This window comes from Macaca mulatta, chromosome 11 (assembly GCF_049350105.2).
Source record: "Macaca mulatta isolate MMU2019108-1 chromosome 11, T2T-MMU8v2.0, whole genome shotgun sequence".
NCBI lineage: Eukaryota > Metazoa > Chordata > Mammalia > Primates > Cercopithecidae > Macaca > Macaca mulatta.
The window spans coordinates 42,133,824-43,287,256 of record NC_133416.1 but is presented as its reverse complement, the minus strand read 5'-3'; positions in this window follow the sequence as shown (position 1 = coordinate 43,287,256).

The window sequence follows — 1,153,433 nt, the reverse complement described above, 5'->3', positions numbered from 1 at the left end:
CTTCTTCAGGGGAAAGCTGTAACTCTGTGAGATGATTTCACAGAACACAAAGACGTTTCTCAGAAAGCTTCATTCTCTTTGTTATCGGAGGATATTTCCTGTGGCCCTATAGTCTTCAAAGGGATCTGAAATATCTGTTCTCAGATTCCACAGAAAGAAGGCTAGCAAAGAGATATACGAAACACATATGTAACTCTGTGAGATGAATTCAAAGAACACTAAGCAGTTTCTCAGAAAACTTCTTTCCAGATTTCATATGAGGATATTTCCTTTTTCACCATAGCCCTCTATGGGCTTCCAAATATCACTTTGCCAATTCCACAAGAACTGTCTTAGCGAAAGGCTTCTTGAGGGGAAAGCTGTAACTCTGTGAGATGATTTCACAGAACACAAAGAAGTTTCTCCGAAAGCTTCTTTCTCTTTGTTATCGGAGGATATTTCCTTTGGCCCTATAGTCTTCAAAGGGATCCGAAATATCTGTTCTCAGATTCCACAGAAAGAAGGCTAGCAAAGAGATGTACGAAACACAGATGTAACTCTGTGAGATGAATTCACAGAACACTAAGCAGTTTCTCAGAAAGCTTCTTTCCAGATTTCATCTGAGGATATTTCCTTTTTCACCACAGCCCTCTATGGGCTTCCAAATATCACTTTGCCAATTCCAGAATAACTGTCTTAGGGAAAGGCTTCTTGAGGGGAAAGCTGTAACTCTGTGAGATGATTTCACAGAACACAAAGAAGTTTCTCATAAAGCTTCTTTCTCTTTTTTATCGGAGGATATTTACTTCGGCCCTATAGTCTTCCAAGGGATCTGAAATATCTGTTCTCAGATTCCACAGAAATAAGGCTAGCAAGGACATCTACGAAACACAGATGTAACTCTGTGAGATGAATTCACAGAACACTAAGCAGTTTCTCAGAAAGCTTCTTTCCAGATTTCATCTGAGGATATTTCCTTTTTCACCGTAGCCCTCGATGGGCTCCCAAATATCACTTTGCCAATTCCACTAGAACTGTCTTAGCGAAAGGCTTCTTCAGGGGAAAGCTGTAACCCTGTGAGATGATTTCACAGAACACAAAGAAGTTTCTCAGAAAGCTTCTTTCTCTTTGTTATCGGAGGATATTTCCTTTGGCCCTATAGTCTTCAAAGGGATCCGAAATATCTGTTCTCAGATTCCACAGAAATAAGGCTAGCAAAGAGATCTACGAAACACAGATGTAACTCTGTGAGATGAATTCACAGAACACCAAGCAGTTTCTCAGAAAGCTTCTTTCCAGATTTCATCTGAGGATATTTCCTTTTTCACCATAGCCCTCTATGGGCTTCCAAATATCACTTTGCCAATTCCACAAGAACTGTCTTAGCGAAAGGCTTCTTGAGGGGAAAGCTGTAACTCTGTGAGATCATTTCACACAACTCAAAGAAGTTTCTCAGAAAGCTTCTTTCTCTTTGTTATCGGAGGATAATTCCTTTGGCCCTATAGTCTTCAAAGGGATCCGAAATATCTGTTCTCAGATTCCACAGAAAGAAGGCTAGCAAAGAGATCTATGAAACACAGATGTAACTCTGTGAGATGAATTCATAGAACACTAAGCAGTTTCTCAGAAAGCTTCTTTCCAGATTTCATCTGAGGATATTTGCTTTTTCACCATAGCCCTCTATGGGCTTCCAAATATCACTTTGCCAATTCCACAAAAACTGTATTAGCGAAAGGCTTCCTCAGGGGAAAGCTGTAACTCTGTGAGATGATTTCACAGAACACAAAGAAGTTTCTCAGAAAGCTTCTTTCTCTTTGTTATCGGCGGATATTTCCTTTGGCCCTATAGTCTTCAAAGGGATCCGAAATATCTGTTCTCAGATTCCACAGAAATAAGGCTAGCAAAGAGATGTACGAAACACAGATGTAACTCTGTGAGATGAATTCACAGAAAACTAAGCAGTTTCTCAGAAAGCTTCTTTCCAGATTTCATCTGAGGATATTTGCTTTTTCACCATAGCCCTCTATGGGCTTCCAAATATCACTTTGCCAATTCCACAAGAACTGTCTTAGCGAAAGGCTTCTTGAGGGGAAAGCTGTAACTCTGTGAGATGATTTCAAAGAACACAAAGAAGTTTCTCAGAAATCTTCTTTCTCTTTGTTATCGGAGGATATTTCCTTTGGCCCTATAGTCTTCAAAGGGATCCGAAATATCTCTTCTCAGATTCCACAGAAAGAAGGCTAGCAAAAAGATCTACGAAACACAGATGTAACTCTGTGAGATGAATTCACAGAACACTAAGCAGTTTCTCAGAAAGCTTCTTTCCAGATTTCATCTGAGGATATTTCCTTTTTCACCATAGCCCTCTAAGGGCTTCAAAATATCACTTTGCCAATTCCTCAAGAACTGTCTTAGGGAAAGGCTTCTTGAGGGGAAAGCTGTAACGCTGTGAGATGATTTCACAGAACACAAAGAAGTTTTCCTAAAGCTTCTTTCTGTTTGTTAACGGAGGATATTTCCTTTGGCCCTATAGTCTTCAAAGGGATCCGAAATATCTGTTCTCAGATTCCACAGAAAGAAGGCTAGCAAAGAGATCCACGAAATACAGATGTAACTCTGTCAGATGAATTAACAGAACACCAAGCAGTTTCTCAGAAAGCTTCTTTCCAGATTTCATCTGAGGATATTACCTTTTTCACCATAGACCTCTATGGGCTTCCAAATATCACTTTGCCAATTCCACAAGAACTGTCTTAGCGAAATGCTTCTTCAGGGGAAAGCTGTAACTCTGTGAGATGATTTCACAGAACACAAAGAAGTTTCTCAGAAAGCTTCTTTCTCTTTGTTATCGGAGGATATTTCCTTTGGCCCTATGGTCTTCAAAGGGATCCGAAATATCTGTTCTCAGATTCCACAGAAAGAAGGCTAGCAAAGAGATCCACGAAATACAGATGTAACTCTGTGAGATGAATTCACAGAACACTAAGCAGTTTCTCAGAAAGCTTCTTTCCAGATTTCATCTGAGGATATTTCCTTTTTCACCATAGCCCTCTATGGGCTTCCAAATATCACTTTGCCAATTCCACAAGAACTGTCTTAGTGAAAGGCTTCTTCAGGGGAAAGCTGTAACTCTGTGAGATGATTTCACAGAACACAAAGAAGTTTCTCAGAAAGCTTCATTCTGTTTGTTATCGGAGGATATTTCCTGTGGCCCTATAGTCTTCAAAGGGATCCGAAATATCTGTTCTCAGATTCCACAGAAAGAAGGCTAGCAAAGAGATCCACGAAATACAGATGTACCTCTTTGAGATGAATTAACAGAACACTAAGCAGTTTCTCAGAAAGCTTCTTTCCAGATTTCATCTGAGGATATTTCCTTTTTCACCATAGCCCACTATGGGCTTCCAAATGTCACTTTGCCAATTCCACAAGAACTGTCTTAGCGAAAGGCTTCTTGAGGGGAAAGCTGTAAATCTGTGAGATGATTTCACAGAACACAAAGAAGTTTCTCAGAAAACTTCTTTCTCTTTCTTATCGGAGGATATTTCCTTTGGCCATATAGTCTTCAAAGGGATCTGAAATATCTGTTCTCAGATTCCACAGAAAGAAGGCTAGCAAAGAGATATACGAAACACATATGTAACTCTGTGAGATGAATTCAAAGAACACTAAGCAGTTTCTCAGAAAACTTCTTTCCAGATTTCATATGAGGATATTTCCTTTTTCACCATAGCCCTCTATGGGCTTCCAAATATCACTTTGCCAATTCCACAAGAACTGTCTTAGCGAAAGGCTTCTTGAGGGGAAAGCTGTAACTCTGTGAGATGATTTCACAGAACACAAAGAAGTTTCTCCGAAAGCTTCTTTCTCTTTGTTATCGGAGGGTATTTCCTTTGGCCCTATAGTCTTCAAAGGGATCCGAAATATCTCTTCTCACATTCCACAGAAAGAAGGCTAGCAAAGAAATCTACGAAACACAGATGTAACTCTGTGAGATGAATTCACAGAACACTAAGCAGTTTCTCAGAAAGCTTCTTTCCAGATTTCATCTGAGGATCTTTCCTTTTTCACCATAGCCCTCTATGGGCTTCCAAATATCACTTTGCCAATTCCACAAGAACTGTCTTAGCGAAAGGCTTCTTGAGGGGAAAGCTGAAACTCTGTGAGATGATTTCACAGAACACAAAGAAGTTTCTCAGAAAGCTTCTTTCTCTTTGTTATCGGAGGATATTTCCTTTGGCCCTATAGTCTTCAAAGGGATCCGAAATATCTGTTCTCAGATTCCACAGAAATAAGGCTAGCAAAGAGATGTACGAAACACAGATGTAACTCTGTGAGATGAATTCACAGAACACTAAGCAGTTTCTCAGAAACATTCTTTCCAGATTTCATCTGAGGATATTTGCTTTTTCACCATAGCCCTCTATGGGCTTCCAAATATCACTTTGCCAATTCCACAAGAACTGTCTTAGCGAAAGGCTTCTTGAGGGGAAAGCTGTAACTCTGTGAGATGATTTCAAAGAAGACAAAGAAGTTTCTCAGAAATCTTCTTTCTCTTTGTTATCGGAGGATATTTCCTTTGGCCCTATAGTCTTCAAAGGGATCCGAAATATCTCTTCTCAGATTCCACAGAAAGAAGGCTAGCAAAAAGATCTACGAAAAACAGATGTAACTCTGTGAGATGAATTCACAGAACACTAAGCAGTTTCTCAGAAAGCTTCTTTCCAGATTTCATCTGAGGATATTTCCTTTTTCACCATAGCCCTCTATGGGCTTCAAAATATCACTTTGCCAATTCCTCAAGAACTGCCTTAGGGAAAGGCTTCTTGAGGGGAAAGCTGTAACGCTGTGAGATGATTTCACAGAACACAAAGAAGTTTTCAGAAAGCTTCTTTCTCTTTGTTAACGGAGGATATTTCCTTTGGCCCTATAGTCTTCAAAGGGATCCGAAATATCTGTTCTCAGATTCCACAGAAAGAAGGCTAGCAAAGAGATCCAAGAAATACAGATGTAACTCTGTCAGATGAATTAACAGAACACCAAGCAGTTTCTCAGAAAGCTTCTTTCCAGATTTCATCTGAGGATATTAACTTTTTCACCATAGACCTCTATGGGCTTCCAAATATCACTTTGCCAATTCCACAAGAACTGTCTTACCGAAATGCTTCTTCAGGGGAAAGCTGTAACTCTGTGAGATGATTTCACAGAACACAAGGAAGTTTCTCAGAAAGCTTCTTTCTCTTTGTTATCGGAGGATATTTCCTTTGGCCCTATGGTCTCCAAAGGGATCCGAAATATCTGTTCTCAGATTCCGCAGAAAGAAGGCTAGCAAAGAGATCCACGAAATACAGATGTAATTTTTTGAGATGAATTAACAGAACACTAAGCAGTTTCTCAAAAATCTTCTTTCCAGATTTCATCTGAGGATATTTCCTTTTTCACCTCAGCCCTCTATGGGCTTCCAAATATCACTTTGCCAATTCCACAAGAACTGTCTTAGTGAAAGGCTTCTTCAGGGGAAAGCTGTAACTCTGTGAGATGATTTCACAGAACACAAAGAAGTTTCTCAGAAAGCTTCATTCTCTTTGTTATCGGAGGATATTTCCTGTGGCCCTATAGTCTTCAAAGGGATCCGAAATATCTGTTCTCAGATTCCACAGAAAGAAGGCTAGCAAAGAGATCCACGAAATACAGATGTACCTCTGTGAGATGAATTAACAGAACACTAAGCAGTTTCTCAGAAAGCTTCTTTCCAGATTTCATCTGAGGATATTTCCTTTTTCACCATAGCCCACTATGGGCTTCCAAATATCACTTTGCCAATTCCACAAGAACTGTCTTAGCGAAAGCCTTCTTGAGGGGAAAGCTGTAACTCTGTGAGATCATTTCACAGAACACAAAGAAGTTTCTCAGTAAACTTCTTTCTCTTTGTTATCGGAGGATATTTCCTTTGGCCCTATAGTCTTCAAAGGGATCTGAAATATCTGTTCTCAGATTCCACAGAAAGAAGGCTAGCAAAGAGATATACGAAACACATATGTAACTCTGTGAGATGAATTCAAAGAACACTAAGCAGTTTCTCAGAAAACTTCTTTCCAGATTTCATATGAGGATATTTCCTTTTTCACCATAGCCCTCTATGGGCTTCCAAATATCACTTTGCCAATTCCACAAGAACTGTCTTAGCGAAAGGCTTCTTGAGGGGAAAGCTGTAACTCTGTGAGATGATTTCACAGAACACAAAGAAGTTTCTCCGAAAGCTTCTTTCTCTTTGTTATCGGAGGATATTTCCTTTGGCCCTCTAGTCTTCAAAGGGATCCGAAATATCTCTTCTCAGATTCCACAGAAAGAAGGCTAGCAAAGAGATCTACGAAACACAGATGTAACTCTGTGAGATGAATTCAAAGAACACTAAGCAGTTTCTCAGAAAGCTTCTTTCCAGATTTCATATGAGGATATTTCCTTTTTCACCATAGCCCTCTATGGGCTTCCAAGTATCACTTTGCCAATTCCACAAGAACTGTCTTAGCGAAAGGCTTCTTGAGGGGAAAGCTGTAACTCTGTGAGATGATTTCACAGAACACAAAGAAGTTTCTCAGAAAGCTTCTTTCTCTTTGTTATCGGAGGATATTTCCTTTGGCCCTCTAGTCTTCAAAGGGATCCGAGATATCTCTTCTCAGATTCCACAGAAAGAAGGCTAGCAAAGAGATCTACGAAACACAGATGTAACTCTGTGAGATGATTTCACAGAACACAAAGAAGTTTCTCAGAAAGCTTCTTTCTCTTTGTTATCGGAGGATATTTCCTTTGGCCCTATAGTCTTCAAAGGGATCCGAAATATCTGTTCTCAGATTCCACAGAAATAAGGCTCGCAAAGAGATCTACGAAACACAGATGTAACTCTGTGAGATGAATTCACAGAACACTAAGCAGTTTCTCAGAAAGCTTCTTTCCAGATTTCATCTGAGGACATTTCCTTTTTCACCATAGCCCTCTAAGGGCTTCCAAATATCACTTTGCCAATTCCACAAGAACTGTCTTAGCGAAAGGCTTCTTGAGGGGAAAGCTGTAACTCTGTGAGATGATTTCACAGAACACAAAGAAATTTCTCAGAAAGCTTCTTTCTCTTTGTTATCGGAGGATATTTTCTTTGGCCCAATAGTCTTCAAAGCGATCCGATATATCTGTTCTCAGATTCCACAGAAATAAGGCTAGCAAAGAGATCCAGGAAATACAGATGTAACTCTGTGAGATGAATTAACAGAACACTAAGCAGTTTCTCAGAAAGCTTCTTTCCAGATTTCATCTGAGGATATTTCCTTTTTCACCATAACCCTCTATGGGCTTCCAAATATCACCTTGCTAATTCCACAGGAACTGTCTTAGCGAAAGGCTTCTTGAGGGGAAAGCTGTAACTCTGTGAGATGATTTCACAGAACACAAAGAAGTTTCTCAGAAAGCTTCTTTCTCTTTGTTATCGGAGGATATTTCCTTTGGCCCTATAGTCTTCAAGGGGATCCGAAATATCTGTTCTCAGATTCCACAGAAATAAGGCTAGCAAACAGATCTACGAAACACAGATGTAACTCTGTGAGATGAATTCACAGAACACTAAGCAGTTTCTCACAAAGCTTCTTTCTAGATTTCATCTGAGGATATTTCCTTTTTCACCATAGCCCTCTATGGGCTTCGAAATATCACTTTGCCAATTCCACAAGAACTGTCTTAGCGAAAGGCTTCTTGAGGGGAACGTTGTAGCTCTGTGAGATGATTTCACGGAACACAAAGAATTTTCTCAGAAAGCTTCTTTCTCTTTGTTATCGGAGGATATTTCCTTTGGCCCTATAGTCTTCAAAGGGATCCGAAATATCTGTTCTCAGATTCCACAGAAAGAAGGCTAGCAAAGAGATCCACGAAATACAGATGTACCTCTGTGAGATGAATTAACAGAACACTAAGCAGTTTCTCAGAAAGCTTCTTTCCAGATTTCATCTGAGGATATTTCCTTTTTCACCATAGCCCACTATGGGCTTCCAAATGTCACTTTGCCAATTCCACAAGAACTGTCTTAGCGAAAGGCTTCTTGAGGGGAAAGCTGTAACTCTGTGAGATGATTTCACAGAACACAAAGAAGTTTCTCAGAAAACTTCTTTCTCTTTCTTATCGGAGGATATTTCCTTTGGCCATATAGTCTTCAAAGGGATCTGAAATATCTGTTCTCAGATTCCACAGAAAGAAGGCTAGCAAAGAGATATACGAAACACATATGTAACTCTGTGAGATGAATTCAAAGAACACTAAGCAGTTTCTCAGAAAACTTCTTTCCAGATTTCATATGAGGATATTTCCTTTTTCACCATAGCCCTCTATGGGCTTCCAAATATCACTTTGCCAATTCCACAAGAACTGTCTTAGCGAAAGGCTTCTTGAGGGGAAAGCTGTAACTCTGTGAGATGATTTCACAGAACACAAAGAAGTTTCTCCGAAAGCTTCTTTCTCTTTGTTATCGGAGGGTATTTCCTTTGGCCCTATAGTCTTCAAAGGGATCCGAAATATCTCTTCTCAGATTCCACAGAAAGAAGGCTAGCAAAGAAATCTACGAAACACAGATGTAACTCTGTGAGATGAATTAACAGAACACTAAGCAGTTTCTCAGAAAGCTTCTTTCCAGATTTCATCTGAGGATCTTTCCTTTTTCACCATAGCCCTCTATGGGCTTCCAAATATCACTTTGCCAATTCCACAAGAACTGTCTTAGCGAAAGGCTTCTTGAGGGGAAAGCTGAAACTCTGTGAGATGATTTCACAGAACACAAAGAAGTTTCTCAGAAAGCTTCTTTCTCTTTGTTATCGGAGGATATTTCCTTTGGCCCTATAGTCTTCAAAGGGATCCGAAATATCTGTTCTCAGATTCCACAGAAATAAGGCTCGCAAAGAGATCTACGAAACACAGATGTAACTCTGTGAGATGAATTCACAGAACACTAAGCAGTTTCTCAGAAAGCTTCTTTCCAGATTTCATCTGAGGACATTTCCTTTTTCACCATAGCCCTCTAAGGGCTTCCAAATATCACTTTGCCAATTCCACAAGAACTGTCTTAGCGAAAGGCTTCTTGAGGGGAAAGCTGTAACTCTGTGAGATGATTTCACAGAACACAAAGAAGTTTCTCAGAAAGCTTCTTTCTCTTTGTTATCGGAGGATATTTTCTTTGGCCCAGTAGTCTTCAAAGCGATCCGATATATCTGTTCTCAGATTCCACAGAAATAAGGCTAGCAAAGAGATCCAGGAAATACAGATGTAACTCTGTGAGATGAATTAACAGAACACTAAGCAGTTTCTCAGAAAGCTTCTTTCCAGATTTCATCTGAGGATATTTCCTTTTTCACCATAGCCCTCTATGGGCTTCCAAATATCACCTTGCTAATTCCACAGGAACTGTCTTAGCGAAAGGCTTCTTGAGGGGAAACCTGTAACTCTGTGAGATGATTTCACATAACACAAAGAAGTTTCTCAGAAAGCTTCTTTCTCTTTGTTATCGGAGGATATTTCCTTTGGCCCTATAGTCTTCAAGGGGATCCGAAATATCTGTTCTCAGATTCCACAGAAATAAGGCTAGCAAACAGATCTACGAAACACAGATGTAACTCTGTGAGATGAATTCACAGAACACTAAGCAGTTTCTCACAAAGCTTCTTTCTAGATTTCATCTGAGGATATTTCCTTTTTCACCATAGCCCTCTATGGGCTTTGAAATATCACTTTGCCAATTCCACAAGAACTGTCTTAGCGAAAGGCTTCTTGAGGGGAACGTTGTAGCTCTGTGAGATGATTTCACGGAACACAAAGAAGTTTCTCAGAAAGCTTCTTTCTCTTTGTTATCGGAGGATATTTCCTTTGGCCCTATAGTCTTCAAAGGGATCCGAAATATCTCTTCTCAGATTCCACAGAAAGAAGGCTAGCAAAGAGATCTACGAAACACAGATGTAACTCTGTGAGATGAATTCACAGAACACTAATCAGTTTCTCAGAAGGCTTTTTTCCAGATTTCATCTGAGGATATTTCCTTTTTCACCATAGCCCTCTATGGGCTTCCAAATATCACTTTTCAAATTCCACAAGAACTGTCTTAGCGAAAGGTTTCTTCAGGGGAAAGCTGTAACTCTGTGAGATGATTTCACAGAACACAAAGAAGTTTCTCAGAAAGCTTCTTTCTCTTTGTTAACGGAGGATATTTCCTTTGGCCCTATAGTCTTCAAAGGGATCCGAAATATCTGTTCTTAGATTCCACAGAAAGAAGGCTAGCAAAGAGATCCACGAAATACAGATGTAACTCTGTGAGATGAATTAACAGAACACTAAGCAGTTTCTCAGAAAGCTTCTTTCCAGATTTCATCTGAGGATATTACCTTTTTCACCATAGACCTCTATGGGCTTCCAAATATCACTTTGCCAATTCCACAAGAACTGTCTTAGCGAAAGGCTTCTTCAGGGGAAAGCTGTAACTCTGTGAGATGATTTCACAGAACACAAAGAAGTTTCTCAGAAAGCTTCTTTCTCTTTGTTATCGGAGGATATTTCCTTTGGCCCTATAGTCTTCAAAGGGATCTGAAATATCTGTTCTCAGATTCCACAGAAATAAGGCTAGCAAAGAGATCTACGAAACAAATATGTAACTCTGTTAGATGAATTCACAGAACACTAAGCAGTTTCTCAGAAAGCTTCTTTCCAGATTTCATCTGAGGATATTTCCTTTTTCACCATAGCCCTCTATGGGCTTCCAAATATCACATTGCCAATTCCACAAGAACTGTCTTAGTGAAAGGCTTCTTCAGGGGAAAGCTGTAACTCTGTGAGATGATTTCACAGAACACAAAGAAGTTTCTCAGAAAGCTTCTTTCTCTTTTTTATCGGAGGATATTTCCTGTGGCCCTATAGTCTTCAAAGGGATCCGAAATATCTGTTCTCAGATTCCACAGAAAGAAGGCTAGCAAAGAGATCCACGAAATACAGATGTACCTCTGTGAGATGAATTAACAGAACACTAAGCAGTTTCTCAGAAAGCTTCTTTCCAGATTTCATCTGAGGATATTTCCTTTTTCACCATAGCCCTCTATGGGCTTCAAAATATCACTTTGCCAATTCCTCAAGAACTGTCTTAGGGAAAGGCTTCTTGAGGGGAAAGCTGTAACTCTGTGAGATGATTTCACAGAACACAAAGAAGTTTTCAGAAAGCTTCTTTCTCTTTGTTAACGGAGGATATTTCCTTTGGCCCTATAGTCTTCAAAGGGATCCGAAATATCTGTTCTTAGATTCCACAGAAAGAAGGCTAGCAAAGAGATCCACGAAATACAGATGTAACTCTGTGAGATGAATTAACAGAACACTAAGCAGTTTCTCAGAAAGCTTCTTTCCAGATTTCATCTGAGGATATTACCTTTTTCACCATAGACCTCTATTGGCTTGCAAATATCACTTTGCCAATTCCACAAGAACTGTCTTAGCGAAAGGCTTCTTGAGGGGAAAGCTGTAACTCTGTGAGATGATTTCACAGAACACAAAGAAGTTTCTCAGAAAACTTCTTTCTCTTTGTTATCGGAGGATATTTCCTTTGGCCCGATAGTCTTCAAAGGGATCTGAAATATCTGTTCTCAGATTCCACAGAAATAAGGCTAGCAAAGAGATCTACGAAACACATATGTAACTCTGTGAGAAGAATTCAAAGAACACTAAGCAGTTTCTCAGAAAACTTCTTTCCAGATTTCATGTGAGGATATTTCCTTTTTCACCATAGCCCTCTATGGGCTTCCAAACATCACTTTGCCAATTCCACAAGAACTGTTTTAGCGAAAGGCTTCTTGAGGGGAAAGCTGTAACTCTGTGAGATGATTTCACAGAACACAAAGAAGTTTCTCAGAAAGCTTCTTTCTCTTTGTTATCGGAGGATATTTCCTTTGGCCCGATGGTCTTCAAAGGGATCCGAAATATCTGTTCTCAGATTCCACAGAAAGAAGGCTAGCAAAGAGATCTACGAAACACAGATGTAACTCTGTGAGATGAATTCACAGAACACTAAGAAGTTTCTCAAAAAGCTTCTTTCCAGATTTCATCTGAGGATATTTCCTTTTTCACCATAGCCCTCTATGGGCTTCCAAATATCACTTTGCCAATTACACAAGAACTGTCTCAGCGAAATCTTCTTTAGGGGAAAGCTGTAACTCTGGGATATGATTTCACAGAACACAAAGAAGTTTCTCAGAAAGCTTCTTTCTCTTTGTTATCGGAGGATATTTCCTTTGGCCCTATGGTCTTCAAAGGGATCCGAAATATCTCTTCTCAGATTCCACAGAAAGAAGGCTAGCAAAGAGATCCACGAAATACAGATGTGTTTCTGTGAGATGAATTAACAGAACACTAAGTAGTTTCTCAGAAAGCTTCTTTCCAGATTTCATCTGAGGATATTTCCTTTTTCATCATATCCCTCTAAGGGCTTCCAAATATCATTTTGCCAATTCCACAAGCACTGTCTTAGCGAAAGGCTTCTTGAGGGGAAAGCCGTAACTCCGTGAGATGATTTCACAGAACTCAAAGAAGTTTCTCAGAAAGCTTCTTTCTCTTTGTTCTTGGAGGATATTTCCTTTGGCCCGATAGTCTTCAAAGGGATCCGAAATATCTGTTCTCAGATTCCACTGAAAGAAGGCTAGCAAAGAGATCTACGAAACACAGATGTAACTCTGTGAGATGAATTTACAGAACACTAAGCAGTTTCTCAGAAAGCTTCTTTTCCAGATTTCATCTGAGGATATTTCCTTTTTCACCATAGCCCTCTATGGGCTTCCAAATATCACTTTGCCAATTCCACAAGAACTGTCTTAGCGAAAGGCTACTTCAGGGGAAAGCTGTAACTCTGTGAGATGATTTCACAGAACACAAAGAAGTTTCTCAGAAAGCTTCTTTCTCTTTGTTATCGGAGGATATTTCCTTTGGCCCTATAGTCTTCAAAGGGATCCGAAATATCTGTTCTCAGATTCCACAGAAAGAAGGCTAGCAAAGAGATAAACGAAATACAGATGTACCTCTGTGAGATGAATTCAAAGAACACTACGCAGTTTCTCAGAAAGCTTCTTTCCAGATTTCATCTGAGGATATTTCCTTTTTCACCATAGCCCTCTTGGGGCTTCCAAATATCACTTTGCCAATTCCACAAGAACTGTCTTAGCGAAAGGCTTCTTGAGGGGAAAGCTGTAACTCTGTGAGATGATTTCACAAAACACAAAGAAGTTTCTCAGAAAACTTCTTTCTCTTTGTTATCGGAGGATATTTCCTTTGGCCCTATAGTCTTCAAAGGGATCTGAAATATCTGTTCTCAGATTCCACAGAAAGAAGGCTAGCAAAGAGATCTACGAAACACATATGTAGCTCTGTGAGATGAATTCAAAGAACACTAAGCAGTTTCTCAGAAAGCTTCTTTCCAGATTTCATCTGAGGATGTTTCCTTTTTCACCATAGCCCTCTATGGGCTTCCAAATATCACTTTGCCAATTCCACAAGAACTGTCTTAGCGAAACGCTTCTTGAGGGGAAAGCTGTAACTCTGTGAGATGATTTCACAGAACTCAAAGAAGTTTCTCAGAAAGCTTCTTTCTCTTTGTTCTCGGAGGATATTTCCTTTGGCCCTATAGTCTTCAAAGGGATCCGAAATATCTGTTCTCAGATTCCACAGAAAGAAGGCTAGCAAAGAGATCTACGAAACACAGATGTAACTCTGTGAGATGAATTCACAGAACACTAAGTAGTTTCTCAGAAAGCTTCTTTCCAGATTTCATCTGAGGATATTTCCTATTTCACCATAGCCCTCTAAGGGCTTCCATATATCACCTTGCCAATTCCACAAGAACTGTCTTAGCGAAAGGCTTCTTGAGGGGAAAGCTGTAACTCTGTGAGATGATTTCACAGAACACAAAGAAGTTTCTCAGAAAGCTTCTTTCTCTTTGTTATCGGAGGGTATTTCCTTTGGCCCTATAGTCTTCAAAGGGATCCGAAATATCTCTTCTCAGATTCCACAGAAAGAAGGCTAGCAAAGAAATCTACGAAACACAGATGTAACTCTGTGAGATGAATTCACAGAACACTAAGCAGTTTCTCAGAAAGCTTCTTTCCAGATTTCATCTGAGGATATTTCCTTTTTCACCATAGCCCTCTATGGGCTTCCAAATATCACTTTGCCAATTCCACAAGAACTGTCTTAGCGAAAGGCTTCTTGAGGGGAAAGCTGAAACTCTGTGAGATGATTTCACAGAACACAAAGAAGTTTCTCAGAAAGCTTCTTTCTCTTTGTTATCGGAGAATATTTCCTTTGGCCCTATAGTTTTCAAAGGGATCCGAAATATCTGTTCTCAGATTCCACAGAAAGAAGGCTAGCAAAGAGATGTACGAAATACAGATGTAACTCTGTGAGATGAATTCACAGAACACTAAGCAGTTTCTCAGAAAGCTTCTTTCCAGATTTCATCTGAGGATATTTGCTTTTTCACCATAGCCCTCTATGGGCTTCCAAATATCACTTTGCCAATTCCACAAGAACTGTCTTAGCGAAAGGCTTCTTGAGGGGAAAGCTGTAACTCTGTGAGATGATTTCAAAGAACACAAAGAAGTTTCTCAGAAATCTTCTTTCTCTTTGTTATCGGAGGATATTTCCTTTGGCCCTATAGTCTTCAAAGGGATCCGAAATATCTCTTCTCAGATTCCACAGAAAGAAGGCTAGCAAAAAGATCTACGAAACAAAGATGTAACTCTGTGAGATGAATTCACAGAACACTAAGCAGTTTCTCAGAAAGCTTCTTTCCAGATTTCATCTGAGGATATTTCCTTTTTCACCATAGCCCTCTATGGGCTTCCAAATATCACTTTGCCAGTTCCACAAGAACTGTCTTAGCGAAATGCTTCTTGAGGGGAAAGCTGTAACTCTGTGAGATGATTTCACAGAACACAAAGAAGTTTCTCAGAAAGCTTCTTTCTCTTTGTTATCGGAGGATATTTCCTTTGACCCTATGGTCTTCAAAGGGATCCGAAATATCTGTTCTCAGATTCCACAGAAAGAAGGCTAGCAAAGAGATCCACGAAATACAGATGTAACTCTTTGAGATGAATTAACAGAACACTAAGCAGTTTCTCAAAAATCTTCTTTCCAGATTTCATCTGAGGATATTTCCTTTTTCACCATAGCCCTCTATGGGCTTCCAAATATCACTTTGCCAATTCCACAAGAACTGTCTTAGCGAAAGGCTTCTTGAGGGGAAAGCTGTAACTTTGTGAGATGATTTCACAGAACACAAAGAAGTTTCTCAGAAAACTTCTTTCTCTTTGTTATCGGAGGATATTTCCTTTGGCCCTATAGTCTTCAAAGGGATCTGAAATATCTGTTCTCAGATTCCACAGAAAGAAGGCTAGCAAAGAGATATACGAAAAACATATGTAACTCTGTGAGATGAATTCAAAGAACACTAAGCAGTTTCTCAGAAAACTTCTTTCCAGATTTCATATGAGGATATTTCCTTTTTCACCATAGCCCTCTATGGGCTTCCAAATATCACTTTGCCAATTCCACAAGAACTGTCTTAGCGAAAGTCTTCTTGAGGGGAAAGCTGTACCTCTGTGAGATGATTTCACAGAACACAAAGAAGTTCCTCAGAAAGGTTCTTTCTCTTTTTTATCGGAGGATATTTCCTTTGGCCCCATAGTCTTCAAAGGGATCTGAAATATCTGTTCTCAGATTCCAAAGAAATAAGGCTAGCAAAGAGATCTACGAAACACATATGTAATTCAGTGAGATGAATTCACAGAACACTAAGCAGTTTCTCAGAAAGCTTCTTTCCAGATTTCATCTGAGGATATTTCCTATTTCACCATAGCCCTCTAAGGGCTTCCAAATATCACCTTGCCAATTCCACAAGAACTGTCTTAGCGAAAGGCTTCTTGAGAGTAAAGCTGTAACTCTGTGAGATGATTTCACAGAACACAAAGAAGTTTCTCAGAAAGCTTCTTTCTCTTTGTTATCGGAGAGTATTTCCCTTGGCCCTATAGTCTTCAAAGGGATCCGAAATATCTCTTCTCAGATTCCACGGAAATAAGGCTAGCAAAGAAATCTACGAAACACAGATGTAACTCTGTGAGATGAATTAACAGAACACTAAGCAGTTTCTCAGAAAGCTTCTTTCCAGATTTCATCTGAGGATCTTTCCTTTTTCACCATAGCCCTCTATGGGCTTCCAAATATCACTTTGCCAATTCCACAAGAACTGTCTCAGCGAAAGGCTTCTTGAGGGGAAAGCTGTAACTCTGTGAGATGATTTCACAGAACACAAAGAAGTTTCTCAGAAAGCTTCTTTCTCTTTGTTATCGGAGGATATTTCCATTGGCCCTATAGTCTTCAAAGGGATCCGAAATATCTGTTCTCAGATTCCACAGAAATAAGGCTAGCAAAGAGATCTACGAAACACAGATGTAACTCTGTGAGATGAATTCACAGAACACTAAGCAGTTTCTCAGAAAGCTTCTTTACAGATTTCATCTGAGGATATTTGCTTTTTCACCATAGCCCTCTATGGGCTTCCAAATATCACTTTGCCTATTCCACAAGAACTGTCTTAGCGAAACGCTTCTTGAGGGGAAAGCTGTAACTCTGTGAGATGATTTCAAAGAACACAAAGAAGTTTCTCAGAAATCTTCCTTCTCTTTGTTATCGGAGGATATTTCCTTTGGCCCTATAGTCTTCAAAGGGATCCGAAATATCTCTTCTCAGATTCCACAGAAAGAAGGCTAGCAGAGAGATCTATGAAACACAGATGTAACTCTGTGAGATGAATTCAAAGAACACTACGCAGTTTCTCAGAGAGCTTCTTGCCAGATTTCATCTGAGGATATTTCCTTTTTCACCATAGCCCTCTATGGGCTTCCAAATATCACTTTGCCAATTCCACAAGAACTGTCTTAGCGAAAGGCTTCTTCAGGGGAAAGCTGTAACTCTGTGAGATGATTTCACACAACTCAAAGAAGTTTCTCAGAAAGCTTCTTTCTCTTTGTTATCGGAGGTTATTTCCTTTGGCCCTATGTTCTTCAAAGGGATCCGAAATATCTCTTCTCAGATTCCACAGAATGAAAGCTAGCAAAGAGATCTACGAAACACAGATGTAACTCTGTGAGATGAATTCACAGAACACTAAGCAGTTTCTCAGAAAGCTTCTTTCCAGATTTCATCTGAGGATATTTCCTTTTTCACCAGAGCCCTCTATGGGCTTCCAAATATCACTTTGCCAATTCCACAAGAACTGTCTTAGCGAAATGCTTCTTCAGGGGAAAGCTGTAACTCTGTGAGATGATTTCACAGAACACAAAGAAGTTTCTCAGAATGCTTCTTTCTCTTTGTTATCGGAGGATATTTCCTTTGACCCTATGGTCTTCAAAGGGATCCGAAATATCTGTTCTCAGATTCCACATAAAGAAGGCTAGCAAAGAGATCCATGAAATACAGATGTAACTCTTTGAGATGAATTAACAGAACACTAAGCAGTTTCTCAAAAATCTTCTTTCCAGATTTCATCTGAGGATATTTCCTTTTTCACCATAGCCCTCTATGGGCTTCCAAATATCACTTTGCCAATTCCACAAGAACTGTCTTAGCGAAAGGCTTCTTGAGGGGAAAGCTGTAACTTTGTGAGATGATTTCACAGAACACAAAGAAGTTTCTCAGAAAACTTCTTTCTCTTTGTTATCGGAGGATATTTCCTTTGGCCCTATAGTCTTCAAAGGGATCTGAAATATCTGTTCTCAGATTCCACAGAAAGAAGGCTAGCAAAGAGATATACGAAAAACATATGTAACTCTGAGAGATGAATTCAAAGAACACTAAGCAGTTTCTCAGAAAACTTCTTTCCAGATTTCATATGAGGATATTTCCTTTTTCACCATAGCCCTCTATGGGCTTCCAAATATCACTTTGCCAATTCCACAAGAACTGTCTTAGCGAAAGTCTTCTTGAGGGGAAAGCTGTACCTCTGTGAGATGATTTCACAGAACACAAAGAAGTTTCTCAGAAAGGTTCTTTCTCTTTTTTATCGGAGGATATTTCCTTTGGCCCCATAGTCTTCAAAGGGATCTGAAATATCTGTTCTCAGATTCCAAAGAAATAAGGCTAGCAAAGAGATCTACGAAACACATATGTAACTCAGTGAGATGAATTCACAGAACACTAAGCAGTTTCTCAGAAAGCTTCTTTCCAGATTTCATCTGAGGATATTTCCTATTTCACCATAGCCCTCTAAGGGCTTCCAAATATCACTTTGCCAATTCCACAAGAACTGTCTTAGCGAAAGGCTTCTTGAGGGTAAAGCTGTAACTCTGTGAGATGATTTCACAGAACACAAAGAAGTTTCTCAGAAAGCTTCTTTCTCTTTGTTATCGGAGAGTATTTCCCTTGGCCCTATAGTCTTCAAAGGGATCCGAAATATCTCTTCTCAGATTCCACGGAAATAAGGCTAGCAAAGAAATCTACGAAACACAGATGTAACTCTGTGAGATGAATTAACAGAACACTAAGCAGTTTCTCAGAAAGCTTCTTTCCAGATTTCATCTGAGGATCTTTCCTTTTTCACCATAGCCCTCTATGGGCTTCCAAATATCACTTTGCCAATTCCACAAGAACTGTCTCAGCGAAAGGCTTCTTGAGGGGAAAGCTGTAACTCTGTGAGATGATTTCACAGAACACAAAGAAGTTTCTCAGAAAGCTTCTTTCTCTTTGTTATCGGAGGATATTTCCTTTGGCCCTATAGTCTTCAAAGGGATCCGAAATATCTGTTCTCAGATTCCACAGAAATAAGGCTAGCAAAGAGATCTACGAAACACAGATGTAACTCTGTGAGATGAATTCACAGAACACTAAGCAGTTTCTCAGAAAGCTTCTTTCCAGATTTCATCTGAGGATATTTGCTTTTTCACCATAGCCCTCTATGGGCTTCCAAATATAACTTTGCCAATTCCACAAGAACTGTCTTAGCGAAACGCTTCTTGAGGGAAAGCTGTAACTCTGTGAGATGATTTCACAGAACTCAAAGAAGTTTCTCAGAAAGCTTCTTTCTCTTTGTTCTCGGAGGATATTTCCTTTGGCCCTATAGTCTTCAAAGGGATCCGAAATATCTGTTCTCAGATTCCACAGAAAGAAGGCTAGCAAAGAGATCTACGAAACACAGATGTAACTCTGTGAGATGAATTCACAGAACACTAAGTAGTTTCTCAGAAAGCTTCTTTCCAGATTTCATCTGAGGATATTTCCTATTTCACCATAGCCCTCTAAGGGCTTCCAAATATCACCTTGCCAATTCCACAAGAACTGTCTTAGCGAAAGGCTTCTTGAGGGGAAAGCTGTAACTCTGTGAGATGATTTCACAGAACACAAAGAAGTTTCTCAGAAAGCTTCTTTCTCTTTGTTATCGGAGGGTATTTCCTTTGGCCCTATAGTCTTCAAAGGGATCCGAAATATCTCTACTCAGATTCCACAGAAAGAAGGCTAGCAAAGAAATCTACGAAACATAGATGTAACTCTGTGAGATGAATTCACAGAACACTAAGCAGTTTCTCAGAAAGCTTCTTTCCAGATTTCATCTGAGGATATTTCCTTTTTCACCATAGCCCTCTATGGGCTTCCAAATATCACTTTGCCAATTCCACAAGAACTGTCTTAGCGAAAGGCTTCTTGAGGGGAAAGCTGTAACTCTGTGAGATGATTTCACAGAACACAAAGAAGTTTCTCAGAAAGCTTCTTTCTCTTTGTTATCGGAGGATATTTCCTTTGGCCCTATAGTCTTCAAAGGGATCCGAAATATCTGTTCTCAGATTCCACAGAAATTAGGCTAGCAAGGAATTCTACGAAACACAGATGTAACTCTGTGGGATGAATTCACAGAACACTAAGCAGTTTCTCAGAAAGCTTCTTTCCAGATTTCATCTGAGGATATTTCCTTTTTCACCGTAGCCCTCTATGGGCTCCCAAATATCACTTTGCCAATTCCACTAGAACTGTCTTAGCGAAAGGCTTCTTCAGGGGAAACCTGTAACCCTGTGAGATGATTTCACAGAACACAAAGAAGTTTCTCAGAAAGCTTCTTTATCTTTGTTATCGGAGGATATTTCCTGTGGCCCTATAGTCTTCAAAGGGATCCGAAATATCTGTTCTCAGATTCCACAGAAAGAAGTCTAGCAAAGAGGTCTACGAAACACAGATGTAACTCTGTGAGATGAATTCACAGAACACTAATCAGTTTCTCAGAAAGCTTCTTTCCAGATTTCATCTGAGGATATTTCCTTTTTCACCATAGCCCTCTATGGGCTTCCAAATATCACTTTGCCAATTCCACAAGAACTGTCTTAGCGAAAGGATTCTTGAGGGGAAAGCTGTAACTCTGTGAGATGATTTCACAGAGCACAAGGAAATATCTCAGAAAGCTTCTTTCTCTTTGTTATCGGAGCATATTTCCTTTGGCCCTATAGTCTTCAAAGGGATCCGAAATATCTGTTCTCAGATTCCACAGAAATAAGGCTAGCAAAGAGATCTACGAAACACAGATGTAACTCAGTGGGATGAATTCACAGAGCACTAAGCAGTTTCTCAGAAAGCTTCTTTCCAGATTTCATCTGAGGATATTTCCTTTTTCACCATAGCCCTCTATGGGCTTCAAAATATCACTCTGCCAATTCCACAAGAACTGTCTTAGCGAAAGGCTTCTTGAGGGGAAAGCTGTAACTCTGTGAGATGATTTCACAGAACACAAAGAAGTTTCTCAGAAAGCTTCTTTTTCTCTGTTATCGGAGGATATTTCCTTTGGCCCTATAGCCTTCAAAGGGATCCGAAATATCTGTTCTCAGATTCCACAGAAAGAAGGCTAGCAAAGAGATCCACGAAATACAGATGTAACTCTGTGAGATGAATTCACAGAACACTAAGCAGTTTCTCAGAAAGCTTCTTTCCAGATTTCATCTGAGGATATTTCCTTTTCCACCATAGTCCTCTATGGGCTTCCAAATATCACTTTACCAATTCCACAAGAACTGTCTTAGTGAAAGGCCTCTTGAGGGTAAAGCTGTAACTCTGTGAGATGATTTCATAGAACACAAAGAAGTTTCTCAGAAAGCTTCTTTCTCTTTGTTATCGGAGGATATTTCCTTTGGCCCTATAGTCTTCAAAGGGATCCGAAATATCTGTTCTCACATTCCACAGAAATAAGGCTAGCAAGGACATCTATGAAACAGAGATGTAACTCTGTGAGATGAATTCACAGAACACTAAGCAGTTTCTCAGAAAGCTTCTTTCCAGATTTCATCTGAGGATATTTCCTTTTTCACCATAGCCCTCTATGGGCTTCCAAATATCACTTTGCCAATTCCACAAGAACTGTCTTAGCGAAAGGCTTCTTGAGGGGAAAGCTGTAACTCTGTGAGATGATTTCACAGAACACAAAGAAGTTTCTCAGAAAGCTTCTTTATCTTTGTTATCGGAGGATATTTCCTTTGGCCCTATAGTCTTCAAAGGGATCCGAAATATCTGTTCTCAGATTCCACAGAAAGAAGGCTAGCAAAGAGATCTATGAAACACAGATGTAACTCTGTGAGATGAATTCATAGAACACTAAGCAGTTTCTCAGAGAGCTTCTTTCCAGATTTCATCTGAGGATATTTGCTTTTTCACCATAGCCCTCTATGGGCTTCCAAATATCACTTTGCCAATTCCACAAGAACTGTCTTAGCGAAAGGCTTCTTGAGGGGAAAGCTGTAACTCTGTGAGATGATTTCACAGAACACAAAGAAATTTCTCAGAAAGCTTCTTTCTCTTTGTTATCGGAGGATATTTCCTTTGGCTCTATAGTCTTCAAAGGGATCCGAAATATCTGTTCTCAGATTCCACAGAAAGAAGGCTAGCAAAGAGATCTACGAAACACAGATGTAACTCAGTGGGATGAATTCACAGAACACTAAGCAGTTTCTCAGAAAGCTTCTTTCCAGATTTCATCTGAGGATATTTCCTTTTTCACCATAGCCCTCTAAGGGCTTGCAAATATCACTTTGCCAATTCCACAAGAACTGTCTTAGCGAAAGGCTTCAAGAGTGGAAAGCTGTAACCATGTGAGATGATTTCACAGAACACAAAGAAGTTTCTCAGAAAGCTTCTTTCTCTTTGTTATCGGAGGATATTTCCTTTGGCCCTATAGTCCTCAAAGGGATCCGAAATATCTGTTCTCAGATTCCACAGAAAGAAGGCTAGCAAAGAGATCCACGAAATACAGATGTAACTCTGTGAGATGAATTAACAAAACACTAAGCAGTTTCTCAGAAACTTCTTTCCAGATTTCATCTGAGGATATTTCCTTTTTCACGATAGCCCTCTATGGGCTTCCAAATATCACTTTGCCAATTCCACAAGAACTGTCTTAGCGAAAGGCTTCTTGAGGGGAAGCTGTAACTCTGTGAGATGATTTCACAGAACACAAAGAAGTTTCTGAGAAAGCTTCTTTCTCTTTGTTATCGGAGGATATTTCCTTTGGCCCTATAGTCTTCAAAGGGATCCGAAATATCTGTTCTCAGATTCCACAGAAATAAGGCTACAAATAGATCTACGAAACACACATATAACTCGGAGAGATGAATTCACAGAACACTAAGCAGTTTCTCAGAAAGCTTCTTTCCAGATTTCATCTGAGGATATTTCCTTTTTCACCATAGCCCTCCATGGGCTTCCAAATATCACTCTGCCAATTCCACAAGAACTGTCTTAGCGAAAGGCTTCTTGAGGGGAAAGCTGTAACTCTGTGAGGTGATTTCACAGAACACAAAGAAGTTTCTCAAAAAGCTTCTTTCTCTCTGTTATCGGAGGATATTTCCTTTGGCCCTATAGTCTTCAAAGGGATCCGAAATATCTGTTCTCAGATTCCACAGAAATAAGGCTAGCAAAGAGATCCACGATATCCGATGTAAATCTGTGAGTGGAAGTCACATATCACAGAGCAGTTTCTCAGAAAGCTTCTTTCCAGATTTCATCTGAGGATATTTCCTTTTTCACCATAGCCCTCGAGGGGCTTCCAAATATCATTTTGCCTATTCCACAAGAACTGTCTTAGCGAAAGGCTTCTTAAGGGGAAAGCTGTAACACTGTGAGATGATTTCACAGAACACAAAGGAGTTTCTCAGAAAGCTTCTTTCTCTTTGTTATCGGAGGATATTTCCTTTGGCCCTATAGTCTTCAAAGGAATCCCAAATATTTGTTCTCAGATTCCACAGAAAGAAGGCTAGCAAAGAGATCCACGAAATACAGATGTAACTCTGTGAGATGAATTGACAGAACACTAAGCAGTTTCTCAGAAAGCTTCTTTCCAGATTTCATCTGAGGATATTTCCTTTTTCACCATAGCCCTCTATGGGCTTTCAAATATCACTTTGCCAATTCCACAAGAACTGTCTTAGCGAAAGGCTTCTTGAGGGGAAAGCTGTAACTCTGTGATATGATTTCACAGAACACAAAGAAGTTGCTCAGAAAGCTTCTTTCTCTTTGTTATCGGAGGATATTTCCTTTGGCCCTATAGTCTTCAAAGGGATCCGAAATATCTGTTTCAGATTCCACAGAAATAAGGCTAGAAAGGAGATCTACGAAACACAGATGTAACTCTGTGAGATGAATTCACAGAACACTAAGCAGTTTCTCAGAAAGCTTCTTTCCAGATTTCATCTGAGGATAATTCCTTTTTCACCGTAGCCCTCTATGGGCTCCCAAATATCACGTTGCCAATTCCACTAGAACTGTCTTAGCGAAAGGCTTCTTGAGGGGAAAGCTGTAACTCTGTGAGATGATTTCACAGAACACAAAGAAGTTTCTCAGAAAGCTTCTTTCTTTTTGTTATCGGAGGATATTTCCTTTGGCCTTATAGTCTTCAAAGGGATCCGAAATATCTGTTCTCAGTTTCCACAAAAATAAGGCTCGCAAAGAGATCTACGAAACACAGATGTAACTCTGTGAGATAAATTCACAGAACACTAAGCAGTTTCTCAGAAACTTCTTTCCAGATTTCATCTGAGGATATTTCCTTTTTCACCATAGCCCTCTATGGGCTTCCAAATATCACTTTGCCAATTCCACAAGAACTGTCTTAGCGAAAGGCTTCTTGAGGGGAAAGCTGTAACCATGTGAGATGATTTCACAGAACACAAAGAAGTTTCTCAGAAACCTTCTTTCTCTTTGTTATCGGAGGATATTTCCTTTGGCCCTATAGTCTTCAAAGGGATCCGAAATATCTGTTCTCAGATTCCACAGAAAGAAGGCTAGCAAAGAGATCCACGAAATACAGATGTAACTCTGTGATATGAATTAACAGAACACTAAGCAGTTTCTCAGAAACTTCTTTCCAGATTTCATCTGAGGATATTTCCTTTTTCACCATAGCCCTCTATGGGCTTCCAAATATCACTTTGCCAATTCCACAAGAACTGTCTTAGCGAAAGGCTTCTTGAGGGGAAAGCTGTAACTCTGTGAGATGATTTCACAGAACACAAAGAAGTTTCTGAGAAAGCTTCTTTCTCTTTGTTATCGGAGGATATTTCCTTTGGCCCTATAGTCTTCAAAGGGATCCGAAATATCTGTTCTCAGATTCCACAGAAATAAGGCTACAAATAGATCTACGAAACACACATATAACTCGGTGAGATGAATTCACAGAACACTAAGCAGTTTCTCAGAAAGCTTCTTTCCAGATTTCATCTGAGGATATTTCCTTTTTCACCATAGCCCTCTATGGGCTTCCAAATATCACTTTGCCAATTCCAGAAGAACTGTCTTAGCGAAAGGCTTCTTGAGGGGAACGTTGTAACTCTGTGAGATGATTTCACAGAACACAAAGAAGTTTCTCAGAAAGCTTCTTTCTCTTTGTTATCGGAGGATATTTCCTTTGGCCCTATAGTCTTCAAAGGGATCCGAAATATCTGTTCTCAGATTCCAAAGAAAGAAGTCTAGCAAAGAGATCTACGAAACACAGATGTAACTCTGTGAGATGAATTCACAGAACACTAATCAGTTTCTCAGAAAGCTTCTTTCCAGATTTCATCTGAGGATATTTCCTTTTTCACCATAGCCCTCTATGGGCTTCCAAATATCACTTTGCCAATTCCACAAGAACTGTCTTAGCGAAAGGATTCTTGAGGGGAAAGCTGTAACTCTGTGAGATGATTTTACAGAACACAAGGAAATATCTCAGAAAGCTTCTTTCTCTTTGTTATCGGAGCATATTTCCTTTGGCCCTATAATCTTCAAAGGGATCCGAAATATCTGTTCTCAGATTCCACAGAAATAAGGCTAGCAAAGAGATCTACGAAACACAGATGTAACTCAGTGGGATGAATTCACAGAGCACTAAGCAGTTTCTCAGAAAGCTTCTTTCCAGATTTCATCTGAGGATATTTCCTTTTTCACCATAGCCCTCTATGGGCTTAAAATATCACTTTGCCAATTCCACAAGAACTGTCTTAGCGAAAGGCTTCTTGAGGGGAAAGCTGTAACTCTGTGAGATGATTTCACAGAACACAAAGAAGTTTCTCAGAAAGCTTCTTTTTCTCTGTTATCGGAGGATATTTCCTTTGGCCCTATAGTCTTCAAACGGATCCGAAATATCTGTTCTCAGATTCCACAGAAAGAAGGCTAGCAAAGAGATCCACGAAATACAGATGTAACTCTGTGAGATGAATTCACAGAACACTAAGCAGTTTCTCAGAAAGCTTCTTTCCAGATTTCATCTGAGGATATTTCCTTTTCCACCATAGTACTCTATGGGCTTCCAAATTTCACTTTACCAATTCCACAAGAACTGTCTTAGTGAAAGGCCTCTTGAGGGTAAAGCTGTAACTCTGTGAGATGATTTCATAGAACACAAAGAAGTTTCTCAGAAAGCTTCTTTCTCTTTGTTATCGGAGGATATTTCCTTTGGCCCTATAGTCTTCAAAGGGATCCGAAATATCTGTTCTCACATTCCACAGAAATAAGGCTAGCAAGGACATCTACGAAACAGAGATGTAACTCTGTGAGATGAATTCACAGAACACTGAGCAGTTTCTCAGAAAGCTTCTTTCCAGATTTCATCTGAGGATATTTCCTTTTTCACCATAGCCCTCTATGGGCTCCCAAATATCACTTTGCCAATTCCACTAGAACTGTCTTAGCGAAAGGCTTCTTCAGGGGAAAGCTGTAACCCTGTGAGATGATTTCACAGAACACAAAGAAGTGTCTCAGAAAGCTTCTTTCTCTTTGTTATTGGAGGATATTTCCTTTGGCCCTATAGTCTTCAAAGGGATCCGAAATATCTGTTCTCAGATTCCACAGAAATAAGGCTAGCAAAGAGATCTAAGAAACACACATATAAATCGATGAGATGAATTCACAGAACACTAATCAGTTTCTCAGAAAGCTTCTTTCCAGATTTCATCTGAGGATATTTCCTTTTTCACCATAGCCCTCTATGGGCTTCCAAATATCACTTTGCCAATTCCAGAAGAACTGTCTTAGCGAAAGGCTTCTTGAGGGGAACGTTGTAACTCTGTGAGATGATTTCACAGAACACAAAGAAGTTTCTCAGAAAGCTTCTTTCTCTTTGTTATCGGAGAATATTTCCTTTGGCCCTATAGTCTTCAAAGGGATCCGAAATATATGTTCTCAGATTCCACAGAAAGAAGTCTAGCAAAGAGGTCTACGAAACACAGATGTAACTCTGTGAGATGAATTCACAGAACACTAATCAGTTTCTCAGAAAGCTTCTTTACAGGTTTCATCTGAGGATATTTCCTTTTTCACCATAGCCCTCTATGGGCTTCCAAATATCACTTTGCCAATTCCACAAGAACTGTCTTAGCGAAAGGATTCTTGAGGGGAAAGCTGTAACTCTGTGAGATGATTCCACAGAACACAAGTAAATATCTCAGAAAGCTTCTTTCTCTTTGTTATCGGAGCATATTTCCTTTGGCCCTATAGTCTTCAAAGGGATCCGAAATATCTGTTCTCAGATTCCACAGAAATAAGGCTAGCAAAGAGATCTACGAAACACAGATGTAACTCAGAGGGATGAATTCACAGAGCACTAAGCAGTTTCTCAGAAAGCTTCTTTCCAGATTTCATCTGAGGATATTTCCTTTTTCACCATAGCCCTCTATGGGCTTCCAAATATCACTTTGCCAATTCCACAAGAACTGTCTTAGCGAAAGGCTTCTTGAGGGAAAAGCTGTAACTCTGTGAGATGATTTCACAGAACACAAAGAAGTTTCTCAGAAAGCTTCTTTTTCTCTGTTACCGGAGGATATTTCCTTTGGCCCTATAGTTTTCAAAGGGATCCGAAATATCTGTTCTCAGATTCCACAGAAAGAAGGCTAGCAAAGAGATCCAGGAAATACACATGTAACTCTGTGAGATGAATTCACAGAACACTAAGCAGTTTCTCAGAAAGCTTCTTTCCAGATTTCATCTGAGGATATTTCCTTTTCCACCAAAGTCCTCTATGGGCTTCCAAATATCACTTTACCAATTCCACAAGAACTGTCTTAGTGACAGGCCTCTTGAGGGGAAAGCTGTAACTCTGTGAGATGATTTCATAGAACACAAAGAAGTTTCTCAGAAAGCTTCTTTCTCTTTGTTATCAGAGGATATTTCCTTTGGCCCTATAGTCTTCAAAGGGATCCGAAATATCTGTTCTCACATTCCACAGAAATAAGGCTAGCAAGGACATCTACGAAACAGAGATGTAACTCTGTGAGATGAATTCACAGAACACTAAGCAGTTTCTCAGAAAGCTTCTTTCCAGATTTCATCTGAGGATATTTCCTTTTTCACCATAGCCCTCTATGGGCTCCCAAATATCACTTTGCCAATTCCACTAGAACTGTCTTAGCGAAAGGCTTCTTCAGGGGAAAGCTGTAACCCTGTGAGATGATTTCACATAACACAAAGAAGTGTCTCAGAAAGCTTCTTTCTCTTTGTTATCGGAGGATATTCCCTTTGGCCCTATAGTCTTCAAAGGGATCCGAAATATCTGTTCTCAGATTCCACAGAAATAAGGCTAGCAAGGAGATCTACGAAACACAGATTTAACTCTGTGAGATGAATTCACAGAACACTAAGCAGTTTCTCAGAAAGCTTCTTTCCAGATTTCATCTGAGGATATTTCCTTTTTCACCATAGCCCTCTAAGGGCTTCCAAATATCACTTTGCCAATTCCAGAAGAACTGTCTTAGCGAAAGGCTTCTTGAGGGGAAAGCTGGAAATCTTAGAGATGATTTCCCAGAACACAAAGAAGTTTCTCAGAATGCTTCTTTCTCTGTGTTACCGGAGGATATTTCCTTTGGCCCTATACTCTTCAAAGGGATCCGAAATATCTGTTCTCAAATTCCACAGAAAGAAGGCTAGCAAAGAGATCCACGAACTACAGATGTAACTCTGTGAGATGAATTAACAGAACACCAAACAGTTTCTCAGAAAGCTCCTTTCCAGATTTCATCTGGGGATATTTCCTTTTTCAACATAGCCCTCTATGGGCTTCCAAATATCACTTAGCCAATTCCACAAGAACTGTCTTAGCGAAAGGCTTCTTGAGGGGAACGTTGTAACTCTGTGAGATGATTTCACAGAACACAAAGAAGTTTCTCAGAAAGCTTCTTTCTCTTTGTTATCGGAGGATATTTCTTTTGGCCCTATAGTCTTCAAAGGGATCCGAAATATCTGTTCTCAGATTCCACAGAAAGAAGACTAGCAAAGAGATCTACGAAACACAGATGTAACTCTGTGAGATGAATTCACAGAACACTAATCAGTTTCTCAGAAAGCTTCTTTCCAGATTTCATCTGAGGATATTTCCTTTTTCACCATAGCCCTCTATGGGCTTCCAAATATCACTTTGCTAATTCCACAAGAACTGTCTTAGCGAAAGACTTCTTGAGGGGAAAGCTGTAACTCTGTGAGATGATTTCACGGAACACAAAGGAGTTTCTCAGAAAGCTTCTTTCTCTTTGTTATCGGAGGATATTTCCTTTCGCCCTATAGTCTTCAAAGGGATCCGAAATATCTGTTCTCAGATTCCACAGAAATAAGGCTAGCAAAGAGATGTACGAAACACAGATGTAACTCTGTGAGATGAATTCACAGAACAATAAGCAGTTTCTCAGAAAGCTTCTTTCCAGATTTCATCTGAGGATATTTCCTTTTTCACCATAGCCCTCTATGGGCTTCCAAATATCACTTTGCCAATTCCACAAGAACTGTCTTAGCGAAAGGCTTCTTGAGGGAAAAGCTGTAACTCTGTGAGATGATTTCACAGAACACAAAGAAGTTTCTCAGAAAGCTTCTTTCTCTTTGTTATCGGAGGATATTTCCTTTGGCCCTATAGTCTTCAAAGTTATCCGAAATATCAGTTCTCAGATTCCACAGAAAGAAGGCTAGCAAAGAGATCTACGAAACATAGATGTAACTCTGTGAGATGAATTCACAGAACAGTAAGCAGTTTCTCAGAAAGATCCTTTCCAGATTTCATCTGAGGATATTTCCTTTTACACCATAGCCCTCTATGGGCTTCCAAATATCACGTTGCCAATTCCACAAGAACTGTCTTAGCGAAAGGCTTCTTGAGGGGAAAGCTGTAACTCTGTGAGATGATTTCACAGAACACAAAGAAGTTTCTCAGAAAGCTTCTTTCTCTTTGTTATCGGAGGATATTTCCTTTGGCCCTATGGTATTCAAAGGGATCCGAAATATCTGTTCTCAGATTCCACAGAAAGAAGGCTAGCAAAGAGATCCACGAAATACAGATGTAACTCTGTGAGATGAATTCACAGAACACTAAGCAGTTTCTCAGAAAGCTTCTTTCCAGATTTCATCTGAGGATATTTCCTTTTCCACCATAGTCCTCTATGGGCTTCCAAATATCACTTTACCAATTCCACAAGAACTGTCTTAGTGACAGGCCTCTTGAGGGGAAAGCTGTAACTCTGTGAGATGATTTCATAGAACACAAAGAAGTTTCTCAGAAAGCTTCTTTCTCTTTGTTATCAGAGGATATTTCCTTTGGCCCTATAGTCTTCAAAGGGATCCGAAATATCTGTTCTCACATTCCACAGAAATAAGGCTAGCAAAGACATCTACGAAACAGAGATGTAACTCTGTGAGATGAATTCACAGAACACTAAGCAGTTTCTCAGAAAGCTTCTTTCCAGATTTCATCTGAGGATATTTCCTTTTTCACCATAGCCCTCTATGGGCTCCCAAATATCACTTTGCCAATTCCACTAGAACGGTCTTAGCGAAAGGCTCCTTCAGGGGAAAGCTGTAACCCTGTGAGATGATTTCACAGAACACAAAGAAGTGTCTCAGAAAGCTTCTTTCTCTTTGTTATCGGAGGATATTCCCTTTGGACCTATAGTCTTCAAAGGGATCCGAAATATCTGTTCTCAGATTCCACAGAAATAAGACTAGCAAGGAGATCTACGAAACACAGATGTAACTCTGTGAGATGAATTCACAGAACACTAAGCAGTTTCTCAGAAAGCTTCTTTCCAGATTTCATCTGAGGATAATTCCTTTTTCACCATAGCCCTCTAAGGGCTCACAAATATCACTTTGCCAATTCCACAAGAACTGTCTTAGCGAAAGGCTTCTTGAGGGGAAAGCTGTAACTCTGTGAGATGATTTCACAGAACACAAAGAAGTTTCTCAGAAAGCTTCTTTCTCTTTGTTATCGGAGGATATTTCCTTTGGCCCTATAGTCTTCAAAGGGATCCGAAATATCTGTTCTCAGATTCCACAGAAATAAGGCTAGCAAAGAGATCTACGAAACACAGATGTAACTCTGTGAGATGAATTCACAGAACAATAAGCAGTTTCTCAGAAAGCTTCTTTCCAGATTTCATCTGAGGATATTTCCTTTTTCACCATAGCCCTCTATGGGCTTCCAAATATCACTTTGCCAATTCCACAAGAACTGTCTTAGCGAAAGGCTTCTTGAGGGGAAAGCTGTAACTCTGTAAGATGATTTCACAGAACACACAGAAGTTTCTCAGAAAGCTTCTTTCTCTTTGTTATCGGAGGATATTTCCTTTGGTCCTATAGTCTTCAAAGGGATCCGAAATATCTGTTCTCAGATTCCACAGAAATAAGGCTAGCAAAGAGATCTACGAAACACAGATGTAACTCTGTGAGATGAATTCACAGAACCCTAAGCAATTTCTCAGAAAGCTTCTTTCCAGATTTCATCTGAGGATATTTCCTTTTACACCATAGCCCTCTATGGGCTTTCAAATATCACGTTGCCAATTCCACAAGAACTGTCTTAGCGAAAGGCTTCTTGAGGGGAAAGCTGTAACTTTGTGAGATGATTTCACAGAACACAAAGAAGTTTCTCAGAAAGCTTCTTTCTCATTGTTATCGGAGGATATTTCCTTTGGCCCTATAGTCTTCAAAGGGATCCGAAATATCTGTTCTCAGATTCCACAGAAATAAGGCTAGCAAAGAGATGTACGAAACACAGATGTAACTCTGTGAGATGAATTCACAGAACACTAAGCAGTTTCTCAGAAAGCTTCTTTCCAGATTTCATCTGAGGATATTTCCTTTTTCACCATAGCCCTCTATGGGCTTCCAAATATCACTTTTCCAATTCCACAAGAACTGTCTTAGCGAAAGGCTTCTTGAGGGGAAAGCTGTAACTCTGTGAGATGGATTTCACAGAACCCAAAGAAGTTTCTCAGAAAGCTTCTTTCTCTTTGTTATCGGAGGATATTTCCTTTGGCCCTACAGTCTTCAAAGGGATCCGAAATATCTATTCTCAGATTCCACAGAAATAAGGCTCGCAAAGAGATCTACGAAACACAGATGTAACTCTGTGAGATGAATTCACAGAAAAATAAGCAGTTTCTCAGAAAGCTTCTTTCCAGATTTCATCTGAGGATATTTGCTTTTTCACCATAGTCCTATGGGCTTTCAAATATCACGTTGCCAATTCCACAAGAACTGTCTTAGCGAAAGGCTTCTTGAGGGGAAAGCTGTAACTCTGTGAGATGATTTCACAGAACACAAAGAAGTTTCTCAGAAAGCTTCTTTCTCTTTGTTATCGGAGGATATTTCCTTTGGCCCGATAATCTTCAAAGGGATCCGAAATATCTGTTCTCAGATTCCACAGAAAGAAGGCTAGCAAAGAGATCCACGAAATACAGATGTAACTCTGTGAGATGAATTCACAGAACACTAAGCAGTTTCTCAGAAAGCTTCTTTCCAGATTTCATCTGAGGATATTTCCTTTTTCACCATAGCCCTCTATGGGCTTCCAAATATCACTTTGCCAATTCCACAAGAACTGTCTTAGCGAAAGGCTTCTTGAGGGGAAAGCTGTAACTCTGTGAGATGATTTCACAGAACACAAAGAAGTTTCTCCGAAAGCTTCTTTCTCTTTGTTATCGGAGGATATTTCCTTTGGCCCTATAGTCTTCAAAGGGATCCGAAATATCTGTTCTCAGATTCCACAGAAATAAGGCTAGCAAGGAGATCTACGAACCACAGATGTAACTCTGTGAGATGAATTCACAGAACACTAAGCAGTTTCTCAGAAAGCTTCATTCCAGATTTCATCTGAGGATAATTCCTTTTTCACCATAGCCCTCTATGGGCTCCCAAATATCACTTTGCCAATTCCACTAGAACTGTCTTAGCGAAAGCCTTCTTAAGGGGAAAGCTGTAACTCTGTGAGATGATTTCACAGAACACAAAGAAGTTTCTCAGAAAGCGTCTTTCTTTTTGTTATCGGAGGATATTTCCTTTGGCCCTACAGTCTTCAAAGGGATCCGAAATATCTGTTCTCAGATTCCACAGAAATAAGGCTCGCAAAGAGATCTACGAAACACAGATGTAACTCTGTGAGATGAATTCACAGAACATTAAGCAGTTTCTCAGAAAGCTTCTTTCCAGATTTCATCTGAGGATATTTCCTTTTTCACCGTAGCCCTCTATAGGCTTCCAAATATCACTTTGCCAATTCCACAAGAACTGTCTTAGCGAAAGGCTTCTTGACGGGAAAGCTGTAACTCTGTGAGATGATTTCACAGAACACAAAGAAGTTTCTCAGAAAGCTTCTTTCTCTTTCTTATCGGAGGATATTTCCTTTGGCCCTATAATCTTCAAAGGGATCCGAAATATCTGTTGTCAGATTCCACAGAAAGAAGGCTAGCAAAGAGATCCACGAAATACAGATGTAACACTGTGAGATGAATTCACAGAACACTAAGCAGTTTCTCAGAAAGCTTCTTTCCAGATTTCATCTGAGGATATTTCCTTTTTCACCATAGCCCTCTATGGGCTTCCAAATATCACTTTGCCAATTCCACAAGAACTGTCTTAGCGAAAGGCTTCTTGAGGGGAAAGCTGCAACTCTGTGAGATGATTTCACAGAACACAAAGAAGTTTCTCAGAAAGCTTCTTTCTCTTTGTTATCGGAGGATATTTCCTTTGGCCCTATAGTCTTCAAAGGGATCCGAAATATCTGTTCTCAGATTCCACAGAAATAAGGCTAGCAAGGAGATCTACGAAACACAGATGTAACTCTGTGAGATGAATTCACAGAACACTAAGCAGTTTCTCAGAAAGCTTCTTTCCAGATTTCATCTGAGGATAATTCCTTTTTCACCATAACCCTCTATGGGCTCCCAAATATCACTTTGCCAATTCCACTAGAACTGTCTTAGCGAAAGCCTTCTTAAGGGGAAAGCTGTAACTCTGAGAGATGATTTCACTGAACACAAAGAAGTTTCTCAGAAAGCTTCTTTCTTTTTGTTATCGGAGGATATTTCCTTTGGCCCTATAGTCTTCAAAGGGTTCCGAAATATCTGTTCTCAGATTCCACAGAAAGAAGGCTAGCAAAGAGATCTACGAAACACAGATGTAAGTCGGTGAGATGAATTCACAGAACACTAAGGAGTTTCTCAGAAAACTTCTTTCCAGATTTCATCTGAGGATATTTCCTTTTTCACCATAGCCCTCTAAGGGCTTCCAAATATCACTTTGCCAATTCCAGAAGAACTGTCTTAGCGAAAGGCTTCTTGAGGGGAAAGCTGGAAATCTTTGAGATGATTTCCCAGAACACAAAGAAGTTTCTCAGAATGCTTCTTTCTCTGTGTTACCGGAGGATATTTCCTTTGGCCCTATACTCTTCAAAGGGATCCGAAATATCTGTTCTCAGATTCCACAGAAAGAAGGCTAGAAAAGAGATCCACGAACTACAGATGTAACTCTGTGAGATGAATTAACAGAACACCAAACAGTTTCTCAGAAAGCTCCTTTCCAGATTTCATCTGGGGATATTTCCTTTTTCAACATAGCCCTCTATGGGCTTCCAAATATCACTTTGCCAATTCCACAAGAACTGTCTTAGCGAAAGTCTTCTTGAGGGGAACGTTGTAACTCTGTGAGATGATTTCACAGAACACAAAGAAGTTTCTCAGAAAGCTTCTTTCTCTTTGTTATCGGAGGATATTTCCTTTGGCCCTATAGTCTTCAAAGGGATCCGAAATATCTGTTCTCAGATTCCACAGAAAGAAGGCTAGCAAAGAGATCTACGAAACACAGATGTAACTCTGTGAGATGAATTCACAGAACACTAATCAGTTTCTCAGAAAGCTTCTTTCCAGATTTCATCTGAGGATATTTCCTTTTTCACCATAGCCCTCTATGGGCTTCCAAATATCACTTTGCCAATTCCACAAGAACTGTCTTAGCGAAAGACTTCTTGAGGGGAAAGCTGTAACTCTGTGAGATGATTTCACAGAACACAAAGGAGTTTCTCAGAAAGCTTCTTTCTCTTTGTTATCGGAGGATATTTCCTTTCGCCCTATAGTCTTCAAAGGGATCCGAAATATCTGTTCTCAGATTCCACAGAAATAAGGCTAGCAAAGAGATGTACGAAACACAGATGTAACTCTGTGAGATGAATTCACAGAACAATAAGCAGTTTCTCAGAAAGCTTCTTTCCAGATTTCATCTGAGGATATTTCCTTTTTCACCATAGCCCTCTATGGGCTTCCAAATATCACTTTGCCAATTCCACAAGAACTGTCTTAGCGAAAGGCTTCTTGATGGAAAAGCTGTAACTCTGTGAGATGATTTCACAGAACACAAAGAAGTTTCTCAGAAAGCTTCTTTCTCTTTGTTATCGGAGGATATTTCCTTTGGCCCTATAGTCTTCAAAGTTATCCGAAATATCAGTTCTCAGATTCCACAGAAAGAAGGCTAGCAAAGAGATCTACGAAACACAGATGTAACTCTGTGAGATGAATTCACAGAACAGTAAGCAGTTTCTCAGAAAGATCCTTTCCAGATTTCATCTGAGGATATTTCCTTTTACACCATAGCCCTCTATGGGCTTCCAAATATCACGTTGCCAATTCCACAAGAACTGTCTTAGCGAAAGGCTTCTTGAGGGGAAAGCTGTAACTCTGTGAGATGATTTCACAGAACACAAAGAAGTTTCTCAGAAATCTTCTTTCTCTTTGTTATCGGAGGGTATTTCCTTTGGCCTTATAGTCTTCAAAGGGATCCGAAATATCTGTTCTCAGATTCCACAGAAATAAGGCTAGCAAAGAGATCTACGAAACACAGATGTAACTCAGTGGGATGAATTCACAGAACACTAAGCAGTTTCTCAGAAAGCTTCTTTCCAGATTTCATCTGAGGATATTTCCTTTTTCACCATAGCCCTCTATGGGCTTCCAAATATCACTTTGCCAATTCCACAAGAACTGTCTTAGCGAAAGACTTCTTGAGGGGAAAGCTGTAACTCTGTGAGATGATTTCACAGAACACAAAGGAGTTTCTCAGAAAGCTTCTTTCTCTTTGTTATCGGAGGATATTTCCTTTGGCCCTATAGTCTTCAAAGGGATCCGAAATATCGGTTCTCAGATTCCACAGTAATAAGGCTCGCAAAGAGATCCACGATATCCGATGTAACTCTGTGAGTGGAAGCCACACATCACAGAGCAGTTTCTCAGAAAGCTTCTTTCCAGATTTCATCTGAGGATATTTCCTTTTTCACCATAGCCCTCTATGGGCTTCCAAATATCATTTTGCCAATTCCACCAGAACTGTCTTAGCGAAAGGCTTCTTGAGGGGAAAGCTGTAACTCTGGGAGATGATTTCACAGAACACAAAGGAGTTTCTCAGAAAGCTTCTTTCTCTTTGTTATCGGAGGATATTTCCTTTGTCCCTATAGTCTTCAAAGGGATCCGAAATATCTGTTCTCACATTCCACAGAAAGAAGGCTAGCAAAGAGATCCACGAAATACAGATGTAACTCTGTGAGATGAATTCACAGAACACTAAGCAGTTTCTCAGAAAGCTTCTTTCCAGATTTCATCTGAGGATATTTCCTTTTTCACCATAGCCCTCTATGGGCTTCCAAATATCACTTTGCCAATTCCACAAGAACTGTCTTAGCGAAAGGCTTTTTGAGGAGAAAGCTGTAACTCTGTGAGATGATTTCACAGAACACAAAGAAGTTTCTCAGAAAGCTTCTTTCTCTTTGTTATCGGAGGATATTCCCTTTGGCCCTATAGTCTTCAAAGGGATCCGAAATATCTGTTCTCAGATTCCACAGAAATAAGGCTAGCAAAGAGATCTACGAAACACAGATGTAACTCTGTGAGATGAATTCACAGAACACTAAGCAGTTTCTCAGAAAGCTTCTTTCCAGATTTCATCTGAGGATAATTCCTTTTTCACCATAGCCCTCTATGGGCTCCCAAATATCACTTTGCCAATTCCACAAGAACTGTCTTAGCGAAAGGCTTCTTGAGGGGAAAGCTGTAACTCTGTGAGATGATTTCACAGAACACAAAGAAGTTTCTCAGAAAGCTTCCTTCTCTTTGTTATCGGAGAATATTTCCTTTGGCCCTATAGTCTTCAAAGGGATCCGAAATATCTGTTCTCAGATTCCACAGAAATAAGGCTAGCAAAGAGATCTACGAAACACAGATGTAACTCTATGAGATGAATTCACAGAACAATAAGCAGTTTCTCAGAAAGCTTCTTTCCAGATTTCATCTGAGGATATTTCCTTTTTCACCATAGCCCTCTAAGGGCTTCCAAATATCACTTTGACAATTCCACAAGAACTGTCTTAGCGAAAGGCTTCTTGAGGGGAAAGCTGTAACTCTGTGAGATGATTTCACAGAACACAAAGAAGTTTCTCAGAAAGCTTCTTTCTATTTGTTATCGGAGGATATTTCCTTTGGCCCTATACTCTTCAAAGGGATCCGAAATATCAGTTCTCAGATTCCACAGAAATAAGGCTAGCAAAGAGATCTACGAAACACAGATGTAACTCTGTGAGATGAATTCACAGAACACTAAGCAGTTTCTCAGAAAGCTTCTTTCCAGATTTCATCTGAGGATATTTCCTTTTTCACCATAGCCCTCTATGGGCTTCCAAATATCACTTTGCCAATTCCACAAGAGCTGTCTTAGCGAAAGGCTTCTTGAGGGGAAAGCTGTAACTCTGTGAGATGATTTCACAGAACACAAAGAAGTTTCTCAGAAAGCTTCTTTTTTTGTTATCGGAGGATATTTCCTTTGGCCCTATAGTCTTCAAAGGGATCCGAAATATCTGTTCTCAGATTCCACAGAAGTAAGGCCAGCAAAGTGATCTACGAAACACAGATGTAACTCTGTGAGATGAATTCACAGAACACTAAGCAGTTTCTCAGAAAGCTTCTTTCCAGATTTCACCTGAGGATATTTCCTTTTTCACCATAGCCCTCTATGGGCTTCCAAATATCACTTTGCCAATTCCACAAGAACTGTCTTAGGGAACGGCTTCTTGAGGGGAAAGCTGTAACTCTGTGAGATGATTTCACAGAACACAAAGAAGTTTCTCAGAAAGCTTCTTTCTCTTTGTTATCGGAGGATATTTCCTTTGGCCCTATGGTCTTCAAAGGGATCCGAATTATCTGTTCTCAGATTCCACAGAAAGAAGGCTAGCAAAGGGATCCAGGAAATACAGATGTAACTCTGTGAGATGAGTAACAGAACACTAAGCAGTTTTTCAGAAAGCTTCTTTCCAGATTTCACCTGAGGATATTTCCTTTTTCACCATAGCCCTCTATGGGCTTCCAAATATCATTTTGCCAATTCCACAAGAACTGTCTTAGCGACAGGCTTCTTGAGGGGAAAGCTGTAACTCTGTGAGATGATTTCACAGAACACAAAGAAGTTTCTCAGAAAGCTTCTTTCACTTTGCTATCGGAGGATATTTCCTTTGGCCCTATTGTCTTCATAGGGATCCGAAATATCTGTTCTCAGATTCCACAGAAAGAAGGCTAGCAAAGAGATCCACGAAATACAGATGTAACTCTGTGAGATGAATTAACAGAACACTAAGCAGTTTCTCAGAAAGCTTCTTTCCAGATTTCATCTGAGGATATTTACCTTTTCACCATAGCCCTCTATGGGCTTGCAAATATCACTTTGCCAATTCCACAAGAACAGTATTAGCGAAAGGCTTCTTGAGGGGAAAGCTGTAACTCTGTGAGATGATTTCACAGAACACAAAGAAGTTTCTCAGAAAGCTTCTTTCTCTTTGTTATCGGAGGATATTCCCTTTGGCCCTATAGTCTTCAAATTGATCCGAAATATCTGTTCTCAGATTCCACAGAAATAAGGCTAGCAAAGAGATCTACGAAACACAGATGTAACTCTGTGAGATGAATTCACAGAACGCTAAGCAGTTTCTCAGAAAGCTTCTTTCCAGATTTCATCTGAGGATAATTCCTTTTTCACCATAGCCCTCTATGGGCTCCCAAATATCACTTTGCCAATTCCACAAGAACTGTCTTAGCGAAAGGCTTCTTGAGGGGAAAGCTGTAACTCTGTGAGATGATTTCACAGAACACAAAGAAGTTTCTCAGAAAGCTTCCTTCTCTTTGTTATCGGAGGATATTTCCTTTGGCCCTATAGTCTTCAAAGGGATCCGAAATATCTGTTCTCAGATTCCACAGAAATAAGGCTAGCAAAGAGATCTACGAAACACAGATGTAACTATATGAGATGAATTCACAGAACAATACGCAGTTTCTCAGAAAGCTTCTTTCCAGATTTCATCTGAGGATATTTCCTTTTTCACCATAGCCCTCTAAGGGCTTCCAAATATCACTTTGACAATTCCACAAGAACTGTCTTAGCGAAAGGCTTCTTGAGGGGAAAGCTGTAACTCTGTGAGATGATTTCACAGAACACAAAGAAGTTTCTCAGAAAGCTTCTTTCTCTTTGTTATCAGAGGATATTTCCTTAGGCCCTATAGTCTTCAAAGGGATCCGACATATCTGTTCTCAGATTCCACAGAAATAAGGCTAGCAAAGAGATGTACGAAACACAGATGTAACTCTGTGAGATGAATTCACCGAACACTAAGCAGTTTCGCAGAAAGCTTCTTTCCAGATTTCATCTGAGGATATATCCTTTTTCACCATAGCCCTCTATGGGCTTCCAAATATCACTTTGCCAATTCCACAAGCACTGACTTAGCGAAAGGCTTCTTGAGGAGAAAGCTGTAACTCTGTGAGATGATTTCACAGAACACAAAGAAGTTTCTCAGAAAGCTTCTTTCTCTTTGTTATCGGAGGATATTTCCTTTGGCCCTATAGTCTTCAAAGGGATCCGAAATATCTGTTCTCTGATTCCACAGAAAGAAGGCTAGCAAAGAGATCTACGAAACACAGATGTAACTCTCTGAGATTAATTCACAGAACTCTAAGCAGTTTCTCAGAAAGCTTCTTTCCAGATTTCATCTGAGGATATTTCCTTTTTCACCATAGCCCTCTTTGGGCTTCCAAATATCACTTTGCCAATTCCACAAGCACTGACTTAGCGAAAGGCTTCTTGAGGAGAAAGCTGTAACTCTGTGAGATGATTTCACAGAACACAAAGAAGTTTCTCAGAAAGCTTCTTTCTCTTTGTTATCGGAGGATATTTCCTTTGGCCCTATACTCTTCAAAGGGATCCGAAATATCAGTTCTCAGATTCCACAGAAATAAGGCTAGCAAAGAGATCTACGAAACACAGATGTAACTCTGTGAGATGCATTCACAGAACACTAAGCAGTTTCTCAGAAAGCTTCTTTCCAGATTTCATCTGAGGATATTTCCTTTTTCACCATAGCCCTCTATGGGCTTCCAAATATCACTTTGCCAATTCCACAAGAGCTGTCTTAGCGAAAGGCTTCTTGAGGGGAAAGCTGTAACTCTGTGAGATGATTTCACAGAACACAAAGAAGTTTCTCAGAAAGCTTCTTTCTCTTTGTTATCGGAGGATAATTCCTTTGGCCCTATAGTCTTCAAAGGGATCCGAAATATCTGTTCTCAGATTCCACGGAAGTAAGGCCAGCAAAGTGATCTACGAAACACAGATGTAACTCTGTGAGATGAATTCACAGAACACTAAGCAGTTTCTCAGAAAGCTTCTTTCCAGATTTCATCTGAGGATATTTCCTTTTTCACCATAGCCCTCTATGGGCTTCCAAATATCACTTTGCCAATTCCACAAGAACTGTCTTAGGGAAAGGCTTCTTGAGGGGAAAGCTGTAACTCTGTGAGATGATTTCACAGAACACAAAGAAGTTTCTCAGAAAGCTTCTTTCTCTTTGTTATCAGAGGATATTTCCTTTGGCCCTATGGTCTTCAAAGGGATCCGAAATATCTGTTCTCAGATTCCACAGAAAGAAGGCTAGCAAAGGGATCCAGGAAATACAGATGTAACTCTTTGAGATGAATTAACAGAACACTAAGCAGTTTTTCAGAAAGCTTCTTTCCAGATTTCACCTGAGGATATTTCCTTTTTCACCATAGCCCTCTATGGGCTTCCAAATATCACTTTGCCAATTCCACAAGAACTGTCTTAGCGAAAGGCTTCTTGAGGGGAAAGCTGTAACTCTGTGAGATGATTTCACAGAACACAAAGAAGTTTCTCAGAAAGCTTCTTTCACTTTGCTATCGGAGGATATTTCCTTTGGCCCTATTGTCTTCATAGGGATCCGAAATATCTGTTCTCAGATTCCACAGAAAGAAGGCTAGCAAAGAGATCCACGAAATACAGATGTAACTCTGTGAGATGAATTAACAGAACACTAAGCAGTTTCTCAGAAAGCTTCTTTCCAGATTTCATCTGAGGATATTTCCTTTTTCACCATAGCCCTCTATGGGCTTGCAAATATCACTTTGCCAATTCCACAAGAACTGTATTAGCGAAAGGCTTCTTGAGGGGAAAGCTGTAACTCTGTGAGATGATTTCAAAGAACACAAAGAAGTTTCCCAGAAAGCTTCTTTCTCTTTGTTATCGGAGGATATTTCCTTTGGCCCTATAGTCTTCAAAGGGATCCGAAATATCTGTTCTCAGATTCCACAGAAATAAGGCTAGCAAGGAGATCTACGAAACACAGATGTAACTCTGTGAGATGAACTCACAAAAAATAAGCAGTTTCTCAGAAAGCTTCTTTCCAGATTTCATCTGAGGATATTTCCTTTTTCACCATAGCCCTCTATGGGCTTCCAAATATCACTTTGCCAATTCCACAAGAACTGTCTTAGCGAAAGGCTTCTTGAGGGGAAAGCTGTAACTCTGTGAGATGATTTCACAGAACACAAAGAAGTTTCTCAGAAAGCTTCTTTCTCTTTGTTATCGGAGGATATTTCCTTTGGCCCTATACTCTTCAAAGGGATCCGAAATATCAGTTCTCAGATTCAACAGAAATAAGGCTAGCAAAGAGATCTACGAAACACAGATGTAACTCTGTGAGATGAATTAACAGAACACTAATCAGTTTCTCAGAAAGCTTCTTTCCAGATTTCATCTGAGGATATTTCCTTTTTCACCATAGCCCTCTATGGGCTTCCAAATATCACTTTGCCAATTCCACAAGAGCTGTCTTAGCGAAAGGCTTCTTGAGGGGAAAGCTGTAACTCTGTGAGATGATTTCACAGAACACAAAGAAGTTTCTCAGAAAGCTTCTTTCTCTTTGTTATCGGAGGATATTTCCTTTGGCCCTATAGTCTTCAAAGGGATCCGAAATATCTGTTCTCAGATTCCACAGAAGTAAGGCCAGCAAAGTGATCTACGAAACACAGATGTAACTCTGTGAGATGAATTCACAGAACCCTAAGCAGTTTCTCAGAAAGCTTCTTTCCAGATTTCATCTGAGGAAATTTCTTTTTTCACCATAGCCCTCTATGGGCTTCCAAATATCACTTGGCCAATTCCACAAGAACTGTCTTAGTGAAAGGCTTCTTCAGGGGAAAGCTGTAACTCTGTGAGATGATTTCACAGAACACAAAGAAGTTTCTCAGAAAGCTTCTTTCTCTTTGTTATCGGAGGATATTTCCTTTGGCCCTATAGTCTTCAAAGGGATCCGAAATATCTGTTCTCAGATTCCACAGAAATAAGGCTAGCAAAGAGATCTACGAAACACAGATGTAACTCTGTGAGATGAATTCACAGAACACTAAGCAGTTTCTCAGAAAGCTTCTTTCCAGATTTCATCTGAGGATATTTCCTTTTTCACCATAGCCCTCTATGGGCTTCCAAATATCACCTTGCCAATTCCACAAGAACTGTCTTAGCGAAAGGCTTCTCGAGGGGAAAGCTGTAACTCTGTGAGATGATTTCACAGAACACAAAGAAGTTTCTCAGAAAGCTTCTTTCTCTTTGTTATCGGAGGATATTTCCTTTGGCCCTATAGTCTTCAAAGGGATCCGAAATATCTGTTCTCACACTCCACAGAAATAAGGCTAGCAAAGAGATCCACGAAACACAGATGTAACTCTGTGAGATGAACTCACAAAAAATAAGCAGTTTCTCAGAAAGCTTCTTTCCAGATTTCATCTGAGGATATTTCCTTTTTCACCATAGCCCTCTATGGGCTTGCAAATATCACTTTGCCAATTCCACAAGAACTGTCTTAGCGAAAGGCTTCTTGAAGGGAAAGCTGTAACTCTGTGAGATGATTTCAAAGAACACAAAGAAGTTTCTCAGAAAGCTTCTTTCTCTTTGTTATCGGAGGATATTTCCTTTGGCCCTATAGTCTTCAAAGGGATCCGAAATATCTGTTCTCAGATTCCACAGAAATAAGGCTAGCAAAGAGATCTACGAAACACAGATGTAACTCTGTGAGATGAACTAACAAAAAATAAGCAGTTTCTCAGAAAGCATCTTTCCAGATTTCATCTGAGGATATTTCCTTTTTCACCATAGCCCTCTATGGGCTTGCAAATATCACTTTGCCAATTCCACAAGAACTGTCTTAGCGAAAGTCTCCTTGAGGGGAAAGCTGTAACTCTGTGAGATGATTTCACAGAACACAAAGAAGTTTCTCAGAAAGCTTCTTTCTCTTTGTTATCGGAGGATATTTCCTTTCGCCCTATAGTCTTCAAAGGGATCCGAAATATCTGTTCTCAGATTCCACAGAAAGAAGGCTAGCAAAGAGATCTACGAAACACAGATGTAACTCTGTGAGATGAATTCACAGAACACTAAGCAGTTTCTCAGAAAGCTTCTTTCCAGATTTCATCTGAGGATATATCCTTTTTCACCATGCCCTCTATGGGCTTCCAAATATCACTTTGCCAATTCCACAAGCACTGACTTAGCGAAAGGCTTCTTGAGGAGAAAGCTGTAACTCTGTGAGATGATTTCACAGAACACAAAGAAGTTTCTCAGAAAGCTTCTTTCTCTTTGTTATCGGAGGATATTTCCTTTGGCCCTATAGTCTTCAAAGGGATCCGAAATATCTGTTCTCTGATTCCACAGAAAGAAGGCTAGCAAAGAGATTTACGAAACACAGTTGTAACTCTCTGAGATTAATTCACAGAACACTAAGCAGTTTCTCAGAAAGCTTCTTTCCAGATTTCATCTGAGGATATTTCCTTTTTCACCATAGCCCTCTTTGGGCTTCCAAATATCACTTTGCCAATTCCACAAGAACTGTCTTAGCGAAAGGCTTCTTGAGGGGAAAGCTGTAACTCTGTGAGATGATTTCACAGAACACAAAGAAGTTTTTCAGAAAGCTTCTTTCTCTTTGTTATCGGAGGATATTTCCTTTGGCCCTATGGTCTTCAAAGGGATCCGAAATATCTGTTTTCAGATTCCACAGAAAGAAGGCTAGGAAAGGGATCCACGAAATACAGATGTAACTCTGTGAGATGAATTAACAGAACACTAAGCAGTTTTTCAGAAAGCTTCTTTCCAGATTTCATCTGAGGATATTTCCTTTTTCACCATAGCCCTCTATGGGCTTCCAAATATCACTTTGACAATTCCACAAGAACTGTCTTAGCGAAAGGCTTCTTGAGGGGAAAGCTGTAACTCTGTGAGATGATTTCACAGAACACAAAGAAGTTTCTCAGAAAGCTTCTTTCTCTTTGTTATCGGAGGATATTTCCTTTGGCCCTATACTCTTCAAAGGGATCCGAAATATCAGTTCTCAGATTCCACAGAAATAAGGCTAGCAAAGAGATCTACGAAACACAGATGAAACTCTGTGAGATGAATTCACAGAACACTAAGCAGTTTCTCAGAAAGCTTCTTTCCAGATTTCATCTGAGGATATTTCCTTTTTCACCATAGCCCTCTATGGGCTTCCAAATATCACTTTGCCAATTCCACAAGAGCTGTCTTAGCGAAAGGCTTCTTGAGGGGAAAGCTGTATCTGTGTGAGATGATTTCACAGAACACAAAGAAGTTTCTCAGAAAGCTTCTTTCTCTTTGTTATCGGAGGATATTTCCTTTGGCCCTATAGTCTTCAAAGGGATCTGAAATATCTGTTCTCAGATTCCACAGAAGTAAGGCCAGCAAAGTGATCTACGAAACACAGATGTAACTCTGTGAGATGAATTCACAGAACACTAAGCAGTTTCTCAGAAAGCTTCTTTCCAGATTTCATCTGAGGATATTTCCTTTTTCACCATAGCCCTCTATGGGCTTCCAAATATCACTTTGCCAATTCCACAAGAGCTGTCTTAGCGAAAGGCTTCTTGAGGGGAATGCTGTATCTCTGTGAGATGATTTCACAGAACACAAAGAAGTTTCTCAGAAAGCTTCTTTCTCTTTGTTATCGGAGGATATTTCCTTTGGCCCTATAGTCTTCAAAGGGATCCGAAATATCTGTTCTCAGATTCCACAGAAGTAAGGCCAGCAAAGTGATCTACGAAACACAGATGTAACTCTGTGAGATGAATTCACAGAACACTAAGCAGTTTCTCAGAAAGCTTCTTTCCAGATTTCATCTGAGGATATTTCCTTTTTCACCATAGCCCTCTATGGGCTTCCAAATATCACTTTGCCAATTCCACAAGAACTGTCTTAGGGAAAGGCTTCTTGAGGGGAAAGCTGTAACTCTGTGAGATGATTTCACAGAACACAAAGAAGTTTCTCAGAAAGCTTCTTTCTCTTTGTTATCGGAGGATATTTCCTTTGGCCCTATGGTCTTCAAAGGGATCCGAAATATCTGTTCTCAGATTCCACAGAAAGAAGGCTAGCAAAGGGATCCAGGAAATACAGATGTAACTCTGTGAGATGAATTAACAGAACACTAAGCAGTTTTTCAGAAAGCTTCTTTCCAGATTTCACCTGAGGATATTTCCTTTTTCACCATAGCCCTCTATGGGCTTCCAAATATCACTTTGCCAATTCCACAAGAACTGTCTTAGCGAAAGGCTTCTTGAGGGGAAAGCTGTAACTCTGTGAGATGATTTCACAGAACACAAAGAAGTTTCTCAGAAAGCTTCTTTCACTTTGCTATCCAAGGATATTTCCTTTGGCCCTATAGTCTTCATAGGGATCCGAAATATCTGTTCTCAGATTCCACAGAAAGAAGGCTAGCAAAGAGATCCACGAAATACAGATGTAACTCTGTGAGATGAATTAACAGAACACTAAGCAGTTTCTCAGAAAGCTTCTTTCCAGATTTCATCTGAGGATATTTCCTTTTTTACCATAGCCCTCTATGGGCTTGCAAATATCACTTTGCCAATTCCACAAGAACTGTCTTAGCGAAAGGCTTCTTGAGGGGAAAGCTGTAACTCTGTGAGATGATTTCAAAGAACACAAAGAAGTTTCCCAGAAAGCTTCTTTCTCTTTGTTATCGGAGGATATTTCCTTTGGCCCTATAGTCTTCAAAGGGATCCGAAATATCTGTTCTCAGATTCCACAGAAATAAGGCTAGCAAAGAGATCTACGAAGCACAGATGTAACTCTGTGAGATGAACTCACAAAAAATAAGCAGTTTCTCAGAAAGCGTCTTTCCAGATTTCATCTGAGGATATTTTCTTTTTCACCATAGCCCTCTATGGGCTTGCAAATATCACTTTGCCAATTCCACAGGAACTGTCTTAGCGAAAGTCTCCTTGAGGGGAAAGCTGTAACTCTGTGAGATGATTTCACAGAACACAAAGAAGTTTCTCAGAAAGCTTCTTTCTCTTTGTTATCGGAGGATATTTCCTTTCGCCCTATAGTCTTCAAAGGGATCCGAAATATCTGTTCTCAGATTCCACAGAAAGAAGGCTAGCAAAGAGATCTACGAAACACAGAAGTAACTCTGTGAGATGAATTCACAGAACACTAAGCAGTTTCTCAGAAAGCTTCTTTCCAGATTTCATCTAAGGATATATCCTTTTTCAACATAGCCCTCTATGGCCTTCCAAATATCACTTTGCCAATTCCACAAGCACTGACTTAGCGAAAGGCTTCTTGAGGAGAAAGCTGTAACACTGTGAGATGATTTCACAGAACACAAAGAAGTTTCTCAGAAAGCTTCTTTCTCTTTGTTATCGGAGGATATTTCCTTTGGCCCTGTTGTCTTCAAAGGGATCCGAAATATCTGTTCTCTAATTCCACAGAAAGAAGGCTAGCAAAGAGATCTACGAAACACAGATGTAACTCTCTGAGATTAATTCACAGAATACTAAGCAGTTTCTCAGAAAGTTTCTTTCCAGATTTCATCAGAGGATATTTCCTTTTTCACCATAGCCCTCTTTGGGCTTCCAAATATCACTTTGCCAATTCCACAAGAACTGTCTCAGCGAAAGGCTTCTTGAGGGGAAAGCTGTAACTCTGTGAGATGATTTCACAGAACACAAAGAAGTTTCTCAGAAAGCTTCTTTCTCTTTGTTATCGGAGGATATTTCCTTTGGCCCTATGGTCTTCAAAGGAATCCGAAATATCTGTTTTCAGATTCCACAGAAAGAAGGCTAGGAAAGGGATCCACGAAATACAGATGTAACTCTGTGAGATGAATTAACAGAACACTAAGCAGTTTTTCAGAAAGCTTCTTTCCAGATTTCATCTGAGGCTATTTCCTTTTTCACCATAGCCCTCTATGGGCTTTCAAATATCACTTTGCCAATTCCACAAGAACTGTCTTAGCGAAAGGCTTCTTGAGGGAAAAGCTGTAACTCTGTGAGATGATTTCACAGAACACAAAGAAGTTTCTCAGAAAGCTTCTTTCTCTTTGTTATCGGAGGATATTTCCTTTGGCCCTATACTCTTCAAAGGGATCCGAAATATCAGTTCTCAGATTCCACAGAAATAAGGCTAGCAAAGAGATCTACGAAACACAGATGTAACTCTGTGAGATGAATTCACAGAACACTAAGCAGTTTCTCAGAAAGCTTCTTTCCAGATTTCATCTGAGGATATTTCCTTTTTCACCATAGCCCTCTATGGGCTTCCAAATATCACTTTGCCAATTCCACAAGAGCTGTCTTAGCGAAAGGCTTCTTGAGGGGAAAGCTGTAACTCTGTGAGATGATTTCACAGAACACAAAGAAGTTTCTCAGAAAGCTTCTTTCTCTTTGTTATCGGAGGATATTTCTTTTGGCCCTATAGTATTCAAAGGGATCCGAAATATCTGTTCTCAGATTCCACAGAAGTAAGGCCAGCAAAGTGATTTACGAAACACAGATGTAACTCTGTGAGATGAATTCAAAGAACACTAAGCAGTTTCTCAGAAAGCTTCTTTCCAGATTTCGTCTGAGGATATTTCCTTTTTCACCATAGCCCTCTATGGGCTTCCAAATATCACTTTGCCAATTCCACAAGAACTGTCTTAGGGAAAGGCTTCTTGAGGGGAAAGCTGTAACTCTGTGAGATGATTTCACAGAACACAAAGAAGTTTCTCAGAAAGCTTCTTTCTCTTTGTTATCGGAGGATATTTCCTTTGGCCCTATGGTCTTCAAAGGGATCCGAAATATCTGTTCTCATATTCCACAGAAAGAAGGCTAGGAAAGGGATCCAGGAAATACAGATGTAACTCTGTGAGATGAATTAACAGAACACTAAGCAGTTTTTCAGAAAGCTTCTTTCCAGATTTCACCTGAGGATATTTCCTTTTTCACCATAGCCCTCTATGGGCTTGCAAATATCACTTTGCCAATTCCACAAGAACTGTCTTAGCGAAAGTCTCCTTGAGGGGAAGCTGTAACTCTGTGAGATGATTTCACAGAACACAAAGAAGTTTCTCAGAAAGCTTCTTTCTCTTTGTTATCAGAGGATATTTCCTTTGGCCCTATAGTCTTCAAAGGGATCCGAAATATCTGTTCTCTGATTCCACAGAAAGAAGGCTAGCAAAGAGATCTACGAAACACAGATGTAACTCTCTGAGATTAATTCACAGAACACTAAGCAGTTTCTCAGAAAGCTTCTTTCCAGATTTCATCTGAGGATATTTCCTTTTTCACCATAGCCCTCTATGGGCTTCCAAATATCACTTTGCCAATTCCACAAGAACTGTCTTAGCGAAAGGCTTCTTGAGGGGAAAGCTGTAACTGTGTGAGATGATTTCACAGAACACAAAGAAGTTTCTCAGAAAGCTTCTTTCTCTTTGTTATCGGAGGATATTTCCTTTGGCCCTATAGTCTTCCAAGGGATCCGAAATATGTGTTTTCAGATTCCACAGAAAGAAGGCTAGCAAAGTGATAGACGAAATACAGATGTAACTCTGTGAGATGAATTCACAGAACACTAAGCAGTTTCTCAGAAAGCTTCTTTCCAGATTTCATCTGAGGATATTTCCTTTTTCTCCTTAGACCTCTATGGGCTTCCAAATATCACTTTGCCAATTCCACAAGAACTGTCTTAGCAAAAGGCTTCTTGAGGGGAAAGCTGTAACTCTGTGACATGATTTCGCAGAACACAAAGAAGTTTCTCAGAAAGCTTCTTTCTCTTTGTTATCGGAGGATATTTCCTTTCGCCCTATAGTCTTCAAAGGGATCCGAAATATCTGTTCTCAGATTACACAGAAATAAGGCTAGCAAAGAGATCTACGAAACACAGATGTAACTCTGTGAGATGAATTCACAGAACACTAAGCAGTTTCTCAGAAAGCTTCTTTCCAGATTTCATCTGAGGTTATTTCCTTTTTCACCATAGCCCTCTATGGGCTTCCAAATATCACTATGCCAATTCCACAAGAACTGTCTTAGCGAAAGGCTTCTTGAGGGGAAAGCTGTAACTCTGTGAGGTGATTTCACAGAACACAAAGAAGTTTCTCAGAAAGCTTCTTTCTCTTTGTTATCGGAGGATATTTCCTTTGGCCCTATAGTCTTCAAAGGGATCCGAAATATCTGTTCTCAGATTCCACAGAAAGAAGGCTAGCAAAGAGATCCACGAAATACAGATGTAACTCTGTGAGATGAATTAACAGAACACTAAGCAGTTTCTCAGAAAGCTTCTTTCCAGATTTCATCTGAGGATATTTCCTTTTTCACCATACCCCCATATGGGCTTCCAAATATCACTTTGCCAATTACACAAGAACTGTCTTAGCGAAAGACTTCTTGAGGGGAAAGCTGTAACTCTGTGAGATGATTTCACAGAACACAAAGAAGTTTCTCAGAAAGCTTCTTTCTCTTTGTTATCGGAGGATATTTCCTTTGGCCCTATAGTCTTCAAAGGGATCGGAAATATCTGTTCTCAGATTCCACAGAAATAAGGCTAGCAAAGAGATGTACGAAAAACAGATGTAACTCTGTGAGATGAATTTACAGAACACTAAGTAGTTTCTCAGAAAGCTTCTTTCCAGATTTCATCTGAGGATATTTCCTTTTTCACCGTAGCCCTCTATGGGCTTCCAAATATCACTTTGCCAATTCCACAAGAACTGACATAGCGAAAGGCTTCTTGAGGGGAAAGCTGTAACTCTGTGAGATCATTTCATAGAACACAAAGAAGTTTCTCAGAAAGCTTCTTTCTCTTTGTTATCGGAGGATGTTTCCTTTGGCCCTATAGTCTTCAAAGGGATCCGAAATATCTGTTCTCAGATTCCACAGAGATAAGGCTAGCAAAGAGATATACGAAACAAAGATGTAACTCTGTGAGATGAATTCACAGAACACCAAGCAGTTTCTCAGAAAGCTTCTTTCCAGATTTCATCTGAGGATATTTCCTTTTTCACCATAGCCCTCTACGGTCTTCCAAATATCACTATGCCAATTCCACAAGAACTGTCTTAGCGAAAGGCTTCTTGAGGGGAAAGCTGTAACTCTGTGAGATGATTTCACAGAACACAAAGAAGTTTCTCAGAAAGCTTCTTTCTCTTTGTTTTCAGAGGATATTTCCTTTGGCCCGACAGTCATCGAAGGGATCCGAAATATCTGTTCTCAGATTCCACAGAAAGAAGGCTAGCAAAGAGATCTACGAAAAACAGATGTAACTCTGTGAGATGAATTCACAGAACGCTAAGCAGTTTCTCAGAAAGCTTCTTTCCAGATTTCATCTGAGGATATTTCCTTTTTCACCATAGCCCTCTATGGGCTTCCAAATATCACTTTGCCAATTCCACAAGAACTGTCTTAGCGAAAGGCTTCTTGAGGGGAAAGCTGTAACTCTGTGAGATGATTTCACAGAACACAAAGAAGTTTCTCAGAAAGCTTCTTTCTCTTTGTTATCGGAGGATATTTCCTTTGGCCCTATGGTCTTCAAAGGGATCCTAAATATCTGTTCTCAGATTCCACAGAAATAAGGCTAGCAAAGAGATCTACGAAACACAGATGTAACTCTGTGAGATGATTTAACAGAACACTAAGCAGTTTCTCAGAAAGCTTCTTTCCAGATTTCATCAGAGGATATTTCCTTTTTCACCATAGCCCTCTATGGGCTTCCAAATATCACTTTGCCAATTCCACAAGAACTGTCTTCGCGAAAGGCTTCTTGAGGGGAAAGCTGTAACTCTGTGAGATGATTTCACAGAACACAAAGAAGTTTCTCAGAAAGCTTCTTTCTCTTTGTTATCGGAGGATATTTCCTTTGGCCCTATAGTCTTCCAAGGGATCCGAAATATGTGTTTTCAGATTCCACAGAAAGAAGGCTAGCAAAGTGATAGACGAAATACAGATGTAACTCTGTGAGATGAATTAACAAAACACTAAGCAGTTTCTCAGAAAGCTTCTTTCCAGATTTCATCTGAGGATATTTCCTTTTTCTCCATAGACCTCTATGGGCTTCCAAATATCACTTTGCCAATTCCACAAGAACTGTCTTAGCAAAAGGCTTCTTGAGGGGAAAGATGTAACTCTGTGAGATGATTTCACAGAACACAAAGAAGTTTCTCAGAAAGCTTCTTTCTCTTTGTTATGAGAGGATATTTCCTTTGGCCCTATAGTCTTCAAAGGGATCCGAAATATCTGTTCTCAGATTCCACAGAAGTAAGGCTAGCAAAGAGATCTACGAAACACAGATGTAACTCTGTGAGATGAATTCACAGAACACTAAGCAGTTTCTCAGAAAGCTTCTTTCCAGATTTCATCTGAGGATATTTCCTTTTTCACCATAGCCCTCTATGGGCTTCCAAATATCACTTTGACAATTCCACAAGAACTGTCTTAGCGAAAGGCTTCTTGAGGGGAAAGCTGTAACTCTGTGAGATGATTTCACAGAACAAAAAGAAGTTTCTCAGAAAGCTTCTTTCTCTTTGTTATCGGAGGATATTTCCTTTGGCCCTATGGTCTTCAAAGGGATCCGAAATATCTGTTTTCAGATTCCACAGAAAGAAGGCTAGCAAAGGGATCCACGAAATACAGATGTAACTCTGTGAGATGAATTAACAGAACACTAAGCAGTTTTTCAGAAAGCTTCTTTCCAGATTTCATGTGAGGATATTTCCTTTTTCACCATAGCCCTCTATGGGCTTCCAAATATCACTTTGTCAATTCCACAAGAACTGTCTTAGCGAAAGGCTTCTTGAGGGGAAAGCTGTAACTCTGTGAGATGATTTCACAGAACACTAAGAAGTTTCTCAGAAAGCTTCTTTCTCTTTGTTATCGTAGGATATTTCCTTTGGCCCTATACTCTTCAAAGGGATCCGAAATATCAGTTCTCAGATTCCACAGAAATAAGGCTAGCAAAGAGATCTACGAAACACAGATGTAACTCTGTGAGACGAATTCACAGAACACTAAGCAGTTTCTCAGAAAGCTTCTTTCCAGATTTCATCTGAGGATATTTCCTTTTTCACCATAGCCCTCTAAGGGCTTCCAAATATCACTTTGCCAATTCCACAAGAACTGTCTTAGCGAAAGGCTTCTTGAGGGAAAAGCTGTAACTCTGTGACATGATTTCGCAGAACACAAAGTAGTTTCTCAGAAAGCTTCTTTCTCTTTGTTATCGGAGGATATTTCCTTTGGCCCTATAGTCTTCAAAGGGATCCGAAATATCTGTTCTCAGATTCCACAGAAAGAAGGCTAGCAAAGGGATCCACGAAATACAGATGTAACTCTTTGAGATGAATTAACAGAACACTAAGCAGTTTTTCAGAAAGCATCTTTCCAGATTTCACCTGAGGATATTTCCTTTTTCACCATAGCCCTCTATGGGATTCCAAATATCACTTTGCCAATTCCACAAGAACTGTCTTAGCGAAAGGCTTCTTGAGGGGAAAGCTGTAACTCTGTGAGATGATTTCACAGAACACAAAGACGTTTCTCAGAAAGCTTCTTTCTCTTTGTTATCGGAGGATATTTCCTTTGGCCCTATAGTCTTCAAAGGGATCCGAAATATCTGTTCTCAGATTCCACAGAAATAAGGCTAGCAAAGAGATCTACGAAACACAGATGTAACTCTGTGAGATGATTTAACAGAACACTAAGCAGTTTCTCAGAAAGCTTCTTTCCGGATTTCATCAGAGGATATTTCCTTTTTCACCATAGCCGTCTATGGGCTTCCAAATATCACTTTGTCAATTCCACAAGAACTGTCTTCGCGAAAGGCTTCTTGAGGGGAAAGCTGTAACTCTGTGAGATGATTTCACAGAACACAAAGAAGTTTCTCAGAAAGCTTCTTTCTCTTTGTTATCGGAGGATATTTCCTTTGGCCCTATGGTCTTCAAAGGGATCCGAAATATCTGTTCTCAGATTCCACAGAAAGAAGGCTAGCATAGAGATCCACGAAATACAGATGTAACTCTGTGAGATGAATTAAAAGAACACTAAGCAGTTTCTCAGAAAGATTCTTTCCAGATTTCATCTGAGGATATTTCCTTTTTCACCATAGCCCTCTAAGGGCTTCCAAATATCACTTTGCCAATTCCACAAGAAATGTCTTAGCGAAAGGCTTCTTGAGGGGAAAGCTGTAACTCTCTGAGATGATTTCACAGAACACAAAGAAGTTTCTCAGAAAGCTTCTTTCTCTTTGTTATCGGAGGATATTTCCTTGGGCCCTATAGTCTTCAAAGGGATCCGAAATATCTGTTCTCAGACTCCACAGAAGAAGGCTAGCAAAGAGATCCACGAAATACAGATGTAACTCTGTGAGATGAATTAACAGAACACTAAGCAGTTTCTCAGAAAGCTTCTTTCCAGATTTCATCTGAGGATATTTCCTTTTTCACCATAGCCCTCTATGGGCTTCCAAATATCACTTTGCCAATTCCACAAGAACTGTCTTAGCGAAAGGCTTCTTGAGGGGAAAGCTGTAACTCTGTGAGATGATTTCACAGAACACAAAGAAGTTTCTCAGAAAGCTTCTTTCTCTTTGTTATCGGAGGATATTTCCTTTGGCCCTATAGTCTTCAAAGGGATCCGCAATATCTGTTCTCAGATTCCACAGAAAGAAGGCTAGCAAAGAGATCTACGAAACACAGATGTAACTCTGTGAGATGAATTCACAGAACACTAAGCAGTTTCTCAGAAAGCATCTTTCCAGATTTCTTCTGAGGATATTTGCTTTCTCACCATAGCCCTCTATGGGCTTCCAAATATCACTTTGCCAATTCCACAAGAACTGTCTTAGCGAAAGGCATCTTCAGGGGAAAGCTGTAACTCTGTGAGATGATTTCACAGAACACAAAGAAGTTTCTCAGAAAGCTTCTTTCTCTTTGTTATCGGAGGATATTTCCTTTGGCCCTATAGTCTTCAAAGGGATCCGAAATATCTGTTCTCAGATTCCACAGAAATAAGGCTAGCCAAGAGATGTACGAAAAACAGATGTAACTCTGTGAGATGAATTAACAGAACACTAAGCAGTTTCTCAGAAAGCTTCTTTCCAGATTTCATCTGAGGATATTTCCTTTTTCACCATAGCCCTCAATGGGCTTCCAAATATCACTTTGCCAATTCCACAAGAACTGACTTAGCGAAAGGCTTCTTGAGGGGAAAGCTGTAACTCTGTGAGATGATTTCATAGAACACAAAGAAGTTTCTCAGAAAGCTTCTTTCTCTTTGTTATCGGAGGATATTTCCTTTGGCCCTATAGTCTTCAAAGGGATCCGAAATATCTGTTCTCAGATTCCACAGAAATAAGGCTAGCAAAGAGATCTACGAAACACAGATGTAACTCTGTGAGATGAATTCACAGAACACCAAGCAGTTTCTCAGAAAGCTTCTTTCCAGATTTCATCTGAGGATATTTCCTTTTTCACCATAGCCCTCTACGGTCTTACAAATATCACTTTGTCAATTCCACAAGAACTGTCTTAGCGAAAGGCTTCTTGAGGGGAAAGCTGTAACTCTGTGAGATGATTTCACAGAACACAAAGAAGTTTCTCAGAAAGCTTCTTTCTCTTTGTTATCGGAGGATATTTCCTTTGACCCTATAGTCTTCAAAGGGATCCGAAATATCTGTTCTCAGATTCCACCGAAAGAAGGCTAGCAAAGAGATCCACGAAATACAGATGTAACTCTGTGAGATGAATTAACAGGACATTAAGAAGTTTCTCCGAAAGCTTCTTTCCAGATTTCATCTGAGGATATTTCCTTTTTCACCATAGCCCTCTGGGGGCTTCCAAATATCACTTTGCCAATCCAAAAGAACTGTCTTAGCGAAAGGCTTCTTGAGGGGAAAGCTGTAACTCTGTGAGATGATTTCACAGAACACAAAGAAGTTTCTCAGAAAGCTTCTTTCTCTTTGTTATCGGAGGATATTTCCTTTGGCCCTATGGTCTTCAAAGGGATCCGAAATATCTGTTCTCAGATTCCACAGAAAGAAGGCTAGCAAAGAGATCCACGAAATACAGATGTAACTCTGTGAGATGAATTAACAGAACACTAAGCAGTTTCTCAGAAAGCTTCTTTCCAGATTTCATCTGAGGATATTTCCTTTTTCACCATAGCCCTCTATGGGCTTCCAAATATCACTTTGCCAATTCCACAAGAACTGACTTAGCGAAAGGCTTCTTGAGGGGAAAGCTGTAACTCTGTGAGATGATTTCATAGAACACAAAGAAGTTTCTCAGAAAGCTTCTTTCTCTTTGTTATCGGAGGATATTTCCTTTGGCCCTATAGTCTTCAAAGGGATCCGAAATATCTGTTCTCAGATTCCACAGAAATAAGGCTAGCAAAGAGATCTACGAAACACAGATGTAACTCTGTGAGATGAATTCACAGAACACCAAGCAGTTTCTCAGAAAGCTTCTTTCCAGATTTCATCTGAGGATATTTCCTTTTTCACCATAGCCCTCTACGGTCTTACAAATATCACTTTGTCAATTCCACAAGAACTGTCTTAGCGAAAGGCTTCTTGAGGGGAAAGCTGTAACTCTGTGAGATGATTTCACAGAACACAAAGAAGTTTCTCAGAAAGCTTCTTTCTCTTTGTTATCGGAGGATATTTCCTTTGGCCCTATAGTCTTCAAAGGGATCCGAAATATCTGTTCTCAGATTCCACAGAAGTAAGGCTAGCAAAGAGATCTACGAAACACAGATGTAACTCTGTGAGATGAATTCACAGAACACTAAGCAGTTTCTCAGAAAGCTTCTTTCCAGATTTCATCTGAGGAAATTTCCTTTTTCAACATAGCCCACTATGGGCTTCCAAATATCACTTTGCCAATTCCACAAGAACTGTCTTAGCGAAAGGCTTCTTCAGGGGAAAGCTGTAACTCTGTGAGATGATTTCACAGAACACAAAGAAGTTTCTCAGAAAGCTTCTTTCTCTTTGTTATCGGAGGATATTTCCTTTGGCCCTATGGTCTTCAAAGGGATCCGAAATATCTGTTCTCAGATTCCACAGAAAGAAGGCTAGCAAAGAGATCCACGAAATACAGATGTAACTCTGTGAGATGAATTCACAGAACACCAAGCAGTTTCTCAGAAAGCTTCTTTCCAGATTTCATCTGAGGATATTTCCTTTTTCACCATAGCCCTATATGGGCTTCCAAATATCACTTTGCCAATTCCACAAGAACTGTCTTAGTGAAAGGCTTCTGGAGGGGAAAGCTGTAACTCTGTGAGATGATTTCACAGAACACAAAGAAGTTTCTCAGAAAGCTTCTTTCTCTTTGTTATCGGAGGATATTTCCTTTGGCCCTATAGTCTTCAAAGGGATCCGAAATATCTGTTCTCAGATTACACAGAAATAAGGCTAGCAAAGAGATCTACGAAACACAGATGTAACTCTGTGAGATGAATTCACAGAACACTAAGCAGTTTCTCAGAAAGCTTCTTTCCAGATTTCATCTGAGGTTATTTCCTTTTTCACCATAGCCCTCTATGGGCTTCCAAATATCACTTGGCCAATTCCACAAGAACTGTCTTAGCGAAAGGCATCTTCAGGGGAAAGCTGTAACTCTGTGAGATGATTTCACAGAACACAAAGAAGTTTCTCAGAAAGCTTCTTTCTCTTTGTTATCGGAGGATATTTCCTTTGGCCCTATAGTCTTCAAAGGGATCCGAAATATCTGTTCTCAGATTCCACAGAAATAAGGCTAGCCAAGAGATGTACGAAAAACAGATGTAACTCTGTGAGATGAATTAACAGAACACTAAGCAGTTTCTCAGAAAGCTTCTTTCCAGATTTCATCTGAGGATATTTCCTTTTTCACCATAGCCCTCAATGGGCTTCCAAATATCACTTTGCCAATTCCACAAGAACTGACTTAGCGAAAGGCTTCTTGAGGGGAAAGCTGTAACTCTGTGAGATGATTTCATAGAACACAAAGAAGTTTCTCAGAAAGCTTCTTTCTCTTTGTTATCGGAGGATATTTCCTTTGGCCCTATAGTCTTCAAAGGGATCCGAAATATCTGTTCTCAGATTCCACAGAAATAAGGCTAGCAAAGAGATCTACGAAACACAGATGTAACTCTGTGAGATGAATTCACAGAACACCAAGCAGTTTCTCAGAAAGCTTCTTTCCAGATTTCATCTGAGGATATTTCCTTTTTCACCATAGCCCTCTACGGTCTTACAAATATCACTTTGTCAATTCCACAAGAACTGTCTTAGCGAAAGGCTTCTTGAGGGGAAAGCTGTAACTCTGTGAGATGATTTCACAGAACACAAAGAAGTTTCTCAGAAAGCTTCTTTCTCTTTGTTATCGGAGGATATTTCCTTTGACCCTATAGTCTTCAAAGGGATCCGAAATATCTGTTCTCAGATTCCACCGAAAGAAGGCTAGCAAAGAGATCCACGAAATACAGATGTAACTCTGTGAGATGAATTAACAGGACATTAAGAAGTTTCTCCGAAAGCTTCTTTCCAGATTTCATCTGAGGATATTTCCTTTTTCACCATAGCCCTCTGGGGGCTTCCAAATATCACTTTGCCAATCCAAAAGAACTGTCTTAGCGAAAGGCTTCTTGAGGGGAAAGCTGTAACTCTGTGAGATGATTTCACAGAACACAAAGAAGTTTCTCAGAAAGCTTCTTTCTCTTTGTTATCGGAGGATATTTCCTTTGGCCCTATGGTCTTCAAAGGGATCCGAAATATCTGTTCTCAGATTCCACAGAAAGAAGGCTAGCAAAGAGATCCACGAAATACAGATGTAACTCTGTGAGATGAATTAACAGAACACTAAGCAGTTTCTCAGAAAGCTTCTTTCCAGATTTCATCTGAGGATATTTCCTTTTTCACCATAGCCCTCTATGGGCTTCCAAATATCACTTTGCCAATTCCCCAAGAACTGACTTAGCGAAAGGCTTCTTGAGGGGAAAGCTGTAACTCTGTGAGATGATTTCATAGAACACAAAGAAGTTTCTCAGAAAGCTTCTTTCTCTTTGTTATCGGAGGATATTTCCTTTGGCCCTATAGTCTTCAAAGGGATCCGAAATATCTGTTCTCAGATTCCACAGAAATAAGGCTAGCAAAGAGATCTACGAAACACAGATGTAACTCTGTGAGATGAATTCACAGAACACCAAGCAGTTTCTCAGAAAGCTTCTTTCCAGATTTCATCTGAGGATATTTCCTTTTTCACCATAGCCCTCTACGGTCTTACAAATATCACTTTGTCAATTCCACAAGAACTGTCTTAGCGAAAGGCTTCTTGAGGGGAAAGCTGTAACTCTGTGAGATGATTTCACAGAACACAAAGAAGTTTCTCAGAAAGCTTCTTTCTCTTTGTTATCGGAGGATATTTCCTTTGGCCCTATAGTCTTCAAAGGGATCCGAAATATCTGTTCTCAGATTCCACAGAAGTAAGGCTAGCAAAGAGATCTACGAAACACAGATGTAACTCTGTGAGATGAATTCACAGAACACTAAGCAGTTTCTCAGAAAGCTTCTTTCCAGATTTCATCTGAGGAAATTTCCTTTTTCAACATAGCCCACTATGGGCTTCCAAATATCACTTTGCCAATTCCACAAGAACTGTCTTAGCGAAAGGCTTCTTCAGGGGAAAGCTGTAACTCTGTGAGATGATTTCACAGAACACAAAGAAGTTTCTCAGAAAGCTTCTTTCTCTTTGTTATCGGAGGATATTTCCTTTGGCCCTATGGTCTTCAAAGGGATCCGAAATATCTGTTCTCAGATTCCACAGAAAGAAGGCTAGCAAAGAGATCCACGAAATACAGATGTAACTCTGTGAGATGAATTCACAGAACACCAAGCAGTTTCTCAGAAAGCTTCTTTCCAGATTTCATCTGAGGATATTTCCTTTTTCACCATAGCCCTATATGGGCTTCCAAATATCACTTTGCCAATTCCACAAGAACTGTCTTAGTGAAAGGCTTCTGGAGGGGAAAGCTGTAACTCTGTGAGATGATTTCACAGAACACAAAGAAGTTTCTCAGAAAGCTTCTTTCTCTTTGTTATCGGAGGATATTTCCTTTGGCCCTATAGTCTTCAAAGGGATCCGAAATATCTGTTCTCAGATTACACAGAAATAAGGCTAGCAAAGAGATCTACGAAACACAGATGTAACTCTGTGAGATGAATTCACAGAACACTAAGCAGTTTCTCAGAAAGCTTCTTTCCAGATTTCATCTGAGGTTATTTCCTTTTTCACCATAGCCCTCTATGGGCTTCCAAATATCACTATGCCAATTCCACAAGAACTGTCTTAGCGAAAGGCTTCTTGAGGGGAAAGCTGTAACTCTGTGAGGTGATTTCACAGAACACAAAGAAGTTTCTCAGAAAGCTTCTTTCTCTTTGTTATCGGAGGATATTTCCTTTGGCCCTATAGTCTTCAAAGGGATCCGAAATATCTGTTCTCAGATTCCACAGAAAGAAGGCTAGCAAAGAGATCCACGAAATACAGATGTAACTCTGTGAGATGAATTAACAGAACACTAAGCAGTTTCTCAGAAAGCTTCTTTCCAGATTTCATCTGAGGATATTTCCTTTTTCACCATACCCCTATATGGGCTTCCAAATATCACTTTGCCAATTACACAAGAACTGTCTTAGCGAAAGACTTCTTGAGGGGAAAGCTGTAACTCTGTGAGATGATTTCACAGAACACAAAAAGTTTCTCAGAAAGCTTCTTTCTCTTTGTTATCGGAGGATATTTCCTTTGGCCCTATAGTCTTCAAAGGGATCGGAAATATCTGTTCTCAGATTCCACAGAAATAAGGCTAGCAAAGAGATGTACGAAAAACAGATGTAACTCTGTGAGATGAATTTACAGAACACTAAGTAGTTTCTCAGAAAGCTTCTTTCCAGATTTCATCTGAGGATATTTCCTTTTTCACCGTAGCCCTCTACGGGCTTCCAAATATCACTTTGCCAATTCCACAAGAACTGACATAGCGAAAGGCTTCTTGAGGGGAAAGCTGTAACTCTGTGAGATGATTTCATAGAACACAAAGAAGTTTCTCAGAAAGCTTCTTTCTCTTTGTTATCGGAGGATGTTTCCTTTGGCCCTATAGTCTTCAAAGGGATCCGAAATATCTGTTCTCAGATTCCACAGAGATAAGGCTAGCAAAGAGATATACGAAACACAGATGTAACTCTGTGAGATGAATTCACAGAACACCAAGCAGTTTCTCAGAAAGCTTCTTTCCAGATTTCATCTGAGGATATTTCCTTTTTCACCATAGCCCTCTACGGTCTTCCAAATATCACTATGCCAATTCCACAAGAACTGTCTTAGCGAAAGGCTTCTTGAGGAGAAAGCTGTAACTCTGTGAGATGATTTCACAGAACACAAAGAAGTTTCTCAGAAAGCTTCTTTCTCTTTGTTTTCAGAGGATATTTCCTTTGGCCCGACAGTCATCGAAGGGATCCGAAATATCTGTTCTCAGATTCCACAGAAAGAAGGCTAGCAAAGAGATCTACGAAAAACAGATGTAACTCGGTGAGATGAATTCACAGAACGCTAAGCAGTTTCTCAGAAAGCTTCTTTCCAGATTTCATCTGAGGATATTTCCTTTTTCACCATAGCCCTCTATGGGCTTCCAAATATCACTTTGCCAATTCCACAAGAACTGTCTTACCGAAAGGCTTCTTGAGGGGAAAACTGTAACTCTGTGAGATGATTACACAGAACACTAAGAAGTTTCTCAGAAAGCTTCTTGCTCTTTGTTAACGGAGGATATTTCCTTTGGCCCTATGGTCTTCAAAGGTATCCGAAATATCTGTTCTCAGATTCCACAGAAATAAGGCTAGCAAAGAGATCTACGAAACACAGATGTAACTCTGTGAGATGAATTCACAGAACACTAAGCAGTTTCTCAGAAAGCATCTTTCCAGATTTCATCTGAGGATATTTGCTTTCTCACCATAGTCCTCTATGGGCTTCCAAATATCACTTTGCCAATTCCACAAGAACTGTCTTAGCGAAAGGCATCTTGAGGGGAAAGCTGTAACTCTGTGAGATGATTTCACAGAACACAAAGAAGTTTCTCAGAAAGCTTCTTTCTCTTTGTTATCGGAGGATATTTCCTTTGGCCCTATAGTCTTCAAAGGGATCCGAAATATCTGTTCTCAGATTCCACAGAAATAAGGCTAGCAAAGAGATCTACAAAACACAGATGTAACTCTATGAGATGAATTCACAGAACACTAAGCATTTTCTCAGAAAGCTTCTTTCCAGATTTCATCTGAGGTTATTTCCTTTTTCACCATAGCCCTCTATGGGCTTCCAAATATCACTATGCCAATTCCACAAGAACTGTCTTAGCGAAAGGCTTCTTGAGGGGAAAGCTGTAACTCTGTGAGATGATTTCACAGAACACAAAGAAGTTTCTCAGAAAGCTTCTTTCTCTTTGTTATCGGAGGATATTTCCTTTGGCCCGATAGTCATCGAAGGGATCCGAAATATCTGTTCTCAGATTCCACAGAAAGAAGGCTAGCAAAGAGATCTACGAAACACAGATGTAACTCTGTGAGATGAATTCACAGAACACTAAGCAGTTTCTCAGAAAGCTTCTTTCCAGATTTCATCTGAGGATATTTCCTTTTTCACCATAGCCCTCTATGGGCTTCAAATATCACTTTGCCAATTCCACAAGAACTGTCTTAGCGAAAGGCTTCTTGAGGGGAAAACTGTAACTCTGTGAGATGATTTCACAGAACACCAGGAAGTTTCTCAGAAAGCTTCTTTCTCTTTGTTAACGGAGGATATTTCCTTTGGCCCTATGGTCTTCAAAGAGATCCGAAATATCTGTTCTTAGATTCCACAGAAAGAAGGCTAGCAAAGAGATCTACGAAACACAGATGTAACTCTGTGAGATGAATTCACAGAACACTAAGCAGTTTCTCAGAAAGCATCTTTCCAGATTTCATCTGAGGATATTTGCTTTCTCACCATAGCCCTCTAAGGGCTTCCAAATATCACTTTGCCAATTCCACAAGAACTGTCTTAGCGAAAGGCATCTTGAGGGGAAAGCTGTAACTCTGTGAGATGATTTCACAGAACAAAAAGAAGTTTCTCAGAAAGCTTCTTTCTCTTTGTTATCGGAGGATATTTCCTTTGGCCCTATAGTCTTCAAAGGGATCGGAAATATCTGTTCTCAGATTCCACAGAAATAAGGCTAGCAAAGAGATGTACGAAAAACATATGTAACTCTGTGAGATGAATTTACAGAACACTAAGTAGTTTCTCAGAAAGCTTCTTTCCAGATTTCATCTGAGGATATTTCCTTTTTCACCGTAGCCCTCTATGGGCTTCCAAATATCACTTTGCCAATTCCACAAGAACTGACTTAGCGAAAGGCTTCTTGAGGGGAAAGCTGTAACTCTGTGAGATGATTTCATAGAACACAAAGAAGTTTCTCAGAAAGCTTCTTTCTCTTTGTTATCGGAGGATGTTTCCTTTGGCCCTATAGTCTTCAAAGGGATCCGAAATATCTGTTCTCAGATTCCACAGAGATAAGGCTAGCAAAGAGATATACGAAACACAGATGTAACTCTGTGAGATGAATTCACAGAACACCAAGCAGTTTCTCAGAAAGCTTCTTTCCAGATTTCATCTGAGGATATTTCCTTTGTCACCATAGCCCTCTACGGTCTTCCAAATATCACTTTGCCAATTCCACAAGAACTGTCTTAGCGAAAGGCTTCTTGAGGGGAAAGCTGTAACTCTGTGAGATGATTTCACAGAACACAAAGAAGTTTCTCAGAAAGCTTCTTTCTCTTTGTTATCAGAGGATATTTCCTTTGGCCCGATAGTCATCGAAGGGATCCGAAATATCTGTTCTCAGATTCCACAGAAAGAAGGCTAGCAAAGAGATCTACGAAACACAGATGTAACTCTGTGAGATGAATTCACAGAACACTAAGCAGTTTCTCAGAAAGCTTCTTTCCAGATTTCATCTGAGGATATTTCCTTTTTCACCATAGCCCTCTATGGGCTTCCAAATATCACTTTGCCAATTCCACAAGAACTGTCTTAGCGAAAGGCTTCTTGAGGGGAAAACTGTAACTCTGTGAGATGATTACACAGAACACTAAGAAGTTTCTCAGAAAGCTTCTTGCTCTTTGTTAACGGAGGATATTTCCATTGGCCCTATGGTCTTCAAAGGGATCCGAAATATCTGTTCTCAGATTCCACAGAAATAAGGCTAGCAAAGAGATCTACGAAACACAGATGTAACTCTGTGAGATGAATTCACAGAACACTAAGCAGTTTCTCAGAAAGCATCTTTCCAGATTTCATCTGAGGATATTTGCTTTCTCACCATAGCCCTCAAAGGGCTTCCAAATATCACTTTGCCAATTCCACAAGAACTGTCTTAGCGAAAGGCATCTTGAGGGGAAAGCTGTAACTCTGTGAGATGATTTCACAGAACACAAAGAAGTTTCTCAGAAAGCTTCTTTCTCTTTGTTATCGGAGGATATTTCCTTTGGCCCTATAGTCTTCAAAGGGATCCGAAATATCTGTTCTCAGATTCCACAGAAATAAGGCTAGCAAAGGGATCTACGAAACACAGATGTAACTCTGTGAGATGAATTCACAGAACACTAAGCAGTTTCTCAGAAAGCTTCTTTCCAGATTTCATCTGAGGTTATTTCCTTTTTCACCATAGCCCTCTATGGGCTTCCAAATATCACTATGCCAATTCCACAAGAACTGTCTTAGCGAACGGCTTCTTCAGGGGAAAGCTGTAACTCTGTGAGATGATTTCACAGAACACAAAGAAGTTTCTCAGAAAGCTTCTTTCTCTTTGTTATCGGAGGATATTTCCCTTGGCCCAATAGTCTTCAAAGGGATCCGAAATATCTGTTCTCAGATTCCACAGAAAGAAGGCTAACAAAGAGATCCACGAAATACAGATGTAACTCTGTGAGATGAATTCACATAACACTAAGCAGTTTCTCAGAAAGCTTCTTTCCAGATTTCATCTGAGGATATTTCCTTTTTCACCATAGCCCTATATGAGCTTCCAAATATCACTTTGCCAATTACACAAGAACTGTCTTAGCGAAAGACTTCTTGAGGGGAAAGCTGTAACTCTGTGAGATGATTTCACAGAACACAAAGAAGTTTCTCAGAAAGCTTCTTTCTCTTTGTTATCGGAGGATATTTCCTTTGGCCCTATAGTCTTCAAAGGGATCCGAAATATCTGTTCTCAGATTCCACAGAAATAAGGCTAGCAAAGAGATGTACGAAAAACAGATGTAACTCTGTGAGATGAATTTACAGAACACTAAGTAGTTTCTCAGAAAGCTTCTTTCCAGATTTCATCTGAGGATATTTCCTTTTTCACCATAGCCCTCTACGGTCTTCCAAATATCACTTTGCCAATTCCACAAGAACTGTCTTAGCGAAAGGCTTCTTGAGGGGAAAGCTGTAACTCTGTGAGATGATTTCACAGAACACAAAAAGTTTCTCAGAAAGCTTCTTTCTCTTTGTTATCGAAGGATATTTCCTTTGGCCCTATAGTCTTCAAAGGGATCCGAAATATCTGTTCTCAGATCCCACAGAAAGAAGGCTAGCAAAGAGATCGACGAAACACAGATGTAACTCTGTGAGATGAATTAACACGACACCAAGCAGTTTCTCAGAAAGCTTCTTTCCAGATTTCATCTGAGGATATTTCCTTTTTCACCATAGCCATCTGGGGGCTTCCAAATATCACTTTGCCAATTCCACAAGAACTGTCATAGCGAAAGCCTTCTTGAGGGGAAAGCTGTAACTCTGTGAGATGATTTCACAGAACACAAAGAAGTTTCTCAGAAAGCTTCTTTCTCTTTGTTATCGGAGGATATTTCCTTTGGCCCGATAGTCATCGAAGGGATCCGAAATATCTGTTCTCAGATTCCACAGAAAGAAGGCTAGCAAAGAGATCTACGAAACACAGATGTAACTCTGTGAGATGAATTCACAGAACACTAAGAAGTTTCTCAGAAAGCTTCTTTCCAGATTTCATCAGAGGATATTTCCTTTTTCACCATAGCCCTCTATGGGCTTCAAATATCACTTTGCCAATTCCACAAGAACTGTCTTAGCGAAAGGCTTCTTGAGGGGAAAACTGTAACTCTGTGAGATGATTTCACAGAACACCAGGAAGTTTCTCAGAAAGCTTCTTGCTCTTTGTTAACGGAGGATATTTCCTTTGGCCCTATGGTCTTCAAAGAGATCCGAAATATCTGTTCTTAGATTCCACAGAAATAAGGCTAGCAAAGAGATCTACGAAACACAGATGTAACTCTGTGAGATGAATTCACAGAACACTAAGCAGTTTCTCAGAAAGCATCTTTCCAGATTTCATCTGAGGATAATTCCTTTTTCACCATAGCCCTCCATGGGCTTCCAAATATCACTTTGCCAATTCCACAAGAACTGTCTTAGCGAAAAGATTTTCAGGGGAAAACTGTAACTCTGTGAGATGATTTCACAGAACACAAAGAAGTTTCTCAGAAAGCTTCTTTCTCTTTGTTATCGGAGGATATTTCCTTTGGCCCTATAGTCTTCAAAGGGATCCGAAATATCTGTTTTCAGATTCCAGAGAAATAAGGCTAGCAAAGAGATCTACGAAACACAGATGTATCTCTGTGAGATGAATTCACAGAACACCAAGCAGTTTCTCAGAAAGCTTCTTTCCAGATTTCATCTGAGGATATTTCCTTTTTCACCATAGCCCTCTACGGTCTTACAAATATCACTTTGTCAATTCCACAAGAACTGTCTTAGCGAAAGGCTTCTTGAGGGGAAAGCTGTAATTCTGTGAGATGATTTCACAGAACACAAAGAAGTTTCTCAGAAAGCTTCTTTCTCTTTGTTATCAGAGGATATTTCCTTTGGCCCTGTAGTCTTCAAAGGGATCCGAAATATCTGTTCTAAGATTCCACAGAAAGAAGGCTAGCAAAGAGATCCACGAAATACAGATGTAACTCTGTGAGATGAATTAAGGGGACACTAAGAAGTTTCTCAGAAAGCTTCTTTCCAGATTTCATCTGAGGATATTTCCTTTTTCACCATAGCCCTCTGGGGGCTTCCAAATATCACTTTGCCAATTCCACAAGAACTGTCTTAGCAAAAGGCTTCTTGAGGGGAAAGCTGTAACTCTGTGAGATGATTTCACAGAACACAAAGAAGTTTCTCAGAAAGCTTCTTCCTCTTTGTTATCGGAGGATATTTCCTTTGGCCCTATGGTCTTCAAAGGGATCCGAAATATCTGTTCTCAGATTCCACAGAAAGAAGGCTAGCAAAGGGATCCACGAAATACAGATGTAACTCTGTGAGATGAATTAACAGAACACTAAGCAGTTTTTCAGAAAGCTTCTTTCCAGTTTTCATCTGAGGATATTTCCTTTTTCACCTTAGCCCTCTATGGGCTTCCAAATATCACTTTGCCAATTCCACAAGAACTGTCTTAGCGAAAGGCTTCTTGAGGGGAAAGCTGTAACTCTGTGAGATGATTTCACAGAGCACAAAGAAGTTTCTCAGAAAGCTTCTTTCTCTTTGTTATCGGAGGATATATCCTTTGCCCCTATAGTCTTCAAAGGGATCCGAAATATCTGTTCTCAGATTCCGCAGAAATAAGGCTAGCAAAGAGATCTACGAAACACAGATGTAACTCTGTGAGATGAATTCACAGAACACCAAGCAGTTTCTCAGAAAGCTTCTTTCCAGATTTCATCTGAGGATATTTCCTTTTTCACCATAGCCCTCTACGGTCTTCCAAATATCACTTTGCCAATTCCACAAGAACTGTCTTAGCGAAAGGCTTCTTGAGGGGAAAGCTGTAACTCTGTGAGATGATTTCACAGAACACAAAGAAGTTCCTCAGAAAGCTTCTTTCTCTTTGTTATCGGAGGATATTTCCTTTGGCCCTATAGTCTTCAAAGGGATCCGAAATATTTGTTCTCAGATTCCACAGAAAGAAGGCTAGCAAAGAGATCGACGAAACACAGATGTAACTCTGTGAGATGAATTAACAGGACACCAAGCAGTTTCTCAGAAAGCTTCTTTCCAGATTTCATCTGAGGATATTTCCTTTTTCACCATAGCCCTCTGGGGGCTTCCAAATATCACTTTGCCAATTCCACAACAACTGTCTTAGCGTAAAGCTTCTTGAGGGGAAAGCTGTACCTCTGTGAGATGATTTCACAGAACAAAAAGAAGTTTCTCAGAAAGCTTCTTTCTCTTTCTTATCGGAGGATATTTCCTTTTGCTCTATAGTCATCGAAGGGATCCGAAGTATCTGTTCTCAGATTCCACAGAAAGAAGGCTAGCAAAGAGATCTAAGAAACACAGATGTAACTCTGTGAGATGAATTAACAGGACACCAAGCAGTTTCTCAGAAAGCTTCTTTCCAGATTTCATCTGAGGATATTTCCTTTTTCACCATAGCCCTCTACGGTCTTACAAATATCACTTTGTCAATTCCACAAGAGCTGTCTTAGCGAAAGGCTTCTTGAGGGGAAAGCTGTAATTCTGTGAGATGATTTCACAGAACACAAAGAAGTTTCTCAGAAAGCTTCTTTCTCTTTGTTATCGGAGGATATTTCCTTTGGCCCTGTAGTCTTCAAAGGGATCCGAAATATCTGTTCTCAGATTCCACAGAAAGAAGGCTAGCAAAGAGATCCACGAAATACAGATGTAACTCTGTGAGATGAATTAAGGGGACACTAAGAAGTTTCTCAGAAAGCTTCTTTCCAGATTTCATCTGAGGATATTTCCTTTTTCACCATAGCCCTCTGGGGGCTTCCAAATATCACTTTGCCAATTCCACAAGAACTGTCTTAGCAAAAGGCTTCTTGAGGGGAAAGCTGTAACTCTGTGAGATGATTTCACAGAACACAAAGAAGTTTCTCAGAAAGCTTCTTTCTCTTTGTTATCGGAGGATATTTCCTTTGGCCCTATGGTCTTCAAAGGGATCCGAAATATCTGTTCTCAGATTCCACAGAAAGAAGGCTAGCAAAGGGATCCACGAAATACAGATGTAACTCTGTGGGATGAATTAACAGAACACTAAGCAGTTTCTCAGAAAGCATCTTTCCAGATTTCATCTGAGGATATTTGCTTTCTCACCATAGCCCTCTATGGCCTTCCAAATATCACTTTGCCAATTCCACAAGAACTGTCTTAGCGAAAGGCATCTTGAGGGGAAAGCTGTAACTCTGTGAGATGATTTCACAGACCACAAAGAAGTTTCTCAGAAAGCTTCTTTATCTTTGTTATCGGAGGATATTTCCTTTGGCCCTATAGTCTTCAAAGGGATCCGAAATATCTGTTCTCAGATTCCATAGAAATAAGGCTAGCAAACAGATTTACGAAAAACAGATGTAACTCTGTGAGATGAATTAACAGAACACTAAGCAGTTTCTCAGAAAGCTTCTTTCCAGATTTCATCTGAGGATAATTCCTTTTTCACCATAGCCCTCTATGGGCTTCCAAATATCACTTTGCCAATTCCACAACAACTGTCGTAGCGTAAGGCTTCTTGAGGGGAAAGCTGTAACTCTGAGAGATGATTTCACAGAACAAAAAGAAGTTTCTCAGAAAGCTTCTTTCTCTTTGTTATCGGAGGATATTTCCTTTTGCTCTATAGTCATCGAAGGGATCCGAAATATCTGTTCTCAGATTCCACAGAAAGAAGGCTAGCAAAGAGATCTAAGAAACACAGATGTAACTCTGTGAGATGAATTCACAGAACACTAAGCAGTTTCTCAGAAAGCTTCTTCCCAGATTTCATCTGAGGATATTTCCTTTTTCACCATAGCCCTCTATGGGCTTCATATATCACTTTGCCAATTCCACAAGAACTGTCTTAGCGAAAGGCTTCTTGAGGGGAAAGCTGTAACTCTGTGAGATGATTTCATAGAACACAAAGAAGTTTCTCAGAAAGCTTCTTTCTCTTTGTTATCGGAGGATATTTCCTTTTGCTCTATAGTCTTCAAAGGGATCCGAAATATCTGTTCTCAGATTCCACAGAAAGAAGGCTAGCAAAGAGATATACGAAACACAGATGTAACTCTGTGAGATGAATTCACAGAACACCAAGCAGTTTCTCAGAAAGCTTCTTTCCAGATTTCATCTGAGGATATTTCCTCTTCCACCATAGCCCTCTACGGTCTTCTAAATATCACTTTGCCAATTCCACAAGAACTGTCTTTGCGAAAGGCTTCTTGAGGGGAAAGCTGTAACTCTGTTAGATGATTTCACAGAACACAAAGAAGTTTCTCAGAAAGCTTCTTTCTCTTTGTTATCGGAGGATATTTCCTTTGGCCCTATGGTGTTCAAAGGGATCCGAAATATCTGTTCTCAGATTCCACAGAAAGAAGGCTAGCAAAGAGATCTACGAAACACAGATGTAACTCTGTGAGATGAATTAACAGAACACTAAGCAGTTTCTCAGAAAGCTTCTTTCCAGATTTCATCTGAGGATATTTCCTTTTTCACCATAGCCCTCTATGGGCTTCCAAATATCACTTTGCCAATTCCACAAGAACTGTCTTAGCGAAAGGCTTCTTGAGGGGAAAGCTATAACTCTGTGAGATGATTTCACAGAACAAAAAGAAGTTTCTCAGAAAGCTTCTTTCTCTTTGTTATCGGAGGATATTTCCTTTGGCCCTATGGTCTTCAAAGGGATCCGAAATATCTGTTCTCAGATTCCACAGAAAGAAGGCTAGCAAAGGGATCCACGAAATACAGATGTAACTCTGTGAGATGAATTAACAGAACACTAAGCAGTTTTTCATAAAGCTTATTTCCAGATTTCACCTGAGGATATTTCCTTTTTCACCATAGCTCTCTACGGGCTTCCAAATATCACTTTGCCAATTCCACAAGAACTGTCTTAGCGAAAGGCTTCTTGAGGGGAAAGCTGTAACTCTGTGAGATGATTTCACAGAACACAAAGAAGTTTCTCAGAAAGCTTCTTTCTCTTTGTTATCGGAGGATATTTCCTTTGGCCCTATGGTCTTCAAAGGGATCCGAAATATCTGTTCTCAGATTCCACAGAAAGAAGGCTAGCAAAGAGATCCACGAAATACAGATGTACCTCTGTGAGATGAATTAAGGGACACTAAGAAGTTTCTCAGAAAGCTTCTTTCCAGATTTCATCTGAGGATATTTCCTTTTTCACCACAGCCCTCTGGGGCTTCCAAATATCACTTTGCCAATTCCACAAGAACTGTCTTAGCAAAAGGCTTCTTGAGGGGAAAGCTGTAACTCTGTGAGATGATTTCACAGAACACAAAGAAGTTTCTCAGAAAGCTTCTTTCTCTTTGTTATCGGAGGATGTTTCCTTTGGCCCTATAGTCTTAAAGGGATCCGAAATATCTGTTCTCAGATTCCACAGAGATAAGGCTAGCAAAGAGATATACGAAACACAGATGTAACACTGTGAGATGAATTCACAGAACACCAAGCAGTTTCTCAGAAAGCTTCTTTGCAGATTTCATCTGAGGATATTTCCTTTTTCACCATAGCCCTCTACGGTCTTCCAAATATCACTTTGCCAATTCCACAAGAACTGTCTTAGCGAAAGGCTTCTTGAGGGGAAAGCTGTAACTCTGTGAGATGATTTCACAGAACACAAAGAAGTTTCTCAGAAAGCTTCTTTCTCTTTGTTATCGGAGGATATTTCCTTTGGCCCTATAGTCTTCAAAGGGATCCGAAATATTTGTTCTCAGATTCCAAAGAAAGAAGGCTAGCAAAGAGATCGACGAAACACAGAAGTAACTCTGTGAGATGAATTAACAGGACACCAAGCAGTTTCTCAGAAAGCTACTTTCCAGATTTCATCTGAGGATATTTCCTTTTTCACCATAGCCCTCTGGGGGCTTCCAAATATCACTTTGCCAATTCCACAACAACTGTCTTAGCGTAAGGCTTCTTGAGGGGAAAGCTGTAACTCTGTGAGATGATTTCACAGAACAAAAAGAAGTTTCTCAGAAAGCTTCTTTCTCTTTGTTATCGGAGGATATTTCCTTTTGCTCTATAGTCATCGAAGGGATCCGAAATATCTGTTCTCAGATTCCACAGAAAGAAGGCTAGCAAAGAGATCTAAGAAACACAGATGTAACTCTGTGAGATGAATTCACAGAACACTAAGCAGTTTCTCAGAAAGCTTCTTTCCAGATTTCATCTGAGGATATTTCCTTTTTCACCATAGCCCTCTAAGGGCTTCAAATATCACTTTGCCAATTCCACAAGAACTGTCTTAGCGAAAGGCTTCTTGAGGAGAAAGCTGTAACTCTGTGAGATGATTTCATAGAACACAAAGAAGTTTCTCAGAAAGCTTCTTTCTCTTTGTTATCGGAGGATATTTCCTTTTGCTCTATAGTCTTCAAAGGGATCCGAAATATCTGTTCTCAGATTCCTCAGAAAGAAGGCTAGCAAAGAGATATACGAAACACAGATGTAACTCTGTGAGATGAATTCACAGAACACCAAGCAGTTTCTCAGAAAGCTTCTTTCCAGATTTCATCTGAGGATATTTCCTCTTCCACCATAGCCCTCTACGGTCTTCCAAATATCACTTTGCCAATTCCACAAGAACTGTCTTAGCGAAAGGCTTCTTGAGGGGAAAGCTGTAACTCTGTGAGCTGATTTCACAGAACACAAAGAAGTTTCTCAGAAAGCTTCTTTCTCTTTGTTATCGGAGGATATTTCCTTTGGCCCTATAGTCTTCAAAGGGATCCGAAATATCTGTTTTCAGAATCCACAGAAATAAGGCTAGCAAAGAGATCCACGAAATACAGACGTAACTCAGTGAGATGAATAACAGAACACTAAGCAGTTTCTCAGAAAGCTTCTTTCCAGATTTCATCTGAGGATATTTCCTTTTTCACCGTAGCCCTCTAAGGGCTTCCAAATATCACTTTGCCAATTCCAAAAGAACTGTCTTAGCGTAAGGCTTCTTTAGGGGAAAGCTGTAACTCAGTGAGATGATTTCACAGAACACAAAGAAGTTTCTCAGAAAGCTTCTTTCTCTTTGTTATCGGAGGATATTTCCTTTGGCCCGATAGTCATCGAAGGGATCCGAAATATCTGTTCTCAGATTCCACAGAAATAAAGCTTGCAAAGAGATCTACGAAACACAGATGTAACTCTGTGAGATGAATTAACAGAACACTAAGCAGTTTCTCAGGAAGCTTGTTTCCAGATTTCATCTGAGGATATTTCCTTTTTCACCATAGCCCTCTATGGGCTTCCAAATATCACTTTGCCAATTCCACAAGAACTGTCTTAGCGAAAGGCTTCTTGAGGGGAAAGCTGTAACTCTGTGAGATGATTTCACAGAACACAAAGAAGTTTCTCAGAAAGCTTCTTTCTCTTTGTTAACGGAGGATATTTCCTTTGGCCCTATAGTCTTCAAAGGGATCCGAAATATCTGTTTTCAGATTCCACAGAAATAAGGCTAGCAAAGAGATCTACGAAACACAGATGTAACTCTGTGAGATGAATTCACAGAACACTAAGCAGTTTCTCAGAAAGCATCTTTCCAGATTTCATCTGAGGATATTTGCTTTTTCACCATAGCCCTCTAAGGGCTTTCAAATATCACATTGCCAATTCCACAAGAACTGTCTTAGGGAAAGGCTTCTTGAGGGGAAAGCTGTAACTCTGTGAGATGATTTCACAGAACACAAAGAAGTTTCTCAGAAAGCTTCTTTCTCTTTGTTAACGGAGGATATTTCCTTTGGCCCTATAGTCTTCAAAGGGATCCGAAATATTTGTTCTCAGATTCCAAAGAAAGAAGGCTAGCAAAGAGAACTACGAAACACAGATGTAACTCTGTGAGATGAATTCGCAGAAAAATAAGAAGTTTCTCAGAAAGCTTCTTTCCAGATTTGATCTGAGGATATTTCATTTTTCACCATAGCCCTCTAAGGGCTTGCAAATATCACTTTGCCAATTCCACAAGAACTGTCTTAGCGACAGGCTCCTTGAAGGGAAAGCTGTAACTCTGTGAGATGATTTCACAGAACACAAAGAAGTTTCTCCGAAAGCTTCTTTCTCTTTCTTATCGGAGGATATTTCCTTTGGCCCTATAGTCTTCAAAGGGAACCGAAATATCTGTTTTCAGAATCCACAGAAATAAGGCTAGCAAAGAGATCCACGAAATACAGATGTAACTCTGTGAGATGAATTAACAGAACACTAAGCAGTTTCTCAGAAAGCTTCTTTCCAGATTTCATCTGAGGATATTTCCTTTTTCACCATAGCCCTCTAAGGGCTTCCAAATATCACTTTGCCAATTCCACAAGAACTGTCTTAGATAAAAGGCTTCTTGAGGGGAAAGCTGTAACTCTGTGAGATGATTTCACAGAACACAAAGAAGTTTCTCAGAAAGCTTCTTTCTCTTTGTTATCGGAGGATATTTCCTTTGGCCCTATAGTCTTCATAGGGATCCGAAATATCTGTTCTCAGATTCCACAGAAATAAGGCTAGCAAAGAGATCCACGAAATACAGATGTAACTCTGTGAGATGAATTAACAGGACACTAAGAAGTTTCTCAGAAAGCTTCTTTCCAGATTTCATCTGAGGATATTTCCTTTTTCACCATAACCCTCTATGGGCTTCCAAATATCACTTTGCCAATTCCACAAGAACTGTCTTAGCGAAAGGCTTCTTGAGGGGAAAGGTGTAACTCTGTGAGATGATTTCACAGAACACAAAGAAGTTTCTCAGAAAGCTTCTTTCTCTTTGTTATCGGAGGATATTTCCTTTGGCCCTATGGTCTTCAAAGGGATCGGAAATATCTGTTTTCAGATTCCACAGAAAGAAGGCTAGCAAAGAGATCCACGAAATACAGATGTAACTCTTGAGATGAATTAACAGAACACTAAGCAGTTTCTCAGAAAGCTTCTTTCCAGATTTCATCAGAGGATATTTCCTTTTTCACCATAGCCCTCTATGGGCTTCCAAATATCACTTTGCCAATTCCACAAGAACTGTCTTAGCGAAACGCTTCTTGAGAGGAAAGCTGTAACTCGGTGAGATGATTTCACAGAACACTAATCAGTTTCTCAGAAAGCTTCTTTCTCTTTGTTATCGGAGGATATTTCCTTTTGCCCTATAGTCTTCAAAGGGATCCGAAATATCTCTTTTCCGATTCCAAAAAAATAAGGCTATCAAAGAGACCCACGAAATACAGATGTAACTCTGTGAGATGATTTCACAGAACACAAAGAAGTTTCTCAGAAAGCTTCTTTCTCTTTGTTATCGGAGGATATTTCCTTTGGCCCGATAGTCATCGAAGGGATCCGAAATATCTGTTCTCAGATTCCACAGAAATAAGGCTAGCAAAGAGATTTACGAAACACAGATGTAACTCTGTGAGATGAATTCACAGAACACTAAGCAGTTTCTCAGAAAGCATCTTTCCAGATTTCATCTGAGGATATTTGCTTTTTCACCATAGCACTCAAAGGGCTTCCAAATATGACTTTGCCAATTCCACAAGAACTGTCTTAGCGAAAGGCATCTTCAGGGGAAAGCTGTAACTCTGTGAGATGATTTCACAGAACACAAAGAAGTTTCTCAGAAAGCTTCTTTCTCTTTGTTATCAGGGGATATTTCCTTCGGCCTTATAGTCTTCAAAGGGATCCGAAATATCTGTTCTCAGATTCCACAGAAATAAGGCTAGCAAAGAGATGTACGAAAAACAGATGTAACTCTGTGAGATGAATTAACAGAACACTAAGCAGTTTCTCAGAAAGCTTCTTTCCAGATTTCATCTGAGGATATTTCCTTTTTCACCATAGCCCTCTATGGGCTTCCAAATATCACTTTGCCAATTCCACAAGAACTGACTTAGCGAAAGGCTTCTTGAGGGGAAAGCTGTAAATCTGTGAGATGATTTCATAGAACACAAAAAAGTTTCTCAGAAACCTTCTTTCTCTTTGTTATCGGAGGATATTTCCTTTTGCCCTATAGTCTTCAAAGGGATCCGAAATATCTGTTCTCAGATTCCACAGAAAGAAGGCTATCAAAGAGATCTACGAAACACAGATGTAACTCTGTGAGATGAATTCACAGAACACTAAGCAGTTTCTCAGAAAGCTTCCTTCCACATTTCATCTGAGGATATTTCCTTTTTCACCATAGCCCTCTATGGGCTTCCAAATATCACTTTGCCAATTCCACAAGAACTGTCTTAGCGAAAGGCTTCTTGAGGGGAAAGGTGTAACTCTGTGAGATGATTTCACAGAACACAAAGAAGTTTCTCAGAAAGCTTCTTTCTCTTTGTTATCGGAGGATATTTCCTTTGGCCCTATGGTCTTCAAAGGGATCCGAAATATCTGTTTTCAGATTCCACAGAAAGAAGGCTAGCAAAGTGATAGACGAAATACAGATGTAATTCTGTGAGATGAATTCACAGAACATTAAGCCGTTTCTCAGAAAACTTCTTTCCAGATTTCATCTGAGGATATTTCCTTTTTCACCATAGCCCTCTATGGTCTTCCAAATATCACTTTGCCAATTCCACAAGAACTGTCTTAGCGAAAGGCTTTTTGAGGGGAAAGCTGTAACTCTGTGAGATGATTTCTCAGAACACAAAGAAGTTTCTCAGAAAGCTTCTTTCTCTTTGTTATCGGAGGATATTTCCTTTGGCCCTATATTCTTCAAAGGGATCCGAAATATCTGTTTTCAGAATCCACAGAAATAAGGCTAGCAAAGAGATCCACGAAATACAGATGTAACTCTGTGAGATGAATTCACAGAACACTAAGCAGTTTCTCAGAAAGCTTCTTTCCAGATTTCATCTGAGGATATTTCCTTTTTCACCATAGCCCTCTAAGGGCTTCCAAATATCACTTTGCCAATTCCACAAGAACTGTCTTAGCGTAAGGCTTCTTGAGGGGAAAGCTGTAACTCTGTGAGATGATTTCACAGAACACAAAGAATTTTCTCAGAAAGCTTCTTTCTCTTTGTTATCGGAGGATATTTCCTTTGGCCCGATAGTCATCGAAGGGATCCGAAATATCTGTTCTCAGATACCACAGAAATAAGGCTAGCAAAGAGATCTACGAAACACAGATGTAACTCTGTGAGATGAATTCACAGAACACTAAGCAGTTTCTCAGAAAGCTTCTTTCCAGATTTCATCTGAGGATATTTGCTTTTTCACCATAGCACTCTAAGGGCTTCCAAATATGACTTTGCCAATTCCACAAGAACTGTCTTAGCGAAAGGCATCTTCAGGGGAAAGCTGTAACTCTGTGAGATGATTTCACAGAACACAAAGAAGTTTCTCAGAAAGCTTCTTTCTCTTTGTTATCGGGGGATATTTCCTTCGGCCTTATAGTCTTCAAAGGGATCCGAAATATCTGTTCTCAGATTCCACAGAAATAAGGCTAGCAAAGATATGTACGAAAAACAGATGTAACTCTGTGAGATGAATTAACAGAACACTAAGCAGTTTCTCAGAAAGCTTCTTTCCAGATTTCATCTGAGGATATTTCCTTTTTCACCATAGCCCTCTATGGGCTTCCAAATATCACTTTGCCAATTCCACAAGAACTGACTTAGCGAAAGGCTTCTTGAGGGGAAAGCTGTAAATCTGTGAGATGATTTCAGAGAACACAAAAAAGTTTCTCAGAAAGCTTCTTTCTCTTTGTTATCGGAGGATATTTCCTTTTGCCCTATAGTCTTCAAAGGGATCCGAAATATCTGTTCTCAGATTCCACAGAAATAAGGCTAGCAAAGAGATATATGAAACACAGATGTAACTCTGTGAGATGAATTCACAGAACACCAAGCAGTTTCTCAGAAAGCTTCTTTCCAGATTTCATCTGAGGATATTTCCTTTTTCACCATAGCCCTCTACGGTTTTCCAAATATCACTTTGCCAATTCCACAAGAAATGTCTTAGCGAAAGGCTTCTTGAGGGGAAAGGTGTAACTCTGTGAGATGATTTCACAGAACACAAAGAAGTTTCTCAGAAAGCTTCTTTCTCTTTGTTATCGGAGGATATTTCCTTTGGCCCGATAGTCATCGAAGGGATCCGAAATATCTGTTCTCAGATTCCACAGAAATAAGGCTAGCAAAGAGATTTACGAAACACAGATGTAACTCTGTGAGATGAATTCACAGAACACTAAGCAGTTTCTCAGAAAGCATCTTTCCAGATTTCATCTGAGGATATTTGCTTTTTCACCATAGCACTCAAAGGGCTTCCAAATATGACTTTGCCAATTCCACAAGAACTGTCTTAGCGAAAGGCATCTTCAGGGGAAAGCTGTAACTCTGTGAGATGATTTCACAGAACACAAAGAAGTTTCTCAGAAAGCTTCTTTCTCTTTGTTATCAGGGGATATTTCCTTCGGCCTTATAGTCTTCAAAGGGATCCGAAATATCTGTTCTCAGATTCCACAGAAATAAGGCTAGCAAAGAGATGTACGAAAAACAGATGTAACTCTGTGAGATGAATTAACAGAACACTAAGCAGTTTCTCAGAAAGCTTCTTTCCAGATTTCATCTGAGGATATTTCCTTTTTCACCATAGCCCTCTATGGGCTTCCAAATATCACTTTGCCAATTCCACAAGAACTGACTTAGCGAAAGGCTTCTTGAGGGGAAAGCTGTAAATCTGTGAGATGATTTCATAGAACACAAAAAAGTTTCTCAGAAACCTTCTTTCTCTTTGTTATCGGAGGATATTTCCTTTTGCCCTATAGTCTTCAAAGGGATCCGAAATATCTGTTCTCAGATTCCACAGAAAGAAGGCTATCAAAGAGATCTACGAAACACAGATGTAACTCTGTGAGATGAATTCACAGAACACTAAGCAGTTTCTCAGAAAGCTTCCTTCCACATTTCATCTGAGGATATTTCCTTTTTCACCATAGCCCTCTATGGGCTTCCAAATATCACTTTGCCAATTCCACAAGAACTGTCTTAGCGAAAGGCTTCTTGAGGGGAAAGGTGTAACTCTGTGAGATGATTTCACAGAACACAAAGAAGTTTCTCAGAAAGCTTCTTTCTCTTTGTTATCGGAGGATATTTCCTTTGGCCCTATGGTCTTCAAAGGGATCCGAAATATCTGTTTTCAGATTCCACAGAAAGAAGGCTAGCAAAGTGATAGACGAAATACAGATGTAATTCTGTGAGATGAATTCACAGAACATTAAGCCGTTTCTCAGAAAACTTCTTTCCAGATTTCATCTGAGGATATTTCCTTTTTCACCATAGCCCTCTATGGTCTTCCAAATATCACTTTGCCAATTCCACAAGAACTGTCTTAGCGAAAGGCTTTTTGAGGGGAAAGCTGTAACTCTGTGAGATGATTTCTCAGAACACAAAGAAGTTTCTCAGAAAGCTTCTTTCTCTTTGTTATCGGAGGATATTTCCTTTGGCCCTATATTCTTCAAAGGGATCCGAAATATCTGTTTTCAGAATCCACAGAAATAAGGCTAGCAAAGAGATCCACGAAATACAGATGTAACTCTGTGAGATGAATTCACAGAACACTAAGCAGTTTCTCAGAAAGCTTCTTTCCAGATTTCATCTGAGGATATTTCCTTTTTCACCATAGCCCTCTAAGGGCTTCCAAATATCACTTTGCCAATTCCACAAGAACTGTCTTAGCGTAAGGCTTCTTGAGGGGAAAGCTGTAACTCTGTGAGATGATTTCACAGAACACAAAGAATTTTCTCAGAAAGCTTCTTTCTCTTTGTTATCGGAGGATATTTCCTTTGGCCCGATAGTCATCGAAGGGATCCGAAATATCTGTTCTCAGATTCCACAGAAATAAGGCTAGCAAAGAGATCTACGAAACACAGATGTAACTCTGTGAGATGAATTCACAGAACACTAAGCAGTTTCTCAGAAAGCTTCTTTCCTGATTTCATCTGAGGATATTTCCTTTTTCACCATAGCCCTCTATGGGTTTCCAAATATCACTTTACCAATTCCACAAGAACTGTCTTAGCGAAAGGCTTCTTGAGGGGAAAGCTGTAACTCTGTGAGATGATTTCACAGAACACAAAGAAGTTTCTCAGAAAGCTTCTTTCTCTTTGTTAACGGAGGATATTTCCTTTGGCCCTATAGTCTTCAAAGGGATCCGAAATATCTGTTCTCAGATTCCACAGAAATAAGGCTAGCAAAGAGATCTACGAAACACAGATGTAACTCTGTGAGATGAATTCACAGAACACTAAGCAGTTTCTCAGAAAGCATCTTTCCAGATTTCATCTGAGGATATTTGCTTTTTCACCATAGCACTCTAAGGGCTTCCAAATATGACTTTGCCAATTCCACAAGAACTGTCTTAGCGAAAGGCATCTTCAGGGGAAAGCTGTAACTCTGTGAGATGATTTCACAGAACACAAAGAAGTTTCTCAGAAAGCTTCTTTCTCTTTGTTATCGGGGGATATTTCCTTCGGCCTTATAGTCTTCAAAGGGATCCGAAATATCTGTTCTCAGATTCCACAGAAATAAGGCTAGCAAAGATATGTACGAAAAACAGATGTAACTCTGTGAGATGAATTAACAGAACACTAAGCAGTTTCTCAGAAAGCTTCTTTCCAGATTTCATCTGAGGATATTTCCTTTTTCACCATAGCCCTCTATGGGCTTCCAAATATCACTTTGCCAATTCCACAAGAACTGACTTAGCGAAAGGCTTCTTGAGGGGAAAGCTGTAAATCTGTGAGATGATTTCAGAGAACACAAAAAAGTTTCTCAGAAAGCTTCTTTCTCTTTGTTATCGGAGGATATTTCCTTTTGCCCTATAGTCTTCAAAGGGATCCGAAATATCTGTTCTCAGATTCCACAGAAATAAGGCTAGCAAAGAGATATATGAAACACAGATGTAACTCTGTGAGATGAATTCACAGAACACCAAGCAGTTTCTCAGAAAGCTTCTTTCCAGATTTCATCTGAGGATATTTCCTTTTTCACCATAGCCCTCTACGGTTTTCCAAATATCACTTTGCCAATTCCACAAGAAATGTCTTAGCGAAAGGCTTCTTGAGGGGAAAGGTGTAACTCTGTGAGATGATTTCACAGAACACAAAGAAGTTTCTCAGAAAGCTTCTTTCTCTTTGTTATCGGAGGATATTTCCTTTGGCCCTATGGTCTTCAAAGGGATCCGAAATATCTGTTTTCAGATTCCACAGAAAGAAGGCTAGCAAAGTGATAGACGAAATACAGATGTAATTCTGTGAGATGAATTCACAGAACACTAAGCCGTTTCTCAGAAAACTTCTTTCCAGATTTCATCTGAGGATATTTCCTTTTTCACCATAGCCCTCTATGGTCTTCCAAATATCACTTTGCCAATTCCACAAGAACTGTCTTAGCGAAAGTCTTTATCAGGGGAAAGCTGTAACTCTGTGAGATGATTTCACAGAACACAAAGAAGTTTCTCAGAAAGCTTCTTTCTCTTTGTTATCGGAGGATATTTCCTTTGGCCCGATAGTCATCGAAGGGATCCGAAATATCTGTTCTCAGATTCCACAGAAATAAGGCTAGCAAGGAGATCTACGAAACACAGATGTAACTCTGTGAGATGAATTCACAGAACACTAAGCAGTTTCTCAGAAAGCTTCTTTCCAGATTTCATCTGAGGATATTTCCTTTTTCACCATAGCCCTCTATGGGCTTCCAAATATCACTTTACCAATTCCACAAGAACTGTCTTAGCGAAAGGCTTCTTGAGGGGAAAGCTGTAACTCTGTGAGATGATTTCACAGAACACAAAGAAGTTTCTCAGAAAGCTTCTTTCTCTTTGTTAACGGAGGATATTTCCTTTGGCCCTATAGTCTTCAAAGGGATCCGAAATATCTGTTCTCAGATTCCACAGAAATAAGGCTAGCAAAGAGATATATGAAACACAGATGTAACTCTGTGAGATGAATTCACAGAACACCAAGCAGTTTCTCAGAAAGCTTCTTTCCAGATTTCATCTGAGGATATTTCCTTTTTCACCATAGCCCTCTACGGTTTTCCAAATATCACTTTGCCAATTCCACAAGAAATGTCTTAGCGAAAGGCTTCTTGAGGGGAAAGCTGTAACTCTGTGAGATGATTTCACAGAACACAAAGAAGTTTCTCAGAAAGCTTCTTTCTCTTTGTTATCGGAGGATATTTCCTTTGGCCCTATAGTCTTCAAAGGGATCCGAAATATCTGTTCTCAGATTCCACACAAAGAAGGCTAGCAAAGAGATCCACGAAATACAGATGTAACTCGGTGAGATGAATTAGCAGGACACTAAGAAGTTTCTCAGAAAGCTTCTTTCCAGATTTCATCTGAGGATATTTCCTTTTTCACCATAACCCTCTAGGGGCTTACAAATATCACTTTGCCAATTCCACAAGAACTGTCTTAGCGAAAGGCTTCTTGAGGGGAAAGCTGTAACTCTGTGAGATGATTTCACAGAACACAAAGAAGTTTCTCAGAAAGCTTCTTTCTCTTTGTTATCGGAGGATATTTCCTTTGGCCCTATAGTCTTCAAAGGGATCCGAAGTATCTGTTCTCAGATTCCACAGAAAGAAGGCTAGCAAAGAGATCTACGAAACACAGATGTAACTCTGTGAGATGAATTCACAGAACACTAAGCAGTTTCTCAGAAAGCTTCTTTCCAGATTTCATCTAAGGATATTTCCTTTTTCACCATAGCCCTCTATGGGCTTCCAAATATCACTATGCCAATTCCACAAGAACTGTCTTAGCGAAAGGCTTCTTGAGGGGAAAGCTGTAACTCTGTGAGATGATTTCACTGAACAAAAAGAAGTTTCTCAGAAAGCTTCTTTCTCTTTGTTATCGGGGGATATTTCCTTCGGCCTTATAGTCTTCAAAGGGATCCGAAATATCTGTTCTCAGATTCCACAGAAATAAGGCTAGCAAAGATATGTACGAAAAACAGATGTAACTCTGTGAGATGAATTAACAGAACACTAAGCAGTTTCTCAGAAAGCTTCTTTCCAGATTTCATCTGAGGATATTTCCTTTTTCACCATAGCCCTCTATGGGCTTCCAAATATCACTTTGCCAATTCCACAAGAACTGACTTAGCGAAAGGCTTCTTGAGGGGAAAGCTGTAAATCTGTGAGATGATTTCAGAGAACACAAAAAAGTTTCTCAGAAAGCTTCTTTCTCTTTGTTATCGGAGGATATTTCCTTTTGCCCTATAGTCTTCAAAGGGATCCGAAATATCTGTTCTCAGATTCCACAGAAATAAGGCTAGCAAAGAGATATATGAAACACAGATGTAACTCTGTGAGATGAATTCACAGAACACCAAGCAGTTTCTCAGAAAGCTTCTTTCCAGATTTCATCTGAGGATATTTCCTTTTTCACCATAGCCCTCTACGGTTTTCCAAATATCACTTTGCCAATTCCACAAGAAATGTCTTAGCGAAAGGCTTCTTGAGGGGAAAGGTGTAACTCTGTGAGATGATTTCACAGAACACAAAGAAGTTTCTCAGAAAGCTTCTTTCTCTTTGTTATCGGAGGATATTTCCTTTGGCCCTATGGTCTTCAAAGGGATCCGAAATATCTGTTTTCAGATTCCACAGAAAGAAGGCTAGCAAAGTGATAGACGAAATACAGATGTAATTCTGTGAGATGAATTCACAGAACACTAAGCCGTTTCTCAGAAAACTTCTTTCCAGATTTCATCTGAGGATATTTCCTTTTTCACCATAGCCCTCTATGGTCTTCCAAATATCACTTTGCCAATTCCACAAGAACTGTCTTAGCGAAAGTCTTTATCAGGGGAAAGCTGTAACTCTGTGAGATGATTTCACAGAACACAAAGAAGTTTCTCAGAAAGCTTCTTTCTCTTTGTTATCGGAGGATATTTCCTTTGGCCCGATAGTCATCGAAGGGATCCGAAATATCTGTTCTCAGATTCCACAGAAATAAGGCTAGCAAGGAGATCTACGAAACACAGATGTAACTCTGTGAGATGAATTCACAGAACACTAAGCAGTTTCTCAGAAAGCTTCTTTCCAGATTTCATCTGAGGATATTTCCTTTTCACCATAGCCCTCTATGGGCTTCCAAATATCACTTTACCAATTCCACAAGAACTGTCTTAGCGAAAGGCTTCTTGAGGGGAAAGCTGTAACTCTGTGAGATGATTTCACAGAACACAAAGAAGTTTCTCAGAAAGCTTCTTTCTCTTTGTTAACGGAGGATATTTCCTTTGGCCCTATAGTCTTCAAAGGGATCCGAAATATCTGTTCTCAGATTCCACAGAAAGAAGGCTAGCAAAGAGATATATGAAACACAGATGTAACTCTGTGAGATGAATTCACAGAACACCAAGCAGTTTCTCAGAAAGCTTCTTTCCAGATTTCATCTGAGGATATTTCCTTTTTCACCATAGCCCTCTACGGTTTTCCAAATATCACTTTGCCAATTCCACAAGAAATGTCTTAGCGAAAGGCTTCTTGAGGGGAAAGCTGTAACTCTGTGAGATGATTTCACAGAACACAAAGAAGTTTCTCAGAAAGCTTCTTTCTCTTTGTTATCGGAGGATATTTCCTTTGGCCCTATAGTCTTCAAAGGGATCCGAAATATCTGTTCTCAGATTCCACACAAAGAAGGCTAGCAAAGAGATCCACGAAATACAGATGTAACTCTGTGAGATGAATTAACAGGACACTAAGAAGTTTCTCAGAAAGCTTCTTTCCAGATTTCATCTGAGGATATTTCCTTTTTCACCATAACCCTCTAGGGGCTTCCAAATATCACTTTGCCAATTCCACAAGAACTGTCTTAGCGAAAGGCTTCTTGAGGGGAAAGCTGTAACTCTGTGAGATGATTTCACAGAACACAAAGAAGTTTCTCAGAAAGCTTCTTTCTCTTTGTTATCGGAGGATATTTCCTTTGGCCCTATAATCTTCGAAGGGATCCGAAATATCTGTTCTCAGATTCCACAGAAAGAAGGCTAGCAAAGAGAACTATGAAACACAGATGTAACTCTGTGAGATGAATTCGCAGAAAAATAAGAAGTTTCTCAGAAAGCTTCTTTCCAGATTTGATCTGAGGATATTTCATTTTTCACCATAGCCCTCTAAGGGCTTGCAAATATCACTTTGCCAATTCCACAAGAACTGTCTTAGCGACAGGCTCCTTGAAGGGAAAGCTGTAACTCTGTGAGATGATTTCACAGAACACAAAGAAGTTTCTCCGAAAGCTTCTTTCTCTTTCTTATCGGAGGATATTTCCTTTGGCCCTATAGTCTTCAAAGGGATCCGAAATATCTGTTCTCAGATTCCACAGAAAGAAGGCTAGCAAAGAGATCTACGAAACACAGATGTAACTCTGTGAGATGAATTCACAGAACACTAAGCAGTTTCTCAGAAAGCTTCTTTCCAGATTTCATCTGAGGATATTTCCTTTTTCACCATAGCCCTCTATGGGCTTCCAAATATCACTTTGCCAATTCCACAAGAACTGTCTTAGCGAAAGGCTTCTTGAGAGGAAAGGTGTAACTCTGTGAGATGATTTCACAGAACACAAAGAAGTTTCTCAGAAAGCTTCTTTCTCTTTGTTATCGGAGGATATTTCCTTTGGCCCTATAGTCTTCAAAGGGATCCGAAATATCTGTTTTCAGATTCCACAGAAAGAAGGCTAGCAAAGTGATAGACGAAATACAGATGTAATTCTGTGAGATGAATTCACAGAACACTAAGCCGTTTCTCAGAAAGCTTCTTTCCAGATTTCATCTGAGGATATTTCCTTTTTCACCATAGCCCTCTATGGTCTTCCAAATATCACTTTGCCAATTCCACAAGAACTGTCTTAGCGAAAGGCTTTATCAGGGGAAAGCTGTAACTCTGTGAGATGATTTCACAGAACACAAAGAAGTTTCTCAGAAAGCTTCTTTCTCTTTGTTATCGGAGGATATTTCCTTTGGCCCTATAGTCTTCAAAGGGAACCGAAATATCTGTTTTCAGAATCCACAGAAATAAGGCTAGCAAAGAGATCCACGAAATACAGATGTAACTCTGTGAGATGAATTAACAGAACACTAAGCAGTTTCTCAGAAAGCTTCTTTCCAGATTTCATCTGAGGATATTTCCTTTTTCACCATAGCCCTCTAAGGGCTTCCAAATATCACTTTGCCAATTCCACAAGAACTGTCTTAGATAAAAGGCTTCTTGAGGGGAAAGCTGTAACTCTGTGAGATGATTTCACAGAACACAAAGAAGTTTCTCAGAAAGCTTCTTTCTCTTTGTTATCGGAGGATATTTCCTTTGGCCCTATAGTCTTCATAGGGATCCGAAATATCTGTTCTCAGATTCCACAGAAATAAGGCTAGCAAAGAGATCCACGAAATACAGATGTAACTCTGTGAGATGAATTAACAGGACACTAAGAAGTTTCTCAGAAAGCTTCTTTCCAGATTTCATCTGAGGATATTTCCTTTTTCACCATAACCCTCTATGGGCTTCCAAATATCACTTTGCCAATTCCACAAGAACTGTCTTAGCGAAAGGCTTCTTGAGGGGAAAGGTGTAACTCTGTGAGATGATTTCACAGAACACAAAGAAGTTTCTCAGAAAGCTTCTTTCTCTTTGTTATCGGAGGATATTTCCTTTGGCCCTATGGTCTTCAAAGGGATCGGAAATATCTGTTTTCAGATTCCACAGAAAGAAGGCTAGCAAAGAGATCCACGAAATACAGATGTAACTCTTGAGATGAATTAACAGAACACTAAGCAGTTTCTCAGAAAGCTTCTTTCCAGATTTCATCAGAGGATATTTCCTTTTTCACCATAGCCCTCTATGGGCTTCCAAATATCACTTTGCCAATTCCACAAGAACTGTCTTAGCGAAACGCTTCTTGAGAGGAAAGCTGTAACTCGGTGAGATGATTTCACAGAACACTAATCAGTTTCTCAGAAAGCTTCTTTCTCTTTGTTATCGGAGGATATTTCCTTTTGCCCTATAGTCTTCAAAGGGATCCGAAATATCTCTTTTCCGATTCCAAAAAAATAAGGCTATCAAAGAGACCCACGAAATACAGATGTAACTCTGTGAGATGATTTCACAGAACACAAAGAAGTTTCTCAGAAAGCTTCTTTCTCTTTTTTATCGGAGGATATTTCCTTTGGCCCGATAGTCATCGAAGGGATCCGAAATATCTGTTCTCAGATTCCACAGAAATAAGGCTAGCAAAGAGATTTACGAAACACAGATGTAACTCTGTGAGATGAATTCACAGAACACTAAGCAGTTTCTCAGAAAGCATCTTTCCAGATTTCATCTGAGGATATTTGCTTTTTCACCATAGCACTCAAAGGGCTTCCAAATATGACTTTGCCAATTCCACAAGAACTGTCTTAGCGAAAGGCATCTTCAGGGGAAAGCTGTAACTCTGTGAGATGATTTCACAGAACACAAAGAAGTTTCTCAGAAAGCTTCTTTCTCTTTGTTATCAGGGGATATTTCCTTCGGCCTTATAGTCTTCAAAGGGATCCGAAATATCTGTTCTCAGATTCCACAGAAATAAGGCTAGCAAAGAGATGTACGAAAAACAGATGTAACTCTGTGAGATGAATTAACAGAACACTAAGCAGTTTCTCAGAAAGCTTCTTTCCAGATTTCATCTGAGGATATTTCCTTTTTCACCATAGCCCTCTATGGGCTTCCAAATATCACTTTGCCAATTCCACAAGAACTGACTTAGCGAAAGGCTTCTTGAGGGGAAAGCTGTAAATCTGTGAGATGATTTCATAGAACACAAAAAAGTTTCTCAGAAACCTTCTTTCTCTTTGTTATCGGAGGATATTTCCTTTTGCCCTATAGTCTTCAAAGGGATCCGAAATATCTGTTCTCAGATTCCACAGAAAGAAGGCTATCAAAGAGATCTACGAAACACAGATGTAACTCTGTGAGATGAATTCACAGAACACTAAGCAGTTTCTCAGAAAGCTTCCTTCCACATTTCATCTGAGGATATTTCCTTTTTCACCATAGCCCTCTATGGGCTTCCAAATATCACTTTGCCAATTCCACAAGAACTGTCTTAGCGAAAGGCTTCTTGAGGGGAAAGGTGTAACTCTGTGAGATGATTTCACAGAACACAAAGAAGTTTCTCAGAAAGCTTCTTTCTCTTTGTTATCGGAGGATATTTCCTTTGGCCCTATGGTCTTCAAAGGGATCCGAAATATCTGTTTTCAGATTCCACAGAAAGAAGGCTAGCAAAGTGATAGACGAAATACAGATGTAATTCTGTGAGATGAATTCACAGAACATTAAGACGTTTCTCAGAAAACTTCTTTCCAGATTTCATCTGAGGATATTTCCTTTTTCACCATAGCCCTCTATGGTCTTCCAAATATCACTTTGCCAATTCCACAAGAACTGTCTTAGCGAAAGGCTTTTTGAGGGGAAAGCTGTAACTCTGTGAGATGATTTCTCAGAACACAAAGAAGTTTCTCAGAAAGCTTCTTTCTCTTTGTTATCGGAGGATATTTCCTTTGGCCCTATATTCTTCAAAGGGATCCGAAATATCTGTTTTCAGAATCCACAGAAATAAGGCTAGCAAAGAGATCCACGAAATACAGATGTAACTCTGTGAGATGAATTCACAGAACACTAAGCAGTTTCTCAGAAAGCTTCTTTCCAGATTTCATCTGAGGATATTTCCTTTTTCACCATAGCCCTCTAAGGGCTTCCAAATATCACTTTGCCAATTCCACAAGAACTGTCTTAGCGTAAGGCTTCTTGAGGGGAAAGCTGTAACTCTGTGAGATGATTTCACAGAACACAAAGAATTTTCTCAGAAAGCTTCTTTCTCTTTGTTATCGGAGGATATTTCCTTTGGCCCGATAGTCATCGAAGGGATCCGAAATATCTGTTCTCAGATTCCACAGAAATAAGGCTAGCAAAGAGATCTACGAAACACAGATGTAACTCTGTGAGATGAATTCACAGAACACTAAGCAGTTTCTCAGAAAGCTTCTTTCCTGATTTCATCTGAGGATATTTCCTTTTTCACCATAGCCCTCTATGCGCTTCCAAATATCACTTTACCAATTCCACAAGAACTGTCTTAGCGAAAGGCTTCTTGAGGGGAAAGCTGTAACTCTGTGAGATGATTTCACAGAACACAAAGAAGTTTCTCAGAAAGCTTCTTTCTCTTTGTTAACGGAGGATATTTCCTTTGGCCCTATAGTCTTCAAAGGGATCCGAAATATCTGTTCTCAGATTCCACAGAAATAAGGCTAGCAAAGAGATCTACGAAACACAGATGTAACTCTGTGAGATGAATTCACAGAACACTAAGCAGTTTCTCAGAAAGCATCTTTCCAGATTTCATCTGAGGATATTTGCTTTTTCACCATAGCACTCTAAGGGCTTCCAAATATGACTTTGCCAATTCCACAAGAACTGTCTTAGCGAAAGGCATCTTCAGGGGAAAGCTGTAACTCTGTGAGATGATTTCACAGAACACAAAGAAGTTTCTCAGAAAGCTTCTTTCTCTTTGTTATCGGGGGATATTTCCTTCGGCCTTATAGTCTTCAAAGGGATCCGAAATATCTGTTCTCAGATTCCACAGAAATAAGGCTAGCAAAGATATGTACGAAAAACAGATGTAACTCTGTGAGATGAATTAACAGAACACTAAGCAGTTTCTCAGAAAGCTTCTTTCCAGATTTCATCTGAGGATATTTCCTTTTTCACCATAGCCCTCTATGGGCTTCCAAATATCACTTTGCCAATTCCACAAGAACTGACTTAGCGAAAGGCTTCTTGAGGGGAAAGCTGTAAATCTGTGAGATGATTTCAGAGAACACAAAAAAGTTTCTCAGAAAGCTTCTTTCTCTTTGTTATCGGAGGATATTTCCTTTTGCCCTATAGTCTTCAAAGGGATCCGAAATATCTGTTCTCAGATTCCACAGAAATAAGGCTAGCAAAGAGATATATGAAACACAGATGTAACTCTGTGAGATGAATTCACAGAACACCAAGCAGTTTCTCAGAAAGCTTCTTTCCAGATTTCATCTGAGGATATTTCCTTTTTCACCGTAGCCCTCTACGGTTTTCCAAATATCACTTTGCCAATTCCACAAGAAATGTCTTAGCGAAAGGCTTCTTGAGGGGAAAGGTGTAACTCTGTGAGATGATTTCACAGAACACAAAGAAGTTTCTCAGAAAGCTTCTTTCTCTTTGTTATCGGAGGATATTTCCTTTGGCCCGATAGTCATCGAAGGGATCCGAAATATCTGTTCTCAGATTCCACAGAAATAAGGCTAGCAAAGAGATTTACGAAACACAGATGTAACTCTGTGAGATGAATTCACAGAACACTAAGCAGTTTCTCAGAAAGCTTCCTTCCACATTTCATCTGAGGATATTTCCTTTTTCACCATAGCCCTCTATGGGCTTCCAAATATCACTTTGCCAATTCCACAAGAACTGTCTTAGCGAAAGGCTTCTTGAGGGGAAAGGTGTAACTCTGTGAGATGATTTCACAGAACACAAAGAAGTTTCTCAGAAAGCTTCTTTCTCTTTGTTATCGGAGGATATTTCCTTTGGCCCTATGGTCTTCAAAGGGATCCGAAATATCTGTTTTCAGATTCCACAGAAAGAAGGCTAGCAAAGTGATAGACGAAATACAGATGTAATTCTGTGAGATGAATTCAGAGAACATTAAGCCGTTTCTCAGAAAACTTCTTTCCAGATTTCATCTGAGGATATTTCCTTTTTCACCATAGCCCTCTATGGTCTTCCAAATATCACTTTGCCAATTCCACAAGAACTGTCTTAGCGAAAGGCTTTTTGAGGGGAAAGCTGTAACTCTGTGAGATGATTTCTCAGAACACAAAGAAGTTTCTCAGAAAGCTTCTTTCTCTTTGTTATCGGAGGATATTTCCTTTGGCCCTATATTCTTCAAAGGGATCCGAAATATCTGTTTTCAGAATCCACAGAAATAAGGCTAGCAAAGAGATCCACGAAATACAGATGTAACTCTGTGAGATGAATTCACAGAACACTAAGCAGTTTCTCAGAAAGCTTCTTTCCAGATTTCATCTGAGGATATTTCCTTTTTCACCATAGCCCTCTAAGGGCTTCCAAATATCACTTTGCCAATTCCACAAGAACTGTCTTAGCGTAAGGCTTCTTGAGGGGAAAGCTGTAACTCTGTGAGATGATTTCACAGAACACAAAGAATTTTCTCAGAAAGCTTCTTTCTCTTTGTTATCGGAGGATATTTCCTTTGGCCCGATAGTCATCGAAGGGATCCGAAATATCTGTTCTCAGATTCCACAGAAATAAGGCTAGCAAAGAGATCTACGAAACACAGATGTAACTCTGTGAGATGAATTCACAGAACACTAAGCAGTTTCTCAGAAAGCTTCTTTCCTGATTTCATCTGAGGATATTTCCTTTTTCACCATAGCCCTCTATGGGCTTCCAAATATCACTTTACCAATTCCACAAGAACTGTCTTAGCGAAAGGCTTCTTGAGGGGAAAGCTGTAACTCTGTGAGATGATTTCACAGAACACAAAGAAGTTTCTCAGAAAGCTTCTTTCTCTTTGTTAACGGAGGATATTTCCTTTGGCCCTATAGTCTTCAAAGGGATCCGAAATATCTGTTCTCAGATTCCACAGAAATAAGGCTAGCAAAGAGATCTACGAAACACAGATGTAACTCTGTGAGATGAATTCACAGAACACTAAGCAGTTTCTCAGAAAGCATCTTTCCAGATTTCATCTGAGGATATTTGCTTTTTCACCATAGCACTCTAAGGGCTTCCAAATATGACTTTGCCAATTCCACAAGAACTGTCTTAGCGAAAGGCATCTTCAGGGGAAAGCTGTAACTCTGTGAGATGATTTCACAGAACACAAAGAAGTTTCTCAGAAAGCTTCTTTCTCTTTGTTATCGGGGGATATTTCCTTCGGCCTTATAGTCTTCAAAGGGATCCGAAATATCTGTTCTCAGATTCCACAGAAATAAGGCTAGCAAAGATATGTACGAAAAACAGATGTAACTCTGTGAGATGAATTAACAGAACACTAAGCAGTTTCTCAGAAAGCTTCTTTCCAGATTTCATCTGAGGATATTTCCTTTTTCACCATAGCCCTCTATGGGCTTCCAAATATCACTTTGCCAATTCCACAAGAACTGACTTAGCGAAAGGCTTCTTGAGGGGAAAGCTGTAAATCTGTGAGATGATTTCAGAGAACACAAAAAAGTTTCTCAGAAAGCTTCTTTCTCTTTGTTATCGGAGGATATTTCCTTTTGCCCTATAGTCTTCAAAGGGATCCGAAATATCTGTTCTCAGATTCCACAGAAATAAGGCTAGCAAAGAGATATATGAAACACAGATGTAACTCTGTGAGATGAATTCACAGAACACCAAGCAGTTTCTCAGAAAGCTTCTTTCCAGATTTCATCTGAGGATATTTCCTTTTTCACCATAGCCCTCTACGGTTTTCCAAATATCACTTTGCCAATTCCACAAGAAATGTCTTAGCGAAAGGCTTCTTGAGGGGAAAGGTGTAACTCTGTGAGATGATTTCACAGAACACAAAGAAGTTTCTCAGAAAGCTTCTTTCTCTTTGTTATCGGAGGATATTTCCTTTGGCCCTATGGTCTTCAAAGGGATCCGAAATATCTGTTTTCAGATTCCACAGAAAGAAGGCTAGCAAAGTGATAGACGAAATACAGATGTAATTCTGTGAGATGAATTCACAGAACACTAAGCCGTTTCTCAGAAAACTTCTTTCCAGATTTCATCTGAGGATATTTCCTTTTTCACCATAGCCCTCTATGGTCTTCCAAATATCACTTTGCCAATTCCACAAGAACTGTCTTAGCGAAAGTCTTTATCAGGGGAAAGCTGTAACTCTGTGAGATGATTTCACAGAACACAAAGAAGTTTCTCAGAAAGCTTCTTTCTCTTTGTTATCGGAGGATATTTCCTTTGGCCCGATAGTCATCGAAGGGATCCGAAATATCTGTTCTCAGATTCCACAGAAATAAGGCTAGCAAGGAGATCTACGAAACACAGATGTAACTCTGTGAGATGAATTCACAGAACACTAAGCAGTTTCTCAGAAAGCTTCTTTCCAGATTTCATCTGAGGATATTTCCTTTTTCACCATAGCCCTCTATGGGCTTCCAAATATCACTTTGCCAATTCCACAAGAACTGTCTTAGCGAAAGGCTTCTTGAGGTGAAAGCTGTAACTCTGTGAGATGATTTCACAGAACACAAAGAAGTTTCTCAGAAAGCTTCTTTCTCTTTGTTAACGGAGGATATTTCCTTTGGCCCTATAGTCTTCAAAGGGATCCGAAATATCTGTTCTCAGATTCCACAGAAATAAGGCTAGCAAAGAGATATATGAAACACAGATGTAACTCTGTGAGATGAATTCACAGAACACCAAGCAGTTTCTCAGAAAGCTTCTTTCCAGATTTCATCTGAGGATATTTCCTTTTTCACCATAGCCCTCTACGGTTTTCCAAATATCACTTTGCCAATTCCACAAGAAATGTCTTAGCGAAAGGCTTCTTGAGGGGAAAGCTGTAACTCTGTGAGATGATTTCACAGAACACAAAGAAGTTTCTCAGAAAGCTTCTTTCTCTTTGTTATCGGAGGATATTTCCTTTGGCCCTATAGTCTTCAAAGGGATCCGAAATATCTGTTCTCAGATTCCACACAAAGAAGGCTAGCAAAGAGATCCACGAAATACAGATGTAACTCGGTGAGATGAATTAACAGGACACTAAGAAGTTTCTCAGAAAGCTTCTTTCCAGATTTCATCTGAGGATATTTCCTTTTTCACCATAACCCTCTAGGGGCTTACAAATATCACTTTGCCAATTCCACAAGAACTGTCTTAGCGAAAGGCTTCTTGAGGGGAAAGCTGTAACTCTGTGAGATGATTTCACAGAACACAAAGAAGTTTCTCAGAAAGCTTCTTTCTCTTTGTTATCGGAGGATATTTCCTTTGGCCCTATAGTCTTCAAAGGGATCCGAAGTATCTGTTCTCAGATTCCACAGAAAGAAGGCTAGCAAAGAGATCTACGAAACACAGATGTAACTCTGTGAGATGAATTCACAGAACACTAAGCAGTTTCTCAGAAAGCTTCTTTCCAGATTTCATCTAAGGATATTTCCTTTTTCACCATAGCCCTCTATGGGCTTCCAAATATCACTATGCCAATTCCACAAGAACTGTCTTAGCGAAAGGCTTCTTGAGGGGAAAGCTGTAACTCTGTGAGATGATTTCACTGAACAAAAAGAAGTTTCTCAGAAAGCTTCTTTCTCTTTGTTATCGGGGGATATTTCCTTCGGCCTTATAGTCTTCAAAGGGATCCGAAATATCTGTTCTCAGATTCCACAGAAATAAGGCTAGCAAAGATATGTACGAAAAACAGATGTAACTCTGTGAGATGAATTAACAGAACACTAAGCAGTTTCTCAGAAAGCTTCTTTCCAGATTTCATCTGAGGATATTTCCTTTTTCACCATAGCCCTCTATGGGCTTCCAAATATCACTTTGCCAATTCCACAAGAACTGACTTAGCGAAAGGCTTCTTGAGGGGAAAGCTGTAAATCTGTGAGATGATTTCAGAGAACACAAAAAAGTTTCTCAGAAAGCTTCTTTCTCTTTGTTATCGGAGGATATTTCCTTTTGCCCTATAGTCTTCAAAGGGATCCGAAATATCTGTTCTCAGATTCCACAGAAATAAGGCTAGCAAAGAGATATATGAAACACAGATGTAACTCTGTGAGATGAATTCACAGAACACCAAGCAGTTTCTCAGAAAGCTTCTTTCCAGATTTCATCTGAGGATATTTCCTTTTTCACCATAGCCCTCTACGGTTTTCCAAATATCACTTTGCCAATTCCACAAGAAATGTCTTAGCGAAAGGCTTCTTGAGGGGAAAGGTGTAACTCTGTGAGATGATTTCACAGAACACAAAGAAGTTTCTCAGAAAGCTTCTTTCTCTTTGTTATCGGAGGATATTTCCTTTGGCCCTATGGTCTTCAAAGGGATCCGAAATATCTGTTTTCAGATTCCACAGAAAGAAGGCTAGCAAAGTGATAGACGAAATACAGATGTAATTCTGTGAGATGAATTCACAGAACACTAAGCCGTTTCTCAGAAAACTTCTTTCCAGATTTCATCTGAGGATATTTCCTTTTTCACCATAGCCCTCTATGGTCTTCCAAATATCACTTTGCCAATTCCACAAGAACTGTCTTAGCGAAAGTCTTTATCAGGGGAAAGCTGTAACTCTGTGAGATGATTTCACAGAACACAAAGATGTTTCTCAGAAAGCTTCTTTCTCTTTGTTATCGGAGGATATTTCCTTTGGCCCGATAGTCATCGAAGGGATCCGAAATATCTGTTCTCAGATTCCACAGAAATAAGGCTAGCAAGGAGATCTACGAAACACAGATGTAACTCTGTGAGATGAATTCACAGAACACTAAGCAGTTTCTCAGAAAGCTTCTTTCCAGATTTCATCTGAGGATATTTCCTTTTTCACCATAGCCCTCTATGGGCTTCCAAATATCACTTTACCAATTCCACAAGAACTGTCTTAGCGAAAGCCTTCTTGAGGGGAAAGCTGTAACTCTGTGAGATGATTTCACAGAACACAAAGAAGTTTCTCGGAAAGCTTCTTTCTCTTTGTTAACGGAGGATATTTCCTTTGGCCCTATAGTCTTCAAAGGGATCCGAAATATCTGTTCTCAGATTCCACAGAAATAAGGCTAGCAAAGAGATATATGAAACACAGATGTAACTCTGTGAGATGAATTCACAGAACACCAAGCAGTTTCTCAGAAAGCTTCTTTCCAGATTTCATCTGAGGATATTTCCTTTTTCACCATAGCCCTCTACGGTTTTCCAAATATCACTTTGCCAATTCCACAAGAAATGTCTTAGCGAAAGGCTTCTTGAGGGGAAAGCTGTAACTCTGTGAGATGATTTCACAGAACACAAAGAAGTTTCTCAGAAAGCTTCTTTCTCTTTGTTATCGGAGGATATTTCCTTTGGCCCTATAGTCTTCAAAGGGATCCGAAATATCTGTTCTCAGATTCCACACAAAGAAGGCTAGCAAAGAGATCCACGAAATACAGATGTAACTCGGTGAGATGAATTAACAGGACACTAAGAAGTTTCTCAGAAAGCTTCTTTCCAGATTTCATCTGAGGATATTTCCTTTTTCACCATAACCCTCTAGGGGCTTCCAAATATCACTTTGCCAATTCCACAAGAACTGTCTTAGCGAAAGGCTTCTTGAGGGGAAAGCTGTAACTCTGTGAGATGATTTCACAGAACACAAAGAAGTTTCTCAGAAAGCTTCTTTCTCTTTGTTATCGGAGGATATTTCCTTTGGCCCTATAGTCTTCAAAGGGATCCGAAGTATCTGTTCTCAGATTCCACAGAAAGAAGGCTAGCAAAGAGATCTACGAAACACAGATGTAACTCTGTGAGATGAATTCACAGAACACTAAGCAGTTTCTCAGAAAGCTTCTTTCCAGATTTCATCTAAGGATATTTCCTTTTTCACCATAGCCCTCTATGGGCTTCCAAATATCACTATGCCAATTCCACAAGAACTGTCTTAGCGAAAGGCTTCTTGAGGGGAAAGCTGTAACTCTGTGAGATGATTTCACTGAATAAAAAGAAGTTTCTCAGAAAGCTTCTTTCTCTTTGTTATCGGAGGATATTTCCTTTGGCCCTATGGTCTTCAAAGGGATCGGAAATATCTGTTTTCAGATTCCACAGAAAGAAGGCTAGCAAAGAGATCCACGAAATACAGATGTAACTCTTGAGATGAATTAACAGAACACTAAGCAGTTTCTCAGAAAGCTTCTTTCCAGATTTCATCAGAGGATATTTCCTTTTTCACCATAGCCCTCTATGGGCTTCCAAATATCACTTTGCCAATTCCACAAGAACTGTCTTAGCGAAACGCTTCTTGAGAGGAAAGCTGTAACTCTGTGAGATGATTTCACAGAACACAAAGAAGTTTCTCAGAAAGCTTCTTTCTCTTTGTTATCGGAGGATATTTCCTTTGGCCCTATAGTCTTCAAAGGGATCCGAAATATCTCTTTTCCGATTCCAAAAAAATAAGGCTATCAAAGAGACCCACGAAATACAGATGTAACTCTGTGAGATGAATTAACAGAACACTAAGCAGTTTCTCAGAAAGCTTCTTTCCAGATTTCATCTGAGGATATTTCCTTTTTCACCATAGCCCTCTATGGGCTTCCAAATATCACTTTGCCAATTCCACAAGAACTGTCTTAGCGAAAGGCTTCTTGAGGGGAAAGCTGTAACTCTGTGAGATGATTTCACAGAACACAAAGAAGTTTCTCAGAAAGCTTCTTTGTCTTTTTTATCGGAAGATATTTCCTTTGGCCCTATAGTCTTCAAAGGGATCCGAAATATCTGTTCTCAGATTCCACAGAATTAAGGCTAGCAAAGAGATCTACGAAACACAGATGTAACTCTGTGAGATGAATTCACAGAACACTAAGCAGTTTCTCAGAAAGCTTCTTTCCAGATTTCATCTGAGGATATTTCCTTTTTCACCATAGCCCTCTAAGGTCTTCCAAGTATCACTTTGCCAATTCCACAAGAACTGTCTTAGCGAAAGGCTTCTTGAGGGGAATGCTGTAACTCTGTGAGATGATTTCACAGAACACAAAGAAGTTTCTCAGAAAGCTTCTTTCTCTTTGTTTTCGGAGGATATTTCCTTTGGCCCTATAGTCTTCAAAGGGATCCGAAATATCTGTTCTCAGATTCCACAGAAAGAAGGCTAGCAAAGAGATCCACGAAATACAGATGTAACTCTGTGAGATGAATTAACAGGACACTAAGAAGTTTCTCAGAAAGCTTCTTTCCAGATTTCATCTGAGGATATTTCCTTTTTCACCATAGCCGTCTAGGGGCTTCCAAATATCACTTTGCCAATTCCACAAGAACTGTCTTAGCGAAAGTCTTCTTGAGGGGAAAGCTGTAACTCTGTGAGATGATTTCACAGAGCACAAAGCAGTTTCTCAGAAAGCTTCTTTCTCTTTGTTATCGGAGGATATTTCCTTTGACCCTATAGTCTTCAAAGGGATCCGAAATATCTGTTCTCAGATTGCACAGAAATAAGGCTAGCAAAGAGATCTACGAAACACAGATGTAACTCTGTGAGATGAATTCAAAAAACACTAAGCAGTTTCTCAGAAAGCTTCTTTCCAGATTTCATCTGAGGATATTTCCTTTTTCACCATAGCCCTCTAGGGGCTTCCAAATATCACTTTGCCAATTCCACAAGAACTGTGTTAGCGAAAGGCTTCTTGAGGGGAAAGCTGTACCTCTGTGAGATGATTTCACAGAACACAAAGAAGTTTCTCAGAAAGCTTCTTTCTCTTTGTTATCGGGGGATATTTCCTTCGGCCTTATAGTCTTCAAAGGGATCCGAAATATCTGTTCTCAGATTCCACAGAAATAAGGCTAGCAAAGAGATGTACGAAAAACAGATGTAACTCTGTGAGATGAATTAACAGAACACTAAGCAGTTTCTCAGAAAGCTTCTTTCCAGATTTCATCTGAGGATATTTCCTTTTTCACCATAGCCCTCTATGGGCTTCCAAATATCACTTTGCCAAATCCACAAGAACTGACTTAGCGAAAGGCTTCTTGAGGGGAAAGCTGTAAATCTGTGAGATGATTTCATAGAACACAAAAAAGTTTCTCAGAAAGCTTCTTTCTCTTTATTATCGGAGGATATTTCCTTTGGCCCTATAGTCTTCAAAGGGATCCGAAATATCTGTTCTCAGATTCCACAGAAATAAGGCTAGCAAAGAGATGTATGAAACACAGATGTAACTCTGTGAGATGAATTCACAGAACACCAAGCAGTTTCTCAGAAAGCTTCTTTCCAGATTTCATCTGAGGATATTTCCTTTTTCACCATAGCCCTCTACGGTTTTCCAAATATCACTTTGCCAATTCCACAAGAAATGTCTTAGCGAAAGGCTTCTTGAGGGGAAAGCTGTAACTCTGTGAGATGATTTCACAGAACACAAAGAAGTTTCTCAGAAAGCTTCTTTCTCTTTGTTATCGGAGGATATTTCCTTTGGCCCTATAGTCTTCAAAGGGATCCGAAATATCTGTTCTCATATTCCACAGAAAGAAGGCTAGCAAAGAGATCCACGAAATACAGATGTAACTCTGTGAGATGAATTAACAGGACACTAAGAAGTTTCTCAGAAAGCTTCTTTCTCTTTGTTATCGGAGGATATTTCCTTTGGCCCTATAGTCTTCAAAGGGATGCGAAATATCTGTTTTCAGATTCCACAGAAAGAAGGCTAGCAAAGTGATAGACGAAATACAGATGTAACTCTGTGAGATGAATTCACAGAACACTAAGCCGTTTCTCAGAAAGCTTCTTTCCAGATTTCATCTGAGGATATTTCCTTTTTCACCATAGCCCTCTATGGGCTTCCAAATATCACTTTGCCAATTCCACAAGAACTGTCTTAGCGAAAGGCTTTTTCAGGGGAAAGCTGTAACTCTGTGAGATGATTTCAGAGAACACAAAAAAGTTTCTCAGAAAGCTTCTTTCTCTTTGTTATCGGAGGATCTTTCCTTTGACCCTATACTCTTCAAAGGGATCCGAAATATCTGTTTTCAGATTCCACAGAAAGAAGGCTAGCAAAGAGATCCACGAAATACAGATGTAACTCTGTGAGATGAATTAACAGAACACTAAGCAGTTTCTCAGAAAGCTTCTTTCCAGATTTCATCTGAGGATATTTCCTTTTTCACCGTAGCCCTCTAAGGGCTTCCAAACATCACTTTGCCAATTCCACAAGAACTGTCTTAGCGTAAGCCTTCTTGAGGGGGAAGCTGTAACTCTGTGAGATGATTTCACAGAACACAAAGAAATTTCTCAGAAAGCTTCTTTGTCTTTTTTATCGGAAGATATTTCCTTTGGCCCTATAGTCTTCAAAGGGATCCGAAATATCTGTTCTCAGATTCCACAGAATTAAGGCTAGCAAAGAGATCTACGAAACACAGATGTAACTCTGTGAGATGAATTCACAGAACACTAAGCAGTTTCTCAGAAAGCTTCTTTCCAGATTTCATCTGAGGATATTTCCTTTTTCACCATAGCCCTCTAAGGTCTTCCAAGTATCACTTTGCCAATTCCACAAGAACTGTCTTAGCGAAAGGCTTCTTGAGGGGAATGCTGTAACTCTGTGAGATGATTTCACAGAACACAAAGAAGTTTCTCAGAAAGCTTCTTTCTCTTTGTTTTCGGAGGATATTTCCTTTGGCCCTATAGTCTTCAAAGGGATCCGAAATATCTGTTCTCAGATTCCACAGAAAGAAGGCTAGCAAAGAGATCCACGAAATACAGATGTAACTCTGTGAGATGAATTAACAGGACACTAAGAAGTTTCTCAGAAAGCTTCTTTCCAGATTTCATCTGAGGATATTTCCTTTTTCACCATAGCCGTCTAGGGGCTTCCAAATATCACTTTGCCAATTCCACAAGAACTGTCTTAGCGAAAGTCTTCTTGAGGGGAAAGCTGTAACTCTGTGAGATGATTTCACAGAGCACAAAGCAGTTTCTCAGAAAGCTTCTTTCTCTTTGTTATCGGAGGATATTTCCTTTGACCCTATAGTCTTCAAAGGGATCCGAAATATCTGTTCTCAGATTCCACAGAAATAAGGCTAGCAAAGAGATCTACGAAACACAGATGTAACTCTGTGAGATGAATTCAAAAAACACTAAGCAGTTTCTCAGAAAGCTTCTTTCCAGATTTCATCTGAGGATATTTCCTTTTTCACCATAGCCCTCTAGGGGCTTCCAAATATCACTTTGCCAATTCCACAAGAACTGTGTTAGCGAAAGGCTTCTTGAGGGGAAAGCTGTACCTCTGTGAGATGATTTCACAGAACACAAAGAAGTTTCTCAGAAAGCTTCTTTCTCTTTGTTATCGGGGGATATTTCCTTCGGCCTTATAGTCTTCAAAGGGATCCGAAATATCTGTTCTCAGATTCCACAGAAATAAGGCTAGCAAAGAGATGTACGAAAAACAGATGTAACTCTGTGAGATGAATTAACAGAACACTAAGCAGTTTCTCAGAAAGCTTCTTTCCAGATTTCATCTGAGGATATTTCCTTTTTCACCATAGCCCTCTATGGGCTTCCAAATATCACTTTGCCAAATCCACAAGAACTGACTTAGCGAAAGGCTTCTTGAGGGGAAAGCTGTAAATCTGTGAGATGATTTCATAGAACACAAAAAAGTTTCTCAGAAAGCTTCTTTCTCTTTATTATCGGAGGATATTTCCTTTGGCCCTATAGTCTTCAAAGGGATCCGAAATATCTGTTCTCAGATTCCACAGAAATAAGGCTAGCAAAGAGATGTATGAAACACAGATGTAACTCTGTGAGATGAATTCACAGAACACCAAGCAGTTTCTCAGAAAGCTTCTTTCCAGATTTCATCTGAGGATATTTCCTTTTTCACCATAGCCCTCTACGGTTTTCCAAATATCACTTTGCCAATTCCACAAGAAATGTCTTAGCGAAAGGCTTCTTGAGGGGAAAGCTGTAACTCTGTGAGATGATTTCACAGAACACAAAGAAGTTTCTCAGAAAGCTTCTTTCTCTTTGTTATCGGAGGATATTTCCTTTGGCCCTATAGTCTTCAAAGGGATCCGAAATATCTGTTCTCATATTCCACAGAAAGAAGGCTAGCAAAGAGATCCACGAAATACAGATGTAACTCTGTGAGATGAATTAACAGGACACTAAGAAGTTTCTCAGAAAGCTTCTTTCCAGATTTCATCTGAGGATATTTCCTTTTTCACCATAACCCTCTAGGGGCTTCCAAATATCACTTTGCCAATTCCACAAGAACTGTCTTAGCGAAAGGCTTCTTGAGGGGAAAGCTGTAACTCTGTGAGATGATTTCACAGAACACAAAGAAGTTTCTCAGAAAGCTTCTTTCTCTTTGTTATCGGAGGATATTTCCTTTGGCCCTATAGTCTTCAAAGGGATCCGAAATATCTGTTTTCAGATTCCACAGAAAAAAGGCTAGCAAAGAGATCCACGAAATACAGATGTAACTCTGTGAGATGAATTCACAGAACACTAGGCAGTTTCTCAGAAAGCTTCTTTCCAGATTTCATCTCAGGATATTTCCTTTTTCACCATAGCCCCTATGGGCTTCCAAATATCACTTTGCCAATTCCACAAGAACTGTCTTAGCGAAAGGCTTCTTGAGGGGAAAGCTGTAACTCTGTGAGATGATTTCACAGAACACAAAGAAGTTTCTCAGAAAGCTTCTTTCTCTTTGTTATCGGAGGATATTTCCTTTGGCCCTATAGTCTTCAAAGGGATGCGAAATATCTGTTTTCAGATTCCACAGAAAGAAGGCTAGCAAAGTGATAGACGAAATACAGATGTAACTCTGTGAGATGAATTCACAGAACACTAAGCCGTTTCTCAGAAAGCTTCTTTCCAGATTTCATCTGAGGATATTTCCTTTTTCACCATAGCCCTCTATGGGCTTCCAAATATCACTTTGCCAATTCCACAAGAACTGTCTTAGCGAAAGGCTTTTTCAGGGGAAAGCTGTAACTCTGTGAGATGATTTCAGAGAACACAAAAAAGTTTCTCAGAAAGCTTCTTTCTCTTTGTTATCGGAGGATCTTTCCTTTGACCCTATAGTCTTCAAAGGGATCCGAAATATCTGTTTTCAGATTCCACAGAAAGAAGGCTAGCAAAGAGATCCACGAAATACAGATGTAACTCTGTGAGATGAATTAACAGAACACTAAGCAGTTTCTCAGAAAGCTTCTTTCCAGATTTCATCTGAGGATATTTCCTTTTTCACCGTAGCCCTCTAAGGGCTTCCAAACATCACTTTGCCAATTCCACAAGAACTGTCTTAGCGTAAGCCTTCTTGAGGGGGAAGCTGTAACTCTGTGAGATGATTTCACAGAACACAAAGAAATTTCTCAGAAAGCTTCTTTCTCTTTGTTATCGGAGGATATTTCCTTTGGCCCGATAGTCATCGAAGGGATCTGAAATATCTGTTCTCAGATTCCACAGAAATAAGGCTAGCAAAGAGATCTACGAAACACAGATGTAACTCTGTGAGATGAATTCACAGAACACTAAGCAGTTTCTCAGAAAGCTTCTTTCCAGATTTCATCTGAGGATATTTCCTTTTTCATAATAGCCCTCTATGGGCTTCCAAATATCACTTTGCCAATTCCACAAGAACTGTCTTAGCGAAAGGCTTCTTGAGGGGAAAGCTGTAACTCTGTGAGATGATTTCACAGAACACAAAGAAGTTTCTCAGAAAGCTTCTTTCTCTTTGTTAACGGAGGATATTTCCTTTGGCCCTATAGTTTTCAAAGGGATCCGAAATATCAGTTCTCAGATTCCACAGAAATAAGGATAGCAAAGAGATCTACGAAACACAGATGTAACTCTGTGAGATGAATTCACAGAACACTAAGTAGTTTCTCAGAAAGCATCTTTCCAGATTTCATCTGAGGATATTTCCTTTTTCACCATAGCCCTCTATGGGCTTCCAAATATCACTTTGCCAATTCCACAAGAACTGTCTTAGCGAAAGGCATCTTCAGGGGAAAGCTGTAACTCTGTGAGATGATTTCACAGAACACAAAGAAGTTTCTCAGAAAGCTTCTTTCTCTTTGTTATCGGAGGATATTTCCTTTGGCCCTATGGTCTTCAAAGGGATCGAAATATCTGTTTTCAGATTCCACAGAAAGAAGGCTAGCAAAGAGATCCACGAAATACAGATGTAACTCTGTGAGATGAATTAACAGGACACTAAGAAGTTTCACAGAAAGCTTCTTTCCAGATTTCATCTGAGGATATTTCCTTTTTCACCATAGCCCTCTAGGGGCTTCCAAATATCACTTTGCCAATTCCACAAGAACTGTCTTAGCGAAAGGCTTCTTGAGGGGAAAGCTGTAACTCTGTGAGATGATTTCACAGAGCACAAAGAAGTTTCTCAGAAAGCTTCTTTCTCTTTGTTATCGGAGGATATTTCCTTTGGCCCTATAGTCTTCAAAGGGATCCGAAATATCTGTTCTCAGATTCCACAGAAATAAGGCTAGCAAAGAGATCTACGAAACACAGATGTAACTCTGTGAGATGAATTCAAAAAACACTAAGCAGTTTCTCAGAAAGCTTCTTTCCAGGTTTCATCTGAGGATATTTCCTTTTTCACCATAGCCCTCTATGGACTTCCAAATATCACTTTGCAAATTCCACAAGTACTGTCTTATCGAAAGGCTTCTGGAGGGGAAAGCTGTAACTCTGTGAGATGATTTCACAGAACACAAGGAAGTTTCTCAGAAAGCTTCTTTCTCTTTGTTATCGGAGGATATTTCCTTTGGCCCTATGGTCTTCAAAGGGATCCGAAATATCTGTTCTCAGATTCCACAGAAAGAAGGCTAGCAAAGAGATCTACGAAATACAGATGTAACTCTGTGAGATGAATTCACAGAACACTAAGCAGTTTCTCAGAAAGCTTCTTTCCAGATTTCATCTGAGGATATTTCCTTTTTCACCATAGCCCTCTATGGGCTTCATATATCACTTTGCCAATTCCACAAGAACTGTCTTAGCGAAAGGCTTCTTGAGGGGAAAGCTGTAACTCTGTGAGATGATTTCACAGAACACAAAGAAGTTTCTCAGAAAGCTTCTTTCTCTTTGTTATCGGAGGATATTTCCTTTGGCCCTATAGTCTTCAAAGGGATCCGAAGTATCTGTTCTCAGATTCCACAGAAAGAAGGCTAGCAAAGAGATCTACGAAACACAGATGTAACTCTGTGAGATGAATTCACAGAACACTAAGCAGTTTCTCAGAAAGCTTCTTTCCAGATTTCATCTAAGGATATTTCCTTTTTCACCATAGCCCTCTATGGGCTTCCAAATATCACTATGCCAATTCCACAAGAACTGTCTTAGCGAAAGGCTTCTTGAGGGGAAAGCTGTAACTCTGTGAGATGATTTCACTGAATAAAAAGAAGTTTCTCAGAAAGCTTCTTTCTCTTTGTTATCGGAGGATATTTCCTTTGGCCCTATGGTCTTCAAAGGGATCGGAAATATCTGTTTTCAGATTCCACAGAAAGAAGGCTAGCAAAGAGATCCACGAAATACAGATGTAACTCTTGAGATGAATTAACAGAACACTAAGCAGTTTCTCAGAAAGCTTCTTTCCAGATTTCATCAGAGGATATTTCCTTTTTCACCATAGCCCTCTATGGGCTTCCAAATATCACTTTGCCAATTCCACAAGAACTGTCTTAGCGAAACGCTTCTTGAGAGGAAAGCTGTAACTCTGTGAGATGATTTCACAGAACACAAAGAAGTTTCTCAGAAAGCTTCTTTCTCTTTGTTATCGGAGGATATTTCCTTTGGCCCTATAGTCTTCAAAGGGATCCGAAATATCTCTTTTCCGATTCCAAAAAAATAAGGCTATCAAAGAGACCCACGAAATACAGATGTAACTCTGTGAGATGAATTAACAGAACACTAAGCAGTTTCTCAGAAAGCTTCTTTCCAGATTTCATCTGAGGATATTTCCTTTTTCACCATAGCCCTCTATGGGCTTCCAAATATCACTTTGCCAATTCCACAAGAACTGTCTTAGCGAAAGGCTTCTTGAGGGGAAAGCTGTAACTCTGTGAGATGATTTCACAGAACACAAAGAAGTTTCTCAGAAAGCTTCTTTGTCTTTTTTATCGGAAGATATTTCCTTTGGCCCTATAGTCTTCAAAGGGATCCGAAATATCTGTTCTCAGATTCCACAGAATTAAGGCTAGCAAAGAGATCTACGAAACACAGATGTAACTCTGTGAGATGAATTCACAGAACACTAAGCAGTTTCTCAGAAAGCTTCTTTCCAGATTTCATCTGAGGATATTTCCTTTTTCACCATAGCCCTCTAAGGTCTTCCAAGTATCACTTTGCCAATTCCACAAGAACTGTCTTAGCGAAAGGCTTCTTGAGGGGAATGCTGTAACTCTGTGAGATGATTTCACAGAACACAAAGAAGTTTCTCAGAAAGCTTCTTTCTCTTTGTTTTCGGAGGATATTTCCTTTGGCCCTATAGTCTTCAAAGGGATCCGAAATATCTGTTCTCAGATTCCACAGAAAGAAGGCTAGCAAAGAGATCCACGAAATACAGATGTAACTCTGTGAGATGAATTAACAGGACACTAAGAAGTTTCTCAGAAAGCTTCTTTCCAGATTTCATCTGAGGATATTTCCTTTTTCACCATAGCCGTCTAGGGGCTTCCAAATATCACTTTGCCAATTCCACAAGAACTGTCTTAGCGAAAGTCTTCTTGAGGGGAAAGCTGTAACTCTGTGAGATGATTTCACAGAGCACAAAGCAGTTTCTCAGAAAGCTTCTTTCTCTTTGTTATCGGAGGATATTTCCTTTGACCCTATAGTCTTCAAAGGGATCCGAAATATCTGTTCTCAGATTGCACAGAAATAAGGCTAGCAAAGAGATCTACGAAACACAGATGTAACTCTGTGAGATGAATTCAAAAAACACTAAGCAGTTTCTCAGAAAGCTTCTTTCCAGATTTCATCTGAGGATATTTCCTTTTTCACCATAGCCCTCTAGGGGCTTCCAAATATCACTTTGCCAATTCCACAAGAACTGTGTTAGCGAAAGGCTTCTTGAGGGGAAAGCTGTACCTCTGTGAGATGATTTCACAGAACACAAAGAAGTTTCTCAGAAAGCTTCTTTCTCTTTGTTATCGGGGGATATTTCCTTCGGCCTTATAGTCTTCAAAGGGATCCGAAATATCTGTTCTCAGATTCCACAGAAATAAGGCTAGCAAAGAGATGTACGAAAAACAGATGTAACTCTGTGAGATGAATTAACAGAACACTAAGCAGTTTCTCAGAAAGCTTCTTTCCAGATTTCATCTGAGGATATTTCCTTTTTCACCATAGCCCTCTATGGGCTTCCAAATATCACTTTGCCAAATCCACAAGAACTGACTTAGCGAAAGGCTTCTTGAGGGGAAAGCTGTAAATCTGTGAGATGATTTCATAGAACACAAAAAAGTTTCTCAGAAAGCTTCTTTCTCTTTATTATCGGAGGATATTTCCTTTGGCCCTATAGTCTTCAAAGGGATCCGAAATATCTGTTCTCAGATTCCACAGAAATAAGGCTAGCAAAGAGATGTATGAAACACAGATGTAACTCTGTGAGATGAATTCACAGAACACCAAGCAGTTTCTCAGAAAGCTTCTTTCCAGATTTCATCTGAGGATATTTCCTTTTTCACCATAGCCCTCTACGGTTTTCCAAATATCACTTTGCCAATTCCACAAGAAATGTCTTAGCGAAAGGCTTCTTGAGGGGAAAGCTGTAACTCTGTGAGATGATTTCACAGAACACAAAGAAGTTTCTCAGAAAGCTTCTTTCTCTTTGTTATCGGAGGATATTTCCTTTGGCCCTATAGTCTTCAAAGGGATCCGAAATATCTGTTCTCATATTCCACAGAAAGAAGGCTAGCAAAGAGATCCACGAAATACAGATGTAACTCTGTGAGATGAATTAACAGGACACTAAGAAGTTTCTCAGAAAGCTTCTTTCCAGATTTCATCTGAGGATATTTCCTTTTTCACCATAACCCTCTAGGGGCTTCCAAATATCACTTTGCCAATTCCACACGAACTGTCTTAGCGAAAGGCTTCTTGAGGGGAAAGCTGTAACTCTGTGAGATGATTTCACAGAACACAAAGAAGTTTCTCAGAAAGCTTCTTTCTCTTTGTTATCGGAGGATATTTCCTTTGGCCCTATAGTCTTCAAAGGGATCCGAAATATCTGTTTTCAGATTCCACAGAAAAAAGGCTAGCAAAGAGATCCACGAAATACAGATGTAACTCTGTGAGATGAATTCACAGAACACTAGGCAGTTTCTCAGAAAGCTTCTTTCCAGATTTCATCTCAGGATATTTCCTTTTTCACCATAGCCCCTATGGGCTTCCAAATATCACTTTGCCAATTCCACAAGAACTGTCTTAGCGAAAGGCTTCTTGAGGGGAAAGCTGTAACTCTGTGAGATGATTTCACAGAACACAAAGAAGTTTCTCAGAAAGCTTCTTTCTCTTTGTTATCGGAGGATCTTTCCTTTGACCCTATAGTCTTCAAAGGGATCCGAAATATCTGTTTTCAGATTCCACAGAAAGAAGGCTAGCAAAGAGATCCACGAAATACAGATGTAACTCTGTGAGATGAATTAACAGAACACTAAGCAGTTTCTCAGAAAGCTTCTTTCCAGATTTCATCTGAGGATATTTCCTTTTTCACCGTAGCCCTCTAAGGGCTTCCAAACATCACTTTGCCAATTCCACAAGAACTGTCTTAGCGTAAGCCTTCTTGAGGGGGAAGCTGTAACTCTGTGAGATGATTTCACAGAACACAAAGAAATTTCTCAGAAAGCTTCTTTGTCTTTTTTATCGGAAGATATTTCCTTTGGCCCTATAGTCTTCAAAGGGATCCGAAATATCTGTTCTCAGATTCCACAGAATTAAGGCTAGCAAAGAGATCTACGAAACACAGATGTAACTCTGTGAGATGAATTCACAGAACACTAAGCAGTTTCTCAGAAAGCTTCTTTCCAGATTTCATCTGAGGATATTTCCTTTTTCACCATAGCCCTCTAAGGTCTTCCAAGTATCACTTTGCCAATTCCACAAGAACTGTCTTAGCGAAAGGCTTCTTGAGGGGAATGCTGTAACTCTGTGAGATGATTTCACAGAACACAAAGAAGTTTCTCAGAAAGCTTCTTTCTCTTTGTTTTCGGAGGATATTTCCTTTGGCCCTATAGTCTTCAAAGGGATCCGAAATATCTGTTCTCAGATTCCACAGAAAGAAGGCTAGCAAAGAGATCCACGAAATACAGATGTAACTCTGTGAGATGAATTAACAGGACACTAAGAAGTTTCTCAGAAAGCTTCTTTCCAGATTTCATCTGAGGATATTTCCTTTTTCACCATAGCCGTCTAGGGGCTTCCAAATATCACTTTGCCAATTCCACAAGAACTGTCTTAGCGAAAGTCTTCTTGAGGGGAAAGCTGTAACTCTGTGAGATGATTTCACAGAGCACAAAGCAGTTTCTCAGAAAGCTTCTTTCTCTTTGTTATCGGAGGATATTTCCTTTGACCCTATAGTCTTCAAAGGGATCCGAAATATCTGTTCTCAGATTCCACAGAAATAAGGCTAGCAAAGAGATCTACGAAACACAGATGTAACTCTGTGAGATGAATTCAAAAAACACTAAGCAGTTTCTCAGAAAGCTTCTTTCCAGATTTCATCTGAGGATATTTCCTTTTTCACCATAGCCCTCTAGGGGCTTCCAAATATCACTTTGCCAATTCCACAAGAACTGTGTTAGCGAAAGGCTTCTTGAGGGGAAAGCTGTACCTCTGTGAGATGATTTCACAGAACACAAAGAAGTTTCTCAGAAAGCTTCTTTCTCTTTGTTATCGGGGGATATTTCCTTCGGCCTTATAGTCTTCAAAGGGATCCGAAATATCTGTTCTCAGATTCCACAGAAATAAGGCTAGCAAAGAGATGTACGAAAAACAGATGTAACTCTGTGAGATGAATTAACAGAACACTAAGCAGTTTCTCAGAAAGCTTCTTTCCAGATTTCATCTGAGGATATTTCCTTTTTCACCATAGCCCTCTATGGGCTTCCAAATATCACTTTGCCAAATCCACAAGAACTGACTTAGCGAAAGGCTTCTTGAGGGGAAAGCTGTAAATCTGTGAGATGATTTCATAGAACACAAAAAAGTTTCTCAGAAAGCTTCTTTCTCTTTATTATCGGAGGATATTTCCTTTGGCCCTATAGTCTTCAAAGGGATCCGAAATATCTGTTCTCAGATTCCACAGAAATAAGGCTAGCAAAGAGATGTATGAAACACAGATGTAACTCTGTGAGATGAATTCACAGAACACCAAGCAGTTTCTCAGAAAGCTTCTTTCCAGATTTCATCTGAGGATATTTCCTTTTTCACCATAGCCCTCTACGGTTTTCCAAATATCACTTTGCCAATTCCACAAGAAATGTCTTAGCGAAAGGCTTCTTGAGGGGAAAGCTGTAACTCTGTGAGATGATTTCACAGAACACAAAGAAGTTTCTCAGAAAGCTTCTTTCTCTTTGTTATCGGAGGATATTTCCTTTGGCCCTATAGTCTTCAAAGGGATCCGAAATATCTGTTCTCATATTCCACAGAAAGAAGGCTAGCAAAGAGATCCACGAAATACAGATGTAACTCTGTGAGATGAATTAACAGGACACTAAGAAGTTTCTCAGAAAGCTTCTTTCCAGATTTCATCTGAGGATATTTCCTTTTTCACCATAACCCTCTAGGGGCTTCCAAATATCACTTTGCCAATTCCACAAGAACTGTCTTAGCGAAAGGCTTCTTGAGGGGAAAGCTGTAACTCTGTGAGATGATTTCACAGAACACAAAGAAGTTTCTCAGAAAGCTTCTTTCTCTTTGTTATCGGAGGATATTTCCTTTGGCCCTATAGTCTTCAAAGGGATCCGAAATATCTGTTTTCAGATTCCACAGAAAAAAGGCTAGCAAAGAGATCCACGAAATACAGATGTAACTCTGTGAGATGAATTCACAGAACACTAGGCAGTTTCTCAGAAAGCTTCTTTCCAGATTTCATCTCAGGATATTTCCTTTTTCACCATAGCCCCTATGGGCTTCCAAATATCACTTTGCCAATTCCACAAGAACTGTCTTAGCGAAAGGCTTCTTGAGGGGAAAGCTGTAACTCTGTGAGATGATTTCACAGAACACAAAGAAGTTTCTCAGAAAGCTTCTTTCTCTTTGTTATCGGAGGATCTTTCCTTTGACCCTATAGTCTTCAAAGGGATCCGAAATATCTGTTTTCAGATTCCACAGAAAGAAGGCTAGCAAAGAGATCCACGAAATACAGATGTAACTCTGTGAGATGAATTAACAGAACACTAAGCAGTTTCTCAGAAAGCTTCTTTCCAGATTTCATCTGAGGATATTTCCTTTTTCACCGTAGCCCTCTAAGGGCTTCCAAACATCACTTTGCCAATTCCACAAGAACTGTCTTAGCGTAAGCCTTCTTGAGGGGGAAGCTGTAACTCTGTGAGATGATTTCACAGAACACAAAGAAATTTCTCAGAAAGCTTCTTTCTCTTTGTTATCGGAGGATATTTCCTTTGGCCCGATAGTCATCGAAGGGATCTGAAATATCTGTTCTCAGATTCCACAGAAATAAGGCTAGCAAAGAGATCTACGAAACACAGATGTAACTCTGTGAGATGAATTCACAGAACACTAAGCAGTTTCTCAGAAAGCTTCTTTCCAGATTTCATCTGAGGATATTTCCTTTTTCATAATAGCCCTCTATGGGCTTCCAAATATCACTTTGCCAATTCCACAAGAACTGTCTTAGCGAAAGGCTTCTTGAGGGGAAAGCTGTAACTCTGTGAGATGATTTCACAGAACACAAAGAAGTTTCTCAGAAAGCTTCTTTCTCTTTGTTAACGGAGGATATTTCCTTTGGCCCTATAGTTTTCAAAGGGATCCGAAATATCAGTTCTCAGATTCCACAGAAATAAGGATAGCAAAGAGATCTACGAAACACAGATGTAACTCTGTGAGATGAATTCACAGAACACTAAGTAGTTTCTCAGAAAGCATCTTTCCAGATTTCATCTGAGGATATTTCCTTTTTCACCATAGCCCTCTATGGGCTTCCAAATATCACTTTGCCAATTCCACAAGAACTGTCTTAGCGAAAGGCATCTTCAGGGGAAAGCTGTAACTCTGTGAGATGATTTCACAGAACACAAAGAAGTTTCTCAGAAAGCTTCTTTCTCTTTGTTATCGGAGGATATTTCCTTTGGCCCTATGGTCTTCAAAGGGATCCGAAATATCTGTTTTCAGATTCCACAGAAAGAAGGCTAGCAAAGAGATCCACGAAATACAGATGTAACTCTGTGAGATGAATTAACAGGACACTAAGAAGTTTCACAGAAAGCTTCTTTCCAGATTTCATCTGAGGATATTTCCTTTTTCACCATAGCCCTCTAGGGGCTTCCAAATATCACTTTGCCAATTCCACAAGAACTGTCTTAGCGAAAGGCTTCTTGAGGGGAAAGCTGTAACTCTGTGAGATGATTTCACAGAGCACAAAGAAGTTTCTCAGAAAGCTTCTTTCTCTTTGTTATCGGAGGATATTTCCTTTGGCCCTATAGTCTTCAAAGGGATCCGAAATATCTGTTCTCAGATTCCACAGAAATAAGGCTAGCAAAGAGATCTACGAAACACAGATGTAACTCTGTGAGATGAATTCAAAAAACACTAAGCAGTTTCTCAGAAAGCTTCTTTCCAGGTTTCATCTGAGGATATTTCCTTTTTCACCATAGCCCTCTATGGACTTCCAAATATCACTTTGCAAATTCCACAAGTACTGTCTTATCGAAAGGCTTCTGGAGGGGAAAGCTGTAACTCTGTGAGATGATTTCACAGAACACAAGGAAGTTTCTCAGAAAGCTTCTTTCTCTTTGTTATCGGAGGATATTTCCTTTGGCCCTATGGTCTTCAAAGGGATCCGAAATATCTGTTCTCAGATTCCACAGAAAGAAGGCTAGCAAAGAGATCTACGAAATACAGATGTAACTCTGTGAGATGAATTCACAGAACACTAAGCAGTTTCTCAGAAAGCTTCTTTCCAGATTTCATCTGAGGATATTTCCTTTTTCACCATAGCCCTCTATGGGCTTCATATATCACTTTGCCAATTCCACAAGAACTGTCTTAGCGAAAGGCTTCTTGAGGGGAAAGCTGTAACTCTGTGAGATGATTTCACAGAACACAAAGAAGTTTCTCAGAAAGCTTCTTTCTCTTTGTTATCGGAGGATATTTCCTTTGGCCCTATAGTCTTCAAAGGGATCCGAAATATCTCTTTTCCGATTCCAAAGAAATAAGGCTATCAAAAAGATCCACGAAATACAGATGTAACTCTGTGAGATGAATTAACAGAACACTAAGCAGTTTCTCAGAAAGCTTCTTTCCAGATTTCATCTGAGGATATTTCCTTTTTCACCATAGCCCTCTAAGGGCTTCCAAATATCACTTTGCCAATTCCACAAGAACTGTCTTAGCGAAAGGCTTCTTGAGGGGAAAGCTGTAACTCTGTGAGACGATTTCACAGAACACAAAGAAGTTTCTCAGAAAGCTTCTTTCTCTTTGTTATCGGAGGATATTTCCTTTGGTCCTATAGTCTTCAAGGGATCCGAAATATCTGTTCTCAGATTCCACAGAAAGAAGGTTAGCAAAGAGATGTACGAAACACAGATGTAACTCTGTGAGATGAATTCACAGAACACTAAGCAGTTTCTCAGAAAGCTTCTTTCCAGATTTCATCTGAGGATATTTCCTTTTTCACCATAGCCCTCTATAGGTTTCCAAATATCACTTTGCCAATTCCACAAGACCTGTCTTAGCGAAAGGCTTCTTGAGGGGAATGCTGTAACTCTGTGAGATGATTTCACAGAACACAAAAAAGTTTCTCAGAAAGCTTCTTTCTCTTTGTTATCGGAGGATATTTCCTTTGGCCCTATAGTCTTCAAAGGGATCCGAAATATCTGTTTTCAGATTCCAGAGAAAGAGGGCTAGCCAAGTGATAGACGAAATACCGATGTAACTCTGTGAGATGAATTCACAGAACACTAAGCCGTTTCTCAGAAAGCTTCTTTCCAGATTTCACCTGAGGATATTTCCTTTTTCACCATAGCCCTCTATGGGCTTCCAAATATCACTTTGCCAATTCCACAAGAACTGTCTTAGCGAAAGGCTTTTTCAGGGGAAAGCTGTAACTCTGTGAGATGATTTCACAGAACACAAAGCAGTTTCTCAGAAAGCTTCTTTATCTTTGTTATCGGAGGATATTTCCTTTGGCCCTATAGTCTTCAAAGGGATCCGAAATATCTGTTTTCAGATTCCACAGAAATAAGGCTAGCAAAGAGATCCACGAAATACAGATGTAACTCTGTGAGATGAATTCACAGAACACTAAGCAGTTTCTCAGAAAGCTTCTTTCCAGATTTCATCTGAGGATGTTTCCCTTTTCACCATAGCCCTCTAAGGGCTTCCAAATATCACTTTGCCAATTCCACAAGAACTGTCTTAGCGTAAGCCTTCTTGAGGGGAAAGCTGTAACTCTGTGAGATGATTTCACAGAACACAAAGAAGTTTCTCAGAAAGCTTCTTTCTCTTTGTTATCGGAGGATATTTCCTTTGGCTCGATAGTCATCGAAGGGATCCGAATATCTGCTTTCAGATTCCACAGAAATAAGGCTAGCAAAGAGATCTACGAAACACAGATGTAACTCGGTGAGATGAATTCACAGAACACTAAGCAGTTTCTCAGAAAGCTTCTTTCCAGATTTCATCTGAGGATATTTCCTTTTTCACCATAGCCCTCTATGGGCTTCCAAATATCACTTTGCCAATTCCACAAGAACTGTCTTAGCGAAAGGCTTCCTGAGGGGAAAGCTGTAACTCTGTGAGATGATTTCACAGAACACAAAGAAGTTTCTCAGAAAGCTTCTTTCTGTTTGTTAACGGAGGATATTTCCTTTGGCCCTATGGTCTTCAAAGGGATCCGAAATATCTGTTTTCAGATTCCACAGAAAGAAGGCTAGCAAAGAGATCCACGAAATACAGATGTAACTCTGTGAGATGAATTAACAGAACACTAAGCAGTTTCTCAGAAAGCTTCTTTCCAGATTTCATCTGAGGATATTTCCTTTTTCACCATAGCCCTCTATGGGCTTTCAAATATCACTTTGCCAATTCCACAAGAACTGACTTAGCGAAAGGCTTCTTGAGGAGAAAGCTGTAACTCTGTGAGATGATTTCACGGAACACAAAGAAGTTTCTCAGAAAGCTTCTTTCTCTTTGTTATCGGAGGATATATCCTTTGGCCCTATAGTCTTCAAAGGGATCCGAAATATCTGTTTTCAGATTCCACAGAAATAAGGCTAGCAAAGAGATCCACGAAATACAGATGTAACTCTATGAGATGAATTAACAGAACACTAAGCAGTTTCTCAGAAAGCTTCTTTCCAGATTTCACCTGAGGATATTTCCTTTTTCACCATAGCCCTCTATGGGCTTCCAAATATCACTTTGCCAATTCCACAAGAACTGTCTTAGAGAAAGGGTTCTTGAGGTGAAAGCTGTAACTCTGTGAGATGATTTCACATAACACAAAGAAGTTTCTCAGAAAGCATCTCTCTCTTTGTTATCGGAGGATATTTCCTTTGGCCCTATAGTCTTCCAAGGGATCCGAAATATCTGTTCCGAGATTCCACAGAAAGAAGGCTAGTAAAGAGATCCACGAAATACAGATGTAACTCTCTGAGATGAATTAACAGAACACTAAGCAGTTTCTCAGAAAGCTTCTTTCCAGATTTCATCTGAGGATATTTCCTTTTTCACCATAGCCCTCTAAGGGCTTCCAAATATCACTTTGGCAATTCCACAAGAACTGTCTTAGCGAAAGGCTTCTTGAGGGGAAAGCTGTAACTCTGGGAGATGATTTCACAGAACACAAAGAAGTTTCTCAGAAACCTTCTTTCTCTTTGTTATCGGAGGATATTTCCTTTGGCCCTATAGTCTTCAAAGGGATCCGAAATATCTCTTCTCAGATTCCACAGAAAGAAGGCTAGCAAAGAGATCTACGAAACACAGATGTAACTCTGTGAGATGAATTCACAGAACACTAAGAAGTTTCTCAGAAAGCTTTTTTCCAGATTTCATCTGAGGATATTTGCTTTTTCACCATAGGCCTCTATGGGCTTCCAAATATCACTTTGCCAATTCCACAAGAACTGTCTTAGCGTAAGCCTTCTTGAGGGGGAAGCTGTAACTCTGTGAGATGATTTCACAGAACACAAAGAAATTTCTCAGAAAGCTTCTTTCTCTTTGTTATCGGAGGATATTTCCTTTGGCCCGATAGTCATCGAAGGGATCTGAAATATCTGTTCTCAGATTCCACAGAAATAAGGCTAGCAAAGAGATCTACGAAAAACAGATGTAACTCTGTGAGATGAATTCACAGAACACTAAGCAGTTTCTCAGAAAGCTTCTTTCCAGATTTCATCTGAGGATATTTCCTTTTTCACTATAGCCCTCTATGGGCTTCCAAATATCACTTTGCCAATTCCACAAGAACTGTCTTAGCGAAAGGCTTCTTGAGGGGAAAGCTGTAACTCTGTGAGATGATTTCACAGAACACAAAGAAGTTTCTCAGAAAGCTTCTTTCTCTTTGTTAACGGAGGATATTTCCTTTGGCCCTATAGTTTTCAAAGGGATCCGAAATATCAGTTCTCAGATTCCACAGAAATAAGGATAGCAAAGAGATCTACGAAACACAGATGTAACTCTGTGAGATGAATTCACAGAACACTAAGTAGTTTCTCAGAAAGCATCTTTCCAGATTTCATCTGAGGATATTTCCTTTTTCACCATAGCCCTCTATGGGCTTCCAAATATCACTTTGCCAATTCCACAAGAACTGTCTTAGCGAAAGGCATCTTCAGGGGAAAGCTGTAACTCTGTGAGATGATTTCACAGAACACAAAGAAGTTTCTCAGAAAGCTTCTTTCTCTTTGTTATCGGAGGATATTTCCTTTGGCCCTATGGTCTTCAAAGGGATCCGAAATATCTGTTTTCAGATTCCACAGAAAGAAGGCTAGCAAAGAGATCCACGAAATACAGATGTAACTCTGTGAGATGAATTAACAGGACACTAAGAAGTTTCACAGAAAGCTTCTTTCCAGATTTCATCTGAGGATATTTCCTTTTTCACCATAGCCCTCTAGGGGCTTCCAAATATCACTTTGCCAATTCCACAAGAACTGTCTTAGCGAAAGGCTTCTTGAGGGGAAAGCTGTAACTCTGTGAGATGATTTCACAGAGCACAAAGAAGTTTCTCAGAAAGCTTCTTTCTCTTTGTTATCGGAGGATATTTCCTTTGGCCCTATAGTCTTCAAAGGGATCCGAAATATCTGTTCTCAGATTCCACAGAAATAAGGCTAGCAAAGAGATCTACGAAACACAGATGTAACTCTGTGAGATGAATTCAAAAAACACTAAGCAGTTTCTCAGAAAGCTTCTTTCCAGGTTTCATCTGAGGATATTTCCTTTTTCACCATAGCCCTCTATGGACTTCCAAATATCACTTTGCAAATTCCACAAGTACTGTCTTATCGAAAGGCTTCTGGAGGGGAAAGCTGTAACTCTGTGAGATGATTTCACAGAACACAAGGAAGTTTCTCAGAAAGCTTCTTTCTCTTTGTTATCGGAGGATATTTCCTTTGGCCCTATGGTCTTCAAAGGGATCCGAAATATCTGTTCTCAGATTCCACAGAAAGAAGGCTAGCAAAGAGATCTACGAAATACAGATGTAACTCTGTGAGATGAATTCACAGAACACTAAGCCGTTTCTCAGAAAGCTTCTTTCCAGATTTCATCTGAGGATATTTCCTTTTTCACCATAGCCCTCTATGGGCTTCCAAATATCACTTTGCCAATTCCACAGTAACTGTCTTAGCGAAAGACTTCTTGAGGGGAAAGCTGTAATTCTGTGAGTTGATTTCACAGAACACAAAGATGTTTCTCAGAAAGCTTCTTTCTCTTTGTTATCGGAGGATATTTCCTTTGGCCCTATAGTCTTCAAAGGGATCCGAAATATCTCTTCTCAGATTCCACAGAAAGAAGGCTAGCAAAGAGATCCACGAAATACAGATGTAACTCTGTGAGATGAATTCACAGAACACTAAGCAGTTTCTCAGAAAGCTTCTTTCCAGATTTCATCTGAGGATATTCCTTTTTCACCATAGCCCTCTATGGGCTTCCAAATATCACTTTGCCAATTCCACAAGAACTGTCTTAGCGAAAGGCTTCTTGAGCGGAAAGCTGTGACTCTGTGAGATGATTTCATAGAACACAAAGAAGTTTCTCAGAAAGCTTCTTTCTCTTTGTTATCGGAGGATATTTCCTTTGGCCATATAGTCTTCAAAGGGATCCAAAATATCTGCTCTCAGATTCCACAGAAAGAAGGCTAGCAAAGAGATCCACGAAATACAGATGTAACTCTGTGAGATGAATTAACAGAACACTAAGCAGTTTCTCAGAAAGCTTCTTTCCAGATTTCATCTGAGGATAGTTCCTTTTTCACCATAGCCCTCTATGGGCTTCCAAATATCACTTTGCCAATTCCACAAGAACTGTCAGAGAAAGGGTTCTTGAGGTGAAAGCTGTAACTCTGTGAGATGATTTCACATAACACAAAGAAGTTTCTCAGAAAGCTTCTCTCTCTTTGTTATCGGAGGATATTTCCTTTGGCCTTATAGTCTTCCAAGGGATCCGAAATATCTGTTCTCTGATTCCACAGAAAGAAGGCTAGCAAAGAGATCCACGAAATACAGATGAAACTCTGTGAGATGAATTCACAGAACACTAAGCAGTTTCTCAGAAAGCTTCTTTCCAGATTTCATCTGAGGATATTTGCTTTTTCAACATAGCCCTCTATGGGCTTCCAAATATCACTTTGCCAATTCCACAAGAACTGTCTTAGCGAAAGGCTTCTTCAGGGAAAGCTGTAACACAGTGAGATGATTTCACAGAACACAAAGAAGTTTCTCAGAAAGCTTCTTTCTCTTTGTTATCGGAGGATATTTCCTTTGGCCCTATTGTCTTCAAAGGGATCCGAAATATCTGTTCTGAGATTCCACAGAAATAAGGCTAGCAAAGAGATCTACGAAACACAGAAGTAACTCTGTGAGATGAATTCACAAAAAATAAGCAGTTTCTCAGGAAGCTTCTTTCCAGATTTGATCTGAGGATATTTCATTTTTCACCATAGCCCTCTATGGGCTTGCAAATATCACTTTGCCAATTCCACAAGAAATGTCTTAGCGAAAGGCTTCTTGAGGGGAAAGCTGTAACTCTGTGAGATGATTTCACAGAACACAAAGAAGTTTCTCAGAAAGCTTCTTTCTCTTTGTTATCGGAGGATATTTCCTTTGGCCCTATAGTCTTCAAAGGGATCCGAAATATCTCTTTTCCGATTCCAAAGAAATAAGGCTATCAAAAAGATCCACGAAATACAGATGTAACTCTGTGAGATGAATTAACAGAACACTAAGCAGTTTCTCAGAAAGCTTCTTTCCAGATTTCATCTGAGGATATTTCCTTTTTCACCATAGCCCTCTAAGGGCTTCCAAATATCACTTTGCCAATTCCACAAGAACTGTCTTAGCGAAAGGCTTCTTGAGGGGAAAGCTGTAACTCTGTGAGACGATTTCACAGAACACAAAGAAGTTTCTCAGAAAGCTTCTTTCTCTTTGTTATCGGAGGATATTTCCTTTGGTCCTATAGTCTTCAAGGGATCCGAAATATCTGTTCTCAGATTCCACAGAAAGAAGGTTAGCAAAGAGATGTACGAAACACAGATGTAACTCTGTGAGATGAATTCACAGAACACTAAGCAGTTTCTCAGAAAGCTTCTTTCCAGATTTCATCTGAGGATATTTCCTTTTTCACCATAGCCCTCTATAGGTTTCCAAATATCACTTTGCCAATTCCACAAGAACTGTCTTAGCGAAAGGCTTCTTGAGGGGAATGCTGTAACTCTGTGAGATGATTTCACAGAACACAAAAAAGTTTCTCAGAAAGCTTCTTTCTCTTTGTTATCGGAGGATATTTCCTTTGGCCCTATAGTCTTCAAAGGGATCCGAAATATCTGTTTTCAGATTCCAGAGAAAGAGGGCTAGCCAAGTGATAGACGAAATACCGATGTAACTCTGTGAGATGAATTCACAGAACACTAAGCCGTTTCTCAGAAAGCTTCTTTCCAGATTTCACCTGAGGATATTTCCTTTTTCACCATAGCCCTCTATGGGCTTCCAAATATCACTTTGCCAATTCCACAAGAACTGTCTTAGCGAAAGGCTTTTTCAGGGGAAAGCTGTAACTCTGTGAGATGATTTCACAGAACACAAAGCAGTTTCTCAGAAAGCTTCTTTATCTTTGTTATCGGAGGATATTTCCTTTGGCCCTATAGTCTTCAAAGGGATCCGAAATATCTGTTTTCAGATTCCACAGAAATAAGGCTAGCAAAGAGATCCACGAAATACAGATGTAACTCTGTGAGATGAATTCACAGAACACTAAGCAGTTTCTCAGAAAGCTTCTTTCCAGATTTCATCTGAGGATGTTTCCCTTTTCACCATAGCCCTCTAAGGGCTTCCAAATATCACTTTGCCAATTCCACAAGAACTGTCTTAGCGTAAGCCTTCTTGAGGGGAAAGCTGTAACTCTGTGAGATGATTTCACAGAACACAAAGAAGTTTCTCAGAAAGCTTCTTTCTCTTTGTTATCGGAGGATATTTCCTTTGGCTCGATAGTCATCGAAGGGATCCGAATATCTGCTTTCAGATTCCACAGAAATAAGGCTAGCAAAGAGATCTACGAAACACAGATGTAACTCTGTGAGATGAATTCACAGAACACTAAGCAGTTTCTCAGAAAGCTTCTTTCCAGATTTCATCTGAGGATATTTCCTTTTTCACCATAGCCCTCTATGGGCTTCCAAATATCACTTTGCCAATTCCACAAGAACTGTCTTAGCGAAAGGCTTCCTGAGGGGAAAGCTGTAACTCTGTGAGATGATTTCACAGAACACAAAGAAGTTTCTCAGAAAGCTTCTTTCTGTTTGTTAACGGAGGATATTTCCTTTGGCCCTATGGTCTTCAAAGGGATCCGAAATATCTGTTTTCAGATTCCACAGAAAGAAGGCTAGCAAAGAGATCCACGAAATACAGATGTAACTCTGTGAGATGAATTAACAGAACACTAAGCAGTTTCTCAGAAAGCTTCTTTCCAGATTTCATCTGAGGATATTTCCTTTTTCACCATAGCCCTCTATGGGCTTTCAAATATCACTTTGCCAATTCCACAAGAACTGACTTAGCGAAAGGCTTCTTGAGGAGAAAGCTGTAACTCTGTGAGATGATTTCACAGAACACAAAGAAGTTTCTCAGAAAGCTTCTTTCTCTTTGTTATCGGAGGATATATCCTTTGGCCCTATAGTCTTCAAAGGGATCCGAAATATCTGTTTTCAGATTCCACAGAAATAAGGCTAGCAAAGAGATCCACGAAATACAGATGTAACTCTATGAGATGAATTAACAGAACACTAAGCAGTTTCTCAGAAAGCTTCTTTCCAGATTTCACCTGAGGATATTTCCTTTTTCACCATAGCCCTCTATGGGCTTCCAAATATCACTTTGCCAATTCCACAAGAACTGTCTTAGAGAAAGGGTTCTTGAGGTGAAAGCTGTAACTCTGTGAGGTGATTTCACATAACACAAAGAAGTTTCTCAGAAAGCTTCTCTCTCTTTGTTATCGGAGGATATTTCCTTTGGCCCTATAGTCTTCCAAGGGATCCGAAATATCTGTTCCGAGATTCCACAGAAAGAAGGCTAGTAAAGAGATCCACGAAATACAGATGTAACTCTGTGAGATGAATTAACAGAACACTAAGCAGTTTCTCAGAAAGCTTCTTTCCAGATTTCATCTGAGGATATTTCCTTTTTCACCATAGCCCTCTAAGGGCTTCCAAATATCACTTTGGCAATTCCACAAGAACTGTCTTAGCGAAAGGCTTCTTGAGGGGAAAGCTGTAACTCTGGGAGATGATTTCACAGAACACAAAGAAGTTTCTCAGAAACCTTCTTTCTCTTTGTTATCGGAGGATATTTCCTTTGGCCCTATAGTCTTCAAAGGGATCCGAAATATCTGTTTTCAGATTCCACAGAAATAAGGCTAGCAAAGAGATCCACGAAATACAGATGTAACTCTGTGAGATGAATTCACAGAACACTAAGCAGTTTCTCAGAAAGCTTCTTTCCAGATTTCATCTGAGGATGTTTCCCTTTTCACCATAGCCCTCTAAGGGCTTCCAAATATCACTTTGCCAATTCCACAAGAACTGTCTTAGCGTAAGCCTTCTTGAGGGGAAAGCTGTAACTCTGTGAGATGATTTCACAGAACACAAAGAAGTTTCTCAGAAAGCTTCTTTCTCTTTGTTATCGGAGGATATTTCCTTTGGCTCGATAGTCATCGAAGGGATCCGAATATCTGCTTTCAGATTCCACAGAAATAAGGCTAGCAAAGAGATCTACGAAACACAGATGTAACTCTGTGAGATGAATTCACAGAACACTAAGCAGTTTCTCAGAAAGCTTCTTTCCAGATTTCATCTGAGGATATTTCCTTTTTCACCATAGCCCTCTATGGGCTTCCAAATATCACTTTGCCAATTCCACAAGAACTGTCTTAGCGAAAGGCTTCCTGAGGGGAAAGCTGTAACTCTGTGAGATGATTTCACAGAACACAAAGAAGTTTCTCAGAAAGCCTCTTTCTGTTTGTTAACGGAGGATATTTCCTTTGGCCCTATGGTCTTCAAAGGGATCCGAAATATCTGTTTTCAGATTCCACAGAAAGAAGGCTAGCAAAGAGATCCACGAAATACAGATGTAACTCTGTGAGATGAATTAACAGAACACTAAGCAGTTTCTCAGAAAGCTTCTTTCCAGATTTCATCTGAGGATATTTCCTTTTTCACCATAGCCCTCTATGGGCTTTCAAATATCACTTTGCCAATTCCACAAGAACTGACTTAGCGAAAGGCTTCTTGAGGAGAAAGCTGTAACTCTGTGAGATGATTTCACAGAACACAAAGAAGTTTCTCAGAAAGCTTCTTTCTCTTTGTTATCGGAGGATATATCCTTTGGCCCTATAGTCTTCAAAGGGATCCGAAATATCTGTTTTCAGATTCCACAGAAATAAGGCTAGCAAAGAGATCCACGAAATACAGATGTAACTCTATGAGATGAATTAACAGAACACTAAGCAGTTTCTCAGAAAGCTTCTTGCCAGATTTCACCTGAGGATATTTCCTTTTTCACCATAGCCCTCTATGGGCTTCCAAATATCACTTTGCCAATTCCACAAGAACTGTCTTAGAGAAAGGGTTCTTGAGGTGAAAGCTGTAACTCTGTGAGATGATTTCACATAACACAAAAAAGTTTCTCAGAAAGCTTCTCTCTCTTTGTTATCGGAGGATATTTCCTTTGGCCCTATAGTCTTCCAAGGGATCCGAAATATCTGTTCCGAGATTCCACAGAAAGAAGGCTAGTAAAGAGATCCACGAAATACAGATGTAACTCTGTGAGATGAATTAACAGAACACTAAGCAGTTTCTCAGAAAGCTTCTTTCCAGATTTCATCTGAGGATATTTCCTTTTTCACCATAGCCCTCTAAGGGCTTCCAAATATCACTTTGGCAATTCCACAAGAACTGTCTTAGCGAAAGGCTTCTTGAGGGGAAAGCTGTAACTCTGGGAGATGATTTCACAGAACACAAAGAAGTTTCTCAGAAACCTTCTTTCTCTTTGTTATCGGAGGATATTTCCTTTGGCCCTATAGTCTTCAAAGGGATCCGAAATATCTCTTCTCAGATTCCACAGAAAGAAGGCTAGCAAAGAGATCTACGAAACACAGATGTAACTCTGTGAGATGAATTCACAGAACACTAAGAAGTTTCTCAGAAAGCTTTTTTCCAGATTTCATCTGAGGATATTTGCTTTTTCACCATAGCCCTCTATGGGCTTCCAAATATCACTTTGCCAATTCCACAAGAACTGTCTTAGCGTAAGCCTTCTTGAGGGGGAAGCTGTAACTCTGTGAGATGATTTCACAGAACACAAAGAAATTTCTCGGAAAGCTTCTTTCTCTTTGTTATCGGAGGATATTTCCTTTGGCCCGATAGTCATCGAAGGGATCTGAAATATCTGTTCTCAGATTCCACAGAAATAAGGCTAGCAAAGAGATCTACGAAACACAGATGTAACTCTGTGAGATGAATTCACAGAACACTAAGCAGTTTCTCAGAAAGCTTCTTTCCAGATTTCATCTGAGGATATTTCCTTTTTCACAATAGCCCTCTATGGGCTTCCAAATATCACTTTGCCAATTCCACAAGAACTGTCTTAGCGAAAGGCTTCTTGAGGGGAAAGCTGTAACTCTGTGAGATGATTTCACAGAACACAAAGAAGTTTCTCAGAAAGCTTCTTTCTCTTTGTTAACGGAGGATATTTCCTTTGGCCCTATAGTTTTCAAAGGGATCCGAAATATCAGTTCTCAGATTCCACAGAAATAAGGATAGCAAAGAGATCTACGAAACACAGATGTAACTCTGTGAGATGAATTCACAGAACACTAAGTAGTTTCTCAGAAAGCATCTTTCCAGATTTCATCTGAGGATATTTCCTTTTTCACCATAGCCCTCTATGGGCTTCCAAATATCACTTTGCCAATTCCACAAGAACTGTCTTAGCGAAAGGCATCTTCAGGGGAAAGCTGTAACTCTGTGAGATGATTTCACAGAACACAAAGAAGTTTCTCAGAAAGCTTCTTTCTCTTTGTTATCGGAGGATATTTCCTTTGGCCCTATGGTCTTCAAAGGGATCCGAAATATCTGTTTTCAGATTCCACAGAAAGAAGGCTAGCAAAGAGATCCACGAAATACAGATGTAACTCTGTGAGATGAATTAACAGGACACTAAGAAGTTTCACAGAAAGCTTCTTTCCAGATTTCATCTGAGGATATTTCCTTTTTCACCATAGCCCTCTAGGGGCTTCCAAATATCACTTTGCCAATTCCACAAGAACTGTCTTAGCGAAAGGCTTCTTGAGGGGAAAGCTGTAACTCTGTGAGATGATTTCACAGAGCACAAAGAAGTTTCTCAGAAAGCTTCTTTCTCTTTGTTATCGGAGGATATTTCCTTTGGCCCTATAGTCTTCAAAGGGATCCGAAATATCTGTTCTCAGATTCCACAGAAATAAGGCTAGCAAAGAGATCTACGAAACACAGATGTAACTCTGTGAGATGAATTCAAAAAACACTAAGCAGTTTCTCAGAAAGCTTCTTTCCAGGTTTCATCTGAGGATATTTCCTTTTTCACCATAGCCCTCTATGGACTTCCAAATATCACTTTGCAAATTCCACAAGTACTGTCTTATCGAAAGGCTTCTGGAGGGGAAAGCTGTAACTCTGTGAGATGATTTCACAGAACACAAGGAAGTTTCTCAGAAAGCTTCTTTCTCTTTGTTATCGGAGGATATTTCCTTTGGCCCTATGGTCTTCAAAGGGATCCGAAATATCTGTTCTCAGATTCCACAGAAAGAAGGCTAGCAAAGAGATCTACGAAATACAGATGTAACTCTGTGAGATGAATTCACAGAACACTAAGCAGTTTCTCAGAAAGCTTCTTTCCAGATTTCATCTGAGGATATTTCCTTTTTCACCATAGCCCTCTATGGGCTTCCAAATATCACTTTGCCAATTCCACAGTAACTGTCTTAGCGAAAGACTTCTTGAGGGGAAAGCTGTAATTCTGTGAGTTGATTTCACAGAACACAAAGATGTTTCTCAGAAAGCTTCTTTCTCTTTGTTATCGGAGGATATTTCCTTTGGCCCTATAGTCTTCAAAGGGATCCGAAATATCTCTTCTCAGATTCCACAGAAAGAAGGCTAGCAAAGAGATCCACGAAATACAGATGTAACTCTGTGAGATGAATTCACAGAACACTAAGCAGTTTCTCAGAAAGCTTCTTTCCAGATTTCATCTGAGGATATTCCTTTTTCACCATAGCCCTCTATGGGCTTCCAAATATCACTTTGCCAATTCCACAAGAACTGTCTTAGCGAAAGGCTTCTTGAGCGGAAAGCTGTGACTCTGTGAGATGATTTCATAGAACACAAAGAAGTTTCTCAGAAAGCTTCTTTCTCTTTGTTATCGGAGGATATTTCCTTTGGCCATATAGTCTTCAAAGGGATCCAAAATATCTGCTCTCAGATTCCACAGAAAGAAGGCTAGCAAAGAGATCCACGAAATACAGATGTAACTCTGTGAGATGAATTAACAGAACACTAAGCAGTTTCTCAGAAAGCTTCTTTCCAGATTTCATCTGAGGATAGTTCCTTTTTCACCATAGCCCTCTATGGGCTTCCAAATATCACTTTGCCAATTCCACAAGAACTGTCAGAGAAAGGGTTCTTGAGGTGAAAGCTGTAACTCTGTGAGATGATTTCACATAACACAAAGAAGTTTCTCAGAAAGCTTCTCTCTCTTTGTTATCGGAGGATATTTCCTTTGGCCTTATAGTCTTCCAAGGGATCCGAAATATCTGTTCTCTGATTCCACAGAAAGAAGGCTAGCAAAGAGATCCACGAAATACAGATGAAACTCTGTGAGATGAATTAACAGAACACTAAGCAGTTTCTCAGAAAGCTTCTTTCCAGATTTCATCTGAGGATATTTCCTTTTTCACCATAGCCCTCTAAGGGCTTCCAAATATCACTTTGCCAATTCCACAAGAACTGTCTTAGCGAAAGGCTTCTTGAGGGGAAAGCTTTAATTCTGTGAGATGATTTCACAGAACACAAAGAAGTTTCTCAGAAAGCTTCTTTCTCTTTGTTATCGGAGGATATTTCCTTTGGCCCTATAGTCTTCAAAGGGATCCGAAATATCTCTTCTCAGATTCCACAGAAAGAAGGCTAGCAAAGAGATCTACGAAACACAGATGTAACTCTGTGAGATGAATTCACAGAACACTAAGCAGTTTCTCAGAAAGCTTCTTTCCAGATTTCATCTGAGGATATTTGCTTTTTCACCATAGCCCTCTATGGGCTTCCAAATATCACTTTGCCAATTCCACAAGAACTGTCTTAGCGAAAGTCTTCTTCAGGGAAAGCTGTAACACAGTGAGATGATTTCACAGAACACAAAGAAGTTTCTCAGAAAGCTTCTTTCTCTTTGTTATCGGAGGATATTTCCTTTGGCCCTATAGTCTTCAAAGGGATCCGAAATATCTGTTCTGAGATTCCACAGAAATAAGACTAGCAAAGAGATCTACGAAACACAGAAGTAACTCTGTGAGATGAATTCACAAAAAATAAGCAGTTTCTCAGGAAGCTTCTTTCCAGATTTGATCTGAGGATATTTCATTTTTCACCATAGCCCTCTATGGGCTTGCAAATATCACTTTGCCAATTCCACAAGAAATGTCTTAGTGAAAGGCTTCTTGAGGGGAAAGCTGTAACTCTGTGAGATGATTTCACAGAACACAAAGAAGTTTCTCAGAAAGCTTCTTTCTCTTTGTTATCGGAGGATATTTCCTTTGGCCCTGTAGTCTTCAAAGGGATCCGAAATATCTCTTTTCCGATTCCAAAGAAATAAGGCTATCAAAAAGATCCACGAAATACAGATGTAACTCTGTGAGATGAATTAACAGAACACTAAGCAGTTTCTCAGAAAGCTTCTTTCCAGATTTCATCTGAGGATATTTCCTTTTTCACCATAGCCCTCTAAGGGCTTCCAAATATCACTTTGCCAATTCCACAAGAACTGTCTTAGCGAAAGGCTTCTTGAGGGGAAAGCTGTAACTCTGTGAGACGATTTCACAGAACACAAAGAAGTTTCTCAGAAAGCTTCTTTCTCTTTGTTATCGGAGGATATTTCCTTTGGTCCTATAGTCTTCAAGGGAACCGAAATATCTGTTCTCAGATTCCACAGAAAGAAGGTTAGCAAAGAGATGTACGAAACACAGATGTAACACTGTGAGATGAATTCACAGAACACTAAGCAGTTTCTCAGAAAGCTTCTTTCCAGATTTCATCTGAGGATATTTCCTTTTTCACCATAGCCCTCTATAGGTTTCCAAATATCACTTTGCCAATTCCACAAGAACTGTCTTAGCGAAAGGCTTCTTGAGGGGAAAGCTGTAACTCTGTGAGATGATTTCACAGAACACAAAGAAGTTTCTCAGAAAGCTTCTTTCTCTTTGTTATCGGAGGATATTTCCTTTGGCTCGATAGTCATCGAAGGGATCCGAATATCTGCTTTCAGATTCCACAGAAATAAGGCTAGCAAAGAGATCTACGAAACACAGATGTAACTCTGTGAGATGAATTCACAGAACACTAAGCAGTTTCTCAGAAAGCTTCTTTCCAGATTTCATCTGAGGATATTTCCTTTTTCACCATAGCCCTCTATGGGCTTCCAAATATCACTTTGCCAATTCCACAAGAACTGTCTTAGCGAAAGGCTTCCTGAGGGGAAAGCTGTAACTCTGTGAGATGATTTCACAGAACACAAAGAAGTTTCTCAGAAAGCCTCTTTCTGTTTGTTAACGGAGGATATTTCCTTTGGCCCTATGGTCTTCAAAGGGATCCGAAATATCTGTTTTCAGATTCCACAGAAAGAAGGCTAGCAAAGAGATCCACGAAATACAGATGTAACTCTGTGAGATGAATTAACAGAACACTAAGCAGTTTCTCAGAAAGCTTCTTTCCAGATTTCATCTGAGGATATTTCCTTTTTCACCATAGCCCTCTATGGGCTTTCAAATATCACTTTGCCAATTCCACAAGAACTGACTTAGCGAAAGGCTTCTTGAGGAGAAAGCTGTAACTCTGTGAGATGATTTCACAGAACACAAAGAAGTTTCTCAGAAAGCTTCTTTCTCTTTGTTATCGGAGGATATATCCTTTGGCCCTATAGTCTTCAAAGGGATCCGAAATATCTGTTTTCAGATTCCACAGAAATAAGGCTAGCAAAGAGATCCACGAAATACAGATGTAACTCTATGAGATGAATTAACAGAACACTAAGCAGTTTCTCAGAAAGCTTCTTGCCAGATTTCACCTGAGGATATTTCCTTTTTCACCATAGCCCTCTATGGGCTTCCAAATATCACTTTGCCAATTCCACAAGAACTGTCTTAGAGAAAGGGTTCTTGAGGTGAAAGCTGTAACTCTGTGAGATGATTTCACATAACACAAAGAAGTTTCTCAGAAAGCTTCTCTCTCTTTGTTATCGGAGGATATTTCCTTTGGCCCTATAGTCTTCCAAGGGATCCGAAATATCTGTTCCGAGATTCCACAGAAAGAAGGCTAGTAAAGAGATCCACGAAATACAGATGTAACTCTGTGAGATGAATTAACAGAACACTAAGCAGTTTCTCAGAAAGCTTCTTTCCAGATTTCATCTGAGGATATTTCCTTTTTCACCATAGCCCTCTAAGGGCTTCCAAATATCACTTTGGCAATTCCACAAGAACTGTCTTAGCGAAAGGCTTCTTGAGGGGAAAGCTGTAACTCTGGGAGATGATTTCACAGAACACAAAGAAGTTTCTCAGAAACCTTCTTTCTCTTTGTTATCGGAGGATATTTCCTTTGGCCCTATAGTCTTCAAAGGGATCCGAAATATCTCTTCTCAGATTCCACAGAAAGAAGGCTAGCAAAGAGATCTACGAAACACAGATGTAACTCTGTGAGATGAATTCACAGAACACTAAGAAGTTTCTCAGAAAGCTTTTTTCCAGATTTCATCTGAGGATATTTGCTTTTTCACCATAGCCCTCTATGGGCTTCCAAATATCACTTTGCCAATTCCACAAGAACTGTCTTAGCGTAAGCCTTCTTGAGGGGGAAGCTGTAACTCTGTGAGATGATTTCACAGAACACAAAGAAATTTCTCGGAAAGCTTCTTTCTCTTTGTTATCGGAGGATATTTCCTTTGGCCCGATAGTCATCGAAGGGATCTGAAATATCTGTTCTCAGATTCCACAGAAATAAGGCTAGCAAAGAGATCTACGAAACACAGATGTAACTCTGTGAGATGAATTCACAGAACACTAAGCAGTTTCTCAGAAAGCTTCTTTCCAGATTTCATCTGAGGATATTTCCTTTTTCACAATAGCCCTCTATGGGCTTCCAAATATCACTTTGCCAATTCCACAAGAACTGTCTTAGCGAAAGGCTTCTTGAGGGGAAAGCTGTAACTCTGTGAGATGATTTCACAGAACACAAAGAAGTTTCTCAGAAAGCTTCTTTCTCTTTGTTAACGGAGGATATTTCCTTTGGCCCTATAGTTTTCAAAGGGATCCGAAATATCAGTTCTCAGATTCCACAGAAATAAGGATAGCAAAGAGATCTACGAAACACAGATGTAACTCTGTGAGATGAATTCACAGAACACTAAGTAGTTTCTCAGAAAGCATCTTTCCAGATTTCATCTGAGGATATTTCCTTTTTCACCATAGCCCTCTATGGGCTTCCAAATATCACTTTGCCAATTCCACAAGAACTGTCTTAGCGAAAGGCATCTTCAGGGGAAAGCTGTAACTCTGTGAGATGATTTCACAGAACACAAAGAAGTTTCTCAGAAAGCTTCTTTCTCTTTGTTATCGGAGGATATTTCCTTTGGCCCTATGGTCTTCAAAGGGATCCGAAATATCTGTTTTCAGATTCCACAGAAAGAAGGCTAGCAAAGAGATCCACGAAATACAGATGTAACTCTGTGAGATGAATTAACAGGACACTAAGAAGTTTCACAGAAAGCTTCTTTCCAGATTTCATCTGAGGATATTTCCTTTTTCACCATAGCCCTCTAGGGGCTTCCAAATATCACTTTGCCAATTCCACAAGAACTGTCTTAGCGAAAGGCTTCTTGAGGGGAAAGCTGTAACTCTGTGAGATGATTTCACAGAGCACAAAGAAGTTTCTCAGAAAGCTTCTTTCTCTTTGTTATCGGAGGATATTTCCTTTGGCCCTATAGTCTTCAAAGGGATCCGAAATATCTGTTCTCAGATTCCACAGAAATAAGGCTAGCAAAGAGATCTACGAAACACAGATGTAACTCTGTGAGATGAATTCAAAAAACACTAAGCAGTTTCTCAGAAAGCTTCTTTCCAGGTTTCATCTGAGGATATTTCCTTTTTCACCATAGCCCTCTATGGACTTCCAAATATCACTTTGCAAATTCCACAAGTACTGTCTTATCGAAAGGCTTCTGGAGGGGAAAGCTGTAACTCTGTGAGATGATTTCACAGAACACAAGGAAGTTTCTCAGAAAGCTTCTTTCTCTTTGTTATCGGAGGATATTTCCTTTGGCCCTATGGTCTTCAAAGGGATCCGAAATATCTGTTCTCAGATTCCACAGAAAGAAGGCTAGCAAAGAGATCTACGAAATACAGATGTAACTCTGTGAGATGAATTCACAGAACACTAAGCAGTTTCTCAGAAAGCTTCTTTCCAGATTTCATCTGAGGATATTTCCTTTTTCACCATAGCCCTCTATGGGCTTCCAAATATCACTTTGCCAATTCCACAGTAACTGTCTTAGCGAAAGACTTCTTGAGGGGAAAGCTGTAATTCTGTGAGTTGATTTCACAGAACACAAAGATGTTTCTCAGAAAGCTTCTTTCTCTTTGTTATCGGAGGATATTTCCTTTGGCCCTATAGTCTTCAAAGGGATCCGAAATATCTCTTCTCAGATTCCACAGAAAGAAGGCTAGCAAAGAGATCCACGAAATACAGATGTAACTCTGTGAGATGAATTCACAGAACACTAAGCAGTTTCTCAGAAAGCTTCTTTCCAGATTTCATCTGAGGATATTCCTTTTTCACCATAGCCCTCTATGGGCTTCCAAATATCACTTTGCCAATTCCACAAGAACTGTCTTAGCGAAAGGCTTCTTGAGCGGAAAGCTGTGACTCTGTGAGATGATTTCATAGAACACAAAGAAGTTTCTCAGAAAGCTTCTTTCTCTTTGTTATCGGAGGATATTTCCTTTGGCCATATAGTCTTCAAAGGGATCCAAAATATCTGCTCTCAGATTCCACAGAAAGAAGGCTAGCAAAGAGATCCACGAAATACAGATGTAACTCTGTGAGATGAATTAACAGAACACTAAGCAGTTTCTCAGAAAGCTTCTTTCCAGATTTCATCTGAGGATAGTTCCTTTTTCACCATAGCCCTCTATGGGCTTCCAAATATCACTTTGCCAATTCCACAAGAACTGTCAGAGAAAGGGTTCTTGAGGTGAAAGCTGTAACTCTGTGAGATGATTTCACATAACACAAAGAAGTTTCTCAGAAAGCTTCTCTCTCTTTGTTATCGGAGGATATTTCCTTTGGCCTTATAGTCTTCCAAGGGATCCGAAATATCTGTTCTCTGATTCCACAGAAAGAAGGCTAGCAAAGAGATCCACGAAATACAGATGAAACTCTGTGAGATGAATTAACAGAACACTAAGCAGTTTCTCAGAAAGCTTCTTTCCAGATTTCATCTGAGGATATTTCCTTTTTCACCATAGCCCTCTAAGGGCTTCCAAATATCACTTTGCCAATTCCACAAGAACTGTCTTAGCGAAAGGCTTCTTGAGGGGAAAGCTTTAATTCTGTGAGATGATTTCACAGAACACAAAGAAGTTTCTCAGAAACCTTCTTTCTCTTTGTTATCGGAGGATATTTCCTTTGGCCCTATAGTCTTCAAAGGGATCCGAAATATCTCTTCTCAGATTCCACAGAAAGAAGGCTAGCAAAGAGATCTACGAAACACAGATGTAACTCTGTGAGATGAATTCACAGAACACTAAGCAGTTTCTCAGAAAGCTTCTTTCCAGATTTCATCTGAGGATATTTGCTTTTTCACCATAGCCCTCTATGGGCTTCCAAATATCACTTTGCCAATTCCACAAGAACTGTCTTAGCGAAAGTCTTCTTCAGGGAAAGCTGTAACACAGTGAGATGATTTCACAGAACACAAAGAAGTTTCTCAGAAAGCTTCTTTCTCTTTGTTATCGGAGGATATTTCCTTTGGCCCTATAGTCTTCAAAGGGATCCGAAATATCTGTTCTGAGATTCCACAGAAATAAGACTAGCAAAGAGATCTACGAAACACAGAAGTAACTCTGTGAGATGAATTCACAAAAAATAAGCAGTTTCTCAGGAAGCTTCTTTCCAGATTTGATCTGAGGATATTTCATTTTTCACCATAGCCCTCTATGGGCTTGCAAATATCACTTTGCCAATTCCACAAGAAATGTCTTAGTGAAAGGCTTCTTGAGGGGAAAGCTGTAACTCTGTGAGATGATTTCACAGAACACAAAGAAGTTTCTCAGAAAGCTTCTTTCTCTTTGTTATCGGAGGATATTTCCTTTGGCCCTGTAGTCTTCAAAGGGATCCGAAATATCTCTTTTCCGATTCCAAAGAAATAAGGCTATCAAAAAGATCCACGAAATACAGATGTAACTCTGTGAGATGAATTAACAGAACACTAAGCAGTTTCTCAGAAAGCTTCTTTCCAGATTTCATCTGAGGATATTTCCTTTTTCACCATAGCCCTCTAAGGGCTTCCAAATATCACTTTGCCAATTCCACAAGAACTGTCTTAGCGAAAGGCTTCTTGAGGGGAAAGCTGTAACTCTGTGAGACGATTTCACAGAACACAAAGAAGTTTCTCAGAAAGCTTCTTTCTCTTTGTTATCGGAGGATATTTCCTTTGGTCCTATAGTCTTCAAGGGAACCGAAATATCTGTTCTCAGATTCCACAGAAAGAAGGTTAGCAAAGAGATGTACGAAACACAGATGTAACACTGTGAGATGAATTCACAGAACACTAAGCAGTTTCTCAGAAAGCTTCTTTCCAGATTTCATCTGAGGATATTTCCTTTTTCACCATAGCCCTCTATAGGTTTCCAAATATCACTTTGCCAATTCCACAAGAACTGTCTTAGCGAAAGGCTTCTTGAGGGGAATGCTGTAACTCTGTGAGATGATTTCACAGAACACAAAAAAGTTTCTCAGAAAGCTTCTTTCTCTTTGTTATCGGAGGATATTTCCTTTGGCCCTATAGTCTTCAAAGGGATCCGAAATATCTGTTTTCAGATTCCAGAGAAAGAGGGCTAGCCAAGTGATAGACGAAATACCGATGTAACTCTGTGAGATGAATTCACAGAACACTAAGCCGTTTCTCAGAAAGCTTCTTTCCAGATTTCACCTGAGGATATTTCCTTTTTCACCATAGCCCTCTATGGGCTTCCAAATATCACTTTGCCAATTCCACAAGAACTGTCTTAGCGAAAGGCTTCCTGAGGGGAAAGCTGTAACTCTGTGAGATGATTTCACAGAACACAAAGAAGTTTCTCAGAAAGCTTCTTTCTGTTTGTTAACGGAGGATATTTCCTTTGGCCCTATGGTCTTCAAAGGGATCCGAAATATCTGTTTTCAGATTCCACAGAAAGAAGGCTAGCAAAGAGATCCACGAAATACAGATGTAACTCTGTGAGATGAATTAACAGAACACTAAGCAGTTTCTCAGAAAGCTTCTTTCCAGATTTCATCTGAGGATATTTCCTTTTTCACCATAGCCCTCTATGGGCTTTCAAATATCACTTTGCCAATTCCACAAGAACTGACTTAGCGAAAGGCTTCTTGAGGAGAAAGCTGTAACTCTGTGAGATGATTTCACAGAACACAAAGAAGTTTCTCAGAAAGCTTCTTTCTCTTTGTTATCGGAGGATATATCCTTTGGCCCTATAGTCTTCAAAGGGATCCGAAATATCTCTTCTCAGATTCCACAGAAAGAAGGCTAGCAAAGAGATCTACGAAACACAGATGTAACTCTGTGAGATGAATTCACAGAACACTAAGAAGTTTCTCAGAAAGCTTTTTTCCAGATTTCATCTGAGGATATTTCCTTTTTCACCATAGCCCTCTATGGGCTTCCAAATATCACTTTGCCAATTCCACAAGAACTGTCTTAGCGTAAGCCTTCTTGAGGGGGAAGCTGTAACTCTGTGAGATGATTTCACAGAACACAAAGAAATTTCTCAGAAACCTTCTTTCTCTTTGTTATCGGAGGATATTTCCTTTGGCCCGATAGTCATCGAAGGGATCTGAAATATCTGTTCTCAGATTCCACAGAAATAAGGCTAGCAAAGAGATCTACGAAACACAGATGTAACTCTGTGAGATGAATTCACAGAACACTAAGCAGTTTCTCAGAAAGCTTCTTTCCAGATTTCATCTGAGGATATTTCCTTTTTCACAATAGCCCTCTATGGGCTTCCAAATATCACTTTGCCAATTCCACAAGAACTGTCTTAGCGAAAGGCTTCTTGAGGGGAAAGCTGTAACTCTGTGAGATGATTTCACAGAACACAAAGAAGTTTCTCAGAAAGCTTCTTTCTCTTTGTTAACGGAGGATATTTCCTTTGGCCCTATAGTTTTCAAAGGGATCCGAAATATCAGTTCTCAGATTCCACAGAAATAAGGATAGCAAAGAGATCTACGAAACACAGATGTAACTCTGTGAGATGAATTCACAGAACACTAAGTAGTTTCTCAGAAAGCATCTTTCCAGATTTCATCTGAGGATATTTCCTTTTTCACCATAGCCCTCTATGGGCTTCCAAATATCACTTTGCCAATTCCACAAGAACTGTCTTAGCGAAAGGCATCTTCAGGGGAAAGCTGTAACTCTGTGAGATGATTTCACAGAACACAAAGAAGTTTCTCAGAAAGCTTCTTTCTCTTTGTTATCGGAGGATATTTCCTTTGGCCCTATGGTCTTCAAAGGGATCCGAAATATCTGTTTTCAGATTCCACAGAAAGAAGGCTAGCAAAGAGATCCACGAAATACAGATGTAACTCTGTGAGATGAATTAACAGGACACTAAGAAGTTTCACAGAAAGCTTCTTTCCAGATTTCATCTGAGGATATTTCCTTTTTCACCATAGCCCTCTAGGGGCTTCCAAATATCACTTTGCCAATTCCACAAGAACTGTCTTAGCGAAAGGCTTCTTGAGGGGAAAGCTGTAACTCTGTGAGATGATTTCACAGAGCACAAAGAAGTTTCTCAGAAAGCTTCTTTCTCTTTGTTATCGGAGGATATTTCCTTTGGCCCTATAGTCTTCAAAGGGATCCGAAATATCTGTTCTCAGATTCCACAGAAATAAGGCTAGCAAAGAGATCTACGAAACACAGATGTAACTCTGTGAGATGAATTCAAAAAACACTAAGCAGTTTCTCAGAAAGCTTCTTTCCAGGTTTCATCTGAGGATATTTCCTTTTTCACCATAGCCCTCTATGGACTTCCAAATATCACTTTGCAAATTCCACAAGTACTGTCTTATCGAAAGGCTTCTGGAGGGGAAAGCTGTAACTCTGTGAGATGATTTCACAGAACACAAGGAAGTTTCTCAGAAAGCTTCTTTCTCTTTGTTATCGGAGGATATTTCCTTTGGCCCTATGGTCTTCAAAGGGATCCGAAATATCTGTTCTCAGATTCCACAGAAAGAAGGCTAGCAAAGAGATCTACGAAATACAGATGTAACTCTGTGAGATGAATTCACAGAACACTAAGCAGTTTCTCAGAAAGCTTCTTTCCAGATTTCATCTGAGGATATTTCCTTTTTCACCATAGCCCTCTATGGGCTTCCAAATATCACTTTGCCAATTCCACAGTAACTGTCTTAGCGAAAGACTTCTTGAGGGGAAAGCTGTAATTCTGTGAGTTGATTTCACAGAACACAAAGATGTTTCTCAGAAAGCTTCTTTCTCTTTGTTATCGGAGGATATTTCCTTTGGCCCTATAGTCTTCAAAGGGATCCGAAATATCTCTTCTCAGATTCCACAGAAAGAAGGCTAGCAAAGAGATCCACGAAATACAGATGTAACTCTGTGAGATGAATTCACAGAACACTAAGCAGTTTCTCAGAAAGCTTCTTTCCAGATTTCATCTGAGGATATTCCTTTTTCACCATAGCCCTCTATGGGCTTCCAAATATCACTTTGCCAATTCCACAAGAACTGTCTTAGCGAAAGGCTTCTTGAGCGGAAAGCTGTGACTCTGTGAGATGATTTCATAGAACACAAAGAAGTTTCTCAGAAAGCTTCTTTCTCTTTGTTATCGGAGGATATTTCCTTTGGCCATATAGTCTTCAAAGGGATCCAAAATATCTGCTCTCAGATTCCACAGAAAGAAGGCTAGCAAAGAGATCCACGAAATACAGATGTAACTCTGTGAGATGAATTAACAGAACACTAAGCAGTTTCTCAGAAAGCTTCTTTCCAGATTTCATCTGAGGATAGTTCCTTTTTCACCATAGCCCTCTATGGGCTTCCAAATATCACTTTGCCAATTCCACAAGAACTGTCAGAGAAAGGGTTCTTGAGGTGAAAGCTGTAACTCTGTGAGATGATTTCACAGAACACAAAGAAGTTTCTCAGAAAGCTTCTCTCGCTTTGTTATCGGAGGATATTTCCTTTGGCCTTATAGTCTTCCAAGGGATCCGAAATATCTGTTCTCTGATTCCACAGAAAGAAGGCTAGCAAAGAGATCCACGAAATACAGATGAAACTCTGTGAGATGAATTAACAGAACACTAAGCAGTTTCTCAGAAAGCTTCTTTCCAGATTTCATCTGAGGATATTTCCTTTTTCACCATAGCCCTCTAAGGGCTTCCAAATATCACTTTGCCAATTCCACAAGAACTGTCTTAGCGAAAGGCTTCTTGAGGGGAAAGCTTTAATTCTGTGAGATGATTTCACAGAACACAAAGAAGTTTCTCAGAAACCTTCTTTCTCTTTGTTATCGGAGGATATTTCCTTTGGCCCTATAGTCTTCAAAGGGATCCGAAATATCTCTTCTCAGATTCCACAGAAAGAAGGCTAGCAAAGAGATCTACGAAACACAGATGTAACTCTGTGAGATGAATTCACAGAACACTAAGCAGTTTCTCAGAAAGCTTCTTTCCAGATTTCATCTGAGGATATTTGCTTTTTCACCATAGCCCTCTATGGGCTTCCAAATATCACTTTGCCAATTCCACAAGAACTGTCTTAGCGAAAGGCTTCTTCAGGGAAAGCTGTAACACAGTGAGATGATTTCACAGAACACAAAGAAGTTTCTCAGAAAGCTTCTTTCTCTTTGTTATCGGAGGATATTTCCTTTGGCCCTATAGTCTTCAAAGGGATCCGAAATATCTGTTCTGAGATTCCACAGAAATAAGACTAGCAAAAAGATCTACGAAACACAGAAGTAACTCTGTGAGATGAATTCACAAAAAATAAGCAGTTTCTCAGGAAGCTTCTTTCCAGATTTGATCTGAGGATATTTCATTTTTCACCATAGCCCTCTATGGGCTTGCAAATATCACTTTGCCAATTCCACAAGAAATGTCTTAGCCAAAGGCTTCTTGAGGGGAAAGCTGTAACTCTGTGAGATGATTTCACAGAACACAAAGAAGTTTCTCAGAAAGCTTCTTTCTCTTTGTTATCGGAGGATATTTCCTTTGGCCCTATAGTCTTCAAAGGGATCCGAAATATCTCTTTTCCGATTCCAAAGAAATAAGGCTATCAAAAAGATCCACGAAATACAGATGTAACTCTGTGAGATGAATTAACAGAACACTAAGCAGTTTCTCAGAAAGCTTCTTTCCAGATTTCATCTGAGGATATTTCCTTTTTCACCATAGCCCTCTAAGGGCTTCCAAATATCACTTTGCCAGTTCCACAAGAACTGTCTTAGCGAAAGGCTTCTTGAGGGGAAAGCTGTAACTCTGTGAGACGATTTCACAGAACACAAAGAAGTTTCTCAGAAAGCTTCTTTCTCTTTGTTATCGGAGGATATTTCCTTTGGTCCTATAGTCTTCAAGGGATCCGAAATATCTGTTCTCAGATTCCACAGAAAGAAGGTTAGCAAAGAGATGTACGAAACACAGAGGTAACTCTGTGAGATGAATTCACAGAACACTAAGCAGTTTCTCAGAAAGCTTCTTTCCAGATTTCATCTGAGGATATTTCCTTTTTCACCATAGCCCTCTATAGGTTTCCAAATATCACTTTGCCAATTCCACAAGAACTGTCTTAGCGAAAGGCTTCTTGAGGGGAATGCTGTAACTCTGTGAGATGATTTCACAGAACACAAAAAAGTTTCTCAGAAAGCTTCTTTCTCTTTGTTATCGGAGGATATTTCCTTTGGCCCTATAGTCTTCAAAGGGATCCGAAATATCTGTTTTCAGATTCCAGAGAAAGAGGGCTAGCCAAGTGATAGACGAAATACCGATGTAACTCTGTGAGATGAATTCACAGAACACTAAGCCGTTTCTCAGAAAGCTTCTTTCCAGATTTCACCTGAGGATATTTCCTTTTTCACCATAGCCCTCTATGGGCTTCCAAATATCACTTTGCCAATTCCACAAGAACTGTCTTAGCGAAAGGCTTTTTCAGGGGAAAGCTGTAACTCTGTGAGATGATTTCACAGAACACAAAGCAGTTTCTCAGAAAGCTTCTTTATCTTTGTTATCGGAGGATATTTCCTTTGGCCCTATAGACTTCAAAGGGATCCGAAATATCTGTTTTCAGATTCCACAGAAATAAGGCTAGCAAAGAGATCCACGAAATACAGATGTAACTCTGTGAGATGAATTCACAGAACACTAAGCAGTTTCTCAGAAAGCTTCTTTCCAGATTTCATCTGAGGATGTTTCCCTTTTCACCATAGCCCTCTAAGGGCTTCCAAATATCACTTTGCCAATTCCACAAGAACTGTCTTAGCGTAAGCCTTCTTGAGGGGAAAGCTGTAACTCTGGGAGATGATTTCACAGAACACAAAGAAGTTTCTCAGAAAGCTTCTTTCTCTTTGTTATCGGAGGATATTTCCTTTGGCTCGATAGTCATCGAAGGGATCCGAATATCTGCTTTCAGATTCCACAGAAATAAGGCTAGCAAAGAGATCTACGAAACACAGATGTAACTCTGTGAGATGAATTCACAGAACACTAAGCAGTTTCTCAGAAAGCTTCTTTCCAGATTTCATCTGAGGATATTTCCTTTTTCACCATAGCCCTCTATGGGCTTCCAAATATCACTTTGCCAATTCCACAAGAACTGTCTTAGCGAAAGGCTTCTTGAGGGGAAAGCTGTAACTCTGGGAGATGATTTCACAGAACACAAAGAAGTTTCTCAGAAAGCTTCTTTCTCTTTGTTATCGGAGGATATATCCTTTGGCCCTATAGTCTTCAAAGGGATCCGAAATATCTGTTTTCAGATTCCACAGAAATAAGGCTAGCAAAGAGATCCACGAAATACAGATGTAACTCTATGAGATGAATTAACAGAACACTAAGCAGTTTCTCAGAAAGCTTCTTTCCAGATTTCACCTGAGGATATTTCCTTTTTCACCATAGACCTCTATGGGCTTCCAAATATCACTTTGCCAATTCCACAAGAACTGTCTTAGAGAAAGGGTTCTTGAGGTGAAAGCTGTAACTCTGTGAGATGATTTCACATAACACAAAGAAGTTTCTCAGAAAGCTTCTCTCTCTTTGTTATCGGAGTATATTTCCTTTGGCCCTATAGTCTTCCAAGGGATCCGAAATATCTGTTCCGAGATTCCACAGAAAGAAGGCTAGTAAAGAGATCCACGAAATACAGATGTAACTCTGTGAGATGAATTAACAGAACACTAAGCAGTTTCTCAGAAAGCTTCTTTCCAGATTTCATCTGAGGATATTTCCTTTTTCACCATAGCCCTCTAAGGGCTTCCAAATATCACTTTGGCAATTCCACAAGAACTGTCTTAGCGAAAGGCTTCTTGAGGGGAAAGCTGTAACTCTGGGAGATGATTTCACAGAACACAAAGAAGTTTCTCAGAAACCTTCTTTCTCTTTGTTATCGGAGGATATTTCCTTTGGCCCTATAGTCTTCAAAGGGATCCGAAATATCTCTTCTCAGATTCCACAGAAAGAAGGCTAGCAAAGAGATCTACGAAACACAGATGTAACTCTGTGAGATGAATTCACAGAACACTAAGAAGTTTCTCAGAAAGCTTTTTTCCAGATTTCATCTGAGGATATTTGCTTTTTCACCATAGCCCTCTATGGGCTTCCAAATATCACTTTGCCAATTCCACAAGAACTGTCTTAGCGTAAGCCTTCTTGAGGGGGAAGCTGTAACTCTGTGAGATGATTTCACAGAACACAAAGAAATTTCTCAGAAAGCTTCTTTCTCTTTGTTATCGGAGGATATTTCCTTTGGCCCGATAGTCATCGAAGGGATCTGAAATATCTGTTCTCAGATTCCACAGAAATAAGGCTAGCAAAGAGATCTACGAAACACAGATGTAACTCTGTGAGATGAATTCACAGAACACTAAGCAGTTTCTCAGAAAGCTTCTTTCCAGATTTCATCTGAGGATATTTCCTTTTTCACAATAGCCCTCTATGGGCTTCCAAATATCACTTTGCCAATTCCACAAGAACTGTCTTAGCGAAAGGCTTCTTGAGGGGAAAGCTGTAACTCTGTGAGATGATTTCACAGAACACAAAGAAGTTTCTCAGAAAGCTTCTTTCTCTTTGTTAACGGAGGATATTTCCTTTGGCCCTATAGTTTTCAAAGGGATCCGAAATATCAGTTCTCAGATTCCACAGAAATAAGGAGAGCAAAGAGATCTACGAAACACAGATGTAACTCTGTGAGATGAATTCACAGAACACTAAGTAGTTTCTCAGAAAGCATCTTTCCAGATTTCATCTGAGGATATTTCCTTTTTCACCATAGCCCTCTATGGGCTTCCAAATATCACTTTGCCAATTCCACAAGAACTGTCTTAGCGAAAGGCATCTTCAGGGGAAAGCTGTAACTCTGTGAGATGATTTCACAGAACACAAAGAAGTTTCTCAGAAAGCTTCTTTCTCTTTGTTATCGGAGGATATTTATTTGGCCCTATAGTCTTCAAAGGGATCCGAAATATCTGTTTTCAGATTCCACAGAAAGATGGCTAGCAAAGTGATAGACGAAATACACATGTAATTCTGTGAGATGAATTCACAGAACACTAAGCCGTTTCTCAGAAAGCTTCTTTCCAGATTTCATCTGAGGATATTTCCTTTTTCACCATAGCCCTCTATGGTCTTCCAAATATCACTTTGCCAATTCCACAAGAACTGTCTTAGCGAAAGGCTTCTTGAGAGGAAAGCTGTAACTCTGTGAGATGATTTCACAGAACACAAAGAAGTTTCTCAGAAAGCTTCTTTCTCTTTGTTATTGGAGGATATTTCCTTTGGCCCTATATTCTTCAAAGGGATCCGAAATATCTGTTTTCAGAATCCACAGAAATAAGGCTAGCAAAGAGATCCACGAAATACAGATGTAACTCTGTGAGATGAATTAACAGAACACTAAGCAGTTTCTCAGAAAGCTTCTTTCCGGATTTCATCTGAGGATATTTCCTTTTCCACCATAGCCCTCTAAGGGCTTCCAAATATCACTTTGCCAATTCCACAAGAACTGTCTTAGCGTAAGGCCTCTTGAGGGGAAAGCTGTAACTCTGTGAGATGATTTCACAGAACACAAAGAAGTTTCTCAGAAACCTTCTTTCTCTTTGTTATCGGAGGATATTTCCTTTGGCCCGATAGTCATCGAAGGGATCCGAAATATCTGTTCTCAGATTCCACAGAAATAAGGCTAGCAAAGAGATATACGAAACACAGATGTAACTCTGTGAGATGAATTCAAAGAACACTAAGCAGTTTCTCAGAAAGCTTCTTTCCAGATTTCATCTGGGGATATTTCCTTTTTCACCATAACCCTCTATGGGCTTCCAAATATCACTTTTCCAATTCCACAAGAACTGACTTAGCGAAAGGCTTCTTGAGGGGAAGGCTGTAACTCTGAGACATGATTTCACAGAACACAAAGAAGTTTCTCAGAAAGATTCTTTCTCTTTGTTATCGGAGGTTATTTCCTTTGGCCCTATAGTCTTCAAAGGGATCCGAAATATCTGTTCTCAGATTCCACAGAAAAAAGGCTAGCAAAGAGATCCACGAAATACAGATGTAACTCTGTGAGATGAATTAACAGGACACTAAGAAGTTTCTCAAAAAGCTTCTTTCCAGATTTCATCTGAGGATATTTCCTTTTTCACCATAGCCCTGTAGGGGCTTGCAACTATCACTTTGATAATTCCACAAGAACTGTCTTAGCGAAAGGCTTCTTGAGGGGAACGCTGTAACTCTGTGAGATGATTTCACAGAACACAAAGAAGTTTCTCAGAAAGCTTCTTTCTCTTTGTTATCGGAGGATATTTCCTTTGGCCCTATAGTCTTCAAAGGGATCCGAAATATCTGTTCTCAGATTCCACAGAAGTAAGGCTAGCAAAGAGATCTACGAAACACAGATGTAACTCTGTGAGATGAATTCACAGAACACTAAGCAGTTTCTCAGAAAGCTTCTTTCCAGATTTCATCTGAGGATATTTCCTTTTTCACCATAGCCCTCTATGGGCTTCCAAATATCACTTTGCCAATTCCACAAGAACTGTCTTAGCGAAAGGCTTCTTGAGGGGAAAGCTGTAACTCTGTGAGATGATTTCTCAGAACAAAAAGAACTTTCTCAGAAAGCTTCTTTCTCTTTGTTATCGGAAGATATTTCCTTTGGCCCTATGGTCTTCAAAGGGATCCGAAATATCTGTTCTCAGATTCCAGAGAAAGAAGGCTAGCAAAGGGATCCACGAAATAGAGATGTAACTCTGTGAGATGAATTAACAGAACACTAAGCAGTTTCTCAGAAAGCTTCTTTCCAGATTTCATCTGAGGATATTTCCTTTTTCACCATTGCCCTCTATGGGCTTCCAAATATCACTATGCCAATTCCACAAGAACTGACTTAGCGAAAGGCTTCTTGAGGGGAAAGCTGTAACTCTGTGAGAGGATTTCATAGAACACAAAGAAGTTTCTCAGAAAGCTTCTTTCTCTTTGTTATCAAAGGATATTTCTTTTTGCCCTATAGTCTTCAAAGGGATCCGAAATATCTGTTCTCAGATTCCACAGAAATAATGCTAGAAAAGAGATATTCGAAACACAGATGTAACTCTGTGAGATGAATTCACAGAACACTAAGCAGTTTCTCAGAAACCTTCTTTCCAGATTTCATCTGAGGATATTTCCTTTTTCACCATAGCCCTCTACGGTCTTCCAAATATCACTTTGCCAATTCCACAAGAAATGTCTTAGCGAAAGGCTTCTTGAGGGGAAAGCTGTAACTCTGTGAGATGATTTCATAGAACACAAAGAAGTTTCTCAGAAAGCTTCTTTCTCTTTGTTATCAGAGGATATTTCCTTTTGCCGTATAGTCTTCAAAGGGATCCGAAATATCTGTTCTCAGATTCCACAGAAATAAGGCTAGCAAAGAGATCTACGAAACACAGATGTAACTTTGTGAGATGAATTCACAGAACACTAAGCAGTTTCTCAGAAAGCTTCTTTCCAGATTTCATCTGAGGATATTTCCTTTTTCACCATAGCCCTCTATGGGCTTCCAAATATCACTTTGCCAATTCCACAAGAACTGTCTTAGCGAAAGGCTTCTTGAGGGGAAAGCTGTAACTCTGTGAGATGATTTCACAGAACACAAAGAAGTTTCTCAGAAAGCTTCTTTCTCTTTGTTAACGGAGGATATTTCCTTTGGCCCTATAGTCTTCAAAGGGATCCGAAATATCTGTTCTCAGATTCCACAGAAATAGGGATAGCAAAGAGATCTACGAAACACAGATGTAACTCTGTGAGATGAATTCACAGAACACTAAGTAGTTTCTCAGAAAGCATCTTTCCAGATTTCATCAGAGGATATTAGCTTTTTCACCATAGCCCTCTATGTGCTTCCAAATATCTCTTTGCCAATTGCACAAGAACTGTCTTAGCGAAAGGCTTCTTGAGGGGAAACCTGTAACTCTGTGAGATGATTTCACAGAACACAAAGAAGTTTCTCAGAAAGCTTCTTTCTCTTTGTTATCGGAGGATATTTATTTGGCCCTATAGTCTTCAAAGGGATCCGAAATATCTGTTTTCAGATTCCACAGAAAGATGCCTAGCAAAGTGATAGACGAAATACAGATGTAATTCTGTGAGATGAATTCACAGAACACTAAGCCGTTTCTCAGAAAGCTTCTTTCCAGATTTCATCTGAGGATATTTCCTTTTTCACCATAGCCCTCTATGGTCTTCCAAATATCACTTTGCCAATTACAAAAGAACTGTCTTAGCGAAAGGCTTCTTGAGGGGAAAGCTGTAACTCTGTGAGATGATTTCACAGAACACAAAGAAGTTTCTCAGAAAGCTTCTTTCTCTTTGTTATCGTAGGATATTTCCTTTGGCCCTATAATCTTCAAAGGGATCCAAAATATCTGTTTTCAGAATCCACAGAAATAAGGCTAGCAAAGAGATCCACGAAATACTGTTGTAACTCTGTGAGATGAATTAACAGAACACTAAGCAGTTTCTCAGAAAGCTTCTTTCCAGATTTCATCTGAAGATATTTCCTTTTCCACCATAGCCCTCTAAGGGCTTCCAAATCTCACTTTGCCAATTCCACAAGAACTGTCTTAGCGTAAGGCTTCTTGAGGGGAAAGCTGTAACTCTGTGAGATGATTTCACAGAACACAAAGAAGTTTCTCAGAAAGCTTGTTTCTCTTTGTTATCGGAGGATATTTCCTTTGGCCCGATAGTCATCGAAGGGATCCGAAATATCTGTTCTCAGATTCGACAGAAATAAGGCTAGCAAAGAGATCTACGAAACACAGATGTAACTCTGTGAGATGAATTCACAGAACACTAAGCAGTTTCTCAGAAAGCTTCTTTCCAGATTTCATCTGAGGATATTTCCTTTTTCACCATAACCCTCTATGGGCTTCCAAATATCACTTTTCCAATTCCACAAGAACTGTCTTAGCGAAAGGCTTCTTGAGGGGAAGGCTGTAACTCTGAGAGATGATTTCACAGAACACAAAGAAGTTTCTCAGAAAGCTTCTTTCTCTTTGTTATCGGAGGATATTTCCTTTGGCCCTATAGTCTTCAAAGGGATCCGAAATATCTGTTCACAGATTCCACAGAAAAAAGGCTAGCAAAGAGATCCACGAAATACAGATGTAACTCTGTGAGATGAATTAACAGGACACTAAGAAGTTTCTCAAAAGCTTCTTTCCAGATTTCATCTGAGGATATTTCCTTTTTCACCATAGCCCTCTATGGGCTTCCAAATAGAACTTTGCCAATTCCACAAGAACTGTCTTAGCGAAAGGCTTCTTGAGGGGAAAGCTGTAACTCTGAGAGATGATTTCACAGAACACAAAGAAGTTTCTCAGAAAGCTTCTTTCTCTTTGTTATCGGAGGATATTTCCTTTGGCCCTATAGTCTTCAAAGGGATCCGAAATATCTGTTCTCAGATTCCACAGAAGTAAGGCTAGCAAAGAGATCTACGAAACACAGATGTAACTCTGTGAGATGAATTCACAGAACACTAAGCAGTTTCTCAGAAAGCTTCTTTCCAGATTTCATCTGAGGATATTTGCTTTTTCACCATAGCCCTCTAAGGGCTTCCAAATATCACTTTGCCAATTCCACAAGAACTGTCTTAGCGAAAGGCTTCTTGAGGGGAAAGCTGTAACTCTGTGAGATGATTTCACAGAACACAAAGAAGTTTCTCAGAAAGCTTCTTTCTCTTTGTTATCGGAGGATATTTCCTTTGGCCCTATAGTCTTCAAAGGGATCCCAAATATCTGTTCTCAGATTCCACAGAAAGAAGGCTAGCAAAGAGATCTACGATACACAGATGTAACTCTGTGAGATGAATTCACAGAACACTAAGCAGTTTCTCAGAAAGCTTCTTTCCAGATTTCATCTGAGGATATTTCCTTTTTCACCATAGCCCTCTATGGGCTTCCAAATATCACTTTGCCAATTCCACAAGAACTGTCTTAGCGAAAGGCTTCTTGAGGGGAAAGCTGTAACTCTGTGAGATGATTTCACAGAACACAAAGAAGTTTCTCAGAAAGCTTCTTTCTCTTTGTTAACGGAGGATATTTCCTTTAGCCCTATAGTCTTCAAAGGGATCCGAAATATCTGTTCTCAGATTCCACAGAAATAAGGCTAGCAAAGAGATCTACGAAACACAGATGTAACTCTGTGAGATGAATTCACAGAACACTAAGCAGTTTCTCAGAAAGCATCTTTCCAGATTTCATCTGAGGATATTTGCTTTTTCACCATAGACCTCTATGGGCTTCCAAATATCACTTTGCCAATTCCACAAGAACTGTCTTAGCGAAAGGCATCTTCAGGGGAAAGCTTTAACTCTGTGAGATGATTTCACAGAACACAAAGAAGTTTCTCAGAAAGCTTCTTTCTCTTTGTTATCGGAGGATATTTCCTTTGGCCGTATAGTCTTCAAAGGGATCCGAAATATCTGTTCTCAGATTCCACAGAAATAAGGCTAGCAAAGAGATGTACGAAAAACAGATGTAACTCTGTGAGATGAATTAACAGAACACTAAGCAGTTTCTCAGAAAGCTTCTTTCCAGATTTCATCTGAGGATATTTCCTTTTTCACCATAGCCCTCTATGGGCTTCCAAATATCACTTTGCCAATTCCACAAGAACTGTCTTAGCGAAAGGCTTCTTGAGGGGAAAGCTGTAACTCTGTGAGATGATTTCACAGAACACAAAGAAGTTTCTCAGAAAGCTTCTTTCTCTTTGTTATCGGAGGATATTTCCTTTGGCCCTATAGTCTTCAAAGGGATCCGAAATATCTGTTCTCAGATTCCACAGAAGTAAGGCTAGCAAAGAGATCTACGAAAAACAGATGTAACTCTGTGAGATGAATTCACAGAACACTAAGCAGTTTCTCAGAAAGCTTCTTTCCAGATTTCATCTGTGGATATTTGCTTTTTCACCATAGCCCTCTATGGGCTTCCAAATATCACTTTGCCAAGTCCACAAGAACTGTCTTAGCGAAAGGCTTCTTGAGAGGAAAGCTGTAACTCTGTGAGATGATTTCACAGAACAAAAAGAAGTTTCTCAGAAAGCTTCTTTCTCTTTGTTATCGGAGGATATTTCCTTTGGCCCTATGGTCTTCAAAGGGATCCGAAATATCTGTTTTCAGATTCCACAGAAAGAAGGCTAGCAAAGAGATACACGAAATACAGATGTAACTCTGTGAGATGAATTAACAGAACACTAAGCAGTTTCTCAGAAAGCTTCTTTCCAGATTTCATCAGAGGATATTTCCTTTTTCACCATAGCCCTCTATGGGCTTCCAAATATCACTTTGCCAATTCCACAAGAACTGACTTAGCGAAAGGCTTCTTGAGGAGAAAGCTGTAACTCTGTGAGATGATTTCACAGAACACAAAGAAGTTTCTCAGACAGCTTCTTTCTCTTTGTTATCGGAGGATGTTTCCTTTGGCCCTATAGTCTTCAAAGGGATCCGAAATATCTGTTTTCAGATTCCACAGAAAGAAGGCAAGCAAAGAGATCCACGAAATACAGATGTAACTCTGTGAGATGAATTAACAGAACACGAAGCAGTTTCTCAGAAAGCTTCTTTCCAGATTTCATCTGAGGATATTTCCTTTTTCACCATAGCCCTCTATGGGCTTCCAAATATCACTTTGCCAATTCCACAAGAACTGTCTTAGCGAAAGGCTTTTTCAGGGGAAAGCTGTAATTCTGTGAGATGATTTCACAGAACACAAAGAAGTGTCTCAGAAAGCTTCTTTCTCTTTGTTATCGGAGGATATTTCCTTTGACCCTATAGTCTTCAAAGGGATCCGAAATATCTGTTTTCAGATTCCACAGAAAGAAGGCTAGCAAAGAGATCCACGAAATACAGATGTAACTCTGTGAGATGAATTAACAGAACACGAAGCAGTTTCTCAGAAAGCTTCTTTCCAGATTTCATCAGAGGATATTTCCTTTTTCACCATAGCCCTCTATGGGCTTCCAAATATCACTTTGCCATTTCCACAAGAACTGACTTAGCGAAAGGCTTCTTGAAGAGAAAGTTGTAACTCTGTGAGATGATTTCACAGAACACAAAGAAGTTTCTCAGAAAGCTTCTTTCTCTTTGTTATCGGAGGATATTTCCTTTGGCCCTATAGTCTTCAAAGGGATCCGAAATATCTGTTTTCAGATTCCACAGAAAGAAGGCTAGCAAAGAGATACACGAAATACAGATGTAACTCTGTGAGATGAATTAACAGAAAACTAAGCAGTTTCTCAGAAAGCTTCTTTCCAGATTTCATCTGAGGATATTTCCTTTTTCACCATAGCCCTCTATGGGCTTCCAAATATCACTTTGCCAATTCCACAAGAACTGTCTTAGCGAAAGGCTTCGTTAGGGGAATGCTGTAACTCTGTGAGATGATTTCACAGAACACAAAGAAGTTTCTCAGAAAGCTTCTTTCTCTTTGTTATCGGAGGATATTTCCTTTGGCCCTATAGTCTTCAAAGGGATCCGAAATATCTGTTTTCAGATTCCACAGAAAGAAGGCTAGCAAAGAGATCCACGAAATAGAGATGTAACTCTGTGAGATGAATTAACAGAACACTAAGCAGTTTCTCAGAAAGCTTCTTTCCAGATTTCATCAGAGGATATTTCCTTTTTCACCTTAGCCCACTATGGGCTTCCAAATATCACTTTGCCAATTCCACAAGAACTGACTTAGCGAAAGGCTTCTTGAGGAGAAAGCTGTAACTCTGTGAGATGATTTCACAGAACACAAAGAAGTTCCTCAGAAACCTTCTTTCTCTTTGTTATCGGAGGATATTTCCTTTGGCCCTATAGTCCTCAAAGGGATCCGAAATATCTGCTTTCAGATTCCACAGAAAGAAGGCTAGCAAAGAGATACACGAAATACAGATGTAACTCTGCGAGATGAATTAACAGAACACTAAGCAGTTTCTCAGAAAGCTTCTTTCCAGATTTCATCTGAGGATATTTCCTTTTTCACCATAGCCCTCTATGGGCTAACAAATATCACTTTGCCAATTCCACAAGAACTGTCTTAGCGAAAGGCTTTTTCAGGGGAAAGCTGTAACTCTGTGAGATGATTTCACAGAACACAAAGAAGTGTCTCAGATAGCTTCTTTCTCTTTGTTATCGGAGGATATTTCCTTTGGCCCTATAGTCTTCAAAGGGATCCGAAATATCTGTTCTCAGATTCCACAAAAGTAAGGCTAGCAAAGAGATCTAAGAAACACAGATGTAACTCTGTGATATGAATTCACAGAACACTAAGCAGTTTCTCAGAAAGCTTCTTTCCAGATTTCATCTGAGGATATTTCCTTTTTCACCATAGCCCTCTATGGGCTTCCAAATAGAACTTTGCCAATTCCACAAGAACTGTCTTAGCGAAAGGCTTCTTGAGGGGAAAGCTGTAACTCTGTGAGATGATTTCACAGAACACAAAGAAGTTTCTCAGAAAGCTTCTTTCTCTTTGTTAACGGAGGATATTTCCTTTGGCCCTATAGACTTCAAAGAGATCCGAAATATCTGTTCTCAGATTCCACAGAAATAAGACTAGCAAAGAGATCTACGAAACACAGATGTAACTCTGTGAGATGAATTAACAGAACACTAAGCAGTTTCTCAGAAAGCTTCTTTCCGGATTTCATCTGAGGATATTTCCTTTTTCACCATAGCCCTCTATGGGCTTCCAAATATCACTTTGCCAATTCCACAAGAACTGTCTTAGCGAAAGGCTTTTTCAGGGGAAAGCTGTAACTCTGTGAGATGATTTCACAGAACACAAAGAAGTGTCTCAGAAAGCTTCTTTCTCTTTGTTATCGGAGGATATTTCCTTTGGCCCTATAGTCTTCAAAGGGATCCGAAATATCTGTTCTCAGATTCCACAGAAAGAAGGCAAGCAAAGAGATCTACGAAACACAGATGTAACTCTGTGAGATGAATTCACAGAACACTAAGCAGTTTCTCAGAAAGCTTCTTTCCAGATTTCATCTGAGGATATTTCCTTTTTCACCATAGCCCTCTATGGGCTTGCAAATATCACTTTGCCAATTCCACAAGAAATGTCTTAGCGAAAGGCTTCTTGAGGGAAAAGCTGTAACTCTGTGAGATGATTTCACAGAACACAAAGAAGTTTCTCAGAAAGCTTCTTTTTCTTTGTTATCGGAGGATATTTCCTTTGGCCCATAGTCTTCAAAGGGATCCGAATTATCTGTTTTCAGATTCCACAGATAGAAGGCTAGCAAAGAGATCCACGAAATACAGATGTAACTCCGTGAGATGAATTAACAGAACACTAAGCAGTTTCTCAGAAAGCTTCTTTCCAGATTTCATCAGAGGATATTTCCTTTTTCACCATAGCCCTCTATGGGCTTCCAAATATCACTTTGCCAATTCCACAAGAACTGACTTAGCGAAAGGCTTCTTGAGGAGAAAGCTGTAACTCTGTGAGATGATTTCACAGAACACAAAGAAGTTTCTCAGAAAGCTTCTTTCTCTTTGTTATCGGAGGATATTTCCTTTGGCCCTATAGTCTTCAAAGGGATCCGAAATATCTGTTCTCAGATTCCACAAAAGTAAGGCTAGCAAAGAGATCTAAGAACCACAGATGTAACTCTGTGAGATGAATTCACAGAACACTAAGCAGTTTCTCAGAAAGCTTCTTTCCAGATTTCATCTGAGGATATTTCCTTTTTCACCATAGCCCTCTATGGGCTTCATATATCACTTTGCCAATTCCACAAGAACTGTCTTAGCGAAAGGCTTCTTGAGGGGAAAGCTGTAACTCTGTGAGATGATTTCACAGAACACAAAGAAGTTTCTCAGAAAGCTTCTTTCTCTTTTTTATCGGAGGATATTTCCTTTGGCCCTATAGTCTTCAAAGGGATCCGAAATATCTGTTTTCAGATTCCACAGAAAGAAGGCTAGCAAAGAGACACACGAAATACAGATGTAACTCTGTGAGATGAATTAACAGAACACTAAGCAGTTTCTCAGAAAGCTTCTTTCCAGATTTCATCTGAGGATATTTCCTTTTTCACCATAGCCCTCTATGGGCTTCCAAATATCACTTTGCCAATTCCACAAGAACTGACTTAGCGAAAGGCTTCTTGAGGGGAAAGCTGTACCTCTGTGAGATGATTTCATAGAACACAAAGAAGTTTCTCAGAAAGCTTCTTTCTCTTTGTTATCGGAGGATATTTCCTTTTGCCCAATAGTCTTCAAAGGGATCCGAAATATCTGTTCTCAGATTCGACCGAAAGAAGGCTAGCAAAGAGATATACGAAACACAGATGTAACTCTGTGAGATGAATTAACAGAACACCAAGCAGTTTCTCAGAAAGCTTCTTTCCAGATTTCATCTGAGGATATTTCGTTTTTCACCATAGCCCTCTACGGTCTTCCAAATATCACTTTGCCAATTCCACAAGAAATGTCTTAGCGAAAGGCTTCTTGAGGGGAAAGCTGTAACTCTGAGAGATGATTTCACAGAACACAAAGAAGTTTCTCAGAAAGCTTCTTTCTCTTTGTTATCGGAGGATATTTCCTTTGGCCCTATAGTCTTCAAAGGGATCCGAAATATCTGTTCTCAGATTCCACAGAAAGAAGGCTAGCAAAGAGATCCACGAAATACAGATGTAACTCTGTTAGATGAATTAACAGGACACTAGGCAGTTTCTCCGAAAGCTTCTTTCCAGATTTCATCTGAGGATATTTCCTTTTTCACCATAGCCCTTTATGGGCTTCCAAATATCCCTTTGCCAATTCCACAAGAATTGTCTTAGCGAAAGGCTTCTTGAGGGGAAAGCTGTAACTCTGTGAGATGATTTCACAGAACACAAAGAAGTTTCTCAGAAAGCTTCTTTCTCTTTGTTAACGGAGGATATTTCCTTTGGCCCTATAGTCTTCAAAGAGATCCGAAATATCTGTTCTCAGATTCCACAGAAATAAGGCTAGCAAAGAGATCTACGAAACACAGATGTAACTCTGTGAGATGAATTAACAGAACACTAAGCAGTTTCTCAGAAAGCTTCTTTCCGGATTTCATCTGAGGATATTTCCTTTTTCACCATAGCCCTCTATGGGCTTCCAAATATCACTTTGCCAATTCCACAAGAACTGTCTTAGCGAAAGGCTTCTTGAGGGGAAAGCTGTACCTCTGTGAGATGATTTCACAGAACACAAGGAAGTTTCTCAGAAAGCTTCTTTCTCTTTGTTAACGGAGGATATTTCCTTTGGCCCTGTAGTCTTCAAAGGGATCCGAAATATCTGTTCTCAGATTCCACAGAAATAAGGCTAGCAAAGAGATCTACGAAACACAGATGTAACTCTGTGAGATGAATTCACAGAACACTAAGCAGTTTCTCAGAAAGCTTCTTTCCAGATTTCATATGAGGATATTTCCTTTTTCACCATAGCCCTCTATGGGCTTCCAAATATCACTTTGCCAATAGCACAAGAACTGTCTTAGCGAAAGGCATCTTCAGGGGAAAGCTGTAACTCTGTGAGATGATTTCACAGAACACAAAGAAGTTTCTCAGAAAGCTTCTTTCTCTTTGTTATCGGAGGATATTTCCTTTGGCCGTATAGTCTTCAAAGGGATCCGAAATATCTGTTCTCAGATTCCACAGAAATAAGGCTAGCAAAGAGATGTACGAAAAACAGATGTAACTCTGTGAGATGAATTAACAGAACACTAAGCAGTTTCTCAGAAAGCTTCTTTCCAGATTTCATCTGAGGATATTTCCTTTTTCACCATAGCCCTCTATGGGCTTCCAAATATCACTTTGCCAATTCCACAAGAACTGACTTAGCGAAAGGCTTCATGAGGGGAAAGCTGTAACTCTGTGAGATGATTTCATAGAACACAAAGGAGTTTCTCAGAAAGCTTCTTTCTCTTTGTTATCGAAGGATATTTCCTTTTGCCGTATAGTCTTCAAAGGGATCCGAAATATCTGTTCTCAGATTCCACAGAAATAAGGCTAGAAAAGAGATATACGAAACACCGATGTAACTCTGTGAGATGAATTCAAAGAACACCAAGCAGTTTCTCAGAAAGCTTCTTTCCAGATTTCATCTGAGGATATTTCCTTTTTCACCATAGACCTCTACGGTCTTCCAAATATCACTTTGCCAATTCCACAAGAAATGTCTTAGCGAAAGGATTCTTGAGGGGAAAGCCGTAACTCTGTGAGTTGATTTCACAGAACACAAAGTAGTTTCTCAGAAAGCTTCTTTCTCTTTGTTATCGGAGGATATTTCCTTTGGCCCTATAGTCTTCAAAGGGATCCGAAATATCTGTTCTCACATTCCACAGAAAGAAGGCTAGCAAAGAGATCCACGAAATACAGATGTAACTCTGTGAGATGAATTCACAGAACACTAAGCAGTTTCTCAGAAAGCTTCTTTCCAGATTTCATCTGAGGATATTTCCTTTTTCACCATAGCCCTCTATGGGCTTCCAAATATCACTTTGCCAATTCCACAAGAACTGTCTTAGCGAAAGGCTTCTTGAGGGGAAAGCTGTAACTCTGTGAGATGATTTCACAGAACACAAAGAAGTTTCTCAGAAAGCTTCTTTCTCTTTGTTATCGGAGGATATTTCCTTTGGCCCTATGGTCTTCAAAGGGATCAGAAATATCTGTTCTCAGATTCCACAGAAAGAAGGCTAGGAAAGAGATCCTCGAAATACAGATGTAACTCTGTGAGATGAATTCACAGAACACTAAGCAGTTTCTCAGAAAGCTTTTTTCCAGATTTCATCTGAGGATATATCCTTTTTCACCGTAGCTCTCTATGGGATTCCAGATATAACTTTACCAATTCCACAAGAACTGTCTTAGCGAAAGGCTTCTTGAGAGGAAAGCTGTAACTCTGTGACATGATTTCACAGAACACAAAGAAGTTTCTCAGAAAGCTTCTTTCTCTTTGTTATCGGAGGATATTTCCTTTGGCCCTATAGTCTTCAAAGGGATCCGAAATATCTGTTCTCAGATTCCACAGAAATAAGGCTAGCAAAGAGATCTACGAAACACAGATGTAACTCTGTGAGATGAATTCACAGAACACTAAGCAGTTTCTCAGAAAGCTTCTTTCCAGATTTCATCTGAGGATATTTCCTTTTTCACCATAGCCCTCTATGGGCTTCCAAATATCACTTTGCCAATTCCACAAGAACTGTCTTAGCGAAAGGCTTCTTCAGGGGAAAGCTGCAACTCTGTGAGATGATTTCACGGAACACAAAGAAGTTTCTCAGAAAGCTTCTTTCTCTTTGTTATCGGAGGATATTTCCTTTGGCCCTATGGAGTTCAAAGGGTTCCGAAATATCTGTTCTCAGATTCCACAGAAAGAAGGCTAGCAAAGAGATTCTCGAAATACAGATGTAACTCTGTGAGATGAATTCACAGAACACTAAGCAGTTTCTCAGAAAGCTTCTTTCCAGATTTCATCTGAGGATATTTCCTTTTTCACCATAGCCCTCTAAGGGCTTCCAAATATCACTTTGCCAATTACACAAGAACTGTCTTAGCGAAAGGCTTCTTGACGGGAAAGCTGTAACTCAGTGAGATAATTTCACAGAACACAAAGAAGTTTCTCAGAAAGCTTCTTTCTCTTTGTTATCGGAAGATATTTCCTTTGGCCCTATAGTCTCCAAAGGGATCCGAAATATCTGTTCTCAGATTCCACAGAAAGAAGGATACAAAGAGATACACGAAATACAGATGTAACTCTGTGAGATGAATTCACAGAACACTAAGCAGTTTCTCAGAAAGCTTCTTTCCAGATTTCATCTGAGGATATTTCCTTTTTCACCATAGCCCTCTAAGGGCTTCCAAATATCACTTTGCCAATTCCACAAGAACTGTCTTAGCGAAAGGCTTCTTGAGGGCAAAGCTGTAACTCTGTGAGATGATTTCACAGAACACAAAGAAGTTTCTCAGAAAGCTTCTTTCTCTTTGTTATCGGAGGATATTTCCTTTGGCCCTATAGTCTTCAAAGGGATCCGAAATATCTGTTCTCTGATTCCACAGAAAGAAGGCTAGCAAAGAGATACACGAAATACAAATGTAACTCTGTGAGATGAATTCACAGAACACTATGCAGTTTCTCAGAAAGCTTCTTTCCAGATTTCATCTGAGGATATTTCCTTTTTCACCATAGCCCTCTATGGGCTTCCAAATAGAACTTTGCCAATTCCACAAGAACTGTCTTAGCGAAAGGCTTCCTGAGGGGAAAGCTGTAACTCTGTGAGATGATTTCACAGAACACAAAGAAGTTTCTCAGAAAGCTTCTTTCTCTTTGTTATCGGAGGATATTTCTTTTGGCCCTACAGTCTTCAAAGGGATCCGAAATATCTCTTCTCAGATTCCACAGAAAGAAGGCTAGCAAAGAGATCTACGAAACACAGATGTAACTCTGTGAGATGAATTCACAGAACACTAAGCAGTTTCTCAGAAAGCCTCTTTCCAGATTTCATCTGAGGATATTTCCTTTTTCACCATAGCCCTCTATGGGATTCCAAATATCACTTTGCCAATTCCACAAGAACTGTCTTAGCGAAAGGCTTCTTGAGGGGAAAGCTGTAACTCTGTGAGATGATTTCACAGAACACAAAGAAGTTTCTCAGAAAGCTTCTTTCTCTTTGTTATCGGAGGATATTTCCTTTGGCCCTATGTTCTTCAAAGGCATCCGAAATATCTGTTCTCAGATTCCACAGAAAGAAGGCTAGCAAAGAGATCCTCGAAATACAGATGTAACTCTGTGAGATGAATTCACAGAACACTAAGCAGTTTCTCAGAAAGCTTCTTTCCAGATTTCATCTGAGGATATTTGCTTTTTCACCATAGCCCTCCATGGGCTTCCAAATATCACATTGCCAATTCCACAAGAACTGTCTTAGCGAAAGGCTTCTTGAGGGGAAAGCTGTAACTCTGTGAGATGATTTCACAGAACACAAAGAAGTTTCTCAGAAGGCTTCTTTCTCTTTGTTATCGGAGGATACTTCCTTTGGCCCTATAGTCTTCAAAGGGATCCGAATTATCTGTTCTAACATTCCACAGAAATAAGGCTAGCAAAGAGACCTAAGAAACACAGATGTAACTCTGTGAGATGAATTCACAGAACACTAAGTAGTTTCTGAGAAAGCTTCTTTCCAGATTTCATCTGAGGATATTTCCTTTTTCACCGTAGCCCTCTATGGGCTTCCAAATATCACTTTGCCAATTCCACAAGAACTGTCTTAGCGAAAGGCTTCTTAAGGGGAAAGCTGTAACTCTGTGAGATGATTTCACAGAACTCAAAGAAGTTTCTCAGAAAACTTCTTCCTCTTTGTTATCGGAGGATATTTCCTTTGGCCCTATAGTCTTCAAAGGGATCCGAAATATCTGTTCTCTGATTCCACAGAAAGAAGGCTAGCAAAGAGATCCAGGAAATACAGATGTAACTCTGTGAGATGAATTCACAGAACACTAAGCAGTTTCTCAGAAAGCTGCTTTTCAGATTTCATCTGAGGATATTTCCTTTTTCACCATACCCCTCTATGGGCTTCCAAATATCACTTTGCCAATTCCACAAGAACTGTCTTAGCGAAAGGCTTCTTGAGGGGAAAGCTGTAACTCTGTGAGATGATTTCACAGAACGCAAAGAAGTTTCTCAGAAAGCTTCTTTCTCTTTCTTATCGGAGGATATTTCCTTTGGCCCTATAGTCTTCAAAGGGATCCGAAATATCTGTTCTCAGATTCCACAGAAAGAAGGCTAGCAAAGAGATCCACGAAATACAGATGTAACTCTGTGAGATGAATTCACAGAACACTAAGCAGTTTCTCAGAAAGCTTCTTTCCAGATTTCATCTGAAGATATTTCCTTTTTCACCATAGCCCTCTATGGGCTTCCAAATATCACTTTGCCAATTCCACAAGAAGTGTCTTAAGGAAAGGCTTCTTGAGGGGAATGCTGTAACTCTGTGAGATGATTTCACAGAACACAAAGAAGTTTCTCAGAAAGCTTCTTTCTCTTTGTTATCGGAGGATATTTCCTTTGGCCCTATAGTCTTCAATGGGATGCGAAATATCTGTTCTCAGATTCCACAGAAAGAAGGCTAGCAAAGAGATCAGCGAAATACAGATGTAACACTGTGAGATGAATTAACAGAACACTAAGCTGTTTCTCAGAAAGCTTCTTTCCAGATTTCATCTGAGGATATTTCCTTTTTCACCATAGCCCTCTATGGGCTTCCAAATATCACATTGCCAATTCCACAAGAAGTGTCTTAGCGAAAGGCTTCTTGAGGGGAATGCTGTAACTCTGTGAGATGATTTCACAGAACACAAAGAAGTTTCTCAGAAAGCTTCTTTCTCTTTGTTATTGGAGGATATTTCCTTTGGCCCTATAGTCTTCAATGGGATGCGAATTATCTGTTCTCAGATTCCACAGAAAGAAGGCTAGCAAAGAGATCCACGAAATACAGATGTAACACTGTGAGGTGAATTAACAGAACACTAAGCAGTTTCTCAGAAAGCTTCTTTCCAGATTTCATCTGAGGATATTTCCTTTTTCACCATAGCCCTCTATGGGCTTCCAAATATCAATTTACCAATTCCACAAGAACGGACTTAGCGAAAGGCTTCTTGAGGGGAAAGCTGTAACTCTGTGAGATGATTTCACAGAACACAAAGAAGTTTCTAAGAAAGCTTCTTTCTCTTTGTTATCGGAGGATATTTCCTTTGGCCCTATAGTTTTCAAAGGGATGCGAAATATCTGTTCTCCCATTCCACAGAAATAAGGCTAGCAAAGAGATCTACGAAACACAGATGTAACTCTGTGAGATGAATTCACTGAACACTAAGCAGTTTCTCAGAAAGCTTCTTTCCAGATTTCATCTGAGGATATTTCCTTTTTCACCATAGCCCTCTAAGGGCTTCCAAATATCACTTTGCCAATTCCACAAGAACTGTCTTAGCGAAAGGCTTCTTGAGGGGAAAGCTGTAACTCTGTGAGATGATTTCACAGAACACAGAGAAGTTTCTCAGAAAGTTTCTTTCTCTTTGTTATCGGAGGATATTTCCTTTGGCCCTCTAGTCTTCAAAGGGATCCGAAATATCTGTTCTGAGTTTCCACAGAAAGAAGGCTAGCAAAGAGATCCACGTAATACAGATTTAACTCTGTGAGATGAATTCACAGAACACTAAGCAGTTTCTCAGAAAGCTTCTTTCCAGATTTCATCTGAGGATATTTCCTTTTTCACCATAGCCCTCTAAGGGCTTCCAAATATCACTTTGCCAATTCCACAAGAACTGTCTTAGCGAAAGGCTTCTTGAGGGGAAAGCTGTAACTCTGTGAGATGATTTCACAGAACACAAAGAAGTTTCTCAGAAAGTTTCTTATTCTTTGTTATCGGAGGATATTTCCTTTGGCCCTCTAGTCTTCAAAGGGATCCGAAATATCTGTTCTGAGTTTCCACAGAAAGAAGGCTAGCAAAGAGCTACACGTAATACAGATTTAACTCTGTGAGATGAATTCACAGAACACTAAGCAGTTTCTCAGAAAGCTTCTTTCCAGATTTCATCTGAGGATATTTCCTTTTTCACCATAGCCCTCTATGGGCTTCCAAATATCACTTTGCCATTTCCAGAAGAACTGTCTTAGCGAAAGGCTTCTTGAGGGGAAAGCTGTAACTCTGTGAGATGATTTCACAGAACACAAAGAAGTTTCTCAGAAAGCGTCGTTCTCTTTGCTATCGGAGGATATTTCCTTTGGCCCTATAGTCTTCAAAGGGATCCGAAATATCTGTTCTCAGATTCCACAGAAATAAGGCTAGCAAAGAGATCTAAGAAACACAGATGGAACTCTGTGAGATGAATTCACAGAACACTAAGCAGTTTCTCAGAAAGCTTCTTTCCAGATTTCATCTGAGGATATTTCCTTTTTCACCATAGCCCTCTATGGGCTTCCAAATATCACTTTACCAATTCCACAAGAACTGTCTCAGCGAAAGGCTTCTTGAGGAGAAAGCTGTAACTCTGTGAGATGATTTCACAGAACACAAAGGAGTTTCTCAGAAAGCTTCTTTCTCTTAGTTATCGGAGGATATTTCCTTTGGCCCTATAGTCTTCAAAGGGATCCGAAATATCTGTTCTCAGATTCCACAGAAAGAAGGCTAGCAAAGAGATTCACGAAATACAGATGTAACTCTGTGAGATGAATTCACAAAACACTAAACAGTTTCTCAGAAAGCTTCTTTCCAGATTTCATCTGAGGATATTTCCTTTTTCACCATAGCCCTCTATGGGCTTCCAAATATCACATTGCCAATTCCACAAGAACTGTCTTAGCGAAAGGCTTCCTGAGGGGAAAGCTGTAACTCTGTGAGATGATTTCACAGAACACAAAGAAGTTTCTCAGAAAGCTTCTTTCTCTTTGTTATCGGAGGATATTTCCTTTGGCCCTATAGTCTTCAAAGGGATCCGAAATATCTGTTCTCAGATTCCACAGAAATAAGGCTAGCAAAGAGATCTACGAAACACAGATGTAACTCTGTGAGATGAATTCACAGAACACTAAGCAGTTTCTCAGAAAGCCTCTTTCCAGATTTCATCTGAGGATATTTCCTTTTTCACCATAGCCCTCTATGGGATTCCAAATATCACTTTGCCAATTCCACAAGAACTGTCTTAGCGAAAGGCTTCTTGAGGGGAAAGCTGTAACTCTGTGAGATGATTTCACAGAACACAAAGAAGTTTCTCAGAAAGCTTCTTTCTCTTTGTTATCGGAGGATATTTCCTTTGGCCCTAGGTACTTTAAAGGCATCTGAAATATCTGCTCTCAGATTCCACAAAAAGAAGGCTAGCAAAGAGATCCTCGAAATACAGATGTAACTCTGTGAGATGAATTCACAGAACACTAAGCAGTTTCTCAGAAAGCTTCTTTCCAGATTTCATCTGAGGATATTTGCTTTTTCACCATAGCCCTCCATGGGCTTCCAAATATCACTTTGCCAATTCCACAAGAACTGTCTTAGCAAAAGGCTTCTTGAGGGGAAAGCTGTAACTCTGTGAGATGATTTCACAGAACACAAAGAAGTTTCTCAGAAGGCTTCTTTCTCTTTGTTATCGGAGGATATTTCCTTTGGCCCTATAGTCTTCAAAGGGATCCGAATTATCTGTTCTAACATTCCACAGAAATAAGGCTAGCAAAGAGATCTAAGAAACACAGATGTAACTCTGTGAGATGAATTCACAGAACACTAAGTAGTTTCTGAGAAATCTTCTTTCCAGATTTCATCTGAGGATATTTGCTTTTTCACCGTAGCCCTCTTTGGGCTTCCAAATAATACTTTGCCAATTCCACAAGAACTGTCTTAGCGAAAGGCTTCTTGAGGGGAAAGCTGTAACTCTGTGAGATGATTTCACAGAACACAAAGAAGTTTCTCAGAAAGCTTCTTTCTCTTTGTTATCGGAGGATATTTCCTTTGGCCCCATGGTCTTCAAAGGGATCCGAAATATCTGTTCTCAGATTCCACAGAAAGAATGCTAGCAAAGAGATCCACGAAATACAGATGTAACTCTGTGAGATGAATTCACAGAACACTAAGCAGTTTCTCAGAAAGCTTCTTTCCAGATTTCATCTGAGGATATTTCCTTTTTCACCATAGCCCTCTATGGGGTTCCAAATATCACATTGCCAATTCCACAAGAACTGTCTTAGCGAAAGTCTTCTTGAGGGGAAAGCTGTAACACTGTGAGATGATTTCACTGAACAAAAGAAGTTTCTCAGAAAGCTTCTTTCTCTTTCTTATCGGAGGATATTTCCTTTGGCCCTATAGTCTTCAAAGGGATCCGAAATATCTGTTCTCAGATTCCACAGAAAGAAGGCTAGCAAAGAGATCCACGAAATACAGATGTAACTCTGTGAAATGAATTCACAGAACACTAAGCAGTTTCTCAGAAAGCTTCTTTCCAGATTTCTTCTGAGGATATTTCCTTTTTCACCATAGCCCTCTATGGGGTTCCAAATATCACTTTGCCAATTCCACAAGAACTGTCTTAGCGAAAGGCATCTTCAGGGGAAAGCTGTAACACTGTGAGATGATTTCACTGAACAAAAGAAGTTTCTCAGAAAGCTTCTTTCTCTTTGTTATCTTAGGATATTTCCTTTAGCCCTATATTCTTCAAAGGGATCCGAAATATCTGTTCTCAGATTCCACAGAAAGAAGGCTAGCAAAGAGATACGCGAAATACAGATGTAACTCTGTGAGATGAATTCAGCGAACACTAAGCAGTTTCTCAGAAAGCTTCTTTCCAGATTTCATCTGAGGATATTTCCTTTTTCACCATAGCCCTCTATGGGCTTCCAAATATCACTTTGCCAATTCCACAAAAAATGTCTTAGCGAAAGGCTTCTTGAGGGGAAAGCTGTAACTCTGTGAGATGATTTCACAGAACACAAAGAAGTTTCTCAGAAAGCTTCTTTCTCTTTGTTATCGGAGTATATTTCCTTTGGCCCTATAGTCTTCAAAGGGATCTGAAATATCTGTTCTCAGATTCCACAGAAATAAGGCTAGCAAAGATATCCATGAAATACAGATGTAACTCTGTGAGATGAATTAACAGAACACTAAGCAGTTTCTCAGAAAGCTTCTTTCCAGATTTCATCTGAGGATATTTCCTTTTTCACCATAGCCCTCTGTGGGCTTCCAAATATCACTTTGCCAATCCACAAGAACTGTCTTAGCGAAAGGCTTCTTGAGGGGAAAGCTGTAACTCTGTGAGTTGATTTCACAGAACACAAAGAAGTTTCTCAGAAAGCTTCTTTCTCTTTGTTATCGGAGGATATTTCCTTTGGCCCTATAGTCTTCAAAGGGATCCTAAATATCTGTTCTCAGATTCCACAGAAAGAAGGCTAGCAAAGAGATCTACGAACCACAGATGTAACTCTGTGAGATGAATTCACAGAACACTAAGCAGTTTCTCAGAAAGCTTCTTTCCAGATTTCATCTGAGGATATTTCCTTTTTCACCATAGCCCTCTATGGGCTTCCAAATATCACTTTGCCAATTCCACAAGAACTGTCTTAGCGAAAGGCTTCTTGAGGGGAAAGATGTAACTCTGTGAGATGATTTCACAGAACACAAAGAAGTTTCTCAGAAAGCTTCTTTCTCTTTGTTATCGGAGGATATTTCCTTTGGCCCTATAGTCTTCAAAGGGATCCGAAATATCTGTTCTCAGATTCCACAGAAAGAAGGCTAGCAAAGGGATCCACGAAATACAGATGTAACTCTGTGAAATGAATTCACAGAACACTAAGCAGTTTCTCAGAAAGCTTCTTTCCAGATTTCATCTGAGGATATTTCCTTTTTCACCATAGCCCTCTATGGGGTTCCAAATATCATTTTGCCAATTCCACAAGAACTGTCTTAGCGAAAGGCATCTTCAGGGGAAAGCTGTAACACTGTGAGATGATTTCACTGAACAAAAGAAGTTTCTCAGAAAGCTTCTTTCTCTTTGTTATCTTAGGATATTTCCTTTAGCCCTATAGTCTTCAAAGGGATCCGAAATATCTGTTCTCAGATTCCACAGAAAGAAGGCTAGCAAAGAGATACGCGAAATACAGATGTAACTCTGTGAGATGAATTCAGAGAACACTAAGCAGTTTCTCAGAAAGCTTCTTTCCAGATTTCATCTGAGGATATTTCCTTTTTCACCATAGCCCTCTATGGGCTTCCAAATATCACTTTGCCAATTCCACAAGAACTGTCTTAGCGAAAGGCTTCTTGAGGGGAAAGCTGTAACTCTGTGAGATGATTTCACAGAACACAAAGAAGTTTCTCAGAAAGCTTCTTTCTCTTTGTTATCGGAGGATATTTCCTTTGGCCCTATAGTCTTCAAAGGGATCTGAAATATCTGTTCTCAGATTCCACAGAAATAAGGCTAGCAAAGAGATCCATGAAATACAGATGTAACTCTGTGAGATGAATTCACAGAACACTAAGCAGTTTCTCAGAAAGCTTCTTTCCAGATTTCATCTGAGGATATTTCCTTTTTCACCATAGCCCTCTGTGGGCTTCCAAATATCACTTTGCCAATCCACAAGAACTGTCTTAGCGAAAGGCTTCTTGAGGGGAAAGCTGTAACTCTGTGAGATGATTTCACAGAACACAAAGAAGTTTCTCAGAAAGCTTCTTTCTCTTTGTTATCGGAGGATATTTCCTTTGACCCTATAGTCTTCAAATGGATCCTAAATATCTGTTCTCAGATTCCACAGAAAGAAGGCTAGCAAAGAGATCTACGAACCACAGATGTAACTCTGTGAGATGAATTCACAGAACACTAAGCAGTTTCTCAGAAAGCTTCTTTCCAGATTTCATCTGAGGATATTTCCTTTTTCACCATAGCCCTCTATGGGCTTCCAAATATCACTTTGCCAATTCCACAAGAACTGTCTTAGCGAAAGGCTTCTTGAGGGGAAAGCTGTAACTCTGTGAGATGATTTCACAGAACACAAAGAGTTTCTCAGAAAGCTTCTTTCTCTTTGTTATCAGAGGATATTTCCTTTGGCCCTATAGTCTTCAAAGGGATCCGAAATATCTGTTCTCAGATTCCACAGAAAGAAGGCTAGCAAAGAGATCTACGAACCACAGATGTAACTCTGTGAGATGAATTCACAGAACACTAAGCAGTTTCTCAGAAAGCTTCTTTCCAGATTTCATCTGAGGATATTTCCTTTTTCACCATAGCCCTCTATGGGCTTCCAAATATCACTTTGCCAATTCCACAAGAACTATCTTAGCGAAAGGCTTCTTGAGGGGAAAGCTGTAACTCTGTGAGATGATTTCACAGAACACAAAGAGTTTCTCAGAAAGCTTCTTTCTCTTTGTTATCAGAGGATATTTCCTTTGGCCCTATAGTCTTCAAAGGGATCCGAAATATCTGTTCTCAGATTCCACAGAAAGAAGGCTAGCAAAGAGATCCAGGAAATACAGATGTAACTCTGTGAGATGAATTCACAGAACACTAAGCAGTTTCTCAGAAAGCTTCTTTTCAGATTTCATCTGAGGATATTTCCTTTTTCACCATAGCCCTCTATGGGGTTCCAAATATCACTTTGCCAATTCCACAAGAACTGTCTTAGCGAAAGGCTTCTTGAGGGGAAAGCTGTAACTCTGTGAGATGATTTCACAGAACACAAAGAAGTTTCTCAGAAAGCTTCTTTCTCTTTGTTATCGGAGGATATTTACTTTGGCCCTATGTTCTTCAAAGGCATCCGAAATATCTGCTCTCTCATTCCTCAGAAAGAAGGCTAGCAAAGAGATCCTCAAAATACAGATGTAACTCTGTGAGATGAATTCACAGAACACTAAGCAGTTTCTCAGAAAGCTTCTTTCCAGATTTCATCTGAGGATATTTGCTTTTTCACCATAGCCCTCCATGGGCTTCCAAATATCACTTTGCCAATTCCACAAGAACTGTCTTAGTGAAAGGCTTCTTGAGGGGAAAGCTGTAACTCTGTGACATGATTTCACAGAACACAAAGAAGTTTCTCAGAAAACTTCTTCCTCTTTGTTATCGGAGGATATTTCCTTTGGCCCTATAGTCTTCAAAGGGATCCGAAATATCTGTTCTCAGATTCCACAGAAAGAAGGCTAGCAAAGAGATCCAGGTAATACAGATGTAACTCTGTGAGATGAATTCACAGAACACTAAGTAGTTTCTCAGAAAGCTTCTTTTCAGATTTCAACTGAGGATATTTCCTTTTTCACCATTGCCCTCTATGGGCTTCCAAATATCAATTTACCAATTCCACAAGAACTGACTTAGCGAAAGGCTTCTTGAGGGGAAAGCTGTAACTCTGTGAGATGATTTCACAGAACACAAAGAAGTTTCTCAGAAAGCTTCTTTCTCTTTGTTATCGGAGGATATTTCCTTTGGCCCTATAGTTTTCAAAGGGATGCGAAATATCTGTTCTCCCACTCCACAGAAATAAGGCTTGCAAAGAGATCTACAAAACACACATATAAGTCTGTGATATGAATTCACAGAACACTAAGCAGTTTCTCAGAACGCTTCTTTCCTGATTTCATCTGAGGATATTTCCTTTTTCAACATAGCCCTCTATGGGCTTCCAAATATCACTTTGCCAATTCCACAAGAACTGTCTTAGCGAAAGGCTTCTTGAGGCGAAAGCTGTAACTCTGTGAGATGATTTCACAGAACAGAAAGAAGATTCTCAGAAAGCTTCTTTCTCTTTGTTATCGGAGGATATTTCGTTTGGCCCTATAGTCTTCAAAGGGATGCGAAATATCTGTTCTCAGATTCCACAGACATAAGGCTAGCAAAGAGATCTACGAAACACAGATGTAACTCTGTGAGATGAATTCACTGAACACTAAGCAGTTTCTCAGAAAGCTTCTTTCCAGATTTCATCTGAGGATATTTCCTTTTTCACCATAGCCCTCTAAGGGCTTCCAAATATCACTTTGCCAATTCCACAAGAACTGTCTTAGCGAAAGGCTTCTTGAGGGGAAAGCTGTAACTCTGTGAGATGATTTCACAGAACACAAAGAAGGTTCTCAGAAAGCTTCTTTCTCTTTGTTATTGGAGGATATTTCCTTTGGCCCTATGGTCTTTAAAGGGATCCGAAATATCTGTTCTCAGATTCCACAGAAAGAAGGCTAGCAAAGAGATCCACGAAATACAGATGTAACTCTGTGAGATGAATTCACAGAACACTAAGCAGTTTCTCAGAAAGCTTCTTTCCAGATTTCATCTGAGGATATTTCCTTTTTCACCGTAGCCCTCTATGGGGTTCCAAATATCACTTTGCCAATTCCACAAGAACTGTCTTAGCGAAAGGCTTCTTGAGGGGAAAGCTGTAACTCTATGAGATGATTTCACAGAACACAAAGAAGTTTCTCAGAAAGCTTCTTTCTCTTTGTTATCGGAGGATATTTCCTTTGGCCCTATAGTCTTCAAAGGGATCTGAAATATCTGTTCTCAGATTCCACAGAAATAAGGCTAGCAAAGAGATCCATGAAATACAGATGTAACTCTGTGAGATGAATTCACAGAACACTAAGCAGTTTCTCAGAAAGCTTCTTTCCAGATTTCATCTGAGGATATTTCCTTTTTCACCATAGCCCTCTGTGGGCTTCCAAATATCACTTTGCCAATCCACAAGAACTGTCTTAGCGAAAGGCTTCTTGAGGGGAAAGCTGTAACTCTGTGAGATGATTTCACAGAACACAAAGAAGTTTCTCAGAAAGCTTCTTTCTCTTTGTTATCGGAGGATATTTCCTTTGGCCCTATAGTCTTCAAAGGGATCCTAAATATCTGTTCTCAGATTCCACAGAAAGAAGGCTAGCAAAGAGATCTACGAACCACAGATGTAACTCTGTGAGATGAATTCACAGAACACTAAGCAGTTTCTCAGAAATCTTCTTTCCAGATTTCATCTGAGGATATTTCCTTTTTCACCATAGCCCTCTATGGGCTTCCAAATATCACTTTGCCAATTCCACAAGAACTGTCTTAGCGAAAGGCTTCTTGAGGGGAAAGCTGTAACTCTGTGAGATGATTTCACAGAACACAAGGAAGTTTCTCAGAAAGCTTCTTTCTCTTTGTTATCAGAGGATATTTCCTTTGGCCCTATAGTCTTCAAAGGGATCCGAAATATCTGTTCTCAGATTCCACAGAAAGAAGGCTAGCAAAGAGATCCAGGAAATACAGATGTAACTCTGTGAGATGAATTCACAGAACACTAAGCAGTTTCTCAGAAAGCTTCTTTCCAGATTTCATCTGAGGATATTTCCTTTTTCACCATAGCCCTCTATGGGCTTCCAAATATCACTTTGCCAATTCCACAAGAACTGTCTTAGCGAAAGGCTTCTTGAGGGGAAAGCTGTAACTCTGTGAGATGATTTCACAGAACGCAAAGAAGTTTCTCAGAAAGCTTCTTTCTCTTTGTTATCGGAGGATATTTCCTTTGGCCCTATAGTCTTCAAAGGGATCCGAAATATCTGTTCTCAGATTCCACAGAAAGAAGGCTAGCAAAGAGATCCACGAAATACAGATGTAACTCTGTGAGATGAATTCACAGAACACTAAGCAGTTTCTCAGGATGCTTCTTTCCAGATTTCATCTGAGGATATTTCCTTTTTCACCATAGCCCTGTAAGGGCTTCCAAATATCACTTTGCCAATTCCACAAGAACTGTCTTAGCTAAAGGCTTCTTGAGGGGAAAGCTGTAACTCTGTGAGATGATTTCACAGAACACAAAGAAGATTCTCAGAAAGCTTCTTTCTCTTTGTTATCGGAGGATATTTCCATTGGCCCTATAGTCTTCAAAGGGATCCGAACTATCTGTTCTCAGATTCCACAGAAAGAAGGCTAGCAAAGAGATCCACGAAATACATATGTAACTCTGTGAGATGAATTAACAGAACACTAAGCAGTTTCTCAGAAAGCTTCTTTCCAGATTTCATCTGAGGATATTTCCTTTTTCACCATAGCCCTCTATGGGCTTCCAAATATCACTTTGCCAATTCCACAAGAACTGTCTTAGCGAAAGGCTTCTTGAGGGGAAAGCTGTAACTCTGTAAGTTGATTTCACAGAACACAAAGAAGTTTCTCAGAAAGCTTCTTTCTCTTTGTTATCGGAGGATATTTCCTTTGGCCCTATAGTCTTCAAAGGGATCCGAAATATCTGTTCTCAGATTCCACAGAAAGAGGGCTAGCAAAGAGATCCACGAAATACAGATGTAAGTCTGTGAGATGAATTAACAGAACAATAAGCAGTTTCTCAGAAAGCTTCTTTCCAGATGTCATCTGAGGATATTTCCTTTTTCACCATAGCCCTCTATGGGCTTCCAAATATCACTTTGCCAATTCCACAAGAACTGTCTTAGTGAAAGGCTTCTTCAGGGGAAAGCTGTAACTCTGTGAGATGATTTCACAGAACACAAAGAAGTTTCTCAGAAAGCTTCTTTCTCTTTGTTATCGGGGGATATTTCCTTTGGCCCTATAGTCTTCAAAGGGATCAGAAATATCTGTTCTCAGATTCCAAAGAAATAAGGCTAGCAAGAGATCCACGAAATACAGATGTAACTCTGTGAGATGAATTAACAGAACACTAAGCAGTTTCTCAAAAAGCTTCTTCCAGATTTCATCTGAGGATATTTCCTTTTTCACCATAGCCCTCTATGGGCTTCCAAATATCACTTTGCCAATTCCACAAGAACTGTCTTAGCGAAAGGCTTCTTGAAGGGAAAGCTGTAACTCTGTGAGATGATTTCACAGAACACAAAGAAGTTTCTCAGAAAGCTTCTTTCTCTTTGTTATCGGAGGATATTTCCTTTGGCCCTATAGTCTTCAAAGGCATCCGAAATATCTGTTCTCAGATTCCACAGAAAGAAGGCTAGCAAAGAGATCTACGAAACACAGATGTAACTCTGTGAGATGAATTCACTGAACACTAAGCAGTTTCTCAGAAAGCTTCTTTCAGGATTTCATCTGAGGATATTTCCTTTTTCACCATAGCCCTCTAAGGGCTTCCAAATATCACTTTGCCAATTCCACAAGAACTGTCTTAGCTGAAGGCTTCTTGAGGGGAAAGCTGTAACTCTGTGAGATGATTTCACAGAACACAAAGAAGTTTCTCAGAAAGTTTCTTTCTCTTTGTTATCGGAGGATATTTCCTTTGGCCCTCTAGTCTTCAAAGGGATCCGAAATATCTGTTCTGAGTTTACACAGAAAGAAGGCTAGCAAAGAGATCCACGTAATACAGATATAACTCTGTGAGATGAATTCACAGAACACTAAGCAGTTTCTCAGAAAGCTTCTTTCCAGATTTCATCTGAGGATATTTCCTTTTTCACCATAGCCCTCTAAGGGCTTCCAAATATCACTTTGCCATTTCCACAAGAACTGTCTTAGCGAAAGGCTTCTTGAGGGGAAAGCTGTAACTCTGTGAGATGATTTCACAGAACACAAAGAAGTTTCTCAGAAAGCTTCTTTCTCTTTGTTATCGGAGGATATTTCCTTTGGCCCTATAGTCTTCAAAGGGATCCGAAATATCTGTTCTCAGATTCCACAGAAATAAGGCTAGCAAAGAGATCTACGAAACACAGATGGAACTCTGTGAGATGAATTCACAGAACACTAAGCAGTTTCTCAGAAAGCTTCTTTCCAGATTTCATCTGAGGATATTTCCTTTTTCACCATAGCCCTCTATGGGCTTCCAAATATCACTTTGCCAATTCCACAAGAACTGTCTCAGCGAAAGGCTTCTTGAGGAGAAAGCTGTAACTCTGTGAGATGATTTCACAAAACACAAAGAAGTTTCTCAGAAAGCTTCTTTCTCTTTGTTATCGGAGGATATTTCTTTGGCCTTATGGTCTTCAAAGGGATCAGAAATATCTGTTCTCAGATTCCACAGAAAGAAGGGTAGCAAAGAGATCCTCGAAATACAGATGTAACTCTGTGAGATGAATTAACAGAACACTAAGCAGTTTCTCAGAAAGCTTTTTTCCAGATTTCATCTGAGGATATATCCTTTTTCACCGTAGCCCTCTATGGGATTCCAGATATAACTTTGCCAATTCCACAAGAACTGTCTTAGCGAAAGGCTTCTTGAGGGGAAAGCTGTAACTCTGTGACATGATTTCACAGAACACAAAGAAGTTTCTCAGAAAGCTTCTTTCTCTTAGTTATCGGAGGATATTTCCTTTGGCCCTATAGTCTTCAAAGGGATCCGAAATATCTGTTCTCAGATTCCACAGAAAGAAGGCTAGCAAAGAGATCCACGAAATACAGATGTGACTCGGTGAGATGAATTCACAGAACACTAAGCAGTTTCTCAGAAAGCTTCTCTCCAGATTTCATCTGAGGATATTTCCTTTTTCACCATAGCCCTCTATGGGCTTCCAAATAGAACTTTGCCAATTCCACAAGAACTGTCTTAGCGAAAGGCTTCTTCAGGGGAAAGCTGTAACTCTGTGAGATGATTTCACAGAACACAAAGAAGTTTCTCAGAAAGCTTCCTTCTCTTTGTTATCGGAGGATATTTCTTTTGGCACTATAGTCATAAAAAGGGATCCGAAATATCTGTTCTCAGATTCCACAGAAAGAAGGCTAGCAAAGAGATCCACGAAATACAGATGTAACTCTGTGAGATGAATTCACAGAACACTAAACAGTTTCTCAGAAAGCTTCTTTCCAGATTTCATCTGAGGATATTTCCTTTTTCACCATAGACCTCTATGGGCTTCCAAATAGAACTTTGCCAATTCCACAAGAACTGTCTTAGCGAAAGGCTTCCTGAGGGGAAAGCTGTAACTCTGTGAGATGATTTCACAGAACACAAAGAAGTTTCTCAGAAAGCTTCTTTCTCTTTGTTATCGGAGGATATTTCCTTTGGCCCTATAGTCTTCAAAGGGATCCGAAATATCTGTTCTCAGATTCCACAGAAATAAGGCTAGCAAAGAGATCTACGAAACACAGATGTAACTCTGTGAGATGAATTCACAGAACACTAAGCAGTTTCTCAGAAAGCCTCTTTCCAGATTTCATCTGAGGATATTTCCATTTTCACCATAGCCCTCTATGGGCTTCCAAATATCACTTTGCCAATTCCACAAGAACTGTCTTAGCGAAAGACATCTTGAGGGGAAAGCTGTAACTCTGTGAGATAATTTCACAGAACACAAAGAAGTTTCTCAGAAAGCTTCTTTCTCTTTGTTATCGGAGGATATTTACTTTGGCCCTATGTTCTTCAAAGGCATCCGAAATATCTGCTCTCACATTCCACAGAAAGAAGGCTAGCAAAGAGATCTAAGAAACACAGATGTAACTCTGTGAGATGAATTCACAGAACACTAAGTAGTTTCTGAGAAAGCTTCTTTCCAGATTTCATCTGAGGATATTTCCTTTTTCACCGTAGCCCTCTATGGGCTTCCAAATATCACTTTGCCAATTCCACAAGAAGTGTCTTAGCGAAAGGCTTCTTGAGGGGAATGCTGTAACTCTGTGAGATGATTTCACAGAACACAAAGAAGTTTCTCAGAAAGCTTCTTTCTCTTTGTTATCGGAGGATATTTCCTTTGGCCCTATGGTCTTCAATGGGATGCGAAATATCTGTTCTCAGATTCCACAGAAAGAAGGCTAGCAAAGAAACCCACGAAATACAGATGTAACACTGTGAGATGAATTAACAGAACACTAAGCTGTTTCTCAGAAAGCTTCTTTCCAGATTTCATCTGAGGATATTTCCTTTTTCACCATAGCCCTCTATGGGCTTCCAAATATCACATTGCCAATTCCACAAGAAGTGTCTTAGCGAAAGGCTTCTTGAGGGGAATGCTGTAACTCTGTGAGATGATTTCACAGAACACAAAGAAGTTTCTCAGAAAGCTTCTTTCTCTTTGTTATCGGAGGATATTTCCTTTGGCCCTATAGTCTTCAATGGGATGCGAAATATCTGTTCTCAGATTCCACAGAAAGAAGGCTAGCAAAGAGATCCACGAAATACAGATGTAACACTGTGAGGTGAATTAACAGAACACTAAGCAGTTTCTCAGAAAGCTTCTTTCCAGATTTCATCTGAGGATATTTCCTTTTTCACCATTGCCCTCTATGGGCTTCCAAATATCAATTTACCAATTCCACAAGAACTGACTTAGCGAAAGGCTTCTTGAGGGGAAAGCTGTAACTCTGTGAGATGATTTCACAGAACACAAAGAGGTTTCTCAGAAAGCTTCTTTCTCTTTGTTATCGGAGGATATTTCCTTTGGCCCTATAGTTTTCAAAGGGATGCGAAATATCTGTTCTCCCACTCCACAGAAATAAGGCTAGCAAAGAGATCTACAAAACACACATATAAGTCTGTGATATGAATTCACAGAACACTAAGCAGTTTCTCAGAACGCTTCTTTCCTGATTTCATCTGAGGATATTTCCATTTTCAACATAGCCCTCTATGGGCTTCCAAATATCACTTTGCCAATTCCACAAGAACTGTCTTATCGAAAGGCTTCTTGAGGCGAAAGCTGTAACTCTGTGAGATGATTTCACAGAACAGAAAGAGGATTCTCAGAAAGCTTCTTTCTCTTTGTTATCGGAGGATATTTCCTTTGGCCCTATAGTCTTCCAAGGGATCCGAAATATCTTTTCTGAGTTTCCACAGAAAGAAGGCTAGCAAAGAGATCCACGAAATACAGATTTAACTCTGTGAGATGAATTCACAGAACACTAAGCAGTTTCTCAGAAAGCTTCTTTCCAGATTTCATCTGAGGATATTTCCTTTTTCACCATAGCCCTCTATGGGATTCCAAATATCACTTTGCCAATTCCACAAGAACTGTCTTAGCGAAAGGCATCTTGAGGGGAAAGCTGTAACTCTGTGAGATGATTTCACAGAACACAAAGAAGTTTCTCAGAAAACTTCTTTCTCTTTGTTATCGGAGGATATTTGCTTTGGCCCTATAGTCTTCAAAGGGATCCGAACTATCTGTTCTCAGATTCCACAGAAAGAAGGCTAGCAAAGAGATCCACGAAATACATATGTAACTCTGTGAGATGAATTAACAGAACACTAAGCAGTTTCTCAGAAAGCTTCTTTCCAGATTTCATCTGAGGATATTTCCTTTTTCACCATAGCCCTCTATGGGCTTCCAAATATCACTTTGCCAATTCCACAAGAACTGTCTTAGTGAAAGGCTTCTTCAGGGGAAAGCTGTAACTCTGTGAGATGATTTCACAGAACACAAAGACGTTTCTCAGAAAGCTTCTTTCTCTTTGTTATCGGGGGATATTTCCTTTGGCCCTATAGTCTTCAAAGGGATCAGAAATATCTGTTCTCAGATTCCAAAGAAATAAGGCTAGCAAAGAGATCCAGGAAATACAGATGTAACTCTGTGAGATGAATACACAGAACACTAAGCAGTTTCTCAGAAAGCTTCTTTCCAGATTTCATCTGAGGATATTTCCTTTTTCACCATAGCCCTCTATGGGCTTCAAAATATCACTTTGCCAATTACACAAGAACTGTCTTAGTGAAAGGCTTCTTCAGGGGAAAGCTGTAACTCTGTGAGATGATTTCACAGAACACAAAGAAGTTTCTCAGAAAGCTTCTTTCTCTTTGTTATCGGGGGATATTTCCTTTGGCCCTATAGTCTTTAAAGGGATCAGAAATATCTGTTCTCAGATTCCAAAGAAATAAGGCTAGCAAGAGATCCACGAAATACAGATGTAACTCTGTGAGATGAATTAACAGAACACTAAGCAGTTTCTCAAAAAGCTTCTTTCCAGATTTCATCTGAGGATATTTCCTTTTTCACCATACCCCTCTATGGGCTTCCAAATATCACTTTGCCAATTCCACAAGAACTGTCTTAGCGAAAGGCTTCTTGAGGGGAAAGCTGTAACTCTGTGAGATGATTTCACAGAACACAAAGAAGTTTCTCAGAAAGCTTCTTTCTCTTTGTTATCGGAGGATATTTCCTTTGGCCCTATAGTCTTCAACGGCATCCGAAATATCTGTTCTCAGATTCCACAGAAAGAAGGCTAGCAAAGAGATCCTCGAAATACAGATGTAACTCTGTGAGATGAATTCACAGAACACTAAGCAGTTTCTCAGAAAGCTTCTTTCCAGATTTCATCTGAGGATATTTGCTTTTTCACCATAGCCCTCTAGGGGCTTCCAAATATCACTTTGCCAATTCCATAAGAACTGTCTTAGCGAAAGGCTTCTTGAGGGGAAAGCTGTAACTCTGTGAGATGATTTCACAGAACACAAAGAAGTTTCTCAGAAAGCTTCTTTCTCTTTGTTATCGGAGGATATTTCCTTTGGCCCTATAGTCTTCAAAGGGATCCGAAATATCTGTTCTCAGATTCCACAGAAATAAGGCTAGCAAAGAGATCTACGAAATACAGATGGAACTCTTTGAGATGAATTCACAGAACACTATGCAGTTTCTCAGAAAGCTTCTTTCCAGATTTCATCTGAGGATATTTCCTTTTTCACCATAGCCCTCTATGGGCTTCCAAATACCACTTTGCCAATTCCACAAGAACTGTCTTAGCGAAAGGCTTCTTGAGGGGAAAGCTGTAACTCTGTGAGATGATTTCACAGAACACAAAGAAGTTTCTCAGAAAGCTTATTTCTCTTTGTTATCGGAGGATATTTCCTTTGGCCCTATAGTCTTCAAAGGGATCCGAAATATCTGTTCTCAGATTCCACAGAAAGAAGGCTAGCAAAGAGATCCACGAAATACAGATGAAACTCTGTGAGATGAATTCACAGAACACTAAGCAGTTTCTCAGAAAGCTTCTTTCCAGATTTCATCTGAGGATATTTCCTTTTTCACCATAGCCCTCTATGGGCTTCCAAATAGAACTTTGCCAATTCCACAAGAACTGTCTTAGCGAAAGGCTTCCTGAGGGGAAAGCTGTAACTCTGTGAGATGATTTCACAACACAAAGAAGTTTCTCAGAAAGCTTCTTTCTCTTTGTTATCGGAGGATATTTCCTTTGACCCTATAGTCTTCAAAGGGATCCGAAATATCTGTTCTCAGATTCCACAGAAATAAGGCTAGCAAAGAGATCCACGAAATACAGATGTAACTCTGTGAGATGAATTCACAGAACACTAAGCAGTTTCTCAGAAAGCTTCTTTCCAGATTTCATCTGAGGATATTTCCTTTTTCACCATAGCCCTCTATGGGCTTCCAAATATCACTTTGCCAATTCCACAAGAACTCTCTTAGCGAAAGGTTCTTGAGGGGAAAGCTGTAACTCTGTGAGATGATTTCACAGAACGCAAAGAAGTTTCTCAGAAAGCTTCTTTCTCTTTGTTATCGGAGGATATTTCCTTTGGCCCTATAGTCTTCAAAGGGATCCGAAATATCTGTTCTCAGATTCCACAGAAAGAAGGCTAGCAAAGAGATCCACGAAATACAGATGTAACTCTGTGAGATGAATTCACAGAACACTAAGCAGTTTCTCAGAAAGCTTCTTTCCAGATTTCATCTGAGGATATTTCCTTTTTCACCATAGCCCTCTAGGGGCTTCCCAATATCACTTTGCCAATTCCACAAGAACTGTCTTAGCGAAAGGCTTCTTGAGGGGAAAGCTGTAACTCTGTGAGATGATTTCACAGAACACAAAGAAGTTTCTCAGAAAGCTTCTTTATCTTTGTTATCGGAGGATATTTCCTTTGGCCCTATAGTCTTCAAAGGGATCCGAAATATCTGTTTTCAGATTCCACAGAAATAAGGCTAGCAAAGAGATCCACGAAATACAGATGTAACTCAGTGAGATGAATTCACAGAACACTAAGCAGTTTCTCAGAAAGCTTCTTTCCAGATTTCATCTGAGGATGTTTCCCTTTTCACCATAACCCTCTAAGGGCTTCCAAATATCACTTTGCGAATTCCACAAGAACTGTCTTAGCGTAAGCCTTCTTGAGGGGAAAGCTGTAACTCTGTGAGATGATTTCACAGAACACAAAGAAGTTTCTCAGAAAGCTTCTTTCTCTTTGTTATCGGAGGATATTTCCTTTGGCTCGATAGTCATCGAAGGGATCCGAATATCTGTTTTCAGATTCCACAGAAATAAGGCTAGCAAAGAGATCTACGAAACACAGATGTAACTCTGTGAGATGAATTCACAGAACACTAAGCAGTTTCTCAGAAAGCTTCTTTCCAGATTTCATCTGAGGATATTTCCTTTTTCACCATAGCCCTCTAAGGGCTTCCAAATAGAACTTTGCCAATTCCACAAGAACTGTCTTAGCGAAAGGCTTCTTGAGGGGAAAGCTGTAACTCTGTGAGATGATTTCACAGAACACAAAGAAGTTTCTCAGAAAGCTTCTTTCTGTTTGTTAACGGAGGATATTTCCTTTGGCCCTATGGTCTTCAAAGGGATCCGAAATATCTGTTTTCAGATTCCACAGAAAGAAGGCTAGCAAAGAGATCCACGAAATACAGATGTAACTCTGTGAGATGAATTAACAGAACACTAAGCAGTTTCTCAGAAAGCTTCTTTCCAGATTTCATCTGAGGATATTTCCTTTTTCACCATAGCCCTCTATGGGCTTTCAAATATCACTTTGCCAATTCCACAAGAACTGACTTAGCGAAAGGCTTCTTGAGGAGAAAGCTGTAACTCTGTGAGATGATTTCACAGAACAGAAAGAAGGTTCTCAGAAAGCTTCTTTCTCTTTGTTATCGGAGGATATTTCCTTTGGCCCTATAGTCTTCAAAGGGATCCGAAATATCTGTTCTCAGATTCCACAGAAATAAGGCTAGCAAAGAGATACGCGAAATACAGATGTAACTCTGTGAGATGAATTCAGAGAACACTAAGCAGTTTCTCAGAAAGCTTCTTTCCAGATTTCATCTGAGGATATTTCCTTTTTCACCATTGCCCTCTATGGGCTTCCAAATATCACTTTGCCAATTCCACAAGAACTGTCTTAGCGAAAGGCTTCTTGAGGGGAAAGCTGTAACTCTGTGAGATGATTTCACAGAACACAAGTTTCTCAGAAAGCTTCTTTCTCTTTGTTATCGGAGGATATTTCCTTTGGCCCTATAGTCTTCAAAGGGATCTGAAATATCTGTTCTCAGATTCCACAGAAATAAGGATAGCAAAGAGATCCATGAAATACAGATATAACTCTGTGAGATGAATTCACAGAACACTAAGCAGTTTCTCAGAAAGCTTCTTTCCGGATTTCATCTGAGGATATTTCCTTTTTCACCATAGCCCTCTATGGGCTTCCAAATATCACTTTGCCAATCCACAAGAACTGTCTTAGCGAAAGGCTTCTTGAGGGGAAAGCTGTAACTCTGTGAGATGATTTCACAGAACACAAAGAAGTTTCTCAGAAAGCTTATTTCTCTTTGTTATCGGAGGATATTTCCTTTGGCCCTATAGTCTTCAAAGGGATCCGAAATATCTGTTCTCAGATTCCACAGAAAGAAGGCTAGCAAAGAGATCTACGAACCACATATGTAACTCTGTGAGATGAATTCACAGAACACTAAGCAGTTTCTCAGAAAGCTTCTTTCCAGATTTCATCTGAGGATATTTCCTTTTTCACCATAGCCCTCTATGGGCTTCCAAATATCACTTTGCCAATTCCACAAGAACTGTCTTAGCGAAAGGCTTCTTGAGGGGAAAGCTGTAACTCTGTGACATGATTTCACAGAACACAAAGAAGTTTCTCAGAAAGCTTCTTTCTCTTTGTTATCAGAGGATATTTCCTTTGGCCCTATAGTCTTCAAAGGGATCCGAAATATCTGTTCTCAGATTCCACAGAAAGAAGACTAGCAAAGAGATCCAGGAAATACAGATGTAACTCTGTGAGATGAATTCACAGAACACTAAGCAGTTTCTCAGACAGCTTCTTTCCAGATTTCATCTGAGGATATTTCCTTTTTCACCATAGCCCTCTATGGGCTTCCAAATATCACTTTGCCAATTCCACAAGAACTGTCTTAGCGAAAGGCTTCTTGAGGGGAAAGCTGTAACTCTGTGAGATGATTTCACAGAACGCAAAGAAGTTTCTCAGAAAGCTTCTTTCTCTTTGTTATCGGAGGATATTTCCTTTGGCCCTATAGTCTTCAAAGGGATCCGAAATATCTGTTCTCAGATTCCACAGAAAGAAGGCTAGCAAAGAGATCCACGAAATACAGATGTAACTCTGTGAGATGAATACACAGAACACTAAGCAGTTTCTCAGAAAGCTTCTTTCCAGATTTCATCTGAGGATATTTCCTTTTTCACCATAGCCCTCTATGGGCTTCCAAATATCACTTTGCCAATTCCACAAGAACTGTCTTAGTGAAAGGTTTCTTCAGGGGAAAGCTGTAACTCTGTGAGATGATTTCACAGAACACAAAGAAGTTTCTCAGAAAGCTTCTTTCTCTTTGTTATCTTGGGATATTTCCTTTGGCCCTATAGTCTTCAAAGGGATCAGAAATATCTGTTCTCAGATTCCAAAGAAATAAGGCTAGCAAGAGATCCACGTAATACAGATGTAACTCTGTGAGATGAATTAACAGAACACTAAGCAGTTTCTCAAAAAGCTTCTTTCCAGATTTCATCTGAGGATATTTCCTTTTTCACCATACCCCTCTATGGGCTTCCAAATATCACTTTGCCAATTCCACAAGAACTGTCTTAGCGAAAGGCTTCTTGAGGGGAAAGCTGTAACTCTGTGAGATGATTTCACAGAACACAAAGAAGTTTCTCAGAAAGCTTCTTTCTCTTTGTTATCGGAGGATATTTCCTTTGGCCCTATAGTCTTCAAAGGGATCCGAAATATCTGTTCTCAGATTCCACAGAAATAAGGCTAGCAAAGAGACCTACGAAACACAGATGTAACTCTGTGAGGTGAATTCACAGAACACTAAGCAGTTTCTCTGAAAGCTTCTTTCCAGATTTCATCTGAGGATATTTCCTTTTTCACCATAGCCCTCTAGGGGCTTCCCAATATCACTTTGCCAATTCCACAAGAACTGTCTTAGCGAAAGGCTTCTTGAGGGGAAAGCTGTAACTCTGTGAGATGATTTCACAGAACACAAAGAAGTTTCTCAGAAAGCTTCTTTCTGTTTGTTAACGGAGGATATTTCCTTTGGCCCTATGGTCTTCAAAGGGATCCGAAATATCTGTTTTCAGATTCCACAGAAAGAAGGCTAGCAAAGAGATCCACGAAATACAGATGTAACTCTGTGAGATGAATTAACAGAACACTAAGCAGTTTCTCAGAAAGCTTCTTTGCAGATTTCATCTGAGGATATTTCCTTTTTCACCATAGCCCTCTATGGGCTTTCAAATATCACTTTGCCAATTCCACAAGAACTGACTTAGCGAAAGGCTTCTTGAGGAGAAAGCTGTAACTCTGTGAGATGATTTCACAGAACACAAAGAAGTTTCTCAGAAAGCTTCTTTCTCTTTGTTATCGGAGGATATATCCTTTGGCCCTATAGTCTTCAAAGGGATCCGAAATATCTGTTTTCAGATTCCACAGAAATAAGGCTAGCAAAGAGATCCACGAAATACAGATGTAACTCTGTGAGATGAATTAACAGAACACTAAGCAGTTTCTCAGAAAGCTTCTTTCCAGATTTCACCTGAGGATATTTCCTTTTTCACCATAGCCCTCTATGGGCTTCCAAATATCACTTTGCCAATTCCACAAGAACTGTCTTAGAGAAAGGGTTCTTGAGGTGAAAGCTGTAACTCTGTGAGATGATTTCACATAACACAAAGAAGTTTCTCAGAAAGCTTCTCTCTCTTTGTTATCGGAGGATATTTCCTTTGGCCCTATAGTCTTCCAAGGGATCCGAAATATCTGTTCTGAGATTCCACAGAAAGAAGGCTAGTAAAGAGATCCACGAAATACAGATGTAACTCTGTGAGATGAATTGACAGAACACTAAGCAGTTTCTCAGAAAGCTTCTTTCCAGATTTCATCTGAGGATATTTCCTTTTTCACCATAGCCCTCTAAGGGCTTCCAAATATCACTTTGGCAATTCCACAAGAACTGTCTTAGCGAAAGGCTTCTTGAGGGGAAAGCTGTAACTCTGGCAGATGATTTCACAGAACACAAAGAAGTTTCTCAGAAACCTTCTTTCTCTTTGTTATCGGAGGATATTTCCTTTGGCCCTATAGTCTTCAAAGGGATCCGAAATATCTCTTCTCAGATTCCACAGAAAGAAGGCTAGCAAAGAGATCTACGAAACACAGATGTAACTCTGTGAGATGAATTCACAGAACACTAAGCAGTTTCTCAGAAAGCTTTTTTCCAGATTTCATCTGAGGATATTTGCTTTTTCACCATAGCCCTCTATGGGCTTCCAAATATCACTTTGCCAATTCCACAAGAACTGTCTTAGCGAAAGGCTTCTTCAGGGAAAGCTGTAACACTGTGAGATGATTTCACAGAACACAAAGAAGTTTCTCAGAAAGCTTCTTTCTCTTTGTTATCGGAGGATATTTCCTTTGGCCCTATAGTCTTCAAAGGGATCCGAAATATCTCTTCTCAGATTCCACAGAAAGAAGGCTAGCAAAGATGCAGGAAATACAGATGTAACTCTCTGAGATGAATTAAAAGAACACTAAGCAGTTTCTCAGAAAGCTTCTTTCCAGATTTCATCTGAGGATATTTCCTTTTTCACCATAGCCCTCTATGGGCTTCCAAATATCACTTTGCCAATAACACAAGAACTGTCTTAGCGAAAGGCTTCTTGAGGGGAACGCTGTAACTCTGTGAGATGATTTCACAGAACACAAAGAAGTTTCTCAGAAAGCTTCTTTCTCTTTGTTATCGGAGGATATTTCCTTTGGCCCTATAGTCTTCAAAGGGATCCGAAATATCTGTTCTCAGATTCCACAGAAAGAAGGCTAGCAAAGAGATATACGAAACACAGATGTAACTCTGTGAGATGAATTAACAGAACACTAAGCAGTTTCTCAGAAAGCTTCTTTCCGGATTTCATCTGAGGATATTTCCTTTTTCACCATAGCCCTCTATGGGCTTCCAAATATCACTTTGCCAATTCCACAAGAACTGTCTTAGCGAAAGGCTTCTTGAGGGGAAACCTGTAACTCTGTGAGATGATTTCACAGAACACAAAGAAGTTTCTCAGAAAGCTTCTTTCTCTTTGTTATCGGAGGATATTTATTTGGCCCTATAGTCTTCAAAGGGATCCGAAATATCTGTTTTCAGATTCCACAGAAAGATGGCTAGCAAAGTGACAGACGAAATACAGATGTAATTCTGTGAGATGAATTCACAGAACACTAAGCCGTTTCTCAGAAAGCTTCTTTTCAGATTTCACCTGAGGATATTTCCTTTTTCACCACAGCCCTCTATGGGCTTCCAAATATCACTTTGCCAATTCCACAAGAACTGTCTTAGCGAAAGGCTTCTTGAGGGGAAAGCTGTAACTCTGTGAGATGATTTCACAGAACACAAAGAAGTTTCTCAGAAAGCTTCTTTCTCTTTGTTATCGGAGGATATTTCCTTTGGCCCTATAGTCTTCAAAGGGATCCGAAATATCTGTTTTCAGATTCCACAGAAAGAAGGCTAGCAAAGAGATCCACGAAATACAGATGTAACTCTGTGAGATGAATTAACAGGACACTAAGAAGTTTCTCAGAAAGCTTCTTTCCAGATTTCATCTGAGGATATTTCCTTTTTCACCATAGCACTCTAGGGGCTTCCAAATATCACTTTGCCAATTCCACAAGAACTGTCTTAGCGAAAGGCTTCTTGAGGGGAAAGCTGTAACTCTGTGACATGATTTCACAGAGCACAAAGAAGTTTCTCAGAAAGCTTCTTTCTCTTTGTTATCGGAGGATATTTCCTTTGTCCCTTAGTCTTCAAAGGGATCCGAAATATCTGTTCTCAGATTCCACAGAAATAAGGCTAGCAAAGAGATCTACGAAACACAGATGTAACTCTGTGAGATGAATTCAAAAAACACTAAGCAGTTTCTCAGAGAGCTTCTTTCCAGATTTCATCTGAGGATATTTCCTTTTTCACCATAGCCCTCTATGGACTTCCAAATATCACTTTGCAAATTCCACAAGTACTGTCTTATCGAAAGTCTTCTGGAGGGGAAAGCTGTAACTCTGTGAGGTGATTTCACAGAACACAAGGAAGTTTCTCAGAAAGCTTCTTTCTCTTTGTTATCGGAGGATATTTCCTTTGGCCCTATGGTCTTCAAAGGGATCCGAAATATCTGTTTTCAGATTCCACAGAAATAAGGCTAGCAAAGAGATCCACGAAATACAGATGTAACTCTGTGAGATGAATTAACAGAACACTAAGCAGTTTCTCAGAAAGCTTCTTTCCAGATTTCACCTGAGGATATTTCCTTTTTCACCATAGCCCTCTATGGGCTTCCAAATATCACTTTGCCAATTCCACAAGAACTGTCTTAGAGAAAGGGTTCTTGAGGTGAAAGCTGTAACTCTGTGAGATGATTTCACATAACACAAAGAAGTTTCTCAGAAAGCTTCTCTCTCTTTGTTATCGGAGGATATTTCCTTTGGCCCTATAGTCTTCCAAGGGATCCGAAATATCTGTTCTGAGATTCCACAGAAAGAAGGCTAGTAAAGAGATCCACGAAATACAGATGTAACTCTGTGAGATGAATTGACAGAACACTAAGCAGTTTCTCAGAAAGCTTCTTTCCAGATTTCATCTGAGGATATTTCCTTTTTCACCATAGCCCTCTAAGGGCTTCCAAATATCACTTTGGCAATTCCACAAGAACTGTCTTAGCGAAAGGCTTCTTGAGGGGAAAGCTGTAACTCTGGCAGATGATTTCACAGAACACAAAGAAGTTTCTCAGAAACCTTCTTTCTCTTTGTTATCGGAGGATATTTCCTTTGGCCCTATAGTCTTCAAAGGGATCCGAAATATCTCTTCTCAGATTCCACAGAAAGAAGGCTAGCAAAGAGATCTACGAAACACAGATGTAACTCTGTGAGATGAATTCACAGAACACTAAGCAGTTTCTCAGAAAGCTTTTTTCCAGATTTCATCTGAGGATATTTGCTTTTTCACCATAGCCCTCTATGGGCTTCCAAATATCACTTTGCCAATTCCACAAGAACTGTCTTAGCGAAAGGCTTCTTCAGGGAAAGCTGTAACACTGTGAGATGATTTCACAGAACACAAAGAAGTTTCTCAGAAAGCTTCTTTCTCTTTGTTATCGGAGGATATTTCCTTTGGCCCTATAGTCTTCAAAGGGATCCGAAATATCTGTTCTCAGATTCCACAGAAATAAGACTAGCAAAGAGATCTACGAAACACAGAAGTAACTCTGTGAGATGAATTCACAAAAAATAAGCAGTTTCTCAGGAAGCTTCTTTCCAGATTTGATCTGAGGATATTTCATTTTTCACCATAGCCCTCTATGGGCTTGCAAATATCACTTTGCCAATTCCACAAGAAATGTCTTAGCGAAAGGCTTCTTGAGGGGAAAGCTATAACTCTGTGAGATGATTTCACAGAACACAAAGAAGTTTCTCAGAAAGCTTCTTTCTCTTTGTTATCGGAGGATATTTCCTTTGGCCCTGTAGTCTTCAAAGGGATCCGAAATATCTCTTCTCAGATTCCACAGAAAGAAGGCTAGCAAAGATGCAGGAAATACAGATGTAACTCTCTGAGATGAATTAAAAGAACACTAAGCAGTTTCTCAGAAAGCTTCTTTCCAGATTTCATCTGAGGATATTTCCTTTTTCACCATAGCCCTCTATGGGCTTCCAAATATCACTTTGCCAATAACACAAGAACTGTCTTAGCGAAAGGCTTCTTGAGGGGAACGCTGTAACTCTGTGAGATGATTTCACAGAACACAAAGAAGTTTCTCAGAAAGCTTCTTTCTCTTTGTTATCGGAGGATATTTCCTTTGGCCCTATAGTCTTCAAAGGGATCCGAAATATCTGTTCTCAGATTCCACAGAAAGAAGGCTAGCAAAGAGATATACGAAACACAGATGTAACTCTGTGAGATGAATTAACAGAACACTAAGCAGTTTCTCAGAAAGCTTCTTTCCGGATTTCATCTGAGGATATTTCCTTTTTCACCATAGCCCTCTATGGGCTTCCAAATATCACTTTGCCAATTCCACAAGAACTGTCTTAGCGAAAGGCTTCTTGAGGGGAAACCTGTAACTCTGTGAGATGATTTCACAGAACACAAAGAAGTTTCTCAGAAAGCTTCTTTCTCTTTGTTATCGGAGGATATTTATTTGGCCCTATAGTCTTCAAAGGGATCCGAAATATCTGTTTTCAGATTCCACAGAAAGATGGCTAGCAAAGTGATAGACGAAATACAGATGTAATTCTGTGAGATGAATTCACAGAACACTAAGCCGTTTCTCAGAAAGCTTCTTTCCAGATTTCATCTGAGGATATTTCCTTTTTCACCACAGCCCTCTATGGGCTTCCAAATATCACTTTGCCAATTCCACAAGAACTGTCTTAGCGAAAGGCTTCTTGAGGGGAAAGCTGTAACTCTGTGAGATGATTTCACAGAACACAAAGAAGTTTCTCAGAAAGCTTCTTTCTCTTTGTTATCGGAGGATATTTCCTTTGGCCCTATAGTCTTCAAAGGGATCCGAAATATCTGTTTTCAGATTCCACAGAAAGAAGGCTAGCAAAGAGATCCACGAAATACAGATGTAACTCTGTGAGATGAATTAACAGGACACTAAGAAGTTTCTCAGAAAGCTTCTTTCCAGATTTCATCTGAGGATATTTCCTTTTTCACCATAGCACTCTAGGGGCTTCCAAATATCACTTTGCCAATTCCACAAGAACTGTCTTAGCGAAAGGCTTCTTGAGGGGAAAGCTGTAACTCTGTGACATGATTTCACAGAGCACAAAGAAGTTTCTCAGAAAGCTTCTTTCTCTTTGTTATCGGAGGATATTTCCTTTGTCCCTTAGTCTTCAAAGGGATCCGAAATATCTGTTCTCAGATTCCACAGAAATAAGGCTAGCAAAGAGATCTACGAAACACAGATGTAACTCTGTGAGATGAATTCAAAAAACACTAAGCAGTTTCTCAGAGAGCTTCTTTCCAGATTTCATCTGAGGATATTTCCTTTTTCACCATAGCCCTCTATGGACTTCCAAATATCACTTTGCAAATTCCACAAGTACTGTCTTATCGAAAGGCTTCTGGAGGGGAAAGCTGTAACTCTGTGAGGTGATTTCACAGAACACAAGGAAGTTTCTCAGAAAGCTTCTTTCTCTTTGTTATCGGAGGATATTTCCTTTGGCCCTATGGTCTTCAAAGGGATCCGAAATATCTGTTCTCAGATTCCACAGAAAGAAGGCTAGCAAAGAGATCTACGAAATACAGATGTAACTCTGTGAGATGAATTCACAGAACACTAAGCAGTTTCTCAGAAAGCTTCTTTCCAGATTTCATCTGAGGATATTTCCTTTTTCACCATAGCCCTCTATGGGCTTCCAAATATCACTTTACCAATTCCACAGGAACTGTCTCAGCGAAAGGCTTCTTGAGGGGAAAGCTTTAATTCTGTGAGATGATTTCACAGAACACAAAGAAGTTTCTCAGAAAGCTTCTTTCTCTTTGTTATCGGAGGATATTTCCTTTGGCCCTATAGTCTTCAAAGGGATCCGAAATATCTGTTCTCAGATTCCACAGAAAGAAGGCTAGCAAAGAGATCCACGAAATACAGATGTAACTCTGTGAGATGAATTAACAGAACACTAAGCAGTTTCTCAGAAAGCTTCTTTCCAGATTTCATCTGAGGATATTCCTTTTTCACCATAGCCATATATGAGCTTCCAAATATCACTTTGCCAATTCTACAAGAACTGTCTTAGCGAAAGGCTTCTTGAGGGGAAAGCTGTAACTCTGTGAGATGATTTCATAGAACACAAAGAAGTTTCTCAGAAAGCTTCTTTCTCTTTGTTATCGGAGGATATTTCCTTTGGCCCTATAGTCTTCAAAGGGATCCAAAATATCTGCTCTCAGATTCCACAGAAAGAAGGCTAGCAAAGAGATCCACGAAATACAGATGTAACTCTGTGAGATGAATTAACAGAACACTAAGCGGTTTCTCAGAAAGCCTCTTTCCAGATTTCATCTGAGGATATTTCCTTTTTCACCATAGCCCTCTAAGGGCTTCCAAATATCACTTTGCCAATTCCAGAAAAACTGTCTTAGCGAAAGGCTTCTTGAGGGGAAAGCTGTAACTGTGGGAGATGATTTCACAGAACACAAAGAAGTTTCTCAGAAACCTTCTTTCTCTTTGTTATCGGAGGATATTTCCTTTGGCCCTATAGTCTTCAAAGGGATCCGAAATATCTCTTCTCAGATTCCACAGAAAGAAGGCTAGCAAAGAGATCTACGAAACACAGATGTAACTCTGTGAGATGAATTCACAGAACACTAAGCAGTTTCTCAGAAAGCTTCTTTCCAGATTTCATCTGAGGATATTTCCTATTTCACCATAGCCCTCTATGGGCTTCCAAATATCACTTTGCCAATTCCACAAGAACTGTCTTAGCGAAAGGCTTCTTCAGGGAAAGCTGTAACACTGTGAGATGATTTCACAGAACACAAAGAAGTTTCTGAGAAAGCTTCTTTCTCTTTGTTATCGGAGGATATTTCCTTTGGCCCTATAGTCTTCAAAGGGATCCGAAATATCTGTTCTCAGATTCCACAGAAATAAGACTAGCAAAGAGATCTACGAAACACAGAAGTAACTCTGTGAGATGAATTCACAAAAAAAAAGCAGTTTCTCAGGAAGCTTCTTTCCAGATTTGATCTGAGGATATTTCATTTTTCACCATAGCCCTCTATGGGCTTGCAAATATCACTTTGCCAATTCCACAAGAAATGTCTTAGCGAAAGGCTTCTTGAGGGGAAAGCTGTAACTCTGTGAGATGATTTCACAGAACACAAAGAAGTTTCTCAGAAAGCTTCTTTCTCTTTGTTATCGGAGGATATTTCCTTTGGCCCTATAGTCTTCAAAGGGATCCGAAATATCTCTTTTCCGATTCCAAAGAAATAAGGCTATCAAAAAGATCCACGAAATACAGATGTAACTCTGTGAGATGAATTAACAGAACACTAAGCAGTTTCTCAGAAAGCTTCTTTCCAGATTTCATCTCAGGATATTTCCTTTTTCACCATAGCCCTCTATGGGCTTCCAAATATCACTTTGCCAATTCCACAAGAACTGTCTTAGCGAAAGGCTTCTTGAGGGGAAAGCTGTAACTCTGTGAGATGATTTCACAGAACACAAAGAAGTTTCTCAGAAAGCTTCTTTCTCTTTGTTACCGGAGGATATTTCCTTTGGCCCTATAGTCTTCAAGGGATCCGAAATATCTGTTCTCAGATTCCACAGAAAGAAGGTTAGCAAAGAGATGTACGAAACACAGATGTAACTTTGTGAGATGAATTCACAGAACACTAAGCAGTTTCTCAGAAAGCTTCTTTCCAGATTTCATCTGAGGATATTTCCTTTTTCACCATAGCCCTCTATGGGTTTCCAAATATCACTTTGCCAATTCCACAAGAACTGTCTTAGCGAAAGGCTTCTTGAGGTTAATGCTGTAACTCTGTGAGATGATTTCACAGAACACAAAAAAGTTTCTCAGAAAGCTTCTTTCTCTTTGTTATCGGAGGATATTTCCTTTTGCCCTATAGTCTTCAAAGGGATCCGAAATATCTGTTTTCAGATTCCACAGAAAGAAGGCTAGCCAAGTGATAGACGAAATACAGATGTAACTCTGTGAGATGAATTCACAGAACACTAAGCCGTTTCTCAGAAAGCTTCTTTCCAGATTTCATCTGAGGATATTTCCTTTTTCACCATAGCCCTCTATGGGCTTCCAAATATCTCTTTGCCAATTCCACAAGAACTGTCTTAGCGAAAGGCTTTTTCAGGGGAAAGCTGTAACTCTGTGAGATGATTTCACAGAACACAAAGAAGTTTCTCAGAAAGCTTCTTTCTCTTTGTTATCGGAGGATATTTCCTTTGGCCCTATAGTCTTCAAAGGGATCCGAAATATCTGTTTTCAGATTCCACAGAAATAAGGCTAGCAAAGAGATCCACGAAATACAGATATAACTCTGTGAGATGAATTCACAGAACACTAAGCAGTTTCTCAGAAAGCTTCTTTCCAGATTTCATCTGAGGATATTTCCCTTTTCACCGTAGCCCTCTATGGGCTTCCAAATATCACTTTGCCAATTCCACAAGAACTGTCTTAGCGAAAGGCTTCTTGAGGGGAAAGCTGTAACTCTGTGAGATGATTTCACAGAACACAAAGAAGTTTCTCAGAAAGCTTCTTTCTCTTTGTTAACGGAGGATATTTCCCTTGGCCCTATAGTCTTCAAAGGGATCCGAAATATCTGTTCTCAGATTCCACAGAAATAGGGATAGCAAAGAGATGTACGAAACACAGATGTAACTCTATGAGATGAATTCACAGAACACTAAGTAGTTTCTCAGAAAGCATCTTTCCAGATTTCATCTGAGGATATTAGCTTTTTCACCATAGCCCTCTATGGGCTTCCAAATGTCACTTTGCCAATTCCACAAGAACTGTCTTAGTGAAAGGCATCTTCAGGGGAAAGCTGTAACTCTGTGAGATGATTTCACAGAACACAAGGAAGTTTCTCAGAAAGCTTCTTTCTCTTTTTTATCGGAGAATATTTCCTTTGGCCCTATGGTCTTCAAAGGGATCCGAAATATCTGTTCTCAGATTCCACATAAAGAAGGCTAGCAAAGAGATCTACGAAATACAGATGTAACTCTCTGAGATGAATTAACAGAACACTAAGCAGTTTCTCAGAAAGCTTCTTTCCAGATTTCATCTGAGGATATTCCCTATTTCACCATAGCCCTCTATGGGCTTCCAAATATCACTTTGCCAATTCCACAAGAACTGACTTAGCGAAAGGCTTCTTGAGGAGAAAGCTGTAACTCTGTGAGATGATTTCACAGAACACAAAGAAGTTTCTCAGAAAGCTTCTTTCTATTTGTTATCGGAGGACATTTCCTTTGGCCCTATAGTCTTCAAAGGGATCCGAAATATCTGTTCTTAGATTCCACAGAAAGAAGGCTAGCAAAGAGATCCAGGAAATACAGATGTAACTCTGTGAGATGAATTCACAGAACACTAAGCAGTTTCTCAGAAAGCTTCTTTCCAGATTTCATCTGAGGATATTTCCTTTTTCACCATAGCCCTCTATGGTCTTCCAAATATCACTTTGCCAATTCCGCAAGAACTGTCTTAGCGAAAGGCTTCTTGAGGGGAAAGCTGTAACTCTGTGAGATGATTTCACAGAACACAAGGAAGTTTCTCAGAAAGCTTCTTTCTCTTTTTTATCGGAGAATATTTCCTTTGGCCCTATGGTCTTCAAAGGGATCCGAAATATCTGTTCTCAGATTCCACATAAAGAAGGCTAGCAAAGAGATCTACGAAATACAGATGTAACTCTCTGAGATGAATTAACAGAACACTAAGCAGTTTCTCAGAAAGCTTCTTTCCAGATTTCATCTGAGGATATTTCCTTTTTCACCATAGCCCTCTATGGGCTTCCAAATATCACTTTGCCAATTCCACAAGAACTGTCTTAGCGAAAGGCTTCTTGAGGGGAAAGCTGTAACTCTGTGAGATGATTTCACAGAACACAAAGAAGTTTCTCACAAAGCTTCTTTCTCTTTGTTAACGGAGGATATTTCCTTTGGCCCTATAGTCTTCAAAGGGATCCGAAATATCTGTTCTCAGATTCCACAGAAATAAGGCTAGCAAAGAGATCTACGAAACACAGATGTAACTCTGTGAGATGAATTAACAGAACACTAAGCAGTTTTTCAGAAAGATTCTTTCCAGATTTCATCTGAGGATATTTCCTTTTTCACCATAGCCCTCTATGGGCTTCCAAATATCACTTTGCCAATTCCACAAGAACTGTCTTAGCGAAAGGCTTCTTGAGGGGAAAGCTGTAACTCTGTGAGATGATTTCACAGAACACAAAGAAGTTTCTCAGAAAGCTTCTTTCTCTTTGTTATCGGAGGATATTTCCTTTGGCCCTATAGTCTTCAAAGGGATCCGAAATATCTCTTCTCAGATTCCACAGAAAGAAGGCTAGCAAAGATGCAGGAAATACAGATGTAACTCTCTGAGATGAATTAACAGAACACTAAGCAGTTTCTCAGAAAGCTTCTTTCCAGATTTCATCTGAGGATATTTCCTTTTTCACCATAGCCCTCTATGGGCTTCCAAATATCACTTTGCCAATTCCACAAGAACTGTCTTAGCGAAAGGCTTCTTGAGGGGAAAGCTGTAACTCTGTGAGATGATTTCACAGAACACAAAGAAGTTTCTCAGAAAGCTTCTTTCTCTTTGTTATCGGAGGATATTTCCTTTGGCCCTATATTCTTCAAAGGGATCCGAAATATCTGTTTTCAGAATCCACAGAAATAAGGCTAGCAAAGAGATCCACGAAATACAGATGTAACTCTGTGAGATGAATTAACAGAACACTAAGCAGTTTCTCAGAAAGCTTCTTTCCAGATTTCATCTGAGGATATTTCCTTTTCCACCATAGCCCTCTAAGGGCTTCCAAATATCACTTTGCCAATTCCACAAGAACTGTCTTAGCGTAAGGCCTCTTGAGGGGAAAGCTGTAACTCTGTGAGATGATTTCACAGAACACAAAGAAGTTTCTCAGAAAGCTTCTTTCTCTTGTTATCGGAGTATATTTCCTTTGGCCCGATAGTCATCGAAGGGATCCGAAATATCTGTTCTCAGATTCCACAGAAATAAGGCTAGCAAAGAGATCTACGAAACACAGATGTAACTCTGTGAGATGAATTCACAGAACACTAAGCAGTTTCTCAGAAAGCTTCTTTCCAGATTTCATCTGAGGATATTTCCTTTTTCACCATAACCCTCTATGGGCTTCCAAATATCACTTTTCCAATTCCACAAGAACTGTCTTAGCGAAAGGCTTCTTGAGGGGAAGGCTGTAACTCTGAGAGATGATTTCACAGAACACAAAGAAGTTTCTCAGAAAGCTTCTTTCTCTTTGTTATCGGAGGATATTTCCTTTGGCCCTATAGTTTTCAAAGGGATCCGAAATATCTGTTCTCAGATTCCACAGAAAAAAGGCTAGCAAAGAGATCCACGAAATACAGATGTAACTCTGTGAGATGAATTAACAGGACACTAAGAAGTTTCTCAAAAAGCTTCTTTCCAGATTTCATCTGAGGATATTTCCTTTTTCACCATAGCCCTCTAGGGGCTTCCAAATATCACTTTGCCAATTCCACAAGAACTGTCTTAGCGAAAGGCTTCTTGAGGGGAAAGCTGTAACTCTGTGAGATGATTTCACAGAACACAAAGAAGTTTCTCAGAAAGCTTCTTTCTCTTTGTTATCGGAGGATATTTCCTTTGGCCCTATAGTCTTCAAAGGGATCCGAAATATCGGTTCTCAGATTCCACAGAAGTAAGGCTAGCAAAGAGATCTACGAAACACAGATGTAACTCTGTGAGATGAATTCACAGAACACTAAGCAGTTTCTCAGAAAGCTTCTTTCCAGATTTCATCTGAGGATATTTCCTTTTTCACCATAGCCCTCTATGGGCTTCCAAATATCACTTTGCCAATTCCCCAAGAACTGTCTTAGCGAAAGGCTTCTTGAGGGGAAAGCTGTAACTCTGTTAGATGATTTCACAGAACACAAAGAAGTTTCTCAGAAAGCTTCTTTCTCTTTGTTATCGGAGGATATTTCCTTTGGCCCTATGGTCTTCAAAGGGATCCGAAATATCTGTTCTCAGATTCCAGAGAAAGAAGGCTACCAAAGGGATCCACGAAATAGAGATGTAACTCTGTGAGATGAATTAACAGAACACTAAGCAGTTTCTCAGAAAGCATCTTTCCAGATTTCATCTGAGGATATTTCCTTTTTCACCATAGCCCTCTATGGGCTTGCAAATATCACTTTGCCAATTCCACAAGAACTGTCTTAGCGAAAGGCTCCTTGAGGGGAAAGCTGTAACTCTGTGAGATGATTTCACAGAACACAAAGAAGTTTCTCAGAAAGCTTCTTTCTCTTTGTTATCGGAGGATATTTCCTTTGGCCCTATAGTCTTCCAAGGGATCCGAAATATCTGTTCTCAGATTCCACAGAAATAAGGCTAGCAAAGAGATATACGAAACACAGATGTAACTCTGTGAGATGAATTCACAGAACACTAAGCAGTTTCTCAGAAAGCTTCTTTCCAGATTTCATCTGAGGATATTTCCTTTTTCACCATAGCCCTCTATGGGCTTCCAAATATCACTTTGCCAATTCCACAAGAACTGTCTTAGCGAAAGGCTTCTTGAGGGGAAAGCTGTAACTCTGTGAGATGATTTCACAGAACACAAAGAAGTTTCTCAGAAAGCTTCTTTCTCTTTGTTATCGGAGGATATTTCCTTTGGCCCTATAGTCTTCAAAGGGATCCGAAATATCGGTTCTCAGATTCCACAGAAGTAAGGCTAGCAAAGAGATCTACGAAACACAGATGTAACTCTGTGAGATGAATTCACAGAACACTAAGCAGTTTCTCAGAAAGCTTCTTTCCAGATTTCATCTGAGGATATTTCCTTTTTCACCATAGCCCTCTATGGGCTTCCAAATATCACTTTGCCAATTCCCCAAGAACTGTCTTAGCGAAAGGCTTCTTGAGGGGAAAGCTGTAACTCTGTTAGATGATTTCACAGAACACAAAGAAGTTTCTCAGAAAGCTTCTTTCTCTTTGTTATCGGAGGATATTTCCTTTGGCCCTATGGTCTTCAAAGGGATCCGAAATATCTGTTCTCAGATTCCAGAGAAAGAAGGCTACCAAAGGGATCCACGAAATAGAGATGTAACTCTGTGAGATGAATTAACAGAACACTAAGCAGTTTCTCAGAAAGCATCTTTCCAGATTTCATCTGAGGATATTTCCTTTTTCACCATAGCCCTCTATGGGCTTGCAAATATCACTTTGCCAATTCCACAAGAACTGTCTTAGCGAAAGGCTCCTTGAGGGGAAAGCTGTAACTCTGTGAGATGATTTCACAGAACACAAAGAAGTTTCTCAGAAAGCTTCTTTCTCTTTGTTATCGGAGGATATTTCCTTTGGCCCTATAGTCTTCCAAGGGATCCGAAATATCTGTTCTCAGATTCCACAGAAATAAGGCTAGCAAAGAGATATACGAAACACAGATGTAACTCTGTGAGATGAATTCACAGAACACTAAGCAGTTTCTCAGAAAGCTTCTTTCCAGATTTCATCTGAGGATATTTCCTTTTTCACCATAGCCCTCTATGGGCTTCCAAATATCACTTTGCCAATTCCACAAGAACTGTCTTAGCGAAAGGCTTCTTGAGGGGAAAGCTGTAACTCTGTGAGATGATTTCACAGAACACAAAGAAGTTTCTCAGAAAGCTTCTTTCTCTTTGTTAACGGAGGATATTTCCTTTGGCCCTATAGTCTTCAAATGGATCCGAAATATCTGTTCTCAGATTCCACAGAAATAGGGATAGCAAAGAGATGTACGAAACACAGATGTAACTCTGTGAGATGAATTCACAGAACACTAAGTAGTTTCGCAGAAAGCATCTTTCCAGATTTCATCTGAGGATATTAGCTTTTTCACCATAGCCCTCTATGGGCTTCCAAATATCACTTTGCCAATTCCACAAGAACTGTCTTAGCGAAAGGCATCTTCAGGGGAAAGCTGTATCTCTGTGAGATGATTTCACAGAACACAAAGAAGTTTCTCAGAAAGCTTCTTTCTCTTTGTTATCGGAGGATATTTCCTTTGGCCCTATGGTCTTCAAAAGAATCCGGAATATCTGTTTTCAGATTCCACAGAAGGAAGGCTAGCAAAGAGATCCACGAAATACAGATGTAACTCTGTGAGATGAATTAAAAGAACACTAAGCAGTTTCTCAGAAAGCTTCTTTCCAGATTTCATCTGAGGATATTTCCTTTTTCACCATAGCCCTCTATGGGCTTCCAAATATCACTTTGCCAATTCCACAAGAACTGACTTAGCGAAAGGCTTCTTGAGGAGAAAGCTGTAACTCTGTGAGATGATTTCACAGAACACAAAGAAGTTTCTCAGAAAGCTTCTTTCTCTTTGTTATCGGAGGATATTTCCTTTGGCCCTATAGTCTTCAAAGGGATCCGAAATATCTCTTCTCAGATTCCACAGAAAGAAGGCTAGCAAAGATGCAGGAAATACAGATGTAACTCTCTGAGATGAATTAACAGAACACTAAGCAGTTTCTCAGAAAGCTTCTTTCCAGATTTCATCTGAGGATATTTCCTTTTTCACCATAGCCCTCTATGGGCTTCCAAATATCACTTTGCCAATTCCACAAGAACTGTCTTAGCGAAAGGCTTCTTGAGGGGAAAGCTGTAACTCTGTGAGATGATTTCACAGAGCCCAAAGAAGTTTCTCAGAAAGCTTCTTTCTCTTTGTTATCGGAGGATATTTCCTTTGGCCCTAAAGTCTTCAAAGGGATCCGAAATATCTGTTCTCAGATTCCACAGAAAGAAGGCTAGCAAAGAGATCCACGAAATACAGATGTAACTCTGTGAGATGAATAAACAGAACACTAAGCAGTTTCTCAGAAAGCTTCTTTCCAGATTTCATCTGAGGATATTTCCTTTTTCACCATACCCCTATATGGGCTTCCAAATATCACTTTGCCAATTACACAAGAACTGTCTTAGCGAAAGACTTCTTCAGGGGAAAGCTGTAACTCTGTGAGATGATTTCACAGAACACAAAGAAGTGTCTCAGAAAGCTTCTTTCTCTTTGTTATCGGAGGATATTTCCTTTGGCCCTATAGTCTTCAAAGGGATCCGAAATATCTGTTCTCCGATTCCACAGAAATAAGGCTAGCAAAGAGATCCACGAAATACAGATGTAACTCTGTGAGATGAATTTACAGAACACTAAGCAATTTCTCAGAAAGCTTCTTTCCAGATTTCACCTGAGGATATTTCCTTTTGCACCATAGCCCTCTATGGGCTTCCAAATATCACTTTGCCAATTCCAGAAGAACTCTCTTAGCGAAAGGCTTCTTCAGGGGAATGCTGTAACTCTGTGAGATGATTTCACAGAACACAAAGAAGTTTCTCAGAAAGCTTCTTTCTCTTTGTTATCGGAGGATATTTCCTTTGGCCCTATAGTCTTCAAAGTTATCTGAAATATCTGTTGTCAGATTCCACAGAAAGAAGGCTAGCAAAGAGATCCACGAAATACAGATGTAACTCTGTGAGATGAATTAAGAGAACACTAAGCAGTTTCTCAGAAAGCTTCTTTCCAGATTTCATCTGAGGATATTTCCTTTTTCACCATAGCCCTCTAGGAGCTTCCAAATATCACTTTGCCAATTCCACAACAACTGTCTTAGCGAAAGGCTTCTTGAGGGGAAAGCTGTAACTCTGTGAGATGATTTCACAGAACACAAAGAAGTTTCTCAGAAAGCTTCTTTCTCTTTGTTATCGGAGGATATTTATTTGGCCCTATAGTCTTCAAAGGGATCCGAAATATCTGTTTTCAGATTCCACAGAAAGATGGCTAGCAAAGTGATAGACGAAATACAGATGTAATTCTGTGAGATGAATTCACAGAACACTAAGCCGTTTCTCAGAAAGCTTCTTTCCAGATTTCATCTGAGGATATTTCCTTTTTCACCATAGCCCTCTATGGTCTTCCAAATATCACTTTGCCAATTCCACAAGAACTGTCTTAGCGAAAGGCTTCTTGAGAGGAAAGCTGTAACTCTGTGAGATGATTTCACAGAACACAAAGAAGTTTCTCAGAAAGCTTCTTTCTCTTTGTTATTGGAGGATATTTCCTTTGGCCCTATATTCTTCAAAGGGATCCGAAATATCTGTTTTCAGAATCCACAGAAATAAGGCTAGCAAAGAGATCCACGAAATACAGATGTAACTCTGTGAGATGAATTCACAGAACACTAAGCAGTTTCTCAGAAAGCTTCTTTCCGGATTTCATCTGAGGATATTTCCTTTTCCACCATAGCCCTCTAAGGGCTTCCAAATATCACTTTGCCAATTCCACAAGAACTGTCTTAGCGTAAGGCCTCTTGAGGGGAAAGCTGTAACTCTGTGAGATGATTTCACAGAACACAAAGAAGTTTCTCAGAAACCTTCTTTCTCTTTGTTATCGGAGGATATTTCCTTTGGCCCTATAGTCTTCAAAGGGATCCGAAATATCTGTTCTCAGATTCCACAGAAATAAGGCTAGCAAAGAGATCTACGAAACACAGATGTAACTCTGTGAGATGAATTCAAAGAACACTAACCAGTTTCTCAGAAAGCTTCTTTCCAGATTTCATCTGAGGATATTTCCTTTTTCACCATAACCCTCTATGGGCTTCCAAATATCACTTTTCCAATTCCACAAGAACTGACTTAGCGAAATTCTTCTTGAGGGGAAGGCTGTAACTATGAGACATGATTTCACAGAATACAAAGAAGTTTCTCAGAAAGCTTCTTTCTCTTTGTTATCGGAGGATATTTCCTTTGGCCCTATAGTCTTCAAAGGGATCCGAAATATCTGTTCTCAGATTCCACAGAAAAAAGGCTAGCAAAGAGATCCACGAAATACAGATGTAACTCTGTGAGATGAATTAACAGGACACTAAGAAGTTTCTCAAAAAGCTTCTTTCCAGATTTCATCTGAGGATATTTCCTTTTTCACCATAGCCCTCTAGGGGCTTCCAAATATCACTTTGCCAATTCCACAAGAACTGTCTTAGCGAAAGGCTTCTTGAGGGGAAAGCTGTAACTCTGTGAGATGATTTCACAGAACACAAAGAAGTTTCTCAGAAAGCTTCTTTCTCTTTGTTATCGGAGGATATTTCCTTTGGCCCTATAGTCTTCAAAGGGATCCGAAATATCTGTTCTCAGATTCCACAGAAGTAAGGCTAGCAAAGAGATCTACGAAACACAGATGTAACTCTGTGAGATGAATTCACAGAACACTAAGCAGTTTCTCAGAAAGCTTCTTTCCAGATTTCATCTGAGGATATTTCCTTTTTCACCATAGCCCTCTATGGGCTTCCAAATATCACTTTGCCAATTCCACAAGAACTGTCTTAGCGAAAGGCTTCTTGAGGGGAAAGCTGTAACTCTGTGAGATGATTTCACAGAACAAAAAGAACTTTCTCAGAAAGCTTCTTTCTCTTTGTTATCGGAAGATATTTCCTTTGGCCCTATGGTCTTCAAAGGGATCCGAAATATCTGTTCTCAGATTCCAGAGAAAGAAGGCTAGCAAAGGGATCCACGAAATAGAGATGTAACTCTGTGAGATGAATTAACAGAACACTAAGCAGTTTCTCAGAAAGCTTCTTTCCAGATTTCATCTGAGGATATTTCCTTTTTCACCATTGCCCTCTACGGGCTTCCAAATATCACTTTGCCAATTCCACAAGAACTGACTTAGCGAAAGGCTTCTTGAGGGGAAAGCTGTAACTCTGTGAGAGGATTTCATAGAACACAAAGAAGTTTCTCAGAAAGCTTCTTTCTCTTTGTTATCAAAGGATATTTCTTTTTGCCCTATAGTCTTCAAAGGGATCCGAAATATCTGTTCTCAGATTCCACAGAAATAATGCCAGAAAAGAGATATTCGAAACACAGATGTAACTCTGTGAGATGAATTCACAGAACACTAAGCAGTTTCTCAGAAACCTTCTTTCCAGATTTCATCTGAGGATATTTCCTTTTTCACCATAGCCCTCTACGGTCTTCCAAATATCACTTTGCCAATTCCACAAGAAATGTCTTAGCGAAAGGCTTCTTGAGGGGAAAGCTGTAACTCTGTGAGATGATTTCATAGAACACAAAGAAGTTTCTCAGAAAGCTTCTTTCTCTTTGTTATCAGAGGATATTTCCTTTTGCCCTATAGTCTTCAAAGGGATCCGAAATATCTGTTCTCAGATTCCACAGAAATAAGGCTAGCAAAGAGATCTACGAAACACAGATGTAACTCTGTGAGATGAATTCACAGAACACTAAGCAGTTTCTCAGAAAGCTTCTTTCCAGATTTCATCTGAGGATATTTCCTTTTTCACCATAGCCCTCTATGGGCTTCCAAATATCACTTTGCCAATTCCACAAGAACTGTCTTAGCGAAAGGCTTCTTGAGGGGAAAGCTGTAACTCTGTGAGATGATTTCACAGAACACAAAGAAGTTTCTCAGAAAGCTTCTTTCTCTTTGTTAACGGAGGATATTTCCTTTGGCCCTATAGTCTTCAAAGGGATCCGAAATATCTGTTCTCAGATTCCACAGAAATAGGGATAGCAAAGAGATCTACGAAACACAGATGTAACTCTGTGAGATGAATTCACAGAACACTAAGTAGTTTCTCAGAAAGCATCTTTCCAGATTTCATCAGAGGATATTAGCTTTTTCACCATAGCCCTCTATGTGCTTCCAAATATCACTTTGCCAATTGCACAAGAACTGTCTTAGCGAAAGGCATCTTCAGGGGAAAGCTGTAACTCTGTGAGATGATTTCACAGAACACAAAGAAGTTTCTCAGAAAGCTTCTTTCTCTTTGTTATCGGAGGATATTTCCTTTGGCCCTATGGTGTTCAAAGGGATCCGAAATATCTGTTTTCAGATTCCACAGAAAGAAGGCTAGCAAAGAGATCCACGAAATACAGATGTAACTCTGTGAGATGAATTCACAGAACACTAAGCCGTTTCTCAGAAAGCTTCTTTCCAGATTTCATCTGAGGATATTTCCTTTTTCACCATAGCCCTCTATGGTCTTCCAAATATCACTTTGCCAATTCCACAAGAACTGTCTTAGCGAAAGGCTTCTTGAGGGGAAAGCTGTAACTCTGTGAGATGATTTCACAGAACACAAAGAAGTTTCTCAGAAAGCTTCTTTCTCTTTGTTATCGGAGGATATTTCCTTTGGCCCTATATTCTTCAAAGGGATCCGAAATATCTGTTTTCAGAATCCACAGAAATAAGGCTAGCAAAGAGATCCACGAAATACAGATGTAACTCTGTGAGATGAATTAACAGAACACTAAGCAGTTTCTCAGAAAGCTTCTTTCCAGATTTCATCTGAGGATATTTCCTTTTCCACCATAGCCCTCTAAGGGCTTCCAAATATCACTTTTCCAATTCCACAAGAACTGTCTTAGCGTAAGGCCTCTTGAGGGGAAGGCTGTAACTCTGAGAGATGATTTCACAGAACACAAAGAAGTTTCTCAGAAAGCTTCTTTCTCTTTGTTATCGGAGGATATTTCCTTTGGCCCTATAGTCTTCAAAGGGATCCGAAATATCTGTTCTCAGATTCCACAGAAAAAAGGCTAGCAAAGAGATCCACGAAATACAGATGTAACTCTGTGAGATGAATTAACATGACACTAAGAAGTTTCTCAAAAAGCTTCTTTCCAGATTTCATCTGAGGATATTTCCTTTTTCACCATAGCCCTCTAGGGGCTTCCAAATATCACTTTGCCAATTCCACAAGAACTGTCTTAGCGAAAGGCTTCTTGAGGCGAAAGCTGTAACTCTGTGAGATGATTTCACAGAACACAAAGAAGTTTCTCAGAAAGCTTCTTTCTCTTTGTTATCGGAGGATATTTCCTTTGGCCCTATAGTCTTCAAAGGGATCCGAAATATCTGTTCTCAGATTCCACAGAAGTAAGGCTAGCAAAGAGATCTACGAAACACAGATGTAACTCTGTGAGATGAATTCACAGAACACTAAGCAGTTTCTCAGAAAGCTTCTTTCCAGATTTCATCTGAGGATATTTCCTTTTTCACCATAGCCCTCTATGGGCTTCCAAATATCACTTTGCCAATTCCACAAGAACTGTCTTAGCGAAAGGCTTCTTGAGGGGAAAGCTGTAACTCTGTGAGATGATTTCACAGAACAAAAAGAAGTTTCTCAGAAAGCTTCTTTCTCTTTGTTATCGGAGGATATTTCCTTTGGCCCTATGGTCTTCAAAGGGATCCGAAATATCTGTTCTCAGATTCCAGAGAAGGAAGGCTAGCAAAGGGATCCACGAAATAGAGATGTAACTCTGTGAGATGAATTAACAGAACACTAAGCAGTTTCTCAGAAAGCTTCTTTCCAGATTTCATCTGAGGATATTTCCTTTTTCACCATAACCCTCTATGGGCTTGCAAATATCACTTTGCCAATTCCACAAGAACTGTCTTAGCGAAAGGCTCCTTGAGGGGAAAGCTGTAACTCGGTGAGATGATTTCACAGAACACAAAGAAGTTTCTCAGAAAGCTTCTTTCTCTTTGTTATCGGAGGATATTTCCTTTGGCCCGATAGTCATCGAAGGGATCCGAAATATCTGTTCTCAGATTCCACAGAAATAAGGCTAGCAAAGAGATCTACGAAACACAGATGTAACTCTGTGAGATGAATTCACAGAACAGTAAGCAGTTTCTCAGAAAGCTTCTTTCCAGATTTCATCTGAGGATATTTCCTTTTTCACCATAGCCCTCTATGGGCTTCCAAATATCACTTTGCCAATTCCACAAGAACTGTCTTAGCGTAAGGCCTCTTGAGGGGAAAGCTGTAACTCTGTGAGATGATTTCACAGAACACAAAGAAGTTTCTCAGAAAGCTTCTTTCTCTTTGTTATCGGAGGATATTTCCTTTGGCCCGATAGTCATCGAAGGGATCCGAAATATCTGTTCTCAGATTCCACAGAAATAAGGCTAGCAAAGAGATCTACGAAACACAGATGTAACTCTGTGAGATGAATTCACAGAACTCTAAGCAGTTTCTCAGGAAGCTTCTTTCCAGATTTCATCTGAGGATATTTCCTTTTTCACCATAACCCTCTATGGGCTTCCAAATATCACTTTTCCAATTCCACAAGAACTGTCTTAGCGAAAGGCTTCTTGAGGGGAAGGCTGTAACTCTGAGAGATGATTTCACAGAACACAAAGAAGTTTCTCAGAAACCTTCTTTCTCTTTGTTATCGGAGGATATTTCCTTTGGCCCTATAGTCTTCAAAGGGATCCGAAATATCTGTTCTCAGATTCCACAGAAAAAAGGCTAGCAAAGAGATCCACGAAATACAGATGTAACTCTGTGAGATGAATTAACAGGACACTAAGAAGTTTCCCAAAAAGCTTCTTTCCAGATTTCTTCTGAGGATATTTCCTTTTTCACCATAGCCCTCTAGGGGCTTCCAAATATCACTTTGCCAATTCCACAAGAACTGTCTTAGCGAAAGGCTTCTTGAGGGGAAAGCTGTAACTCTGTGAGATGATTTCACAGAACACAAAGAAGTTTCTCAGAAAGCTTCTTTCTCTTTGTTATCGGAGGATATTTCCTTTGGCCCTATAGTCTTCAAAGGGATCCGAAATATCTGTTCTCAGATTCGACCGAAAGAAGGCTAGCAAAGAGATATACGAAACACAGATGTAACTCTGTGAGATGAATTAACAGAACACCAAGCAGTTTCTCAGAAAGCTTCTTTCCAGATTTCATCTGAGGATATTTCGTTTTTCACCATAGCCCTCTACGGTCTTCCAAATATCACTTTGCCAATTCCACAAGAAATGTCTTAGCGAAAGGCTTCTTGAGGGGAAAGCTGTAACTCTGAGAGATGATTTCACAGAACACAAAGAAGTTTCTCAGAAAGCTTCTTTCTCTTTGTTATCGGAGGATATTTCCTTTGGCCCTATAGTCTTCAAAGGGATCCGAAATATCTGTTCTCAGATTCCACAGAAATAAGGCTAGCAAAGAGATCCACGAAATACAGATGTAACTCTGTGAGATGAATTAACAGGACACTAAGCAGTTTCTCCGAAAGCTTCTTTCCAGATTTCATCTGAGGATATTTCCTTTTTCACCATAGCCCTTTATGGGCTTCCAAATATCACTTTGCCAATTCCACAAGAACTGTCTTAGCGAAAGGCTTCTTGAGGGGAAATCTGTAACTCTGTGAGATGATTTCACAGAACACAAAGAAGTTTCTCAGAAAGCTTCTTTCTCTTTGTTAACGGAGGATATTTCCTTTGGCCCTATAGTCTTCAAAGGGATCCGAAATATCTGTTCTCAGATTCCACAGAAATAAGGCTAGCAAAGAGATCTACGAAACACAGATGTAACTCTGTGAGATGAATTCACAGAACAATAAGCAGTTTCTCAGAAAGCATCTTTCCAGATTTCATCTGAGGATATTTGCTTTTTCACCATAGCCCTCTAAGGGCTTCCAAATATCACTTTGCCAATAACACAAGAACTGTCTCAGCGAAAGGCTTCTTGAGGGGAACGCTGTAACTCTGTGAGATGATTTCACAGAACACAAAGAAGTTTCTCAGAAAGCTTCTTTCTCTTTGTTATCGGAGGATATTTCCTTTGGCCCTATAGTCTTCAAAGGGATCCGAAATATCTGTTCTCAGATTCCACAGAAAGAAGGCTAGCAAACAGATCTACGAAACACAGATGTAACTCTGTGAGATGAATTAACAGAACACTAAGCAGTTTCTCAGAAAGCTTCTTTCCGGATTTCATCTGAGGATATTTCCTTTTTCACCATAGCCCTCTACGGGCTTCCAAATATCACTTTGCCAATTCCACAAGAACTGTCTTAGCGAAAGGCTTCTTGAGGGGAAAGCTGTAACTCTGTGAGATGATTTCACAGAACACAAAGAAGTTTCTCAGAAAGCTTCTTTCTATTTGTTATCGGAGGACATTTCCTTTGGCCCTATAGTCTTCAAAGGGATCCGAAATATCTGTTCTCAGATTCCACAGAAAGAAGGCTAGCAAAGAGATCTACGAAATACAGATGTAACTCTGTGAGATGAATTCACAGAACACTAAGCCGTTTCTCAGAAAGCTTCTTTCCAGATTTCATCTGAGGATATTTCGTTTTTCACCATAGCCCTCTATGGTCTTCCAAATATCACTTTGCCAATTCCACAAGAACTGTCTTAGCGAAAGGCTTCTTGAGGGGAAAGCTGTAACTCTGTGAGATGATTTCACAGAACACAAAGAAGTTTCTCAGAAAGCTTCTTTCTCTTTGTTATCGGAGGATATTTCCTTTGGCCCTATATTCTTCAAAGGGATCCGAAATATCTGTTTTCAGAATCCACAGAAATAAGGCTAGCAAAGAGATCCACGAAATACAGATGTAACTCTGTGAGATGAATTCACAGAACACTAAGCAGTTTCTCAGAAAGCTTCTTTCCAGATTTCATCTGAGGATATTTCCTTTTCCAACATAGCCCTCTAAGGGCTTCCAAATATCACTTTGCCAATTCCACAAGAACTGTCTTAGCGTAAGGCCTCTTGAGGTGAAAGCTGTAACTCTGTGAGATGATTTCACAGAACACAAAGAAGTTTCTCAGAAAGCTTCTTTCTCTTTGTTATCGGAGGATATTTCCTTTGGCCCGATAGTCATCGAAGGGATCCGAAATATCTTTTCTCAGATTCCACAGAAATAAGGCTAGCAAAGAGATCTACGAAACACAGATGTAACTCTGTGAGATGAATTCACAGAACTCTAAGCAGTTTCTCAGGAAGCTTCTTTCCAGATTTCATCTGAGGATATTTCCTTTTTCACCATAACCCTCTATGGGCTTCCAAATATCACTTTTCCAATTCCACAAGAACTGTCTTAGCGAAAGGCTTCTTGAGGGGAAGGCTGTAACTCTGAGAGATGATTTCACAGAACACAAAGAAGTTTCTCAGAAAGCTTCTTTCTCTTTGTTATCGGAGGATATTTCCTTTGGCCCTGTAGTCTTCAACGGGATCCGAAATATCTATTCTCAGATTCCACAGAAAGAAGGCTAGCAAAGAGATCCATGAAATACAGATGTAACTCTGTGAGATGAATTAACAGGACACTAAGAAGTTTCTCAAAAAGCTTCTTTCCAGATTTCATCTGAGGATATTTCCTTTTTCACCATAGCCCTCTAGGGGCTTCCAAATATCACTTTGCCAATTCCACAAGAACTGTCTTAGCGAAAGGCTTCTTGAGGGGAAAGCTGTAACTCTGTGAGATGATTTCACAGAACACAAAGAAGTTTCTCAGAAAGCTTCTTTCTCTTTGTTATCCGAGGATATTTCCTTTGGCCCTATAGTCTTCAAAGGGATCCGAAATATCTGTTCTCAGATTCCACAGAAGTAAGGCTAGCAAAGAGATCTACGAAACACAGATGTAACTCTGTGAGATGAATTCACAGAACACTAAGCAGTTTCTCAGAAAGCTTCTTTCCAGATTTCATCTGAGGATATTTCCTTTTTCACCGTAGCCCTCTATGGGCTTCCAAATATCACTTTGCCAATTCCACAAGAACTGTCTTAGCGAAAGGCTTCTTGAGGGGAAAGCTGTAACTCTGTGAGATGATTTCACAGAACAAAAAGAAGTTTCTCAGAAAGCTTCTTTCTCTTTGTTATCGGAGGATATTTCCTTTGGCCCTATGGTCTTCAAAGGGATCCGAAATATCTGTTCTCAGATTCCAGAGAAAGAAGGCTAGCAAAGGGATCCATGAAATAGAGATGTAACTCTGTGAGATGAATTAACAGAACACTAAGCAGTTTCTCAGAAAGCTTCTTTCCAGATTTCATCTGAGGATATTTCCTTTTTCACCATAGCCCTCTATGGGCTTGCAAATATCACTTTGCCAATTCCACAAGAACTGTCTTAGCGAAAGGCTCTTTGAGGGGAAAGCTGTAACTCTGTGAGATGATTTCACAGAACACAAAGAAGTTTCTCAGAAAGCTTCTTTCTCTTTGTTATCGCAGGATATTTCCTTTGGCCCGATAGTCATCGAAGGGATCCGAAATATCTGTTCTCAGATTCCACAGAAATAAGGCTAGCAAAGAGATCTACGAAACACAGATGTAACTCTGTGAGATGAATTCACAGAACACTAAGCAGTTTCTCAGAAAGCTTCTTTCCAGATTTCATCTGAGGATATTTCCTTTTTCACCATAGCCCTCTATGGGCTTCCAAATATCACTTTGCCAATTCCACAAGAACTGTCTTAGCGAAAGGCTTCTTGAGGGGAAAGCTGTAACTCTGTGAGATGATTTCACAGAACACAAAGAAGTTTCTCAGAAAGCTTCTTTCTCTTTGTTAACGGAGGATATTTCCTTTGGCCCTGTAGTCTTCAAAGGGATCCGAAATATCTGTTCTCAGATTCCACAGAAATAAGGCTAGCAAAGAGATCTACGAAAGACAGATGTAACTCTGTGAGATGAATTCACAGAACACTAAGCACTTTCTCAGAAAGCTTCTTTCCAGATTTCATCTGAGGATATTTGCTTTTTCACCATAGCCCTCTATGGGCTTCCAAATATCACTTTGCCAATTCCACAAGAACTGTCTTAGCGAAAGGCATCTTCAGGGGAAAGCTGTAACTCTGTGAGATGATTTCACAGAACACAAAGAAGTTTCTCAGAAAGCTTCTTTCTCTTTGTTATCGGAGGATATTTCCTTTGGCCGTATAGTCTGCAAAGGGATCCGAAATATCTGTTCTCAGATTCCACAGAAATAAGGCTAGCAAAGAGATGTACGAAAAACAGATGTAACTCTGTGAGATGAATTAACAGAACACTAAGCAGTTTCTCAGAAAGCTTCTTTCCAGATTTCATCTGAGGATATTTCCTTTTTCACCATAGCCCTCTATGGGCTTCCAAATATCACTTTGCCAATTCCACAAGAACTGACTTAGCGAAAGGCTTCTTGAGGGGAAAGCTGTACCTCTGTGAGATGATTTCATAGAACACAAAGAAGTTTCTCAGAAAGCTTCTTTCTCTTTGTTATCGGAGGATATTTCCTTTTGCCCTATAGTCTTCAAAGGGATCCGAAATATCTGTTCTCAGATTCGACCGAAAGAAGGCTAGCAAAGAGATATACGAAACACAGATGTAACTCTGTGAGATGAATTAACAGAACACCAAGCAGTTTCTCAGAAAGCTTCTTTCCATATTTCATCTGAGGATATTTCGTTTTTCACCATAGCCCTCTACGGTCTTCCAAATATCACTTTGCCAATTCCACAAGAAATGTCTTAGCGAAAGGCTTCTTGAGGGGAAAGCTGTAACTCTGAGAGATGATTTCACAGAACACAAAGAAGTTTCTCAGAAAGCTTCTTTCTCTTTGTTATCGGAGGATATTTCCTTTGGCCCTATAGTCTTCAAAGGGATCCGAAATATCTGTTCTCAGACTCCACAGAAAGAAGGCTAGCAAAGAGATCCACGAAATACAGATGTAACTCTGTGAGATGAATTAACAGGACACTAAGCAGTTTCTCCGAAAGCTTCTTTCCAGATTTCATCTGAGGATATTTCCTTTTTCACCATAGCCCTTTATGGGCTTCCAAATATCACTTTGCCAATTCCACAAGAACTGTCTTAGCGAAAGGCTTCTTGAGGGGAAAGCTGTAACTCTGTGAGATGATTTCACAGAACACAAAGAAGTTTCTCAGAAAGCTTCTTTCTCTTTGTTAACGGAGGATATTTCCTTTGGCCCTATAGTCTTCAAAGAGATCCGAAATATCTGTTCTCAGATTCCACAGAAATAAGGCTAGCAAAGAGATCTACGAAACACAGATGTAACTCTGTGAGATGAATTAACAGACCACTAAGCAGTTTCTCAGAAAGCTTCTTTCCGGATTTCATCTGAGGATATTTCCTTTTTCACCATAGCCCTCTATGGGCTTCCAAATATCGCTTTGCCAATTCCACAAGAACTGTCTTAGCAAAAGGCTTCTTGAGGGGAAACCTGTAACTCTGTGAGATGATTTCACAGAACACAAAGAAGTTTCTCAGAAAGCTTGTTTCTCTTTGTTATCGGAGGATATTTCCTTTGGCCCGATAGTCATCGAAGGGATCCGAAATATCTGTTCTCAGATTCCACAGAAATAAGGCTAGCAAAGAGATCTACGAAACACAGATGTAACTCTGTGAGATGAATTCACAGAACACTAAGCCGTTTCTCAGAAAGCTTCTTTCCAGATTTCATCTGAGGATATTTCCTTTTTCACCATAGCCCTCTATGGTCTTCCAAATATCACTTTGCCAATTCCAAAAGAACTGTCTTAGCGAAAGGCTTCTTGAGGGGAAAGCTGTAACTCTGTGAGATGATTTTACAGAACACAAAGAAGTTTCTCAGAAAGCTTCTTTCTCTTTGTTATCGGAGGATATTTCCTTTGGCCCTATATTCTTCAAAGGGATCCGAAATATCTGTTTTCAGAATCCACAGAAATAAGGCTAGCAAAGAGATCCACGAAATACTGATGTAACTCTGTGAGATGAATTAACAGAACACTAAGCAGTTTCTCAGAAAGCTTCTTTCCAGATTTCATCTGAAGATATTTCCTTTTCCACCATAGCCCTCTAAGGGCTTCCAAATATCACTTTGCCAATTCCACAAGAACTGTCTTAGCGTAAGGCTTCTTGAGGGGAAAGCTGTAACTTTGTGAGATGATTTCACAGAACACAAAGAAGTTTCTCAGAAAGCTTGTTTCTCTTTGTTATCGGAGGATATTTCCTTTGGCCCGATAGTCATCGAAGGGATCCGAAATATCTGTTCTCAGATTCCACAGAAATAAGGCTAGCAAAGAGATCTACGAAACACAGATGTAACTCTGTGAGATGAATTCACAGAACACTAAGCAGTTTCTCAGAAAGCTTCTTTCCAGATTTCATCTGAGGATATTTCCTTTTTCACCATAACCCTCTATGGGCTTCCAAATATCACTTTTCCAATTCCACAAGAACTGTCTTAGCGAAAGGCTTCTTGAGGGGAAGGCTGTAACTCTGAGAGATGATTTCACAGAACACAAAGAAGTTTCTCAGAAAGCTTCTTTCTCTTTGTTATCGGAGGATATTTCCTTTGGCCCTATAGTCTTCAAAGGGATCCGAAATATCTGTTCACAGATTCCACAGAAAAAAGGCTAGCAAAGAGATCCACGACATACAGATGTAACTCTGTGAGATGAATTAACAGGACACTAAGAAGTTTCTCAAAAAGCTTCTTTCCAGATTTCATCTGAGGATATTTCCTTTTTCACCATAGCCCTCTATGGGCTTCCAAATAGAACTTTGCCAATTCCACAAGAACTGTCTTAGCGAAAGGCTTCTTGAGGGGAAAGCTGTAACTCTGTGAGATGATTTCACAGAACACAAAGAAGTTTCTCAGAAAGCTTCTTTCTCTTTGTTATCGGAGGATATTTCCTTTGGCCCTATAGTCTTCAAAGGGATCCGAAATATCTGTTCTCAGATTCCACAGAAGTAAGGCTAGCAAAGAGATCTACGAAACACAGATGTAACTCTGTGAGATGAATTCACAGAACACTAAGCAGTTTCTCAGAAAGCTTCTTTCCAGATTTCATCTGAGGATATTTGCTTTTTCACCATAGCCCTCTATGGGCTTCCAAATATCACTTTGCCAATTCCACAAAAACTGTCTTAGCGAAAGGCTTCTTGAGGGGAAAGCTGTAACTCTGTGAGATGATTTCACAGAACACAAAGAAGTTTCTCAGAAAGCTTCTTTCTCTTTGTTATCGGAGGATATTTCCTTTGGCCCTATAGTCTTCAAAGGGATCCGAAATATCTGTTCTCAGATTCCACAGAAAGAAGGCTAGCAAAGAGATCTACGATACACAGATGTAACTCTGTGAGATGAATTCACAGAACACTAAGCAGTTTCTCAGAAAGCTTCTTTCCAGATTTCATCTGAGGATATTTCCTTTTTCACCATAGCCCTCTAAGGGCTTCCAAATATCACTTTGCCAATTCCACAAGAACTGTCTTAGCGAAAGGCTTCTTGAGGGGAAAGCTGTAACTCTGTGAGATGATTTCACAGAACACAAAGAAGTTTCTCAGAAAGCTTCTTTCTCTTTGTTAACGGAGGATATTTCCTTTGGCCCTATAGTCTTCAAAGGGATCCGAAATATCTGTTCTCAGATTCCACAGAAATAAGGCTAGCAAAGAGATCTACGAAACACAGATGTAACTCTGTGAGATGAATTCACAGAACACTAAGCAGTTTCTCAGAAAGCATCTTTCCAGATTTCATCTGAGGATATTTGCTTTTTCACCATAGCCCTCTATGGGCTTCCAAATATCACTTTGCCAATTCCACAAGAACTGTCTTAGCGAAAGGCATCTTCAGGGGAAAGCTTTAACTCTGTGAGATGATTTCACAGAACACAAAGAAGTTTCTCAGAAAGCTTCTTTCTCTTTGTTATCGGAGGATATTTCCTTTGGCCGTATAGTCTTCAAAGGGATCCGAAATATCTGTTCTCAGATTCCACAGAAATAAGGCTAGCAAAGAGATGTACGAAAAACAGATGTAACTCTGTGAGATGAATTAACAGAACACTAAGCAGTTTCTCAGAAAGCTTCTTTCCAGATTTCATCTGAGGATATTTCCTTTTTCACCATAGCCCTCTATGGGCTTCCAAATATCACTTTGCCAATTCCACAAGAACTGTCTTAGCGAAAGGCTTCTTGAGGGGAAAGCTGTAACTCTGTGAGATGATTTCACAGAACACAAAGAAGTTTCTCAGAAAGCTTCTTTCTCTTTGTTATCGGAGGATATTTCCTTTGGCCCTATAGTCTTCAAAGGGATCCGAAATATCTGTTCTCAGATTCCACAGAAGTAAGGCTAGCAAAGAGATCTACGAAACACAGATGTAACTCTGTGAGATGAATTCACAGAACACTAAGCAGTTTCTCAGAAAGCTTCTTTCCAGATTTCATCTGTGGATATTTGCTTTTTCACCATAGCCCTCTATGGGCTTCCAAATATCACTTTGCCAAGTCCACAAGAACTGTCTTAGCGAAAGGCTTCTTGAGAGGAAAGCTGTAACTCTGTGAGATGATTTCACAGAACAAAAAGAAGTTTCTCAGAAAGCTTCTTTCTCTTTGTTATCGGAGGATATTTCCTTTGGCCCTATGGTCTTCAAAGGGATCCGAAATATCTGTTTTCAGATTCCACAGAAAGAAGGCTAGCAAAGAGATACACGAAATACAGATGTAACTCTGTGAGATGAATTCACAGAACACTAAGCAGTTTCTCAGAAAGCTTCTTTCCAGATTTCATCTGAGGATATTTCCTTTTTCACCATAGCCCTCTATGGGCTTCCAAATATCACTTTGCCAATTCCACAAGAACTGTCTTAGCGAAAGGCTTCTTGAGGGGAAAGCTGTAACTCTGTGAGATGATTTCACAGAACACAAAGAAGTTTCTCAGAAAGCTTCTTTCTCTTTGTTAACGGAGGATATTTCCTTTGGCCCTATAGTCTTCAAAGGGATCCGAAATATCTGTTCTCAGATTCCACAGAAATAAGGCTAGCAAAGAGATCTACGAAACACAGATGTAACTCTGTGAGATGAATTCACAGAACACTAAGCAGTTTCTCAGAAAGCATCTTTCCAGATTTCATCTGAGGATATTTGCTTTTTCACCATAGCCCTCTATGGGCTTCCAAATATCACTTTGCCAATTCCACAAGAACTGTCTTAGCGAAAGGCATCTTCAGGGGAAAGCTTTAACTCTGTGAGATGATTTCACAGAACACAAAGAAGTTTCTCAGAAAGCTTCTTTCTCTTTGTTATCGGAGGATATTTCCTTTGGCCGTATAGTCTTCAAAGGGATCCGAAATATCTGTTCTCAGATTCCACAGAAATAAGGCTAGCAAAGAGATGTACGAAAAACAGATGTAACTCTGTGAGATGAATTAACAGAACACTAAGCAGTTTCTCAGAAAGCTTCTTTCCAGATTTCATCTGAGGATATTTCCTTTTTCACCATAGCCCTCTATGGGCTTCCAAATATCACTTTGCCAATTCCACAAGAACTGTCTTAGCGAAAGGCTTCTTGAGGGGAAAGCTGTAACTCTGTGAGATGATTTCACAGAACACAAAGAAGTTTCTCAGAAAGCTTCTTTCTCTTTGTTATCGGAGGATATTTCCTTTGGCCCTATAGTCTTCAAAGGGATCCGAAATATCTGTTCTCAGATTCCACAGAAGTAAGGCTAGCAAAGAGATCTACGAAACACAGATGTAACTCTGTGAGATGAATTCACAGAACACTAAGCAGTTTCTCAGAAAGCTTCTTTCCAGATTTCATCTGTGGATATTTGCTTTTTCACCATAGCCCTCTATGGGCTTCCAAATATCACTTTGCCAAGTCCACAAGAACTGTCTTAGCGAAAGGCTTCTTGAGAGGAAAGCTGTAACTCTGTGAGATGATTTCACAGAACAAAAAGAAGTTTCTCAGAAAGCTTCTTTCTCTTTGTTATCGGAGGATATTTCCTTTGGCCCTATGGTCTTCAAAGGGATCCGAAATATCTGTTTTCAGATTCCACAGAAAGAAGGCTAGCAAAGAGATACACGAAATACAGATGTAACTCTGTGAGATGAATTCACAGAACACTAAGCAGTTTCTCAGAAAGCTTCTTTCCAGATTTCATCTGAGGATATTTCCTTTTTCACCATAGCCCTCTATGGGCTTCCAAATATCACTTTGCCAATTCCACAAGAACTGTCTTAGCGAAAGGCTTCTTGAGGGGAAAGCTGTAACTCTGTGAGATGATTTCACAGAACACAAAGAAGTTTCTCAGAAAGCTTCTTTCTCTTTGTTATCGGAGGATATTTCCTTTGGCCCTATAGTCTTCAAAGGGATCCGAAATATCTGTTTTCAGATTCCACAGAAAGAAGGCTAGCAAAGAGATCCACGAAATAGAGATGTAACTCTGTGAGATGAATTAACAGAACACTAAGCAGTTTCTCAGAAAGCTTCTTTCCAGATTTCATCAGAGGATATTTCCTTTTCCACCTTAGCCCACTATGGGCTTCCAAATATCACTTTGCCAATTCCACAAGAACTGACTTAGCGAAAGGCTTCTTGAGGAGAAAGCTGTAACTCTGTGAGATGATTTCACAGAACACAAAGAAGTTCCTCAGAAACCTTCTTTCTCTTTGTTATCGGAGGATATTTCCTTTGGCCCTATAGTCCTCAAAGGGATCCGAAATATCTGCTTTCAGATTCCACAGAAAGAAGGCTAGCAAAGAGATACACGAAATACAGATGTAACTCTGCGAGATGAATTAACAGAACACTAAGCAGTTTCTCAGAAAGCTTCTTTCCAGATTTCATCTGAGGATATTTCCTTTTTCACCATAGCCCTCTATGGGCTAACAAATATCACTTTGCCAATTCCACAAGAACTGTCTTAGCGAAAGGCTTTTTCAGGGGAAAGCTGTAACTCTGTGAGATGATTTCACAGAACACAAAGAAGTGTCTCAGATAGCTTCTTTCTCTTTGTTATCGGAGGATATTTCCTTTGGCCCTATAGTCTTCAAAGGGATCCGAAATATCTGTTCTCAGATTCCACAAAAGTAAGGCTAGCAAAGAGATCTAAGAAACACAGATGTAACTCTGTGAGATGAATTCACAGAACACTAAGCAGTTTCTCAGAAAGCTTCTTTCCAGATTTCATCTGAGGATATTTCCTTTTTCACCATAGCCCTCTATGGGCTTCCAAATATCACTTTGCCAATTCCACAAGAACTGTCTTAGCGAAAGGCTTCTTGAGGGGAAAGCTGTAACTCTGTGAGATGATTTCACAGAACACAAAGAAGTTTCTCAGAAAGCTTCTTTCTCTTTGTTAACGGAGGATATTTCCTTTGGCCCTGTAGTCTTCAAAGGGATCCGAAATATCTGTTCTCAGATTCCACAGAAATAAGGCTACCAAAGAGATCTACGAAAGACAGATGTAACTCTGTGAGATGAATTCACAGAACACTAAGCACTTTCTCAGAAAGCTTCTTTCCAGATTTCATCTGAGGATATTTGCTTTTTCACCATAGCCCTCTATGGGCTTCCAAATATCACTTTGCCAATTCCACAAGAACTGTCTTAGCGAAAGGCATCTTCAGGGGAAAGCTGTAACTCTGTGAGATGATTTCACAGAACACAAAGAAGTTTCTCAGAAAGCTTCTTTCTCTTTGTTATCGGAGGATATTTCCTTTTGCCCTATAGTCTTCAAAGGGATCCGAAATATCTGTTCTCAGATTCGACCGAAAGAAGGCTAGCAAAGAGATATACGAAACACAGATGTAACTCTGTGAGATGAATTAACAGAACACCAAGCAGTTTCTCAGAAAGCTTCTTTCCAGATTTCATCTGAGGATATTTCGTTTTTCACCATAGCCCTCTACGGTCTTCCAAATATCACTTTGCCAATTCCACAAGAAATGTCTTAGCGAAAGGCTTCTTGAGGGGAAAGCTGTAACTCTGAGAGATGATTTCACAGAACACAAAGAAGTTTCTCAGAAAGCTTCTTTCTCTTTGTTATCGGAGGATATTTCCTTTGGCCCTATAGTCTTCAAAGGGATCCGAAATATCTGTTCTCAGATTCCACAGAAAGAAGGCTAGCAAAGAGATCCACGAAATACAGATGTAACTCTGTGAGATGAATTAACAGGACACTAAGCAGTTTCTCCGAAAGCTTCTTTCCAGATTTCATCTGAGGATATTTCCTTTTTCACCATAGCCCTTTATGGGCTTCCAAATATCACTTTGCCAATTCCACAAGAACTGTCTTAGCGAAAGGCTTCTTGAGGGGAAAGCTGTAACTCTGTGAGATGATTTCACAGAACACAAAGAAGTTTCTCAGAAAGCTTCTTTCTCTTTGTTAACGGAGGATATTTCCTTTGGCCCTATAGTCTTCAAAGAGATCCGAAATATCTGTTCTTAGATTCCACAGAAATAAGGCTAGCAAAGAGATCTACGAAACACAGATGTAACTCTGTGAGATGAATTAACAGAACACTAAGCAGTTTCTCAGAAAGCTTCTTTCCGGATTTCATCTGAGGATATTTCCTTTTTCACCATAGCCCTCTATGGGCTTCCAAATATCACTTTGCCAATTCCACAAGAACTGTCTTAGCAAAAGGCTTCTTGAGGGGAAACCTGTAACTCTGTGAGATGATTTCACAGAACACAAAGAAGTTTCTCAGAAAGCTTGTTTCTCTTTGTTATCGGAGGATATTTCCTTTGGCCCGATAGTCATCGAAGGGATCCGAAATATCTGTTCTCAGATTCCACAGAAATAAGGCTAGCAAAGAGATCTACGAAACACAGATGTAACTCTGTGAGATGAATTCACAGAACACTAAGCCGTTTCTCAGAAAGCTTCTTTCCAGATTTCATCTGAGGATATTTCCTTTTTCACCATAGCCCTCTATGGTCTTCCAAATATCACTTTGCCAATTCCAAAAGAACTGTCTTAGCGAAAGGCTTCTTGAGGGGAAAGCTGTAACTCTGTGAGATGATTTCACAGAACACAAAGAAGTTTCTCAGAAAGCTTCTTTCTCTTTGTTATCGGAGGATATTTCCTTTGGCCCTATATTCTTCAAAGGGATCCGAAATATCTGTTTTCAGAATCCACAGAAATAAGGCTAGCAAAGAGATCCACGAAATACTGATGTAACTCTGTGAGATGAATTAACAGAACACTAAGCAGTTTCTCAGAAAGCTTCTTTCCAGATTTCATCTGAAGATATTTCCTTTTCCACCATAGCCCTCTAAGGGCTTCCAAATATCACTTTGCCAATTCCACAAGAACTGTCTTAGCGTAAGGCTTCTTGAGGGGAAAGCTGTAACTTTGTGAGATGATTTCACAGAACACAAAGAAGTTTCTCAGAAAGCTTGTTTCTCTTTGTTATCGGAGGATATTTCCTTTGGCCCGATAGTCATCGAAGGGATCCGAAATATCTGTTCTCAGATTCCACAGAAATAAGGCTAGCAAAGAGATCTACGAAACACAGATGTAACTCTGTGAGATGAATTCACAGAACACTAAGCAGTTTCTCAGAAAGCTTCTTTCCAGATTTCATCTGAGGATATTTCCTTTTTCACCATAACCCTCTATGGGCTTCCAAATATCACTTTTCCAATTCCACAAGAACTGTCTTAGCGAAAGGCTTCTTGAGGGGAAGGCTGTAACTCTGAGAGATGATTTCACAGAACACAAAGAAGTTTCTCAGAAAGCTTCTTTCTCTTTGTTATCGGAGGATATTTCCTTTGGCCCTATAGTCTTCAAAGGGATCCGAAATATCTGTTCACAGATTCCACAGAAAAAAGGCTAGCAAAGAGATCCACGACATACAGATGTAACTCTGTGAGATGAATTAACAGGACACTAAGAAGTTTCTCAAAAAGCTTCTTTCCAGATTTCATCTGAGGATATTTCCTTTTTCACCATAGCCCTCTATGGGCTTCCAAATAGAACTTTGCCAATTCCACAAGAACTGTCTTAGCGAAAGGCTTCTTGAGGGGAAAGCTGTAACTCTGTGAGATGATTTCACAGAACACAAAGAAGTTTCTCAGAAAGCTTCTTTCTCTTTGTTATCGGAGGATATTTCCTTTGGCCCTATAGTCTTCAAAGGGATCCGAAATATCTGTTCTCAGATTCCACAGAAGTAAGGCTAGCAAAGAGATCTACGAAACACAGATGTAACTCTGTGAGATGAATTCACAGAACACTAAGCAGTTTCTCAGAAAGCTTCTTTCCAGATTTCATCTGAGGATATTTGCTTTTTCACCATAGCCCTCTATGGGCTTCCAAATATCACTTTGCCAATTCCACAAAAACTGTCTTAGCGAAAGGCTTCTTGAGGGGAAAGCTGTAACTCTGTGAGATGATTTCACAGAACACAAAGAAGTTTCTCAGAAAGCTTCTTTCTCTTTGTTATCGGAGGATATTTCCTTTGGCCCTATAGTCTTCAAAGGGATCCGAAATATCTGTTCTCAGATTCCACAGAAAGAAGGCTAGCAAAGAGATCTACGATACACAGATGTAACTCTGTGAGATGAATTCACAGAACACTAAGCAGTTTCTCAGAAAGCTTCTTTCCAGATTTCATCTGAGGATATTTCCTTTTTCACCATAGCCCTCTATGGGCTTCCAAATATCACTTTGCCAATTCCACAAGAACTGTCTTAGCGAAAGGCTTCTTGAGGGGAAAGCTGTAACTCTGTGAGATGATTTCACAGAACACAAAGAAGTTTCTCAGAAAGCTTCTTTCTCTTTGTTAACGGAGGATATTTCCTTTGGCCCTATAGTCTTCAAAGGGATCCGAAATATCTGTTCTCAGATTCCACAGAAATAAGGCTAGCAAAGAGATCTACGAAACACAGATGTAACTCTGTGAGATGAATTCACAGAACACTAAGCAGTTTCTCAGAAAGCATCTTTCCAGATTTCATCTGAGGATATTTGCTTTTTCACCATAGCCCTCTATGGGCTTCCAAATATCACTTTGCCAATTCCACAAGAACTGTCTTAGCGAAAGGCATCTTCAGGGGAAAGCTTTAACTCTGTGAGATGATTTCACAGAACACAAAGAAGTTTCTCAGAAAGCTTCTTTCTCTTTGTTATCGGAGGATATTTCCTTTGGCCGTATAGTCTTCAAAGGGATCCGAAATATCTGTTCTCAGATTCCACAGAAATAAGGCTAGCAAAGAGATGTACGAAAAACAGATGTAACTCTGTGAGATGAATTAACAGAACACTAAGCAGTTTCTCAGAAAGCTTCTTTCCAGATTTCATCTGAGGATATTTCCTTTTTCACCATAGCCCTCTATGGGCTTCCAAATATCACTTTGCCAATTCCACAAGAACTGTCTTAGCGAAAGGCTTCTTGAGGGGAAAGCTGTAACTCTGTGAGATGATTTCACAGAACACAAAGAAGTTTCTCAGAAAGCTTCTTTCTCTTTGTTATCGGAGGATATTTCCTTTGGCCCTATAGTCTTCAAAGGGATCCGAAATATCTGTTCTCAGATTCCACAGAAGTAAGGCTAGCAAAGAGATCTACGAAACACAGATGTAACTCTGTGAGATGAATTCACAGAACACTAAGCAGTTTCTCAGAAAGCTTCTTTCCAGATTTCATCTGTGGATATTTGCTTTTTCACCATAGCCCTCTATGGGCTTCCAAATATCACTTTGCCAAGTCCACAAGAACTGTCTTAGCGAAAGGCTTCTTGAGAGGAAAGCTGTAACTCTGTGAGATGATTTCACAGAACAAAAAGAAGTTTCTCAGAAAGCTTCTTTCTCTTTGTTATCGGAGGATATTTCCTTTGGCCCTATGGTCTTCAAAGGGATCCGAAATATCTGTTTTCAGATTCCACAGAAAGAAGGCTAGCAAAGAGATACACGAAATACAGATGTAACTCTGCGAGATGAATTAACAGAACACTAAGCAGTTTCTCAGAAAGCTTCTTTCCAGATTTCATCTGAGGATATTTCCTTTTTCACCATAGCCCTCTATGGGCTAACAAATATCACTTTGCCAATTCCACAAGAACTGTCTTAGCGAAAGGCTTTTTCAGGGGAAAGCTGTAACTCTGTGAGATGATTTCACAGAACACAAAGAAGTGTCTCAGATAGCTTCTTTCTCTTTGTTATCGGAGGATATTTCCTTTGGCCCTATAGTCTTCAAAGGGATCCGAAATATCTGTTCTCAGATTCCACAAAAGTAAGGCTAGCAAAGAGATCTAAGAAACACAGATGTAACTCTGTGAGATGAATTCACAGAACACTAAGCAGTTTCTCAGAAAGCTTCTTTCCAGATTTCATCTGAGGATATTTCCTTTTTCACCATACCCCTCTATGGGCTTCCAAATATCACTTTGCCAATTCCACAAGAACTGTCTTAGCGAAAGGCTTCTTGAGGGGAAAGCTGTAACTCTGTGAGATGATTTCACAGAACACAAAGAAGTTTCTCAGAAAGCTTCTTTCTCTTTGTTAACGGAGGATATTTCCTTTGGCCCTGTAGTCTTCAAAGGGATCCGAAATATCTGTTCTCAGATTCCACAGAAATAAGGCTAGCAAAGAGATCTACGAAAGACAGATGTAACTCTGTGAGATGAATTCACAGAACACTAAGCACTTTCTCAGAAAGCTTCTTTCCAGATTTCATCTGAGGATATTTGCTTTTTCACCATAGCCCTCTATGGGCTTCCAAATATCACTTTGCCAATTCCACAAGAACTGTCTTAGCGAAAGGCATCTTCAGGGGAAAGCTGTAACTCTGTGAGATGATTTCACAGAACACAAAGAAGTTTCTCAGAAAGCTTCTTTCTCTTTGTTATCGGAGGATATTTCCTTTGGCCGTATAGTCTTCAAAGGTATCCGAAATATCTGTTCTCAGATTCCACAGAAATAAGGCTAGCAAAGAGATGTACGAAAAACAGATGTAACTCTGTGAGATGAAATAACAGAACACTAAGCAGTTTCTCAGAAAGCTTCTTTCCAGATTTCATCTGAGGATATTTCCTTTTTCACCATAGCCCTCTATGGGCTTCCAAATATCACTTTGCCAATTCCACAAGAACTGACTTAGCGAAAGGCTTCTTGAGGGGAAAGCTGTAACTCTGTGAGATGATTTCACAGAACACAAAGAAGTTTCTCAGAAAGCTTCTTTCTCTTTGTTATCGGAGGATATTTCCTTTTGCCCTATACTCTTCAAAGGGATCCGAAATATCTGTTCTCAGATTCGACCGAAAGAAGGCTAGCAAAGAGATATACGAAACACAGATGTAACTCTGTGAGATGAATTAACAGAACACCAAGCAGTTTCTCAGAAAGCTTCTTTCCAGATTTCATCTGAGGATATTTCGTTTTTCACCATAGCCCTCTACGGTCTTCCAAATATCACTTTGCCAATTCCACAAGAAATGTCTTAGCGAAAGGCTTCTTGAGGGGAAAGCTGTAACTCTGAGAGATGATTTCACAGAACACAAAGAAGTTTCTCAGAAAGCTTCTTTCTCTTTGTTATCGGAGGATATTTCCTTTGGCCCTATAGTCTTCAAAGGGATCCGAAATATCTGTTCTCAGATTCCACAGAAAGAAGGCTAGCAAAGAGATCCACGAAATACAGATGTAACTCTGTGAGATGAATTAACAGGACACTAAGCAGTTTCTCCGAAAGCTTCTTTCCAGATTTCATCTGAGGATATTTCCTTTTTCACCATAGCCCTTTATGGGCTTCCAAATATCACTTTGCCAATTCCACAAGAACTGTCTTAGCGAAAGGCTTCTTGAGGGGAAAGCTGTAACTCTGTGAGATGATTTCAGAGAACACAAAGAAGTTTCTCAGAAAGCTTCTTTCTCTTTGTTAACGGAGGATATTTCCTTTGGCCCTATAGTCTTCAAAGAGATCCGAAATATCTGTTCTCAGATTCCACAGAAATAAGGCTAGCAAAGAGATCTACGAAACACAGATGTAACTCTGTGAGATGAATTAACAGAACACTAAGCAGTTTCTCAGAAAGCTTCTTTCCGGATTTCATCTGAGGATATTTCCTTTTTCACCATAGCCCTCTATGGGCTTCCAAATATCACTTTGCCAATTCCACAAGAACTGTCTTAGCGAAAGGCTTCTTGAGGGGAAACCTGTAACTCTGTGAGATGATTTCACAGAACACAAAGAAGTTTCTCAGAAAGCTTCTTTCTCTTTGTTATCAGAGGATATTTATTTGGCCCTATAGTCTTCAAAGGGATCCGAAATATCTGTTTTCAGATTCCACAGAAAGATGGCTAGCAAAGTGATAGACGAAATACAGATGTAATTCTGTGAGATGAATTCACAGAACACTAAGCCGTTTCTCAGAAAGCTTCTTTCCAGATTTCATCTGAGGATATTTCCTTTTTCAACATAGCCCTCTATGGTCTTCCAAATATCACTTTGCCAATTCCAAAAGAACTGTCTTAGCGAAAGGCTTCTTGAGGGGAAAGCTGTAACTCTGTGAGATGATTTCACAGAACACAAAGAAGTTTCTCAGAAAGCTTCTTTCTCTTTGTTATCGGAGGATATTTCCTTTGGCCCTATAGTCTTCAAAGGGATCCGAAATATCTGTTCTCAGATTCCACAGAAGTAAGGCTAGCAAAGAGATCTACGAAACACAGATGTAACTCTGTGAGATGAATTCACAGAACACTAAGCAGTTTCTCAGAAAGCTTCTTTCCAGATTTCATCTGAGGATACTTGCTTTTTCACCATAGCCCTCTATGGGCTTCCAAATATCACTTTGCCAATTCCACAAAAACTGTCTTAGCGAAAGGCTTCTTGAGGGGAAAGCTGTAACTCTGTGAGATGATTTCACAGAACACAAAGAAGTTTCTCAGAAAGCTTCTTTCTCTTTGTTATCGGAGGATATTTCCTTTGGCCCTATAGTCTTCAAAGGGATCCGAAATATCTGTTCTCAGATTCCACAGAAAGAAGGCTAGCAAAGAGATCTACGATACACAGATGTAACTCTGTGAGATGAATTCACAGAACACTAAGCAGTTTCTCAGAAAGCTTCTTTCCAGATTTCATCTGAGGATATTTCCTTTTTCACCATAGCCCTCTATGGGCTTCCAAATATCACTTTGCCAATTCCACAAGAACTGTCTTAGCGAAAGGCTTCTTGAGGGGAAAGCTGTAACTCTGTGAGATGATTTCACAGAACACAAAGAAGTTTCTCAGAAAGCTTCTTTCTCTTTGTTAACGGAGGATATTTCCTTTGGCCCTATAGTCTTCAAAGGGATCCGAAATATCTGTTCTCAGATTCCACAGAAATAAGGCTAGCAAAGAGATCTACGAAACACAGATGTAACTCTGTGAGATGAATTCACAGAACACTAAGCAGTTTCTCAGAAAGCATCTTTCCAGATTTCATCTGAGGATATTTGCTTTTTCACCGTAGCCCTCTATGGGCTTCCAAATATCACTTTGCCAATTCCACAAGAACTGTCTTAGCGAAAGGCATCTTCAGGGGAAAGCTTTAACTCTGTGAGATGATTTCACAGAACACAAAGAAGTTTCTCAGAAAGCTTCTTTCTCTTTGTTATCGGAGGATATTTCCTTTGGCCGTATAGTCTTCAAAGGGATCCGAAATATCTGTTCTCAGATTCCACAAAAAGAAGGCTACCAAAGAGATGTACGAAAAACAGATGTAACTCTGTGAGATGAATTAACAGAACACTAAGCAGTTTCTCAGAAAGCTTCTTTCCAGATTTCATCTGAGGATATTTCCTTTTTCACCATAGCCCTCTATGGGCTTCCAAATATCACTTTGCCAATTCCACAAGAACTGTCTTAGCGAAAGGCTTCTTGAGGGGAAAGCTGTAACTCTGTGAGATGATTTCACAGAACACAAAGAAGTTTCTCAGAAAGCTTCTTTCTCTTTGTTATCGGAGGATATTTCCTTTGGCCCTATAGTCTTCAAAGGGATCCGAAATATCTGTTCTCAGATTCCACAGAAGTAAGGCTAGCAAAGAGATCTACGAAACACAGATGTAACTCTGTGAGATGAATTCACAGAACACTAAGCAGTTTCTCAGAAAGCTTCTTTCCAGATTTCATCTGTGGATATTTGCTTTTTCACCATAGCCCTCTATGGGCTTCCAAATATCACTTTGCCAAGTCCACAAGAACTGTCTTAGCGAAAGGCTTCTTGAGAGGAAAGCTGTAACTCTGTGAGATGATTTCACAGAACAAAAAGAAGTTTCTCAGAAAGCTTCTTTCTCTTTGTTATCGGAGGATATTTCCTTTGGCCCTATGGTCTTCAAAGGGATCCGAAATATCTGTTTTCAGATTCCACAGAAAGAAGGCTAGCAAAGAGATACACGAAATACAGATGTAACTCTGTGAGATGAATTAACAGAACACTAAGCAGTTTCTCAGAAAGCTTCTTTCCAGATTTCATCAGAGGATATTTCCTTTTTCACCATAGCCCTCTATGGGCTTCCAAATATCACTTTGCCAATTCCACAAGAACTGACTTAGCGAAAGGCTTCTTGAGGAGAAAGCTGTAACTCTGTGAGATGATTTCACAGAACACAAAGAAGTTTCTCAGAAAGCTTCTTTCTCTTTGTTATCGGAGGATATTTCCTTTGGCCCTATAGTCTTCAAAGGGATCCGAAATATCTGTTTTCAGATTCCACAGAAAGAAGGCAAGCAAAGAGATCCACGAAATACAGATGTAACTCTGTGAGATGAATTAACAGAACACGAAGCAGTTTCTCAGAAAGCTTCTTTCCAGATTTCATCTGAGGATATTTCCTTTTTCACCATAGCCCTCTATGGGCTTCCAAATATCACTTTGCCAATTCCACAAGAACTGTCTTAGCGAAAGGCTTTTTCAGGGGAAAGCTGTAATTCTGTGAGATGATTTCACAGAACACAAAGAAGTGTCTCAGAAAGCTTCTTTCTCTTTGTTATCGGAGGACATTTCCTTTGACCCTATAGTCTTCAAAGGGATCCGAAATATCTGTTTTCAGATTCCACAGAAAGAAGGCTAGCAAAGAGATCCACGAAATACAGATGTAACTCTGTGAGATGAATTAACAGAACACGAAGCAGTTTCTCAGAAAGCTTCTTTCCAGATTTCATCAGAGGATATTTCCTTTTTCACCATAGCCCTCTATGGGCTTCCAAATATCACTTTGCCATTTCCACAAGAACTGACTTAGAGAAAGGCTTCTTGAAGAGAAAGTTGTAACTCTGTGAGATGATTTCACAGAACACAAAGAAGTTTCTCAGAAAGCTTCTTTCTCTTTGTTATCGGAGGATATTTCCTTTGGCCCTATAGTCTTCAAAGGGATCCGAAATATCTGTTTTCAGATTCCACAGAAATAAGGCTAGCAAAGAGATACACGAAATACAGATGTAACTCTGTGAGATGAATTAACAGAACACTAAGCAGTTTCTCAGAAAGCTTCTTTCCAGATTTCATCTGAGGATATTTCCTTTTTCACCATAGCCCTCTATGGGCTTCCAAATATCACTTTGCCAATTCCACAAGAACTGACTTAGCGAAAGGCTTCTTGAGGAGAAAGCTGTAACTCTGTGAGATGATTTCACAGAACACAAAGAAGTTCCTCAGAAAGCTTCTTTCTCTTTGTTATCGGAGGATATTTCCTTTGGCCCTATAGTCCTCAAAGGGATCCGAAATATCTGCTTTCAGATTCCACAGAAAGAAGGCTAGCAAAGAGATACACGAAATACAGATGTAACTCTGCGAGATGAATTAACAGAACACTAAGCAGTTTCTCAGAAAGCTTCTTTCCAGATTTCATCTGAGGATATTTCCTTTTTCACCATAGCCCTCTATGGGCTAACAAATATCACTTTGCCAATTCCACAAGAACTGTCTTAGCGAAAGGCTTTTTCAGGGGAAAGCTGTAACTCTGTGAGATGATTTCACAGAACACAAAGAAGTGTCTCAGATAGCTTCTTTCTCTTTGTTATCGGAGGATATTTCCTTTGGCCCTATAGTCTTCAAAGGGATCCGAAATATCTGTTCTCAGATTCCACAAAAGTAAGGGTAGCAAAGAGATCTTAGAAACACAGATGTAACTCTGTGAGATGAATTCACAGAACACTAAGCAGTTTCTCAGAAAGCTTCTTTCCAGATTTCATCTGAGGATATTTCCTTTTTCACCATAGCCCTCTATGGGCTTCCAAATAGAACTTTGCCAATTCCACAAGAACTGTCTTAGCGAAAGGCTTCTTGAGGGGAAAGCTGTAACTCTGTGAGATGATTTCACAGAACACAAAGAAGTTTCTCAGAAAGCTTCTTTCTCTTTGTTATCGGAGGATATTTCCTTTGGCCCTATAGTCTTCAAAGGGATCCGAAATATCTGTTCTCAGATTCCACAGAAGTAAGTCTAGCAAAGAGATCTACGAAACACAGATGTAACTCTGTGAGATGAATTCACAGAACACTAAGCAGTTTCTCAGAAAGCTTCTTTCCAGATTTCATCTGAGGATATTTGCTTTTTCACCACAGCCCTCTATGGGCTTCCAAATATCACTTTGCCAATTCCACAAAAACTGTCTTAGCGAAAGGCTTCCTGAGGGGAAAGCTGTAACTCTGTGAGATGATTTCACAGAACACAAAGAAGTTTCTCAGAAAGCTTCTTTCTCTTTGTTATCGGAGGATATTTCCTTTGGCCCTATAGTCTTCAAAGGGATCCGAAATATCTGTTCTCAGATTCCACAGAAAGAAGGCTAGCAAAGAGATCTACGATACACAGATGTACCTCTGTGAGATGAATTCACAGAACACTAAGCAGTTTCTCAGAAAGCTTCTTTCCAGATTTCATCTGAGGATATTTCCTTTTTCACCATAGCCCTCTATGGGCTTCCAAATATCACTTTGCCAATTCCACAAGAACTGTCTTAGCGAAAGGCTTTTTGAGGGGAAAGCTGTAACTCTGTGAGATGATTTCACAGAACACAAAGAAGTTTCTCAGAAAGCTTCTTTCTCTTTGTTAACGGAGGATATTTCCTTTGGCCCTATAGTCTTCAAAGGGATCCGAAATATCTGTTCTCAGATTCCACAGAAATAAGGCTAGCAAAGAGATCTACGAAACACAGATGTAACTCTGTGAGATGAATTCACAGAACACTAAGCAGTTTCTCAGAAAGCATCTTTCCAGATTTCATCTGAGGATATTTGCTTTTTCACCATAGCCCTCTATGGGCTTCCAAATATCACTTTGCCAATTCCACAAGAACTGTCTTAGCGAAAGGCATCTTCAGGGGAAAGCTTTAACTCTGTGAGATGATTTCACAGAACACAAAGAAGTTTCTCAGAAAGCTTCTTTCTCTTTGTTATCGGAGGATATTTCCTTTAGCCGTATAGTCTTCAAAGGGATCCGAAATATCTGTTCTCAGATTCCACAGAAATAAGGCTAGCAAAGAGATGTACGAAAAACAGATGTAACTCTGTGAGATGAATTAACAGAACACTAAGCAGTTTCTCAGAAAGCTTCTTTCCAGATTTCATCTGAGGATATTTCCTTTTTCACCATAGCCCTCTATGGGCTTCCAAATATCACTTTGCCAATTCCACAAGAACTGTCTTAGCGAAAGGCTTCTTGAGGGGAAAGCTGTAACTCTGTGAGATGATTTCACAGAACACAAAGAAGTTTCTCAGAAAGCTTCTTTCTCTTTGTTATCGGAGGATATTTCCTTTGGCCCTATAGTCTTCAAAGGGATCCGAAATATCTGTTCTCAGATTCCACAGAAGTAAGGCTAGCAAAGAGATCTACGAAACACAGATGTAACTCTGTGAGATGAATTCACAGAACACTAAGCAGTTTCTCAGAAAGCTTCTTTCCAGATTTCATCTGTGGATATTTCCTTTTTCACCATAGCCCTCTATGGGCTTCAAATTATCACTTTGCCAAGTCCACAAGAACTGTCTTAGCGAAAGGCTTCTTGAGGGGAAAGCTGTAACTCTGTGAGATGATTTCACAGAACAAAAAGAAGTTTCTCAGAAAGCTTCTTTCTCTTTGTTATCGGAGGATATTTCCTTTGGCCCTATGGTCTTCAAAGGGATCCGAAATATCTGTTTTCAGATTCCACAGAAAGAAGGCTAGCAAAGAGATACACGAAATACAGATGTAACTCTGTGAGATGAATTAACAGAACACTAAGGAGTTTCTCAGAAAGCTTCTTTCCAGATTTCATCAGAGGATATTTCCTTTTTCACCATAGCCCTCTATGGGCTTCCAAATATCACTTTGCCAATTCCACAAGAACTGACTTAGCGAAAGGCTTCTTGAGGAGAAAGCTTTAACTCTGTGAGATGATTTCACAGAACACAAAGAAGTTTCTCAGAAAGCTTCTTTCTCTTTGTTATCGGAGGACATTTCCTTTGGCCCTATAGTCTTCAAAGGGATCCGAAATATCTGTTTTCAGATTCCACAGGAAGAAGGCAAGCAAAGAGATCCACGAAATACAGATGTAACTCTGTGAGATGAATTAACAGAACACGAAGCAGTTTCTCAGAAAGCTTCTTTCCAGATTTCATCTGAGGATATTTCCTTTTTCACCATAGCCCTCTATGGGCTTCCAAATATCACTTTGCCAATTCCACAAGAACTGTCTTAGCGAAAGGCTTTTTCAGGGGAAAGCTGTAATTCTGTGAGATGATTTCACAGAACACAAAGAAGTGTCTCAGAAAGCTTCTTTCTCTTTGTTATCGGAGGATATTTCCTTTGACGCTATAGTCTTCAAAGGGATCCGAAATATCTGTTTTCAGATTCCACAGAAAGAAGGCTAGCAAAGAGATCCACGAAATACAGATGTAACTCTGTGAGATGAATTAACAGAACACGAAGCAGTTTCTCAGAAAGCTTCTTTCCAGATTTCATCAGAGGATATTTCCTTTTTCACCATAGCCCTCTATGGGCTTCCAAATATCACTTTGCCATTTCCACAAGAACTGACTTAGCGAAAGGCTTCTTGAAGAGAAAGTTGTAACTCTGTGAGATGATTTCACAGAACACAAAGAAGTTTCTCAGAAAGCTTCTTTCTCTTTGTTATCGGAGGATATTTCCTTTGGCCCTATAGTCTTCAAAGGGATCCGAAATATCTGTTTTCAGATTCCACAGAAAGAAGGCTAGCAAAGAGATACACGAAATACAGATGTAACTCTGTGAGATGAATCAACAGAACACTAAGCAGTTTCTCAGAAAGCTTCTTTCCAGATTTCATCTGAGGATATTTCCTTTTTCACCATAGCCCTCTATGGGCTTCCAAATATCACTTTGCCCATTCCACAAGAACTGTCTTAGCGAAAGGCTTCTTGAGGGGAAAGCTGTAACTCTGTGAGATTATTTCACAGAACACAAAGAAGTTTCTCAGAAAGCTTCTTTCTCTTTGTTATCGGAGGATATTTCCTTTGGCCCTATAGTCTTCAAAGGGATCCGAAATATCTGTTTTCAGATTCCACAGAAAGAAGGCTAGCAAAGAGATCCACGAAATAGAGATGTAACTCTGTGAGATGAATTAACAGAACACTAAGCAGTTTCTCAGAAAGCTTCTTTCCAGATTTCATCAGAGGATATTTCCTTTTTCACCTTAGCCCACTATGGGCTTCCAAATATCACTTTGCCAATTCCACAAGAACTGTCTTAGCGAAAGGCTTTTTCAGGGGAAAGCTGTACCTCTGTGAGATGATTTCACAGAACACAAAGAAGTGTCTCAGATAGCTTCTTTCTCTTTGTTATCGGAGGATATTTCCTTTGGCCCTATAGTCTTCAAAGGGATCCGAAATATCTGTTCTCAGATTCCACAAAAGTAAGGCTAGCAAAGAGATCTAAGAAACACAGATGTAACTCTGTGAGATGAATTCACAGAACACTAAGCAGTTTCTCAGAAAGCTTCTTTCCAGATTTCATCTGAGGATATTTCCTTTTTCACCATAGCCCTCTATGGGCTTCATATATCACTTTGCCAATTCCACAGGAACTGTCTTAGCGAAAGGCTTCTTGAGGGGAAAGCTGTAACTCTGTGAGATGATTTCACAGAACACAAAGAAGTTTCTCAGAAAGCTTCTTTCTCTTTTTTATCGGAGGATATTTCCTTTGGCCCTATAGTCTTCAAAGGGATCCGAAATATCTGTTTTCAGATTCCACAGAAAGAAGGCTAGCAAAGAGACACACGAAATACAGATGTAACTCTGTGAGATGAATTAACAGAACACTAAGCAGTTTCTCAGAAAGCTTCTTTCCAGATTTCATCTGAGGATATTTCCTTTTTCACCATAGCCCTCTATGGGCTTCCAAATATCACTTTGCCAATTCCACAAGAACTGTCTTAGCGAAAGGCTTTTTCAGGGGAAAGCTGTAACTCTGTGAGATGATTTCACAGAACACAAAGAAGTGTCTCAGAAAGCTTCTTTCTCTTTGTTATCGGAGGATATTTCCTTTGGCCCTATAGTCTTCAAAGGGATCCGAAATATCTGTTCTCAGATTCCACAGAAAGAAGGCAAGCAAAGAGATCTACGAAACACAGATGTAACTCTGTGAGATGAAATCACAGAACACTAAGCAGTTTCTCAGAAAGCTTCTTTCCAGATTTCATCTGAGGATATTTCCTTTTTCACCATAGCCCTCTATGGGCTTGCAAATGTCACTTTGCCAATTCCACAAGAAATGTCTTAGCGAAAGGCTTCTTGAGGGGAAAGCTGTAACTCTGTGAGATGACTTCACAGAACACAAAGAAGTTTCTCAGAAAGCTTCTTTTTCTTTGTTATCGGAGGATATTTCCTTTGGCCCCATAGTCTTCAAAGGGATCCGAATTATCTGTTTTCAGATTCCACAGAAAGAAGGCTAGCAAAGAGATCCACGAAATACAGATGTAACTCCGTGAGATGAATTAACAGAACACTAAGCAGTTTCTCAGAAAGCTTCTTTCCAGATTTCATCAGAGGATATTTCCTTTTTCACCATAGCCCTCTATGGGCTTCCAAATATCACTTTGCCAATTCCACAAGAACTGACTTAGCGAAAGGCTTCTTGAGGAGAAAGCTGTAACTCTGTGAGATGATTTCACAGAACACAAAGAAGTTTCTCAGAAAGCTTCTTTCTCTTTGTTATCGGAGGATATTTCCTTTGGCCCTATAGTCTTCAAAGGGATCCGAAATATCTGTTCTCAGATTCCACAAAAGTAAGGCTAGCAAAGAGATCTAAGAAACACAGATGTAACTCTGTGAGATGAATTCACAGAACACTAAGCAGTTTCTCAGAGAGCTTCTTTCCAGATTTCATCTGAGGATATTTCCTTTTTCACCATAGCCCTCTATGGGCTTCATATATCACTTTGCCAATTCCACAAGAACTGTCTTAGCGAAAGGCTTCTTGAGGGGAAAGCTGTAACTCTGTGAGATGATTTCACAGAACACAAAGAAGTTTCTCAGAAAGCTTCTTTCTCTTTGTTATCGGAGGATATTTCCTTTGGCCGTATAGTCTTCAAAGGGATCCGAAATATCTGTTCTCAGATTCCACAGAAATAAGGCTAGGAAAGAGATGTACGAAAAACAGATGTAACTCTGTGAGATGAATTAACAGAACACTAAGCAGTTTCTCAGAAAGCTTCTTTCCAGATTTCATCTGAGGATATTTCCTTTTTCACCATAGCCCTCTATGGGCTTCCAAATATCACTTTGCCAATTCCACAAGAACTGTCTTAGCGAAAGGCTTCTTGAGGGGAAAGCTGTAACTCTGTGAGATGATTTCACAGAACACAAAGAAGTTTCTCAGAAAGCTTCTTTCTCTTTGTTATCAGAGGATATTTCCTTTGGCCCTATAGTCTTCAAAGGGATCCGAAATATCTGTTCTCAGATTCCACAGAAAGAAGGCAAGCAAAGAGATCTACGAAACACAGATGTAACTCTGTGAGATGAATTCACAGAACACTAAGCAGTTTCTCAGAAAGCTTCTTTCCAGATTTCATCTGAGGATATTTCCTTTTTCACCATAGCCCTCTATGGGCTTGCAAATGTCACTTTGCCAATTCCACAAGAAATGTCTTAGCGAAAGGCTTCTTGAGGGGAAAGCTGTTACTCTGTGAGATGACTTCACAGAACACAAAGAAGTTTCTCAGAAAGCTTCTTTTTCTTTGTTATCGGAGGATATTTCCTTTGGCCCCATAGTCTTCAAAGGGATCCGAATTATCTGTTTTCAGATTCCACAGAAAGAAGGCTAGCAAAGAGATCCACGAAATACAGATGTAACTCCGTGAGATGAATTAACAGAACACTAAGCAGTTTCTCAGAAAGCTTCTTTCCAGATTTCATCAGAGGATATTTCCTTTTTCACCATAGCCCTCTATGGGCTTCCAAATATCACTTTGCCAATTCCACAAGAACTGACTTAGCGAAAGGCTTCTTGAGGAGAAAGCTGTAACTCTGTGAGATGATTTCACAGAACACAAAGAAGTTTCTCAGAAAGCTTCTTTCTCTTTGTTATCGGAGGATATTTCCTTTGGCCCTATAGTCTTCAAAGGGATCCGAAATATCTGTTGTCAGATTCCACAAAAGTAAGGCTAGCAAAGAGATCTAAGAAACACAGATGTAACTCTGTGAGATGAATTCACAGAACACTAAGCAGTTTCTCAGAGAGCTTCTTTCCAGATTTCATCTGAGGATATTTCCTTTTTCACCATAGCATTCTATGGGCTTCATATATCACTTTGCCAATTCCACAAGAACTGTCTTAGCGAAAGGCTTCTTGAGGGGAAAGCTGTAACTCTGTGAGATGATTTCACAGAACACAAAGAAGTTTCTCAGAAAGCTTCTTTCTCTTTGTTATCGGAGGATATTTCCTTTGGCCGTATAGTCTTCAAAGGGATCCGAAATATCTGTTCTCAGATTCCACAGAAATAAGGCTAGCAAAGAGATGTACGAAAAACAGATGTAACTCTGTGAGATGAATTAACAGAACACTAAGCAGTTTCTCAGAAAGCTTCTTTCCAGATTTCATCTGAGGATATTTCCTTTTTCACCATAGCCCTCTATGGGCTTCCAAATATCACTTTGCCAATTCCACAAGAACTGTCTTAGCGAAAGGCTTCTTGAGGGGAAAGCTGTAACTCTGTGAGATGATTTCACAGAACACAAAGAAGTTTCTCAGAAAGCTTCTTTCTCTTTGTTATCAGAGGATATTTCCTTTGGCCCTATAGTCTTCAAAGGGATCCGAAATATCTGTTCTCAGATTCCACAGAAGTAAGGCTAGCAAAGAGATCTACGAAACACAGATGTAACTCTGTGAGATGAATTCACAGAACACTAAGCAGTTTCTCAGAAAGCTTCTTTCCAGATTTCATCTGTGGATATTTCCTTTTTCACCATAGCCCTCTATGGGCTTCCAAATATCACTTTGCCAAGTCCACAAGTACTGTCTTAGCGAAAGGCTTCTTGAGGGGAAAGCTGTAACTCTGTGAGATGATTTCACAGAACAAAAAGAAGTTTCTCAGAAAGCTTCTTTCTCTTTGTTATCGGAGGATATTTCCTTTGGCCCTATGGTCTTCAAAGGGATCCGAAATATCTGTTTTCAGATTCCACAGAAAGAAGGCTAGCAAAGAGATACACGAAATACAGATGTAACTCTGTGAGATGAATTAACAGAACACTAAGCAGTTTCTCAGAAAGCTTCTTTCCAGATTTCATCAGAGGATATTTCCTTTTTCACCATAGCCCTCTATGGGCTTCCAATTATCACTTTGCCAATTCCACAAGAACTGACTTAGCGAAAGGCTTCTTGAGGAGAAAGCTGTAACTCTGTGAGATGATTTCACAGAACACAAAGAAGTTTCTCAGAAAGCTTCTTTCTCTTTGTTATCGGAGGATATTTCCTTTGGCCCTATAGTCTTCAAAGGGATCCGAAATATCTGTTTTCAGATTCCACAGAAAGAAGGCAAGCAAAGAGATCCACGAAATACAGATGTAACTCTGTGAGATGAATTAACAGAACACGAAGCAGTTTCTCAGAAAGCTTCTTTCCAGATTTCATCTGAGGATATTTCCTTTTTCACCATAGCCCTCTATGGGCTTCCAAATATCACTTTGCCAATTCCTCAAGAACTGTCTTAGCGAAAGGCTTTTTCAGGGGAAAGCTGTAATTCTGTGAGATGATTTCACAGAACACAAAGAAGTGTCTCAGAAAGCTTCTTTCTCTTTGTTATCGGAGGATATTTCCTTTGACCCTATAGTCTTCAAAGGGATCCGAAATATCTGTTTTCAGATTCCACAGAAAGAAGGCTAGCAAAGAGATCCACGAAATACAGATGTAACTCTGTGAGATGAATTAACAGAACACGAAGCAGTTTCTCAGAAAGCTTCTTTCCAGATTTCATCAGAGGATATTTCCTTTTTCACCATAGCCCTCTATGGGCTTCCAAATATCACTTTGCCATTTCCACAAGAACTGACTTAGAGAAAGGCTTCTTGAAGAGAAAGTTGTAACTCTGTGAGATGATTTCACAGAACACAAAGAAGTTTCTCAGAAAGCTTCTTTCTCTTTGTTATCGGAGGATATTTCCTTTGGCCCTATAGTCTTCAAAGGGATCCGAAATATCTGTTTTCAGATTCCACAGAAATAAGGCTAGCAAAGAGATACACGAAATACAGATGTAACTCTGTGAGATGAATTAACAGAACACTAAGCAGTTTCTCAGAAAGCTTCTTTCCAGATTTCATCTGAGGATATTTCCTTTTTCACCATAGCCCTCTATGGGCTTCCAAATATCACTTTGCCAATTCCACAAGAACTGACTTAGCGAAAGGCTTCTTGAGGAGAAAGCTGTAACTCTGTGAGATGATTTCACAGAACACAAAGAAGTTCCTCAGAAAGCTTCTTTCTCTTTGTTATCGGAGGATATTTCCTTTGGCCCTATAGTCCTCAAAGGGATCCGAAATATCTGCTTTCAGATTCCACAGAAAGAAGGCTAGCAAAGAGATACACGAAATACAGATGTAACTCTGCGAGATGAATTAACAGAACACTAAGCAGTTTCTCAGAAAGCTTCTTTCCAGATTTCATCTGAGGATATTTCCTTTTTCACCATAGCCCTCTATGGGCTAACAAATATCACTTTGCCAATTCCACAAGAACTGTCTTAGCGAAAGGCTTTTTCAGGGGAAAGCTGTAACTCTGTGAGATGATTTCACAGAACACAAAGAAGTGTCTCAGATAGCTTCTTTCTCTTTGTTATCGGAGGATATTTCCTTTGGCCCTATAGTCTTCAAAGGGATCCGAAATATCTGTTCTCAGATTCCACAAAAGTAAGGGTAGCAAAGAGATCTAAGAAACACAGATGTAACTCTGTGAGATGAATTCACAGAACACTAAGCAGTTTCTCAGAAAGCTTCTTTCCAGATTTCATCTGAGGATATTTCCTTTTTCACCATAGCCCTCTATGGGCTTCCAAATAGAACTTTGCCAATTCCACAAGAACTGTCTTAGCGAAAGGCTTCTTGAGGGGAAAGCTGTAACTCTGTCAGATGATTTCACAGAACACAAAGAAGTTTCTCAGAAAGCTTCTTTCTCTTTGTTATCGGAGGATATTTCCTTTGGCCCTATAGTCTTCAAAGGGATCCGAAATATCTGTTCTCAGATTCCACAGAAAGAAGGCTAGCAAAGAGATCTACGATACACAGATGTACCTCTGTGAGATGAATTCACAGAACACTAAGCAGTTTCTCAGAAAGCTTCTTTCCAGATTTCATCTGAGGATATTTCCTTTTTCACCATAGCCCTCTATGGGCTTCCAAATATCACTTTGCCAATTCCACAAGAACTGTCTTAGCGAAAGGCTTCTTGAGGGGAAAGCTGTAACTCTGTGAGATGATTTCACAGAACACAAAGAAGTTTCTCAGAAAGCTTCTTTCTCTTTGTTAACGGAGGATATTTCCTTTGGCCCTCTAGTCTTCAAAGGGATCCGAAATATCTGTTCTCAGATTCCACAGAAATAAGGCTAGCAAAGAGATCTACGAAACACAGATGTAACTCTGTGAGATGAATTCACAGAACACTAAGCAGTTTCTCAGAAAGCATCTTTCCAGATTTCATCTGAGGATATTTGCTTTTTCACCATAGCCCTCTATGGGCTTCCAAATATCACTTTGCCAATTCCACAAGAACTGTCTTAGCGAAAGGCATCTTCAGGGGAAAGCTTTAACTCTGTGAGATGATTTCACAGAACACAAAGAAGTTTCTCAGAAAGCTTCTTTCTCTTTGTTATCGGAGGATATTTCCTTTGGCCGTATAGTCTTCAAAGGGATCCGAAATATCTGTTCTCAGATTCCACAGAAATAAGGCTAGCAAAGAGATGTACGAAAAACAGATGTAACTCTGTGAGATGAATTAACAGAACACTAAGCAGTTTCTCAGAAAGCTTCTTTCCAGATTTCATCTGAGGATATTTCCTTTTTCACCATAGCCCTCTATGGGCTTCCAAATATCACTTTGCCAATTCCACAAGAACTGTCTTAGCGAAAGGCTTCTTGAGGGGAAAGCTGTAACTCTGTGAGATGATTTCACAGAACACAAAGAAGTTTCTCAGAAGGCTTCTTTCTCTTTGTTATCGGAGGATATTTCCTTTGGCCCTATAGTCTTCAAAGGGATCCGAAATATCTGTTCTCAGATTCCACAGAAGTAAGGCTAGCAAAGAGATCTACGAAACACAGATGTAACTCTGTGAGATGAATTCACAGAACACTAAGCAGTTTCTCAGAAAGCTTCTTTCCAGATTTCATCTGTGGATATTTCCTTTTTCACCATAGCCCTCTATGGGCTTCAAATTATCACTTTGCCAAGTCCACAAGAACTGTCTTAGCGAAAGGCTTCTTGAGGGGAAAGCTGTAACTCTGTGAGATGATTTCACAGAACAAAAAGAAGTTTCTCAGAAAGCTTCTTTCTCTTTGTTATCGGAGGATATTTCCTTTGGCCCTATGGTCTTCAAAGGGATCCGAAATATCTGTTTTCAGATTCCACAGAAAGAAGGCTAGCAAAGAGATACACGAAATACAGATGTAACTCTGTGAGATGAATTAACAGAACACTAAGGAGTTTCTCAGAAAGCTTCTTTCCAGATTTCATCAGAGGATATTTCCTTTTTCACCATAGCCCTCTATGGGCTTCCAAATATCACTTTGCCAATTCCACAAGAACTGACTTAGCGAAAGGCTTCTTGAGGAGAAAGCTTTAACTCTGTGAGATGATTTCACAGAACACAAAGAAGTTTCTCAGAAAGCTTCTTTCTCTTTGTTATCGGAGGACATTTCCTTTGGCCCTATAGTCTTCAAAGGGATCCGAAATATCTGTTTTCAGATTCCACAGAAAGAAGGCAAGCAAAGAGATCCACGAAATACAGATGTAACTCTGTGAGATGAATTAACAGAACACGAAGCAGTTTCTCAGAAAGCTTCTTTCCAGATTTCACATGAGGATATTTCCTTTTTCACCATAGCCCTCTATGGGCTTCCAAATATCACTTTGCCAATTAAACAAGAACTGTCTTAGCGAAAGGCTTTTTCAGGGGAAAGCTGTAATTCTGTGAGATGATTTCACAGAACACAATGAAGTGTCTCAGAAAGCTTCTTTCTCTTTGTTATCGGAGGATATTTCCTTTGACGCTATAGTCTTCAAAGGGATCCGAAATATCTGTTTTCAGATTCCACAGAAAGAAGGCTAGCAAAGAGATCCACGAAATACAGATATAACTCTGTGAGATGAATTAACAGAACACGAAGCAGTTTCTCAGAAAGCTTCTTTCCAGATTTCATCAGAGGATATTTCCTTTTTCACCATAGCCCTCTATGGGCTTCCAAATATCACTTTGCCATTTCCACAAGAACTGACTTAGCGAAAGGCTTCTTGAAGAGAAAGTTGTAACTCTGTGAGATGATTTCACAGAACACAAAGAAGTTTCTCAGAAAGCTTCTTTCTCTTTGTTATCGGAGGATATTTCCTTTGGCCCTATAGTCTTCAAAGGGATCCGAAATATCTGTTTTCAGATTCCACAGAAAGAAGGCTAGCAAAGAGATACACGAAATACAGATGTAACTCTGTGAGATGAATCAACAGAACACTAAGCAGTTTCTCAGAAAGCTTCTTTCCAGATTTCATCTGAGGATATTTCCTTTTTCACCATAGCCCTCTATGGGCTTCCAAATATCACTTTGACAATTCCACAAGAACTGTCTTAGCGAAAGGCTTCTTGAGGGGAAAGCTGTAACTCTGTGAGATTATTTCACAGAACACAAAGAAGTTTCTCAGAAAGCTTCTTTCTCTTTGTTATCGGAGGATATTTCCTTTGGCCCTATAGTCTTCAAAGGGATCCGAAATATCTGTTCTCAGATTCCACAAAAGTAAGGCTAGCAAAGAGATCTAAGAAACACAGATGTAACTCTGTGAGATGAATTCACAGAACACTAAGCAGTTTCTCAGAAAGCTTCTTTCCAGATTTCATCTGAGGATATTTCCTTTTTCACCATAGCCCTCTATGGGCTTCATATATCACTTTGCCAATTCCACAGGAACTGTCTTAGCGAAAGGCTTCTTGAGGGGAAAGCTGTAACTCTGTGAGATGATTTCACAGAACACAAAGAAGTTTCTCAGAAAGCTTCTTTCTCTTTTTTATCGGAGGATATTTCCTTTGGCCCTATAGTCTTCAAAGGGATCCGAAATATCTGTTTTCAGATTCCACAGAAAGAAGGCTAGCAAAGAGACACACGAAATACAGATGTAACTCTGTGAGATGAATTAACAGAACACTAAGCAGTTTCTCAGAAAGCTTCTTTCCAGATTTCATCTGAGGATATTTCCTTTTTCACCATAGCCCTCTATGGGCTTCCAAATATCACTTTGCCAATTCCACAAGAACTGTCTTAGCGAAAGGCTTTTTCAGGTGAAAGCTGTAACTCTGTGAGATGATTTCACAGAACACAAAGAAGTGTCTCAGAAAGCTTCTTTCTCTTTGTTATCGGAGGATATTTCCTTTGGCCCTATAGTCTTCAAAGGGATCCGAAATATCTGTTCTCAGATTCCACAGAAAGAAGGCAAGCAAAGAGATCTACGAAACACAGATGTAACTCTGTGAGATGAAATCACAGAACACTAAGCAGTTTCTCAGAAAGCTTCTTTCCAGATTTCATCTGAGGATATTTCCTTTTTCACCATAGCCCTCTATGGGCTTGCAAATGTCACTTTGCCAATTCCACAAGAAATGTCTTAGCGAAAGGCTTCTTGAGGGGAAAGCTGTAACTCTGTGAGATGACTTCACAGAACACAAAGAAGTTTCTCAGAAAGCTTCTTTTTCTTTGTTATCGGAGGATATTTCCTTTGGCCCCATAGTCTTCAAAGGGATCCGAATTATCTGTTTTCAGATTCCACAGAAAGAAGGCTAGCAAAGAGATCCACGAAATACAGATGTAACTCCGTGAGATGAATTAACAGAACACTAAGCAGTTTCTCAGAAAGCTTCTTTCCAGATTTCATCAGAGGATATTTCCTTTTTCACCATAGCCCTCTATGGGCTTCCAAATATCACTTTGCCAATTCCACAAGAACTGACTTAGCGAAAGGCTTCTTGAGGAGAAAGCTGTAACTCTGTGAGATGATTTCACAGAACACAAAGAAGTTTCTCAGAAAGCTTCTTTCTCTTTGTTATCGGAGGATATTTCCTTTGGCCCTATAGTCTTCAAAGGGATCCGAAATATCTGTTCTCAGATTCCACAAAAGTAAGGCTAGCAAAGAGATCTAAGAAACACAGATGTAACTCTGTGAGATGAATTCACAGAACACTAAGCAGTTTCTCAGAGAGCTTCTTTCCAGATTTCATGTGAGGATATTTCCTTTTTCACCATAGCCCTCTATGGGCTTCATATATCACTTTGCCAATTCCACAAGAACTGTCTTAGCGAAAGGCTTCTTGAGGGGAAAGCTGTAACTCTGTGAGATGATTTCACAGAACACAAAGAAGTTTCTCAGAAAGCTTCTTTCTCTTTGTTATCGGAGGATATTTCCTTTGGCCGTATAGTCTTCAAAGGGATCCGAAATATCTGTTCTCAGATTCCACAGAAATAAGGCTAGCAAAGAGATGTACGAAAAACAGATGTAACTCTGTGAGATGAATTAACAGAACACTAAGCAGTTTCTCAGAAAGCTTCTTTCCAGATTTCATCTGAGGATATTTCCTTTTTCACCATAGCCCTCTATGGGCTTCCAAATATCACTTTGCCAATTCCACAAGAACTGTCTTAGCGAAAGGCTTCTTGAGGGGAAAGCTGTAACTCTGTGAGATGATTTCACAGAACACAAAGAAGTTTCTCAGAAAGCTTCTTTCTCTTTGTTATCAGAGGATATTTCCTTTGGCCCTATAGTCTTCAAAGGGATCCGAAATATCTGTTCTCAGATTCCACAGAAGTAAGGCTAGCAAAGAGATCTACGAAACACAGATGTAACTCTGTGAGATGAATTCACAGAAAACTAAGCAGTTTCTCAGAAAGCTTCTTTCCAGATTTCATCTGTGGATATTTCCTTTTTCACCATAGCCCTCTATGGGCTTCCAAATATCACTTTGCCAAGTCCACAAGAACTGTCTTAGCGAAAGGCTTCTTGAGGGGAAAGCTGTAACTCTGTGAGATGATTTCACAGAACAAAAAGAAGTTTCTCAGAAAGCTTCTTTCTCTTTGTTATCGGAGGATATTTCCTTTGGCCCTATGGTCTTCGAAGGGATCCGAAATATCTGTTTTCAGATTCCACAGAAAGAAGGCTAGCAAAGAGATACACGAAATACAGATGTAACTCTGTGAGATGAATTAACAGAACACTAAGCAGTTTCTCAGAAAGCTTCTTTCCAGATTTCATCAGAGGATATTTCCTTTTTCACCATAGCCCTCTATGGGCTTCCAAATATCACTTTGCCAATTCCACAAGAACTGACTTAGCGAAAGGCTTCTTGAGGAGAAAGCTGTAACTCTGTGAGATGATTTCACAGAACACAAAGAAGTTTCTCAGAAAGCTTCTTTCTCTTTGTTATCGGAGGATATTTCCTTTGGCCCTATAGTCTTCAAAGGGATCCGAAATATCTGTTTTCAGATTCCACAGAAAGAAGGCAAGCAAAGAGATCCACGAAATACAGATGTAACTCTGTGAGATGAATTAACAGAACACGAAGCAGTTTCTCAGAAAGCTTCTTTCCAGATTTCATCTGAGGATATTTCCTTTTTCACCATAGCCCTCTATGGGCTTCCAAATATCACTTTGCCAATTCCACAAGAACTGTCTTAGCGAAAGGCTTTTTCAGGGGAAAGCTGTAATTCTGTGAGATGATTTCACAGAACACAAAGAAGTGTCTCAGAAAGCTTCTTTCTCTTTGTTATCGGAGGATATTTCCTTTGACCCTATAGTCTTCAAAGGGATCCGAAATATCTGTTTTCAGATTCCACAGAAAGAAGGCTAGCAAAGAGATCCACGAAATACAGATGTAACTCTGTGAGATGAATTAACAGAACACGAAGCAGTTTCTCAGAAAGCTTCTTTCCAGATTTCATCAGAGGATATTTCCTTTTTCACCATAGCCCTCTATGGGCTTCCAAATATCACTTTGCCATTTCCACAAGAACTGACTTAGCGAAAGGCTTCTTGAAGAGAAAGCTGTAACTCTGTGAGATGATTTCACAGAACACAAAGAAGTTTCTCAGAAAGCTTCTTTCTCTTTGTTATCGGAGGATATTTCCTTTGGCCCTATAGTCTTCAAAGGGATCCGAAATATCTGTTTTCAGATTCCACAGAAAGAAGGCTAGCAAAGAGATACACGAAATACAGATGTAACTCTGTGAGATGAATTAACAGAACACTAAGCAGTTTCTCAGAAAGCTTCTTTCCAGATTTCATCTGAGGATATTTCCTTTTTCACCATAGCCCTCTATGGGCTTCCAAATATCACTTTGCCAATTCCACAAGAACTGACTTAGCGAAAGGCTTCTTGAGGAGAAAGCTGTAACTCTGTGAGATGATTTCACAGAACACAAAGAAGTTTCTCAGAAAGCTTCTTTCTCTTTGTTATCGGAGGATATTTCCTTTGGCCCTATAGTCTTCAAAGGGATCCGAAATATCTGTTCTCAGATTCCACAAAAGTAAGGCTAGCAAAGAGATCTAAGAAACACAGATGTAACTCTGTGAGATGAATTCACAGAACACTAAGCAGTTTCTCAGAAAGCTTCTTTCCAGATTTCATCTGAGGATATTTCCTTTTTCACCATAGCCCTCTATGGGCTTCATATATCACTTTGCCAATTCCACAAGAACTGTCTTAGCGAAAGGCTTCTTGAGGGGAAAGCTGTAACTCTGTGAGATGATTTCACAGAACACAAAGAAGTTTCTCAGAAAGCTTCTTTCTCTTTTTTATCGGAGGATATTTCCTTTGGCCCTATAGTCTTCAAAGGGATCCGAAATATCTGTTTTCAGATTCCACAGAAAGAAGGCTAGCAAAGAGACACACGAAATACAGATGTAACTCTGTGAGATGAATTAACAGAACACTAAGCAGTTTCTCAGAAAGCTTCTTTCCAGATTTCATCTGAGGATATTTCCTTTTTCACTATAGCCCTCTATGGGCTTCCAAATATCACTTTGCCAATTCCACAAGAACTGTCTTAGCGAAAGGCTTTTTCAGGGGAAAGCTGTAACTCTGTGAGATGATTTCACAGAACACAAAGAAGTGTCTCAGAAAGCTTCTTTCTCTTTGTTATCGGAGGATATTTCCTTTGGCCCTATAGTCTTCAAAGGGATCCGAAATATCTGTTTTCAGATTCCACAGAAAGAAGGCTAGCAAAGAGATACACGAAATACAGATGTAACTCTGTGAGATGAATTAACAGAACACTAAGCAGCTTCTCAGAAAGCTTCTTTCCAGATTTCATCTGAGGATATTTCCTTTTTCACCATAGCCCTCTATGGGCTTCCAAATATCACTTTGCCAATTCCACAAGAACTGTCTTAGCGAAAGGCTTCTTGAGGGGAAAGCTGTAACTCTGTGAGATGATTTCACAGAACACAAAGAAGTTTCTCAGAAAGCTTCTTTCTCTTTGTTAACGGAGGATATTTCCTTTGGCCCTGTAGTCTTCAAAGGGATCCGAAATATCTGTCTCAGATTCCACAGAAATAAGGCTAGCAAAGAGATCTACGAAACACAGATGTAACTCTGTGAGATGAATTCACAGAACACTAAGCAGTTTCTCAGAAAGCTTCTTTCCAGATTTCATCTGAGGATATTTCCTTTTTCACCATAGCCCTCTATGGGCTTCCAAATATCACTTTGCCAATAGCACAAGAACTGTCTTAGCGAAAGGCATCTTCAGGGGAAAGCTGTAACTCTGTGAGATGATTTCACAGAACACAAAGAAGTTTCTCAGAAAGCTTCTTTCTCTTTGTTATCGGAGGATATTTCCTTTGGCCGTATAGTCTTCAAAGGGATCCGAAATATCTGTTCTCAGATTCCACAGAAATAAGGCTAGCAAAGAGATGTACGAAAAACAGATGTAACTCTGTGAGATGAATTAACAGAACACTAAGCAGTTTCTCAGAAAGCTTCTTTCCAGATTTCATCTGAGGATATTTCCTTTTTCACCATAGCCCTCTATGGGCTTCCAAATATCACTTTGCCAATTCCACAAGAACTGACTTAGCGAAAGGCTTCTTGAGGGGAAAGCTGTAACTCTGTGAGATGATTTTATAGAACACAAAGGAGTTTCTCAGAATGCTTCTTTCTCTTTGTTATCGAAGGATATTTCCTTTTGCCGTATAGTCTTCAAAGCAATCCGAAATATCTGTTCTCAGATTCCACAGAAATAAGGCTAGAAAAGAGATATACGAAACACCGATGTAACTCTGTGAGATGAATTCAAAGAACACCAAGCAGTTTCTCAGAAAGCTTCTTTCCAGATTTCATCTGAGGATATTTCCTTTTTCACCATAGACCTCTACGGTCTTCCAACTATCAAGTTGCCAATTCCACAAGAAATGTCTTAGCGAAAGGCTTCTTGAGGGGAAAGCCGTAACTCTGTGAGTTGATTTCACAGAACACAAAGTAGTTTCTCAGAAAGCTTCTTTCTCATTGTTATCGGAGGATATTTCCTTTGGCCCTATAGTCTTCAAAGGGATCCGAAATATCTGTTCTCACATTCCACAGAAAGAAGGCTAGCAAAGAGATCCACGAAATACAGATGTAACTCTGTGAGATGAATTCACAGAACACTAAGCAGTTTCTCAGAAAGCTTCTTTCCAGATTTCATCTGAGGATATTTCCTTTTTCACCATAGCCCTCTATGGGCTTCCAAATATCACTTTGCCAATTCCACAAGAACTGTCTTAGCCAAAGGCTTCTTGAGGGGAAAGCTGTAACTCTGTGAGATGATTTCACAGAACACAAAGAAGTTTCTCAGAAAGCTTCTTTCTCTTTGTTATCGGAGGATATTTCCTTTGGCCCTATGGTCTTCAAAGGGATCAGAAATATCTGTTCTCAGATTCCACAGAAAGAAGGCTAGGAAAGAGATCCTCGAAATACAGATGTAACTCTGTGAGATGAATTCACAGAACACTAAGCAGTTTCTCAGAAAGCTTTTTTCCAGATTTCATCTGAGGATATATCCTTTTTCACCGTAGCTCTCTATGGGATTCCAGATATAACTTTACCAATTCCACAAGAACTGTCTTAGCGAAAGGCTTCTTGAGGGGAAAGCTGTAACTCTGTGACATGATTTCACAGAACACAAAGAAGTTTCTCAGAAAGCTTCTTTCTCTTTGTTATCGGAGGATATTTCCTTTGGCCCTATAGTCTTCAAAGGGATCCGAAATATCTGTTCTCAGATTCCACAGAAATAAGGCTAGCAAAGAGATCTACGAAACACAGATGTAACTCTGTGAGATGAATTCACAGAACACTAAGCAGTTTCTCAGAAAGCTTCTTTCCAGATTTCATCTGAGGATATTTCCTTTTTCACCATAGCCCTCTATGGGCTTCCAAATATCGCTTTGCCAATTCCACAAGAACTGTCTTAGCGAAAGGCTTCTTGAGGGGAAAGCTGTAACTCTGTGAGATGATTTCACAGAACACAAAGAAGTTTCTCAGAAAGCTTCTTTCTCTTTGTTATCGGAGGATATTTCCTTTGGCCCTATAGTCTTCAAAGGGATCCGAAATATCTGTTCTCAGATTCCACAGAAAGAAGGCTAGCAAAGAGATACACGAAATACAAATGTAACTCTGTGAGATGAATTCACAGAACACTAAGCAGTTTCTCAGAAAGCTTCTTTCCAGATTTCATCTGAGGATATTTCCTTTTTCACCATAGCCCTCTATGGGCTTCCAAATAGAACTTTGCCAATTCCACAAGAACTGTCTTAGCGAAAGGCTTCCTGAGGGGAAAGCTGTAACTCTGTGAGATGATTTCACAGAACACAAAGAAGTTTCTCAGAACGCTTCTTTCTCTTTGTTATCGGAGGATATTTCTTTTGGCCCTACAGTCTTCAAAGGGATCCGAAATATCTCTTCTCAGATTCCACAGAAAGAAGGCTAGCTAAGAGATCTACGAAACACAGATGTAACTCTGTGAGATGAATTCGCAGAACACTAAGCAGTTTCTCAGAAAGCTTCTTTCTCTTTGTTATCGGAGGATATTTCCTTTGGCCCTATGTTCTTCAAAGGCATCCGAAATATCTGTTCTCAGATTCCACAGAAAGAAGGCTAGCAAAGAGATCCTCGAAATACAGATGTAACTCTGTGAGATGAATTCACAGAACACTAAGCAGTTTCTCAGAAAGCTTCTTTCCAGATTTCATCTGAGGATATTTGCTTTTTCACCATAGCCCTCCATGGGCTTCCAAATATCACTTTGCCAATTCCACAAGAACTGTCTTAGCGAAAGGCTTCTTGAGGGGAAAGCTTTAACTCTGTGAGATGATTTCACAGAACACAAAGAAGTTTCTCAGAAGGCTTCTTTCTCTTTGTTATCGGAGGATACTTCCTTTGGCCCTACAGTCTTCAAAGGGATCCGAATTATCTGTTCTAACATTCCACAGAAATAAGGCTAGCAAAGAGACCTAAGAAACACAGATGTAACTCTGTGAGATGAATTCACAGAACACTAAGTAGTTTCTGAGAAAGCTTCTTTCCAGATTTCATCTGAGGATATTTCCTTTTTCACCGTAGCCCTCTATGGGCTTCCAAATATCACTTTGCCAATTCCACAAGAACTGTCTTAGCGAAAGGCTTCTTAAGGGGAAAGCTGTAACTCTGTGAGATGATTTCACAGAACACAAAGAAGTTTCTCAGAAAACTTCTTCCTCTTTGTTATCGGAGGATATTTCCTTTGGCCCTATAGTCTTCAAAGGGATCCGAAATATCTGTTCTCAGATTCCACAGAAAGAAGGCTAGCAAAGAGATCCAGGAAATACAGATGTAACTCTGTGAGATGAATTCACAGAACACTAAGCAGTTTCTCAGAAAGCTTCTTTCCAGATTTCATCTGAGGATATTTCCTTTTTCACCATAGCCCTCTATGGGCTTCCAAATATCACTTTGCCAATTCCACAATAACTGTCTTAGAGAAAGGCTTCTTGAGGGGAAAGCTGCAACTCTGTGAGATGATTTCACAGAACACAAAGAAGTTTCTCAGAAAGCTTCTTTCTCTTTGTTATCGGAGGATATTTCCTTTGGCCCTATGGAGTTCAAAGGGATCCGAAATATCTGTTCTCAGATTCCACAGAAAGAAGGCTAGCAAAGAGATTCACGAAATACAGATGTAACTCTGTGAGATGAATTCACAGAACACTAAGCAGTTTCTCAGAAAGCTTCTTTCCAGATTTCATCTGAGGATATTTCCTTTTTCACCATAGCCCTCTATGGGCTTCCAAATATCACTTTGCCAATTCCACAAGAACTGTCTTAGCGAAAGGCTTCTTGAGGGGAAAGCTGCAACTCTGTCAGATGATTTCACAGAACACAAAGAAGTTTCTCAGAAAGCTTCTTTCTCTTTGTTATCGGAGGATATTTCCTTTGGCCCTATGGAGTTCAAAGGGATCCGAAATATCTGTTCTCAGATTCCACAGAAAGAAGGCTAGCAAAGAGATTCTCGAAATACAGATGTAACTCTGTGAGATGAATTCACAGAACACTAAGCAGTTTCTCAGAAAGCTTCTTTCCAGATTTCATCTGAGGATAATTCCTTTTTCACCATAGCCCTCTAAGGGCTTCCAAATATCACTTTGCCAATTCCACAAGAACTGTCTTAGCGAAAGGCTTCTTGACGGGAAAGCTGTAACTCAGTGAGATAATTTCACAGAACACAAAGAAGTTTCTCAGAAAGCTTCTTTCTCTTTGTTATCGGAAGATATTTCCTTTAGCCCTATAGTCTCCAAAGGGATCCGAAATATCTGTTCTCAGATTCCACAGAAAGAAGGATACAAAGAGATACACGAAATACAGATGTAACTCTGTGAGATGAATTAACAGAACACTAAGCAGTTTCTCAGAAAGCTTCTTTCCAGATTTCATCTGAGGATATTTCCTTTTTCACCATAGCCCTCTAAGGGCTTCCAAATATCACATTGCCAATTCCACAAGAACTGTCTTAGCGAAAGGCTTCTTGAGGGCAAAGCTGTAACTCTGTGAGATGATTTCACAGAACACAAAGAAGTTTCTCAGAAAGCTTCTTTCTCTTTGTTATCGGAGGATATTTCCTTTGGCCCTATAGTCTTCAAAGGGATCCGAAATATCTGTTCTCAGATTCCACAGAAAGAAGGCTAGCAAAGAGATACACGAAATGCAAATGTAACTCTGTGAGATGAATTCACAGAACACTAAGCAGTTTCTCAGAAAGCTTCTTTCCAGATTTCATCTGAGGATATTTCCTTTTTCACCATAGCCCTCTATGGGCTTCCAAATAGAACTTTGCCAATTCCACAAGAACTGTCTTAGCGAAAGGCTTCCTGAGGGGAAAGCTGTAACTCTGTGAGATGATTTCACAGAACACAAAGAAGTTTCTCAGAAAGCTTCTTTCTCTTTGTTATCGGAGGATATTTCTTTTGGCCCTACAGTCTTCAAAGGGATCCGAAATATCTCTTCTCAGATTCCACAGAAAGAAGGCTAGCAAAGAGATCTACGAAACACAGATGTAACTCTGTGAGATGAATTCACAGAACACTAAGCAGTTTCTCAGAAAGCTTCTTTCTCTTTGTTATCGGAGGATATTTCCTTTGGCCCTATGTTCTTCAAAGGCATCCGAAATATCTGTTCTCAGATTCCACAGAAAGAAGGCTAGCAAAGAGATCCTCGAAATACAGATGTAACTCTGTGAGATGAATTCACAGAACACTAAGCAGTTTCTCAGAAAGCTTCTTTCCAGATTTCATCTGAGGATATTTGCTTTTTCACCATAGCCCTCCATGGGCTTCCAAATATCACTTTGCCAATTCCACAAGAACTGTCTTAGCGAAAGGCTTCTTGAGGGGAAAGCTTTAACTCTGTGAGATGATTTCACAGAACACAAAGAAGTTTCTCAGAAGGCTTCTTTCTCTTTGTTATCGGAGGATACTTCCTTTGGCCCTATAGTCTTCAAAGGGATCCGAATTATCTGTTCTAACATTCCACAGAAATAAGGCTAGCAAAGAGACCTAAGAAACACAGATGTAACTCTGTGAGATGAATTCACAGAACACTAAGTAGTTTCTGAGAAAGCTTCTTTCCAGATTTCATCTGAGGATATTTCCTTTTTCACCGTGGCCCTCTATGGGCTTCCAAATATCACTTTGCCAATTCCACAAGAACTGTCTTAGCGAAAGGCTTCTTAAGGGGAAAGCTGTAACTCTGTGAGATGATTTCACAGAACACAAAGAAGTTTCTCAGAAAACTTCTTCCTCTTTGTTATCGGAGGATATTTCCTTTGGCCCTATAGTCTTCAAAGGGATCCGAAATATCTGTTCTCAGATTCCACAGAAAGAAGGCTAGCAAAGAGATCCAGGAAATACAGATGTAACTCTGTGAGATGAATTCACAGAACACTAAGCAGTTTCTCAGAAAGCTTCTTTCCAGATTTCATCTGAAGATATTTCCTTTTTCACCATAGCCCTCTATGGGCTTCCAAATATCACTTTGCCAATTCCACAAGAAGTGTCTTAAGGAAAGGCTTCTTGAGGGGAATGCTGTAACTCTGTGAGATGATTTCACAGAACACAAAGAAGTGTCTCAGAAAGCTTCTTTCTCTTTGTTATCGGAGGATATTTCCTTTGGCCCTATAGTCTTCAATGTGATGCGAAATATCTGTTCTCAGATTCCACAGAAAGAAGGCTAGCAAAGAGATCAACGAAATACAGATGTAACACTGTGAGATGAATTAACAGAACACTAAGCTGTTTCTCAGAAAGCTTCTTTCCAGATTTCATCTGAGGATATTTCCTTTTTCACCATAGCCCTCTATGGGCTTCCAAATATCACATTGCCAATTCCACAAGAAGTGTCTTAGCGAAAGGCTTCTTGAGGGGAATGCTGTAACTCTGTGAGATGATTTCACAGAACACAAAGAAGTTTCTCAGAAAGCTTCTTTGTCTTTGTTATTGGAGGATATTTCCTTTGGCCCTATAGTCTTCAATGGGATGCGAATTATCTGTTCTCAGATTCCACAGAAAGAAGGCTAGCAAAGAGATCCACGAAATACAGATGTAACACTGTGAGGTGAATTAACAGAACACTAAGCAGTTTCTCAGAAAGCTTCTTTCCAGATTTCATCTGAGGATATTTCCTTTTTCACCATAGCCCTCTATGGGCTTCCAAATATCAATTTACCAATTCCACAAGAACGGACTTAGCGAAAGGCTTCTTGAGGGGAAAGCTGTAACTCTGTGAGATGATTTCACAGAACACAAAGAAGTTTCTAAGAAAGCTTCTTTCTCTTTGTTATCGGAGGATATTTCCTTTGGCCCTATAGTTTTCAAAGGGATGCGAAATATCTGTTCTCCCATTCCACAGAAATAAGGCTAGCAAAGAGATCTACGAAACACACATATAAGTCTGTGAGATGAATTCACAGAACACTAAGCAGTTTCTCAGAACGCTTCTTTCCTGATTTCATCTGAGGATATTTCCTTTTTCAACATAGCCCTCTATGGGCTTCCAAATATCACTTTGCCAATTCCACAAGAACTGTCTTAGCGAAAGGCTTCTTGAGGCGAAAGCTGTAACTCTGTGAGATGATTTCACAGAACAGAAAGAAGATTCTCAGAAAGCTTCTTTCTCTTTGTTATCGGAGGATATTTCGTTTGGCCCTATAGTCTTCAAAGGGATGCGAAATATCTGTTCTCAGATTCCACAGACATAAGGCTAGCAGAGAGATCTACGAAACACAGATGTAACTCTGTGAGATGAATTCACTGAACACTAAGCAGTTTCTCAGAAAGCTTCTTTCCAGATTTCATCTGAGGATATTTCCTTTTTCACCATAGCCCTCTAAGGGCTTCCAAATATCACTTTGCCAATTCCACAAGAACTGTCTTAGCGAAAGGCTTCTTGCGGGGAAAGCTGTAACTCTGTGAGATGATTTCACAGAACACAAAGAAGTTTCTCAGAAAGATTCTTATTCTTTGTTATCGGAGGATATTTCCTTTGGCCCTCTAGTCTTCAAAGGGATCCGAAATATCTGTTCTGAGTTTCCACAGAAAGAAGGCTAGCAAAGAGCTACACGTAATACAGATTTAACTCTGTGAGATGAATTCACAGAACACTAAGCAGTTTCTCAGAAAGCTTCTTTCCAGATTTCATCTGAGGATATTTCCTTTTTCACCATAGCCCTCTATGGGCTTCCAAATATCTCTTTGCCATTTCCAGAAGAACTGTCTTAGCGAAAGGCTTCTTGAGGGGAAAGCTGTAACTCTGTGAGATGATTTCACAGAACACAAAGAAGTTTCTCAGAAAGCGTCGTTCTCTTTGCTATCGGAGGATATTTCCTTTGGCCCTATAGTCTTCAAAGGGATCCGAAATATCTGTTCTCAGATTCCACAGAAATAAGGCTAGCAAAGAGATCTAAGTAACACAGATGGAACTCTGTGAGATGAATTCACAGAACACTAAGCAGTTTCTCAGAAATCTTCTTTCCAGATTTCATCTGAGGATATTTCCTTTTTCACCATAGCCCTCTATGGGCTTCCAAATATCACTTTGCCAATTCCACAAGAACTGACTCAGCGAAAGGCTTCTTGAGGAGAAAGCTGTAACTCTGTGAGAAGATTTCACAGAACACAGAGAAGTTTCTCAGAAAGCTTCTTTCTCTTTCTTATCGGAGGATATTTCTTTGGCCCTATGGTCTTCAAAGGGATCAGAAATATCTGTTCTCAGATTCCACAGAAAGAAGGCTAGCAAAGAGATCCTCGAAATACAGATGTAACTCTGTGAGATGAATTAACAGAACACTAAGCAGTTTCTCAGAAAGCTTTTTTCCAGATTTCTTCTGAGGATATATCCTTTTTCACCGTAGCCCTCTATGGGATTCCAGATATAACTTTGCCAATTCCACCAGAACTGTCTTAGCGAAAGGCTTCTTGAGGGGAAAGCTGTAACTCTGTGAGATGATTTCACAGAACACAAAGAAGTTTCTCAGAAAGCTTCTTTCTCTTTGTTATCGGAGGATATTTCCTTTGGCCCTATAGTCTTCAAAGGGATCCGAAATATCTGTTCTCAGATTCCACAGAAAGAAGGCTAGCAAAGAGATCCACGAAATACAGATGTAACTCTGTGAGATGAATTCACAAAACACTAAACAGTTTCTCAGAAAGCTTCTTTCCAGATTTCATCTGGGGATATTTCCTTTTTCACCATAGCCCTCTATGGGCTTCCAAATATCACATTGCCAATTCCACAAGAACTGTCTTAGCGAAAGGCTTCCTGAGGGGAAAGCTGTAACTCTGTGAGATGATTTCACAGAACACAAAGAAGTTTCTCAGAAAGCTTCTTTCTCTTTGTTATCGGAGGATATTTCCTTTGGCCCTATAGTCTTCAAAGGGATCCGAAATATCTATTCTCAGATTCCACAGAAATAAGGCTAGCAAAGAGATCTACGAAACACAGATGTAACTCTGTGAGATGAATTCACAGAACACTAAGCAGTTTCTCAGAAAGCCTCTTTCCAGATTTCATCTGAGGATATTTCCTTTTTCACCATAGCCCTCTATGGGATTCCAAATATCACTTTGCCAATTCCACAAGAACTGTCTTAGCGAAAGGCTTCTTGAGGAGAAAGCTGTAACTCTGTGAGATGATTTCACAGAACACAAAGAAGTTTCTCAGAAAGCTTCTTTCTCTTTGTTATCGGAGGATATTTCCTTTGGCCCTAGGTACTTTAAAGGCATCCGAAATATCTGCTCTCAGATTCCACAGAAAGAAGGCTAGCAAAGAGATCCTCGAAATACAGATGTAACTCTGTGAGATGAATTCACAGAACACTAAGCAGTTTCTCAGAAAGCTTCTTTCCAGATTTCATCTGAGGATATTTGCTTTTTCACCATAGCCCTCCATGGGCTTCCAAATATCACTTTGCCAATTCCACAAGAACTGTCTTAGCAAAAGGCTTCTTGAGGGGAAAGCTGTAACTCTGTGAGATGATTTCACAGAACACAAAGAAGTTTCTCAGAAGGCTTCTTTCTCTTTGTTATCGGAGGATATTTCCTTTGGCCCTATAGACATCAATGGGACCCGAAATATCTGTTCTCAGATTCCACAGAAAGAAGGCTAGCAAAGAGATCCACGAAATACAGATGTAACTCTGTGAGATGAATTCACAGAACACTAAGCAGTTTCTCAGAAAGCTTCTTTCCAGATTTCATCTGAGGATATTTCCTTTTTCACCATAGCCCTCTATGGGGTTCCAAATATCACTTTGCCAATTCCACAAGAACTGTCTTAGCGAAAGTCTTCTTGAGGGGAAAGCTGTAACACTGTGAGATGATTTCACTGAACAAAAGAAGTTTCTCAGAAAGCTTCTTTCTCTTTCTTATCGGAGGATATTTCCTTTGGCCCTATAGTCTTCAAAGGGATCCGAAATATCTGTTCTCAGATTCCACAGAAAGAAGGCTAGCAAAGAGATCCACGAAATACAGATGTAACTCTGTGAAATGAATTCACAGAACACTAAGCAGTTTCTCAGAAAGCTTCTTTCCAGATTTCATCTGAGGATATTTCCTTTTTCACCATAGCCCTCTATGGGGTTCCAAATATCACTTTGCCAATTCCACAAGAACTGTCTTAGCGAAAGGCATCTTCAGGGGAAAGCTGTAACACTGTGAGATGATTTCACTGAACAAAAGAAGTTTCTCAGAAAGCTTCTTTCTCTTTGTTATCTTAGGATATTTCCTTTAGCCCTATAGTCTTCAAAGGGATCCGAAATATCTGTTCTCAGATTCCACAGAAAGAAGGCTAGCAAAGAGATACGCGAAATACAGATGTAACTCTGTGAGATGAATTCAGAGAACACTAAGCAGTTTCTCAGAAAGCTTCTTTCCAGATTTCATCTGAGGATATTTCCTTTTTATCCATAGCCCTCTATGGGCTTCCAAATATCACTTTGCCAATTCCACAAAAAATGTCTTAGCGAAAGGCTTCTTGAGGGGAAAGCTGTAACTCTGTGAGATGATTTCACAGAACACAAAGAAGTTTCTCAGAAAGCTTCTTTCTCTTTGTTATCGGAGGATATTTCCTTTGGCCCTATAGTCTTCAAAGGGATCTGAAATATCTGTTCTCAGATTCCACAGAAATAAGGCTAGCAAAGATATCCATGAAATACAGATGTAACTCTGTGAGATGAATTAACAGAACACTAAGCAGTTTCTCAGAAAGCTTCTTTCCAGATTTCATCTGAGGATATTTCCTTTTTCACCATAGCCCTCTGTGGGCTTCCAAATATCACTTTGCCAATCCACAAGAACTGTCTTAGCGAAAGGCTTCCTGAGGGGAAAGCTGTAACTCTGTGAGTTGATTTCACAGAACACAAAGAAGTTTCTCAGAAAGCTTCTTTCTCTTTGTTATCGGAGGATATTTCCTTTGGCCCTATAGTCTTCAAAGGGATCCTAAATATCTGTTCTCAGATTCCACAGAAAGAAGGCTAGCAAAGAGATCTACGAACCACAGATGTAACCCTGTGAGATGAATTCACAGAACACTAAGCAGTTTCTCAGAAAGCTTCTTTCCAGATTTCATCTGAGGATATTTCCTTTTTCACCATAGCGCTCTATGGGCTTCCAAATATCACTTTGCCAATTCCACAAGAACTGTCTTAGCGAAAGGCTTCTTGAGGGCAAAGCTGTAACTCTGTGAGATGATTTCACAGAACACAAAGAAGTTTCTCAGAAAGCTTCTTTCTCTTTGTTATCGGAGGATATTTCCTTTGGCCCTATAGTCTTCAAAGGGATCCGAAATATCTGTTCTCAGATTCCACAGAAAGAAGGCTAGCAAAGAGATCCACGAAATACAGATGTAACTCTGTGAAATGAATTCACAGAACACTAAGCAGTTTCTCAGAAAGCTTCTTTCCAGATTTCATCTGAGGATATTTCCTTTTTCACCATAGCCCTCTATGGGGTTCCAAATATCACTTTGCCAATTCCACAAGAACTGTCTTAGCGAAAGGCATCTTCAGGGGAAAGCTGTAACACTGTGAGATGATTTCACTGAACAAAAGAAGTTTCTCAGAAAGCTTCTTTCTCTTTGTTATCTTAGGATATTTCCTTTAGCCCTATAGTCTTCAAAGGGATCCGAAATATCTGTTCTCAGATTCCACAGAAAGAAGGCTAGCAAAGAGATACGCGAAATACAGATGTAACTCTGTGAGATGAATTCAGAGAACACTAAGCAGTTTCTCAGAAAGCTTCTTTCCAGATTTCATCTGAGGATATTTCCTTTTTCACCATAGCCCTCTATGGGCTTCCAAATATCACTTTGCCAATTCCACAAGAACTGTCTTAGCGAAAGGCTTCTTGAGGGGAAAGCTGTAACTCTGTGAGATGATTTCACAGAACACAAAGAAGTTTCTCAGAAAGCTTCTTTCTCTTTGTTATCGGAGGATATTTCCTTTGGCCCTATAGTCTTCAAAGGGATCTGAAATATCTGTTCTCAGATTCCACAGAAATAAGGCTAGCAAAGAGATCCATGAAATACAGATGTAACTCTGTTAGATGAATTCACAGAACACTAAGCAGTTTCTCAGAAAGCTTCTTTCCAGATTTCATCTGAGGATATTTCCTTTTTCACCATAGCCCTCTGTGGGCTTCCAAATATCACTTTGCCAATCCACAAGAACTGTCTTAGCGAAAGGCTTCTTGAGGGGAAAGCTGTAACTCTGTGAGATGATTTCACAGAACACAAAGAAGTTTCTCAGAAAGCTTCTTTCTCTTTGTTATCGGAGGATATTTCCTTTGGCCCTATAGTCTTCAAAGGGATCCTAAATATCTGTTCTCAGATTCCACAGAAAGAAGGCTAGCAAAGAGATCTACGAACCACAGATGTAACTCTGTGAGATGAATTCACAGAACACTAAGCAGTTTCTCAGAAAGCTTCTTTCCAGATTTCATCTGAGGATATTTCCTTTTTCACCATAGCCCTCTATGGGCTTCCAAATATCACTTTGCCAATTCCACAAGAACTGTCTTAGGGAAAGGCTTCTTGAGGGGAAAGCTGTAACTCTGTGAGATGATTTCACAGAACACAAAGAGTTTCTCAGAAAGCTTCTTTCTCTTTGTTATCAGAGGATATTTCCTTTGGCCCTATAGTCTTCAAAGGGATCCGAAATATCTGTTCTCAGATTCCACAGAAAGAAGGCTAGCAAAGAGATCCAGGAAATACAGATGTAACTCTGTGAGATGAATTCACAGAACACTAAGCAGTTTCTCAGAAAGCTTCTTTTCAGATTTCATCTGAGGATATTTCCTTTTTCACCATAGCCCTCTATGGGCTTCCAAATATCACTTTGCCAATTCCACAAGAACTGTCTTAGCGAAAGGCTTCTTGAGGGGAAAGCTGTAACTCTGTGAGATGATTTCACAGAACGCAAAGAAGTTTCTCAGAAAGCTTCTTTCTCTTTGTTATCGGAGGATATTTCCTTTGGCCCTATAGTCTTCAAAGGGATCCGAAATATCTGTTCTCAGATTCCACAGAAAGAAGGCTAGCAAAGAGATCCACGAAATACAGATGTAACTCTGTGAGATGAATTCACAGAACACTAAGCAGTTTCTCAGAAAGCTTCTTTCCAGATTTCATCTGAGGATATTTCCTTTTTCACCATAGCCCTGTAAGGGCTTCCAAATATCACTTTGCCAATTCCACAAGAACTGTCTCAGCGAAAGGCTTCTTGAGGGGAAAGGTGTAACTCTGTGAGATGATTTCACAGAACACAAAGAAGATTCTCAGAAAGCTTCTTTCTCTTTGTTATCGGAGGATATTTCCATTGGCCCTATAGTCTTCAAAGGGATCCGAACTATCTGTTCTCAGATTCCACAGAAAGAAGGCTAGCAAAGAGATCCACGAAATACATATGTAACTCTGTGAGATGAATTAACAGAACACTAAGCAGTTTCTCAGAAAGCTTCTTTCCAGATTTCATCTGAGGATATTTCCTTTTTCACCATAGCCCGCTAGGGGCTTCCAAATATCACTTTGCCAATTCCACAAGAACTGTCTTAGCGAAAGGCTTCTTGAGGGGAAAGCTGTAACTCTGTGAGTTGATTTCACAGAACACAAAGAAGTTTCTCAGAAAGCTTCTTTCTCTTTGTTATCGGAGGATATTTCCTTTGGCCCTATAGTCTTCAAAGGGATCCGAAATATCTGTTCTCAGATTCCACAAAAAGAGGGCTAGCAAAGAGATCCACGAAATACAGATGTAACTCTGTGAGATGAATTAACAGAACACTAAGCAGTTTCTCAGAAAGCTTCTTTCCAGATGTCATCTGAGGATAATTCCTTTTTCACCATAGCCCTCTAAGGGCTTCCAAATATCACTTTGCCAATTCCACAAGAACTGTCTTAGTGAAAGGCTTCTTCAGGGGAAAGCTGTAACTCTGTGAGATGATTTCACAGAACACAAAGAAGTTTCTCAGAAAGCTTCTTTCTCTTTGTTATCGGGGGATATTTCCTTTGGCCCTATAGTCTTCAAAGGGATCAGAAATATCTGTTCTCAGATTCCAAAGAAATAAGGCTAGCAAGAGATCCACGAAATACAGATGTAACTATGTGAGATGAATTCACAGAACACTAAGCAGTTTCTCAAAAAGCTTCTTCCAGATTTCATCTGAGGATATTTCCTTTTTCACCATAGCCCTCTATGGGCTTCCAAATATCACTTTGCCAATTCCACAAGAACTGTCTTAGCGAAAGGCTTCTTGAGGGGAAAGCTGTAACTCTGTGAGATGATTTCACAGAACACAAAGAAGTTTCTCAGAAAGTTTCTTTCTCTTTGTTATCGGAGGATATTTCCTTTGGCCCTCTAGTCTTCAAAGGGATCCGAAATATCTGTTCTGAGTTTACACAGAAAGAAGGCTAGCAAAGAGATCCACGTAATACAGATATAACTCTGTGAGATGAATTCACAGTACACTAAGCAGTTTCTCAGAAAGCTTCTTTCCAGATTTCATCTGAGGATATTTCCTATTTCACCATAGCCCTCTATGGGCTTCCAAATATCACTTTTCCATTTCCACAAGAACTGTCTTAGCGAAAGGCTTCTTGAGGGGAAAGCTGTAACTCTGTGAGATGATTTCACAGAACACAAAGAAGTTTCTCAGAAAGCTTCTTTCTCTTTGTTATCGGAGGATATTTCCTTTGGCCCTATAGTCTTCAAAGGGATCCGAAATATCTGTTCTCAGATTCCACAGAAATAAGGCTTGCAAAGAGATCTACGAAACACAGATGGAACTCTGTGAGATGAATTCACAGAACACTAAGCAGTTTCTCAGAAAGCTTCTTTCCAGATTTCATCTGAGGATATTTCCTTTTTCACCATAGCCCTCTATGGGCTTCCAAATATCACTTTGCCAATTCCACAAGAACTGTCTCAGCGAAAGGCTTCTTGAGGAGAAAGCTGTAACTCTGTGAGATGATTTCACAGAACACAAAGAAGTTTCTCAGAAAGCTTCTTTCTCTTTGTTATCGGAGGATATTTCTTTGGCCTTATGGTCTTCAAAGGGATCAGAAATATCTGTTCTCAGATTCCACAGAAAGAAGGGTAGCAAAGAGATCCTCGAAATACAGATGTAACTCTGTGAGATGAATTAACAGAACACTAAGCAGTTTCTCAGAAAGCTTTTTTCCAGATTTCATCTGAGGATATATCTTTTTTCACCGTAGCCCTCTATGGGATTCCAGATATAACTTTGCCAATTCCACAAGAACTGTCTTAGCGAAAGGCTTCTTGAGGGGAAAGCTGTAACTCTGTGAGATGATTTCACAGAACACAAAGAAGTTTCTCAGAAAGCTTCTTTCTCTTAGTTATCGGAGGATATTTCCTTTGGCCCTATAGTCTTCAAAGGGATCTGAAATATCTGTTCTCAGATTCCACAGAAAGAAGGCTAGCAAAGAGGTCCACGAAATACAGATGTGACTCGGTGAGATGAATTCACAGAACACTAAGCAGTTTCTCAGAAAGCTTCTCTCCAGATTTCATCAGAGGATATTTCCTTTTTCACCATAGCCCTCTATGGGCTTCCAAATAGAACTTTGCCAATTCCACAAGAACTGTCTTAGCGAAAGGCTTCCTGAGGGGAAAGCTGTAACTCTGTGAGATGATTTCACAGAACACAAAGAAGTTTCTCAGAAAGCTTCCTTCTCTTTGTTATCGGAGGATATTTCTTTTGGCCCTATAGTCATAAAAAGGGATCCGAAATATCTGTTCTCAGATTCCACAAAAAGAAGGCTAGCAAAGAGATCCACGAAATACAGATGTAACTCTGTGAGATGAATTCACAGAACAATAAACAGTTTCTCAGAAAGCTTCTTTCCAGATTTCATCTGAGGATATTTCCTTTTTCACCATAGCCCTCTATGGGCTTCCAAATATCACTTTGCCAATTCCACACGAACTGTCTTAGCGAAAGGCTTCTTGAGGGGAAAGCTGTAACTCTGTGAGATGATTTCACAGAACACAAAGAAGTTTCTCAGAAAGCTTCTTTCTCTTTGTTATCGGAGGATATTTCCTTTGGCCCTATGGTCTTCAAAGGTATCCGAAATATCTGTTCTCAGATTCCACAGAAAGAAGGCTAGCAAAGAGATCCACGAAATACAGATGTAACTCTGTGAGTTGAATTCACAGAACACTAAGCAGTTTCTCAGAAAGCTTCTTTCCAGATTTCATCTGAGGATATTTCCTTTTTCACCATAGCCCTCTATGGGGTTCCAAATATCACTTTGCCAATTCCACAAGAACTGTCTTAGCGAAAGGCTTCTTGAGGGGAAAGCTGTAACTCTGTGAGATGATTTCACAGAACACAAAGAAGTTTCTCAGAAAGCTTCTTTCTCTTTGTTATCGGAGGATATTTCCTTTGGCCCTATAGTCTTCCAAGGGATCCGAAATATCTTTTCTGAGTTTCCACAGAAAGAAGGCTAGCAAAGAGATCCACGAAATACAGATTTAACTCTGTGAGATGAATTCACAGAACACTAAGCAGTTTCTCAGAAAGCTTCTTTCCAGATTTAATCTGAGGATATTTCCTTTTTCACCATAGCCCTCTATGGGATTCCAAATATCATTTTGATAATTCCACAAGAACTGTCTTAGCGAAAGGCTTCTTGAGGGGAAAGTTGTAACTCTGTGACATGATTTCACAGAACACAAAGAAGTTTCTCAGAAAGCTTCTTTCTCTTTGTTATCGGAGGATATTTCCTTTGGCCCTGTAGTCTTCAAAGGGATCCGAAATATCTGTTCTCAGATTCCACAGAAATAAGGCTAGCAAAGAGATCCACGAAATACAGATGTAACTCTGTGAGATGAATTCACAGAACACTAAGCAGTTTCTCAGAAAGCTTCTTTCCAGATTTCATCTGAGGATATTTACTTTTTCACCATAGCCCTCTATGGGCTTCCAAATAATACTTTGCCAATTCCACAAGAACTGTCTTAGCGAAAGGCTTCTTGAGGCGAAAGCTGAAACTCTGTGAGATGATTTCACAGAACACAAAGAAGATTCTCAGAAAGCTTCTTTCTCTTTGTTATCGGAGGATATTTCCTTTGGCACTATGGTCTTCAAAGGGATCCGAAATATCTGTTCTCAGATTCCACAGAAAGAAGGCTAGGAAAGAGATCCACGATATACAGATGTAACTCTGTGAGATGAATTCACAGAACACTAAGCAGTTTCTCAGAAAGCTTCTTTCCAGATTTCATCTGAGGATATTTCCTTTTTCACCATAGCCCTCTGTGGGCTTCCAAATATCACTTTGCCAATCCAGAAGAACTGTCTTAGCGAAAGGCTTCTTGAGGGGAAAGCTGTAACTCTGTGAGATGATTTCACAGAACACAAAGAAGTTTCTCAGAAAGCTTCTTTCTCTTTGTTATCGGAGGATATTTCCTTTGGCCCTGTAGTCTTCAAAGGGATCCTAAATATCTGTTCTCAGATTCCACAGAAAGAAGGCTAGCAAAGAGATCTACGAACCACAGATGTAACTCTGTGAGATGAATTCACAGAACACTAAGCAGTTTCTCAGAAAGCTTCTTTCCAGATTTCATCTGAGGATATTTCCTTTTTCACCATAGCCCTCTATGGGCTTCCAAATATCACTTTGCCAATTCCACAAGAACTGTCTTAGCGAAAGGCTTCTTGAGGGGAAAGCTGTAACTCTGTGAGATGATTTCACAGAACACAAAGAAGTTTCTCAGAAAGCTTCTTTCTCTTTGTTATCAGAGGATATTTCCTTTGGCCCTATAGTCTTCAAAGGGATCCGAAATATCTGTTCTCAGATTCCACAGAAAGAAGGCTAGCAAAGAGATCCAGGAAATACAGATGTAACTCTGTGAGATGAATTCACAGAACACTAAGCAGTTTCTCAGAAAGCTTCTTTTCAGATTTCATCTGAGGATATTTCCTTTTTCACCATAGCCCTCTATGGGCTTCCAAATATCACTTTGCCAATTCCACAAGAACTGTCTTAGCGAAAGGCTTCTTGAGGGGAAAGCTGTAACTCTGTGAGATGATTTCACAGAACGCAAAGAAGTTTCTCAGAAAGCTTCTTTCTCTTTGTTTTCGTAGGATATTTCCTTTGGCCCTATAGTCTTCAAAGGGATCCGAAATATCTGTTCTCAGATTCCACAGAAAGAAGGCTAGCAAAGAGATCCACGAAATACAGATGTAACTCTGTGAGATGAATTCACAGAACACTAAGCAGTTTCTCAGAAAGCTTCTTTCCAGATTTCATCTGAGGATATTTCCTTTTTCACCATAGCCCTGTAAGGGCTTCCAAATATCACTTTGCCAATTCCACAAGAACTGTCTTAGCGAAAGGCATCTTGAGGGGAAAGCTGTAACTCTGTGAGATGATTTCACAGAACACAAAGAAGTTTCTCAGAAAGCTTCTTTCTCTTTGTTATCGGAGGATATTTGCTTTGGCCCTATAGTCTTCAAAGGGATCCGAACTATCTGTTCTCAGATTCCACAGAAAGAAGGCTAGCAAAGAGATCCACGAAATACATATGTAACTCTGTGAGATGAATTGACAGAACACTAAGCAGTTTCTCAGAAAGCTTCTTTCCAGATTTCATCTGAGGATATTTCCTTTTTCACCATAGCCCTCTATGGGCTTCCAAATATCACTTTGCCAATTCCACAAGAACTGTCTTAGTGAAAGGCTTCTTCAGGGGAAAGCTGTAACTCTGTGAGATGATTTCACAGAACACAAAGAAGTTTCTCAGAAAGCTTCTTTCTCTTTGTTATCGGAGGATATTTCCTTTGGCCCTATAGTCTTCCAAGGGATCCGAAATATCTTTTCTGAGTTTCCACAGAAAGAAGGCTAGCAAAGAGATCCACGAAATACAGATTTAACTCTGTGAGATGAATTCACAGAACACTAAGCAGTTTCTCAGAAAGCTTCTTTCCAGATTTAATCTGAGGATATTTCCTTTTTCACCATAGCCCTCTATGGGATTCCAAATATCATTTTGATAATTCCACAAGAACTGTCTTAGCGAAAGGCTTCTTGAGGGGAAAGTTGTAACTCTGTGACATGATTTCACAGAACACAAAGAAGTTTCTCAGAAAGCTTCTTTCTCTTTGTTATCGGAGGATATTTCCTTTGGCCCTGTAGTCTTCAAAGGGATCCGAAATATCTGTTCTCAGATTCCACAGAAATAAGGCTAGCAAAGAGATCCACGAAATACAGATGTAACTCTGTGAGATGAATTCACAGAACACTAAGCAGTTTCTCAGAAAGCTTCTTTCCAGATTTCATCTGAGGATATTTACTTTTTCACCATAGCCCTCTATGGGCTTCCAAATAATACTTTGCCAATTCCACAAGAACTGTCTTAGCGAAAGGCTTCTTGAGGCGAAAGCTGAAACTCTGTGAGATGATTTCACAGAACACAAAGAAGTTTCTCAGAAAGCTTCTTTCTCTTTGTTATCGGAGGATATTTCCTTTGGCCCTATGGTCTTCAAAGGGATCCGAAATATCTGTTCTCAGATTCCACAGAAAGAAGGCTAGCAAAGAGATCCACGATATACAGATGTAACTCTGTGAGATGAATTCACAGAACACTAAGCAGTTTCTCAGAAAGCTTCTTTCCAGATTTCATCTGAGGATATTTCCTTTTTCACCATAGCCCTCTGTGGGCTTCCAAATATCACTTTGCCAATCCAGAAGAACTGTCTTAGCGAAAGGCTTCTTGAGGGGAAAGCTGTAACTCTGTGAGATGATTTCACAGAACACAAAGAAGTTTCTCAGAAAGCTTCTTTCTCTTTGTTATCGGAGGATATTTCCTTTGGCCCTGTAGTCTTCAAAGGGATCCTAAATATCTGTTCTCAGATTCCACAGAAAGAAGGCTAGCAAAGAGATCTACGAACCACAGATGTAACTCTGTGAGATGAATTCACAGAACACTAAGCAGTTTCTCAGAAAGCTTCTTTCCAGATTTCATCTGAGGATATTTCCTTTTTCACCATAGCCCTCTATGGGCTTCCAAATATCACTTTGCCAATTCCACAAGAACTGTCTTAGCGAAAGGCTTCTTGAGGGGAAAGCTGTAACTCTGTGAGATGATTTCACAGAACACAAAGAAGTTTCTCAGAAAGCTTCTTTCTCTTTGTTATCAGAGGATATTTCCTTTGGCCCTATAGTCTTCAAAGGGATCCGAAATATCTGTTCTCAGATTCCACAGAAAGAAGGCTAGCAAAGAGATCCAGGAAATACAGATGTAACTCTGTGAGATGAATTCACAGAACACTAAGCAGTTTCTCAGAAAGCTTCTTTTCAGATTTCATCTGAGGATATTTCCTTTTTCACCATAGCCCTCTATGGGCTTCCAAATATCACTTTGCCAATTCCACAAGAACTGTCTTAGCGAAAGGCTTCTTGAGGGGAAAGCTGTAACTCTGTGAGATGATTTCACAGAACGCAAAGAAGTTTCTCAGAAAGCTTCTTTCTCTTTGTTTTCGTAGGATATTTCCTTTGGCCCTATAGTCTTCAAAGGGATCCGAAATATCTGTTCTCAGATTCCACAGAAAGAAGGCTAGCAAAGAGATCCACGAAATACAGATGTAACTCTGTGAGATGAATTCACAGAACACTAAGCAGTTTCTCAGAAAGCTTCTTTCCAGATTTCATCTGAGGATATTTCCTTTTTCACCATAGCCCTGTAAGGGCTTCCAAATATCACTTTGCCAATTCCACAAGAACTGTCTTAGCGAAAGGCATCTTGAGGGGAAAGCTGTAACTCTGTGAGATGATTTCACAGAACACAAAGAAGTTTCTCAGAAAGCTTCTTTCTCTTTGTTATCGGAGGATATTTGCTTTGGCCCTATAGTCTTCAAAGGGATCCGAACTATCTGTTCTCAGATTCCACAGAAAGAAGGCTAGCAAAGAGATCCACGAAATACATATGTAACTCTGTGAGATGAATTGACAGAACACTAAGCAGTTTCTCAGAAAGCTTCTTTCCAGATTTCATCTGAGGATATTTCCTTTTTCACCATAGCCCTCTATGGGCTTCCAAATATCACTTTGCCAATTCCACAAGAACTGTCTTAGTGAAAGGCTTCTTCAGGGGAAAGCTGTAACTCTGTGAGATGATTTCACAGAACACAAAGAAGTTTCTCAGAAAGCTTCTTTCTCTTTGTTATCGGGGGATATTTCCTTTGGCCCTATAGTCTTCAAAGGGATCAGAAATATCTGTTCTCAGATTCCAAAGAAATAAGGCTAGCAAAGAGATCCAGGAAATACAGATGTAACTCTGTGAGATGAATACACAGAACACTAAGCAGTTTCTCAGAAAGCTTCTTTCCAGATTTCATCTGAGGATATTTCCTTTTTCACCATAGCCCTCTATGGGCTTCCAAATATCACTTTGCCAATTCCACAAGAACTGTCTTAGTGAAAGGCTTCTTCAGGGGAAAGCTGTAACTCTGTGAGATGATTTCACAGAACACAAAGAAGTTTCTCAGAAAGCTTCTTTCTCTTTGTTATCGGGGGATATTTCCTTTGGCCCTATAGTCTTCAAAGGGATCAGAAATATCTGTTCTCAGATTCCAAAGAAATAAGGCTAGCAAGAGATCCACGAAATACAGATGTAACTCTGTGAGATGAATTAACAGAACACTAAGCAGTTTCTCAAAAAGCTTCTTTCCAGATTTCATCTGAGGATATTTCCTTTTTCACCATACCCCTCTATGGGCTTCCAAATATCACTTTGCCAATTCCACAAGAACTGTCTTAGCGAAAGGCTTCTTGAGGGGAAAGCTGTAACTCTGTGACATGATTTCACAGAACACAAAGAAGTTTCTCAGAAAGCTTCTTTCTCTTTGTTATCGGAGGATATTTCCTTTGGCCCTATAGTCTTCAACGGCATCCGAAATATCTGTTCTCAGATTCCACAGAAAGAAGGCTAGCAAAGAGATCCAGGAAATACAGATGTAACTCTGTGAGATGAATTCACAGAACACTAAGCAGTTTCTCAGAAAGCTTCTTTTCAGATTTCATCTGAGGATATTTCCTTTTTCACCATAGCCCTCTATGGGCTTCCAAATATCACTTTGCCAATTCCACAAGAACTGTCTTAGCGAAAGGCTTCTTGAGGGGAAAGCTGTAACTCTGTGAGATGATTTCACAGAACGCAAAGAAGTTTCTCAGAAAGCTTCTTTCTCTTTGTTTTCGGAGGATATTTCCTTTGGCCCTATAGTCTTCAAAGGGATCCGAAATATCTGTTCTCAGATTCCACAGAAAGAAGGCTAGCAAAGAGATCCACGAAATGCAGATGTAACTCTGTGAGATGAATTCACAGAACACTAAGCAGTTTCTCAGAAAGCTTCTTTCCAGATTTCATCTGAGGATATTTCCTTTTTCACCATAGCCCTGTAAGGGCTTCCAAATATCACTTTGCCAATTCCACAGAACTGTCTTAGCGAAAGGCATCTTGAGGGGAAAGCTGTAACTCTGTGAGATGATTTCACAGAACACAAAGAAGTTTCTCAGAAAGCTTCTTTCTCTTTGTTATCGGAGGATATTTGCTTTGGCCCTATAGTCTTCAAAGGGATCCGAACTATCTGTTCTCAGATTCCACAGAAAGAAGGCTAGCAAAGAGATCCACGAAATACATATGTAACTCTGTGAGATGAATTAACAGAACACTAAGCAGTTTCTCAGAAAGCTTCTTTCCAGATTTCATCTGAGGATATTTCCTTTTTCACCATAGCCCTCTATGGGCTTCCAAATATCACTTTGCCAATTCCACAAGAACTGTCTTAGTGAAAGGCTTCTTCAGGGGAAAGCTGTAACTCTGTGAGATGATTTCACAGAATACAAAGAAGTTTCTCAGAAAGCTTCTTTCTCTTTGTTATCGGGGGATATTTCCTTTGGCCCTATAGTCTTCAAAGGGATCAGAAATATCTGTTCTCAGATTCCAAAGAAATAAGGCTAGCAAAGAGATCCAGGAAATACAGATGTAACTCTGTGAGATGAATACACAGAACACTAAGCAGTTTCTCAGAAAGCTTCTTTCCAGATTTCATCTGAGGATATTTCCTTTTTCACCATAGCCCTCTATGGGCTTCCAAATATCACTTTGCCAATTCCACAAGAACTGTCTTAGTGAAAGGCTTCTTCAGGGGAAAGCTGTAACTCTGTGAGATGATTTCACAGAACACAAAGAAGTTTCTCAGAAAGCTTCTTTCTCTTTGTTATCGGGGGATATTTCCTTTGGCCCTATAGTCTTCAAAGGGATCAGAAATATCTGTTCTCAGATTCCAAAGAAATAAGGCTAGCAAGAGATCCACGAAATACAGATGTAACTCTGTGAGATGAATTAACAGAACACTAAGCAGTTTCTCAAAAAGCTTCTTTCCAGATTTCATCTGAGGATATTTCCTTTTTCACCATACCCCTCTATGGGCTTCCAAATATCACTTTGCCAATTCCACAAGAACTGTCTTAGCGAAAGGCTTCTTGAGGGGAAAGCTGTAACTCTGTGAGATGATTTCACAGAACACAAAGAAGTTTCTCAGAAAGCTTCTTTCTCTTTGTTATCGGAGGATATTTCCTTTGGCCCTATAGTCTTCAACGGCATCCGAAATATCTGTTCTCAGATTCCACAGAAAGAAGGCTAGCAAAGAGATCCTCGAAATACAGATGTAACTCTGTGAGATGAATTCACAGAACACTAAGCAGTTTCTCAGAAAGCTTCTTTCCAGATTTCATCTGAGGATATTTGCTTTTTCACCATAGCCCTCTAGGGGCTTCCAAATATCACTTTGCCAATTCCATAAGAACTGTCTTAGCGAAAGGCTTCTTGAGGGGAAAGCTGTAACTCTGTGAGATGATATCACAGAACACAAAGAAGTTTCTCAGAAAGCTTCTTTCTCTTTGTTATCGGAGGATATTTCCTTTGGCCCTATAGTCTTCAAAGGGATCCGAAATATCTGTTCTCAGATTCCACAGAAATAAGGCTAGCAAAGAGATCTACGAAATACAGATGGAACTCCTTGAGATGAATTCACAGAACACTATGCAGTTTCTCAGAAAGCTTCTTTCCAGATTTCATCTGCGGATATTTCCTTTTTCACCATAGCCCTCTATGGGCTTCCAAATAGAACTTTGCCAATTCCACAAGAACTGTCTTAGCGAAAGGCTTCCTGAGGGGAAAGCTGTAACTCTGTGAGATGATTTCACAACACAAAGAAGTTTCTCAGAAAGCTTCTTTCTCTTTGTTATCGGAGGATATTTCCTTTGGCCCTATAGTCTTCAAAGGGATCCGAAATATCTGTTCTCAGATTCCACAGAAAGAAGGCTAGCAAAGAGATCCACGAAATACAGATGTAACTCTGTGAGATGAATTCACAGAACACTAAGCAGTTTCTCAGAAAGCTTCTTTCCAGATTTCATCTGAGGATATTTCCTTTTTCACTGTAGCCCTCTAAGGGCTTCCAGATAGAATTTGCCAATTCCACAAGAACTGTCTTAGCGAAAGGCTTCCTGAGGGGAAAGCTGTAACTCTGTGAGATGATTTCACAGAACACAAAGAAGTTTCTCAGAAAGCTGCTTTCTCTTTGTTATAGGAGGATATTTCCTTTGGCCCTATAGTCTTCAAAGGGTTCCGAAATATCTGTTCTCAGATTCCACAGAAATAAGGCTAGCAAATAGATCTAGGAAACACAGATGTAACTCTGTGAGATGAATTCACAGAACACTAAGCAGTTTCTCAGAATGCTTCTTTCCAGATTTCATCTGAGGATATTTCCTTTTTCACCATAGCCCTCTATGGGCTTCCAAATATCACTTTGCCAATTCCACAAGAAGTGTCTTATCGAAAGGCTTCTTCAGGGGAAAGCTGTAACTCTGTGAGATGATTTCACACAACACAAAGAAGTTTCTCAGAAAGCTTCTTTCTCTTTGTTATCGGAGGATATTTCCTTTGGCCCTATGGTCTTCAAAGGGATCCGAAATATCTGTTCTCAGATTCCACAGAAAGAAGGCTAGCAAAGAGATCCTCGAAATACAGATGTAACTCTGTGAGATGAATTCACAGAACACTAAGCAGTTTCTCAGAAAGCTTTTTTCCAGATTTCATCTGAGAATATATCCTTTTTCACCATAGCTCTCTATGGGATTCCAGATATAACTTTGCCAATTCCACAAGAACTGTCTTAGCGAAAGGCTTCTTGAGGGGAAAGCAGTAACTCTCTGACATAATTTCACAGAACACAAAGAAGTTTCTCAGAAAGCTTCTTTCTCTTTGTTATCGGAGGATATTTCCTTCGGCCCTCTAGTCTTCAAAGGGATCCGAAATATCTGTTCTCAGATTCCACAGAAAGAAGGCTAGCAAAGAGATCTACGAAACACAGATGTAACTCTGTGAGATGAATTCACAGAACATTAAGCAGTTTCTCAGAAAGCTTCTTTCCAGATTTCATCTGAGGATATTTCCTTTTTCACCATAGCCCTCTATGGGCTTCCAAATATCACTTGGCCAATTCCACAAGAACAGTCTTAGCGAAAGGCTTCTTGAGGGGAAAGCTGCAACTCTGTGAGATGATTTCACAGAACACAAAGAAGTTTCTCAGAAAGCTTCTTTCTCTTTGTTATCGGAGGATATTTCCTTTGGCCCTATGGAGTTCAAAGGGATCCGAAATATCTGTTCTCAGATTCCACAGAAAGAAGGCTAGCAAAGAGATTCTCGAAATACAGATGTAACTCTGTGAGATGAATTCACAGAACACTAAGCAGTTTCTCAGAAAGCTTCTTTCCAGATTTCATCTGAGGATATTTCCTTTTTCACCATAGCCCTCTAAGGGCTACCAAATATCACTTTGCCAATTCCACAAGAACTGTCTTAGCGAAAGGCTTCTTGAGGGGAAAGCTGTAACTCTGTGAGATAATTTCACAGAACACAAAGAAGTTTCTCAGAAAGCTTCTTTCTCTTTGTTATCGGAGGATACTTCCTTTAGCTCTATAGTCTTCAAAGGGATCCGAAATATCTGTTCTCAGATTCCACAGAAAGAAGGATACAAAGAGATACACGAAATACAGATGTAACTCTGTGAGATGAATTAACAGAACACTAAGCAGTTTCTCAGAAAGCTTCTTTCCAGATTTCATCTGAGGATATTTCCTTTTTCACCATAGCCCTCTAAGGGCTTCCAAATATCACTTTGCCCATTCCACAAGAACTGTCTTAGCGAAAGGCTTCTTGAGGGGAAAGCTGTAACTCTCTGAGATGATTTCACAGAACACAAAGAAGTTTCTCAGAAAGCTTCTTTCTCTTTTTTATCGGAGGATATTTCCTTTGGCCCTATAGTCTTCAAAGGGATCCGAAATATCTGTTCTCAGATTCCACAGAAAGAAGGCTAGCAAAGAGATACACGAAATACAAATGTAACTCCGTGAGATGAATTCACAGAACACTAAGCAGTTTCTCAGAACGCTTCTTTCCAGATTTCATCTGAGGATATTTCCTTTTTCACCATAGCCCTCTATGGGCTTCCAAATATCACTTTGCCAATTCCACACGAACTGTCTTAGCGAAAGTCTTCTTGAGGGGAAAGCTGTAACTCTGTGAGATGATTTCACAGAACACAAAGAAGTTTCTCAGAAAGCTTCTTTCTCTTTGTTATCGGAGGATATTTCCTTTGGCCCTATGGTCTTCAAAGGTATCCGAAATATCTGTTCTCAGATTCCACAGAAAGAAGGCTAGCAAAGAGATCCACGAAATACAGATGTAACTCTGTGAGTTGAATTCACAGAACACTAAGCAGTTTCTCAGAAACCTTCTTTCCAGATTTCATCTGAGGATATTTCCTTTTTCACCATAGCCCTCTATGGGGTTCCAAATATCACTTTGCCAATGCCACAAGAACTGTCTTAGCGAAAGGCTTCTTGAGGGGAAAGCTGTAACACTGTGAGACGATTTCACTGAACAAAAGAAGTTTCTCAGAAAGCTTCTTTCTCTTTGTTATCGGAGGATATTTCCTTTAGCTCTATAGTCTTCAAAGGGATCCGAAATATCTGTTCTCAGATTCCACAGAAAGAAGGCTAGCAAAGAGATACGCGAAATACAGATGTAACTCTGTGAGATGAATTCACAGAACACTAAGCAGTTTCTCAGAAAGCTTCTTTCCAGATTTCATCTGAGGATATTTCCTTTTTCACCATAGCCCTCTATGGGCTTCCAAATATCACTTTGCCAATTCCACAAGAACTGTCTTAGCGAAAGTCTTCTTGAGGGGAAAGCTGTAACTCTGTGAGATGATTTCACAGAACACAAAGAAGTTTCTCAGAAAGCTTCTTTCTCTTTGTTATCGGAGGATATTTCCTTTGGCCCTATGGTCTTCAAACGGATCAGAAATATCTGTTCTCAGATTCCACAGAAAGAAGGCTAGTAAAGAGATCCACGAAATACAGATGTAACTCTGTGAGATGAATTCACAGACACTAAGCAGTTTCTCAGAAAGCTTCTTTCCAGATTTCATCTGAGGATATTTCCTTTTTCACCATAGCCCTCTATAGGCTTCCAAATATCACTTTGCCAATTCCACAAGAACTGTCTTAGCGAAAGGCTGCTTGAGGGAAAAGCTGTAACTCTGTGAGATGATTTCACTGAACAAAAGAAGTTTCTCAGAAAGCTTCTTTCTCTTTGTTATCGGAGGATATTTCCTTTAGCCCTATAGTCTTCAAAGGGATCCGAAATATCTGTTCTCAGATTCCACAGAAAGAAGGCTAGCAAAGAGATCCACGAAATACAGATGTAACTCTGTGAGATGAATTCACAGAACACTAAGCAGTTTCTCAGAAAGCTTCTTTTCAGATTTCATCTGAGGATATTTCCTTTTTCACCATAGCCCTCTACGGGCTTCCAAATATCACTTTGCCAATTCCACAAGAACTGTCTTAGCGAAAGGCTTCTTGAGGGGAAAGCTGTAACCCTGTGAGATGATTTCACAGAACACAAAGAAGTTTCTCAGAAAGCTTCTTTCTCTTTGTTATCGGAGGATATTTCCTTTGGCCCTATGGTCTTCAAAGGGATCAGAAATATCTGTTCTGAGATTCCACAGAAAGAAGGCTAGCAAAGAGATCCTCGAAATACAGATGTAACTCTGTGAGATGAATTAACAGAACACTAAGCAGTTTCTGAGAAAGCTTTTTTCCAGATTTCATGTGAGGATATATCCTTTTTCACCATAGCCCTCTATGGGATTCCAGATATAACTTTGCAAATTCCACAAGAACTGTCTTAGCGAAAGGCTTCCTGAGGGAAAAGCTGTAACTCTGTGAGATGATTTCACAACACAAAGAAGTTTCTCAGAAAGCTTCTTTCTCTTTGTTATCGGAGGATATTTCCTTTGGCCCTATAGTCTTCAAAGGGATCCGAAATATCTGTTCTCAGATTCCACAGAAAGAAGGCTAGCAAAGAGATCCACGAAATACAGATGTAACTCTGTGAGATGAATTCACAGAACACTAAGCAGTTTCTCAGAAAGCTTCTTTCCAGATTTCATCTGAGGATATTTCCTTTTTCACCATAGCCCTATATGGGCTTCCAAATATCACTTTGCCAATTCCACAAGAACTGTCTTAGCGAAAGGCTTCCTGAGGGGAAAGCTGTAACTCTGTGAGATGATTTCACAACACAAAGAAGTTTCTCAGAAAGCTTCTTTCTCTTTGTTATCGGAGGATATTTCCTTTGGCCCTATAGTCTTCAAAGGGATCCGAAATATCTGTTCTCAGATTCCACAGAAAGAAGGCTAGCAAAGAGATCCACGAAATACAGATGTAACTCTGTGAGATGAATTCAGAGAACACTAAGCAGTTTCTCAGAAAGCTTCTTTCCAGATTTCATCTGAGGATATTTCCTTTTTCACCATAGCCCTCTATGGGCTTCCAAATAGAATTTGCCAATTCCACAAGAACTGTCTTAGCGAAAGGCTTCCTGAGGGGAAAGCTGTAACTCTGTGAGATGATTTCACAGAACACAAAGAAGTTTCTCAGAAAGCTTCTTTCTCTTTGTTATCGGAGGATATTTCCTTTGGCCCTATAGTCTTCAAAGGGATCCAAAATATCTGTTCTCAGATTCCACAGAAATAAGGCTAGCAAAGAGATCCACGAAATACAGATGTAACTCTGTGAGTGGAAGTCACACATCACAGAGCAGTTTCTCAGAAAGCTTCTTTCCAGATTTCATCTGAGGATATTTCCTTTTTCACCATAGCCCTCTATGGGCTTCCAAATATCACTTTGCCAATTCCACAAGAACTGTCTTAGTGAAAGGCTTCTTCAGGGGAAAGCTGTAACTCTGTGAGATGATTTCACAGAACACAAAGAAGTTTCTCAGAAAGCTTCTTTCTCTTTGTTATCGGGGGATATTTCCTTTGGCCCTATAGTCTTCAAAGGGATCCGAAATATCTGTTCTCAGATTCCACAGAAATAAGGCTAGCAAATAGATCTAGGAAACACAGATGTAACTCTGTGAGATGAATTCACAGAACACTAAGCAGTTTCTCAGAAAGCTTCTTTCCAGATTTCATCTGAGGATATTTCCTTTTTCACCATAGCCCTCTATGGGCTTCCAAATATCACTTTGCCAATTCCACAAGAAGTGTCTTAGCGAAAGGCTTCTTCAGGGGAGAGCTGTAACTCTGTGAGATGATTTCACAGAACACAAAGAAGTTTCTCAGAAAGCTTCTTTCTCTTTGTTATCGGAGGATATTTCCTTTGGCCCTATGGTCTTCAAAGGGATCCGAAATATCTGTTCTCAGATTCCACAGAAAGAAGGCTAGCAAAGAGATCCTCGAAATACAGACGTAACTCTGTGAGATGAATTCACAGAACACTAAGCAGTTTCTCAGAAAGCTTTTTTCCAGATTTCATCTGAGGATATATCCTTTTTCACCATAGCTCTCTATGGGATTCCAGATATAACTTTGCCAATTCCACAAGAACTGTCTTAGCGAAAGGCTTCTTGAGGGGAAAGCTGTAACTCTGTGACATGATTTCACAGAACACAAAGAAGTTTCTCAGAAAGCTTCTTTCTCTTTGTTATCGGAGGATATTTCCTTTGGCCCTCTAGTCTTCAAAGGGATCCGAAATATCTGTTCTCAGATTCCACAGAAATAAGGCTAGAAAAGAGATCTACGAAACACAGATGTAACTCTGTGAGATGAATTCACAGAACACTAAGCAGTTTCTCAGAAAGCTTCTTTCCAGATTTCATCTGAGGATATTTCCTTTTTCACCATAGCCCTCTATGGGCTTCCAAATATCACTTTGCCAATTCCACAAGAACTGTCTTAGCGAAAGGCTTCTTGAGGGGAAAGCTGCAGCTCTGTGAAATGATTTCACAGAACACAAAGAAGTTTCTCAGAAAGCTTCTTTCTCTTTGTTATCGGAGGATATTTCCTTTGGCCCTATGGAGTTCAAAGGGATCCGAAATATCTGTTCTCAGATTCCACAGAAAGAAGGCTAGCAAAGAGATTCTCAAAATACAGATGTAACTCTGTGAGATGAATTCACAGAACACTAAGCAGTTTCTCAGAAAGCTTCTTTCCAGATTTCATCTGTGGATATTTCCTTTTTCACCATAGCCCTCTAAGGGCTACCAAATATCACTTTGCCAATTCCACAAGAACTGTCTTAGCGAAAGGCTTCTTGAAGGGAAAGCTGTAACTCTGTGAGATAATTTCACAGAACACAAAGAAGTTTCTCAGAAAGCTTCTTTCTCTTTGTTATCGGAGGATACTTCCTTTAGCCCTATAGTCTTCAAAGGGATCTGAAATAGTTGTTCTCAGATTCCACAGAAAGAAGGATACAAAGAGATACACGAAATACAGATGTAACTCTGTGAGATGAATTAACAGAACACTAAGCAGTTTCTCAGAAAGCTTCTTTCCAGATTTCATCTGAGGATATTTCCTTTTTCACCATAGCCCTCTAAGGGCTTCCAAATATCACTTTGCCAATTCCACACGAACTGTCTTAGCGAAAGGCTTCTTGAGGGGAAAGCTGTAACTTTGTGAGATGATTTCACAGAACACAAAGAAGTTTCTCAGAAAGCTTCTTTCTCTTTGTTATCGGAGGATATTTCCTTTGGCCCTATGGTCTTCAAAGGTATCCGAAATATCTGTTCTCAGATTCCACAGAAAGAAGGCTAGCAAAGAGATCCACGAAATACAGATGTAACTCTGTGAGTTGAATTCACAGAACACTAAGCAGTTTCTCAGAAAGCTTCTTTCCAGATTTCATCTGAGGATATTTCCTTTTTCACCATAGCCCTCTATGGGGTTCCAAATATCACTTTGCCAATTCCACAAGAACTGTCTTAGCGAAAGGCTTCTTGAGGGGAAAGCTGTAACACTGTGAGACGATTTCACTGAACAAAAGAAGTTTCTCAGAAAGCTTCTTTCTCTTTGTTATCCGAGGATTTTTCCTTTAGCCCTATAGTCTTCAAAGGGATCCGAAATATCTGTTCTCAGATTCCACAGAAAGAAGGCTAGCAAAGAGATACGCGAAATACAGATGTAACTCTGTGAGATGAATTCAGAGAACACTAAGCAGTTTCTCAGAAAGCTTCTTTCCAGATTTCTTCTGAGGATATTTCCTTTTTCGCCATAGCCCTCTATGGGCTTCCAAATATCACTTTGCCAATTCCACAAGAACTCTCTTAGAGAAAAGCTTCTTGAGGGGAAAGCTGTAACTCTGTGAGATGATTTCACAGAACACAAAGAAGTTTCTCAGAAAGCTTCTTTCTCTTTGTTATCGGAGGATATTTCCTTTGGCCCTATGGTCTTCAAAGGGATCAGAAATATATGTTCTCAGATTCCACAGAAAGAAGGCTAGCAAAGAGATCCACGAAATACAGATTTAACTCTGTGAGATGAATTCACAGAACACTAAGCAGTTTCTCAGAAAGCTTCTTTCCAGATTTCATCTGAGGATATTTCCTTTTTCACCATAGCCCTCTATGGGATTCCAAATATCACCTTGATAATTCCACAAGAACTGTCTTAGCGAAAGGCTTCTTGAGGGGAAAGTTGTAACTCTGTGAGATGATTTCACAGAACACAAAGAAGTTTCTCAGAAAGCTTCTTTCTCTTTGTTATCAGAGGATATTTCCTTTGGCCCTGTAGTCTTCAAAGGGATCCGAAATATCTGTTCTCAGATTCCACGGAAATAAGGCTAGCAAAGATATCCACGAAACACAGATGTAACTCTGTGAGATGAATTCACAGAACACTAAGCAGTTTCTCAGAAAGCTTCTTTCCAGATTTCATCTGAGGATATTTCCTTTTTCACCATAACCCTCTATGGGCTTCCAAATATCACTTTGCCATTTCCACAAGAACTGTCTTAGCGAAAGGCTTCTTGAGGGGAAAGCTGTAACTCTGTGAGATGATTTCACAGAACACAAAGAAGTTTCTCAGAAAGCTTCTTTCTCTTTGTTATCGGAGGATATTTCCTTTGGCCCTATAGTCTTCAAAGGGATCCGAAATATCTGTTCTCAGATTCCACAAAAAGAGGGTTAGCAAAGAGATCCACGAAATACAGATGTAACTCTGTGAGATGAATTAACAGAACACTAAGCAGTTTCTCAGAAAGCTTCTTTCCAGATTTCATCTGAGGATATTTCCTTTTTCACCGTAGCCCTCTATGGGCTTCCAAATATCACTTTGCCAATTCCACAAGAACTGTCTTAGTGAAAGGCTTCTTCAGGGGAAAGCTGTAACTCTGTGAGATGACTTCACAGAACACAAGGAAGTTTCTCAGAAAGCTTCTTTCTCTTTGTTATCGGGGGATATTTCCTTTGGCCCTATAGTCCTCAAAGGGATCAGAAATATCTGTTCTCATATTCCAAAGAAATAAGGCTAGCAAGAGATCCAAGAAACACAGATGTAACTCTGTGAGATGAATTAACAGAACACTAAGCAGTTTCTCAAAAAGCTTCTTTCCAGATTTCATCTGAGGATATTTCCTTTTTCACCATACCCCTCTATGGGCTTCCAAATATCACTTTGCCAATTCCACAAGAACTGTCTTAGCGAAAGGCTTCTTCAGGGGAAAGCTGTAACTCTGTGAGATGATTTCACAGAACAGAAAGAAGATTCTCAGAAAGCTTCTTTCTCTTTGTTATCGGAGGATATTTCCTTTGGCCCTATAGTCTTCAAAGGGATCCGAAATATCTGTTCTCAGATTCCACAGAAAGAAGGCTAGCAAAGAGATCTACGAAACACAGATGTAACTCTGTGAGATGAATTCACTGAACACTAAGCAGTTTCTCAGAAAGCTTCTTTCCAGATTTCATCTGAGGATATTTCCTTTTTCACCATAGCCCTCTATGGGGTTCCAAATATCACTTTGCCAATTCCACAAGAACTGTCTTAGCGAAAGGCTTCTTGAGGGGAAAGCTGGAACTCTGTGAGATGATTTCACAGAACACAAAGAAGTTTCTCAGAAAGCTTCTTTCTCTTTGTTATCGGAGGATATTTCCTTTGGCCCTCTAGTCTTCCAAGGGATCCGAAATATCTTTTCTGAGTTTCCACTGAAAGAAGGCTAGCAAAGAGATCCACGAAATACAGATTTAACTCTGTGAGATGAATTCACAGATCACTAAGCAGTTTCTCAGAAAGCTTCTTTCCAGATTTCATCTGAGGATATTTCCTTTTTCACCATAGCCCTCTATGGGATTCCAAATATCACTTTGATAATTCCACAAGAACTGTCTTAGCGAAAGGCTTCTTGAGGGGAAAGTTGTAACTCTGTGAGATGATTTCACAGAACACAAAGAAGTTTCTCAGAAAGCTTCTTTCTCTTTGTTATCAGAGGATATTTCCTTTGGCCCTGTAGTCTTCAAAGGGATCCGAAATATCTGTTCTCAGATTCCACGGAAATAAGGCTAGCAAAGATATCCACGAAACACAGATGTAACTCTGTGAGATGAATTCACAGAACACTAAGCAGTTTCTCAGAAAGCTTCTTTCCAGATTTCATCTGAGGATATTTCCTTTTTCACCATAGCCCTCTATGGGCTTCCAAATAATACTTTGCCAATTCCACAAGAACTGTCTTAGCGAAAGGCTTCTTGAGGGGAAAGCTGTAACTCTGTGAGATGATTTCACAGAACACAAAGAAGTTTCTCAGAAAGCTTCTTTCTCTTTGTTATCGGAGGATATTTCCTTTGGCCCTATGGTCTTCAAAGGGATCCGAAATATCTGTTCTCAGATTCCACAGAAAGAAGGCTAGCAAAGAGATCCACGAAATACAGATGTAACTCTGTGAGATGAATTCACAGAACACTAAGCAGTTTCTCAGAAAGCTTCTTTCCAGATTTCATCTGAGGATATTTCCTTTTTCACCATAGCCCTCTATGGGGTTCCAAATATCACTTTGCCAATTCCACAAGAACTGTCTTAGCGAAAGTCTTCTTGAGGGGAAAGCTGTAACACTGTGAGATGATTTCACTGAACAAAAGAAGTTTCTCAGAAAGCTTCTTTCTCTTTGTTATCGGAGGATATTTCCTTTGGCCCTATAGTCTTCAAAGGGATCCGAAATATCTGTTCTCAGATTCCACAGAAAGAAGGCTAGCAAAGAGATCCACGAAATACAGATGTAACTCTGTGAAATGAATTCACAGAACATTAAGCAGTTTCTCAGAAAGCTTCTTTCCAGATTTCATCTGAGGATATTTCCTTTTTCACCATAGCCCTCTATGGGGTTCCAAATATCACTTTGCCAATTCCACAAGAACTGTCTTAGCGAAAGGCATCTTCAGGGGAAAGCTGTAACACTGTGAGATGATTTCACTGAACAAAAGAAGTTTCTCAGAAAGCTTCTTTCTCTTTGTTATCTTAGGATATTTCCTTTAGCCCTATAGTCTTCAAAGGGATCCGAAATATCTGTTCTCAGATTCCACAGAAAGAAGGCTAGCAAAGAGATACGCGAAATACATATGTAACTCTGTGAGATGAATTCAGAGAACACTAAGCAGTTTCTCAGAAAGCTTCTTTCCAGATTTCATCTGAGGATATTTCCTTTTTCACCATAGACCTCTATGGGCTTCCAAATATCACTTTGCCAATTCCACAAGAACTGTCTTAGCGAAAGGCTTCTTGAGGGGAAAGCTGTAACTCTGTGAGATGATTTCACAGAACACAAAGAAGTTTCTCAGAAAGCTTCTTTCTCTTTGTTATCGGGGGATATTTCCTTTGGCCCTATAGTCCTCAAAGGGATCAGAAATATCTGTTCTCAGATTCCAAAGAAATAAGGCTAGCAAGAGATCCACGAAACACAGATGTAACTCTGTGAGATGAATTAACAGAACACTAAGCAGTTTCTCAAAAAGCTTCTTTCCAGATTTCATCTGAGGATATTTCCTTTTTCACCATAACCCTCTATGGGCTTCCAAATATCACTTTGCCAATTCCACAAGAACTGTCTTAGCGAAAGGCTTCTTGAAGGGAAAGCTGTAACTCTGTGAGATGATTTCACAGAACACAAAGAAGTTTCTCAGAAAGCTTCTTTCTCTTTGTTATCGGAGGATATTTCCTTTGGCCCTATAGTCTTCAAAGGCATCCGAAATATCTGTTCTCAGATTCCACAGAAAGAAGGCTAGCAAAGAGATCTACGAAACACAGATGTAACTCTGTGAGATGAATTCACTGAACACTAAGCAGTTTCTCAGAAAGCTTCTTTCCAGATTTCATCTAAGGATATTTCCTTTTTCACCATAGCCCTCTAAGGGCTTCCAAATATCACTTTGCCAATTCCACAAGAACTGTCTTAGCGAAAGGCTTCTTGAGGGGAAAGCTGTAACTCTGTGACATGATTTCACAGAACACAAAGAAGTTTCTCAGAAAGTTTCTTTCTCTTTGTTATCGGAGGATATTTCCTTTGGCCCTCTAGTCTTCAAAGGGATCCAAAATATCTGTTCTGAGTTTACACAGAAAGAAGGCTATCAAAGAGATCCACCTAATACAGATTTAACTCTGTGAGATGAATTCACAGAACACTAAGCAGTTTCTCAGAAAGCTTCTTTCCAGATTTCATCTGAGGATATTTCCTTTTTCACCATAGCCCTCTATGGGCTTCCAAATAGAACTTTGCCAATTCCACAAGAACTGTCTAAGCGAAAGGCTTCTTGAGGGGAAAGCTGTAACTCTGTGAGATGATTTCACAGAACACAAAGAAGTTTCTCAGAAAGCTTCTTTCTCTTTGTTATCGGAGGATATTTCCTTTGGCCCTATAGTCTTCAAAGGGATCCGAAATATCTGTTCTCAGATTCCACAGAAATAAGGCTAGCAAAGAGATCTACGAAACACAGATGGAACTCTGTGAGATGAATTCACAGAAAACTAAGCAGTTTCTCAGAAAGCTTCTTTCCAGATTTCATCTGAGGATATTTCCTTTTTCACCATAGCCCTCTATGGGCTTCCAAATATCACTTTACCAATTCCACAAGAACTGTCTCAGCGAAAGGCTTCTTGAGGAGAAAGCTGTAACTCTGTGAGATGATTTCACAGAACACAAAGAAGTTTCTCAGAAAGCTTCTTTCTCTTTGTTACCGAGGATATTTCCTTTGGCCCTATGGTCTTCAAAGGGATCAGAAATATCTGTTCTCAGATTCCACAGAAAGAAGGCTAGCAAAGAGATCCTCGAAATACAGATGTAACTCTGTGAGATGAATTAACAGAACACTAAGCAGTTTCTCAGAAAGCTTTTTTCCAGATTTCATCTGAGGATATATCCTTTTTCACCATAGCCCTCTATGGGATTCCAGATATAACTTTGCCAATTCCACAAGAACTGTCTTAGCGAAAGGCTTCTTGAGGGGAAAGCTGTAACTCTGTGAGATGATTTCACAGAACACAAAGAAGTTTCTCAGAAAGCTTCTTTCTCTTTGTTATCGGAGGATATTTCCTTTGGCCCTATAGTCTTCAAAGGGATCCGAAATATCTGTTCTCAGATTCCACAGAAAGAAGGCTAGCAAAGAGATCCACGAAATACAGATGTAACTCTGTGAGATGAATTCACAGAACACTAAGCAGTTTCTCAGAAAGCTTCTTTCCAGATTTCATCTGAGGATATTTCCTTTTTCACCATAGCCCTCTATGGGCTTCCAAATAGAACTTTGCCAATTCCACAAGAACTGTCTTAGCGAAAGGCTTCCTGAGGGGAAAGCTGTAACTCTGTGAGATGATTTCACAGAACACAAAGAAGTTTCTCAGAAAGCTTCTTTCTCTTTGTTATCGGAGGATATTTCCTTTGGCCCTATAGTCTTCAAAGGGATCCGAAATATCTGTTCTCAGATTCCACAGAAATAAGGCTAGCAAAGAGATCTACGAAACACAGATGGAACTCTGTGAGATGAATTCACAGAAAACTAAGCAGTTTCTCAGAAAGCTTCTTTCCAGATTTCATCTGAGGATATTTCCTTTTTCACCATAGCCCTCTATGGGCTTCCAAATATCACTTTACCAATTCCACAAGAACTGTCTCAGCGAAAGGCTTCTTGAGGAGAAAGCTGTAACTCTGTGAGATGATTTCACAGAACACAAAGAAGTTTCTCAGAAAGCTTCTTTCTCTTTGTTATCGGAGGATATTTCCTTTGGCCCTATGGTCTTCAAAGGGATCAGAAATATCTGTTCTCAGATTCCACAGAAAGAAGGCTAGCAAAGAGATCCTCGAAATACAGATGTAACTCTGTGAGATGAATTAACAGAACACTAAGCAGTTTCTCAGAAAGCTTTTTTCCAGATTTCATCTGAGGATATATCCTTTTTCACCATAGCCCTCTATGGGATTCCAGATATAACTTTGCCAATTCCACAAGAACTGTCTTAGCGAAAGGCTTCTTGAGGGGAAAGCTGTAACTCTGTGAGATGATTTCACAGAACACAAAGAAGTTTCTCAGAAAGCTTCTTTCTCTTTGTTATCGGAGGATATTTCCTTTGGCCCTATAGTCTTCAAAGGCATCCGAAATATCTGTTCTCAGATTCCACAGAAAGAAGGCTAGCAAAGAGATCCTCGAAATACAGATGTAACTCTGTGAGATGAATTCACAGAACACTAAGCAGTTTCTCAGAAAGCTTCTTTCCAGATTTCATCTGAGGATATTTGCTTTTTCACCATAGCCCTCCATGGGCTTCCAAATAGCACTTTGCCAATTCCACAAGAACTGTCTTAGCGAAAGGCTTCTTGAGGGGAAAGCTGTAACTCTGTGAGATGATTTCACAGAACACAAAGAAGTTTCTCAGAAAGCTTCTTTCTCTTTGTTATCGGAGGATATTTCCTTTGGCCCTATAGTCTTCAAAGGGATCCGAATTATCTGTTCTCACATTCCACAGAAAAAAGGCTAGCAAAGAGTTCCACGAATTACAGATGTAACTCTATGAGATGAATTCACAGAACACTAAGCAGTTTCTCAGAAAGCTTCTTTCCAGATTTCATCTGAGGATATTTCCTTTTTCACCATAGCCCTCTATGGGCTTCCAAATATCACTTTGCCAATTCCACAAGAACTGTCTTAGCGAAAGGCTTCTTGAGGGGAAAGCTGTAACTCTGTGAGATGATTTCACAGAACACAAAGAAGTTTCTCAGAAAGCTTCTTTCTCTTTGTTATCGGAGGATATTTCCTTTGGCCCTATAGTCTTCAAAGGGATCCGAAATATCTGTTCTCAGATTCCACAGAAATAAGGCTAGCAAAGAGATCTACGAAACACAGATGGAACTCTGTGAGATGAATTCACAGAAAACTAAGCAGTTTCTCAGAAAGCTTCTTTCCAGATTTCATCTGAGGATATTTCCTTTTTCACCATAGCCCTCTATGGGCTTCCAAATATCACTTTACCAATTCCACAAGAACTGTCTCAGCGAAAGGCTTCTTGAGGAGAAAGCTGTAACTCTGTGAGATGATTTCACAGAACACAAAGAAGTTTCTCAGAAAGCTTCTTTCTCTTTGTTATCGGAGGATATTTCCTTTGGCCCTATGGTCTTCAAAGGGATCAGAAATATCTGTTCTCAGATTCCACAGAAAGAAGGCTAGCAAAGAGATCCTCGAAATACAGATGTAACTCTGTGAGATGAATTAACAGAACACTAAGCAGTTTCTCAGAAAGCTTTTTTCCAGATTTCATCTGAGGATATATCCTTTTTAACCATAGCCCTCTATGGGATTCCAGATATAGCTTTGCCAATTCCACAAGAACTGTCTTAGCGAAAGGCTTCTTGAGGGGAAAGCTGTAACTCTGTGAGATGATTTCACAGAACACAAAGAAGTTTCTCAGAAAGCTTCTTTCTCCTTGTTATCGGAGGATATTTCCTTTGGCCCTATAGTCTTCAAAGGGATCCGAAATATCTGTTCTCAGATTCCACAGAAAGAAGGCTAGCAAAGAGATCCACGAAATACAGATGTAACTCTGTGAGATGAATTCACAGAACACTAAGCAGTTTCTCAGAAAGCTTCTTTCCAGATTTCATCTGAGGATATTTCCTTTTTCACCATAGCCCTCTATGGGCTTCCAAATAGAACTTTGCCAATTCCACAAGAACTGTCTTAGCGAAAGGCTTCCTGAGGGGAAAGCTGTAACTCTGTGAGATGATTTCACAGAACACAAAGAAGTTTCTCAGAAAGCTTCTTTCTCTTTGTTATCGGAGGATATTTCCTTTGGCCCTATAGTCTTCAAAGGGATCCGAAATATCTGTTCTCAGATTCCACAGAAAGAAGGCTAGCAAAGAGATCCACGAAATACAGATTTAACTCTGTGAGATGAATTCACAGAACACTAAGCAGTTTCTCAGAAAGCTTCTTTCCAGATTTCATCTGAGGATATTTCCTTTTTCACCATAGCCCTCTATGGGCTTCCAAATATCACTTTGCCATTTCCAGAAGAACTGTCTTAGCGAAAGGCTTCTTGAGGGGAAAGCTGTAAGTCTGTAAGATGATTTCACAGAACACAAAGAAGTTTCTCAGAAAGCTTCTTTCTCTTTGTTATCGGAGGATATTTCCTTTGGCCCTATAGTCTTCAAAGGGATCCGAAATATCTGTTCTCAGATTCCACAGAAATAAGGCTAGCAAAGAGATCTACGAAACACAGATGGAACTCTATGAGATGAATTCACAGAACACTAAGCAGTTTCTCAGAAAGCTTCTTTCCAGATTTCATCTGAGGATATTTCCTTTTTCACCATAGCCCTCTATGGGCTTCCAAATATCACTTTGCCAATTCCACAAGAACTGTCACAGCGAAAGGCTTCTTGAGGAGAAAGCTGTAACTCTGTGAGATGATTTCACAGAACACAAAGAAGTTTCTCAGAAAGCTTCTTTCCCTTGTTATCGGAGGATATTTCTTTGGCCCTATGGTCTTCAAAGGGATTAGAAATATCTGTTCTCAGATTCCAGAGAAAGAAGGCTAGCAAAGAGATCCTCGAAATACAGATGTGACTCTGTGAGATGAATTCACAGAACACTAAGCAGTTTCTCAGAAAGCTTCTTTCCAGATTTCATCTGAGGATATTTCCTTTTTCACCATAGCCCTCTATGGGCTTCCAAATAGAACTTTGCCAATTCCACAAGAACTGTCTTAGCGAAAGGCTTCCTGAGGGGAAAGCTGCAACTCTGTGAGATGATTTCACAGAACACAAAGAAGTTTCTCAGAAAGCTTCTTTCTCTTTGTTATCGGAGGATATTTCTTTTGGCCCTATAGTCTTCAAAGGGATCCGAAATATCTGTTCTCAGATTCCACAGAAAGAAGGCTAGCAAAGAGATCCACGAAATACAGATGTAACTCTGTGTGATGAATTCACAGAACTCTAAACACTTTCTCAGAAAGCTTCTTTCCAGATTTCATCTGAGGATATTTCCTTTTTCACCATAGCCCTCTATGGGCTTCCAAATAGAACTTTGCCAATTCCACAAGAACTGTCTTAGCGAAAGGCTTCCTGAGGGGAAAGCTGTAACTCTGTGAGATGATTTCACAGAACACAAAGAAGTTTCTCAGAAAGCTTCTTTCTCTTTGTTATCGGAGGATATTTCCTTTGGCCCTATAGTCTTCAAAGGGATCCGAAATATCTGTTCTCAGATTCCACAGAAATAAGGCTAGCAAAGAGATCTACGAAACACAGATGTAACTCTGTGAGATGAATTCACAGAACACTAAGCAGTTTCTCAGAAAGCCTCTTTCCAGATTTCATCTGAGGATATTTCCTTTTTCACCATAGCCCTCTATGGGCTTCCAAATATCACTTTGCCAATTCCACAAGAAATGTCTTAGCGAAAGGCTTCTTGAGGGGAAAGCTGTAACTCTGTGAGATGATTTCACAGAACACAAAGAAGTTTCTCAGAAAGCTTCTTTCTCTTTGTTATCGGAGGATATTTCCTTTGGCCCTATGTTCTTCAAAGGCATCCGAAATATCTGTTCTCAGATTCCACAGAAAGAAGGCTAGCAAAGAGATCCTCGAAATACAGATGTAACTCTGTGAGATGAATTAACAGAACACTAAGCAGTTTTTCATAAAGCTTCTTTCCAGATTTCATCTGAGGATATTTGCTTTTTCACCATAGCCCTCCATGGGCTTCCAAATATCACTTTGCCAATTCCACAAGAACTGTCTTAGCGAAAGGCTTCTTGAGGGGAAAGCTGTAACTCTGTGAGATGATTTCACAGAACACAAAGAAGTTTCTCAGAAAGCTTCTTTCTCTTTGTTATCGGAGGATATTTCCTTTGGCCCTATAGTCTTCAAAGGGATCCGAATTATCTATTCTCACATTCCACAGAAAAAAGGCTAGCAAAGAGATCCATGAATTACAGATGTAATTCTATGAGATGAATTCACAGAACACTAAGCAGTTTCTCAGAAAGCTTCTTTCCAGATTTCATCTGAGGATATTTCCTTTTTCACCATAGCCTTCTATGGGCTTCCAAATAGAACTTTGCCAATTCCACAAGAACTGTCTTAGCGAAAGGCTTCTTGAGGGGAAAGCTGTAACTCTGTGAGATGATTTCACAGAACACAAAGAAGTTTCTCAGAAAGCTTCTTTCTCTTTGTTATCGGAGGATATTTCCTTTGGCCCTATAGTCTTCAAAGGGATCCGAAATATCTGTTCTCAGATTCCACAGAAATAAGGCTAGCAAAGAGATCTACGAAACACAGATGGAACTCTGTGAGATGAATTCACAGAAAACTAAGCAGTTTCTCAGAAAGCTTCTTTCCAGATTTCATCTGAGGATACTTCCTTTTTCACCATAGCCCTCTATGGGCTTCCAAATATCACTTTACCAATTCCACAAGAACTGTCTCAGCGAAAGGCTTCTTGAAGAGAAAGGTGTAACTCTGTGAGATGATTTCACAGAACACAAAGAAGTTTCTCAGAAAGCTTCTTTCTCTTTGTTATCGGAGGATATTTCCTTTGGCCCTATGGTCTTCAAAGGGATCAGAAATATCTGTTCTCAGATTCCACAGAAAGAAGGCTAGCAAAGAGATCCTCGAAATACAGATGTAACTCTGTGAGATGAATTAACAGAACACTAAGCAGTTTCTCAGAAAGCTTCTTTCCAGATTTCATCTGAGGATATTTCCTTTTTCACCATAGCCCTCTATGGGCTTCCAAGTAGAACTTTGCCAATTCCACAAGAACTGTCTTAGCGAAAGGCTTCCTGAGGGGAAAGCTGTAACTCTGTGAGATGATTTCACAGAACACAAAGAAGTTTCTCAGAAAGCTTCTTTCTCTTTGTTATCGGAGGATATTTCCTTTGGCCCTATAGTCTTCAAAGGGATCCGAAATATCTGTTCTCAGAATCCACAGAAAGAAGGCTAGCAAAGAGATCCACGAAATACAGATGTAACTCTGTGAGATGAATTCACAGAACACTAAGCAGTTTCTCAGAAAGCTTCTTTCCAGATTTCATCTGAGGATATTTCCTTTTTCACCATAGCCCTCTATGGGCTTCCAAATAGAACTTTGCCAATTCCACAAGAACTGTCTTAGCGAAAGGCTTCCTGAGGGGAAAGCTGTAACACTGTGAGATGATTTCACAGAACACAAAGAAGTTTCTCAGAAAGCTTCTTTCTCTTTGTTATCGGAGGATATTTCCTTTGGCCCTATAGTCTTCAAAGGGATCCGAAATATCTGTTCTCAGATTCCACAGAAATAAGGCTAGCAATGAGATCTACGAAACACATATGTAACTCTGTGAGATGAATTCACAGAACACTAAGCAGTTTCTCAGAAAGCTTCTTTCCAGATTTCATCTGAGGATATTTCCTTTTTCACCATAGCCTTCTATGGGCTTCCAAATATCACTTTTCCAATTCCACAAGAACTGTCTTAGCGAAAGGCTTCTTGAGGGGAAAGCTGTAACTCTGTGAGATGATTTCACAGAACACAAAGAAGTTTCTCAGAAAGCTTCTTTCTCTTTGTTATCGGAGGATATTTCCTTTGGCCCTATGGTCTTCAAAGGCATCCGAAATATCTGTTCTCAGATTCCACAGAAAGAAGGCTAGCAAAGATATCCTCGAAATACAGATGTAACTCTGTGAGATGAATTCACAGAACACTAAGCAGTTTCTCAGAACGCTTCTTTCCAGATTTCATCTGAGGATATTTCCTTTTTCACCATAGCCCTCTATGGGCTTCCAAATATCACTTTGCCAATTCCACAAGAACTGTCTCAGCGAAAGGCTTTTTGAGGGGAAAGCTGTAACTCTGTGAGATGATTTCACAGAACACAAAGAAGTTTCTCAGAAAGCTTCTTTCTCTTTGTTATCGGAGGATATTTCCTTTGGCCCTTTAGTCTTCAAAGGGATCCGAAATATCTGTTCTCAGATTCCACAGAAAGAAGGCTAGCAAAGAGATCCTCGAAATACAGATGTAACTCTGTGAGATGAATTCACAGAACACTAAGCAGTTTCTCAGAAAGCTTTTTTCCAGATATCATCTGAGGATATATCCTTTTTCAACATAGCCCTCCATGGGATTCCAGATATCACTTTGCCAATTCCACAAGAACTGTCTTAGCGAAAGGCTTCTTGAGGGGAAAGCTGTAACTCTGTGACATGACTTCACAGAACACAAAGAAGTTTCTCAGAAAGCTTCTTTCTCTTTGTTATCGGAGGATATTTCCTTTGGCTCTATAGTCTTCAAAGGGATCCGAAATATCTGTTCTCAGATTCCACAGAAATAAGGCTAGCAAAGAGATCTACGAAACACAGATGTAACTCTGTTAGATGAATTCACAGAACACTAAGCAGTTTCTCAGAAAGCTTCTTTCCAGATTTCATCTGAGGATATTTCCTTTTTCACCATAGCCCTCTATGGGCTTCCAAATATCACTTTGCCAATTCCACAAGAACTGTCTTAGCGAAAGGCTTCTTGAGGGGAAATCTGCAACTCTGTGAGATGATTTCACAGAACACAAAGAAGTTTCTCAGAAAGCTTCTTTCTCTTTGTTATCGGAGGATATTTCCTTTGGCCCTATGGTGTTCAAAGGGATCCGAAATATCTGTTCTCAGATTCCACAGAAAGAAGTCTAGCAAAGAGATTCTCGAAATACAGATGTAACTCTGTGACATGAATTCACAGAACACTAAGCAGTTTCTCAGAAAGCTTCTTTCCAGATTTCATCTGAGGATATTTCCTTTTTCACCATAGCCCTCTAAGGGCTACCAAATATCACTTTGCCAATTCCACAAGAACTGTCGTAGCGAAAGGCTTCTTGAGGGGAAAGCTGTAACTCTGTGAGATGATTTCATAGAACACATAGAAGTTTCTCAGAAAGCTTCTTTCTCTTTGTTATCGGAGTATATTTCCTTTGGCCCTATGGTCTTCAAAGGCATCCGAAATATCTGTTCTCAGATTCCACAGAAAGAAGGCTAGCAAAGAGATCCTCGAAATACAGATGTAACTCTGTGAGATGAATTCACAGAACACTAAGCAGTTTCTCAGAAAGCTTCTTTCCAGATTTCATCTGAGGATATTTGCTTTTTCACCATAGCCCTCCATGAGATTCCAAATATCACTTTGCCAATTACACAAGAACTGTCTTAGCGAAAGGCTTCTTGCGGGGAAAGCTGTAACTCTGTGAGATGATTTCACAGAACACAAAGAAGTTTCTCAGAAAGCTTCTTTCTTTTTGTTATCGGAGGATATTTCCTTTGGCCCTATACTCTTCAAAGGGATCCGAAATATCTGTTCTCACATTCCACAGAAATAAGGCTAGCAAAGAGATACACGAATTACAGATGTAACTCTATGAGATGAATTCACAGAACACTAAGCAGTTTCTCAGAAACCTTCTTTCCAGATTTCATCTGAGGATATTTCCTTTTTCACCATAGCCCTCTATGGGCTTCCAAATAGAACTTTGCGAATTCCACAAGAACTGTCTTAGCGAAAGGCTTCCTGAGGGGAAAGCTGTAACTCTGTGAGATGATTTCACAGAACACAAAGAAGTTTCTCAGAAAGCTTCTTTCTCTTTGTTATCGGAGGATATTTCCTTTGGCCCTATATTCATCAAAGGGATCCGAAATATCTGTTCTCAGATTCCAGAAAGAAGGCTAGCAAAGAGATCCACGAAATACAGATGTAACTCTGTGAGATGAATTCACAGAACACTAAGCAGTTTCTCAGAAAGCTTCTTTCCAGATTTCATCTGAGGATATTTCCTTTTTCACCGTAGCCCTCTATGGGCTTCCAAATATCACTTTGCCAATTCCACAAGAACTGTCTTAGCGAAAGGCTTCTTGAGGGGAAAGCTGCAACTCTGTGAGATGATTTCACAGAACACAAAGAAGTTTCTCAGAAAGCTTCTTTCTCTTTGTTATCGCAGGATATTTCCTTTGGCCCTATGGTGTCCAAAGGGATCCGAAATATCTGTTCTCAGATTCCACAGAAAGAAGGCTAGCAAAGAGATCCACGAAATACAGATGTAACTCTGTGAGATGAATTCACAAAACACTAAGCAGTTTCTCAGAAAGCTTCTTTCCAGATTTCATCTGAGGATATTTCCTTTTTCACTATAGCCCTCTAAGGGCTTCCAAATATCACTTTGCCAATTCCACAAGAACTGTCATAGCGAAAGTCTTCTTGAGGGGAAAGCTGTAACTCTCTGAGATGATTTCACAGAACACAAGAAGTTTCTCAGAAAGCTTCTTTCTCTTTGTTATCGGAGGATATTTCCCTTGGCCCTATAGTCTTCAAAGGGATCCGAAATACCTGTTCTCAGATTCCAGAGAAAGAAGGCTAGCAAAGAGATACACGAAATACAAATGTAACTCTGTGAGATGAATTAACAGAACACTAAGCAGTTTCTCAGAAAGCTTCTTTCCAGATTTCATCTGAGGATATTTCCTTTTTCACCAAAGCCCTCTATGGGCTTCCAAATATCACTTTGCCAATTCCACAAGAACTGTCTTAGCGAAAGGCTTCTTGAGAGGAAAGCTGCAACTCTGTGAGATGATTTCACAGAACACAAAGAAGTTTCTCAGAAAGCTTCTTTCTCTTTGTTATCGGAGGATATTTCCTTTGGCCCTGTAGTCTTCAATGGGATCCGAAATATCTGTTCTCAGATTCCACAGAAAGAAGGCTAGCAAAGAGATCCACGAAACACAGACGTAACTCTGTGAGATGAATTTACAGAACACTAAGCAGTTTCTCAGAAAGCTTCTTTCCAGATTTCATCTGAGGATATTTCCTTTTTCACCATAGCCCTCTATGGGCTTCCAAATAGAACTTTGCCAATTCCACAAGAACTGTCTTAGCGAAAGGCTTCCTGAGGGGAAAGCTGTAACTCTGTGAGATGATTCCACAGAACACAAAGAAGTTTCTCAGAAAGCTTCTTTCTCTTTGTTATCGGAGGATATTTCCTTTGGCCCTATAGTCTTCAAAGGGATCCGAAATATCTGTTCTCAGATTCCACAGAAATAAGGCTAGCAAAGAGATCTACGAAACACAGATGTAACTCTGTGAGATGAATTCACAGAACACTAAGCAGTTTCTCAGAAAGCTTCTTTCCAGATTTCATCTGAGGATATTTCCTTTTTCACCATAGCCCTCTATGGGCTTCCAAATATCACTTTGCCAATTCCACAAGAACTGTCTTAGCGAAAGGCTTCTTGAGGGGAAAGCTGCAACTCTGTGAGATGATTTCACAGAACACAAAGAAGTTTCTCAGAAAGCTTCTTTCTCTTTGTTATCGGAGGATATTTCCTTTGGCCCTATGGTGTTCAAAGGGATCCGAAATATCTGTTCTCAGATTCCACAGGAAGAAGGCTAGCAAAGAGATTCTCGAAATACAGATGTAACTCTGTGAGATGAATTCACAGAACACTAAGCAGTTTCTCAGAAAGCTTCTTTCCAGATTTCATCTGAGGATATTTCCTTTTTCACCATAGCCCTCTAAGGGCTACCAAATATCACTTTGCCAATTCCACAAGAACTGTCTTAGCGAAAGGCTTCTTGAGGGGAAAGCTGTAACTCTGTGAGATAATTTCACAGAACACAAAGAAGTTTCTCAGAAAGCTTCTTTCTCTTTGTTATCGGAGGATATTTCCTTTGGCCCTATAGTCTTCAAAGGGATCCAAAATATCTGTTCTCAGATTCCACAGAAAGAAGGATAGCAAAGTGATACACGAAATACAGATGTAACTCTGTGAGATGAATTAACAGAACACTAAGCAGTTTCTCAGAAAGCTTCTTTCAGATTTCATCTGAGGATATTTCCTTTTTCACCATAGCCCTCTAAGGGCTTCCAAATATCACTTTGCCAATACCACAAGAACTGTCTTAGCGAAAGGCTTCTTGAGGGGAAAGCTGTAACTCTCTGAGATGATTTCACAGAACACAAAGAAGTTTCTCAGAAAGCTTCTTTCTCTTTGTTATCGGAGGATATTTCCTTTGGCCCTATAGTCTTCAAAGGGATCCGAAATATCTGTTCTCAGATTCCACAGAAAGAAGGCTAGCAAAGAGATTATCGAAATACAGATGTAACTCTGTGAGATGAATTCACAGAACACTAAGCAGTTTCTCAGAAAGCTTATTTCCACATTTCATCTGAGGATATTTCCTTTTTCACCATAGCCCTCTATTGGCTTCCAAATAGAACTTTGCCAATTCCACAAGAACTGTCTTAGCGAAAGGCTTCTTGAGGGGAAAGCTGTAACTCTGTGACATGATTTCACAGAACACAAAGAAGTTTCTCAGAAAGCTTCTTTCTCTTTGTTATCGGAGGATATTTCCTTTGGCCCTATAGTCTTCAAAGGGATCCGAAATATCTGTTCTCAGATTCCACAGAAAGAAGGCTAGCAAAGAGATCTACGAAATACAGATGTAACTCTGTGAGATGAATGCACAAAACACTAAGCAGTTTCTCAGAAAGCTTCTTTCCAGATTTCATCTGAGGATATTTCCTTTTTCACCATAGCCCTCTATGGGCTTCCAAATAGAACTTTGCCAATTCCACAAGAACTGTCTTAGCGAAAGGCTTCCTCAGTGGAAAGCTGTAACTCTGTGAGATGATTCCACAGAACACAAAGAAGTTTCTCAGAAAGCTTCTTTATCTTTGTTATCGGAGGATATTTCCTTTGGCCCTATAGTCTTCAAAGGGATCCGAAATATCTGTTCTCAGATTCCACAGAAATAAGGCTAGCAAATAGATCTACGAAACACAGATGTAACTCTGTGAGATGAATTAACAGAACACTAAGCAGTTTCTCAGAAAGCTTCTTTCCAGATTTCATCTGAGGATATTTCCTTTTTCACCATAGCCCTCTATGGGCTTCCAAATATAACTTTGCCAATTCCACAAGAACTGTCTTAGCGAAAGGCTTCTTGAGGGGAAAGCTGCAACTCTGTGAGATGATTTCACAGAACACAAAGAAGTTTCTCAGAAAGCTTCTTTCTCTTTGTTATCGGAGGATATTTCCTTTGGCCCTATGGTGTTCAAAGGGATCCGAAATATCTGTTCTCAGATTCCACAGAAAGAAGGCTAGCAAAGAGATTCTCGAAATACAGATGTAACTCTGTGAGATGAATTCACAAAACACTAAGCAGTTTCTCAGAAAGCTTCTTTCCAGATTTCATCTGAGGATATTTCCTTTTTCACTATAGCCCTCTAAGAGCAACCAAATATCACTTTGCCAATTCCACAAGAACTGTCTTAGCGAAAGGCTTCTTGAGGGGAAAGCTGTAACTCTGTGAGATAATTTCAGAGAACACAAAGAAGTTTCTCAGAAAGCTTCTTTCTCTTTGTTATCGGAGGATATTTCCTTTGGCCCTATAGTCTTCAAAGGGATCCGAAATATCTGTTCTCAGATTCCACAGAAAGAAGGATAGCAAAGAGATACACGAAATACAGATGCAACTCTGTGAGATGAATTAACAGAACACTAAGCAGTTTCTCAGAAAGCTTCTTTCCAGATTTCATCTGAGGATATTTCCTTTTTCACCATAGCCCTCTAAGGGCTTCCAAATATCACTTTGCCAATTCCACAAGAACTGTCATAGCGAAAGGCTTCTTGAGGGGAAAGCTGTAACTCTCTGAGACGATTTCACAGAACACAAAGAAGTTTCTCAGAAAGCTTCTTTCTCTTTGTTATCGGAGGATATTTCCCTTGGCCCTATAGTCTTCAAAGGGATCCGAAATATCTGTTCTCAGATTCCACAGAAAGAAGGCTAGCAAAGAGATCCACGAAATACAAATGTAACTCTGTGAGATGAATTCAAAGAACACTAAGCAGTTTCTCAGAAAGCTTCTTTCCAGATTTCATCTGAGGATATTTCCTTTTCCACCATAGCCCTCTAAGGGATTCCAAATATCACTTTGCCAATTCCACAAGAACGGTCTTAGCGAGAGGCTTCTTGAGGGGAAAGCTGTAACTCTGTGAGATGATTTCACAGAACACAAAGAAGTTTCTCAGAAAGCTTCTTTCTCTTTGTTATCGGAGGATATTTCCTTTGGCCCTGTAGTCTTCAATGGGATCCGAAATATCTGTTCTCAGATTCCACAGAAAGAAGGCTAGCAAAGAGATTATCGAAATACAGATGTAACTCTGTGAGATGAATTCACAGAACACTAAGCAGTTTCTCAGAAAGCTTCTTTCCAGATTTCATCTGAGGATATTTCCTTTTTCACCATAGCCCTCTATGGGCTTCCAAATAGAACTTTGCCAATTCCACAAGAACTGTCTTAGCGAAAGGCTTCTTGAGGGGAAAGCTGTAACTCTGTGAGATGATTTCACAGAACACAAAGAAGTTTCTCAGAAAGCTTCTTTCTCTTTGTTATCGGAGGATATTTCCTTTGGCCCTATAGTCTTCAAAGGGATCCGAAATATCTGTTCTCAGATTCCACAGAAAGAAGGCTAGCAAAGAGATCTACGAAATACAGATGTAACTCTGTGAGATGAATGCACAAAACACTAAGCAGTTTCTCAGAAAGCTTCTTTCCAGATTTCATCTGAGGATATTTCCTTTTTCACCATAGCCCTCTATGGGCTTCCAAATAGAACTTTGCCAATTCCACAAGAACTGTCTTAGCGAAAGGCTTCCTCAGGGGAAAGCTGTAACTCTGTGAGATGATTCCACAGAACACAAAGAAGTTTCTCAGAAAGCTTCTTTATCTTTGTTATCGGAGGATATTTCCTTTGGCCCTATAGTCTTCAGAGGGATCCGAAATATCTGTTCTCAGATTCCACAGAAATAAGGCTAGCAAAGAGATCTACGAAACACAGATGTAACTCTGTGAGATGAATTAACAGAACACTAAGCAGTTTCTCAGAAAGCTTCTTTCCAGATTTCATCTGAGGATATTTCCTTTTTCACCATAGCCCTCTATGGGCTTCGAAATATCACTTTGCCAATTCCACAAGAACTGTCTTAGCGAAAGGCTTCTTGAGGGGAAAGCTGCAACTCTGTGAGATGATTTCACAGAACACAAAGAAGTTTCTCAGAAAGCTTCTTTCTCTTTGTTATCGGAGGATATTTCCTTTCGCCCTATGGTGTTCAAAGGGATCCGAAATATCTGTTCTCAGATTCAACAGGAAGAAGGCTAGCAAAGAGATTCTCGAAATACAGATGTAACTCTGTGAGATGAATTCACAGAACACTAAGCAGTTTCTCAGAAAGCTTCTTTCCAGATTTCATCTGAGGATATTTCCTTTTTCACCATAGCCCTCTAAGGGCTACCAAATATCACTTTGCAAATTCCACAAGAACTGTCTTAGCGAAAGGCTTCTTGAGGGGAAAGCTGTAACTCTGTGAGATAATTTCACAGAACACAAAGAAGTTTCTCAGAAAGCTTCTTTCTCTTTGTTATCGGAGGATATTTCCTTTGGCCCTATAGTCTTCAAAGGGATCCAAAATATCTGTTCTCAGATTCCACAGAAAGAAGGATAGCAAAGAGATACACGAAATACAGATGTAACTCTGTGAGATGAATTAACAGAACACTAAGCAGTTTCTCAGAAAGCTTCTTTCCAGATTTCATCTGAGGATATTTCCTTTTTCACCATAGCCCTCTAAGGGCTTCCAAATATCACTTTGCCAATACCACAAGAACTGTCTTAGCGAAAGGCTTCTTGAGGGGAAAGCTGTAACTCTCTGAGATGATTTCACAGAACACAAAGAAGTTTCTCAGAAAGCTTCTTTCTCTTTGTTATCGGAGGATATTTCCTTTGGCCCATTAGTCTTCAAAGGGATCCGAAATATCTGTTCTCAGATTCCACAGAAAGAAGGCTAGCAAAGAGATTATCGAAATACAGATGTAACTCTGTGAGATGAATTCACAGAACACTAAGCAGTTTCTCAGAAAGCTTATTTCCAGATTTCATCTGAGGATATTTCCTTTTTCACCATAGCCCTCTATTGGCTTCCAAATAGAACTTTGCCAATTCCACAAGAACTGTCTTAGCGAAAGGCTTCTTGAGGGGAAAGCTGTAACTCTGTGACATGATTTCACAGAACACAAAGAAGTTTCTCAGAAAGCTTCTTTCTCTTTGTTATCGGAGGATATTTCCTTTGGCCCTATAGTCTTCGAAGGGATCCGAAATATCTGTTCTCAGATTCCACAGAAAGAAGGCTAGCAAAGAGATCTACGAAATACAGATGTAATTCTGTGAGATGAATGCACAAAACACTAAGCAGTTTCTCAGAAAGCTTCTTTCCAGATTTCATCTGAGGATATTTCCTTTTTCACCATAGCCCTCTATGGGCTACCAAATAGAACTTTGCCAATTCCACAAGAACTGTCTTAGCGAAAGGCTTCCTCAGGGGAAAGCTGTAACTCTGTGAGATGATTCCACAGAACACAAAGAAGTTTCTCAGAAAGCTTCTTTATCTTTGTTATCGGAGGATATTTCCTTTGGCCCTATAGTCTTCAAAGGGATCCGAAATATCTGTTCTCAGATTCCACAGAAATAAGGCTAGCAAATAGATCTATGAAACACAGATGTAACTCTGTGAGATGAATTAACAGAACACTAAGCAGTTTCTCAGAAAGCTTCTTTCCAGATTTCATCTGAGGATATTTCCTTTTTCACCATAGCCCTCTATGGGCTTCCAAATATCACTTTGCCAATTCCACAAGAACTGTCTTAGCGAAAGGCTTCTTGAGGGGAAAGCTGCAACTCTGTGAGATGATTTCACAGAACACAAAGAAGTTTCTCAGAAAGCTTCTTTCTCTTTGTTATCGGAGGATATTTCCTTTGGCCCTATGGTGTTCAAAGGGATCCGAAATATCTGTTCTCAGATTCCACAGAAAGAAGGCTAGCAAAGAGATTCTCGAAATACAGATGTAACTCTGTGAGATGAATGCACAAAACACTAAGCAGTTTCTCAGAAAGCTTCTTTCCAGATTTCATCTGAGGATATTTCCTTTTTCACTATAGCCCTCTAAGAGCAACCAAATATCACTTTGCCAATTCCACAAGAACTGTCTTAGCGAAAGGCTTCTTGAGGGGAAAGCTGTAACTTTGTGAGATAATTTCAGAGAACACAAAGAAGTTTCTCAGAAAGCTTCTTTCTCTTTGTTATCGGAGGATATTTCCTTTGGCCCTATAGTCTTCAAAGGGATCCGAAATATCTGTTCTCACATTCCACAGAAAGAAGGATAGCAAAGAGATACACGAAATACAGATGTAACTCTGTGAGATGAATTAACAGAACACTAAGCAGTTTCTCAGAAAGCTTATTTCCAGATTTCATCTGAGGATATTTCCTTTTTCACCATAGCCCTCTAAGGGCTTCCAAATATCACTTTGCCAATTCCACAAGAACTGTCATAGCGAAAGGCTTCTTGAGGGGAAAGCTGTAACTCTCTGAGATGATTTCACAGAACACAAAGAAGTTTCTCAGAAAGCTTCTTTCTCTTTGTTATCGGAGGATATTTCCCTTGGCCCTATAGTCTTCAAAGGGATCCGAAATATCTGTTCTCAGATTCCACAGAAAGAAGGCTAGCAAAGAGATCCACGAAATACAAATGTAACTCTGTGAGATGAATTCAAAGAACACTAAGCAGTTTCTCAGAAAGCTTCTTTCCAGATTTCATCTGAGGATATTTCCTTTTCCACCATAGCCCTCTAAGGGATTCCAAATATCACTTTGCCAATTCCACAAGAACGGTCTTAGCGAAAGGCTTCTTGAGGGGAAAGCTGCAACTCTGTGAGATGATTTCACAGAACACAAAGAAGTTTCTCAGAAAGCTTCTTTCTCTTTGTTATCGGAGTATATTTCCTTTGGCCCTGTAGTCTTCAATGGGATCCGAAATATCTGTTCTCAGATTCCACAGAAAGAAGGCTAGCAAAGAGATCCACGAAACACAGATGTAACTCTGTGAGATGAATTCACAGAACACTAAGCAGTTTCTCAGAAAGCTTCTTTCCAGATTTCATCTGAGGATATTTCCTTTTTCACCATAGCCCTCTATGGGCTTCCAAATAGAACTTTGCCAATTCCACAAGAACTGTCTTAGCGAAAGGCTTCCTGAGGGGAAAGCTGTAACACTGTGAGATGATTCCACAGAACACAAAAAAGTTTCTCAGAAAGCTTCTTTCTCTTTGTTATCGGAGGATATTTCCTTTGGCCCTATAGTCTTCAAAGGGATCCGAAATATCTGTTCTCAGATTCCAGAGAAATAAGGCTAGCAAAGAGATCTATGAAACACAGATGTAACTTTGTGAGATGAATTCACAGAACACTATGCAGTTTCTCAGAAAGCTTCTTTCCAGATTTCATCTGAGGATATTTCCTTTTCCACCATAGCCCTCTAAGGGATTCCAAATATCACTTTGCCAATTCCACAAGAACGGTCTTAGCGAAAGGCTTCTTGAGGGGAAAGCTGCAACTCTGTGAGATGATTTCACAGAACACAAAGAAGTTTCTCAGAAAGCTTCTTTCTCTTTGTTATCGGAGGATATTTCCTTTGGCCCTGTAGTCTTCAATGGGATCCGAAATATCTGTTCTCAGATTCCACAGAAAGAAGGCTAGCAAAGAGATTCTCGAAATACAGATGTAACTCTGTGAGATGAATTCACAGAACACTAAGCAGTTTCTCAGAAAGCTTCTTTCCAGATTTCATCTGAGGATATTTCCTTTTTCACCATAGCCCTCTAAGGGCTACCAAATATCACTTTGCCAATTCCACAAGAACTGTCTTAGCGAAAGGCTTCTTGAGGGGAAAGCTGTAACTCTGTGAGATAATTTCACAGAACACAAAGAAGTTTCTCAGAAAGCTTCTTTCTCTTTGTTATCGGAGGATATTTCCTTTGGCCCTATAGTCTTCAAAGGGATCCAAAATATCTGTTCTCAGATTCCACAGAAAGAAGGATAGCAAAGAGATACACGAAATGCAGATGTAACTATGTGAGATGAATTCACAGAACACTAAGCAGTTTCTCAGAAAGCTTCTTTCCAGATTTCATCTGAGGATATTTCCTTTTTCACCATAGCCCTCTATGGGCTTCCAAATATCACTTTGCCAATTCCACAAGAACTGTCTTAGCGAAAGGCTTCTTGAGGGGAAAGCTGTAACTCTGTGAGATGATTTCACAGAACACAAAGAAGTTTCTCAGAAAGCTTCTTTCTCTTTGTTATCGGAGGATATTTCCTTGGCCCTATGGCCTTCAAAGGGATCCGAAATATCTGTTCTCAGATTCCACAGAAATAAGGCTAGCAAAGAGATCCTCGAAATACAGATTTAACTCTGTGAGATGAATTCACAGAACACTAAGCAGTTTCTCAGAAAGCTTTTTTTCAGATTTCATCTGAGGATATATACTTTTTCACCAGAGCCCTCTATGGGATTCCAGATATAACTTTGCCAATTCCACAAGAACTGTCTTAGCGAAAGGCTTCTTGAGGGGAAAGCTGTAACTCTGTGACATGATTTCACAGAACACAAACAAGTTTCTCAGAAAGCTTCTTTCTCTTTGTTATCGGAGGATATTTCCTTTGGCCGTATAGACTTCAAAGGGATCCGAAATATCTGCTCTCAGATTCCACAGAAAGAAGGCTAGCAAATAGATACACGAAATACAAATGTAACTCTGTGAGATGAATTCACAGAACACTAAGCAGTTTCTCAGAAAGCTTCTTTCCAGATTTCATCTGAGGATATTTCCTTTTTCACCATAGCCCTCTATGGGATTCCAAATATCACTTTGCCAATTCCACAAGAACTGTCTTAGCGAAAGGCTTCTTGAGGGGAAAGCTGTAACTCTGTGAGATGATTTCACAGAACACAAAGAAGTTTCTCAGAAAGCTTCTTTCTCTTTGTTATCGGAGGATATTTCCTTTGGCCCTGTAGTCTTCAACGGGATCCGAAATATCTGTTCTCAGATTCCACAGAAAGAAGGCTAGCAAAGAGATCCACGAAATACAAATGTAACTCTGTGAGATGAATTCAAAGAACACTAAGCAGTTTCTCAGAAAGCTTCTTTCCAGATTTCATCTGAGGATATTTCCTTTTCCACCATAGCCCTCTAAGGGATTCCAAATATCACTTTGCCAATTCCACAAGAACGGTCTTAGCGAAAGGCTTCTTGAGGGGTAAGCTGCAACTCTGTGAGATGATTTCACAGAACACAAAGAAGTTTCTCAGAAAGCTTCTTTCTCTTTGTTATCGGAGGATATTTCCTTTGGCCCTGTTGTCTTCAATGGGATCCGAAATATCTGTTCTCAGATTCCACAGAAAGAAGGCTAGCAAAGAGATTATCGAAATACAGATGTAACTCTGTGAGATGAATTCACAGAACACTAAGCAGTTTCTCAGAAAGCTTCTTTCCAGATTTCATCTGAGGATATTTCCTTTTTCACCATAGCCCTCTATGGGCTTCCAAATAGAACTTTGCCAATTCCACAAGAACTGTCTTAGCGAAAGGCTTCTTGTGGGGAAAGCTGTAACTCTGTGAGATGATTTCACAGAACACAAAGAAGTTTCTCAGAAAGCTTCTTTCTCTTTGTTATCGGAGGATATTTCCTTTGGCCCTATAGTCTTCAAAGGGATCCGAAATATCTGTTCTCAGATTCCACAGAAAGAAGGCTAGCAAAGAGATTATCGAAATACAGATGTAACTCTGTGAGATGAATGCACAAAACACTAAGCAGTTTCTCAGAAAGCTTCTTTCCAGATTTCATCTGAGGATATTTCCTTTTTCACCATAGCCCTCTATGGGCTTCCAAATAGAACTTTGCCAATTCCACAAGAACTGTCTTAGCGAATGGCTTCCTCAGGGGAAAGCTGTAACTCTGTGAGATGATTCCACAGAACACAAAGAAGTTTCTCAGAAAGCTTCTTTATCTTTGTTATCGGAGGATATTTCCTTTGGCCCTATAGTCTTCAAAGGGATCCGAAATATCTGTTCTCAGATTCCACAGAAATAATGCTAGCAAATAGATCTACGAAACACAGATGTAACTCTGTGAGATGAATTAACAGAACACTAAGCAGTTTCTCAGAAAGCTTCTTTCCAGATTTCATCTGAGGATATTTCCTTTTTCACCATAGCCCTCTATGGGCTTCCAAATATCACTTTGCCAATTCCACAAGAACTGTCTTAGCGAAAGGCTTCTTGAGGGGAAAGCTGCAACTCTGTGAGATGATTTCACAGAACACAAAGAAGTTTCTCAGAAAGCTTCTTTCTCTTTGTTATCGGAGGATATTTCCTTTGGCCCTATGGTGTTCAAAGGGATCCGAAATATCTGTTCTCAGATTCCACAGAAAGAAGGCTAGCAAAGAGATTCTCGAAATACAGATGTAACCCTGTGAGATGAATTCACAAAACACTAAGCAGTTTCTCAGAAAGCTTCTTTCCAGATTTCATCTGAGGATATTTCCTTTTTCACTATAGCCCTCTAAGAGCAACCAAATATCACTTTGCCAATTCCACAAGAACTGTCTTAGAGAAAGGCTTCTTGAGGGGAAAGATGTAACTCTGTGAGATAATTTCAGAGAACACAAAGAAGTTTCTCAGAAAGCTTCTTTCTCTTTGTTATCGGAGGATATTTCCTTTGGCCCTATAGTCTTCAAAGGGATCCGAAATATCTGTTCTCACATTCCACAGAAAGAAGGATAGCAAAGAGATACACGAAATACAGATGTAACTCTGTGAGATGAATTAACAGAACACTAAGCAGTTTCTCAGAAAGCTTCTTTCCAGATTTCATCTGAGGATATTTCCTTTTTCACCATAGCCCTCTAAGGGCTTCCAAATATCACTTTGCCAATTCCACAAGAACTGTCATAGCGAAAGGCTTCTTGAGGGGAAAGCTGTAACTCTCTGAGATGATTTCACAGAAAACAAAGAAGTTTCTCAGAAAGCTTCTTTCTCTTTGTTATCTGAGGATATTTCCCTTGGCCCTATAGTCTTCAAAGGGATCCGAAATATCTGTTCTCAGATTCCACAGAAAGAAGGCTAGCAAAGAGATCCACGAAATACAAATGTAACTCTGTGAGATGAATTCAAAGAACACTAAGCAGTTTCTCAGAAAGCTTCTTTCCAGATTTCATCTGAGGATATTTCCTTTTCCACCATAGCCCTCTAAGGGATTCCAAATATCACTTTGCCAATTCCACAAGAACGGTCTTAGCGAAAGGCTTCTTGAGGGGAAAGCTGCAACTCTGTGAGATGATTTCACAGAACACAAAGAAGTTTCTCAGAAAGCTTCTTTCTCTTTGTTATCGGAGGATATTTCCTTTGGCCCTGTAGTCTTCAATGGGATCCGAAATATCTGTTCTCAGATTCCACAGAAAGAAGGCTAGCAAAGAGATCCACGAAACACAGATGTAACTCTGTGAGATGAATTCACAGAACACTAAGCAGTTTCTCAGAAAGCTTCTTTCCAGATTTCATCTGAGGATATTTCCTTTTTCACCATAGCCCTCTATGGGCTTCCAAATAGAACTTTGCCAATTCCACAAGAACTGTCTTAGCGAAAGGCTTCCTGAGGGGAAAGCTGTAACACTGTGAGATGATTCCACAGAACACAAAAAAGTTTCTCAGAAAGCTTCTTTCTCTTTGTTATCGGAGGATATTTCCTTTGGCCCTATAGTCTTCAAAGGGATCCGAAATATCTGTTCTCAGATTCCACAGAAATAAGGCTAGCAAAGAGATCTATGAAACACAGATGTAACTTTGTGAGATGAATTCACAGAACACTAAGAAGTTTCTCAGAAAGCTTCTTTCCAGATTTCATCTGAGGATATTTCCTTTTTCACCGTAGCCCTCTATGGGCTTCCAAATATCACTTTGCCAATTCCACAAGAACTGTCTTAGCGAAAGGCTTCTTGAGGGGAAAGCTGCAACTCTGTGAGATGATTTCACAGAACACAAAGAAGTTTCTCAGAAAGCTTCTTTCTCTTTGTTATCGGAGGATATTTCCTTTGGCCCTATTGTGTTCAAAGGGATCCGAAATATCTGTTCTCAGATTCCACAGGAAGAAGGCTAGCAAAGAGATTCTCGAAATACAGATGTAACTCTGTGAGATGAATTCACAGAACACTAAGCAGTTTCTCAGAAAGCTTCTTTCCAGATTTCATCTGAGGATATTTCCTTTTTCACCATAGCCCTCTAAGGGCTACCAAATATCACTTTGCCAATTCCACAAGAACTGTCTTAGCGAAAGGCTTCTTGAGGGGAAAGCTGTAACTCTGTGAGATAATTTCACAGAACACAAAGAAGTTTCTCAGAAAGCTTCTTTCTCTTTGTTATCGGAGGATATTTCCTTTGGCCCTATAGTCTTCAAAGGGATCCAAAATATCTGTTCTCAGATTCCACAGAAAGAAGGATAGCAAAGAGATACACGAAATACAGATGTAACTCGGTGAGATGAATTAACAGAACACTAAGCAGTTTCTCAGAAAGCTTCTTTCCAGATTTCATCTGAGGATATTTCCTTTTTCACCATAGCCCTCTAAGGGCTTCCAAATATCACTTTGCCAATACCACAAGAACTGTCTTAGCGAAAGGCTTCTTGAGGGGAAAGCTGTAACTCTCTGAGATGATTTCACAGAACACAAAGAAGTTTCTCAGAAAGCTTCTTTCTCTTTGTTATCGGAGGATATTTCCTTTGGCCCTATAGTCTTCAAAGGGATCCAAAATATCTCTTCTCAGATTCCAAAGAAAGAAGGCTAGCAAAGAGATTATCGAAATACAGATGTAACTCGGTGAGATGAATTCACAGAACACTAAGCAGTTTCTCAGAAAGCTTCTTTCCAGATTTTATCTGAGGATATTTCCTTTTCACCTTAGCCCTCTATGGGCTTCCAAATATCACTTTGCCAATTCCACAAGAACTGTCTTAGCGAAAGGCTTCTTGAGGGGAAAGCTGCAACTCTGTGAGATGATTTCACAGAACACAAAGAAGTTTCTCAGAAAGCTTCTTTCTCTTTGTTATCGGAGGATATTTCCTTTGGCCCTATGGTGTTCAAAGGGATCCGAAATATCTGTTCTCAGATTCCACAGAAAGAAGGCTAGCAAAGAGATTCTCGAAATACAGATGTAACTCTGTGAGATGAATTCACAAAACACTAAGCAGTTTCTCAGAAAGCTTCTTTCCAGATTTCATCTGAGGATATTTCCTTTTTCACTATAGCCCTCTAAGAGCAACCAAATATCACTTTGCCAATTCCACAAGAACTGTCTTAGCGAAAGGCTTCTTGAGGGGAAAGATGTAACTCTGTGAGATAATTTCAGAGAACACAAAGAAGTTTCTCAGAAAGCTTCTTTCTCTTTGTTATCGGAGGATATTTCCTTTGGCCCTATAGTCTTCAAAGGGATCCGAAATATCTGTTCTCACATTCCACAGAAAGAAGGATAGCAAAGAGATACACGAAATACAGATGTAACTCTGTGAGATGAATTAACAGAACACTAAGCAGTTTCTCAGAAAGCTTCTTTCCAGATTTCATCTGAGGATATTTCCTTTTTCACCATAGCCCTCTAAGGGCTTCCAAATATCACTTTGCCAATTCCACAAGAACTGTCATAGCGAAAGGCTTCTTGAGGGGAAAGCTGTAACTCTCTGAGATGATTTCACAGAAAACAAAGAAGTTTCTCAGAAAGCTTCTTTCTCTTTGTTATCTGAGGATATTTCCCTTGGCCCTATAGTCTTCAAAGGGATCCGAAATATCTGTTCTCAGATTCCACAGAAAGAAGGCTAGCAAAGAGATCCACGAAATACAAATGTAACTCTGTGAGATGAATTCAAAGAACACTAAGCAGTTTCTCAGAAAGCTTCTTTCCAGATTTCATCTGAGGATATTTCCTTTTCCACCATAGCCCTCTAAGGGATTCCAAATATCACTTTGCCAATTCCACAAGAACGGTCTTAGCGAAAGGCTTCTTGAGGGGAAAGCTGCAACTCTGTGAGATGATTTCACAGAACACAAAGAAGTTTCTCAGAAAGCTTCTTTCTCTTTGTTATCGGAGGATATTTCCTTTGGCCCTGTAGTCTTCAATGGGATCCGAAATATCTGTTCTCAGATTCCACAGAAAGAAGGCTAGCAAAGAGATCCACGAAACACAGATGTAACTCTGTGAGATGAATTCACAGAACACTAAGCAGTTTCTCAGAAAGCTTCTTTCCAGATTTCATCTGAGGATATTTCCTTTTTCACCATAGCCCTCTATGGGCTTCCAAATAGAACTTTGCCAATTCCACAAGAACTGTCTTAGCGAAAGGCTTCCTGAGGGGAAAGCTGTAACACTGTGAGATGATTCCACAGAACACAAAAAAGTTTCTCAGAAAGCTTCTTTCTCTTTGTTATCGGAGGATATTTCCTTTGGCCCTATAGTCTTCAAAGGGATCCGAAATATCTGTTCTCAGATTCCACAGAAATAAGGCTAGCAAAGAGATCTATGAAACACAGATGTAACTTTGTGAGATGAATTCACAGAACACTAAGAAGTTTCTCAGAAAGCTTCTTTCCAGATTTCATCTGAGGATATTTCCTTTTTCACCATAGCCCTCTATGGGCTTCCAAATATCACTTTGCCAATTCCACAAGAACTGTCTTAGCGAAAGGCTTCTTGAGGGGAAAGCTGCAACTCTGTGAGATGATTTCACAGAACACAAAGAAGTTTCTCAGAAAGCTTCTTTCTCTTTGTTATCGGAGGATATTTCCTTTGGCCCTATTGTGTTCAAAGGGATCCGAAATATCTGTTCTCAGATTCCACAGGAAGAAGGCTAGCAAAGAGATTCTCGAAATACAGATGTAACTCTGTGAGATGAATTCACAGAACACTAAGCAGTTTCTCAGAAAGCTTCTTTCCAGATTTCATCTGAGGATATTTCCTTTTTCACCATAGCCCTCTAAGGGCTACCAAATATCACTTTGCGAATTCCACAAGAACTGTCTTAGCGAAAGGCTTCTTGAGGGGAAAGCTGTAACTCTGTGAGATAATTTCACAGAACACAAAGAAGTTTCTCAGAAAGCTTCTTTCTCTTTGTTATCGGAGGATATTTCCTTTGGCCCTATAGTCTTCAAAGGGATCCAAAATATCTGTTCTCAGATTCCACAGAAAGAAGGATAGCAAAGAGATACACGAAATACAGATGTAACTCGGTGAGATGAATTAACAGAACACTAAGCAGTTTCTCAGAAAGCTTCTTTCCAGATTTCATCTGAGGATATTTCCTTTTTCACCATAGCCCTCTAAGGGCTTCCAAATATCACTTTGCCAATACCACAAGAACTGTCTTAGCGAAAGGCTTCTTGAGGGGAAAGCTGTAACTCTCTGAGATGATTTCACAGAACACAAAGAAGTTTCTCAGAAAGCTTCTTTCTCTTTGTTATCGGAGGATATTTCCTTTGGCCCTATAGTCTTCAAAGGGATCCGAAATATCTCTTCTCAGATTCCAAAGAAAGAAGGCTAGCAAAGAGATTATCGAAATACAGATGTAACTCGGTGAGATGAATTCACAGAACACTAAGCAGTTTCTCAGAAAGCTTCTTTCCAGATTTTATCTGAGGATATTTCCTTTTCACCTTAGCCCTCTATGGGCTTCCAAATATCACTTTGCCAATTACACAAGAACTGTCTTAGCGAACGGCTTATTGAGGGGAAAGCTGCAACTCTGTGAGATGATTTCACAGAACACAAAGAAGTTTCTCAGAAAGCTTCTTTCTCTTTGTTATCGGAGGATATTTCCTTTGGCCCTATGGTCTTCAAAGGCATCCGAAATATCTGTTCTCAGATTTCACAGAAAGAAGGCTAGCAAAGAGATCCTCGAAATACAGATGTAACTCTGTGAGATGAATTCACAGAACACTAAACAGTTTCTCAGAAAGCTTCTTTACAGATTTCATCTGAGGATATTTGCTTTTTCACCATAGTCCTCCATGGGCTTCCAAATATCACTTTGCCAATTCCACAAGAACTGTCTTAGCGAAAGGCTTCTTGAGGGGAAAGCTGTAACTCTGTGAGATGATTTCACAGAACACAAAGAAGTTTTTCAGAAAGCTTCTTTCTTTTTGTTATCGGAGGATATTTCCTTTGGCCCTATAGTCTTCAAAGGGATCCGAAATATCTGTTCTCAGATTCCACAGAAAGAAGGCTACAAAGAGATCCTCGAAATACAGATGTAATTCTGTGAGATGAATTCACAGAACACTAAGCAGTTTCTCAGAAAGCTTTTTTCCAGATTTCATCTGAGGATATATCCTTTTTCACCGTAGCCCTCTATGGGATTCCAGATATAACTTTGCCAATTCCACAAGTACTGTCTTAGCGAAAGGCTTCTTGAGGGGAAAGCTGTAACTCTGTGAGATGATTTCACAGAACACAAAGAAGTTTCTCAGAAAGCTTCTTTCTCTTTGTTATCGGAGGATATTTCCTTTGGCCCTATAGTCTTCAAAGGGATCCGAAATATCTGTTCTCAGTTTCCACAGATAGAAGGCTAGCAAAGAGATCTACGAAACACAGATGTAACTCTGTGAGATGAATTCACAGAACACTAAGCAGTTTCTCAGAAAGCTTCTTTCCGGATTTCATCTGAGGATATTTCCTTTTTCACCATAGCCCTCTATGGGCTTCCAAATATCACTTTGCCAATTCCACAAGACTGTCTTAGCGAAAGGCTTCTTCAGGGGAAAGCTGTAACTCTGTGAGATGATTTCACAGAACACAAAGAAGTTTCTCAGAAAGCTTCTTTCTTTTTGTTATCGGAGGATATTTCCTTTGGCCCTATAGTCTTCAAAGGGATCCGAAATATCTGTTCTCAGATTCCACAGAAAGAAGGCTAGCAAAGAGATCTACGAAACACAGATGTACCTCTGTGAGATGAATTCACAGAACACTAAGCAGTTTCTCAGAAAGCTTCTTTCCAGATTTCATCTGAGGATATTTCCTTTTTCACCATAGCCCTCTATGGGCTTCCAAATATCACTTTGCCAATTCCACAAGAACTGTCTTAGCGAAAGGCTTCTTGAGGGGAAAGCTGTAACTCTGTGAGATGATTTCACAGAACACAAAGAAGTTTCTCAGAAAGCTTCTTTCTCTTTGTTATCGGAGGATATTTCCTTTGGCCCTGTAGTCTTCAACGGGATCCGAAATATCTGTTCTCAGATTCCACAGAAAGAAGGCTAGCAAAGAGATCCACGAAATACAAATGTAACTCTGTGAGATGAATTCAAAGAACACTAAGCAGTTTCTCAGAAAGCTTCTTTCCAGATTTCATCTGAGGATATTTCCTTTTCCACCATAGCCCTCTAAGGGATTCCAAATATCACTTTGCCAATTCCACAAGAACGGTCTTAGCGAAAGGCTTCTTGAGGGGAAAGCTGCAACTCTGTGAGATGATTTCACAGAACACAAAGAAGTTTCTCAGAAAGCTTCTTTCTCTTTGTTATCGGAGGATATTTCCTTTGGCCCTGTAGTCTTCAATGGGATCCGAAATATCTGTTCTCAGATTCCACAGAAAGAAGGCTAGCAAAGAGATTATCGAAATACAGATGTAACTCTGTGAGATGAATTCACAGAACACTAAGCAGTTTCTCAGAAAGCTTCTTTCCAGATTTCATCTGAGGATATTTCCTTTTTCACCATAGCCCTCTATGGGCTTCCAAATAGAACTTTGCCAATTCCACAAGAACTGTCTTAGCGAAAGGCTTCTTGAGGGGAAAGCTGTAACTCTGTGAGATGATTTCACAGAACACAAAGAAGTTTCTCAGAAAGCTTCTTTCTCTTTGTTATCGGAGGATATTTCCTTTGGCCCTATAGTCTTCAAAGGGATCCGAAATATCTGTTCTCAGATTCCACAGAAAGAAGGCTAGCAAAGAGATCTACGAAATACAGATGGAACTCTGTGAGATGAATGCACAAAACACTAAGCAGTTTCTCAGAAAGCTTCTTTCCAGATTTCATCTGAGGATATTTCCTTTTTCACCATAGCCCTCTATGGGCTTCCAAATAGAACTTTGCCAATTCCACAAGAACTGTCTTAGCGAAAGGCTTCCTCAGGGGAAAGCTGTAACTCTGTGAGATGATTCCACAGAACACAAAGAAGTTTCTCAGAAAGCTTCTTTATCTTTGTTATCGGAGGATATTTCCTTTGGCCCTATAGTCTTCAAAGGGATCCGAAATATCTGTTCTCAGATTCCACAGAAATAAGGCTAGCAAATAGATCTACGAAACACAGATGTAACTCTGTGAGATGAATTAACAGAACACTAAGCAGTTTCTCAGAAAGCTTCTTTCCAGATTTCATCTGAGGATATTTCCTTTTTCACCATAGCCCTCTATGGGCTTCCAAATATCACTTTGCCAATTCCACAAGAACTGTCTTAGCGAAAGGCTTCTTGAGGGGAAAGCTGCAACTCTGTGAGATGATTTCACAGAACACAAAGAAGTTTCTCAGAAAGCTTCTTTCTCTTTGTTATCGGAGGATATTTCCTTTGGCCCTATGGTGTTCAAAGGGATCCGAAATATCTGTTCTCAGATTCCACAGAAAGAAGGCTAGCAAAGAGATTCTCGAAATACAGATGTAACTCTGTGAGATGAATTCACAAAACACTAAGCAGTTTCTCAGAAAGCTTCTTTCCAGATTTCATCTGAGGATATTTTCTTTTTCACTATAGCCCTCCAAGAGCAACCAAATATCACTTTGCCAATTCCACAAGAACTGTCTTAGCGAAAGGCTTCTTGAGGGGAAAGCTGTAACTCTGTGAGATAATTTCAGAGAACACAAAGAAGTTTCTCAGAAAGCTTCTTTCTCTTTGTTATCGGAGGATATTTCCTTTGGCCCTATAGTCTTCAAAGGGATCCGAAATATCTGTTCTCACATTCCACAGAAAGAAGGATAGCAAAGAGATACACGAAATACAGATGTAACTCTGTGAGATGAATTAACAGAACACTAAGCAGTTTCTCAGAAAGCTTCTTTCCAGATTTCATCTGAGGATATTTCCTTTTTCACCATAGACCTCTAAGGGCTTCCAAATATCACTTTGCCAATTCCACAAGAACTGTCATAGCGAAAGGCTTCTTGAGGGGAAAGCTGTAACTCTCTGAGATGATTTCACAGAAAACAAAGAAGTTTCTCAGAAAGCTTCTTTCTCTTTGTTATCGGAGGATATTTCCCTTGGCCCTATAGTCTTCAAAGGGATCCGAAATATCTGTTCTCAGATTCCACAGAAAGAAGGCTAGCAAAGAGATCCACGAAATACAAATGTAACTCTGTGAGATGAATTCAAAGAACACTAAGCAGTTTCTCAGAAAGCTTCTTTCCAGATTTCATCTGAGGATATTTCCTTTTCCACCATAGCCCTCTAAGGGATTCCAAATATCACTTTGCCAATTCCACAAGAACGGTCTTAGCGAAAGGCTTCTTGAGGGGAAAGCTGCAACTCTGTGAGATGATTTCACAGAACACAAAGTAGTTTCTCAGAAAGCTTCTTTCTCTTTGTTATCGGAGGATATTTCCTTTGGCCCTGTAGTCTTCAATGGGATCCGAAATATCTGTTCTCAGATTCCACAGAAAGAAGGCTAGCAAAGAGATCCACGAAACACAGATGTAACTCTGTGAGATGAATTCACAGAACACTAAGCAGTTTCTCAGAAAGCTTCTTTCCAGATTTCATCTGAGGATATTTCCTTTTTCACCATAGCCCTCTATGGGCTTCCAAATAGAACTTTGCCAATTCCACAAGAACTGTCTTAGCGAAAGGCTTCCTGAGGGGAAAGCTGTAACACTGTGAGATGATTCCACAGAACACAAAAAAGTTTCTCAGAAAGCTTCTTTCTCTTTGTTATCGGAGGATATTTCCTTTGTCCCTATAGTCTTCAAAGGGATCCGAAATATCTGTTCTCAGATTCCAGAGAAATAAGGCTAGCAAAGAGATCTATGAAACACAGATGTAACTTTGTGAGATGAATTCACAGAACACTAAGCAGTTTCTCAGAAAGCTTCTTTCCAGATTTCATCTGAGGATATTTCCTTTTTCACCATAGCCCTCTATGGGCTTCCAAATATCACTTTGCCAATTCCACAAGAACTGTCTTAGCGAAAGGCTTCTTGAGGGGAAAGCTGCAACTCTGTGAGATGATTTCACAGAACACAAAGAAGTTTCTCAGAAAGCTTCTTTCTCTTTGTTATCGGAGGATATTTCCTTTGGCCCTATAGTCTTCAAAGGGATCCGAAATATCTGTTCTCAGATTCCAAAGAAAGAAGGCTAGCAAAGAGGTTATCGAAATACAGATGTAACTCGGTGAGATGAATTCACAGAACACTAAGCAGTTTCTCAGAAAGCTTCTTTCCAGATTTTATCTGAGGATATTTCCTTTTCACCTTAGCCCTCTATGGGCTTCCAAATATCACTTTGCCAATTCCACAAGAACTGTCTTAGCGAACGGCTTATTGAGGGGAAAGCTGCAACTCTGTGAGATGATTTCACAGAACACAAAGAAGTTTCTCAGAAAGCTTCTTTCTCTTTGTTATCGGAGGATATTTCCTTTGGCCCTGTAGTCTTCAAAGGGATCCGAAATATCTGTTCTCATATTCCACAGAAAGAAGGCTAGCAAAGAGATCCACGAAACACAGATGTAACTCTGTGAGATGAATTCACAGAACACTAAGCAGTTTCTCAGAAAGCTTCTTTCCAGATTTCATCTGAGGATATTTCCTTTTTCACCATAGCCCTCTATGGGCTTCCAAATATCACTTTGCCAATTCCACAAGAACTGTCTTAGCGAAAGGCTTCTTGAGGGGAAAGCTGTAACTCTGTGAGATGATTTCACAGAACACAAAGAAGTTTCTCAGAAAGCTTCTTTCTCTTTGTTATCGGAGGATATTTCCTTGGCCCTATGGTCTTCAAAGGGATCCGAAATATCTGTTCTCAGATTCCACAGAAATAAGGCTAGCAAAGAGATCCTCGAAATACAGATTTAACTCTGTGAGATGAATTCACAGAACACTAAGCAGTTTCTCAGAAAGCTTCTTTCCAGATTTCATCTGAGGATATTTCCTTTTTCACCATAGCCCTCTATGGGCTTCCAAATAGAACTTTGCCAATTCCACAAGAACTGTCTTAGTGAAAGGCTTCCTGAGGGGAAAGCTGTAACTCTGTGAGATGATTTCATTGAACACAAAGAAGTTTCTCAGAAAGCTTCTTTCTCTTTGTTATCGGAGGATATTTCCTTTGGCCGTATAGTCTTCAAAGGGATCCGAAATATCTGCTCTCAGATTCCACAGAAAGAAGGCTAGCAAATAGATACACGAAATACAAATGTAACTCTGTGAGATGAATTCACAGAACACTAAGCAGTTTCTCAGAAAGCTTCTTTCCAGATTTCATCTGAGGATATTTCCTTTTTCACCATAGCCCTCTATGGGATTCCAAATATCACTTTGCCAATTCCACAAGAACTGTCTTAGCGAAAGGCTTCTTGAGGGGAAAGCTGTAACTCTGTGAGATGATTTCACAGAACACAAAGAAGTTTCTCAGAAAGCTTCTTTCTCTTTGTTATCGGACGATATTTCCTTTGGCCCTGTAGTCTTCAACGGGATCCGAAATATCTGTTTTCAGATTCCACAGAAAGAAGGCTAGCAAAGAGATCTACGAAACACAGATGTAACTCTGTGAGATGAATTCACAGAACACTAAGCAGTTTCTCAGCAAGCTTCTTTCCAGATTTCATCTGAGGATATTTCCTTTTTCACCATAGCCCTCTATGGGCTTCCAAATATCACTTTGCCAATTCCACAAGAACTGTCTTAGCGAAAGGCTTCCTGAGGGGAAAGCTGTAACTCTGTGAGATGATTTCACAGAACACAAAGAAGTTTCTCAGAAAGCTTCTTTCTCTTTGTTATCGGAGGATATTTCCTTTGGCCCTATGTTCTTCAAAGGGATCCAAAATATCTGTTCTCAGATTCCACAGAAATAAGGCTAGCAAAGAGATCTACGAAACACAGATGTAACTCTGTGAGATGAATTCACAGAACACTAAGCAGTTTCTCAGAAAGCTTCTTTCCAGATTTCATCTGAGGATATTTCCTTTTTCACCATAGCCCTCTATGGGCTTCCTAATATCACTTGGCCAATTCCACAAGAACTGTCTTAGCGAAAGGCTTCTTCAGGGGAAAGCTGTAACTCTGTGAGATGATTTCACAGAACACAAAGAAGTTTCTCATAAAGCTTCTTTCTTTTTGTTATCGGAGGATATTTCCTTTGGCCCTATAGTCTTCAAAGGGATCCGAAATATCTGTTCTCAGATTCCACAGAAATAAGGCTAGCAAAGAGATCTACGAAACACAGATGTACCTCTGTGAGTGTAATTCACAGAACACTAAGCAGTTTCTCAGAAAGCTTCTTTCCAGATTTCATCTGAGGATATTTCCTTTTTCACCATAGCCCTCTATGGGCTTCCAAATAGAACTTTGCCAATTCCACAAGAACTGTCTTAGCGAAAGGCTTCTTGAGGAGAAAGCTGTTACTCTGTGAGATGATTTCACAGAACGCAAAGAAGTTTCTCAGAAAGCTTCTTTCTCTTTGTTATCGGAGGATATTTCCTTTGTCCCTACGGTCTTCAAAGGCATCCGAAATATCTGTTCTCAGATTCCGAAGAAAGAAGGCTAGCAAAGAGATCCTCGAAATACAGATTTAACTCTGTGAGATGAATTCACAGAACACTAAGCAGTTTCTCAGAAAGCTTTTTTTCAGATTTCATCTGAGGATATATACTTTTTCACCATAGCCCTCTATGGGATTCCAGATATAACTTTGCCAATTCCACAAGAACTGTCTTAGCGAAAGGCTTCTTGAGGGGAAAGCTGTAACTCTGTGAGATGATTTCACAGAACACAAAGAAGTTTCTCAGAAAGCTTCTTTCTCTTTGTTATCGGAGGATATTTCCTTTGTCCCTACGGTCTTCAAAGGCATCCGAAATATCTGTTCTCAGATTCCACAGAAAGAAGACTAGCAAAGAGATCCTCGAAATACAGATATAACTCCGTGAGATGAATTCACAGAACACTAAGCAGTTTCTCAGAAAGCTTCTTTCCAGATTTCATCTGAGGATATTTGCTTTTTCACCATAGCCCTCCATGGGCTTCCAAATATCACTTTGCCAATTCCACAAGAACTGTCTTAGCGAAAGGCTTCTTGAGGGGAAAGCTGTAACTCTGTGAGATGATTTCACAGAACACAAAGAAGTTTCTCAGAGAGCTTCTTTCTCTTTGTTATCGGAGGATATTTCCTTTGGCCCTATAGTCTTCAAAGGGATCCGAAATATCTGTTCTCACATTCCACAGAAATAAGGCAAGCAAAGAGATCCACGAAACACAGATGTAACTCTGTGAGATGAATTCACAGAACACTAAGCAGTTTCTCAGAAAGCTTCTTTCCAGATTTCATCTGAGGATATTTCCTTTTTCACCATAGACCTCTATGGGCTTCCAAATATCACTTTGCCAATTCCACAAGAACTGTCTTAGCGAAAGGCTTCTTCAGGGGAAAGCTGTAACTCTGTGAGATGATTTCACAGAACACAAAGAAGTTTCTCAGAAAGCTTCTTTCTTTTTGTTATCGGAGGATATTTCCTTTGGCCCTATAGTCTTCAAAGGGATCCGAAATATCTGTTCTCAGATTCCACAGAAATAAGGCTAGCAAAGAGATCTACGAAACACAGATGTAGCTCTGTGAGATGAATTCACAGAACACTAAGCAGTTTCTCAGAAAGCTTCTTTCCAGATTTCATCTGAGGATATTTCCTTTTTCACCATAGCCCTCTATGGGCTTCCAAATATCACTTTGCCAATTCCACAAGAACTGTTTCAGCGAAAGGCTTCTTGAGGGGAAAGCTGTAACTCTGTGAGATGATTTCACAGAACACAAAGAAGTTTCTCAGAAAGCTTCTTTCTCTTTGTTATCGGAGGATATTTCCTTTGGCCCTATGGTCTTCAAAGGCATCCGAAATATCTGTTCTCAGATTTCACAGAAAGAAGGCTAGCAAAGAGATCCTCGAAATACAGATGTAACTCTGTGAGATGAATTCACAGAACACTAAGCAGTTTCTCAGAAAGCTTTTTTCCAGATTTCATCTGAGGATATATCCTTTTTCACCATAGCCCTCTATGGGATTCCAGATATAACTTTGCCAATTCCACAAGTACTGTCTTAGCGAAAGGCTTCTTGAGGGGAAAGCTGTAACTCTGTGAGATGATTTCACAGAACACAAAGAAGTTTCTCAGAAAGCTTCTTTCTCTTTGTTATCGGAGGATATTTCCTTTGGCCCTATAGTCTTCAAAGGGATCCGAAATATCTGTTCTCAGTTTCCACAGAAAGAAGGCTAGCAAAGAGATCTACGAAACACAGATGTAACTCTGTGAGATGAATTCACAGAACACTAAGCAGTTTCTCAGAAAGCTTCTTTCCGGATTTCATCTGAGGATATTTCCTTTTTCACCATAGCCCTCTATGGGCTTCCAAATATCACTTTGCCAATTCCACAAGAACTGTCTTAGCGAAAGGCTTCTTGAGGGGAAAGCTGTAACTCTGTGACATGATTTCACAGAACACAAAGAAGTTTCTCAGAAAGCTTCTTTCTCTTTGTTATCGGAGGATATTTCCTTTGGCCCTATGTTCTTCAAAGGGATCCAAAATATCTGTTCTCAGATTCCACAGAAATAAGGCTAGCAAAGAGATCTACGAAACACAGATGTAACTCTGTGAGATGAATTCACAGAACACTAAGCAGTTTCTCAGAAAGCTTCTTTCCAGATTTCATCTGAGGATATTTCCTTTTTCACCATAGCCCTCTATGGGCTTCCAAATATCACTTTGCCAATTCCACAAGACTGTCTTAGCGAAAGGCTTCTTCAGGGGAAAGCTGTAACTCTGTGAGATGATTTCACAGAACACAAAGAAGTTTCTCAGAAAGCTTCTTTCTTTTTGTTATCGGAGGATATTTCCTTTGGCCCTATAGTCTTCAAAGGGATCCGAAATATCTGTTCTCAGATTCCACAGAAAGAAGGCTAGCAAAGAGATCTACGAAACACAGATGTACCTCTGTGAGATGAATTCACAGAACACTAAGCAGTTTCTCAGAAAGCTTCTTTCCAGATTTCATCTGAGGATATTTCCTTTTTCACCATAGCCCTCTATGGGCTTCCAAATATCACTTTGCCAATTCCACAAGAACTGTCTTAGCGAAAGGCTTCTTGAGAGGAAAGCTGTAACTCTGTGAGATGATTTCACAGAACACAAAGAAGTACCTCAGAAAGCTTCTTTCTCTTTGTTATCGGAGGATATTTCCTTTGTCCCTACGGTCTTCAAAGGCATCCGAAATATCTGTTCTCAGATTCCACAGAAAGAAGACTAGCAAAGAGATCCTCGAAATACAGATATAACTCTGTGAGATGAATTCACAGAACACTAAGCAGTTTCTCAGAAAGCTTCTTTCCAGATTTCATCTGAGGATATTTGCTTTTTCACCATAGCCCTCCATGGGCTTCCAAATATCACTTTGCCAATTCCACAAGAACTGTCTTAGCGAAAGGCTTCTTGAGGGGAAAGCTGTAACTCTGTGAGATGATTTCACAGAACACAAAGAAGTTTCTCAGAAAGCTTCTTTCTTTTTGTTATCGGAGGATATTTCCTTTGGCCCTATAGTCTTCAAAGGGATCCGAAATATCTGTTCTCAGATTCCACAGAAAGAAGGCTAGCAAAGAGATCCTCGAAATACAGATGTAATTCTGTGAGATGAATTCACAGAACACTAAGCAGTTTCTCAGAAAGCTTTTTTCCAGATTTCATCTGAGGATATATTCTTTTTCACCATAGCCCTCTATGGGATTCCAGATATAACTTTGCCAATTCCACAAGTACTGTCTTAGCGAAAGGCTTCTTGAGGGGAAAGCTGTAACTCTGTGAGATGATTTCACAGAACACAAAGAAGTTTCTCAGAAAGCTTCTTTCTCTTTGTTATCGGAGGATATTTCCTTTGGCCCTATAGTCTTCAAAGGGATCCGAAATATCTGTTCTCACATTCCACAGAAATAAGGCAAGCAAAGAGATCCACGAAACAGAGATGTAACTCTGTGAGATGAATTCACAGAACACTAAGCAGTTTCTCAGAAAGCTTCTTTCCAGATTTCATCTGAGGATATTTCCTTTTTCACCATAGCCCTCTATGGGCTTCCAAATATCACTTTGCCAATTCCACAAGAACTGTCTTAGCGAAAGGCTTCTTCAGGGGAAAGCTGTAACTCTGTGAGATGATTTCACAGAACACAAAGAAGTTTCTCAGAAAGCTTCTTTCTTTTTGTTATCGGAGGATATTTCCTTTGGCCGTTTAGTCTTCAAAGGGATCCGAAATATCTGTTCTCAGATTCCACAGAAATAAGGCTAGCAAAGAGATCTACGAAAGACAGATGTACCTCTGTGAGATGAATTCACAGAACACTAAGCAGTTTCTCAGAAAGCTTCTTTCCAGATTTCATCTGAGGATATTTCCTTTTTCACCATAGCCCCCTATGGGATTCCAAATATCACTTTGCCAATTCCACAAGAACTGTCTTAGCGAAAGGCTTCTTGAGGGGAAAGCTGTAACTCTGTGAGATGATTTCACAGAACACAAAGAAGTTTCTCAGAAAGCTTCTTTCTCTTTGTTTTCGGAGGATATTTCCTTTGGCCCTGTAGACTTCAACGGGATCCGAAATATCTATTCTCAGATTCCACAGAAAGAAGGCTAGCAAAGAGATCTACGAAACACAGATGTAACTCTGTGAGATGAATTCACAGAACACTAAGCAGTTTCTCAGAAAGCTTCTTTCCGGATTTCATCTGAGGATATTTGCTTTTTCACCATAGCCCTCTATGGGCTTCCAAATATCACTTTGCCAATTCCACAAGAACTGTCTTAGCGAAAGGCTTCTTGAGGGGAAAGCTGCAACTCTGTGAGATGATTTCACAGAACACAAAGAAGTTTCTCAGAAAGCTTCTTCCTCCTTGTTATCGGAGGATATTTCCTTTGGCCCTATGGTGTTCATAGGGATCCGAAATATCTGTTCTCAGATTCCACAGAAAGAAGGCTAGCAAAGAGATTCTCGAAATACAGATGTAACTCTTTGAGGTGAATTCACAGAACACTAAGCAGTTTCTCAGAAAGCTTCTTTCCAGATTTCATCTGAGGATATTTCCTTTTTCACCATAACCCTCTAAGGGCTACCAAATATCACTTTGCCAATTCCACAAGAACTGTCTTAGCGAAAGGCTTCTTGAGGGGAAAGCTGTAACTCTGTGAGATAATTTCACAGAACACAAAGAAGTTTCTCAGAAAGCTTCTTTCTCTTTGTTATCGGAGGATATTTCCTTTGGCCCTATAGTCTTCAAAGGGATCCGAAATATCTGTTCTCAGATTCCACAGAAAGAAGGATAGCAAAGAGATACACGAAATACAGATGTAACACTATGTGATGAATTAACAGAACACTAAGCAGTTTCTCAGAAAGCTTCTTTCCAGATTTCATCTGAGGATATTTCCTTTTTCAGCATAGCCCTCTAAGGGCTTCCAAATATCACTTTGCCCATTCCACAAGAACTGTCTTAGCGAAAGGCTTCTTGAGGGGAAAGCTGTAACTCTCTGAGATGATTTCACAGAACACAAAGAAGTTTCTCAGAAAGCTTCTTTCTCTTTGTTATCGTAGGATATTTCCTTTGGCCCTATAGTCTTCAAAGGGATCCGAAATATCTGTTCTCGGATTCCACAGAAAGAAGGCTAGCAAAGAGATACACGAAATACAAATGTAACTCTGTGAGATGAATTCACAGAACACTAAGCAGTTTCTCAGAAAGCTTTTTTCCAGATTTCATCTGAGGATATATCCTTTTTCACCATAGCCCTCTATGGGATTCCAGATATAACTTTGCCAATTCCACAAGAACTGTCTTAGCGAAAGGCTTCTTGAGGGGAAAGCTGTAACTCTGTGAGATGATTTCACAGAACACAAAGAAGTTTCTCAGAAAGCTTCTTTCACTTTGTTATAGGAGGATATTTCCTTTGGCCCTATGGTGTTCAAAGGCATCCGAAATATCTGTTCTCAGATTCCACAGAAAAAAGGCTAGCAAAGAGATTCTCGAAATACAGATGTAACTCTGTGAGATGAATTCACAGAACACTAAGCAGTTTCTCAGAAAGCTTCTTTCCAGATTTCATCTGAGGATATTTCCTTTTTCACCATAGCCCTCTAAGGGCTACCAAATATCACTATGCCAATTCCACAAGAACTCTCTTAGCGAAAGGCTTCTTGAGGGGAAAGCTGTAACTCTGTGAGATAATTTCACAGAACACAAAGAAGTTTCTCAGAAAGCTTCTTTCTCTTTGTTATCGGAGGATATTTCCTTTGGCCCTGTAGTCTTCAAAGGGATCCGAAATATCTGTTCTCAGATTCCACAGAAAGAAGGATAGCAAAGAGATACACGAAATACGGATGTAACTCTCTGAGATGAATTAACAGAACACTAAGCAGTTTCCCAGAAAGCTTCTTTCCAGATTTCATATGAGGATATTTCCTTTTTCACCATAGCCCTCTAAGGGCTTCCAAATATCACTTTGCCAATTCCACAAGAACTGTTTCAGCGAAAGGCTTCTTGAGGGGAAAGCTGTAACTCTGTGAGATGATTTCACAGAACACAAAGAAGTTTCTCAGAAAGCTTCTTTCTCTTTGTTATCGGAGGATATTTCCTTTGGCCCTATGGTCTTCAAAGGCATCCGAAATATCTGTTCTCAGATTTCACAGAAAGAAGGCTAGCAAAGAGATCCTCGAAATACAGATGTAACTCTGTGAGATGAATTCACAGAACACTAAGCAGTTTCTCAGAAAGCTTTTTTCCAGATTTCATCTGAGGATATATCCTTTTTCACCATAGCCCTCTATGGGATTCCAGATATAACTTTGCCAATTCCACAAGTACTGTCTTAGCGAAAGGCTTCTTGAGGGGAAAGCTGTAACTCTGTGAGATGATTTCACAGAACACAAAGAAGTTTCTCAGAAAGCTTCTTTCTCTTTGTTATCGGAGGATATTTCCTTTGGCCCTATAGTCTTCAAAGGGATCCGAAATATCTGTTCTCAGTTTCCACAGAAAGAAGGCTAGCAAAGAGATCTACGAAACACAGATGTAACTCTGTGAGATGAATTCACAGAACACTAAGCAGTTTCTCAGAAAGCTTCTTTCCGGATTTCATCTGAGGATATTTCCTTTTTCACCATAGCCCTCTATGGGCTTCCAAATATCACTTTGCCAATTCCACAAGAACTGTCTTAGCGAAAGGCTTCTTGAGGGGAAAGCTGTAACTCTGTGACATGATTTCACAGAACACAAAGAAGTTTCTCAGAAAGCTTCTTTCTCTTTGTTATCGGAGGATATTTCCTTTGGCCCTATGTTCTTCAAAGGGATCCAAAATATCTGTTCTCAGATTCCACAGAAATAAGGCTAGCAAAGAGATCTACGAAACACAGATGTAACTCTGTGAGATGAATTCACAGAACACTAAGCAGTTTCTCAGAAAGCTTCTTTCCAGATTTCATCTGAGGATATTTCCTTTTTCACCATAGCCCTCTATGGGCTTCCAAATATCACTTTGCCAATTCCACAAGACTGTCTTAGCGAAAGGCTTCTTCAGGGGAAAGCTGTAACTCTGTGAGATGATTTCACAGAACACAAAGAAGTTTCTCAGAAAGCTTCTTTCTTTTTGTTATCGGAGGATATTTCCTTTGGCCCTATAGTCTTCAAAGGGATCCGAAATATCTGTTCTCAGATTCCACAGAAAGAAGGCTAGCAAAGAGATCTACGAAACACAGATGTACCTCTGTGAGATGAATTCACAGAACACTAAGCAGTTTCTCAGAAAGCTTCTTTCCAGATTTCATCTGAGGATATTTCCTTTTTCACCATAGCCCTCTATGGGCTTCCAAATATCACTTTGCCAATTCCACAAGAACTGTCTTAGCGAAAGGCTTCTTGAGAGGAAAGCTGTAACTCTGTGAGATGATTTCACAGAACACAAAGAAGTACCTCAGAAAGCTTCTTTCTCTTTGTTATCGGAGGATATTTCCTTTGTCCCTACGGTCTTCAAAGGCATCCGAAATATCTGTTCTCAGATTCCACAGAAAGAAGACTAGCAAAGAGATCCTCGAAATACAGATATAACTCTGTGAGATGAATTCACAGAACACTAAGCAGTTTCTCAGAAAGCTTCTTTCCAGATTTCATCTGAGGATATTTGCTTTTTCACCATAGCCCTCCATGGGCTTCCAAATATCACTTTGCCAATTCCACAAGAACTGTCTTAGCGAAAGGCTTCTTGAGGGGAAAGCTGTAACTCTGTGAGATGATTTCACAGAACACAAAGAAGTTTCTCAGAAAGCTTCTTTCTTTTTGTTATCGGAGGATATTTCCTTTGGCCCTATAGTCTTCAAAGGGATCCGAAATATCTGTTCTCAGATTCCACAGAAAGAAGGCTAGCAAAGAGATCCTCGAAATACAGATGTAATTCTGTGAGATGAATTCACAGAACACTAAGCAGTTTCTCAGAAAGCTTTTTTCCAGATTTCATCTGAGGATATATTCTTTTTCACCATAGCCCTCTATGGGATTCCAGATATAACTTTGCCAATTCCACAAGTACTGTCTTAGCGAAAGGCTTCTTGAGGGGAAAGCTGTAACTCTGTGAGATGATTTCACAGAACACAAAGAAGTTTCTCAGAAAGCTTCTTTCTCTTTGTTATCGGAGGATATTTCCTTTGGCCCTATAGTCTTCAAAGGGATCCGAAATATCTGTTCTCACATTCCACAGAAATAAGGCAAGCAAAGAGATCCACGAAACACAGATGTAACTCTGTGAGATGAATTCACAGAACACTAAGCAGTTTCTCAGAAAGCTTCTTTCCAGATTTCATCTGAGGATATTTCCTTTTTCACCATAGCCCTCTATGGGCTTCCAAATATCACTTTGCCAATTCCACAAGAACTGTCTTAGCGAAAGGCTTCTTCAGGGGAAAGCTGTAACTCTGTGAGATGATTTCACAGAACACAAAGAAGTTTCTCAGAAAGCTTCTTTCTTTTTGTTATCGGAGGATATTTCCTTTGGCCGTTTAGTCTTCAAAGGGATCCGAAATATCTGTTCTCAGATTCCACAGAAATAAGGCTAGCAAAGAGATCTACGAAAGACAGATGTACCTCTGTGAGATGAATTCACAGAACACTAAGCAGTTTCTCAGAAAGCTTCTTTCCAGATTTCATCTGAGGATATTTCCTTTTTCACCATAGCCCCCTATGGGATTCCAAATATCACTTTGCCAATTCCACAAGAACTGTCTTAGCGAAAGGCTTCTTGAGGGGAAAGCTGTAACTCTGTGAGATGATTTCACAGAACACAAAGAAGTTTCTCAGAAAGCTTCTTTCTCTTTGTTTTCGGAGGATATTTCCTTTGGCCCTGTAGACTTCAACGGGATCCGAAATATCTATTCTCAGATTCCACAGAAAGAAGGCTAGCAAAGAGATCTACGAAACACAGATGTAACTCTGTGAGATGAATTCACAGAACACTAAGCAGTTTCTCAGAAAGCTTCTTTCCGGATTTCATCTGAGGATATTTGCTTTTTCACCATAGCCCTCTATGGGCTTCCAAATATCACTTTGCCAATTCCACAAGAACTGTCTTAGCGAAAGGCTTCTTGAGGGGAAAGCTGCAACTCTGTGAGATGATTTCACAGAACACAAAGAAGTTTCTCAGAAAGCTTCTTCCTCCTTGTTATCGGAGGATATTTCCTTTGGCCCTATGGTGTTCATAGGGATCCGAAATATCTGTTCTCAGATTCCACAGAAAGAAGGCTAGCAAAGAGATTCTCGAAATACAGATGTAACTCTGTGAGGTGAATTCACAGAACACTAAGCAGTTTCTCAGAAAGCTTCTTTCCAGATTTCATCTGAGGATATTTCCTTTTTCACCATAACCCTCTAAGGGCTACCAAATATCACTTTGCCAATTCCACAAGAACTGTCTTAGCGAAAGGCTTCTTGAGGGGAAAGCTGTAACTCTGTGAGATAATTTCACAGAACACAAAGAAGTTTCTCAGAAAGCTTCTTTCTCTTTGTTATCGGAGGATATTTCCTTTGGCCCTATAGTCTTCAAAGGGATCCGAAATATCTGTTCTCAGATTCCACAGAAAGAAGGCTAGCAAAGAGATACACGAAATACAGATGTAACACTATGTGATGAATTAACAGAACACTAAGCAGTTTCTCAGAAAGCTTCTTTCCAGATTTCATCTGAGGATATTTCCTTTTTCAGCATAGCCCTCTAAGGGCTTCCAAATATCACTTTGCCCATTCCACAAGAACTGTCTTAGCGAAAGGCTTCTTGAGGGGAAAGCTGTAACTCTCTGAGATGATTTCACAGAACACAAAGAAGTTTCTCAGAAAGCTTCTTTCTCTTTGTTATCGTAGGATATTTCCTTTGGCCCTATAGTCTTCAAAGGGATCCGAAATATCTGTTCTCGGATTCCACAGAAAGAAGGCTAGCAAAGAGATACACGAAATACAAATGTAACTCTGTGAGATGAATTCACAGAACACTAAGCAGTTTCTCAGAAAGCTTTTTTCCAGATTTCATCTGAGGATATATCCTTTTTCACCATAGCCCTCTATGGGATTCCAGATATAACTTTGCCAATTCCACAAGAACTGTCTTAGCGAAAGGCTTCTTGAGGGGAAAGCTGTAACTCTGTGAGATGATTTCACAGAACACAAAGAAGTTTCTCAGAAAGCTTCTTTCACTTTGTTATAGGAGGATATTTCCTTTGGCCCTATGGTGTTCAAAGGCATCCGAAATATCTGTTCTCAGATTCCACAGAAAAAAGGCTAGCAAAGAGATTCTCGAAATACAGATGTAACTCTGTGAGATGAATTCACAGAACACTAAGCAGTTTCTCAGAAAGCTTCTTTCCAGATTTCATCTGAGGATATTTCCTTTTTCACCATAGCCCTCTAAGGGCTACCAAATATCACTATGCCAATTCCACAAGAACTCTCTTAGCGAAAGGCTTCTTGAGGGGAAAGCTGTAACTCTGTGAGATAATTTCACAGAACACAAAGAAGTTTCTCAGAAAGCTTCTTTCTCTTTGTTATCGGAGGATATTTCCTTTGGCCCTATAGTCTTCAAAGGGATCCGAAATATCTGTTCTCAGATTCCACAGAAAGAAGGATAGCAAAGAGATACACGAAATACGGATGTAACTCTCTGAGATGAATTAACAGAACACTAAGCAGTTTCCCAGAAAGCTTCTTTCCAGATTTCATATGAGGATATTTCCTTTTTCACCATAGCCCTCTAAGGGCTTCCAAATATCACTTTGCCAATTCCACAAGAACTGTCTTAGCGAAAGGCTTCCTGAGGGGAAAGCTGTAACTCTGTGAGATGATTTCACAGAACACAAAGAAGTTTCTCAGAAAGCTTCTTTCTCTTTGTTATCGGAGGATATTTCCTTTGGCCCTATAGTCTTCAAAGGGATCCGAAATATCTGTTCTCAGATTCCACAGAAAGAAGGCTAGCAAAGAGATACACGAAATACAAATGTAACTCTGTGAGATGAATTCACAGAACACTAAGCAGTTTCTCAGAAAGCTTCTTTCCAGATTTCATCTGAGGATATTTCCTTTTTCACCATAGCCCTCTATGGGCTTCCAAATATCACTTTGCCAATTCCACAAGAACTGTCTTAGCGAAAGGCTTCTTGAGGGGAAAGCTGCAACTCTGTGAGATGATTTCACAGAACACAAAGAAGTTTCTCAGAAAGCTTCTTTCTCTTTGTTATCGGAGGATATTTCCTTTGGCCCTATGGTCTTCAAAGGATCCGAAATATCTGTTCTCAGATTCCACACAAAGAAGGCTAGCAAAGAGATCCTCGAAATACAGATGTAACTCTGTGAGATGAATTCACAGAACACTAAGCAGTTTCTCAGAAAGCTTTTTTCCAGATTTCATCTGAGGATATATCCTTTTTCACCATAGCCCTCTATGGGATTCCAGATATAACTTTGCCAATTCCACAACAACTGTCTTAGCGAAAGGCTTCTTGAGGGGAAAGCTGTAACTCTGTGAGATGATTTCACAGAACACAAAGAAGTTTCTCAGAAAGCTTCTTTCTCTTTGTTATCGGAGGATATTTCCTTTGGCCCTGTAGTCTTCAAAGGGATCCGAAATATCTGTTCTCAGATTCCACAGAAATAATGCTAGCAAAGAGATCTACGAACCACAGATGTAACTCTGTGAGATGAATTCACAGAACACTAAGCAGTTTCTCAGAAAGCTTCTTTCCAGATTTCATCTGAGGATATTTCCTTTTTCACCATAGCCCTCTATGGGCTTCCAAATATCACTTTGCCAATTCCACAAGAACTGTCTTAGCGAAAGGCTTCTTGAGGGGAAAGCTGTAACTCTGTGAGATGATTTCACAGAACACAAAGAAGTTTCTCAGAAAGCTTCTTCCTCCTTGTTATCGGAGTATATTTCCTTTGGCCCTATGGTGTTCAAAGGGATCCGAAATATCTGTTCTCAGATTCCACAGAAAGAAGGCTAGCAAAGAGATTCTCGAAATACAGATGTAACTCTGTGAGGTTAATTCACAGAACACTAAGCAGTTTCTCAGAAAGTTTCTTTCCAGATTTCATCTGAGGATATTTCCTTTTTCACCATAGCCCTCTAAGGGCTACCAAATATCACTTTGCCAATTCCACAAGAACTGTCTTAGCGAAAGGCTTCTTGAGGGGAAAGCTGTAACTCTGTGAGATAATTTCACAGAACACAAAGAAGTTTCTCAGAAAGCTTCTTTCTCTTTGTTATCGGAGGATATTTCCTTTGGCCCTATAGTCTTCAAAGGGATCCGAAATATCTGTTCTCAGATTCCACAGAAAGAAGGATAGCAAAGAGATACACGAAATACAGTTGTAACACTATGTGATGAATTAACAGAACACTAAGCAGTTTCTCAGAAAGCTTCTTTCCAGATTTCATCTGAGGATATTTCCTTTTTCACCATAGCCCTCTAAGGGCTTCCAAATATCACTTTGCCCATTCCACAAGAACTGTCTTAGCGAAAGGCTTCTTGAGGGGAAAGCTGTAACTCTCTGAGATGATTTCACAGAACACAAAGAAGTTTCTCAGAAAGCTTCTTTCTCTTTGTTATCGGAGGATATTTCCTTTGGCCCTATAGTCTTCAAAGGGATCCGAAATATCTGTTCTCGGATTCCACAGAAAGAAGGCTAGCAAAGAGATACACGAAATACAAATGTAACTCTGTGAGATGAATTCACAGAACACTAAGCAGTTTCTCAGAAAGCTTCTTTCCAGATTTCATCTGAGGATATTTCCTTTTTCACCATAGACCTCTATGGGCTTCAAAGTATCACATTGCCAATTCCACAAGAACTGTCTTAGCGAAAGGCTTCTTCAGGGGAAAGCTGTAACTCTGTGAGATGATTTCACAGAACACAAAGAAGTTTCTCAGAAAGCTTCTTTCTTTTTGTTATCGGAGGATATTTCCTTTGGCCCTATAGTCTTCAAAGGGATCCGAAATATCTGTTCTCAGATTCCACAGAAAGAAGGCTAGCAAAGAGATCCTCGAAATACAGATGTAATTCTGTGAGATGAATTCACAGAACACTAAGCAGTTTCTCAGAAAGCTTTTTTCCAGATTTCATCTGAGGATATATCCATTTTCACCATAGCCCTCTATGGGATTCCAGATATAACTTTGCCAATTCCACAAGAACTGTCTTAGCGAAAGGCTTCTTGAGGGGAAAGCTGTAACTCTGTGAGATGATTTCACAGAACACAAAGAAGTTTCTCAGAAAGCTTCTTTCTCTTTGTTATCGGAGGATATTTCCTTTGGCCCTATAGTCTTCAAAGGGATCCGAAATATCTGTTCTCAGATTCCACAGAAACAAGGCTAGCAAAGAGATCTACGAAACACAGATGTAACTCTGTGAGATGAATTCACAGAACACTAAGCAGTTTCTCAGAAAGCTTCTTTCCAGATTTCAACTGAGGATATTTCCTTTTTCACCATAGCCCTCTATGGGCTTCCAAATATCACTTTGCCAATTCCACAAGAACTGTCTTAGCGAAAGGCTTCTTGAGGGGAAAGCTGCAACTCTGTGAGATGATTTCAGAGAACACAAAGAAGTTTCTCAGAAAGCTTCTTTCTCTTTGTTATAGGAGGATATTTCCTTTGGCCCTATGGTGTTCAAAGGCATCCGAAATATCTGTTCTCAGATTCCACAGAAAAAAGGCTAGCAAAGAGATTCTCGAAATACAGATGTAACTCTGTGAGATGAATTCACAGAACACTAAGCAGTTTCTCAGAAAGGTTCTTTCCAGATTTCATCTGAGGATATTTCCTTTTTCACCATAGCCCTCTATGGGCTTCCAAATATCACTTTGCCAATTCCACAAGAACTGTCTTAGCGAAAGGCTTCTTGAGGGGAAAGCTGTAACTCTGTGAGATGATTTCACAGAACACAAAGAAGTTTCTCAGAAAGCTTCTTTCTTTTTGTTATCGGAGGATATTTCCTTTGGCCCTATAGTCTTCAAAGGGATCCGAAATATCTGTTCTCAGATTCCACAGAAATAAGGCTAGCAAAGAGATCTACGAAACACAGATGTACCTCTGTGAGTGTAATTCACAGAACACTAAGCAGTTTCTCAGAAAGCTTCTTTCCAGATTTCATCTGAGGATATTTCCTTTTTCACCATAGCCCTCTATGGGCTTTCAAATATCACTTTGCCAATTCCACAAGATCTGTCTTAGCGAAAGGCTTCTTGAGGAGAAAGCTGTTACTCTGTGAGATGATTTCACAGAACACAAAGAAGTTTCTCAGAAAGCTTCTTTCTCTTTGTTATCGGAGGATATTTCCTTTGTCCCTACGGTCTTCAAAGGCATCCGAAATATCTGTTCTCAGATTCCGAAGAAAGAAGGCTAGCAAAGAGATCCTCGAAATACAGATTTAACTCTGTGAGATGAATTCACAGAACACTAAGCAGTTTCTCAGAAAGCTTTTTTTCAGATTTCATCTGAGGATATATACTTTTTCACCATAGCCCTCTATGGGATTCCAGATATAACTTTGCCAATTCCAAAAGAACTGTCTTAGCGAAAGGCTTCTTGAGGGGAAAGCTGTAACTCTGTGAGATGATTTCACAGAACACAAAGAAGTTTCTCAGAAAGCTTCTTTCTCTTTGTTATCGGAGGATATTTCCTTTGTCCCTACGGTCTTCAAAGGCATCCGAAATATCTGTTCTCAGATTCCACAGAAAGAAGACTAGCAAAGAGATCCTCGAAATACAGATATAACTCTGTGAGATGAATTCACAGAACACTAAGCAGTTTCTCAGAAAGCTTCTTTCCAGATTTCATCTGAGGATATTTGCTTTTTCACCATAGCCCTCCATGGGCTTCCAAATATCACTTTGCCAATTCCACAAGAACTGTCTTAGCGAAAGGCTTCTTGAGGGGAAAGCTGTAACTCTGTGAGATGATTTCACAGAACACAAAGAAGTTTCTCAGAGAGCTTCTTTCTCTTTGTTATCGGAGGATATTTCCTTTGGCCCTATAGTCTTCAAAGGGATCCGAAATATCTGTTCTCACATTCCACAGAAATAAGGCAAGCAAAGAGATCCACGAAACACAGATGTAACTCTGTGAGATGAATTCACAGAACACTAAGCAGTTTCTCAGAAAGCTTCTTTCCAGATTTCATCTGAGGATATTTCCTTTTTCACCATAGCCCTCTAAGGGCTTCCAAATATCACTTTGCCCATTCCACAAGAACTGTCTTAGCGAAAGGCTTCTTGAGGGGAAAGCTGTAACTCTCTGAGATGATTTCACAGAACACAAAGAAGTTTCTCAGAAAGCTTCTTTCTCTTTGTTATCGGAGGATATTTCCTTTGGCCCTATAGTCTTCAAAGGGATCCAAAATATCTGTTCTCAGATTCCACAGAAAGAAGGCTAGCAAAGAGATTCTCGAAATACAGATGTAACTCTGTGAGGTGAATTCACAGAACACTAAGCAGTTTCTCAGAAAGTTTCTTTCCAGATTTCATCTGAGGATATTTCCTTTTTCACCATAGCCCTCTAAGGGCTACCAAATATCACTTTGCCAATTCCACAAGAACTGTCTTAGCGAAAGGCTTCTTGAGGGGAAAGCTGTAACTCTGTGAGATAATTTCACAGAACACAAAGAAGTTTCTCAGAAAGCTTCTTTCTCTTTGTTATCGGAGGATATTTCCTTTGGCCCTATAGTCTTCAAAGGGATCCGAAATATCTGTTCTCAGATTCCACAGAAAGAAGGATAGCAAAGAGATACACGAAATACAGATGTAACACTATGTGATGAATTAACAGAACACTAAGCAGTTTCTCAGAAAGCTTCTTTCCAGATTTCATCTGAGGATATTTCCTTTTTCACCATAGCCCTCTAAGGGCTTCCAAATATCACTTTGCCCATTCCACAAGAACTGTCTTAGCGAAAGGCTTCTTGAGGGGAAAGCTGTAACTCTCTGAGATGATTTCACAGAACACAAAGAAGTTTCTCAGAAAGCTTCTTTCTCTTTGTTATCGGAGGATATTTCCTTTGGCCCTATAGTCTTCAAAGGGATCCGAAATATCTGTTCTCGGATTCCACAGAAAGAAGGCTAGCAAAGAGATACACGAAATACAGATGTAACTCTGTGAGATGAATTCACAGAACACTAAGCAGTTTCTCAGAAAGCTTCTTTCCAGATTTCATCTGAGGATATTTCCTTTTTCACCATAGCCCTCTATGGGCTTCCAAGTATCACATTGCCAATTCCACAAGAACTGTCTTAGCGAAAGGCTTCTTCAGGGGAAAGCTGTAACTCTGTGAGATGATTTCACAGAACACAAAGAAGTTTCTCAGAAAGCTTCTTTCTTTTTGTTATCGGAGGATATTTCCTTTGGCCCTATAGTCTTCAAAGGATCCGAAATATCTGTTCTCAGATTCCACACAAAGAAGGCTAGCAAAGAGATCCTCGAAATACAGATGTAACTCTGTGAGATGAATTCACAGAACACTAAGCAGTTTCTCAGAAAGCTTTTTTCCAGATTTCATCTGAGGATATATCCTTTTTCACCATAGCCCTCTATGGGATTCCAGATATAACTTTGCCAATTCCACAACAACTGTCTTAGCGAAAGGCTTCTTGAGGGGAAAGCTGTAACTCTGTGAGATGATTTCACAGAACACAAAGAAGTTTCTCAGAAAGCTTCTTTCTCTTTGTTATCGGAGGATATTTCCTTTGGCCCTATAGTCTTCAAAGGGATCCGAAATATCTGTTCTCAGATTCCACAGAAATAAGGGTAGCAAAGAGATCTACGAACAACAGATGTAACACTGTGAGATGAATTCACAGAACACTAAGCAGTTTCTCAGAAAGCTTCTTTCCAGATTTCATCTGAGGATATTTCCTTTTTCACCATAGCCCTCTATGGGCTTCCAAATATCACTTTGCCAATTCCACAAGAACTGTCTTAGCGAAAGGCTTCTTGAGGGGAAAGCTGTAACTCTGTGAGATGATTTCACAGAACACAAAGAAGTTTCTCAGAAAGCTTCTTCCTCCTTGTTATCGGAGGATATTTCCTTTGGACCTATGGTGTTCAAAGGGATCCGAAATATCTGTTCTCAGATTCCACAGAAAGAAGGCTAGCAAAGAGATTCTCGAAATACAGATGTAACTCTGTGAGGTGAATTCACAGAACACTAAGCAGTTTCTCAGAAAGTTTCTTTCCAGATTTCATCTGAGGATATTTCCTTTTTCACCATAGCCCTCTAAGGGCTACCAAATATCACTTTGCCAATTCCACAAGAACTGTCTTAGCGAAAGGCTTCTTGAGGGGAAAGCTGTAACTCTGTGAGATAATTTCACAGAACACAAAGAAGTTTCTCAGAAAGCTTCTTTCTCTTTGTTATCGGAGGATATTTCCTTTGGCCCTATAGTCTTCAAAGGGATCCGAAATATCTGTTCTCAGATTCCACAGAAAGAAGGATAGCAAAGAGATACACGAAATACAGATGTAACACTATGTGATGAATTAACAGAACACTAAGCAGTTTCTCAGAAAGCTTCTTTCCAGATTTCATCTGAGGATATTTCCTTTTTCACCATAGCCCTCTAAGGGCTTCCAAATATCACTTTGCCCATTCCACATGAACTGTCTTAGCGAAAGGCTTCTTGAGGGGAAAGCTGTAACTCTCTGAGATGATTTCACAGAACACAAAGAAGTTTCTCAGAAAGCTTCTTTCTCTTTGTTATCGGAGGATATTTCCTTTGGCCCTATAGTCTTCAAAGGGATCCGAAATATCTGTTCTCGGATTCCACAGAAAGAAGGCTAGCAAAGAGATACACGAAATACAAATGTAACTCTGTGAGATGAATTCACAGAACACTAAGCAGTTTCTCAGAAAGCTTCTTTCCAGATTTCATCTGAGGATATTTCCTTTTTCACCATAGCCCTCTATGGGCTTCCAAGTATCACATTGCCAATTCCACAACAACTGTCTTAGCGAAAGGCTTCTTCAGGGGAAAGCTGTAACTCTGTGAGATGATTTCACAGAACACAAAGAAGTTTCTCAGAAAGCTTCATTCTTTTTGTTATCGGAGGATATTTCCTTTGGCCCTATAGTCTTCAAAGGGATCCGAAATATCTGTTCTCAGATTCCACAGAAATAAGGCTAGCAAAGAGATCTACGAAACACAGATGTACCTCTGTGAGATGAATTCACAGAACACTAAGCAGTTTCTCAGTAAGCTTCTTTCCAGATTTCATCTGAGGATATTTCCTTTTTCACCATAGCCGTCTATGGGCTTCCAAATATCACTTTGCCAATTCCACAAGAACTGTCTCAGCGAAAGGCTTCTTGAGGGGAAAGCTGTAACTCTGTGAGATGATTTCACAGAACACAAAGAAGTTTCTCAGAAAGCTTCTTTCTCTTTGTTATCGGAGGATATTTCCTTTGGCCCTATGGTCGTCAAAGGCATTCGAAATATCTGTTCTTAGATTCCACAGAAAGAAGGCTAGCAAAGAAATCCTCGAAATACAGATGTAACTCTGTGAGATGAATTCACAGAACACTAAGCAGTTTCTCAGAAAGCTTCTTTCCAGATTTCATCTGAGGATATTTGCTTTTTCACCATAGCCCTCTATGGGCTTCCAAATATCACTTTGCCAATTCCACAAGAACTGTCTTAGCGAAAGGCTTCTTGAGGGGAAAGCTGTAACTCTGTGAGATGATTTCACAGAACACAAAGAAGTTTCTCAGAAAGCTTCTTTCTTTTTGTTATCGGAGGATATTTCCTTTGGCCCTATAGTCTTCAAAGGGATCCGAAATATCTGTTCTCAGATTCCACAGAAAGAAGGCTAGCAAAGAGATCCTCGAAATACAGATGTAATTCTGTGAGATGAATTCACAGAACACTAAGCAGTTTCTCAGAAAGCTTTTTTCCAGATTTCATCTGAGGATATATCCTTTTTCACCATAGCCCTCTATGGGATTCCAGATATAACTTTGCCAATTCCACAAGAACTGTCTTAGCGAAAGGCTTCTTCAGGGGAAAGCTGTAACTCTGTGAGATGATTTCACAGAACACAAAGAAGTTTCTCAGAAAGCTTCTTTCTCTTTGTTATCGGAGGATATTTCCTTTGGCCCTATAGTCTTCAAAGGGATCCGAAATATCTGTTCTCAGATTCCACAGAAAGAAGGCTAGCAAAGAGATCTACGAAACACAGATGTAACTCTGTGAGATGAATTCACAGAACACTAAGCAGTTTCTCAGAAAGCTTCTTTCCAGATTTCAACTGAGGATATTTCCTTTTTCACCATAGCCCTCTATGGGCTTCCAAATATCACTTTGCCAATTCCACAAGAACTGTCTTAGCGAAAGGCTTCTTGAGGGGAAAGCTGCAACTCTGTGAGATGATTTCAGAGAACACAAAGAAGTTTCTCAGAAAGCTTCTTTCTCTTTGTTATAGGAGGATATTTCCTTTGGTCCTATGGTGTTCAAAGGCATCCGAAATATCTGTTCTCAGATTCCACAGAAAAAAGGCTAGCAAAGAGATTCTCGAAATACAGATGTAACTCTGTGAGATGAATTCACAGAACACTAGGCAGTTTCTCAGAAAGCTTCTTTCCAGATTTCATCTGAGGATATTTCCTTTTTCACCATAGCCCTCTATGGGCTTCCAAATATCACTTTGCCAATTCCACAAGAACTGTCTTATCGAAAGGCTTCTTGAGGGGAAAGCTGTAACTCTGTGAGATGATTTCACAGAACACAAAGAAGTTTCTCAGAAAGCTTCTTTCTTTTTGTTATCGGAGGATATTTCCTTTGGCCCTATAGTCTTCAAAGGGATCCGAAATATCTGTTCTCAGATTCCACAGAAAGAAGGCTAGCAAAGAGATCCTCGAAATACAGATGTAATTCTGTGAGATGAATTCACAGAACACTAAGCAGTTTCTCAGAAAGCTTTTTTCCAGATTTCATCTGAGGATATATCCATTTTCACCATAGCCCTCTATGGGATTCCAGATATAACTTTGCCAATTCCACAAGAACTGTCTTAGCGAAAGGCTTCTTGAGGGGAAAGCTGTAACTCTGTGAGATGATTTCACAGAACACAAAGAAGTTTCTCAGAAAGCTTCTTTCTCTTTGTTATCGGAGGATATTTCCTTTGGCCCTATAGTCTTCAAAGGGATCCGAAATATCTGTTCTCAGATTCCACAGAAACAAGGCTAGCAAAGAGATCTACGAAACACAGATGTAACTCTGTGAGATGAATTCACAGAACACTAAGCAGTTTCTCAGAAAGCTTCTTTCCAGATTTCAACTGAGGATATTTCCTTTTTCACCATAGCCCTCTATGGGCTTCCAAATATCACTTTGCCAATTCCACAAGAACTGTCTTAGCGAAAGGCTTCTTGAGGGGAAAGCTGCAACTCTGTGAGATGATTTCAGAGAACACAAAGAAGTTTCTCAGAAAGCTTCTTTCTCTTTGTTATAGGAGGATATTTCCTTTGGCCCTATGGTGTTCAAAGGCATCCGAAATATCTGTTCTCAGATTCCACAGAAAAAAGGCTAGCAAAGAGATTCTCGAAATACAGATGTAACTCTGTGAGATGAATTCACAGAACACTAAGCAGTTTCTCAGAAAGGTTCTTTCCAGATTTCATCTGAGGATATTTCCTTTTTCACCATAGCCCTCTATGGGCTTCCAAATATCACTTTGCCAATTCCACAAGAACTGTCTTAGCGAAAGGCTTCTTGAGGGGAAAGCTGTAACTCTGTGAGATGATTTCACAGAACACAAAGAAGTTTCTCAGAAAGCTTCTTTCTTTTTGTTATCGGAGGATATTTCCTTTGGCCCTATAGTCTTCAAAGGGATCCGAAATATCTGTTCTCAGATTCCACAGAAATAAGGCTAGCAAAGAGATCTACGAAACACAGATGTACCTCTGTGAGTGTAATTCACAGAACACTAAGCAGTTTCTCAGAAAGCTTCTTTCCAGATTTCATCTGAGGATATTTCCTTTTTCACCATAGCCCTCTATGGGCTTTCAAATATCACTTTGCCAATTCCACAAGATCTGTCTTAGCGAAAGGCTTCTTGAGGAGAAAGCTGTTACTCTGTGAGATGATTTCACAGAACACAAAGAAGTTTCTCAGAAAGCTTCTTTCTCTTTGTTATCGGAGGATATTTCCTTTGTCCCTACGGTCTTCAAAGGCATCCGAAATATCTGTTCTCAGATTCCGAAGAAAGAAGGCTAGCAAAGAGATCCTCGAAATACAGATTTAACTCTGTGAGATGAATTCACAGAACACTAAGCAGTTTCTCAGAAAGCTTTTTTTCAGATTTCATCTGAGGATATATACTTTTTCACCATAGCCCTCTATGGGATTCCAGATATAACTTTGCCAATTCCAAAAGAACTGTCTTAGCGAAAGGCTTCTTGAGGGGAAAGCTGTAACTCTGTGAGATGATTTCACAGAACACAAAGAAGTTTCTCAGAAAGCTTCTTTCTCTTTGTTATCGGAGGATATTTCCTTTGTCCCTACGGTCTTCAAAGGCATCCGAAATATCTGTTCTCAGATTCCACAGAAAGAAGACTAGCAAAGAGATCCTCGAAATACAGATATAACTCTGTGAGATGAATTCACAGAACACTAAGCAGTTTCTCAGAAAGCTTCTTTCCAGATTTCATCTGAGGATATTTGCTTTTTCACCATAGCCCTCCATGGGCTTCCAAATATCACTTTGCCAATTCCACAAGAACTGTCTTAGCGAAAGGCTTCTTGAGGGGAAAGCTGTAACTCTGTGAGATGATTTCACAGAACACAAAGAAGTTTCTCAGAGAGCTTCTTTCTCTTTGTTATCGGAGGATATTTCCTTTGGCCCTATAGTCTTCAAAGGGATCCGAAATATCTGTTCTCACATTCCACAGAAATAAGGCAAGCAAAGAGATCCACGAAACACAGATGTAACTCTGTGAGATGAATTCACAGAACACTAAGCAGTTTCTCAGAAAGCTTCTTTCCAGATTTCATCTGAGGATATTTCCTTTTTCACCATAGCCCTCTAAGGGCTTCCAAATATCACTTTGCCCATTCCACAAGAACTGTCTTAGCGAAAGGCTTCTTGAGGGGAAAGCTGTAACTCTCTGAGATGATTTCACAGAACACAAAGAAGTTTCTCAGAAAGCTTCTTTCTCTTTGTTATCGGAGGATATTTCCTTTGGCCCTATAGTCTTCAAAGGGATCCAAAATATCTGTTCTCAGATTCCACAGAAAGAAGGCTAGCAAAGAGATTCTCGAAATACAGATGTAACTCTGTGAGGTGAATTCACAGAACACTAAGCAGTTTCTCAGAAAGTTTCTTTCCAGATTTCATCTGAGGATATTTCCTTTTTCACCATAGCCCTCTAAGGGCTACCAAATATCACTTTGCCAATTCCACAAGAACTGTCTTAGCGAAAGGCTTCTTGAGGGGAAAGCTGTAACTCTGTGAGATAATTTCACAGAACACAAAGAAGTTTCTCAGAAAGCTTCTTTCTCTTTGTTATCGGAGGATATTTCCTTTGGCCCTATAGTCTTCAAAGGGATCCGAAATATCTGTTCTCAGATTCCACAGAAAGAAGGATAGCAAAGAGATACACGAAATACAGATGTAACACTATGTGATGAATTAACAGAACACTAAGCAGTTTCTCAGAAAGCTTCTTTCCAGATTTCATCTGAGGATATTTCCTTTTTCACCATAGCCCTCTAAGGGCTTCCAAATATCACTTTGCCCATTCCACAAGAACTGTCTTAGCGAAAGGCTTCTTGAGGGGAAAGCTGTAACTCTCTGAGATGATTTCACAGAACACAAAGAAGTTTCTCAGAAAGCTTCTTTCTCTTTGTTATCGGAGGATATTTCCTTTGGCCCTATAGTCTTCAAAGGGATCCGAAATATCTGTTCTCGGATTCCACAGAAAGAAGGCTAGCAAAGAGATACACGAAATACAGATGTAACTCTGTGAGATGAATTCACAGAACACTAAGCAGTTTCTCAGAAAGCTTCTTTCCAGATTTCATCTGAGGATATTTCCTTTTTCACCATAGCCCTCTATGGGCTTCCAAGTATCACATTGCCAATTCCACAAGAACTGTCTTAGCGAAAGGCTTCTTCAGGGGAAAGCTGTAACTCTGTGAGATGATTTCACAGAACACAAAGAAGTTTCTCAGAAAGCTTCTTTCTTTTTGTTATCGGAGGATATTTCCTTTGGCCCTATAGTCTTCAAAGGATCCGAAATATCTGTTCTCAGATTCCACACAAAGAAGGCTAGCAAAGAGATCCTCGAAATACAGATGTAACTCTGTGAGATGAATTCACAGAACACTAAGCAGTTTCTCAGAAAGCTTTTTTCCAGATTTCATCTGAGGATATATCCTTTTTCACCATAGCCCTCTATGGGATTCCAGATATAACTTTGCCAATTCCACAACAACTGTCTTAGCGAAAGGCTTCTTGAGGGGAAAGCTGTAACTCTGTGAGATGATTTCACAGAACACAAAGAAGTTTCTCAGAAAGCTTCTTTCTCTTTGTTATCGGAGGATATTTCCTTTGGCCCTATAGTCTTCAAAGGGATCCGAAATATCTGTTCTCAGATTCCACAGAAATAAGGGTAGCAAAGAGATCTACGAACAACAGATGTAACACTGTGAGATGAATTCACAGAACACTAAGCAGTTTCTCAGAAAGCTTCTTTCCAGATTTCATCTGAGGATATTTCCTTTTTCACCATAGCCCTCTATGGGCTTCCAAATATCACTTTGCCAATTCCACAAGAACTGTCTTAGCGAAAGGCTTCTTGAGGGGAAAGCTGTAACTCTGTGAGATGATTTCACAGAACACAAAGAAGTTTCTCAGAAAGCTTCTTCCTCCTTGTTATCGGAGGATATTTCCTTTGGACCTATGGTGTTCAAAGGGATCCGAAATATCTGTTCTCAGATTCCACAGAAAGAAGGCTAGCAAAGAGATTCTCGAAATACAGATGTAACTCTGTGAGGTGAATTCACAGAACACTAAGCAGTTTCTCAGAAAGTTTCTTTCCAGATTTCATCTGAGGATATTTCCTTTTTCACCATAGCCCTCTAAGGGCTACCAAATATCACTTTGCCAATTCCACAAGAACTGTCTTAGCGAAAGGCTTCTTGAGGGGAAAGCTGTAACTCTGTGAGATAATTTCACAGAACACAAAGAAGTTTCTCAGAAAGCTTCTTTCTCTTTGTTATCGGAGGATATTTCCTTTGGCCCTATAGTCTTCAAAGGGATCCGAAATATCTGTTCTCAGATTCCACAGAAAGAAGGATAGCAAAGAGATACACGAAATACAGATGTAACACTATGTGATGAATTAACAGAACACTAAGCAGTTTCTCAGAAAGCTTCTTTCCAGATTTCATCTGAGGATATTTCCTTTTTCACCATAGCCCTCTAAGGGCTTCCAAATATCACTTTGCCCATTCCACATGAACTGTCTTAGCGAAAGGCTTCTTGAGGGGAAAGCTGTAACTCTCTGAGATGATTTCACAGAACACAAAGAAGTTTCTCAGAAAGCTTCTTTCTCTTTGTTATCGGAGGATATTTCCTTTGGCCCTATAGTCTTCAAAGGGATCCGAAATATCTGTTCTCGGATTCCACAGAAAGAAGGCTAGCAAAGAGATACACGAAATACAAATGTAACTCTGTGAGATGAATTCACAGAACACTAAGCAGTTTCTCAGAAAGCTTCTTTCCAGATTTCATCTGAGGATATTTCCTTTTTCACCAAAGCCCTCTATGGGCTTCCAAGTATCACATTGCCAATTCCACAACAACTGTCTTAGCGAAAGGCTTCTTCAGGGGAAAGCTGTAACTCTGTGAGATGATTTCACAGAACACAAAGAAGTTTCTCAGAAAGCTTCATTCTTTTTGTTATCGGAGGATATTTCCTTTGGCCCTATAGTCTTCAAAGGGATCCGAAATATCTGTTCTCAGATTCCACAGAAATAAGGCTAGCAAAGAGATCTACGAAACACAGATGTACCTCTGTGAGATGAATTCACAGAACACTAAGCAGTTTCTCAGTAAGCTTCTTTCCAGATTTCATCTGAGGATATTTCCTTTTTCACCATAGCCGTCTATGGGCTTCCAAATATCACTTTGCCAATTCCACAAGAACTGTCTCAGCGAAAGGCTTCTTGAGGGGAAAGCTGTAACTCTGTGAGATGATTTCACAGAACACAAAGAAGTTTCTCAGAAAGCTTCTTTCTCTTTGTTATCGGAGGATATTTCCTTTGGCCCTATGGTCGTCAAAGGCATTCGAAATATCTGTTCTTAGATTCCACAGAAAGAAGGCTAGCAAAGAGATCCTCGAAATACAGATGTAACTCTGTGAGATGAATTCACAGAACACTAAGCAGTTTCTCAGAAAGCTTCTTTCCAGATTTCATCTGAGGATATTTGCTTTTTCACCATAGCCCTCTATGGGCTTCCAAATATCACTTTGCCAATTCCACAAGAACTGTCTTAGCGAAAGGCTTCTTGAGGGGAAAACTGTAACTCTGTGAGATGATTTCACAGAACACAAAGAAGTTTCTCAGAAAGCTTCTTTCTTTTTGTTATCGGAGGATATTTCCTTTGGCCCTATAGTCTTCAAAGGGATCCGAAATATCTGTTCTCAGATTCCACAGAAAGAAGGCTAGCAAAGAGATCCTCGAAATACAGATGTAATTCTGTGAGATGAATTCACAGAACACTAAGCAGTTTCTCAGAAAGCTTTTTTCCAGATTTCATCTGAGGATATATCCTTTTTCACCATAGCCCTCTATGGGATTCCAGATATAACTTTGCCAATTCCACAAGAACTGTCTTAGCGAAAGGCTTCTTCAGGGGAAAGCTGTAACTCTGTGAGATGATTTCACAGAACACAAAGAAGTTTCTCAGAAAGCTTCTTTCTCTTTGTTATCGGAGGATATTTCCTTTGGCCCTATAGTCTTCAAAGGGATCCGAAATATCTGTTCTCAGATTCCACAGAAAGAAGGCTAGCAAAGAGATCTACGAAACACAGATGTAACTCTGTGAGATGAATTCACAGAACACTAAGCAGTTTCTCAGAAAGCTTCTTTCCAGATTTCAACTGAGGATATTTCCTTTTTCACCATAGCCCTCTATGGGCTTCCAAATATCACTTTGCCAATTCCACAAGAACTGTCTTAGCGAAAGGCTTCTTGAGGGGAAAGCTGCAACTCTGTGAGATGATTTCAGAGAACACAAAGAAGTTTCTCAGAAAGCTTCTTTCTCTTTGTTATAGGAGGATATTTCCTTTGGTCCTATGGTGTTCAAAGGCATCCGAAATATCTGTTCTCAGATTCCACAGAAAAAAGGCTAGCAAAGAGATTCTCGAAATACAGATGTAACTCTGTGAGATGAATTCACAGAACACTAAGCAGTTTCTCAGAAAGCTTCTTTCCAGATTTCATCTGAGGATATTTCCTTTTTCACCATAGCCCTCTATGGGCTTCCAAATATCACTTTGCCAATTCCACAAGAACTGTCTTATCGAAAGGCTTCTTGAGGGGAAAGCTGTAACTCTGTGAGATGATTTCACAGAACACAAAGAAGTTTCTCAGAAAGCTTCTTTCTTTTTGTTATCGGAGGATATTTCCTTTGGCCCTATAGTCTTCAAAGGGATCCGAAATATCTGTTCTCAGATTCCACAGAAATAAGGCTAGCAAAGAGATCTACGAAACACAGATGTACCTCTGTGAGTGTAATTCACAGAACACTAAGCAGTTTCTCAGAAAGCTTCTTTCCAGATTTCATCTGAGGATATTTCCTTTTTCACCATAGCCCTCTATGGGCTTTCAAATATCACTTTGCCAATTCCACAAGAACTGTCTTAGCGAAAGGCTTCTTGAGGAGAAAGCTGTTACTCTGTGAGATGATTTCACAGAACACAAAGAAGTTTCTCAGAAAGCTTCTTTCTCTTTGTTATCGGAGGATATTTCCTTTGTCCCTACGGTCTTCAAAGGCATCCGAAATATCTGTTCTCAGATTCCGAAGAAAGAAGGCTAGCAAAGAGATCCTCGAAATACAGATTTAACTCTGTGAGATGAATTCACAGAACACTAAGCAGTTTCTCAGAAAGCTTTTTTTCAGATTTCATCTGAGGATATATACTTTTTCACCATAGCCCTCTATGGGATTCCAGATATAACTTTGCCAATTCCACAAGAACTGTCTTAGCGAAAGGCTTCTTGAGGGGAAAGCTGTAACTCTGTGAGATGATTTCACAGAACACAAAGAAGTTTCTCAGAAAGCTTCTTTCTCTTTGTTATCGGAGGATATTTCCTTTGTCCCTACGGTCTTCAAAGGCATCCGAAATATCTGTTCTCAGATTCCACAGAAAGAAGACTAGCAAAGAGATCCTCGAAATACAGATATAACTCTGTGAGATGAATTCACAGAACACTAAGCAGTTTCTCAGAAAGCTTCTTTCCAGATTTCATCTGAGGATATTTGCTTTTTCACCATAGCCCTCCATGGGCTTCCAAATATCACTTTGCCAATTCCACAAGAACTGTCTTACCGAAAGGCTTCTTGAGGGGAAAGCTGTAACTCTGTGAGATGATTTCACAGAACACAAAGAAGTTTCTCAGAGAGCTTCTTTCTCTTTGTTATCGGAGGATATTTCCTTTGGCCCTATAGTCTTCAAAGGGATCCGAAATATCTGTTCTCACATTCCACAGAAATAAGGCAAGCAAAGAGATCCACGAAACACAGATGTAACTCTGTGAGATGAATTCACAGAACACTAAGCAGTTTCTCAGAAAGCTTCTTTCCAGATTTCATCTGAGGATATTTCCTTTTTCACCATAGACCTCTATGGGCTTCCAAATATCACTTTGCCAATTCCACAAGAACTGTCTTAGCGAAAGGCTTCTTCAGGGGAAAGCTGTAACTCTGTGAGATGATTTCACAGAACACAAAGAAGTTTCTCAGAAAGCTTCTTTCTTTTTGTTATCGGAGGATATTTCCTTTGGCCCTATAGTCTTCAAAGGGATCCGAAATATCTGTTCTCAGATTCCACAGAAAGAAGGCTACAAAGAGATCCTCGAAATACAGATGTAATTCTGTGAGATGAATTCACAGAACACTAAGCAGTTTCTCAGAAAGCTTTTTTCCAGATTTCATCTGAGGATATATCCTTTTTCACCATAGCCCTCTATGGGATTCCAGATATAACTTTGCCAATTCCACAAGTACTGTCTTAGCGAAAGGCTTCTTGAGGGGAAAGCTGTAACTCTGTGAGATGATTTCACAGAACACAAAGAAGTTTCTCAGAAAGCTTCTTTCTCTTTGTTATCGGAGGATATTTCCTTTGGCCCTATAGTCTTCAAAGGGATCCGAAATATCTGTTCTCAGTTTCCACAGAAAGAAGGCTAGCAAAGAGATCTACGAAACACAGATGTAACTCTGTGAGATGAATTCACAGAACACTAAGCAGTTTCTCAGAAAGCTTCTTTCCGGATTTCATCTGAGGATATTTCCTTTTTCACCATAGCCCTCTATGGGCTTCCAAATATCACTTTGCCAATTCCACAAGAACTGTCTTAGCGAAAGGCTTCTTGAGGGGAAAGCTGTAACTCTGTGACATGATTTCACAGAACACAAAGAAGTTTCTCAGAAAGCTTCTTTCTCTTTGTTATCGGAGGATATTTCCTTTGGCCCTATGTTCTTCAAAGGGATCCAAAATATCTGTTCTCAGATTCCACATAAATAAGGCTAGCAAAGAGATCTACGAAACACAGATGTAACTCTGTGAGATGAATTCACAGAACACTAAGCAGTTTCTCAGAACGCTTCTTTCCAGATTTCATCTGAGGATATTTCCTTTTTCACCATAGCCCTCTATGGGCTTCCAAATATCACTTTGCCAATTCCACAAGACTGTCTTAGCGAAAGGCTTCTTCAGGGGAAAGCTGTAACTCTGTGAGATGATTTCACAGAACACAAAGAAGTTTCTCAGAAAGCTTCTTTCTTTTTGTTATCGGAGGATATTTCCTTTGGCCCTATAGTCTTCAAAGGGATCCGAAATATCTGTTCTCAGATTCCACAGAAAGAAGGCTAGCAAAGAGATCTACGAAACACAGATGTACCTCTGTGAGATGAATTCACAGAACACTAAGCAGTTTCTCAGAAAGCTTCTTTCCAGATTTCATCTGAGGATATTTCCTTTTTCACCATAGCCCTCTATGGGCTTCCAAATATCACTTTGCCAATTCCACAAGAACTGTCTTAGCGAAAGGCTTCTTGAGGGGAAAGCTGTAACTCTGTGAGATGATTTCACAGAACACAAAGAAGTTTCTCAGAAAGCTTCTTTCTCTTTGTTATCGGAGGATATTTCCTTTGTCCCTACGGTCTTCAAAGGCATCCGAAATATCTGTTCTCAGATTCCACAGAAAGAAGACTAGCAAAGAGATCCTCGAAATACAGATATAACTCTGTGAGATGAATTCACAGAACACTAAGCAGTTTCTCAGAAAGCTTCTTTCCAGATTTCATCTGAGGATATTTGCTTTTTCACCATAGCCCTCCATGGGCTTCCAAATATCACTTTGCCAATTCCACAAGAACTGTCTTAGCGAAAGGCTTCTTGAGGGGAAAGCTGTAACTCTGTGAGATGATTTCACAGAACACAAAGAAGTTTCTCAGAAAGCTTCTTTCTTTTTGTTATCGGAGGATATTTCCTTTGGCCCTATAGTCTTCAAAGGGATCCGAAATATCTGTTCTCAGATTCCACAGAAAGAAGGCTAGCAAAGAGATCCTCGAAATACAGATGTAATTCTGTGGGATGAATTCACAGAACACTAAGCAGTTTCTCAGAAAGCTTTTTTCCACATTTCATCTGAGGATATATTCTTTTTCACCATAGCCCTCTATGGGATTCCAGATATAACTTTGCCAATTCCACAAGTACTGTCTTAGCGAAAGGCTTCTTGAGGGGAAAGCTGTAACTCTGTGAGATGATTTCACAGAACACAAAGAAGTTTCTCAGAAAGCTTCTTTCTCTTTGTTATCGGAGGATATTTCCTTTGGCCCTATAGTCTTCAAAGGGATCCGAAATATCTGTTCTCACATTCCACAGAAATAAGGCAAGCAAAGAGATCCACGAAACACAGATGTAACTCTGTGAGATGAATTCACAGAACACTAAGCAGTTTCTCAGAAAGCTTCTTTCCAGATTTCATCTGAGGATATTTCCTTTTTCACCATAGCCCTCTATGGGCTTCCAAATATCACTTTGCCAATTCCACAAGAACTGTCTTAGCGAAAGGCTTCTTCAGGGGAAAGCTGTAACTCTGTGAGATGATTTCACAGAACACAAAGAAGTTTCTCAGAAAGCTTCTTTCTTTTTGTTATCGGAGGATATTTCCTTTGGCCCTTTAGTCTTCAAAGGGATCCGAAATATCTGTTCTCAGATTCCACAGAAATAAGGCTAGCAAAGAGATCTACGAAAGACAGATGTACCTCTGTGAGATGAATTCACAGAACACTAAGCAGTTTCTCAGAAAGCTTCTTTCCAGATTTCATCTGAGGATATTTCCTTTTTCACCATAGCCCCCTATGGGATTCCAAATATCACTTTGCCAATTCCACAAGAACTGTCTTAGCGAAAGGCTTCTTGAGGGGAAAGCTGTAACTCTGTGAGATGATTTCACAGAACACAAAGAAGTTTCTCAGAAAGCTTCTTTCTCTTTGTTATCGGAGGATATTTCCTTTGGCCCTGTAGACTTCAACGGGATCCGAAATATCTATTCTCAGATTCCACAGAAAGAAGGCTAGCAAAGAGATCTACGAAACACAGATGTAACTCTGTGAGATGAATTCACAGAACACTAAGCAGTTTCTCAGAAAGCTTCTTTCCAGATTTCATCTGAGGATATTTCCTTTTTCACCATAGCCCTCTATGGGCTTCCAAATATCACTTTGCCAATTCCACAAGAACTGTCTCAGCGAAAGGCTTCTTGAGGGGAAAGCTGTAACTCTGTGAGATGATTTCATAGAACACAAAGAAGTTTCTCAGAAAGCTTCTTTCTCTTTGTTATCGCAGGATATTTCCTTTGGCCCTATGGTCTTCAAAGGCATCCGAAATATCTGTTCTTAGATTCCACAGAAAGAAGGCTAGCAAAGAGATCCTCGATATACAGATGTAACTCTGTGAGATGAATTAACAGAACACTAAGCAGTTTCTCAGAAAGCTTCTTTCCAGATTTCATCTGAGGATATTTGCTTTTTCACCATAGCCCTCTATGGGCTTCCAAATATCAATTTGCCAATTCCACAAGAACTGTCTTAGCGAAAGGCTTCTTGAGGGGAAAGCTGTAACTCTGTGAGATGATTTCACAGAATACAAAGAAGTTTCTCAGAAAGCTTCTTTCTTTTTGTTATCGGAGGATATTTCCTTTGGCCCTATAGTCTTCAAAGGGATCCGAAATATCTGCTCTCAGATTCCACAGAAAGAAGGCTAGCAAAGAGATCCTCGAAATACAGATGTAATTCTGTGAGATGAATTCACAGAACACTAAGCAGTTTCTCAGAAAGCTTTTTTCCAGATTTCATCTGAGAATATATCCTTTTTCACCATAGCCCTCTATGGTATTCCAGATATAACTTTGCCAATTCCACAAGAACTGTCTCAGCGAAAGGCTTCTTGAGGGGAAAGCTGTAACTCTGTGAGATGATTTCACAGAACACAAAGAAGTTTCTCAGAAAGCTTCTTTCTCTTTGTTATCGCAGGATATTTCCTTTGGCCCTATGGTCTTCAAAGGCATCCGAAATATCTGTTCTTAGATTCCACAGAAAGAAGGCTAGCAAAGAGATCCTCGAAATACAGATGTAACTCTGTGAGATGAATTAACAGAACACTAAGCAGTTTCTCAGAAATCTTCTTTCCAGATTTCATCTGAGGATATTTGCTTTTTCACCATAGCCCTCTATGGGCTTCCAAATATCAATTTGCCAATTCCACAATAACTGTCTTAGCGAAAGGCTTCTTGAGGGGAAAGCTGTAACTCTGTGAGATGATTTCACAGAATACAAAGAAGTTTCTCAGAAAGCTTCTTTCTTTTTGTTATCGGAGGACATTTCCTTTGGCCCTATAGTCTTCAAAGGGATCCGAAATATCTGCTCTCAGATTCCACAGAAAGAAGGCTATCAAAGAGATCCTCGAAATACAGATGTAATTCTGTGAGATGAATTCACAGAACACTAAGCAGTTTCTCAGAAAGCTTTTTTCCAGATTTCATCTGAGAATATATCCTTTTTCACCATAGCCCTCTATGGTATTCCAGATATAACTTTGCCAATTCCACAAGAACTGTCTTAGCGAAAGGCTTCTTGAGGGGAAAGCTGTAATTCTGTGAGATGATTTCACAGAACACAAAGAAGTTTCTCAGAAAGCTTCTTTCTCTTTGTTATCGGAGGATATTTCCTTTGGCCCTATAGTCTTCAAAGGGATCCGAAATATCTGTTCTCAGATTCCACAGAAAGAAGGCTAGCAAAGAGATCTACGAAACACAGATGTAACTCTGTGAGATGAATTCACAGAACACTAAGCAGTTTCTCAGAAAGCTTCTTTCCAGATTTCAACTGAGGATATTTCCTTTTTCACCATAGCCCTCTATGGGCTTCCAAATATCACTTTGCCAATTCCACAAGAACTGTCTTAGCGAAAGGCTTCTTGAGGGGAAAGCTGCAACTCTGTGAGATGATTTCACAGAACACAAAGAAGTTTCTCAGAAAGCTTCTTTCTCTTTGTTATAGGAGGATATTTCCTTTGGCCCTATGGTGTTCAAAGGGATCCGAAATATCTGTTCTCAGATTCCACAGAAAAAAGGCTAGCAAAGAGATTCTCGAAATACAGATGTAACTCTGTGAGATGAATTCACAGAACACTAAGCAGTTTCTCAGAAAGCTTCTTTCCAGATTTCATCTGAGGATATTTCCTTTTTCACCATAGCCCTCTAAGGGCTACCAAATATCACTTTGCCAATTCCACAAGAACTGTCTTAGCGAAAGGCTTCTTGAGGGGAAAGCTGTAACTCTGTGAGATGATTTCACAGAACACAAAGAAGTTTGTCAGAAAGCTTCTTTCTTTTTGTTATCGGAGGATATTTCCTTTGGCCCTATAGTCTTCAAAGGGATCCGAAATATCTGTTCTCAGATTCCACAGAAAGAAGGCTAGCAAAGAGATCCTCGAAATACAGATGTAATTCTGTGAGATGAATTCACAGAACACTAAGCAGTTTCTCAGAAAGCTTTTTTCCAGATTTCATCTGAGGATATATCCTTTTTCACCATAGCCCTCTATGGGATTCCAGATATAACTTTGCCAATTCCACAAGAACTGTCTTAGCGAAAGGCTTCTTGAGGGGAAAGCTGTAACTCTGTGAGATGATTTCACAGAACACAAAGAAGTTTCTCAGAAAGCTTCTTTCTCTTTGTTATCGGAGGATATTTCCTTTGGCCCTATAGTCTTCAAAGGGATCCGAAATATCTGTTCTCAGATTCCCCAGAAAGAAGGCTAGCAAAGAGATCCACGAAAAAAAATGTAACTCTGTGAGATGAATTCACAGAACACTAAGCAGTTTCTCAGAAAGCTTCTTTCCAGATTTCATCTGAGGATATTTCCTTTTTCACCATAGCCCTCTATGGGATTCCAAATATCACTTTGCCAATTCCACAAGAACTCTCTTAGCGAAAGGCTTCTTGAGGGGAAAGCTGTAACTCTGTGAGATGATTTCACAGAACACAAAGAAGTTTCTCAGAAAGCTTCTTTCTCTTTGTTATCGGAGGATATTTCCTTTGGCCCTGTAGTCTTCAACGGGATCCGAAATATCTATTCTCAGATTCCACAGAAAGAAGGCAGGCAAAGAGATCTACGAAACACAGATGTAACTCTGTGAGATGAATTCACAGAACACTAAGCAGTTTCTCAGAAAGCTTCTTTCCAGATTTCATCTGAGGATATTTCCTTTTTCACCATAGCCCTCTATGGGCTTCCAAATATCACTTTGCCAATTCCACAAGAACTGTCTTAGCGAAAGGCTTCTTGAGGGGAAAGCTGCAACTCTGTGAGATGATTTCACAGAACACAAAGAAGTTTCTCAGAAAGCTTCTTTCTCTTTGTTATCGGAGGATATTTCCTTTGGCCCTATGGTCTTCAAAGGGATCCGAAATATCTGTTCTCAGATTCCACACAAAGAAGGCTAGCAAAGAGATCCTCGAAATACAGATGTAACTCTGTGAGATGAATTCACAGAACACTAAGCAGTTTCTCAGAAAGCTTTTTTCCAGATTTCATCTGAGGATATATCCTTTTTCACCATCGCCCTCTATGGGATTCCAGATATAACTTTGCCAATTCCACAACAACTGTCTTAGCGAAAGGCTTCTTGAGGGGAAAGCTGTAACTCTGTGAGATGATTTCACAGAACACAAAGAAGTTTCTCAGAAAGCTTCTTTCTCTTTGTTATCGGAGGATATTTCCTTTGGCCCTATAGTCTTCAAAGGCATCCGAAATATCTGTTCTCAGATTCCACAGAAATAATGCTAGCAAAGAGATCTACGAACCACAGATGTAACTCTGTGAGATGAATTCACAGAACACTAAGCAGTTTCTCAGAAAGCTTCTTTCCAGATTTCATCTGAGGATATTTCCTTTTTCACCACAGCCCTCTAAGGGCTTCCAAATATCACTTTGCCCATTCCACAAGAACTGTCTTAGCGAAAGGCTTCTTGAGGGGAAGCTGTAACTCTCTGAGATGATTTCACAGAACACAAAGAAGTTTCTCAGAAAGCTTCTTTCTCTTTGTTATCGGAGGATAATTCCTTTGGCCTTATAGTCTTCAAAGGGATCCGAAATATCTGTTCTCGGATTCCACAGAAAGAAGGCTAGCAAAGAGATACACGAAATACAAATGTAACTCTGTGAGATGAATTCACAGAACACTAAGCAGTTTCTCAGAAAGCTTCTTTCCAGATTTCATCTGAGGATATTTCCTTTTTCACCATAGCCCTCTATGGGCTTCCAAATATCACATTGCCAATTCCACAAGAACTGTCTTAGCGAAAGGCTTCTTCAGGGGAAAGCTGTAACTCTGTGAGATGATTTCACAGAACACAAAGAAGTTTCTCAAAAAGCTTCTTTCTTTTTGTTATCGGAGGATATTTCCTTTGGCCCTATAATCTTCAAAGGGATCCGAAATATCTGTTCTCAGATTCCACAGAAATAAGGCTAGCAAAGAGATCTACGAAACACAGATGTACCTCGGTGAGATGAATTCACAGAACACTAAGCAGTTTCTCAGAAAGCTTCTTTCCAGATTTCATCTGAGGATATTTCCTTTTTCACCACAGCCCTCTATGGGCTTCCAAATATCACTTTGCCAATTCCACAAGAACTGTCTCAGCGAAAGGCTTCTTGAGGGGAAAGCTGTAACTCTGTGAGATGATTTCACAGAACACAAAGAAGTTTCTCAGAAAGCTTCTTTCTCTTTGTTATCGGAGGATTTTTCCTTTGGCCCTATGGTCTTCAAAGGCATTCGAAATATCTGTTCTTAGATTCCACAGAAAGAAGGCTAGCAAAGAGATCCTCGAAATACAGATGTAACTCTGTGAGATGAATTCACAGAACACTAAGCAGTTTCTCAGAAAGCTTCTTTCCAGATTTCATCTGAGGATATTTGCTTTTTCACCATAGCCCTCTATGGGCTTCCAAATATCACTTTGCCAATTCCACAAGAACTGTCTTAGCGAAAGGCTTCTTGAGGGGAAAGCTGTAACTCTGTGAGATGATTTCACAGAACACAAAGAAGTTTCTCAGAAAGCTTCTTTCTTTTTGTTATCGGAGGATATTTCCTTTGGCCCTATAGTCTTCAAAGGGATCCGAAATATCTGTTCTCAGATTCCACAGAAAGAAGGCTAGCAAAGAGATCCTCGAAATACAGATGTAATTCTGTGAGATGAATTCACAGAACACTAAGCAGTTTCTCAGAAAGCTTTTTTCCAGATTTCATCTGAGGATATATCCTTTTTCACCATAGCCCTCTATGGGATTCCAGATATAACTTTGCCAATTCCACAAGAACTGTCTTAGCGAAAGGCTTCTTGAGGGGAAAGCTGTAACTCTGTGAGATGATTTCACAGAACACAAAGAAGTTTCTCAGAAAGCTTCTTTCTCTTTGTTATAGGAGGATATTTCCTTTGGCCCTATAGTCTTCAAAGGGATCCGAAATATCTGTTCTCAGATTCCACAGAAAGAAGGATAGCAAAGAGATACACGAAATACGGATGTAACTCTCTCAGATGAATTAACAGAACACTAAGCAGTTTCCCAGAAAGCTTCTTTCCAGATTTCATATGAGGATATTTCCTTTTTCACCATAGCCCTCTAAGGGCTTCCAAATATCACTTTGCCAATTCCACAAGAACTGTCTTAGCGAAAGGTTTCCTGAGGGGAAAGCTGTAACTCTGTGAGATGATTTCACAGAACACAAAGAAGTTTCTCAGAAAGCTTCTTTCTCTTTGTTATCGGAGGATATTTCCTTTGGCCCTATAGTCTTCAAAGGGATCCGAAATATCTGTTCTCAGATTCCCCAGAAAGAAGGCTAGCAAAGAGATCCACGAAAAAAAATGTAACTCTGTGAGATGAATTCACAGAACACTAAGCAGTTTCTCAGAAAGCTTCTTTCCAGATTTCATCTGAGGATATTTCCTTTTTCACCATAGCCCTCTATGGGCTTCCAAATATCACTTTGCCAATTCCACAAGAACTGTCTTAGCGAAAGGCTTCTTCAGGGGAAAGCTGCAACTCTGTGAGATGATTTCACAGAACACAAAGAAGTTTCTCAGAAAGCTTCTTCCTCCTTGTTATCGGAGGATATTTCCTTTGGCCCTATAGTCTTCATAGGGATCCGAAATATCTGTTCTCAGATTCCACAGAAAGAAGGCTAGCAAAGAGATTCTCGAAATACAGATGTAACTCTGTGAGGTGAATTCACAGAACACTAAGCAGTTTCTCAGAAAGCTTCTTTCCAGATTTCATCTGAGGATATTTCCTTTTTCACCATAACCCTCTAAGGGCTACCAAATATCACTTTGCCAATTCCACAAGAACTGTCTTAGCGAAAGGCTTCTTGAGGGGAAAGCTGTAACTCTGTGAGATAATTTCACAGAACACAAAGAAGTTTCTCAGAAAGCTTCTTTCTCTTTGTTATCGGAGGATATTTCCTTTGGCCCTATAGTCTTCAAAGGGATCCGAAATATCTGTTCTCAGATTCCACAGAAAGAAGGATAGCAAAGAGATACACGAAATACAGATGTAACACTATGTGATGAATTAACAGAACACTAAGCAGTTTCTCAGAAAGCTTCTTTCCAGATTTCATCTGAGGATATTTCCTTTTTCACCATAGCCCTCTATGGGCTTCCAAATATCACTTTGCCAATTCCACAAGAACTGTCTCAGCGAAAGGCTTCTTGAGGGGAAAGCTGTAACTCTGTGAGATGATTTCACAGAACACAAAGAGGTTTCTCAGAAAGCTTCTTTCTCTTTGTTATCGGAGGATATTTCCTTTGGCCCTATAGTCTTCAAAGGCATTCGAAATATCTGTTCTTAGATTCCACAGAAAGAAGGCTAGCAAAGAGATCCTCGAAATACAGATGTAACTCTGTGAGATGAATTCACAGAACACTAAGCAGTTTCTCAGAAAGCTTCTTTCCAGATTTCATCTGAGGATATTTGCTTTTTCACCATAGCCCTCTATGGGCTTCCAAATATCACTTTGCCAATTCCACAAGAACTGTCTTAGCGAAAGGCTTCTTGAGGGGAAAGCTGTAACTCTGTGAGATGATTTCACAGAACACAAAGAAGTTTCTCAGAAAGCTTCTTTCTTTTTGTTATCGGAGGATATTTCCTTTGGCCCTATAGTCTTCAAAGGGATCCGAAATATCTGTTCTCAGATTCCACAGAAAGAAGGCTAGCAAAGAGATCCTCGAAATACAGATGTAATTCTGTGAGATGAATTCACAGAACACTAAGCAGTTTCTCAGAAAGCTTTTTTCCAGATTTCATCTGAGGATATATCCTTTTTCACCATAGCCCTCTATGGGATTCCAGATATAACTTTGCCAATTCCACAAGAACTGTCTTAGCGAAAGGCTTCTTGAGGGGAAAGCTGTAACTCTGTGAGATGATTTCACAGAACACAAAGAAGTTTCTCAGAAAGCTTCTTTCTCTTTGTTATCGGAGGATATTTCCTTTGGCCCTATAGTCTTCAAAGGGATCCGAAATATCTGTTCTCAGATTCCACAGAAAGAAGGCTAGCAAAGAGATCTACGAAACACAGATGTAACTCTGTGAGATGAATTCACAGAACACTAAGCAGTTTCTCAGAAAGCTTCTTTCCAGATTTCAACTGAGGATATTTCCTTTTTCACCATAGCCCTCTATGGGCTTCCAAATATCACTTTGCCAATTCCACAAGAACTGTCTTAGTGAAAGGCTTCTTGAGGGGAAAGCTGCAACTCTGTGAGATGATTTCACAGAACACAAAGAAGTTTCTCAGAAAGCTTCTTTCTCTTTGTTATAGGAGGATATTTCCTTTGGCCCTATGGTGTTCAAAGGCATCCGAAATATCTGTTCTCAGATTCCACAGAAAAAAGGCTAGCAAAGAGATTCTCGAAATACAGATGTAACTCTGTGAGATGAATTCACAGAACACTAAGCAGTTTCTCAGAAAGCTTCTTTCCAGATTTCATCTGAGGATATTTCCTTTTTCACCATAGCCCTCTAAGGGCTACCAAATATCACTATGCCAATTCCACAAGAACTCTCTTAGCGAAAGGCTTCTTGAGGGGAAAGCTGTAACTCTGTGAGATAATTTCACAGAACACCAAGAAGTTTCTCAGAAAGCTTCTTTCTCTTTGTTATCGGAGGATATTTCCTTTGGCCCTATAGTCTTCAAAGGGATCCGAAATATCTGTTCTCAGATTCCACAGAAAGAAGGATAGCAAAGAGATACACGAAATACGGATGTAACTCTCTGAGATGAATTAACAGAACACTAAGCAGTTTCCCAGAAAGCTTCTTTCCAGATTTCATATGAGGATATTTCCTTTTTCACCATAGCCCTCTAAGGGCTTCCAAATATCACTTTGCCAATTCCACAAGAACTGTCTTAGCGAAAGGCTTCCTGAGGGGAAAGCTGTAACTCTGTGAGATGATTTCACAGAACACAAAGAAGTTTCTCAGAAAGCTTCTTTCTCTTTGTTATCGGAGGATATTTCCTTTGGCCCTATAGTCTTCAAAGGGATCCGAAATATCTGTTCTCAGATTCCACAGAAAGAAGGCTAGCAAAGAGATACACGAAATACAAATGTAACTCTGTGAGATGAATTCACAGAACACTAAGCAGTTTCTCAGAAAGCTTCTTTCCAGATTTCATCTGAGGATATTTCCTTTTTCACCATAGCCCTCTATGGGATTCCAAATATCACTTTGCCAATTCCACAAGAACTCTCTTAGCGAAAGGCTTCTTGAGGGGAAAGCTGTAACTCTGTGAGATGATTTCACAGAACACAAAGAAGTTTCTCAGAAAGCTTCTTTCTCTTTGTTATCGGAGGATATTTCCTTTGGCCCTGTAGTCTACAACGGGATCCGAAATATCTATTCTCAGATTCCACAGAAAGAAGGCTAGCAAAGAGATCCACGAAACACAGATGTAACTCTGTGAGATGAATTCACAGAACACTAAGCAGTTTCTCAGAAAGCTTCTTTCCAGATTTCATCTGAGGATATTTCCTTTTTCACCATAGCCCTCTATGGGCTTCCAAATAGAACTTTGCCAATTCCACAAGAACTGTCTTAGCGAAAGGCTTCTTGAGGGGAAAGCTGTAACTCTGTGAGATGATTTCACAGAACACAAAGAAGTTTCTCAGAAAGCTTCTTTCTCTTTGTTATCGGAGGATATTTCCTTTGGCCCTATGTTCTTCAAAGGGATCCAAAATATCTGTTCTCAGATTCCACAGAAATAAGGCTAGCAAAGAGATCTATGAAACACAGATGTAACTCTGTGAGATGAATTCACAGAACACTAAGCAGTTTCTCAGAAAGCTTCTTTCCAGATTTCATCTGAGGATATTTCCTTTTTCACCATCGCCCTCTATGGGATTCCAAATATCACTTTGCCAATTCCACAAGAACTCTCTTAGCGAAAGGCTTCTTGAGGGGAAAGCTGTAACTCTGTGAGATGATTTCACAGAACACAAAGAAGTTTCTCAGAAAGCTTCTTTCTCTTTGTTATCGGAGGATATTTCCTTTGGCCCTGTAGTCTTCAACGGGATCCGAAATATCTATTCTCAGATTCCACAGAAAGAAGGCAGGCAAAGAGATCTACGAAACACAGATGTAACTCTGTGAGATGAATTCACAGAACACTAAGCAGTTTCTCAGAAAGCTTCTTTCCAGATTTCATCTGAGGATATTTCCTTTTTCACCATAGCCCTCTATGGGCTTCCAAATATCACTTTGCCAATTCCACAAGAACTGTCTTAGCGAAAGGCTTCTTGAGGGGAAAGCTGCAACTCTGTGAGATGATTTCACAGAACACAAAGAAGTTTCTCAGAAAGCTTCTTTCTCTTTGTTATCGGAGGATATTTCCTTTGGCCCTATGGTCTTCAAAGGGATCCGAAATATCTGTTCTCAGATTCCACAGAAAGAAGGCTAGCAAAGAGATTCTCGAAATAAAGATGTAACTCTGTGAGGTGAATTCACAGAACACTAAGCAGTTTCTCAGAAAGCTTCTTTCCAGATTTCATCTGAGGATATTTCCTTTTTCACCATAGCCCTCTAAGGGCTACCAAATATCACTTTGCCAATTCCACAAGAACTGTCTTAGCGAAAGGCTTCTTGAGGGGAAAGCTGTAACTCTGTGAGATAATTTCACAGAACACAAAGAAGTTTCTCAGAAAGCTTCTTTCTCTTTGTTATCGGAGGATATTTCCTTTGGCCCTATAGTCTTCAAAGGGATCCGAAATATCTGTTCTCAGATTCCACAGAAAGAAGGATAGCAAAGAGATTCACGAAATACAGATGTAACACTATGTGATGAATTAACAGAACACTAAGCAGTTTCTCAGAAAGCTTCTTTCCAGATTTCATCTGAGGATATTTCCTTTTTCACCATAGCCCTCTAAGGGCTTCCAAATATCACTTTGCCCATTCCACAAGAACTGTCTTAGCGAAAGGCTTCTTGAGGGGAAAGCTGTAACTCTCTGAGATGATTTCACAGAACACAAAGAAGTTTCTCAGAAAGCTTCTTTCTCTTTGTTATCGGAGGATATTTCCTTTGGCCCTATAGTCTTCAAAGGGATCCGAAATATCTGTTCTCGGATTCCACAGAAAGAAGGCTAGCAAAGAGATACACGAAATACAAATGTAACTCTGTGAGATGAATTCACAGAACACTAAGCAGTTTCTCAGAAAGCTTCTTTCCAGATTTCATCTGAGGATATTTCCTTTTTCACCATAGCCCTCTATGGGCTTCCAAATATCACATTGCCAATTCCACAAGAACTGTCTTAGCGAAAGGCTTCTTCAGGGGAAAGCTGTAACTCTGTGCGATGATTTCACAGAACACAAAGAAGTTTCTCAGAAAGCTTCTTTCTTTTTGTTATCGGAGGATATTTCCTTTGGCCCTATAGTCTTCAAAGGGATCCGAAATATCTGTTCTCAGATTCCACAGAAATAAGGCTAGCAAAGAGATCTACGAAACACAGATGTACCTCTGTGATTGTAATTCACAGAACACTAAGCAGTTTCTCAGAAAGCTTCTTTCCAGATTTCATCTGAGGATATTTCCTTTTTCACCATAGCCCTCTATGGGCTTCCAAATATCACTTTGCCAATTCCACAAGAACTGTCTCAGCGAAAGGCTTCTTGAGGGGAAAGCTGTAACTCTGTGAGATGATTTCACAGAACACAAAGAAGTTTCTCAGAAAGCTTCTTTCTCTTTGTTATCGGAGGATATTTCCTTTGGCCCTATGGTCTTCAAAGGCATTCGAAATATCTGTTCTTAGATTCCACAGAAAGAAGGCTAGCAAAGAGATCCTCGAAATACAGATGTAACTCTGTGAGATGAATTCACAGAACACTAAGCAGTTTCTCAGAAAGCTTCTTTCCAGATTTCATCTGAGGATATTTGCTTTTTCACCATAGCCCTCTATGGGCTTCCACATATCACTTTGCCAATTCCACAAGAACTGTCTTAGCGAAAGGCTTCTTGAGGGGAAAGCTGTAACTCTGTGAGATGATTTCACAGAACACAAAGAAGTTTCTCAGAAAGCTTCTTTCTTTTTGTTATCGGAGGATATTTCCTTTGGCCCTATAGTCTTCAAAGGGATCCGAAATATCTGTTCTCAGATTCCACAGAAAGAAGGCTAGCAAAGAGATCCTCGAAATACAGATGTAATTCTGTGAGATGAATTCACAGAACACTAACCAGTTTCTCAGAAAGCTTTTTTCCAGATTTCATCTGAGGATATATCCTTTTTCACCATAGCCCTCTATGGGATTCCAGATATAACTTTGCCAATTCCACAAGAACTGTCTTAGCGAAAGGCTTCTTGAGGGGAAAGCTGTAACTCTGTGAGATGATTTCACAGAACACAAAGAAGTTTCTCAGAAAGCTTCTTTCTCTTTGTTATCGGAGGATATTTCCTTTGGCCCTATAGTCTTCAAAGGGATCCGAAATATCTGTTCTCAGATTCCACAGAAAGAAGGCTAGCAAAGAGATCTACGAAACACAGATGTAACTCTGTGAGATGAATTCACAGAACACTAAGCAGTTTCTCAGAAAGCTTCTTTCCAGATTTCAACTGAGGATATTTCCTTTTTCACCATAGCCCCCTATGGGCTTCCAAATATCACTTTGCCAATTCCACAAGAACTGTCTTAGCGAAAGGCTTCTTGAGGGGAAAGCTGCAACTCTGTGAGATGATTTCACAGAACACAAAGATGTTTCTCAGAAAGCTTCTTTCTCTTTGTTATAGGAGGATATTTCCTTTGGCCCTATGGTGTTCAAAGGCATCCGAAATATCTGTTCTCAGATTCCACAGAAAAAAGGCTAGCAAAGAGATTCTCGAAATACAGATGTAACTCTGTGAGATGAATTCACAGAACACTAAGCAGTTTCTCAGAAAGCTTCTTTCCAGATTTCATCTGAGGATATTTCCTTTTTCACCATAGCCCTCTAAGGGCTACCAAATATCACTATGCCAATTCCACAAGATCTCTCTTAGCGAAAGGCTTCTTGAGGGGAAAGCTGTAACTCTGTGAGATAATTTCACAGAACACAAAGAAGTTTCTCAGAAAGCTTCTTTCTCTTTGTTATCGGAGGATATTTCCTTTGGCCCTATAGTCTTCAAAGGGATCCGAAATATCTGTTCTCAGATTCCACAGAAAGAAGGATAGCAAAGAGATACACGAAATACGGATGTAACTCTCTGAGATGAATTAACAGAACACTAAGCAGTTTCCCAGAAAGCTTCTTTCCAGATTTCATATGAGGATATTTCCTTTTTCACCATAGCCCTCTAAGGGCTTCCAAATATCACTTTGCCAATTCCACAAGAACTGTCTTAGCGAAAGGCTTCCTGAGGGGAAAGCTGTAACTCTGTGAGATGATTTCACAGAACACAAAGAAGTTTCTCAGAAAGCTTCTTTCTCTTTGTTATCGGAGGATATTTCCTTTGGCCCTATAGTCTTCAAAGGGATCCGAAATATCTGTTCTCAGATTCCACAGAAAGAAGGCTAGCAAAGAGATACACGAAATACAAATGTAACTCTGTGAGATGAATTCACAGAACACTAAGCAGTTTCTCAGAAAGCTTCTTTCCAGATTTCATCTGAGGATATTTCCTTTTTCACCATAGCCCTCTATGGGATTCCAAATATCACTTTGCCAATTCCACAAGAACTCTCTTAGCGAAAGGCTTCTTGAGGGGAAAGCTGTAACTCTGTGAGATGATTTCACAGAACACAAAGAAGTTTCTCAGAAAGCTTCTTTCTCTTTGTTATCGGAGGATATTTCCTTTGGCCCTGTAGTCTTCAACGGGATCCGAAATATCTATTCTCAGATTCCACAGAAAGAAGGCTAGCAAAGAGATCCACGAAACACAGATGTAACTCTGTGAGATGAATTCACAGAACACTAAGCAGTTTCTCAGAAAGCTTCTTTCCAGATTTCATCTGAGGATATTTCCTTTTTCACCATAGCCCTCTATGGGCTTCCAAATATCACTTTGCCAATTCCACAAGAACTGTCTTAGCGAAAGGCTTCTTGAGGGGAAAGCTGTAACTCTGTGAGATGATTTCACAGAACACAAAGAAGTTTCTCAGAAAGCTTCTTTCTCTTTGTTATCGGAGGATATTTCCTTTGGCCCTATGTTCTTCAAAGGGATCCAAAATATCTGTTCTCAGATTCCACAGAAATAAGGCTAGCAAAGAGATCTATGAAACACAGATGTAACTCTGTGAGATGAATTCACAGAACACTAAGCAGTTTCTCAGAAAGCTTCTTTCCAGATTTCATCTGAGGATATTTCCTTTTTCACCATAGCCCTCTATGGGCTTCCAAATATCACATTGCCAATTCCACAAGAACTGTCTTAGCGAAAGGCTTCTTGAGGGGAAAGCTGTAACTCTGTGAGATGATTTCACAGAACACAAAGAAGTTTCTCAGAAAGCTTCTTTCTTTTTGTTATCGGAGGATATTTCCTTTGGCCCTATAGTCTTCAAAGGGATCCGAAATATCTGTTCTCAGATTCCACAGAAATAAGGCTAGCAAAGAGATCTACGAAACACAGATGTACCTCTGTGAGATGAATTCACAGAACACTAAGCAGTTTCTCAGAAACCTTCTTTCCAGATTTCATCTGAGGATATTTCCTTTTTCACCATAGCCCTCTATGGGCTTCCAAATATCACTTTGCCAATTCCAAAGGAACTGTCTCAGCGAAAGGCTTCTTGAGGGGAAAGCTGTAACTCTGTGAGATGATTTCACAGAACACAAAGAAGTTTCTCAGAAAGCTTCTTTCTCTTTGTTATCGGAGGAGATTTCCTTTGGCCCTATGGTCTTCAAAGGCATCCGAAATATCTGTTCTCAGATTCCACAGAAAGAAGGCTAGCAAAGAGATCCTCGAAATACAGATGTAACTCTGTGAGATAAATTCACAGAACACTAAGCAGTTTCTCAGAAAGCTTCTTTACAGATTTCATCTGAGGATATTTGCTTTTTCACCATAGCCCTCCATGGGCTTCCAAATATCACTTTGCCAATTCCACAAGAACTGTCTTAGCGAAAGGCTTCTTGAGGGGAAAGCTGTAACTCTGTGAGATGATTTCAAAGAACACAGAGAAGTTTCTCAGAAAGCTTCTTTCTTTTTGTTATCGGAGGATATTTCCTTTGGCCCTATAGTCTTCAAAGGGATCCGAAATATCTGTTCTCAGATTCCACAGAAAGAAGGCTAGCAAAGAGATCCTCGAAATACAGATGTAATTCTGTGAGATGAATTCACAGAACACTAAGCAGTTTCTCAGAAAGCTTTTTTCCAGATTTGATCTGAGGATATATCCTTTTTCACCATAGCCCTCTATGGGATTCCAGATATAACTTTGCCAATTCCACAAGAACTGTCTTAGCGAAAGGCTTCTTGAGGGGAAAGCTGTAACTCTGTGACATGATTTCACAGAACACAAAGAAGTTTCTCAGAAAGCTTCTTCCTCTTTGTTATCGGAGGATATTTCCTTTGGCCCTATAGTCTTCAAAGGGATCCGAAATATCTGTTCTCAGATTCCACAGAAAAAGGCTAGCAAAGAGATCTACGAAACACATATGTAACTCTGTGAGATGAATTCACAGAACACTAAGCAGTTTCTCAGAAAGCTTCTTTCCAGATTTCATCTGAGGATATTTCCTTTTTCACCATAGCCCTCTATGGGCTTCCAAATAGAACTTTGCCAATTCCACAAGAACTGTCTTAGCGAAAGGCTTCTTGAGGGGAAAGATGCAACTGTGTGAGTTGATTTCACAGAACACAAAGAAGTTTCTCAGAAAGCTTCTTTCTCTTTGTTATCGGAGGATATTTCCTTGGGCCCTATGGTGTTCAAAGGGATCCGAAATATCTGTTCTCAGATTCCACAGAAAAAAGGCTAGCAAAGAGATTCTCGAAATACAGATGTAACTCTGTGAGATGAATTCACAGAACACTAAGCAGCTTCTCAGAAAGCTTCTTTCCAGATTTCATTTGAGGATATTTCCTTTTTCACCATAGCCCTCTAAGGGCTACCAAATATCACTTTGCCAATTCCACAAGAACTGTCTTAGCGAAAGGCTTCTTGAGGGGAAAGCTGTAACTCTGTGAGATAATTTCACAGAACACAGAGAAGTTTCTCAGAAAGCTTCTTTCTCTTTGTTATCGGAGGATATTTCCTTTGGCCCTATAGTCTTCAAAGGGATCCGAAATATCTGTTCTCAGATTCCACAGAAAGAAGGATAGCAAAGAGATACACGAAATACAGATGTAACTCTGTGTGATTAATTAACAGAACACTAAGCAGTTTCTCAGAAAGCTTCTTTCCAGATTTCATCTGAGGATATTTCCTTTTTCACCATAGCCCTCTAAGGGATTCCAAATATCACTTTGCCAATTCCACAAGAACTGTCTTAGCGAAAGGCTTCTTGAGGGGAAAGCTGTAACTCTGTGAGATGATTTCACAGAACACAAAGAAGTTTCTCAGAAAGCTTCTTTCTCTTTGTTATCGGAGGATATTTCCTTTGGCCCTGTAGTCTTCAACGGGATCCGAAATATCTGTTCTCAGATTCCACAGAAAGAAGGCTAGCAAAGAGATCTACGAAACACAAATGTAACTCTGTGAGATGAATTCACAGAACACTAAGCAGTTTCTCAGAAAGCTTCTTTCCAGATTTCATCTGAGGATATTTCCTTTTTCACCATAGCCCTCTATGGGCTTCCAAATATCACTTTGCCAATTCCACAAGAACTGTCTTAGCGAAAGACTTCTTGAGGGGAAAGCTGTAACTCTGTGAGATGATTTCACAGAACACAAAGAAGTTTCTCAGAAAGCTTCTTTCTCTTTGTTATCGGAGGATATTTCCTTTGGCCCTATGATCTTCAAAGGGATCAGAAATATCTGTTCTCAGATTCCACAGAAAGAAGGCTAGCAAAGAGATCCTCGAAATACAGATGTAACTCTGTGAGATGAATTAACAGAACACTAAGCAGTTTCTCGGAAAGCTTTTTTGCAGATTTCATCTGAGGATATATCCTTTTTCACCAAAGCCCTCTATGAGATTCCAGATATAACTTTGTCAATTCCACAAGAACTGTCTTAGCGAAAGGCTTCTTGATGTGAAAGCTGAAACTCTGTGAGATGATTTCACAGAACACAAAGAAATTTCTCAGAAAGCTTCTTTCTCTTTGTTATCGGAGGATATTTCCTTTGGCCCTATAGTCTTCAAAGGGATCCGAAATATCTGTTCTCAGATTCCACAGAAAGAAGGCTAGCAAAGAGATCCACGAAATACAGATGTAACTCTGTGAGATGAATTCACAGAACACTAAGCAGTTTCTCAGAAACCTTCTTTCCAGATTTCATCTGAGGATATTTCCTTTTTCACCATAGCCCTCTATGGGCTTCCAAATAGAACTTTGCCAATTCCACAAGAACTGTCTTAGCGAAAGGCTTCTTGAGGGGAAAGCTGCAACTCTGTGAGATGATTTCACAGAACACAAAGAAGTTTCTCAGAAAGCTTCTTTCTCTTTGTTATCGGAGGATATTTCCTTTGGCCCTATGGTCTTCAAAGGGATGCGAAATATCTGTTCTCAGATTCCACACAGAGAAGGCTAGCAAAGAGATCCTCGAAATACAGATGTAACTCTGTGAGATGAATTCACAGAACACTAAGCAGTTTCTCAGAAAGCTTTTTTCCAGATTTCATCTGAGGATATATCCTTTTTCACCATAGCCCTCTATGGGATTCCAGATATAACTTTGCCAATTCCACAACAACTGTCTTAGCGAAAGGCTTCTTGAGGGGAAAGCTGTAACTCTGTGAGATGATTTCACAGAACACAAAGAAGTTTCTCAGAAAGCTTCTTTCTCTTTGTTATCGGAGGATATTTCCTTTGGCCCTATAGTCTTCAAAGGGATCCGAAATATCTGTTCTCAGATTCCACAGAAATAATGCTAGCAAAGAGATCTACGAACCACAGATGTAACTCTGTGAGATGAATTCACAGAACACTAAGCAGTTTCTCAGAAAGATTCTTTCCAGATTTCATCTGAGGATATTTCCTTTTTCACCATAGCCCTCTATGGGCTTCCAAATATCACTTTGCCAATTCCACAAGAACTGTCTTATCGAAAGGCTTCTTGAGGGGAAAGCTGCAACTCTGTGAGATGATTTCACAGAACACAAAGAAGTTTCTCAGAAAGCTTCTTCCTCCTTGTTATCGGAGGATATTTCCTTTGGCCCTATGTTCTTCAAAGGGATCCGAAATATCTGTTCTCAGATTCCACAGAAATAAGGCTAGCAAAGAGATCCATGAAATACAGATGTAACTCTGTGAGATGAATTAACAGAACACTAAGCAGTTTCTCAGAAAGCTTCTTTCCAGATTTCATCTGAGGATATTTCCTTTTTCACCATAGCCCTCTAAGGGCTTCCAAATATCACTTTGCCAATTCCACAAGAACTGTCTTACCGAAAGGCTTATTGAGGGGAAAGCTATAACTCTGTGAGATGATTTCACAGAACACAAAGAAGTTTCTCAGAAAGCTTCTTTCTCTTTGTTATCGGAGGATATTTCCTTTGACCCTATAGTCTTCAAAGGGATCCGAAATATCTGTTCTCAGATTCCACATAAATAAGGCTAGCAAAGAGATCTACGAAACACAGATGTAACTCTGTGAGATGAATTCACAGAACACTAAGCAGTTTCTCAGAAAGCTTCTTTCCAGATTTCATCTGAGGATATTTCCTTTTTCACCATAGCCCTCTATGGGCTTCCAAATATCACTTTGCCAATTCCACAAGAACTGTCTTAGCGAAAGGCTTCTTGAGGGGAAAGCTGCACCTCTGTGAGTTGATTTCACAGAACACAAAGAAGTTTCTCAGAAAGCTTCTTTCTCTTTGTTATCGGAGGATATTTCCTTTGGCCCTATGGTGTTCAAAGGGATCCGAAATATCTGTTCTCAGATTCCACAGAAAAAAGGCTAGCAAAGAGATTCTCGAAATACAGATGTAACTCTGTGAGATGAATTCACAGAACACTAAGCAGTTTCTCAGAAAGCTTCTTTCCAGATTTCATCTGAGGATATTTCCTTTTTCACCATAGCCTCTAAGGGCTACCAAATATCACTTTGCCAATTCCACAAGAACTGTCTTAGCGAAAGGGTTCTTGAGGGGAAAGCTGTAACTCTGTGAGATAATTTCACAGAACACAGAGAAGTTTCTCAGAAAGCTTCTTTCTCTTTGTTATCGGAGGATATTTCCTTTGGCCCTATAGTCTTCAAAGGGATCCGAAATATCTGTTCTCAGATTCCACAGAAAGAAGGCTAGCAAAGAGATACAAGAAATACAAATGTAACTCTGTGAGATGAATTCACAGAACACTAAGCAGTTTCTCAGAAAGCTTCTTTCCAGATTTCATCTGAGGATATTTCCTTTTTCACCATAGCCCTCTAAGGGATTCCAAATATCACTTTGCCAATTCCACAAGAACTGTCTTAGCGAAAGGCTTCTTGAGGGGAAAGCTGTAACTCTGTGACATGATTTCACAGAACACAAAGAAGTTTCTCAGAAAGCTTCTTTCTCTTTGTTATCGGAGGATATTTCCTTTGGCCCTGTAGTCTTCAACGGGATCCGAAATATCTGTTCTCAGATTCCACAGAAAGAAGGCTAGCAAAGAGATCCAGGAAACACAAATGTAACTCTGTGAGATGAATTCACAGAACACTAAGCAGTTTCTCAGAAAGCTTCTTTCCAGATTTCATCTGAGGATATTTCCTTTTTCACCATAGCCCTCTATGGGCTTCCAAATATCACTTTGCCAATTCCACAAGAACTGTCTTAGCGAAAGACTTCTTGAGGGGAAAGCTGTAACTCTGTGAGATGATTTCTCAGAACACAAAGAAGTTTCTCAGAAAGCTTCTTTCTCTTTGTTATCGGAGGATATTTCCTTTGGCCCTATGATCTTCAAAGGGATCAGAAATATCTGTTCTCAGATTCCACAGAAAGAAGGCTAGCAAAGAGATCCCCGAAATACAGATGTAACTCGGTGAGATGAATTAACAGAACACTAAGCAGTTTCTCGGAAAGCTTTTTTCCAGATTTCATCTGAGGATATATCCTTTTTCACCAAAGCCCTTTATGGGATTCCAGATATAACTTTGCCAATTCCACAAGAACTGTCTTAGCGAAAAGCTTCTTGATGTGAAAGCTGAACTCTGTGAGATGATTTCACAGAACACAAAGAAATTTCTCAGAAAGCTTCTTTCTCTTTGTTATCGGAGGATATTTCCTTTGGCCCTATAGTCTTCAAAGGGATCCGAAATATCTGTTCTCAGATTCCACAGAAAGAAGGATAGCAAAGAGATACACGAAATACAGATGTAACACCATGTGATGAATTAACAGAACACTAAGCAGTTTCTCAGAAAGCTTCTTTCCAGATATCATCTGAGGAAATTTCCTTTCTCACCATAGCCCTCTAAGGGCTTCCAAATATCACTTTGCCCATTCCACAAGAACTGTCTTAGCGAAAGGCTTCCTGAGGGGAAAGCTGTAACTCTGTGAGATGATTTCACAGAACACAAAGAAGTTTCTCAGAAAGCTTCTTTCTCTTTGTTATCGGAGGATATTTCCTTTGGCCCTGTAGTCTTCAACGGGATCCGAAATATCTGTTTTCAGATTCCACAGAAAGAAGGCTAGCAAAGAGATCCACGAAACACAGATGTAACTCTGTGAGATGAATTCACAGAACACTAAGCAGTTTCTCAGAAAGCTTCTTTCCAGATTTCATCTGAGGATATTTCCTTTTTCACCATAGACCTCTATGGGCTTCCAAATATCACTTTGCCAATTCCACAAGAACTGTCTTAGCGAAAGGCTTCTTGAGGGGAAAGCTGTAACTCTGTGAGATGATTTCACAGAACACAAAGAAGTTTCTCAGAAAGCTTCTTTCTCTTTGTTATCGGAGGATATTTCCTTTGGCCCTATGTTCTTCAAAGGGATCCGAAATATCTGTTCTCAGATTCCACAGAAATAAGGCTAGCAAAGAGATCCATGAAATACAGAGGTAACTCTGTGAGATGAATTAACAGAACACTAAGCAGTTTCTCAGAAAGCTTCTTTCCAGATTTCATCTGAGGATATTTCCTTTTTCACCATAGCCCTCTAAGGGCTTCCAAATATCACTTTGCCAATTCCACAAGAACTGTCTTACCGAAAGGCTTCTTGAGGGGAAAGCTATAACTCTGTGAGATGATTTCACAGAACACAAAGAAGTTTCTCAGAAAGCTTCTTTCTCTTTGTTATCGGAGGATATTTCCTTTGACCCTATAGTCTTCAAAGGGATACGAAATATCTGTTCTCAGATTCCACATAAATAAGGCTAGCAAAGAGATCTACGAAACACAGATGTAACTCTGTGAGATGAATTCACAGAACACTAAGTAGTTTCTCAGAAAGCTTCTTTCCAGATTTCATCTGAGGATATTTCCTTTTTCACCATAGCCCTCTATGGGCTTCCAAATATCACTTTGCCAATTCCACAAGAACTGTCTTAGCGAAAGACTTCTTGAGGGGAAAGCTGCAACTATGTGAGTTGATTTCACAGAACACAAAGAAGTTTCTCAGAAAGCTTCTTTCTCTTTGTTATCGGAGGATATTTCCTTTGGCCCTGTAGTCTTCAACGGGATCCGAAATATCTATTCTCAGATTCCACAGAAAGAAGGCTAGCAAAGAGATCTACGAAACACAGATGTAACTCTGTGAGATGAATTCACAGAACACTAAGCAGTTTCTCAGAAAGCTTCTTTCCAGATTTCATCTGAGGATATTTCCTTTTTCACCATAGCCCTCTATGGGCTTCCAAATATCACTTTGCCAATTCCACAAGAACTGTCTTAGCGAAAGGTTTCTTGAGGGGAAAGCTGCAACTCTGTGAGATGATTTCACAGAACACAAAGAAGTTTCTCAGAAAGCTTCTTTCTCTTTGTTATCGGAGGATATTTCCTTTGGCCCTATAGTCTTCAAAGGGATCCGAAATATCTGTTCTCAGATTCCACAGAAATAATGCTAGCAAAGAGATCTACGAACCATAGATGTAACTCTGTGAGATGAATTCACAGAACACTAAGCAGTTTCTCAGAAAGCTTCTTTCCAGATTTCATCTGAGGATATTTCCTTTTTCACCATAGCCCTCTATGGGCTTCCAAATATCACATTGCCAATTCCACAAGAACTGTCTTAGCGAAAGGCTTCTTGAGGGGAAAGCTGCAACTCTGTGAGATGATTTCACAGAACACAAAGAAGTTTCTCAGAAAGCTTTTTCCTCCTTGTTATCGGAGGATATTTCCTTTGGCCCTATGTTGTTCAAAGGGATCCGAAATATCTGTTCTCAGATTCCACAGAAAGAAGGATAGCAAAGAGATTCTCGAAATACAGATGTAACTCTGTGAGGTGAATTCACAGAACACTAAGCAGTTTCTCAGAAAGCTTCTTTCCAGATTTCATCTGAGGATATTTCCTTTTTCACCATAGCCCTCTAAGGGCTACCAAATATCACTTTGCCAATTCCACAAGAACTGTCTTAGCGAAAGGCTTCTTGAGGGGAAAGCTGTAACTCTGTGAGATAATTTCACAGAACACAAAGAAGTTTCTCAGAAAGCTTCTTTCTCTTTGTTATCGGAGGATATTTCCTTTGGCCCTATAGTCTTCAAAGGGATCCGAAATATCTGTTCTCAGATTCCACAGAAAGAAGGATAGCAAAGAGATACACGAAATACAGATGTAACACCATGTGATGAATTAACAGAACACTAAGCAGTTTCTCAGAAAGCTTCTTTCCAGATATCATCTGAGGAAATTTCCTTTTTCACCATAGCCCTCTAAGGGCTTCCAAATATCACTTTGCCCATTCCACAAGAACTGTCTTAGCGAAAGGCTTCCTGAGGGGAAAGCTGTAACTCTGTGAGATGATTTCACAGAACACAAAGAAGTTTCTCAGAAAGCTTCTTTCTCTTTGTTATCGGAGGATATTTCCTTTGGCCCTGTAGTCTTCAACGGGATCCGAAATATCTGTTTTCAGATTCCACAGAAAGAAGGCTAGCAAAGAGATCCACGAAACACAGATGTAACTCTGTGAGATGAATTCACAGAACACTAAGCAGTTTCTCAGAAAGCTTCTTTCCAGATTTCATCTGAGAATATTTCCTTTTTCACCATAGACCTCTATGGGCTTCCAAATATCACTTTGCCAATTCCACAAGAACTGTCTTAGCGAAAGGCTTCTTGAGGGGAAAGCTGTAACTCTGTGAGATGATTTCTCAGAACACAAAGAAGTTTCTCAGAAAGCTTCTTTCTCTTTGTTATCGGAGGATATTTCCTTTGGCCCTATGATCTTCAAAGGGATCAGAAATATCTGTTCTCAGATTCCACAGAAAGAAGGCTAGCAAAGAGATCCTCGAAATACAGATGTAACTCTGTGAGATGAGTTAACAGAACACTAAGCAGTTTCTCGGAAAGCTTTTTTCCAAATTTCATCTGAGGATATATCCTTTTTCACCAAAGCCCTCTATGGGATTCCAGATATAACTTTGCCAATTCCACAAGAACTGTCTTAGCGAAAGGCTTCTTGATGTGAAAGCTGAACTCTGTGAGATGATTTCACAGAACACAAAGAAATTTCTCAGAAAGCTTCTTTCTCTTTGTTATCGGAGGATATTTCCTTTGGCCCTATAGTCTTCAAAGGGATCCGAAATATCTGTTCTCAGATTCCTCAGAAAGAGGGCTAGCAAAGAGATCCACGAAATACAGATGTAACTCTGTGAGATGAATTCACAGAACACTAAGCAGTTTCTCAGAAAGCTTCTTTCCAGATTTCATCTGAGGATATTTCCTTTTTCACCATAGCCCTCTATGGGCTTCCAAATAGAACTTTGCCAATTCCACAAGAACTGTCTTAGCGAAAGGCTTCCTGAGGGGAAAGCTGTAACTCTGTGAGATGATTTCACTGAACACAAAGAAGTTTCTCAGAAAGCTTCTTTCTCTTTGTTATCGGAGGATATTTCCTTAGGCCCTATAGTCTTCAAAGGGATCCGAAATATCTGTTCTCAGATTCCACAGAAAGAAGGCTAGCAAAGAGATCCACGAAATACAGATGTAACTCTGTGAGATGAATTCACAGAACACAAAGCAGTTTCTCAGAAACCTTCTTTCCAGATTTCATCTGAGGATATTTCCTTTTTCACCATAGCCCTCTATGGGATTCCAAATATCACTTTGCCAATTCCACAAGAACTGTCTTAGCGAAAGACTTCCTGAGGGGAAAGCTGTAACTCTGTGAGATGATTTCACAGAACACAAAGAAGTTTCTCAGAAAGCTTCTTTCTCTTTGTTATCGGAGGATATTTCCATTGGCCCTATAGTCTTCAAAGGGATCCGAAATATCTGTTCTCAGATTCCACAGAAAGAAGGCTAGCAAAGAAATCCTCGAAATACAGATGTAACTCTGTGAGATGAATTCACAGAACACTAAGCAGTTTCTCAGAAAGCTTCTTTCCAGATTTCATCTGAGGATATTTCCTTTTTCACCATAGCCCTCCATGGGCTTCCAAATATCACTTTGCCAATTCCACAAGAACTGTCTTAGCGAAAGGCTTCTTGAGGGGAAAGCTGTAACTCTGTGAGATGATTTCACAGAACACAAAGAAGTTTCTCAGAAAGCTTCTTTCTCTTTGTTATCGGAGGATATTTCCTTTGGCCCTGTAGTCTTCAACGGGATCCGAAATATCTGTTCTCAGATTCCACAGAAAGAAGGCTAGCAAAGAGATCCACGAAACACAAATGTAACTCTGTGAGATGAATTCACCGAACACTAAGCAGTTTCTCAGAAAGCTTCTTTCCAGATTTCATCTGAGGATATTTCCTTTTTCACCATAGCCCTCTATGGGCTTCCAAATATCACTTTGCCAATACCACAAGAACTGTCTTAGCGAAAGACTTCTTGAGGGGAAAGCTGTAACTCTGTGAGATGTTTTCACAGAACACAAAGAAGTTTCTCAAAAAGCTTCTTTCTCTTTGTTATCGGAGGATATTTCCTTTGGCCCTATGATCTTCAAAGGGATCAGAAATATCTGTTCTCAGATTAAACAGAAAGAAGGCTAGCAAAGAGATCCTCGAAATACAGATGTAACTCTGTGAGATGAATTAACAGAACACTAAGCAGTTTCTCGGAAAGCTTTTTTCCAGATTTCATCTGAGGATATATCCTTTTTCACCAAAGCCCTCTATGGGATTCCAGATATAACTTTGCCAATTCCACAAGAACTGTCTTAGCGAAAGGCTTCTTGATGTGAAAGCTGAAACTCTGTGAGATGATTTCACAGAACACAAAGAAATTTCTCAGAAAGCTTCTTTCTCTTTGTTATCGGAGGATATTTCCTTTGGCCCTATAGTCTTCAAAGGGATCCGAAATATCTGTTCTCAGATTCCACAGAAATAATGCTAGCAAAGAGATCTACGAACCACAGATGTAACTCTGTGAGATGAATTCACAGAACACTAAGCAGTTTCTCAGAAAGCTTCTTTCCAGATTTCATCTGAGGATATTTCCTTTTTCACCATAGCCCTCTATGGGCTTCCAAATATCACATTGCCAATTCCACAAGAACTGTCTTAGCGAAAGGCTTCTTGAGGGGAAAGCTGCAACTCTGTGAGATGATTTCACAGAACACAAAGAAGTTTCTCAGAAAGCTTTTTCCTCCTTGTTATCGGAGGATATTTCCTTTGGCCCTATGTTGTTCAAAGGGATCCGAAATATCTGTTCTCAGATTCCACAGAAAGAAGGATAGCAAAGAGATTCTCGAAATACAGATGTAACTCTGTGAGGTGAATTCACAGAACACTAAGCAGTTTCTCAGAAAGCTTCTTTCCAGATTTCATCTGAGGATATTTCCTTTTTCACCATAGCCCTCTAAGGGCTACCAAATATCACTTTGCCAATTCCACAAGAACTGTCTTAGCGAAAGGCTTCTTGAGGGGAAAGCTGTAACTCTGTGAGATAATTTCACAGAACACAAAGAAGTTTCTCAGAAAGCTTCTTTCTCTTTGTTATCGGAGGATATTTCCTTTGGCCCTATAGTCTTCAAAGGGATCCGAAATATCTGTTCTCAGATTCCACAGAAAGAAGGATAGCAAAGAGATACACGAAATACAGATGTAACACCATGTGATGAATTAACAGACCACTAAGCAGTTTCTCAGAAAGCTTCTTTCCAGATATCATCTGAGGAAATTTCCTTTTTCACCATAGCCCTCTAAGGGCTTCCAAATATCACTTTGCCCATTCCACAAGAACTGTCTTAGCGAAAGGCTTCCTGAGGGGAAAGCTGTAACTCTGTGAGATGATTTCACAGAACACAAAGAAGTTTCTCAGAAAGCTTCTTTCTCTTTGTTATCGGAGGATATTTCCTTTGGCCCTGTAGTCTTCAACGGGATCCGAAATATCTGTTTTCAGATTCCACAGAAAGAAGGCTAGCAAAGAGATCCACGAAACACAGATGTAACTCTGTGAGATGAATTCACAGAACACTAAGCAGTTTCTCAGAAAGCTTCTTTCCAGATTTCATCTGAGGATATTTCCTTTTTCACCATAGACCTCTATGGGCTTCCAAATATCACTTTGCCAATTCCACAAGAACTGTCTTAGCGAAAGGCTTCTTGAGGGGAAAGCTGTAACTCTGTGAGATGATTTCACAGAACACAAAGAAGTTTCTCAGAAAGCTTCTTTCTCTTTGTTATCGGAGGATATTTCCTTTGGCCCTATAGTCTTCAAAGGGATCCGAAATATCTGTTCTCAGATTCCACAGAAATAAGGCTAGCAAAGAGATCCATGAAATACAGATGTAACTCTGTGAGATGAATTAACAGAACACTAAGCAGTTTCTCAGAAAGCTTCTTTCCAGATTTTATCTGAGGATATTTCCTTTTTCACCATAGCCCTCTAAGGGCTTCCAAATATCACTTTGCCAATTCCACAAGAACTGTCTTACCGAAAGGCTTCTTGAGGGGAAAGCTATAACTCTGTGAGATGATTTCACAGAACACAAAGAAGTTTCTCAGAAAGCTTCTTTCTCTTTGTTATCGGAGGATATTTCCTTTGACCCTATAGTCTTCAAAGGGATCCGAAATATCTGTTCTCAGATTCCACATAAATAAGGCTAGCAAAGAGATCTACGAAACACAGATGTAACTCTGTGAGATGAATTCACAGAACACTAAGTAGTTTCTCAGAAAGCTTCTTTCCAGATTTCATCTGAGGATATTTCCTTTTTCACCATAGCCCTCTATGGGCTTCCAAATATCACTTTGCCAATTCCACAAGAACTGTCTTAGCGAAAGGCTTCTTGAGGGGAAAGCTGCAACTCTGTGAGTTGATTTCACAGAACACAAAGAAGTTTCTCAGAAAGCTTCTTTCTCTTTGTTATCGGAGGATATTTCCTTTGGCCCTATGGTGTTCAAAGGGATCCGAAATATCTGTTCTCAGATTCCACAGAAAAAAGGCTAGCAAAGAGATTCTCGAAATACAGATGTAACTCTGTGAGATGAATTCACAGAACACTAAGCAGTTTCTCAGAAAACTTCTTTCCAGATTTCATCTGAGGATATTTGCTTTTTCACCATAGCCTCTAAGGGCTACCAAATATCACTTTGCCAATTCCACAAGAACTGTCTTAGTGAAAGGCTTCTTGAGGGGAAAGCTGTAACTCTGTGAGATAATTTCACAGAACACAGAGAAGTTTCTCAGAAAGCTTCTTTCTCTTTGTTATCGGAGGATATTTCCTTTGGCCCTATAGTCTTCAAAGGGATCCGAAATATCTGTTCTCAGATTCCACAGAAAGAAGGCTAGCAAAGAGATACAAGAAATACAAATGAAACTCTGTGAGATGAATTCACAGAACACTAAGCAGTTTCTCAGAAAGCTTCGTTCCAGATTTCATCTGAGGATATTTCCTTTTTCACCCTAGCCCTCTAAGGGATTCCAAATATCACTTTGCCAATTCCACAAGAACTGTCTTAGCGAAAGGCTTCTTGAGGGGAAAGCTGTAACTCTGTGAGATGATTTCACAGAACACAAAGAAGTTTCTCAGAAAGCTTCTTTCTCTTTGTTATCGGAGGATATTTCCTTTGGCCCTGTAGTCTTCAACGGGATCCGAAATATCTGTTCTCAGATTCCACAGAAAGAAGGCTAGCAAAGAGATCCAGGAAACACAAATGTAACTCTGTGAGATGAATTCACAGAACACGAAGCAGTTTCTCAGAAAGCTTCTATCCAGATTTCATCTGAGGATATTTCCTTTTTCACCATAGCCCTCTATGGGCTTCCAAATATCACTTTGCCAATTCCACAAGAACTGTCTTAGCGAAAGACTTCTTGAGGGGAAAGCTGTAACTCTGTGAGATGATTTCTCAGAACACAAAGAAGTTTCTCAGAAAGCTTCTTTCTCTTTGTTATCGGAGGATATTTCCTTTGGCCCTATGATCTTCAAAGGGATCAGTAATATCTGTTCTCAGATTCCACAGAAAGAAGGCTAGCAAAGAGATCCTCGAAATACAGATGTAACTCTGTGAGATGAATTCACAGAACACTAAGCAGTTTCTCGGAAAGCTTTTTCCCAAATTTCATCTGAGGATATATCCTTTTTCACCAAAGCCCTCTATGGGATTCCAGATATAACTTTGCCAATTCCACAAGAACTGTCTTAGCGAAAGGCTTCTTGATGTGAAAGCTGAACTCTGTGAGATGATTTCACAGAACACAAAGAAATTTCTCAGAAAGCTTCTTTCTCTTTGTTATCGGAGGATATTTCCTTTGGCCCTATAGTCTTCAAAGGGATCCGAAATATCTGTTCTCAGATTCCACAGAAAGAGGGCTAGCAAAGAGATCCACGAAATACAGATGTAACTCTGTGAGATGAATTCACAGAACACTAAGCAGTTTCTCAGAAAGCTTCTTTCCAGATTTCATCTGAGGATATTTCCTTTTTCACCATAGCCCTCTATGGGCTTCCAAATAGAACTTTGCCAATTCCACAAGAACTGTCTTAGCGAAAGGCTTCCTGAGGGGAAAGCTGTAACTCTGTGAGATGATTTCACTGAACACAAAGAAGTTTCTCAGAAAGCTTCTTTCTCTTTGTTATCGGAGGATATTTCCTTTGGCCCTATAGTCTTCAAAGGGATCCGAAATATATGTTCTCAGATTCCACAGAAAGAAGGCTAGCAAAGAGATCCACGAAATACAGATGTAACTCTGTGAGATGAATTCACAGAACACAAAGCAGTTTCTCAGAAACCTTCTTTCCAGATTTCATCTGAGGATATTTCCTTTTTCACCATAGCCCTCCATGGGCTTCCAAATATCACTTTGCCAATTCCACAAGAACTGTCTTAGCGAAAGGCTTCTTGAGGGGAAAGCTGTAACTCTGTGAGATGATTTCACAGAACACAAAGAAGTTTCTCAGAAAGCTTCTTTCTCTTTGTTATCGGAGGATATTTCCTTTGGCCCTGTAGTCTTCAACGGGATCCGAAATATCTGTTCTCAGATTCCACAGAAAGAAGGCTAGCAAAGAGATCCACGAAACACAAATGTAACTCTGTGAGATGAATTCACCGAACACTAAGCAGTTTCTCAGAAAGCTTCTTTCCAGATTTCATCTGAGGATATTTCCTTTTTCACCATAGCCCTCTATGGGCTTCCAAATAGAACGTTTCCAATTCCACAAGAACTGTCTCAGCGAAAGGCTTCTTGTTGAGAAAGCTGTAACTCTGTGAGATGATTTCACAGAACACAAAGAAGTTTCTCAGAAAGCTTCTTTCTCTTTGTTATCGGAGGATATTTCCTTTGGCCCTATGGTCTTCAAAGGGATCAGAAATATCTGTTCTCAGATTCCACAGAAAGAAGGCTAGCAAAGAGATCCTCGAAAGACAGATGTAACTCTGTGAGATGGATTAACAGAACACTAAGCAGTTTCTCAGAAAGCTTTTTTCCAGATTTCATCTGAGGATATATCCTTTTTCACCATAGCCCTGAATGGGATTCCAGATATAACTTTGCCAATTCCACAAGAACTGTCTTAGCGAAAGGCTTCTTCAGGGGAAAGCTGTAACTCTGTGAGATGATTTCACAGAACACAAAGAAGTTTCTCAGAAAGCTTCTTTCTCTTTGTTATCGGAGGATATTTCCTTTGGCCCTATAGTCTTCAAAGGGATCCGAAATATCTGTTCTCAGATTCCACAGAAAGAAGGCTAGCAAAGAGATCCACGAAATACAGATGTAACTCTGTGAGATGAATTCACAGAACACTAAGCAGTTTCTCAGAAAGCTTCTTTCCAGATTTCATCTGAGGATATTTCCTTTTTCACCATAGCCCTCTATGTGCTTCCAAATAGATCTTTGCCAATTCCACAAGAACTGTCTTAGCGAAAGGCTTCAGGAGGGGAAAGCTGTAACTCTGTGAGATGATTTCACAGAACACAAAGAAGATTCTCAGAAAGCTTCTTTCTCTTTGTTATCGGAGGATATTTCCTTTGGCCCTAAAGTCTTCAAAGGGATCCGAAATATCTGTTCTCAGATTCCACAGAAAGAAGGCTAGCAAAGAGATCCACGAAATACAGATGTAACTCTGTGAGATGAATTCACAGAACACTAAGCAGTTTCTCAGAAAGCTTCTTTCCAGATTTCATCTGAGGATATTTCCTTTTTCACCATAGCCCTCTATGGGCTTCCAAATAGAACTTTGCCAATTCCACAAGAACTGTCTTAGCGAAAGGCTTCCTGAGGGGAAAGCTGTAACTCTGTGAGACGATTTCACAGAACACAAAGAAGTTTCTCAGAAAGCTTCTTTCCCTTTGTTATCGGAGGATATTTCCTTTGGCCCTATGATCTTCAAAGGGATCAGAAATATCTGTTCTCAGATTCCACAGTAAGAAGGCTAGCAAAGAGATCCTCGAATTACAGATGTAACTCTGTGAGATGAATTAACAGAACACTAAGCAGTTTCTCGGAAAGCTTTTTTCCAGATTTCATCTGAGGATATATCCTTTTTCACCATAGCCCTCTATGGGATTCCAGATATAACTTTGCCAATTCCACAAGAACTGTCTTAGCGAAAGGCTTCTTGAGGTGAAAGCTGTAACTCTGTGAGATGATTTCAGAGAACACAAAGAAGTTTCTCAGAAAGCTTCTTTCTCTTTTTTATCGGAGGATATTTCCTTTGGCCCTATAGTCTTCAAAGGGATCCGAAATATCTGTTCTCAGATTCCACAGAAAGAAGGCTAGCAAAGAGATCCACGAAATACAGATGTAACTCTGTGAGATGAATTCACAGAACACTACGCAGTTTCTCAGAAAGCTTCTTTCCAGATTTCATCTGAGGATATTTCCTTTTTCACCATAGCCCTCTATGGGCTTCCAAATATCACTTTGCCAATTCCACAAGAACTGTCTTAGCGAAAGGCTTCCTGAGGGGAAAGCTGTAACTCTGTGAGATGATTTCACAGAACACAAAGAAGTTTCTCAGAAAGCTTCTTTCCCTTTGTTATCGGAGGATATTTCCTTTGGCCCTATGATCTTCAAAGGGATCAGAAATATCTGTTCTCAGATTCCACAGTAAGAAGGCTAGCAAAGAGATCCTCGAAATACAGATGTAACTCTGTGAGATGAATTAACACAACACTAAGCAGTTTCTCGGAAAGCTTTTTTCCAGATTTCATCTGAGGATATATCCTTTTTCACCATAGCCCTCTATGGGATTCCGGATATAACTTTGCCAATTCCACAAGAACTGTCTTAGCGAAAGGCTTCTTGAGGTGAAAGCTGTAACTCTGTGAGATGATTTCACAGAACACAAAGAAGTTTCTCAGAAAGCTTCTTTCTCTTTGTTATCGGAGGATATTTCCTTTGGCCCTATAGTCTTCAAAGGGATCCGAAATATCTGTTCTCAGATTCCACAGAAAGAAGGCTAGCAAAGAGATCCACGAAATACAGATGTAACTCTGTGAGATGAATTCACAGAACACTAAGCAGTTTCTCAGAAAGCTTCTTTCCAGATTTCATCTGAGGATATTTCCTTTTTCACCATAGCCCTCTATGGGCTTCCAAACATCACTTTGCCAATTCCACAAGAACTGTCTCAGCGAAAGGCTTCTTGAGGGGAAAGCTGTAACTCTGTGAGATGATTTCACAGAACACAGAGAAGTTTCTCAGAAAGCTTCTTTCTTTTTGTTATCGGAGGATATTTCCTTTGGCCCTATAGTCTTCAAAGGGATCCGAAATATCTGTTCTCAGATTCCACAGAAAGAAGGCTAGCAAAGAGATCCTCGAAATACAGATGTAATTCTGTGAGATGAATTCACAGAACACTAAGCAGTTTCTCAGAAAGCTTTTTTCCAGATTTCATCTGAGGATATATCCTTTTTCACCATAGCCCTCTATGGGATTCCAGATATAACTTTGCCAATTCCACAAGAACTGTCTTAGCGAAAGGCTTCTTGAGGGGAAAGCTGTAACTCTGTGACATGATTTCACAGAACACAAAGAAGTTTCTCAGAAAGCTTCTTTCTCTTTGTTATCGGAGGATATTTCCTTTGGCCCTATAGTCTTCAAAGGGATCCGAAATATCTGTTCTCAGATTCCACAGAAAGAAGGCTAGCAAAGAGATCCACGAAATACAGATGTAACTCTGTGAGATGAATTCACAGAACACTAAGCAGTTTCTCAGAAAGCTTCTTTCCAGATTTCATCTGAGGATATTTCCTTTTTCACCATAGCCCTCTATGGGCTTCCAAATATCACTTTGCCAATTCCACAAGAACTGTCTCAGCGAAAGGCTTCTTGAGGGGAAAGCTGTAACTCTGTGAGATGTTTTCACAGAACACAAAGAAGTTTCTCAAAAAGCTTCTTTCTCTTTGTTATCGGAGGATATTTCCTTTGGCCCTATGATCTTCAAAGGGATCAGAAATATCTGCTCTCAGATTCCACAGAAAGAAGGCTAGCAAAGAGATCCTCGAAATACAGATGTAACTCTGTGAGATGAATTAACAGAACACTAAGCAGTTTCTCGGAAAGCTTTTTTCCAGATTTCATCTGAGGATATATCCTTTTTCACCAAAGCCCTCTATGGGATTCCAGATATAACTTTGCCAATTCCACAAGAACTGTCTTAGCAAAAGGCTTCTTGATGTGAAAGCTGAAACTCTGTGAGATGATTTCACAGAACACAAAGAAATTTCTCAGAAAGCTTCTTTCTCTTTGTTATCGGAGGATATTTCCTTTGGCCCTATAGTCTTCAAAGGGATCCGAAATATCTGTTCTCAGATTCCACAGAAAGAAGGCTAGCAAGGAGATCCACGAAATACAGATGTAACTCTGTGAGATGAATTCACAGAACACAAAGCAGTTTCTCAGAAAGCTTCTTTCCAGATTTCATCTGAGGATATTTCCTTTTTCACCATAGCCCTCTATGGGCTTCCAAATAGAACTTTGCCAATTCCACAAGAACTGTGTTAGCGAAAGGCTTCCTGAGGGGAAAGCTGTACTCTGTGAGATGATTTCACAGAACACAAAGAAGTTTCTCAGAAAGCTTCTTTCTCTTTGTTATCGGAGGATATTTCCTTTGGCCCTATAGTCTTCAAAGGGATCCGAAATATCTGTTCTCAGATTCCACAGAAAGAAGGCTAGCAAAGAAATCCTCGAAATACAGATGTAACTCTGTGAGATGAATTCACAGAACACTAAGCAGTTTCTCAGAAAGCTTCTTTCCAGATTTCATCTGAGGATATTTGCTTTTTCACCATAGCCCTCCATGGGCTTCCAAATATCACTTTGCCAATTCCACAAGAACTGTCTTAGCGAAAGGCTTCTTGAGGGGAAAGCTGTAACTCTGTGAGATGATTTCACAGAACACAAAGAAGTTTCTCAGAAAGCTTCTTTCTCTTTGTTATCGGAGGATATTTCCTTTGGCCCTATAGTCTTCAAAGGGATCCGAAATGTCTGTTGTCACATTCCACAGAAATAAGGCTAGCAAAGAGATCCACGAACTAAAGATGTAACTCTATGAGATGAATTCACAGAACACTAAGCAGTTTCTCAGAAAGCTTCTTTCCAGATTTCATCTGAGGATATTTCCTTTTTCACCATAGCCCTCTATGAGCTTCCAAATATCACTTTGCCATTTCCAGAAGAACTGTCTTAGCGAAAGGCTTCTTGAAGGGAAAGCTGTAACTCAGTGAGATGATTTCACAGAACACAAAGAAGTTTCTCAGAAAGCTTCTTTCTCTTTGTTATCGGAGGATATTTCCTTTGGCCCTATAGTCTTCAAAGGGATCCGAAATATCTGTTCTCAGATTCCACAGAAATAAGGCTAGCAAAGAGATCTACGAAACACAGATGGAACTCAGTGAGATGAATTCACAGAACACTAAGCTGTTTCTCAGAAAGCTTCTTTCCAGATTTCATCTGAGGATATTTCCTTTTTCACCATTGCCCTCTATGGGCTTCCAAATAGAACGTTTCCAATTCCACAAGAACTGTCTCAGCGAAAGGCTTCTTGTTGAGAAAGCTGTAACTCTGTGAGATGATTTCACAGAACACAAAGAAGTTTCTCAGAAACCTTCTTTCTCTTTGTTATCGGAGGATATTTCCTTTGGCCCTATAGTCTTCAAAGGGATCCGAAATATCTGTTCTCAGATTCCACAGAAATAAGGCTAGCAAAGAGATCTACGAAACACAGATGGAACTCTGTGAGATGAATTCACAGAACACTAAGCAGTTTCTCAGAAAGCTTCTTTCCAGATTTCATCTGAGGGTATTTCCTTATTCACCTTAGCCCTCTATGGGCTTCCAAATATCACTTTGCCAATTCCACAAGAACTGTCTCAGCGAAAGTCTTCTTGTTGAGAAAGCTGTAACTCTGTGAGATGATTTCACAGAACACAAAGAAGTTTCTCAGAAATCTTCTTTCTCTTTGTTATCGGAGGATATTTCCTTTGGCCCTATGGTCTTCAAAGGGATCAGAAATATCTGTTCTCAGATTCCACAGAAAGAAGGCTAGCAAAGAGATCCTCGAAATACAGATGTAACTCTGTGAGATGAATTAACAGAACACTAAGCAGTTTCTCAGAAAGCTTTTTTCCAGATTTCATCTGAGGATATATCCTTTTTCACCATAGCCCTCTATGGGATTCCAGATATAACTTTGCCAATTCCACAAGAACTGTCTTAGCGAAAGACTTCTTGAGGGGAAAGCTGTAACTCTGTGAGATGATTTCACAGAACACAAAGAAGTTTCTCAGAAAGCTTCTTTGTCTTTGTTATCGGAGGATACTTCCTTTGGCCCTATAGTCTTCAAAGATATCCTAAATATCTGTTCTCAGATTCCACAGAAAGAAGGCTAGCAAAGAGATCCACGAAATACAGATGTAACTCTGTGAGATGAATTCACAGAACACTACGCAGTTTCTCAGAAAGCTTCTTTCCAGATTTCATCTGAGGATATTTCCTTTTTCACCATAGCCCTCTATGGGCTTCCAAATATCACTTTGCCAATTCCACAAGAACTGTCTCAGCGAAAGGCTTCTTGTTGAGAAAGCTGTAACTCTGTGAGATGATTTCACAGAACACAAAGAAGTTTCTCAGAAAGCTTCTTTCTCTTTGTTATCGGAGGATATTTCCTTTGGTCCTATGGTCTTCAAAGGGATCCGAAATATCTGTTCTCAGATTCCACAGAAAGAAGGCTAGCAAGGAGATCCGCGAAATACAGATGTAACTCTGTGAGATGAATTCACAGAACACTAAGCAGTTTCTCAGAAAGCTTCATTCCAGATTTCATCTGAGGATATTTCCTTTTTCACCATAGCCCTCTATGGGCTTCCAAATAGAACTTTGCCAATTCCACAAGAACTGTCTTAGCGAAAGGCTTCCTGAGGGGAAAGCTGTAACTCTGTGAGATGATTTCACAGAACACAAAGAAGTTTCTCAGAAAGCTTCTTTCTCTTTGTTATCGGAGGATATTTCCTTTGGCCCTATGGTCTTCAAAGGGATCCGAAATATCTGTTCTCAGATTAAACAGAAATAAGGCTAGCAAAGAGATCTACGAAACACAGATGTAACTCTGTGAGATGAATTCACAGAACACTAAGCAGTTTCTCAGAAAGCTTCTTTCCAGATTTCATCTGAGGATATATCCTTTTTCACCGTAACCCTCTACGGGATTCCAGATATAACTTTGCCAATTCCCCAAGAACTGTCTTAGCGAAAGGCTTCTTGAGGGGAAAGCTGCAACTCTGTGACATGATTTCACAGAACACAAAGAAGTTTCTCAGAAAGCTTCTTTCTCTTTGTTATCGGAGGATATTTCCTTTGGCCCTATAGTCTTCAAAGGGATCCGAAATATCTCTTCTCAGATTCCACAGAAATAAGGCTAGCAAAGAGATCTACGAAACACAGATGTAACTCTGTGAGATGAATTCACAGAACACTAAGCAGTTTCTCAGAAAGCTTCTTTCCAGGTTTCATCTGAGGATATTTCCTTTTTCACCATAGCCCTCTAAGGGCTTCCAAATATCACTTTGCCAATTCCACAAGAACTGTCTTAGAGAAAGGCTTCTTGAGGGGAAAGCTGTAACTCTGTGACATGATTTCACAGAACACAAAGAAGTTTCTCAGAAAGCTTCTTTCTCTTTGTTATCGGAGGATATTTCCTTTGGCCCTATAGTCTTCAAAGGGATCCGAAATATCTGTTCTCAGATTCCACAGAAAGAAGGCTAGCAAAGAGATACACGAAATACAAATGTAACTCTGTGAGATGAATTCACAGAACACTAAGCAGTTTCTCAGAAAGCTTCTTTCCAGATTTCATCTGAGGATATTTCCTTTTTCACCATAGCCCTCTAAGGGATTCCAAATATCACTTTGCCAATTCCACAAGAACTGTCTTAGCGAAAGGCTCCTTGAGGGAAAAGCTGTAACTCTGTGAGATGATTTCACAGAACACAAAGAAGTTTCTCAGAAAGCTTCTTTCTCTTTGTTATCGGAGGATATTTCCTTTGGCCCTGTAGTCTTCAACGGGATCCGAAATATCTGTTCTCAGATCCACAGAAAGAAGGCTAGCAAAGAGATCCACGAAACACAGATGTAACTCTGTGAGATGAATTCACAGAACACTAAGCAGTTTCTCAGAAACCTTCTTTCCAGATTTCATCTGAGGATATTTCCTTTTTCACCATAGCCCTCTATGGACTTCCAAATATAACTTTGCCAATTCCACAAGAACTGTCTTTGCGAAAGGCTTCTTGAGGGGAAAGCTGCAACTCTGTGAGATGATTTCACAGAACACAAAGAAGTTTCTCAGAAAGCTTCTTTCTCTTTGTTATCGGAGGATATTTCCTTTGGCCCTATGGTGTTCAAAGGGATCCGAAATATCTGTTCTCAGATTCCACAGAAAGAAGGCTAGCAAAGAGATTCTCGAAATACAGATGTAACTCTGTGAGATGAATTCAGAGAACACTAAGCAGTTTCTCAGAAAGCTTCTTTCCAGATTTCATCTGAGGATATTTCCTTTTTCACCATAGCCCTCTAAGGGCTACCAAATATCACTTTGCCAATTCCACAAGAACTGTCTTAGCGAAAGGCTTCTTGAGGGGAAAGCTGTAACTCTGTGAGATAATTTCACAGAACACAAAGAAGTTTCTCAGAAAGCTTCTTTCTCTTTGTTATCGGAGGATATTTCCTTTGGCCCTATAGTCTTCAAAGGGATCCGAAATATCTGTTCTCAGATTCCACAGAAAGAAGGCTAGCAAAGAGATACACGAAATACAAATGTAACTCTGTGAGATGAATTCACAGAACACTAAGCAGTTTCTCAGAAAGCTTCTTTCCAGATTTCATCTGAGGATATTTCCTTTTTCACCACAGCCCTCTATGGGATTCCAAATATCACTTTGCCAATTCCACAAGAACTGTCTTAGCGAAAGGCTCCTTGAGGGGAAAGCTGTAACTCTGTGAGATGATTTCCCAGAACACAAAGAAGTTTCTCAGAAAGCTTCTTTCTCTTTGTTATCGGAGGATATTTCCTTTGGCCCTGTAGTCTTCAACGGGATCCGAAATATCTGTTCTCAGATCCACAGAAAGAAGGCTAGCCAAGAGATCCACGAAACACAGATGTAACTCTGTGAGATGAATTCACAGAACACTAAGCAGTTTCTCAGAAAGCTTCTTTCCAGATTTCATCTGAGGATATTTCCTTTTTCAACATAGCCCTCTATGGGCTTCCAAATATCACTTTGCCAATTCCACAAGAACTGTCTTAGCGAAAGGCTTCTTGAGGGGAAAGCTGTATCTCTGTGAGATGATTTCACAGAACACAAAGAAGTTTCTCAGAAAGCTTCTTTCTCTTTGTTATCGGAGGATATTTCCTTTGGCCCTAAGTTCTTCAAAGGGATCCAAAATATCTGTTCTCAGATTCCACAGAAAGAAGGCTAGCAAAGAGATCTACGAAACACACATATAACTCTGTGAGATGAATTCACAGAACACTAAGCAGTTTCTCAGAAAGCTTCTTTCCAGGTTTCATCTGAGGATATTTCCTTTTTCACCATAGCCCTCCATGGGCTTCCAAATAGAACTTTGCCAATTCCACAAGAACTGTCTTAGCGAAAGGCTTCCTGAGGGGAGCGCTGTAACTCTGTGAGATGATTTCACAGAACACAAAGAAGTTTCTCAGAAAGCTTCTTTCTCTTTGTTATCGGAGGATATTTCCTTTGGCCCTATAGTCTTCAAAGGGATCCGAAATATCTGTTCTCAGATTCCACAGAAAGAAGGCTAGCAAAGAGATCTACGAAACACAGATGTAACCCTGTGAGATGAATTCACAGAACACTAAGCAGTTTCTCAGAAAGCTTCTTTCCAGATTTCATCTGAGGATATTTCCTTTTTCACCATAGCCCTCTATAGGCTTCCAAATATCACTTTGCCAATTCCACAAGAACTGTCTTAGCGAAAGGCTTCTTGAGGGGAAAGCTGCAACTCTGTGAGATGATTTCACAGAACACAAAGAAGTTTCTCAGAAAGCTTCTTTCTCTTTGTTATCGGAGGATATTTCCTTTGGCCCTATGGTGTTCAAAGGGATCCGAAATATCTGTTCCCAGATTCCACAGAAAGAAGGCTAGCAAAGAGATTCTCGAAATACAGATGTAACTCTGTGAGATGAATTCACAGAACACTAAGCAGTTTCTCAGAAAGCTTCTTTCCAGATTTCATCTGAGGATATTTCCTTTTTCACCATAGCCCTCTAAAGGCTACCAAATATCACTTTGCCAATTCCACAAGAACTGTCTTAGCGAAAGGCTTCTTGAGGGGAAAGCTGTAACTCTGTGAGATAATTTCACAGAACACAAAGAAGTTTCTCAGAAAGCTTCTTTCTCTTTGTTATCGGAGGATATTTCCTTTGGCCCTATAGTCTTCAAAGGGATCCGAAATATCTGTTCTCAGATTCCACAGAAAGAAGGATAGCAAAGAGATACACGAAATACAGATGTAACTCTGTGAGATGAATTAACAGAACACTAAGCAGTTTCTCAGAAAGCTTCTTTCCAGATTTCATCTGAGGATATTTCCTTTTTCACCATAGCCCTCTAAGGGCTTCCAAATATCACTTTGCCAATTCCACAAGAACTGTCTCAGCGAAAGGCATCTTGAGGGGAAAGCTGTAACTCTGTGAGATGATTTCACAGAACACAAAGAAGTTTCTCAGAAAGCTTCTTTCTCTTTGTTATCGGAGGATATTTCCTTTGGCCCTATAGTCTTCATAGGGATCCGAAATGTCTGTTCTCACATTCCACAGAAATAAGGCTAGGAAAGAGATCTACGAACTACAGATGTAACTCTATGAGATGAATTCACAGAACACTAAGCAGTTTCTCAGAAAGCTTCTTTCCAGATTTCATCTGAGGATATTTCCTTTTTCACCATAGCCCTCTATGAGCTTCCAAATATCACTTTGCCATTTCCAGAAGAACTGTCTTAGCGAAAGGCTTCTTGAAGGGAAAGCTGTAACTCAGTGAGATGATTTCACAGAACACAAAGAAGTTTCTCAGAAAGCTTCTTTCTCTTTGTTATCGGAGGATATTTCCTTTGGCCCTATAGTCTTCAAAGGGATCCGAAATATCTGTTCTCAGATTCCACAGAAATAAGGCTAGCAAAGAGATCTACGAAACACAGATGGAACTCAGTGAGATGAATTCACAGAACACTAAGCTGCTTCTCAGAAAAATTCTTTCCAGATTTCATCTGAGGATATTTCCTTTTTCACCATAGCCCTCTATGGGCTTCCAAATATCACTTTTCCAATTCCACAAGAACTGTCTCAGCGAAAGGCTTCTTGTTGAGAAAGCTGTAACTCTGTGAGATGATTTCACAGAACACAAAGAAGTTTCTCAGAAAGCTTCTTTCCCTTGTTATCGGAGGATATTTCCTTTGGCCCTATGGTCTTCAAAGGGATCAGAAATATCTGTTCTCAGATTCCACAGAAAGAAGGCTAGCAAAGAGATCCTCGAAATACAGTTGTAACTCTGTGAGATGGATTCACAGAACACTAAGCAGTTTCTCAGAAAGCTTTTTTCCAGATTTCATCTGAAGATATATCCTTTTTCACCATAGCCCTGAATGGGATTCCAAATAGATCTTTGCCAATTCCACAAGAACTTTCTTAGCGAAAGGCTTCAGGATGGGAAAGCTGTAACTCTGTGAGATGATTTTACAGAACACAAAGAAGATTCTCAGAAAGCTTCTTTCTCTTTGTTATCTGAGGATATTTCCTTTGGCCCTATAGTTCAAAGGGATCCGAAATATCTGTTCTCAGATTCCACAGAAAGAAGGCTAGCAAAGAGATCCACGAAATACAGATGTAACTCTGTGAGACGAATTCACAGAACACTAAGCAGTTTCTCAGAAAGCTTCTTTCCAGATTTCATCTGAGGATATTTCCTTTTTCACCATAGCCCTCTATGGGCTTCCAAATAGAACTTTGCCAATTCCACAAGAACTGTCTTAGCGAAAGGCTTCTTGAGGGGAAAGCTGTAACTCTGTGAGATGATTTCACAGAACACAAAGAATTTTCTCAGAAAGCTTCTTTCCCTTTGTTATCGGAGGATATTTCCTTTGGCCCTATGATCTTCAAAGGGATCAGAAATATCTGTTCTCAGATTCCACAGTAAGAAGGCTAGCAAAGAGATCCTCGAAATACAGATGTAACTCTGTGAGATGAATTAACACAACACTAAGCAGTTTCTCGGAAAGCTTTTTTCCAGATTTCATCTGAGGATATATCCTTTTTCACCATAGCCCTCTATGGGATTCCAGATATAACTTTGCCAATTCCACAAGAACTGTCTTAGCGAAAGGCTTCTTGAGGTGAAAGCTGTAACTCTGTGAGATGATTTCACAGAACACAAAGAAGTTTCTCAGAAAGCTTCTTTCTCTTTGTTATCGGAGGATATTTCCTTTGGCCCTATAGTCTTCAAAGGGATCCGAAATATCTGTTCTCAGATTCCACAGAAAGAAGGCTAGCAAAGAGATCCACGAAATACAGATGTAATTCTGTGAGATGAATTCACAGAACACTAAGCAGTTTCTCAGAAAGCTTCTTTCCAGATTTCATCTGAGGATATTTCCTTTTTCACCATAGCCCTCTATGGGCTTCCAAATATCACTTTGCCAATTCCACAAGAACTGTCTCAGCGAAAGGCTTCCTGAGGGGAAAGCTGTAACTCTGTGAGATGATTTCACAGAACACAGAGAAGTTTCTCAGAAAGCTTCTTTCTTTTTGTTATCGGAGGATATTTCCTTTGGCCCTATAGTCTTCAAAGGGATCCGAAATATCTGTTCTCAGATTCCACAGAAAGAAGGCTAGCAAAGAGATCCTCGAAATACAGATGTAATTCTGTGAGATGAATTCACAGAACACTAAGCAGTTTCTCAGAAAGCTTTTTTCCAGATTTCATCTGAGGATATATCCTTTTTCACCATAGCCCTCTATGGGATTCCAGATATAACTTTGCCAATTCCACAAGAACTGTCTTAGCGAAAGGCTTCTTGAGGGGAAAGCTGTAACTCTGTGACATGATTTCACAGAACACAAAGAAGTTTCTCAGAAAGCTTCTTTCTCTTTGTTATCGGAGGATATTTCCTTTGGCCCTGTAGTCTTCAACGGGATCCGAAATATCTGTTCTCAGATTCCACAGAAAGAAGGCTAGCAAAGAGATCCACGAAACACAAATGTAACTCTGTGAGATGAATTCACCGAACACTAAGCAGTTTCTCAGAAATCTTCTTTCCAGATTTCATCTGAGGATATTTCCTTTTTCACCATAGCCCTCTATGGGCTTCCAAATATCACTTTGCCAATTCCACAAGAACTGTCTTAGCGAAAGACTTCTTGAGTGGAAAGCTGTAACTCTGTGAGATGTTTTCACAGAACACAAAGAAGTTTCTCAAAAAGCTTCTTTCTCTTTGTTATCGGAGGATATTTCCTTTGGCCCTATGATCTTCAAAGGGATCAGAAATATCTGTTCTCTGATTCCACAGAAAGAAGGCTAGCAAAGAGATCCTCGAAATACAGATGTAACTCTGTGAGATGAATTCACAGAACACTAAGCAGTTTCTCGGAAAGCTTTTTTCCAGATTTCATCTGAGGATATATCCTTTTTCACCAAAGCCCTCTATGGGATTCCAGATATAACTTTGCCAATTCCACAAGAACTGTCTTAGCGAAAGGCTTCTTGATGTGAAAGCTGAAACTCTGTGAGATGATTTCACAGAACACAAAGAAATTTCTCAGAAAGCTTCTTTCTCTTTGTTATCGGAGGATATTTCCTTTGGCCCTATAGTCTTCAAAGGGATCCGAAATATCTGTCCTCAGATTCCACAGAAAGAAGGCTAGCAAAGAGATCCACGAAATACAGATGTATCTCTGTGAGATGAATTCACAGAACACTAAGCAGTTTCTCAGGAAGCTTCTTACCAGATTTCATCTGAGGATATTTCCTTTTTCACCATAGCCCTCTATGGGCTTCCAAATAGAACTTTGCCAATTCCACAAGAACTGTCTTAGCGAAAGGCTTCCTGAGGGGAAAGCTGTAACTCTGTGAGATGATTTCACAGAACACAAAGAAGTTTCTCAGAAAGCTTCTTTCTGTTTGTTATCGGAGGATATTTCCTTTGGCCCTATAGTCTTCAAAGGGATCCGAAGTATCTGTTCTCAGATTCCACAGAAAGAAGGCTAGCAAAGAGATCCACGAAATACAGATGTAACTCTGTGAGATGAATTCACAGAACACTAAGCAGTTTCTCAGAAACCATCTTTCCAGATTTCATCTGAGGATATTTGCTTTTTCACCATAGCCCTCCATGGGCTTCCAAATATCACTTTGCCAATTCCACAAGAACTGTCTTAGCGAAAGGCTTCTTGAGGGGAAAGCTGTAACTCTGTGAGATGATTTCACAGAACACAAAGAAGTTTCTCAGAAAGCTTCTTTCTCTTTGTTATCGGAGGATATTTCCTTTGGCCCTATGGTCTTCAAAGGGATCAGAAATATCTGTTCTCAGATTCCACAGAAAGAAGGCTAGCAAAGAGATCCTCGAAAGACAGATGTAACTCTGTGAGATGGATTAACAGAACACTAAGCAGTTTCTCAGAAAGCTTTTTTGAGATTTCATCTGAGGATATATCCTTTTTCACCATAGCCCTGAATGGGATTCCAGATATAACTTTGCCAATTCCACAAGAACTGTCTTAGCGAAAGGCTTCTTCAGGGGAAAGCTGTAACTCTGTGAGATGATTTCACAGAACACAAAGAAGTTCCTCAGAAAGCTTCTTTCTCTTTGTTATCGGAGAATATTTCCTTTGGCCCTATAGTCTTCAAAGGGATCCGAAATATCTGTTCTCAGATTCCACAGAAAGAAGGCTAGCAAAGAGATCCACGAAATACAGATGTAACTCTGTGAGATGAATTCACAGAACACTAAGCAGTTTCTCAGAAAGCTTCTTTCCAGATTTCATCTGAGGATATTTCCTTTTTCACCATAGCCCTCTATGTGCTTCCAAATAGATCTTTGCCAATTCCACAAGAACTGTCTTAGCGAAAGGCTTCAGGAGGGGAAAGCTGTAACTCTGTGAGATGATTTCACAGAACACAAAGAAGTTTCTCAGAAAGCTTCTTTCTCTTTGTTATCGGAGGATATTTCCTTTGGCCCTAAAGTCTTCAAAGGGATCCGAAATATATGTTCTCAGATTCCACAGAAAGAAGGCTACCAAAGAGATCCACGAAATACAGATGTAACCCTGTGAGATGAATTCACAGAACACTAAGCAGTTTCTCAGAAAGCTTCTTTCCAGATTTCATCTGAGGATATTTCCTTTTTCACCATAGCCCTCTATGGTCTTCCAAATAGAACTTTGCCAATTCCACAAGAACTGTCTTAGCGAAAGGCTTCCTGAGGGGAAAGCTGTAACTCTGTGAGATGATTTCACAGAACACAAAGAAGTTTCTCAGAAAGCTTCTTTCCCTTTGTTATCGGAGGATATTTCCTTTGGCCCTATGATCTTCAAAGGGATCAGAAATATCTGTTCTCAGATTCCACAGTAAGAAGGCTAGCAAAGAGATCCTCGAAATACAGATGTAACTCTGTGAGATGAATTAACAGAACACTAAGCAGTTTCTCGGAAAGCTTTTTTCCAGATTTCATCTGAGGATATATCCTTTTTCACCATAGCCCTCTATGGGATTCCAGATATAACTTTGCCAATTCCACAAGAACTGTCTTAGCGAAAGGCTTCTTGAGGTGAAAGCTGTAACTCTGTGAGATGATTTCAGAGAACACAAAGAAGTTTCTCAGAAAGCTTCTTTCTCTTTTTTATCGGAGGATATTTCCTTTGGCCCTATAGTCTTCAAAGGGATCCGAAATATCTGTTCTCAGATTCCACAGAAAGAAGGCTAGCAAAGAGATCCACGAAATACAGATGTAACTCTGTGAGATGAATTCACAGAACACTAAGCAGTTTCTCAGAAAGCTTCTTTCCAGATTTCATCTGAGGATATTTCCTTTTTCACCATAGCCCTCTATGGGCTTCCAAATAGAACTTTGCCAATTCCACAAGAACTGTCTTAGCGAAAGGCTTCCTGAGGGGAAAGCTGTAACTCTGTGAGATGATTTCACAGAACACAAAGAAGTTTCTCAGAAAGCTTCTTTCTCTTTGTTATCGGAGGATATTTCCTTTGGCCCTATAGTCTTCAAAGGGATCCGAAGTATCTGTTCTCAGATTCCACAGAAAGAAGGCTAGCAAAGAGATCCACGAAATACAGATGTAACTCTGTGAGATGAATTCACAGAACACTAAGCAGTTTCTCAGAAACCTTCTTTCCAGATTTCATCTGAGGATATTTCCTTTTTCACCATAGCCCTCTATGGGCTTCCAAATATCACTTTGCCAATTCCACAAGAACTGTCTTAGCGAAAGGCTTCCTGAGGGGAAAGCTGTACTCTGTGAGATGATTTCACAGAACACAAAGAAGTTTCTCAGAAAGCTTCTTTCTCTTTGTTATCGGAGGATATTTCCTTTGGACCTATAGTCTTCAAAGGGATCCGAAATATCTGTTCTCAGATTCCACAGAAAGAAGGCTAGCAAAGAAATCCTCGAAATACAGATGTAACTCTGTGAGATGAATTCACAGAACACTAAGCAGTTTCTCAGAAAGCTTCTTTCCAGATTTCATCTGAGGATATTTGCTTTTTCACCATAGCCCTCCATGGGCTTCCAAATATCACTTTGCCAATTCCACAAGAACTGTCTTAGCGAAAGGCTTCTTGAGGGGAAAGCTGTAACTCTGTGAGATGATTTCACAGAACACAAAGAAGTTTCTCAGAAAGCTTCTTTCTCTTTGTTATCGGAGGATATTTGCTTTGGCCCTATAGTCTTCAAATGGATCCGAAATGTCTGTTCTCACATTCCACAGAAATAAGGCTAGCAAAGAGATCCACGAACTACAGATGTAACTCTATGAGATGAATTCACAGAACACTAAGCAGTTTCTCAGAAGCCTTCTTTAAAGATTTCATCTGAGGATATATCCTTTTTCACCATAGCCCTCTATGGGATTCCAGATATAACTTTGCCAATTCCACAAGAACTGTCTTAGCGAAAGGCTTCTTGAGGTGAAAGCTGTAACTCTGTGAGATGATTTCAGAGAACACAAAGAAGTTTCTCAGAAAGCTTCTTTCTCTTTTTTATCGGAGGATATTTCCTTTGGCCCTATAGTCTTCAAAGGGATCCGAAATATCTGTTCTCAGATTCCACAGAAAGAAGGCTAGCAAAGAGTTCCACGAAATACAGATGTAACTCTGTGAGATGAATTCACAGAACACTAAGCAGTTTCTCAGAAAGCTTCTTTCCAGATTTCATCTGAGGATATTTCCTTTTTCACCATAGCCCTCTATGGGCTTCCAAATAGAACTTTGCCATTTCCACAAGAACTGTCTTAGCGAAAGGTTCCTGAGGGGAAAGCTGTAACTCTGTGAGATGATTTCACAGAACACAAAGAAGTTTCTCAGAAAGCTTCCTTCTCTTTGTTATCGGAGGATATTTCCTTTGGCCCTATAGTCTTCAAAGGGATCCGAAATATCTGTTCTCAGATTCCACAGAAATAAGGCTAGCAAAGAGATCTACGAAACACAGATGTAACTCTGTGAGATGAATTCACAGAACACTAAGCAGTTTCTCAGAAGCCTTCTTTAAAGATTTCATCTGAGGATATATCCTTTTTCACCATAGCCCTCTATGGGATTCCAGATATAACTTTGCCAATTCCACAAGAACTGTCTTAGCGAAAGGCTTCTTGAGGGGAAAGCTGTAACTCTGTGAGATGATTTCACAGAACACAAAGAAGTTTCTCAGAAAGCTTCTTTCTCTTTGTTATCGGAGGATATTTCCTTTGGCCCTATAGTCTTCAAAGGGATCCGAAATATCTGTTCTCAGATTCCACAGAAATAAGGCTAGCAAAGAAATCCTCGAAATACAGATGTAACTCTGTGAGATGAATTCACAGAACACTAAGCAGTTTCTCAGAAAGCTTCTTTCCATATTTCATCTGAGGATTTTTGCTTTTTCACCATAGCCCTCCATGGGCTTCCAAATATCACTTTGCCAATTCCACAAGAACTGTCTTAGCGAAAGGCTTCTTCAGAGGAAAGCTGTAACTCTGTGAGATGATTTCACAGAACACAAAGAAGTTTCTCAGAAAGCTTCTTTCTCTTTGTTATCGGAGGATATTTCCTTTGGCCCTATAGTCTTCAAAGGGATCCGAAATATCTGTTCTCACATTCCACAGAAATAAAGCTAGCAAAGAGATCCAAGAATTACAGATGTAACTCTATGAGATGAATTCACAGAACACTAAGCAGTTTCTCAGAAAGCTTCTTTCCAGGTTTCATCTGAGGATATTTCCTTTTTCACCATAGCCCTCCATGGGCTTCCAAATAGAACTTTGCCAATTCCACAAGAACTGTCTTAGCGAAAGGCTTCCGGAGGGGAGCGCTGTAACTCTGTGAGATGATTTCACAGAACACAAAGAAGTTTCTCAGAAAGCTTCTTTCTCTTTGTTATCAGAGGATATTTCCTTTGGCCCTATAGTCTTCAAAGGGATCCGAAATATCTGTTCTCAGATTCCAAGAAATAAGGCTAGCAAAGAGATCTACGAAACACAGATGTAACTCTGTGAGATGAATTCACAGAACACTAAGCAGTTTCTCAGAAAGCTTCTTTCCAGATTTCATCTCAGGATATATTCTTTTTCAATGTAGCCCTCTATGGGATTCCAGATATCACTTTGCCAATTCCACAAGAACTGTCTTAGCGAAAGGCTTCTTGAGGGGAAAGCTGCAACTCTGTGAGATGATTTCACAGAACACAAAGAAGTTTCTCAGAAAGCTTCTTTCTCTTTGTTATCGGAGGATATTTCCTTTGGCCCTATAGTCTTCATAGGGATCCGAAATATCTGTTCTCAGATTCCACAGAAAGAAGGCTAGCAAAGAGATCTACGAAACACAGATGTAACCCTGTGAGATGAATTCACAGAACACTAAGCAGTTTCTCAGAAAGCTTCTTTCCAGATTTCATCTGAGGATATTTCCTTTTTCACCATAGCCCTCTATGGGCTTCCAAATATCACTTTGCCAATTCCACAAGAACTGTCTTAGCGAAAGGCTTCTTGAGGGGAAAGCTGCAACTCTGTGAGATGATTTCACAGAACACAAAGAAGTTTCTCAGAAAGCTTCTTTCTCTTTGTTATCGGAGGATATTTCCTTTGGCCCTATGGTGTTCAAAGGGATCCGAAATATCTGTTCCCAGATTCCACAGAAAGAAGGCTAGCAAAGAGATTCTCGAAATACAGATGTAACTCTGTGAGATGAATTCACAGAACACTAAGCAGTTTCTCAGAAAGCTTCTTTCCAGATTTCATCTGAGGATATTTCCTTTTTCACCATAGCCCTCTAAAGGCTACCAAATATCACTTTGCCAATTCCACAAGAACTGTCTTAGCGAAAGGCTTCTTGAGGGGAAAGCTGTAACTCTGTGAGATAATTTCACAGAACAGAAAGAAGTTTCTCAGAAAGCTTCTTTCTCTTTGTTATCGGAGGATATTTCCTTTGGCCCTATAGTCTTCAAAGGGATCCGAAATATCTGTTCTCAGATTCCACAGAAAGAAGGATAGCAAAGATATACACGAAATACAGAAGTAACTCTGTGAGATGAATTAACAGAACACTAAGCAGTTTCTCAGAAAGCTTCTTTCCAGATTTCATCTGAGGATATTTCCTTTTTCACCATAGCCCTCTAAGGGCTTCCAAATATCACTTTGCCAATTCCACAAGAACTGTCTTAGCGAAAGGCTTCTTGAGGGGAAAGCTGTAACTCTGTGAGATGATTTCACAGAACACAAAGAAGTTTCTCAGAAAGCTTCTTTCTCTTTGTTATCGGAGGATATTTCCTTTGGCCCTATAGTCTTCAAAGGGATCCGAAATATCTGTTCTCAGATTCCAGAGAAAGAATGCTAGCAAAGAGATACACGAAATACAAATGTAACTCTGTGAGATGAATTCACAGAACACTAAGCAGTTTCTCACAAAGCTTCTTTCCAGATTTCATCTGAGGATATTTCCTTTTTCACCATAGCCCTCTATGGGATTCCAAATATCACTTTGCCAATTCCACAAGAACTGTCTCAGCGAAAGGCCTCTTGAGGAGAAAGCTGTAACTCTGTGAGATGATTTCACAGAACACAAAGAAGTTTCTCAGAAAGCTTCTTTCTCTTTGTTATCGGAGGATATTTCCTTTGGCCCTATGGTCTTCAAAGGGATCCGAAATATCTGTTCTCAGATTCCACAGAAAAAAGGCTAGCAAAGAGATTCTCGAAATACAGATGTAACTCTGTGAGATGAATTCACAGAACACTAAGCAGTTTCTCAGAAAGCTTCTTTCCAGATTTCATCTGAGGATATTTCCTTTTTCACCATAGCCCTCTAAGGGCTACCAAATATCACTTTGCCAATTCCACAAGAACTGTCTTAGCGAAAGGCTTCTTGAGGGGAAAGCTGTAACTCTGTGAGATAATTTCACAGAACACAGAGAAGTTTCTCAGAAAGCTTCTTTCTCTTTGTTATCGGAGGATATTTCCTTTGGCCCTATAGTCTTCAAAGGGATCCGAAATATCTGTTCTCAGATTCCACAGAAAGAAGGATAGCAAAGAGATACACGAAATACAGATGTAACTCTGTGTGATGAATTAACAGAACACTAAGTAGTTTCTCAGAAAGCTTCTTTCCAGATTTCATCTGAGGATATTTCCTTTTTCACCATATCCCTCTAAGGGCTTCCAAATATCACTTTTCCAATTCCACAAGAACTGTCTTAGCGAAAGGCTTCTTGAGGGGAAAGCTGTAACTCTCTGAGATAATTTCACAGAACACAAAGAAGTTTCTCAGAAAGCTTCTTTCTCTTTGTTATCGGAGGATATTTCCTTTGGCCCTGTAGTCTTCAACGGGATCCGAAATATCTGTTCTCAGATTCCACACAAAGAAGGCTAGCAAAGAGATCCACGAAACACAAATGTAACTCTGTGAGATGAATTCACAGAACACTAAGCAGTTTCTCAGAAAGCTTCTTTCCAGATTTCATCTGAGGATATTTCCTTATTCACCATAGCCCTCTATGGGATTCCAGATATAACTTTGCCAATTCCACAAGAACTGTCTTAGCGAAAGGCTTCTTGAGGTGAAAGCTGTAACTCTGTGAGATGATTTCAGAGAACACAAAGAAGTTTCTCAGAAAGCTTCTTTCTCTTTTTTATCGGAGGATATTTCCTTTGGCCCTATAGTCTTCAAAGGGATCCGAAATATCTGTTCTCAGATTCCACAGAAAGAAGGCTAGCAAAGAGATCCACGAAATACAGAAGTAACTCTGTGAGATGAATTAACAGAACACTAAGCAGTTTCTCAGAAAGCTTCTTTCCAGATTTCATCTGAGGATATTTCCTTTTTCACCATAGCCCTCTATGGGCTTCGAAATAGAACTTTGCCATTTCCACAAGAACTGTCTTAGCGAAAGGCTTCCTGAGGGGAAAGCTGTAACTCTGTGAGATGATTTCACAGAACACAAAGAAGTTTCTCAGAAAGCTTCTTTCTCTTTGTTATCGGAGGATATTTCCTTTGGCCCTATAGTCTTCAAAGGTATCCGAAATATCTGTTCTCAGATTCCACAGAAATAAGGCTAGCAAAGAGATCTACGAAACACAGATGTAACTCTGTGAGATGAATTCACAGAACACTAAGCAGTTTCTCAGAAGCCTTCTTTCCAGATTTCATCTGAGGATATATCCTTTTTCACCATAGCCCTCTATGGGATTCCAGATATAACTTTGCCAATTCCACAAGAACTGTCTTAGCGAAAGGCTTCTTGAGGGGAAAGCTGTAACCCTGTGAGATGATTTCACAGAACACAAAGAAGTTTCTCAGAAAGCTTCTTTCTCTTTGTTATCGGAGGATATTTCCTTTGGCCCTATAGTCTTCAAAGGGATCCGAAATATCTGTTCTCAGATTCCACAGAAATAAGGCAAGCAAAGAAATCCTCCAAATACAGATGTAACTCTGTGAGATGAATTCACAGAACACTAAGCAGTTTCTCAGAAAGCTTCTTTCCAGATTTCATCTGAGGATATTTCCTTTTTTACCATAGCCCTCTAAGGTATTCCAAATATCACTTTGCCAATTCCACAAGAACTGTCTTAGCGAAAGGCTTCTTGAGGGGAAAGCTGTAACTCTGTGACATGATTTCACAGAACACAAAGAAGTTTCTCAGAAAGCTTCTTTCTCTTTGTTATCGGAGGATATTTCCTTTGACCCTATAGTCTTCAAAGGGATCCGAAATATCTGTTCTCAGATTCCACAGAAAGAAGGCTAGCAAAGAGATCCACGAAATACCGATGTAACTCTGTGAGGTGAATTCACAGAACACTAAGCAGTTTCTCAGAAAGCTTCTTTCCAGATTTCATCTGAGGATATTTCCTTTTTCACCATAGCCCTCTATGTGCTTCCAAATAGATCTTTGCCAATTCCACAAGAACTGTCTTAGCGAAAGTCTTCAGGAGGGGAAAGCTGTAACTCTGTGAGATGATTTCAGAGAACACAAAGAAGATTCTCAGAAAGCTTCTTTCTGTTTGTTATCGGAGGATATTTCCTTTGACCCTATAGTCTTCAAAGGGATCCGAAATATCTGTTCTCAGATTCCACAGAAAGAAGGCTAGCAAAGAGATCCACGAAATACAGATGTAACTCTGTGAGATGAATTCACAGAACACTAAGCAGTTTCTCAGAAAGCTTCTTTCCAGATTTCATCTGAGGATATTTCCTTTTTCACCATAGCCGTCTATGGGCTTCCAAATAGAACTTTGCCAATTCCACAAGAACTGTCTTAGCGAAAGGCTTCCTGAGGGGAAAGCTGTAACTCTCTGAGATGATTTCACAGAACACAAAGAAGTTTCTCAGAAAGCTTCTTTCCCTTTGTAATCGGAGGATATTTCCTTTGGCCCTATGATCTTCAAAGGGATCAGAAATATCTGTTCTCAGATTCCACAGAAAGAAGGCTAGCAAAGAGATCTACGAAACACATATGTAACTCTGTGAGATGAATTCACAGAACACTAAGCAGTTTCTCAGAAAGCTTCTTTCCAGATTTCATCTGAGGATATTTCCTTTTTCACCATAGCCCTCTATGGGCTTCCAAATATCACTTTGCCAATTCCACAAGAACTGTCTTAGCGGAAGGCTTCTTGAGGGGAAAGCTGCAACTCTGTGAGTTAATTTCACAAAACAAAGAAGTTTCTCAGAAAGCTTCTTTCTCTTTGTTATCGGAGGATATTTCCTTTGGCCCTATAGTCTTCAAAGGGATCCGAAATATCTGTTCTCAGATTCCACAGAAAAAAGGCTAGCAAAGAGATTCTCGAAATACAGATGTAACTCTGTGAGATGAATTCACAGAACACTAAGCAGTTTCTCAGAAAGCTTCTTTCCAGATTTCATCTGAGGATATTTCCTTTTTCACCATAGCCCTCTAAGGGCTACCAAATATCACTTTGCCAATTCCACAAGAACTGTCTTAGCGAAAGGCTTCTTGAGGGGAAAGCTGTAACTCTGTGAGATAATTTCACAGAACACAGAGAAGTTTCTCAGAAAGCTTCTTTCTCTTTGTTATCGGAGGATATTTCCTTTGGCCCTATAGTCTTCAAAGGGATCCGAAATATCTGTTCTCAGATTCCACAGAAAGAAGGATAGCAAAGAGAAACACGAAATACAGATGTAACTCTGTGTGATGAATTAACAGAACACTAAGTAGTTTCTCAGAAAGCTTCTTTCCAGATTTCATCTGAGGATATTTCCTTTTTCACCATATCCCTCTAAGGGCTTCCAAATATCACTTTTCCAATTCCACAAGAACTGTCTTAGCGAAAGGCTTCTTGAGGGGAAAGCTGTAACTCTCTGAGATAATTTCACAGAACACAAAGAAGTTTCTCAAAAAGCTTCTTTCTCTTTGTTATCGGAGGATATTTCCTTTGGCCCTATAGTCTTCAAAGGGATCCGAAATATCTGTTCTCAGATTCCACAGAAAGAAGGCTAGCAAAGAGATACACGAAATACAAATGTAACTCTGTGAGATGAATTCACAGAACACTAAGCAGTTTCTCAGAAAGCTTCTTTCCAGATTTCATCTGAGGATATTTCCTTTTTCACCATAGTCCTCTAAGGTATTCCAAATATCACTTTGTCAATTCCACAAGAACTGTCTTAGCGAAAGGCTTCTTGAGGGGAAAGCTGTAACTCTGTGACATGATTTCACAGAACACAAAGAAGTTTCTCAGAAAGCTTCTTTCTCTTTGTTATCGGAGGATATTTCCTTTGGCCCTGTAGTCTTCAACGGGATCCGAAATATCTGTTCTCAGATTCCACACAAAGAAGGCTAGCAAAGAGATCCACGAAACACAAATGTAACTCTGTGAGATGAATTCACAGAACACTAAGCAGTTTCTCAGAAAGCTTCTTTCCAGATTTCATCTGAGGATATTTCCTTTTTCACCATAGCCCTCTATGGGCTTCCAAATATCACTTTGCCAATTCCACAAGAACTGTCTTAGCGAAAGGCTTCTTGAGGGGGAAGCTGTATCTCTGTGAGATGATTTCACAGAACACAAAGAAGTTTCTCAGAAAGCTTCTTTCTCTTTGTTATCGGAGGATATTTCCTTTGGCCCTATGTTCTTCAAAGGGATCCAAAATATCTGTTCTCAGATTCCACAGAAATAAGGCTAGCAAAGAGATCTACGAAACACAGATGTAACTCTGTGAGATGAATTCACAGAACACTAAGAAGTTTCTTAGAAAGCTTCTTTCCAGATTTCATCTGAGGATATTTCCTTTTTCACCATAGCCCTCTATGGGCTTCCAAATATCACTTTGCCATTTCCAGAAGAACTGTCTTAGCGAAAGGCTTCTTGAGGGGAAAGCTGTAACTCTGTGAGATGATTTCACAGAACACAAAGAAGATTCTCAGAAAGCTTCTTTCTCTTTGTTATCGGAGGATATTTCCTTTGGCCCTATAGTCTTCAAAGAGATCCGAAATATCTGTTCTCAGATTCCACAGAAAGAAGGCTAGCAAAGAGATCCACGAAATACAGATGTAACTCTGTGAGATGAATTCACAGAACACTAAGCAGTTTCTCAGAAAGCTTCTTTCCAGATTTCATCTGAGGATATTTCCTTATTCACCATAGCCCTCTATGGGATTCCAGATATAACTTTGCCAATTCCACAAGAACTGTCTTAGCGAAAGGCTTCTTGAGGTGAAAGCTGTAACTCTGTGAGATGATTTCAGAGAACACAAAGAAGTTTCTCAGAAAGCTTCTTTCTCTTTTTTATCGGAGGATATTTCCTTTGGCCCTATAGTCTTCAAAGGGATCCGAAATATCTGTTCTCAGATTCCACAGAAAGAAGGCTAGCAAAGAGATCCACGAAATACAGAAGTAACTCTGTGAGATGAATTAACAGAACACTAAGCAGTTTCTCAGAAAGCTTCTTTCCAGATTTCATCTGAAGATATTTCCTTTTTCACCATAGCCCTCTATGGGCTTCGAAATAGAAGTTTGCCATTTCCACAAGAACTGTCTTAGCGAAAGGCTTCCTGAGGGGAAAGCTGTAACTCTGTGAGATGATTTCACAGAACACAAAGAAGTTTCTCAGAAAGCTTCTTTCTCTTTGTTATCGGAGGATATTTCCTTTGGCCCTATATTCTTCAAAGGTATCCGAAATATCTGTTCTCAGATTCCACAGAAATAAGGCTAGCAAAGAGATCTACGAAACACAGATGTAACTCTGTGAGATGAATTCACAGAACACTAAGCAGTTTCTCAGAAAGCTTCTTTCCAGATTTCATCTGAGGATATTTGCTTTTTCACCATAGCCCTCCATGGGCTTCCAAATATCACTTTGCCAATTCCACAAGAACTGTCTTAGCGAAAGGCTTCTTCAGGGGAAAGCTGTAACTCTGTGAGATGATTTCACAGAACACAAAGAAGTTTCTCAGAAAGCTTCTTTCTCTTTGTTATCGGAGGATATTTCCTTTGGCCCTATAGTCTTCAAAGGGATCCGAAATATCTGTTCTCACATTCCACAGAAATAAAGCTAGCAAAGAGATCCAAGAATTACAGATGTAACTCTATGAGATGAATTCACAGAACACTAAGCAGTTTCTCAGAAAGCTTCTTTCCAGATTTCATCTGTGGATATTTCCTTTTTCACCATAGCCCTCTATGGGCTTCCAAATATCACTTTGCCATTTTCAGAAGAACTGTCTTAGCGAAAGGCTTCTTGAGGGGAAAGCTGTAACTCAGTGAGATGATTTCACAGAACACAAAGAAGTTTCTCAGAAACCTTCTTTCTCTTTGTTATCGGAGGATATTTCCTTTGGCCCTATAGTCTTCAAAGGGATCCGAAATATCTGTTCTCAGATTCCACAGAAATAAGGCTAGCAAAGAGATCTACGAAACACAGATGGAACTCTGTGAGATGAATTCACAGAACACTAAGCAGTTTCTCAGAAAGCTTCTTTCCAGATTTCATCTGAGGATATTTCCTTTTTCACCATAGCCCTCTATGGGCTTCCAAATATCACTTTGCCAATTCCACAAGAACTGTCTCAGCGAAAGGCTTCTTGTTGAGAAAGCTGTAACTCTGTGAGATGATTTCACAGAACACAAAGAAGTTTCTCAGAAAGCTTCTTTCTCTTTGTTATCGGAGGATATTTCCTTTGGCCCTATGGTCTTCAAAGGGATCAGAAATATCTGTTCTCAGATTCCACAGAAAGAAGGCTAGCAAAGAGATCCTCGAAATACAGATGTAACTCTGTGAGATGAATTAACAGAACACTAAGCAGTTTCTCAGAAAGCTTTTTTCCAGATTTCATCTGAGGATATATCCTTTTTCACCATAGCCCTCTATGGGATTCCAGATATAACTTTGCCAATTCCACAAAAACTGTCTTAGCGAAAGACTTCTTGAGGGGAAAGCTGTAACTCTGTGAGATGATTTCACAGAACACAAAGAAGTTTCTCAGAAAGCTTCTTTGTCTTTGTTATCGGAGGATACTTCCTTTGGCCCTATAGTCTTCAAAGATATCCTAAATATCCGTTCTCAGATTCCACAGAAAGAAGGCTAGCAAAGAGATCCACGAAATACAGATGTAACTCTGTGAGATGAATTCACAGAACACTAAGCAGTTTCTCAGAAAGCTTCTTTCCAGATTTCATCTGAGGATATTTCCTTTTTCACCATAGCCCTCTATGGGCTTCCAAATATCACTTTGCCAATTCCACAAGAACTGTCTCAGCGAAAGGCTTCTTGTTGAGAAAGCTGTAACTCTGTGAGATGATTTCACAGAACACAAAGAAGTTTCTCAGAAAGCTTCTTTCTCTTTGTTATCGGAGGATATTTCCTTTGGCCCTATGGTCTTCAAAGGGATCAGAAATATCTGTTCTCAGATTCCACAGAAAGAAGGCTAGCAAAGAGATCCACGAAATACAGATGTAACTCTGTGAGATGAATTCACAGAACACTAAGCAGTTTCTCAGAAAGCTTTTTTCCAGATTTCATCTGAGGATATTTCCTTTTTCACCATAGCCCTCTAAGGGCTTCCAAATAGAACTTTGCCAATTCCACAAGAACTGTCTTAGCGAAAGGCTTCCTGAGGGGAAAGCTGTAACTCTGTGAGATGATTTCACAGAACACAAAGAAGTTTCTCAGAAAGCTTCTTTCTCTTTGTTATCGGAGGATATTTCCTTTGGCCCTATGGTGTTCAAAGGGATCCGAAATATCTGTTCTCAGATTCCACAGAAAGAAGGCTAGCAAAGAGATTCTCGAAATACAGATGTAACTCTGTGAGATGAATTCACAGAACACTAAGCAGTTTCTCAGAAAGCTTCTTTCCAGATTTCATCTGAGGATATTTCCTTTTTCACCATAGCCCTCTATGGGCTTCCAAATATCACTTTGCCAATTCCACAAGAACTGTCTTAGCGAAACGCTTCTTGAGAGGAAAGCTGTAACTCTGTGAGATGATTTCACAGAACACAAAGAAGTTTCTCACAAAGCTTCTTTCTCTTTGTTATCGGAGGATATTTCCTTTGGCCCTATAGTCTTCAAAGGGATCCGAAATATCTCTTTTGCGATTCCAAAGAAATAAGGCTATCAAAGAGACCCACGAAATACAGATGTAACTCTGTGAGATGAATTAACAGAACACTAAGCAGTTTCTCAGAAAGCTTCTTTCCAGATTTCATCTGAGGATATTTCCTTTTTCACCATAGCCCTCTATGGGATTCCAAATATCACTTTGCCAATTCCACAAGAACTGTCTTAGCGAAAGGCTCCTTGAGGGAAAAGCTGTAACTCTGTGAGATGATTTCCCAGAACACAAAGAAGTTTCTCAGAAAGCTTCTTTCTCTTTGTTATCGGAGGATATTTCCTTTGGCCCTGTAGTCTTCAACGGGATCCGAAATATCTGTTCTCAGATCCACAGAAAGAAGGCTAGCAAAGAGATCCACGAAACACAGATGTAACTCTGTGAGATGAATTCACAGAACACTAAGCAGTTTCTCAGAAAGCTTCTTTCCAGATTTCATCTGAGGATATTTCCTTTTTCAACATAGCCCTCTATGGGCTTCCAAATATCACTTTGCCAATTCCACACGAACTGTCTTAGCGAAAGGCTTCTTGAGGGGGAAAGCTGTATCTCTGTGAGATGATTTCACAGAACATAAAGAAGTTTCTCAGAAAGCTTCTTTCTCTTTGTTATCGGAGGATATTTCCTTTGGCCCTAAGTTCTTCAAAGGGATCCAAAATATCTGTTCTCAGATTCCACAGAAAGAAGGCTAGCAAAGAGATCTACGAAACACACATATAACTCTGTGTGATGAATTCACAGAATACTAAGCAGTTTCTCAGAAAGCTTCTTTCCAGGTTTCATCTGAGGATATTTCCTTTTTCACCATAGCCCTCCATGGGCTTCCAAATAGAACTTTGCCAATTCCACAAGAACTGTCTTAGCGAAAGGCTTCCTGAGGGGAGCGCTGTAACTCTGTGAGATGATTTCACCGAACACAAAGAAGTTTCTCAGAAACCTTCTTTCTCTTTGTTATCGGAGGATATTTCCTTTGGACCTATAGTCTTCAAAGGGATCCGAAATATCTGTTCTCAGATTCCACAGAAATAAGGCTAGCAAAGAGATCTACGAAACACAGATGGAACTCTGTGAGATGAATTCACAGAACACTAAGCAGTTTCTCAGAAAGCTTCTTTCCAGATTTCATCTGAGGATATTTCCTTTTTCACCATAGCCCTCTATGGGCTTCCAAATATCACTTTGCCAATTCCACAAGAACTGTCTCAGCGAAAGGCTTCTTGTTGAGAAAGCTGTAACTCTGTGAGATGATTTCACAGAACACAAAGAAGTTTCTCAGAAAGCTTCTTTCTCTTTGTTATTGGAGGATATTTCCTTTGGCCCTATGGTCTTCAAAGGGATCAGAAATATCTGTTCTCAGATTCCACAGAAAGAAGGCTAGCAAAGAGATCCACGAAATACAGATGTAACTCTGTGAGATGAATTCACAGAACACTAAGCAGTTTCTCAGAAAGCTTCTTTCCAGATTTCATCTGAGGATATTTCCTTTTTCACCATAGCCCTCTAAGGGCTTCCAAATAGAACTTTGCCAATTCCACAAGAACTGTCTTAGCGAAAGGCTTCCTGAGGGGAAAGCTGTAACTCTGTGAGATGATTTCACAGAACACAAAGAAGTTTCTCAGAAAGCTTCTTTCTCTTTGTTATCGGAGGATATTTCCTTTGGCCCTATGGTGTTCAAAGGGATCCGAAATATCTGTTCTCAGATTCCACAGAAAGAAGGCTAGCAAAGAGATTCTCGAAATACAGATGTAACTCTGTGAGATGAATTCACAGAACACTAAGCAGTTTCTCAGAAAGCTTCTTTCCAGATTTCATCTGAGGATATTTCCTTTTTCACCATAGCCCTCTATGGGCTTCCAAATATCACTTTGCCAATTCCACAAGAACTGTCTTAGCGAAACGCTTCTTGAGAGGAAAGCTGTAACTCTGTGAGATGATTTCACAGAACACAAAGAAGTTTCTCACAAAGCTTCTTTCTCTTTGTTATCGGAGGATATTTCCTTTGGCCCTATAGTCTTCAAAGGGATCCGAAATATCTCTTTTGCGATTCCAAAGAAATAAGGCTATCAAAGAGACCCACGAAATACAGATGTAACTCTGTGAGATGAATTAACAGAACACTAAGCAGTTTCTCAGAAAGCTTCTTTCCAGATTTCATCTGAGGATATTTCCTTTTTCACCATAGCCCTCTATGGGATTCCAAATATCACTTTGCCAATTCCACAAGAACTGTCTTAGCGAAAGGCTCCTTGAGGGAAAAGCTGTAACTCTGTGAGATGATTTCCCAGAACACAAAGAAGTTTCTCAGAAAGCTTCTTTCTCTTTGTTATCGGAGGATATTTCCTTTGGCCCTGTAGTCTTCAACGGGATCCGAAATATCTGTTCTCAGATCCACAGAAAGAAGGCTAGCAAAGAGATCCACGAAACACAGATGTAACTCTGTGAGATGAATTCACAGAACACTAAGCAGTTTCTCAGAAAGCTTCTTTCCAGATTTCATCTGAGGATATTTCCTTTTTCAGCATAGCCCTCTATGGGCTTCCAAATATCACTTTGCCAATTCCACAAGAACTGTCTTAGCGAAAGGCTTCTTGAGGGGAAAGCTGTATCTCTGTGAGATGATTTCACAGAACACAAAGAAGTTTCTCAGAAAGCTTCTTTCTCTTTGTTATCGGAGGATATTTCCTTTGGCCCTAAGTTCTTCAAAGGGATCCAAAATATCTGTTCTCAGATTCCACAGAAAGAAGGCTAGCAAAGAGATCTACGAAACACACATATAACTCTGTGTGATGAATTCACAGAACACTAAGCAGTTTCTCAGAAAGCTTCTTTCCAGGTTTCATCTGAGGATATTTCCTTTTTCACCATAGCCCTCCATGGGCTTCCAAATAGAACTTTGCCAATTCCACAAGAACTGTCTTAGCGAAAGGCTTCCTGAGGGAAGCGCTGTAACTCTGTGAGATGATTTCACAGAACACAAAGAAGTTTCTCAGAAAGCTTCTTTCTCTTTGTTATCAGAGGATATTTCCTTTGGCCCTATAGTCTTCAAAGGGATCCGAAATATCTGTTCTCAGATTCCAAGAAATAAGGCTAGCAAAGAGATCTACGAAAGACAGATGTAACTCTGTGAGATGAATTCACAGAACACTAAGCAGTTTCTCAGAAAGCTTCTTTCCAGATTTCATCTCAGGATATATTCTTTTTCAACGTAGCCCTCTATGGGATTCCAGATATCACTTTGCCAATTCCACAAGAACTGTCTTAGCGAAAGGCTTCTTGAGGGGAAAGCTGCAACTCTGTGAGATGATTTCACAGAACACAAAGAAGTTTCTCAGAAAGCTTCTTTCTCTTTGTTATCGGAGGATATTTCCTTTGGCCCTATAGTCTTCAAAGGAATCCGAAATATCTGTTCTCAGATTCCACAGAAAGAAGGCTAGCAAAGAGATCTACGAAACACAGATGTAACCCTGTGAGATGAATTCACAGAACACTAAGCAGTTTCTCAGAAAGCTTCTTTCCAGATTTCATCTGAGGATATTTCCTTTTTCACCATAGCCCTCTATGGGCTTCCAAATATCACTTTGCCAATTCCACAAGAACTGTCTTAGCGAAAGGCTTCTTGAGGGGAAAGCTGCAACTCTGTGAGATGATTTCACAGAACACAAAGAAGTTTCTCAGAAAGCTTCTTTCTCTTTGTTATCGGAGGATATTTCCTTTGGCCCTATGGTGTTCAAAGGGATCCGAAATATCTGTTCCCAGATTCCACAGAAAGAAGGCTAGCAAAGAGATTCTCGAAATACAGATGTAACTCTGTGAGATGAATTCACAGAACACTAAGCAGTTTCTCAGAAAGCTTCTTTCCAGATTTCATCTGAGGATATTTCCTTTTTCACCATAGCCCTCTAAAGGCTACCAAATATCACTTTGCCAATTCCACAAGAACTGTCTTAGCGAAAGGCTTCTTGAGGGGAAAGCTGTAACTCTGTGAGATGATTTCACAGAACACAAAGAAGTTTCTCAGAAAGCTTCTTTCTCTTTGTTATCGGAGGATATTTCCTTTGGCCCTATAGTCTTCAAAGGGATCCGAAATATCTGTCCTCAGATTCCACAGAAAGAAGGATAGCAAAGAGATACACGAAATACAGATGTAACTCTGTGAGATGAATTAACAGAACACTAAGCAGTTTCTCAGAAAGCTTCTTTCCAGATTTCATCTGAGGATATTTCCTTTTTCACCATAGCCCTCTAAGGGCTTCCAAATATCACTTTGCCAATTCCACAAGAACTGTGTTAGCGAAAGGCTTCTTGAGGGGAAAGCTGTAACTCTGTGAGATGATTTCACAGAACACAAAGAAGTTTCTCAGAAAGCTTCTTTCTCTTTGTTATCGGAGGATATTTCCTTTGGCCCTATAGTCTTCAAAGGGATCCGAAATATCTGTTCTCAGATTCCAGAGAAAGAATGCTAGCAAAGAGATACACGAAATACAAATGTAACTCTGTGAGATGATTTCACAGAACACTAAGCAGTTTCTCACAAAGCTTCTTTCCAGATTTCATCTGAGGATATTTCCTTTTTCACCGTAGCCCTCTATGGGATTCCAAATATCACTTTGCCAATTCCACAAGAACTGTCTTAGCGAAAGGCTTCTTGAGGGAAAAGCTGTAACTCTGTGAGATGATTTCACAGAACACAAAGAAGTTTCTCAGAAAGCTTCTTTCTCTTTGTTATCGGAGGATATTTCCTTTGGCCCTGTAGTCTTCAACGGGATCCGAAATATCTGTTCTCAGATTCCACAGAAAGAAGTCTAGCAAAGAGTTCCACGAAACACAGATGTAACTCTGTGAGATGAATTCACAGAACACTAAGCAGTTTCTCAGAAAGCTTCTTTCCAGATTTCATCTGAGGATATTTCCTTTTTCACCATAGCCCTCTATGGGCTTCCAAATATCACTTTGCCAATTCCACAAGAACTGTCTTAGCGAAAGGCTTCTTGAGGGGGAAGCTGTATCTCTGTGAGATGATTTCACAGAACACAAAGAAGTTTCTCAGAAAGCTTCTTTCTCTTTGTAATCGGAGGATATTTCCTTTGGCCCTATGTTCTTCAAAGGGATCCAAAATATCTGTTCTCAGATTCCACAGAAATAAGGCTAGCAAAGAGATCTACGAAACACAGATGTAACTCTGTGAGATGAATTCACAGAACACTAAGCAGTTTCTTAGAAAGCTTCTTTCCAGATTTCATCTGAGGATATTTCCTTTTTCACCATAGCCCTCTATGGGCTTCCAAATATCACTTTGCCATTTCCAGAAGAACTGTCTTAGCGAAAGGCTTCTTGAGGGGAAAGCTGTAACTCTGTGAGATGATTTCACAGAACACAAAGAAGATTCTCAGAAAGCTTCTTTCTCTTTGTTATCGGAGGATATTTCCTTTGGCCCTATAGTCTTCAAAGGGATCCGAAATATCTGTTCTCAGATTCCACAGAAAGAAGGCTAGCAAAGAGATCCACGAAATACAGATGTAACTCTGTGAGATGAATTCACAGAACACTAAGCAGTTTCTCAGAAAGCTTCTTTCCAGATTTCATCTGAGGATATTTCCTTTTTCACCATAGCCCTCTATGGGCTTCCAAATAGAACTTTGCCAATTCCACAAGAACTGTCTTAGCGAAAGGCTTCCTGAGGGGAAAGCTGTAACTCTGTGAGATGATTTCACAGAACACAAAGAAGTTTCTCAGAAAGCTTCTTTCCCTTTGTTATCGGAGGATATTTCCTTTGGCCCTATGATCTTCAAAGGGATCAGAAATATCTGTTCTCAGATTCCACAGAAAGAAGGCTAGCAAAGAGATTCTCGAAATACAGATGTAACTCTGTGAGATGAATTCACAGAACACTAAGCAGTTTCTCAGAAACTTCTTTCCAGATTTCATCTGAGGATATTTCCTTTTTCACCATAGCCCTCTAAGGGCTACCAAATATCACTTTGCCAATTCCACAAGAACTGTCTTAGCGAAAGGCTTCTTGAGGGGAAAGCTGTAACTCTGTGATATAATTTCACAGAACACAGAGAAGTTTCTCAGAAAGCTTCTTTCTCTTTGTTATCGGAGGATATTTCCTTTGGCCCTATAGTCTTCAAAGGGATCCGAAATATCTGTTCTCAGATTCCACAGAAAGAAGGCTAGCAAAGAGATACACGAAATACAAATGTAACTCTGTGAGATGAATTCACAGAACACTGAGCAGTTTCTCAGAAAGCTTCTTTCCAGATTTCATCTGAGGATATTTCCTTTTTCACCATAGCCCTCTAAGGTATTCCAAATATCACCTTGCCAATTCCACAAGAACTGTCTTAGCGAAAGGCTTCTTGAGGGGAAAGCTGTAACTCTGTGACATGATTTCACAGAACACAAAGAAGTTTCTCAGAAAGCTTCTTTCTCTTTGTTATCGGAGGATATTTCCTTTGGCCCTGTAGTCTTCAACGGGATCCGAAATATCTGTTCTCAGATTCCACACAAAGAAGGCTAGCAAAGAGATCCACGAAACACAAATGTAACTCTGTGAGATGAATTCACAGAACACTAAGCAGTTTCTCAGAAAGCTTCTTTCCAGATTTCATCTGAGGATATTTCCTTTTTCACCATAGCCCTCTATGGGCTTCCAAATATCACTTTGCCAATTCCACAAGAACTGTCTTAGCGAAAGGATTCTTGAGGGGGAAGCTGTATCTCTGTGAGATGATTTCACAGAACACAAAGAAGTTTCTCAGAAAGCTTCTTTCTCTTTGTTATCGGAGGATATTTCCTTTGACCCTATAGTCTTCAAAGGGATCCGAAATATCTGTTCTCAGATTCCACAGAAAGAAGGCTAGCAAAGAGATCCACGAAATACAGATGTAACTCTGTGAGGTGAATTCACAGAACACTAAGCAGTTTCTCATAAAGCTTCTTTCCAGATTTCATCTGAGGATATTTCCTTTTTCACCATAGCCCTCTATGTGCTTCCAAGTAGATCTTTGCCAATTCCACAAGAACTGTCTTAGCGAAAGGCTTCTTGAGGGGAAAGCTGTAACTCTGTGAGATGATTTCACAGAACACAAAGAAGATTCTCAGAAAGCTTCTTTCTCTTTGTTATCGGAGGATATTTCCTTTGGCCCTATAGTCTTCAAAGGGATCCGAAATATCTGTTCTCAGATTCCACAGAAAGAAGGCTAGCAAAGAGATCCACGAAATACAGATGTAACTCTGTGAGATGAATTCACAGAACACTAAGCAGTTTCTCAGAAAGCTTCTTTCCAGATTTCATCTGAGGATATTTCCTTTTTCACCATAGCCCTCTATGGGCTTCCAAATAGAACTTTGCCAATTCCACAAGAACTGTCTTAGCGAAAGGCTTCCTGAGGGGAAATCTGTAACTCTGTGAGATGATTTCACAGAACACAAAGAAGTTTCTCAGAAAGCTTCTTTCCCTTTGTTATCGGAGGATATTTCCTTTGGCCCTATGATCTTCAAAGGGATCAGAAATATCTGTTCTCAGATTCCACAGAAAGAAGGCTAGCAAAGAGATCTACGAAACACATATGTAACTCTGTGAGATGAATTCATAGATCACTAAGCAGTTTCTCAGAAAGCTTCTTTCCAGATTTCATCTGAGGATATTTCCTTTTTCACCATAGCCCTCTATGGGCTTCCAAATATCACTTTGCCAATTCCACAAGAACTGTCTTAGCGAAAGGCTTCTTGAGGGGAAAGCTGCAACTCTGTGAGTTAATTTCACAGAACACAAAGAAGTCTCTCAGAAAGCTTCTTTCTCTTTGTTATCGGAGGATATTTCCTTTGTCCCTATGGTGTTCAAAGGGATCCGAAATATCTGTTCTCAGATTCCACAGAAAAGAGGCTAGCAAAGAGATTCTCGAAATACAGATGTAACTCTGTGAGATGAATTCACAGAACACTAAGCAGTTTCTCAGAAAGCTTCTTTCCAGATTTCATCTCAGGATATTTCCTTTTTCACCATAGCCCTCTAAGGGCTACCAAATATCACTTTGCCAATTCCACAAGAACTGTCTTAGCGAAAGGCTTCTTGAGGGGAAAGCTGTAACTCTGTGAGATAATTTCACAGAACACAGAGAAGTTTCTCAGAAAGCTTCTTTCTCTTTGTTATCGGAGGATATTTCCTTTGGCCCTATAGTCTTCAAAGGGATCCGAAATATCTGTTCTCAGATTCCACAGAAAGAAGGATAGCAAAGAGATACACGAAATACGGATGTAAGCCTGTGTGATGAATTAACAGAACACTAAGCAGTTTCTCAGAAAGCTTCTTTCCAGATTTCATCTGAGGATATTTCCTTTTTCACCATAGCCCTCTAAGGGCTTCCAAATATCACTTTGCCAATTTCACAAGAACTGTCTTAGCGAAAGGCTTCTTGAGGGGAAAGCTGTAACTCTGTGAGATGATTTCACAGAACACAAAGAAGTTTCTCAGAAAGCTTCTTTCTCTTTGTTATCGGAGGATATTTCCTTTGGCCCTATAGTCTTCAAAGGGATCCGAAATATCTGTTCTCAGATTCCACAGAAAGAAGGCTAGCAAAGAGATACACGAAATACAAATGTAACTCTGTGAGATGAATTCACAGAACACTAAGCAGTTTCTCAGAAAGCTTCTTTCCAGATTTCATCTGAGGATATTTCCTTTTTCACCATGGCCCTCTAAGGTATTCCAAATATCACTTTGCCAATTCCACAAGAACTGTCTTAGCGAAAGGCTTCTTGAGGGGAAAGCTGTAACTCTGTGACATGATTTCACAGAACACAAAGAAGTTTCTCAGAAAGCTTCTTTCTCTTTGTTATCGGAGGATATTTCCTTTGGCCCTGTAGTCTTCAACGGGATCCGAAATATCTGTTCTCAGATTCCACACAAAGAAGGCTAGCAAAGAGATCCACGAAACACAAATGTAACTCTGTGAGATGAATTCACAGAACACTAAGCAGTTTCTCAGAAAGCTTCTTTCCAGATTTCATGTGAGGATATTTCCTTTTTCACCATAGCCCTCTATGGGCTTCCAAATATCACTTTGCCAATTCCACAAGAACTGTCTTAGCGAAAGGCTTCCTGAGGGGAAAGCTGTAAATCTGTGAGATGATTTCACAGAACACAAAGAAGTTTCTCAGAAAGCTTCTTTCTCTTTGTTATCGGAGGATATTTCCTTTGGCCCTATAGTCTTCAAAGGGATCCGAAATATCTGTTCTCAGATTCCACAGAAATAAGGCTAGCAAAGAGATCTACGAAACACAGATGTAACTCTGTGAGATGAATTCACAGAACACTAAGCAGTTTCTCAGAAACCTTCTTTCCAGATTTCATCTGAGGATATATCCTTTTTCACCATAGCCCTCTATGGGATTCCAGATATAACTTTGCCAATTCCACAAGAACTGTCTTAGCGAAAGGCTTCTTGAGGGGAAAGCTGTAACTCTGTGAGATGATTTCACAGAACACCAAGAAGTTTCTCAGAAAGCTTCTTTCTCTTTGTTATCGGAGGATATTTCCTTTGGCCCTATAGTCTTCAAAGGGATCCGAAATATCTGTTCTCAGATTCCACAGAAATAAGGCTAGCAAAGAAATCCTCGAAATACAGATGTAACTCTGTGAGATGAATTCACAGAACACTTAGCAGTTTCTCAGAAAGCTTCTTTCCAGATTTCATCTGAGGATATTTGCTTTTTCACCATAGCCCTCCATGGGCTTCCAAATATCACTTTGCCAATTCCACAAGAACTGTCTTAGCGAAAGGCTTCTTGAGGGGAAAGCTGCAACTCTGTGAGATGATTTCACAGAACACAAAGAAGTTTCTCAGAAAGCTTCTTTCTCTTTGTTATCGGAGGATATTTCCTTTGGCCCTATAGTCTTCAAAGGGATCCGAAATATCTGTTCTCACATTCCACAGAAATAAAGCTAGCAAAGAGATCCAAGAATTACAGATGTAACTCTTTGAGATGAATTCACAGAACACTAAGCAGTTTCTCAGAAAGCTTCTTTCCAGATTTCATCTGAGGATATTTCCTTTTTCACCATAGCCCTCTATGGGCTTCCAAATATCACTTTGCCATTTCCAGAAGAACTGTCTTAGCGAAAGTCTTCTTGAGGGGAAAGCTGTAACTCAGTGAGATGATTTCACAGAACACAAAGAAGTTTCTCAGAAACCTTCTTTCTCTTTGTTATCGGAGGATATTTCCTTTGGCCCTATAGTCTTCAAAGGGATCCGAAATATCTGTTCTCAGATTCCACAGAAATAAGGCTAGCAAAGAGATCTACGAAACACAGATGGAACTCTGTGAGATGAATTCACAGAACACTAAGCAGTTTCTCAGAAAGCTTCTTTCCAGATTTCATCTGAGGATATTTCCTTTTTCACCATAGCCCTCTATGGGCTTCCAAATATCACTTTGCCAATTCCACAAGAACTGTCTCAGCGAAAGGCTTCTTGTTGAGAAAGCTGTAACTCTGTGAGATGATTTCACACAACACAAAGAAGTTTCCCAGAAAGCTTCTTTCTCTTTGTTATCGGAGGATATTTCCTTTGGCCCTATGGTCTTCAAAGGGATCAGAAATATCTGTTCTCAGATTCCACAGAAAGAAGGCTAGCAAAGAGATCCTCGAAATACAGATGTAACTCTGTGAGATGGATTTACAGAACACTAAGCAGTTTCTCAGAAAGCTTTTTTCCAGATTTCATCTGAGGATATATCCTTTTTCACCATAGCCCTGAATGGGATTCCAGATATAACTTTGCCAATTCCACAAGAACTGTCTTAGCGAAAGGCTTCTTCAGGGGAAAGCTGTAACTCTGTGAGATGATTTCACAGAACACAAAGAAGTTTCTCAGAAAGCTTCTTTCTCTTTGTTATCGGAGGATATTTCCTTTGGCCCTATAGTCTTCAAAGGGATCCGAAATATCTGTTCTCAGATTCCACAGAAAGAAGGCTAGCAAAGGGATCCACGAAATACAGATGTAACTCTGTGAGATGAATTCACAGAACACTAAGCAGTTTCTCAGAAAGCTTCTTTCCAGATTTCATCTGAGGATATTTCCTTTTTCACCATAGCCCTCTATGTGCTTCCAAATAGATCTTTGCCAATTCCACAAGAACTGTCTTAGCGAAAGGCTTCTTGAGGGGAAAGCTGTAACTCTGTGAGATGATTTCACAGAACACAAAGAAGTTTCTCAGAAAGCTTCTTTCTCTTTGTTATCGGAGGATATTTCCTTTGGCCCTATAGTCTTCAAAGGGATCCGAAATATCTGTTCTCAGATTCCACAGAAAGAAGGCTAGCAAAGAGATCCACGAAATACAGATGTAACTCTGTGAGATGAATTCACAGAACATTAAGCAGTTTCTCAGAAATCTTCTTTCCAGATTTCATCTGAGGATATTTCCTTTTTCACCATAGCCCTCTATGGGCTTCCAAATAGAACTTTGCCAATTCCACAAGAACTGTCTTAGCGAAAGGCTTCCTGAGGGGAAAGCTGTAACTCTGTGAGATGATTTCACAGAACACAAAGAAGTTTCTCAGAAAGCTTCTTTCCCTTTGTTATCGGAGGATATTTCCTTTGGCCCTATGATCTTCAAAGGGATCAGAAATATCTGTTCTCAGATTCCACAGTAAGAAGGCTAGCAAAGAGATCCTCGAAATACAGATGTAACTCTGTGAGATGAATTAACAGAACACTAAGCAGTTTCTCGGAAAGCTTTTTTCCAGATTTCATCTGATGATATATCCTTTTTCACCATAGCCCTCTATGGGATTCCAGATATAACTTTGCCAATTCCACAAGAACTGTCTTAGCGAAAGGCTTCTTGAGGTGAAAGCTGTAACTCTGTGAGATGATTTCACAGAACACAAAGAAGTTTCTCAGAAAGCTTCTTTCTCTTTGTTATCGGAGGATATTTCCTTTGGCCCTATAGTCTTCAAAGGGATCCGAAATATCTGTTCTCAGATTCCACAGAAAGAAGGCTAGCAAAGAGATCCACGAAATACAGATGTAACTCTGTGAGATGAATTCACAGAACACTAAGCAGTTTCTCAGAAAGCTTCTTTCCAGATTTCATGTGAGGATATTTCCTTTTTCACCATAGCCCTCTATGGCCTTCCAAATAGAACTTTGCCATTTCCACAAGAACTGTCTTAGCGAAAGGCTTCCTGAGGGGAAAGCTGTAACTCTGTGAGATGATTTCATAGAACACAAAGAAGTTTCTCAGAAAGATTCTTTCTCTTTGTTATCCTAGGATATTTCCTTTGGCCCTATAGTCTTCAAAGGGATCCGAAATATCTGTTCTCAGATTCCACAGAAATCAGGCTAGCAAAGAGATCTACGAAACACAGATGTAACTCTGTGAGATGAATTCACAGAACACTAAGCAGTTTCTCAGAAACCTTCTTTCCAGATTTCATCTGAGGATATATCCTTTTTCACCATAGCCCTCTATGGGATTCCAGATATAACTTTGCCAATTCCACAAGAACTGTCTTAGCGAAAGGCTTCTTGAGGGGAAAGCTGTAACTCTGTGAGATGATTTCACAGAACACCAAGAAGTTTCTCAGAAAGCTTCTTTCTCTTTGTTATCGGAGGATATTTCCTTTGGCCCTATAGTCTTCAAAGGGATCCGAAATATCTGTTCTCAGATTCCACAGAAATAAGGCTAGCAAAGAAATCCTCGAAATACAGATGTAACTCTGTGAGATGAATTCACAGAACACTAAGCAGTTTCTCAGAAAGCTTCTTTCCAGATTTCATCTGAGGATATTTGCTTTTTCACCATAGCCCTCCATGGGCTTCCAAATATCACTTTGCCAATTCCACAAGAACTGTCTTAGCGAAAGGCTTCTTCAGGGGAAAGCTGTAACTCTGTGAGATGATTTCACAGAACACAAAGAAGGTTCTCAGAAAGCTTCTTTCTCTTTGTTATCGGAGGATATTTCCTTTGGCCCTATAGTCTTCAAAGGGATCCGAAATATCTGTTCTCACATTCCACAGAAATAAAGCTAGCAAAGAGATCCAAGAATTACAGATGTAACTCTATGAGATGAATTCACAGAACACTAAGCAGTTTCTCAGAAAGCTTCTTTCCAGATTTCATCTGAGGATATTTCCTTTTTCACCATAGCCCTCTAGGGGCTTCCAAATATCACTTTGCCATTTCCAGAAGAACTGTCTTAGCGAAAGGCTTCTTGAGGGGAAAGCTGTAACTCAGTGAGATGATTTCACAGAACACAAAGAAGTTTCTCAGAAACCTTCTTTCTCTTTGTTATCGGAGGATATTTCCTTTGGCCCTATAGTCTTCAAAGGGATCCGAAATATCTGTTCTCAGATTCCACAGAAATAAGGCTAGCAAAGAGATCTACGAAACACAGATGGAACTCTGTGAGATGAATTCACAGAACACTAAGCAGTTTCTCAGAAAGCTTCTTTCCAGATTTCATCTGAGGATATTTCCTTTTTCACCATAGCCCTCTATGGGCTTCCAAATATCACTTTGCCAATTCCACAAGAACTGTCTCAGCGAAAGGCTTCTTGTTGAGAAAGCTGTAACTCTGTGAGATGATTTCACAGAACACAAAGAAGTTTCTCAGAAAGCTTCTTTCTCTTTGTTATCGGAGGATATTTCCTTTGGCCCTACAGTCTTCAAAGGGATCCGAAATATCTGTTCTCAGATTCCACAGAAATAAGGCTAGCAAAGAGATCTACGAAACACAGATGTAACTCTGTGAGATGAATTCACAGAACACTAAGCAGTTTCTCAGAAAGCTTCTTTCCAGATTTCATCTGAGGATATTTCCTTTTTCACCATAGCCCTCTATGGGCTTCCAAATATCACTTTGCCAATTCCACAAGAACTGTCTTAGCGAAAGGCTTCTTGAGGGGAAAGCTGCAACTCTGTGAGATGATTTCACAGAACACAAAGAAGTTTCTCAGAAAGCTTCTTTCTCTTTGTCATCGGAGGATATTTCCTTTGGCCCTATGGTGTTCAAAGGGATCCGAAATATCTGTTCTCAGATTCCACAGAAAGAAGGCTAGCAAAGAGATTCTCGAAATACAGATGTAACTCTGTGAGATGAATTCACAGAACACTAAGCAGTTTCTCAGAAAGCTTCTTTCCAGATTTCATCTGAGGATATTTCCTTTTTCACCATAGCCCTCTAAGGGCTACCAAATATCACTTTGCCAATTCCACAAGAACTGTCTTAGCGAAAGGCTTCTTGAGGGGAAAGCTGTAACTCTGTGAGATAATTTCACAGAACACAAAGAAGTTTCTCAGAAAGCTTCTTTCTCTTTGTTATCGGAGGATATTTCCTTTGGCCCTATAGTCTTCAAAGGGATTCGAAATATCTGTTCTCAGATTCCACAGAAAGAAGGATAGCAAAGAGATACACGAAATACAGATGTAACTCTGTGAGATGAATTAACAGAACACTAAGCAGTTTCTCAGAAAGCTTCTTTCCAGATTTCATCTGAGGATATTTCCTTTTTCACCATAGCCCTCTAAGGGCTTCCAAATATCACTTTGCCAATTCCAGAAGAACTGTCTTAGCGAAAGGCTTCTTGAGGGGAAAGCTGTAACTCTGTGAGATGATTTCACAGAACACAAAGAAGTTTCTCAGAAAGCTTCTTTCTCTTTGTTATCGGAGGATATTTCCTTTGGCCCTATAGTCTTCAAAGGGATCCGAAATATCTGTACTCAGATTCCACAGAAAGAAGGCTAGCAAAGAGATACACGAAATACAAATGTAACTCTGTGAGATGAATTCACAGAACACTAAGCAGTTTCTCAGAAAGCTTCTTTCCAGATTTCATCTGAGGATATTTCCTTTTTCACCATAGCCCTCTAAGGGATTCCAAGTATCACTTTGCCAATTCCACAAGAACTGTCTTAGCGAAAGGCTTCTTGAGGGAAAAGCTGTAACTCTGTGAGATGATTTCACAGAACACAAAGAAGTTTCTCAGAATGCTTCTTTCTCTTTGTTATCGGAGGATATTTCCTTTGGCCCTGTAGTCTTCAACGGGATCCGAAATATCTGTTCTCAGATCCAAAGAAAGAAGGCTAGCAAAGAGATCCACGAAACATAGATGTAACTCTGTGAGATGAATTCACAGAACACTAAGCAGTTTCTCAGAAAGCTTCTTTCCAGATTTCATCTGAGGATATTTCCTTTTTCACCATAGCCCTCTATGGACTTCCAAATATCACTTTGCCAATTCCACAAGAACTGTCTTAGCGAAAGGCTTCTTGAGGGGAAAGCTGCAACTCTGTGAGATGATTTCACAGAACACAAAGAAGTTTCTCAGAAAGCTTCTTTCTCTTTGTTATCAGAGGATATTTCCTTTGGCCCTATAGTCTTCAAAGGGATCCGAAATATCTGTTCTCAGATTCCACAGAAAGAAGGATAGCAAAGAGATACACGAAATACAGATGTAACTCTGTGAGATGAATTAACAGAACACTAAGCAGTTTCTCAGAAAGCTTCTTTCCAGATTTCATCTGAGGATATTTCCTTTTTCACCATAGCCGTCTAAGGGCTTCCAAATATCACTTTGCCAATTCCACAAGAACTGTCTTAGCGAACGGCTTCTTGAGGGGAAAGCTGTAACTCTGTGAGATGATTTCACAGAACACAAAGAAGTTTCTCAGAAAGCTTCTTTCTCTTTGTTATCGGAGGATATTTCCTTTGGCCCTATAGTCTTCAAAGGGATCCGAAATATCTGTTCTCAGATTCCACAGAAAGAAGGCTAGCAAAGAGATACACGAAATACAAATGTAACTCTGTGAGATGAATTCACAGAACTCTAAGCAGTTTCTCAGAAAGCTTCTTTCCAGATTTCATCTGAGGATATTTCCTTTTTCACCATAGCCCTCTATGGGATTCCAAATATCACTTTGCCAATTCCACAAGAACTGTCTTAGCGAAAGGCTCCTTGAGGGAAAAGCTGTAACTCTGTGAGATGATTTCACAGAACACAAAGAAGTTTCTCAGAAAGCTTCTTTCTCTTTGTTATCGGAGGATATTTCCTTTGGCCCTATAGTCTTCAAAGGGATCCGAAATATCTGTTCTCAGATTCCAAAGAAAGAAGGCTAGCAAAGAGATACACGAAATACAAATGTAACTCTGTGAGATGAATTCACAGAACACTAAGCAGTTTCTCAGAAAGCTTCTTTCCAGATTTCATGTGAGGATATTTCCTTTTTCACCATAGCCCTCTAAGGGATTCCAAATATCACTTTGCCAATTCCACAAGAACTGTCTTAGCGAAAGGCTTCTTGAGGGAAAAGCTGTAACTCTGTGAGATGATTTCACAGAACAAAAAGAAGTTTCTCAGAAAGCTTCTTTCTCTTTGTTATCGGAGGATATTTCCTTTGGCCCTGTAGTCTTCAACGGGATCCGAAATATCTGTTCTCAGATCCACAGAAAGAAGGCTAGCAAAGAGATCCACGAAACATAGATGTAACTCTGTGAGATGAATTCACAGAACACTAAGCAGTTTCTCAGAAAGCTTCTTTCCAGATTTCATCTGAGGATATTTCCTTTTTCACCATAGCCCTCCATGGGCTTCCAAATAGAACTTTGCCAATTCCACAAGAACTGTCTTAGCGAAAGGTTTCCTGAGGGGAGCGCTGTAACTCTGTGAGATGATTTCACAGAACACAAAGAAGTTTCTCAGAAAGCTTCTTTCTCTTTGTTATCAGAGGATATTTCCTTTGGCCCTATAGTCTTCAAAGGGATCCGAAATATCTGTTCTCAGATTCCAAGAAATAAGGCTGGCAAAGAGATCTACGAAACACAGATGTAACTCTGTGAGATGAATTCACAGAACACTAAGCAGTTTCTCAGAAAGCTTCTTTCCAGATTTCATCTGAGGATATATTCTTTTTCACCGTAGCCCTCTATGGGATTCCAGATATCACTTTGCCAATTCCACAAGAACTGTCTTAGCGAAAGGCTTCTGGAGGGGAAAGCTGCAACTCTGTGAGATGATTTCACAGAACACAAAGAAGTTTCTCAGAAAGCTTCTTTCTCTTTTTTATCGGAGGATATTTCCTTTGGCCCTATAGTCTTCAAAGGGATCCGAAATATCTGTTCTCAGATTCCACAGAAATAAGGCTAGCAAAGAGATCTACGAAACACAGATGTAACCCTGTGAGATGAATTCACAGAACACGAAGCAGTTTCTCAGAAAGCTTCTTTCCAGATTTCATCTGAGGATATTTCCTTTTTCACCATAGCCCTCTATGGGCTTCCAAATATCACTTTGCCAATTCCACAAGAACTGTCTTAGCGAAAGGCTTCTTGAGGGGAAAGCTGTAACTCTGTGAGATAATTTCACAGAACACAAAGAATTTTCTCAGAAAGCTTCTTTCTCTTTGTTATCGGAGGATATTTCCTTTGGCCCTATAGTCTTCAAAGGGATCCAAAATATCTGTTCTCAGATTCCACAGAAATAAGGCTAGCAAAGAGATCTACGAAACACAGATGTAACTCTGTGAGATGAATTCACAGAACACGAAGCAGTTTCTCAGAAAGCTTCTTTCCAGATTTCATCTGAGGATATTTCCTTTTTCACCATAGCCCTCTAAGGGCTACTAAATATCACTTTGCCAATTCCACAAGAACTGTCTTAGCGAAAGGCTTCTTGAGGGGAAAGCTGTAACTCTGTGAGATAATTTCACAGAACACAAAGAAGTTTCTCAGAAAGCTTCTTTCTCTTTGTTATCGGAGGATATTTCCTTTGGCCCTATAGTCTTCAAAGGGATCCGAAATATCTGTTCTCAGATTCCACAGAAAGAAGGATAGCAAAGAGATACACGAAATACAGATGTAACTCTGTGAGATGAATTAACAGAACACTAAGCAGTTTCTCAGAAAGCTTCTTTCCAGATTTCATCTGAGGATATTTCCTTTTTCACCATAGCCGTCTAAGGGCTTCCAAATATCACTTTGCCAATTCCACAAGAACTGTCTTAGCGAACGGCTTCTTGAGGGGAAAGCTGTAACTCTGTGAGATGATTTCACAGAACACAAAGAAGTTTCTCAGAAAGCCTCTTTCTCTTTGTTATCGGAGGATATTTCCTTTGGCCCTATAGTCTTCAAAGGGATCCGAAATATCTGTTCTCAGATTCCACAGAAAGAAGGCTAGCAAAGAGATACACGAAATACAAATGTAACTCTGTGAGATGAATTCACAGAACTCTAAGCAGTTTCTCAGAAAGCTTCTTTCCAGATTTCATCTGAGGATATTTCCTTTTTCACCATAGCCCTCTATGGGATTCCAAATATCACTTTGCCAATTCCACAAGAACTGTCTTAGCGAAAGGCTCCTTGAGGGAAAAGCTGTAACTCTGTGAGATGATTTCACAGAACACAAAGAAGTTTCTCAGAAAGCTTCTTTCTCTTTGTTATCGGAGGATATTTCCTTTGGCCCTATAGTCTTCAAAGGGATCCGAAATATCTGTTCTCAGATTCCAAAGAAAGAAGGCTAGCAAAGAGATACACGAAATACAAATGTAACTCTGTGAGATGAATTCACAGAACACTAAGCAGTTTCTCAGAAAGCTTCTTTCCAGATTTCATGTGAGGATACTTCCTTTTTCACCATAGCCCTCTAAGGGATTCCAAATATCACTTTGCCAATTCCACAAGAACTGTCTTAGCGAAAGGCTTCTTGAGGGAAAAGCTGTAACTCTGTGAGATGATTTCACAGAACACAAAGAAGTTTCTCAGAAAGCTTCTTTCTCTTTGTTATCGGAGGATATTTCCTTTGGCCCTGTAGTCTTCAACGGGATCCGAAATATCTGTTCTCAGATCCACAGAAAGAAGGCTAGCAAAGAGATCCACGAAACATAGATGTAACTCTGTGAGATGAATTCACAGAACACTAAGCAGTTTCTCAGAAAGCTTCTTTCCAGATTTCATCTGAGGATATTTCCTTTTTCACCATAGCCCTCTATAGACTTCCAAATATCACTTTGCCAATTCCACAAGAACTGTCTTAGCTAAAGGCTTCTTAAGGGAAAAGCTGCAACTCTGTGAGATGATTTCACAGAACACAAAGAAGTTTCTCAGAAAGCTTCTTTCTCGTTGTTATCGGAGGATATTTCCTTTGGCCCTATGGTGTTCAAAGGGATCCGAAATATCTGTTCTCAGATTCCACAGAAAGAAGGCTAGCAAAGAAATCCTCGAAATACAGATGTAACTCTGTGAGATGAATTCACAGAACACTAAGCAGTTTCTCAGAAAGCTTCTTTCCAGATTTCATCTGAGGATATTTCCTTTTTCACCATAGCCCTCTATGGGATTCCAAATATCACTTTGCCAATTCCACAAGAACTGTCTTAGCGAAAGGCTCCTTGAGGGAAAAGCTGTAACTCTGTGAGATGATTTCACAGAACACAAAGAAGTTTCTCAGTAAGCTTCTTTCTCTTTGTTATCGGAGGATATTTCCTTTGGCCCTGTAGTCTTCAACGGGATCCGAAATATCTGTTCTCAGATCCACAGAAGTAAGGCTAGCAAAGAGATCCACGAAACACAGATGTAACTCTGTGAGATGAATTCACAGAACACTAAGCAGTTTCTCAGAAAGCTTCTTTCCAGATTTCATCTGAGGATATTTCCTTTTTCAACATAGCCCTCCATGCGCTTCCAAATATCACTTTGCCAATTCCACAAGAACTGTCTCAGCGAAAGGCTTCTTGAGGAGAAAGCTGTAACTCTGTGAGATGATTTCACAGAACACAAAGAAGTTTCTCAGAAAGCTTCTTTCTCTTTGTTATCGGAGGATATTTCCTTTGGCCCTATGGTCTTCAAAGGGATCCGAAATATCTGTTCTCAGATTCCACAGAAAGAAGGCTAGCAAAGAGATCCTCGATATACAGATGTAATTCTGTGAGATGAATTAACAGAACACTAAGCTGTTTCTCAGAAAGCTTCTTTCCAGATTTCATCTGAGGATATATCCTTTTTCACCATAGCCCTCTATGAGATTCCAGATATAACTTTGCCAATTCCACAAGAACTGTCTTAGCGAAAGGCTTCTTGAGGGGAAAGCTGTAACTCTGTGAGATGATTTCACAGAACACAAAGAAGTTTCTCAGAAAGCTTCTTTCTCTTTTTTATCGGAGGATATTTCCTTTGGCCCTATAGTCTTCAAAGGCATCCGAAATATCTGTTCTCAGATTCCACAGAAAGAAGGCTAGCAAAGAGATCCACGAAATACAGATGTAACTCTGTGAGATGAATTCACAGAACACTAAGCAGTTTCTCAGAAAGCTTCTTTCCAGATTTCATCTGAGGATATTTCCTTTTTCAAAATAGCCCTCTATGGGCTTCCAAATATCACTTTGCCAATTCCACAAGAACTGTCTTAGCGAAAGGCTTCCTGAGGGGAAAGCTGTAACTCTGTGAGATGATTTCACAGAACACAAAGAAGTTTCTCAGAAAGCTTCTTTCTCTTTGTTATCGGAGGATATTTCCTTTGGCACTATGGTCTTCAAAGGGATCCGAAATATCTGTTCTCAGATTCCACAGAAAGAAGGCTAGCAAAGAGATCCTCGAAATACAGATGTAACTCTGTGAGATGAATTCACAGAACACTAACCAGTTTCTCAGAAAGCTTTTTTCCAGATTTCATCTGAGGATATATCCTTTTTCACCATAGCCCTCTATGGGATTCCAGATATAACTTTGCCAATTCCACAAGAACTGTCTTAGCGAAAGGCTTCTTGAGGGGAAGGCTGTAACTCTGTGACATGATTTCACAGAACACAAAGAAGTTTCTCAGAAAGCTTCTTTCTCTTTGTTATCGGAGGATATTTCCTTTGGCCCTATAGTCTTCAAAGGGATCCGAAATATCTGTTCTCAGATTCCACAGAAATAAGGCTAGCAAAGAGATCTACGAAACACAGATGTAACTCTGTGAAATGAATTCACAGAACACTAAGCAGTTTCTCAGAAAGCTTCTTTCCAGATTTCATCTGAGGATATTTCCTTTTTCACCATAGCCCTCTATGGGCTTCCAAATATCACTTTGCCAATTCCACAAGAACTGTCTTAGCGAAAGGCTTCTTGAGGGGAAAGCTGTAACTCTGTGAGATGATTTCACAAAACACAGAGAAGTTTCTCAGAAAACTTCTTTCTCTTTGTTATCGGAGGATATTTCCTTTGGCCCTATGGTCTTCAAAGGGATCCGAAATATCTGTTCTCAGATTCCACAGAAAGAAGGCTAGCAAAGAGATCCTCGAAATACAGATGTAAGTCTGTGAGATGAATTCACAGAACACTAAGCAGTTTCTCAGAAAGCTTTTTTCCAGATTTCATCTGAGGATATTTCCTTTTTCACCATAGCCCTCTATGGGATTCCAGATATCACTTTGCCAATTCCACAAGAACTGTCTTAGCGAAAGGCTTCTTGAGGGGAAAGCTGTAACTCTGTGAGATGATTTCACAGAACACAAAGAAGTTTCTCAGAAAGCTTCTTTCTCTTTGTTATCGGAGGATATTTCCTTTGGCCCTGTAGTCTTCAACGGGATCCGAAATATCTGTTCTCAGATCCACAGAAAGAAGGCTAGCAAAGAGATCTACGAAACACAGATGTAACTCTGTGAGATGAATTCACAGAACACTAAGCAGTTTCTCAGAAAGCTTCTTTCCAGATTTCATCTGAGGATATTTCCTTTTTCACCATAGCCCTCTATGGGCTTCCAAATATCACTTTGCCAATTCCAAAAGAACTGTCTTAGCGAAAGGCTTCTTGAGGGGAAAGCTGCAACTCTGTGAGATGATTTCACAGAACACAAAGAAGTTTCTCAGAAAGCTTCTTTCTCTTTGTTATCGGAGGATATTTCCTTTGGCCCTAAGGTGTTCAAAGGGATCCGAAATATCTGTTCTCAGATTCCACAGAAAGAAGGCTAGCAAAGAGATACTCGAAATACAGATGTAACTCTGTGAGATGAATTCACAGAACACTAAGCAGTTTCTCAGAAAGCCTCTTTCCAGATTTCATCTGAGGATATTTCCTTTTTCACCATAGCCCTCTAAGGGCTACCAAATATCACTTTGCCAATTCCACAAGAACTGTCTTAGCGAAAGGCTTCTTGAGGGGAAAGCTGTAGCTCTGTGAGATAATTTCACAGAACACAAAGAAGTTTCTCAGAAAGCTTCTTTCTCTTTGTTATCGGAGAATATTTCCTTTGGCCCTATAGTCTTCAAAGGGATCCGAAATATCTGTTCTCAGATTCCACAGAAAGAAGGATAGCAAAGAGATACACGAAATACAGATGTAAGTCTCTGAGATGAATTAACAGAACACTAAGCAGTTTCTCAGAAAGCTTCTTTCCAGATTTCATCTGAGGATATTTCCTTTTTCACCATATCCCTCTAAGGGCTTCCAAATATCACCTTGCCAATTCCACAAGAACTGTCTTAGCGAAAGGCTTCTTCAAGGGAAAGCTGTAACTCTGTGAGATGATTTCACAGAACACAAAGAAGTTTCTCAGAAAGCTTCTTTCTCTTTCTTATCGGAGGATATTTCCTTTGGCCCTATAGTCTTCAAAGGGATCCGAAATATCTGTTCTCAGATTCCACAGAAAGAAGGCTAGCAAAGAGATCCACGAAATACAGATGTAACTCTGTGAGATGAATTCACAGAACACTAAGCAGTTTCTCATAAAGCTTCTTTCCAGATTTCATCTGAGGATATTTCCTTTTTCACCATAGCCCTCTATGGGCTTCCAAATATCACTTTGCCAATTCCACAAGAACTGTCTTAGCGAAAGACTTCTTGAGGGGAAAGCTGTAACTCTGTGAGATGATTTCACAGAACACAAAGAAGTTTCTCAGAAAGCTTCTTTCTCTTTGTTATCGGAGGATATTTCCTTTGGCCCTGTAATCTTCAACGGGATCCGAAATATCTGTTCTCAGATACCACAGAAAGAAGGCTAGCAAAGAGATCCACGAAACACAGATGTAACTCTGTGAGATGAATTCACAGAACACTAAGCAGTTTCTCAGAAAGCTTCTTTCCAGATTTCATCTGAGGATATTTCCTTTTTCACCATAGCCCTCTATGGGCTTCCAAATATCACTTTGCCAATTCCACAAGAACTGTCTTAGCGAAAGGCTTCTTGAGGGGAAAGCTGTAACTCTGTGAGATGATTTCACAGAACACAAAGAAGTTTCTCAGAAAGCTTCTTTCTCTTTGTTATCGGAGGATATTTCCTTTGGCCCTATGTTCTTCAAAGGGATCCAAAATATCTGTTCTCAGATTCCACAGAAATAAGGCTAGCAAAGAGATCTACGAAACACAGATGTAACTCTGTGAGATGAATTCACAGAACACTAAGCAGTTTCTCAGAAAGCTTCTTTCCAGATTTCATCTGAGGATATTTCCTTTTTCACCATAGCCCTCTATGGGCTTCCAAATATCACTTTGCCAATTCCACAAGAACTGTCTTAGCGAAAGGCTTCTTGAGGGGAAAGCTGTAACTCTGTGAGATGATTTCACAGAACACAAAGAAGTTTCTCAGAAAGCTTCTTTCTTTTTGTTATCGGAGGATATTTCCTTTGGCCCTATAGTCTTCAAAGGGATCCGAAATATCTGTTCTCAGATTCCTCAGAAAGAAGGCTAGCAAAGAGATACACGAAATACAGACGTACCTCTGTGAGATGAATTCACAGAACACTAAGCAGTTTCTCAGAAACCTTCTTTCCAGATTTCATCTGAGGATATTTCCTTTTTCACCATAGCACTCTATGGGCTTCCAAATATCACTTTGCCAATTCCACAAGAACTGTCTTATCGAAAGGCTTCTTGAGGGGAAAGCTGTATCTCTGTGAGATGATTTCACAGAACACAAAGAAGTTTCTCAGAAAGCTTCTTTCTCTTTGTTATAGGAGGATATTTCCTTTGGCCCTATGGTCTTCAAAGGGATCCGAAATATCTGTTCTCAGATTCCACAGAAAGAAGGATAGCAAAGAGATACACGAAATACAGATGTAACTCTGTGAGATGAATTCGCAGAACACTAAGCAGTTTCTCAGAAAGCTTCTTTCCAGATTTCATCTGAGGATATTTCCTTTTTCACCATATCCCTCTAAGGGCTTCCAAATATCACTTTGCCAATTCCACAAGAACTGTCTTAGCGAAAGGCTTCTTGAGGGGAAAGGTGTAACTCTGTGAGATGATTTCACAGAACACAAAGTAGTTTCTCAGAAAACTTCTTTCTCTTTGTTACCGGAGGATATTTCCTTTGGCCCTATAGTCTTCTAAGGGATCCGAAATATCTGTTCTCAAATTCCACAGAAAGAAGGCTAGCAAAGAGATACACGAAATACAAATGTAACACTTTGAGATGAATTCACAGAAGACTAAGCAGTTTCTCAGAAAGCTTCTTTCCAGATTTCATCTGAGGATATTTCCTATTTCACCATAGCCCTCTATGGGATTCCAAATATCACTTTGCCAATTCCACAAGAACTGTCTTAGCGAAAGGCATATTGAGGGGAAAGCTGTAACTCTGTGAGATGATTTCACAGAACACAAAGAAGTTTCTCAGAAAGCTTCTTTCTCTTTGTTATCGGAGGATATTTCCTTTGGCCCTGTAGTCTTCAACGGGATCCGAAATATCTGTTCTCAGATTCCACAGAAAGAAGGCTAGTAAAGAGATTCACGAAACACAGATGTAACTCTGTGAGATGAATTCAAAGAACACTAAGCAGTTTCTCAGAAAGCTTCTTTCCAGATTTCATCTGAGGATATTTCCTTTTTCACCATAGCCCTCTATGGGCTTCCAAATATCACTTTGCCAATTCCACAAGAACTGTCTTAGCGAAAGGCTTCTTCAGGGGAAAGCTGTAACTCTGTGAGATGATTTCACAGATGACAAAGAAGTTTCTCAGAAAGCTTCTTTCTCTTTGTTATCGGAGGATATTTCCTTTGGCCCTATGTTCTTCAAAGGGATCCAAAATATCCGTTCTCAGATTCCACCGAAATAAGGCTAGCAAAGAGATCTACGAAACACAGATGTAACTCTGTGAGATGAATTCACAGAACACTAAGCAGTTTCTCAGAAAGCTTCTTTCCAGATTTCATCTGAGGATATTTCCTTTTTCACCATAGCCCTCTATGGGCTTCCAAATATCACTTTGCCAATTCCACAAGAACTGTCTTAGCGAAAGGCTTCTTGAGGGGAAAGCTGTAACTCTGTGAGATGATTTCACAGAACACAAAGAAGTTTCTCAGAAAGCTTCTTTCTCTTTGTTATCGGAGGATATTTCCTTTGGCCCTATGTTCTTCAAAGGGATCCAAAATATCTGTTCTCAGATTCCACAGAAATAAGGCTAGCAAAGAGATCTACGAAACACAGATGTAACTCTGTGAGATGAATTCACAGAACACTAAGCAGTTTCTCAGAAAGCTTCTTTCCAGATTTCATCTGAGGATATTTCCTTTTTCACCATAGCCCTCTATGGGCTTCCAAATATCACTTTGCCAATTCCACAAGAACTGTCTTAGCGAAAGGCTTCTTGAGGGGAAAGCTGTAACTCTGTGAGATGATTTCACAGAACACAAAGAAGTTTCTCAGAAAGCTTCTTTCTTTTTGTTATCGGAGGATATTTCCTTTGGCCCTATAGTCTTCAAAGGGATCCGAAATATCTGTTCTCAGATTCCTCAGAAAGAAGGCTAGCAAAGAGATACACGAAATACAGACGTACCTCTGTGAGATGAATTCACAGAACACTAAGCAGTTTCTCAGAAACCTTCTTTCCAGATTTCATCTGAGGATATTTCCTTTTTCACCATAGCACTCTATGGGCTTCCAAATATCACTTTGCCAATTCCACAAGAACTGTCTTATCGAAAGGCTTCTTGAGGGGAAAGCTGTATCTCTGTGAGATGATTTCACAGAACACAAAGAAGTTTCTCAGAAAGCTTCTTTCTCTTTGTTATAGGAGGATATTTCCTTTGGCCCTATGGTCTTCAAAGGGATCCGAAATATCTGTTCTCAGATTCCACAGAAAGAAGGATAGCAAAGAGATACACGAAATACAGATGTAACTCTGTGAGATGAATTCGCAGAACACTAAGCAGTTTCTCAGAAAGCTTCTTTCCAGATTTCATCTGAGGATATTTCCTTTTTCACCATATCCCTCTAAGGGCTTCCAAATATCACTTTGCCAATTCCACAAGAACTGTCTTAGCGAAAGGCTTCTTGAGGGGAAAGGTGTAACTCTGTGAGATGATTTCACAGAACACAAAGTAGTTTCTCAGAAAACTTCTTTCTCTTTGTTACCGGAGGATATTTCCTTTGGCCCTATAGTCTTCAAAGGGATCCGAAATATCTGTTCTCAAATTCCACAGAAAGAAGGCTAGCAAAGAGATACACGAAATACAAATGTAACACTTTGAGATGAATTCACAGAACACTAAGCAGTTTCTCAGAAAGCTTCTTTCCAGATTTCATCTGAGGATATTTCCTATTTCACCATAGCCCTCTATGGGATTCCAAATATCACTTTGCCAATTCCACAAGAACTGTCTTAGCGAAAGGCATATTGAGGGGAAAGCTGTAACTCTGTGAGATGATTTCACAGAACACAAAGAAGTTTCTCAGAAAGCTTCTTTCTCTTTGTTATCGGAGGATATTTCCTTTGGCCCTGTAGTCTTCAACGGGATCCGAAATATCTGTTCTCAGATTCCACAGAAAGAAGGCTAGTAAAGAGATTCACGAAACACAGATGTAACTCTGTGAGATGAATTCAAAGAACACTAAGCAGTTTCTCAGAAAGCTTCTTTCCAGATTTCATCTGAGGATATTTCCTTTTTCACCATAGCCCTCTATGGGCTTCCAAATATCACTTTGCCAATTCCACAAGAACTGTCTTAGCGAAAGGCTTCTTCAGGGGAAAGCTGTAACTCTGTGAGATGATTTCACAGATGACAAAGAAGTTTCTCAGAAAGCTTCTTTCTCTTTGTTATCGGAGGATATTTCCTTTGGCCCTATGTTCTTCAAAGGGATCCAAAATATCCGTTCTCAGATTCCACAGAAATAAGGCTAGCAAAGAGATCTACGAAACACAGATGTAACTCTGTGAGATGAATTCACAGAACACTAAGCAGTTTCTCAGAAAGCTTCTTTCCAGATTTCATCTGAGGATATTTCCTTTTTCACCATAGCCCTCTATGGGCTTCCAAATATCACTTTGCCAATTCCACAAGAACTGTCTTAGCGAAAGGCTTCTTCAGGGGAAAGCTGTAACTCTGTGAGGTGATTTCACAGAACACAAAGAAGTTTCTCAGAAAGCTTCTTTCATTTTGTTATCGGAGGATATTTCCTTTGGACCTATAGTCTTCAAAGGGATCCGAAATATCTGTTCTCAGATTCCACAGAAAGAAGGCTAGCAAAGAGATCCACGAAATACAGATGTACCTCTGTGAGATGAATTCACAGAAGACTAAGCAGTTGCTCAGAAAGCTTCTTTCCAGATTTCGTATGAGGATATTTCCTTTTTCACCATAGCCCTCTATGGGCTTCCAAATATCACTTTGCCAATTCCACAAGAACTGTCTTAGCGAAAGGCTTCTTGTGGGGAAAGCTGTAACTCTTTGAGATGATTTCACAGAACACAAAGAAGGTTCTCAGAAAGCTTCTTTCTCTTTGTTATCGGAGGATATTTCCTTTGGCCCTATAGTCTTCAAAGGGATCCGAAATATCTGTTCTCAGATTCCACAGAAAGAAGGCTAGCAAAGAGATCCACGAAATACAGATGTAACTCTGTGAGATTAATTCACAGAACACTAAGCAGTTTCTCAGAAAACTTCTTTCCAGATTTCATCTGAGGATATTTCCTTTTTCACCATAGCCCTCTATGGGCTTCCAAATATCACTTTGTCAATTCCACAAGAACTGTCTTAGCGAAAGGCTTCTTGAGGGGAAAGCTGTAACTCTGTGAGATGATTTCACAGAACACAAAGAAGTTTCTCAGAAAGCTTCTTTCTCTTTGTTATCGGAGGATATTTCCTTTGGCCCTATGGTCTACCAAGGGGTCCGAAATATCAGTTCACAGATTCCACAGAAAGAAGGCTAACAAAGAGATCCTCGAAATACAGATGTAACTCTGTGAGATGAATTCACAGAACACTAAGCAGTTACTCAGAAAGCTTTTTTCCAGATTTCATCTGAGGATATATCCTTTTTCACCATAGCCCTCTATGGTATTCCAGATATAACTTTGCCAATTCCACAAGAACTGTCTTAGCGAAAGGCTTCTTGAGGGGAAAGCTGTAACTCTGTGACATGATTTCACAGAACACAAAGAAGTTTCTCAGAAAGCTTCTTTCTCTTTGTTATCGGAGGATATTTCCTTTGGCCCTATAGTCTTCAAAGGGATCCGAAATATCTGTTCTCAGATTCCACAGAAATAAGGCTAGCAAAGAGATCTACGAAACACTGATGTAACTCTGTGAGATGAATTCACAGAACACTAAGCCGTTTCTCAGAAAGCTTCTTTCCAGATTTCATCTGAGGATATTTCCTTTTTCACCATAGCCCTCTATGGGCTTCCAAATATCACTTTGCCAATTCCACAAGAACTGTCTTAGCGAAAGGCTTCTTGAGGGGAAAGCTGTAACTCTGTGAGATGATTTCACAGAACACAAAGAAGTTTCTCAGAAAGCTTCTTTCTCTTTGTTATCGGAGGATATTTCCTTTGGCCCTATGGTCTTCAAAGGGATCCGAAATATCTGTTCTCAGATTCCACAGAAAGAAGGCTAGCAAAGAGATCCTCGAAATACATATGTAAGTCTGTGAGATGAATTCACAGAACACAAAGCAGTTTCTCAGAAAGCTTTTTTCCAGATTTCATCTGAGGATATATCCTTTTTCACCATAGCCCTCTATGGGATTCCAGATATAACTTTGCCATTTCCACAAGAACTGTCTTAGCGAAAGGCTTCTTGAGGGGAAAGCTGTAACTCTGTGACATGATTTCACAGAACACAAAGAAGTTTCTCAGAAAGCTTCTTTCTCTTTGTTATCGGAGGATATTTCCTTTGGCCCTATAGTCTTCAAAGGGATCCGAAATATCTGTTCTCAGATTCCACAGAAATAAGGCTAGCAAAGAGATCTACGAAACACAGATGTAACTCTGTGAGATGAATTCACAGAACACTAAGCAGTTTCTTAGAAAGCTTCTTTCCAGATTTCATCTGAGGATATTTCCTTTTTCACCATAGCCCTCTATGGGCTTCCAAATATCACTTTGCCAATTCCACAAGAACTGTCTTAGCGAAAGGCTTCTTGAGGGGAAAGCTGCAACTCTGTGAGATGATTTCACAGAACACAAAGAAGTTTCTCAGAAAGCTTCTTTCTCTTTGTTATCGGAGGATATTTCCTTTGGCCCTATAGTCTTCAAAGGGATCCGAAATATCTGTTCTCAGATTCCACAGAAAGAAGGCTAGCAAAGAGATGCACGAAATACAGATGTAACTCTGTGAGATGAATTCACAGAACCCTAAGCAGTTTCTCAGAAAACTTCTTTCCAGATTTCATCTGTGGATATTTCCTTTTTCACCATAGCCCTCTATGGGCTTCCAAATATCACTTTGTCAATTCCACAAGAACTGTCTTAGCGAAAGGCTTCTTCAGGGGAAAGCTGTAACTCTGTGAGATGATTTCACAGAACACAAAGAAGTTTCGCAGAAAGCTTCTTTCTCTTTGTTATCGGAGGATATTTCCTTTGGCCCTATAGTCTTCAAAAGGATCCGAAATATCTGTTCTGAGATTCCACAGAAATAAGGCTAGCAAAGAGATCTACGAAACACACATATAACTCTGTGAGATGAATTCACAGAACACTAAGCAGTTTCTCAGAAAGCTTCTTTCCAGATTTCATCTGAGGATATTTCCTTTTTCACCATAGCCCTCTATGGGCTTCCAAATATCACTTTGCCAATTCCACAAGAACTGTCTTAGCGAAAGGCTTCTTGAGGGGAAAGCTGTAACTCTGTGAGATGATTTCACAGAACACAAAGAAGTTTCTCAGAAAGCTTCTTTCTCTTTGTTATCGGAGGATATTTCCTTTGGCCCTATAGTCTTCAAAGGGATCCGAAATATCTGTTCTCAGATTCCACAGAAAGAAGGCTAGCAAAGAGATCCACGAAATACAGATGTAACTCTGTGAGATGAATTCACAGAACACTAAGCAGTTTCTCAGAAAGCTTCTTTCCAGATTTCATCTGAGGATATTTCCTTTTTCACCATAGCCCTCTCTGGGCTTCCAAATAGAACTTTGCCAATTCCACAAGAACTGTCTTAGCGAAAGGCTTCCTGAGGGGAAAGCTGTAACTCTGTGAGATGATTTCACAGAACACAAAGAAGTCTCTCAGAAAGCTTCTTTCTCTTTGTTATCGGAGGATAATTCCTTTGGCCCTATAGTCTTCAAAGGGATCCGAAATATCTGTTCTCAGATTCCACAGAAATAAGGCTAGCAAAGAGATCTAGGAAACACACATATAACTCTGTGAGATGAATTCACAGAACACTAAGCAGTTTCTCAGAAAGCTTCTTTCCAGATTTCATCTGAGGATATTTCCTTTTTCACCATAGCCCTCTATGGGCTTCCAAATATCACTTTGCCAATTCCACAAGAACTGTCTTAGCGAAAGGCTTCTTGAGGGGAAAGCTGTATCTCTGTGAGATGATTTCACAGAACACAAAGAAGTTTCTCAGAAAGCTTCTTTCTCTTTGTTATCGGAGGATATTTCCTTTGGCCCTATGGTGTTCAACGGGATCCGAAATATCTGTTCTCAGATTCCACAGAAAGAAGGCTAGCAAAGAGATCCTCGAAATACAGATGTAACTCTGTGAGATGAATTCACAGAACACTAAGCAGTTTCTCAGAAAGCTTCTTTCCAGATTTCATCTGAGGATATTTCCTTTTTCACCGTAGCCCTCTAAGGGCTACCAAATATCACTTTGCCAATTCCACAAGAACTGTCTTAGCGAAAGGCTTCTTGAGGGGAAAGCTGAAACTCTGTGAGATAATTTCACAGAACACAAAGAAGTTTCTCAGAAAGCTTCTTTCTCTTTGTTATCGGAGGATATTTCCTTTGGCCCTATAGTCTTCAAAGGGATCCGAAATATCTGTTCTCAGATTCCACAGAAAGAAGGATAGCAAAGAGATACCCGAAATACAGATGTAACTCTCTGAGATGAATTAACAGAACACTAAGCAGTTTCTCAGAAAGCTTCTTTCCAGATTTCATCTGAGGATATTTCCTTTTTCACCATATCCCTCTAAGGGCTTCCAAATATCACTTTGCCAATTCCACAAGAACTGTCTTAGCGAAAGGCTTCTTGAGGGGAAAGCTGTAACTCTGTGAAATGATTTCACAGAACACAAAGAAGTTTCTCAGAAAGCTTCTTTCTCTTTGTTATCGGAGGATAATTCCTTTGGCCCTATAGTCTTCAAAGGGATCCGAAATATCTGTTCTCAGATTCCACAGAAATAAGGCTAGCAAAGAGATCTACGAAACACACATATAACTCTGTGAGATGAATTCACAGAACACTAAGCAGTTTCTCAGAAAGCTTCTTTCCAGATTTCATCTGAGGATATTTCCTTTTTCACCATAGCCCTCTATGGGATTCCAAATATCACTTTGCCAATTCCACAAGAACTGTCTTAGCGAAAGGCTTCTTGAGGGGAAAGCTGTAACTCTGTGAGATGATTTCACAGAACACAAAGAAGTTTCTCAGAAAGCTTCTTTCTCTTTGTTATCGGAGGATATTTCCTTTGGCCATGTAGTCTTCAACGGGATCCGAAATATCTGTTCTCAGATTCCACAGAAAGAAGGCTAGCAAAGAGATCCACGAAACACAGATGTAACTCTGTTAGATGAATTCACAGAACACTAAGCAGTTTCTCAGAAAGCTTCTTTCCAGATTTCATCTGAGGATATTTCCTTTTTCACCATAGCCCTCTATGGGCTTCCAAATATCACTTTGCCAATTCCACAAGAACTGTCTTAGCGAAAGGCTTCTTGAGGGGAAAGCTGTAACTCTGTGAGTTGATTTCACAGAACACAACGAAGTTTCTCAGAAAGCTTCTTTCTCTTTGTTAACGGAGGATATTTCCTTTGGCCTTATGTTCTTCAAAGGGATCCAAAATATCTGTTCTCAGATTCCACAGAAATAAGGCTAGCAAAGAGATCCACGAAATACAGATGTAACTCTGTGAGATGAATTCACAGAACACTAAGCAGTTTCTCAGAAAGCTTCTTTCCAGATTTCATCTGAGGATATTTCCTTTTTCACCATAGCCCTCTATGGGCTTCCAAATAGAACTTTGCCAATTCCACAAGAACTGTCTTAGCGAAAGGCTTCCTGAGGGGAAAGCTGTAACTCTGTGAGATGATTTCACAGAACACAAAGAAGTTTCTCAGAAAGCTTCTTTCTCTTTGTTATCGGAGGATAATTCCTTTGGCCCTATAGTCTTCAAAGGGATCCGAAATATCTGTTCTCAGATTCCACAGAAATAAGGCTAGCAAAGAGATCTACGAAACACAGATGTAACTCTGTGAGATGAATTCACAGAACACTAAGCAGTTTCTCAGAAAGCTTCTTTCCAGATTTCATCTGAGGATATTTCCTTTTTCACCATAGCCCTCTATGGGCTTCCAAATATCACTTTGCCAATTCCACAAGAACTGTCTTAGCGAAAGGCTTCTTGAGGGGAAAGCTGTAACTCTGTGAGATGATTTCACAGAACACAAAGAAGTTTCTCAGAAAGCTTCTTTCTCTTTGTTATCGGAGGATATTTCCTTTGGCCCTATAGTCTTCAATGGGATCCGAAATATCTGTTCTCAGATTCCACAGAAAGAAGGCTAGCAAAGAGATCCACGAAATACAGATATAACTCTGTGAGATGAATTCACAGAACACTAAGCACTTTCTCAGAAAGCTTCTTTCCAGATTTCATCTGAGGATATTTCCTTTTTCACCATAGCCCTCTATGGGATTCCAGATATAACTTTGCCAATTCCACAAGAACTGTCTTAGCGAAAGGCTTCTTGAGGGGAAAGCTGTAACTCTGTGACGTGATTTCACAGAACACAAAGAAGTTTCTCAGAAAGCTTCTTTCTCTTTGTTATCGGAGGATATTTCCTTTGGCCCTATAGTCTTCAAAGGGATCAGAAATATCTGTTCTCAGATTCCACAGAAATAAGGCTAGCAAAGAGATCTACGAAACACTGATGTAACTCTGTGAGATGAATTCACAGAACACTAAGCCGTTTCTCAGAAAGCTTCTTTCCAGATTTCATCTGAGGATATTTCCTTTTTCACCATAGCCCTCTATGGGCTTCCAAATATCACTTTGCCAATTCCACAAGAACTGTCTTAGCGAAAGGCTTCTTGAGGGGAAAGCTGTATCTCTGTGAGATGATTTCACAGAACACAAAGAAGTTTCTCAGAAAGCTTCTTTCTCTTTGTTATCGGAGGATATTTCCTTTGGCCCTATAGTCTTCAAAGGGATCCGAAATATCTGTTCTCAGATTCCACAGAAAGAAGGCTAGCAAAGAGATCCACGAAATACAGATATAACTCTGTGAGATGAATTCACAGAACACTAAGCACTTTCTCAGAAAACTTCTTTCCAGATTTCATCTGAGGATATTTCCTTTTTCACCATAGCCCTCTATGGGATTCCAGATATAACTTTGCCAATTCCACAAGAACTGTCTTAGCGAAAGGCTTCTTGAGGGGAAAGCTGTAACTCTGTGACATGATTTCACAGAACACAAAGAAGTTTCTCAGAAAGCTTCTTTCTCTTTGTTATCGGAGGATATTTCCTTTGGCCCTATAGTCTTCAAAGGGATCCGAAATATCTGTTCTCAGATTCCACAGAAATAAGGCTAGCAAAGAGATCTACGAAACACTGATGTAACTCTGTGAGATGAATTCACAGAACACTAAGCAGTTTCTCAGAAAGCTTCTTTCCAGATTTCATCTGAGGATATTTCCTTTTTCACCATAGCCCTCTAAGGGCTACCAAATATCACTTTGCCAATTCCACAAGAACTGTCTTAGCGAAAGGCTTCTTGAGGGGAAAGCTGAAACTCTGTGAGATAATTTCACAGAACACAAAGAAGTTTCTCAGAAAGCTTCTTTCTCTTTGTTATCGGAGGATATTTCCTTTGGCCCTATAGTCTTCAAAGGGATCCGAAATATCTGTTCTCAGATTCCACAGAAAGAAAGATAGCAAAGAGATACCCGAAATACAGATGTAACTCTCTGAGATGAATTAACAGAACACTAAGCAGTTTCTCAGAAAGTTTCTTTCCAGATTTCATCTGAGGATATTTCCTTTTTCACCATATCCCTCTAAGGGCTTCCAAATATCACTTTGCCAATTCCACAAGAACTGTCTTAGCGAAAGGCTTCTTGAGGGGAAAGCTGTAACTCTGTGCGATGATTTCACAGAACACAAAGAAGTTTCTCAGAAAGCTTCTTTCTCTTTGTTATCGGAGGATATTTCCTTTGGCCCTATAGTCTTCAAAGGGATCCGAAATATCTGTTCTCAGATTCCACAGAAAGAAGGCTAGCAAAGAGATACAAGAAATACAAATGTAACTCTGTGAGATGAATTCACAGAACACTAAGCAGTTTCTCAGAAAGCTTCTTTCCAGATTTCATCTGAGGATATTTCCTTTTTCACCATAGCCCTCTATGGGCTTCCAAATATCACTTTGCCAATTCCACAAGAACTGTCTTAGCGAAAGGCTTCTTGAGGGGAAAGCTGTAACTCTGTGAGATGATTTCACAGAACACAAAGAAGTTTCTCAGAAAGCTTCTTTCTCTTTGTTATCGGAGGATATTTCCTTTGGCCCTGTAGTCTTCAACGGGATCCGAAATATCTGTTCTCAGATTCCACAGAAAGAAGGCTAGCAAAGAGATCCACGAAACACAGATGTAACTCTGTGAGATGAATTCACAGAACACTAAGCAGTTTCTCAGAAAGCTTCTTTCCAGATTTCATCTGAGGATATTTCCTTTTTCACCATAGCCCTCTATGGGCTTCCAAATATCACTTTGCCAATTCCACAAGAACTGTCTTAGCGAAAGGCTTCTTGAGGGGAAAGCTGTAACTCTGTGAGATGATTTCACAGAACACAAAGAAGTTTCTCAGAAAGCTTCTTTCTCTTTGTTAACGGAGGATATTTCCTTTGGCCCTATGTTCTTCAAAGGGATCCAAAATATCTGTTCTCAGATTCCACAGAAATAAGGCTAGCAAAGAGATCCACGAAATACAGATGTAACTCTGTGAGATGAATTCACAGAACACTAAGCAGTTTCTCAGAAAGCTTCTTTCCAGATTTCATCTGAGGATATTTCCTTTTTCACCATAGCCCTCTATGGGCTTCCAAATAGAACTTTGCCAATTCCACAAGAACTGTCTTAGCGAAAGGCCTCCTGAGGGGAAAGCTGTAACTCTGTGAGATGATTTCACAGAACACAAAGAAGTTTCTCAGAAAGCTTCTTTCTCTTTGTTATCGGAGGATAATTCCTTTGGCACTATAGTCTTCAAAGGGATCCGAAATATCTGTTCTCAGATTCCACAGAAATAAGGCTAGCAAAGAGATCTACGAAACACAGATGTAACTCTGTGAGATGAATTCACAGAACACTAAGCAGTTTCTCAGAAAGCTTCTTTCCAGATTTCATCTGAGGATATTTCCTTTTTCACCATAGCCCTCTATGGGCTTCCAAATATCACTTTGCCAATTCCACAAGAACTGTCTTAGCGAAAGGCTTCTTGAGGGAAAAGCTGTAACTCTGTGAGATGATTTCACAGAACACAAAGAAGTTTCTCAGAAAGCTTCTTTCTCTTTGTTATCGGAGGATATTTCCCTTGGCCCTATGGTCTTCCAAGGGGTCCGAAATATCTGTTCTCAGATTCCACAGAAAGAAGGCTAGCAAAGAGATCCTCGAAATACAGATGTAACTCTGTGAGATGAATTCACAGAACACTAAGCACTTTCTCAGAAAGCTTCTTTCCAGATTTCATCTGAGGATATTTCCTTTTTCACCATAGCCCTCTATGGGATTCCAGATATAACTTTGCCAATTCCACAAGAACTGTCTTAGCGAAAGGCTTCTTGAGGGGAAAGCTGTAACTCTGTGACATGATTTCACAGAACACAAAGAAGTTTCTCAGAAAGCTTCTTTCTCTTTGTTATCGGAGGATATTTCCTTTGGCCCTATAGTCTTCAAAGGGATCCGAAATATCTGTTCTCAGATGCCACAGAAATAAGGCTAGCAAAGAGATCTACGAAACACTGATGTAACTCTGTGAGATGAATTCACAGAACACTAAGCCGTTTCTCAGAAAGCTTCTTTCCAGATTTCATCTGAGGATATTTCCTTTTTCACCATAGCCCTCTATGGGCTTCCAAATATCACTTTGCCAATTCCACAAGAACTGTCTTAGCGAAAGGCTTCTTGAGGGGAAAGCTGTAACTCTGTGAGATGATTTCACAGAACACAAAGAAGTTTCTCAGAAAGCTTCTTTCTCTTTGTTATCGGAGGATATTTCCTTTGGCCCTATGGTCTTCAAAGGGATCCGAAATATCTGTTCTCAGATTCCACAGAAAGAAGGCTAGCAAAGAGATCCTCGAAATACAGATGTAAGTCTGTGAGATGAATTCACAGAACACTAAGCAGTTTCTCAGAAAGCTTTTTTCCAGATTTCATCTGAGGATATATCCTTTTTCACCATAGCCCTCTATGGGATTCCAGATATAACTTTGCCAATTCCACAAGAACTGTCTTAGCGAAAGGCTTCTTGAGGGGAAAGCTCTAACTCTGTGACATGATTTCACAGAACACAAAGAAGTTTCTCAGAAAGCTTCTTTCTCTTTGTTATCGGAGGATATTTCCTTTGGCCCTATAGTCTTCAAAGGGATCCGAAATATCTGTTCTCAGATTCCACAGAAATAAGGCTAGCAAAGAGATCTACGAAACACAGATGTAACTCTGTGAGATGAATTCACAGAACACTAAGCAGTTTCTTAGAAAGCTTCTTTCCAGATTTCATCTGAGGATATTTCCTTTTTCACCATAGCCCTCTATGGGCTTCCAAATATCACTTTGCCAATTCCACAAGAACTGTCTTAGCGAAAGGCTTCTTGAGGGGAAAGCTGCAACTCTGTGAGATGATTTCACAGAACACAAAGAAGTTTCTCAGAAAGCTTCTTTCTCTTTGTTATCGGAGTATATTTCCTTTGGCCCTATGGTGTTCAAAGGGATCCGAAATATCTGTTCTCAGATTCCACAGAAAGAAGGCTAGCAAAGAGATACTCGAAATACAGATGTAACTCTGTGAGATGAATTCACAGAACACTAAGCAGTTTCTCAGAAAGCTTCTTTCCAGATTTCATCTGAGGATATTTCCTTTTTCACCATAGCCCTCTAAGGGCTACCAAATATCACTTTGCCAATTCCACAAGAACTGTCTTAGCGAAAGGCTTCTTGAGGGGAAAGCTGAAACTCTGTGAGATAATTTCACAGAACACAAAGAAGTTTCTCAGAAAGCTTCTTTCTCTTTGTTATCGGAGGATATTTCCTTTGGCCCTATAGTCTTCAAAGGGATCCGAAATATCTGTTCTCAGATTCCACAGAAAGAAGGATAGCAAAGAGATACCCGAAATACAGATGTAACTCTCTGAGATGAATTAACAGAACACTAAGCAGTTTCTCAGAAAGCTTCTTTCCAGATTTCATCTGAGGATATTTCCTTTTTCACCATATCCCTCTAAGGGCTTCCAAATATCACTTTGCCAATTCCACAAGAACTGTCTTAGCGAAAGGCTTCTTGAGGGGAAAGCTGTAACTCTGTGAGATGATTTCACAGAACACAAAGAAGTTTCTCAGAAAGCTTCTTTCTCTTTGTTATCGGAGGATATTTCCTTTGGCCCTATAGTCTTCAAAGGGATCCGAAATATCTGTTCTCAGATTCCACAGAAAGAAGGCTAGCAAAGAGATACAAGAAATACAAATGTAACTCTGTGAGATGAATTCACAGAACACTAAGCAGTTTCTCAGAAAGCTTCTTTCCAGATTTCATCTGAGGATATTTCCTTTTTCACCAGAGCCCTCTATGGGATTCCAAATATCACTTTGCCAATTCCACAAGAACTGTCTTAGCGAAAGGCTTCTTGAGGGGAAAGCTGTAACTCTGTGAGATGATTTCACAGAACACAAAGAAGTTTCTCAGAAAGCTTCTTTCTCTTTGTTATCGGAGGATATTTCCTTTGGCCCTGTAGTCTTCAACGGGATCCGAAATATCTGTTCTCAGATTCCACAGAAAAAAGGCTAGCAAAGAGATCCACGAAACACAGATGTAACTCTGTGAGATGAATTCACAGAACACTAAGCAGTTTCTCAGAAAGCTTCTTTCCAGATTTCATCTGAGGATATTTCCTTTTTCACCATAGCCCTCTATGGGCTTCCAAATATCACTTTGCCAATTCCACAAGAACTGTCTTAGCGAAAGGCTTCTTGAGGGGAAAGCTGTAACTCTGTGAGGTGATTTCACAGAACACAAAGAAGTTTCTCAGAAAGCTTCTTTCTCTTTGTTAACGGAGGATATTTCCTTTGGCCCTATGTTCTTCAAAGGGATCCAAAATATCTGTTCTCAGATTCCACAGAAATAAGGCTAGCAAAGAGATCCACGAAATACAGATGTACCTCTGTGAGATGAATTCACAGAAGACTAAGCAGTTTCTCAGAAAGCTTCTTTCCAGATTTCATCTGAGGATATTTCCTTTTTCACCATAGCCCTCTATGGGCTTCCAAATATCACTTTGCCAATTCCACAAGAACTGTCTTAGCGAAAGGCTTCTTGAGGGGAAAGCTGTAACTCTGTGAGATGATTTCACAGAACACAAAGAAGTTTCTCAGAAAGCTTCTTTCTCTTTGTTATCGGAGGATATTTCCTTTGGCCCTATGTTCTTCAAAGGGATCCAAAATATCTGTTCTCAGATTCCACAGAAATAAGGCTAGCAAAGAGATCTACGAAACACAGATGTAACTCTGTGAGATGAATTCACAGAACACTAAGCAGTTTCTCAGAAAGCTTCTTTCCAGATTTCATCTGAGGATATTTCCTTTTTCACCATAGCCCTCTATGGGCTTCCAAATATCACTTTGCCAATTCCACAAGAACTGTCTTAGCGAAAGGCTTCTTGAGGGGAAAGCTGTAACTCTGTGAGATGATTTCACAGAACACAAAGAAGTTTCTCAGAAAGCTTCTTTCTCTTTGTTATCGGAGGATATTTCCTTTGGCCCTATAGTCTTCAAAGGGATCCGAAATATCTGTTCACAGATTCCACAGAAAGAAGGCTAGCAAAGAGATCCACGAAATACAGATGTAACTCTGTGAGATGAATTCACAGAACACTAAGCAGTTTCTCAGAAAGCTTCTTTCCAGATTTCATCTGAGGATATTTCCTTTTTCAAGATAGCCCTCTATGGGCTTCCAAATAGAACTTTGCCAATTCCACAAGAACTGTCTTAGCAAAAGGCTTCTTCAGGGGAAAGCTGTAACTCTGTGAGATGATTTCACAGAACACAAAGTAGTTTCTCAGAAAACTTCTTTCTCTTTGTTACCGGAGGATATTTCCTTTGGCCCTATAGTCTTCAAAGGGATCCGAAATATCTGTTCTCAGATTCCACAGAAAGAAGGCTAGCAAAGAGATACACGAAATACAAATGTAACTCTTTGAGATGAATTCACAGAACACTAAGCAGTTTCTCAGAAAGCTTCTTTCCAGATTTCATCTGAGGATATTTCCTTTTTCACCACTGCCCTCTATGGGCTTCCAAATATCACTTTGCCAATTCCACAAGAACTGTCTTAGCGAAAGGCTTCTTGAGGGAAAAGCTGTAACTCTGTGAGATGATTTCACAGAACACAAAGAAGTTTCTCAGAAAGCTTCTTTCTCTTTGTTATCGGAGGATATTTCCCTTGGCCCTATGGTCTTCCAAGGGGTCCGAAATATCTGTTCTCAGATTCCACAGAAAGAAGGCTAGCAAAGAGATCCTCGAAATACAGATGTAACTCTGTGAGATGAATTCACAGAACACTAAGCACTTTCTCAGAAAGCTTCTTTCCAGATTTCATCTGAGGATATTTCCTTTTTCACCATAGCCCTCTATGGGATTCCAGATATAACTTTGCCAATTCCACAAGAACTGTCTTAGCGAAAGGCTTCTTGAGGGGAAAGCTGTAACTCTGTGACATGATTTCACAGAACACAAAGAAGTTTCTCAGAAAGCTTCTTTCTCTTTGTTATCGGAGGATATTTCCTTTGGCCCTATAGTCTTCAAAGGGATCCGAAATATCTGTTCTCAGATTCCACAGAAATAAGGCTAGCAAAGAGATCTACGAAACACTGATGTAACTCTGTGAGATGAATTCACAGAACACTAAGCCGTTTCTCAGAAAGCTTCTTTCCAGATTTCATCTGAGGATATTTCCTTTTTCACCATAGCCCTCTATGGGCTTCCAAATATCACTTTGCCAATTCCACAAGAACTGTCTTAGCGAAAGGCTTCTTGAGGGGAAAGCTGTAACTCTGTGAGATGATTTCACAGAACACAAAGAAGTTTCTCAGAAAGCTTCTTTCTCTTTGTTATCGGAGGATATTTCCTTTGGCCCTATGGTCTTCAAAGGGATCCGAAATATCTGTTCTCAGATTCCACAGAAAGAAGGCTAGCAAAGAGATCCTCGAAATACAGATGTAAGTCTGTGAGATGAATTCACAGAACACTAAGCAGTTTCTCAGAAAGCTTTTTTCCAGATTTCATCTGAGGATATATCCTTTTTCACCATAGCCCTCTATGGGATTCCAGATATAACTTTGCCAATTCCACAAGAACTGTCTTAGCGAAAGGCTTCTTGAGGGGAAAGCTCTAACTCTGTGACATGATTTCACAGAACACAAAGAAGTTTCTCAGAAAGCTTCTTTCTCTTTGTTATCGGAGGATATTTCCTTTGGCCCTATAGTCTTCAAAGGGATCCGAAATATCTGTTCTCAGATTCCACAGAAATAAGGCTAGCAAAGAGATCTACGAAACACAGATGTAACTCTGTGAGATGAATTCACAGAACACTAAGCAGTTTCTTAGAAAGCTTCTTTCCAGATTTCATCTGAGGATATTTCCTTTTTCACCATAGCCCTCTATGGGCTTCCAAATATCACTTTGCCAATTCCACAAGAACTGTCTTAGCGAAAGGCTTCTTGAGGGGAAAGCTGCAACTCTGTGAGATGATTTCACAGAACACAAAGAAGTTTCTCAGAAAGCTTCTTTCTCTTTGTTATCGGAGTATATTTCCTTTGGCCCTATGGTGTTCAAAGGGATCCGAAATATCTGTTCTCAGATTCCACAGAAAGAAGGCTAGCAAAGAGATACTCGAAATACAGATGTAACTCTGTGAGATGAATTCACAGAACACTAAGCAGTTTCTCAGAAAGCTTCTTTCCAGATTTCATCTGAGGATATTTCCTTTTTCACCATAGCCCTCTAAGGGCTACCAAATATCACTTTGCCAATTCCACAAGAACTGTCTTAGCGAAAGGCTTCTTGAGGGGAAAGCTGAAACTCTGTGAGATAATTTCACAGAACACAAAGAAGTTTCTCAGAAAGCTTCTTTCTCTTTGTTATCGGAGGATATTTCCTTTGGCCCTATAGTCTTCAAAGGGATCCGAAATATCTGTTCTCAGATTCCACAGAAAGAAGGATAGCAAAGAGATACCCGAAATACAGATGTAACTCTCTGAGATGAATTAACAGAACACTAAGCAGTTTCTCAGAAAGCTTCTTTCCAGATTTCATCTGAGGATATTTCCTTTTTCACCATATCCCTCTAAGGGCTTCCAAATATCACTTTGCCAATTCCACAAGAACTGTCTTAGCGAAAGGCTTCTTGAGGGGAAAGCTGTAACTCTGTGAGATGATTTCACAGAACACAAAGAAGTTTCTCAGAAAGCTTCTTTCTCTTTGTTATCGGAGGATATTTCCTTTGGCCCTATAGTCTTCAAAGGGATCCGAAATATCTGTTCTCAGATTCCACAGAAAGAAGGCTAGCAAAGAGATACAAGAAATACAAATGTAACTCTGTGAGATGAATTCACAGAACACTAAGCAGTTTCTCAGAAAGCTTCTTTCCAGATTTCATCTGAGGATATTTCCTTTTTCACCAGAGCCCTCTATGGGATTCCAAATATCACTTTGCCAATTCCACAAGAACTGTCTTAGCGAAAGGCTTCTTGAGGGGAAAGCTGTAACTCTGTGAGATGATTTCACAGAACACAAAGAAGTTTCTCAGAAAGCTTCTTTCTCTTTGTTATCGGAGGATATTTCCTTTGGCCCTGTAGTCTTCAACGGGATCCGAAATATCTGTTCTCAGATTCCACAGAAAAAAGGCTAGCAAAGAGATCCACGAAACACAGATGTAACTCTGTGAGATGAATTCACAGAACACTAAGCAGTTTCTCAGAAAGCTTCTTTCCAGATTTCATCTGAGGATATTTCCTTTTTCACCATAGCCCTCTATGGGCTTCCAAATATCACTTTGCCAATTCCACAAGAACTGTCTTAGCGAAAGGCTTCTTGAGGGGAAAGCTGTAACTCTGTGAGGTGATTTCACAGAACACAAAGAAGTTTCTCAGAAAGCTTCTTTCTCTTTGTTAACGGAGGATATTTCCTTTGGCCCTATGTTCTTCAAAGGGATCCAAAATATCTGTTCTCAGATTCCACAGAAATAAGGCTAGCAAAGAGATCCACGAAATACAGATGTACCTCTGTGAGATGAATTCACAGAAGACTAAGCAGTTTCTCAGAAAGCTTCTTTCCAGATTTCATCTGAGGATATTTCCTTTTTCACCATAGCCCTCTATGGGCTTCCAAATATCACTTTGCCAATTCCACAAGAACTGTCTTAGCGGAAGGCTTCTTGAGGGGAAAGCTGTAACTCTGTGAGATGATTTCACAGAACACAAAGAAGTTTCTCAGAAAGCTTCTTTCTCTTTGTTATCGGAGGATATTTCCTTTGGCCCTATGTTCTTCAAAGGGATCCAAAATATCTGTTCTCAGATTCCACAGAAATAAGGCTAGCAAAGAGATCTACGAAACACAGATGTAACTCTGTGAGATGAATTCACAGAACACTAAGCAGTTTCTCAGAAAGCTTCTTTCCAGATTTCATCTGAGGATATTTCCTTTTTCACCATAGCCCTCTATGGGCTTCCAAATATCACTTTGCCAATTCCACAAGAACTGTCTTAGCGAAAGGCTTCTTGAGGGGAAAGCTGTAACTCTGTGAGATGATTTCACAGAACACAAAGAAGTTTCTCAGAAAGCTTCTTTCTCTTTGTTATCGGAGGATATTTCCTTTGGCCCTATAGTCTTCAAAGGGATCCGAAATATCTGTTCACAGATTCCACAGAAAGAAGGCTAGCAAAGAGATCCACGAAATACAGATGTAACTCTGTGAGATGAATTCACAGAACACTAAGCAGTTTCTCAGAAAGCTTCTTTCCAGATTTCATCTGAGGATATTTCCTTTTTCAAGATAGCCCTCTATGGGCTTCCAAATAGAACTTTGCCAATTCCACAAGAACTGTCTTAGCAAAAGGCTTCTTCAGGGGAAAGCTGTAACTCTGTGAGATGATTTCACAGAACACAAAGTAGTTTCTCAGAAAACTTCTTTCTCTTTGTTACCGGAGGATATTTCCTTTGGCCCTATAGTCTTCAAAGGGATCCGAAATATCTGTTCTCAGATTCCACAGAAAGAAGGCTAGCAAAGAGATACACGAAATACAAATGTAACTCTTTGAGATGAATTCACAGAACACTAAGCAGTTTCTCAGAAAGCTTCTTTCCAGATTTCATCTGAGGATATTTCCTTTTTCACCACTGCCCTCTATGGGCTTCCAAATATCACTTTGCCAATTCCACAAGAACTGTCTTAGCGAAAGGCTTCTTGAGGGGAAAGCTGTAACTCTGTGAGATGATTTCACAGAACAGAAAGAAGTTTCTCAGAAAGCTTCTTTCTCTTTGTTATCGGAGGATAATTCCTTTGGCCCTATAGTCTTCAAAGGGATCCGAAATATCTGTTCTCAGATTCCACAGAAATAAGGCTAGCAAAGAGATCTACGAAACACAGATGTAACTCTGTGAGATGAATTCACAGAACACTAAGCAGTTTCTCAGAAAGCTTCTTTCCAGATTTCATCTGAGGATATTTCCTTTTTCACCATAGCCCTCTATGGGCTTCCAAATATGACTTTGCCAATTCCACAAGAACTGTGTTAGCGAAAGGCTTCTTGAGGGGAAAGCTGTAACTCTGTGAGATGATTTCACAGAACACAAAGAAGTTTCTCAGAAAGCTTCTTTCTCTTTGTTATCGGAGGATATTTCCTTTGGCCCTATGGTCTTCCAAGGGGTCCGAAATATCTGTTCTCAGATTCCACAGAAAGAAGGCTAGCAAAGAGATCCTCGAAATACAGATGTAACTCTGTGAGATGAATTCACAGAACACTAAGCAGTTTCTCAGAAAGCTGTTTTCCAGATTTCATCTGAGGATATTTCCTTTTTCACCATAGCCCTCTATGGGATTCCAGATATAACTTTGCCAATTCCACAAGAACTGTCTTAGCGAAAGGCTTCTTGAGGGGAAAGCTGTAACTCTGTGACATGATTTCACAGAACACAAAGAAGTTTCTCAGAAAGCTTCTTTCTCTTTGTTATCGGAGGATATTTCCTTTCGCCCTATAGTCTTCAAAGGGATCCGAAATATCTGTTCTCAGATTCCACAGAAATAAGGCTAGCAAAGATATCTACGAAACACTGATGTAACTCTGTGAGATGAATTCACAGAACACTAAGCCGTTTCTCAGAAAGCTTCTTTCCAGATTTCATCTGAGGATATTTCCTTTTTCAACATAGCCCTCTAGGGGCTTCCAAATATCACTTTGCCAATTCCACAAGAACTGTCTTAGCGAAAGGCTTCTTGAGGGGAAAGCTGTAACTCTGTGAGATGATTTCACAGAACACAAAGAAGTTTCTCAGAAAGCTTCTTTCTCTTTGTTATCGGAGGATATTTCCTTTGGCCCTATGGTCTTCCAAGGGGTCCGAAATATCTGTTCTCAGATTCCACAGAAAGAAGGCTAGCAAAGAGATCCTCGAAATACAGATGTAACTCTGTGAGATGAATTCACAGAAGAGTAAGCAGTTTCTCAGAAAGCTTCTTTCCAGATTTCATCTGAGGATATTTCCTTTTTCACCATAGCCCTCTATGGGCTTCCAAATATCACTTTGCCAATTCCACAAGAACTGTCTTAGCGAAAGGCTTCTTGAGGGGAAAGCTGTAACTCTGTGAGATGATTTCACAGAACACAAAGAAGTTTCTCAGAAAGCTTCTTTCTCTTTGTTATCGGAGGATATTTCCTTTGGCCCTATAGTCTTCAAAAGGATCCGAAATATCTGTTCTCAGATTCCACAGAAATAAGGCTAGCAAAGAGATCTACGAAACACACATATAACTCTGTGAGATGAATTCACAGAACACTAAGCAGTTTCTCAGAAAGCTTCTTTCCAGATTTCATCTGAGGATATTTCCTTTTTCACCATAGCCCTCTATGGGCTTCCAAATATCACTTTGCCAATTCCACAAGAACTGTCTTAGCAAAAGGCTTCTTGAGGGGAAAGCTGTATCTCTGTGAGATGATTTCACAGAACACAAAGAAGTTTCTCAGAAAGCTTCTTTCTCTTTGTTATCGGAGGATATTTCCTTTGGCCCTATAGTCTTCAAAGGGATCCGAAATATCTGTTCTCAGATTCCACAGAAAGAAGGCTAGCAAAGAGATCCACGAAATACAGATATAACTCTGTGAGATGAATTCACAGAACACTAAGCACTTTCTCAGAAAGCTTCTTTCCAGATTTCATCTGAGGATATTTCCTTTTTCACCATAGCCCTCTATGGGCTTCCAAATATCACTTTGCCAATTCCACAAGAACTGTCTTAGCGAAAGGCTTCTTGAGGGGAAAGCTGTAACTCTGTGAGATGATTTCACAGAACACAAAGAAGTTTCTCAGAAAGCTTCTTTCTCTTTGTTATCGGAGGATATTTCCTTTGGCCCTATGTTCTTCAAAGGGATCCAAAATATCTGTTCTCAGATTCCACAGAAATAAGGCTAGCAAAGAGATCTACGAAACACAGATGTAACTCTGTGAGATGAATTCACAGAACACTAAGCAGTTTCTCAGAAAGCTTCTTTCCAGATTTCATCTGAGGATATTTCCTTTTTCACCATAGCCATCTATGGGCTTCCAAATATCACTTTGCCAATTCCACAAGAACTGTCTTAGCGAAAGGCTTCTTGAGGAGAAAGCTGTAACTCTGTGAGATGATTTCACAGAACACAAAGAAGTTTCTCAGGAAGCTTCTTACTCTTTGTTATCGGAGGATATTTCCTTTGGCCCTATAGTCTTCAAAGGGATCCGAAATATCTGTTCTCAGATTCCACAGAAAGAAGGCTAGCAAAGAGATCCACGAAATACAGATGTAACTCTGTGAGATGAATTCACAGAACACTAAGCAGTTTCTCAGAAAGCTTCTTTCCAGATTTCATCTGAGGATATTTCCTTTTTCACCATAGCCCTCTATGGGCTTCCAAATAGAACTTTGCCAATTCCACAAGAACTGTCTTAGCAAAAGGCTTCTTCAGGGGAAAGCTGTAACTCTGTGAGATGATTTCACAGAACACAAAGTAGTTTCTCAGAAAACTTCTTTCTCTTTGTTACCGGAGGATATTTCCTTTGGCCCTATAGTCTTCAAAGGGATCCGAAATATCTGTTCTCAGATTCCACAGAAAGAAGGCTAGCAAAGAGATACACGAAATACAAATGTAACTCTTTGAGATGAATTCACAGAACACTAAGCAGTTTCTCAGAAAGCTTCTTTCCAGATTTCATCTGAGGATATTTCCTTTTTCACCATTGCCCTCTATGGGATTCCAAATATCACTTTGCCAATTCCACAAGAACTGTCTTAGCGAAAGGCATATTGAGGGGAAAGCTGTAACTCTGTGAGATGATTTCACAGAACACAAAGAAGTTTCTCAGAAAGCTTCTTTCTCTTTGTTATCGGAGGATATTTCCTTTGGCCCTGTAGTCTTCAACGGGATCCGAAATATCTGTTCTCAGATTCCACAGAAAGAAGGCTAGCAAAGAGATCCTCGAAATACAGATGTAACTCTGTGAGATGAATTCACAGAACACTAAGCAGTTTCTCAGAAAGCTTTTTTACAGATTTCATCTGAGGATATATCCTTTTTCACCATAGCCCTCTATGGGATTCCAGATATAACTTTGCCAATTCCACAAGAACTGTCTTAGCGAAAGGCTTCTTGAGGGGAAAGCTGTAACTCTGTGAGATGATTTCACAGAACACAAAGAAGTTTCTCAGAAAGCTTCTTTCTTTTTGTTATCGGAGGATATTTCCTTTGGCCCTATAGTCTTCAAAGGGATCCGAAATATCTGTTCTCAGATTCCACAGAAAGAAGGCTAGCAAAGAGACACACGAAATACAGATGTACCTCTGTGAGATGAATTCACAGAAGACTAAGCAGTTTCTCAGAAAGCTTCTTTCCAGATTTCATCTGAGGATATTTCCTTTTTCACCATAGCACTCTATGGGCTTCCAAATATCACTTTGCCAATTCCACAAGAACTGTCTTAGCGAAAGGCTTCTTGAGGGGAAAGCTGTATCTCTGTGAGATGATTTCACAGAACACAAAGAAGTTTCTCAGAAAGCTTCTTTCTCTTTGTTATCGGATGATATTTCCTTTGGCCCTATGGTCTTCAAAGGGATCCGAAATATCTGTTCTCAGATTCCACAGAAAGAAGGATAGCAAAGAGATACACGAAATACAGATGTAACTCTCTGCGATGAATTAACAGAACACTAAGCAGTTTCTCAGAAAGCTTCTTTCCAGATTTCATCTGAGGATATTTCCTTTTTCACCATATCCCTCTAAGGGCTTCCAAATATCACTTTGCCAATTCCACAAGAACTGTGTTAGCGAAAGGCTTCTTGAGGGGAAAGCTGTAACTCTGTGAGATGATTTCACAGAACACAAAGTAGTTTCTCAGAAAACTTCTTTCTCTTTGTTACCGGAGGATATTTCCTTTGGCCCTATAGTCTTCAAAGGGATCCGAAATATCTGTTCTCAGATTCCACAGAAAGAAGGCTAGCAAAGAGATACACGAAATACAAATGTAACTCTTTGAGATGAATTCACAGAACACTAAGCAGTTTCTCAGAAAGCTTCTTTCCAGATTTCATCTGAGGATATTTCCTTTTTCACCATTGCCCTCTTTGGGATTCCAAATATCACTTTGCCAATTCCACAAGAACTGTCTTAGCGAAAGGCATATTGAGGGGAAAGCTGTAACTCTGTGAGATGATTTCACAGAACACAAAGAAGTTTCTCAGAAAGCTTCTTTCTCTTTGTTATCGGAGGATATTTCCTTTGGCCCTGTAGTCTTCAACGAGATCCGAAATATCTGCTCTCAGATTCCACAGAAAGAAGGCTAGCAAAGAGATTCACGAAACACAGATGTAACTCTGTGAGATGAATTCAAAGAACACTAAGCAGTTTCTCAGAAAGCTTCTTTCCAGATTTCATCTGAGGATATTTCCTTTTTCACCATAGCCCTCTATGGGCTTCCAAATATCACTTTGCCAATTCCACAAGAACTGTCTTAGCGAAAGGCTTCTTGAGGGGAAAGCTGTATCTCTATGAGATGATTTCACAGAACACAAAGAAGTTTCTCAGAAAGCTTCTTTCTCTTTGTTATCGGAGGATATTTCCTTTGGCCCTATGGTCTTCAAAGGGATCCGAAATATCTGTTCTCAGATTCCACAGAAAGAAGGATAGCAAAGAGATACACGAAATACAGATGTAACTCTCTGCGATGAATTAACAGAACACTAAGCAGTTTCTCAGAAAGCTTCTTTCCAGATTTCATCTGAGGATATTTCCTTTTTCACCATATCCCTCTAAGGGCTTCCAAATATCACTTTGCCAATTCCACAAGAACTGTCTTAGCGAAAGGCTTCTTGAGGGGAAAGCTGTAACTCTGTGAGATGATTTCACAGAACACAAAGTAGTTTCTCAGAAAACTTCTTTCTCTTTGTTACCGGAGGATATTTCCTTTGGCCCTATAGTCTTCAAAGGGATCCCAAATATCTGTTCTCAGATTCCACAGAAAGAAGGCTAGCAAAGATATACACGAAATACAAATGTAACTCTTTGAGATGAATTCACAGAACACTAAGCAGTTTCTCAGAAAGCTTCTTTCCAGATTTCATCTGAGGATATTTCCTTTTTCACCATTGCCCTCTTTGGGATTCCAAATATCACTTTGCCAATTCCACAAGAACTGTCTTAGCGAAAGGCATATTGAGGGGAAAGCTGTAACTCTGTGAGATGATTTCACAGAACACAAAGAAGTTTCTCAGAAAGCTTCTTTCTCTTTGTTATCGGAGGATATTTCCTTTGGCCCTGTAGTCTTCAACGGGATCCGAAATATCTGTTCTCAGATTCCACAGAAAGAAGGCTAGCAAAGAGATTCACGAAACACAGATGTAACTCTGTGAGATGAATTCAAAGAACACTAAGCAGTTTCTCAGAAAGCTTCTTTCCAGATTTCATCTGAGGATATTTCCTTTTTCACCATAGCCCTCTATGGGCTTCCAAATATCACTTTGCCAATTCCACAAGAACTGTCTTAGCGAAAGGCTTCTTGAGGGGAAAGCTGTAACTCTGTGAGATGATTTCACAGAACACAAAGAAGTTTCTCAGAAAGCTTCTTTCTCTTTGTTATCGGAGGATATTTCCTTTGGCCTTATGGTGTTCAAAGGGATCCGAAATATCTGTTCTCAGATTCCACAGAAAGAAGGCTAGCAAAGAGATACTCGAAATACAGATGTAACTCTGTGAGATGAATTCACAGAACACTAAGCAGTTTCTCAGAAAGCTTCTTTCCAGATTTCATCTGAGGATATTTCCTTTTTCACCATAGCCCTCTAAGGGCTACCAAATATCACTTTGCCAATTCCACAAGAACTGTCTTAGCGAAAGGCTTCTTGAGGGGAAAGCTGAAACTCTGTGAGATAATTTCACAGAACACAAAGAAGTTTCTCAGAAAGCTTCTTTCTCTTTGTTATCGGAGGATATTTCCTTTGGCCCTATAGTCTTCAAAGGGATCCGAAATATCTGTTCTCAGATTCCACAGAAAGAAGGATAGCAAAGAGATACACGAAATACAGATGTAACTCTCTGAGATGAATTAACAGAGCACTAAGCAGTTTCTCAGAAAGCTTCTTTCCAGATTTCATCTGAGGATATTTCCTTTTTCACCATAGCCCTGTATGGGCTTCCAAATATCACTTTGCCAATTCCACAAGAACTGTCTTAGCGAAAGGCATATTGAGGGGAAAGCTGTAACTCTGTGAGATGATTTCACAGAACACAAAGAAGTTTCTCAGAAAGCTTCTTTCTCTTTGTTATCGGAGGATATTTCCTTTGGCCCTATAGTCTTCAAAGGGATCCGAAATATCTGTTCTCAGATTCCACAGAAAGAAGGCTAGCAAAGAGATCCACGAAATACAGATGTAACTCTGTGAGATGAATTCACAGAACACTAAGCAGTTTCTCAGAAAGCTTCTTTCCAGATTTCATCTGAGGATATTTCCTTTTTCACCATAGCCCTCTATGGGCTTCCAAATAGAACTTTGCCAATTCCACAAGAACTGTCTTAGCGAAAGGCTTCCTGAGGGGAAAGCTGTAACTCTGTGAGATAATTTCACAGAACACAAAGAAGTTTCTCAGAAAGCTTCTTTCTCTTTGTTATCGGAGGATAATTCCTTTGGCCCTATAGTCTTCAAAGGGATCCGAAATATCTGTTCTCAGATTCCACAGAAATAAGGCTAGCAAAGAGATCTACGAAACACAGATGTAACTCTGTGAGATGAATTCACAGAACACTAAGCAGTTTCTCAGAAAGCTTCTTTCCAGATTTCATCTGAGGATATTTCCTTTTTCACCATAGCCCTCTATGGGATTCCAGATATAACTTTGCCAATTCCACAAGAACTGTCTTAGCGAAAGGCTTCTTGAGGGGAAAGCTGCAACTCTGTGAGATGATTTCACAGAACACAAAGAAGTTTCTCAGAAAGCTTCTTTCTCTTTGTTATCGGAGGATATTTCCTTTGGCCTTATGGTGTTCAAAGGGATCCGAAATATCTGTTCTCAGATTCCACAGAAAGAAGGCTAGCAAAGAGATACTCGAAATACAGATGTAACTCTGTGAGATGAATTCACAGAACACTAAGCAGTTTCTCAGAAAGCTTCTTTCCAGATTTCATCTGAGGATATTTCCTTTTTCACCATAGCCCTCTAAGGGCTACCAAATATCACTTTGCCAATTCCACAAGAACTGTCTTAGCGAAAGGCTTCTTGAGGGGAAAGCTGAAACTCTGTGAGATAATTTCACAGAACACAAAGAAGTTTCTCAGAAAGCTTCTTTCTCTTTGTTATCGGAGGATATTTCCTTTGGCCCTATAGTCTTCAAAGGGATCCGAAATATCTGTTCTCAGATTCCACAGAAAGAAGGATAGCAAAGAGATACACGAAATACAGATGTAACTCTCTGAGATGAATTAACAGAGCACTAAGCAGTTTCTCAGAAAGCTTCTTTCCAGATTTCATCTGAGGATATTTCCTTTTTCACCATAGCCCTCTATGGGCTTCCAAATAGAACTTTGCCAATTCCACAAGAACTGTCTTAGCGAAAGGCTTCCTGAGGGGAAAGCTGTAACTCTGTGAGATGATTTCACAGAACACAAAGAAGTTTCTCAGAAAGCTTCTTTCTCTTTGTTATCGGAGGATAATTCCTTTGGCCCTATAGTCTTCAAAGGGATCCGAAATATCTGTTCTCAGATTCCACAGAAATAAGGCTAGCAAAGAGATCTACGAAACACAGATGTAACTCTGTGAGATGAATTCACAGAACACTAAGCAGTTTCTCAGAAAGCTTCTTTCCAGATTTCATCTGAGGATATTTCCTTTTTCACCATAGCCCTCTATGGGCTTCCAAATATCACTTTGCCAATTCCACAAGAACTGTGTTAGCGAAAGGCTTCTTGAGGGGAAAGCTGTAACTCTGTGGATGATTTCACAGAACACAAAGAAGTTTCTCAGAAAGCTTCTTTCTCTTTGTTATCGGAGGATATTTCCTTTGGCCCTATGGTCTTCCAAGGGGTCCGAAATATCTGTTCTCAGAATCCACAGAAAGAAGGCTAGCAAAGAGATCCTCGAAATACAGATGTAACTCTGTGAGATGAATTCACAGAACACTAAGCAGTTTCTCAGAAAGCTTTTTTCCAGATTTCATCTGAGGATATATCCTTTTTCACCATAGCCCTCTATGGGATTCCAGATATAACTTTGCCAATTCCACAAGAACTGTCTTAGCGAAAGGCTTCTTGAGGGGAAAGCTGTAACTCTGTGACATGATTTCACAGAACACAAAGAAGTTTCTCAGAAAGCTTCTTTCTCTTTGTTATCGGAGGATATTTCCTTTGGCCCTATAGTCTTCAAAGGGATCCGAAATATCTGTTCTCAGATTCCACAGAAAGAAGGCTAGCAAAGAGATCTACGAAACACTGATGTAACTCTGTGAGATGAATTCACAGAACACTAAGCCGTTTCTCAGAAAGCTTCTTTCCAGATTTCATCTGAGGATATTTCCTTTTTCACCATAGCCCTCTATGGGCTTCCAAATATCACTTTGCCAATTCCACAAGAACTGTCTTAGCGAAAGGCTTCTTGAGGGGAAAGCTGTAACTCTGTGAGATGATTTCACAGAACACAAAGAAGTTTCTCAGAAAGCTTCTTTCTCTTTGTTATCGGAGGATATTTCCTTTGGCCCTATGGTCTTCAAAGGGATCCGAAATATCTGTTCTCAGATTCCACAGAAAGAAGGCTAGCAAAGAGATCCTCGAAATACAGATGTAAGTCTGTGAGATGAATTCACAGAACACTAAGCAGTTTCTCAGAAAGCTTTTTTCCAGATTTCATCTGAGGATATATCCTTTTTCACCATAGCCCTCTATGGGATTCCAGATATAACTTTGCCAATTCCACAAGAACTGTCTTAGCGAAAGGCTTCTTGAGGGGAAAGCTGTAACTCTGTGACATGATTTCACAGAACACAAAGAAGTTTCTCAGAAAGCTTCTTTCTCTTTTTTATCGGAGGATATTTCCTTTGGCCCTATGGTCTTCAAAGGGATCCGAAATATCTGTTCTCAGATTCCACAGAAAGAAGGCTAGCAAAGAGATCCACGAAATACAGATGTAACTCTGTGAGATGAATTCACAGAACACTAAGCAGTTTCTCAGAAACACTTCTTTCCAGATTTCATCTGAGGATATTTCCTTTTTCACCATAGCCCTGTATGGGCTTCCAAATATCACTTTGCCAATTACACAAGAACTGTCTTAGCGAAAGGCTTCTTCAGGGGAAAGCTGTAACTCTGTGAGATGATTTCACAGAACACAAAGAAGTTTCTCAGAAAGCTTCTTTCTCTTTGTTATCGGAGGATATTTCCTTTGGCCCTATAGTCTTCAATGGGATCCGAAATATCTGTTCTCAGATTCCACAGAAAGAAGGCTAGCAAAGAGATACACGAAATACAAATGTAACTCTTTGAGATGAATTCACAGAACACTAAGCAGTTTCTCAGAAAGCTTCTTTCCAGATTTCATCTGAGGATATTTCCTTTTTCACCATAGCCCTCTATGGGATTCCAAATATCACTTTGCCAATTCCACAAGAACTGTCTTAGCGAAAGGCATATTGAGGGGAAAGCTGTAACTCTGTGAGATGATTTCACAGAACACAAAGAAGTTTCTCAGAAAGCTTCTTTCTCTTTGTAATCGGAGGATATTTCCTTTGGCCCTGTAGTCTTCAACGGGATCCGAAATATCTGTTCTCAGATTCCACAGAAAGAAGGCTAGCAAAGAGATTCACGAAACACAGATGTAACTCTGTGAGATGAATTCAAAGAACACTAAGCAGTTTCTCAGAAAGCTTCTTTCCAGATTTCATCTGAGGATATTTCCTTTTTCACCATAGCCCTCTATGGGCTTCCAAATATCACTTTGCCAATTCCACAAGAACTGTCTTAGCGAAAGGCTTCTTGAGGGGAAAGCTGTAACTCTGTGAGATGATTTCACAGAACACAAAGAAGTTTCTCAGAAAGCTTCTTTCTCTTTGTTATCGGAGGATATTTCCTTTGGCCCTATGTTCTTCAAAGGGATCCAAAATATCTGTTCTCAGATTCCACAGGAATAAGGCTAGCAAAGAGATCTACGAAACACAGATGTAACTCTGTGAGATGAATTCACAGAACACTAAGCAGTTTCTCAGAAAGCTTCTTTCCAGATTTCATCTGAGGATATTTCCTTTTTCACCATAGCCCTCTATGGGCTTCCAAATATCACTTTGCCAATTCCACAAGAACTGTCTTAGCGAAAGGCTTCTTCAGGGGAAAGCTGTAACTCTGTGAGATGATTTCACAGAACACAAAGAAGTTTCTCAGAAAGCTTCTTTCTTTTTGTTATCGGAGGATATTTCCTTTGGACCTATAGTCTTCAAAGGGATCCGAAATATCTGTTCTCAGATTCCACAGAAAGAAGGCTAGCAAAGAGATCCACGAAATACAGATGTACCTCTGTGAGATGAATTCACAGAAGACTAAGCAGTTTCTCAGAAAGCTTCTTTCCAGATTTCATCTGAGGATATTTCCTTTTTCACCATAGCCCTCTAAGGGCTTCCAAATATCACTTTGCCAATTCCACAAGAACTGTCTTAGCGAAAGGCTTCTTGTGGGGAAAGCTGTAACTCTGTGAGATGATTTCACAGAACACAAAGAAGGTTCTCAGAAAGCTTCTTTCTCTTTGTTATCGGAGGATATTTCCTTTGGCCCTATAGTCTTCAAAGGGATCCGAAATATCTGTTCTCAGATTCCACAGAAAGAAGGCTAGCAAAGAGATCCACGAAATACAGATGTAACTCTGTGAGATTAATTCACAGAACACTAAGCAGTTTCTCAGAAAACTTCTTTCCAGATTTCATCTGAGGATATTTCCTTTTTCACCATAGCCCTCTATGGGCTTCCAAATATCACTTTGTCAATTCCACAAGAACTGTCTTAGCGAAAGGCTTCTTCAGGGGAAAGCTGTAACTCTGTGAGATGATTTCACAGAACACAAAGAAGTTTCTCAGAAAGCTTCTTTCTCTTTGTTATCGGAGGATATTTCCTTTGGCCCTATAGTCTTCAAAAGGATCCGAAATATCTGTTCTCAGATTCCACAGAAATAAGGCTAGAAAAGAGATCTACGAAACACACATATAACTCTGTGAGATGAATTCACAGAACACTAAGCAGTTTCTCAGAAAGCTTCTTTCCAGATTTCATCTGAGGATATTTCCTTTTTCAACATAGCCCTCTATGGGCTTCCAAATATCACTTTGCCCATTCCACAAGAACTGTCTTAGCGAAAGGCTTCTTGAGGGGAAAGCTGTAACTCTGTGAGATGATTTCACAGAACACAAAGAAGTTTCTCAGAAAGCTTCTTTCTCTTTGTTATCGGAGGATATTTCCTTTGGCCCTATAGTCTTCAAAGGGATCCGAAATATCTGTTCTCAGATTCCACAGAAAGAAGGCTAGCAAAGAGATCCACGAAATACAGATGTAACTCTGTGAGATGAATTCACAGAACACTAAGCAGTTTCTCAGAAAGCTTCTTTCCAGATTTCATCTGAGGATATTTCCTTTTTCATCATAGCCCTCTATGGGCTTCCAAATAGAACTTTGCCAATTCCACAAGAACTGTCTTAGCGAAAGGCTTCCTGAGGGGAAAGCTGTAACTCTGTGACATGATTTCACAGAACACAAAGAAGTTTCTCAGAAAGCTTCTTTCTCTTTGTTATCGGAGGATAATTCCTTTGGCCCTATAGTCTTCAAAGGGATCCGAAATATCTGTTCTCAGATTCCACAGAAATAAGTCTAGCAAAGAGATCTACGAAACACAGATGTAACTCTGTGAGATGAATTCACAGAACACTAAGCAGTTTCTCAGAAAGCTTCTTTCCAGATTTCATCTGAGGATATTTCCTTTTTCACCATAGCCCTCTATGGGCTTCCAAATATCACTTTGCCAATTCCACAAGAACTGTGTTAGCGAAAGGCTTCTTGAGGGGAAAGCTGTAACTCTGTGAGATGATTTCACAGAACACAAAGAAGTTTCTCAGAAAGCTTCTTTCTCTTTGTTATCGGAGGATATTTCCTTTGGCCCTATGGTCTTCCAAGGGGTCCGAAATATCTGTTCTCAGAATCCACAGAAAGAAGGCTAGCAAAGAGATCCTCGAAATACAGATGTAACTCTGTGAGATGAATTCACAGAACACTAAGCAGTTTCTCAGAAAGCTTTTTTCCAGATTTCATCTGAGGATATATCCTTTTTCACCATAGCCCTCTATGGGATTCCAGATATAACTTTGCCAATTCCACAAGAACTGTCTTAGCGAAAGGCTTCTTGAGGGGAAAGCTGTAACTCTGTGACATGATTTCACAGAACACAAAGAAGTTTCTCAGAAAGCTTCTTTCTCTTTGTTATCGGAGGATATTTCCTTTGGCCCTATAGTCTTCAAAGGGATCCGAAATATCTGTTCTCAGATTCCACAGAAATAAGGCTAGCAAAGAGATCTACGAAACACTGATGTAACTCTGTGAGATGAATTCACAGAACACTAAGCCGTTTCTCAGAAAGCTTCTTTCCAGATTTCATCTGAGGATATTTCCTTTTTCACCATAGCCCTCTATGGGCTTCCAAATATCACTTTGCCAATTCCACAAGAACTGTCTTAGCGAAAGGCTTCTTGAGGGGAAAGCTGTAACTCTGTGAGATGATTTCACAGAACACAAAGAAGTTTCTCAGAAAGCTTCTTTCTCTTTGTTATCGGAGGATATTTCCTTTGGCCCTATGGTCTTCAAAGGGATCCGAAATATCTGTTCTCAGATTCCACAGAAAGAAGGCTAGCAAAGAGATCCTCGAAATACAGATGTACGTCTGTGAGATGAATTCACAGAACACTAAGCAGTTTCTCAGAAAGCTTTTTTCCAGATTTCATCTGAGGATATATCCTTTTTCACCATAGCCCTCTATGGGATTCCAGATATAACTTTGCCAATTCCACAAGAACTGTCTTAGCGAAAGGCTTCTTGAGGGGAAAGCTGTAACTCTGTGACATGATTTCACAGAACACAAAGAAGTTTCTCAGAAAGCTTCTTTCTCTTTTTTATCGGAAGATATTTCCTTTGGCCCTATGGTCTTCAAAGGGATCCGAAATATCTGTTCTCAGATTCCACAGAAAGAAGGCTAGCAAAGAGATCCACGAAATACAGATGTAACTCTGTGAGATGAATTCACAGAACACTAAGCAGTTTCTCAGAAACCTTCTTTCCAGATTTCATCTGAGGATATTTCCTTTTTCACCATAGCCCTCTATGGGCTTCCAAATATCACTTTGCCAATTACACAAGAACTGTCTTAGCGAAAGGCTTCTTCAGGGGAGAGCTGTAACTCTGTGAGATGATTTCACAGAACACAAAGAAGTTTCTCAGAAAGCTTCTTTCTCTTTGTTATCGGAGGATATTTCCTTTGGCCCTATAGTCTTCAATGGGATCCGAAATATCTGTTCTCAGATTCCACAGAAAGAAGGCTAGCAAAGAGATACACGAAATACAAATGTAACTCTTTGAGATGAATTCACAGAACACTAAGCAGTTTCTCAGAAAGCTTCTTTCCAGATTTCATCTGAGGATATTTCCTTTTTCACCATAGCCCTCTATGGGATTCCAAATATCACTTTGCCAATTCCACAAGAACTGTCTTAGCGAAAGGCATATTGAGGGGAAAGCTGTAACTCTGTGAGATGATTTCACAGAACACAAAGAAGTTTCTCAGAAAGCTTCTTTCTCTTTGTTATCGGAGGATATTTCCTTTGGCCCTGTAGTCTTCAATGGGATCCGAAATATCTGTTCTCAGATTCCACAGAAAGAAGGCTAGCAAAGAGATACACGAAATACAAATGTAACTCTTTGAGATGAATTCACAGAACACTAAGCAGTTTCTCAGAAAGCTTCTTTCCAGATTTCATCTGAGGATATTTCCTTTTTCACCATAGCCCTCTATGGGCTTCCAAATATCACTTTGCCAATTCCACAAGAACTGTCTTAGCGAAAGGCTTCTTGTGGGGAAAGCTGTAACTCTGTGAGATGATTTCACAGAACACAAAGAAGGTTCTCAGAAAGCTTCTTTCTCTTTGTTATCGGAGGATATTTCCTTTGGCCCTATAGACTTCAAAGGGATCCGAAATATCTGTTCTCAGATTCCACAGAAAGAAGGCTAGCAAAGAGATCCGCGAAATGCAGATGTAACTCTGTGAGATTAATTCACAGAACACTAAGCAGTTTCTCAGAAAACTTCTTTCCAGATTTTATCTGAGGATATTTCCTTTTTCACCATAGCCCTCTATGGGCTTCCAAATATCACTTTGTCAATTCCACAAGAACTGTCTTAGCGAAAGGCTTCTTCAGGGGAAAGCTGTAACTCTGTGAGATGATTTCACAGAACACAAAGAAGTTTCTCAGAAAGCTTCTTTCTCTTTGTTATCGGAGGATATTTCCTTTGGCCCTATAGTCTTCAAAAGGATCCGAAATATCTGTTCTCAGATTCCACAGAAATAAGGCTAGCAAAGAGATCTACGAAACACACATATAACTCTGTGAGATGAATTCACAGAACACTAAGCAGTTTCTCAGAAAGCTTCTTTCCAGATTTCATCTGAGGATATTTCCTTTTTCAACATAGCCCTCTATGGGCTTCCAAATATCACTTTGCCAATTCCACAAGAACTGTCTTAGCGAAAGGCTTCTTGAGGGGAAAGCTGTAACTCTGTGAGATGATTTCACAGAACACAAAGAAGTTTCTCAGAAAGCTTCTTTCTCTTTGTTATCGGAGGATATTTCCTTTGGCCCTATAGTCTTCAAAGGGATCCGAAATATCTGTTCTCAGATTCCACAGAAAGAAGGCTAGCAAAGAGATCCACGAAATACAGATGTAACTCTGTGAGATGAATTCACAGAACACTAAGCAGTTTCTCAGAAAGCTTCTTTCCAGATTTCATCTGAGGATATTTCCTTTTTCACCATAGCCCTCTATGGGCTTCCAAATATCACTTTGCCAATTCCACAAGAACTGTGTTAGCGAAAGGCTTCTTGAGGGGAAAGCTGTAACTCTGTGAGATGATTTCACAGAACACAAAGAAGTTTCTCAGAAAGCTTCTTTCTCTTTGTTATCGGAGGATATTTCCTTTGGCCCTATGGTCTTCCAAGGGGTCCGAAATATCTGTTCTCAGATTCCACAGAAAGAAGGCTAGCAAAGAGATCCTCGAAATACAGATGTAAGTCTGTGAGATGAATTCACAGAACACTAAGCAGTTTCTCAGAAAGCTTTTTTCCAGATTTCATCTGAGGATATATCCTTTTTCACCATAGCCCTCTATGGGATTCCAGATATAACTTTGCCAATTCCACAAGAACTGTCTTAGCGAAAGGCTTCTTGAGGGGAAAGCTGTAACTCTGTGACATGATTTCACAGAACACAAAGAAGTTTCTCAGAAAGCTTCTTTCTCTTTGTTATCGGAGGATATTTCCTTTGGCCCTATAGTCTTCAAAGGGATCCGAAATATCTGTTCTCAGATTCCACAGAAAGAAGGCTAGCAAAGAGATCCACGAAATACAGATATAACTCTGTGAGATGAATTCACAGAACACTAAGCACTTTCTCAGAAAGCTTCTTTCCAGATTTCATCTGAGGATATTTCCTTTTTCACCGTAGCCCTCTATGGGCTTCCAAATATCACTTTGCCAATTCCAAAAGAACTGTCTTAGCGAAAGGGTTCTTCAGGGGAAAGCTGTAACTCTGTGAGATGATTTCACAGAACACAAAGAAGTTTCTCAGAAAGCTTCTTTCTCTTTGTTATCGGAGGATATTTCCTTTGGCCCTAAGGTCTTCAAAGGGATCCGAAATATCTGTTCTCAGATTCCACAGAAAGAAGGCTAGCAAAGAGATCCAAGAAATACAGATGTAACTCTGTGAGATGAATTCACAGAACACTAAGCAGTTTCTCAGAAAGCTTCTTTCCAGATTTCATCTGAGGATATTTGCTTTTTCACCATAGCCCTCTATGGGCTTCCAAATATCACTTTGCCAATTCCACAAGAACTGTCTTAGCGAAAGGCTTCTTAAGGGGAAAGCTGTAACTCTGTGACATGATTTCACAGAACACAAAGAAGATTCTCAGAAAGCTTCTTTCTCTTTGTTATCGGAGGATATTTCCTTTGGCCCTATGGTCTTCAAAGGGATCCGAAATATCTGTTCTCAGATTCCACAGAAAGAAGGCTAGCAAAGAGATACACGAAATACAGATGTACCTCTGTGAGATGAATTCACAGAAGACTAAGCAGTTTCTCAGAAAGCTTCTTTCCAGATTTCATCTGAGGATATTTCCTTTTTCACCATAGCCCTCTATGGGCTTCCAAATATCACTTTGCCAATTCCACAAGAACTGTCTTAGCGAAAGGCTTCTTCAGGGGAAAGCTGTAACTCTGTGAGATGATTTCACAGAACACAAAGAAGTTTCTCAGAAAGCTTCTTTCTCTTTGTTATCGGAGGATATTTCCTTTGGACCTATAGTCTTCAAAAGGATCCGAAATATCTGTTCTCAGATTCCACAGAAATAAGGCTAGCAAAGAGATCTACGAAACACACATATAACTCTGTGAGATGAATTCACAGAACACTAAGCAGTTTCTCAGAAAGCTTCTTTCCAGATTTCATCTGAGGATATTTCCTTTTTCACCATAGCCCTCTAAGGGCTTCCAAATATCACTTTGCCAATTCCACAAGAACTGTCTTAGGGAAAGGCTTCTTGAGGGGAAAGCTGTATCTCTGTGAGATGATTTCACAGAACACAAAGAAGTTTCTCAGAAAGCTTCTTTCTCTTTGTTATCGGAGGATATTTCCTTTGGCCCTATAGTCTTCAAAGGGATCCGAAATATCTGTTCTCAGATTCCACAGAAAGAAGGCTAGCAAAGAGATCCACGAAATACAGATATAACTCTGTGAGATGAATTCACAGAACACTAAGCACTTTCTCAGAAAGCTTCTTTCCAGATTTCATCTGAGGATATTTCCTTTTTCACCATAGCCCTCTATGGGCTTCCAAATATCACTTTGCCAATTCCAAAAGAACTGTCTTAGCGAAAGTGTTCTTCAGGGGAAAGCTGTAACTCTGTGAGATGATTTCACAGAACACAAAGAAGTTTCTCAGAAAGCTTCTTTCTCTTTGTTATCGGAGGATATTTCCTTTGACCCTAAGGTCTTCAAAGGGATCCGAAATATCTGTTCTCAGATTCCACAGAAAGAAGGCTAGCAAAGAGATTCTCGAAATACAGATGTAACTCTGTGAGATGAATTCACAGAACACTAAGCAGTTTCTCAGAAAGCTTCTTTCCAGATTTCATCTGAGGATATTTGCTTTTTCACCATAGCCCTCTATGGGCTTCCAAATATCACTTTGCCAATTCCAGAAGAACTGTCTTAGCGAAAGGCTTCTTGAGGGGAAAGCTGTAACTCTGTGACATGATTTCACAGAACACAAAGAAGTTTCTCAGAAAGCTTCTTTCTCTTTGTTATCGGAGGATATTTCCTTTGGCCCTATAGTCTTCAAAGGGATCCGAAATATCTGTTCTCAGATTCCACAGAAAGAAGGCTAGCAAAGAGATCCACGAAATACAGATGTAACTCTGTGAGATGAATTCACAGAACACTAAGCAGTTTCTCAGAAAACTTCTTTCCAGATTTCATCTGAGGATATTTCCTTTTTCACCATAGCCCTCTATGGGCTTCCAAATATCACTTTGCCAATTCCACAAGAACTGTCTTAGCGAAAGGCTTCTTGAGGGGAAAGCTGTAACTCTGTGAGATGATTTCACAGAACACAAACAAGTTTCTCAGAAAGCTTCTTTCTCTTTGTTATCGGAGGATATTTCCTTTGGCCCTATGGTCTTCAAAGGGATCCGAAATATCTGTTCTCAGATTCCACAGAAAGAAGGCTAGCAAAGAGATCCACGAAATACAGATGTAACTCGGTGAGATGAATTCACAGAACACTAAGCAGTTTCTCAGAAACCTTCTTTCCAGATTTCATCTGAGGATATTTCCTTTTTCACCATAGCCCTCTATGGGCTTCCAAATATCACTTTGCCAATTACACAAGAACTGTCTTAGCGAAAGGCTTCTTCAGGGGGAAAGCTGTAACTCTGTGAGATGATTTCACAGAACACAAAGAAGTTTCTCAGAAAGCTTCTTTCTCTTTGTTATCGGAGGATATTTCCTTTGGCCCTATAGTCTTCAATGGGATCCGAAATATCTGTTCTCAGATTCCACAGAAAGAAGGCTAGCAAAGAGGTCCACGAAATAGAGATGTAACTCTGTGAGATGAATTCTCAGAACACTAAGCAGTTTCTCAGAAAGCTTCTTTCCAGATTTCATCTGAGGATATTTCCTTTTTCACCATAGCCCTCTATGGGCTTCCAAATATCACTTTGCCAATTCCACAAGAACTGTCTTAGTGAAAGGCTTCTTGAGGGGAAAGCTGTAACTCTGTGAGATGATTTCACAGAACACAAAGAAGTTTTTCAGAAAGCTTCCTTCTCTTTGTTATCGGAGGATATTTCCTTTGGCCCTATAGTCTACAAAGGGATCCGAAATATCTGTTCTCAGATTCCACAGAAATAAGGCTACCAAAGAAATTTAGGAAACACACATAGAACTCTGTGAGATGAATTCACAGAACACTAAGCGGTTTCTCAGAAAGCTTCTTTCCAGATTTCATCTGAGGATATTTCCTTTTTCACCATAGCCCTCTAAGGGCTTCCAAATATCACTTTGCCAATTCCACAAGAACTGTCTTAGCGCAAGGCTTCTTGAGGGGAAAGCTGTATCTCTGTGAGATGATTTCACAGAACACAAAGAAGTTTCTCAGAAAGCTTCTTTCTGTTTGTTATCGGAGGATATTTCCTTTGGCCCTATAGACTTCAAAGGGATCCGAAATATCTGTTCTCAGATTCCACAGAAAGAAGGCTAGCAAAGAGATCCACGAAATACAGATATAACTCTGTGAGATGAATTCACAGAACACTAAGCACTTTCTCAGAAAGCTTCTTTCCAGATTTCATCTGAGGATATTTTCTTTTTCACCATAGCCCTCTATGGGCTTCCAAATATCACTTTGCCAATTCCACAAGAACTGTCTTAGCGAAAGGGTTCTTCAGGGGAAAGCTGTAACTCTGTGAGATGATTTCACAGAACACAAAGAAGTTTCTCAGAAAGCTTCTTTCTCTTTGTTATCGGAGGATATTTCCTTTGGCCCTATGGTCTTCAAAGGGATCCGTAATATCTGTTCTCAGATTCCACAGAAAGAAGGCTAGCAAAGAGATCCAAGAAATACAGATGTAACTCTGTGAGATGAATTCACAGAACACTAAGCAGTTTCTCAGAAAGCTTCTTTCCAGATTTCATCTGAGGATATTTGCTTTTTCACCATAGCCCTCTATGGGCTTCCAAATATCACTTTGCCAATTCCACAAGAACTGTCTTAGCGAAAGGCTTCTTAAGGGGAAAGCTGTAACTCTGTGACATGATTTCACAGAACACAAAGAAGTTTCTCAGAAAGCTTCTTTCTCTTTGTTATCGGAGGATATTTCCTTTGGCCCTATAGTCTTCAAAGGGATCCGAAATATCTGTTCTCAGATTCCACAGAAAGAAGGCTAGCAAAGAGATCCACGAAATACAGATGTAACTCTGTGAGATGAATTCACAGAACACTAAGCAGTTTCTCAGAAAACTTCTTTCCAGATTTCATCTGAGGATATTTCCTTTTTCACCATAGCCCTCTATGGGCTTCCAAATATCACTTTGCCAATTCCACAAGAACTGTCTTAGCGAAAGGCTTCTTGAGGGGAAAGCTGTAACTCTGTGAGATGATTTCACAGAACACAAACAACTTTCTCAGAAAGCTTCTTTCTCTTTGTTATCGGAGGATATTTCCTTTGGCCCTATAGTCTTCAAAGGGATCCGAAATATCTGTTCTCAGATTCCACAGAAATAAGGCTAGCAAAGAGATCCACGAAATACAGATGTAACTCTGTGAGATGAATTCACAGAACTCTAAGCAGTTTCTCAGAAACCTTCTTTCCAGATTTCATCTGAGGATATTTCCTTTTTCACCATAGCCCTCTATGGGCTTCCAAATATCACTTTGCCAATTCCACAAGAACTGTCTTAGCGAAAGGCTTCTTAAGGGGAAAGCTGTAACTCTGTGACATGATTTCACAGAACACAAAGAAGATTCTCAGAAAGCTTCTTTCTCTTTGTTATCGGAGGATATTTCCTTTGGCCCTATGGTCTTCAAAGGGATCCGAAATATCTGTTCTCAGATTCCACAGAAAGAAGGCTAGCAAAGAGATACACGAAATACAGATGTACCTCTGTGAGATGAATTCACAGAAGACTAAGCAGTTTCTCAGAAAGCTTCTTTCCAGATTTCATCTGAAGATATTTCCTTTTTCACCATAGCCCTCTATGGGCTTCCAAATATCACTTTGCCAATTCCACAAGAACTGTCTTAGCGAAAGGCTTCTTCAGGGAAAAGCTGTAACTCTGTGAGATGATTTCACAGAACACAAAGAAGTTTCTTAGAAAGCTTCTTTCTCTTTGTTATCGGAGGATATTTCCTTTGGACCTATAGTCTTCCAAAGGATCCGAAATATCTGTTCTCAGATTCCACAGAAATAAGGCTAGCAAAGAGATCTACGAAACACACATATAACTCTGTGAGATGAATTCACAGAACACTAAGCAGTTTCTCAGAAAGCTTCTTTCCAGATTTCATCTGAGGATATTTCCTTTTTCACCATAGCCCTCTATGGGCTTCCAAATATCACTTTGCCAATTCCACAAGAACTGTCTTAGGGAAAGGCTTCTTGAGGGGAAAGCTGTATCTCTGTGAGATGATTTCACAGAACACAAAGAAGTTTCTCAGAAAGCTTCTTTCTCTTTGTTATCGGAGGATATTTCCTTTGGCCCTATAGTCTTCAAAGGGATCCGAAATATCTGTTCTCAGATTCCACAGAAAGAAGGCTAGCAAAGAGATCCACGAAATACAGATATAACTCTGTGAGATGAATTCACAGAACACTAAGCACTTTCTCAGAAAGCTTCTTTCCAGATTTCATCTGAGGATATTTCCTTTTTCACCATAGCCCTCTATGGGCTTCCAAATATCACTTTGCCAATTCCAAAAGAACTGTCTTAGCGAAAGTGTTCTTCAGGGGAAAGCTGTAACTCTGTGAGATGATTTCACAGAACACAAAGAAGTTTCTCAGAAAGCTTCTTTCTCTTTGTTATCGGAGGATATTTCCTTTGACCCTAAGGTCTTCAAAGGGATCCGAAATATCTGTTCTCAGATTCCACAGAAAGAAGGCTAGCAAAGAGATTCTCGAAATACAGATGTAACTCTGTGAGATGAATTCACAGAACACTAAGCAGTTTCTCAGAAAGCTTCTTCCCAGATTTCATCTGAGGATATTTGCTTTTTCACCATAGCCCTCTATGGGCTTCCAAATATCACTTTGCCAATTCCACAAGAACTGTCTTAGCGAAAGGCTTCTTGAGGGGAAAGCTGTAACTCTGTGACATGATTTCACAGAACACAAAGAAGTTTCTCAGAAAGCTTCTTTCTCTTTGTTATCGGAGGATATTTCCTTTGGCCCTATAGTCTTCAAAGGGATCCGAAATATCTGTTCTCAGATTCCACAGAAAGAAGGCTAGCAAAGAGATCCACGAAATACAGATGTAACTCTGTGAGATGAATTCACAGAACACTAAGCAGTTTCTCAGAAAACTTCTTTCCAGATTTCATCTGAGGATATTTCCTTTTTCACCATAGCCCTCTATGGGCTTCCAAATATCACTTTGCCAATTCCACAAGAACTGTCTTAGCGAAAGGCTTCTTGAGGGGAAAGCTGTAACTCTGTGACATGATTTCACAGAACACAAAGAAGTTTCTCAGAAAGCTTCTTTCTCTTTGTTATCGGAGGATATTTCCTTTGGCCCTATAGTCTTCAAAGGGATCCGAAATATCTGTTCTCAGATTCCACAGAAAGAAGGCTAGTAAAGAGATCCACGAAATACAGATGTAACTCTGTGAGATGAATTCACAGAACACTAAGCAGTTTCTCAGAAACCTTCTTTCCAGATTTCATCTGAGGATATTTCCTTTTTCACCATAGCCCTCTATGGGCTTCCAAATATCACTTTGCCAATTCCACAAGAACTGTCTTAGCGAAAGGCTTCTTCAGGGGAAAGCTGTAACTCTGTGAGATGATTTCACAGAACACAAAGAAGTTTCTCAGAAAGCTTCTTTCTCTTTGTTATCGGAGGATATTTCCTTTGGCCCTATAGTCTTCAATGGGATCCGAAATATCTGTTCTCAGATTCCACAGAAAGAAGGCTAGCAAAGAGGTCCACGAAATAGAGATGTAACTCTGTGAGATGAATTCTCAGAACACTAAGCAGTTTCTCAGAAAGCTTCTTTCCAGATTTCATCTGAGGATATTTCCTTTTTCACCATAGCCCTCTATGGGCTTCCAAATATCACTTTGCCAATTCCACAAGAACTGTCTTAGTGAAAGTCTTCTTGAGGGGAAAGCTGTAACTCTGTGAGATGATTTCACAGAACACAAAGAAGTTTTTCAGAAAGCTTCCTTCTCTTTGTTATCGGAGGATATTTCCTTTGGCCCTATAGTCTACAAAGGGATCCGAAATATCTGTTCTCAGATTCCACAGAAATAAGGCTACCAAAGAAATTTAGGAAACACACATAGAACTCTGTGAGATGAATTCACAGAACACTAAGCAGTTTCTCAGAAAGCTTCTTTCCAGATTTCATCTGAGGATATTTCCTTTTTCACCATAGCCCTCTATGGGCTTCCAAATATCACTTTGCCAATTCCACAAGAACTGTCTTAGCGAAAGGCTTCTTGAGGGGAAAGCTGTAACTCTGTGAGATGATTTCACAGAACACAAAGAAGTTTCTCAGAAAGCTTCTTTCTCTTTGTTATCGGAGGATATTTCCTTTGGCCCTATGGTCTTCAAAGGGATCCGTAATATCTGTTCTCAGATTCCACAGAAAGAAGGCTAGCAAAGAGATCCAAGAAATACAGATGTAACTCTGTGAGATGAATTCACAGAACACTAAGCAGTTTCTCAGAAAGCTTCTTTCCAGATTTCATCTGAGGATATTTGCTTTTTCACCATAGCCCTCTATGGGCTTCCAAATATCACTTTGCCAATTCCACAAGAACTGTCTTAGCGAAAGGCTTCTTAAGGGGAAAGCTGTAACTCTGTGACATGATTTCACAGAACACAAAGAAGTTTCTCAGAAAGCTTCTTTCTCTTTGTTATCGGAGGATATTTCCTTTGGCCCTATAGTCTTCAAAGGGATCCGAAATATCTGTTCTCAGATTCCACAGAAAGAAGGCTAGCAAAGAGATCCACGAAATACAGATGTAACTCTGTGAGATGAATTCACAGAACACTAAGCAGTTTCTCAGAAAACTTCTTTCCAGATTTCATCTGAGGATATTTCCTTTTTCACCATAGCCCTCTATGGGCTTCCAAATATCACTTTGCCAATTCCACAAGAACTGTTTTAGCGAAAGGCTTCTTGAGGGGAAAGCTGTAACTCTGTGAGATGATTTCACAGAACACAAACAACTTTCTCAGAAAGCTTCTGTCTCTTTGTTATCGGAGGATATTTCCTTTGGCCCTATGGTGTTCAAAGGGATCCGAAATATCTGTTCTCAGATTCCACAGAAAGAAGGCTAGCAAAGAGATCCACGAAATAGAGATGTAACTCTGTGAGATGAATTCTCAGAACACTAAGCAGTTTCTCAGAAAGCTTTTTTCCAGATTTCATCTGAGGATATTTCCTTTTTCACCATAGCCCTCTATGGGCTTCCAAATATCACTTTGCCAATTCCACAAGAACTGTCTTAGTGAAAGTCTTCTTGAGGGGAAAGCTGTAACTCTGTGAGATGATTTCACAGAACACAAAGAAGTTTTTCAGAAAGCTTCCTTCTCTTTGTTATCGGAGGATATTTCCTTTGGCCCTATAGTCTACAAAGGGATCCGAAATATCTGTTCTCAGATTCCACAGAAATAAGGCTACCAAAGAAATTTAGGAAACACACATAGAACTCTGTGAGATGAATTCACAGAACACTAAGCAGTTTCTCAGAAAGCTTCTTTCCAGATTTCATCTGAGGATATTTCCTTTTTCACCATAGCCCTCTATGGGCTTCCAAATATCACTTTGCCAATTCCACAAGAACTGTCTTAGCGCAAGGCTTCCTGAGGGGAAAGCTGTAACTCTGTGAGATGATTTCACAGAACACAAAGAAGTTTCTCAGAAAGCTTCTTTCTCTTTGTTATCGGAGGATATTTCCTTTGGCCCTATAGTCTTCAAAGGGATCCGAAATATCTGTTCTCAGATTCCACAGAAAGAAGGCTAGCAAAGAGATCCACGAAATACAGATGTAACTCTGAGAGATGAATTCACAGAACACTAAGCAGTTTCTCAGAAAACTTCTTTCCAGATTTCATCTGAGGATATTTCCTTTTTCATCATAGCCCTCTATGGGCTTCCAAATATCACTTTGCCAATTCCACAAGAACTGTCTTAGCGAAAGGCTTCTTGAGGGGAAAGCTGTAACTCTGTGACATGATTTCACAGAACACAAACAAGTTTCTCAGAAAGCTTCTTTCTCTTTGTTATCGGAGGATATTTCCTTTGGCCCTATAGTCTTCAAAAGGATCCGAAATATCTGTTCTCAGATTCCACAGAAATAAGGCTAGCAAAGAGATCTACGAAACACACATATAACTCTGTGAGATGAATTCACAGAACACTAAGCAGTTTCTCAGAAAGCTTCTTTCCAGATTTCATCTGAGGATATTTCCTTTTTCACCATAGCCCTCTATGGGCTTCCAAATATCACTTTGCCAATTCCACAAGAACTGTCTTAGCGAAAGGCTTCTTGAGGGGAAAGCTGTATCTCTGTGAGATGATTTCACAGAACACAAAGAAGTTTCTCAGAAAGCTTCTTTCTGTTTGTTATCGGAGGATATTTCCTTTGGCCCTATAGTCTTCAAAGGGATCCGAAATATCTGTTCTCAGATTCCACAGAAAGAAGGCTAGCAAAGAGATCCACGAAATACAGATATAACTCTGTGAGATGAATTCACAGAACACTAAGCACTTTCTCAGAAAGCTTCTTTCCAGATTTCATCTGAGGATATTTTCTTTTTCACCATAGCCCTCTATGGGCTTCCAAATATCACTTTGCCAATTCCACAAGAACTGTCTTAGCGAAAGGGTTCTTCAGGGGAAAGCTGAAACTCTGTGAGATGATTTCACAGAACACAAAGAAGTTTCTCAGAAAGCTTCTTTCTCTTTGTTATCGGAGGATATTTCCTTTGGCCCTATGGTCTTCAAAGGGATCCGTAATATCTGTTCTCAGATTCCACAGAAAGAAGGCTAGCAAAGAGATCCAAGAAATACAGATGTAACTCTGTGAGATGAATTCACAGAACACTAAGCAGTTTCTCAGAAAGCTTCTTTCCAGATTTCATCTGAGGATATTTGCTTTTTCACCATAGCCCTCTATGGGCTTCCAAATATCACTTTGCCAATTCCACAAGAACTGTCTTAGCGAAAGGCTTCTTAAGGGGAAAGCTGTAACTCTGTGACATGATTTCACAGAACACAAAGAAGTTTCTCAGAAAGCTTCTTTCTCTTTGTTATCGGAGGATATTTCCTTTGGCCCTATAGTCTTCAAAGGGATCCGAAATATCTGTTCTCAGATTCCACAGAAAGAAGGCTAGCAAAGAGATCCACGAAATACAGATGTAACTCTGTGAGATGAATTCACAGAACACTAAGCAGTTTCTCAGAAAACTTCTTTCCAGATTTCATCTGAGGATATTTCCTTTTTCACCATAGCCCTCTATGGGCTTCCAAATATCACTTTGCCAATTCCACAAGAACTGTTTTAGCGAAAGGCTTCTTGAGGGGAAAGCTGTAACTCTGTGAGATGATTTCACAGAACACAAACAACTTTCTCAGAAAGCTTCTGTCTCTTTGTTATCGGAGGATATTTCCTTTGGCCCTATGGTGTTCAAAGGGATCCGAAATATCTGTTCTCAGATTCCACAGAAAGAAGGCTAGCAAAGAGATCCACGAAATACAGATGTAACTCTGTGAGATGAATTCACAGAACTCTAAGCAGTTTCTCAGAAACCTTCTTTCCAGATTTCATCTGAGGATATTTCCTTTTTCACCATAGCCCTCTATGGGCTTCCAAATATCACTTTGCCAATTCCACAAGAACTGTCTTAGCGAAAGGCTTCTTGAGGGGAAAGCTGTAACTCTGTGAGATGATTTCACAGAACACAAAGAAGTTTCTCAGAAAGCTTCTTTCTCTTTGTTATCGGAGGATATTTCCTTTGGCCCTATAGTCTTCAATGGGATCCGAAATATCTGTTCTCAGATTCCACAGAAAGAAGGCTAGCAAAGAGATCCACGAAATACAGATGTAACTCTGTGAGATGAATTCACAGAACACTAAGTAGTTTCTCAGAAAGCTTCTTTCCAGATTTCATCTGAGGATATTTGCTTTTTCACCATAGCCCTCTATGGGCTTCCAAATATCACTTTGCCAATTCCACAAGAACTGTCTTAGTGAAAGGCTTCTTGAGGGGAAAGCTGTAACTCTGTGAGATGATTTCACAGAACACAAAGAAGTTTTTCAGAAAGCTTCCTTCTCTTTGTTATCGGAGGATATTTCCTTTGGCCCTATAGTCTTCAAAGGGATCCGAAATATCTGTTCTCAGATTCCACAGAAATAAGGCTAACAAAGAAATTTAGGAAACACACATAGAACTCTGTGAGATGAATTCACAGAACACTAAGCAGTTTCTCAGAAACCTTCTTTCCAGATTTCATCTGAGGATATTTCCTTTTTCACCATAGCCCTCTATGGGCTTCCAAATATCACTTTGCCAATTCCACAAGAACTGTCTTAGCGAAAGGCTTCTTCAGGGGAAAGCTGTAACTCTGTGAGATGATTTCACAGAACACAAAGAAGTTTCTCAGAAAGCTTCTTTCTCTTTGTTATCGGAGGATATTTCCTTTGGCCCTATAGTCTTCAAAGGGATCCGAAATATCTGTTCTCAGATTCCACAGAAAGAAGGCTAGCAAAGAGATCCACGAAATACAGATGTAACTCTGTGAGATGAATTCACAGAACACTAAACAGTTTCTCAGAAAACTTCTTTCCAGATTTCATCTGAGGATATTTCCTTTTTCACCATAGCCCTCTATGGGCTTCCAAATATCACTTTGCCAATTCCACAAGAACTGTCTTAGCGAAAGGCTTCTTGAGGGGAAAGCTGTAACTCTGTGAGATGATTTCACAGAACACAAACAAGTTTCTCAGAAAGCTTCTTTCTCTTTGTTATCGGAGGATATTTCCTTTGGCCCTATGGTCTTCAAAGGGATCCGAAATATCTGTTCTCAGATTCCACAGAAAGAAGGCTAACAAAGAGATCCACGAAATACAGATGTAACTCTGTGAGATGAATTCACAGAACACTAAGCAGTTTCTCAGAAACCTTCTTTCCAGATTTCATCTGAGGATATTTCCTTTTTCACCATAGCCCTCTATGGAATTCCAAATATCACTTTGCCAATTCCACAAGAACTGTCTTAGCGAAAGGCTTCTTGAGGGGAAAGCTGTAACTCTGTGAGGTGATTTCACAGAACACAAAGAAGTTTCTCAGAAAGCTTCTTTCTCTTTGTTATCGGAGGATATTTCCTTTGGCCCTATGTTCTTCAAAGGGATCCAAAGTATCTGTTCTCAGATTCCACAGAAATAAGGCTAGCAAAGAGATCTACGAAACACAGATGTAACTCTGTGAGATGAATTCACAGAACACTAAGCAGTTTCTCAGAAAGCTTCTTTCCAGATTTCATCTGAGGATATTTCCTTTTTCACCATAGCCCTCTATGGGCGTCCAAATATCACTTTGCCAATTCCACAAGGACTGTCTTAGCGAAAGGCTTCTTGAGGGGAAAGCTGTAACTCTGTGAGATGATTTCACAGAACACAAAGAAGTTTCTCAGAAAGCTTCTTTCTCTTTGTTATCGGAGGATATTTCCTTTGGCCCTATAGTCTTCAAAGGGATCCGAAATATCTGTTCTCAGATTCCACAGAAAGAAGGCTAGCAAAGAGATACACGAAATACAGATGTACCTCTGTGAGATGAATTCACTGAAGACTAAGCAGTTTCTCAGAAAGCTTCTTTCCAGATTTCATCTGAGGATATTTCCTTTTTCACCATAGCCCTCTATGGGCTTCCAAATATCACTTTGCCAATTCCACAAGAACTGTCTTAGCGAAAGGCTTCTTGAGGGGAAAGCTGTAACTCTGTGAGATGATTTCACAGAACACAAAGAAGTTTCTCAGAAAGCTTCTTTCTCTTTGTTATCAGAGGATATTTCCTTTGGCCCTATAGTCTTCAATGGTATCCGAAATATCTGTTCTCAGATTCCACAGAAAGAAGGCTAGCAAAGAGGTCCACGAAATACAGATGTAACTCTGTGAGATGAATTCACAGAACACTAAGCAGTTTCTCAGAAAGCTTCTTTCCAGATTTCATCTGAGGATATTTCCTTTTTCACCATAGCCGTCTATGGGCTTCCAAATAGAACTTTGCCAATTCCACAAGAACTGTCTTAGCGAAAGGGTTCTTCAGGGGAAAGCTGTAACTCTGTGAGATGATTTCACAGAACACAAAGAAGTTTCTCAGAAAGCTTCTTTCTCTTTGTTATCGGAGGATATTTCCTTTGGCCCTATGGTCTTCAAAGGGATCCGTAATATCTGTTCTCAGATTCCACAGAAAGAAGGCTAGCAAAGAGATCCAAGAAATACAGATGTAACTCTGTGAGATGAATTCACAGAACACTAAGCAGTTTCTCAGAAAGCTTCTTTCCAGATTTCATCTGAGGATATTTGCTTTTTCACCATAGCCCTCTATGGGCTTCCAAATAGAACTTTGCCAATTCCACAGGAACTGTCTTAGCGAAAGGCTTCTTAAGGGGAAAGCTGTAACTCTGTGACATGATTTCACAGAACACAAAGAAGTTTCTCAGAAAGCTTCTTTCTCTTTGTTATCGGAGGATATTTCCTTTGGCCCTATAGTCTTCAAAGGGATCCGAAATATCTGTTCTCAGATTCCACAGAAAGAAGGCTAGCAAAGAGATCCACGAAATACAGATGTAACTCTGTGAGATGAATTCACAGAACACTAAGCAGTTTCTCAGAAAACTTCTTTCCAGATTTCATCTGAGGATATTTCCTTTTTCACCATAGCCCTCTATGGGCTTCCAAATATCACTTTGCCAATTCCACAAGAACTGTCTTAGCGAAAGGCTTCCTGAGGGGAAAGCTGTAACTCTGTGAGATGATTTCACAGAACACAAAGAAGTTTCTCAGAAAGCTTCTTTCTCTTTGTTATCGGAGGATATTTCCTTTGGCCCTATGGTCTTCAAAGGGATCCTAAATATCTGTTTTCAGATTCCACAGAAAGAAGGCTAGCAAAGAGATCCACGAAATACAGATGTAACTCTGTGAGATGAATTCACAGAACACTAAGCAGTTTCTCAGAAAGCTTCTTTCCAGATTTCATCTGAGGATATTTCCTTTTTCACCATAGCCCTCTATGGGCTTCCAAATATCACTTTGCCAATTCCACAAGAACTGTCTTAGTGAAAGGCTTCTTGAGGGGAAAGCTGTAACTCTGTGAGATGATTTCACAGAACACAAAGAAGTTTTTCAGAAAGCTTCCTTCTCTTTGTTATCGGAGGATATTTCCTTTCGCCCTATAGTCTTCAAAGGGATCCGAAATATCTGTTCTCAGATTCCACAGAAATAAGGCTAGCAAAGAAATTTAGGAAACACACATAGAACTCTGTGAGATGAATTCACAGAACACTAAGCAGTTTCTCAGAAAGCTTCTTTCCAGATTTCATCTGAGGATATTTCCTTTTTCACCATAGCCCTCTATGGGCTTCCAAATATCACTTTGCCAATTCCACAAGAACTGTCTTAGCGAAAGGCTTCTTGAGGGGAAAGCTGTAACTCTGTGAGATGATTTCACAGAACACAAAGAAGTTTCTCAGAAAGCTTCTTTCTCTTTGTTATCAGAGGATATTTCCTTTGGCCCTATAGTCTTCAATGGTATCCGAAATATCTGTTCTCAGATTCCACAGAAAGAAGGCTAGCAAAGAGGTCCACGAAATACAGATGTAACTCTGTGAGATGAATTCACAGAACACTAAGCAGTTTCTCAGAAAGCTTCTTTCCAGATTTCATCTGAGGATATTTCCTTTTTCACCATAGCCGTCTATGGGCTTCCAAATAGAACTTTGCCAATTCCACAAGAACTGTCTTAGCGAAAGGGTTCTTCAGGGGAAAGCTGTAACTCTGTGAGATGATTTCACAGAACACAAAGAAGTTTCTCAGAAAGCTTCTTTCTCTTTGTTATCGGAGGATATTTCCTTTGGCCCTATGGTCTTCAAAGGGATCCGTAATATCTGTTCTCAGATTCCACAGAAAGAAGGCTAGCAAAGAGATCCAAGAAATACAGATGTAACTCTGTGAGATGAATTCACAGAACACTAAGCAGTTTCTCAGAAAGCTTCTTTCCAGATTTCATCTGAGGATATTTGCTTTTTCACCATAGCCCTCTATGGGCTTCCAAATAGAACTTTGCCAATTCCACAGGAACTGTCTTAGCGAAAGGCTTCTTAAGGGGAAAGCTGTAACTCTGTGACATGATTTCACAGAACACAAAGAAGTTTCTCAGAAAGCTTCTTTCTCTTTGTTATCGGAGGATATTTCCTTTGGCCCTATAGTCTTCAAAGGGATCCGAAATATCTGTTCTCAGATTCCACAGAAAGAAGGCTAGCAAAGAGATCCACGAAATACAGATGTAACTCTGTGAGATGAATTCACAGAACACTAAGCAGTTTCTCAGAAAACTTCTTTCCAGATTTCATCTGAGGATATTTCCTTTTTCACCATAGCCCTCTATGGGCTTCCAAATATCACTTTGCCAATTCCACAAGAACTGTCTTAGCGAAAGGCTTCCTGAGGGGAAAGCTGTAACTCTGTGAGATGATTTCACAGAACACAAAGAAGTTTCTCAGAAAGCTTCTTTCTCTTTGTTATCGGAGGATATTTCCTTTGGCCCTATGGTCTTCAAAGGGATCCTAAATATCTGTTTTCAGATTCCACAGAAAGAAGGCTAGCAAAGAGATCCACGAAATACAGATGTAACTCTGTGAGATGAATTCACAGAACACTAAGCAGTTTCTCAGAAAGCTTCTTTCCAGATTTCATCTGAGGATATTTCCTTTTTCACCATAGCCCTCTATGGGCTTCCAAATATCACTTTGCCAATTCCACAAGAACTGTCTTAGTGAAAGGCTTCTTGAGGGGAAAGCTGTAACTCTGTGAGATGATTTCACAGAACACAAAGAAGTTTTTCAGAAAGCTTCCTTCTCTTTGTTATCGGAGGATATTTCCTTTCGCCCTATAGTCTTCAAAGGGATCCGAAATATCTGTTCTCAGATTCCACAGAAATAAGGCTAGCAAAGAAATTTAGGAAACACACATAGAACTCTGTGAGATGAATTCACAGAACACTAAGCAGTTTCTCAGAAAGCTTCTTTCCAGATTTCATCTGAGGATATTTCCTTTTTCACCATAGCCCTCTATGGGCTTCCAAATATCACTTTGCCAATTCCACAAGAACTGTCTTAGCGAAAGGCTTCTTGAGGGGAAAGCTGTAACTCTGTGAGATGATTTCACAGAACACAAAGAAGTTTCTCAGAAAGCTTCTTTCTCTTTGTTATCGGAGGATATTTCCTTTGGCCCTATAGTCTTCAAAGGGATCCGAAATATCTGTTCTCAGATTCCACAGAAAGAAGGCTAGCAAAGAGATCCACGAAATACAGATGTAACTCTGTGAGATGAATTCACAGAACACTAAACAGTGTCTCAGAAAACTTCTTTCCAGATTTCATCTGAGGATATTTCCTTTTTCACCATAGCCCTCTATGGGCTTCCAAATATCACTTTGCCAATTCCACAAGAACTGTCTTAGCGAAAGGCTTCTTGAGGGGAAAGCTGTAACTCTGTGAGATGATTTCACAGAACACAAAGAAGTTTCTTAGAAAGCTTCTTTCTCTTTGTTATCGGAGGATATTTCCTTTGGCCCTATAGTCTTCAAAAGGATCCGAAATATCTGTTCTCAGATTCCACAGAAATAAGGCTAGCAAAGAGATCGACGAAACACACATATAACTCTGTGAGATGAATTCACAGAACACTAAGCAGTTTCTCAGAAAGCTTCTTTCCAGATTTCATCTGAGGATATTTCCTTTTTCACCATAGCCCTCTATGGGCTTCCAAATATCACTTTGCCAATTCCACAAGAACTGTCTTAGCGAAAGGCTTCTGGAGGGGAAAGCTGTAACTCTGTGACATGATTTCACAGAACACAAAGAAGTTTCTCAGAAAGCTTCTTTCTCTTTGTTATCGGAGGATATTTCCTTTGGCCCTATAGTCTTCAAAGGGATCCGAAATATCTGTTCTCAGATTCCACAGAAAGAAGGCTAGCAAAGAGATCCACGAAATACAGATGTAATTCTGTGAGATGAATTCACAGAACACTAAGCAGTTTCTCAGAAAACTTCTTTCCAGATTTCATCTGAGGATATTTCCTTTTTCACCATAGCCCTCTATGGGCTTCCAAATATCACTTTGCCAATTCCACAAGAACTGTCTTAGCGAAAGGCTTCTTGAGGGGAAAGCTGTAACTCTGTGAGATGATTTCACAGAACACAAACAAGTTTCTCAGAAAGCTTCTTTCTCTTTGTTATCGGAGGATATTTCCTTTGGCCATATGGTCTTCAAAGGGATCCGAAATATCTGTTTTCAGATTCCACAGAAAGAAGGCTAGCAAAGAGATCCACGAAATACAGATGTAACTCTGTGAGATGAATTCACAGAATTCTAAGCAGTTTCTCAGAAACCTTCTTTCCAGATTTCATCTGAGGATATTTCCTTTTTCACCATAGCCCTCTATGGGCTTCCAAATATCACTTTGCCAATTCCACAAGAACTGTCTTAGCGAAAGTCTTCTTCCTGGGAAAGCTGTAACTCTGTGAGATGATTTCACAGAACACAAAGAAGTTTCTCAGAAAGCTTCTTTCTCTTTGTTATCGGAGGATATTTCCTTTGGCCCTATAGTCTTCAATGGGATCCGAAATATCTGTTCTCAGATTCCACAGAAAGAAGGCTAGCAAAGAGATCCACGAAATACAGATGTAACTCTGTGAGATGAATTCACAGAACACTAAGCAGTTTCTCAGAAAGCTTCTTTCCAGATTTCATCTGAGGATATTTCCTTTTTCACCATAGCCCTCTATGGGCTTCCAAATATCACTTTGCCAATTCCACAAGAACTGTCTTAGTGAAAGGCTTCTTGAGGGGAAAGCTGTAACTCTGTGAGATGATTTCACAGAACACAAAGAAGTTTTTCAGAAAGCTTCCTTCTCTTTGTTATCGGAGGATATTTCCTTTGGCCCTATAGTCTTCAAAGGGATCCGAAATATCTGTTCTCAGATTCCACAGAAATAAGGCTAGCAAAGAAATTTAGGAAACACACATAGAACTCCGTGAGATGAATTCACAGAACACTAAGCAGTTTCTCAGAAAGCTTCTTTCCAGATTTCATCTGAGGATATTTCCTTTTTCACCATAGCCCTCTATGGGCTTCCAAATATCACTTTGCCAATTCCACAAGAACTGTCTTAGCGAAAGGCTTCTTGAGGGGAAAGCTGTAACTCTGTGAGATGATTTCACAGAACACAAAGAAGTTTCTCAGAAAGCTTCTTTCTCTTTGTTATCGGAGGATATTTCCTTTGGCCCTGTAGTCTTCAAAGGGATCCGAAATATCTGTTCTCAGATTCCACAGAAAGAAGGCTAGCAAAGAGATCCACGAAATACAGATGTAACTCTGTGAGATGAATTCACAGAACACTAAACAGTTTCTCAGAAAACTTCTTTCCAGATTTCATCTGAGGATATTTCCTTTTTCACCATAGCCCTCTATGGGCTTCCAAATATCACTTTGCCAATTCCACAAGAACTGTCTTAGCGAAAGGCTTCTTGAGGGGAAAGCTGTAACTCTGTGAGATGATTTCACAGAACACAAAGAAGTTTCTCAGAAAGCTTCTTTCTCTTTGTTATCGGAGGATATTTCCTTTGGCCCTATAGTCTTCAAAAGGATCCGAAATATCTGTTCTCAGATTCTACAGAAATAAGGCTAGCAAAGAGATCTACGAAACACACATATAACTCTGTGAGATGAATTCACAGAACACTAAGCAGTTTCTCAGAAAGCTTCTTTCCAGATTTCATGTGAGGATATTTCCTTTTTCACCATAGCCCTCTATGGGCTTCCAAATATCACTTTGCCAATTCCACAAGAACTGTCTTAGCGAAAGGCTTCTGGAGGGGAAAGCTGTAACTCTGTGACATGATTTCACAGAACACAAAGAAGTTTCTCAGAATGCTTCTTTCTCTTTGTTATCGGAGGATATTTCCTTTGGCCCTATAGTCTTCAAAGGGATCCGAAATATCTGTTCTCAGATTCCACAGAAAGAAGGCTAGCAAAGAGATCCACGAAATACAGATGTAACTCTGTGAGATGAATTCACAGAACACTAAGCAGTTTCTCAGAAAACTTCTTTCCAGATTTCATCTGAGGATATTTCCTTTTTCACCATAGCCCTCTATGGGCTTCCAAATATCACTTTGTCAATTCCACAAGAACTGTCTTAGCGAAAGTCTTCTTGAGGGGAAAGCTGTAACTCTGTGAGATGATTTCACAGAACACAAACAAGTTTCTCAGAAAGCTTCTTTCTCTTTGTTATCGGAGGATATTTCCTTTGGCCCTATGGTCTTCAAAGGGATCCGAAATATCTGTTCTCAGATTCCACAGAAAGAAGGCTAGCAAAGAGATCCACGAAATACAGATGAAACTCTGTGAGATGAATTCACAGAACACTAAGCAGTTTCTCAGAAACCTTCTTTCCAGATTTCATCTGAGGATATTTCCTTTTTCACCATAGCCCTCTATGGGCTTCCAAATATCACTTTGCCAATTACACAAGAACTGTCTTAGCGAAAGGCTTCTTCAGGGGAAAGCTGTAACTCTGTGAGATGATTTCACAGAACACAAAGAAGTTTCTCAGAAAGCTTCTTTCTCTTTGTTATTGGAGGATATTTCCTTTGGCCCTATAGTCTTCAATGGGATCCGAAATATCTGTTCTCAGATTCCACAGAAAGAAGACTAGCAAAGAGGTCCACGAAATACAGATGTAACTCTGTGAGATGAATTCACAGAACACTAAGCAGTTTCTCAGAAAGCTTCTTTCCAGATTTCATCTGAGGATATTTCCTTTTTCACCATAGCCCTCTATGGGCTTCCAAATATCACTTTGCCAATTCCACAAGAACTGTCTTAGCGAAAGGGTTCTTCAGGGGAAAGCTGTAACTCTGTGAGATGATTTCACAGAACACAAAGAAGTTTCTCAGAAAGCTTCTTTCTCTTTGTTATCGGAGGATATTTCCTTTGGCCCTATGGTCTTCAAAGGGATCCGTAATATCTGTTCTCAGATTCCACAGAAAGAAGGGTAGCAAAGAGATCCAAGAAATACAGATGTAACTCTGTGAGATGAATTCACAGAACACTAAGCAGTTTCTCAGAAAGCTTCCTTCCAGATTTCATCTGAGGATATTTGCTTTTTCACCATAGCCCTCTATGGGCTTCCAAATATCACTTTGACAATTCCACAAGAACTGTCTTAGGGAAAGGCTTCTTAAGGGGAAAGCTGTAACTCTGTGACATGATTTCACAGAACACAAAGAAGTTTCTCAGAAAGCTTCTTTCTCTTTGTTATCGGAGGATATTTCCTTTGGCCCTATAGTCTTCAAAGGGATCCGAAATATCTGTTCTCAGATTCCACAGAAAGAAGGCTAGCAAAGAGATCCACGAAATACAGATGTAACTCTGTGAGATGAATTCACAGAACACTAAGCAGTTTCTCAGAAAACTTCTTTCCAGATTTCATCTGAGGATATTTCCTTTTTCACCATAGCCCTCTATGGGCTTCCAAATATCACTTTGCCAATTCCACAAGAACTGTCTTAGCGAAAGGCTTCTTGAGGGGAAAGCTGTAACTCTGTGAGATGATTTCACAGAACACAAACAAGTTTCTCAGAAAGCTTCTTTCTCTTTGTTATCGGAGGATATTTCCTTTGGCCCTATGGTCTTCAAAGGGATCCGAAATATCTGTTTTCAGATTCCACAGAAAGAAGGCTAGCAAAGAGATCCACGAAATACAGATGTAACTCTGTGAGATGAATTCACAGAACTCTAAGCAGTTTCTCAGAAACCTTCTTTCCAGATTTCATCTGAGGATATTTCCTTTTTCACCATAGCCCTCTATGGGCTTCCAAATATCACTTTGCCAATTCCACAAGAACTGTCTTAGCGAAAGGCTTCTTCAGGGGAAAGCTGTAACTCTGTGAGATGATTTCACAGAACACAAAGAAGTTTCTAAGAAAGCTTCTTTCTCTTTGTTATCGGAGGATATTTCCTTTGGCCCTATAGTCTTCAATGGGATCCGAAATATCTGTTCTCAGATTCCACAGAAAGAAGGCTAGCAAAGAGATCCACGAAATACAGATGTAACTCTGTGAGATGAATTCACAGAACACTAAGCAGTTTCTCAGAAAGCTTCTTTCCAGATTTCATCTGAGGATATTTCCTTTTTCACCATAGCCCTCTATGGGCTTCCAAATATCACTTTGCCAATTCCACAAGAACTGTCTTAGTGAAAGGCTTCTTGAGGGGAAAGCTGTAACTCTGTGAGATGATTTCACAGAACACAAAGAAGTTTTTCAGAAAGCTTCCTTCTCTTTGTTATCGGAGGATATTTCCTTTGTCCCTATAGTCTTCAAAGGGATCCGAAATATCTGTTCTCAGATTCCACAGAAATAAGGCTAGCAAAGAAATTTAGGAAACACACATAGAACTCTGTGAGATGAATTCACAGAACACTAAGCAGTTTCTCAGAAAGCTTCTTTCCAGATTTCATCTGAGGATATTTCCTTTTTCACCATAGCCCTCTATGGGCTTCCAAATATCACTTTGCCAATTCCACAAGAACTGTCTTAGCGAAAGGCTTCTTGAGGGGAAAGCTGTAACTCTGTGAGATGATTTCACAGAACACAAAGAAGTTTCTCAGAAAGCTTCTTTCTCTTTGTTATCGGAGGATATTTCCTTTGGCCCTATAGTCTTCAAAGGGATCCGAAATATCTGTTCTCAGATTCCACAGAAAGAAGGCTAGCAAAGAGATCCACGAAATACAGATGTAACTCTGTGAGATGAATTCACAGAACACTAAACAGTTTCTCAGAAAACTTCTTTCCAGATTTCATCTGAGGATATTTCCTTTTTCACCATAGCCCTCTATGGGCTTCCAAATATCACTTTGCCAATTCCACAAGAACTGTCTTAGCGAAAGGCTTCTTGAGGGGAAAGCTGTAACTCTGTGAGATGATTTCACAGAACACAAAGAAGTTTCTCAGAAAGCTTCTTTCTCTTTGTTATCGGAGGATATTTCCTTTGGCCCTATAGTCTTCAAAGGGATCCGAAATATCTGTTCTCAGGTTCCACAGAAAGAAGGCTAGCAAAGAGATCCACGAAATACAGATGTAACTCTGTGAGATGAATTCACAGAACACTAAGCAGTTTCTCAGAAAACTTCTTTCCAGATTTCATCTAAGGATATTTCCTTTTTCACCATAGCCCTCTATGGGCTTCCAAATATCACTTTGCCAATTCCACAAGAACTGTGTTAGCGAAAGGCTTCTTGAGGGGAAAGCTGTAACTCTGTGAGATGATTTCACAGAACACAAACAAGTTTCTCAGAAAGCTTCTTTCTCTTTGTTATCGGAGGATATTTCCTTTGGCCCTATAGTCTTCAAAGGGATCCGAAATATCTGTTCTCAGATTCCACAGAAAGAAGGCTAGCAAAGAGATCCACGAAATACAGATGTAACTCTGTGAGATGAATTCACAGAACCCTAAGCAGTTTCTCAGAAATCTTCTTTCCAGATTTCATCTGAGGATATTTCCTTTTTCACCATAGCCCTCTATGGGCTTCCAAATATCACTTTGCCAATTCCACAAGAACTGTCTTAGCGAAAGTCTTCTTCAGCAGAAAGCTGTAACTCTGTGAGATGATTTCACAGAACACAAAGAAGTTTCTCAGAAAGCTTCTTTCTCTTTCTTATCGGAGGATATTTCCTTTGGCCCTATAGTCTTCAAAGGGATCCGAAATATCTGTTCTCAGATTCCACAGAAATAAGGCTAGCAAAGAGATCTACGAAACACACATATAATTCGGTGAGATGAATTCACAGAACACTAAGCAGTTTCTCAGAAAACTTCTTTCCAGATTTCATCTGAGGATATTTCCTTTTTCACCATAGCCCTCTATGGGCTTCCAAATATCACTTTGCCAATTCCACAAGAACTGTCTTAGCGAAAGGCTTCTTGAGGGGAAAGCTGTAACTCTGTGAGATGATTTCACAGAACACAAAGAAGTTTCTCAGAAAGCTTCTTTCTCTTTGTTATCGGAGGATATTTCCTTTGGCCCTATAGTCTTCAAAGGGATCCGAAATATCTGTTCTCAGATTCCACAGAAAGAAGGCTAGCAAAGAGATCCACGAAATACAGATATAACTCTGTGAGATGAATTCACAGAACACTAAGCAGTTTCTCAGAAAGCTTCTTTCCAAATTTCATCTGAGGATATTTCCTTTTTCACCATAGCCCTCTAAGGGCTTCCAAATATCACTTTGCCAATTCCACAAGAACTGTCTTAGCGAAAGGCTTCTTCAGGGGAAAGCTGTAACTCTGTGAGATGATTTCACAGAACACAAAGAAGTTTCTCAGAAAGCTTCTTTCTCTTTGTTATCGGAGGATATTTCCTTTGGCCCTATGGTCTTCAAAGGGATCCGAAATATCTGTTCTCAGATTCCACAGAAAGAAGGCTAGCAAAGAGATCCACGAAATGCAGATGTAACTCTGTGAGATGAATTCACAGAAGACTAAGCAGTTTCTCAGAAAACTTCTTTCCAGATTTCATCTGAGGATATTTCCTTTTTCACCATAGCCCTCTATGGGCTTCCAAATATCACTTTGCCAATTCCACAAGAACTGTCTTATCGAAAGGCTTCTTCAGGGGAAAGCTGTAACTCTGTGAGATGATTTCACAGAACACAAAGAAGTTTCTCAGAAAGCTTCTTTCTCTTTGTTATCGGAGGATATTTCCTTTGGCCCTATAGTCTTCAATGGGATCCGAAATATCTGTTCTCAGATTCCACAGAAAGAAGGCTAGCAAAGAGATCCACGAAATACAGATGTAACTCTGTGAGATGAATTCACAGAACACTAAGCAGTTTCTCAGAAAGCTTCTTTCCAGATTTCATCTGAGGATATTTCCTTTTTCACCATAGCCCTCTATGGGCTTCCAAATATCACTTTGCCAATTCCACAAGAACTGTCTTAGTGAAAGGCTTCTTGAGGGGAAAGCTGTAACTCTGAGAGATGATTTCACAGAACACAAAGAAGTTTTTCAGAAAGCTTCCTTCTCTTTGTTATCGGAGGATATTTCCTTTGGCCCTATAGTCTTCAAAGGGATCCGAAATATCTGTTCTCAGATTCCACAGAAATAAGGCTAGCAAAGAAATTTAGGAAACACACATAGAACTCTGTGAGATGAATACACAAAACACTAAGCAGTTTCTCAGAAAGCTTCTTTCCAGATTTCATCTGAGGATATTTCCTTTTTCACCATAGCCCTCTATGGAATTCCAAATATCACTTTGCCAATTCCACAAGAACTGTCTTAGCGAAAGGCTTCTTGAGGGGAAAGCTGTAACTCTGTGAGATGATTTCACAGAACACAAAGAAATTTCTCAGAAAGCTTCTTTCTCTTTGTTATCGGAGGATATTTCCTTTGGCCCTATAGTCTTCAAAGGGATCCGAAATATCTGTTCTCAGATTCCACAGAAATAAGGCTAGCAAAGAGATCTACGAAACACAGATGTAACTCTGTGAGATGAATAAACAGAACACTAAGCAGTTTCTCAGAAAGCCTCTTTCCAGATTTCATCTGAGGATATTTCCTTTTTCACCGTAGCCCTCTATGGGCTTCCAAATATCACTTTGCCAATTCCACATGAACTGTCTTAGCGACAGGCTTCTTGAGGGGAAAGTTGTAACTCGGTGAGATGAGTTCACAGAACACAAAGAAGTTTCTCAGAAAGCTTCTTTCTCTTTGTTATCGGAGGATATTTCCTTTGGCCCTATAGTCTTCAAAGGGATCCGAAATATCTGTTCTCAGATTCCACAGAAAGAAGGCTAGCAAAGATCTACGAAACACAGATGTAACTCTGTGAGATGAATTCACAGAACACTAAGCAGTTTCTCAGAAAGCTTCTTTCCAGATTTCATCTGAGGATATTTCCTTTTTCACCATAGCCCTCTATGGGCTTCCAAATATCACTTTGCCGATTCCACAAGAACTGTCTTAGCGAAAGGCGTCTTGAGGGGAAAGCTGTAACTCTGTGAGATGATTTCACAGAACACAAAGAAGTTTCTCAGAAAGCTTCTTTCTCTTTGTTATCGGAGGATATTTCCTTTGGCCCTATAGTCTTCAAAGGGATCCGAAATATCTGTTCTCAGATTCCACAGAAAGAAGGCTAGCAAAGAGATAAACGAAATACAGATGTAACTCTGTGAGATGAATTCACAGAACCCTAAGCAGTTTCTCAGAAATATTCTTTCCACATTTCATCTGAGGATATTTCCTTTTTCACCATAGCCCTCTATGGGCTTCCAAATATCACTTTCCCAATTCCACAAGAACTGTCTTAGCGAAAGTCTTCTTCAGCAGAAAGCTGTAACTCTGTGAGATGATTTCACAGAACACAAAGAAGTTTCTCAGAAAGCTTCTTTCTCTTTGTTATCGGAGGATATTTCCTTTGGCCCTATAGTCTTCAAAGGGATCCGAAATATCTGTTCTCAGATTCCACAGAAATAAGGCTAGCAAAGAGATCTACGAAACACACATATAACTCTGTGAGATGAATTCACAGAACACTAAGCAGTTTCTCAGAAAGCTTCTTTCCAGATTTCATCTGAGGATATTTCCTTTTTCACCATAGCCCTCTATGGGCTTCCAAATATCACTTTGTCAATTCCACAAGAACTGTCTTAGCGAAAGGCTTCTTGAGGGGAAAGCTGTAACTCTGTGAGATGATTTCACAGAACACAAAGAAGTTTCTCAGAAAGCTTCTTTCTCTTTGTTATCGGAGGATATTTCCTTTGGCCCTTTAGTCTTCAAAGGGATCCGAAATATCTGTTCTCAGATTCCACAGAAAGAAGGCTAGCAAAGAGATCCACGAAATACAGATATAACTCTGTGAGATGAATTCACAGAACACTAAGCAGTTTCTCAGAAAGCTTCTTTCCAAATTTCATCTGAGGATATTTCCTTTTTCACCATAGCCCTCTATGGGCTTCCAAATATCACTTTGCCAATTCCACAAGAACTGTCTTAGCGAAAGGCTTCTTCAGGGGAAAGCTGTAACTCTGTGAGATGATTTCACAGAACACAAAGAAGTTTCTCAGAAAGCTTCTTTCTCTTTGTTATCGGAGGATATTTCCTTTGGCCCTATGGTCTTCAAAGGGATCCGAAATATCTGTTCTCAGATTCCACAGAAATAAGGCTAGCAAAGAGATGCAAGAAATACAGATGTAACTCTGTGAGATGAATTCACAGAACACTAAGCAGTTTCTCAGAAAGCTTCTTTCCAGATTTCATCTGAGGATATTTCCTTTTTCACCATAGCCCTCTATGGGCTTCCAAATATCACTTTGCCAATTCCACAAGAACTGTCTTAACGAAAGGCTTCTTGAGAGGAAAGCTGTAACTCTGTGAGATGATTTCACAGAACACAAAGAAGTTTCTCAGAAAGCTTCTTTCTCTTTGTTATCGGAGGATATTTCCTTTGGCCCAAAAGTCTTCAAAGGGATCCGAAATATCTGTTCTCAGATTCCACAGAAAGAAGGCTAGCAAAGAGATCCACGAAATACAGATGTAACTCTGTGAGATGAATTCACAGAACACTAAACAGTTTCTCAGAAAACTTCTTTCCAGATTTCATCTGAGGATATTTCCTTTTTCACCGTAGCCCTCTATGGGCTTCCAAATATCACTTTGCCAATTCCACAAGAACTATCTTAGCGAAAGGCTTCTTGAGGGGAAAGCTGTAACTCTGTGAGATGATTTCACAGAACACAAAGAAGTTTCTCAGAAAGCTTCTTTCTCTTTGTTATCGGAGGATATTTCCTTTGGCCCTATAGTCTTCAAAAGGATCCGAAATATCTGTTCTCAGATTCCACAGAGATAAGGCTAGCAAAGAGATCTACGAAACACACATATAACTCTGTGAGATGAATTCACAGAACACTAAGCAGTTTCTCAGAAAGCTTCTTTCCAGATTTCATCTGAGGATATTTCCTTTTTCACCATAGCCCTCTATGGGCTTCCAAATATCACTTTGCCAATTCCACAAGAACTGTCTTAGCGAAAGGCTTCTGGAGGGGAAAGCTATAACTCTGTGACATGATTTCACAGAACACAAAGAAGTTTCTCAGAAAGCTTCTTTCTCTTTTTTATCGGAGGATATTTCCTTTGGCCCTATAGTCTTCAAAGGGATCCGAAATATCTGTTCTCAGATTCCACAGAAAGAAGGCTAGCAAAGAGATCCACGAAATACAGATGTAACTCTGTGAGATGAATTCACAGAACACTAAGCAGTTTCTCAGAAAACTTCTTTCCAGATTTCATCTGAGGATATATCCTTTTTCACCATAGCCCTCTATGGGCTTCCAAATATCACTTTGCCAATTCCACAAGAACTGTCTTAGCGAAAGGCTTCTTGAGGGGAAAGCTGTAACTCTGTGAGATGATTTCACAGAACACAAACAAGTTTCTCAGAAAGCTTCTTTCTCTTTGTTATCGGAGGATATTTCCTTTGGCCCTATGGTCTTCAAAGGGATCCGAAATATCTGTTCTCAGATTCCACAGAAAGAAGGCTAGCAAAGAGATCCACGAAATACAGATGTAACTCTGTGAGATGAATTCACAGAACACTAAGCAGTTTCTCAGAAAGCTTCTTTCCAGATTTCATCTGAGGATATTTCCTTTTTCACCATAGCCCTCTATAGGCTTCCAAATATCACTTTGCCAATTCCACAAGAACTGTCTTATCAAAAGGCTTCTTCAGGGGAAAGCTGTAACTCTGTGAGATGATTTCACAGAACACAAAGAATTTTCTCAGAAAGCTTCTTTCTCTTTGTTATCGGAGGATATTTCCTTTGGCCCTATAGTCTTCAATGGGATCCGAAATATCTGTTCTCAGATTCCACAGAAAGAAGGCTAGCAAAGAGATCCACGAAATACAGATGTAACTCTGTGAGATGAATTCACAGAACACTAAGCAGTTTCTCAGAGAGCTTCTTTCCAGATTTCATCTGAGGATATTTCCTTTTTCACCATAGACCTCTATGGGCTTCCAAATATCACTTTGCCAATTCCACAAGAACTGTCTTAGTGAAAGGCTTCTTGAGGGGAAAGCTGTAACTCTGTGAGATGATTTCACAGAACACAAAGAAGTTTTTCAGAAAGCTTCCTTCTCTTTGTTATCGGAGGATATTTCCTTTGGCCCTATAGTCTTCAAAGGGATCCGAAATATCTGTTCTCAGATTCCACAGAAATAAGGCTAGCAAAGAAATTTAGGAAACACACATAGAACTCTGTGAGATGAATTCACAGAACACTAAGCAGTTTCTCAGAAAGCCTCTTTCCAGATTTCATCTGAGGATATTTCCTTTTTCACCATAGCCCTCTATGGGCTTCCAAATATCACTTTGCCAATTCCACAAGAACTGTCTTAGCGAAAGGCTTCTTGAGGGGAAAGCTGTAACTCTGTGAGATGATTTCACAGAACATAAAGAAATTTCAAAGAAAGCTTCTTTCTCTTTGTTATCGGAGGATATTTCCTTTGGCCCTATAGTCTTCAAAGGGATCCGAAATATCTGTTCTCAGATTCCACAGAAATAAGGCTAGCAAAGAGATCTACGAAACACAGATGTAACTCTGTGAGATGAATAAACAGAACACTAAGCAGTTTCTCAGAAAGCCTCTTTCCAGATTTCATCTGAGGATATTTCCTTTTTCACCATAGCCCTCTATGGGCTTCCAAATATCACTTTGCCAATTCCACATGAACTGTCTTAGCGAAAGGCTTCTTGAGGGGAAAGTTGTAACTCTGTGAGATGAGTTCACAGAACACAAAGAAGTTTCTCAGAAAGCTTCTTTCTCTTTGTTATCGGAGGATATTTCCTTTGGCCCTATAGTCTTCAAAGGGATCCGAAATATCTGTTCTCAGATTCCACAGAAAGAAGGCTAGCAAAGAGATCTACGAAACACAGATGTAACTCTGTGAGATGAATTCACAGAACACTAAGCAGTTTCTCAGAAAGCTTCTTTCCAGATTTCATCTGAGGATATTTCCTTTTTCACCATAGCCCTCTATGGGCTTCCAAATATCACTTTGCCAATTCCACAAGAACTGTCTTAGCGAAAGTCTTCTTCAGCAGAAAGCTGTAACTCTGTGAGATGATTTCACAGAACACAAAGAAGTTTCTCAGAAAGCTTCTTTCTCTTTGTTATCGGAGGATATTTCCTTTGGCCCTATGGTCTTCAAAGGGATCCGAAATATCTGTTCTCAGATTCCACAGAAATAAGGCTAGCAAAGAGATGCAAGAAATACAGATGTAACTCTGTGAGATGAATTCACAGAACACTAAGCAGTTTCTCAGAAAGCTTCTTTCCAGATTTCATCTGAGGATATTTGCTTTTTCACCATAGCCCTCTATGGGCTTCCAAATATCACTTTGCCAATTCCACAAGAACTGTCTTAGCGAAAGGCTTCTTGAGGGGAAAGCTGTAACTCTGTGAGATGATTTCACAGAACACAAAGAAGTTTCTCAGAAAGCTTCTTTCTCTTTGTTATCGGAGGATATTTTCTTTGGCCCTATGGTCTTCAAAGGGATCCGAAATATCTGTTCTCAGATTCCACAGAAAGAAGGCTAGCAAAGAGATCCAAGAAATACAGATGTAACTCTGTGAGATGAATACACAGAACACTAAGCAGTTTTTCAGAAAGCTTCTTTCCAGATTTCATCTGAGGATATTTGCTTTTTCACCATAGCCCTCTATGGGCTTCCAAATATCACTTTGCCAATTCCACAAGAACTGTCTTAGCGAAAGGCTTCTTGAGGGGAAAGCTGTAACTCTGTGAGATGATTTCACAGAACACAAAGAAGTTTCTCAGAAAGCTTCTTTCTCTTTGTTATCGGAGGATATTTCCTTTGGCCCTATAGTCTTCAAAGGGATCCGAAATATCTGTTCTCAGATTCCACAGAAAGAACGCTAGCAAAGAGATCCACGAAATACAAATGTAACTCTGTGAGATGAATTCACAGAACACTAAGCAGTTTCTCAGAAATCTTCTTTCCAGATTTCAACTGAGGATATTTCCTTTTTCACCATAGCCCTCTATGGGCTTCCAAATATCACTTTGCCAATTCCACAAGAACTGTCTTAGCGAAAGGCTTCTTGAGGGGAAAGCTGTAACTCTGCGAGACGATTTCACAGAACACAAAGAAGTTTCTCAGAAAGCTTCTTTCTCTTTGTTATCGGAGGATATTTCCTTTGGCCCTATAGTCTTCAAAGGGATCCGAAATATCTGTTCTCAGATTCCACAGAAATAAGGCTAGCAAAGAAATTTAGGAAACACACATATAACTCTGTGAGATGAATACACAGAACACTAAGCAATTTCTCAGAAAGCTTCTTTCCAGATTTTATCTGAGGATATTTCCTTTATCACCATAGCCCTCTATGGGCTTCCAAATATCACTTTGCCAATTCCACAAGAACTGTCTTAGCGAAAGGCTTCTTGAGGGGAAAGCTGTAACTCTGTGAGATGATTTCACAGAACACAAATAAGTTTCTCAGAAAGCTTCTTTCTCTCTGTTATCGGAGGATATTTCCTTTGGCCCTATGGTCTTCAAAGGGATCCGAAATATCTGTTCTCAGATTCCACAGAAAGAAGGCTAGCAAAGAGATCCACGAAATACAGGTGTAACTCTGTGAGATGAATTCACAGAACACTAAGCAGTTTCTCAGAAAGCTTCTTTCCAGATTTCATCTGAGGATATTTCCTTTTTCACCATAGCCCTCTATGGGCTTCCAAATATCACTTTGCCAATTCCACAAGAACTGTCTTAGCGAAAGGCTTCTTGAGGGGAAAGCTGTAACTCTGTGAGATGATTTCACAGAACACAAACAAGTTTCTCAGAAAGCTTCTTCCTCTTTGTTATCGCAGGATATTTCCTTTGGCCCTATGGTCTTCAAAGGGATCAGAAATATCTGTTCTCAGATTCCACAGAACGAAGGCTAGCAAAGAGATCCACGAAATACAGATGTAACTCTGTGAGATGAATTCACAGAACACTAAGCAGTTTCTCAGAAAGCCTCTTTCCAGATTTCATCTGAGGATATTTCCTTTTTCACCACAGACCTCTATGGGCTTCCAAATATCACTTTGCCAATTCCACAAGAACTGTCTTAGCGAAAGGCTTCTTGAGGGGAAAGCTGTAACTCTGTGAGATGATTTCACAGACCACAAAGAAGTTTCTCAGAAAGCTTCTTTCTCTTTGTTATCGGAGGATATTTCCTTTGGCCCTATAGTCTTCAAAGGGATCCGAAATATCTGTTCTCAGATTCCACAGAAAGAAGGCTAGCAAAGAGATCCACGAAATACAGATGTAACTCTGTGAGATGAATTCACAGAACACTAAGCAGTTTCTCAGAAAACTTCTTTCCAGATTTCATCTGAGGATATTTCCTTTTTCACCAGAGCCCTCTATGGGCTTCCAAATATCACTTTGCCAATTCCACAAGAACTGTCTTAGCGAAAGGCTTCTTGAGGGGAAAGCTGTAACTCTGTGAGACGATTTCACAGAACACAAAGAAGTTTTTCAGAAAGCTTCTTTCTCTTTGTTATCGGAGGATATTTCCTTTGGCCCTATAGTCTTCAAAGGGATCCGAAATATCTGTTCTCAGATTCCACAGAAATAAGGCTAGCAAAGAAATTTACGAAACACACATAGAACTCTGTGAGATGAATTCACAGAACACTAAGCAGTTTCTCAGAAAGCTTCTTTCCAGATTTTATCTGAGGATATTTCCTTTTTCACCATAGCCCTCTATGGGCTTCCAAATATCACTTTGCCAATTCCACAAGAACTGTCTTAGCGAAAGGCTTCTTCAGGGGAAAGCTGTAACTCTGTGAGATGATTTCACAGAACACAAGGAAGTTTCTCAGAAAGCTTCTTTCCCTTTGTTATCGGAGGATATTTCCTTTGGCTCTATAGTCTTCAAAGGGATCCGAAATATCTGTTCTCAGATTCCACAGAAAGGGGGCTAGCAAAGAGATCCACGAAATACAGATATAACTCTGTGAGATGAATTCACAGAACACTAAGCAGTTTCTCAGAAAGCTTCTTTGCAGATTTCATCTGAGGATATTTCCTTTTTCACCATAGCCCTCTATGGGCTTCCAAATATCACTTTGCCAATTCCACAAGAACTGTCCTAGCGAAAGGCGTCTTGAGGGGAAAGCTGTAACTCTGTGAGATGATTTCACAGAACAAAAAGAAGTTTCTCAGAAAGCTTCTTTCTCTTTGTTATCGGAGGATATTTCCTTTGGCCCTATAGTCTTCAAAGCGATCCGAAATATCTGTTCTCAGATTCCACAGAAAGAAGGCTAGCAAAGAGATACACGAAATACAGATGTAACTCTGTGAGATTAATTCACAGAACCCTAAGCAGTTTCTCAGAAATCTTTCCAGATTTCATCTGAGGATATTTCCTTTTTCACCATAGCCCTCTATGGGCTTCCAAATATCACTTTGCCAATTCCACAAGAACTGTCTTAGCGAAAGTCTTCTTCAGCAGAAAGCTGTAACTCTGTGAGATGATTTCACAGAACACAAAGAAGTTTCTCAGAAAGCTTCATTCTCTTTGTTATCGGAGGATATTTCCTTTGGCCCTATAGTCTTCAAAGGGATCCGAAATATCTGTTCTCAGATTCCACAGAAATAAGGCTAGCAAAGAGATCTACGAAACACACATATAACTCTGTGAGATGAATTCACAGAACACTAAGCAGTTTCTCAGAAAACTTCTTTCCAGATTTCATCTGAGGATATTTCCTTTTTCACCATAGCCCTCAATGGGCTTCCAAATATCACTTTTCCAATTCCACAAGAACTGTCTTAGCGAAAGGCTTCTTGAGGGGAAAGCTGTAACTCTGTGAGATGATTTCACAGAACACAAAGAAGTTTCTCAGAAAGCTTCTTTCTCTTTGTTATCGGAGGATATTTCCTTTGGCCCTATGGTCTTCAAAGGGATCCGAAATATCTGTTCTCAGATTCCACAGAAAGAAGGCTAGCAAAGAGATCCACGAAATACAGATTTAACTCTGTGAGATGAATTCACAGAACACTAAGCAGTTTCTCAGAAAGCTTCTTTCCAGATTTCATCTGAGGATATTTCCTTTTTCACCATAGCCCTCTATGGGCTTCCAAATATCACTTTGCCAATTCCATAAGAACTGTCTTATCGAAAGGCTTCTTCAGGGGAAAGCTGTAACTCTGTGAGATGATTTCACAGAACACAAAGAAGTTTCTCAGAAAGCTTCTTTCTCTTTGTTATCGGAGGATATTTCCTTTGGCCCTATGGTCTTCAAAGGCATCCGTAATATCTGTTCTCAGATTCCACAGAAAGAAGGCTAGCAAAGAGATCCAAGAAATACAGATGTAACTCTGTGAGATGAATTCACAGAACACTAAGCAGTTTCTCAGAAAGCTTCTTTCCAGATTTCATCTGAGGATATTTGCTTTTTCACCATAGCCCTCTATGGGCTTCCAAATATCACTTTGCCAATTAGACAAGAACTGTCTTAGCGAAAGGCTTCTTAAGGGGAAAGCTGTAACGCTGTGACATGATTTCACAGAACACAAAGAAGTTTCTCAGAAAGCTTCTTTCTCTTTGTTATCGGAGGATATTTCCTTTGGCCCTATAGTCTTCAAAGGGATCCGAAATATCTGTTCTCAGATTCCACAGAAAGAAGGCTAGCAAAGAGATCCACGAAATACAGATGTAACTCTGTGAGATGAATTCACAGAACACTAAGCAGTTTCTCAGAAAACTTCTTTCCAGATTTCATCTGAGGATATTTCCTTTTTCACCATAGCCCTCTATGGGCTTCCAAATATCACTTTGCCAATTCCACAAGAACTGTCTTAGCGAAAGGCTTCTTGAGGGGAAAGCTGTAACTCTGTAAGATGATTTCACAGAACACAAACAAGTTTCTCAGAAAGCTTCTTTCTCTTTGTTATCGGAGGATATGTCCTTTGGCCCTATGGTCTTCAAAGGGATCCGAAATATCTGTTCTCAGATTCCACAGAAAGAAGGCTAGCAAAGAGATCCACGAAATACAGATGTAACTCTGTGAGATGAATTCACAGAACACTAAGCAGTTTCTCAGAAAGCTTCTTTCCAGATTTCATCTGAGGATATTTCCTTTTTCACCATAGCCCTCTATGGGCTTCCAAATATCACTTTGCCAATTCCATAAGAACTGTCTTATCGAAAGGCTTCTTCAGGGGAAAGCTGTAACTCTGTGAGATGATTTCACAGAACACAAAGAAGTTTCTCAGAAAGCTTCTTTCTCTTTGTTATCGGAGGATATTTCCTTTGGCCCTATGGTCTTCAAAGGGATCCGTAATATCTGTTCTCAGATTCCACAGAAAGAAGGCTAGCAAAGAGATCCAAGAAATACAGATGTAACTCTGTGAGATGAATTCACAGAACACTAAGCAGTTTCTCAGAAAGCTTCTTTCCAGATTTCATCTGAGGATATTTGCTTTTTCACCATAGCCCTCTATGGGCTTCCAAATATCACTTTGCCAATTCCACAAGAACTGTCTTAGCGAAAGGCTTCTTAAGGGGAAAGCTGTAACTCTGTGACATGATTTCACAGAACACAAAGAAGTTTCTCAGAAAGCTTCTTTCTCTTTGTTATCGGAGGATATTTCCTTTGGCCCTATAGTCTTCAAAGGGATCCGAAATATCTGTTCTCAGATTCCACAGAAAGAAGGCTAGCAAAGAGATCCACGAAATACAGATGTAACTCTGTGAGATGAATTCACAGAACACTAAGCAGTTTCTCAGAAAACTTCTTTCCAGATTTCATCTGAGGATATTTCCTTTTTCACCATAGCCCTCTATGGGCTTCCAAATATCACTTTGCCAATTCCACAAGAACTGTCTTAGCGAAAGGCTTCTTGAGGGGAAAGCTGTAACTCTGTAAGATGATTTCACAGAACACAAACAAGTTTCTCAGAAAGCTTCTTTCTCTTTGTTATCGGAGGATATTTCCTTTGGCCCTATGGTCTTCAAAGGGATCCGAAATATCTGTTCTCAGATTCCACAGAAAGAAGGCTAGCAAAGAGATCCACGAAATACAGATGTAACTCTGTGAGATGAATTCACAGAACTCTAAGCAGTTTCTCAGAAACCTTCTTTCCAGATTTCATCTGAGGATATTTCCTTTTTCACCATAGCCCTCTATGGGCTTCCAAATATCACTTTGCCAATTCCACAAGAACTGTCTTAGCGAAAGGCTTCTTCAGGGGAAAGCTGTAACTCTGTGAGATGATTTCACAGAACACAAAGAAGTTTCTCAGAAAGCTTCTTTCTCTTTGTTATCGGAGGATATTTCCTTTGGCCCTATAGTCTTCAATGGGATCCGAAATATCTGTTCTCAGATTCCACAGAAAGAAGGCTAGCAAAGAGATCCACGAAATACAGATGTAACTCTGTGAGATGAATTCACAGAACACTAAGCAGTTTCTCAGAAAGCTTCTTTCCAGATTTCATCTGAGGATATTTCCTTTTTCACCATAGCCCTCTATGGGCTTCCAAATATCACTTTGCCAATTCCACAAGAACTGTCTTAGTGAAAGGCTTCTTGAGGGGAAAGCTGTAACTCTGTGAGATGATTTCACAGAACACAAAGAAGTTTTTCAGAAAGCTTCCTTCTCTTTGTTATCGGAGGATATTTCCTTTGGCCCTATAGTCTTCAAAGGGATCCGAAATATCTGTTCTCAGATTCCACAGAAATAAGGCTAGCAAAGAAATTTAGAAAACACACATAGAACTCTGTGAGATGAATTCACAGAACACTAAGCAGTTTCTCAGAAAGCTTCTTTCCAGATTTCATCTGAGGATATTTCCTTTTTCACCATAGCCCTCTATGGGCTTCCAAATATCACTTTGCCAATTCCACAAGAACTGTCTTAGCGAAAGGCTTCTTGAGAGGAAAGCTGTAACTCTGTGAGATGATTTCACAGAACACAAAGAAGTTTCTCAGAAAGCTTCTTTCTCTTTGTTATCGGAGGATATTTCCTTTGGCCCTATAGTCTTCAAAGGGATCCGAAATATCTGTTCTCAGATTCCACAGAAAGAAGGCTAGCAAAGAGATCCACGAAATACAGATGTAACTCTGTGAGATGAATTCACAGAACACTAAGCAGTTTCTCAGAAAACTTCTTTCCAGATTTCATCTGAGGATATTTCCTTTTTCACCATAGCCCTCTATGGGCTTCCAAATATCACTTTGCCAATTCCACAAGAACTGTCTTAGCGAAAGGCTTCTTGAGGGGAAAGCTGTAACTCTGTGAGATGATTTCACAGAACACAAACAAGTTTCTCAGAAAGCTTCTTTCTCTTTGTTATCGGAGGATATTTCCTTTGGCCCTATGGTCTTCAAAGGGATCCGAAATATCTGTTCTCAGATTCCACAGAAAGAAGGCTAGCAAAGAGATCCACGAAATACAGATGTAACTCTGTGAGATGAATTCACAGAACACTAAGCAGTTTCTCGGAAACCTTCTTTCCAGATTTCATCTGAGGATATTTCCTTTTTCACCATAGCACTCTATAGGCTTCCAAATATCACTTTGCCAATTCCACAAGAACTGTCTTATCAAAAGGCTTCTTCAGGGGAAAGCTGTAACTCTGTGAGATGATTTCACAGAACACAAAGAATTTTCTCAGAAAGCTTCTTTCTCTTTGTTATCGGAGGATATTTCCTTTGGCCCTATAGTCTTCAATGGGATCCGAAATATCTGTTCTCAGATTCCACAGATAGAAGGCTAGCAAAGAGATCCACGAAATACAGATGTAACTCTGTGAGATGAATTCACAGAACACTAAGCAGTTTCTCAGAAAGCTTCTTTCCAGATTTCATCTGAGGATATTTCCTTTTTCACCATAGACCTCTATGGGCTTCCAAATATCACTTTGCCAATTCCACAAGAACTGTCTTAGCGAAAGGCTTCTTGAGGGGAAAGCTGTAACTCTGTGAGATGATTTCACAGAACACAAACAAGTTTCTCAGAAAGCTTCTTTCTCTTTGTTATCGGAGGATATTTCCTTTGGCCCTATGGTCTTCAAAGGGATCCGAAATATCTGTTCTCAGATTCCACAGAAAGAAGGCTAGCAAAGAGATCCACGAAATACAGATGTAACTCTGTGAGATGAATTCACAGAACTCTAAGCAGTTTCTCAGAAACCTTCTTTCCAGATTTCATCTGAGGATATTTCCTTTTTAACCATAGCCCTCTATGGGCTTCCAAATATCACTTTGCCAATTCCACAAGAACTGTCTTAGCGGAAGGCTTCTTCAGGGGAAAGCTGTAACTCTGTGAGATGATTTCACAGAACACAAAGAAGTTTCTCAGAAAGCTTCTTTCTCTTTGTTATCGGAGGATATTTCCTTTGGCCCTATAGTCTTCAATGGGATCCGAAATATCTGTTCTCAGATTCCACAGAAAGAAGGCTAGCAAAGAGATCCACGAAATACAGATGTAACTCTGTGAGATGAATTCACAGAACACTAAGCAGTTTCTCAGAAAGCTTCTTTCCAGATTTCATCTGAGGATATTTCCTTTTTCACCATAGCCCTCTATGGGCTTCCAAATATCACTTTGCCAATTCCACAAGAACTGTCTTAGTGAAAGGCTTCTTGAGGGGAAAGCTGTAACTCTGTGAGATGATTTCACAGAACACAAAGAAGTTTTTCAGAAAGCTTCCTTCTCTTTGTTATCGGAGGATATTTCCTTTGGCCCTATGGTCTTCAAAGGGATCCGAAATATCTGTTCTCAGATTCCACAGAAATAAGGCTAGCAAAGAAATTTAGAAAACACACATAGAACTCTGTGAGATGAATTCACAGAACACTAAGCAGTTTCTCAGAAAGCTTCTTTCCAGATTTCATCTGAGGATATTTCCTTTTTCACCATAGCCCTCTATGGGCTTCCAAATATCACTTTGCCAATTCCACAAGAACTGTCTTAGCGAAAGGCTTCTTGAGAGGAAAGCTGTAACTCTGTGAGATGATTTCACAGAACACAAAGAAGTTTCTCAGAAAGCTTCTTTCTCTTTGATATCGGAGGATATTTCCTTTGGCCCTATAGTCTTCAAAGGGATCCGAAATATCTGTTCTCAGATTCCACAGAAAGAAGGCTAGCAAAGAGATCCACGAAATACAGATGTAACTCTGTGAGATGAATTCACAGAACACTAAACAGTTTCTCAGAAAACTTCTTTCCAGATTTCATCTGAGGATATTTCCTTTTTCACCGTAGCCCTCTATGGGCTTCCAAATATCACTTTGCCAATTCCACAAGAACTGTCTTAGCGAAAGGCTTCTTGAGGGGAAAGCTGTAACTCTGTGAGATGATTTCACAGAACACAAAGAAGTTTCTCAAAAAGCTTCTTTCTCTTTGTTATCGGAGGATATTTCCTTTGGCCCTATACTCTTCAAAAGGATCCGAAATATCTGTTCTCAGATTCCACAGAAATAAGGCTAGCAAAGAGATCTACGAAACACACATATAACTCTGTGAGATGAATTCACAGAACACTAAGCAGTTTCTCAGAAAGCTTCTTTCCAGATTTCATCTGAGGATATTTCCTTTTTCACCATAGCCCTCTATGGGCTTCCAAATATCACTTTGCCAATTCCACAAGAACTGTCTTAGCGAAAGGCTTCTGGAGGGGAAAGCTATAACTCTGTGACATGATTTCAAAGAACACAAAGAAGTTTCTCAGAAAGCTTCTTTCTCTTTTTTATCGGAGGATATTTCCTTTGGCCCTATAGTCTTCAAAGGGATCCGAAATATCTGTTCTCAGATTCCACAGAAAGAAGGCTAGCAAAGAGATCCACGAAATACAGATGTAACTCTGTGAGATGAATTCACAGAACACTAAGCAGTTTCTCAGAAAACTTCTTTCCAGATTTCATCTGAGGATATTTCCTTTTTCACCATAGCCCTCTATGGGCTTCCAAATATCACTTTGCCAATTCCACAAGAACTGTCTTAGCGAAAGGCTTCTTGAGGGGAAAGCTGTAACTCTGTGAGATGATTTCACAGAACACAAACAAGTTTCTCAGAAAGCTTCTTTCTCTTTGTTATCGGAGGATATTTCCTTTGGCCCTATGGTCTTCAAAGGGATCCGAAATATCTGTTCTCAGATTCCACAGAAAGAAGGCTAGCAAAGAGATCCACGAAATACAGATGTAACTCTGTGAGATGAATTCACAGAACACTAAGCAGTTTCTCAGAAACCTTCTTTCCAGATTTCATCTGAGGATATTTCCTTTTTCACCATAGCCCTCTATAGGCTTCCAAATATCACTTTGCCAATTCCACAAGAACTGTCTTATCAAAAGGCTTCTTCAGGGGAAAGCTGTAACTCTGTGAGATGATTTCACAGAACACAAAGAATTTTCTCAGAAAGCTTCTTTCTCTTTGTTATCGGAGGATATTTCCTTTGGCCCTATAGTCTTCAATGGGATCCGAAATATCTGTTCTCAGATTCCACAGAAAGAAGGCTAGCAAAGAGATCCACGAAATACAGATGTAACTCTGTGAGATGAATTCACAGAACACTAAGCAGTTTCTCAGAAAGCTTCTTTCCAGATTTCATCTGAGGATATTTCCTTTTTCACCATAGACCTCTATGGGCTTCCAAATATCACTTTGCCAATTCCACAAGAACTGTCTTAGTGAAAGGCTTCTTGAGGGGAAAGCTGTAACTCTGTGAGATGATTTCACAGAACACAAAGAAGTTTTTCAGAAAGCTTCCTTCTCTTTGTTATCGGAGGATATTTCCTTTGGCCCTATAGTCTTCAAAGGGATCCGAAATATCTGTTCTCAGATTCCACAGAAATAAGGCTAGCAAAGAAATTTAGGAAACACACATAGAACTCTGTGAGATGAATTCACAGAACACTAAGCAGTTTCTCAGAAAGCTTCTTTCCAGATTTCATCTGAGGATATTTCCTTTTTCACCATAGCCCTCTATGGGCTTCCAAATATCACTTTGCCAATTCCACAAGAACTGTCTTAGCGAAAGGCTTCTTGAGGGGAAAGCTGTAACTCTGTGAGATGATTTCACAGAACACAAAGAAATTTCAAAGAAAGCTTCTTTCTCTTTGTTATCGGAGGATATTTCCTTTGGCCCTATAGTCTTCAAAGGGATCCGAAATATCTGTTCTCAGATTCCACAGAAATAAGGCTAGCAAAGAGATCTACGAAACACAGATGTAACTCTGTGAGATGAATAAACAGAACACTAAGCAGTTTCTCAGAAAGCCTCTTTCCAGATTTCATCTGAGGATATTTCCTTTTTCACCATAGCCCTCTATGGGCTTCCAAATATCACTTTGCCAATTCCACATGAACTGTCTTAGCGAAAGGCTTCTTGAGGGGAAAGTTGTAACTCTGTGAGATGAGTTCACAGAACACAAAGAAGTTTCTCAGAAAGCTTCTTTCTCTTTGTTATCGGAGGATATTTCCTTTGGCCCTATAGTCTTCAAAGGGATCCGAAATATCTGTTCTCAGATTCCACAGAAATAAGGCTAGCAAAGAGATGCAAGAAATACCGATTTAACTCTGTGAGATGAATTCACAGAACACTAAGCAGTTTCTCAGAAAGCTTCTTTCCAGATTTCATCTGAGGATATTTGCTTTTTCACCATAGCCCTCTATGGGCTTCCAAATATCACTTTGCCAATTCCACAAGAACTGTCTTAGCGAAAGGCTTCTTGAGGGGAAAGCTGTAACTCTGTGAGATGATTTCACAGAACACAAAGAAGTTTCTCAGAAAGCTTCTTTCTCTTTGTTATCGGAGGATATTTTCTTTGGCCCTATGGTCTTCAAAGGGATCCGAAATATCTGTTCTCAGATTCCACAGAAAGAAGGCTAGCAAAGAGATCCAAGAAATACAGATGTAACTCTGTGAGATGAACACACAGAACACTAAGCAGTTTCTCAGAAAGCTTCTTTCCAGATTTCATCTGAGGATATTTGCTTTTTCACCATAGCCCTCTATGGGCTTCCAAATATCACTTTGCCAATTCCACAAGAACTGTCTTAGCGAAAGGCTTCTTGAGGGGAAAGCTGTAACTCTGTGACATGATTTCACAGAACACAAAGAAGTTTCTCAGAAAGCTTCTTTCTCTTTGTTATCGGAGGATATTTCCTTTGGCCCTGTAGTCTTCAAAGGGATCCGAAATATCTGTTCTCAGATTCCACAGAAAGAAGGCTAGCAAAGAGATCCACGAAATACAAATGTAACTCTGTGAGATGAATTCACAGAACACTAAGCAGTTTCTCAGAAAACTTCTTTCCAGATTTCAACTGAGGATATTTCCTTTTTCACCCTAGCCCTCTATGGGCTTCCAAATATCACTTTGCCAATTCCACAAGAACTGTCTTAGCGAAAGGCTTCTTGAGGGGAAAGCTGTAACTCTGTGAGATGATTTCACAGAACACAAACAAGTTTCTCAGAAAGCTTCTTTCTCTTTGTTATCGGAGGATATTTCCTTTGGCCCTATGGTCTTCAAAGGGATCCGAAATATCTGTTCTCACATTCCACAGAAAGAAGGCTAGCAAAGAGATCCACGAAATACAGATGTAACTCTGTGAGATGAATTCACAGAACACTAAGCAGTTTCTCAGAAAGCCTCTTTCCAGATTTCATCTCAGGATATTTCCTTTTTCACCATAGCCCTCTATGTTCTTCCAAATATCACTTTGCCAATTCCACAAGAACTGTCTTAGCGAAAGGCTTCTTGAGGGGAAAGCTGTAACTCTGTGAGACGATTTCACAGAACACAAAGAAGTTTCTCAGAAAGCTTCTTTCTCTTTGTTATCGGAGGATATTTCCTTTGGCCCTATAGTCTTCAAAGGGATCCGAAATATCTGTTCTCAGATTCCACAGAAATAAGGCTAGCAAAGAAATTTAGGAAACACACATATAACTCTGTGAGATGAATACACAGAACACTAAGCAATTTCTCAGAAAGCTTCTTTCCAGATTTTATCTGAGGATATTTCCTTTTTCACCATAGCCCTCTATGGGCTTCCAAATATCACTTTGCCAATTCCACAAGAACCGTCTTAGCGAAAGGCTTCATGAGTGGAAAGTTGTAACTCTGTGAGATGATTTCACAGAACACAAAGAAGTTTCTCAGAAAGCTTCTTTCTCTTTGTTATCGGAGGATATTTCCTTTGGCCCTATAGTCTTCAAAGGGATCCGAAATATCTGTTCTCAGATTCCACAGAAAGAAGGCTAGCAAAGAGATCCACGAAATACAGATATAACTCTGTGAGATGATTTAACAGAACACTAAGCAGTTTCTCAGAAAGCTTCTTTCCAGATTCCATCTGAGGATATTTCATTTTTCACCATAGCCCTCTATGGGCTACCAAATATCACTTTGCCAATTCCACAAGAACTGTCTTAGCGAAAGGCTTCTTGAGGGGAAAGCTGTAACTCTGTGAGATGATTTCTCAGAACACAAAGAAGTTTCTCAGAAAGCTTCTTTCTCTTTGTTATCGGAGGATATTTCCTTTGGCCCTATTGTCTTCAAAGGGATCCGAAATATCTGTTCTCAGATTCCACAGAAAGAAGGCTAGCAAAGAGATCCACGAAATACAGATGTAACTCTGTGAGATGAATTCACAGAACACTAAGCAGTTTCTCAGAAAACTTCTTTCCAGATTTCATCTGAGGATATTTCCTTTTTCACCATAGCCCTCTATGGGCTTCCAAATATCACTTTGCCAATTCCACAAGAACTGTCTTAGCGAAAGGCTTCTTGAGGGGAAAGCTGTAACTCTGTGAGATGATTTCACAGAACACAAACAAGTTTCTCAGAAAGCTTCTTTCTCTTTGTTATCGGAGGATATTTCCTTTGGCCCTATGGTCTTCAAAGGGATCCGAAATATCTGTTCTCAGATTCCACAGAAGGAAGGCTAGCAAAGAGATACACGAAATACAGATGTAACTCTGTGAGATGAATTCACAGAACACTAAGCAGTTTCTCAGAAAGCTTCTTTCCAGATTTCATCTGAGGATATTTCCTTTTTCACCATAGCCCTCTATGGGCTTCCAAATATCACTTTGCCAATTCCACAAGAACTGTCTTAGCGAAAGGCTTCTTGAGGGGAAAGCTGTAACTCTGTGAGATGATTTCACAGAACAGAAACAAGTTTCTCAGAAAGCTTCTTCCTCTTTGTTATCGCAGGATATTTCCTTTGGCCCTATGGTCTTCAAAGGGATGAGAAATATCTGTTCTCAGATTCCACAGAACGAAGGCTAGCAAAGAGATCCACGAAATACAGATGTAACTCTGTGAGATGAATTCACAGAACACTAAGCAGTTTCTCAGAAAGCCTCTTTCCAAATTTCATCTGAGGATATTTCCTTTTTCACCATAGCCCTCTATGGGCTTCCAAATATCACTTTGCCAATTCCACAAGAACTGTCTTAGCGAAAGGCTTCTTGAGGGGAAAGCTGTAACTCTGTGAGACGATTTCACAGAACACAAAGAAGTTTTTCAGAAAGCTTCTTTCTCTTTGTTATCGGAGGATATTTCCTTTGGCCCTATAGTCTTCAAAGGGATCCGAAATATCTGTTCTCAGATTCCACAGAAATAAGGCTAGCAAAGAAATTTACGAAACACACATAGAACTCTGTGAGATGAATTCACAGAACACTAAGCAGTTTCTCAGAAAGCTTCTTTCCAGATTTTATCTGAGGATATTTCCTTTTTCACCATAGCCCTCTATGGGCTTCCAAATATCACTTTTCCAATTCCACAAGAACTGTCTTAGCGAAAGGGTTCTTCAGGGGAAAGCTGTAACTCTCTGAGATGATTTCACAGAACACAAGGAAGTTTCTCAGAAAGCTTCTTTCCCTTTGTTATCGGAGGATATTTCCTTTGGCCCTATAGTCTTCAAAGGGATCCGAAATATCTGTTCTCAGATTCCACAGAAAGAGGGCTAGCAAAGAGATCCACGAAATACAGATATAACTCTGTGAGATGAATTCACAGAACACTAAGCACTTTCTCAGAAAGCTTCTTTCCAGATTTCATCTGAGGATATTTCCTTTTTCACCATAGCCCTCTATGGGCTTCCAAATATCACTTTGCCAATTCCACAAGAACTCTCCTAGCGAAAGGCGTCTTGAGGGGAAAGCTGTAACTCTGTGAGATGATTTCACAGAACAAAAAGAAGTTTCTCAGAAAGCTTCTTTCTCTTTGTTATCGGAGGATATTTCCTTTGGCCCTATAGTCTTCAAAGGGATCCGAAATATCTGTTCTCAGATTCCACAGAAAGAAGGCTAGCAAAGAGATACACGAAATACAGATGTAACTCTGTGAGATTAATTCACAGAACCCTAAGCAGTTTCTCAGAAATCTTCTTTCCAGATTTCATCTGAGGATATTTCCTTTTTCACCATAGCCCTCTATGGGCTTCCAAATATCACTTTGCCAATTCCACAAGAACTGTCTTAGCTAAAGTCTTCTTCAGCAGAAAGCTGTAACTCTGTGAGATGATTTCACAGAACACAAAGAAGTTTCTCAGAAAGCTTCATTCTCTTTGTTATCGGAGGATATTTCCTTTGGCCCTATAGTCTTCAAAGGGATCCGAAATATCTGTTCTCAGATTCCACAGAAATAAGGCTAGCAAAGAGATCTACGAAACACACATATAACTCTGTGAGATGAATTCACAGAACACTAAGCAGTTTCTCAGAAAACTTCTTTCCAGATTTCATCTGAGGATATTTCCTTTTTCACCATAGCCCTCTATGGGCTTCCAAATATCACTTTGCCAATTCCACAAGAACTGTCTTAGCGAAAGGCTTCTTGAGGGGAAAGCTGTAACTCTGTGAGATGATTTCACAGAACACAAAGAAGTTTCTCAGAAAGCTTCTTTCTCTTTGTTATCGGAGGATATTTCCTTTGGCCCTATAGTCTTCAAAGGGATCCGAAATATCTGTTCTCAGATTCCACAGAAAGAAGGCTAGCAAAGAGATCCACGAAATACAGATATAACTCTGTGAGATGAATTCACAGAACACTAAGCAGTTTCTCAGAAAGCTTCTTTCCAAATTTCATCTGAGGATATTTCCTTTTTCACCGTAGCCCTCTATGGGCTTCCAAATATCACTTTGCCAATTCCACAAGAACTGTCTTAGCGAAAGGCTTCTTCAGGGGAAAGCTGTAACTCTGTGAGATGATTTCACAGAACACAAAGAAGTTTCTCAGAAAGCTTCTTTCTCTTTGTTATCGGAGGATATTTCCTTTGGCCCTATGGTCTTCAAAGGGATCCGAAATATCTGTTCTCAGATTCCACAGAAAGAAGGCTAGCAAAGAGATCCACGAAATACAGATGGAACTCTGTGAGATGAATTCACAGAACACTAAGCAGTTCCTCAGAAACCTTCTTTCCAGATTTCATCTGAGGATATTTCCTTTTTCACCATAGCCCTCTATGGGCTTCCAAATATCACTTTGCCAATTCCACAAGAACTGTCTTATCGAAAGGCTTCTTCAGGGGAAAGCTGTAACTCTGTGAGATGATTTCACAGAACACAAAGAAGTTTCTCAGAAAGCTTCCTTCTCTTTGTTATCGGAGGATATTTCCTTTGGCCCTGTAGTCTTCAAAGGGATCCGAAATATCTGTTCTCAGATTCCACAGAAATAAGGCTAGCAAAGAAATTTAGGAAACACACATAGAACTCTGTGAGATGAATTCACAGAACACTAAGCAGTTTCTCAGAAAGCTTCTTTCCAGATTTCATCTGAGGATATTTCCTTTTTCACCATAGCCCTCTATGGGCTTCCAAATATCACTTTGCCAATTCCACAAGAACTGTCTTAGCGAAAGGCTTCTTGAGGGGAAAGCTGTAACTCTTTGAGATGATTTCACAGAACACAAAGAAATTTCTCAGAAAGCTTCTTTCTCTTTGTTATCGGAGGATATTTCCTTTGGCCCTATGGTCTTCAAAGGGATCCGAAATATCTGTTCTCAGATTCCACAGAAATAATTCTAGCAAAGAGATCTACGAAACACAGATGTAACTCTGTGAGATGAATAAACAGAACACTAAGCAGTTTCTCAGAAAGCCTCTTTCCAGATTTCATCTGAGGATATTTCCTTTTTCACCATAGCCCTCTATGGGCTTCCAAATATCACTTTGCCAATTCCACATTAACTGTTTTAGCGAAAGGCTTCTTGAGGGGAAAGCTGTAACTCTGTGAGATGATTTCACAGAACACAAAGAAGTTTCTCAGAAAGCTTCTTTCTCTTTGTTATCGGAGGATATTTCCTTTGGCCCTATAGTCTTCAAAGGGATCCGAAATATCTGTTCTCAGATTCCACAGAAAGAAGGCTAGCAAAGAGATCCACGAAATACAGATGTAACTCTGTGAGATGAATTCACAGAACACTAAGCAGTTTCTCAGAAAACTTCTTTCCAGATTTCATCTGAGGATATTTCCTTTTTCACCATAGCCCTCTATGGGCTTCCAAATATCACTTTGCCAATTCCACTAGAACTGTCTTAGCGAAAGGCTTGTTGAGGGGAAAGCTGTAACTCTGTGAGATGATTTCACAGAACACAAACAAGTTTCTCAGAAAGCTTCTTTCTCTTTGTTATCGGAGGATATTTCCTTTGGCCCTATAGTCTTCAAAGGGATCCGAAATATCTGTTCTCAGATTCCACAGAAAGAAGGCTAGCAAAGAGATCCACGAAATACAGATGTAACTCTGTGAGATGAATTCACAGAACCCTAAGCAGTTTCTCAGAAATCTTCTTTCCAGATTTCATCTGAGGATATTTCCTTTTTCACCATAGCCCTCTATGGGCTTCCAAATATCACTTTGCCAATTCCACAAGAACTGTCTTAGCGAAAGCCTTCTTCAGCAGAAAGCTGTAACTCTGTGAGATGATTTCACAGAACACAAAGAAGTTTCTCAGAAAGCTTCTTTCTCTTTGTTATCGGAGGATATTTCCTTTGGCCCTATGGTCTTCAAAGGGATCCGAAATATCTGTTCTCAGATTCCACAGAAAGAAGGCTAGCAAAGAGATCCACGAAATACAGATGTAACTCTGTGAGATGAATTGACAGAAGACTAAGCAGTTTCTCAGAAACCTTCTTTCCAGATTTCATCTGAGGATATTTCCTTTTTCACCATAGCCCTCTATGGGCTTCCAAATATCACTTTGCCAATTCCACAAGAACTGTCTTATCGAAAGGCTTCTTCAGGGGAAAGCTGTAACTCTGTGAGATGATTTCACAGAACACAAAGAAGTTTCTCAGAAAGCTTCTTTCTCTTTGTTATCGGAGGATATTTCCTTTGGCCCTATAGTCTTCAATGGGATCCGAAATATCTGTTCTCAGATTCCACAGAAAGAAGGCTAGCAAAGAGATCCACGAAATACAGATGTAACTCTGTGAGATGCATTCACAGAACACTAAGCAGTTTCTCAGAAAGCTTCTTTCCAGATTTCATCTGAGGATATTTCCTTTTTCACCATAGCCCTCTATGGGCTTCCAAATATCACTTTGCCAATTCCACAAGAACTGTCTTAGCGAAAGTCTTCTTCAGCAGAAAGCTGTAACTCTGTGAGATGATTTCAAAGAACACAAAGAAGTTTCTCAGAAAGCTTCTTTCTCTTTGTTATCGGAGGATATTTCCTTTGGCCCTATGGTCTTCAAAGGGATCCGAAATATCTGTTCTCAGATTCCACAGAAATAAGGCTAGCAAAGAGATGCAAGAAATACCGATTTAACTCTGTGAGATGAATTCACAGAACACTAAGCAGTTTCTCAGAAAGCTTCTTTCCAGATTTCATCTGAGGATATTTGCTTTTTCACCATAGCCCTCTATGGGCTTCCAAATATCACTTTGCCAATTCCACAAGAACTGTCTTAGCGAAAGGCTTCTTGAGGGGAAAGCTGTAACTCTGTGAGATGATTTCACAGAACACAAAGAAGTTTCTCAGAAAGCTTCTTTCTCTTTGTTATCGGAGGATATTTTCTTTGGCCCTATGGTCTTCAAAGGGATCCGAAATATCTGTTCTCAGATTCCACAGAAAGAAGGCTAGCAAAGAGATCCAAGAAATACAGATGTAACTCTGTGAGATGAACACACAGAACACTAAGCAGTTTCTCAGAAAGCTTCTTTCCAGATTTCATCTGAGGATATTTGCTTTTTCACCATAGCCCTCTATGGGCTTCCAAATATCACTTTGCCAATTCCACAAGAACTGTCTTAGCGAAAGGCTTCTTGAGGGGAAAGCTGTAACTCTGTGACATGATTTCACAGAACACAAAGAAGTTTCTCAGAAAGCTTCTTTCTCTTTGTTATCGGAGGATATTTCCTTTGGCCCTATAGTCTTCAAAGGGATCCGAAATATCTGTTCTCAGATTCCACAGAAAGAAGGCTAGCAAAGAGATCCACGAAATACAAATGTAACTCTGTGAGATGAATTCACAGAACACTAAGCAGTTTCTCAGAAAACTTCTTTCCAGATTTCAACTGAGGATATTTCCTTTTTCACCCTAGCCCTCTATGGGCTTCCAAATATCACTTTGCCAATTCCACAAGAACTGTCTTAGCGAAAGGCTTCTTGAGGGGAAAGCTGTAACTCTGTGAGATGATTTCACAGAACACAAACAAGTTTCTCAGAAAGCTTCTTTCTCTTTGTTATCGGAGGATATTTCCTTTGGCCCTATGGTCTTCAAAGGGATCCGAAATATCTGTTCTCACATTCCACAGAAAGAAGGCTAGCAAAGAGATCCACGAAATACAGATGTAACTCTGTGAGATGAATTCACAGAACACTAAGCAGTTTCTCAGAAAGCCTCTTTCCAGATTTCATCTCAGGATATTTCCTTTTTCACCATAGCCCTCTATGTTCTTCCAAATATCACTTTGCCAATTCCACAAGAACTGTCTTAGCGAAAGGTTTCTTGAGGGGAAAGCTGTAACTCTGTGAGACGATTTCACAGAACACAAAGAAGTTTCTCAGAAAGCTTCTTTCTCTTTGTTATCGGAGGATATTTCCTTTGGCCCTATAGTCTTCAAAGGGATCCGAAATATCTGTTCTCAGATTCCACAGAAATAAGGCTAGCAAAGAAATTTAGGAAACACACATATAACTCTGTGAGATGAATACACAGAACACTAAGCAATTTCTCAGAAAGCTTCTTTCCAGATTTTATCTGAGGATATTTCCTTTTTCACCATAGCCCTCTATGGGCTTCCAAATATCACTTTGGCAATTCCACAAGAACCGTCTTAGCGAAAGGCTTCATGAGTGGAAAGTTGTAACTCTGTGAGATGATTTCACAGAACACAAAGAAGTTTCTCAGAAAGCTTCTTTCTCTTTGTTATCGGAGGATATTTCCTTTGGCCCTATAGTCTTCAAAGGGATCCGAAATATCTGTTCTCAGATTCCACAGAAAGAAGGCTAGCAAAGAGATCCACGAAATACAGATATAACTCTGTGAGATGATTTAACAGAACACTAAGCAGTTTCTCAGAAAGCTTCTTTCCAGATTCCATCTGAGGATATTTCATTTTTCACCATAGCCCTCTATGGGCTACCAAATATCACTTTGCCAATTCCACAAGAACTGTCTTAGCGAAAGGCTTCTTGAGGGGAAAGCTGTAACTCTGTGAGATGATTTCTCAGAACACAAAGAAGTTTCTCAGAAAGCTTCTTTCTCTTTGTTATCGGAGGATATTTCCTTTGGCCCTATAGTCTTCAAAGGGATCCGAAATATCTGTTCTCAGATTCCACAGAAAGAAGGCTAGCAAAGAGATCCACGAAATACAGATGTAACTCTGTGAGATGAATTCACAGAACACTAAGCAGTTTCTCAGAAAACTTCTTTCCAGATTTCATCTGAGGATATTTCCTTTTTCACCATAGCCCTCTATGGGCTTCCAAATATCACTTTGCCAATTCCACAAGAACTGTCTTAGCGAAAGGCTTCTTGAGGGGAAAGCTGTAACTCTGTGAGATGATTTCACAGAACACAAACAAGTTTCTCAGAAAGCTTCTTTCTCTTTGTTATCGGAGGATATTTCCTTTGGCCCTATGGTCTTCAAAGGGATCCGAAATATCTGTTCTCAGATTCCACAGAAGGAAGGCTAGCAAAGAGATACACGAAATACAGATGTAACTCTGTGAGATGAATTCACAGAACACTAAGCAGTTTCTCAGAAAGCTTCTTTCCAGATTTCATCTGAGGATATTTCCTTTTTCACCATAGCCCTCTATGGGCTTCCAAATATCACTTTGCCAATTCCACATGAACTGTCTTAGCGAAAGGCTTCTTGAGGGGAAAGCTGTAACTCTGTGAGATGATTTCACAGAACACAAACAAGTTTCTCAGAAAGCTTCTTCCTCTTTGTTATCGCAGGATATTTCCTTTGGCCCTATGGTCTTCAAAGGGATGAGAAATATCTGTTCTCAGATTCCACAGAACGAAGGCTAGCAAAGAGATCCACGAAATACAGATGTAACTCTGTGAGATGAATTCACAGAACACTAAGCAGTTTCTCAGAAAGCCTCTTTCCAAATTTCATCTGAGGATATTTCCTTTTTCACCATAGCCCTCTATGGGCTTCCAAATATCACTTTGCCAATTCCACAAGAACTGTCTTAGCGAAAGGCTTCTTGAGGGGAAAGCTGTAACTCTGTGAGACGATTTCACAGAACACAAAGAAGTTTTTCAGAAAGCTTCTTTCTCTTTGTTATCGGAGGATATTTCCTTTGGCCCTATAGTCTTCAAAGGGATCCGAAATATCTGTTCTCAGATTCCACAGAAAGAGGGCTAGCAAAGAGATCCACGAAATACAGATATAACTCTGTGAGATGAATTCACAGAACACTAAGCACTTTCTCAGAAAGCTTCTTTCCAGATTTCATCTGAGGATATTTCCTTTTTCACCATAGCCCTCTATGGGCTTCCAAATATCACTTTGCCAATTCCACAAGAACTCTCCTAGCGAAAGGCGTCTTGAGGGGAAAGCTGTAACTCTGTGAGATGATTTCACAGAACAAAAAGAAGTTTCTCAGAAAGCTTCTTTCTCTTTGTTATCGGAGGATATTTCCTTTGGCCCTATAGTCTTCAAAGGGATCCGAAATATCTGTTCTCAGATTCCACAGAAAGAAGGCTAGCAAAGAGATACACGAAATACAGATGTAACTCTGTGAGATTAATTCACAGAACCCTAAGCAGTTTCTCAGAAATCTTCTTTCCAGATTTCATCTGAGGATATTTCCTTTTTCACCATAGCCCTCTATGGGCTTCCAAATATCACTTTGCCAATTCCACAAGAACTGTCTTAGCTAAAGTCTTCTTCAGCAGAAAGCTGTAACTCTGTGAGATGATTTCACAGAACACAAAGAAGTTTCTCAGAAAGCTTCATTCTCTTTGTTATCGGAGGATATTTCCTTTGGCCCTATAGTCTTCAAAGGGATCCGAAATATCTGTTCTCAGATTCCACAGAAATAAGGCTAGCAAAGAGATCTACGAAACACACATATAACTCTGTGAGATGAATTCACAGAACACTAAGCAGTTTCTCAGAAAACTTCTTTCCAGATTTCATCTGAGGATATTTCCTTTTTCACCATAGCCCTCTATGGGCTTCCAAATATCACTTTGCCAATTCCACAAGAACTGTCTTAGCGAAAGGCTTCTTGAGGGGAAAGCTGTAACTCTGTGAGATGATTTCACAGAACACAAAGAAGTTTCTCAGAAAGCTTCTTTCTCTTTGTTATCGGAGGATATTTCCTTTGGCCCTATAGTCTTCAAAGGGATCCGAAATATCTGTTCTCAGATTCCACAGAAAGAAGGCTAGCAAAGAGATCCACGAAATACAGATATAACTCTGTGAGATGAATTCACAGAACACTAAGCAGTTTCTCAGAAAGCTTCTTTCCAAATTTCATCTGAGGATATTTCCTTTTTCACCGTAGCCCTCTATGGGCTTCCAAATATCACTTTGCCAATTCCACAAGAACTGTCTTAGCGAAAGGCTTCTTCAGGGGAAAGCTGTAACTCTGTGAGATGATTTCACAGAACACAAAGAAGTTTCTCAGAAAGCTTCTTTCTCTTTGTTATCGGAGGATATTTCCTTTGGCCCTATGGTCTTCAAAGGGATCCGAAATATCTGTTCTCAGATTCCACAGAAAGAAGGCTAGCAAAGAGATCCACGAAATACAGATGGAACTCTGTGAGATGAATTCACAGAACACTAAGCAGTTCCTCAGAAACCTTCTTTCCAGATTTCATCTGAGGATATTTCCTTTTTCACCATAGCCCTCTATGGGCTTCCAAATATCACTTTGCCAATTCCACAAGAACTGTCTTATCGAAAGGCTTCTTCAGGGGAAAGCTGTAACTCTGTGAGATGATTTCACAGAACACAAAGAAGTTTCTCAGAAAGCTTCCTTCTCTTTGTTATCGGAGGATATTTCCTTTGGCCCTGTAGTCTTCAAAGGGATCCGAAATATCTGTTCTCAGATTCCACAGAAATAAGGCTAGCAAAGAAATTTAGGAAACACACATAGAACTCTGTGAGATGAATTCACAGAACACTAAGCAGTTTCTCAGAAAGCTTCTTTCCAGATTTCATCTGAGGATATTTCCTTTTTCACCATAGCCCTCTATGGGCTTCCAAATATCACTTTGCCAATTCCACAAGAACTGTCTTAGCGAAAGGCTTCTTGAGGGGAAAGCTGTAACTCTTTGAGATGATTTCACAGAACACAAAGAAATTTCTCAGAAAGCTTCTTTCTCTTTGTTATCGGAGGATATTTCCTTTGGCCCTATGGTCTTCAAAGGGATCCGAAATATCTGTTCTCAGATTCCACAGAAATAATTCTAGCAAAGAGATCTACGAAACACAGATGTAACTCTGTGAGATGAATAAACAGAACACTAAGCAGTTTCTCAGAAAGCCTCTTTCCAGATTTCATCTGAGGATATTTCCTTTTTCACCATAGCCCTCTATGGGCTTCCAAATATCACTTTGCCAATTCCACATTAACTGTTTTAGCGAAAGGCTTCTTGAGGGGAAAGCTGTAACTCTGTGAGATGATTTCACAGAACACAAAGAAGTTTCTCAGAAAGCTTCTTTCTCTTTGTTATCGGAGGATATTTCCTTTGGCCCTATAGTCTTCAAAGGGATCCGAAATATCTGTTCTCAGATTCCACAGAAAGAAGGCTAGCAAAGAGATCCACGAAATACAGATGTAACTCTGTGAGATGAATTCACAGAACACTAAGCAGTTTCTCAGAAAACTTCTTTCCAGATTTCATCTGAGGATATTTCCTTTTTCACCATAGCCCTCTATGGGCTTCCAAATATCACTTTGCCAATTCCACTAGAACTGTCTTAGCGAAAGGCTTCTTGAGGGGAAAGCTGTAACTCTGTGAGATGATTTCACAGAACACAAACAAGTTTCTCAGAAAGCTTCTTTCTCTTTGTTATCGGAGGATATTTCCTTTGGCCCTATAGTCTTCAAAGGGATCCGAAATATCTGTTCTCAGATTCCACAGAAAGAAGGCTAGCAAAGAGATCCACGAAATACAGATGTAACTCTGTGAGATGAATTCACAGAACCCTAAGCAGTTTCTCAGAAATCTTCTTTCCAGATTTCATCTGAGGATATTTCCTTTTTCACCATAGCCCTCTATGGGCTTCCAAATATCACTTTGCCAATTCCACAAGAACTGTCTTAGCGAAAGCCTTCTTCAGCAGAAAGCTGTAACTCTGTGAGATGATTTCACAGAACACAAAGAAGTTTCTCAGAAAGCTTCTTTCTCTTTGTTATCGGAGGATATTTCCTTTGGCCCTATGGTCTTCAAAGGGATCCGAAATATCTGTTCTCAGATTCCACAGAAAGAAGGCTAGCAAAGAGATCCACGAAATACAGATGTAACTCTGTGAGATGAATTGACAGAAGACTAAGCAGTTTCTCAGAAACCTTCTTTCCAGATTTCATCTGAGGATATTTCCTTTTTCACCATAGCCCTCTATGGGCTTCCAAATATCACTTTGCCAATTCCACAAGAACTGTCTTATCGAAAGGCTTCTTCAGGGGAAAGCTGTAACTCTGTGAGATGATTTCACAGAACACAAAGAAGTTTCTCAGAAAGCTTCTTTCTCTTTGTTATCGGAGGATATTTCCTTTGGCCCTATAGTCTTCAATGGGATCCGAAATATCTGTTCTCAGATTCCACAGAAAGAAGGCTAGCAAAGAGATCCACGAAATACAGATGTAACTCTGTGAGATGCATTCACAGAACACTAAGCAGTTTCTCAGAAAGCTTCTTTCCAGATTTCATCTGAGGATATTTCCTTTTTCACCATAGCCCTCTATGGGCTTCCAAATATCACTTTGCCAATTCCACAAGAACTGTCTTAGTGAAAGGCTTCTTGAGGGGAAAGCTGTAACTCTGAGAGATGATTTCACAGAACACAAAGAAGTTTTTCAGAAAGCTTCCTTCTCTTTGTTATCGGAGGATATTTCCTTTGGCCCTATAGTCTTCAAAGGGATCCGAAATATCTGTTCTCAGATTCCACAGAAATAAGGCTAGCAAAGAAATTTAGGAAACACACATAGAACTCTGTGAGATGAATACACAGAACACTAAGCAGTTTCTCAGAAAGCTTCTTTCCAGATTTCATCTGAGGATATTTCCTTTTTCACCATAGCCCTCTATGGGCTTCCAAATATCACTTTGCCAATTCCACAAGAACTGTCTTAGCGAAAGGCTTCTTGAGGGGAAAGCTGTAACTCTGTGAGATGATTTCACAGAACACAAAGAAATTTCTCAGAAAGCTTCTTTCTCTTTGTTATCGGAGGATATTTCCTTTGGCCCTATAGTCTTCAAAGGGATCCGAAATATCTGTTCTCAGATTCCACAGAAAGAAGGCTAGCAAAGAGATCTACGAAACACAGATGTAACTCTGTGAGATGAATAAACAGAACACTAAGCAGTTTCTCAGAAAGCCTCTTTCCAGATTTCATCTGAGGATATTTCCTTTTTCACCATAGCCCTCTATGGGCTTCCAAATATCACTTTGCCAATTCCACAAGAACTGTCTTAGCGACAGGCTTCTTGAGGGGAAAGTTGTAACTCTGAGAGATGAGTTCACAGAACACAAAGAAGTTTCTCAGAAAGCTTCTTTCTCTTTGTTATCGGAGGATATTTCCTTTGGCCCTATAGTCTTCAAAGGGATCCGAAATATCTGTTCTCAGATTCCACAGAAAGAAGGCTAGCAAAGAGATCTACGAAACACAGATGTAACTCTGTGAGATGAATTCACAGAACACTAAGCAGTTTCTCAGAAAGCTTCTTTCCAGATTTCATCTGAGGATATTTCCTTTTTCACCATAGACCTCTATGGGCTTCCAAATATCACTTTGCCAATTCCACAAGAACTGTCTTAGCGAAAGGCGTCTTGAGGGGAAAGCTGTAACTCTGTGAGATGATTTCACAGAACACAAAGAAGTTTCTCAGAAAGCTTCTTTCTCTTTGTTATCGGAGGATATTTCCTTTGGCCCTATAGTCTTCAAAGGGATCCGAAATATCTGTTCTCAGATTCCACAGAAAGAAGGCTAGCAAAGAGATACACGAAATACAGATGTAACTCTGTGAGATGAATTCACAGAACCCTAAGCAGTTTCTCAGAAATCTTCTTTCCACATTTCATCTGAGGATATTTCCTTTTTCACCATAGCCCTCTATGGGCTTCCAAATATCACTATCCCAATTCCACAAGAACTGTCTTAGCGAAAGTCTTCTTCAGCAGAAAGCTGTAACTCTGTGAGATGATTTCACAGAACACAAAGAAGTTTCTCAGAAAGCTTCTTTCTCTTTGTTATCGGAGGATATTTCATTTGGCCCTATAGTCTTCAAAGGGATCCGAAATATCTGTTCTCAGATTCCACAGAAATAAGGCTAGCAAAGAGATCTACGAAACACACATGTAACTCTGTGAGATGAATTCACAGAACACTAAGCAGTTTCTCAGAAAGCTTCTTTCCAGATTTCATCTGAGGATATTTCCTTTTTCACCTTAGCCCTCTATGGGCTTCCAAATATCACTTTGCCAATTCCACAAGAACTGTCTTAGCGAAAGGCTTCTTGAGGGGAAAGCTGTAACTCTGTGAGATGATTTCACAGAACACAAAGAAGTTTCTCAGAAAGCTTCTTTCTCTTTGTTATCGGAGGATATTTCCTTTGGCCCTATAGTCTTCAAAGGGATCCGAAATATCTGTTCTCAGATTCCACAGAAAGAAGGCTAGCAAAGAGATCCACGAAATACAGATATAACTCTGTGAGATGAATTCACAGAACACTAAGCAGTTTCTCAGAAAGCTTCTTTCCAAATTTCATCTAAGGATATTTCCTTTTTCACCATAGCCCTCTATGGGCTTCCAAATATCACTTTGCCAAATCCACAAGAACTGTCTTAGCGAAAGGCTTCTTCAGGGGAAAGCTGTAACTCTGTGAGATGATTTCACAGAACACAAAGAAGTTTCTCAGAAAGCTTCTTTCTCTTTGTTATCGGAGGATATTTCCTTTGGCCCTATGTTCTTCAAAGGGATCCGAAATATCTGTTCTCAGATTCCACAGAAATAAGGCTAGCAAAGAGATGCAAGAAATACAGATGTAACTCTGTGAGATGAATTCACAGAACACTAAGCAGTTTCTCAGAAAGCTTCTTTCCAGATTTCATCTGAGGATATTTGCTTTTTCACCATAGCCCTCTATGGGCTTCCAAATATCACTTTGCCATTTCCACAAGAACTGTCTTAGCGAAAGGCTTCTTGAGGGGAAAGCTGTAACTCTGTGAGATGATTTCACAGAACACAAAGAAGTTTCTCAGAAAGCTTCTTTCTCTTTGTTATCGGAGGATATTTCCTTTGGCCCTATGGTCTTCAAAGGGATCCGAAATATCTGTTCTCAGATTCCACAGAAAGAAGGCTAGCAAAGAGATCCAAGAAACACAGATGTAACTCTGTGAGATGAATTCACAGAACACTAAGCAGTTTCTCAGAAAGCTTCTTTCCAGATTTCATCTGAGGATATTTGCTTTTTCACCATAGCCCTCTATGGGCTTCCAAATATCACTTTGCCAATTCCACAAGAACTGTCTTAGCGAAAGGCTTCTTGAGGGGAAAGCTGTAACTCTGTGACATGATTTCACAGAACACAAAGAAGTTTCTCAGAAAGCTTCTTTCTCTTTGTTATCGGAGGATATTTCCTTTGGCCCTATAGTCTTCAAAGGGATCCGAAATATCTGTTCTCAGATTCCACAGAAAGAAGGCTAGCAAAGAGATCCACGAAATACAGATGTAACTATGTGAGATGAATTCACAGAACACTAAGCAGTTTCTCAGAAACCTTCTTTCCAGATTTCATCTGAGGATATTTCCTTTTTCACCATAGCCCTCTATGGGCTTCCAAATATCACTTTGCCAATTCCACAAGAACTGTCTTAGCGAAAGGCGTCTTGAGGGGAAAGCTGTAACTCTGTGAGATGATTTCACAGAACACAAAGAAGTTTCTCAGAAAGCTTCTTTCTCTTTGTTATCGGAGGATATTTCCTTTGGCCCTATAGTCTTCAAAGGGATCCGAAATATCTGTTCTCAGATTCCACAGAAAGAAGGCTAGCAAAGAGATCCACGAAATACAGATATAACTCTGTGAGATGAATTCACAGAACACTAAGCACTTTCTCAGAAAACTTCTTTCCAGATTTCATCTGAGGATATTTCCTTTTTCACCATTGCCCTCTATGGGCTTCCAAATATCACTTTGCCAATTCCACAAGAAATGTCTTAGCGAAAGGGTTCTTCAGGGTAAAGCTGTAACTCTGTGAGATGATTTCACAGAACACAAAGAAGTTTCTCAGAAAGCTTCTTTCTCTTTGTTATCGGAGGATATTTCCTTTGGCCCTATGGTCTTCAAAGGGATCCGTAATATCTGTTCTCAGATTCCACAGAAAGAAGGCTAGCAAAGAGATCCAAGAAATACAGATGTAACTCTGTGAGATGAATTCACAGAACACTAAGCAGTTTCTCAGAAAGCTTCTTTCCAGATTTCATCTGAGGATATTTGCTTTTTCACCATAGCACTCTATGGGCTTCCAAATATCACTTTGCCAATTAGACAAGAACTGTCTTAGCGAAAGGCTTCTTAAGGGGAAAGCTGTAACTCTGTGACATGATTTCACAGAACACAAAGAAGTTTCTCAGAAAGCTTCTTTCTCTTTGTTATCGGAGGAAATTTCCTTTGGCCCTATAGTCTTCAAAGGGATCCGAAATATCTGTTCTCAGATTCCACAGAAAGAAGGCTAGCAAAGAGATCCACGAAATACAGATGTAACTCTGTGAGATGAATTCACAGAACACTAAGCAGTTTCTCAGAAAACTTCTTTCCAGATTTCATCTGAGGATATTTCCTTTTTCACCATAGCCCTCTATGGGCTTCCAAATATCACTTTGCCAATTCCACAAGAACTGTCTTAGCGAAAGGCTTCTTGAGGGGAAGCTGTAACTCTGTGAGATGATTTCACAGAACACAAACAAGTTTCTCAGAAAGCTTCTTTCTCTTTGTTATCGGAGGATATTTCCTTTGGCCCTATGGTCTTCAAAGGGATCCGAAATATCTGTTCTCAGATTCCACAGAAAGAAGGCTAGCAAAGAGATCCACGAAATACAGATGTAACTCTGTGAGATGAATTCACAGAACTCTAAGCAGTTTCTCAGAAACCTTCTTTCCAGATTTCATCTGAGGATATTTCCTTTTTCACCATAGCCCTCTATGGGCTTCCAAATATCACTTTGCCAATTCCACAAGAACTGTCTTATCGAAAGGCTTCTTCAGGGGAAAGCTGTAACTCTGTGAGATGATTTCACAGAACACAAAGAAGTTTCTCAGAAATCTTCTTTCTCTTTGTTATCGGAGGATATTTCCTTTGGCCCTATAGTCTTCAATGGGATCCGAAATATCTGTTCTCAGATTCCACAGAAAGAAGGCTAGCAAAGAGATCCACGAAATACAGATGTAACTCTGTGAGATGAATTCACAGAACACTAAGCAGTTTCTCAGAAAGCTTCTTTCCAGATTTCATCTGAGGATATTTCCTTTTTCACCATAGCCCTCTATGGGCTTCCAAATATCACTTTGCCAATTCCACAAGAACTGTCTTAGCGAAAGGCGTCTTGAGGGGAAAGCTGTAACTCTGTGAGATGATTTCACAGAACACAAAGAAGTTTCTCAGAAAGCTTCTTTCTCTTTGTTATCGGAGGATATTTCCTTTGGCCCTATAGTCTTCAAAGGGATCCGAAATATCTGTTCTCAGATTCCACAGAAAGAAGGCTAGCAAAGAGATCCACGAAATACAGATATAACTCTGTGAGATGAATTCACAGAACACTAAGCACTTTCTCAGAAAACTTCTTTCCAGATTTCATCTGAGGATATTTCCTTTTTCACCATTGCCCTCTATGGGCTTCCAAATATCACTCTGCCAATTCCACAAGAAATGTCTTAGCGAAAGGGTTCTTCAGGGGAAAGCTGTAACTCTGTGAGATGATTTCACAGAACACAAAGAAGTTTCTCAGAAAGCTTCTTTCTCTTTGTTATCGGAGGATATTTCCTTTGGCCCTATGGTCTTCAAAGGGATCCGTAATATCTGTTCTCAGATTCCACAGAAAGAAGGCTAGCAAAGAGATCCAAGAAATACAGATGTAACTCTGTGAGATGAATTCACAGAACACTAAGCAGTTTCTCAGAAAGCTTCTTTCCAGATTTCATCTGAGGATATTTGCTTTTTCACCATAGCACTCTATGGGCTTCCAAATATCACTTTGCCAATTAGACAAGAACTGTCTTAGCGAAAGGCTTCTTAAGGGGAAAGCTGTAACTCTGTGACATGATTTCACAGAACACAAAGAAGTTTCTCAGAAAGCTTCTTTCTCTTTGTTATCGGAGGATATTTCCTTTGGCCCTATAGTCTTCAAAGGGATCCGAAATATCTGTTCTCAGATTCCACAGAAAGAAGGCTAGCAAAGAGATCCACGAAATACAGATGTAACTCTGTGAGATGAATTCACAGAACACTAAGCAGTTTCTCAGAAAACTTCTTTCCAGATTTCATCTGAGGATATTTCCTTTTTCACCATAGCCCTCTATGGGCTTCCAAATATCACTTTGCCAATTCCACAAGAACTGTCTTAGCGAAAGGCTTCTTGAGGGGAAGCTGTAACTCTGTGAGATGATTTCACAGAACACAAACAAGTTTCTCAGAAAGCTTCTTTCTCTTTGTTATCGGAGGATATTTCCTTTGGCCCTATGGTCTTCAAAGGGATCCGAAATATCTGTTCTCAGATTCCACAGAAAGAAGGCTAGCAAAGAGATCCACGAAATACAGATGTAACTCTGTGAGATGAATTCACAGAACTCTAAGCAGTTTCTCAGAAACCTTCTTTCCAGATTTCATCTGAGGATATTTCCTTTTTCACCATAGCCCTCTATGGGCTTCCAAATATCACTTTGCCAATTCCACAAGAACTGTCTTATCGAAAGGCTTCTTCAGGGGAAAGCTGTAACTCTGTGAGATGATTTCACAGAACACAAAGAAGTTTCTCAGAAAGCTTCTTTCTCTTTGTTATCGGAGGATATTTCCTTTGGCCCTATAGTCTTCAATGGGATCCGAAATATCTGTTCTCAGATTCCACAGAAAGAAGGCTAGCAAAGAGATCCACGAAATACAGATGTAACTCTGTGAGATGAATTCACAGAACACTAAGCAGTTTCTCAGAAAGCTTCTTTCCAGATTTCATCTGAGGATATTTCCTTTTTCACCATAGCCCTCTATGGGCTTCCAAATATCACTTTGCCAATTCCACAAGAACTGTCTTAGTGAAAGGCTTCTTGAGGGGAAAGCTGTAACTCTGTGAGATGATTTCACAGAACACAAAGAAGTTTTTCAGAAAGCTTCCTTCTCTTTGTTATCGGAGGATATTTCCTTTGGCCCTATAGTCTTCAAAGGGATCCGAAATATCTGTTCTCAGATTCCACAGAAATAAGGCTAGCAAAGAAATTTAGAAAACACACATAGAACTCTGTGAGATGAATTCACAGAACACTAAGCAGTTTCTCAGAAAGCTTCTTTCCAGATTTCATCTGAGGATATTTCCTTTTTCACCATAGCCCTCTAAGGGCTTCCAAATATCACTTTGCCAATTCCACAAGAACTGTCTTAGCGAAAGGCTTCTTGAGGGGAAAGCTGTAACTCTGTGAGATGATTTCACAGAACACAAAGAAGTTTCTCAGAAAGCTTCTTTCTCTTTGTTATCGGAGGATATTTTCTTTGGCCCTATGGTCTTCAAAGGGATCCGAAATATCTGTTCTCAGATTCCACAGAAAGAAGGCTAGCAAAGAGATCCAAGAAATACAGATGTAACTCTGTGAGATGAATACACAGAACACTAAGCAGTTTCTCAGAAAGCTTCTTTCCAGATTTCATCTGAGGATATTTGCTTTTTCACCATAGCCCTCTATGGGCTTCCAAATATCACTTTGCCAATTCCACAAGAACTGTCTTAGCGAAAGGCTTCTTGAGGGGAAAGCTGTAACTCTGTGACATGATTTCACAGAACACAAAGAAGTTTCTCAGAAAGCTTCTTTCTCTTTGTTATCGGAGGATATTTCCTTTGGCCCTATAGTCTTCAAAGGGATCCGAAATATCTGTTCTCAGATTCCACAGAAAGAAGGCAAGCAAAGAGATCCACGAAATACAGATATAACTCTGTGAGATGATTTAACAGAACACTAAGCAGTTTCTCAGAAAGCTTCTTTCCAGATTCCATCTGAGGATATTTCATTTTTCACCATAGCCCTCTATGGGCTACCAAATATCACTTTGCCAATTCCACAAGAACTGTCTTAGCGAAAGGCTTCTTGAGGGGAAAGCTGTAACTCTGTGAGATGATTTCTCAGAACACAAAGAAGTTTCTCAGAAAGCTTCTTTCTCTTTGTTATCGGAGGATATTTCCTTTGGCCCTATAGTCTTCAAAGGGATCCGAAATATCTGTTCTCAGATTCCACAGAAAGAAGGCTAGCAAAGAGATCCACGAAATACAGATGTAACTCTGTGAGATGAATTCACAGAACACTAAGCAGTTTCTCAGAAAACTTCTTTCCAGATTTCATCTGAGGATATTTCCTTTTTCACCATAGCCCTCTATGGGCTTCCAAATATCACTTTGCCAATTCCACAAGAACTGTCTTAGCGAAAGGCTTCTTGAGGGGAAGCTGTAACTCTGTGAGATGATTTCACAGAACACAAACAAGTTTCTCAGAAAGCTTCTTTCTCTTTGTTATCGGAGGATATTTCCTTTGGCCCTATGGTCTTCAAAGGGATCCGAAATATCTGTTCTCAGATTCCACAGAAAGAAGGCTAGCAAAGAGATCCACGAAATACAGATGTAACTCTGTGAGATGAATTCACAGAACTCTAAGCAGTTTCTCAGAAACCTTCTTTCCAGATTTCATCTGAGGATATTTCCTTTTTCACCATAGCCCTCTAAGGGCTTCCAAATATCACTTTGCCAATTCCACAAGAACTGTCTTATCGAAAGGCTTCTTCAGGGGAAAGCTGTAACTCTGTGAGATGATTTCACAGAACACAAAGAAGTTTCTCAGAAAGCTTCTTTCTCTTTGTTATCGGAGGATATTTCCTTTGGCCCTATAGTCTTCAATGGGATCCGAAATATCTGTTCTCAGATTCCACAGAAAGAAGGCTAGCAAAGAGATCCACGAAATACACATGTAACTCTGTGAGATGAATTCACAGAACACTAAGCAGTTTCTCAGAAAGCTTCTTTCCAGATTTCATCTGAGGATATTTCCTTTTTCACCATAGCCCTCTACGGGCTTCCAAATATCACTTTGCCAATTCCACAAGAACTGTCTTAGTGAAAGGCTTCTTGAGGGGAAAGCTGTAACTCTGTGAGATGATTTCACAGAACACAAAGAAGTTTTTCAGAAAGCTTCCTTCTCTTTGTTATCGGAGGATATTTCCTTTGGCCCTATAGTCTTCAAAGGGATCCGAAATATCTGTTCTCAGATTCCACAGAAATAAGGCTAGCAAAGAAATTTAGAAAACACACATAGAACTCTGTGAGATGAATTCACAGAACACTAAGCAGTTTCTCAGAAAGCTTCTTTCCAGATTTCATCTGAGGATATTTCCTTTTTCACCATAGCCCTCTATGGGCTTCCAAATATCACTTTGCCAATTCCACAAGAACTGTCTTAGCGAAAGGCTTCTTGAGGGGAAAGCTGTAACTCTGTGAGATGGTTTCACAGAACACAAAGAAGTTTCTCAGAAAGCTTCTTTCTCTTTGTTATCGGAGGATATTTTCTTTGGCCCTATGGTCTTCAAAGGGATCCGAAATATCTGTTCTCAGATTCCACAGAAAGAAGGCTAGCAAAGAGATCCAAGAAATACAGATGTAACTCTGTGAGATGAATACACAGAACACTAAGCAGTTTCTCAGAAAGCTTCTTTCCAGATTTCATCTGAGGATATTTGCTTTTTCACCATAGCCCTCTATGGGCTTCCAAATATCACTTTGCCAATTCCACAAGAACTGTCTTAGCGAAAGGCTTCTTGAGGGGAAAGCTGTAACTCTGTGACATGATTTCACAGAACACAAAGAAGTTTCTCAGAAAGCTTCTTTCTCTTTGTTATCGGAGGATATTTCCTTTGGCCCTATAGTCTTCAAAGGGATCCGAAATATCTGTTCTCAGATTCCACAGAAAGAAGGCTAGCAAAGAGATCCACGAAATACAGATATAACTCTGTGAGATGATTTAACAGAACACTAAGCAGTTTCTCAGAAAGCTTCTTTCCAGATTCCATCTGAGGATATTTCATTTTTCACCATAGCCCTCTATGGGCTACCAAATATCACTTTGCCAATTCCACAAGAACTGTCTTAGCGAAAGGCTTCTTGAGGGGAAAGCTGTAACTCTGTGAGATGATTTCTCAGAACACAAAGAAGTTTCTCAGAAAGCTTCTTTCTCTTTGTTATCGGAGGATATTTCCTTTGGCCCTATAGTCTTCAAAGGGATCCGAAATATCTGTTCTCAGATTCCACAGAAAGAAGGCTAGCAAAGAGATCCACGAAATACAGATGTAACTCTGTGAGATGAATTCACAGAACACTAAGCAGTTTCTCAGAAAACTGCTTTCCAGATTTCATCTGAGGATATTTCCTTTTTCACCATAGCCCTCTATGGGCTTCCAAATATCACTTTGCCAATTCCACAAGAACTGTCTTAGCGAAAGGCTTCTTGAGGGGAAAGCTGTAACTCTGTGAGATGATTTCACAGAACACAAACAAGTTTCTCAGAAAGCTTCTTTCTCTTTGTTATCGGAGGATATTTCCTTTGGCCCTATAGTCTTCAAAGGGATCCGGAATATCTGTTCTCAGATTCCACAGAAAGAAGGCTAGCAAAGAGATCCACGAAATACAGATGTAACTCTGTGAGATGAATTCACAGAACACTAAGCAGTTTCTCAGAAAACTTCTTTCCAGATTTCATCTGAGGATATTTCCTTTTTCACCATAGCCCTCTATGGGCTTCCAAATATCACTTTGCCAATTCCACAAGAACTGTCTTAGCGAAAGGCTTCTTGAGGGGAAGCTGTAACTCTGTGAGATGATTTCACAGAACACAAACAAGTTTCTCAGAAAGCTTCTTTCTCTTTGTTATCGGAGGATATTTCCTTTGGCCCTATGGTCTTCAAAGGGATCCGAAATATCTGTTCTCAGATTCCACAGAAAGAAGGCTAGCAAAGAGATCCACGAAATACAGATGTAACTCTGTGAGATGAATTCACAGAACTCTAAGCAGTTTCTCAGAAACCTTCTTTCCAGATTTCATCTGAGGATATTTCCTTTTTCACCATAGCCCTCTATGGGCTTCCAAATATCACTTTGCCAATTCCACAAGAACTGTCTTATCGAAAGGCTTCTTCAGGGGAAAGCTGTAACTCTGTGAGATGATTTCACAGAACACAAAGAAGTTTCTCAGAAAGCTTCTTTCTCTTTGTTATCGGAGGATATTTCCTTTGGCCCTATAGTCTTCAATGGGATCCGAAATATCTGTTCTCAGATTCCACAGAAAGAAGGCTAGCAAAGAGATCCACGACATACAGATGTAACTCTGTGAGATGAATTCACAGAACACTAAGCAGTTTCTCAGAAAGCTTCTTTCCAGATTTCATCTGAGGATATTTCCTTTTTCACCATAGCCCTCTATGGGCTTCCAAATATCACTTTGCCAATTCCACAAGAACTGTCTTAGTGAAAGGCTTCTTGAGGGGAAAGCTGTAACTCTGTGAGATGATTTCACAGAACACAAAGAAGTTTTTCAGAAAGCTTCCTTCTCTTTGTTATCGGAGGATATTTCCTTTGGCCCTATAGTCTTCAAAGGGATCCGAAATATCTGTTCTCAGATTCCACAGAAATAAGGCTAGCAAAGAAATTTAGAAAACACACATAGAACTCTGTGAGATGAATTCACAGAACACTAAGCAGTTTCTCAGAAAGCTTCTTTCCAGATTTCATCTGAGGATATTTCCTTTTTCACCATAGCCCTCTATGGGCTTCCAAATATCACTTTGCCAATTCCACAAGAACTGTCTTAGCGAAAGGCTTCTTGAGGGGAAAGCTGTAACTCTGTGAGATGATTTCACAGAACACAAAGAAGTTTCTCAGAAAGCTTCTTTCTCTTTGTTATCGGAGGATATTTTCTTTGGCCCTATGGTCTTCAAAGGGATCCGAAATATCTGTTCTCAGATTCCACAGAAAGAAGGCTAGCAAAGAGATCCAAGAAATACAGATGTAACTCTGTGAGATGAATACACAGAACACTAAGCAGTTTCTCAGAAAGCTTCTTTCCAGATTTCATCTGAGGATATTTGCTTTTTCACCATAGCCCTCTATGGGCTTCCAAATATCACTTTGCCAATTCCACAAGAACTGTCTTAGCGAAAGGCTTCTTGAGGGGAAAGCTGTAACTCTGTGACATGATTTCACAGAACACAAAGAAGTTTCTCAGAAAGCTTCTTTCTCTTTGTTATCGGAGGATATTTCCTTTGGCCCTATAGTCTTCAAAGGGATCCGAAATATCTGTTCTCAGATTCCACAGAAAGAAGGCAAGCAAAGAGATCCACGAAATACAGATATAACTCTGTGAGATGATTTAACAGAACACTAAGCAGTTTCTCAGAAAGCTTCTTTCCAGATTCCATCTGAGGATATTTCATTTTTCACCATAGCCCTCTATGGGCTACCAAATATCACTTTGCCAATTCCACAAGAACTCTCTTAGCGAAAGGCTTCTTGAGGGGAAAGCTGTAACTCTGTGAGATGATTTCTCAGAACACAAAGAAGTTTCTCAGAAAGCTTCTTTCTCTTTGTTATCGGAGGATATTTCCTTTGGCCCTATAGTCTTCAAAGGGATCCGAAATATCTGTTCTCAGATTCCACAGAAAGAAGGCTAGCAAAGAGATCCACGAAATACAGATGTAACTCTGTGAGATGAATTCACAGAACACTAAGCAGTTTCTCAGAAAACTTCTTTCCAGATTTCATCTGAGGATATTTCCTTTTTCACCATAGCCCTCTATGGGCTTCCAAATATCACTTTGCCAATTCCACAAGAACTGTCTTAGCGAAAGGCTTCTTGAGGGGAAGCTGTAACTCTGTGAGATGATTTCACAGAACACAAACAAGTTTCTCAGAAAGCTTCTTTCTCTTTGTTATCGGAGGATATTTCCTTTGGCCCTATGGTCTTCAAAGGGATCCGAAATATCTGTTCTCAGATTCCACAGAAAGAAGGCTAGCAAAGAGATCCACGAAATACAGATGTAACTCTGTGAGATGAATTCACAGAACTCTAAGCAGTTTCTCAGAAACCTTCTTTCCAGATTTCATCTGAGGATATTTCCTTTTTCACCATAGCCCTCTAAGGGCTTCCAAATATCACTTTGCCAATTCCACAAGAACTGTCTTATCGAAAGGCTTCTTCAGGGGAAAGCTGTAACTCTGTGAGATGATTTCACAGAACACAAAGAAGTTTCTCAGAAAGCTTCTTTCTCTTTGTTATCGGAGGATATTTCCTTTGGCCCTATAGTCTTCAATGGGATCCGAAATATCTGTTCTCAGATTCCACAGAAAGAAGGCTAGCAAAGAGATCCACGAAATACACATGTAACTCTGTGAGATGAATTCACAGAACACTAAGCAGTTTCTCAGAAAGCTTCTTTCCAGATTTCATCTGAGGATATTTCCTTTTTCACCATAGCCCTCTATGGGCTTCCAAATATCACTTTGCCAATTCCACAAGAACTGTCTTAGTGAAAGGCTTCTTGAGGGGAAAGCTGTAACTCTGTGAGATGATTTCACAGAACACAAAGAAGTTTTTCAGAAAGCTTCCTTCTCTTTGTTATCGGAGGATATTTCCTTTGGCCCTATAGTCTTCAAAGGGATCCGAAATATCTGTTCTCAGATTCCACAGAAATAAGGCTAGCAAAGAAATTTAGAAAACACACATAGAACTCTGTGAGATGAATTCACAGAACACTAAGCAGTTTCTCAGAAAGCTTCTTTCCAGATTTCATCTGAGGATATTTCCTTTTTCACCATAGCCCTCTATGGGCTTCCAAATATCACTTTGCCAATTCCACAAGAACTGTCTTAGCGAAAGGCTTCTTGAGGGGAAAGCTGTAACTCTGTGAGATGGTTTCACAGAACACAAAGAAGTTTCTCAGAAAGCTTCTTTCTCTTTGTTATCGGAGGATATTTTCTTTGGCCCTATGGTCTTCAAAGGGATCCGAAATATCTGTTCTCAGATTCCACAGAAAGAAGGCTAGCAAAGAGATCCAAGAAATACAGATGTAACTCTGTGAGATGAATACACAGAACACTAAGCAGTTTCTCAGAAAGCTTCTTTCCAGATTTCATCTGAGGATATTTGCTTTTTCACCATAGCCCTCTATGGGCTTCCAAATATCACTTTGCCAATTCCACAAGAACTGTCTTAGCGAAAGGCTTCTTGAGGGGAAAGCTGTAACTCTGTGACATGATTTCACAGAACACAAAGAAGTTTCTCAGAAAGCTTCTTTCTCTTTGTTATCGGAGGATATTTCCTTTGGCCCTATAGTCTTCAAAGGGATCCGAAATATCTGTTCTCAGATTCCACAGAAAGAAGGCTAGCAAAGAGATCCACGAAATACAGATATAACTCTGTGAGATGATTTAACAGAACACTAAGCAGTTTCTCAGAAAGCTTCTTTCCAGATTCCATCTGAGGATATTTCATTTTTCACCATAGCCCTCTATGGGCTACCAAATATCACTTTGCCAATTCCACAAGAACTGTCTTAGCGAAAGGCTTCTTGAGGGGAAAGCTGTAACTCTGTGAGATGATTTCTCAGAACACAAAGAAGTTTCTCAGAAAGCTTCTTTCTCTTTGTTATCGGAGGATATTTCCTTTGGCCCTATAGTCTTCAAAGGGATCCGAAATATCTGTTCTCAGATTCCACAGAAAGAAGGCTAGCAAAGAGATCCACGAAATACAGATGTAACTCTGTGAGATGAATTCACAGAACACTAAGCAGTTTCTCAGAAAACTGCTTTCCAGATTTCATCTGAGGATATTTCCTTTTTCACCATAGCCCTCTATGGGCTTCCAAATATCACTTTGCCAATTCCACAAGAACTGTCTTAGCGAAAGGCTTCTTGAGGGGAAAGCTGTAACTCTGTGAGATGATTTCACAGAACACAAACAAGTTTCTCAGAAAGCTTCTTTCTCTTTGTTATCGGAGGATATTTCCTTTGGCCCTATGGTCTTCAAAGGGATCCGAAATATCTGTTCTCAGATTCCACAGAAAGAAGGCTAGCAAAGAGATACACGAAATACAGATGTAACTCTGTGAGATGAATTCACAGAACACTAAGCAGTTTCTCAGAAAGCTTCTTTCCAGATTTCATCTGAGGATATTTCCTTTTTCACCATAGCCCTCTATGGGCTTCCAAATATCACTTTGCCAATTCCACAAGAACTGTCTTAGCGAAAGGCTTCTTGAGGGGAAAGCTGTAACTCTGTGAGATGATTTCACAGAACACAAACAAGTTTCTCAGAAAGCTTCTTCCTCTTTGTTATCGCAGGATATTTCCTTTGGCCCTATGGTCTTCAAAGGGATCAGAAATATCTGTTCTCAGATTCCACAGAACGAAGGCTAGCAAAGAGATCCACGAAATACACATGTAACTCTGTGAGATGAATTCACAGAACACTAAGCAGTTTCTCAGAAAGCCTCTTTCCAGATTTCATCTGAGGATATTTCCTTTTTCACCATAGCCCTCTATGGGCTTCCAAATATCACTTTGCCAATTCCACAAGAACTGTCTTAGCGAAAGGCTTCTTGAGGGGAAAGCTGTAACTCTGTGAGACGATTTCACAGAACACAAAGAAGTTTTTCAGAAAGCTTCTTTCTCTTTGTTATCGGAGGATATTTCCTTTGGCCCTATAGTCTTCAAAGGGATCCGAAATATCTGTTCTCAGATTCCACAGAAATAAGGCTAGCAAAGAAATTTACGAAACACACATAGAACTCTGTGAGATGAATTCACAGAACACTAAGCAGTTTCTCAGAAAGCTTCTTTCCAGATTTTATCTGAGGATATTTCCTTTTTCACCATAGCCCTCTATGGGCTTCCAAATATCACTTTGCCAATTCCACAAGAACTGTCTTAGCGAAAGGCTTCTTCAGGGGAAAGCTGTAACTCTGTGAGATGATTTCACAGAACACAAGGAAGTTTCTCAGAAAGCTTCTTTCCCTTTGTTATCGGAGGATATTTCCTTTGGCCCTATAGTCTTCAAAGGGATCCGAAATATCTGTTCTCAGATTCCACAGAAAGAGGGCTAGCAAAGAGATCCACGAAATACAGATATAACTCTGTTAGATGAATTCACAGAACACTAAGCAGTTTCTCAGAAAGCTTCTTTCCAGATTTCATCTGAGGATATTTCCTTTTTCACCATAGCCCTCTATGGGCTTCCAAATATCACTTTGCCAATTCCACAAGAACTGTCCTAGCGAAAGGCGTCTTGAGGGGAAAGCTGTAACTCTGTGAGATGATTTCACAGAACAAAAAGAAGTTTCTCAGAAAGCTTCTTTCTCTTTGTTATCGGAGGATATTTCCTTTGGCCCTATAGTCTTCAAAGGGATCCGAAATATCTGTTCTCAGATTCCACAGAAAGAAGGCTAGCAAAGAGATCCACGAAATACAGATGTAACTCTGTGAGATTAATTCACAGAACCCTAAGCAGTTTCTCAGAAATCTTCTTTCCAGATTTCATCTGAGGATATTTCCTTTTTCACCATAGCCCTCTATGGGCTTCCAAATATCACTTTGCCAATTCCACAAGAACTGTCTTAGCGAAAGTCTTCTTCAGCAGAAAGCTGTAACTCTGTGAGATGATTTCACAGAACACAAAGAAGTTTCTCAGAAAGCTTCATTCTCTTTGTTATCGGAGGATATTTCCTTTGGCCCTATAGTCTTCAAAGGGATCCGAAATATCTGTTCTCAGATTCCACAGAAATAAGGCTAGCAAAGAGATCTACGAAACACACATATAACTCTGTGAGATGAATTCACAGAACACTAAGCAGTTTCTCAGAAAACTTCTTTCCAGATTTCATCTGAGGATATTTCCTTTTTCACCATAGCCCTCTATGGGCCTCCAAATATCACTTTGCCAATTCCACAAGAACTGTCTTAGCGAAAGGCTTCTTGAGGGGAAAGCTGTAACTCTGTGAGATGATTTCACAGAACACAAAGAAGTTTCTCAGAAAGCTTCTTTCTCTTTGTTATCGGAGGATATTTCCTTTGGCCCTATAGTCTTCAAAGGGATCCGAAATATCTGTTCTCAGATTCCACAGAAAGAAGGCTAGCAAAGAGATCCACGAAATACAGATATAACTCTGTGAGATGAATTCACAGAACACTAAGCAGTTTCTCAGAAAGCTTCTTTCCAAATTTCATCTGAGGATATTTCCTTTTTCACCATAGCCCTGTATGGGCTTCCAAATATCACTTTGCCAATTCCACAAGAACTGTCTTAGCGAAAGGCTTCTTCAGGGGAAAGCTGTAACTCTGTGAGATGATTTCACAGAACACAAAGAAGTTTCTCAGAAAGCTTCTTTCTCTTTGTTATCGGAAGATATTTCCTTTGGCCCTATGGTCTTCAAAGGGATAAGAAATATCTGTTCTCAGATTCCACAGAAATAAGGCTAGCAAAGAGATCCACGAAATACAGATGTAACTCTGTGAGATGAATTCACAGAACACTAAGCAGTTTCTCAGAAACCTTCTTTCCAGATTTCATCTGAGGATATTTCCTTTTTCACCATAGCCCTCTATGGGCTTCCAAATATCACTTTGCCAATTCCACAAGAACTGTCTTATCGAAAGGCTTCTTCAGGGGAAAGCTGTAACTCTGTGAGATGATTTCACAGAACACAAAGAAGTTTCTCAGAAAGCTTCCTTCTCTTTGTTATCGGAGGATATTTCCTTTGGCCCTGTAGTCTTCAAAGGGATCCGAAATATCTGTTGTCAGATTCCACAGAAATAAGGCTAGCAAAGAAATTTAGGAAACACACATAGAACTCTGTGAGATGAATTCACAGAACACTAAGCAGTTTCTCAGAAAGCTTCTTTCCAGATTTCATCTGAGGATATTTCCTTTTTCACCATAGCCCTCTATGGGCTTCCAAATATCACTTTGCCAATTCCACAAGAACTGTCTTAGCGAAAGGCTTCTTCAGGGGAAAGCTGTAACTCTGTGAGATGATTTCACAGAACACAAGGAAGTTTCTCAGAAAGCTTCTTTCCCTTTGTTATCGGAGGATATTTCCTTTGGCCCTATAGTCTTCAAAGGGATCCGAAATATCTGTTCTCAGATTCCACAGAAAGAGGGCTAGCAAAGAGATCCACGAAATACAGATATAACTCTGTTAGATGAATTCACAGAACACTAAGCAGTTTCTCAGAAAGCTTCTTTCCAGATTTCATCTGAGGATATTTCCTTTTTCACCATAGCCCTCTATGGGCTTCCAAATATCACTTTGCCAATTCCACAAGAACTGTCCTAGCGAAAGGCGTCTTGAGGGGAAAGCTGTAACTCTGTGAGATGATTTCACAGAACAAAAAGAAGTTTCTCAGAAAGCTTCTTTCTCTTTGTTATCGGAGGATATTTCCTTTGGCCCTATAGTCTTCAAAGGGATCCGAAATATCTGTTCTCAGATTCCACAGAAAGAAGGCTAGCAAAGAGATCCACGAAATACAGATGTAACTCTGTGAGATTAATTCACAGAACCCTAAGCAGTTTCTCAGAAATCTTCTTTCCAGATTTCATCTGAGGATATTTCCTTTTTCACCATAGCCCTCTATGGGCTTCCAAATATCACTTTGCCAATTCCACAAGAACTGTCTTAGCGAAAGTCTTCTTCAGCAGAAAGCTGTAACTCTGTGAGATGATTTCACAGAACACAAAGAAGTTTCTCAGAAAGCTTCATTCTCTTTGTTATCGGAGGATATTTCCTTTGGCCCTATAGTCTTCAAAGGGATCCGAAATATCTGTTCTCAGATTCCACAGAAATAAGGCTAGCAAAGAGATCTACGAAACACACATATAACTCTGTGAGATGAATTCACAGAACACTAAGCAGTTTCTCAGAAAACTTCTTTCCAGATTTCATCTGAGGATATTTCCTTTTTCACCATAGCCCTCTATGGGCCTCCAAATATCACTTTGCCAATTCCACAAGAACTGTCTTAGCGAAAGGCTTCTTGAGGGGAAAGCTGTAACTCTGTGAGATGATTTCACAGAACACAAAGAAGTTTCTCAGAAAGCTTCTTTCTCTTTGTTATCGGAGGATATTTCCTTTGGCCCTATAGTCTTCAAAGGGATCCGAAATATCTGTTCTCAGATTCCACAGAAAGAAGGCTAGCAAAGAGATCCACGAAATACAGATATAACTCTGTGAGATGAATTCACAGAACCCTAAGCAGTTTCTCAGAAAGCTTCTTTCCAAATTTCATCTGAGGATATTTCCTTTTTCACCATAGCCCTCTATGGGCTTCCAAATATCACTTTGCCAATTCCACAAGAACTGTCTTAGCGAAAGGCTTCTTCAGGGGAAAGCTGTAACTCTGTGAGATGATTTCACAGAACACAAAGAAGTTTCTCAGAAAGCTTCTTTCTCTTTGTTATCGGAAGATATTTCCTTTGGCCCTATGGTCTTTAAAGGGATAAGAAATATCTGTTCTCAGATTCCACAGGAAGAAGGCTAGCAAAGAGATCCACGAAATACAGATGTAACTCTGTGAGATGAATTCACAGAACACTAAGCAGTTTCTCAGAAACCTTCTTTCCAGATTTCATCTGAGGATATTTCCTTTTTCACCATAGCCCTCTATGGGCTTCCAAATATCACTTTGCCAATTCCACAAGAACTGTCTTATCGAAAGGCTTCTTCAGGGGAAAGCTGTAACTCTGTGAGATGATTTCACAGAACACAAAGAAGTTTCTCAGAAAGCTTCCTTCTCTTTGTTATCGGAGGATATTTCCTTTGGCCCTGTAGTCTTCAAAGGGATCCGAAATATCTGTTCTCAGATTCCACAGAAATAAGGCTAGCAAAGAAATTTAGGAAACACACATAGAACTCTGTGAGATGAATTCACAGAACACTAAGCAGTTTCTCAGAAAGCTTCTTTCCAGATTTCATCTGAGGATATTTCCTTTTTCACCATAGCCCTCTATGGGCTTCCAAATATCACTTTGCCAATTCCACAAGAACTGTCTTATCGAAAGGCTTCTTGAGGTGAAAGCTGTAACTCTGTGAGATGATTTCACAGAACACAAAGAAATTTCTCAGAAAGCTTCTTTCTCTTTGTTATCGGAGGATATTTCCTTTGGCCCTATAGTCTTCAAAGGGATCCGAAATATCTGTTCTCAGATTCCACAGAAATAAGGCTAGCAAAGAGATCTACGAAACACAGATGTAACTCTGTGAGATGAATAAACAGAACACTAAGCAGTTTCTCAGAAAGCCTCTTTCCAGATTTCATCTGAGGATATTTCCTTTTTCACCATAGCCCTCTATGGGCTTCCAAATATCACTTTGCCAATTCCACATGAACTGTCTTAGCGAAAGGCTTCTTGAGGGGAAAGCTGTAACTCTGTGAGATGATTTCACAGAACACAAAGAAGTTTCTCAGAAAGCTTCTTTCTCTTTGTTATCGGAGGATATTTCCTTTGGCCCTATAGTCTTCAAAGGGATCCGAAATATCTGTTCTCAGATTCCACAGAAAGAAGGCTAGCAAAGAGATCCACGAAATACAGATGTAACTCTGTGAGATGAATTCACAGAACACTAAGCAGTTTCTCAGAAAACTTCTTTCCAGATTTCATCTGAGGATATTTCCTTTTTCACCATAGCCCTCTATGGGCTTCCAAATATCACTTTGCCAATTCCACAAGAACTGTCTTAGCGAAAGGCTTCTTGAGGGGAAAGCTGTAACTCTGTGAGATGATTTCACAGAACACAAACAAGTTTCTCAGAAAGCTTCTTTCTCTTTGTTATCGGAGGATATTTCCTTTGACCCTATAGTCTTCAAAGGGATCCGAAATATCTGTTCTCAGATTCCACAGAAAGAAGGCTAGCAAAGAGATCCAAGAAATACAGATGTAACTCTGTGAGATGAATTCACAGAACCCTAAGCAGTTTCTCAGAAATCTTCTTTCCAGATTTCATCTGAGGATATTTCCTTTTTCACCATAGCCCTCCATGGGCTTCCAAATATCACTTTGCCAATTCCACAAGAACTGTCTTAGCGAAAGTCTTCTTCAGCAGAAAGCTGTAACTCTGTGAGATGATTTCACAGAACACAAAGAAGTTTCTCAGAAAGCTTCTTTCTCTTTGTTATCGGAGGATATTTCCTTTGGCCCTATAGTCTTCAAAGGGATCCGAAATATCTGTTCTCAGATTCCACAGAAATAAGGCTAGCAAAGAGATCTACGAAACACACATATAACTCGGTGAGATGAATTCACAGAACACTAAGCAGTTTCTCAGAAAACTTCTTTCCAGATTTCATCTGAGGATATTTCCTTTTTCACCATAGCCCTCTATGGGCTTCCAAATATCACTTTGCCAATTCCACAAGAACTGTCTTAGCGAAAGGCTTCTTGAGGGGAAAGCTGTAACTCTGTGAGATGATTTCACAGAACACAAAGAAGTTTCTCAGAAAGCTTCTTTCTCTTTGTTATCGGAGGATATTTCCTTTGGCCCTATAGTCTTCAAAGGGATCCGAAATATCTGTTCTCAGATTCCACAGAAAGAAGGCTAGCAAAGAGATCCACGAAATACAGATATAACTCTGTGAGATGAATTCACAGAACACTAAGCAGTTTCTCAGAAAGCTTCTTTCCAAATTTCATCTGAGGATATTTCCTTTTTCACCATAGCCCTCTATGGGCTTCAAATATCACTTTGCCAATTCCACAAGAACTGTCTTAGCGAAAGGCTTCTTCAGGGGAAAGCTGTAACTCTGTGAGATGATTTCACAGAACACAAAGAAGTTTCTCAGAAAGCTTCTTTCTCTTTGTTTTCGGAGGATATTTCCTTTGGCCCTATGGTCTTCAAAGGGATCCGAAATATCTGTTCTCAGATTCCACAGAAAGAAGGCTAGCAAAGAGATCCACGAAATACAGATGTAACTCTGTGAGATGAATTCACAGAAGACTAAGCAGTTTCTCAGAAACCTTCTTTCCAGATTTCATCTGAGGATATTTCCTTTTTCACCAAAGCCCTCTATGGGCTTCCAAATATCACTTTGCCAATTCCACAAGAACTGTCTTATCGAAAGGCTTCTTCAGGGGAAAGCTGTAACTCTGTGAGATGATTTCACAGAACACAAAGAAGTTTCTCAGAAAGCTTCTTTCTCTTTGTTATCGGAGGATATTTCCTTTGGCCCTATAGTCTTCAATGGGATCCGAAATATCTGTTCTCAGATTCCACAGAAAGAAGGCTAGCAAAGTGATCCACGAAATACAGATGTAAATCTGTGAGATGAATTCACAGAACACTAAGCAGTTTCTCAGAAAGCTTCTTTCCAAATTTCATCTGAGGATATTTCCTTTTTCACCATATCCCTCTATGGGCTTCCAAATATCACTTTGCCAATTCCAGAAGAACTGTCTTAGTGAAAGGCTTCTTGAGGGGAAAGCTGTAACTCTGAGAGATGATTTCACAGAACACAAAGAAGTTTTTCAGAAAGCTTCCTTCTCTTTGTTATCGGAGGATATTTCCTTTGGCCCTATAGTCTTCAAAGGGATCCGAAATATCTGTTCTCAGATTCCACAGAAATAAGGCTAGCAAAGAAATTTAGGAAACACACATAGAACTCTGTGAGATGAATACACAGAACACTAAGCAGTTTCTCAGAAAGCTTCTTTCCAGATTTCATCTGAGGATATTTCCTTTTTCACCATAGCCCTCTATGGGCTTCCAAATATCACTTTGCCAATTCCACAAGAACTGTCTTAGCGAAAGGCTTCTTGAGGGGAAAGCTGTAACTCTGTGAGATGATTTCACAGAACACAAAGAAATTTCTCAGAAAGCTTCTTTCTCTTTGTTATCGGAGGATATTTCCTTTGGCCCTATAGTCCTCAAAGGGATCCGAAATATCTGTTCTCAGATTCCACAGAAATAAGGCTAGCAAAGAGATCTACGAAACACAGATGTAACTCTGTGAGATGAATAAACAGAACACTAAGCAGTTTCTCAAAAAGCCTCTTTCCAGATTTCATCTGAGGATATTTCCTTTTTCACCATAGAACTCTATGGGCTTCCAAATATCACTTTGCCAATTCCACATGAACTGTCTTAGCGAAAGGCTTCTTGAGGGGAAAGTTGTAACTCTGTGAGATGAGTTCACAGAACACAAAGAAGTTTCTCAGAAAGCTTCTTTCTCTTTGTTATCGGAGGATATTTCCTTTGGCCCTATAGTCTTCAAAGGGATCCGAAATATCTGTTCTCAGAATCCACAGAAAGAAGGCTAGCAAAGAGATCTACGAAACACAGATGTAACTCTGTGAGATGAATTCACAGAACACTAAGCAGTTTCTCAGAAAGCTTCTTTCCAGATTTCATCTGAGGATATTTCCTTTTTCACCATAGCCCTCTATGGGCTTCCAAATATCACTTTGCCAATTCCACAAGAACTGTCTTAGCGAAAGGCGTCTTGAGGGGAAAGCTGTAACTCTGTGAGATGATTTCACAGAACACAAAGAAGTTTCTCAGAAAGCTTCTTTCTCTTTGTTATCGGAGGATATTTCCTTTGGCCCTATAGTCTTCAAAGGGATCCGAAATATCTGTTCTCAGATTCCACAGAAAGAAGGCTAGCAAAGAGATACACGAAATACAGATGTAACTCTGTGAGATGAATTCACAGAACCCTAAGCAGTTTCTCAGAAATCTTCTTTCCACATTTCATCTGAGGATATTTCCTTTTTCACCATAGCCCTCTATGGGCTTCCAAATATCACTATCCCAATTCCACAAGAACTGTCTTAGCGAAAGTCTTCTTCAGCAGAAAGCTGTAACTCTGTGAGATGATTTCACAGAACACAAAGAAGTTTCTCAGAAAGCTTCTTTCTCTTTGTTATCGGAGGATATTTCCTTTGGCCCTATAGTCTTCAAAGGGATCCGAAATATCTGTTCTCAGATTCCACAGAAATAAGGCTAGCAAAGAGATCTACGAAACACACATGTAACTCTGTGAGATGAATTCACAGAACACTAAGCAGTTTCTCAGAAAGCTTCTTTCCAGATTTCATCTGAGGATATTTCCTTTTTCACCTTAGCCCTCTATGGGCTTCCAAATATCACTTTGCCAATTCCACAAGAACTGTCTTAGCGAAAGGCTTCTTGAGGGGAAAGCTGTAACTCTGTGAGATGATTTCACAGAACACAAAGAAGTTTCTCAGAAAGCTTCTTTCTCTTTGTTATCGGAGGATATTTCCTTTGGCCCTATAGTCTTCAAAGGGATCCGAAATATCTGTTCTCAGATTCCACAGAAAGAAGGCTAGCAAAGAGATCCACGAAATACAGATATAACTCTGTGAGATGAATTCACAGAACACTAAGCAGTTTCTCAGAAAGCTTCTTTCCAAATTTCATCTGAGGATATTTCCTTTTTCACCATAGCCCTCTATGGGCTTCCAAATATCACTTTGCCAATTCCACAAGAACTGTCTTAGCGAAAGGCTTCTTGAGGGGAAAGCTGTAACTCTGTGAGATGATTTCACAGAACACAAAGAAGTTTCTCAGAAAGCTTCTTTCTCTTTGTTATCGGAGGATATTTCCTTTGGCCCTATGGTCTTCAAAGGGATCCGAAATATCTGTTCTCAGATTCCACAGAAATAAGGCTAGCAAAGAGATGCAAGAAATACAGATGTAACTCTGTGAGATGAATTCACAGAACACTAAGCAGTTTCTCAGAAAGCTTCTTTCCAGATTTCATCTGAGGATATTTGCTTTTTCACCATAGCCCTCTATGGGCTTCCAAATATCACTTTGCCATTTCCACAAGAACTGTCTTAGCGAAAGGCTTCTTGAGGGGAAAGCTGTAACTCTGTGAGATGATTTCACAGAACACAAAGAAGTTTCTCAGAAAGCTTCTTTCTCTTTGTTATCGGAGGATATTTCCTTTGGAACTATGGTCATCAAAGGGATCCGAAATATCTGTTCTCAGATTCCACAGAAAGAAGGCTAGCAAAGAGATCCAATAAACACAGATGTAACTCTGTGAGATGAATTCATAGAACACTAAGCAGTTTCTCAGAAAGCTTCTTTCCAGATTTCATCTGAGGATATTTGCTTTTTCACCATAGCCCTCTATGGGCTTCCAAATATCACTTTGCCAATTCCACAAGAACTGTCTTAGCGAAAGGCTTCTTGAGGGGAAAGCTGTAACTCTGTGACATGATTTCACAGAACACAAAGAAGTTTCTCAGAAAGCTTCTTTCTCTTTGTTATCGGAGGATATTTCCTTTGGCCCTATAGTCTTCAAAGGGATCCGAAATATCTGTTCTCAGATTCCACAGAAAGAAGGCTAGCAAAGAGATCCACGAAATACAGATGTAACTATGTGAGATGAATTCACAGAACACTAAGCAGTTTCTCAGAAAACTTCTTTCCAGATTTCATCTGAGGATATTTCCTTTTTCACCATAGCCCTCTATGGGCTTCCAAATATCACTCTGCCAATTCCACAAGAACTGTCTTAGCGAAAGGCTTCTTGAGGGGAAAGCTGTAACTCTGTGAGATGATTTCACAGAACACAAAGAAGTTTCTCAGAAAGCTTCTTTCTCTTTGTTATCGGAGGATATTTCCTTTGGCCCTATAGTCTTCAAAGGGATCCGAAATATCTGTTCTCAGATTCCACAGAAAGAAGGCTAGCAAAGAGATCCACGAAATACAGATATAACTCTGTGAGATGAATTCACAGAACACTAAGCACTTTCTCAGAAAGCTTCTTTCCAGATTTCATCTGAGGATATTTCCTTTTTCACCATAGCCCTCTATGGGCTTCCAAATATCACTTTGCCAATTCCACAAGAAATGTCTTAGCGAAAGGGTTCTTCAGGGGAAAGCTGTAACTCTGTGAGATGATTTCACAGAACACAAAGAAGTTTCTCAGAAAGCTTCTTTCTCTTTGTTATCGGAGGATATTTCCTTTGGCCCTATGGTCTTCAAAGGGATCCGAAATATCTGTTCTCAGATTCCACAGAAAGAAGGCTAGCAAGGAGATCCACGAAATACAGATGTAACTCTGTGAGATGAATTCACAGAACTCTAAGCAGTTTCTCAGAAACCTTCTTTCCAGATTTCATCTGAGGATATTTCCTTTTTCACCATAGCCCTCTATGGGCTTCCAAATATCACTTTGCCAATTCCACAAGAACTGTCTTAGCGAAAGGCTTCTTGAGGGGAAAGCTGTAACTCTGTGAGATGATTTCACAGAACACAAAGAAGTTTTTCAGAAAGCTTCCTTCTCTTTGTTATCGGAGGATATTTCCTTTGGCCCTATAGTCTTCAAAGGGATCCGAAATATCTGTTCTCAGATTCCACAGAAATAAGGCTAGCAAAGAAATTTAGAAAACACACATAGAACTCTGTGAGATGAATTCACAGAACACTAAGCAGTTTCTCAGAAAGCTTCTTTCCAGATTTCATCTGAGGATATTTCCTTTTTCACCATAGCCCTCTATGGGCTTCCAAATATCACTTTGCCAATTCCACAAGAACTGTCTTAGCGAAAGGCTTCTTGAGAGGAAAGCTGTAACTCTGTGAGATGATTTCACAGAACACAAAGAAGTTTCTCAGAAAGCTTCTTTCTCTTTGTTATCGGAGGATATTTCCTTTGGCCCTATAGTCTTCAAAGGGATCCGAAATATCTGTTCTCAGATTCCACAGAAAGAAGGCTAGCAAAGAGATCCACGAAATACAGATGTAACTCTGTGAGATGAATTCACAGAACACTAAACAGTTTCTCAGAAAACTTCTTTCCAGATTTCATCTGAGGATATTTCCTTTTTCACCGTAGCCCTCTATGGGCTTCCAAATATCACTTTGCCAATTCCACAAGAACTGTCTTAGCGAAAGGCTTCTTGAGGGGAAAGCTGTAACTCTGTGAGATGATTTCACAGAACACAAAGAAGTTTCTCAGAAAGCTTCTTTCTCTTTGTTATCGGAGGATATTTCCTTTGGCCCTATAGTCTTCAAAAGGATCCGAAATATCTGTTCTTAGATTCCACAGAAATAAGGCTAGCAAAGAGATCTACGAAACACACATATAACTCTGTGAGATGAATTCACAGAACACTAAGCAGTTTCTCAGAAAGCTTCTTTCCAGATTTCATCTGAGGATATTTCCTTTTTCACCATAGCCCTCTATGGGCTTCCAAATATTACTTTGCCAATTCCACAAGAACTGTCTTAGCGAAAGGCTTCTGGAGGGGAAAGCTATAACTCTGTGACATGATTTCACAGAACACAAAGAAGTTTCTCAGAAAGCTTCTTTCTCTTTTTTATCGGAGGATATTTCCTTTGGCCCTATAGTCTTCAAAGGGATCCGAAATATCTGTTCTCAGATTCCACAGAAAGAAGGCTAGCAAAGAGATCCACGAAATACAGATGTAACTCTGTGAGATGAATTCACAGAACCCTAAGCAGTTTCTCAGAAAACTTCTTTCCAGATTTCATCTGAGGATATTTCCTTTTTCACCATAGCCCTCTAAGGGCTTCCAAATATCACTTTGCCAATTCCACAAGAACTGTCTTAGCGAAAGGCTTCTTCAGGGGAAAGCTGTAACTCTGTGAGATGATTTCACAGAACACAAAGAAGTTTCTCAGAAAGCTTCTTTCTCTTTGTTATCGGAGGATATTTCCTTTGGCCCTATAGTCTTCAATGGGTTCCGAAATATCTGTTCTCAGATTCCACAGAAAGAAGGCTAGCAAAGAGATCCACGAAATACAGATGTAACTCTGTGAGATGAATTCACAGAACACTAAGCAGTTTCTCAGAAAGCTTCTTTCCAGATTTCATCTGAGGATATTTCCTTTTTCACCATAGCCCTCTATGGGCTTCCAAATATCACTTTGCCAATTCCACAAGAACTGTCTTAGTGAAAGGCTTCTTGAGGGGAAAGCTGTAACTCTGTGAGATGATTTCACAGAACACAAAGAATTTTTTCAGAAAGCTTCCTTCTCTTTGTTATCGGAGGATATTTCCTTTGGCCCTATAGTCTTCAAAGGGATCCGAAATATCTGTTCTCAGATTCCACAGAAATATGGCTAGCAAAGAAATTTAGAAAACACACATAGAACTCTGTGAGATGAATTCACAGAACACTAAGCAGTTTCTCAGAAAGCTTCTTTCCAGATTTCTTCTGAGGATATTTCCTTTTTCACCATAGCCCTCTATGGGCTTCCAAATATCACTTTGCCAATTCCACAAGAACTGTCTTAGCGAAAGGCTTCTTGAGGGGAAAGCTGTAACTCTGTGACATGATTTCACAGAACACAAAGAAGTTTCTCAGAAAGCTTCTTTCTCTTTGTTATCGGAGGATATTTTCTTTGGCCCTATGGTCTTCAAAGGGATCCGAAATATCTGTTCTCAGATTCCACAGAAAGAAGGCTAGCAAAGAGATCCAAGAAATACAGATGTAACTCTGTGAGATGAATACACAGAACACTAAGCAGTTTCTCAGAAAGCTTCTTTCCAGATTTCATCTGAGGATATTTGCTTTTTCACCATAGCCCTCTATGGGCTTCCAAATATCACTTTGCCAATTCCACAAGAACTGTCTTAGCGAAAGGCTTCTTGAGGGGAAAGCTGTAACTCTGTGACATGATTTCACAGAACACAAAGAAGTTTCTCAGAAAGCTTCTTTCTCTTTGTTATCGGAGGATATTTCCTTTGGCCCTATAGTCTTCAAAGGGATCCGAAATATCTGTTCTCAGATTCCACAGAAAGAAGGCTAGCAAAGAGATCCACGAAATACAGATATAACTCTGTGAGATGATTTAACAGAACACTAAGCAGTTTCTCAGAAAGCTTCTTTCCAGATTCCATCTGAGGATATTTCATTTTTCACCATAGCCCTCTATGGGCTACCAAATATCACTTTGCCAATTCCACAAGAACTGTCTTAGCGAAAGGCTTCTTGAGGGGAAAGCTGTAACTCTGTGACATGATTTCTCAGAACACAAACAAGTTTCTCAGAAAGCTTCTTTCTCTTTGTTATCGGAGGATATTTCCTTTGGCCCTATAGTCTTCAAAGGGATCCGAAATATCTGTTCTCAGATTCCACAGAAAGAAGGCTAGCAAAGAGATCCACGAAATACAGATGTAACTCTGTGAGATGAATTCACAGAACACTAAGCAGTTTCTCAGAAAACTTCTTTCCAGATTTCATCTGAGGATATTTCCTTTTTCACCATAGCCCTCTATGGGCTTCCAAATATCACTTTGCCAATTCCACAAGAACTGTCTTAGCGAAAGGCTTCTTGAGGGGAAAGCTGTAACTCTGTGAGATGATTTCACAGAACACAAACAAGTTTCTCAGAAAGCTTCTTTCTCTTTGTTATCGGAGGATATTTCCTTTGGCCCTATGGTCTTCAAAGGGATCCGAAATATCTGTTCTCAGATTCCACAGAAAGAAGGCTAGCAAAGAGATACACGAAATACAGATGTAACTCTGTGAGATGAATTCACAGAACACTAAGCAGTTTCTCAGAAAGCTTCTTTCCAGATTTCATCTGAGGATATTTCCTTTTTCACCATAGCCCTCTATGGGCTTCCAAATATCACTTTGGCAATTCCACAAGAACTGTCTTAGCGAAAGGCTTCTTGAGGGGAAAGCTGTAACTCTGTGAGATGATTTCACAGAACACAAACAAGTTTCTCAGAAAGCTTCTTCCTCTTTGTTATCGCAGGATATTTCCTTTGGCCCTATGGTCTTCAAAGGGATCAGAAATATCTGTTCTCAGATTCCACAGAACGAAGGCTAGCAAAGAGATCCACGAAATACAGATGTAACTCTGTGAGATTAATTCACAGAACCCTAAGCAGTTTCTCAGAAATCTTCTTTCCAGATTTCATCTGAGGATATTTCCTTTTTCACCATAGCCCTCTATGGGCTTCCAAATATCACTTTGCCAATTCCACAAGAACTGTCTTAGCGAAAGGCTTCTTGAGAGGAAAGCTGTAACTCTGTGAGATGATTTCACAGAACACAAAGAAGTTTCTCAGAAAGCTTCTTTCTCTTTGTTATCGGAGGATATTTCCTTTGGCCCTATAGTCTTCAAAGGGATCCGAAATATCTGTTCTCAGATTCCACAGAAAGAAGGCTAGCAAAGAGATCCACGAAATACAGATGTAACTCTGTGAGATGAATTCACAGAACACTAAACAGTTTCTCAGAAAACTTCTTTCCAGATTTCATCTGAGGATATTTCCTTTTTCACCGTAGCCCTCTATGGGCTTCCAAATATCACTTTGCCAATTCCACAAGAACTGTCTTAGCGAAAGGCTTCTTGAGGGGAAAGCTGTAACTCTGTGAGATGATTTCACAGAACACAAAGAAGTTTCTCAGAAAGCTTCTTTCTCTTTGTTATCGGAGGATATTTCCTTTGGCCCTATAGTCTTCAAAAGGATCCGAAATATCTGTTCTTAGATTCCACAGAAATAAGGCTAGCAAAGAGATCTACGAAACACACATATAACTCTGTGAGATGAATTCACAGAACACTAAGCAGTTTCTCAGAAAGCTTCTTTCCAGATTTCATCTGAGGATATTTCCTTTTTCACCATAGCCCTCTATGGGCTTCCAAATATCACTTTGCCAATTCCACAAGAACTGTCTTAGCGAAAGGCTTCTGGAGGGGAAAGCTATAACTCTGTGACATGATTTCACAGAACACAAAGAAGTTTCTCAGAAAGCTTCTTTCTCTTTTTTATCGGAGGATATTTCCTTTGGCCCTATAGTCTTCAAAGGGATCCGAAATATCTGTTCTCAGATTCCACAGAAAGAAGGCTAGCAAAGAGATCCACGAAATACAGATGTAACTCTGTGAGATGAATTCACAGAACACTAAGCAGTTTCTCAGAAAACTTCTTTCCAGATTTCATCTGAGGATATTTCCTTTTTCACCATAGCCCTCTATGGGCTTCCAAATATCACTTTGCCAATTCCACAAGAACTGTCTTAGCGAAAGGCTTCTTCAGGGGAAAGCTGTAACTCTGTGAGATGATTTCACAGAACACAAAGAAGTTTCTCAGAAAGCTTCTTTCTCTTTGTTATCGGAGGATATTTCCTTTGGCCCTATAGTCTTCAATGGGATCCGAAATATCTGTTCTCAGATTCCACAGAAAGAAGGCTAGCAAAGAGATCCACGAAATACAGATGTAACTCTGTGAGATGAATTCACAGAACACTAAGCAGTTTCTCAGAAAGCTTCTTTCCAGATTTCATCTGAGGATATTTCCTTTTTCACCATAGCCCTCTATGGGCTTCCAAATATCACTTTGCCAATTCCACAAGAACTGTCTTAGTGAAAGGCTTCTTGAGGGGAAAGCTGTAACTCTGTGAGATGATTTCACAGAACACAAAGAATTTTTTCAGAAAGCTTCCTTCTCTTTGTTATCGGAGGATATTTCCTTTGGCCCTATAGTCTTCAAAGGGATCCGAAACATCTGTTCTCAGATTCCACAGAAATATGGCTAGCAAAGAAATTTAGAAAACACACATAGAACTCTGTGAGATGAATTCACAGAACACTAAGCAGTTTCTCAGAAAGCTTCTTTCCAGATTTCTTCTGAGGATATTTCCTTTTTCACCATAGCCCTCTATGGGCTTCCAAATATCACTTTGCCAATTCCACAAGAACTGTCTTAGCGAAAGGCTTCTTGAGGGGAAAGCTGTAACTCTGTGAGATGATTTCACAGAACACAAAGAAGTTTCTCAGAAAGCTTCTTTCTCTTTGTTATCGGAGGATATTTTCTTTGGCCCTATGGTCTTCAAAGGGATCCGAAATATCTGTTCTCAGATTCCACAGAAAGAAGGCTAGCAAAGAGATCCAAGAAATACAGATGTAACTCTGTGAGATGAATACACAGAACACTAAGCAGTTTCTCAGAAAGCTTCTTTCCAGAATTCATCTGAGGATATTTGCTTTTTCACCATAGCCCTCTATGGGCTTCCAAATATCACTTTGCCAATTCCACAAGAACTGTCTTAGCGAAAGGCTTCTTGAGGGGAAAGCTGTAACTCTGTGACATGATTTCACAGAACACAAAGAAGTTTCTCAGAAAGCTTCTTTCTCTTTGTTATCGGAGGATATTTCCTTTGGCCCTATAGTCTTCAAAGGGATCCGAAATATCTGTTCTCAGATTCCACAGAAAGAAGGCTAGCAAAGAGATCCACGAAATACAGATATAACTCTGTGAGATGATTTAACAGAACACTAAGCAGTTTCTCAGAAAGCTTCTTTCCAGATTCCATCTGAGGATATTTCATTTTTCACCATAGCCCTCTATGGGCTACCAAATATCACTTTGCCAATTCCACAAGAACTGTCTTAGCGAAAGGCTTCTTGAGGGGAAAGCTGTAACTCTGTGAGATGATTTCTCAGAACACAAAGAAGTTTCTCAGAAAGCTTCTTTCTCTTTGTTATCGGAGGATATTTCCTTTGGCCCTATAGTCTTCAAAGGGATCCGAAATATCTGTTCTCAGATTCCACAGAAAGAAGGCTAGCAAAGAGATCCACGAAATACAGATGTAACTCTGTGAGATGAATTCACAGAACACTAAGCAGTTTCTCAGAAAACTTCTTTCCAGATTTCATCTGAGGATATTTCCTTTTTCACCATAGCCCTCTATGGGCTTCCAAATATCACTTTGCCAATTCCACAAGAACTGTCTTAGCGAAAGGCTTCTTCAGGGGAAAGCTGTAACTCTGTGAGATGATTTCACAGAACACAAAGAAGTTTCTCAGAAAGCTTCTTTCTCTTTGTTATCGGAGGATATTTCCTTTGGCCCTATAGTCTTCAATGGGATCCGAAATATCTGTTCTCAGATTCCACAGAAAGAAGGCTAGCAAAGAGATCCACGAAATACAGATGTAACTCTGTGAGATGAATTCACAGAACACTAAGCAGTTTCTCAGAAAGCTTCTTTCCAGATTTCATCTGAGGATATTTCCTTTTTCACCATAGCCCTCTATGGGCTTCCAAATATCACTTTGCCAATTCCACAAGAACTGTCTTAGTGAAAGGCTTCTTGAGGGGAAAGCTGTAACTCTGTGAGATGATTTCACAGAACACAAAGAATTTTTTCAGAAAGCTTCCTTCTCTTTGTTATCGGAGGATATTTCCTTTGGCCCTATAGTCTTCAAAGGGATCCGAAACATCTGTTCTCAGATTCCACAGAAATATGGCTAGCAAAGAAATTTAGAAAACACACATAGAACTCTGTGAGATGAATTCACAGAACACTAAGCAGTTTCTCAGAAAGCTTCTTTCCAGATTTCTTCTGAGGATATTTCCTTTTTCACCATAGCCCTCTATGGGCTTCCAAATATCACTTTGCCAATTCCACAAGAACTGTCTTAGCGAAAGGCTTCTTGAGGGGAAAGCTGTAACTCTGTGAGATGATTTCACAGAACACAAAGAAGTTTCTCAGAAAGCTTCTTTCTCTTTGTTATCGGAGGATATTTTCTTTGGCCCTATGGTCTTCAAAGGGATCCGAAATATCTGTTCTCAGATTCCACAGAAAGAAGGCTAGCAAAGAGATCCAAGAAATACAGATGTAACTCTGTGAGATGAATACACAGAACACTAAGCAGTTTCTCAGAAAGCTTCTTTCCAGAATTCATCTGAGGATATTTGCTTTTTCACCATAGCCCTCTATGGGCTTCCAAATATCACTTTGCCAATTCCACAAGAACTGTCTTAGCGAAAGGCTTCTTGAGGGGAAAGCTGTAACTCTGTGACATGATTTCACAGAACACAAAGAAGTTTCTCAGAAAGCTTCTTTCTCTTTGTTATCGGAGGATATTTCCTTTGGCCCTATAGTCTTCAAAGGGATCCGAAATATCTGTTCTCAGATTCCACAGAAAGAAGGCTAGCAAAGAGATCCACGAAATACAGATATAACTCTGTGAGATGATTTAACAGAACACTAAGCAGTTTCTCAGAAAGCTTCTTTCCAGATTCCATCTGAGGATATTTCATTTTTCACCATAGCCCTCTATGGGCTACCAAATATCACTTTGCCAATTCCACAAGAACTGTCTTAGCGAAAGGCTTCTTGAGGGGAAAGCTGTAACTCTGTGAGATGATTTCTCAGAACACAAAGAAGTTTCTCAGAAAGCTTCTTTCTCTTTGTTATCGGAGGATATTTCCTTTGGCCCTATAGTCTTCAAAGGGATCCGAAATATCTGTTCTCAGATTCCACAGAAAGAAGGCTAGCAAAGAGATCCACGAAATACAGATGTAACTCTGTGAGATGAATTCACAGAACACTAAGCAGTTTCTCAGAAAACTTCTTTCCAGATTTCATCTGAGGATATTTCCTTTTTCACCATAGCCCTCTATGGGCTTCCAAATATCACTTTGCCAATTCCACAAGAACTGTCTTAGCGAAAGGCTTCTTGAGGGGAAAGCTGTAACTCTGTGAGATGATTTCACAGAACACAAACAAGTTTCTCAGAAAGCTTCTTTCTATTTGTTATCGGAGGATATTTCCTTTGGCCCTATGGTCTTCAAAGGGATCCGAAATATCTGTTCTCAGATTCCACAGAAAGAAGGCTAGCAAAGAGATACACGAAATACAGATGTAACTCTGTGAGATGAATTCACAGAACACTAAGCAGTTTCTCAGAAAGCTTCTTTCCAGATTTCATCTGAGGATATTTCCTTTTTCACCATAGCCCTCTATGGGCTTCCAAATATCACTTTGCCAATTCCACAAGAACTGTCTTAGCGAAAGGCTTCTTGAGGGGAAAGCTGTAACTCTGTGAGATGATTTCACAGAACACAAACAAGTTTCTCAGAAAGCTTCTTCCTCTTTGTTATCGCAGGATATTTCCTTTGGCCCTATGGTCTTCAAAGGGATCAGAAATATCTGTTCTCAGATTCCACAGAACGAAGGCTAGCAAAGAGATCCACGAAATACAGATGTAACTCTGTGAGATTAATTCACAGAACCCTAAGCAGTTTCTCAGAAATCTTCTTTCCAGATTTCATCTGAGGATATTTCCTTTTTCACCATAGCCCTCTATGGGCTTCCAAATATCACTTTGCCAATTCCACAAGAACTGTCTTAGCGAAAGTCTTCTTCAGCAGAAAGCTGTAACTCTGTGAGATGATTTCACAGAACACAAAGAAGTTTCTCAGAAAGCTTCATTCTCTTTGTTATCGGAGGATATTTCCTTTGGCCCTATAGTCTTCAAAGGGATCCGAAATATCTGTTCTCAGATTCCACAGAAATAAGGCTAGCAAAGAGATCTACGAAACACACATATAACTCTGTGAGATGAATTCACAGAACACTAAGCAGTTTCTCAGAAAACTTCTTTCCAGATTTCATCTGAGGATATTTCCTTTTTCACCATAGCCCTCTATGGGCTTCCAAATATCACTTTGCCAATTCCACAAGAACTGTCTTAGCTAAAGGCTTCTTGAGGGGAAAGCTGTAACTCTGTGAGATGATTTCACAGAACACAAAGAAGTTTCTCAGAAAGCTTCTTTCTCTTTGTTATCGGAGGATATTTCCTTTGGCCCTATAGTCTTCAAAGGGATCCGAAATATCTGTTCTCAGATTCCACAGAAAGAAGGCTAGCAAAGAGATCCACGAAATACAGATATAACTCTGTGAGATGAATTCACAGAACACTAAGCAGTTTCTCAGAAAGCTTCTTTCCAAATTTCATCTGAGGATATTTCCTTTTTCACCATAGCCCTCTATGGGCTTCCAAATATCACTTTGCCAATTCCACAAGAACTGTCTTAGCGAAAGGCTTCTTCAGGGGAAAGCTGTAACTCTGTGAGATGATTTCACAGAACACAAACAAGTTTCTCAGAAAGCTTCTTCCTCTTTGTTATCGCAGGATATTTCCTTTGGCCCTATGGTCTTCAAAGGGATCAGAAATATCTGTTCTCAGATTCCACAGAACGAAGGCTAGCAAAGAGATCCACGAAATACAGATGTAACTCTGTGAGATTAATTCACAGAACCCTAAGCAGTTTCTCAGAAATCTTCTTTCCAGATTTCATCTGAGGATATTTCCTTTTTCACCATAGCCCTCTATGGGCTTCCAAATATCACTTTGCCAATTCCACAAGAACTGTCTTAGCGAAAGTCTTCTTCAGCAGAAAGCTGTAACTCTGTGAGATGATTTCACAGAACACAAAGAAGTTTCTCAGAAAGCTTCATTCTCTTTGTTATCGGAGGATATTTCCTTTGGCCCTATAGTCTTCAAAGGGATCCGAAATATCTGTTCTCAGATTCCACAGAAATAAGGCTAGCAAAGAGATCTACAAAACACACATATAACTCTGTGAGATGAATTCACAGAACACTAAGCAGTTTCTCAGAAAACTTCTTTCCAGATTTCATCTGAGGATATTTCCTTTTTCACCATAGCCCTCTATGGGCTTCCAAATATCACTTTGCCAATTCCACAAGAACTGTCTTAGCTAAAGGCTTCTTGAGGGGAAAGCTGTAACTCTGTGAGATGATTTCACAGAACACAAAGAAGTTTCTCAGAAAGCTTCTTTCTCTTTGTTATCGGAGGATATTTCCTTTGGCCCTATAGTCTTCAAAGGGATCCGAAATATCTGTTCTCAGATTCCACAGAAAGAAGGCTAGCAAAGAGATCCACGAAATACAGATATAACTCTGTGAGATGAATTCACAGAACACTAAGCAGTTTCTCAGAAAGCTTCTTTCCAAATTTCATCTGAGGATATTTCCTTTTTCACCATAGCCCTCTATGGGCTTCCAAATATCACTTTGCCAATTCCACAAGAACTGTCTTAGCGAAAGGCTTCTTCAGGGGAAAGCTGTAACTCTGTGAGATGATTTCACAGAACACAAAGAAGTTTCTCAGAAAGCTTCTTTCTCTTTGTTATCGGAGGATATTTCCTTTGGCCCTATGGTCTTCAAAGGGATCCGAAATATCTGTTCTCAGATTCCACAGAAAGAAGGCTAGCAAAGAGATCCACGAAATACAGATGTAACTCTGTGAGATGAATTCACAGAAGACTAAGCAGTTTCTCAGAAACCTTCTTTCCAGATTTCATCTGAGGATATTTCCTTTTTCACCATAGCCCTCTATGGGCTTCCAAATATCACTTTGCCAATTCCACAAGAACTGTCTTATCGAAAGGCTTCTTCAGGGGAAAGCTGTAACTCTGTGAGATGATTTCACAGAACAGAAAGAAGTTTCTCAGAAAGCTTCCTTCTCTTTGTTATCGGAGGATATTTCCTTTGGCCCTGTAGTCTTCAAAGGGATCCGAAATATCTGTTCTCAGATTCCACAGAAATAAGGCTAGCAAAGAAATTGAGGAAACACACATAGAACTCTGTGAGATGAATTCACAGAACACTAAGCAGTTTCTCAGAAAGCTTCTTTCCAGATTTCATCTGAGGATATTTCCTTTTTCACCATAGCCCTCTATGGGCTTCCAAATATCACTTTGCCAATTCCACAAGAACTGTCTTAGCGAAAGGCTTCTTGAGGGGAAAGCTGTAACTCTGTGAGATGATTTCACAGAACACAAAGAAATTTCTCAGAAAGCTTCTTTCTCTTTGTTATCGGAGGATATTTCCTTTGGCCCTATAGTCTTCAAAGGGATCCGAAATATCTGTTCTCAGATTCCACAGAAATAAGGCTAGCAAAGAGATCTACGAAACACAGATGTAACTCTGTGAGATGAATAAACAGAACACTAAGCAGTTTCTCAGAAAGCCTCTTTCCAGATTTCATCTGAGGATATTTCCTTTTTCACCGTAGCCCTCTATGGGCTTCCAAATATCACTTTGCCAATTCCACATGAACTGTCTTAGCGAAAGGCTTCTTGAGGGGAAAGCTGTAACTCTGTGAGATGATTTCACAGAACACAAAGAAGTTTCTCAGAAAGCTTCTTTCTCTTTGTTATCGGAGGATATTTCCTTTGGCCCTATAGTCTTCAAAGGGATCCGAAATATCTGTTCTCAGATTCCACAGAAAGAAGGCTAGCAAAGAGATCCACGAAATACAGATGTAACTCTGTGAGATGAATTCACAGAACACTAAGCAGTTTCTCAGAAAACTTCTTTCCAGATTTCATCTGAAGATATTTCCTTTTTCACCATAGCCCTCTATGGGCTTCCAAATATCACTTTGCCAATTCCACAAGAACTGTCTTAGCGAAAGGCTTCTTGAGGGGAAAGCTGTAACTCTGTGAGATGATTTCACAGAACACAAACAAGTTTCTCAGAAAGCTTCTTTCTCTTTGTTATCGGAGGATATTTCCTTTGGCCCTATAGTCTTCAAAGGGATCCGAAATATCTGTTCTCAGATTCCACAGAAAGAAGGCTAGCAAAGAGATCCACGAAATACAGATGTAACTCTGTGAGATGAATTCACAGAACCCTAAGCAGTTTCTCAGAAATCTTCTTTCCAGATTTCATCTGAGGATATTTCCTTTTTCACCATAGCCCTCTATGGGCTTCCAAATATCACTTTGCCAATTCCACAAGAACTGTCTTAGCGAAAGTCTTCTTCAGCAGAAAGCTGTAACTCTGTGAGATGATTTCACAGAACACAAAGAAGTTTCTCAGAAAGCTTCTTTCTCTTTGTTATCGGAGGATATTTCCTTTGGCCCTATAGTCTTCAAAGGGATCCGAAATATCTGTTCTCAGATTCCACAGAAATAAGGCTAGCAAAGAGATCTACGAAACACACATATAACTCGGTGAGATGAATTCACAGAACACTAAGCAGTTTCTCAGAAAACTTCTTTCCAGATTTCATCTGAGGATATTTCCTTTTTCACCATAGCCCTCTATGGGCTTCCAAATATCACTTTGCCAATTCCACAAGAACTGTCTTAGCGAAAGGCTTCTTGAGGGGAAAGCTGTAACTCTGTGAGATGATTTCACAGAACACAAAGAAGTTTCTCAGAAAGCTTCTTTCTCTTTGTTATCGGAGGATATTTCCTTTGGCCCTATGGTCTTCAAAGGGATCCGAAATATCTGTTCTCAGATTCCACAGAAAGAAGGCTAGCAAAGAGATCCACGAAATACAGATGTAACTCTGTGAGATGAATTCACAGAAGACTAAGCAGTTTCTCAGAAACCTTCTTTCCAGATTTCATCTGAGGATATTTCCTTTTTCACCATAGCCCTCTATGGGCTTCCAAATATCACTTTGCCAATTCCACAAGAACTGTCTTATCGAAAGGCTTCTTCAGGGGAAAGCTGTAACTCTGTGAGATGATTTCACAGAACACAAAGAAGTTTCTCAGAAAGCTTCTTTCTCTTTGTTATCGGAGGATATTTCCTTTGGCCCTATAGTCTTCAATGGGATCCGAAATATCTGTTCTCAGATTCCACAGAAAGAAGGCTAGCAAAGAGATCCACGAAATACAGATGTAACTCTGTGAGATGAATTCACAGAACACTAAGCAGTTTCTCAGAAAGCTTCTTTCCAGATTTCATCTGAGGATATTTCCTTTTTCACCATAGCCCTCTATGGGCTTCCAAATATCACTTTGCCAATTCCACAAGAACTGTCTTAGTGAAAGGCTTCTTGAGGGGAAAGCTGTAACTCTGAGAGATGATTTCACAGAACACAAAGAAGTTTTTCAGAAAGCTTCCTTCTCTTTGTTATCGGAGGATATTTCCTTTGGCCCTATAGTCTTCAAAGGGATCCGAAATATCTGTTCTCAGATTCCACAGAAATAAGGCTAGCAAAGAAATTTAGGAAACACACATAGAACTCTGTGAGATGAATTCACAGAACACTAAGCAGTTTCTCAGAAAGCTTCTTTCCAGATTTCATCTGAGGATATTTCCTTTTTCACCATAGCCCTCTATGGGCTTCCAAATATCACTTTGCCAATTCCACAAGAACTGTCTTAGCGAAAGGCTTCTTGAGGGGAAAGCTGTAACTCTGTGAGATGATTTCACAGAACACAAAGAAATTTCTCAGAAAGCTTCTTTCTCTTTGTTATCGGAGGATATTTCCTTTGGCCCTATAGTCTTCAAAGGGATCCGAAATATCTGTTCTCAGATTCCACAGAAATAAGGCTAGCAAAGAGATCTACGAAACACAGATGTAACTCTGTGAGATGAATAAACAGAACACTAAGCAGTTTCTCAGAAAGCCTCTTTCCAGATTTCATCTGAGGATATTTCCTTTTTCACCATAGCCCTCTATGGGCTTCCAAATATCACTTTGCCAATTCCACATGAACTGTCTTAGCGAAAGGGTTCTTCAGGGGAAAGCTGTAACTCTGTGAGATGATTTCACAGAACACAAAGAAGTTTCTCAGAAAGCTTCTTTTTCTTTGTTATCGGAGGATATTTCCTTTGGCCCTATGGTCTTCAAAGGGATCCGTAATATCTGTTCTCAGATTCCACAGAAAGAAGGCTAGCAAAGAGATCCAAGAAATACAGATGTAACTCTGTGAGATGAATTCACAGAACACTAAGCAGTTTCTCAGAAAGCTTCTTTCCAGATTTCATCTGAGGATATTTGCTTTTTCACCATAGCCCTCTATGGGCTTCCAAATATCACTTTGCCAATTAGACAAGAACTGTCTTAGCGAAAGGCTTCTTAAGGGGAAAGCTGTAACTCTGTGACATGATTTCACAGAACACAAAGAAGTTTCTCAGAAAGCTTCTTTCTCTTTGTTATCAGAGGATATTTCCTTTGGCCCTATAGTCTTCAAAGGGATCCGAAATATCTGTTCTCAGATTCCACAGAAAGAAGGCTAGCAAAGAGATCCACGAAATACAGATGTAACTCTGTGAGATGAATTCACAGAACACTAAGCAGTTTCTCAGAAAACTTCTTTCCAGATTTCATCTGAGGATATTTCCTTTTTCACTATAGCCCTCTATGGGCTTCCAAATATCACTTTGCCAATTCCACAAGAACTGTCTTAGCGAAAGGCTTCTTGAGGGGAAAGCTGTAACTCTGTGAGATGATTTCACAGAACACAAACAAGTTTCTCAGAAAGCTTCTTTCTCTTTGTTATCGGAGGATATTTCCTTTGGCCCTATGGTCTTCAAAGGGATCCGAAATATCTGTTCTCAGATTCCACAGAAAGAAGGCTAGCAAAGAGATCCACGAAATACAGATGTAACTCTGTGAGATGAATTCACAGAACTCTAAGCAGTTTCTCAGAAACCTTCTTTCCAGATTTCATCTGAGGATATTTCCTTTTTCACCATAGCCCTCTATGGGCTTCCAAATATCACTTTGCCAATTCCACAAGAACTGTCTTAGCGAAAGGCTTCTTCAGGGGAAAGCTGTAACTCTGTGAGATGATTTCACAGAACACAAAGAAGTTTCTCAGAAAGCTTCTTTCTCTTTGTTATCGGAGGATATTTCCTTTGGCCCTATAGTCTTCAATGGGATCCGAAATATCTGTTCTCAGATTCCACAGAAAGAAGGCTAGCAAAGAGATCCACGAAATACAGATGTAACTCTGTGAGATGAATTCACAGAACACTAAGCAGTTTCTCAGAAAGCTTCTTTCCAGATTTCATCTGAGGATATTTCCTTTTTCACCATAGCCCTCTATGGGCTTCCAAATATCACTTTGGCAATTCCACAAGAACTGTCTTAGTGAAAGGCTTCTTGAGGGGAAAGCTGTAACTCTGTGAGATGATTTCACAGAACACAAAGAAGTTTTTCAGAAAGCTTCCTTCTCTTTGTTATCGGAGGATATTTCCTTTGGCCCTATAGTCTTCAAAGGGATCCGAAATATCTGTTCTCAGATACCCACAGAAATAAGGCTAGCAAAGAAATTTAGAAAACACACATAGAACTCTGTGAGATGAATTCACAGAACACTAAGCAGTTTCTCAGAAAGCTTCTTTCCAGAATTCATCTGAGGATATTTCCTTTTTCACCATAGCCCTCTATGGGCTTCCAAATATCACTTTGCCAATTCCACAAGAACTGTCTTAGCGAAAGGCTTCTTGAGAGGAAAGCTGTAACTCTGTGAGATGATTTCACAGAACACAAAGAAGTTTCTCAGAAAACTTCTTTCTCTTTGTTATCGGAGGATATTTCCTTTGGCCCTATAGTCTTCAAAGGGATCCGAAATATCTGTTCTCAGATTCCACAGAAAGAAGGCTAGCAAAGAGATCCACGAAATACAGATGTAACTCTGTGAGATGAATTCACAGAACACTAAACAGTTTCTCAGAAAACTTCTTTCCAGATTTCATCTGAGGATATTTTCTTTTTCACCGTAGCCCTCTATGGGCTTCCAAATATCACATTGCCAATTCCACAAGAACTGTCTTAGCGAAAGGCTTCTTGAGGGGAAAGCTGTAACTCTGTGAGATGATTTCACAGAACACAAAGAAGTTTCTCAGAAAGCTTCTTTCTCTTTGTTATCGGAGGATATTTCCTTTGGCCCTATAGTCTTCAAAAGGATCCGATATATCTGTTCTCAGATTCCACAGAAATAAGGCTAGCAAAGAGATCTACGAAACACACATATAACTCTGTGAGATGAATTCACAGAACACTAAGCAGTTTCTCAGAAAGCTTCTTTCCAGATTTCATCTGAGGATATTTCCTTTTTCACCATAGCCCTCTATAGGCTTCCAAATATCACTTTGCCAATTCCACAAGAACTGTCTTATCAAAAGGCTTCTTCAGGGGAAAGCTGTAACTCTGTGAGATGATTTCACAGAACACAAAGAATTTTCTCAGAAAGCTTCTTTCTCTTTGTTATCGGAGGATATTTCCTTTGGCCCTATAGTCTTCAATGGGATCCGAAATATCTGTTCTCAGATTCCACAGAAAGAAGGCTAGCAAAGAGATCCACGAAATACAGATGTAACTCTGTGAGATGAATTCACAGAACACTAAGCAGTTTCTCAGAAAGCTTCTTTCCAGATTTCATCTGAGGATATTTCCTTTTTCACCATAGACCTCTATGGGCTTCCAAATATCACTTTGCCAATTCCACAAGAACTGTCTTAGTGAAAGGCTTCTTGAGGGGAAAGCTGTAACTCTGTGAGATGATTTCACAGAACACAAAGAAGTTTTTCAGAAAGCTTCCTTCTCTTTGTTATCGGAGGATATTTCCTTTGGCCCTATAGTCTTCAAAGGGATCCGAAATATCTGTTCTCAGATTCCACAGAAATAAGGCTAGCAAAGAAATTTAGGAAACACACATAGAACTCTGTGAGATGAATTCACAGAACACTAAGCAGTTTCTCAGAAAGCTTCTTTCCAGATTTCATCTGAGGATATTTCCTTTTTCACCATAGCCCTCTATGGGCTTCCAAATATCACTTTGCCAATTCCACAAGAACTGTCTTAGCGAAAGGCTTCTTGAGGGGAAAGCTGTAACTCTGTGAGATGATTTCACAGAACACAAAGAAATTTCAAAGAAAGCTTCTTTCTCTTTGTTATCGGAGGATATTTCCTTTGGCCCTATAGTCTTCAAAGGGATCCGAAATATCTGTTCTCAGATTCCACAGAAATAAGGCTAGCAAAGAGATCTACGAAACACAGATGTAACTCTGTGAGATGAATAAACAGAACACTAAGCAGTTTCTCAGAAAGCCTCTTTCCAGATTTCATCTGAGGATATTTCCTTTTTCACCATAGCCCTCTATGGGCTTCCAAATATCACTTTGCCAATTCCACATGAACTGTCTTAGCGAAAGGCTTCTTGAGGGGAAAGTTGTAACTCTGTGAGATGAGTTCACAGAACACAAAGAAGTTTCTCAGAAAGCTTCTTTCTCTTTGTTATGGGAGGATATTTCCTTTGGCCCTATAGTCTTCAAAGGGATCCGAAATATCTGTTCTCAGATTCCACAGAAAGAAGGCTAGCAAAGAGATCTACGAAACACAGATGTAACTCTGTGAGATGAATTCACAGAACACTAAGCAGTTTCTCAGAAAGCTTCTTTCCAGATTTCATCTGAGGATATTTCCTTTTTCACCATAGCCCTCTATGGGCTTCCAAATATCACTTTGCCAATTCCACAAGAACTGTCTTAGCGAAAGTCTTCTTCAGCAGAAAGCTGTAACTCTGTGAGATGATTTCACAGAACACAAAGAAGTTTCTCAGAAAGCTTCTTTCTCTTTGTTATCGGAGGATATTTCCTTTGGCCCTATGGTCTTCAAAGGGATCCGAAATATCTGTTCTCAGATTCCACAGAAATAAGGCTAGCAAAGAGATGCAAGAAATACAGATGTAACACTGTGAGATGAATTCACAGAACACTAAGCAGTTTCTCAGAAAGCTTCTTTCCAGATTTCATCTGAGGATATTTGCTTTTTCACCATAGCCCTCTATGGGCTTCCAAATATCACTTTGCAATTCCACAAGAACTGTCTTAGCGAAAGGCTTCTTGAGGGGAAAGCTGTAACTCTGTGAGATGATTTCACAGAACACAAAGAAGTTTCTCAGAAAGCTTCTTTCTCTTTGTTATCGGAGGATATTTTCTTTGGCCCTATGGTCTTCAAAGGGATCCGAAATATCTGTTCTCAGATTCCACAGAAAGAAGGCTAGCAAAGAGATCCAAGAAATACAGATGTAACTCTGTGAGATGAATACACAGAACACTAAGCAGTTTCTCAGAAAGCTTCTTTCCAGATTTCATCTGAGGATATTTGCTTTTTCACCATAGCCCTCTATGGGCTTCCAAATATGACTTTGCCAATTCCACAAGAACTGTCTTAGCGAAAGGCTTCTTGAGGGGAAAGCTGTAACTCTGTGACATGATTTCACAGAACACAAAGAAGTTTCTCAGAAAGCTTCTTTCTCTTTGTTATCGAAGGATATTTCCTTTGGCCCTATAGTCTTCAAAGGGATCCGAAATATCTGTTCTCAGATTCCACAGAAAGAAGGCTAGCAAAGAGATCCACGAAATACAAATGTAACTCTGTGAGATGAATTCACAGAACACTAAGCAGTTTCTCAGAAAACTTCTTTCCAGATTTCAACTGAGGATATTTCCTTTTTCACCATAGCCCTCTATGGGCTTCCAAATATCACTTTGCCAATTCCACAAGAACTGTCTTAGCGAAAGGCTTCTTGATGTGAAAGCTGTAACTCTGTGAGATGATTTCACAGAACACAAACAAGTTTCTCAGAAAGCTTCTTTCTCTTTGTTATCGGAGGATATTTCCTTTGGCCCTATGGTCTTCAAAGGGATCCGAAATATCTGTTCTCACATTCCACAGAAAGAAGGCTAGCAAAGAGATCCACGAAATACAGATGTAACTCTGTGAGATGAATTCACAGAACACTAAGCAGTTTCTCAGAAAGCCTCTTTCCAGATTTCATCTCAGGATATTTCCTTTTTCACCATAGCCCTCTATGTTCTTCCAAATATCACTTTGCCAATTCCACAAGAACTGTCTTAGCGAAAGGCTTCTTGAGGGGAAAGCTGTAACTCTGTGAGACGATTTCACAGAACACAAAGAAGTTTCTCAGAAAGCTTCTTTCTCTTTGTTATCGGAGGATATTTCCTTTGGCCCTATAGTCTTCAAAGGGATCCGAAATATCTGTTCTCAGATTCCACAGAAATAAGGCTAGCAAAGAAATTTAGGAAACACACATATAACTCTGTGAGATGAATACACAGAACACTAAGCAATTTCTCAGAAAGCTTCTTTCCAGATTTTATCTGAGGATATTTCCTTTTTCACCATAGCCCTCTATGGGCTTCCAAATATCACTTTGCCAATTCCACAAGAACCGTCTTAGCGAAAGGCTTCATGAGTGGAAAGTTGTAACTCTGTGAGATGATTTCACAGAACACAAAGAAGTTTCTCAGAAAGCTTCTTTCTCTTTGTTATCGGAGGATATTTCCTTTGGCCCTATAGTCTTCAAAGGGATCCGAAATATCTCTTCTCAGATTCCACAGAAAGAAGGCTAGCAAAGAGATCCACGAAATACAGATATAACTCTGTGAGATGATTTAACAGAACACTAAGCAGTTTCTCAGAAAGCTTCTTTCCAGATTCCATCTGAGGATATTTCATTTTTCACCATAGCCCTCTATGGGCTACCAAATATCACTTTGCCAATTCCACAAGAACTGTCTTAGCGAAAGGCTTCTTGAGGGGAAAGCTGTAACTCTGTGAGATGATTTCACAGAACACAAACAAGTTTCTCAGAAAGCTTCTTTCTCTTTGTTATCGGAGGATATTTCCTTTGGCCCTATGGTCTTCAAAGGGATCCGAAATATCTGTTCTCAGATTCCACAGAAAGAAGGCTAGCAAAGAGATCCACGAAATACAGATGTAACTCTGTGAGATGAATTCACAGAACACTAAGCAGTTTCTCAGAAACCTTCTTTCCAGATTTCATCTGAGGATATTTCCTTTTTCACCATAGCCCTCTATAGGCTTCCAAATATCACTTTGCCAATTCCACAAGAACTGTCTTATCAAAAGGCTTCTTCAGGGGAAAGCTGTAACTCTGTGAGATGATTTCACAGAACACAAAGAATTTTCTCAGAAAGCTTCTTTCTCTTTGTTATCGGAGGATATTTCCTTTGGCCCTATAGTCTTCAAAGGGATCCGAAATATCTGTTCTCAGATTCCACAGAAAGAAGGCTAGCAAAGAGATCCACGAAACACACATATAACTCTGTGAGATGAATTCACAGAACACTAAGCAGTTTCTCAGAAAGCTTCTTTCCAGATTTCATCTGAGGATATTTCCTTTTTCACCATAGACCTCTATGGGCTTCCAAATATCACTTTGCCAATTCCACAAGAACTGTCTTAGTGAAAGGCTTCTTGAGGGGAAAGCTGTAACTCTGTGAGATGATTTCACAGAACACAAAGAAGTTTTTCAGAAAGCTTCCTTCTCTTTGTTATCGGAGGATATTTCCTTTGGCCCTATAGTCTTCAAAGGGATCCGAAATATCTGTTCTCAGATTCCACAGAAATAAGGCTAGCAAAGAAATTGAGGAAACACACATAGAACTCTGTGAGATGAATTCACAGAACACTAAGCAGTTTCTCAGAAAGCTTCTTTCCAGATTTCATCTGAGGATATTTCCTTTTTCACCATAGCCCTCTATGGGCTTCCAAATATCACTTTGCCAATTCCACAAGAACTGTCTTAGCGAAAGGCTTCTTGAGGGGAAAGCTGTAACTCTGTGAGATGATTTCACAGAACACAAAGAAATTTCAAAGAAAGCTTCTTTCTCTTTGTTATCGGAGGATATTTCCTTTGGCCCTATAGTCTTCAAAGGGATCCGAAATATCTGTTCTCAGATTCCACAGAAATAAGGCTAGCAAAGAGATCTACGAAACACAGATGTAACTCTGTGAGATGAATAAACAGAACACTAAGCAGTTTCTCAGAAAGCCTCTTTCCAGATTTCATCTGAGGATATTTCCTTTTTCACCATAGCCCTCTATGGGCTTCCAAATATCACTTTGCCAATTCCACATGAACTGTCTTAGCGAAAGGCTTCTTGAGGGGAAAGTTGTAACTCTGTGAGATGAGTTCACAGAACACAAACAAGTTTCTCAGAAAGCTTCTTTCTCTTTGTTATCGGAGGATATTTCCTTTGGCCCTATAGTCTTCGAAGGGATCCGAAATATCTGTTCTCAGGTTCCACAGAAAGAAGGCTAGCAAAGAGATCTACGAAACACAGATGTAACTCTGTGAGATGAATTCACAGAACACTAAGCAGTTTCTCAGAAAGCTTCTTTCCAGATTTCATCTGAGGATATTTCCTTTTTCACCATAGCCCTCTATGGGCTTCCAAATATCACTTTGCCAATTCCACAAGAACTGTCTTAGCGAAAGTCTTCTTCAGCAGAAAGCTGTAACTCTGTGAGATGATTTCACAGAACACAAAGAAGTTTCTCAGAAAGCTTCTTTCTCTTTGTTATCGGAGGATATTTCCTTTGGCCCTATGGTCTTCAAAGGGATCCGAAATATCTGTTCTCAGATTCCACAGAAATAAGGCTAGCAAAGAGATGCAAGAAATACAGATGTAACACTGTGAGATGAATTCACAGAACACTAAGCAGTTTCTCAGAAAGCTTCTTTCCAGATTTCATCTAAGGATATTTGCTTTTTCACCATAGCCCTCTATGGGCTTCCAAATATCACTTTGCCAATTCCACAAGAACTGTCTTAGCGAAAGGCTTCTTGAGGGGAAAGCTGTAACTCTGTGAGATGATTTCACAGAACACAAAGAAGTTTCTCAGAAAGCTTCTTTCTCTTTGTTATCGAAGGATATTTCCTTTGGCCCTATAGTCTTCAAAGGGATCCGAAATATCTGTTCTCAGATTCCACAGAAAGAAGGCTAGCAAAGAGATCCACGAAATACAAATGTAACTCTGTGAGATGAATTCACAGAACACTAAGCAGTTTCTCAGAAAACTTCTTTACAGATTTCAACTGAGGATATTTCCTTTTTCACCATAGCCCTCTATGGGCTTCCAAATATCACTTTGCCAATTCCACAAGAACTGTCTTAGCGAAAGGCTTCTTGATGTGAAAGCTGTAACTCTGTGAGATGATTTCACAGAACACAAACAAGTTTCTCAGAAAGCTTCTTTCTCTTTGTTATCGGAGGATATTTCCTTTGGCCCTATGGTCTTCAAAGGGATCCGAAATATCTGTTCTCACATTCCACAGAAAGAAGGCTAGCAAAGAGATCCACGAAATACAGATGTAACTCTGTGAGATGAATTCACAGAACACTAAGCAGTTTCTCAGAAAGCCTCTTTCCAGATTTCATCTCAGGATATTTCCTTTTTCACCATAGCCCTCTATGGGCTTCCAAATATCACTTTGCCAATTCCACAAGAACCGTCTTAGCGAAAGGCTTCATGAATGGAAAGTTGTAACTCTGTGAGATGATTTCACAGAACACAAAGAAGTTTCTCAGAAAGCTTCTTTCTCTTTGTTATCGGAGGATATTTCCTTTGGCCCTATAGTCTTCAAAGGGATCCGAAATATCTGTTCTCAGATTCCACAGAAAGAAGGCTAGCAAAGAGATCCACGAAATACAGATATAACTCTGTGAGATGATTTAACAGAACACTAAGCAGTTTCTCAGAAAGCTTCTTTCCAGATTCCATCTGAGGATATTTCATTTTTCACCATAGCCCTCTATGGGCTACCAAATATCACTTTGCCAATTCCACAAGAACTGTCTTAGCGAAAGGCTTCTTGAGGGGAAAGCTGTAACTCTGTGAGATGATTTCTCAGAACACAAAGAAGTTTCTCAGAAAGCTTCTTTCTCTTTGTTATCGGAGGATATTTCCTTTGGCCCTATAGTCTTCAAAGGGATCCGAAATATCTGTTCTCAGATTCCACAGAAAGAAGGCTGGCAAAGAGATCCACGAAATACAGATGTAACTCTGTGAGATGAATTCACAGAACACTAAGCAGTTTCTCAGAAAACTTCTTTCCAGATTTCATCTGAGGATATTTCCTTTTTCACCATAGCCCTCTATGGGCTTCCAAATATCACTTTGCCAATTCCACAAGAACTGTCTTAGCGAAAGGCTTCTTGAGGGGAAAGCTGTAACTCTGTGAGATGATTTCACAGAACACAAACAAGTTTCTCAGAAAGCTTCTTTCTCTTTGTTATCGGAGGATATTTCCTTTGGCCCTATGGTCTTCAAAGGGATCCGAAATATCTGTTCTCAGATTCCACAGAAAGAAGGCTAGCAAAGAGATACACGAAATACAGATGTAACTCTGTGAGATGAATTCACAGAACACTAAGCAGTTTCTCAGAAAGCTTCTTTCCAGATTTCATCTGAGGATATTTCCTTTTTCACCATAGCCCTCTATGGGCTTCCAAATATCACTTTGCCAATTCCACAAGAACTGTCTTAGCGAAAGGCTTCTTGAGGGGAAAGCTGTAACTCTGTGAGATGATTTCACAGAACACAAACAAGTTTCTCAGAAAGCTTCTTCCTCTTTGTTATCGCAGGATATTTCCTTTGGCCCTATGGTCTTCAAAGGGATCAGAAATATCTGTTCTCAGATTCCACAGAACGAAGGCTAGCAAAGAGATCCACGAAATACAGATGTAACTCTGTGAGATGAATTCATAGAACACTAAGCAGTTTCTCAAAAAGCCTCTTTCCAGATTTCATCTGAGGATATTTCCTTTTTCACCATAGCCCTCTATGGGCTTCCAAATATCACTTTGCCAATTCCACAAGAACTGTCTTAGCGAAAGGCTTCTTGAGGGGAAAGCTGTAACTCTGTGAGACGATTTCACAGAACACAAAGAAGTTTTTCAGAAAGCTTCTTTCTCTTTGTTATCGGAGGATATTTCCTTTGGCCCTATAGTCTTCAAAGGGATCCGAAATATCTGTTCTCAGATTCCACAGAAATAAGGCTAGCAAAGAAATTTACGAAACACACATAGAACTCTGTGAGATGAATTCACAGAACACTAAGCAGTTTCTCAGAAAGCTTCTTTCCAGATTTTATCTGAGGATATTTCCTTTTTCACCATAGCCCTCTATGGGCTTCCAAATATCACTTTGCCAATTCCACAAGAACTGTCTTAGCGAAAGGCTTCTTCAGGGGAAAGCTGTAACTCTGTGAGATGATTTCACAGAACACAAGGAAGTTTCTCAGAAAGCTTCTTTCCCTTTGTTATCGGAGGATATTTCCTTTGGCCCTATAGTCTTCAAAGGGATCCGAAATATCTGTTCTCAGATTCCACAGAAAGAGGGCTAGCAAAGAGATCCACGAAATACAGATATAACTCTGTGAGATGATTTAACAGAACACTAAGCAGTTTCTCAGAAAGCTTCTTTCCAGATTTCATCTGAGGATATTTCCTTTTTCACCATAGCCCTCTATGGGCTTCCAAATATCACTTTGCCAATTCCACAAGAACTGTCTTAGCGAAAGGCTTCTTGAGGGGAAAGCTGTAACTCTGTGAGATGATTTCACAGAACACAAAGAAGTTTCTCAGAAAGCTTCTTTCTCTTTGTTATCGGAGGATATTTCCTTTGGCCCCATAGTCTTCAAAGGGATCCGAAATATCTGTTCTAAGATTCCACAGAAAGAAGGCTAGCAAAGAGATCCACGAAATACAGATGTAACTCTGTGAGATGAATTCACAGAACACTAAGCAGCTTCTCAGAAAACTTCTTTCCAGATTTCATCTGAGGATATTTCCTTTTTCACCATAGCCCTCTATGGGTTCCAAATATCACTTTGCCAATTCCACAAGAACTGTCTTAGCGAAAGGCTTCTTGAGGGGAAAGCTGTAACTCTGTGAGATGATTTCACAGAACACAAACAAGTTTCTCAGAAAGCTTCTTTCTCTTTGTTATCGGAGGATATTTCCTTTGGCCCTATGGTCTTCAAAGGGATCCGAAATATCTGTTCTCAGATTCCACAGAAAGAAGGCTAGCAAAGAGATACACGAAATACAGATGTAACTCGGTGAGATGAATTCACAGAACACTAAGCAGTTTCTCAGAAAGCTTCTTTCCAGATTTAATCTGAGGATATTTCCTTTTTCACCATAGCCCTCTATGGGCTTCCAAATATCACTTTGCCAATTCCACAAGAACTGTCTTAGCGAAAGGCTTCTTGAGGGGAAAGCTGTAACTCTGTGAGATGATTTCACAGAACACAAACAAGTTTCTCAGAAAGCTTCATTCTCTTTGTTATCGGAGGATATTTCCTTTGGCCCTATGGTCTTCAAAGGGATCCGAAATATCTGTTCTCAGATTCCACAGAAAGAAGGCTAGCAAAGAGATCCACGAAATACAGATGTAACTCTGTGAGATGAATTCACAGAACACTAAGCAGTTTCTCAGAAAGCCTCTTTCCACATTTCATCTGAGGATATTTCCTTTTTCATCATAGCCCTCTATGGGCTTCCAAATATCACTTTGCCAATTCCACAAGAACTGTCTTAGCGAAAGGCTTCTTGAGGGGAAAGCTGTAACTCTGTGAGATGATTTCACAGAACACAAAGAAGTTTCTCAGAAAGCTACTTTCTCTTTGTTATCGGAGGATATTTCCTTTGGCCCTATAGTCTTCAAAGGGATCCGAAATATCTGTTCTCAGATTCCACAGAAAGAAGGCTAGCAAAGAGATCCACGAAATACAGATGTAACTCTGTGAGATGAATTCACAGAACACTAAGCAGTTTCTCAGAAAGCTTCTTTCCAGATTTCATCTGAGGATATTTCCTTTTTCACCATAGCCCTCTATGGGCTTCCAAATATCACTTTGCCAATTCCACAAGAACTGTCTTAGCGAAACACTTCTTGAGGGGAAAGCTGTAACTCTGTGAGATGATTTCACAGAACACAAAGAAGTTTTTCAGAAAGCTTCTTTCTCTTTGTTATTGGAGGATATTTCCTTTGGCCCTATAGTCTTCAAAGGATCCGAAGTAACTGTTCTGAGATTCCACAGAAATAAAGCTAGCAAAGAAATTTACGAAACACACATATAACTCTGTGAGATGAATTCACAGAACACTAAGCAGTTTCTCAGAAAGCTTCTTTCCAGATTTTATCTGAGGATATTTCCTTTTTCACCATAGCCCTCTATGGGCTTCCAAATATCACTTTGCCAATTCCACAAGAACTGTCTTAGCGAAAGGCTTCTTGAGGGGAAAGCTGTAACTCTGTGAGATGATTTCACAGAACACAAAGAAGTTTCTCAGAAAGCTTCTTTCTCTTTGTTATCGGAGGATATATCCTTTGGCCCTATAGTCTTCAAAGGGATCCGAAATATCTGTTCTCAGAATCCACAGAAAGAAGGCTAGCAAAGACATCCAAAAAATACAGATGTAACTCTGTGAGATGAATTCACAGAACACTAAGCAGTTTCTCAGAAAACTTCTTTCCAGATTTCATCTGAGGATATTTCCTTTTTCACCATAGCCCTCTATGGGCTTCCAAATATCACTTTGCCAATTCCACAAGAACTGTCTTAGCGAAAGGCTTCTTGAGGGGAAAGCTGTAACTATGTGAGATGATTTCACAGAACACAAAGAAGTTTCTCAGAAAGCTTCTTTCTCTTTGTTATCGGAGGATATTTCCTTTGGCCCTATAGTCTTCAAAGGGATCCGAAATATCTGTTCTCAGATTCCACAGAAAGAAGGCTAGCAAAGAGATCCACGAAATACAGATATAACTCTGTGAGATGAATTCACAGAACACTAAGCAGTTTCTCAGAAAGCTTCTTTCCAGATTTCATCTGAGGATATTTCCTTTTTCACCATAGCCCTCTATGGGCTTCCAAATATCACTTTGCCAATTCCACAAGTACTGTCTAGCGAAACGCTTCTTCAGGGGAAAGCTGTAACTCTGTGAGATGATTTCACAGAACACAAAGAAGTTTCTCAGAAAGCTTCTTTCTCTTTGTTATCGGAGGATATTTCCTTTGGCCCTATGGTCTTCAAAGGGATCCGAAATATCTGTTCTCAGATTCCACAGAAAGAAGGCGAGCAAAGAGATCCAAGAAATACAGATGTAACTCTGTGAGATGAATTCACAGAACACTAAGCAGTTTCTCAGAAAGCTTCTTTCCAGATTTCATCTGAGGATATTTGCTTTTTCACCATAGCCCTCTATGGGCTTCCAAATATCACTTTGCCAATTCCACAAGAACTGTCTTAGCGAAAGGCTTCTTGAGGGGAAAGCTGTAACTCTGTGAGGTGATTTCACAGAACACAAAGAAGTTTCTCAGAAAGCTTCTTTCTCTTTGTTATCGGAGGATATTTCCTTTGGCCCTATAGTCTTCAAAGGGATCCGAATTATCTGTTCTCAGATTCCACAGAAAGAAGGCTAGCAAAGAGATCTACGAAACACAGATGTAACTCTGTGAGATGAATTCACAGAACACTAAGCAGTTTCTCAGAAAGCTTCTTTCCAGATTTCATCTGAGGATATTTCCTTTTTCACCATAGCCCTCTATGGTCTTCCAAATATCACTTTGCCAATTCCACAAGAACTGTCTTAGCGAAAGGCTTCTTCAGGGGAAAGCTGTAACTCTGTGAGATGATTTCACAGAACACAAAGAAGTTTCTCAGAAAGCTTCTTTCTCTTTGTTATCGGAGGATAGTTCCTTTGGCACTATAGTCTTCAAAGGGATCCGAAATATCTGTTCTCAGATTCCACAGAAATAAGGCTAGCAAAGAGATCTACGAAACAGAGATGTAACTCTGTGAGATGAATTCACAGAACACTAAGCAGTTTCTCAGAAAGCTTCTTTCCAGATTTCATCTGAGGATATTTCCTTTTTCACCATAGCCCTCAATGGGCTTCCAAATATCACTTTGCCAATTCCACAAGAACTGTCTTAGCGAAAGGCTTCTTGAGGGGAAAGCTGTAACTCTGTGAGATGATTTCACAGAACACAAAGAAGTTTCTCAGAAAGCTTCTTTCTCTTTGTTATCGGAGGATATTTCCTTTGGCCCTATGGTCTTCAAAGGGATCCGAAATATCTGTTCTCAGATTCCACAGTAAGAAGGCTAGCAAAGAGATCCACGAAATACAGATGTAACTCTGTGAGATGAATTAACAGAACACTAAGCAGTTTCTCAGAAAGCTTCTTTCCAGATTTCATCTGAGGATATTTCCTTTTTCACCATAGCCCTCTATGTGCTTCCAAATATCACTTTGCCAATTCCACAAGAAGTGTCTTAGCGAAAGGCTTCTTGAGGGGAAAGCTGTAACTCTGTGAGATGATTTCACAGAACACAAAGAAGTTTCTCAGAAAGCTTCTTTCTCTTTGTTATCGGAGGATATTTCCTTTGGCCCTATAGTCTTCAAAGGGATCCGAAATATCTGTTCTCAGATTCCACAGAAAGAAGGCTAGCAAAGAGGTCCACGAAATACAGATGTAACTCTGTGAGATGAATTAACAGAACACTAAGCAGTTTCTCAGAAAGCTTCTTTTCAGATTTCATCAGAGGATATTTCCTTTTTCACCATAGCCCTCTATGGGCTTCGAAATATCACTTTGCCAATTCCTCAAGAAATGTCTTAGCGAAAGGCTTCTTGAGGGGAAAGCTGTAACTCTGTGAGATGATTTCACAGAACACAAAGAAGTTTCTCAGAAAGCTTCTTACTCTTTGTTATCGGAGGATATTTCCTTGGCCTTATAGTCTTCAAAGGGATCCGAAATATCTGTTCTCAGATTCCACAGAAAGAAGGCTAGCAAAGAGATCCACGAAATACAGATGTAACTCTGTGAGTTGAATTCACAGAACACTAAGCAGTTTCTCAGAAAGCTTCTTTCCAGATTTCATCTGAGGATATTTCCTTTTTCACCATAGCCCTCTATGGTCTTCCAAATATCACTTTGTCAATTCCACAAGAACTGTCTTAGCGAAAGGCTTCTTGAGGGGAAAGCTGTAACTCTGTGAGATGATTTCACAGAACACAAAGAAGTTTCTCAGAAAGCTTCTTTCTCTTTGTTATCGGAGGATAGTTCCTTTGGCACTATAGTCTTCAAAGGGATCCGAAATATCTGTTCTCAGATTCCACAGAAATAAGGCTAGCAAAGAGATCTACGAAACAGAGATGTAACTCTGTGAGATGAATTCACAGAACACTAAGCAGTTTCTCAGAAAGCTTCTTTCCAGATTTCATCTGAGGATATTTCCTTTTTCACCATAGCCCTCTATGGGCTTCCAAATATCACTTTGTCAATTCCACAAGAACTGTCTTAGTGAAAGGCTTCTTGAGCGGAAAGCTGTAACTCTGTGAGATGATTTCACAGAACACAAAGAAGTTTCCAGAAAGCTTCTTTCTCTTTGTTATCGGAGGATATTTCCTTTGGCCCTATAGTCTTCAAAGAGATCCGAAATATCTGTTCTCAGATTCCACAGAAAGAATGCTAGCAAAGAGATCCAGGAAATACAGATGTAACTCTGTGAGATGAATTCACAGAACACTAAGCAGTTTCTCAGAAAGCTTCTTTCCAGATTTCATCTGAGGATATTTCCTTTTTCACCATAGCCCTCTATGGGCTTCCAAATATCACTTTGCGAATTCCACAAGAACTGTCTTAGCGAAAGGCTTCTTGGGGGGAAAGCTGTAACTCTGTGAGATGATTTCACAGAACACAAAGAAGTTTCTCAGAAAGCTTCTTTCTCTTTGTTATCGGAGGATATTTCCTTTGGCCGTATAGTCTTCAAAGGGATCCGAAATATCTGTTCTCAGATTCCACAGAAAGAAGGCTAGCAAAGAGATCCACGAAATACAGATGTAACTCTGTGAGATGAATTCACAGAACACTAAGCAGTTTCTCAGAAAGCTTCTTTCCAGATTTCATCTGAGGATATTCCTTTTTCACCATAGCCCTCTATGGGCTTCCAAATATCCCTTTGCCAATTCCACAAGAACTGTCTTAGCGAAAGGCTTCTTGAGGGGAAAGCTGTAACTCTGTGAGATGATTTCACAGAACACAAAGAAGTTTCTCAGAAAGCTTCTTTCTCTTTGTTATCGGAGGATATTTCCTTTGGCCCTATAGTCTTCAAAGTGATCCGAAATATCTGTTCTCAGATTCCACAGAAAGAAGGCTAGCAAGGAGATCTACGAAACACAGATGTAACTCTGTGAGATGAATTCACAGAACACTAAGCAGTTTCTCAGAAAGCTTCTTTCCAGATTTCATCTGAGGATATTTCCTTTTTCACCATAGCCCTCTATGGGCTTCCAAATATCACTTTGCCAATTCCACAAGAACTGTCTTAGCGAAAGGCTTCTTGAGGGGAAAGCTGTAACTCTGTGAGATGATTTCACAGAACACAAAGAAGTTTCTCAGAAAGCTTCTTTCTCTTTGTTATCGGAGGATATTTCCTTTGGCCCTATGGTCTTCAAAGGGATCCGAAATATCTGTTCTCAGATTCCACAGTAAGAAGGCTAGCAAAGAGATCCACGAAATACAGATGTAACTCTGTGAGATGAATTAACAGAACACTAAGCAGTTTCTCAGAAAGCTTCTTTCCAGATTTCATCTGAGGATATTTCCTTTTTCACCATAGCCCTCTATGTGCTTCCAAATATCACTTTGCCAATTCCTCAAGAACTGTCTTAGCGAAAGGCTTCTTGAGGGGAAAGCTGTAACTCTGTGAGATGATTTCACAGAACGCAAAGAAGTTTCTCAGAAAGCTTCTTTCTCTTTGTTATCGGAGGATATTTCCTTTGGCCCTATAGTCTTCAAAGGGATCCGAAATATCTGTTCTCAGATTCCACAGAAAGAAGGCTAGCAAAGAGGTCCACGAAATACAGATGTAACTCTGTGAGATGAATTCACAGAACACTAAGCAGTTTCTCAGAAAGCTTCTTTTCAGATTTCATCAGAGGATATTTCCTTTTTCACCATAGCCCACTATGGGCTTCCAAATATCACTTTGCCAATTCCTCAAGAACTGTCTTAGCGAAAGGCTGCTTGAGGGGAAAGCTGTAACTCTGTGAGATGATTTCACAGAACACAAAGAAGTTTCTCAGAAAGCTTCTTACTCTTTGTTATCGGAGGATATTTCCTTGGCCTTATAGTCTTCAAAGGGATCCGAAATATCTGTTCTCAGATTCCACAGAAAGAAGGCTAGCAAAGAGATCCACGAAATACAGATGTAACTCTGTGAGATGAATTCACAGAACACTAAGCAGTTTCTCAGAAAGCTTCTTTCCAGATTTCATCTGAGGATTTTTCCTTTTTCACCATAGCCCTCTATGGGCTCCAAATATCACTTTGCCAATTCCACAAGAACTGTCTTAGCGAAAGGCTTCTTGAGGGGAAAGCTGTAACTCTGTGAGATGATTTCAAAGAACACAAAGAAGTTTCTCAGAAAGCTTCTTTCTCTTTGTTATCGGAGGATATTTCCTTTGGCCCTATAGTCTTCAAAGGGATCCGAAATATCTGTTCTCAGATTCCACAGAAAGAAGGCTAGCAAAGAGATCCAAGAAATACAGATGTAACTCTGTGAGATGAATTCACAGAAGACTAAGCAGTTTCTCAGAAAGCTTCTTTCCAGATTTCATCTGAGGATATTTCCTTTTTCACCATAGCCCTCTATGGGCTTCCAAATATCACTTTGCCAATTCCACAAGAACTGTCTTAGCGAAAGGCTTCTTGAGGGGAAAGCTGTAACTCTGTGAGATGATTTCACAGAACACAAAGAAGTTTTTCAGAAAGCTTCTTTCTCTTTGTTATCGGAGGATATTTCCTTTGGCCCTATAGTCTTCAAAGGGATCCGAAATATCTGTTCTCAGATTCCACAGAAATAAGGCTAGCAAAGGAATTTACGAAACACACATATAACTCTGTGAGATGAATTCACAGAACACTAAGCAGTTTCTCAGGAAGCTTCTTTCCAGATTTTATCTGAGGATATTTCCTTTTTCACCATAGCCCTCTATGGGCTTCCAAATATCACTTTGCCAATTCCACAACACCTGTCTTAGCGAAAGGCTTCTTGAGGGGAAAGCTGTAACTCTGTGAGATGATTTCACAGAACACAAAGAAGTTTATCAGAAAACTTCTTTCTCTTTGTTATCGGAGGATATTTCCTTTGGCCCTATAGTCTTCAAAGGGATCCGATATATCTGTTCTCAGAGTCCACAGAAAGAAGGCTAGCAAAGAGATCCACGAAATACAGATATAACTCTGTGAGATGAATTAACAGAACACTAAGCAGTTTCTCAGAAAGCTTCTTTCCAGATTTCATCTGAGGATATTTCCTTTTTCACCATAGCCCTCTATGGGCTTCCAAATATCACTTTGCCAATTCCACAAGAACTGTCTTAGCGAAAGGCTTCTTGAGGGGAAAGCTGTAACTCTGTGAGATGATTTCACAGAACACAAAGAAGTTTCTCAGAAAGCTTCTTTCTCTTTGTTATGGGAGGATATTTCCTTTGGCCCTATAGTCTTCAAAGGGATCCGAAATATCTGTTCTCAGATTCCACAGAAATAAGGCTAGCAAAGAGATCTACGAAACACATATGTAACTCTGTGAGATGAATTCACAGAACACTAAGCAGTTTCTCAGAAAGCCTCTTTCCAGATTTCATCTGAGGATATTTCCTTTTTCACCATAGCCCTCTATGGGCTTCCAAATATCACTTTGCCAATTCCCCAAGAACTGTCTTAGCGAAAGGGTTCTTGAGGGGAAAGCTGTAACTCTGTGAGGTGATTTCACAGAACACAAAGAAGTTTCTCAGAAAGCTTCTTTCTCTTTATTATCGGAGGATATTTCCTTTGGCCCTATGGTCTTCAAAGGGATCCGAAATATCTGTTCTCAGATTCCACAGAAAGAAGGCTAGCAAAGAGATCCTCGAAAAACAGATGTAACTCTGTGAAATGAATTCACAGAACACTAAGCAGTTTCTCAGAAAGCTTTTTTCCAGACTACATCTGAAGATATATATTCTTTTTCACCATAGCCCTCTATGGGCTTCCAAATATCACTTTGCCAATTCCACAAGAACTGTCTTAGCGAAAGGCTTCTTGAGGGGAAAGCTGTAACTCTGTGAGATGATTTCACAGAACACAAAGAAGTTTCTCAGAAAGCTTCTTTCTCTTTGTTATCGGAGGATATTTCCTTTGGCCCTATAGTCTTCAAAGGGATCCGAAATATCTGTTCTCACATTCCACAGAAATAAGGCTAGCAAAGAGATCTACGAAACACAGATGTAACTCTGTGAGATGAATTCACAGAACACTAAGCAGTTTCTCAGAAAGCTTCTTTCCAGATTTCATCTGAGGATATTTCCTTTTTCAACATAGCCCTCTATGGGCTTCCAAATATCACTTTGCCAATTCCACAAGAACTGTCTTAGCGAAAGGCTTCTTTAGGTGAAAGCTGTAACTCTGTGACATGATTTCACAGAACACAAAGAAGTTTCTCAGAAAGCTTCTTTCTCTTTGTTATCGGAGGATATTTCCTTTGGCACTATAGTCTTCAAAGGGATCCGAAATATCTGTTCTCAGATACCACAGAAAGAAGGCTAGCAAAGAGATCCACGAAACACAGATGTAACTCTGTGAGATGAATTCACAGAACACTAAGCAGTTTCTGAGAAAGCTTCTTTCCAGATTTCATCTGAGGATATTTCCTTTTTCACCTTAGCCCTCTATGGGATTCCAAATATCACTTTGCCAATTCCACAAGAAATGACTTAGCGAAAGGCTTCCTGAGGGGAAAGCTGTAACTCTGTGAGATGATTTCACAGAACACAAAGAAGTTTCTCAGAAAGCATCTTTCTCTTTGTTATCGGAGGATATTTCCTTTGGCCCTATAGTCTGCAAAGGGATCCGAAATATCTGTTCTCAGATTCCACAGAAAGAAGGCTAGCAAAGAGATCCACGAAATACAGATGTAACTCTGTGAGATGAATTCACAGAACACTAAGCAGTTTCTCAGAAAGCTTCTTTCCAGGTTTCATCTGAGTATACTTGCTTTTTCACCATAGCCCTCTATGGGCTTCCAAATATCACTTTGCCAATTCCACAAGAACTCTCTTAGCGAAAGGCTTCCTGAGGGGAAAGCTGTAACTCTGTGAGATGATTTCACAGAACACAAAGAAGTTTCTCAGAGAGCTTCTTTCTCTTTGTTATCGGAGGATATTTCCTTTGGCCCTATAGTCTTCAAAGGGATCCGAAATATCTGTTCTCATATTCCACAGAAAAAAGGCTAGCAAAGAGATCTCCGAAACACAGATGTAACTCTGTGAGATGAATTCACAGAACACTAAGCAGTTTCTCAGAAAGCTTCTTTCCAGATTTCACCTGAGGATATTTCCTTTTTCACCATAGCCCTCTATGGGCTTCCAAATATCACTTTGGCAATTACACAGGAACTGTCTTAGCGAAAGGCTCCTTGAGGGGAAAGCTGTAACTATGGGAGATGGTTTCACGAAACAGAAAGAAGTTTCTCAGAAAGCTTCTTTCTCTTTGTTATCGGAGGATATTTCCTTTGGCCCTATGGTCTTCAAAGGGATCCGAAATATCTGTTCTCAGATTCCACAGAAAGAAGGCTAGCAAAGAGATCCTCGAAATACAGATGTAACTCTGTGAGATGAATTCACAGAACACTAAGCAGTTTCTCAGAAAGCTTTTTTCCAGACTTCATCTGAGGATATATCCTTTTTCACCATAGCCCTCTATGGGATTCCAGATATAACTTTGCCAATTCCACAAGAACTGTCTTAGCGAAAGGCTTCTTGAGGGGAAAGTTGTAACTCTGTGACATGATTTCACAGAACACAAAGAAGTTTCTCAGAAAGCTTCTTTCTCTTTGTTATCGGAGGATATTTCCTTTGGCCCTATAGTCTTCAAAGGGATCCGAAATATCTGTTCTCAGATTCCACAGAAATAAGGCTAGCAAAGAGATCTACGAAACACAGATGTAACTCTGTGAGATGAATTCACAGAACACTAAGCAGTTTCTCAGAAAGCTTCTTTCCAGATTTTATCTGAGGATATTTCCTTTTTCACCATAGCCCTCTATGGGCTTCCAAATATCACTTTGCCAATTCCACAAGAACTGTCTTAGCGAAAGGCTTCTTCAGGGGAAAGCTGTAACTCTGTGAGATGATTTCACAGAACACAAGGAAGTTTCTCAGAAAGCTTCTTTCCCTTTGTTATCGGAGGATATTTCCTTTGGCCCTATAGTCTTCAAAGGGATCCGAAATATCTGTTCTCAGATTCCACAGAAAGAGGGCTAGCAAAGAGATCCACGAAATACAGATATAACTCTGTGAGATGATTTAACAGAACACTAAGCAGTTTCTCAGAAAGCTTCTTTCCAGATTTCATCTGAGGATATTTCCTTTTTCACCATAGCCTTCTATGGGCTTCCAAATATCACTTTGCCAATTCCACAAGAACTGTCTTAGCGAAAGGCTTCTTGAGGGGAAAGCTGTAACTCTGTGAGATGATTTCACAGAACACAAAGAAGTTTCTCAGAAAGCTTCTTTCTCTTTGTTATCGGAGGATATTTCCTTTGGCCCTATAGTCTTCAAAGGGATCCGAAATATCTGTTCTAAGATTCCACAGAAAGAAGGCTAGCAAAGAGATCCACGAAATACAGATGTAACTCTGTGAGATGAATTCACAGAACACTAAGCAGCTTCTCAGAAAACTTCTTTCCAGATTTCATCTGAGGATATTTCCTTTTTCACCATAGCCCTCTATGGGCTTCCAAATATCACTTTGCCAATTCCACAAGAACTGTCTTAGCGAAAGGCTTCTTGAGGGGAAAGCTGTAACTCTGTGAGATGATTTCACAGAACACAAAGAAGTTTCTCAAAAGCTTCTTTCTCTTTGTTATCGGAGGATATTTCCTTTGGCCCTATGGTCTTCAAAGGGATCCGAAATATCTGTTCTCAGATTCCACAGAAAGAAGGCTAGCAAAGAGATACACGAAATACAGATGTAACTCGGTGAGATGAATTCACAGAACACTAAGCAGTTTCTCAGAAAGCTTCTTTCCAGATTTAATTTGAGGATATTTCCTTTTTCACCATAGCCCTCTATGGGCTTCCAAATATCACTTTGCCAATTCCACAAGAACTGTCTTAGCGAAAGGCTTCTTGAGGGGAAAGCTGTAACTCTGTGAGATGATTTCACAGAACACAAACAAGTTTCTCAGAAAGCTTCATTCTCTTTGTTATCGGAGGATATTTCCTTTGGCCCTATGGTCTTCAAAGGGATCCGAAATATCTGTTCTCAGATTCCACAGAAAGAAGGCTAGCAAAGAGATCCACGAAATACAGATGTAACTCTGTGAGATGAATTCACAGAACACTAAGCAGTTTCTCAGAAAGCCTCTTTCCACATTTCATCTGAGGATATTTCCTTTTTCATCATAGCCCTCTATGGGCTTCCAAATATCACTTTGCCAATTCCACAAGAACTGTCTTAGCGAAAGGCTTCTTGAGGGGAAAGCTGTAACTCTGTGAGATGATTTCACAGAACACAAAGAAGTTTCTCAGAAAGCTACTTTCTCTTTGTTATCGGAGGATATTTCCTTTGGCCCTATAGTCTTCAAAGGGATCCGAAATATCTGTTCTCAGATTCCACAGAAAGAAGGCTAGCAAAGAGATCCACGAAATACAGATGTAACTCTGTGAGATGAATTCACAGAACACTAAGCAGTTTCTCAGAAAGCTTCTTTCCAGATTTCATCTGAGGATATTTCCTTTTTCACCATAGCCCTCTATGGGCTTCCAAATATCACTTTGCCAATTCCACAAGAACTGTCTTAGCGAAACACTTCTTGAGGGGAAAGCTGTAACTCTGTGAGATGATTTCACAGAACACAAAGAAGTTTTTCAGAAAGCTTCTTTCTCTTTGTTATTGGAGGATATTTCCTTTGGCCCTATAGTCTTCAAAGGGATCCGAAGTAACTGTTCTGAGATTCCACAGAAATAAAGCTAGCAAAGAAATTTACGAAACACACATATAACTCTGTGAGATGAATTCACAGAACACTAAGCAGTTTCTCAGAAAGCTTCTTTCCAGATTTTATCTGAGGATATTTCCTTTTTCACCATAGCCCTCTATGGGCTTCCAAATATCACTTTGCCAATTCCACAAGAACTGTCTTAGCGAAAGGCTTCTTGAGGGGAAAGCTGTAACTCTGTGAGATGATTTCACAGAACACAAAGAAGTTTCTCAGAAAGCTTCTTTCTCTTTGTTATCGGAGGATATATCCTTTGGCCCTATAGTCTTCAAAGAGATCCGAAATATCTGTTCTCAGAATCCACAGAAAGAAGGCTAGCAAAGAGATCCAAAAAATACAGATGTAACTCTGTGAGATGAATTCACAGAACACTAAGCAGTTTCTCAGAAAACTTCTTTCCAGATTTCATCTGAGGATATTTACTTTTTCACCATAGCCCTCTATGGGCTTCCAAATATCACTTTGCCAATTCCACAAGAACTGTCTTAGCGAAAGGCTTCTTGAGGGGAAAGCTGTAACTATGTGAGATGATTTCACAGAACACAAAGAAGTTTCTCAGAAAGCTTCTTTCTCTTTGTTATCGGAGGATATTTCCTTTGGCCCTATAGTCTTCAAAGGGATCCGAAATATCTGTTCTCAGATTCCACAGAAAGAAGGCTAGCAAAGAGATCCACGAAATACAGATATAACTCTGTGAGATGAATTCACAGAACACTAAGCAGTTTCTCAGAAAGCTTCTTTCCAGATTTCATCTGAGGATATTTCCTTTTTCACCATAGCCCTCTATGGGCTTCCAAATATCACTTTGCCAATTCCACAAGTACTGTCTAGCGAAACGCTTCTTCAGGGGAAAGCTGTAACTCTGTGAGATGATTTCACAGAACACAAAGAAGTTTCTCAGAAAGCTTCTTTCTCTTTGTTATCGGAGGATATTTCCTTTGGCCCTATGGTCTTCAAAGGGATCCGAAATATCTGTTCTCAGATTCCACAGAAAGAAGGCGAGCAAAGAGATCCAAGAAATACAGATGTAACTCTGTGAGATGAATTCACAGAACACTAAGCAGTTCCTCAGAAAGCTTCTTTCCAGATTTCATCTGAGGATATTTGCTTTTTCACCATAGCCCTCTATGGGCTTCCAAATATCACTTTGCCAATTCCACAAGAACTGTCTTAGCGAAAGGCTTCTTGAGGGGAAAGCTGTAACTCTGTGAGGTGATTTCACAGAACACAAAGAAGTTTCTCAGAAAGCTTCTTTCTCTTTGTTATCGGAGGATATTTCCTTTGGCCCTATAGTCTTCAAAGGGATCCGAATTATCTGTTCTCAGATTCCACAGAAAGAAGGCTAGCAAAGAGATCTACGAAACACAGATGTAACTCTGTGAGATGAATTCACAGAACACTAAGCAGTTTCTCAGAAAGCTTCTTTCCAGATTTCATCTGAGGATATTTCCTTTTTCACCATAGCCCTCTATGGTCTTCCAAATATCACTTTGCCAATTCCACAAGAACTGTCTTAGCGAAAGGCTTCTTGAGGGGAAAGCTGTAACTCTGTGAGATGATTTCACAGAACACAAAGAAGTTTCTCAGAAAGCTTCTTTCTCTTTGTTATCGGAGGATAGTTCCTTTGGCACTATAGTCTTCAAAGGGATCCGAAATATCTGTTCTCAGATTCCACAGAAATAAGGCTAGCAAAGAGATCTACGAAACAGAGATGTAACTCTGTGAGATGAATTCACAGAACACTAAGCAGTTTCTCAGAAAGCTTCTTTCCAGATTTCATCTGAGGATATTTCCTTTTTCACCATAGCCCTCAATGGGCTTCCAAATATCACTTTGCCAATTCCACAAGAACTGTCTTAGCGAAAGGCTTCTTGAGGGGAAAGCTGTAACTCTGTGAGATGATTTCACAGAACACAAAGAAGTTTCTCAGAAAGCTTCTTTCTCTTTGTTATCGGAGGATATTTCCTTTGGCCCTATGGTCTTCAAAGGGATCCGAAATATCTGTTCTCAGATTCCACAGTAAGAAGGCTAGCAAAGAGATCCACGAAATACAGATGTAACTCTGTGAGATGAATTAACAGAACACTAAGCAGTTTCTCAGAAAGCTTCTTTCCAGATTTCATCTGAGGATATTTCCTTTTTCACCATAGCCCTCTATGTGCTTCCAAATATCACTTTGCCAATTATACAAGAACTGTCTTAGCGAAAGGCTTCTTGAGGGGAAAGCTGTAACTCTGTGAGATGATTTCACAGAACACAAAGAAGTTTCTCAGAAAGCTTCTTTCTCTTTGTTATCGGAGGATATTTCCTTTGGCCCTATGGTCTTCAAAGGGATCCGAAATATCTGTTCTCAGATTCGACAGAAAGAAGGCTAGCAAAGAGGTCCACGAAATACAGATGTAACTCTGTGAGATGAATTAACAGAACACTAAGCAGTTTCTCAGAAAGCTTCTTTTCAGATTTCATCAGAGGATATTTCCTTTTTCACCATAGCCCTCTATGGGCTTCGAAATATCACTTTGCCAATTCCTCAAGAAATGTCTTAGCGAAAGGCTTCTTGAGGGGAAAGCTGTAACTCTGTGAGATGATTTCACAGAACACAAAGAAGTTTCTCAGAAAGCTTCTTACTCTTTGTTATCGGAGGATATTTCCTTGGCCTTATAGTCTTCAAAGGGATCCGAAATATCTGTTCTCAGATTCCACAGAAAGAAGGCTAGCAAAGAGATCCACGAAATACAGATGTAACTCTGTGAGTTGAATTCACAGAACACTAAGCAGTTTCTCAGAAAGCTTCTTTCCAGATTTCATCTGAGGATATTTCCTTTTTCACCATAGCCCTCTATGGTCTTCCAAATATCACTTTGTCAATTCCACAAGAACTGTCTTAGCGAAAGGCTTCTTGAGGGGAAAGCTGTAACTCTGTGAGATGATTTCACAGAACACAAAGAAGTTTCTCAGAAAGCTTCTTTCTCTTTGTTATCGGAGGATAGTTCCTTTGGCACTATAGTCTTCAAAGGTATCCGAAATATCTGTTCTCAGATTCCACAGAAATAAGGCTAGCAAAGAGATCTACGAAACAGAGATGTAACTCTGTGAGATGAATTCACAGAACACTAAGCAGTTTCTCAGAAAGCTTCTTTCCAGATTTCATCTGAGGATATTTCCTTTTTCACCATAGCCCTCTATGGGCTTCCAAATATCACTTTGCCAATTCCACAAGAACTGTCTTAGTGAAAGGCTTCTTGAGCGGAAAGCTGTAACTCTGTGAGATGATTTCACAGAACACAAAGAAGTTTCCAGAAAGCTTCTTTCTCTTTGTTATCGGAGGATATTTCCTTTGGCCCTATAGTCTTCAAAGAGATCCGAAATATCTGTTCTCAGATTCCACAGAAAGAATGCTAGCAAAGAGATCCAGGAAATACAGATGTAACTCTGTGAGATGAATTCACAGAACACTAAGCAGTTTCTCAGAAAGCTTCTTTCCAGATTTCATCTGAGGATATTTCCTTTTTCACCATAGCCCTCTATGGGCTTCCAAATATCACTTTGCGAATTCCACAAGAACTGTCTTAGCGAAAGGCTTCTTGGGGGGAAAGCTGTAACTCTGTGAGATGATTTCACAGAACACAAAGAAGTTTCTCAGAAAGCTTCTTTCTCTTTGTTATCGCAGGATATTTCCTTTGGCCGTATAGTCTTCAAAGGGATCCGAAATATCTGTTCTCAGATTCCACAGAAAGAAGGCTAGCAAAGAGATCTACGAAACACAGATGTAACTCTGTGAGATGAATTCACAGAACACTGAGCAGTTTCTCAGAAAGCTTCTTTCCAGATTTCATCTGAGGATATTTCCTTTTTCACCATAGCCCTCTATGGGCTTCCAAATATCCCTTTGCCAATTCCACAAGAACTGTCTTAGCGAAAGGCTTCTTGAGGGGAAAGCTGTAACTCTGTGAGATGATTTCACAGAACACAAAGAAGTTTCTCAGAAAGCTTCTCTCTTTGTTATCGGAGGATATTTCCTTTGGCCCTATAGTCTTCAAAGGGATCCGAAATATCTGTTCTCAGATTCCACAGAAAGAAGGCTAGCAAAGAGATCCACGAAATACAGATGTAACTCTGTGAGATGAATTCACAGAACACTAAGCAGTTTCTCAGAAAGCTTCTTTCCAGATTTCATCTGAGGATATTCCTTTTTCACCATAGCCCTCTATGGGCTTCCAAATATCCCTTTGCCAATTCCACAAGAACTGTCTTAGCGAAAGGCTTCTTGAGGGGAAAGCTGTAACTCTGTGAGATGATTTCACAGAACACAAAGAAGTTTCTCAGAAAGCTTCTTTCTCTTTGTTATCGGAGGATATTTCCTTTGGCCCTATAGTCTTCAAAGGGATCCGAAATATCTGTTCTCAGATTCCACAGAAAGAAGGCTAGCAAGGAGATCTACGAAACACAGATGTAACTCTGTGAGATGAATTCACAGAACACTAAGCAGTTTCTCAGAAAGCTTCTTTCCAGATTTCATCTGAGGATATTTCCTTTTTCACCATAGCCCTCTATGGGCTTCCAAATATCACTTTGCCAATTCCACAAGAACTGTCTTAGCGAAAGGCTTCTTGAGGGGAAAGCTGTAACTCTGTGAGATGATTTCACAGAACACAAACAAGTTTCTCAGAAAGCTTCTTTCTCTTTGTTATCGGAGGATATTTCCTTTGGCCCTATGGTCTTCAAAGGGATCCGAAATATCTGTTCTCAGATTCCACAGTAAGAAGGCTAGCAAAGAGATCCACGAAATACAGATGTAACTCTGTGAGATGAATTAACAGAACACTAAGCAGTTTCTCAGAAAGCTTCTTTCCAGATTTCATCTGAGGATATTTCCTTTTTCACCATAGCCCTCTATGTGCTTCCAAATATCACTTTGCCAATTCCTCAAGAACTGTCTTAGCGAAAGGCTTCTTGAGGGGAAAGCTGTAACTCTGTGAGATGATTTCACAGAACGCAAAGAAGTTTCTCAGAAAGCTTCTTTCTCTTTGTTATCGGAGGATATTTCCTTTGGCCCTATAGTCTTCAAAGGGATCCGAAATATCTGTTCTCAGATTCCACAGAAAGAAGGCTAGCAAAGAGGTCCACGAAATACAGATGTAACTCTGTGAGATGAATTCACAGAACACTAAGCAGTTTCTCAGAAAGCTTCTTTTCAGATTTCATCAGAGGATATTTCCTTTTTCACCATAGCCCACTATGGGCTTCCAAATATCACTTTGCCAATTCCTCAAGAACTGTCTTAGCGAAAGGCTTCTTGAGGGGAAAGCTGTAACTCTGTGAGATGATTTCACAGAACACAAAGAAGTTTCTCAGAAAGCTTCTTACTCTTTGTTATCGGAGGATATTTCCTTGGCCTTATAGTCTTCAAAGGGATCCGAAATATCTGTTCTCAGATTCCACAGAAAGAAGGCTAGCAAAGAGATCCACGAAATACAGATGTAACTCTGTGAGATGAATTCACAGAACACTAAGCAGTTTCTCAGAAAGCTTCTTTCCAGATTTCATCTGAGGATTTTTCCTTTTTCACCATAGCCCTCTATGGGCTCCAAATATCACTTTGCCAATTCCACAAGAACTGTCTTAGCGAAAGGCTTCTTGAGGGGAAAGCTGTAACTCTGTGAGATGATTTCAAAGAACACAAAGAAGTTTCTCAGAAAGCTTCTTTCTCTTTGTTATCGGAGGATATTTCCTTTGGCCCTATAGTCTTCAAAGGGATCCGAAATATCTGTTCTCAGATTCCACAGAAAGAAGGCTAGCAAAGAGATCCACGAAATACAGATGTAACTCTGTGAGATGAATTCACAGAAGACTAAGCAGTTTCTCAGAAAGCTTCTTTCCAGATTTCATCTGAGGATATTTCCTTTTTCACCATAGCCCTCTATGGGCTTCCAAATATCACTTTGCCAATTCCACAAGAACTGTCTTAGCGAAAGGCTTCTGAGGGGAAAGCTGTAACTCTGTGAGATGATTTCACAGAACACAAAGAAGTTTTTCAGAAAGCTTCTTTCTCTTTGTTATCGGAGGATATTTCCTTTGGCCCTATAGTCTTCAAAGGGATCCGAAATATCTGTTCTCAGATTCCACAGAAATAAGGCTAGCAAAGAAATTTACGAAACACACATATAACTCTGTGAGATGAATTCACAGAACACTAAGCAGTTTCTCAGAAAGCTTCTTTCCAGATTTTATCTGAGGATATTTCCTTTTTCACCATAGCCCTCTATGGGCTTCCAAATATCACTTTGCCAATTCCACAACAACTGTCTTAGCGAAAGGCTTCTTGAGGGGAAAGCTGTAACTCTGTGAGATGATTTCACAGAACACAAAGAAGTTTATCAGAAAACTTCTTTCTCTTTGTTATCGGAGGATATTTCCTTTGGCCCTATAGTCTTCAAAGGGATCCGATATATCTGTTCTCAGAGTCCACAGAAAGAAGGCTAGCAAAGAGATCCACGAAATACAGATATAACTCTGTGAGATGAATTCACAGAACACTAAGCAGTTTCTCAGAAAGCTTCTTTCCAGATTTCATCTGAGGATATTTCCTTTTTCACCATAGCCCTCTATGGGCTTCCAAATATCACTTTGCCAATTCCACAAGAACTGTCTTAGCGAAAGGCTTCTTGAGGGGAAAGCTGTAACTCTGTGAGATGATTTCACAGAACACAAAGAAGTTTCTCAGAAAGCTTCTTTCTCTTTGTTATGGGAGGATATTTCCTTTGGCCCTATAGTCTTCGAAGGGATCCGAAATATCTGTTCTCAGATTCCACAGAAATAAGGCTAGCAAAGAGATCTACGAAACACATATGTAACTCTGTGAGATGAATTCACAGAACACTAAGCAGTTTCTCAGAAAGCCTCTTTCCAGATTTCATCTGAGGATATTTCCTTTTTCACCATAGCCCTCTATGGGCTTCCAAATAGCACTTTGCCAATTCCCCAAGAACTGTCTTAGCGAAAGGCTTCTTGAGGGGAAAGCTGTAACTCTGTGAGGTGATTTCACAGAACACAAAGAAGTTTCTCAGAAAGCTTCTTTCTCTTTATTATCGGAGGATATTTCCTTTGGCCCTATGGTCTTCAAAGGGATCCGAAATATCTGTTCTCAGATTCCACAGAAAGAAGGCTAGCAAAGAGATCCTCGAAAAACAGATGTAACTCTGTGAAATGAATTCACAGAACACTAAGCAGTTTCTCAGAAAGCTTTTTTCCAGACTTCATCTGAGGATATATCCTTTTTCACCATAGCCCTCTATGGGCTTCCAAATATCACTTTGCCAATTCCACAAGAACTGTCTTAGCGAAAGGCTTCTTGAGGGGAAAGCTGTAACTCTGTGAGATGATTTCACAGAACACAAAGAAGTTTCTCAGAAAGCTTCTTTCTCTTTGTTATCGGAGGATATTTCCTTTGGCCCTATAGTCTTCAAAGGGATCCGAAATATCTGTTCTCACATTCCACAGAAATAAGGCTAGCAAAGAGATCTACGAAACACAGATGTAAGTCTGTGAGATGAATTCACAGAACACTAAGCAGTTTCTCAGAAAGCTTCTTTCCAGATTTCATCTGAGGATATTTCCTTTTTCAACATAGCCCTCTATGGGCTTCCAAATATCACTTTGCCAATTCCACAAGAACTGTCTTAGCGAAAGGCTTCTTTAGGTGAAAGCTGTAACTCTGTGACATGATTTCACAGAACACAAAGAAGTTTCTCAGAAAGCTTCTTTCTCTTTGTTATCGGAGGATATTTCCTTTGGCACTATAGTCTTCAAAGGGATCCGAAATATCTGTTCTCAGATACCACAGAAAGAAGGCTAGCAAAGAGATCCACGAAACACAGATGTAACTCTGTGAGATGAATTCACAGAACACTAAGCAGTTTCTGAGAAAGCTTCTTTCCAGATTTCATCTGAGGATATTTCCTTTTTCACCTTAGCCCTCTATGGGATTCCAAATATCACTTTGCCAATTCCACAAGAAATGACTTAGCGAAAGGCTTCCTGAGGGGAAAGCTGTAACTCTGTGAGATGATTTCACAGAACACAAAGAAGTTTCTCAGAAAGCATCTTTCTCTTTGTTATCGGAGGATATTTCCTTTGGCCCTATAGTCTGCAAAGGGATCCGAAATATCTGTTCTCAGATTCCACAGAAAGAAGGCTAGCAAAGAGATCCACGAAATACAGATGTAACTCTGTGAGATGAATTCACAGAACACTAAGCAGTTTCTCAGAAAGCTTCTTTCCAGGTTTCATCTGAGTATACTTGCTTTTTCACCATAGCCCTCTATGGGCTTCCAAATATCACTTTGCCAATTCCACAAGAACTCTCTTAGCGAAAGGCTTCCTGAGGGGAAAGCTGTAACTCTGTGAGATGATTTCACAGAACACAAAGAAGTTTCTCAGAGAGCTTCTTTCTCTTTGTTATCGGAGGATATTTCCTTTGGCCCTATAGTCTTCAAAGGGATCCGAAATATCTGTTCTCATATTCCACAGAAAAAAGGCTAGCAAAGAGATCTCCGAAACACAGATGTAACTCTGTGAGATGAATTCACAGAACACTAAGCAGTTTCTCAGAAAGCTTCTTTCCAGATTTCACCTGAGGATATTTCCTTTTTCACCATAGCCCTCTATGGGCTTCCAAATATCACTTTGGCAATTACACAGGAACTGTCTTAGCGAAAGGCTCCTTGAGGGGAAAGCTGTAACTATGGGAGATGGTTTCACGAAACAGAGAGAAGTTTCTCAGAAAGCTTCTTTCTCTTTGTTATCGGAGGATATTTCCTTTGGCCCTATGGTCTTCAAAGGGATCCGAAATATCTGTTCTCAGATTCCACAGAAAGAAGGCTAGCAAAGAGATCCTCGAAATACAGATGTAACTCTGTGAGATGAATTCACAGAACACTAAGCAGTTTCTCAGAAAGCTTTTTTCCAGACTTCATCTGAGGATATATCCTTTTTCACCATAGCCCTCTATGGGATTCCAGATATAACTTTGCCAATTCCACAAGAACTGTCTTAGCGAAAGGCTTCTTGAGGGGAAAGTTGTAACTCTGTGACATGATTTCACAGAACACAAAGAAGTTTCTCAGAAAGCTTCTTTCTCTTTGTTATCGGAGGATATTTCCTTTGGCCCTATAGTCTTCAAAGGGATCCGAAATATCTGTTCTCAGATTCCACAGAAATAAGGCTAGCAAAGAGATCTACGAAACACAGATGTAACTCTGTGAGATGAATTCACAGAACACTAAGCAGTTTCTCAGAAAGCTTCTTTCCAGATTTCATCTGAGGATTTTTCCTTTTTCACCATAGCCCTCTATGGGCTCCAAATATCACTTTGCCAATTCCACAAGAACTGTCTTAGCGAAAGGCTTCTTGAGGGGAAAGCTGTAACTCTGTGAGATGATTTCACAGAACACAAAGAAGTTTCTCAGAAAGCTTCTTTCTCTTTGTTATCGGAGGATATTTCCTTTGGCACTATAGTCTTCAAAGGGATCCGAAATATCTGTTCTCAGATTCCACAGAAATAAGGCTAGCAAAGAGATCTACGAAACACATATGTAACTCTGTGAGATGAATTCACAGAACACTAAGCAGTTTCTCAGAAAGCCTCTTTCCAGATTTCATCTGAGGATATTTCCTTTTTCACCATAGCCCTCTATGGGCTTCCAAATAGCACTTTGCCAATTCCCCAAGAACTGTCTTAGCGAAAGGCTTCTTGAGGGGAAAGCTGTAACTCTGTGAGGTTATTTCACAGAACACAAAGAAGTTTCTCAGAAAGCTTCTTTCTCTTTATTATCGGAGGATATTTCCTTTGGCCCTATGGTCTTCAAAGGGATCCGAAATATCTGTTCTCAGATTCCACAGAAAGAAGGCTAGCAAAGAGATCCTCGAAAAACAGATGTAACTCTGTGAAATGAATTCACAGAACACTAAGCAGTTTCTCAGAAAGCTTTTTTCCAGACTTCATCTGAGGATATATCCTTTTTCACCATAGCCCTCTATGGGCTTCCAAATATCACTTTGCCAATTCCACAAGAACTGTCTTAGCGAAAGGCTTCTTGAGGGGAAAGCTGTAACTCTGTGAGATGATTTCACAGAACACAAAGAAGTTTCTCAGAAAGCTTCTTTCTCTTTGTTATCGGAGGATATTTCCTTTGGCCCTATAGTCTTCAAAGGGATCCGAAATATCTGTTCTCACATTCCACAGAAATAAGGCTAGCAAAGAGATCTACGAAACACAGATGTAACTCTGTGAGATGAATTCACAGAACACTAAGCAGTTTCTCAGAAAGCTTCTTTCCAGATTTCATCTGAGGATATTTCCTTTTTCAACATAGCCCTCTATGGGCTTCCAAATATCACTTTGCCAATTCCACAAGAACTGTCTTAGCGAAAGGCTTCTTTAGGTGAAAGCTGTAACTCTGTGACATGATTTCACAGAACACAAAGAAGTTTCTCAGAAAGCTTCTTTCTCTTTGTTATCGGAGGATATTTCCTTTGGCACTATAGTCTTCAAAGGGATCCGAAATATCTGTTCTCAGATACCACAGAAAGAAGGCTAGCAAAGAGATCCACGAAACACAGATGTAACTCTGTGAGATGAATTCACAGAACACTAAGCAGTTTCTGAGAAAGCTTCTTTCCAGATTTCATCTGAGGATATTTCCTTTTTCACCTTAGCCCTCTATGGGATTCCAAATATCACTTTGCCAATTCCACAAGAAATGACTTAGCGAAAGGCTTCCTGAGGGGAAAGCTGTAACTCTGTGAGATGATTTCACAGAACACAAAGAAGTTTCTCAGAAAGCATCTTTCTCTTTGTTATCGGAGGATATTTCCTTTGGCCCTATAGTCTGCAAAGGGATCCGAAATATCTGTTCTCAGATTCCACAGAAAGAAGGCTAGCAAAGAGATCCACGAAATACAGATCTAACTCTGTGAGATGAATTCACAGAACACTAAGCAGTTTCTCAGAAAGCTTCTTTCCAGGTTTCATCTGAGTATACTTGCTTTTTCACCATAGCCCTCTATGGGCTTCCAAATATCACTTTGCCAATTCCACAAGAACTCTCTTAGCGAAAGGCTTCCTGAGGGGAAAGCTGTAACTCTGTGAGATGATTTCACAGAACACAAAGAAGTTTCTCAGAGAGCTTCTTTCTCTTTGTTATCGGAGGATATTTCCTTTGGCCCTATAGTCTTCAAAGGGATCCGAAATATCTGTTCTCATATTCCACAGAAAAAAGGCTAGCAAAGAGATCTCCGAAACACAGATGTAACTCTGTGAGATGAATTCACAGAACACTAAGCAGTTTCTCAGAAAGCTTCTTTCCAGATTTCACCTGAGGATATTTCCTTTTTCACCATAGCCCTCTATGGGCTTCCAAATATCACTTTGGCAATTACACAGGAACTGTCTTAGCGAAAGGCTCCTTGAGGGGAAAGCTGTAACTATGGGAGATGGTTTCACGAAACAGAAAGAAGTTTCTCAGAAAGCTTCTTTCTCTTTGTTATCGGAGGATATTTCCTTTGGCCCTATGGTCTTCAAAGGGATCCGAAATATCTGTTCTCAGATTCCACAGAAAGAAGGCTAGCAAAGAGATCCTCGAAATACAGATGTAACTCTGTGAGATGAATTCACAGAACACTAAGCAGTTTCTCAGAAAGCTTTTTTCCAGACTTCATCTGAGGATATATCCTTTTTCACCATAGCCCTCTATGGGATTCCAGATATAACTTTGCCAATTCCACAAGAACTGTCTTAGCGAAAGGCTTCTTGAGGGGAAAGTTGTAACTCTGTGACATGATTTCACAGAACACAAAGAAGTTTCTCAGAAAGCTTCTTTCTCTTTGTTATCGGAGGATATTTCCTTTGGCCCTATAGTCTTCAAAGGGATCCGAAATATCTGTTCTCAGATTCCACAGAAATAAGGCTAGCAAAGAGATCTACGAAACACAGATGTAACTCTGTGAGATGAATTCACAGAACACTAAGCAGTTTCTCAGAAAGCTTCTTTCCAGATTTCATCTGAGGATTTTTCCTTTTTCACCATAGCCCTCTATGGGCTCCAAATATCACTTTGCCAATTCCACAAGAACTGTCTTAGCGAAAGGCTTCTTGAGGGGAAAGCTGTAACTCTGTGAGATGATTTCACAGAACACAAAGAAGTTTCTCAGAAAGCTTCTTTCTCTTTGTTATCGGAGGATATTTCCTTTGGCACTATAGTCTTCAAAGGGATCCGAAATATCTGTTCTCAGATTCCACAGAAATAAGGCTAGCAAAGAGATCTACGAAACAGAGATGTAACTCTGTGAGATGAATTCACAGAACACTAAGCAGTTTCTCAGAAAGCTTCTTTCCAGATTTCATCTGAGGATATTTCCTTTTTCACCATAGCCCTCTATGGGCTTCCAAATATCACTTTGCCAATTCCACAAGAACTGTCTTAGCGAAAGGCTTCTTGAGGGGAAAGCTGTAACTCTGTGAGATGATTTCAAAGAACACAAAGAAGTTTCTCAGAAAGCTTCTTTCTCTTTGTTATCGGAGGATATTTCCTTTGGCCCTATAGTCTTCAAAGGGATCCGAAATATCTGTTCTCAGATTCCACAGAAAGAAGGCTAGCAAAGAGATCCACGAAATACAGATGTAACTCTGTGAGATGAATTCACAGAAGACTAAGCAGTTTCTCAGAAAGCTTCTTTCCAGATTTCATCTGAGGATATTTCCTTTTTCATCATAGCCCTCTATGGGCTTCCAAATATCACTTTGCCAATTCCACAAGAACTGTCTTAGCGAAAGGCTTCTTGAGGGGAAAGCTGTAACTCTGTGAGATGATTTCACAGAACACAAAGAAGTTTTTCAGAAAGCTTCTTTCTCTTTGTTATCGGAGGATATTTCCTTTGGCCCTATAGTCTTCAAAGGGATCCGAAATATCTGTTCTCAGATTCCACAGAAATAAGGCTAGCAAAGAAATTTACGAAACACACATATAGTTCTGTGAGATGAATTCACAGAACACTAAGCAGTTTCTCAGAAAGCTTCTTTCCAGATTTTATCTGAGGATATTTCCTTTTTCACCATAGCCCTCTATGGGCTTCCAAATATCACTTTGCCAATTCCACAACAACTGTCTTAGCGAAAGGCTTCTTGAGGGGAAAGCTGTAACTTTGTGAGATGATTTCACAGAACACAAAGAAGTTTATCAGAAAACTTCTTTCTCTTTGTTATCGGAGGATATTTCCTTAGGCCCTATAGTCTTCAAAGGGATCCGATATATCTGTTCTCAGAGTCCACAGAAAAAAGGCTAGCAAAGAGATCTACGAAACACAGATATAACTCTGTGAGATGAATTAACAGAACACTAAGCAGTTTCTCAGAAAGCTTCTTTCCAGATTTCATCTGAGGATATTTCCTTTTTCACCATAGCCCTCTATGGGCTTCCAAATATCACTTTGGCAATTCCACAGGAACTGTCTTAGCGAAAGGCTCCTTGAGGGGAAAGCTGTAACTATGGGAGATGGTTTCACGAAACAGAAAGTAGTTTCTCAGAAAGCTTCTTTCTCTTTGTTATCGGAGGATATTTCCTTTGGCCCTATGGTCTTCAAAGGGATCCGAAATATCTGTTCTCAGATTCCACAGAAAGAAGGCTAGCAAAGAGATCCAAGAAATACAGATGTAACTCTGTGAGATGAATTCACAGAACAATAAGCAGTTTCTCAGAAAGCTTCTTTCCAGATTTCATCTGAGGATATTTCCTTTTTCACCATAGCCCTCTATGGGCTTTCAAATATCACGTTGCCAATTCCACAAGAACTGTCTAAGCGAAAGGCTTCTTGAGGGGAAAGCTGTAACTCTGTGACATGATTTCACAGAACACAAAGAAGTTTCTCAGAAAGCTTCTTTCTCTTTGTTATCGGAGGATATTTCCTTTGGCCCTATAGTCTTCAATGGGATCCGAAATATCTGTTCTCAGATTCCACAGAAATAAGGCTAGCAAAGAGATCTACGAAACACAGATGTAACTCTGTGAGATGAATTCACAGAACACTAAGCAGTTTCTCAGAAAGCTTCTTTCCAGATTTCATCTGAGGATATTTCCTTTTTCAACATAGCCCTCTATGGGCTTCCAAATATCACTTTGCCAATTCCACAAGAACTGTCTTAGCGAAAGGCTTCTTGAGGTGAAAGCTGTAACTCTGTGACATGATTTCACAGAACACAAAGAAGTTTCTCAGAAAGCTTCTTTCTCTTTGTTATCGGAGGATATTTCCTTTGGCCCTATAGTCTTCAAAGGGATCCGAAATATCTGTTCTCAGATACCACAGAAAGAAGGCTAGCAAAGAGATCTACGAAACACAGATGGAACTCTGTGAGATGAATTCACAGAACACTAAGCAGTTTCTCAGAAAGCTTCTTTCCAGATTTCATCTGAGGATATTTCCTTTTTCACCATAGCCCTCTATGGGCTTCCAAATATCACTGTGCCAATTCCACAAGAACTGTCTTAGCGAAAGGCTTCCTGAGGGGAAAGCTGTAACTCTGTGAGATGATTTCACAGAACACAAAGAAGTTTCTCAGAAAGCTTCTTTCTCTTTGTTATCGGAGGATATTTCCTTTGGCCCTATAGTCTGCAAAGGGATCCGAAATATCTGTTCTCAGATTCCACAGAAAGAAGGCTAGCAAAGAGATCCACGAAATACAGATGTAACTCTGTGAGATGAATTCACAGAACACTAAGCAGTTTCTCAGAAAGCTTCTTTCCAGATTTCATCTGAGGATATTTCCTATTTCACCATAGCCCTCTATGGGCTTCCAAATAGAACTTTGCCAATTCCACAAGAACTGTCTTAGCGAAAGGCTTCCTGAGGGGAAAGCTGTAACTCTGTGAGATGATTTCACAGAACACAAAGAAGTTTCTCAGAAAGCTTCTTTCTCTTTGTTATCGGAGGATATTTCCTTTGGCCCTATGGTCTTCAAAGGGATCCGAAATATCTGTTCTCAGATTCCACAGAAAGAAGGCTAGCAAAGAGATCCTCGAAATACAGATGTAACTCTGTGAGATGAATTCACAGAACACTAAGCAGTTTCTCAGAAAGCTTTTTTCCAGACTTCATCTGAGGATATATCCTTTTTCACCATAGCCCTCTATGGGATTCCAGATATAACTTTGCCAATTCCACAAGAACTGTCTTAGCGAAAGGCTTCTTGAGGGGAAAGCTGTAACTCTGCGACATGATTTCACAGAACACAAAGAAGTTTCTCAGAAAGCTTCTTTCTCTTTGTTATCGGAGGATATTTCCTTTGGCCCTATAGTCTTCAAAGGGATCCGAAATATCTGTTCTCAGATTCCACAGAAATAAGGCTAGCAAAGAGATCTACGAAACACAGATGTAACTCTGTGAGATGAATTCACAGAACACTAAGCAGTTTCTCAGAAAGCTTCTTTCCAGATTTCATCTGAGGATATTTCCTTTTTCACCATAGCCCTCTAAGGGCTTCCAAATATCACTTTGCCAATTCCACAAGAACTGTCTCAGCAAAAGGCTTCTTGAGGAGAAAGCTGTAACTCTGTGAGATGATTTCACAGAACACAAAGAAGTTTCTCAGAAAGCTTCTTTCTCTTTGTTATCGGAGGATATTTCCTTTGGCCCTATGGTCTTCAAAGGGATCCGAAATATCTGTTCTCAGATTCCACAGAAAGAAGGCTAGCAAAGAGATTCTCGAAATACAGATGTAACTCTGTGAGATGAATTCACAGAACACTAAGCAGTTTCTCAGAAAGCTTCTTTCCAGATTTCATCTGAGGATATATCCTTTTTCACCATAGCCCTCTATGGGATTCCAGATATAACTTTGCCAATTCCACAAGAACTGTCTCAGCGAAAGGCTTCTTGAGGGGAAAGCTGTAACTCTGTGAGATGATTTCACAGAACACAAAGAAGTTTCTCAGAAAGCTTCTTTCTCTTTGTTATCGGAGGATATTTCCTTTGGCCCTATAGTCTTCAAAGGGATCCGAAATATCTGTTCTCAGATTCCACAGAAAGAAGGCTAGCAAAGAGATCCACGAAATACAGATGTAACTCTGTGAGATGAATTCACAGAACACTAAGCAGTTTCTCAGAAAGCTTCTTTCCAGATTTCATCTGAGGATATTTGCTTTTTCACCATAGCCCTCTATGGGCTTCCAAATATCACTTTGCCAATTCCACAAGAACTGTCTTAGCGAAAGGCTTCTTGAGGGGAAAGCTGTAACTCTGTGAGATGATTTCACAGAACACAAAGAAGTTTCTCAGAAAGCTTCTTTCTCTTTGTTATCGGAGGATATTTCCTTTGGCCCTATAGTCTTCAAAGGGATCCGAAATATCTGTTCTCAGATTCCAGAAAGAAGGCTAGCAAAGAGATCCACGAAATACAGATGTAACTCTGTGAGATGAATTCACAGAACACTAAGCAGTTTCTCAGAAAGCTTCTTTACAGGTTTCATCTGAGTATACTTGCTTTTTCACCATAGCCCTCTATGGGCTTCCAAATATCACTTTGCCAATTCCACAAGAACTGTCTTAGCGAAAGGCTTCCTGAGGGGAAAGCTGTAACTCTGTGAGATGATTTCACAGAACACAAAGAAGTTTCTCAGAGAGCTTCTTTCTCTTTGTTATCGGAGGATATTTCCTTTGGCCCTATAGTCTTCAAAGCGATCCGAAATATCTGTTCTCATATTCCACAGAAAAAAGGCTAGCAAAGAGATCTCCGAAACACAGATGTAACTCTGTGAGATGAATTCACAGAACACTAAGCAGTTTCTCAGAAAGCTTCTTTCCAGATTTCACCTGAGGATATTTCCTTTTTCACCATAGCCCTCTATGGGTTTCCAAATATCACTTTGGCAATTACACAGGAACTGTCTTAGCGAAAGGCTCCTTGAGGGGAAAGCTGTAACTATGGGAGATGGTTTCACGAAACAGAAAGAAGTTTCTCAGAAAGCTTCTTTCTCTTTGTTATCGGAGGATATTTAATTTGGCCCTATGGTCTTCAAAGGGATCCGAAATATCTGTTCTCAGATTCCACAGAAAGAAGGCTAGCAAAGAGATCCTCGAAATACAGATGTAACTCTGTGAGATGAATTCACAGAACACTAAGCAGTTTCTCAGAAAGCTTTTTTCCAGACTTCATCTGAGGATATATCCTTTTTCACCATAGCCCTCTATGGGATTCCACATATAACTTTGCCAATTCCACAAGAACTGTCTTAGCGAAAGGCTTCTTGAGGGGAAAGCTGTAACTCTGTGACATGATTTCACAGAACACAAAGAAGTTTCTCAGAAAGCTTCTTTCTCTTTGTTATCGGAGGATATTTCCTTTGGCCCTATAGTCTTCAAAGGGATCCGAAATATCTGTTCTCAGATTCCACAGAAATAAGGCTAGCAAAGAGATCTACGAAACACAGATGTAACTCTGTGAGATGAATTCACAGAACACTAAGCAGTTTCTCAGAAAGCTTCTTTCCAGATTTCATCTGAGGATTTTTCCTTTTTCACCATAGCCCTCTATGGGCTCCAAATATCACTTTGCCAATTCCACAAGAACTGTCTTAGCGAAAGGCTTCTTGAGGGGAAAGCTGTAACTCTGTGAGATGATTTCACAGAACACAAAGAAGTTTCTCAGAAAGCTTCTTTCTCTTTGTTATCGGAGGATATTTCCTTTGGCACTATAGTCTTCAAAGGGATCCGAAATATCTGTTCTCAGATTCCACAGAAATAAGGCTAGCAAAGAGATCTACGAAACAGAGATGTAACTCTGTGAGATGAATTCACAGAACACTAAGCAGTTTCTCAGAAAGCTTCTTTCCAGATTTCATCTGAGGATATTTCCTTTTTCACCATAGCCCTCTATGGGCTTCCAAATATCACTTTGCCAATTCCACAAGAACTGTCTTAGCGAAAGGCTTCTTGAGGGGAAAGCTGTAACTCTGTGAGATGATTTCAAAGAACACAAAGAAGTTTCTCAGAAAGCTTCTTTCTCTTTGTTATCGGAGGATATTTCCTTTGGCCCTATAGTCTTCAAAGGGATCCGAAATATCTGTTCTCAGATTCCACAGAAAGAAGGCTAGCAAAGAGATCCACGAAATACAGATGTAACTCTGTGAGATGAATTCACAGAAGACTAAGCAGTTTCTCAGAAAGCTTCTTTCCAGATTTCATCTGAGGATATTTCCTTTTTCAACATAGCCCTCTATGGGCTTCCAAATATCACCTTGCCAATTCCACAAGAACTGTCTTAGCGAAAGGCTTCTTGAGGGGAAAGCTGTAACTCTGTGTGATGATTTCACAGAACACAAAGAAGTTTTTCAGAAAGCTTCTTTCTCTTTGTTATCGGAGGATATTTCCTTTGGCCCTATAGTCTTCAAAGGGATCCGAAATATCTGTTCTCAGATTCCACAGAAATAAGGCTAGCAAAGAAATTTACGAAACACACATATAGCTCTGTGAGATGAATTCACAGAACACTAAGCAGTTTCTCAGAAAGCTTCTTTCCAGATTTTATCTGAGGATATTTCCTTTTTCACCATAGCCCTCTATGGGCTTCCAAATATCACTTTGCCAATTCCACAACAACTGTCTTAGCGAAAGGCTTCTTGAGGGGAAAGCTGTAACTTTGTGAGATGATTTCACAGAACACAAAGAAGTTTATCAGAAAACTTCTTTCTCTTTGTTATCGGAGGATATTTCCTTTGGCCCTATAGTCTTCAAAGGGATCCGATATATCTGTTCTCAGAGTCCACAGAAAGAAGGCTAGCAAAGAGATCCACGAAATACAGATATAACTCTGTGAGATGAATTAACAGAACACTAAGCAGTTTCTCAGAAAGCTTCTTTCCAGATTTCATCTGAGGATATTTCCTTTTTCACCATAGCCCTCTATGGGCTTCCAAATATCACTTTGCCAATTCCACAAGAACTGTCTTAGCGAAAGGCTTCTTCAGGGGAAAGCTGTAACTCTGTGAGATGATTTCAAAGAACACAAAGAAGTTTCTCAGAAAGCTTCTTTCTCTTTGTTATCGGAGGATATTTCCTTTGGCACTATAGTCTTCAAAGGGATCCGAAATATCTGTTCTCAGATTCCACAGAAAGAAGGCTAGCAAAGAGATCCACGAAACACAGATGTAACTCTGTGAGATGAATTCACAGAACACTAAGCAGTTTCTCAGAAAGCTTCTTTCCAGATTTCATCTGAGGATATTTCCTTTTTCACCTTAGCCCTCTATGGGATTCCAAATATCACTTTGCCAATTCCACAAGAAATGACTTAGCGAAAGGCTTTTGAGGGGAAAGCTGTAACTCTCTGAGATGATTTCACAGAACACAAAGAAATTTCTCAGAAAGCTTCTTTCTCTTTGTATCGGAGGATATTTCCTTTGGCCCTACAGTCTTCAAAGGGATCCGTAATATCTGTTCTCAGATTCCACAGAAATAAGGCTAGCAAAGAGATCTACGAAACACAGATGTAACTCTGTGAGATGAATTCACAGAACACTAAGCAGTTTCTCAGAAAGCTTCTTTCCAGGTTTCATCGGAGGATACTTGCTTTTTCACCATAGCCCTCTATGGGCTTCCAAATATCACTTTGCCAATTCCACAAGAACTGTCTTAGGGAAAGGCTTCTTGAGGGGAAAGCTGTAACTCTGTGAGATGATTTCAGAGAACACAAAGAAGTTTCTCAGAGAGCTTCTTTCTCTTTGTTATCGGAGGATATTTCCTTTGGCCCTATAGTCTTCAAAGGTATCCGAAATATCTGTTCTCATATTCCACAGAAAAAAGGCTAGCAAAGAGATCTACGAAACACAGATGTAACTCTGTGAGATGAATTCACAGAACACTAAGCAGTTTCTCAGAAAGCTTCTTTCCAGATTTCATCTGAGGATATTTCCTTTTTCACCATAGCCCTCTATGGGCTTCCAAATATCACTTTGGCAATTCCACAGGAACTGTCTTAGCGAAAGGCTCCTTGAGGGGAAAGCTGTAACTATGGGACATGGTTTCACGAAACAGAAAGTAGTTTCTCAGAAAGCTTCTTTCTCTTTGTTATCGGAGGATATTTCCTTTGGCCCTATGGTCTTCAAAGGGATCCGAAATATCTGTTCTCAGATTCCACAGAAAGAAGGCTAGCAAAGAGATCCAAGAAATACAGATGTAACTCTGTGAGATGAATTCACAGAACAATAAGCAGTTTCTCAGAAAGCTTCTTTCCAGATTTCATCTGAGGATATTTCTTTTTTCACCATAGCCCTCTATGGGCTTTCAAATATCACGTTGCCAATTCCACAAGAACTGTCTTAGCGAAAGGCTTCTTGAGGGGAAAGCTGTAACTCTGTGAGATGATTTCACAGAACACAAAGAAGTTTCTCAGAAGGCTTCTTTCTCTTTGTTATCGGAGGATATTTCCTTTGGCACTATAGTTTTCAAAGGGATCCGAAATATCTGTTCTCACATTCCACAGAAATAAGGCTAGCAAAGAGATCTACGAAACACTGATGTAACTCTGTGAGATGAATTCACAGAACACTAAGCAGTTTCTCAGAAAGCCTCTTTCCAGATTTCATCTGAGGATATTTCCTTTTTCACCGTAGCCCTCTATGGGCTTCCAAATATCACATTGCCAATTCCACAAGAACTGTCTTAGCGAAAGGCTTCTTGAGGGGAAAGCTGTAACTCTGTGAGATGATTTCACAGAACACAAAGAAGTTTCTCAGAAAGCTTCTTTCTCTTTGTTATCGGAGGATATTTCCTTTGGCCCTATAGTCTGCAAAGGGATCCGAAATATCTGTTCTCAGATTCCACAGAAAGAAGGCTAGCAAAGAGATCCACGAAATACAGATGTAACTCTGTGAGATGAATTCACAGAACACTAAGCAGTTTCTCAGAAAGCTTCTTTCCAGATTTCATCTGAGGATATTTCCTATTTCACCATAGCCCTCTATGGGCTTCCAAATAGAACTTTGCCAATTCCACAAGAACTGTCTTAGCGAAAGGCTTCCTGAGGGGAAAGCTGTAACTCTGTGAGATGATTTCACAGAACACAAAGAAGTTTCTCAGAAAGCTTCTTTCTCTTTGTTATCGGAGGATATTTCCTTTGGCCCTATGGTCTTCAAAGGGATCCGAAATATCTGTTCTCAGATTCCACAGAAAGAAGGCTAGCAAAGAGATCCTCGAAATACAGATGTAACTCTGTGAGATGAATTCACAGAACACTAAGCAGTTTCTCAGAAAGCTTTTTTCCAGACTTCATCTGAGGATATATCCTTTTTCACCATAGCCCTCTATGGGATTCCAGATATAACTTTGCCAATTCCACAAGAACTGTCTTAGCGAAAGGCTTCTTGAGGGGAAAGCTGTAACTCTGCGACATGATTTCACAGAACACAAAGAAGTTTCTCAGAAAGCTTCTTTCTCTTTGTTATCGGAGGATATTTCCTTTGGCCCTATAGTCTTCAAAGGGATCCGAAATATCTGTTCTCAGATTCCACAGAAATAAGGCTAGCAAAGAGATCTACGAAACACAGATGTAACTCTGTGAGATGAATTCACAGAACACTAAGCAGTTTCTCAGAAAGCTTCTTTCCAGATTTCATCTGAGGATATTTCCTTTTTCACCATAGCCCTCTAAGGGCTTCCAAATATCACTTTGCCAATTCCACAAGAACTGTCTCAGCAAAAGGCTTCTTGAGGAGAAAGCTGTAACTCTGTGAGATGATTTCACAGAACACAAAGAAGTTTCTCAGAAAGCTTCTTTCTCTTTGTTATCGGAGGATATTTCCTTTGGCCCTATGGTCTTCAAAGGGATCCGAAATATCTGTTCTCAGATTCCACAGAAAGAAGGCTAGCAAAGAGATTCTCGAAATACAGATGTAACTCTGTGAGATGAATTCACAGAACACTAAGCAGTTTCTCAGAAAGCTTCTTTCCAGATTTCATCTGAGGATATATCCTTTTTCACCATAGCCCTCTATGGGATTCCAGATATAACTTTGCCAATTCCACAAGAACTGTCTCAGCGAAAGGCTTCTTGAGGGGAAAGCTGTAACTCTGTGAGATGATTTCACAGAACACAAAGAAGTTTCTCAGAAAGCTTCTTTCTCTTTGTTATCGGAGGATATTTCCTTTGGCCCTATAGTCTTCAAAGGGATCCGAAATATCTGTTCTCAGATTCCACAGAAAGAAGGCTAGCAAAGAGATCCACGAAATACAGATGTAACTCTGTGAGATGAATTCACAGAACACTAAGCAGTTTCTCAGAAAGCTTCTTTCCAGATTTCATCTGAGGATATTTGCTTTTTCACCATAGCCCTCTATGGGCTTCCAAATATCACTTTGCCAATTCCACAAGAACTGTCTTAGCGAAAGGCTTCTTGAGGGGAAAGCTGTAACTCTGTGAGATGATTTCACAGAACACAAAGAAGTTTCTCAGAAAGCTTCTTTCTCTTTGTTATCGGAGGATATTTCCTTTGGCCCTATAGTCTTCAAAGGGATCCGAAATATCTGTTCTCAGATTCCAGAAAGAAGGCTAGCAAAGAGATCCACGAAATACAGATGTAACTCTGTGAGATGAATTCACAGAACACTAAGCAGTTTCTCAGAAAGCTTCTTTACAGGTTTCATCTGAGTATACTTGCTTTTTCACCATAGCCCTCTATGGGCTTCCAAATATCACTTTGCCAATTCCACAAGAACTGTCTTAGCGAAAGGCTTCCTGAGGGGAAAGCTGTAACTCTGTGAGATGATTTCACAGAACACAAAGAAGTTTCTCAGAGAGCTTCTTTCTCTTTGTTATCGGAGGATATTTCCTTTGGCCCTATAGTCTTCAAAGCGATCCGAAATATCTGTTCTCATATTCCACAGAAAAAAGGCTAGCAAAGAGATCTCCGAAACACAGATGTAACTCTGTGAGATGAATTCACAGAACACTAAGCAGTTTCTCAGAAAGCTTCTTTCCAGATTTCACCTGAGGATATTTCCTTTTTCACCATAGCCCTCTATGGGCTTCCAAATATCACTTTGGCAATTACACAGGAACTGTCTTAGCGAAAGGCTCCTTGAGGGGAAAGCTGTAACTATGGGAGATGGTTTCACGAAACAGAAAGAAGTTTCTCAGAAAGCTTCTTTCTCTTTGTTATCGGAGGATATTTAATTTGGCCCTATGGTCTTCAAAGGGATCCGAAATATCTGTTCTCAGATTCCACAGAAAGAAGGCTAGCAAAGAGATCCTCGAAATACAGATGTAACTCTGTGAGATGAATTCACAGAACACTAAGCAGTTTCTCAGAAAGCTTTTTTCCAGACTTCATCTGAGGATATATCCTTTTTCACCATAGCCCTCTATGGGATTCCACATATAACTTTGCCAATTCCACAAGAACTGTCTTAGCGAAAGGCTTCTTGAGGGGAAAGCTGTAACTCTGTGACATGATTTCACAGAACACAAAGAAGTTTCTCAGAAAGCTTCTTTCTCTTTGTTATCGGAGGATATTTCCTTTGGCCCTATAGTCTTCAAAGGGATCCGAAATATCTGTTCTCAGATTCCACAGAAATAAGGCTAGCAAAGAGATCTACGAAACACAGATGTAACTCTGTGAGATGAATTCACAGAACACTAAGCAGTTTCTCAGAAAGCTTCTTTCCAGATTTCATCTGAGGATTTTTCCTTTTTCACCATAGCCCTCTATGGGCTCCAAATATCACTTTGCCAATTCCACAAGAACTGTCTTAGCGAAAGGCTTCTTGAGGGGAAAGCTGTAACTCTGTGAGATGATTTCACAGAACACAAAGAAGTTTCTCAGAAAGCTTCTTTCTCTTTGTTATCGGAGGATATTTCCTTTGGCACTATAGTCTTCAAAGGGATCCGAAATATCTGTTCTCAGATTCCACAGAAATAAGGCTAGCAAAGAGATCTACGAAACAGAGATGTAACTCTGTGAGATGAATTCACAGAACACTAAGCAGTTTCTCAGAAAGCTTCTTTCCAGATTTCATCTGAGGATATTTCCTTTTTCACCATAGCCCTCTATGGGCTTCCAAATATCACTTTGCCAATTCCACAAGAACTGTCTTAGCGAAAGGCTTCTTGAGGGGAAAGCTGTAACTCTGTGAGATGATTTCAAAGAACACAAAGAAGTTTCTCAGAAAGCTTCTTTCTCTTTGTTATCGGAGGATATTTCCTTTGGCCCTATAGTCTTCAAAGGGATCCGAAATATCTGTTCTCAGATTCCACAGAAAGAAGGCTAGCAAAGAGATCCACGAAATACAGATGTAACTCTGTGAGATGAATTCACAGAAGACTAAGCAGTTTCTCAGAAAGCTTCTTTCCAGATTTCATCTGAGGATATTTCCTTTTTCAACATAGCCCTCTATGGGCTTCCAAATATCACCTTGCCAATTCCACAAGAACTGTCTTAGCGAAAGGCTTCTTGAGGGGAAAGCTGTAACTCTGTGAGATGATTTCACAGAACACAAAGAAGTTTTTCAGAAAGCTTCTTTCTCTTTGTTATCGGAGGATATTTCCTTTGGCCCTATAGTCTTCAAAGGGATCCGAAATATCTGTTCTCAGATTCCACAGAAATAAGGCTAGCAAAGAAATTTACGAAACACACATATAGCTCTGTGAGATGAATTCACAGAACACTAAGCAGTTTCTCAGAAAGCTTCTTTCCAGATTTTATCTGAGGATATTTCCTTTTTCACCATAGCCCTCTATGGGCTTCCAAATATCACTTTGCCAATTCCACAACAACTGTCTTAGCGAAAGGCTTCTTGAGGGGAAAGCTGTAACTTTGTGAGATGATTTCACAGAACACAAAGAAGTTTATCAGAAAACTTCTTTCTCTTTGTTATCGGAGGATATTTCCTTTGGCCCTATAGTCTTCAAAGGGATCCGATATATCTGTTCTCAGAGTCCACAGAAAGAAGGCTAGCAAAGAGATCCACGAAATACAGATATAACTCTGTGAGATGAATTAACAGAACACTAAGCAGTTTCTCAGAAAGCTTCTTTCCAGATTTCATCTGAGGATATTTCCTTTTTCACCATAGCCCTCTATGGGCTTCCAAATATCACTTTGCCAATTCCACAAGAACTGTCTTAGCGAAAGGCTTCTTGAGGGGAAAGCTGTAACTCTGTGAGATGATTTCACAGAACACAAAGTAGTTTCTCAGAAAGCTTCTTTCTCTTTGTTATCGGAGGATATTTCCTTTGGCCCTATAGTCTTCAAAGGGATCCGAAATATCTGTTCTCAGATTCCAAAGAATGAAGGCTAGCAAAGAGATCCACGAAATACAGATGTAACTCTGTGAGATGAATTCACAGATCACTAAGCAGTTTCTCAGAAAGCTTCTTTCCAGATTTCATCTGAGGATATTTCCTTTTTCACCATAGCCCTCTATGGGCTTCCAAATATCACTTTGCCAATTCCACAAGAACTGTCTTAGCGAAAGGCTTCCTGAGGGGAAAGCTGTAACTCTGTGAGATGATTTCACAGAACACAAAGAAGTTTCTCAGAAAGCTTCTTTCTCTTTGTTATCGGAGGATATTTCCTTTGGCCCTATAGTCTTCAAAGGGATCCGAAATATCTGTTCTCAGATTCCAGAAAGAAGGATAGCAAAGAGATCCACGAAATACAGATGTAACTCTGTGAGATGAATTCACAGAACACTAAGCAGTTTCTCAGAAAGCTTCTTTCCAGATTTCATCTGAGGATATTTCCTTTTTCACCATAGCCCTCTATGGGCTTCCAAATATCACTTTGCCAATTCCACAAGAACTGTCTTATCGAAAGGCTTCCTGAGGGGAAAGCTGTAACTCTGTGAGATGATTTCACAGAACACAAAGAAGTTTCTCAGAAAGCTTCTTTCTCTTTGTTATCGGAGGATATTTCCTTTGGCCCTATAGTCTTCTAAGGGATCCGAAATATCTGTTCTCAGATTCCACAGAAAGAAGGCTAGCAAAGAGATCCACGAAATACAGATGTAACTCTGTGAGATGAATTCACAGAACACTAAGCAGTTTCTCAGAAAGCTTCTTTCCAGATTTCATCTGAGGATATTTCCTTTTTCACCATAGCCCTCTATGGGCTTCCAAATAGAACTTTGCGAATTCCACAAGAACTGTCTTAGCGAAAGGCTTCCTGAGGGGAAAGCTGTAACTCTGTGAGATGATTTCACAGAACACAAAGAAGTTTCTCAGAAAGCTTCTTTCTCTTTGTTATCGGAGGATATTTCCTTTGGCCCTATAGTCTTCAAAGGGATCCGAAATATCTGTCCTCAGATTCCACAGGAAGAAGGCTAGCAAAGAGATCTACGAAATACAGATGTAACTCTGTGAGATGAATGCACAAAACACTAAGCAGTTTCTCAGAAAAATTCTTTCCAGATTTCATCTGAGGATATTTCCTTTTTCACCATAGCCCTCTAAGGGCTTCCAAATATCACTTTGCCAATTCCACAAGAACTGTCATAGCGAAAGGCTTCTTGAGGGGAAAGGTGACACTCTGTGAGATGATTTCAGAGAACACAAAGAAGTTTCTCAGAAAGCTTCTTTCTCTTTGTTATCGGAGGATATTTCCCTTGGCCCTATAGTCTTCAAAGGGATCGGAAATATCCGTTCTCAGATTCCACAGAAAGAAGGCTAGCAAAGAGAAACACGAAATACAAATGTAACTCTGTGAGATGAATTCACAGAACACTAAGCAGTTTCTCAGAAAGCTTTTTTCCAGACTTCATCTGAGGATATATCCTTTTTCACCATACCCCTCTATGGGATTCCAGATATCACTTTGCCAATTCCACAAGAACTGTCTTAGCGAAAGGCTTCTTGAGGGGAAAGCTGTAACTCTGTGACATGATTTCACAGAACACAAAGAAGTTTCTCAGAAAGCTTCTTTCTCTTTGTTATCGGAGGATATTTCCTTTGGCCCTATAGTCTTCAAAGGGATCCGAAATATCTCTTCTCAGATTCCACAGAAATAAGGCTAGCAAAGAGATCTACGAAACACAGATGTAACTCTGTGAGATGAATTCACAGAACACTAAGCAGTTTCTCAGAAAGCTTCTTTCCAGATTTCATCTGAGGATATTTCCTTTTTCACCATAGCCCTCTATGGGCTTCCAAATATCACTTTGCCAATTCCACAAGAACTGTCTTAGCGAAAGGCTTCTTGAGGGGAAAGCTGCAACTCTGTGAGATGATTTCACAGAACACAAAGAAGTTTCTCAGAAAGCTTCTTTCTCTTTGTTATCGGAGGATATTTCCTTTGGCCCTATAGTCTTCAAAGGGATCCGAAATATCTGTTCTCAGATTCCACAGAAAGAAGGATAGCAAAGAGATACACGAAACACAGATGTAACTCTGTGAGATGAATTAACAGAACACTAAGCAGTTTCTCAGAAAGCTTCTTTCCAGATTTCATCTGAGGATATTTCCTTTTTCACCATAGCATTCTAAGGGCTTCCAAATATCACTTTGCCAATTCCACAAGAACTGTCTCAGCGAAAGGCTTCTTGAGGAGAAAGCTGTAACTCTGTGAGATGATTTCACAGAACACAAAGAAGTTTCTCAGAAAGCTTCTTTCTCTTTGTTATCGGAGGATATTTCCTTTGGCCCTATGGTCTTCAAAGGGATCCGAAATATCTGTTCTCAGATTCCACAGAAAGAAGGCTAGCAAAGAGATTCTCGAAATACAGATGTAACTCTGTGAGATGAATTAACAGAACACCAAGCAGTTTCTCAGAAAGCTTTTTTCCAGATTTCATCTGAGGATATATCCTTTTTCACCATAGCCCTCTATGGGATTCCAGATATAACTTTGCCAATTCCACAAGAACTGTCTTAGCGAAAGGCTTCTTCAGGGGAAAGCTGTAACTCTGTGAGATGATTTCACAGAACACAAAGAAGTTTCTCAGAAAGCTTCTTTCTCTTTGTTATCGGAGGATATTTCCTTTGGCCCTATAGACTTCAAAGGGATCCGAAATATCTGTTCTCAGATTCCACAGAAAGAAAGCTAGCAAAGAGATCCACGAAATACAGATGTAACTCTGTGAGATGAATTCACAAAACATTAAGCAGTTTCTCAGAAAGCTTCTTTCCAGATTTCATCTGAGGATATTTGCTTTTTCACCATAGCCCTCCATGGGCTTCCAAATATCACTTTGCCAATTCCACAAGAACTGTCTTAGCGAAAGGCTTCTTGAGGGGAAAGCTGTAACTCTGTGAGATGATTTCACAGAACACTAAGAAGTTTCTCAGAAAGCTTCTTTCTCTTTGTTATCGGAGGATATTTCCTTTGGCCCTATAGTCTTCAAAGGGATCCGAAATATCTGTTCTCAGATTCCAAAGAAAGAAGGCTAGCAAAGAGATCCACGAAATACAGATGTAACTCTGTGAGATGAATTCACAGATCACTAAGCAGTTTCTCAGAAAGCTTCTTTCCAGATTTCATCTGAGGATATTTCCTTTTTCACCATAGCCCTCTATGGGCTTCCAAATAGAACTTTGCCAATTCAACAAGAACTGTCTTAGCGAAAGGCTTCCTGAGGGGAAAGCTGTAACTCTGTGAGATGATTTCACAGAACACAAAGAAGTTTCTCAGAAAGCTTCTTTCTCTTTGTTATCGGAGGATATTTCCTTTGGCCCTATGGTCTTCAAAGGGATCCGAAATATCTGTTCTCAGATTCCACAGAAATAAGGCTAGCAAAGAGATCTACGAAACACAGATGTAACTCTGTGAGATGAATTCACAGAACACTAAGCAGTTTCTCAGAAAGCTTCTTTCCAGATTTCATCTGAGGATATTTCCTTTTTCACCATAGCCCTCTATGGGCTTCCAAATATCACTTTGCCAATTCCACAAGAACTGTCTTATCGAAAGGCTTCTTGAGGGGAAAGCTGCAACTCTGTGAGATGATTTCACAGAACACAAAGAAGTTTCTCAGAAAGCTTCTTTCTCTTTGTTATCGGAGGATATTTCCTTTGGCCCTATAGTCTTCAAAGGGATCCGAAATATCCGTTCTCAGATTCCACAGAAAGAAGGATAGCAAAGAGATACACGAAATACAGATGTAACTCTGTGAGATGAATTTACAGAACACTAAGCAGTTTCTCAGAAAGCTTTTTTCCAGATTTCATCTGAGGATATTTCCTTTTTAACCATAGCCCTCTAAGGGCTTCCAATTATCACTTTGCCAATTCCACAAGAACTGTCTTAGCGAAAGGCTTCTTGAGGGGAAAGCTGCAACTCTGTGAGGTGATTTCACAGAACACAAAGAAGTTTCTCAGAAAGCTTCTTTCTCTTTGTTATCGGAGGATATTTCCTTTGGCCCTATGGTGTTCAAAGGGATCCGAAATATCTGTTCTCAGATTCCACAGAAAGAAGGATAGCAAAGAGATTCTCGAAATACAGATGTAACTCTGTGAGATGAATTCACAAAACACTAAGCAGTTTCTCAGAAAGCTTCTTTCCAGATTTCATCTGAGGATATTTCCTTTTTCACCTTAGCCCTCTAAGGGCAACCAAATATCACTTTGCCAATTCCACAAGAACTGTCTTAGCGAAAGGCTTCTTGAGGGGAAAGCTGTAACTCTGTGAGATAATTTCAGAGAACACAAAGAAGTTTCTCAGAAAGCTTCTTTCTCTTTGTTATCGGAGGATATTTCCTTTGGCCCTATAGTCTTCAAAGGGATCCGAAATATCTGTTCTCAGATTCCACAGAAAGAAGGATAGCAAAGAGATACACGAAATAAAGATGTAACTCTGTGAGATGAATTAACAGAACACTAAGCAGTTTCTCAGAAAGCTTCTTTCCAGATTTCATCTGAGGATATTTCCTTTTTCACCATAGCCCTCTAAGGGCTTCCAAATATCACTTTGCCAATTCCACAAGAACTGTCATAGCGAAAGGCTTCTTGAGGGGAAAGCTGACACTCTGTGAGATGATTTCAGAGAACACAAAGAAGTTTCTCAGAAAGCTTCTTTCTCTTTGTTATCGGAGGATATTTCCCTTGGCCCTATAGTCTTCAAAGGGATCCGAAATATCTGTTCTCCGATTCCACAGAAAGAAGGCTAGCAAAGAGATCCACGAAATACAAATGTAACTCTGTGAGATGAATTCACAGACCACTAAGCAGTTTCTCAGAAAGCTTTTTTCCAGACTTCATCTGAGGATATATCCTTTTTCACCATACCCCTCTATGGGATTCCAGATATAACTTTGCCAATTCCACAAGAACTGTCTTAGCGAAAGGCTTCTTGAGGGAAAACCTGTAACTCTGTGACATGATTTCACAGAACACAAAGAAGTTTCTCAGAAAGCTTCTTTCTCTTTCTTATCGGAGGATATTTCCTTTGGCCCTATAGTCTTCAAAGGGATCCGAAATATCTGTTCTCAGATTCCAAAGAAAGAAGGCTAGCAAAGAGATCCACGAAATACAGATGTAACTCTGTGAGATGAATTCACAGATCACTAAGCAGTTTCTCAGAAAGCTTCTTTCCAGATTTCATCTGAGGATATTTCCTTTTTCACCATAGCCCTCTATGGACTTCCAAATAGAACTTTGCCAATTCCACAAGAACTGTCTTAGCGAAAGGCTTCCTGAGGGGAAAGCTGTAACTCTGTGAGATGATTTCACAGAACACAAAGAAGTTTCTCAGAAAGCTTCTTTCTCTTTGTTATCGGAGGATATTTCCTTTGGCCCTATAGTCTTCAAAGGGATCCGAAATATCCGTTCTCAGATTCCACAGAAAGAAGGAGAGCAAAGAGATACACGAAATACAGATGTAACTCTGTGAGATGAATTTACAGAACACTAAGCAGTTTCTCAGAAAGCTTCTTTCCAGATTTCATCTGAGGATATTTCCTTTTTAACCATAGCCCTCTAAGGGCTTCCAATTATCACTTTGCCAATTCCACAAGAACTGTCTTAACGAAAGGCTTCTTGAGGGGAAAGCTGCAACTCTGTGAGGTGATTTCACAGAACACAAAGAAGTTTCTCAGAAAGCTTCTTTCTCTTTGTTATCGGAGGATATTTCCTTTGGCCCTATGGTGTTCAAAGGGATCCGAAATATCTGTTCTCAGATTCCACAGAAAGAAGGATAGCAAAGAGATTCTCGAAATACAGATGTAACTCTGTGAGATGAATTCACAAAACACTATGCAGTTTCTCAGAAAGCTTCTTTCCAGATTTCATCTGAGGATATTTCCTTTTTCACCATAGCCCTCTAAGGGCAACCAAATATCACTTGGCCAATTCCACAAGAACTGTCTTAGCGAAAGGCTTCTTGAGGGGAAAGCTGTAACTCTGTGAGATAATTTCAGAGAACACAAAGAAGTTTCTCAGAAAGCTTCTTTCTCTTTGTTATCGGAGGATATTTCCTTTGGCCCTATAGTCTTCAAAGGGATCCGAAATATCTGTTCTCAGATTCCACAGAAAGAAGGATAGCAAAGAGATACACGAAATACAGATGTAACTCTGTGAGATGAATTAACAGAACACTAAGCAGTTTCTCAGAAAGCTTCTTTCCAGATTTCATCTGAGGATATTTCCTTTTTCACCATAGCCCTCTAAGGGCTTCCAAATATCACTTTGCCAATTCCACAAGAACTGTCATAGCGAAAGGCTTCTTGAGGGGAAAGCTGACACTCTGTGAGATGATTTCAGAGAACACAAAGAAGTTTCTCAGAAAGCTTCTTTCTCTTTGTTATCGGAGGATATTTCCCTTGGCCCTATAGTCTTCAAAGGGATCCGAAATATCTGTTCTCCGATTCCACAGAAAGAAGGCTAGCAAAGAGATCCACGAAATACAAATGTAACTCTGTGAGATGAATTCACAGACCACTAAGCAGTTTCTCAGAAAGCTTTTTTCCAGACTTCATCTGAGGATATATCCTTTTTCACCATACCCCTCTATGGGATTCCAGATATAACTTTGCCAATTCCACAAGAACTGTCTTAGCGAAAGGCTTCTTGAGGGAAAACCTGTAACTCTGTGACATGATTTCACAGAACACAAAGAAGTTTCTCAGAAAGCTTCTTTCTCTTTGTTATCGGAGGATATTTCCTTTGGCCCTATAGTCTTCAAAGGGATCCGAAATATCTGTTCTCAGATTCCACAGAAATAAGGCTAGCAAAGAGATCTACGAAACACAGATGTATCTCTGTGAGATGAATTCACAGAACACTAAGCAGTTTCTCAGAAAGCTTCTTTCCAGATTTCATCTGAGGATATTTCCTTTTTCACCATAGCCCTCTATGGGCTTCCAAATATCACTTTGCCAATTCCACAAGAACTGTCTTAGCGAAAGGCTTCTTGAGGGGAAAGCTGCAACTCTGTGAGATGATTTCACAGAACACAAAGAAGTTTCTCAGAAAGCTTCTTTCTCTTTGTTATCGGAGGATATTTCCTTTGGCCCTATAGTCTTCAAAGGGATCCGAAATATCTGTTCTCAGATTCCACAGAAAGAAGGATAGCAAAGAGATTCTCGAAATACAGATGAAACTCTGTGAGATGAATTAACAGAACACTAAGCAGTTTCTCAGAAAGCTTTTTTCCAGATTTCATCTGAGGATATATCCTTTTTCACCATAGCCCTCTATGGGATTTCAGATATAACTTTGCCAATTCCACAAGAACTGTCTTAGCGAAAGGCTTCTTGAGGGGAAAGCTGTAACTCTGTGAGATGATTTCACAGAACACAAAGAAGTTTCTCAGAAAGCTTCTTTCTCTTTGTTATCGCAGGATATTTCCTTTGGCCCTATAGACTTCAAAGGTATCCGAAATATCTGTTCTCAGATTCCACAGAAAGAAGGCTAGCAAAGAGATCCACGAAATACAGATGTAACTAAGTGAGATGAATTCACAGAACATTAAGTAGTTTCTCAGAAAGCTTCTTTCCAGATTTCATCTGAGGATATTTCCTTTTTCACCATAGCCCTCCATGGGCTTCCAAATAGAACTTTGCCAATTCCACAAGAACTGTCTTAGCGAAAGGCTTCTTGAGGGGAAAGCTGTAACTCTGTGAGATGATTTCACAGAACACATAGAAGTTTCTCAGAAAGCTTCTTTCTCTTTGTTATCGGAGGATATTTCCTTTGGCCCTATAGTCTTCAAAGGGATCCGAAATATCTGTTCTCAGATTCCAAAGAAAGAAGGCTAGCAAAGAGATCCACGAAATACAGATGTAACTCTGAGATGAATTCACAGATCACTAAGCAGTTTCTCAGAAAGCTTCTTTCCAGATTTCATCTGAGGATATTTCCTTTTTCACCATAGCCCTCTATGGGCTTCCAAATAGAACTTTGCGAATTCCACAAGAACTGTCTTAGCGAAAGGCTTCCTGAGGGGAAAGCTGTAACTCTGTGAGATGATTTCACAGAACACAAAGAAGTTTCTCAGAAAGCTTCTTTCTCTTTGTTATCGGAGGATATTTCCTTTGGCCCTATAGTCTTTAAAGGGATCCGAAATATCTGTTCTCAGATTCCACAGAAAGAAGGCTAGCAAAGAGATCCACGAAATACAGATGTAACTCTGTGAGATGAATTCACAGAACACTAAGCAGTTTCTCAGAAAGCTTCTTTCCAGATTTCATCTGAGGATATTTCCTTTTTCACCATAGCCCTCTATGGGCTTCCAAATAGAACTTTGCCAATTCCACAAGAACTGTCTTAGCGAAAGGCTTCTTGAGGGGAAAGCTGTAACTCTGTGAGATGATTTCACAGAACACAAAGAAGTTTCTCAGAAAGCTTCTTTCTCTTTGTTATCGGAGTATATTTCCTTTGACCCTATAGTCTTCAAAGGGATCCGAAATATCTGTTCTCAGATTCCACAGAAAGAAGGCTAGCAAAGAGATCCACGAAATACAGATGTAACTCTGTGAGATGAATTCACAGAACACTAAGCAGTTTCTCAGAAAGCTTCTTTCCAGATTTCATCTGAGGATATTTCCTTTTTCACCATAGCCCTCTATGGGCTTCCAAATAGAACTTTGCCAATTCCACAAGAACTGTCTTAGCGAAAGGCTTCCTGAGGGGAAAGCTGTAACTCTGTGAGATGATTCCACAGAAAACAAAGAAGTTTCTCAGAAAGCTTCTTTCTCTTTGTTATCGGAGGATATTTCCTTTGGCCCTATAGTCTTCAAAGGGATCCGAAATATCTGTTCTCAGATTCCACAGAAATAAGGCTAGCAAATAGATCTACGAAACACAGATGTAACTCTGTGAGATGAATTCACAGAACACTAAGCAGTTTCTCAGAAAGCTTCTTTCCAGATTTCATCTGAGGATATTTCCTTTTTCACCATAGCCCTCTATGGGCTTCCAAATATCACTTTGCCAATTCCACAAGAACTGTCGTAGCGAAAGGCTTCTTGAGGGGAAAGCTGCAACTCTGTGAGATGATTTCACAGAACACAAAGAAGTTTCTCAGAAAGCTTCTTTCTCTTTGTTATCGGAGGATATTTCCTTTGGCCCTATGGTCTTCAAAGGGATCCGAAATATCTGTTCTCAGATTCCACAGAAAGAAGGCTAGCAAAGAGATTCTCGAAATACAGCTGTAACTCTGTGAGATGAATTCACAAAAAACTAAGCAGTTTCTCAGAAAGCTTCTTTCCAGATTTCATCTGAGGATATTTCCTTTTTCACTATAGCCCTCTAAGGGCAACCAAATATCACTTTGCCAATTCCACTAGAACTGTCTTAGCGAAAGGCTTCTTGAGGTTAAAGCTGTAACTCTGTGAGATAATTTCAGAGAACACAAAGAAGTTTCTCAGAAAGCTTCTTTCTCTTTGTTATCGGAGGATATTTCCTTTGGCCCTATAGTCTTCAAAGGGATCCGAAATATCTGTTCTCAGATTCCACAGAAAGAAGGAAGGCAAAGAGATACACGAGATACAGATGTAACTCTGTGAGATGAATTAACAGAACACTAAGCAGTTTCTCAGAAAGCTTCTTTCCAGATTTCATCTGAGGATATTTCCTTTTTCACCATAGCCCTCTATGGGCTTCCAAATATCACTTTGCCAATTCCACAAGAACTGTCTTAGCGAAAGGCTTCCTGAGGGGAAAGCTGTAACTCTGTGAGATGATTCCACAGAACACAAAGAAGTTTCTCAGAAAGCTTCTTTCTCTTTGTTATCGGAGGATATTTCCTTTGGCCCTATAGTCTTCAAAGGGATCCGAAATATCTGTTCTCAGATTCCACAGAAATAAGGCTAGCAAAGAGATGTATGAAACACAGATGTAACTTTGTGAGATGAATTCACAGAACACTAAGCAGTTTCTCAGAAAGCTTCTTTCCAGATTTCATCTGAGGATATTTCCTTTTTCACCATAGCCCTCTATGGGCTTCCAAATATCACTTTGCCAATTCCACAAGAACTGTCTTAGCGAAAGGCTTCTTGAGGGGAAAGCTGCAACTCTGTGAGATGATTTCACAGAACACAAAGAAGTTTCTCAGAAAGCTTCTTTCTCTTTGTTATCGGAGGATATTTCCTTTGGCCCTATGGTGTTCAAAGGGATCCGAAATATCTGTTCTCAGATTCCACAGGAAGAAGGCTAGCAAAGAGATTCTCGAAATACAGATGTAACTCTGTGAGATGAATTCACAGAACACTAAGCAGTTTCTCAGAAAGCTTCTTTCCAGATTTCATCTGAGGATATTTCCTTTTTCACCTTAGCCCTCTAAGGGCTACCAAATATCACTTTGCCAATTCCACAAGAACTGTCTTAGCGAAAGGCTTCTTGAGGGGAAAGCTGTAACTCTGTGAGATAATTTCACAGAACACAAAGAAGTTTCCCAGAAAGCTTCTTTCTCTTTGTTATCGGAGGATATTTCCTTTGGCCCTGTAGTCTTCAAAGGGATCCAAAATATCTGTTCTCAGATTCCACAGAAAGAAGGATAGCAAAGAGATACACGAAATACAGATGTAACTCTGTGAGATGAATTAACAGAACACTAAGAAGTTTCTCAGAAAGCTTCTTTCCAGATTTCATCTGAGGATATTTCCTTTTTCACCATAGCCCTCTAAGGGCTTCCAAATATCACTTTGCCAATACCACAAGAACTGTCTTAGCGAAAGGCTTCTTGAGGGGAAAGCTGTAACTCTGTGAGATGATTTCACAGAACACAAAGAAGTTTCTCAGAAAGCTTCTTTCTCTTTGTTATCGGAGGATATTTCCTTTGGCCCTATAGTCTTCAAAGGGATCCCAAATATCTGTTCTCAGATTCCACAGAAATAAGGCTAGCAAAGAGATTATCGAAATACAGATGTAACTCTGTGAGATGAATTCACAGAACACTAAGCAGTTTCTCAGAAAGCTTCTTTCCAGATTTCATCTGAGGATATTTCCTTTTCCACCATAGCCCTCTGTGGGCTTCCAAATATCACTTTGCCAATTCCACAAGAACTGTCTTAGCGAAAGGCTTCTTGAGGGGAAAGCTGCAACTCTGTGAGATGATTTCACAGAACACAAAGAAGTTTCTCAGAAAGCTTCTTTCTCTTTGTTATCGGAGGATATTTCCTTTGGCCCTATAGTCTTCAAAGGGATCCGAAATATCTGTTCTCAGATTCCACAGAAAGAAGGCTAGCAAAGACATACTCGAAATACAGATGTAACTCTGTGATGTGAATTCACAGAACACTAAGCAGTTTCTCAGAAAGCTTCTTTCCAGATTTCATCAGAGGATATTTCCTTTTTCACCATAGCCCTCTAAGGGCTACCAAATATCACTTTGCCAATTCCACAAGAACTGTCTTAGCGAACGGCTTCTTGAGGGGAAAGCTGTAACTCTGTGAGATGATTTCACAGAACACAAAGAAGTTTCTCAGAAAGCGTCTTTCTCTTTGTTATCGGAGGATATTTCCTTTGGCCCTATAGTCTTCAAAGGGATCCGAAATATCTGTTCTCAGATTCCACAGAAAGAAGGCTAGCAAAGAGATCCTCGAAATACAGACGTAACTCTGTGAGATGAATTCACAGAACACTAAGCAGTTTCTCAGAAAGCTTTTTTCCAGATTTCATCTGAGGATATATCCTTTTTCACCATAGCCCTCTATGGGATTCCATATATAACTTTGCCAATTCCACAAGAATTGTCTTAGAGAAAGGCTTCTTGAGGGGAAAGCTGTAACTCTGTGACATGATTTCACAGAACACAAAGAAGTTTCTCAGAAAGCTTCTTTCTCTTTGTTATCGGAGGATATTTCCTTTGGCCCTATGGTCTTCAAAGGGATCCGAAATATCTGTTCTCAGATTCCACAGAAAGAAGGATAGCAAAGAGATACACGAAATACAGATGTAACTCTGTGAGATGAATTCACAGAACACTAAGCAGTTTCTCAGAAAGCTTCTTTCCAGATTTCATCTGAGGATATTTCCTTTTTCACCATAGCCCTCTAAGGGCTTCCAAATATGACTTTGCCAATTCCACAAGAACTGTCTTAGCGAACGGCTTCTTGAGGGGAAAGCTGTAACTCTGTGAGATGATTTCACAGAACACAAAGAAGTTTCTCAGAAAGCTTCTTTCTCTTTGTTATCGGAGGATATTTCCTTTGGCCCTATAGTCTTCAAAGGGATCCGAAATATCTGTTCTCAGATTCCACAGAAAGAAGGATAGCAAAGACTTACACGAAATACAGATGTAACTCTCTGATATGAATTAACATAACACTAAGCAGTTTCTCAGAAAGCTTCTTTCCAGATTTCATCTGAGGATATTTCCTTTTTCACCATAGCCCTCTAAGGGCTTCCAAATATCACTTTGCCAATTCCACAAGAACTGTCTTAGCGAAAGGCTTCTTGAGGGGAAAGCTGTAACTCTGTGAGATGATTTCACAGAACACAAAGAAGTTTCTCAGAAAGCTTCTTTCTCTTTGTTATCGGAGGATATTTCCTTTGGCACTATAGTCTTCAAAGGGATCCGAAATATCTGTTCTCAGATTCCACAGAAAGAAGGCTAGCAAAGAGATACACGAAACACAAATGTAACTCTGTGAGATGAATTCACAGAACACTAAGCAGTTTCTCAGAAAGCTTCTTTCCAGATTTCATCTGAGGATATTTCCTTTTTCACCATAGCCCTCCATGGGATTCCAAATATCACTTTGCCAATTCCACAAGAACTGTCTTAGCGAAAGGCTTCTTGTGGGGAAAGCTGTAACTCTGTGAGATGATTTCACAGAACACAAAGAAGTTTCCCAGAAAGCTTCTTTCTCTTTGTTATCGGAGGATATTTCCTTTGGCCCTGTAGTCTTCAACGGGATCCGAAATATCTGTTCTCAGATTCCACAGAAAGAAGGCTAGCAAAGAGATCCACGAAACACAGATGTAACTCTGTGAGATGAATTCACAGAACACTAAGCAGTTTCTCAGAAAGCTTCTTTCCAGGTTTCATCTGAGGATATTTCCTTTTTCACCATAGCCCTCCATGGGCTTCCAAATATCACTTTGCCAATTCTCAAGAACTGTCTTAGCGAAAGGCTCCCTGAGGGGAGCGCTGTAACTCTGTGAGATGATTTCACAGAACACAAAGAAGTTTCTCAGAAAGCTTCTTTCTCTTTGTTATCGGAGGATATTTCCTTTGGCCCTATAGTCTTCAAAGGGATCTGAAATATCTGTTCTCAGATTCCAAGAAATAAGGCTAGCAAAGAGATCTACGAAACACAGATGTAACTCTGTGAGATGAATTCACAGAACACTAAGCAGTTTCTCAGAAAGCTTCTTTCCAGATTTCATCTGAGGATATATTCTTTTTCACCATAGCCCTCTATGGGATTCCAGATATAACTTTGCCAATTCCACAAGAACTGTCTTAGCGAAAGGTTTCTTGAGGGGAAAGCTGTAACTCTGTGACATGATTTCACAGAACACAAAGAAGTTTCTCAGAAAGCTTCTTTCTCTTTGTTATCGGAGGATAATTCCTTTGGCCCTATAGTCTTCAAAGGGATCCGAAATATCTGTTCTCAGATTCCACAGAAATAAGGCTAGCAAAGAGATCTACGAAACACAGATGTAACTCTGTGAGATGAATTCACAGAACACTAAGCAGTTTCTCAGAAAGCTTCTTTCCAGATTTCATCTGAGGATATTTCCTTTTTCACCATAGCCCTCTATGGGCTTCTAAATATCACTTTGCCAATTCCAAAAGAACTGTCTTAGCGAAAGGCTTCTTGAGGGGAAAGCTGCAACTCTGTGAGATGATTTCACAGAACACAAAGAAGTTTCTCAGAAAGCTTCTTTCTCTTTGTTATCGGAGGATATTTCCTTTGGCCCTATGGCGTTCAAAGGGATCCGAAATATCTCTTCTCAGATTCCACAGAAAGAAGGCTAGCAAAGAGATACTCGAAATACAGATGTAACTCTGTGAGATGAATTCACAGAACACTAAGCAGTTTCTCAGAAAGCTTCTTTCCAGATTTCATCTGAGGATATTTCCTTTTTCACCATAGCCCTCTAAGGGCTACCAAATATCACTTTGCCAATTCCACAAGAACTGTCTTAGCGAAAGGCTTCTTGAGGGGAAAGCTGTAACTCTGTGAGATAATTTCACAGAACACAAAGAAGTTTCTCAGAAAGCTTCTTTCTCTTTGTTATCGGAGGATATTTCCTTTGGCCCTATAGTCTTCAAAGGGATCCGAAATATCTGTTCTCAGATTCCACAGAAAGAAGGATAGCAAAGAGTTACACGAAATACAGATGTAACTCTCTGAGATGAATTCACAGAACACTAAGCAGTTTCTCAGAAACTTCTTTCCAGATTTCATCTGAGGATATTTCCTTTTTCACCATAGCCCTCTATGGGATTCCTAATATCACTTTGCCAATTCCACAAGAACTGTCTTAGCGAAAGGCTTCTTGTGGGGAAAGCTGTAACTCTGTGAGATGATTTCACAGAACACAAAGAAGTTTCTCAGAAAGTTTCTTTCTCTTTGTTATCGGAGGATATTTCCTTTGGCCCTGTAGTCTTCAACGGGATCCGAAATATCTGTTCTCAGATTCCACAGAAAGAAGGCTAGCAAAGAGATCCACGAAACACAGATGTAACTCTGTGAGATGAATTCACAGAACACTAAGCAGTTTCTCAGAAAGCTTCTTTCCAGATTTCATCTGAGGATATTTCCTTTTTCACCATAGCCCTCTATGGGCTTCCAAATATCACTTTGCCAATTCCACAAGAACTGTCTTAGCGAAAGGCTTCTTGAGGGGAAAGCTGTAACTCTGTGAGATTATTTCACAGAACACAAAGAAGTTTCTCAGAAAGCTTCTTTCTTTTTATTATCGGAGGATATTTCCTTTGGCCCTATAGTCTTCAAAGGGATCCGAAATATCTGTTCTCAGATTCCACAGAAAGAAGGCTAGCAAAGAGATACACGAAATACAGATGTACCTCTGTGAGATGAATTCACAGAAGACTAAGCAGTTTCTCAGAAAGCTTCTTTCCAGATTTCATCTGAGGATATTTCCTTTTTCACCATAGCCCTCTATGGGCTTCCAAATATCACTTTGCCAATTCCACAAGAACTGTCTTAGTGAAAGGCTTCTTGAGGGGAAAGCTGTAACTCTGTGAGATGATTTCACAGAACACAAAGAAGTTTCTCAGAAAGCTTCTTTCTCTTTGTTATCGGAGGATATTTCCTTTGGCCCTATAGTCTTCAAAGGGATCCGAAATATCTGTTCTCAGATTCCACAGAAAGAAGGCTAGCAAAGAGATCCACGAAATACAGATGTAACTCTGTGAGATGAATTCACAGAACACTAAGCAGTTTCTCAGAAAACTTCTTTCCAGATTTCATCTGAGGATATTTCCTTTTTCACCATAGCCCTCTATGGGCTTCCAAATATCACTTTGCCAATTCCACAAGAACTGTCTTAGCGAAAGGCTTCTTCAGGGGAAAGCTGTAACTCTGTGAGATGATTTCACAGAACACAAAGAAGTTTCTCAGAAAGCTTCTTTCTCTTTGTTATCGGAGGATATTTCCTTTGGCCCTATGGTGTTTAAAGGGATCCGAAATATCTGTTCTCAGATTCCACAGAAAGAAGGCTAGCAAAGAGATACTCGAAATACAGATGTAACTCTGTGAGATGAATTAACAGAACACTAAGCAGTTTCTCAGAAAGCTTCTTTCCGGATATCATCTGAGGATATTTCCTTTTTCACCATAGCCCTCTATGGGCTTCCAAATATCACTTTGCCAATTCCAAAAGAACTGTCTTAGCGAAAGGCTTCTTGAGGGGAAAGCTGCAACTCTGTGAGATGATTTCACAGAACACAAAGACGTTTCTCAGAAAGCTTCTTTCTCTTTGTTATCGGACGATATTTCCTTTGGCCCTATGGTGTTCAAAGGGATCCGACATATCTGTTCTCAGATTCCACAGAAAGAAGGCTAGCAAAGAGATACTCGAAATACAGATGTAACTCTGTGAGATGAATTCACAGAACACTAAGCAGTTTCTCAGAAAGCTTCTTTCCAGATTTCATCTGAGGATATTTCCTTTTTCACCATAGCCCTCTAAGGGCTACCAAATATCACTTTGCCAATTCCACAAGAACTGTCTTAGCGAAAGGCTTCTTGAGGGGAAAGCTGTAACTCTGTGAGATAATTTCACAGAACACAAAGAAGTTTCTCAGAAAGCTTCTTTCTCTTTGTTATTGGAGGATATTTCCTTTGGCCCTATAGTCTTCAAAGGGATCCGAAATATCTGTTCTCAGATTCCACTGAAAGAAGGATAGCAAAGAGTTACACGAAATACAGATGTAACTCTCTGAGATGAATTAACAGAACACTAAGCAGTTTCTCAGAAAGCTTCTTTCCAGATTTCATCTGAGGATACTTCCTTTTTCACCAAATCCCTCTAAGGGCTTCCAAATATCACTTTGCGAATTCCACAAGAACTGTCTTAGCGAAAGGCTTCCTGAGGGGTAAGCTGTAACTCTGTGAGATGATTTCACAGAACACAAAGAAGTTTCTCAGAAAGCTTCTTTCTCTTTGTTATCGGAGGATATTTCCTTTGGCCCTATAGTCTTCAAAGGGATCCGAAATATCTGTTCTCAGATTCCACAGAAAGAAGGCTAGCAAAGAGATACACGAAATACAAATGTAACTCTGTGAGATGAATTCACAGAACACTAAGCAGTTTCTCAGAAAGCTTCTTTCCAGATTTCATCTGAGGATATTTCCTTTTTCACCATAGCCCTCTATGGGATTCCTAATATCACTTTGCCAATTCCACAAGAACTGTCTTAGCGAAAGGCTTCTTGTGGGGAAAGCTGCAACTCTGTGAGATGATTTCACAGAACACAAAGAAGTTTCTCAGAAAGCTTCTTTCTCTTTGTTATCGGAGGATATTTCCTTTGGCCCTATAGTCTTCAACGGGATCCGAAATATCTGTTCTCAGATTCCACAGAAAGAAGGCTATCAAAGAGATCCACGAAACACAGATGTAACTCTGTGAGATGAATTCACAGAACACTAAGCAGTTTCTCAGACAGCTTCTTTCCAGATTTCATCTGAGGATATTTGCTTTTTCACCTTAGCCCTCTTTGGGCTTCCAAATATCACTTTGCCAATTCCACAAGAACTGTCTTAGCGAAAGGCTTCTTGAGGGGAAAGCTGTAACTCTGTGAGATTATTTCACAGAACACAAAGAAGTTTCTCAGAAAGCTTCTTTCTTTTTGTTATCGGAGGATATTTCCTTTGGCCCTATAGTCTTCAAAGGGATCCGAAATATCTGTTATCAGATTCCACAGAAAGAAGGCTAGCAAAGAGATACACGAAATACAGATGTACCTCTGTGAGATGAATTCACAGAAGACTAAGCAGTTTCTCAGAAAGCTTCTTTCCAGATTTCATCTGAGGATATTTCCTTTTTCACCATAGCCCTCTATGGGCTTCCAAATATCACTTTGCCAATTCCACAAGAACTGTCTTAGTGAAAGGCTTCTTGAGGGGAAAGCTGTAACTCTGTGAGATGATTTCACAGAACACAAAGAAGTTTCTCAGAAAGCTTCTTTCTCTTTGTTATCGGAGGATATTTCCTTTGGCCCTATAGTCTTCAAAGGGATCCGAAATATCTGTTCTCAGATTCCACAGAAAGAAGGCTAGCAAAGAGATCCACGAAATACAGATGTAACTCTGTGAGATGAATTCACAGAACACTAAGCAGTTTCTCAGAAAACTTCTTTCCAGATTTCATCTGAGGATATTTCCTTTTTCACCATAGCCCTCTATGGGCTTCCAAATATCACTTTGCCAATTCCACAAGAACTGTCTTAGCGAAAGGCTTCTTGAGGGGAAAGCTGTAACTCTGTGAGATGATTTCACAGAACACAAAGAAGTTTCTCAGAAAGCTTCTTTCTCTTTGTTATCGGAGGATATTTCCTTTGGCCCTATGGTGTTCAAAGGGATCCGAAATATCTGTTCTCAGATTCCACAGAAAGAAGGCTAGCAAAGAGATACTCGAAATACAGATGTAACTCTGTGAGATGAATTAACAGAACACTAAGCAGTTTCTCAGAAAGCTTCTTTCCGGATTTCATCTGAGGATATTTCCTTTTTCACCATAGCCCTCTAAGGGCTACCAAATATCACTTTGCCAATTCCACAAGAACTGTCTTAGCGAAAGGCTTCTTGAGGGGAAAGCTGTAACTCTGTGAGATAATTTCACAGAACACAAAGAAGTTTCTAAGAAAGCTTCTTTCTCTTTGATATTGGAGGATATTTCCTTTGGCCCTATAGTCTTCAAAGGGATCCGAAATATCTGTTCTCAGATTCCACTGAAAGAAGGATAGCAAAGAGTTACACGAAATACAGATGTAACTCTCTGAGATGAATTAACAGAACACTAAGCAGTTTCTCAGAAAGCTTCTTTCCAGATTTCATCTGAGGATATTTACTTTTTCACCATATCCCTCTAAGGGCTTCCAAATATCACTTTGCCAATTCCACAAGAACTGTCTTAGCGAAAGGCTTCTTGAGGGGAAAGCTGTAACTCTGTGAGATGATTTCACAGAACACAAAGAAGTTTCTCAGAAAGCTTCTTTCTCTTTGTTATCGGAGGATATTTCCTTTGGCCCTATAGTCTTCAAAGGGATCCGAAATATCTGTTCTCAGATTCCACAGAAAGAAGGCTAGCAAAGAGATACACGAAATACAGATGTTCCTCTGTGAGATGAATTCACAGAAGACTAAGCAGTTTCTCAGAAAGCTTCTTTCCAGATTTCATCTGAGGATATTTCCTTTTTCACCATAGCCCTCTATGGGCTTCCAAATATCACTTTGCCAATTCCACAAGAACTGTCTTAGCGAAAGGCTTCTTGAGGGGAAAGCTGTAACTCTGTGAGATGATTTCACAGAACACAAAGAAGTTTCTCAGAAAGCTTCTTTCTCTTTGTTATCGGAGGATATTTCCTTTGGCCCTATAGTCTTCAAAGGGATCCGAAATATCTGTTCTCAGATTCCACAGAAAGAAGGCTAGCAAAGAGATCCACGAAATACAGATGTAACTCTGTGAGATGAATTCACAGAACACTAAGCAGTTTCTCAGAAAACTTCTTTCCAGATTTCATCTGAGGATATTTCCTTTTTCACCATAGCCCTCTATGGGCTTCCAAATATCACTTTGCCAATTCCACAAGAACTGTCTTAGCGAAAGGCTTCTTCAGGGGAAAGCTGTAACTCTGTGAGATGATTTCACAGAACACAAAGAAGTTTCTCAGAAAGCTTCTTTCTCTTTGTTATCGGAGGATATTTCCTTTGGCCCTATAGTCTTCAAAAGCATCCGAAATATCTGTTCTCAGATTCCACAGAAATAAGGCTAGCAAAGAGATCTACGAAATACAGATGTAACTCTGTGAGATGAATTCACAGAACACTAAGCAGTTTCTCAGAAAACTTCTTTCCAGATTTCATCTGAGGATATTTCCTTTTTCACCATAGCCCTCTATGGGCTTCCAAATATCACTTTGCCAATTCCACAAGAACTGTCTTAGCGAAAGGCTTCTTCAGGGGAAAGCTGTAACTCTGTGAGATGATTTCACAGAACACAAAGAAGTTTCTCAGAAAGCTTCTTTCTCTTTGTTATCGGAGGATATTTCCTTTGGCCCTATAGTCTTCAAAAGCATCCGAAATATCTGTTCTCAGATTCCACAGAAATAAGGCTAGCAAAGAGATCTACGAAACACACATATAACTCTGTGAGATGAATTCACAGAACACTAAGCAGTTTCTCAGAAAGCTTCTTTCCAGATTTCATCTGAGGATATTTCCTTTTTCACCATAGCCCTCTATGGGCTTCCAAATATCACTTTGCCAATTCCAAAAGAACTGTCTTAGCGAAAGGCTTCTTGAGGGGAAAGCTGCAACTCTGTGAGATGATTTCACAGAACACAAAGAGGTTTCTCAGAAAGCTTCTTTCTCTTTGTTATCGGACGATATTTCCTTTGGCCCTATGGTGTTCAAAGGGATCCGAAATATCTGTTCTCAGATTCCACAGAAAGAAGGCTAGCAAAGAGATACTCGAAATACAGATGTAACTCTGTGAGATGAATTAACAGAACACTAAGCAGTTTCTCAGAAAGCTTCTTTCCGGATTTCATCTGAGGATATTTCCTTTTTCACCATAGCCCTCTAAGGGCTACCAAATATCACTTTGCCAATTCCACAAGAACTGTCTTAGCGAAAGGCTTCTTGAGGGGAAAGCTGTAACTCTGTGAGATAATTTCACAGAACACAAAGAAGTTTCTAAGAAAGCTTCTTTCTCTTTGATATTGGAGGATATTTCCTTTGGCCCTATAGTCTTCAAAGGGATCCGAAATATCTGTTCTCAGATTCCACTGAAAGAAGGATAGCAAAGAGTTACACGAAATACAGATGTAACTCTCTGAGATGAATTAACAGAACACTAAGCAGTTTCTCAGAAAGCTTCTTTCCAGATTTCATCTGAGGATATTTACTTTTTCACCATATCCCTCTAAGGGCTTCCAAATATCACTTTGCCAATTCCACAAGAACTGTCTTAGCGAAAGGCTTCTTGAGGGGAAAGCTGTAACTCTGTGAGATGATTTCACAGAACACAAAGAAGTTTCTCAGAAAGCTTCTTTCTCTTTGTTATCGGAGGATATTTCCTTTGGCCCTATAGTCTTCAAAGGGATCCGAAATATCTGTTCTCAGATTCCACAGAAAGAAGGCTAGCAAAGAGATACACGAAATACAGATGTTCCTCTGTGAGATGAATTCACAGAAGACTAAGCAGTTTCTCAGAAAGCTTCTTTCCAGATTTCATCTGAGGATATTTCCTTTTTCACCGTAGCCCTCTATGGGCTTCCAAATATCACTTTGCCAATTCCACAAGAACTCTCTTAGCGAAAGGCTTCTTGAGGGGAAAGCTGTAACTCTGTGAGATGATTTCACAGAACACAAAGAAGTTTCTCAGAAAGCTTCTTTCTCTTTGTTATCGGAGGATATTTCCTTTGGCCCTATAGTCTTCAAAAGCATCCGAAATATCTGTTCTCAGATTCCACAGAAATAAGGCTAGCAAAGAGATCTACGAAATACAGATGTAACTCTGTGAGATGAATTCACAGAACACTAAGCAGTTTCTCAGAAAACTTCTTTCCAGATTTCATCTGAGGATATTTCCTTTTTCACCATAGCCCTCTATGGGCTTCCAAATATCACTTTGCCAATTCCACAAGAACTGTCTTAGCGAAAGGCTTCTTCAGGGGAAAGCTGTAACTCTGTGAGATGATTTCACAGAACACAAAGAAGTTTCTCAGAAAGCTTCTTTCTCTTTGTTATCGGAGGATATTTCCTTTGGCCCTATAGTCTTCAAAAGCATCCGAAATATCTGTTCTCAGATTCCACAGAAATAAGGCTAGCAAAGAGATCTACGAAACACACATATAACTCTGTGAGATGAATTCACAGAACACTAAGCAGTTTCTCAGAAAGCTTCTTTCCAGATTTCATCTGAGGATATTTCCTTTTTCACCATAGCCCTCTATGGGCTTCCAAATATCACTTTGCCAATTCCAAAAGAACTGTCTTAGCGAAAGGCTTCTTGAGGGGAAAGCTGCAACTCTGTGAGATGATTTCACAGAACACAAAGACGTTTCTCAGAAAGCTTCTTTCTCTTTGTTATCGGACGATATTTCCTTTGGCCCTATGGTGTTCAAAGGGATCCGAAATATCTGTTCTCAGATTCCACAGAAAGAAGGCTAGCAAAGAGATACTCGAAATACAGATGTAACTCTGTGAGATGAATTAACAGAACACTAAGCAGTTTCTCAGAAAGCTTCTTTCCGGATTTCATCTGAGGATATTTCCTTTTTCACCATAGCCCTCTAAGGGCTACCAAATATCACTTTGCCAATTCCACAAGAACTGTCTTAGCGAAAGGCTTCTTGAGGGGAAAGCTGTAACTCTGTGAGATAGATAATTTCACAGAACACAAAGAAGTTTCTAAGAAAGCTTCTTTCTCTTTGATATTGGAGGATATTTCCTTTGGCCCTATAGTCTTCAAAGGGATCCGAAATATCTGTTCTCAGATTCCACTGAAAGAAGGATAGCAAAGAGTTACACGAAATACAGATGTAACTCTCTGAGATGAATTAACAGAACACTAAGCAGTTTCTCAGAAAGCTTCTTTCCAGATTTCATCTGAGGATATTTACTTTTTCACCATATCCCTCTAAGGGCTTCCAAATATCACTTTGCCAATTCCACAAGAACTGTCTTAGCGAAAGGCTTCTTGAGGGGAAAGCTGTAACTCTGTGAGATGATTTCACAGAACACAAAGAAGTTTCTCAGAAAGCTTCTTTCTCTTTGTTATCGGAGGATATTTCCTTTGGCCCTATAGTCTTCAAAGGGATCCGAAATATCTGTTCTCAGATTCCACAGAAAGAAGGCTAGCAAAGAGATACACGAAATACAGATGTTCCTCTGTGAGATGAATTCACAGAAGACTAAGCAGTTTCTCAGAAAGCTTCTTTCCAGATTTCATCTGAGGATATTTCCTTTTTCACCGTAGCCCTCTATGGGCTTCCAAATATCACTTTGCCAATTCCACAAGAACTGTCTTAGCGAAAGGCTTCTTGAGGGGAAAGCTATAACTCTGTGAGATGATTTCACAGAACACAAAGAAGTTTCTCAGAAAGCTTCTTTCTCTTTGTTATCGGAGGATATTTCCTTTGGCCCTATAGTCTTCAAAGGGATCCGAAATATCTGTTCTCAGATTCCACAGAAAGAAGGCTAGCAAAGAGATCCACGAAATACAGATGTAACTCTGTGAGATGAATTCACAGAACACTAAGCAGTTTCTCAGAAAACTTCTTTCCAGATTTCATCTGAGGATATTTCCTTTTTCACCATAGCCCTCTATGGGCTTCCAAATATCACTTTGCCAATTCCACAAGAACTGTCTTAGCGAAAGGCTTCTTCAGGGGAAAGCTGTAACTCTGTGAGATGATTTCACAGAACACAAAGAAGTTTCTCAGAAAGCTTCTTTCTCTTTGTTATCGGAGGATATTTCCTTTGGCCCTATAGTCTTCAAAAGCATCCGAAATATCTGTTCTCAGATTCCACAGAAATAAGGCTAGCAAAGAGATCTACGAAATACAGATGTAACTCTGTGAGATGAATTCACAGAACACTAAGCAGTTTCTCAGAAAACTTCTTTCCAGATTTCATCTGAGGATATTTCCTTTTTCACCATAGCCCTCTATGGGCTTCCAAATATCACTTTGCCAATTCCACAAGAACTGTCTTAGCGAAAGGCTTCTTCAGGGGAAAGCTGTAACTCTGTGAGATGATTTCACAGAACACAAAGAAGTTTCTCAGAAAGCTTCTTTCTCTTTGTTATCGGAGGATATTTCCTTTGGCCCTATAGTCTTCAAAAGCATCCGAAATATCTGTTCTCAGATTCCACAGAAATAAGGCTAGCAAAGAGATCTACGAAACACACATATAACTCTGTGAGATGAATTCACAGAACACTAAGCAGTTTCTCAGAAAGCTTCTTTCCAGATTTCATCTGAGGATATTTCCTTTTTCACCATAGCCCTCTATGGGCTTCCAAATATCACTTTGCCAATTCCAAAAGAACTGTCTTAGCGAAAGGCTTCTTGAGGGGAAAGCTGCAACTCTGTGAGATGATTTCACAGAACACAAAGACGTTTCTCAGAAAGCTTCTTTCTCTTTGTTATCGGACGATATTTCCTTTGGCCCTATGGTGTTCAAAGGGATCCGAAATATCTGTTCTCAGATTCCACAGAAAGAAGGCTAGCAAAGAGATACTCGAAATACAGATGTAACTCTGTGAGATGAATTAACAGAACACTAAGCAGTTTCTCAGAAAGCTTCTTTCCGGATTTCATCTGAGGATATTTCCTTTTTCACCATAGCCCTCTAAGGGCTACCAAATATCACTTTGCCAATTCCACAAGAACTGTCTTAGCGAAAGGCTTCTTGAGGGGAAAGCTGTAACTCTGTGAGATAATTTCACAGAACACAAAGAAGTTTCTAAGAAAGCTTCTTTCTCTTTGATATTGGAGGATATTTCCTTTGGCCCTATAGTCTTCAAAGGGATCCGAAATATCTGTTCTCAGATTCCACTGAAAGAAGGATAGCAAAGAGTTACACGAAATACAGATGTAACTCTCTGAGATGAATTAACAGAACACTAAGCAGTTTCTCAGAAAGCTTCTTTCCAGATTTCATCTGAGGATATTTACTTTTTCACCATATCCCTCTAAGGGCTTCCAAATATCACTTTGCCAATTCCACAAGAACTGTCTTAGCGAAAGGCTTCTTGAGGGGAAAGCTGTAACTCTGTGAGATGATTTCACAGAACACAAAGAAGTTTCTCAGAAAGCTTCTTTCTCTTTGTTATCGGAGGATATTTCCTTTGGCCCTATAGTCTTCAAAGGGATCCGAAATATCTGTTCTCAGATTCCACAGAAAGAAGGCTAGCAAAGAGATACACGAAATACAGATGTTCCTCTGTGAGATGAATTCACAGAAGACTAAGCAGTTTCTCAGAAAGCTTCTTTCCAGATTTCATCTGAGGATATTTCCTTTTTCACCGTAGCCCTCTATGGGCTTCCAAATATCACTTTGCCAATTCCACAAGAACTGTCTTAGCGAAAGGCTTCTTGAGGGGAAAGCTATAACTCTGTGAGATGATTTCACAGAACACAAAGAAGTTTCTCAGAAAGCTTCTTTCTCTTTGTTATCGGAGGATATTTCCTTTGGCCCTATAGTCTTCAAAGGGATCCGAAATATCTGTTCTCAGATTCCACAGAAAGAAGGCTAGCAAAGAGATCCACGAAATACAGATGTAACTCTGTGAGATGAATTCACAGAACACTAAGCAGTTTCTCAGAAAACTTCTTTCCAGATTTCATCTGAGGATATTTCCTTTTTCACCATAGCCCTCTATGGGCTTCCAAATATCACTTTGCCAATTCCACAAGAACTGTCTTAGCGAAAGGCTTCTTCAGGGGAAAGCTGTAACTCTGTGAGATGATTTCACAGAACACAAAGAAGTTTCTCAGAAAGCTTCTTTCTCTTTGTTATCGGAGGATATTTCCTTTGGCCCTATAGTCTTCAAAAGCATCCGAAATATCTGTTCTCAGATTCCACAGAAATAAGGCTAGCAAAGAGATCTACGAAATACAGATGTAACTCTGTGAGATGAATTCACAGAACACTAAGCAGTTTCTCAGAAAACTTCTTTCCAGATTTCATCTGAGGATATTTCCTTTTTCACCATAGCCCTCTATGGGCTTCCAAATATCACTTTGCCAATTCCACAAGAACTGTCTTAGCGAAAGGCTTCTTCAGGGGAAAGCTGTAACTCTGTGAGATGATTTCACAGAACACAAAGAAGTTTCTCAGAAAGCTTCTTTCTCTTTGTTATCGGAGGATATTTCCTTTGGCCCTATAGTCTTCAAAAGCATCCGAAATATCTGTTCTCAGATTCCACAGAAATAAGGCTAGCAAAGAGATCTACGAAACACACATATAACTCTGTGAGATGAATTCACAGAACACTAAGCAGTTTCTCAGAAAGCTTCTTTCCAGATTTCATCTGAGGATATTTCCTTTTTCACCATAGCCCTCTATGGGCTTCCAAATATCACTTTGCCAATTCCAAAAGAACTGTCTTAGCGAAAGGCTTCTTGAGGGGAAAGCTGCAACTCTGTGAGATGATTTCACAGAACACAAAGACGTTTCTCAGAAAGCTTCTTTCTCTTTGTTATCGGACGATATTTCCTTTGGCCCTATGGTGTTCAAAGGGATCCGAAATATCTGTTCTCAGATTCCACAGAAAGAAGGCTAGCAAAGAGATACTCGAAATACAGATGTAACTCTGTGAGATGAATTCACAGAACACTAAGCAGTTTCTCAGAAAGCTTCTTTCCAGATTTCATCTGAGGATATTTCCTTTTTCACCATAGCCCTCTAAGGGCTACCAAATATCACTTTGCCAATTCCACAAGAACTGTCTTAGCGAAAGGCTTCTTGAGGGGAAAGCTGTAACTCTGTGAGATAATTTCACAGAACACAAAGAAGTTTCTCAGAAAGCTTCTTTCTCTTTGTTATTGGAGGATATTTCCTTTGGCCCTATAGTCTTCAAAGGGATCCGAAATATCTGTTCTCAGATTCCACTGAAAGAAGGATAGCAAAGAGTTACACGAAATACAGATGTAACTCTCTGAGATGAATTAACAGAACACTAAGCAGTTTCTCAGAAAGCTTCTTTCCAGATTTCATCTGAGGATACTTCCTTTTTCACCAAATCCCTCTAAGGGCTTCCAAATATCACTTTGCGAATTCCAAAAGAACTGTCTTAGCGAAAGGCTTCTTGAGGGGAAAGCTGTAACTCTGTGAGATGATTTCACAGAACACAAAGAAGTTTCTCAGAAAGCTTCTTTCTCTTTGTTATCGGAGGATATTTCCTTTGGCCCTATAGTCTTCAAAGGGATCCGAAATATCTGTTCTCAGATTCCACAGAAAGAAGGCTAGCAAAGAGATACACGAAATACAAATGTAACTCTGTGAGATGAATTCACAGAACACTAAGCAGTTTCTCAGAAAGCTTCTTTCCAGATTTCATCTGAGGATATTTCCTTTTTCACCATAGCCCTCTATGGGATTCCTAATATCACTTTGCCAATTCCACAAGAACTGTCTTAGCGAAAGGCTTCTTGTGGGGAAAGCTGCAACTCTGTGAGATGATTTCACAGAACACAAAGAAGTTTCTCAGAAAGCTTCTTTCTCTTTGTTATCGGAGGATATTTCCTTTGGCCCTATAGTCTTCAACGGGATCCGAAATATCTGTTCTCAGATTCCACAGAAAGAAGGCTATCAAAGAGATCCACGAAACACAGATGTAACTCTGTGAGATGAATTCACAGAACACTAAGCAGTTTCTCAGACAGCTTCTTTCCAGATTTCATCTGAGGATATTTGCTTTTTCTCCTTAGCCCTCTTTGGGCTTCCAAATATCACTTTGCCAATTCCACAAGAACTGTCTTAGCGAAAGGCTTCTTGAGGGGAAAGCTGTAACTCTGTGAGATGATTTCACAGAACACAAAGAGGTTTCTCAGAAAGCTTCTTTCTCTTTGTTACCGGAGGATATTTCCTTTGGCCCTATGTTCTTCAAAGGGATCCAAAATATCTGTTCTCAGATTCCACAGAAATAAGGCTAGCAAAGACATCTACGAAACACAGATGTAACTCTGTGAGATGAATTCACAGAACACTAAGCAGTTTCTCAGAAAGCTTCTTTCCAGATTTCATCTGAGGATATTTCCTTTTTCACCATAGCCCTCTATGGGCTTCCCAATATCACTTTGCCAATTCCACAAGAACTGTCTTAGCCAAAGGCTTCTTCAGGGGAAAGCTGTAACTCTGTGAGATGATTTCACAGAATACAAAGAAGTTTCTCAGAAAGCTTCTTTCTCTTTGTTATCGGAGGATATTTCCTTTGGCCCTATAGTCTTCAAAAGGATCCGAAATATCTGTTCTCAGATTCCACAGAAATAAGGCTAGCAAAGAGATCTACGAAACACACATATAACTCTGTGAGATGAATTCACAGAACACTAAGCAGTTTCTCAGAAAGCTTCTTTCCAGATTTCATCTGAGGATATTTCCTTTTTCACCATAGCCCTCTATGGGCTTCCAAATATCCCTTTGCCAATTCCACAAGAACTGTCTTAGCGAAAGGCTTCTTGAGGGGAAAGCTGTATCTCTGTGAGATGATTTCGCAGAACACAAAGAAGTTTCTCAGAAAGCTTCTTTCTCTTTGTTATCGGAGGATATTTCCTTTGGCCCTATAGTCTTCAAAGGGATCCGAAATATCTGTTCTCAGATTCCACATAAAGAAGGCTAGCAAAGAGATCCACGAAATACAGATATAACTCTGTGAGATGAATTCACAGAACACTAAGCACTTTCTCAGAAAGCTTCTTTCCAGATTTCATCTGAGGATATTTGCTTTTTCACCATAGCCCTCTATGGGCTTCCAAATATAACTTTACCAATTCCACAAGAACTGTCTTAGCGAAAGGCTTCTTCAGGGGAAAGCTGTAACTCTGTGAGATGATTTCACAGAACACAAAGAAGTTTCTCAGAAAGCTTCTTTCTCTTTGTTATCGGAGGATATTTCCTTTGGCCCTATGGTCTTCAAAGGGATCCGAAATATCTGTTCTCAGAATCCACAGAAAGAAGGCTAGCAAAGAGATCCAAGAAATACAGATGTAACTCTGTGAGATGAATTCACAGAACACTAAGCAGTTTCTCAGAAAGCTTCTTTCCAGATTTCATCTGAGGATATTTCCTTTTTCACCATAGCCCTCTATGGGCTTCCAAATATCACTTTGCCAATTCCACAAGAACTGTCTTAGCGAAAGGCTTCTTCAGGGGAAAGCTGTAACTCTGTGAGATGATTTCACAGAACACAAAGAAGTTTCTCAGAAAGCTTCTTTCTTTTTGTTATCGGAGGATATTTCCTTTGGCCCTATAGTCTTCAAAGGGATCCGAAATATCTGTTCTCAGATTCCACAGAAAGAAGGCTAGCAAAGAGATACACGAAATACAGATGTACCTCTATGAGATGAATTCACAGAAGACTAAGCAGTTTCTCAGAAAGCTTCTTTCCAGATTTCATCTGAGGATATTTCCTTTTTCACCATAGCCCTCTATGGGCTTCCAAATATCACTTTGCCAATTCCACAAGAACTGTCTTAGCGAAAGGCTTCTTGAGGTTAAAGCTGTAACTCTGTGAGATGATTTCACAGAACACAAAGAAGTTTCTCAGAAAGCTTCTTTCTCTTTGTTATCGGAGGATATTTCCTTTGGCCCTATAGTCTTCAAAGGGATCCGAAATATCTGTTCTCAGATTCCACAGAAAGAAGGCTAGCAAAGAGATCCACGAAATACAGATGTAACTCTGTGAGATGAATTCACAGAACACTAAGCAGTTTCTCAGAAAACTTCTTTCCAGATTTCATCTGAGGATATTTCCTTTTTCACCATAGCCCTCTATGGGCTTCCAAATATCACTTTGCCAATTCCACAAGAACTGTCTTAGCAAAAGGCTTCTTCAGGAGAAAGCTGTAACTCTGTGAGATGATTTCACAGAACACAAAGAAGTTTCTCAGAAAGCTTCTTTCTCTTTGTTATCGGAGGATATTTCCTTTGGCCCTATAGTCTTCAAAAGGATCCGAAATATCTGTTCTCAGATTCCACAGAAATAAGGCTAGCAAAGAGATCTACGAAACACACATATAACTCTGTGAGATGAATTCACAGAACACTAAGCAGTTTCTCAGAAAACTTCTTTCCAGATTTCATCTGAGGATATTTCCTTTTTCACCATAGCCCTCTATGGGCTTCCATATATCCCTTTGCCAATTCCACAAGAACTGTCTTAGCGAAAGGCTTCTTGAGGGGAAAGCTGTATCTCTGTGAGATGATTTCACAGAACACAAAGATGTTTCTCAGAAAGCTTCTTTCTCTTTGTTATCGGAGGATATTTCCTTTGGCCCTATAGTCTTCAAAGGGATCCGAAATATCTGTTCTCAGATTCCACAGAAAGAAGGCTAGCAAAGAGATCCACGAAGTACAGATATAACTCTGTGAGATGAATTCACAGAACACTAAGCAGTTTCTCAGAAAGCTTCTTTCAATATTTCATCTGAGGATATTTCCTTTTTCACCATAGCCCTCTATGGGCTTCCAAATATCACTTTGCCAATTCCACAAGAACTGTCTTAGCGAAAGGCTTCTTCAGGGGAAAGATGTAACTCTGTGAGATGATTTCACAGAACACAAAGAAGTTTCTCAGAAAGCTTCTTTCTCTTTGTTATCGGAGGATATTTCCTTTGGCCCTATAGTCTTCAAAGGGATCCGAAATATCTGTTCTCAGAATCCACAGAAAGAAGGCTAGCAAAGAGATCCAAGAAAGACAGATGTAACTCTGTGAGATGAATTCACAGAACACTAAGCAGTTTCTCAGAAAGCTTCTTTCCAGATTTCATCTGAGGATATTTCCTTTTTCACCATAGCCCTCTATGGGCTTCCAAATATCACTTTGCCAATTCCACAAGAACTGTCTTAGCGAAAGGCTTCTTCAGGGGAAAGCTGTAACTCTGTGAGATGATTTCACAGAACACAAAGAAGTTTCTCAGAAAGCTTCTTTCTTTTTGTTATCGGAGGATATTTCCTTTGGCCCTATAGTCTTCAAAGGGATCCGAAATATCTGTTCTCAGATTCCACAGAAAGAAGGCTAGCAAAGAGATACACGAAATACAGATGTACCCCTGTGAGATGAATTCACAGAAGACTAAGCAGTTTCTCAGAAAGCTTCTTTCCAGATTTCATCTGAGGATATTTCCTTTTTCACCATAGCCCTCTATGGGCTTCCAAATATCACTTTGCCAATTCCACAAGAACTGTCTTAGCGAAAGGCTTCTTGAGGTTAAAGCTGTAACTCTGTGAGATGATTTCACAGAACACAAAGAAGTTTCTCAGAAAGCTTCTTTCTCTTTGTTATCGGAGGATATTTCCTTTGGCCCTATAGTCTTCAAAGGGATCCGAAATATCTGTTCTCAGATTCCACAGAAAGAAGGCTAGCAAAGAGATCCACGAAATACAGATGTAACTCTGTGAGATGAATTCACAGAACACTAAGCAGTTTCTCAGAAAGCTTCTTTCCAGATTTCATCTGAGGATATTTCCTTTTTCACCATAGCCCTCTATGGGCTTCCAAATATCACTTTGCCAATTCCACAAGAACTGTCTTAGCGAAAGGCTTCTTCAGGGGAAAGCTGTAACTCTGTGAGATGATTTCACAGAACACAAAGAAGTTTCTCAGAAAGCTTCTTTCTCTTTGTTATCGGAGGATATATCCTTTGGCCCTATAGTCTTCAAAAGGATCCGAAATATCTGTTCTCAGATTCCACAGAAATAAGGCTAGCAAAGAGATCTACGAAACACACATATAACTCTGTGAGATGAATTCACAGAACACTAAGCAGTTTCTCAGAAAACTTCTTTCCAGATTTCATCTGAGGATATTTCCTTTTTCACCCTAGCCCTCTATGGGCTTCCAAATATCCTTTTGCCAATTCCACAAGAACTGTCTTAGCGAAAGGCTTCTTGAGGGGAAAGCTGTATCTCTGTGAGATGATTTCACAGAACACAAAGAAGTTTCTCAGAAAGCTTCTTTCTCTTTGTTATCGGAGGATATTTCCTTTGGCCCTATAGTCTTCAAAGGGATCCGAAATATCTGTTCTCAGATTCCACAGAAAGAAGGCTAGCAAAGAGATCCACGAAATACAGATATAACTCTGTGAGATGAATTCACAGAACACTAAGCAGTTTCTCAGAAAGCTTCTTTCCAGATTTCATCTGAGGATATTTCCTTTTTCACCATAGCCCTCTATGGGCTTCCAAATATCACTTTGCCAATTCCACAAGAACTGTCTTAGCGAAAGGCTTCTTCAGGGGAAAGCTGTAACTCTGTGAGATGATTTCACAGAACACAAAGAAGTTTCTCAGAAAGCTTCTTTCTCTTTGTTATCTGAGGATATTTCCTTTGGCCCTATGGTCTTCAAAGGGATCCGAAATATCTGTTCTCAGAATCCACAGAAAGAAGGCTAGCAAAGAGATCCAAGAAACACAGATGTAACTCTGTGAGATGAATTCACAGAACACTAAGCAGTTTCTCAGAAAGCTTCTTTCCAGATTTCATCTGAGGATATTTGCTTTTTCACCATAGCCCTCTATGGGCTTCCAAATATCACTTTGCCAATTCCACAAGAACTGTCTTAGCGAAAGGCTTCTTGAGGGGAAAGCTGTAACTCTGTGACATGATTTCACAGAACACAAAGAAGTTTCTCAGAAAGCTTCTTTCTCTTTGTTATTGGAGGATATTTCCTTTGGCCCTATAGTCTTCACAGGGATCCGAAATATCTGTTCTCAGATTCCACAGAAAAAAGGCTAGCAAAGAGATCCACGAAATACAGATGTAACTCTGTGAGATGAATTCACAGAACACTAAGCAGTTTCTCAGAAAACTTCTTTCCAGATTTCATCTGAGGATATTTCCTTTTTCACCATAGCCCTCTATGGGCTTCCAAATATCACTTTGCCAATTCCACAAGAACTGTCTTAGCGAAAGGCTTCTTGAGGGGAAAGCTGTAACTCTGTGAGATGATTTCACAGAACACAAACAAGTTTCTCAGAAAGCTTCTTTCTCTTTGTTATCGGAGGATATTTCCTTTGGCCCTATGGTCTTCAATGGGATCCGAAATATCTGTTCTCAGATTCCACAGAAAGAAGGCTAGCAAAGAGATCCTCGATATACAGATGTAATTCTGTGAGATGAATTAACAGAACACTAAGCAGTTTCTCAGAAAGCTTTTTTCCAGATTTCATCTGAGGATATATCCTTTTTCACCATAGCCCTCTATGGGATTCCAGATATAACTTTGCCAATTCCACAAGAACTGTCTTAGCGAAAGGCTTCTTGAGGGGAAAGCTGTAACTCTGTGAGATGATTTCACAGAACACAAAGAAGTTTCTCAGAAAGCTTCTTTCTCTTTGTTATCGGAGGATATTTCCTTTGGCCCTATAGTCTTCAAAGGGATCCCAAATATCTGTTCTCAGATTCCACAGAAATAAGGCTAGCAAAGAGATCTACGAAACACTGATGTAACTCTGTGAGATGAATTCACAGAACACTAAGCAGTTTCTCAGAAAGCTTCTTTCCAGATTTCATCTGAGGATATTTCCTTTTTCACCATAGCCCTCTATGGGCTTCCAAATATCACTTTGCCAATTCCACAAGAACTGTCTTAGCGAAAGGCTTCTTGAGGGGAAAGCTGTAACTCTGTGACATGATTTCACAGAACACAAAGAAGTTTCTCAGAAAGCTTCTTTCTCTTTGTTATCGGAGGATATTTCCTTTGGCCCTATGGTCTTCAAAGGGATCCGAAATATCTGTTCTCAGATTCCACAGAAAGAAGGCTAGCAAAGAGATCCTCGAAATACAGATGTAAGTCTGTGAGATGAATTCACAGAACACTAAGCAGTTTCTCAGAAAGCTTTTTTCCAGATTTCATCTGAGGATATATCTTTTTTCCCCATAGCCCTCTATGGGATTCCAGATATAACTTTGCCAATTCCACAAGAACTGTCTTAGCGAAAGGCTTCTTGAGGGGAAAGCTGTAACTCTGTGACATGATTTCACAGAACACAAAGAAGTTTCTCAGAAAGCTTCTTTCTCTTTGTTATCGGAGGATAATTCCTTTGGCCCTATAGTCTTCAAAGGGATCCGAAATATCTGTTCTCAGATTCCACAGAAATAAGGCTAGCAAAGAGATCTACGAAACACAGATGTAACTCTGTGAGATGAATTAACAGAACACTAAGCAGTTTCTCAGAAAGCTTCTTTCCAGATTTCATCTGAGGATATTTCCTTTTTCACCATAGCCCTCTATGGGCTTCCAAATATCACTTTGCCAATTCCACAAGAACTGTCTTAGCGAAAGGCTTCTTGAGGGGAAAGCTGCAACTCTGTGAGATGATTTCACAGAACACAAAGAAGTTTCTCAGAAAGCTTCTTTCTCTTTGTAATCGGAGGATATTTCTTTTGGCCCTATGGTGTTCAAAGGGATCCGAAATATCTGTTCTCAGATTCCACAGAAAGAAGGCTAGCAAAGAGATACTCGAAATACAGATGTAACTCTGTGAGATGAATTCACAGAACACTAAGCAGTTTCTCAGAAAGCTTCTTTCCAGATTTCATCTGAGGATATTTCCTTTTTCACCATAGCCCTCGAAGGGCTACCAAATATCACTTTGCCAATTCCACAAGAACTGTCTTATCCAAAGGCTTCTTGAGGGGAAAGCTGTAACTCTGTGAGATAATTTCACAGAACACAAAGAAGTTTCTCAGAAAGCTTCTATCTCTTTGTTATCGGAGGATATTTCCTTTGGACCTATAGTCTTCAAAGGGATCCGAAATATCTGTTCTCAGATTCCACAGAAAGAAGGAAAGCAAAGAGATACACGAAATACAGATGTAACTCTCTGAGATGAATTAACAGAACACTAAGCAGTTTCTCAGAAAGCTTCTTTCCAGATTTCATCTGAGGATATTTCCTTTTTCACCATATCCCTCTAAGGGCTTCCAAATATCACTTTGCCAATTACACAAGAACTGTCTTAGCGAAAGGCTTCTTGAGGGGAAAGCTGTAACTCTGTGAGATGATTTCACAGAACACAAAGAAGTTTCTCAGAAAGCTTCTTTCTCTTTGTTATCGGAGGATATTTCCTTTGGCCCTATAGTCTTCAAAGGGATCCGAAATATCTGTTCTCAGATTCCACAGAAAGAAGGCTAGCCAAGAGATACACGAAATACAAATGTAACTCTATGAGATGAATTCACAGAACACTAAGCAGTTTCTCAGAAAGCTTCTTTCCAGATTTCATCTGAGGATATTTCCTTTTTCACCATAGCCCTCTATGGGATTCCAAATATCACTTTGCCAATTCCACAAGAACTGTCTTAGCGAAAGGCTTCTTGAGGGGAAAGCTGTAACTCTGTGAGATGATTTCACAGAACACAAAGAAGTTTCTCAGAAAGCTTCCTACTCTTTGTTATCGGAGGATATTTCCTTTGGCCCTGTAGTCTTCAACGGGATCCGAAATATCTGTTCTCAGATTCCACAGAAAGAGGGCTAGCAAAGAGATCCACGAAACACAGATGTAACTCTGTGAGATGAATTCACAGAACACTAAGCAGTTTCTCAGAAAACTTCTTTCCAGATTTCATCTGAGGATATTTCCTTTTTCAGCATAGCCCTCTATGGGCTTCCAAATATCACTTTGCCAATTCCACAAGAACTGTCTTAGCGAAAGGCTTCTTCAGGGGAAAGCTGTAACTCTGTGAGATGATTTCACAGAACACAAAGAAGTTTCTCAGAAAGCTTCTTTCTCTTTGTTATCGGAGGATATTTCCTTTGGCCGTATAGTCTTCAAAGGGATCCGAAATATCTGTTCTCAGATTCCACAGAAAGAAAGCTAGCAAAGAGATCCTCGAAATACAGATGTAACTCTGTGAGATGAATTCACAGAACACTAAGCAGTTTCTCAGAAAGCTTTTTTCCAGATTTCATCTGAGGATATATCCTTTTTCACCATAGCCCTTTATGGGATTCCAGATATAACTTTTCCAATTCCACAAGAACTGTCTTAGCGAAAGGCTTCTTGAGGGGAAAGCTGTAACTCTGTGACATGATTTCACAGAACACAAAGAAGTTTCTCAGAAAGCTTCTTTCTCTTTGTTATCGGAGGATAATTCCTTTGGCCCTATAGTCTTCAAAGGGATCCGAAATATCTGTTCTCAGATTCCACAGAAATAAGGCTAGCAAAGAGATCTACGAAACACAGATGTAACTCTGTGAGATGAATTAACAGAACACTAAGCAGTTTCTCAGAAAGCTTCTTTCCAGATTTCATCTGAGGATATTTGCTTTTTCACCATAGCCCTCTATGGGCTTCCAAATATCACTTTGCCAATTCCAAAAGAACTGTCTTAGCGAAAGGCTCCTTGAGGGGAAAGCTGCAACTCTGTGAGATGATTTCACAGAACACAAAGAAGTTTCTCAGAAAGCTTCTTTCTCTTTGTTATCGGAGGATATTTCCTTTGGCCCTATGGTGTTCAAAGGGATCCGAAATATCTGTTCTCAGATTCCACAGAAAGAAGGCTAGCAAAGAGATACTCGAAATACCGATGTAACTCTGTGAGATGAATTCACAGAACACTAAGCAGATTCTCAGAAAGCTTCTTTCCAGATTTCATCTGAGGATATTTCCTTTTTCACCATAGCCCTCTAAGGGCTACCAAATATCACTTTGCCAATTCCACAAGAACTGTCTTAGCGAAAGGCTTCTTGAGGGGAAAGCTGTAACTCTGTGAGATGATTTCACAGAACACAAAGAAGTTTCTCAGAAAGCTTCTTTCTCTTTGTTATCGGAGGATATTTCCTTTGGCCCTATGGTCTTCAATGGGATCCGAAATATCTGTTCTCAGATTCCACAGAAAGAAGGCTAGCAAAGAGATCCACGAAATACAGATGTAACTCTCTGAGATGAATTCACAGAACACTAAGCAGTTTCTCAGAAAACTTCTTTCCAGATTTCATCTGAGGATATTTCCTTTTTCACCATAGCCCTCTATGCGCTTCCAAATATCACTTTGCCAATTCCACAAGAACTGTCTCAGCGAAAGGCTTCTTGAGGAGAAAGCTGTAACTCTGTGAGATGATTTCACAGAACACAAAGAAGTTTCTCAGAAAGCTTCTTTCTCTTTGTTATCGGAGGATATTTCCTTTGGCCCTATGGTCTTCAAAGGGATCCGAAATATCTGTTCTCAGATTCCACAGAAAGAAGGCTAGCAAAGAGATCCTCGATATACAGATGTAATTCTCTGAGATGAATTAACAGAACACTAAGCAGTTTCTCAGAAAGCTTTTTTCCAGATTTCATCTGAGGATATATCCTTTTTCACCATAGCCCTCTATGGGATTCCAGATATAACTTTGCCAATTCCACAAGAACTGTCTTAGCGAAAGGCTTCTTGAGGGGAAAGCTGTAACTCTGTGAGATGATTTCACAGAACACAAAGAAGTTTCTCAGAAAGCTTCTTTCTCTTTGTTATCGGAGGATATTTCCTTTGGCCCTATAGTCTTCAAAGGGATCCGAAATATCTGTTCTCAGATTCCACAGAAATAAGGCTAGCAAAGAGATGTACGAAACACTGATGTAACTCTGTGAGATGAATTCACAGAACACTAAGCAGTTTCTCAGAAAGCTTCTTTCCAGATTTCATCTGAGGATATTTCCTTTTTCACCATAGCCCTCTATGGGCTTCCAAATATCACTTTGCCAATTCCACAAGAACTGTCTTAGCGAAAGGCTTCTTGAGGGGAAAGCTGTAACTCTGTGAGATGATTTCACAGAACACAAAGAAGTTTCTCAGAAAGCTTCTTTCTCTTTGTTATCGGAGGATATTTCCTTTGGCCCTATGGTCTTCAAAGGGATCCGAAATATCTGTTCTCAGATTCCACAGAAATAAGGCTAGCAAAGAGATGTACGAAACACTGATGTAACTCTGTGAGATGAATTCACAGAACACTAAGCAGTTTCTCAGAAAGCTTCTTTCCAGATTTCATCTGAGGATATTTCCTTTTTCACCATAGCCCTCTATGGGCTTCCAAATATCACTTTGCCAATTCCACAAGAACTGTCTTAGCGAAAGGCTTCTTGAGGGGAAAGCTGTAACTCTGTGAGATGATTTCACAGAACACAAAGAAGTTTCTCAGAAAGCTTCTTTCTCTTTGTTATCGGAGGATATTTCCTTTGGCCCTATGGTCTTCAAAGGGATCCGAAATATCTGTTCTCAGATTCCACAGAAAGAAGGCTAGCAAAGAGATCCTCGAAATACAGATGTAAGTCTGTGAGATGAATTCACAGAACACTAAGCAGTTTCTCAGAAAGCTTTTTTCCAGATTTCATCTGAGGATATATCCTTTTTCACCATAGCCCTCTATGGGATTCCAGATATAACTTTGCCAATTCCACAAGAACTGTCTTAGCGAAAGGCTTCTTGAGGGGAAAGCTGTAACTCTGTGACATGATTTCACAGAACACAAAGAAGTTTCTCAGAAAGCTTCTTTCTCTTTGTTATCGGAGGATAATTCCTTTGGCCCTATAGTCTTCAAAGGGATCCGAAATATCTGTTCTCAGATTCCACAGAAAGAAGGCTAGCAAAGAGATACACGAAATACAGATGTACCCCTGTGAGATGAATTCACAGAAGACTAAGCAGTTTCTCAGAAAGCTTCTTTCCAGATTTCATCTGAGGATATTTCCTTTTTCACCATAGCCCTCTAAGGGCTACCAAATATCACTTTGCCAATTCCACAAGAACTGTCTTAGCCAAAGGCTTCTTGAGGGGAAAGCTGTAACTCTGTGAGATAATTTCACAGAACACAAAGAAGTTTCTCAGAAAGCTTCTATCTCTTTGTTTTCGGAGGATATTTCCTTTGGCCCTATAGTCTTCAAAGGGATCCGAAATATCTGTTCTCAGATTCCACAGAAAGAAGGAAAGCAAAGAGATACACGAAATACAGATGTAACTCTCTGAGATGAATTAACAGAACACTAAGCAGTTTCTCAGAAAGCTTCTTTCCAGATTTCATCTGAGGATATTTCCTTTTTCACCATATCCCTCTAAGGGCTTCCAAATATCACTTTGCCAATTCCACAAGAACTGTCTTAGCGAAAGGCTTCTTGAGGGGAAAGCTGTAACTCTGTGAGATGATTTCACAGAACACAAAGAAGTTTCTCAGAAAGCTTCTTTCTCTTTGTTATCGGAGGATATTTCCTTTGGCCCTATAGTCTTCAAAGGGATCCGAAATATCTGTTCTCAGATTCCACAGAAAGAAGGCTAGCAAAGAGATACACGAAGTACAAATGTAACTCTGTGAGATGAATTCATAGAACACTAAGCAGTTTCTCAGAAAGCTTCTTTCCAGATTTCATCTGAGGATATTTCCTTTTTCACCATAGCCCTCTATGGGATTCCAAATATCACTTTGCCAATTCCACAAGAACTGTCTTAGCGAAAGGCTTCTTGAGGGGAAAGCTTTAACTCTGTGAGATGATTTCACAGAACACAAAGAAGTTTCTCAGAAAGCTTCTTTCTCTTTGTTATCGGAGGATATTTCCTTTGGCCCTATGGTGTTCAAAGGGATCCGAAATATCTGTTCTCAGATTCCACAGAAAGAAGGCTAGCAAAGAGATACTCGAAATACCGATGTAACTCTGTGAGATGAATTCACAGAACACTAAGCAGTTTCTCAGAAAGCTTCTTTCCAGATTTCATCTGAGGATATTTCCTTTTTCACCATAGCCCTCTAAGGGCTACCAAATATCACTTTGCCAATTCCACAAGAACTGTCTTAGCGAAAGGCTTCTTGAGGGGAAAGCTGTAACTCTGTGAGATGATTTCACAGAACACAAAGAAGTTTCTCAGAAAGCTTCTTTCTCTTTGTTATCGGAGGATATTTCCTTTGGCCCTATGGTCTTCAATGGGATCCGAAATATCTGTTCTCAGATTCCACAGAAAGAAGGCTAGCAAAGAGATCCACGAAATACAGATGTAACTCTCTGAGATGAATTCACAGAACACTAAGCAGTTTCTCAGAAACCTTCTTTCCAGATTTCATCTGAGGATATTTCCTTTTTCACCATAGCCCTCTATGCGCTTCCAAATATCACTTTGCCAATTCCACAAGAACTGTCTCAGCGAAAGGCTTCTTGAGGAGAAAGCTGTAACTCTGTGAGATGATTTCACAGAACACAAAGAAGTTTCTCAGAAAGCTTCTTTCTCTTTGTTATCGGAGGATATTTCCTTTGGCCCTATGGTCTTCAAAGGGATCCGAAATATCTGTTCTCAGATTCCACAGAAAGAAGGCTAGCAAAGAGATCCTCGATATACAGATGTAATTCTCTGAGATGAATTAACAGAACACTAAGCAGTTTCTCAGAAAGCTTTTTTCCAGATTTCATCTGAGGATATATCCTTTTTCACCATAGCCCTCTATGGGATTCCAGATATAACTTTGCCAATTCCACAAGAACTGTCTTAGCGAAAGGCTTCTTGAGGGGAAAGCTGTAACTCTGTGAGATGATTTCACAGAACACAAAGAAGTTTCTCAGAAAGCTTCTTTCTCTTTGTTATCGGAGGATATTTCCTTTGGCCCTATAGTCTTCAAAGGGATCCGAAATATCTGTTCTCAGATTCCACAGAAATAAGGCTAGCAAAGAGATGTACGAAACACTGATGTAACTCTGTGAGATGAATTCACAGAACACTAAGCAGTTTCTCAGAAAGCTTCTTTCCAGATTTCATCTGAGGATATTTCCTTTTTCACCATAGCCCTCTATGGGCTTCCAAATATCACTTTGCCAATTCCACAAGAACTGTCTTAGCGAAAGGCTTCTTGAGGGGAAAGCTGTAACTCTGTGAGATGATTTCACAGAACACAAAGAAGTTTCTCAGAAAGCTTCTTTCTCTTTGTTATCGGAGGATATTTCCTTTGGCCCTATGGTCTTCAAAGGGATCCGAAATATCTGTTCTCAGATTCCACAGAAAGAAGGCTAGCAAAGAGATCCTCGAAATACAGATGTAAGTCTGTGAGATGAATTCACAGAACACTAAGCAGTTTCTCAGAAAGCTTTTTTCCAGATTTCATCTGAGGATATATCCTTTTTCACCATAGCCCTCTATGGGATTCCAGATATAACTTTGCCAATTCCACAAGAACTGTCTTAGCGAAAGGCTTCTTGAGGGGAAAGCTGTAACTCTGTGACATGATTTCACAGAACACAAAGAAGTTTCTCAGAAAGCTTCTTTCTCTTTGTTATCGGAGGATAATTCCTTTGGCCCTATAGTCTTCAAAGGGATCCGAAATATCTGTTCTCAGATTCCACAGAAAGAAGGCTAGCAAAGAGATTCTCGAAATACAGATGTAACTCTGTGAGATGAATTCACAGAACACTAAGCAGTTTCTCAGAAAGCTTCTTTCCAGATTTCATCTGAGGATATTTCCTTTTTCACCATAGCCCTCTAAGGGCTACCAAATATCACTTTGCCAATTCCACAAGAACTGTCTTAGCCAAAGGCTTCTTGAGGGGAAAGCTGTAACTCTGTGAGATAATTTCACAGAACACAAAGAAGTTTCTCAGAAAGCTTCTATCTCTTTGTTATCGGAGGATATTTCCTTTGGCCCTATAGTCTTCAAAGGGATCCGAAATATCTGTTCTCAGATTCCACAGAAAGAAGGAAAGCAAAGAGATACACGAAATACAGATGTAACTCTCTGAGATGAATTAACAGAACACTAAGCAGTTTCTCAGAAAGCTTCTTTCCAGATTTCATCTGAGGATATTTCCTTTTTCACCATATCCCTCTAAGGGCTTCCAAATATCACTTTGCCAATTCCACAAGAACTGTCTTAGCGAAAGGCTTCTTGAGGGGAAAGCTGTAACTCTGTGAGATGATTTCACAGAACACAAAGAAGTTTCTCAGAAAGCTTCTTTCTCTTTGTTATCGGAGGATATTTCCTTTGGCCCTATAGTCTTCAAAGGGATCCGAAATATCTGTTCTCAGATTCCACAGAAAGAAGGCTAGCAAAGAGATACACGAAGTACAAATGTAACTCTGTGAGATGAATTCATAGAACACTAAGCAGTTTCTCAGAAAGCTTCTTTCCAGATTTCATCTGAGGATATTTCCTTTTTCACCATAGCCCTCTATGGGATTCCAAATATCACTTTGCCAATTCCACAAGAACTGTCTTAGCGAAAGGCTTCTTGAGGGGAAAGCTTTAACTCTGTGAGATGATTTCACAGAACACAAAGAAGTTTCTCAGAAAGCTTCTTTCTCTTTGTTATCGGAGGATATTTCCTTTGGCCCTGTAGTCTTCAACGGGATCAGAAATATCTGTTCTCAGATTCCACAGAAAGAAGGCTAGCAAAGAGATCCACGAAACACAGATGTAACTCTGTGAGATGAATTCACAGAACACTAAGCAGTTTCTCAGAAAGCTTCTTTCCAGATTTCATCTGAGGATATTTCCTTTTTCACCATAGCCCTCTATGGGCTTCCAAATATCACTTTGCCAATTCCACAAGAACTGTCTTAGCGAAAGGCTTCTTCAGGGGAAAGCTGTAACTCTGTGAGATGATTTCACAGAACACAAAGAAGTTTTTCAGAAAGCTTCTTTCTCTTTGTTATCGGAGGATATTTCCTTTGGCCCTATGGTCTTCAAAGGGATCCGAAATATCTGTTCTCAGATTCCACAGAAAGAAAGCTAGCAAAGAGATCCTCGAAATACAGATGTAACTCTGTGAGATGAATTCACAGAACACTAAGCAGTTTCTCAGAAAGCTTTTTTCCAGATTTCATCTGAGGATATATCCTTTTTCACCATAGCCCTCTATGGGATTCCAGATATAACTTTGCCAATTCCACAAGAACTGTCTTAGCGAAAGGCTTCTTGAGGGGAAAGCTGTAACTCTGTGACATGATTTCACAGAACACAAAGAAGTTTCTCAGAAAGCTTCTTTCTCTTCGTTATCGGAGGATAATTCCTTTGGCCCTATAGTCTTCAAAGGGATCCGAAATATCTGTTCTCAGATTCCACAGAAATAAGGCTAGCAAAGAGATCTACGAAACACAGATGTAACTCTGTGAGATGAATTAACAGAACACTAAGCAGTTTCTCAGAAAGCTTCTTTCCAGATTTCATCTGAGGATATTTCCTTTTTCACCATAGCCCTCTATGGGCTTCCAAATATCACTTTGCCAATTCCAAAAGAACTGTCTTAGCGAAAGGCTTCTTGAGGGGAAAGCTGCAACTCTGTGAGATGATTTCACAGAACACAAAGAAGTTTCTCAGAAAGCTTCTTTCTCTTTGTTATCGGAGGATATTTCCTTTGGCCCTATGGTGTTCAAAGGGATCCGAAATATCTGTTCTGAGATTCCACAGAAAGAAGGCTAGCAAAGAGATACTCGAAATACAGATGTAACTCTGTGAGATGAATTCACAGAACACTAAGCAGTTTCTCAGAAACCTTCTTTCCAGATTTCATCTGAGGATATTTCCTTTTTCACCATAGCCCTCTAAGGGCTACCAAATATCACTTTGCCAATTCCACAAGAAATGTCTTAGCGAAAGGCTTCTAGAGGGGAAAGCTGTAACTCTGTGAGATAATTTCACAGAACACAAAGATGTTTCTCAGAAAGCTTCTTTCTCTTTGTTATCGGAGGATATTTCCTTTGGCCCTATAGTCTTCAAAGGGATCCGAAATATCTGTTCTCAGATTCCACAGAAAGAAGGCTAGCAAAGAGATCCAAGAGATACAGATGTAACTCTGTGAGATGAATTCACAGAACACTAAGCAGTTTCTCAGAAAGCTTCTTTCCAGATTTCATCTGAGGATATTTCCTTTTTCACCATAGCCCTCTATGGACTTCCAAATATCACTTTGCCAATTCCACAAGAACTGTCTTAGCGAAAGGCTTCTTGAGGGGAAAGCTGTAACTCTGTGACATGATTTCACAGAACACAAAGAAGTTTCTCAGAAAGCTTCTTTCTCTTTGTTATCGGAGGATATTTCCTTTGGCCCTATAGTCTTCAAAGGGATCCGAAATATCTGTTCTCAGATTCCACAGAAAGAAGGCTAGCAAAGAGATCCACGAAATACAGATGTATCTCTGTGAGATGAATTCACAGAACACTAAGCAGTTTCTCAGAAAACTTCTTTCCAGATTTCATCTGAGGATATTTCCTTTTTCACCATAGCCCTCTATGGGCTTCCAAATATCACTTTGCCAATTCCACAAGAACTGTCTTAGCGAAAGGCTTCTTGAGGGGAAAGCTGTAACTCTGTGATATGATTTCACAGAACACAAAGAAGTTTCTCAGAAAGCTTCTTTCTCTTTGTTATCGGAGGATATTTCCTTTGGCCCTATGGTCTTCAAAGGGATCCGAAATATCTGTTCTCAGATTCCACAGAAAGAAGGCTAGCAAAGAGATCCACGAAATACAGATGTAACTCTGTGAGATGAATTCACAGAACACTAAGCAGTTTCTCAGAAACCTTCTTTCCAGATTTCATCTGAGGATATTTCCTTTTTCACCATAGCCCTCTATGGGCTTCCAAATATCACTTTGCCAATTCCACAAGAACTGTCTTAGCGAAAGGCTTCTTTAGGGGAAAGCTGTAACTCTGTGAGATGATTTCAAAGAACACAAAGAAGTTTCTCAGAAAGCTTCTTTCTCTTTGTTATCGGAGGATATTTCCTTTGGCCCTATAGTCTTCAAAGGGATCCGAAATATCTGTTCTCAGATTCCACAGAAAGAAGGCTAGCAAAGAGATCCACAAAATACAGATGTAACTCTGTGAGATGAATTCACAGAACACTAAGCAGTTTCTCAGAAAGCTTCTTTCCAGATTTCATCTGAGGATATTTCCTTTTTCACCATAGCCCTCTATGGGCTTCCAAATATCACTTTGCCAATTCCACAAGAACTGTCTTAGTGAAAGGCTTCTTGAGGGGAAAGCTGTAACTCTGTGAGATGATTTCACAGAACACAAAGAAGTTTTTCAGAAAGCTTCCTTCTCTTTGTTATCGGAGGATATTTCCTTTGGCCCTATAGTCTTCAAAGGGATCCGAAATATCTGTTCTCAGATTCCACAGAAAGAAGGCTAGCAAAGAAATTTACGAAACACACCTATAACTCTGTGAGATGAATTCACAGAACACTAAGTAGTTTCTCAGAAAGCTTCTTTCCAGATTTCATCTGAGGATATTTCCTTTTTCACCATAGCCCTCTATGGGCCTCCAAATATCACTTTGCCAATTCCACAAGAACTGTCTTAGCGAAAGGCTTCTTGAGGGGAAAGCTGTAACTCTGTGACATGATTTCACAGAACACAAAGAAGTTTCTCAGAAAGCTTCTTTCTCTTTGTTATCGGAGGATATTTCCTTTGGCCCTATAGTCTTCAAAGGGATCCGAAATATCTGTTCTCAGATTCCACAAAAATAAGGCTAGCAAAGAGATCTACGAAACACACATATAACTCTGTGAGATGAATTCACAGAACACTAAGCAGTTTCTCAGAAAGCTTCTTTCCGGATTTCATCTGAGGATATTTCCTTTTTCACCATAGCCCTCTTTGGGCTTCCAAATAGAACTTTGCCAATTCCACAAGAACTGTCTTAGCGAAAGGCTTCCTGAGGGGAAAGCTGTAACTCTGTGATATGATTTCACAAAACACAAAGAAGTTTCTCAGAAAGCTTCTTTCTCTTTGTTATCGGAGGATATTTCTTTTGGCCCTGTAGTCTTCAAAGGGATCCGAAATATCTGTTCTCAGATTCCACAGAAAGAAGGCTAGCAAAGAGGCCCACGAAATACAGATGTAACTCTGTGAGATGAATTAACAGAACACTAAGCAGTTTCTCAGAAAGCTTCTTTCCAGATTTCATCTGAGGATATTTACTTTTTCACCATAGCCCTCTATGGGCTTCCAAATATCACTTTGCCAATTCCACAAGAACTGTCTTAGCGAAAGGCTTCATGAGTGGAAAGCTGTAACTCTGTGAGATGATTTCACAGAACACAAACAAGTTTCTCAGAAATCTTCTTTCTCTTTGTTATCGGAGGATATTTCCTTTGGCCCTATGGTCTTCAAAGGGATCCGAAATATCTGTTCTCAGATTCCACAGAAAGAAGGCTATCAAGGAGATCCACGAAATACAGATGTAACTCTGTGAGATGAATTCACAGAACACTAAGCAGTTTCTCAGAAAGCTTCTTTCCAGATTTCATCTGAGGATATTTCCTTTTTCACAATAGCCCTCTATGGGCTTCCAAATATCACTTTGCCAATTCCACAAGAACTGTCTTAGCGAAAGGCTTCTTGAGGGGAAAGCTGTAACTCTGTGAGATGATTTCACAGAACACAAAGAAGTTTCTCAGAAAGCTTCTTTCTCTTTGTTATCGGAGGATATTTCCTTTGGCCCTATAGTCTTCAAAGGGATCCGAAATATCTGTTCTCAGATTCCACAGAAAGAAGACTAGCAAAGAGATCCACGAAATACAGATGTAACTCTGTGAGATGAATTCACAGAACACTAAGCAGTTTCTCAGAAAGCTTCTTTCCAGATTTCATCTGAGGATATTTCCTTTTTCACCATAGCCCTCTATGGGCTTCCAAATATCACTTTGCCAATTCCACAAGAACTGTCTTAGCCAAAGGCTTCCTGAGGGGAAAGCTGTAACTGTGTGAGATGATTTCACAGAACACAAAGAAGTTTTTCAGAAAGCTGCTTTCTCTTTGTTATCGGAGGATATTTCCTTTGGCCTATAGTCTTCAAAGGGATCCGAAATATCTGTTCTCAGATTCCACAGAAATAAGGCTAGCAAAGAAATTTACGAAACACACATAGAACTCTGTGAGATGAATTCACAGAACACTAAGCAGTTTCTCAGAAAGCTTCTTTCCAGATTTCATCTGAGGATATTTCCTTTTTCACCATAGCCCTCTTTGGGCTTCCAAATATCACTTTGCCAATTCCAGAAGAACTGTCTTAGCGAAAGGCTTCTTGAGGGGAAAGCTGTAACTCTGTGAGATGATTTCACAGAACACAAAGAAGTTTCTCAGAAAGCTTCTTTCTCTTTGTTATCGGAGGATATTTCCTTCGGCCCTATAGTCTTCAAAGGGATCCGAAATATCTGTTCTCAGATTCCACAGAAAGAAGGCTAGCAAAGAGATCTACGAAACACAGATGTAACTCTGTGAGATGAATAAACAGAACAGTAAGCAGTTTCTCAGAAAGCCTCTTTCCAGATTTCATCTGAGGATATTTCCTTTTTCACAATAGCCCCCTATGGGCTTCCAAATATCACTTTGCCAATTCCACATGAACTGTCTTAGCGAAAGGCTTCTTGAGGGGAAAGTTGTAACTCTGTGAGATGATTTCACAGAACACAAAGAAGTTTCTCAGAAAGCTTCTTTCTCTTTGTTATCGGAGGATATTTCCTTTGGCCCTATAGTCTTCAAAGGGATCCGAAATATCTGTTCTCAGATTCCACAGAAAGAAGGCTAGCAAAGAGATCTACGAAACACAGATGTAACTCTGTGAGATGAATTCACAGAACACTAAGCAGTTTCTCAGAAAGCTTCTTTCCAGATTTCATCTGAGGATATTTCCTTTTTCACCACAGCCCTCTACGCGCTTCCAAATATCACTTTGCCAATTCCACAAGAACTGTCTTAGCAAAAGGCGTCTTGAGGGGAAAGCTGTAACTCTGTGAGATGATTTCACAGAACACAAAGAAGTTTCTCAGAAAGCTTCTTTCTCTTTGTTATCGGAGGATATTTCCTTTGGCCCTATAGTCTTCAAAGGGATCCGAAATATCTGTTCTCAGATTCCACAGAAAGAAGGCTAGCAAAGAGATCCAAGAAATACAGATGTAACTCTGTGAGATGAATTCACAGAACACTAAGCAGTTTCTCAGAAATCTTCTTTCCAGGTTTAATCTGAGGATATTTCGTTTTTCACCATAGCCCTCTATGGGCTTCCAAATATCACTTTGCCAATTCCACAAGAACTGTCTTAGCGAAAGTCTTCTTCAGGAGAAAGCTGTAACTCTGTGAGATGATTTCACAGAACACAAAGAAGTTTCTCAGAAAGCTTCTTTCTCTTTGTTATCGGAGGATATTTCCTTTGGCCCTATAGTCTTCAAAGGGATCCGAAATATCTGTTCTCAGATTCCACAGAAAGAAGGATAGCAAAGAGATACACGAAATACAGATGTACCTCTGTGAGATGAATTCACAGAAGACTAAGCAGTTTCTCAGAAACCTTCTTTCCAGATTTCATCTGAGGATATTTCCTTTTTAACCGTAGCCCTCTATGGGCTTCCAAATATCACTTTGCCAATTCCACAAGAACTGTCTTAGCGAAAGGCTTCTTGAGGGGAAAGCTGTAACTCTGTGAGATGATTTCACAGAACACAAAGAAGTTTCTCAGAAAGCTTCTTTCTCTTTGTTATCGGAGGATATTTCCTTTGGCCCTATAGTCTTCAAAGGGATCCGAAATATCTGTTCTCAGATTCCACAGAAAGAAGGCTAGCAAAGAGATCCAAGAAATACAGATGTAACTCTGTGAGATGAATTCACAGAACACTAAGCAGTTTCTCAGAAAGCTTCTTTCCAGATTTCATCTGAGGATATTTCCTTTTTCACCATAGCCCTCTATGGCCTTCCAAATATCACTTTGCCAATTCCACAAGAACTGTCTTAGCGAAAGGCTTCTTGAGGGGAAAGCTGTAACTCTGTGACATGATTTCACAGAACACAAAGAAGTTTCTCAGAAAGCTTCTTTCTCTTTGTTATCGGAGGATATTTCCTTTGGCCCTATAGTCTTCAAAGGGATCCGAAATATCTGTTCTCAGATTCCACAGAAAGAAGGCTAGCAAAGAGATCCACGAAATACAGATGTATCTCTGTGAGATGAATTCACAGAACACTAAGCAGTTTCTCAGAAAACTTCTTTCCAGATTTCATCTGTGGATATTTCCTTTTTCACCATAGCCCTCTATGGGCTTCCAAATATCACTTTGCCAATTCCACAAGAACTGTCTTAGCGAAAGGCTTCTTGAGGGGAAAGCTGTAACTCTGTGATATGATTTCACAGAACACAAAGAAGTTTCTCAGAAAGCTTCTTTCTCTTTGTTATCGGAGGATATTTCTTTGGCCCTATGGTCTTCAAAGGGATCCGAAATATCTGTTCTCAGATTCCACAGAAAGAAGGCTAGCAAAGAGATCCACGAAATACAGATGTAACTCTGTGAGATGAATTCACAGAACACTAAGCAGTTTCTCAGAAACCTTCTTTCCAGATTTCATCTGAGGATATTTCCTTTTTCACCATAGCCCTCTATGGGCTTCCAAATATCACTTTGCCAATTCCACAAGAACTGTCTTAGCGAAAGGCTTCTTTAGGGGAAAGCTGTAACTCTGTGAGATGATTTCACAGAACACAAAGAAGTTTCTCAGAAAGCTTCTTTCTCTTTGTTATCGGAGGATATTTCCTTTGGCCCTATAGTCTTCAAAGGGATCCGAAATATCTGTTCTCAGATTCCACAGAAAGAAGGCTAGCAAAGAGATCCACGAAATACAGATGTAACTCTGTGAGATGAATTCACAGAACACTAAGCAGTTTCTCAGAAAGCTTCTTTCCAGATTTCATCTGAGGATATTTCCTTTTTCACCATAGCCCTCTATGGGCTTCCAAATATCACTTTGCCAATTCCACAAGAACTGTCTTAGTGAAAGGCTTCTTGAGGGGAAAGCTGTAACTCTGTGAGATGATTTCACAGAACACAAAGAAGTTTTTCAGAAAGCTTCCTTCTCTTTGTTATCGGAGGATATTTCCTTTGGCCCTATAGTCTTCAAAGGGATCCGAAATATCTGTTCTCAGATTCCACAGAAAGAAGGCTTGCAAAGAAATTTACGAAACACACCTATAACTCTGTGAGATGAATTCACAGAACACTAAGCAGTTTCTCAGAAAGCTTCTTTCCAGATTTCATCTGAGGATATTTCCTTTTTCACCATAGCCCTCTATGGGCCTCCAAATATCACTTTGCCAATTCCACAAGAACTGTCTTAGCGAAAGGCTTCTTGAGGGGAAAGCTGTAACTCTGTGACATGATTTCACAGAACACAAAGAAGTTTCTCAGAAAGCTTCTTTCTCTTTGTTATCGGAGGATATTTCCTTTGGCCCTATAGTCTTCAAAGGGATCCGAAATATCTGTTCTAAGATTCCACAGAAATAAGGCTAGCAAAGAGATCTACGAAACACACATATAACTCTGTGAGATGAATTCACAGAACACTAAGCAGTTTCTCAGAAAGCTTCTTTCCGGATTTCATCTGAGGATATTTCCTTTTTCACCATAGCCCTCTTTGGGCTTCCAAATAGAACTTTGCCAATTCCACAAGAACTGTCTTAGCGAAAGGCTTCCTGAGGGGAAAGCTGTAACTCTGTGATATGATTTCACAAAACACAAAGAAGTTTCTCAGAAAGCTTCTTTCTCTTTGTTATCGGAGGATATTTCTTTTGGCCCTGTAGTCTTCAAAGGGATCCGAAATATCTGTTCTCAGATTCCACAGAAAGAAGGCTAGCAAAGAGGCCCACGAAATACAGATGTAACTCTGTGAGATGAATTAACAGAACACTAAGCAGTTTCTCAGAAAACTTATTTCCAGATTTCATCTGAGGATATTTCCTTTTTCACCATAGCCCTCTATGGGCTTCCAAATATCACTTTGCCAATTCCACAAGAACTGTCTTAGCGAAAGGCTTCTTGAGGGGAAAGCTGTAACTCTGTGAGATGATTTCACAGAACACAAACAAGTTTCTCAGAAATCTTCTTTCTCTTTGTTATCGGAGGATATTTCCTTTGGCCCTATGGTCTTCAAAGGGATCCGAAATATCTGTTCTCAGATTCCACAGAAAGAAGGCTATCAAAGAGATCCACGAAATACAGATGTAACTCTGTGAGATGAATTCACAGAACACTAAGCAGTTTCTCAGAAAGTTTCTTTCCAGATTTCATCTGAGGATATTTCCTTTTTCACAATAGCCCTCTATGGGCTTCCAAATATCACTTTGCCAATTCCACAAGAACTGTCTTAGCAAAAGGCTTCTTGAGGGGAAAGCTGTAACTCTGTGAGATGATTTCACAGAACACAAAGAAGTTTCTCAGAAAGCTTCTTTCTCTTTGTTATCGGAGGATATTTCCTTTGGCCCTATAGTCTTCAAAGGGATCCGAAATATCTGTTCTCAGATTCCACAGAAAGAAGACTAGCAAAGAGATCCACGAAATACAGATGTAACTCTGTGAGATGAATTCACAGAACACAAAGCAGTTTCTCAGAAAGCTTCTTTCCAGATTTCATCTGAGGATATTTCCTTTTTCACCATAGCCCTCTATGGGCTTCCAAATATCACTTTGCCAATTCCACAAGAACTGTCTTAGCCAAAGGCTTCCTGAGGGGAAAGCTGTAACTGTGTGAGATGATTTCACAGAACACAAAGAAGTTTTTCAGAAAGCTTCTTTCTCTTTGTTATCGGAGGATATTTCCTTTGGCCTACAGTCTTCAAAGGGATCCGAAATATTTGTTCTCAGATTCCACAGAAATAAGGCTAGCAAAGAAATTTACGAAACACACATAGAACTCTGTGAGATGAATTCACAGAACACTAAGCAGTTTCTCAGAAAGCTTCTTTCCAGATTTCATCTGAGGATATTTCCTTTTTCACCGTAGCCCTCTATGGGCTTCCAAATATCACTTTGCCAATTCCACAAGAACTGTCTTAGCGAAAGGCTTCTTGAAGGGAAAGCTGTAACTCTGTGAGATGATTTCACAGAACACAAAGAAGTTTCTCAGAAAGCTTCTTTCTCTTTGTTATCGGAGGATATTTCCTTTGGCCGTATAGTCTTCAAAGGGATCCGAAATATCTGTTCTCAGATTCCACAGAAAGAAGGCTAGCAAAGAGATCTACGAAACACAGATGTAACTCTGTGAGATGAATAAACAGAACAGTAAGCAGTTTCTCAGAAAGCCTCTTTCCAGATTTCATCTGAGGATATTTCCTTTTTCACCATAGCCCCCTATGGGCTTCCAAATATCACTTTGCCAATTCCACATGAACTGTCTTAGCGAAAGGCTTCTTGAGGGGAAAGTTGTAACTCTGTGAGATGATTTCACAGAACACAAAGAAGTTTCTCAGAAAGCTTCTTTCTCTTTGTTATCGGAGGATATTTCCTTTGGCCCTATAGTCTTCAAAGGGATCCGAAATATCTGTTCTCAGATTCCACAGAAAGAAGGCTAGCAAAGAGATCTACGAAACACAGATGTAACTCTGTGAGATGAATTCACAGAACACTAAGCAGTTTCTCAGAAAGCTTCTTTCCAGATTTCATCTGAGGATATTTCCTTTTTCACCACAGCCCTCTATGCGCTTCCAAATATCACTTTGCCAATTCCACAAGAACTGTCTTAGCGAAAGGCGTCTTGAGGGGAAAGCTGTAACTCTGTGAGATGATTTCACAGAACACAAAGAAGTTTCTCAGAAAGCTTCTTTCTCTTTGTTATCGGAGGATATTTCCTTTGGCCCTATAGTCTTCAAAGGGATCCGAAATATCTGTTCTCAGATTCCACAGAAAGAAGGCTAGCAAAGAGATCCAAGAAATACAGATGTAACTCTGTGAGATGAATTCACAGAACACTAAGCAGTTTCTCAGAAATCTTCTTTCCAGGTTTAATCTGAGGATATTTCGTTTTTCACCATAGCCCTCTATGGGCTTCCAAATATCACTTTGCCAATTCCACAAGAACTTTCTTAGCGAAAGTCTTCTTCAGGAGAAAGCTGTAACTCTGTGAGATGATTTCACAGAACACAAAGAAGTTTCTCAGAAAGCTTCTTTCTCTTTGTTATCGGAGGATATTTCCTTTGGCCCTATAGTCTTCAAAGGGATCCGAAATATCTGTTCTCAGATTCCACAGAAAAAAGGCTAGCATAGAGATCTACGAAACACACATATAACTCTGTGAGATGAATTCACAGAACACTAAGCAGTTTCTCAGAAAGCTTCTTTCCAGATTTCATCTGAGGATATTTCCTTTTTCACCATAGCCCTCTATGGGCTTCCAAATATCACTTTGCCAATTCCACAAGAACTGTCTTAGCGAAAGGCTTCTTCAGGGGAAAGCTGTAACTCTGTGAGATGATTTCACAGAACACAAAGAAGTTTCTCAGAAAGCTTCTTTCTCTTTGTTATCGGAGGATATTTCCTTTGGCCCTATAGTCTTCAAAGGGATCCGAAATATCTGTTCTCAGATTCCACAGAAAGAAGGCTAGCAAAGAGATCCACGAAATACAGATATAACTCTGTGAGATGAATTCACAGAACACTAAGCAGTATCTCAGAAAGCTTCTTTCCAGATTTCATCTGAGGATATTTACTTTTTCACCATAGCCCTCTATGGGCTTCCAAATATCACTTTGCCAATTCCACAAGAACTGTCTTAGCGAAAGGCTTCTTCAGGGGAAAGCTGTAACTCTGTGAGATGATTTCACAGAACACAAAGAAGTTTCTCAGAAAGCTTCTTTCTCTTTGTTATCGGAGGATATTTCCTTTGGACCTATAGTCTTCAAAGGGATCCGAAATATCTGTTCTCAGATTCCACAGAAATAAGGCTAGCAAAGAGATCCACGAAATACAGATGTAACTCTGTGAGATGAATTCACAGAACACTAAGCAGTTTCTCAGAAAACTTCTTTCCAGATTTCAACTGAGGATATTTCCTTTTTCACCATAGCCCTCTATGGGCTTCCAAATATCACTTTGACAATTCCACAAGAACTGTCTTAGCGAAAGGCTTCTTGAGGGGAAAGCTGTAACTCTGTGAGATGATTTCACAGAACACAAACAAGTTTCTCAGAAAGCTTCTTTCTCTTTGTTATCGGAGGATATTTCCTTTGGCCCTATGGTCTTCAAAGGGATCCGAAATATCTGTTCTCAGATTCCACAGAAAGAAGGCTAGCAAAGAGATCCACGAAATACAGATGTAACTCTGTGAGATGAATTCACAGAACACTAAGCAGTTTCTCAGAAAGCCTCTTTCCAGATTTCATCTGAGGATATTTCCTTTTTCACCATAGCCCTCTATGGGCTTCCAAATATCACTTTGCCAATTCCACAAGAACTGTCTTAGCGAAAGGCTTCTTGAGGGGAAAGCTGTAACTCTGTGAGATGATTTCACAGAACACAAAGAAGTTTCTCAGAAAGCTTCTTTCTCTTTGTTATCGGAGGATATTTCCTTCGGCCCTATAGTCTTCAAAGGGATCCGAAATATCTGTTCTCAGATTCCACAGAAAGAAGGCTAGCAAAGAGATCCACGAAATACAGATGTAACTCTGTGAGATGAATTCACAGAACACTAAGCAGTTTCTCAGAAAACTTCTTTCCAGATTTCATCTGAGGATATTTCCTTTTTCACCATAGCCCTCTATGGGCTTCCAAATATCACTTTGCCAATTCCACAAGAACTGTCTTAGCGAAAGGCTTCTTCAGGGGAAAGCTGTAACTCTGTGAGATGATTTCACAGAACACAAAGAAGTTTCTCAGAAAGCTTCTTTCTCTTTGTTATCGGAGGATATTTCCTTTGGCCCTATAGTCTTCAAAGGGATCCGAATTATCTGTTCTCACGTTCCACAGAAAGAAGGCTAGCAAAGAGATCCACGAAATACAGATATAACTCTGTGAGATGATTTAGCAGAACACTAAGCAGTTTCTCAGAAAGCTTCTTTCCAGATTTCATCTGAGGATATTTCCTTTTTCACCATAGCCCTCTATGGGCTTCCAAATATCACTTTGCCAATTCCACAAGAACTGTCTTAGCGAAAGGCTTCTTGAGGGGAAAGCTGTATCGCTGTGAGATATTGTCTCAGAACACAAAGAAGTTTCTCAGAAAGCTTCTTTCTCTTTGTTATCGGAGGATATTTCCTTTGGCCCTATGGTCTTCAAAGGGATCCGAAATATCTGTTCTCAGATTCCACAGAAAGAAGGCTAGCAAAGAGATACACGAAATACAGATGTAACTCTGTGAGATGAATTCACAGAACACTAAGCAGTTTCTCAGAAAGCTTCTTTCCAGATTTCATCAGAGGATATTTCCTTTTTCACCATAGCCCTCTAAGGGCTTCTAAATATCACTTTGCCAATTCCACAAGAACTGTCTTAGCGAAAGGCTTCTTGAGGGGAAAGCTGTAACTCTGTGAGATGATTTCACAGAACACAAACAAGTTTCTCAGAAAGCTTCTTTCTCTTTGTTATCGGAGGATATTTCCTTTGGCCCTATGGTCTTCAAAGGGATCCGAAATATCTGTTCTCAGATTCCAAAGAAAGAAGGCTAGCAAAGAGATCCAAGAAATACAGATGTAACTCTGTGAGATGAATTCACAGAACACTAAGCAGTTTCTCAGAAAACTTCTTTCCAGATTTCATCTGAGGATATTTGCTTTTTCACCATAGCCCTCTATGGGCTTCCAAATATCACTTTGCCAATTCCACAAGAACTGTCTTAGCGAAAGGCTTCTTGAGGGGAAAGCTGTAACTCTGTGAGATGATTTCACAGAACACAAAGAAGTTTCTCAGAAAGCTTCTTTCTCTTTGTTATCGGAGGATATTTCCTTTGGACCTATAGTCTTCAAAGGGATCCGAAATATCTGTTCTCAGATTCCACAGAAAGAAGGCTAGCAAAGAGATACACGAAATACAGATGTAACTCTGTGAGATGAATTCACAGAACACTAAGCAGTTTCTCAGAAAACTTCTTTCCAGATTTCAACTGAGGATATTTCCTTTTTCACCATAGCCCTCTATGGGCTTCCAAATATCACTTTGCCAATTCCACAAGAACTGTCTTAGCGAAAGGCTTCTTGAGGGGAAAGCTGTAACTCTGTGAGATGATTTCACAGAACACAAACAAGTTTCTCAGAAAGCTTCTTTCTCTTTGTTATCGGAGGATATTTCCTTTGGCCCTATGGTCTTCAAAGGGATCCGAAATATCTGTTCTCAGATTCCACAGAAAGAAGGCTAGCAAAGAGATCCACGAAATACAGATGTAACTCTCTGAGATGAATTCACAGAACACTAAGCAGTTTCTCAGAAAGCCTCTTTCCAGATTTCATCTGAGGATATTTCCTTTTTCACCATAGCCCTCTATGGGCTTCCAAATATCACTTTGCCAATTCCACAAGAACTGAGTTAGCGAAAGGCTTCTTGAGGGGAAAGCTGTAACTCTGTGAGATGATTTCACAGAACACAAAGAAGTTTCTCAGAAAGCTTCTTTCTCTTTGTTATCGGAGGATATTTCCTTTGGCCCTATAGTCTTCAAAGGGATCCGAAATATCTGTTCTCAGATTCCACAGAAAGAAGGCTAGCAAAGAGATCCACGAAATACAGATGTAACTCTGTGAGATGAATTCACAGAACACTAAGCAGTTTCTCAGAAAACTTGTTTCCAGATTTCATCTGAGGATATTTCCTTTTTCACCATAGCCCTTTATGGGCTTCAAATATCACTTTGCCAATTCCACAAGAACTGTCTTAGCGAAAGGCTTCTTCAGGAGAAAGCTGTAACTCTGTGAGATGATTTCACAGAACACAAAGAAGTTTCTCAGAAAGCTTCTTTCTCTTTGTTATCGGAGGATATTTCCTTTGGCCCTATAGTCTTCAAAGGGATCCGAAATATCTGTTCTCAGATTCCACAGAAATAAGGCTAGCAAAGAGATCCACGAAATACAGATGTAACTCTGTGAGATGAATTCACAGAACACTAAGCAGTTTCTCAGAAAACTTCTTTCCAGATTTCATCTGAGGATATTTCCTTTTTCACCATAGCCCTCTATGGGCTTCAAATATCACTTTGCCAATTCCACAAGAACTGTCTTAGCGAAAGGCTTCTTCAGGAGAAAGCTGTAACTCTGTGAGATGATTTCACAGAACACAAAGAAGTTTCTCAGAAAGCTTCCTTCTCTTTGTTATCGGAGGATATTTCCTTTGGCCCTATAGTCTTCAAAGGGATCCGAAATATCTGTTCTCAGATTCCACAGAAAAAAGGCTAGCATAGAGATCTACGAAACACACATATAACTCTGTGAGATGAATTCACAGAACACTAAGCAGTTTCTCAGAAAGCTTCTTTCCAGATTTCATCTGAGGATATTTCCTTTTTCACCATAGCCCTCTATGGGCTTCCAAATATCACTTTGCCAATTCCACAAGAACTGTCTTAGCGAAAGGCTTCTTCAGGGGAAAGCTGTAACTCTGTGAGATGATTTCACAGAACACAAAGAAGTTTCTCAGAAAGCTTCTTTCTCTTTGTTATCGGAGGATATTTCCTTTGGCCCTATGGTCTTCAAAGGGATCCGAAATATCTGTTCTCAGATTCCACAGAAAGAAGGCTAGCAAAGAGATACACGAAATACAGATGTAACTCTGTGAGATGAATTCACAGAACACTAAGCAGTTTCTCAGAATGCTTCTTTCCAGATTTCATCAGAGGATATTTCCTTTTTCACCATAGCCCTCTATGGGCTTCTAAATATCACTTTGCCAATTCCACAAGAACTGTCTTAGCGAAAGGCTTCTTGAGGGGAAAGCTGTAACTCTGTGAGATGATTTCACAGAACACAAACAAGTTTCTCAGAAAGCTTCTTTCTCTTTGTTATCGGAGGATATTTCCTTTGGCCCTATGGTCTTCAAAGGTATCCGAAATATCTGTTCTCAGATTCCACAGAAAGAAGGCTAGCAAAGAGATCCAAGAAATACAGATGTAACTCTGTGAGATAAATTCACAGAACACTAAGCAGTTTCTCAGAAAACTTCTTTCCAGATTTCAACTGAGGATATTTCCTTTTTCACCATAGCCCTCTATGGGCTTCCAAATATCACTTTGCCAATTCCACAAGAACTGTCTTAGCGAAAGGCTTCTTGAGGGGAAAGCTGTAACTCTGTGAGATGATTTCACAGAACACAAACAAGTTTCTCAGAAAGCTTCTTTCTCTTTGTTATCGGAGGATATTTCCTTTGGCCCTATGGTCTTCAAAGGGATCCGAAATATCTGTTCTCAGATTCCACAGAAAGAAGGCTAGCAAAGAGATCCACGAAATACAGATGTAACTCTGTGAGATGAATTCACAGAACACTAAGCAGTTTCTCAGAAAGCCTCTTTCCAGATTTCATTTGAGGATATTTCCTTTTTCACCATAGCCCTCTATGGGCTTCCAAATATCACTTTGCCAATTCCACAAGAACTGAGTTAGCGAAAGGCTTCTTGAGGGGAAAGCTGTAACTCTGTGAGATGATTTCACAGAACACAAAGAAGTTTCTCAGAAAGCTTCTTTCTCTTTGTTATCGGAGGATATTTCCTTTGGCCCTATAGTCTTCAAAGGGATCCGAAATATCTGTTCTCAGATTCCACAGAAAGAAGGCTAGCAAAGAGATCCACGAAATACAGATGTAACTCTGTGAGATGAATTCACAGAACACTAAGCAGTTTCTCAGAAAACTTCTTTCCAGATTTCATCTGAGGATATTTCCTTTTTCACCATAGCCCTCTATGGGCTTCAAATATCACTTTGCCAATTCCACAAGAACTGTCTTAGCGAAAGGCTTCTTGAGGGGAAAGCTGTAACTCTGTGAGACGATTTCACAGAACACAAAGAAGTTTTTCAGAAAGCTTCTTTCTCTTTGTTATCGGAGGATATTTCCTTTGGCCCTATAGTCTTCAAAGGGATCCGAAATATCTGTTCTCAGATTCCACAGAAATAAGGCTAGCAAAGAAATTTAGGAAACACACATTTAACTCTGTGAGATGAATTCACAGAACACTAAGCAGTTTCTCAGAAAGCTTCTTTCCAGATATTATCTGAGGATATTTCCTTTTTCACCATAGCCCTCTAGGGGCTTCCAAATATCACTTTGCCAATTCCACAAGAACTGTCTTAGCGAAAGGCTTCTTAAGGGGAAAGCTGTAACTCTGTGAGATGATTTCACAGAACACAAAGAAGTTTCTCAGAAAGCTTCTTTCTCTTTGTTATCGGAGGATATTTCCTTTGGCCCTATAGTCTTCAAAGGGATCCGAATTATCTGTTCTCACATTCCACAGAAAGAAGGCTAGCAAAGAGATCCACGAAATACAGATATAACTCTGTGAGATGATTTAACAGAACACTAAGCAGTTTCTCAGAAAGCTTCTTTCCAGATTTCATCTGAGGATATTTCCTTTTTCACCATAGCCCTCTATGGGCTTCCAAATATCACTTTGCCAATTCCACAAGAACTGTCTTAGCGAAAGGCTTCTTGAGGGGAAAGCTGTATCTCTGTGAGATGATTTCTCAGAACACAAAGAAGTTTCTCAGAAAGCTTCTTTCCCTTTGTTATCGGAGGATATTTCCTTTGGCCCTATGGTCTTCAAAGGGATCCGAAATATCTGTTCTCAGATTCCACAGAAAGAAGGCTAGCAAAGAGATACACGAAATACAGATGTAACTCTGTGAGATGAATTCACAGAACACTAAGCAGTTTCTCAGAAAGCTTCTTTCCAGATTTCATCTGAGGATATTTCCTTTTTCACCGTAGCCCTCTATGGGCTTCCAAATATCACTTTGCAAATTCCACAAGAACTGTCTTAGCGAAAGGCTTCTTGAGGGGAAAGCTTTAACTCTGTGAGATGATTTCACAGAACACAAACAAGTTTCTCAGAAAGCTTCTTTCTCTTTGTTATCGGAGGATATTTCCTTTGGCCCTATGGTCTTCAAAGGGATCCGAAATATCTGTTCTCAGATTCCACAGAAAAAAGGCTAGCAAAGAGATCCAAGAAATACAGATGTAACTCTGTGAGATGAATTCACAGAACACTAAGCAGTTTCTCAGAAAGCTTCTTTCCAGATTTCATCTGAGGATATTTGCTTTTTCACCATAGCCCTCTATGGGCTTCCAAATATCATTTTGCCAATTCCACAAGAACTGTCTTAGCGAAAGGCTTCTTGAGGGGAAAGCTGTAACTCTGTGACATGATTTCACAGAACACAAAGAAATTTCTCAGAAAGCTTCTTTCTCTTTGTTATCGGAGGATATTTCCTTTGGCCCTATAGTCTTCAAAGGGATCCGAAATATCTGTTCTCAGATTCCACAGAAAGAAGGCTAGCAAAGAGATCCTCGAAATACAGATGTAACTCTGTGAGATGAATTCACAGAACACTAAGCAGTTTCTCAGAAAGCTTCTTTCCAGATTTCATCTGAGGATATTTCCTTTTTCACCATAGCCCTCTATGGGCTTCCAAATATCACTTTGCCAATTCCACAAGAACTGTCTTAGCGAAAGGCTTCCTGAGGGGAAAGCTGTAACTGTGTGAGATAATTTCACAGAACACAAAGAAGTTTTTCAGAAAGCTTCTTTCTCTTTGTTATCGGAGGATATTTCCTTTGGCCCTATAGTCTTCAAAGGGATCCGAAATATCTGTTCTCAGATTCCACAGAAATAAGGCTAGCAAAGAAATTTACGAAACACACATAGAACTCTGTGAGATGAATTCACAGAACACTAAGCAGTTTCTCAGAAAGCTTCTTTCCAGATTTCATCTGAGGATATTTCCTTTTTCACCATAGCCCTCTATGGGCTTCCAAATATCACTTTGCCAATTCCACAAGAACTGTCTTAGCGAAAGGCTTCTTGAGGGGAAAGCTGTATCTCTGTGAGATGATTTCTCAGAACACAAAGAAGTTTCTCAGAAAGCTTCTTTCTCTTTGTTATCGGAGGATATTTCCTTTGGCCCTATAGTATTCAAAGGGATCCGAAATATCTGTTCTCAGATTCCACAGAAAGAAGGCTAGCAAAGAGATACACGAAATACAGATGTAACTCTGTGAGATGAATTCACAGAACACTAAGCAGTTTCTCAGAAAGCTTCTTTCCAGATTTCATCTGAGGATATTTCCTTTTTCACCATAGCCCTCTATGGGCTTCCAAAAATCACTTTGCCAATTCCACAAGAACTGTCTTATCGAAAGGCTTCTTGAGGGGAAAGCTGTAACTCTGTGAGATGATTTCACAGAACACAAACAAGTTTCTCAGAAAGCTTCTTTCTCTTTGTTATCGGAGGATATTTCCTTTGGCCCTATGGTCTTCAAAGGGATCCGAAATATCTGTTCTCAGATTCCACAGAAAGAAGGCTAGCAAAGAGATCCAAGAAATACAGATGTAACTCTGTGAGATGAATTCACAGTACAGTAAGCAGTTTCTCAGAAAGCTTCTTTCCAGATTTCATCTGAGGATATTTGCTTTTTCACCATAGCCCTCTATGGGCTTCCAAATATCACTTTGCCAATTCCACAAGAACTGTCTTAGCGAAAGGCTTCTTGAGGGGAAACCTGTAACTCTGTGACATGATTTCACAGAATACAAAGAAATTTCTCAGAAAGCTTCTTTCTCTTTGTTATCGGAGGATATTTCCTTTGGCCCTATAGTCTTCAAAGGGATCCGAAATATCTGTTCTCAGATTCCACAGAAAGAAGGCTAGCAAAGAGATCCTCGAAATACAGATGTAACTCTGTGAGATGAATTCACAGAACACTAAGCAGTTTCTCAGAAAGCTTCTTTCCAGATTTCATCTGAGGATATTTCCTTTTTCACCATAGCCCTCTATGGGCTTCCAAATATCACTTTGCCAATTCCACAAGAACTGTCTTAGCGAAAGGCTTCCTGAGGGGAAAGCTGTAACTGTGTGAGATGATTTCACAGAACACAAAGAAGTTTTTCAGAAAGCTTCTTTCTCTTTGTTATCGGAGGATATTTCCTTTGGCCCTATAGTCTTCAAAGGGATCCGAAATATCTGTTCTCAGATACCACAGAAATAAGGCTAGCAAAGAAATTTACGAAACACACATAGAACTCTGTGAGATGAATTCACAGAACACTAAGCAGTTTCTCAGAAAGCTTCTTTCCAGATTTCATCTGAGGATATTTCCTTTTTCACCATAGCCCTCTATGGGCTTCCAAATATCACTTTGCCAATTCCACAAGAACTGTCTTAGCGAAAGGCTTCTTGAGGGGAAAGCTGTAACTCTGTGAGATGATTTCACAGAACACAAATAAGTTTCTCAGAAAGCTTCTTTCTCTTTGTTATCGGAGGATATTTCCTTTGGCCGTATAGTCTTCAAAGGGATCCGAAATATCTGTTCTCAGATTCCACAGAAATAAGGCTAGCAAAGAGATCTACGAAACACAGATGTAACTCTGTGAGATGAATAAACAGAACACTAAGCAGTTTCTCAGAAAGCCTCTTTCCAGATTTCATCTGAGGATATTTCCTTTTTCACCATGGCCCCCTATGGGCTTCCAAATATCACTTTGCCAATTCCACATGAACTGTCTTAGCGAAAGGCTTCTTGAGGGGAAAGTTGTAACTCTGTGAGATGATTTCACAGAACACAAAGAAGTTTCTCAGAAAGCTTCTTTCTCTTTGTTATCGGAGGATATTTCCTTTGGCCCTATAGTCTTCAAAGGGATCCGAAATATCTGTTCTCAGATTCCACAGAAAGAAGGCTAGCAAAGAGATCTACGAAACAGAGATGTAACTCTGTGAGATGAATTCACAGAACACTAAGCAGTTTCTCAGAAAGCTTCTTTCCAGATTTCATCTGAGGTTATTTCCTTTTTCACCATAGCCCTCTATGGGCTTCCAAAAATCACTTTGCCAATTCCAAAAGAACTGTCTTATCGAAAGGCTTCTTGAGGGGAAAGCTGTAACTCTGTGAGATGATTTCACAGAACACAAACAAGTTTCTCAGAAAGCTTCTTTCTCTTTGTTATCGGAGGATATTTCCTTTGGCCCTATGGTCTTCAAAGGGATCCGAAATATCTGTTCTCAGATTCCACAGAAAGAAGGCTAGCAAAGAGATCCAAGAAATACAGATGTAACTCTGAGAGATGAATTCACAGTACACTAAGCAGTTTCTCAGAAAGCTTCTTTCCAGATTTCATCTGAGGATATTTGCTTTTTCACCATAGCCCTCTATGGGCTTCCAAATATCACTTTGCCAATTCCACAAGAACTGTCTTAGCGAAAGGCTTCTTGAGGGGAAAGCTGTAACTCTGTGACATGATTTCACAGAACACAAAGAAATTTCTCAGAAAGCTTCTTTCTCTTTGTTATCGGAGGATATTTCCTTTGGCCCTATAGTCTTCAAAGGGATCCGAAATATCTGTTCTCAGATTCCACAGAAAGAAGGCTAGCAAAGAGATCCTCGAAATACAGATGTAACTCTGTGAGATGAATTCGCAGAACACTAACCAGTTTCTCAGAAAGCTTCTTTCCAGATTTCATCTGAGGATATTTCCTTTTTCACCATAGCCCTCTATGGGCTTCCAAATATCACTTTGCCAATTCCACAAGAACTGTCTTAGCGAAAGGCTTCCTGAGGGGAAAGCTGTAACTGTGTGAGATGATTTCACAGAACACAAAGAAGTTTTTCAGAAAGCTTCTTTCTCTTTGTTATCGGAGGATATTTCCTTTGGCCCTATAGTCTTCAAAGGGATCCGAAATATCTGTTCTCAGATACCACAGAAATAAGGCTAGCAAAGAAATTTACGAAACACACATAGAACTCTGTGAGATGAATTCACAGAACACTAAGCAGTTTCTCAGAAAGCTTCTTTCCAGATTTCATCTGAGGATATTTCCTTTTTCACCATAGCCCTCTATGGGCTTCCAAATATCACTTTGCCAATTCTACAAGAACTGTCTTAGCGAAAGGCTTCTTGAGGGGAAAGCTGTAACTCTGTGAGATGATTTCACAGAACACAAAGAAGTTTCTCAGAAAGCTTCTTTCTCTTTGTTATCGGAGGATATTTCCTTTGGCCGTATAGTCTTCAAAGGGATCCGAAATATCTGTTCTCAGATTCCACAGAAATAAGGCTAGCAAAGAGATCTACGAAACACAGATGTAACTCTGTGAGATGAATAAACAGAACACTAAGCAGTTTCTCAGAAAGCCTCTTTCCAGATTTCATCTGAGGATATTTCCTTTTTCACCATAGCCCCCTATGGGCTTCCAAATATCACTTTGCCAATTCCACATGAACTGTCTTAGCGAAAGGCTTCTTGAGGGGAAAGTTGTAACTCTGTGAGATGATTTCACAGAACATAAAGAAGTTTCTCAGAAAGCTTCTTTCTCTTTGTTATCGGAGGATATTTCCTTTGGCCCTATAGTCTTCAAAGGGATCCGAAATATCTGTTCTCAGATTCCACAGAAAGAAGGCTAGCAAAGAGATCTACGAAACAGAGATGTAACTCTGTGAGATGAATTCACAGAACACTAAGCAGTTTCTCAGAAAGCTTCTTTCCAGATTTCATCTGAGGATATTTCCTTTTTCACCATAGCCCTCTATGGGCTTCCAAATATCACTTTGCCAATTCCACAAGAACTGTCTTAGCGAAAGGCGTCTTGAGGGGAAAGCTGTAACTCTGTGAGATGATTTCACAGAACACAAAGAAGTTTCTCAGAAAGCTTCTTTCTCTTTGTTATCGGAGGATATTTCCTTTGGCCCTATAGTCTTCAAAGGGATCCGAAATATATGTTCTCAGATTCCACAGAAAGAAGGCTGCAAAGAGATCCACGAAATACAGATGTAACTCTGTGAGATGAATTCACAGAACACTAAGCAGTTTCTCAGAAATCTTCTTTCCAGATTTAATCTGAGGATATTTCGTTTTTCACCATAGCCCTCTAGGGGCTTCCAAATATCACTTTGCCAATTCCACAAGAACTGTCTTAGCGAAAGTCTTCTTCAGGAAAAAGCTGTAACTCTGTGAGATGATTTCACAGAACACAAAGAAGTTTCTCAGAAAGCTTCTTTCTCTTTGTTATCGGAGGATATTTCCTTTGGCCCTATAGTCTTCAAAGGGATCCGAAATATCTGTTCTCAGATTCCACAGAAAAAAGGCTAGCATAGAGATCTACGAAACACACATATAACTCTGTGAGATGAATTCACAGAACACTAAGCAGTTTCTCAGAAAGCTTCTTTCCAGATTTCATCTGAGGATATTTCCTTTTTCACCATAGCCCTCTATGGGCTTCCAAATATCACTTTGCCAATTCCACAAGAACTGTCTTAGCGAAAGGCTTCTTCAGGGGAAAGCTGTAACTCTGTGAGATGATTTCACAGAACACAAAGAAGTTTCTCAGAAAGCTTCTTTCTCTTTGTTATCGGAGGATATTTCCTTTGGCCCTATAGTCTTCAAAGGGATCCGAAATATCTGTTCTCAGATTCCACAGAAAGAAGGCTAGCAAAGAGATCCACGAAATACAGATATAACTCTGTGAGATGAATTCACAGAACACTAAGCAGTTTCTCAGAAAGCTTCTTTCCAGATTTCATCTGAGGATATTTCCTTTTTCACCATAGCCCTCTATGGGCTTCCAAATATCACTTTGCCAATTCCACAAGAACTGTCTTAGCGAAAGGCTTCTTCAGGGGAAAGCTGTAACTCTGTGAGATGATTTCACAGAACACAAAGAAGTTTCTCAGAAAGCTTCTTTCTCTTTGTTATCGGAGGATATTTCCTTTGGCCCTATGGTCTTCAAAGGGATCCGAAATATCTGTTCTCAGATTCCACAGAAAGAAGGCTAGCAAAGAGATCCAAGACATACAGATGTAACTCTGTGAGATGAATTCACAGAACACTAAGCAGTTTCTCAGAAAGCTTCTTTCCAGATTTCATCTGAGGATATTTGCTTTTTCACCATAGCCCTCTGTGGGCTTCCAAATATCACTTTGCCAATTCCACAAGAACAGTCTTAGCGAAAGGCTTCTTGAGGGGAATGCTGTAACTCTGTGACATGATTTCACAGAACACAAAGAAGTTTCTCAGAAAGCTTCTTTCTCTTTGTTATCGGAGGATATTTCCTTTGGCCCTATAGTCTTCAAAGTGATCCGAAATATCTGTTCTCAGATTCCACAGAAAGAAGGCTAGCAAAGAGATCCACGAAATACAGATATAACTCTGGAAGATGAATTCACAGAACACTAAACAGTTTCTCAGAAAGCTTCTTTCCAGATTTCATCTGAGGATATTTCCTTTTTCACCATAGCCCTCTATGGGCTTCCAAGTATCACTTTGCCAATTCTCAAGAACTGTCTTAGCGAAAGGCTTCTTCAGGGGAAAGCTGTAACTCTGTGAGATGATTTCACAGAACACAAAGAAGTTTTTCAGAAAGCTTCTTTCTCTTTGTTATCGGAGGATATTTCCTTTGGCCCTATAGTCTTCAAAGGGATCCGAAATATCTGTTCTCAGATTCCACAGAAATAAGGCTAGCAAAGAAATTTACGAAACACACATATAACTCTGTGAGATGAATTCACAGAACACTAAGCAGTTTCTCAGAAAGCTTCTTTCCAGATTTTATCTGAGGATATTTCCTTTTTCACCATAGCCCTCTATGGGCTTCCAAATATCACTTTGCCAATTCCACAAGAACTGTCTTAGCGAAAGGCTTCTTGAGGGGAAAGCTGTAACTCTGTGAGATGATTTCACAGAACACAAAGAAGTTTCTCAGAAAGCTTCTTTCTCTTTGTTATCGGAGGATATTTCCTTTGGCCCTATAGTCTTCAAAGGGATCCGAATTATCTGTTCTCAGATTCCACAGAAAGAAGGCTAGCAAAGAGATCCACGAAATACAGATATAACTCTGTGAGATGAATTCACAGAACACTAAGCAGTTTCTCAGAAAGCTTCTTTCCAGATTTCATCTGAGGATATTTCCTTTTTCACCATAGCCCTCTATGGGCTTCCAAATATCACTTTGCCAATTCCACAAGAACTGTCTTAGCGAAAGGCTTCTTGAGGGGGAAGCTGTAACTCTGTGAGATGATTTCACAGAACACAAAGAAGTTTCTCAGAAGCTTCTTTCTCTTTGTTATCGGAGGATATTTCCTTAGGCCCTATAGTCTTCAAAGGGATCCGAAATATCTGTTCTCAGATTACACAGAAAGAAGGCTAGCAAAGAGTTCCACGAAATACAGATATAACTCTGTGAGATGAATTCACAGAACACTAAGCAGTTTCTCAGAAAACTTCTTTCCAGACTTCATCTGAGGATATTTCCTTTTTCACCATAGCCCTCTATGGGCTTCCAAATATCACTTTGCCAATTCCACAAGAACTGTCTTAGCGAAAGGCTTCTTGAGGGGAAAGCTGTAACTCTGTGAGATGATTTCACAGAACACAAAGAAGTTTCTCAGAAAGCTTCTTTCTCTTTGTTATCGGAGGATATTTCCTTTGGCCCTATTTTCTTCAAAGGGATCCGAAATATCTGTTCTCAGATTCCACAGAAAGAAGGCTAGCAAAGAGATCCACGAAATACAGATGTAACTCTGTGAGATGAATTCACAGAACACTAAGCAGTTTCTCAGAAAGCTTCTTTCCAGATTTCATCTGAGGATATTTCCTTTTTCACCATAGCCCTCTATGGGCTTCCAAATATCACTTTGCCAATTCCACAAGAACTGTCTTAGCGAAAGGCTTCCTGAGGGGAAAGCTGTAACTCTATGATATGATTTCACAGAACACAAACAAGTTTTTCAGAAAGCTTCTTTCTCTTTGTTATCGGAGGATATTTCCTTTGGCCCTATAGTCTTCAAAGGGATCCGAAATATCTGTTCTCAGATTCCAGAGAAATAAGGCTAGCAAAGAAATTTACGAAACACACATAGAACTCTGTGAGATGAATTCACAGAACAATAAGCAGTTTCTCAGAAAGCTTCTTTCCAGATTTCATCTGAGGATATTTGCTTTTTCACCATAGCCCTCTGTGGGCTTCCAAATATCACTTTGCCCATTCCACAAGAACAGTCTTAGCGAAAGGCTTCTTGAGGGGAATGCTGTAACTCTGTGACATGATTTCACAGAACACAAAGAAGTTTCTCAGAAAGCTTCTTTCTCTTTGTTATCGGAGGATATTTCCTTTGGCCCTATAGTCTTCAAAGGGATTCGAAATATCTGTTCTCAGATTCCACAGAAAGAAGGCTAGCAAAGAGATCCACGAAATACAGATATAACTCTGGAAGATGAATTCACAGAACACTAAACAGTTTCTCAGAAAGCTTCTTTCCAGATTTCATCTGAGGATATTTCCTTTTTCACCATAGCCCTCTATGGGCTTCCAAATATCACTTTGCCAATTCCACAAGAACTGTCTTAGCGAAAGTCTTCTTCAGGGGAAAGCTGTAACTCTGTGAGATGATTTCACAGAACACAAAGAAGTTTCTCAGAAAGCTTCTTTCTCTTTGTTATCGGAGGATATTTCCTTTGGACCTATAGTCTTCAAAGGGATCCGAAATATCTGTTCTCAGATTCCACAGAAAGAAGGCTAGCAAAGAGATCCACGAAATACAGATGTAACTGTGAGATGAATTCACAGAACACTAAGCAGTTTCTCAGAAAACTTCTTTCCAGATTTCAACTGAGGATATTTCCTTTTTCACCATAGCCCTCTATGGGCTTCCAAATATCACTTTGCCAATTCCACAAGAACTGTCTTAGCGAAAGGCTTCTTGAGGGGAAAGCTGTAACTCTGTGAGATGATTTCACAGAACACAAACAAGTTTCTCAGAAAGCTTCTTTCTCTTTGTTATCGGAGGATATTTCCTTTGGCCCTATGGTCTTCAAAGGGATCCGAAATATCTGTTCTCAGATTCCACAGAAAGAAGGCTAGCAAAGAGATCCACGAAATACAGATGTAACTCTGTGAGATGAATTCACAGAACACTAAGCAGTTTCTCAGAAAGCCTCTTTCCAGATTTCATCTGAGGATATTTCCTTTTTCACCATAGCCCTCTATGGGCTTCCAAATATCACTTTGCCAATTCCTCAAGAACTGTCTTAGGGAAAGGCTTCTTGAGGGGAAAGCTGTAACTCTGTGAGACGATTTCACAGAACACAAAGAAGTTTTTCAGAAAGCTTCTTTCTCTTTGTTATCGGAGGATATTTCCTTTGGCCCTATAGTCTTCAAAGGGATCCGAAATATCTGTTCTCAGATTCCACAGATATAAGGCTAGCAAAGAAATTTAGGAAACACACATATAACTCTGTGAGATGAATTCACAGAACACTAAGCAGTTTCTCAGAAAGCTTCTTTCCAGATATTATCTGAGGATATTTCCTTTTTCACCATAGCCCTCTAGGGGCTTCCAAATATCACTTTGCCAATTCCACAAGAACTGTCTTAGCGAAAGGCTTCTTAAGGGGAAGGCTGTAACTCTGTGAGATGATTTCACAGAACACAAAGAAGTTTCTCAGAAAGCTTCTTTCTCTTTGTTATCGGAGGATATTTCCTTTGGCCCTATAGTCTTCAAAGGGATCCGAATTATCTGTTCTCAGATTCCACAGAAAGAAGGCTAGCAAAGAGATCCACGAAATACAGATATAACTCTGTGAGATGATTTAACAGAACACTAAGCAGTTTCTCAGAAAGCTTCTTTCCAGATTTCATCTGAGGATATTTCCTTTTTCACCATAGCCCTCTATGGGCTTCCAAATATCACTTTGCCAATTCCACAAGAACTGTCTTAGCGAAAGGCTTCTTGAGGGGAAAGCTGTATCTCTGTGAGATGATTTCTCAGAACACAAAGAAGTTTCTCAGAAAGCTTCTTTCTCTTTGTTATCGGAGGATATTTCCTTTGGCCCTTTGGTCTTCAAAGGGATCCGAAATATCTGTTCTCAGATTCCACAGAAAGAAGGCTAGCAAAGAGATCCAAGAAATACAGATGTAACTCTGTGAGATGAATTCACAGAACACTAAGCAGTTTCTCAGAAAACTTCTTTCCAGATTTCATCTGAGGATATTTGCTTTTTCACCTTAGCCCTCTATGGGCTTCCAAATATCACTTTGCCAATTCCACAGGAACTGTCTTAGTGAAAGGCTTCTTGAGGGGAAAGCTGTAACTCTGTGAGATGATTTCACAGAACACAAAGAAGTTTCTCCGAAAGCTTCTTTCTCTTTTTTATCGGAGGATATTTCCTTTGGACCTATAGTCTTCAAAGGGATCCGAAATATCTGTTCTCAGATTCCACAGAAAGAAGGCTAGCAAAGAGATACACGAAATACAGATGTAACTCTGTGAGATGAATTCACAGAACACTAAGCAGTTTCTCAGAAAACTTCTTTCCAGATTTCAACTGAGGATATTTCCTTTTTCACCATAGCCCTCTATGGGCTTCCAAATATCACTTTGCCAATTCCACAAGAACTGTCTTAGCGAAAGGCTTCTTGAGGGGAAAGCTGTAACTCTGTGAGATGATTTCACAGAACACAAACAAGTTTCTCAGAAAGCTTCTTTATCTTTGTTATCGGAGGATATTTCCTTTGGCCCTATGGTCTTCAAAGGGATCCGAAATATCTGTTCTCAGATTCCACAGAAAGAAGGCTAGCAAAGAGATCCACGAAATACAGATGTAACTCTGTGAGATGAATTCACAGAACACTAAGCAGTTTCTCAGAAAGCCTCTTTCCAGATTTCATCTGAGGATATTTGCTTTTTCACCATAGCCCTCTACGGGCTTCCAAATATCACTTTGCCAATTCCTCAAGAACTGTCTTAGCGAAAGGCTTCTTGAGTGGAAAGCTGTAACTCTGTGACATGATTTCACAGAACACAAAGAAGTTTCTCAGAAAGCTTCTTTCTCTTTGTTATCGGAGGATATTTCCTTTGGACCTATAGTCTTCAAAGGGATCCGAAATATCTGTTCTCAGATTCCACAGAAAGAAGGCTAGCAAAGAGATCCACGAAATACAGATGCAACTGTGAGATGAATTCACAGAACACTAAGCAGTTTCTCAGAAAACTTCTTTCCAGATTTCAACTGAGGATATTTCCTTTTTCACCATAGCCCTCTATGGGCTTCCAAATATCACTTTGCCAATTCCACAAGAACTGTCTTAGCGAAAGGCTTCTTGAGGGGAAAGCTGTAACTCTGTGAGATGATTTCACAGAACACAAACAAGTTTCTCAGAAAGCTTCTTTCTCTTTGTTATCGGAGGATATTTCCTTTGGCCCTATGGTCTTCAAAGGGATCCGAAATATCTGTTCTCAGATTCCACAGAAAGAAGGCTAGCAAAGAGATCCACGAAATACAGATGTAACTCTGTGAGATGAATTCACAGAACACTAAGCAGTTTCTCAGAAAGCCTCTTTCCAGATTTCATCTGAGGATATTTGCTTTTTCACCATAGCCCTCTACGGGCTTCCAAATATCACTTTGCCAATTCCACAAGAACTGTCTTAGCGAAAGGCTTCTTGAGGGGTAAGCTGTAACTCTGTGAGATGATTTCACAGAACACAAAGAAGTTTCTCAGAAAGCTTCTTTCTCTTTGTTATCGGAGGATATTTCCTTTGGCCCTATAGTCTTCAAAGGGATCCGAAATATCTGTTCTCAGATTCCACAGAAAGAAGGCTAGCAAAGAGATCCACGAAATACAGATGTAACTCTGTGAGATGAATTCACAGAACACTAAGCAGTTTGTCAGAAAACTTCTTTCCATATTTCATCTGAGGATATTTGCTTTTTCACCATAGCCCTCTATGGGCTTCCAAATATCACTTTGCCAATTTCTCAAGAACTGTCTTAGCGAAAGGCTTCTTGAGGGGAAAGCTGTAACTCTGTGAGACGATTTCACAGAACACAAAGAAGTTTTTCAGAAAGCTTCTTTCTCTTTGTTATCGGAGGATATTTCCTTTGGCCCTATAGTCTTCAAAGGGATCCGAAATATCTGTTCTCAGATTCCACAGAAATAAGGCTAGCAAAGAAATTTAGGAAACACACATATAACTCTGTGAGATGAATTCACAGAACACTAAGCAGTTTCTCAGAAAGCTTCTTTCCAGATATTATCTGAGGATATTTCCTTTTTCACCATAGCCCTCTAGGGGCTTCCAAATATCACTTTGCCAATTCCACAAGAACTGTCTTAGCGAAAGGCTTCTTAAGGGGAAAGCTGTAACTCTGTGAGATGATTTCACAGAACACAAAGAAGTTTCTCAGAAAGCTTCTTTCTCTTTGTTATCGGAGGATATTTCCTTTGGCCCTATAGTCTTCAAAGGAATCCGAATTATCTGTTCTCAGATTCCACAGAAAGAAGGCTAGCAAAGAGATCCACGAAATACAGATATAACTCTGTGAGATGATTTAACAGAACACTAAGCAGTTTCTCAGAAATCTTCTTTCCAGATTTCATCTGAGGATATTTCCTTTTTCACCATAGCCCTCTATGGGCTTCCAAATATCACTTTGCCAATTCCACAAGAACTGTCTTAGCGAAAGGCTTCTTGAGGGGAAAGCTGTATCTCTGTGAGATGATTTCTCAGAACACAAAGAAGTTTCTCAGAAAGCTTCTTTCTCTTTGTTATCGGAGGATATTTCCTTTGGCCCTATAGTCTTCAAAGGGATCCGAAATATCTGTTCTCAGATTCCACAGAAAGAAGGCTAGCAAAGAGATACACGAAATACAGATGTAACTCTGTGAGATGAATTCACAGAACACTAAGCAGTTTCTCAGAAAGCTTCTTTCCAGATTTCATCTGAGGATATTTGCTTTTTCACCATAGCCCTCTAAGGGCTTCCAAATATCACTTTGCCAATTCCACAAGAACTGTCTTAGCGAAAGGCTTCTTGAGGGGAAAGCTGTAACTCTGTGACATGATTTCACAGAACACAAAGAAGTTTCTCAGAAAGCTTCTTTCTCTTTGTTATCGGAGGATATTTCCTTTGGCCCTATGGTCTTCAAAGGGATCCGAAATATCTGTTCTCAGATTCCACAGAAAGAAGGCTAGCAAAGAGATCCACGAAATACAGATGTAACTCTGTGAGATGAATTCACAGAACACTAAGCAGTTTCTCAGAAAATTTCTTTCCAGATTTCAACTGAGGATATTTCCTTTTTCACCATAGCCCTCTATGGGCTTCCAAATATCACTTTGCCAATTCCACAAGAACTGTCTTAGCGAAAGGCTTCTTGAGGGGAAAGCTGTAACTCTGTGAGATGATTTCACAGAACACCAACAAGTTTCTCAGAAAGCTTCTTTCTCTTTGTTATCGGAGGATATTTCCTTTGGCCCTATGGTCTTCAAAGGGATCCGAAATATCTGTTCTCAGATTCCACAGAAAGAAGGCTAGCAAAGAGATCCACGAAATACAGATGTAACTCTGTGAGATGAATTCACAGAACACTAAGCAGTTTCTCAGAAAGCCTCTTTCCAGAGTTTATGTGAGGATATTTCCTTTTTCACGATAGCCCTCTATGGGCTTCCAAATATCACTTTGCCAATTCCACAAGAACTGTCTTAGCGAAAGGCTTCTTGAGGGGAAAGCTGTAACTCTGTGAGATGATTTCACAGAACACAAAGAAGTTTCTCAGAAAGCTTCTTTCTCTTTGTTATCGGAGGATATTTCCTTTGGCCCTATAGTCTTCAAAGGGATCCGAAATATCTGTTCTCAGATTCCACAGAAAGAAGGCTAGCAAAGAGATCCACGAAATACAGATGTATCTCTGTGAGATGAATTCACAGAACACTAAGCAGTTTCTCAGAAAACTTCTTTCTAGATTTCATCTGAGGATATCTCCTTTTTCACCATAGCCCTCTATGGGCTTCCAAATATCACTTTGCAAATTCCACAAGAACTGTCTTAGCGAAAGGCTTCTTGAGGGGAAAGCTGTAACTCTGTGAGACGATTTCACAGAACACAAAGAAGTTTCTCAGAAAGCTTCTTTCTCTTTGTTATCGGAGGATATTTCCTTTGGCCCTTTAGTCTTCAAAGGGATCCGAAATATCTGTTCTCAGATTCCACAGAAATAAGGCTAGCAAAGAAATTTAGGAAACACACATATAACTCTGTGAGATGAATTCACAGAACACTAAGCAGTTTCTCAGAAAGCTTCTTTCCAGATATTATCTGAGGATATTTCCTTTTTCACCATAGCCCTCTATGGGCTTCCAAAGAGAACTTTGCCAATTCCACAAGAACTGTCTTAGCGAAAGGCTTCCTCAGGGGAAAGCTGTAACTCTGTGAGATGATTCCACAGAACACAAAGAAGTTTCTCAGAAAGCTTCTTTCTCTTTGTTATCGGAGGATATTTCCTTTGGCCCTATAGTCTTCAAAGGGATCCGAATTATCTGTTTTCACATTCCACAGAAAGAAGGCTAGCAAAGAGATCCACGAAATACAGATATAACTCTGTGAGATGAATTTACAGAACACTAAGCAGTTTCTCAGAAATCTTCTTTCCAGATTTTATCTGAGCATATTTCCTTTTTCAACATAGCCCTCTATGGGCTTCCAAATATCACTTTGCCAATTCCACAAGAACTGTCTAGGCGAAAGGCTTCTTGAGGGGAAAGCTGTACCTCTGTGAGATGAATTCACAGAACACAAAGAAGTTTCTCAGAAAGCTTCTTTCTCTTTGTTATCGGAGGATATATCCTTTGGCCCTGTAGTCTTCAAAGGGATCAGAAATATCTGTTCTCAGATTCCACAGAAAGAAGGCTAGCAAAGAGATCCACGAAATACAGATGTAACTCTGTGAGATGAATTCACAGAACACTAAGCAGTTTCTCAGAAAACTTCTTTCCAGATTTCATCTGAGGATATTTCCTTTTTCACCATAGCCCTCTATGGGCTTCCAAATATGACTTTGCCAATTCCACAAGAACTGTCTTAGCGAAAGGCTTCTTGAGGGGAAAGCTGTAACTATGTGAGATGATTTCACAGAACACAAAGAAGTTTCTCAGAAAGCTTCTTTCTCTTTGTTATCGGAGGATATTTCCTTTGGCCCTATAGTCTTCAAAGGGATCCGAAATATCTGTTCTCAGATTCCACAGAAAGAAGGCTAGCAAAGAGATCCACGAAATACAGATGTATCTCTGTGAGATGAATTCACAGAACACTAAGCAGTTTCTCAGAAAACTTCTTTCCAGATTTCATCTGAGGATATTTCCTTTTTCACCATAGCCCTCTATGGGCTTCCAAATATCACTTTGCAAATTCCACAAGAACTGTCTTAGCGAAAGGCTTCTTGAGGGGAAAGCTGTAACTCTGTGAGACGATTTCACAGAACACAAAGAAGTTTCTCAGAAAGCTTCTTTCTCTTTGTTATCGGAGGATATTTCCTTTGGCCCTTTAGTCTTCAAAGGGATCCGAAATATCTGTTCTCAGATTCCACAGAAATAAGGCTAGCAAAGAAATTTAGGAAACACACATATAACTCTGTGAGATGAATTCACAGAACACTAAGCAGTTTCTCAGAAAGCTTCTTTCCAGATATTATCTGAGGATATTTCCTTTTTCACCATAGCCCTCTATGGGCTTCCAAAGAGAACTTTGCCAATTCCACAAGAACTGTCTTAGCGAAAGGCTTCCTCAGGGGAAAGCTGTAACTCTGTGAGATGATTCCACAGAACACAAAGAAGTTTCTCAGAAAGCTTCTTTCTCTTTGTTATCGGAGGATATTTCCTTTGGCCCTATAGTCTTCAAAGGGATCCGAATTATCTGTTTTCACATTCCACAGAAAGAAGGCTAGCAAAGAGATCCACGAAATACAGATATAACTCTGTGAGATGAATTCACAGAACACTAAGCAGTTTCTCAGAAATCTTCTTTCCAGATTTTATCTGAGCATATTTCCTTTTTCAACATAGCCCTCTATGGGCTTCCAAATATCACTTTGCCAATTCCACAAGAACTGTCTAGGCGAAAGGCTTCTTGAGGGGAAAGCTGTACCTCTGTGAGATGAATTCACAGAACACAAAGAAGTTTCTCAGAAAGCTTCTTTCTCTTTGTTATCGGAGGATATATCCTTTGGCCCTGTAGTCTTCAAAGGGATCAGAAATATCTGTTCTCAGATTCCACAGAAAGAAGGCTAGCAAAGAGATCCACGAAATACAGATGTAACTCTGTGAGATGAATTCACAGAACACTAAGCAGTTTCTCAGAAAACTTCTTTCCAGATTTCATCTGAGGATATTTCCTTTTTCAACATAGCCCTCTATGGGCTTCCAAATATCACTTTGCCAATTCCACAAGAACTGTCTTAGCGAAAGGCTTCTTCAGGGGAAAGCTGTAACTCTGTGAGATGATTTCACAGAACACAAAGAAGTTTCTCAGAAAGCTTCTTTCTCTTTGTTATCGGAGGATATTTCCTTTGGCCCTATAGTCTTCAAAGGGATCCGAAATATCTGTTCTCAGATTCCACAGAAATAAGGCTAGCAAAGAGATCTACGAAACACACATATAACTCTGTAGATGAATTAACAGAACACTAAGCAGTTTCTCAGAAAGCTTCTTTCCCGATTTCATCTGAGGATATTTCCTTTTTCACCATAGCCCTCTATGGGCTTCCAAATATCACTTTGCCAATTCCACAAGAACTGTCTTAGCGAAAGGCTTCTTGAGGGGAAAGCTGTAACTCTGTGAGATGATTTCACAGAACACAAAGAAGTTTCTCAGAAAGCTTCTTTCTCTTTGTTATCGGAGGATATTTCCTTTGGCCCTATAGTCTTCAAAGGGATCCGAAATATCTGTTCTCAGATTCCACAGAAAGAAGGCTAGCAAAGAGATCCACGAAATACAGATATAACTCTGTGAGATGAATTCACAGAACACTAAGCAGTTTCTCAGAAAGCTTCTTTCCAGATTCATCTGAGGATATTTCCTTTTTCACCATAGCCCTCTATGGGCTTCCAAATATCACTTTGCCAATTCCACAAGAACTGTCTTAGCGAAAGGCTTCTTCAGGGGAAAGCTGTAACTCTGTGAGATGATTTCACAGAACAAAAAGAAGTTTCTCAGAAAGCTTCTTTCTCTTTGTTATCGGAGGATATTTCCTTTGGCCCTATGGTCTTCAAAGGGATCCGAAATATCTGTTCTCAGATTCCACAGAAAGAAGGCTAGCAAAGAGGTCCAAGAAATACAGATGTAACTCTGTGAGATGAATTCACAGAACACTAAGCAGTTTCTCAGAAAGCTTCTTTCCAGATTTCATCTGAGGATATTTGCTTTTTCACCATAGCCCTCTATGGGCTTCCAAATATCACTTTGCCAATTCCACAAGAACTGTCTTAGCGAAAGGCTTCTTGAGGGGAAAGCTGTAACTCTGTGACATTATTTCACAGAACACAAAGAAGTTTCTCAGAAAGCTTCTTTCTCTTTGTTATCGGAGGATATTTCCTTTGGCCCTATGGTCTTCAAAGGGATCCGAAATATCTGTTCTCAGATTCCACAGAAAGAAGGCTAGCAAAGAGACCCACGAAATACGGATATAACTCTGTGAGATGAATTCACAGAACACTAAGCAGTTTCTCAGAAAGCTTCTTTCCAGATTTCATCTGAGGATATTTCCTTTTTCACCATAGCCCTCTATGGGCTTCCAAATATCACTTTGCCAATTCCACAAGATCTGTCTTAGCGAAAGGCTTCTTGAGGGGAAAGCTGTAACTCTGTGAGATGATTTCATAGAACACAAAGAAGTTTCTCAGAAAGCTTCTTTCTCTTTGTTATCAGAGGATATTTCCTTTGGCCCTATGGTCTTCAAAGGGATCCGAAATATCTGTTCTCAGATTCCACAGAAAGAAGGCTAGCAAAGAGATCCAAGAAATACAGATGTAACTCTGTGAGATGAATTCACAGAACACTAAGCAGCTTCTCAGAAAGCTTCTTTCCAGATTTCATCTGAGGATATTTGCTTTTTCACCATAGCCCTCTATGGGCTTCCAAATATCACTTTGCCAATTCCACAAGAACTGTCTTAGCGAAAGGCTTCTTGAGGGGAAAGCTGTAACTCTGTGAGATGATTTCACAGAACACAAAGAAGTTTCTCAGAAAGCTTCTTTCTCTTTGTTATCGGAGGATATTTCCTTTGGCCCTATAGTCTTCAAAGGGATCCGAAATATCTGTTCTCAGATTCCACAGAAAGAAGGCTAGCAAAGAGATCCAAGAAACACAGATGTAACTCTGTGAGATGAATTCACAGAATACTAAGCAGTTTCTCAGAAAACTTCTCTCCAGATTTCATCTGAGGATATTTCCTTTTTCACCATAGCCCTCTATGGGCTTAAAAAAATTTCACTTTGCCAATTCCACAAGAACTGTCTTAGCGAAAGGCTTCTTGAGGGGAAAGCTGTAACTCTGTGAGATGATTTCACAGAACACAAAGAAGTTTCTCAGAAAGCTTCTTTCTCTTTGTTATCGGAGGATATTTCCTTTGGCCCTATAGTCTTCAAAGGGATCCGAAATATCTGTTCTCAGATTCCACAGAAATAAGGCTAGCAAAGAAATTTACGAAACACACATATAACTCTGTGAGATGAATTCACAGAACACTAAGCAGTTTCTCAGAAAGCTTCTTTCCAGATTTTATCTGAGGATATTTCCTTTTTCACCATAGCCCTCTATGGGCTTCCAAATATCACTTTGCCAATTCCACAAGAACTGTCTTAGCGAAAGGCTTCTTCAGGGGAAAGCTGTAACTGTGTGAGATGATTTCACAGTCCACAAAGAAGTTTCTCAGAAAGCTTCTTTCTCTTTGTTATCGGAGGATATTTCCTTTGGCCCTATAGTCTTTAAAGGGATCCGAATTATCTGTTCTCAGATTCCACAGAAAGAAGGCTAGCAAAGAGATCCACGAAATACAGATATAACTCTGTGAGATGAATTCACAGAACACTAAGCAGTTTCTCAGAAAGCTTCTTTCCAGATTTCATCTGAGGATATTTCCTTTTTCACCATAGCCCTCTATGGGCTTCCAAATATCACTTTGCCAATTCCACAAGAACTGTCTTAGCGAAAGGCTTCTTCAGGTGAAAGCTGTAACTCTGTGAGATGATTTCACAGAACACAAAGAAGTTTCTCAGAAAGCTTCTTTCTCTTTGTTATCGGAGGATATTTCCTTTGGCCCTATAGTCTTCAAAAGGATCCGAAATATCTGTTCTCAGATTACACAGAAAGAAGGCTAGCAAAGAGATCCACGAAATACAGATGTAACTCTGTGAGATGAATTCAAAGAACACTAAGCAGTTTCTCAGAAAACTTCTTTCCAGATTTCATCTGAGGATATTTCCTTTTTCACCATAGCCCTCTATGGGCTTCCAAATATCACTTTGCCAATTCCACAAGAACTGTCTTAGCGAAAGGCTTCTTGAGGGGAAAGCTGTAACTCTGTGAGATGATTTCACAGAACACAAAGAAGTTTCTCAGAAAGCTTCTTTCTCTTTGTTATCGGAGGATATTTCCTTTGGCCCTATTTTCTTCAAAGGGATCCGAAATATCTGTTCTCAGATTCCACAGAAAGAAGGCTAGCAAAGAGATCCACGAAATACAGATGTAACTCTGTGAGATGAATTCACAGAACACTAAGCAGTTTCTCAGAAGGCCTCTTTCCAGATTTCATCTGAGGATATTTCCTTTTTCACCATAGCCCTCTATGGGCTTCCAAATATCACTTTGCCAATTCCACAAGAACTGTCTTAGCGAAAGGCTTCTTCAGGGGAAAGCTGTAACTCTGTGAGATGATTTCACAGAACACAAAGAAGTTTCTCAGAAAGCTTCTTTCTCTTTGTTATCGGAGGATATTTCCTTTGGCCCTATAGTCTTCAAAGGGATCCGAAATATCTGTTCTCAGATTCCACAGAAAGAAGGCTAGCAAAGAGATCCACGAAATACAGATGTAACTCTGTGAGATGAATTCACAGAACACTAAGCAGTTTCTCAGAAAGCTTCTTTCCAGATTTCATCTGAGGATATTTCCTTTTTCACCATAGCCCTCTATGGGCTTCCAAATATCACTTTGCCAATTCCACAAGAACTGTCTTAGCGAAAGGCTTCTTGAGGGGAAAGCTGTAACTCTGTGAGATGATTTCACAGAACACAAAGAAGTTTCTCAGAAAGCTTCTTTCTCTTTGTTATTGGAGGATATTTCCTTTGGCCCTATAGTATTCAAAGGGATCCGAAGTATCTGTTCTCAGATTCCACAGAAATAAAGCTAGCAAAGAAATTTACGAAACACTCATATAACTCTGTGAGATGAATTCACAGAACACTAAGCAGTTTCTCAGAAAGCTTCTTTCCAGATTTTATCTGAGGATATTTCCTTTTCACCATAGCGCTCTATGGGCTTCCAAATATCACTTTGCCAATTCCACAAGAACTGTCTTAGCGAAAGGCTTCTTGAGGGGAAAGCTGTAACTCTGTGAGATGATTTCACAGAACACAAAGAAGTTTCTCAGAAAGCTTCTTTCTCTTTGTTATCGGAGGATATTTCCTTTGGCCCTATAGTCTTCAAAGGGATCCGAAATATCTGTTCTGAGATTCCACAGAAAGAAGGCTAGCAAAGAGATCCACGAAATACAGATGTAACTCTGTGAGATGAATTCACAGAACACTAAGCAGTTTCTCAGAAAGCTTCTTTCCAGATTTCATCTGAGGATATTTCCTTTTTCACCGTAGCCCTCTATGGGCTTACAAATATCACTTTGCCAATTCCACAAGAACTGTCTTAGCGAAAGGCTTCTTGACGGGAAAGCTGTAACTCTGTGAGATGATTTCACAGAACACAAACAAGTTTCTCAGAAAGCTTCTTTCTCTTTGTTATCGGAGGATATTTCCTTTGGCCCTATGGTCTTCAAAGGGATCCGAAATATCTGTTCTCAGATTCCACAGAAAGAAGGCTAGCAAAGAGATACACGAAATACAGATGTAACTCTGTGAGATGAATTCACAGAACACTAAGCAGTTTCTCAGAAAGCTTCTTTCCAGATTTCATCTGAGGATATTTCCTTTTTCACCATAGCCCTCTATGGGCTTCCAAATATCACTTTGCCAATTCCACAAGAACTGTCTTAGCGAAAGGCTTCCTGAGGGGAAAGCTGTAACTCTATGATATGATTTCACAGAACACAAACAAGTTTTTCAGAAAGCTTCTTTCTCTTTGTTATCGGAGGATATTTCCTTTGGCCCTATAGTCTTCAAAGGGATCCGAAATATCTGTTCTCAGATTCCAGAGAAATAAGGCTAGCAAAGAAGTTTACGAAACACACATAGAACTCTGTGAGATGAATTCACAGAACAATAAGCAGTTTCTCAGAAAGCTTCTTTCCAGATTTCATCTGAGGATATTTCCTTTTTCACCATAGCCCTCTATGGGCTTCCAAATATCACTTTGCCAATTCCACAAGAACTGTCTTAGCGAAAGGCTTCTTGAGGGGAAAGCTGTAACTCTGTGAGATGATTTCACAGAACACAAAGAAGTTTCTCAGAAAGCTTCTTTCTCTGTGTTATCGGAGGATATTTCCTTTGGCCCTGTAGTCTTCAAAGGGATCCGAAATATCTGTTCTCAGATTCCACAGAAATAATGCTAGCAAAGAGATCTACGAAACACAGATGTAACTCTGTGAGATGAATTAACAGAACACTAAGCAGTTTCTCAGAAAGCCTCTTTCCAGATTTCATCTGAGGATATTTCCTTTTTCACCATAGCCCCCTATGGGCTTCCAAATATCACTTTGCCAATTCCTCAAGAACTGTCTTAGCGAAAGGCTTCTTGAGGGGAAAGCTGTAACTCTGTGAGATGATTTCACAGAACACAAAGAAGTTTCTCAGAAAGCTTCTTTCTCTTTGTTATCGGAGGATATTTCCTTTGGCCCTATAGTCTTCAAAGGGATCCGAAATATCTGTTCTCAGATTCCACAGAAAGAAGGCTAGCAAAGAGATCTACGAAACACAGATGTAACTCTGTGAGATGAATTCACAGAACACTAAGCAGGTTCTCAGAAAGCTTCTTTCCAGATTTCATCTCAGGATATTTCCTTTTTCACCATAGCCCTCTAAGGGCTTCCAAATATCACTTTGCCAATTCCACAAGAACTGTCTTAGCGAAAGGCTTCTTGAGGGGAAAGCTGTAACTCTGTGAGATGATTTCACAGAACACAAAGAAGTTTGTCAGAAAGCTTCTTTCTCTTTGTTATCGGAGGATATTTCCTTTGGCCCTATAGTCTTCAAAGGGATCTGAAATATCTGTTCTCACATTGCACAGAAATAAGGCTAGCAAAGAGATCTACGAAACACATATGTAACTCTGTGAGATGAATTCACAGAACACTAAGCAGTTTCTCAGAAAGCTTCTTTCCAGATTTCATCTGAGGATATTTCCTTTTTCACCATAGCCCTCAATGGGCTTCCAAATATCACTTTGCCAATTCCACAAGAACTGTCTTAGCGAAAGGCTTCTTGAAGGGAAAGCTGTAACTCTGTGAGATGATTTCACAGAACACAAAGAAGTTTCTCAGAAAGCTTCTTTCTCTTTGTTATCGGAGGATATTTCCTTTGGCCCTATGGTCTTCAAAGGGATCCGAAATATCTGTTCTCAGATTCCACAGTAAGAAGGCTAGCAAAGAGATCCACGAAATACAGATGTAACTCTGTGAGATGAATTAACAGAAAACTAAGCAGTTTCTCAGAAAGCTTCTTTCCAGATTTCATCTGAGGATATTTCCTTTTTCACCATAGCCCTCTATGTGCTTCCAAATATCACTTTGCCAATTCCTCAAGAACTGTCTTAGCGAAAGGCTTCTTGAGGGGAAAGCTGTAACTCTGTGAGATGATTTCACAGAACACAAAGAAGTTTTTCAGAAAGCTTCTTTCTCTTTGTTATTGGAGGATATTTCCTTTGGCCCTATAGTCTTCAAAGGGATCCGAAGTAACTGTTCTCAGATTCCACAGAATTAAAGCTAGCAAAGAAATTTACGAAACACACATATAACTCTGTGAGATGAATTCACAGAACACTAAGCAGTTTCTCAGAAAGCTTCTTTCCAGATTTTATCTGAGGATATTTCCTTTTTCACCATAGCCCTCTATGGGCTTCCAAATATCACTTTGCCAATTCCACAAGAACTGTCTTAGCGAAAGGCTTCTTGAGGGGAAAGCTGTAACTATGTGAGATGATTTCACAGAACACAAAGAAGTTTCTCAGAAAGCTTCTTTCTCTTTGTTATCGGAGGATATATCCTTTGGCCCTATAGTCTTCAAAGGGATCCGAAATATCTGTTCTCAGATTCCACAGAAAGAAGGCTAGCAAAGAGATCCACGAAATACAGATGTAACTCTGTGAGATGAATTCACAGAACACTAAGCAGTTTCTCAGAAAACTTCTTTCCAGATTTCATCTGAGGATATTTCCTTTTTCACCATAGCCCTCTATGGGCTTCCAAATATCACTTTGCCAATTCCACAAGAACTGTCTTAGCGAAAGGCTTCTTGAGGGGAAAGCTGTAACTATGTGAGATGATTTCACAGAACACAAAGAAGTTTCTCAGAAAGCTTCTTTCTCTTTGTTATCGGAGGATATTTCCTTTGGCCCTATAGTCTTCAAAGGGATCCGAAATATCTGTTCTCAGATTCCACAGAAAGAAGGCTAGCAAAGAGATCCACGAAATACAGATGTAACTCTGTGAGATGAATTCACAGAACACTAAGCAGTTTCTCAGAAAGCTTCTTTCCAGATTTCATCTGAGGATATTTCCTTTTTCACCATAGCCCTCTATGGGCTTCCAAATATCACTTTGCCAATTCCACAAGAACTGTCTTAGCGAAAGGCTTTTTCAGGGGAAAGCTGTAACTCTGTGAGATGATTTCACAGAACACAAAGAAGTTTCTCAGAAAGCTTCTTTCTCTTTGTTATCGGAGGATATTTCCTTTGGCCCTATAGTCTTCAAAGGGATCCGAAATATCTGTTCTCAGATTCCACAGAAATAAGGCTAGCAAAGAGATCTACGAAACACACATATAACTCTGTGAGATGAATTCACAGAACACTAAGCAGTTTCTCAGAAAGCTTCTTTCCCGATTTCATCTGAGGATATTTCCTTTTTCACCATAGCCCTCTAAGGGCTTCCAAGTATCACTTTGCCAATTCCACAAGAACTGTCTTAGCGAAAGGCTTCTTGAGGGGAAAGCTGTAACTCTGTGAGATGATTTCACAGAACACAAAGAAGTTTCTCAGAAAGCTTCTTTCTCTTTGTTATCGGAGGATATTTCCTTTGGCCCTATAGTCTTCAAAGGGATCCGAAATATCTGTTCTCAGATTCCACAGAAAGAAGGCTAGCAAAGAGATCCACGAAATACAGATATAACTCTGTGAGATGAATTCACAGAACACTAAGCAGTTTCTCAGAAAGCTTCTTTCCAGATTTCATCTGAGGATATTTCCTTTTTCACCATAGACCTCTATGGGCTTCCAAATATCACTTTGCCAATTCCACAAAAACTGTCTTAGCGAAAGGCTTCTTGAGGGGAAAGCTGTAACTCTGTGAGATGATTTCACAGAACACAAAGAAGTTTCTCAGAAAGCTTCTTTCTCTTTGTTATCGGAGGATATTTCCTTTGGCCCTATAGTCTTCAAAGGGATCCGAAATATCTGTTCTCAGATTCCACAGAAAGAAGGCTAGCAAAGAGATCCACGAAATACAGATGTAACTCTGTGAGATGAATACACAGAACACTAAGCAGTATCTCAGAAAGCTTCTTTCCAGATTTCATCTGAGGATATTTCCTTTTTCACCATAGCCCTCTATGGGCTTCCAAATATCACTTTGCCAATTCCACAAGAACTGTCTTAGTGAAAGGCTTCTTCAGGGGAAAGCTGTAACTCTGTGAGATGATTTCGCAGAACACAAAGAAGTTTCTCAGAAAGCTTCTTTCTCTTTGTTAACGGAGGATATTTCCTTTGGTCCTAAAGTCTTCAAAGGGATCCGAAATATCTGTTCTCAGATTCCACAGAAAGAAGGCTAGCAAAGAGATCCACGAAACACACATGTAACTCTGTGAGATGAATTCACAGAACACTAAGCAGTTTCTCAGAAAGCTTCTTTCCAGATTTCATCTGAGGATATTTCCTTTTTCACCATAGCCCTCTATGGGATTCCAAATATCACTTTGCGAATTCCACAAGAACTGTCTTAGCGAAAGGCTTCTTGAGGGGAAAGCTGTAACTCTCTGAGATGATTTCACAGAACACAAAGAAATTTCTCAGAAAGCTTCTTTCTCTTTGTATCGGAGGATATTTCCTTTGGCCCTACAGTCTTCAAAGGGATCCGTAATATCTGTTCTCAGATTCCACAGAAAGAAGGCTAGCAAAGATCTACGAAACACAGATGTAACTCTGTGAGATGAATTCACAGAACACTAAGCAGGTTCTCAGAAAGCTTCTTTCCAGATTTCACCTGAGGATATTTCCTTTTTCACCATAGCCCTCTATGGGCTTCCAAATATCACTTTGCCAATTCCACAAGAACTGTCTTCGCGAAAGGCTTCTTGAGGGGAAAGCTGTAACTCTGTGAGATGATTTCAGGGAACACAAAGAAGTTTCTCAGAAAGCTTCTTTCTCTTTGTTATCGGAGGATATTTCCTTGGCCCTATAGTCTTCAAAGGGATCTGAAATATCTGTTCTCAGATTCCACAGAAATAAGGCTAGCAAAGAGATCTACGAAACCCATATGTAACTCTGTGAGATGAATTCACAGAACACTAAGCAGTTTCTCTGAAAGCTTCTTTCCAGATTTCATCTGAGGATATTTCCTTTTTCACCATAGCCCTCTATGGGGTTCCAAATATCACATTGCCAATTCCACAAGAACTGTCTTAGCGAAAGGCTTCTTGAGGGGAAAGCTGTAACTCTGTGAGATGATTTCACAGAGCACAAAGAAGTTTCTCAGAAAGCTTCTTTCTCTTTGTTATCGGAGGATACTTCCGTTGACCCTATAGTCATCAAGGGGATCCGAAATATCTGTTCTCAGATTCCACAGAAAGAAGGCTAGCAAAGAGATCTACGAAACACAGATGTAACTCTGTGAGATGAATTCACAGAACACTAAGCAGTTTCTCAGAAAGCTTCTTTCCAGATTTCATCTGAGGATATTTCCTTTTTCACCATAGCCCTCTAAGGGCTTCCAAATATCACTTTGCCAATTCCACAAGAACTGTCTTAGCGAAAGGCTTCTTGAGGGGAAAGCTGTAACTCTGTGAGATGATTTCACGGAACACAAAGAAGTTTCTCAGAAAGCTTCTTTCTCTTTTTTATCGGAGGATATTTCCTTTGGCACTATAGTCTTCAAAGGGATCCGAAATATCTGTTCTCAGATTCCACAGAAATAAGGCTTGCAAAGAGATCTACGAAACAGAGATGTAACTCTGTGAGATGAATTCACAGAACACTAAGCAGTTTCTCAGAAAGCTTCTTTCCAGATTTCATCTGAGGATATTTCCTTTTTCACCATAGCCCTCTATGGGCTTCCAAATATCACTTTGCCAATTCCACAAGAACTGTCTTAGCGAAAGGCTTCTTGAGGGGAAAGCTGTAACTCTGTGAGATGATTTCACAGAACACAAAGAAGTTTCTCAGAAAGCTTCTTTCTCTTTGTTATCGGAGGATATTTCCTTTGGCCCTATAGTCTTCAAAGGGATCCGAAATATCTGTTCTCAGATTCCATAGAAAGAAGGATAGCAAAGAGATCCACGAAATACAGATGTAACTCTGTGAGATGAATTCACAGAACACTAAGCAGTTTCTCAGAAAGCTTCTTTCCAGATTTCATCTGAGGATATTTCCTTTTTCACCATAGCCCTCTATGGGCTTCCAAATATCACTTTGCCAATTCCACAAGAACTGTCTTAGCGAAAGGCTCCTTGAGGGGAAAGCTGTAACTCTGTGAGATGATTTCACAGAACACAAAGAAGTTTCTCAGAAAGCTTCTTTCTCTTTGTTATCGGAGGATATTTCCTTTGGCCCTATAGTCTTCAAAGGGATCCGAAATATCTGTTCTCAGATTCCACAGAAAGAAGGCTAGCAAGCAGATCTACGAAACACAGATGTAACTCTGTGAGATGAATTCACCGAACACTGAGCAGTTTCTCAGAAAGCTTCTTTCCAGATTTCATCTGAGGATATTTCCTTTTTCACCATAGCCCTCTATGGGCTTCCAAATATCACTTTGCCAATTCCACAAGAACTGTCTTAGCGAAAGGCTTCTTGAGGGGAAAGCTGTAACTCTGTGAGATGATTTCACAGAACACAAAGAAGTTTCTCAGAAAGCTTCTTTCTCTTTGTTATCGGAGGATATTTCCTTTGGCCCTATGGTCTTCAAAGGGATCCGAAATATCTGTTCTCAGATTACACAGTAAGAAGGCTAGCAAAGAGATCCACGAAATACAGAAGTAACTCTGTGAGATGAATTCACAGAACACTAAGCAGTTTCTCAGAAAGCTTCTTTCCAGATTTCATCTGAGGATATTTCCTTTTTCACCATAGCCCTCAATGTGCTTCCAAATATCACTTTGCCAATTCCTCAAGAACTGTCTTAGCGAAAGGCTTCTTGAGGGGAAAGCTGTAACTCTGTGAGATGATTTCACAGAACACAAAGAAGTGTCTCAGAAAGCTTCTTTCTCTTTGTTATCGGAGGATATTTCCTTTGGCCCTATGGTCTTCAAAGGGATCCGAAATATCTGTTCTCAGATTCCACAGAAAGAATGCTAGCAAAGACATCCAGGAAATACAGATGTAACTCTGTGAGATGAATTAACAGAACACTAAGCAGTTTCTCAGAAAGCTTCTTTTCAGATTTCATCAGAGCATATTTCCTTTTTCACCATACCCCACTATGGGCTTCCAAATATCACATTGCCAATTCCTCAAGAACTGTCTTAGCGAAACGCTTCTTTAGGGGAAAGCTGTAACTCTGTGAGATGATTTCACAGAACACAAAGAAGTTTCTCAGAAAGCTTCTTACTCTTTGTTATCGGAGGATATTACCTTGGCCTTATACTCTTCAAAGGGATCCGAAATATCTGTTCTCAGATTCCACAGAAAGAAGGCTAGCAAAGAGATCCACGAAATACAGATGTAACTCTGTGAGATGAATTCACAGAACACTAAGCAGTTTCTCAGAAAGCTTCTTTCCAGATTTCATCTGAGGATTTTTCCTTTTTCACCCTAGCCCTCTATGGGCTCCAAATATCACTTTGCCAATTCCACAAGAACTGTCTTAGCGAAAGGCTTCTTGAGGGGAAAGCTGTAACTCTGTGAGATGATTTCACAGAACACAAAGAAGTTTCTCAGAAAGCTTCTTTCTCTTTGTTATCGGAGGATATATCCTTTGGCCCTATAGTCTTCAAAGGGATCCGAAATATCTGTTCTCAGATTCCACAGAAAGAAGGCTAGCAAAGAGATCCACGAAATACAGATGTAACTCTGTGAGATGAATTCACAGAACACTAAGCAGTTTCTCAGAAAACTTCTTTCCAGATTTCATCTGAGGATATTTCCTTTTTCACCATAGCCCTCTATGGGCTTCCAAATATCACTTTGCCAATTCCACAAGAACTGTCTTAGCGAAAGGCTTCTTGAGGGGAAAGCTGTAACTATGTGAGATGATTTCACAGAACACAAAGAAGTTTCTCAGAAAGCTTCTTTCTCTTTGTTATCGGAGGATATTTCCTTTGGCCCTATAGTCTTCAAAGGGATCCGAAATATCTGTTCTCAGATTCCACAGAAAGAAGGCTAGCAAAGAGATCCACGAAATACAGATGTAACTCTGTGAGATGAATTCACAGAACACTAAGCAGTTTCTCAGAAAGCTTCTTTCCAGATTTCATCTGAGGATATTTCCTTTTTCACCATAGCCCTCTATGGGCTTCCAAATATCACTTTGCCAATTCCACAAGAACTGTCTTAGCGAAAGGCTTCTTGATGGGAAAGCTGTAACTCTGTGAGATGATTTCACAGAACACAAAGAAGTTTCTCAGAAAGCTTCTTTCTCTTTGTTATCGGAGGATATTTCCTTTGGCCCTATAGTCTTCAAAGGGATCCGAAATATCTGTTCTCAGATTCCACAGAAATAAGGCTAGCAAAGAGATCTACGAAACACACATATAACTCTGTGAGATGAATTCACAGAACACTAAGCAGTTTCTCAGAAAGCTTCTTTCCCGATTTCATCTGAGGATATTTCCTTTTTCACCATAGCCCTCTAAGGGCTTCCAAGTATCACTTTGCCAATTCCACAAGAACTGTCTTAGCGAAAGGCTTCTTGAGGGGAAAGCTGTAACTCTGTGAGATGATTTCACAGAACACAAAGAAGTTTCTCAGAAAGCTTCTTTCTCTTTGTTATCGGAGGATATTTCCTTTGGCCCTATAGTCTTCAAAGGGATCCGAAATATCTGTTCTCAGATTCCACAGAAAGAAGGCTAGCAAAGAGATCCACGAAATACAGATATAACTCTGTGAGATGAATTCACAGAACACTAAGCAGTTTCTCAGAAAGCTTCTTTCCAGATTTCATCTGAGGATATTTCCTTTTTCACCATAGACCTCTATGGGCTTCCAAATATCACTTTGCCAATTCCACAAAAACTGTCTTAGCGAAAGGCTTCTTGAGGGGAAAGCTGTAACTCTGTGAGATGATTTCACAGAACACAAAGAAGTTTCTCAGAAAGCTTCTTTCTCTTTGTTATCGGAGGATATTTCCTTTGGCCCTATAGTCTTCAAAGGGATCCGAAATATCTGTTCTCAGATTCCACAGAAAGAAGGCTAGCAAAGAGATCCACGAAATACAGATGTAACTCTGTGAGATGAATACACAGAACACTAAGCAGTATCTCAGAAAGCTTCTTTCCAGATTTCATCTGAGGATATTTCCTTTTTCACCATAGCCCTCTATGGGCTTCCAAATATCACTTTGCCAATTCCACAAGAACTGTCTTAGTGAAAGGCTTCTTCAGGGGAAAGCTGTAACTCTGTGAGATGATTTCGCAGAACACAAAGAAGTTTCTCAGAAAGCTTCTTTCTCTTTGTTAACGGAGGATATTTCCTTTGGTCCTAAAGTCTTCAAAGGGATCCGAAATATCTGTTCTCAGATTCCACAGAAAGAAGGCTAGCAAAGAGATCCACGAAACACACATGTAACTCTGTGAGATGAATTCACAGAACACTAAGCAGTTTCTCAGAAAGCTTCTTTCCAGATTTCATCTGAGGATATTTCCTTTTTCACCATAGCCCTCTATGGGATTCCAAATATCACTTTGCGAATTCCACAAGAACTGTCTTAGCGAAAGGCTTCTTGAGGGGAAAGCTGTAACTCTCTGAGATGATTTCACAGAACACAAAGAAATTTCTCAGAAAGCTTCTTTCTCTTTGTATCGGAGGATATTTCCTTTGGCCCTACAGTCTTCAAAGGGATCCGTAATATCTGTTCTCAGATTCCACAGAAAGAAGGCTAGCAAAGATCTACGAAACACAGATGTAACTCTGTGAGATGAATTCACAGAACACTAAGCAGGTTCTCAGAAAGCTTCTTTCCAGATTTCACCTGAGGATATTTCCTTTTTCACCATAGCCCTCTATGGGCTTCCAAATATCACTTTGCCAATTCCACAAGAACTGTCTTCGCGAAAGGCTTCTTGAGGGGAAAGCTGTAACTCTGTGAGATGATTTCAGGGAACACAAAGAAGTTTCTCAGAAAGCTTCTTTCTCTTTGTTATCGGAGGATATTTCCTTGGCCCTATAGTCTTCAAAGGGATCTGAAATATCTGTTCTCAGATTCCACAGAAATAAGGCTAGCAAAGAGATCTACGAAACCCATATGTAACTCTGTGAGATGAATTCACAGAACACTAAGCAGTTTCTCTGAAAGCTTCTTTCCAGATTTCATCTGAGGATATTTCCTTTTTCACCATAGCCCTCTATGGGGTTCCAAATATCACATTGCCAATTCCACAAGAACTGTCTTAGCGAAAGGCTTCTTGAGGGGAAAGCTGTAACTCTGTGAGATGATTTCACAGAACACAAAGAAGTTTCTCAGAAAGCTTCTTTCTCTTTGTTATCGGAGGATACTTCCGTTGACCCTATAGTCATCAAGGGGATCCGAAATATCTGTTCTCAGATTCCACAGAAAGAAGGCTAGCAAAGAGATCTACGAAACACAGATGTAACTCTGTGAGATGAATTCACAGAACACTAAGCAGTTTCTCAGAAAGCTTCTTTCCAGATTTCATCTGAGGATATTTCCTTTTTCACCATAGCCCTCTAAGGGCTTCCAAATATCACTTTGCCAATTCCACAAGAACTGTCTTAGCGAAAGGCTTCTTGAGGGGAAAGCTGTAACTCTGTGAGATGATTTCACGGAACACAAAGAAGTTTCTCAGAAAGCTTCTTTCTCTTTTTTATCGGAGGATATTTCCTTTGGCACTATAGTCTTCAAAGGGATCCGAAATATCTGTTCTCAGATTCCACAGAAATAAGGCTTGCAAAGAGATCTACGAAACAGAGATGTAACTCTGTGAGATGAATTCACAGAACACTAAGCAGTTTCTCAGAAAGCTTCTTTCCAGATTTCATCTGAGGATATTTCCTTTTTCACCATAGCCCTCTATGGGCTTCCAAATATCACTTTGCCAATTCCACAAGAACTGTCTTAGCGAAAGGCTTCTTGAGGGGAAAGCTGTAACTCTGTGAGATGATTTCACAGAACACAAACAAGTTTCTCAGAAAGCTTCTTTCTCTTTGTTATCGGAGGATATTTCCTTTGGCCCTATAGTCTTCAAAGGGATCCGAAATATCTGTTCTCAGATTCCATAGAAAGAAGGATAGCAAAGAGATCCACGAAATACAGATGTAACTCTGTGAGATGAATTCACAGAACACTAAGCAGTTTCTCAGAAAGCTTCTTTCCAGATTTCATCTGAGGATATTTCCTTTTTCACCATAGCCCTCTATGGGCTTCCAAATATCACTTTGCCAATTCCACAAGAACTGTCTTAGCGAAAGGCTCCTTGAGGGGAAAGCTGTAACTCTGTGAGATGATTTCACAGAACACAAAGAAGTTTCTCAGAAAGCTTCTTTCTCTTTGTTATCGGAGGATATTTCCTTTGGCCCTATAGTCTTCAAAGGGATCCGAAATATCTGTTCTCAGATTCCACAGAAAGAAGGCTAGCAAGCAGATCTACGAAACACAGATGTAACTCTGTGAGATGAATTCACCGAACACTGAGCAGTTTCTCAGAAAGCTTCTTTCCAGATTTCATCTGAGGATATTTCCTTTTTCACCATAGCCCTCTATGGGCTTCCAAATATCACTTTGCCAATTCCACAAGAACTGTCTTAGCGAAAGGCTTGTTGAGGGGAAAGCTGTAACTCTGTGAGATGATTTCACAGAACACAAAGAAGTTTCTCAGAAAGCTTCTTTCTCTTTGTTATCGGAGGATATTTCCTTTGGCCCTATGGTCTTCAAAGGGATCCGAAATATCTGTTCTCAGATTACACAGTAAGAAGGCTAGCAAAGAGATCCACGAAATACAGAAGTAACTCTGTGAGATGAATTCACAGAACACTAAGCAGTTTCTCAGAAAGCTTCTTTCCAGATTTCATCTGAGGATATTTCCTTTTTCACCATAGCCCTCAATGTGCTTCCAAATATCACTTTGCCAATTCCTCAAGAACTGTCTTAGCGAAAGGCTTCTTGAGGGGAAAGCTGTAACTCTGTGAGATGATTTCACAGAACACAAAGAAGTGTCTCAGAAAGCTTCTTTCTCTTTGTTATCGGAGGATATTTCCTTTGGCCCTATGGTCTTCAAAGGGATCCGAAATATCTGTTCTCAGATTCCACAGAAAGAATGCTAGCAAAGACATCCAGGAAATACAGATGTAACTCTGTGAGATGAATTAACAGAACACTAAGCAGTTTCTCAGAAAGCTTCTTTTCAGATTTCATCAGAGCATATTTCCTTTTTCACCATACCCCACTATGGGCTTCCAAATATCACATTGCCAATTCCTCAAGAACCGTCTTAGCGAAACGCTTCTTGAGGGGAAAGCTGTAACTCTGTGAGATGATTTCACAGAACACAAAGAAGTTTCTCAGAAAGCTTCTTACTCTTTGTTATCGGAGGATATTACCTTGGCCTTTGACTCTTCAAAGGGATCCGAAATATCTGTTCTCAGATTCCACAGAAAGAAGGCTAGCAAAGAGATCCACGAAATACAGATGTAACTCTGTGAGATGAATTCACAGAACACTAAGCAGTTTCTCAGAAAGCTTCTTTCCAGATTTCATCTGAGGATTTTTCCTTTTTCACCCTAGCCCTCTATGGGCTCCAAATATCACTTTGCCAATTCCACAAGAACTGTCTTAGCGAAAGGCTTCTTGAGGGGAAAGCTGTAACTCTGTGAGATGATTTCACAGAACACAAAGAAGTTTCTCAGAAAGCTTCTTTCTCTTTGTTATCGGAGGATATTTCCTTTGGCACTATAGTCTTCAAAGGGATCCGAAATATCTGTTCTCAGATTCCACAGAAATAAGGCTAGCAAAGAGATCTACGAAACAGAGATGTAACTCTGTGAGATGAATTCACAGAACACTAAACAGTTTCTCAGAAAGCTTCTTTCCAGATTTCATCTGAGGATATTTCCTTTTTCACCATAGCCCTCTATGGGCTTCCAAATATCACTTTGAAAATTCCACAAGAACTTTCTTAGTGAAAGGCTTCTTCAGGGGAAAGCTGTAACTCTGTGAGATGATTTCAAAGAACACAAAGAAGTTTCTCAGAAAGCTTCTTTCTCTTGTTATCGGAGGATATTTCCTTTGGCCCTATAGTCTTCAAATTGATCCGAAATATCTGTTCTCAGATTCCACAGAAAGAAGGCCAGCAAAGAGATCCACGAAATACATATGTAACTCTGTGAGATGAATTCACAGAACACTAAGCAGTTTCTCAGAAAGCTTCTTTCCAGATTTCATCTGAGGATATTTCCTTTTTCACCATAGCCCTCTATGGGCTTCCAAATATCACTTTGCCAATTCCACAAGAACTGTCTTAGCGAAAGGCTTCTTGAGGGGAAAGCTCTAACTCTGTGAGATGATTTCACAGAACACAAAGGAGTTTCTCAGAAAGCTTCTTTCTCTTTGTTATCGGAGGATATTTCCTTTGGCCCTATAGTCTTCAAAGGGATCCGAAATATCTGTTCTCAGATTCCACAGAAATAAGGCTAGCAAAGAGATCTACGAAACACAGATGTAACACTGTGAGATGAATTCACAGAACACTAAGCAGTTTCTCAGAAAGCCTCTTTTCAGATTTCATCTGAGGATATTTCCTTTTTCACCATAGCCCTCTATGGGCTTCCAAATATCACTTTGCCAATTCCACAAGAACTGTCTTAGCGAAAGGCTTCTTGAGGGGAAAGCTGTAACTCTGTGAGGTGATTTCACAGAACACAAAGAAGTTTCTCAGAAAGCTTCTTTCTCTTTGTTATCGGAGGATATTTCCTTTGGCCCTATAGTCTTCAAAGGGATCCGAAATATCTGTTCTCAGATTCCACAGAAAGAAGGCTAGCAAAGAGATCTACGAAATACAGATGTAACTCTGTGAGATGAATTCAAAGAACACTAAGCAGATTCTCAGAAAGCTTCTTTCCAGATTTCATCTGAGGATATTTCCTTTTTCACCATAGCCCTCTATGGGCTTCCAAATATCACTTTGCCAATTCCACAAGAACTGTCTTAGCGAAAGGCTTCTTGAGGGGAAAGCTGTAACTCTGTGAGATGATTTCACAGAACACAAACAAGTTTCTCAGAAAGCTTCTTTCTCTTTGTTATCGGAGGATATTTCCTTTGGCCCTATAGTCTTCAAACGGATCTGAAATATCTGTTCTCACATTCCACAGAAATAAGGCTAGCAAAGAGATCTACGAAACACATATGTAACTCTGTGAGATGAATTCACAGAACACTAAACAGTTTCTCAAAAAGCTTCTTTCAAGATTTCTTCTGAGGATATTTCTTTTTCAACATAGCCCTCTATGGGCTTCCAAATATCACTTTGCCAATTCCACAAGAACTGTCTTAGCGAAAGGCTTCTTGAGGGGAAAGCTGTAACTCTGTGAGATAATTTCACAGAACACAAAGAAGTTTCTCAGGAAGCTTCTTTCTCTTTGTTAACGGAGGATATTTCCTTTGGCCCTATAGTCTTCAAAGGGATCCGAAATATCTGTTCTCAGATTCCAAAGAAGTAAGGCTAGCAAAGAGATCTACGAAACACAGATGTAACTCTGTGAGATGAATTCACAGAACACTAAGCAGTTTCTCAGAAAGCTTCTTTCCAGATTTCGTCTGAGGATATTTCCTTTTTCACCGTAGCCCTCTATGGGCTTCCAAATATCACTTTGCCAATTCCACAAGAACTGTCTTAGCGAAAGGATTCTTGAGGGGAAAGCTGTAACTCTGTGAGATGATTTCACAGAACACAAAGAAGTTTCTCAGAAAGCTTCTTTCTCTTTGTTATCGGAGGATATTTCCTTTGGCCGTATAGTCTTCAAAGGGATCCGAAATATCTATTCTCAGATACCACAGAAAGAATGCTAGCAAAGGGATCCACGAAATACAGATGTAACTCTGTGAGATGAATTAACAGAACATTAAGCAGTTTCTCAGAAAGCTTCTTTCCAGATTTCATCTGAGGATATTTCCTTTTTCACCATAGCCCTCTAGGGGCTTCCAAATATCACTTTGCCAATTCCACAACAACTGTCTTAGCGAAAGGCTTCTTGAGGGGAAAGCTGTAACTCTGTGAGATGATTTCACAGAACACAAAGAAGTTTCTCAGAAAGCTTCTTTCTCTTTGTTATCGGAGGATATTTCCTTTGGCCCTATAGTCTTCGAAGGGATCCGAAATATCTGTTCTCAGATTCCACAGAAAGAAGGCTAGCAAAGAGAACTACGAAACACAGATGTAACTCTGTGAGATGAATTCGCAGAAAAATAAGAAGTTTCTCAGAAACCTTCTTTCCAGATTTGATCTGAGGATATTTCATTTTTCACCATAGCCCTCTATGGGCTTGCAAATATCACTTTGCCAATTTCACAAGAACTGTCTTAGCGACAGGCTCCTTGAAGGGAAAGCTGTAACTCTGTGAGATGATTTCACAGAACACAAAGAAGTTTCTCCGAAAGCTTCTTTCTCTTTCTTATCGGAGGATATTTCCTTTGGCCCTATAGTCTTCAAAGGGATCCGAAATATCTGTTCTCAGATTCCACAGAAAGAAGGCTAGCAAAGAGATCTACGAAACACAGATGTAACTCTGTGAGATGAATTCACAGAACACTAAGCAGTTTCTCAGAAAGCTTCTTTCCAGATTTCATCTGAGGATATTTCCTTTTTCACCATAGCCCTCTATGGGCTTCCAAATATCACTTTGCCAATTCCACAAGAACTGTCTTAGCGAAAGGCTTCTTGAGAGGAAAGGTGTAACTCTGTGAGATGATTTCACAGAACACAAAGAAGTTTCTCAGAAAGGTTCTTTCTCTTTGTTATCGGAGGATATTTCCTTTGGCCCTATAGTCTTCAAAGGGATCCGAAATATCTGTTTTCAGATTCCACAGAAAGAAGGCTAGCAAAGTGATAGACGAAATACAGATGTAATTCTGTGAGATGAATTCACAGAACACTAAACAGTTTCTCAGAAAGCTTCTTTCCAGATTTCATCTGAGGATATTTCCTTTTTCACCATAGCCCTCTATGGGCTTCCAAATATCACTTTGCCAATTCCACAAGAACTGTCTTAGCGAAAGGCTTTATCAGGGGAAAGCTGTAACTCTGTGAGATGATTTCACAGAACACAAAGAAGTTTCTCAGAAAGCTTCTTTCTCTTTGTTATCGGAGGATATTTCCTTTGGCCGTATAGTCTTCAAAGGGATCCGAAATATCTATTCTCAGATTCCACAGAAAGAATGCTAGCAAAGGGATCCACGAAATACAGATGTAACTCTGTGAGATGAATTAACAGAACATTAAGCAGTTTCTCAGAAAGCTTCTTTCCAGATTTCATCTGAGGATATTTCCTTTTTCACCATAGCCCTCTAGGGGCTTCCAAATATCACTTTGCCAATTCCACAACAACTGTCTTAGCGAAAGGCTTCTTGAGGGGAAAGCTGTAACTCTGTGAGATGATTTCACAGAACACAAAGAAGTTTCTCAGAAAGCTTCTTTCTCTTTTTTATCGGAGGATATTTCCTTTGGCCCTATAGTCTTCGAAGGGATCCGAAATATCTGTTCTCAGATTCCACAGAAAGAAGGCTAGCAAAGAGAACTACGAAACACAGATGTAACTCTGTGAGATGAATTCGCAGAAAAATAAGAAGTTTCTCAGAAACCTTCTTTCCAGATTTGATCTGAGGATATTTCATTTTTCACCATAGCCCTCTATGGGCTTGCAAATATCACTTTGCCAATTCCACAAGAACTGTCTTAGCGACAGGCTCCTTGAAGGGAAAGCTGTAACTCTGTGAGATGATTTCACAGAACACAAAGAAGTTTCTCCGAAAGCTTCTTTCTCTTTCTTATCGGAGGATATTTCCTTTGGCCCTATAGTCTTCAAAGGGATCCGAAATATCTGTTCTCAGATTCCACACAAAGAAGGCTAGCAAAGAGATCCACGAAATACAGATGTAACTCTGTGAGATGAATTAACAGGACACTAAGAAGTTTCTCAGAAAGCTTCTTTACAGATTTCATCTGAGGATATTTCCTTTTTCACCAAAACCCTCTATGGGCTTCCAAATATCACTTTGCCAATTCCACAAGAACTGTCTTAGCGAAAGGCTTCTTGAGGGGAAAGGTGTAACTCTGTGAGATGATTTCACAGAACACAAAGAAGTTTCTCAGAAAGCTTCTTTCTCTTTGTTATCGGAGGATATTTCCTTTGGCCCTATGGTCTTCAAAGGGATCCGAAATATCTGTTTTCAGATTCCACAGAAAGAAGGCTAGCAAAGTGATAGACGAAATACAGATGTAATTCTGTGAGATGAATTCACAGAACACTAAGCCGTTTCTCAGAAAACTTCTTTCCAGATTTCATCTGAGGATATTTCCTTTTTCACCATAGCCCTCTATGGTCTTCCAAATATCACTTTGCCAATTCCACAAGAACTGTCTTAGCGAAAGGCTTTATCAGGGGAAAGCTGTAACTCTGTGAGATGATTTCACAGAACACAAAGAAGTTTCTCAGAAAGCTTCTTTCTCTTTGTTATCGGAGGATATTTCCTTTGGCCCTATATTCTTCAAAGGGATCCGAAATATCTGTTTTCAGAATCCACAGAAATAAGGCTAGCAAAGAGATCCACGAAATACAGATGTAACTCTGTGAGAGGAATTAACAGAACACTAAGCAGTTTCTCAGAAAGCTTCTTTCCAGATTTCATCTGAGGATAATTCCTTTTTCACCATAGCCCTCTAAGGGCTTCCAAATATCACTTTTCCAATTCCACAAGAACTGTCTTAGCGTAAGGCTTCTTGAGGGGAAAGCTGTAACTCTGTGAGATGATTTCACAGAACACAAAGAAGTTTCTCAGAAAGCTTCTTTCTCTTTGTTATCGGAGGATATTTCCTTTGGCCCGATAGTCATCGAAGGGATCCGAAATATCTGTTCTCAGATTCCACAGAAATAAGGCTAGCAAAGAGACCTACGAAACACAGATGTAACTCTGTGAGATGAATTCACAGAACACTAAGCAGTTTCTCAGAAAGCTTCTTTCCAGATTTCATCTGAGGATATTTCCTTTTTCACCATAGCCCTCTATGGGCTTCCAAATATCACTTTACCAATTCCACAAGAACTGTCTTAGCGAAAGGCTTCTTGAGGGGAAAGCTGTAACTCTGTGAGATGATTTCACAGAACACAAAGAAGTTTCTCAGAAAGCTTCTTTCTCTTTGTTATCGGAGGATATTTCCTTTGGCCCTATAGTCTTCAAAGGGATCCGAAATATCTGTTCTCAGATTCCACAGAAATAAGGCTAGCAAAGAGATCTACGAAACACAGATGTAACTCTGTGAGATGAATTCACAGAAAACTAAGCAGTTTCTCAGAAAGCATCTTTCCAGATTTCATCTGAGGATATTTGCTTTTTCACCATAGCACTCTAAGGGCTTCCAAATATGACTTTGCCAATTCCACAAGAACTGTCTTAGCGAAAGGCATCTTCAGGGGAATGCTGTAACTCTGTGAGATGATTTCACAGAACACAAAGAAGTTTCTCAGAAAGCTTCTTTCTCTTTGTTATCGGGGGATATTTCCTTCGGCCTTATAGTCTTCAAAGGGATCCGAAATATCTGTTCTCAGATTCCACAGAAATAAGGCTAGCAAAGATATGTACGAAAAACAGATGTAACTCTGTGAGATGAATTAACAGAAGACTAAGCAGTTTCTCAGAAAGCTTCTTTCCAGATTTCATCTGAGGATATTTCCTTCTCACCATAGCCATCTATGGGCTTCCAAATATCACTTTGCCAATTCCACAAGAACTGACTTAGCGAAAGGCTTCTTGAGGGGAAAGCTGTAAATCTGTGAGATGATTTCAGAGAACACAAAAAAGTTTCTCAGAAAGCTTCTTTCTCTTTGTTATCGGAGGATATTTCCTTTGGCCCTATAGTCTTCAAAGGGATCCGAAATATCTGTTCTCAGATTCCACAGAAATAAGGCTAGCAAAGAGATATATGAAACACAGATGTAACTCTGTGAGATGAATTCACAGAACACCAAGCAGTTTCTCAGAAAGCTTCTTTCCAGATTTCATCTGAGGATATTTCCTTTTTCACCATAACCCTCTAGGGGCTTCCAAATATCACTTTGCCAATTCCACAAGAACTGTCTTAGCGAAACGCTTCTTGAGAGGAAAGCTGTAACTCTGTGAGATGATTTCACAGAACACAAAGAAGTTTCTCAGAAAGCTTCTTTCTCTTTGTTATCGGAGGATATTTCCTTTGGCACTATAGTCTTCAAAGGGATCCGAAATATCCCTATTCCGATTCCAAAGAAATAAGGCTATCAAAGAGACCCACGAAATACAGATGTAACTCTGTGAGATGAATTCACAGAACACTAAGCAGTTTCTCAGAAAGCTTCTTTCCAGATTTCATCTGAGGATATTTCCTTTTTCACCATAGCCCTCTAAGGGCTTCCAAATATCACTTTGCCAATTCCACAAGAACTGTCTTAGCGAAAGGCTTCTTGAGGGGAAAGCTGAAACTGTGTGAGATGATTTCACAGAACACAAAGAAGTTTCTCAGAAAGCTTCTTTCTCTTTTTTATCGGAGGATATTTCCTTTGGCCCTATAGTCTTCAAAGGGATCCGAAATATCTGTTCTCAGATTCCACAGAAATAAGGCTAGCAAAGAGATCTACGAAACACAGATGTAACTCTGTGAGATGAATTCACAGAACACTAAGCAGTTTCTCAGAAAGCTTTTTTCCAGATTTCATCTGAGGATATTTCCTTTTTCACCATAGCCCTCTAAGGTCTTCCAAATATCACTTTGCCAATTCCACAAGAAATGTCTTAGCGAAAGGCTTCCTGAGGGGAATGCTGTAACTCTGTGAGATGATTTCACAGAACACAAAGAAGTTTCTCAGAAAGCTTCTTTCTCTTTGTTATCGGAGGATATTTCCTTCGGCCCTATAGTCTTCAAAGGGATCCGAAATATCTGTTCTCAGATTCCACAGAAAGAAGGCTAGCAAAGAGATACACGAAATACAGATGTAACTCTGTGAGATGAATTCACAGAACACCAAGCAGTTTCTCAGAAAGCTTCTTTCCAGATTTCATCTGAGGATATTTCCTCTTCCACCATAGCCCTCTACGGTCTTCCAAATATCACTTTGCCAATTCCACAAGAACTGTCTTAGCGAAAGGCTTCTTGAGGGGAAAGCTGTAACTCTGTGAGATGATTTCACAGAACACAAAGAAGTTTCTCAGAAAGCTTCTTTCTCTTTGTTATCGGAGGATATTTCCTTTGGCCCTATGGTGTTCAAAAGGATCCGAAATATCTGTTCTCAGATTCCACAGAAAGAAGGCTAGCAAAGAGATCTACGAAACACAGATGTAACTCGGTGAGATGAATTAACAGAACACTAAGCAGTTTCTCCGAAAGCTTCTTTCCAGATTTCATCTGAGGATATTTCCTTTTTCACCCTAGCCCTCTATGGGCTTCCAAATATCACTTTGCCAATTCCACAAGAACTGTCTTAGCGATAGGCTTCTTGAGGGGAAAGCTATAACTCTGTGAGATGATTTCACAGAACAAAAAGAAGTATCTCAGAAAGCTTCTTTCTCTTTGTTATCGGAGGATATTTCCTTTGGCCCTATGGTCTTCAAAGGGATCGGAAATATCTGTTCTCAGATTCCACAGAAAGAAGGCTAGCAAAGGGATCCACGAAATACAGATGTAACTCTGTGAGATGAATTAACAGAACACTAAGCAGTTTTTCATAAAGCTTATTTCCAGATTTCATCTGAGGATATTTCCTTTTTCACCATAGCTCTCTACGGGCTTCCAAATATCACTTTGCCAATTCCACAAGAACTGTCTTAGCGAAAGGCTTCTTGAGGGGAAAGCTGTAACTCTGTGAGATGATTTCACAGAACACAACGAAGTTTCTCAGAAAGCTTCTTTCTCTTTGTTATCGGAGGATATTTCCTTTGGCCCTATAGTCTTCAAAGGGATCCGAAATATCTGTTCTCAGATTCCAAGGAAATAAGGCTGGCAAAGATATCTACGAAACACAGATGTAACTCTGTGAGATGAATTCACAGAACACTAAGCAGTATCTCAGAAAGCTTCTTTCCAGATTGCATCTGAGGATATTTCCTTTTTCACCATAGCCCTCTATGGGCTTCCAAATATCACTTTGCCAATTCCACAAGAACTGTTTTAGCGAAAGGCTTCTAGAGGGGAAAGCTGTAACTCTGTGAGATGATTTCACAGAACACAAAGAAGTTTCTCAGAAAGCTTCTTTCTCTTTGTTATCGGAGGATATTTCCTTCGGCCCTATGGTCTTCAAAGGGATCCGAAATATCTGTTCTCAGATTCCACAGAAAGAAGGCTAGCAAAGAGATCCAGGAAATACAGATGTAACTCTCTGAGATGAATTAACAGAACACTAAGCAGTTTCTCAGAAAGCTTCTTTCCAGATTTCATCTGAGGATATTTCCTTTTTCACCATAGCCCTCTATGGGCTTCCAAATATCACTTTGCCAATTCCACAAGAACTGTCTTAGCGAAAGGCTTTATCAGGGGAAAGCTGTAACTCTGTGAGATGATTTCACAGAACACAAAGAAGTTTCTCAGAAAGCTTCTTTCTCTTTGTTATCGGAGGATATTTCCTTCGGCCCTATAGTCTTCAAAGGGATCCGAAATATCTGTTTTCAGAATCCACAGAAATAAGGCTAGCAAAGAGATCAACGAAATACAGATGTAACTCTGTGAGATGAATTAACAGAACACTAAGCAGTTTCTCAGAAAGCTTCTTTCCAGATTTCATCTGAGGATATTTCCTTTTTCACCATAGCCCTCTAAGGGCTTCCAAATATCACTTTGCCAATTCCACAAGAACTGTCTTAGCGAAAGGCTTCTTGAGGGGAAAGCTGTAACTCTGTGAGATGATTTCACAGAACACAAAGAAGTTTCTCAGAAAGCTTCTTTCTCTTTGTTATCGGAGGATATTTCCTTTGGCCCGATAGTCATCGAAGGGATCCGAAATATCTGTTCTCAGATTCCACAGAAATAAGGCTAGCAAAGAGATCTACGAAACACAGATGTAACTCTGTGAGATGAATTCACAGAACACTAAGCAGTTTCTCAGAAAGCATCTTTCCAGATTTCATCTGAGGATATTTGCTTTTTCACCATAGCCCTCTAAGGGCTTCCAAATATCACTTTGCCAATTCCACAAGAACTGTCTTAGCGAAAGGCTTCTTGAGGGGAAAGCTGTAACTCTGTGAGATGATTTCACAGAACACAAAGAAGTTTCTCAGAAAGCTTCTTTCTCTTTGTTAACGGAGGATATTTCCTTTGGCCCTATAGTCTTCAAAGGGATCCGAAATATCTGTTTTCAGATTCCACAGAAAGAAGGCTAGCAAAGTGATAGACGAAATACAGATGTAATTCTGTGAGATGAATTCACAGAACACTAAGCCGATTCTCAGAAAACTTCTTTCCAGATTTCATCTGAGGATATTTCCTTTTTCACCATAGCCCTCTAAGGTCTTCCAAATATCACTTTGCCAATTCCACAAGAACTGTCTTAGCGAAAGGCTTCTTGAGAGGAAAGCTGTAACTCTGTGAGATGATTTCAAAGAACACAAAGAAGTTTCTCAGAAAGCTTCTTTCTCTTTGTTATCGGAGGATATTTCCTTTGGCCCTATAGTCTTCAAAGGGATCCGAAATATCTCTATTCCGATTCCAAAGAAATAAGGCTATCAAAGAGACCCACGAAATACAGATGTAACTCTGTGAGATGAATTAACAGAACACTAAGCAGTTTCTCAGAAAGCTTCTTTCCAGATTTCATCTGAGGATATTTCCTTTTTCACCATAGCCCTCTATGGGCTTCCAAATATCACTTTGCCAATTCCACAAGAACTGTCTTAGCGAAAGGCTTCTTGAGGGGAAAGCTGTAACTCTGTGAGATGATTTCACAGAACACAAAGAAGTTTCTCAGAAAGCTTCTTTCTCTTTGTTATCGGAGGATATTTCCTTTGGCCCTATAGTCTTCAAAGGGATCCGAAATATCTGTTCTCAGATTCCACAGAAATAAGGCTAGCAAAGATATCTACGAAACACAGATGTAACTCTGTGAGATGAATTCACAGAACACTAAGCAGTTTCTCAGAAAGCTTCTTTCCAGATTTCATCTGAGGATATTTCCTTTTTCACCATAGCCCTCTAAGGTCTTCCAAATATCACTTTGCCAATTCCACAAGAACTGTCTTAGCGAAAGGCTTCTTGAGGGGAATGCTGTAACTCTGTGAGATGATTTCACAGAACACAAAGAAGTTTCTCAGAAAGCTTCTTTCTCTTTGTTTTCGGAGGATATTTCCTTTGGCCCTATAGTCTTCAAAGGGATCCGAAATATCTGTTCTCAGATTCCACAGAAAGAAGGCTAGCAAAGAGATCCAGGAAATACAGATGTAACTCGGTGAGATGAATTAACAGGACACTAAGAAGTTTCTCAGAAAGTTTCTTTCCAGATTTCATCTGAGGATATTTCCTTTTTCACCATAGCCCTCTAGGGGCTTCCAAATATCACTTTGCCAATTCCACAAGAACTGTCTTAGCGAAAGGCTTCTTGAGGGGAAAGCTGTAACTCTGTGAGATGATTTCACAGAGCACAAAGAAGTTTCTCAGAAAGCTTCTTTCTCTTTGTTATCAGAGGATATTTCCTTTGGCCCTATAGTCTTCAAAGGGATCCGAAATATCTGTTCTCAGATTCCACAGCAATAAGGCTAGCAAAGAGATGTACGAAACACAGATGTAACTCTGTGAGATGAATTCACAGAACACCAAGCAGTTTCTCAGAAAGCTTGTTTCCAGATTTCATCTGAGGATATTTCCTTTTTCACCATAGCCCTCTACGGTTTTCCAAATATCACTTTGCCAATTCCACAAGAAATGTCTTAGCGAAAGGCTTCTTGAGGTGAAAGTTGTAACTCTGTGAGATGATTTCACAGAACACAAAGAAGTTTCTCAGAAAGCTTCTTTCTCTTTGTTATCGGAGGATATTTCCTTTGGCCCTATAGTCTTCAAAGGGATCCGAAATATCTGTTCTCAGATTCCACAGAAAGAAGGCTAGCAAAGAGATCCACGAAATACAGATGTAACTCTGTGAGATGAATTAACAGGACACTAAGAAGTTTCTCAGAAAGCTTCTTTCCCGATTTCATCTGAGGATATTTCCTTTTTCACCATAACCCTCTATGGGCTTCCAAATATCACTTTGCCAATTCCACAAGAACTGTCTTAGCGAAAGGCTTCTTGAGGGGAAAGCTGTAACTCTGTGAGATGATTTCACAGAACACAAAGAAGTTTCTCAGAAAGCTTCTTTCTCTTTGTTATCGGAGGATATTTCCTTTGGCCCTATAGTCTTCAAAGGGATCCGAAGTATCTGCTCTCAGATTCCACAGAAAGAAGGCTAGCAAAGAGATCTAGGAAACACAGATGTAACTCTGTGAGATGAATTCACAGAACACTAAGCAGTTTCTCAGAAAGCTTCTTTCCAGATTTCATCTAAGGATATTTCCTTTTTCACCATAGCCCTCTATGGGCTTCCAAATATCACTTTGCCAATTCCACAAGAACTGTCTTAGCGAAAGGCTTCTTGAGGGGAAAGCTGTAACTCTGTGAGATGATTTCACAGAACAAAAAGAAGTTTCTCAGAAAGCTTCTTTCTCTTTGTTATCGGAGGATATTTCCTTTGGCCCCATGGTCTTCAAAGGGATCCGAAATATCTGTTTTCAGATTCCACAGAAAGAAGGCTAGCAAAGAGATCCACGAAATACAGATGTAACTCTTGAGATGAATTAACAGAACACTAAGCAGTTTCTCAGAAAGCTTCTTTCCAGATTTCATCAGAGGATATTTCCTTTTTCACCATAGCCCTCTATGGGCTTCCAAATATCACTTTGCCTATTCCACAAGAACTGACTTAGCGAAAGGCTTCTTGAGGAGAAAGCTGTAACTCTGTGAGATGATTTCACAGAACACAAAGAAGTTTCTCAGAAAGCTTCTTTCTCTTTGTTATCGGAGGATATTTCCTTTGGCCCTATAGTCTTCAAAGGGATCCGAAATATCTCTATTCCGATTCCAAAGAAATAAGGCTATCAAAGAGACCCACGAAATACAGATGTAACTCTGTGAGATGAATTAACAGAACACTAAGCAGTTTCTCAGAAAGCTTCTTTCCAGATTTCATCTGAGGATATTTCCTTTTTCACCATAGCCCTCTATGGGCTTCCAAATATCACTTTGCCAATTCCACAAGAACTGTCTTAGCGAAAGGCTTCTTGAGGGGAAAGCTGTAACTCTGTGAGATGATTTCACAGAACACAAAGAAGTTTCTCAGAAAGCTTCTTTCTCTTTGTTATCGGAGGATATTTCCTTTGGCCCTATAGTCTTCAAAGGGATCCGAAATATCTGTTCTCAGATTCCACAGAAATAAGGCTAGCAAAGATATCTACGAAACACAGATGTAACTCTGTGAGATGAATTCACAGAACACTAAGCAGTTTCTCAGAAAGCTTCTTTCCAGATTTCATCTGAGGATATTTCCTTTTTCACCATAGCCCTCTAAGGTCTGCCAAATATCACTTTGCCAATTCCACAAGAACTGTCTTAGCGAAAGGCTTCTTGACGGGAATGCTGTAACTCTGTGAGATGATTTCACAGAACACAAAAAAGTTTCTCAGAAAGCTTCTTTCTCTTTGTTTTCGGAGGATATTTCCTTTGGCCCTATAGTCTTCAAAGGGATCCGAAATATCTGTTCTCAGATTCCACAGAAAGAAGGCTAGCAAAGAGATCCAGGAAATACAGATGTAACTCGGTGAGATGAATTAACAGGACACTAAGAAGTTTCTCAGAAAGCTTCTTTCCAGATTTCATCTGAGGATATTTCCTTTTTCACCATAGCCCTCTAGGGGCTTCCAAATATCACTTTGCCAATTCCACAAGAACTGTCTTAGCGAAAGGCTTCTTGAGGAGAAAGCTGTAACTCTGTGAGATGATTTCACAGAGCACAAAGAAGTTTCTCAGAAAGCTTCTTTCTCTTTGTTATCGTAGGATATTTCCTTTGGCCCTATGGTCTTCAAAGTGATCCGAAATATCTGTTCTCAGATTCCACAGAAAGAAGGCTAGCAAAGAGATCTACGAAATACAGATGTAACTCTCTGAGATGAATTAACAGAACACTAAGAAGTTTCTCAGAAAGCTTCTTTCCAGATTTCATCTGAGGATATTTCCTTTTTCACCATAGCCCTCTATGGTCTTCCAAATATCACTTTGCCAATTCCACAGGAACTGTCTTAGCGAAAGGCTTTTTGAAGGGAAAGCTGTAATTCTGTGAGATGATTTCACAGAACACAAAGAAGTTTCTCAGAAAGCTTCTTTCTCTTTGTTATCGGAGGATATTTCCTTTGGCCCTATAGTCTTCAAAGGGATCCGAAATATCTGTTCTCAGATTCCACAGAAAGAAGGCTAGCAAAGAGATCCACGAAATACAGATGTAACTCTGTGAGATGAATTAACAGAACACTAAGCAGTTTCTCAGAAAGCTTCTTTCCAGATTTCATCTGAGGATATTTCCTTTTTCACCATAGCCCTATATGGGCTTCCAAATATCACTTTGCCAATTCCACAAGAACTGTCTTAGCGAAAGGCTTCTTGAGGGGAAAGCTGTAACTCTGTGAGATGATTTCACAGAACACAAAGAAGTTTCTCAGAAAGCTTCTTTCTCTTTGTTATCGGAGGATATTTCCTTTGGCCCTATAGTCTTCAAAGGGATCCAAAATATCTGTTCTCAGATTCCAGAGAAAGAAGGCTAGCAAAAGATCCAGGAAATACAGATGTAACACTCTGAGATGAATTAACAGAACACTAAGCAGTTTCTCAGAAAGCTTCTTTCCAGATTTCATCTGAGGATATTTCCTTTTTCACCGTACCCATATATGGGCTTGCAAATATCACTTTGCCAATTACACAACAACTGTGTTAGCGAAAGACTTCTTGAGGGGAAAGCTGTAACTCTGTGAGATGATTTCACAGAACACGAAGAAGTTTCTCAGAAAGCTTCTTTCTCTTTGTTATCGGGGGATATTTCCTTCGGCCTTATAGTCTTCAAAGGGATCCGAAATATCTGTTCTCAGATTCCACAGAAAGAAGGCTAGCAAAGAGATCCACGAAATACAGATGTAACTCTGTGAGATGAATTAACAGGACACTAAGAAGTTTCTCAGAAAGCTTCCTTCCAGATTTCATCTGAGGATATTTCCTTTTTCACCATAACCCTCTAGGGGCTTCCAAATATCACTTTGCCAATTCCACAAGAACTGTCTTAGCGAAAGGCTTCTTCAGGGGAAAGCTGTAGCTCTGTGAGATGATTTCACAGAACACAAAGAAGTTTCTCAGAAAGCTTCTTTCTCCTTGTTATCGGAGGATATTTCCTTTGGCCCTATAGTCTTCAAAGTGATCCGAAGTATCTGTTCTCAGATTCCACAGAAAGAAGGCTAGCAAAGAGATCTACGAAACACAGATGTAACTCTCTGAGATGAATTCACAGAACACTAAGCAGTTTCTCAGAAAGCTTCTTTCCAGATTTCATCTAAGGATATTTCCTTTTTCACCATAGCCCTCTAAGGGCTTCCAAATATCACTTTGCCAATTCCACAAGAACTGTCTTAGCGAAAGGCTTCTTGAGGGGAAAGCTGTAACTCTGTGAAATGATTTCACTGAACAAAAAGAAGTTTCTCAGAAAGCTTCTTTCTCTTTGTTATCGGAGGATATTTCCTTTGGCCCTATGGTCTTCAAAGGGATCGGAAATATCTGTTTTCAGATTCCACAGAAAGAAGGCTAGCAAAGAGATCCACGAAATACAGATGTAACTCTTGAGATGAATTAACAGAACACTAAGCAGTTTCTCAGAAAGCTTCTTTCCAGATTTCATCAGAGGATATTTCCTTTTTCACCATAGCCCTCTATGGGCTTCCAAATATCACTTTGCCAATTCCACCAGAACTGACTTAGCGACAGGCTTCTTGAGGAGAAAGCTGTAACTCTGTGAGATGATTTCACAGAACACAAAGAAGTTTCTCAGAAAGCTTCTTTCTCTTTCTTAACGGAGGATATTTCCTTTGGCACTATAGTCTTCAAAGGGATCCGAAATATCTGTTTTCAGATTCCACAGAAAGAAGGCTAGCAAAGAGATACACGAAATACAGATGTAACTCTGTGAGATGAATTAACAGAACACTAAGCAGTTTCTCAGAAAGCTTCTTTCCAGATTTCATCTGAGGATATTTCCTTTTTCACCATAGCCCTCTATGGGCTTCCAAATATCACTTTGCCAATTCCACAAGAACTGTCTTAGCGAAACGCTTCTTGAGAGGAAAGCTGTAACTCTGTGAGATGATTTCACAGAACACAAAGAAGTTTCTCAGAAAGCTTCTTTCTCTTTGTTATCGGAGGATATTTCCTTTGGCCCTATAGTCTTCAAAGGGATCCGAAATATCTCTTTTCCGATTCCAAAGAAATAAGGCTATCAAAGAGACCCACGAAATACAGATGTAACTCTGTGAGATGAATTAACAGAACACTAAGCAGTTTCTCAGAAAGCTTCTTTCCAGATTTCATCTGAGGATATTTCCTTTTTCACCATAGCCCTCTATGGGCTTCCAAATATCACTTTGCCAATTCCACAAGAACTGTCTTAGCGAAAGGCATCTTCAGGGGAAAGCTGTAACTCTGTGAGATGATTTCACAGAACACAAAGAAGTTTCTCAGAAAGCTTCTTTCTCTTTGTTATCGGGGGATATTTCCTTCGGCCTTATAGTCTTCAAAGGGATCCGAAATATCTGTTCTCAGAATCCACAGAAATAAGGCTAGCAAAGAGATGTACGAAAAACAGATGTAACTCTGTGACATGAATTAACAGAACACTAAGCAGTTTCTCAGAAAGCTTCTTTCCAGATTTCATCTGAGGATATTTCCTTTTTCACCATAGCCCTCTATGGGCTTCCAAATATCACTTTCCCAATTCCACAAGAACTGATTTAGCGAAAGGCTTCTTGAGGGGAAAGCTCTAAATCTGTGAGATGATTTCATAGAACACAAAAAAGTTTCTCAGAAAGCTTCTTTCTCTTTGTTATCGGAGGATATTTCCTTTGGCCCTATAGTCTTCAAAGGGATCCGAAATATCTGTTCTCAGATTCCACAGAAATAAGGCTAGCAAAGAGATATATGAAACACAGATGTAACTCTGTGAGATGAATTCACAGAACATCAAGCAGTTTCTCAGAAAGCTTCTTTCCAGATTTCATCTGAGGATATTTCCTTTTTCACCGTAGCCCTCTATGGGCTTCCAAATATCACTTTGCCAATTCCACAAGAACTGACTTAGCGAAAGGCTTCTTGAGGGGAAAGCTGTAACTCTGTGAGATGATTTCACAGAACACAAAGAAGTTTCTCAGAAAGCTTCTTTCTCTTTGTTATCGGAGGATATTTCCTTTGGCCCTATAGTCTTCAAAGGGATCCGAAATATCTGTTCTCAGATTCCACAGAAAGAAGGCTAGCAAAGAGATCCACGAAATACAGATGTAACTCTGTGAGATGAATTAACAGGACACTAAGAAGTTTCTCAGAAAGCTTCTTTCCAGATTTCATCTGAATATATTTCCTTTTTCACCATAACCCTCTATGGGCTTCCAAATATCACTTTGCCAATTCCACAAGAACTGTCTTAGCGAAAGGCTTCTTGAGGGGAAAGCTGTAACTCTGTGAGATGATTTCACAGAACACAAAGAAGTTTCTCAGAAAGCTTCTTTCTCTTTGTTATCGGAGGATATTTCCTTTGGCCCTATAGTCTTCAAAGGGATCCGAACTATCTGCTCTCAGATTCCACAGAAAGAAGGCTAGCAAAGAGATCTAGGAAACACAGATGTAACTCTGTGAGATGAATTCACAGAACACTAAGCAGTTTCTCAGAAAGCTTCTTTCCAGATTTCATCTAAGGATATTTCCTTTTTCACCATAGCCCTCTATGGGCTTCCAAATATCACTTTGCCAATTCCACAAGAACTGTCTTAGCGAAAGGCTTCTTGAGGGGAAAGCTGTAACTCTGTGAGATGATTTCACAGAACAAAAAGAAGTTTCTCAGAAAGCTTCTTTCTCTTTGTTATCGGAGGATATTTCCTTTGGCCCTATGGTCTTCAAAGGGATCGGAAATATCAGTTTTCAGATTCCACAGAAAGAAGGCAAGCAAAGAGATCCACGAAATACAGATGTAACTCTTGAGATGAATTAACAGAACACTAAGCAGTTTCTCAGAAAGCTTCTTTCCAGATTTCATCAGAGGATATTTCCTTTTTCACCATAGCCCTCTATGGGCTTCCAAATATCACTTTGCCAATTCCACAAGAACTGACTTAGCGAAAGGCTTCTTGAGGAGAAAGCTGTAACTCTGTGAGATGATTTCACAGAACACAAAGAAGTTTCTCAGAAAGCTTCTTTCTCTTTGTTATCGGAGGATTTTTCCTTTGGCACTATAGTCTTCAAAGGGATCCGAAATATCTGTTTTCAGATTCCACAGAAAGAAGGCTAGCAAAGAGATACACGAAATACAGATGTAACTCTGTGAGATGAATTAACAGAACACTAAGCAGTTTCTCAGAAAGCTTCTTTCCAGATTTCATCTGAGGATATTTCCTTTTTCACCATAGCCCTCTATCGGCTTCCAAATATCACTTTGCCAATTCCACAAGAACTGTCTTAGCGAAAGGCTTCTTGATAGGAAAGCTGTAACTCTGTGAGATGATTTCACAGAACACAAAGAAGTTTCTCAGAAAGCTTCTTTCTCTTTGTTATCGGAGGATATTTCCTTTGGCCCTATAGTCTTCAAAGGGATCCGAAATATCTCTATTCCGATTCCAAAGAAATAAGGCTATCAAAGAGACCCACGAAATACAGATGTAACTCTCTGAGATGAATTAACAGAACACTAAGCAGTTTCTCAGAAAGCTTCTTTCCAGATTTCATCTGAGGATATTTCCTTTTTCACCATAGCCCTCTATGGGCTTCCAAATATCACTTTGCCAATTCCACAAGAACTGTGTTAGCGAAAGGCTTCTTGAGGGGAAAGCTGTAACTCTGTGAGATGATTTCACAGAGCACAAAGAAGTTTCTCAGAAAGCTTCTTTCTCTTTGTTATCGGAGGATATTTCCTTTGGCCCTATAGTCTTCAAAGGGATCCGAAATATCTGTTCTCAGATTCCACAGAAATAAGGCTAGCAAAGAGATCCACGAAACACAGATGTAACTCTGTGAGATGAATTCAAAAAACACTAAGCAGTTTCTCAGAAAGCTTCTTTCCAGATTTCATCTGAGGATATTTCCTTTTTCACCATAGCCCTCTAGGGGCTTCCAAATATCACTTTGCCAATTCCACAAGAACTGTCTTAGCGAAAGGCTTCTTGAGGGGAAAGCTGTAACTCTGTGAGATGATTTCACAGAGCACAAAGAAGTTTCTCAGAAAGCTTCTTTCTCTTTGTTATCGTAGGATATTCCTTTGGCCCTATGGTCTCCAAAGGGATCCGAAATATCTGTTCTCAGATTCCACAGAAAGAAGGCTAGCAAAGAGATCTACGAAATACAGATGTAACTCTCTGAGATGAATTAACAGAACACTAAGAAGTTTCTCAGAAAGCTTCCTTCCAGATTTCATCTGAGGATATTTCCTTTTTCACCATAGCCCTCTATGGTCTTCCAAATATCACTTTGCCAATTCCACAGGAACTGTCTTAGCGAAAGGCTTTTTGAGGGGAAAGCTGTAATTCTGTGAGATGATTTCACAGAACACAAAGAAGTTTCTCAGAAAGCTTCTTTCTCTTTGTTATCGGAGGATATTTCCTTTGGCCCTATAGTCTTCAAAGGGATCCGAAATATCTGTTCTCAGATTCCACAGAAAGAAGGCTAGCAAAGAGATCCACGAAATACAGATGTAACTCTGTGAGATGAATTAACAGAACACTAAGCAGTTTCTCAGAAAGCTTCTTTCCAGATTTCATCTGAGGATATTTCCTTTTTCACCATAGCCCTATATGGGCTTCCAAATATCACTTTGCCAATTCCACAAGAACTGTCTTAGCGAAAGGCTTCTTGAGGGGAAAGCTGTAACTCTGTGAGATGATTTCACAGAACACAAAGAAGTTTCTCAGAAAGCTTCTTTCTCTTTGTTATCGGAGGATATTTCCTTTGGCCCTATAGTCTTCAAAGGGATCCAAAATATCTGTTCTCAGATTCCAGAGAAAGAAGGATAGCAAAAGATCCAGGAAATACAGATGTAACACTCTGAGATGAATTAACAGAACACTAAGCAGTTTCTCAGAAAGCTTCTTTCCAGATTTCATCTGAGGATATTTCCTTTTTCACCATAGCCCTCTATGGTCTTCCAAATATCACTTTGCCAATTCCACAGGAACTGTCTTAGCGAAAGGCTTTTTGAGGAGAAAGCTGTAATTCTGTGAGATGATTTCACAGAACACAAAGAAGTTTCTCAGAAAGCTTCTTTCTCTTTGTTATCGGAGGATATTTCCTTTGGCCCTATAGTCTTCAAAGGGATCCGAAATATCTGTTCTCAGATTCCACAGAAATAAGGCTAGCAAAGAGATCCACGAAACACAGATGTAACTCTGTGAGATGAATTCAAAAAACACTAAGCAGTTTCTCAGAAAGCTTCTTTCCAGATTTCATCTGAGGATATTTCCTTTTTCACCATAGCCCTCTAGGGGCTTCCAAATATCACTTTGCCAATTCCACAAGAACTGTCTTAGCGAAAGGCTTCTTGAGGGGAAAGCTGTAACTCTGTGAGATGATTTCACAGAGCACAAAGAAGTTTCTCAGAAAGCTTCTTTCTCTTTGTTATCGTAGGATATTCCTTTTGCCCTATGGTCTCCAAAGGGATCCGAAATATCCGTTCTCAGATTCCACAGAAAGAAGGCTAGCAAAGAGATCTACGAAATACAGATGTAACTCTCTGAGATGAATTAACAGAACACTAAGAAGTTTCTCAGAAAGCTTCTTTCCAGATTTCATCTGAGGATATTTCCTTTTTCACCATAGCCCTCTATGGTCTTCCAAATATCACTTTGCCAATTCCACAGGAACTGTCTTAGCGAAAGGCTTTTTGAGGGGAAAGCTGTAATTCTGTGAGATGATTTCTCAGAACACAAAGAAGTTTCTCTGAAAGCTTCTTTCTCTTTGTTATCGTAGGATATTTCCTTTGGCCCTATAGTCTTCAAAGGGATCCGAAATATCTGTTCTCAGATTCCACAGAAAGAAGGCTAGCAAAGAGATCCACGAAATACAGATGTAACTCTGTGAGATGAATTAACAGAACACTAAGCAGTTTCTCAGAAAGCTTCTTTCCAGATTTCATCTGAGGATATTTCCTTTTTCACCATAGCCCTATATGGGCTTCCAAATATCACTTTGCCAATTCCACAAGAACTGTCTTAGCGTAAGCCTTCTTGAGGGGACAGCTGCAATTCTGTGAGATGATTTCACAGAACACAAAGAAGTTTCTCAGAAAGCTTCTTTCTCTTTCTTATCGGAGGATATTTCCTTTGGCCCTATAGTCTTCAAAGGGATCCGAAATATCTGTTCTCAGATTCCACAGAAAGAAGGCTAGCAAAGAGATCCACGAAATACAGATGTAACTCTGTGAGATGAATTAACAGAACACTAAGCAGTTTCTCAGAAAGCTTCTTTCCAGATTTCATCTGAGGATATTTCCTTTTTCACCGTACCCCTATATGGGCTTCCAAATATCACTTTGCCAATTACACAACAACTGTCTTAGCGAAAGACTTCTTGAGGGGAAAGCTGTAACTCTGTGAGATGATTTCACAGAACACAAAGTAGTTTCTCAGAAAGCTTCTTTCTCTTTGTTATCGGAGGATATTTCCTTTGGCCCTATAGTCTTCAAAGGGATCCGAAATATCTGTTCTCAGATTCCACAGAAAGAAGGCTAGCAAAGAGATCCACGAAATACAGATGTAACTCTGTGAAATGAATTCACAGAACACTAAGCAGTTTCTCAGAAAGCTTCTTTCCAGATTTCATCTGAGGATATTTCCTTTTTCACCATAGCCATTTATGGGCTTCCAAATATCACTTTGCCATTTCCACAAGAACTGTCTTAGCGAAATGCTTCTTCAGGGGAAAGCTGTAACTCTGTGAGATGATTTCACAGAACACAAAGAAGTGTCTCAGAAAGCTTCTTTCTCTTTGTTATCGGAGGGTATTTCCTTTGGCCCTATAGTCTTCAAAGGGATCTGAAATATCTGTTCTCAGATTCCACAGAAAGAAGGCTAGCAAAGAGATCCACGAAATACACATGTAACCCTGTGAGATGAATTAAGAGAACACTAAGCAGTTTCTCAGAAAGCTTCTTTCCAGATTTCGTCTGCGGATATTTCCTTTTTCACCATAGCCCTCTATGGGCTTCCAAATATCACTTTGCCAATTCCACAACAACTGTCTTAGCGAAAGGCTTCTTGAGGGGAAAGCTGTAACTCTGTGAGATGATTTCACAGAACACAAAGAAGTTTCTCAGAAAGCTTCTTTCTCTTTGTTATCGGGGGATATTTCCTTCGGCCTTATAGTCTTCAAAGGGATCCGAAATATCTGTTCTCAGAATCCACAGAAATAAGGCTAGCAAAGAGATGTACGAAAAACAGATGTAACTCTGTGAGATGAATTAACAGAACACTAAGCAGTTTCTCAGAAAGCTTCTTTCCAGATTTCATCTGAGGATATTTCCTTTTTCACCATAGCCCTCTATGGGCTTCCAAATATCACTTTGCCAATTCCACAAGAACTGACTTAGCGAAAGGCTTCTTGAGGGGAAAGCTGTAAATCTGTGAGATGATTTCATAGAACACAAAAAAGTTTCTCAGAAAGCTTCTTTCTCTTTGTTATCGGAGGATATTTCCTTTGTCCCTATAGTCTTCAAAGGGATCCGAAATATCTGTTCTCAGATTCCACAGAAATAAGGCTAGCAAAGAGATATATGAAACACAGATGTAACTCTGTGAGATGAATTCACAGAACACCAAGCAGTTTCTCAGAAAGCTTCTTTCCAGATTTCATCTGAGGATATTTCCTTTTTCACCATAGCCCTCTACGGTTTTCCAAATATCACTTTGCCAATTCCACAAGAAATGTCTTAGCGAAAGGCTTCTTGAGGGGAAAGCTGTAACTCTGTGAGATGATTTCACAGAACACAAAGAAGTTTCTCAGAAAGCTTCTTTCTCTTTGTTATCGGAGGATATTTCCTTTGGCCCTATAGTCTTCCAAGGGATCCGAAATATCTGTTCTCAGATTCCACAGAAAGAAGGCTAGCAAAGAGATCCACGAAATACAGATGTAACTCTGTGAGATGAATTAACAGAACACTAAGCAGTTTCTCAGAAAGCTTCTTTCCAGATTTCATCTAAGGATATTTCCTTTTTCACCATAGCCCTCTATGGGCTTCCAAATATCACTTTGCCAATTCCACAAGAACTGTCTTAGCGAAAGGCTTCTTGAGGGGAAAGCTGTAACTCTGTGAGATGATTTCACAGAACAAAAAGAAGTTTCTCAGAAAGCTTCTTTCTCTTTGTTATCGGAGGATATTTCCTTTGGCCCTATGGTCTTCAAAGGGATCGGAAATATCTGTTTTCAGATTCCACAGAAAGAAGGCTAGCAAAGAGATCCACGAAATACAGATGTAACTCTTGAGATGAATTAACAGAACACTAAGCAGTTTCTCAGAAAGCTTCTTTCCAGATTTCATCAGAGGATATTTCCTTTTTCACCATAGCCCTCTATGGGCTTCCAAATATCACTTTGCCAATTCCACAAGAACTGACTTAGCGAAAGGCTTCTTGAGGATAAAGCTGTAACTCTGTGAGATGATTTCACAGAACACAAAGAAGTTTCTCAGAAAGCTTCTTTCTCTTTGTTATCGGAGGATTTTTCCTTTGGCACTATAGTCTTCAAAGGGATCCGAAATATCTGTTTTCAGATTCCACAGAAAGAAGGCTAGCAAAGAGATACACGAAATACAGATGTAACTCTGTGAGATGAATTAACAGAACACTAAGCAGTTTCTCAGAAAGCTTCTTTCCAGATTTCATCTGAGGATATTTCCTTTTTCACCATAGCCCTCTATGGGCTTCCAAATATCACTTTGCCAATTCCACAAGAACTGTCTTAGCGAAAGGCTTCTTGAGAGGAAAGCTGTAACTCTGTGAGATGATTTCACAGAACACAAAGAAGTTTCTCAGAAAGCTTCTTTCTCTTTGTTATCGGAGGATATTTCCTTTGGCCCTATAGTCTTCAAAGGGATCCGAAATATCTCTATTCCGATTCCAAAGAAATAAGGCTATCAAAGAGACCCACGAAATACAGATGTAACTCTGTGAGATGAATTCACAGAACACTAAGCAGTTTCTCAGAAAGCTTCTTTCCAGATTTCATCTGAGGATATTTCCTTTTTCACCATAGCCCTCTATGGGCTTCCAAATATCACTTTGCCAATTCCACAAGAACTGTCTTAGCGAAAGGCTTCTTGAGGGGAAAGCTGTAACTCTGTGAGATGATTTCACAGAACACAAAGAAGTTTCTGAGAAAGCTTCTTTCTCTTTGTTATCGGTGGATATTTCCTTTGGCCCTATAGTCTTCAAAGGGATCCGAAATATCTGTTCTCAGATTCCACAGAAAGAAGGCTAGCAAAGAGATCTACGAAACACAGATGTAACTCGGTGAGATGAATTAACAGGACACTAAGAAGTTTCTCAGAAAGCTTCTTTCCAGATTTCATCTGAGGATATTTCCTTTTTAACCATAGCCCTCTATGGGCTTCCAAATATCACTTTGCCAATTCCACAAGAACTGTCTTAGCGAAAGGCTTCTTGAGGGGAAAGCTGTAACTCTGTGAGATGATTTCACAGAGCACAAAGAAGTTTCTCAGAAAGCTTCTTTCTCTTTGTTATCGTAGGATATTTCCTTTTGCCCTATGGTCTTCAAAGGGATCCGAAATATCTGTTCTCAGATTCCACAAAAGAAGGCTAGCAAAGAGATCTACGAAATACAGATGTAACTCTCTGAGATGAATTAACAGAACACTAAGAAGTTTCTCAGAAAGCTTCTTTCCAGATTTCATCTGAGGATATTTCCTTTTTCACCATAGCCCTCTATGGTCTTCCAAATATCACTTTGCCAATTCCACAGGAACTGTCTTAGCGAAAGGCTTTTTGAGGGGAAAGCTGTAAGTCTGTGAGATGATTTCACAGAACACAAAGAAGTTTCTCAGAAAGCTTCTTTCTCTTTGTTATCGGAGGATATTTCCTTTGGCCCTATAGTCTTCAAAGGGATCCGAAATATCTCTATTCCATTTCCAAAGAAATAAGGCTATCAAAGAGACCCACGAAATACAGATGTAACTCTGTGAGATGAATTAACAGAACACTAAGCAGTTTCTCAGAAAGCTTCTTTCCAGATTTCATCTGAGGATATTTCATTTTTCACGATAGCCTTCTATGGGCTGCAAATATCACTTTGCCAATTCCACAAGAACTGTCTTAGCGAAAAGCTTATTGAGGGGAAAGCTGTAACTCTGTGAGATGATTTCACAGAACAAAAAGAAGTTTCTCAGAAAGCTTCTTTCTCTTTGTTATCGGAGGATATTTCCTTTGGCCCTATGGTCTTCAAAGGGATCGGAAATATCTGTTTTCAGATTCCACAGAAAGAAGGCTAGCAAAGAGATCCACGAAATACAGATGTAACTCTTGAGATGAATTAACAGAACACTAAGCAGTTTCTCAGAAAGCTTCTTTCCAGATTTCATCAGAGGATATTTCCTTTTTCACCATAGCCCTCTATGGGCTTCCAAATATCACTTTGCCAATTCCACAAGAAGTGACTTAGCGAAAGGCTTCTTGAGGAGAAAGCTGTAACTCTGTGAGATGATTTCACAGAACACAAAGAAGTTTCTCAGAAAGCTTCTTTCTCTTTGTTATCGGAGGATTTTTCCTTTGGCACTATAGTCTTCAAAGGGATCCGAAATATCTGTTTTCAGATTCCACAGAAAGAAGGCTAGCAAAGAGATACACGAAATACAGATGTAACTTTGTGAGATGAATTAACAGAACACTAAGCAGTTTCTCAGAAAGATTCTTTCCAGATTTCATCTGAGGATATTTCCTTTTTCACCATAGCCCTCTATGGGCTTCCAAATATCACTTTGCCAATTCCACAAGAACTGTCTTAGCGAAAGGCTTCTTGAGAGGAAAGCTGTAACTCTGTGAGATGATTTCACAGAACACAAAGAAGTTTCACAGAAAGCTTCTTTCTCTTTGTTATCGGAGAATGTTTCCTTTGGCCCTATAGTCTTCAAAGGGATCCGAAATATCTCTATTCCGATTCCAAAGAAATAAGGCTATCAAAGAGACCCACGAAATACAGATGTAACTCTGTGAGATGAATTAACAGAACACTAAGCAGTTTCTCAGAAAGCTTCTTTCCAGATTTCATCTGAGGATATTTCCTTTTTCACCATAGCCCTCTATGGGCTTCCAAATATCACTTTGCCAATTCCACAAGAACTGTCTTAGCGAAAGGCTTCTTGAGGGGAAAGCTGTAACTCTGTGAGATGATTTCACAGAATACAAAGAAGTTTCTCAGAAAGCTTCTTTCTCTTTGTTATCGGAGGATATTTCCTTTGGCTCTATAGTCTTCAAAGGGATCCGAAATATCTGTTCTCAGATGCCACAGAAATAAGGCTAGCAAAGAGAACTACGAAACACAGATGTAACTCTGTGAGATGAATTCACAGAACACTAAGCAGTTTCTCAGAAAGCTTCTTTCCAGATTTCATCTGAGGATATTTCCTTTTTCACCATAGCCCTCTATGGGCTTCCAAATATCACTTTGCCAATTCCACAAGAACTGTCTTAGCGAAAGGCTTCTTGAGGGGAATGCTGTAACTCTGTGAGATGATTTCACAGAACACAAAGAAGTTTCTCAGAAAGCTTCTTTCTCTTTGTTTTCGGAGGATATTTCCTTTGGCCCTATAGTCTTCAAAGGGATCCGAAATATCTGTTCTCAGATTCCACAGAAAGAAGGCTAGCAAAGAGATCCACGAAATACAGATGTAACTCGGTGAGATGAATTAACAGGACACTAAGAAGTTTCTCAGAAAGCTTCTTTCCAGATTTCATCTGAGGATATTTCCTTTTTCACCATAGCCCTCTAGGGGCTTCCAAATATCACTTTGCCAATTCCACAAGAACTGTCTTAGCGAAAGGCTTCTTGAGGGGAAAGCTGTAACTCTGTGAAATGATTTCACAGAACACAAAGAAGTTTCTCAGAAAGCTTCTTTCTCTTTGTTATCGGAGGATATTTCCTTTGGCCCTATAGTCTTCAAAGGCATCCGAAATATCTGTTCTCAGATTCCACAGAAATAAGGCTATCAAAGAGATCCACGAAACACAGATGTAACTCTGTGAGATGAATTCAAAAAACACTAAGCAGTTTCTCAGAAAGCTTCTTTCCAGATTTCATCTGAGGATATTTCCTTTTTCACCATAGCCCTCTAGGGGCTTCCAAATATCACTTTGCCAATTCCACAAGAACTGTCTTAGCGAAAGGCTTCTTGAGGGGAAAGCTGTAACTCTGTGAGATGATTTCACAGAGCACAAAGAAGTTTCTCAGAAAGCTTCTTTCTCTTTGTTATCGTAGGATATTTTCTTTGGCCCTATGGTCTTCAAAGGGATCCGAAATATCTGTTCTCAGATTCCACAGAAAGAAGGCTAGCAAAGAGATCTACGAAATACAGATGTAACTCTCTGAGATGAATTAACAGAACACTAAGAAGTTTCTCAGAAAGCTTCTTTCCAGATTTCATCTGAGGATATTTCCTTTTTCACCATAGCCCTCTATGGTCTTCTAAATATCACTTTGCCAATTCCACAGGAACTGTCTTAGCGAAAGGCTTTTTGAGGGGAAAGCTGTAATTCTGTGAGATGATTTCACAGAACACAAAGAAGTTTCTCAGAAAGCTTCTTTCTCTTTGTTATCGGAGGATATTTCCTTTGGCCCTATAGTCTTCAAAGGGATCCGAAATATCTCTATTCCGATTCCAAAGAAATAAGGCTATCAAAGAGACCCACGAAATACAGATGTAACTCTGTGAGATGAATTAACAGAACACTAAGCAGTTTCTCAGAAAGCTTCTTTCCAGATTTCATCTGAGGATATTTCATTTTTCACCATAGCCTTCTATGGGCTGCAAATATCACTTTGCCAAATCCACAAGAACTGTCTTAGTGAAAAGCTTCTTGAGGGGAAAGCTGTAACTCTGTGAGATGATTTCACAGAACACAAAGAAGTTTCTCAGAAAGCTTCTTTCTCTTTGTTATCGGAGGATATTTCCTTTGGCCCTATAGTCTTCAAAGGGATCCGAAATATCTGTTTTCTGATTCCACAGAAAAAAGGCTAGCAAAGAGATCCACGAAATACAGATGTAACTCTGTGAGATGAATTCACAGAACACTAGGCAGTTTCTCAGAAAGCTTCTTTCCAGATTTTATCTGAGGATATTTCCTTTTTCACCATAGCCCCTATGGGCTTCCAAATATCACTTTGCCAATTCCACAAGAACTGTCTTAGCGAAAGGCTTCTTGAGGTCAAAGCTGTAACTCTGTGAGATGATTTCACAGAACACAAAGAAGTTTCTCAGAAAGCTTCTTTCTCTTTGTTATCGGAGGATATTTCCTTTGGCCCTATAGTCTTCAAAGGGATCCGAAATATCTGTTTTCAGATTCCACAGAAAGAAGGCTAGCAAAGTGATAGACGAAATACAGATGTAACTCTGTGAGATGAATTCACAGAACACTAAGCCGTTTCTCAGAAAGCTTCTTTCCAGATTTCATCTGAGGATATTTCCTTTTTCACCATAGCCCTCTATGGGCTTCCAAATATCACTTTGCCAATTCCACAAGAACTGTCTTAGCGAAAGGCTTTTTCAGGGGAAAGCTGTAACTCTGTGAGATGATTTCAGAGAACACAAAGAAGTTTCTCAGAAAGCTTCTTTCTCTTTGTTATCGGAGGATCTTTCCTTTGACCCTATAGTCTTCAAAGGGATCCGAAATATCTGTTTTCAGATTCCACAGAAAGAAGGCTAGCAAAGAGATCCACGAAATACAGATGTAACTCTGTGAGATGAATTAACAGAACACTAAGCAGTTTCTCAGAAAGCTTCTTTCCAGATTTCATCTGAGGATATTTCCTTTTTCACCGTAGCCCTCTAAGGGCTTCCAAATATCACTTTGCCAATTCCACAAGAACTGTCTTAGCGTAAGCCTTCTTGAGGGGAAAGCTGTAACTCTGTGAGATGATTTCACAGAACACAAAGAAATTTCTCAGAAAGCTTCTTTCTCTTTGTAATCGGAGGATATTTCCTTTGGCCCGATAGTCATCGAAGGGATCCGAAATATCTGTTCTCAGATTCCACAGAAATAAGGCTAGCAAAGAGATCTACGAAACACAGATGTAACTCTGTGAGATGAATTCACAGAACACTAAGCAGTTTCTCAGAAAGCTTCTTTCCAGATTTCATCTGAGAATATTTCCTTTTTCACCATAGCCCTCTATGGGCTTCCAAATATCACTTTGCCAATTCCACAAGAACTGTCTTAGCGAAAGGCATCTTCAGGGGAAAGCTGTAACTCTGTGAGATGATTTCACAGAACACAAAGAAGTTTCTCAGAAAGCTTCTTTCTCTTTGTTATCGGAGGATATTTCCTTTGGCCCTATGGTCTTCAAAGGGATCCGAAATATCTGTTTTCAGATTCCACAGAAAGAAGGCTAGCAAAGAGATACACGAAATACAGATGTAACTCTGTGAGATGAATTAACAGGACACTAAGAAGTTTCTCAGAAAGCTTCTTTCCAGATTTCATCTGAGGATATTTCCTTTTTCACCATAGCCCTCTAGGGGCTTCCAAATATCACTTTGCCAATTCCACAAGAACTGTCTTAGCGAAAGGCTTCTTGAGGGGAAAGCTGTAACTCTGTGAGATGATTTCACAGAGCACAAAGAAGTTTCTCAGAAAGCTTCTTTCTCTTTGTTATCGGAGGATATTTCCTTTGGCCCTATAGTCTTCAAAGGGATCCGAAATATCTGTTCTCAGATTCCACAGAAATAAGGCTAGCAAAGAGATCTACGAAACACAGATGTAACTCTGTGAGATGAATTCAAAAAACACTAAGCAGTTTCTCAGAAAGCTTCTTTCCAGGTTTCATCTGAGGATATTTCCTTTTTCACCATAGCCCTCTATGGACTTCCAAATATCACTTTGCAAATTCCACAAGTACTGTCTTATCGAAAGGCTTCTGGAGGGGAAAGCTGTAACTCTGTGAGATGATTTCACAGAACACAAGGAAGTTTCTCAGAAAGCTTCTTTCTCTTTGTTATCGGAGGATATTTCCTTTGGCCCTATGGTCTTCAAAGGGATCCGAAATATCTGTTCTCAGATTCCACAGAAAGAAGGCTAGCAAAGAGATCTACGAAATACAGATGTAACTCTGTGAGATGAATTCACAGAACACTAAGCAGTTTCTCAGAAAGCTTCTTTCCAGATTTCATCTGAGGATATTTCCTTTTTCACCATAGCCCTCTATGGGCTTCCAAATATCACTTTGCCAATTCCACAGTAACTGTCTTAGCGAAAGACTTCTTGAGGGGAAAGCTGTAATTCTGTGAGTTGATTTCACAGAACACAAAGATGTTTCTCAGAAAGCTTCTTTCTCTTTGTTATCGGAGGATATTTCCTTTGGCCCTATAGTCTTCAAAGGGATCCGAAATATCTCTTCTCAGATTCCACAGAAAGAAGGCTAGCAAAGAGATCCACGAAATACAGATGTAACTCTGTGAGATGAATTCACAGAACACTAAGCAGTTTCTCAGAAAGCTTCTTTCCAGATTTCATCTGAGGATATTCCTTTTTCACCATAGCCCTCTATGGGCTTCCAAATATCACTTTGCCAATTCCACAAGAACTGTCTTAGCGAAAGGCTTCTTGAGCGGAAAGCTGTGACTCTGTGAGATGATTTCATAGAACACAAAGAAGTTTCTCAGAAAGCTTCTTTCTCTTTGTTAACGGGGGATATTTCCTTTGGCCATATAGTCTTCAAAGGGATCCAAAATATCTGCTCTCAGATTCCACAGAAAGAAGGCTAGCAAAGAGATCCACGAAATACAGATGTAACTCTGTGAGATGAATTAACAGAACACTAAGCAGTTTCTCAGAAAGCTTCTTTCCAGATTTCATCTGAGGATAGTTCCTTTTTCACCATAGCCCTCTATGGGCTTCCAATTATCACTTTGCCAATTCCACAAGAACTGTAAGAGAAAGGGTTCTTGAGGTGAAAGCTGTAACTCTGTGAGATGATTTCACATAACACAAAGAAGTTTCTCAGAAAGCTTCTCTCTCTTTGTTATCGGAGGATATTTCCTTTGGCCCTATAGTCTTCCAAGGGATCCGAAATATCTGTTCTCAGATTCCACAGAAAGAAGGCTAGCAAAGAGATCCACGAAATACAGATGTAACTCTGTGAGATGAATTAACAGAACACTAAGCAGTTTCTCAGAAAGCTTCTTTCCAGATTTCATCTGAGGATATTTCCTTTTTCACCATAGCCCTCTAAGGGCTTCCAAATATCACTTTGCCAATTCCACAAGAACTGTCTTAGCGAAAGGCTTCTTGAGGGGAAAGCTTTAATTCTGTGAGATGATTTCACAGAACACAAAGAAGTTTCTCAGAAACCTTCTTTCTCTTTGTTATCGGAGGATATTTCCTTTGGCCCTATAGTCTTCAAAGGGATCCGAAATATCTCTTCTCAGATTCCACAGAAAGAAGGCTAGCAAAGAGATCTACGAAACACAGATGTAACTCTGTGAGATGAATTCACAGAACACTAAGCAGTTTCTCAGAAAGCTTCTTTCTAGATTTCATCTGAGGATATTTGCTTTTTCACCATAGCCCTCTATGGGCTTCCAAATATCACTTTGCCAATTCCACAAGAACTGTCTTAGCGAAAGGCTTCTTCAGGGAAAGCTGTAACACAGTGAGATGATTTCACAGAACACAAAGAAGTTTCTCAGAAAGCTTCTTTCTCTTTGTTATCGGAGGATATTTCCTTTGGCCCTATAGTCTTCAAAGGGATCCGAAATATCTGTTCTCAGATTCCACAGAAATAAGACTAGCAAAGAGATCTACGAAACACAGAAGTAACTCTGTGAGATGAATTCACAAAAAATAAGCAGTTTCTCAGGAAGCTTCTTTCCAGATTTGATCTGAGGATATTTCATTTTTCACCATAGCCCTCTATGGGCTTGCAAATATCACTTTGCCAATTCCACAAGAAATGTCTTAGCGAAAGGCTTCTTGAGGGGAAAGCTGTAACTCTGTGAGATGATTTCACAGAACACAAAGAAGTTTCTCAGAAAGCTTCTTTCTCTTTGTTATCGGAGGATATTTCCTTTGGCCCTATAGTCTTCAAAGGGATCCGAAATATCTCTTTTCCGATTCCAAAGAAATAAGGCTATCAAAAAGATCCACGAAATACAGATGTAACTCTGTGAGATGAATTAACAGAACACTAAGCAGTTTCTCAGAAAGCTTCTTTCCAGATTTCATCTGAGGATATTTCCTTTTTCACCATAGCCCTCTATGGGCTTCCAAATATCACTTTGCCAATTCCACAAGAACTGTCTTAGCGAAAGGCTTCTTGAGGGGAAAGCTGTAACTCTGTGAGACGATTTCACAGAACACAAAGAAGTTTCTCAGAAAGCTTCTTTCTCTTTGTTATCGGAGGATATTTCCTTTGGTCCTATAGTCTTCAAGGGATCCGAAATATCTGTTCTCAGATTCCACAGAAAGAAGGTTAGCAAAGAGATGTACGAAACACAGATGTAACTCTGTGAGATGAATTCACAGAACACTAAGCAGTTTCTCAGAAAGCTTCTTTCCAGATTTCATCTGAGGATATTTCCTTTTTCACCATAGCCCTCTATGGGTTTCCAAATATCACTTTGCCAATTCCACAAGAACTGTCTTAGCGAAAGGCTTCTTGAGGGGAATGCTGTAACTCTGTGAGATGATTTCACAGAACACAAAAAAGTTTCTCAGAAAGCTTCTTTCTCTTTGTTATCGGAGGATATTTCCTTTGGCCCTATAGTCTTCAAAGGGATCCGAAATATCTGTATTCAGATTCCAGAGAAAGAGGGCTAGCCAAGTGATAGACGAAATACCGAAGTAACTCTGTGAGATGAATTCACAGAACACTAAGCCGTTTCTCAGAAAGCTTCTTTCCAGATTTCACCTGAGGATATTTCCTTTTTCACCATAGCCCTCTATGGGCTTCCAAATATCACTTTGCCAATTCCACAAGAACTGTCTTAGCGAAAGGCTTTTTCAGGGGAAAGCTGTAACTCTGTGAGATGATTTCACAGAACACAAAGAAGTTTCTCAGAAAGCTTCTTTCTCTTTGTTATCGGAGGATATTTCCTTTGGCCCTATAGTCTTCAAAGGGATCCGAAATATCTGTTTTCAGATTCCACAGAAATAAGGCTAGCAAAGAGATCCACGAAATACAGATGTAACTCTGTGAGATGAATTCACAGAACACTAAGCAGTTTCTCAGAAAGCTTCTTTCCAGATTTCATCTGAGGATATTCCTTTTTCACCATAGCCCTCTATGGGCTTCCAAATATCACTTTGCCAATTCCACAAGAACTGTCTTAGCGAAAGGCTTCTTGAGCGGAAAGCTGTGACTCTGTGAGATGATTTCATAGAACACAAAGAAGTTTCTCAGAAAGCTTCTTTCTCTTTGTTAACGGGGGATATTTCCTTTGGCCATATAGTCTTCAAAGGGATCCAAAATATCTGCTCTCAGATTCCACAGAAAGAAGGCTAGCAAAGAGATCCACGAAATACAGATGTAACTCTGTGAGATGAATTAACAGAACACTAAGCAGTTTCTCAGAAAGCTTCTTTCCAGATTTCATCTGAGGATAGTTCCTTTTTCACCATAGCCCTCTATGGGCTTCCAAATATCACTTTGCCAATTCCACAAGAACTGTAAGAGAAAGGGTTCTTGAGGTGAAAGCTGTAACTCTGTGAGATGATTTCACATAACACAAAGAAGTTTCTCAGAAAGCTTCTCTCTCTTTGTTATCGGAGGATATTTCCTTTGGCCCTATAGTCTTCCAAGGGATCCGAAATATCTGTTCTCAGATTCCACAGAAAGAAGGCTAGCAAAGAGATCCACGAAATACAGATGTAACTCTGTGAGATGAATTAACAGAACACTAAGCAGTTTCTCAGAAAGCTTCTTTCCAGATTTCATCTGAGGATATTTCCTTTTTCACCATAGCCCTCTAAGGGCTTCCAAATATCACTTTGCCAATTCCACAAGAACTGTCTTAGCGAAAGGCTTCTTGAGGGGAAAGCTTTAATTCTGTGAGATGATTTCACAGAACACAAAGAAGTTTCTCAGAAACCTTCTTTCTCTTTGTTATCGGAGGATATTTCCTTTGGCCCTATAGTCTTCAAAGGGATCCGAAATATCTCTTCTCAGATTCCACAGAAAGAAGGCTAGCAAAGAGATCTACGAAACACAGATGTAACTCTGTGAGATGAATTCACAGAACACTAAGCAGTTTCTCAGAAAGCTTCTTTCTAGATTTCATCTGAGGATATTTGCTTTTTCACCATAGCCCTCTATGGGCTTCCAAATATCACTTTGCCAATTCCACAAGAACTGTCTTAGCGAAAGGCTTCTTCAGGGAAAGCTGTAACACAGTGAGATGATTTCACAGAACACAAAGAAGTTTCTCAGAAAGCTTCTTTCTCTTTGTTATCGGAGGATATTTCCTTTGGCCCTATAGTCTTCAAAGGGATCCGAAATATCTGTTCTCAGATTCCACAGAAATAAGACTAGCAAAGAGATCTACGAAACACAGAAGTAACTCTGTGAGATGAATTCACAAAAAATAAGCAGTTTCTCAGGAAGCTTCTTTCCAGATTTGATCTGAGGATATTTCATTTTTCACCATAGCCCTCTATGGGCTTGCAAATATCACTTTGCCAATTCCACAAGAAATGTCTTAGCGAAAGGCTTCTTGAGGGGAAAGCTGTAACTCTGTGAGATGATTTCACAGAACACAAAGAAGTTTCTCAGAAAGCTTCTTTCTCTTTGTTATCGGAGGATATTTCCTTTGGCCCTATAGTCTTCAAAGGGATCCGAAATATCTCTTTTCCGATTCCAAAGAAATAAGGCTATCAAAAAGATCCACGAAATACAGATGTAACTCTGTGAGATGAATTAACAGAACACTAAGCAGTTTCTCAGAAAGCTTCTTTCCAGATTTCATCTGAGGATATTTCCTTTTTCACCATAGCCCTCTATGGGCTTCCAAATATCACTTTGCCAATTCCACAAGAACTGTCTTAGCGAAAGGCTTCTTGAGGGGAAAGCTGTAACTCTGTGAGACGATTTCACAGAACACAAAGAAGTTTCTCAGAAAGCTTCTTTCTCTTTGTTATCGGAGGATATTTCCTTTGGTCCTATAGTCTTCAAGGGATCCGAAATATCTGTTCTCAGATTCCACAGAAAGAAGGTTAGCAAAGAGATGTACGAAACACAGATGTAACTCTGTGAGATGAATTCACAGAACACTAAGCAGTTTCTCAGAAAGCTTCTTTCCAGATTTCATCTGAGGATATTTCCTTTTTCACCATAGCCCTCTATGGGTTTCCAAATATCACTTTGCCAATTCCACAAGAACTGTCTTAGCGAAAGGCTTCTTGAGGGGAATGCTGTAACTCTGTGAGATGATTTCACAGAACACAAAAAAGTTTCTCAGAAAGCTTCTTTCTCTTTGTTATCGGAGGATATTTCCTTTGGCCCTATAGTCTTCAAAGGGATCCGAAATATCTGTATTCAGATTCCAGAGAAAGAGGGCTAGCCAAGTGATAGACGAAATACCGAAGTAACTCTGTGAGATGAATTCACAGAACACTAAGCCGTTTCTCAGAAAGCTTCTTTCCAGATTTCACCTGAGGATATTTCCTTTTTCACCATAGCCCTCTATGGGCTTCCAAATATCACTTTGCCAATTCCACAAGAACTGTCTTAGCGAAAGGCTTTTTCAGGGGAAAGCTGTAACTCTGTGAGATGATTTCACAGAACACAAAGAAGTTTCTCAGAAAGCTTCTTTCTCTTTGTTATCGGAGGATATTTCCTTTGGCCCTATAGTCTTCAAAGGGATCCGAAATATCTGTTTTCAGATTCCACAGAAATAAGGCTAGCAAAGAGATCCACGAAATACAGATGTAACTCTGTGAGATGAATTCACAGAACACTAAGCAGTTTCTCAGAAAGCTTCTTTCCAGATTTCATCTGAGGATGTTTCCCTTTTCACCATAGCCCTCTAAGGGCTTCCAAATATCACTTTGCCAATTCCACAAGAACTGTCTTAGCGTAAGCCTTCTTGAGGGGAAAGCTGTAACTCTGTGAGATGATTTCACAGAACACAAAGAAGTTTCTCAGAAAGCTTCTTTCTCTTTGTTATCGGAGGATATTTCCTTTGGCTCGATAGTCTTCAAAGGGATCCGAAATATCTGTTATCAGATTCCACAGAAAAAAGGCTAGCAAAGAGATCCACGAAATACAGATGTAACTCTGTGAGATGAATTCACAGAACACTAGGCAGTTTCTCAGAAAGCTTCTTTCCAGATTTTATCTGAGGATATTTCCTTTTTCACCATAGCCCCTATGGGCTTCCAAATATCACTTTGCCAATTCCACAAGAACTGTCTTAGCGAAAGGCTTCTTTAGGGGAAAGCTGTAACTCTGTGAGATGATTTCACAGAACACAAAGAAGTTTCTCAGAAAGCTTCTTTCTCTTTGTTATCGGAGGATATTTCCTTTGGCCCTATAGTCTTCAAAGGGATACGAAATATCTGTTTTCAGATTCCACAGAAAGAGGGCTAGCAAAGAGATCTACGAAACACAGATGTAACTCTGTGAGATGAATTCACAGAACACTAAGCAGTTTCTCAGAAAGCTTCTTTCCAGATTTCATCTGAGGATATTTCCTTTTTCACCATAGCCCTCTATGGGCTTCCAAATATCACTTTGCCAATTCCACAAGAACTGTCTTAGCGAAAGGCTTCTTGAGGGGAAAGCTGTAACTCTGTGAGATGATTTCACAGAACACAAAGAAGTTTCTCAGAAAGCTTCTTTCTCTTTGTTATCGGAGGATATTTCCTTTGGCCCTATGGTCTTCAAAGGGATCCGAAATATCTGTTTTCAGATTCCACAGAAAGAAGGCTAGCAAAGAGATCCACGAAATACAGATGTAACTCTGTGAGATGAATTAACAGGACACTAAGAATTTTCTCAGAAAGCTTCTTTCCAGATTTCATCTGAGGATATTTCCTTTTTCACCATAGCCCTCTAGGGGCTTCCAAATATCACTTTGCCAATTCCACAAGAACTGTCTTAGCGAAAGGCTTCTTGAGGGGAAAGCTGTAACTCTGTGAGATGATTTCACAGAGCACAAAGAAGTTTCTCAGAAAGCTTCTTTCTCTTTGTTATCGGAGTATATTTCCTTTGGCCCTATGGTCTTCAAAGGGATCAGAAATATCTGTTCTCAGATTCCACAGAAAGAAGGCTAGCAAAGAGATCCTCGAAATACAGATGTAACTCTGTGAGATGAATTCACAAAAAATAAGCAGTTTCTCAGGAAGCTTCTTTCCAGATTTGATCTGAGGATATTTCATTTTTCACCATAGCCCTCTATGGGCTTGCAAATATCACTTTGCCAATTCCACAAGAAATGTCTTAGCGAAAGGCTTCTTGAGGGGAAAGCTGTAACTCTGTGAGATGATTTCACAGAACACAAAGAAGTTTCTCAGAAAACTTCTTTCTCTTTGTTATCGGAGGATATTTCCTTTGGCCCTATAGTCTTCAAAGGGATCCGAAATATCTCTTTTCCGATTCCAAAGAAATAAGGCTATCAAAAAGATCCACGAAATACAGATGTAACTCTGTGAGATGAATTAACAGAACACTAAGCAGTTTCTCAGAAAGCTTCTTTCCAGATTTCATCTGAGGATATTTCCTTTTTCACCATAGCCCTCTATGGGCTTCCAAATATCACTTTGCCAATTCCACAAGAACTGTCTTAGCGAAAGGCTTCTTGAGGGGAAAGCTGTAACTCTGTGAGACGATTTCACAGAACACAAAGAAGTTTCTCAGAAAGCTTCTTTCTCTTTTTTATCGGAGGATATTTCCTTTGGTCCTATAGTCTTCAAGGGATCCGAAATATCTGTTCTCAGATTCCACAGAAAGAAGGTTAGCAAAGAGATGTACGAAACACAGATGTAACTCTGTGAGATGAATTCACAGAACACTAAGCAGTTTCTCAGAAAGCTTCTTTCCAGATTTCATCTGAGGATATTTCCTTTTTCACCATAGCCCTCTATGGGTTTCCAAATATCACTTTGCCAATTCCACAAGAACTGTCTTAGCGAAAGGCTTCTTGAGGGGAATGCTGTAACTCTGTGAGATGATTTCACAGAACACAAAAAAGTTTCTCAGAAAGCTTCTTTCTCTTTCTTATCGGAGGATATTTCCTTTGGCCCTATAGTCTTCAAAGGGATCCGAAATATCTGTATTCAGATTCCAGAGAAAGAGGGCTAGCCAAGTGATAGACGAAATACCGAAGTAACTCTGTGAGATGAATTCACAGAACACTAAGCCGTTTCTCAGAAAGCTTCTTTCCAGATTTCACCTGAGGATATTTCCTTTTTCACCATAGCCCTCTATGGGCTTCCAAATATCACTTTGCCAATTCCACAAGAACTGTCTTAGCGAAAGGCTTTTTCAGGGGAAAGCTGTAACTCTGTGAGATGATTTCACAGAACACAAAGAAGTTTCTCAGAAAGCTTCTTTCTCTTTGTTATCGGAGGATATTTCCTTTGGCCCTATAGTCTTCAAAGGGATCCGAAATATCTGTTTTCAGATTCCACAGAAATAAGGCTAGCAAAGAGATCCACGAAATACAGATGTAACTCTGTGAGATGAATTCACAGAACACTAAGCAGTTTCTCAGAAAGCTTCTTTCCAGATTTCATCTGAGGATGTTTCCCTTTTCACCATAGCCCTCTAAGGGCTTCCAAATATCACTTTGCCAATTCCACAAGAACTGTCTTAGCGTAAGCCTTCTTGAGGGGAAAGCTGTAACTCTGTGAGATGATTTCACAGAACACAAAGAAGTTTCTCAGAAAGCTTCTTTCTCTTTGTTATCGGAGGATATTTCCTTTGGCTCGATAGTCTTCAAAGGGATCCGAAATATCTGTTTTCAGATTCCACAGAAAAAAGGCTAGCAAAGAGATCCACGAAATACAGATGTAACTCTGTGAGATGAATTCACAGAACACTAGGCAGTTTCTCAGAAAGCTTCTTTCCTGATTTTATCTGAGGATATTTCCTTTTTCACCATAGCCCCTATGGGCTTCCAAATATCACTTTGCCAATTCCACAAGAACTGTCTTAGCGAAAGGCTTCTTGAGGGGAAAGCTGTAACTCTGTGAGATGATTTCACAGAACACAAAGAAGTTTCTCAGAAAGCTTCTTTCTCTTTGTTATCGGAGGATATTTCCTTTGGCCCTATAGTCTTCAAAGGGATCCGAAATATCTGTTTTCAGATTCCACAGAAAGAAGGCTAGCAAAGTGATAGACGAAATACAGATGTAACTCTGTGAGATGAATTCACAGAACACTAAGCCGTTTCTCAGAAAGCTTCTTTCCAGATTTCATCTGAGGATATTTCCTTTTTCACCATAGCCCTCTATGGGCTTCCAAATATCACTTTGCCAATTCCACAAGAACTGTCTTAGCGAAAGGCTTTTTCAGGGGAAAGCTGTAACTCTGTGAGATGATTTCAGAGAACACAAAGAAGTTTCTCAGAAAGCTTCTTTCTCTTTGTTATCGGAGGATCTTTCCTTTGACCCTATAGTCTTCAAAGGGATACGAAATATCTGTTTTCAGATTCCACAGAAAGAAGGCTAGCAAAGAGATCCACGAAATACAGATGTAACTCTGTGAGATGAATTCACAGAACACTAAGCAGTTTCTCAGAAAGCTTCTTTCCAGATTTCATCTGAGGATATTTCCTTTTTCACCGTAGCCCTCTAAGGGCTTCCAAATATCACTTTGCCAATTCCACAAGAACTGTCTTAGCGTAAGCCTTCTTGAGCGGAAAGCTGTAACTCTGTGAGATGATTTCACAGAACACAAAGAAATTTCTCAGAAAGCTTCTTTCTCTTTGTTATCGGAGGATATTTCCTTTGGCCCGATAGTCATCGAAGGGATCCGAAATATCTGTTCTCAGATTCCACAGAAATAAGGCTAGCAAAGAGATCTACGAAACACAGATGTAACTCTGTGAGATGAATTCACAGAACACTAAGCAGTTTCTCAGAAATCTTCTTTCCAGATTTCATCTGAGGATATTTCCTTTTTCACCATAGCCCTCTATGGGCTTCCAAATATCACTTTGCCAATTCCACAAGAACTGTCTTAGCGAAAGGCTTCTTTAGGGGAAAGCTGTAACTCTGTGAGATGATTTCACAGAACACAAAGAAGTTTCCCAGAAAGCTTCTTTCTCTTTGTTATCCGAGGATATTTCCTTTGGCCCTATGGTCTTCAAAGGGATCCGAAATATCTGTTTTCAGATTCCACAGAAAGAAGGCTAGCAAAGAGATCCACGAAATACAGATGTAACTCTGTGAGATGAATTAACAGGACACTAAGAATTTTCTCAGAAAGCTTCTTTCCAGGTTTCATCTGAGGATATTTCCTTTTTCACCATAGCCCTCTAGGGGCTTCCAAATATCACTTTGCCAATTCCACAAGAACTGTCTTAGCGAAAGGCTTCTTGAGGGGAAAGCTGTAACTCTGTGAGATGATTTCACAGAGCACAAAGAAGTTTCTCAGAAAGCTTCTTTCTCTTTGTTATCGGAGGATATTTCCTTTGGCCCTATAGTCTTCAAAGGGATCCGAAATATCTGTTCTCAGATTCCACAGAAATAAGGCTAGCAAAGAGATCTACGAAACACAGATGTAACTCTGTGAGATGAATTCAAAAAACACTAAGCAGTTTCTCAGAAAGCTTCTTTCCAGGTTTCATCTGAGGATATTTCCTTTTTCACCATAGCCCTCTATGGACTTCCAAATATCACTTTGCAAATTCCACAAGTACTGTCTTATCGAAAGGCTTCTGGAGGGGAAAGCTGTAACTCTGTGAGATGATTTCACAGAACACAAGGAAGTTTCTCAGAAAGCTTCTTTCTCTTTGTTATCGGAGGATATTTCCTTTGGCCCTATGGTCTTCAAAGGGATCCGAAATATCTGTTCTCAGATTCCACAGAAAGAAGGCTAGCAAAGAGATCTACGAAATACAGATGTAACTCTGTGAGATGAATTCACAGAACACTAAGCAGTTTCTCAGAAAGCTTCTTTCCAGATTTCATCTGAGGATATTTCCTTTTTCACCATAGCCCTCTATGGGCTTCCAAATATCACTTTGCCAATTCCACAGTAACTGTCTTAGCGAAAGACTTCTTGAGGGGAAAGCTGTAATTCTGTGAGTTGATTTCACAGAACACAAAGATGTTTCTCAGAAAGCTTCTTTCTCTTTGTTATCGGAGGATATTTCCTTTGGCCCTATAGTCTTCAAAGGGATCCGAAATATCTCTTCTCAGATTCCACAGAAAGAAGGCTAGCAAAGAGATCCACGAAATACAGATGTAACTCTGTGAGATGAATTCACAGAACACTAAGCAGTTTCTCAGAAAGCTTCTTTCCAGATTTCATCTGAGGATATTCCTTTTTCACCATAGCCCTCTATGGGCTTCCAAATATCACTTTGCCAATTCCACAAGAACTGTCTTAGCGAAAGGCTTCTTGAGCGGAAAGCTGTGACTCTGTGAGATGATTTCATAGAACACAAAGAAGTTTCTCAGAAAGCTTCTTTCTCTTTGTTATCGGAGGATATTTCCTTTGGCCATATAGTCTTCAAAGGGATCCAAAATATCTGCTCTCAGATTCCACAGAAAGAAGGCTAGCAAAGAGATCCACGAAATGCAGATGTAACTCTGTGAGATGAATTAACAGAACACTAAGCAGTTTCTCAGAAAGCTTCTTTCCAGATTTCATCTGAGGATAGTTCCTTTTTCACCATAGCCCTCTATGGGCTTCCAAATATCACTTTGCCAATTCCACAAGAACTGTCAGAGAAAGGGTTCTTGAGGTGAAAGCTGTAACTCTGTGAGATGATTTCACATAACACAAAGAAGTTTCTCAGAAAGCTTCTCTCTCTTTGTTATCGGAGGATATTTCCTTTGGCCCTAAAGTCTTCCAAGGAATCCGAAATATCTGTTCTCAGATTCCACAGAAAGAAGGCTAGCAAAGAGATCCACGAAATACAGATGTAACTCTGTGAGATGAATTAACTGAACACTAAGCAGTTTCTCAGAAAGCTTCTTTCCAGATTTCATCTGAGGATATTTCCTTTTTCACCATAGCCCTCTAAGGGCTTCCAAATATCACTTTGCCAATTCCACAAGAACTGTCTTAGCGAAAGGCTTCTTGAGGGGAAAGCTTTAATTCTGTGAGATGATTTCACAGAACAAAAAGAAGTTTCTCAGAAACCTTCTTTCTCTTTGTTATCGGAGGATATTTCCTTTGGCCCTATAGTCTTCAAAGGGATCCGAAATATCTCTTCTCAGATTCCACAGAAAGAAGGCTAGCAAAGAGATCTACGAAACACAGATGTAACTCTGTGAGATGAATTCACAGAACACTAAGCAGTTTCTCAGAAAGCTTCTTTCCAGATTTCATCTGAGGATATTTGCTTTTTCACCATAGCCCTCTATGGGCTTCCAAATATCACTTTGCCAATTCCACAAGAACTGTCTTAGCGAAAGGCTTCTTCAGGGAAAGCTGTAACACAGTGAGATGATTTCACAGAACACAAAGAAGTTTCTCAGAAAGCTTCTTTCTCTTTGTTATCGGAGGATATTTCCTTTGGCCCTATAGTCTTCAAAGGGATCCGAAATATCTGTTCTCAGATTCCACAGAAATAAGACTAGCAAAGAGATCTACGAAACACAGAAGTAACTCTGTGAGATGAATTCACAAAAAATAAGCAGTTTCTCAGGAAGCTTCTTTCCAGATTTGATCTGAGGATATTTCATTTTTCACCATAGCCCTCTATGGGCTTGCAAATATCACTTTGCCAATTCCACAAGAAATGTCTTAGCGAAAGGCTTCTTGAGGGGAAAGCTGTAACTCTGTGAGATGATTTCACAGAATACAAAGAAGTTTCTCAGAAAGCTTCTTTCTCTTTGTTATCGGAGGATATTTCCTTTGGCCCTATAGTCTTCAAAGGGATCCGAAATATCTCTTTTCCGATTCCAAAGAAATAAGGCTATCAAAAAGATCCACGAAATACAGATGTAACTCTGTGAGTTGAATTAACAGAACACTAAGTAGTTTCTCAGAAAGCTTCTTTCCAGATTTCATCTGAGGATATTTCCTTTTTCACCATAGCCCTCTATGGGCTTCCAAATATCACTTTGCCAATTCCACAAGAACTGTCTTAGTGAAAGGCTTCTTGAGGGAAAAGCTGTAACTCTGTGAGACGATTTCACAGAACACAAAGAAGTTTCTCAGAAAGCTTCTTTCTCTTTGTTATCGGAGGATATTTCCTTTGGTCCTATAGTCTTCAAGGGATCCGAAATATCTGTTCTCAGATTCCACAGAAAGAAGGTTAGCAAAGAGATGTAAGAAACACAGATGTAACTCTGTGAGATGAATTCACAGAACACTAAGCAGTTTCTCAGAAAGCTTCTTTCCAGATTTCATCTGAGGATATTTCCTTTTTCACCATAGCCCTCTATGGGTTTCCAAATATCACTTTGCCAATTCCACAAGAACTGTCTTAGCGAAAGGCTTCTTGAGGGGAATGCTGTAACTCTGTGAGATGATTTCACAGAACACAAAAAAGTTTCTCAGAAAGCTTCTTTCTCTTTGTTATCGGAGGATATTTCCTTTGGCCATATAGTCTTCAAAGGGATCCGAAATATCTGTTTTCAGATTCCAGAGAAAGAGGGCTAGCCACGTGATAGACGAAATACCGATGTAACTCTGTGAGATGAATTCACGGAACACTAAGCCGTTTCTCAGAAAGCTTCTTTCCAGATTTCACCTGAGGATATTTCCTTTTTCACCATAGCCCTCTATGGGCCTCCAAATATCACTTTGCCAATTCCACAAGAACTGTCTTAGCGAAAGGCTTTTTCAGGGGAAAGCTGTAACTCTGTGAGATGATTTCACAGAACACAAAGAAGTTTCTCAGAAAGCTTCTTTCTCTTTGTTATCGGAGGATATTTCCTTTGGCCCTATAGTCTTCAAAGGGATCCGAAATATCTGTTTTCAGATTCCACAGAAATAAGGCTAGCAAAGAGATCCACGAAATACAGATGTAACTCTGTGAGATGAATTCACTGAACACTAAGCAGTTTCTCAGAAAGCTTCTTTCCAGATTTCATCTGAGGATATTTCCTTTTTCACCATAGCCCTCTAGGGGCTTCCAAATATCACTTTGCCAATTCCACAAGAACTGTCTTAGCGAAAGGCTTCTTGAGGGGAAAGCTGTAACTCTGTGAGATGATTTCACAGAGCACAAAGAAGTTTCTCAGAAAGCTTCTTTCTCTTTGTTATCGGAGGATATTTCCTTTGGCCCTATAGTCTTCAAAGGGATCCGAAATATCTGTTCTCAGATTCCACAGAAATAAGGCTAGCAAAGAGATCTACGAAACACAGATGTAACTCTGTGAGATGAATTCAAAAAACACTAAGCAGTTTCTCAGAAAGCTTCTTTCCAGGTTTCATCTGAGGATATTTCCTTTTTCACCATAGCCCTCTATGGACTTCCAAATATCACTTTGCAAATTCCACAAGTACTGTCTTATCGAAAGGCTTCTGGAGGGGAAAGCTGTAATTCTGTGAGATGATTTCACAGAACACAAGGAAGTTTCTCAGAAAGCTTCTTTCTCTTTGTTATCGGAGGATATTTCCTTTGGCCCTATGGTCTTCAAAGGGATCCGAAATATCTGTTCTCAGATTCCACAGAAAGAAGGCTAGCAAAGAGATCTACGAAATACAGATGTAACTCTGTGAGATGAATTCACAGAACACTAAGCAGTTTCTCAGAAAGCTTCTTTCCAGATTTCATCTGAGGATATTTCCTTTTTCACCATAGCCCTCTATGGGCTTCCAAATATCACTTTGCCAATTCCACAGTAACTGTCTTAGCGAAAGACTTCTTGAGGGGAAAGCTGTAATTCTGTGAGTTGATTTCACAGAACACAAAGATGTTTCTCAGAAAGCTTCTTTCTCTTTGTTATCGGAGGATATTTCCTTTGGCCCTATAGTCTTCAAAGGGATCCGAAATATCTCTTCTCAGATTCCACAGAAAGAAGGCTAGCAAAGAGATCCACGAAATACAGATGTAACTCTGTGAGATGAATTCACAGAACACTAAGCAGTTTCTCAGAAAGCTTCTTTCCAGATTTCATCTGAGGATATTCCTTTTTCACCATAGCCCTCTATGGGCTTCCAAATATCACTTTGCCAATTCCACAAGAACTGTCTTAGCGAAAGGCTTCTTGAGCGGAAAGCTGTGACTCTGTGAGATGATTTCATAGAACACAAAGAAGTTTCTCAGAAAGCTTCTTTCTCTTTGTTATCGGAGGATATTTCCTTTGGCCATATAGTCTTCAAAGGGATCCAAAATATCTGCTCTCAGATTCCACAGAAAGAAGGCTAGCAAAGAGATCCACGAAATACAGATGTAACTCTGTGAGATGAATTAACAGAACACTAAGCAGTTTCTCAGAAAGCTTCTTTCCAGATTTCATCTGAGGATAGTTCCTTTTTCACCATAGCCCTCTATGGGCTTCCAAATATCACTTTGCCAATTCCACAAGAACTGTCAGAGAAAGGGTTCTTGAGGTGAAAGCTGTAACTCTGTGAGATGATTTCACATAACACAAAGAAGTTTCTCAGAAACCTTCTTTCTCTTTGTTATCGGAGGATATTTCCTTTGGCCCTATAGTCTTCAAAGGGATCCGAAATATCTCTTCTCAGATTCCACAGAAAGAAGGCTAGCAAAGAGATCTACGAAACACAGATGTAACTCTGTGAGATGAATTCACAGAACACTAAGCAGTTTCTCAGAAAGCTTCTTTCCAGATTTCATCTGAGGATATTTGCTTTTTCACCATAGCCCTCTATGGGCTTCCAAATATCACTTTGCCAATTCCACAAGAACTGTCTTAGCGAAAGGCTTCTTCAGGGAAAGCTGTAACACAGTGAGATGATTTCACAGAACACAAAGAAGTTTCTCAGAAAGCTTCTTTCTCTTTGTTATCGGAGGATATTTCCTTTGGCCCTATAGTCTTCAAAGGGATCCGAAATATCTGTTCTCAGATTCCACAGAAATAAGACTAGCAAAGAGATCTACGAAACACAGAAGTAACTCTGTGAGATGAATTCACAAAAAATAAGCAGTTTCTCAGGAAGCTTCTTTCCAGATTTGATCTGAGGATATTTCATTTTTCACCATAGCCCTCTATGGGCTTGCAAATATCACTTTTCCAATTCCACAAGAAATGTCTTAGCGAAAGGCTTCTTGAGGGGAAAGCTGTAACTCTGTGAGATGATTTCACAGAACACAAAGAAGTTTCTCAGAAAGCTTCTTTCTCTTTGTTATCGGAGGATATTTCCTTTGGCCCTATAGTCTTCAAAGGGATCCGAAATATCTCTTTTCCGATTCCAAAGAAATAAGGCTATCAAAAAGATCCAGGAAATACAGATGTAACTCTGTGAGTTGAATTAACAGAACACTAAGTAGTTTCTCAGAAAGCTTCTTTCCAGATTTCATCTGAGGATATTTCCTTTTTCACCATAGCCCTCTATGGGCTTCCAAATATCACTTTGCCAATTCAACAAGAACTGTCTTAGTGAAAGGCTTCTTGAGGGAAAAGCTGTAACTCTGTGAGACGATTTCACAGAACACAAAGAAGTTTCTCAGAAAGCTTCTTTCTCTTTGTTATCGGAGGATATTTCCTTTGGCTCGATAGTCTTCAAAGGGATCCGAAATATCTGTTTTCAGATTCCACAGAAAAAAGGCTAGCAAAGAGATCCACGAAATACAGATGTAACTCTGTGAGATGAATTCACAGAACACTAGGCAGTTTCTCAGAAAGCTTCTTTCCAGATTTTATCTGAGGATATTTCCTTTTTCACCATAGCCCCTATGGGCTTCCAAATATCACTTTGCCAATTCCACAATAACTGTCTTAGCGAAAGGCTTCTTGAGGGGAAAGCTGTAACTCTGTGAGATGATTTCACAGAACACAAAGAAGTTTCTCAGAAAGCTTCTTTCTCTTTGTTATCGGAGGATATTTCCTTTGGCCCTATAGTCTTCAAAGGGATCCGAAATATCTGTTTTCAGATTCCACAGAAAGAAGGCTAGCAAAGTGATAGACGAAATACAGATGTAACTCTGTGAGATGAATGAACAGAACACTAAGCAGTTTCTCAGAAAGCTTCTTTCCAGATTTCATCTGAGGATATTTCCTTTTTCACCATAGCCCTCTATGGGCTTCCAAATATCACTTTGCCAATTCCACAAGAACTGTCTTAGCGAAAGGCTTTTTCAGGGGAAAGCTGTAACTCTGTGAGATGATTTCAGAGAACACAAAGAAGTTTCTCAGAAAGCTTCTTTCTCTTTGTTATCGGAGGATCTTTCCTTTGACCCTATAGTCTTCAAAGGGATCCGAAATATCTGTTTTCAGATTCCACAGAAAGAAGGCTAGCAAAGAGATCCACGAAATACAGATGTAACTCTGTGAGATGAATTAACAGAACACTAAGCAGTTTCTCAGAAAGCTTCTTTCCAGATTTCATCTGAGGATATTTCCTTTTTCACCGTAGCCCTCTAAGGGCTTCCAAATATCACTTTGCCAATTCCACAAGAACTGTCTTAGCGTAAGCCTTCTTGAGGGGAAAGCTGTAACTCTGTGAGATGATTTCACAGAACACAAAGAAATTTCTCAGAAAGCTTCTTTCTCTTTGTTATCGGAGGATATTTCCTTTGGCCCGATAGTCATCGAAGGGATCCGAAATATCTGTTCTCAGATTCCACAGAAATAAGGCTAGCAAAGAGATCTACGAAACACAGATGTAACTCTGTGAGATGAATTCACAGAACACTAAGCAGTTTCTCAGAAAGCTTCTTTCCAGATTTCATCTGAGGATATTTCCTTTTTCACCATAGCCCTCTATGGGCTTCCAAATATCACTTTGCCAATTCCACAAGAACTGTCTTAGCGAAAGGCTTCTTGAGGGGAAAGCTGTAACTCTGTGAGATGATTTCACAGAACACAAAGAAGTTTCTCAGAAAGCTTCTTTCTCTTTGTTAACGGAGGATATTTCCTTTGGCCCTAAGGTTTTCAAAGGGATCCGAAATATCAGTTCTCAGTTTCCACAGAAATAAGGATAGCAAAGAGATCTACGAAACACAGATGTAACTCTGTGAGATGAATTCACAGAACACTAAGTAGTTTCTCAGAAAGCATCTTTCCAGATTTCATCTGAGGATATTTCCTTTTTCACCATAGCCCTCTATGGGCTTCCAAATATCACTTTGCCAATTCCACAAGAACTGTCTTAGCGAAAGGCATCTTCAGGGGAAAGCTGTAACTCTGTGAGATGATTTCACAGAACACAAAGAAGTTTCTCAGAAAGCTTCTTTCTCTTTGTTATCGGAGGATATTTCCTTTGGCCCTATGGTCTTCAAAGGGATCCGAAATATCTGTTTTCAGATTCCACAGAAAGAAGGCTAGCAAAGAGATCCACGAAATACAGATGTAACTCTGTGAGATGAATTAACAGGACACTAAGAAGTTTCTCAGAAAGCTTCTTTCCAGATTTCATCTGAGGATATTTCCTTTTTCACCATAGCCCTCTAGGGGCTTCCAAATATCACTTTGCCAATTCCACAAGAACTGTCTTAGCGAAAGGCTTCTTGAGGGGAAAGCTGTAACTCTGTGAGATGATTTCACAGAGCACAAAGAAGTTTCTCAGAAAGCTTCTTTCTCTTTGTTATCGGAGGATATTTCCTTTGGCCCTATAGTCTTCAAAGGGATCCAAAATATCTGTTCTCAGATTCCACAGAAATAAGGCTAGCAAAGAGATCTACGAAACACAGATGTAACTCTGTGAGATGAATTCAAAAAACACTAAGCAATTTCTCAGAAAGCTTCTTTCCAGGTTTCATCTGAGGATATTTCCTTTTTCACCATAGCCCTCTATGGACTTCCAAATATCACTTTGCAAATTCCACAAGTACTGTCTTATCGAAAGGCTTCTGGAGGGGAAAGCTGTAACTCTGTGAGATGATTTCACAGAACACAAGGAAGTTTCTCAGAAAGCTTCTTTCTCTTTGTTATCGGAGGATATTTCCTTTGGCCCTATGGTCTTCAAAGGGATCCGAAATATCTGTTCTCAGATTCCACAGAAAGAAGGCTAGCAAAGAGATCTACGAAATACAGATGTAACTCTGTGAGATGAATTCACAGAACACTAAGCAGTTTCTCAGAAAGCTTCTTTCCAGATTTCATCTGAGGATATTTCCTTTTTCACCATAGCCCTCTATGGGCTTCCAAATATCACTTTGCCAATTCCACAGTAACTGTCTTAGCGAAAGACTTCTTGAGGGGAAAGCTGTAATTCTGTGAGTTGATTTCACAGAACACAAAGATGTTTCTCAGAAAGCTTCTTTCTCTTTGTTATCGGAGGATATTTCCTTTGGCCCTATAGTCTTCAAAGGGATCCGAAATATCTCTTCTCAGATTCCACAGAAAGAAGGCTAGCAAAGAGATCCACGAAATACAGATGTAACTCTGTGAGATGAATTCACAGAACACTAAGCAGTTTCTCAGAAAGCTTCTTTCCAGATTTCATCTGAGGATATTCCTTTTTCACCACAGCCCTCTATGGGCTTCCAAATATCACTTTGCCAATTCCACAAGAACTGTCTTAGCGAAAGGCTTCTTGAGCGGAAAGCTGTGACTCTGTGAGATGATTTCATAGAACACAAAGAAGTTTCTCAGAAAGCTTCTTTCTCTTTGTTATCGGAGGATATTTCCTTTGGCCATATAGTCTTCAAAGGGATCCAAAATATCTGCTCTCAGATTCCACAGAAAGAAGGCTAGCAAAGAGATCCACGAAATACAGATGTAACTCTGTGAGATGAATTAACAGAACACTAAGCAGTTTCTCAGAAAGCTTCTTTCCAGATTTCATCTGAGGATAGTTCCTTTTTCACCATAGCCCTCTATGGGCTTCCAAATATCACTTTGCCAATTCCACAAGAACTGTCAGAGAAAGGGTTCTTGAGGTGAAAGCTGTAACTCTGTGAGATGATTTCACATAACACAAAGAAGTTTCTCAGAAAGCTTCTCTCTCTTTGTTATCGGAGGATATTTCCTTTGGCCCTATAGTCTTCCAAGGGATCCGAAATATCTGTTCTCAGATTCCACAGAAAGAAGGCTAGCAAAGAGATCCACGAAATACAGATGTAACTCTGTGAGATGAATTAACAGAACACTAAGCAGTTTCTCAGAAAGCTTCTTTCCAGATTTCATCTGAGGATATTTCCTTTTTCACCATAGCCCTCTAAGGGCTTCCAAATATCACTTTGCCAATTCCACAAGAACTGTCTTAGCGAAAGGCTTCTTGAGGGGAAAGCTTTAATTCTGTGAGATGATTTCACAGAACACAAAGAAGTTTCTCAGAAACCTTCTTTCTCTTTGTTATCGGAGGATATTTCCTTTGGCCCTATAGTCTTCAAAGGGATCCGAAATATCTCTTCTCAGATTCCACAGAAAGAAGGCTAGCAAAGAGATCTACGAAACACAGATGTAACTCTGTGAGATGAATTCACAGAACACTAAGCAGTTTCTCAGAAAGCTTCTTTCCAGATTTCCTCTGAGGATATTTGCTTTTTCACCATAGCCCTCTATGGGCTTCCAAATATCACTTTGCCAATTCCACAAGAACTGTCTTAGCGAAAGGCTTCTTCAGGGAAAGCTGTAACACAGTGAGATGATTTCACAGAACACAAAGAAGTTTCTCAGAAAGCTTCTTTCTCTTTGTTATCGGAGGATATTTCCTTTGGCCCTATAGTCTTCAAAGGGATCCGAAATATCTGTTCTCAGATTCCACAGAAATAAGACTAGCAAAGAGATCTACGAAACACAGAAGTAACTCTGTGAGATGAATTCAAAAAAAATAAGCAGTTTCTCAGGAAGCTTCTTTCCAGATTTGATCTGAGGATATTTCATTTTTCACCATAGCCCTCTATGGGCTTGCAAATATCACTTTGCCAATTCCACAAGAAATGTCTTAGCGAAAGGCTTCTTGAGGGGAAAGCTGTAACTCTGTGAGATGATTTCACAGAACACAAAGAAGTTTCTCAGAAAGCTTCTTTCTCTTTGTTATCGGAGGATATTTCCTTTGGCCCTATAGTCTTCAAAGGGATCCGAAACATCTCTTTTCCGATTCCAAAGAAATAAGGCTATCGAAAAGATCCACGAAATACAGATGTAACTCTGTGAGATGAATTCACAGAACACTAAGCCGTTTCTCAGAAAGCTTCTTTCCAGATTTCACCTGAGGATATTTCCTTTTTCACCATAGCCCTCTATGGGCTTCCAAATATCACTTTGCCAATTCCACAAGAACTGTCTTAGCGAAAGGCTTTTTCAGGGGAAAGCTGTAACTCTGTGAGATGATTTCACAGAACACAAAGAAGTTTCTCGGAAAGCTTCTTTCTCTTTGTTATCGGAGGATATTTCCTTTGGCCCTATAGTCTTCAAAGGGATCCGAAATATCTGTTTTCAGATTCCACAGAAATAAGGCTAGCAAAGAGATCCACGAAATACAGATGTAACTCTGTGAGATGAATTCACAGAACACTAAGCCGTTTCTCAGAAAGCTTCTTTCCAGATTTCATCTGAGGATGTTTCCCTTTTCACCATAGCCCTCTAAGGGCTTCCAAATATCACTTTGCCAATTCCACAAGAACTGTCTTAGCGTAAGCCTTCTTGAGGGGAAAGCTGTAACTCTGTGAGATGATTTCACAGAACACAAAGAAGTTTCTCAGAAAGCTTCTTTCTCTTTGTTATCGGAGGATATTTCCTTTGGCTCGATAGTCATCGAAGGGTTCCGAATATCTGTTTTCAGATTCCACAGAAATAAGGCTAGCAAAGAGATCTACGAAACACAGATGTAACTCTGTGAGATGAATTAACAGAACACTAAGCAGTTTCTCAGAAAGCTTCTTTCCAGATTTCATCTGAGGATATTTCCTTTTTCACCATAGCCCTCTATGGGCTTCCAAATATCACTTTGCCAATTCCACAAGAACTGTCTTAGCGAAAGGCTTCTTGAGGGGAAAGCTGTAACTCTGTGAGATGATATCACAGAACACAAAGAAGTTTCTCAGAAAGCTTCTTTCTGTTTGTTAACGGAGGATATTTCCTTTGGCCCTATGGTCTTCAAAGGGATCCGAAATATCTGTTTTCAGATTCCACAGAAAGAAGGCTAGCAAAGAGATCCACGAAATACAGATGTAACTCTGTGAGATGAATTAACAGAACACTAAGCAGTTTCTCAGAAAGCTTCTTTCCAGATTTCATCTGAGGATATTTCCTTTTTCACCATAGCCCTCTATGGGCTTTCAAATATCACTTTGCCAATTCCACAAGAACTGACTTAGCGAAAGGCTTCTTGAGGAGAAAGCTGTAACTCTGTGAGATGATTTCACAGAACACAAAGAAGTTTCTCAGAAAGCTTCTTTCTCTTTGTTATCGGAGGATATATCCTTTGGCCCTATAGTCTTCAAAGGGATCCGAAATATCTGTTTTCAGATTCCACAGAAATAAGGCTAGCAAAGAGATCCACGAAATACAGATGTAACTCTGTGAGATGAATTCACAGAACACTAAGCAGTTTCTCAGAAAGCTTCTTTCCAGATTTCACCTGAGGATATTTCCTTTTTCACCATAGCCCTCTATGGGCTTCCAAATATCACTTTGCCAATTCCACAAGAACTGTCTTAGAGAAAGGGTTCTTGAGGTGAAAGCTGTAACTCTGTGAGATGATTTCACAGAACACAAAGAAGTTTCTCAGAAAGCTTCTCTCTCTTTGTTATCGGAGGATATTTCCTTTGGCCCTATAGTCTTCCAAGGGATCCGAAATATCTGTTCTCAGATTCCACAGAAAGAAGGCTAGTAAAGAGATCCACGAAATACAGATGTAACTCTGTGAGATGAATTCACAGAACACTAAGCAGTTTCTCAGAAAGCTTCTTTCCAGATTTCATCTGAGGATATTTCCTTTTTCACCATAGCCCTCTACGGGCTTCCAAATATCACTTTGGCAATTCCACAAGAACTGTCTTAGCGAAAGGCTTCTTGAGGGGAAAGCTGTAACTCTGGGAGATGATTTCACAGAACACAAAGAAGTTTCTCAGAAACCTTCTTTCTCTTTGTTATCGGAGGATATTTCCTTTGGCCCTATAGTCTTCAAAGGGATCCGAAATATCTCTTCTCAGATTCCACAGAAAGAAGGCTAGCAAAGAGATCTAGGAAACACAGATGTAACTCTGTGAGATGAATTCACAGAACACTAAGCAGTTTCTCAGAAAGCTTTTTTCCAGATTTCATCTGAGGATATTTGCTTTTTCACCATAGCCCTCTATGGGCTTCCAAATATCACTTTGCCAATTCCACAAGAACTGTCTTAGCGAAAGGCTTCTTCAGGGAAAGCTGTAACACTGTGAGATGATTTCACAGAACACAAAGAAGTTTCTCAGAAAGCTTCTTTCTCTTTGTTATCGGAGGATATTTCCTTTGGCCCTATAGTCTTCAAAGGGATCCGAAATATCTGTTCTCAGATTCCACAGAAATAAGACTAGCAAAGAGATCTACGAAACACAGAAGTAACTCTGTGAGATGAATTCACAAAAAATAAGCAGTTTCTCAGGAAGCTTCTTTCTAGATTTGATCTGAGGATATTTCATTTTTCACCATAGCCCTCTATGGGCTTGCAAATATCACTTTGCCAATTCCACAAGAAATGTCTTAGCGAAAGGCTTCTTGAGGGGAAAGCTGTAACTCTGTGAGATGATTTCACAGAACACAAAGAAGTTTCTCAGAAAGCTTCTTTCTCTTTGTTATCGGAGGATATTTCCTTTGGCCCTATAGTCTTCAAAGGGATCCGAAATATCTCTTTTCCGATTCCAAAGAAATAAGGCTATCAAAAAGATCCACGAAATACAGATGTTACTCTGTGAGATGAATTAACAGGACACTAAGAAATTTCTCAGAAAGCTTCTTTCCAGATTTCATCTGAGGATATTTCCTTTTTCACCATAGCCCTCTATGTGCTTTCAAATATCACTTTGCCAATTCCACAAGAACTGTCTTAGCGAAAGGCTTCTTGAGGGGAAAGCTGTAACTCTGTGAGATGATTTCACAGAACACAAAGAAGTTTCTCAGAAAGCTTCTTTCTCTTTGTTATCGGAGGATATTTCCTTTGGCCCAATAGTCTTCAAAGGGATCTGAAATATCTGTTCTCAGATTCCACAGAAAGAAGGCTAGCAAAGAGATCTACGATACACAGATGTACCTCTGTGAGATGAATTCACAGAATACTAAGCACTTTCTCAGAAAGCTTCTTTCCAGATTTCATCTGAGGATATTTCCTTTTTCACCATAGCCCTCTATGGTCTTCCAAATATCACTTTGCCAATTCCACAAGAACTGTCTTAGCGAAAGGCTTCTTGAGGGGAAAGCTGTAACTCTGTGAGATGATTTCACAGAACACAAAGAAGTTTCTCAGAAAGCTTCTTTCTCTTTGTTATCGGAGGATATTTCCTTTGGCCCTATAGTCTTCAAAGGGATCCGAAATATCTCTTCTCAGATTCCACAGAAAGAAGGCTAGAAAAGAGATCCACGAAATACAGATGTAACTCTGTGAGATGAATTAACAGAACACTAAGCAGTTTCTCAGAAAGCTTCTTTCCAGATTTCATCTGAGGATATTCCTTTTTCACCATAGCCCTATATGGGCTTCCAAATATCACTTTGCCAATTCCACAAGAACTGTCTTAGCGAAAGGCTTCTTCAGGGAAAGCTGTAACACTGTGAGGTGATTTCACAGAACACAAAGAAGTTTCTCAGAAAGCTTCTTTCTCTTTGTTATCGGAGGATATTTCCTTTGGCCCTATAGTCTTCAAAGGGATCCGAAATATCTGTTCTCAGATTCCACAGAAAGAAGGCTAGCAAAGAGATCTACGATACACAGATGTAACTCTGTGAGATGAATTCACAGAACACTAAGCAGTTTCTCAGAAAGCTTCTTTCCAGATTTCATCTGAGGACATTTCCTTTTTCACCATATCCCTCTATGGGCTTCCAAATATCACTTTGCCAATTCCACAAGAACTGTCTTAGCGAAAGGCTTCTTGAGGGGAAAGCTGTAACTCTGGGAGATGATTTCACAGAACACAAAGAAGTTTCTCAGAAAGCTTCTTTCTCTTTGTTAACGGAGGATATTTCCTTTGGCCCTATAGTCTTCAAAGGGATCCGAAATATCTGTTCTCAGATTCCACAGAAATAAGGCTAGCAAAGAGATCTACGAAACACAGATGTAACTCTGTGAGATGAATTCACAGAACACTAAGCAGTTTCTCAGAAAGCATCTTTCCAGATTTCATCTGAGGATATTTGCTTTTTCACCATAGCCCTCTATGGGCTTCCAAATATCACTTTGCCAATTCCACAAGAACTGTCTTAGCGAAAGGCATCTTCAGGGGAAAGCTTTAACTCTGTGAGATGATTTCACAGAACACAAAGAAGTTTCTCAGAAAGCTTCTTTCTCTTTGTTATCGGAGGATATTTCCTTTGGCCGTATAGTCTTCAAACGGATCCGAAATATCTGTTCTCAGATTCCACAGAAATAAGGCTAGCAAAGAGATGTACGAAAAACAGATGTAACTCTGTGAGATGAATTAACAGAACACTAAGCAGTTTCTCAGAAAGCTTCTTTCCAGATTTCATCTGAGGATATTTCCTTTTTCACCATAGCCCTCTATGGGCTTCCAAATATCACTTTGCCAATTCCACAAGAACTGTCTTAGCGAAAGGCTTCTTGAGGGGAAAGCTGTAACTCTGTGAGATGATTTCACAGAACACAAAGAAGTTTCTCAGAAAGCTTCTTTCTCTTTGTTATCGGAGGATATTTCCTTTGGCCCTATAGTCTTCAAAGGGATCCGAAATATCTGTTCTCAGATTCCACAGAAGTAAGGCTAGCAAAGAGATCTACGAAACACAGATGTAACTCTGTGAGATGAATTCACAGAACACTAAGCAGTTTCTCAGAAAGCTTCTTTCCAGATTTCATCTGTGGATATTTCCTTTTTCACCATAGCCCTCTATGGGCTTCCAAATATCACTTTGCCAAGTCCACAAGAACTGTCTTAGCGAAAGGCTTCTTGAGGGGAAAGCTGTAACTCTGTGAGATGATTTCACAGAACACAAAGAAGTTTCTCAGAAAGCTTCTTTCTCTTTGTTATCGGAGGATATTTCCTTTGGCCCTATAGTCTTCAAAGGGATCCGAAATATCTGTTTTCAGATTCCACAGAAAGAAGGCTAGCAAAGAGATACACGAAATACAGATGTAACTCTGTGAGATGAATTAACAGAACACTAAGCAGTTTCTCAGAAAGCTTCTTTCCAGATTTCATCTGAGGATATTTCCTTTTTCACCATAGCCCTCTATGGGCTTCCAAATATCACTTTGCCAATTCCACAAGAACTGTCTTAGCGAAAGGCTTCTTGAGGGGAAAGCTGTAACTCTGTGAGATGATTTCACAGAACACAAAGAAGTTTCTCAGAAAGCTTCTTTCTCTTTGTTATCGGAGGATATTTCCTTTGGCCCTATAGTCCTCAAAGGGATCCGAAATATCTGCTTTCAGATTCCACAGAAAGAAGGCTAGCAAAGAGATACACGAAATACAGATGTAACTCTGCGAGATGAATTAACAGAACACTAAGCAGTTTCTCAGAAAGCTTCTTTCCAGATTTCATCTGAGGATATTTCCTTTTTCACCATAGCCCTCTATGGGCTAACAAATATCACTTTGCCAATTCCACAAGAACTGTCTTAGCGAAAGGCTTTTTCAGGGGAAAGCTGTACCTCTGTGAGATGATTTCACAGAACACAAAGAAGTGTCTCAGATAGCTTCTTTCTCTTTGTTATCGGAGGATATTTCCTTTGGCCCTATAGTCTTCAAAGGGATCCGAAATATCTGTTCTCAGATTCCACAAAAGTAAGGCTAGCAAAGAGATCTAAGAAACACAGATGTAACTCTGTGAGATGAATTCACAGAACACTAAGCAGTTTCTCAGAAAGCTTCTTTCCAGATTTCATCTGAGGATATTTCCTTTTTCACCATAGCCCTCTATGGGCTTCCAAATAGAACTTTGCCAATTCCACAAGAACTGTCTTAGCGAAAGGCTTCTTGAGGGGAAAGCTGTAACTCTGTGAGATGATTTCACAGAACACAAAGAAGTTTCTCAGAAAGCTTCTTTCTCTTTGTTATCGGAGGATATTTCCTTTGGCCCTATAGTCTTCAAAGGGATCCGAAATATCTGTTCTCAGATTCCACAGAAGTAAGGCTAGCAAAGAGATCTACGAAACACAGATGTAACTCTGTGAGATGAATTCACAGAACACTAAGCAGTTTCTCAGAAAGCTTCTTTCCAGATTTCATCTGAGGATATTTGCTTTTTCACCATAGCCCTCTATGGGCTTCCAAATATCACTTTGCCAATTCCACAAAAACTGTCTTAGCGAAAGGCTTCTTGAGGGGAAAGCTGTAACTCTGTGAGATGATTTCACAGAACACAAAGAAGTTTCTCAGAAAGCTTCTTTCTCTTTGTTATCGGAGGATATTTCCTTTGGCCCTATAGTCTTCAAAGGGATCCGAAATATCTGTTCTCAGATTCCACAGAAAGAAGGATAGCAAAGAGATCTACGATACACAGATGTAACTCTGTGAGATGAATTAACAGAACACTAAGCAGTTTCTCAGAAAGCTTCTTTCCAGATTTCATCTGAGGATATTTCCTTTTTCACCATAGCCCTCTATGGGCTTCCAAATATCACTTTGCCAATTCCACAAGAACTGTCTTAGCGAAAGGCTTCTTGAGGGGAAAGCTGTAACTCTGTGAGATGATTTCACAGAACACAAAGAAGTTTCTCAGAAAGCTTCTTTCTCTTTGTTAACGGAGGATATTTCCTTTGGCCCTATAGTCTTCAAAGGGATCCGAAATATCTGTTCTCAGATTCCACAGAAATAAGGCTAGCAAAGAGATCTACGAAACACAGATGTAACTCTGTGAGATGAATTCACAGAACACTAAGCAGTTTCTCAGAAAGCATCTTTCCAGATTTCATCTGAGGATATTTGCTTTTTCACCATAGCCCTCTATGGGCTTCCAAATATCACTTTGCCAATTCCACAAGAACTGTCTTAGCGAAAGGCATCTTCAGGGGAAAGCTTTAACTCTGTGAGATGATTTCACAGAACACAAAGAAGTTTCTCAGAAAGCTTCTTTCTCTTTGTTATCGGAGGATATTTCCTTTGGCCCTATAGTCTTCAAAGGGATCCGAAATATCTGTTCTCAGATTCCACAGAAATAAGGCTAGCAAAGAGATGTACGAAAAACTGATGTAACTCTGTGAGATGAATTAACAGAACACTAAGCAGTTTCTCAGAAAGCTTCTTTCCAGATTTCATCTGAGGATATTTCCTTTTTCACCATAGCCCTCTATGGGCTTCCAAATATCACTTTGCCAATTCCACAAGAACTGTCTTAGCGAAAGGCTTCTTGAGGGGAAAGCTGTAACTCTGTGAGATGATTTCACAGAACACAAAGAAGTTTCTCAGAAAGCTTCTTTCTCTTTGTTATCGGAGGATATTTCCTTTGGCCCTATAGTCTTCAAAGGGATCCGAAATATCTGTTCTCAGATTCCACAGAAGTAAGGCTAGCAAAGAGATCTACGAAACACAGATGTAACTCTGTGAGATGAATTCACAGAACACTAAGCAGTTTCTCAGAAAGCTTTTTTCCAGATTTCATCTGTGGATATTTCCTTTTTCACCATAGCCCTCTATGGGCTTCCAAATATCACTTTGCCAAGTCCACAAGAACTGTCTTAGCGAAAGGCTTCTTGAGGGGAAAGCTGTAACTCTGTGAGATGATTTCACAGAACAAAAAGAAGTTTCTCAGAAAGCTTCTTTCTCTTTGTTATCGGAGGATATTTCCTTTGGCCCTATGGTCTTCAAAGGGATCCGAAATATCTGTTTTCAGATTCCACAGAAAGAAGGCTAGCAAAGAGATACACGAAATACAGATGTAACTCTGTGAGATGAATTAACAGAACACTAAGCAGTTTCTCAGAAAGCTTCTTTCCAGATTTCATCAGAGGATATTTCCTTTTTCACCATAGCCCTCTATGGGCTTCCAAATATCACTTTGCCAATTCCACAAGAACTGACTTAGCGAAAGGCTTCTTGAGGAGAAAGCTGTAACTCTGTGAGATGATTTCACAGAACACAAAGAAGTTTCTCAGAAAGCTTCTTTCTCTTTGTTATCGGAGGATATTTCCTTTGGCCCTATAGTCTTCAAAGGGATCCGAAATATCTGTTTTCAGATTCCACAGAAAGAAGGCAAGCAAAGAGATCCACGAAATACAGATGTAACTCTGTGAGATGAATTAACAGAACACGAAGCAGTTTCTCAGAAAGCTTCTTTCCAGATTTCATCTGAGGATATTTCCTTTTTCACCATAGCCCTCTATGGGCTTCCAAATATCACTTTGCCAATTCCACAAGAACTGTCTTAGCGAAAGGCTTTTTCAGGGGAAAGCTGTAATTCTGTGAGATGATTTCACAGAACACAAAGAAGTGTCTCAGAAAGCTTATTTCTCTTTGTTATCGGAGGATATTTCCTTTGACCCTATAGTCTTCAAAGGGATCCCAAATATCTGTTTTCAGATTCCACAGAAAGAAGGCTAGCAAAGAGATCCACGAAATACAGATGTAACTCTGTGAGATGAATTAACAGAACACGAAGCAGTTTCTCAGAAAGCTTCTTTCCAGATTTCATCAGAGGATATTTCCTTTTTCACCATAGCCCTCTATGGGCTTCCAAATATCACTTTGCCATTTCCACAAGAACTGACTTAGCGAAAGGCTTCTTGAAGAGAAAGTTGTAACTCTGTGAGTTGATTTCACAGAACACAAAGAAGTTACTCAGAAAGCTTCTTTCTCTTTGTTATCGGAGGATATTTCCTTTGGCCCTATAGTCTTCAAAGGGATCCGAAATATCTGTTTTCAGATTCCACAGAAAGAAGGCTAGCAAAGAGATACACGAAATACAGATGTAACTCTGTGAGATGAATTAACAGAACACTAAGCAGTTTCTCAGAAAGCTTCTTTCCAGATTTCATCTGAGGATATTTCCTTTTTCACCATAGCCCTCTATGGGCTTCCAAATATCACTTTGCCAATTCCACAAGAACTGTCTTAGCGAAAGGCTTCTTGAGGGGAAAGCTGTAACTCTGTGAGATGATTTCACAGAACACAAAGAAGTTTCTCAGAAAGCTTCTTTCTCTTTGTTATCGGAGGATATTTCCTTTGGCCCTATAGTCTTCAAAGGGATCCGAAATATCTGTTTTCAGATTCCACAGAAAGAAGGCTAGCAAAGAGATCCACGAAATAGAGATGTAACTCTGAGAAATGAATTAACAGAACACTAAGCAGTTTCTCAGAAAGCTTCTTTCCAGATTTCATCAGAGGATATTTCCTTTTTCACCTTAGCCCACTATGGGCTTCCAAATATCACTTTGCCAATTCCACAAGAACTGTCTTAGCGAAAGGCTTTTTCAGGGGAAAGCTGTACCTCTGTGAGATGATTTCACAGAACACAAAGAAGTGTCTCAGATAGCTTCTTTCTCTTTGTTATCGGAGGATATTTCCTTTGGCCCTATAGTCTTCAAAGGGATCCGAAATATCTGTTCTCAGATTCCACAAAAGTAAGGCTAGCAAAGAGATCTAAGAAACACAGATGTAACTCTGTGAGATGAATTCACAGAACACTAAGCAGTTTCTCAGAAAGCTTCTTTCCAGATTTCATCTGAGGATATTTCCTTTTTCACCATAGCCCTCTATGGGCTTCCAAATATCACTTTGCCAATTCCACAAGAACTGTCTTAGCGAAAGGCTTCTTGAGGGGAAAGCTGTAACTCTGTGAGATGATTTCACAGAACACAAAGAAGTTTCTCAGAAAGCTTCTTTCTCTTTGTTATCGGAGGATATTTCCTTTGGCCCTATAGTCCTCAAAGGGATCCGAAATATCTGCTTTCAGATTCCACAGAAAGAAGGCTAGCAAAGAGATACACGAAATACAGATGTAACTCTGCGAGATGAATTAACAGAACACTAAGCAGTTTCTCAGAAAGCTTCTTTCCAGATTTCATCTGAGGATATTTCCTTTTTCACCATAGCCCTCTATGGGCTAACAAATATCACTTTGCCAATTCCACAAGAACTGTCTTAGCGAAAGGCTTTTTCAGGGGAAAGCTGTACCTCTGTGAGATGATTTCACAGAACACAAAGAAGTGTCTCAGATAGCTTCTTTCTCTTTGTTATCGGAGGATATTTCCTTTGGCCCTATAGTCTTCAAAGGGATCCGAAATATCTGTTCTCAGATTCCACAAAAGTAAGGCTAGCAAAGAGATCTAAGAAACACAGATGTAACTCTGTGAGATGAATTCACAGAACACTAAGCAGTTTCTCAGAAAGCTTCTTTCCAGATTTCATCTGAGGATATTTCCTTTTTCACCATAGCCCTCTATGGGCTTCCAAATAGAACTTTGCCAATTCCACAAGAACTGTCTTAGCGAAAGGCTTCTTGAGGGGAAAGCTGTAACTCTGTGAGATGATTTCACAGAACACAAAGAAGTTTCTCAGAAAGCTTCTTTCTCTTTGTTATCGGAGGATATTTCCTTTGGCCCTATAGTCTTCAAAGGGATCCGAAATATCTGTTCTCAGATTCCACAGAAGTAAGGCTAGCAAAGAGATCTACGAAACACAGATGTAACTCTGTGAGATGAATTCACAGAACACTAAGCAGTTTCTCAGAAAGCTTCTTTCCAGATTTCATCTGAGGATATTTGCTTTTTCACCATAGCCCTCTATGGGCTTCCAAATATCACTTTGCCAATTCCACAAAAACTGTCTTAGCGAAAGGCTTCTTGAGGGGAAAGCTGTAACTCTGTGAGATGATTTCACAGAACACAAAGAAGTTTCTCAGAAAGCTTCTTTCTCTTTGTTATCGGAGGATATTTCCTTTGGCCCTATAGTCTTCAAAGGGATCCGAAATATCTGTTCTCAGATTCCACAGAAAGAAGGATAGCAAAGAGATCTACGATACACAGATGTAACTCTGTGAGATGAATTAACAGAACACTAAGCAGTTTCTCAGAAAGCTTCTTTCCAGATTTCATCTGAGGATATTTCCTTTTTCACCATAGCCCTCTATGGGCTTCCAAATATCACTTTGCCAATTCCACAAGAACTGTCTTAGCGAAAGGCTTCTTGAGGGGAAAGCTGTAACTCTGTGAGATGATTTCACAGAACACAAAGAAGTTTCTCAGAAAGCTTCTTTCTCTTTGTTAACGGAGGATATTTCCTTTGGCCCTATAGTCTTCAAAGGGATCCGAAATATCTGTTCTCAGATTCCACAGAAATAAGGCTAGCAAAGAGATCTACGAAACACAGATGTAACTCTGTGAGATGAATTCACAGAACACTAAGCAGTTTCTCAGAAAGCATCTTTCCAGATTTCATCTGAGGATATTTGCTTTTTCACCATAGCCCTCTATGGGCTTCCAAATATCACTTTGCCAATTCCACAAGAACTGTCTTAGCGAAAGGCATCTTCAGGGGAAAGCTTTAACTCTGTGAGATGATTTCACAGAACACAAAGAAGTTTCTCAGAAAGCTTCTTTCTCTTTGTTATCGGAGGATATTTCCTTTGGCCCTATAGTCTTCAAAGGGATCCGAAATATCTGTTCTCAGATTCCACAGAAATAAGGCTAGCAAAGAGATGTACGAAAAACTGATGTAACTCTGTGAGATGAATTAACAGAACACTAAGCAGTTTCTCAGAAAGCTTCTTTCCAGATTTCATCTGAGGATATTTCCTTTTTCACCATAGCCCTCTATGGGCTTCCAAATATCACTTTGCCAATTCCACAAGAACTGTCTTAGCGAAAGGCTTCTTGAGGGGAAAGCTGTAACTCTGTGAGATGATTTCACAGAACACAAAGAAGTTTCTCAGAAAGCTTCTTTCTCTTTGTTATCGGAGGATATTTCCTTTGGCCCTATAGTCTTCAAAGGGATCCGAAATATCTGTTCTCAGATTCCACAGAAGTAAGGCTAGCAAAGAGATCTACGAAACACAGATGTAACTCTGTGAGATGAATTCACAGAACACTAAGCAGTTTCTCAGAAAGCTTTTTTCCAGATTTCATCTGTGGATATTTCCTTTTTCACCATAGCCCTCTATGGGCTTCCAAATATCACTTTGCCAAGTCCACAAGAACTGTCTTAGCGAAAGGCTTCTTGAGGGGAAAGCTGTAACTCTGTGAGATGATTTCACAGAACAAAAAGAAGTTTCTCAGAAAGCTTCTTTCTCTTTGTTATCGGAGGATATTTCCTTTGGCCCTATGGTCTTCAAAGGGATCCGAAATATCTGTTTTCAGATTCCACAGAAAGAAGGCTAGCAAAGAGATACACGAAATACAGATGTAACTCTGTGAGATGAATTAACAGAACACTAAGCAGTTTCTCAGAAAGCTTCTTTCCAGATTTCATCAGAGGATATTTCCTTTTTCACCATAGCCCTCTATGGGCTTCCAAATATCACTTTGCCAATTCCACAAGAACTGACTTAGCGAAAGGCTTCTTGAGGAGAAAGCTGTAACTCTGTGAGATGATTTCACAGAACACAAAGAAGTTTCTCAGAAAGCTTCTTTCTCTTTGTTATCGGAGGATATTTCCTTTGGCCCTATAGTCTTCAAAGGGATCCGAAATATCTGTTTTCAGATTCCACAGAAAGAAGGCAAGCAAAGAGATCCACGAAATACAGATGTAACTCTGTGAGATGAATTAACAGAACACGAAGCAGTTTCTCAGAAAGCTTCTTTCCAGATTTCATCTGAGGATATTTCCTTTTTCACCATAGCCCTCTATGGGCTTCCAAATATCACTTTGCCAATTCCACAAGAACTGTCTTAGCGAAAGGCTTTTTCAGGGGAAAGCTGTAATTCTGTGAGATGATTTCACAGAACACAAAGAAGTGTCTCAGAAAGCTTATTTCTCTTTGTTATCGGAGGATATTTCCTTTGACCCTATAGTCTTCAAAGGGATCCCAAATATCTGTTTTCAGATTCCACAGAAAGAAGGCTAGCAAAGAGATCCACGAAATACAGATGTAACTCTGTGAGATGAATTAACAGAACACGAAGCAGTTTCTCAGAAAGCTTCTTTCCAGATTTCATCAGAGGATATTTCCTTTTTCACCATAGCCCTCTATGGGCTTCCAAATATCACTTTGCCATTTCCACAAGAACTGACTTAGCGAAAGGCTTCTTGAAGAGAAAGTTGTAACTCTGTGAGTTGATTTCACAGAACACAAAGAAGTTACTCAGAAAGCTTCTTTCTCTTTGTTATCGGAGGATATTTCCTTTGGCCCTATAGTCTTCAAAGGGATCCGAAATATCTGTTTTCAGATTCCACAGAAAGAAGGCTAGCAAAGAGATACACGAAATACAGATGTAACTCTGTGAGATGAATTAACAGAACACTAAGCAGTTTCTCAGAAAGCTTCTTTCCAGATTTCATCTGAGGATATTTCCTTTTTCACCATAGCCCTCTATGGGCTTCCAAATATCACTTTGCCAATTCCACAAGAACTGTCTTAGCGAAAGGCTTCTTGAGGGGAAAGCTGTAACTCTGTGAGATGATTTCACAGAACACAAAGAAGTTTCTCAGAAAGCTTCTTTCTCTTTGTTATCGGAGGATATTTCCTTTGGCCCTATAGTCTTCAAAGGGATCCGAAATATCTGTTTTCAGATTCCACAGAAAGAAGGCTAGCAAAGAGATCCACGAAATAGAGATGTAACTCTGAGAAATGAATTAACAGAACACTAAGCAGTTTCTCAGAAAGCTTCTTTCCAGATTTCATCAGAGGATATTTCCTTTTTCACCTTAGCCCACTATGGGCTTCCAAATATCACTTTGCCAATTCCACAAGAACTGTCTTAGCGAAAGGCTTTTTCAGGGGAAAGCTGTACCTCTGTGAGATGATTTCACAGAACACAAAGAAGTGTCTCAGATAGCTTCTTTCTCTTTGTTATCGGAGGATATTTCCTTTGGCCCTATAGTCTTCAAAGGGATCCGAAATATCTGTTCTCAGATTCCACAAAAGTAAGGCTAGCAAAGAGATCTAAGAAACACAGATGTAACTCTGTGAGATGAATTCACAGAACACTAAGCAGTTTCTCAGAAAGCTTCTTTCCAGATATCATCTGAGGATATTTCCTTTTTCACCATAGCCCTCTATGGGCTTCATATATCACTTTGCCAATTCCACAAGAACTGTCTTAGCGAAAGGCTTCTTGAGGGGAAAGCTGTAACTCTGTGAGATGATTTCACAGAACACAAAGAAGTTTCTCAGAAAGCTTCTTTCTCTTTTTTATCGGAGGATATTTCCTTTGGCCCTATAGTCTTCAAAGGGATCCGAAATATCTGTTTTCAGATTCCACAGAAAGAAGGCTAGCAAAGAGACACACGAAATACAGATGTAACTCTGTGAGATGAATTAACAGAACACTAAGCAGTTTCTCAGAAAGCTTCTTTCCAGATTTCATCTGAGGATATTTCCTTTTTCATCATAGCCCTCTATGGGCTTCCAAATATCACTTTGCCATTTCCACAAGAACTGACTTAGCGAAAGGCTTCTTGAAGAGAAAGTTGTAACTCTGTGAGATGATTTCACAGAACACAAAGAAGTTTCTCAGAAAGCTTCTTTCTCTTTGTTATCGGAGGATATTTCCTTTGGCCCTATAGTCTTCAAAGGGATCCGAAATATCTGTTTTCAGATTCCACAGAAAGAAGGCTAGCAAAGAGATACACGAAATACAGATGTAACTCTGTGAGATGAATTAACAGAACACTAAGCAGTTTCTCAGAAAGCTTCTTTCCAGATTTCATCTGAGGATATTTCCTTTTTCACCATAGCCCTCTATGGGCTTCCAAATATCACTTTGCCAATTCCACAAGAACTGTCTTAGCGAAAGGCTTCTTGAGGGGAAAGCTGTAACTCTGTGAGATGATTTCACAGAACACAAAGAAGTTTCTCAGAAAGCTTCTTTCTCTTTGTTATCGGAGGATATTTCCTTTGGCCCTATAGTCTTCAAAGGGATCCGAAATATCTGTTTTCAGATTCCACAGAAAGAAGGCTAGCAAAGAGATCCACGAAATAGAGATGTAACTCTGAGAGATGAATTAACAGAACACTAAGCAGTTTCTCAGAAAGCTTCTTTCCAGATTTCATCAGAGGATATTTCCTTTTTCACCTTAGCCCACTATGGGCTTCCAAATATCACTTTGCCAATTCCACAAGAACTGTCTTAGCGAAAGGCTTTTTCAGGGGAAAGCTGTACCTCTGTGAGATGATTTCACAGAACACAAAGAAGTGTCTCAGATAGCTTCTTTCTCTTTGTTATCGGAGGATATTTCCTTTGGCCCTATAGTCTTCAAAGGGATCCGAAATATCTGTTCTCAGATTCCACAAAAGTAAGGCTAGCAAAGAGATCTAAGAAACACAGATGTAACTCTGTGAGATGAATTCACAGAACACTAAGCAGTTTCTCAGAAAGCTTCTTTCCAGATTTCATCTGAGGATATTTCCTTTTTCACCATAGCCCTCTATGGGCTTCATATATCACTTTGCCAATTCCACAAGAACTGTCTTAGCGAAAGGCTTCTTGAGGGGAAAGCTGTAACTCTGTGAGATGATTTCACAGAACACAAAGAAGTTTCTCAGAAAGCTTCTTTCTCTTTGTTATCGGAGGATATTTCCTTTGGCCCTATAGTCTTCAAAGGGATCCGAAATATCTGTTCTCAGATTCCACAAAAGTAAGGCTAGCAAAGAGATCTAAGAAACACAGATGTAACTCTGTGAGATGAATTCACAGAACACTAAGCAGTTTCTCAGAAAGCTTTTTTCCAGATTTCATCTGAGGATATATCCTTTTTCACCGTAGCTCTCTATGGGATTCCAGATATAACTTTACCAATTCCACAAGAACTGTCTTAGCGAAAGGCTTCTTGAGGGGAAAGCTGTAACTCTGTGACATGATTTCACAGAACACAAAGAAGTTTCTCAGAAAGCTTCTTTCTCTTTGTTATCGGAGGATATTTCCTTTGGCCCTATAGTCTTCAAAGGGATCCGAAATATCTGTTCTCAGATTCCACAGAAATAAGGCTAGCAAAGAGATCTACGAAACACAGATGTAACTCTGTGAGATGAATTCACAGAACACTAAGCAGTTTCTCAGAAAGCTTCTTTCCAGATTTCATCTGAGGATATTTCCTTTTTCACCATAGCCCTCTATGGGCTTCCAAATATCACTTTGCCAATTCCACAAGAACTGTCTTAGCGAAAGGCTTCTTGAGGGGAAAGCTGCAACTCTGTGAGATGATTTCACAGAACACAAAGAAGTTTCTCAGAAAGCTTCTTTCTCTTTGTTATCGGAGGATATTTCCTTTGGCCCTATGGAGTTCAAAGGGATCCGAAATATCTGTTCTCAGATTCCACAGAAAGAAGGCTAGCAAAGAGATTCTCGAAATACAGATGTAACTCTGTGAGATGAATTCACAGAACACTAAGCAGTTTCTCAGAAAGCTTCTTTCCAGATTTCATCTGAGGATATTTCCTTTTTCACCATAGCCCTCTATGGGCTTCCAAATATCACTTTGCCAATTCCACAAGAACTGTCTTAGCGAAAGGCTTCTTGAGGGGAAAGCTGCAACTCTGTCAGATGATTTCACAGAACACAAAGAAGTTTCTCAGAAAGCTTCTTTCTCTTTGTTATCGGAGGATATTTCCTTTGGCCCTATGGAGTTCAAAGCAATCCGAAATATCTGTTCTCAGATTCCACAGAAAGAAGGCTAGCAAAGAGATTCTCGAAATACAGATGTAACTCTGTGAGATGAATTCACAGAACACTAAGCAGTTTCTCAGAAAGCTTCTTTCCAGATTTCATCTGAGGATATTTCCTTTTTCACCATAGCCCTCTAAGGGCTTCCTAATATCACTTTGCCAATTCCACAAGAACTGTCTTAGCGAAAGGCTTCTTGAGGGCAAAGCTGTAACTCTGTGAGATGATTTCACAGAACACAAAGAAGTTTCTCAGAAAGCTTCTTTCTCTTTGTTATCGGAGGATATTTCCTTTGGCCCTATAGTCTTCAAAGGGATCCGAAATATCTGTTCTCAGACTCCACAGAAAGAAGGCTAGCAAAGAGATACACGAAATACAAATGTAACTCTGTGAGATGAATTCACAGAACACTAAGCAGTTTCTCAGAAAGCTTCTTTCCAGATTTCATCTGAGGATATTTCCTTTTTCACCATAGCCCTCTATGGGCTTCCAAATAGAACTTTGCCAATTCCACAAGAACTGTCTTAGCGAAAGGCTTCCTGAGGGGAAAGCTGTAACTCTGTGAGATGATTTCACAGAACACAAAGAAGTTTCTCAGAAAGCTTCTTTCTCTTTGTTATCGGAGTATATTTCTTTTGGCCCTACAGTCTTCAAAGGGATCCGAAATATCTCTTCTCAGATTCCACAGAAAGAAGGCTAGCTAAGAGATCTACGAAACACAGATGTAACTCTGTGAGATGAATTCACAGAACACTAAGCAGTTTCTCAGAAAGCCTCTTTCCAGATTTCATCTGAGGATATTTCCTTTTTCACCATAGCCCTCTATGGGATTCCAAATATCACTTTGCCAATTCCACAAGAACTGTCTTAGCGAAAGGCTTCTTGAGGGGAAAGCTGTAACTCTGTGAGATGATTTCACAGAACTCAAAGAAGTTTCTCAGAAAGCTTCATGCCCTATAGTCTTCAATGGGATGCGAATTATCTGTTCTCAGATTCCACAGAAAGAAGGCTAGCAAAGAGATCCACGAAATACAGATGTAACACTGTGAGGTGAATTCACAGAACACTAAGCAGTTTCTCAGAACGCTTCTTTCCTGATTTCATCTGAGGATATTTCCTTTTTCAACATAGCCCTCTATGGGCTTCCAAATATCACTTTGCCAATTCCACAAGAACTGTCTTAGCGAAAGGCTTCTTGAGGCGAAAGCTGTAACTCTGTGAGATGATTTCACAGAACAGAAAGAAGATTCTCAGAAAGCTTCTTTCTCTTTGTTATCGGAGGATATTTCCTTTGGCCCTATAGTCTTCAAAGGGATGCGAAATATCTGTTCTCAGATTCCACAGAAATAAGGCTAGCAAAGAGATCTACGAAACACAGATGTAACTCTGTGAGATGAATTCACTGAACACTAAGCAGTTTCTCAGAAAGCTTCTTTCCAGATTTCATCTGAGGATATTTCCTTTTTCACCATAGCCCTCTAAGGGCTTCCAAATATCACTTTGCCAATTCCACAAGAACTGTCTTAGCGAAAGGCTTCTTGAGGGGAAAGCTGTAACTCTGTGAGATGATTTCACAGAACACAAAGTAGTTTACTCTGTGAGATGAATTCACAGAACACTAAGCAGTTTCTCAGAAAGCTTCTTTCCAGATTTCATCTGAGGATATTTCCTTTTTCACCATAGCCCTCTATGGGCTTCCAAATATCACTTTGCCATTTCCAGAAGAACTGTCTTAGCGAAAGGCTTCTTGAGGGGAAAGCTGTAACTCTGTGAGATGATTTCACAGAACACCAAGAAGTTTCTCAGAAAGCGTCTTTCTCTTTGCTATCGGAGGATATTTCCTTTGGCCCTATAGTCTTCAAAGGGATCCGAAATATCTGTTCTCAGATTCCACAGAAATAAGGCTAGCAAAGAGATCTACGAAACACAGATGGAACTCTGTGAGATGAATTCACAGAACACTAAGCAATTTCTCAGAAAGCTTCTTTCCAGATTTCATCTGAGGATATTTCCTTTTTCACCATAGCCCTCTATGGGCTTCCAAATATCACTTTGCCAATTCCACAAGAACTGTCTCAGCGAAAGCCTTCTTGAGGAGAAAGCTGTAACTCTGTGAGATGATTTCACAGAACACAGAGAAGTTTCTCAGAAAGCTTCTTTCTCTTTGTTATCGGAGGATATTTCTTTGGCCCTATGGTCTTCAAAGGGATCAGAAATATCTGTTCTCAGATTCCACAGAAAGAAGGCTAGCAAAGAGATCCTCGAAATACAGATGTAACTCTGTGAGATGAATTAACAGAACACTAAGCAGTTTCTCAGAAAGCTTTTTTCCAGATTTCTTCTGAGGATATATCCTTTTTCACCGTAGCCCTCTATGGGATTCCAGATATAACTTTGCCAATTCCACAAGAACTGTCTTAGCGAAAGGCTTCTTGAGGGGAAAGCTGTAACTCTGTGAGATGATTTCACAGAACACAAAGAAGTTTCTCAGAAAGCTTCTTTCTCTTAGTTATCGGAGGATATTTCCTTTGGCCCTATAGTCTTCAAAGGGATCCGAAATATCTGTTCTCAGATTCCACAGAAAGAAGGCTAGCAAAGAGATCCACGAAATACAGATGTAACTCTGTGAGATGAATTCACAAATCACTAAACAGTTTCTCAGAAAGCTTCTTTCCAGATTTCATCTGAGGATATTTCCTTTTTCACCATAGCCCTCTATGGGCTTCCAAATATCACATTGCCAATTCCACAAGAACTGTCTTAGCGAAAGGCTTCCTGAGGGGAAAGCTGTAACTCTGTGAGATGATTTCACAGAACACAAAGAAGTTTCTCAGAAAGCTTCTTTCTCTTTGTTATTGGAGGATATTTCCTTTGGCCCTATAGTCTTCAAAGGGATCCGAAATATCTGTTCTCAGATTCCACAGAAATAAGGCTAGCAAAGAGATCTACGAAACACAGATGTAACTCTGTGAGATGAATTCACAGAACACTAAGCAGTTTCTCAGAAAGCCTCTTTCCAGATTTCATCTGAGGATATTTCCTTTTTCACCATAGCCCTCTATGGGATTCCAAATATCACTTTGCCAATTCCACAAGAACTGTCTTAGCGAAAGGCTTCTTGAGGGGAAAGCTGTAACTCTGTGAGATGATTTCACAGAACACAAAGAAGTTTCTCAGAAAGCTTCTTTCTCTTTGTTATCGGAGGATATTTCCTTTGGCCATATGTACTTTAAAGGCATCCGAAATATCTGCTCCCAGATTCCACAGAAAGAAGGCTAGCAAAGAGATCCTCGAAATACAGATGTAACTCTGTGAGATGAATTCACAGAACACTAAGCAGTTTCTCAGAAAGCTTCTTTCCAGATTTCATCTGAGGATATTTGCTTTTTCACCATAGCCCTCCATGGGCTTCCAAATATCACTTTGCCAATTCCACAAGAACTGTCTTAGCAAAAGGCTTCTTGAGGGGAAAGCTGTAACTCTGTGAGATGATTTCACAGAACACAAAGAAGTTTCTCAGAAGGCTTCTTTCTCTTTGTTATCGGAGTATATTTCCTTAGGCCCTATAGTCTTCAAAGGGATCCGAATTATCTGTTCTAACATTCCACAGAAATAAGGCTAGCAAAGAGATCTAAGAAACACAGATGTACCTCTGTGAGTGTAATTCACAGAACACTAAGCAGTTTCTCAGAAAGCTTCTTTCCAGATTTCATCTGAGGATATTTCCTTTTTCACCATAGCCCTCTATGGGCTTCCAAATATCACTTTGCCAATTCCACAAGAACTGTCTTAGAGAAAGGCATCTTCAGGGGAAAGCTGTAACACTGTGAGATGATTTCACTGAACAAAAGAAGTTTCTCAGAAAGCTTCTTTCTCTTTGTTATCTTAGGATATTTCCTTTAGCCCTATAGTCTTCAAAGGGATCCGAAATATCTGTTCTCAGATTCCACAGAAAGAAGGCTAGCAAAGAGATACGCGAAATACAGATGTAACTCTGTGAGATGAATTCAGAGAACACTAAGCAGTTTCTCAGAAAGCTTCTTTCCAGATTTCATCTGAGGATATTTCCTTTTTCACCATAGCCCTCTATGGGCTTCCAAATATCACTTTGCCAATTCCACAAAAAATGTCTTAGCGAAAGGCTTCTTGAGGGGAAAGCTGTAACTCTGTGAGATGATTTCACAGAACACAAAGAAGTTTCTCAGAAAGCTTCTTTCTCTTTGTTATCGGAGGATATTTCCTTTGGCCCTATAGTCTTCAAAGGGATCTGAAATATCTGTTCTCAGATTCCACTGAAATAAGGCTAGCAAAGATATCCATGAAATACAGATGTAACTCTGTGAGATGAATATACAGAACACTAAGCAGTTTCTCAGAAAGCTTCTTTCCAGATTTCATCTGAGGATATTTCCTTTTTCACCATAGCCCTCTGTGGGCTTCCAAATATCACTTTCCCAATCCACAAGAACTGTCTTAGCGAAAGGCTTCTTGAGGGGAAAGCTGTAACTCTGTGAGTTGATTTCACAGAACACAAAGAAGTTTCTCAGAAAGCTTCTTTCTCTTTGTTATCGGAGGATATTTCCTTTGGCCCTATAGTCTTCAAAGGGATCCTAAATATCTGTTCTCAGATTCCACAGAAAGAAGGCTAGCAAAGAGATCTACGAACCACAGATGTAACTCTGTGAGATGAATTCACAGAACACTAAGCAGTTTCTCAGAAAGCTTCCTTCCAGATTTCATCTGAGGATATTTCCTTTTTCACCATAGCCCTCTATGGGCTTCCAAATATCACTTTGCCAATTCCATAAGAACTGTCTTAGCGAAAGGCTTCTTGAGGGGAAAGCTGTAACTCTGTGAGATGATTTCACAGAACACAAAGAAGTTTCTCAGAAAGCTTCTTTCTCTTTGTTATCGGAGGATATTTCCTTTGGCCCTATAGTCTTCAAAGGGATCCGAAATATCTGTTCTCAGATTCCACAGAAAGAAGGCTAGCAAAGAGATCTACGAAATACAGATGTAACTCTGTGAAATGAATTCACAGAACACTAAGCAGTTTCTCAGAAAGCTTCTTTCCAGATTTCATCTGAGGATATTTCCTTTTTCACCATAGCCCTCTATGGGGTTCCAAATATCACTTTGCCAATTCCGCAAGAACTGTCTTAGCGATAGGCATCTTCAGGGGAAAGCTGTAACACTGTGAGATGATTTCACTGAACAAAAGAAGTTTCTCAGAAAGCTTCTTTCTCTTTGTTATCTTAGGATATTTCCTTTAGCCCTATAGTCTTCAAAGGGATCCGAAATATCTGTTCTCAGATTCCACAGAAAGAAGGCTAGCAAAGAGATACACGAAATACAAATGTAACTCTGTGAGATGAATTCACAGAACACTAAGCAGTTTCTCAGAAAGCTTCTTTCCAGATTTCATCTGAGGATATTTCCTTTTTCACCATAGCCCTCTATGGGCTTCCAAATAGAACTTTGCCAATTCCACAAGAACTGTCTTAGCGAAAGGCTTCCTGAGGGGAAAGCTGTAACTCTGTGAGATGATTTCACAGAACACAAAGAAGTTTCTCAGAAAGCTTCTTTCTCTTTGTTATCGGAGGATATTTCTTTTGGCCCTACAGTCTTCAAAGGGATCCGAAATATCTCTTCTCAGATTCCACAGAAAGAAGGCTAGCAAAGAGATCTACGAAACACAGATGTAACTCTGTGAGATGAATTCACAGAACACTAAGCAGTTTCTCAGAAAGCCTCTTTCCAGATTTCATCTGAGGATATTTCCTTTTTCACCATAGCCCTCTATGGGATTCCAAGTATCACTTTGCCAATTCCACAAGAACTGTCTTAGCGAAAGGCTTCTTGAGGGGAAAGCTGTAACTCTGTGAGATGATTTCACAGAACTCAAAGAAGTTTCTCAGAAAGCTTCATGCCCTATAGTCTTCAATGGGATGCGAATTATCTGTTCTCAGATTCCACAGAAAGAAGGCTAGCAAAGAGATCCACGAAATACAGATGTAACACTGTGAGGTGAATTCACAGAACACTAAGCAGTTTCTCAGAACGCTTCTTTCCTGATTTCATCTGAGGATATTTCCTTTTTCAACATAGCCCTCTATGGGCTTCCAAATATCACTTTGCCAATTCCACAAGAACTGTCTTAGCGAAAGGCTTCTTGAGGCGAAAGCTGTAACTCTGTGAGATGATTTCACAGAACAGAAAGAAGATTCTCAGAAAGCTTCTTTCTCTTTGTTATCGGAGGATATTTCCTTTGGCCCTATAGTCTTCAAAGGGATGCGAAATATCTGTTCTCAGATTCCACAGAAATAAGGCTAGCAAAGAGATCTACGAAACACAGATGTAACTCTGTGAGATGAATTCACTGAACACTAAGCAGTTTCTCAGAAAGCTTCTTTCCAGATTTCATCTGAGGATATTTCCTTTTTCACCATAGCCCTCTAAGGGCTTCCAAATATCACTTTGCCAATTCCACAAGAACTGTCTTAGCGAAAGGCTTCTTGAGGGGAAAGCTGTAACTCTGTGAGATGATTTCACAGAACACAAAGTAGTTTACTCTGTGAGATGAATTCACAGAACACTAAGCAGTTTCTCAGAAAGCTTCTTTCCAGATTTCATCTGAGGATATTTCCTTTTTCACCATAGCCCTCTATGGGCTTCCAAATATCACTTTGCCATTTCCAGAAGAACTGTCTTAGCGAAAGGCTTCTTGAGGGGAAAGCTGTAACTCTGTGAGATGATTTCACAGAACACAAAGAAGTTTCTCAGAAAGCGTCTTTCTCTTTGCTATCGGAGGATATTTCCTTTGGCCCTATAGTCTTCAAAGGGATCCGAAATATCTGTTCTCAGATTCCACAGAAATAAGGCTAGCAAAGAGATCTACGAAACACAGATGGAACTCTGTGAGATGAATTCACAGAACACTAAGCAGTTTCTCAGAAAGCTTCTTTCCAGATTTCATCTGAGGATATTTCCTTTTTCACCATAGCCCTCTATGGGCTTCCAAATATCACATTGCCAATTCCACAAGAACTGTCTCAGCGAAAGCCTTCTTGAGGAGAAAGCTGTAACTCTGTGAGATGATTTCACAGAACACAGAGAAGTTTCTCAGAAAGCTTCTTTCTCTTTGTTATCGGAGGATATTTCTTTGGCCCTATGGTCTTCAAAGGGATCAGAAATATCTGTTCTCAGATTCCACAGAAAGAAGGCTAGCAAAGAGATCCTCGAAATACAGATGTAACTCTGTGAGATGAATTAACAGAACACTAAGCAGTTTCTCAGAAAGCTTTTTTCCAGATTTCTTCTGAGGATATATCCTTTTTCACCGTAGCCCTCTATGGGATTCCAGATATAACTTTGCCAATTCCACAAGAACTGTCTTAGCGAAAGGCTTCTTGAGGGGAAAGCTGTAACTCTGTGAGATGATTTCACAGAACACAAAGAAGTTTCTCAGAAAGCTTCTTTCTCTTAGTTATCGGAGGATATTTCCTTTGGCCCTATAGTCTTCAAAGGGATCCGAAATATCTGTTCTCAGATTCCACAGAAAGAAGGCTAGCAAAGAGATCCACGAAATACAGATGTAACTCTGTGAGATGAATTCACAAATCACTAAACAGTTTCTCAGAAAGCTTCTTTCCAGATTTCATCTGAGGATATTTCCTTTTTCACCATAGCCCTCTATGGGCTTCCAAATATCACATTGCCAATTCCACAAGAACTGTCTTAGCGAAAGGCTTCCTGAGGGGAAAGCTGTAACTCTGTGAGATGATTTCACAGAACACAAAGAAGTTTCTCAGAAAGCTTCTTTCTCTTTGTTATTGGAGGATATTTCCTTTGGCCCTATAGTCTTCAAAGGGATCCGAAATATCTGTTCTCAGATTCCACAGAAATAAGGCTAGCAAAGAGATCTACGAAACACAGATGTAACTCTGTGAGATGAATTCACAGAACACTAAGCAGTTTCTCAGAAAGCCTCTTTCCAGATTTCATCTGAGGATATTTCCTTTTTCACCATAGCCCTCTATGGGATTCCAAATATCACTTTGCCAATTCCACAAGAACTGTCTTAGCGAAAGGCTTCTTGAGGGGAAAGCTGTAACTCTGTGAGATGATTTCACAGAACACAAAGAAGTTTCTCAGAAAGCTTCTTTCTCTTTGTTATCGGAGGATATTTCCTTTGGCCATATGTACTTTAAAGGCATCCGAAATATCTGCTCCCAGATTCCACAGAAAGAAGGCTAGCAAAGAGATCCTCGAAATACAGATGTAACTCTGTGAGATGAATTCACAGAACACTAAGCAGTTTCTCAGAAAGCTTCTTTCCAGATTTCATCTGAGGATATTTGCTTTTTCACCATAGCCCTCCATGGGCTTCCAAATATCACTTTGCCAATTCCACAAGAACTGTCTTAGCAAAAGGCTTCTTGAGGGGAAAGCTGTAACTCTGTGAGATGATTTCACAGAACACAAAGAAGTTTCTCAGAAGGCTTCTTTCTCTTTGTTATCGGAGTATATTTCCTTAGGCCCTATAGTCTTCAAAGGGATCCGAATTATCTGTTCTAACATTCCACAGAAATAAGGCTAGCAAAGAGATCTAAGAAACACAGATGTACCTCTGTGAGTGTAATTCACAGAACACTAAGCAGTTTCTCAGAAAGCTTCTTTCCAGATTTCATCTGAGGATATTTCCTTTTTCACCATAGCCCTCTATGGGCTTCCAAATATCACTTTGCCAATTCCACAAGAACTGTCTTAGAGAAAGGCATCTTCAGGGGAAAGCTGTAACACTGTGAGATGATTTCACTGAACAAAAGAAGTTTCTCAGAAAGCTTCTTTCTCTTTGTTATCTTAGGATATTTCCTTTAGCCCTATAGTCTTCAAAGGGATCCGAAATATCTGTTCTCAGATTCCACAGAAAGAAGGCTAGCAAAGAGATACGCGAAATACAGATGTAACTCTGTGAGATGAATTCAGAGAACACTAAGCAGTTTCTCAGAAAGCTTCTTTCCAGATTTCATCTGAGGATATTTCCTTTTTCACCATAGCCCTCTATGGGCTTCCAAATATCACTTTGCCAATTACACAAAAAATGTCTTAGCGAAAGGCTTCTTGAGGGGAAAGCTGTAACTCTGTGAGATGATTTCACAGAACACAAAGAAGTTTCTCAGAAAGCTTCTTTCTCTTTGTTATCGGAGGATATTTCCTTTGGCCCTATAGTCTTCAAAGGGATCTGAAATATCTGTTCTCAGATTCCACTGAAATAAGGCTAGCAAAGATATCCATGAAATACAGATGTAACTCTGTGAGATGAATTTACAGAACACTAAGCAGTTTCTCAGAAAGCTTCTTTCCAGATTTCATCTGAGGATATTTCCTTTTTCACCATAGCCCTCTGTGGGCTTCCAAATATCACTTTCCCAATCCACAAGAACTGTCTTAGCGAAAGGCTTCTTGAGGGGAAAGCTGTAACTCTGTGAGTTGATTTCACAGAACACAAAGAAGTTTCTCAGAAAGCTTCTTTCTCTTTGTTATCGGAGGATATTTCCTTTGGCCCTATAGTCTTCAAAGGGATCCTAAATATCTGTTCTCAGATTCCACAGAAAGAAGGCTAGCAAAGAGATCTACGAACCACAGATGTAACTCTGTGAGATGAATTCACAGAACACTAAGCAGTTTCTCAGAAAGCTTCCTTCCAGATTTCATCTGAGGATATTTCCTTTTTCACCATAGCCCTCTATGGGCTTCCAAATATCACTTTGCCAATTCCATAAGAACTGTCTTAGCGAAAGGCTTCTTGAGGGGAAAGCTGTAACTCTGTGAGATGATTTCACAGAACACAAAGAAGTTTCTCAGAAAGCTTCTTTCTCTTTGTTATCGGAGGATATTTCCTTTGGCCCTATAGTCTTCAAAGGGATCCGAAATATCTGTTCTCAGATTCCACAGAAAGAAGGCTAGCAAAGAGATCTACGAAATACAGATGTAACTCTGTGAAATGAATTCACAGAACACTAAGCAGTTTCTCAGAAAGCTTCTTTCCAGATTTCATCTGAGGATATTTCCTTTTTCACCATAGCCCTCTATGGGGTTCCAAATATCACTTTGCCAATTCCGCAGGAACTGTCTTAGCGATAGGCATCTTCAGGGGAAAGCTGTAACACTGTGAGATGATTTCACTGAACAAAAGAAGTTTCTCAGAAAGCTTCTTTCTCTTTGTTATCTTAGGATATTTCCTTTAGCCCTATAGTCTTCAAAGGGATCCGAAATATCTGTTCTCAGATTCCACAGAAAGAAGGCTAGCAAATAGATACGCGAAATACAGATGTAACTCTGTGAGATGAATTCAGAGAACACTAAGCAGTTTCTCAGAAAGCTTCTTTCCAGATTTCATCTGAGGATATTTCCTTTTTCACCATAGCCCTCTATGGGCTTCCAAATATCACTTTGCCAATTCCACAAGAACTGTCTTAGCGAAAGGCTTCTTGAGGGGAAAGCTGTAACTCTGTGAGATGATTTCACAGAACACAAAGAAGTTTCTCAGAAAGCTTCTTTCTCTTTGTTATCGGAGGATATTTCCTTTGGCCCTATAGTCTTCAAAGGGATCTGAAATATCTGTTCTCAGATTCCACAGAAATAAGGCTAGCAAAGAGATCCATGAAATACAGATGTAACTCTGTGAGATGAATTCACAGAACACTAAGCAGTTTCTCAGAAAGCTTCTTTCCAGATTTCATCTGAGGATATTTCCTTTTTCACCATAGCCCTCTGTGGGCTTCCAAATATCACTTTCCCAATCCACAAGAACTGTCTTAGCGAAAGGCTTCTTGAGGGGAAAGCTGTAACTCTGTGAGATGATTTCACAGAACACAAAGAAGTTTCTCAGAAAGCTTCTTTCTCTTTGTTATCGTAGGATATTTCCTTTGGCCCTATAGTCTTCAAAGGGATCCTAAATATCTGTTCTCAGATTCCACAGAAAGAAGGCTAGCAAAGAGATCTACGAACCACAGATGTAACTCTATGAGATGAATTCACAGAACACTAAGCAGTTTCTCAGAAAGCTTCTTTCCAGATTTCATCTGAGGATATTTCCTTTTTCACCATAGCCCTCTATGGGCTTCCAAATATCACTTTGCCAATTCCACAAGAACTGTCTTAGCGAAAGGCTTCTTCAGGGGAAAGCTGTAACTCTGTGAGATGATTTCACAGAACACAAAGAGTTTCTCAGAAAGCTTCTTTCTCTTTGTTATCAGAGGATATTTCCTTTGGCCCTATAGTCTTCAAAGGGATCCGAAATATCTGTTCTCAGATTCCACAGAAAGAAGGCTAGCAAAGAGATCCAGGAAATACAGATGTAACTCTGTGAGATGAATTCACAGAACACTAAGCAGTTTCTCAGAAAGCTTCTTTTCAGATTTCATCTGAGGATATTTCCTTTTTCACCATAGCCCTCTATGGGCTTCCAAATATCACTTTGTCAATTCCACAAGAACTGTCTTAGCGAAAGTCTTCTTGAGGGGAAAGCTGTAACACTGTGAGATGATTTCACTGAACAAAAGAAGTTTCTCAGAAAGCTTCTTTCTCTTTGTTATCGGAGGATATTTCCTTTGGCCCTATAGTCTTCAAAGGGATCCGAAATATCTGTTCTCAGATTCCACAGAAAGAAGGCTAGCAAAGAGATCCACGAAATACAGATGTAACTCTGTGAAATGAATTCACAGAACACTAAGCAGTTTCTCAGAAAGCTTCTTTCCAGATTTCATCTGAGGATATTTCCTTTTTCACCATAGCCCTCTATGGGGTTCCAAATATCACTTTGCCAATTCCACAAGAACTGTCTTAGCGAAAGGCATCTTCAGGGGAAAGCTGTAACACTGTGAGATGATTTCACTGAACAAAAGAAGTTTCTCAGAAAGCTTCTTTCTCTTTGTTATCTTAGGATATTTCCTTTAGCCCTATAGTCTTCAAAGGGATCCGAAATATCTGTTCTCAGATTCCACAGAAAGAAGGCTAGCAAAGAGATACGCGAAATACAGATGTAACTCTGTGAGATGAATTCAGAGAACACTAAGCAGTTTCTCAGAAAGCTTCTTTCCAGATTTCATCTGAGGATATTTCCTTTTTCACCATAGCCCTCTAGGGGCTTCCAAATATCACTTTGCCAATTCCACAAAAAATGTCTTAGCGAAAGGCTTCTTGAGGGGAAAGCTGTAACTCTGTGAGATGATTTCACAGAACACAAAGAAGTTTCTCAGAAAGCTTCTTTCTCTTTGTTATCGGAGGATATTTCCTTTGGCCCTATAGTCTTCAAAGGGATCTGAAATATCTGTTCTCAGATTCCACAGAAATAAGGCTAGCAAAGATATCCATGAAATACAGATGTAACTCTGTGAGATGAATTTACAGAACACTAAGCAGTTTCTCAGAAAGCTTCTTTCCAGATTTCATCTGAGGATATTTCCTTTTTCACCATAGCCCTCTGTGGGCTTCCAAATATCACTTTCCCAATCCACAAGAACTGTCTTAGCGAAAGGCTTCTTGAGGGGAAAGCTGTAACTCTGTGAGATGATTTCACAGAACACAAAGAAGTTTCTCAGAAAGCTTCTTTCTCTTTGTTATCGGAGGATATTTCCTTTGGCCCTATAGTCTTCAAAGGGATCCGAAATATCTGTTCTCAGATTCCACAGAAAGAAGGCTAGCAAAGAGATCCACGAAATACAGATGTAACTCTGTGAAATGAATTCACAGAACACTAAGCAGTTTCTCAGAAAGCTTCTTTCCAGATTTCATCTGAGGATATTTCCTTTTTCACCATAGCCCTCTATGGGCTTCCAAATATCACTTTGCCAATTCCACAAGAACTGTCTTAGCGAAAGGCATCTTCAGGGGAAAGCTGTAACACTGTGAGATGATTTCACTGAACAGAAGAAGTTTCTCAGAAGGCTTCTTTCTCTTTGTTATCTTAGGATATTTCCTTTAGCCCTATAGTCTTCAAAGGGATCCGAAATATCTGTTCTCAGATTCCACAGAAAGAAGGCTAGCAAAGAGATACGCGAAATACAGATGTAACTCTGTGAGATGAATTCAGAGAACACTAAGCAGTTTCTCAGAAAGCTTCTTTCCAGATTTCATCTGAGGATATTTCCTTTTTCACCATAGCCCTCTATGGGCTTCCAAATATCACTTTGCCAATTCCACAAGAACTGTCTTAGCGAAAGGCTTCTTGAGGGGAAAGCTGTAACTCTGTGAGATGATTTCACAGAACACAAAGAAGTTTCTCAGAAAGCTTCTTTCTCTTTGTTATCGGAGGATATTTCCTTTGGCCCTATAGTCTTCAAAGGGATCTGAAATATCTGTTCTCAGATTCCACAGAAATAAGGCTAGCAAAGAGATCCATGAAATACAGATGTAACACTGTGAGATGAATTAACAGAACACTAAGCAGTTTCTCAGAAAGCTTCTTTCCAGATTTCATCTGAGGATATTTCCTTTTTCACCATAGCCCTCTGTGGGCTTCCAAATATCACTTTGCCAATCCACAAGAACTGTCTTAGCGAAAGGCTTCTTGAGGGGAAAGCTGTAACTCTGTGAGATGATTTCACAGAACACAAAGAAGTTTCTCAGAAAGCTTCTTTCTCTTTGTTATCGGAGGATATTTCCTTTGGCCCTATAGTCTTCAAAGGGATCCTAAATATCTGTTCTCAGATTCCACAGAAAGAAGGCTAGCAAAGAGATCTACGAACCACAGATGTAACTCTGTGAGATGAATTCACAGAACACTAAGCAGTTTCTCAGAAAGCTTCTTTCCAGATTTCATCTGAGGATATTTCCTTTTTCACCATAGCCCTCTATGGGCTTCCAAATATCACTTTGCCAATTCCACAAGAACTGTCTTAGCGAAAGGCTTCTTGAGGGGAAAGCTGTAACTCTGTGAGATGATTTCACAGAACACAAAGAGTTTCTCAGAAAGCTTCTTTCTCTTTGTTATCAGAGGATATTTCCTTTGGCCCTATAGTCTTCAAAGGGATCCGAAATATCTGTTCTCAGATTCCACAGAAAGAAGGCTAGCAAAGAGATCCAGGAAATACAGATGTAACTCTGTGAGATGAATTCACAGAACACTAAGCAGTTTCTCAGAAAGCTTCTTTTCAGATTTCATCTGAGGATATTTCCTCTTTCACCATAGCCCTCTATGGGCTTCCAAATATCACTTTGCCAATTCCACAAGAACTGTCTTAGCGAAAGGCTTCTTGAGGGGAAAGCTGTAACTCTGTGAGATGATTTCACAGAACGCAAAGAAGTTTCTCAGAAAGCTTCTTTCTCTTTGTTATCGGAGGATATTTCCTTTGGCCCTATACTCTTCAAAGGGATCCGAAATATCTGTTCTCAGATTCCACAGAAAGAAGGCTAGCAAAGAGATCCACGAAATACAGATGTAACTCTGTGAGATGAATTAACAGAACACTAAGCAGTTTCTCAGAAAGCTTCTTTCCAGATTTCATCTGTGGATATTTCCTTTTTAACCATAGCCCTGTAAGGGCTTCCAAATATCACTTTGCCAATTCCACAAGAACTGTCTTAGCGAAAGGCTTCTTGAGGGGAAAGCTGTAACTCTGTGAGATGATTTCACAGAACACAAAGAAGATTCTCAGAAAGCTTCTTTCTCTTTGTTATCGGAGGATATTTCCATTGGCCCTATAGTCTTCAAAGGGATCCGAACTATCTGTTCTCAGATTCCACAGAAAGAAGGCTAGCAAAGAGATCCACGAAATACATATGTAACTCTGTGAGATGAATTCACAGAACACTAAGCAGTTTCTCAGAAAGCTTCTTTCAGATTTCATCTGAGGATATTTCCTTTTTCACCATAGCCCTCTGTGGGCTTCCAAATATCACTTTGCCAATCCACAAGAACTGTCTTAGCGAAAGGCTTCTTGAGGGGAAAGCTGTAACTCTGTGAGATGATTTCACAGAACACAAAGAAGTTTCTCAGAAAGCTTCTTTCTCTTTGTTATCGGAGGATATTTCCTTTGGCCCTATAGTCTTCAAAGGGATCCTAAATATCTGTTCTCAGATTCCACAGAAAGAAGGCTAGCAAAGAGATCTACGAACCACAGATGTAACCCTGTGAGATGAATTCACAGAACACTAAGCAGTTTCTCAGAAAGCTTCTTTCCAGATTTCATCTGAGGATATTTCCTTTTTCACCATAGCCCTCTATGGGCTTCCAAATATCACTTTGCCAATTCCACAAGAACTGTCTTAGCGAAAGGCTTCTTGAGGGGAAAGCTGTAACTCTGTGAGATGATTTCACAGAACACAAAGAGTTTCTCAGAAAGCTTCTTTCTCTTTGTTATCAGAGGATATTTCCTTTGGCCCTATAGTCTTCAAAGGGATCCGAAATATCTGTTCTCAGATTCCACAGAAAGAGGCTAGCAAAGAGATCCAGGAAATACAGATGTAACTCTGTGAGATGAATTCACAGAACACTAAGCAGTTTCTCAGAAAGCTTCTTTTCAGATTTCATCTGAGGATATTTCCTTTTTCACCATAGCCCTCTATGGGCTTCCAAATATCACTTTGCCAATTCCACAAGAACTGTCTTAGCGAAAGGCTTCTTGAGGGGAAAGCTGTAACTCTGTGAGATGATTGCACAGAACGCAAAGAAGTTTCTCAGAAAGCTTCTTTCTCTTTGTTATCGGAGGATATTTCCTTTGGCCCTATAGTCTTCAAAGGGATCCGAAATATCTGTTCTCAGATTCCACAGAAAGAAGGCTAGCAAAGAGATCCACGAAATACAGATGTAACTCTGTGAGATGAATTCACAGAACACTAAGCAGTTTCTCAGAAAGCTTCTTTCCAGATTTCATCTGAGGATATTTCCTTTTAAACCATAGCCCTGTAAGGGCTTCCAAATATCACTTTGCCAATTCCACAAGAACTGTCTTAGCGAAAGGCTTCTTGAGGGGAAAGCTGTAACTCTGTGAGATGATTTCACAGAACACAAAGAAGATTCTCAGAAAGCTTCTTTCTCTTTGTTATCGGAGGATATTTCCATTGGCCCTATAGTCTTCAAAGGGATCCGAACTATCTGTTCTCAGATTCCACAGAAAGAAGGCTAGCAAAGAGATCCACGAAATACATATGTAACTCTGTGAGATGAATTAACAGAACACTAAGCAGTTTCTCAGAAAGCTTCTTTCCAGATTTCATCTGAGGATATTTCCTTTTTCACCATAGCCCTCTATGGGCTTCCAAATATCACTTTGCCAATTCCACAAGAACTGTCTTAGCGAAAGGCTTCTTGAGGGGAAAGCTGTAACTCTGTGAGTTGATTTCACAGAACACAAAGAAGTTTCTCAGAAAGCTTTTTTCTCTTTGTTATCGGAGGATATTTCCTTTGGCCCTATAGTCTTCAAAGGGATCCGAAATATCTGTTCTCAGATTCCACAAAAAGAGGGCTAGCAAAGAGATCCACGAAATACAGATGTAACTCTGTGAGGTGAATTAACAGAACACTAAGCAGTTTCTCAGAAAGCTTCTTTCCAGATGTCATCTGAGGATATTTCCTTTTTCACCATAGCCCTCTATGGGCTTCCAAATATCACTTTGCCAATTCCACAAGAACTGTCTTAGTGAAAGGCTTCTTCAGGGGAAAGCTGTAACTCTGTGAGATGATTTCACAGAACACAAACAAGTTTCTCAGAAAGCTTCTTTCTCTTTGTTATCGGGGGATATTTCCTTTGGCCCTATAGTCTTCAAAGGGATCCGAAATATCTGTTCTCAGATTCCACAGAAATAAGGCTAGCAAAGAGATACGCGAAATACAGATGTAACTCTGTGAGATGAATTCACAGAAGACTAAGCAGTTTCTCAGAAAGCTTCTTTCTCTTTGTTATCGGAGGATATTTCCTTTGGCCCTATAGTCTTCAAAGGGATGCGAAATATCTGTTCTCCCATTCCACAGAAATAAGGCTAGCAAAGAGATCTACGAAACACACATATAAGTCTGTGAGATGTATTCACAGAACACTAAGCAGTTTCTCAGAACGCATCTTTCCTGATTTCATCTGAGGATATTTCCTTTTTCACCATTGCCCTCTATGGGCTTCCAAATATCACTTTGCCAATTCCACAAGAACTGTCTTAGCGAAAGGCTTCTTGAGGCGAAAGCTGTAACTCTGTGAGATGATTTCACAGAACAGTAAGAAGATTCTCAGAAAGCTTCTCTCTCTTTGTTATCGGAGGATATTTCCTTTGGCCCTATAGTCTTCAAAGGGATCCGAAATATCTGTTCTCAGATTCCACAGAAATAAGGCTAGCAAAGAGATACGCGAAATACAGATGTAACTCTGTGAGATGAATTCACAGAAGACTAAGCAGTTTCTCAGAAAGCTTCTTTCCAGATTTCATCTGAGGATATTTCCTTTTTCACCATTGCCCTCTATGGGCTTCCAAATATCACTTTGCCAATTCCACAAGAACTGTCTTAGCGAAAGGCTTCTTGAGGGGAAAGCTGTAACTCTGTGAGATGATTTCACAGAACACAAAGAAGTTTCTCAGAAAGCTTCTTTCTCTTTGTTATCGGAGGATATTTCCTTTGGCCCTATAGTCTTCAAAGGGATCTGAAATATCTGTTCTCAGATTCCACAGAAATAAGGCTAGCAAGGAGATCCATGAAATACAGATGTAACTCTGTGAGATGAATTCACAGAACACTAAGCAGTTTCTCAGAAAGCTTCTTTCCAGATTTCATCTGAGGATATTTCCTTTTTCACCATAGCCCTCTGTGGGCTTCCAAATATCACTTTGCCAATCCACAAGAACTGTCTTAGCGAAAGGCTTCTTGAGGGGAAAGCTGTAACTCTGTGAGATGATTTCACAGAACACAAAGAAGTTTCTCAGAAAGCTTCTTTCTCTTTGTTATCGGAGGATATTTCCTTTGGCCCTATAGTCTTCAAAGGGATCCTAAATATCTGTTCTCAGATTCCACAGAAAGAAGGCTAGCAAAGAGATCTACGAACCACAAATGTAACTCTGTGAGATGAATTCACAGAACACTAAGCAGTTTCTCAGAAAGCTTCTTTCCAGATTTCATCTGAGGATATTTCCTTTTTCACCATAGCCCTCTATGGGCTTCCAAATATCACTTTGCCAATTCCACAAGAACTGTCTTAGCGAAAGGCTTCTTGAGGGGAAAGCTGTAACTCTGTGAGATGATTTCACAGAACACAAAGAAGTTTCTCAGAAAGCTTCTTTCTCTTTGTTATCAGAGGATATTTCCTTTGGCCCTATAGTCTTCAAAGGGATCAGAAATATCTGTTCTCAGATTCCACAGAAAGAAGGCTAGCAAAGAGATCCAGGAAATACAGATGTAACTCTGTGAGATGAATTCACAGAACACTAAGCAGTTTCTCAGAAAGCTTCTTTTCAGATTTCATCTGAGGATATTTCCTTTTTCACCATAGCCCTCTATGGGCTTCCAAATATCACTTTGCCAATTCCACAAGAACTGTCTTAGCGAAAGGCTTCTTGAGGGGAAAGCTGTAACTCTGTGAGATGATTTCACAGAACGCAAAGAAGTTTCTCAGAATGCTTCTTTCTCTTTGTTATCGGAAGATATTTCCTTTGGCCCTATAGTCTTCAAAGGGATCCGAAATATCTGTTCTCAGATTCCACAGAAAGAAGGCTAGCAAAGAGATCCACGAAATACAGATGTAACTCTATGAGATGAATTCACAGAACACTAAGCAGTTTCTCAGAAAGCTTCTTTCCAGATTTCATCTGAGGATATTTCCTTTTTCACCATAGCCCTGTAAGGGCTTCCAAATATCACTTTGCCAATTCCACAAGAACTGTCTTAGCGAAAGGCTTCTTGAGGGGAAAGCTGTAACTCTGTGAGATGATTTCACAGAACACAAAGACGTTTCTCAGAAAGCTTCTTTCTCTTTGTTATCGGAGGATATTTGCTTTGGCCCTATAGTCTTCAAAGGGATCCGAACTATCTGTTCTCAGATTCCACAGAAAGAAGGCTAGCAAAGAGATCCACGAAATACATATGTAACTCTGTGAGATGAATTAACAGAACACTAAGCAGTTTCTCAGAAAGCTTCTTTCCAGATTTCATCTGAGGATATTTCCTTTTTCACCATAGCCCTCTATGGGCTTCCAAATATCACTTTGCCAATTCCACAAGAACTGTCTTAGTGAAAGGCTTCTTCAGGGGAAAGCTGTAACTCTGTGAGATGATTTCACAGAACACAAAGAAGTTTCTCAGAAAGCTTCTTTCTCTTTGTTATCGGGGGATATTTCCTTTGGCCCTATAGTCTTCAAAGGGATCAGAAATATCTGTTCTCAGATTCCACAGAAAGAAGGCTAGCAAAGAGATCCTCGAAATACAGATGTAACTCTGTGAGATGAATTTACAGAACACTAAGCAGTTTCTCAGAAAGCTTCTTTCCAGATTTCATCTGAGGATATTTCCTTTTTCACCATAGCCCTCTAGGGGCTTCCAAATATCACTTTGCCAATTCCACAAGAACTGTCTTAGCGAAAGGCTTCTTGAGGGGAAAGCTGTAACTCTGTGAGATGATTTCACAGAACACAAAGAAGTTTCTCAGAAAGCTTCTTTCTCTTTGTTATCGGAGGATATTTCCTTTGGCCCTATAGTCTTCAAAGGGATCCGAAATATCTGTTCTCAGATTCCACAGAAATAAGGCTAGCAAAGAGATCTACGAAATACAGATGGAACTCCTTGAGATGAATTCACAGAACACTATGCAGTTTCTCAGAAAGCTTCTTTCCAGATTTCATCTGCGGATATTTCCTTTTTCACCATAGCCCTCTATGGGCTTCCAAATACCACTTTGCCAATTCCACAAGAACTGTGTCAGCGAAAGGCTTCTTGTTGAGAAAGCTGTAACTCTGTGAGATGATTTCACAGAACACAAAGAAGTTTCTCAGAAAGCTTCTTTCTCTTTGTTATCGGAGGATATTTCCTTTGGCCCTATGGTCTTCAAAGGGATCAGAAATATCTGTTCTCAGATTCCACAGAAAGAAGGCTAGCAAAGATATCCTCGAAATACAGATGTAACTCTGTGAGATGAATTAACAGAACACTAAGCAGTTTCTGAGAAAGCTTTTTTCCAGATTTCATCTGAGGATATATCCTTTTTCACCATAGCCCTCTATGGGATTCCAGATATAACTTTGCCAATTCCACAAGAACTGTCTTAGCGAAAGGCTTCTTGAGGGGAAAGCTGTAACTCTGTGAGATGATTTCACACAAAACAAAGAAGTTTCTCAGAAAGCTTATTTCTCTTTGTTATCGGAGGATATTTCCTTTGGCCCTATAGTCTTCAAAGGGATCCGAAATATCTGTTCTCAGATTCCACAGAAAGAAGGCTAGCAAAGAGATCCACGAAATACAGATGTAACTCTGTGAGATGAATTCACAGAACACTAAGCAGTTTCTCAGAAAGCTTCTTTCCAGATTTCATCTGAGGATATTTCCTTTTTCACCATAGCCCTCTATGGGCTTCCAAATAGAACTTTGCCAATTCCACAAGAACTGTCTTAGCGAAAGGCTTCCTGAGGGGAAAGCTGTAACTCTGTGAGATGATTTCACAGAACACAAAGAAGTTTCTCAGAAAGCTTCTTTCTCTTTGTTATCGGAGGATATTTCCTTTGGCCCTATAGTCTTCAAAGGGATCCGAAATATCTGTTCTCAGATTCCACAGAAAGAAGGCTAGCAAAGAGATCCACGAAATACAGATGTAACTCTGTGAGATGAATTCACAGAACACTAAGCAGTTTCTCAGAAAGCTTCTTTCCAGATTTCATCTGAGGATATTTCCTTTTTCACCATAGCCCTCTATGGGCTTCCAAATATCACTTTGCCAATTCCACAAGAACTGTCTTAGCGAAAGGCTTCTTGAGGGGAAAGCTGTAACTCTGTGAGATGATTTCACAGAACGCAAAGAAGTTTCTCAGAAAGCTTCTTTCTCTTTGTTATCGGAGGATATTTCCTTTGGCCCTATAGTCTTCAAAGGGATCCGAAATATCTGTTCTCAGATTCCACAGAAAGAAGGCTAGCAAAGAGATCCACGAAATACAGATGTAACTCTGTGAGATGAATTCACAGAACACTAAGCAGTTTCTCAGAAAGCTTCTTTCCAGATTTCATCTGAGGATATTTCCTTTTTCACCATAGCCCTGTAAGGGCTTCCAAATATCACTTTGCCAATTCCACAAGAACTGTCTTAGCGAAAGGCTTCTTTAGGGAAAAGCTGTAACTCTGTGAGATGATTTCACAGAACACAAAGAAGTTTCTCAGAAAGCTTCTTTCTCTTTGTTATCGGAGGATATTTCCTTTGGCCCTATAGTCTTCAAAGGGATCCGAACTATCTGTTCTCAGATTCCACAGAAAGAAGGCTAGCAAAGAGATCCACGAAATACATATGTAACTCTGTGAGATGAATTAACAGAACACTAAGCAGTTTCTCAGAAAGCTTCTTTCCAGATTTCATCTGAGGATATTTCCTTTTTCACCATAGCCCTCTATGGGCTTCCAAATATCACTTTGCCAATTCCACAAGAACTGTCTTAGTGAAAGGCTTCTTCAGGGGAAAGCTGTAACTCTGTGAGATGATTTCACAGAACACAAAGAAGTTCCTCAGAAAGCTTCTTTCTCTTTGTTATCGGGGGATATTTCCTTTGGCCCTATAGTCTTCAAAGGGATCAGAAATATCTGTTCTCAGATTCCAAAGAAATAAGGCTAGCAAGAGATCCACGAAATACAGATGTAACTCTGTGAGATGAATTAACAGAACACTAAGCAGTTTCTCAAAAAGCTTCTTTCCAGATTTCATCTGAGGATATTTCCTTTTTCACCATACCCCTCTATGGGCTTCCAAATATCACTTTGCCAATTCCACAAGAACTGTCTTAGCGAAAGGCTTCTTGAAGGGAAAGCTGTAACTCTGTGAGATGATTTCACAGAACACAAAGAAGTTTCTCAGAAAGCTTCTTTCTCTTTGTTATCGGAGGATATTTCCTTTGACCCTATAGTCTTCAAAGGCATCCGAAATATCTGTTCTCAGATACCACAGAAAGAAGGCTAGCAAAGAGATCCTCGAAATACATATGTAACTCTGTGAGATGAATTCACAGAACACTAAGGAGTTTCTCAGAAAGCTTCTTTCCAGATTTCATCTGAGGATATTTGCTTTTTCACCATAGCCCTCTATGGGCTTCCAAATATCACTTTGCCAATTCCATAAGAACTGTCTTAGCGAAAGGCTTCTTGAGGGGAAAGCTGTAACTCTGTGAGATGATTTCACAGAACACAAAGAAGTTTCTCAGAAAGCTTCTTTCTCTTTGTTATCGGAGGATATTTCCTTTGGCCCTATAGTCTTCAAAGGGATCCGAAATATCTGTTCTCAGATTCCACAGAAATAAGGCTAGCAAAGAGATCTACGAAATACAGATGGAACTCCTTGAGATGAATTCACAGAACACTATGCAGTTTCTCAGAAAGCTTCTTTCCAGATTTCATCTGCGGATATTTCCTTTTTCACCATAGCCCTCTATGGGCTTCCAAATACCACTTTGCCAATTCCACAAGAACTGTCTCAGCGAAAGGCTTCTTGTTGAGAAAGCTGTAACTCTGTGAGATGATTTCACAGAACACAAAGAAGTTTCTCAGAAAGCTTCTTTCTCTTTGTTATCGGAGGATATTTCCTTTGGCCCTATGGTCTTCAAAGGGATCAGAAATATCTGTTCTCAGATTCCACAGAAAGAAGGCTAGCAAAGATATCCTCGAAATACAGATGTAACTCTGTGAGATGAATTAACAGAACACTAAGCAGTTTCTGAGAAAGCTTTTTTCCAGATTTCATCTGAGGATATATCCTTTTTCACCATAGCCCTCTATGGGATTCCAGATATAACTTTGCCAATTCCACAAGAACTGTCTTAGCGAAAGGCTTCTTGAGGGGAAAGCTGTAACTCTGTGAGATGATTTCACAGAACACAAAGAAGTTTCTCAGAAAGCTTATTTCTCTTTGTTATCGGAGGATATTTCCTTTGGCCCTATAGTCTTCAAAGGGATCCGAAATATCTGTTCTCAGATTCCACAGAAAGAAGGCTAGCAAAGAGATCCACGAAATACAGATGTAACTCTGTGAGATGAATTCACAGAACACTAAGCAGTTTCTCAGAAAGCTTCTTTCCAGATTTCATCTGAGGATATTTCCTTTTTCACCATAGCCCTCTATGGGCTTCCAAATAGAACTTTGCCAATTCCACAAGAACTGTCTTAGCGAAAGGCTTCCTGAGGGGAAAGCTGTAACTCTGTGAGATGATTTCACAGAACACAAAGAAGTTTCTCAGAAAGCTTCTTTCTCTTTGTTATCGGAGGATATTTCCTTTGGCCCTATAGTCTTCAAAGGGATCCGAAATATCTGTTCTCAGATTCCACAGAAAGAAGGCTAGCAAAGAGATCCACGAAATACAGATGTAACTTTGTGAGATGAATTCACAGAACACTAAGCAGTTTCTCAGAAAGCTTCTTTCCAGATTTCATCTGAGGATATTTCCTTTTTCACCATAGCCCTCTATGGGCTTCCAAATATCACTTTGCCAATTCCACAAGAACTGTCTTAGCGAAAGGCTTCTTGAGGGGAAAGCTGTAACTCTGTGAGATGATTTCACAGAACGCAAAGAAGTTTCTCAGAAAGCTTCTTTCTCTTTGTTATCGGAGGATATTTCCTTTGGCCCTATGGTCTTCAAAGGGATCCGAAATATCTGTTCTCAGATTCCACAGAAAGAAGGCTAGCAAAGAGATCCACGAAATACAGATGTAACTCTGTGAGATGAATTCACAGAACACTAAGCAGTTTCTCAGAAAGCTTCTTTCCAGATTTCATCTGAGGATATTTCCTTTTTCACCATAGCCCTGTAAGGGCTTCCAAATATCACTTTGCCAATTCCACAAGAACTGTCTTAGCGAAAGGCTTCTTGAGGGGAAAGCTGTAACTCTGTGAGATGATTTCACAGAACACAAAGAAGTTTCTCAGAAAGCTTCTTTCTCTTTGTTATCGGAGGATATTTCCTTTGGCCCTATAGTCTTCAAAGGGATCCGAACTATCTGTTCTCAGATTCCACAGAAAGAAGGCTAGCAAAGAGATCCACGAAATACATATGTAACTCAGTGAGTTGAATTAACAGAACACTAAGCAGTTTCTCAGAAAGCTTCTTTCCAGATTTCATTTGAGGATATTTCCTTTTTCACCATACCCCTCTATGGGCTTCCAAATATCACTTTGCCAATTCCACAAGAACTGTCTTAGTGAAAGGCTTCTTCAGGGGAAAGCTGTAACTCTGTGAGATGATTTCACAGAACACAAAGAAGTTCCTCAGAAAGCTTCTTTCTCTTTGTTATCGGAGGATATTTCCTTTGGCCCTATAGTCTTCAAAGGCATCCGAAATATCTGTTCTCAGATTCCACAGAAAGAAGGCTAGCAAAGAGATCCTCGAAATACATATGTAACTCTGTGAGATGAATTCACAGAACACTAAGCAGTTTCTCAGAAAGCTTCTTTCCAGATTTCATCTGAGGATATTTGCTTTTTCACCATAGCCCTCTATGGGCTTCCAAATATCACTTTGCCAATTCCATAAGAACTGTCTTAGCGAAAGGCTTCTTGAGGGGAAAGCTGTAACTCTGTGAGATGATTTCACAGAACACAAAGAAGTTTCTCAGAAAGCTTCTTTCTCTTTGTTATCGGAGGATATTTCCTTTGGCCCTATAGTCTTCAAAGGGATCCGAAATATCTGTTCTCAGATTCCACAGAAATAAGGCTAGCAAAGAGATGTACGAAATACAGATGGAACTCCTTGAGATGAATTCACAGAACACTATGCAGTTTCTCAGAAAGCTTCTTTCCAGATTTCATCTGCGGATATTTCCTTTTTCACCATAGCCCTCTATGGGCTTCCAAATACCACTTTGCCAATTCCACAAGAACTGTCTCAGCGAAAGGCTTCTTGTTGAGAAAGCTGTAACTCTGTGAGATGATTTCACAGAACACAAAGAAGTTTCTCAGAAAGCTTCTTTCTCTTTGTTATCGGAGGATATATCCTTTGGCCCTATGGTCTTCAAAGGGATAAGAAATATCTGTTCTCAGATTCCACAGAAAGAAGGCTAGCAAAGATATCCTCGAAATACAGATGTAACTCTGTGAGATGAATTAACAGAACACTAAGCAGTTTCTGAGAAAGCTTTTTTCCAGATTTCATCTGAGGATATATCCTTTTTCACCATAGCCCTCTATGGGATTCCAGATATAACTTTGCCAATTCCACAAGAACTGTCTTAGCGAAAGGCTTCTTGAGGGGAAAGCTGTAACTCTGTGAGATGATTTCACAGAACACAAAGAAGTTTCTCAGAAAGCTTATTTCTCTTTGTTATCGGAGGATATTTCCTTTGGCCCTATAGTCTTCAAAGGGATCCGAAATATCTGTTCTCAGATTCCACAGAAAGAAGGCTAGCAAAGAGATCCACGAAATACAGATGTAACTCTGTGAGATGAATTCACAGAACACTAAGCAGTTTCTCAGAAAGCTTCTTTCCAGATTTCATCTGAGGATATTTCCTTTTTCACCATAGCCCTCTATGGGCTTCCAAATAGAACTTTGCCAATTCCACAAGAACTGTCTTAGCGAAAGGCTTCCTGAGGGGAAAGCTGTAACTCTGTGAGATGATTTCACAGAACACAAAGAAGTTTCTCAGAAAGCTTATTTCTCTTTGTTATCGGAGGATATTTCCTTTGGCCCTATAGTCTTCAAAGGGATCCGAAATATCTGTTCTCAGATTCCACAGAAAGAAGGCTAGCAAAGAGATCCACGAAATACAGATGTAACTTTGTGAGATGAATTCACAGAACACTAAGCAGTTTCTCAGAAAGCTTCTTTCCAGATTTCATCTGAGGATATTTCCTTTTTCACCATAGCCCTCTATGGGCTTCCAAATATCACTTTGCCAATTCCACAAGAACTGTCTTAGCGAAAGGCTTCTTGAGGGGAAAGCTGTAACTCTGTGAGATGATTTCACAGAACGCAAAGAAGTTTCTCAGAAAGCTTCTTTCTCTTTGTTATCGGAGGATATTTCCTTTGGCCCTATGGTCTTCAAAGGGATCCGAAATATCTGTTCTCAGATTCCACAGAAAGAAGGCTAGCAAAGAGATCCACGAAATACAGATGTAACTCTGTGAGATGAATTCACAGAACACTAAGCAGTTTCTCAGAAAGCTTCTTTCCAGATTTCATCTGAGGATATTTCCTTTTTCACCATAGCCCTGTAAGGGCTTCCAAATATCACTTTGCCAATTCCACAAGAACTGTCTTAGCGAAAGGCTTCTTGAGGGGAAAGCTGTAACTCTGTGAGATGATTTCACAGAACACAAAGAAGTTTCTCAGAAAGCTTCTTTCTCTTTGTTATCGGAGGATATTTCCTTTGGCCCTATAGTCTTCAAAGGGATCCGAACTATCTGTTCTCAGATTCCACAGAAAGAAGGCTAGCAAAGAGATCCACGAAATACATATGTAACTCAGTGAGTTGAATTAACAGAACACTAAGCAGTTTCTCAGAAAGCTTCTTTCCAGATTTCATCTGAGGATATTTCCTTTTTCACCATACCCCTCTATGGGCTTCCAAATATCACTTTGCCAATTCCACAAGAACTGTCTTAGTGAAAGGCTTCTTCAGGGGAAAGCTGTAACTCTGTGAGATGATTTCACAGAACACAAAGAAGTTCCTCAGAAAGCTTCTTTCTCTTTGTTATCGGAGGATATTTCCTTTGGCCCTATAGTCTTCAAAGGCATCCGAAATATCTGTTCTCAGATTCCACAGAAAGAAGGCTAGCAAAGAGATCCTCGAAATACATATGTAACTCTGTGAGATGAATTCACAGAACACTAAGCAGTTTCTCAGAAAGCTTCTTTCCAGATTTCATCTGAGGATATTTGCTTTTTCACCATAGCCCTCTATGGGCTTCCAAATATCACTTTGCCAATTCCATAAGAACTGTCTTAGCGAAAGGCTTCTTGAGGGGAAAGCTGTAACTCTGTGAGATGATTTCACAGAACACAAAGAAGTTTCTCAGAAAGCTTCTTTCTCTTTGTTATCGGAGGATATTTCCTTTGGCCCTATAGTCTTCAAAGGGATCCGAAATATCTGTTCTCAGATTCCACAGAAATAAGGCTAGCAAAGAGATGTACGAAATACAGATGGAACTCCTTGAGATGAATTCACAGAACACTATGCAGTTTCTCAGAAAGCTTCTTTCCAGATTTCATCTGCGGATATTTCCTTTTTCACCATAGCCCTCTATGGGCTTCCAAATACCACTTTGCCAATTCCACAAGAACTGTCTCAGCGAAAGGCTTCTTGTTGAGAAAGCTGTAACTCTGTGAGATGATTTCACAGAACACAAAGAAGTTTCTCAGAAAGCTTCTTTCTCTTTGTTATCGGAGGATATATCCTTTGGCCCTATGGTCTTCAAAGGGATAAGAAATATCTGTTCTCAGATTCCACAGAAAGAAGGCTAGCAAAGATATCCTCGAAATACAGATGTAACTCTGTGAGATGAATTAACAGAACACTAAGCAGTTTCTGAGAAACCTTTTTTCCAGATTTCATCTGAGGATATATCCTTTTTCACCATAGCCCTCTATGGGATTCCAGATATAACTTTGCCAATTCCACAAGAACTGTCTTAGCGAAAGGCTTCTTGAGGGGAAAGCTGTAACTCTGTGAGATGATTTCACAGAACACAAAGAAGTTTCTCAGAAAGCTTATTTCTCTTTGTTATCGGAGGATATTTCCTTTGGCCCTATAGTCTTCAAAGGGATCCGAAATATCTGTTCTCAGATTCCACAGAAAGAAGGCTAGCAAAGAGATCCACGAAATACAGATGTAACTCTGTGAGATGAATTCACAGAACACTAAGCAGTTTCTCAGAAAGCTTCTTTCCAGATTTCATCTGAGGATATTTCCTTTTTCACCATAGCCCTCTATGGGCTTCCAAATAGAACTTTGCCAATTCCACAAGAACTGTCTTAGCGAAAGGCTTCCTGAGGGGAAAGCTGTAACTCTGTGAGATGATTTCACAGAACACAAAGAAGTTTCTCAGAAAGCTTCTTTCTCTTTGTTATCGGAGGATATTTCCTTTGGCCCTATAGTCTTCAAAGGGATCCGAAATATCTGTTCTCAGATTCCACAGAAAGAAGGCTAGCAAAGAGATCCACGAAATACAGATGTAACTTTGTGAGATGAATTCACAGAACACTAAGCAGTTTCTCAGAAAGCTTCTTTCCAGATTTCATCTGAGGATATTTCCTTTTTCACCATAGCCCTCTATGGGCTTCCAAATATCACTTTGCCAATTCCACAAGAACTGTCTTAGCGAAAGGCTTCTTGAGGGGAAAGCTGTAACTCTGTGAGATGATTTCACAGAACGCAAAGAAGTTTCTCAGAAAGCTTCTTTCTCTTTGTTATCGGAGGATATTTCCTTTGGCCCTATGGTCTTCAAAGGGATCCGAAATATCTGTTCTCAGATTCCACAGAAAGAAGGCTAGCAAAGAGATCCACGAAATACAGATGTAACTCTGTGAGATGAATTCACAGAACACTAAGCAGTTTCTCAGAAAGCTTCTTTCCAGATTTCATCTGAGGATATTTCCTTTTTCACCATAGCCCTGTAAGGGCTTCCAAATATCACTTTGCCAATTCCACAAGAACTGTCTTAGCGAAAGGCTTCTTGAGGGGAAAGCTGTAACTCTGTGAGATGATTTCACAGAACACAAAGAAGTTTCTCAGAAAGCTTCTTTCTCTTTGTTATCGGAGGATATTTCCTTTGGCCCTATAGTCTTCAAAGGGATCCGAACTATCTGTTCTCAGATTCCACAGAAAGAAGGCTAGCAAAGAGATCCACGAAATACATATGTAACTCAGTGAGTTGAATTAACAGAACACTAAGCAGTTTCTCAGAAAGCTTCTTTCCAGATTTCATCTGAGGATATTTCCTTTTTCACCATACCCCTCTATGGGCTTCCAAATATCACTTTGCCAATTCCACAAGAACTGTCTTAGTGAAAGGCTTCTTCAGGGGAAAGCTGTAACTCTGTGAGATGATTTCACAGAACACAAAGAAGTTCCTCAGAAAGCTTCTTTCTCTTTGTTATCGGAGGATATTTCCTTTGGCCCTATAGTCTTCAAAGGCATCCGAAATATCTGTTCTCAGATTCCACAGAAAGAAGGCTAGCAAAGAGATCCTCGAAATACATATGTAACTCTGTGAGATGAATTCACAGAACACTAAGCAGTTTCTCAGAAAGCTTCTTTCCAGATTTCATCTGAGGATATTTGCTTTTTCACCATAGCCCTCTATGGGCTTCCAAATATCACTTTGCCAATTCCATAAGAACTGTCTTAGCGAAAGGCTTCTTGAGGGGAAAGCTGTAACTCTGTGAGATGATTTCACAGAACACAAAGAAGTTTCTCAGAAAGCTTCTTTCTCTTTGTTATCGGAGGATATTTCCTTTGGCCCTATAGTCTTCAAAGGGATCCGAAATATCTGTTCTCAGATTCCACAGAAATAAGGCTAGCAAAGAGATGTACGAAATACAGATGGAACTCCTTGAGATGAATTCACAGAACACTATGCAGTTTCTCAGAAAGCTTCTTTCCAGATTTCATCTGCGGATATTTCCTTTTTCACCATAGCCCTCTATGGGCTTCCAAATACCACTTTGCCAATTCCACAAGAACTGTCTCAGCGAAAGGCTTCTTGTTGAGAAAGCTGTAACTCTGTGAGATGATTTCACAGAACACAAAGAAGTTTCTCAGAAAGCTTCTTTCTCTTTGTTATCGGAGGATATATCCTTTGGCCCTATGGTCTTCAAAGGGATAAGAAATATCTGTTCTCAGATTCCACAGAAAGAAGGCTAGCAAAGATATCCTCGAAATACAGATGTAACTCTGTGAGATGAATTAACAGAACACTAAGCAGTTTCTGAGAAAGCTTTTTTCCAGATTTCATCTGAGGATATATCCTTTTTCACCATAGCCCTCTATGGGATTCCAGATATAACTTTGCCAATTCCACAAGAACTGTCTTAGCGAAAGGCTTCTTGAGGGGAAAGCTGTAACTCTGTGAGATGATTTCACAGAACACAAAGAAGTTTCTCAGAAAGCTTATTTCTCTTTGTTATCGGAGGATATTTCCTTTGGCCCTATAGTCTTCAAAGGGATCCGAAATATCTGTTCTCAGATTCCACAGAAAGAAGGCTAGCAAAGAGATCCACGAAATACAGATGTAACTCTGTGAGATGAATTCACAGAACACTAAGCAGTTTCTCAGAAAGCTTCTTTCCAGATTTCATCTGAGGATATTTCCTTTTTCACCATAGCCCTCTATGGGCTTCCAAATAGAACTTTGCCAATTCCACAAGAACTGTCTTAGCGAAAGGCTTCCTGAGGGGAAAGCTGTAACTCTGTGAGATGATTTCACAGAACACAAAGAAGTTTCTCAGAAAGCTTCTTTCTCTTTGTTATCGGAGGATATTTCCTTTGGCCCTATAGTCTTCAAAGGGATCCGAAATATCTGTTCTCAGATTCCACAGAAAGAAGGCTAGCAAAGAGATCCACGAAATACAGATGTAACTCTGTGAGATGAATTCACAGAATACTAAGCAGTTCCTCAGAAAGCTTCTTTCCAGATTTCATCTGAGGATATTTCCTTTTTCACCATAGCCCTGTAAGGGCTTCCAAATATCACTTTGCCAATTCCACAAGAACTGTCTTAGCGAAAGGCTTCTTGAGGGGAAAGCTGTAACTCTGTGAGATGATTTCACAGAACACAAAGAAGTTTCTCAGAAAGCTTCTTTCTCTTTGTTATCGGAGGATATTTCCTTTGGCCCTATAGTCTTCAAAGGGATCCGAACTATCTGTTCTCAGATTCCACAGAAAGAAGGCTAGCAAAGAGATCCACGAAATACATATGTAACTCTGTGAGATGAATTAACAGAACACTAAGCAGTTTCTCAGAAAGCTTCTTTCCAGATTTCATCTGAGGATATTTCCTTTTTCACCATAGCCCTCTATGGGCTTCCAAATATCACTTTGCCAATTCCACAAGAACTGTCTTAGTGAAAGGCTACTTCAGGGGAAACCTGTAACTCTGTGAGATGATTTCACAGAACACAAAGAAGTTCCTCAGAAAGCTTCTTTCTCTTTGTTATCGGGGGATATTTCCTTTGGCCCTATAGTCTTCAAAGGGATCAGAAATATCTGTTCTCAGATTCCAAAGAAATAAGGCTAGCAAGAGATCCACGAAATACAGATGTAACTCTGTGAGATGAATTAACAGAACACTAAGCAGTTTCTCAAAAAGCTTCTTTCCAGATTTCATCTGAGGATATTTCCTTTTTCACCATAGCCCTCTATGGGCTTCCAAATATCACTTTGCCAATTCCACAAGAACTGTCTTAGCGAAAGGCTTCTTGAAGGGAAAGCTGTAACTCTGTGAGATGATTTCACAGAACACAAAGAAGTTTCTCAGAAAGCTTCTTTCTCTTTGTTATCGGAGGATATTTCCTTTGGCCCTATAGTCTTCAAAGGCATCCGAAATATCTGTTCTCAGATTCCACAGAAAGAAGGCTAGCAAAGAGATCCTCGAAATACATATGTAACTCTGTGAGATGAATTCACAGAACACTAAGCAGTTTCTCAGAAAGCTTCTTTCCAGATTTCATCTGAGGATATTTGCTTTTTCAACATAGCCCTCTATGGGCTTCCAAATATCACTTTGCCAATTCCATAAGAACTGTCTTAGCGAAAGGCTTCTTGAGGGGAAAGCTGTAACTCTGTGAGATGATTTCACAGAACACAAAGAAGTTTCTCAGAAAGCTTCTTTCTCTTTGTTATCGGAGGATATTTCCTTTGGCCCTATAGTCTTCAAAGGGATCCGAAATATCTGTTCTCAGATTCCACAGAAATAAGGCTAGCAAAGAGATCTACGAAATACAGATGGAACTCCTTGAGATGAATTCACAGAACACTATGCAGTTTCTCAGAAAGCTTCTTTCCAGATTTCATCTGCGGATATTTCCTTTTTCACCATAGCCCTCTATGGGCTTCCAAATACCACTTTGCCAATTCCACAAGAACTGTCTCAGCGAAAGGCTTCTTGTTGAGAAAGCTGTAACTCTGTGAGATGATTTCACAGAACACAAAGAAGTTTCTCAGAAAGCTTCTTTCTCTTTGTTATCGGAGGATATATCCTTTGGCCCTATGGTCTTCAAAGGGATCAGAAATATCTGTTCTCAGATTCCACAGAAAGAAGGCTAGCAAAGATATCCTCGAAATACAGATGTAACTCTGTGAGATGAATTAACAGAACACTAAGCAGTTTCTGAGAAAGCTTTTTTCCAGATTTCATCTGAGGATATATCCTTTTTCACCATAGCCCTCTATGGGATTCCTGATATAACTTTGCCAATTCCACAAGAACTGTCTTAGCGAAAGGCTTCTTGAGGGGAAAGCTGTAACTCTGTGAGATGATTTCACAGAACACAAAGAAGTTTCTCAGAAAGCTTATTTCTCTTTGTTATCGGAGGATATTTCCTTTGGCCCTATAGTCTTCAAAGGGATCCGAAATATCTGTTCTCAGATTCCACAGAAAGAAGGCTAGCAAAGAGATCCACGAAATACAGATGTAACTCTGTGAGATGAATTCACAGAACACTAAGCAGTTTCTCAGAAAGCTTCTTTCCAGATTTCATCTGAGGATATTTCCTTTTTCACCATAGCCCTCTATGGGCTTCCAAATATCACTTTGCCAATTCCACAAGAACTGTCTTAGCGAAAGGCTTCCTGAGGGGAAAGCTGTAACTCTGTGAGATGATTTCACAGAACACAAAGAAGTTTCTCAGAAAGCTTCTTTCTCTTTGTTATCGGAGGATATTTCCTTTGGCCCTATAGTCTTCAAAGGGATCCGAAATATCTGTTCTCAGATTCCACAGAAAGAAGGCTAGCAAAGAGATCCACGAAATACAGATGTAACTCTGTGAGATGAATTCACAGAACACTAAGCAGTTTCTCAGAAAGCTTCTTTCCAGATTTCATCTGAGGATATTTCCTTTTTCACCATAGCCCTCTATGGGCTTCCAAATATCACTTTGCCAATTCCACAAGAACTGTCTTAGCGAAAGGCTTCTTGAGGGGAAAGCTGTAACTCTGTGAGATGATTTCACAGAACGCAAAGAAGTTTCTCAGAAAGCTTCTTTCTCTCTGTTATCGGAGGATATTTCCTTTGGCCCTATAGTCTTCAAAGGGATCCGAAATATCTGTTCTCAGATTCCACAGAAAGAAGGCTAGCAAAGAGATCCACGAAATACAGATGTAACTCTGTGAGATGAATTCACAGAACACTAAGCAGTTTCTCAGAAAGCTTCTTTCCAGATTTCATCTGAGGATATTTCCTTTTTCACCATAGCCCTGTAAGGGCTTCCAAATATCACTTTGCCAATTCCACAAGAACTGTCTTAGCGAAAGGCTTCTTGAGGGGAAAGCTGTAACTCTGTGAGATGATTTCACAGAACACAAAGAAGTTTCTCAGAAAGCTTCTTTCTCTTTGTTATCGGAGGATATTTCCTTTGGCCCTATAGTCTTCAAAGGGATCCGAACTATCTGTTCTCAGATTCCACAGAAAGAAGGCTAGCAAAGAGATCCACGAAATACATATGTAACTCTGTGAGATGAATTAACAGAACACTAAGCAGTTTCTCAGAAAGCTTCTTTCCAGATTTCATCTGAGGATATTTCCTTTTTCACCATAGCCCTCTATGGGCTTCCAAATATCACTTTGCCAATTCCACAAGAACTGTCTTAGTGAAAGGCTTCTTCAGGGGAAAGCTGTAACTCTGTGAGATGATTTCACAGAACACAAAGAAGTTCCTCAGAAAGCTTCTTTCTCTTTGTTATCGGGGGATATTTCCTTTGGCCCTATAGTCTTCAAAGGGATCAGAAATATCTGTTCTCAGATTCCAAAGAAATAAGGCTAGCAAGAGATCCACGAAATACACATGTAACTTTGTGAGATGAATTAACAGAACACTAAGCAGTTTCTCAAAAACCTTCTTTCCAGATTTCATCTGAGGATATTTCCTTTTTCACCATACCCCTCTATGGGCTTCCAAATATCACTTTGCCAATTCCACAAGAACTGTCTTAGCGAAAGGCTTCTTTAAGGGAAAGCTGTAACTCTGTGAGATGATTTCACAGAACACAAAGAAGTTTCTCAGAAAGCTTCTTTCTCTTTGTTATCGGAGGATATTTCCTTTGGCCCTATAGTCTTCAAAGGCATCCGAAATATCTGTTCTCAGATTCCACAGAAAGAAGGCTAGCAAAGAGATCCTCGAAATACATATGTAACTCTGTGAGATGAATTCACAGAACACTAAGCAGTTTCTCAGAAAGCTTCTTTCCAGATTTCATCTGAGGATATTTGCTTTTTCACCATAGCCCTCTGTGGGCTTCCAAATATCACTTTGCCAATTCCATAAGAACTGTCTTAGCGAAAGGCTTCTTGAGGGGAAAGCTGTAACTCTGTGAGATGATTTCACAGAACACAAAGAAGTTTCTCAGAAAGCTTCTTTCTCTTTGTTATCGGAGGATATTTCCTTTGGCCCTATAGTCTTCATAGGGATCCTAAATATCTGTTCTCAGATTCCACAGAAATAAGGCTAGCAAAGAGATCTACGAAATACAGATGGAACTCCTTGAGATGAATTCACAGAACACTATGCAGTTTCTCAGAAATCTTCTTTCCAGATTTCATCTGCGGATATTTCCTTTTTCACCATAGCCCTCTATGGGCTTCCAAATACCACTTTGCCAATTCCACAAGAACTGTCTCAGCGAAAGGCTTCTTGTTGAGAAAGCTGTAACTCTGTGAGATGATTTCACAGAACACAAAGAAGTTTCTCAGAAAGCTTCTTTCTCTTTGTTATCGGAGGATATTTCCTTTGGCCCTATGGTCTTCAAAGGGATCAGAAATATCTGTTCTCAGATTCCACAGAGAGAAGGCTAGCAAAGATATCCTCGAAATACAGATGCAACTCTGTGAGATGAATTAACAGAACACTAAGCAGTTTCTGAGAAAGCTTTTTTCCAGATTTCATCTGAGGATATATACTTTTTCACCATAGCCCTCTATGGGATTCCAGATATAACTTTGCCAATTCCACAAGAACTGTCTTAGCGAAAGGCTTCTTGAGGGGAAAGCTGTAACTCTGTGAGATGATTTCACAGAACACAAAGAAGTTTCTCAGAAAGCTTATTTCTCTTTGTTATCGGAGGATATTTCCTTTGGCCCTATAGTCTTCAAAGGGATCCGAAATATCTGTTCTCAGATTCCACAGAAAGAAGGCTAGCAAAGAGATCCACGAAATACAGATGTAACTCTGTGAGATGAATTCACAGAACACTAAGCAGTTTCTCAGAAAGCTTCTTTCCAGATTTCATCTGAGGATATTTCCTTTTTCACCATAGCCCTGTAAGGGCTTCCAAATATCACTTTGCCAATTCCACAAGAACTGTCTTAGCGAAAGGCTTCTTGAGGGGAAAGCTGTAACTCTGTGAGATGATTTCACAGAACACAAAGAAGTTTCTCAGAAAGCTTCTTTCTCTTTGTTATCGGAGGATATTTCCTTTGGCCCTATAGTCTTCAAAGGGATCCGAACTATCTGTTCTCAGATTCCACAGAAAGAAGGCTAGCAAAGAGATCCACGAAATACATATGTAACTCTGTGAGATGAATTAACAGAACACTAAGAAGTTTCTCAGAAAGCTTCTTTCCAGATTTCATCTGAGGATATTTCCTTTTTCACCATAGCCCTCTATGGGCTTCCAAATATCACTTTGCCAATTCCACAAGAACTGTCTTAGTGAAAGGCTTCTTCAGGGGAAAGCTGTAACTCTGTGAGATGATTTCACAGAACACAAAGAAGTTCCTCAGAAAGCTTCTTTCTCTTTGTTATCGGGGGATATTTCCTTTGGCCCTATAGTCTTCAAAGGGATCAGAAATATCTGTTCTCAGATTCCAAAGAAATAAGGCTAGCAAGAGATCCACGAAATACAGATGTAACTCTGTGAGATGAATTCACAGAACACTAAGCAGTTTCTCAAAAAGCTTCTTTCCAGATTTCATCTGAGGATATTTCCTTTTTCACCATACCCCTCTATGGGCTTCCAAATATCACTTTGCCAATTCCACAAGAACTGTCTTAGCGAAAGGCTTCTTGAAGGGAAAGCTGTAACTCTGTGAGATGATTTCACAGAACACAAAGAAGTTTCTCAGAAAGCTTCTTTCTCTTTGTTATCGGAGGATATTTCCTTTGGCCCTATAGTCTTCAAAGGCATCCGAAATATCTGTTCTCAGATTCCACAGAAAGAAGGCTAGCAAAGAGATCCTCGAAATACATATGTAACTCTGTGAGATGAATTCACAGAACACTAAGCAGTTTCTCAGAAAGCTTCTTTCCAGATTTCATCTGAGGATATTTGCTTTTTCACCATAGCCCTCTATGGGCTTCCAAATATCACTTTGCCAATTCCATAAGAACTGTCTTAGCGAAAGGCTTCTTGAGGGGAAAGCTGTAACTCTGTGAGATGATTTCACAGAACACAAAGAAGTTTCTCAGAAAGCTTCTTTCTCTTTGTTATCGGAGGATATTTCCTTTGGCCCTATAGTATTCAAAGGGATCCGAAATATCTGTTCTCAGATTCCACAGAAATAAGGCTAGCAAAGAGATCTACGAAATACAGATGGAACTCCTTGAGATGAATTCACAGAACACTATGCAGTTTCTCAGAAAGCTTCTTTCCAGATTTCATCTGCGGATATTTCCTTTTTCACCATAGCCCTCTATGGGCTTCCAAATACCACTTTGCCAATTCCACAAGAACTGTCTCAGCGAAAGGCTTCTTGTTGAGAAAGCTGTAACTCTGTGAGATGATTTCACAGAACACAAAGAAGTTTCTCAGAAAGCTTCTTTCTCTTTGTTATCGGAGGATATTTCCTTTGGCCCTATGGTCTTCAAAGGGATCAGAAATATCTGTTCTCAGATTCCACAGAAAGAAGGCTAGCAAAGATATCCTCGAAATACAGATGTAACTCTGTGAGATGAATTAACAGAACACTAAGGAGTTTCTGAGAAAGCTTTTTTCCAGATTTCATCTGAGGATATATCCTTTTTCACCATAGCCCTCTATGGGATTCCAGATATAACTTTGCCAATTCCACAAGAACTGTCTTAGCGAAAGGCTTCTTGAGGGGAAAGCTGTAACTCTGTGAGATGATTTCACAGAACACAAAGAAGTTTCTCAGAAAGCTTATTTCTCTTTGTTATCGGAGGATATTTCCTTTGGCACTATAGTCTTCAAAGGGATCCGAAATATCTGTTCTCAGATTCCACAGAAAGAAGGCTAGCAAAGAGATCCACGAAATACAGATGTAACTCTGTGAGATGAATTCACAGAACACTAAGCAGTTTCTCAGAAAGCTTCTTTCCAGATTTCATCTGAGGATATTTCCTTTTTCACCATAGCCCTCTATGGGCTTCCAAATAGAACTTTGCCAATTCCACAAGAACTGTCTTAGCGAAAGGCTTCCTGAGGAGAAAGCTGTAACTCTGTGAGATGATTTCACAGAACACAAAGAAGTTTCTCAGAAAGCTTCTTTCTCTTTGTTATCGGAGGATATTTCCTTTGGCCCTATAGTCTTCAAAGGGATCCGAAATATCTGTTCTCAGATTCCACAGAAAGAAGGCTAGCAAAGAGATCCACGAAATACAGATGTAACTCTGTGAGATGAATTCACAGAACACTAAGCAGTTTCTCAGAAAGCTTCTTTCCAGATTTCATCTGAGGATATTTCCTTTTTCACCATAGCCCTCTATGGGCTTCCAAATATCACTTTGCCAATTCCACAAGAACTGTCTTAGCGAAAGGCTTCTTGAGGGGAAAGCTGTAACTCTGTGAGATGATTTCACAGAACGCAAAGAAGTTTCTCAGAAAGCTTCTTTCTCTTTGTTATCGGAGGATATTTCCTTTGGCCCTATAGTCTTCAAAGGGATCCGAAATATCTGTTCTCAGATTCCACAGAAAGAAGGCTAGCAAAGAGATCCACGAAATACAGATGTAACTCTGTGAGATGAATTCACAGAACACTAAGCAGTTTCTCAGAAAGCTTCTTTCCAGATTTCATCTGAGGATATTTCCTTTTTCACCATAGCCCTGTAAGGGCTTCCAAATATCACTTTGCCAATTCCACAAGAACTGTCTTAGCGAAAGGCTTCTTGAGGGGAAAGCTGTAACTCTGTGAGATGATTTCACAGAACACAAAGAAGTTTCTCAGAAAGCTTCTTTCTCTTTGTTATCGGAGGATATTTCCTTTGGCCCTATAGTCTTCAAAGGGATCCGAACTATCTGTTCTCAGATTCCACAGAAAGAAGGCTAGCAAAGAGATCCACGAAATACATATGTAACTCTGTGAGATGAATTAACAGAACACTAAGCAGTTTCTCAGAAAGCTTCTTTCCAGATTTCATCTGAGGATATTTCCTTTTTCACCATAGCCCTCTATGGGCTTCCAAATATCACTTTGCCAATTCCACAAGAACTGTCTTAGTGAAAGGCTTCTTCAGGGGAAAGCTGTAACTCTGTGAGATGATTTCACAGAACACAAAGAAGTTCCTCAGAAAGCTTCTTTCTCTTTGTTACCGGGGGATATTTCCTTTGGCCCTATAGTCTTCAAAGGGATCAGAAATATCTGTTCTCAGATTCCAAAGAAATAAGGCTAGCAAGAGATCCACGAAATACAGATGTAACTCTGTGAGATGAATTAACAGAACACTAAGCAGTTTCTCAAAAAGCTTCTTTCCAGATTTCATCTGAGGATATTTCCTTTTTCACCATACCCCTCTATGGGCTTCCAAATATCACTTTGCCAATTCCACAAGAACTGTCTTAGCGAAAGGCTTCTTGAAGGGAAAGCTGTAACTCTGTGAGATGATTTCACAGAACACAAAGAAGTTTCTCAGAAAGCTTCTTTCTCTTTGTTATCGGAGGATATTTCCTTTGGCCCTATAGTCTTCAATGGCATCCGAAATATCTGTTCTCAGATTCCACAGAAAGAAGGCTAGCAAAGAGATATTCGAAATACATATGTAAATCTGTGAGATGAATTCACTGAACACTAAGCAGTTTCTCAGAAAGCTTCTTTCCAGATTTCATCTGAGGATATTTGCTTTTTCACCATAGCCCTCTATGGGCTTCCAAATATCACTTTGCCAATTCCACAAGAACTGTCTTAGTGAAAGGCTTCTTCAGGGGAAAGCTGTAACTCTGTGAGATGATTTCACAGAACACAAAGAAGTTCCTCAGAAAGCTTCTTTCTCTTTGTTATCGGGGGATATTTCCTTTGGCCCTATAGTCTTCAAAGGGATCAGAAATATCTGTTCTCAGATTCCAAAGAAATAAGGCTAGCAAGAGATCCACGAAATACAGATGTAACTCTGTGAGATGAATTAACAGAACACTAAGCAGTTTCTCAAAAAGCTTCTTTCCAGATTTCATCTGAGGATATTTCCTTTTTCACCATACCCCTCTATCGGCTTCCAAATATCACTTTGCCAATTCCACAAGAACTGTCTTAGCGAAAGGCTTCTTGAAGGGAAAGCTGTAACTCTGTGAGATGATTTCACAGAACACAAAGAAGTTTCTCAGAAAGCTTCTTTCTCTTTGTTATCGGAGGATATTTCCTTTGGCCCTATAGTCTTCAAAGGCATCCGAAATATCTGTTCTCAGATTCCACAGAAAGAAGGCTAGCAAAGAGATCCTCGAAATACATATGTAACTCTGTGAGATGAATTCACAGAACACTAAGCAGTTTCTCAGAAAGCTTCTTTCCAGATTTCATCTGAGGATATTTGCTTTTTCACCATAGCCCTCTATGGGCTTCCAAATATCACTTTGCCAATTCCATAAGAACTGTCTTAGCGAAAGGCTTCTTGAGGGGAAAGCTGTAACTCTGTGAGATGATTTCACAGAACACAAAGAAGTTTCTCAGAAAGCTTCTTTCTCTTTGTTATCGGAGGATATTTCCTTTGGCCCTATAGTCTTCAAAGGGATCCGAAATATCTGTTCTCAGATTCCACAGAAATAAGGCTAGCAAAGAGATCTACGAAATACAGATGGAACTCCTTGAGATGAATTCACAGAACACTATGCAGTTTCTCAGAAAGCTTCTTTCCAGATTTCATCTGCGGATATTTCCTTTTTCACCATAGCCCTCTATGGGCTTCCAAATACCACTTTGCCAATTCCACAAGAACTGTCTCAGCGAAAGGCTTCTTGTTGAGAAAGCTGTAACTCTGTGAGATGATTTCACAGAACACAAAGAAGTTTCTCAGAAAGCTTCTTTCTCTTTGTTATCGGAGGATATTTCCTTTGGCCCTATGGTCTTCAAAGGGATCAGAAATATCTGTTCTCAGATTCCACAGAAAGAAGGCTAGCAAAGATATCCTCGAAATACAGATGTAACTCTGTGAGATGAATTAACAGAACACTAAGCAGTTTCTGAGAAAGCTTTTTTCCAGATTTCATCTGAGGATATATCCTTTTTCACCATAGCCCTCTATGGGATTCCAGATATAACTTTGCCAATTCCACAAGAACTGTCTTAGCGAAAGGCTTCTTGAGGGGAAAGCTGTAACTCTGTGAGATGATTTCACAGAACACAAAGAAGTTTCTCAGAAAGCTTATTTCTCTTTGTTATCGGAGGATATTTCCTTTGGCACTATACTCTTCAAAGGGATCCGAAATATCTGTTCTCAGATTCCACAGAAAGAAGGCTAGCAAAGAGATCCACGAAATACAGATGTAACTCTGTGAGATGAATTCACAGAACACTAAGCAGTTTCTCAGAAAGCTTCTTTCCAGATTTCATCTGAGGATATTTCCTTTTTCACCATAGCCCTCTATGGGCTTCCAAATAGAACTTTGCCAATTCCACAAGAACTGTCTTAGCGAAAGGCTTCCTGAGGAGAAAGCTGTAACTCTGTGAGATGATTTCACAGAACACAAAGAAGTTTCTCAGAAAGCTTCTTTCTCTTTGTTATCGGAGGATATTTCCTTTGGCCCTATAGTCTTCAAAGGGATCCGAAATATCTGTTCTCAGATTCCACAGAAAGAAGGCTAGCAAAGAGATCCACGAAATACAGATGTAACTCTGTGAGATGAATTCACAGAACACTAAGCAGTTTCTCAGAAAGCTTCTTTCCAGATTTCATCTGAGGATATTTCCTTTTTCACCATAGCCCTCTATGGGCTTCCAAATATCACTTTGCCAATTCCACAAGAACTGTCTTAGCGAAAGGCTTCTTGAGGGGAAAGCTGTAACTCTGTGAGATGATTTCACAGAACGCAAAGAAGTTTCTCAGAAAGCTTCTTTCTCTTTGTTATCGGAGGATATTTCCTTTGGCCCTATAGTCTTCAAAGGGATCCGAAATATCTGTTCTCAGATTCCACAGAAAGAAGGCTAGCAAAGAGATCCACGAAATACAGATGTAACTCTGTGAGATGAATTCACAGAACACTAAGCAGTTTCTCAGAAAGCTTCTTTCCAGATTTCATCTGAGGATATTTCCTTTTTCACCATAGCCCTGTAAGGGCTTCCAAATATCACTTTGCCAATTCCACAAGAACTGTCTTAGCGAAAGGCTTCTTGAGGGGAAAGCTGTAACTCTGTGAGATGATTTCACAGAACACAAAGAAGTTTCTCAGAAAGCTTCTTTCTCTTTGTTATCGGAGGATATTTCCTTTGGCCCTATAGTCTTCAAAGGGATCCGAACTATCTGTTCTCAGATTCCACAGAAAGAAGGCTAGCAAAGAGATCCACGAAATACATATGTAACTCTGTGAGATGAATTAACAGAACACTAAGCAGTTTCTCAGAAAGCTTCTTTCCAGATTTCATCTGAGGATATTTCCTTTTTCACCATAGCCCTCTATGGGCTTCCAAATATCACTTTGCCAATTCCACAAGAACTGTCTTAGTGAAAGGCTTCTTCAGGGGAAAGCTGTAACTCTGTGAGATGATTTCACAGAACACAAAGAAGTTCCTCAGAAAGCTTCTTTCTCTTTGTTACCAGGGGATATTTCCTTTGGCCCTATAGTCTTCAAAGGGATCAGAAATATCTGTTCTCAGATTCCAAAGAAATAAGGCTAGCAAGAGATCCACGAAATACAGATGTAACTCTGTGAGATGAATTAACAGAACACTAAGCAGTTTCTCAAAAAGCTTCTTTCCAGATTTCATCTGAGGATATTTCCTTTTTCACCATACCCCTCTATGGGCTTCCAAATATCACTTTGCCAATTCCACAAGAACTGTCTTAGCGAAAGGCTTCTTGAAGGGAAAGCTGTAACTCTGTGAGATGATTTCACAGAACACAAAGAAGTTTCTCAGAAAGCTTCTTTCTCTTTGTTATCGGAGGATATTTCCTTTGGCCCTATAGTCTTCAATGGCATCCGAAATATCTGTTCTCAGATTCCACAGAAAGAAGGCTAGCAAAGAGATATTCGAAATACATATGTAAATCTGTGAGATGAATTCACTGAACACTAAGCAGTTTCTCAGAAAGCTTCTTTCCAGATTTCATCTGAGGATATTTGCTTTTTCACCATAGCCCTCTATGGGCTTCCAAATATCACTTTGCCAATTCCACAAGAACTGTCTTAGTGAAAGGCTTCTTCAGGGGAAAGCTGTAACTCTGTGAGATGATTTCACAGAACACAAAGAAGTTCCTCAGAAAGCTTCTTTCTCTTTGTTATCGGGGGATATTTCCTTTGGCCCTATAGTCTTCAAAGGGATCAGAAATATCTGTTCTCAGATTCCAAAGAAATAAGGCTAGCAAGAGATCCACGAAATACAGATGTAACTCTGTGAGATGAATTAACAGAACACTAAGCAGTTTCTCAAAAAGCTTCTTTCCAGATTTCATCTGAGGATATTTCCTTTTTCACCATACCCCTCTATCGGCTTCCAAATATCACTTTGCCAATTCCACAAGAACTGTCTTAGCGAAAGGCTTCTTGAAGGGAAAGCTGTAACTCTGTGAGATGATTTCACAGAACACAAAGAAGTTTCTCAGAAAGCTTCTTTCTCTTTGTTATCGGAGGATATTTCCTTTGGCCCTATAGTCTTCAAAGGCATCCGAAATATCTGTTCTCAGATTCCACAGAAAGAAGGCTAGCAAAGAGATCCTCGAAATACATATGTAACTCTGTGAGATGAATTCACAGAACACTAAGCAGTTTCTCAGAAAGCTTCTTTCCAGATTTCATCTGAGGATATTTGCTTTTTCACCATAGCCCTCTATGGGCTTCCAAATATCACTTTGCCAATTCCATAAGAACTGTCTTAGCGAAAGGCTTCTTGAGGGGAAAGCTGTAACTCTGTGAGATGATTTCACAGAACACAAAGAAGTTTCTCAGAAAGCTTCTTTCTCTTTGTTATCGGAGGATATTTCCTTTGGCCCTATAGTCTTCAAAGGGATCCGAAATATCTGTTCTCAGATTCCACAGAAATAAGGCTAGCAAAGAGATCTACGAAATACAGATGGAACTCCTTGAGATGAATTCACAGAACACTATGCAGTTTCTCAGAAAGCTTCTTTCCAGATTTCATCTGCGGATATTTCCTTTTTCACCATAGCCCTCTATGGGCTTCCAAATACCACTTTGCCAATTCCACAAGAACTGTCTCAGCGAAAGGCTTCTTGTTGAGAAAGCTGTAACTCTGTGAGATGATTTCACAGAACACAAAGAAGTTTCTCAGAAAGCTTCTTTCTCTTTGTTATCGGAGGATATTTCCTTTGGCCCTATGGTCTTCAAAGGGATCAGAAATATCTGTTCTCAGATTCCACAGAAAGAAGGCTAGCAAAGATATCCTCGAAATACAGATGTAACTCTGTGAGATGAATTCACAGAACACTAAGCAGTTTCTCAGAAAGCTTCTTTCCAGATTTCATCTGAGGATATTTCCTTTTTCACCATAGCCCTCTATGGGCTTCCAAATAGAACTTTGCCAATTCCACAAGAACTGTCTTAGCGAAAGGCTTCCTGAGGAGAAAGCTGTAACTCTGTGAGATGATTTCACAGAACACAAAGAAGTTTCTCAGAAAGCTTCTTTCTCTTTGTTATCGGAGGATATTTCCTTTGGCCCTATAGTCTTCAAAGGGATCCGAAATATCTGTTCTCAGATTCCACAGAAAGAAGGCTAGCAAAGAGATCCACGAAATACAGATGTAACTCTGTGAGATGAATTCACAGAACACTAAGCAGTTTCTCAGAAAGCTTCTTTCCAGATTTCATCTGAGGATATTTCCTTTTTCACCATAGCCCTCTATGGGCTTCCAAATATCACTTTGCCAATTCCACAAGAACTGTCTTAGCGAAAGGCTTCTTGAGGGGAAAGCTGTAACTCTGTAAGATGATTTCACAGAACGCAAAGAAGTTTCTCAGAAAGCTTCTTTCTCTTTGTTATCGGAGGATATTTCCTTTGGCCCTATAGTCTTCAAAGGGATCCGAAATATCTGTTCTCAGATTCCACAGAAAGAAGGCTAGCAAAGAGATCCACGAAATACAGATGTAACTCTGTGAGATGAATTCACAGAACACTAAGCAGTTTCTCAGAAAGCTTCTTTCCAGATTTCATCTGAGGATATTTCCTTTTTCACCATAGCCCTCTATGGGCTTCCAAATATCACTTTGCCAATTCCACAAGAACTGTCTTAGTGAAAGGCTTCTTCAGGGGAAAGCTGTAACTCTGTGAGATGATTTCACAGAACACAAAGAAGTTCCTCAGAAAGCTTCTTTCTCTTTGTTATCGGGGGATATTTCCTTTGGCCCTATAGTCTTCAAAGGGATCAGAAATATCTGTTCTCAGATTCCAAAGAAATAAGGCTAGCAAGAGATCCACGAAATACAGATGTAACTCTGTGAGATGAATTAACAGAACACTAAGCAGTTTCTCAAAAAGCTTCTTTCCAGATTTCATCTGAGGATATTTCCTTTTTCACCATACCCCTCTATGGGCTTCCAAATATCACTTTGCCAATTCCACAAGTACTGTCTTAGCGAAAGGCTTCTTGAAGGGAAAGCTGTAACTCTGTGAGATGATTTCACAGAACACAAAGAAGTTTCTCAGAAAGCTTCTTTCTCTTTGTTATCGGAGGATATTTCCTTTGGCCCTATAGTCTTAAAGGCATCCGAAATATCTGTTCTCAGATTCCACAGAAAGAAGGCTAGCAAAGAGATCCTCGAAATACATATGTAACTCTGTGAGATGAATTCACAGAACACTAAGCAGTTTCTCAGAAAGCTTCTTTCCAGATTTCATCTGAGGATATTTGCTTTTTCACCATAGCCCTCTATGGGCTTCCAAATATCAATTTGCCAATCCCATAAGAACTGTCTTAGCGAAAGGCTTCTTGAGGGGAAAGCTGTAACTCTGTGAGATGATTTCACAGAACACAAAGAAGTTTCTCAGAAAGCTTATTTCTCTTTGTTATCGGAGGATATTTCCTTTGGCCCTATAGTCTTCAAAGGGATCCGAAATATCTGTTCTCGGATTCCACAGAAAGAAGGCTAGCAAAGAGATACACGAAATACAGATGTAACTCTGTGAGATGAATTCACAGAACACTAAGCAGTTTCTCAGAAAGCTTCTTTCCAGATTTCATCTGAGGATATTTCCTTTTTCACCATAGCCCTCTATGGGCTTCGAAATAGAACTTTGCCAATTCCACAAGAAGTGTCTTAGCGAAAGGCTTCCTGAGGGGAAAGCTGTAACTCTGTGAGATGATTTCACAACACAAAGAAGTTTCTCAGAAAGCTTCTTTCTCTTTGTTATCGGAGGATATTTCCTTTGGCCCTATAGTCTTCAAAGGGATCCGAAATATCTGTTCTCAGATTCCACAGAAAGAAGGCTAGCAAAGAGATCCACGAAATACAGATGTAACTCTGTGAGATGAATTCACAGAACACTAAGCAGTTTCTCAGAAAGCTTCTTTCCAGATTTCATCTGAGGATATTTCCTTTTTCACCATAGCCCTATATGGGCTTCCAAATATCACTTTGCCAATTCCACAAGAACTGTCTTAGCGAAAGGCTTCCTGAGGGGAAAGCTGTAACTCTGTGAGATGATTTCACAACACAAAGAAGTTTCTCAGAAAACTTCTTTCTCTTTGTTATCGGAGGATATTTCCTTTGGCCCTATAGTCTTCAAAGGGATCCGAAATATCTGTTCTCAGATTCCACAGAAAGAAGGCTAGCAAAGAGATCCACGAAATACAGATGTAACTCTGTGAGATGAATTCAGAGAACACTAAGCAGTTTCTCAGAAAGCTTCTTTACAGATTTAATCTGAGGATATTTCCTTTTTCACCATAGCCCTCTATGGGCTTCCAAATAGAATTTGCCAATTCCACAAGAACTGTCTTAGCGAAAGGCTTCCTGAGGGGAAAGCTGTAACTCTGTGAGATGATTTCACAGAACACAAAGAAGTTTCTCAGAAAGCTTCTTTCTCTTTGTTATCGGAGGATATTTCCTTTGGCCCTATAGTCTTCAAAGGGATCCGAAATATCTGTTCTCAGATTCCACAGAAATAAGGCTAGCAAAGAGATCCATGAAATACAGATGTAACTCTGTGAGTGGGAGTCACACATCACAGAGCAGTTTCTCAGAAAGCTTCTTTCCAGATTTCATCTGAGGATATTTCCTTTTTCACCATAGCCCTCTATGGGATTCCAGATATAACTTTGCCAATTCCACAAGAACTGTCTTAGCGAAAGGCTTCCTGAGGGGAAAGCTGTAACTCTGTGAGATGATTTCACAACACAAAGAAGTTTCTCAGAAAGCTTCTTTCTCTTTGTTATCGGAGGATATTTCCTTTGGCCCTATAGTGTTCAAAGGGATCCGAAATATCTGTTCTCAGATTCCACAGAAAGAAGGCTAGCAAAGAGATCCACGAAATACAGATGTAACTCTGTGAGATGAATTCACAGAACACTAAGCAGTTTCTCAGAAAGCTTCTTTCCAGATTTCATCTGAGGATATTTCCTTTTTCACCATAGCCCTCTATGGGATTCCAGATATAACTTTGCCAATTCCACAAGAACTGTCTTGGCGAAAGGCTTCTTGAGGGGAAAGCTGCAACTCTGTGAGATGATTTCACAGAACACAAAGAAGTTTCTCAGAAAGCTTCTTTCTCTTTGTTATCGGAGGATATTTCCTTTGGCCCTATGGAGTTCAAAGGGATCCGAAATATCTGTTCTCAGATTCCACAGAAAGAAGGCTAGCAAAGAGATTCTCGAAATACAGATGTAACTCTGTGAGATGAATTCACAGAACACTAAGCAGTTTCTCAGAAAGCTTCTTTCCAGATTTCATCTGAGGATATTTCCTTTTTCACCATAGCCCTCTAAGGGCTACCAAATATCACTTTGCCAATTCCACAAGAACTGTCTTAGCGAAAGGCTTCTTGAGGGGAAAGCTGTAACTCTGTGAGATAATTTCACAGAACACAAAGAAGTTTCTCAGAAAGCTTCTTTCTCTTTGTTATCGGAGGATACTTCCTTTAGCCCTATAGTCTTCAAAGGGATCCGAAATATCTGTTCTCAGATTCCACAGAAAGAAGGATACAAAGAGATCCACGAAATACAGATGTAACTCTGTGAGATGAATTAACAGAACACTAAGCAGTTTCTCAGAAAGCTTCTTTCCAGATTTCATCTGAGGATATTTCCTTTTTCACCATAGCCCTCTAAGGGCTTCCAAATATCACTTTGCCCATTCCACAAGAACTGTCTTAGCGAAAGGCTTCTTGAGGGGAAAGCTGTAACTCTCTGAGATGATTTCACAGAACACAATGAAGTTTCTCAGAAAGCTTCTTTCTCTTTTTTATCGGAGGATATTTCCTTTGGCCCTATAGTCTTCAAAGGGATCCGAAATATCTGTTCTCAGATTCCACAGAAAGAAGGCTAGCAAAGAGATACACGAAATACAAATGTAACTCCGTGAGATGAATTCACAGAACACTAAGCAGTTTCTCAGAAAGCTTCTTTCCAGATTTCATCTGAGGATATTTCCTTTTTCACCATAGCCCTCTATGGGGTTCCAAATATCACTTTGCCAATTCCACAAGAACTGTCTTAGCGAAAGGCTTCTTGAGGGGAAAGCTGTAACACTGTGAGACGATTTCACTGAACAAAAGAAGTTTCTCAGAAAGCTTCTTTCTCTTTGTTGTCGGAGGATATTTCCTTTAGCCCTATAGTCTTCAAAGGGATCCGAAATATCTGTTCTCAGATTCCACAGAAAGAAGGCTAGCAAAGAGATACGCGAAATACAGATGTAACTCTGTGAGATAAATTCAGAGAACACTAAGCAGTTTCTCAGAAAGCTTCTTTCCAGATTTCATCTGAGCATATTTCCTTTTTCACCATAGCTCTCTATGGGCTTCCAAATATCACTTTGCCAATTCCACAAGAACTGTCTTAGCGAAAGGCTTCTTGAGGGGAAAGCTGTAACTCTGTGAAATGATTTCACAGAACACAAAGAAGTTTCTCAGAAAGCTTCTTTCTCTTTGTTATCGGAGGATATTTCCTTTGGCCCTATGGTCTTCAAAGGGATCAGAAATATCTGTTCTCAGATTCCACAGAAAGAAGGCTAGTAAAGAGATCCACGAAATACAGATGTAACTCTGTGAGATGAATTCACAGACACTAAGCAGTTTCTCAGAAAGCTTCTTTCCAGATTTCATCTGAGGATATTTCCTTTTTCACCATAGCCCTCTATAGGCTTCCAAATATCACTTTGCCAATTCCACAAAAACTGTCTTAGCGAAAGGCTGCTTGAGGGAAAAGCTGTAACTCTGTGAGATGATTTCACTGAACAAAAGAAGTTTCTCAGAAAGCTTCTTTCTCTTTGTTATCGGAGGATATTTCCTTTAGCCCTATAGTCTTCAAAGGGATCCGAAATATCTGTTCTCAGATTCCACAGAAAGAAGGCTAGCAAAGAGATCCAGGAAATACAGATGTAACTCTGTGAGATGAATTCACAGAACACTAAGCAGTTTCTCAGAAAGCTTCTTTTCAGATTTCATCTGAGGATATTTCCTTTTTCACCATAGCCCTCTACGGGCTTCCAAATATCACTTTGCCAATTCCACAAGAACTGTCTTAGCGAAGGGCTTCTTGAGGGGAAAGCTGTAACTCTGTGAGATGATTTCACAGAACACAAAGAAGTTTCTCAGAAAGCTTCTTTCTCTTTGTTATCGGAGGATATTTCCTTTGGCCCTATGGTCTTCAAAGGGATCAGAAATATCTGTTCTCAGATCCCACAGAAAGAAGGCTAGCAAAGAGATCCTCGAAATACAGATGTAACTCTGTGAGATGAATTAACAGAACACTAAGCAGTTTCTGAGAAAGCTTTTTTCCAGATTTCATGTGAGGATATATCCTTTTTCACCATAGCCCTCTATGGGATTCCAGATATAACTTTGCCAATTCCACAAGAACTGTCTTAGCGAAAGGCTTCTTGAGGGGAAAGCTGTAACTCTGTGAGATGATTTCACAGAACACAAAGAAGTTTCTCAGAAAGCTTCTTTCTCTTTGTTATCGGAGGATATTTCCTTTGGCCCTATAGTCTTCAAAGGGATCCGAAATATCTGTTCTCAGATTCCACAGAAATAAGGCTAGCAAATAGATCTAGGAAACACAGATGTAACTCTGTGAGATGAATTCACAGAACACTAAGCAGTTTCTCAGAAAGCTTCTTACTAGATTTCATCTGAGGATATTTCCTTTTTCACCATAGCCCTCTATGGGCTTCCAAATATCACTTTGCCAATTCCACAAGAAGTGTCTTAGCGAAAGGCTTCTTCAGGGGAAAGCTGTAACTCTGTGAGATGATTTCACAGAACACAAAGAAGTTTCTCAGAAAGCTTCTTTCTCTTTGTTATCGGAGGATATTTCCTTTAGCCCTATAGTCTTCAAAGGGATCCGAAATATCTGTTCTCAGATTCCACAGAAAGAAGGCTAGCAAAGAGATTCTCGAAATACAGATGTAACTCTGTGAGATGAATTCACAGAACACTAAGCAGTTTCTCAGAAAGCTTCTTTCCAGATTTCATCTGAGGATATTTCCTTTTTCACCATAGCCCTCTAAGGGCTACCAAATATCACTTTGCCAATTCCACAAGAAATGTCTTAGCGAAAGGCTTCTTGAGGGCAAAGCTGTAACTCTGTGAGATAATTTCACAGAACACAAAGAAGTTTCTCAGAAAGCTTCTTTCTCTTTGTTATCGGAGGATACTTCCTTTAGCCCTATAGTCTTCAAAGGGATCCGAAATATCTGTTCTCAGATTCCACAGAAAGAAGGATACAAAGAGATACACGAAATACAGATGTAACTCTGTGAGATGAATTAACAGAACACTAAGCAGTTTCTCAGAAAGCTTCTTTCCAGATTTCATCTGAGGATATTTCCTTTTTCACCATAGCCCTCTATGGGCTTCCAAATATCACTTTGCCAATTCCACACGAACTGTCTTAGCGAAAGGCTTCTTGAGGGGAAAGCTGTAACTCTGTGAGATGATTTCACAGAACGCAAAGAAGTTTCTCAGAAAGCTTCTTTCTCTTTGTTATCGGAGGATATTTCCTTTGGCCCTATGGTCTTCAAAGGGATCCGAAATATCTGTTCTCAGATTCCACAGAAAGAAGGCTAGCAAAGAGATCCACGAAATACAGATGTAACTCTGTGAGTTGAATTCACAGAACACTAAGCAGTTTCTCAGAAAGCTTCTTTCCAGATTTCATCTGAGGATATTTCCTTTTTCACCATAGCCCTCTATGGGGTTCCAAATATCACTTTGCCAATTCCACAAGAACTGTCTTAGCGAAAGGCTTCTTGAGGGGAAAGCTGTAACACTGTGAGACGATTTCACTGAACAAAAGAAGTTTCTCAGAAAGCTTCTTTCTCTTTGTTATCGGAGGATATTTCCTTTAGCCCTATAGTCTTCAAAGGGATCCGAAATATCTGTTCTCAGATTCCACAGAAAGAAGACTAGCAAAGAGATACGCGAAATACAGATGTAACTCTGTGAGATGAATTCAGAGAATACTAAGCAGTTTCTCAGAAAGCTTCTTTCCAGATTTCATCTGAGGATATTTCCTTTTTCACCATAGCCCTCTATGGGCTTCCAAATATCACTTTGCCAATTCCACAAGAACTGTCTTAGGGAAAGGCTTCTTGAGGGGAAAGCTGTAACTCTGTGACATGATTTCACAGAACACAAAGAAGTTTCTCAGAAAGCTTCTTTCTCTTTGTTATCGGAGGATATTTCCTTTGGCCCTATGGTCTTCAAAGGGATCAGAAATATCTGTTCTCAGATTCCACAGAAAGAAGGCTAGCAAAGAGATCCACGAAATACAGATGTAACTCTGTGAGATGAATTCACAGAACACTAAGCAGTTTCTCAGAAAGCTTCTTTCCAGATTTCATCTGAGGATATTTCCTTTTTCACCATAGCCCTCTATGGGCTTCCAAATAGAACTTTGCCAATTCCACAAGAACTGTCTTAGCGAAAGGCTTCCTGAGGGGAAAGCTGTAACTCTGTGAGATGATTTCACAGAACACAAAGAAGTTTCTCAGAAAGCTGCTTTCTCTTTGTTATAGGAGGATATTTCCTTTGGCCCTATAGTCTTCAAAGGGTTCCGAAATATCTGTTCTCAGATTCCACAGAAATAAGGCTAGCAAATAGATCTAGGAAACACAGATGTAACTCTGTGAGATGAATTCACAGAACACTAAGCAGTTTCTCAGAAAGCTTCTTTCCAGATTTCATCTGAGGATATTTCCTTTTTCACCATAGCCCTCTATGGGCTTCCAAATATCACTTTGCCAATTCCACAAGAAGTGTCTTAGCGAAAGGCTTCTTCAGGGGAAAGCTGTAACTCTGTGAGATGATTTCACAGAACACAAAGAAGTTTCTCAGAAAGCTTCTTTCTCTTTGTTATCGGAGGATATTTCCTTTGGCCCTATGGTCTTCAAAGGGATCCGAAATATCTGTTCTCAGATTCCACAGAAAGAAGGCTAGCAAAGAGATCCTCGAAATACAGATGTAACTCTGTGAGATGAATTCACAGAACACTAAGCAGTTTCTCAGAAAGCTTTTTTCCAGATTTCATCTGAGGATATATCCTTTTTCACCATAGCTCTCTATGGGATTCCAGATATAACTTTGCCAATTCCACAAGAACTGTCTTAGCGAAAGGCTTCTTGAGGGGAAAGTTGTAACTCTGTGACATGATTTCACAGAACACAAAGAAGTTTCTCAGAAAGCTTCTTTCTCTTTGTTATCGGAGGATATTTCCTTTGGCCCTATAGTCTTCAAAGGGATCCGAAATATCTGTTCTCAGATTCCACAGAAATAAGGCTATCAAAGAGATCTACGAAACACAGATGTAACTCTGTGAGATGAATTCACAGAACATTAAGCAGTTTCTCAGAAAGCTTCTTTCCAGATTTCATCTGAGGATATTTCCTTTTTCACCATAGCCCTCTATGGGCTTCCAAATATCACTTGGCCAATTCCACAAGAACAGTCTTAGCGAAAGGCTTCTTGAGGGGAAAGCTATAACTCTGTGAGATGATTTCACAGAACACAAAGAAGTTTCTCAGAAAGCTTCTTTCTCTTTGTTATCGGAGGATATTTCCTTTGGCCCTATGGAGTTCAAAGGGATCCGAAATATCTGTTCTCAGATTCCACAGAAAGAAGGCTAGCAAAGAGATTCTCGAAATACAGATGTAACTCTGTGAGATGAATTCACAGAACACTAAGCAGTTTCTCAGAAAGCTTCTTTCCAGATTTCATCTGAGGATATTTCCTTTTTCACCATAGCCCTCTAAGGGCTACCAAATATCACTTTGCCAATTCCACAAGAACTGTCTTAGCGAAAGGCTTCTTGAGGGGAAAGCTGTAACTCTGTGAGATAATTTCACAGAACACAAAGAAGTTTCTCAGAAAGCTTCTTTCTCTTTGTTATCGGAGGATACTTCCTTTAGCCCTATAGTCTTCAAAGGGATCCGAAATATCTGTTCTCAGATTCCACAGAAAGAAGGATACAAAGAGATACACGAAATACAGATGTAACTCTGTGAGATGAATTAACAGAACACTAAGCAGTTTCTCAGAAAGCTTCTTTCCAGATTTCATCTGAGGATATTTCCTTTTTCACCATAGCCCTCTAAGGGCTTCCAAATATCACTTTGCCCATTCCACAAGAACTGTCTTAGCGAAAGGCTTCTTGAGGGGAAAGCTGTACCTCTCTGAGATGATTTCACAGAACACAAAGAAGTTTCTCAGAAAGCTTCTTTCTCTTTTTTATCGGAGGATATTTCCTTTGGCCCTATAGTCTTCAAAGGGATCCGAAATATCTGTTCTCAGATTCCACAGAAAGAAGGCTAGCAAAGAGATACACGAAATACAAATGTAACTCCGTGAGATGAATTCACAGAACACTAAGCAGTTTCTCAGAAAGCTTCTTTCCAGATTTCATCTGAGGATATTTCCTTTTTCACCATAGCCCTCTATGGGCTTCCAAATATCACTTTGCCAATTCCACACGAACTGTCTTAGCGAAAGGGTTCTTGAGGGGAAAGCTGTAACTCTGTGAGATGATTTCACAGAACACAAAGAAGTTTCTCAGAAAGCTTCTTTCTCTTTGTTATCGGAGGATATTTCCTTTGGCACTATGGTCTTCAAAGGTATCCGAAATATCTGTTCTCAGATTCCACAGAAAGAAGGCTAGCAAAGAGATACACGAAATACAAATGTAACTCCGTGAGATGAATTCACAGAACACTAAGCAGTTTCTCAGAAAGCTTCTTTCCAGATTTCATCTGAGGATATTTCCTTTTTCACCATAGCCCTCCATGGGCTTAAAATATCACTTTGCCAATTCCACAAGAACTGTCTTAGCGAAAGGCTTCTTGAGGGGAAAGCTGTAACTCTGTGAGATGATTTCACAGAACACAAAGAAGATTCTCAGAAAGCTTCTTTCTCTTTGTTATCGGAGGATATTTCCTTTGGCCCTATGGTCTTCAAAGGGATCAGAAATATCTGTTCTCAGATTCCACAGAAAGAAGGCTAGTAAAGAGATCCACGAAATACAGATGTAACTCTGTGAGATGAATTCACAGACACTAAGCAGTTTCTCAGAAAGCTTCTTTCCAGATTTCATCTGAGGATATTTCCTTTTTCACCATAGCCCTCTATAGGCTTCCAAATATCACTTTGCCAATTCCACAAGAACTGTCTTAGCGAAAGGCTTCTTGAGGGGAAAGCTGTAACTCTGTGAGATGATTTCACAGAACACAAAGAAGTTTCTCAGAAAGCTTCTTTCTCTTTGTTATCGGAGGATATTTCCTTTGGCCCTATAGTCTTCAAAGGGATCCGAAATATCTGTTCTCAGATTCCACAGAAATAAGGCTAGCAAATAGATCTAGGAAACACAGATGTAACTCTGTGAGATGAATTCACAGAACACTAAGCAGTTTCTCAGAAAGCTTCTTTCCAGATTTCATCTGAGGATATTTCCTTTTTCACCATAGCCCTCTATGGGCTTCCAAATATCACTTTGCCAATTCCACAAGAAGTGTCTTAGCGAAAGGCTTCTTCAGGGGAAAGCTGTAACTCTGTGAGATGATTTCACAGAACACAAAGAAGTTTCTCAGAAAGCTTCTTTCTCTTTGTTATCGGAGGATATTTCCTTTGGCCCTATGGTCTTCAAAGGGATCCGAAATATCTGTTCTCAGATTCCACAGAAAGAAGGCTAGCAAAGAGATCCTCGAAATACAGATGTAACTCTGTGAGATGAATTCACAGAACACTAAGCAGTTTCTCAGAAAGCTTTTTTCCAGATTTCATCTGAGGATATATCCTTTTTCACCATAGCTCTCTATGGGATTCCAGATATAACTTTGCCAATTCCACAAGAACTGTCTTAGCGAAAGGCTTCTTGAGGGGAAAGCTGTAACTCTGTGACATGATTTCACAGAACACAAAGAAGTTTCTCAGAAAGCTTCTTTCTCTTTGTTATCGGAGGATATTTCCTTTGGCCCTATAGTCTTCAAAGGGATCCGAAATATCTGTTCTCAGATTCCACAGAAATAAGGCTAGCAAAGAGATCTACGAAACACAGATGTAACTCTGTGAGATGAATTCACAGAACATTAAGCAGTTTCTCAGAAAGCTTCTTTCCAGATTTCATCTGAGGATATTTCCTTTTTCACCATAGCCCTCTATGGGCTTCCAAATATCACTTGGCCAATTCCACAAGAACAGTCTTAGCGAAAGGCTTCTTGAGGGGAAAGCTGCAACTCTGTGAGATGATTTCACAGAACACAAAGAAGTTTCTCAGAAAGCTTCTTTCTCTTTGTTATCGGAGGATATTTCCTTTGGCCCTATGGAGTTCAAAGGGATCCGAAATATCTGTTCTCAGATTCCACAGAAAGAAGGCTAGCAAAGAGATTCTCGAAATACAGATGTAACTCTGTGAGATGAATTCACAGAACACTAAGCAGTTTCTCAGAAAGCTTCTTTCCAGATTTCATCTGAGGATATTTCCTTTTTCACCATAGCCCTCTAAGGGCTACCAAATATCACTTTGCCAATTCCACAAGAACTGTCTTAGCGAAAGGCTTCTTGAGGGGAAAGCTGTAACTCTGTGAGATAATTTCACAGAACACAAAGAAGTTTCTCAGAAAGCTTCTTTCTCTTTGTTATCGGAGGATACTTCCTTTAGCCCTATAGTCTTCAAAGGGATCCGAAATATCTGTTCTCAGATTCCACAGAAAGAAGGATACAAAGAGATACACGAAATACAGATGTAACTCTGTGAGATGAATTAACAGAACACTAAGCAGTTTCTCAGAAAGCTTCTTTCCAGATTTCATCTGAGGATATTTCCTTTTTCACCATAGCCCTCTAAGGGCTTCCAAATATCACTTTGCCCATTCCACAAGAACTGTCTTAGCGAAAGGCTTCTTGAGGGGAAAGCTGTAACTCTCTGAGATGATTTCACAGAACACAAAGAAGTTTCTCAGAAAGCTTCTTTCTCTTTTTTATCGGAGGATATTTCCTTTGGCCCTATAGTCTTCAAAGGGATCCGAAATATCTGTTCTCAGATTCCACAGAAAGAAGGCTAGCAAAGAGATACACGAAATACAAATGTAACTCCGTGAGATGAATTCACAGAACACTAAGCAGTTTCTCAGAAAGCTTCTTTCCAGATTTCATCTGAGGATATTTCCTTTTTCACCATAGCCCTCTATGGGCTTCCAAATATCACTTTGCCAATTCCACACGAACTGTCTTAGCGAAAGGGTTCTTGAGGGGAAAGCTGTAACTCTGTGAGATGATTTCACAGAACACAAAGAAGTTTCTCAGAAAGCTTCTTTCTCTTTGTTATCGGAGGATATTTCCTTTGGCACTATGGTCTTCAAAGGTATCCGAAATATCTGTTCTCAGATTCCACAGAAAGAAGGCTAGCAAAGAGATACACGAAATACAAATGTAACTCCGTGAGATGAATTCACAGAACACTAAGCAGTTTCTCAGAAAGCTTCTTTCCAGATTTCATCTGAGGATATTTCCTTTTTCACCATAGCCCTCCATGGGCTTAAAATATCACTTTGCCAATTCCACAAGAACTGTCTTAGCGAAAGGCTTCTTGAGGGGAAAGCTGTAACTCTGTGAGATGATTTCACAGAACACAAAGAAGATTCTCAGAAAGCTTCTTTCTCTTTGTTATCGGAGGATATTTCCTTTGGCCCTATGGTCTTCAAAGGGATCAGAAATATCTGTTCTCAGATTCCACAGAAAGAAGGCTAGTAAAGAGATCCACGAAATACAGATGTAACTCTGTGAGATGAATTCACAGACACTAAGAAGTTTCTCAGAAAGCTTCTTTCCAGATTTCATCTGAGGATATTTCCTTTTTCACCATAGCCCTCTAAGGGCTACCAAATATCACTTTGCCAATTCCACAAGAACTGTCTTAGCGAAAGGCTTCTTGAGGGCAAAGCTGTAACTCTGTGAGATAATTTCACAGAACACAAAGAAGTTTCTCAGAAAGCTTCTTTCTCTTTGTTATCGGAGGATACTTCCTTTAGCCCTATAGTCTTCAAAGGGATCCGAAATATCTGTTCTCAGATTCCACAGAAAGAAGATACAAAGAGATACACGAAATACAGATGTAACTCTGTGAGATGAATTAACAGAACACTAAGCAGTTTCTCAGAAAGCTTCTTTCCAGATTTCATCTGAGGATATTTCCTTTTTCACCATAGCCCTCTATGGGCTTCCAAATATCACTTTGCCAATTCCACACGAACTGTCTTAGCGAAAGGCTTCTTGAGGGGAAAGCTGTAACTCTGTGAGATGATTTCACAGAACGCAAAGAAGTTTCTCAGAAAGCTTCTTTCTCTTTGTTATCGGAGGATATTTCCTTTGGCCCTATGGTCTTCAAAGGGATCCGAAATATCTGTTCTCAGATTCCACAGAAAGAAGGCTAGCAAAGAGATCCACGAAATACAAATGTAACTCTGTGAGTTGAATTCACAGAACACTAAGCAGTTTCTCAGAAAGCTTCTTTCCAGATTTCATCTGAGGATATTTCCTTTTTCACCATAGCCCTCTATGGGGTTCCAAATATCACTTTGCCAATTCCACAAGAACTGTCTTAGCGAAAGGCTTCTTGAGGGGAAAGCTGTAACACTGTGAGACGATTTCACTGAACAAAAGAAGTTTCTCAGAAAGCTTCTTTCTCTTTGTTATCGGAGGATATTTCCTTTAGCCCTATAGTCTTCAAAGGGATCCGAAATATCTGTTCTCAGATTCCACAGAAAGAAGACTAGCAAAGAGATACGCGAAATACAGATGTAACTCTGTGAGATGAATTCAGAGAATACTAAGCAGTTTCTCAGAAAGCTTCTTTCCAGATTTCATCTGAGGATATTTCCTTTTTCACCATAGCCCTCTATGGGCTTCCAAATATCACTTTGCCAATTCCACAAGAACTGTCTTAGGGAAAGGCTTCTTGAGGGGAAAGCTGTAACTCTGTGAGATGATTTCACAGAACACAAAGAAGTTTCTCAGAAAGCTTCTTTCTCTTTGTTATCGGAGGATATTTCCTTTGGCCCTATGGTCTTCAAAGGGATCAGAAATATCTGTTCTCAGATTCCACAGAAAGAAGGCTAGCAAAGAGATCCACGAAATACAGATGTAACTCTGTGAGATGAATTCACAGAACACTAAGCAGTTTCTCAGAAAGCTTCTTTCCAGATTTCATCTGAGTCTATTTCCTTTTTCACCATAGCCCTCTATGGGCTTCCAAATAGAACTTTGCCAATTCCACAAGAACTGTCTTAGCGAAAGGCTTCCTGAGGGGATAGCTGTAACTCTGTGAGATGATTTCACAGAACACAAAGAAGTTTCTCAGAAACCTGCTTTCTCTTTGTTATAGGAGGATATTTCCTTTGGCCCTATAGTCTTCAAAGGGTTCCGAAATATCTGTTCTCAGATTCCACAGAAATAAGGCTAGCAAATAGATCTAGGAAACACAGATGTAACTCTGTGAGATGAATTCACAGAACACTAAGCAGTTTCTCAGAAAGCTTCTTTCCAGATTTCATCTGAGGATATTTCCTTTTTCACCATAGCCCTCTATGGGCTTCCAAATATCACTTTGCCAATTCCACAAGAAGTGTCTTAGCGAAAGGCTTCTTCAGGGGAAAGCTGTAACTCTGTGAGATGATTTCACAGAACACAAAGAAGTTTCTCAGAAAGCTTCTTTCTCTTTGTTATCGGAGGATATTTCCTTTGGCCCTATGGTCTTCAAAGGGATCCGAAATATCTGTTCTCAGATTCCACAGAAAGAAGGCTAGCAAAGAGATCCTCGAAATACAGATGTAACTCTGTGAGATGAATTCACAGAACACTAAGCAGTTTCTCAGAAAGCTTTTTTCCAGATTTCATCTGAGGATATATCCTTTTTCACCATAGCTCTCTATGGGATTCCAGATATAACTTTGCCAATTCCACAAGAACTGTCTTAGCGAAAGGCTTCTTGAGGGGAAAGCTGTAACTCTGTGACATGATTTCACAGAACACAAAGAAGTTTCTCAGAAAGCTTCTTTCTCTTTGTTATCGGAGGATATTTCCTTTGGCCCTATAGTCTTCAAAGGGATCCGAAATATCTGTTCTCAGATTCCACAGAAATAAGGCTAGCAAAGAGATCTACGAAACACAGATGTAACTCTGTGAGATGAATTCACAGAACATTAAGCAGTTTCTCAGAAAGCTTCTTTCCAGATTTCATCTGAGGATATTTCCTTTTTCACCATAGCCCTCTATGGGCTTCCAAATATCACTTGGCCAATTCCACAAGAACAGTCTTAGCGAAAGGCTTCTTGAGGGGAAAGCTGCAACTCTGTGAGATGATTTCACAGAACACAAAGAAGTTTCTCAGAAAGCTTCTTTCTCTTTGTTATCGGAGGATATTTCCTTTGGCCCTATGGAGTTCAAAGGGATCCGAAATATCTGTTCTCAGATTCCACAGAAAGAAGGCTAGCAAAGAGATTCTCGAAATACAGATGTAACTCTGTGAGATGAATTCACAGAACACTAAGCAGTTTCTCAGAAAGCTTCTTTCCAGATTTCATCTGAGGATATTTCCTTTTTCACCATAGCCCTCTAAGGGCTACCAAATATCACTTTGCCAATTCCACAAGAACTGTCTTAGCGAAAGGCTTCTTGAGGGGAAAGCTGTAACTCTGTGAGATAATTTCACAGAACACAAAGAAGTTTCTCAGAAAGCTTCTTTCTCTTTGTTATCGGAGGATACTTCCTTTAGCCCTATAGTCTTCAAAGGGATCCGAAATATCTGTTCTCAGATTCCACAGAAAGAAGGATACAAAGAGATACACGAAATACAGATATAACTCTGTGAGATGAATTAACAGAACACTAAGCAGTTTCTCAGAAAGCTTCTTTCCAGATTTCATCTGAGGATATTTCCTTTTTCACCATAGCCCTCTAAGGGCTTCCAAATATCACTTTGCCCATTCCACAAGAACTGTCTTAGCGAAAGGCTTCTTGAGGGGAAAGCTGTAACTCTCTGAGATGATTTCACAGAACACAAAGAAGTTTCTCAGAAAGCTTCTTTCTCTTTTTTATCGGAGGATATTTCCTTTGGCCCTATAGTCTTCAAAGGGATCCGAAATATCTGTTCTCAGATTCCACAGAAAGAAGGCTAGCAAAGAGATACACGAAATACAAATGTAACTCCGTGAGATGAATTCACAGAACACTAAGCAGTTTCTCAGAAAGCTTCTTTCCAGATTTCATCTGAGGATATTTCCTTTTTCACCATAGCCCTCTATGGGCTTCCAAATATCACTTTGCCAATTCCACACGAACTGTCTTAGCGAAAGGGTTCTTGAGGGGAAAGCTGTAACTCTGTGAGATGATTTCACAGAACACAAAGAAGTTTCTCAGAAAGCTTCTTTCTCTTTGTTATCGGAGGATATTTCCTTTGGCACTATGGTCTTCAAAGGTATCCGAAATATCTGTTCTCAGATTCCACAGAAAGAAGGCTAGCAAAGAGATACACGAAATACAAATGTAACTCCGTGAGATGAATTCACAGAACACTAAGCAGTTTCTCAGAAAGCTTCTTTCCAGATTTCATCTGAGGATATTTCCTTTTTCACCATAGCCCTCCATGGGCTTAAAATATCACTTTGCCAATTCCACAAGAACTGTCTTAGCGAAAGGCTTCTTGAGGGGAAAGCTGTAACTCTGTGAGATGATTTCACAGAACACAAAGAAGATTCTCAGAAAGCTTCTTTCTCTTTGTTATCGGAGGATATTTCCTTTGGCCCTATGGTCTTCAAAGGGATCAGAAATATCTGTTCTCAGATTCCACAGAAAGAAGGCTAGTAAAGAGATCCACGAAATACAGATGTAACTCTGTGAGATGAATTCACAGACACTAAGAAGTTTCTCAGAAAGCTTCTTTCCAGATTTCATCTGAGGATATTTCCTTTTTCACCATAGCCCTCTATAGGCTTCCAAATATCACTTTGCCAATTCCACAAGAACTGTCTTAGCGAAAGGCTGCTTGAGGGAAAAGCTGTAACTCTGTGAGATGATTTCACTGAACAAAAGAAGTTTCTCAGAAAGCTTCTTTCTCTTTGTTATCGGAGGATATTTCCTTTAGCCCTATAGTCTTCAAAGGGATCCGAAATATCTGTTCTGAGATTCCACAGAAAGAAGGCTAGCAAAGAGATCCACGAAATACAGATGTAACTCTGTGAGATGAATTCACAGAACACTAAGCAGTTTCTCAGAAAGCTTCTTTTCAGATTTCATCTGAGGATATTTCCTTTTTCACCATAGCCCTCTACGGGCTTCCAAATATCACTTTGCCAATTCCACAAGAACTGTCTTAGCGAAAGGCTTCTTGAGGGGAAAGCTGTAACTCTGTGAGATGATTTCACAGAACACAAAGAAGTTTCTCAGAAAGCTTCTTTCTCTTTGTTATCGGAGGATATTTCCTTTGGCCCTATGGTCTTCAAAGGGATCCGAAATATCTGTTCTCAGATTCCACAGAAAGAAGGCTAGCAAAGAGATCCTCGAAATACAGATGTAACTCTGTGAGATGAATTAACAGAACACTAAGCAGTTTCTGAGAAAGCTTTTTTCCAGATTTCATGTGAGGATATATCCTTTTTCACCATAGCCCTCTATGGGATTCCAGATATAACTTTGCAAATTCCACAAGAACTGTCTTAGCGAAAGGCTTCCTGAGGGGAAAGCTGTAACTCTGTGAGATGATTTCACAACACAAAGAAGTTTCTCAGAAAGCTTCTTTCTCTTTGTTATCGGAGGATATTTCCTTTGGCCCTATAGTCTTCAAAGGGATCCGAAATATCTGTTCTCAGATTCCACAGAAAGAAGGCTAGCAAAGAGATCCACGAAATACAGATGTAACTCTGTGAGATGAATTCACAGAACACTAAGCAGTTTCTCAGAAAGCTTCTTTCCAGATTTCATCTGAGGATATTTCCTTTTTCACCATAGCCCTATATGGGCTTCCAAATATCACTTTGCCAATTCCACAAGAACTGTCTTAGCGAAAGGCTTCCTGAGGGGAAAGCTGTAACTCTGTGAGATGATTTCACAACACAAAGAAATTTCTCAGAAAGCTTCTTTCTCTTTGTTATCGGAGGATATTTCCTTTGGCCCTATAGTCTTCAAAGGGATCCGAAATATCTGTTCTCAGATTCCACAGAAAGAAGGCTAGTAAAGAGATCCACGAAATACAGATGTAACTCTGTGAGATGAATTCACAGAACACTAAGCAGTTTCTCAGAAAGCTTCTTTCCAGATTTCATCTGAGGATATTTCCTTTTTCACCATAGCCCTCTATGGGCTTCCAAATAGAATTTGCCAATTCCACAAGAACTGTCTTAGCGAAAGGCTTCCTGAGGGGAAAGCTGTAACTCTGTGAGATGATTTCACAGAACACAAAGAAGTTTCTCAGAAAGCTGCTTTCTCTTTGTTATAGGAGGATATTTCCTTTGGCCCTATAGTCTTCAAAGGGTTCCGAAATATCTGTTCTCAGATTCCACAGAAATAAGGCTAGCAAATAGATCTAGGAAACACAGATGTAACTCTGTGAGATGAATTAACAGAACACTAAGCACTTTCTCAGAAAGCTTCTTTCCAGATTTCATCTGAGGATATTTCCTTTTTCACCATAGCCCTCTATGGGCTTCCAAATATCACTTTGCCAATTCCACAAGAAGTGTCTTAGCGAAAGGCTTCTTCAGGGGAAAGCTGTAACTCTGTGAGATGATTTCACAGAACACAAAGAAGTTTCTCAGAAAGCTTCTTTCTCTTTGTTATCGGAGGATATTTCCTTTGGCCCTATGGTCTTCAAAGGGATCCGAAATATCTGTTCTCAGATTCCACAGAAAGAAGGCTAGCAAAGAGATCCTCGAAATACAGATGTAACTCTGTGAGATGAATTCACAGAACACTAAGCAGTTTCTCAGAAAGCTTTTTTCCAGATTTCATCTGAGGATATATCCTTTTTCACCATAGCTCTCTATGGGATTCCAGATATAACTTTGCCAATTCCACAAGAACTGTCTTAGCGAAAGGCTTCTTGAGGGGAAAGCTGTAACTCTGTGACATGATTTCACAGAACACAAAGAAGTTTCTCAGAAAGCTTCTTTCTCTTTGTTATCGGAGGATATTTCCTTTGGCCCTCTAGTCTTCAAAGGGATCCGAAATATCTGTTCTCAGATTCCACAGTAAGAAGGCTAGCAAAGAGATCTACGAAACACAGATGTAACTCTGTGAGATGAATTCACAGAACATTAAGCAGTTTCTCAGAAAGCTTCTTTCCAGATTTCATCTGAGGATATTTCCTTTTTCACCATAGCCCTCTATGGGCTTCCAAATATCACTTGGCCAATTCCACAAGAACAGTCTTAGCGAAAGGCTTCTTGAGGGGAAAGCTGCAACTCTGTGAGATGATTTCACAGAACACAAAGAAGTTTCTCAGAAAGCTTCTTTCTCTTTGTTATCGGAGGATATTTCCTTTGGCCCTATGGAGTTCAAAGGGATCCGAAATATCTGTTCTCAGATTCCACAGAAAGAAGGCTAGCAAAGAGATTCTCGAAATACAGATGTAACTCTGTGAGATTAATTCACAGAACACTAAGCAGTTTCTCAGAAAGCTTCTTTCCAGATTTCATCTGAGGATATTTCCTTTTTCACCATAGCCCTCTAAGGGCTACCAAATATCACTTTGCCAATTCCACAAGAACTGTCTTAGCGAAAGGCTTCTTGAGGGGAAAGCTGTAACTCTGTGAGATAATTTCACAGAACACAAAGAAGTTTCTCAGAAAGCTTCTTTCTCTTTGTTATCGGAGGATACTTCCTTTAGCCCTATAGTCTTCAAAGGGATCCGAAATATCTGTTCTCAGATTCCACAGAAAGAAGGATACAAAGAGATACACGAAATACAGATGTAACTCTGTGAGATGAATTAACAGAACACTAAGCAGTTTCTCAGAAAGCTTCTTTCCAGATTTCATCTGAGGATATTTCCTTTTTCACCATAGCCCTCTAAGGGCTTCCAAATATCACTTTGCCCATTCCACAAGAACTGTCTTAGCGAAAGGCTTCTTGAGGGGAAAGCTGTAACTCTCTGAGATGATTTCACAGAACACAAAGAAGTTTCTCAGAAAGCTTCTTTCTCTTTTTTATCGGAGGATATTTCCTTTGGCCCTATAGTCTTCAAAGGGATCCGAAATATCTCTTCTCAGATTCCACAGAAAGAAGGCTAGCAAAGAGATACACGAAATACAAATGTAACTCCGTGAGATGAATTCACAGAACACTAAGCAGTTTCTCAGAAAGCTTCTTTCCAGATTTCATCTGAGGATATTTCCTTTTTCACCATAGCCCTCTATGGGCTTCCAAATATCACTTTGCCAATTCCACACGAACTGTCTTAGCGAAAGGGTTCTTGAGGGGAAAGCTGTAACTCTGTGAGATGATTTCACAGAACACAAAGAAGTTTCTCAGAAAGCTTCTTTCTCTTTGTTATCGGAGGATATTTCCTTTGGCCCTATGGTCTTCAAAGGTATCCGAAATATCTGTTCTCAGATTCCACAGAAAGAAGGCTAGCAAAGAGATACACGAAATACAAATGTAACTCCGTGAGATGAATTCACAGAACACTAAGCAGTTTCTCAGAAAGCTTCTTTCCAGATTTCATCTGAGGATATTTCCTTTTTCACCATAGCCCTCCATGGGCTTAAAATATCACTTTGCCAATTCCACAAGAACTGTCTTAGCGAAAGGCTTCTTGAGGGGAAAGCTGTAACTCTGTGAGATGATTTCACAGAACACAAAGAAGATTCTCAGAAAGCTTCTTTCTCTTTGTTATCGGAGGATATTTCCTTTGGCCCTATGGTCTTCAAAGGGATCAGAAATATCTGTTCTCAGATTCCACAGAAAGAAGGCTAGTAAAGAGATCCACGAAATACATATTTAACTCTGTGAGATGAATTCACAGACACTAAGCAGTTTCTCAGAAAGCTTCTTTCCAGATTTCATCTGAGGATATTTCCTTTTTCACCATAGCCCTCTATAGGCTTCCAAATATCACTTTGCCAATTCCACAAAAACTGTCTTAGCGAAAGGCTGCTTGGGGGAAAAGCTGTAACTCTGTGAGATGATTTCACTGAACAAAAGAAGTTTCTCAGAAAGCTTCTTTCTCTTTGTTATCGGAGGATATTTCCTTTAGCCCTATAGTCTTCAAAGGGATCCGAAATATCTGTTCTCAGATTCCACAGAAAGAAGGCTAGCAAAGAGATCCACGAAATACAGATGTAACTCTGTGAGATGAATTCACAGAACACTATGCAGTTTCTCAGAAAGCTTCTTTCCAGATTTCATCTGAGGATATTTCCTTTTTCACCATAGCCCTCTATGGGCTTCCAAATATCACTTTGCCAATTCCACAAGAACTGTCTCAGCGAAAGGGTTCTTGAGGGGAAAGCTGTAACTCTGTGAGATGATTTCACAGAACACAAAGAAGTTTCTCAGAAAGCTTCTTTCTCTTTGTTATCGGAGGATATTTCCTTTGGCACTATGGTCTTCAAAGGTATCCGAAATATCTGTTCTCAGATTCCACAGAAAGAAGGCTAGCAAAGAGATACACGAAATACAAATGTAACTCCGTGAGATGAATTCACAGAACACTAAGCAGTTTCTCAGAAAGCTTCTTTCCAGATTTCATCTGAGGATATTTCCTTTTTCACCATAGCCCTCCATGGGCTTAAAATATCACTTTGCCAATTCCACAAGAACTGTCTTAGCGAAAGGCTTCTTGAGGGGAAAGCTGTAACTCTGTGAGATGATTTCACAGAACACAAAGAAGATTCTCAGAAAGCTTCTTTCTCTTTGTTATCGGAGGATATTTCCTTTGGCCCTATGGTCTTCAAAGGGATCAGAAATATCTGTTCTCAGATTCCACAGAAAGAAGGCTAGTAAAGAGATCCACGAAATACAGATGTAACTCTGTGAGATGAATTCACAGACACTAAGCAGTTTCTCAGAAAGCTTCTTTCCAGATTTCATCTGAGGATATTTCCTTTTTCACCATAGCCCTCTATAGGCTTCCAAATATCACTTTGCCAATTCCACAAGAACTGTCTTAGCGAAAGGCTTCTTGAGGGGAAAGCTGTAACTCTGTGAGATGATTTCACAGAACACAAAGAAGTTTCTCAGAAAGCTTCTTTCTCTTTGTTATCGGAGGATATTTCCTTTGGCCCTATAGTCTTCAAAGGGATCCGAAATATCTGTTCTCAGATTCCACAGAAATAAGGCTAGCAAATAGATCTAGGAAACACAGATGTAACTCTGTGAGATGAATTCACAGAACACTAAGCAGTTTCTCAGAAAGCTTCTTTCCAGATTTCATCTGAGGATATTTCCTTTTTCACCATAGCCCTCTATGGGCTTCCAAATATCACTTTGCCAATTCCACAAGAAGTGTCTTAGCGAAAGGCTTCTTCAGGGGAAAGCTGTAACTCTGTGAGATGATTTCACAGAACACAAAGAAGTTTCTCAGAAAGCTTCTTTCTCTTTGTTATCGGAGGATATTTCCTTTGGCCCTATGGTCTTCAAAGGGATCCGAAATATCTGTTCTCAGATTCCACAGAAAGAAGGCTAGCAAAGAGATCCTCGAAATACAGATGTAACTCTGTGAGATGAATTCACAGAACACTAAGCAGTTTCTCAGAAAGCTTTTTTCCAGATTTCATCTGAGGATATATCCTTTTTCACCATAGCTCTCTATGGGATTCCAGATATAACTTTGCCAATTCCACAAGAACTGTCTTAGCGAAAGGCTTCTTGAGGGGAAAGCTGTAACTCTGTGACATGATTTCACAGAACACAAAGAAGTTTCTCAGAAAGCTTCTTTCTCTTTGTTATCGGAGGATATTTCCTTTGGCCCTATAGTCTTCAAAGGGATCCGAAATATCTGTTCTCAGATTCCACAGAAATAAGGCTAGCAAAGAGATCTACGAAACACAGATGTAACTCTGTGAGATGAATTCACAGAACATTAAGCAGTTTCTCAGAAAGCTTCTTTCCAGATTTCATCTGAGGATATTTCCTTTTTCACCATAGCCCTCTATGGGCTTCCAAATATCACTTGGCCAATTCCACAAGAACAGTCTTAGCGAAAGGCTTCTTGAGGGGAAAGCTGCAACTCTGTGAGATGATTTCACAGAACACAAAGAAGTTTCTCAGAAAGCTTCTTTCTCTTTGTTATCGGAGGATATTTCCTTTGGCCCTATGGAGTTCAAAGGGATCCGAAATATCTGTTCTCAGATTCCACAGAAAGAAGGCTAGCAAAGAGATTCTCGAAATACAGATGTAACTCTGTGAGATGAATTCACAGAACACTAAGCAGTTTCTCAGAAAGCTTCTTTCCAGATTTCATCTGAGGATATTTCCTTTTTCACCATAGCCCTCTAAGGGCTACCAAATATCACTTTGCCAATTCCACAAGAACTGTCTTAGCGAAAGGCTTCTTGAGGGGAAAGCTGTAACTCTGTGAGATAATTTCACAGAACACAAAGAAGTTTCTCAGAAAGCTTCTTTCTCTTTGTTATCGGAGGATACTTCCTTTAGCCCTATAGTCTTCAAAGGGATCCGAAATATCTGTTCTCAGATTCCACAGAAAGAAGGATACAAAGAGATACACGAAATACAGATGTAACTCTGTGAGATGAATTAACAGAACACTAAGCAGTTTCTCAGAAAGCTTCTTTCCAGATTTCATCTGAGGATATTTCCTTTTTCACCATAGCCCTCTAAGGGCTTCCAAATATCACTTTGCCCATTCCACAAGAACTGTCTTAGCGAAAGGCTTCTTGAGGGGAAAGCTGTAACTCTCTGAGATGATTTCACAGAACACAAAGAAGTTTCTCAGAAAGCTTCTTTCTCTTTTTTATCGGAGGATATTTCCTTTGGCCCTATAGTCTTCAAAGGGATCCGAAATATCTGTTCTCAGATTCCACAGAAAGAAGGCTAGCAAAGAGATACACGAAATACAAATGTAACTCCGTGAGATGAATTCACAGAACACTAAGCAGTTTCTCAGAAAGCTTCTTTCCAGATTTCATCTGAGGATATTTCCTTTTTCACCATAGCCCTCTATGGGCTTCCAAATATCACTTTGCCAATTCCACACGAACTGTCTTAGCGAAAGGGTTCTTGAGGGGAAAGCTGTAACTCTGTGAGATGATTTCACAGAACACAAAGAAGTTTCTCAGAAAGCTTCTTTCTCTTTGTTATCGGAGGATATTTCCTTTGGCACTATGGTCTTCAAAGGTATCCGAAATATCTGTTCTCAGATTCCACAGAAAGAAGGCTAGCAAAGAGATACACGAAATACAAATGTAACTCCGTGAGATGAATTCACAGAACACTAAGCAGTTTCTCAGAAAGCTTCTTTCCAGATTTCATCTGAGGATATTTCCTTTTTCACCATAGCCCTCCATGGGCTTAAAATATCACTTTGCCAATTCCACAAGAACTGTCTTAGCGAAAGGCTTCTTGAGGGGAAAGCTGTAACTCTGTGAGATGATTTCACAGAACACAAAGAAGATTCTCAGAAAGCTTCTTTCTCTTTGTTATCGGAGGATATTTCCTTTGGCCCTATGGTCTTCAAAGGGATCAGAAATATCTGTTCTCAGATTCCACAGAAAGAAGGCTAGTAAAGAGATCCACGAAATACAGATGTAACTCTGTGAGATGAATTCACAGACACTAAGAAGTTTCTCAGAAAGCTTCTTTCCAGATTTCATCTGAGGATATTTCCTTTTTCACCATAGCCCTCTAAGGGCTACCAAATATCACTTTGCCAATTCCACAAGAACTGTCTTAGCGAAAGGCTTCTTGAGGGCAAAGCTGTAACTCTGTGAGATAATTTCACAGAACACAAAGAAGTTTCTCAGAAAGCTTCTTTCTCTTTGTTATCGGAGGATACTTCCTTTAGCCCTATAGTCTTCAAAGGGATCCGAAATATCTGTTCTCAGATTCCACAGAAAGAAGATACAAAGAGATACACGAAATACAGATGTAACTCTGTGAGATGAATTAACAGAACACTAAGCAGTTTCTCAGAAAGCTTCTTTCCAGATTTCATCTGAGGATATTTCCTTTTTCACCATAGCCCTCTATGGGCTTCCAAATATCACTTTGCCAATTCCACACGAACTGTCTTAGCGAAAGGCTTCTTGAGGGGAAAGCTGTAACTCTGTGAGATGATTTCACAGAACGCAAAGAAGTTTCTCAGAAAGCTTCTTTCTCTTTGTTATCGGAGGATATTTCCTTTGGCCCTATGGTCTTCAAAGGGATCCGAAATATCTGTTCTCAGATTCCACAGAAAGAAGGCTAGCAAAGAGATCCACGAAATACAGATGTAACTCTGTGAGTTGAATTCACAGAACACTAAGCAGTTTCTCAGAAAGCTTCTTTCCAGATTTCATCTGAGGATATTTCCTTTTTCACCATAGCCCTCTATGGGGTTCCAAATATCACTTTGCCAATTCCACAAGAACTGTCTTAGCGAAAGGCTTCTTGAGGGGAAAGCTGTAACACTGTGAGACGATTTCACTGAACAAAAGAAGTTTCTCAGAAAGCTTCTTTCTCTTTGTTATCGGAGGATATTTCCTTTAGCCCTATAGTCTTCAAAGGGATCCGAAATATCTGTTCTCAGATTCCACAGAAAGAAGACTAGCAAAGAGATACGCGAAATACAGATGTAACTCTGTGAGATGAATTCAGAGAATACTAAGCAGTTTCTCAGAAAGCTTCTTTCCAGATTTCATCTGAGGATATTTCCTTTTTCACCATAGCCCTCTATGGGCTTCCAAATATCACTTTGCCAATTCCACAAGAACTGTCTTAGGGAAAGGCTTCTTGAGGGGAAAGCTGTAACTCTGTGAGATGATTTCACAGAACACAAAGAAGTTTCTCAGAAAGCTTCTTTCTCTTTGTTATCGGAGGATATTTCCTTTGGCCCTATGGTCTTCAAAGGGATCAGAAATATCTGTTCTCAGATTCCACAGAAAGAAGGCTAGCAAAGAGATCCACGAAATACAGATGTAACTCTGTGAGATGAATTCACAGAACACTAAGCAGTTTCTCAGAAAGCTTCTTTCCAGATTTCATCTGAGTCTATTTCCTTTTTCACCATAGCCCTCTATGGGCTTCCAAATAGAACTTTGCCAATTCCACAAGAACTGTCTTAGCGAAAGGCTTCCTGAGGGGAAAGCTGTAACTCTGTGAGATGATTTCACAGAACACAAAGAAGTTTCTCAGAAACCTGCTTTCTCTTTGTTATAGGAGGATATTTCCTTTGGCCCTATAGTCTTCAAAGGGTTCCGAAATATCTGTTCTCAGATTCCACAGAAATAAGGCTAGCAAATAGATCTAGGAAACACAGATGTAACTCTGTGAGATGAATTCACAGAACACTAAGCAGTTTCTCAGAAAGCTTCTTTCCAGATTTCATCTGAGGATATTTCCTTTTTCACCATAGCCCTCTATGGGCTTCCAAATATCACTTTGCCAATTCCACAAGAAGTGTCTTAGCGAAAGGCTTCTTCAGGGGAAAGCTGTAACTCTGTGAGATGATTTCACAGAACACAAAGAAGTTTCTCAGAAAGCTTCTTTCTCTTTGTTATCGGAGGATATTTCCTTTGGCCCTATGGTCTTCAAAGGGATCCGAAATATCTGTTCTCAGATTCCACAGAAAGAAGGCTAGCAAAGAGATCCTCGAAATACAGATGTAACTCTGTGAGATGAATTCACAGAACACTAAGCAGTTTCTCAGAAAGCTTTTTTCCAGATTTCATCTGAGGATATATCCTTTTTCACCATAGCTCTCTATGGGATTCCAGATATAACTTTGCCAATTCCACAAGAACTGTCTTAGCGAAAGGCTTCTTGAGGGGAAAGCTGTAACTCTGTGACATGATTTCACAGAACACAAAGAAGTTTCTCAGAAAGCTTCTTTCTCTTTGTTATCGGAGGATATTTCCTTTGGCCCTATAGTCTTCAAAGGGATCCGAAATATCTGTTCTCAGATTCCACAGAAATAAGGCTAGCAAAGAGATCTACGAAACACAGATGTAACTCTGTGAGATGAATTCACAGAACATTAAGCAGTTTCTCAGAAAGCTTCTTTCCAGATTTCATCTGAGGATATTTCCTTTTTCACCATAGCCCTCTATGGGCTTCCAAATATCACTTGGCCAATTCCACAAGAACAGTCTTAGCGAAAGGCTTCTTGAGGGGAAAGCTGCAACTCTGTGAGATGATTTCACAGAACACAAAGAAGTTTCTCAGAAAGCTTCTTTCTCTTTGTTATCGGAGGATATTTCCTTTGGCCCTATGGAGTTCAAAGGGATCCGAAATATCTGTTCTCAGATTCCACAGAAAGAAGGCTAGCAAAGAGATTCTCGAAATACAGATGTAACTCTGTGAGATGAATTCACAGAACACTAAGCAGTTTCTCAGAAAGCTTCTTTCCAGATTTCATCTGAGGATATTTCCTTTTTCACCATAGCCCTCTAAGGGCTACCAAATATCACTTTGCCAATTCCACAAGAACTGTCTTAGCGAAAGGCTTCTTGAGGGGAAAGCTGTAACTCTGTGAGATAATTTCACAGAACACAAAGAAGTTTCTCAGAAAGCTTCTTTCTCTTTGTTATCGGAGGATACTTCCTTTAGCCCTATAGTCTTCAAAGGGATCCGAAATATCTGTTCTCAGATTCCACAGAAAGAAGGATACAAAGAGATACACGAAATACAGATGTAACTCTGTGAGATGAATTAACAGAACACTAAGCAGTTTCTCAGAAAGCTTCTTTCCAGATTTCATCTGAGGATATTTCCTTTTTCACCATAGCCCTCTAAGGGCTTCCAAATATCACTTTGCCCATTCCACAAGAACTGTCTTAGCGAAAGGCTTCTTGAGGGGAAAGCTGTAACTCTCTGAGATGATTTCACAGAACACAAAGAAGTTTCTCAGAAAGCTTCTTTCTCTTTTTTATCGGAGGATATTTCCTTTGGCCCTATAGTCTTCAAAGGGATCCGAAATATCTGTTCTCAGATTCCACAGAAAGAAGGCTAGCAAAGAGATACACGAAATACAAATGTAACTCCGTGAGATGAATTCACAGAACACTAAGCAGTTTCTCAGAAAGCTTCTTTCCAGATTTCATCTGAGGATATTTCCTTTTTCACCATAGCCCTCTATGGGCTTCCAAATATCACTTTGCCAATTCCACACGAACTGTCTTAGCGAAAGGGTTCTTGAGGGGAAAGCTGTAACTCTGTGAGATGATTTCACAGAACACAAAGAAGTTTCTCAGAAAGCTTCTTTCTCTTTGTTATCGGAGGATATTTCCTTTGGCACTATGGTCTTCAAAGGTATCCGAAATATCTGTTCTCAGATTCCACAGAAAGAAGGCTAGCAAAGAGATACACGAAATACAAATGTAACTCCGTGAGATGAATTCACAGAACACTAAGCAGTTTCTCAGAAAGCTTCTTTCCAGATTTCATCTGAGGATATTTCCTTTTTCACCATAGCCCTCCATGGGCTTAAAATATCACTTTGCCAATTCCACAAGAACTGTCTTAGCGAAAGGCTTCTTGAGGGGAAAGCTGTAACTCTGTGAGATGATTTCACAGAACACAAAGAAGATTCTCAGAAAGCTTCTTTCTCTTTGTTATCGGAGGATATTTCCTTTGGCCCTATGGTCTTCAAAGGGATCAGAAATATCTGTTCTCAGATTCCACAGAAAGAAGGCTAGTAAAGAGATCCACGAAATACAGATGTAACTCTGTGAGATGAATTCACAGACACTAAGAAGTTTCTCAGAAAGCTTCTTTCCAGATTTCATCTGAGGATATTTCCTTTTTCACCATAGCCCTCTATAGGCTTCCAAATATCACTTTGCCAATTCCACAAGAACTGTCTTAGCGAAAGGCTGCTTGAGGGAAAAGCTGTAACTCTGTGAGATGATTTCACTGAACAAAAGAAGTTTCTCAGAAAGCTTCTTTCTCTTTGTTATCGGAGGATATTTCCTTTAGCCCTATAGTCTTCAAAGGGATCCGAAATATCTGTTCTGAGATTCCACAGAAAGAAGGCTAGCAAAGAGATCCACGAAATACAGATGTAACTCTGTGAGATGAATTCACAGAACACTAAGCAGTTTCTCAGAAAGCTTCTTTTCAGATTTCATCTGAGGATATTTCCTTTTTCACCATAGCCCTCTACGGGCTTCCAAATATCACTTTGCCAATTCCACAAGAACTGTCTTAGCGAAAGGCTTCTTGAGGGGAAAGCTGTAACTCTGTGAGATGATTTCACAGAACACAAAGAAGTTTCTCAGAAAGCTTCTTTCTCTTTGTTATCGGAGGATATTTCCTTTGGCCCTATGGTCTTCAAAGGGATCCGAAATATCTGTTCTCAGATTCCACAGAAAGAAGGCTAGCAAAGAGATCCTCGAAATACAGATGTAACTCTGTGAGATGAATTAACAGAACACTAAGCAGTTTCTGAGAAAGCTTTTTTCCAGATTTCATGTGAGGATATATCCTTTTTCACCATAGCCCTCTATGGGATTCCAGATATAACTTTGCAAATTCCACAAGAACTGTCTTAGCGAAAGGCTTCCTGAGGGGAAAGCTGTAACTCTGTGAGATGATTTCACAACACAAAGAAGTTTCTCAGAAAGCTTCTTTCTCTTTGTTATCGGAGGATATTTCCTTTGGCCCTATAGTCTTCAAAGGGATCCGAAATATCTGTTCTCAGATTCCACAGAAAGAAGGCTAGCAAAGAGATCCACGAAATACAGATGTAACTCTGTGAGATGAATTCACAGAACACTAAGCAGTTTCTCAGAAAGCTTCTTTCCAGATTTCATCTGAGGATATTTCCTTTTTCACCATAGCCCTATATGGGCTTCCAAATATCACTTTGCCAATTCCACAAGAACTGTCTTAGCGAAAGGCTTCCTGAGGGGAAAGCTGTAACTCTGTGAGATGATTTCACAACACAAAGAAATTTCTCAGAAAGCTTCTTTCTCTTTGTTATCGGAGGATATTTCCTTTGGCCCTATAGTCTTCAAAGGGATCCGAAATATCTGTTCTCAGATTCCACAGAAAGAAGGCTAGTAAAGAGATCCACGAAATACAGATGTAACTCTGTGAGATGAATTCACAGAACACTAAGCAGTTTCTCAGAAAGCTTCTTTCCAGATTTCATCTGAGGATATTTCCTTTTTCACCATAGCCCTCTATGGGCTTCCAAATAGAATTTGCCAATTCCACAAGAACTGTCTTAGCGAAAGGCTTCCTGAGGGGAAAGCTGTAACTCTGTGAGATGATTTCACAGAACACAAAGAAGTTTCTCAGAAAGCTGCTTTCTCTTTGTTATAGGAGGATATTTCCTTTGGCCCTATAGTCTTCAAAGGGTTCCGAAATATCTGTTCTCAGATTCCACAGAAATAAGGCTAGCAAATAGATCTAGGAAACACAGATGTAACTCTGTGAGATGAATTAACAGAACACTAAGCACTTTCTCAGAAAGCTTCTTTCCAGATTTCATCTGAGGATATTTCCTTTTTCACCATAGCCCTCTATGGGCTTCCAAATATCACTTTGCCAATTCCACAAGAAGTGTCTTAGCGAAAGGCTTCTTCAGGGGAAAGCTGTAACTCTGTGAGATGATTTCACAGAACACAAAGAAGTTTCTCAGAAAGCTTCTTTCTCTTTGTTATCGGAGGATATTTCCTTTGGCCCTATGGTCTTCAAAGGGATCCGAAATATCTGTTCTCAGATTCCACAGAAAGAAGGCTAGCAAAGAGATCCTCGAAATACAGATGTAACTCTGTGAGATGAATTCACAGAACACTAAGCAGTTTCTCAGAAAGCTTTTTTCCAGATTTCATCTGAGGATATATCCTTTTTCACCATAGCTCTCTATGGGATTCCAGATATAACTTTGCCAATTCCACAAGAACTGTCTTAGCGAAAGGCTTCTTGAGGGGAAAGCTGTAACTCTGTGACATGATTTCACAGAACACAAAGAAGTTTCTCAGAAAGCTTCTTTCTCTTTGTTATCGGAGGATATTTCCTTTGGCCCTCTAGTCTTCAAAGGGATCCGAAATATCTGTTCTCAGATTCCACAGTAAGAAGGCTAGCAAAGAGATCTACGAAACACAGATGTAACTCTGTGAGATGAATTCACAGAACATTAAGCAGTTTCTCAGAAAGCTTCTTTCCAGATTTCATCTGAGGATATTTCCTTTTTCACCATAGCCCTCTATGGGCTTCCAAATATCACTTGGCCAATTCCACAAGAGCAGTCTTAGCGAAAGGCTTCTTGAGGGGAAAGCTGCAACTCTGTGAGATGATTTCACAGAACACAAAGAAGTTTCTCAGAAAGCTTCTTTCTCTTTGTTATCGGAGGATATTTCCTTTGGCCCTATGGAGTTCAAAGGGATCCGAAATATCTGTTCTCAGATTCCACAGAAAGAAGGCTAGCAAAGAGATACACGAAATACAAATGTAACTCCGTGAGATGAATTCACAGAACACTAAGCAGTTTCTCAGAAAGCTTCTTTCCAGATTTCATCTGAGGATATTTCCTTTTTCACCATAGCCCTCCATGGGCTTAAAATATCACTTTGCCAATTCCACAAGAACTGTCTTAGCGAAAGGCTTCTTGAGGGGAAAGCTGTAACTCTGTGAGATGATTTCACAGAACACAAAGAAGATTCTCAGAAAGCTTCTTTCTCTTTGTTATCGGAGGATATTTCCTTTGGCCCTATGGTCTTCAAAGGGATCAGAAATATCTGTTCTCAGATTCCACAGAAAGAAGGCTAGTAAAGAGATCCACGAAATACATATTTAACTCTGTGAGATGAATTCACAGACACTAAGCAGTTTCTCAGAAAGCTTCTTTCCAGATTTCATCTGAGGATATTTCCTTTTTCACCATAGCCCTCTATAGGCTTCCAAATATCACTTTGCCAATTCCACAAAAACTGTCTTAGCGAAAGGCTGCTTGGGGGAAAAGCTGTAACTCTGTGAGATGATTTCACTGAACAAAAGAAGTTTCTCAGAAAGCTTCTTTCTCTTTGTTATCGGAGGATATTTCCTTTAGCCCTATAGTCTTCAAAGGGATCCGAAATATCTGTTCTCAGATTCCACAGAAAGAAGGCTAGCAAAGAGATCCACGAAATACAGATGTAACTCTGTGAGATGAATTCACAGAACACTAAGCAGTTTCTCAGAAAGCTTCTTTTCAGATTTCATCTGAGGATATTTCCTTTTTCACCATAGCCCTCTACGGGCTTCTAAATATCACTTTGCCAATTCCACAAGAACTGTCTTAGCGAAAGGCTTCTTGAGGGGAAAGCTGTAACTCTGTGAGATGATTTCACAGAACACAAAGAAGTTTCTCAGAAAGCTTCTTTCTCTTTGTTATCGGAGTATATTTCCTTTGGCCCTATGGTCTTCAAAGGGATCAGAAATATCTGTTCTCAGATTCCACAGAAAGAAGGCTAGCAAAGAGATCCTCGAAATACAGATGTAACTCTGTGAGATGAATTAACAGAACACTAAGCAGTTTCTGAGAAAGCTTTTCTCCAGATTTCATGTGAGGATATATCCTTTTTCACCATAGCCCTCTATGGGATTCCAGATATAACTTTGCAAATTCCACAAGAACTGTCTTAGCGAAAGGCTTCCTGAGGGGAAAGCTGTAACTCTGTGAGATGATTTCACAACACAAAGAAGTTTCTCAGAAAGCTTCTTTCTCTTTGTTATCGGAGGATATTTCCTTTGGCCCTATAGTCTTCAAAGGGATCCGAAATATCTGTTCTCAGATTCCACAGAAAGAAGGCTAGCAAGGAGATCCACGAAATACAGATGTAACTCTGTGAGATGAATTCACAGAACACTAAGCAGTTTCTCAGAAAGCTTCTTTCCAGATTTCATCTGAGGATATTTCCTTTTTCACCATAGCCCTATATGGGCTTCCAAATATCACTTTGCCAATTCCACAAGAACTGTCTTAGCGAAAGGCTTCCTGAGGGGAAAGCTGTAACTCTGTGAGATGATTTCACAACACAAAGAAGTTTCTCAGAAAGCTTCTTTCTCTTTGTTATCGGAGGATATTTCCTTTGGCCCTATAGTCTTCAAAGGGATCCGAAATATCTGTTCTCAGATTCCACAGAAAGAAGGCTAGCAAAGAGATCCACGAAATACAGATGTAACTCTGTGAGATGAATTCACAGAACACTAAGCAGTTTCTCAGAAAGCTTCTTTCCAGATTTCATCTGAGGATATTTCCTTTTTCACCATAGCCCTCTATGGGCTTCCAAATAGAATTTGCCAATTCCACAAGAACTGTCTTAGCGAAAGGCTTCCTGAGGGGAAAGCTGTAACTCTGTGAGATGATTTCACAGAACACAAAGAAGTTTCTCAGAATGCTTCTTTCTCTTTGTTATCGGAGGATATTTCCTTTGGCCCTATAGTCTTCAAAGGGATCCGAAATATCTGTTCTCAGATTCCACAGAAATAAGGCTAGCAAAGAGATCCACGAAATGCAGATGTAACTCTGTGAGTGGAAGTCACACATCACAGAGCAGTTTCTCAGAAAGCTTCTTTCCAGATTTCATCTGAGGATATTTCCTTTTTCACCATAGCCCTCTATGGGATTCCAGATATAACTTTGCCAATTCCACAAGAACTGTCTTAGCGAAATTCTTCTTGAGGGGAAAGCTGTAACTCTGTGAGATGATTTCACAGAACACAAAGAAGTTTCTCAGAAAGCTTCTTTCTCTTTGTTATCGGAGGATATTTCCTTTGGCCCTATAGTCTTCAAAGGGATCCGAAATATCTGTTCTCAGATTCCACAGAAAGAAGGCTAGCAAAGAGATCCACGAAATAAAGATGTAACTCTGTGAGATGAATTCACAGAACACTAAGCAGTTTCTCAGAAAGCTTCTTTCCAGATTTCATCTGAGGATATTTCCTTTTTCACCATAGCCCTCTATGGGCTTCCAAATAGAACTTTGCCAATTCCACAAGAACTGTCTTAGCGAAAGGCTTCCTGAGGGGAAAGCTGTAACTCTGTGAGATGATTTCACAACACAAAGAAGTTTCTCAGAAAGCTTCTTTCTCTTTGTTATCGGAGGATATTTCCTTTGGCCCTATAGTGTTCAAAGGGATCCGAAATATCTGTTCTCAGATTCCACAGAAAGAAGGCTAGCAAAGAGATCCACGAAATACAGATGTAACTCTGTGAGATGAATTCACAGAACACTAAGCAGTTTCTCAGAAAGCTTCTTTCCAGATTTCATCTGAGGATATTTCCTTTTTCACCATAGCCCTCTATGGGCTTCCAAATAGAATTTGCCAATTCCACAAGAACTGTCTTAGCGAAAGGCTTCCTGAGGGGAAAGCTGTAACTCTGTGAGATGATTTCACAGAACACAAAGAAGTTTCTCAGAAAGCTGCTTTCTCTTTGTTATAGGAGGATATTTCCTTTGGCCCTATAGTCTTCAAAGGGATCCGAAATATCTGTTCTCAGATTCCACAGAAATAAGGCTAGCAAATAGATCTAGGAAACACAGATGTAACTCTGTCAGATGAATTCACAGAACACTAAGCAGTTTCTCAGAAAGCTTCTTTCCAGATTTCATCTGAGGATATTTCCTTTTTCACCATAGCCCTCTATGGGCTTCCAAATATCATTTTGCCAATTCCACAAGAAGTGTCTTAGCGAAAGGCTTCTTCAGGGGAAAACTGTAACTCTGTGAGATGATTTCACAGAACACAAAGAAGTTTCTCAGAAAGCTTCTTTCTCTTTGTTATTGGAGGATATTTCCTTTGGCCCTATGGTCTTCAAAGGGATCCGAAATATCTGTTCTCAGATTCCACAGAAAGAAGGCTAGCAAAGAGATCCTCGAAATACAGACGTAACTCTGTGAGATGAATTCACAGAACACTAAGCAGTTTCTCAGAAAGCTTTTTTCCAGATTTCATCTGAGGATATATCCTTTTTCACCATAGTTCTCTATGGGATTCCAGATATAACTTTGACAATTCCACAAGAACTGTCTTAGCGAAAGGCTTCTTGAGGGGAAAGCTGTAACTCTGTGACATGATTTCACAGAACACAAAGAAGTTTCTCAGAAAGCTTCTTTCTCTTTGTTATCGGAGGATATTTCCTTTGGCCCTCTAGTCTTCAAAGGGATCCGAAATATCTGTTCTCAGATTCCACAGAAATAAGGCTAGAAAAGAGATCTACGAAACACAGATGTAACTCTGTGAGATGAATTCACAGAACACTAAGCAGTTTCTCAGAAAGCTTCTTTCCAGATTTCATCTGAGGATATTTCCTTTTTCACCATAGCCCTCTTTGGGCTTCCAAGTATCACTTTGCCAATTCCACAAGAACTGTCTTAGCGAAAGGCTTCTTGAGGGGAAAGCTGCAGCTCTGTGAGATGATTTCACAGAACACAAAGAAGTTTCTCAGAAAGCTTCTTTCTCTTTGTTATCGGAGGATATTTCCTTTGGCCCTATGGAGTTCAAAGGGATCCGAAATATCTGTTCTCAGATTCCACAGAAAGAAGGCTAGCAAAGAGATTCTCGAAATACAGATGTAACTCTGTGAGATGAATTCACAGAACACTAAGCAGTTTCTCAGAAAGCTTCTTTCCAGATTTCATCTGAGGATATTTCCTTTTTCACCATAGCCCTCTAAGGGCTAACAAATATCACTTTGCCAATTCCACAAGAACTGTCTTAGCGAAAGGCTTCTTGAGGGGAAAGCTGTAACTCTGTGAGATAATTTCACAGAACACAAAGAAGTTTCTCAGAAAGCTTCTTTCTCTTTGTTATCAGAGGATACTTCCTTTAGCCCTATAGTCTTCAAAGGGATCCGAAATATCTGTTCTCAGATTGCACAGAAAGAAGGATACAAAGAGATACACGAAATACAGATGTAACTCTGTGAGATGAATTAACAGAACACTAAGCAGTTTCTCAGAAAGCTTCTTTCCAGATTTCATCTGAGGATATTTCCTTTTTCACCATAGCCCTCTATGGGCTTCCAAATATCACTTTGCCAATTCCACACGAACTGTCTTAGCGAAAGGCTTCTTGAGGGGAAAGCTGTAACTCTGTGAGATGATTTCACAGAACACAAAGAAGTTTCTCAGAAAGCTTCTTTCTCTTTGTTATCGGAGGATATTTCCTTTGGCCCTATGGTCTTCAAAGGTATCCGAAATATCTGTTCTCAGATTCCACAGAAAGAAGGCTAGCAAAGAGATCCACGAAATACAGATGTAACTCTGTGAGTTGAATTCACAGAACACTAAGCAGTTTCTCAGAAAGCTTCTTTCCAGATTTCATCTGAGGATATTTCCTTTTTCACCATAGCCCTCTATGGGGTTCCAAATATCACTTTGCCAATTCCACAAGAACTGTCTTAGCGAAAGGCTTCTTGAGGGGAAAGCTGTAACACTGTGAGACGATTTCACTGAACAAAAGAAGTTTCTCAGAAAGCTTCTTTCTCTTTGTTATCGGAGGATTTTTCCTTTAGCCCTATAGTCTTCAAAGGGATCCGAAATATCTGTTCTCAGATTCCACAGAAAGAAGGCTAGCAAAGAGATACGCGAAATACAGATGTAACTCTGTGAGATGAATTCAGAGAACACTAAGCAGTTTCTCAGAAAGCTTCTTTCCAGATTTCATCTGAGGATATTTCCTTTTTCACCATAGCCCTCTATGGGCTTCCAAATATCACTTTGCCAATTCCACAAGAACTGTCTTAGAGAAAGGCTTCTTGAGGGGAAAGCTGTAACTCTGTGAGATGATTTCACAGAACACAAAGAAGTTTCTCAGAAAGCTTCTTTCTCTTTGTTATCGGAGGATATTTCCTTTGGCCCTATGGTCTTCAAAGGGATCAGAAATATCTGTTCTCAGATTCCACAGAAAGAAGGCTAGCAAAGAGATCCACGAAATACAGATGTAACTCTGTGAGATGAATTCACAGAACACTAAGCAGTTTCTCAGAAAGCTTCTTTCCAGATTTCATCTGAGGATATTTCCTTTTTCACCATAGCCCTCTATAGGCTTCCAAATATCACTTTGCCAATTCCACAAGAACTGTCTTAGCGAAAGGCTTCTTGAGGGAAAAGCTGTAACTCTGTGAGATGATTTCACTGAACAAAAGAAGTTTCTCAGAAAGCTTCTTTCTCTTTGTTATCGGAGGATATTTCCTTTAGCCCTATAGTCTTCAAAGGGATCCGAAATATCTGTTCTCAGATTCCACAGAAAGAAGGCTAGCAAAGAGATCCAGGAAATACAGATGTAACTCTGTGAGATGAATTCACAGAACACTAAGCAGTTTCTCAGAAAGCTTCTTTTCAGATTTCATCTGAGGATATTTCCTTTTTCACCATAGCCCTCTAAGGGCTTCCAAATATCACTTTGCCAATTCCACAATAAGTGTCTTAGCGAAAGGCTTCTTGAGGGGAAAGCTGTAACTCTGTGAGATGATTTCACAGAACACAAAGAAGTTTCTCAGAAAGCTTCTTTCTCTTTGTTATCGGAGGATATTTCCTTTGGCCCTATAGTCTTCAAAGGGATCCGAACTATCTGTTCTCAGATTCCACAGAAAGAAGGCTAGCAAAGAGATCCACGAAATACATATGTAACTCTGTGAGATGAATTAACAGAACCCTTAGCAGTTTCTCAGAAAGCTTCTTTCCAGATTTCATCTGAGGATATTTCCTTTTTCACCATAGCCCTCTATGGGCTTCCAAATATCACTTTGCCAATTCCAGAAGAACTGTCTTAGCGAAAGGCTTCTTGAGGGGAAAGCTGTAACTCTGTGAGATGATTTCACAGAACACAAAGAAGTTTCTCAGAAAGCTTCTTTCTCTTTGTTATCGGAGGATATTTCCTTTGGCCCTATAGTCTTCAAAGGGATCCGAAATATCTGTTCTCAGATTCCACAAAAAGAGGGCTAGTAAAGAAATCCACGAAATACAGATGTAACTCTGTGAGATGAATTCACAGAACACTAAGCAGTTTCTCAGAAAGCTTCTTTCCAGATTTCATCTGAGGATATTTCCTTTTTCACCATAGCCCTCTAAGGGCTTCCAAATATCACTTTGCCAATTCCACAAGAACTGTCTTAGTGAAAGGATTCTTCAGGGGAAAGCTGTAACTCTGTGAGATGATTTCACAGAACACAAAGAAGTTTCTCAGAAAGCTTCTTTCTCTTTGTTATCGGGGGATATTTCCTTTGGCCCTATAGTCTTCAAAGGGATCAGAAATATCTGTTCTCAGATTCCAAAGAAATAAGGCTAGCAAGAGATCCACGAAATACAGATGTAACTCTGTGAGATGAATTAACAGAACACTAAGCAGTTTCTCAAAAAGCTTCTTTCCAGATTTCATCTGAGGATATTTCCTTTTTCACCATACCCCTCTATGGGCTTCCAAATATCACTTTGCCAATTCCACAAGAACTGTCTTAGCGAAAGGCTTCTTGAGGGTAAAGCTGTAACTCTGTGAGATGATTTCACAGAACACAAAGAAGTTTCTCAGAAAGCTTCTTTCTCTTTGTTATCGGAGGATATTTCCTTTGGCCCTATAGTCTTCAAAGGGATCCGAAATATCTGTTCTCCCATTCCACAGAAATAAGGCTAGCAAAGAGATCTACGAAACACACATATAAGTCTGTGAGATGAATTCACAGAACACTAAGCAGTTTCTCAGAACGCATCTTTCCTGATTTCATCTGAGGATATTTCCTTTTTCACCATAGCCCTCTATGGGCTTCCAAATATCACTTTGCCAATTCCACAAGAACTGTCTTAGCGAAAGGCTTCTTGAGGCGAAAGCTGTAACTCTGTGAGATGATTTCACAGAACAGAAAGAAGATTCTCAGAAAGCTTCTTTCTCTTTGTTATCGGAGGATATTTCCTTTGGCCCTATAGTCTTCAAAGGGATCCGAAATATCTGTTCTCAGATTCCACAGAAATAAGGCTAGCAAAGAGATCTACGAAACACAGATGTAACTCTGTGAGATGAATTCACTGAACACTAAGCAGTTTCTCAGAAAGCTTCTTTCCAGATTTCATCTGAGGATATTTCCTTTTTCACCATAGCCCTCTATGGGATTCCAAATATCACTTTGCCAATTCCACAAGAACTGTCTTAGCGAAAGGCTTCTTGAGGGGAAAGTTGTAACTCTGTGAGATGATTACACAGAACACAAAGAAGTTTCTCAGAAAGCTTCTTTCTCTTTGTTATCAGAGGATATTTCCTTTGGCCCTGTAGTCTTCAAAGGGATCCGAAATATCTGTTCTCAGATTCCACAGAAATAAGGCTAGCAAAGATATCCACGAAACACAGATGTAACTCTGTGAGATGAATTCACAGAACACTAAGCAGTTTCTCAGAAAGCTTCTTTCCAGATTTCATCTGAGGATATTTCATTTTTCACCATAGCCCTCTATGGGCTTCCAAATAATACTTTGCCAATTCCACAAGAACTGTCTTAGCGAAAGGCTTCTTGAGGGGAAAGCTGTAACTCTGTGAGATGATTTCACAGAACACAAAGAAGTTTCTCAGAAAGCTTCTTTCTCTTTGTTATCGGAGGATATTTCCTTTGGCCCTATGGTCTTCAAAGGGATCCGAAATATCTGTTCTCAGATTCCACAGAAAGAAGGCTAGCAAAGAGATCCACGAAATACAGATGTAACTCTGTGAGATGAATTCACAGAACACTAAGCAGTTTCTCAGAAAGCTTCTTTCCAGATTTCATCTGAGGATATTTCCTTTTTCACCATAGCCCTCTAGGGGGTTCCAAATATCACTTTGCCAATTCCACAAGAACTGTCTTAGCGAAAGTCTTCTTGAGGGGAAAGCTGTAACACTGTGAGATGATTTCACTGAACAAAAGAAGTTTCTCAGAAAGCTTCTTTCTCTTTGTTATCGGAGGATATTTCCTTTGGCCCTATAGTCTTCAAAGGGATCCGAAATATCTGTTCTCAGATTCCACAGAAAGAAGGCTAGCAAAGAGATCCACGAAATACAGATGTAACTCTGTGAAATGAATTCACAGAACACTAAGCAGTTTCTCAGAAATCTTCTTTCCAGATTTCATCTGAGGATATTTCCTTTTTCACCATAGCCCTCTATGGGGTTCCAAATATCACTTTGCCAATTCCACAAGAACTGTCTTAGCGAAAGGCATCTTCAGGGGAAAGCTGTAACACTGTGAGATGATTTCACTGAACAAAAGAAGTTTCTCAGAAAGCTTCTTTCTCTTTGTTATGTTAGGATATTTCCTTTAGCCCTATAGTCTTCAAAGGGATCCGAAATATCTGTTCTCAGATTCCACAGAAAGAAGGCTAGCAAAGAGATACGCGAAATACAGATGTAACTCTGTGAGATGAATTCAGAGAACACTAAGCAGTTTCTCAGAAAGCTTCTTTCCAGATTTCATCTGAGGATATTTCCTTTTTCACCATAGCCCTCTATGGGCTTCCAAATATCAGTTTGCCAATTCCACAAGAACTGTCTTAGCGAAAGGCTTCTTGAGGGGAAAGCTGTAACTCTGTGAGATGATTTCACAGAACACAAAGAAGTTTCTCAGAAAGCTTCTTTCTCTTTGTTATCGGAGGATATTTCCTTTGGCCCTATAGTCTTCAAAGGGATCCTAAATATCTGTTCTCAGATTCCACAGAAAGAAGGCTAGCAAAGAGATCTACGAACCACAGATGTAACCCTGTGAGATGAATTCACAGAACACTAAGCAGTTTCTCAGAAAGCTTCTTTCCAGATTTCATCTGAGGATATTTCCTTTTTCACCATAGCCCTCTATGGGCTTCCAAATAGAACTTTGCCAATTCCACAAGAACTGTCTTAGCGAAAGGCTTCTTGAGGGGAAAGCTGTAACTCTGTGAGATGATTTCACAGAACACAAAGAGTTTCTCAGAAAGCTTCTTTCTCTTTTTTATCAGAGGATATTTCCTTTGGCCCTATAGTCTTCAAAGGGATCCGAAATATCTGTTCTCAGATTCCACAGAAAGAAGGCTAGCAAAGAGATCCTCGAAATACAGATGTAACTCTGTGAGATGAATTCACAGAACACTAAGCAGTTTCTCAGAAAGCTTCTTTCCAGATTTCATCTGAGGATATTTCCTTTTTCACCATAGCCCTGTAAGGGCTTCCAAATATCACTTTGCCAATTCCACAAGAACTGTCTTAGCGAAAGGCTTCTTGAGGGGAAAGCTGTAACTCTGTGAGATGATTTCACAGAACACAAAGAAGTTTCTCAGAAAGCTTCTTTCTCTTTGTTATCGGAGTATATTTCCTTTGGCCCTATAGTCTTCAAAGGGATCCGAAATATCTGTTCTCAGATTCCACAAAAAGAGGGCTAGCAAAGAGATCCACGAAATACAGATGTAACTCTGTGAGATGAATTAACAGAACACTAAGCAGTTTCTCAGAAAGCTTCCTTCCAGATTTCATCTGAGGATATTTCCTTTTTCACCATAGCCCTCTATGGGCTTCCAAATATCACTTTGCCAATTCCACAAGAACTGTCTTAGTGAAAGGCTTCTTCAGGGGAAAGCTGTAACTCTGTGAGATGATTTCACAGAACACAAAGAAGTTTTTCAGAAAGCTTCTTTCTCTTTGTTATCGGGGGATATTTCCTTTGGCCCTATAGTCCTCAAAGGGATCAGAAATATCTGTTCTCAGATTCCAAAGAAATAAGGCTAGCAAGAGATCCACGAAACACAGATGTAACTCTGTGAGATGAATTAACAGAACACTAAGCAGTTTCTCAAAAAGCTTCTTTCCAGATTTCATCTGAGGATATTTCCTTTTTCACCATACCCCTCTATGGGCTTCCAAATATCACTTTCCCAATTCCACAAGAACTGTCTTAGCGAAAGGCTTCTTGAGGCGAAAGCTGTAACTCTGTGAGATGATTTCACAGAACAGAAAGAAGATTCTCAGAAAGCTTCTTTCTCTTTGTTATCGGAGGATATTTCCTTTGGCCCTATAGTCTTCAAAGGGATCCGAAATATCTGTTCTCAGATTCCACAGAAATAAGGCTAGCAAAGAGATCTACGAAACACAGATGTAACTCTGTGAGATGAATTCACTGAACACTAAGCAGTTTCTCAGAAAGCTTCTTTCCAGATTTCATCTGAGGATATTTCCTTTTTCACCATAGCCATCTAAGGGCTTCCAAATATCACTTTGCCAATTCCACAAGAACTGTCTTAGCGAAAGGCTTCTTGAGGGGAAAGCTGGAACTCTGTGAGATGATTTCACAGAACACAAAGAAGTTTCTCAGAAAGCTTCTTTCTCTTTGTTATCGGAGGATATTTCCTTTGGCCCTCTAGTCTTCCAAGGGATCCGAAATATCTTTTCTGAGTTTCCACTGAAAGAAGGCTAGCAAAGAGATCCACGAAATACAGATTTAACTCTGTGAGATGAATTCACAGAACACTAAGCAGTTTCTCAGAAAGCTTCTTTCCAGATTTCATCTGAGGATATTTCCTTTTTCACCATAGCCCTCTATGGGATTCCAAATATCACTTTGATAATTCCACAAGAACTGTCTTAGCGAAAGGCTTCTTGAGGGGAAAGTTGTAACTCTGTGAGATGATTTCACAGAACACAAAGAAGTTTGTCAGAAAGCTTCTTTCTCTTTGTTATCAGAGGATATTTCCTTTGGCCCTGTAGTCTTCAAAGGGATCCGAAATATCTGTTCTCAGATTCCACGGAAATAAGGCTAGCAAAGATATCCACGAAACACAGATGTAACTCTGTGAGATGAATTCACAGAACACTAAGCAGTTTCTCAGAAAGCTTCTTTCCAGATTTCATCTGAGGATATTTCCTTTTTCACCATAGCCCTCTATGGGGTTCCAAATATCACTTTACCAATTCCACAAGAACTGTCTTAGCGAAAGTCTTCTTGAGGGGAAAGCTGTAACACTGTGAGGTGATTTCACTGAACAAAAGAAGTTTCTCAGAAAGCTTCTTTCTCTTTGTTATCGGAGGATATTTCCTTTGGCCCTATAGTCTTCAAAGGGATCCGAAATATCTGTTCTCAGATTCCACAGAAAGAAGGCTAGCAAAGAGATCCACGAAATACAGATGTAACTCTGTGAAATGAATTCACAGAACACTAAGCAGTTTCTCAGAAAGCTTCTTTCCAGATTTCATCTGAGGATATTTCCTTTTTCACCATAGCCCTCTATGGGGTTCCAAATATCACTTTGCCAATTCCACAAGAACTGTCTTAGCGAAAGGCATCTTCAGGGGAAAGCTGTAACACTGTGAGATGATTTCACTGAACAAAAGAAGTTTCTCAGAAAGCTTCTTTCTCTTTGTTATCTTAGGATATTTCCTTTAGCCCTATAGTCTTCAAAATGATCCGAAATATCTGTTCTCAGATTCCACAGAAAGAAGGCTAGCAAAGAGATACGCGAAATACAGATGTAACTCTGTGAGATGAATTCAGAGAACACTAAGCAGTTTCTCAGAAAGCTTCTTTCCAGATTTCATCTGAGGATATTTCCTTTTTCACCATAGCCCTCTATGGGCTTCCAAATATCACTTTGCCAATCCACAAGAACTGTCTTAGCGAAAGGCTTCTTGAGGGGAAAGCTGTAACTCTGTGAGATGATTTCACAGAACACAAAGAAGTTTCTCAGAAAGCTTCTTTCTCTTTGTTATCGGAGGATATTTCCTTTGGCCCTATAGTCTTCAAAGGGATCCGAAATATCTGTTCTCAGATTCCACAGAAAGAAGGCTAGCAAAGAGATCTACGAACCACAGATGTAACTCTGTGAGATGAATTCACAGAACACTAAGCAGTTTCTCAGAAAACTTCTTTCCAGATTTCATCTGAGGATATTTCCTTTTTCACCATAGCCCTCTATGGGCTTCCAAATATCACTTTGCCAATTCCACAAGAACTGTCTTAGCGAAAGGCTTCTTGAGTGGAAAGCTGTAACTCTGTGAGATGATTTCACAGAACGCAAAGAAGTTTCTCAGAAAGCTTCTTTCTCTTTGTTATCGGAGGATATTTCCTTTGGCCCTATAGTCTTCAAAGGGATCCGAAATATCTGTTCTCAGATTCCACAGAAAGAAGGCTAGCAAAGAGATCCACGAAATACAGATGTAATTCTGTGAGATGAATTCACAGAACACTAAGCAGTTTCTCAGAAAGCTTCTTTCCAGATTTCATCTGAGGATATTTCCTTTTTCAGCATAGCCCTGTAAGGGCTTCCAAATATCACTTTGCCAATTCCACAAGAACTGTCTTAGCGAAAGGCTTCTTGAGGGGAAAGCTGTAACTCTGTGAGATGATTTCACAGAACACAAAGAAGTTTCTCAGAAAGCTTCTTTCTCTTTGTTATCGGAGGATATTTCCTTTGGCCCTATAGTCTTCAAAGGGATCCGAAATATCTGTTCTCAGATTCCACAGAAAGAAGGCTAGCAAAGAGATCCACGAAATACAGATGTAACTCTGTGAGATGAATTCACAGAACACTAAGTAGTTTCTCAGAAAGCTTCTTTCCAGATTTCATCTGAGGATATTTCCTTTTTCACCATAGCCCTCTATGGGCTTCCAAATATCACTTTGCCAATTCCACAAGAACTGTCTTAGCGAAAGGCTTCTTGAGGGGAAAGCTGTAACTCTGAGAGTTGATTTCACAGAACACAAAGAAGTTTCTCAGAAAGCTTCTTTCTCTTTGTTATCGGAGGATATTTCCTTTGGCCCTATAGTCTTCAAAGGGATCCGAAATATCTGTTCTCAGATTCCACAAAAAGAGGGCTAGCAAAGAGATCCACGAAATACAGATGTAACTCTGTGAGATGAATACACAGAACACTAAGCAGTTTCTCAGAAAGCTTCTTTCCAGATTTCATCTGAGGATATTTCCTTTTTCACCATAGCCCTCTATGGGCTTCCAAATATCACTTTGCCAATTCCACAAGAACTGTCTTAGTGAAAGGCTTCTTCAGGGGAAAGCTGTAACTCTGTGAGATGATTTCACAGAACACAAAGAAGTTTCTCAGAAAGCTTCTTTCTCTTTGTTATCGGGGGATATTTCCTTTGGCCCTATAGTCTTCAAAGGGATCAGAAATATCTGTTCTCAGATTCCAAAGAAATAAGGCTAGCAAGAGATCCACGAAATACAGATGTAACTCTGTGAGATGAATTAACAGAACACTAAGCAGTTTCTCAAAAAGCTTGTTTCCAGATTTCATCTGAGGATATTTCCTTTTTCACCATACCCCTCTAGGGGCTTCCAAATATCACTTTGCCAATTCCACAAGAACTGTCTTAGCGAAAGGCTTCTTGAGGGGAAAGCTGTAACTCTGTGAGATGATTTCACAGAACACAAAGAAGTTTCTCAGAAAGCTTCTTTCTCTTTGTTATCGGAGGATATTTCCTTTGGCCTTATAGTCTTCAAAGGGATCCGAAATATCTGTTCTCAGATTCCACAGAAAGAAGGCTAGCAAAGAGATCCACGAAATACAGATGTAACTCTGTGAGATGAATTCACAGAACACTAAGCAGTTTCTCAGAAAGCTTCTTTCCAGATTTCATCTGAGGATATTTCCTTTTTCACCATAGCCCTGTAAGGGCTTCCAAATATCACTTTGCCAATTCCACAAGAACTGTCTTAGCGAAAGGCTTCTTGAGGGGAAAGCTGTAACTCTGTGAGATGATTTCACAGAACACAAAGAAGTTTCTCAGAAAGCTTCTTTCTCTTTGTTATCGGAGGATATTTCCTTTGGCCCTATAGTCTTCAAAGGGATCCGAACTATCTGTTCTCAGATTCCACAGAAAGAAGGCTAGCAAAGAGATCCACGAAATACTTATGTAACTCTGTGAGATGAATTAACAGAACACTAAGCAGTTTCTCAGAAAGCTTCTTTCCAGATTTCATCTGAGGATATTTCCTTTTTCACCATAGCCCTCTAAGGGCTTCCAAATAGAACTTTGCCAATTCCACAAGAACTGTCTTAGCGAAAGGCTTCTTGAGGGGAAAGCTGTAACTCTGTGAGTTGATTTCACAGAACACAAAGAAGTTTCTCAGAAAGCTTCTTTCTCTTTGTTATCGGAGGGTATTTCCTTTGGCCCTATAGTCTTCAAAGGGATCCGAAATATCTGTTCTCAGATTCCACAGAAATAAGGCTAGCAAAGAGATCTACGAAATACAGATGGAACTCTTTGAGATGAATTCACAGAACACTATGCAGTTTCTCAGAAAGCTTCTTTCCAGATTTCATCTGAGGATATTTCCTTTTTCACCATAGCCCTCTATGGGCTTCCAAATATCACTTTGCCAATTCCACAAGAACTGTCTGAGCGAAAGGCTTCTTTAGGAGAAAGCTGTAACTCTGTGAGATGATTTCACAGAACACAAAGAAGTTTCTCAGAAAGCTTCTTTCTCTTTGTTATCGGAGGATATTTCCTTTGGCCCTATAGTCTTCAAAGGGATCAGAAATATCTGTTCTCAGATTCCACAGAAAGAAGGCTAGCAAAGAGATCCTCGAAATACAGATGTAACTCTGTGAGATGAATTAACAGAACACTAAGCAGTTTCTGAGAAAGCTTTTTTCCAGATTTCATCTGAGGATATATCCTTTTTCACCATAGCCCTCTATGGGATTCCAGATATAACTTTGCCAATTCCAGAAGAACTGTCTTAGCGAAAGGCTTCTTGAGGGGAAAGCTGTAACTCTGTGAGATGATTTCACAGAACACAAAGAAGTTTCTCAGAAAGCTTCTTTCTCTTTGTTATCGGGGGATATTTCCTTTGGCCCTATAGTCTTCAAAGGGATCCGAAATATCTGTTCTCAGATTCCAAAGAAATAAGGCTAGCAAGAGATCCACGAAATACAGATGTAACTCTGTGAGATGAATTAACAGAACACTAAGCAGTTTCTCAAAAAGCTTGTTTCCAGATTTCATCTGAGGATATTTCCTTTTTCACCATACCCCTCTATGGGCTTCCAAATATCACTTTGCCAATTCCACAAGAACTGTCTTAGCGAAAGGCTTCTTGAGGGGAAAGCTGTAACTCTGTGAGATGATTTCACAGAACACAAAGAAGTTTCTCAGAAAGCTTCTTTCTCTTTGTTATCGGAGGATATTTCCTTTGGCCTTATAGTCTTCAAAGGGATCCGAAATATCTGTTCTCAGATTCCACAGAAAGAAGGCTAGCAAAGAGATCCACGAAATACAGATGTAACTCTGTGAGATGAATTCACAGAACACTAAGCAGTTTCTCAGAAAGCTTCTTTCCAGATTTCATCTGAGGATATTTCCTTTTTCACCATAGCCCTGTAAGGGCTTCCAAATATCACTTTGCCAATTCCACAAGAACTGTCTTAGCGAAAGGCTTCTTGAGGGGAAAGCTGTAACTCTGTGAGATGATTTCACAGAACACAAAGAAGTTTCTCAGAAAGCTTCTTTCTCTTTGTTATCGGAGGATATTTCCTTTGGCCCTATAGTCTTCAAAGGGATCCGAACTATCTGTTCTCAGATTCCACAGAAAGAAGGCTAGCAAAGAGATCCACGAAATACATATGTAACTCTGTGAGATGAATTAACAGAACACTAAGCAGTTTCTCAGAAAGCTTCTTTCCAGATTTCATCTGAGGATATTTCCTTTTTCACCATAGCCCTCTAAGGGCTTCCAAATAGAACTTTGCCAATTCCACAAGAACTGTCTTAGCGAAAGGCTTCTTGAGGGGAAAGCTGTAACTCTGTGAGTTGATTTCACAGAACACAAAGAAGTTTCTCAGAAAGCTTCTTTCTCTTTGTTATCGGAGGGTATTTCCTTTGGCCCTATAGTCTTCAAAGGGATCCGAAATATCTGTTCTCAGATTCCACAGAAATAAGGCTAGCAAAGAGATCTACGAAATACAGATGGAACTCTTTGAGATGAATTCACAGAACACTATGCAGTTTCTCAGAAAGCTTCTTTCCAGATTTCATCTGAGGATATTTCCTTTTTCACCATAGCCCTCTATGGGCTTCCAAATATCACTTTGCCAATTCCACAAGAACTGTCTCAGCGAAAGGCTTCTTGAGGGGAAAGCTGTAACTCTGTGAGATGATTTCACAGAACACAAAGAAGTTTCTCAGAAAGCTTCTTTCTCTTTGTTATCGGAGGATATTTCCTTTGGCCCTATAGTCTTCAAAGGGATCCGAAATATCTGTTCTCAGATTCCACAGAAAGAAGGCTAGCAAAGAGATCCACGAAATACAGATGTAACTCTGTGACATGAATTCACAGAACACTAAGCAGTTTCTCAGAAAGCTTCTTTCCAGATTTCATCTGAGGATATTTCCTTTTTCACCATAGCCCTCTATGGGCTTCCAAATAGAACTTTGCCAATTCCACAAGAACTGTCTTAGCGAAAGGCTTCCTGAGGGGAAAGCTGTAACTCTGTGAGATGATTTCACAACACAAAGAAGTTTCTCAGAAATCTTCTTTCTCTTTGTTATCGGAGGATATTTCCTTTGGCCCTATAGTCTTCAAAGGGATCCGAAATATCTGTTCTCAGATTCCACAGAAAGAAGGCTAGCAAAGAGATCCACGAAATACAGATGTAACTCTGTGAGATGAATTCACAGAACACTAAGCAGTTTCTCAGAAAGCTTCTTTCCAGAATTCATCTGAGGATATTTCCTTTTTCACCATAGCCCTCTATGGGCTTCCAAATAGAATTTGCCAATTCCACAAGAACTGTCTTAGCGAAAGGCTTCCTGAGGGGAAAGCTGTAACTCTGTGAGATGATTTCACAGAACACAAAGAAGTTTCTCAGAAAGCTGCTTTCTCGTTGTTATCGGAGGATATTTCCTTTGGCCCTATAGTCTTCAAAGGGATCCGAAATATCTGTTCTCAGATTCCACAGAAATAAGGCTAGCAGAGATATCCACGAAACACAGATGTAACTCTGTGAGATGAATTCACAGAACACTAAGCAGTTTCTCAGAAAGCTTCTTTCCAGATTTCATCTGAGGATATTTCCTTTTTCACCATAGCCCTCTATGGGCTTCCAAATATCACTTTGCCAATTCCACAAGAACTGTCTTAGCGAAAGGCTTCTTGAGGGGAAAGCTGTAACTCTGTGAGATGATTTCACAGAACACAAAGAAGTTTCTCAGAAAGCTTCTTTCTCTTTGTTATCGGAGGATATTTCCTTTGGCCCTATGGTCTTCAAAGGGATCCGAAATATCTGTTCTCAGATTCCACAGAAAGAAGGCTAGCAAAGAGATCCTCGAAATACAGATGTAACTCTGTGAGATTAATTCACAGAACACTAAGCAGTTTCTCAGAAAGCTTTTTTCCAGATTTCATCTGAGGATATATCCTTTTTCACCATAGTTCTCTATGGGATTCCAGATAAAACTTTGCCAATTCCACAAGAACTGTCTTAGCAAAAGGCTTCTTGAGGGGAAAGCTGTAACTCGGTGACATGATTTCACAGAACACAAAGAAGTTTCTCAGAAAGCTTCTTTCTCTTTGTTATCGGAGGATATTTCCTTTGGCCCTATAGTCTTCAAAGGCATCCGAAATATCTGTTCTCAGATTCCACAGAGAGAAGGCTAGCAAAGAGATCCTCGAAATACAGATGTAACTCTGTGAGATGAATTCACAGAACACTAAGCACTTTCTCAGAAAGCTTCTTTCCAGATTTCATCTGAGGATATTTGCTTTTTCACCATAGCCCTCTATGGGCTTCCAAATATCACTTTGCCAATTCCATAAGAACTGTCTTAGCGAAAGGCTTCTTGAGGGGAAAGCTGTAACTCTGTGAGATGATTTCACAGAACACAAAGAAGTTTCTCAGAAAGCTTCTTTCTCTTCGTTATCGGAGGATATTTCCTTTGGCCCTATAGTCTTCAAAGGGATCCGAAATATCTGTTCTCAGATTCCACAGAAAGAAGGCTAGCAAAGAGATCCACGAAATACATATGTAACTCTGTGAGATGAATAAACAGAACACTAAGCAGTTTCTCAGAAAGCTTCTTTCCAGATTTCATCTGAGGATATTTCCTTTTTCACCATAGCCCTCCATGGGCTTCCAAATATCACTTTGCCAATTCCACAAGAACTGTCTTAGCGAAAGGCTTCTTGAGGGGAAAGCTGTAACTCTGTGAGTTGATTTCACAGAACACAAAGAAGTTTCTCAGAAAGCTTCTTTCGCTTTGTTATCGGAGGATATATCCTTTGGCCCTATAGTCTTCAAAGGAATCCGAAATATCTGTTCTCAGATTCCACAAAAAGAGGGCTAGCAAAGAGATCCACGAAATACAGATGTAACACTGTGAGATGAATTCACAGAACACTAAGCAGTTTCTCAGAAAGCTTCTTTCCAGATTTCATCTGAGGATATTTCCTTTTTCACCATAGCCCTCTAGGGGCTTCCAAATATCACTTTGCCAATTCCACAAGAACTGTCTTAGTGAAAGGCTTCTTGAGGGGAAAGCTGTAACTCTGTGAGATGATTTCACAGAACACAAAGAAGTTTCTCAGAAAGCTTCTTTCTCTTTGTTATCGGGGGATATATCCTTTGGCCCTATAGTCTTCAAAGGGATCAGAAATATCTGTTCTCAGATTCTAAAGAAATAAGGCTAGCAAGAGATCCACGAAATACAGATGTAACACGGTGAGATGAATTAACAGAACACTAAGCAGTTTCTCAAATAGCTTCTTTCCAGATTTCATCTGAGGATATTTCCTTTTTCACCATACCCCTCTATGGGCTTCCAAATATCACTTTCCCAATTCCACAAGAACTGTCTTAGCGAAAGGCTTCTTGAGGGGAAAGCTGTAACTCTGTGAGATGATTTCACAGAACACAAAGAAGTTTCTCAGAAAGCTTCTTTCTCTTTGTTATCGGAGGATATTTCCTTTGGCCCTATAGTCTTCAAAGGGATCCGAAATATCTGTTCTCAGATTCCACAGAAAGAAGGCTAGCAAAGAGATCCACGAAATACAGATGTAACTCTGTGAGATGAATTCACAGAACACTAAGCAGTTTCTCAGAAAGCTTCTTTCCAGATTTCATCTGAGGATATTTCCTTTTTCACCATAGCCCTCTATGGGCTTCCAAATAGAACTTTGCCAATTCCACAAGAACTGTCTTAGCGAAAGGCTTCCTGAGGGGAAAGCTGTAACTCTGTGAGATGATTTCACAACACAAAGAAGTTTCTCAGAAATCTTCTTTCTCTTTGTTATCGGAGGATATTTCCTTTGGCCCTATAGTCTTCAAAGGGATCCGAAATATCTGTTCTCAGATTCCACAGAAAGAAGGCTAGCAAAGAGATCCACGAAATACAGATGTAACTCTGTGAGATGAATTCACAGAACACTAAGCAGTTTCTCAGAAAGCTTCTTTCCAGATTTCATCTGAGGATATTTCCTTTTTCACCATAGCCCTCTATGGGCTTCCAAATAGAATTTGCAAATTCCACAAGAACTGTCTTAGCGAAAGGCTTCCTGAGGGGAAACCTGTAACTCTGTGAGATGATTTCACAGAACACAAAGAAGTTTATCAGAAAGCTTCTTTCTCTTTGTTATCGGAGGATATTTCCTTTGGCCCTATAGTCTTCAAAGGGATCCGAAATATCTGTTCTCAGATTCCACAGAAATCAGGCTAGCAAAGAGATCCACGAAATACAGATGTAACTCTGTGAGTGGAAGTCACACATCACAGAGCAGTTTCTCAGAAAGCTTCTTTCCAGATTTCATCTGAGGATATTTCCTTTTTCACCATAGCCCTCTATGGGATTCCAGATATAACTTTGCCAATTCCACAAGAACTGTCTTAGCGAAAGGCTTCTTGAGGGGAAAGCTGTAACTCTGTGAGATGATTTCACAAAACACAAAGAAGTTTCTCAGAAAGTTTCTTTCTCTTTGTTATCGGAGGATATTTCCTTTGGCCCTATAGTCTTCAAAGGGTTCCGAAATATCTGTTCTCAGATTCCACAGAAAGAAGGCTAGCAAAGAGATCCACGAAATACAGATGTAACTCTGTGAGATGAATTCACAGACACTAAGCAGTTTCTCAGAAAGCTTCTTTCCAGATTTCATCTGAGGATATTTCCTTTTTCACCATAGCCCTCTATGGGCTTCCAAATAGAACTTTGCCAATTCCACAAGAACTGTCTTAGCGAAAGGCTTCCTGAGGGGAAAGCTGTAACTCTGTGAGATGATTTCACAACACAAAGAAGTTTCTCAGAAAGCTTCTTTCTCTTTGTTATCGGAGGATATTTCCTTTGGCCCTATAGTCTTCAAAGGGATCCGAAATATCTGTTCTCAGATTCCACAGAAAGAAGGCTAGCAAAGAGATCCACGAAATACAGATGTAACTCTGTGAGATGAATTCACAGAACACTAAGCAGTTTCTCAGAAAGCTTCTTTCCAGATTTCATCTGAGGATATTTCCTTTTTCACCATAGCCCTCTATGGGCTTCCAAATATCACTTTGCCATTTCCAGAAGAACTGTCTTAGCGAAAGGCTTCTTGAGGGGAAAGCTGTAACTCTGAGATGATTTCACAGAACACAAAGAAGTTTCTCAGAAAGCTACGTTCTCTTTGTTATCGGAGGATATTTCCTTTGGCCCTATAGTCTTCAAAGGGATCCGAAATATCTGTTCTCAGATTCCACAGAAATAAGGCTAGCAAAGAGATCTACGAAACACAGATGGAACTCTGTGAGATGAATTCACAGAACACTAAGCAGTTTCTCAGAAAGCCTCTTTCCAGATTTCATCTGAGGATATTTCCTTTTTCACCATAGCCCTCTATGGGCTTCCAAATATCACTTTGCAAATTCCACAAGAACTGTCTTAGCGAAAGGCTTCTTGAGGGGAAAGCTGTAACTCTGTGAGATGATTTCACAGAACACAAAGAAGTTTCTCAGAAAGCTTCTTTCTCTTTGTTATCGGAGGATATTTCCTTAGGCCCTATGTTCTTCAGAGGCATCCGAAATATCTGTTCTCAGATTCCACAGAAAGAAGGCTAGCAAAGAGATCCTCGAAATACAGATGTAACTCTGTGAGATGAATTCACAGAACACTAAGCAGTTTCTCAGAAAGCTTCTTTCCAGATTTCATCTGAGGATATTTGCTTTTTCACCATAGCCCTCCAAGGGCTTCCAAATATCACTCTGCCAATTCCACAAGAACTGTCTTAGCGAAAGGCTTCTTGAGGGGAAAGCTGTAACTCTGTGAGATGATTTCACAGAACACAAAGAAGTTTCTCAGAGAGCTTCTTTCTCTTTGTTATCGGAGGATATTTCCTTTGGCCCTGTAGTCTTCAACGGGATCCGAAATATCTGTTCTCAGATTCCACAGAAAGAAGGCTAGCAAAGAGATCCACGAAACACAGATGTAACTCTGTGAGATGAATTCACAGAACACTAAGCAGTTTCTCAGAAAGCTTCTTTCCAGATTTCATCTGAGGATATTTCCTTTTTCACCATAGCCCTCTATGGGCTTCCAAATATCCCTTTGCCAATTCCACAAGAACTGTCTTAGCGAAAGGCTTCTTGACGGGAAAGCTGTAACTCTGTGAGATGATTTCACAGAACACAAAGAAGTTTCTCAGAAAGCTTCTTTCTCTTTGTTATCGGAGGATATTTCCTTTGGCCCTATGGTCTTCAAAGGGATCCAAAATATCTGTTCTCAGATTCCACAGAAAGAAGGCTAGCAAAGAGATCCACGAAATACAGATGTAACTCTGTGAGATGAATTCACAGAACACTAAACAGTTTCTCAGAAAGCTTCTTTCCAGATTTCATCTGAGGATATTTCCTTTTTCACCATAGCCCTCTATGGGCTTCCAAATAGAACTTTGCCAATTCCACAAGAACTGTCTTAGCGAAAGGCTTCCTGAGGGGAAAGCTGTAACTCTGTGAGATGATTTCACAGAACACAAAGAAGTTTCTCAGAAAGCTTCTTTCTCTTTGTTATCGGAGGATATTTCCTTTGGCCCTATACTTTCAAAGGGATCCGAAATATCTGTTCTCAGATTCCACAGAAATAAGGCTAGCAAAGAGATCTACGAAACACAGATGTAACTCTGTGAGATGAATTCACAGAACACTAAGCAGTTTCTCAGAAAGCCTCTTTCCAGATTTCATCTGAGGATATTTCCTTTTTCACCATAGCCCTCTATGGGCTTCCAAATATCACTTTGCCAATTCCACAAGAACTGTCTTAGCGAAAGGCTTCTTGAGGGGAAAGCTGTAACTCTGTGAGATGATTTCACAGAACACAAAGAAGTTTCTCAGAAAGCTTCTTTCTCTTTGTTATCGGAGGATATTTCCTTTGGCCCTATGTTCTTCAAAGGCATCCGATATATCTGTTCTCAGATTCCACAGAAAGAAGGCTAGCAAAGAGATCCTCGAAATACAGATGTAACTCTGTGAGATGAATTCACAGAACACTAAGCAGTTTCTCAGAAAGCTTCTTTCCAGATTTCATCTGAGGATATTTGCTTTTTCACCATAGCCCTCCATGGGCTTCCAAATATCACTTTGCCAATTCCACAAGAACTGTCTTAGCGAAAGGCTTCTTGAGGGGAAAGCTGTAACTCTGTGAGATGATTTCACAGAACACAAGGAAGTTTCTCAGAAAGCTTCTTTCTCTTTGTTATCGGAGGATATTTCCTTTGGCCCTATAGTCTTCAAAGGGATCCGAAATATCTGTTCTCAGATTCCACACAAAGAAGGCTAGCAAAGAGATACAAGAAATACAAATGTAACTCTGTGAGATGAATTCACAGAACACTAAGCAGTTTCTCAGAAAGCTTCTTTCCAGATTTCATCTGAGGATATTTCCTTTTTCACCATAGCCCTCTATGGGCTTCCAAATATCACTTTGCCAATTCCACAAGAACAGTCTTAGCGAAAGGCTTCTTGAGGGGAAAGCTGTAACTCTGTGAGATGATTTCACAGAACACAAAGAAGTTTCTCAGAAAGCTTCTTTCTTTTTGTTATCGGAGGATATTTCCTTTGGCCCTATAGTCTTCAAAGGTATCCGAAATATCTGTTCTCAGATTCCACAGAAATAAGGCTAGCAAAGAGATCTACGAAACACACATGTACCTCTGTGAGATGAATTCACAGAACACTAAGCAGTTTCTCAGAAAGCTTCTTTCCAGAATTCATCTGAGGATATTTCCTTTTTCACCATAGCCCTCTATGGGCTTCCAAATATCACTTTGCCAATTCCACAAGAACTGTCTTAGCGAAAGGCTTCTTCGGGGGAAAGCTGTAACTCTGTGAGGTGATTTCACAGAACACAAAGAAGTTTCTCAGAAAGCTTCTTTCTCTTTGTTATCGGAGGATATTTCCTTTGGCCCTATGGTCTTCCAAGGCATCCGAAATATCTGTTCTCAGATTCCACAGAAAGAAGGCTAGCAAAGAGATCCTCGAAATACAGATGTAACTCTGTGAGATGAATTCACAGAACACTAAGCAGTTTCTCAGAAAGCTTCTTTCCAGATTTCATCTGAGGATATTTGCTTTTTCACCACAGCCCTCCATGGGCTTCCAAATATCACTTTGCCAATTCCATAAGAACTGTCTTAGCGAAAGGCTTCTTTAGGGAAAAGCTGTAACTCTGTGAGATGATTTCACAGAACACAAAGAAGTTTCTCAGAAAGCTTCTTTCTCTTTGTTATCGGAGGATATTTCCTTTGGCCCTATAGTCTTCAAAGGGATCCGAAATATCTGTTCTCACATTCCACAGAAATAAGGCTAGCAAAGAGATCCACGAATTACAGATGTAACTCTATGAGATGAATTCACAGAACACTAAGCAGTTTCTCAGAAAGCTTCTTTCCAGATTTCATCTGAGGATATTTCCTTTTTCACCATAGCCCTCTATGGGCTTCCAAATATCACTTTGCCATTTCCAGAAGATCTGTCTTAGCGAAAGGCTTCTTGAGGGGAAAGCTGTAACTCTGTGAGATGATTTCACAGAACACAAAGAAGTTTCTCAGAAAGCTTCTTTCTCTTTGTTATCGGAGGATATTTCCTTTGGCCCTATAGTCTTCAAAGGGATCCGAAATATCTGTTCTCAGATTCCACAGAAATAAGGCTAGAAAAGAGATCTAAGAAACACAGATGGAACTCTGTGAGATGAATTCACAGAACACTAAGCAGTTTCTCAGAAAGCTTCTTTCCAGATTTCATCTGAGGATATTTCCTTTTTCACCATAGCCCTCTATGGGCTTCCAAATATCACTTTGCCAATTCCACAAGAACTGTCTTAGCGAAAGGCTTCTTGAGGGGAAAGCTGTAACTCTGTGAGATGATTTCACAGAACACAAAGAAGTTTCTCAGAAAGCTTCTTTCTTTTTGTTATCGGAGGATATTTCCTTTGGCCCTATAGTCTTCAAAGGGATCCGAAATATCTGTTCTCAGATTCCACAGAAAGAAGGCTAGGAAAGAGATCTACGAAACACAGATGTACCTCTGTGAGATGAATTCACAGAACACTAAGCAGTTTCTCAGAAAGCTTCTTTCCAGAATTCATCTGAGGATATTTCCTTTTTCACCATAGTCCTCTATGGGCTTCCAAATATCACTTTGCCAATTCCACAAGAACTGTCTTAGCGAAAGGCTTCTTCGGGGGAAAGCTGTAACTCTGTGAGGTGATTTCACAGAACACAAAGAAGTTTCTCAGAAAGCTTCTTTCTCTTTGTTATCGGAGGATATTTCCTTTGGCCCTATGGTCTTCCAAGGCATCCGAAATATCTGTTCTCAGATTCCACAGAAAGAAGGCTAGCAAAGAGATCCTCGAAATACAGATGTAACTCTGTGAGATGAATTCACAGAACACTAAGCAGTTTCTCAGAAAGCTTCTTTCCAGATTTCATCTGAGGATATTTGCTTTTCCACCACAGCCCTCCATGGGCTTCCAAATATCACTTTGCCAATTCCACAAGAACTGTCTTAGCGAAAGGCTTCTTTAGGGAAAAGCTGTAACTCTGTGAGATGATTTCACAGAACACAAAGAAGTTTCTCAGAAAGCTTCTTTCTCTTTGTTATCGGAGGATATTTCCTTTGGCCCTATAGTCTTCAAAGGGATCCGAAATATCTGTTCTCACATTCCACAGAAATAAGGCTAGCAAAGAGATCCACGAATTACAGATGTAACTCTATGAGATGAATTCACAGAACACTAAGCAGTTTCTCAGAAAGCTTCTTTCCAGATTTCATCTGAGGATATTTCCTTTTTCACCATAGCCCTCTATGGGCTTCCAAATATCACTTTGCCATTTCCAGAAGAACTGTCTTAGCGAAAGGCTTCATGAGGGGAAAGCTGTAACTCTGTGAGATGATTTCACAGAACACAAAGAAGTTTCTCAGAAAGCTTCTTTCTCTTTGTTATCGGAGGATATTTCCTTTGGCCCTATAGTCTTCTAAGGCATCCGAAATATCTGTTCTCAGATTCCACAGAAATAAGGCTAGCAAAGAGATCTACGAAACACAGATGGAACTCTGTGAGATGAATTCACAGAACACTAAGCAGTTTCTCAGAAAGCTTCTTTCCAGATTTCATCTGAGGATATTTCCTTTTTCACCATAGCCCTCTATGGGCTTCCAAATATCACTTTGCCAATTCCACAAGAACTGTCTCAGCGAAAGGCTTCTTGAGGAGAAAGCTGTAACTCTGTGAGATGATTTCACAGAACACAAAGAAGTTTCTCAGAAAGCTTCTTTCTCTTTGTTATCGGAGGATATTTCTTTGGCCCTATGGTCTTCAAAGGGATCAGAAATATCTGTTCTCAGATTCCAGAGAAAGAAGGCTAGCAAAGAGATCCTCGAAATACAGATGTGACTCTGTGAGATGAATTCACAGAACACTAAGCAGTTTCTCAGAAAGCTTCTTTCCAGATTTCATCTGAGGATATTTCCTTTTTCACCATAGCCCTCTATGGGCTTCCAAATAGAACTTTGCCAATTCCATAAGAACTTTCTTAGCGAAAGGCTTCCTGAGGGGAAAGCTGTAACTCTGTGAGATGATTTCGCAGAACACAAAGAAGTTTCTCAGAAAGCTTCTTTCTCTTTGTTATCGGAGGATATTTCCTTTGGCCCTATAGTCTTCAAAGGGATCCGAAATATCTGTTCTCAGATTCCACAGAAAGAAGGCTAGCAAAGGGATCTACGAAACACAGATGGAACTCTGTGAGATGAATTCACAGAACACTAAGCAGTTTCTCAGAAAGCTTCTTTCCAGATTTCATCTGAGGATATTTCCTTTTTCACCATAGCCCTCTATGGGCTTCCAAATATCACTTTGCCAATTCCACAAGAACTGTCTCAGCGAAAGGCTTCTTGAGGAGAAAGCTGTAACTCTGTGAGATGATTTCACAGAACACAAAGAAGTTTCTCATAAAGCTTCTTTCTCTTTGTTATCGGAGGATATTTCTTTGGCCCTATGGTCTTCAAAGGGATTAGAAATATCTGTTCTCAGATTCCAGAGAAAGAAGGCTAGCAAAGAGATCCTTGAAATACAGATGTGACTCTGTGAGATGAATTCACAGAACACTAAGCAGTTTCTCAGAAAGCTTCTTTCCAGATTTCATCTGAGGATATTTCCTTTTTCACCATAGCCCTCTATGGGCTTCCAAATAGAACTTTGCCAATTCCACAAGAACTGTCTTAGCGAAAGGCTTCCTGAGGGGAAAGCAGCAACTCTGTGAGATGATTTCACAGAACACAAAGAAGTTTCTCAGAAAGCTTCTTTCTGTTTGTTATCGGAGGATATTTCTTTTGGCCCTATAGTCTTCAAAGGGATCCGAAATATCTGTTCTCAGATTCCACAGAAAGAAGGCTAGCAAAGAGATCCACGAAATACAGATGTAACTCTGTGAGATGAATTCACAGAACTCTAAACAGTTTCTCAGAAAGCTTCTTTCCAGATTTCATCTGAGGATATTTCCTTTTTCACCATAGCCCTCTATGGGCTTCCAAATAGAACTTTGCCAATTCCACAAGAACTGTCTTAGCGAAAGGCCTCCTGAGGGGAAAGCTGTAACTCTGTGAGATGATTTCACAGAACACAAAGAAGTTTCTCAGAAAGCTTCTTTCTCTTTGTTATCGGAGGATATTTCCTTTGGCCCTATAGTCTTCAAACGGATCCGAAATATCTGTTCTCAGATTCCACAGAAATAAGGCTAGCAAAGAGATCTACGAAACACAGATGTAACTCTGTGAGATGAATTCACAGAACACTAAGCAGTTTCTCAGAAAGCCTCTTTCCAGATTTCATCTGAGGATATTTCCTTTTTCACCATTGCCCTCTATGGGCTTCCAAATATCACTTTGCCAATTCCACAAGAACTGTCTTAGCGAAAGGCTTCTTGAGGGGAAAGCTGTAACTCTGTGAGATGATTTCACAGAACACAAAGAAGTTTCTCAGAAAGCTTCTTTCTCTTTGTTATCGGAGGATATTTCCTTTGGCCCTATAGTCTTCAAAGGCATCCGAAATATCTGTTCTCAGATTCCACAGAAAGAAGGCTAGCAAAGAGATCCTCGAAATACAGATGTGACTCTGTGAGATGAATTCACAGAACACTAAGCAGTTTCTCAGAAAGCTTCTTTCCAGATTTCATTTGAGGATATTTCCTTTTTCACCATAGCCCTCTATGGGCTTCCAAATAGAACTTTGCCAATTCCACAAGAACTGTCTTAGCGAAAGGCTTCCTGAGGGGAAAGCTGCAACTCTGTGAGATGATTTCACAGAACACAAAGAAGTTTCTCAGAAAGCTTCTTTCTCTTTGTTATCGGAGGATATTTCTTTTGGCCCTATAGTCTTCAAAGGGATCCGAAATATCTGTTCTCAGATTCCACAGAAAGAAGGCTAGCAAAGAGATCCACGAAATACAGATGTAACTCTGTGAGATGAATTCACAGAACTCTAAACAGTTTCTCAGAAAGCTTCTTTCCAGATTTCATCTGAGGATATTTCCTTTTTCACCATAGCCCTCTATGGGCTTCCAAATAGAACTTTGCCAATTCCACAAGAACTGTCTTAGCGAAAGGCTTCCTGAGGGGAAAGCTGTAACTCTGTGAGATGGTTACACAGAACACAAAGAAGTTTCTCAGAAAGCTTCTTTCTCTTTGTTATCGGAGGATATTTCCTTTGGCCCTATAGTCTTCAAAGGGATCCGAAATATCTGTTCTCAGATTCCACAGAAATAAGGCTAGCAAAGAGATCTACGAAACACAGATGTAACTCTGTGAGATGAATTCACAGAACACTAAGCAGTTTCTCAGAAAGCCTCTTTCCAGATTTCATCTGAGGATATTTCCTTTTTCACCATAGCCCTCTATGGGCTTCCAAATATCACTTTGCCAATTCCACAAGAACTGTCTTAGCGAAAGGCTTCTTGAGGGGAAAGCTGTAACTCTGTGAGATGATTTCACAGAACACAAAGAAGTTTCTCAGAAAGCTTCTTTCTCTTTGTTATCGGAGGATATTTCCTTTGGCCCTATAGTCTTCAAAGGGATCCGAAATATCTGTTCTCACATTCCACAGAAATAAGGCTAGCAAAGAGATCCACGAATTACAGATGTAACTCTATGAGATGAATTCACAGAACACTAAGCAGTTTCTCAGAAAGCTTCTTTCCAGATTTCATCTGAGGATATTTCCTTTTTCACCATAGCCCTCTATGGGCTTCCAAATATCACTTTGCCATTTCCAGAAGAACTGTCTTAGCGAAAGGCTTCATGAGGGGAAAGCTGTAACTCTGTGAGATGATTTCACAGAACACAAAGAAGTTTCTCAGAAAGCTTCTTTCTCTTTGTTATCGGAGGATATTTCCTTTGGCCCTATAGTCTTCAAAGGCATCCGAAATATCTGTTCTCAGATTCCACAGAAATAAGGCTAGCAAAGAGATCTACGAAACACAGATGGAACTCTGTGAGATGAATTCACAGAACACTAAGCAGTTTCTCAGAAAGCTTCTTTCCAGATTTCATCTGAGGATATTTCCTTTTTCACCATAGCCCTCTATGGGCTTCCAAATATCACTTTGCCAATTCCACAAGAACTGTCTCAGCGAAAGGCTTCTTGAGGAGAAAGCTGTAACTCTGTGAGATGATTTCACAGAACACAAAGAAGTTTCTCAGAAAGCTTCTTTCTCTTTGTTATCGGAGGATATTTCTTTGGCCCTATGGTCTTCAAAGGGATCAGAAATATCTGTTCTCAGATTCCAGAGAAAGAAGGCTAGCAAAGAGATCCTCGAAATACAGATGTGACTCTGTGAGATGAATTCACAGAACACTAAGCAGTTTCTCAGAAAGCTTCTTTCCAGATTTCATCTGAGGATATTTCCTTTTTCACCATAGCCCTCTATGGGCTTCCAAATAGAACTTTGCCAATTCCATAAGAACTTTCTTAGCGAAAGGCTTCCTGAGGGGAAAGCTGTAACTCTGTGAGATGATTTCGCAGAACACAAAGAAGTTTCTCAGAAAGCTTCTTTCTCTTTGTTATCGGAGGATATTTCCTTTGGCCCTATAGTCTTCAAAGGGATCCGAAATATCTGTTCTCAGATTCCACAGAAAGAAGGCTAGCAAAGGGATCTACGAAACACAGATGGAACTCTGTGAGATGAATTCACAGAACACTAAGCAGTTTCTCAGAAAGCTTCTTTCCAGATTTCATCTGAGGATATTTCCTTTTTCACCATAGCCCTCTATGGGCTTCCAAATATCACTTTGCCAATTCCACAAGAACTGTCTCAGCGAAAGGCTTCTTGAGGAGAAAGCTGTAACTCTGTGAGATGATTTCACAGAACACAAAGAAGTTTCTCAGAAAGCTTCTTTCTCTTTGTTATCGGAGGATATTTCTTTGGCCCTATGGTCTTCAAAGGGATTAGAAATATCTGTTCTCAGATTCCAGAGAAAGAAGGCTAGCAAAGAGATCCTTGAAATACAGATGTGACTCTGTGAGATGAATTCACAGAACACTAAGCAGTTTCTCAGAAAGCTTCTTTCCAGATTTCATCTGAGGATATTTCCTTTTTCACCATAGCCCTCTATGGGCTTCCAAATAGAACTTTGCCAATTCCACAAGAACTGTCTTAGCGAAAGGCTTCCTGAGGGGAAAGCAGCAACTCTGTGAGATGATTTCACAGAACACAAAGAAGTTTCTCAGAAAGCTTCTTTCTCTTTGTTATCGGAGGATATTTCTTTTGGCCCTATAGTCTTCAAAGGGATCCGAAATATCTGTTCTCAGATTCCACAGAAAGAAGGCTAGCAAAGAGATCCACGAAATACAGATGTAACTCTGTGAGATGAATTCACAGAACTCTAAACAGTTTCTCAGAAAGCTTCTTTCCAGATTTCATCTGAGGATATTTCCTTTTTCACCATAGCCCTCTATGGGCTTCCAAATAGAACTTTGCCAATTCCACAAGAACTGTCTTAGCGAAAGGCTTCCTGAGGGGAAAGCTGTAACTCTGTGAGATGGTTACACAGAACACAAAGAAGTTTCTCAGAAAGCTTCTTTCTCTTTGTTATCGGAGGATATTTCCTTTGGCCCTATAGTCTTCAAAGGGATCCGAAATATCTGTTCTCAGATTCCACAGAAATAAGGCTAGCAAAGAGATCTACGAAACACAGATGTAACTCTGTGAGATGAATTCACAGAACACTAAGCAGTTTCTCAGAAAGCCTCTTTCCAGATTTCATCTGAGGATATTTCCTTTTTCACCATAGCCCTCTATGGGCTTCCAAATATCACTTTGCCAATTCCACAAGAACTGTCTTAGCGAAAGGCTTCTTGAGGGGAAAGCTGTAACTCTGTGAGATGATTTCACAGAACACAAAGAAGTTTCTCAGAAAGCTTCTTTCTCTTTGTTATCGGAGGATATTTCCTTTGGCCCTATAGTCTTCAAAGGGATCCGAAATATCTGTTCTCACATTCCACAGAAATAAGGCTAGCAAAGAGATCCACGAATTACAGATGTAACTCTATGAGATGAATTCACAGAACACTAAGCAGTTTCTCAGAAAGCTTCTTTCCAGATTTCATCTGAGGATATTTCCTTTTTCACCATAGCCCTCTATGGGCTTCCAAATATCACTTTGCCATTTCCAGAAGAACTGTCTTAGCGAAAGGCTTCATGAGGGGAAAGCTGTAACTCTGTGAGATGATTTCACAGAACACAAAGAAGTTTCTCAGAAAGCTTCTTTCTCTTTGTTATCGGAGGATATTTCCTTTGGCCCTATAGTCTTCAAAGGCATCCGAAATATCTGTTCTCAGATTCCACAGAAATAAGGCTAGCAAAGAGATCTACGAAACACAGATGGAACTCTGTGAGATGAATTCACAGAACACTAAGCAGTTTCTCAGAAAGCTTCTTTCCAGATTTCATCTGAGGATATTTCCTTTTTCACCATAGCCCTCTATGGGCTTCCAAATATCACTTTGCCAATTCCACAAGAACTGTCTCAGCGAAAGGCTTCTTGAGGAGAAAGCTGTAACTCTGTGAGATGATTTCACAGAACACAAAGAAGTTTCTCAGAAAGCTTCTTTCTCTTTGTTATCGGAGGATATTTCTTTGGCCCTATGGTCTTCAAAGGGATCAGAAATATCTGTTCTCAGATTCCAGAGAAAGAAGGCTAGCAAAGAGATCCTCGAAATACAGATGTGACTCTGTGAGATGAATTCACAGAACACTAAGCAGTTTCTCAGAAAGCTTCTTTCCAGATTTCATCTGAGGATATTTCCTTTTTCACCATAGCCCTCTATGGGCTTCCAAATAGAACTTTGCCAATTCCATAAGAACTTTCTTAGCGAAAGGCTTCCTGAGGGGAAAGCTGTAACTCTGTGAGATGATTTCGCAGAACACAAAGAAGTTTCTCAGAAAGCTTCTTTCTCTTTGTTATCGGAGGATATTTCCTTTGGCCCTATAGTCTTCAAAGGGATCCGAAATATCTGTTCTCAGATTCCACAGAAAGAAGGCTAGCAAAGGGATCTACGAAACACAGATGGAACTCTGTGAGATGAATTCACAGAACACTAAGCAGTTTCTCAGAAAGCTTCTTTCCAGATTTCATCTGAGGATATTTCCTTTTTCACCATAGCCCTCTATGGGCTTCCAAATATCACTTTGCCAATTCCACAAGAACTGTCTCAGCGAAAGGCTTCTTGAGGAGAAAGCTGTAACTCTGTGAGATGATTTCACAGAACACAAAGAAGTTTCTCAGAAAGCTTCTTTCTCTTTGTTATCGGAGGATATTTCTTTGGCCCTATGGTCTTCAAAGGGATTAGAAATATCTGTTCTCAGATTCCAGAGAAAGAAGGCTAGCAAAGAGATCCTTGAAATACAGATGTGACTCTGTGAGATGAATTCACAGAACACTAAGCAGTTTCTCAGAAAGCTTCTTTCCAGATTTCATCTGAGGATATTTCCTTTTTCACCATAGCCCTCTATGGGCTTCCAAATAGAACTTTGCCAATTCCACAAGAACTGTCTTAGCGAAAGGCTTCCTGAGGGGAAAGCAGCAACTCTGTGAGATGATTTCACAGAACACAAAGAAGTTTCTCAGAAAGCTTCTTTCTCTTTGTTATCGGAGGATATTTCTTTTGGCCCTATAGTCTTCAAAGGGATCCGAAATATCTGTTCTCAGATTCCACAGAAAGAAGGCTAGCAAAGAGATCCACGAAATACAGATGTAACTCTGTGAGATGAATTCACAGAACTCTAAACAGTTTCTCAGAAAGCTTCTTTCCAGATTTCATCTGAGGATATTTCCTTTTTCACCATAGCCCTCTATGGGCTTCCAAATAGAACTTTGCCAATTCCACAAGAACTGTCTTAGCGAAAGGCCTCCTGAGGGGAAAGCTGTAACTCTGTGAGATGATTTCACAGAACACAAAGAAGTTTCTCAGAAAGCTTCTTTCTCTTTGTTATCGGAGGATATTTCCTTTGGCCCTATAGTCTTCAAAGGGATCCGAAATATCTGTTCTCAGATTCCACAGAAATAAGGCTAGCAAAGAGATCTACGAAACACAGATGTAACTCTGTGAGATGAATTCACAGAACACTAAGCAGTTTCTCAGAAAGCCTCTTTCCAGATTTCATCTGAGGATATTTCCTTTTTCACCATAGCCCTCTATGGGCTTCCAAATATCACTTTGCCAATTCCACAAGAACTGTCTTAGCGAAAGGCTTCTTGAGGGGAAAGCTGTAACTCTGTGAGATGATTTCACAGAACACAAAGAAGTTTCTCAGAAAGCTTCTTTCTCTTTGTTATCGGAGGATATTTCCTTTGGCCCTATACTCTTCAAAGGCATCCGAAATATCTGTTCTCAGATTCCACAGAAAGAAGGCTAGCAAAGAGATCCTCGAAATACAGATGTGACTCTGTGAGATGAATTCACAGAACACTAAGCAGTTTCTCAGAAAGCTTCTTTCCAGATTTCATTTGAGGATATTTCCTTTTTCACCATAGCCCTCTATGGGCTTCCAAATAGAACTTTGCCAATTCCACAAGAACTGTCTTAGCGAAAGGCTTCCTGAGGGGAAAGCTGCAACTCTGTGAGATGATTTCACAGAACACAAAGAAGTTTCTCAGAAAGCTTCTTTCTCTTTGTTATCGGAGGATATTTCTTTTGGCCCTATAGTCTTCAAAGGGATCCGAAATATCTGTTCTCAGATTCCACAGAAAGAAGGCTAGCAAAGAGATCCACGAAATACAGATGTAACTCTGTGAGATGAATTCACAGAACTCTAAACAGTTTCTCAGAAAGCTTCTTTCCAGATTTCATCTGAGGATATTTCCTTTTTCACCATAGCCCTCTATGGGCTTCCAAATAGAACTTTGCCAATTCCACAAGAACTGTCTTAGCGAAAGGCTTCCTGAGGGGAAAGCTGTAACTCTGTGAGATGATTACACAGAACACAAAGAAGTTTCTCAGAAAGCTTCTTTCTCTTTGTTATCGGAGGATATTTCCTTTGGCCCTATAGTCTTCAAAGGGATCCGAAATATCTGTTCTCAGATTCCACAGAAATAAGGCTAGCAAAGAGATCTACGAAACACAGATGTAACTCTGTGAGATGAATTCACAGAACACTAAGCAGTTTCTCAGAAAGCCTCTTTCCAGATTTCATCTGAGGATATTTCCTTTTTCACCATAGCCCTCTATGGGCTTCCAAATATCACTTTGCCAATTCCACAAGAACTGTCTTAGCGAAAGGCTTCTTGAGGGGAAAGCTGTAACTCTGTGAGATGATTTCACAGAACACAAAGAAGTTTCTCAGAAAGCTTCTTTCTCTTTGTTATCGGAGGATATTTCCTTTGGCCCTATAGTCTTCAAAGGCATCCGAAATATCTGTTCTCAGATTCCACAGAAAGAAGGCTAGCAAAGAGATCCTCGAAATACAGATGTAACTCTGTGAGATGAATTCACAGAACACTAAGCAGTTTTTCATAAAGCTTCTTTCCAGATTTCATCTGAGGATATTTGCTTTTTCACCATAGCCCTCCATGGGCTTCCAAATATCACTTTGCCAATTCCACAAGAACTGTATTAGCGAAAGGCTTCTTGAGGGGAAAGCTGTAACTCTGTGAGATGATTTCACAGAACACAAAGAAGTTTCTCAGAAAGCTTCTTTCTCTTTGTTATCAGAGGATATTTCCTTTGGCCCTATAGTCTTCAAAGGGATCCGAATTATCTGTTCTCACATTCCACAGAAAAAAGGCTAGCAAAGAGATCCACGAAATACAGATGTAACTCTGTGAGATGAATTCACAGAACACTAAGCAGTTTCTCAGAAAGCTTCTTTCCAGATTTCATCTGACGATATTTCCTTTTTCACCATAGCCCTCTATGGGCTTCCAAATAGAACTTTGCCAATTCCACAAGAACTGTCTTAGCGAAAGGCTTCCTGAGGGGAAAGCTGTAACTCTGTGAGATGATTTCACAGAACACAAAGAAGTTTCTCAGAAAGCTTCTTTCTCTTTGTTATCGGAGGATATTTCCCTTGGCCCTATAGTCTTCAAAGGGATCCGAAATATCTGTTCTCAGATTCCACAGAAATAAGGCTAGCAAAGAGATCTACGAAACACAGATGGAACTCTGTGAGATGAATTCACAGAAAACTAAGCAGTTTCTCAGAAAGCTTCTTTCCAGATTTCATCTGAGGATATTTCCTTTTTCACCATAGCCCTCTACGGGCTTCCAAATATCACTTTACCAATTCCACAAGAACTGTCTCAGCGAAAGGCATCTTCAGGAGAAAGCTCTAACTCTGTGAGATGATTTCACAGAACACAAAGAAGTTTCTCAGAAAGCTTCTTTCTCTTTGTTATCGGAGGATATTTCCTTTGGCCCTATGGTCTTCAATGGGATCAGAAATATCTGTTCTCAGATTCCACAGAAAGAAGGCTAGCAAAGAGAACCTCGAAATACAGATGTAACTCTGTGAGATGAATTCACAGAACACTAAGCAGTTTTTCATAAAGCTTCTTTCCAGATTTCATCTGAGGATATTTGCTTTTTCACCATAGCCCTCCATGGGCTTCCAAATATCACTTTGCCAATTCCACAAGAACTGTATTAGCGAAAGGCTTCTTGAGGGGAAAGCTGTAACTCTGTGAGATGATTTCACAGAACACAAAGAAGTTTCTCAGAAAGCTTCTTTCTCTTTGTTATCGGAGGATATTTCCTTTGGCCCTATAGTCTTCAAAGGGATCCGAATTATCTGTTCTCACATTCCACAGAAAAAAGGCTAGCAAAGAGATCCACGAAATACAGATGTAACTCTGTGAGATGAATTCACAGAACACTAAGCAGTTTCTCAGAAAGCTTCTTTCCAGATTTCATCTGAGGATATTTCCTTTTTCACCATAGCCCTCTATGGGCTTCCAAATAGAACTTTGCCAATTCCACAAGAACTGTCTTAGCGAAAGGCTTCTTGAGGGGAAAGCTGTAACTCTGTGAGATGATTTCACAGAACACAAAGAAGTTTCTCAGAAAGCTTCTTTCTCTTTGTTATCGGAGGATATTTCCTTTGGCCCTAGAGTCTTCAAAGGCATCCGAAATATCTGTTCTCAGATTCCACAGAAAGAAGGCTAGCAAAGAGATCCTCGAAATACAGATGTAACTCTGTGAGATGAATTCACAGAACACTAAGCAGTTTCTCAGAAAGCTTCTTTCCAGATTTCATCTGAGGATATTTGCTTTTTCACCATAGCCCTCCATGGGCTTCCAAATAGCACTTTGCCAATTCCACAAGAACTGTCTTAGCGAAAGGCTTCTTGAGGGGAAAGCTGTAACTCTGTGAGATGATTTCACAGAACACAAAGAAGTTTCTCAGAAAGCTTCTTTCTCTTTGATATCGGAGGATATTTCCTTTGGCCCTATAGTCTTCAAAGGGATCCGAAATATCTGTTCTCAGATTCCACAGAAAGAAGGCTAGCAAAGAGATCCACGAAATACAGATGTAACTCTGTGAGATGAATTCACAGAACACTAAGCAGTTTCTCAGAAAGCTTATTTCCAGATTTCATCTGAGGATATTTCCTTTTTCACCATAGCCCTCTATGGGCTTCCAAATATCACTTTGCCAATTCCACAAGAACTGTCTTAGCGAAAGGCTTCCTGAGGGGAAAGCTGTAACTCTGTGAGATGATTTCACAGAACACAAAGAAGTTTCTCAGAAAGCTTCTTTCTCTTTGTTATCGGAGGATATTTCCTTTGGCCCTATAGTCTTCAAAGGGATCCGAAATATCTGTTCTCAGATTCCACAGAAATAAGGCTTGCAAAGAGATCTACGAAACACAGATGGAACTCTGTGAGATGAATTCACAGAACACTAAGCAGTTTCTCAGAAAGCTTCTTTCCAGATTTCATCTGAGGATATTTCCTTCTTCACCATAGCCCTCTATGGGCTTCCAAATATCACTTTGCCTATTCCACAAGAACTGTCTCAGCGAAAGGCTTTTTGAGGGGAAAGCTGTAACTCTGTGAGATGATTTCACAGAACACAAAGAAGTTTCTCAGAAAGCTTCTTTCTCTTTGTTATCGGAGGATATTTCCTTTGGCCCTATAGTCTTCAAAGGGATCCGAAATATCTGTTCTCAGATTCCACAGAAAGAAGGCTAGCAAAGAGATCCACGAAATACAGATGTAACTCTGTGAGATGAATTCAAAGAACACTAAGCAGTTTCTCAGAAAGCTTCTTTCCAGATTTCATCTGAGGATATTTCCTTTTTCACCATAGCCCTCTATGGGCTTCCAAATAGAACTTTGCCAATTCCACAAGAACTGTCTTAGCGAAAGGCTTCCTGTGGGGAAAGCTGTAACTCTGTGAGATGATTTCACAGAACACAAAGAAGTTTCTCAGAAAGCTTCTTTCTCTTTGTTATCGGAGGATATTTCCTTTGGCCCTATAGTCTTCAAAGGGATCCGAAATATCTGTTCTCAGATTCCACAGAAAGAAGGCTAGCAAAGAGATCCTCGAAATACAGATGTAACTCTGTGAGATGAATTCACAGAACACTAAGCAGTTTCTCAGAAAGCTTTTTTCCAGATTTCATCTGAGGATATTTGCTTTTTCACCATAGGCCTCCATCGGCTTCCAAATATCACTTTGCCAATTCCACAAGAACTGTCTTAGCGAAAGGCTTCTTGAGGGGAAAGCTGTAACTCTGAGAGATGATTTCACAGAACACAAAGAAGTTTCTCAGAAAGTTTCTTTCTCTTTGTTATCGGAGGATATTTCCTTTGGCCCTAGAGTCTTCAAAGGGATCCGAAATATCTGTTCTCAGATTCCACAGAAAGAAGGCTAGCAAAGAGATCCACGAAATACAGATGTAACTCTGTGAGATGAATTCACAGAACACTAAGCAGTTTCTCAGAAAGCTTATTTCCAGATTTCATCTGAGGATATTTCCTTTTTCACCATAGCCCTCTATGGGCTTCCAAATATCACTTTGCCAATTCCACAAGAACTGTCTTAGCGAAAGGCTTCCTGAGGGGAAAGCTGTAACTCTGTGAGATGATTTCACAGAACACAAAGAAGTTTCTCAGAAAGCTTCTTTCTCTTTGTTATCGGAGGATATTTCCTTTGGCCCTATAGTCTTCAAAGGGATCCGAAATATCTGTTCTCAGATTCCACAGAAATAAGGCTTGCAAAGAGATCTACGAAACACAGATGTAACTCTGTGAGATGAATTCACAGAACACTAAGCAGTTTCTCAGAAAGCTTCTTTCCAGATTTCATCTGAGGATATTTCCTTTTTCACCATAGCCCTCTATGGGCTTCCAAATATCACTTTGCCAATTCCACAAGAACTGTCTCAGCGAAAGACTTTTTGAGGGGAAAGCTGTAACTCTGTGAGATGATTTCAAAGAACACAAAGAAGTTTCTCAGAAAGCTTCTTTCTCTTTGTTATCGGAGGATATTTCCTTTGGCCCTATAGTCTTCAAAGGGATCCGAAATATCTGTTCTCAGATTCCACAGAAAGAAGGCTAGCAAAGAGATCCACGAAATACAGATGTAACTCTGTGAGATGAATTCAAAGAACACTAAGCAGTTTCTCAGAAAGCTTCTTTCCAGATTTCATCTGAGGATATTTCCTTTTTCACCATAGCCCTCTATGGGCTTCCAAATAGAACTTTGCCAATTCCACAAGAACTGTCTTAGCGAAAGGCTTCCTGTGGGGAAAGCTGTAACTCTGTGAGATGATTTCACAGAACACAAAGAAGTTTCTCAGAAAGCTTCTTTCTCTTTGTTATCGGAGGATATTTCCTTTGGCCCTATAGTCTTCAAAGGGATCCGAAATATCTGTTCTCAGATTCCACAGAAAGAAGGCTAGCAAAGAGATCCTCGAAATACAGATGTAACTCTGTGAGATGAATTCACAGAACACTAAGCAGTTTCTCAGAAAGCTTTTTTCCAGATATCATCTGAGGATATATCCTTTTTCAACATAGCCCTCCATGGGATTCCAGATATCACTTTGCCAATTCCACAAGAACTGTCTTATCGAAAGGCTTCTTGAGGGGAAAGCTGTAACTCTGTGACATGACTTCACAGAACACAACGAAGTTTCTCAGAAAGCTTCTTTCTCTTTGTTATCGGAGGATATTTCCTTTGGCCCTATAGTCTTCAAAGGGATCCGAAATATCTGTTCTCAGATTCCACAGAAAGAAGGCTGGCAAAGAGATCCACGAAATACAGATGTAACTCTGTGAGATGAATTCACAGAACACTAAGCAGTTTCTCAGAAAGCTTCTTTCCAGATTTCATCTGAGGATATTTCCTTTTTCACCTTAGCCCTCTATGTGCTTCCAAATATCACTTTGCCAATTCCACAAGAACTGTCTCAGCGAAAGGCTTTTTGAGGGGAAAGCTGTAACTCTGTGAGATGATTTCACAGAACACAAACAAGTTTCTCAGAAAGCTTCTTTCTCTTTGTTATCGGAGGATATTTCCTTTGGCCCTATAGTCTTCAAAGGGATCCGAAATATCTGTTCTCAGATTCCACAGAAAGAAGGCTAGCAAAGAGATCCACGAAATACAGATGTAACTCAGTGAGATGAATTCACAGAACACTAAGCAGTTTCTCAGAAAGCTTCTTTCCAGATTTCATCTGAGGATATTTCCTTTTTCACCATAGCCCTCTATGGGCTTCCTAATATCACTTTGCCAATTCCACAAGAACTGTCTTAGCGAAAGGCTTCCTGAGGCGAAAGCTGTAACTTTGTGAGATGATTTCACAGAACACAAAGAAGTTTCTCAGAAAGCTTCTTTCTCTTTGTTATCGGAGGATATTTCCTTTGGCCCTATAGTCTTCAAAGGGATCCGAAATATCTGTTCTCAGATTCCACAGAAAGAAGGCTAGCAAAGAGATCCACGAAATACAGATGTAACTCTGTGAGATGAATTCACAGAACACTAAGCAGTTTCTCAGAAAGCTTCTTTCCAGATTTCATCTGAGGATATTTCCTTTTTCACCATAGCCCTCTATGGGCTTCCAAATAGAACTTTGCCAATTCCACAAGAACTGTCTTAGCGAAAGGCTTCCTGAGGGGAAAGCTGTAACTCTGTGAGATGATTTCACAGAACACAAAGAAGTTTCTCAGAAAGCTTCTTTCTCTTTGTTATCGGAGGATATTTCCTTTGGCCCTATAGTCTTCAAAGGGATCCGAAATATCTGTTCTCAGATTCCACAGAAAGAAGGCTAGCAAAGAGATCTACGAAACGGAGATGTAACTCTGTGAGATGAATTCACAGAACACTAAGCAGTTTCACAGAAAGCTTCTTTCCAGATTTCATCTGAGGATATTTCCTTTTTCACCATAGCCCTCTATGGGCTTCCAAATATCACTTTGCCAATTCCACAAGAACTGTCTTAGTGAAAGGCTTCCTGAGGGGAAAGCTGTAACTCTGTGAGGTGATTTCACAGAACACAAAGAAGTTTCTCAGAAAGCTTCTTTCTCTTTGTTATCGGAGGATATTTCCTTTGGCCCTATAGTCTTCAAAGGGATGCGAAATATCTGTTCTCAGATTCCACAGAAAGAAGGCTAGCAAAGAGATCCACGAAATACAGATGTAACTCTGTGAGATGAATTCACAGAACACTAAGCAGTTTCTCAGAAAGCTTATTTCAAGATTTCATCTGAGGATATTTCCTTTTTCACCATAGCCCTCTATGGGCTTCCAAATAGAACTTTGCCAATTCCACAAGAACTGTCTTAGCGAAAGGCTTCCTGAGGGGAAAGCTGTAACTCTGTGAGATGATTTCACAGAACACAAAGAAGTTTCTCAGAAAGCTTCTTTCTCTTTGTTATCGGAGGATATTTCCTTTGGCCCTATAGTCTTCAAAGGGATCCGAAATATCTGTTCTCAGATTCCACAGAAATAAGGCTAGCAAAGAGATCTACGAAACACAGATGTAACTCTGTGAGATGAATTCACAGAACACTAAGCAGTTTCTCAGAAAGCTTCTTTCTAGATTTCATCTGAGGATATTTCCTTTTTCACCATAGCCCTCTATGGGCTTCCAAATATCACTTTGCCAATTCCACAAGAACTGTCTTAGCGAAAGGCTTCTTGAGGGGAAATCTGCAACTCTGTGAGGTGATTTCACAGAACACAAAGAAGTTTCTCAGAAAGCTTCTTTCTCTTTGTTATCGGAGGATATTTCCTTTGGCCCTATGGTGTTCAAAGGGATCCGAAATATCTGTTCTCAAATTCCACAGAAAGAAGGCTAGCAAAGAGATTCTCGAAATACAGATGTAACTCTGTGAGATGAATTCACAGAACACTAAGCAGTTTCTCAGAAAGCTTCATTCCAGATTTCATCTGAGGATATTTCCTTTTTCACCATAGCCCTCTAAGGGCTACCAAATATCACTTTGCCAATTCCACAAGAACTGTCTTAGCGAAAGGCTTCTTGAGGGGAAAGCTGTAACTCTGTGAGATGATTTCACAGAACACAAAGAAGTTTCTCAGAAAGCTTCTTTCTCTTTGTTATCAGAGGATATTTCCTTTGGCCCTATAATCTTCAAAGGGATCCGAAATATCTGTTCTCAAATTCCAAGGAAAGAAGGCTAGCAAAGAGATCCACGAAATACAGATGTAACTCTGTGAGATGAATTCACAGAACACTAAGCAGTTTCTCAGAAAGCTTCTTTCCAGATTTCATCTGAGGATATTTCCTTTTTCACCATAGCCCTCTAGGGGCTTCCAAATAGAACTTTGCCAATTCCACAAGAACTGTCTTAGCGAAAGGCTTCCTGAGGGGAAAGCTGTAACTCTGTGACATGATTTCACAGAACACAAAGAAGTTTCTCAGAAAGTTTCTTTCTCTTTGTTATCGGAGGATATTTCCTTTGGCCCTATAGTCTTCAAAGGGATCCGAAATATCTGTTCTCAGATTCCACAGAAAGAAGGCTAGCAAAGAGATCCACGAAATACAGATGTAACACTGTGAGATGAATTCACAGAACACTAAGCAGTTTCTCATAAAGTTTCTTTCAAGATTTCATCTGAGGATATTTCCTTTTTCACCATAGCCCTCTATGGGCTTCCAAATATCACTTTGCCAATTCCACAAGAACTGTCTTAGCGAAAGGCTTCTTGAGGGGAAAGCTGTAACTCTGTGAGATGATTTCACAGAACACAAAGAAGTTTCTCAGAAAACTTCTTTCTCTTTGTTATCGGAGGAGATTTCCTTTGGCCCTATAGTCTTCAAAGGGATCCGAAATATCTGTTCTCAGATTCCACAGAAAGAAGTCTAGCAAAGAGATCCACGAAATACAGATGTAACTCTGTGAGATGAATTCACAGAACACTAAGCAGTTTCTCAGAAAGCTTCTTTCCAGATTTCATCTGAGGATATTTCCTTTTTCACCATAGCCCTCTACGGGCTTCCAAATAGAACTTTGCGAATTCCACAAGAACTGTCTTAGCGAAAGGCTTCTTGAGGGGAAATCTGCAACTCTGTGAGATGATTTCACAGAACACAAAGAAGTTTCTCAGAAAGCTTCTTTCTCTTTGTTATCGAAGGATATTTCCTTTGGCCCTATGGTGTTCAAAGGGATCCGAAATATCTGTTCTCAGATTCCACAGAAAGAAGGCTAGCAAAGAGATTCTCGAAATACAGATGTAACTCTGTGAGATGAATTCACAGAACACTAAGCAGTTTCTCAGAAAGCTTCATTCCAGATTTCATCTGAGGATATTTCCTTTTTCACCATAGCCCTCTAAGGGCTACCAAATATCACTTTGCCAATTCCACAAGAACTGTCTTAGCTAAAGGCTTCTTGAGGTGAAAGCTGTAACTCTGTGAGATGATTTCACAGAACACAAAGAAGTTTCTCAGAAAACTTCTTTCTCTTTGTTATCGGAGTATATTTCCCTTGGCCCTATGGTCTTCAAAGGCATCCGAAATATCTGTTCTCAGATTCCAGAGAAAGAAGGCTAGCAAAGAGATCCTCTAAATACACATGTAACTCTGTGAGATGAATTCACAGAACACTAAGCAGTTTCTCAGAAAGCTTCTTTCCAGATTTCATCTGAGGATATTTGCTTTTTCACCATAGCCCTCCATGGGCTTCCAAATATCACTTTGCCAATTCCACAAGAACTGTCTTAGCGAAAGGCTTCTTGAGGGGAAAGCTGTAACTCTGTGAGATGATTTCACAGAACACAAAGAAGTTTCTCAGAAAGCTTCTTTCTCTTTGTTATCGGAGGATATTTCCTTTGGCCCTATAGTCTTCAAAGGGATCCGAAATATCTGTTCTCACATTCCACAGAAATAAGGCTAACAAAGAGATCCACGAATTACAGATGTAACTCTATGAGATTAATTCACAGAACACTAAGCAGTTTCTCAGAAAGCTTCTTTCCAGATTTCATCTGAGGATATTTCCTTTTTCACCATAGCCCTCTATGGGCTTCCAAATATCACTTTGCCAATTACACAAGAACTGTCTTAGTGAAAGGCTTCTTGAGGGGAAAGCTGTAACTCTGTGAGATGATTTCACAGAACACAAAGAAGTTTCTCAGAAAGCTTCTTTCTCTTTGTTATCGGAGGATATTTCCTTTGGCCCTATAGTCTTCAAAGGGATCCGAAATATCTGTTCTCAGATTCCACAGAAATACGGCTAGCAAAGAGATCCACGAAACACAGATGGAACTCTGTGAGATGAATTCACAGAACACTAAGCAGTTTCTCAGAAAGCTTCTTTCCAGATTTCCTCTGAGGATATTTCCTTTTTCACCATAGCCCTCTATGGGCTTCCAAATATCACTTTGCCAATTCCACAAGAACTGTCTCAGTGAAAGGCTTCTTGAGGAGAAAGCTGTAACTCTGTGAGATGATTTCACAGAACACAAAAAAGTTTCTCAGAAAGCTTCTTTCTCTTTGTTATCGGAGGATATTTCCTTTGGCCCTATGGTCTTCAAAGGCATCCGAAATATCTGTTCCCAGATTCCACAGAAAGAAGGCTAGCAAAGAGATCCTCGAAATACAGATGTAACTCTGTGAGATGAATTAACAGAACACTAAGCAGTTTCTCAGAAAGCTTTTTTCCAGATTTCATCTGAGGATATATCCTTTTTCACCATAGCCCTCTATGGGATTCCAGATATAACTTTGCCAATTCCACAAGAACTGTCTTAGCGAAAGGCTTCTTGAGGGGAAAGCTGTAACTCTGTGAGATGATTTCACAGAACACAAAGAAGTTTCTCAGAAAGCTTCTTTCTCTTTGTTATCAGAGGATATTTCCTTTGGCCCTATAGTCTTCAAAGGGATCCGAAATATCTGTTCTCAAATTCCAAGGAAAGAAGGCTAGCAAAGAGATCCACGAAATACAGATGTAACTCTGTGAGATGAATTCACAGAACACTAAGCAGTTTCTCAGAAAGCTTCTTTCCAGATTTCATCTGAGGATATTTCCTTTTTCACCATAGCCCTCTAGGGGCTTCCAAATAGAACTTTGCCAATTCCACAAGAACTGTCTTAGCGAAAGGCTTCCTGAGGGGAAAGCTGTAACTCTGTGAGATGATTTCACAGAACACAAAGAAGTTTCTCAGAAAGTTTCTTTCTCTTTGTTATCGGAGGATATTTCCTTTGGCCCTATAGTCTTCAAAGGGATCCGAAATATCTGTTCTCAGATTCCACAGAAAGAAGGCTAGCAAAGAGATCCACGAAATACAGATGTAACTCTGTGAGATGAATTCACAGAACACTAAGCAGTTTCTCATAAAGCTTCTTTCAAGATTTCATCTGAGGATATTTCCTTTTTCACCATAGCCCTCTATGGGATTCCAAATATCACTTTGCCAATTCCACAAGAACTGTCTTAGCGAAAGGCTTCTTGAGGGGAAAGCTGTAACTCTGTGAGATGATTTCACAGAACACAAAGAAGTTTCTCAGAAAGCTTCTTTCTCTTTGTTATCAGAGGATATTTCCTTTGGCCCTCTAGTCTTCAAAGGGATCCGAAATATCTGTTCTCAGATTCCACAGAAAGAAGACTAGCAAAGAGATCCACGAAATACAGATGTTACTCTGTGAGATGAATTAACAGAACACTAAGCAGTTTCTCAGAAAGCTTCTTTCCAGATTTCATCTGAGGATATTTGCTTTTTCACCATAGCCCTCCATGGGCTTCCAAATATCACTTTGCCAATTCCACAAGAACTATCTTAGCGAAAGGCTTCTTGAGGGGAAAGCTGTAACTCTGTGAGATGATTTCACAGAACACAAAGAAGTTTCTCAGAAAGCTTCTTTCTCTTTGTTATCGGAGTATATTTCCTTTGGCCCTATAGTCTTCAAAGGGATCCGAAATATCTGTTCTCAGATTCCAAAGAAAGAAGGCTAGCAAAGAGATCCACGCAATACAGATGTAACTCTGTGAGAAGAATTCACAGAACACTAAGCAGTTTCTCAGAAAGCTTCTTTCCAGATTTCATCTGAGGATATTTCCTTTTTCACCATAGCCCTCTATGGGCTTCCAAATAGAACTTTGCCAATTCCACAAGAACTGTCTTAGCGAAAGGCTTCCTGAGGGGAAAGCTGTAACTCTGTGAGATGATTTCACAGAACACAAAGAAGTTTCTCAGAAAGCTTCTTTCTCTTTGTTATCGGAGGATATTTCCTTTGGCCCTATAGTCATCAAAAAGATCCGAAATATCTGTTCTCAGATTCCAGAAAGAAGGCTAGCAAAGAGATCCACGAAATACAGATGTAACTCTGTGAGATGAATTCACAGAACACTAAGCAGTTTCTCAGAAAGCTTCTTTCCAGATTTCATCTGAGGATATTTCATTTTCACCATAGCCCTCTATGGGCTTCCAAATAGAACTTTGCCAATTCCACAAGAACTGTCTTAGCGAAAGGCTTCCTGAGGGGAAAGCTGTAACTCTGTGAGATGATTTCACAGAACACAAAGAAGTTTCTCAGAAAGCTTCTTTCTCTTTGTTATCGGAGGATATTTCCTTTGGCCCTATAGTCTTCAAAGGGATCCGAAATATCTGTTCTCAGATTCCACAGAAAGAAGGCTAGCAAAGAGATCCACGAAATACAGATGTAACTCTGTGAGATGAATTCACAGAACACTAAGCAGTTTCTCAGAAAGCTTCTTTCCAGATTTCATCTGAGGATAATTCCTTTTCCACCATAGCCCTCTGTGGGCTTCCTAATAGAACTTTGCCAATTCCACAAGAACTGTCTTAGCGAAAGGCTTCCTGAGGGGAAAGCTGTAACTCTGTGAGATGATTTCACAGAACACAAAGAAGTTTCTCAGAAAGCTTCTTTCTCTTTGTTATCGGAGGATATTTCCTTTGGCCCTATAGTCTTCAAAGGGATCCGAAATATCTGTTCTCAGATTCCACAGAAAGAAGGCTAGCAAAGAGATCTACGAAATACAGATGTAACTCTGTGAGATGAATGCACAAAACACTAAGCAGTTTCTCAGAAAGCTTCTTTCCAGATTTCATCTGAGGATATTTCCTTTTTCACCATAGCCCTCTAAGGGCTTCCAAATAGAACTTTGCCAATTCCACAAGAACTGTCTTAGCGAAAGGCTTCTTGAGGGGAAAGCTGTAACTCTGTGAGATGATTCCACAGAACACAAAGAAGTTTCTCAGAAAGCTTCTTTCTCTTTGTTATCGGAGGATATTTCCTTTGGCCCTATAGTCTTCAAAGGGATCCGAAATATCTGTTCTCAGATTCCACAGAAATAAGGCTAGCAAATAGATCTATGAAACACAGATGTAACTCTGTGAGATGAATTCACAGAACACTAAGCAGTTTCTCAGAAAGCTTCTTTCCAGATTTCATCTGAGGATATTTCCTTTTTCACCATAGCCCTCTATGGGCTTCCAAATAGAACTTTGCCAATTCCACAAGAACTGTCTTAGCGAAAGGCTTCTTGAGGGGAAAGCTGCAACTCTGTGAGATGATTTCACAGTACACAAAGAAGTTTCTCAGAAAGCTTCTTTCTCTTTGTTATCGCAGGATATTTCCTTTGGCCCTATGGTGTTCAAAGGGATCCGAAATATCTGTTCTCAGATTCCACAGAAAGAAGGCTAGCAAAGAGATCCACGAAATACAGATGTAACTCTGTGAGATGAATTCACAAAACACTAAGCAGTTTCTCAGAAAGCTTCATTCCAGATTTCATCTGAGGATATTTCCTTTTTCACTATAGCCCTCTAAGGGCAATCAAATATCACTTTGCCAATTCCACAAAAACTGTCTTAGGGAAAGGCTTCTTGAGGGGAAAGCTGTAACTCTGTGAGATAATTTCAGAGAACACAAAGAAGTTTCTCAGAAAGCTTCTTTCTCTTTGTTATCGGAGGATATTTCCTTTGGCCCTATAGTCTTCAAAGGGATCCGAAATATCTGTTCTCAGATTCCACAGAAAGAAGGATAGCAAAGAGATACACGAAATACAGATGTAACTCTGTGAGATGAATTAACAGAACACTAAGAAGTTTCTCAGAAAGCTTCTTTCCAGATTTCATCTGAGGATATTTCCTTTTTCACCAAAGCCCTCTAAGGGCTTCCAAATATCACTTTGCCAATTCCACAAGAACTGTCATAGCGAAAGGCTTCTTGAGGGGAAAGCTGTAACTCTCTGAGATGATTTCACAGAACACAAAGAAGTTTCTCAGAAAGCTTCTTTCTCTTTGTTATCGGAGGATATTTCCCTTGGCCCTATAGTCTTCAAAGGGATCCGAAATACCTGTTCTCAGATTCCACAGAAAGAAGGCTAGCAAAGAGATACACGAAATACAAATGTAACTCTGTGAGATGAATTAACAGAACACTAAGCAGTTTCTCAGAAAGCTTCTTTCCAGATTTCATCTGAGGATATTTCCTTTTTCACCATAGCCCTCTATGGGATTCCAAATATCACTTTGCCAATTCCACAAGAACGGTCTTAGCGAAAGGCTTCTTGAGGGGAAAGCTGCAACTCTGTGAGATGATTTCACAGAACACAAAGAAGTTTCTCAGAAAGCTTCTTTCTCTTTGTTATCGGAGGATATTTCCTTTGGCCCTGTAGTCTTCAATGGGATCCGAAATATCTGTTCTCAGATTCCACAGAAAGAAGGCTAGCAAAGAGATCCACGAAACACAGATGTAACTCTGTGAGATGAATTTACAGAACACTAAGCAGTTTCTCAGAAAGCTTCTTTCCAGATTTCATCTGAGGATATTTCCTTTTTCACCATAGCCCTCTATGGGCTTCCAAATAGAACTTTGCCAATTCCACAAGAACTGTCTTAGCGAAAGGCTTCCTGAGGGGAAAGCTGTAACTCTGTGAGATGATTCCACAGAACACAAAGAAGTTTCTCAGAAAGCTTCTTTCTCTTTGTTATCGGAGGATATTTCCTTTGGCCCTATAGTCTTCAAAGGGATCAGAAATATCTGTTCTCAGATTCCACAGAAATAAGGCTAGCAAAGAGATCTATGAAACACAGATGTAACTTTGTGAGATGAATTCACAGAACACTAAGCAGTTTCTCAGAAAGCTTCTTTCCAGATTTCATCTGAGGATATTTCCTTTTTCACCATAGCCCTCTATGGGCTTCCAAATATCACTTTGCCAATTCCACAAGAACTGTCTTAGCGAAAGGCTTCTTGAGGGGAAAGCTGCAACTCTGTGAGATGATTTACAGAACACAAAGAAGTTTCTCAGAAAGCTTCTTTCTCTTTGTTATCGGAGGATATTTCCTTTCGCCCTATGGTGTTCAAAGGGATCCGAAATATCTGTTCTCAGATTCCACAGGAAGAAGGCTAGCAAAGAGATTCTCGAAATACAGATGTAACTCTGTGAGATGAATTCACAGAACACTAAGCAGTTTCTCAGAAAGCTTCTTTCCAGATTTCATCTGAGGATATTTCCTTTTTCTCCATAGCCCTCTAAGGGCTACCAAATATCACTTTGCCCATTCCACAAGAACTGTCTTAGCGAAAGGCTTCTTGAGGGGAAAGCTGTAACTCTGTGAGATAATTTCACAGAACACAAAGAAGTTTCTCAGAAAGCTTCTTTCTCTTTGTTATCGGAGGATATTTCCTTTGGCCCTATAGTCTTCAAAGGGATCCAAAATATCTGTTCTCAGATTCCACAGAAAGAAGGATAGCAAAGAGATACACGAAATACAGATGTAACTCTGTGAGATGAATTAACAGAACACTAAGCAGTTTCTGAGAAAGCTTCTTTCCAGATTTCATCTGAGGATATTTCCTTTTTCACCATAGCCCTCTAAGGGCTTCCAAATATCACTTTGCCAATACCACAAGAACTGTCTTAGCGAAAGGCTTCTTGAGGGGAAAGCTGTAACTCTGTGAGATGATTTCACAGAACACAAAGAAGTTTCTCAGAAAGCTTCTTTCTCTTTGTTATCGGAGGATATTTCCTTTGGCCCTATAGTCTTCAAAGGGATCCGAAATATCTGTTCTCAGATTCCACAGAAATAAGGCTAGCAAATAGATCTACGAAACACAGATGTAACTCTGTGAGATGAATTAACAGAACACTAAGCAGTTTCTCAGAAAGCTTCTTTCCAGATTTCATCTGAGGATATTTCCTTTTTCACCATAGCCCTCTATGGGCTTCCAAATATCACTTTGCCAATTCCACAAGAACTGTCTTAGCGAAAGGGTTCTTGAGGGGAAAGCTGCAACTCTGTGAGATGATTTCACAGAACACAAAGAAGTTTCTCAGAAAGCTTCTTTCTCTTTGTTATCGGAGGATATTTCCTTTGGCCCTATGGTGTTCAAAGGGATCCGAAATATCTGTTCTCAGATTCCACAGAAAGAAGGCTAGCAAAGACATTCTCGAAATACAGATGTAACTGTGTGAGATGAATTCACAAAACACTAAGCAGTTTCTCAGAAAGCTTCTTTCCAGATTTCATCTGAGGATATTTCCTTTTTCACTATAGCCCTCTAAGAGCAACCAAATATCACTTTGCCAATTCCACAAGAACTGTCTTAGCGAAAGGCTTCTTGAGGGGAAAGCTGTAACTCTGTGAGATAATTTCAGAGAACACAAAGAAGTTTCTCAGAAAGCTTCTTTCTCTTTGTTATCGGAGGATATTTCCTTTGGCCCTATAGTCTTCAAAGGGATCCGAAATATCTGTTCTCAGATTCCACAGAAAGAAGGATAGCAAAGAGATACACGAAATACAGATGTAACTCTGTGAGATGAATTAACAGAACACTAAGCAGTTTCTCAGAAAGCTTCTTTCCAGATTTCATCTGAGGATATTTCCTTTTTCACCATAGCCCTCTAAGGGCTTCCAAATATCACTTTGCCAATTCCACAAGAACTGTCATAGCGAAAGGCTTCTTGAGGGGAAAGCTGTAACTCTCTGAGATGATTTCACAGAACACAAAGAAGTTTCTCAGAAAGCTTCTTTCTCTTTGTTATCGGAGGATATTTCCCTTGGCCCTATAGTCTTCAAAGGGATCCGAAATATCTGTTCTCAGATTCCACAGAAAGAAGGCTAGCAAAGAGATCCACGAAATACAAATGTAACTCTGTGAGATGAATTCAAAGAACACTAAGCAGTTTCTCAGAAAGCTTCTTTCCAGATTTCATCTGAGGATATTTCCTTTTCCACCATAGCCCTCTAAGGGATTCCAAATATCACTTTTCCAATTCCACAAGAACGGTCTTAGCGAAAGGCTTCTTGAGGGGAAAGCTGCAACTCTGTGAGATGATTTCACAGAAAACAAAGAAGTTTCTCAGAAAGCTTCTTTCTCTTTGTTATCGGAGGATATTTCCTTTGGCCCTGTAGTCTTCAATGGGATCCGAAATATCTGTTCTCAGATTCCACAGAAAGAAGGCTAGCAAAGAGATTATCGAAATACAGATGTAACTCTGTGAGATGAATTCACAGAACACTAAGCAGTTTCTCAGAAAGCTTCTTTCCAGATTTCATCTGAGGATATTTCCTTTTTCACCATAGCCCTCTATGGGCTTCCAAATAGAACTTTGCCAATTCCACAAGAACTGTCTTAGCGAAAGGCTTCTTGAGGGGAAAGCTGTAACTCTGTGAGATGATTTCACAGAACACAAAGAAGTTTCTCAGAAAGCTTCTTTCTCTTTGTTATCGGAGGATATTTCCTTTGGCCCTATAGTCTTCAAAGGGATCCGAAATATCTGTTCTCAGATTCCACAGAAAGAAGGCTAGCAAAGAGATCTACGAAATACAGATGTAACTCTGTGAGATGAATGCACAAAACACTAAGCAGTTTCTCAGAAAGCTTCTTTCCAGATTTCATCTGAGGATATTTCCTTTTTCACCATAGCCCTCTATGGGCTTCCAAATAGAACTTTGCCAATTCCACAAGAACTGTCTTAGCGAAAGGCTTCCTCAGGGGAAAGCTGTAACTCTGTGAGATGATTCCACAGAACACAAAGAAGTTTCTCAGAAAGCTTCTTTATCTTTGTTATCGGAGGATATTTCCTTTGGCCCTATAGTCTTCAAAGGGATCCGAAATATCTGTTCTCAGATTCCACAGAAATAAGGCTAGCAAATAGATCTACGAAACACAGATGTAACTCTGTGAGATGAATTAACAGAACACTAAGCAGTTTCTCAGAAAGCTTCTTTCCAGATTTCATCTGAGGATATTTCCTTTTTCACCATAGCCCTCTATGGGCTTCCAAATATCACTTTGCCAATTCCACAAGAACTGTCTTAGCGAAAGGCTTCTTGAGGGGAAAGCTGCAACTCTGTGAGATGATTTCACAGAACACAAAGAAGTTTCTCAGAAAGCTTCTTTCTCTTTGTTATCGGAGGATATTTCCTTTGGCCCTATGGTGTTCAAAGGGATCCGAAATATCTGTTCTCAGATTCCACAGAAAGAAGGCTAGCAAAGACATTCTCGAAATACAGATGTAACTCTGTGAGATGAATTCACAAAACACTAAGCAGTTTCTCAGAAAGCTTCTTTCCAGATTTCATCTGAGGATATTTCCTTTTTCACTATAGCCCTCTAAGAGCAACCAAATATCACTTTGCCAATTCCACAAGAACTGTCTTAGCGAAAGGCTTCTTGAGGGGAAAGCTGTAACTCTGTGAGATAATTTCAGAGAACACAAAGAAGTTTCTCAGAAAGCTTCTTTCTCTTTGTTATCGGAGGATATTTCCTTTGGCCCTATAGTCTTCAAAGGGATCCGAAATATCTGTTCTCAGATTCCACAGAAAGAAGGATAGCAAAGAGATACACGAAATACAGATGCAACTCTGTGAGATGAATTAACAGAACACTAAGCAGTTTCTCAGAAAGCTTCTTTCCAGATTTCATCTGAGGGTATTTCCTTTTTCACCATAGCCCTCTAAGGGCTTCCAAATAACACTTTGCCAATTCCACAAGAACTGTCATAGCGAAAGGCTTCTTGAGGGGAAAGCTGTAACTCTCTGAGATGATTTCACAGAACACAAAGAAGTTTCTCAGAAAGCTTCTTTCTCTTTGTTATCGGAGGATATTTCCCTTGGCCCTATAGTCTTCAAAGGGATCCGAAATATCTGTTCTCAGATTCCACAGAAAGAAGGCTAGCAAAGAGATCCACGAAATACAAATGTAACTCTGTGAGATGAATTCAAAGAACACTAAGCAGTTTCTCAGAAAGCTTCTTTCCAGATTTCATCTGAGGATATTTCCTTTGCCACCATAGCCCTCTAAGGGATTCCAAATATCACTTTTCCAATTCCACAAGAACGGTCTTAGCGAAAGGCTTCTTGAGGGGAAAGCTGCAACTCTGTGAGATGATTTCACAGAACACAAAGAAGTTTCTCAGAAAGCTTCTTTCTCTTTGTTATCGGAGGATATTTCCTTTGGCCCTGTAGTCTTCAATGGGATCCGAAATATCTGTTCTCAGATTCCACAGAAAGAAGGCTAGCAAAGAGATCCACGAAACACAGATGTAACTCTGTGAGATGAATTCACAGAACACTAAGCAGTTTCTCAGAAAGCTTCTTTCCAGATTTCATCTGAGGATATTTCCTTTTTCACCATAGCCCTCTATGGGCTTCCAAATAGAACTTTGCCAATTCCACAAGAACTCTCTTAGCGAAAGGCTTCCTGAGGGGAAAGCTGTAACACTGTGAGATGATTCCACAGAACACAAAAAAGTTTCTCAGAAAGCTTCTTTCTCTTTGTTATCGGAGGATATTTCCTTTGGCCCTATAGTCTTCAAAGGGATCCGAAATATCTGTTCTCAGATTCCAGAGAAATAAGGCTAGTAAAGAGATCTATGAAACACAGATGTAACTTTGTGAGATGAATTCACAGAACACTAAGCAGTTTCTCAGAAAGCTTCTTTCCAGATTTCATCTGAGGATATTTCCTTTTTCACCATAGCCCTCTATGGGCTTCCAAATATCACTTTGCCAATTCCACAAGAACTGTCTTAGCGAAAGGCTTCTTGAGGGGAAAGCTGCAACTCTGTGAGATGATTTCACAGAACACAAAGAAGTTTCTCAGAAAGCTTCTTTCTCTTTGTTATCGGAGGATATTTCCTTTGGCCCTATTGTGTTCAAAGGGATCCGAAATATCTGTTCTCAGATTCCACAGGAAGAAGGCTAGCAAAGAGATTCTCGAAATACAGATGTAACTCTGTGAGATGAATTCACAGAACACTAAGCAGTTTCTCAGAAAGCTTCTTTCCAGATTTCATCTGAGGATATTTCCTTTTTCACCATAGCCCTCTAAGGGCTACCAAATATCACTTTGCCAATTCCACAAGAACTGTCTTAGCGAAAGGCTTCTTGAGGGGAAAGCTGTAACTCTGTGAGATAATTTCACAGAACACAAAGAAGTTTCTCAGAAAGCTTCTTTCTCTTTGTTATCGGAGGATATTTCCTTTGGCCCTATAGTCTTCAAAGGGATCCAAAATATCTGTTCTCAGATTCCACAGAAAGAAGGATAGCAAAGAGATACACGAAATACAGATGTAACTCGGTGAGATGAATTAACAGAACACTAAGCAGTTTCTCAGAAAGCTTCTTTCCAGATTTCATCTGAGGATATTTCCTTTTTCACCATAGCCCTCTAAGGGCTTCCAAATATCACTTTGCCAATACCACAAGAACTGTCTTAGCGAAAGGCTTCTTGAGGGGAAAGCTGTAACTCTCTGAGATGATTTCACAGAACACAAAGAAGTTTCTCAGAAAGCTTCTTTCTCTTTGTTATCGGAGGATATTTCCTTTGGCCCTATAGTCTTCAAAGGGATCCGAAATATCTGTTCTCAGATTCCAAAGAAACAAGGCTAGCAAAGAGATTATCGAAATACAGATGTAACTCGGTGAGATGAATTCACAGAACACTAAGCAGTTTCTCAGAAAGCTTCTTTCCAGATTTTATCTGAGGATATTTCCTTTTCACCTTAGCCCTCTATGGGCTTCCAAATATCACTTTGCCAATTCCACAAGAACTGTCTTAGCGAACGGCTTATTGAGGGGAAAGCTGCAACTCTGTGAGATGATTTCACAGAACACAAAGAAGTTTCTCAGAAAGCTTCTTTCCCTTTGTTATCGGAGGATATTTCCTTTGGCCCTGTAGTCTTCAATGGGATCCGAAATATCTGTTCTCATATTCCACAGAAAGAAGGCTAGCAAAGAGATCCACGAAACACAGATGTAACTCTGTGAGATGAATTCACAGAACACTAAGCAGTTTCTCAGAAAGCTTCTTTCCAGATTTCATCTGAGGATATTTCCTTTTTCACCATAGCCCTCTATGGGCTTCCAAATATCACTTTGCCAATTCCACAAGAACTGTCTTAGCGAAAGGCTTCTTGAGGGGAAAGCTGTAACTCTGTGAGATGATTTCACAGAACACAAAGAAGTTTCTCAGAAAGCTTCTTTCTCTTTGTTATCGGAGGATATTTCCTTGGCCCTATGGTCTTCAAAGGGATCCGAAATATCTGTTCTCAGATTCCACAGAAATAAGACTAGCAAAGAGATCCTCGAAATACAGATTTAACTCTGTGAGATGAATTCACAGAACACTAAGCAGTTTCTCAGAAAGCTTTTTTTCAGATTTCATCTGTGTATATATACTTTTTCACCATAGCCCTCTATGGGATTCCAGATATAACTTTGCCAATTCCACAAGAACTGTCTTAGCGAAAGGCTTCTTGAGGGGAAAGCTGTAACTCTGTGACATGATGTCACAGAACACAAAGAAGTTTCTCAGAAAGCTTCTTTCTCTTTGTTATCGGAGGTTATTTCCTTTGGCCCTATAGTCTTCAAAGGGATGCGAAATATCTGTTCTCAGATTTCACAGAATTAAGGATAGCAAAGAGATCTACGAAACACAGATGTAACTCTGTGAGATGACTTCACAAAACACTAAGCAGTTTCTCAGAAAGCTTCTTTCCAGATTTCATCTGAGGATATTTCCTTTTTCACCATAGCCCTCTATGGGCTTCCAAATAGAACTTTGCCAATTCCACAAGAACTGTCTTAGTGAAAGGCTTCCTGAGGGGAAAGCTGTAACTCTGTGAGATGATTTCATTGAACACAAAGAAGTTTCTCAGAAAGCTTCTTTCTCTTTGTTATCGGAGGATATTTCCTTTGGCCGTATAGTCTTCAAAGGGATCCGAAATATCTGCTCTCAGATTCCACAGAAAGAAGGCTAGCAAAGAGATCTACGAAACACAGATGTAACTCTGTGAGATGAATTCACAGAACACTAAGCAGTTTCTCATAAAGCTTCTTTCCAGATTTCATCTGAGGATATTTCCTTTTTCACCATAGCCCTCTATGGGCTTCCAAATATCACTTTGCCAATTCCACAAGAACTGTCTTAGCGAAAGGCTTCTTGAGGGGAAAGCTGTAACTCTGTGACATGATTTCACAGAACACAAAGAAGTTTCTCAGAAAGCTTCTTTCTCTTTGTTATCGGAGGATATTTCCTTTGGCCCTATAGTCTTCAAAGGGATCCAAAATATCTGTTCTCAGATTCCACAGAAAGAAGGATAGCAAAGAGATCCACGAAATACAGATGTAACTCGGTGAGATGAATTAACAGAACACTAAGCAGTTTCTCAGAAAGCTTCTTTCCAGATTTCATCTGAGGATATTTCCTTTTTCACCATAGCCCTCTATGGGCTTCCAAATATCACTTTGCCAATTCCACAAGAACTGTCTTAGCGAAAGGCTTCTTGAGGGGAAAGCTGTAACTCTGTGAGATGATTTCACAGAACACAAAGAAGTTTCTCAGAAAGCTTCTTTCTCTTTGTTATCGGAGGATATTTCCTTGGCCCTATGGTCTTCAAAGGGATCCGAAATATCTGTTCTCAGATTCCACAGAAATAAGACTAGCAAAGAGATCCTCGAAATACAGATTTAACTCTGTGAGATGAATTCACAGAACACTAAGCAGTTTCTCAGAAAGCTTTTTTTCAGATTTCATCTGTGGATATATACTTTTTCACCATAGCCCTCTATGGGATTCCAGATATAACTTTGCCAATTCCACAAGAACTGTCTTAGCGAAAGGCTTCTTGAGGGGAAAGCTGTAACTCTGTGACATGATTTCACAGAACACAAAGAAGTTTCTCAGAAAGCTTCTTTCTCTTTGTTATCGGAGGTTATTTCCTTTGGCCCTATAGTCTTCAAAGGGATCCGAAATATCTGTTCTCAGATTTCACAGAATTAAGGATAGCAAAGAGATCTACGAAACACAGATGTAACTCTGTGAGATGAATTCACAGAACACTAAGCAGTTTCTCAGAAAGCTTCTTTCCAGATTTCATCTGAGGATATTTCCTTTTTCACCATAGCCCTCTATGGGCTTCCAAATAGAACTTTGCCAATTCCACAAGAACTGTCTTAGTGAAAGGCTTCCTGAGGGGAAAGCTGTAACTCTGTGAGATGATTTCATTGAACACAAAGAAGTTTCTCAGAAAGCTTCTTTCTCTTTGTTATCGGAGGATATTTCCTTTGGCCGTATAGTCTTCAAAGGGATCCGAAATATCTGCTCTCAGATTCCACAGAAAGAAGGCTAGCAAATAGATACACGAAATACAAATGTAACTCTGTGAGATGAATTCACAGAACACTAAGCAGTTTCTCATAAAGCTTCTTTCCAGATTTCATCTGAGGATATTTCCTTTTTCACCATAGCCCTCTATGGGATTCTAATAGAACTTTGCCAATTCCACAAGAACTGTCTTAGCGAAAGGCTTCTTGAGGGGAAAGCTGTAACTCTGTGAGATGATTTCACAGAACACAAAGAAGTTTCTCAGAAAGCTTCTTTCTCTTTGTTATCGGAGGATATTTCCTTTGGCCCTGTAGTCTTCAACGGGATCCGAAATATCTGTTTTCAGATTCCACAGAAAGAAGGCTAGCAAAGAGATCTACGAAACACAGATGTAACTCTGTGAGATGAATTCACAGAACACTAAGCAGTTTCTCAGAAAGCTTCTTTCCAGATTTCATCTGAGGATATTTCCTTTTTCACCATAGCCCTCTATGGGCTTCCAAATATCACTTTGCCAATTCCACAAGAACTGTCTTAGCGAAAGGCTTCTTGAGGGGAAAGCTGTAACTCTGTGACATGATTTCACAGAACACAAAGAAGTTTCTCAGAAAGCTTCTTTCTCTTTGTTATCGGAGGATATTTCCTTTGGCCCTATGTTCTTCAAAGGGATCCAAAATATCTGTTCTCAGATTCCACAGAAATAAGGCTAGCAAAGAGATCTACGAAACACAGATGTAACTCTGAGAGATGAATTCACAGAACACTAAGCAGTTTCTCAGAAAGCTTCTTTCCAGATTTCATCTGAGGATATTTCCTTTTTCACCATAGCCCTCTATGGGCTTCCAAATATCACTTTGCCAATTCCACAAGAACTGTCTTAGCGAAAGGCTTCTTCAGGGGAAAGCTGTAACTCTGTGAGATGATTTCACAGAACACAAAGAAGTTTCTCAGAAAGCTTCTTTCTTTTTGTTATCGGAGGATATTTCCTTTGGCCCTATAGTCTTCAAAGGGATCCGAAATATCTGTTCTCAGATTCCACAGAAAAAAGGCTAGCAAAGAGATCTACGAAACACAGATGTACCTCTGTGAGTGTAATTCACAGAACACTAAGCAGTTTCTCAGAAAGCTTCTTTCCAGATTTCATCTGAGGATATTTCCTTTTTCACCATAGCCCTCTATGGGCTTCCAAATATCACTTTGCCAATTCCACAAGAACTGTCTTAGCGAAAGGCTTCTTGAGGAGAAAGCTGTTACTCTGTGAGATGATTTCACAGAACACAAAGAAGTTTCTCAGAAAGCTTCTTTCTCTTTGTTATCGGAGGATATTTCCTTTGTCCCTACGGTCTTCAAAGGCATCCGAAATATCTGTTCTCAGATTCCGAAGAAAGAAGGCTAGCAAAGAGATCCTCGAAATACAGATTTAACTCTGTGAGATGAATTCACAGAACACTAAGCAGTTTCTCAGAAAGCTTTTTTTCAGATTTCATCTGAGGATATATACTTTTTCACCATAGCCCTCTATGGGATTCCAGATATAACTTTGCCAATTCCACAAGAACTGTCTTAGCGAAAGGCTTCTTGAGGGGAAAGCTGTAACTCTGTGAGATGATTTCACAGAACACAAAGAAGTTTCTCAGAAAGCTTCTTTCTCTTTGTTATCGGAGGATATTTCCTTTGTCCCTACGGTCTTCAAAGGCATCCGAAATATCTGTTCTCAGATTCCACAGAAAGAAGACTAGCAAAGAGATCCTCGAAATACAGATATAACTCTGTGAGATGAATTCACAGAACACTAAGCAGTTTCTCAGAAAGCTTCTTTCCAGATTTCATCTGAGGATATTTGCTTTTTCACCATAGCCCTCCATGGGCTTCCAAATATCACTTTGCCAATTCCACAAGAACTGTCTTAGCGAAAGGCTTCTTGAGGAGAAAGCTGTAACTCTGTGAGATGATTTCACAGAACACAAAGAAGTTTCTCAGAGAGCTTCTTTCTCTTTGTTATCGGAGGATATTTCCTTTGGCCCTATAGTCTTCAAAGGGATCCTAAATATCTGTTCTCACATTCCACAGAAATAAGGCAAGCAAAGAGATCCACGAAAAACAGATGTAACTCTGTGAGATGAATTCACAGAACACTAAGCAGTTTCTCAGAAAGCTTCTTTCCAGATTTCATCTGAGGATATTTCCTTTTTCACCATAGACCTCTATGGGCTTCCAAATATCACTTTGCCAATTCCACAAGAACTGTCTTAGCGAAAGGCTTCTTCAGGGGAAAGCTGTAACTCTGTGAGATGATTTCACAGAACACAAAGAAGTTTCTCAGAAAGCTTCTTTCTTTTTGTTATCGGAGGATATTTCCTTTGGCCCTATAGTCTTCAAAGGGATCCGAAATATCTGTTCTCAGATTCCACAGAAATAAGGCTAGCAAAGAGATCTACGAAACACAGATGTACCTCTGTGAGATGAATTCACAGAACACTAAGCAGTTTCTCAGAAAGCTTCTTTCCAGATTTCATCTGAGGATATTTCCTTTTTCACCATAGCCCTCTATGGGCTTCCAAATATCACTTTGCCAATTCCACAAGAACTGTCTCAGCGAAAGGCTTCTTGAGGGGAAAGCTGTAACTCTGTGAGATGATTTCACAGAACACAAAGAAGTTTCTCAGAAAGCTTCTTTCTCTTTGTTATCGGAGGATATTTCCCTTGGCCCTATAGTCTTCAAAGGGATCCGAAATATCTGTTCTCAGATTCCACAGAAAGAAGGCTAGCAAAGAGATACACGAAATACAAATGTAACTCTGTGAGATGAATTAACAGAACACTAAGCAGTTTCTCAGAAAGCTTCTTTCCAGATTTCATCTGAGGATATTTCCTTTTTCACCATAGCCCTCTATGGGATTCCAAATATCACTTTGCCAATTCCACAAGAACGGTCTTAGCGAAAGGCTTCTTGAGGGGAAAGCTGCAACTCTGTGAGATGATTTCACAGAACACAAAGAAGTTTCTCAGAAAGCTTCTTTCTCTTTGTTATCGGAGGATATTACCTTTGGCCCTGTAGTCTTCAATGGGATCCGAAATATCTGTTCTCAGATTCCACAGAAAGAAGGCTAGCAAAGAGATCCACGAAACACAGATGTAACTCTGTGAGATGAATTTACAGAACACTAAGCAGTTTCTCAGAAAGCTTCTTTCCAGATTTCATCTGAGGATATTTCCTTTTTCACCATAGCCCTCTAAGGGCTTCCAAATATCACTTTGCCAATACCACAAGAACTGTCTTAGCGAAAGGCTTCTTGAGGGGAAAGCTGTAACTCTCTGAGATGATTTCACAGAACACAAAGAAGTTTCTCAGAAAGCTTCTTTCTCTTTGTTATCGGAGGATATTTCCTTTGGCCCTATAGTCTTCAAAGGGATCCGAAATATCTGTTCTCAGATTCCACAGAAAGAAGGCTAGCAAAGAGAGTATCGAAATACAGATGTAACTCTGTGAGATGAATTCACAGAACACTAAGCAGTTTCTCAGAAAGCTTATTTCCAGATTTCATCTGAGGATATTTCCTTTTTCACCATAGCCCTCTATTGGCTTCCAAATAGAACTTTGCCAATTCCACAAGAACTGTCTTAGCGAAAGGCTTCTTGAGGGGAAAGCTGTAACTCTGTGACATGATTTCACAGAACACAAAGAAGTTTCTCAGAAAGCTTCTTTCTCTTTGTTATCGGAGGATATTTCCTTTGGCCCTATAGTCTTCAAAGGGATCCGAAATATCTGTTCTCAGATTCCACAGAAAGAAGGCTAGCAAAGAGATCTACGAAATACAGATGTAACTCTGTGAGATGAATGCACAAAACACTAAGCAGTTTCTCAGAAAGCTTCTTTCCAGATTTCATCTGAGGATATTTCCTTTTTCACCATAGCCCTCTATGGGCTTCCAAATAGAACTTTGCCAATTCCACAAGAACTGTCTTAGCGAAAGGCTTCCTCAGTTTAAAGCTGTAACTCTGTGAGATGATTCCACAGAACACAAAGAAGTTTCTCAGAAAGCTTCTTTCTCTTTGTTATCGGAGGATATTTCCTTTGGCCCTATAGTCTTCAAAGGGATCCGAAATATCTGTTCTCAGATTCCACAGAAATAAGGCTAGCAAATAGATCTACGAAACACAGATGTAACTCTGTGAGATGAATTAACAGAACACTAAGCAGTTTCTCCGAAAGCTTCTTTCCAGATTTCATCTGAGGATATTTCCTTTTTCACCATAGCCCTCTATGGGCTTCCAAATATCACTTTGCCAATTCCACAAGAACTGTCTTAGCGAAAGGCTTCTTGAGGGGAAAGCTGCAACTCTGTGAGATGATTTCACAGAACACAAAGAAGTTTCTCAGAAAGCTTCTTTCTCTTTGTTATCGGAGGATATTTCCTTTGGCCCTATGGTGTTCAAAGGGATCCGAAATATCTGTTCTCAGATTCCACAGAAAGAAGGCTAGCAAAGAGATTCTCGAAATACAGATGTAACTCTGTGAGATGAATTCACAAAACACTAAGCAGTTTCTCAGAAAGCTTCTTTCCAGATTTCATCTGAGGATATTTCCTTTTTCACTGTAGCCCTCTAAGAGCAACCAAATATCACTTTGCCAATTCCACAAGAACTGTCTTAGCGAAAGGCTTCTTGAGGGGAAAGCTGTAACTCTGTGAGATAATTTCAGAGAACACAAAGAAGTTTCTCAGAAAGCTTCTTTCTCTTTGTTATCGGAGGATATTTCCTTTGGCCCTATAGTCTTCAAAGGGATCCGAAATATCTGTTCTCAGATTCCACAGAAAGAAGGATAGCAAAGAGATACACGAAATACAGATGTAACTCTGTGAGATGAATTAACAGAACACTAAGCAGTTTCTCAGAAAGCTTCTTTCCAGATTTCATCTGAGGATATTTCCTTTTTCACCATAGCCCTCTAAGGGCTTCCAAATATCACTTTGCCAATTCCACAAGAACTGTCATAGCGAAAGGCTTCTTGAGGGGAAAGCTGTAACTCTCTGAGATGATTTCACAGAACACAAAGAAGTTTCTCAGAAAGCTTCTTTCTCTTTGTTATCGGAGGATATTTCCCTTGGCCCTATAGTCTTCAAAGGGATCCGAAATATCTGTTCTCAGATTCCACAGAAAGAAGGCTAGCAAAGAGATCCACGAAATACAAATGTAACTCTGTGAGATGAATTCAAAGAACACTAAGCAGTTTCTCAGAAAGCTTCTTTCCAGATTTCATCTGAGGATATTTCCTTTTCCACCATAGCCCTCTAAGGGATTCCAAATATCACTTTGCCAATTCCACAAGAACGGTCTTAGCGAAAGGCTTCCTGAGGGGAAAGCTGCAACTCTGTGAGATGATTTCACAGAACACAAAGAAGTTTCTCAGAAAGCTTCTTTCTCTTTGTTATCGGAGGATATTTCCTTTGGCCCTGTAGTCTTCAATGGGATCCGAAATATCTGTTCTCAGATTCCACAGAAAGAAGGCTAGCAAAGAGATTATCGAAATACAGATGTAACTCTGTGAGATGAATTCACAGAACACTAAGCAGTTTCTCAAAAAGCTTCTTTCCAGATTTCATCTGAGGATATTTCCTTTTTCACCATAGCCCTCTATGGGCTTCCAAATAGAACTTTGCCAATTCCACAAGAACTGTCTTAGCGAAAGGCTTCCTCAGGGAAAAGCTGTAACTCTGTGAGATGATTCCACAGAACACAAAGAAGTTTCTCAGAAAGCTTCTTTCTCTTTGTTATCGGAGGATATTTCCTTTGGCCCTATAGTCTTCAAAGGGATCCGAAATATCTGTTCTCAGATTCCACAGAAATAAGGCTAGCAAATAGATCTACGAAACACAGATGTAACTCTGTGAGATGAATTAACAGAACACTAAGCAGTTTCTCAGAAAGCTTCTTTCCAGATTTCATCTGAGGATATTTCCTTTTTCACCATAGCCCTCTATGGGCTTCCAAATATCACTTTGCCAATTCCACAAGAACTGTCTTAGCGAAAGGCTTCTTGAGGGGAAAGCTGCAACTCTGTGAGATGATTTCACAGAACACAAAGTAGTTTCTCAGAAAGATTCTTTCTCTTTGTTATCGGAGGATATTTCCTTTGGCCCTATGGTGTTCAAAGGGATCCGAAATATCTGTTCTCAGATTCCACAGAAAGAAGGCTAGCAAAGAGATTCTCGAAATACAGATGTAACTCTGTGAGATGAATTCACAAAACACTAAGCAGTTTCTCAGAAAGCTTCTTTCCAGATTTCATCTGAGGATATTTCCTTTTTCACTGTAGCCCTCTAAGAGCAACCAAATATCACTTTGCCAATTCCACAAGAACTGTCTTAGCGAAAGGCTTCTTGAGGGAAAGCTGTAACTCTGTGAGATAATTTCAGAGAACACAAAGAAGTTTCTCAGAAAGCTTCTTTCTCTTTGTTATCGGAGGATATTTCCTTTGGCCCTATAGTCTTCAAAGGGATCCGAAATATCTGTTCTCAGATTCCACAGAAAGAAGGATAGCAAAGAGATACACGAAATACAGATGTAACTCTGTGAGATGAATTAACAGAACACTAAGCAGTTTCTCAGAAAGCTTCTTTCCAGATTTCATCTGAGGATATTTCCTTTTTCACCATAGCCCTCTAAGGGCTTCCAAATATCACTTTGCCAATTCCACAAGAACTGTCATAGCGAAAGGCTTCTTGAGGGGAAAGCTGTAACTCTCTGAGATGATTTCACAGAACACAAAGAAGTTTCTCAGAAAGCTTCTTTCTCTTTGTTATCGGAGGATATTTCCCTTGGCCCTATAGTCTTCAAAGGGATCCGAAATATCTGTTCTCAGATTCCACAGAAAGAAGGCTAGCAAAGAGATCCACGAAATACAAATGTAACTCTGTGAGATGAATTCAAAGAACACTAAGCAGTTTCTCAGAAAGCTTCTTTCCAGATTTCATCTGAGGATATTTCCTTTTCCACCATAGCCCTCTAAGGGATTCCAAATATCACTTTGCCAATTCCACAAGAACGGTCTTAGCGAAAGGCTTCCTGAGGGGAAAGCTGCAACTCTGTGAGATGATTTCACAGAACACAAAGAAGTTTCTCAGAAAGCTTCTTTCTCTTTGTTATCGGAGGATATTTCCTTTGGCCCTGTAGTCTTCAATGGGATCCGAAATATCTGTTCTCAGATTCCACAGAAAGAAGGCTAGCAAAGAGATTATCGAAATACAGATGTAACTCTGTGAGATGAATTCACAGAACACTAAGCAGTTTCTCAAAAAGCTTCTTTCCAGATTTCATCTGAGGATATTTCCTTTTTCACCATAGCCCTCTATGGGCTTCCAAATAGAACTTTGCCAATTCCACAAGAACTGTCTTAGCGAAAGGCTTCCTCAGGGAAAAGCTGTAACTCTGTGAGATGATTCCACAGAACACAAAGAAGTTTCTCAGAAAGCTTCTTTCTCTTTGTTATCGGAGGATATTTCCTTTGGCCCTATAGTCTTCAAAGGGATCCGAAATATCTGTTCTCAGATTCCACAGAAATAAGGCTAGCAAATAGATCTACGAAACACAGATGTAACTCTGTGAGATGAATTAACAGAACACTAAGCAGTTTCTCAGAAAGCTTCTTTCCAGATTTCATCTGAGGATATTTCCTTTTTCACCATAGCCCTCTATGGGCTTCCAAATATCACTTTGCCAATTCCACAAGAACTGTCTTAGCGAAAGGCTTCTTGAGGGGAAAGCTGCAACTCTGTGAGATGATTTCACAGAACACAAAGTAGTTTCTCAGAAAGCTTCTTTCTCTTTGTTATCGGAGGATATTTCCTTTGGCCCTATGGTGTTCAAAGGGATCCGAAATATCTGTTCTCAGATTCCACAGAAAGAAGGCTAGCAAAGAGATTCTCGAAATACAGATGTAACTCTGTGAGATGAATTCACAAAACACTAAGCAGTTTCTCAGAAAGCTTCTTTCCAGATTTCATCTGAGGATATTTCCTTTTTCACTGTAGCCCTCTAAGAGCAACCAAATATCACTTTGCCAATTCCACAAGAACTGTCTTAGCGAAAGGCTTCTTGAGGGAAAGCTGTAACTCTGTGAGATAATTTCAGAGAACACAAAGAAGTTTCTCAGAAAGCTTCTTTCTCTTTGTTATCGGAGGATATTTCCTTTGGCCCTATAGTCTTCAAAGGGATCCGAAATATCTGTTCTCAGATTCCACAGAAAGAAGGATAGCAAAGAGATACACGAAATACAGATGTAACGCTGTGAGATGAATTAACAGAACACTAAGCAGTTTCTCAGAAAGCTTCTTTCCAGATTTCATCTGAGGATATTTCCTTTTTCACCATAGCCCTCTAAGGGCTTCCAAATATCACTTTGCCAATTCCACAAGAACTGTCATAGCGAAAGGCTTCTTGAGGGGAAAGCTGTAACTCTCTGAGATGATTTCACAGAACACAAAGAAGTTTCTCAGAAAGCTTCTTTCTCTTTGTTATCGGAGGATATTTCCCTTGGCCCAATAGTCTTCAAAGGGATCCGAAATATCTGTTCTCAGATTCCACAGAAAGAAGGCTAGCAAAGAGATCCACGAAATACAAATGTAACTCTGTGAGATGAATTCAAAGAACACTAAGCAGTTTCTCAGAAAGCTTCTTTCCAGATTTCATCTGAGGATATTTCCTTTTCCACCATAGCCCTCTAAGGGATTCCAAATATCACTTTGCCAATTCCACAAGAACGGTCTTAGCGAAAGGCTTCCTGAGGGGAAAGCTGCAACTCTGTGAGATGATTTCACAGAACACAAAGAAGTTTCTCAGAAAGCTTCTTTCTCTTTGTTATCGGAGGATATTTCCTTTGGCCCTGTAGTCTTCATGGGATCCGAAATATCTGTTCTCAGATTCCACAGAAAGAAGGCTAGCAAAGAGATTATCGAAATACAGATGTAACTCTGTGAGATGAATTCACAGAACACTAAGCAGTTTCTCAAAAAGCTTCTTTCCAGATTTCATCTGAGGATATTTCCTTTTTCACCATAGCCCTCTATGGGCTTCCAAATAGAACTTTGCCAATTCCACAAGAACTGTCTTAGCGAAAGGCTTCCTCAGGGGAAAGCTGTAACTCTGTGAGATGATTCCACAGAACACAAAGAAGTTTCTCAGAAAGCTTCTTTATCTTTGTTATCGGAGGATATTTCCTTTGGCCCTATAGTCTTCAAAGGGATCCGAAATATCTGTTCTCAGATTCCACAGAAATAAGGCTAGCAAATAGATCTACGAAACACAGATGTAACTCTGTGAGATGAATTAACAGAACACTAAGCAGTTTCTCAGAAAGCTTCTTTCCAGATTTCATCTGAGGATATTTCCTTTTTCACCATAGCCCTCTATGGGCTTCCAAATATCACTTTGCCAATTCCACAAGAACTGTCTTAGCGAAAGGCTTCTTGAGGGGAAAGCTGCAACTCTGTGAGATGATTTCACAGAACACAAAGTAGTTTCTCAGAAAGCTTCTTTCTCTTTGTTATCGGAGGATATTTCCTTTGGCCCTATGGTGTTCAAAGGGATCCGAAATATCTGTTCTCAGATTCCACAGAAAGAAGGCTAGCAAAGAGATTCTCGAAATACAGATGTAACTCTGTGAGATGAATTCACAAAACACTAAGCAGTTTCTCAGAAAGCTTCTTTCCAGATTTCATCTGAGGATATTTCCTTTTTCACTGTAGCCCTCTAAGAGCAACCAAATATCACTTTGCCAATTCCACAAGAACTGTCTTAGCGAAAGGCTTCTTGAGGGGAAAGCTGTAACTCTGTGAGATAATTTCAGAGAACACAAAGAAGTTTCTCAGAAAGCTTCTTTCTCTTTGTTATCGGAGGATATTTCCTTTGGCCCTATAGTCTTCAAAGGGATCCGAAATATCTGTTCTCAGATTCCACAGAAAGAAGGATAGCAAAGAGATACACGAAATACAGATGTAACTCTGTGAGATGAATTAACAGAACACTAAGCAGTTTCTCAGAAAGCTTCTTTCCAGATTTCATCTGAGGATATTTCCTTTTTCACCATAGCCCTCTAAGGGCTTCCAAATATCACTTTGCCAATTCCACAAGAACTGTCATAGCGAAAGGCTTCTTGAGGGGAAAGCTGTAACTCTCTGAGATGATTTCACAGAACACAAAGAAGTTTCTCAGAAAGCTTCTTTCTCTTTGTTATCGGAGGATATTTCCCTTGGCCCTATAGTCTTCAAAGGGATCCGAAATATCTGTTCTCAGATTCCACAGAAAGAAGGCTAGCAAAGAGATCCACGAAATACAAATGTAACTCTGTGAGATGAATTCAAAGAACACTAAGCAGTTTCTCAGAAAGCTTCTTTCCAGATTTCATCTGAGGATATTTCCTTTTCCACCATAGCCCTCTAAGGGATTCCAAATATCACTTTGCCAATTCCACAAGAACGGTCTTAGCGAAAGGCTTCTTGAGGGGAAAGCTGCAACTCTGTGAGATGATTTCACAGAACACAAAGAAGTTTCTCAGAAAGCTTCTTTCTCTTTGTTATCGGAGGATATTTCCTTTGGCCCTGTAGTCTTCAATGGGATCCGAAATATCTGTTCTCAGATTCCACAGAAAGAAGGCTAGCAAAGAGATCCACGAAACACAGATGTAACTCTGTGAGATGAATTTACAGAACACTAAGCAGTTTCTCAGAAAGCTTCTTTCCAGATTTCATCTGAGGATATTTCCTTTTTCACCATAGCCCTCTATGGGCTTCCAAATAGAACTTTGCCAATTCCACAAGAACTGTCTTAGCGAAAGGCTTCCTCAGGGGAAAGCTGTAACTCTGTGAGATGATTCCACAGAACACAAAGAAGTTTCTCAGAAAGATTCTTTCTCTTTGTTATCGGAGGATATTTCCTTTGGCCCTATAGTCTTCAAAGGGATCCGAAATATCTGTTCTCAGATTCCACAGAAAGAAGGCTAGCAAAGAGATCCACGAAACACAGATGTAACTCTGTGAGATGAATTCACAGAACACTAAGCAGTTTCTCAGAAAGCTTCTTTCCGGATTTCATCTGAGGATATTTCCTTTTTCACCATAGCCCTCTATGGGCTTCCAAATATCACTTTGCCAATTCCACAAGAACTGTCTTAGCGAAAGGCTTCTTGAGGAGAAAGCTGTTACTCTGTGAGATGATTTCACAGAACACAAAGAAGTTTCTCAGAAAGCTTCTTTCTCTTTGTTATCGGAGGATATTTCCTTTGTCCCTACGGTCTTCAAAGGCATCTGAAATATCTGTTCTCAGACTCCGAAGAAAGAAGGCTAGCAAAGAAATCCTCGAAATACAGATTTAACTCTGTGAGATGAATTCACAGTACACTAAGCAGTTTCTCAGAAAGCTTTTTTTCAGATTTCATCTGAGGATATATACTTTTACACCATAGCCCTCTATGGGATTCCAGATATAACTTTGCCAATTCCACAAGAACTGTCTTAGCGAAAGGCTTCTTGAGGGGAAAGCTGTAACTCTGTGAGATGATTTCACAGAACACAAAGAAGTTTCTCAGAAAGCTTCTTTCTCTTTGTTATCGGAGGATATTTCCTTTGTCCCTACGGTCTTCAAAGGCATCCGAAATATCTGTTCTCAGATTCCACAGAAAGAAGACTAGCAAAGAGATCCTCGAAATACAGATATAACTCTGTGAGATGAATTCACAGAACACTAAGCAGTTTCTCAGAAAGCATCTTTCCAGATTTCATCTGAGGATATTTGCTTTTTCACCATAGCCCTCCATGGGCTTCCAAATATCACTTTGCCAATTCCACAAGAACTGTCTTAGCGAAAGGCTTCTTGAGGGGAAAGCTGTAACTCTGTGAGATGATTTCACAGAACACAAAGAAGTTTCTCAGAGAGCTTCTTTCTCTTTGTTATCGGAGGATATTTCCTTTGGCCCTATAGTCTTCAAAGGGATCCGAAATATCTGTTCTCACATTCCACAGAAATAAGGCAAGCAAAGAGATCCACGAAACACAGATGTAACTCTGTGAGATGAATTCACAGAACACTAAGCAGTTTCTCAGAAAGCTTCTTTCCAGATTTCATCTGAGGATATTTCCTTTTTCACCATAGACCTCTATGGGCTTCCAAATATCACTTTGCCAATTCCACAAGAACTGTCTTAGCGAAAGGCTTCTTCAGGGGAAAGCTGTAACTCTGTGAGATGATTTCACAGAACACAAAGAAGTTTCTCAGAAAGCTTCTTTCTTTTTGTTATCGGAGGATATTTCCTTTGGCCCTATAGTCTTCAAAGGGATCCGAAATATCTGTTCTCAGATTCCACAGAAATAAGGCTAGCAAAGAGATCTACGAAACACAGATGTACCTCTGTGAGATGAATTCACAGAACACTAAGCAGTTTCTCAGAAAGCTTCTTTCCAGATTTCATCTGAGGATATTTCCTTTTTCACCATAGCCCTCCATGGGCTTCCAAATATCACTTTGCCAATTCCACAAGAACTGTCTTAGCGAAAGGCTTCTTGAGGGGAAAGCTGTAACTCTGTGAGATGATTTCACAGAACACAAAGAAGTTTCTCAGAAAGCTTCTTTCTTTTTGTTATCGGAGGATATTTCCTTTGGCCCTATAGTCTTCAAAGGGATCCGAAATATCTGTTCTCAGATTCCACAGAAAGAAGGCTAGCAAAGAGATCCTCGAAATACAGATGTAATTCTGTGAGATGAATTCACAGAACACTAAGCAGTTTCTCAGAAAGCTTTTTTCCAGATTTCATGTGAGGATATATCCTTTTTCACCATAGCCCTCTATGGGATTCCAGATATAACTTTGCCAATTCCACAAGTATTGTCTTAGCGAAAGGCTTCTTGAGGGGAAAGCTGTAACTCTGTGAGATGATTTCACAGAACACAAAGAAGTTTCTCAGAAAGCTTCTTTCTCTTTGTTATCGGAGGATATTTCCTTTGGCCCTATAGTCTTCAAAGGGATCCGAAATATCTGTTCTCAGTTTCCACAGAAAGAAGGCTAGCAAAGAGATCTACGAAACACAGATGTAACTCTGTGAGATGAATTCACAGAACACTAAGCAGTTTCTCAGAAAGCTTCTTTCCGGATTTCATCTGAGGATATTTCCTTTTCACCATAGCCCTCTATGGGCTTCCAAATATCACTTTGCCAATTCCACAAGAACTGTCTTAGCGAAAGGCTTCTTGAGGGGAAAGCTGTAACTCTGTGAGATGATTTCACAGAACACAAAGAAGTTTCTCAGAGAGCTTCTTTCTCTTGGTTATCGGAGGATATTTCCTTTGGCCCTATAGTCTTCAAAGGGATCCGAAATATCTGTTCTCACATTCCACAGAAATAAGGCAAGCAAAGAGATCCACGAAACACAGATGTAACTCTGTGAGATGAATTCACAGAACACTAAGCAGTTTCTCAGAAAGCTTCTTTCCAGATTTCATCTGAGGATATTTCCTTTTTCACCATAGACCTCTATGGGCTTCCAAATATCACTTTGCCAATTCCACAAGAACTGTCTTAGCGAAAGGCTTCTTCAGGGGAAAGCTGTAACTCTGTGAGATGATTTCACAGAACACAAAGAAGTTTCTCAGAAAGCTTCTTTCTTTTTGTTATCGGAGGATATTTCCTTTGGCCCTATAGTCTTCAAAGGGATCCGAAATATCTGTTCTCAGATTCCACAGAAATAAGGCTAGCAAAGAGATCTACGAAACACAGATGTACCTCTGTGAGATGAATTCACAGAACACTAAGCAGTTTCTCAGAAAGCTTCTTTCCAGATTTCATCTGAGGATATTTCCTTTTTCACCATAGCCCTCTATGGGCTTCCAAATATCACTTTGCCAATTCCACAAGAACTGTCTCAGCGAAAGGCTTCTTGAGGGGAAAGCTGTAACTCTGTGAGATGATTTCACAGAACACAAAGAAGTTTCTCAGAAAGCTTCTTTCTCTTTGTTATCGGAGGATATTTCCTTTGGCCCTATGGTCTTCAAAGGCATCCGAAATATCTGTTCTCAGATTTCACAGAAAGAAGGCTAGCAAAGAGATCCTCGAAATACAGATGTAACTCTGTGAGATGAATTCACAGAATACTAAGCAGTTTCTCAGAAAGCTTCTTTACAGATTTCATCTGACGATATTTGCTTTTTCACCATAGCCCTCCATGGGCTTCCAAATATCACTTTGCCAATTCCACAAGAACTGTCTTAGCGAAAGGCTTCTTGAGGGGAAAGCTGTAACTCTGTGAGATGATTTCACAGAACACAAAGAAGTTTCTCAGAAAGCTTCTTTCTTTTTGTTATCGGAGGATATTTCCTTTGGCCCTATAGTCTTCAAAGGGATCCGAAATATCTGTTCTCAGATTCCACAGAAAGAAGGCTAGCAAAGAGATCCTCGAAATACAGATGTAATTCTGTGAGATGAATTCACAGAACACTAAGCAGTTTCTCAGAAAGCTTTTTTCCAGATTTCATGTGAGGATATATCCTTTTTCACCATAGCCCTCTATGGGATTCCAGATATAACTTTGCCAATTCCACAAGTACTGTCTTAGCGAAAGGCTTCTTGAGGGGAAAGCTGTTACTCTGTGAGATGATTTCACAGAACACAAAGAAGTTTCTCAGAAAGCTTCTTTCTCTTTGTTATCGGAGGATATTTCCTTTGGCCCTATAGTCTTCAAAGGGATCCGAAATATCTGTTCTCAGTTTCCACAGAAAGAAGGCTAGCAAAGAGATCTACGAAACACAGATGTAACTCTGTGAGATGAATTCACAGAACACTAAGCAGTTTCTCAGAAAGCTTCTTTCCGGATTTCATCTGAGGATATTTCCTTTTTCACCATAGCCCTCTATGGGCTTCCAAATATCACTTTGCCAATTCCACAAGAACTGTCTTAGCGAAAGGCTTCTTGAGGGGAAAGCTGTAACTCTGTGAGATGATTTCACAGAACACAAAGAAGTTTCTCAGAAAGCTTCTTTCTTTTTGTTATCGGAGGATATTTCCTTTGGCCCTATAGTCTTCAAAGGGATCCGAAATATCTGTTCTCAGATTCCACAGAAAGAAGGCTAGCAAAGAGATCCTCGAAATACAGATGTAATTCTGTGAGATGAATTCACAGAACACTAAGCAGTTTCTCAGAAAGCTTTTTTCCAGATTTCATCTGAGGATATATCCTTTTTCACCATAGCCCTCTATGGGATTCCAGATATAACTTTGCCAATTCCACAAGTACTGTCTTAGCGAAAGGCTTCTTGAGGGGAAAGCTGTAACTCTGTGAGATGATTTCACAGAACACAAAGAAGTTTCTCAGAAAGCTTCTTTCTCTTTGTTATCGGAGGATATTTCCTTTGGCCCTATAGTCTTCAAAGGGATCCGAAATATCTGTTCTCAGATTCCACAGAAAGAAGGATAGCAAAGAGATACACGAAATACGGATGTAACTCTCTGAGATGAATTAACAGAACACTAAGCAGTTTCCCAGAAAGCTTCTTTCCAGATTTCATATGAGGATATTTCCTTTTTCACCATAGCCCTCTAAGGGCTTCCAAATATCACTTTGCCAATTCCACAAGAACTGTCTTAGCGAAAGGTTTCCTGAGGGGAAAGCTGTAACTTTGTGAGATGATTTCACAGAACACAAAGAAGTTTCTCAGAAAGCTTCTTTCTCTTTGTTATCGGAGGATATTTCCTTTGGCCCTATAGTCTTCAAAGGGATCCGAAATATCTGTTCTCAGATTCCCCAGAAAGAAGGCTAGCAAAGAGATCCACGAAATAGAAATGTAACACTGTGAGATGAATTCACAGAACACTAAGCAGTTTCTCAGAAAGCTTCTTTCCAGATTTCATCTGAGGATATTTCCTTTTTCACCATAGCCCTCTATGGGATTCCAAATATCACTTTGCCAATTCCACAAGAACTCTCTTAGCGAAAGGCTTCTTGAGGGGAAAGCTGTAACTCTGTGAGATGATTTCACAGAACACAAAGAAGTTTCTCAGAAAGCTTCTTTCTCTTTGTTATCGGAGGATATTTCCTTTGGCCCTGTAGTCTTCAACGGGATCCGAAATATCTATTCTCAGATTCCACAGAAAGAAGGCAGGCAAAGAGATCTATGAAACACAGATGTAACTCTGTGAGATGAATTCACAGAACACTAAGCAGTTTCTCAGAAAGCTTCTTTCCAGATTTCATCTGAGGATATTTCCTTTTTCACCATAGCCCTCTATGGGCTTCCAAATATCACTTTGCCAATTCCACAAGAACTGTCTTAGCGAAAGGCTTCTTGGGGGGAAAGCTGCAACTCTGTGAGATGATTTCACAGAACACAAAGAAGTTTCTCAGAAAGCTTCTTTCTCTTTGTTATCGGAGGATATTTCCTTTGGCCCTATGGTCTTCAAAGGGATCCGAAATATCTGTTCTCAGATTCCACACAAAGAAGGCTAGCAAAGAGATCCTCGAAATACAGATGTAACTCTGTGAGATGAATTCACAGAACACTAAGCAGTTTCTCAGAAAGCTTTTTTCCAGATTTCATCTGAGGATATATCCTTTTTCACCATAGCCCTCTATGGGATTCCAGATATAACTTTGCCAATTCCACAACAACTGTCTTAGCGAAAGGCTTCTTGAGGGGAAAGCTGTAATTCTGTGAGATGATTTCACAGAACTCAAAGAAGTTTCTCAGAAAGCTTCTTTCTCTTTGTTATCGGAGGATATTTCCTTTGGCCCTATAGTCTTCAAAGGGATCCGAAATATCTGTTCTCAGATTCCACAGAAATAATGCTAGCAAAGAGATCTACGAACCACAGATGTAACTCTGTGAGATGAATTCACAGAACACTAAGCAGTTTCTCAGAAAGCTTCTTTCCAGATTTCATCTGAGGATATTTCCTTTTTCACCATAGCCCTCTATGGGCTTCCAAATATCACTTTGCCAATTCCACAAGAACTGTCTAAGCGAAAGGCTTCTTGAGGGGAAAGCTGCAACTCTGTGAGATGATTTCACAGAACACAAAGAAGTTTCTCAGAAAGCTTCTTCCTCCTTGTTATCGGAGGATATTTCCTTTTGCCCTATGGTGTTCAAAGGGATCCGAAATATCTGTTCTCAGATTCCACAGAAAGAAGGCTAGCAAAGAGATTCTCGAAATACAGATGTAACTCTGTGAGGTGAATTCACAGAACACTAAGCAGTTTCTCAGAAAGCTTCTTTCCAGATTTCATCTGAGGATATTTCCTTTTTCACCATAGCCCTCTAAGGGCTACCAAATATCACTTTGCCAATTCCACAAGAACTGTCTTAGCGAAAGGCTTCTTGAGGGGAAAGCTGTAACTCTGTGAGATAATTTCACAGAACACAAAGAAGTTTCTCAGAAAGCTTCTTTCTCTTTGTTATCGGAGGATATTTCCTTTGGCCCTACAGTCTTCAAAGGGATCCGAAATATCTGTTCTCAGATTCCACAGAAAGAAGGATAGCAAAGAGATACACGAAATACAGATGTAACACTATGTGATGAATTAACAGAACACTAAGCAGTTTCTCAGAAAGCTTCTTTCCAGATTTCATCTGAGGATATTTCGTTTTTCACCAAAGCCCTCTAAGGACTTCCAAATATCACTTTGCCCATTCCACAAGAACTGTCTTAGCGAAAGGCTTCTTGAGGGGAAAGCTGTAACTCTCTGAGATGATTTCACAGAACACAAAGAAGTTTCTCAGAAAGCTTCTTTCTCTTTGTTATCGGAGGATATTTCCTTTGGCCCTATAGTCTTCAAAGGGATCCGAAATATCTGTTCTCGGATTCCACAGAAAGAAGGCTAGCAAAGAGATACACGAAATACAAATGTAACTCTGTGAGATGAATTCACAGAACACTAAGCAGTTTCTCAGAAAGCTTCTTTCCAGATTTCATCTGAGGATATTTCCTTTTTCACCATAGCCCTCTATGGGCTTCCAAATATCACATTGCCAATTCCACAAGAACTGTCTTAGCGAAAGGCTTCTTCAGGGGAAAGCTGTAACTCTGTGAGATGATTTCACAGAACACAAAGAAGTTTCTCAGAAAGCTTCTTTCTTTTTGTTATCGGAGGATATTTCCTTTGGCCCTAAAGTCTTCAAAGGGATCCGAAATATCTGTTCTCAGATTCCACAGAAATAAGGCTAGCAAAGAGATCTACGAAACACAGATGTACCTCTGTGAGATGAATTCACAGAACACTAAGCAGTTTCTCAGAAAGCTTCTTTCCAGATTTCATCTGAGGATATTTCCTTTTTCACCATAGCCCTCTATGGGCTTCCAAATATCACTTTGCCAATTCCACAAGAACTGTCTCAGCGAAAGGCTTCTTGAGGGGAAAGCTGTAACTCTGTGAGATGATTTCACAGACCACAAGGAAGTTTCTCAGAAAGCTTCTTTCTCTTTGTTATCGGAGGATATTTCCTTTGGCCCTATGGTCTTCAAAGGCATTCGAAATATCTGTTCTTAGATTCCACAGAAAGAAGGCTAGCAAAGAGATCCTCGAAATACAGATGTAACTCTGTGAGATGAATTCACAGAACACTAAGCAGTTTCTCAGAAAGCTTCTTTCCAGATTTCATCTGAGGATATTTGCTTTTTCACCATAGCCCTCTATGGGCTTCCAAATATCACTTTGCCAATTCCACAAGAACTGTCTTAGCGAAAGGCTTCTTGAGGGGAAAGCTGTAACTCTGTGAGATGATTTCACAGAACACAAAGAAGTTTCTCAGAAAGCTTCTTTCTCTTTGTTATCGGAGGATATTTCCTTTGGCCCTATAGTCTTCAAAGGGATCCGAAATATCTGTTCTCAGATTCCACAGAAAGAAGGCTAGCAAAGAGATCTACGAAACACAGATGTAACTCAGTGAGATGAATTCACAGAACACTAAGCAGTTTCTCAGAAAGCTTCTTTCCAGATTTCAACTTAGGATATTTCCTTTTTCACCATAGCCCTCTATGGGCTTCCAAATATCACTTTGCCAATTCCACAAGAACTGTCTTAGCGAAAGGCTTCTTGAGGGGAAAGCTGCAACTCTGTGAGATGATTTCACAGAACACAAAGAAGTTTCTCAGAAAGCTTCTTTCTCTTTGTTATAGGAGGATATTTCCTTTGGCCCTATGGTGTTCAAAGGCATCCGAAATATCTGTTCTCAGATTCCACAGAAAGAAGGATAGCAAAGAGATTCTCGAAATACAGATGTAACTCTGTGAGATGAATTCACAGAACACTAAGCAGTTTCTCAGAAAGCTTCTTTCCAGATTTCATATGAGGATATTTCCTTTTTCACCATAGCCCTCTAAGGGCTTCCAAATATCACTTTGCCAATTCCACAAGAACTGTCTTAGCGAAAGGCTTCCTGAGGGGAAAGCTGTAACTCTGTGAGATGATTTCACAGAACACAAAGAAGTTTCTCAGAAAGCTTCTTTCTCTTTGTTATCGGAGGATATTTCCTTTGGCCCTATAGTCTTCAAAGGGATCCGAAATATCTGTTCTCAGATTCCACAGAAAGAAGGCTAGCAAAGAGATACACGAAATACAAATGTAACTCTGTGAGATGAATTCACAGAACACTAAGCAGTTTCTCAGAAAGCTTCTTTCCAGATTTCATCTGAGGATATTTCCTTTTTCACCATAGCCCTCTATGGGATTCCAAATATCACTTTGCCAATTCCACAAGAACTCTCTTAGCGAAAGGCTTCTTGAGGGGAAAGCTGTAACTCTGTGAGATGATTTCACAGAACACAAAGAAGTTTCTCAGAAAGCTTCTTTCTCTTTGTTATCGGAGGATATTTCCTTTGGCCCTATAGTCCTCAAAGGGATCCGAAATATCTGTTCTCAGATTCCACAGAAAGAAGGATAGCAAAGAGATACACGAAATACAGATGTAACACTATGTGATGAATTAACAGAACACTAAGCAGTTTCTCAGAAAGCTTCTTTCCAGATTTCATCTGAGGATATTTCGTTTTTCACCATAGCCCTCTAAGGGCTTCCAAATATCACTTTGCCCATTCCACAAGAACTGTCTTAGCGAAAGGCTTCTTGAGGGGAAAGCTGTAACTCTCTGAGATGATTTCACAGAACACAAAGAAGTTTCTCAGAAAGCTTCTTTCTCTTTGTTATCGGAGGATATTTCCTTTGGCCCTATAGTCTTCAAAGGGATCCGAAATATCTGTTCTCGGATTCCACAGAAAGAAGGCTAGCAAAGAGATACACGAAATACAAATGTAACTCTGTGAGATGAATTCACAGAACACTAAGCAGTTTCTCAGAAAGCTTCTTTCCAGATTTCATCTGAGGATATTTCCTTTTTCACCATAGCCCTCTATGGGCTTTCAAATATCACTTTGCCAATTCCACAAGAACTGTCTTAGCGAAAGGCTTCTTGAGGGGAAAGCTGTAACTCTGTGAGATGTTTTCACAGAACACAAAGAAGTTTCTCAGAAAGCTTCTTTCTCTTTGTTATCGGAGGATATTTCCTTTGGCCCTATAGTCTTCAAAGGGATCCGAAATATCTGTTCTCAGATTCCACAGAAAGAAGGCTAGCAAAGACATGTACGAAACACAGATGTAACTCTGTGAGATGAATTCACGGAACACTAAGAAGTTCCACAGAAAGCTTCTTTCCAGATTTCATCTGAGGATATTATCTTTTTCACCGTAGCCCTCTATGGGCTTCCAAATATCACTTTGCCAATTCCACAAGAACTGTCTTAGCGAAAGGCTTCTTGAGGGGAAAGCTGTAAGTCTGTGAGATGATTTCACAGAACACAAAGAAGTTTCTCAGAAAGCTTCTTTCTCTTTGTTATTGGAGGATATTTCCTTTGGACCTATAGTCTTCAAAGGGATCCGAAATATCTGTTCTCAGATACCACAGAAATAAGGCCAGCAAAGAGATCCACGAAATACAGATGTAACTCTGTGAGTGGAAGTCACACATCACAGAGCAGTTTCTCAGAAAGCTTCTTTCCAGATTTCATCCGAGAATATTTCCTTTTTCACAATAACCCTTTATGGGCTTCCAAATATCACTTTGCCAATTCCACAAGAACTGTCATAGCGAAAGGCTTCTTGAGGGGAAAGCTGAAACTCTGTGAGATGATTTCACAGAACACAAAGAAGTTTCTCAGAAAGCTTCTTTCTCTTTGTTATCGGAGGATATTTCCTTTGGCCCTATGGTCTTCAAAGGGATCCGAAATATCTGTTCTCAGATTCCACAGAAAGAAGGCTAGCAAAGAGATCCACGAAACTCAGAAGTAACTCTGTGAGATCAATTAACAGAACACTAATCAGTTTCTCAGAAAGCTTCTTTCCAGATTTCATCTCAGGATATTTCTTTTTTCACCATAGCCCTCTATGGGCTTCCAAATATCACTTTGCCAATTCCAGAAGAACTGTCTTAGCGAAAGGCTTCTTGAGGGGAAAGCTGTAACTCTGTGAGATGATTTCACAGAACACAAAGAAGTTTCTCAGAAAGCTTCTTTCTCTTTGTTATCGGAGGATATTTCCTTTGGCCCTGTAGTCTTCAACGGGATCCGAAATATCTATTCTCAGATTCCACAGAAAGAAGGCAGGCAAAGAGATCTATGAAACACAGATGTAACTCTGTGAGATGAATTCACAGAACACTAAGCAGTTTCTCAGAAAGCTTCTTTCCAGATTTCATCTGAGGATATTTCCTTTTTCACCATAGCCCTCTATGGGCTTCCAAATATCACTTTGCCAATTCCACAAGAACTGTCTTAGCGAAAGGCTTCTTGAGGGGAAAGCTGCAACTCTGTGAGATGATTTCACAGAACACAAAGAAGTTTCTCAGAAAGCTTCTTTCTCTTTGTTATCGGAGGATATTTCCTTTGGCCCTATGGTCTTCAAAGGGATCCGAAATATCTGTTCTCAGATTCCACACAAAGAAGGCTAGCAAAGAGATCCTCGAAATACAGATGTAACTCTGTGAGATGAATTCACAGAACACTAAGCAGTTTCTCAGAAAGCTTTTTTCCAGATTTCATCTGAGGATATATCCTTTTTCACCATAGCCCTCTATGGGATTCCAGATATAACTTTGCCAATTCCACAACAACTGTCTTAGCGAAAGGCTTCTTGAGGGGAAAGCTGTAATTCTGTGAGATGATTTCACAGAACTCAAAGAAGTTTCTCAGAAAGCTTCTTTCTCTTTGTTATCGGAGGATATTTCCTTTGGCCCTATAGTCTTCAAAGGGATCCGAAATATCTGTTCTCAGATTCCACAGAAATAATGCTAGCAAAGAGATCTACGAACCACAGATGTAACTCTGTGAGATGAATTCACAGAACACTAAGCAGTTTCTCAGAAAGCTTCTTTCCAGATTTCATCTGAGGATATTTCCTTTTTCACCATAGCCCTCTATGGGCTTCCAAATATCACTTTGCCAATTCCACAAGAACTGTCTAAGCGAAAGGCTTCTTGAGGGGAAAGCTGCAACTCTGTGAGATGATTTCACAGAACACAAAGAAGTTTCTCAGAAAGCTTCTTCCTCCTTGTTATCGGAGGATATTTCCTTTTGCCCTATGGTGTTCAAAGGGATCCGAAATATCTGTTCTCAGATTCCACAGAAAGAAGGCTAGCAAAGAGATTCTCGAAATACAGATGTAACTCTGTGAGGTGAATTCACAGAACACTAAGCAGTTTCTCAGAAAGCTTCTTTCCAGATTTCATCTGAGGATATTTCCTTTTTCACCATAGCCCTCTAAGGGCTACCAAATATCACTTTGCCAATTCCACAAGAACTGTCTTAGCGAAAGGCTTCTTGAGGGGAAAGCTGTAACTCTGTGAGATAATTTCACAGAACACAAAGAAGTTTCTCAGAAAGCTTCTTTCTCTTTGTTATCGGAGGATATTTCCTTTGGCCCTACAGTCTTCAAAGGGATCCGAAATATCTGTTCTCAGATTCCACAGAAAGAAGGATAGCAAAGAGATACACGAAATACAGATGTAACACTATGTGATGAATTAACAGAACACTAAGCAGTTTCTCAGAAAGCTTCTTTCCAGATTTCATCTGAGGATATTTCGTTTTTCACCAAAGCCCTCTAAGGACTTCCAAATATCACTTTGCCCATTCCACAAGAACTGTCTTAGCGAAAGGCTTCTTGAGGGGAAAGCTGTAACTCTCTGAGATGATTTCACAGAACACAAAGAAGTTTCTCAGAAAGCTTCTTTCTCTTTGTTATCGGAGGATATTTCCTTTGGCCCTATAGTCTTCAAAGGGATCCGAAATATCTGTTCTCGGATTCCACAGAAAGAAGGCTAGCAAAGAGATACACGAAATACAAATGTAACTCTGTGAGATGAATTCACAGAACACTAAGCAGTTTCTCAGAAAGCTTCTTTCCAGATTTCATCTGAGGATATTTCCTTTTTCACCATAGCCCTCTATGGGCTTCCAAATATCACATTGCCAATTCCACAAGAACTGTCTTAGCGAAAGGCTTCTTCAGGGGAAAGCTGTAACTCTGTGAGATGATTTCACAGAACACAAAGAAGTTTCTCAGAAAGCTTCTTTCTTTTTGTTATCGGAGGATATTTCCTTTGGCCCTAAAGTCTTCAAAGGGATCCGAAATATCTGTTCTCAGATTCCACAGAAATAAGGCTAGCAAAGAGATCTACGAAACACAGATGTACCTCTGTGAGATGAATTCACAGAACACTAAGCAGTTTCTCAGAAAGCTTCTTTCCAGATTTCATCTGAGGATATTTCCTTTTTCACCATAGCCCTCTATGGGCTTCCAAATATCACTTTGCCAATTCCACAAGAACTGTCTCAGCGAAAGGCTTCTTGAGGGGAAAGCTGTAACTCTGTGAGATGATTTCACAGACCACAAGGAAGTTTCTCAGAAAGCTTCTTTCTCTTTGTTATCGGAGGATATTTCCTTTGGCCCTATGGTCTTCAAAGGCATTCGAAATATCTGTTCTTAGATTCCACAGAAAGAAGGCTAGCAAAGAGATCCTCGAAATACAGATGTAACTCTGTGAGATGAATTCACAGAACACTAAGCAGTTTCTCAGAAAGCTTCTTTCCAGATTTCATCTGAGGATATTTGCTTTTTCACCATAGCCCTCTATGGGCTTCCAAATATCACTTTGCCAATTCCACAAGAACTGTCTTAGCGAAAGGCTTCTTGAGGGGAAAGCTGTAACTCTGTGAGATGATTTCACAGAACACAAAGAAGTTTCTCAGAAAGCTTCTTTCTCTTTGTTATCGGAGGATATTTCCTTTGGCCCTATAGTCTTCAAAGGGATCCGAAATATCTGTTCTCAGATTCCACAGAAAGAAGGCTAGCAAAGAGATCTACGAAACACAGATGTAACTCAGTGAGATGAATTCACAGAACACTAAGCAGTTTCTCAGAAAGCTTCTTTCCAGATTTCAACTTAGGATATTTCCTTTTTCACCATAGCCCTCTATGGGCTTCCAAATATCACTTTGCCAATTCCACAAGAACTGTCTTAGCGAAAGGCTTCTTGAGGGGAAAGCTGCAACTCTGTGAGATGATTTCACAGAACACAAAGAAGTTTCTCAGAAAGCTTCTTTCTCTTTGTTATAGGAGGATATTTCCTTTGGCCCTATGGTGTTCAAAGGCATCCGAAATATCTGTTCTCAGATTCCACAGAAAGAAGGATAGCAAAGAGATTCTCGAAATACAGATGTAACTCTGTGAGATGAATTCACAGAACACTAAGCAGTTTCTCAGAAAGCTTCTTTCCAGATTTCATCTGAGGATATTTCCTTTTTCACCGTAGCCCTCTATGGGCTTCCAAATATCACTTTGCCAATTCCACAAGAACTGTCTTAGCGAAAGGCTTCTTGAGGGGAAAGCTGTAACTCTGTGAGATGACTTCACAGAACACAAACAAGTTTCTCAGAAAGCTTCTTTCTCTTTGTTATCGAAGGATATTTCCTTTGGCCCTATAGTCTTCAAAGGGATCCGAACTATCTGTTCTCAGATTCCACAGAAAGAAGGCTAGCAAAGAGATCCACGAAATAAAGATGTAACTCTGTTAGATGAATTCACAGAACACTAAGCAGTTTCTCAGAAAGCTTCTTTCCAGATTTCATCTGAGGATATTTATTTTTTCACCATAGCCCTCTACGGGCTTCCAAATATCACTTTGCCATTTTCACGAGAACTGTCTTAGCGAAAGGCTTCTTGAGGGGAAAGCTGTAACTCTGTGAGATGATTTCACAGAACACAAAGAAGTTTCTCAGAAAGCTTCTTTCTCTTTGTTATCGGAGGATATTTCCTGTGGCCCTATACTGTTCAAAGGGATCCGAAATATCTGTTCTCAGATTCCACAGAAAGAAGGCTAGCAAAGAGATCCACGAAATACAGATGTAAATCTGTGAGATGAATTCACAGAACACTAAGCAGTTTCTCAGAAAGCTTCTTTCCAGATTTCATCTGAGGATATTTCCTTTTTCACCGTAGCCCTCTATGGGCTTCCAAATATCACTTTGCCAATTCCACAAGAACTGTCTTAGCGAAAGGCTTCTTGAGGGGAAAGCTGTAACTCTGTGAGATGATTTCACAGAACACAAACAAGTTTCTCAGAAAGCTTCTTTCTCTTTGTTATCGAAGGATATTTCCTTTGGCCCTATAGTCTTCAAAGGGATCCGAAATATCTGTTCTCAGATTCCACAGAAAGAAGGCTAGCAAAGAGATCCACGAAATAAAGATGTAACTCTGTTAGATGAATTCACAGAACACTAAGCAGTTTCTCAGAAAGCTTCTTTCCAGATTTCATCTGAGGATATTTATTTTTTCACCATAGCCCTCTACGGGCTTCCAAATATCACTTTGCCATTTTCACGAGAACTGTCTTAGCGAAAGGCTTCTTGAGGGGAAAGCTGTAACTCTGTGAGATGATTTCACAGAACACAAAGAAGTTTCTCAGAAAGCTTCTTTCTCTTTGTTATCGGAGGATATTTCCTGTGGCCCTATACTGTTCAAAGGGATCCGAAATATCTGTTCTCAGATTCCACAGAAAGAAGGCTAGCAAAGAGATCCACGAAATACAGATGTAAATCTGTGAGATGAATTCACAGAACACTAAGCAGTTTCTCAGAAAGCTTCTTTCCAGATTTCATCTGAGGATATTTCCTTTTTCACCATAGCCCTCTATGGGCTTCCAAATATCACTTTGCCAATTCCACAAGAACTGTCTTAGCGAAAGGCTTCTTCAGGGGAAAGCTGTAACTCTGTGAGAGGATTTCACAGAACACAAAGAAGTTTCTCAGAAAGCTTCTTTCTCTTTGTTATCGGAGGATATTTCCTTTGGCCCTATAGTCTTCAAAGGGATCCGAAATATCTGTTCTCAGATTCCACAGAAATAAGGCTAGCAAAGAGATCTACGAAACACAGATGTAACTCTGTGAGATGAATTAACAGAACACTAAGCACTTTCTCAGAAAGCTTCTTTCCAGATTTCATCTGAGGATATTTGCTTTTTCACCATAGCCCTATATGGGCTTTCAAATATCACTTTGCCAATTCCACAAGAACTGTCTTAGCGAAAGGCTTCTTGAGGGGAAAGCTGTAACTCTGTGAGATGATATGACAGAACATAAAGAAGTTTCTCAGAAAGCTTCTTTCTCTTTGTTATCGGAGGATATTTCCTTTGGCCCTATAGTCATCAAAGGGATCCGAAATATCTGTTCACAGATTCCACAGAAAGAAGGCTAGCAAAGAGATCCACGAAATACAGATGTAACTCTGTGAGATGAATTCACAGAACACTAAGCAGTTTCTCAGAAAGCTTCTTTCCAGATTTCATCTGAGGATATTTATTTTTTCACCATAGCCTTCTAAGGGCTTCCAAATATCACTTTGCCATTTCCATGAGAACTGTCTTAGCGAAAGGCTGATTGAAGGGAAAGCTGGAACTCTGTGAGATGATTTCACAGAACACAAAGAAGTTTCTCAGAAAGCTTCTTTCTCTTTGTTATCGGAGGATATTTCCTTTGGCCCTATAGTCTTTAAGGGATCCGAAATATCTGTTCTCCGATTCCACAGAAAGAAGGCTAGCAAAGAGATCCACGAAATACAGATGTAACTCTGTGAGATGAATTCACAGAACACTAAGCAGTTTCTCAGAAAGCTTCTTTCCAGATTTCATCTGAGGATATTTCCTTTTTCACCATAGCCCTCTATGGGCTTCCAAATATCAATTTGCCAATTCCACAAGAACTGTCTTAGCGAAAGGCTTCTTGAGGGGAAAGCTATAACTCTGTGAGATGATTTCACAGAACACAAAGAAGTTTCTCAGAAAGCTTCTTTCTCTTTGTTATCGGAGGATATTTCCTTTGGCCCTATAGTCTTCAAAGGGATCCGAAATATCTGTTCTCAGATTCCACAGAAAGAAGGCTAGCAAGGAGATAGACGAAATACAGATGTAACTCTGTGAGTGGAAGTCACACATCGCAGAGCAGTTTCTCAGAAAGCTTCTTTCCAGATTTCATCTGAGAATATTTCCTTTTTCACAATAGCCCTTTATGTTCTTCCAAATATCACTTTGCCAATTCCACCAGAACTGTCTTAGCGAAAGGCTTCTTGAGGGGAAAGCTGTAACTCTGTGAGATGATTTCACAGAACACAAAGAAGTTTCTCAGAAAGCTTCTTTCTCTTTGTTATCGGAGGATATTTCCTTTGGCCCTATGGTCTTCAAAGGGATCCGAAATATCTGTTCTCAGATTCCACAGAAAGAAGGCTGGCAAACAGATCAACGAAATACAGATGTAACTCTGTGAGATGAATTAACAGAACACAAAGCAGTTTCTCAGAAAGCTTCTTTCCAGATTTCATCTGAGGATATTTCCTTTTTCACCATAGCCCTCTATGGGCTTCCAATTATCACTTTGCCAATTCCACAAGAACTGTCTTAGCGAAAGCCTTCTTGAGGGGAAAGCTGTAACTCTGTGAGATGATTTCACAGAACACAAAGAAGTTTCTCAGAAAGCTTCTTTCTCTTTGTTATCGGAGGATATTTCCTTTGGCCCTATAGTCTTCAAAGGGATCCGAAATATCTGTTCTCAGATTCCACAGGAAGAATGCTAGCAAAGAGATCCACGAAATACAGATGTAACTCTGTGAGATGAATTAACAGAACACTAAACAGTTTCTCAGAAAGCTTCTTTCCAGATTTCATCTGAGGATATTTCCTTTTTCACCATAGCCCTCTATGGGCTTCCAAATATCACTTTGCCAATTCCACAAGAACTGTCTTAGCGAAAGGCTTCTTGAGGGGAAAGCTATAACTCTGTGAGATGATTTCACAGAACACAAAGAAGTTTCTCAGAAAGCTTCTTTCTCTTTGTTATCGGAGGATATTTCCTTTGGCCCTATAGTCTTCAAAGGGATCCGAAATATCTGTTCTCAGTCCACAGAAAGAAGGCTAGCAAAGAGATCCACGAAATACAGATGTAACTCTGTGAGTGGAAGTCACACATCGCAGAGCAGTTTCTCAGAAAGCTTCTTTCCAGATTTCATCTGAGAATATTTCCTTTTTCACCATAGCCCTTTATGTTCTTCCAAATATCACTTTGCCAATTCCACCAGAACTGTCTTAGCGAAAGGCTTCTTGAGGGGAAAGCTGTAACTCTGTGAGATGATTTCACAGAACACAAAGAAGTTTCTCAGAAAGCTTCTTTCTCTTTGTTATCGGAGGATATTTCCTTTGGCCCTATAGTCTTCAAAGGGATCCGAAATATCTGTTCTCAGATTCCAGAGGAAGAAGGCTAGTAAAGAGATCCACGAAATACAGATGTAACTCTGTGAGATGAATTCACAGAACACTAAACAGTTTCTCAGAAAGCTTCTTTCCAGATTTCATCTGAGGATATTTATTTTTTCACCATAGCCCTCTACGGGCTTACAAATATCACTTTGCCATTTTCACGAGATCTGTCTTAGCGAAAGGCTACTTGAGGGGAAAGCTGTAAATCTGTGAGATGATTTCACAGAACACAAAGAAGTTTCTCAGAAAGCTTCTTTCTCTTTGTTATCGGAGGATATTTCCTTTGGCCCTATTGTCTTCAAAGTGATCCGAAATATCTGTTCTCAGATTCCACAGAAATAAGGCTAGCAAAGAGATATAGGAAACACAGATGTAACTCTGTGAGATGAATTAACAGAACACTAAGAACTTTCTCAGAAAGCTTCTTTCCAGATTTCATCTGAGGATATTTGCTTTTTCACCATAGCCCTCTATGGGCTTTCAAATATCACTTTGCCAATTCCACAAGAACTGTCTTAGCGAAAGGCTTATTGAGGGGAAAGCTGTAACTCTGTGAGATGATATCACAGAACATAAAGAAGTTTCTCAGAAAGCTTCTTTCTCTTTGTTATCGGAGGATATTTCCTTTGGCCCTATAGTCTTCAAAGGGATCCGAAATATCTGTTCTCAGATTCCACAGAAAGAAGGCTAGCAAAGAGATCCACGAAATACAGATGTAACTCTGTGAGATGAATTCACAGAACACTAAGCAGTTTCTCAGAAAGCTTCTTTCCAGATTTCATCTGAGGATATTTATTTTTTCACCATAGCCTTCTAAGGGCTTCCAAATATCACTTTGCCATTTCCACGAGAACTGTCTTAGCGAAAGGCTACTTGAGGGGAAAGCTGTAACTCTGTGAGATGATTTCACAGAACACAAAGAAGTTTCTCAGAAAGCTTCTTTCTCTTTGTTATCGGAGGATATTTCCTTTGGCCCTATAGTCTTTAAGGGATCCGAAATATCTGTTCTCAGATTCCACAGAAAGAAGGCTAGCAAAGAGATCCACGAAATACAGATGTAACTCTGTGAGATGAATTCACAGAACACTAAGCAGTTTCTCAGAAAGCTTCTTTCCAGATTTCATCTGAGGATATTTCCTTTTTCACCATAGCCCTCTATGGGCTTCCAAATATCTCTTTGCCAATTCCACAAGAACTGTCTTAGCGAAAGGATTCTTGAGGGGAAAGCTATAACTCTGTGAGATGATTTCACAGAACACAAAGAAGTTTCTCAGAAAGCTTCTTTCTCTTTGTTATCGGATGATATTTCCTTTGGCCCTATAGTCTTCAAAGAGATCCGAAATATCCGTTCTCAGATTCCACAGAAAGAAGGGTAGCAAAGAGATCCACGAAATACAGATGTAACTCTGTGAGTGGAAGTCACACATCGCAGAGCAGTTTCTCAGAAAGCTTCTTTCCAGATTACATCTGAGAATATTTCCTTTTTCACCATAGCCCTTTATGTTCTTTCAAATATCACTTTGCCAATTCCACAAGAACTGTCTTAGCGAAAGGCTTCTTGATGGGAAAGCTGTAACTCTGTGAGATGATTTCACAGAACACAAAGTAGTTTCTCAGAAAGCTTCTTTCTCTTTGTTATCTGAGGATATTTCCTTTGGCCCTATAGTCTTCAAAGGGATCCGAAATATCTGTTCTCAGATTCCACAGAAATAAGGCTAGCAAAGAGACCCACGAAATACAGATGTAACTCTGAGAGTGGAAGTCACACATCACAGAGCAGTTTCTCAGAAAGCTTCTTTCCAGATTTCATCTGAGGATATTTCCTTTTTCACCATAGCCCTCTATGGGCTTTCAAATATCACTTTGCCAATTCCACAAGAACTGTCTTAGCGAAAGGCTTCTTCAGGGAAAAGCTGTAACTCTGTGAGATGATTTCACAGAACACAAAGAAGTTTCTCAGAAAGCTTCTTTCTCTTTGTTATCTGAGGATATTTCCTTTGGCCCTATAGTCTTCAAAGGGATCCGAAATATCTGTTCTCAGATTCCACAGAAAGAAGGCTAGCAAATAGATCCACGAAATACAGATGTAACTCTGTGAGTGGAAGTCACACACCACAAAGCAGTTTCTCAGAAAGCTTCTTTCCAGATTTCATCTGAGGATATTTCCTTTATCACCATAGCCCTCTATGGGCTTCCAAATATCACTTTGCCAAATCCACAGGAACTGTCTTAGCGAAAGGGTTCTTGAGGGGAAAGCTGTAACTCTTTGAGATGATTTCACAGAACACAAACAAGTTTCTCAGAAAGCTGCTTTCTCTTTGTTATCGAAGGATATTTCCTTTGGCACTATAGTCTTCAAAGGGATCCGAAATATCTGTTCTCAGATTCCACAGAAAGAAGGCTAGCAAAGAGATCCACGAAATACAGATGTAACTCTGTGAGATGAATTCACAGAACACTAAGCAGTTTCTCAGAAAGCTTCTTTCCAGATTTCATCTGAGGATATTTATTTTTTCACCATAGCCCTCTACGGGCTTCCAAATATCACTTTGCCATCTCCACGAGAACTGTCTTAGCGAAAGGCTTCTTGAGGGGAAAGCTGTAACTCTGTGAGAGGATTTCACAGAACACAAAGAAGTTTCTCAGAAAGCTTCTTTCTCTTTGTTATCGGAGGATATTTCCTTTGGCCCTATAGTCTTCAAAGGGATCCGAAATATCTGTTCTCAGATTCCACAGAAAGAAGGCTAGCAAAGAGATCCACGAAATACAGATGTATCTCTGTGAGATGAATTCACAGAACACTAAGCAGTTTCTCAGAAAGCTTCTTTCCAGATTTCATCTGAGGATATTTCCTTTTTCACCATAGCCCTCTATGGGCTTCCAAATATCACTTTGCCAATTCCACAAGAACTGTCTTAGAGAAAGGCTTCTTGAGGGGAAAGCTGTAACTCTGTGAGAGGATTTCACAGAACACAAAGAAGTTTCTCAGAAAGCTTCTTTCTCTTTGTTATCGGAGGATATTTCCTTTGGCCCTATAGTCTTCAAAGGCATCCGAAATATCTGTTCTCAGATTCCACAGAAATAAGGCTAGCAAAGAGATATAGGAAACGCAGATGTAACTCTGTGAGATGAATTAACAGAACACTAAGCACTTTCTCAGAAAGCTTCTTTCCAGATTTCATCTGAGGATATTTGCTTTTTCACCATAGCCCTCTATGGGCTTTCAAATATCACTTTGCCAATACCACAAGAACTGTCTTAGCGAAAGGCTTCTTGAGGGGAAAGCTGTAACTCTGTGAGATGATTTCACAGAATACAAAGAAGTTTCTCAGAAAGCTTCTTTCTCTTTGTTATCGGAGGATATTTCCTTTGGCCCAATAGTCTTCAAAGGGATCCGAAATATCTGTTCTCAGATTCCACAGAAAGAAGGCTAGCAAAGAGATCTACCAAACACAGATGTAACTCTGTGAGATGAATTCACAGAACACTAAGCAGTTTCTCAGAAAGCTTCTTTCCAGATTTCATGTGAGGATATTTCCTTTTTCACCGTAGCCCTCTATGGGCTTCCAAATATCACTTTGCCAATTCCACAAGAACTGTCTTAGCGAAAGGCTTCTTGAGGGGAAAGCTGTAACTCTGTGAGATGATTTCACAGAACACAAAGAAGTTTCTCAGAAAGCTTCTTTCTCTTTGTTATTGGAGGATATTTCCTTTGGACCTATAGTCTTCAAAGGGATCCGAAATATCTGTTCTCAGATTCCACAGAAAGAAGGCTAGCAAAGAGATCCACGAAATACATATGTAGCTCTGTGAGTGGAAGTCACACATCGCAGAGCAGTTACTCAGAAAGCTTCTTTCCAGATTTCATCTGAGAATATTTCCTTTTTCACCATAGCCCTTTATGTTCTTCCAAATATCACTTTGCCAATTCCACAAGAACTGTCTTAGCGAAAGGCTTCTTGAGGGGAAAGCTGTAACTCTGTGAGATGATTTCACAGAACACAAAGAAGTTTCTCAGAAAGCTTCTTTCTCTTTGTTATCGGAGGATATTTCCTTTGGCCCTATAGTCTTCAAAGGGATCCGAAATATCTGTTCTCAGATTCCAGAGAAAGAAGGCTGGCAAACAGATCTACGAAATACAGATGTAACTCTTTGAGATGAATTAACAGAACACAAAGCAGTTTCTCAGAAACCTTCTTTCCAGATTTCATCTGAGGATATTTCCTTTTTCACCATAGCCCTCTATGGGCTTCCAATTATCACTTTGCCAATTCCACAAGAACTGTCTTAGCGAAAGCCTTCTTGAGGGGAAAGCTGTAACTCTGTGAGATGATTTCACAGAACACAAAGAAGTTTCTCAGAAAGCTTCTTTCTCTTTGTTATCGGAGGATATTTCCTTTGGCCCTATAGTCTTCAAAGGGATCCGAAATATCTGTTCTCAGATTCCACAGGAAGAAGGCTAGCAAAGAGATCCACGAAATACAGATGTAACTCTGTGAGATGAATTAACAGAACACTAAACAGTTTCTCAGAAAGCTTCTTTCGAGATTTCATCTGAGGATATTTCCTTTTTCACCATAGCCCTCTATGGGCTTCCAAATATCACTTTGCCAATTCCACAAGAACTGTCTTAGCGAAAGGCTTCTTGAGGGGAAAGCTGTAACTCTGTGAGATGATTTCACAGAACACAAACAAGTTTCTCAGAAAGCTTCTTTCTCTTTGTTATCGAAGGATATTTCCTTTGGCCCTATAGTCTTCAAAGGGATCCGAAATATCTGTTCTCAGATTCCACAGAAAGAAGGCTAGCAAAGAGATCCACGAAATACAGATGTAACTCTGTGAGATGAATTCACAGAACACTAAGCAGTTTCTCAGAAAGCTTCTTTCCAGATTTCATCTGAGGATATTTATTTTTTCACCATAGCCCTCTACGGGCTTCCAAATATCAATTTGCCATTTTCACGAGAACTGTCTTAGCGAAAGGCTTCTTGAGGGGAAAGCTGTAACTCTGTGAGATGATTTCACAGAACACAAAGAAGTTTCTCAGAAAGCTTCTTTCTCTTTGTTATCGGAGGATATTTCCTGTGCCCTATAGTCTTCAAAGGGATCCTAAATATCTGTTCTCAGATTCCACAGAAAGAAGGCTAGCAAAGAGATCTACGAACCACAGATGTAACTCTGTGAGATGAATTCACAGAACACTAAGCAGTTTCTCAGAAAGCTTCTTTCCAGATTTCATCTGAGGATATTTCCTTTTTCACCATAGCCTTCTAAGGGCTTCCAAATATCACTTTGCCATTTCCACGAGAACTGTCTTAGCGAAAGGCTACTTGAGGGGAAAGTTGGAACTCTGTGAGATGATTTCAGAGAACACAAAGAAGTTTCTCAGAAAGCTTCTTTCTCTTTGTTATCGGAGGATATTTCCTTTGGCCCTATAGTCTTTAAGGGAACCAAAATATCTGTTCTCAGATTCCACAGAAAGTAGGCTAGCAAAGAGATCCACGAAATACAGATGTAACTCTGTGAGATGAATTCACAGAACACTAAGCATTTTCTCAGAAAGCTTCTTTCCAGATTTCATCTGAGGATATTTCCTTTTTCACCATAGCCCTCTATGGGCTTCCAAATATCACTTTGCCAATTCCACAAGAACTGTCTTAGCGAAAGGCTTCTTGAGGGGAAAGCTATAACTCTGTGAGATGATTTCACAGAACACAAAGAAGTTTCTCAGAAAGCTTCTTTCTCTTTGTTATCGGAGGATATTTCCTTTGGCCCTATAGTCTTCAAAGGGATCCAAAATATCTGTTCTGAGATTCCACAGAAAGAAGGCTAGCAAAGAGATCCACGAAATACAGATGTAACTCTCTGAGTGGAAGTCACACATCGCAGAGCAGTTTCTCAGAAAGCTTCTTTCCAGATTTCATCTGAGAATATTTCCTTTTTCACAATAGCCCTTTATGTTCTTCCAAATATCACTTTGCCAATTCCACCAGAACTGTCTTAGCGAAAGGATTCTTGAGGGGAAAGCTGTAACTCTGTGAGATGATTTCACAGAACACAAAGAAGTTTCCCCGAAAGCTTCTTTCTCTTTGTTATCGGAGGATATTTCCTTTGACCCTATAGTCTTCAAAGGGATCCGAAATATCTGTTCTCAGATTCCACAGAAAGAAGGCTGGCAAACAGATCAACGAAATACAGATGTAACTCTGTGAGATGAATTAACAGAACACAAAGCAGTTTCTCAGAAAGCTTCTTTCCAGATTTCATCTGAGGATATTTCCTTTTTCACCATAGCCCTCTATGGGCTTCCAATTATCACTTTGCCAATTCCACAAGAACTGTCTTAGCGAAAGCCTTCTTGAGGGGAAAGCTGTAACTCTGTGAGATGATTTCACAGAACACAAAGAAGTTTCTCAGAAAGCTTCTTTCTCTTTGTTATCGGAGGATATTTCCTTTGGCCCTATAGTCTTCAAAGGGATCCGAAATATCTGTTCTCAGATTCCACAGGAAGAATGCTAGCAAAGAGATCCACGAAATACAGATGTAACTCTGTGAGATGAATTAACAGAACACTAAACAGTTTCTCAGAAAGCTTCTTTCCAGATTTCATCTGAGGATATTTCCTTTTTCACCATAGCCCTCTATGGCCTTGCAAATATCACTTTGCCAATTCCACAAGAACTGTCTTAGCGAAAGGCTTCTTGAGGGGAAAGCTATAATTCTGTGAGATGATTTCACAGAACACAAAGAAGTTTCTCAGAAAGCTTCTTTCTCTTTGTTATCGGAGGATATTTCCTTTGGCCCTATAGTCTTCAAAGGGATCCGAAATATCTGTTCTCAGATTCCACAGAAAGAAGGCTAGCAAAGAGATCCACGAAATACAGATGTAACTCTGTGAGTGGAAGTCACACATCGCAGAGCAGTTTCTCAGAAAGCTTCTTTCCAGATTTCATCTGAGAATATTTCCTTTTTCACCATAGCCCTTTATGTTCTTCCAAATATCACTTTGCCAATTCCACCAGAACTGTCTTAGCGAAAGGCTTCTTGAGGGGAAAGCTGTAACTCTGTGAGATGATTTCACAGAACACAAAGAAGTTTCTCAGAAAGCTTCTTTCTCTTTGTTATCGGAGGATATTTCCTTTGGCCCTATAGTCTTCAAAGGGATCCGAAATATCTGTTCTCAGATTCCAGAGGAAGAAGGCTAGCAAAGAGATCCACGAAATACAGATGTAACTCTGTGAGATGAATTCACAGAACACTAAACAGTTTCTCAGAAAGCTTCTTTCCAGATTTCATCTGAGGATATTTATTTTTTCACCATAGCCCTCTACGGGCTTCCAAATATCACTTTGCCATTTTCACGAGATCTGTCTTAGCGAAAGGCTACTTGAGGGGAAAGCTGTAAATCTGTGAGATGATTTCACAGAACACAAAGAAGTTTCTCAGAAAGCTTCTTTCTCTTTGTTATCGGAGGATATTTCCTTTGGCCCTATTGTCTTCAAAGGGATCCGAAATATCTGTTCTCAGATTCCACAGAAATAAGGCTAGCAAAGAGATATAGGAAACACAGATGTAACTCTGTGAGATGAATTAACAGAACACTAAGCACTTTCTCAGAAAGCTTCTTTCCAGATTTCATCTGAGGATATTTGCTTTTTCACCATAGCCTTCTAAGGGCTTCCAAATATCACTTTGCCAATTCCACAAGAACTGTCTTAGCGAAAGGCTTCTTGAGGGGAAAGCTGTAACTCTGTGAGATGATATCACAGAACATAAAGAAGTTTCTCAGAAAGCTTCTTTGTCTTTGTTATCGGAGGATATTTCCTTTGGCCCTATAGTCTTCAAAGGGATCCGAAATATCTGTTCTCAGATTCCACAGAAAGAAGGCTAGCAAAGAGATCCACGAAATACAGATGTAACTCTGTGAGATGAATTCACAGAACACTAAGCAGTTTCTCAGAAAGCTTCTTTCCAGATTTCATCTGAGGATATTTATTTTTTCACCATAGACTTCTAAGGGGTTCCAAATATCACTTTGCCATTTCCACGAGAACTGTCTTAGTGAAAGGCTACTTGAGGGGAAAGCTGTAACTCTGTGAGATGATTTCACAGAACACAAACAAGTTTCTCAGAAAGCTTCTTTCTCTTTGTTATCGGAGGATATTTCCTTTGGCCCTATAGTCTTTAAGGGATCCGAAATATCTGTTCTCAGATTCCACAGAAAGAAGGCTAGCAAAGAGATCCACGAAATACAGATGTAACTCTGTGAGATGAATTCACAGAACACTAAGCAGTTTCTCAGAAAGCTTCTTTCCAGATTTCATCTGAGGATATTTCCTTTTTCAACATAGCCCTCTATGGGCTTCCAAATATCACTTTGCCAATTCCACAAGAACTGTCTTAGCGAAAGGCTTCTTGAGGGGAAAGCTATAACTCTGTGAGATGATTTCACAGAACACAAAGAAGTTTCTCAGAAAGCTTCTTTCTCTTTGTTATCGGAGGATATTTCCTTTGGCCCTATAGTCTTCAAAGGGATCCAAAATATCTGTTCTCAGATTCCACAGAAAGAAGGCTAGCAAAGAGATCCACGAAATACAGATGTAACTCTGTGAGTGGAAGTCACACATCGCAGAGCAGTTTCTCAGAAAGCTTCTTTCCAGATTTCATCTGAGAATATTTCCTTTTTCACAATAGCCCTTTATGTTCTTCCAAATATCACTTTGCCAATTCCACCAGAACTGTCTTAGCGAAAGGTTTCTTGAGGGGAAAGCTGTAACTCTGTGAGATGATTTCACAGAACACAAAGAAGTTTCCCCGAAAGCTTCTTTCTCTTTGTTATCGGAGGATATTTCCTTTGGCCCTATAGTCTTCAAAGGGATCCGAAATATCTGTTCTCAGATTCCACAGAAAGAAGGCTGGCAAACAGATCAACGAAATACAGATGTAACTCTGTGAGATGAATTAACAGAACACAAAGCAGTTTCTCAGAAAGCTTCTTTCCAGATTTCATCTGAGGATATTTCCTTTTTCACCATAGCCCTCTATGGGCTTCCAATTATCACTTTGCCAATTCCACAAGAACTGTCTTAGCGAAAGCCTTCTTGAGGGGAAAGCTGTAACTCTGTGAGATGATTTCACAGAACACAAAGAAGTTTCTCAGAAAGCTTCTTTCTCTTTGTTATCGGAGGATATTTCCTTTGGCCCTATAGTCTTCAAAGGGATCCGAAATATCTGTTCTCAGATTCCACAGGAAGAAGGCTAGCAAAGAGATCCACGAAATACAGATGTAACTCTGTGAGATGAATTAACAGAACACTAAACAGTTTCTCAGAAAGCTTCTTTCCAGATTTCATCTGAGGATATTTCCTTTTTCACCATAGCCCTCTATGGGCTTCCAAATATCACTTTGCCAATTCCACAAGAACTGTCTTAGCGAAAGGCTTCTTGAGGGGAAAGCTGTAACTCTGTGAGATGATTTCACAGAACACAAACAAGTTTCTCAGAAAGCTTCTTTCTCTTTGTTATCGACGGATATTTCCTTTGGCCCTATAGTCTTCAAAGGGATCCGAAATATCTGTTCTCAGATTCCACAGAAAGAAGGCTAGCAAAGAGATCCACGAAATACAGATGTAACTCTGTGAGATGAATTCACAGAACACTAAGCAGTTTCTCAGAAAGCTTCTTTCCAGATTTCATCTGAGGATATTTATTTTTTCACCATAGCCTTCTAAGGGTTTCCAAATATCACTTTGCCATTTCCACGAGAACTGTCTTAGCGAAAGGCTACTTGAAGGGAAAGCTGTAACTCTGTGAGATGATTTCACAGAACACAAAGAAGTTTCTCAGAAAGCTTCTTTCTCTTTGTTATCGGAGGATATTTCCTTTGGCCCTATAGTCTTTAAGGGATCCGAAATATCTGTTCTCAGATTCCACAGAAAGAAGGCTAGCAAAGAGATCCACGAAATACAGATGTAACTCTGTGAGATGAATTCACAGAACACTAAGCAGTTTCTCAGAAAGCTTCTTTCCAGATTTCATCTGAGGATATTTCCTTTTTCACCATAGCCCTCTATGGGCTTCCAAATATCACTTTGCCAATTCCACAAGAACTGTGTTAGCGAAAGGCTTCTTGAGGGGAAAGCTGTAACTCTGTGAGATGATTTCACAGAACACAAAGAAGTTTCTCAGAAAGCTTCTTTCTCTTTGTTATCGGAGGATATTTCCTGTGCCCTATAGTCTTCAAAGGGATCCGAAATATCTGTTCTCAGATTCCACAGAAATAAGGCTAGCAAAGAGACCCACGAAATACAGATGTAACTCTGTGAGATGAATTCACAGAACACTAAGCAGTTTCTCAGAAAGCTTCTTTCCAGATTTCATCTGAGGATATTTCCTTTTTCACCATAGCCTTCTAAGGGCTTCCAAATATCACTTTGCCATTTCCACGAGAACTGTCTTAGCGAAAGGCTACTTGAGGGGAAAGTTGGAACTCTGTGAGATGATTTCAGAGAACACAAAGAAGTTTCTCAGAAAGCTTCTTTCTCTTTGTTATCGGAGGATATTTCCTTTGGCCCTATAGTCTTTAAGGGAACCAAAATATCTGTTCTCAGATTCCACAGAAAGTAGGCTAGCAAAGAGATCCACGAAATACAGATGTAACTCTGTGAGATGAATTCACAGAACACTAAGCATTTTCTCAGAAAGCTTCTTTCCAGATTTCATCTGAGGATATTTCCTTTTTCACCATAGCCCTCTATGGGCTTCCAAATATCACTTTGCCAATTCCACAAGAACTGTCTTAGCGAAAGGCTTCTTGAGGGGAAAGCTATAACTCTGTGAGATGATTTCACAGAACACAAAGAAGTTTCTCAGAAAGCTTCTTTCTCTTTGTTATCGGAGGATATTTCCTTTGGCCCTATAGTCTTCAAAGGGATCCAAAATATCTGTTCTCAGATTCCACAGAAAGAAGGATAGCAAAGAGATCCACGAAATACAGATGTAACTCTGTGAGTGGAAGTCACACATCGCAGAGCAGTTTCTCAGAAAGCTTCTTTCCAGATTTCATCTGAGAATATTTCCTTTTTCACAATAGCCCTTTATGTTCTTCCAAATATCACTTTGCCAATTCCACCAGAACTGTCTTAGCGAAAGGATTCTTGAGGGGAAAGCTGTAACTCTGTGAGATGATTTCACAGAACACAAAGAAGTTTCCCCGAAAGCTTCTTTCTCTTTGTTATCGGAGGATATTTCCTTTGGCCCTATAGTCTTCAAAGGGATCCGAAATATCTGTTCTCAGATTCCACAGAAAGAAGGCTGGCAAACAGATCAACGAAATACAGATGTAACTCTGTGAGATGAATTAACAGAACACAAAGCAGTTTCTCAGAAAGCTTCTTTCCAGATTTCATCTGAGGATATTTCCTTTTTCACCATAGCCCTCTATGGGCTTCCAATTATCACTTTGCCAATTCCACAAGAACTGTCTTAGCGAAAGCCTTCTTGAGGGGAAAGCTGTAACTCTGTGAGATGATTTCACAGAACACAAAGAAGTTTCTCAGAAAGCTTCTTTCTCTTTGTTATCGGAGGATATTTCCTTTGGCCCTATAGTCTTCAAAGGGATCCGAAATATCTGTTCTCAGATTCCACAGGAAGAATGCTAGCAAAGAGATCCACGAAATACAGATGTAACTCTGTGAGATGAATTAACAGAACACTAAACAGTTTCTCAGAAAGCTTCTTTCCAGATTTCATCTGAGGATATTTCCTTTTTCACCATAGCCCTCTATGGCCTTGCAAATATCACTTTGCCAATTCCACAAGAACTGTCTTAGCGAAAGGCTTCTTGAGGGGAAAGCTATAACTCTGTGAGATGATTTCACAGAACACAAAGAAGTTTCTCAGAAAGCTTCTTTCTCTTTGTTATCGGAGGATATTTCCTTTGGCCCTATAGTCTTCCAAGGGATCCGAAATATCTGTTCTCAGATTCCACAGAAAGAAGGCTAGCAAAGAGATCCACGAAATACAGATGTAACTCTGTGAGTGGAAGTCACACATCGCAAAGCAGTTTCTCAGAAAGCTTCTTTCCAGATTTCATCTGAGAATATTTCCTTTTTCACCATAGCCCTTTATGTTCTTCCAAATATCACTTTGCCAATTCCACCAGAACTGTCTTAGCGAAAGGCTTCTTGAGGGGAAAGCTGTAACTCTGTGAGATGATTTCACAGAACACAAAGAAGTTTCTCAGAAAGCTTCTTTCTCTTTGTTATCGGAGGATATTTCCTTTGGCCCTATAGTCTTCAAAGGGATCCGAAATATCTGTTCTCAGATTCCAGAGGAAGAAGGCTAGCAAAGAGATCCACGAAATACAGATGTAACTCTGTGAGATGAATTCACAGAACACTAAACAGTTTCTCAGAAAGCTTCTTTCCAGATTTCATCTGAGGATATTTATTTTTTCACCATAGCCCTCTACGGGCTTCCAAATATCACTTTGCCATTTTCACGAGATCTGTCTTAGCGAAAGGCTACTTGAGGGGAAAGCTGTAAATCTGTGAGATGATTTCACAGAACACAAAGAAGTTTCTCAGAAAGCTTCTTTCTCTTTGTTATCGGAGGATATTTCCTTTGGCCCTATTGTCTTCAAAGGGATCCGAAATATCTGTTCTCAGATTCCACAGAAATAAGGCTAGCAAAGAGATATAGGAAACACAGATGTAACTCTGTGAGATGAATTAACAGAACACTAAGCACTTTCTCAGAAAGCTTCTTTCCAGATTTCATCTGAGGATATTTGCTTTTTCACCATAGCCTTCTAAGGGCTTCCAAATATCACTTTGCCAATTCCACAGGAACTGTCTTAGCGAAAGGCTTCTTGAGGGGAAAGCTGTAACTCTGTGAGATGATATCACAGAACATAAAGAAGTTTCTCAGAAAGCTTCTTTGTCTTTGTTATCGGAGGATATTTCCTTTGGCCCTATAGTCTTCAAAGGGATCCGAAATATCTGTTCTCAGATTCCACAGAAAGAAGGCTAGCAAAGAGATCCACGAAATACAGATGTAACTCTGTGAGATGAATTCACAGAACACTAAGCAGTTTCTCAGAAAGCTTCTTTCCAGATTTCATCTGAGGATATTTATTTTTTCACCATAGACTTCTAAGGGGTTCCAAATATCACTTTGCCATTTCCACGAGAACTGTCTTAGTGAAAGGCTACTTGAGGGGAAAGCTGTAACTCTGTGAGATGATTTCACAGAACACAAAGAAGTTTCTCAGAAAGCTTCTTTCTCTTTGTTATCGGAGGATATTTCCTTTGGCCCTATAGTCTTTAAGGGATCCGAAATATCTGTTCTCAGATTCCACAGAAAGAAGGTAGCAAAGAGATCCACGAAATACAGATGTAACTCTGAGAGATGAATTCACAGAACACTAAGCAGTTTCTCAGAAAGCTTCTTTCCAGATTTCATCTGAGGATATTTCCTTTTTCACCATAGCCCTCTATGGGCTTCCAAATATCACTTTGCCAATTCCACAAGAACTGTCTTAGCGAAAGGCTTCTTGAGGGGAAAGCTATAACTCTGTGAGATGATTTCACAGAACACAAAGAAGTTTCTCAGAAAGCTTCTTTCTCTTTGTTATCGGAGGATATTTCCTTTGGCCCTATAGTCTTCAAAGGGATCCAAAATATCTGTTCTCAGATTCCACAGAAAGAAGGCTAGCAAAGAGATCCACGAAATACAGATGTAACTCTGTGAGTGGAAGTCACACATCGCAGAGGAGTTTCTCAGAAAGCTTCTTTCCAGATTTCATCTGAGAATATTTCCTTTTTCACAATAGCCCTTTATGTTCTTCCAAATATCACTTTGCCAATTCCACCAGAACTGTCTTAGCGAAAGGATTCTTGAGGGGAAAGCTGTAACTCTGTGAGATGATTTCACAGAACACAAAGAAGTTTCCCCGAAAGCTTCTTTCTCTTTGTTATCGGAGGATATTTCCTTTGGCCCTATAGTCTTCAAAGGGATCCGAAATATCTGTTCTCAGATTCCACAGAAAGAAGGCTGGCAAACAGATCAACGAAATACAGATGTAACTGTGTGAGATGAAGTAACAGAACACAAAGCAGTTTCTCAGAAAGCTTCTTTCCAGATTTCATCTGAGGATATTTCCTTTTTCACCATAGCCCTCTATGGGCTTCCAATTATCACTTTGCCAATTCCACAAGAACTGTCTTAGCGAAAGCCTTCTTGAGGGGAAAGCTGTAACTCTGTGAGATGATTTCACAGAACACAAAGAAGTTTCTCAGAAAGCTTCTTTCTCTTTGTTATCGGAGGATATTTCCTTTGGCCCTATAGTCTTCAAAGGGATCCGAAATATCTGTTCTCAGATTCCACAGGAAGAATGCTAGCAAAGAGATCCACGAAATACAGATGTAACTCTGTGAGATGAATTAACAGAACACTAAACAGTTTCTCAGAAAGCTTCTTTCCAGATTTCATCTGAGGATATTTCCTTTTTCACCATAGCCCTCTATGGCCTTGCAAATATCACTTTGCCAATTCCACAAGAACTGTCTTAGCGAAAGGCTTCTTGAGGGGAAAGCTATAACTCTGTGAGATGATTTCACAGAACACAAAGAAGTTTCTCAGAAAGCTTCTTTCTCTTTGTTATCGGAGGATATTTCCTTTGGCCCTATAGTCTTCAAAGGGATCCGAAATATCTGTTCTCAGATTCCACAGAAAGAAGGCTAGCAAAGAGATCCACGAAATACAGATGTAACTCTGTGAGTGGAAGTCACACATCGCAGAGCAGTTTCTCAGAAAGCTTCTTTCCAGATTTCATCTGAGAATATTTCCTTTTTCACCATAGCCCTTTATGTTCTTCCAAATATCACTTTGCCAATTCCACCAGAACTGTCTTAGCGAAAGGCTTCTTGAGGGGAAAGCTGTAACTCTGTGAGATGATTTCACAGAACACAAAGAAGTTTCTCAGAAAGCTTCTTTCTCTTTGTTATTGGAGGATATTTCCTTTGGACCTATAGTCTTCAAAGGGATCCGAAATATCTGTTCTCAGATTCCACAGAAAGAAGGCTAGCAAAGAGATCCACGAAATACAGATGTAACTCTGTGAGTGGAAGTCACACATCGCAGAGCAGTTACTCAGAAAGCTTCTTTCCAGATTTCATCTGAGAATATTTCCTTTTTCACCATAGCCCTTTATGTTCTTCCAAATATCACTTTGCCAATTCCACAAGAACTGTCTTAGCGAAAGGCTTCTTGAGGGGAAAGCTGTAACTCTGTGAGATGATTTCACAGAACACAAAGAAGTTTCTCAGAAAGCTTCTTTCTCTTTGTTATCGGAGGATATTTCCTTTGGCCCTATAGTCTTCAAAGGGATCCGAAATATCTGTTCTCAGATTCCACAGAATTAAGGCTAGCAAAGAGATCTACGAAACACAGATGTAACTCTGTGAGATGAATTAACAGAACACTAAGCACTTTCTCAGAAAGCTTCTTTCCAGATTTCATCTGAGGATATTTGCTTTTTCACCATAGCCCTTTATGTTCTTCCAAATATCACTTTGCCAATTCCACAAGAACTGTCTTAGCGAAAGGCTTCTTGAGGGGAAAGCTGTAACTCTGTGAGATGATATCACAGAACATAAAGAAGTTTCTCAGAAAGCTTCTTTCTCTTTGTTATCGGAGGATATTTCCTTTGGCCCTATAGTCTTCAAAGGGATCCGAAATATCTGTTCTCAGATTCCACAGAAAGAAGGCTAGCAAAGAGATCCACGAAATACAGATGTAACTCTGTGAGATGAATTCACAGAACACTAAGCAGTTTCTCAGAAAGTTTCTTTCCAGATTTCATCTGAGGATATTTATTTTTTCACCATAGCCCTCTACGGGCTTCCAAATATCACTTTGCCATCTCCACGAGAACTGTCTTAGCGAAAGGCTTCTTGAGGGGAAAGCTGTAACTCTGTGAGAGGATTTCACAGAACACAAAGAAGTTTCTCAGAAAGCTTCTTTCTCTTTGTTATCGGAGGATATTTCCTTTGGCCCTATAGTCTTCAAAGGGATCCGAAATATCTGTTCTCAGATTCCACAGAAAGAAGGCTAGCAAAGAGATCCACGAAATACAGATGTATATCTGTGAGATGAATTCACAGAACACTAAGCAGTTTCTCAGAAAGCTTCTTTCCAGATTTCATCTGAGGATATTTCCTTTTTCACCATAGCCCTCTATGGGCTTCCAAATATCACTTTGCCAATTCCACAAGAACTGTCCTAGAGAAAGGCTTCTTGAGGGGAAAGCTGTAACTCTGTGAGAGGATTTCACAGAACACAAAGAAGTTTCTCAGAAAGCTTCTTTCTCTTTGTTATCGGAGGATATTTCCTTTGGCCCTATAGTCTTCAAAGGCATCCGAAATATCTGTTCTCAGATTCCACAGAAATAAGGCTAGCAAAGAGATATAGGAAACGCAGATGTAACTCTGTGAGATGAATTCACAGAACACTAAGCAGTTTCTCAGAAAGCTTCTTTCCAGATTTCATGTGAGGATATTTCCTTTTTCACCGTAGCCCTCTATGGGCTTCCAAATATCACTTTGCCAATTCCACAAGAACTGTCTTAGCGAAAGGCTTCTTGAGGGAAAAGCTGTAACTCTGTGAGATGATTTCACAGAACACAAAGAAGTTTCTCAGAAAGCTTCTTTCTCTTTGTTATTGGAGGATATTTCCTTTGGACCTATAGTCTTCAAAGGGATCCGAAATATCTGTTCTCAGATTCCACAGAAAGAAGGCTAGCAAAGAGATCCACGAAATACAGATGTAACTCTGTGAGTGGAAGTCACACATCGCAGAGCAGTTACTCAGAAAGCTTCTTTCCAGATTTCATCTGAGAATATTTCCTTTTTCACCATAGCCCTTTATGTTCTTCCAAATATCACTTTGCCAATTCCACAAGAACTGTCTTAGCGAAAGGCTTCTTGAGGGGAAAGCTGTAACTCTGTGAGATGATTTCACAGAACACAAAGAAGTTTCTCAGAAAGCTTCTTTCTCTTTGTTATCGGAGGATATTTCCTTTGGCCCTATAGTCTTCAAAGGGATCCGAAATATCTGTTCTCAGATTCCACAGAATTAAGGCTAGCAAAGAGATCTACGAAACACAGATGTAACTCTGTGAGATGAATTAACAGAACACTAAGCACTTTCTCAGAAAGCTTCTTTCCAGATTTCATCTGAGGATATTTGCTTTTTCACCATAGCCCTTTATGTTCTTCCAAATATCACTTTGCCAATTCCACAAGAACTGTCTTAGCGAAAGGCTTCTTGAGGGGAAAGCTGTAACTCTGTGAGATGATATCACAGAACATAAAGAAGTTTCTCAGAAAGCTTCTTTCTCTTTGTTATCGGAGGATATTTCCTTTGGCCCTATAGTCTTCAAAGGGATCCGAAATATCTGTTCTCAGATTCCACAGAAAGAAGGCTAGCAAAGAGATCCACGAAATACAGATGTAACTCTGTGAGATGAATTCACAGAACACTAAGCAGTTTCTCAGAAAGCTTCTTTCCAGATTTCATCTGAGGATATTTATTTTTTCACCATAGCCTTCTAAGGGCTTCCAAATATCACTTTGCCATTTCCACGAGAACTGTCTTAGCGAAAGGCTTCTTGAGGGGAAAGCTATAACTCTGTGAGATGATTTCACAGAACACAAAGAAGTTTCTCAGAAAGCTTCTTTCTCTTTGTTATCGGAGGATATTTCCTTTGGCCCTATAGTCCTCAAAGGGATCCGAAATATCTGTTCTCAGATTCCACAGAAAGAAGGCTAGCAAAGAGATCCACGAAATACAGATGTAACTCTGTGAGTGGAAGTCACACATCGCAGAGCAGTTTCTCAGAAAGCTTCTTTCCAGATTTCATCTGAGAATATTTCCTTTTTCACCGTAGCCATCTATGGGATTCCAAATATCACTTTGCCAATTCCACAAAAACTGTCTTAGCGAAAGGCTTTTTTGGGGGAAAGCTGTAACTCTGTGAGATGATTTCACAGAACGCAAAGTAGTTTCTCAGAAAGCTTCTTTCTCTTTGTTATCTGAGGATATTTCCTTTGGCCCTATAGTCTTCAAAGGGATTCGAAATATCTGTTCTCAGATTCCACAGAAATAAGGCTAGCAAAGAGACCCACGAAATACAGATGTAACTCTGAGAGTTTAAGTCACACATCACAGAGCAGTTTCTCAGAAAGCTTCTTTCCAGATTTCATCTGAGGATATTTCCTTTTTCACCATAGCCCTCTATGGGCTTCCAAATAATACTTTGCCAATTCCACAACAACTGTCTTAGCGAAAGGCTTCTTGAGGGGAAAGCTGTAACTCTGTGAGATGATTTCACAGAACACAAAGAAGTTTCCCAGAAAGCTTCTTTATCTTTTTATCGAAGGATATTTCCTTTGGCCCTATAGTCTTCAAAGGGATCCGAAATATCTGTTCTCAGATTCCACAGAAAGAAGGATAGCAAAGAGATCCACGAAATACAGATGTAACTCTGTGAGATGAATTCACAGAACACTAAGCAGTTTCTCAGAAAGCTTCTTTCCAGATTTCATCTGAGGATATTTATTTTTTCACCATAGCCCTCTACGGGCTTCCAAATACCACTTTGCCATCTCCACGAGAACTGTCTTAGCGAAAGGATTCTTGAGGGGAAAGCTGTAACTCTGTGAGATGATTTCACAGAACACAAAGAAGTTTCACCGAAAGCTTCTTTCTCTTTGTTATCGGAGGATATTTCCTTTGGCCCTATAGTCTTTAAGGGATCCGAAATATCTGTTCTCAGATTCCACAGAAAGAAGGCTAGCAAAGAGATCCACGAAATACAGATGTATCTCTGTGAGATGAATTCACAGAACACTAAGCAGTTTCTCAGAAAGCTTCTTTCCAGATTTCATCTGAGGATATTTCCTTTTTCAGCATAGCCCTCTATGGGCTTCCAAATATCATTTTGCCAATTCCACAAGAACTGTCTTAGCGAAAGGCTTCTTGAGGGGAAAGCTGTAACTCTGTGAGATGATTTCACAGAACACAAACAAGTTTCTCAGAAAGCTTCTTTCTCTTTGTTATCGGAGGATATTTCCTTTGGCCCTATAGTCTTCAAAGGGATCCGTAATATCTGTTCTCAGATTCCACAGAAAGAAGGCTAGCAAAGAGATCCACGAAATACAGATGTAACTCTGTGAGATGAATTCACAGAACACTAAGCAGTTTCTCAGAAAGCTTCTTTCCAGATTTCATCTGAGGATATTTATTTTTTCACCATAGACTTCTAAGGGGTTCCAAATATCACTTTGCCATTTCCACGAGAACTGTCTTAGCGAAAGGCTACTTGAGGGGAAAGCTGTAACTCTGTGAGATGATTTCACAGAACACAAAGAAGTTTCTCAGAAAGCTTCTTTCTCTTTGTTATCGGAGGATATTTCCTTTGGCCCTATAGTCTTTAAGGGATCCGAAATATCTGTTCTCAGATTCCACAGAAAGAAGGCTAGCAAAGAGATCCACGAAATACAGATGTAACTCTGTGAGATGAATTCACAGAACACTAAGCAGTTTCTCAGAAAGCTTCTTTCCAGATTTCATCTGAGGATATTTCCTTTTTCACCATAGCCCTCTATGGGCTTCCAAATATCACTTTGCCAATTCCACAAGAACTGTCTTAGCGAAAGGATTCTTGAGGGGAAAGCTATAACTCTGTGAGATGATTTCAAAGAACACAAAGAAGTTTCTCAGAAAGCTTCTTTCTCTTTGTTATCGGAGGATATTTCCTTTGGCCCTATAGTCTTCAAAGGGATCCGAAATATCCGTTCTCAGATTCCACAGAAAGAAGGGTAGCAAAGAGATCCACGAAATACAGATGTAACTCTGTGAGTGGAAGTCACACATCGCAGAGCAGTTTCTCAGAAAGCTTCTTTCCAGATTACATCTGAGAATATTTCCTTTTTCACCATAGCCCTTTATGTTCTTTCAAATATCACTTTGCCAATTCCACAAGAACTGTCTTAGCGAAAGGCTTCTTGATGGGAAAGCTGTAACTCTGTGAGATGATTTCACAGAACACAAAGAAGTTTCTCAGAAAGCTTCTTTCTCTTTGTTATCGGAGGCTATTTCCTTTAGCCCTATAGTCTTCAAAGGGATCCGAAATATCTGTTCTCAGATTCCACAGAAAGAAGGCTAGCAAAGAGATCCACGAAATACAGATGTAACTCTGTGAGATGAATTCACAGAACACTAAGCAGTTTCTCAGAAAACTTCTTTCCAGATTTCATCTGAGGATATTTCCTTTTTCACCATAGCCATCTATGGGATTCCAAATATCACTTTGCCAATTCCACAAGAACTGTCTTATCGAAAGGCTTCTTTGGGGGAAAGCTGTAACTCTGTGAGATGATTTCACAGAACGCAAAGTAGTTTCTCAGAAAGCTTCTTTCTCTTTGTTATCTGAGGATATTTCCTTTGGCCCTATAGTCTTCAAAGGGATCCGAAATATCTGTTCTCAGATTCCACAGAAATAAGGCTAGCAAAGAGACCCACGAAATACAGATGTAACTCTGAGAGTGGAAGTCACACTTCACAGAGCAGTTTCTCAGAAAGCTTCTTTCCAGATTTCATCTGAGGATATTTCCTTTTTCACCATAGCCCTCTATGGGCTTTCAAATATCACTTTGCCAATTCCACAAGAACTGTCTTAGCGAAAGGCTTCTTCAGGGAAAAGCTGTAACTCTGTGAGATGATTTCACAGAACACAAAGAAGTTTCTCAGAAAGCTTCTTTCTCTTTGTTATCGGAGGATATTTCCTTTGGCCCTATAGCCTTCAACGGGATCCGAAATATCTGTTCTCAGATTCCACAGAAAGAAGGCTAGCAAAGAGATCCACGAAATACAGATGTAACTCTGTGAGTGGAAGTCACACATCACAAAGCAGTTTCTCAGAAAGCTTCTTTCCAGATTTCATCTGAGGATATTTCCTTTATCACCATAGCCCTCTATGGGCTTCCAAATATCACTTTGCCAATTCCACAAGAACTGTCTTAGCGAAAGGTTTCTTGAGGGGAAAGCTGTAACTCTGTGAGATGATTTCACAGAACACAAAGAAGTTTCTCAGAAAGCTTCTTTCTCTTTGTTATCGAAGGATATTTCCTTTGGCACTATAGTCTTCAAAGGGATCCGAAATATCTGTTCTCAGATTCCACAGAAAGAAGGCTAGCAAAGAGATCCACGAAATACAGATGTAACTCTGTGAGATGAATTCACAGAACACTAAGCAGTTTCTCAGAAAGTTTCTTTCCAGATTTCATCTGAGGATATTTATTTTTTCACCATAGCCCTCTACGGGCTTCCAAATATCACTTTGCCATCTCCACGAGAACTGTCTTAGCGAAAGGCTTCTTGAGGGGAAAGCTGTAACTCTGTGAGAGGATTTCACAGAACACAAAGAAGTTTCTCAGAAAGCTTCTTTCTCTTTGTTATCGGAGGATATTTCCTTTGGCCCTATAGTCTTCAAAGGGATCCGAAATATCTGTTCTCAGATTCCACAGAAAGAAGGCTAGCAAAGAGATCCACGAAATACAGATGTAACTCTGTGAGTGGAAGTCACACATCGCAGAGCAGTTTCTCAGAAAGCTTCTTTCCAGATTTCATCTGAGAATATTTCCTTTTTCACCGTAGCCATCTATGGGATTCCAAATATCACTTTGCCAATTCCACAAAAACTGTCTTAGCGAAAGGCTTTTTTGGGGGAAAGCTGTAACTCTGTGAGATGATTTCACAGAACGCAAAGTAGTTTCTCAGAAAGCTTCTTTCTCTTTGTTATCTGAGGATATTTCCTTTGGCCCTATAGTCTTCAAAGGGATTCGAAATATCTGTTCTCAGATTCCACAGAAATAAGGCTAGCAAAGAGACCCACGAAATACAGATGTAACTCTGAGAGTTTAAGTCACACATCACAGAGCAGTTTCTCAGAAAGCTTCTTTCCAGATTTCATCTGAGGATATTTCCTTTTTCACCATAGCCCTCTATGGGCTTCCAAATAATACTTTGCCAATTCCACAACAACTGTCTTAGCGAAAGGCTTCTTGAGGGGAAAGCTGTAACTCTGTGAGATGATTTCACAGAACACAAAGAAGTTTCCCAGAAAGCTTCTTTATCTTTTTATCGAAGGATATTTCCTTTGGCCCTATAGTCTTCAAAGGGATCCGAAATATCTGTTCTCAGATTCCACAGAAAGAAGGATAGCAAAGAGATCCACGAAATACAGATGTAACTCTGTGAGATGAATTCACAGAACACTAAGCAATTTCTCAGAAAGCTTCTTTCCAGATTTCATCTGAGGATATTTATTTTTTCACCATAGCCCTCTACGGGCTTCCAAATATCACTTTGCCATCTCCACGAGAACTGTCTTAGCGAAAGGATTCTTGAGGGGAAAGCTGTAACTCTGTGAGATGATTTCACAGAACACAAAGAAGTTTCACCGAAAGCTTCTTTCTCTTTGTTATCGGAGGATATTTCCTTTGGCCCTATAGTCTTTAAGGGATCCGAAATATCTGTTCTCAGATTCCACAGAAAGAAGGCTAGCAAAGAGATCCACGAAATACAGATGTATCTCTGTGAGATGAATTCACAGAACACTAAGCAGTTTCTCAGAAAGCTTCTTTCCAGATTTCATCTGAGGATATTTCCTTTTTCAGCATAGCCCTCTATGGGCTTCCAAATATCATTTTGCCAATTCCACAAGAACTGTCTTAGCGAAAGGATTCTTGAGGGGAAAGCTGTAACTCTGTGAGCGGATTTCACAGAACACAAAGAAGTTTCTCAGAAAGCTTCTTTCTCTTTGTTATCGGGGATATTTCCTTTGGCCCTATAGTCTTCAAAGGCATCCGAAATATCTGTTCTCAGATTCCACAGAAATAAGGCTAGCAAAGAGATCTACGAAACACAGATGTAACTCTGTGAGATGAATTAACAGAACACTAAGCACTTTCTCAGAAAGCTTCTTTCCATATTTCATTTGAGGATATTTCCTTTTTCACCACAGCCTTCTATGGGCTTCCAAATATAACTTTGCCTATTCCACAAGAAATGTCTTAGCGAAAGGCTTCTTGAGGGGAAAGCTGTAACTATGTGAGATGATTTCACAGAACACAAAGAAGTTTCTCAGAAAGCTTCTTTCTCTTTGTTATCGAAGGATATTTCCTTTGGCCCTATAGTCTTCAAAGGGATCCGAAATATCTGTTCTCAGATTCCACAGAAAGAAGGATAGCAAAGAGATCCACGAAATACAGATGTAACTCTGTGAGATGAATTCACAGAACACTAAGCAGTTTCTCAGAAAGCTTCTTTCCAGATTTCATCTGAGGATATTTATTTTTTCACCATAGCCCTCTACGGGCTTCCAAATATCACTTTGCCATCTCCACGAGAACTGTCTTAGCGAAAGGATTCTTGAGGGGAAAGCTGTAACTCTGTGACATGATTACACAGAACACAAAGAACTTTCTCAGAAAGCTTCTTTCTCTTTGTTATCGGAGGATATTTCCTTTGGCCCTATAGTCTTTAAGGGATCCGAAATATCTGTTCTCAGATTCCACAGAAAGAAGGCTAGCAAAGAGATCCACGAAATACAGATGTAACTCTGTGAGATGAATTCACAGAACACTAAGCAGTTTCTCAGAAAGCTTCTTTCCAGATTTCATCTGAGGATATTTCCTTTTTCACCATAGCCCTCTATGGGCTTCCAAATATCACTTTGCCAATTCCACAAGAACTGTCTTAGCGAAAGGCTTCTTGAGGGGAAAGCTATAACTCTGTGAGATGATTTCACAGAACACAAAGAAGTTTCTCAGAAAGCTTCTTTCTCTTTGTTATCGGAGGATATTTCCTTTGGCCCTCTAGTCTTCAAAGGGATCCGAAATATCTGTTCTCAGATTCCACAGAAAGAAGGCTAGCAAAGAGATCCACGAAATACAGATGTAACTCTGTGAGTGGAAGTCACACATCGCAGAGCAGTTTCTCAGAAAGCTTCTTTCCAGATTTCATCTGAGAATATTTTCTTTTTCACCATAGCCCTTTATATTCTTCCAAATATCACTTTGCCAATTCCACAAGAACTGTCTTAGCGAAAGGCATCTTCAGGGGAAAGCTGTAACTCTGTGAGATGATTTCACAGAACACAAAGAAGTTTCTCAGAAAGCTTCTTTCTCTTTGTTATCGGAGGATATTTCCTTTGGCCCTATAGTCTTCAAAGGGATCCGAAATATCTGTTCTCAGATTCCACAGAAAGAAGGCTGGCAAACAGATCAACGAAATACAGATGTAACTCTGTGAGATGAATTAACAGAACACAAAGCAGTTTCTCAGAAAGCTTCTTTCCAGATTTCATCTGAGGATATTTCCTTTTTCACCATAGCCCTCTATGGGCTTCCAATTATCACTTTGCCAATTCCACAAGAACTGTCTTAGCGAAAGCCTTCTTGAGGGGAAAGCTGTAACTCTGTGAGATGATTTCACAGAACACAAAGAAGTTTCTCAGAAAGCTTCTTTCTCTTTGTTATCGGAGGATATTTCCTTTGGCCCTATAGTCTTCAAAGGGATCCGAAATATCTGTTCTCAGATTGCACAGGAAGAAGGCTAGCAAAGAGATCCACGAAATACAGATGTAACTCTGTGAGATGAATTAACAGAACACTAAACAGTTTCTCAGAAAGCTTCTTTCCAGATTTCATCTGAGGATATTTCCTTTTTCACCATAGCCCTCTATGGGCTTCCAAATATCACTTTGCCAATTCCACAAGAACTGTCTTAGCGAAAGGCTTCTTGAGGGGAAAGCTGTAACTCTGTGAGATGATATCACAGAACACAAAGAAGTTTCTCAGAAAGCTTCTTTCTCTTTGTTATCGGAGGATATTTCCTTTGGCCCTATAGTCTTCAAAGGGATCCGAAATATCTGTTCTCAGATACCACAGAAAGAAGGCTAGCAAAGAGATCCACGAAATACAGATGTAACTCTGTGAGATGAATTCAAAGAACACTAAGCAGTTTCTCAGAAAGCTTCTTTCCATATTTCATCTGAGGATATTTATTTTTACACCATAGCCTTCTAAGGGCTATGGTGAAATCACTTGCCATTTCCACGAGAACTGTCTTAGCGAAAGGCTACATGAAGGGAAAGCTGTATCTCTGTGAGATGATTTCACAGAACACAAAGAAGTTTCTCAGAAAGCTTCTTTCTCTTTGTTATCGGAGGATATTTCCTATGGCCCTATAGTCTTTAAGGGATCCGAAATATCTGTTCTCAGATTCCACAGAAAGAAGGCTAGCAAAGAGATCCACGAAATACAGATGTAACTCTGTGAGATGAATTCACAGAACACTAAGCAGTTTCTCAGAAAGCTTCTTTCCAGATTTCATCTGAGGATATTTCCTTTTTCACCATAGCCCTCTATGGGTTTCCAAACATCACTTTCCCAATTCCACAAGAACTGTCTTAGCGAAAGGCTTCTTGATGGGAAAGCTGTAACTCTGTGAGATGATTTCACAGAACACAAAGAAGTTTCTCAGAAAGCTTCTTTCTCTTTGTTATCGGAGGATATTTCCTTTGGCCCTATAGTCTTCAAAGGGATCCGAAATATCTGTTCTCAGATTCCACAGAAAGAAGGCTAGCAAACAGATCCACGAAATACAGATGTAACTCTGTGATTGGAAGTCACACATCGCAGAGCAGTTTCTCAGAAAGCTTCTTTCCAGATTTCATCTGAGAATATTTCCTTTTTCACCATAGCCCTTTATGTTCTTCCAAATATCACTTTGCCAATTCCACAAGAACTGTCTTAGCGAAAGGCTTCTTGATGGGAAAGCTGTAACTCTGTGAGATGATTTCACAGAACACAAAGAAGTTTCTCAGAAAGCTTCTTTCTCTTTGTTATCGGAGGATATTTCCTTTGGCCCTATAGTCTTCAAAGGGATCCGAAATATCTGTTCTCAGATTCCACAGAAAGAAGGCTAGCAAAGAGATCCACGAAATACAGATGTAACTCTGTGAGATGAATTCACAGAACACTAAGCAGTTTCTCAGAAAACTTCTTTCCAGATTTCATCTGAGGATATTTCCTTTTTCACCATAGCCATCTATGGGATTCCAAATATCACTTTGCCAATTCCACAAAAACTGTCTTAGCGAAAGGCTTTTTTGGGGGAAAGCTGTAACTCTGTGAGATGATTTCACAGAACGCAAAGTAGTTTCTCAGAAAGCTTCTTTCTCTTTGTTATCTGAGGATATTTCCTTTGGCCCTATAGTCTTCAAAGGGATCCGAAATATCTGTTCTCAGATTCCACAGAAATAAGGCTAGCAAAGAGACCCACGAAATACAGATGTAACTCTGAGAGTGGAAGTCACACATCACAGAGCAGTTTCTCAGAAAGCTTCTTTCCAGATTTCATCTGAGGATATTTCCTTTTTCACCATAGCCCTCTAGGGGCTTCCAAATATCACTTTGCCAATTCCACAAGAACTGTCTTAGCGAAAGGCTTCTTCAGGGAAAAGCTGTAACTCTGTGAGATGATTTCACAGAACACAAAGAAGTTTCTCAGAAAGCTTCTTTCTCTTTGTTATCGGAGGATATTTCCTTTGGCCCTATAGTCTTCAAAGGGATCCGAAATATCTGTTCTCAGATTCCACAGAAAGAAGGCTAGCAAAGACATCCACGAAATACAGATGTAACTCTGTGAGATGAATTAACAGAACACTAAACAGTTTCTCAGAAAGCTTCTTTCCAGATTTCATCTGAGGATATTTCCTTTTTCACCATAGCCCTCTATGGGCTTCCAAATAATACTTTGCCAATTCCACAAGAACTGTCTTAGCGAAAGGCTTCTTGAGGGGAAAGCTGTAACTCTGTGAGATGATTTCACAGAACACAAAGAAGTTTCCCAGAAAGCTTCTTTATCTTTTTATCGAAGGATATTTCCTTTGGCCCTATAGTCTTCAAAGGGATCCGAAATATCTGTTCTCAGATTCCACAGAAAGAAGGATAGCAAAGAGATCCACGAAATACAGATGTAACTCTGTGAGATGAATTCACAGAACACTAAGCAGTTTCTCAGAAAGCTTCTTTCCAGATTTCATCTGAGGATATTTCCTTTTTCACCGTAGCCCTCTATGGGCTTCCAAATATCACTTTGCCAATTCCACAAAAACTGTCTTAGCGAAAGGCTTCTTGAGGGGAAAGCTGTAACTCTGTGAAATGATTTCACAGAACACAAAGAAGTTTCTCAGAAAGCTTCTTTCTCTTTGTTATCGGAGGATATTTCCTTTGGCCCTATAGTCTTCAAAGGGATCCGAAATATCTGTTCTCAGATTCCACAGAAATAAGGCTAGCAAAGAGATATAGGAAACACAGATGTAACTCTGTGAGATGAAGTAACAGAACACCAAGCACTTTCTCAGAAAGCTTCTTTCCAGATTTCATCTGAGGATATTTGCTTTTTCACCATTGCCCTCTATGGCCTTCCAAATATCACTTTGCCAATTCCAGAAGAACTGTCTTAGCGAAAGGCTTCTTGAGGGGAAAGCTGTAACTCTGTGAGATGATATCACAGAACACAAAGAAGTTTCTCAGAAAGCTTCTTTCTCTTTGTTATCGGAGGATATTTCCTTTGGCCCTATAGTCTTCAAAGGGATCCGAAATATCTGTTCTCAGATTCCACAGAAAGAAGGCTAGCAAAGAGATCCACGAAATACAGATGTAACTCTGTGAGTGGAAGTCACACATCGCAGAGCAGTTACTCAGAAAGCTTCTTTCCAGATTTCATCTGAGAATATTTCCTTTTTCACCATAGCCCTTTATGTTCTTCCAAATATCACTTTGCCAATTCCACAAGAACTGTCTTAGCGAAAGGCTTCTTGAGGGGAAAGCTGTAACTCTGTGAGATGATTTCACAGAACACAAAGAAGTTTCTCAGAAAGCTTCTTTCTCTTTGTTATCGGAGGATACTTCCTTTGGCCCTATAGTCTTCAAAGGGATCCGAAATATCTGTTCTCAGATTCCACAGAAAGAAGGCTGGCAAAAAGATCAACGAAATACAGATGTAACTCTGTGAGATGAATTAACAGAACACAAAGCAGTTTCTCAGAAAGCTTCTTTCCAGATTTCATCTGAGGATATTTACTTCTTCACCATAGCCCTCTATGGGCTTCCAATTATCACTTTGCCAATTCCACAAGAACTGTCTTAGCGAAAGCCTTCTTGAGGGGAAAGCTGTAACTCTGTGAGATGATTTCACAGAACACAAGGAAGTTTCTCAGAAAGCTTCTTTCTCTTTGTTATCGGAGGATATTTCCTTTGGCCCTATAGTCTTCAAAGGGATGGGAAATATCTGTTCTCAGATTCCACAGGAAGAAGGCTAGCAAAGAGATCCACGAAATACAGATGTAACTCTGTGAGATGAATTAACAGAACACTAAACAGTTTCTCAGAAAGCTTCTTTCCAGATTTCATCTGAGGATATTTCCTTTTTCACCATAGCCCTCTATGGGCTTCCAAATATCACTTTGCCAATTCCACAAGAACTGTCTTAGCGAAAGGCTTCTTGAGGGGAAAGCTGTAACTCTGTGAGATGATATCACAGAACACAAAGAAGTTTCTCAGAAAGCTTCTTTCTCTTTGTTATCGGAGGATATTTCCTTTAGCCCTATAGTCTTCAAAGGGATCCGAAATATCTGTTCTCAGATTCCACAGAAAGAAGGCTAGCAAAGAGATCCACGAAATACAGATGTAACTCTGTGAGATGAATTCACAGAACACTAAGCAGTTTCTCAGAAAGCTTCTTTCCAGATTTCATCTGAGGATATTTATTTTTTCACCATAGCCTTCTAAGGGCTATGGTGAAATCACTTGCCATTTCCACGAGAACTGTCTTAGCGAAAGGCTACTTGAAGGGAAAGCTGTATCTCTGTGAGATGATTTCACAGAACACAAAGAAGTTTCTCAGAAAGCTTCTTTCTCTTTGTTATCGGAGGATATTTCCTTTGGCCCTATAGTCTTTAAGGGATCCGAAATATCTGTTCTCAGATTCCACAGAAAGAAGGCTAGCAAAGAGATCCACGAAATACAGATGTAACTCTGTGAGATGAATTCACAGAACACTAAGCAGTTTCTCAGAAAGCTTCTTTCCAGATTTCATCTGAGGATATTTCCTTTTTCACCATAGCCCTCTATGGGTTTCCAAATATCACTTTGCCAATTCCACAAGAACTGTCTTAGCGAAAGGCTTCTTTGGGGGAAAGCTGTAACTCTGTGAGATGATTTCACAGAACGCAAAGTAGTTTCTCAGAAAGCTTCTTTCTCTTTGTTATCTGAGGATATTTCCTTTGGCCCTATAGTCTTCAAAGGGATCGGAAATATCTGTTCTCAGATCCCACAGAAATAAGGCTAGCAAAGAGATCCACGAAATACAGATGTAACTCGGAGAGTGGAAGTCACACATCACACAGCAGTTTCTCAGAAAGCTTCTTTCCAGATTTCATCTGAGGATATTTCCTTTTTCACCATAGCCCTCTATGGGCTTCCAAATATCACTTTGCCAATTCCACAAGAACTGTCTTAGCGAAAGGCTTCTTCAGGGAAAAGCTGTAACTCTGTGAGATGATTTCACAGAACACAAAGAAGTTTCTCAGAAAGCTTCTTTCTCTTTGTTATCGGAGGATATTTCCTTTGGCCCTATAGTCTTCAAAGGGATCCGAAATATCTGTTCTCAGATTCCACAGAAAGAAGGCTAGCAAAGAGATCCACGAAATACAGATGTAACTCTGTGAGATGAATTAACAGAACACTAAACAGTTTCTCAGAAAGCTTCTTTCCAGATTTCATCTGAGGATATTTCCTTTTTCACCATAGCCCTCTATGGGCTTCCAAATAATACTTTGCCAATTCCACAAGAACTGTCTTAGCGAAAGGCTTCTTGAGGGGAAAGCTGTAACTCTGTGAGATGATTTCACAGAACACAAAGAAGTTTCCCAGAAAGCTTCTTTATCTTTTTATCGAAGGATATTTCCTTTGGCCCTACAGTCTTCAAAGGGATCCGAAATATCTGTTCTCAGATTCCACAGAAAGAAGGATAGCAAAGAGATCCACGAAATACAGATGTAACTCTGTGAGATGAATTCACAGAACACTAAGCAGTTTCTCAGAAAGCTTCTTTCCAGATTTCATCTGAGGATATTTCCTTTTTCACCGTAGCCCTCTATGGGCTTCCAAATATCACTTTGCCAATTCCACAAGAACTGTCTTAGCGAAAGGCTTCTTCAGGGAAAAGCTGTAACTCTGTGAAATGATTTCACAGAACACAAAGAAGTTTCTCAGAAAGCTTCTTTCTCTTTGTTATCGGAGGATATTTCCTTTGGCCCTATAGTCTTCAAAGGGATCCGAAATATCTGTTCTCAGATTCCACAGAAATAAGGCTAGCAAAGAGATATAGGAAACACAGATGTAACTCTGTGAGATGAAGTAACAGAACACCAAGCACTTTCTCAGAAAGCTTCTTTCCAGATTTCATCTGAGGATATTTGCTTTTTCACCATTGCCCTCTATGGGCTTTCAAATATCACTTTGCCAATTCCAGAAGAACTGTCTTAGCGAAAGGCTTCTTGAGGGGAAAGCTGTAACTCTGTGAGATGATTTCACAGAACACAAAGAAGTTTCTCAGAAAGCTTCTTTCTCTTTGTTATCGGAGGATATTTCCTTTGGCCCTATAGTCTTCAAAGGGATCCGAAATATCTGTTCTCATATTTCACAGAAATAAGGCTAGCAAAGAGATCTACGAAACACAGATGTAACTCTGTGAGATGAATTCACAGAACACTAAGCAGTTTCTCAGAAAGCTTCTTTCCAGATTTCATCTGAGGATATTTCCTTTTTCACCATAGCCCTCTATCTGTTTCAAAATATCACTTTGCCAATTCCACAAGAACTGTCTTAGCGAAAGGCTTCTTGAGGGGAAAGCTGTAACTCAGTGAGATGTTTTCACAGAACACAAAGAAGTTTCTCAGAAAGCTTCTTTCTCTTTGTTATCGGAGGATATTTCCTTTGGCCCTATAGTCTTCAAAGGGATCGGAAATATCTGTTCACAGATTGCACAGAAATAAGGCTAGCAAAGAGATCTACGAAACACAGATGTAACTCTCTGAGATGAATTAACAGAACACTAAGCACTTTCTCAGAAAGCTTCTTTCCAGATTTCATCTGAGGATATTTCCTTTTTCACCATAGCCCTCTATGGGCTTTCAAATATCACTTTGCCAATTACACAAGAACTGTCTTAGCAAAAGCCTTCTTGAGGGGAAAGCTGTAACTCTGTGAGATGATTTCACAGAACACAAAGAAGTTTCTCAGAAAGCTTCTTTCTCTTTGTTATCGGAGGATATTTCCTTTGGCCCAATAGTCTTCAAAGGGATCCGAAATATCTGTTCTCAGATTCCACAGAAAGAAGGCTAGCAAAGAGATCTACGAAACACAGATGTAACTCTGTGAGATGAATTCACAGAACACTAAGCAGTTTCTCAGAAAGCTTCTTTCCAGATTTCATCTGAGGATATTTCCTTTTTCACCGTAGCCCTCTATGGGCTTCCAAATATCACTTTGCCAATTCCACAAGAACTGTCTTAGCGAAAGGCTTCTTGAGGGGAAAGCTGTAACTCTGTGAGATGATTTCACAGAACACAAAGAAGTTTCTCAGAAAGCTTCTTTCTCTTTGTTATTGGAGGAAATTTCCTTTGGACCTATAGTCTTCAAAGGGATCCGAAATATCTGTTCTCAGATTCCACAGAAATAAGGCCAGCAAAGAGATCCACGGAATACAGATGTAACTCTGTGAGTGGAAGTCACACATCACAGAGCAGTTTCTCAGAAAGCTTCTTTCCAGATTTCATCCGAGAATATTTCCTTTTTCACAATAGCCCTTTATGGGCTTCCAAATATCACTTTGCCAATTCCACAAGAACTGTCATAGCGAAAGGCTTCTTGAGGGGAAAGCTGAAACTCTGTGAGATGATTTCACAGAACACAAAGAAGTTTCTCAGAAAGCTTCTTTCTCTTTGTTATCGGAGGATATTTCCTTTGGCCCTATGGTCTTCAAAGGGATCCGAAATATCTGTTCTCAGACTCCACAGAAAGAAGGCTAGCAAAGAGATCCAGGAAACTCAGATGTAAGTCTGTGAGATCAATTATCAGAACACTAATCAGTTTCTCAGAAAGCTTCCTTCCAGATTTCATCTGAGGATATTTCTTTTTTCACCATAGCCCTCTATGGGCTTCCAAATATCACTTTGCCAATTCCACAAGAACTGTCTTAGCGAAAGGCTTCTTGAGGGGAAAGCTGTAACTCTGTGAGATGATTTCACAGAACACAAAGAAGTTTCTCAGAAAGCTTCTTTCCCTTTGTTTTCGGAGGATATTTCCTTTGGCCCTATAGTCTTCAAAGGGATCCGAAATATCTGTTCTCAGATTCCACAGAAAGAAGGCTAGCAAACAGATCAACGAAATACAGATGTAACTGTGTGAGATGAATTTAGAGAACACAAAGCACTTTCTCAGAAAGCTTCTTTCCAGATTTCATCTGAGGATATTTCCTTTTTCACCATAGCCCTCTATGGGCTTCCAATTATCACTTTGCCAATTCCACAAGAACTGTCTTAGCGAAAGCCTTCTTGAGGGGAAAGCTGTAACTCTGTGAGATGATTTCACAGAACACAAACAAGTTTCTCAGAAGGCTTCTTTCTCTTTGTTATCGAAGGATATTTCCTTTGGCCCTATAGTCTTCAAAGGGATCCGAAATATCTGTTCTCAGATTCCACAGAAAGAAGGCTAGCAAAGAGATCCACGAAATACAGATGTAACTCTGTGAGATGAATTCACAGAACACTAAGCAGTTTCTCAGAAAGCTTCTTTCCAGATTTCATCTGAGGATATTTCTTTTTTCACCATAGCCCTCTACGGGCTTCCAAATATCACTTTGCCATTTTCACGAGAACTGTCTTAGCGAAAGGCTTCTTGAGGGGAAAGCTGTAACTCTGTGAGATGATTTCACAGAACACAAAGAAGTTTCTCAGAAAGCTTCTTTCTCTTTGTTATCGGAGGATATTTCCTTTGGCCCTATAGTCTTCAAAGGGATCCGAAATATCTGTTCTCAGATTCCACAGAAAGAAGGCTAGCAAAGAGATCCACGAAATACAGATGTAACTCTGTGAGATGAATTAACAGAACACTAAACAGTTTCTCAGAAAGCTTCTTTCCAGATTTCATCTGAGGATATTTCCTTTTTCACCATAGCCCTCTATGGGCTTCCAAATAATACTTTGCCAATTCCACAAGAACTGTCTTAGCGAAAGGCTTCTTGAGGGGAAAGCTGTAACTCTGTGAGATGATTTCACAGAACACAAAGAAGTTTCCCAGAAAGCTTCTTTATCTTTTTATCGAAGGATATTTCCTTTGGCCCTATAGTCTTCAAAGGGATCCGAAATATCTGTTCTCAGATTCCACAGAAAGAAGGATAGCAAAGAGATCCACGAAATACAGATGTAACTCTGTGAGATGAATTCACAGAACACTAAGCAGTTTCTCAGAAAGCTTCTTTCCAGATTTCATCTGAGGATATTTCCTTTTTCACCGTAGCCCTCTATGGGCTTCCAAATATCACTTTGCCAATTCCACAAGAACTGTCTTAGCGAAAGGCTTCTTGAGGGGAAAGCTGTAACTCTGTGAAATGATTTCACAGAACACAAAGAAGTTTCTCAGAAAGCTTCTTTCTCTTTGTTATCGGAGGATATTTCCTTTGGCCCTATAGTCTTCAAAGGGATCCGAAATATCTGTTCTCAGATTCCACAGAAATAAGGCTAGCAAAGAGATCTACGAAACACAGATGTAACTCTGTGAGATGAAGTAACAGAACACCAAGCACTTTCTCAGAAAGCTTCTTTCCAGATTTCATCTGAGGATATTTGCTTTTTCACCATTGCCCTCTATGGGCTTTCAAATATCACTTTGCCAATTCCAGAAGAACTGTCTTAGCGAAAGGCTTCTTGAGGGGAAAGCTGTAACTCTGTGAGATGATATCACAGAACACAAAGAAGTTTCTCAGAAAGCTTCTTTCTCTTTGTTATCGGAGGATATTTCCTTTGGCCCTATAGTCTTCAAAGGGATCCGAAATATCTGTTCTCAGATTTCACAGAAATAAGGCTAGCAAAGAGATCTACGAAACACAGATGTAACTCTGTGAGATGAATTCACAGAACACTAAGCAGTTTCTCAGAAAGCTTCTTTCCAGATTTCATCTGAGGATATTTCCTTTTTCACCATAGCCCTCTATCTGTTTCAAAATATCACTGCCAATTCCACAAGAACTGTCTTAGCGAAAGGCTTCTTGAGGGGAAAGCTGTAACTCTGTGAGATGATTTCACAGAACACAAAGAAGTTTCTCAGAAAGCTTCTTTCTCTTTGTTATCGGAGGATATTTCCTTTGGCCCTATGGTCTTCAAAGGGATCCGAAATATCTGTTCTCAGATTCCACAGAAAGAAGGCTAGCAAAGAGATCCACGAAACTCAGATGTAACTCTGTGAGATCAATTATCAGAACACTAATCAGTTTCTCAGAAAGCTTCTTTCCAGATTTCATCTGAGGATATTTCTTTTTTCACCATAGCCCTCTATGGGCTTCCAAATATCACTTTGCCAATTCCACAAGAACTGTCTTAGCGAAAGGCTTCTTGAGGGGAAAGCTGTAACTCTGTGAGCGGATTTCACAGAACACAAAGAAGTTTCTCAGAAAGCTTCTTTCTCTTTGTTATCGGAGGATATTTCCTTTGGCCCTATAGACTTCAAAGGCATCCGAAATATCTGTTCTCAGATTCCACAGAAATAAGGCTAGCAAAGAGATCTACGAAACACAGATGTAACTCTGTGAGATGAATTCACAGAACACTAAGCACTTTCTCAGAAAGCTTCTTTCCATATTTCATCTGAGGATATTTCCTTTTTCACCACAGCCCTCTATGGGCTTCCAAATATAACTTTGCCTATTCCACAAGAAATGTCTTAGCGAAAGGCTTCTTGAGGGGAAAGCTGTAACTCTGTGAGATGATTTCACAGAACACAAAGAAGTTTCTCAGAAAGCTTCTTTCTCTTTGTTATCGAAGGATATTTCCTTTGGCCCTATAGTCTTCAAAGGGATCCGAAATATCTGTTCTCAGATTCCACAGAAAGAAGGCTAGCAAAGAGATCCACGAAATACAGATGTAACCCTGTGAGATGAATTCACAGAACACTAAGCAGTTTCTCAGAAAGCTTCTTTCCAGATTTCATCTGAGGATATTTATTTTTTCACCATAGCCTTCTAAGGGCTTCCAAATATCACTTTGCCATTTCCACGAGAACTGTCTTAGCGAAAGGCTACTTGAGGGGAAAGCTGTAACTCTGTGAGATGATTTCACAGAACACAAAGAAGTTTCTCAGAAAGCTTCTTTCTCTTTGTTATCGGAGGATATTTCCTTTGGCCCTATAGTCTTTAAGGGATCCGAAATATCTGTTCTCAGATTCCACAGAAAGAAGGCTAGCAAAGAGATCCACGAAATACAGATGTAACTCTGTGAGATGAATTCAAAGAACACTAAGCAGTTTCTCAGAAAGCTTCTTTCCATATTTCATCTGAGGATATTTTCTTTTTCACCATAGCCCTCTATGGGCTTCCAAATATCACTTTGCCAATTCCACAAGAACTGTCTTAGCGAAAGGCTTCTTGAGGGGAAAGCTATAACTCTGTGAGATGATTTCACAGAACACAAAGAAGTTTCTCAGAAAGCTTCTTTCTCTTTGTTATCGGAGGATATTTCCTTTGGCCCTATAGTCTTCAAAGGGATCCGAAATATCTGTTCTCAGATTCCACAGAAAGAAGGCTAGCAAAGAGATCCACGAAATACAGATGTAACTCTGTGAGTGGAAGTCACACATCGCAGAGCAGTTACTCAGAAAGCTTCTTTCCAGATTTCATCTGAGAATATTTCCTTTTTCACCATAGCCCTTTATGTTCTTCCAAATATCACTTTGCCAATTCCACAAGAACTGTCTTAGCGAAAGGCTTCTGGAGGGGAAAGCTGTAACTCTGTGAGATGATTTCACAGAACACAAAGAAGTTTCTCAGAAAGCTTCTGTCTCTTTGTTATCGGAGGATATTTCCTTTGGCCCTATAGTCTTCAAAGGGATCCGAAATATCTGTTCTCAGATTCCACAGAAAGAAGGCTGGCAAACAGATCAACGAAATACAGATGTAACTCTGTGAGATGAATTAACAGAACACAAAGCAGTTTCTCAGAAAGCTTCTTTCCAGATTTCTTCTGAGGATATTTCCTTTTTCACCATAGCCCTCTATGGGCTTCCAATTATCACTTTGCCAATTCCACAAGAACTGTCTTAGCGAAAGCCTTCTTGAGGGGAAAGCTGTAACTCTGTGAGATGATTTCACAGAACACAAAGAAGTTTCTCAGAAATCTTCTTTCTCTTTGTTATCGGAGGATATTTCCTTGGCCCTATAGTCTTCAAAGGGATCCGAAATATCTGTTCTCAGATTCCACAGGAAGAAGGCTAGCAAAGAGATCCACGAAATACAGATGTAACTCTGTGAGATGAATTAACAGAACACTAAACAGTTTCTCAGAAAGCTTCTTTCCAATTTCATCTGAGGATATTTCCTTTTTCACCATAGCCCTCTATGGGCTTCCAAATATCACTTTGCCAATTCCACAAGAACTGTCTTAGCGAAAGGCTTCTTGAGGGGAAAGCTGTAACTCTGTGAGATGATTTCACAGAACACAAAGAAGTTTCTCAGAAAGCTTCTTTCTCTTTGTTATCGGAGGATATTTCCTTTGGCCCTATAGTCTTCAAAGGGATCCGAAATATCTGTTCTCAGATTCCACAGAAAGAAGGCTAGCAAAGAGATCCACGAAATACAGATGTAACTCTGTGAGATGAATTCACAGAACACTAAGCAGTTTCTCAGAAAGCTTCTTTCCAGATTTCATCTGAGGATATTTATTTTTTCACCATAGCCTTCTAAGGGCTATGGTGAAATCACTTGCCATTTCCACGAGAACTGTCTTAGCGAAAGGCTACTTAAAGGGAAAGCTGTATCTCTGTGAGATGATTTCACAGAACACAAAGAAGTTTCTCAGAAAGCTTCTTTCTCTTTGTTATCGGAGGATATTTCCTTTGGCCCTATAGTCTTTAAGGGATCCGAAATATCTGTTCTAAGATTCCACAGAAAGAAGGCTAGCAAAGAAATCCACGAAATACAGATGTAACTCTGTGAGATGAATTCACAGAACACTAAGCAGTTTCTCAGAAAGCTTCTTTCCAGATTTCATCTGAGGATATTTCCTTTTTCACCATAGCCCTCTATGGGTTTCCAAATATCACTTTGCCAATTCCACAAGAACTGTCTTAGCGATAGGCGTCTTCTGGGGAAAGCTATAACTCTGTGAGATGATTTCACAGAACACAAAGAAGTTTCTCAGAAAGCTTCTTTCTCTTTGTTATCGGAGGATATTTCCTTTGGCCCTATAGTCTTCAAAGGGATCCGAAATATCTGTTCTCAGATTCCACAGAAAGAAGGCTAGCAAAGAGATCCACGAAATACAGATGTAACTCTGTGAGTGGAAGTCACACATCGCAGAGCAGTTTCTCAGAAAGCTTCTTTCCAGATTTCATCTGAGAATATTTCCTTTTTCACCATAGCCCTTTATGTTCTTCCAAATATCACTTTGCCAATTCCACAAGAACTGTCTTAGCGAAAGGCTTCTTGATGGGAAAGCTGTAACTCTGTGAGATGATTTCACAGAACACAAAGAAGTTTCTCAGAAAGCTTCTTTCTCTTTGTTATCGGAGGATATTTCCTTTGGCCCTATAGTCTTCAAAGGGATCCGAAATATCTGTTCTCAGATTCCACAGAAAGAAGGCTAGCAAAGAGATCCACGAAATACAGATGTAACTCTGTGAGATGAATTCACAGAACACTAAGCAGTTTCTCAGAAAACTTCTTTCCAGATTTCATCTGAGGATATTTCCTTTTTCACCATAGCCATCTATGGGATTCCAAATATCACTTTGCCAATTCCACAAAAACTGTCTTAGCGAAAGGCTTCTTTGGGGGAAAGCTGTAACTCTGTGAGATGATTTCACAGAACGCAAAGTAGTTTCTCAGAAAGCTTCTTTCTCTTTGTTATCTGAGGATATTTCCTTTGGCCCTATAGTCTTCAAAGGGATCCGAAATATCTGTTCTCAGATTCCACAGAAATAAGGCTAGCAAAGAGACCCACGAAATACAGATGTAACTCTGAGAGTGGAAGTCACACATCACAGAGCAGTTTCTCAGAAAGCTTCTTTCCAGATTTCATCTGAGGATATTTCCTTTTTCACCATAGCCCTCTATGGGCTTCCAAATATCACTTTGCCAATTCCACAAGAACTGTCTTAGCGAAAGGCTTCTTCAGGGAAAAGCTGTAACTCTGTGAGATGATTTCACAGAACACAAAGAAGTTTCTCAGAAAGCTTCTTTCTCTTTGTTATCTTAGGATATTTCCTTTGGCCCTATAGTCTTCAAAGGGATCCGAAATATCTGTTCTCAGATTCCACAGAAAGAAGGCTAGCAAAGAGATCCACGAAATACAGATGTAACTCTGTGAGATGAATTAACAGAACACTAAACAGTTTCTCAGAAAGCTTCTTTCCAGATTTCATCTGAGGATATTTCCTTTTTCACCATAGCCCTCTATGGGCTTCCAAATAATACTTTGCCAATTCCACAAGAACTGTCTTAGCGAAAGGCTTCTTGAGGGGAAAGCTGTAACTCTGTGAGATGATTTCACAGAACACAAAGAAGTTTCCCAGAAAGCTTCTTTATCTTTTTATCGAAGGATATTTCCTTTGGCCCTATAGTCTTCAAAGGGATCCGAAATATCTGTTCTCAGATTCCACAGAAAGAAGGATAGCAAAGAGATCCACGAAATACAGATGTAACTCTGTGAGATGAATTCACAGAACACTAAGCAGTTTCTCAGAAAGCTTCTTTCCAGATTTCATCTGAGGATATTTCCTTTTTCACCGTAGCCCTCTATGGGCTTCCAAATATCACTTTGCCAATTCCACAAGAACTGTCTTAGCGAAAGGCTTCTTGAGGGGAAAGCTGTAACTCTGTGAAATGATTTCACAGAACACAAAGAAGTTTCTCAGAAAGCTTCTTTCTCTTTGTTATCGGAGGATATTTCCTTTGGCCCTATAGTCTTCAAAGGGATCCGAAATATCTGTTCTCAGATTCCACAGAAATAAGGCTAGCAAAGAGATATAGGAAACACAGATGTAACTCTGTGAGATGAAGTAACAGAACACCAAGCACTTTCTCAGAAAGCTTCTTTCCAGATTTCATCTGAGGATATTTGCTTTTTCACCATTGCCCTCTATGGGCTTTCAAATATCACTTTGCCAATTCCAGAAGAACTGTCTTAGCGAAAGGCTTCTTGAGGGGAAAGCTGTAACTCTGTGAGATGATATCACAGAACACAAAGAAGTTTCTCAGAAAGCTTCTTTCTCTTTGTTATCGGAGGATATTTCCTTTGGCCCTATAGTCTTCAAAGGGATCCGAAATATCTGTTCTCAGATTCCACAGAAAGAAGGCTAGCAAAGAGATCCAAGAAATACAGATGTAACTCTGTGAGATGAATTCACAGAACACTAAGCAGTTTCTCAGATGGCTTCTTTCCAGATTTCATCTGAGGATATTTCCTTTTTCACCGTAGCCCTCTATGGGCTTCCAAATATCACTTTGCCAATTCCACAAGAACTGTCTTAGCGAAAGGCTTCTTGAGGGGAAAGCTGTAACTCTGTGAGAGGATTTCACAGGACACAAAGAAGTTTCTCAGAAAGCTTCTTTCTCTTTGTTATCGGAGGATATTTCCTTTGGCCCTATAGTCTTCAAAGGGATCCGAAATATCTGTTCTCAGATTCCACAGAAATAAGGCTAGCAAAGAGATATAGGAAACACAGATGTAACTCTGTGAGATGAATTAACAGAACACTAAGCACTTTCTCAGAAAGCTTCTTTCCAGATTTCATCTGAGGATATTTGCTTTTTCACCATAGCCCTCTATGGGCTTTCAAATATCACTTTGCCAATTCCACAAGAACTGTCTTAGCGAAAGGCTTCTTGAGGGGAAAGCTGTAACTCTGTGAGAGGATTTCACAGAACACAAAGAAGTTTCTCAGAAAGCTTCTTTCTCTTTGTTATCGGAGGATATTTCCTTTGGCCCTATAGTCTTCAAAGGCATCCGAAATATCTGTTCTCAGACTCCACAGAAATAAGGCTAGCAAAGAGATCTACGAAACACAGATGTAACTCTGTGAGATGAATTAACAGAACACTAAGCACTTTCTCAGAAAACTTCTTTCCAGATTTCATCTGAGGATATTTGCTTTTTCACCATAGCCCTCTAAGGACTTTCAAATATCACTTTGCCAATTCCACAAGAACTGTCTTAGCGAAAGGCTTTTTGAGGGGAAAGCTGTAACTCTGTGAGATGATTTCACAGAACACAAAGAAGTTTCTCAGAAAGCTTCTTTCTCTTTGTTATCGGAGCATATTTCCTTTGGCCCAATAGTCTTCTAAGGGATCCGAAATATCTGTTCTCAGATTCCACAGAAAGAAGGCTAGCAAAGAGATCTACGAAACACAGATGTAACTCTGTGAGATGAATTCACAGAACACTAAGCAGTTTCTCAGAAAGCTTCTTTCCAGATTTCATCTGAGGATATTTCCTTTTTCACCGTAGCCCTCTATGGGCTTTCAAATATCACTTTGCCAATTCCAAAAGAACTGTCTTAGCGAAAGGCTTCTTGAGGGGAAAGCTGTAACTCTGTGAAATGATTTCACAGAACACAAAGAAGTTTCTCAGAAAGCTTCTTTCTCTTTGTTATCGGAGGATATTTCCTTTGGCCCTATAGTCTTCAAAGGGATCCGAAATATCTGTTCTCAGATTCCACAGAAATAAGGCTAGCAAAGAGATATAGGAAACACAGATGTAACTCTGTGAGATGAAGTAACAGAACACCAAGCACTTTCTCAGAAAGCTTCTTTCCAGATTTCATCTGAGGATATTTGCTTTTTCACCATTGCCCTCTATGGGCTTTCAAATATCACTTTGCCAATTCCAGAAGAACTGTCTTAGCGAAAGTCTTCTTGAGGGGAAAGCTGTAACTCTGTGAGATGATATCACAGAACACAAAGAAGTTTCTCAGAAAGCTTCTTTCTCTTTGTTATCGGAGGATATTTCCTTTGGCCCTATAGTCTTCAAAGGGATCCGAAATATCTGTTCTCAGATTTCACAGAAATAAGGCTAGCAAAGAGATCTACGAAACACAGATGTAACTCTGTGAGATGAATTCACAGAACACTAAGCAGTTTCTCAGAAAGCTTCTTTCCAGATTTCATCTGAGGATATTTCCTTTTTCACCATAGCCCTCTATCTGTTTCAAAATATCACTTTGCCAATTCCACAAGAACTGTCTTAGCGAAAGGCTTCTTCAGGGGAAAGCTGTAACTCAGTGAGATGTTTTCACAGAACACAAAGAAGTTTCTCAGAAAGCTTCTTTCTCTTTGTTATCGGAGGATAATTCCTTTGGCCCTATAGTCTTCAAAGGGATCGGAAATATCTGTTCACAGATTGCACAGAAATAAGGCTAGCAAAGAGATCTACGAAACACAGATGTAACTCTCTGAGATGAATTAACAGAACACTAAGCACTTTCTCAGAAAGCTTCTTTCCAGATTTCATCTGAGGATATTTGCTTTTTCACCATAGCCCTCTATGGGCTTTCAAATATCACTTTGCCAATTCCACACGAACTGTCTTAGCGAAAGGCTTCTTGAGGGGAAAGCTGTAACTCTGTGAGATGATTTCACAGAACACAAAGAAGTTTCTCAGAAAGCTTCTTTCTCTTTGTTATCGGAGGATATTTCCTTTGGCCCAATAGTCTTCAAAGGGATCCGAAATATCTGTTCTCAGATTCCACAGAAAGAAGGCTAGCAAAGAGATCTACGAAACACAGATGTAACTCTGTGAGATGAATTCACAGAACACTAAGCAGTTTCTCAGAAAGCTTCTTTCCACATTTCATCTGAGGATATTTCCTTTTTCACCGTAGCCCTCTATGGGCTTCCAAATATCACTTTGCCAATTCCACAAGAACTGTCTTAGCGAAAGGCTTCTTGAAGGGAAAGCTATAACTCTGTGAAATGATTTCACAGAACACAAAGAAGTTTCTCAGAAAGCTTCTTTCTCTTTGTTATTGGAGGATATTTACTTTGGACCTATAGTCTTCAAAGGGATCCGAAATATCTGTTCTCAGATTCCACAGAAATAAGGCCAGCAAAGAGATCCACGGAATACAGATGTAACTCTGTGAGTGGAAGTCACACATCACAGAGCAGTTTCTCAGAAAGCTTCTTTCCAGATTTCATCCGAGAATATTTCCTTTTTCACAATAGCCCTTTATGGGCTTCCAAATATCACTTTGCCAATTCCACAAGAACTGTCATAGCGAAAGGCTTCTTGAGGGGAAAGCTGAAACTCTGTGAGATGATTTCACAGAACACAAAGAAGTTTCTCAGAAAGCTTCTTTCTCTTTGTTATCGGAGGATATTTCCTTTGGCCCTATGGTCTTCAAAGGGATCCGAAATATCTGTTCTCAGATTCCACAGAAAGAAGGCTAGCAAAGAGATCCAGGAAACTCAGATGTAACTCTGTGAGATCAATTATCAGAACACTAATCAGTTTCTCAGAAAGCTTCTTTCCAGATTTCATCTGAGGATATTTCTTTTTTCACCATAGCCCTCTATGGGCTTCCAAATATCACTTTGCCAATTCCACAAGAACTGTCTTAGCGAAAGGCTTCTTGAGGGGAAAGCTGTAACTCTGTGAGATGATTTCACAGAACACAAACAAGTTTCTCAGAAAGCTTCTTTCTCTTTGTTATCGGAGGATATTTCCTTTGGCCCTATAGTCTTCAAAGGGATCCGAAATATCTGTTCTCAGATTCCACAGAAAGAAGGCTAGCAAACAGATCAACGAAATACAGATGTAACTCTGTGAGATGAATTTACAGAACACAAAGCACTTTCTCAGAAAGCTTCTTTCCAGATTTCATCTGAGGATATTTCCTTTTTCACCATAGCCCTCTATGGGCTTCCAATTATCACTTTGCCAATTCCACAAGAACTGTCTTAGCGAAAGCCTTCTTGAGGGGAAAGCTGTAACTCTGTGAGATGATTTCACAGAACACAAAGAAGTTTCTCAGAAAGCTTCTTTCTCTTTGTTATCGAAGGATATTTCCTTTGGCCCTATAGTATTCAAAGGGATCCGAAATATCTGTTCTCAGATTGCACAGGAAGAAGGCTAGCCAAGAGATCCACGAAATAAAGATGTAACTCTGTGAGATGCATTAACAGAACACTAAACAGTTTCTCAGAAAGCTTCTTTCCAGATTTCATCTGAGGATATTTCCTTTTTCACCATAGCCCTCTATGGGCTTCCAAATATCACTTTGCCAATTCCACAAGAACTGTCTTAGCGAAAGGCTACTTGAGGGGAAAGCTGTAACTCTGTGAGATGATTTCACAGAACACAAACAAGTTTCTCAGAAAGCTTCTTTCTCTTTGTTATCGAAGGATATTTCCTTTGGCCCTATAGTCTTCAAAGGGATCCGAAATATCTGTTCTCAGATTCCACAGAAAGAAGGCTAGCAAAGAGATCCACGAAATACAGATGTAACTCTGTGAGATGAATTCACAGAACACTAAGCAGTTTCTCAGAAAGCTTCTTTCCAGATTTCATCTGAGGATATTTATTTTTTCACCATAGCCCTCTACGGGCTTCCAAATATCACTTTGCCATTTTCACGAGAACTGTCTTAGCGAAAGGCTTCTTGAGGGGAAAGCTGTAACTCTGTGAGATGATTTCACAGAACACAAAGAAGTTTCTCAGAAAGCTTCTTTCTCTTTGTTATCGGAGGATATTTCCTTTGGCCCAATAGTCTTAAAAGGGATCCGAAATATCTGTTCTCAGATTCCACAGAAAGAAGGCTAGCAAAGAGATCCAAGAAATACAGATGTAACTCTGTGAGATGATTTCACAGAACACTAAGCAGTTTCTCAGATGGCTTCTTTCCAGATTTCATCTGAGGATATTTCCTTTTTCACCGTAGCCCTCTATGGGCTTCCACATATCACTTTGCCAATTCCACAAGAACTGTCTTAGCGAAAGGCTTCTTGAGGGGAAAGCTGTAACTCTGTGAGAGGATTTCACAGAACACAAAGAAGTTTCTCAGAAAGCTTCTTTCTCTTTGTTATCGGAGGATATTTCCTTTGGCCCTATAGTCTTCAAAGGGATCCGAAATATCTGTTCTCAGATTCCACAGAAATAAGGCTAGCAAAGAGATATAGGAAACACAGATGTAACTCTGTGAGATGAATTAACAGAACACTAAGCACTTTCTCAGAAAGCTTCTTTCCAGATTTCATCTGAGGATATTTGCTTTTTCACCATAGCCCTCTAAGGGCTTTCAAATATCACTTTGCCAATTCCACAAGAACTGTCTTAGCGAAACGCTTCTTGAGGGGAAAGCTGTAACTCTGTGAGAGGATTTCACAGAACACAAAGAAGTTTCTCAGAAAGCTTCTTTCTCTTTGTTATCGGAGGATATTTCCTTTGGCCCTATAGTCTTCAAAGGCATCCGAAATATCTCTTCTCAGATTCCACAAAAATAAGGCTAGCAAAGAGATATAGGAAACACAGATGTAACTCTGTGAGATGAATTAACAGAACACTAAGCACTTTCTCAGAGAGCTTCTTTCCAGATTTCATCTGAGGATATTTGCTTTTTCACCATAGCCCTCTATGGGCTTTCAAATATCACTTTGCCAATTCCACAAGAACTGTCTTAGCGAAAGGCTTCTTGAGGGGAAAGCTGTAACTCTGTGAGATGATTTCACAGAACACAAAGAAGTTTCTCAGAAAGCTTCTTTCTCTTTGTTATCGGAGGATATTTCCTTGGCCCAATAGTCTTCAAAGGGATCCGAAATATCTGTTCTCAGATTCCACAGAAAGAAGGCTAGCAAAGAGATCTACGAAACACAGATGTAACTCTGTGAGATGAATTCACAGAACACTAAGCAGTTTCTCAGAAAGCTTCTTTCCAGATTTCATCTGAGGATATTTCCTTTTTCACCATAGCCCTCTATGGGCTTCCAAATATCACTTTGCCAATTCCACAAGAACTGTCTTAGCGAAAGGCTTCTTGAGGGGAAAGCTGTAACTCTGTGAAATGATTTCACAGAACACAAAGAAGTTTCTCAGAAAGCTTCTTTCTCTTTGTTATTGGAGGATATTTCCTTTGGACCTATAGTCTTCAAAGGGATCCGAAATATCTGTTCTCAGATTCCACAGAAATAAGGCCAGCAAAGAGATCCACGAAATACAGATGTAACTCTGTGAGTGGAAGTCACACATCACAGAGCAGTTTCTCAGAAAGCTTCTTTCCAGATTTCATCCGAGAATATTTCCTTTTTCACAATAGCCCTTTATGGGCTTCCAAATATCACTTTGCCATTTGCACAAGAACTGTCATAGCGAAAGGCTTCTTGAGGGGAAAGCTGAAACTCTGTGAGGTGATTTCACAGAACACAAAGAAGTTTCTCAGAAAGCTTCTTTCTCTTTGTTATCGGAGGATATTTCCTTTGGCCCTATGTTCTTCAAAGGGATCCGAATTATCTGTTCTCAGATTCCACAGAAAGAAGGCTAGCAAAGAGTTCCACGAAACTCAGATGTAACTCTGTGAGATCAATTAACAGAACACTAATCAGTTTCTCAGAAAGCTTCTTTCCAGATTTCATCTGAGGATATTTCTTTTTTCACCATAGCCCTCTATGGGCTTCCAAATATCACTTTGCCAATTCCACAAGAACAGTCTTAGCGAAAGGCTTCTTGAGGGGAAAGCTGTAACTCTGTGAGATGATTTCACAGAACACAAAGAAGTTTCTCAGAAAGCTTCTTTCTCTTTGTTATCGGAGGATATTTCCTTTGGCCCTATAGTCTTCAAAGGGATCCGAAATATCTGTTCTCAGATTCCACAGAAAGAAGGCTAGCAAACAGATCAACGAAATACAGATGTAACTCTGTGAGATGAATTAACAGAACACAAAGCAGTTTCTCAGAAAGCTTCTTTCCAGATTTCATCTGAGGATATTTCCTTTTTCACCATAGCCCTCTATGGGCTTCCAATTATCACTTTGCCAATTCCACAAGAACTGTCTTAGCGAAAGCCTTCTTGAGGGGAAAGCTGTAACTCTGTGAGATGATTTCACAGAACACAAAGAAGTTTCTCAGAAAGCTTCTTTCTCTTTGTTATCGGAGGATATTTCCTTTGGCCCTATAGTCTTCAAAGGGATCCGAAATATCTGTTCTCAGATTCCACAGGAAGAAGGCTAGCAAAGAGATCCACGAAATACAGATGTAACTCTGTGAGATGAATTAACAGAACACTAAACATTTTCTCAGAAAGCTTCCTTCCAGATTTCATCTGAGGATATTTCCTTTTTCACCATAGCCCTCTATGGGCTTCCAAATATCACTTTGCCAATTCCACAAGAACTGTCTTAGCGAAAGGCTTCTTGAGGGGAAAGATGTAACTCTGTGAGATGATTTCACAGAACACAAACAAGTTTCTCAGAAAGCTTCTTTCTCTTTGTTATCGTAGGATATTTCCTTTGGCCCTATAGTCTTCAAAGGGATCCGAAATATCTGTTCTCAGATTCCACAGAAAGAAGGCTAGCAAAGAGATCCACGAAATACAGATGTAACTCTGTGAGATGAATTCACAGAACACTAAGCAGTTTCTCAGAAAGCTTCTTTCCAGATTTCATCTGAGGATAATTATTTTTTCACCATAGCCCTCTACGGGCTTCCAAATATCACTTTGCCATTTTCACGAGAACTGTCTTAGCGAAAGGCTTCTTGAGGGGAAAGCTGTAACTCTGTGAGATGATTTCACAGAACACAAAGAAGTTTCTCAGAAAGCTTCTTTCTCTTTGTTATCGGAGGATATTTCCTTGGCCCAATAGTCTTCAAAGGGATCCGAAATATCTGTTCTCAGATTCCACAGAAAGAAGGCTAGTAAAGAGATCTACGAAACACAGATGTAACTCTGTGAGATGAATTCACAGAACACTAAGCAGTTTCTCAGAAAGCTTCTTTCCAGATTTCATCTGAGGATATTTCCTTTTTCACCGTAGCCCTCTATGGGCTTCCAAATATCACTTTGCCAATTCCACAAGAACTGTCTTAGCGAAAGGCTTCTTGAGGGGAAAGCTGTAACTCTGTGAAATGATTTCACAGAACACAAAGAAGTTTCTCAGAAAGCTTTTTTCTCTTTGTTATTGGAGGATATTTCCTTTGGACCTATAGTCTTCAAAGGGATCCGAAATATCTGTTCTCAGATTCCACAGAAATAAGGCCAGCAAAGAGATCCACGAAATACAGATGTAACTCTATGAGTGGAAGTCACACATCACAGAGCAGTTTCTCAGAAAGCTTCTTTCCAGATTTCATCCGAGAATATTTCCTTTTTCACAATAGCCCTTTATGGGCTTCCAAATATCACCTTGCCAATTGCACAAGAACTGTCATAGCGAAAGGCTTCTTGAGGGGAAAGCTGAAACTCTGTGAGATGATTTCACAGAACACAAAGAAGTTTCTCAGAAAGCTTCTTTCTCTTTGTTATCGGAGGATATTTCCTTTGGCCCTATGGTCTTCAAAGGGATCCGAAATATCTGTTCTCAGATTCCACAGAAAGAAGGCGAGCAAAGAGTTCCACGAAACTCAGATGTAACTCTGTGAGATCAATTAACAGAACACTAATCAGTTTCTCAGAAAGCTTCTTTCCAGATTTCATCTGAGGATATTTCTTTTTTCACCATAGCCCTCTATGGGCTTCCAAATATCACTTTGCCAATTCCACAAGAACAGTCTTAGCGAAAGGCTTCTTGAGGGGAAAGCTGTAACTCTGTGAGATGATTTCACAGAACACAAACAAGTTTCTCAGAAAGCTTCTTTCTCTTTGTTATCGTAGGATATTTCCTTTGGCCCTATAGTCTTCAAAGGGATCCGAAATATCTGTTCTCAGATTCCACAGAAAGAAGGCTAGCAAAGAGATCCACGAAATACAGATGTAACTCTGTGAGATGAATTCACAGAACACTAAGCAGTTTCTCAGAAAGCTTCTTTCCAGATTTCATCTGAGGATAATTATTTTTTCACCATAGCCCTCTACGGGCTTCCAAATATCACTTTGCCATTTTCACGAGAACTGTCTTAGCGAAAGGCTTCTTGAGGGGAAAGCTGTAACTCTGTGAGATGATTTCACAGAACACAAAGAAGTTTCTCAGAAAGCTTCTTTCTCTTTGTTATCGGAGGATATTTCCTTTGGCCCTATAGTCTTCAAAGGGATCCGAAATATCTGTTCTCAGATTCCACAGAAAGAAGGCTAACAAAGAGAGCCACGAAATACAGATGTAACTCCGTGAGCTGAATTCACAGAACACTAAGCAGTTTCTCAGAAAGCCTCTTTCCAGATTTCATCTGAGGATATTTCCTTTTTCACCATAGCCCTCTATGGGCTTCCAAATATTACTATGCCAACTCCACAAGAACTGTCTTAGCGAAAGGCTTCTTGAGGGGAAAGCTGTAACTCTGTGAGAGGATTTCACAGAACACAAAGAAGTTTCTCAGAAAGCTTCTTTCTCTTTGTTATCGGAGGATATTTCCTTTGGCCCTATGGTCTTCAAAGGGATCCGAAATATCTGTTCTCAGATTCCACAGAAATAAGGCTAGCAAAGAGATATAGGAAACACAGATGTAACTCTGTGAGATGAATTAACAGAACACTAAGCACTTTCTCAGAAAGCTTCTTTCCAGATTTCATCTGAGGATATTTGCTTTTTCACCATTGCCCTCTATGGGCTTTCAAATATCACATTGCCAATTCCAGAAGAACTGTCTTAGCGAAAGGCTTCTTGAGGGGAAAGCTGTAACTCTGTGAGATGATATCACAGAACACAAAGAAGTTTCTCAGAAAGCTTCTTTCTCTTTGTTATCGGAGGATATTTCCTTTGGCCCTATAGTCTTCAAAGGGATCCGAAATATCTGTTCTCAGATTTCACAGAAATAAGGCTAGCAAAGAGATCTACGAAACACAGATGTAACTCTGTGAGATGAATTCACAGAACACTAAGCAGTTTCTCGGAAAGCTTCTTTCCAGATTTCATCTGAGGATATTTCCTTTTTCACCATAGCCCTCTATGGGCTTCCAAATATCACTTTGCCTATTCCACAAGAACTGTCTTAGCGAAAGGCTTCTTGAGGCTAAAGCTGTAACTCTGTGAGATGATTTCACAGAACACAAAGAAGTTTCTCAGAAAGCTTCTTTCTCTTTGTTATCGGAGGATATTTCCTTTGGCCCTATAGTCTTCAAAGGGATCCGAAATATCTGTTCTCAGATTCCACAGAAAGAAGGCTAGCAAAGAGATCCACGAAATACAGATGTAACTCTGTGAGTGGAAGTCACACATCGCAGAGCAGTTTCTCAGAAAGATTCTTTCCAGATTTCATCTGAGAATATTTCCTTTTTCACCATAGCCCTTTATGTTTTTCCAAATATCACTTTGCCAATTCCACAAGTACTGTCTTAGCGAAAGGCTTCTTGATGGGAAAGCTGTAACTCTGTGAGATGATTTCACAGAACACAAAGAAGTTTCTCAGAAAGCTTCTTTCTCTTTGTTATCGGAGGATATTTCCTTTGGCCCTATAGTCTTCAAAGGGATCCGAAATATCTGTTCTCAGATTCCACAGAAATAAGGCTAGCAAAGAGATCCACGAAATACAGATGTAACTCTGTGAGATGAATTCACAGAACACTAAGCAGTTTCTCAGAAAACTTCCTTCCAGATTTCATCTGAGGATATTTCCTTTTTCACCATAGCCATCTATGGGATTCCAAATATCACTTTGCCAATTCCACAAAAACTGTCTTAGCGAAAGGCTTCTTTGGGGGAAAGCTGGAACTCTGTGAGATGATTTCACAGAACGCAAAGAAGTTTCTCAGAAAGCTTCTTGCTGTTTGTTATCTGAGGATATTTCCTTTGGCCCTATAGTCTTCAAAGGGATCCGAAATATCTGTTCTCAGATTCCACAGAAAAAAGGCTAGCAAAGAGACCCACGAAATACAGATGTAAATCTGAGAGTGGAAGTCACACATCACAGAGCAGTTTCTCAGAAAGCTTCTTTCCAGATTTCATCTGAGGATATTTCCTTTTTCACCATTGCCCTCTATGGGCTTCCAAATATCACTTTGCCAATTCCACAAGAACTGTCTTAGCGAAAGGCTTCTTGAGGGGAAAGCTGTAACTCTGTGAAATGATTTCACAGAACACAAAGAAGTTTCTCAGAAAGCTTCTTTCTCTTTGTTATTGGAGGATATTTCCTTTGGACCTATAGTCTTCAAAGGGATCCGAAATATCTGTTCTCAGATTCCACAGAAATAAGGCCAGCAAAGAGATCCACGAAATACAGATGTAACTCTGTGAGTGGAAGTCACACATCACAGAGCAGTTTCTCAGAAAGCTTCTTTCCAGATTTCATCCGAGAATATTTCCTTTTTCACAATAGCCCTTTATGGGCTTCCAAATATCACTTTGCCATTTGCACAAGAACTGTCATAGCGAAAGGCTTCTTGAGGGGAAAGCTGAAACTCTGTGAGGTGATTTCACAGAACACAAAGAAGTTTCTCAGAAAGCTTCTTTCTCTTTGTTATCGGAGGATATTTCCTTTGGCCCTATGGTCTTCAAAGGGATCCGAATTATCTGTTCTCAGATTCCACAGAAAGAAGGCTAGCAAAGAGTTCCACGAAACTCAGATGTAACTCTGTGAGATCAATTAACAGAACACTAATCAGTTTCTCAGAAAGCTTCTTTCCAGATTTCATCTGAGGATATTTCTTTTTTCACCATAGCCCTCTATGGGCTTCCAAATATCACTTTGCAAATTCCACAAGAACAGTCTTAGCGAAAGGCTTCTTGAGGGGAAAGCTGTAACTCTGTGAGATGATTTCACAGAACACAAAGAAGTTTCTCAGAAAGCTTCTTTCTCTTTGTTATCGGAGGATATTTCCTTTGGCCCTATAGTCTTCAAAGGGATCCGAAATATCTGTTCTCAGATTCCACAGAAAGAAGGCTAGCAAACAGATCAACGAAATACAGATGTAACTCTGTGAGATGAAGTAACAGAACACAAAGCAGTTTCTCAGAAAGCTTCTTTCCAGATTTCATCTGAGGATATTTCCTTTTTCACCATAGCCCTCTATGGGCTTCCAATTATCACTTTGCCAATTCCACAAGAACTGTCTTAGCGAAAGCCTTCTTGAGGGGAAAGCTGTAACTCTGTGAGATGATTTCACAGAACACAAAGAAGTTTCTCAGAAAGCTTCTTTCTCTTTGTTATCGGAGGATATTTCCTTTGGCCCTATAGTCTTCAAAGGGATCCGAAATATCTGTTCTCAGATTCCACAGGAAGAAGGCTAGCAAAGAGATCCACGAAATACAGATGTAACTCTGTGAGATGAATTAACAGAACACTAAACAGTTTCTCAGAAAGCTTCCTTCCAGATTTCATCTGAGGATATTTCCTTTTTCACCATAGCCCTCTATGGGCTTCCAAATATCACTTTGCCAATTCCACAAGAACTGTCTTAGCGAAAGGCTTCTTGAGGGGAAAGATGTAACTCTGTGAGATGATTTCACAGAACACAAACAAGTTTCTCAGAAAGCTTCTTTCTCTTTGTTATCGTAGGATATTTCCTTTGGCCCTATAGTCTTCAAAGGGATCCGAAATATCTGTTCTCAGATTCCACAGAAAGAAGGCTAGCAAAGAGATCCACGAAATACAGATGTAACTCTGTGAGATGAATTCACAGAACACTAAGCAGTTTCTCAGAAAGCTTCTTTCCAGATTTCATCTGAGGATAATTATTTTTTCACCATAGCCCTCTACGGGCTTCCAAATATCACTTTGCCATTTTCACGAGAACTGTCTTAGCGAAAGGCTTCTTGAGGGGAAAGCTGTAACTCTGTGAGATGATTTCACAGAACACAAAGAAGTTTCTCAGAAAGCTTCTTTCTCTTTGTTATCGGAGGATATTTCCTTGGCCCAATAGTCTTCAAAGGGATCCGAAATATCTGTTCTCAGATTCCACAGAAAGAAGGCTAGTAAAGAGATCTACGAAACACAGATGTAACTCTGTGAGATGAATTCACAGAACACTAAGCAGTTTCTCAGAAAGCTTCTTTCCAGATTTCATCTGAGGATATTTCCTTTTTCACCGTAGCCCTCTATGGGCTTCCAAATATCACTTTGCCAATTCCACAAGAACTGTCTTAGCGAAAGGCTTCTTGAGGGGAAAGCTGTAACTCTGTGAAATGATTTCACAGAACACAAAGAAGTTTCTCAGAAAGCTTTTTTCTCTTTGTTATTGGAGGATATTTCCTTTGGACCTATAGTCTTCAAAGGGATCCGAAATATCTGTTCTCAGATTCCACAGAAATAAGGCCAGCAAAGAGATCCACGAAATACAGATGTAACTCTATGAGTGGAAGTCACACATCACAGAGCAGTTTCTCAGAAAGCTTCTTTCCAGATTTCATCCGAGAATATTTCCTTTTTCACAATAGCCCTTTATGGGCTTCCAAATATCACCTTGCCAATTGCACAAGAACTGTCATAGCGAAAGGCTTCTTGAGGGGAAAGCTGAAACTCTGTGAGATGATTTCACAGAACACAAAGAAGTTTCTCAGAAAGCTTCTTTCTCTTTGTTATCGGAGGATATTTCCTTTGGCCCTATGGTCTTCAAAGGGATCCGAAATATCTGTTCTCAGATTCCACAGAAAGAAGGCTAGCAAAGAGTTCCACGAAACTCAGATGTAACTCTGTGAGATCAATTAACAGAACACTAATCAGTTTCTCAGAAAGCTTCTTTCCAGATTTCATCTGAGGATATTTCTTTTTTCACCATAGCCCTCTATGGGCTTCCAAATATCACTTTGCCAATTCCACAAGAACAGTCTTAGCGAAAGGCTTCTTGAGGGGAAAGCTGTAACTCTGTGAGATGATTTCACAGAACACAAACAAGTTTCTCAGAAAGCTTCTTTCTCTTTGTTATCGTAGGATATTTCCTTTGGCCCTATAGTCTTCAAAGGGATCCGAAATATCTGTTCTCAGATTCCACAGAAAGAAGGCTAGCAAAGAGATCCACGAAATACATATGTAACTCTGTGAGATGAATTCACAGAACACTAAGCAGTTTCTCAGAAAGCTTCTTTCCAGATTTCATCTGAGGATAATTATTTTTTCACCATAGCCCTCTACGGGCTTCCAAATATCACTTTGCCATTTTCACGAGAACTGTCTTAGCGAAAGGCTTCTTGAGGGGAAAGCTGTAACTCTGTGAGATGATTTCACAGAACACAAAGAAGTTTCTCAGAAAGCTTCTTTCTCTTTGTTATCGGAGGATATTTCCTTTGGCCCTATAGTCTTCAAAGGGATCCGAAATATCTGTTCTCAGATTCCACAGAAAGAAGGCTAACAAAGAGAGCCACGAAATACAGATGTAACTCCGTGAGCTGAATTCACAGAACACTAAGCAGTTTCTCAGAAAGCCTCTTTCCAGATTTCATCTGAGGATATTTCCTTTTTCACCATAGCCCTCTATGGGCTTCCAAATATTACTATGCCAACTCCACAAGAACTGTCTTAGCGAAAGGCTTCTTGAGGGGAAAGCTGTAACTCTGTGAGAGGATTTCACAGAACACAAAGAAGTTTCTCAGAAAGCTTCTTTCTCTTTGTTATCGGAGGATATTTCCTTTGGCCCTATAGTCTTCAAAGGGATCCGAAATATCTGTTCTCAGATTCCACAGAAATAAGGCTAGCAAAGAGATATAGGAAACACAGATGTAACTCTGTGAGATGAATTAACAGAACACTAAGCACTTTCTCAGAAAGCTTCTTTCCAGATTTCATCTGAGGATATTTGCTTTTTCACCATTGCCCTCTATGGGCTTTCAAATATCACATTGCCAATTCCAGAAGAACTGTCTTAGCGAAAGGCTTCTTGAGGGGAAAGCTGTAACTCTGTGAGATGATATCACAGAACACAAAGAAGTTTCTCAGAAAGCTTCTTTCTCTTTGTTATCGGAGGATATTTCCTTTGGCCCTATAGTCTTCAAAGGGATCCGAAATATCTGTTCTCAGATTTCACAGAAATAAGGCTAGCAAAGAGATCTACGAAACACAGATGTAACTCTGTGAGATGAATTCACAGAACACTAAGCAGTTTCTCGGAAAGCTTCTTTCCAGATTTCATCTGAGGATATTTCCTTTTTCACCATAGCCCTCTATGGGCTTCCAAATATCACTTTGCCTATTCCACAAGAACTGTCTTAGCGAAAGGCTTCTTGAGGCTAAAGCTGTAACTCTGTGAGATGATTTCACAGAACACAAAGAAGTTTCTCAGAAAGCTTCTTTCTCTTTGTTATCGGAGGATATTTCCTTTGGCCCTATAGTCTTCAAAGGGATCCGAAATATCTGTTCTCAGATTCCACAGAAAGAAGGCTAGCAAAGAGATCCACGAAATACAGATGTAACTCTGTGAGTGGAAGTCACACATCGCAGAGCAGTTTCTCAGAAAGATTCTTTCCAGATTTCATCTGAGAATATTTCCTTTTTCACCATAGCCCTTTATGTTTTTCCAAATATCACTTTGCCAATTCCACAAGTACTGTCTTACCGAAAGGCTTCTTGATGGGAAAGCTGTAACTCTGTGAGATGATTTCACAGAACACAAAGAAGTTTCTCAGAAAGCTTCTTTCTCTTTGTTATCGGAGGATATTTCCTTTGGCCCTATAGTCTTCAAAGGGATCCGAAATATCTGTTCTCAGATTCCACAGAAAGAAGGCTAGCAAAGAGATCCACGAAATACAGATGTAACTCTGTGAGATGAATTCACAGAACACTAAGCAGTTTCTCAGAAAACTTCCTTCCAGATTTCATCTGAGGATATTTCCTTTTTCACCATAGCCATCTATGGGATTCCAAATATCACTTTGCCAATTCCACAAAAACTGTCTTAGCGAAAGGCTTCTTTGGGGGAAAGCTGGAACTCTGTGAGATGATTTCACAGAACGCAAAGAAGTTTCTCAGAAAGCTTCTTTCTGTTTGTTATCTGAGGATATTTCCTTTGGCCCTATAGTCTTCAAAGGGATCCGAAATATCTGTTCTCAGATTCCACAGAAATAAGGCTAGCAAAGAGACCCACGAAATACAGATGTAAATCTGAGAGTGGAAGTCACACATCACAGAGCAGTTTCTCAGAAAGCTTCTTTCCAGATTTCATCTGAGGATATTTCCTTTTTCACCATTACCCTCTATGGGCTTCCAAATATCACTTTGCCAATTCCACAAGAACTGTCTTAGCGAAAGGCTTCTTCAGGGAAAAGCTGTAACTCTGTGACATGATTTCACAGAACACAAAGAAGTTTCTCAGAAAGATTCTTTCTCTTTGTTATCGGAGGATATTTCCTTTGGCCCTATGTTCTTCAAAGGGATCCGAAATATCTGTTCTCAGATTCCACAGAAAGAAGGCTAGCAAAGAGATCCACGAAATACAGATGTAACTCTGTGAGATGAATTCACAGAACACTAAGCAGTTTCTCAGAAAGCTTCTTTGCAGATTTCATCTGAGGATATTTCCTTTTTCACCATAGCCCTCTATCTGTTTCAAAATATCACTTTGCCAATTCCACAAGAACTGTCTTAGCGAAAGGCTTCTTGAGGGGAAAGGTGTAACTCAGTGAGATGTTTTCACAGAACACAAAGAAGTTTCTAGAAAGCTTCTTTCTCCTTGTTATCGGAGGATATTACCTTTGATCCTATAGTCTTCAAAGGGATCGGAAATATCTGTTCTCAGATAGCACAGAAATAAGGCTAGCAAAGAGATCTACGAAACACAGAGGTAACTCTGTGAGATGAATTAACAGAACACTAAGCACTTTCTCAGAAAGCTTCTTTCCAGATTTCATCTGAGGATATTTGCTTTTTCACCATAGCCCTCTATGGGCTTTCAAATATCACTTTGCCAATTCCACAAGAACTGTCTTTGCGAAAGGCTTCTTGAGGGGAAATCTGTATCTCTGTGAGATGGTTTCACACAACACAAAGAAGTTTCTCAGAAAGCTTCTTTCTCTTTGTTATCGGAGGATATTTCCTTTGGCCCAATAGTCTTCAAAGGGATCCGAAATATCTGTTCTCAGATTCCACAGAAAGAAGGCTAGCAAAGAGATCTACGAAACACAGATGTAACTCTGTGAGATGAATTCACAGAACACTAAGCAGTTTCTCAGAAAGCTTCTTTCCAGATTTCATCTGAGGATATTTCCTTTTTCACCGTAGCCCTCTATGGGCTTCCAAATATCACTTTGCCAATTCCACAAGAACTGTCTTAGCGAAAGGCTTCTTGAGGGGAAAGCTGTAACTCTGTGAGATGATTTCACAGAACACAAAGAAGTTTCTCAGAAAGCTTCTTTCTCTTTGTTATTGGAGGATATTTCCTTTGGACCTATAGTATTCAAAGGGATCCGAAATATCTGTTCTCAGATTCCACACAAATAAGGCCAGCAAAGAGATCCACGAAATACAGATGTAACACTGTGAGTGGAAGTCACACATCACAGAGCAGTTTCTCAGAAAGCTTCTTTCCAGATTTCATCCGAGAATATTTCCTTTTTCACAATAGCCCTTTATGGGCTTCCAAATATCACTTTGCCAATTCCACAAGAACTGTCATAGCGAAAGGCTTCTTGAGGGGAAAGCTGAAACTCTGTGAGATGATTTCACAGAACACAAAGAAGTTTCTCAGAAAGCTTCTTGCTCTTTGTTATCGGAGGATATTTCCTTTGGCCCTATGGTCTTCAAAGGGATCCGAAATATCTGTTCTCAGATTCCACAGAAAGAAGGCTAGCAAAGAGATCCACGAAACTCAGATGTAACTCTGTGAGATCAATTAACAGAACACTAATCAGTTTCTCAGAAAGCTTCTTTCCAGATTTCATCTGAGGATATTTCTTTTTTCACCATAGCCCTCTATGGGCTTCGAAATATCACTTTGCCAATTCCACAAGAACTGTCTTAGCGAAAGGCTTCTTGAGGGGAAAGCTGTAACTCTGTGAGATGATTTCACAGAACACAAAGAAGTTTCTCAGAAAGCTTCTTTCTCTTTGTTATCGGAGGATATTTCCTTTGGCCCTATAGTCTTCAAAGGGATCCGAAATATCTGTTCTCAGATTCCACAGAAAGAAGGCTAGCAAACAGATCAACGAAATACAGATGTAACTCTGTGAGATGAATTAACAGAACACAAAGCAGTTTCTCAGAAAGCTTCTTTCCAGATTTCATCTGAGGATATTTCCTTTTTCACCATAGCCCTCTATGGGCTTCCAATTATCACTTTGCCAATTCCACAAGAACTGTCTTAGCGAAAGCCTTCTTGAGGGGAAAGCTGTAACTCTGAGAGATGATTTCACAGAACACAAAGAAGTTTCTCAGAAAGCTTCTTTCTCTTTGTTATCGGAGGATATTTCCTTTGGCCCTATAGTCTTCAAAGGTATCCGAAATATCTGTTCTCAGATTCCACAGGAAGAAGGCTAGCAAAGAGATCCACGAAATACAGATGTAACTCTGTGAGATGAATTAACAGAACACTAAACAGTTTCTCAGAAAGCTTCTTTCCAGATTTCATCTGAGGATATTTCCTTTTTCACCATAGCCCTCTATGGGCTTCCAAATCTCACTTTGCCAATTCCACAAGAAATGTCTTAGCGAAAGGCTTCTTGAGGGGAAAGCTGTAACTCTGTGAGATGATTTCACAGAACACAAAGAAGTTTCTCAGAAAGCTTCTTTCTCTTTGTTATCGGAGGATATTTCCTTTGGCCCTATAGTCTTCAAAGGGATCCGTAATATCTGTTCTCAGATTCCACAGAAAGAAGGCTAGCAAAGAGATCCACGAAATACAGATGTAACTCTGTGAGATGAATTCACAGAACACTAAGCAGTTTCTCAGAAAGCTTCTTTCCAGATTTCATCTGAGGATATTTATTTTTTCACCATAGCCTTCTAAGGGTTTCCAAATATCACTTTGCCATTTCCACGAGAACTGTCTTAGCGAAAGGCTACTTGAAGGGAAAGCTGTAACTCTGTGAGATGATTTCACAGAACACAAAGAAGTTTCTCAGAAAGCTTCTTTCTCTTTGTTATCGGAGGATATTTCCTTTGGCCCTATAGTCTTTAAGGGATCCGAAATATCTGTTCTCAGATTCCACAGAAAGAAGGCTAGCAAAGAGATCCACGAAATACAGATGTAACTCTGTGAGATGAATTCACAGAACACTAAGCAGTTTCTCAGAAAGCTTCTTTCCAGATTTCATCTGAGGATATTTCCTTTTTCACCATAGCCCTCTATGGGCTTCCAAATATCACTTTGCCAATTCCACAAGAACTGTGTTAGCGAAAGGCTTCTTGAGGGGAATGCTATAACTCTGTGAGATGATTTCACAGAACACAAAGAAGTTACTCAGAAAGCTTCTTTCTCTTTGTTATCGGAGGATATTTCCTTTGGCCCTATAGTCTTTAAGGGATCCGAAATATCTGTTCTCAGATTCCACAGAAAGAAGGCTAGCAAAGAGATCCACGAAATACAGATGTAACTCTGTGAGATGAATTAACAGAACACTAAACAGTTTCTCAGAAAGCTTCTTTCCAGATTTCATCTGAGGATATTTCCTTTTTCACCATAGCCCTCTATGGGCTTCCAAATCTCACTTTGCCAATTCCACAAGAAATGTCTTAGCGAAAGGCTTCTTGAGGGGAAAGCTGTAACTCTGTGAGATGATTTCACAGAACACAAACAAGTTTCTCAGAAAGCTTCTTTCTCTTTGTTATCGGAGGATATTTCCTTTGGCCCTATAGTCTTCAAAGGGATCCGTAATATCTGTTCTCAGATTCCACAGAAAGAAGGCTAGCAAAGAGATCCACGAAATACAGATGTAACTCTGTGAGATGAATTCACAGAACACTAAGCAGTTTCTCAGAAAGCTTCTTTCCAGATTTCATCTGAGGATATTTATTTTTTCACCATAGCCTTCTAAGGGTTTCCAAATATCACTTTGCCATTTCCACGAGAACTGTCTTAGCGAAAGGCTACTTGAAGGGAAAGCTGTAACTCTGTGAGATGATTTCACAGAACACAAAGAAGTTTCTCAGAAAGCTTCTTTCTCTTTGTTATCGGAGGATATTTCCTTTGGCCCTATAGTCTTTAAGGGATCCGAAATATCTGTTCTCAGATTCCACAGAAAGAAGGCTAGCAAAGAGATCCACGAAATACAGATGTAACTCTGTGAGATGAATTCACAGAACACTAAGCAGTTTCTCAGAAAGCTTCTTTCCAGATTTCATCTGAGGATATTTCCTTTTTCACCATAGCCCTCTATGGGCTTCCAAATATCACTTTGCCAATTCCACAAGAACTGTGTTAGCGAAAGGCTTCTTGAGGGGAATGCTATAACTCTGTGAGATGATTTCACAGAACACAAAGAAGTTACTCAGAAAGCTTCTTTCTCTTTGTTATCGGAGGATATTTCCTTTGGCCCTATAGTCTTTAAGGGATCCGAAATATCTGTTCTCAGATTCCACAGAAAGAAGGCTAGCAAAGAGATCCACGAAATACAGATGTAACTCTGTGAGATGAATTCACAGAACACTAAGCAGTTTCTCAGAAAGCTTCTTTCCAGATTTCATCTGAGGATATTTCCTTTTTCACCATAGCCCTCTATGGGCTTCCAATTATCACTTTGCCAATTCCACAAGAACTGTCTTAGCGAAAGCCTTCTTGAGGGGAAAGCTGTAACTCTGAGAGATGATTTCACAGAACACAAAGAAGTTTCTCAGAAAGCTTCTTTCTCTTTGTTATCGGAGGATATTTCCTTTGGCCCTATAGTCTTCAAAGGTATCCGAAATATCTGTTCTCAGATTCCACAGGAAGAAGGCTAGCAAAGAGATCCACGAAATACAGATGTAACTCTGTGAGATGAATTAACAGAACACTAAACAGTTTCTCAGAAAGCTTCTTTCCAGATTTCATCTGAGGATATTTCCTTTTTCACCATAGCCCTCTTTGGGCTTCCAAATCTCACTTTGCCAATTCCACAAGAAATGTCTTAGCGAAAGGCTTCTTGAGGGGAAAGCTGTAACTCTGTGAGATGATTTCACAGAACACAAACAAGTTTCTCAGAAAGCTTCTTTCTCTTTGTTATCGGAGGATATTTCCTTTGGCCCTATAGTTTTCAAAGGGATCCGTAATATCTGTTCTCAGATTCCACAGAAAGAAGGCTAGCAAAGAGATCCACGAAATACAGATGTAACTCTGTGAGATGAATTCACAGAACACTAAGCAGTTTCTCAGAAAGCTTCTTTCCAGATTTCATCTGAGGATATTTATTTTTTCACCATAGCCTTCTAAGGGTTTCCAAATATCACTTTGCCATTTCCACGAGAACTGTCTTAGCGAAAGGCTACTTGAAGGGAAAGCTGTAACTCTGTGAGATGATTTCACAGAACACAAAGAAGTTTCTCAGAAAGCTTCTTTCTCTTTGTTATCGGAGGATATTTCCTTTGGCCCTATAGTCTTTAAGGGATCCGAAATATCTGTTCTCAGATTCCACAGAAAGAAGGCTAGCAAAGAGATCCACGAAATACAGATGTAACTCTGTGAGATGAATTCACAGAACACTAAGCAGTTTCTCAGAAAGCTTCTTTCCAGATTTCATCTGAGGATATTTCCTTTTTCACCATAGCCCTCTATGGGCTTCCAAATATCACTTTGCCAATTCCACAAGAACTGTGTTAGCGAAAGGCTTCTTGAGGGGAATGCTATAACTCTGTGAGATGATTTCACAGAACACAAAGAAGTTACTCAGAAAGCTTCTTTCTCTTTGTTATCGGAGGATATTTCCTTTGGCCCTATAGTCTTTAAGGGATCCGAAATATCTGTTCTCAGATTCCACAGAAAGAAGGCTAGCAAAGAGATCCACGAAATACAGATGTAACTCTGTGAGATGAATTCACAGAACACTAAGCAGTTTCTCAGAAAGCTTCTTTCCAGATTTCATCTGAGGACATTTCCTTTTTCACCATAGCCCTCTATGGGCTTCCAAATATCACTTTGCCAATTCCACAAGAACTGTCTTAGCGAAAGGCTTCTTGAGGGGAAAGCTATAACTCTGTGAGATGATTTCACAGAACACAAAGAAGTTTCTCAGAAAGCTTCTTTCTCTTTGTTATCGGAGGATATTTCCTTTGGCCCTATAGTCTTCAAAGGGATCCGAAATATCTGTTCTCAGATTCCACAGAAAGAAGGCTAGCAAAGAGATCGACGAAATACAGATGTAACTCTGTGAGATGAATTCAAAGAACACTAAGCAGTTTCTCAGAAAGCTTCTTTCCAGATTTCATCTGAGGATATTTCCTTTTTCACCATAGCCCTCTATGGGCTTCCAATTATCACTTTGCCAATTCCACAAGAACTGTCTTAGCGAAAGCCTTCTTGAGGGGAAAGCTGTAACTCTGTGAGATGATTTCACAGAACACAAAGAAGTTTCTCAGAAAGCTTCTTTCTCTTTGTTATCGGACGATATTTCCTTTGGCCCTATAGTCTTCAAAGGGATCCGAAATATCTGTTCTCAGATTGCACAGGAAGAAGGCTAGCCAAGAGATCCACGAAATAAAGATGTAACTCTGTGAGATGAATTAACAGAACACTAAACAGTTTCTCAGAAAGCTTCTTTCCAGATTTCATCTAAGGATATTTCCTTTTTCACCATAGCCCTCTATGGGCTTCCAAATATCACTTTGCCAATTCCACAAGAACTGTCTTAGCGAAAGGCTTCTTGAGGGAAAGCTGTAACTCTGTGAGATGATTTCACAGAACACAAACAAGTTTCCCAGAAAGCTTCTTTCTCTTTGTTATCGAAGGATATTTCCTTTGGCCCTATAGTCTTCAAAGGGATCCGAAATATCTGTTCTCAGATTCCACAGAAAGAAGGCTAGCAAAGAGATCCACGAAATACAGATGTAACTCTGTGAGATGAATTCACAGAACACTAAGCAGTTTCTCAGAAAGCTTCTTTCCAGATTTCATCTGAGGATATTTATTTTTTCACCATAGCCCTCTACGGGCTTCCAAATATCACTTTGCCATTTTCACGAGAACTGTCTTAGCGAAAGGCTTCTTGAGGGGAAAGCTGTAACTCTGTGAGATGATTTCACAGAACACAAAGAAGTTTCTCAGAAAGCTTCTTTCTCTTTGTTATCGGAGGATATTTCCTTTGGCCCTATAGTCTTCAAAGGGATCCGAAATATCTGTTCTCAGATTCCACAGAAAGAAGGCTAGCAAAGAGATCCAAGAAATACAGATGTAACTCTGTGAGATGAATTCACAGAACACTAAGCAGTTTCTCAGATGGCTTCTTTCCAGATTTCATCTGAGGATATTTCCTTTTTCACCGTAGCCCTCTATGGGCTTCCAAATATCACTTTGCCAATTCCACAAGAACTGTCTGAGCGAAAGGCTTCTTGAGGGGAAAGCTGTAACTCTGTGAGAGGATTTCACAGAACACAAAGAAGTTTCTCAGAAAGCTTCTTTCTCTTTGTTATCGGAGGATATTTCCTTTGGCCCTATAGTCTTCAAAGGGATCCGAAATATCTGTTCTCAGATTCCACAGAAATAAGGCTAGCAAAGAGATATAGGAAACACAGACGTAACTCTGTGAGATGAATTAACAGAACACTAAGCACTTTCTCAGAAAGCTTCTTTCCAGATTTCATCTGAGGATATTTGCTTTTTCACCATAGCCCTCTATGGGCTTTCAAATATCACTTTGCCAATTCCACAAGAACTGACTTAGCGAAAGGCTTCTTGAGGGGAAAGCTGTAACTCTGTGAGAGGATTTCACAGAACACAAAGAAGTTTCTCAGAAAGCTTCTTTCTCTTTGTTATCGGAGGATATTTCCTTTGGCCCTATAGTCTTCAAAGGCATCCGAAATATCTGTTCTCAGATTCCACAGAAATAAGGCTAGCAAAGAGATCTACGAAACACAGATGTAACTCTGTGAGATGAATTAACAGAACACTAAGCACTTTCTCAGAAAGCTTCTTTCCAGATTTCATCTGAGGATATTTGCTTTTTCACCATAGCCCTCTAAGGGCTTTCAAATATCACTTTGCCAATTCCACAAGAACTGTCTTAGCGAAAGGCTTTTTGAGGGGAAAGCTGTAACTCTGTGAGATGATTTCACAGAACACAAAGAAGTTTCTCAGAAAGCTTCTTTCTCTTTGTTATCGGAGCATATTTCCTTTGGCCCAATAGTCTTCTAAGGGATCCGAAATATCTGTTCTCAGATTCCACAGAAAGAAGGCTAGCAAAGAGATCTACGAAACACAGATGTAACTCTGTGAGATGAATTCACAGAACACTAAGCAGTTTCTCAGAAAGCTTCTTTCCAGATTTCATCTGAGGATATTTCCTTTTTCACCGTAGCCCTCTATGGGCTTCCAAATATCACTTTGCCAATTCCACAAGAACTGTCTTAGCGAAAGGCTTCTTGAGGGGAAAGCTGTAACTCTGTGAAATGATTTCACAGAACACAAAGAAGTTTCTCAGAAAGCTTCTTTCTCTTTGTTATCGGAGGATATTTCCTTTGGCCCTATAGTCTTCAAAGGGATCCGAAATATCTGTTCTCAGATTCCACAGAAATAAGGCTGGCAAAGAGATATAGGAAACACAGATGTAACTCTGTGAGATGAAGTAACAGAACACCAAGCACTTTCTCAGAAAGCTTCTTTCCAGATTTCATCTGAGGATATTTGCTTTTTCACCATTGCCCTCTATGGGCTTTCAAATATCACTTTGCCAATTCCAGAAGAACTGTCTTAGCGAAAGGCTTCTTGAGGGGAAAGCTGTAACTCTGTGAGATGATATCACAGAACACAAAGAAGTTTCTCAGAAAGCTTCTTTCTCTTTGTTATCGGAGGATATTTCCTTTGGCCCTATAGTCTTCAAAGGGATCCGAAATATCTGTTCTCAGATTTCACAGAAATAAGGCTAGCAAAGAGATCTACGAAACACAGATGTAACTCTGTGAGATGAATTCACAGAACACTAAGCACTTTCTCAGAAAGCTTCTTTCCAGATTTCATCTGAGGATATTTCCTTTTTCACCGTAGCCCTCTATCTGTTTCAAAATATCACTTTGCCAATTCCACAAGAACTGTCTTAGCGAAAGGCTTCTTGAGGGGAAAGCTGTAACTCTGTGAAATGATTTCACAGAACACAAAGAAGTTTCTCAGAAAGCTTCTTTCTCTTTGTTATCGGAGGATATTTCCTTTGGCCCTATAGTCTTCAAAGGGATCCGAAATATCTGTTCTCAGATTCCACAGAAATAAGGCTGGCAAAGAGATATAGGAAACACAGATGTAACTCTGTGAGATGAAGTAACAGAACACCAAGCACTTTCTCAGAAAGCTTCTTTCCAGATTTCATCTGAGGATATTTGCTTTTTCACCATTGCCCTCTATGGGCTTTCAAATATCACTTTGCCAATTCCAGAAGAACTGTCTTAGCGAAAGGCTTCTTGAGGGGAAAGCTGTAACTCTGTGAGATGATATCACAGAACACAAAGAAGTTTCTCAGAAAGCTTCTTTCTCTTTGTTATCGGAGGATATTTCCTTTGGCCCTATAGTCTTCAAAGGGATCCGAAATATCTGTTCTCAGATTTCACAGAAATAAGGCTAGCAAAGAGATCTACGAAACACAGATGTAACTCTGTGAGATGAATTCACAGAACACTAAGCACTTTCTCAGAAAGCTTCTTTCCAGATTTCATCTGAGGATATTTCCTTTTTCACCATAGCCCTCTATCTGTTTCAAAATATCACTTTGCCAATTCCACAAGAACTGTCTTAGCGAAAGGCTTCTTGAGGGGAAAGCTGTAACTCAGTGAGATGTTTTCACAGAACACAAAGAAGTTTCTCAGAAAGCTTCTTTCTCTTTGTTATCGGAGGATATTTCCTTTGGCCCTATAGTCTTCAAAGGGATCGGAAATATCTGTTCACAGATTGCACAGAAATAAGGCTAGCAAAGAGATCTACGAAACACAGATGTAACTCTCTGAGATGAATTAACAGAACACTAAGCACTTTCTCAGAAAGCTTCTTTCCAGATTTCATCTGAGGATATTTGCTTTTTCACCGTAGCCCTCTATGGGCTTTCAAATATCACTTTGCCAATTCCACAAGAACTGTCTTAGCGAAAGGCTTCTTGAGGGGAAAGCTGTAACTCTGGGAGATGATTTCACAGAACACAAAGAAGTTTCTCAGAAAGCTTCTTTCTCTTTGTTATCGGAGGATATTTCCTTTGGCCCAATAGTCTTCAAAGGGATCCGAAATATCTGTTCTCAGATTCCACAGAAAGAAGGCTAGCAAAGAGATCTACGAAACACAGATGTAACTCTGTGAGATGAATTCACAGAACACTAAGCAGATTCTCAGAAAGCTTTTTTCCAGATTTCATCTGAGGATATTTCCTTTTTCACCGTAGCCCTCTATGGGCTTCCAAATATCACTTTGCCAATTCCACAAGAACTGTCTTAGCGAAAGGCTTCTTGAGGGGAAAGCTGTAACTCTGTGAGAGGATTTCACAGAACACAAAGAAGTTTCTCAGAAAGCTTCTTTCTCTTTGTTATCGGAGGATATTTCCTTTGGCCCTATAGTCTTCAAAGGGATCCGAAATATCTGTTCTCAGATTCCACAGAAATTAGGCTAGCAAAGAGATATAGGAAACACAGATGTAACTCTGTGAGATGAATTAACAGAACACTAAGCACTTTCTCAGAAAGCTTCTTTCCAGATTTCATCTGAGGATATTTGCTTTTTCACCATAGCCCTCTATGGGCTTTCAAATATCACTTTGCCAATTCCACAAGAACTGTCTTAGCGAAAGGCTTCTTGAGGGGAAAGCTGTAACTCTGTGAGAGGATTTCACAGAACACAAAGAAGTTTCTCAGAAAGCTTCTTTCTCTTTGTTATCGGAGGATATTTCCTTTGGCCCTATAGTCTTTAAGGGATCCGAAATATCTGTTCTCAGATTCCACAGAAAGAAGGCTAGCAAAGAGATCCACGAAATACAGATGTAACTCTGTGAGATGAATTCACAGAACACTAAGCAGTTTCTCAGAAAGCTTCTTTCCAGATTTCATCTGAGGATATTTCCTTTTTCACCATAGCCCTCTATGGGCTTCCAAATATCACTTTGCCAATTCCACAAGAACTGTGTTAGCGAAAGGCTTCTTGAGGGGAATGCTATAACTCTGTGAGATGATTTCACAGAACACAAAGAAGTTACTCAGAAAGCTTCTTTCTCTTTGTTATCGGAGGATATTTCCTTTGGCCCTATAGTCTTTAAGGGATCCGAAATATCTGTTCTCAGATTCCACAGAAAGAAGGCTAGCAAAGAGATCCACGAAATACAGATGTAACTCTGTGAGATGAATTCACAGAACACTAAGCAGTTTCTCAGAAAGCTTCTTTCCAGATTTCATCTGAGGACATTTCCTTTTTCACCATAGCCCTCTATGGGCTTCCAAATATCACTTTGCCAATTCCACAAGAACTGTCTTAGCGAAAGGCTTCTTGAGGGGAAAGCTATAACTCTGTGAGATGATTTCACAGAACACAAAGAAGTTTCTCAGAAAGCTTCTTTCTCTTTGTTATCGGAGGATATTTCCTTTGGCCCTATAGTCTTCAAAGGGATCCGAAATATCTGTTCTCAGATTCCACAGAAAGAAGGCTAGCAAAGAGATCGACGAAATACAGATGTAACTCTGTGAGATGAATTCAAAGAACACTAAGCAGTTTCTCAGAAAGCTTCTTTCCAGATTTCATCTGAGGATATTTCCTTTTTCACCATAGCCCTCTATGGGCTTCCAATTATCACTTTGCCAATTCCACAAGAACTGTCTTAGCGAAAGCCTTCTTGAGGGGAAAGCTGTAACTCTGTGAGATGATTTCACAGAACACAAAGAAGTTTCTCAGAAAGCTTCTTTCTCTTTGTTATCGGACGATATTTCCTTTGGCCCTATAGTCTTCAAAGGGATCCGAAATATCTGTTCTCAGATTGCACAGGAAGAAGGCTAGCCAAGAGATCCACGAAATAAAGATGTAACTCTGTGAGATGAATTAACAGAACACTAAACAGTTTCTCAGAAAGCTTCTTTCCAGATTTCATCTAAGGATATTTCCTTTTTCACCATAGCCCTCTATGGGCTTCCAAATATCACTTTGCCAATTCCACAAGAACTGTCTTAGCGAAAGGCTTCTTGAGGGAAAGCTGTAACTCTGTGAGATGATTTCACAGAACACAAACAAGTTTCCCAGAAAGCTTCTTTCTCTTTGTTATCGAAGGATATTTCCTTTGGCCCTATAGTCTTCAAAGGGATCCGAAATATCTGTTCTCAGATTCCACAGAAAGAAGGCTAGCAAAGAGATCCACGAAATACAGATGTAACTCTGTGAGATGAATTCACAGAACACTAAGCAGTTTCTCAGAAAGCTTCTTTCCAGATTTCATCTGAGGATATTTATTTTTTCACCATAGCCCTCTACGGGCTTCCAAATATCACTTTGCCATTTTCACGAGAACTGTCTTAGCGAAAGGCTTCTTGAGGGGAAAGCTGTAACTCTGTGAGATGATTTCACAGAACACAAAGAAGTTTCTCAGAAAGCTTCTTTCTCTTTGTTATCGGAGGATATTTCCTTTGGCCCTATAGTCTTCAAAGGGATCCGAAATATCTGTTCTCAGATTCCACAGAAAGAAGGCTAGCAAAGAGATCCAAGAAATACAGATGTAACTCTGTGAGATGAATTCACAGAACACTAAGCAGTTTCTCAGATGGCTTCTTTCCAGATTTCATCTGAGGATATTTCCTTTTTCACCGTAGCCCTCTATGGGCTTCCAAATATCACTTTGCCAATTCCACAAGAACTGTCTGAGCGAAAGGCTTCTTGAGGGGAAAGCTGTAACTCTGTGAGAGGATTTCACAGAACACAAAGAAGTTTCTCAGAAAGCTTCTTTCTCTTTGTTATCGGAGGATATTTCCTTTGGCCCTATAGTCTTCAAAGGGATCCGAAATATCTGTTCTCAGATTCCACAGAAATAAGGCTAGCAAAGAGATATAGGAAACACAGACGTAACTCTGTGAGATGAATTAACAGAACACTAAGCACTTTCTCAGAAAGCTTCTTTCCAGATTTCATCTGAGGATATTTGCTTTTTCACCATAGCCCTCTATGGGCTTTCAAATATCACTTTGCCAATTCCACAAGAACTGACTTAGCGAAAGGCTTCTTGAGGGGAAAGCTGTAACTCTGTGAGAGGATTTCACAGAACACAAAGAAGTTTCTCAGAAAGCTTCTTTCTCTTTGTTATCGGAGGATATTTCCTTTGGCCCTATAGTCTTCAAAGGCATCCGAAATATCTGTTCTCAGATTCCACAGAAATAAGGCTAGCAAAGAGATCTACGAAACACAGATGTAACTCTGTGAGATGAATTAACAGAACACTAAGCACTTTCTCAGAAAGCTTCTTTCCAGATTTCATCTGAGGATATTTGCTTTTTCACCATAGCCCTCTAAGGGCTTTCAAATATCACTTTGCCAATTCCACAAGAACTGTCTTAGCGAAAGGCTTTTTGAGGGGAAAGCTGTAACTCTGTGAGATGATTTCACAGAACACAAAGAAGTTTCTCAGAAAGCTTCTTTCTCTTTGTTATCGGAGCATATTTCCTTTGGCCCAATAGTCTTCTAAGGGATCCGAAATATCTGTTCTCAGATTCCACAGAAAGAAGGCTAGCAAAGAGATCTACGAAACACAGATGTAACTCTGTGAGATGAATTCACAGAACACTAAGCAGTTTCTCAGAAAGCTTCTTTCCAGATTTCATCTGAGGATATTTCCTTTTTCACCGTAGCCCTCTATGGGCTTCCAAATATCACTTTGCCAATTCCACAAGAACTGTCTTAGCGAAAGGCTTCTTGAGGGGAAAGCTGTAACTCTGTGAAATGATTTCACAGAACACAAAGAAGTTTCTCAGAAAGCTTCTTTCTCTTTGTTATCGGAGGATATTTCCTTTGGCCCTATAGTCTTCAAAGGGATCCGAAATATCTGTTCTCAGATTCCACAGAAATAAGGCTGGCAAAGAGATATAGGAAACACAGATGTAACTCTGTGAGATGAAGTAACAGAACACCAAGCACTTTCTCAGAAAGCTTCTTTCCAGATTTCATCTGAGGATATTTGCTTTTTCACCATTGCCCTCTATGGGCTTTCAAATATCACTTTGCCAATTCCAGAAGAACTGTCTTAGCGAAAGGCTTCTTGAGGGGAAAGCTGTAACTCTGTGAGATGATATCACAGAACACAAAGAAGTTTCTCAGAAAGCTTCTTTCTCTTTGTTATCGGAGGATATTTCCTTTGGCCCTATAGTCTTCAAAGGGATCCGAAATATCTGTTCTCAGATTTCACAGAAATAAGGCTAGCAAAGAGATCTACGAAACACAGATGTAACTCTGTGAGATGAATTCACAGAACACTAAGCACTTTCTCAGAAAGCTTCTTTCCAGATTTCATCTGAGGATATTTCCTTTTTCACCGTAGCCCTCTATCTGTTTCAAAATATCACTTTGCCAATTCCACAAGAACTGTCTTAGCGAAAGGCTTCTTGAGGGGAAAGCTGTAACTCTGTGAAATGATTTCACAGAACACAAAGAAGTTTCTCAGAAAGCTTCTTTCTCTTTGTTATCGGAGGATATTTCCTTTGGCCCTATAGTCTTCAAAGGGATCCGAAATATCTGTTCTCAGATTCCACAGAAATAAGGCTGGCAAAGAGATATAGGAAACACAGATGTAACTCTGTGAGATGAAGTAACAGAACACCAAGCACTTTCTCAGAAAGCTTCTTTCCAGATTTCATCTGAGGATATTTGCTTTTTCACCATTGCCCTCTATGGGCTTTCAAATATCACTTTGCCAATTCCAGAAGAACTGTCTTAGCGAAAGGCTTCTTGAGGGGAAAGCTGTAACTCTGTGAGATGATATCACAGAACACAAAGAAGTTTCTCAGAAAGCTTCTTTCTCTTTGTTATCGGAGGATATTTCCTTTGGCCCTATAGTCTTCAAAGGGATCCGAAATATCTGTTCTCAGATTTCACAGAAATAAGGCTAGCAAAGAGATCTACGAAACACAGATGTAACTCTGTGAGATGAATTCACAGAACACTAAGCACTTTCTCAGAAAGCTTCTTTCCAGATTTCATCTGAGGATATTTCCTTTTTCACCATAGCCCTCTATCTGTTTCAAAATATCACTTTGCCAATTCCACAAGAACTGTCTTAGCGAAAGGCTTCTTGAGGGGAAAGCTGTAACTCAGTGAGATGTTTTCACAGAACACAAAGAAGTTTCTCAGAAAGCTTCTTTCTCTTTGTTATCGGAGGATATTTCCTTTGGCCCTATAGTCTTCAAAGGGATCGGAAATATCTGTTCACAGATTGCACAGAAATAAGGCTAGCAAAGAGATCTACGAAACACAGATGTAACTCTCTGAGATGAATTAACAGAACACTAAGCACTTTCTCAGAAAGCTTCTTTCCAGATTTCATCTGAGGATATTTGCTTTTTCACCGTAGCCCTCTATGGGCTTTCAAATATCACTTTGCCAATTCCACAAGAACTGTCTTAGCGAAAGGCTTCTTGAGGGGAAAGCTGTAACTCTGGGAGATGATTTCACAGAACACAAAGAAGTTTCTCAGAAAGCTTCTTTCTCTTTGTTATCGGAGGATATTTCCTTTGGCCCAATAGTCTTCAAAGGGATCCGAAATATCTGTTCTCAGATTCCACAGAAAGAAGGCTAGCAAAGAGATCTACGAAACACAGATGTAACTCTGTGAGATGAATTCACAGAACACTAAGCAGATTCTCAGAAAGCTTTTTTCCAGATTTCATCTGAGGATATTTCCTTTTTCACCGTAGCCCTCTATGGGCTTCCAAATATCACTTTGCCAATTCCACAAGAACTGTCTTAGCGAAAGGCTTCTTGAGGGGAAAGCTGTAACTCTGTGAGAGGATTTCACAGAACACAAAGAAGTTTCTCAGAAAGCTTCTTTCTCTTTGTTATCGGAGGATATTTCCTTTGGCCCTATAGTCTTCAAAGGGATCCGAAATATCTGTTCTCAGATTCCACAGAAATTAGGCTAGCAAAGAGATATAGGAAACACAGATGTAACTCTGTGAGATGAATTAACAGAACACTAAGCACTTTCTCAGAAAGCTTCTTTCCAGATTTCATCTGAGGATATTTGCTTTTTCACCATAGCCCTCTATGGGCTTTCAAATATCACTTTGCCAATTCCACAAGAACTGTCTTAGCGAAAGGCTTCTTGAGGGGAAAGCTGTAACTCTGTGAGAGGATTTCACAGAACACAAAGAAGTTTCTCAGAAAGCTTCTTTCTCTTTGTTATCAGAGGATATTTCCTTTGGCCCTATAGTCTTCAAAGGCATCCGAAATATCTGTTCTCAGATTCCACAGAAATAAGGCTAGCAAAGAGATATAGGAAACACAGATGTAACTCTGTGAGATGAATTAACAGAACACTAAGCACTTTCTCAGAAAGCTTCTTTCCAGATTTCATCTGAGGATATTTGCTTTTTCACCATAGCCCTCTATGGGCTTTCAAATATCACTTTGCCAATTCCACAAGAACTGTCTTAGCGGAAGGCTTCTTGAGGGGAAAGCTGTAACTCTGTGAGATGATTTCACAGAACACAAAGAAGTTTCTCAGAAAGCTTCTTTCTCTTTGTTATCGGAGGATATTTCCTTTGGCCCTATAGTCTTCAAAGGGATCCGTAATATCTGTTCTCAGATTCCACAGAAAGAAGGCTAGCAAAGAGATCCACGAAATACAGATGTAACTCTGTGAGATGAATTCACAGAACACTAAGCAGTTTCTCAGAAAGCTTCTTTCCAGATTTCATCTGAGGATATTTATTTTTTCACCATAGCCTTCTAAGGGTTTCCAAATATCACTTTGCCATTTCCACGAGAACTGTCTTAGCGAAAGGCTACTTGAAGGGAAAGCTGTAACTCTGTGAGATGATTTCACAGAACACAAAGAAGTTTCTCAGAAAGCTTCTTTCTCTTTGTTATCGGAGGATATTTCCTTTGGCCCTATAGTCTTTAAGGGATCCGAAATATCTGTTCTCAGATTCCACAGAAAGAAGGCTAGCAAAGAGATCCACGAAATACAGATGTAACTCTGTGAGATGAATTCACAGAACACTAAGCAGTTTCTCACAAAGCTTCTTTCCAGATTTCATCTGAGGATATTTCCTTTTTCACCATAGCCCTCTATGGGCTTCCAAATATCACTTTGCCAATTCCACAAGAACTGTCTTAGCGAAAGGCTTCCTGAGGGGAAAGCTATAACTCTGTGAGATGATTTCACAGAACACAAAGAAGTTTCTCAGAAAGCTTCTTTCTCTTTGTTATCGGACGATATTTCCTTTGGCCCTATAGTCTTCAAAGGTATCCGAAATATCTGTTCTCAGATTGCACAGGAAGAAGGCTAGCCAAGAGATCCACGAAATACAGATGTAACTCTGTGAGATGAATTAACAGAACACTAAACAGTTTCTCAGAAAGCTTCTTTCCAGATTTCATCTAAGGATATTTCCTTTTTCACCATAGCCCTCTATGGGCTTCCAAATATCACTTTGCCAATTCCACAAGAACTGTCTTAGCGAAAGGCTTCTTGAGGGGAAAGCTGTAACTCTGTGAGATGATTTCACAGAACACAAACAAGTTTCTCAGAAAGCTTCTTTCTCTTTGTTATCGAAGGATATTTCCTTTGGCCCTATAGTCTTCAAAGGGATCCGAAATATCTGTTCTCAGATTCCACAGAAAGAAGGCTAGCAAAGAGATCCACGAAATACAGATGTAACTCTGTGAGATGAATTCACAGAACACTAAGCACTTTCTCAGAAAGCTTCTTTCCAGATTTCATCTGAGGATATTTATTTTTTCACCATAGCCCTCTACGGGCTTCCAAATATCACTTTGCCATTTTCACGAGAACTGTCTTAGCGAAAGGCTTCTTGAGGGGAAAGCTGTAACTCTGTGAGATGATTTCACAGAACACAAAGAAGTTTCTCAGAAAGCTTCTTTCTCTTTGTTATCGGAGGATATTTCCTTTGGCCCTAGAGTCTTCAAAGGGATCCGAAATATCTGTTCTCAGATTCCACAGAAAGAAGGCTAGCAAAGAGATCCAAGAAATACAGATGTAACTCTGTGAGATGAATTCACAGAACACTAAGCAGTTTCTCAGATGGCTTCTTTCCAGATTTCATCTGAGGATATTTCCTTTTTCACCGTAGCCCTCTATTGGCTTCCAAATATCACTTTGCCAATTCCACAAGAACTGTCTTAGCGAAAGGCTTCTTGAGGGGAAAGCTGTAACTCTGTGAGAGGATTTCACAGAACACAAAGAAGTTTCTCAGAAAGCTTCTTTCTCTTTGTTATCGGAGGATATTTCCTTTGGCCCTATAGTCTTCAAAGGGATCCGAAATATCTGTTCTCAGATTCCACAGAAATAAGGCTAGCAAAGAGATATAGGAAACACAGACGTAACTCTGTGAGATGAATTAACAGAACACTAAGCACTTTCTCAGAAAGCTTCTTTCCAGATTTCATCTGAGGATATTTGCTTTTTCACCATAGCCCTCTATGGGCTTTCAAATATCACTTTGCCAATTCCACAAGAACTGTCTTAGCGAAAGGCTTCTTGAGGGGAAAGCTGTAACTCTGTGAGAGGATTTCACAGAACACAAAGAAGTTTCTCAGAAAGCTTCTTTCTCTTTGTTATCGGAGGATATTTCCTTTGGCCCTATAGTCTTCAAAGGCATCCGAAATATCTGTTCTCAGATTCCACAGAAATAAGGCTAGCAAAGAGATCGACGAAACACAGATGTAACTCTGTGAGATGAATTAACAGAACACTAAGCACTTTCTCAGAAAGCTTCTTTCCAGATTTCATCTGAGGATATTTGCTTTTTCACCATAGCCCTCTAAGGGCTTTCAAATATCACTTTGCCAATTCCACAAGAACTGTCTTAGCGATAGGCTTTTTGAGGGGAAAGCTGTAACTCTGTGAGATGATTTCACAGAACACAAAGAAGTTTCTCAGAAAGCTTCTTTCTCTTTGTTATCGGAGCATATTTCCTTTAGCCCAATTGTCTTCTAAGGGATCCGAAATATCTGTTCTCAGATTCCACAGAAAGAAGGCTAGCAAAGAGATCTACGAAACACAGATGTAACTCTGTGAGATGAATTCACAGAACACTAAGCAGTTTCTCAGAAAGCTTCTTTCCAGATTTCATCTGAGGATATTTCCTTTTTCACCGTAGCCCTCTATGGGCTTCCAAATATCACTTTGCCAATTCCACAAGAACTGTCTTAGCGAAAGGCTTCTTGAGGGGAAAGCTGTAACTCTGTGAAATGATTTCACAGAACACAAAGAAGTTTCTCAGAAAGCTTCTTTCTCTTTGTTATCGGAGGATATTTCCTTTGGCCCTATAGTCTTCAAAGGGATCCGAAATATCTGTTCTCAGATTCCACAGAAATAAGGCTGGCAAAGAGATATAGGAAACACAGATGTAACTCTGTGAGATGAAGTAACAGAACACCAAGCACTTTCTCAGAAAGCTTCTTTCCAGATTTCATCTGAGGATATTTGCTTTTTCACCATTGCCCTCTATGGGCTTTCAAATATCACTTTGCCAATTCCAGAAGAACTGTCTTAGCGAAAGGCTTCTTGAGGGGAAAGCTGTAACTCTGTGAGATGATATCACAGAACACAAAGAAGTTTCTCAGAAAGCTTCTTTCTCTTTGTTATCGGAGGATATTTCCTTTGGCCCTACAGTCTTCAAAGGGATCCGAAATATCTGTTCTCAGATTTCACAGAAATAAGGCTAGCAAAGAGATCTACGAAACACAGATGTAACACTGTGAGATGAATTCACAGAACACTAAGCACTTTCTCAGAAAGCTTCTTCCAGATTTCATCTGAGGATATTTCCTTTTTCACCATAGCCCTCTATCTGTTTCAAAATATCACTTTGCCAATTCCACAAGAACTGTCTTAGCGAAAGGCTTCTTGAGGGGAAAGCTGTAACTCAGTGAGATGTTTTCACAGAACACAAAGAAGTTTCTCAGAAAGCTTCTTTCTCTTTGTTATCGGAGGATATTTCCTTTGGCCCTATAGTCTTCAAAGGGATCGGAAATATCTGTTCACAGATTGCACAGAAACAAGGCTAGCAAAGAGATCTACGAAACACAGATGTAACTCTCTGAGATGAATTAACAGAACACTAAGCACTTTCTCAGAAAGCTTCTTTCCAGATTTCATCTGAGGATATTTGCTTTTTCACCATAGCCCTCTATGGGCTTTCAAATATCACTTTGCCAATTCCACAAGAACTGTCTTAGCGAAAGGCTTCTTGAGGGGAAAGCTGTAACTCTGTGAGATGATTTCACAGAACAAAAAGAAGTCTCTCAGAAAGCTTCTTTCTCTTTGTTATTGGAGGATATTTCCTTTGGACCTATAGACTTCAAAGGGATCCGAAATATCTATTCTCAGATTCCACAGAAATAAGGCCAGCAAAGAGATCCACGGAATACAGATGTAACTCTGTGAGTGGAAGTCACACATCACAGAGCAGTTTCTCAGAAAGCTTCTTTCCAGATTTCATCCGAGAATATTTCCTTTTTCACAATAGCCCTTTATGGGCTTCCAAATATCACTTTGCCAATTCCACAAGAACTGTCATAGCGAAAGGCTTCTTGAGGGGAAAGCTGAAACTCTGTGAGATGATTTCACAGAACACAAAGAAGTTTCTCAGAAAGCTTCTTTCTCTTTGTTATCGGAGGATATTTCCTTTGGCCCTATGGTCTTCAAAGGGATCCGAAATATCTGTTCTCAGATTCCACAGAAAGAAGGCTAGCAAAGAGATCCACGAAACTCAGATGTAACTTTGTGAGATCAATTATCAGAACACTAATCAGTTTCTCAGAAAGCTTCTTTCCAGATTTCATCTGAGGATATTTCTTTTTTCACCATAGCCCTCTATGGGCTTCCAAATATCACTTTGCCAATTCCACAAGAACTGTCTTAGCGAAAGGCTTCTTGAGGGGAAAGCTGTAACTCTGTGAGATGATTTCACAGAACACAAAGAAGTTTCTCAGAAAGGTTCTTTCTCTTTGTTATCGGACGATATTTCCTTTGGCCCTATAGTATTCAAAGGGATCCGAAATATCTGTTCTCAGATTGCACAGGAAGAAGGCTAGCCAAGAGATCCACGAAATAAAGATGTAACTCTGTGAGATGAATTCACAGAACACTAAACAGTTTCTCAGAAAGCTTCTTTCCAGATTTCATCTGAGGATATTTCCTTTTTCACCATAGCCCTCTATGGGCTTCCAAATATCACTTTCCCAATTCCACAAGAACTGTCTTAGCGAAAGGCTTCTTGAGGGGAAAGCTGTAACTCTGTGAGATGATTTCACAGAACACAAACAAGTTTCTCAGAAAGCTTCTTTCTCTTTGTTATCGAAGGATATTTCCTTTGGCCCTATAGTCTTCAAAGGGATCCGAAATATCTGTTCTCAGAATCCACAGAAAGAAGGCTAGCAAAGAGATCCAAGAAATACAGATGTAACTCTGTGAGATGATTTCACAGAACACTAAGCAGTTTCTCAGATGGCTTTTTTCCAGATTTCATCTGAGGATATTTCCTTTTTCACCGTAGCCCTCTATGGGCTTCCAAATATCACTTTGCCAATTTCACAAGAACTGTCTTAGCGAAAGGCTTCTTGAGGGGAAAGCTGTAACTCTGTGAGAGGATTTCACAGAACACAAAGAACTTTCTCAGAAAGCTTCTTTCTCTTTGTTATCGGAGGATATTTCCTTTGGCCCTATAGTCTTCAAAGGGATCCGAAATATCTGTTCTCAGATTCCACAGAAATTAGGCTAGCAAAGAGATATAGGAAACACAGATGTAACTCTGTGAGATGAATTAACAAAACACTAAGCACTTTCTCAGAAAGCTTCTTTCCAGATTTCATCTGAGGATATTTGCTTTTTCACCATAGCCCTCTATGGGCTTTCAAATATCACTTTGCCAATTCCACAAGAACTGTCTTAGCGAAAGGCTTCTTGAGGGGAAAGCTGTAACTCTGTGAGAGGATTTCACAGAACACAAAGAAGTTTCTCAGAAAGCTTCTTTCTCTTTGTTATCAGAGGATATTTCCTTTGGCCCTATAGTCTTCAAAGGCATCCGAAATATCTGTTCTCAGATTCCACAGAAATAAGGCTAGCAAAGAGATATAGGAAACACAGATGTAACTCCGTGAGATGAATTAACAGAACACTAAGCACTTTCTCAGAAAGCTTCTTTCCAGATTTCATCTGAGGATATTTGCTTTTTCACCATAGCCCTCTATGGGCTTTCAAATATCACTTTGCCAATTCCACAAGAACTGTCTTAGCGGAAGGCTTCTTGAGGGGAAAGCTGTAACTCTGTGAGATGATTTCACAGAACACAAAGAAGTTTCTCAGAAAGCTTCTTTCTCTTTGTTATCGGAGGATATTTCCTTGGCCCAATAGTCTTCAAAGGGATCCGAAATATCTGTTCTCAGATTCCACAGAAAGAAGGCTAGCAAAGAGATCTACGAAACACAGATGTAACTCTGTGAGATGAATTCACAGAACACTAAGCAGTTTCTCAGATAGCTTCTTTCCAGATTTCATCTGAGGATATTTCCTTTTTCACCGTAGCCCACTATGGGCTTCCAAATATCACTTTGCCAATTCCACAAGAACTGTCTTAGCGAAAGGCTTCTTGAGGGGAAAGCTGTAACTCTGTGAAATGATTTCACAGAACACAAAGAAGTTTCTCAGAAAGCTTCTTTCTCTTTGTTATTGGAGGATATTTCCTTTGGACCTATAGTCTTCAAAGGGATCCGAAATATCTGTTCTGAGATTCCACAGAAATAAGGCCAGCAAAGAGATCCACGAAACACAGATGTAACTCTGTGAGTGGAAGTCACACATCACAGAGCAGTTTCTCAGAAAGCTTCTTTCCAGATTTCATCCGAGAATATTTCCTTTTTCACAATAGCCCTTTATGGGCTTCCAAATATCACTTTGCCAATTGCACAAGAACTGTCATAGCGAAAGGCTTCTTGAGGGGAAAGCTGAAACTCTGTGAGATGATTTCACAGAACACAAAGAAGTTTCTCAGAAAGCTTCTTTCTCTTTGTTATCGGAGGATATTTCCTTTGGCCCTATGGTCTTCAAAGGGATCCGAAATATCTGTTCTCAGATTCCACAGAAATAAGGCTAGCAAATAGATATAGGAAACACAGATGTAACTCTGTGAGATGAATTAACAGAACACTAAGCACTTTCTCAGTAAGCTTCTTTCCAGATTTCATCTGAGGATATTTGCTTTTTCACCATAGCCCTCTATGGGCTTTCAAATATCACTTTGCCAATTCCACAAGAACTGTCTTAGCGAAAGGCTTCTTGAGGGGAAAGCTGTAACTCTGTGAGATGATTTCACAGAACACAAAGAAGTTTCTCAGAAAGCTTCTTTCTCTTTGTTATCGGACGATATTTCCTTGGCCCAATAGTCTTCAAAGGGATCCGAAATATCTGTTCTCAGATTCCACAGAAAGAAGGCTAGCAAAGAGATCTACGAAACACAGATGTAACTCTGTGAGAGGAATTCACAGAACACTAAGCAGTTTCTCAGAAAGCTTCTTTCCAGATTTCATCTGAGGATATTTCCTTTTTCACCGTAGCCCTCTATGGGCTTCCAAATATCACTTTGCCAATTCCACAAGAACTGTCTTAGCGAAAGGCTTCTTGAGGGGAAAGCTGTAACTCTGTGAAATGATTTCACAGAACACAAAGAAGTTTCTCAGAAAGCTTCTTTCTCTTTGTTATTGGAGGATATTTCCTTTGGACCTATAGTCTTCAAAGGGATCCGAAATATCTGTTCTCAGATTCCACAGAAATAAGGCCAGCAAAGAGATCCACGAAATACAGATGTAACTCTGTGAGATGAATTCACAGAACACTAAGCAGTTTCTCAGAAAGCTTCTTTCCAGATTTCATCTGAGGATATTTATTTTTTCACCATAGCCTTCTAAGGGCTTCCAAATATCACTTTGCCATTTCCACGAGAACTGTCTTAGCGAAAGGCTACTTGAAGGGAAAGCTGTAACTCTGTGAGATGATTTCACAGAACACAAAGAAGTTTCTCAGAAAGCTTCTTTCTCTTTGTTATCGGAGGATATTTCCTTTGGCCCTATAGTATTTAAGGGATCCGAAATATCTGTTCTCAGATTCCACAGAAAGAAGGCTAGCAAAGAGATCCACGAAATACAGATGTAACTCTGTGAGATGAATTCACAGAACACTAAGCAGTTTCTCAGAAAGCTTCCTTCCAGATTTCATCTGAGGATATTTCCTTTTTCACCATAGCCCTCTAAGGGCTTCCAAATATCACTTTGCCAATTCCACAAGAACTGTCTTAGCGAAAGGCTTCTTGAGGGGAAAGCTATAACTCTGTGAGATGATTTCACAGAACACAAAGAAGTTTCTCAGAAAGCTTCTTTCTCTTTGTTATCGGAGGATATTTCCTTTGGCGCTATAGTATTTAAGGGATCCGAAATATCTGTTCTCAGATTCCACAGAAAGAAGGCTAGCAAAGAGATCCACGAAATACAGATGTAACTCTGTGAGATGGATTCACAGAACACTAAGCAGTTTCTCAGAAAGCTTCTTTCCAGATTTCATCTGAGGATATTTCCTTTTTCACCATAGCCCTCTATGGGCTTCCAAATATCACTTTGCCAATTCCACAAGAACTGTCTTAGCGAAAGGCTTCTTGAGGGGAAAGCTATAACTCTGTGAGATGATTTCACAGAACACAAAGAAGTTTCTCAGAAAGCTTCTTTCTCTTTGTTATCGGAGGATATTTCCTTTGGCCCTGTAGTCTTCAAAGGGATCCGAAATATCTGTTCTCAGATTCCACAGAAAGAAGGCTAGCAAAGAGATCCACGAAATACAGATGTAACTCTGTGAGATGAATTCACAGAACACTAAGCAGTTTCTCAGAAAGCTTCTTTCCAGATTTCATCTGAGGATATTTCTTTTTTCACCATAGCCCTCTATGGGCTTCCAAATATCACTTTGCCAATTCCACAAGAACTGTCTTAGCGAAAGGCTTCTTGAGGGGAAAGCTGTAACTCTGTGAGATGATTTCACAGAACACAAAGAAGTTTCTCAGAAAGCTTCTTTCTCTTTGTTATCGGAGGATATTTCCTTTGGCCCTATAGTCTTCAAAGGGATCCGAAATATCTGTTCTCAGATTCCACAGAAAGAAGGCTAGCAAACAGATCAACGAAATACAGATGTAACTCTGTGATATGAATTAACAGAACACAAAGCAGTTTCTCAGAAAGCTTCTTTCCAGATTTCATCTGAGGATATTTCCTTTTTCACCATAGCCCTCTATGGGCTTCCAATTATCACTTTGCCAATTCCACAAGAACTGTCTTAGCGAAAGCCTTCTTGAGGGGAAAGCTGTAACTCTGTGAGATGATTTCACAGAACACAAAGAAGTTTCTCAGAAAGCTCCTTTCTCTTTGTTATCGGAGGATATTTCCTTTGGCCCTATAGTCTTCAAAGGGATCCGAAATATCTGTTCTCAGATTCCACAGGAAGAAGGCTAGCAAAGAGATCCACGAAATACAGATGTAACTCTGTGAGATGAATTAACAGAACACTAAACAGTTTCTCAGAAAGCTTCTTTCAAGATTTCATCTGAGGATATTTCCTTTTTCACCATAGCCCTCTATGGGCTTCCAAATATCACTTTGCCATTTTCACGAGAACTGTCTTAGCGAAAGGCTTCTTGAGGGGAAAGCTGTAACTCTGTGAGATGATTTCACAGAACACAAAGAAGTTTCTCAGAAAGCTTCTTTCTCTTTGTTATCGGAGGATATTACCTTTGGCCCTATAGTCTTCAAAGGGATCCGAAATATCTGTTCTCAGATTCCACAGAAAGAAGGCTAGCAAAGAGATCCACGAAATACAGATGTAACTCTGTGAGATGAATTCACAGAACACTAAGCAGTTTCTCAGAAAGCTTCTTTCCAGATTTCATCTGAGGATATTTCCTTTTTCACCATAGCCCTCTATGGGTTTCCAAATATCACTTTGCCAATTCCACAAGAACTGTCTTAGCGAAAGGCTTCTTGAGGGGAAAGCTGTAACTCTGTGAGAGGATTTCACAGAACACAAAGAAGTTTCTCAGAAACCTTCTTTCTCTTTGTTATCGGAGGAGATTTCCTTTGGCCCTATAGTCTTCAATGGGATCCGAAATATCTGTTCTCAGATTCCACAGAAAGAAGGCTAGCAAAGAGATCCACGAAATACAGATGTAACTCTGTGAGATGAATTCACAGAACACTAAGCAGTTTCTCAGAAAGCTTCTTTCCAGATTTCATCTGAGGATATTTCCTTTTTCACCATAGCCCTCTATGGGCTTCCAAATACCACTTTACCAATTCCACAAGAACTGTCTTAGCGAAAGGCTTCTTGAGGGGAAAGCTGTAACTGTGTGAGAGGATTTCACAGAACACAAACAAGTTTCTCAGAAAGCTTCTTTCTCTTTGTTATCGGAGGATATTTCCTTTGGCCCTATAGTCTTCAAAGGGATCCGAAATATCTGTTCTCAGATTCCACAGAAAGAAGGCTAGCAAAGAGATCCACGAAATACAGATGTAACTCTGTGAGTGGAAGTCACACATCGCAGAGCAGTTTCTCAGAAAGCTTCTTTCCAGATTTCATCTGAGAATATTTCCTTTTTCACCATAGCCCTTTATGTTCTTCCAAATATTACTTTGCCAATTCCACCAGAACTGTCTTAGCGAAAGGCTTCTTGAGGGGAAAGCTGTAACTCTGTGAGATGATTTCACAGAACACAAAGAAGTTTCTCAGAAAGCTTCTTTCTCTTTGTTATCGGAGGATATTTCCTTTGGCCCTATAGTCTTCAAAGGGATCCGAAATATCTGTTCTCAGATTCCACAGAAAGAAGGCTGGCAAACAGATCAACGAAATACAGATGTAACTCTGTGAGATGAATTAACAGAACACAAAGCAGTTTCTCAGAAAGCTTCTTTCCAGATTTCATCTGAGGATATTTCCTTTTTCACCATAGCCCTCTATGGGCTTCCAATTATCACTTTGCCAATTCCACAAGAACTGTCTTAGCGAAAGCCTTCTTGAGGGGAAAGCTGTAACTCTGTGAGATGATTTCACAGAACACAAAGAAGTTTCTCAGAAAGCTTCTTTCTCTTTGTTATCGGAGGATATTTCCTTTGGCCCTATAGTCTTCAAAGGGATCCGAAATATCTGTTCTCAGATTCCACAGGAAGAATGCTAGCAAAGAGATCCACGAAATACAGATGTAACTCTGTGAGATGAATTAACAGAACACTAAACAGTTTCTCAGAAAGCTTCTTTCCAGATTTCATCTGAGGATATTTCCTTTTTCACCATAGCCCTCTATGGCCTTGCAAATATCACTTTGCCAATTCCACAAGAACTGTCTTAGCGAAAGGCTTCTTGAGGGGAAAGCTATAACTCTGTGAGATGATTTCACAGAACACAAAGAAGTTTCTCAGAAAGCTTCTTTCTCTTTGTTATCGGAGGATATTTCCTTTGGCCCTATAGTCTTCAAAGGGATCCGAAATATCTGTTCTCAGATTCCACAGAAAGAAGGCTAGCAAAGAGATCCACGAAATACAGATGTAACTCTGTGAGTGGAAGTCACACATCGCAGAGCAGTTTCTCAGAAAGCTTCTTTCCAGATTTCATCTGAGAATATTTCCTTTTTCACCATAGCCCTTTATGTTCTTCCAAATATCACTTTGCCAATTCCACCAGAACTGTCTTAGCGAAAGGCTTCTTGAGGGGAAAGCTGTAACTCTGTGAGATGATTTCACAGAACACAAAGAAGTTTCTCAGAAAGCTTCTTTCTCTTTGTTATCGGAGGATATTTCCTTTGGCCCTATAGTCTTCAAAGGGATCCGAAATATCTGTTCTCAGATTCCAGAGGAAAAAGGCTAGCAAAGAGATCCACGAAATACAGATGTAACTCTGTGAGATGAATTCACAGAACACTAAACAGTTTCTCAGAAAGCTTCTTTCCAGATTTCATCTGAGGATATTTATTTTTTCACCATAGCCCTCTACGGGCTTCCAAATATCACTTTGCCATTTTCACGAGATCTGTCTTAGCGAAAGGCTACTTGAGGGGAAAGCTGTAAATCTGTGAGATGATTTCACAGAACACAAAGAAGTTTCTCAGAAAGCTTCTTTCTCTTTGTTATCGGAGGATATTTCCTTTGGCCCTATTGTCTTCAAAGGGATCCGAAATATCTGTTCTCAGATTCCACAGAAATAAGGCTAGCAAAGAGATATAGGAAACACAGATGTAACTCTGTGAGATGAATTAACAGAACACTAAGCACTTTCTCAGAAAGCTTCTTTCCAGATTTCATCTGAGGATATTTGCTTTTTCACCATAGCCTTCTAAGGGCTTCCAAATATCACTTTGCCAATTCCACAAGAACTGTCTTAGCGAAAGGCTTCTTGAGGGGAAAGCTGTAACTCTGTGAGATGATATCACAGAACATAAAGAAGTTTCTCAGAAAGCTTCTTTGTCTTTGTTATCGGAGGATATTTCCTTTGGCCCTATAGTCTTCAAAGGGATCCGAAATATCTGTTCTCAGATTCCACAGAAAGAAGGCTAGCAAAGAGATCCACGAAATACAGATGTAACTCTGTGAGATGAATTCACAGAACACTAAGCAGTTTCTCAGAAAGCTTCTTTCCAGATTTCATCTGAGGATATTTATTTTTTCACCATAGACTTCTAAGGGGTTCCAAATATCACTTTGCCATTTCCACGAGAACTGTCTTAGTGAAAGGCTACTTGAGGGGAAAGCTGTAACTCTGTGAGATGATTTCACAGAACACAAAGAAGTTTCTCAGAAAGCTTCTTTCTCTTTGTTATCGGAGGATATTTCCTTTGGCCCTATAGTCTTTAAGGGATCCGAAATATCTGTTCTCAGATTCCACAGAAAGAAGGCTAGCAAAGAGATCCACGAAATACAGATGTAACTCTGTGAGATGAATTCACAGAACACTAAGCAGTTTCTCAGAAAGCTTCTTTCCAGATTTCATCTGAGGATATTTCCTTTTTCACCATAGCCCTCTATGGGCTTCCAAATATCACTTTGCCAATTCCACAAGAACTGTCTTAGCGAAAGGCTTCTTGAGGGGAAAGCTATAACTCTGTGAGATGATTTCACAGAACACAAAGAAGTTTCTCAGAAAGCTTCTTTCTCTTTGTTATCGGAGGATATTTCCTTTGGCCCTATAGTCTTCAAAGGGATCCAAAATATCTGTTCTCAGATTCCACAGAAAGAAGGCTAGCAAAGAGATCCACGAAATACAGATGTAACTCTGTGAGTGGAAGTCACACATCGCAGAGCAGTTTCTCAGAAAGCTTCTTTCCAGATTTCATCTGAGAATATTTCCTTTTTCACAATAGCCCTTTATGTTCTTCCAAATATCACTTTGCCAATTCCACCAGAACTGTCTTAGCGAAAGGATTCTTGAGGGGAAAGCTGTAACTCTGTGAGATGATTTCACAGAACACAAAGAAGTTTCCCCGAAAGCTTCTTTCTCTTTGTTATCGGAGGATATTTCCTTTGGCCCTATAGTCTTCAAAGGGATCCGAAATATCTGTTCTCAGATTCCACAGAAAGAAGGCTGGCAAACAGATCAACGAAATACAGATGTAACTCTGTGAGATGAATTAACAGAACACAAAGCAGTTTCTCAGAAAGCTTCTTTCCAGATTTCATCTGAGGATATTTCCTTTTTCACCATAGCCCTCTATGGGCTTCCAATTATCACTTTGCCAATTCCACAAGAACTGTCTTAGCGAAAGCCTTCTTGAGGGGAAAGCTGTAACTCTGTGAGACGATTTCACAGAACACAAAGAAGTTTCTCAGAAAGCTTCTTTCTCTTTGTTATCGGAGGATATTTCCTTTGGCCCTATAGTCTTCAAAGGGATCCGAAATATCTGTTCTCAGATTCCACAGGAAGAATGCTAGCAAAGAGATCCACGAAATACAGATGTAACTCTGTGAGATGAATTAACAGAACACTAAACAGTTTCTCAGAAAGCTTCTTTCCAGATTTCATCTGAGGATATTTCCTTTTTCACCATAGCCCTCTATGGCCTTGCAAATATCACTTTGCCAATTCCACAAGAACTGTCTTAGCGAAAGGCTTCTTGAGGGGAAAGCTATAACTCTGTGAGATGATTTCACAGAACACAAAGAAGTTTCTCAGAAAGCTTCTTTCTCTTTGTTATCGGAGGATATTTCCTTTGGCCCTATAGTCTTCAAAGGGATCCGAAATATCTGTTCTCAGATTCCACAGAAAGAAGGCTAGCAAAGAGATCCACGAAATACAGATGTAACTCTGTGAGTGGAAGTCACACATCGCAGAGCAGTTTCTCAGAAAGCTTCTTTCCAGATTTCATCTGAGAATATTTCCTTTTTCACCATAGCCCTTTATGTTCTTCCAAATATCACTTTGCCAATTCCACCAGAACTGTCTTAGCGAAAGGCTTCTTGAGGGGAAAGCTGTAACTCTGTGAGATGATTTCACAGAACACAAAGAAGTTTCTCAGAAAGCTTCTTTCTCTTTGTTATCGGAGGATATTTCCTTTGGCCCTATAGTCTTCAAAGGGATCCGAAATATCTGTTCTCAGATTCCAGAGGAAGAAGGCTAGCAAAGAGATCCAGGAAATACAGATGTAACTCTGTGAGATGAATTCACAGAACACTAAACACTTTCTCAGAAAGCTTCTTTCCAGATTTCATCTGAGGATATTTATTTTTTCACCATAGCCCTCTACGGGCTTCCAAATATCACTTTGCCATTTTCACGAGATCTGTCTTAGCGAAAGGCTACTTGAGGGGAAAGCTGTAAATATGTGAGATGATTTCACAGAACACAAAGAAGTTTCTCAGAAAGCTTCTTTCTCTTTGTTATCGGAGGATATTTCCTTTGGCCCTATTGTCTTCAAAGGGATCCGAAATATCTGTTCTCAGATTCCACAGAAATAAGGCTAGCAAAGAGATATAGGAAACACAGATGTAACTCTGTGAGATGAATTAACAGAACACTAAGCACTTTCTCAGAAAGCTTCTTTCCAGATTTCATCTGAGGATATTTGCTTTTTCACCATAGCCCTCTATGGGCTTTCAAATATCACTTTGCCAATTCCACAAGAACTGTCTTAGCGAAAGGCTTCTTGAGGGGAAAGCTGTAACTCTGTGAGATGATATCACAGAACATAAAGAAGTTTCTCAGAAAGCTTCTTTCTCTTTGTTATCGGAGGATATTTCCTTTGGCCCTATAGTCTTCAAAGGGATCCGAAATATCTGTTCTCAGATTCCACAGAAAGAAGGCTAGCAAAGAGATCCACGAAATACAGATGTAACTCTGTGAGATGAATTCACAGAACACTAAGCAGTTTCTCAGAAAGCTTCTTTCCAGATTTCATCTGAGGATATTTATTTTTTCACCATAGACTTCTAAGGGGTTCCAAATATCACTTTGCCATTTCCACGAGAACTGTCTTAGCGAAAGGCTACTTGAGGGGAAAGCTGTAACTCTGTGAGATGATTTCACAGAACACAAAGAAGTTTCTCAGAAAGCTTCTTTCTCTTTGTTATCGGAGGATATTTCCTTTGGCCCTATAGTCTTTAAGGGATCCGAAATATCTGTTCTCAGATTCCACAGAAAGAAGGCTAGCAAAGAGATCCACGAAATACAGATGTAACTCTGTGAGATGAATTCACAGAACACTAAGCAGTTTCTCAGAAAGCTTCTTTCCAGATTTCATCTGAGGATATTTCCTTTTTCACCATAGCCCTCTATGGGCTTCCAAATATCACTTTGCCAATTCCACAAGAACTGTCTTAGCGAAAGGATTCTTGAGGGGAAAGCTATAACTCTGTGAGATGATTTCACAGAACACAAAGAAGTTTCTCAGAAAGCTTCTTTCTCTTTGTTATCGGAGGATATTTCCTTTGGCCCTATAGTCTTCAAAGGGATCCGAAATATCCGTTCTCAGATTCCACAGAAAGAAGGGTAGCAAAGAGATCCACGAAATACAGATGTAACTCTGTGAGTGGAAGTCACACATCGCAGAGCAGTTTCTCAGAAAGCTTCTTTCCAGATTACATCTGAGAATATTTCCTTTTTCACCATAGCCCTTTATGTTCTTTCAAATATCACTTTGCCAATTCCACAAGAACTGTCTTAGCGAAAGGCTTCTTGATGGGAAAGCTGTAACTCTGTGAGATGATTTCACAGAACACAAAGAAGTTTCTCAGAAAGCTTCTTTCTCTTTGTTATCGGAGGCTATTTCCTTTAGCCCTATAGTCTTCAAAGGGATCCGAAATATCTGCTCTCAGATTCCACAGAAAGAAGGCTAGCAAAGAGATCCACGAAATACAGATGTAACTCTTTGAGATGAATTCACAGAACACTAAGCAGTTTCTCAGAAAACTTCTTTCCAGATTTCATCTGAGGATATTTCCTTTTTCACCATAGCCATCTATGGGATTCCAAATATCACTTTGCCAATTCCACAAGAACTGTCTTAGCGAAAGGCTTCTTTGGGGGAAAGCTGTAACTCTGTGAGATGATTTCACAGAACGCAAAGTAGTTTCTCAGAAAGCTTCTTTCTCTTTGTTATCTGAGGATATTTCCTTTGGCCCTATAGTCTTCAAAGGGATCCGAAATATCTGTTCTCAGATTCCACAGAAATAAGGCTAGCAAAGAGACCCACGAAATACAGATGTAACTCTGAGAGTGGAAGTCACACTTCACAGAGCAGTTTCTCAGAAAGCTTCTTTCCAGATTTCATCTGAGGATATTTCCTTTTTCACCATAGCCCTCTATGGGCTTTCAAATATCACTTTGCCAATTCCACAAGAACTGTCTTAGCGAAAGGCTTCTTCAGGGAAAAGCTGTAACTCTGTGAGATGATTTCACAGAACACAAAGAAGTTTCTCAGAAAGCTTCTTTCTCTTTGTTATCGGAGGATATTTCCTTTGGCCCTATAGCCTTCAACGGGATCCGAAATATCTGTTCTCAGATTCCACAGAAAGAAGGCTAGCAAAGAGATCCACGAAATACAGATGTAACTCTGTGAGTGGAAGTCACACATCACAAAGCAGTTTCTCAGAAAGCTTCTTTCCAGATTTCATCTGAGGATATTTCCTTTATCACCATAGCCCTCTATGGGCTTCCAAATATCACTTTGCCAATTCCACAAGAACTGTCTTAGCGAAAGGGTTCTTGAGGGGAAAGCTGTAACTCTGTGAGATGATTTCACAGAACACAAAGAAGTTTCTCAGAAAGCTTCTTTCTCTTTGTTATCGAAGGATATTTCCTTTGGCACTATAGTCTTCAAAGGGATCCGAAATATCTGTTCTCAGATTCCACAGAAAGAAGGCTAGCAAAGAGATCCACGAAATACAGATGTAACTCTGTGAGATGAATTCACAGAACACTAAGCAGTTTCTCAGAAAGTTTCTTTCCAGATTTCATCTGAGGATATTTATTTTTTCACCATAGCCCTCTACGGGCTTCCAAATATCACTTTGCCATCTCCACGAGAACTGTCTTAGCGAAAGGCTTCTTGAGGGGAAAGCTGTAACTCTGTGAGAGGATTTCACAGAACACAAAGAAGTTTCTCAGAAAGCTTCTTTCTCTTTGTTATCGGAGGATATTTCCTTTGGCCCTATAGTCTTCAAAGGGATCCGAAATATCTGTTCTCAGATTCCACAGAAAGAAGGCTAGCAAAGAGATCCACGAAATACAGATGTATATCTGTGAGATGAATTCACAGAACACTAAGCAGTTTCTCAGAAAGCTTCTTTCCAGATTTCATCTGAGGATATTTCCTTTTTCACCATAGCCCTCTATGGGCTTCCAAATATCACTTTGCCAATTCCACAAGAACTGTCCTAGAGAAAGGCTTCTTGAGGGGAAAGCTGTAACTCTGTGAGAGGATTTCACAGAACACAAAGAAGTTTCTCAGAAAGCTTCTTTCTCTTTGTTATCGGAGGATATTTCCTTTGGCCCTATAGTCTTCAAAGGCATCCGAAATATCTGTTCTCAGATTCCACAGAAATAAGGCTAGCAAAGAGATATAGGAAACGCAGATGTAACTCTGTGAGATGAATTCACAGAACACTAAGCAGTTTCTCAGAAAGCTTCTTTCCAGATTTCATGTGAGGATATTTCCTTTTTCACCGTAGCCCTCTATGGGCTTCCAAATATCACTTTGCCAATTCCACAAGAACTGTCTTAGCGAAAGGCTTCTTGAGGGAAAAGCTGTAACTCTGTGAGATGATTTCACAGAACACAAAGAAGTTTCTCAGAAAGCTTCTTTCTCTTTGTTATTGGAGGATATTTCCTTTGGACCTATAGTCTTCAAAGGGATCCGAAATATCTGTTCTCAGATTCCACAGAAAGAAGGCTAGCAAAGAGATCCACGAAATACAGATGTAACTCTGTGAGTGGAAGTCACACATCGCAGAGCAGTTACTCAGAAAGCTTCTTTCCAGATTTCATCTGAGAATATTTCCTTTTTCACCATAGCCCTTTATGTTCTTCCAAATATCACTTTGCCAATTCCACAAGAACTGTCTTAGCGAAAGGCTTCTTGAGGGGAAAGCTGTAACTCTGTGAGATGATTTCACAGAACACAAAGAAGTTTCTCAGAAAGCTTCTTTCTCTTTGTTATCGGAGGATATTTCCTTTGGCCCTATAGTCTTCAAAGGGATCCGAAATATCTGTTCTCAGATTCCACAGAATTAAGGCTAGCAAAGAGATCTACGAAACACAGATGTAACTCTGTGAGATGAATTAACAGAACACTAAGCACTTTCTCAGAAAGCTTCTTTCCAGATTTCATCTGAGGATATTTGCTTTTTCACCATAGCCCTTTATGTTCTTCCAAATATCACTTTGCCAATTCCACAAGAACTGTCTTAGCGAAAGGCTTCTTGAGGGGAAAGCTGTAACTCTGTGAGATGATATCACAGAACATAAAGAAGTTTCTCAGAAAGCTTCTTTCTCTTTGTTATCGGAGGATATTTCCTTTGGCCCTATAGTCTTCAAAGGGATCCGAAATATCTGTTCTCAGATTCCACAGAAAGAAGGCTAGCAAAGAGATCCACGAAATACAGATGTAACTCTGTGAGATGAATTCACAGAACACTAAGCAGTTTCTCAGAAAGCTTCTTTCCAGATTTCATCTGAGGATATTTATTTTTTCACCATAGCCTTCTAAGGGCTTCCAAATATCACTTTGCCATTTCCACGAGAACTGTCTTAGCGAAAGGCTTCTTGAGGGGAAAGCTATAACTCTGTGAGATGATTTCACAGAACACAAAGAAGTTTCTCAGAAAGCTTCTTTCTCTTTGTTATCGGAGGATATTTCCTTTGGCCCTATAGTCCTCAAAGGGATCCGAAATATCTGTTCTCAGATTCCACAGAAAGAAGGCTAGCAAAGAGATCCACGAAATACAGATGTAACTCTGTGAGTGGAAGTCACACATCGCAGAGCAGTTTCTCAGAAAGCTTCTTTCCAGATTTCATCTGAGAATATTTCCTTTTTCACCGTAGCCATCTATGGGATTCCAAATATCACTTTGCCAATTCCACAAAAACTGTCTTAGCGAAAGGCTTTTTTGGGGGAAAGCTGTAACTCTGTGAGATGATTTCACAGAACGCAAAGTAGTTTCTCAGAAAGCTTCTTTCTCTTTGTTATCTGAGGATATTTCCTTTGGCCCTATAGTCTTCAAAGGGATTCGAAATATCTGTTCTCAGATTCCACAGAAATAAGGCTAGCAAAGAGACCCACGAAATACAGATGTAACTCTGAGAGTTTAAGTCACACATCACAGAGCAGTTTCTCAGAAAGCTTCTTTCCAGATTTCATCTGAGGATATTTCCTTTTTCACCATAGCCCTCTATGGGCTTCCAAATATCACTTTGCCAATTCCACAAGAACTGTCTTAGCGAAAGGCTTCTTCAGGGAAAAGCTGTAACTCTGTGAGATGATTTCACAGAACACAAAGAAGTTTCTCAGAAAGCTTCTTTCTCTTTGTTATCGGAGGATATTTCCTTTGGCCCAATAGTCTTCAAAGGGATCCGAAATATCTGTTCTCAGATTCCACAGAAAGAAGGCTAGCAAAGAGATCCACGAAATACAGATGTAACTCTGTGAGATGAATTAACAGAACACTAAACAGTTTCTCAGAAAGCTTCTTTCCAGATTTCATCTGAGGATATTTCCTTTTTCACCATAGCCCTCTATGGGCTTCCAAATAATACTTTGCCAATTCCACAACAACTGTCTTAGCGAAAGGCTTCTTGAGGGGAAAGCTGTAACTCTGTGAGATGATTTCACAGAACACAAAGAAGTTTCCCAGAAAGCTTCTTTATCTTTTTATCGAAGGATATTTCCTTTGGCCCTATAGTCTTCAAAGGGATCCGAAATATCTGTTCTCAGATTCCACAGAAAGAAGGATAGCAAAGAGATACACGAAATACAGATGTAACTCTGTGAGATGAATTCACAGAACACTAAGCAGTTTCTCAGAAAGCTTCTTTCCAGATTTCATCTGAGGATATTTATTTTTTCACCATAGCCCTCTACGGGCTTCCAAATATCACTTTGCCATCTCCACGAGAACTGTCTTAGCGAAAGGATTCTTGAGGGGAAAGCTGTAACTCTGTGAGATGATTTCACAGAACACAAAGAAGTTTCCCCGAAAGCTTCTTTCTCTTTGTTATCGGAGGATATTTCCTTTGGCCCTATAGTCTTTAAGGGATCCGAAATATCTGTTCTCAGATTCCACAGAAAGAAGGCTAGCAAAGAGATCCACGAAATACAGATGTATCTCTGTGAGATGAATTCACAGAACACTAAGCAGTTTCTCAGAAAGCTTCTTTCCAGATTTCATCTGAGGATATTTCCTTTTTCAGCATAGCCCTCTATGGGCTTCCAAATATCATTTTGCCAATTCCACAAGAACTGTCTTAGCGAAAGGATTCTTGAGGGGAAAGCTGTAACTCTGTGAGCGGATTTCACAGAACACAAAGAAGTTTCTCAGAAAGCTTCTTTCTCTTTGTTATCGGGGATATTTCCTTTGGCCCTATAGTCTTCAAAGGCATCCGAAATATCTGTTCTCAGATTCCACAGAAATAAGGCTAGCAAAGAGATCTACGAAACACAGATGTAACTCTGTGAGATGAATTAACAGAACACTAAGCACTTTCTCAGAAAGCTTCTTTCCATATTTCATTTGAGGATATTTCCTTTTTCACCACAGCCTTCTATGGGCTTCCAAATATAACTTTGCCTATTCCACAAGAAATGTCTTAGCGAAAGGCTTCTTGAGGGGAAAGCTGTAACTATGTGAGATGATTTCACAGAACACAAAGAAGTTTCTCAGAAAGCTTCTTTCTCTTTGTTATCGAAGGATATTTCCTTTGGCCCTATAGTCTTCAAAGGGATCCGAAATATCTGTTCTCAGATTCCACAGAAAGAAGGCTAGCAAAGAGATCCACGAAATACAGATGTAACTCTGTGAGATGAATTCACAGAACACTAAGCAGTTTCTCAGAAAGCTTCTTTCCAGATTTCATCTGAGGATATTTATTTTTTCACCATAGCCCTCTACGGGCTTCCAAATATCACTTTGCCATCTCCACGAGAACTGTCTTAGCGAAAGGATTCTTGAGGGGAAAGCTGTAACTCTGTGACATGATTTCACAGAACACAAAGAACTTTCTCAGAAAGCTTCTTTCTCTTTGTTATCGGAGGATATTTCCTTTGGCCCTATAGTCTTTAAGGGATCCGAAATATCTGTTCTCAGATTCCACAGAAAGAAGGCTAGCAAAGAGATCCACGAAATACAGATGTAACTCTGTGAGATGAATTCAAAGAACACTAAGCAGTTTCTCAGAAAGCTTCTTTCCAGATTTCATCTGAGGATATTTCCTTTTTCACCATAGCCCTCTATGGGCTTCCAAATATCACTTTGCCAATTCCACAAGAACTGTCTTAGCGAAAGGCTTCTTGAGGGGAAAGCTATAACTCTGTGAGATGATTTCACAGAACACAAAGAAGTTTCTCAGAAAGCTTCTTTCTCTTTGTTATCGGAGGATATTTCCTTTGGCCCTATAGTCTTCAAAGGGATCCGAAATATCTGTTCTCAGATTCCACAGAAAGAAGGCTAGCAAAGAGATCCACGAAATACAGATGTAACTCTGTGAGTGGAAGTCACACATCGCAGAGCAGTTACTCAGAAAGCTTCTTTCCAGATTTCATCTGAGAATATTTTCTTTTTCACCATAGCCCTTTATATTCTTCCAAATATCACTTTGCCAATTCCACAAGAACTGTCTTAGCGAAAGGCATCTTCAGGGGAAAGCTGTAACTCTGTGAGATGATTTCACAGAACACAAAGAAGTTTCTCAGAAAGCTTCTTTCTCTTTGTTATCGGAGGATATTTCCTTTGGCCCTATAGTCTTCAAAGGGATCCGAAATATCTGTTCTCAGATTCCACAGAAAGAAGGCTGGCAAACAGATCAACGAAATACAGATGTAACTCTGTGAGATGAATTAACAGAACACAAAGCAGTTTCTCAGAAAGCTTCTTTCCAGATTTCATCTGAGGATATTTCCTTTTTCACCATAGCCCTCTATGGGCTTCCAATTATCACTTTGCCAATTCCACAAGAACTGTCTTAGCGAAAGCCTTCTTGAGGGGAAAGCTGTAACTCTGTGAGATGATTTCACAGAACACAAAGAAGTTTCTCAGAAAGCTTCTTTCTCTTTGTTATCGGAGGATATTTCCTTTGGCCCTATAGTCTTCAAAGGGATCCGAAATATCTGTTCTCAGATTGCACAGGAAGAAGGCTAGCAAAGAGATCCACGAAATACAGATGTAACTCTGTGAGATGAATTAACAGAACACTAAACAGTTTCTCAGAAAGCTTCTTTCCAGATTTCATCTGAGGATATTTCCTTTTTCACCATAGCCCTCTATGGGCTTCCAAATATCACTTTGCCAATTCCACAAGAACTGTCTTAGCGAAAGGCTTCTTGAGGGGAAAGCTGTAACTCTGTGAGATGATATCACAGAACACAAAGAAGTTTCTCAGAAAGCTTCTTTCTCTTTGTTATCGGAGGATATTTCCTTTGGCCCTATAGTCTTCAAAGGGATCCGAAATATCTGTTCTCAGATACCACAGAAAGAAGGCTAGCAAAGAGATCCACGAAATACAGATGTAACTCTGTGAGATGAATTCAAAGAACACTAAGCAGTTTCTCAGAAAGCTTCTTTCCATATTTCATCTGAGGATATTTATTTTTACACCATAGCCTTCTAAGGGCTATGGTGAAATCACTTGCCATTTCCACGAGAACTGTCTTAGCGAAAGGCTACTTGAAGGGAAAGCTGTATCTCTGTGAGATGATTTCACAGAACACAAAGAAGTTTCTCAGAAAGCTTCTTTCTCTTTGTTATCGGAGGATATTTCCTATGGCCCTATAGTCTTTAAGGGATCCGAAATATCTGTTCTCAGATTCCACAGAAAGAAGGCTAGCAAAGAGATCCACGAAATACAGATGTAACTCTGTGAGATGAATTCACAGAACACTAAGCAGTTTCTCAGAAAGCTTCTTTCCAGATTTCATCTGAGGATATTTCCTTTTTCACCATAGCCCTCTATGGGTTTCCAAACATCACTTTGCCAATTCCACAAGAACTGTCTTAGCGAAAGGCTTCTTGAGGGGAAAGCTGTAACTCTGTGAGATGATTTCACAGAACACAAAGAAGTTTCTCAGAAAGCTTCTTTCTCTTTGTTATCGGAGGATATTTCCTTTGGCCCTATAGTCTTCAAAGGGATCCGAAATATCTGTTCTCAGATTCCACAGAAAGAAGGCTAGCAAACAGATCCACGAAATACAGATGTAACTCTGTGATTGGAAGTCACACATCGCAGAGCAGTTTCTCAGAAAGCTTCTTTCCAGATTTCATCTGAGAATATTTCCTTTTTCACCATAGCCCTTTATGTTCTTCCAAATATCACTTTGCCAATTCCACAAGAACTGTCTTAGCGAAAGGCTTCTTGATGGGAAAGCTGTAACTCTGTGAGATGATTTCACAGAACACAAAGAAGTTTCTCAGAAAGCTTCTTTCTCTTTGTTATCGGAGGATATTTCCTTTGGCCCTATAGTCTTCAAAGGGATCCGAAATATCTGTTCTCAGATTCCACAGAAAGAAGGCTAGCAAAGAGATCCACGAAATACAGATGTAACTCTGTGAGATGAATTCACAGAACACTAAGCAGTTTCTCAGAAAACTTCTTTCCAGATTTCATCTGAGGATATTTCCTTTTTCACCATAGCCATCTATGGGATTCCAAATATCACTTTGCCAATTCCACAAAAACTGTCTTAGCGAAAGGCTTTTTTGGGGGAAAGCTGTAACTCTGTGAGATGATTTCACAGAACGCAAAGTAGTTTCTCAGAAAGCTTCTTTCTCTTTGTTATCTGAGGATATTTCCTTTGGCCCTATAGTCTTCAAAGGGATCCGAAATATCTGTTCTCAGATTCCACAGAAATAAGGCTAGCAAAGAGACCCACGAAATACAGATGTAACTCTGAGAGTGGAAGTCACACATCACAGAGCAGTTTCTCAGAAAGCTTCTTTCCAGATTTCATCTGAGGATATTTCCTTTTTCACCATAGCCCTCTATGGGCTTCCAAATATCACTTTGCCAATTCCACAAGAACTGTCTTAGCGAAAGGCTTCTTCAGGGAAAAGCTGTAACTCTGTGAGATGATTTCACAGAACACAAAGAAGTTTCTCAGAAAGCTTCTTTCTCTTTGTTATCGGAGGATATTTCCTTTGGCCCTATAGTCTTCAAAGGGATCCGAAATATCTGTTCTCAGCTTCCACAGAAAGAAGGCTAGCAAAGACATCCACGAAATACAGATGTAAATCTGTGAGATGAATTAACAGAACACTAAACAGTTTCTCAGAAAGCTTCTTTCCAGATTTCATCTGAGGATATTTCCTTTTTCACCATAGCCCTCTATGGGCTTCCAAATAATACTTTGCCAATTCCACAAGAACTGTCTTAGCGAAAGGCTTCTTGAGGGGAAAGCTGTAACTCTGTGAGATGATTTCACAGAACACAAAGAAGTTTCCCAGAAAGCTTCTTTATCTTTTTATCGAAGGATATTTCCTTTGGCCCTATAGTCTTCAAAGGGATCCGAAATATCTGTTCTCAGATTCCACAGAAAGAAGGATAGCAAAGAGATCCACGAAATACAGATGTAACTCTGTGAGATGAATTCACAGAACACTAAGCAGTTTCTCAGAAAGCTTCTTTCCAGATTTCATCTGAGGATATTTCCTTTTTCACCGTAGCCCTCTATGGGCTTCCAAATATCACTTTGCCAATTCCACAAGAACTGTCTTAGCGAAAGGCTTCTTGAGGGGCAAGCTGTAACTCTGTGAAATGATTTCACAGAACACAAAGAAGTTTCTCAGAAAGCTTCTTTCTCTTTGTTATCGGAGGATATTTCCTTTGGCCCTATAGTCTTCAAAGGGATCCGAAATATCTGTTCTCAGATTCCAAAGAAATAAGGCTAGCAAAGAGATATAGGAAACACAGATGTAACTCTGTGAGATGAAGTAACAGAACACCAAGCACTTTCTCAGAAAGCTTCTTTCCAGATTTCATCTGAGGATATTTGCTTTTTCACCATTGCCCTCTATGGCCTTCCAAATATCACTTTGCCAATTCCAGAAGAACTGTCTTAGCGAAAGGCTTCTTGAGGGGAAAGCTGTAACTCTGTGAGATGATATCACAGAACACAAAGAAGTTTCTCAGAAAGCTTCTTTCTCTTTGTTATCGGAGGATATTTCCTTTGGCCCTATAGTCTTCAAAGGGATCCGAAATATCTGTTCTCAGATTCCACAGAAAGAAGGCTAGCAAAGAGATCCACGAAATACAGATGTAACTCTGTGAGTGGAAGTCACACATCGCAGAGCAGTTACTCAGAAAGCTTCTTTCCAGATTTCATCTGAGAATATTTCCTTTTTCACCATAGCCCTTTATGTTCTTCCAAATATCACTTTGCCAATTCCACAAGAACTGTCTTAGCGAAAGGCTTCTTGAGGGGAAAGCTGTAACTCTGTGAGATGATTTCACAGAACACAAAGAAGTTTCTCAGAAAGCTTCTTTCTCTTTGTTATCGGAGGATATTTCCTTTGGCCCTATTGTCTTCAAAGGGATCCGAAATATCTGTTCTCAGATTCCACAGAAAGAAGGCTGGCAAAAAGATCAACGAAATACAGATGTAACTCTGTGAGATGAATTAACAGAACACAAAGCAGTTTCTCAGAAAGCTTCTTTCCAGATTTCATCTGAGGATATTTACTTTTTCACCATAGCCCTCTATGGGCTTCCAATTATCACTTTGCCAATTCCACAAGAACTGTCTTAGCGAAAGCCTTCTTGAGGGGAAAGCTGTAACTCTGTGAGATGATTTCACAGAACACAAGGAAGTTTCTCAGAAAGCTTCTTTCTCTTTGTTATCGGAGGATATTTCCTTTGGCCCTATAGTCTTCAAAGGGATCCGAAATATCTGTTCTCAGATTCCACAGGAAGAAGGCTAGCAAAGAGATCCACGAAATACAGATGTAACTCTGTGAGATGAATTAACAGAACACTAAACAGTTTCTCAGAAAGCTTCTTTCCAGATTTCATCTGAGGATATTTCCTTTTTCACCATAGCCCTCTATGGGCTTCCAAATATCACTTTGCCAATTCCACAAGAACTGTCTTAGCGAAAGGCTTCTTGAGGGGAAAGCTGTAACTCTGTGAGATGATATCACAGAACACAAAGAAGTTTCTCAGAAAGCTTCTTTCTCTTTGTTATCGGAGGATATTTCCTTTAGCCCTATAGTCTTCAAAGGGATCCGAAATATCTGTTCTCAGATTCCACAGAAAGAAGGCTAGCAAAGAGATCCACGAAATACAGATGTAACTCTGTGAGATGAATTCACAGAACACTAAGCAGTTTCTCAGAAAGCTTCTTTCCAGATTTCATCTGAGGATATTTATTTTTTCACCATAGCCTTCTAAGGGCTATGGTGAAATCACTTGCCATTTCCACGAGAACTGTCTTAGCGAAAGGCTACTTGAAGGGAAAGCTGTATCTCTGTGAGATGATTTCACAGAACACAAAGAAGTTTCTCAGAAAGCTTCTTTCTCTTTGTTATCGGAGGATATTTCCTTTGGCCCTATAGTCTTTAAGGGATCCGAAATATCTGTTCTCAGATTCCACAGAAAGAAGGCTAGCAAAGAGATCCACGAAATACAGATGTAACTCTGTGAGATGAATTCACAGAACACTAAGCAGTTTCTCAGAAAGCTTCTTTCCAGATTTCATCTGAGGATATTTCCTTTTTCACCATAGCCCTCTATGGGTTTCCAAATATCACTTTGCCAATTCCACAAGAACTGTCTTAGCGAAAGGCTTCTTTGGGGGAAAGCTGTAACTCTGTGAGATGATTTCACAGAACGCAAAGTAGTTTCTCAGAAAGCTTCTTTCTCTTTGTTATCTGAGGATATTTCCTTTGGACCTATAGTCTTCAAAGGGATCGGAAATATCTGTTCTCAGATCCCACAGAAATAAGGCTAGCAAAGAGATCCACGAAATACAGATGTAACTCGGAGAGTGGAAGTCACACATCACACAGCAGTTTCTCAGAAAGCTTCTTTCCAGATTTCATCTGAGGATATTTCCTTTTTCACCATAGCCCTCTATGGGCTTCCAAATATCACTTTGCCAATTCCACAAGAACTGTCTTAGCGAAAGGCTTCTTCAGGGAAAAGCTGTAACTCTGTGAGATGATTTCACAGAACACAAAGAAGTTTCTCAGAAAGCTTCTTTCTCTTTGTTATCGGAGGATATTTCCTTTGGCCCTATAGTCTTCAAAGGGATCCGAAATATCTGTTCCCAGATTCCACAGAAAGAAGGCTAGCAAAGAGATCCACGAAATACAGATGTAACTCTGTGAGATGAATTCACAGAAAACTAAGCAGTTTCTCAGAAAGCTTCTTTCCAGATTTCATCTGAGGATATTTCCTTTTTCACCGTAGCCCTCTATGGGCTTCCAAATATCACTTTGCCAATTCCACAAGAACTGTCTTAGCGAAAGGCTTCTTGAGGGGAAAGCTGTAACTCTGTGAAATGATTTCACAGAACACAAAGAAGTTTCTCAGAAAGCTTCTTTCTCTTTGTTATCGGAGGATATTTCCTTTGGCCCTATAGTCTTCAAAGGGATCCGAAATATCTGTTCTCAGATTCCACAGAAATAAGGCTAGCAAAGAGATATAGGAAACACAGATGTAACTCTGTGAGATGAAGTAACAGAACACCAAGCACTTTCTCAGAAAGCTTCTTTCCAGATTTCATCTGAGGATATTTGCTTTTTCACCATTGCCCTCTATGGGCTTTCAAATATCACTTTGCCAATTCCAGAAGAACTGTCTTAGCGAAAGGCTTCTTGAGGGGAAAGCTGTAACTCTGTGAGATGATTTCACAGAACACAAAGAAGTTTCTCAGAAAGCTTCTTTCTCTTTGTTATCGGAGGATATTTCCTTTGGCCCTATAGTCTTCAAAGGGATCCGAAATATCTGTTCTCATATTTCACAGAAATAAGGCTAGCAAAGAGATCTACGAAACACAGATGTAACTCTGTGAGATGAATTCACAGAACACTAAGCAGTTTCTCAGAAAGCTTCTTTCCAGATTTCATCTGAGGATATTTCCTTTTTCACCATAGCCCTCTATCTGTTTCAAAATATCACTTTGCCAATTCCACAAGAACTGTCTTAGCGAAAGGCTTCTTGAGGGGAAAGCTGTAACTCAGTGAGATGTTTTCACAGAACACAAAGAAGTTTCTCAGAAAGCTTCTTTCTCTTTGTTATCGGAGGATATTTCCTTTGGCCCTATAGTCTTCAAAGGGATCGGAAATATCTGTTCACAGATTGCACAGAAATAAGGCTAGCAAAGAGATCTACGAAACACAGATGTAACTCTCTGAGATGAATTAACAGAACACTAAGCACTTTCTCGGAAAGCTTCTTTCCAGATTTCATCTGAGGATATTTCCTTTTTCACCATAGCCCTCTATGGGCTTTCAAATATCACTTTGCCAATTACACAAGAACTGTCTTAGCAAAAGCCTTCTTGAGGGGAAAGCTATAACTCTGTGAGATGATTTCACAGAACACAAAGAAGTTTCTCAGAAAGCTTCTTTCTCTTTGTTATCGGAGGATATTTCCTTTGGCCCAATAGTCTTCAAAGGGATCCGAAATATCTGTTCTCAGATTCCACAGAAAGAAGGCTAGCAAAGAGATCTACGAAACACAGATGTAACTCTGTGAGATGAATTCACAGAACACTAAGCAGTTTCTCAGAAAGCTTCTTTCCAGATTTCATCTGAGGATATTTCCTTTTTCACCGTAACCCTCTATGGGCTTCCAAATATCACTTTGCCAATTCCACAAGAACTGTCTTAGCGAAAGGCTTCTTGAGGGGAAAGCTGTAACTCTGTGAGATGATTTCACAGAACACAAAGAAGTTTCTCAGAAAGCTTCTTTCTCTTTGTTATTGGAGGAAATTTCTTTGGACCTATAGTCTTCAAAGGGATCCGAAATATCTGTTCTCAGATTCCACAGAAATAAGGCCAGCAAAGAGATCCACGGAATACAGATGTAACTCTGTGAGTGGAAGTCACACATCACAGAGCAGTTTCTCAGAAAGCTTCTTTCCAGATTTCATCCGAGAATATTTCCTTTTTCACAATAGCCCTTTATGGGCTTCCAAATATCACTTTGCCAATTCCACAAGAACTGTCATAGCGAAAGGCTTCTTGAGGGGAAAGCTGAAACTCTGTGAGATGACTTCACAGAACACAAAGAAGTTTCTCAGAAAGCTTCTTTCTCTTTGTTATCGGAGGATATTTCCTTTGGCCCTATGGTCTTCAAAGGGATCCGAAATATCTGTTCTCAGACTCCACAGAAAGAAGGCTAGCAAAGAGATCCAGGAAACTCAGATGTAAGTCTGTGAGATCAATTATCAGAACACTAATCAGTTTCTCAGAAAGCTTCCTTCCAGATTTCATCTGAGGATATTTCTTTTTTCACCATAGCCCTCTATGGGCTTCCAAATATCACTTTGCCAATTCCACAAGAACTGTCTTAGCGAAAGGCTTCTTGAGGGGAAAGCTGTAACTCTGTGAGATGATTTCACAGAACACAAAGAAGTTTCTCAGAAAGCTTCTTTCCCTTTGTTTTCGGAGGATATTTCCTTTGGCCCTATAGTCTTCAAAGGGATCCGAAATATCTGTTCTCAGATTCCACAGAAAGAAGGCTAGCAAACAGATCAACGAAATACAGATGTAACTGTGTGAGATGAATTTAGAGAACACAAAGCACTTTCTCAGAAAGCTTCTTTCCAGATTTCATCTGAGGATATTTCCTTTTTCACCATAGCCCTCTATGGGCTTCCAATTATCACTTTGCCAATTCCAGAAGAACTGTCTTAGCGAAAGGCTTCTTGAGGGGAAAGCTGTAACTCTGTGAGATGATTTCACAGAACACAAACAAGTTTCTCAGAAGGCTTCTTTCTCTTTGTTATCGAAGGATATTTCCTTTGGCCCTATAGTCTTCAAAGGGATCCGAAATATCTGTTCTCAGATTCCACAGAAAGAAGGCTAGCAAAGAGATCCACGAAATACAGATGTAACTCTGTGAGATGAATTCACAGAACACTAAGCAGTTTCTCAGAAAGCTTCTTTCCAGATTTCATCTGAGGATATTTCTTTTTTCACCATAGCCCTCTACGGGCTTCCAAATATCACTTTGCCATTTTCACGAGAACTGTCTTAGCGAAAGGCTTCTTGAGGGGAAAGCTGTAACTCTGTGAGATGATTTCACAGAACACAAAGAAGTTTCTCAGAAAGCTTCTTTCTCTTTGTTATCGGAGGATATTTCCTTTGGCCCTATAGTCTTCAAAGGGATCCGAAATATCTGTTCTCAGATTCCACAGAAAGAAGGCTAGCAAAGAGATCCACGAAATACAGATGTAACTCTGTGAGATGAATTAACAGAACACTAAACAGTTTCTCAGAAAGCTTCTTTCCAGATTTCATCTGAGGATATTTCCTTTTTCACCATAGCCCTCTATGGGCTTCCAAATAATACTTTGCCAATTCCACAAGAACTGTCTTAGCGAAAGGCTTCTTGAGGGGAAAGCTGTAACTCTGTGAGATGATTTCACAGAACACAAAGAAGTTTCCCAGAAAGCTTCTTTATCTTTTTATCGAAGGATATTTCCTTTGGCCCTATAGTCTTCAAAGGGATCCGAAATATCTGTTCTCAGATTCCACAGAAAGAAGGATAGCAAAGAGATCCACGAAATACAGATGTAACTCTGTGAGATGAATTCACAGAACACTAAGCAGTTTCTCAGAAAGCTTCTTTCCAGATTTCATCTGAGGATATTTCCTTTTTCACCGTAGCCCTCTATGGGCTTCCAAATATCACTTTGCCAATTCCACAAGAACTGTCTTAGCGAAAGGCTTCTTGAGGGGAAAGCTGTAACTCTGTGAGATGATTTCACAGAACACAAAGAAGTTTCTCAGAAAGCTTCTTTCTCTTTGTTATCGGAGGATATTTCCTTTGGCCCTATAGTCTTCAAAGGGATCCGAAATATCTGTTCTCAGATTCCACAGAAATAAGGCTAGCAAAGAGATCTACGAAACACAGATGTAACTCTGTGAGATGAAGTAACAGAACACCAAGCACTTTCTCAGAAAGCTTCTTTCCAGATTTCATCTGAGGATATTTGCTTTTTCACCATTGCCCTCTATGGGCTTTCAAATATCACTTTGCCAATTCCAGAAGAACTGTCTTAGCGAAAGGCTTCTTGAGGGGAAAGCTGTAACTCTGTGAGATGATATCACAGAACACAAAGAAGTTTCTCAGAAAGCTTCTTTCTCTTTGTTATCGGAGGATATTTCCTTTGGCCCTATAGTCTTCAAAGGGATCCGAAATATCTGTTCTCAGATTTCACAGAAATAAGGCTAGCAAAGAGATCTACGAAACACAGATGTAACTCTGTGAGATGAATTCACAGAACACTAAGCAGTTTCTCAGAAAGCTTCTTTCCAGATTTCATCTGAGGATATTTCCTTTTTCACCATAGCCCTCTATCTGTTTCAAAATATCACTGCCAATTCCACAAGAACTGTCTTAGCGAAAGGCTTCTTGAGGGGAAAGCTGTAACTCAGTGAGATGTTTTCACAGAACACAAAGAAGTTTCTCAGAAAGCTTCTTTCTCTTTGTTATCGGAGGATATTTCCTTTGGCCCTATAGTCTTCAAAGGGATCGGAAATATCTGTTCACAGATTGCACAGAAATAAGGCTAGCAAAGAGATCTACGAAACACAGATGTAACTCTCTGAGATGAATTAACAGAACACTAAGCACTTTCTCAGAAAGCTTCTTTCCAGATTTCATCGGAGGATATTTGCTTTTTCACCATTGCCCTCTATGGGCTTTCAAATATCACTTTGCCAATTCCAGAAGAACTGTCTTAGCGAAAGGCTTCTTGAGGGGAAAGCTGTAACTCTGTGAGATGATATCACAGAACACAAAGAAGTTTCTCAGAAAGCTTCTTTCTCTTTGTTATCGGAGGATATTTCCTTTGGCCCTATAGTCTTCAAAGGGATCCGAAATATCTGTTCTCAGATTTCACAGAAATAAGGCTAGCAAAGAGATCTACGAAACACAGATGTAACTCTGTGAGATGAATTCACAGAACACTAAGCAGTTTCTCAGAAAGCTTCTTTCCAGATTTCATCTGAGGATATTTCCTTTTTCACCGTAGCCCTCTATGGGCTTCCAAATATCACTTTGCCAATTCCACAAGAACTGTCTTAGCGAAAGACTTCTTGAGGGGAAAGCTGTAACTCTGTGAGATGATTTCACAGAACACAAAGAAGTTTCTCAGAAAGCTTCGTTCTCTTTGTTATCGGAGGATATTTCCTTTGGCCCTATGGTCTTCAAAGGGATCCGAAATATCTGTTCTCAGATTCCACAGAAAGAAGGCTAGCAAAGAGATCTACGAAACACAGATGTAACTCTCTGAGATGAATTAACAGAACACTAAGCACTTTCTCGGAAAGCTTCTTTCCAGATTTCATCTGAGGATATTTCCTTTTTCACCATAGCCCTCTATGGGCTTCCAAATATCACTTTGCCAATTACACAAGAACTGTCTTAGCAAAAGCCTTCTTGAGGGGAAAGCTATAACTCTGTGAGATGATTTCACAGAACACAAAGAAGTTTCTCAGAAAGCTTCTTTCTCTTTGTTATCGGAGGATATTTCCTTTGGCCCAATAGTCTTCAAAGGGATCCGAAATATCTGTTCTCAGATTCCACAGAAAGAAGGCTAGCAAAGAGATCTACGAAACACAGATGTAACTCTGTGAGATGAATTCACAGAACACTAAGCAGTTTCTCAGAAAGCTTCTTTCCAGATTTCATCTGAGGATATTTCCTTTTTCACCGTAACCCTCTATGGGCTTCCAAATATCACTTTGCCAATTCCACAAGAACTGTCTTAGCGAAAGGCTTCTTGAGGGGAAAGCTGTAACTCTGTGAGATGATTTCACAGAACACAAAGAAGTTTCTCAGAAAGCTTCTTTCTCTTTGTTATTGGAGGAAATTTCCTTTGGACCTATAGTCTTCAAAGGGATCCGAAATATCTGTTCTCAGATTCCACAGAAATAAGGCCAGCAAAGAGATCCACGGAATACAGATGTAACTCTGTGAGTGGAAGTCACACATCACAGAGCAGTTTCTCAGAAAGCTTCTTTCCAGATTTCATCCGAGAATATTTCCTTTTTCACAATAGCCCTTTATGGGCTTCCAAATATCACTTTGCCAATTCCACAAGAACTGTCATAGCGAAAGGCTTCTTGAGGGGAAAGCTGAAACTCTGTGAGATGATTTCACAGAACACAAAGAAGTTTCTCAGAAAGCTTCTTTCTCTTTGTTATCGGAGGATATTTCCTTTGGCCCTATGGTCTTCAAAGGGATCCGAAATATCTGTTCTCAGACTCCACAGAAAGAAGGCTAGCAAAGAGATCCAGGAAACTCAGATGTAAGTCTGTGAGATCAATTATCAGAACACTAATCAGTTTCTCAGAAAGCTTCCTTCCAGATTTCATCTGAGGATATTTCTTTTTTCACCATAGCCCTCTATGGGCTTCCAAATATCACTTTGCCAATTCCACAAGAACTGTCTTAGCGAAAGGCTTCTTGAGGGGAAAGCTGTAACTCTGTGAGATGATTTCACAGAACACAAAGAAGTTTCTCAGAAAGCTTCTTTCCCTTTGTTTTCGGAGGATATTTCCTTTGGCCCTATAGTCTTCAAAGGGATCCGAAATATCTGTTCTCAGATTCCACAGAAAGAAGGCTAGCAAACAGATCAACGAAATACAGATGTAACTGTGTGAGATGAATTTAGAGAACACAAAGCACTTTCTCAGAAAGCTTCTTTCCAGATTTCATCTGAGGATATTTCCTTTTTCACCATAGCCCTCTATGGGCTTCCAATTATCACTTTGCCAATTCCACAAGAACTGTCTTAGCGAAAGCCTTCTTGAGGGGAAAGCTGTAACTCTGTGAGATGATTTCACAGAACACAAACAAGTTTCTCAGAAGGCTTCTTTCTCTTTGTTATCGAAGGATATTTCCTTTGGCCCTATAGTCTTCAAAGGGATCCGAAATATCTGTTCTCAGATTCCACAGAAAGAAGGCTAGCAAAGAGATCCACGAAATACAGATGTAACTCTGTGAGATGAATTCACAGAACACTAAGCAGTTTCTCAGAAAGCTTCTTTCCAGATTTCATCTGAGGATATTTCTTTTTTCACCATAGCCCTCTACGGGCTTCCAAATATCACTTTGCCATTTTCACGAGAACTGTCTTAGCGAAAGGCTTCTTGAGGGGAAAGCTGTAACTCTGTGAGATGATTTCACAGAACACAAAGAAGTTTCTCAGAAAGCTTCTTTCTCTTTGTTATCGGAGGATATTTCCTTTGGCCCTATAGTCTTCAAAGGGATCCGAAATATCTGTTCTCAGATTCCACAGAAAGAAGGCTAGCAAAGAGATCCACGAAATACAGATGTAACTCTGTGAGATGAATTAACAGAACACTAAACAGTTTCTCAGAAAGCTTCTTTCCAGATTTCATCTGAGGATATTTCCTTTTTCACCATAGCCCTCTATGGGCTTCCAAATAATACTTTGCCAATTCCACAAGAACTGTCTTAGCGAAAGGCTTCTTGAGGGGAAAGCTGTAACTCTGTGAGATGATTTCACAGAACACAAAGAAGTTTCCCAGAAAGCTTCTTTATCTTTTTATCGAAGGATATTTCCTTTGGCCCTATAGTCTTCAAAGGGATCCGAAATATCTGTTCTCAGATTCCACAGAAAGAAGGATAGCAAAGAGATCCACGAAATACAGATGTAACTCTGTGAGATGAATTCACAGAACACTAAGCAGTTTCTCAGAAAGCTTCTTTCCAGATTTCATCTGAGGATATTTCCTTTTTCACCGTAGCCCTCTATGGGCTTCCAAATATCACTTTGCCAATTCCACAAGAACTGTCTTAGCGAAAGGCTTCTTGAGGGGAAAGCTGTAACTCTGTGAGATGATTTCACAGAACACAAAGAAGTTTCTCAGAAAGCTTCTTTCTCTTTGTTATCGGAGGATATTTCCTTTGGCCCTATAGTCTTCAAAGGGATCCGAAATATCTGTTCTCAGATTCCACAGAAATAAGGCTAGCAAAGAGATCTACGAAACACAGATGTAACTCTGTGAGATGAAGTAACAGAACACCAAGCACTTTCTCAGAAAGCTTCTTTCCAGATTTCATCTGAGGATATTTGCTTTTTCACCATTGCCCTCTATGGGCTTTCAAATATCACTTTGCCAATTCCAGAAGAACTGTCTTAGCGAAAGGCTTCTTGAGGGGAAAGCTGTAACTCTGTGAGATGATATCACAGAACACAAAGAAGTTTCTCAGAAAGCTTCTTTCTCTTTGTTATCGGAGGATATTTCCTTTGGCCCTATAGTCTTCAAAGGGATCCGAAATATCTGTTCTCAGATTTCACAGAAATAAGGCTAGCAAAGAGATCTACGAAACACAGATGTAACTCTGTGAGATGAATTCACAGAACACTAAGCAGTTTCTCAGAAAGCTTCTTTCCAGATTTCATCTGAGGATATTTCCTTTTTCACCATAGCCCTCTATCTGTTTCAAAATATCACTGCCAATTCCACAAGAACTGTCTTAGCGAAAGGCTTCTTGAGGGGAAAGCTGTAACTCAGTGAGATGTTTTCACAGAACACAAAGAAGTTTCTCAGAAAGCTTCTTTCTCTTTGTTATCGGAGGATATTTCCTTTGGCCCTATAGTCTTCAAAGGGATCGGAAATATCTGTTCACAGATTGCACAGAAATAAGGCTAGCAAAGAGATCTACGAAACACAGATGTAACTCTCTGAGATGAATTAACAGAACACTAAGCACTTTCTCAGAAAGCTTCTTTCCAGATTTCATCGGAGGATATTTGCTTTTTCACCATTGCCCTCTATGGGCTTTCAAATATCACTTTGCCAATTCCAGAAGAACTGTCTTAGCGAAAGGCTTCTTGAGGGGAAAGCTGTAACTCTGTGAGATGATATCACAGAACACAAAGAAGTTTCTCAGAAAGCTTCTTTCTCTTTGTTATCGGAGGATATTTCCTTTGGCCCTATAGTCTTCAAAGGGATCCGAAATATCTGTTCTCAGATTTCACAGAAATAAGGCTAGCAAAGAGATCTACGAAACACAGATGTAACTCTGTGAGATGAATTCACAGAACACTAAGCAGTTTCTCAGAAACCTTCTTTCCAGATTTCATCTGAGGATATTTCCTTTTTCACCGTAGCCCTCTATGGGCTTCCAAATATCACTTTGCCAATTCCACAAGAACTGTCTTAGCGAAAGACTTCTTGAGGGGAAAGCTGTAACTCTGTGAGATGATTTCACAGAACACAAAGAAGTTTCTCAGAAAGCTTCTTTCTCTTTGTTATCGGAGGATATTTCCTTTGGCCCTATGGTCTTCAAAGGGATCCGAAATATCTGTTCTCAGATTCCACAGAAAGAAGGCTAGCAAAGAGATCCACGAAACTCAGATGTAACTCTGTGAGATCAATTATCAGAACACTAATCAGTTTCTCAGAAAGCTTCTTTCCAGATTTCATCTGAGGATATTTCTTTTTTCACCATAGCCCTCTATGGGCTTCCAAATATCACTTTGCCAATTCCACAAGAACTGTCTTAGCGAAAGGCTTCTTGAGGGGAAAGCTGTAACTCTGTGAGCGGATTTCACAGAACACAAAGAAGTTTCTCAGAAAGCTTCTTTCTCTTTGTTATCGGAGGATATTTCCTTTGGCCCTATAGACTTCAAAGGCATCCGAAATATCTGTTCTCAGATTCCACAGAAATAAGGCTAGCAAAGAGATCTACGAAACACAGATGTAACTCTGTGAGATGAATTCACAGAACACTAAGCACTTTCTCAGAAAGCTTCTTTCCATATTTCATCTGAGGATATTTCCTTTTTCACCACAGCCCTCTATGGGCTTCCAAATATAACTTTGCCTATTCCACAAGAAATGTCTTAGCGAAAGGCTTCTTGAGGGGAAAGCTGTAACTCTGTGAGATGATTTCACAGAACACAAAGAAGTTTCTCAGAAAGCTTCTTTCTCTTTGTTATCGAAGGATATTTCCTTTGGCCCTATAGTCTTCAAAGGGATCCGAAATATCTGTTCTCAGATTCCACAGAAAGAAGGCTAGCAAAGAGATCCACGAAATACAGATGTAACCCTGTGAGATGAATTCACAGAACACTAAGCAGTTTCTCAGAAAGCTTCTTTCCAGATTTCATCTGAGGATATTTATTTTTTCACCATAGCCTTCTAAGGGCTTCCAAATATCACTTTGCCATTTCCACGAGAACTGTCTTAGCGAAAGGCTACTTGAGGGGAAAGCTGTAACTCTGTGAGATGATTTCACAGAACACAAAGAAGTTTCTCAGAAAGCTTCTTTCTCTTTGTTATCGGAGGATATTTCCTTTGGCCCTATAGTCTTTAAGGGATCCGAAATATCTGTTCTCAGATTCCACAGAAAGAAGGCTAGCAAAGAGATCCACGAAATACAGATGTAACTCTGTGAGATGAATTCAAAGAACACTAAGCAGTTTCTCAGAAAGCTTCTTTCCATATTTCATCTGAGGATATTTTCTTTTTCACCATAGCCCTCTATGGGCTTCCAAATATCACTTTGCCAATTCCACAAGAACTGTCTTAGCGAAAGGCTTCTTGAGGGGAAAGCTATAACTCTGTGAGATGATTTCACAGAACACAAAGAAGTTTCTCAGAAAGCTTCTTTCTCTTTGTTATCGGAGGATATTTCCTTTGGCCCTATAGTCTTCAAAGGGATCCGAAATATCTGTTCTCAGATTCCACAGAAAGAAGGCTAGCAAAGAGATCCACGAAATACAGATGTAACTCTGTGAGTGGAAGTCACACATCGCAGAGCAGTTACTCAGAAAGCTTCTTTCCAGATTTCATCTGAGAATATTTCCTTTTTCACCATAGCCCTTTATGTTCTTCCAAATATCACTTTGCCAATTCCACAAGAACTGTCTTAGCGAAAGGCTTCTGGAGGGGAAAGCTGTAACTCTGTGAGATGATTTCACAGAACACAAAGAAGTTTCTCAGAAAGCTTCTGTCTCTTTGTTATCGGAGGATATTTCCTTTGGCCCTATAGTCTTCAAAGGGATCCGAAATATCTGTTCTCAGATTCCACAGAAAGAAGGCTGGCAAACAGATCAACGAAATACAGATGTAACTCTGTGAGATGAATTAACAGAACACAAAGCAGTTTCTCAGAAAGCTTCTTTCCAGATTTCATCTGAGGATATTTCCTTTTTCACCATAGCCCTCTATGGGCTTCCAATTATCACTTTGCCAATTCCACAAGAACTGTCTTAGCGAAAGCCTTCTTGAGGGGAAAGCTGTAACTCTGTGAGATGATTTCACAGAACACAAAGAAGTTTCTCAGAAAGCTTCTTTCTCTTTGTTATCGGAGGATATTTCCTTTGGCCCTATAGTCTTTAAGGGATCCGAAATATCTGTTCTCAGATTCCACAGAAAGAAGGCTAGCAAAGAAATCCACGAAATACAGATGTAACTCTGTGAGATGAATTCACAGAACACTAAGCAGTTTCTCAGAAAGCTTCTTTCCAGATTTCATCTGAGGATATTTCCTTTTTCACCATAGCCCTCTATGGGTTTCCAAATATCACTTTGCCAATTCCACAAGAACTGTCTTAGCGATAGGCGTCTTCTGGGGAAAGCTATAACTCTGTGAGATGATTTCACAGAACACAAAGAAGTTTCTCAGAAAGCTTCTTTCTCTTTGTTATCGGAGGATATTTCCTTTGGCCCTATAGTCTTCAAAGGGATCCGAAATATCTGTTCTCAGATTCCACAGAAAGAAGGCTAGCAAAGAGATACACGAAATACAGATGTAACTCTGTGAGTGGAAGTCACACATCGCAGAGCAGTTTCTCAGAAAGCTTCTTTCCAGATTTCATCTGAGAATATTTCCTTTTTCACCATAGCCCTTTATGTTCTTCCAAATATCACTTTGCCAATTCCACAAGAACTGTCTTAGCGAAAGGCTTCTTGATGGGAAAGCTGTAACTCTGTGAGATGATTTCACAGAACACAAAGAAGTTTCTCAGAAAGCTTCTTTCTCTTTGTTATCGGAGGATATTTCCTTTGGCCCTATAGTCTTCAAAGGGATCCGAAATATCTGTTCTCAGATTCCACAGAAAGAAGGCTAGCAAAGAGATCCACGAAATACAGATGTAACTCTGTGAGATGAATTCACAGAACACTAAGCAGTTTCTCAGAAAACTTCTTTCCAGATTTCATCTGAGGATATTTCCTTTTTCACCATAGCCATCTATGGGATTCCAAATATCACTTTGCCAATTCCACAAAAACTGTCTTAGCGAAAGGCTTCTTTGGGGGAAAGCTGTAACTCTGTGAGATGATTTCACAGAACGCAAAGTAGTTTCTCAGAAAGCTTCTTTCTCTTTGTTATCTGAGGATATTTCCTTTGGCCCTATAGTCTTCAAAGGGATCCGAAATATCTGTTCTCAGATTCCACAGAAATAAGGCTAGCAAAGACACCCACGAAATACAGATGTAACTCTGAGAGTGGAAGTCACACATCACAGAGCAGTTTCTCAGAAAGCTTCTTTCCAGATTTCATCTGAGGATATTTCCTTTTTCACCATAGCCCTCTATGGGCTTCCAAATATCACTTTGCCAATTCCACAAGAACTGTCTTAGCGAAAGGCTTCTTCAGGGAAAAGCTGTAACTCTGTGAGATGATTTCACAGAACACAAAGAAGTTTCTCAGAAAGCTTCTTTCTCTTTGTTATCTTAGGATATTTCCTTTGGCCCTATAGTCTTCAAAGGGATCCGAAATATCTGTTCTCAGATTCCACAGAAAGAAGGCTAGCAAAGAGATCCACGAAATACAGATGTAACTCTGTGAGATGAATTAACAGAACACTAAACAGTTTCTCAGAAAGCTTCTTTCCAGATTTCATCTGAGGATATTTCCTTTTTCACCATAGCCCTCTATGGGCTTCCAAATAATACTTTGCCAATTCCACAAGAACTGTCTTAGCGAAAGGCTTCTTGAGGGGAAAGCTGTAACTCTGTGAGATGATTTCACAGAACACAAAGAAGTTTCCCAGAAAGCTTCTTTATCTTTTTATCGAAGGATATTTCCTTTGGCCCTATAGTCTTCAAAGGGATCCGAAATATCTGTTCTCAGATTCCACAGAAAGAAGGATAGCAAAGAGATCCACGAAATACAGATGTAACTCTGTGAGATGAATTCACAGAACACTAAGCAGTTTCTCAGAAAGCTTCTTTCCAGATTTCATCTGAGGATATTTCCTTTTTCACCGTAGCCCTCTATGGGCTTCCAAATATCACTTTGCCAATTCCACAAGAACTGTCTTAGCGAAAGGCTTCTTGAGGGGAAAGCTGTAACTCTGTGAAATGATTTCACAGAACACAAAGAAGTTTCTCAGAAAGCTTCTTTCTCTTTGTTATCGGAGGATATTTCCTTTGGCCCTATAGTCTTCAAAGGGATCCGAAATATCTGTTCTCAGATTCCACAGAAATAAGGCTAGCAAAGAGATATAGGAAACACAGATGTAACTCTGTGAGATGAAGTAACAGAACACCAAGCACTTTCTCAGAAAGCTTCTTTCCAGATTTCATCTGAGGATATTTGCTTTTTCACCATTGCCCTCTATGGGCTTTCAAATATCACTTTGCCAATTCCAGAAGAACTGTCTTAGCGAAAGGCTTCTTGAGGGGAAAGCTGTAACTCTGTGAGATGATATCACAGAACACAAAAAGTTTCTCAGAAAGCTTCTTTCTCTTTGTTATCGGAGGATATTTCCTTTGGCCCTATAGTCTTCAAAGGGATCCGAATTATCTGTTCCCAGATTCCACAGAAAGAAGGCTAGCAAAGAGATCCAAGAAGTACAGATGTAACTCTGTGAGATGAATTCACAGAACACTAAGCAGTTTCTCAGATGGCTTCTTTCCAGATTTCATCTGAGGATATTTCCTTTTTCACCGTAGCCCTCTATGGGCTTCCAAATATCACTTTGCCAATTCCACAAGAACTGTCTTAGCGAAAGGCTTCTTGAGGGGAAAGCTGTAACTCTGTGAGAGGATTTCACAGGACACAAAGAAGTTTCTCAGAAAGCTTCTTTCTCTTTGTTATCGGAGGATATTTCCTTTGGCCCTATAGTCTTCAAAGGGATCCGAAATATCTGTTCTCAGATTCCACAGAAATAAGGCTAGCAAAGAGATATAGGAAACACAGATGTAACTCTGTGAGATGAATTCACAGAACACTAAGCAGTTTCTCAGAAAGCTTCTTTCCAGATTTCATCTGAGGATATTTCCTTTTTCACCATAGCCCTCTATCTGTTTCAAAATATCACTTTGCCAATTCCACAAGAACTGTCTTAGCGAAAGGCTTCTTGAGGGGAAAGCTGTAACTCAGTGAGATGTTTTCACAGAACACAAAGAAGTTTCTCAGAAAGCTTCTTTCTCTTTGTTATCGGAGGATAATTCCTTTGGCCCTATAGTCTTCAAAGGGATCGGAAATATCTGTTCACAGATTGCACAGAAATAAGGCTAGCAAAGAGATCTACGAAACACAGATGTAACTCTCTGAGATGAATTAACAGAACACTAAGCACTTTCTCAGAAAGCTTCTTTCCAGATTTCATCTGAGGATATTTGCTTTTTCACCATAGCCCTCTATGGGCTTTCAAATATCACTTTGCCAATTCCACACGAACTGTCTTAGCGAAAGGCTTCTTGAGGGGAAAGCTGTAACTCTGTGAGATGATTTCACAGAACACAAAGAAGTTTCTCAGAAAGCTTCTTTCTCTTTGTTATCGGAGGATATTTCCTTTGGCCCAATAGTCTTCAAAGGGATCCGAAATATCTGTTCTCAGATTCCACAGAAAGAAGGCTAGCAAAGAGATATACGAAACACAGATGTAACTCTGTGAGATGAATTCACAGAACACTAAGCAGTTTCTCAGAAAGCTTCTTTCCACATTTCATCTGAGGATATTTCCTTTTTCACCGTAGCCCTCTATGGGCTTCCAAATATCACTTTGCCAATTCCACAAGAACTGTCTTAGCGAAAGGCTTCTTGAAGGGAAAGCTATAACTCTGTGAAATGATTTCACAGAACACAAAGAAGTTTCTCAGAAAGCTTCTTTCTCTTTGTTATTGGAGGATATTTCCTTTGGACCTATAGTCTTCAAAGGGATCCGAAATATCTGTTCTCAGATTCCACAGAAATAAGGCCAGCAAAGAGATCCACGGAATACAGATGTAACTCTGTGAGTGGAAGTCACACATCACAGAGCAGTTTCTCAGAAAGCTTCTTTCCAGATTTCATCCGAGAATATTTCCTTTTTCACAATAGCCCTTTATGGGCTTCCAAATATCACTTTGCCAATTCCACAAGAACTGTCATAGCGAAAGGCTTCTTGAGGGGAAAGCTGAAACTCTGTGAGATGATTTCACAGAACACAAAGAAGTTTCTCAGAAAGCTTCTTTCTCTTTGTTATCGGAGGATATTTCCTTTGGCCCTATGGTCTTCAAAGGGATCCGAAATATCTGTTCTCAGATTCCACAGAAAGAAGGCTAGCAAAGAGATCCAGGAAACTCAGATGTAACTCTGTGAGATCAATTATCAGAACACTAATCAGTTTCTCAGAAAGCTTCTTTCCAGATTTCATCTGAGGATATTTCTTTTTTCACCATAGCCCTCTATGGGCTTCCAAATATCACTTTGCCAATTCCACAAGAACTGTCTTAGCGAAAGGCTTCTTGAGGGGAAAGCTGTAACTCTGTGAGATGATTTCACAGAACACAAAGAAGTTTCTCAGAAAGCTTCTTTCTCTTTGTTATCGGAGGATATTTCCTTTGGCCCTATAGTCTTCAAAGGGATCCGAAATATCTGTTCTCAGATTCCACAGAAAGAAGGCTAGCAAACAGATCAACGAAATACAGATGTAACTCTGTGAGATGAATTTACAGAACACAAAGCACTTTCTCAGAAAGCTTCTTTCCAGATTTCATCGGAGGATATTTCCTTTTTCACCATAGCCCTCTATGGGCTTCCAATTATCACTTTGCCAATTCCACAAGAACTGTCTTAGCGAAAGCCTTCTTGAGGGGAAAGCTGTAACTCTGTGAGATGATTTCACAGAACACAAAGAAGTTTCTCAGAAAGCTTCTTTCTCTTTGTTATCGAAGGATATTTCCTTTGGCCCTATAGTATTCAAAGGGATCCGAAATATCTGTTCTCAGATTGCACAGGAAGAAGGCTAGCCAAGAGATCCACGAAATAAAGATGTAACTCTGTGAGATGCATTAACAGAACACTAAACAGTTTCTCAGAAAGCTTCTTTCCAGATTTCATCTGAGGATATTTCCTTTTTCACCATAGCCCTCTATGGGCTTCCAAATATCACTTTGCCAATTCCACAAGAACTGTCTTAGCGAAAGGCTACTTGAGGGGAAAGCTGTAACTCTGTGAGATGATTTCACAGAACACAAACAAGTTTCTCAGAAAGCTTCTTTCTCTTTGTTATCGAAGGATATTTCCTTTGGCCCTATAGTCTTCAAAGGGATCCGAAATATCTGTTCTCAGATTCCACAGAAAGAAGGCTAGCAAAGAGATCCACGAAATACAGATGTAACTCTGTGAGATGAATTCACAGAACACTAAGCAGTTTCTCAGAAAGCTTCTTTCCAGATTTCATCTGAGGATATTTATTTTTTCACCATAGCCCTCTACGGGCTTCCAAATATCACTTTGCCATTTTCACGAGAACTGTCTTAGCGAAAGGCTTCTTGAGGGGAAAGCTGTAACTCTGTGAGATGATTTCACAGAACACAAAGAAGTTTCTCAGAAAGCTTCTTTCTCTTTGTTATCGGAGGATATTTCCTTTGGCCCAATAGTCTTCAAAGGGATCCGAAATATCTGTTCTCAGATTCCACAGAAAGAAGGCTAGCAAAGAGATCCAAGAAATACAGATGTAACTCTGTGAGATGATTTCACAGAACACTAAGCAGTTTCTCAGATGGCTTCTTTCCAGATTTCATCTGAGGATATTTCCTTTTTCACCGTAGCCCTCTATGGGCTTCCACATATCACTTTGCCAATTCCACAAGAACTGTCTTAGCGAAAGGCTTCTTGAGGGAAAAGCTGTAACTCTGTGAGAGGATTTCACAGAACACAAAGAAGTTTCTCAGAAAGCTTCTTTCTCTTTGTTATCGGAGGATATTTCCTTTGGCCCTATAGTCTTCAAAGGGATCCGAAATATCTGTTCTCAGATTCCACAGAAATAAGGCTAGCAAAGAGATATAGGAAACACAGATGTAACTCTGTGAGATGAATTAACAGAACACTAAGCACTTTCTCAGAAAGCTTCTTTCCAGATTTCATCTGAGGATATTTGCTTTTTCACCATAGCCCTCTAAGGGCTTTCAAATATCACTTTGCCAATTCCACAAGAACTGTCTTAGCGAAACGCTTCTTGAGGGGAAAGCTGTAACTCTGTGAGAGGATTTCACAGAACACAAAGAAGTTTCTCAGAAAGCTTCTTTCTCTTTGTTATCGGAGGATATTTCCTTTGGCCCTATAGTCTTCAAAGGCATCCGAAATATCTGTTCTCAGATTCCACAAAAATAAGGCTAGCAAAGAGATATAGGAAACACAGATGTAACTCTGTGAGATGAATTAACAGAACACTAAGCACTTTCTCAGAAAGCTTCTTTCCAGATTTCATCTGAGGATATTTGCTTTTTCACCATAGCCCTCTATGGGCTTTCAAATATCACTTTGCCAATTCCACAAGAACTGTCTTAGCGAAAGGCTTCTTGAGGGGAAAGCTGTAACTCTGTGAGATGATTTCACAGAACACAAAGAAGTTTCTCAGAAAGCTTCTTTCTCTTTGTTATCGGAGGATATTTCCTTGGCCCAATAGTCTTCAAAGGGATCCGAAATATCTGTTCTCAGATTCCACAGAAAGAAGGCTAGCAAAGAGATCTACGAAACACAGATGTAACTCTGTGAGATGAATTCACAGAACACTAAGCAGTTTCTCAGAAAGCTTCTTTCCAGATTTCATCTGAGGATATTTCCTTTTTCACCATAGCCCTCTATGGGCTTCCAAATATCACTTTGCCAATTCCACAAGAACTGTCTTAGCGAAAGGCTTCTTGAGGGGAAAGCTGTAACTCTGTGAAATGATTTCACAGAACACAAAGAAGTTTCTCAGAAAGCTTCTTTCTCTTTGTTATTGGAGGATATTTCCTTTGGACCTATAGTCTTCAAAGGGATCCGAAATATCTGTTCTCAGATTCCACAGAAATAAGGACAGCAAAGAGATCCACGAAATACAGATGTAACTCTGTGAGTGGAAGTCACACATCACAGAGCAGTTTCTCAGAAAGCTTCTTTCCAGATTTCATCCGAGAATATTTCCTTTTTCACAATAGCCCTTTATGGGCTTCCAAATATCACTTTGCCATTTGCACAAGAACTGTCATAGCGAAAGGCTTCTTGAGGGGAAAGCTGAAACTCTGTGAGGTGATTTCACTGAACACAAAGAAGTTTCTCAGAAAGCTTCTTTCTCTTTGTTATCGGAGGATATTTCCTTTGGCCCTATGGTCTTCAAAGGGATCCGAATTATCTGTTCTCAGATTCCACAGAAAGAAGGCTAGCAAAGAGTTCCACGAAACTCAGATGTAACTCTGTGAGATCAATTAACAGAACACTAATCAGTTTCTCAGAAAGCTTCTTTCCAGATTTCATCTGAGGATATTTCTTTTTTCACCATAGCCCTCTATGGGCTTCCAAATATCACTTTGCCAATTCCACAAGAACAGTCTTAGCGAAAGGCTTCTTGAGGGGAAAGCTGTAACTCTGTGAGATGATTTCACAGAACACAAAGAAGTTTCTCAGAAAGCTTCTTTCTCTTTGTTATCGGAGGATATTTCCTTTGGCCCTATAGTCTTCAAAGGGATCCGAAATATCTGTTCTCAGATTCCACAGAAAGAAGGCTAGCAAACAGATCAACGAAATACAGATGTAACTCTGTGAGATGAATTAACAGAACACAAAGCAGTTTCTCAGAAAGCTTCTTTCCAGATTTCATCTGAGGATATTTCCTTTTTCACCATAGCCCTCTATGGGCTTCCAATTATCACTTTGCCAATTCCACAAGAACTGTCTTAGCGAAAGCCTTCTTGAGGGGAAAGCTGTAACTCTGTGAGATGATTTCACAGAACACAAAGAAGTTTCTCAGAAAGCTTCTTTCTCTTTGTTATCGGAGGATATTTCCTTTGGCCCTATAGTCTTCAAAGGGATCCGAAATATCTGTTCTCAGATTCCACAGGAAGAAGGCTAGCAAAGAGATCCACGAAATACAGATGTAACTCTGTGAGATGAATTAACAGAACACTAAACAGTTTCTCAGAAAGCTTCCTTCCAGATTTCATCTGAGGATATTTCCTTTTTCACCATAGCCCTCTATGGGCTTCCAAATATCACTTTGCCAATTCCACAAGAACTGTCTTAGCGAAAGGCTTCTTGAGGGGAAAGATGTAACTCTGTGAGATGATTTCACAGAACACAAACAAGTTTCTCAGAAAGCTTCTTTCTCTTTGTTATCGTAGGATATTTCCTTTGGCCCTATAGTCTTCAAAGGGATCCGAAATATCTGTTCTCAGATTCCACAGAAAGAAGGCTAGCAAAGAGATCCACGAAATACAGATGTAACTCTGTGAGATGAATTCACAGAACACTAAGCAGTTTCTCAGAAAGCTTCTTTCCAGATTTCATCTGAGGATAATTATTTTTTCACCATAGCCCTCTACGGGCTTCCAAATATCACTTTGCCATTTTCACGAGAACTGTCTTAGCGAAAGGCTTCTTGAGGGGAAAGCTGTAACTCTGTGAGATGATTTCACAGAACACAAAGAAGTTTCTCAGAAAGCTTCTTTCTCTTTGTTATCGGAGGATATTTCCTTGGACCAATAGTCTTCAAAGGGATCCGAAATATCTGTTCTCAGATTCCACAGAAAGAAGGCTAGTAAAGAGATCAACGAAACACAGATGTAACTCTGTGAGATGAATTCACAGAACACTAAGCAGTTTCTCAGAAAGCTTCTTTCCAGATTTCATCTGAGGATATTTCCTTTTTCACCGTAGCCCTCTATGGGCTTCCAAATATCACTTTGCCAATTCCACAAGAACTGTCTTAGCGAAAGGCTTCTTGAGGGGAAAGCTGTAACTCTGTGAAATGATTTCACAGAACACAAAGAAGTTTCTCAGAAAGCTTTTTTCTCTTTGTTATTGGAGGATATTTCCTTTGGACCTATAGTCTTCAAAGGGATCCGAAATATCTGTTCTCAGATTCCACAGAAATAAGGCCAGCAAAGAGATCCACGAAATACAGATGTAACTCTATGAGTGGAAGTCACACATCACAGAGCAGTCTCTCAGAAAGCTTCTTTCCAGATTTCATCCGAGAATATTTCCTTTTTCACAATAGCCCTTTATGGGCTTCCAAATATCACCTTGCCAATTGCACAAGAACTGTCATAGCGAAAGGCTTCTTGAGGGGAAAGCTGAAACTCTGTGAGATGATTTCACAGAACACAAAGAAGTTTCTCAGAAAGCTTCTTGCTCTTTGTTATCGGAGGATATTTCCTTTGGCCCTATGGTCTTCAAAGGGATCCGAAATATCTGTTCTCAGATTCCACAGAAAGAAGGCTAGCAAAGAGTTCCACGAAACTCAGATGTAACTCTGTGAGATCAATTAACAGAACACTAATCAGTTTCTCAGAAAGCTTCTTTCCAGATTTCATCTGAGGATATTTCTTTTTTCACCATAGCCCTCTATGGGCTTCCAAATATCACTTTGCCAATTCCACAAGAACAGTCTTAGCGAAAGGCTTCTTGAGGGGAAAGCTGTAACTCTGTGAGATGATTTCACAGAACACAAACAAGTTTCTCAGAAAGCTTCTTTCTCTTTGTTATCGTAGGATATTTCCTTTGGCCCTATAGTCTTCAAAGGGATCCGAAATATCTGTTCTCAGATTCCACAGAAAGAAGGCTAGCAAAGAGATCCACGAAATACAGATGTAACTCTGTGAGATGAATTCACAGAACACTAAGCAGTTTCTCAGAAAGCTTCTTTCCAGATTTCATCTGAGGATAATTATTTTTTCACCATAGCCCTCTACGGGCTTCCAAATATCACTTTGCCATTTTCACGAGAACTGTCTTAGCGAAAGGCTTCTTGAGGGGAAAGCTGTAACTCTGTGAGATGATTTCACAGAACACAAAGAAGTTTCTCAGAAAGCTTCTTTCTCTTTGTTATCGGAGGATATTTCCTTTGGCCCTATAGTCTTCAAAGGGATCCGAAATATCTGTTCTCAGATTCCACAGAAAGAAGGCTAACAAAGAGAGCCACGAAATACAGATGTAACTCCGTGAGCTGAATTCACAGAACACTAAGCAGTTTCTCAGAAAGCCTCTTTCCAGATTTCATCTGAGGATATTTCCTTTTTCACCATAGCCCTCTATGGGCTTCCAAATATTACTATGCCAACTCCACAAGAACTGTCTTAGCGAAAGGCTTCTTGAGGGGAAAGCTGTAACTCTGTGAGAGGATTTCACAGAACACAAAGAAGTTTCTCAGAAAGCTTCTTTCTCTTTGTTATCGGAGGATATTTCCTTTGGCCCTATAGTCTTCAAAGGGATCCGAAATATCTGTTCTCAGATTCCACAGAAATAAGGCTAGCAAAGAGATATAGGAAACACAGATGTAACTCTGTGAGATGAATTAACAGAACACTAAGCACTTTCTCAGAAAGCTTCTTTCCAGATTTCATCTGAGGATATTTGCTTTTTCACCATTGCCCTCTATGGGCTTTCAAATATCACTTTGCCAATTCCAGAAGAACTGTCTTAGCGAAAGGCTTCTTGAGGGGAAAGCTGTAACTCTGTGAGATGATATCACAGAACACAAAGAAGTTTCTCAGAAAGCTTCTTTCTCTTTGTTATCGGAGGATATTTCCTTTGGCCCTATAGTCTTCAAAGGGATCCGAAATATCTGTTCTCAGATTTCACAGAAATAAGGCTAGCAAAGAGATCTACGAAACACAGATGTAACTCTGTGAGATGAATTCACAGAACACTAAGCAGTTTCTCGGAAAGCTTCTTTCCAGATTTCATCTGAGGATATTTCCTTTTTCACCATAGCCCTCTATGGGCTTCCAAATATCACTTTGCCTATTCCACAAGAACTGTCTTAGCGAAAGGCTTCTTGAGGCTAAAGCTGTAACTCTGTGAGATGATTTCACAGAACACAAAGAAGTTTCTCAGAAAGCTTCTTTCTCTTTGTTATCGGAGGATATTTCCTTTGGCCCTATAGTCTTCAAAGGGATCCGAAATATCTGTTCTCAGATTCCACAGAAAGAAGGCTAGCAAAGAGATCCACGAAATACAGATGTAACTCTGTGAGTGGAAGTCACACATCGCAGAGCAGTTTCTCAGAAAGATTCTTTCCAGATTTCATCTGAGAATATTTCCTTTTTCACCATAGCCCTTTATGTTTTTCCAAATATCACTTTGCCAATTCCACAAGTACTGTCTTAGCGAAAGGCTTCTTGATGGGAAAGCTGTAACTCTGTGAGATGATTTCACAGAACACAAAGAAGTTTCTCAGAAAGCTTCTTTCTCTTTGTTATCGGAGGATATTTCCTTTGGCCCTATAGTCTTCAAAGGGATCCGAAATATCTGTTCTCAGATTCCACAGAAAGAAGGCTAGCAAAGAGATCCACGAAATACAGATGTAACTCTGTGAGATGAATTCACAGAACACTAAGCAGTTTCTCAGAAAACTTCCTTCCAGATTTCATCTGAGGATATTTCCTTTTTCACCATAGCCATCTATGGGATTCCAAATATCACTTTGCCAATTCCACAAAAACTGTCTTAGCGAAAGGCTTCTTTGGGGGAAAGCTGGAACTCTGTGAGATGATTTCACAGAACGCAAAGAAGTTTCTCAGAAAGCTTCTTTCTGTTTGTTATCTGAGGATATTTCCTTTGGCCCTATAGTCTTCAAAGGGATCCGAAATATCTGTTCTCAGATTCCACAGAAATAAGGCTAGCAAAGAGACCCACGAAATACAGATGTAAATCTGAGAGTGGAAGTCACACATCACAGAGCAGTTTCTCAGAAAGCTTCTTTCCAGATTTCATCTGAGGATATTTCCTTTTTCACCATTGCCCTCTAGGGGCTTCCAAATATCACTTTGCCAATTCCACAAGAACTGTCTTAGCGAAAGGCTTCTTGAGGGGAAAGCTGTAACTCTGTGAAATGATTTCACAGAACACAAAGAAGTTTCTCAGAAAGCTTCTTTCTCTTTGTTATTGGAGGATATTTCCTTTGGACCTATAGTCTTCAAAGGGATCCGAAATATCTGTTCTCAGATTCCACAGAAATAAGGCCAGCAAAGAGATCCACGAAATACAGATGTAACTCTGTGAGTGGAAGTCACACATCACAGAGCAGTTTCTCAGAAAGCTTCTTTCCAGATTTCATCCGAGAATATTTCCTTTTTCACAATAGCCCTTTATGGGCTTCCAAATATCACTTTGCCATTTGCACAAGAACTGTCATAGCGAAAGGCTTCTTGAGGGGAAAGCTGAAACTCTGTGAGGTGATTTCACAGAACACAAAGAAGTTTCTCAGAAAGCTTCTTTCTCTTTGTTATCGGAGGATATTTCCTTTGGCCCTATGGTCTTCAAAGGGATCCGAATTATCTGTTCTCAGATTCCACAGAAAGAAGGCTAGCAAAGAGTTCCACGAAACTCAGATGTAACTCTGTGAGATCAATTAACAGAACACTAATCAGTTTCTCAGAAAGCTTCTTTCCAGATTTCATCTGAGGATATTTCTTTTTTCACCATAGCCCTCTATGGGCTTCCAAATATCACTTTGCCAATTCCACAAGAACAGTCTTAGCGAAAGGCTTCTTGAGGGGAAAGCTGTAACTCTGTGAGATGATTTCACAGAACACAAAGAAGTTTCTCAGAAAGCTTCTTTCTCTTTGTTATCGGAGGATATTTCCTTTGGCCCTATAGTCTTCAAAGGGATCCGAAATATCTGTTCTCAGATTCCACAGAAAGAAGGCTACCAAACAGATCAACGAAATACAGATGTAACTCTGTGAGATGAATTAACAGAACACAAAGCAGTTTCTCAGAAAGCTTCTTTCCAGATTTCATCTGAGGATATTTCCTTTTTCACCATAGCCCTCTATGGGCTTCCAATTATCACTTTGCCAATTCCACAAGAACTGTCTTAGCGAAAGCCTTCTTGAGGGGAAAGCTGTAACTCTGTGAGATGATTTCACAGAACACAAAGAAGTTTCTCAGAAAGCTTCTTTCTCTTTGTTATCGGAGGATATTTCCTTTGGCCCTATAGTCTTCAAAGGGATCCGAAATATCTGTTCTCAGATTCCACAGGAAGAAGGCTAGCAAAGAGATCCACGAAATACAGATGTAACTCTGTGAGATGAATTAACAGAACACTAAACAGTTTCTCAGAAAGCTTCCTTCCAGATTTCATCTGAGGATATTTCCTTTTTCACCATAGCCCTCTATGGGCTTCCAAATATCACTTTGCCAATTCCACAAGAACTGTCTTAGCGAAAGGCTTCTTGAGGGGAAAGATGTAACTCTGTGAGATGATTTCACAGAACACAAACAAGTTTCTCAGAAAGCTTCTTTCTCTTTGTTATCGTAGGATATTTCCTTTGGCCCTATAGTCTTCAAAGGGATCCGAAATATCTGTTCTCAGATTCCACAGAAAGAAGGCTAGCAAAGAGATCCACGAAATACAGATGTAACTCTGTGAGATGAATTCACAGAACACTAAGCAGTTTCTCAGAAAGCTTCTTTCCAGATTTCATCTGAGGATAATTATTTTTTCACCATAGCCCTCTACGGGCTTCCAAATATCACTTTGCCATTTTCACGAGAACTGTCTTAGCGAAAGGCTTCTTGAGGGGAAAGCTGTAACTCTGTGAGATGATTTCACAGAACACAAAGAAGTTTCTCAGAAAGCTTCTTTCTCTTTGTTATCGCTGGATATTTCCTTGGCCCAATAGTCTTCAAAGGGATCCGAAATATCTGTTCTCAGATTCCACAGAAAGAAGGCTAGTAAAGAGATCTACGAAACACAGATGTAACTCTGTGAGATGAATTCACAGAACACTAAGCAGTTTCTCAGAAAGCTTCTTTCCAGATTTCATCTGAGGATATTTCCTTTTTCACCGTAGCCCTCTATGGGCTTCCAAATATCACTTTGCCAATTCCACAAGAACTGTCTTAGCGAAAGGCTTCTTGAGGGGAAAGCTGTAACTCTGTGAAATGATTTCACAGAACACAAAGAAGTTTCTCAGAAAGCTTTTTTCTCTTTGTTATTGGAGGATATTTCCTTTGGACCTATAGTCTTCAAAGGGATCCGAAATATCTGTTCTCAGATTCCACAGAAATAAGGCCAGCAAAGAGATCCACGAAATACAGATGTAACTCTATGAGTGGAAGTCACACATCACAGAGCAGTTTCTCAGAAAGCTTCTTTCCAGATTTCATCCGAGAATATTTCCTTTTTCACAATAGCCCTTTATGGGCTTCCAAATATCACCTTGCCAATTGCACAAGAACTGTCATAGCGAAAGGCTTCTTGAGGGGAAAGCTGAAACTCTGTGAGATGATTTCACAGAACACAAAGAAGTTTCTCAGAAAGCTTCTTTCTCTTTGTTATCGGAGGATATTTCCTTTGGCCCTATGGTCTTCAAAGGGATCCGAAATATCTGTTCTCAGATTCCACAGAAAGAAGGCTAGCAAAGAGTTCCACGAAACTCAGATGTAACTCTGTGAGATCAATTAACAGAACACTAAGCAGTTTCTCAGAAAGCCTCTTTCCAGATTTCATCTGAGGATATTTCCTTTTTCACCATAGCCCTCTATGGGCTTCCAAATATTACTATGCCAACTCCACAAGAACTGTCTTAGCGAAAGGCTTCTTGAGGGGAAAGCTGTAACTCTGTGAGAGGATTTGACAGAACACAAAGAAGTTTCTCAGAAAGCTTCTTTCTCTTTGTTATCGGAGGATATTTCCTTTGGCCCTATAGTCTTCAAAGGGATCCGAAATATCTGTTCTCAGATTCCACAGAAAGAAGGCTAGCAAAGAGATCCACGAAATACAGATGTAACTCTGTGAGTGGAAGTCACACATCGCAGAGCAGTTTCTCAGAAAGATTCTTTCCAGATTTCATCTGAGAATATTTCCTTTTTCACCATAGCCCTTTATGTTTTTCCAAATATCACTTTGCCAATTCCACAAGTACTGTCTTAGCGAAAGGCTTCTTGATGGGAAAGCTGTAACTCTGTGAGATGATTTCACAGAACACAAAGAAGTTTCTCAGAAAGCTTCTTTCTCTTTGTTATCGGAGGATATTTCCTTTGGCCCTATAGTCTTCAAAGGGATCCGAAATATCTGTTCTCAGATTCCACAGAAAGAAGGCTAGCAAAGAGATCCACGAAATACAGATGTAACTCTGTGAGATGAATTCACAGAACACTAAGCAGTTTCTCAGAAAACTTCCTTCCAGATTTCATCTGAGGATATTTCCTTTCTCACCATAGCCATCTATGGGATTCCAAATATCACTTTGCCAATTCCACAAAAACTGTCTTAGCGAAAGGCTTCTTTGGGGGAAAGCTGGAACTCTGTGAGATGATTTCACAGAACGCAAAGAAGTTTCTCAGAAAGCTTCTTTCTGTTTGTTATCTGAGGATATTTCCTTTGGCCCTATAGTCTTCAAAGGGATCCGAAATATCTGTTCTCAGATTCCACAGAAATAAGGCTAGCAAAGAGACCCACGAAATACAGATGTAAATCTGAGAGTGGAAGTCACACATCACAGAGCAGTTTCTCAGAAAGCTTCTTTCCAGATTTCATCTGAGGATATTTCCTTTTTCACCATTGCCCTCTATGGGCTTCCAAATATCACTTTGCCAATTCCACAAGAACTGTCTTAGCGAAAGGCTTCTTCAGGGAAAAGCTGTAACTCTGTGACATGATTTCACAGAACACAAAGAAGTTTCTCAGAAAGATTCTTTCTCTTTGTTATCGGAGGATATTTCCTTTGGCCCTATGTTCTTCAAAGGGATCCGAAATATCTGTTCTCAGATTCCACAGAAAGAAGGCTAGCAAAGAGATCCACGAAATACAGATGTAACTCTGTGAGATGAATTCACAGAACACTAAGCAGTTTCTCAGAAAGCTTCTTTGCAGATTTCATCTGAGGATATTTCCTTTTTCACCATAGTCCTCTATCTGTTTCAAAATATCACTTTGCCAATTCCACAAGAACTGTCTTAGCGAAAGGCTTCTTGAGGGGAAAGCTGTAACTCAGTGAGATGTTTTCACAGAACACAAAGAAGTTTCTAGAAAGCTTCTTTCTCCTTGTTATCGGAGGATATTTCCTTTGACCCTATAGTCTTCAAAGGGATCGGAAATATCTGTTCTCAGATAGCACAGAAATAAGGCTAGCAAAGAGATCTACGAAACACAGAGGTAACTCTGTGAGATGAATTAACAGAACACTAAGCACTTTCTCAGAAAGCTTCTTTCCAGATTTCATCTGAGGATATTTGCTTTTTCACCATAGCCCTCTATGGGCTTTCAAATATCACTTTGCCAATTCCACAAGAACTGTCTTTGCGAAAGGCTTCTTGAGGGGAAATCTGTAACTCTGTGAGATGGTTTCACACAACACAAAGAAGTTTCTCAGAAAGCTTCTTTCTCTTTGTTATCGGAGGATATTTCCTTTGGCCCAATAGTCTTCAAAGGGATCCGAAATATCTGTTCTCAGATTCCACAGAAAGAAGGCTAGCAAAGAGATCTACGAAACACAGATGTAACTCTGTGAGATGAATTCACAGAACACTAAGCAGTTTCTCAGAAACCTTCTTTCCAGATTTCATCTGAGGATATTTCCTTTTTCACCGTAGCCCTCTATGGGCTTCCAAATATCACTTTGCCAATTCCACAAGAACTGTCTTAGCGAAAGGCTTCTTGAGGGGAAAGCTGTAACTCTGTGAGATGATTTCACAGAACACAAAGAAGTTTCTCAGAAAGCTTCTTTCTCTTTGTTATTGGAGGATATTTCCTTTGGACCTATAGTATTCAAAGGGATCCGAAATATCTGTTCTCAGATTCCACACAAATAAGGCCAGCAAAGAGATCCACGAAATACAGATGTAACACTGTGAGTGGAAGTCACACATCACAGAGCAGTTTCTCAGAAAGCTTCTTTCCAGATTTCATCCGAGAATATTTCCTTTTTCACAATAGCCCTTTATGGGCTTCCAAATATCACTTTGCCAATTCCACAAGAACTGTCATAGCGAAAGGCTTCTTGAGGGGAAAGCTGAAACTCTGTGAGATGATTTCACAGAACACAAAGAAGTTTCTCAGAAAGCTTCTTGCTCTTTGTTATCGGAGGATATTTCCTTTGGCCCTATGGTCTTCAAAGGGATCCGAAATATCTGTTCTCAGATTCCACAGAAAGAAGGCTAGCAAAGAGATCCACGAAACTCAGATGTAACTCTGTGAGATCAATTAACAGAACACTAATCAGTTTCTCAGAAAGCTTCTTTCCAGATTTCATCTGAGGATATTTCTTTTTTCACCATAGCCCTCTATGGGCTTCGAAATATCACTTTGCCAATTCCACAACAACTGTCTTAGCGAAAGGCTTCTTGAGGGGAAAGCTGTAACTCTGTGAGATGATTTCACAGAACACAAAGAAGTTTCTCAGAAAGCTTCTTTCTCTTTGTTATCGGAGGATATTTCCTTTGGCCCTATAGTCTTCAAAGGGATCCGAAATATCTGTTGTCAGATTCCACAGAAAGAAGGCTAGCAAACAGATCAACGAAATACAGATGTAACTCTGTGAGATGAATTAACAGAACACAAAGCAGTTTCTCAGAAAGCTTCTTTCCAGATTTCATCTGAGGATATTTCCTTTTTCACCATAGCCCTCTATGGGCTTCCAATTATCACTTTGCCAATTCCACAAGAACTGTCTTAGCGAAAGCCTTCTTGAGGGGAAAGCTGTAACTCTGAGAGATGATTTCACAGAACACAAAGAAGTTTCTCAGAAAGCTTCTTTCTCTTTGTTATCGGAGGATATTTCCTTTGGCCCTATAGTCTTCAAAGGTATCCGAAATATCTGTTCTCAGATTCCACAGGAAGAAGGCTAGCATGAGATCCACGAAATACAGATGTAACTCTGTGAGATGAATTAACAGAACACTAAACAGTTTCTCAGAAAGCTTCTTTCCAGATTTCATCTGAGGATATTTCCTTTTTCACCATAGCCCTCTATGGGCTTCCAAATCTCACTTTGCCAATTCCACAAGAAATGTCTTAGCGAAAGGCTTCTTGAGGGGAAAGCTGTAACTCTGTGAGATGATTTCACAGAACACAAACAAGTTTCCCAGAAAGCTTCTTTCTCTTTGTTATCGGAGGATATTTCCTTTGGCCCTATAGTCTTCAAAGGGATCCGAAATATCTGTTCTCAGATTCCACAGAAAGAAGGCTAGCAAAGAGATCCAAGAAATACAGATGTAACTCTGTGAGATGAATTCACAGAACACTAAGCAGTTTCTCAGATGGCTTCTTTCCAGATTTCATCTGAGGATATTTCCTTTTTCACCGTAGCCCTCTATGGGCTTCCAAATATCACTTTGCCAATTCCACAAGAACTGTCTGAGCGAAAGGCTTCTTGAGGGGAAAGCTGTAACTCTGTGAGAGGATTTCACAGAACACAAAGAAGTTTCTCAGAAAGCTTCTTTCTCTTTGTTATCGGAGGATATTTCCTTTGGCCCTATAGTCTTCAAAGGGATCCGAAATATCTGTTCTCAGATTCCACAGAAATAAGGCTAGCAAAGAGATATAGGAAACACAGACGTAACTCTGTGAGATGAATTAACAGAACACTAAGCACTTTCTCAGAAAGCTTCTTTCCAGATTTCATCTGAGGATATTTGCTTTTTCACCATAGCCCTCTATGGGCTTTCAAATATCACTTTGCCAATTCCACAAGAACTGTCTTAGCGAAAGGCTTCTTGAGGGGAAAGCTGTAACTCTGTGAGAGGATTTCACAGAACACAAAGAAGTTTCTCAGAAAGCTTCTTTCTCTTTGTTATCGGAGGATATTTCCTTTGGCCCTATAGTCTTCAAAGGCATCCGAAATATCTGTTCTCAGATTCCACAGAAATAAGGCTAGCAAAGAGATCTACGAAACACAGATGTAACTCTGTGAGATGAATTAACAGAACACTAAGCACTTTCTCAGAAAGCTTCTTTCCAGATTTCATCTGAGGATATTTGCTTTTTCACCATAGCCCTCTAAGGGCTTTCAAATATCACTTTGCCAATTCCACAAGAACTGTCTTAGCGAAAGGCTTTTTGAGGGGAAAGCTGTAACTCTGTGAGATGATTTCACAGAACACAAAGAAGTTTCTCAGAAAGCTTCTTTCTCTTTGTTATCGGAGCATATTTCCTTTGGCCCAATAGTCTTCTAAGGGATCCGAAATATCTGTTCTCAGATTCCACAGAAAGAAGGCTAGCAAAGAGATCTACGAAACACAGATGTAACTCTGTGAGATGAATTCACAGAACACTAAGCAGTTTCTCAGAAAGCTTCTTTCCAGATTTCATCTGAGGATATTTCCTTTTTCACCGTAGCCCTCTATGGGCTTCCAAATATCACTTTGCCAATTCCACAAGAACTGTCTTAGCGAAAGGCTTCTTGAGGGGAAAGCTGTAACTCTGTGAAATGATTTCACAGAACACAAAGAAGTTTCTCAGAAAGCTTCTTTCTCTTTGTTATCGGAGGATATTTCCTTTGGCCCTATAGTCTTCAAAGGGATCCGAAATATCTGTTCTCAGATTCCACAGAAATAAGGCTGGCAAAGAGATATAGGAAACACAGATGTAACTCTGTGAGATGAAGTAACAGAACACCAAGCACTTTCTCAGAAAGCTTCTTTCCAGATTTCATCTGAGGATATTTGCTTTTTCACCATTGCCCTCTATGGGCTTTCAAATATCACTTTGCCAATTCCAGAAGAACTGTCTTAGCGAAAGGCTTCTTGAGGGGAAAGCTGTAACTCTGTGAGATGATATCACAGAACACAAAGAAGTTTCTCAGAAAGCTTCTTTCTCTTTGTTATCGGAGGATATTTCCTTTGGCTCTATAGTCTTCAAAGGGATCCGAAATATCTGTTCTCAGATTTCACAGAAATAAGGCTAGCAAAGAGATCTACGAAACACAGATGTAACTCTGTGAGATGAATTCACAGAACACTAAGCACTTTCTCAGAAAGCTTCTTTCCAGATTTCATCTGAGGATATTTCCTTTTTCACCGTAGCCCTCTATCTGTTTCAAAATATCACTTTGCCAATTCCACAAGAACTGTCTTAGCGAAAGGCTTCTTGAGGGGAAAGCTGTAACTCTGTGAAATGATTTCACAGAACACAAAGAAGTTTCTCAGAAAGCTTCTTTCTCTTTGTTATCGGAGGATATTTCCTTTGGCCCTATAGTCTTCAAAGGGATCCGAAATATCTGTTCTCAGATTCCACAGAAATAAGGCTGGCAAAGAGATATAGGAAACACAGATGTAACTCTGTGAGATGAAGTAACAGAACACCAAGCACTTTCTCAGAAAGCTTCTTTCCAGATTTCATCTGAGGATATTTGCTTTTTCACCATTGCCCTCTATGGGCTTTCAAATATCACTTTGCCAATTCCAGAAGAACTGTCTTAGCGAAAGGCTTCTTGAGGGGAAAGCTGTAACTCTGTGAGATGATATCACAGAACACAAAGAAGTTTCTCAGAAAGCTTCTTTCTCTTTGTTATCGGAGGATATTTCCTTTGGCCCTATAGTATTCAAAGGGATCCGAAATATCTGTTCTCAGATTTCACAGAAATAAGGCTAGCAAAGAGATCTACGAAACACAGATGTAACTCTGTGAGATGAATTCACAGAACACTAAGCACTTTCTCAGAAAGCTTCTTTCCAGATTTCATCTGAGGATATTTCCTTTTTCACCATAGCCCTCTATCTGTTTCAAAATATCACTTTGCCAATTCCACAAGAACTGTCTTAGCGAAAGGCTTCTTGAGGGGAAAGCTGTAACTCAGTGAGATGTTTTCACAGAACACAAAGAAGTTTCTCAGAAAGCTTCTTTCTCTTTGTTATCGGAGGATATTTCCTTTGGCCCTATAGTCTTCAAAGGGATCGGAAATATCTGTTCACAGATTGCACAGAAATAAGGCTAGCAAAGAGATCTACGAAACACAGATGTAACTCTCTGAGATGAATTAACAGAACACTAAGCACTTTCTCAGAAAGCTTCTTTCCAGATTTCATCTGAGGATATTTGCTTTTTCACCGTAGCCCTCTATGGGCTTTCAAATATCACTTTGCCAATTCCACAAGAACTGTCTTAGCGAAAGGCTTCTTGAGGGGAAAGCTGTAACTCTGGGAGATGATTTCACAGAACACAAAGAAGTTTCTCAGAAAGCTTCTTTCTCTTTGTTATCGGAGGATATTTCCTTTGGCCCAATAGTCTTCAAAGGGATCCGAAATATCTGTTCTCAGATTCCACAGAAAGAAGGCTAGCAAAGAGATCTACGAAACACAGATGTAACTCTGTGAGATGAATTCACAGAACACTAAGCAGATTCTCAGAAAGCTTCTTTCCAGATTTCATCTGAGGATATTTCCTTTTTCACCGTAGCCCTCTATGGGCTTCCAAATATCACTTTGCCAATTCCACAAGAACTGTCTTAGCGAAAGGCTTCTTGAGGGGAAAGCTGTAACTCTGTGAGAGGATTTCACAGAACACAAAGAAGTTTCTCAGAAAGCTTCTTTCTCTTTGTTATCGGAGGATATTTCCTTTGGCCCTATAGTCTTCAAAGGGATCCGAAATATCTGTTCTCAGATTCCACAGAAATTAGGCTAGCAAAGAGATATAGGAAACACAGATGTAACTCTGTGAGATGAATTAACAGAACACTAAGCACTTTCTCAGAAAGCTTCTTTCCAGATTTCATCTGAGGATATTTGCTTTTTCACCATAGCCCTCTATGGGCTTTCAAATATCACTTTGCCAATTCCACAAGAACTGTCTTAGCGAAAGGCTTCTTGAGGGGAAAGCTGTAACTCTGTGAGAGGATTTCACAGAACACAAAGAAGTTTCTCAGAAAGCTTCTTTCTCTTTGTTATCAGAGGATATTTCCTTTGGCCCTATAGTCTTCAAAGGCATCCGAAATATCTGTTCTCAGATTCCACAGAAATAAGGCTAGCAAAGAGATATAGGAAACACAGATGTAACTCTGTGAGATGAATTAACAGAACACTAAGCACTTTCTCAGAAAGCTTCTTTCCAGATTTCATCTGAGGATATTTGCTTTTTCACCATAGCCCTCTATGGGCTTTCAAATATCACTTTGCCAATTCCACAAGAACTGTCTTAGCGGAAGGCTTCTTGAGGGGAAAGCTGTAACTCTGTGAGATGATTTCACAGAACACAAAGAAGTTTCTCAGAAAGCTTCTTTCTCTTTGTTATCGGAGGATATTTCCTTTGGCCCTATAGTCTTTAAGGGATCCGAAATATCTGTTCTCAGATTCCACAGAAAGAAGGCTAGCAAAGAGATCCACGAAATACAGATGTAACTCTGTGAGATTAATTCACAGAACACTAAGCAGTTTCTCACAAAGCTTCTTTCCAGATTTCATCTGAGGATATTTCCTTTTTCACCATAGCCCTCTATGGGCTTCCAAATATCACTTTGCCAATTGCACAAGAACTGTCTTAGCGAAAGGCTTCTTGAGGGGAAAGCTATAACTCTGTGAGATGATTTCACAGAACACAAAGAAGTTTCTCAGAAAGCTTCTTTCTCTTTGTTATCGGAGGATATTTCCTTTGGCCCTATAGTCTTCAAAGGGATCTGAAATATCTGTTCTCAGATTCCACAGAAAGAAGGCTAGCAAAGAGATCGACGAAATACAGATGTAACTCTGTGAGATGAATTCAAAGAACACTAAGCAGTTTCTCAGAAAGCTTCTTTCCAGATTTCATCTGAGGATATTTCCTTTTTCACCATAGCCCTCTATGGGCTTCCAATTATCACTTTGCCAATTCCACAAGAACTGTCTTAGCGAAAGCCTTCTTGAGGGGAAAGCTGTAACTCTGTGAGATGATTTCACAGAACACAAAGAAGTTTCTCAGAAAGCTTCTTTCTCTTTGTTATCGGACGATATTTCCTTTGGCCCTATAGTCTTCAAAGGTATCCGAAATATCTGTTCTCAGATTGCACAGGAAGAAGGCTAGCCAAGAGATCCACGAAATAAAGATGTAACTCTGTGAGATGAATTAACAGAACACTAAACAGTTTCTCAGAAAGCTTCTTTCCAGATTTCATCTAAGGATATTTCCTTTTTCACCATAGCCCTCTATGGGCTTCCAAATATCACTTTGCCAATTCCACAAGAACTGTCTTAGCGAAAGGCTTCTTGAGGGGAAAGCTGTAACTCTGTGAGATGATTTCACAGAACACAAACAAGTTTCTCAGAAAGCTTCTTTCTCTTTGTTATCGAAGGATATTTCCTTTGGCCCTATAGTCTTCAAAGGGATCCGAAATATCTGTTCTCAGATTCCACAGAAAGAAGGCTAGCAAAGAGATCCACGAAATACAGATGTAACTCTGTGAGATGAATTCACAGAACACTAAGCACTTTCTCAGAAAGCTTCTTTCCAGATTTCATCTGAGGATATTTATTTTTTCACCATAGCCCTCTACGGGCTTCCAAATATCACTTTGCCATTTTCACGAGAACTGTCTTAGCGAAAGGCTTCTTGAGGGGAAAGCTGTAACTCTGTGAGATGATTTCACAGAACACAAAGAAGTTTCTCAGAAAGCTTCTTTCTCTTTGTTATCGGAGGATATTTCCTTTGGCCCTAGAGTCTTCAAAGGGATCCGAAATATCTGTTCTCAGATTCCACAGAAAGAAGGCTAGCAAAGAGATCCAAGAAATACAGATGTAACTCTGTGAGATGAATTCACAGAACACTAAGCAGTTTCTCAGATGGCTTCTTTCCAGATTTCATCTGAGGATATTTCCTTTTTCACCGTAGCCCTCTATGGGCTTCCAAATATCACTTTGCCAATTCCACAAGAACTGTCTTAGCGAAAGGCTTCTTGAGGGGAAAGCTGTAACTCTGTGAGAGGATTTCACAGAACACAAAGAAGTTTCTCAGAAAGCTTCTTTCTCTTTGTTATCGGAGGATATTTCCTTTGGCCCTATAGTCTTCAAAAGGATCCGAAATATCTGTTCTCAGATTCCACAGAAATAAGGCTAGCAAAGAGATATAGGAAACACAGACGTAACTCTGTGAGATGAATTAACAGAACACTAAGCACTTTCTCAGAAAGCTTCTTTCCAGATTTCATCTGAGGATATTTGCTTTTTCACCATAGCCCTCTATGGGCTTTCAAATATCACTTTGCCAATTCCACAAGAACTGTCTTAGCGAAAGGCTTCTTGAGGGGAAAGCTGTAAGTCTGTGAGAGGATTTCACAGAACACAAAGAAGTTTCTCAGAAAGCTTCTTTCTCTTTGTTATCGGAGGATATTTATTTTGGCCCTATAGTCTTCAAAGGCATCCGAAATATCTGTTCTCAGATTCCACAGAAATAAGGCTAGCAAAGAGATCTACGAAACACAGATGTAACTCTGTGAGATGAATTAACAGAACACTAAGCACTTTCTCAGAAAGCTTCTTTCCAGATTTCATCTGAGGATATTTGCTTTTTCACCATAGCCCTCTAAGGGCTTTCAAATATCACTTTGCCAATTCCACAAGAACTGTCTTAGCGATAGGCTTTTTGAGGGGAAAGCTGTAACTCTGTGAGATGATTTCACAGAACACAAAGAAGTTTCTCAGAAAGCTTCTTTCTCTTTGTTATCGGAGCATATTTCCTTTAGCCCAATTGTCTTCTAAGGGATCCGAAATATCTGTTCTCAGATTTCACAGAAAGAAGGCTAGCAAAGAGATCTACGAAACACAGATGTAACTCTGTGAGATGAATTCACAGAACACTAAGCAGTTTCTCAGAAAGCTTCTTTCCAGATTTCATCTGAGGATATTTCCTTTTTCACCGTAGCCCTCTATGGGCTTCCAAATATCACTTTGCCAATTCCACAAGAACTGTCTTAGCGAAAGGCTTCTTGAGGGGAAAGCTGTAACTCTGTGAAATGATTTCACAGAACACAAAGAAGTTTCTCAGAAAGCTTCTTTCTCTTTGTTATCGGAGGATATTTCCTTTGGCCCTATAGTCTTCAAAGGGATCCGAAATATCTGTTCTCAGATTCCACAGAAATAAGGCTGGCAAAGAGATATAGGAAACACAGATGTAACTCTGTGAGATGAAGTAACAGAACACCAAGCACTTTCTCAGAAAGCTTCTTTCCAGATTTCATCTGAGGATATTTGCTTTTTCACCATTGCCCTCTATGGGCTTTCAAATATCACTTTGCCAATTCCAGAAGAACTGTCTTAGCGAAAGGCTTCTTGAGGGGAAAGCTGTAACTCTGTGAGATGATATCACAGAACACAAAGAAGTTTCTCAGAAAGCTTCTTTCTCTTTGTTATCGGAGGATATTTCCTTTGGCCCTACAGTCTTCAAAGGGATCCGAAATATCTGTTCTCAGATTTCACAGAAATAAGGCTAGCAAAGAGATCTACGAAACACAGATGTAACTCTGTGAGATGAATTCACAGAACACTAAGCACTTTCTCAGAAAGCTTCTTCCAGATTTCATCTGAGGATATTTCCTTTTTCACCATAGCCCTCTAACTGTTTCAAAATATCACTTTGCCAATTCCACAAGAACTGTCTTAGCGAAAGGCTTCTTGAGGGGAAAGCTGTAACTCAGTGAGATGTTTTCACAGAACACAAAGAAGTTTCTCAGAAAGCTTCTTTCTCTTTGTTATCGGAGGATATTTCCTTTGGCCCTATAGTCTTCAAAGGGATCGGAAATATCTGTTCACAGATTGCACAGAAACAAGGCTAGCAAAGAGATCTACGAAACACAGATGTAACTCTCTGAGATGAATTAACAGAACACTAAGCACTTTCTCAGAAAGCTTCTTTCCAGATTTCATCTGAGGATATTTGCTTTTTCACCATAGCCCTCTATGGGCTTTCAAATATCACTTTGCCAATTCCACAAGAACTGTCTTAGCGAAAGGCTTCTTGAGGGGAAAGCTGTAACTCTGTGAGATGATTTCACAGAACAAAAAGAAGTCTCTCAGAAAGCTTCTTTCTCTTTGTTATTGGAGGATATTTCCTTTGGACCTATAGACTTCAAAGGGATCCGAAATATCTGTTCTCAGATTCCACAGAAATAAGGCCAGCAAAGAGATCCACGGAATACAGATGTAACTCTGTGAGTGGAAGTCACACATCACAGAGCAGTTTCTCAGAAAGCTTCTTTCCAGATTTCATCCCAGAATATTTCCTTTTTCACAATAGCCCTTTATGGGCTTCCAAATATCACTTTGCCAATTCCACAAGAACTGTCATAGCGAAAGGCTTCTTGAGGGGAAAGCTGAAACTCTGTGAGATGATTTCACAGAACACAAAGAAGTTTCTCAGAAAGCTTCTTTCTCTTTGTTATCGGAGGATATTTCCTTTGGCCCTATGGTCTTCAAAGGGATCCGAAATATCTGTTCTCAGATTCCACAGAAAGAAGGCTAGCAAAGAGATCCACGAAACTCAGATGTAACTTTGTGAGATCAATTATCAGAACACTAATCAGTTTCTCAGAAAGCTTCTTTCCAGATTTCATCTGAGGATATTTCTTTTTTCACCATAGCCCTCTATGGGCTTCCAAATATCACTTTGCCAATTCCACAAGAACTGTCTTAGCGAAAGGCTTCTTGAGGGGAAAGCTGTAACTCTGTGAGATGATTTCACAGAACACAAAGAAGTTTCTCAGAAAGGTTCTTTCTCTTTGTTATCGGACGATATTTCCTTTGGCCCTATAGTATTCAAAGGGATCCGAAATATCTGTTCTCAGATTGCACAGGAAGAAGGCTAGCCAAGAGATCCACGAAATAAAGATGTAACTCTGTGAGATGAATTCACAGAACACTAAACAGTTTCTCAGAAAGCTTCTTTCCAGATTTCATCTGAGGATATTTCCTTTTTCACCATAGCCCTCTATGGGCTTCCAAATATCACTTTCCCAATTCCACAAGAACTGTCTTAGCGAAAGGCTTCTTGAGGGGAAAGCTGTAACTCTGTGAGATGATTTCACAGAACACAAACAAGTTTCTCAGAAAGCTTCTTTCTCTTTGTTATCGAAGGATATTTCCTTTGGCCCTATAGTCTTCAAAGGGATCCGAAATATCTGTTCTCAGAATCCACAGAAAGAAGGCTAGCAAAGAGATCCAAGAAATACAGATGTAACTCTGTGAGATGATTTCACAGAACACTAAGCAGTTTCTCAGATGGCTTTTTTCCAGATTTCATCTGAGGATATTTCCTTTTTCACCGTAGCCCTCTATGGGCTTCCAAATATCACTTTGCCAATTTCACAAGAACTGTCTTAGCGAAAGGCTTCTTGAGGGGAAAGCTGTAACTCTGTGAGAGGATTTCACAGAACACAAAGAACTTTCTCAGAAAGCTTCTTTCTCTTTGTTATCGGAGGATATTTCCTTTGGCCCTATAGTCTTCAAAGGGATCCGAAATATCTGTTCTCAGATTCCACAGAAATTAGGCTAGCAAAGAGATATAGGAAACACAGATGTAACTCTGTGAGATGAATTAACAAAACACTAAGCACTTTCTCAGAAAGCTTCTTTCCAGATTTCATCTGAGGATATTTGCTTTTTCACCATAGCCCTCTATGGGCTTTCAAATATCACTTTGCCAATTCCACAAGAACTGTCTTAGCGAAAGGCTTCTTGAGGGGAAAGCTGTAACTCTGTGAGAGGATTTCACAGAACACAAAGAAGTTTCTCAGAAAGCTTCTTTCTCTTTGTTATCAGAGGATATTTCCTTTGGCCCTATAGTCTTCAAAGGCATCCGAAATATCTGTTCTCAGATTCCACAGAAATAAGGCTAGCAAAGAGATATAGGAAACACAGATGTAACTCCGTGAGATGAATTAACAGAACACTAAGCACTTTCTCAGAAAGCTTCTTTCCAGATTTCATCTGAGGATATTTGCTTTTTCACCATAGCCCTCTATGGGCTTTCAAATATCACTTTGCCAATTCCACAAGAACTGTCTTAGCGGAAGGCTTCTTGAGGGGAAAGCTGTAACTCTGTGAGATGATTTCACAGAACACAAAGAAGTTTCTCAGAAAGCTTCTTTCTCTTTGTTATCGGAGGATATTTCCTTGGCCCAATAGTCTTCAAAGGGATCCGAAATATCTGTTCTCAGATTCCACAGAAAGAAGGCTAGCAAAGAGATCTACGAAACACAGATGTAACTCTGTGAGATGAATTCACAGAACACTAAGCAGTTTCTCAGATAGCTTCTTTCCAGATTTCATCTGAGGATATTTCCTTTTTCACCGTAGCCCACTATGGGCTTCCAAATATCACTTTGCCAATTCCACAAGAACTGTCTTAGCGAAAGGCTTCTTGAGGGGAAAGCTGTAACTCTGTGAAATGATTTCACAGAACACAAAGAAGTTTCTCAGAAAGCTTCTTTCTCTTTGTTATTGGAGGATATTTCCTTTGGACCTATAGTCTTCAAAGGGATCCGAAATATCTGTTCTGAGATTCCACAGAAATAAGGCCAGCAAAGAGATCCACGAAACACAGATGTAACTCTGTGAGTGGAAGTCACACATCACAGAGCAGTTTCTCAGAAAGCTTCTTTCCAGATTTCATCCGAGAATATTTCCTTTTTCACAATAGCCCTTTATGGGCTTCCAAATATCACTTTGCCAATTGCACAAGAACTGTCATAGCGAAAGGCTTCTTGAGGGGAAAGCTGAAACTCTGTGAGATGATTTCACAGAACACAAAGAAGTTTCTCAGAAAGCTTCTTTCTCTTTGTTATCGGAGGATATTTCCTTTGGCCCTATGGTCTTCAAAGGGATCCGAAATATCTGTTCTCAGATTCCACAGAAATAAGGCTAGCAAATAGATATAGGAAACACAGATGTAACTCTGTGAGATGAATTAACAGAACACTAAGCACTTTCTCAGTAAGCTTCTTTCCAGATTTCATCTGAGGATATTTGCTTTTTCACCATAGCCCTCTATGGGCTTTCAAATATCACTTTGCCAATTCCACAAGAACTGTCTTAGCGAAAGGCTTCTTGAGGGGAAAGCTGTAACACTGTGAGATGATTTCACAGAACACAAAGAAGTTTCTCAGAAAGCTTCTTTCTCTTTGTTATCGGACGATATTTCCTTGGCCCAATAGTCTTCAAAGGGATCCGAAATATCTGTTCTCAGATTCCACAGAAAGAAGGCTAGCAAAGAGATCTACGAAACACAGATGTAACTCTGTGAGAGGAATTCACAGAACACTAAGCAGTTTCTCAGAAAGCTTCTTTCCAGATTTCATCTGAGGATATTTCCTTTTTCACCGTAGCCCTCTATGGGCTTCCAAATATCACTTTGCCAATTCCACAAGAACTGTCTTAGCGAAAGGCTTCTTGAGGGGAAAGCTGTAACTCTGTGAAATGATTTCACAGAACACAAAGAAGTTTCTCAGAAAGCTTCTTTCTCTTTGTTATTGGAGGATATTTCCTTTGGACCTATAGTCTTCAAAGGGATCCGAAATATCTGTTCTCAGATTCCACAGAAATAAGGCCAGCAAAGAGATCCACGAAATACAGATGTAACTCTGTGAGATGAATTCACAGAACACTAAGCAGTTTCTCAGAAAGCTTCTTTCCAGATTTCATCTGAGGATATTTATTTTTTCACCATAGCCTTCTAAGGGCTTCCAAATATCACTTTGCCATTTCCACGAGAACTGTCTTAGCGAAAGGCTACTTGAAGGGAAAGCTGTAACTCTGTGAGATGATTTCACAGAACACAAAGAAGTTTCTCAGAAAGCTTCTTTCTCTTTGTTATCGGAGGATATTTCCTTTGGCCCTATAGTATTTAAGGGATCCGAAATATCTGTTCTCAGATTCCACACAAAGAAGGCTAGCAAATAGATCCACGAAATACAGATGTAACTCTGTGAGATGAATTCACAGAACACTAAGCAGTTTCTCAGAAAGCTTCTTTCCAGATTTCATCTGAGGATATTTCCTTTTTCACCATAGCCCTCTATGGGCTTCCAAATATCACTTTGCCAATTCCACAAGAACTGTCTTAGCGAAAGGCTTCTTGAGGGGAAAGCTATAACTCTGTGAGATGATTTCACAGAACACAAAGAAGTTTCTCAGAAAGCTTCTTTCTCTTTGTTATCGGAGGATATTTCCTTTGGCGCTATAGTATTTAAGGGATCCGAAATATCTGTTCTCAGATTCCACAGAAAGAAGGCTAGCAAAGAGTTCCACGAAATACAGATGTAACTCTGTGAGATGGATTCACAGAACACTAAGCAGTTTCTCAGAAAGCTTCTTTCCAGATTTCATCTGAGGATATTTCCTTTTTCACCATAGCCCTCTATGGGCTTCCAAATATCACTTTGCCAATTCCACAAGAACTGTCTTAGCGAAAGGCTTCTTGAGGGGAAAGCTATAACTCTGTGAGATGATTTCACAGAACACAAAGAAGTTTCTCAGAAAGCTTCTTTCTCTTTGTTATCGGAGGATATTTCTTTTGGCCCTATAGTCTTCAAAGGGATCCGAAATATCTGTTCTCAGATTCCACAGAAAGAAGGCTAGCAAAGAGATCCACGAAATACAGATGTAACTCTGTGAGATGAATTCACAGAACACTAAGCAGTTTCTCAGAAAGCTTCTTTCCAGATTTCATCTGAGGATATTTCTTTTTTCACCATAGCCCTCTATGGGCTTCCAAATATCACTTTGCCAATTCCACAAGAACTGTCTTAGCGAAAGGCTTCTTGAGGGGAAAGCTGTAACTCTGTGAGATGATTTCACAGAACACAAAGAAGTTTCTCAGAAAGCTTCTTTCTCTTTGTTATCGGAGGATATTTCCTTTGGCCCTATAGTCTTCAAAGGGATCCGAAATATCTGTTCTCAGATTCCACAGAAAGAAGGCTAGCAAACAGATCAACGAAATACAGATGTAACTCTGTGATATGAATTAACAGAACACAAAGCAGTTTCTCAGAAAGCTTCTTTCCAGATTTCATCTGAGGATATTTCCTTTTTCACCATAGCCCTCTATGGGCTTCCAATTATCACTTTGCCAATTCCACAAGAACTGTCTTAGCGAAAGCCTTCTTGAGGGGAAAGCTGTAACTCTGTGAGATGATTTCACAGAACACAAAGAAGTTTCTCAGAAAGCTTCTTTCTCTTTGTTATCGGAGGATATTTCCTTTGGCCCTATAGTCTTCAAAGGGATCCGAAATATCTGTTCTCAGATTCCACAGGAAGAAGGCTAGCAAAGAGATCCACGAAATACAGATGTAACTCTGTGAGATGAATTAACAGAACACTAAACAGTTTCTCAGAAAGCTTCTTTCAAGATTTCATCTGAGGATATTTCCTTTTTCACCATAGCCCTCTATGGGCTTCCAAATATCACTTTGCCAATTCCACAAGAACTGTCTTAGCGAAAGGCTTCTTGAGGGGAAAGCTGTAACTCGGTGAGATGATTTCACAGAACACAAACAAGTTTCTCAGAAAGCTTCTTTCTCTTTGTTATCGAAGGATATTTCCTTTGGCCCTATAGTCTTCAAATGGATCCGAAATATCTGTTCTCAGATTCCACAGAAAGAAGGCTAGCAAAGAGATCCACGAAATACAGATGTAACTGTGTGAGATGAATTCACAGAACACTAAGCAGTTTCTCAGAAAGCTTCTTTCCAGATTTCATCTGAGGATATTTATTTTTTCACCATACCCCTCTTCGGGCTTCCTAATATCACTTTGCCATTTTCACGAGAACTGTCTTAGCGAAAGGCTTCTTGAGGGGAAAGCTGTAACTCTGTGAGATGATTTCACAGAACACAAAGAAGTTTCTCAGAAAGCTTCTTTCTCTTTGTTATCGGAGGATATTACCTTTGGCCCTATAGTCTTCAAAGGGATCCGAAATATCTGTTCTCAGATTCCACAGAAAGAAGGCTAGCAAAGAGATCCACGAAATACAGATGTAACTCTGTGAGATGAATTCACAGAACACTAAGCAGTTTCTCAGAAAGCTTCTTTCCAGATTTCATCTGAGGATATTTCCTTTTTCACCTTAGCCCTCTATATGTTTCCAAATATCACTTTGCCAATTCCACAAGAACTGTCTTAGCGAAAGGCTTCTTGAGGGGAAAGCTGTAACTCTGTGAGAGGATTTCACAGAACACAAAGAAGTTTCTCAGAAACCTTCTTTCTCTTTGTTATCGGAGGAGATTTCCTTTGGCCCTATAGTCTTCAATGGGATCCGAAATATCTGTTCTCAGATTCCACAGAAAGAAGGCTAGCAAAGAGATCCACGAAATACAGATGTAACTCTGTGAGATGAATTCACAGAACACTAAGCAGTTTCTCAGAAAGCTTCTTTCCAGATTTCATCTGAGGATATTTCCTTTTTCACCATAGCCCTCTATGGGCTTACAAATATCACTTTGCCATTTTCACGAGAACTGTCTTAGCGAAAGGCTTCTTGAGGGGAAAGCTGTAACTCTGTGAGATGATTTCACAGAACACAAAGAAGTTTCTTAGAAAGCTTCTTTCTCTTTGTTATCGGAGGATATTTCCTTTGGCCCTATAGTCTTTAAAGGGATCCGAAATATCTGTTCTCAGATTCCACAGAAAGAAGGCTAGCAAAGAGATCCACGAAATACAGATGTAACTCTGTGAGATGAATTCACAGAACACTAAGCAGTTTCTCAGAAAGCTTCTTTCCAGATTTCATCTGAGGATATTTCCTTTTTCACCATAGCCCTCTATGGGCTTCCAAATATCACTTTACCAATTCCACAAGAACTGTCTTAGCGAAAGGCTTCTTGAGGGGAAAGCTGTAACTGTGTGAGAGGATTTCACAGAACACAAACAAGTTTCTCAGAAAGCTTCTTTCTCTTTGTTATCGGAGGATATTTCCTTTGGCCCTATAGTCTTCAAAGGGATCCGAAATATCTGTTCTCAGATTCCACAGAAATAAGGCTAGCAAAGAGATATAGGAAACACAGATGTAACTCTGTGAGATGAATTAACAGAACACTAAGCACTTTCTCAGAAAGCTTCTTTCCAGATTTCATCTGAGGATATTTGCTTTTTCACCATAGCCCTCTATGGGCTTTCAAATATCACTTTGCCAATTCCACAAGAACTGTCTTAGCGAAAGGCTTCTTGAGGGGAAAGCTGTAACTCTGTGAGATGATATCACAGAACATAAAGAAGTTTCTCAGAAAGCTTCTTTCTCTTTGTTATCGGAGGATATTTCCTTTGGCCCTATAGTCTTCAAAGGGATCCGAAATATCTGTTCTCAGATTCCACAGAAAGAAGGCTAGCAAAGAGATCCACGAAATACAGATGTAACTCTGTGAGATGAATTCACAGAACACTAAGCAGTTTCTCAGAAAGCTTCTTTCCAGATTTCATCCGAGGATATTTATTTTTTCACCATAGCCTTCTAAGGGCTTCCAAATATCACTTTGCCATTTCCACGAGAACTGTCTTAGCGAAAGGCTACTTGAAGGGAAAGCTGTAACTCTGTGAGATGATTTCACAGAACACAAAGAAGTTTCTCAGAAAGCTTCTTTCTCTTTGTTATCGCAGGATATTTCCTTTGGCCCTATAGTATTTAAGGAATCCGAAATATCTGTTCTCAGATTCCACAGAAAGAAGGCTAGCAAAGAGATCCACGAAATACAGATGTAACTCTGTGAGATGAATTCACAGAACACTAAGCAGTTTCTCAGAAAGCTTCTTTCCAGATTTCATCTGAGGATATTTCCTTTTTCACCATAGCCCTCTATGGGCTTCCAAATATCACTTTGCCAATTCCACAAGAACTGTCTTAGCGAAAGGCTTCTTGAGGGGAAAGCTATAACTCTGTGAGATGATTTCACAGAACACAAAGAAGTTTCTCAGAAAGCTTCTTTCTCTTTGTTATCGGAGGATATTTCCTTTGGCCCTATAGTATTTAAGGGATCCGAAATATCTGTTCTCAGATTCCACAGAAAGAAGGCTAGCAAAGAGATCCACGAAATACAGATGTAACTCTGTGAGATGGATTCACAGAACACTAAGCAGTTTCTCAGAAAGCTTCTTTGCAGATTTCATCTGAGGATATTTCCTTTTTCACCATAGCCCTCTATGGGCTTCCAAATATCACTTTGCCAATTCCACAAGAACTGTCTTACGAAAGGCTTCTTGAGGGGAAAGCTATAACTCTGTGAGATGATTTCACAGAACACAAAGAAGTTTCTCAGAAACCTTCTTTTCCTTTGTTATCGGAGGATATTTCCTTTGGCCCTATAGTCTTCAAAGGGATCCGAAATATCTGTTCTCAGATTCCACAGAAAGAAGGCTAGCAAAGAGATCCACGAAATACAGATGTAACTCTGTGAGATGAATTCACAGAACACTAAGCAGTTTCTCAGAAAGCTTCTTTCCAGATTTCATCTGAGGATATTTCTTTTTTCACCATAGCCCTGTATGGGCTTCCAAATATCACTTTGCCAATTCCACAAGAACTGTCTTAGCGAAAGGCTTCTTGAGGGTAAAGCTGTAACTCTGTGAGATGATTTCACAGAACACAAAGAAGTTTCTCAGAAAGCTTCTTTCTCTTTGTTATCGGAGGATATTTCCTTTGGCCCTATAGTCTTCAAAGGGATCCGAAATATCTGTTCTCAGATTCCACAGAAAGAAGGCTAGCAAACAGATCAACGAAATACAGATGTAACTCTGTGATATGAATTAACAGAACACAAAGCAGTTTCTCAGAAAGCTTCTTTCCAGATTTCATCTGAGGATATTTCCTTTTTCACCATAGCCCTCTATGGGCTTCCAATTATCACTTTGCCAATTCCACAAGAACTGTCTTAGCGAAAGCCTTCTTGAGGGGAAAGCTGTAACTCTGTGAGATGATTTCACAGAACACAAAGAAGTTTCTCAGAAAGCTTCTTTCTCTTTGTTATCGGAGGATATTTCCTTTGGCCCTATAGTCTTCAAAGGGATCCGAAATATCTGTTCTCAGATTCCACAGGAAGAAGGCTAGCAAAGAGATCCACGAAATACAGATGTAACTCTGTGAGATGAATTAACAGAACACTAAACAGTTTCTCAGAAAGCTTCTTTCAATATTTCATCTGAGGATATTTCCTTTTTCACCTTAGCCCTCTATGGGCTTCCAAATATCACTTTGCCAATTCCACAAGAACTGTCTTAGCGAAAGGCTTCTTGAGGGGAAAGCTGTAACTCTGTGAGATGATTTCACAGAACACAAACAAGTTTCTCAGAAAGCTTCTTTCTCTTTGTTATCGAAGGATATTTCCTTTCGCCCTATAGTCTTCAAATGGATCCGAAATATCTGTTCTCAGATTCCACAGAAAGAAGGCTAGCAAAGAGATCCACGAAATACAGATGTAACTCTGTGAGATGAATTCACAGAACACTAAGCAGTTTCTCAGAAAGCTTCTTTCCAGATTTCATCTGAGGATATTTATTTTTTCACCATACCCCTCTTCGGGCTTCCTAATATCACTTTGCCATATTCACGAGAACTGTCTTAGCGAAAGGCTTCTTGAGGGGAAAGCTGTAACTCTGTGAGATGATTTCACAGAACACAAAGAAGTTTCTCAGAAAGCTTCTTTCTCTTTGTTATCGGAGGATATTTCCTTTGGCCCTATAGTCTTCAAAGGGATCCGAAATATCTGTTCTCAGATTCCACAGAAAGAAGGCTAGCAAAGAGATCCACGAAATACAGATGTAACTCTGTGAGATGAATTCACAGAACACTAAGCAGTTTCTCAGAAAGCTTCTTTCCAGATTTCATCTGAGGATATTTATTTTTTCACCATAGCCTTCTAAGGGCTTCCAAATATCACTTTGCCATTTCCACGAGAACTGTCTTAGCGAAAGGCTACTTGAAGGGAAAGCTGTAACTCTGTGAGATGATTTCACAGAACACAAAGAAGTTTCTCAGAAAGCTTCTTTCTCTTTGTTATCGGAGGATATTTCCTTTGGCCCTATAGTATTTAAGGGATCCGAAATATCTGTTCTCAGATTCCACAGAAAGAAGGCTAGCAAAGAGATCCACGAAATACAGATGTAACTCTGTGAGTTGAATTCACAGAACACTAAGCAGTTTCTCAGAAAGCTTCTTTCCAGATTTCATCTGAGGATATTTCCTTTTTCACCATAGCCCTCTATGGGCTTCCAAATATCACTTTGCCAATTCCACAAGAACTGTCATAGCGAAAGGCTTCTTGAGGGGAAAGCTGAAACTCTGTGAGATGATTTCACAGAACACAAAGAAGTTTCTCAGAAAGCTTCTTTCTCTTTGTTATCGGAGGATATTTCCTTTGGCCCTATGGTGTTCAAAGGGATCCGAAATATCTGTTCTCAGATTCCACAGAAAGAAGGCTAGCAAAGAGATCCACGAAACTCAGATGTAACTCTGTGAGATCAATTAACAGAACACTAATCAGTTTCTCAGAAAGCTTCTTTCCAGATTTCATCTGAGGATATTTCTTTTTTCACCATAGCCCTCTATGGGCTTCCAAATATCACTTTGCCAATTCCACAAGAACTGTCTTAGCGAAAGCCTTCTTGAGGGGAAAGCTGTAACTCTGTGAGATGATTTCACAGAACACAAAGAAGTTTCTCAGAAAGCTTCTTTCTCTTTGTTATCGGAGGATATTTCCTTTGGCCCTATAGTCTTCAAAGGGATCCGAAATATCTGTTCTCAGATTCCACAGAAAGAAGGCTAGCAAACAGATCAACGAAATACAGATGTAACTCTGTGAGATGAATTAACAGAACACAAAGCAGTTTCTCAGAAAGCTTCTTTCCAGATTTCATCTGAGGATATTTCCTTTTTCACCATAGCCCTCTATGGGCTTCCAATTATCACTTTGCCAATTCCACAAGAACTGTCTTAGCGAAAGCCTTCTTGAGGGGAAAGCTGTAACTCTGTGAGATGATTTCACAGAACACAAAGAAGTTTCTCAGAAAGCTTCTTTCTCTTTGTTATCGGAGGATATTTCCTTTGGCCCTATAGTCTTCAAAGGGATCCGAAATATCTGTTCTCAGATTCCACAGGAAGAAGGCTAGCAAAGAGATCCACGAAATACAGATGTAACTCTGTGAGATGAATTAACAGAACACTAAACAGTTTCTCAGAAAGCTTCTTTCCAGATTTCATCTGAGGATATTTCCTTTTTCACCATAGCCCTCTATGGGCTTCCAAATATCACTTTGACAATTCCAAAAGAACTGTCTTAGCGAAAGGCTTCTTGAGGGGAAAGCTGTAACTCTGTGAGATAATTTCACAGAACACAAACAAGTTTCTCAGAAAGCTTCTTTCTCTTTGTTATCGAAGGATATTTCCTTTGGCCCTATAGTCTTCAAAGGGATCCGAAATATCTGTTCTCAGATTCCACAGAAAGAAGGCTAGCAAAGAGATCCACGAAATACAGATGTAACTCTGTGAGATGAATTCACAGAACACTAAGCAGTTTCTCAGAAAGCTTCTTTCCAGATTTCATCTGAGGATATTTATTTTTTCACCATAGACTTCTAAGGGCTTCCAAATATCACTTTGCCATTTCCACGAGAACTGTCTTAGCGAAAGGCTACTTGAGGGGAAAGCTGTAACTCCGTGAGATGATTTCACAGAACACAAAGAAGTTTCTCAGAAAGCTTCTTTCTCTTTGTTATCGGAGGATATTTCCTTTGGCCCTATAGTCTTTAAGGGATCCGAAATATCTGTTCTCAGATTCCACAGAAAGAAGGCTAGCAAAGAGATCCACGAAATACAGATGTAACTCTGTGAGATGAATTCACAGAACACTAAGCAGTTTCTCAGAAAGCTTCTTTCCAGATTTCATCTGAGGATATTTCCTTTTTCACCATAGCCCTCTATGGGCTTCCAAATATCACTTTGCCAATTCCACAAGAACTGTCTTAGCGAAAGGCTTCTTGAGGGGAAAGCTGTAACTCTGTGAGATGATTTCACAGAACACAAACAAGTTTCTCAGAAAGCTTCTTTCTCTTTGTTATCGAAGGATATTTCCTTTGGCCCTATAGTCTTCAAAGGGATCCGAAATATCTGTTCTCAGATTCCACAGAAAGAAGGCTAGCAAAGAGATCCACGAAATACAGATGTAACTCTGTGAGATGAATTCACAGAACACTAAGCAGTTTCTCAGAAAGCTTCTTTCCAGATTTCATCTGAGGATATTTATTTTTTCACCATAGACTTCTAAGGGCTTCCAAATATCACTTTGCCATTTCCACGAGAACTGTCTTAGCGAAAGGCTACTTGAGGGGAAAGCTGTAACTCTGTGAGATGATTTCACAGAACACAAAGAAGTTTCTCAGAAAGCTTCTTTCTCTTTGTTATCGGAGGATATTTCCTTTGGCCCTATAGTCTTTAAGGGATCCGAAATATCTGTTCTCAGATTCCACAGAAAGAAGGCTAGCAAAGAGATCCACGAAATACAGATGTAACTCTGTGAGATGAATTCACAGAACACTAAGCAGTTTCTCAGAAAGCTTCTTTCCAGATTTCATCTGAGGATATTTCCTTTTTCACCATAGCCCTCTATGGGCTTCCAAATATCACTTTGCCAATTCCACAAGAACTGTCTTAGCGAAAGGCTTCTTGAGGGGAAAGCTGTAGCTCTGTGAGATGATTTCACAGAACACAAAGAAGTTTCTCAGAAAGCTTCTTTCTCTTTGTTATCGGAGGATATTTCCTTTGGCCCTATAGTCTTCAAAGGGATCCGAAATATCTGTTCTCAGATTCCACAGAAAGAAGGCTAGCAAAGAGATCCACGAAATACAGATGTAACTCTGTGAGTGGAAGTCACACATCGCAGAGAAGTTTCTCAGAAAGCCTCTTTCCAGATTTCATCTGAGAATATTTCCTTTTTCACCATAGCCCTTTATGTTCTTCCAAATATCACTTTGACAATTCCACAAGAACTGTCTTAGCGAAAGGCTTCTTGATGGGAAAGCTGTAACTCTGTGAGATGATTTCACAGAACACAAAGAAGCTTCTCAGAAAGCTTCTTTCTCTTTGTTATCGGAGGATATTTCCTTTGGCCCTATAGTCCTCAAAGGGATTCGAAATATCTGTTCTCAGATTCCACAGAAAGAAGGCTAGCAAAGAGATCCACGAAATACAGATGTAACTCTGTGAGATGAATTCACAGAACACTAAGCAGTTTCTCAGAAAACATCTTTCCAGATTTCATCTGAGGATATTTCCTTTTTCACCATAGCCATCTATGGGATTCCAAATATCACTTTGACAATTCCACAAAAACTGTCTTAGCGAAAGGCTTCTTTGGGGGAAAACTGTAACTCTGTGAGATGATTTCACAGAACGCAAAGAAGTTTCTCAGAAAGCTTCTTTCTCTTTGTTATCGGAGGATATTTCCTTTGGCCCTATAGTCTTCAAAGGGATCCGAAATATCTCTTCTCAGATTCCACAGAAATAAGGCTAGCAAAGAGATCCACGAAATACAGATGTAACTCTGTGAGATGAATTCACAGAACACTAAGCAGTTTCTCAGAAAGCTTCTTTCCAGATTTCATCTGAGGATATTTATTTTTTCACCATAGCCTTCTAAGGGCTTCCAAATATCACTTTGCCATTTCCACGAGAACTGTCTTAGCGAAAGGCTACTTGAAGGGAAAGCTGTAACTCTGTGAGATGATTTCACAGAACACAAGGAAGTTTCTCAGAAAGCTTCTTTCTCTTTGTTATCGGAGGATATTTCCTTTGGCCCTATAGTATTTAAGGGATCCGAAATATCTGTTCTCAGATTCCACAGAAAGAAGGCTAGCAAAGAGATCCACGAAATACAGATGTAACTCTGTGAGATGAATTCACAGAACACTAAGCAGTTTCTCAGAAAGCTTCTTTCCAGATTTCATCTGAGGATATTTCCTTTTTCACCATAGCCCTCTATGGGCTTCCAAATATCACTTTACCAATTCCACAAGAACTGTCTTAGCGAAAGGCTTCTTGAGGGGAAAGCTGTAACTGTGTGAGAGGATTTCACAGAACACAAACAAGTTTCTCAGAAAGCTTCTTTCTCTTTGTTATCGGAGGATATTTCCTTTGGCCCTGTAGACTTCAAAGGGATCCGAAATATCTGTTCTCAGATTCCACAGAAATAAGGCTAGCAAAGAGATATAGGAAACACAGATGTAACTCTGTGAGATGAATTAACAGAACACTAAGCACTTTCTCAGAAAGCTTCTTTCCAGATTTCATATGAGGATATTTGCTTTTTCACCATAGCCCTCTATGGGCTTTCAAATATCACTTTGCCAATTCCACAAGAACTGTCTTAGCGAAAGGCTTCTTGAGGCTAAAGCTGTAACTCTGTGAGATGATATCACAGAACATAAAGAAGTTTCTCAGAAAGCTTCTTTCTCTTTGTTATCGGAGGATATTTCCTTTGGCCCTATAGTCTTCAAAGGGATCCGAAATATCTGTTCTCAGATTCCACAGAAAGAAGGCTAGCAAAGAGATCCACGAAATACAGATGTAACTCTGTGAGATGAATTCACAGAACACTAAGCAGTTTCTCAGAAAGCTTCTTTCCAGATTTCATCTGAGGATACTTATTTTTTCACCATAGCCTTCTAAGGGCTTCCAAATATCACTTTGCCATTTCCACGAGAACTGTCTTAGCGAAAGGCTACTTGAAGGGAAAGCTGTAACTCTGTGAGATGATTTCACAGAACACAAAGAAGTTTCTCAGAAAGCTTCTTTCTCTTTGTTATCGGAGGATATTTCCTTTGGCCCTATAGTATTTAAGGGATCCGAAATATCTGTTCTCAGATTCCACAGAAAGAAGGCTAGCAAAGAGATCCACGAAATACAGATGTAACTCTGTGAGATGAATTCACAGAACACTAAGCAGTTTCTCAGAAAGCTTCTTTCCAGATTTCATCTGAGGATATTTCCTTTTTCACCATAGCCCTCTATGGGCTTCCAAATATCACTTTGCCAATTCCACAAGAACTGTCTTAGCGAAAGGCTTCCTGAGGGGAAAGCTATAACTCTGTGAGATGATTTCACAGAACACAAAGAAGTTTTTCAGAAAGCTTCTTTCTCTTTGTTATCGGAGGATATTTCCTTTGGCCCTATAGTATTTAAGGGATCCGAAATATCTGTTCTCAGATTCCACAGAAAGAAGGCTATCAAAGAGATCCACGATATACAGATGTAACTCTGTGAGATGAATTCACAGAACACTAAGCAGTTTCTCACAAAGCTTCTTTCCAGATTTCATCTGAGGATATTTCCTTTTTCACCATAGCCCTCTATGGGCTTCCAAATATCACTTTGCCAATTCCACAAGAACTGTCTTAGCGAAAGGCTTCTTGAGGGGAAAGCTATAACTCTGTGAGATGATTTCACAGAACACAAAGAAGTTTCTCAGAAAGCTTCTTTCTCTTTGTTATCGGAGGATATTTCCTTTGGCCCTATAGTCTTCAAAGGGATCCGAAATATCTGTTCTCAGATTCCACAGAAAGAAGGCTAGCAAAGAGATCCACGAAATACAGATGTAACTCTGTGAGATGAATTCACAGAACACTAAGCAGTTTCTCAGAAAGCTTCTTTCCAGATTTCATCTGAGGATATTTATTTTTTCACCATAGCCTTCTAAGGGCTTCCAAATATCACTTTGCCATTTCCACGAGAACTGTCTTAGCGAAAGGCTACTTGAGGGGAAAGCTGTAACTCTGTGAGATGATTTCACAGAACACAAAGAAGTTTCTCAGAAAGCTTCTTTCTCTTTGTTATCGGAGGATATTTCCTTTGACCCTATAGTCTTTAAGGGATCCGAAATATCGGTTCTCAGATTCCACAGAAAGAAGGCTAGCAAAGAGATCCACGAAATACAGATATAACTCTGTGAGTGGAAGTCACACATCACAGAGCAGTTTCTCAGAAAGCTTCTTTCCAGATTTCATCCGAGAATATTTCCTTTTTCACAATAGCCCTTTATGGGCTTCCAAATATCACTTTGCCAATTCCACAAGAACTGTCATAGCGAAAGGCTTCTTGAGGCGAAAGCTGAAACTCTGTGAGATGATTTCACAGAACGCAAAGAAGTTTCTCAGAAAGCTTCTTTCTCTTTGTTATCGGAGGATATTTCCTTTGGCCCTATGGTGTTCAAAGGGATCCGAAATATCTGTTCTCAGATTCCACAGAAAGAAGGCTAGCAAAGAGATCCACGAAACTCAGATGTAACTCTGTGAGATCAATTAACAGAACACTAATCAGTTTCTCAGAAAGCTTCTTTCCAGATTTCATCTGAGGATATTTCTTTTTTCACCATAGCCCTCTATGGGCTTCCAAATATCACTTTGCCAATTCCACAAGAACTGTATTAGCGAAAGGCTTCTTGAGGGGAAAGCTGTAACTCTGTGAGATGATTTCACAGAACACAAAGAAGTTTCTCAGAAATCTTCTTTCTCTTTGTTATCGGAGGATATTTCCTTTGGCCCTATAGTCTTCAAAGGGATCCGAAATATCTGTTCTCAGATTCCACAGAAAGAAGGCTAGCAAACAGATCAACGAAATACAGATGTAACTCTGTGAGATGAATTAACAGAACACAAAGCAGTTTCTCAGAAAGCTTCTTTCCAGATTTCATCTGAGGATATTTCCTTATTCACCATAGCCCTCTATGGGCTTCCAATTATCACTTTGCCAATTCCACAAGAACTGTCTTAGCGAAAGGCTACTTGAGGGGAAAGCTGTAACTCTGTGAGATGATTTCACAGAACACGAAGAAGTTTCTCAGAAAGCTTCTTTCTCTTTGTTATCGGAGGATATTTAATTTGGCCCTATAGTCTTTAAGGGATCCGAAATATCTGTTCTCAGATTCCACAGAAAGAAGGCTAGCAAAGAGATCCACGAAATACAGATGTAACTCTGTGAGATGAATTCACAGAACACTAAGCAGTTTCTCAGAAAGCTTCTTTCCAGATTTCATCTGAGGATATTTCCTTTTTCACCATAGCCCTCTATGGGCTTCCAAATATCACTTTGCCAATTCCACAAGAACTGTCTTAGCGAAAGGCTTCTTGAGGGGAAAGCTGTAGCTCTGTGAGATGATTTCACAGAACACAAAGAAGTTTCTCAGAAAGCTTCTTTCTCTTTGTTATCGGAGGATATTTCCTTTGGCCCTATAGTCTTCAAAGGGATCCGAAATATCTGTTCTCAGATTCCACAGAAATAAGGCTAGCAAAGAGATATAGGAAACACAGATGTAACTCTGTGAGATGAATTAACAGAACACTAAGCACTTTCTCAGAAAGCTTCTTTCCAGATTTCATCTGAGGATATTTGCTTTTTCACCATAGCCCTCTATGGGCTTTCAAATATCACTTTGCCAATTCCACAAGAACTGTCTTAGCGAAAGGCTTCTTGAGGGGAAAGCTGTAACTCTGTGAGATGATATCACAGAACACAAAGAAGTTTCTCAGAAAGCTTCTTTCTCTTTGTTATCGGAGGATATTTCCTTTGGCCCTATAGTCTTCAAAGGGATCCGAAATATCTGTTCTCAGATTCCACAGAAATAAGGCTAGCAAAGAGATCTACGAAATACAGATGTAACTCTGTGAGATGAATTCACAGAACACTAAGCAGTTTCTCGGAAAGCTTCTTTCCAGATTTCATCTGAGGATATTTCCTTTTTCACCATAGCCCTCTATGGCCTTCCAAATATCACTATGCCTATTCCACAAGAACTGTCTTAGCGAAAGGCTTCTTGAGGGGAAAGCTGTAACTCTGTGAGATGATTTCACAGAACACAAAGAAGTTTCACAGAAAGCTTCTTTCTCTTTGTTATCGGAGGATATTTCCTTTGGCCCTATAGTCTTCAAAGGGATCCGAAATATCTGTTCTCAGATTCCACAGAAAGAAGGCTAGCAAAGAGATCCACGAAATACAGATGTAACTCTGTGAGATGAATTCACAGAACACTAAGCAGTTTCTCAGAAAGCTTCTTTCCGGATTTCATCTGAGGATATTTATTTTTTCACCATAGCCTTCTGAGGGCTTCCAAATATCACTTTGCCATTTCCACGAGAACTGTCTTAGCGAAAGGCTACTTGAGGGGAAAGCTGTAACTCTGTGAGATGATTTCACAGAACACAAAGAAGTTTCTCAGAAAGCTTCTTTCTCTTTGTTATCGGAGGATATTTCCTTTGGCCCTATAGTCTTTAAGGGATCCGAAATATCTGTTCTCAGATTCCACAGAAAGAAGGCTAGCAAAGAGATCCAAGAAATACAGATGTAACTCTGTGAGATGAATTCACAGAACACTAAGCAGTTTCTCAGAAAGCTTCTTTCCAGATTTCATCTGAGGATATTTCCTTTTTCACCATAGCCCTCTATGGGCTTCCAAATATCACTTTGCCAATTCCACAAGAACTGTCTTAGCGAAAGGCTTCTTGATGTGAAAGCTGTAACTCTGTGAGATGATTTCACACAACACAAAGAAGTTTCTCAGAAAGCTTCTTTCTCTTTGTTATCGGAGGATATTTCCTTTGGCCCTATAGTCTTCAAAGGGATCCGAAATATCTGTTCTCAGATTCCACAGAAAGAAGGCTAGCAAAGAGATCCACGAAATACAGATGTAACTCTGTGAGATGAATTCACAGAACACTAAGCAGTTTCTCAGAAAACTTCTTTCCAGATTTCATCTGAGGATATTTCCTTTTTCACCACAGCCATCTATGGGATTCCAAATATCACTTTGCCAATTCCGCAAAAACTGTCTTAGCGAAAGGCTTCTTTGGAGGAATGCTGTAACTCTGTGAGATGATTTCACAGAACGCAAAGAAGTTTCTCAGAAAGCTTCTTTCTCTTTGTTATCTGAGGATATTTCCTTTGGCCCTATAGTCTTCAAAGGGATCCGAAATATCTGTTCTCAGATTCCACAGAAATAAGGCTAGCAAAGGGACCCACGAAATACAGATGTAACTCTGAGAGTGGAAGTCACACATCACAGAGCAGTTTCTCAGAAACCTTCCTTCCAGATTTCATCTGAGGATATTTCCTTCTTCACCATAGCCCTCTATGGGCTTCCAAATATCACTTTGCCAATTCCACAAGAACTGTCTTAGCGAAAGGCTTCTTCAGGGAAAAGCTGTAACTCTGTGAGATGATTTCACAGAACACAAAGAAGTTTCTCAGAAAGCTTCTTTCTCTTTGTTATCGGAGGATATTTCCTTTGGCCCTAAGTTCTTCAAAGGGATCCGAAATATCTGTTCTCAGATTCCACGGAAAGAAGGCTAGCAAAGAGATCCACGAAATACAGATGTAACTCTGTGAGATGAATTCACAGAACACTAAGCAGTTTCTCAGAAAGCTTCTTTCCAGATTTCATCTGAGGATATTTCCTTTTTCACCATAGCCCTCTATCTGTTTCAAAATATCACTTTGCCAATTCCACAAGAACTGTCTTAGCGAAAGGCTTCTTGAGGGGAAAGCTGTAACTCTGTGAGATGTTTTCACAGAACACAAAGAAGTTTCTCAGAAAGCTTCTTTCTCTTTGTTATCGGAGGATATTTCCTTTGACCCTATAGTCTTCAAAGGGATCCGAAATATCTGTTCTCAGATTGCACAGAAATAAGGCTAGCAAAGAGATCTACGAAACACAGATGTAACTCTCTGAGATGAATTCACAGAACACTAAGCAGTTTCTCAGAAAGCTCCTTTCCAGATTTCATCTGAGGATCTTTCCTTTTTCACCATAGCCCTCTATGGGCTTCCAAATATCACTTTTCCAATTCCACAAGAACTGTCTTAGCGAAAGGCTTCTTGAGAGGAAAGCTGTAACTCTGTGAGATGATTTCACAGAACACAAAGAAGTTTGTCAGAAAGCTTCTTTCTCTTTGTTATCGGAGGATATTTCCTTTGGCCCTATAGTCTTCAAAGGGATCCGAAATATCTGTTCTCAGATTCCACAGAAAGAAGGCTAGCAAAGAGATCCACGAAATACAGATGTAACTCTGTGAGATGAATTCACAGAACACTAAGCAGTTTCTCAGAAAGCTTCTTTCCAGATTTCATCTGAGGATATTTCCTTTTTCACCATAGCCCTCTATGGGCTTCCAAATATCACTTTGCCAATTCCTCAAGAACTGTCCTGGCGAAAGGCTTCTTGAGGGGAAAGCTGTAACTCTGTGAGATGATTTCACTGAACAAAAGAAGTTTCTCAGAAAGCTTCTTTCTCTTTGTTATCGGAGGATATTTCCTTTGGCCCTATAGTCTTCAAAGGGATCGGAAATATCTGTTCTCAGATTCCACAGAAATAAGGCTAGCAAAGAGATCTACGAAACACAGATGTAACTCTGTGAGATGAATTCACAGAACACTAAGCAGTTTCTCAGAAAGCTTCTTTCCAGATTTCATCTGAGGATATTTCCTTTTTCACCATAGCCCTGTATGGGCTTCCAAATATCACTTTGCAAATTCCACAAGAACTGTCTTAGCCAAAGGCTTCTTCAGGGAAAAGCTGTAACTCTGTGAGATGATTTCACAGAACACAAAGAAGTTTCTCAGAAAACTTCTTTCTCTTTGTTATCGGAGGATATTTCCTTTGGCCCTATGGTCTTCAAAGGGATCCGAAATATCTGTTCTCAGATTCCACAGAAAGAAGGCTAGCAAAGAGATCCACGAAATACAGATGTAACTCTGTGAGATGAATTCACAGAACACTAAGCAGTTTCTCAGAAAGCTTCTTTCCAGATTTCATCTGAGGATATTTCCTTTTTCACCATAGCCCTCTATGGGCTTCCAAATATCACTTTGCCAATTCCACAAGAACTGTCTTAGCGAAAGCCTTCTTGAGGGGAAAGCTGTAACTCTGTGAGATGATTTCACAGAACACAAAGAAGTTTCTCAGAAAGCTTCTTTCTCTTTGTTATCGGAGGATATTTCCTTTGACCCTATAGTCTTCAAAGGGATCCGAAATATCTGTTCTCAGATTCCACAGAAATAAGCCTAGCAAAGAGATCTACGAAACACACATATAGCTCTGTGATATGAATTCACAGAACACTAAGCAGTTTCTCAGAAAGCTTCTTTCCAGATTTCATCTAAGGATATTTCCTTTTTCACCATAGCCCGCTATGGGCTTCCAAATATCACTTTTCCAATTCCACAAGAACTGTCTTAGCGAAAGGCTTCTTGAGGGGACAGCTGTAACTCTGTGAGATGATTTCACTGAACAAAAGAAGTTTCTCAGAAAGCTTCCTTCTCTTTGTTATCCGAGGATATTTCCTTTAGCCCTATAGTCTTCAAAGGCATCCGAAATATCTGTTCTCAGATTCCACAGAAATAAGGCTAGCAAAGAGATCTACGAAACAGAGATGTAACTCTGTGAGATGAATTCACAGAACACTAAGCAGTTTCTCAGAAAGCTTCTTCCCAGATTTCATCTGAGGATATTTCCTTTTTCACCATAGCCCTCTATCTGTTTCAAAATATCACTTTGCCAATTCCACAAGAACTGTCTTAGCGAAAGGCTTCTTGAGGGGAAAGCTGTAACTCTGTGAGATGTTTTCACAGAACACAAAGAAGTTTCTCAGAAAGCTTCTTTCTCTTTGTTATCGGAGGATATTTCCTTTGACCCTATAGTCTTCAAAGGGATCCGAAATATCTGTTCTCAGATTGCACAGAAATAAGGCTAGCAAAGAGATCTACGAAACACAGATGTAACTCTCTGAGATGAATTCACAGAACACTAAGCAGTTTCTCAGAAAGCTCCTTTCCAGATTTCATCTGAGGATCTTTCCTTTTTCACCATAGCCCTCTATGGGCTTCCAAATATCACTTTTCCAATTCCACAAGAACTGTCTTAGCGAAAGGCTTCTTGAGAGGAAAGCTGTAACTCTGTGAGATGATTTCACAGAACACAAAGAAGTTTCTCAGAAAGCTTCTTTCTCTTTGTTATCGGAGGATATTTCCTTTGGCCCTATAGTCTTCAAAGGGATCCGAAATATCTGTTCTCAGATTCCACAGAAAGAAGGCTAGCAAAGAGATCCACGAAATACAGATGTAACTCTGTGAGATGAATTCACAGAACACTAAGCAGTTTCTCAGAAAGCTTCTTTCCAGATTTCATCTGAGGATATTTCCTTTTTCACCATAGCCCTCTATGGGCTTCCAAATATCACTTTGCCAATTCCTCAAGAACTGTCCTGGCGAAAGGCTTCTTGAGGGGAAAGCTGTAACTCTGTGAGATGATTTCACTGAACAAAAGAAGTTTCTCAGAAAGGTTCTTTCTCTTTGTTATCGGAGGATATTTCCTTTGGCCCTATAGTCTTCAAAGGGATCGGAAATATCTGTTCTCAGATTCCACAGAAATAAGGCTAGCAAAGAGATCTACGAAACACAGATGTAACTCTGTGAGATGAATTCACAGAACACTAATCAGTTTCTCAGAAAGCTTCTTTCCAGATTTCATCTGAGGATATTTCCTTTTTCACCATAGCCCTCTATGGGCTTCCAAATATCACTTTGCCAATTCCACAAGAACTGTCTTAGCCAAAGGCTTCTTCAGGGAAAAGCTGTAACTCTGTGAGATGATTTCACGGAACACAAAGAAGTTTCTCAGAAAGATTCTTTCTCTTTGTTATCGGAGGATATTTCCTTTGGCCCTATGTTCTTCAAAGGGATCCGAAATATCTGTTCTCAGATTCCACAGAAAGAAGGCTAGCAAAGAGATCCACGAAATACAGATGTAACTCTGTGAGATGAAATAACAGAACACTAAGCAGTTTCTCAGAAAGCTTCTTTCCAGATTTCATCTGAGGATATTTCCTTTTTCACCATAGCCCTCTATCTGTTTCAAAATATCACTTTGCCAATTCCAAAAGAACTGTCTTAGCGAAAGGCTTCTTGAGGGGAAAGCTGTAACTCTGTGAGATGTTTTCACAGAACACAAAGAAGTTTCTCAAAAAGCTTCTTTCTCTTTGTTATCGGAGGATATTTCCTTTGACCCTATAGTCTTCAAAGGGATCCGAAATATCTGTTCTCAGATTCCACAGAAATAAGCCTAGCAAAGAGATCTACGAAACACACATATAACTCTGTGATATGAATTCACAGAACACTAAGCAGTTTCTCAGAAAGCTTCTTTCCAGATTTCATCTAAGGATATTTCCTTTTTCACCATAGCCCTCTATGGGCTTCCAAATATCACTTTGCCAATTCCACAAGAACTGTCTTAGCGAAAGGCTTCTTGAGGGGAAAGCTGTAACTCTGTGAGATGATTTCACTGAACAAAAGAAGTTTCTCAGAAACCTTCTTTCTCTTTGTTATCGGAGGATATTTCCTTTGGCCCTACAGTCTTCAAAGGGATCCGAAATATCTGTTCTCAGATTCCACAGAAAGAAGGCTAGCAAAGAGATCCACGAAACACAGATGTAACTCTGTGAGATGAATTCACAGAACATTAAGCAGTTTCTCAGAAAGCTTCTTCCCAGATTTCATCTGAGGATATTTCCTTTTTCACCATAGCCCTCTATGGGCTTCCAAATATCACTTTGCCAATTCCACAAGAACTGTCTTAGCGAAAGCCTTCTTGAGGGGAAAGCTGTAACTCTGTGAGATGTTTTCACAGAACACAAAGAAGTTTCTCAGAAAGCTTCTTTCTCTTTGTTATCGGAGGATATTTCCTTTGACCCTATAGTCTTCAAAGGGATCCGAAATATCTGTTCTCAGATTCCACAGAAATAAGCCTAGCAAAGAGATCTACGAAACACACATATAACTCTGTGATATGAATTCACAGAACACTAAGCAGTTTCTCAGAAAGCTTCTTTCCAGATTTCATCTAAGGATATTTCCTTTTTCACCATAGCCCGCTATGGGCTTCCAAATATCACTTTTCCAATTCCACAAGAACTGTCTTAGCGAAAGGCTTCTTGAGGGGACAGCTGTAACTCTGTGAGATGATTTCACTGAACAAAAGAAGTTTCTCAGAAAGCTTCCTTCTCTTTGTTATCCGAGGATATTTCCTTTAGCCCTATAGTCTTCAAAGGCATCCGAAATATCTGTTCTCAGATTCCACAGAAATAAGGCTAGCAAAGAGATCTACGAAACACAGATGTAACTCTGTGAGATGAATTCACAGAACACTAAGCAGTTTCTCAGAAAGCTTCTTCCCAGATTTCATCTGAGGATATTTCCTTTTTCACCATAGCCCTCTATCTGTTTCAAAATATCACTTTGCCAATTCCACAAGAACTGTCTTAGCGAAAGGCTTCTTGAGGGGAAAGCTGTAACTCTGTGAGATGTTTTCACAGAACACAAAGAAGTTTCTCAGAGAACTTCTTTCTCTTTGTTATCGGAGGATATTTCCTTTGACCCTATAGTCTTCAAAGGGATCCGAAATATCTGTTCTCAGATTCCACTGAAAGAAGGCTAGCAAAGAGATCTACGAAACACAGATGTAACTCTCTGAGATGAATTCACAGAACACTAAGCAGTTTCTCAGAAAGCTCCTTTCCAGATTTCATCTGAGGATATTTCCTTTTTCACCATAGCCCTCTATGGGCTTCCAAATATCACTTTGCCAATTCCACAAGAACTGTCTTAGCGAAAGGCTTCTTGAGGGGACAGCTGTAACTCTGTGAGATGATTTCACTGAACAAAAGAAGTTTCTCAGAAAGCTTCCTTCTCTTTGTTATCCGAGGATATTTCCTTTAGCCCTATAGTCTTCAAAGGCATCCGAAATATCTGTTCTCAGATTCCACAGAAATAAGGCTAGCAAAGAGATCTACGAAACACAGATGTAACTCTGTGAGATGAATTCACAGAACACTAAGCAGTTTCTCAGAAAGCTTCTTCCCAGATTTCATCTGAGGATATTTCCTTTTTCACCATAGCCCTCTATCTGTTTCAAAATATCACTTTGCCAATTCCACAAGAACTGTCTTAGCGAAAGGCTTCTTGAGGGGAAAGCTGTAACTCTGTGAGATGTTTTCACAGAACACAAAGAAGTTTCTCAGAGAGCTTCTTTCTCTTTGTTATCGGAGGATATTTCCTTTGACCCTATAGTCTTCAAAGGGATCCGAAATATCTGTTCTCAGATTCCACTGAAAGAAGGCTAGCAAAGAGATCTACGAAACACAGATGTAACTCTCTGAGATGAATTCACAGAACACTAAGCAGTTTCTCAGAAAGCTCCTTTCCAGATTTCATCTGAGGATATTTCCTTTTTCACCATAGCCCTCTATGGGCTTCCAAATATCACTTTGCCAATTCCACAAGAACTGTCTTAGCGAAAGGCTTCTTGAGAGGAAAGCTGTAACTCTGTGAGATGATGTCACAGAACACAAAGAAGTTTCTCAGAAAGCTTCTTTCTCTTTGTTATCGGAGGATATTTCCTTTGGCCCTATAGTCTTCAAAGGGATCCGAAATATCTGTTCTCAGATTCCACAGAAAGAAGGCTAGCAAAGAGATCAACGAAACACAGATGTAACTCTGTGAGATGAATTCACAGAACATTAAGCAGTTTCTCAGAAAGCTTCTTCCCAGATTTCATCTGAGGATATTTCCTTTTTCACCATAGCCCTCTATCTGTTTCAAAATATCACTTTGCCAATTCCACAAGAACTGTCTTAGCGAAAGGCTTCTTGAGGGGAAATCTGTAACTCTGTGAGATGATTTCACAGAACACAAAGAAGTTTCTCAGAAAGCTTCTTTCTCTTTGTTATTGGAGGATATTTCCTTTGGCCCTATAGTCTTCAAAGGGATCCGAAATATCTGTTCTCAGATTCCACAGAAATAAGGCTAGCAAAGAGATCTACGAAACACAGATGTAACTCTCTGAGATGAATTGACAGAACAGTAAGCAGTTTCTCAGAAAGCTTCCTTCAGATTTCATCTGAGGATATTTCCTTTTTCACCATAGCCCTCTAGGGGCTTCCAAATATCACTTTGCCAATTCCACAAGAACTGTCTTAGCGAAAGGCTTCTTGAGGGGAAAGATGTAACTCTGTGAGATGATTTCACAGAACACAAAGAAGTTTCTCAGAAAGCTTCTTTCTCTTTGTTATCGGAGGATATTTCCTTTGGCCCTATAGTCTTCAAAGGGATCGGAAATATCTGTTCTCAGATTCCACAGAAATAAGGCTCGCAAAGATATCTAGGAAACACAGATGCAACTCTGTGAGATGAATTCACAGAACACTAAGCAGTTTCTCAGAAAGCTTCTTTCCAGATTTCATCTGAGGATATTTGCTTTTTCACCATAGCCCTCTCTGGGCTTCCAAATATCACTTTGCCAATTCCACAAGAACTGTCTTAGCGAAAGGCTTCTTGAGGGGAAAGCTGTAACTCTGTGAAATGATTTCACAGAACACAAAGAAGTTTCTCAGAAAGCTTCTTTCTCTTAGTTATCGGAGGATATTTCCTTTGGCCCTATAGTCTTCAAAGGGATCCGAAGTATCTGTTCTCAGATTCCACAGAAAGAAGGCTAGCAAAGAGATCTACGAAACACAGATGTAACTCTGTGAGATGAATTCACAGAACACTAAGCAGTTTCTCAGAAAGCTTCTTTCCAGATTTCATCTGAGGATATTTCCTTTTTCACCATAGCCCTCTATGGGCTTCCAAATATCACTTTGCCAATTCCACAAGAACTGTCTTAGCGAAAGGCTTCTTGAGGGGAAAGCTGTAACTCTGTGAGATGATTTCACAGAACACAAAGAAGATTCTCAGAAAGCTTCTTTCTCTTTGTTATCGGAGGATATTTACTTTGGCCCTATGGTCTTCAAAGGGATCCGAAATATCTGTTCTCAGATTCCACAGAAATAAGGCTAGCAAAGAGATCCACGAAATACAGATGTAACTCTGTGAGATGAATTCACAGAACACTAAGCAGTATCTCAGAAAACTTCTTTACAGATTTCATCTGAGGATATTTCCTTTTTCACCATAGCCATCTATGGGCTTCCAAATATCACTTTGCCAATTCCACAAAAACTGTCTTAGCGAAAGGCTTCTTGAGGGGAAAGCTGTAACTCTGTGAGATGATTTCACAGAACACAAAGAAGTTTCTCAGAAAGCTTCTTTCTCTTTGTTATCGGAGGATATTTCCTTTGGCCCTGTAGTATTCAAAGGGATCCGAAATATCTGTTCTCAGATTCCACAGAAATAAGGCTAGCAAAGAGATCTACGAAACACAGATGTAACTCTGTGAGATGAATTCACAGAACACTAAGAGATTCTCAGAAAGCTTCTGTCCAGATTTCATCTGAGGATATTTATTTTTTCACCATAGCACTCTACGGGCTTCCAAATATCACTTTGCCATTTTCACGAGAACTGTCTTAGCGAAAGGCTTCTTGAGGGGAAAGCTGTAACTCTGTGAGAAGATTTCACAGAACACAAAGAAGTTTCTCAGAAAGCTTCTTTCTCTTTGTTATCGGAGGTTATTTCCTTTGGCCCTATAGTCTTCAAAGGGATCCGAAATATCTGTTCTCAGATTCCACAGAAAGAAGGCTAGCAAAGAGATCCACGAAATACAGATGTAACTCTGTGAGATGAATTCACAGAACACTAAGCAGTTTCTCAGAAAGCTTCTTTCCAGATTTCATCTTAGGATACTTCCTTTTTCACCATAGCCCTCTATGGGCTTCCAAATATCACTTTGCCAATTCCACAAGAACTGTCTTAGCGAAAGGCTTCTTGAGGGGAAAGCTGTAACTCTGTGAGAGGATTTCACAGAACACAAAGAAGTTTCTCAGAAAGCTTCTTTCTCTTTATTATCGGAGGATATTTCCTTTGGCCCTATAGTCTTCAAAGGGATCCGAAATATCTGTTCTCAGATTCCACAGAAATAAGGCTAGCAAAGAGATCTACGAAACACAGATGTAACTCTCTGAGATGAATTGACAGAACAGTAAGCAGTTTCTCAGAAAGCTTCCTTCAGATTTCATCTGAGGATATTTCCTTTTTCACCATAGCCCTCTAGGGGCTTCCAAATATCACTTTGCCAATTCCACAAGAACTGTCTTAGCGAAAGGCTTCTTGAGGGGAAAGCTGTAACTCTGTGAGATGATTTCACAGAACACAAAGAAGATTCTCAGAAAGCTTCTTTCTCTTTGTTATCGGAGGATATTTACTTTGGCCCTATGGTCTTCAAAGGGATCCGAAATATCTGTTCTCAGATTCCACAGAAATAAGGCTAGCAAAGAGATCCACGAAATACAGATGTAACTCTGTGAGATGAATTCACAGAACACTAAGCAGTATCTCAGAAAACTTCTTTACAGATTTCATCTGAGGATATTTCCTTTTTCACCATAGCCATCTATGGGCTTCCAAATATCACTTTGCCAATTCCACAAAAACTGTCTTAGCGAAAGGCTTCTTGAGGGGAAAGCTGTAACTCTGTGAGATGATTTCACAGAACACAAAGAAGTTTCTCAGAAAGCTTCTTTCTCTTTGTTATCGGAGGATATTTCCTTTGGCCCTGTAGTCTTCAAAGGGATCCGAAATATCTGTTCTCAGATTCCACAGAAATAAGGCTAGAAAAGATATCTACGAAACACAGATGTAACTCTGTGAGATGAATTCACAGAACACTAAGCAGTTTCTCAGAAAGCTTCTATCCAGATTTCATCTGAGGATATTTATTTTTTCACCATAGCACTCTACGGGCTTCCAAATATCACTTTGCCATTTTCAAGAGAACTGTCTTAGCGAAAGGCTTCTTGAGGGGAAAGCTGTAACTCTGTGAGAAGATTTCACAGAACACAAAGAAGTTTCTCAGAAAGCTTCTTTCTCTTTGTTATCGGAGGTTATTTCCTTTGGCCCTATAGTCTTCAAAGGGATCCGAAATATCTGTTCTCAGATTCCACACAAAGAAGGCTAGCAAAGAGATCCACGAAATACGGATGTAACTCTGTGAGATGAATTCACAGAACACTAAGCAGTTTCTCAGAAAGCTTCTTTCCAGATTTCATCTTAGGATACTTCCTTTTTCACCATAGCCCTCTATGGGCTTCCAAATATCACTTTGCCAATTCCACAAGAACTGTCTTAGCGAAAGGCTTCTTGAGGGGAAAGCTGTAACTCTGTGAGAGGATTTCACAGAACACAAAGAAGTTTCTCAGAAAGCTTCTTTCTCTTTGTTATCGGAGGTTACTTCCTTTGGCCCTATAGTCTTCAAAGGGATCCGAAATATCTGTTCTCAGATTCCACAGAAATAAGGCTAGCAAAGAGATATAGGAAACACAGATGTAACACTGTGAGATGAATTAACAGAACACTAAGCACTTTCTCAGAAACCTTCTTTCCAGATTTCATCTGAGGATATTTGCTTTTTCACCATAGCCCTCTATGGGCTTTCAAATATCACTTTGCCAATTCCACAAGAACTGTCTTAGCGAAAGGCTTCTTGAGGGGAAAGCTGTAATTCTGTGAGATGATATCACAGAACACAAAGAAGTTTCTCAGAAAGCTTCTTTCTCTTTGTTATCGGAGGATATTTCGTTGGGCCCTATAGTCTTCAAAGGGATCCGAAATATCTGTTCTCAGATTCCACAGAAATAAGGCTAGCAAAGAGATCTACGAAACACAGATGTAACTCTGTGAGATGAATTCACAGAACACTAAGCAGTTTCTCGGAAAGCTTCTTTCCAGATTTCATCTGAGGATATTTCCTTTTTCACCATAGCCCTCTATGGGCTTCCAAATATCACTATGCCTATTCCACAAGAACTGTCTTAGCCAAAGGCTTCTTGAGGGGAAAGCTGTAACTCTTTGAGATGATTTCACAGAACACAAAGAAGTTTCTCAGAAAGCTTCTTTCTCTTTGTTATCGGAGGATATTTCCTTTGGCCCTATAGTCTTCAAAGGGATCCGAAATATCTGTTCTCAGATTCCACAGAAAGAAGGCTAGCAAAGAGATCCACGAAATACAGATGTAACTCTGTGAGTGGAAGTCACCCATCGCAGAGCAGTTTCTCAGAAAGCTTCTTTCCAGATTTCATCTGAGGATATTTCCTTTTTCACCATAGCCCTCTATGGGCTTCCAAATATCACTTTGCCAATTCCACAAGAACTGTCCTAGCGAAAGGCTTCTTGAGAGGAAAGCTGTAACTCTGTGAGATGATTTCACAGAACACAAAGAAGTTTCTCAGAAAGCTTCTTTCTCTTTGTTATCGGAGGATATTTCCTTTGGCCCTATAGTCTTCAAAGGGATCCGAAATATCTGTTCTCAGATTCCACAGAAAGAAGGCTAGCAAAGAGATCCACGAAATACAGATGTAACTCTGTGAGATGAATTCACAGAACACTAAGCAGTTTCTCAGAAAGCTTCTTTCCAGATTTCATCTGAGGATATTTCCTTTTTCACCGTAGCCCTCTATGGGCTTCCAAATATCACTTTGCCAATTCCTCAAGAACTGTCCTGGCGAAAGGCTTCTTGAGTGGAAAGCTGTAACTCTGTGAGATGATTTCACTGAACAAAAGAAGTTTCTCAGAAAGCTTCTTTCTTTTAGTTATCGGAGGATAATTCCTTTGGCCCTAAAGTCTTCAAGGGATCCGAAATATCTGTTCTCAGATTGCACAGAAATAAGGCGAGCAAAGAGATCTACGAAACACAGATGTAACTCTGTGAGATGAATTCACAGAACACTAAGCAGTTTCTCAGAAAGCTTCTTTCCAGATTTCATCTGAGGATATTTCCTTTTTCACCATAGCCCTCTATGGGCTTCCAAATATCACTTTGCCAATTCCACAAGAACTGTCTTAGCCAAAGGCTTCTTCAGGGGAAAGCTGTAACTCTGTGAGATGATTTCACAGAACACAAAGAAGTTTCTCAGAAAGCTTCTTTCTCTTTGTTATCGGAGGATATTTCCTTTGGCCCTATAGTCTTCAAAGGGATCCGAAATATCTGTTCTCAGATTGCACAGAAATAAGGCTAGCAAAGAGATCTACGAAACACAGATGTAACTCTCTGAGATGAATTCACAGAACACTAAGCAGTTTCTCAGAAAGCTTCTTTCAGATTTCATCTGAGGATATATCCTTTTTCACCATAGCCCTCTATGGGCTTCCAAATATCACTTTGCCAATTCCACAAGAACTGTCTTAGCGAAAGGCTTCTTGAGGGGAAAGCTGTAACTCTGTGAGATGATTTCACTGAACAAAAGAAGTTTCTCAGAAAGCTTCTTTCTCTTTGTTATCGGAGGATATTTCCTTTGGCCCTATAGTCTTCAAAGGGATCCGAAATATCTGTTCTCAGATTCCACAGAAATAAGGCTAGCAAAGAGATCTACGAAACACAGATGTAACTCTGTGAGATGAATTCACAGAACACTAAGCAGTTTCTCAGAAAGCTTCTTTCCAGATTTCATCTGAGGATATTTCCTTTTTCACCAAAGCCCTCTATGGGCTTCCAAATATCACTTTGCCAATTCCACAAGGACTGTCTTAGCGAAAGGCTTCTTGAGGGGAAAGCTGTAACTCTGATAGATGATTTCACAGAACACAAAGAAGTTTCTCAGAAAGCTTCTTTCTCTTTGTTATCGGAGGATATTTCCTTTGGCCCTATAGTCTTCAAAGGGATCCGAAATATCTGTTCTCAGATTCCACAGAAATAAGGCTAGCAAAGAGATCTACGAAACACACATATAACTCTGTGAGATGAATTCACAGAACACTAATCAGTTTCTCAGAAAGCTTCTTTCCAGATTTCATCTGAGGATATTTCCTTTTTCACCATAGCCCTCTATGGGCTTCCAAATATCACTTTGCCAATTCCACAAGAACTGTCTTAGCGAAAGGCTTCTTGAGGGGAAAGATGTAACTCTGTGAGATGATTTCACAGAACACAAAGAAGTTTCTCAGAAAGCTTCTTTCTCTTTGTTATCGGAGGATATTTCCTTTGGCCCTATAGTCTTCAAAGGGATCGGAAATATCTGTTCTCAGATTCCACAGAAATAAGGCTCGCAAAGAGATCTAGGAAACACAGATGCAACTCTGTGAGATGAATTCACAGAACACTAAGCAGTTTCTCAGAAAGCTTCTTTCCAGATTTCATCTGAGGATATTTGCTTTTTCACCATAGCCCTCTCTGGGCTTCCAAATATCACTTTGCCAATTCCACAAGAACTGTCTTAGCGAAAGGCTTCTTGAGGGGAAAGCTGTAACTCTGTGAAATGATTTCACAGAACACAAAGAAGTTTCTCAGAAAGCTTCTTTCTCTTAGTTATCGGAGGATATTTCCTTTGGCCCTATAGTCTTCAAAGGGATCCGAAATATCTGTTCTCAGATTCCACAGAAAGAAGGCTAGCAAAGAGATCTACGAAACACAGATGTAACTCTGTGAGATGAATTCACAGAACACTAAGCAGTTTCTCAGAAAGCTTCTTTCCAGATTTCATCTGAGGATATTTCCTTTTTCACCATAGCCCTCTATGGGCTTCCAAATATCACTTTGCCAATTCCACAAGAACTGTCTTAGCGAAAGGCTTCTTGAGGGGAAAGCTGTAACTCTGTGAGATGATTTCACAGAACACAAAGAAGATTCTCAGAAAGCTTCTTTCTCTTTGTTATCGGAGGATATTTACTTTGGCCCTATGGTCTTCAAAGGGATCCGAAATATCTGTTCTCAGATTCCACAGAAAGAAGGCTAGCAAAGAGATCCACGAAATACAGATGTAACTCTGTGAGATGAATTCACAGAACACTAAGCAGTATCTCAGAAAACTTCTTTACAGATTTCATCTGAGGATATTTCCTTTTTCACCATAGCCATCTATGGGCTTCCAAATATCACTTTGCTAATTCCACAAAAACTGTCTTAGCGAAAGGCTTCTTGAGGGGAAAGCTGTAACTCTGTGAGATGATTTCACAGAACACAAAGAAGTTTCTCAGAAAGCTTCTTTCTCTTTGTTATCGGAGGATATTTCCTTTGGCCCTGTAGTATTCAAAGGGATCCGAAATATCTGTTCTCAGATTCCACAGAAATAAGGCTAGCAAAGAGATCTACGAAACACAGATGTAACTCTGTGAGATGAATTCACAGAACACTAAGAGTTTCTCAGAAAGCTTCTGTCCAGATTTCATCTGAGGATATTTATTTTTTCACCATAGCACTCTACGGGCTTCCAAATATCACTTTGCCATTTTCACGAGAACTGTCTTAGCGAAAGGCTTCTTGAGGGGAAAGCTGTAACTCTGTGAGAAGATTTCACAGAACACAAAGAAGTTTCTCAGAAAGCTTCTTTCTCTTTGTTATCGGAGGTTATTTCCTTTGGCCCTATAGTCTTCAAAGGGATCCGAAATATCTGTTCTCAGATTCCACAGAAAGAAGGCTAGCAAAGAGATCCACGAAATACAGATGTAACTCTGTGAGATGAATTCACAGAACACTAAGCAGTTTCTCAGAAAGCTTCTTTCCAGATTTCATCTTAGGATACTTCCTTTTTCACCATAGCCCTCTATGGGCTTCCAAATATCACTTTGCCAATTCCACAAGAACTGTCTTAGCGAAAGGCTTCTTGAGGGGAAAGCTGTAACTCTGTGAGAGGATTTCACAGAACACAAAGAAGTTTCTCAGAAAGCTTCTTTCTCTTTGTTATCGGAGGATATTTCCTTTGGCCCTATAGTCTTCAAAGGGATCCGAAATATCTGTTCTCAGATTCCACAGAAATAAGGCTAGCAAAGAGATCTACGAAACACAGATGTAACTCTCTGAGATGAATTGACAGAACAGTAAGCAGTTTCTCAGAAAGCTTCCTTCAGATTTCATCTGAGGATATTTCCTTTTTCACCATAGCCCTCTAGGGGCTTCCAAATATCACTTTGCCAATTCCACAAGAACTGTCTTAGCGAAAGGCTTCTTGAGGGGAAAGCTGTAACTCTGTGAGATGATTTCACAGAACACAAAGAAGATTCTCAGAAAGCTTCTTTCTCTTTGTTATCGGAGGATATTTACTTTGGCCCTATGGTCTTCAAAGGGATCCGAAATATCTGTTCTCAGATTCCACAGAAATAAGGCTAGCAAAGAGATCCACGAAATACAGATGTAACTCTGTGAGATGAATTCACAGAACACTAAGCAGTATCTCAGAAAACTTCTTTACAGATTTCATCTGAGGATATTTCCTTTTTCACCATAGCCATCTATGGGCTTCCAAATATCACTTTGCCAATTCCACAAAAACTGTCTTAGCGAAAGGCTTCTTGAGGGGAAAGCTGTAACTCTGTGAGATGATTTCACAGAACACAAAGAAGTTTCTCAGAAAGCTTCTTTCTCTTTGTTATCGGAGGATATTTCCTTTGGCCCTGTAGTCTTCAAAGGGATCCGAAATATCTGTTCTCAGATTCCACAGAAATAAGGCTAGAAAAGATATCTACGAAACACAGATGTAACTCTGTGAGATGAATTCACAGAACACTAAGCAGTTTCTCAGAAAGCTTCTATCCAGATTTCATCTGAGGATATTTATTTTTTCACCATAGCACTCTACGGGCTTCCAAATATCACTTTGCCATTTTCACGAGAACTGTCTTAGCGAAAGGCTTCTTGAGGGGAAAGCTGTAACTCTGTGAGAAGATTTCACAGAACACAAAGAAGTTTCTCAGAAAGCTTCTTTCTCTTTGTTATCGGAGGTTATTTCCTTTGGCCCTATAGTCTTCAAAGGGATCCGAAATATCTGTTCTCAGATTCCACACAAAGAAGGCTAGCAAAGAGATCCACGAAATACGGATGTAACTCTGTGAGATGAATTCACAGAACACTAAGCAGTTTCTCAGAAAGCTTCTTTCCAGATTTCATCTTAGGATACTTCCTTTTTCACCATAGCCCTCTATGGGCTTCCAAATATCACTTTGCCAATTCCACAAGAACTGTCTTAGCGAAAGGCTTCTTGAGGGGAAAGCTGTAACTCTGTGAGAGGATTTCACAGAACACAAAGAAGTTTCTCAGAAAGCTTCTTTCTCTTTGTTATCGGAGGATACTTCCTTTGGCCCTATAGTCTTCAAAGGGATCCGAAATATCTGTTCTCAGATTCCACAGAAATAAGGCTAGCAAAGAGATATAGGAAACACAGATGTAACACTGTGAGATGAATTAACAGAACACTAAGCACTTTCTCAGAAACCTTCTTTCCAGATTTCATCTGAGGATATTTGCTTTTTCACCATAGCCCTCTATGGGCTTTCAAATATCACTTTGCCAATTCCACAAGAACTGTCTTAGCGAAAGGCTTCTTGAGGGGAAAGCTGTAATTCTGTGAGATGATATCACAGAACACAAAGAAGTTTCTCAGAAAGCTTCTTTCTCTTTGTTATCGGAGGATATTTCGTTGGGCCCTATAGTCTTCAAAGGGATCCGAAATATCTGTTCTCAGATTCCACAGAAATAAGGCTAGCAAAGAGATCTACGAAACACAGATGTAACTCTGTGAGATGAATTCACAGAACACTAAGCAGTTTCTCGGAAAGCTTCTTTCCAGATTTCATCTGAGGATATTTCCTTTTTCACCATAGCCCTCTACGGGCTTCCAAATATCACTATGCCTATTCCACAAGAACTGTCTTAGCCAAAGGCTTCTTGAGGGGAAAGCTGTAACTCTTTGAGATGATTTCACAGAACACAAAGAAGTTTCTCAGAAAGCTTCTTTCTCTTTGTTATCGGAGGATATTTCCTTTGGCCCTATAGTCTTCAAAGGGATCCGAAATATCTGTTCTCAGATTCCACAGAAAGAAGGCTAGCAAAGAGATCCACGAAATACAGATGTAACTCTGTGAGTGGAAGTCACCCATCGCAGAGCAGTTTCTCAGAAAGCTTCTTTCCAGATTTCATCTGAGGATATTTCCTTTTTCACCATAGCCCTCTATGGGCTTCCAAATATCACTTTGCCAATTCCACAAGAACTGTCCTAGCGAAAGGCTTCTTGAGAGGAAAGCTGTAACTCTGTGAGATGATTTCACAGAACACAAAGAAGTTTCTCAGAAAGCTTCTTTCTCTTTGTTATCGGAGGATATTTCCTTTGGCCCTATAGTCTTCAAAGGGATCCGAAATATCTGTTCTCAGATTCCACAGAAAGAAGGCTAGCAAAGAGATCCACGAAATACAGATGTAACTCTGTGAGATGAATTCACAGAACACTAAGCAGTTTCTCAGAAAGCTTCTTTCCAGATTTCATCTGAGGATATTTCCTTTTTCACCGTAGCCCTCTATGGGCTTCCAAATATCACTTTGCCAATTCCTCAAGAACTGTCCTGGCGAAAGGCTTCTTGAGTGGAAAGCTGTAACTCTGTGAGATGATTTCACTGAACAAAAGAAGTTTCTCAGAAAGCTTCTTTCTTTTAGTTATCGGAGGATAATTCCTTTGGCCCTAAAGTCTTCAAGGGATCCGAAATATCTGTTCTCAGATTGCACAGAAATAAGGCGAGCAAAGAGATCTACGAAACACAGATGTAACTCTGTGAGATGAATTCACAGAACACTAAGCAGTTTCTCAGAAAGCTTCTTTCCAGATTTCATCTGAGGATATTTCCTTTTTCACCATAGCCCTCTATGGGCTTCCAAATATCACTTTGCCAATTCCACAAGAACTGTCTTAGCCAAAGGCTTCTTCAGGGGAAAGCTGTAACTCTGTGAGATGATTTCACAGAACACAAAGAAGTTTCTCAGAAAGCTTCTTTCTCTTTGTTATCGGAGGATATTTCCTTTGGCCCTATAGTCTTCAAAGGGATCCGAAATATCTGTTCTCAGATTGCACAGAAATAAGGCTAGCAAATAGATCTACGAAACACACATGTAACTCTCTGAGATGAATTCACAGAACACTAAGCAGTTTCTCAGAAAGCTTCTTTCAGATTTCATCTGAGGATATATCCTTTTTCACCATAGCCCTCTATGGGCTTCCAAATATCACTTTGCCAATTCCACAAGAACTGTCTTAGCGAAAGGCTTCTTGAGGGGAAAGCTGTAACTCTGTGAGATGATTTCACTGAACAAAAGAAGTTTCTCAGAAAGCTTCTTTCTCTTTGTTATCGGAGGATATTTCCTTTGGCCCTATAGTCTTCAAAGGGATCCGAAATATCTGTTCTCAGATTCCACAGAAATAAGGCTAGCAAAGAGATCTACGAAACACAGATGTAACTCTGTGAGATGAATTCACAGAACACTAAGCAGTTTCTCAGAAAGCTTCTTTCCAGATTTCATCTGAGGATATTTCCTTTTTCACCAAAGCCCTCTATGGGCTTCCAAATATCACTTTGCCAATTCCACAAGGACTGTCTTAGCGAAAGGCTTCTTGAGGGGAAAGCTGTAACTCTGATAGATGATTTCACAGAACACAAAGAAGTTTCTCAGAAAGCTTCTTTCTCTTTGTTATCGGAGGATATTTCCTTTGGCCCTATAGTCTTCAAAGGGATCCGAAATATCTGTTCTCAGATTCCACAGAAATAAGGCTAGCAAAGAGATCTACGAAACACACATATAACTCTGTGAGATGAATTCACAGAACACTAATCAGTTTCTCAGAAAGCTTCTTTCCAGATTTCATCTGAGGATATTTCCTTTTTCACCATAGCCCTCTATGGGCTTCCAAATATCACTTTGCCAATTCCACAAGAACTGTCTTAGCGAAAGGCTTCTTGAGGGGAAAGATGTAACTCTGTGAGATGATTTCACAGAACACAAAGAAGTTTCTCAGAAAGCTTCTTTCTCTTTGTTATCGGAGGATATTTCCTTTGGCCCTATAGTCTTCAAAGGGATCGGAAATATCTGTTCTCAGATTCCACAGAAATAAGGCTCGCAAAGAGATCTAGGAAACACAGATGCAACTCTGTGAGATGAATTCACAGAACACTAAGCAGTTTCTCAGAAAGCTTCTTTCCAGATTTCATCTGAGGATATTTGCTTTTTCACCATAGCCCTCTCTGGGCTTCCAAATATCACTTTGCCAATTCCACAAGAACTGTCTTAGCGAAAGGCTTCTTGAGGGGAAAGCTGTAACTCTGTGAAATGATTTCACAGAACACAAAGAAGTTTCTCAGAAAGCTTCTTTCTCTTAGTTATCGGAGGATATTTCCTTTGGCCCTATAGTCTTCAAAGGGATCCGAAATATCTGTTCTCAGATTCCACAGAAAGAAGGCTAGCAAAGAGATCTACGAAACACAGATGTAACTCTGTGAGATGAATTCACAGAACACTAAGCAGTTTCTCAGAAAGCTTCTTTCCAGATTTCATCTGAGGATATTTCCTTTTTCACCATAGCCCTCTATGGGCTTCCAAATATCACTTTGCCAATTCCACAAGAACTGTCTTAGCGAAAGGCTTCTTGAGGGGAAAGCTGTAACTCTGTGAGATGATTTCACAGAACACAAAGAAGATTCTCAGAAAGCTTCTTTCTCTTTGTTATCGGAGGATATTTACTTTGGCCCTATGGTCTTCAAAGGGATCCGAAATATCTGTTCTCAGATTCCACAGAAAGAAGGCTAGCAAAGAGATCCACGAAATACAGATGTAACTCTGTGAGATGAATTCACAGAACACTAAGCAGTATCTCAGAAAACTTCTTTACAGATTTCATCTGAGGATATTTCCTTTTTCACCATAGCCATCTATGGGCTTCCAAATATCACTTTGCTAATTCCACAAAAACTGTCTTAGCGAAAGGCTTCTTGAGGGGAAAGCTGTAACTCTGTGAGATGATTTCACAGAACACAAAGAAGTTTCTCAGAAAGCTTCTTTCTCTTTGTTATCGGAGGATATTTCCTTTGGCCCTGTAGTATTCAAAGGGATCCGAAATATCTGTTCTCAGATTCCACAGAAATAAGGCTAGCAAAGAGATCTACGAAACACAGATGTAACTCTGTGAGATGAATTCACAGAACACTAAGAGTTTCTCAGAAAGCTTCTGTCCAGATTTCATCTGAGGATATTTATTTTTTCACCATAGCACTCTACGGGCTTCCAAATATCACTTTGCCATTTTCACGAGAACTGTCTTAGCGAAAGGCTTCTTGAGGGGAAAGCTGTAACTCTGTGAGAAGATTTCACAGAACACAAAGAAGTTTCTCAGAAAGCTTCTTTCTCTTTGTTATCGGAGGTTATTTCCTTTGGCCCTATAGTCTTCAAAGGGATCCGAAATATCTGTTCTCAGATTCCACAGAAAGAAGGCTAGCAAAGAGATCCACGAAATACAGATGTAACTCTGTGAGATGAATTCACAGAACACTAAGCAGTTTCTCAGAAAGCTTCTTTCCAGATTTCATCTTAGGATACTTCCTTTTTCACCATAGCCCTCTATGGGCTTCCAAATATCACTTTGCCAATTCCACAAGAACTGTCTTAGCGAAAGGCTTCTTGAGGGGAAAGCTGTAACTCTGTGAGAGGATTTCACAGAACACAAAGAAGTTTCTCAGAAAGCTTCTTTCTCTTTGTTATCGGAGGATATTTCCTTTGGCCCTATAGTCTTCAAAGGGATCCGAAATATCTGTTCTCAGATTCCACAGAAATAAGGCTAGCAAAGAGATCTACGAAACACAGATGTAACTCTCTGAGATGAATTGACAGAACAGTAAGCAGTTTCTCAGAAAGCTTCCTTCAGATTTCATCTGAGGATATTTCCTTTTTCACCATAGCCCTCTAGGGGCTTCCAAATATCACTTTGCCAATTCCACAAGAACTGTCTTAGCGAAAGGCTTCTTGAGGGGAAAGCTGTAACTCTGTGAGATGATTTCACAGAACACAAAGAAGATTCTCAGAAAGCTTCTTTCTCTTTGTTATCGGAGGATATTTACTTTGGCCCTATGGTCTTCAAAGGGATCCGAAATATCTGTTCTCAGATTCCACAGAAATAAGGCTAGCAAAGAGATCCACGAAATACAGATGTAACTCTGTGAGATGAATTCACAGAACACTAAGCAGTATCTCAGAAAACTTCTTCACAGATTTCATCTGAGGATATTTCCTTTTTCACCATAGCCATCTATGGGCTTCCAAATATCACTTTGCCAATTCCACAAAAACTGTCTTAGCGAAAGGCTTCTTGAGGGGAAAGCTGTAACTCTGTGAGATGATTTCACAGAACACAAAGAAGTTTCTCAGAAAGCTTCTTTCTCTTTGTTATCGGAGGATATTTCCTTTGGACCTGTAGTCTTCAAAGGGATCCGAAATATCTGTTCTCAGATTCCACAGAAATAAGGCTAGAAAAGATATCTACGAAACACAGATGTAACTCTGTGAGATGAATTCACAGAACACTAAGCAGTTTCTCAGAAAGCTTCTATCCAGATTTCATCTGAGGATATTTATTTTTTCACCATAGCACTCTACGGGCTTCCAAATATCACTTTGCCATTTTCACGAGAACTGTCTTAGCGAAAGGCTTCTTGAGGGGAAAGCTGTAACTCTGTGAGAAGATTTCACAGAACACAAAGAAGTTTCTCAGAAAGCTTCTTTCTCTTTGTTATCGGAGGTTATTTCCTTTGGCCCTATAGTCTTCAAAGGGATCCGAAATATCTGTTCTCAGATTCCACACAAAGAAGGCTAGCAAAGAGATCCACGAAATACGGATGTAACTCTGTGAGATGAATTCACAGAACACTAAGCAGTTTCTCAGAAAGCTTCTTTCCAGATTTCATCTTAGGATACTTCCTTTTTCACCATAGCCCTCTATGGGCTTCCAAATATCACTTTGCCAATTCCACAAGAACTGTCTTAGCGAAAGGCTTCTTGAGGGGAAAGCTGTAACTCTGTGAGAGGATTTCACAGAACACAAAGAAGTTTCTCAGAAAGCTTCTTTCTCTTTGTTATCGGAGGATACTTCCTTTGGCCCTATAGTCTTCAAAGGGATCCGAAATATCTGTTCTCAGATTCCACAGAAATAAGGCTAGCAAAGAGATATAGGAAACACAGATGTAACACTGTGAGATGAATTAACAGAACACTAAGCACTTTCTCAGAAACCTTCTTTCCAGATTTCATCTGAGGATATTTGCTTTTTCACCATAGCCCTCTATGGGCTTTCAAATATCACTTTGCCAATTCCACAAGAACTGTCTTAGCGAAAGGCTTCTTGAGGGGAAAGCTGTAATTCTGTGAGATGATATCACAGAACACAAAGAAGTTTCTCAGAAAGCTTCTTTCTCTTTGTTATCGGAGGATATTTCGTTGGGCCCTATAGTCTTCAAAGGGATCCGAAATATCTGTTCTCAGATTCCACAGAAATAAGGCTAGCAAAGAGATCTACGAAACACAGATGTAACTCTGTGAGATGAATTCACAGAACACTAAGCAGTTTCTCGGAAAGCTTCTTTCCAGATTTCATCTGAGGATATTTCCTTTTTCACCACAGCCCTCTACGGGCTTCCAAATATCACTATGCCTATTCCACAAGAACTGTCTTAGCCAAAGGCTTCTTGAGGGGAAAGCTGTAACTCTTTGAGATGATTTCACAGAACACAAAGAAGTTTCTCAGAAAGCTTCTTTCTCTTTGTTATCGGAGGATATTTCCTTTGGCCCTATAGTCTTCAAAGGGATCCGAAATATCTGTTCTCAGATTCCACAGAAAGAAGGCTAGCAAAGAGATCCACGAAATACAGATGTAACTCTGTGAGTGGAAGTCACCCATCGCAGAGCAGTTTCTCAGAAAGCTTCTTTCCAGATTTCATCTGAGGATATTTCCTTTTTCACCATAGCCCTCTATGGGCTTCCAAATATCACTTTGCCAATTCCACAAGAACTGTCCTAGCGAAAGGCTTCTTGAGAGGAAAGCTGTAACTCTGTGAGATGATTTCACAGAACACAAAGAAGTTTCTCAGAAAGCTTCTTTCTCTTTGTTATCGGAGGATATTTCCTTTGGCCCTATAGTCTTCAAAGGGATCCGAAATATCTGTTCTCAGATTCCACAGAAAGAAGGCTAGCAAAGAGATCCACGAAATACAGATGTAACTCTGTGAGATGAATTCACAGAACACTAAGCAGTTTCTCAGAAAGCTTCTTTCCAGATTTCATCTGAGGATATTTCCTTTTTCACGATAGCCCTCTATGGGCTTCCAAATATCACTTTGCCAATTCCTCAAGAACTGTCCTGGCGAAAGGCTTCTTGAGGGGAAAGCTGTAACTCTGTGAGATGATTTCACTGAACAAAAGAAGTTTCTCAGAAAGCTTCTTTCTTTTAGTTATCGGAGGATAATTCCTTTGGCCCTAAAGTCTTCAAGGGATCCGAAATATCTGTTCTCAGATTGCACAGAAAGAAGGCGAGCAAAGAGATCTACGAAACACAGATGTAACTCTGTGAGATGAATTCACAGAACACTAAGCAGTTTCTCAGAAAGCTTCTTTCCAGATTTCATCTGAGGATATTTCCTTTTTCACCATAGCCCTCTATGGGCTTCCAAATATCACTTTGCCAATTCCACAAGAACTGTCTTAGCCAAAGGCTTCTTCAGGGGAAAGCTGTAACTCTGTGAGATGATTTCACAGAACACAAAGAAGTTTCTCAGAAAGCTTCTTTCTCTTTGTTATCGGAGGATATTTCCTTTGGCCCTATAGTCTTCAAAGGGATCCGAAATATCTGTTCTCAGATTGCACAGAAATAAGGCTAGCAAAGAGATCTACGAAACACAGATGTAACTCTCTGAGATGAATTCACAGAACACTAAGCAGTTTCTCAGAAAGCTTCTTTCAGATTTCATCTGAGGATATATCCTTTTTCACCATAGCCCTCTATGGGCTTCCAAATATCACTTTGCCAATTCCACAAGAACTGTCTTAGCGAAAGGCTTCTTGAGGGGAAAGCTGTAACTCTGTGAGATGATTTCACTGAACAAAAGAAGTTTCTCAGAAAGCTTCTTTCTCTTTGTTATCGGAGGATATTTCCTTTGGCCCTATAGTCTTCAAAGGGATCCGAAATATCTGTTCTCAGATTCCACAGAAATAAGGCTAGCAAAGAGATCTACGAAACACAGATGTAACTCTGTGAGATGAATTCACAGAACACTAAGCAGTTTCTCAGAAAGCTTCTGTCCAGATTTCATCTGAGGATATTTCCTTTTTCACCAAAGCCCTCTATGGGCTTCCAAATATCACTTTGCCAATTCCACAATGACTGTCTTAGCGAAAGGCTTCTTGAGGGGAAAGCTGTAACTCTGATAGATGATTTCACAGAACACAAAGAAGTTTCTCAGAAAGCTTCTTTCTCTTTGTTATCGGAGGATATTTCCTTTGGCCCTATAGTCTTCAAAGGGATCCGAAATATCTGTTCTCAGATTCCACAGAAATAAGGCTAGCAAAGAGATCTACGAAACACACATATAACTCTGTGAGATGAATTCACAGAACACTAATCAGTTTCTCAGAAAGCTTCTTTCCAGATTTCATCTGAGGATATTTCCTTTTTCACCATAGCCCTCTATGGGCTTCCAAATATCACTTTGCCAATTCCACAAGAACTGTCTTAGCGAAAGGCTTCTTGAGGGGAAAGCTGTAACTCTGTGAGATGATTTCACTGAACAAAAGAAGTTTCTCAGAAAGCTTCTTTCTCTTTGTTATCGGAGGATATTTCCTTTGGCCCTATAGTCTTCAACGGGATCGGAAATATCTGTTCTCAGATTCCACAGAAATAAGGCTCGCAAAGAGATCTAGGAAACACAGATGCAACTCTGTGAGATGAATTCACAGAACACTAAGCAGTTTCTCAGAAAGCTTCTTTCCAGATTTCATCTGAGGATATTTGCTTTCTCACCATAGCCCTCTATGGGCTTCCAAATATCACTTTGCCAATTCCACAAGAACTGTCTTAGCGAAAGGCTTCTTGAGGGGAAAGCTGTAACTCTGTGAGATGATTTCACTGAACAAAAGAAGTTTCTCAGAAAGGTTCTTTCTCTTTGTTATCGGAGGATATTTCCTTTGGCCCTATAGTCTTCAAAGGGATCGGAAATATCTGTTCTCAGATTCCACAGAAATAAGGCTAGCAAAGAGATCTACGAAACACAGATGTAACTCTGTGAGATGAATTCACAGAACACTAAGCAGTTTCTCAGAAAGCTTCTTTCCAGATTTCATCTGAGGATATTTCCTTTTTCACCATAGCCATCTATGGGCTTCCAAATATCACTTTGCCAATTCCACAAGAACTGTCTTAGCCAAAGGCTTCTTCAGGGAAAAGCTGTAACTCTGTGAGATGATTTCACAGAACACAAAGAAGTTTCTCAGAAAGATTCTTTCTCTTTGTTATCGGAGGATATTTCGTTTGGCCCTATGTTCTTCAAAGGGATCCGAAATATCTGTTCTCAGATTCCACAGAAAGAAGGCTAGCAAACAGATCCACGAAATACAGATGTAACTCTGTGAGGTGAAATAACAGAACACTAAGCAGTTTCTCAGAAAGCTTCTTTCCAGATTTCATCTGAGGATATTTCCTTTTTCACCATAGCCCTCTATCTGTTTCAAAATATCACTTTGCCAATTCCAAAAGAACTGTCTTAGCGAAAGGCTTCTTGAGGGGAAAGCTGTAACTCTGTGAGATGTTTTCACAGAACACAAAGAAGTTTCTCAGAAAGCTTCTTTCTCTTTGTTATCGGAGGATATTTCCTTTGACCCTATAGTCTTCAAAGGGATCCGAAATATCTGTTCTCAGATTCCAAAGAAATAAGCCTAGCAAAGAGATCTACGAAACACACATATAACTCTGTGATATGAATTCACAGAACACTAAGCAGTTTCTCAGAAAGCTTCTTTCCAGATTTCATCTAAGGATATTTCCTTTTTCACCATAGCCCGCTAAGGGCTTCCAAATATCACTTTTCCAATTCCACAAGAACTGTCTTAGCGAAAGGCTGCTTGAGGGGACAGCTGTAACTCTGTGAGATGATTTCACTGAACAAAAGAAGTTTCTCAGAGAGCTTCTTTCTCTTTGTTATCGGAGGATATTTCCTTTAGCCCTATAGTCTTCAAAGGGATCGGAAATATCTGTTCTCAGATTCCACAGAAAGAAGGCTAGCAAAGAGATCCACGAAATACAGATGTAACTCTGTGAGTGGAAGTCACCCATCGCAGAGCAGTTTCTCAGAAAGCTTCTTTCCAGATTTCATCTGAGGATATTTCCTTTTTCACCATAGCCCTCTATGGGCTTCCAAATATCACTTTGCCAATTCCACAAGAACTGTCTTAGCGAAAGGATTCTTGAGGGGAAAGCTGTAACTCTGTGAGATGATTTCACAGAACACAAAGAAGTTTCTCAGAACGCTTCTTTCTCTTTGTTATCGGAGGATATTTCCTTTGGCCCTATAGTCTTCAAAGGGATCCGAAATATCTGTTCTCAGATTGCACAGAAATAAGGCTAGCAAAGAGATCTACGAAACACAGATGTAACTCTCTGAGATGAATTCACAGAACACTAAGCAGTTTCTCAGAAAGCTTCTTTCAGATTTCATCTGAGGATATTTCCTTTTTCACCATAGCCCTCTATGGGCTTCCAAATATCACTTTGCCAATTCCACAAGAACTGTCTTAGCGAAAGGCTTCTTGAGGGGAAAGCTGTAACTCTGTGAGATGATTTCACTGAACAAAAGAAGTTTCTCAGAAAGCTTCTTTCTCTTTGTTATCGGAGGATATTTCCTTTGGCCCTATAGTCTTCAAAGGGATCCGAAATATCTGTTCTCAGATTCCACAGAAAGAAGGCTAGCAAAGAGATCCACGAAATACAGATGTAACTCTGTAGGATGAATTCACAGAACACTAAGCAGTTTCTCAGAAAGCTTCTTTCCAGATTTCATCTGAGGATATTTCCTTTTTCACCATAGCCCTCTATGGGCTTCCAAATATCACTTTGCCAATTCCTCAAGAACTGTCCTGGCGAAAGGCTTCTTGAGGGGAAAGCTGTAACTCTGTGAGATGATTTCACTGAACAAAAGAAGTTTCTCAGAAAGCTTCTTTCTTTTAGTTATCGGAGGATAATTCCTTTGGCCCTAAAGTCTTCAAGGGATCCTAAATATCTGTTCTCAGATTGCACAGAAAGAAGGCGAGCAAAGAGATCTACGAAACACAGATGTAACTCTGTGAGATGAATTCACAGAACACTAAGCAGTTTCTCAGAAAGCTTCTTTCCAGATTTCATCTGAGGATATTTCCTTTTTCACCATAGCCCTCTATGGGCTTCCAAATATCACTTTGCCAATTCCACAAGAACTGTCTTAGCCAAAGGCTTCTTCAGGGGAAAGCTGTAACTCTGTGAGATGATTTCACAGAACACAAAGAAGTTTCTCAGAAAGCTTCTTTCTCTTTGTTATCGGAGGATATTTCCTTTGGCCCTATAGTCTTCAAAGGGATCCGAAATATCTGTTCTCAGATTGCACAGAAATAAGGCTAGCAAAGAGATCTACGAAACACAGATGTAACTCTCTGAGATGAATTCACAGAACACTAAGCAGTTTCTCAGAAAGCTTCTTTCAGATTTCATCTGAGGATATATCCTTTTTCACCATAGCCCTCTATGGGCTTCCAAATATCGCTTTGCCAATTCCACAAGAACTGTCTTAGCGAAAGGCTTCTTGAGGGGAAAGCTGTAACTCTGTGAGATGATTTCACTGAACAAAAGAAGTTTCTCAGAAAGCTTCTTTCTCTTTGTTATCGGAGGATATTTCCTTTGGCCCTATAGTCTTCAAAGGGATCCGAAATATCTGTTCTCAGATTCCACAGAAATAAGGCTAGCAAAGAGATCTACGAAACACAGATGTAACTCTGTGAGATGAATTCACAGAACACTAAGCAGTTTCTCAGAAAGCTTCTTTCCAGATTTCATCTGAGGATATTTCCTTTTTCACCAAAGCCCTCTATGGGCTTCCAAATATCACTTTGCCAATTCCACAAGGACTGTCTTAGCGAAAGGCTTCTTGAGGGGAAAGCTGTAACTCTGTGAGATGATTTCACAGAACACAAAGAAGTTTCTCAGAAAGCTTCTTTCTCTTTGTTATCGGAGGATATTTCCTTTGGCCCTATAGTCTTCAAAGGGATCCGAAATATCTGTTCTCAGATTCCACAGAAATAAGGCTAGCAAAGAGATCTACGAAACACACATATAACTCTGTGAGATGAATTCACAGAACACTAATCAGTTTCTCAGAAAGCTTCTTTCCAGATTTCATCTGAGGATATTTCCTTTTTCACCATAGCCCTCTATGGGCTTCCAAATATCACTTTGCCAATTCCACAAGAACTGTCTTAGCGAAAGGCTTCTTGAGGGGAAAGCTGTAACTCTGTGAGATGATTTCACTGAACAAAAGAAGTTTCTCAGAAAGCTTCTTTCTCTTTGTTATCGGAGGATATTTCCTTTGGCCCTATAGTCTTCAACGGGATCGGAAATATCTGTTCTCAGATTCCACAGAAATAAGGCTCGCAAAGAGATCTAGGAAACACAGATGCAACTCTGTGAGATGAATTCACAGAACACTAAGCAGTTTCTCAGAAAGCTTCTTTCCAGATTTCATCTGAGGATATTTGCTTTCTCACCATAGCCCTCTATGGGCTTCCAAATATCACTTTGCCAATTCCACAAGAACTGTCTTAGCGAAAGGCTTCTTGAGGGGAAAGCTGTAACTCTGTGAGATGATTTCACTGAACAAAAGAAGTTTCTCAGAAAGGTTCTTTCTCTTTGTTATCGGAGGATATTTCCTTTGGCCCTATAGTCTTCAAAGGGATCGGAAATATCTGTTCTCAGATTCCACAGAAATAAGGCTAGCAAAGAGATCTACGAAACACAGATGTAACTCTGTGAGATGAATTCACAGAACGCTAAGCAGTTTCTCAGAAAGCTTCTTTCCAGATTTCATCTGAGGATATTTCCTTTTTCACCATAGCCCTCTATGGGCTTCCAAATATCACTTTGCCAATTCCTCAAGAACTGTCCTGGCGAAAGGCTTCTTGAGGGGAAAGCTGTAACTCTGTGAGATGATTTCACTGAACAAAAGAAGTTTCTCAGAAAGCTTCTTTCTTTTAGTTATCGGAGGATAATTCCTTTGGCCCTAAAGTCTTCAAGGGATCCTAAATATCTGTTCTCAGATTGCACAGAAAGAAGGCGAGCAAAGAGATCTACGAAACACAGATGTAACTCTGTGAGATGAATTCACAGAACACTAAGCAGTTTCTCAGAAAGCTTCTTTCCAGATTTCATCTGAGGATATTTCCTTTTTCACCATAGCCCTCTATGGGCTTCCAAATATCACTTTGCCAATTCCACAAGAACTGTCTTAGCCAAAGGCTTCTTCAGGGGAAAGCTGTAACTCTGTGAGATGATTTCACAGAACTCAAAGAAGTTTCTCAGAAAGCTTCTTTCTCTTTGTTATCGGAGGATATTTCCTTTGGCCCTATAGTCTTCAAAGGGATCCGAAATATCTGTTCTCAGATTGCACAGAAATAAGGCTAGCAAAGAGATCTACGAAACACAGATGTAACTCTCTGAGATGAATTCACAGAACACTAAGCAGTTTCTCAGAAAGCTTCTTTCAGATTTCATCTGAGGATATATCCTTTTTCACCATAGCCCTCTATGGGCTTCCAAATATCACTTTGCCAATTCCACAAGAACTGTCTTAGCGAAAGGCTTCTTGAGGGGAAAGCTGTAACTCTGTGAGATGATTTCACTGAACAAAAGAAGTTTCTCAGAAAGCTTCTTTCTCTTTGTTATCGGAGGATATTTCCTTTGGCCCTATAGTCTTCAAAGGGATCCGAAATATCTGTTCTCAGATTCCACAGAAATAAGGCTAGCAAAGAGATCTACGAAACACAGATGTAACTCTGTGAGATGAATTCACAGAACACTAAGCAGTTTCTCAGAAAGCTTCTTTCCAGATTTCATCTGAGGATATTTCCTTTTTCACCATAGCCATCTATGGGCTTCCAAATATCACTTTGCCAATTCCACAAGGACTGTCTTAGCGAAAGGCTTCTTGAGGGGAAAGCTGTAACTCTGATAGATGATTTCACAGAACACAAAGAAGTTTCTCAGAAAGCTTCTTTCTCTTTGTTATCGGAGGATATTTCTTTTGGCCCTATAGTCTTCAAAGGGATCCGAAATATCTGTTCTCAGATACCACAGAAATAAGGCTAGCAAAGAGATCTACGAAACACATATATAACTCTGTGAGATGAATTCACAGAACACTAATCAGTTTCTCAGAAAGCTTCTTTCCAGATTTCATCTGAGGATATTTCCTTTTTCACCATAGCCCTCTATGGGCTTCCAAATATCACTTTGCCAATTCCACAAGAACTGTCTTAGCGAAAGGCTTCTTCAGGGAAAAGCTGTAACTCTGTGAGATGATTTCACGGAACACAGAGAAGTTTCTCAGAAAGATTCTTTCTCTTTTTTATCGGAGGATATTTCCTTTGGCCCTATGTTCTTCAAAGGGATCCGAAATATCTGTTCTCAGATTCCACAGAAAGAAGGCTAGCAAAGAGATCCACGAAATACAGATGTAACTCTGTGAGATGAAATAACAGAACACTAAGCAGTTTCTCAGAAAGCTTCTTTCCAGATTTCATCTGAGGATATTTCCTTTTTCACCATAGCCCTCTATCTGTTTCAAAATATCACTTTGCCAATTCCAAAAGAACTGTCTTAGCGAAAGGCTTCTTGAGGGGAAAGCTGTAACTCTGTGAGATGTTTTCACAGAACACAAAGAAGTTTCTCAGAAAGCTTCTTTCTCTTTGTTATCGGAGGATATTTCCTTTGACCCTATAGTCTTCAAAGGGATCCGAAATATCTGTTCTCAGATTCCACAGAAATAAGCCTAGCAAAGAGATCTACGAAACACACATATAACTCTGTGATATGAATTCACAGAACACTAAGCAGTTTCTCAGAAAGCTTCTTTCCAGATTTCATCTAAGGATATTTCCTTTTTCACCATAGCCCTCTATGGGCTTCCAAATATCACTTTGCCAATTCCACAAGAACTGTCTTAGCGAAAGGCTTCTTGAGGGGAAAGCTGTAACTCTGTGAAATGATTTCACAGAACACAAAGAAGTTTCTCAGAAAGCTTCTTTCTCTTAGTTATCGGAGGATATTTCCTTTGGCCCTATAGTCTTCAAAGGGATCCGAAATATCTGTTCTCAGATTCCACAGAAAGAAGGCTAGCAAGGAGATCTACGAAACACAGATGTAACTCTGTGAGATGAATTCACAGAACACTAAGCAGTTTCTCAGAAAGCTTCTTTCCAGATTTCATCTGAGGATATTTCCTTTTTCACCATAGCCCTCTATGGGCTTTCAAATATCACTTTGCCAATTCCACAAGAACTGTCTTAGCGAAAGGCTTCTTGAGGGGAAAGCTGTAACTCTGTGAGATGATTTCACAGAACACAAAGAAGATTCTCAGAAAGCTTCTTTCTCTTTGTTATCGGAGGATATTTACTTTGGCCCTATGGTCTTCAAAGGGATCCGAAATATCTGTTCTCAGATTCCACAGAAATAAGGCTAGCAAAGAGATCCACGAAATACAGATGTAACTCTGTGAGATGAATTCACAGAATACTAAGCAGTATCTCAGAAAACTTCTTTCCAGATTTCATCTTAGGATACTTCCTTTTTCACCATAGCCGTCTATGGGCTTCCAAATATCACTTTGCCAATTCCACAAGAACTGTCTTAGCGAAAGGCTTCTTGAGGGGAAAGCTGTAACTCTGTGAGATGATTTCACAGAACACAAAGAAGTTTCTCAGAAAGCTTCTTTCTCTTTGTTATCGGAGGATATTTCCTTTGGCCCTGTAGTCTTCAAAGGGATCCGAAATATCTGTTCTCAGATTCCACAGAAATAAGGCTTGCAAAGAGATCTACGAAACACAGATGTAACTCTGTGAGATGAATTCACAGAACACTAAGCAGTTTCTCAGAAAGCTTCTATCCAGATTTCATCTGAGGATATTTATTTTTTCACCATAGCACTCTACGGGCTTCCAAATATCACTTTGCCATTTTCACGAGAACTGTCTTAGCGAAAGGCTTCTTGAGGGGAAAGCTGTAACTCTGTGAGAAGATTTCACAGAACACAAAGAAGTTTCTCAGAAAGCTTCTTTCTCTTTGTTATCGGAGGTTATTTCCTTTGGCCCTATAGTCTTCAAAGGGATCCGAAATATCTGTTCTCAGATTCCACAGAAAGAAGGCTAGCAAAGAGATCCACGAAATACGGATGTAACTCTGTGAGATGAATTCACAGAACACTAAGCAGTTTCTCAGAAAGCTTCTTTCCAGATTTCATCTTAGGATACTTCCTTTTTCACCATAGCCCTCTATGGGCTTCCAAATATCACTTTGCCAATTCCACAAGAACTGTCTTAGCGAAAGGCTTCTTGAGGGGAAAGCTGTAACTCTGTGAGAGGATTTCACAGAACACAAAGAAGTTTCTCAGAAAGCTTCTTTCTCTTTGTTATCGGAGGATACTTCCTTTGGCCCTATAGTCTTCCAAGGGATCCGAAATATCTGTTCTCAGATTCCACAGAAATAAGGCTAGCAAAGAGATATAGGAAACACAGATGTAACACTGTGAGATGAATTAACAGAACACTAAGCACTTTCTCAGAAACCTTCTTTCCAGATTTCATCTGAGGATATTTGCTTTTTCACCATAGCCCTCTATGGGCTTTCAAATATCACTTTGCCAATTCCACAAGAACTGTCTTAGCGAAAGGCTCCTTGAGGGGAAAGCTGTAACTCTGTGAGATGATATCACAGAACACAAAGAAGTTTCTCAGAAAGCTTCTTTCTCTTTGTTATCGGAGGATATTTCGTTGGGCCCTATAGTCTTCAAAGGGATCCGAAATATCTGTTCTCAGATTCCACAGAAATAAGGCTAGCAAAGAGATCTACGAAACACAGATGTAACTCTGTGAGATGAATTCACAGAACACTAAGCAGTTTCTCGGAAAGCTTCTTTCCAGATTTCATCTGAGGATATTTCCTTTTTCACCATAGCCCTCTACGGGCTTCCAAATATCACTATGCCTATTCCACAAGAACTGTCTTAGCCAAAGGCTTCTTGAGGGGAAAGCTGTAACTCTTTGAGATGATTTCACAGAACACAAAGAAGTTTCTCAGAAAGCTTCTTTCTCTTTGTTATCGGAGGATATTTCCTTTGACCCTATAGTCTTCAAAGGGATCCGAAATATCTGTTCTCAGATTCCACAGAAAGAAGGCTAGCAAAGAGATCCACGAAATACAGATGTAACTCTGTGAGTGGAAGTCACCCATCGCAGAGCAGTTTCTCAGAAAGCTTCTTTCCAGATTTCATCTGAGGATATTTCCTTTTTCACCATAGCCCTCTATGGGCTTCCAAATATCACTTTGCCAATTCCACAAGAACTGTCCTAGCGAAAGGCTTCTTGAGAGGAAAGCTGTAACTCTGTGAGATGATTTCACAGAACACAAAGAAGTTTCTCAGAAAGCTTCTTTCTCTTTGTTATCGGAGGTTATTTCCTTTGGCCCTATAGTCTTCAAAGGGATCCGAAATATCTGTTCTCAGATTCCACAGAAAGAAGGCTAGCAAAGAGATCCACGAAATACAGATGTAACTCTGTGAGATGAATTCACAGAACACTAAGCAGTTTCTCAGAAAGCTTCTTTCCAGATTTCATCTGAGGATATTTCCTTTTTCACCATAGCCCTCTATGGGCTTCCAAATATCACTTTGCCAATTCCTCAAGAACTGTCCTGGCGAAAGGCTTCTTGAGGGGAAAGCTGTAACTCTGTGAGATGATTTCACTGAACAAAAGAAGTTTCTCAGAAAGCTTCTTTCTTTAATTATCGGAGGATAATTCCTTTGGCCCTAAAGTCTTCAAGGGATCCGAAATATCTGTTCTCAGATTGCACAGAAAGAAGGCGAGCAAAGTGATCTACGAAACACAGATGTAACTCTGTGAGATGAATTCACAGAACACTAAGCAGTTTCTCAGAAAGCTTCTTTCCAGATTTCATCTGAGGATATTTCCTTTTTCACCATAGCCCTCTATGGGCTTCCAAATATCACTTTGCCAATTCCACAAGAACTGTCTTAGCCAAAGGCTTCTTCAGGGGAAAGCTGTAACTCTGTGAGATGATTTCACAGAACACAAAGAAGTTTCTCAGAAAGCTTCTTTCTCTTTGTTATCGGAGGATATTTCCTTTGGCCCTATAGTCTTCAAAGGGATCCGAAATATCTGTTCTCAGATTGCACAGAAATAAGGCTAGCAAAGAGATCTACGAAACACAGATGTAACTCTCTGAGATGAATTCACAGAACACTAAGCAGTTTCTCAGAAAGCTTCTTTCAGATTTCATCTGAGGATATATCCTTTTTCACCATAGCCCTCTATGGGCTTCCAAATATCACTTTGCCAATTCCACAAGAACTGTCTTAGCGAAAGGCTTCTTGAGGGGAAAGCTGTAACTCTGTGAGATGATTTCACTGAACAAAAGAAGTTTCTCAGAAAGCTTCTTTCTCTTTGTTATCGGAGGATATTTCCTTTGGCCCTATAGTCTTCAAAGGGATCCGAAATATCTGTTCTCAGATTCCACAGAAATAAGGCTAGCAAAGAGATCTACGAAACACAGATGTAACTCTGTGAGATGAATTCACAGACCACTAAGCAGTTTCTCAGAAAGCTTCTTTCCAGATTTCATCTGAGGATATTTCCTTTTTCACCAAAGCCCTCTATGGGCTTCCAAATATCACTTTGCCAATTCCACAAGGACTGTCTTAGCGAAAGGCTTCTTGAGGGGAAAGCTGTAACTCTGATAGATGATTTCACAGAACACAAAGAAGTTTCTCAGAAAGCTTCTTTCTCTTTGTTATCGGAGGATATTTCCTTTGGCCCTATAGTCTTCAAAGGGATCCGAAATATCTGTTCTCAGATTCCACAGAAATAAGGCTAGCAAAGAGATCTACGAAACACACATATAACTCTGTGAGATGAATTCACAGAACACTAATCAGTTTCTCAGAAAGCTTCTTTCCAGATTTCATCTGAGGATATTTCCTTTTTCACCACAGCCCTCTATGGGCTTCCAAATATCACTTTGCCAATTCCACAAGAACTGTCTTAGCGAAAGGCTTCTTGAGGGGAAAGCTGTAACTCTGTGAGATGATTTCACTGAACAAAAGAAGTTTCTCAGAAAGCTTCTTTCTCTTTGTTATCGGAGGATATTTCCTTTGGCCCTATAGTCTTCAAAGGGATCGGAAATATCTGTTCTCAGATTCCACAGAAATAAGGCTCGCAAAGAGATCGAGGAAACACAGATGCAACTCTGTGAGATGAATTCACAGAACACTAAGCAGTTTCTCAGAAAGCTTCTTTCCAGATTTCATCTGAGGATATTTGCTTTCTCACCATAGCCCTCTATGGGCTTCCAAATATCACTTTGCCAATTCCACAAGAACTGTCTTAGCGAAAGGCGTCTTGAGGGGAAAGCTGTAACTCTGTGAGATGATTTCACTGAAAAAAAGAAGTTTCTCAGAAAGGTTCTTTCTCTTTGTTATCGGAGGATATTTCCTTTGGCCCTATAGTCTTCAAAGGGATCGGAAATATCTGTTCTCAGATTCCACAGAAATAAGGCTAGCAAAGAGATCTACGAAACACAGATGTAACTCTGTGAGATGAATTCACAGAACACTAAGCAGTTTCTCAGAAAGCTTCTTTCCAGATTTCATCTGAGGATATTTCCTTTTTCACCATAGCCCTCTATGGGCTTCCAAATATCACTTTGCCAATTCCACAAGAACTGTCTTAGCCAAAGGCTTCTTCAGGGAAAAGCTGTAACTCTGTGAGATGATTTCACAGAACACAAAGAAGTTTCTCAGAAAGATTCTTTCTCTTTGTTATCGGAGGATATTTCGTTTGGCCCTATGTTCTTCAAAGGGATCCGAAATATCTGTTCTCAGATTCCACAGAAAGAAGGCTAGCAAACAGATCCACGAAATACAGATGTAACTCTGTGAGGTGAAATAACAGAACACTAAGCAGTTTCTCAGAAAGCATCTTTCCAGATTTCATCTGAGGATATTTCCTTTTTCACCATAGCCCTCTATCTGTTTCAAAATATCACTTTGCCAATTCCAAAAGAACTGTCTTAGCGAAAGGCTTCTTGAGGGGAAAGCTGTAACTCTGTGAGATGTTTTCACAGAACACAAAGAAGTTTCTCAGAAAGCTTCTTTCTCTTTGTTATCGGAGGATATTTCCTTTGACCCTATAGTCTTCAAAGGGATCCGAAATATCTGTTCTCAGATTCCACAGAAATAAGCCTAGCAAAGAGATCTACGAAACACACATATAACTCTGTGATATGAATTCACAGAACACTAAGCAGTTTCTCAGAAAGCTTCTTTCCAGATTTCATCTGAGGATATTTCCTTTTTCACCAAAGCCCTCTATGGGCTTCCAAATATCACTTTGCCAATTCCACAAGGACTGTCTTAGCGAAAGGCTTCTTGAGGGGAAAGCTGTAACTCTGATAGATGATTTCACAGAACACAAAGAAGTTTCTCAGAAAGCTTCTTTCTCTTTGTTATCGGAGGATATTTCCTTTGGCCCTATAGTCTTCAAAGGGATCCGAAATATCTGTTCTCAGATTCCACAGAAATAAGGCTAGCAAAGAGATCTACGAAACACACATATAACTCTGTGAGATGAATTCACAGAACACTAATCAGTTTCTCAGAAAGCTTCTTTCCAGATTTCATCTGAGGATATTTCCTTTTTCACCATAGCCCTCTATGGGCTTCCAAATATCACTTTGCCAATTCCACAAGAACTGTCTTAGCGAAAGGCTTCTTGAGGGGAAAGCTGTAACTCTGTGAGATGATTTCACTGAACAAAAGAAGTTTCTCAGAAAGCTTCTTTCTCTTTGTTATCGGAGGATATTTCCTTTGGCCCTATAGTCTTCAACGGGATCGGAAATATCTGTTCTCAGATTCCACAGAAATAAGGCTCGCAAAGAGATCTAGGAAACACAGATGCAACTCTGTGAGATGAATTCACAGAACACTAAGCAGTTTCTCAGAAAGCTTCTTTCCAGATTTCATCTGAGGATATTTGCTTTCTCACCATAGCCCTCTAGGGGTTCCAAATATCACTTTGCCAATTCCACAAGAACTGTCTTAGCGAAAGGCGTCTTGAGGGGAAAGCTGTAACTCTGTGAGATGATTTCACTGAAAAAAAGAAGTTTCTCAGAAAGGTTCTTTCTCTTTGTTATCGGAGGATATTTCCTTTGGCCCTATAGTCTTCAAAGGGATCGGAAATATCTGTTCTCAGATTCCACAGAAATAAGGCTAGCAAAGAGATCTACGAAACACAGATGTAACTCTGTGAGATGAATTCACAGAACACTAAGCAGTTTCTCAGAAAGCTTCTTTCCAGATTTCATCTGAGGATATTTCCTTTTTCACCATAGCCCTCTATGGGCTTCCAAATATCACTTTGCCAATTCCACAAGAACTGTCTTAGCCAAAGGCTTCTTCAGGGAAAAGCTGTAACTCTGTGAGATGATTTCACAGAACACAAAGAAGTTTCTCAGAAAGATTCTTTCTCTTTGTTATCGGAGGATATTTCGTTTGGCCCTATGTTCTTCAAAGGGATCCGAAATATCTGTTCTCAGATTCCACAGAAAGAAGGCTAGCAAACAGATCCACGAAATACAGATGTAACTCTGTGAGGTGAAATAACAGAACACTAAGCAGTTTCTAAGAAAGCTTCTTTCCAGATTTCATCTGAGGATATTTCCTTTTTCAACATAGCCCTCTATCTGTTTCAAAATATCACTTTGCCAATTCCAAAAGAACTGTCTTAGCGAAAGGCTTCTTGAGGGGAAAGCTGTAACTCTGTGAGATGTTTTCACAGAACACAAAGAAGTTTCTCAGAAAGCTTCTTTCTCTTTGTTATCGGAGGATATTTCCTTTGACCCTATAGTCTTCAAAGGGATCCGAAATATCTGTTCTCAGATTCCACAGAAATAAGCCTAGCAAAGAGATCTACGAAACACACATATAACTCTGTGATATGAATTCACAGAACACTAAGCAGTTTCTCAGAAAGCTTCTTTCCAGATTTCATCTAAGGATATTTCCTTTTTCACCATAGCCCGCTATGGGCTTCCAAATATCACTTTTCCAATTCCACAAGAACTGTCTTAGCGAAAGGCTGCTTGAGGGGACAGCTGTAACTCTGTGAGATGATTTCACTGAACAAAAGAAGTTTCTCAGAGAGCTTCTTTCTCTTTGTTATCGGAGGATATTTCCTTTAGCCCTATAGTCTTCAAAGGGATCCGAAATATCTGTTCTCAGATTCCACAGAAATAAGGCTAGCAAAGAGATCTACGAAACACAGATGTAACTCTGTGAGATGAATTCACAGAACACTAAGCAGTTTCTCAGAAAGCTTCTTCCCAGATTTCATCTGAGGATATTTCCTTTTTCACCATAGCCCTCTATCTGTTTCAAAATATCACTTTGCCAATTCCACAAGAACTGTCTTAGCGAAAGGATTCTTGAGGGGAAAGCTGTAACTCTGTGAGATGATTTCACAGAACACAAAGAAGTTTCTCAGAACGCTTCTTTCTCTTTGTTATCGGAGGATATTTCCTTTGGCCCTATAGTCTTCAAAGGGATCCGAAATATCTGTTCTCAGATTGCACAGAAATAAGGCTAGCAAAGAGATCTACGAAACACAGATGTAACTCTCTGAGATGAATTCACAGAACACTAAGCAGTTTCTCAGAAAGCTTCTTTCAGATTTCATCTGAGGATATTTCCTTTTTCACCATAGCCCTCTATGGGCTTCCAAATATCACTTTGCCAATTCCACAAGAACTGTCTTAGCGAAAGGCTTCTTGAGGGGAAAGCTGTAACTCTGTGAGATGATTTCACTGAACAAAAGAAGTTTCTCAGAAAGCTTCTTTCTCTTTGTTATCGGAGGATATTTCCTTTGGCCCTATAGTCTTCAAAGGGATCCGAAATATCTGTTCTCAGATTCCACAGAAAGAAGGCTAGCAAAGAGATCAACGAAACACAGATGTAACTCTGTGAGATGAATTCACAGTACATTAAGCAGTTTCTCAGAAAGCTTCTTCCCAGATTTCATCTGAGGATATTTCCTTTTTCACCATAGCCCTCTATCTGTTTCAAAATATCACTTTGCCAATTCCACGAGAACTGTCTTAGCGAAAGGCTTCTTGAGGGGAAAGCTGTAACTCTGCGAGATGATTTCACAGAACACAAAGAAGTTTCTCAGAAAGCTTCTTTCTCTTTGTTATCGGAGGATATTTCCTTTGGCCCTGTAGTCTTCAAAGGGATCCGAAATATCTGTTCTCAGATTCCACAGAAATAAGGCTAGCAAAGAGATCCACGAAATACAGATGTAACTCTGTGAGATGAATTCACAGAACACTAAGCAGTTTCTCAGAAAGCTTCTTTCCAGATTTCATCTGAGGATATTTCCTTTTTCACCATAGCCCTCTATGGGCTTCCAAATATCACTTTGCCAATTCCTCAAGAACTGTCCTGGCGAAAGGCTTCTTGAGGGGAAAGCTGTAACTCTGTGAGATGATTTCACTGAACAAAAGAAGTTTCTCAGAAAGCTTCTTTCTTTTAGTTATCGGAGGATAATTCCTTTGGCCCTATAGTCTTCAAGGGATCCGAAATATCTGTTCTCAGATTGCACAGAAAGAAGGCGAGCAAAGAGATCTACGAAACACAGATGTAACTCTGTGAGATGAATTCACAGAACACTAAGCAGTTTCTCAGAAAGCTTCTTTCCAGATTTCATCTGAGGATATTTCCTTTTTCACCATAGCCCTCTATGGGCTTCCAAATATCACTTTGCCAATTCCACAAGAACTGTCTTAGCCAAAGGCTTCTTCAGGGGAAAGCTGTAACTCTGTGAGATGATTTCACAGAACACAAAGAAGTTTCTCAGAAAGCTTCTTTCTCTTTGTTATCGGAGGATATTTCCTTTGGCCCTATAGTCTTCAAAGGGATCCGAAATATCTGTTCTCAGATTGCACAGAAATAAGGCTAGCAAAGAGATCTACGAAACACAGATGTAACTCTCTGAGATGAATTCACAGAACACTAAGCAGTTTCTCAGAAAGCTTCTTTCCAGATTTCATCTGAGGATATTTCCTTTTTCACCAAAGCCCTCTATGGGCTTCCAAATATCACTTTGCCAATACCACAAGGACTGTCTTAGCGAAAGGCTTCTTGAGGGGAAAGCTGTAACTCTGATAGATGATTTCACAGAACACAAAGAAGTTTCTCAGAAAGCTTCTTTCTCTTTGTTATCGGAGGATATTTCCTTTGGCCCTATAGTCTTCAAAGGGATCCGAAATATCTGTTCTCAGATTCCACAGAAATAAGGCTAGCAAAGAGATCTACGAAACACACATATAACTCTGTGAGATGAATTCACAGAACACTAATCAGTTTCTCAGAAAGCTTCTTTCCAGATTTCATCTGAGGATATTTCCTTTTTCACCATAGCCCTCTATGGGCTTCCAAATATCACTTTGCCAATTCCACAAGAACTGTCTTAGCGAAAGGCTTCTTGAGGGGAAAGCTGTAACTCTGTGAGATTATTTCACTGAACAAAAGAAGTTTCTCAGAAAGCTTCTTTCTCTTTGTTATCGGAGGATATTTCCTTTGGCCCTATAGTCTTCAAAGGGATCCGAAATATCTGTTCTCAGATTCCACAGAAATAAGGCTAGCAAAGAGATCTACGAAACACAGATGTAACTCTGTGAGATGAATTCACAGAACACTAAGCAGTTTCTCAGAAAGCTTCTTTCCAGATTTCATCTGAGGATATTTGCTTTCTCACCATAGCCCTCTATGGGCTTCCAAATATCACTTTGCCAATTCCACAAGAACTGTCTTAGCGAAAGTCTTCTTGAGGGGAAAGCTGTAACTCTGTGAGATGATTTCACAGAACACAAAGAAGTTTCTCAGAAAGCTTCTTTCTCTTAGTTATCGGAGGATAATTCCTTTGGCCCTATAGTCTTCAAAGGGATCCGAAATATCTGTTCTCAGATTCCACAGAAATAAGGCTAGCAAAGAGATCTACGAAACACAGATGTAACTCTGTGAGATGAATTCACAGAACACTAAGCAGTTTCTCAGAAAGCTTCTTTCCAGATTTCATCTGAGGATATTTCCTTTTTCACCATAGCCCTCTATGGGCTTCCAAATATCACTTTGCCAATTCCTCAAGAACTGTCCTGGCGAAAGGCTTCTTGAGGGGAAAGCTGTAACTCTGTGAGATGATTTCACTGAACAAAAGAAGTTTCTCAGAAAGCTTCTTTCTTTTAGTTATCGGAGGATAATTCCTTTGGCCCTATAGTCTTCAAGGGATCCGAAATATCTGTTCTCAGATTGCACAGAAAGAAGGCGAGCAAAGAGATCTACGAAACACACATGTAACTCTGTGAGATGAATTCACAGAACACTAAGCAGTTTCTCAGAAAGCTTCTTTCCAGATTTCATCTGAGGATATTTCCTTTTTCACCATAGCCCTCTATGGGCTTCCAAATATCACTTTGCCAATTCCACAAGAACTGTCTTAGCCAAAGGCTTCTTCAGGGGAAAGCTGTAACTCTGTGAGATGATTTCACAGAACACAAAGAAGTTTCTCAGAAAGCTTCTTTCTCTTTGTTATCGGAGGATATTTCCTTTGGCCCTATAGTCTTCAAAGGGATCCGAAATATCTGTTCTCAGATTGCACAGAAATAAGGCTAGCAAAGAGATCTACGAAACACAGATGTAACTCTCTGAGATGAATTCACAGAACACTAAGCAGTTTCTCAGAAAGCTTCTTTCAGATTTCATCTGAGGATATATCCTTTTTCACCATAGCCCTCTATGGGCTTCCAAATATCACTTTGCCAATTCCACAAGAACTGTCTTAGCGAAAGGCTTCTTGAGGGGAAAGCTGTAACTCTGTGAGATGATTTCACAGAACACAAAGAAGTTTCTCAGAAAGCTTCTTTCTCTTAGTTATCGGAGGATATTTCCTTTGGCCCTATAGTCTTCAAAGGGATCCGAAATATCTGTTCTCAGATTCCACAGAAATAAGGCTAGCCAAGAGATCTACGAAACACAGATGTAACTCAGTGAGATGAATTCACAGAACACTAAGCAGTTTCTCAGAAAGCTTCTTTCCAGATTTCATCTGAGGATATTTCCTTTTTCACCATAGCCCTCTATAGGCTTCCAAATATCACTTTGCCAATTCCACAAGAACTGTCTTAGCGAAAGGCTTCTTGAGGGGAAAGCTGTAACTCTGTGAGATGATTTCACAGAACACAAAGAAGATTCTCAGAAAGCTTCTTTCTCTTTGTTATCGGAGGATATTTCCTTTGGCCCTATGGTCTTCAAAGGGATCCGAAATATCTGTTCTCAGATTCCACAGAAATAAGGCTAGCAAAGAGATCCACGAAATACAGATGTAACTCTGTGAGATGAATTCACAGAACACTAAGCAGTATCTCAGAAAACTTCTTTACAGATTTCATCTGAGGATATTTCCTTTTTCACCATAGCCATCTATGGGCTTCCAAATATCACTTTGCCAATTCCACAAGAACTGTCTTAGCGAAAGGCTTCCTGAGGGGAAAGCTGTAACTCTGTGAGATGATTTCACAGAACACAAAGAAGTTTCTCAGAAAGCTTCTTTCTTTTTGTTATCGGAGGATATTTCCTTTGGCCCTGTAGTCTTCAAAGGGATCCGAAATATCTGTTCTCAGATTCCACAGAAATAAGGCTAGCAAAGAGATCTACGAAACACAGATGTAACTCTGTGAGATGAATTCACAGAACAATAAGCAGTTTCTCAGAAAGCTTCTTTCCAGATTTCATCTGAGGATATTTCCTTTTCCACCATAGCCCTCTAGAGGCTTCCAAATATCACTTTGCCAATTCCACAAGAACTGTCTTAGCGAAAGGCTTCTTCAGGGGAAAGCTGTAACTCTGTGAGATGATTTCACAGAACACAAAGAAGTTTCTCAGAAAGCTTCTTTCTCTTTGTTATCGGAGGATATTTCCTTTGGCCCTATAGTCTTCCAAGGGATCCGAAACATCTGTTCTCAGATTCCACAGAAAAAAGGCTAGCAAAGAGATCCACGAAATACAGATGTAACTCTGTGAGATGAATTAACAGAACACTAAGCAGTTTCTCAGAAAGCTTCTTTCCAGATTTCATCTGAGGATATTTCCTTTTTCACCATAGCCCTCTATGGGCTTCCAAATATCACTTTGCCAATTCCACAAGAACTGTCTTAGCGAAAGGCTTCTTCAGGGGAAAGCTGTAACTCTGTGAGATGATATCACTGAACAAAAGTAGTTTCTCAGAAAGCTTCTTCCTCTTTGTTATCGGAGGATATTTCCTTTGGCCGTATAGTCTTCGAAGGGATCCGAAATATCTGTTCTCAGATTCCACAGAAAGAAGGCTAGCAAAGAGATCTACGAAACAAAGATGTAACTCTGTGAGTTGAATTCACAGAACACTAAGCAGTTTCTCAGAAAGTTCTTTCCAGATTTCATCTGAGGATATTTCCTTTTTCACCATAGCCCTCTATGGGCTTCCAAATATCACTTTGCCAATTCCACAAGAACTGTCTTAGCGAAAGGCTTCTTGAGGGGAAAGCTGTAACTCTGTGATATGATTTCACAGAACACAAAGAAGTTTCTCAGAAAGCTTCTTTCTCTTTGTTATCGGAGGATATTTCCTTTGGCCCTGTAGTCTTCAACGGGATCCGAAATATCTGTTCTCAGATTCCACAGAAATAAGGCTAGCAAAGAGATCTACGAAACACAGATGTAACTCTGTGAGATGAATTCACAGAACACTAAGCAGTTTCTCGGAAAGCTTCTTTCCAGATTTCATCTGAGGATATTTCCTTTTTCACCATAGCCCTCTACGGGCTTCCAAATATCACTATGCCTATTCCACAAGAACTGTCTTAGCCAAAGGCTTCTTGAGGGGAAAGCTGTACCTCTTTGAGATGATTTCACAGAACACAAAGAAGTTTCTCAGAAAGCTTCTTTCTCTTTGTTATCGGAGGATATTTCCTTTGGCCCTATAGTCTTCAAAGGGATCCGAAATATCTGTTCTCAGATTCCACAGAAAGAAGGCTAGCAAAGAGATCCACGAAATACAGATGTAACTCTGTGAGTGGAAGTCACACATCGCAGAGCAGTTTCTCAGAAAGCTTCTTTCCAGATTTCATCTGAGGATATTTCCTTTTTCACCATAGCCCTCTATGGGCTTCCAAATATCACTTTGCCAATTCCACAAGAACTGTCCTAGCGAAAGGCTTCTTGAGAGGAAAGCTGTAACTCTGTGAGATGATTTCACAGAACACAAAGAAGTTTCTCAGAAAGCTTCTTTCTCTTTGTTATCGGAGGATATTTCCTTTGGCCCTATAGTCTTGAAAGGGATCCGAAATATCTGTTCTCAGATTCCACAGAAAGAAGGCTAGCAAAGAGATCCACGAAATACAGATGTAACTCTGTGAGATGAATTCACAGAACACTAAGCAGTTTCTCAGAAAGCTTCTTTCCAGATTTCATCTGAGGATATTTCCTTTTTCACCATAGCCCTCTATGGGCTTCCAAATATCACTTTGCCAATTCCTCAAGAACTGTCCTGGCGAAAGGCTTCTTGAGGGGAAAGCTGTAACTCTGTGAGATGATTTCACTGAACAAAAGAAGTTTCTCAGAAAGCTTCTTTCTTTTAGTTATCGGAGGATAATTCCTTTGGCCCTATAGTCTTCAAGGGATCCGAAATATCTGTTCTCAGATTGCACAGAAAGAAGGCGAGCAAAGAGATCTACGAAACACAGATGTAACTCTGTGAGATGAATTCACAGAACACTAAGCAGTTTCTCAGAAAGCTTCTTTCCAGATTTCATCTGAGGATATTTCCTTTTTCACCATAGCCCTCTATGGGCTTCCAAATATCACTTTGCCAATTCCACAAGAACTGTCTTAGCCAAAGGCTTCTTCAGGGGAAAGCTGTAACTCTGTGAGATGATTTCACAGAACACAAAGAAGTTTCTCAGAAAGCTTCTTTCTCTTTGTTATCGGAGGATATTTCCTTTGGCCCTATAGTCTTCAAAGGGATCCGAAATATCTGTTCTCAGATTGCACAGAAATAAGGCTAGCAAAGAGATCTACGAAACACAGATGTAACTCTCTGAGATGAATTCACAGAACACTAAGCAGTTTCTCAGAAAGCTTCTTTCCAGATTTCATCTGAGGATATTTCCTTTTTCACCAAAGCCCTCTATGGGCTTCCAAATATCACTTTGCCAATACCACAAGGACTGTCTTAGCGAAAGGCTTCTTGAGGGGAAAGCTGTAACTCTGATAGATGATTTCACAGAACACAAAGAAGTTTCTCAGAAAGCTTCTTTCTCTTTGTTATCGGAGGATATTTCCTTTGGCCCTATAGTCTTCAAAGGGATCCGAAATATCTGTTCTCAGATTCCACAGAAATAAGGCTAGCAAAGAGATCTACGAAACACACATATAACTCTGTGAGATGAATTCACAGAACACTAATCAGTTTCTCAGAAAGCTTCTTTCCAGATTTCATCTGAGGATATTTCCTTTTTCACCATAGCCCTCTATGGGCTTCCAAATATCACTTTGCCAATTCCACAAGAACTGTCTTAGCGAAAGGCTTCTTGAGGGGAAAGCTGTAACTCTGTGAGATGATTTCACTGAACAAAAGAAGTTTCTCAGAAAGCTTCTTTCTCTTTGTTATCGGAGGATATTTCCTTTGGCCCTATAGTCTTCAAAGGGATCCGAAATATCTGTTCTCAGATTCCACAGAAATAAGGCTAGCAAAGAGATCTACGAAACACAGATGTAACTCTGTGAGATGAATTCACAGAACACTAAGCAGTTTCTCAGTAAGCTTCTTTCCAGATTTCATCTGAGGATATTTGCTTTCTCACCATAGCCCTCTATGGGCTTCCAAATATCACTTTGCCAATTCCACAAGAACTGTCTTAGCGAAAGGCTTCTTGAGGGGAAAGCTGTAACTCTGTGAGATGATTTCACAGAACACAAAGAAGTTTCTCAGAAAGCTTCTTTCTCTTAGTTATCGGAGGATAATTCCTTTGGCCCTATAGTCTTCAAAGGGATCCGAAATATCTGTTCTCAGATTCCACAGAAATAAGGCTAGCAAAGAGATCTACGAAACACAGATGTAACTCTGTGAGATGAATTCACAGAACACTAAGCAGTTTCTCAGAAAGCTTCTTTCCAGATTTCATCTGAGGATATTTCCTTTTTCACCATAGCCCTCTATGGGCTTCCAAATATCACTTTGCCAATTCCTCAAGAACTGTCCTGGCGAAAGGCTTCTTGAGGGGAAAGCTGTAACTCTGTGAGATGATTTCACTGAACAAAAGAAGTTTCTCAGAAAGCTTCTTTCTTTTAGTTATCGGAGGATAATTCCTTTGGCCCTATAGTCTTCAAGGGATCCGAAATATCTGTTCTCAGATTGCACAGAAAGAAGGCGAGCAAAGAGATCTACGAAACACAGATGTAACTCTGTGAGATGAATTCACAGAACACTAAGCAGTTTCTCAGAAAGCTTCTTTCCAGATTTCATCTGAGGATATTTCCTTTTTCACCATAGCCCTCTATGGGCTTCCAAATATCACTTTGCCAATTCCACAAGAACTGTCTTAGCCAAAGGCTTCTTCAGGGGAAAGCTGTAACTCTGTGAGATGATTTCACAGAACACAAAGAAGTTTCTCAGAAAGCTTCTTTCTCTTTGTTATCGGAGGATATTTCCTTTGGCCCTATAGTCTTCAAAGGGATCCGAAATATCTGTTCTCAGATTGCACAGAAATAAGGCTAGCAAAGAGATCTACGAAACACAGATGTAACTCTCTGAGATGAATTCACAGAACACTAAGCAGTTTCTCAGAAAGCTTCTTTCCAGATTTCATCTGAGGATATTTCCTTTTTCACCAAAGCCCTCTATGGGCTTCCAAATATCACTTTGCCAATACCACAAGGACTGTCTTAGCGAAAGGCTTCTTGAGGGGAAAGCTGTAACTCTGATAGATGATTTCACAGAACACAAAGAAGTTTCTCAGAAAGCTTCTTTCTCTTTGTTATCGGAGGATATTTCCTTTGGCCCTATAGTCTTCAAAGGGATCCGAAATATCTGTTCTCAGATTCCACAGAAATAAGGCTAGCAAAGAGATCTACGAAACACACATATAACTCTGTGAGATGAATTCACAGAACACTAATCAGTTTCTCAGAAAGCTTCTTTCCAGATTTCATCTGAGGATATTTCCTTTTTCACCATAGCCCTCTATGGGCTTCCAAATATCACTTTGCCAATTCCACAAGAACTGTCTTAGCGAAAGGCTTCTTGAGGGGAAAGCTGTAACTCTGTGAGATGATTTCACTGAACAAAAGAAGTTTCTCAGAAAGCTTCTTTCTCTTTGTTATCGGAGGATATTTCCTTTGGCCCTATAGTCTTCAAAGGGATCCGAAATATCTGTTCTCAGATTCCACAGAAATAAGGCTAGCAAAGAGATCTACGAAACACAGATGTAACTCTGTGAGATGAATTCACAGAACACTAAGCAGTTTCTCAGTAAGCTTCTTTCCAGATTTCATCTGAGGATATTTTCTTTCTCACCATAGCCCTCTATGGGCTTCCAAATATCACTTTGCCAATTCCACAAGAACTGTCTTAGCGAAAGGCTTCTTGAGGGGAAAGCTGTAACTCTGTGAGATGATTTCACAGAACACAAAGAAGTTTCTCAGAAAGCTTCTTTCTCTTAGTTATCGGAGGATAATTCCTTTGGCCCTATAGTCTTCAAAGGGATCCGAAATATCTGTTCTCAGATTCCACAGAAATAAGGCTAGCAAAGAGATCTACGAAACACAGATGTAACTCTGTGAGATGAATTCACAGAACACTAAGCAGTTTCTCAGAAAGCTTCTTTCCAGATTTCATCTGAGGATATTTCCTTTTTCACCATAGCCCTCTATGGGCTTCCAAATATCACTTTGCCAATTCCTCAAGAACTGTCCTGGCGAAAGGCTTCTTGAGGGGAAAGCTGTAACTCTGTGAGATGATTTCACTGAACAAAAGAAGTTTCTCAGAAAGCTTCTTTCTTTTAGTTATCGGAGGATAATTCCTTTGGCCCTATAGTCTTCAAGGGATCCGAAATATCTGTTCTCAGATTGCACAGAAAGAAGGCGAGCAAAGAGATCTACGAAACACACATGTAACTCTGTGAGATGAATTCACAGAACACTAAGCAGTTTCTCAGAAAGCTTCTTTCCAGATTTCATCTGAGGATATTTCCTTTTTCACCATAGCCCTCTATGGGCTTCCAAATATCACTTTGCCAATTCCACAAGAACTGTCTTAGCCAAAGGCTTCTTCAGGGGAAAGCTGTAACTCTGTGAGATGATTTCACAGAACACAAAGAAGTTTCTCAGAAAGCTTCTTTCTCTTTGTTATCGGAGGATATTTCCTTTGGCCCTATAGTCTTCAAAGGGATCCGAAATATCTGTTCTCAGATTGCACAGAAATAAGGCTAGCAAAGAGATCTACGAAACACAGATGTAACTCTCTGAGATGAATTCACAGAACACTAAGCAGTTTCTCAGAAAGCTTCTTTCAGATTTCATCTGAGGATATATCCTTTTTCACCATAGCCCTCTATGGGCTTCCAAATATCACTTTGCCAATTCCACAAGAACTGTCTTAGCGAAAGGCTTCTTGAGGGGAAAGCTGTAACTCTGTGAGATGATTTCACAGAACACAAAGAAGTTTCTCAGAAAGCTTCTTTCTCTTAGTTATCGGAGGATATTTCCTTTGGCCCTATAGTCTTCAAAGGGATCCGAAATATCTGTTCTCAGATTCCACAGAAATAAGACTAGCCAAGAGATCTACGAAACACAGATGTAACTCAGTGAGATGAATTCACAGAACACTAAGCAGTTTCTCAGAAAGCTTCTTTCCAGATTTCATCTGAGGATATTTCCTTTTTCACCATAGCCCTCTATAGGCTTCCAAATATCACTTTGCCAATTCCACAAGAACTGTCTTAGCGAAAGGCTTCTTGAGGGGAAAGCTGTAACTCTGTGAGATGATTTCACAGAACACAAAGAAGATTCTCAGAAAGCTTCTTTCTCTTTGTTATCGGAGGATATTTCCTTTGGCCCTATGGTCTTCAAAGGGATCCGAAATATCTGTTCTCAGATTCCACAGAAATAAGGCTAGCAAAGAGATCCACGAAATACAGATGTAACTCTGTGAGATGAATTCACAGAACACTAAGCAGTATCTCAGAAAACTTCTTTACAGATTTCATCTGAGGATATTTCCTTTTTCACCATAGCCATCTATGGGCTTCCAAATATCACTTTGCCAATTCCACAAGAACTGTCTTAGCGAAAGGCTTCCTGAGGGGAAAGCTGTAACTCTGTGAGATGATTTCACAGAACACAAAGAAGATTCTCAGAAAGCTTCTTTCTCTTTGTTATCGGAGGATATTTCCTTTGGCCCTGTAGTCTTCAAAGGGATCCGAAATATCTGTTCTCAGATTCCACAGAAATAAGGCTAGCAAAGAGATCTACGAAACACAGATGTAACTCTGTGACATGAATTCACAGAACAATAAGCAGTTTCTCAGAAAGCTTCTTTCCAGATTTCATCTGAGGATATTTCCTTTTCCACCATAGCCCTCTAGAGGCTTCCAAATATCACTTTGCCAATTCCACAAGAACTGTCTTAGCGAAAGGCTTCTTCAGGGGAAAGCTGTAACTCTGTGAGATGATTTCACAGAACACAAAGAAGTTTCTCAGAAAGCTTCTTTCTCTTTGTTATCGGAGGATATTTCCTTTGGCCCTATAGTCTTCCAAGGGATCCGAAACATCTGTTCTCAGATTCCACAGAAAAAAGGCTAGCAAAGAGATCCACGAAATACAGATGTAACTCTGTGAGATGAATTAACAGAACACTAAGCAGTTTCTCAGAAAGCTTCTTTCCAGATTTCATCTGAGGATATTTCCTTTTTCACCATAGCCCTCTATGGGCTTCCAAATATCACTTTGCCAATTCCACAAGAACTGTCTTAGCGAAAGGCTTCTTCAGGGAAAAGCTGTAACTCTGTGAGATGATATCACTGAACAAAAGTAGTTTCTCAGAAAGCTTCTTCCTCTTTGTTATCGGAGGATATTTCCTTTGGCCGTATAGTCTTCGAAGGGATCCGAAATATCTGTTCTCAGATTCCACAGAAAGAAGGCTAGCAAAGAGATCTACGAAACAAAGATGTAACTCTGTGAGTTGAATTCACAGAACACTAAGCAGTTTCTCAGAAAGTTCTTTCCAGATTTCATCTGAGGATATTTCCTTTTTCACCATAGCCCTCTATGGGCTTCCAAATATCACTTTGCCAATTCCACAAGAACTGTCTTAGCCAAAGGCTTCTTCAGGGGAAAGCTGTAACTCTGTGAGATGATTTCACAGAACACAAAGAAGTTTCTCAGAAAGCTTCTTTCTCTTTGTTATCGGAGGATATTTCCTTTGGCCCTGTAGTCTTCAACGGGATCCGAAATATCTGTAATCAGATTCCACAGAAATAAGGCTAGCAAAGAGATCTACGAAACACAGATGTAACTCTGTGAGATGAATTCACAGAACACTAAGCAGTTTCTCGGAAAGCTTCTTTCCAGATTTCATCTGAGGATATTTCCTTTTTCACCATAGCCCTCTACGGGCTTCCAAATATCACTATTCCTATTCCACAAGAACTGTCTTAACAAAGGCTTCTTGAGGGGAAAGCTGTAACTCTTTGAGATGATTTCACAGAACACAAAGAAGTTTCTCAGAAAGCTTCTTTCTCTTTGTTATCGGAGGATATTTCCTTTGGCCCTATAGTCTTCAAAGGGATCCGAAATATCTGTTCTCAGATTCCACAGAAAGAAGGCTAGCAAAGAGATCCACGAAATACAGATGTAACTCTGTGAGTGGAAGTCACACATCGCAGAGCAGTTTCTCAGAAAGCTTCTTTCCAGATTTCATCTGAGGATATTTCCTTTTTCACCATAGCCCTCTATGGGCTTCCAAATATCACTTTTCCAATTCCACAAGAACTGTCCTAGCGAAAGGCTTCTTGAGAGGAAAGCTGTAACTCTGTGAGATGATTTCACAGAACACAAAGAAGTTTCTCAGAAAGCTTCTTTCTCTTTGTTATCGGAGGATATTTCCTTTGGCCCTATAGTCTTCAAAGGGATCCGAAATATCTGTTCTCAGATTCCACAGAAAGAAGGCTAGCAAAGAGATCCACGAAATACAGATGTAACTCTGTGAGATGAATTCACAGAACACTAAGCAGTTTCTCAGAAAGCTTCTTTCCAGATTTCATCTGAGGATATTTCCTTTTTCACCATAGCCCTCTATGGGCTTCCAAATATCACTTTGCCAATTCCTCAAGAACTGTCCTGGCGAAAGGCTTCTTGAGGGGAAAGCTGTAACTCTGTGAGATGATTTCACTGAACAAAAGAAGTTTCTCAGAAAGCTTCTTTCTTTTAGTTATCGGAGGATAATTCCTTTGGCCCTATAGTCTTCAAGGGATCCGAAATATCTGTTCTCAGATTGCACAGAAAGAAGGCGAGCAAAGAGATCTACGAAACACAGATGTAACTCTGTGAGATGAATTCACAGAACACTAAGCAGTTTCTCAGAAAGCTTCTTTCCAGATTTCATCTGAGGATATTTCCTTTTTCACCATAGCCCTCTATGGGCTTCCAAATATCACTTTGCCAATTCCACAAGAACTGTCTTAGCCAAAGGCTTCTTCAGGGGAAAGCTGTAACTCTGTGAGATGATTTCACAGAACACAAAGAAGTTTCTCAGAAAGCTTCTTTCTCTTTGTTATCGGAGGATATTTCCTTTGGCCCTATAGTCTTCAAAGGGATCCGAAATATCTGTTCTCAGATTGCACAGAAATAAGGCTAGCAAAGAGATCTACGAAACACAGATGTAACTCTCTGAGATGAATTCACAGAACACTAAGCAGTTTCTCAGAAAGCTTCTTTCCAGATTTCATCTGAGGATATTTCCTTTTTCACCAAAGCCCTCTATGGGCTTCCAAATATCACTTTGCCAATACCACAAGGACTGTCTTAGCGAAAGGCTTCTTGAGGGGAAAGCTGTAACTCTGATAGATGATTTCACAGAACACAAAGAAGTTTCTCAGAAAGCTTCTTTCTCTTTGTTATCGGAGGATATTTCCTTTGGCCCTATAGTCTTCAAAGGGATCCGAAATATCTGTTCTCAGATTCCACAGAAATAAGGCTAGCAAAGAGATCTACGAAACACACATATAACTCTGTGAGATGAATTCACAGAACACTAATCAGTTTCTCAGAAAGCTTCTTTCCAGATTTCATCTGAGGATATTTCCTTTTTCACCATAGCCCTCTATGGGCTTCCAAATATCACTTTGCCAATTCCACAAGAACTGTCTTAGCGAAAGGCTTCTTGAGGGGAAAGCTGTAACTCTGTGAGATGATTTCACTGAACAAAAGAAGTTTCTCAGAAAGCTTCTTTCTCTTTGTTATCGGAGGATATTTCCTTTGGCCCTATAGTCTTCAAAGGGATCCGAAATATCTGTTCTCAGATTCCACAGAAATAAGGCTAGCAAAGAGATCTACGAAACACAGATGTAACTCTGGAGATGAATTCACAGAACACTAAGCAGTTTCTCAGAAAGCTTCTTTCCAGATTTCATCTGAGGATATTTGCTTTCTCACCATAGCCCTCTATGGGCTTCCAAATATCACTTTGCCAATTCCACAAGAACTGTCTTAGCGAAAGGCTTCTTGAGGGGAAAGCTGTAACTCTGTGAGATGATTTCACAGAACACAAAGAAGTTTCTCAGAAAGCTTCTTTCTCTTAGTTATCCTAGGATAATTCCTTTGGCCCTATAGTCTTCAAAGGGATCCGAAATATCTGTTCTCAGATTCCACAGAAATAAGGCTAGCAAAGAGATCTACGAAACACAGATGTAACTCTGTGAGATGAATTCACAGAACACTAAGCAGTTTCTCAGAAAGCTTCTTTCCAGATTTCATCTGAGGATATTTCCTTTTTCACCATAGCCCTCTATGGGCTTCCAAATATCACTTTGCCAATTCCTCAAGAACTGTCCTGGCGAAAGGCTTCTTGAGGGGAAAGCTGTAACTCTGTGAGATGATTTCACTGAACAAAAGAAGTTTCTCAGAAAGCTTCTTTCTTTTAGTTATCGGAGGATAATTCCTTTGGCCCTATAGTCTTCAAGGGATCCGAAATATCTGTTCTCAGATTGCACAGAAAGAAGGCGAGCAAAGAGATCTACGAAACACACATGTAACTCTGTGAGATGAATTCACAGAACACTAAGCAGTTTCTCAGAAAGCTTCTTTCCAGATTTCATCTGAGGATATTTCCTTTTTCACCATAGCCCTCTATGGGCTTCCAAATATCACTTTGCCAATTCCACAAGAACTGTCTTAGCCAAAGGCTTCTTCAGGGGAAAGCTGTAACTCTGTGAGATGATTTCACAGAACACAAAGAAGTTTCTCAGAAAGCTTCTTTCTCTTTGTTATCGGAGGATATTTCCTTTGGCCCTATAGTCTTCAAAGGGATCCGAAATATCTGTTCTCAGATTGCACAGAAATAAGGCTAGCAAAGAGATCTACGAAACACAGATGTAACTCTCTGAGATGAATTCACAGAACACTAAGCAGTTTCTCAGAAAGCTTCTTTCAGATTTCATCTGAGAATATATCCTTTTTCACCATAGCCCTCTATGGGCTTCCAAATATCACTTTGCCAATTCCACAAGAACTGTCTTAGCGAAAGACTTCTTGAGGGGAAAGCTGTAACTCTGTGAGATGATTTCACAGAACACAAAGAAGTTTCTCAGAAAGCTTCTTTCTCTTAGTTATCGGAGGATATTTCCTTTGGCCCTATAGTCTTCAAAGGGATCCGAAATATCTGTTCTCAGATTCCACAGAAATAAGGCTAGCCAAGAGATCTACGAAACACAGATGTAACTCAGTGAGATGAATTCACAGAACACTAAGCAGTTTCTCAGAAAGCTTCTTTCCAGATTTCATCTGAGGATATTTCCTTTTTCACCATAGCCCTCTATAGGCTTCCAAATATCACTTTGCCGATTCCACAAGAACTGTCTTAGCGAAAGGCTTCTTGAGGGGAAAGCTGTAACTCTGTGAGATGATTTCACAGAACACAAAGAAGATTCTCAGAAAGCTTCTTTCTCTTTGTTATCGGAGGATATTTCCTTTGGCCCTATGGTCTTCAAAGGGATCCGAAATATCTGTTCTCAGATTCCACAGAAATAAGGCTAGCAAAGAGATCCACGAAATACAGATGTAACTCTGTGAGATGAATTCACAGAACACTAAGCAGTATCTCAGAAAACTTCTTTACAGATTTCATCTGAGGATATTTCCTTTTTCACCATAGCCATCTATGGGCTTCCAAATATCACTTTGCCAATTCCACAAGAACTGTCTTAGCGAAAGGCTTCCTGAGGGGAAAGCTGTAACTCTGTGAGATGATTTCACAGAACACAAAGAAGTTTCTCAGAAAGCTTCTTTCTCTTTGTTATCGGAGGATATTTCCTTTGGCCCTGTAGTCTTCAAAGGGATCCGAAATATCTGTTCTCAGATTCCACAGAAATAAGGCTAGCAAAGAGATCTACGAAACTCAGATGTAACTCTGTGAGATGAATTCACAGAACAATAAGCAGTTTCTCAGAAAGCTTCTTTCCAGATTTCATCTGAGGATATTTCCTTTTCCACCATAGCCCTCTAGAGGCTTCCAAATATCACTTTGCCAATTCCACAAGAACTGTCTTAGCGAAAGGCTTCTTCAGGGGAAAGCTGTAACTCTGTGAGATGATTTCACAGAACACAAAGAAGTTTCTCAGAAAGCTTCTTTCTCTTTGTTATCGGAGGATATTTCCTTTGGCCCTATAGTCTTCCAAGGGATCCGAAATATCTGTTCTCAGATTCCACAGAAAAAAGGCTAGCAAAGAGATCCACGAAATACAGATGTAACTCTGTGAGATGAATTAACAGAACACTAAGCAGTTTCTCTGAAAGCTTCTTTCCAGATTTCATCTGAGGATATTTCCTTTTTCACCATAGCCCTCTATGGGCTTCCAAATATCACTTTGCCAATTCCACAAGAACTGTCTTAGCGAAAGGCTTCTTCAGGGGAAAGCTGTAACTCTGTGAGATGATATCACTGAACAAAAGTAGTTTCTCAGAAAGCTTCTTCCTCTTTGTTATCGGAGGATATTTCCTTTGGCCGTATAGTCTTCGAAGGGATCCGAAATATCTGTTCTCAGATTCCACAGAAAGAAGGCTAGCAAAGAGATCTACGAAACAAAGATGTAACACTGTGAGTTGAATTCACAGAACACTAAGCAGTTTCTCAGAAAGTTCTTTCCAGATTTCATCTGAGGATATTTCCTTTTTCACCATAGCCCTCTATGGGCTTCCAAATATCACTTTGCCAATTCCACAAGAACTGTCTTAGCGAAAGGCTTCCTGAGGGGAAAGCTGTAACTCTGTGAGATGATTTCACAGAACACAAAGAAGTTTCTCAGAAAGCTTCTTTCTCTTTGTTATCGGAGGATATTTCCTTTGGCCCTATAGTCTTCAAAGGGATCCGAAATATCTGTTCTCAGATTCCACAGAAATAAGGCTAGCAAAGAGATCTACGAAACACAGATGTAACTCTCTGAGATGAATTGACAGAACAGTAAGCAGTTTCTCAGAAAGCTTCTTTCAGATTTCATCTGAGGATAAATCCTTTTTCACCATAGCCCTCTAGGGGCTTCCAAATATCACTTTGCCAATTCCACAAGAACTGTCTTAGCGAAAGGCTTCTTGAGGGGAAAGATGTAACTCTGTGAGATGATTTCACAGAACACAAAGAAGTTTCTCAGAAAGCTTCTTTCTCTTGTTATCGGAGGATATTTCTTTGGCCCTATAGTCTTCAAAGGGATCGGAAATATCTGTTCTCAGATTCCACAGAAATAAGGCTCGCAAAGTGATCTAGGAAACACAGATGCAACTCTGTGAGATGAATTCACAGAACACTAAGCACTTTCTCAGAAAGCTTCTTTCCAGATTTCATCTGAGGATATTTGCTTTTTCACCATAGCCCTCTATGGGCTTCCAAATATCACTTTGCCAATTCCACAAGAACTGTCTTAGCGAAAGGCTTCTTGAGGGGAAAGCTGTAACTCTGTGAGATGATTTCACAGAACACAAAGAAGTTTCTCAAAAAGCTTCTTTCTCTTAGTTATCCTAGGATAATTCCTTTGGCCCTATAGTCTTCAAAGGGATCCGAAATATCTGTTCTCAGATTCCACAGAAATAAGGCTAGCAAAGAGATCTACGAAACACAGATGTAACTCTGTGAGATGAATTCACAGAACACTAAGCAGTTTCTCAGAAAGCTTCTTTCCAGATTTCATCTCAGGATATTTCCTTTTTCACCATAGCCCTCTATGGGCTTCCAAATATCACTTTGCCAATTCCTCAAGAACTGTCCTGGCGAAAGGCTTCTTGAGGGGAAAGCTGTAACTCTGTGAGATGATTTCACTGAACAAAAGAAGTTTCTCAGAAAGCTTCTTTCTTTTAGTTATCGGAGGATAATACCTTTGGCCCTATAGTCTTCAAGGGATCCGAAATATCTGTTCTCAGATTGCACAGAAAGAAGGCGAGCAAAGAGATCTACGAAACACACATGTAACTCTGTGAGATGAATTCACAGAACACTAAGCAGTTTCTCAGAAAGCTTCTTTCCAGATTTCATCTGAGGATATTTCCTTTTTCACCATAGCCCTCTATGGGCTTCCAAATATCACTTTGCCAATTCCACAAGAACTGTCTTAGCCAAAGGCTTCTTCAGGGGAAAGCTGTAACTCTGTGAGATGATTTCACAGAACACAAAGAAGTTTCTCAGAAAGCTTCTTTCTCTTTGTTATCGGAGGATATTTCCTTTGGCCCTATAGTCTTCAAAGGGATCCGAAATATCTGTTCTCAGATTGCACAGAAATAAGGCTAGCAAAGAGATCTACGAAACACAGATGTAACTCTCTGAGATGAATTCACAGAACACTAAGCAGTTTCTCAGAAAGCTTCTTTCAGATTTCATCTGAGGATATATCCTTTTTCACCATAGCCCTCTATGGGCTTCCAAATATCACTTTGCCAATTCCACAAGAACTGTCTTAGCGAAAGGCTTCTTGAGCGGAAAGCTGTAACTCTGTGAGATGATTTCACTGAACAAAAGAAGTTTCTCAGAAAGCTTCTTTCTCTTTGTTATCGGTGGATATTTCCTTTGGCCCTATAGTCTTCAAAGGGATCCGAAATATCTGTTCTCAGATTCCACAGAAATAAGGCTAGCAAAGAGATCTACGAAACACAGATGTAACTCTGTGAGATGAATTCACAGAACACTAAGCAGTTTCTCAGAAAGCTTCTTTCCAGATTTCATCTGAGGATATTTCCTTTTTCACCAAAGCCCTCTATGGGCTTCCAAATATCACTTTGCCAATTCCACAAGAACTGTCTTAGCGAAAGGCTTCTTGAGGGGAAAGCTGTAACTCTGTGAGAGGATTTCACAGAACACAAAGAAGTTTCTCAGAAAGCTTCTTTCTCTTTGTTATCGGAGGATATTTCCTTTGGCCCTATAGTCTTCAAAGGGATCCGAAATATCTGTTCTCAGATTCCACAGAAATAAGGCTAGCAAAGAGATCTACGAAACACACATATAACTCTGTGAGATGAATTAACAGAACACTAATCAGTTTCTCAGAAAGCTTCTTTCCAGATTTCATCTGAGGATATTTCCTTTTTCACCATAGCCCTCTATGGGCTTCCAAATATCACTTTGCCAATTCCACAAGAACTGTCTTAGCGAAAGGCTTCTGGAGGGGAAAGCTGTAACTCTGTGAGATGATTTCACTGAACAAAAGAAGTTTCTCAGAAAGCTTCTTTCTCTTTGTTATCGGAGGATATTTCCTTTGGCCCTGTAGTCTTCAACGGGATCGGAAATATCTGTTCTCAGATTCCACAGAAATAAGGCTCGCAAAGAGATCTAGGAAACACAGATGAAACTCTGTGAGATGAATTCACAGAACACTAAGCAGTTTCTCAGAAAGCTTCTTTCCAGATTTCATCTGAGGATATTTGCTTTCTCACCATAGCCCTCTATGGGCTTCCAAATATCACTTTGCCAATTCCACAAGAACTGTCTTAGCGAAAGGCTTCTTGAGGGGAAAGCTGTAACTCTGTGAGATGATTTCACAGAACACAAAGAAGTTTCTCAGAAAGCTTCTTTCTCTTTGTTATCGGAGGATAATTCCTTTGGCCCTATAGTCTTTAAGGGATCCGAAATATCTGTTCTCAGATTCCACAGAAATAAGGCTAGCAAAGAGATCTACGAAACACAGATGTAACTCTGTGAGATGAATTCACAGAACACTAAGCAGTTTCTCAGAAAGCTTCTTTCCAGATTTCACCAGGATATTTCCTTTTTCACCGTAGCCCTCTATGGGCTTCCAAATATCACTTTGCCAATTCCACAAGAACTGTCTTAGCGAAAGGCTTCTTGAGGGGAAAGCTGTAACTCTGTGAGATGATTTCACAGAACACAAAGAAGTTTCTCAGAAAGCTTCTTTCTCTTTGTTATCGGAGGATATTTCCTTTGGCCCTATAGTCTTCAAATGGATCGGAAATATCTGTTCTCAGATTCCACAGAAATAAGGCTCGCAAAGAGATCTAGGAAACACAGATGTAACTCTGTGAGATGAATTCACAGAACACTAAGCAGTTTCTCAGAAAGCTTCTTTCCAGATTTCATCTGAGGATATTTCCTTTTTCACCATAGCCCTCTATGGGCTTCCAAATATCACTTTGCCAATTCGACAAGAACTGTCTTAGCGAAAGGCTTCTTGAGGGGAAAGCTGTAACTCTGTGAGATGATTTCACAGAACACAAAGAAGTTTCTCAGAAAGCTTCTTTCTCTTAGTTATCGGAGGATATTTCCTTTGGCCCTATAGTCTTCAAAGGGATCCGAAATATCTGTTCTCAGATTCCACAGAAATAAGGCTAGCCAAGAGATCTACGAAACACAGATGTAACTCAGTGAGATGAATTCACAGAACACTAAGCAGTTTCTCAGAAAGCTTCTTTCCAGATTTCATCTGAGGATATTTCCTTTTTCACCATAGCCCTCTATAGGCTTCCAAATATCACTTTGCCAATTCCACAAGAACTGTCTTAGCGAAAGGCTTCTTGAGGGGAAAGCTGTAACTCTGTGAGATGATTTCACAGAACACAAAGAAGATTCTCAGAAAGCTTCTTTCTCTTTGTTATCGGAGGATATTTCCTTTGGCCCTATGGTCTTCAAAGGGATCCGAAATATCTGTTCTCAGATTCCACAGAAATAAGGCTAGCAAAGAGATCCACGAAATACAGATGTAACTCTGTGAGATGAATTCACAGAACACTAAGCAGTATCTCAGAAAACTTCTTTACAGATTTCATCTGAGGATATTTCCTTTTTCACCATAGCCATCTATGGGCTTCCAAATATCACTTTGCCAATTCCACAAGAACTGTCTTAGCGAAAGGCTTCCTGAGGGGAAAGCTGTAACTCTGTGAGATGATTTCACAGAACACAAAGAAGTTTCTCAGAAAGCTTCTTTCTCTTTGTTATCGGAGGATATTTCCTTTGGCCCTGTAGTCTTCAAAGGGCTCCGAAATATCTGTTCTCAGTTTCCACAGAAATAAGGCTAGCAAAGAGATCTACGAAACACAGATGTAACTCTGTGAGATGAATTCACAGAACACTAAGCAGTTTCTCAGAAAGCTTCTTTCCAGATTTCATCTGAGGATATTTCCTTTTTCACCATAGCCCTCTAGAGGCTTCCAAATATCACTTTGCCAATTCCACAAGAACTGTCTTAGCGAAAGGCTTCTTCAGGGGAAAGCTGTAACTCTGTGAGATGATTTCACAGAACACAAAGAAGTTTCTCAGAAAGCTTCTTTCTCTTTGTTATCGGAGGATATTTCCTTTGGCCCTATGGTCTTCCAAGGGATCCGAAATATCTGTTCTCAGATTCCTCAGAAATAAGGCTCGCAAAGAGATCTAGGAAACACAGATGCAACTCTGTGAGATGAATTCACAGAACACTAAGCACTTTCTCAGAAAGCTTCTTTCCAGATTTCATCTGAGGATATTTGCTTTTTCACCATAGCCCTCTATGGGCTTTCAAATATCACTTTGCCAATTCCACAAGAACTGTCTTAGCGAAAGGCTTCTTGAGGGGAAAGCTGTAACTCTGTGAGATGATATCACAGAACACAAAGAAGTTTCTCAGAAAGCTTCTTTCTCTTTGTTATCGGAGGATATTTCCTTTGGACCTATAGTCTTCAAAGGGATCCGAAATATCTGTTCTCAGATTCCACAGAAAGAAGGCTAGCAAAGAGATCCACGAAATACAGATGTAACTCTGTGAGATGAATTCACAGAACTCTAAGCAGTTTCTCAGAAAGCTTCTTTCCGGATTTCATCTGAGTATATTTATTTTTTCACCATAGCCTTCTAAGAGCTTCCAAATATCACTTTGCCATTTCCACGAGAACTGTCTTAGCGAAAGGCTTCTTGAGGGGAAAGCTGTAACTCTGTGAGATGATTTCAGAGAACACAAAGAAGTTTCTCAGAAAGCTTCTTTCTCTTTGTTATCGGAGGATATTTCCTTTGGCCCTATAGTTTTTAAGGGATCCGAAATATCTGTTCTCAGATTCCATAGAAAGAAGGCTTTCAAAGAGATCCACGAAATACAGATGTAACTCTGTGAGATGAATTCACAGAACACTAATCAGTTTCTCAGAAAGCTTCTTTCCAGATTTCATCTGAGGATATTTCCTTTTTCACCATAGCCCTCTATGGGCTTCCAAATATCTCTTTGCCAATTCCACAAGAACTGTCTTAGCGACAGGCTTCTTGAGGGAAAAGCTGTAACTCTGTGAGATGATTTCACAGAACACAAAGAAGTTTCTCAGAAAGCTTCTTTCTCTTTGTTATCGGAGGATATTTCCTTTGGCACTATAGTCTTCAAAGGGATCCGAAATATCTGTTCTCAGATTCCACAGAAAGAAGGCTAGCAAAGGGATCCACGAAATACAGATGTAACTCTGTGAGTGGGAGTCACACATCGCAGAGCAGTTTCTCAGAAAGCTTCTTTCCAGATTTCATCTGAGAATATTTCCTTTTTCACCATAGCCCTTTATGTTCTTCCAAATATCACTTTGCCAATTCCACAAGAACTGTCTTAGCGAAAGGCTTCTTGATGGGAAAGCTGAAATTCTGTGAGATGATTTCACAGAACACAAAGAAGTTTCTCAGAAAGCTTCTTTCTCTTTGTTATCGGAGGATATTTCCTTTGGCCCTATAGTCTTCAAAGGGATCCGAAATATCTGTTCTCAGATTCCACAGAAAGAAGGCTAGCAAAGAGATCCACGAAATACAGATGTAACTCTGTGAGATGAATTCACAGAACACTAAGCAGTTTCTCAGAAAACTTCTTTCCAGATTTCATCTGAGGATATTTCCTTTTTCACCATAGCCATCTATGGGATTCCAAATATCACTTTGCCAATTCCACAAGAACTGTCTTAGCGAAAGGCTTCTTTGGGGGAAAGCTGTAACTCTGTGAGATGATTTCACAGAACGCAAAGAAGTTTCTCAGAAAGCTTCTTTCTCTTTGTTATCTGAGGATATTTCCTTTGGCCCTATAGTCTTCAAAGGGATCCGAAATATCTGTTCTCAGATTCCACAGAAATAAGGCTAGCAAAGGGACCCACGAAATACAGATGTAACTCTGATAGTGGAAGTCACACATCACAGAGCAGTTTCTCAGAAAGCTTCTTTCCAGATTTCATCTGAGGATATTTCCTTTTTCACCATAGCCCTCTATGGGCTTCCAAATATCACTTTGCCAATTCCACAAGAACTGTCTTAGCGAAAGGCTTCTTCAGGGAAAAGCTGTAACTCTGTGAGATGATTTCACAGAACACAAAGAAGTTTCTCAGAAAGCTTCTTTCTCTTTGTTATCGGAGGATATTTCCTTTGGCCCTATGTTCTTCAAAGGGATCCGAAATATCTGTTCTCAGATTCCACAGAAAGAAGGCTAGCAAAGAGATCCACGAAATACAGATGTAACTCTGTGAGATGAATTCACAGAACACTAAGCAGTTTCTCAGAAAGCTTCTTTCCAGATTTCATCTGAGGATATTTCCTTTTTCACCATAGCCCTCTATCTGTTTCAAAATATCACTTTGCCAATTCCACAAGAACTGTCTTAGCGAAAGGCTTCTTGAGGGGAAAGCTGTAACTCTGTGAGATGTTTTCACAGAACACAAAGAAGTTACTCAGAAAGCTTCTTTCTCTTTGTTATCGGAGGATATTTACTTTGACCCTATAGTCTTCAAAGGCATCCGAAATATCTGTTCTCAGATTGCACAGAAATAAGGCTAGCAAAGAGATCAACGAAACACAGATGTAACTCTCTGAGATGAATTCACAGAACACTAAGCAGTTTCTCAGAAAGCTTCTTTCCAGATTTCATCTGAGGATATTTCCTTTTTCACCATAGCCCTCTATGGGCTTCCAAATATCACTTTGCCAATTCCACAAGAACTGTCTTAGCGAAAGGCTTCTTGAGAGGAAGGCTGTAACTCTGTGAGATGATTTCACAGAACACAAAGAAGTTTCTCAGAAAGCTTCGTTCTCTTTGTTATCGGAGGATATTTCCTTTGGCTCTATAGTCTTCAAAGGGATCCGAAATATCTGTTCTCAGATTCCACAGAAAGAAGGCTAGCAAAGAGATCCACGAAATACAGATGTAACTCTGTAAGTGGAAGTCACACATCGCAGAGCAGTTTCTCAGAAAGCTTCTTTCCAGATTTCATCTGAGAATATTTCCTTTTTCACCATAGCCCTTTGTGTTCTTCCAAATATCACTTTGCCAATTCCACAAGAACTATCTTAGCGAAAGGCTTCTTGATGGGAAAGCTGTAACTCTGTGAGATGATTTCACAGAACACAAAGAAGTTTATCAGAAAGCTTCTTTCTCTTTGTTATCGGAGGATATTTCCTTTGGCCCTATAGTCTTCAAAGGGATCCGAAATATCTGTTCTCAGATTCCACAGAAAGAAGGCTAGCAAAGAGATCCACGAAATACAGATGTAACTCTGTGAGATGAATTCACAGAACACTAAGCAGTTTCTCAGAAAACTTCTTTCCAGATTTCATCTGAGGATATTTCCTTTTTCACCGTAGCCATCTATGGGATTCCAAATATCACTTTGCCAATTCCACAAGAACTGTCTTAGCGAAAGGCTTCTTTGGGGGAAAGCTGTAACTCTGTGAGATGATTTCACAGAACGCAAAGAAGTGTCTCAGAAAGCTTCTTTCTCTTTGTTATCTGAGGATATTTCCTTTGGCCCTATAGTCTACAAAGGGATCCGAAATATCTGTTCTCAGATTGCACAGAAATAAGGCTAGCAAAGAGATCTACGAAACACAGATGTAACTCTGTGAGATGAATTCACAGAACACTAAGCAGTTTCTCAGAAAGCTTCTTTCCAGATTTCATCTGAGGATATTTCCTTTTTCACCATAGCCCTCTATGGGCTTCCAAATATCACTTTGCCAATTACACAAGAACTGTCTTAGCGAAAGGCTTCTTGAGGGGAAAGCTGTAGCTCTGTGAGATGATTTCACAGAACACAAAGAAGTTTCTCAGAAAGCTTCTTTCTCTTTGTTATCGGAGGATATTTCCTTTGGCCCTATAGTCTTCAAAGGGATCCGAAATATCTGTTCTCAGATTCCACAGAAAGAAGGCTAGCAAAGAGATACACGAAATACAGATGTAACTCTGTGAGATGAATTCACAGAACACTAAGCAGTTTCTCAGAAAGCTTCTTTCCAGATTTCATCTGAGGATATTTCCTTTTTCACCATAGCCCTCTATGGGCTTCCAAATATCACTTTGCCAATTCCTCAAGAACTGTCCTGGCGAAAGGCTTCTTGAGGGGAAAGCTGTAACTCTGTGAGATGATTTCACTGAACAAAAGAAGTTTCTCAGAAAGCTTCTTTCTCTTTGTTATCGGAGGATATTTCCTTTGGCCCTATAGTCTTCAAAGGGATCGGAAATATCTGTTCTCAGATTCCACAGAAAAAAGGCTAGCAAAGAGATCTACGAAATACAGATGTAACTCTGTGAGATGAATTCACAGAACACTAAGCAGTTTCTCAGAAAGCTTCTTTCCAGATTTCATCTGAGGATATTTCCTTTTTCACCATAGCCCACTATGGGCTTCCAAATATCACTTTGCCAATTCCACAAGAAGTGTCTTAGCCAAAGGCTTCTTAAGGGGAAAGCTGTAACTATGAGAGTTGATTTCACAGAACACAAAGAAGTTTCTCAGAAAGCTTCTTTCTCTTTGTTATCGGAGGATATTTCCTTTGGCCCTATAGTCTTCAAAGGGATCGGAAATATCTGTTCTCAGATTCCACAGAAATAAGGCTCACAAAGAGATCTAGGAAACACAGATGCAATTCTGTGAGATGAATTCACAGAACACTAAGCAGTTTCTCAGAAAGCTTCTTTCCAGATTTCATCTGAATATATTTCCTTTTTAACCATAGCCCTCTATGGGCTTCCAAATATCACTTTGCCAATTCCACAAGAACTGTCTTAGCGAAAGGCTTCTTGAGGGGAAAGTTGTAACTCTGTGAGATGATTTCACAGAACACAAGGAAGTTTCTCAGAAAGCTTCCTTCTCTTAGTTATCGGAGGATAATTCCTTTGGCCCTATAGTCTTCAAGGGATCCGAAATATCTGTTCTCAGATTCCACAGAAAGAAGGCGAGCAAAGAGATCTACGAAACACAGATGTAACTCTGTGAGATGAATTCACAGAACACTAAGCAGTTTCTCAGAAAGCTTCTTTCCAGATTTCATCTGAGGATATTTGCTTTTTCACCACAGCCCTCTATGGGCTTCCAAATATCACTTTGAAAATTACACAAGAACTGTCTTAGCGAAAGGCTTCTTGAGGGGAAAGCTGTAACTCTGAGAGATGGTTTAACAGAACACAATGAAGTTTCTCAGAAAGCTTCTTTCTCTTTATTATCGGAGGATATTTCCTTTGGCCCTATAGTCTTCAAAGGGATCCGAAATATCTGTTCTCAGATTCCACAGAAATAAGCCTAGCAAAGAGATCTACGAAACACACATATAACTCTGTGATATGAATTCACAGAACACTAAGCAGTTTCTCAGAAATCTTCTTTCCAGATTTCATCTAAGGATATTTCCTTTTTCACCATAGCCCGCTATGGGCTTCCAAATATCACTTTTCCAATTACACAAGAACTGTCTCAGAGAAAGGCTTCTTGATGGGACAGCTGTAACTCTGTGAGATGATTTCTCTGAACAAAAGAAGTTTCTCAGAAAGCTTCTTTCTCTTTGTTATCGCAGGATATTTCCTTTAGCCCTATAGTCTTCAAAGGGATCCGAAATATCTGTTCTCAGATTCCACAGAAATAAGGTTAGCAAAGAGATCTACGAAACACAGATGTAACTCTGTGAAATGAATTCAAAGAACACTAAGCAGTTTCTCAGAAAGCATCTTCCCAGATTTCATCTGAGGATATTTCATTTTTCACCATAGCCCTCTATCTGTTTCAAAATATCACTTTGCCAATTCCACAAGAACTGTCTTAGCGAAAGGCTTCTTGAGGGGAAAGCTGTAACTCTGTGAGATGATTTCACAGAACACAAAGAAGTTTCTCAGAAAGCTTCTTTCTCTTTGTTATCGGAGGATATTTCCTTTGGCCCTATCGTCTTCAAAGGGATCCGAAATATCTGTTCTCAGATTGCACAGAAATAAGGCTAGCAAAGAGATCTACGAAACACAGATGTAACTCTCTGAGATGAATTCACAGAACACTAAGCAGTTTCTCAGAAAGCTTCTTTCAGATTTCATCTGAGGATATTTCCTTTTTCACCATAGCCCTCTATGGGCTTCCAAATATCACTTTGCCAATTCCACAAGAACTGTCTTAGCGAAAGGCTTCTTGAGGGGAAAGCTGTAACTCTGTGAGATGATTTCACTGAACAAAAGAAATTTCTCAGAAAGCTTCTTTCTCTTTGTTATCGGAGGATATTTCCTTTGGCCCTATAGTCTTCAAAGGGATCCGAAATATCTGTTCTCAGATTCCACAGAAATAAGGCTAGCAAAGAGATCAACGAAACACAGATGTAACTCTGTGAGATGAATTCACAGAACACTAAGCAGTTTCTCAGAAAGCTTCTTTCCAGATTTCATCTGAGGATATTTCCTTTTTCACCACAGCCCTCTATGGGCTTCCAAATATCACTTTGCCAATTCCACAAGAACTGACTTAGCGAAAGGCTTCTTGAGGGGAAAGCTGTAACTCTGATAGATGATTTCACAGAACACAAAGAAGTTTCTCAGAAAGCTTCTTTCTCTTTGTTATCGGAGGATATTTCCTTTGGCCCTATAGTCTTCAAAGGGATCCGAAATATCTGTTCTCAGATTCCACAGAAATAAGGCTAGCAAAGAGATCTACGAAACACACAAATAACTCTGTGAGATGAATTAACAGAACACTAAGCAGTTTCTCAGAAAGCTTCTTTCCAGATTTCATCTGAGGATATTTCCTTTTTCACCATAGCCCTCTATGGGCTTCCAAGTATCACTTTGCCAATTCCACAAGAACTGTCTTAGCGAAAGCCTTCTTGAGGGGAAAGCTGTAACTCTGTGAGATGATTTCACTGAACAAAAGAAGTTTCTCAGAAAGCTTCTTTCTCTTTGTTATCGGAGTATATTTCCTTGGGCCCTATAGTCTTCAAAGGGATCCGAAATATCTGTTCTCAGATTCCACAGAAATAAGGCTCGCAAAGAGATCTAGGAAACACAGATGCAACTCTGTGAGATGAATTCACAGAACACTAAGCAGTTTCTCAGAAAGCTTCTTTCCAGATTTCATCTGAGGATATTTGCTTTTTCACCATAGCCCTCTATGGGCTTCCAAATATCACTTTGACAATTCCACAAGAACTGTCTTAGCGAAAGGCTTCTTGAGGGGAAAGCTGTAACTCTGTGAGATGATTTCACAGAACACAAAGAAGTTTCTCAGAAAGCTTCTTTCTCTTAGTTATCGGAGGATAATTCCTTTGGCCCTGTAGTCTTCAAAGGGATCCGAAATATCTGTTCTCAGATACCACAGAAATAAGGCTAGCAAAGAGATCTACGAAACACAGATGTAACTCTGTGAGATGAATTCACAGAACACTAAGCAGTTTCTCAGAAAGCTTCTTTCCAGATTTCATCTGAGGATATTTCCTTTTTCACCATAGCCCTCTAGAGGCTTCCAAATATCACTTTGCCAATTCCACAAGAACTGTCTTAGCGAAAGGCTTCTTCAGGGGAAAGCTGTAACTCTGTGAGATGATTTCACAGAACACAAAGAAGTTTCTCAGAAAGCTTCTTTCTCTTTGTTATCGGAGGATATTTCCTTTGGCCCTATGGTCTTCCAAGGGATCCGAAATATCTGTTCTCAGATTCCTCAGAAATAAGGCTCGCAAAGAGATCTAGGAAACACAGATGCAACTCTGTGAGATGAATTCACAGAACACTAAGCACTTTCTCAGAAAGCTTCTTTCCAGATTTCATCTGAGGATATTTGCTTTTTCACCATAGCCCTCTATGGGCTTTCAAATATCACTTTGCCAATTCCACAAGAACTGTCTTAGCGAAAGGCTTCTTGAGGGGAAAGCTGTAACTCTGTGAGATGATATCACAGAACACAAAGAAGTTTCTCAGAAAGCTTCTTTCTCTTTGTTATCGGAGGATATTTCCTTTGGACCTATAGTCTTCAAAGGGATCCGAAATATCTGTTCTCAGATTCCACAGAAAGAAGGCTAGCAAAGAGATCCACGAAATACAGATGTAACTCTGTGAGATGAATTCACAGAACTCTAAGCAGTTTCTCAGAAAGCTTCTTTCCGGATTTCATCTGAGTATATTTATTTTTTCACCATAGCCTTCTAAGAGCTTCCAAATATCACTTTGCCATTTCCACGAGAACTGTCTTAGCGAAAGGCTTCTTGAGGGGAAAGCTGTAACTCTGTGAGATGATTTCAGAGAACACAAAGAAGTTTCTCAGAAAGCTTCTTTCTCTTTGTTATCGGAGGATATTTCCTTTGGCCCTATAGTTTTTAAGGGATCCGAAATATCTGTTCTCAGATTCCATAGAAAGAAGGCTATCAAAGAGATCCACGAAATACAGATGTAACTCTGTGAGATGAATTCACAGAACACTAATCAGTTTCTCAGAAAGCTTCTTTCCAGATTTCATCTGAGGATATTTCCTTTTTCACCATAGCCCTCTATGGGCTTCCAAATATCTCTTTGCCAATTCCACAAGAACTGTCTTAGCGACAGGCTTCTTGAGGGAAAAGCTGTAACTCTGTGAGATGATTTCACAGAACACAAAGAAGTTTCTCAGAAAGCTTCTTTCTCTTTGTTATCGGAGGATATTTCCTTTGGCACTATAGTCTTCAAAGGGATCCGAAATATCTGTTCTCAGATTCCACAGAAAGAAGGCTAGCAAAGGGATCCACGAAATACAGATGTAACTCTGTGAGTGGGAGTCACACATCGCAGAGCAGTTTCTCAGAAAGCTTCTTTCCAGATTTCATCTGAGAATATTTCCTTTTTCACCATAGCCCTTTATGTTCTTCCAAATATCACTTTGCCAATTCCACAACAACTGTCTTAGCGAAAGGCTTCTTGATGGGAAAGCTGAAATTCTGTGAGATGATTTCACAGAACACAAAGAAGTTTCTCAGAAAGCTTCTTTCTCTTTGTTATCGGAGGATATTTCCTTTGGCCCTATAGTCTTCAAAGGGATCCGAAATATCTGTTCTCAGATTCCACAGAAAGAAGGCTAGCAAAGAGATCCACGAAATACAGATGTAACTCTGTGAGATGAATTCACAGAACACTAAGCAGTTTCTCAGAAAACTTCTTTCCAGATTTCATCTGAGGATATTTCCTTTTTCACCATAGCCATCTATGGGATTCCAAATATCACTTTGCCAATTCCACAAGAACTGTCTTAGCGAAAGGCTTCTTTGGGGGAAAGCTGTAACTCTGTGAGATGATTTCACAGAACGCAAAGAAGTTTCTCAGAAAGCTTCTTTCTCTTTGTTATCTGAGGATATTTCCTTTGGCCCTATAGTCTTCAAAGGGATCCGAAATATCTGTTCTCAGATTCCACAGAAATAAGGCTAGCAAAGGGACCCACGAAATACAGATGTAACTCTGATAGTGGAAGTCACACATCACAGAGCAGTTTCTCAGAAAGCTTCTTTCCAGATTTCATCTGAGGATATTTCCTTTTTCACCATAGCCCTCTATGGGCTTCCAAATATCACTTTGCCAATTCCACAAGAACTGTCTTAGCGAAAGGCTTCTTCAGGGAAAAGCTGTAACTCTGTGAGATGATTTCACAGAACACAAAGAAGTTTCTCAGAAAGCTTCTTTCTCTTTGTTATCGGAGGATATTTCCTTTGGCCCTATGTTCTTCAAAGGGATCCGAAATATCTGTTCTCAGATTCCACAGAAAGAAGGCTAGCAAAGAGATCCACGAAATACAGATGTAACTCTGTGAGATGAATTCACAGAACACTAAGCAGTTTCTCAGAAAGCTTCTTTCCAGATTTCATCTGAGGATATTTCCTTTTTCACCATAGCCCTCTATCTGTTTCAAAATATCACTTTGCCAATTCCACAAGAACTGTCTTAGCGAAAGGCTTCTTGAGGGGAAAGCTGTAACTCTGTGAGATGTTTTCACAGAACACAAAGAAGTTACTCAGAAAGCTTCTTTCTCTTTGTTATCGGAGGATATTTACTTTGACCCTATAGTCTTCAAAGGCATCCGAAATATCTGTTCTCAGATTGCACAGAAATAAGGCTAGCAAAGAGATCAACGAAACACAGATGTAACTCTCTGAGATGAATTCACAGAACACTAAGCAGTTTCTCAGAAAGCTTCTTTCCAGATTTCATCTGAGGATATTTCCTTTTTCACCATAGCCCTCTATGGGCTTCCAAATATCACTTTGCCAATTCCACAAGAACTGTCTTAGCGAAAGGCTTCTTGAGAGGAAGGCTGTAACTCTGTGAGATGATTTCACAGAACACAAAGAAGTTTCTCAGAAAGCTTCGTTCTCTTTGTTATCGGAGGATATTTCCTTTGGCTCTATAGTCTTCAAAGGGATCCGAAATATCTGTTCTCAGATTCCACAGAAAGAAGGCTAGCAAAGAGATCCACGAAATACAGATGTAACTCTGTAAGTGGAAGTCACACATCGCAGAGCAGTTTCTCAGAAAGCTTCTTTCCAGATTTCATCTGAGAATATTTCCTTTTTCACCATAGCCCTTTGTGTTCTTCCAAATATCACTTTGCCAATTCCACAAGAACTATCTTAGCGAAAGGCTTCTTGATGGGAAAGCTGTAACTCTGTGAGATGATTTCACAGAACACAAAGAAGTTTATCAGAAAGCTTCTTTCTCTTTGTTATCGGAGGATATTTCCTTTGGCCCTATAGTCTTCAAAGGGATCCGAAATATCTGTTCTCAGATTCCACAGAAAGAAGGCTAGCAAAGAGATCCACGAAATACAGATGTAACTCTGTGAGATGAATTCACAGAACACTAAGCAGTTTCTCAGAAAACTTCTTTCCAGATTTCATCTGAGGATATTTCCTTTTTCACCGTAGCCATCTATGGGATTCCAAATATCACTTTGCCAATTCCACAAGAACTGTCTTAGCGAAAGGCTTCTTTGGGGGAAAGCTGTAACTCTGTGAGATGATTTCACAGAACGCAAAGAAGTGTCTCAGAAAGCTTCTTTCTCTTTGTTATCTGAGGATATTTCCTTTGGCCCTATAGTCTACAAAGGGATCCGAAATATCTGTTCTCAGATTGCACAGAAATAAGGCTAGCAAAGAGATCTACGAAACACAGATGTAACTCTGTGAGATGAATTCACAGAACACTAAGCAGTTTCTCAGAAAGCTTCTTTCCAGATTTCATCTGAGGATATTTCCTTTTTCACCATAGCCCTCTATGGGCTTCCAAATATCACTTTGCCAATTACACAAGAACTGTCTTAGCGAAAGGCTTCTTGAGGGGAAAGCTGTAGCTCTGTGAGATGATTTCACAGAACACAAAGAAGTTTCTCAGAAAGCTTCTTTCTCTTTGTTATCGGAGGATATTTCCTTTGGCCCTATAGTCTTCAAAGGGATCCGAAATATCTGTTCTCAGATTCCACAGAAAGAAGGCTAGCAAAGAGATACACGAAATACAGATGTAACTCTGTGAGATGAATTCACAGAACACTAAGCAGTTTCTCAGAAAGCTTCTTTCCAGATTTCATCTGAGGATATTTCCTTTTTCACCATAGCCCTCTATGGGCTTCCAAATATCACTTTGCCAATTCCTCAAGAACTGTCCTGGCGAAAGGCTTCTTGAGGGGAAAGCTGTAACTCTGTGAGATGATTTCACTGAACAAAAGAAGTTTCTCAGAAAGCTTCTTTCTCTTTGTTATCGGAGGATATTTCCTTTGGCCCTATAGTCTTCAAAGGGATCGGAAATATCTGTTCTCAGATTCCACAGAAAAAAGGCTAGCAAAGAGATCTACGAAATACAGATGTAACTCTGTGAGATGAATTCACAGAACACTAAGCAGTTTCTCAGAAAGCTTCTTTCCAGATTTCATCTGAGGATATTTCCTTTTTCACCATAGCCCACTATGGGCTTCCAAATATCACTTTGCCAATTCCACAAGAAGTGTCTTAGCCAAAGGCTTCTTAAGGGGAAAGCTGTAACTATGAGAGTTGATTTCACAGAACACAAAGAAGTTTCTCAGAAAGCTTCTTTCTCTTTGTTATCGGAGGATATTTCCTTTGGCCCTATAGTCTTCAAAGGGATCGGAAATATCTGTTCTCAGATTCCACAGAAATAAGGCTCACAAAGAGATCTAGGAAACACAGATGCAATTCTGTGAGATGAATTCACAGAACACTAAGCAGTTTCTCAGAAAGCTTCTTTCCAGATTTCATCTGAATATATTTCCTTTTTAACCATAGCCCTCTATGGGCTTCCAAATATCACTTTGCCAATTCCACAAGAACTGTCTTAGCGAAAGGCTTCTTGAGGGGAAAGTTGTAACTCTGTGAGATGATTTCACAGAACACAAGGAAGTTTCTCAGAAAGCTTCCTTCTCTTAGTTATCGGAGGATAATTCCTTTGGCCCTATAGTCTTCAAGGGATCCGAAATATCTGTTCTCAGATTCCACAGAAAGAAGGCGAGCAAAGAGATCTACGAAACACAGATGTAACTCTGTGAGATGAATTCACAGAACACTAAGCAGTTTCTCAGAAAGCTTCTTTCCAGATTTCATCTGAGGATATTTGCTTTTTCACCACAGCCCTCTATGGGCTTCCAAATATCACTTTGAAAATTACACAAGAACTGTCTTAGCGAAAGGCTTCTTGAGGGGAAAGCTGTAACTCTGAGAGATGGTTTAACAGAACACAATGAAGTTTCTCAGAAAGCTTCTTTCTCTTTATTATCGGAGGATATTTCCTTTGGCCCTATAGTCTTCAAAGGGATCCGAAATATCTGTTCTCAGATTCCACAGAAATAAGCCTAGCAAAGAGATCTACGAAACACACATATAACTCTGTGATATGAATTCACAGAACACTAAGCAGTTTCTCAGAAATCTTCTTTCCAGATTTCATCTAAGGATATTTCCTTTTTCACCATAGCCCGCTATGGGCTTCCAAATATCACTTTTCCAATTACACAAGAACTGTCTCAGAGAAAGGCTTCTTGATGGGACAGCTGTAACTCTGTGAGATGATTTCTCTGAACAAAAGAAGTTTCTCAGAAAGCTTCTTTCTCTTTGTTATCGCAGGATATTTCCTTTAGCCCTATAGTCTTCAAAGGGATCCGAAATATCTGTTCTCAGATTCCACAGAAATAAGGTTAGCAAAGAGATCTACGAAACACAGATGTAACTCTGTGAAATGAATTCAAAGAACACTAAGCAGTTTCTCAGAAAGCATCTTCCCAGATTTCATCTGAGGATATTTCATTTTTCACCATAGCCCTCTATCTGTTTCAAAATATCACTTTGCCAATTCCACAAGAACTGTCTTAGCGAAAGGCTTCTTGAGGGGAAAGCTGTAACTCTGTGAGATGATTTCACAGAACACAAAGAAGTTTCTCAGAAAGCTTCT